The sequence below is a fragment of the Cydia splendana genome, chromosome 12, assembly GCF_910591565.1.
Source record: "Cydia splendana chromosome 12, ilCydSple1.2, whole genome shotgun sequence".
Lineage (NCBI taxonomy): Eukaryota > Metazoa > Arthropoda > Insecta > Lepidoptera > Tortricidae > Cydia > Cydia splendana.
This window is the reverse complement of record NC_085971.1, coordinates 2,558,102-3,473,103: the sequence shown is the minus strand read 5'-3', so window position 1 is coordinate 3,473,103 and position 915,002 is coordinate 2,558,102. Positions and strand designations below refer to the sequence as shown.

General features: G+C 38.1%; 16 protein-coding genes, 2 long non-coding RNA genes and 1 other non-coding gene across 25 annotated transcripts; 9 read left to right on the top strand and 10 right to left on the bottom strand.

Annotated features, from left to right (window-relative positions):
* Positions 1-2,982: 2,982 nt before the first annotated feature.
* LOC134795329 (TBC1 domain family member 12-like) lies at positions 2,983-66,990 on the bottom strand. The gene is made up of 8 exons (XM_063767151.1): positions 66,092-66,990; positions 23,932-24,165; positions 8,777-8,980; positions 6,925-7,399; positions 6,417-6,545; positions 5,802-5,994; positions 3,677-5,005; positions 2,983-3,229 (listed from the first exon to the last, which is right to left on the bottom strand). The coding sequence occupies exons 1-7, from the start codon at positions 66,517-66,519 to the stop codon at positions 4,806-4,808; spliced, it is 1,863 nt and encodes a 620-aa protein (XP_063623221.1). The 5' UTR covers positions 66,520-66,990; the 3' UTR covers positions 2,983-3,229; positions 3,677-4,805.
* On the top strand, positions 63,795-65,313 carry LOC134795314 (retinol dehydrogenase 11-like). Its single transcript, XM_063767132.1, has 2 exons — positions 63,795-64,707; positions 64,800-65,313. Exons 1-2 carry the CDS (start codon positions 64,003-64,005, stop codon positions 65,139-65,141), a joined length of 1,047 nt encoding a protein of 348 aa, XP_063623202.1. The 5' UTR covers positions 63,795-64,002; the 3' UTR covers positions 65,142-65,313.
* A 302-nt stretch (positions 66,991-67,292) lies between the features above and the next one.
* Positions 67,293-74,984, top strand: LOC134795890 (sorting nexin-14-like). Its single transcript, XM_063767821.1, has 7 exons — positions 67,293-67,449; positions 67,526-67,682; positions 69,268-69,378; positions 70,447-70,578; positions 71,716-71,939; positions 73,940-74,093; positions 74,769-74,984. Exons 1-7 carry the CDS (start codon positions 67,343-67,345, stop codon positions 74,982-74,984), a joined length of 1,101 nt encoding a protein of 366 aa, XP_063623891.1. The 5' UTR covers positions 67,293-67,342.
* A 4-nt stretch (positions 74,985-74,988) lies between these two features.
* LOC134795302 (sorting nexin-14-like) lies at positions 74,989-87,901 on the top strand. The gene is made up of 11 exons (XM_063767113.1): positions 74,989-75,125; positions 76,521-76,656; positions 77,280-77,373; positions 78,317-78,375; positions 79,083-79,266; positions 79,979-80,163; positions 80,824-81,099; positions 84,130-84,314; positions 84,914-85,087; positions 86,520-86,701; positions 87,474-87,901. Exons 1-11 carry the CDS (start codon positions 75,068-75,070, stop codon positions 87,564-87,566), a joined length of 1,626 nt encoding a protein of 541 aa, XP_063623183.1. The 5' UTR covers positions 74,989-75,067; the 3' UTR covers positions 87,567-87,901.
* A 2,416-nt stretch (positions 87,902-90,317) lies between these two features.
* Positions 90,318-124,658, top strand: LOC134795322 (ciliary microtubule inner protein 2B-like). Its single transcript, XM_063767142.1, has 5 exons — positions 90,318-90,476; positions 116,882-116,983; positions 123,256-123,405; positions 123,758-123,954; positions 124,254-124,658. The coding sequence occupies exons 1-5, from the start codon at positions 90,406-90,408 to the stop codon at positions 124,484-124,486; spliced, it is 753 nt and encodes a 250-aa protein (XP_063623212.1). The 5' UTR covers positions 90,318-90,405; the 3' UTR covers positions 124,487-124,658.
* On the bottom strand, positions 102,682-113,645 carry LOC134795765 (uncharacterized). Its single transcript, XM_063767701.1, has 4 exons — positions 113,375-113,645; positions 108,811-108,912; positions 103,115-103,766; positions 102,682-103,071 (listed from the first exon to the last, which is right to left on the bottom strand). Exons 1-3 carry the CDS (start codon positions 113,460-113,462, stop codon positions 103,588-103,590), a joined length of 369 nt encoding a protein of 122 aa, XP_063623771.1. The 5' UTR covers positions 113,463-113,645; the 3' UTR covers positions 102,682-103,071; positions 103,115-103,587.
* Positions 124,659-126,729: 2,071 nt separating the features above from the next.
* Positions 126,730-132,344, bottom strand: LOC134795284 (RAB6-interacting golgin). 2 transcript variants are annotated; one of them, XM_063767078.1, is made up of 5 exons: positions 132,100-132,344; positions 129,214-129,697; positions 128,673-128,690; positions 128,056-128,196; positions 126,730-127,423 (listed from the first exon to the last, which is right to left on the bottom strand). In XM_063767078.1, the coding sequence occupies exons 1-5, from the start codon at positions 132,173-132,175 to the stop codon at positions 127,102-127,104; spliced, it is 1,041 nt and encodes a 346-aa protein (XP_063623148.1). In that variant the 5' UTR covers positions 132,176-132,344; the 3' UTR covers positions 126,730-127,101. The 2 variants fall into 2 exon arrangements, with proteins under 2 accessions (XP_063623148.1, XP_063623149.1); XM_063767079.1 differs by lacking the exon at positions 128,673-128,690 and having other exon boundaries at positions 132,100-132,342.
* Positions 132,345-132,490: 146 nt separating this feature from the next.
* Positions 132,491-133,558, top strand: LOC134795764 (small nuclear ribonucleoprotein F). Its single transcript, XM_063767700.1, has 3 exons — positions 132,491-132,615; positions 132,695-132,883; positions 133,056-133,558. Exons 2-3 carry the CDS (start codon positions 132,709-132,711, stop codon positions 133,145-133,147), a joined length of 267 nt encoding a protein of 88 aa, XP_063623770.1. The 5' UTR covers positions 132,491-132,615; positions 132,695-132,708; the 3' UTR covers positions 133,148-133,558.
* A 1,947-nt stretch (positions 133,559-135,505) lies between these two features.
* On the bottom strand, positions 135,506-142,879 carry LOC134795283 (trimethylguanosine synthase-like). Its single transcript, XM_063767077.1, has 10 exons — positions 142,638-142,879; positions 141,786-141,918; positions 139,926-141,304; positions 139,646-139,859; positions 138,893-139,091; positions 138,329-138,470; positions 137,364-137,524; positions 136,854-137,029; positions 136,171-136,293; positions 135,506-135,620 (listed from the first exon to the last, which is right to left on the bottom strand). The coding sequence occupies exons 1-10, from the start codon at positions 142,772-142,774 to the stop codon at positions 135,525-135,527; spliced, it is 2,760 nt and encodes a 919-aa protein (XP_063623147.1). The 5' UTR covers positions 142,775-142,879; the 3' UTR covers positions 135,506-135,524.
* Positions 142,880-145,040: 2,161 nt separating this feature from the next.
* LOC134795763 (trimethylguanosine synthase-like) lies at positions 145,041-152,116 on the top strand. 2 transcript variants are annotated; one of them, XM_063767698.1, is made up of 10 exons: positions 145,041-145,263; positions 146,986-147,093; positions 147,698-147,833; positions 148,772-148,899; positions 149,038-149,104; positions 149,225-149,354; positions 149,582-149,745; positions 150,356-150,540; positions 150,898-151,017; positions 151,306-152,116. In XM_063767698.1, exons 1-10 carry the CDS (start codon positions 145,126-145,128, stop codon positions 151,447-151,449), a joined length of 1,320 nt encoding a protein of 439 aa, XP_063623768.1. In that variant the 5' UTR covers positions 145,041-145,125; the 3' UTR covers positions 151,450-152,116. The 2 variants fall into 2 exon arrangements, with proteins under 2 accessions (XP_063623768.1, XP_063623769.1); XM_063767699.1 differs by having other exon boundaries at positions 145,042-145,263; positions 147,713-147,833.
* Positions 152,117-152,772: 656 nt separating this feature from the next.
* Positions 152,773-184,323, top strand: LOC134795297 (large subunit GTPase 1 homolog). Its single transcript, XM_063767109.1, has 11 exons — positions 152,773-152,998; positions 161,632-161,855; positions 162,912-163,005; positions 164,526-164,653; positions 165,222-165,342; positions 165,918-166,409; positions 177,020-177,172; positions 178,064-178,199; positions 179,063-179,253; positions 180,702-180,790; positions 184,179-184,323. Exons 1-11 carry the CDS (start codon positions 152,906-152,908, stop codon positions 184,300-184,302), a joined length of 1,845 nt encoding a protein of 614 aa, XP_063623179.1. The 5' UTR covers positions 152,773-152,905; the 3' UTR covers positions 184,303-184,323.
* A 37,975-nt stretch (positions 184,324-222,298) lies between these two features.
* LOC134795281 (THO complex subunit 1) lies at positions 222,299-236,537 on the bottom strand. Its single transcript, XM_063767076.1, has 10 exons — positions 236,372-236,537; positions 235,623-236,297; positions 229,072-229,328; positions 228,291-228,463; positions 227,831-227,954; positions 227,426-227,511; positions 226,243-226,406; positions 225,821-225,907; positions 224,568-224,648; positions 222,299-223,825 (listed from the first exon to the last, which is right to left on the bottom strand). Exons 1-10 carry the CDS (start codon positions 236,414-236,416, stop codon positions 223,514-223,516), a joined length of 2,004 nt encoding a protein of 667 aa, XP_063623146.1. The 5' UTR covers positions 236,417-236,537; the 3' UTR covers positions 222,299-223,513.
* LOC134795908 (U6 spliceosomal RNA) lies at positions 234,508-234,611 on the bottom strand. Its single transcript, XR_010144873.1, has one exon. It is a non-coding gene; the product is annotated as a U6 spliceosomal RNA (small nuclear RNA).
* An 862-nt stretch (positions 236,538-237,399) lies between the features above and the next one.
* On the top strand, positions 237,400-238,482 carry LOC134795324 (mediator of RNA polymerase II transcription subunit 10). Its single transcript, XM_063767144.1, has 3 exons — positions 237,400-237,605; positions 237,682-237,765; positions 238,084-238,482. Exons 1-3 carry the CDS (start codon positions 237,484-237,486, stop codon positions 238,271-238,273), a joined length of 396 nt encoding a protein of 131 aa, XP_063623214.1. The 5' UTR covers positions 237,400-237,483; the 3' UTR covers positions 238,274-238,482.
* A 731-nt stretch (positions 238,483-239,213) lies between these two features.
* On the bottom strand, positions 239,214-240,835 carry LOC134795323 (mitochondrial cardiolipin hydrolase-like). The gene is made up of 2 exons (XM_063767143.1): positions 240,345-240,835; positions 239,214-240,199 (listed from the first exon to the last, which is right to left on the bottom strand). Exons 1-2 carry the CDS (start codon positions 240,688-240,690, stop codon positions 239,817-239,819), a joined length of 729 nt encoding a protein of 242 aa, XP_063623213.1. The 5' UTR covers positions 240,691-240,835; the 3' UTR covers positions 239,214-239,816.
* A 131-nt stretch (positions 240,836-240,966) lies between these two features.
* Positions 240,967-251,525, top strand: LOC134795292 (exonuclease 1). The gene is made up of 11 exons (XM_063767096.1): positions 240,967-241,417; positions 241,934-242,053; positions 242,790-242,841; positions 243,492-243,701; positions 244,251-244,466; positions 245,419-245,578; positions 245,804-245,937; positions 247,920-248,131; positions 248,952-249,693; positions 250,055-250,236; positions 251,152-251,525. The coding sequence occupies exons 1-11, from the start codon at positions 241,257-241,259 to the stop codon at positions 251,168-251,170; spliced, it is 2,208 nt and encodes a 735-aa protein (XP_063623166.1). The 5' UTR covers positions 240,967-241,256; the 3' UTR covers positions 251,171-251,525.
* Positions 251,526-266,283: 14,758 nt separating this feature from the next.
* LOC134795287 (tyrosine-protein phosphatase Lar) lies at positions 266,284-912,347 on the bottom strand. Of its 5 annotated transcripts, XM_063767084.1 has the most exons (28): positions 912,103-912,347; positions 876,547-876,591; positions 766,486-766,527; positions 664,904-664,945; positions 558,536-558,635; positions 415,952-416,155; positions 402,517-402,648; positions 381,560-381,739; positions 330,978-331,172; positions 310,772-310,882; positions 296,900-297,025; positions 296,422-296,571; positions 293,810-293,943; positions 293,259-293,409; positions 291,499-291,522; positions 288,765-288,865; positions 286,715-286,777; positions 285,607-285,736; positions 285,151-285,301; positions 283,757-283,893; positions 281,728-282,024; positions 277,663-277,802; positions 277,079-277,281; positions 271,855-274,984; positions 271,657-271,767; positions 271,113-271,282; positions 270,326-270,461; positions 266,284-269,912 (listed from the first exon to the last, which is right to left on the bottom strand). In XM_063767084.1, the coding sequence occupies exons 2-28, from the start codon at positions 876,565-876,567 to the stop codon at positions 269,844-269,846; spliced, it is 6,450 nt and encodes a 2,149-aa protein (XP_063623154.1). In that variant the 5' UTR covers positions 876,568-876,591; positions 912,103-912,347; the 3' UTR covers positions 266,284-269,843. The 5 variants fall into 5 exon arrangements, with proteins under 5 accessions (XP_063623154.1, XP_063623155.1, XP_063623157.1 ...); XM_063767085.1 differs by lacking the exon at positions 291,499-291,522; XM_063767087.1 differs by lacking the exon at positions 281,728-282,024 and having other exon boundaries at positions 912,103-912,346.
* Positions 344,825-345,612, bottom strand: LOC134795761 (uncharacterized). Its single transcript, XR_010144850.1, has 2 exons — positions 345,247-345,612; positions 344,825-344,963 (listed from the first exon to the last, which is right to left on the bottom strand). It is a non-coding gene; the product is annotated as an uncharacterized LOC134795761 (long non-coding RNA).
* LOC134795334 (uncharacterized) lies at positions 463,173-464,004 on the bottom strand. Its single transcript, XR_010144803.1, has 2 exons — positions 463,786-464,004; positions 463,173-463,363 (listed from the first exon to the last, which is right to left on the bottom strand). It is a non-coding gene; the product is annotated as an uncharacterized LOC134795334 (long non-coding RNA).
* Positions 912,348-915,002: the final 2,655 nt, after the last annotated feature.

Below are 915,002 nucleotides of genomic sequence, written 5' to 3'. Positions count from 1 at the left end.
TATTCCCTTGAATTAGAGTTGACAGTATACATGTCAATGAAAATCTGCACATTTCGTATAGCGCGCATAACTTATCTTATAAACTAAGTTGCTAAAATATGATTAGCCACTATGTTGGATAAATTAATAGGTTATACCAGTACAATTGCAACCATTTCTCCGAATATTTATGAGCATGAAATTAATATTTTAGCTCTTCAGCAGAATACAATATTTAACCCTTTTCAGACCGCACCAATCTACAAGGTTTTCCCAAAAATTCCAAATATAATCCAATTAATCCAGTTATGATGATTCGTTTGAAGACACGTTACATTTCCCGATAGTTAATAGTTATTTGTACAACAAGAGATCAAAGTTTGATATTTCTTCGAGTGCCTATTTTGAGTCCCGTGCAAGCGAAAGATTCTATAATAGATTCACGAGCGTAGCGAGTGAATCTAATTTAGAATCTTGAGCGTAGTAAGGGATTCAAAAGCGCACGAGATGTAAATAACTTTGATCTCGTGTAGTACACAAAATTTTTCACCCTAAGCAGTGAGAACATACCTAGAGGGACAGAGATAATAGAACCCAAGTATATCGAACTTGTATTAGACCCCGCATGTTGAAATGACTATAAAGGTCACTTGAATGTCATTTTGTCTCACTCAGTGAGCAAAATCGCATTTTGCTCACTGAGTGAGTCACAATCAGTGAGCAAAATACGATTTTGCTCACTGAGTGAGACAAAATGACTCGGTGAGCAAAATCGCATTTTGCTCACTGTTTTTAAGAAGCAAAGTACACTTGTTCGAGCTGCTGAGGTGAAAATGTAATTTGAACCTTAAATCGGATTGCTAAGGTTCAAGCTATATTGGCGCGTATGTGGTCGATAAAGCGTACTAGGCCTGGAAAAGGGTTAAAAAAGTTAGTGATTAATGTCTTGAATTTCTAATGCCGTAGGCTTTTTTTAACCCGTTTTAACATATTGAATAGAGTTAATTTTTTTTTCCACTAAAATGTTGAAGACGGAATCTTTCTAGATTACAGAATTCTGGTTTGTTATTTAAAACATGAATTCAAAACATTGACACATAGGTAAGACAAAATATTTTACGTTTTGAGCCAACATGTACATTAGGTATCTATAGAATGTTACAGTGGTGGCAAGAAATAACACTAGAAACGAATTAAAGCTGAACTTATGTGACTATATATGATTATAAAAAAGTACACAATAAATTTGACCACTCATAATTTGCCCGTAGGTATATGCATTTAAAAAAGGTAAAGAAAATTAAGCACGTGACTATTCAGCTAATTCGTATCAGCTAAGTGGCAGACGCTTATAGTTTATGAATTTTATTATACATAATATACCTTAGCAGAGGGCCACAAAAAATGCTCCTAGCGAACTCAATACTGACGCTTAGAGCGTAAAAACAAATGTTAAACTTTCTTTATGAATGCCACGAAGTCAGGGGCGTCTTAAACTATGCTGGGGTCCTTGGGCACAAAATAATTTCGGGCCCTTTTGGAAAGTAAAGAAAGCGAATTAAACTAACATTGTTCTACTGTGATCTTCTATTTATTATGGGTAATCAAATATACTGTTACTGTCTCCCTCACACGGGCCCCGTGTGCCCTTATGGTAATGACGGTACTGCATAAAGTAAAGAAATTTTCACTAAGTTATAGCGCCAAACGAATTCGCTGAGAGCGTTTTTTTGTGGCCAATGCATTTAGGCTTTTAGCGCTAAGAAAGTTTTCAGCAGTAATTTTTACTAAAATACTTCACAGTTATCCTCATACACACCCTTATCGATGAATATGAATTACTACGATATAGAATAATTATATATACATAATAAATAAATATATAGCATCAAGAGCATTTCGAAAGATTCGAAGTTCTACTAATCATTAGGCCGGTTCTACTACTCGATGTCCGTTTACGTACAATTACAGTTATATAGTTAATACAATAATTGACGTATCGCATATATTTACAGGAAATACAGTTACTAGCTTCGATTATATACAAGTTTAAGAGTAGTTAGGGTCTTATAGGTACCCAAAATCACTCAAATTTATGTTATAATCACGCAATCGCACTGGATCGTTCGCCGCATGAAAGCGACAGTTGCCTCCCAGTGTGTTTGCGCCATTACACTTTACAGTAGGTAGGTATGTGAGATTTTGAAACATTGACTTATATATAACTTCGTAAAGACGGGCCTTACGGGCACTAAGGATGGTGCCAGTTCAGCGGTGTCACGCACACGAATTCGAACCAATCGTGCAGTCTAACGTCATAACGCGATTGGTTGATGAGTTCGCATTACGCGCGCGATTGGTCGCAACTAGTTGCGTTAGACTGCATGATTGGCTCGAATTCGTGAGTGACACCGCAGAATTAACACCATTCTTAGTGCCCGTAAGGCCTGTCTTTATATATATGCCGATGTTTTTAAAGGAAAAGCTACTATGTTTTTTAGTTACGGCGAATAAAGGACTCGCAAAACGGATTTTGGAGGATATTGTGAAAAAGATGCTTTACGCTAGCAAGGTTTCACATATAGATGTGAAATATACTATACAATTAAGGGCCTAATACATAACCACCTTTTCGTACACAGTATCGGTTACACGAACAACTATAAATAATCTTATTTTCTATACACATATACTTATCGGCAGGTACATGAATAATTATCGTTCTCGTATTTTCTAGAGAATATGATATGTTTCATATATTTATAAAGTTTATATTTACGCTCATGATTAAGGCTTAGTTTGTGTAAATAGTACTAAAGTAACAAGTGGTTTATTTACATCATATTTACAGTGCAACGGCGGCAGAAATCTACATAGATTATTATTTGTTTTATAAAATGTTACTTTCAACAAAAAAAGAAATGAGTCAGAATCCGCTCTAAAGTATGCGTTCTACGCAATTACAAACAAAAGTGTCATTTTCAAGGAAAAAGTTTCTAGAAATCGCCTTTATCTACATCCATCTAAGGTACCTTTTGCTTGATAATGTCACATTTAATTTCAATAATTCAATGATTGTTTCGTAATAATAATCATAACAGAAATAGTTTAGGGATAATGTATGGTTGGCCGTTATAAAACAAGTGATACTTATGACTAATACAAAATAGTTATAAATAATTATATTTACGCAACTGAAGTAAAATTTATAAGAAAACAATTTTAGCGCATCAAAGATGGGCATAAAAATCTTTTCACCTCAGCAGCTCGAACAAGGGCACTTTGCATCTTAAAAACAGTGAGCAAAATGCGATTTTGCTCACTGAGTCATTTTGTCTTACTCAGTGAGCAAAATGCGAATTTGCTCACTGAGTGAGACAAAATGACATTCAAGTGACCTTTATAGTCAAATGTCATTTCAACATGCGGGGTCTAATACCAGTTCGATATACTTGGGTTCTATTATCTCTGTCCCTCTAGGTATGTTCTCACTGCTTAGGGTGAAAAATTTTGTGTACTACACGAGATCAAACTTATTTACATCTCGTGCGCTTTTGAATCCCTTACTACGCTCAAGATTCTAAATTAGATTCACTCGCTACGCTCGTGAATCTATTATAGAATCTTTCGCTTGCACGGGACTCAAAATAAGCACTCGAAGAAATATCAAACTTTGATCTCTTGTTGTACAAATAACTATTCTCTGTGATCTATTCTGGGAATAATTTCATAGTAAATTCTGAGATTCGAAGTATTATTACCCTTTAGATTAGAGTATCATATCATAAGTTAGGAATATAATAGATGGTCAAGCAAATCTTGTCAGTAGAAAAAGGCGCGAAATTGAAATTTTCTATGAGACGATATCCCTTCGCGCCTACATTTTTCAAATTTGCCGCCTTTTTCTACTGACAAGATCTGCTTGACCAAGTTTATCTAATATTTTTAGACACATAACTGACATAACATAACAATGTTCATACATTATTCGTTGCCACCTTTTGACGAACGAGTGTTATAATAATTGTCTTTTAATAGGCCAATTCGAGTTTTAGTTATTCTATCTGTTTCCGATATTATACTGATCTGTCAGTGTCAAAAGTGACATTTATTCAACCAAAAACGTCACATTTAACACTGACAGATGTATCATATCGTAGACAGATCGAAGAACTAAAACTCGAATTGGCCTATTATGTATCGATCTGCCCCACCACGCTTAAGAAACCTAATTCCACGCGTAATAAAATGTCTTTGTTCGAATTTGATAGGTAAATGAGAAGGCGCTGTATGTCTCCGTCTTAGCGGTAATTTTGGCCGTCTTAATTTGACTATTCAGTGACCATAAAACGGGGTCCCTTTGTTTGACATAAAGTTTTAAGTCATATATGTATTGTTTGTCATATTATCATTAGTCATAATTCTGAGACGGTTAACTTTTCAGGATTTTCGTAAGGTTATCCTATAGATAGATTAAGTTAGGTTAGGTTTGTTTTATGGCAATACTGAAAACATATGCGTTTCTGAGAAAACAAATTATGACTAACGAAAATGCGGACAAACAATACATTATGACTTAAAACTTTTTGGGAAACAATAGAGACCCCCATAAAACATAATATGGCACAGTGCAGCGCCATCTGTTTCGGTTATCAAACTACGGGGGTATTTTCACCTCAATATTACAATCACTAACTCTTTGATTACACACTCTGGCATTGGTATTGTCTGGCATTCGGATTGCTACTGTCGAATATGATTAGCAGACTGTAAGGTTATAAACCGACCTTTGCCACAAACGCCTCGAACAGCTCAGCGACCCGTCATCATAACCTCACGTCATCATCCTCACACTCCTCGCTCAACACCAGCTCCTCAAACGTCATGCCATCCAGGGTCATACTGACGGAGCTGATGCTGCGGAATAAGGCTTCGGAGTCAAGGTCATCGGGGAGTTTGGTGAGGAACTGTGCGGCCGAGATGAAGTCCATGTCTCGGAGCTCGTCTTGGTATAAGTGGAGGATTCCTGGAACATATATAAGCCTCATTAGAAAGATTATTTGGGTACCTAATACCTACTTGAGCATAGACAAGACATCCTCCAGACTGAGCGTAGTAGCGCTACCCCCTCTGCCACAAATATAGTAGTTTTACTCCATTTTCGAGTCAAAGTGTCTTTGTGTGACGCCCGTGTCTTTGAACGGACCAATCACGGCACGGGACCTCGCTCACCTCGTCCCCCGCACCCCAGTATTTTTGGCAGCATCGGTTTCATGAAATAATTGCTCTAAACTCCGTCTAGAGGATTCCTAGTCTATGTACTTGAGTGTATCCGAAGGCTTTTGTGCCATTCAACATGACAAAAGTACGGTAGATGGGACAGTAGCTCACGGTAGCGTACGGTTGTTTGAAATGTCACCGTATTTAAGAATAATTTCGCTTAAAATTTTATTTTTTCGCAAGGTTTTTCTTTCGGGGGTAAGAATATTGCTTTAATTCACTCCAGTCTCGTTTGCAAAATTTCACTTACCTTGTTGGACAATGTACTATTATTGCTATCATAGCATACATTTATATAAAAGTAAGTACCTAATGCATCAATTTAAGAATATAATCTCTAATTAGTCGTCGGAGTAGTACGCTGAACGGTTTGTGATCCAGCAAGGCTAGCATAAGAGAGACCCTACACTAGCATCCCCCGAGCGTCGGCGTCTAGTCAACTTTATGGCTGCTGCTCGGCGCAACAGCGCAGCGTCACCATGTTTGAGGGAACGCCGACGCTCAAATGACGCTAGTGTGGAGTGTTTCCAATGTATATATACCTAGCGCCGTGTTGAAGAGGAAGGCGCCGCCGTCGCGGTGGAACACGTCCCACACGCGGCACGCGGCGTCCAGCGGCATGGCCTTGGCGAACGCCGTGTACAGCCACTCCAGCAGGTACAGCTCCGGCGCCAGCATGTCCGCTAGCGACGGCAGGTTGTGCCTGAGGAGGCGGGTGTACGCTCGCCAGAAGCGCTGGAAACACGAATTGATAACGGTCAATACTCTTCGGTTAAGATATCCACTAGATTCACTTTAAAAATATTCGCCATCGCAGGTATTTGCTTTAAAGCCATACCAATAGATTATCAGGAACACTAAACAGTTTGATTTGAGTTTTGCTTGTTGATTGTTAAAATAAAAACATGAAACCAGAAGTTGATATGCCAAAAAAGGGGTAGAACTGTGGCACAAAATACTCAGAGATTGCCCGGCCACGTTAAGTTTCATCCTCATTATCATCATGATATCAGCCAGAGGATGTCCACTGCTGGACATAGACCTCCCCCAAAGAGTGCCACAATGACCGGTCTTGCGCCACCCGTATCCAGCGGATGGCGTTAAGTTTACATTTAAATAAATAAGTATAAACAGATCTAGATTTTAATAATGCTTACCTGCATAGTGTTGCCGTCGCGGGTAAAAGCTGCCCGGAGCACGGGTTGCTCCAGCAGATTAGCGAAGCAAACGAACGCACAAGGCGCTTCCATGTTTAAGATCAGCACAGCCGCGATAAACGACATACCCTGCGAACAAATATGGTTCCACATCAGTATTGACTAACTAAATGACTGAAAATAACTATTTCAACTACTCAAAGGGTTGTAAAAAAGAAAAGTACTTGAGTTGTTTGTATGGCAAAAACATCTTACATTTTAGGACATCAAACAGCTAACCCATGGTAGTAAGAGACGCGAGGCTGTGACGTGTATGATGATGAATCCACCTATTTTAAAATGAGATTTTTCCGACTTAATAATGTGTTTACCCTTGTTTTTTCTACGTATTTTCATGACCATTGTAAAATAATTGTATTTACCAATAGGAAGCCATACTAATGAACTAGAAAAACTGCGTACTTATGCATTATCACGGGCGAACCTAAATGAAAAGAACATTACTAACCTGTACATAACCAACGTCGGGACGATAGCACACATAAGCCGCCAGCAGCTCATGTAGCACCGTAAAATACGGCCCACCCGGTTGAAATATACACAACTGTGGAAACGTCCGCGCTATATCCAGCTCTATCAACTCCATGGAACACTCATCACTCCTCTCAATCAGGTCTGGATTAGATTTCGAACAGCACTTAGGAGTCGTATCACTGTGACATTTTAAATTCTGCTCGCTAAAGTTCCTTGGCAGCCCTAAGCGGTCCTTATCTTCAGTCTTTTTCTCTGATTCTCTGTGGATCTTCAACCGTTTTCTCCTTAGTTGTGCTTCGTGTAGCCGTTGTTTGGCCTTTTCGACGAACTCGCGGTAGTGGTGGTGGGTGATGTGGAGCTTGTTCTCGATGGCCAGCTGCCAGACCTTGCCGCGGATGGAGGGGGGGAGGCCGCTCCACCATAGCTCCTGGGTGCGCTTTGCGTTTTTTCTGGAATAGAGAAGAGACATTGAGTGATGTAATACAAAAACACCTGAAAGTACGGTATTCTACTACTGGTACTATCCTTAATCAGACGGTAAGTAGTAAGTACTTTTATAAATTTTTGTCCTTTGGTACGTCAGGATTTAGGTTAAATTAGTCTATATAGTTAGAATTACCAACGGGACTAAATAGGCACATTGTAATCTAAAAGTTCGGTCGGTAATACCTACAACAGTAAAAGAAAAGAGATATAAATAGGTAGGTACTTCAGTAATTGTTTTGACCAATAGTTCCGTTAGTTCTAGAGCTTAACATCGCCTGAAGCGAGTAAATAGGTACCTACGTATTTAATTTACTCGTACATTATCTGCATGTCACACGTAATAACATCCGGCTATATTTATTCTCGTGATATCAAACTACGTAAATAGCTCACGCTAACTAATGACAGCATACATAAGGATAAAAACATCAACAGGTGAACTCATTTCTATGCATTTTAGATACACTTTTCCTGTGTCAAAACAGGGCAACAAACAATGAACATTGAACAAAATGGAAAAGAGAGAGTGTATTTCTTGTTGCGTCTCGAGAACATTGTGTGCGCAAGAAAAGAATTATGACAGCGATTAGTATCGCTCCTTGTCATGAGATCTTGACTGTTTGTATAGTCAATGGTAGCGTGGTCTATGACTAAGATTAAAAGCTCCTCATTCCGATTCTGTCAATAAGTAATTGTTAGAAAGTAAAAGGTTAAAATTGTGGCAATCTATGTATCTTGCCTCTCTGTGTTCGGAGCAACAGCGTTACCGCTGCTACGATAGTACTGCAGCAGTCGCCATCCTATATCCTAAAGCCAATTCACTTTAGGGAATTAATATTATCGTTTGTATGCGTGGTTAAACAATATATTATTTAGCCGTGTCTTGATAATATCCGTATATTTTATATTGACTTTTATAAAACTATAAATAACCAACTCACTGCGCGGGCCAGTCAGGCAGGATGGCCTGCCACTCGCGTGCATGCCGCGCTAGCCGCTCCTCCTGCCGCAGCGACTCTTGCAGCCGCGCCAGCCTGGCCGCCGACTCTCGTTAGTACAGTAAAGTGAACTCACTGCGCGGGCCAGTCGGGCAGGATGGCCTGCCACTCGCGGGCATGCCGCGCTAGCCGCTCCTCCTGCCGCAGCGACTCTTGCAGCCGCGCCAGCCTGGCCGCCGACTCTCGTTAGTATAGTAAAGTGAACTCACTGCGCGGGCCAGTCGGGCAGGATGGCCTGCCACTCGCGGGCATGCCGCGCTAGCCGCTCCTCCTGCCGCAGCGACTCTTGCAGCCGCGCCAGCCTGGCCGCCGACTCTCGTTAGTATAGTAAAGTGAACTCACTGCGCGGGCCAGTCGGGCAGGATGGCCTGCCACTCGCGGGCATGCCGCGCTAGCCGCTCCTCCTGCCGCAGCGACTCTTGCAGCCGCGCCAGCCTGGCCGCCGACTCTCGCTCGACGCGCCGCCGCGCCGCTTCCAGTATCCGCGCGTGCTCTGCCTTATGCCTGAGCGCCTCTTCTGTTGTCTTCGCTGGCAGGTTTGACGGTCTGAAATAAATAAAAACAGTCGTCAATAACCTATTTTTACTTTGCGAAAAAACGGAGTCTGAATCGCTCGATCTCCCGATGACTCGTCTCGACTGACTGGGGCTCGTTTTACTAAAGTTGTTCATACGTAGTTGCTAAGTAACATGTTAAGATATAGGATACCATAGAAAATCAAAAATTGCATTCAATAGTAATGAAAACATGTGTGTTATAATAAAAACATTCAGACATCAGAAAGAAAATAAAACGCATTCCTAGTATAAATTCTGGCTGTTCAAGAGTCATGGGACGCAGATTGAATAACGTTACGCATTCAGATGTTATTTCAGATTGACTAAGACTGTAAAAAGAAGTACTGACTATAGGGTTAAAACAGTTTTTGTTTTTACAACAGCTAACAATAGAACACACGGACGAAATGTCCAGAAAAACATGCTCAAAATTGAATTGAATGAAACAATGCATACGCAATGAAAGCCGAGCCGCGGCCGGAATAATTTTAATTACAAAATACTGTGTCCGATTTCACAAATCATTGTTATTGTTACTAAGGTCGTTGACATTCGACAGCAGTCATAACAAAAATACCAGTAAACAAACTACGTGAAAACAAGATGTTTCTATTTACGAAGCGATATGAGGTTAGTAATAATAAAAAAAACACTTTGGCAGGTAGTTAACTAGTGGACAAAAGTACAAATTGCAGCGCCTAATGGAATGGTTAACGAGTTGGCGCGTCACGACACGGCGGCGATTACCTCACTGTGCCAGCATCAGGACTCACGTACACAATTAAATACTGCACTATAAGTGCAGTGAAACACCGATAAAGTCCGTACAATGTACGAGAAAAAAAAAGTCCACAAAAAGAGCACAAGCGTTGAGTTTTCTTTTTTTTTAACACCACAAAGTCTAAACACTTGTCGAGATCACAAAATAAAGGAATAGACAGTCGACTTACGTCATGGAGTATATGTATATTATATCCTCCTGAATATGCTAACATGTTTTACAGAAATCTATACGTGAGCTAAATTGAGCTAATATCAAATCGACTAATGAAAAAGTTAATCTAATATTAGTTCAACTATACTAGCCCTCAAAATATGACAGGATTGTATTGTAACAATACTCGTGCTATGTAATAGCATCTTGCTCTGGTAACAAAATTTCAGAGAAACAACAATGTTCACTTCTATCACTTCGCAACATAACCATTAAAAAAAACTCAATAGTTTCACATATGCGAACACGCAATTATAACCTGTTATTAGGTACACGTATATGACCTTTAATTACTTCAGATTTGCGTGCCGAACGAAGATACTCGTATTAATATACAGCCCTGATCGATACTTCGTCGATTACGCAATCATAGCACACGATCCTCCAGTTTACGGAGAAACAATCAAAGTTAATAGATTTCAAGCTGCACGCCAATATGGTTGTGATAAATGATGTTATCTTTTATAATTGAGAACGAGTACAGGCGGCTTAGCACGGTCGCGTTTTTATCCCTTGTCACCATGCCTGTCACGTTCTAACAAGTATGTAAGTGCGAAAGGGACGCGCATAGTGATAGTCGATAAAAATGGAACCGTGCTGAGCCCGCAGTGTAGTGATTTCCAAATAAAATTCGTATGTCTCTTTTCATGCTACATAATAAGCACGCGGACTCGAACAGACAGAATCTGATGTTGTTAAATACTTGTTCTTTTATTCGATATTGCGTCCCAAACAGACTACTTTACTAAATTCCACGTCTGTTGAAATTCATGCCTATCCAATACCATGAGTAATTTAACCCAAAGAAAACTAAAATGGTAAGACCTCTCACAAAGACTCATTATTAATCATTTGATTAAAACCACGTTTACTCATTATTTAAAGCCACAACCTAATTTAGAAAGCAGGGTTAACTATCAAGGTTCATTGACATTTAAACCTATTGCAAGTTAGTGCCCTTAGACGCTAAATTATTGGCCCAGTATTGCGTACCTTACTTTGTGGCGAAGCTCGATTTAATCTTAACCTGATCAAAGCGGTATTAAACAAAAAAGCTCAAGTTCATTATCGGATAAAAAAATAGGGTATTATTTTTCACCTACCAATTTTCGGAGAAATAAAAAATCGATGAACACCGGATATTTTTCCGCAACTTCGTTGGTTGTTGTTGTAAGAGTTATGAGTGAAGTGAATTCTTCTACATTAAAAAACCCAAAAATATCTATAACAGATTTTGAATCACTCGTTGCGCCTAACAAACGTGCGGTGCATCATGTTAGCCCATTAAAAATTAGGTAACCTCACACCAGTGTCATATTTCAGAGTAAACATTACTGAGAGAATTGAGAGATGAAATATGCGGGCGGCGCATAGAATGCGACACTCGACACCGTGCATCCTGCGCATGCCTCAGTTGTGATGTTAGATAAATATTCGAGAGTGGCGGCGATTTAGATTAAAGCTTCAGGCCAATTAAATTGATACTAATTACGCTCTATGAATAAAAGTTCTGAAACGATTTTTCATTCAAGATTTGCAAATAATATTTTCGTAATGAAAGAGAGATACTCTACATCAGGTACCCTAGTACACGTAGAGAGACATAGAAAAATGTCCTACTAGATAAGTATAATACAGTTAGCTACCTTAGCTACTTTTTGCATCAATTATTATAGCGGCTAAGGACGGATTCCATGAGCATCACAAAAAGTTGCTGACTGGTGGGTGCAGTTAAACATTGCACTACTCAAGTACTGGAGTGCATAGGTCGGCTAAAGCAGCTCTTCTAGTTTCCGAATAAAATATAATAATAGGCGTCCAAGTCTAAATGCTGGTTTTTCTTCCTAAAGTTTTGCCGGCTTTGCACCGTTTCTATCGCTGTGAAATGAACCCCCATTTGAGAGAATGATTCTCAAGGAAGCTGGAAACAGTTCATTTATTCATTAATCATTTGAATTCTACTCGACTTACAAGTCTTCAGTTAAAACCACTTTCCATTTATTTTTTTCATATGCACCGTAGTATTTCAATTATCTTCTTGCTCTGTGTTGCGGCGTGGCTTACTCGCTTCATTGGCTACTCGAACCGTTCGGTGCTCTCGGTGCATTTGCACGGATTGCAGATGGCGTGATGATTGATTACATTGATTACCACACCGGTAAACCAGTATATTTTATTGTTTACTATCATGTAAGTACTACCGTACCCGTCGCCCCAAGTACCTCTTGAGTTGAGAGAGATCTACTGTTCTTGAACGCAGAAAACTGGAAGAAAACGCACAAGATAGGGCGCCAACTGATATCGGAGGCCAAAATATACTTTCGGTTCGCCAAGTCAGCGGAGTAAGTATCATGTCGGTAAGTAGACAATAAAAATGTTTAAGTACCGCATATTTTCATTCTAACAGTACCTAATTTGTTTATCTACTGTTGCCAACTCACAAACTACGAGTAAATAAAATTTAGAGTAGGTACAGGATGTCTTCACAAAAAGTTTACATTGCCTTATTGCGGTTTGGTCCGTGTTGAAATGAGTATACCAACTGTTTCAATTTGATTTCTAAATTGACTGGGTTGGTCTTTTCCGTTTACAGCAATCGGGCTATTGCAAATTGTGAAATCTTTGCACATATAATTTGCATGAGTGGACAATGCCGTGCCATGTCTACATATCACTACACCTTATAAAACAAAGTCCCCCGCCGCGTCTGTCTGTTTGTGTGTTTGTTCGCGATAAACTCTAAAGTACTGAACGGATTTTCATGCGGTCTTCACCTATCAATAGAGTGATTCTTGAGGATGGTTTAGGTGTATAATTTGCTAACCCGTGCGAAGCCGGGGCGGGTCGCTAGTACCATATACATATACAATATTGGAAGTCAACAAACCCGCAACACAATCACATACCGCTCTATAAATAAAGTACAGTACAAAATCAACTTTCATTTATTATTCAAAAGCCCGACCCGCATTTATTCGACACACCTATTCTCAATAGTGCCACATTCCTATCGGACATTAGTAAATTTCGCTATTTTGGTCGGAATTCGGCTAAAAATACCAATTTCCTTGCATTGTTTGGACAGTACAATGCAAGCCGTTAACAAACGTTTCAGTTCAGTTGGATAACATTTTTCTGTAACAAAAGTTGGTAGGTATTAGGGATATCATATTTTCCAACTTCCCACCTACACGGGCTAAATCCATTGTAATATTTTTCGCGGAATAATAAAGGCGGACTTTCGAATAAAATGATGTGCAATGCCATTCAGATGATCTTTTACCATTCAAAACGATCTTATCTGTTCATGTTTTGAAAGTATATTTTCTCAATCTTTTATAAGACTACCATTGTCTATGTACTTATACCTATTATAAAATAGTATTTTATACAATCGTGATATAATAGAGAGCTTTTCAGTCGAGTACCGTGTTTAGGCAACGAAGCTTGCTGAGTTGCCTAAGTAAGGTACGAGATTGAAAAGCTTGATTATATCACTATTGTATATACAATACTTTTTCTACGAGTTAACAAAAATAATACTTTAAACTAGTAGAATCATATAGGTAAACAAACCAAAAGTATACAGCTAAGATATGCGAGCAGCCGCGATACCTTCATACTCGTAGGCTCCCCGTCGGGTTGGTCAACGACACCTTCTGTAACTCATGAGGCCCTGGTACTTGCTCCTTGCTAAATTCAATTTTTAAACAGTTTTTTTCTCGATTTTAGCCACCGTAGCCTATGGAGACTAACAAGTAACGCTATGCTGTTTTCGTAGTCTATGGATGTTCCTATATTAAGGGTGTCACATGCGCGTTTCTGACTTGTGAAGCAATTGTTCCTACAATACAACCTAAAATAAGTAATTAATTTGAGCTATGGTTTTGTTTCGTCCTCTTGACCGCGGCGAGCTGTGATTGGTCAATTTCATTATAGTTGACTAAACTGTATCGAAATGAATATTATAGTTGAGTTTGGAGCCCATACATTAAAAGTACGCAAATGCAGTTTGGTATAATTCAGGAATTAATAAATGTTAATTCAGGAATTACAGTCGTAGAGTAGAAAAAAAAATTCGCAGTTTACTAAAAAAATACTACACAATAACGTTTGTATTTTGAAAGGTTATTGTGTCAGTCTTTTCGAAACCAGCAAATGGTCAAATAAATAACACATACCTACGATGCGGGCAACGAATTGAATACCCATCATTCACGCCCAATATAGCAATCACCATATTTTTCCCTTCAAAAAGGTACCTTTATCATGCATTGTTGTCTGAGGTATGTGGGCTTTGATTATTTGAGATGGCTTCGATTGTGTGCCGAATAAAGAAGGTCATCAAGGGCTTCGTCTGCCCTTCAACAAGTAAGGGGAAAGTTGGTTGATTAGTTTATTCATAAATATGAGCGCATGATTTTCAAATTTTCTAGTAAAAGGCGGAATCGTCATTTAACGGTGCATCACATCACTACCATAACCGGGAATGCCACATCACTAGTGGTGTCGTCCATCTTGTAGATCGGTTTTGCGCGTGAACGGCGTCGCATAGGGTAAACCCTCCAGTGAATGAACACCCCCCAGTGAATGAACAAAATCACGTTTTTTGTCTAAAATAAGAAATACAGCAATTTCCACCACTTTTCGTATTTTTTTTCTTATTAACAACTCTATTTTCTATGCAATGGCAACCCGTGATAAATTTATTTTCGACCAGTTTGAATGTGACTGGCATTTGAAGTTTACAGGTTTCTGGTTTTGAAGTTTTGTAAGGAAAAATTAGATCCCAGGTAAGAACAGTGTACGTTTGGAGCAACATATGAAGTGCTTATTTAATGTTTACCTGTACAAAGTTGAGTTATTTGGTTAGATTAAGAGTTAAACCTTCTATAAATGTAGACTTTGTCGGCGTATTATGCGATTAAGTCTTTATTTTTTATAGGTCCATTACTGGCTTATCAAATGTTCTGAAACCAGTAAATGAACGGTGTGTTCATTTACTGGTGTAGTCTAGATTTACATTTTTTTCAAAATTTATATGTAAACGAAATGGTATTGAGCTTGTTTTTTGTGATTCTGCATAGAAAACGATTCTGATTCATTCAGCCAGTATTGGAACAAACCAAATTTCTATAGTCCATTTACTAGATTTTTCATGCCTATGTATGAACTATACAAAATTTGGCTTGTTCATTTACTAGATTTCTACTAATTCTATGTATGAACAATATAACCACGAATAACGCAATGACAAGGTTATTATTTTAAGCATTACTTGCTAAGCCTGACCTATTTTCATCAAAATATGCACGTTATTTCTTGTTTTAAAAATTGATTCGCTTTTTCTTATTAATATGTAACGGGTTGCTGTGTTATTGGTGAATAACCATCATTTTATTTAATTGAAATAAATATGAAGGGATAAAAAGATATGAACGCTTTAGCTATACCTACTAAAATAGAGCTAGAAACGGTTTTTATGTTAAAAATGTTTTTTAATGCTGATTAAAATGATGTAAATAATGTTCATTCACTGGGTTTTGCGGTGTTCATTCACTAGTTTTTATGTTCATTCATTAGGTTTTTGGGTACTTTTTCATAAATTCTGCTATAACTCAAAAACTATGAAAGTAATAAAAAATCGCGGAAATTACTTTCTTGTTTATTAAATGAGGATTGATTAAATTGCAGTTAATTATTCCAATTATTAATGAATGCTGAGAAATGATTTTTCAAACTTGGATAATTGCTTAAGTGTTCATTCACTGGAGGTCTTACCCTATTATCTAAGACCTAAACTCTCATGTTTGTGATTCCCTAATAAATATTGGTATAAATGGTGCTCTCGTGTTTTTACTCTTACACAAGGTAGCTTGTATTTTGTAGTCAGCTGATGTCTTTGGCGGTCACTGTTAAAATGTATTACTTTGTCGAGTTCTATTTTTTCTTACCCAACTGTACCTTATTTATACATTCTATTCATTCTAAAACCCCGCTACTGTGAACTATGGCCAAAGAACTTATGAACGTTCCATGGAGGTTGACATTGTGTGCCACTGTTGCAACACAACGCATTACCAGAATGTATTGTTGGCGGAGGACGTTCTATTCTCATCTTGTGTTCGTTTGTTAGTCGCCAATTTCAATGCCAGCGTTTGTACATAAAATCGCTCAGGGAATGAGCACTTGGCAGAGAAGCCGCTTAAATATTTATACTTACTCGTATTTATAATAGGCAGACTTGTTGCTGAAAATCAGCGACACAATTGGTTCAGCAAATTCGTCTGTCTTTTAAAAAGGTCGTTAGCTCTATCATGTTATCACGTTGATAACCGCAGAAGTCCACGGCAGGTGGCCCACCTACACTAGTTTAATCGTGCGCGAACTCAATCAAAAACATTTTAGTAATGGTCAATGAACTTTGTTTGACCAACCGTTCACAGGCCTAAACATTTATACAAGCGTATCAGGAATGTAATCCGCAGCTGACGTAGTTAAACAAATCGCTAAACCAATCGACCGGACGAAATTGACTTAATTCCTAAGATTGCAGTTGGAAATGGACACGCACAGCCTCGATAATCTTTGCCTTTCCCATTTCACTTACCTACTATTTATGAGAACAGTTGACATTTCGTAAACATTATTACAATGAGATAAGGTATGTATTTCAGTGTGTATTTCTTGTTAGATCGTCCTTAGTGATCAGTGAGTCGAGCTGAGCTGTTAAACAACGCTTCAAACGAACAAGTGTTAGAGTAATTTCCAAGTTCCGAGGGGTCAAGTTATATTAGTCGAGCTCGCAATCTGAATAGAGCTATGAGAATTAGATGGCTGGAAGGCCTGGAAGCCAAACAAGTTAGGCTCTAGACTACACTTTAGTTTATGTCGTGACTGTATGCACGTGATAAGGACAACTGTGTCTTAAAAAAATGTATTTTTAATAGCATTACTTGTACAGTCACCAGCAATAATATGTTACACAACGAAGGCCGCAAAAAATATCTGACACGATCTTATTTATAGTGCAATAAGAGCGCGTCACATCTTTATGCGGCGTTTGGCCGCTTTCCCACTGACGTCCAGTTTTTTTGCGGGTGCGGTTTTTTGCAGGATCCCGTTTTAGTAGTATAGGTGCTAATATAGTAACTTTGACACGAGGATTCTGCAAGCATACTACAGAAAACTAGATCCTGCAAAAAACCGTACCCGCAAAAAAACTGGACGTCAGTGGGAAACAGCTCTTAGTTGGGTAACATATTATTGCTGGTTAAACTAAAATTATGTTGCATCACATTTGCTGATAGTGCTATTTCGCGCAGCCGTCCAAGTCCAGACAGCCGACATGACTTTCTTAGTACTTTGGATTTGAAACGCGTGGCCTGTATATAGGACAGGTAGAGCCCGTCTAAGCTAACTTTGCACTGATTTGAATAGAACAAACGGCAGTGGCATAATAAACGTCATATTTTCATAGAAATTTGACATTAATTATGACATAGCTACACTTTGTCATTGCAAATGCCATGCAGAGTTATCTTGGTCCAATTCTAGTGCTGTTTTTAGGGTCCGTACCTCAAAAGGGAAAAAACGAAACCCTTATTAAGATCACTCGTGCGTCTGTTTGTCTATCCGACCATTCCCCTCCCCCCCCCCCCTTTATCTCCAAAACTACTTGGTCTAAAATTTTGAAAAAAATATACAAAACAGTTTTTTACCTATAGATGACAGGAAACCTATTAGAAATGTGTAGTCAAGCGTGCGTCGGACTTAATTACTTAATAGTTTTTGATCCGACCCCTTAGGGTTTTTTAAAGACATTTCATTCAAGCTCCTTCCACATAAAAAATGCAAATGTTAAAAATTGGGTAATGTACGGACGGAACTCTTGGAACGCCAGTCCGTCTCGCACTTGGCCGGTTTTTATAGTCCTTATAAGTACCTACATATCTCGATCTCTTTAGAACAGGATAAGTGTTGATCTGCACGATGCGATTAAGCACGTTTCTGAGAAGGCTCAAACAGGAAAGTCGTTACGAGTCAAATATATAATTAGGATTTGATCAGAGTATAAAATCTTTAAGTTAGAAATATTCCCAGAAAAGATGTTTTCCCATTCAGCTCGTGTGAATGAAGGCAATGCTGCAGTGCTCTTTAGTCAAACCTGTTTTAAGCGTGCTGCTTCGCTTGAATGCAATTTATTAGTACAGTTACAGTGTCCTAAATATTGCGGGTAGTTCTACAATATTGTGTTATTTTGTTAGGAAAGAGGGGCTAGCTCACGACAAGCCGCGATTTTGTTTGTAGTGCCTTTTCTGCAGTACACTCGTCTAATTCCCTCGCGTACAATGTAGCTGAGAGCGCTTACTCCATAAAAATATGGCTTTCCTTACTTCGTAAATAATAAGCCTCCCATACAAGGCATGGTAAAACATATTAAAAATAAGTTTAAAACTTGCTTAAAACTTAATAGTTGCTAAATTCAAAACTTATCAAAATAAGTTTTCGCAAAGCTCACTTAAAACTCCAAGCTCACTCGTTTCTCTAAGCTTGAACTTTACGCTAATCGCCAATAGGTATAATAATTATTATAGGTTTAATAATCTGAATATGAGCCTATATTCGAATTCACCACTCTTCCTGGCAACATGTCCTACTCGACTTCATTTTAGTTTGCCAATGGCGCGTCAAACATCTTGTGCTTTGGTCAACGAAATTCCTCACTAGATTCTGAAGTTTAATTGCAAATGCTGCCTGTGCTACTAGTATTTTATGCACAGTTTCATTACTGAGCGTCTCAGCACCTAATTATTTTGGGTTATAAAGTTTGGTCAAGGGCACAAAATCTTCATTAGAACAACCCCATTTCTCCGCGTTCAATTTTCCTATGCACTATTACTCTATTCCAGTTTTACAGGTCCTCGAATGCCTTCGTCCACACAAGTCCGAGTAAACATAAACATATGTTAGCTATAATTACATAACTACACGTTGCGGGTAATTGCAACAGGAAGCGAGCTAATAGTGCCGCTTCGTGACCACCGCAGATGCCTTTCGGCTCTTATTCTCGATGATTACCAACCACGTCGATATAACCGTGTCAGAGGGCCTACCGCGAACATCGAAAATCAATTTTTTGTTATCTCCCTCTCTTGTTCGCGGTAGACCCTCAGTGCAAGTCAGGTTATAGCATTCAATCTCACATTACGCAGAACTAGTTAGGTACAAGGGATCGGATAGGCTGAAAATCTGCCATCCGGAATCATGTGCTCCACGTAGGAGGTCACGACCCTCAGCACCGAGGAGGACGAAGCAAGGAGGAGGAGTTCGGTACTGAAGTTGTCCCGAGACGAGCGAGCGGTCTTTTGACAAGCGTTGCCAATCCCGATGGAGCGTTTGCGGCCCCGACTGTTACAATTGTCAAGCTTAATTCTGTCTGATTGAAAGTAATTGTCAGAAACGCCACCGTTGATCATTTTGCTTTGATTGAAAATCGCTTTGTTTTAGTTTTCCCTCAATGTGGGAGGCTTGAAGGACCCAAAAAAAAGAAGCATCGATTACGAATTATGATGAATCAGTTTCGTTAGGCAGAACCTTACCTAAGTCTCGAAAGTATTCGATTTACTTCGCTGATGATAGGCTAGTAAATCTGATCTCCGGCGATGATAAAGTTATTATAAAGCTGTGGCTCGCAGCGAATAGGGATGCAGCAATACCGGTTTGATAGGAGCTGCATGATTCGCAGTTTAACTCTATCCAATAATTGATCTTCGTTTATCTTGCAGCCAGTGGATTAATCTTTGGGATTCATAATTGGTTCGTAGATTAAAGTCTGCAGTAAAGATAATAGATAAATCTTTAGACGACTCTACTTTTGGTTATTTTGGTTTGGGATAATATCTTTAGGCGTAAGATAATCGTAAGAGACTTTTTTAAATATATATAAAGATATATAATAGAAACTGTAAAGATAGCTGTAAGATTTGTTAAATAAATAAATAAATATCCTAATAAGAGACACAAGCGTGCATAGGTATCATACAATTGTATATCTACATACCTACACGTTGGCTGACCACATGATAGAGAATAATTGATCGATTGATAAAATATTGCCACACCAAAATCTAATACGTCAAAGTGCTCTAAAGTGCTCTTTAATCAAATTATGATATGTCGTCGCCGTCGTGGATATCAATGTCAAGTCTAACCTTGTGTCACACCTTGACATCGACACGGACATTTTATACAAAGCTGGTGTGTGGACTAAAGAGTTACAGAGCCGGCATTAGTGTCGGCCAATAGTGTATCGGCTTTTTATATTACATTTTACAGATCTCTACGAATTTCTGACATAACCATAATTATATTACGACAACAGTTTTAGGTCACAATCACAACAGGGAAAATGCTAGATTGTACTGACTATAATCTTATAGCAATACCAATTGAAAAACTTGAGACCAGGAGCCTAATAGCTACAAATTCGTGTAACTTCAATTAAAAAACCTAGACTTCGATTCTTACTATTTCGCATTAATCTAAAGTAAGTACATCTCATTTACTGAAGCCAGTAAATAGTGTAACAGTTTATAAATATAGTTAAAACAACAATTATCCACACGATGTTTATTTTACATCAAGATCTCACGAACACTAACCACGGCGATAAAAAAAGAGTCCTCCAACACGAAACGATTTAAAATTCTATTACAGCAATTTTCAAAGCCAGAATGCTACGTCGGGTCCACAGAAGCGGAAATACCTGTATAATTTGACGCAGCCCTACAATTGCCGGTCGTGTTCGCTGGAGGCGCTAGGGCCACTTCATACTACTTTAGCATCGATTTGCTGGTTTTGCGGTACTATTTTTCCAGGGTTGTCAATGATTTTATACATTTTTATTTACTGTAATGAGAAGGTTTTCACAAAATACATTACACAAAACGAAAAGATAGCAAACCGACTAGCAGACAGTTTTCGTTTAGAAAGTGTTTACCTAGTATGTGGATATTGAAAGCCACAAATAACTGATGCGAGGACTCGGTATACTGTACGAGTAGAGGTTACAAAATTAAATGAACAAACTACTTTAATAACGCTAATGACAGCTAACAGAGCGGAACCGATACGAAAACGGACGAAAACTTATTGGGACGTGGCGGGAGGTCACGATTACACCTGTCACACGCCCACACATACTCATACATACATCCGCGTAGAAAGGCTAAAGCCACCGGTCATATCTTTGGGTCTAGACAATTGTCCAGTCACGATTTTTCGGATTAATTGGGTGTGTGCAGAGGGCATTACACTGGACTTTTACTGCGAATATCATATATCATATCCTTCTATCTTTGCCACTCTTATTGTAAGAGTCTTATAATACAATATTCGAACAACAGACATGAGTAGAAATAAAAGATTTCCGAATAGCTATCGTAACTGGATGCGGGTGGCGCAAGACCGGTCATTGTGGCACTCTTTGGGGGAGGCCTATGTCCAGCAGTGGACGTCCTCTGGCTGATATGATGATGATGATCGTAACTTCTATCTTTGCAAGAAGAAAGGGAAACGGCCAGTTAACAGTGTGGTCATTCAATTTATGCTTTATGACTTCTACAATAGTATTAGAGAAATTAAAATTATCAAAAACCGGGCAAAAGTCAGACTCGCACACGAAGGGTTCCGTAGCATTATCTATAAAAACGGTCACCCATCCAAGTACTGGCCCCGCCCGACGTTGCTTAACTTCGGTCAAAAATCACGTTTGTTGTATGGGAGCCCCACTTAAATCTTTATTTTATTCTGTTTTTAGTATTTGTTGTTATAGCGGCCACAGAAATACATCATCTGTGAAAATTTCAGCTGTCTAGACAGATCACTATCACAGATCACGAGATACAGCCTGGTGACAGACGGACGGACGGACGGACGGACGGACAGCGGAGTCTTAGTAATAGGGTCCCGTTTTACCCTTTGGGTACGGAACCCTAGAAACGGTTTTAGTAGGCGTACCTATGGGCTGGGCTATAACCGCGAAAATTTCCCCGAGAGAGAAAGATCCCCGCAATTTGCGAATTTCGGTTTTCGCGGTAGGCCCCCTGGAAACTCGCGTCACGTCGCGTTGTCTGGCTCCACTGGCAGTCGCACGCATCAATTATGTCTGACGGTCTGACGTAAACGGTATCATGTCACGTCAATGAGGAAATAACACAATGAGCGCTCATTTTTCAGGTTATAAGGAAATAATGCTATTGTGTGAATTTACAAGCTATTATCTTTTCTTTGTGACTATTGCAATCATACGGGAGATGATTTGAAGTTTTAAAACTAAAATTAGACTCGACATTGACATACAGGTAATGGTGGCCTGAGGGGTTACCGCAAAAACCGATATTCGCAAATTGCGGGGATCTTTCTCTTTTACTCCAATGAAGACGTAATAAGACTGACAGAGAAAGATGCCCGCAATTTGCGAACTTCGATTTTCGCGGTTATAGCCCTGTTTAGTTGAATGTTCATTATCAAGCATCGTTGAACAAGATTTATGTGTTCATTCTGCTAGCCATTAAGTACCTATATTTTGTTTATGTATAATTTCTATTGCGTCATATCCCACAAAAGGAGTTTCGAAAAGTTATTCAACAAAATTTCAGCAGACAAGGGTTGTCGCTCGAAACAAAGTTATTTAGATAAGTAAATATAATTGTGACTGCCATACCCTGAGTCCCTGATCCCATAAACTAGATTACTTAGGATATCATTTATATTTGCCATTTCACTGGCCAATATATTTTATGTAAACTCGATCTAAAAAAAAGTTTACCAACAAAAAAAGTACCTTCTGAAATATAGTCGCGTATAAAAACTCAAACATATGTCAAATTCTGACCCAATGAAATGTATTTTAAGTTATTAAGGAAAATTGCCTAAACTGTATTCTGACCTGGTGGTTAAGTTTTTCTTGAAAATTACCTACACCGATAGCTTGTTAGCCTACTTTCGTAGTTACGTAGGTACTATTTTGATATGACCTGTTCCCCCTGAAATGTTAAACTACTTGTTAAGTTGTCTATCATGACCTGACCTCATGAACTGTCAAATGAACTACATGCTGGTTAGGTTGACGCTCTTTGCTCATTCAATCGTTTATGGAATGTCTGTCATCGTTACCCAATTACTTTTCATTTCTCGGGCATTGACCTTTGAGACCTGATTTAGATTTAGATTTAAACTGTCTACTATTTGAGACAATCCTGAAGAAATTAGTACGTTCGTATTTTTACAGTAAAACTATTTCAAAGGTTAAAAAATGGTCGAGTTATATTGGCTTGGAAATAAAAGACATTTCTCCCTTATCTAATCTTTCGTGGAACCCCTTTCACAAGCAAGTGTTTGATGCAACGTTATTTAAGTCTCAACAGACATTTCCTTCGTAAGAGTGACGTCATATAAAATGTACGTAATTTTGAAATGAAACCAGACTCATGAAATCTGTCGTTTGATTCCCTTGTATTTTCACAACGAAAAGCAAGATTATAGGATAAGATTTCATGCAACATTAATTTTTAAACGAACGAAGAAGAACAGATAAATTAAATTTAAAAAGAATTTGTCTGTTCTCCGCCAAACCAAATGTTAGCCTGAAAATCAACACTCTACTCTGGTAACATTCCTGGTTCAGCGAACCACTTAAAACTGGTGCCTATATTCTATTTATGTTGTATATGTAGCCAATGAAGAGAGAGTTCAATGCCAGTAACACAAACACTTGGGCCAATTAAATCACAAGTGGATAAACCTTAAGATAAGAGCAAACAAGATATGTTTAGTAATACATCTAATTCTCCTTGTGTGTTTTCTCAGTAGCCCAGACACCCTATGCATACAGATTTCGTTAAGGATTTTTTTCCGAAGAAGCACCATGGCAAAAGACTGACCTGTCATGCTGTATGAGGGCTATAGAGCTAGCCACGAGGTCCTCAAACTGCTTGTCACTAGCCGAGCTCCCCTGCCGGCGATGATGGTGCGGGGTGGCGGGTGCGGGCGGCGCTGGTGCTGGCTCCCGCGGTAGGTTCCCGCTGGAGCGGCTGCCGAAGAGACGCCAGGTTGGGGTAGATGTTGGAGAGGTACTGGTTTTGGAGGATGAGCTGCTCTTCCATGGGAATACGCCTCTGTAACAAAAGAGATGGGTTGAAGGTTAATACATAGATGAAGTAAAGGACAAACTGATTCTGGAACCTCGTGTTAATAATAGTATACGGGACAATGGTGTCCCAGACATTGGGAAGCATGCGTGGTGCCGAAGCCAAAAGTGTAGGTTATTATTATTAAGTATTATGGTTTTTGAGATTCTTACTAACAGTTTTATAAAGTGCATAATGCATATTCAAATAAGAACACTCAATTTGAAGGTCTAGTCGCAAAAACGTTGATCAATTTAGCTGGCGCAACTAAAATGCAAAGGTTAATAAAAGGTCAAGAAACAAAGTGTTTACAACATCGTAAAGTACCTTCTTATATTATTATTTCGATATTATATTTAAGTTTTATTGTAATTTTACGTAAATAGTTGAGTACGGTCATGCCTTTGATTTGAGGACTGGGGTCCGTAGTCTCCATATTATTGGTTACAATAGCCGCATACATTTGTACTGTTTTGTCCGAGAGTCAACTTGAAAATGGGCTGTTGATTTCAAGTACATTTAACTGTCTACTGTCTAGCCTAGGGTGATTCACTTTTGTATGGAGAAAAAAAAGTAAAATATTTTTCCTGACTTTGCTCACCAATGGAGTCTCCCCACACTAAAAACTATCTATTTCAATTTTCAAAAGAATCGAATAACGTTTAGAGGTTGCACAAGTTGAAAAGGTAGAGTGAGAACCCCATACATTGCATGAAAATGAACTATGTTCTAAAATGACAAAATATAATGAACTGATACTAAAATCGAATGAGAAAACTGAATTTTGCGTCTAAAACACGATAAAAGCACTTTTCCTTTGGAAACAGGTGGAAAAACTGAAAAATCTTAATTAGAACATTTATCGAGTAACCAAAATCCAAGTTTACTACTAATTTTAAAATTTATTTATATGTAGAAGGTTCAGTATCACACTACTCTCCGCTTGGATGGTATCCGCTTAAACCATTTTCTACCCTCCGATGTAGAGTCGTTGGTTATTTGAAAAATCTTTGTTGATGTTGTGCAACCTCTAAATGTTGACCGATTTTAATTTTTTTTAACGTATAATATTATTTTATCAATTAGAACAAGAATTCGAGCAAAGTCAGATGAAAATCGAAAATTCGGAAAAATTAAACACCCTAGTCTAGCCACTTATTATTATATACAACAGTTCACCCAAATGCAGCAAATAGCTCATGCAGATGTTTATGGTTATAGATATTTTTCGACCGTATGAATAATAATAAATTACATCCTATCTTACTCGTAGCATATCTATACACTGAGTATGAGCTATTTGCATTTTCACGTTGAGAAAGGGAGTGTGTACGACTGTACACGCGCCGATCGTATAGGTATAACGTTATAAAACATTGTCGGACAACATAATAAAACACTATCAATACCATCAGCTTGTCCCTGTCACACGATGTTATACAGGGTGATCAATCCAAATGGGTCAGTATGGAAAAGTCAGAAACTATGAGAGATAGCGAAATCTGTTCTTAGGAACCATGGCTTCGATTTTAGATTTAATAATAATGGCATTCAATTTTTTTTTAATCTATCATACATAACCGGGATTCGAACCTGGTCAACATTCTTTATGTAATCGCGTGTAGTATTTGTTTGTATGGCAACTTTTAAACGATGCGTGATAGGTGGGGGGTGCTCGACCGAAGGCCGACCCTGGGGGAAGGCCGAAGGCCCGGAGCCTCCACCCCGACTCCCAAAACGCGAGGCCGTAGGCCGAGCTGCGTGAATGCGGTGCTTACAAGCGTTCTACCAAGTCAACTGTCTTGATGAGCGAAGTCGGCGGGCCGAATGCCCGACAGCGAAGCGTCGAGGCTTGCGAAGGCCGAAGGCCGAGCTCCGCGTAGGGCCGAAGGCCGAAGGCCCGAAGCGTCACACGAGAGGGCGAAGTTGGAGCTTAAACACGACCCAACACTTTTCCTATTGGGAGTCGGGATGGAGGCTACGGGCCTTCGGCCCTCCGCCGGGGTCGGCTTTCGGCCTACCGGCCTAAAGCTCACCCTTCGGGCTCGCTTAACCTACTTGGAAATTTGACTTTGCCCGTGTCCGCCGCCATTTTGGATTTTTCCTAAAATTTTTTTTGACATGGTAATCTTGGGCCTCTAGACTCACCGCATGCCAAATCTCAGCGCGCTCGGACCAACTTGAAAAAATTACAAAAAAAGTCGGCTATTTTGAATTTTTTTAATGTAGTTTGTTTTGTCTCGGAGCCCTCTATGATATTTGGTCGAGCACCTCCCACCTATCGCGCATCGTTTAAAAGTTGCCATTCAAACAAATACTACACGCGATTACATAAAGAATATTGACCAGGCCCCAATTTCACATCGGTGACAGGTGCGACGAATTGTAAAATCACTGTTGCTGACGTCACAGGCATCCATGGGCTACGATTACCACTTACCATCGGGCGGGCCGTACTCCTGTTTGCCACCATCCATATTATTTAAAAAAACTTTATTATATCGGATAAAAACAGATATTTCTCCTGCGAGGTTTCTGACAATTGTCAAAGATTTAGAAGAATTGTAGGTAATTCTTGACAGGTAATGAGTTATATGTCGGAATTTCGTGACAATTGTAGTGTTTCTTGTGACAATTGTCATAAACTTAGCAAGAGCATTTTTTTAATAATACAATCATGGTGGCAAACAGGAATACGGCCCGCCCGATGGTAAGCGGTAACCGTAGCCCATGGATGCCTGTGACGTCAGCAACAGTGATTTTACAATTCGTCGCACCTGTCACGTTGGTGAAACAGGGGCCAGGTCCGAATCCCGGTTATGTATGATAGTTTAAAAAAAAATGAATGCCATTATTATCAAATCTAAAATCGACGCCATGGTTCCTAAGAACAGATTTCGCTATCTCTTATAGTTTCTGACTTCTCCATACTGACCCATTTGGATTGATCACCCTGTATACCTAACATTTTATAACAGCCAATGTCAATAAATTAGGGATTGCATGGGTACGGAGTGCGGTAGGTCTTAAATTGACGCGTAAACATCTGAGTATTTAGGTACAGTGACCTGCTAGATTCTATTGCAAAACGTGCGAGTTGCTGAGAAAGTTTAACAACACCTGTTACCTGGCATAAAATTTGCGAAGGTAATTGACCGTAGCGTTCTCACAGAGCGACAGAACGCTAATAATGGGCTAATAGCGCTCGCACGACGGATATCGAGGGCTGAAGAGGTCACGAACGATCGAGAACATGCTTGTCCGTATTTCAAAGGAAAGTTCTTTAAGGAATGCCTTTTAGGGAATTCTGAAGTCAAATCCGGGCCAATCTCATTCTGACAGATATGAAAATAAGGAGCTACACTTTACACTATGACGGAGTGTAACCAGGACAACTTAAGTTCTTGCTTTAAGAATAAAGAGGAGGAAGGATATGAGGAGCACTGTCCGAATAAAAACATTTAGAATTACATAGTATTAGTGAATTCTTGAAAGTGGTAGGACTTTTTCAAAGTACTCTCTATAAAGTTTTCCGCCATCCTGCAAGAAATCTGCCAACCAAGCACTTGGCGAATAGTTGCACTAATCGCGACACTAAATGATCCTTCGAAACAGTTATACAATTACTCTACTGGTCAATCGTAATTCCAGCTTTTGGTGTAATCCGTCGAAAGATACTAAAACAGGCAGTAGTGCCAAATACATAGTACAATGTGTACAGCTAATGAACCAAAGCCAATGCAACCCATTGACACACTAACAGTCGTAACTAAAACATTAATCACACGGAAGTGGAACGCCGATGTTTTCTTTTTAAACTACTTATTGTTGCTTGTTGTGTACACAAAGTTATTTGATGCGCGAGAGATACTAGTATTATTTATTATTGTTTTGTAAGATACTGTACATTACCAATACACCTGAGGCAAAATAAACAATCCAATGAGGTAAAACGAAATCAATGGTATGATGGGATGAGTGCAAGAGATATCTCATCTGTTGAAAATAATACAATTTTCTGTTCTTCGTGCGGAAAAAGTCAACTTTCGGCACACTCAGTATACACTCCTCGTCTAATAAATAAGAAAGCCGCAGATCACATGTAAATCGACATACATGTGATCTGAGACATTTTTAACTTTACTGCCCTAGGTATACTATTCAAATATTCAACTACAGGTATGAACTTAGAAGACATTTAGTGTAACCTCTACTCTACCAATAACAATACTAAGCACTTTACGGTACGTACGTCATTCGTAATACATAATATAATACCACATTTCAATGCGAACAAACAAGGCTGAGTAAACAAAAGCGACACAAAAAGACTATGAATGGAGTTCGACACTGGTGGAAACGTGACAATACTGACAATTTTATCAGGCAATTACTTAATTCGTGTAGATTATTAGCCAATAATATCAGATAATTGCAATCAGTTTATTCACAAGCGTTGTCAACCACTCTCGGATGGACTAGTAATAATTCTGATTCCAAATTTAATTACTTACCCAATCATCCTGCTTTTGTACCAATTTTGTAATAAAATGACAGATAGGTTGTATGAATTGGGACCACTTGACTGAACTGTCATTTTATCGGGTATAAAAACAAGGTTTAGTTGTTATCTAGATATCATGAGGTCAAGTTTATAATAGTAAGAACCTCACAATCGTGACAAGTAGTTACAGTGTGTGTTTAATAAATAAACAGAACTTTACTCTCTTGACATCAAATTGCTCATGAAAGATAATATTGCGAACTTGGCACAGACATACATTTGTTACGCACAAAGTGTTTCCTTCATACACAATAATAAAACTATACATACATAAGATCCACAGTGGTCATTTTATCTTGGCTCCTTTTTAAATGCACTTTGAATTGCCACAATATCACACTTGTTTTTAGCAATTGATACCCAACGTTCGCTAGCTTATGTAAGTAACGTGCCACGTACGACTTCGGATCACAGGATATTACATTTCACCATTTCTTGGTACTTCTTACACTAGTTTTCGTTTTCATTCAAACTCGAATGCTGACACGGCTTCAGTAATTGCTTTTCTGTGTAATGGGTCTCGCACTCTCGAAGGGAATGTCGGAACACAGCCGGACATCACCCAGACAAACTGTGTGGGAGTACGCCTGATAATTTGCCATGGACTGTACTTAAATTCGTATTATAACTGTAGAGTAATAACAGTACCGAGAAATAAGGGAACATGAAGTTTGTAAACGATTATGCTGACGAAACATGTTTCTGGCAGGTGAAAAAGTAACGTTATAAATTACTTGATTTTTTTATCGGTGGTAACTGTGGTAAGCAATTATTGTTTTAAGCAACCATGTCGTTTGGAATTGGAAATTGCACCTAGGTGAATACTATAAAGAGTTTACAGTGAACTATATCTAAAATGCTCTATATCTAACCATAGGATGAAAGCATCTCATATCAACAAAATGTTAATTCCACGAGATGTTAAATAAAACTGTCTGTCTCCGTCTACATTTAATTACAGATACCTCAAATTTTCGCAGTAAATAATAACAGCCTTTCAGTCACGTCTTTAACTGTGTCATAAAGGTCAAGAGCCCGACCTTACGCCGCCGCGTCATCATTCATCAATCAACTTCCGAGGTTCCTAGCTGCTAAGTAAAGGCCTACCGTCCACAAAGTTAATTTATAATTCGTAAACCTTATTGCATAGAGATAAGGTCCACCGATTTTAAATGATGCTGTTACGACGTCATTACTGTCGAAAAGCTACAGAGCTCATTACCTGTGGCAGGGCGCGAACTCGACCCCTATTTGCCACCTCCGCACTTGTATTCAATTGTGCCTCCACCCTCAACAAGTTAAACCTTTGTTGCTTGACCTATGAACTTTCCTGAAATTTGTAGTTTTATTGTTCTTTAGAGAGCATTAAAGGAACTAATTGTATTTTGGACGGATCGACTATATGACTATTCGATTCTATGATTGCACGATACCCTTATTAAGCAGTACCTATTACCTTTTGGAAGGTTAAAATATTTGTTCACTACACGAATCGACGTTTTACTAATAGATTCTTCGAGATCCTGACCTAGGCACGGTGGCTACACCGTGCCTAGTCCAATCCATTATAGCGTAAGTATTCGATATTCTTAAGTATTTTCTACTGTTTAATAGACTTGCCAAATGTTTTTGCTCAGTCAGTTCAATATATTTAGAACCACAAAACGCGCAATAACCCGTGTGTGTCAGTAATCAATAGTTAATATGCAGAACACTCGATGGACCATAAAAAATTGTTCGGGCGATTAGCTCCTCGCATCTATTATAGTCAAATAACATATGACCTTCGCGTATTTGCGCATTAAACGAGCAAAGGAAATCAGTCCTTATCGTCTGTAATGTGGGATGTACATTCTTTGCAATCAGTATGCAAGCTATTTATTTATTTAAACTTTATTGCACATAAGAAAATACACTGTACCAAAGGCGAACTTGATGCCATAAGGCATTCTCTACCAGTCAACCTTTACGAAGGCAGTCCTTTAGTCAGTCAGTTATATACGAAATATACATAGGACACGCACATAGCATAAATAATGATAGAAATGAGTGCATAAATTCATCAAGAACTAAATTTTGTAGAGTTGGATCAAGATAACTAATATGGTTTTTGCAATGGATAAAGTATGTGGCAAGTGTCAAACTGTCAATGTCATCAGTAATGTCAACGTTTATAATGACACTTCATCACATTCATCTATTCAAACCGGTGCAAAGTTAGATTAGACGGACTCTAGCAAGGTAGTAAGAGAAATCTACTTTCGAATGACATTTGTCGTACTATGTCTTATAGGTATCATAGTTTTTATTTAAATCTATTGGAGAAGAACTATCATAATTGATCAGTATAACATTCCTATCTTGTGTCATAGAAGAAAGAATACCAAGTTAATGTTCATTAAGTTAATCAGACGTCATCTCTGAAGAGTCTGAAGTTACCTACCCAATTAATTACTTTCACTGTAGCTCAGACAAAAAACAATTAACCGCTTCAACTTCTCTTTTGTCTATAAGATTTTTCGTTTTATGAATTCCTATAAAACAACAAATGAGGAGTGTCTTTCCAAAAGGGCTTATTTCTCTATGAGAACCATACAAAAATAAGCTCTTTTGAAAAGACACTCCTCAAATAGCTTTCAAATCGAGAAGTTAAACTCGTGTTTACGCTTTCAAAATAAACTAATAGTATCTTCATCAGTGTGACGAATTATGAATAGTACACAAAAACCAAACAAAAAAGCTGCACGTAGAAAGAGTACACGGAGTACAAAACATTGCATAACGTAGTCGGCGTTTCATTCAATTGCGACTGCGAGTGTGAAAAGCTGGTGGGGAGCCGTGCCGGGGCGTGCTAGGTACGCTGAGCGGCGCCGGCGCAGAGTGAACGCAGTGTTTACCTGTAACCCTTCTAATATTGCTTGAGAACGGCGGGCCTGACGTTAGTCGCGTTTATTACCTACTTTGTCTCCAAACAGACCAGAAGCAACTCCTAAAAGAAGATGTTAAGTGTGGCCCTATACCCCTGAGACCCAGAAGCAATTGTTTTGTTTTTTAATTTGGAACCCTTGGTTACACAATAAAAGTCCAAAATAGATTGTGGAAAGATGCGCCACAGAAAGCTATCAGGGCTCATTTAGACGATGCGATTTTCATTACATTGCGGTTTTTGATCGGTCGGTTGAATTGGACGTAACCAACAGTCTGCAATGTAAGTCTGCCGTGTATCAACCGCGTCTAATAGTCAAACAGATAAACATCATCACTGCTGTAGTAGGGCTTTTCTCGACTTATCGTCAGATTTACTTATATATCTTTTCCTTTTTCATAAGCGTTATCGTACGTTGACAAATGTTATAAATGGAAACACCAATTACCGACTTCCTTGATCGCATCATATGCTTCCTTATTGCCAACATGCGTAAAGCCGGCGGGTTACTAAATAAAAATAAACTCAATTCAATAAACCCGTTTCTAACTAAGAATACTGTCATTTTATGTAAACAATTCCTAAAGTATGAGGTAGGTATGTTAAGTCAGGTAGGTAAAAACTAAAATGCAAAACATTTTATCTCAAAACGCTCGATATAGCTTGACGTTCGTATAAATTAATCTTTGCGGGTCCTGGTACCGGCTGGCACGGCACGAAATGTACAGACTCTTATTGGTACAGCAAATACATGCACTGTTGGTAGTGTACTAACACAGCTAGCCAATAATAATGTATAGTTTGCCTTCAGTATCCTTATACAATGGTTGTAGCGCTAAAAACTACAAAGGCAGAGTAAATGGCATCACTGTGTATTAACTAATGGAGTCGTTTAGATGCTTCTGCTACTTTGGAGCATGCATTAGAACAGGTTTAGATTCTGGTAGTTGTAACATTTATACACTACCTACGTGTTAAGCACGATTGATTACAAGACACAAAAGGGTGCTGTAGATCATTGAAGTAAAGGAGCTTGCGAAAAAATAGGATCAAGAATGCCAATAGAAATACGCGCAACAGGATTCGACATCGCACTTCTACCCTACCTGGCGCATCTTAAGTAGATTTCTAACCCTAAAGTCGCTAGCATAACAAATAATAACAAATGAACAACCACGACTATCACTCATGATGGGCATTACTAAGACACATATACACCACACACACAAAGGCGAAATAAATCACAACACAACATAATTACTAACTAATGTATTCGTTCGGCTGACCGTTGTTTGAGCAGGCATTAGTACAGGTTTGCGTTACGTAGTTAACTGACGTAAACTTGGTTATCAGTAGCGCAAACAGAGAGTCAAGAACAGCTGTTTGAGCCACGACTTAAATAGTTCTACGCTACCAACAACGCTTCAGAAGTAAAACTGCCTAAACTCCAAATCTGCCTTAAGAGGATTTTGAAATTTCACGATTTTAGCACTTTATTTTAATGGGTCTACTGAGCTAGATCCATTTCAGAGATAAACTAGTCTTTGTATTCAAATTTTTAGAAAATGATATTGTAACAACAAGTTTTTAAAAAACCTTACATTAGCAAATACATGTTAGGGGAGGTAGAAGACCATTGGGTAGTCGGGAGGCTCTGGCACCCCCCTGTAAATCAGGACGATTGACATGAAATTGCATTATTTGATTCGAATCGAATTCGAAAAAAAATTAAGATTTCCCATTTGTGTTTACTCAAGACTGGTATATTTATTTTTGGTCTATCAAAACAGGCAAAATGATATCCATAAGTATTTCAAAAATTTCACAGGAATGTTACAAAATGAAAAGTTAACACCAGTTCCAACTCTCTTAACTTACAACGGCAACACGTGGAATAGATAACCATCGACTATGGCATGTGGTTGATGTAGTACACACCTACGCAAGGTCGTAGGTCGCGGTAGAAATATGATGTGTCACACCTACATTCTTGATAATGCAATAACTTGATTGGCTTTACAATGGACTCCAGTGGCAAATATTTCTGTAAACATTATATTGGATGTTGTTTATAATTTGTCTAGCAGATAAGCAACATGTTGTTGTTCTGAAACCTCATTTTATACGTTGCACGTAGACACGACAAACCTATAAGAGGTCGTAGGTCACGCCAGAAATGTGGAGTCTCATGCCGACATTATTCGAGAGACATTCTTTATTAGTTACAAGCGACAAAGCGCGGCTACAATGTAAAATAGCGTCGAATAAAATATAAAGTTATCTTGGACAACGTATATGTCGGGGCGTGACTCCAGAAGGACGTATTGCAGCGTGACAGTTCATAGTTTTAGACGCCTGTATACAATTGATTAGCAATGTTTGGCTACTAGCAATGTTTGCTGTTTGGAAGTTGTAACGAAATCGATAACGTAGAGAGTAACGCCATCTATTGGCGTGTTGTTGAACTAAGATGACAGGTAGAAGGCTTTGGAACGTCAAGAGGGTTCTCTTGGGTGAAGGTAGGCACGAAGGTTGGCATTTTTGTCGTTATCCCTTCGGGTGGCAGCACCTCCGGTTGAACGGTAGGACAAATGGCGCGGCCATTTTTTTAAATATGCCTCGGCGTGGCAGAGGCCGCGAGAAGGTTCGGTCATAACAAGCCCGTAATTGGCAGAGACCGTCTCGCGGCCTCTGTGCGACGCTGCATTTCGCGCCTAAAATAAAACCGTTAGAACTATGCCTTGCTTGCTCACTCTTGCAAGATGCAGTCGTCAATAAACAAGGATGGTATTCCCTAACGGTCGAATTCTCGCGTAAAACAAAGTTAGCTAGAAATGGCGTGATGTTCCTGCCCCACCTCGCCCATTACGCGCCGACCGTCGTCGAGCCGCGAACATTCAAACGGAATACGCACTGATAAAAAGTGAAATAAACTGTGTGAATCGTGTTAAATGTATTGTTTTGTCATAAAGACTGCTTTTTCTACAATCAATTGTTTTATTTCGTAACTATACGTATTTTTACATGAAAGTAGAAAAAAATTGGTAATATGAGATTAGAACAAGTCTAGCATAATTCACATAAATAGAATAGAATTCATTGGTATACAATCAAATAACCCATTTTATGCTGAATTCAGTGATATATAGTTTGTATATATCATTCATAGTTTTTTTTTGGGAAACGGTCATATTTCTAACACGCGCCAAATTCGCGATGATCACCCGTTGAGGCCCCGCCACTTGATGTATATTTTTCCAAAATGGCTGCGCCACTCAACCGGCTTGTTATGTCTGTCCGTCTCGCGGCCACCGCCACTTACCGTAGAGACCTCGAGGAGGACAATGCCACTCGAAGGGTTATGTTGGTGGACTGGACAAGCAGGTTGACCAACTTGACGTTGAGGCGGGAGGACTGGGGCAGCGAGGCTTCTCCGCGGGTGGGCAGGCTTGATCGGACCGCGCTAGAAGTCGGACGTACTCGTTAGCCAACCTCGTGCCTAACTCGCCACGTTCCTGAAGGCTTATACCTGAAGGATTATTCTGATAGCTTATAGAATCCAACGTTCTTTAACCATTTAGCTAAGTGTTTTATTCCAAGTGTTATTTTGATTTCTTACGTGTGATTAGAACCTTACCTTTGTAAAATAAAGAGAAGAAGTGTTGTTTTGAAAAGACGTGTCCCGCCGAGTTTGTTGCCGGTCCCAAATAGGGCTAAATCTTCTCGGGTCAGAGGTGTACGGTTGGAGCCGGCCTAGCTTGACTTGAATAAAGACTTGAACGATTTTATGCGATCCTTTTATTTGAGTGCAATCCAAATACATCCCAATAACGCCTAGATATTTTAGTAGGCACTAGTATGGTTAACGAGTTCGAATGTTTATTTCATGCACTGGTAGCAAAGGTAGCATACTGATTTAGCTGTGAAGTAATACATTGAGGTACTATGCCCACTGCCGTCGCCCGTGCCTCCGTCATATATAATGTACTATGTAACTCTAACCTAACCATAACCAATGGAATAAAGTAATTTATGAATTCGTGGAGAGTTCCAGTATTTAACTCGTCCAGTGATCGATAAAAGACCACATGCACTTGTCTGCAGACCACATTCAATGGATCAGTTTTATACTCATATATTTTGGCATACAATTATGTAAGGAACGCAATGCTAGGCTTACCTAACCGTTTGAATATTAATCTCGATCGATGCGTATTCGAATCGCGCTATTGTCGGCTGTACATTCCATTGTGTACGCGACCTTCTGTGCATTGGTTGTGGTCCGTGTGGGGGCTATACAATAACAGTTCTGATTATTTGTTTATAGACCTTATTTCAATGTAATAAAGCTTATTTAGTCGGTTATATGCTAAGGAAGACACTTTGTACCTGCTGCTTCGTTTAGAATAAGAATCGTGACCTGTCTTATAAATTGCGTTTTTTTTAGTCTGTATGGCAATCATAACATGCACTACTACATGTAACATTATTGTTTTCTATAAATACGCGTAAAATAATAAGTTTATTTTATTTACAATTGAATTAGTATCAAGCAAAACGACATTGTTTATAATTAAAATGAACTTTATTGCTACACTTAATATAATAATGATCACAACTAAGTTAAAATAATAAACTAATTTATCTCTAAACTGGCTATAGTACAAGTTAGTGAAACGATTTTGATATCAGTATCACTTTTAGACTAAATTGTTTATAAAATTTAGCGTAACATGGTTTCCTTCGCCAACTGTGGAGTGTAGATGTAAGTACCCCCAATATTTAGAACTGCACAACTTCAGTCGTAAATACCTAATTAATTTTAAAACCGATTAGTGCCATTCACTTTACCTACCTTGTCATTTTAAAGTGACCGACATTGATACGAATGTTATTAGAAACAAGTTTAGTTCTGTTTCCACCGAAACGAAATTAATGACAAAATGACTCCTTAGAGTAGGTATGTTGTTATAACAGAAAGAAGAATTCCCAAACATACACAGATGTACAAAACATCCATGTGCAATCTTAAAACTTAAAAATGTATTGTCAGTCGTTGTGTGTAAAGATTTCAACTAAGCTCAATATGGGGAATACCGGGATATAATTATGTACCATTTTTGGTTGAGAAGACCGTCAGGGGACTCAGGGGGCAAGAACTCTCGTATTTGTATACGTACTTCGCTCAGACACAGTCAGAATGGAAGAGCTACGTTCCTTCTGCTTTACCGACCTTCTGTAAGGGGAGTGTGTGTACAAACGCAAGAGTTAGAAGCGACGAAAGCTTGTGGACGGTATTACCAGGGGCCGATTGCATAACAAACTACAACTAATATTACAAGCGGAACTCCTTATTTAATAAGTGAAATTAGAAAAGGAGTTCCGCTTGTAATATTAGTTGTAGTTTTTTATGCAATTGGCCCCTGGTCTTCTTCAAGTTATATTGTTTCGTCTTTTAAATTCTACTTTCAGTCAGAAGTGTCAGAACTCGCAGTAGACTCGAAAGATCTCTTTATATCGACACTCGTAAAACATTACCTCTCTCGTAAAACAGGTACCTACTACTCAGTCGGCTAAAAACAATTCCCACGCAAAGTGGATTTTTGACAAGGTCTTTCAAGTTCCCCTATTCTCTGGCGTCTAAACGCGTATTTTCAACTTAACTTTTTTGCCGACCGACAAAAAGTTAATGACTGTTTTAGCTTCAGCACAAAAACAACAAATATTCTACACGTTCGAACAGTTTTAAAAACCCGTCGACATACTGACCATCAATGTCACTGTCAAGAGCTATCATTATATTCATAATGATCATAAGCGGACGGAAATACTTCATTTTCGAAGGGGTAAATTAGATCTATGGCCTTTTACTGAAAAGCGGTGTGTTGCGCGGCGAATCTCGCTACAATTATGAAAACACAACCTGAAAATCGCCATACATTCGAAATTAATTCATATAAATAGCCAAATACGTCTGTGCGATATACATTAATACATAAACCATCAGTATCTTTTAATTTGTACCAATAACAACAAACGAAAATTCCACCTTTGTCACTTATCCAACCATTGAAAGCAGTGCAAATGAAAAGAGAGATCACATATTCGATTGCGCGCAGTGCTAAACGTATTCAAATTTATGGCATAGCATTCAAAATATAAACCTGTGTGCATATGGTATGTCGAATGTTAAATTTGAGACACAATAAAGTAAGCGCACTTTATCTATTTGGGCTTGTGCACAAATCAAGCGAGGTTCGACAGGAGGATCAGGAAAAAAATCACGATAGATCACGTTGGGGGAGGGGGGGTATAAGGAAACCTCACGTGTATTTTTCTACAGTGAACGAAACTATGAATAAAAAACCTACCACATGAGTAGATACTTTTTCTCGGTTTCTTTAAACATAAATCTTCACTCTGCACTTCAAAACAGCAAGTCTATTTAACGAAAATATAAAAATAAACAAGATTTTCTATATACAATACTATTCATCTTAAAATTAGGTCGTATGAAAAAATTTCAAAAAAATACATGTGAGGTTGTGTGGGGGGAGGGGGGTAGCTAAAAACTTCACCAAATATCACCAAGGGGAAGGGGGGATCAAAAAGTAGCCGAAAACACCTCGCGTGATTTGTGCACAACCCCTTTGAAATAAGGATTAGAATTACCTACCATTTAAACTGAGCGTTCGATTCGATGGTACGGTTGGGTTGTAAGAAGATAATTTATAAAAGATATCGCATTTTGAATCTTCTTGTCCAGTTAATGAGGTTGATGCTGCGGATTATAATTGAGTTAAAACTTATGTATCTATGAAGAGGAAAGAAGTTTAACAGGCAGGTTGAGTCTGCGAGCTAGCCTATAAAAACAAGTGAATCATAATATTCAAAATGCTGTCTGGCTTCGCTTCCGTGTTTCATTTGACAATGTTTTTGTTCGGCCAAATGCAAATGAGCCACGAAAAACAATGTCTATGTTTCAAACAATCGACGGTTGACGATAGAGTATTAAATGAAAAAAAACAGCTAGTTTTTTTATTATTTAATAGGTATTCGAATTCATTCCGAGCAAGTTGATATTGCGCGTGTCTATCTAAATGAGCTGTACGTGTTTAGTGTGTTTACTACAGTATCTGACCGAAGTTTCGATTTCGGTTTCGGCGGCTTTCTTCGGTATTAAAAATCATGTTTCGGCTGCAGGTTCGGTTTCGGCCATAAACTGCTGCACCTTTCCACCACGTTTTGGGTTTCAGCAGGTTTCAACTTAAAAATACGGTTTTGGTCAGATGGAATACTTCTAATGACACTTGACATCATTCCGAATTTGGTCGCACTTTTGATATTTGACAGGCAATCTTTTACATTGTAGATCTGTGGTTATATTTTACAAACGAAACAATAAACTCTCTTCGCTCCGCTTGGCCCGAGAACGCGACATAAATAATACATTCTCTCGTTTGCGATTCCATTCGGCAATAAATAATGACAAATGTTCGTATTGTGCCGTTTTATTCAACTCCGTGGCAGAAAAACAACAGAGTGACTGACTAAGGAGGTACAGAATGGAAATTAGTATTATGACATTATTTCCCAAAGCTAGATTAGTATTTTCAAAATACTAGTCTAGCTTTGACACATTATTTCCCAAAGCTAGACTAGTATTTTGAAAATACTAGTCTAGCTTTGGGAAATAAGGTGTCATCATAGAGATGCATGAAGAAAGATAGAGGCTTATGCTAACTAGTGTAAATAGATACATTTCGTGTAAGTATCTATTACATAGGCTAACAAATAACATAAAAAAACTTGGGGCAACATAATGCTATATACAACATACCTACTTATTTTGAAACTTGCCTGTAAAACGATATTATCATCATTATATATATATATCAAATAACTAAATGGTAGGTATAAAAATGCAACGGAATACGAAATATGAATGAGGTATCGAATAACTATCACATAAACAATAGCCTTTCGATTGTTTAATTCTAAGTAGATAGTTATTATTATTATTATTCAGAGCCCACTATGTCCCACTGCTGGGCAAAGGCCTCTCCCCTCTTCCTCCACTCGTCTCTATTTAGTGCTATATCTGGCCAGCCTCTCAAGAAGGAGTCCAAGTTATCCCGCCATCGCCGACGAGGCCTGCCGGCTCCCCGGTTAGACTCGTGGGGCTCCCACTCTGTGGTTACCTTGACCCACAAGTCATCCGGCATTCGGCAGACATGACCAGCCCAGTCCCATTTTAACTTAGCCGCTTTCCGAGCTACGTCTATTATTCGAGTTTTAGAGCGCAGCGTGGTGTTTCGGACTCGATCCCTTAATTTTACACCTAATATGCTGCACCTAATATGCACCTAATATGATAATATATAAGAAGATAGTTAATAAGAGCAGAAATTCGTGCCTCGAATTTAAAAACTGGCGTAAATGTACAAATCATACTCAGGAGCAGGGTTTTTTACAGCTCTTCTACAATTTATAACTCTTTGTTTCTAAGTAATAAAACGTATATATTTGTTAAATTATTCGCATTGTAAATGCACTCAGTAACTCAGTATACACAGCACAGCGTCCGTCGCACAGATTGACATTGACTGACACATTTACAACCGGTTTGAGCAGTCTTAGGGCGCATTTACAAGATTTGCCAACCTTCGTGAAGGATTTATGTGGTTGACCGAGGACTAGTCTGTGCGGAGAGAGAAGAGTCGTGGAATATAAGGGAACCAATGCATTCTATGACTCTTCTCTTTCCGCACAGACTTTATATGTATAAAAGGGAGTCTTAAAGACCGCAAAATGCCTAAATACCAGTGGCGGAGCGTCCATAGAGCTCGATTCCCACCGGGTTGTCCATTTAAAGACATCTGAGAACATTATTCTCTGATGATCAGAAATCCAAGGAAATAGCAAGCCAAATAAATACCTGCCTCATATATAAAACAGTCATGTTAATAGTTTATAACAGGCTGTTGTGCATTGGCACAACCTAAACCATTGAATGTAAGAGCTAAAAATTTTAACATATATTAAAAAGCGGTGGTGGCCGAGTGGATATGACGTTCGACTTTCAATCCGGAGGTCGCGGGTTCAAATCCTAGCTCGTACCAATGAGTTTTTCGGAACTTACGTACGAAATATCATTTAATATTTACCACTAGTTTTTCGGTGAAGGAAAACATCGTGAAGAAACCTGCATACATCTGCGAAGAAATTCAAAAGGGTTTAGGTTTGTTTCGTCTGGTTCCCCGTTCGTCCAGTGAGGTTTTTCCTAGTTCGTCGGTTTCCCCATTCGTCCGTTCCCCTTCTGACCGTATCCCCGTTCGTCCATGTCTCCGTTCGTCTGTTTCCCCTGGTTTCCCCATTCGTCCGTGTTCCCGTTCGTCCGTTCCTCTTTCGTCCATTCCTCCCGGTTCCCCGTTCGTCCGTTACCCCTTCGTCAGCTTATCCTGGTTCTTGGGACCCCCCCCCCCCCCCCCCCCCCGTCCCTTTAGTTTAGCTTTCTGTAAGCCTGTGTGTCTACTAATACCAGATATCCTTATCAGCGAAGTAAGGGCAGCAATCCAAGCACAAGCACAAAAAAGTGATAAAGCTCCAGGCGATGATGGGATCTCCAACGAAATATTTAAACCATTAATGACATCTTAAATCCTCTTATCCGTCCTCCTATTCTCTTGTCCGTGTGGTGTCGGGCGAGAATAGCACCACCTCCTTTCTTCCCGTAAGGCGAATAAGGGATTACGGCTGAAGTGTGTCTTCCGAAACACTAAGCCCTGAGACGCTGACATCCAGTCTCCAAAAAGAAGGAAAACTAACAATAAACCCGGATCTGGAGCCACCGTTGAGTCGCAAGCCAGGCACCTGCGGCCAAACCGGCACCACACGTACTGACTTGTCATTCCTGTGGACCATGTCGGGGAGGAAACAGGGTGGTACGGGTTCTGGGCAAGCCCGTGTTGCCATAAAGTCGTCTATCCCAGGCGCAGCAGCATCCGCGGAGAGGGCACTTCGCCCTCCTGCCATGCAGGGGGGAAACAACACGGGGAGTGGCAGTTACCGGTTATAAGTCCGCACGAATAGGCGTCGCATGTGCGGGCGCCAGGGGTCACTCCCGACAGTAGGAGGATCCATCGAAGGTCCACTGATCAGTTACCGCCTGCTTTAAGTTGAGCGATCCTCGACCAATAAGGTACTGATCCGCCTCAGCGTTAATTTGTCCTGTCTGGGTGAAAGGGACACAAGCTTTACAGCTGGACGTTGACCCTGTAACACCAACCACCTGCTTAGAACGGAAACAACTTTTAAGAGCTACAACAATTCTTCCTACATGCGCTACGTGACATGGAATGTCCGAACAATGAGGACAGGTTTTCCGAACACCTGCAAAAATCTTGATTGCGCGCAAGATCTGCGCAAAACATAAAACATTGACGCGGAACTGAACAGATTCAACGTCGATATTGCAGCTCTGCAGGAGACCAGGATTGAGGATGAAGGCTCTTTGCGCAAGGCTACACGTTTTACTGGAAGGGCAAGAGTTCTTCGGAAACACGGGAGCATGGGGTAGGATTTGCGGTCCGTAATCATCTTCTTGATGCAATAGAGATACCAGTAGGTGTATCCGAGCGCGTCATGGTCTTGCGTCTTAATACGAAAAGCAACTATGTGACTCTGAGCTCCGCTTATGCACCGACGCTCAACTAAATCCGAGGCCAAGGACCTATTTTATGACCAGCTCGATAAAGTAGTTCGCGAGGTGCGTCCATCCGATAGGCTTCATATTTGGGCGACTTTATGGCTAGGGTCAGCAGGATAATAGTAACTGGCCCGATTGCCTAGGTGCGAATATATCGATAAATATAAGTTCTCAACACCTAAATGGAGTCTGGCGTGGAACAGCAGTTATAGGAGTGGTCTACATCCAGCAGAGGAGTAGAACAGTTAGGTAGTAATGAATGTGAACCTGGCTATCCGTTTAGACAAACCACCTAATGGAAGAATAGAAATAAAGGAACTGAGAAATTGAGGACAAGTCAATTGACGAACCAGGAAGTTGACGTACTGGGAAATGGACGAACAGAAACTGACTAGACGAACGGGTAATAGGACGAACTGAGCAATTGACGAAATGGGAATCAGACGAACGGAGAAACTGACGAACCATGATATTGACGAACTGAGAAATGGACGAACGGAGACCGACTAGACGAACGGAGAATCGGACGAATGGTGCAGAATTGATTCAAAGGTGTATGTGAAGTCCCCGATCCGCATTGGGCTAGCGTGTATAGTCCAAGCCCTCTCGCGCATGAGAGGAGGCCTGTGCCCAGCAGTAGCACGTATATATTTAGGCTAAATTATTATTACATTATATTATAAACTTCAAACGTTAGAGCTGCAATAAGAAATAATTCATGAAGAGGGGGCGGAAAATGGGGTTGAAAACTTTTCACAACGCAAGAGGCTAATAGATAATGAAATAAAATGATAAAAACATGACTCTACAGTCCACGTCGAAGATATGTTTAAATTTTTCGCATTTAATAAGGAGTAAGGTGTAAAAGTGTAAGACGAGAAAAGCGAAGCGCAAGGGCACTACCTAATACTTTTTCACGACATCTTTGACGTCGACTGTACTTTAAACTCTTTAAAGCAACTGCAGAACAACATTAACTTTTCTCATCACGCAAATTGCTAGTTTAAGTACCAACAATAAAACGAATGATTACGGTTTATGAATTTAATTAGGTCCAATTATAAAGAGCTGGTATTTTCTATACCGTAGGCAGGTGCATAGTAATCTATGCGTTCCGTAAAGTTTCGAAACTGGTGTCAACATAAGTTTGGCAAGAATTCGCAACCTCCGGTCCCTCTAGGCGTGCCAACCGTGAGAAGCGAGTGTCGCAAGGAAACGTGATCATCGTTTGATCATCACCAACATTGCGAACGTACTAATGACAACTTAGCACATTACCAGGACGCTGGGATAGCACATAATTTCACTTGCTTTTTTCATTTACAGTAAACTTATTAGAAACATTTCTAAACTTAGAATGTAAAGTTGTTGTTACAGAGGATTTAGTTAAATCAGAATCTGTCCAGCAACTTTGCGGATAGGCATATTAGGTGATCGACATCCCGCCTGTTTCCGGTATTACAATATCATTTGTCTTCTATGTAGTCTATCCCTTGATTCTTTTGACTGTTTGTTGACATAAATATTTAATAAAATAAAATCATCTCTTGTCTAGGTATAAGTAATGTGCAATAATGCCTAAAAATCCTTTCAGAATCTGTATTCATTTCATTTGTAAACTTTGTGTAAGAGATGCACTAGGCTTGTTTTTCGATGCAATGTTTTCGTGCGCAAATCCAACCAATCTGCCTTTTTAATTAAGCAAACGATGGACCAAAGACCTCATATACAGTGAATATTGTGGGAAACAAACCTCGAATTCAGTGTCTAGGAAGACCAGCATTAAACGCTGAAATTTAATGAAACTAATGATGCAGATAGCGTTGCTAATTGTTAGATTCAATGTTTGAGGCGCTCATGTTTTTATCAACTTATCCGGTTACTCAGAAAAAACATGATGCGATCATAAAAAACGAATTAAAAAAATTGAGATTGGAGATGCAGCAGCGTCATTAGAGATCATGATTGCAGATGAATATTATGTTAATCATTAAAATGATTAACTGAATGAATCTTTATAGACATAATTATAGTTAGTACGAAACCGTCACAGTCAGTTGGCATGTATAATTAAAAAATCAGTTACAGAGGATAATTTTTTACTTTGAATATAATCTTTGAATACACAGACTGAAATACAAGTAAAGCCGTATCAAAATGGCATTTAAGAATTATTGGAATTATCTTTCAGGCATAAAGGTATCTGATCCCTGTATTAGTATTAGTCATCCACACTTTTAAGAGCTAATATAAGTGTAAATCTTGAACGATCGCCAAATTACACAAACATTTCCAAGATGGACTATAACCGTTTTATAGCTACAATATGGTGCCAGCTGTGCCATTAAATAAATAACCTAATGACGTCACATCATTAAATGTACAGTCAAGGTTGCCCGACATTTATACAGTACAACGGTTCTTAGCTATTTCTAGTTCTACCTGTGATCGGGAAAGCCAAGGTGAGGTTAGTAGTTAGCATAATATTTAATAATTAGGGAAAATTGGTATAACATTAATGGTCGTGGGAAAATACAATTCAATTAACACATTTACTATACAACACGATCGGTGAAAACGATCTAGGTGAAGGTATTTATTACTGATATGAATATTAAATTGATTCTGGAACATTTGTTTCAAGGGTCAAGGTTCCTCGACATACTAAATATGTTCACTTTGATTTATCCTCCTATGTCCCGATGTCATTTTAAAAGGACAAAAAGAAATTGAATTTTAAAATATACGAAAAATTACTGTGGGACTTAGGATGATATAGTGTTCATTCCCAGACAGGACATAGGTACCTACCACCGGCACCGGTAGTGATAATAAGACACCATGCACTATTAGCACGCAATTTAGCTGTAGTCCTGTTTGACAACTGACAAAGTGGTATTTTTATGCCTGATAACATCACATTATTTATTAAGGAAATTCATGTTTTCGTTAAAGGAAATTGCCTATACATCATCAGCGTAACCTTGTATCCGGGACGCGAGGCCGAGACCTATTTTCGCGGCCCCCGCAGCGAATCGGGTCCGAAACATAAATATTTGCGAACCCGATAAGTGTAAGAATAACTTCTACTTTCGAAGTATCCAGTGATTGACTGATTAACGTTAAATATGGCGCCGATAGCTGTCAAACCATAAGAGAATTGTCGAACTTTTCTATTAAGCAAAATGGTCCCAGTACATATAAGTAATGAACGTCTTGGTGTAATCGGCCTTGGTGAAGAAGTAACATACAAACGGGAATAAACAAATTAGAACTTCAAAGGACAAGTGGAAGTACCTTTGCCTACAGTAGAACAAGCCAAAAAATAAAACAGTAAGTATCTTCCATCTCTACGCTACGATAACTTTCCTTCTATTGTTTAGAAGTTTTATGAGCAATGGAACAATGGAGCACTAATATGACGAAACATTCATATTCACATTCTATTTATTATTTACTTACTCGGTTTTCGAGCACATTCCACGCAAACTATGGATACACGTACACGCGTTGGAAAATGAAAAACACAAATATAGTATTTGGATACGAGAACAGACCCGAGAACACCTTGTGAACACTACACTGTAACTGAAAACAGATGTCGATGCGACGATATTTAAATAGGTTAATATTATTGCTTTTTACATAAGTATTTTGTTTATGTACTGCTGTTATGTCTAGTACCTACAAAGTTGAATGCCAAACTTTTAAGGGTACTTTCTTGTATAGTCAAATTGGAAAATTGAAAAAAGATTGATAAGATGATGCAGTTAAATCACGTCTAAATTGAGAGTTTTATGGTAAGAGGTAAGGCATAGGCATGTTGCGTCTGAAATTGGTCTTTATTTACGTGAACACCGCCGCTAAATAACCGAGATGCCTATATTGTCTTATTTTGCGGCCCTAATTGGTATAAAATTACACAGATTTTATAATCTAATCATGTTACTTCACGTTTATTAAATATCAAAGAGAAAGCATTATACTTGCAATTACTTCAGAAATTACTCATAATAACTTACTTTCTATGTACATATTACAAAGATAATTCAAGTTGATCGTGAGATTTATATCTTACTTGATAACTTCCTCCTGCCGTTTGAGATTGAAAGACAGGCTCTCTCGAGCAATTAATCTAACATCAAAGCTTTGACATGCAATATCAAGACTTGCATCTCGGCTATCTCTGATGATAAATTTTGCTGTACATTGTACAAGATTGAACCATGATAACTGACAGGATGGAATTTTGATTCCGCTATTCGAAAATTCTATTTTATAATTCAATTATCATCGCGGGGTCTTAGTTGATAATATTTTTTGGAACATAGTTTTCAGTGTATAAACCTTAATGGTCCCATCCACCCAAGTATACTTAAAACAATATTCAGAATCTAAAAATCTAATGGTTTTTAATATAAATACATATACCTATGGAATCCAAATATTCTCACGTGCTCCGTGGCTAATAATAAAATAATTTATTTTCATAGCGTGTTCTCCATATAATTGGCAAACTTCAAGCTACTTATAATTTGAAGCTCCCAAGTGATGTAACTAAATAACGCGATTATTCAAACTGCCATTTATGGTCTCATACTAAAAGCAACACTCTTCGACCATCGTTGAACCCTATGCCTTCGGAATAAGGTTTACGAGAGATCAGTTAATAATGTGGACGATGGTACAATAGAGAATTTACCTATGTGTCGTAATAACGAAAGTAAGGAGAATCCGTGAATCGAATTGCGTAACTTACATGAATTTGGCCGACACCGTTGGTTCAGCAAGTTTGTGCAATATTAACTTAGAATTTTACGCAAAACCGGTTGCATGTAAATTAAGTTATATGTATTGCGGTGGTTCTATTGAGAGCATGTAGAAAATATATTAAAACTGCAACACTTCACATGCATGAACCGCCTAAACCTTGGCACTTGACAAAACATAAAACATTAGACATAACACTTTCTAAATATGCCACCTCCTAACTGAGAAGCCTGAAAAGTAGATAATCTTAATAAGCACGAATTAAATCCCACTTGTATCGATTGTAATAAAATGTTTATTAAGAAAGTGAAATGATTTTCGTGTTTCGTGTTGTGAAATCGCCAATAAACCAATGCAAAAGGCTGAAATTATTTGAGATTTAATATTAATTTACAAAAACTGTTGTGACAATTTGAATCTCCTTTTTAATCCCCGACGCAAAAAGCGGGGTGTTAGGCATATGTTTGACGCCAATGTCTGTCTGTCTGTGGCACTGGCATCAGTGGCATCGTAGCTCTTCAACGGATGGGCCGATTTCGAGTATTATTATTTTTTGCATTATAACCTAGGTAGGGTTTTTTTATGTAATAATTATTATTAATTAAGTATTACGTCTTGCACACTTCGAATTAGTCCGTCGCTATGGAATGAACATACACATGTATTATAAATAGCTGCAAAACCTTAACATCAATATTTAACTACGTTTCGTTCTGTTCACGTTCGCACGCTCTATAAACCAGTTAGTTCAACGACATCGACAACATCGCGTCATCTAATAAAACTTTACTGGAGAGTATAACTACTCTCCAGCGCTATTATTTTTATGGCTTCAGCTTCTAACTGCGTTTATGTGCAACCATGTTTAGGTTACATTCATCTGCTTTCATCGAGTGGCCTAACGCAGACACAGACCTTTCTTTATAATAAAGCTTGATCGCCTTGTAGCAGTTGTAGCTTAAGAGGAAAGTGGACAGCTTCTCCATACAAACGTAGTCCCCATTTTCCTTCTTGGCTATTGACATTATGGAAAATATTTTGCAGAGTTTGATATATATATATGTGACGTTCCACGGGAAAAGGTACCTTATGAGGGTTTCTAGTTTCGGAGATATTAAATGTTTTGTAAAGAGGTGAAAAAATGCTCAATTTTTTTTTATTGTGTGATCTGAAACCTTAATGCCTAACGTTTGTTTACCTGTTTTTATTTTTGTTATAAGTTAGTTATAAGCCTAGTAATGTCGTCTCAGAGTTTAGTAGAAAAGGTACCTTATGGAAAAAAGATTGAAAATTCCCAAAAAAACTAGTCAATACGGGAAAAGAAGTTTGGTAGAGAACTGTATTAGCATTCTGCAAAACTAATTTGATAATTTCAGTTCTGGTTGGGGCGCCTCGCAAATATTATAACCGTACATAGACCGACATCACAAATCCAAGTAGACTGCTATTATACCAAAGTTACTCTCGTCAAGTCTTTCTTAACTAGAATAATCTTCATTTGGTTTGGTCGCATGCAGTAAATCAGCCATTGGTTTGCTGAAAAATGCCAATACCCGACGCATTACCTTAAGGAATATCTGAGGTCATTGAACCTCAATGCCGCTTATCTTCAATAGCAACCGAAATATATTATTGATAAGAAATAGACGATTTATACCATCTTAACCCCAAAATATTATTAGTTTATCCTAACTGTTCCATCATCATCATGCCTCATCATGTAACTTGACCACAAGGTACCTTTTCATTACATACAAATTATTGGTCTTTTTTAAGATTATTATGACGAAGAACTAATTAAATTGGGGGCAGTTTAATGTAAATTAATATTTTCTATTCATAAAAGATAAACTATAATATGATTGATATTTTGTAGTGATGTATTATTAGATTTATTTCCATAAGGTACCTTTTCGTAAATGTATGGAGCAAATACTGTTATTGTTATGTAAGTTTAAAGTGGCATAAGGGGTTAAATATAGTATTTAGTTGGGGTTTTAGGATTTATTTCATTTGAATGACAGAATTTCTTTCATATGTGCTCAGAAAAATTGATTGTGTGTCACATTAAAAGTAAAAATATTCAATTTTGTGATTTTATATGAAAAAGTCAGAAAATACATTTTCACCTCTAAATCGGTATTGTTTTTTGCTTAAACTGTCTGTCAGTGTCGTTTTCTAATAGATAAAATTTAAATCTTGAGAGCTCATTGCAATCAATCGTGAAAATGAAATAAAACTTTATTTTCAAGAGATTGGTTAGTATACACATAAATCAGTCGATATCAAAAGTTTCTATTTGCATTACAGAACAAGTCGCAATATTTTTTTAATCTCAGATATATAAGGCATTATTATTTGTAGTCAACTATGTAACTTACTTCAGGAACATAGTTTTTTAGGCGGCTAAACTTAAAACTTCTCTATCGTAAAGTTGCTCATTTCACAACATTATTTTCAAAAAATCATATCTCTGTAACTACGCAACCTAGAAGGTTGATCTTTTGTGTTATCGATAGCTTATTTATTGTAGATTACTGGGGTATGCATAACTCCATACCCGCCATAAGGTACCTTTGACCGTGGGACGTCACATATAATGGTTGTTAGCTATGGTTAGCTATGCCCTTCGTTTGATTCGTTTTAATTATTAGAAGAGTAAGGGGTAAAAACAAAGTTTTGGCAGCTTCTAACTTTTATATTAAGTAATTAAGTTTGTACGTTACACCCAGTCGCAAAATTACCTGTACCAATAAGTTATTGAAAATCTAAGCATTATTTTATTCTACCTGAGAAAGGTTTCATAGCTTTTACGTAGGTATAATTAACATTTATTTTTCGTATAGATGTAGCAAATTATAACAAATGACTACCTCAGTGTGTATCCAGCTATATAAGTGAAAGATTTAAACGAAACAGCATATAACACAGTTATAAGTTGGAAAAATCTATTACCTACGTATAAGTGGTGTAAATGGTTTATTTCCGTTATTATAATTTAATTGCATGTTCCCACCGCCCGACAAAAAGCAATGACGTGTGTATTATTAACTTTCCTGTGACAAGTTTCTTATAGATGATGTGTGTGTGACGCGAGTGGCCGCTAAATAATTCTGCCCCTGATATTACAGGTCACCCTGCTAACCCAGATCGAAACGTTCTTTAGAATATATAATTTTATTATTATATCTACGGTTCTACACCTTACGGTAATGACACTAATGACACAAATCTGTCCTTTTAAATTAAGTATAATTACGGCAACCTAACGACTGGTAACCGATAGATTCAAGTAATTAAGACAATTAACGTTATGAACTATAGTCGAGTTTAACGCATTGAAAAAGATGATGTTTTTGTTTAGTGAGTTAGCATTAGTTTTTGGCTGCAATACTCTAGAGTACGACGATATTTATGGTTTAAGACATTTATTATCTCATTAAGAATTTACAAAATTCACTTACATGAGATACACTTATAAAACAACACTTTTTAGGCTAGCGTGCACTATTTAATTTATATGTAAACAATATTATATACATACTATAATTTTTGTTATGCATGGTAAAGTGGGTAGAAATCGTTTGTATATATGTTAAAATGAATTTTAGGTAAAAGTCAATATATTAATATCCTATCAGTGTGATCAACTAGGCTAAATCCAATGGGATTCGTCGCAGTAGAAAATATCAACCCATCTGTTTCAGTTGACATGCTGCTATGCTCTCATTCTTTGTTATGATTCTACAGTAGCACGGGCTCTTGTATACATTATGCGACATTGTTTGTAAATTAAAGTAAATTCAAACTGTATCACGTGTCTTTGATCCTTTAGGAGTTAACCTACTTCCTAAAGAAGTAAAACATTAAATGGTTGGCGGTAGAGGTAAAAGTATAATTTTATTCCGCTCAAATTCAACTGCTGTGCAAAATTAGAAATACTGTGATGTTTGATGTAATTTGCCATTTGTGATCAAGGGCCGCAAACTTCAATAATCGAAATGCGTGCAGGTATTTCCTAAAGCACTCAAATCATGAAAGAGCGTTAGAGATAGGTCTTACCAGCAGAATGACATTAAATAATAATAATAAATAATAATAAATATTGGGGACATCTTACACAGATCAAACCTAGCCCCAAACTAAGCAAAGCTTGTACTATGGGTACTAGGCGACGATATACATACTTGTATAGATAAATACATACTTATATACATAGAAAACAACCATGACTCAGGAACAAATATTAGTGTTCATCACACAAATAAATGCCCTTACTGGGATTCGAACCCAGGACCATCGGCTTAGCAGACAGGGTCACTATCCACTAGACCAGACCGGTCGTCAAGACATTGACTTCTGATCTTCGAATTCAATAATAGAGATAACCTAAACCTAATACGTACCTGGTAGTAGGTATTAACATTTGCTGCCAACACTAACGAACGTGAAATTTCTGTTTAAAATATCACAATACTTCTCATTATCCTTTGAAGATGAAAGTTTCCCAAACCCAAATAAAAACACAATGCAAGCCGCTGATTGGTGTAGACAGTTTTTTACCCTGATTAAATTGTAAAATGCGTATCGGGACTCGGGGCACGTTCGGATTAAAATTTACTCGCATTGAGAATAATGCGGACGGGATGCCTTTGTGTTGGCTGCGCGGGTCAACACACCGATACTCGTTTACATTCCAATCTGTGCTCGTGAGCATTGCGCGAGATGCACAGACGCTGTGCGCAGTTAATTCATTCTTGTTAGTGCGTTCATTTCCATTAGCTTTCACGTTGTTGTAGTTGAGACTAAATTAACGATTTTGTCAAAATTGACAAAATTCGTCAAGGGATTTTGATCTGAGACTATGGTGCTTGCCGGCAGATTGAAAGCGTCAATTGAAAAAAGATGATTTGCAGTATGGACTAAAACATGTGCTGACAGATGACGCGGAGGCATCTCAAGCTGGACGAGTTATCGTATTTTAATTACCTAATAAATACGTTGACCAAAGGAACTTCCCCTCCATTAATCGCAGTTGTATCAGTTGTATGTAGCCCTCATCATACTTGAGTAAATAATAAAATGTATGTAGGCATGTCTGGGACATCTCTAAAACCTAATCATTATGTACGTTTCTTTCATTTCAAGGCAATACCATTTATTTATGTCTTAGACTCTATTGTTTTGTCCGTCCGCGTGTCCACTTGTAACCGCAAACGGCTAAATTGCCTCCATTTGATTATAAATAGACATTCCGTTCATTCATTCAACATTCGAACGACCTTAACAATTGAATAGTCCGTAATGGCATAATGGGACACGAAACATGCTTTGGAGCTGTTACAGTACTGTATTGACCTTATTTTATTGGCATTAGAAAATAAACAAACATTATGAAATCAAATATTGGCTTATCGGCTTGAAGCGACCAGGCCTCTATTTCACCAACATGTGACAATAGTCACCTGATTTGATGACGTCATATCTATGTGGTGTATGTGTGACTGACATATGTATAGGTACCTATTTCTAGACTAGATGGAACAAAAACAATAAAATCATTACCACTGCCTCTAGTTTAATAGATAAGAGTAAGTATGTAAATAAACCAACCAATCTCAACCATGTCAGTGTTTTCTATTTGTAACATAACACACAGAAAACAATTTCACATCACACATTTCATCTTTTCGTCTCTGTGTAAACATGTGTGTGCGAGCATATGTACTACCTACAATTAGCAACGACATTTGTTTACATAAGCAAGAAAGCATTCCACTAAAATACACATAATAGCCATTTGTGCAGGGCCATTAAATGTGTAGACAGCGATTTTAATTCCGCACAGCAAAGCTATATCACATTACGTTCCACACATAAGAAGTAAAAAGTTATGAATGAGTTTCGTAACTTCCGTGTGGCGAATTATTTAACTGCCCACTTGCCCAGGCATGTTTGCTAAGCGAACTCATATGACTTGAACATTTAAAAACTAACCAGTGTAAAAACTGCATAGTAAAAGAGCGCATATACCGGTTGGTGTATACGTATGTGTCAGATAAGCGATTATAAAAATATCCAAGCAGTTATTTACATATTTAAGTCTTTTGCTAACAATTACATTAACTAGAAAGATATTTTCGCTTGCATTAGTCTATATGCCTTTACAAAACAGCTCACTGGTTAGGTAATTAGTAATTACTTACCACTTTCAAACCTATCAAACATCACAAAAGACAAGGGTCTCTCAAAGATATGTAGCTCGGAAACTTGTAAGGGGCTGTCCATAAATTATGTCATCGATTTTTGACGATTTTTGACCCCCCCCTATAATCATCCAAAAATCATGCTTCAAATTACCCCATTTCCTCCTACTTCATGCTACCGTCATCCGATGTCCAGACCCCCCCCCCCCCCCCCTAATTTGAAATGACGTAATTTATGAATAGCCGCTAAGTCGCAATGTTTAAGGACGGCGCTGTTTCTATACTATATACCCAAACAACTATGAAGCACAAAAAGCGCTTAACCCTTAAATGCATAGTGTTGCCAAATGTCTACAAAGCATTAGACAGCTCACAGATTAAAAAAAAAGGCTTACGTTCTTAAACGCACCTTTGGGGCTGTCCATAAATTACGTCATCGATTTTTGGCGATGTATCATGCTTCAAATGACCCCATTTCCTCCTACTTCATGCTACCGTCATCCGATGTCCAGACCCCCCCCCCCCTAATTTGAAATGACGTAATTTATGAATAGCCCCTTTATACAAAACGTCAAGTAGTAGGGTGATGATTTAAGGGTTAAATTTACGCAATATTTTAGATTTATATAAATTACATTCGTTTTAAGACGAAAAGTCGGAAAACTTGGAAAAATCCTGAAATTGAAAATTTTTAGTATGTGATTTTTAACGGTATTTTCGGGGTTTGTAATTATTTTATATTTAAAAACTTTATCATAGGTATATCACAAATATTGTACCTTTCTAATGGTAGTAAAAAAATTCATATATCTATTACTGAAAATTACATATTTACATAAATATGATTTAGCCAATTCAACTTCTAACACTGATATCGCAGTGAAAATCGAAGTTATATTTATTTTTACTATTTTTCCTAGAATCTGCAAACAATTATGTGATACATATATTAATTTCGAGCAAAAAGAAAAAATCATGCATTTAAGGGTTAAGGCCGAACCACACCACACCAAGGTGGTGCTGGTGTAGTTATGCAGCACATCTCCGGTTCTCTGGACAGACAGACACAAACACAATGTAATCACCGCAAGTGTATTCTGTTTTTACTTTCACTTTGTAATTCGTTAATTTCACGACCCGAGTCATTGTTGTGCTGATGAACTGATACATTTCTATTTTCTCACGCGACTATTGTCCATTTCGTAATCGCTATCATGCAATAAGAGATAAGAGGTTGCGTAAAGATAATAGTGGAATTTTTCCAAAATATTATCAGTTTACGGTTTGTATCTGGCCCATTAACGAAGACATCCGTTAAAAACCATTCATACAAAGATAAAATTATTTGTTAGAATATTTGACGCAAAACTAAGCTTTTGAAAAACCGGCCAAGTGCGAGTCGGACTCGCACACACACGAAGGGTTCCGTACCATTATCTATAAAAAACGGTCACCCATCCAAGTACTGACCCCGCCCGACGTTGCTTAACTTCGGTCAATAAATCACGTTTTCACCTCAGCAGCTCGAACAAGGGTACTTTGCTTCTTAAAAACAGTGAGCAAAATGCGATTTTGCTCACTGAGTCATTTTGTCTCACTCAGTGAGCAAAATTGCATTTTGCTCACTGAGCGTGTTTCACACAGTGAGCAAAATGCGATTTTGCTCACTGAGTGAGACAAAATGACATTCAAGTGAACTTTATAGTCAAATGTCATTTCAACATGCGGGGTCTAATACAAGTTCGATATACTTGGGTTCTATTATCTCTGTCCCTCTAGGTATGTTCTCACTGCTTAGGGTGAAAAATTTTGTGTACTACACGAGATCAAAGTTATTTACATCTCGTGCGCTTTTGAATCCCTTACTACGCTCAAGATTCTAAATTAGATTCACTCGCTACGCTCGTGAATCTATTATAGAATCTTTCGCTTGCACGGGACTCAAAATAAGCACTCGAAGAAATATCAAACTTTGATCTCTTGTTGTACAAATAACTATTGTTGTATGGGAGCCCCGCTTAAATCTTTATTTTATTCTGTTTTTAGTTTTGTTGTTATAGCGGCAACAGAAATACATCATCTCTGAAAATTTCAGCTGTCTATCTATCACAGATCACGAGATACAGCCTGGTGACAGACGGACGGACAGCGGAGTCTTAGTAATAGGGTCCCGTTTTACCCTTTGGGTACGGAACCCTAAAAATCATGTCATGTGTAGTATACGTATAGATGGCGACAAAATTATTTACTAACCTCTAGGTATTATTTTTGAAAAAAGTAACCAGGACACAGTTTGCCTTTTTTACTGTTTTGCCATAATTCGTGAGTCACAGCCTTTGGTCACAGCACAATATGTAATCGAGTAAGGGTCGTACTTAATACTCATAAGTTATCATACATTGTCCACGCAGTTGTAAAACATAAATATGATTACTGCCGCGGTACAAACTGGAGTAACCAGTATAGCACATTGTGTTGCTTGGTTGTGAGTCAGTGTACCTATGCAATATGTGACCAAACGTTTTGCTGGTTCAAGATTAATGAGTCTTAGGTTAGTCATCATTTCCTTGGTGAGTAATTAGCATTATCAAGACGTAATGGATTCATCTAATTAGCTTATTGTGTGTAGCCTGCTAAGTAAAACCTTAGTTACAAAAAATGTTGAGAGCTTTGGGGTTTCCGGTCTTTTATCATTGGTGAACGGATTGTTTTCATTACGAGTAGGTATAGTTGAATCATCGAGAGCGTGGAATTGCATATGTAGTAGTATTGTTTGTTTACAGGCATTCTATATTTGAATTTTCTATTTTCTTGTACTATCAGCATACAACCACTACAAATGCAATTCCATCTTCTCGATAATTCAACTATAAGTATGTTACTCGTGTAGCAGCGTAAGTTGGTACGCGAACAAAACTTAAAAAATAACTTTTTCAGTGCCCATGCATGCTAGTCCCTTGCTTGCATGATTATGCTAAGTAGTTTTTCATTCAGAACATTGTATACACTTGAGCCGATGCTATTGCCACAACACAGCATATAGGCCTGTCAAGTCTAGATATTTTGTATTAATACTCTTGTCTGCCACTAGGCCCAAGTCTGGTCTAAAAGGGCTCGGGATTATTTGTAGAAATATCATTTATAAATTCATAGAATAATTTTGGAAGAAAGGTATATTTTGCAGGTTCTACTGTACCCGTAGCGCCCTCAACAAGTTTCACATTTCGAAGACACGTACGAGGCCTGAGAATTCGGTTCGCTTTCTCGGTTCTAATAGTTTTTCTACTGTGCGAACTATATGTTCCGAGGTCTTATTCGTTCATTACTCTAGCTAGGCACAATTCATTGATCTGCCACTGACTTCTATGCTTATCGATATCGACAAAACCTCAAAACTACGCATTGTTCACGAAAACAATAGTCGTACTGCAATTAATACCGCATTTCAGCTAAACCCGAGTACAATACCATTCTAGTGACGTAACCCGTATTGCCGGCAGCTGCAAAACACATAAATGGCTGAATTCCGACACAATAACAGCAACACTCGTAATTGACCATCGGTAGACGTTATGTCTAGGGCAATAAGGTTTACAAAACGTCAATGGACAGTGTTGATGATGGTACCAGGGGTGCGAAACTCCTCCCTTCGGGCAAACTCGGCTCCGTTCGGCTCAGCATTGCTCCGAGCAATTATTAGGGTTGACACAACTTGACGTCCCTTTGCGTGCACGGCCACAGATAATGGCTTGAATTTTGACAACCCTAAATAGCCGAAAGGGATAGTGCCATATATTAGAAAGGGACAGCATGATTCGACCCTGAACCGCTGTCAAACTTCGGTTTTGTAGGTAGTTTCCTTTCTGTACGGTAGTACTATTATTTATTCTGTGATGGTACCTACAAAGTAAGTAACATAAGTCATGGACTGGTTTAGTCATATGCAACGTCATTAATTATAGCAAAGGTTTTAGAGTGGTAATTTTAGACGAATGAGCTCAAGTAGGTGAATCATTCTCGTATCTGTGGATGGCTAATACTCTTATGCTCGGTTGCACCAAACCGTCTGTCACCGTTAAAGCATTCGTAAAATTTTAATGTATGGGAAGTTTCTTAGAACTCTGCTGCGTAACGCTGATCAGTCTATTAACTGTGGTTGGTGCAACTGGCCCTTACTCTAGTATGTTTAGACTCAGGCGCAAATCTGGAGAATGACGTTTTATTACCACACTTTAACTTATTTTCAAGTGCTGAAATCTTAAAAAACGCATATACGCAAAACGCATTGGAAGGGGTAGACCTCGGCGGACTTTCTCTGATCAGATCGGGGAAAACCTGAAGAAAGGCCAGGGCCAGGTCAAGAGCACCCTAAACCGGCGAGCGTGTATGAGGAATGTTATGATTTTATGAAAGTGAAGGAAGCGAAAGAGGTACAGTCGCCATCAGATATATCGGAGCGGCCAAGGTGTTCACAATATCTGAACACGCACTCTAACGCCCTGACAATAGAGGCGTGTTCAGATATTTTTGAGCACCTTGGCCGCTCCGATTTATCTGATGGCGACTGTACGTCAGGATCGTAGCAAGTGGAAATCCGTGGTCTCTGCCTACCCCTCCGGGAGATAGGCGTGATCAGAAGATCAGCGCTGGAAGTCGCCAGCAACATGCTGAGATGGGGCCATTTCGTGACACTTTATTTTTCACTATGTTTTTTTCTATGTATGTCTATTATCTGTGTGTTTACGAATAACAAACTATTCTATTCTATTCTATTATGTTTGTATGTATGTATGTATGTATACGCAAAATTCGGCTTTTAATACTGATTTGCTTTGCAACCGCAGTATTCATAAGGCACTAAGATTATGTAGGTTAAAGGGTTATAAGATGTGGTTACGCAATCGTTGCATAAAGGCGTGAATGGATGAACCGCAAGCCGCTAATGCATATTTTATGAATGCTACTTATGCGACATCGCCGTGTGTCAGACGCGGGCGAGACGCGGAAATGATTCCTTTGACCCTCGAAATGTAATTTCTTGAACAATTAAATCATCCTACCTCTCTGAAATTTTTGACATTTTGTCATTTTTAGCGCGAAGAACTTTTAACATACCACAATGGACAACGCAAGCTGGAAGAGGCGCTGCCGTAGCTGTATAATATTGTTACTGGGTATAGGTGGATATAATTCTTCTAAAGAAAAAAAATAGTTACTCGCCCAAAATTAGGGCCGGTTCCTCGAAACTCCTACAAGTCGAAATTGAGCGAGATGAGTGATGCCATTCCATTAGTTTTTTGGAAGTTCAGTGGGTTTTCTATTAAGGTTCATTTAGACGGCGGTATTTTATCGGTCGGCTGAATTGGATGTAATCTCAATGTTTTAACTAAAATCACATGTTTCGCGCGCCATGTAATTCTAAGGTACCTACTAATCCAAGGATGCGCGCGCAAAATTGTGGATTTTGCAGAAAAACTCAAGCAGATGCTTTAGAAACGTCAGGTGGCTTGGCGAGACCGTAGGACGTGAGCTATAACGTACACAAAGACATCAGGTGTTTTATCGACACCTGCTTTGATACAAGAATGTAAGTCATGTACGTCCATAAACAATACTAAAGGACATTTCTTTGTTTGATAAAATGCTAATTAGCCGCTGGAAACGACTGTTAACATTATATTGCACTTCATACTGAATCCATCATCTTTAAAAAGTCACAAAAACCCACCGCCAAAAAACCCGCTGCGGACACGATACAATCAATGTTACATGAAACTTGACATGAACATTCAGCATATACAGTTTAAGTTTGTAGTTTTAAAATTAAAGCGTGACTTCGAGTACATGGCGGCGGCTACTTTCTTGTGACTCTTGAAATTTGCGTACGATGTCCAAGAATATCTTATGGCTCCTCTACACGATGGGCCAGCGCCGGCCACTCCAAGAGACGCAGCCATGCGGTAGAATGAAATAGCAATATCACTTGCTCCCTCTAACTCTATTTTTATATTTTTATTTTTATTTTTTTATTTTTATTTTTTTTTATTTCTTATCAAAATATCGGTAAATAAATCATAAAAATTTTAATTCTTTTTTTTTTATGACGCTTTCGTTTTTTCTTTACGCCATATTTTTCTTTTTTGCTGCTTTTAAACTCAAAATAACTATTAATTTATTTTTCACTTACCGTCCTTTATTATTATGTTTTTTTTATATATATATATATATATATTTATATTTTACTAATATTTAATGTCACTCCCTAAGGCCTTGGCAGAATAACAGCGTTGGAATTTGCCTCGTTTGCAAATTGCAACAATATGCTGAGACAGGGCCTTTTCCCTACGGCACACATTGCTGGACCCAAGTGTGTATTCTTTTCTCTGTTTTTTTTTTAATGTGTACATAATTTCTTTGTTTTGCTGTTCTAATTATCTTATTTCTTTCATCTTATTGTCCTGTGTATGTGTGTTTTATGGAATAAATGTCTTTCTTCTTCTTCTTCTTCTAACGCATAAATGCGTCCCTTGGAGTGGCCGGCGCTGGCCCATCGTGTAGAGGAGCCATTAGGGAAGCTACGCACACTACCTAATATGTTATGGCGGATGTATAGGTAATTGAAGAGTGTAATTGTATTGAAAAAAAATAACGGGGGTCAATCACGAGGCTCAAAAGAGGCTCGAATGTGTGCTCGTATTTATATTTATAGACACCGCAGTGACGCAAGACTTTTTCTTAGAACTTAGGGACAAACTGGCGTGAATCTAGGTAGGATGCAGCAATGTATAGAGGTTCACGATCACTTCACGATACAAGGTCAGGGTTGGTGAAAGGGACCGGCCGGCCGAAACAGGTTCCCTCGGTCAAGCGGCGGGATAGGCCATTGTACTTAAATACATAAAAGTTACGTGGAATTATGCTCAGCGCGCTCGATTATATTTTGTTTCTGGTAAGATTTTCTACAAACATAATATGCGGTAAGGCATTCAATGTACAGTCACCATCAGATATATCGGAGCGGCCAAGGTGTTCACAATATCTGAACATGCACTCTAACGCCCTGACAATAGAAGCGTGTTCAGATATTTGTGAGCGCCTCAGCCGCTCCAATATATTTGATGACGACTGTACCCGACTGTCGGTGATTTGATTGTCTTTGAAGATCATGAAATTTATTCAGTCGTAAAAAAAATATATTTCGCTACATTATTTGTCGGACCGATCTGCACGGAGTATAAAAACAGAACTTTTAGAACAATCAAGTGATATAAAAGGGCACTTAAAGATAAACGAAGGTTACTTATTTTGGGCGACATTGAATTATGGTTTATGTAAAAGCAAATAAAAACTTTTTTGTGTCAACCTACTATATATGTGTGTCAACCTGTATGACAGCTACCTAGCTAAAGACAGAAAATTATTGCTGTTATCTTAATACAACATTACCTGACCTGAATGATTATATTAAACTCGTCTGCCTAATTATATTTTATAATTTTGTACAGGTGGAGATAAGGCCAATGAGGCTCATCTGCCAACTTGTCATCAATTTTTTCTTTAGTGTTGTTAGTTAAGGCTCGATTTATAAAGGGTCTGTCTAGACCTCAAGGCTAATTTAGCATTGACGGCTTAAGCCTTTGAGCTTCATTCGAGTCTCAATTAATGTCAAAAATCAGACTACTTTTTATTTAGTTTTTATCACGTATCATTGCTATGGCAATTATTGTTATTTAAATTAGCTGAATGACGTCTTATCACTACAAATATCATCAGAAAATCCATTAAGCTCTTATAATAATCAGATTAAATAATACGTGTGTCAATGCATTGCATATAAATACTATCATAGTCTTCATCCTGTTTTCGATTATTTTTATCTTTACTTAATGTATTTTTTCATCATTGAATTTAGGATGTATAAGTAGTATAAGTACCTACTAGGAGGTATATTTGAATTTAGTTTATACGCTTAGATATCACTTAATGGTATCTTCTGCAAGTAAATCGTTTTTACGCCCGGGAAAAAGCGTACGATGATCAGAATTAGATGTCCCATTTTGCGAAGCGCTTCAAGAGTTATTTACTTCTTACTCTTCTCAAAGAGGTGGGTCAAAATAGCCACGGTATGGGTGCCGCAAGACGGGCGACGATCTGGTAGGCCCAGACGGAGATGGCGGGATGACCTGGACGCATATCTCAACGACTGGCCGGAGATTGTTCAAAATCAGGGGGAGGCCTTTGTCCAGCAGTGTGACACCGTATAGGTTTATAATAATAACAAAGACATATGTAACTTCGTATAAGACGAATAAAGTCTAAGGAAAAAACGTGCCTCGGGATTCAAGTAAAAGTCATTCTCGAATAGATGGCGCACACACCTTTAGCCTATCCTCGGCTAGATGGCGTGACGACACTGTTTCATATTTAACAATTTTAACACATAGATATCAGTGAATGAACATGGATCAAAATAATATAAAAATAATAAAATCATTTATCCATATACATAATTTTTTTGATAACTTTATACGTTTCCATTTTGAGTTTTAGTCGTGTGTCGATAGATGGCAGTAAATTTACAGTGACTACAAAATTTACAATGACAGGACCCCTCTATACTATCTATTCTTTTTGATAATAATAAACTCTTCACAGCTTGTAAGGTACCTTTCTTTGTAGTTGCAAATTGAGTATTGGATTTTATTTAACCTTACGGTCATAGCCGTCATAGGTGACTTTCCGTTGATGATATCATGTTGGTCTGAAAGTTCGACCGTTCGAAGATTGTATCAACGTGACGTCACCAAAGTGCAATTGTGCAGCCAGGCGAAGCTAGATGCAGTGCATCACACTCAATTGCATTTCCGTTTTATAGCTGTTAAGAGAAATATTAAAACTGAAGTAAAGATGCAAAAAAATACCTCATATTAGCTCAACCATAAGGAGTAGGTACAGTCAGCACCAGAAGTTGCTAAGCGGGCCAGGTGTTGAAAATGATCTTGACGCGGCTTTATTGTTAAGAGAATAAAAGCGTGTCAAGATAATTTTGAACATCTCGCCCGCTTAGCAACTTCTGCTGCTGACTGTACTACTTATATACTAGTTTTGGAAAGGGCATCGACTCCTAGCCAGGTATAACAGTTACCCCTAAACCAGTAACTACAACAAACCATAGCGATCAGGTTTGATCCGCGAATTCCATCATTAGAGTACTAAATTAGTGATTTGAGGACATTTACCCTTCCCGGAAATATTCTCAATGAGTAAATTATCGGGAATATTACTGTTCCCCAAGTCATTACGGAAGGTTGACTTTAAAGTGGTAACACACTATCGCACCGCACCGCGACCTCGGTGCGTCGCACCCATAAGTAAGAGCGAGAAAGAGATATCTGTTTCTCGCTCTCACTTATGGGTGCGACGCACCAAGGTCGCAGTGCGGTGCGATAGTGTGTTACGGCCTTTATACTCGACCTGCTATCGACTAAGCCAGCGGTCGGCAACCAGCGGCCCTCGGGCCGTATGCGGCCCGCGAACCTCTCGGTTGCGGCCCGCGAGCCTTCCTGGTTATTTTGTATGTATTATTGACAAACGACAATGTCTGCTAAAGTCACAAATATTACCAAAGTGCGGCCCGCGTCAACTTCGTTAACTATTATGTGGTCCTTGGCTACTAAAAGGTTGCCGACCGCTGGACTAAGCAATGCATAGCTTGGCCAAAACGTATTCGGCGTCATAAGTAGGTTTTAGTAATTGTCCAATATTCAAATATCCAGCATAGGAAAAATTCCTTTGGAAGTTTACTACATTAAATATTTTGTTACGAAAACATGCTGATGTTTTATTATGTTATGGCAAAGTATTTAAATTAGAATTTGAAATTCACTAACTAACCCGTCATGGTAAAAATCCCGGTATCGTAACGGCTCATTATTGTAACAAATCGATTAGCTAGTTAGACTAACACTAATTAAAGTAAAATCTTTTTAATTTATTAGATTTTAAATGGGTATGCGCAATTTTCCAGGAACCAGAAACAGACTAAGTGCGAACACATTAAAGTAAATATTAGAGTTTGGACTGAACACACAATACCTATTATGTATAGTAGTTAGGTAAGTACATATAGTGTATTCGTCCTATTAGAGGCCGGACTTATCGTATGGCGGTCAGATAGTACGAGTACAGAGTACAACGCGTGTGTCACGACTCTACTATAGTTAAATTACCTAGTTGTTTTTTCCTGAAACATTTCTTATACTATTGACGTATAAAATAAAATTTAATCTAAGGTAATTAAATTACCTCGACCCTCTGATCTTTTTAAAAAGGATAAATGCATAAAGAGACAGGTTTATTGTTATGCGATATTTTATTCAAATTGTAAATGTCGACATTTAAAATTTATAAGCGTCATTTATTTTCTGCATCCATTACGTCATTTCAGTAATCAGTTCAGTCTTGCCAGTAGAGCGATAAACACATCTCTACGAAACCATGCGAATAAATTGCAACTAATGCAAGTAAAATCCAACTCAAAACGTGTAACGGTACAATAAGAATACAAACACGCCAGGGAGAAAGCGTCGGTGAAAGCAAGCAACGCCAGTGTGAACCCCGCGTCGCGACGAACGGACGAAATAACCTCAAAATGTCGCTCGCGATCATATCCGCGGTCATCGCTACAAGTGCCTGCATTTATTGGTACATGAACCGACACAAACCGATAAAGCACATTTTATGGGAGCTCCGCTACAATTTGGACATGCAGGGCGCGGGCTTCGGCGGCCTTATCGACGACTGGGTGAATATGACAAGGAACAAAATAGTGTTGCCAGACGCAAACAAGAGAATCGCCGTGATAACAGGCGGAGCGCGCGGTATAGGCACTGAGGTCGTCCGTGGATTATTGAAAGCTAACATGATCGTGATTATGGGAATTAGAAAACCTGAATTAGCGAAAAAACTGGCGGAACAATTCGAAAATGGAGAAAATTTGCACGCATTCCAATTGGATTTACTATCTCTGAAATCAGTGAAAGATTTTGCTGATGCAGTTTTGAGGAAGTTCCCTGATATCCATATTTTGGTAAATAACGCTGGGATAATGTTTGGAGATTATAAACTGACGGAAGACGGCTTGGAGACACAGTTAGCTGTGAATCATCTTGGACACTTTTATTTGACACATCTATTGTTGCCAGCCCTGAAAAAGGGCGGGAATGTTGGGGAATGCTCAAGAGTTGTAAATGTGTCATCCTGCGCCCATTATCCTGGGAAGATATACTTTGAGGACATAAATTCGGAACAGTATTATGACACATCAGCTGCCTACTCACAGTCAAAACTGGCACAGGTAATTTACATATCTTATTGGTCTTATTGCATATTAACATTAAGCTGGTTTGTTAGTTTGGTTTTTAATAATGTGTTTAACTCTTGTTGCAGTTGATGTCAGCGAGATATGTTAACAAGATTTTAGAAGAAAATGGCGATAGAGTAAGATGCTACTCGGTCCACCCTGGGATAGTGGACACAGATTTGTTCAACGGCACCTTGTTTAGAACAGTATTTCCATGGGCGATGAAATTATTCTTCAAAAGCCCGGAAAAAGGAGCGGTGTCTATTCTACATGCGTGTTTCAACAAAGACTTGGAGAAGAAAGGGGGTTTATACATCAGCAATTGCATTGAAGGCATTAGTAACAAGTTCTCTAAAAATGTGGATCATCAGAAAAAACTGTTTGAAATGTCTTGTGACCTAGTCAAAATAGATAAAGATTTTTTGTAGGGCATAAAAGTCATTAATTAAGTTTTTATAAATTTGGAAGACTGGTATTTATGTATAAGGGTTTTTTGTATAATAACTATACATTCCACTTTACAATTCACAAGGTTGTTATTTTTTATAATGTATGTTTAAATAAAAGTACTTAAAAGGTAATAAAGTTATTCATTTAAAATTGTTGTTTTTTGTCCCATTCCTATTAGCTTAAGCAATTATGAATTCCAAAAGATACATTTTTATCCTCGTATATGTATTGTTTAAAGTGTTTTTCAATAAAAATATATATCAATATTGTGTAGTCGTTTCAAAAATGCTAAAAAAACTGGTATAGTACCTAAATATAACAACAAAAAAATTATTTTAACTATTTTACATTATCTACAAGTTTTTTTTTAAGTAATTTAAACCAAATACAAATTCATTAATAATATTCAAATGCTGAGATATTTACATGAATATGGTAATCATTATTATCTTAAACACTCAATAAGTAGCAAGTCTTATATTTTATCACACAGATAACAATATCTGTCTTGAAAATTAATATCAGAAGAGATTTAATATTTATGTACCTACATTATTACAATAAGGCTGCATAATAGACACCATGTTACCAGTTTTGTATGTTTAATAACAATAAAATTATATGCTTTATTTATATATTTTTGAATTTCAATTTCCAAATATTACACTGTATTCCAAAAAATCTACAATATTATATTTGATTCTAAAGAAAATACATCAAAGTAAAATGACCTCTACAAATTGTCTCTCCCTAATGAGTTATGTCTGTTAATGTTATTTATTAAAAAAAAATTGATAGCCAAGACACTGACCAATTTCAGCAAATAGCTATAACAAAATCAGGATTGAATCGTTACGTATGTGTACTGGGTTGCTAGCTAGAACCGAACACATCTAAATAAACAAAGCAAGCATAAGTTACAACTTACCGGCTGAAAAATCCAGACAATCCTTTCTTCTTCAGCTTCGCCTGCTCCTGCTCCGATGTCACTTCACCAATATCCTCCTTAGAAGCACTAGATCCCAAAGAACACTCAGAAAGACTCGACACTGTGCTCGAAAAGGAACCTCCATCTTTGCCTCTCTTATGACCACTCACACTCCCTCCCCAGTTCAAAGTACTCTTTGGAGAATCACTGGTGTCACTTTTCTCACATGTTGATATCGAGAAGTTCCCTTCATCACTGAAACTACTCTTCTTAGACAACTTATCAAGGTCGTCTGAAGTGTCTTCCGAAGGTTTCTCCACTTTAGGGCTCACGAAATGCAGCTGCTTAGTGATGGGGTTGTAAGCTAGCTGCATGTTGTCGAGAGCCTCGCTCAGCCGCATCCCGCCCTTCTGGCATGGCGAAGCCATCGCGAATGTTTGAATCTCGAACGCGCTCACAGACTCTGGTCATGTTTACGCGCTATGGGGTTTCCCAGAATAGCCATTGTTGATATTTTCGTCAGGCGTTCAGAGATTTAATGTTTTCATTACGGCTCTAGCGGATCACTTAATAGCACTTAATGTTTTATCATAGTGTAATTAGTTTTGCATATACATACATAACAACCTTCGTTTACGGAAACAATATGTTGTATAAATATTTACAGTATATTAATGAATACTTCTACACATTAACTAATGTTCCATAATAGGTATGGATATTATTTACACTACGAAATATTTTTTTTTTTGCCTTAACTAAACATACTAAACACAAAGCACACACCCATCGCCTTTTACTTTCTACTGTAAATAAATTGACATTTGCTCGCTTCGCCTTGGCAAGCTAGCTCGGTCCATAGTCCGTGTTGTACCAATACCAAAACAATATGCTCCTTTTCATTCCTCTTATGGTCATCAAAGCTTAGTGCAAGTGAGAAAACATTTTAGCAGTAGCTTCAACGCTCAATTCGGACGCAAATTTCTAGTGTCAGTATTACTGTGAAGTTAGCTGGCGTAAGGTTATGCTATAAAATTTGAAAGAGCCATTTCCGTATGCTTAAAGTTTGAATATGGTGCTTCTTTGATTTGGTAGCATACAATAAAAATGACAGCTTGTAACTATCTTCATTCAGTTTAATGCGTTTCGTTACTGCATGTACATTACAAACGGTCTAAATGTTAAGCTCACTTCACTTGCCACATAAAAAAAAACAAACGTCATCAATATGTCACCATTGTTCGCTTAGCCATGACTGAAAGATGTCAAACGAAGTTTACGGAAAAATTTGAAAATCAAAATTATGTTATTTATGTGGGAATCATTGTTGCTTCGCTAGCCGTGTCATATGTTTACAGGTACAATATTATAAATACTAACCGGTGAGTTCTATCACTGCTTCGGAAATTGTTAACGGCGTTGCAAAATTTGCAGATTTCACTTCGCGACGATAGCAGTCACCTATGTGCTGGGATGTGTGGCTTGTTATTACGGGCTGAATTCTAACGTTCTAGACAGTTTAGTGAATAAAATAAAGTGCCATTCAGTGGTGAGCAATGTTGAGAATGAGGCCGAGAAAAGCGGCGAAACGGTGAGTTAAACGGACACCATTTATATTGTTTACGCTGTAATTAAAAGGTCGTTTGCGTCGACGCCTCTTTATTACGTACTCATTATCCTTCATAATCGTGCAGGATTGTGTAAAGAATCATGATTTGTTATGTATGAAATTTGTTTACATACTTGTTGATTTCTAAGTGTCAACTTGATTTCACTTAAGATTCATTGAGGTAGGTTGTTATAAAAAACGGACTTGTTATGAAAGTAGTTCAGATTACATGCAGTAAAAGCTTTATAAAGACTAATGCAGCAAAATTATATGTAAACATTTTGAAAATTAAGTTGTGTATTGTTTTGCTTTCTAGTAAGTTTTTAAGTATTATAATTAACTTAACAAATTAACGAAAACATGTAATATAAAAAGCGCTGGTGCCTAGCCGTAAGAGCGTGCGACTTTCAATCCGGAGGTTGCGTGTTCAAACCCCAGCTCATACCAATGAGTTTTTCGGTACTTATGTATGAATATCATTTGATATTCACTAGTTGCTTTTCGGTGAAGGAAAACATCGTGAGGAAACCGGACTAATTTTATTTTTATTTATTTATTATAATGTCACTTACTGTATACATACACCAAACATGACACATAGGAATATAAGCATTAAATTGAATTACAATCTGGGGACTAATCACAATAAGGCCTAGTTTCCCCTCTGGGTTGGAAGATCAGATGGCAGTTGCTTTCATAAAAACTAGTGCCTACGTCAAATCATGGGATTAGTTGTCAAGCGGACCCCAGGCTCCCATGAGCCGTGGCAAAATGCCGGGATAACGAGAGGAAGAAGATGTAATATCAAACTGCCTTACATACCTTAAATTATTCGCCTACTTATAGATATTTTGTCTGTGCACTTTAGAGCACTATTTTATCTAACTATCCAGAGCTGAGATACGCGTCATACTCGTGAACGGGTGCTGTTTGTGGAGACTGGTCTGTTTAAGCTAACATGAGCTATTATACTTAGTAACTTTCTTTTTGAGTTTAATTACAGTGAGACGCCTCATTCTGCTCTCGTATGTTTCTTTTCTCCTAATGAATGTGTTAATTATACAGGATTTTGACTCTTACATCTCTAAGGACAATTTGATAAACTATATAATCTTAAAGTTCTGACACCTAGAGACATTTACACCTCTAAATATTATAGATTTTACTTGTGTTTTTGTATCTGTTTTTTTTTTAATATTATTATTATAGTTTTTGTTTATGTAATTCGACATTAAGAGACCATATACATCTCTAAGTAATTGTAATACGTTAGTTTGAATTGGTAGTTGCAGTTAGTTGTATTTGATAAAATTGTTACAAATACAAAATACAAATACAAAATACAAATGCCTTTATTTCATTACTTTAATTGTTGATGTATTGATTAATATTGTATTGTTATTTTTGCTTGTATGTAAATTCAATGTTGACATGTAAAAGTGCCCTTGTGGCCTATTTGCTGAATAAATGTTGAAGTTGAAGTTGAAGAGCTTCCGTAAAATCTATAGATATAATAAATAAAATTGTCTTCATCTATATTATAATTGATTCAGTAATGTTCAAGCAGGGTTGTGCTACATGTGGCTCTGACAGCTGTCCCCGACATGACTCTGCCGCATCCTCGGAGCCCTGGGTGGGGCTCCAAATACACAAACAGTTGGACGAAGCCATTGAACAGGTGAGCCCTTTTATTTTATCTTATTAATTTTTAAATAATTCAACTACAATCTATATTCATTATTTAAGTTTATCAAGTATTGGCCCTGAATATATAGATATCTAGATATATTGAATACCTGTACAATGTATTGTATTGTACTCTCAAATTAAACATACATATATCTGTATTCTGTATTAAGCATGGAAAATTTACTTTACAAATATTCCTATCATCTTTGTTGATAATTCTCATTAAGATAAAGATATAGTGTAAATTGCCATTTGCTATAGATAGATGATGACAGATAGAGATAACAACTTAAATTAGCATTAACGAAACATAGGTTATAATAATACATAAGCTTTGCTTAGTTCAGTATCATGCTGTATCTCACGAACCGTGATAGCTAGACAGTTGAAATTTTCACAGATGATGTATTTCTGTTGCCGCTATGACAACAAATACTAAAAACAGAATAAATAAATATTTAAGTGGGGCTGCCATACAACAAACATGATTTTTTTGTGGTTTTTTGCATAAGATACGGAACCCTTCGTGCGCGAATCTGACTCGCACTTGGCCGGTTTTATAACTTAGTATTAGCTGGAAAACAATGTTTCATTTATTTCAAACAGCCAAAGTGTACTTTGAACAATTTCGTAATCTGCTGGTGTTAGCGTCATTAGTCATTACGATAGGTTATTGTCAAGGGCTATTTTATAATTTATTCATTTTTTAAATAACAATAAACACATGAATATTGGCTTCTAAAAAGTATTTGGTTTAGAAAAGGTTGTTAAAATAATGTTTTGCTTCGTTCTGTATACAAACAAAACAAAATCAACCCAATTCCCTGCACTATAGGTTCAAATTTCAGTGGCAAATTTTAGACTATTATTTTGTATGCCTGGGCCTTAGCAGGTTAAGATGGTCTTCCCAACCAAAAGTTTTGCAACTATGGGAAGACCCACATTAACCATTAACAAAAAAAATAGTCATGTCGTCCTTGTCTACAGTATTTTAAGATACACTTGTTGATTTAGTTTTGATTCATATTGACCAGACTCATATTTTGGTTGTTTTCAGTTTTACAACGCGATACTGGAACAGTTTATCGGCGCGTGGTACAAGAGATTGTCAGAGAGATGGCTTTTTACTGACGAGTTGAGGTTGCAACTCAGACGAGCGTCTGCTAGACTTCTGCGGAGGGCGCTGAAGGTAAACTGGACCTTACGTCAGAAATAGACAGTTTTAAATAGCATGGCAACGGCGAGTGTCAGAGGGGTGACTGTTTCTTCGTCCGCTTCCTCGCGTTATCCCGGCATATTACCACGGCTCATGGGAGTCCGCTTGACAACTAATCCCAAGAATTGACAGAGGGGAAAAAATAGGCTTTATTGGGATTAGTCCGGTTTCCTCACGATGTCTTCCTTCACCGAAATGTAACTGGTAAATATCAAATAATATTTCGTACATAAGTTGGCACGAGCCGGGGTTTGAACCTTCGAGCAACACGGAAGGGAGGCGGCATTCGCACTATTTCCCCTCTGCCGAGGTACAAGATTAGCGCGTCAATCTAATCTAGCGCGGGTAATAAAACTAGTTGCACTTGGATTTTTCACTAGACCGAGTCTAGACGCGCGCGTGAACACTGCTGCACAAAAATGCCTGTTTGCTCGGTTTTTTGTTGTAAAAAGAGGTCGGGGACATCAAATTTACAAAAAGAAAGTGTTACATTTCACATGTAATATTTTTTTTACATATCATACGTTTAATTACATTCAAACACAATTATTATATTTTAGTCTCATGTAATTGTTGGATTTATCGATTTTGCTCGCTCAGTACAAATTGCGGATCGGTCGAGCGACAAATCCGACTTCTCATCTCTCAGAATACAATAACATACTTCAACGAAAATGTGTTAGTGTGCGTGTTGTGACACTTGTCACTCGTCCGTACACAAAAAGAGATCGAGGTTTGCAAGATTTGTCTTTGACGTGTGTCATTTTCTATGTATTTGTGTCGTCATTACAGATTGGATTTTGTATGTAAGTGTGTGAGAAGTGCGACTGTGTGCACCTTTCCCCCCGCGAAAAATGGCAGAAAGATTTGTACGGTGAGATATCGCTTGGGCCCCTCCCTTCCGATGTGTCGGAAGCCGGTGTTGCTCGAAGGTTTGAACCCACGACCTCCGGATTGAAAGTCGCATTCTCTTACCGCTAGGCCAACAGCGCTTCCTGGCAGGCAGGGTGAATGTTTACCAACTGTTTACTGATGAGCTGAGGTGGCAACTATAGTATGAATATCTTATTTCTACATAACAATCGGTCTTTACTAAATGAACGATTTCAGGTGAACTACTCCCGTTTCCTAACGGAGCGTCTAATCCCATGCGCGCTGCGTCACTACACGCTGTACGCTGAGGCGGGAGCGGACGCGGACGCGGACGCGGGCGCGGGCGCGGGGCGGGCGGTGCACGGCGCCGCCTGCAGCCGCGCCGCAGAACTTAAATATTTAAGGAGCGTCACGGACGCTATTATGCCATATTTGCTTAATGATGACGAGTTACATAGTGCGTGAGTATTTTGTACAAATTTGTGACGTTCCACGGGAAAAGGTACCTTATGAGGGTTTCTAGTTTCGGAGATATTAAATGTTTTGTAAAGAGGTGAAAAAATGCTCAATTTTTTTTTATTGTGTGATCTGAAACCTTAATGCGTAACGTTTGTTTACCTGTTTTTATTTTTGTTATAAGTTAGTTATAAGCCTAGTAATGTCGTCTCAGAGTTTAGTAGAAAAGGTACCTTATGGAAAAAAGATTGAAAATTCCCAAAAAAACTAGTCAATACGGGAAAAGAAGTTTGGTAGAGAACTGTATTAGCATTCTGCAAAACTAATTTGATAATTTCAGTTTTGGTTGGGGCGCCTCGCAAATATTATAACCGTACATAGACCGACATCACAAATCCAAGTAGACTGCTATTATACCAAAGTTACTCTCGTCAAGTCTTTCTTAACTAGAATAATCTTCATTTGGTTTGGTCGCATGCAGTAAATCAGCCATTGGTTTGCTGAAAAATGCCAATACCCGACGCATTACCTTATGGAATATCTGAGGTCATTGAACCTCAATGCCGCTTATCTTCAATAGCAACCGAAATATATTATTGATAAGAAATAGACGATTTATACCATCTTAACCCCAAAATATTATTAGTTTATCCTAACTGTTCCATCATCATCATGCCTCATCATGTAACTTGACCACAAGGTACCTTTTCATTACATACAAATTATTGGTCTTTTTTAAGATTATTATGACGAAGAACTAATTAAATTGGGGGCAGTTTAATGTAAATTAATATTTTCTATTCATAAAAGATAAACTATAATATGATTGATATTTTGTAGTGATGTATTATTAGATTTATTTCCATAAGGTACCTTTTCGTAAATGTATGGAGCAAATACTGTTATTGTTATGTAAGTTTAAAGTGGCATAAGGGGTTAAATATAGTATTTAGTTGGGGTTTTAGGATTTATTTCATTTGAATGACAGAATTTCTTTCATATGTGCTCAGAAAAATTGATTGTGTGTCACATTAAAAGTAAAAATATTCAATTTTGTGATTTTATATGAAAAAGTCAGAAAATACATTTTCACCTCTAAATCGGTATTGTTTTTTGCTTAAACTGTCTGTCAGTGTCGTCTTCTAATAGATAAAATTTAAATCTTGAGAGCTCATTGCAATCAATCGTGAAAATGAAATAAAACTTTATTTTCAAGAGATTGGTTAGTATACACATAAATCAGTCGATATCAAAAGTTTCTATTTGCATTACAGAACAAGTCGCAATATTTTTTAATCTCAGATATATAAGGCATTATTACTTGTAGTCAACTATGTAACTTACTTCAGGAACATAGTTTTTTAGGCGGCTAAACTTAAAACTTCTCGATCGTAAAGTTGCTCATTTCACAACATTATTTTCAAAAAATCATATCTCTGTAACTACGCAACCTAGAAGGTTGATCTATTGTGTTATCGATAGCTTATTTATTGTAGATTACTGGGGTATGCATAACTCCATACCCGCCATAAGGTACCTTTGACCGTGGGACGTCACATTTCTTTATGAATTTTATAATTAATTTAAGACAAGCTTTGATGAATGGAAAAATATTGGAATCCGAGACCGTCTCTACAATCAAAATTCAAATACGAAGATCAAACACAGAATATTTCGTTGTCTATTAGCTTAATTGCTACACACACTGCTCGGAGCAGGCGCGGAGGCGGGAGCGGAGATTGAAGCGGGCGCGGAAGTGCGAGCGGAGAATTAATGAATGGAGAATGAGCCCCTGCCAACAACTTCTTATAACAAATAATGTTGTCTCTCTCTTATGCAAGACACGTTCTTTAGTTCGCTCTATAAACTGTGCGTCAATGCATAATGAATGCTCGGACCAGTCACCTAGCCGATCGCGCCCCAACACTGAGTGATATACCACCACTAAGTGATATTTTGCTGACCCGATAGAAAAGCGAGAGATTAATTGAATATTTGATTTCAGAGTATTTCACGTCCTGGTCCGTGAAATATTCGCCGGCTGGGTGTTATTGTCCCTAACGGACCTCCTGGCGGACCCTTACATAATTAACGCTCTTATAATACTGGCCACGGGGGATGAGACCATGGCGCAGTTGAAAACTACGCCCGACTATAGGGTGAGTCAAACGAATATAAACCTTATTGCTATGATATAAGGTCGTATGAGGTAGTATAGCGCGAGAGCCGGACCGATATAGCGAAACTATAAGATTGCCCACTCAGCTTGAGCCTACATGTAGAACCAGCATCAAATAGATAGTGACAGCCAAAGTGACCAAATGTACCTATCCGGTCTCATCCTTATTTCTATGGTAACAAAGCTGAGCACGATATGCGACGCTGACTGTACCCAATTGCAGCCCGAACGCAACTCACTTCATTGCGTAGCAGTGTCTCTTTCGTTAGACATATTGAGGACAGAGATACAGATAGCGCAACTCGATAACAAACCACGAATCAATTGCCGGGATAAGCCAAAGATCTACCGCGAAGATCGAAATACGGAATTGTGTACAGATGTAGTCCATAATTGTTTTCCATTGTATTTTCTCGGAAACGTTCTTATTTGTCATACTACTTCAGTCAACCTCAGTATTTTTTGTACCGAGACTGACTGAAATAGCAAGATACTTTCGTACGTTACCGTGAAAGTACGATGGAAAATAATTATGCACTACTTCTGTGTCTGTGTTCCCGTCACTATAATGCAAGAGCATATATTTCGAAATTCGATTTCTAAATGTGATGAATGATTGTATATCTATTCTCTTTTATTTTATTCTATTCCCCAGGTGGAGTTCCTGTCGACATTAGCCCGACAATCCGGTTCCACGCACGAAGAGCGAGCGCGGCTTCTTCACGTAGACCTGGAACTGCTGGTGGGCGAGCCGCGCCATCTATACGCCTTCATGCAACACGTCAAGTCTACAAGCCAGCTGCAGCTCCTACAATTTTATAAAGACATCAGTGAGTGTTATGCCATATTAAACCTTATTACAAAGAGATAGGGTCCTCGCACGAAAGGCGAGCGCGACTTCTCCACGTAGACCTGGAACTGCTGGTGGGCGAGCCGCGCCATTTATACGCCTTCATGCAACACGTCAAGTCTACAAGCCAACTGCAGCTCCTACAGTTTTATAAGGACATCAGTGAGTGTTATGGCATATTAAACTTTATTACAAAGACATAGGGTCCACACACGAAGAGCGAGCGCGACTTCTCCACGTAGACCTGGAACTGCTGGTGGGCGAGCCGCGCCATCTATACGCCTTCATGCAACACGTCAAGTCTACAAGCCAACTGCAGCTCTAACAGTTTTATAAGGACATCAGTGAGTGTTATGCCATATAAAATATTATTACATATTATATTCTTAAGAACTGAAAGTTATTTCGGGTTCTCAAAGTATGATCACATCTGATAAATAGAAGGCGTCCAAACATGGTATGCATGTAACTTATGCAGGTACGAAATTAACTGGATCATATCTACTTTGGAAATTAGGTAGTCATCGGAGTGTACTACCTGACAAATTAAAAAAAAATGTAGCTGGTAGAAAGCATGAAACTTACGCGTACAGATAACAGGTTAAAGAAAATGGAAAAATCGTAATTCTTAGTAAAAACTATAATTTTCATTATTCTCTCTTTATTTATTTCAACTCTTAGGCTAGGTGATTGATAATATGAATATAAAAGTAAAATATAAAAACACTTACAAGTTACAATACAATTAAAATACATATAAAATTATAAACATTTTATAAAAAAAAATCTAACCCAGGGTGCCACCGGCAGCGGGGCAAGGCCCAAGCTGCCGGTGGTCAGGGCTGCAGAGAGAGGAACCGGTGGACTATCCGCGCCGTGTCCAAGATTATTTTTTAATAATTTTTATAATTATTATTTTCCATTAATACATTATTTTAACGAGCTTGAGATATCTGTAAGTGGAGCCAAGCCACATAAAACCATTAATTGAAGACTATGATTAGACGTCCTTGTACATGAAGAATGCATTTCTCACGGCGCCGGTCGATATGAAGCGATGTCTATAACTTGGTATTTATGATATTGATATGTCAAGGTTTTTTAAAGCATCAGTGGCGCTGGCGTTTACATTAATTTTATATATCTTTCATCTTGCCAACTGTGAAGAGATGAATGTATAGTCTGGTGTTGTCTTTTCAGTTGTTCATAATTGTTATTGGACCTTTAATTTAAATAATAGCATAAATATCTTTAATTATATAGCAAATATTTCTAGTGAGAATTTCTAGTTTGAAAACGGTATCGAACGTGAAATTATATTAATACAGTCAGCATCAGTGTCGATATCGATTCCAATTCGATCGAGTCGATTATTTCTAACGAGCCAATAATAAGGGCCAGTTGCACCAACCACATTTAGCGTCCCGACCAACGTCACTCAGCACCAGCACTACCAGCAGCAAACTATGAAACTTTACATACAATAAAATTTAGCGAACGCTTGAACGGTGACATAAGGTGCAACCGACCTTCTTAAATTTACTATTTTGTCCCCAGAACTGTTTCAAACCAAGCTGCTAGACCCAAACCTAAAGCCGAACGAAGAAGAACAAGCAACATTATTCCGCGAAGCGACGGAGCTACTTGCCCGTCGCGGTAACACGAGAGCTATACATAATGGAGACCTTAAGAGGTAACATATTTTTAGCAAGTCTTCCTTGAAATTGTAATAAAATTCCACTTCGTACGTCGCCATCAGATATATCGGAGCGGCCGAGGTTTTATTTTTATATCTAAACACGCACTCTAGCGCCTTGACAATAGAGGCGTGTTCAGATATTTGTGAACGTGTTGGCTGCTCCGATATATCTGATGGTGACTGTACAACCCATGGGAGGCCTAGTACGAGTTATATAGTGCATAATTGTTTTCCATCGTGTTTTCTCGGAAACGTTCGTATTTGTCATGCTACTTCAGTCAACCTCAGTACTTTTTGTGCCGAGACTGACTGAAATAGCAAGACACGTTCGTACGTTTCCGTGAAAATACGATGGAAAATGCACTTATGCACTACAACTGTATTCCATATTTGTGTATCGCTATTTAATTTCTACAATTTAGTTTTTAATTAATTTGGACCAGGAACTAGCATACTATGCAGTTTGAGTACTTACTGATTTTGATGCAAATTACAAGCTTCCACATATATAATGCTAAATAACATAAATATAAAGGTCTTGAAATAGCAAAATATTACACTATATAACGAGTCTTTGTCTTAAAACGACATATCTGACAATGATTTCTTTTGTACAGATTACAAACGTGTCCCGAAATCTTCACGGCAGCGAATGAGGTGCAAGCCGTGCTTGAAAATGTGTTGCTGCCCCGTTTCTTACACAGCGAAGAGGTGAGATAAAAAACAAAACTATGGAACCTGTATAGGTTAGGTACCTAACAAATGGCATCGCTAAATTTGACTTTACTATCTTTTCTACAAAGCGAGGAAATACTGTATCGTGGTAAAACCTTGGACAGATGTAGTGCATAATATCTTTCCTTCGTATTTTCACGGAAACGTACGACCGTGTCTTGCTATTTCAGTCAGTCTCGGTACAGAAAGTACTGAGGTTGATTGAAGTAGCATGACAAATACGAACATTTCCGAGATATTACGGAGCAAAACAAGTATGCACTACACCTGGAAATACTTTTGTATAGCAATACAAAATAAAACCGGCTGAATGCATAATTGAGAGTACCGTAGTCCGTACCGTACTATCGCATTAATTGACAGTTCGTAAACCTTATTACAGAAGGCGTAAGGTCCACCGATGGACAGTTAAGAGGGTTGCTGTTTGTACCTTCATACGGATGCAAAATATTACCATCAAAAGTATCATAATTAACTTACGACCTTCCAGGCTTCGTTAAAACCATGTTCGAAATAATTTCCGTTATAAGTTATTTACTTTGCTTATTTTCTGTTAGGTTTATTTTCCTTTTTTTTCTTTTACGCACACATTTCTCTCGTTTTTTGGAGCAGTTAATTCTGAAAATATTTACTGTATTTACTTAATTTAAAAACTTACTTGTGATGTGCCCAGGGGCGTATTTTGAAATTTGGCGCCCCGGGCCAATACGTTTTGCCGCCCCAGAAGTCAAGGAAGAAAAACAAAATGCAATCCGGCATGCCGCCCCTGGGGGTTGGCATATGCCGCCCCTGGAGGTTGGCGCCCCGGGCCATGGCCCGGATGGCCCTAGGGTAAATACGCCCCTGGATGTGCCACATGTTAGTGTATGCTTAAATTGTTGATTACTATACTTGTTGAAATGTATTATTTCTGTTACAGTATTATAAAATATTGATTGGATCAAGAATACCCACAGGCTACCAAAAACAAAACAAGAGGTTCGTACTTAATGAAAATAATGAATTATTTGTAACTTAAAGGAGATGAGATATGACAAAAACTATTGTGGAGAATCATATAGAAAATTCTGAGGATTTTTGTAAAGTTGTGGTTATAACATATGAGCGAATACAAGTTTTTAACAATATCGACATTCGTTTGGAATTGCTTTCCTTCCACACTTAATAGTTATTTACGATACAAGTACGAAAATTAGGAAATTCGCAACGAGTGGCGAATTTTATTTAAAATACGACGCAAGGGAGTGTTTTAAATCGACACGAGTTGTGAATTACCTATTCGCACGTGTATTTTACAAAGTTTTACAGTACATAATGGTCCTCAAAATTTTCGATGTAGTTACGCTATGTGCTTACTAGCTTTTGCCCGCGACTTCGTCTGCGTGGAGTTAGTAATTTGGGTAGCTTTATCCATTCTGTTTTTTATCGATTCCCCATACAAACATCCACCCCCCTTTTCACTCCCTTAAAGGGTAATTTCTGTGATAAAAACTACCCTATGTCCTTCCTCGGGACTCAAACTATCTCCATACAAAATTTCAACTAAATCGGTTCAGCGGTTTAAGCGTGAAGAGGTAAAGACACACTTTCGCATTTATAATATTATTAAGTGGTATGGATTGCGCAGGGTGTCGTAATGGAGCACCAGATGTACTTCAAATTAACATAAGTATTGTTTTATTTAGGACACCGCCAGTCCGCGCTAAAGGCCCACCACGCGCGCCCACCACCGGCCTGATTTTAGAACATTGCGGCAACGAAGATGGCGACGATGGAGCCCTACTGGCGTGTCTAGAACACCTTGCTGACGAGTTGGATGATGACCTTGTCACCTACAAAGTTGTATTAACCAGCGTCGACATCAGAATGGTAAGTGTTATATAGTCTTTAAAATAAGACTCTTAAGCTCTGTTTTCCTAGGATAGCGGTGCCGGCGGTCGTCTCTATTACTAAATAATACGGCTAAATATGGATGAGTGGTATTTTGTATGGAGACGGCCGTTATCCTAGGAAACCAGAGCTTTAGGTATCACTGTTGATATGCGAGAGAGTTGAAAGCGAGGCGAGTTCGCTGCGGGTGCGCATCGAATTTGACACGAGCGTGTAACGATCTCGCCAACACGCTGCGTACCGAGATACTGGGAATGAAGGGATGACGCCCATTAGGGTTTGGTTATTAGCTGTCATTTAAGTTCATTTTATAGGGAGCGTGCATAAACCGTCAAGACGCCGCCGGAAGACCGTCAGCTGGCCGCATAAAGATGTAAAAAATAAGCGCTTTACCTTTTTTATGATAGCGATAAAAAAATAATGAAACTTTGCATGTAGTATTCATCAGGTGTTTCAATAAACGCCTTACGGGTTTGCGGACATAAATGCTAAGGCGCGTATTTTTTACATGTTTATGCAAGTAGCTGACGGTCTTTCCACCGCTATACAATCGGCTGACGGTTTTTTTATTTATAATAGCAATTAAACTATCATCTGACAAAGTATCAAGCGGGAGGCGACGACTGACGATATTTGCTCCTGGCCCGCGGTCTATTACCAACCGTATCTCACAAAACTGTGTATGGTCCAGCAAGCGCCTCCCCGCGCGGGCACGGTGCGCGTGTTCACGCTGTGCGTGTACTGCGTGGAGCGCGGCGCCGAGCCCCGCGCCTGGAGCGTGCAGCGCAGCGAGCACGACTTCCATCTGCTGCGGAGCAAGCTGCAGGAGTTCCACGGCGAGCGCCTGCTGCAGGACCTGCCGCTACCCTCCAGGAGGTAACTCCTGCCTAAACTCCAGTGGTGGAGCCATACATATTCTAAGATGAAGATAGTTATAGTTCGTTTTTTTTAGCAATAGAAAGAAGGTAAGCGATCTTGACATGTCTTTTAATTGAAAGACGCATTTTAAAAATCAGTAACTGTTACTTATGAAAGCAGAAGAATATAAATGATCGTATTAGATTCATAATTGTTACATATTTGCCGTGACTTATTTTTAAATCGTGTTTTTCAATTAAAAGACACATCAAGATTGTTTACCTTGTTTCTAATCCAAAAAAAAACGAACTATAGGTTGGGTTAGACTCTTTTTCTTAGTGTCAAATTGTCTTAATAAAATACGACTCATTCTATGAACGCCCACCACTGCAAAGATTAAATTTCTCGCTACTGAATTTAACAACAGGGCGATTTGAATACTCATTCATTACGATACATGGCGTCGGTCTGTCCGGTCCTAAAATTTTATATGAAGGTTAATTAGAGTTTTGCCCCATAACCTAATTTCGTTTGAATGTATAGTCAGTTCACTCTCTCAATCAGGTCTCCAGACACTCGAATTCTAATTGTTTTAAACAATCTTACAGGAGTAAGAATACAAATATTAGTCACACAATACTTTCAAAAGCATAAATTTCCCATTTCATATATTTCCAGAGACAACAGCCCACTCGAAACGCTTCGCTACAAATACGAGGACTTCCTGCAGCGCGCCCTAGAAGCGCCTCTCCTCCAGAGCTCCGCACTGCTTCGGCTGTTCCTCTCTTGCACGGACTTCGCTCTCGCGGCGGCCGCTGCTGCTTTAAATGGACCAGATATTGGGAATATGGTCACGGCGGTTACACATAGGTTGAGGAAGGAAAAGGGACAACATTTGGAGTCTTTTCTCAGGAATTATCTACTGTCTGCTGATATGGAACGATATCAAGCGCTGTAAGTTAATTTAATTTTTAGGAGTGATCTGATAAAGGTTTAGAGCATTTAGTAACTGGAGATGTCATTGCTGTCATTTTCTTTACGCAACAGTGTGCCGATTTTTACGGGGGAGGGAACGTCAAATGTATTGCTATTTCTACATGATTTGTACGTAACGTACAAATAGCCATGTCAGTCTACAAAAGTTTGCACAATTGTGCAAGTTTTTCGGCAGAGGGGTAAGCTCATAAAGGCGACTCCAGTTATTAAATGGTCTAAGGATAAAGATGTATAGTGAACGAAAGGTTGAAGGCTTATATTCAGAAGGAAATAGCACCAGAACAGGCCGGGTTCGTTAAGGGCAAAGGTACACGAGAACAGATCCTAATCGTGAGACAGATAATAGAGAAAGCAAAGGAATTTAACAGACCGACTTTTATATGCTTTGTTGATTTCCAAAAGGCATTTGATTCTGTTAGATGGCCACAATTGTGGAAGACCCTCATGGAAATGGGAGTACCGAAGCACTTGGTGCATATCCTCAGGTCCCTTTACGAGTATGGCTCTGCTTCAGTCAGAGTGGATAATGTCACTTCCCAACCTCTACATCCTTCGGCAGGAGTTAGGCAAGGTTGCATTTTGTCGCCTCTTCTGTTCAATATTTACACGGAACACATTATGAGAATAGCTCTGGAAGAGTGGACAGACGGTATTCCTATTGGCGGCAAAAACATTTCAAATCTCCGATACTCCGATGATACTACATTAATAGCAACGAGTAAAGAGAACATTGCGGAACTGTTAAACCGTGTTGAACGCACCACCCTCCAGTTTGGCCTTAAAATAAACCGGCAAAAAACAAAAATGATGATTGTCGATCGAAATCAAAACAATGCTCCAGATATAACCGAGATTGCAAATTGTGAAGTCGTACAGTCTTACATTTACTTAGGATCACTTGTAACTAATTCTGGAGGCTCTGCGGATGAAATTAAAAGACGAATTGCTATTACAAGATCTGCCATGGAGAAGTTGAAGAGGATATGGCAGGACAGAAATATCACCAAAGCCACCAAAGTCCAATTAGTGCGGTCTCTCGTATTCCCTATATTACTGTATGGTGCTGAGACATGGACAGTGAAGGAGCGAGAGAGACAAAGAATCGACGCACTCGAAATGTGGTGTTGGAGACGAATGCTGCGAGTATCTTGGACACAACACCGTACAAACGTCTCCATACTTGAAGAACTTAAGGTGAAAGAGAGGCTCTCAGCTACGGTCAGAGCGCGTATCCTCAGATACTTCGGACATGTGACGCGACGTGGAGAGCAGGCCATGGAGAGACTTGTTGTCCAGGGACGGGTCAATGGCTGTAGGTCAAGAGGACGTTCCCCAATGCGTTGGACGGATCAGATAAAAGCCCTTACCAACACCCCACTTAACACATGTGCCAGAGAAGCATCTGCCAGGGAGAACTGGCGTAGAATCGTTCGTCGTTCAACGTGACCACGACTGCTCTGTCAAGAGTAATTCGACGGAGAAGAAGAAGAAGGATAAAGGGAACATCACTATGGTTATAGTCAAAAAATTTTGAACTGAGCTCATCAAAAAAACCTATTCAGTAATTGTGTTAGAAATCACAAATGAGAGGCGCCATAAAAAAAATTGGGTTCCATTTCATGATTGTCAACTATCATCTCTATAGACGAAGGCAGTAGATACATAATGGATTGTAATAACCAGCGACAGCAGACTACCTGGAGTGCCACGCGACATTTGACACGTGTCGACCTACCCTCCAGCTACATCTGATTGTTCATTATGAATATACTTGCTAACACCATTATAGCAAAAAGAAAAGAGAGTATAGAGACGGATTGTCAAAGTAAATAATGTAGCCACTGTAAATTTACTGCCATCTTTCGACAGAACATAAAACTGTTAGAACGCCATTTGACTTTGATCCTTATTCTTTCACTGATATGTGTTAACTTATTAAATATTAATATTAACGCCATCTACTCGAGAGTAGGCTGAATTATGGCGCCATCGCTAGAAAAGAGTGCACCATACCTTTGGCATATAGTCGAGTAGATGGCGTTAATATTAATATTTAACAAGTTAACACATATCAGCAGGCATCGGAGTTTTTATCGCATGGTAAGACTAATAGCAAGCTATGGAGTCGACATTTGCCATAAATGTAAACTCTTATTCATACTCATACTCATTTATTTAATTTATCTTAAAATGCCTTTAGAGCGGTCGGTCGTGTATATTGAAGTTCCAGTGGATTTCGTTTGATGAAGAATACTGTTGATATGTTTTAAAATAAATTTATGTTTCAATTGGGTGAGTTGTACTTCACAACTCAAGCACACTCTAGCAGATTTTTCATAGTCATATTGTAAATCGTTGTATGGCTCTATCCATGCCAAAATTGCAGCTATTTCTGGGTTAGGCATAATAATTAATTATGGAATAATCCACAACGTATTTACCACTTACAGATATAAATAACTACTACGTTTGCAATCACCAGTGATTGACATATGATAAATACTAATCAATTTTATCAGCGGTCAGTACCTACATGACATTAGGTATTTCGCAGCGATGTAGTTTGTATAGTTGTATGTTAAAATAGTTGAAGTTATGAATTCATAATGTAATAGAAAAATATTTTTATATATAATTCGACTAAGATAATATACACGACCAACCGCTCTAAAGGCATTTTAAGATAAATTAAATAAATGAGTATGAGTATGAATAAGAGTTTACATTTATGGCAAATGTCGACTCCATAGCTTGCTATTAGTCTTACCATGCGACAAAAACTCCGATGCCTGCATATCAGTGAAAGAATAATGATCAAAGTCAAATGGCGTTCTAACAGTTTTAATCGTCTGTCGAAAGATGGCAGTAAATGTACTGTAGCTACATAATTTACCATGACAGTAACTGTCTATTTTAAATTCTCTTTAATTATAGTATTAAAAATGTTTTCTCAATGTCTTATTTTTACCCCTAAACTTTTTTTTTCAGAAAGCAAGGCGCGGGCGTAGAAGAGGCCCAAGAAGTGAGCGAAGACGTGAGCAAACGCCCGCGTCGCCGCGACATCAGAGAAGCAGTATTTGGCAACAATTTCGATGTGGAACCCAGCGGGGAACTCATCGATGGCAGCTATCAAGACAAAGTTAAGGGGTTCACGCAGTGTCTTATGTATTTATGTGAGTATATTGTGTACTACCTTCTACCCGCGACTTTATCTGCGTAGAGTTAAGTGAGTTTTTATTCTATTTTTTAATATTAGTCATACTTAGAAAATAGTGTAGTTGAGAATCTCGGATCTATTGTACTCGTAATGAAAATTAGAAAAAATAACAGTTATGTTATTTATGATATTTTATTGTGAAATTTCGTAATATAATACCTAATAGTATATTGTTTTAAGACTTTTCCCAGTCATTTAATGGATGAAATTTAGTGCTAAAATTTAAAACAATATTTTATTGACATTGTGCCTGAAAGACTACCGCGAAAATATTCTATATTTTAATTTTGCTGCTGTCACTCTAAGGTCACTCACTCACTGTCACTCGGGCAAAGTGAGTAAAAGTAAAGTTTTCGTTATTTTTATTACTTTTCCTAATCTTTGCAGAATATTGAAGTATGTATAATTAAACTACGATAAATTCAGCTATAAATAGCATTCAAAGTTAAGTGTTACTGATATTTTCTTCATACTTTTTTCTTAGTTCCTCTAAAGGTGCTCACTTTGACCCCCCCTCCCCTAATACTTATGTACCTACTTTTCATTTTATTTCAGTAATAAAAGTGTTCCACGCACGCGGCTGGCTCGTGCGCGTGCTCGGCGCGGCGCTCGCGGCCGCGCGGCGCGCCGGGGCCGCCGCGGACGCCGCCGCCGCGCGCTGGCTCAACAAAACACTGGCTACGAGTCTGTGTGAACGACGGCTGGCGCACCTTATAAGACTAGGGCATGGTGAGTGGGATGGGTCTCTCATCATCATATATTTAAAAGTATGACTCTTGTCGGTGGAGCGATTTCCATGTTTGGCGGTCCTCTCTTCTCTGCCTTCTCTTTGACAGCCTGATACGACACGACGTTGATCTTTTCCTTTATTTGATTCATGTACGCTCTCATTGATCTTTGCTTCAACTTTCCCTGAAAACATCATAGAGTTTTTGATAAATTCGTCGTGTCGTATCAGGCTGTATTGATTCCCATAAAGTTTTAAGTCATATTGTATTGTTTGTCCACGTTTTCGTTAGTCATAATTTGGTTGTACTCAGAATGGCGTAACTTTTCAGGATTGCCATAAGACAAACCTAACCTATGTATAGAATAACCTTAAGAAAATCCATAAAAGTCAACGATTTCAGAATTATGACTAATGATAATCTAACAATAATTACATTATGACTTTTAATAATTATGTCAAACAAAGGGATCCGGAATAAGATACCTTACTGACGATCGGGGCCATGTTATTATCTCTTTAACTTTTGCCACAGAATAAGTAATGTACAGAAAATAAACTTCCTACTGCGACGACAGCGGTACAAAGACGAATCATTCTCTCCCTTTCTAATGTATCCGTTTCGGCTGTTTTGGGTTGTCAAAATTCAAGTAATTATCTTATCTGTAGTTGTGCAAGCAAACTTGCAAACGGACGTCAAGTTTTGCCAACCCTAATCATTGCTCGCCCGAACGCTCTAGTTTCCTACCCTGCTTTTGCTACAGTCACGCAAGTGTGAATCAAAAATTTTACGGTCATCAGTAAATTAGTATTATATGTGCCGTAAATTATTACATGATCCCATTATTACTATCTCTCTTCCTTCCTTGCCGTATCCGGCAATGGCGACTCCAGCAACAATTTGTGCGACTTAGATCTTAGTGTCGCACACTCAAGGTCTAGGAGAGGTGGTGACCCAGTGAAAACTCCGATGTTATTATTAATATATTATTTATTGGCGTGTGTTCACAATAAATGTACAGAAAGAAGTGGCGGGGCCCGTGAGAACATACATGGACGCTAACCCCCCGCGCGTCCCGCGCGTCGATTCTATTTTGCTGCGTTGTGGGATTAGCCATCCAAGTGTGTTCCCACAAATTCTTATCCGGATTATGAAATGCCCTAATGTGGCTCGGAAAACCAAACTTTGTCTTGAAGATGCGGTCACACGATGCGCAATGGAGTTGTCCAGTCGAGTTGCGGGTGTATGTGTAGGAGGGCTTAGGTCGCGTCTTGCGGAAGCATCTAGGTCTTCCAGACGCTGCTACTCAAATTGATCGACTGACTGCTGGGAGAGCATTGCATTACAAAGATCGGAATGGCGTTCTAGTGTTCATAAAGTCACTACGTGGAGTATGAACGGTGGTTACAATTTCACCCTGTATTTCTCCTCAGACATATTATTCGGCAAGAAAACCATCCCACCGCGGCTACCGGCTACCAAACAACGTCAAATAGCGCACGCGCAGCTGCGCCGCGCCCTACCGCCCGCCGCCGCGGCCGCGCTAGGGACCGGCGCCGCGCAAGCACTAGATAAGGCGTTTGAGCTGCTGCAGCGGCCGCAGCTTAACAAACAGGTAATCGAACACATTCTTAGCCACCACGAACGAGGTGGGCCATATTCATATCAGATTATTTTATTCAAACTTGAAAGCCTAAAACCGCCACCAACCAGACCCAAACATTAAGAGAAAAGACCCTACAAACGTAGACCCCATTTTTCTGCCTGGATATTGACATCATGGAAAATATTTTTACATAATTTGATGTATATTAACCATAGCTGCCCCTACGTTTGATTTTTTTAGATTTTTTCTTTATTGTAAATATGTATTTGGAGCGAAAAAAAGTTTTCGTACAAATTTTTAAACGCTCCTAACTCTTATAATAATTGTGGTTGATATACAACAAATTGTGTCAAAATATTTTCAATAATGTTAATATCCACAGAGGAAACTGAGGACTAAGTTTGTACGAAAAAGCGATTTCGCGCGGGTCCTCCACTTTCATAAAAACGCGTTATTTTCATCCCACTATAAGTTGTTAAACTTGACAAAATGAATGAAATATAAATTATAATTCATTCATTTGTGGCTCTAGTGAAAAAGGGTACAAGTCTTGGGCAGCGCAGGTGTAAAAGGGTGTAAGTCCCACGTAACACTTATGCCCTTTTACACCTAAGCCGCGGAAGACTTGTACCCTTTTTCACTAGGGCCACAGTATTATACCCTGAATACTGTCTTACTCCCGTCAAAAAAAATGACACTACTGACCAACAAAAATCTAACCGATCTTTCAAGAATCGAGTTTAATTTTTTTAAGTTTGATTTACCATTTTCTTTCTTACAGTTGGTGTACAATCTTCTCGATCTATGTATAATGGAGCTGTTCCCGGAATTAAGTGCCACAGATAACAGATCACCGAACGAACCAAAGAGTTGAGGCAGTGTTGTAAACTATCAAAATTTTATATTTTTAAGTACCATCTTACTGATGTAGTGCATAATTATTTTCCATCGTATTTTCACGGAAATGTACAAACTTGTCTTGCTATTCCAGTCAGTCTCGGTACAAAAAGTACTGAGGTTGACTGAAGTAGTATGAGAAATACGAACGTTTCCGAGAAAATACGATGGAAAACAGTTATGCACTACATCAGTACACACTTTTAAATGGGCTATATTCTGTTTAAAGTTGTACTACACTTTCTTTTCTAATTTTGGAATTTTTATATTATTTCTACTCAAAATCACAAGCTCTTTTGAACCAAATAAAAATAAAAAAAAAAGATAAAAAAATAGTTTATTCAAGTAGGCATATTACAATGCGCTTATGAACGTCAAATAAACCTTCAATCAATAGGACAAAAAACGTGTTACAAAATTTCCATACATTTTTCTTTCCTTCCGTTCCGTTGCCGTCATAAAGTTTATGAAAAATGGTAACTAAATGAAAATAAATATCTTGAAAAAATGTTTTTCTAGTTTTAAGATTGATACATCTTATGATTCTCAGTAGAAATAACATTATACTTCCCGAATGAAAAAAGGTGTAGTGTAAAGTCCGTACCATAAGCTAGATTGGCACCAATTTAAATAAAACAAAGTGAAGAGTGTCGTTATAAACGGCAAATTTTCATAGAAAAGTGACATTAATGATGACATTTCCACACCTTGTCATTTGAAATGCCATGCCTACTTAGTTAGCTTGGCCCGCTACCACTTTAAATAAAATGGCCCAAATGACAATTCGTGAACCTTATCGCAAAGAAACAAGGCCCACGAATGGTCAATTAGAAGTGTTGGTATTAGTATTATTGATACGTCCTATGCATTTTTTGTAAATTGCAAGTACATGTTTAACTAGTGATAATCACTTTATTTTGTTTAACCTTTTCACGGCTGGTGGCAATAGCCTTTAGCCTTTTGACAACTATAAAACGGAATAGTTAACTTTATTAGAATGTGTTAAGATTCATGTATACTACCCGACTGTGGCAGTCAAGGGGTTAATCCATTTTCAGGTGGTACTTTCATTTCAAAATTCTTAATCTAAGGCCTGTTTCATACAAGATATTTATTAGTCTGACAAATCATATAAGGAATAAATTATTAGGTATTTGAGGCCTATAAACAGAAGCAAATGTTTTTGTAGACTCGGTTAAAATCAGTGGCTTAATTTTTTCGTAAGTAAAAATTTTCTGTAAGTTCGCTATACCTAAGTAATGATAGGAGTTGCTTTTTACTTTAAAACACACACCAAAAGCCACAGCGGGTATTATAAATAGTTTAAATAATTTTCATTATTTAGTTCGCATAGCGGTGAAAAGGTTAATACTTCGAAAACTTAATTGTGTGATTTATTGTATTATAAGGTATATTTTCAATCGCCAGATGAATTTCAAAATGTGTACCAATCGCGGTGTCACTTTTGCTAGCCATACCCTCCTAGGGCCTAGGGTCCTACGCGTTACTTCATTTTAATTTTAACCAATTTTTTATTTATAGTTTTTGAATTTAAGTGTTTTTTATATTATGTTTTAAAAATGTTATTAAATAAAGAAAATTTACTTAAAAAAGTTAACCATTGGAACAGGGTTTGCATTTCTTTTTATTAGTTCAATTTATAAGCACTTGAAATTGTACTTTATTTCCTATGCTATTGATTTCAAATTGACTTTTTTATAAATATTGGCCTTAGGGGGAAACAGGTAATGTTTGTCCAGAGATTGCTAATAATCTATAAATTGTAAATAATAATGATGTATTACTAGATTATTATATTTTTATAACAATGAATTCTCATATTTATTCTTGATTGAGGTTATAAACAGGAAGAATTAATTATTGATTAATGGAAAATAAAATTGTGGACATGGAAATGGTTGAATTATAATATTTTCATATAATATTAGATTTTTATTACAATTCACTCTACTAGGTTTATTATTTTACCCTTAAATTCAGTTTATTTGAAAAGTATGTAATAAATAGTAAATATAATTTCCCTTTGAGACCACGCCTATATTGCGCGCGTCATCGTGAAGTGAACCTTGTCGGGTTACGCGAAGGTTGATATTAGGCTGTAGCCGCGCGCGCCACTTGACATCTTTGGCGGCCAACATTCCCTCACACAGGTGACATTCCCGCAGAATATAATCCCGGAAATGGGCATTTATTTGTGTGATGAACACAAATATTTGCTCCTCATGGGTGTTTTCTATATATAAGTATGTACATATTTATCTATATACGTACGTATGTATATCGGCGACTAGCACCCATAGTACAAGCTTTGCTTAGTTTAGGGCTAGGTTGATCTGTGTAAGATGTCCCCTAATATTTATTTATTTTATATGTTTTTATAAATTATATTGATCATACTTGCAAAGCTGAACAAATAACTTACGGAACCTACATTTTATGAATCCGGTACGAAGTACCAACAATGTAAGAGTACTGACAGATTCTGTCTGTGAAAATATTTTTTTTACCCGGTCGTTTTATTATAATAAAGAAATAGGTAGGTACCTACACCTACATCGCTAATATGTAAAATCCATGTAATCAGATCAGATGACTATGAGCTTTATCGCGTACCAGAACAACCCTTATTATCTTATAATTATATTATACCTCTACATCTAGGATTACACGATGTTTTCCTTTTTTGCGCGCGCATTCTGCCCTTTCTCATTCGATAGGCCGGTGCCAGTCACGGTTGAACCCTCCCGCGGCGCCGACGTCACGAAATGCGCGACCACAAACTTTCAAGTTAAAACATGTGGACAGACGTTAGTAGTCGCGAGAGACATAAGTATCTGACGCAGACGAATGGATCTTTTATACCGGGGTGAGTGCGTTCATTCATTTTATTGTTTATTTCGTTGTAGTACTTGAACCTACTCGATTGTGACGGAGTAACGTAACACAGGAACGTAAACAAAACACAGCTTTGTTGTACGTTAGTTTTAGGAATAAGTTTGATGATAGTTACTGATGTAAAAATGTGTTTTTTTTTTAATAAACTTGTCATGATGAGCAACGAAATCTTACACAAAACAAAGTAGTTATCACCAATCTGGTAGAGTTTCATCAGGGTGTTTATGGGTTTGTTTATGTATGTCGATGAATTGTGTGTGTGTGTGTGTGTGTGTGTGTGTAGATTTATTTTGTGTGACAATATTAATGAGATTTACTAGTCGTTATCTTTGTCTGTACCTCGGCAATAAACGGGTTGAATGCAACCGCAAAATATGGATTGGGGCCTATTCGACTCGCCAGCACATGTGACATGATCTTATTGTGTAAAGTTGTATAAACTTATAAGAAAAGTGGTGGACATATGGTGGCATTTTAGCGAGCCGAATACACTCGTCCTTATGCATTTATGATTGTTGGCAGTTACCTAATAGGACACGTACCTAGTCGCAGTCAATATTTCGTGTGGTCTAGTTATAAATGCATGTACCTACTACATGTAGAGAAGTATTAGAGACCATAAATGAACCATATGTGTTTGCAATAAGGATTTCGAATTGCCCGTTATCGTGTGGAAGAATGTATAAATAATGCAGGTAGGTCAGCGCTAATGACCTGAAATGAAACTTTCGTCTAAAATAAGTAAGTAATTGAAAGAGTTACAAATACAAACCAGTTAACGACCGCATCAAACGTAACCAACAAGCATTAGCATTGCAAGCTGTATATAAGCTGTATTCTAGTTTATTTGTATACTATAAGCTGTACAGTTAGGCTGTACAAAGGCTGTATAAGCGCTTATACAGCCCTTATAAGTTAAAAAAGGGCCCAAATTATACAGCCTTTCGCGTTATTAGAGCTGTAGAGTAGCTGTATAAGCAATACATAAGCTGCATAATAGCTGCATTACAGTTATATTTCGGTGTAACAGGAAACCTTAACACTACAGATAATCTCTTATAAGTACGATATAAGAATATAAGTTTTAAATGAGTTTTTAAAAAGAATTACAAGAGAAAAATAATCATTTAAGAAACTAAAATGGCTTAATCTTGTTAGTTCGTAATATAGTAATGGCGACAATAAAGTGTTATAGTGGATGGTAAAAGTAAAAGTAAATATCAAAGAGTATAATAATATATGTATAGTAAAAGAGAGCCAACTCGCGAGTAAATGTCAAAAAACGTCGACACTAACGCTCCTAGCGGATTTTTGTCACAAACCTTTACGTATACTGTGTGCGTGGCACACATGCATAGTAGTAATAAAGACTATGGCGCCTTTTTCCTTGACCGTAAACAGTGAACTACAATGAGGGTTCCATTCTTTCACCTTCTTGCAAAGCAATCACGTGAAAAATGAATACACCTCATTGTAGTGCACTGTACACGGTCAAGGAAAAAGGCGCCAATATATTATGTACTATAATACATATTCATTCAGTGACGATTTACTACCTAGACCAGTATTTTATAAATGTTCATACCAAAGAATATTTTAGTCGCAAAAGTAAAAACACGATGTGTAAAAATATCATTTATTTTTCATTACTTACATGCGTAACAAACCAAAAAAATATTTTCTAAGGGTTCCACTTATTATAATAAATTAGTTCGAAATAATACAAATCCACCATTAAAACTTGGACTTAAATTTGACTAGCTAGCACGAGCCACGAAGCATTGATGCGTTTTGGAGTCATGTTGTTTTAATTCGCACAGCCGAAAAGGCAATAACGTTTCTTTCTCCCAGGCGCACTCATTTTCATCAATTTATAGTGATTATACTATAAATTATTAATTAAAATTACAAAAAATTAGAATCTTCTATTTGACTTTTATACTTTTTATAGTTTGACGGTTACTATGTTCTTTGTTTTAACGTTTCCTTTCACGTAAGGCACTTGGCGAAACTATTTAGTTAAATGTTCTTAATAAAAACGATTATATTATTTTAATATAAATACAATTATATTAAGACGATTAAAAAATGTGAGGTACCTAAATTACTGAAAATATTAAACGTTTCATACTTGAAACGGAATTTGTGATAAAAATGCAAAGACAAAGTTTTTTTTCTTTTTAACAATTATGGCCTGGATGCGTGTTTTTTAAGACATCACAGACAAAGCGGTGACACCATCTAGTTGATTTATTACATGGAAGCATCAGGTGAGGAAATGTTGCTGTAAACATAATGCTGACTGCGCTAGTTTCCATATATAAGGTACCCCTCTTTGAAGTTTCGCCCCCCTGGTAAATATTATACAGGACTTGAGTGGAATATTATATTATTGGTAAGTGCCGATTATTATTTATTGTGAACCTGTGTATCTTTTCTGGCAAAATATTCACGCGCCTGCAAAATAACAAAGAAAGACCATAAGGAAAATATCAAAAATCGGTAAAGTTAGTGTTTATTTTTAAGGTTAGAATATCAAAAATATTTATAAATATTAATTCTAAGGCTAAAGTCAATTTATTTTAGCTGGTAATCATAACACGGTTAGTCTGCTAAATATTTGCAAGTATTTCTTTAATTATATTTACAAATAAGTTTTATTTTTCATTGTAAAATGGCGACAATTTTTAAACAGCCTACAGGATAGTTGGAGAGCATTATAATCTTAGTAGCTGTGCTGTGTAATAAATGGAGTGTCTTTTACAGCTTTTGTAATTAAAACAGCATTATAATAGATTATTTGTATTCGTTTGGCTGTATTTCGGTTCTCCGTACATAAGTTATAATTCTCTTTCGAGATCCGTATAACAAATAAAAAACCTGTACTGTAACTGTCATATATTCCTTTAGTTTTATAATACACTTATTTTCAGAAATCATTATACTACTATACTTATACGAGTGTAAAATCACGCCAAAAGATTGCTATAAGCGACTCTGTCAGTAATACAGAAAAAAGCTGTACTATAGCTGCCATTTATTCGTTTAGTTTTATAATACCCTTACAGACAGAAGTTATACAACTACTATTCTTATAGGAGACTAAAATTACGCCATAAGAAATAGCTTTAAAACGGGGTTGACAGATACATTTGTACAACTACAAGTGCCAATTAAGTGATACTACAATACAGCCTGCATACAGCTTTTACGATAAAATTAGCTTGTAGTGTTTCACAACACTTAAAGTTTTAAAACGGAGTTGACAGATACTTTTGTACAGCTAAAAGTGCCAAGTGTTACTACAATACAGCCTGTATACAGCTTTTACGATAGAATTAGCTTGTAGTGTCTCACAACACTTTTAGTTTTATAGTAGATTTTTTATATTCTGATAAAGCACCCTATGCTTCCGCAGAATCCTTTATAATGATTTTATACAGCTTGAGCTGTATAATGTCTGTAAAATACCTTTTATACAGCTTAAATCTTTTCTGACACTCTTATACGTCCCTTAAATCACTCTAAGTTCTAAATTGGCTGGTATATTGATGTTGCCGACACTTCCATGCTACTTGGGAACTAACGATCCCGTGCAATACCGTCTTTACCATAAGGGCACACGGGGCCAGTGCCCAGGGCCCTCATCCTCAGGGGGCCCCGAAGTACAGAAAGTAACAGTATATTTGATTATCCATAATAAATAGAAGATCATAGTAGAAAAACGTTAGTTTAATTAGCTTTCTTTACTTTCCAAAAGGGCCCCAAATTGTTATGTGCCCAGGGGCCCCAGCATAGTTTAAGACGGCCCTGATCCCGTGCCCTAATTATTCAAACTACGAGTATAAACATTAGCCTGCTTCAAACTGGCGTAAAAGCTTTCAAAAAATTTATAACAAAGGTCCTTTTAATAATCTAAATTAAGTAGGTATCCGCTACAAATACATCGCCTCACGCGATCCAGTATACAATGAATCCTCGATTATACACACCTGTTAAGAATCTAAAGGTCAACTTATGCTCGTCATGCTATTGGATTCATAATCGAAACTAAATGTTTTTAATCAGGTAACACAATGACCATCAGTCTGAGCATAGTTGGATCTTATGTATATGCTAATAAGGTTTACGAATTATCAGTAACTGTGTTGATGGCAGGTAGGTTTACCGGAACTGCCTTGGTTATGGGCGCCCTTGGCATGGCACAAAAGAGCGTGTCAAGGCTATGGGATTGGTTTCACAGATAACATAGTTGCCTGAATGAGGGCATCTGATTGGTTATCGGGCATCAAATTAATTTTGTTTCCGTGTTTAGCACGGGGGTTTATTAGAAAGATGCTTACCACATCTTTTATTACTGACTTACTTTAGGGTTTTTATTTTTACCTAATAGCTAAATTTATACCTAAGTAATCTTTTAATAGATTCTCATCATAAATCATAACTCCTAAAGGCCCGTTAAAGACTACTCAGGACTCGTACAAAATACTCGTTACACATTTTGCGCACTTGCATCAAAAATGTGGAGAGATTTAATTCTTTAAAACGTCATGAACGCCTAAAAGCATTGTGTGGTTGGCGTCTTGCAGGTATTTTATGTCTTTAAATATCATAGTTATCATTGTCGTGTTGTCCATAACGACTTAATTAAGGTATTATAGGCACATTAGCAATGGAATGGCATATTATGCTATAAATGCTTTAATTTTTAGTTGGAATACCATGTTGCAAGTCACCAATCGAATTACCGAAAATGTTCATCATAAGAAATGAATGAGCAAGCAAGTAAATGTTTGAATCTAGGTGTCAGATTTCTTCGCCTTTGTAATTAACAAAAACAAATGATTGTCTTACCAACTAGTCAATGCAAATCACGATGAAATTTCTAATCAAAGTAAATAGTTTCATTCCAAATCACGATTGCCGCCGTCGCGCTCAATTTCTCCTGTGCGCGATAACTGCGCGAACGCCCTGAGTCATATTCTTAGGCGACCAGTATAACCGGACATCTTTATTTTTAATAACTACTGTACGATTAACACCACATGGACTATCTCTGGGCTATAACCGCGAAAATCGAAGTTCCTAAATTGCGGGCATCTTTCTCTGTTACTCTTCGGTATGCTCTCGTTTCGGAGGTTAAGATTCTCTTTGGATCGCTGAGCCAAATTAGTTAGTTGGTTAGGTAGTTCTCTGTTACTCCAATTACGCCTTCATTAGAGTAAAACAGTAAGATCCCCGCAATTTGCGATATTCGGTGCTGTGCTGCGGAAGGACGGCACGAGTAGGTACTCGACGCTATCTAGGCGGAGCGGAGATATATCCTCTCATCTCCGCCTGAGTGGAAAGGCAGCTTAGTAATGTATGCTCCCAATCATCATCATTCTGCAGGAACACTCTTAACTTGATCGTGGGTAGACTTTGTGACGTTGCAATAAAGTGAATTATCACATAACCATGTCGACGATGGTACAGTCAGCTGCAGAGAAATTAAGTATGCAATAGGTGTAGTGTGTGCCTTACCCACACATACACCGTGTTTTTTTTGATTTCCGTTAATTTCAAGGGTGCATACCTGAGCTTAAATCAAGTAACTTTCCCAAAGACACCGATATTCTAATTAACTCCATTTCGAAGATAATCAATATTTTATTTTTTTCCTATAAGGCCTCTACAAGCTTGTATACTTGCCTTAAGGTCGGTTTACATATTGATTAGTGTTTAGAATGAGTTCATACATTTGCTACTAAACTTAAGTAAAATCTCGGTCGATCGATGTTCGAATTGACATTGATATGTCACAGATTTCAATTGTTTGGTTTAGTTAAATGTAATGCCCGTGTTACAACAACGCTATATGCTACATTTAATTACTTTTTAATATTATTTTTTCTGAAAAAAAAAGAAAAAAATTTTTTTTTTTCAATATTAACTATGCCATTTAGTTTTCTTAAACGTACTTAACCATACCCCGAAGTTAACGGAATTCAATAAAAACACGGTGTATACAGTGTTAGAGTATATAAGGCTACACATGTATCATTTCACGCGCATTATACCAATATCATAGCAAGCAGTTGTTTGTCTTTACGTCCCACCTCACACGGCGATCCTGCCAGTGCGGCGGCTTGTGCTGCTAACTAAGCTAATAAAATTGTATTGCTAAATGTAGTAACTGTAGTACATAAACATCGATTCCGGAGCTGCATAGCCTTCGACTCAGTCATGTAACTAAGCTTATTGGAATTACACTGATACCACGATTAATGAATAATGCAGTGAATAAAGAAAACTGCGTCATATTGAACCGCTGATAGCTAATAATGGACATGAATTTAAATTTTTACTGTCACGAGACGCTATCATTAATGTATGTGAAGGTGTGATAGGTATTTGGCTTGCATTAAACACGTAGGCATGTAGGTAAGCCATGTGTCATCATCATTATTCTTAAGAGCCTGGCTCTTGTCGGTGGAGGAATCGCCATTCCGTTCTTCTCTCTGCCACTGTTTGGAGCTCCTGATACGTCACTACTTAGATTTTCTCTTTGGCCTGGTGAAATACGCATGTCTCGGTCTTCCTCTGCCTCTCTGTTTTTCCAACCAAACCATGCCAAGCCACCAACCATGCCAACTTACCAACCATACCATAAATTATTAATAATAATGCCGCTTTTTCGAGTGAGTGGATTCTCGTGATCACCTAAGAAACTATATTTTTAGGGTTAAGCCAAAGAGTAAAAAATATTAAGAATCCACTGTCCGTCTGTCTGTCACCAGGCTGTATCTCATGAGCTGTGATAGGGGTCATCCATTAATTACATCACACGTTTAGGGGGAGGGAGGGGGTCAAGAAAATGTGACATATTGTGACATGGGGGAGGGGGGAGACACAAACTTTGTGACGTCACTTTAAATTCATCAGTAACCGAAAATTTATTTTAATTATTTTATTCGCTGTACATTTCAATAACAAGTTTTTAAAACGATAATCGTTTTTATTCGTATAATTTTCTTTCCTAAGCAGTTTTGGGTTATAAAATTACTAATATTTATATCGTCAAAAATATTTTGATAAAATATTAATAATACTTAGGTACTTACTTAATTCGATTTGGCGATTTCGTAGAAAAAATGTGACGTCACACTAGGGGGGAGGGGTTTGCCAAATGTGACCAAGTGTCACAAGGAGGGGGGGAGGGGTCAAAAAACCTAGAAATTCGTGTGACGTAATTAATGGATGACCCCATAGCTAGACAGTTGAAATTTTCACAGATGATGTAGGTACCTATTTCTGTTGCCGCTATAACAACAAATACTAAAAACAATATAAAATAAATATTTAAGTGGGGCTCCCGCTTCCATACAACAAACGTGTTTTTTTTGCCGTTTTTGCGTACCTAATGGTACGGAACCATTCGTGCGCGACTCCGACTCGCACTTGGCCGGTTTTTTTAACTCGTACCATAAGCCACATAGATCTTACTATACAATATCGTACATTAGGTAGTTCTTATATACCTACACGTTAACGTTAACTCATCGTTAACTCGATTGCTCGTGTAGTTTTCGATACCTACCGTTTTCTATACCATAATGGAGTGATTGACGTCACTGTTCACGCTTAGCCTTACCGAAAAGACTGAGAAAGCATGAAAAATCTAAAAATCTAGATATTTAAATAAATATTTAAGAAAACGATTTACTTAATCGATTCCGTATCCATCAGACCATGGTATTACAAATTTTCCCGATAACCCAATATTCTCGAGATATCTTCAGCTTCGCTTGATTCTGGGACCCGTGCTCGTTGCATCATTGCATTATGTAGGAGTCAAATATGTAAGAATTAATGGAAGATTTATGATTAATATCTGAAGAAATTGCCTAAAGATTGATTGACTATCTAAATATTTATTATTACATACAAATGTTAGTGTCCTCGCAACCCTTTCACATGGCTCAAATGCTGCGTCACGCATGCGGCGTAGCACTTGTAGCGTACATGCGTAATGAAATGGAAGCACTATAAGATTTTTCAAATGTTATACTAATTGTATCCCGCTTGGCCTTATACGTATAGTGGAGCAAAAAAGCTCTCTGAATTTTTTGCCAAACCAGTGACACATATTTGATTTAAGTAGATATCCATAAAGACATTCTACTGTACATTCTAACTGTAATATTCTATTTAATACACTCTTTGATTCACGGACAGTCTTCAAGCGAGAAACAATACCCCGACGACACATGTAAAACGAAGGGGAAGTCGCAGTCGCACCGTGACCAGTCGCAGATGATGCCTAATGGCATCGCCCTTGGCTCGTCGCACGTCTGCTGCGAATATGTGGGCTGGCAGCGACTGTGGACCGGGTACATGTGCTCTGGACATTGGGCTACGCCTGAAAAACAATAGTAATTAGTAATTACATAATTGGCTATTGTAGCGCCAGCTAGCTCGGGGTTCGGATGAGGAGGCTATTTAAAAGTGAAAAGCGACACCGATATGTGAATAAAAGTGTATTCTGTTAAGTAATTGCACTCGTAATGTACATATGGGAAACTTATTAGAATTAAGCACTTTATACTGTTGTGATTTACAAATATTATCATTAGTCACGTTAATCGTATCGCGTCGGTTGCCGGACTGCGCGGGAGCGGCGGGAACGTATCTATTCTGTATACAGTCGGTCACGCGCAGTGCGTCTTGATTCGGAGCCGTGATTGGCTCATGCAGTGCAGCAGGTAAGTCGTCCAATCCGCGAGTTTCGTTCGGCCGGGCCGACGTTTGAGGTTGGCGCGTTATACTATGCGTAAAGTGCGTGGTGGGAATACTAAGCGACGAGAACACTCAGGGGCGATATCACGGACGTTCAAGGGACGATATCGATATCTTCATATTTGACAGCTGGCAAATGAGGGTCTAGTCGAAAAGAAATAATGTTCGGGATGACAGATGCTACGATTAATCAAATAACTATTTCCATTCATGATTTGAGTTTCGATTAGCGTTTTTTATCAGCGATTGTACCTACCCCGTTCAGACAACTAATATGCCCTACTGTCATGCACAGAGTGAATTAATGTCCCTTCTTTAAAACAATTTAAGTAAATACCGGGAGACACTACTTATTAAATATTCACCGCTTCCGCTAGGTATCGGAACACACGTATGTTTCCTTCATACAACTTACCTACAAAAAAAAATCTTTACTCACATGTGCCATTATACATTAAACACTCTACTTTTTTCTGCACCAATTCGAAGTACATATTCGGTGCACAGTTAACAAAGCTAAATAATAAGACGGTTATTACAATTGGGAGCTGCATTTTTCACCCACTCAGCTCTAAGCTTTAAGTCCATCTGTGGTTTGAACGAGCAGATGAATAATAAGTTGAATGATTGAATGGACTTCCTTCTTTTGTTCACTACCTACGAAGTATGATGTTTGTTTTTGCAATTGGAGAGTTCGGGGAATGAGCATAAGATTCCACGTTTTGACATTGGAAATGTCTCTTCGTTTTGACATTGGAAATGTCTTTTCGTTCGCTCCAGTAGGTATAGGGTCCGATTTCGCGAAAAAGTGCGATCCCCTTATATCTCGGAAAGTTGTGAAGATATGATATTAAAAAATAGGCTCAAAAGACGCATAATCACGAGAGCTGTAAGGTGCAAAAATAATTATTCGAGAAAGTCAAAAACAAAAAAAGTTATGGTCGAAATAGTGAAAATAAAATTCAATTTTTTCCGAATTTTTGATTTTGGTGCTCGATAATTTGGAAACGAAGAATGATATCAAAAATTTGAGAAAAACGGGTCTGGACAATTTAGTCAGCTACAATTTGAGCCTAAAACAAAGACGATCGGGTTAAGGGTTTGCCCTGTAGCCTAACCTTAAAATAGTCAAAAAGTCAGAACGACATTTTTCACATGACATTTATGACTTCATGTTTCGCAGAGTTCGTTATCGGTGTTTTTTGTGAATTATCGATAGGGAGAGGGAGAGCGAGAGGGAGAAATAATTTTAATGTTGCTGGCGGCTGCTAGCAGATAGCTGATGCTGAACCCTGGCAGTACCTAGTGGAGCTCGGGTTTAATACAACATAAGCACACGCTGTTTTGGTCATCGGACTAGTCTCGATGAGCACTTAGGAGAGTAGTACCCAAGATAGAGCTGATGCTGAACCCTGGCTGTACCTAAAGGAACTCAGGTTTGTTGCAACATAGGCCCACGCTGTTTTGGTCATCCGACTTGTCTTGATGAGCACTTAGGAGAGTAGTACCCAAGATAGAGCTGATGCTGAACCCTGGTTGTACCTAGCGGAACTCAGGTTTGGTGCAACATAGGCACGCGCTGTTTTGGACACCCGTCACCACGTCATGATGATCACATGGTAGAGCATTACCCAAGATAGCCGATGCTGAACCCTGGTAGTACCTATTGGAACTCAGGTTTGGTGCAACATAGACAAACGCTGTTATGGTCATCTCTCGTCGCGTCAAACTGCTGTCAAGAAAATTTCATATCTTGCAGCAAATGGGCCGCTGCCGATCAAGACTCGAGTGACGATAACGGCGATGTGGCTACCACTTCTCGAGTTGATTACGGATTTGCCGTGTAATAATTTTCTTGTACTTTGAACATTAATATATCCTGCTTATTAATCGAAAAATGAAATGCGCCACGGCGACAATTATTCAAACTTCGATACGCGTGTGGAAATTTTGCAATTTGTTTGTTCACATGCGTTATGTCCAGGATACTTGTGTTAGTCTAAGAATAAAATAATTATCATTCAACGTTGTAGTTTTATTTTGTAACTTTTTCCTTATCCAGACTTTCTCGTCGCTCAGCGACAATATTTTTTCGAATTCCGTAGATTCATTTCCAATGTGCTCGATAGTCGTGTGAGGCACGAAATCTGTGATTTTTTTATGGTTATTTTTTAAAGTTTAGTAATCAGACATTAGCCCTTGATCGCGTTAGGTAAATGGAGGGACATAGTTGTTGGTCGTCACGATCACGATCCTCAGTCATGAGGGAACGAAGAAGAAGAAGAAGAAGAAGAATCAGACATTACGGCCTGGAACACCTTGGCAATTTTGTTAACTACGCGGATAGTTAACGAAATTTGGAGCGATGAGATTTTGGAGTCACTCCGAAATCGAATGCGGTGTAACAATCGCCCTTATTTCTGCGACTCAAGCATGTAATATGTATTAGAAGTAAACTAAAGCGGCCTAGTTTCCGACTGTTTGCTGGCAGGACGCCAAATCATTATCTTAACTATTTACCAACCTGCCCCACTTATCATGCACCCAGGCCATATTGAATTATTTACGAAAGTTCTGTTTAATTTCAAATTCCTCGGCTATTCCGCGAAATAACTTAGGACTTTTGCCGGAAAACAATGCCTTTGATGTAAAAGTGATTTATGTTTTGGTGTTACTTTATACTTATCTACCTACCTACAAACAAGCAAAAATAAAAACTACACCTTTATAAAACAAAGTCCCCCGCCGCGTCCGTCTGTTTGTTCGCGAATCGCGATAAACTCAAAAACTACTGAACGGATTTTCATGCGGTTTACAGCTATCAATAGAGTGATGCTAGAGAAAGGTTCTTTAGGTGTATAATTTGTTAACCCGTACGAAGCCGGGGCGAGTCGTGCATAATAAAATTAACTTATCGATTTTGGTTCCTATAAAGATTTTCAACCCCCACACAAAGAGTAGACAAGTCTATCTATTTATCTACATACCTACCTACCTAAGTGTGTCTCATAGATCCCAAACGGATGTATCGTTTTGAGTAGGTATACTTCTTTTGTTTATTTTATTTATTTAAGTATTATTCACAACATACATATTTTATTAACGAAAGTCTTGCTTACAAACCCAATTGCCACGTATGTTTCTGAATACAGCCCTTTCTCGATGGGCAGTAAGTGCTACGAATGCTACATCGTAGGCCGTAGTATTGTTTGACTGTTTGTACGCTATGTAGCGAAAACAGTTCGTAGATATGTAGGAATATCATAAATAAATAATACACTAAAAACTAAAAGGGTACGTTTATAAATTAAATGAAACTAATACAATATTCGTTATCAAATTTCTTTTATTTGTTTTTTTTTTTTTTTTTGATATAAAACTATTTTAATAAAAAAATTCTTTTATTAGGTACTTAACAAATTGTATTTATAGCTAGGTACCTACTACCGTACCTCTTGTTTAGGTACATAGTCCGTCGGTAATCTCGCGAATAGATTTACCGCAAACACGAATCCCCGTAAAATGGAATGATACATTAAATATAAAAATAGGGTAGGTACCTTATATGTTTACAATCAAAATTATATACCTACCTATTATATTATTCTGGCTTATACTGTGACTCGAAAACTACAGTATACTGTAATTTTCTAAGAATATTGATAATAAAGTAACTTAACAGGGCGATACTCGACCAATAAAATCTTGAAACGTCACAAATAAGTAGGTACATCATTTCTTGGCATAAGTAGCCAATGTTAGCTATAGGTCCGCCCTAAGAAATGCACCTATCAAAATCAAAATCAAAATCAAAAAGCATTTATTGCAAACATATCCTGTATACAAATATATTACCCAAATACCTATTTACTGTAAAGTCGCAAATTATCTTAAACTAGATTTGTCTTTTTAAATATTTTATAAATTCACTTTTTATTGAGACTCTTTACAAGACAGTCAAATGAAGGGTACACGGTAATAACATGCGTCTCGTCGATTTTTTGAAAAATGAGATTTTAATCTCAAAACGTAGAGCTCTCAATGAACTATACATATTAGTAACAACTTCGGTTACCTCTATAATCATAAAACTCCTTTTTTTCTTACTTTAAAACCACCTAAGGTGCAGGGGGGGCAATTTAAACTGCGGGGTAATTTAAACTAATCGAAATATCTCCTATGTTTTACATTATTATGTACATCGTTCCTTTCAAACAGCAATAAGTCAAAACGTTGTGAGAGTGACTATTATAGACATATTCTTTTCGTGTACCCTTCAAATGTTCTAAAAAAGCATTGGATCATTAGCCAATATTAATCGTTTCATCGCTGTCGGTGCCCTGAGGCAAGTGCAGCCGACGCCGGGACTTGCGCCGGCGCAGACCCGGATCTGGGCACTCTTCTTCCTTCACGCAGTTCATTTGCTCCTCGTCCAGAAGAAGATCAGCGTTGCAGTCGCAGCGCGACCAGCCGCATGTGAACCCTGGGATATAGAATTGAATTACATTTTACTCGTATTCAGCTAGTCAGACCGAGATAAGTCTGCAACGATTCTGATACCACACGCAGTGCAAGTGTCATTTATACGTCATAATTTCATAGAAGTTGGCCATATTGCACTGCGTGGGCTATCAACATCGCTGCAGACTTTTTTTGGTCTAACTTTTCTTATTTTAAATAGGTATGTATGTTACAAAAGTAGTCCATTCACCGAAGCTAGTAATACCTAAAGGTTAAATTTTAATTGGCTATAGATACTTTAAGGACATATAATTATAGGATCTCCAACTCATGAAGTTTAAAATTCACAATGTTGCCTACATGTTGCCTATTGGCATCCTAGGCGTCAAAACGGTCGTTCATCTTATTCATCAAAATAGTTTTGTCCTTCAGTCGTAGTCGGGGCAAAAAAAGAAACGATGCTGTATGGCTTGTGTAATAACTAGAAACAGTAGAAACATTAACCCTTTATAGGGCAAAGGTTCAAAAATACCACAAGACCTCATAAAATCAACTTTTTGGATGAGGCTTTGTGACTAGTCGTATGCCTATTGCCTAGTATTGGCCTCATTTTTCATTACAAAACACATAAATTAGTAGGAAATACCTTGCAATACTAATGTCCCTTGCAGTCACATATTTCGTTCATGATTCCAGTGAATATTCTAACAATTGAAACTTGAGGCACGTGATTCCATGTTTCATTATTTATCAGATGCGTTTTTGTTTAATTAATCCTTATTTTAACTTAGAAATAAACAAAATAAGCCTTCAGAAAACAACCAACAACAAATAGTATAGACGTTGACAGTAAAGCTGACATTGACAGCTCGACGTTTCGTTACGCTGATGCCCTAGTACAATTTCGAAACATAACATTGAAATTCGTAAGACAAAAATAAATATTATAATAATTAATCCTCTAGATTCCAGATGTCTTAAATAATATATTTGATACTAATACACATAAAATACTTCAATACCGGGACGTTTTTCAGTAATAAACTTAAAATATCTCAAAGTAAAATAATGCTTACAAATTTGTACGTGATGAGTTTTCGAACGTTCCCTTTTATCATAATTTAGTCTACTCCAGCTGACTACTCGACTATTGCCTATGAATGTGTGCGTAGATGTCGTTAAAAATAGCTCCGTCTTTCTCTAAACTGCGTGAGTAAAAAGGACATGATTTATACTCTGAAGTAAGCAATAGTGAACGTTAATATTTAGGACATATGGTTTAGTAAACAACTTGGAACTTATGATCTTTCTTCTTGAATCAAACCTTGTTACACGCCACGAGGTTAATGACATCTTCCTCAGTTCTGGTATCCTGGTACTTTTGGAATAATGTTTATCTCAATATGTCGCCATTATGTCGCTATTATGTCGCCAATATGTCGCTATTATGTCGCTAATATGTCGCCGTTATGTCGCCATTCAGTCGCCGCTCAGTCGCCATTCAGTCGCCACTCAGTCGCCATTCAGTCGCCACTCAGTCGCCACTCAGTCGCCATTCAGTCGCCATTCAGTCGCCATTCAGTCGCCACTCAGTCGCCACTCAGTCGCCACTCAGTCGCCATTCAGTCGCCACTCAGTCGCCATTCAGTCGCCATTCAGTCGCCATTCAGTCGCCACTCAGTCGCCATTCAGTCGCCATTCAGTCGCCATTCAGTCGCCATTCAGTCGCCACTCAGTCGCCATTCAGTCGCCACTCAGTCGCCACTCAGTCGCCATTCAGTCGCCACTCAGTCGCCATTCAGTCGCCATTCAGTCGCCACTCAGTCGCCATTCAGTCGCCGCTCAGTCGCCATTCAGTCGCCACTCAGTCGCCACTCAGTCGCCAGTATGTTTGTTTTGATTCAGTCGCCACTCAGTCGCCATTCAGTCGCCGCTCAGTCGCCATTCAGTCGCCACTCAGTCGCCACTCAGTCGCCAGTATGTTTGTTTTGATTCAGTCGCCGTTATGTCGCCATTCAGTCGCCACTCAGTCGCCATTCAGTCGCCACTCAGTCGCCACTCAGTCGCCATTCAGTCGCCACTCAGTCGCCATTCAGTCGCCATTCAGTCGCCATTCAGTCGCCACTCAGTCGCCATTCAGTCGCCACTCAGTCGCCATTCAGTCGCCGCTCAGTCGCCATTCAGTCGCCACTCAGTCGCCAGTATGTTTGTTTTGATTCAGTCGCCGTTATGTCGCCATTCAGTCGCCACTCAGTCGCCACTTAGTCGCCACTCAGTCGCCATTCAGTCGCCATTCAGTCGCCATTCAGTCGCCATTCAGTCGCCATTCAGTCGCCACTCAGTCGCCGCTCAGTCGCCACTCAGTCGCCATTCAGTCGCCACTCAGTCGCCATTCAGTCGCCGCTCAGTCGCCACTCAGTCGCCATTCAGTCGCCGCTCAGTCGCCACTCAGTCGCCGCTCAGTCGCCATTCAGTCGCCATTCAGTCGCCACTCAGTCGCCGCTCAGTCGCCGCTCAGTCGCCGTTATGTCGCCATTCAGTCGCCATAGTAAAAGGTATAAAAGGCCGGTGCGGAGCGTTGGGGATTCATTCATTCTTCGACCGGACTAGCAGTGACTCTGGTTTTCGGGTGTAATTTAGTACTGGTAAGTGAAGTATCTCCGCTAATTTTTCTATGTGTTTGTTTTTACTTGGAATTATCCTGGTAAATTTAAACTTAGAATTTGTGTCTGTACTTGGTTTTACGGGGATTTTGATCGTCGTAACGCTAAGTTTAGGCTGTCATGGAGATTCTTTACTGCCATGTGTGGATTTTTAGTTATTGTGAAGTTTTCTCTACGCTGTGTGTTCTAAGTGCCGTCATGTTGTGCAGGGACGATGTCGATGCATGACCGGGGCTTGGAATTGTGTCTGTGTTTGGTTTTATGGGAAGAAATTCTCATAACGTTAAATATAGATGACAGTGTTTGGGGAAATTTTGCCTTTCTGTAGTTTCTGTTGAGTTAGTTTAATTTTGTGATAAATTAGTTATTTTAGTGTTTTCTATGGGGTATTTTTGCTATTTTAAAAGCCAGATCATTGTTTGGACTGACAGTTTGTCCTGCTAAGCATCCACTCCGCCTAACGGTGCCAAAGGATTGGATGGTTAGGAGTCTATTGCTCCAAGTTTGAGAGGACTTGGCGTCTCTTTTATATCAACATAAGAGACGAATTATCTCACTAGTCTCAAGGCCCAGCTGTTTAGATGGATGTGGGGACGTCACGTGCGCGTCATCCGGAGTAATCTGGGCCCACTGAAGTCGACAGTAATTGAGACTAGGTCTCCTATTAAATTTATTTATATATTTCGGTGCTCCGGTTCATGCTAGTGCTGGTTGCGGGGACAGACTTCTGTCGTGACTGATATTACACTTAGTCTTTGTTGTGGCAGAGTTTCCCTCGTGATTAGTGCGTGTGTGTGCTAGGGTACTGATCCACTTATATACACGGAATAGGGCGACTTATTCTTATCCACCATGCCCGCGGGCGATAAGGAGGGAGTCAAATACACTGGCCTGTAGGTTGCCTTATCGGTTTCGCCTGCCGAACTTTACAGCTTCTCGTAGGGACCACACTTGCGTATATTACAAAGCATTAGGTCGATGGTAAGAACGAACTATGCTTTGAATGTACTAGATTAGGGACAATGGGTAGAGTTAGGGTAGAATCACACACTTGTTTGATGTCTATTAACGTTCTTTTTTAGTTAGGGTCTATAAATTTGAAATGGTTGATAAAAATTTATCTTTAAGGGTTTTAAAATATGGTTTCTTAATCCTAAAATATGTGTGTTTAAAAGGTAAAGAGTTTAACTGCCTAAATCTTTTTAATTTCTCATTTATATGGGGAAAGAATTAGTGCTTCTATAAAATTTTATTTCTACTTTTCATTTCTGGTTGTCTGGTGTAGGAACGAGGTACTGAGTAATAAAATCAGGTATTTACAACATAAACTCTTAATTATCAATCTGGATTTAGGAACGCAGACTATTCTGGGATTGAAGAACGGTTTGTTTTAGGGAACCTTTGTCAGGCAAAAGCAGTACAAAGGATTTATTGAGTGAATACTCAATTTCGACCTCTACTAAACATAATAGTTAACAAATAAACTCGGTGCTTCGTTTATACATCTAGAGAACTAGGAATTCTGTCTAGATTATCAGCTTTGGGGAATGGGACTATGGGATTAGCATCCCTAGCTTTTGAATATAAAAAAGATAAGTAATTATGATGATTGATGGATACTTTGACACTTCTTTTCATCATCATCTAGGTGCGTTTAGGTTACGAAGTGTTGGTCATAGCCCGTCTGGCTAAACTGGTAGGGTAGGTGTTCCGATTAATACTTGCAAATCGGACTAAGAGCTTCCAGACCTGCATCGGGCGTACGGAGCAGCACGTGTGATTAAATCACACATCGTTTAGAAGATGATAGTTAATTATAATTAACCTTGAAATGCTAGGGTGTAAAAGAGCTTATCTCAGGAGTGCTGCTTCTATGTTATCCCGGAAGCTTAATAGGTGTGGCAGGATTTTACCAACAACATTTTTATATATTTTATATCATCATATATGCTGCAATACTTAAATACATTATAGTAAATTTTACACCATCATTTACGTTGCACTAATAAATTCTGAATAATTTTGTATTTCTCCGAATAATTTTCTTTAAATTATTTCTTACTTCCATAAATAATTATTTTATTACCATAAATATCTGTTCTCAAAATCTAGGTAATAATAAATAGTCAGTCCAAAATTTAGCTGATACTCATTAAAGAATTTGAGGTTGTCGCGGTTCATTTCAAGGGGTCCTAACCACTAGCTAGACGATCACATGGCCATATTTTAGGGATAAATAAAAGGGGGTGTTTATATTATGGGTAAGTTAAGTAAGTAGAAAAGGGGGGAGCTACAGCTTGAATTGAAGGTTTTATTAAGTCTTGCACGTTAAAGGGTTAAAAAACAAAGTGTCAGTTTAAATTTCCGACTTTTTCGGAAAATGAAATAATGGTTGTTAGGTACCTATTGGATAGATAGATCTGGAAGTGCAAGTGCGCTGAGACATTGTATCTTGATCGCAGCGCGTGTGGTACGGGTGCATGTTGCGTGGACAGTGGGGTACACCTGCAATTTAAATTATCATTAACATTCTTCTTCCTTGCGTTATCCCGGCATTTTGCCACGGCTCATGGGAGCCTGGGGTCCGCTTGACAACTAATCCCAAGAATTGGCATAGGTACTAGTTTTTACGAAGGCGACTGCCTCTGACCTTCCAACCCAGAGGGTAAACTAGGCCTTATTGGGATTAATCCGGTTTCCTCACGATGTTTTCCTTCACCGAAAAGCAACTTGTAAATATCAAATGCAGCAAATGACATTTCGTACATAAGTTCCGAAAAAATCATTGGTACGAGCCGGGGTTTGAACCCGCGACCTGTAAATTGCAAGTCGCACGCTCTTACCGCTAGGCCACCAGCACCGCTTTAAATATCATTAACATTCATTCTACCTTTGATTCTACTTATTAACCAACTTTAAGGATGACTCACGCTAGACTCACTCACTCATTTTTTATGACGGCTGATCGGCGATTACGTGGTGCTCTCCATAGAAGACGAATATACACACAATAGAGGAGAAGGTGTAAATCTTATAAAGCGAAAAGAAATACATACCAGACCTAATGGTATTGGAATTAACGAAGAACTGTTGGTCTAGCATGAATTGCGTTCTTGCGCCGATGTATGGAGTCGCGCACGAGAACGCAACTCATGCTCTAGACTCTCTATAGTACCTACTCTAGACTCTAGCTAGAGTCTAGCAGGTCTGTACTGTAGGTAGGTATATGGAGAAATGACGAGAGGATAATTAATATTAGGTACCTATCTACATACCTTTACTGTTCCTAAGTGACCAAATATTTACTTAAATTTGACTATTAGAAAAATTAAACAAATTGTATTGCAGATTTTATTTATGTTTGACATTGTAATATGCAAGAAATAAAAGGCTTTTTTTTTATCTACATCGACTGTAAGCAGCTCGTAAGCAGAGAATATTTTATTACAATAAAGATTGTTTTGACTGACGTGAGTGTTTACGTAGGTACCTATGTAAACTTCGAGCTTCGTTCGAGATGAAGAAGACAAGTAGGAATTTACCTTCGAGAATACAATTAAGGATGTCTCACGCTACGATTCGGGCCCGGGCCGGGGCGTCCGACACTTCAGTTTTCTATAGAAAGGGTCACGTGATCACCGTCACCTCTCATAGTAAGTGTCAGGCGACCCGGCCCGGGCCCAGACCGTTCTATGTATGTACTAATAATGAATTAATGCCCCAATTTAATAATCACCAGGCAGGAAGTTCGTTCACCAGACTTAGTTCCATACATGGTGGGTCATTAATTATATTAAATAGTCAGTTAAAATTTAAGGAACGTAAGGACATTGTATCCATGTCTGTTGAACGGACTATAGAACTAAGTGCAGTAGAATTAGAGCAATTTATTGTTGTCTGTGTGTATAGGCCGCCATTAAGTAATTTTGAATTATTTGAAAACATAATGGAATCTGCCCTACTTAAAATATCATCTTCTAGTAAGAAATTGCTTATATGCGGCGACTTTAATGTAAATATTATGGAAAATTCAACAATGTCTTGTAGATTATTGAATCTTTTTAAATCTTGTAATCTCAACCACATGTTTATGGAGCCCACTAGAGTGACTGCTACTAGTGCAACCTGTATAGATAATATTTTCACAGATATTTTTCCTATTGCTAAAAAAGTTATCAGCAATTTAGAATCAGACCACTTAGGTCAATTAATGGTATTTGAGGCATTAAGGAAAAATACCATGAGAAAACAAATAACTTTTGTACCAGTAACCTCGGACCGCGTGGAAAGAATGAAGCTAAGTTTAGTTCAGGCGCTACCCTTTTTGTCTTCCGATATGAGTCCTAATAGTATGTATAATTCATTCTTTCACACTTTTATGGATCATTATAATGCGATATTCACCTCAAAATCGGTCGTAGTTAGTGGTGCATCAGTTTTTAGTGAGTGGGCTACTGCGGACTTACATCAAAGAAGACGTGAACTGTATGCCTTATATGAGGAACGGCGGTTTAATCAGAGTGATGAATTTAAAGAACATGTGAAGGAGTATTCGAAGAAGTTTAAAGTAGATTGTCATATAGCTAAGCGAAATTATCTAAGTCAGAAAATAAAAAGTAGTTCCGACATTGTTAAAGCAACCTGGAAAGTTATAAATGTGGAGACTGGTCGCTCGAAACATACAATTAAAGAACTTAAACTAAACATTGATAACAAAATTATAGATTCCAATTTAGAAGTAGCTACAGAATTTGAAAAATTTTTCACCGAGGTACCAGTATCCACAACTAAGGATTTAAATTCATCACCCTCATCTGCTGTTACATTATTAAAACATAACGCTCCAGAGTGTTGTGGAGACCTTCATTTTGAACATGTTTGTACCTCAGATGTAATAAAGGCGTTTAAATCAATTAATGTCAAAAAAACTAATGACCTCTGGGGAGTCTCTGTCCATGCTGTCAAATCCTTAGTAGAAATTGTAGCGCCTGACTTGGTAGTTATATTTAACAACAGTGTTGATTGCGGCGAGTTTCCTGATCTAATGAAACATAGTAAAGTAATTCCTTTATTTAAATCTGGTAGCAGCTCTGACCCCACTAACTTTAGACCGATATCTGTGCTACCAACATTTAGCAAGATTTTTGAAAAATTAGTTCTTTCTCAATTAGTACGACATTTTAACGTTAATAATTTGATGCATAATAAGCAGTTTGGTTTTACACGGGGTCGCTCAACAACCGATGCTGGTGTTGAGCTAATTAAGCATATTTTCGATGCCTGGGAGGAGTCACGAGATGCTTTAGGTGTCTTCTGTGATTTATCTAAGGCCTTCGACTGTGTTTGTCATGAAACATTAATCAGGAAACTTCATTATTACGGAGTTAGAGGATCGGCACTGAATTTACTTAAGTCCTACTTAAATGGTAGAATACAAAGGGTCGATGTGAATGGACAGCGATCACCTGGGTCATTGGTCTCTATGGGTGTTCCACAGGGGTCAATATTGGGGCCTTTCCTGTTCCTTATCTACATAAATGACTTGCCATTCCTTATTAAGACCCACCATGATATAGTATTGTTTGCAGACGACACCTCACTTATTTTCAAAGTCAAACGACAGCAACAAGCTTACAATGATGTAAACAATGCTATTTCAAAAGTAGTAAATTGGTTCAATGTTAATAATTTACTGTTAAATGAGAAAAAGACTAAATGTATTAAGTTTGTCACTAGTAGTAACGTAAGGCATGTGCAAACAAGTGTCATTGTGAAGGATGAGGAATTGGAATTAGTTGATAGTACAGTTTTTCTTGGTATAACTTTAGATTCTAAACTCCAGTGGGGTCCCCATATTGCTACTCTTTCGAATAGACTGAGCTCTGCAGCTTTTGCAGTGAGCAAAATCCGTCAGTTAACTGATGTGAAAACAGCTCGATTAGTATATTTTAGTTACTTCCATAGCATTATGGCATATGGTATTTTACTGTGGGGCGGTGCTTCAGAGATAAATACCATTTTTGTTCTGCAGAAGAGGGCTATTCGAGCAATATACAAAATGAACCATAGAGACTCACTTAGAGATAAATTTAAGGAAATTGACATAATGACATTGCACTGTCAATACATTTATGAGAATATTCTGTACGTACATAAAAATATTGTAAACTTTAGGAAAAATTGTGAAATTCATAATATTAATACTAGAAATAAACATAAGCTCGCAGTGCCCTTCACTCGGCTCCATAAAATTAAAAAATCATTCATGGGTAATTGTGTAAGATTTTATAATAAACTTCCAAACCATATTACTGAATTATCTATTAATAAATTTAAGAATTATGTAAAGCGTAAACTTATTTCTAAAGCTTATTATACCACACAAGACTACATGAATGATATTACAACGTGGGATTAATTGTTATTCGAAATGATTATTTATTTATTAGGTATATTTGATTATTGATGAGGAAATGGATATTCCGATGTAATACTATCTACTTCTTTTGTCACTTATGCTTTTTTTTTGACATTTAGATTTTATTCTAGAAATTCTAGACTAGTATTTTTTTATACAATCTTTTTAATGTTTGACGATCCTTTTGTGAAATTTTTAGTGTTAAATTTGATATGTATAATAATCCAATTTTATTATGGAATAATATTAACATCAATAAATTGCTCTGATAATTAGATTAAGATTAATTACGATTCATAAGAGCTTGTTGCTAGGCCTACATGAATAAAGTAAATTTTGTTTGTTTTGTTTGTTTGTTACTTACTTAGATGTAGATTTATATTATCGGTATTATATACATTGTGTGTACCGAATTATGTAACCGTGTAACCACTTACTTGTACGGTAACATAATCTAACCGCATTTGATCAAGATCAACGATCAATCGCGTCTTACAACATTACATTATTAATTACCCGATATTATAACAAAATAACAAATCAACTCACATTCGCCTTTGTAAAAAAGACATCGGAAATTCTGTCGCGGATGAGCGGCGCACAATAGAAGCAAAGAAAGTAACGCAAGAACCGACATTGTCTCGAAACTCTGCTAAACTGAGTACGAGAGTGTTCCCACGATTACTTGCCTACTGTTTGTGTTTTCGCACGCTCGGCTCCATTGCGTGAAATGGTTTGTTTATGACTTTTATGAGGATTGCTTCCATTTAGAACTGGGCCTCTCGTAACTTTATTGCGGGCAATGACAGTAACCTTTAACAAAAAAAACCGTACGAATGTGATTGAGATCCGAGTCGGTTCGTCCACCTAATAGGGTTCCGTACAAATTTAACTATTTTTTTGTACAAATTAAGACAGACATACGGACGGACAACAAATTGTTTCTAGGGTTCCGTTTTTTCCTTTTGAGGTACGGAAGCCTAAAAAGAACAATTAGCAAAACAGTAGGTATGTCATCGTTTTATGGTTTTCATTTGTAGTCCTACAACCTTCAACCACTTCAACAAATGTCTCTTCTTATTCTAGCTCTCACCTTAGTGTTCATAATTTGCAACACTTCGCCTGTGAGCTGTGACTTACAGACCTTACAGTTCTCTGCTCTTACACAAACCATTGCTAGAAGTTGCGCTAAAGAAGATAAACTCGACAACATATCATATTATATTAAAATATCGCTTTGCTCGGAAAACATATAAAAACTCATAAATGCGCGTTTTCCCAGAGATATATAAGACCTAGCTAGATCGATCTTTCGGCCCCGAAAACCCCCATGGCCCATACCTATACCAAATTTCATCGAAATCGTTAGAGCCGTTTCCGAGATCCCCAATATAGGTACTTACTTATCTATATAAATAAATATACATGAATTGCTCGTTTAAAGGTATTAGATATTTTATTAGGTTGTACTTTATTTTCTGTAATGGACTATAGATAGATTAGGTACCTGGTTGACGAAGCCCATCATACAACTCCCACAACTAAACAAATACCTACCTAACAATAATTTCTCCATAAACGCTGGCTCGCTATTGTTTCGATTTACAATAATCAATATTGTGAAACTTTGCCCTTTCATAACATAAACAATAATTAAACCAAACAACAAACTCTAGCAGTCTTCGCTATACCCTTGTACCAAGTTTCAAACTTCGTTCGTGCGAATTGAAGGAGCTATTATCAAGAATATCAAGTAAAGTACCGAGAAACGATGCCTTACCACGAATCTTGTTAGTCGATAGAATATAGGTGAAGGAGTAAGCTTCAGTAATTAGGTACTTATTACCTACCTATATGCTTCAAGAGACCGGTAAATAATGGAGACTAACCTAACCTACTACGTTACATTATTATTGTACATGGCGTCACATTAGCAAGGTTTCAAGCTCATTTATTTTGAATAGCGTTTGGCGCTTAGACCTCTTTTCGCATTCTTTTCGGTACGGGTAATCAGTCACGTTACCCAGTTGCCTACATGTAAGTAGCGACGAAATAAATTTTTCTTGTGTGTTTTGTCTTAGGATATTATTCTAAGGCAGTAAATAACAATTGAACAGGCAGACCGTTGATTTATTACTTATTCAGAATACTTACTACTACTTACCTACTAGTTTGGCGCGATGACCCAAAATGACTCTTGGCCTCTAACACAAGAGCACGCCGTTTTACTCGGTCCTGCGCTCCTGCGCGTATTCATATTCACATTATTCACGCCAGTTTTCACTGACGCCCAGCTCCCGGAGATATGCCTCCACTCCATCCGCCCACCGATACTTAGGACGACCTAGTATTACAGGACATCAGTCGGTCGACCCAAGTATGCTCTCTTTACTTACAGCACGATCTTCACCCATTCTTTCGAGGTGGCCCAGCCTACAGAGACTAACACGGACTTTTCAGAATACCTCTACGTATTTACGGTCTTTGCTTGAGAGCGAGTTGAGATCATCGTGAGTGGAGGTCTTTACAATTTACACGTCGCTGGTGTTTACTAAGTAGGTACACTAGCATGCGTCAGTTGTCAGGTTAGATAGAGAAATGTGCCTGGCACGAGTTTCGCGGCAGCCCCGATTACAGCTAGGTGCAGTGATAAGAATTCTATACGCGATTACGTAAACCGTAGCGTCTGTTGCGTTTTCAAACCTCGACGGTGGTAACCAACATAGCATTACCTACAGTAGCTTGGTAAGCTATCACCGTAGCCTATGTACGGTCAGCTGCGGAGATAGTTGACACCCCCCCCCCCCCCATCTGCAGCTGACTGTAACTATGTAAGCTTTCAAGTTTTCACGTTAAGGTTTTATGTGCCTACCTACTGAGTATTTTAAATACCTTCCCTTCAGCCCCCGATCGCGGTCGGACCGGACATCAAAATAAAACTAAGTATATAGGTACAGGTACTTACTTTTATTTATGCCCATCTGCATCTGTCTCAGCCTCGAAGGCAGAGACACACACCAATAAGGGCGGATGTAGGTTAGTTAGATGTACTTGAATATAAAGATAATATTACCCCTGCTTGTAGCTTGCGTACAGTGATACCAGTTTCCTTATAGTTGACCGTTCCAACCTGTTCCAACTAATCACCCCCCAGACCCCCTAAATTTGCAAAAATCGCGTTTTATGCGTTGCGTGCTTCAAACCATCGCTATCCCTTTTATTGACGAGGTTACCTACCCTTTGATTTGATAACGTTTAACTTTCTTCCCTTCAAGGTTATCTGCCAACAGTTTAACCTTTCATGTCTGACATGTGTTTTTTTCGTGACTGTTTTGTACAAATCTGGCCATCATTAGATCAAAGTTAGCTTTTAGACTTACATTGCCAGCTCCTAGCTAAAGCACGCTATCGGCTCGATTCGGGAAATGAATTAGATACTCACTAGATACCTATGACAAAAGATATGTGACGTTCCACTGAAAAAAGGTACCTTATGGCAGCTGGCGCCGCGATTCGGGAAATGAATTAGAGATTCACTAGATATGAAATAGTGAAGATATGTGACGTTCCTCGGAAAAAGGTACCTTATGGCGGCTGGCGCTTACGTCACATAGCGCCGTAAGGTATCTTTACCCGTGGGATGTCACATATCTTTACTATATCGTATCTAGTTAATCTCTTATTCATTTCCCGAATCTCGCCGTAAATATCTTCATTTACGAGACGGTAAAAAAAAACATTAGAACCTATTAGATCAATAAATTGGATTAGTTTCCTATCGCTTCCTCGTAGGGGGCTGTCCATAAATTACGTCATCGATTTTTGACGATTTTGGACCCCCCCCCCTATAATCATCCAAAAATCATGCTTCAAATGACCCCATTTCCTCCTACTTCATGCTACCGTCATCCGATGTCCAAACCCCCCCCCCCCCCTAATTTGAAATGACGTAATTTATGAATAGCCCCTAGCTCTAATACCAACGATTTGATTCACTTCATTCACTTGTCTGAAGATTAATATCATCATAATAATAGTTAATCTCCATTGTTGCAGATACACCGGGCACTGTCCTATGCTGAAGTTCCGTTACGGCAAATGCTACGGAGACAACACACGGCAGATACTCAGGGAGATCAAGTCGAATGGCCTGTTCAAGTGAGTGATATAGTACTTAGTATTTTATGCAATGTATGTACCTATAACCACACGCGAGAAAAGCCTAAAATCTAAAATGATATAGGTACTACATTTTAATAGCGCATCGCTTAGTGTCGACAAAGCTATTATCCTCACACTTTTGAACCTAAGTAGGTAGTCAGCACGTTTTCGCTACCTAATGTCTACCGTGTTTCGCTACCGTCTGAGCAAAAAAGTGCTCCCGTTCCTGCAGAGCCCGCATCTCTTCCGAAGCCGAGCAACGCCAGCGAGCCCACTCCTAGCAGCAACCTTTTTACGCTGGATGATGTTAAGAAACTTCTTCAAACGGAACTGGAGAAAATGAGAGTAAACATAGTGTCCACAATTCAGACGGAATTAGCTCCGCTGAAGGCTGAAATTGACAAGCTAAAGGATTCTGTGAACTTTGTAGATGCCAAATGTGATAGTTTAAATAAAAGAATAGATGATATCGAAAAAAAGGTAGGCGCAATTGGATCTTCAAAAATGGACCTGAAAGAAGTTAAATCTACAATTTCAAAAATGGACCGGGAACTAAATTCGAAGGAACAATGGTCCAGGCGCTCCAATATTGAAATTCAGGGTATCCCTGAAACTAAAAATGAAAACCTTCTTCGGATCTTTACAAATCTTACAAAGCTTGCAGATTTCCCCGTCGATGTAGACACGGACATTGACTTCATTACCCGCGTCGCCCCTATGCCTTCCGATACGAAAAAACCTAAGGCCATCATTGTACGTTTTCTAGCCCGTTATAAAAAAGATGACTGCTTGAGCCGATTCAGAAAGCTCAAAGACCTTAAGGCATGCGACGCCGGTTTCGCAGGAAGTAACTCGCCTATCTACTTTAATGACCACCTGACAAGAGCCAACAAGATCCTTCTCAAAGACGCCAAGAAAACTGCTAAAGAAAATGGTTACAAGTGGGTTTGGGTTAGAAACTGTTGTATTATGGTGCGACGAGATGACACAAGTCCAGTGTTGAACATTATCAGCAGTGAAGATTTAAAAAAGATCAAATAAGAGCAGCGTATTTGATATATCTTATCCTTATTTGCTTTTCTCTTGCTTGTTTTGTATATTTAAATTTTTTGAAAGTCAGGGATACTACAAATATTATAATTAATCACATCGCGTTTGTCTATTCGTGTGATCAACTTAACGTTGTTTACAGTTTTAATATAATATCGGGAGTTTTCCTCAAAAAAGTAGTAATTATATTAACTATAGATATATGGACACGTTCCATAACTTAACAGTGTTGTATCAAAATGTGCGTGGCCTTCGTACAAAAACTAGCGTTCTCTATAATAATCTTTTGTATACTAATGCTGATATAATTTGTCTTACAGAGACTTGGCTACTTCCGGGTATTTTGTACTCGGAGCTTTTTGACTCTCGTTATGTTGTTTACCGAAACGATAGAGATTATCATACGAGAGGTGATACCCTTGGAGGAGGTGTCCTGATCGCAGTTCGTAATGGTCTAGTAATTGAAAGTACCGCCTGTGTGCCCTCGCGTAACTGTTCCGCTGATCTTCTCAGATTGTCATTATGTACTTCAGAAGGGTCTCGAAAGGTGCGCTGCCACCTCTTTTGTTGTTACTTTCCACCTTGCTCTAATTTGTTAGACCTGGAAGCTGAATTTTTTGAATCCACATCTGACTTTATAATCCAAAATGATGGAGACTCTTTCCTTATTGTTGGGGATTTTAATATTAGCCAGGCCCAGTGGTCAACTGACTGTTCGAATTTGGATTCATCTGTTCAACTATTGACTGGCACAAGCAATAATAATTGTACAATTGTGGAAACTCTCAGAGCCTTCCTTTCCTTCAATAGTTTAAACCAATTTAATTGCATATTTAACCATAATTTAAGACTGTTAGACCTGGTAATAGCCAACATGAGATGCGAAGTCACGCGTTCTGGTATGCCCTTAGTTCCGGAAGACAAACATCATCCAGCTCTTGAAATTAAATTGTTACGTATAAGCTTTTTGGAACTTCGCCCTCCGCCCCGTAAAGTTAGTCTATTCTCTGCTGCCGATTATGACGTTATAAATTCTGCACTCGCACAGGTAAATTGGGATAACTGTTTAAATATAAATGACATAGATTTATGTGTGCGAAGTTTTTATGAAATTCTAAATAAAATAATATGTAATCATGTGCCGACAAAAACTGTTTACACAAATAACAGGTACCCAGTCTGGTATACAAAGGCTCTAATCAAAATCGTGTCCGAAAAACTTAAGTACCACAAAAAATGGAAAACATACGGTCGGTTACAGGATTATGACACTTTCACATTGTTACGGAATCGACAAAAACAAGTACAAGAAAAATGTTACCAAAAATACTTGGCGTTAGCAGAAACGAAAATAAAAATCAATAGTAAATATTTCTGGCGCTTCGTCAAATCTAAAAGAGATTGCAATAGTTTACCCAATTCAATGAATTATAATAATGAAAAAGTAACCCGTGGAGATAGTATATGCAACATTTTCAATACCTATTTCCAATCTGTTTTTGAACCTGCGGTCCTACCTTTAGCTAGTACCTTATCAGAATATCCCGCAGCCATTAACCCAGTAGTTTTGAGTAATGTAAATTTAACTTCAGATTTAGTGTGTAATTACTTAAGGAAACTTGATACCAAGAAAGGAGCAGGCCCCGATGGAATTCCACCAATTTTTTGGCGCTTATGTCGTAGTCAACTGTCGGAACCTATCGCCGCACTTTTTAATAAGTCGTTACGATCGGGTGTTATGCCAATACTCTGGAAACAGTCGTTTGTTACTCCGGTGTTTAAAAGTGGAGATAAGCATGATGTCCATAATTATAGACCTATCTCGAAACTCAATATAATACCCAAATTGCTCGAAAAGATTATATATGACCAGATTTTTCCAGTTTTAAGAACCCATTTAGTCCAGGAACAGCATGGTTTCGTCAATAAAAAATGCACTGAATCAAATTTGTGCGAATTCATAGACAGAGTCCTTTGTGGCATGGACGAGGGTTATCAGGTGGACGTCGTATACACCGATTATTCCAAAGCGTTTGACAAGATATCCCATTTTCTACTATTACAAAAACTAGAGTCCGTTGGAGTGCATGGAAATCTCTTGCGCTGGGTTACATCTTATCTTCGCGATCGTAGTCAGGCAGTGGCAGTCAAAGGCTTTTGTTCCAGTTTTATCCCTGTATCTTCTGGCGTCCCCCAAGGTTCGCATTTGGGACCCTTGTTCTTCAATATTTTTATAAACGACGTTACTTCAGTTTTTAAATCTTCTACCTGCTTACTTTATGCAGATGATAAAAAAATATTGAAAGTAGTTAAAAATAAAGATGACTGTCTTGCATTACAGGCTGATTTAACACGATTGTATAATTATTGTCAAAAAAATTACCTACATTTAAACACAAAAAAATGTAATATTATAACTTTTACAAGAAAACGACAGGTTATAGAATTCAATTACCATTTAAATAATGAAATAATACGAAGAGTCTCTAATGTTAAGGATTTAGGCATACATTTAGACAGCAAATTATTATTCAGCAACCATATAGAGAACATAACAAATCGGGCATACAGGCTACTCGGCTTTGTTTTAAGAACCACTAAAGAGTTCAAAGAGGCTGATACTTTACGGATGTTGTTTAACTCTTTAGTCAGGCCAGTTCTCGAATACGGATCCACCGTTTGGAATCCTAGCTATAAATGTTACATCAACTGCATTGAGGCAATCCAGAAAAAACTAAGTAAACATTTAAAATATAAAGCCTACAAATCTAATCAACCGCCAAACGTCGGAAATTTGGTTTCGCTCGAAGTCCGGCGCACATTAAAGGATCAAACTTTTTTATATAAAATTTTGACAAATCATATTGACTCCCCTTATTTAATAAATAAAATTAATTTTAGAACTCCTCGTTTGAACACACGACATCACAAACTCTTTCACATCCCCTTTACGCGAAAAAAATACAAAGCGAATTCCTTCATTGATAAAGCGTGCAAGTGTAATAATAATCTTTTCTCACACATTGATATGTTTAACATTCCGTTAGTTAAGTTAAGGCATGAGGTTCTTAGTACTTTGAATACTTAATGTTTAGAATATTTTAACTTTTAACTGATTTTTTTTTCTCATTATTCTCCTTTATTTTTAAATTCATTAACAATGCCGACAAATGTTTGTTTGCTCTGTGGATATTCTAGTTGTTATTCCGTTGTTTATTTTTTGTATATGTGTTAGTAGTTAGTGGCAACTTCACTGATTCATGTATTGAATAATATTAATATCTGTAAGTGTTATTGTACCGTTTGTGCCCAAATAAACATTAAAACATTAAAACATTAAAACACTAATTATAATTTTAAATATCTCTTATTCGTCAATTCGTAATTTTATACTTAATTATCGGAATGTGATAAATGTTATCCATGTAATTTCTCTGGTCCTGGCAATTTAAAAATTAAGTCAGGCCAGATGTGAGGCATCTACCGGTCGCCCACAAATATGTTTGAGCCCCTTAAACTTCAGACTTGTGGAGGTAGAGTTGTAGAAGTATCATAGATATAATAATATACAGAGATACCTTTCAAGCGAGCTGTCAGTGGGACCACTTTTGTTTAGTGTACGATTAACAATGAGGCCCACCTTGCTGTAGCCATGTCGATAAAGTCATATCGATAAACTATCGACATTTCTTGCAATTTTAATTTTACTTCAAAGGTTTAACGATACCTAAAATGAACAAAACCGCTTTTATTCTTTATTGTGGTTATCAGATCACAATTTTATCGTCACGCCCCAGCAGGGAACCAAGGCAAAGTTCAGATATTTAATCAAAATACATAACTACCTACTAAAATATGTGTTCCGCAATAATTGAATTATTTTATTATATTCTAATATATTCATTATCCATTAGCATTTCAATTATGTTTTTAATACAGTTGCTCACAAAGTGCTACTTTACGTAGCTGAGGGGCTACCGCGAAAACCGAAATTCGCAAATTGCGGGGATCTTACTCTTTTACTCCAATGAAGGCGTAATTAGAGTGACAGAGAAAAATGCCCGCAATTGACGATTTTCGGTATTGGCGGTAGCCCTACTGTTTAGCGTGCGGAAAGTTGGTTATGTCGAACTAGTGCTTTTTACTTTTCCAATTTTTTTAAATTTATACTTGTTCCAATTCACGACTACTTATTGATGAGTGTTAATATTAGTTTCCTTTAAACGTCGTAATCAGCATAAAAACCTACTGTTAATGTAAGAATATGAAAAATATACATATTTCATATTTTAATACTTACCTCTTCATCATTATAACACGTTTATTTTTTAATATTGAATATTGAAAATTCCGTTCTTAATAAGGTGTCTGAATGGAACGGAATAGCTGCCAAACGCCCATAGATATAATATACTTAAAGACGACGTCTAAGCGAGCTGTCACTGTTACCACTTTTGTTTAGTGTACGATTAACAATGTTTTACATATTTTTTCGCAACTGTATTAAAAAACGTCGTTCGATACACGTGCGGAAATGTCATTCTTCACTCGTCCCGAGTCTTCCCACTCGCCTGCGGCTCGTGGCAAGATATCTCGGTACTCGTGAAGTAATGACATACCTTCCGCACTAGCATCGAAATGTACTATTATGTTTAGTTTAACGAAGATATTGAAGCTTCAATTAATCGCTATTGCGTTCCGCTGTGTAGCGTTTATCGATATATATAACATGATTTAAATCGACTTTTCACATACCTAAAAGAGCACACATATACGTTTTTACGCACACATACACAACCTGGGTCTACCTCAAAAGGGGACACCTGGATTTGAAGTCCATCTTGTCAACAGTATGGTTGTCCTTTTTTGACAAACGGCATTTTTAAAAGAGCAAGGAGAGAGAAATGATACTAGTTGCTGCGCCGTGAAAGAGAACAGACAGCGTTGGGGCCTTGAGAAGTATAGATAGTTGTGTAAAGGGGCCCACTGATTACCAGTCCGCCGGACGATATCGGCCTGTCAGTTAAAAGCAAAATTTGACAGCTCCGAACAACTCACAGGCTGATATCGTCCAGCGAACTGACGCACTGAAATCTGTGGGCCACCTTACAATGAATTATCCCTCAATGATCAAGCGTTTCTCTATTTTCTCTCCTTCTTAAGTTTAGTCATCTAGGCAGTTAAACATATGAAATTACCTAATAACGCCTATTTCACAGTAAACCGCTGGAATACCGCCGCGGCGACAACTACGAGCTAGACCGCATGCCGCGCTGCGACGCGCCGCGCCGCGACGCGTACGACGGCATCGGCCGGACGCCCGCCTACATGACCGGCTACACCGGCTACGTTCCCGGAATGAACTTTAGGTACTTATCTACCCTTCACGTTATAAGTACCATCAAACCCACTTCTGGACATTGCCCCCAGAGTTTTAACACACACACACACTAGTCTTCGGTCCATCTAATCTCCTACAGTTAATAATTAGATAGGTATCAAGACCTTGGGATTGCATAAATGCGGTGCTATGAGGCATATGAGAGCCCTATCCAGCCGGCAGGCTGTCTCGAAACTCTTAACTTGCCCCAAACAATTAAACTGCCGGTTACAAATATACCTACATTGCCTGGGCATGAGGGCTGATCTTGCTTCTGATGTCGCATGTCAATGTCCCTATTTATATGATCTGCTTTCTAAAAGCTGTAATGTTATTTCTAGATACGGCAAATCCTACGGACGAGCAGCGGACGACTGTATAGCAGACTTCGAAGAGAACCAACGGGCGCTGCGTCGGCGTGCTGATTTGAACCGAACCCACGCACGATCGCGAAGCGCACCCAAGATGGAAACCGTCCATTCGAGAGACGAGATACGGAGAGAGCTGAACCGATTTAGAGAGATCAATAAGTACAAAGGTAAGAATATCTTCCCAGGTTTATGTCGAACAAGGTTGATACTGAACCCGAACGTACTCACGAAGCGCACACCGTGCATCTAGGAACGAGATATGGAGAAACCTCAACCGGTTTTGAGAGATTAGGTACTAGAAGTTTTCCAGGTAAAAACAAGTGTTTGACAAAACTAAAACTGTAATCTGGACTCCACAATTCGTTTAGTGTAGGTACAAACCTTAGTTAGAAAATAGTTCAAATTGCTCACGTTTTCTTCTAGTAATCTGTATAATTGTATATATATTCCTTCATTTTCGTTTCAGAAAACACAATATCCCCCGAATTCCCTCCCATCGCCGGCTACACGGGCCACATCCCCCGCATCAAGGGCTCCGAAGCCTCGCTGAGCCAACGCTACCACTGCGCCGCCAAGCGAGGCCTAGAACTCATCCGACTCGAACGAGACAAGAGAACGGAGATCCACAACGCAGACGGCAACATTAAGGCGATTCTAAAGGACAAGGATAGAAAGTTCTCGTACTGGAACTGGGGATAGCATACGGGGAGGAGAATGTTCTTTGGCAAGTGCCGGTAGACATTCTTCTGAATAGTGTTGATTGTTAAGAATTTTAAGAGAAATTGTTTGACAATTTGACTGGAACTTGACGCGATTCGCTCTTTCTTAGATATTTTCACCTACGACAAAAAAAAGAAGAATAGATTCGACGCGATAGTCGCCTTATTTCATACAGATAATTTTACCTATCGCGAAATAAAGTAGGTAAATTATTAATAACCACACGGACAAAGCAATGCCACGTTATAATAAAAGGCGACAAATGAGATCAACATCAGACCTTGAGTCTTTGACCTCGACCTCTACACAGAGTTGACAGTTAGATTTCGGATGATGGACAGATGACAAACGCCGAACGAAAAGAAAGAATGCATCGAGATGACAGATGCTAGGTAAGGTAGACGAAAAGTCACGAGACTAGAGTCGGACCAAGAAAAGTCTGCAGCGGATTTGATAGCCCACGCACTACGCAGTGCAAGTGTCATTTATACGTCATAATTTCATAGAAGTTTGACGTTTAAAATAACACGTGCACTGCGTGGGCTATCAAATCCGCTGCAGACTTTTCATGGACTGACTTCTATTTCCATACATTATTTAAGTTTCAGATCCGAGATCATAAGTAAGTTTCGAATTTTATAAATCCGTCCACAATATTTCCGACACTCAAATCCAAGGGTCGAAAACAAACAAGGTCATCCTTGAATTATATTAGTCAATTAAACTGCAGATTAAGGTGGTATTTGTCTGTCTAATTTCTACGTCCAATGTCATTGCATCTCACTCACATTGGACAAAGAAATTGGGGACTCCCTCTGGTCGCATAACAACTTTTGTCATATTTTTAATTGTCATAACACTTTATGTATAAAATTGTAAGTCATAAAAATCTTTAGTCAGAATTATTCCTGAGAATAACTGGGTTTTTGTCATAAATTAGTTGTCATAATTTTTGTAGTCATTAATTTAATTCGCATAAAATTTTAAGTCATCTGCTTGATATCCATAATTGTTTTTCGTTCGAAGTATTGCAGTGCATAGTATTAATATAGACATAAAAAATTAAGTAATATATTTAGTGATCATAAAAGAAACTAATCATAATAGGAGCCCCGCGTGAGCGGGGTTCCGTCGAAGTGTTTGGACGGAGATTAGGGAAAAGGTTTTTTTCGAGTAGTTGTTGAGAGGCTAAAATTAGTTTCTTAAATTATTTATGTAAACCATTATGGTTGAAAATTATTATGCTACAAAACGCGTTATACGTAAAAACCCTATAAATATCGATAAATATGCTTTTATCTGGTATGACATTTGATTCATTATAATCAAAACCTATATGCACAAAAAAATTATGATAACTGCTGAGTATGTCATCAAATATTATGGCTAAAAATGTATGACACAATATAATGTGACTTTTCATTTGTATGCGCAATGATGATTATGACACAAGTTGTTATGCGCATCAAAGATATGACCTAAACTTGTATGCAACCCAATATGGACCCAGAAATTGGATAGGTGAATACCACCATTAGGTACAGTATTCAGATTCTAGAGACAGAGATATGTACAAGCGAGATAACTAATAATGGCACAGCACGACCCCTAATAAATTATGCGCGCACCAATCGGCGCAAACGAGCGTATCAAACGAGTATCAATATCAAAACATTAATGGCTGATTTAGTGCCAGTTGCACCAACCACATTTGACAGACTGATCAACATCAGCCGGCGCCCCCCGGCGCTTTATTATGAAACTTTCGATACATAAAAATTTAGCGAACTCTTTAACGATACGAACAGTTTGGTGCAACCGAGCCTTAGACGGCGCGCGAACTCGCATGCGATTTTAGTTACATTGCGGACTGTTGGTTACGTCCAATTCAACCGACCGATCAAAAGCCACAATGTAATGAAACTCGCATGCGAGTTCTCGCATCGTCTAAATGAGCCCCGTGTGACTCTTATCAGACTATTTTATACATTAATCGGAAGAGATAAGTGCAATCCGTAGAATGCAATGCAATAGACATCGTCATAATGTAACATTATGATGAGTGGTACCTATTACAGTATTATTAGAGTAAATACAGCATTCAAAGAGTATTTCACAGATACTTCGAATTTGTTAATGCATTTTTATATTCATAAGTTGTAAAAAATAGTTTTTAGGTCTAAATGTTTTGAACAGATGTTGAAAATAAAATTGAATAGATATTTGAGTATTGATGTTTTATTTTAATACCTTATTGGTTATTTTTAACAAAGACATACAAAAATATACTATTAAATTCTAGTCACTATTAAAATATGCATATGTATTGCTTTTAGGTACATTAGTACAATTGTCATGTTTAGACAATTAGTAATCATAATCTAATTAATAATAAACTTATATTATCACTTAAAGTGAATATTTTAATGGACACTGACCAATTCGTTTTTAATTTGTATTAAGGCACCACATTGAGTAATGCTAATTAAATTTAAATGCAATAAATACTTGTACCTATAAAATACCGTAAAATCTATCTCTTATCTCAGGCGCTCACTACATAAATGTGGACTTAACTTTTAAAATTCGTTGTCTCAAAGTTCTACCATCTTCCCAGTTTTCTCACACACACCATCCACTATCTCACTGTCATCATCCTCCGGTGTCTGCTGTGACAGATTCAGGTCACTCACGGACTCCTTACGGTCACTCGCGGACTCCTTTCGGTCACTCACAGACCCTTTCCGGTCACTGGCAAGCTCCAGCATTAAAGTCTCGAGTTTCTGAGCCTTCCTGGTTTCGTTGTGGGTGATGAGGGCACAGAGGTGTTCAGTCAATAACTCTTTCCTTTCTTTTTCCTTTTGCAGATTTATTTTCGCCTGGAGGAACTCTTTTTCTATTTTTAGGTAGTGTTTTCTGGAAGTAAAAAAATCGTAAGTGAAGTTTCTCTAACTAAAAAAAGGTTTTTAGGAACTAAATAAATTAACTGTTTTAGATATCTTTAAAATATTAATAGTCATAAAATCTAGCGTGCCGCCAGCATCCTTGGTACAATGTCTCAAGGGCCTATTTTAGATAGTTATTAGTTTCGTTTAGTAGTACCACTGTATATATCTTTTTCCTTTATGTTTTATATGGTTATAAAAGATGCTTAGTTGATTTTAGTTTTGTTCATTAATGGAACTGCATTGGAAGATTGGGACTTTGGGAATTATTAAAACAAACCAGTAGTGGTTCAGCAAAAACTGAAATCCATAATGTTTATAGCCTCTTGACCTGTGTACAATTTTTTGTACATATTCCGCAATCTATTTTGAACTTTTATTGAATAACTATATATTTATTGAATAATAATTCTTCTGGGTCTCAGGAGGATAGAAATTCGATTAGGAATATAGATAGGATTATTGCAATCTCTCCACCCGCGGGATAGAATTCCTATATCCATTCCCAGGGCATTATTAGTATAGATGGAAATATGTATCCCAGATGGTGACTAAAATCTCCCTTGCTACAGGTTAAATTTTTAAATTTTAGTTAACACTCACTCCGCCTCTGCATAACTCAGGCACGCCTGATCTATCTTCTTTCTTAGCACTGACACATCCTGTGAAAACTGCCCGTCTAGCACTTGCAGTTCCTTCTTTATCTTTTCTAGTCTTACTACTTCTTCTGCCGTTTGTTTGGTCCTGAAATTGAAAGTAATATAATTTAATAATGATTTTAGTACTTACATAAATACTCTTTGCTGCACAGCTCACAAAAAGAAGTAAAATTCACAACTAGTAAAAGTAGGTTAAATAGGTGTCTTATGACTAAGGGTAGTATTATAATCTCTTCCAGAAATCCTTTAAATAGCAGAACTATTGCAACAACTTTCTAGAATTGAGTAGGTGCACAATCTCGTACTTATCCATAGTTATTTAACTTTTTGTAAATTGGTTGAAAAAAAAAATCTAGCATACCATATAGGTTTTCTAATGAGATTGAGAAATTTGTTATTAAACATAGTTTTATTCCACTTTTAAACATGCTTCACAGACAACATAGATTTCGAACACAATAAAAACTAACACGGCAATGTGACAAAGTGATAGCTAATCAACTACTTCAATGTGATAATGTCATGAATCATGTCAAGATAAAATTTGAAACTCCCACTCACTCTGTCCGATTTGGCTGGCTGTTAAAATGTTTAATATTTTTTTTTATTTGGGTTTTCTTTTGGATTTTAGTTGCCTAATAATATGTGGTAAAGTTATGTTGCAATGTTTTTTTTTCTGTTATGAACTGCCAACAGTTGGTAACGACTAGAATCAGTTTTGCTGTATATAGATATTAATTTTGGGTTTTAGAGATCATCGTCTGTTTCACTTAACCACTACTTTCATATTGCATGATGTGCTTCCTTTTAAGTCCTTGTACTGTACTGTTTCAGTCTTCTCCAGTAATTTTGAAGCCATGTTGCAACGAATATACAGTAAAAAGTATAAAGTTTACGACTTTTAATAGATGGAGAAGCCTTAAAATAAATCTAAAATATTTATTTTAATTTTATTTTGTTAATTTATTAATTATAAAAAAGTTATTTTATTTATCGTATGGCTTCGTTAGAGAGAGAGGTGACCCCCCATGCATAGAAATTTGTTTGCAAGGGGGGTCACATCTCTCTGCAGCTGACTTTACATTTATCAAAATGATCTCACCTATCAGCCAAAGCCTTTGCCAGCATTTCTTTCCGCTTCTTATTCTGCTCCTCCATAATCTTCTGTTTCAGCTGCAACTCCTCCAACTTAGCACCGTGAGACGCCAATTCATCTTCCGTGTAATTATCTACACTCCTCACCAAATCTGGTGTAACGCCTGTACTGCTTTTCCTACTATCCAAATGATTTTCCATCGCATCAGTTTTAGAATCTTTTTCATCTATGTCATTAGCTTCTCCACCGGAGACGTCATCCTCGTTGTTCAAATCAATGGTACTTGTGCTGATATTGTCTAAATCGCTTGAGTCATTATTGTTATACTCTGTGATTGGTTTGTTTTTTAAACTGAGCCGGCATTTATCAAACATGACATCTATTGCTTCATCTGAACTCTGCTTTTGTAGAGGTAATTTGTATTGATTAGTTGCCCTTTTCTGCTTCACACCAATTTGGGCGTTTTTGATGTTAGTTGTGACTTTAGATTCTGTAAAAAAAAAATTAAAAACTTCATCTTATCAACTGCATGTCTAGCCTCGTAAGGCCCATGGTCCTACCTATAGTACTTATTCAGTTCGATGAAATTTAAATCATATCCAATTGGAACAGAGTTGCATTTGTTTTGCGTTGTTCAATTAGTATAAAAAGCAAAATCAGCTCTATTTCTTACACTATAGGCAGGCCTATGGAACTCTCCGCGCGAGCTCGGATTTATACCTACGGATCTGCTCCCGTTCACGGTAGAAAAGCAAGCCACTGCCAGTAGGTTGCCACACGCGCTCACGCACGCACGTCACCGCGCGCCGCACTGTTAATTTCTACGATAGTTACAAGCTACGTAGGTACTATTGAATTTCTTTAATTAAACATGTAATGTTTATTACGACAAATGTATAGTTAGATACCTATCTATACTTGGTCAAGCACATGGTATAATAATATACTCCGCCTGGTACTCCATTCCGAGATTCGCGTATGACCTAACTGACACGCGCCTACGTCATCATGCTGTTTACAGGTTCTCAAACTTTGAAATGTGGGAGAATTTTAACCAACGGTGAAAATTATTTTAACGGCATTAATTTTAAGTTATTCATGTAGAAACATAGTAAAATAAAACAAATCTAATGTATTAAATTAAACTTTATTTATCTATACAAGACAAACGTTTAAAAAACTAATTCACAGTTACACATTAATTACCAAGCTTACGACGTGAAAAGTTTGGAAAACACTGCGACTGCTGACACTGAGCGAGAAGGAAATAACAATTAACACGCGTTCGACAAGGATGACGGTCAGGGCATGAAGTTATCTAGATCCGAATTGTCAAATGTCCACAGCGCTATCCTGTGTTGCCAGTAGTATAAACAGAATTACCCGAAAGTCTGAAATTTCTTTCGTGAATCGGAAGATATTGCTAACGAGTAATTAAAAATGACGTGTTATTGTAAAATTTAAGCTAAAATACATATAAATGAAAATTATAAAATTATAAAGAAATATTTTAACTTATTAACCATAGGTATAATGTACCCATGTAACATGTTATGTTGAAATAAAGTGGCAATGTTATTGTGACGTAATCGCGTGTCACTCTGGGAATGGAAGACCATGTTTTATTAGACCATGGTCAAGCAGATCTTGTCAGTAGAAAAAGGCGGCAAATTTGAAAAATGTAGGCGCGTAGGGATACCGTCTCATAGAAAATTTGAATTTCGCGCCTTTTTCTACTGATGAGATTTGCTTGACCGTCTATATCTATCTGTTGAAATATTTTGTAGCAAATTTTTAATTTATTTTGGTAAATGTTTATTTTACCGACAGTAAGTTAACTTTACACCAGAAAGTACCTATACCTACTCATTTATGCTGTGGTTAACTTATAATTAATTACCTGTATTCATGGGTTTTCTATTATTTTTCTTTTTTGTGTAACATTAATCTCTATCTGGTTTTAAATTACACAAAGTTTTAAAACTAATTCTTACTGGGATCATTGCGCGGTTTATAAAACGGCGTAAACACTGCGGTTACTGCAGGGACATATGACCTTTTAAAATGAGTATTTCGCAAACACTAACGCATAATCGGAATATTAGGTAAAATTTAAGATTTAGGTTTCCTTTTATTTCACCCCACTGTTTAAGTAGGTATTTTATAATTTCTAAGCGTCAGCAACCCTAGCGTTGTGCTGATGCACGCGGTGCGGGGAGCGGCGCGTTGAAGGTCACTCCATTGTATTTTTGTGTAGGTATCAAAACGGTAGGTATTTGCGTTTTCTTTGAGAGATAAGTATCTGTTCCTAAGAACTATTACATAATCTGTGCTATAGGTTCAAAATGCAGTGGCAAATTTTGGATTATTCATTTGTATGGCTGGCCCTTAGGAGGCTAGGCAATAGAATGGATAATACTAGTAAAGTACATTCACCTCTTACTGAACAGAACTGGTGGTTAAGATTACATACATATGTATTATGTGAGTATTTAATCACAAAAAACATGAGAATGCTAATGTTGCAGCTGCATCAAAAGTACCAATTATCTCATCTTACTCAACTATGACGTAATTATGCCTACTAGGTATGCTAATATTTTTATGAATTAAATTAAAGAGAGCAACTAACATGAAGATGAGAATCAAGAGAATGAATTAACATTAAACTTGTCCATGCATGACAAATTAATTCACAGCTAGGTACTAAGTTGTACAGGATAGGGCTCAGTAACGTATTAGTTGCAGTACCGCTATTTTCCCAGAAAGTTAGTATAGGTACGTGAACAATTTTACAAAACGAGGTCAATCTATTTTTCAGTTGATTTCGGCTATTATTATAAGTTATTAAGATCTAGTAGTTAATTAATAGTAAGTTTATTATTCGCTTACCGATGTTTGAGCCTGTCTCCACAGATTTTATCCGCTTCAAATCTTCTTCACTGAATCCGGTAAACGTAGACGACATTGTGCCGTAATGACGACCACCTACTCGTATATTTCAATTCTATCTTGTTTCGAGCGAGTAATATTAGTAAATAAAGTTCATTGTTAGTTCAAATAAGAAAACGAATTTCAAATTATGCGAATACGATACGAGCTATGAGCATTGAGCAATGTTTTGCTGGCAAAAAGACTGAATGAAGACCAATGAAGACTCACAACACAAAAAAGATGACGTGCCCTGTAATGTCAAAGATGTGTCAATATGAATGAGTAGGTTCAGCGTTTAATATCATAACTGGAATAGCTTAGGACCAAAATACATAGAGTTAAAAAAAGTTTAGCATCCCCATAAACAATATCTTTAGAAAAAGTTAGTGGCGGCATCATACTCAACTCAACAGCTTTTTAGGTTATTCGGCGAATAACTGAATTTGTATTTATTTTAACTATTAAAAGAAAAAGGTACGGTTGTGATATAATCTAAAGCTATCTACTTCTTATTTTTCGTACAAAACTTATCTGTGAATTATGTATTTTCCAGACAAATAACCAAAAATGGCAGCGGCTATGCCCATCAACCCCAAGCCTTTCCTCAACAGTTTGACAGGGAAATCCGTGCTTGTGAGGCTAAAATGGGGCCATGAATACAAAGGGCTCCTAGTGTCCGCCGATGGTTACATGAATCTGCAGTTAGCTAACACCGAGGAAATTGTTGACGGCAAATGCACAGGTTAGTTTGGGCATCAAACAAATAGCTTGCATATTCTGCTGTTTTGTTATTTATTTCCCACAACTGTTTAAGTAGGATTGATAGTAACAACAGAGCAGTCTCTTACCATTCCAAATTGTTTATTCGTTAAACATAGGTAGAGACGTTAAACCATGTACCCTTTAATTTCCAGGAAATCTTGGTGAAGTTCTAATCAGATGTAACAATGTTCTGTACGTGCGAGGGGCAGAAGAAGAGGATGAAGAGGGGGAAATGAAAGAATAACTTTTAGTGTATAATTTTTATAAGTTGTAATAAGTATACTAGGGTATTGGACTTACCGAGAACATGAAACTGGTAAAAGGATCTGTATTGAGAGAGCCAATGATATTTTATTTGGGTAACTAGACTTTAATATACAAATTCCAAACCTAACAGAATAATGGAATCAATAATTTTCTTTATTATAAAAGTGTATTAAGTTAGTCTGGACATAGGTATGTTTTCCATTTGAATCTAAATTAATGATTTACATGGAAACAATCATGATTGTTTACAAGACTTGTGATTACTGAAACTAGTGATTCTTTTAGATAGTTTCATGAACTCTACTCAGTGTTTGTGGCACATTGCACCAACTGTTGAATTGAATTATTCAATTTTGTGATTTTCTTAAATAATAAGAATCTATTCCAACTTGTGTTGTTTTTTTGTCTTCAACCATTTCTACATTTTGCATTAATTCACTTAGGGCCAGTTGTATCAACCACAATTGCAAGTCTGGTCAGCAACTCAGCATCATCACCCGCCATTATGAAAACATAACCCTGTTCCGTACAACAACGGCCCCAATAACGTCTAGACTATGAACAACATGTGTGACTCATAAATAGTTCCTAAATTATGGTTATGTTATGATTTCAAAATGACGCGTTCTTCCGAGCCTTGGTTATGAATTGGAAGTAGGGGCAAGTACTAAATTGTCAATTATAGACCGACCGCTTAAATGAGTCCTCGCCTGCGCGGTACGGGGGCGACGGGGTAGGACGACTAAGGGCTGATTATGACGGCGCGCGAACTCGCATGCGATTTTAGTTACATTGCGGACTGTTGGTTGCGTCCAATTCAACCGACCAATCAAAAACCGCAATGAAATGAAACTCCCATGCGAGTTCTCGCCTCGTCTAAATAGGGCGGCAGGCGTACGGCGCCCGCACCTTCCCCGCCACCCTTAGGGCCAGTTGCACCAACCACATTTGACAAGACTGATCAACGTCAGCCGGTGCGCCCCGGCGCTTTACTATGAAACTTTCCATACATAAAAATTTTGCGAACTCTTTAACGATACGAACAGTTTGGTGCAACCGACCCTTAGTCGTCCTACCCCGTCGCCCCCGTACCACGCAGGCGAGGACTTATTTAAGCGGTCGGTCTATAACTGTGTGAACCCTCATCCATTATGGTACATAAGTTCCTACATGACACCATTTACAATATATGTATTAACATAAATGTGTCACACAGATTAGAAGAATAAATCATTTATTTTAACGCCTCAACATAGTACATGAAAAAAAAGACATGCAGACATAAAAAACATTTGGACGCTAAAATAGGATCCCCACTCAGCTCAGATGAAGGAATATTAAAATGAAATTGCCAGCCAATGTTCGAATAATGATTATATGTATTTCGCTTAACAGTTATTTACATAGGCAATAAATCACACAACTTATATCCAGTCATTCAGTATTAGTCTGGAATCTACTGACTTATAAATAGGCGTATAATTGTGCTAAATATTAAATTATTTATCACAAAGTGAATCCCATATTCAATATATATTTTGTGCTAGTTTATTGCTAGATATACCCTCAAAATGTGGCAGTATAATAATGAATTTCACATATAGGTAATATGTTAAGAGTCGAAAATTGCCAGGAACAAAAAAGTTGAAAGAGCAAATTACACATACACATTTTGGAAAAGAAAATTCAGCACAAGATGAATTTCACAATGATGCTATACTTAAATCCACGCACGAGAAATTGACATAAGTACTCATTTATCGTACATTTAACTATAAATGCCAGATACCATACATATATAACATATGGTCTAAATGCACAGAGACCTACATTTCTAATGAGTATGTTGGATACAATATTTTAAATCAAATATTATTGCAATATTGTTTCACGTAAACACTATAATAAAGAAAATATAATGTAACTGTAACCGATTAAAAAAAATCTCAATGCCTCAAGGCATTATTGGAAAGACAATGATATATTATTAGAAATATAATAAAAGACTAGGATTATGGGAGATTATGCTCATTCAGCTTTCACGCCCTATTTGTATTTGTTTGAATAGCTTAATTGATATACAGACCAACTTATTAGACAGAAAAAACTGCGCTTTATTGCCACAAAACAGGCGGTATTAAATTATTTTTTCCAACTTATTGCTAAAGTCACTGTCCTTTTTCCTGATAGATACATTTATAAATTGGATCCTCTTTCCAGCCTTTCCTATATACGGTGGCTAAAATTTCGATTTCGGGGTTGGTCTCATAATAAAAGTTGCTCAGTATAATCCCAAAACCTCCCTGGATCGGGAATACAGTTATTTTTTAGCCACCCTGTAGAATGAGGATGATTCAGTAGAAATAGGCTGTGATAGCGACAAACCGCCGGTCCAAGTAGCTCTGTTCCACTTCCACGGAACCGCCTACCTCCTTAGCGAGCGACAAGATCTGGAACAATCAATCAATCAATTGTTACAGCTGACGATTTCTTTTAGGGTTCCGTACTATATGTTTTTTTTTTTAATTTGCTGTTCTTATATTTTTCTGGAACTCCAGGAAGCATTTAGGCTCAGGGCAGCGAGTTGTGTCACGAGCTATTGTTTAAACTGATTTCTATGGCATCAATTTTCCCTATCAATAAAATACCACAGTGATTTTTGTCTGTACAAACAGCAACATGCTTAACTATCTAATAAATACTAAAAAGGTCCTCTGATGGACAGTTGGGTGTGTCAACTTTTTCTTGTCACTAGTTGCCATGGTTACGGTCTCCTGGGTCACTCTTAAAATACTAGTTATTTCGTATTTAAATGAACCAAACTTGAATTTTTTGGTAGTTATAAGGCCTTTCCATAATGGGACATCTACTAAGCACGTTTGTAGAACATGGTACAGCAGCTCTTCTAAGAGACTATGCTACTATTGTCTCCTGGCTGATGGGACAGAATAACAACAAGAAATAGTTGATCGATCCAGTTAACAGTGTGGGCGTTGGTACCTGGTCGGTGCGAGTATTGCGAGGCAGGTAGAGCGCTACGTTGCCGCTGACGGTGCGGGCTGCCGATAGAAGAGAGGACGCAGGCTTGGGTTCTAGCATAGTTTCGATGTCGTATTCGTCACTCTGGAACCAAGAAACATTTTATAGTAAAGACCGGCAATTAGACACATTGGAGAGAGGCACAAGACAATAGCCAAGGGTTCAAGAGATGATTAAACAAAAAGAAAAGATTATGTAATGGGAGACAATTTTGTATGATCTTACCCTTTTAGGCGCAATCAGGCTTGAACTCACGATTTTTTTTTGTTAAGAAAAGGGTTAAAACAGACAGACTACTTATATTTTAAAAAGGCTTTGCATTAGCTTGAGTTCTAGTAGGTAATGGTTAAGTTGCCAACTGATTAAATCCTACAACGAAAACGAGCACATTTAGGTTGATTTAGAGCATTAGAAAAAAGGTAAACAATCTTGATGTGTCTTTTAATTGAAAAACACGTTTTAAAAATAAGTCACAGCAAATATGTAACAATTATGAATCTAATACGATCATTTATATTCTTCTACTTTCATAAAGTAATAGTTACTGATTTTTTAAAAGCGCTTTTCAATTAAAAGACATGTCAAGATCGCTTACCTTCTTTCTAATGCTAAATAAAAACGATAGGAATAGTGACTAAGTTTACCTCCGAATACGATGGCCCTCCCCACGGCGGGGACAGGAACACAGCATCCGCCTTGAGAGTCGGCGCGAGTTTGAAGAAATCGCCTACAATGAACTCGATGCGATCCGCCACCCCGTACACTTCCGCGTTGTGTTGTGCTATAGCGATCTTCGCTGGATCGATGTCTACAGCTATCACTGTGTAGAAGAATCAGTAAAAATCAATCACAACATACATTTGAGTACAGATAAATAATTTTCTCAGCAATATCCGGCAAGATTGAGTCTCAACAAAATTAGTACTCAGACAGCAAATGCCTCCTCTAATCTAGGTATAGAATATCAATTATAAAAAAAACAGAATGTGTTATATGTGTCAATGTGGAGAATACATGGATCAGTCACTGAACGACCTGACTTTAACCTACATTATTTGATCATCTATCCTCAACTGGCTTAAGAAGCCATTTGAGGGTAGATTTTGTTTACTCTTTTTTAAATACCTAAAGATACAGAGTATAAGTCTACTAACCTTTTTTGCAAGTGTGCGCGAATTGTATGGTGTTCCCTCCGGCGCCGCAAAAGGCGTCTAACAACACATCATAGCGACATTTGTCGGCGATGTGCCACGCCACGTTCTCTGGAGTCACGCTGAACCAACTTTCGTAGTCTAACTTTATGCCCTCGTCGAACCTGAACCAACAAAATACATAATGATGAAATATAAAAAAAAAACCTACACAAACGAATAAGGTACTCTTCGATGAAGGAAAATATCACAACGTAAATGGAATAACCACCCCACACTAGCGTCTTTTGAGCGTCGGTGTATAGTCAGCGCTATGGAAAATGGCGTCACTGCGCAATTGCGCCAAAGTTGCGTCGAGCAGCAGCCATAGAGTTGACTAGACACCGACGCTCGGGAGACGCCAACGTGGCAACGCGGCGAGCGTGATGGGCACCTTTGCGTCTGGAAGGGCGCGGGACGGGTTGTTTAATTGAGTTCTTGGTTGTGGCTTTATTTAGCTTAGTTTTAATTTAGTTTAGTTTAAAGTTAATTTTAATGTAATTTATTAATTTGATAATTGGTCGAGTATGTTTAGATATAAGTTTTAATTTCTAATAGGTTTAGTTGTATATGGTTTATGATGTAATTTGAATTGTATTGAATGGAATTAAGAAATAAAGGTTTATATACGTATGTATATCGTCGCCTAGCAGCCATAGTACAAGCTTTGCTTAGTTAGTTTGGGGCTAGGTTGATCTGTGTAAGATGTCCCCTGATATTTACATATTTATTTTATTAATAAGGCTAGTTTATCCCTCAGGCTGAAAGATCAAACGGCTGTTCTTATTTTTTTTATTTATTTATTTATTTACATGTATGTTTAATTGCATTGCCCTTGATTAGACATGTAGAAGTTCCATACAAAAATATTTATGAGACTTTCATAAAATCAATATCGCTCTCAACATTAGAGCCCCAGAAAGGCTTACCTGTGAAACAGCGAATGTCGCTTCTTCCAGTACTTGAGCATCTTGGGGTTCGCCTGCAACTCTATAGGCATGTCCGTGACGTCATCGGCTTTCGTGTGCCTCTTCTGCCGGCGCCGGCGCTTCGTCGACTCGGAGTTCGCCACTGGGAACAACATCGACAATTTTATGTTTTTTTTTATAAAACATTCGACAGGAAAACAAAAATAAGTAGGTACACATTTTTAGGAAAAATACGACAAAAAAGAAGAAATTTCATTTTTAATACAAGCTTTCATCGCCGACTGTATTTTTCTTTCAACAGGCAATTAATGAGGCAATTTTAACAATTAACCCAAACACAATTAAGTTGCATTGTTGTATCACCGAGTTCCTATAGCCACCCCCTGTGTCCATCATCGGATCAACTCAATGGTATCATAATATTGTATATATTGTCACCCAACTTACATAGTTATTGGCCTCTCAATAGTAATTGGCCACTCTTAAGAATAAGACTTCTATTGCCTTATTAAGGTGGCCAAAACAAAACAAGTAAAATAAAAGCTTGTAATCAATACAATGTACCTGTTGTATCCACTACCACTTCTTCAGCATTCTTCGCCGGTTCCTCATCATCGGGGTCGTCCGGGAGGGCTATAGAAGCAGCAATAGCTACTTGCTGCTCCAGCGTACTTGGCACTTGGTCTCTCTCTGTGTCTGATGATTTTGCAGCGGGGCATTCGTCGTCTGTCTGCATCTCTCTCTCATCGTGGGATTCTTGACCCTGGTGAAGTAAGAGGAATTACTTTTTTTAACCCATTTAGACTCCATTAGAGTACAATGTTCCATTAATTGTTCCCAAAAGTAATGGTCGAGAATTAATTAATGAAAGCAAATAATTTCCTCAAATCCTGGTAAGAACATTTATTCGTGTGACGAGCACGGATATTTGTTCCTGAGTCATGGGATGGGCATGTCATGGGTGTTTTCTATGTATTTAAATATTTATAAATATTTAGTTATACTTATCGTTGTATCGATGTATGTCCCTATAATATTTATTTATTTATTTATAAAGCAACCTACCCACAACACAAGCCTTATTGAGCTTACTGTGGGGCTATAATATGTATCTATTAATTTATTTTTAAATTAAAGTTAGTAAACCTTATTTATGAATTCCAATTGAATAAGTAGTAAATTGACCATTCAAGCTGTAAGTACCTAGGATTTAAAACAGAGTTCACGTATTGATTTGGGCTCGAGTTTTACACGACTACGACTTCAAATGAATGACGAGTTTACTCAACAGTAAAACCAAAATCTAATTTATATTACCTGATCCACTTCACAAGGGTTCCCATCATCATCAAAGTAGGTCTTCCTCGGCGCTCCATACCGGCGGCTCCGCGGCGGCCGCAGCCGCGCCGCGCGCTTCTTGTACACCAGCTGCCCGCGCGGCAAGCTGCCCGACTTTAGACAGAACCCCATCGCCTCGAACGTGTCTTTTATTATCTCTGACGTGTCTTCTGTGTCTTCATCTAATTCGTGGCTGGAAATAAAAATAGATAATAAAATATTTAAAGTCGAAAATTCCTAGGGGGGTTGAATTACGTACCTTCTTTTTAAAGATACCGCTCTTTCCTCTGGCGGCTCGTCGCCTCCATCATCTTCGACCGATCGATTATTACTAACATTTTGAGATGTACTTATGGTAACTCCGTCGACAGTGTCTGCCTCTTTTCCAGTATCATTTTGACTTTGATTTGAATCATTTTGACCTTGATTTGAATCATTTTGGCTTTGATTTTGATCTGCTTCTGTAGCGTCTGTTTCTTCATGATTTTTCTTCTGCTCCTCTTTAAGTAAATTCTGTAACAGCACTCCGACCGACCCGAGATATCTAGAGCTTGATTTTTTATTCCTTTTCCTGGATTTACTAACTTTATCATCTAACTTAATTCTATCGACTTGAGCCTGTACTTCAATAACTGTTGGCATCTCTTGAGAATTGCCTTCGCTGTTCTCGCATTCAAGTAGTTTTTCTTCAATTTTTTTCTCAGGAATTGTCTCTATTGTGATTTCTGGTATTTCTTCCTGCGCATGGCTTTCAAGATAGTTCGCGTAATGTAATGCATACTGTTCTCCAAAATGCTTCTTCCATAAAAACTGCCAATATTGCTCAGTGTCTAACTCTTCTGATAATGGTTGATCTTGATTCTCATCGATGTTAGCGATTCTTGTCTGATCGTTAGACTGATCGTCAGATGTTGATGAAGATATACTGTAGTCATCTGTTGGAGATGATTCTGACGTAACGTGGCTGGAAGTTACGTCATAACTTGAGAGGGTGATCTTAGTTACGTTGGTCATGGAGTCTGTGCCAGCCATCGTCCTAGGACTGAGCATTCTATCATTTTCAGAACACGACCGTCTCCTTCTTATAGGCAACCAAATATCATCCTTATGCCCATCTACATTCTTATCATTCTTCTCTATAGGCTGATTAGATTTCTTCTTCTTATATGGATTAACTTTAGAATCATATGAGAACTTTCTGTCTCTCATACTTTCCTCTTCATTTTTCTTAAATCTATCAGTTTCTCTTTCAAATATAGCATCAGCTGACTGCTGCTTCGGTATATTCCGCTCATCCATAGCTAGTTCGTTGTTTTCATCCATATAATTTGGATTTATATAATCGCTGTATTTTTTGATCCATGATGCCCATATGAGTCTTTCTCCGTTGACCGCCCAGAACTTGTCCCAAGTGTTTTCAGAGAAATAGTTTTCGTTTGTTTCTGTTAGAGGGTAGTCCTGGTCCATCTTCTCTAGTTTGTAGTTGTCGGACAGGCAATCAGGGTAGGTGAGGTCGGCCCCGCTGTCACTGGGCTGTAGTGCGTGGGATAGATGGAGCTGGGCTGGGTCATGCTCGTCCGTGGAACAATAGTTGTCTGTATGTGATGCGCTGCAGTAGCAACTGGCACCTTCGTCTTTCTGTAATGATATGTATAAAAGATACATAATAGGGTATTTTCCTACTAATCAAATCAGTTACTTTTTTAGAACCGTCAAAACGATTTGCTAATATGGAATTTATATGAAACATTACATTGTGACGTCACGGTCAACTCACCTACTTTTTATATTTCTATGCGATTTATTAAATAGAACTTGTGTTTACTGTTTTTTTCTAATAATTATCTGGTGCTTTATTTCATGCAGTGTGTAAAATAATTTATTTTAAATACAGTATACCCTATTTAAGTGGTGATTAATAAACAAAGCTGGAACATAAAATTAGATCAAAATAATTATGGGATGGGGGCCTATGTTCAGCAGTGGATGTCTTATGGCTGAGATGATGATGATGATGATGAATTATGGGAACTAACATTGAATTGGGCATTTCATGAGATTTAGTGAGATTCGGACCCCCTCCCTGAAGCCCTCGCGTAATTAATGGACGCCCCCTTACCTCACACTTCACCTTGTAGGAAGTATCAACGGAGAAGTGAACATGGGACTCATCCCACTCCTGAAACTGAGAATCCTGGAGCTCCACATCACTCTCACTACCTTCTTTCTCTACATGTCTTCTTACACCATCCCTAAAACAGTTTGATAAGATAATGTATAGCTAGGATGTTTTTAAAAGTAATAATTTCAGGAAGAAATAGATATCCATTGAATTAACAATATAAAGAATGTAGCTCTTTAGTTTAGTTTAGGCTAAAACCAAAAACATATTAATTCCAGTTAACCTATTTTTGCCACTCATCCCCAACTTTGCCTAATCATTTTTTATTATGAAAATGATACTATATTGAGTCCAAATCCGAAATATTGAATACGCCCATAAATCCCATGATACAATTTCTAGTGAAATCAATGCTAGTTATAGTTAAAGCGAAGTTGTGTACTAAAAGCCAATTTAGAGTACATATTTTTATTAAAACAATTAGTTTGAATAAAAATATGTACTCAAAATTGGAAATTCAATTAACTGCTACTTTAAGATAATTTAAGCCCTATTGAATTTAAGAAGGGCAGTAACTTAAATTTCAATTCCATGAAGCATCCAATTAAAAAGAAAGCCTTTTAATAAAATAACCTATGACATATTCCCAAGCCATTAGGTGAAGCTACAATTTTTACCCCAATTTTCCTGTACAAAAATATTTACACCATGTATTCTTATAATGTAGTAGGATAGCGTAGGGCTGCAGAAGTTCTTAATTACAACTTTTACAGGAGATCACAATAACAATCAAGCAACAGAAGGTTCCATTTGTTATAATTAAAAATAAAATAAAATTAAGTGACATACCTGATACAAACTCTGCTGCATAAGCAGTAGACGTAGTTATTTTCATCAAACAGTTCGTCTTCGTCGCTATCAATGTTAAAATGGAATTCAGCAAGTGGCTCCCAGCGATGGTGCTGGTCATAATACCCGGACATCATTACTGAAACTATCAAGTAAAATACTTATTCAGAGAATGTAGGCACGCGTAGTTCTACTAACTATGCAATGATTCATTAATAATGCAGCACGAAAAGATAATTTCGCGAAATAATTCACTAATATAATATAGATTCCGCCTTCAATCCATGAGAAGAGCTGGAAGTTACGTTTCGTTCTCGTATTAACAAAATAATGTAGATGTCACAAAATCGATAGAAATAAGCCACTGAAATATGAAACCTATGGAAGTGAAACGTCAACGAATAATGCGTGCCACTGTGACGTCATCTTAGAACTAAACATGGCGGTTTTAGTGCTGCCCAGAAGATTTTTACTGTTACTAGGTTTTATCGATACATCGATACCTTTTTAACGTTCTCGGCTCATTTTATTTAAAATACTAAGTATGTATTATTTGTGGAGTTTATGTTTTAATAGGAAGTAAGTAAATAAATAAAAATTCTTTATTAGTATATTGTTATGTGAAAAGATACTTTGATTTAGTAAGATGTGTGGAGTCTAGGACAATTTCGTGCTTCAAATTTGACAGGTAAACGAGATGACGCTGTACTACTCAATACATATTGCGATTTTTGCGGTAACACTGATTTTCAAAAGTTGACGTTTGACAACTTAGTGACCGCAAAACACATGGCGCAGTACAGCGCCATCTGTTTTGGATGTCAGAATAAGTGTACGTGTTTTTCTTGGACTTTACCTCTCTATTACAATCAATTTTGTTGTGTTGCTAACCCTGAAGTCTGTAACACACTACCGCACTGCACCTCGACCTTGGTGCGCCGTATCTATAAGTGAGAGCGATACAAAATTCAAGCTTATTAAGCGACGGGTGAAAAAAAACAAAACACCTTCAGAACATTTTTTTATTACAAAAATAAGGAATGACTTCCGCTCTTCAACTTCTTCAACATTTATTCAGCAAATAGGCCACAAGGGCATTTTTATACGTCAAAATAATAACAATACATTAACCATTTTATAAATTACAACTATATGTATATGGTCTCTTAATGTCGAATTATATAAAAAAACTATAATAATGATATAAAAAAGCCCGCAGGGCAGCTTGTGGAGTAACGACCCCACGGACCCGAGTGCTCCCGAGAGTCGGTCAGGGTCTCCATCTCCAGCTCTTTCTTTTTATGTTCATTTCTTGGTAAGCTATAAAAATGATTTAATTATTAAATTAAGATAATTTAGTTGGTTTGAAGCGGGGTAGCATGATAAAATAAGAAAATATAAATAGGCAATCATAATATATCGATATCAAAGTCGATAAATAAAGTACAACCCTAGCTGAAATGTTTACATTATTTAAGCGTAAAAATATAGTTAAATAAATCCAATCACTTCATGATCTATAACTGCACAGAAGAACCTTGCTATTTATAATGTGAAACATCCTTAAATTTCCCAGGAACATTAACAATAACCAATATTTTTCATGTAAATTATAGCGTACCTGTGTATGGTTAAAGATGGCTGATTTGGTGGTTTTCTTATGCCGCACCCTAATACACTACACACTGGCATATTCGCGACGTAATTATTCACATTTGGCTTCAATTATTTTCAATCACAAGCAAAATATTGAAAGATAATTAATAATTTTTGTTTTCACCACGACTTTTTGACAGGACAAGTACCTGCTGAACTGACAGACAATGACATTTGCGTGACTAAACATGGCGGATTTTCGGCCGCATTAGGTATTTACGTATTTTCATGGAACACTTTATGTCCGTACTGAAATACTGTCACCTTTTTTTGCTATGGGTTACAGTGCTGAGTAAAAACGAGATAGATATATATTTATGTGTGTGCCGTCAAAATGGGTGCTATTTCTATAAGCAATTGTACGTATAGAACAATATGTCTTGTCCCTATTATATAGGTCTATGAAATAAGCGCGTTCAGTGAAGATTAAGCGTAGAATGGAATGGAATGCATAGACAAAAGGGCTTATCAAAATGTTTACAAAATGTTATCAAATCAATTTTTTTGCAGGACACTTTCTGCTATTTATGCAAGGGCGAATATTCGATGTTAACGGCATACATCGAAAAAAGCTTCAATGGCAGAGATTTATTATTTCAGAATTTTCAGATTTGCAGTATCAGCGTTTCCCTTGCCGGATCACGGACTTCCCCTCTTCTATATTAGTTTATGGTCATATCAAACTGCGCAACTGTCACGACCTCAGGACCTCACAACAATTGCATCCACAATTGCATCACATTTGCATCAGCACGAGCACACTTGTTGCACTAGCTGCACTAGACAAGTATTACTACAAATTGCATTTATCTTACTAGATAAACAACGCAAGATGCCCCAGCGACGAGCCAATAATTCAGAGGAAGTAAATAATAAAAAGGTGGGCCGCCCGCGCCAGCGTAGGCGCCAGCCAAAAAAGAAAAGAATTGAAGCAATGCGAAAGACAGTTAAATCGTATGATACGGTTCAGGTAAGGCTCCACTATTTTTCTAGTGCAATGCTACATTTCTTATGTAATATTGTCCTAGAAAAATAATCAAGCTACACTAAGTATATGTACCTACCCATACCTAGTGGATTCGATATAATAATATATGGATCGTAGGTATGCGAGTGCGAGGACCTAGTCTTGATTTGGTTTGGTAAATCCAAATTTAAACAATAAGTATCTACTTAATAGGATGACGTTAATAATGAAAATATCTGACCATATTTTGGTCCGAGATAATAGTAGTTTGTGTTACAAGGGATCAAAATGATATATTTCCGCCAAGGGCGTACATTGAATCCTGAATGAGGCGATGGATTCTAAAGTAGAATCCTGAGCGCTGAGCCCAAGACGAAATAATTTTGATACCGTGTGACACATACTGCTTTTCACATCAACTATGAGGAAAATAAAAAAATCTTAGTGTTGACACAATCTGATGCTTAAACAGATTATTTAAGCTAAAAAAAAAATGTGCAAAAAAATGTAAAAATAGTGTGCTAGAACAGAAAAGTGTTACTTTGATCCCTCCTAGCAGGGAGGACAAGTGCCACTTTGATCCCTCCTAGCAGGGAAGAAAAAGCTCTTTTCCGAATAGGTGGTGTGAAAAGTTTATTTCTTAAATTCTAAATTCGAATGCTCAAATTATACAGGGTGAAATGTCTATAAGGTTCAGTAATTGTCATTACCATTACCTTGAAACAGATATGAAAATTGTATTCTAATGATAATCATGAAAACACGTGGATAGGTAAAATACATAAAAACAAGGTATACAATATACTAACACTACTACTACACAGCACAGCAACACGGTACAATGCTCTTCGAGTACAGTTCAATAACGCTTTCAGGGTACTGATGGGGCTGCCGCGATACTGTAGTGCATCAGGGATGTTTGCCGAGGCGCGGGTTGACTGTTTCTACGCGAGTATGCGCAAGCGATGTACATCCCTGGTGCGCCGGATCCGCGCCAGTACCAACAGTATTCTGAAAATGATCTCGGAACGTGTAGACTGTGTATATCTCAACAATGGCTGTGCTATACACCTAAACCAAAATGTAAAATACGTACACTGATACCTGATAACTTGTGAGGCGAACCAAATAAGAAAGCGCAGTAATTGAAATTAATCGAAGTGACATTTTATCAATATTTTGACATTTTTTTATTAATTAACATTATTAACTTTAATTTGTAATTTAATGCTCTAATATTTATTTTCATTTAATCAAGTCGTTATTATTATATTTTATTTTGATTTAATTTCATTTCTTTTTAATTTCAATTAATTTATTTTTCTCTGACATTGTATAGAATATAGATCATAAAACTAACAATATTTTATAAGTCATAGTCGTAAGTACTAACAAAAATGATCTCAGTTGGTCTTTGAATAAATGATAATTAAAATTAAATTAAATATTAATAATCGAATTTAAAGTTTTATGTTGTGAAGGAAGTTCGGACGAAGATAACTCTACATGGCATTTATACTCGCTTACACATGTCATTCCGTACGGATGGGGGAGGCTTAAGGTTTTTAAAACCCAATAGGGGAGAAGCCTTCTCAAACGGTCAAATCGGTGAATCCAAAAATGATTGGATCGGTCCTTTGCTCTTCCTCTTTCGCTCTTCCTCTTTCACTGTGCTGCGTAAAAGCATGAACATGGTTTTAATATTTGTTTTAAAAAAAATTACAGTTTCCGCCCGAGTGTGCTTGGCGAAAGACACTCGGCCAGATACCAGGTGCACCGATGCAGTCGAAAACGTCAAGGCGAGGTCGTAAATATCTGTACCCCATGAATCAAGTGAGTAAATAATTTTGTAAAGGACTATATGCGTCAAAATTGCCCCAAAACCAACAGAGCTGAGAGTTAGGTCATTAGATAGGCATTTTTCTGTACTTCATTTCGTTCTATGGGCACCAAGCGGAATTCGATTGCAGAACTGAGAATTTGATATATTAGTCAAAATGTCGTCACCCTTATTACCTAGGCAATAGAGTTCACCGCCGGGCGAGCGGGAAATCATTCGGTGTGCTCGCCCGGCGGTGCGCGAACATCTACCCTGCAGCAATTAATTTACTTACTTGGACTCTATTGCCTAGGTAATAAGGGTGACGACATTTTGGCTAAAATACCAATATCTCAGTTTTGCAATGGAATTCCGATTGGTGCCCATAGAAAAAAATGAAGTGCATGGAAATACCTATCTAATGACCTTACTCTCATTTCTGTTGGCCTTGGGTCCAGGCTCCATACAAAGTTGCCCATGGTCCTTTGTCTTCAATTCGGATATCGACCGTGGGAATGTTTAACTGTCCATTAGTGGACCTTATGCCTTTTGTTATAAGGTTTACGAACTGCCAGTAACAGTGTGGGCGATGGTAAAAAGCCTGATAACAAAGTTTAGCCCTTATTTGCGCAGGTTCCGTTAGTAGATGTATCAGCTGTTGAGGATACACTAACAGATTTTGGTGACTGGTCAACCAACAACATCATAGGCCAGAAAGCTGCGTCTCTTGAAGCGGTTGAGCGAAACTTTTCAGGTAAACATTGTTAGCAGTAAATTGGCTGTACTTACATATATTACATGCACTGTTAGGCCAAGCGCGCACCACGTTTTTAATTTTTGCGACACGATTTTAGAATCGCGCTGTAATATATCGCAGAAAATTCACAACTTGGATTTCGTAACAGTCGTTTGTCATGAAACGTGTCTTTAATATGCGATCGCCGTATAACTTTGAGTATTTATACCACAAAGGTGATCTCCTTCTATTTCCATAATTAAATAGTCAACAACTATATAGCTTTTAAGTACTAACATTATTTTTAAGTATGTACTAACAAAAATAAGATCATTGTTATCTTTATGAAATAAATAAATTGAAAATAGCGTCTCATCTTGAGACTCCATCGGAGAAGCAGGTTCCGACATGTTGAGGCTTGGAGAGCGAAGTGCCGACTGAGGTCCGGGGTGCGATTTTATTATCGCAGTGCGCGCAGGGCCATACAACTCCGTGTGCTGCAATTCACTTTGCGACAATCGCGTCGCGAGCAGTCGCGGAAAAATGTGACAAATCACAATTTTAAAATCGCTGCGAATTTTTTGTCGCATATGCGCGCACTGCCATATAAACACATACGTTAGGTACATTTCTGCGACTAAATTATCGCGCGACAAAAAGTCGTGGTGCGCGCTTGGCCTTATTGATTTACATATTTTTTTAAATATTATGTCTAAGTCTCTTGATTGTTCTCTGTCTTATAGTCACTTTGGTATTTTTGTACCTATGTACATCGAGGGGTAAGCGGTCAAACTCGATAATATAAGTCGAGATATAAGAACTCCATATAGTTCTAATTTGGATGAAAAAATATCTCGACTTATCGGGTTTGACCGCTCATCCCTCGATATGACACAGATAACTTGTGTACAATGCGTTAAATGCATATTACAAATAGTTAGTCACTTTATTCACAGAACTCCAAATCAAGAAGCCGAGACCCAACCAACTCAAAGGTGTAAATAGGAAGAAGATAAACAAACAGCGTCAGCGGCAGCTCAAAAACAAAAGAGTCAATAAAGCACTTCAGCAAGCTCAGCTCCAGGTAACGATTCAGTATTTTATTATTACAATCATCGTGCAAGTTTTTCAAATATAATTTATAGTAACAAAAAGTCTAATAATTTGACCATTACCTACTCTAGACATTGAAATAATGCAATTTTATTCTATGTGTATCCAGACTCTATTGGAACATGAATTGGTCGCGGAAACTCCTATTGCTGATGAATCATCGAATCTTAAAGCAGGTAGGTGAATTTTTTTCGGTAAATTTGGTCAATTAATGTATTAATTCCCTGGCCACAGTCACCACAGATTTTACTTGTACTTATGAGAATCTTTTTAATTTTTTTCTTTGCACTTTACAGTGGGTAATACAAACGCGTCACAAAAATGTAACATACCGAGACCAAATGACTTCGCATTAATGCCGCCTGAATTGCAAGAAGACCCGACTATGTGGAAATATTGGAAAAAACGGAAGTACCTTTTCTCGAGGTTTGGAATAAGGCAACATATTGCATCCAGTTTCAATACTTAAATAAAATGCAGTCCCAATTTCTCTTCAGTAAATTTTATGGTGTAACTTTAGACATTTTATCTACTTATACCTAGGCCTATGAAACATCCTACATTTTCCAAAAAAAAAATGATGTTTTTGTTTCTGTAAAATTTTAGTTGAGTTGTAATATCTACTCTTACAATAAAATCTGATTTATTGTCAGGTATGATGAGGGCATCAAATTAGATAAAGAGAGCTGGTACAGCGTAACACCGGAACCTATCGCAAGGCAGATTGCAGAGAGGCGTCAATACGATTTAATTATGGATCCTTTTTGTGGCGCTGGCGGCAATACTATTCAATTCGCAAAAAATTGTGGACAAAAAGGTCATTTTTAGCATACTCTTAGCATAAAATCACTTATTAACTTATTATCTCTATACAATATATAACGGATATCGTAAAACTTACTCGCATATATGTTCTTCAAGCACATTACTTATGCACTGTATTTTTGCTTGGCAAGTGGAAATATTCCCTAAAATATACACATACCGATTAAATTTCAGTATAAAAAAAACACCGTTTATCAGTCCGGTAATCTCTTGCTAATGAAAAACAATACGAATGCTCTGCACTGCGCGCCTTCTTGTCTGCTGTAAGATTATACGATCTTAATCCAGCAAGTTTCTAGGCGCTCCACAAGACATTGAGCATACTCATTTTCGGGCAACACTAGTTGATTTGCTGGCGGCAATGTTGCCGAGAATTTCTCATATTCCAGGCATGAACACATCATTAAGTCATCCGGCAAAGGAAAGCTGGCGTAGCATGATAATCGTCTATCATGCTTTTACTTAGGCCACTTAGGGCGACCAGCGGCAATCACCTCTCTCGGTTTGGGCGAGTGTTTGCCCTCGCCCTTGCCCTTCTATACTATATTCTAGATCACGTCTAATCTAATCGTGTCTCCATTTTATCATAAATTCATTTTCAGTTCAAGCTATTGATATTGACCCGAAGAAGGTAGAAATGGCTCGACACAATTCCACAATATATGGCGTGGAGGATCGGATTCAGTTCTTCGTCGGGGATTTTTTTGAAATGGCCAAATTGGCGCCTTTCCTAAAAGCTGACATGGTCTTTTTAAGCCCACCGTGGGGCGGCCCCAACTATGTAAAGGTTATTATTTAATATTACACGCAATAAAATACCAGATTAAACTAAATAAAATTCCTGCTGTTGAAAATGACAGTGTTTTTGAAAATTTGGTTAAGTTTATGCATATTTGGTTTTAAACGACCTTAAAACCGAAAATCAAATACATATTACAATCGAATAAAAAAGTAAAAGGTCGATAAAAAAGTATTCATTCCTCTTCCAAAAATGTTTCTAAATACTTAGTTAACGTTATTTGTATTAATTTATTGCATTACCTACTTATGTTATTTCTCTCATTTGGATAACAGAGTAAAATTTATAAATATGCACTTTAAGAATCATGGCATGTATAAATCAATCTTCACCAATTTCTTTCAGGATAAACCTTTTGACATAGAGACGCTAGAACCCCGTCCGGCATCAGAGCTGGTGAGAGCGGCTCGAAAAATCAGCTCTTCAGTCACTTTGTACCTACCCCGAAATTCTAACAGAGACCAGGTATATGGGTTTTGGGGTCCAATTGAAAAAGATAGAAGAATGAAAGAGAAATGTTCTACAGTAGATTCGTAGCTGAGAAAGTAGCAGGATGCGCGCTGCTACTGGCCATTAGGTGTGGGGGCGTGGGCAGCCAGGTCTCGGACTTCGTGTGCGATCTGGCCGATCTGCGATGAGTATTTTGTCAAAATAGCGAATTCTAATAAACGCTGCTATTCTAAAAAACAGTAGGAAATAATTATAGCATCGTTCATTTATTGTACTAGTATTTATTTAACACTCTCGTTCCAGATCCAATCGCTTGCTGATGAAAACGATATTGTGGAAATAAAGGAAATGATGGGAGGACGTACGGGACAAGGAAAAAGTTTTCAGGCTTTAGTTGTTTATTACATTTTTTCTAATGATCCGGTTCCCTCACAGATGGTGGTTTAATTTCTGTGCTGCAGATTAGTTAGATCGTCTAAGCTTATATGAACATTATAACTGAAGTAATTACGTTTTAATACTTCTATAATTATGAACAGGGTATTCCTGCATCGTATTACTAAATGGCCTTACTTATGCTTGGCCTCATTTATGCAAACTGTGCAGCTGGTCTCTTACTTCCCAGTTTTGGTGGTCGGTGTTGTATACTCCCAGTACGTAAGCACCAGAGTGTATTCCTGTTCATGTTTTTGTAATCATTCATATGCATTGATGGATAAGATTAAATGGTGTAGTGTGGTTTACAATTTATATATCGCAGAGCTTCTGTCTATAGTCATTCTAACTTCTAATAATAAGTCGTATGAGAAAACGATGTTTCTTATTTATTTTCTTTATTATAAAGGTATTCTGGATATGAGTAAAGTAGACATAATTATAAAACTAATTTTATAACTGTATAACTTATAAGTATATGTGAGCTAGTAGGTTACCCTTTTTGTATCAATCTACTGATTAATGTTAATGGATAACGTCTATACAAAAAGAGGGTAGGTAGGGACTCCTCATCCTCCTCAATAACAAAATCATCTGAAGTATAATTATAAATGATAATAAATAATTTGTGATTGTATCTAATATAACTATACAATATCCTTATAATTTTATAACCCATTTTTATATTTTCCACTAATTAAATTTTATTAAATACAATAGAGTGTATTATTTAAAACCATTCTTTCAAATTAAATGGCTCAATGAAGTTTCTCTTAAGCTTAAGCTTAAGAAAAAAACGATATCGGCCTTATATATAAACTTTTACGGTGTACGGTCTAAACGTTTTCCTAAGATCAAGTGCGCCATAGTAAATGTATGGAGAACTTTAACAGATATTACGTATACCTACCTATATCTTGATCTACATGGAACTTGCCCCATCTACTACACGTGTGGCTTATTCACCCTGTATGCTTTGCAAAAGATCAGGGGTACGTTCAGAAATGTTTGTAAATTCATAAGTCTTTCTTGCAGTTCAATGTCGAAAATCCAGTTGAAAGTTTCAACTGGTAAATAGCATATTCTATTTTATAACTTTGCTTTTATTAACATTTACTTAACATAAATAGCGATGTTATTATGTATATGTCACCGTTAAATTGTAAACACTCGTCACTTTATAATCTCGCTAGTTAAATTATAAACTGACGGTAGGGAGATTACAATCTAACCTAACCTAACCTACGTTAGATTATAAACTAACGGGTTCACAATCTTACGGTGTCATATACATATTGGATATTATGTTCGTTTCCGAACATAACCCAACGAGAATCAAGTGTCAAAACAAAACATGTGTTTCTTGACAGTTTGAGTGAGACCGTATTGCGTTTACTTTATACTCGCATTTATATTTCAATAAAGAAATAGTAATTTAATAAAACACTGGTTCAAACACATGTGAAAAATGGGGAAGAAGAATAAGGATTCGTTAGGTCGCGCTCTCATCAAAGACAGATTTTCCAAGAATCGACACAAAAAACATGTTGAAGACACAATGGTAAGTTGTTTACAATTTACTTTAATATCGTCAACTACACGTTTAAAACGATTAATATTATAATTTTACAACTGTGCAATGACCGCTTGCATACAGAATACCTGGTTTTGGTCCTGTTTGAGCCGTAGGCATGATGTGAGTACAAAATGTTGATTATTTTTGTAAGAAGTACCTTCAATCTAATCAGCTTAATTCAACAGAATATTTCTTAATGATGTGCAGTATGTTTTTAACCTCCAACTTTTACATTCAGAGGTACATGAATACTGCTATAAATTAAGTTTAATAAGTTGTAATATTGGATACAAAAACCCCCTTAAGCCGGGTATTCATTAGGCAACTTTTGTTAACCCATTCATGGCCACGAACCGCTGAGCGTACACAATACGCCGGGCCACCATACAAACCGTTTTTAGCTAAAACGTATGACTCAGCTTATGGGTCTCGAGCCTGGCGCGCACGGTAAATAAATCGCCGCTTATGAAGCCGGCCAGTTGAACAACATTATGCAATATTTTTACTAACCACCGTTTTTCTGTGCCTATAAAAAAGAACTAATTATTGCAGTTTGGTTAGGCGGGTTCAAATTCCGGTAATCCATACTCATGGTCACAAAATACGAAATAACTAAACAGCACAGGAGTATAAAGTCGCCCACGAATAAATCGTGACTAAATAATATTTCCTATGTTACTCCAAAATACATCTCAAATAGGGGGGATGGGATGAATCACTTCTTGAACTCTTGTGACAAATACCACATGAAAGATAATACCACCGCGCCGCTGCTGCTCGGATGCATTCCTTGTTTATTGTCCAAGTGTGTCCGATAAGCTTACACCTGGTCGGTCATTTATCTTTGTTTTGGTAAATGCCATTATATTAGTAACAATAGAGAACTTAAAATGTATTATAGTGCTTACTTTCTAATCTGCCGTAGAAACCACGATATTTTAAAGAACTTGTAAATATTTGTCACAAACTATTTGTAATACAATACATACTCGTATTAGTTAGTGATGACTGTTTCAACCGCCTTGTTTTACTCGTATATTAAAACGAAAAAAAATGAACCTTAACATCATTGTTAGTTGGTAATTGCCTAACATACAATACAATACAACGATCACCAAATATTATGATATAAAAGTACAGTGGGAGAAAATCCTAGTTGCCTTACCCCCCATACAAAACACAATATTATTATACTACGGTTTGGTTCCTACAAAATGTGGCTTACCATCATCCAAACAGTAATCGGTTGTAAAATGGTACAATATCAAACAGCTTCAACATGAAATAAGCTTTAAAACCAGCCAATAAAGTTTATTTTAGCCTGCTACGGAAACATTAGTAGTTTTTACAAGTAGCGCCAGGCCACGGTGACCCATACCTTGAGCCATGTCAATAACTTCTGAAATATATATATTTTAAGTATTTTTTAAATATGGATTTTTCTGTTTGCTTGCATCGCATATGAATCTAGAATTTCAGTATATTTACTATATTGCACAGATAGTAAACCAAACTTGAATATTCTAGACCCTGTTTTCATTAAAAAATACGTGTTTATAATTTTTTTACCTAATATACCTTATAGAAATGGTTGTTAGCTTATATGATACTTACGTTATTACATCAAATTACGTTTCGTTTAAGTTTAAATCACAATTTATTCAAGACTCACATGTGAGTCACTGGCCCTGCGGAACTGTTTCAGCATGACCCATACGCTGAGTCGCTGGCCCTGAATGGGTTAATAAACACTGTTTAATGACTGTTTATAAACAGTGTTACACGATGTTTCATCACCTCTGTAAACATGTTTATAAACAAGGATGATGAAATATTGTTGCATAAACATGTTGCTGTGTTCCCCACTCTAGGTGGAGAGCAAGATGAAACATTCAGTTTATAAACGTTTATAAACAAATGTCATCGAGTGTATGTGTGTGAGTGTGTAGTAAATAGTACTACCTCCTCGGGCGACATCCTAGCAACAACTAAACTAGCGTGGACTGTTAAGTTTCAGAAACAGTGTTTACGGTAAACTTGTTGCAAAACATGGTGATCAAATTCATAAACAGTTTATTAACAAATGTTGCCTAATGAATACCCGGCTTTATTCATAAACACACTACAAACCTCGATTACCTAATAATCTGTCATTTTGACTTATGTATTTGTGAGAAAGGGATAAAACATAATTGAACTAAATCAGGCCCGTAAAGTTTTATGAATAAGGATACAAAGTGTTTATTAATTTTCGTTATATTCTCATAAGGCCCCCACCATACATTTTCTTATTTTCAATTTGAACATTGTTGCACAGTAAATAGAGATGAATTTCGTTTGAGTGAGGAAGCAACGAAACAAGAAATGCTACTTTGTTTGGTTTTTTATTTTTTTTAATCTTATTTTTAAAGAGGCTTTGGACACTCTAGGTGAACATGTCAGCCTCATGGGTGCTTTCATAGTTCCCTACTCAAGGGAGAGATCAATAAAGTGGAATACACTGATTGCATTATCAGATAAAGGTTCTGCCAACCAACAATTGATCTGTCCATTGTGCATGGAACCAAAACTACCAAAAATTCTTCTTCTCAAATCCGAATTCCGGACGCAGTCCAACAACACATGAGACAAGTCATCAGTCCTCTGACAGACTAGACACAGAGGGGACGGTTTAACACCCATCATGCACAGAAACTTATTTGTAGGGATGTGTCCGGACCGGACTCGGAAAGCTGAGACTAACACTTTTCTTGCGACATTGGCAGAATCAAACCAGGGTATCCACAAGGGTCTAGCTTGGATTGTTCTGTACCAGATTCCTACACCCCTTGATAAAGCTTGTTCTCCAAAATGGTATTCCCATTTTTGTAAACATCTTTTTTTTAATCTGGGAATTACTTCACAAAGATTCAAAGATTCAAAGATTTATTTGTTCAACATAGGTAGGTTACAAGATGTTAAATAAATGTTTCAGTATCACTATGTCGTGCCTATTGGCATACAAATTCAATAAAAATACACACTCTAATCGTAATATCACAGATAAACAATAATAGTCAAAACAGGGTTATCACATGCAGTAAATCTTAATAGGTAATTAGAAGAAAATAAAATCTTAATATTATGTGATAATAGTGGTCAGGATCAATAATTACAAGTCAGTCAAAAATTCTGTTATAGAGTAGTATGCTTTCTCGGTAAGGAAAGCTTTTAGGTTTCTTTTAAAAACATTATCCTTGTCCTTACATGCTGTTATATTCTCCGGTAACTTATTATATATTTTGTGAGCCATTCCAAGTATGCTTTTTTGTAAAAATGCCGTTTTACTTGGTACTTTTTGCAAAGACTTTAGTTTGTTTTGCAGGCGAACACTTTTAAACTTACTAAATAGGTTGTGGTTTGTATTTACAAAATTGGTCATTTCGTATATATACAAACATGGCAATGTAAGTATTTTAAGCCTTTTAAATAATGGTTTACATGGCTCACTTTCTTGGACCCCGCAAATCGTTCGTATGCATTTCTTCTGAGCCTTAAATACAAATTCTTTATTGCTGGAGTTTCCCCAAAAAAGGATACCATATCTTAAATTAGATGTGACATAAGCATGATAGGCGGTTAAAAGTGTCGATTCGTTTGCGATTTTTTTCAAATTGTATAAGGCGTATGAATATTTACTTAATTTATTACATATATTGTCAGTTTGTGTTTTCCAAGTCAACTTATTATCTATACTTAATCCTAGAAATTTTGTTACGTCCGTTTCATTCACTTTATGTCCCCTATAAACTATGTTTAAACTAGTGGATTTGGTTCTTTGCTTAAATGTCATAATATTGGTCTTGTCCAGGTTTATTCTAAGATTATTGTTATCAAGCCATTCTATAATAGTTTCTAAGGTATTATTAATGTCAGTTTCATACGATTCTACATTATGTCCAGAAAAAATAATGGTGCTATCATCTGCAAAGAGAACCATCGGGTGTACCGTGGCTTTAGGCATATCATTAATGTAAATTAAAAACAATAGTGGGCCCAACACACTTCCCTGGGGTACCCCATAACAAATGTTCCTAAAGTTAGATGAGTAGGTTTCCTCTTTTTTCGTACTGGGAGATATTCTTTTAATTTGTGTAATTTGTTTCCTGTCCCTCAAGTAGGAACGGATTAGACTGAAAACATTACCGCGAATTCCATAAGCATGTAGTTTGTCTAAGAGAATATTATGGTCAACAAAGTCAAACGCTTTTGACATGTCCATATATAAAGCGCATGTAGGGATTTTTTTGTCCATGTTATTGATTACCTTTTGTACTAAATCAAAAATTGCCAAATTTATCGATTTTTCCTTTCGAAACCCTTTTTGTTCGTTTGCATATAAGTTTTTTTTTTCAAAGTAATTATAAAGACTGTTGTATATAACTTTCTCTATGATTTTGGCAAAGACAGAGATTAACGCAATAGGCCTGTAGTTCTTCATGTCATATTTATCCTCCTTTTTATAAAGAGGTTTCACAATGGATACCTTTAGTTTGCTAGGAAACTCACCATGCTCAATACATAAATTTACTATATGGCTGAGTATAGGAGAGATAATATCAGATGTTTGTTTTATTATTTTCGTATGTATACCATCGTATCCAGTGCTATTAGTATTTTTTAAAGAATTTATTATTAGCTTTATGTCATCAGGATTAGTCGGTTTCATAAATAGGGAGTTAGCATAGTATGTCATTGTTTTCTTATAGTTATTTTTGTTGCTAGTGCTATTATGAGGAATAACAGGACGAACTTGGTCCACGAAATAGTTATTAAATTCCTCTGCAATATCTTTAGGATGTGTAACTGTCTTTCCATTGGATACAATTTGCTTAATGTTTTCAGTAGGGTACCTAGCCTTAGATGGGTTAATAATTTTCCAGGTGGCTTTTGTTTTATTCTTTGATCGTTCAATATAGCTGTCATTTTTGGATCTTTGAACACTGCTTATAATTCTTTTAAGATGTCTGGAATAACATGTTAATTTTTCTTTTAGGTCAGGGTTTCGTGTCAGTCTATATTTCCACAACAATTCTCTTTTCCGTTTACAGCAATTTTTAATACCATTTGTTATCCATTTAGGTTTAGTCGTAGTGTTAATTCTATTTCTTTTCTTAGGAAAACATAATTTATAGAGTAGGTCAAATATCTCAAAGAAACTATCAAAAGCTGCATTTGGATTGGCTGCTGAAAATACATCACTAAAACTAATATTACGTAGACAGTCTATGAATTTGACAATGTTTTGTTCTGATAAATCAATTTGTTCTACAAACCAATATGGAATGGAGCATGTTTTCTTTACTGGACATTTCACTTGGATATGGTATAGAATCTAGTACAGAGCCATCCATTACAGCGGTTTTAGCAAGCTTATCTACTGCCTCGTTTCCTGCTAACCCTACGTGGGAAGGAATCCACTGTAATTTGACAACCTTAACGTTACAAATAAACTCATGAATCAACTGGAGAGCCTCATACGCAATAGGCATGCCTCTTTGTCCATAAACACAACGATTAAGGTGTTGAAGTGAACTCTTTGAGTCAGACAGTATCACAACTGGAGCACTATTAACTAGATTCTTTGCATAACACAGAGCTTCTTTAATAGCTACAAGTTCAGCTCGCATAACGCACGCGTCATCATGAAGCGACCACATGAGTGAAACATTGCACTGAGGATCAAACAGAGCTGCTCCAACACCTTGTACACATTTCGAACCATCAGTGTATATTTTATAAAATTGGATATACTGCTCAGTAAGCACTCTCAATGCAGAATTTCTTAAAGCCTCATTCTGTTGATGCCGCTTAGGAACATCAATATAATCAATACTATCCTTTATACATGACCTGGTGTCGACCGAGGACACCCACATGTTCAAAGAGTACATATCCAATTTGTCACAGTGATGCACAGGTAAATCTTTCCATTCATCATAGATGTTTGCTAACAAAGGAAATTTTTTATCAGAAAATAGATTACGTTTAGCCAAAATGCTCTGTAACGCGGAAATAATGGGGCTGTTTGATCTTGATCTTATTCTTAGAAAAAATCTACAACCCAACCAATAACGACGCACAACCAGAGGAGGAATGGAGAGTTCACTTTCCATAGCTATAACAGGGGTGCTGCGAATGAAGCCTCCGCACACACGCAAAGCTCTATTTTGTAAAATATCTAATTTCCGTAAATGACAAATTTGTTTGGTTTAAGAAAGGTTCTAATGGGATTGGCAGCTGTCAAAGGTTTGCAGAGATGGCGCCATCATAGCTTGCCCCTTTTTTTATGAAATTTGGCTTAAAGGGCCTGGATCCAAGGCATAAAATTCCATTAAAAAAAAATTGATAATTCTAGGGATTGACAGGGCAAGCTATGCTGGCGCCATCTGCAAAATACTTCGACCAGCCAACCCCTTTAGATTGAAATTGAGTGTGCATTGTAATGCACATGAGGATATACACTCGGGTGCAAAGAAATCGGACCACCCCAGCATTTTTATCATTTTTTCAATTTCTGTAAAAACTGTATGTGCTACTGTGACATATTATATACCTAATGAAAGGTTGGCTTTTCCTCTATAAATTGATGTGCTTTTCACAGGTTTACTTCCAATATTTTCAGGCTTTCAGGGCTAAGAACTTTGTCACCCTAAAAATGCATACTGGAGTGAAACTTATGCATAATGGGAAAACTGCGATTCTAAAGATATCAAGTAAAAATTAAAACAATTTTCAGCATTTTAATACCGTATATTGCCTCCTCTAGCCCTACGATATGCAGTCATTCGGTTTTTCATTGATCTTATGAATTTTTTTACAGTGTCTTGAGGGATGCCCGCCCATTCTTCTTCGATCGCAGTCTTTAGCTCCAGTAAGGATTCAGGGGCGGGATTTCTGGCCCGGATTCTTCTTTTCAACTCGTCCCAAATGTGCTCGATCGGGTTTAGGTCAGGACTGCGAGCTGGCCACTCCATGACTCTGATGCCGACCTCCTCCAAGTACTCCTTAGTGATCCGGGCTGTATGCGGCCGAGCGTTATCTTGCATGAGGATGAACTCATCGCCGATATAACCCGCAAATGGGACCACATGATCAGCCAGGATTTCCTCCACGTACCGACGTGCAGTCAAACCGCCTGAATTCGGTCTGGTACCTGGCCCTGTGATGAACACAATGTCCGTCTTCGCTTCCAAAGAAATACCAGCCCAGACCATGATTGACCCCCCACCATAAGCAACACGTTCCTCGATGCAGCATTGAGAGAACCGCTCCCCAGGTCTTCGGTAGACTCGTACCCGTCCGTCATTGCCAGACAAAGTTATCCTGCACTCGTCGGAAAAAAGTACGGAACTCCATTGCTGAAGGGTCCATTCTTCATGTTCGCGAGCGAAGACGCGTCGTTGTCCACGATGTATTGGGGTGAGTTTTGGGCCATTTGCAGCTCTGTGAGCTGTCAATTCCTTCTCCTTCAGTCGTCTTCTAACTGTCCATCGGCTGATAGACACATTCCTGGTCTCTAGGAGCTTCTGCTGAAGCTGAACGGCATTCAGTCGACGATTTCGTAGCGAGGTAAGAACGATGAAACGGTCATCTCTCTCAGAAGTGATGCGAGTTCTGCCAGTTCCGGGTCTTCTGGATAACGTCTGATCTACGCGGAATCTCTGGAAGACACGTTGAACCGATGACTTCGATAGGTTGAGTTGTCGAGCCACTGCACGTTGACTAAGCCCTCCCTGCAATAGGGCAACTGCTTGGCCGGCTTCAGTCGAGGTAGTATCCATTTTTCTCCAGTTTTTCCAGGTTCAGGCGATGAGAGTAGTGTTCAGGAAGACGTACCAATCACGAATGATGCATAAACAATGATAATGACTGTTTTTATACCTAATGATAAGTGGTCAATTAGTGCATGCGCTAATGAGGCAGTTGGAGGGGGGTGATTTCCAGGCCCATATTTTGCACAATATCCATCCCCACCCCTGAATATTGATGTCATTTGATAGGGCAGAAAATTATCTACCACGTGGTATTTAAATTATCATGATCGAGGTTACAGTTTTTACACAAATTGAAAAAATGTTGAAAATGCTGGGGTGGTCCGATTTCTTTGCACCCGAGTGTACATGTATGTATGTTAGTCTCACCTGAAGTAGTATTAGTTTATGAACCCCTGTAACTTTAACCCTAGAGTATTCACACCTTCCTGTGAAACTTGAGTGCTTGCACATGGGGAACATTTTGCCATCCATACTTAAACATAATTTAGAATAGAATAGAATAGAAGCTTACGCTATTATTAACGCCGCTCCAATATTATTGCGGCGCTATGCGACGTAAGCGCCAGCCGCCATAAGGTACCTTTTGCCGTGGGACGTCACATATGTACTGTAAAACGTTGTATGTACACGTGCGAATAGGTAATTCGCAACTCATGTTGATTTAAAACACTCCCTTTGGTCGTGTTTTAATTTATCGCCACTCGTTTCGAATTTCCTCTTTTCCGCACTTGTATCGTAAATAACTATTTTCGTTTTAATAATGAATACATTAGTATGAAATAATTTAATGGTTGATTTCAGCTTCACACAACTGAGATCAACGATGGCTACGACTGGGGTCGGCTGAACCTGCAGTCGGTAACAGCCGAGTCCTCGCTGCAAGAGTTCTTGTCCACAGCGGAGCTGGCGCAGAGGGAGTTCACTGCTGAAAAGATGAACCTCAAATATGTGAAGTCTGTGCCGAGTGAGGTGGAGGCAGCCACTTCGCAGCCTAACTTTGATGAGCCACTCACAGTGCCTAGAAGGTCAGGATAGGTCTTTGAACAGATAATCATTTAAATAAATAAATAATAAATAAATAAATAAATAAATATTATAGGACATTTTTTTACACAAATCGACTAAGCCCCACGGTAAGCTCAAGAAGGCTTGTGTTGTGGGTACTCAGACAACGATATATATAATATATAAATACTTAAATACATAGAAAACAACCATGACTCAGGAACAAATATCTGTATCATCATACAAATAAATGCCCTTACCGGGATTCGAACCCGGGACCATCGGCTTCGTAGGCAGGGTCACTACCCACTAGGCCAGACCGGTCGTCATTGCAACTAAATAAGTCAAATTATGTAATTATAGGCGCCTAAACTTTCAACGATGGCATGGTAGACTTGGTCACTAGTGAATAGATTCAGGCGTTACTTTGCGGAAATCCATATTAATTAAAACCAAAATTTTACTTTGCTAATCCACGAAAAGATAATGTGCTAGTCGATCAGTGCTAACCCGTTATACTTACTTGCATATTTTTTACATGCAATTAAATAAATACGCAAATAAATATAACAAACCACCACCAAAAGAACAATATTCGACACGTGTTTCGCCTCTCTACGAGGCATCCTCAGGAGATGTTGACGGTCTGACGCCCGGCAACGGAAATTCCTATTTTTTCGTTGATTCCGTTGCCGGGCGTCAGACCGTCAACATGAGTAAAATTTTGGTTTTAACACTTTCGCAACCGGGCAAAAAACGGCGCACTACCCCAGAAACCGGTCGTCTATATCTGCGTACAAAACAACCCGCTGGGCGGGTTGTCCGGCATCTGAGCAAACATTACGAGTGCCTACCAGGCGGGTTCTCGGTAGTCAAAGTGTTAATTGACTTGGTCACTTTTTCTTTAGTATATTATGACATCTATCTCAGTTTACAGTTAATCATTATTATTTTATTTGTGATCCTAGACTATTGAATCAGGTGTATTCTAGGGAATCATCAAATTATAACTCATATCAGCTAGGTAAATAAACATTTTGTAGTAATTCATATTCATTCTTGTTTTTATTTTCCAGGCCAGCTTGGAGCCCAGGCATCACTGCAGAGGAGCAGATCAACCGCGAAAGAGAGTCATTCCTGGACTGGCGTCGCCACCTCAATGACTTACAGGTACACATTTGTTATTTTATTTAGCACCACAGACCACCTCAATTAAAATACTTTTTTTTTCCTAGCCTATATAATAAAATTATATATTTTATAAAATAAAATAAATAAAATATAAAAATCATTTATTGCAGATCTATGATCTATAGGATCCAATTACTAGACGGAGCACATAAGTCCATCGAGGTCACCACACATATGCTCTCTCGTACAAATTTAGTATGGCAGAGCGACCGCTTATTTCAGTTGCGTCCACAATTAGGACTACTACTCGAGTATTTTAAAAATATTTATAATTATTAAACTTTAGGGGTGTTCTTCGGTTACTATAATATAGAATGTATACTCTATTGTGCTGCTGTATTCGTATTATTTCATAAGTAAAATTGTACATATGTGGCCTACTGCTCTTTGTAAACGCTTCGAAATGTGGTGTCTGTGTAGTCTGTGTTTAGAACATAATTATAGTTCGTTTGCATTAAGAATGCAGTAAAATCATCATCGTTCGCTGGCCAAGCCACGCACGTAATCAATCGAATCGTTCCTGATTAGAAAATCACGTTCACAGTGACCAGGTGAAGGCATACTTTCTAATTAGGAACGATATGATTGGTTACGAGCATTGCTAGGCCGGCGGGCACTGATGATTTTACTGCATTCTTAACGCGCATGAATTATAGGGACCGTGCGCGTTGGAGGGTCTGCTATCTTGTGGCCTGAATCGGAAACATATGTCCCCATGTAGGTATATTGCCAAAGCAAGTGCTACCATCTACCGTTCTCGTCGGTACGTTTCCTTGTGCATAGTAGGTTCTGCCATCTTGTGGGGCTACATCGGAAGCATAAACGACACATTTACGCCTCGCGCCTAAAATCTGACGGCTCCTATGCTGCCCCCTATAGTTCATGCACGGGGCCCACTATACAAGAAAAATTGGCATTCAAATTTGAATAAATTTTATTAGATCGAATAGAATTGAAGTTGTTTCGTTTAAATCAATTGTAACGAAACAAAAGCAACTCTGTTCCGTTTCATAATTATTTCAATTTCATTGGGCGTAATTTGTACTACTGGGACACCAGAGGTTATAGACTCAGCCCGCAACTTCGTCTGCGTATAAGTCCTTAAGCCGCTCTCCACCTTCCTAACTTACTGCCTTACATTCAACCCCCATTTTAAAGCTTTAGCGAATTAATTTTGGGTTTAAAAAATACCATATATCCTTTTCCAGGTTATGAACTATCTGTGTACAAAGTTTCACCTTAATCAGCTGTTTTTCCATAATTGAGAAAAATACTCAATAATTAAATTGAAAAAACATTGCGGTAATCAGTCTTTGTTTGTAGGGATATTAGGGCCTACCGCTAACACCGAAGTTCGCAAATTTCGGGCATCTTTCTCCGTCACTCTAATTACGCCTTAAATGGACTAAAAGAGAAAGATGCTCGGAATTTGCGAACTTCTGTGTTCACGGTAGGCCCCGTGAGCCTATAACCATATTCAGCATTGTAATTTTCCTCAGGCGAAGCTAGGTGCAGCGCTAACGCCTTACGAACGTAACTTAGAGCTATGGAAGCAGCTATGGCGGACGCTGGAGAAAGCAGACGTTGTGCTCATACTATTGGACGCCAGGAACCCACTTCTGTTCAGGTTTGCTACATATGGTGATTCTAACCCTCAGAGAAGAGGCCACTAGGGGCCACTTGCAAACACCCCAGTAACCCGGGTACCCCAGTACAATTGCATGGTAACTCCAGGTTTTACCAGTTAACCACGGGTTAGTCTGCTATTTTTCAACAACTGATTAAAACTTTTAGAACCGCATTTGACTTTGATCCTTGTTCTTTCACTGATATGTGTTAAATTTATTAAATGTCAAAAAGTGTCGCGATCTACTCGAGTATAGGCCAAAGGTATGGCGCCATCGCTCGAAAAGATACCTTTACCCTATACCATACTATTGTTGAAAAAAGGCAGTAAATTTGCTGTGGCTACAAAAATTACTTTGTCAATCCGCCTCTATATCAAATTATCTTTGGTGGAATTAAGAATCTGGATACTTTACAGGGACTCACGTTCCGATAGAAAGTTCGAAGACTGCTAAACTTTCCACATGGAACGATTTCGGAAGTTTCTTGAGTTATCGTATTCATTCCAAAACTTACTTGAATAGGTACAACTTTTTAGAAACCTTCAACTTGCCCATCTAAACTTACAGGTGTGCCGACTTGGAGAAATACGCGAGTGAGCAGAAATGCAAATGTATCTTACTTCTCAACAAGGCTGATTTGACCACCGAGTATGAAAGGAAGGTGTGGGCAGAGTATTTCGGCAAAGAGGTAAGTTTTAAGTTTCACAGGATATGTAAAAGTAACTACAACATAAGGACTTTATGCCTCTTGTAATGAGGTTTACCAATGGGTTGTTAACAGTGTGGTCGATCGTACTACATATAGAATTCATACTGTCAAAATAAAAAACCGGCCAAGTGCGAGTCGGACTCGCGCACGTAGGGTTCGGTACCATTACGCAAAAAATGGCAAAAACATTACGTTTGTTGTATTGGAGTCCCACTTAAATATTTATTTTATTCTGTTTTTAGTATTTGTTGTTATAGCGGCAACGGTTCTACTACGACTATCACGGTTCATGATGGCTAATCTACACGATGGGCCAACGCCGGCCACTCCATGGGAGCAAGTGATATTGCTATCTCATTCTACCGCATTGCTGCGTCCCTTGGAGTGGCCGGCGTTGGCCCATCGTGTAGAGGAGCCATGAGATACAGCCTGGTGACAGACAGACAGTGGAGTCATTGTAATAGGGTCCCGTTTTTACCCTTTGTCTTGGCCTGCAATTGAATTGAATTGGTTTACCACAAATTCCTACCTCTTAAAAACTTTTCTTCTTACAGAATGTCCCTATAATATTTTTCTCCGCCGCAAAAGAAACAAACAAAGAGAGAAAAATCTCTGAAGAGAGTGAAACAGAAAAACCCAACTCAGACTCCGACACAGAGTCAGCCGATTCTGACGATGAAAAAGAAGCCCTAAGATCTACGGAAGAAGATATAGAATTGTTTAAAAAGCAGATCCAAGATCTCGATAGTGCCGTCTCTAGTACTGCTGATAGATTGAGCAAGATACAAGATAGTTTAGACACGGTTCTAGAGAGTCTACGATTAGGGAAGCCGATAGAACCTTTGCAAAGTGGGGACACTACAGAAAATATTGAAAAGAGGGTGGAGAATTCATATGAGATTTTTGATAGAGATCGGTTGGTGGAGGTATTGAAAAAGCAGGAATTGAGCTATTTGAAGAACCCACCAAGGATAACAGTTGGTATGATTGGTTATCCGAATGTGGGGAAATCGAGTACTGTCAATGTGCTGATGCAGACAAAGAAGGTAATTTTTTAAAATGTTAATAAGTAAAAGAAATCACTAGGTAAAATTCAAATGTGACGTCCCACGGTCAAAGGTACCTTATGGCGGGTATGGAGTTATGCATACCCCAGTAATCTACAATAAATAAGCTATCGATAACATAAAAGATCAACCTTCTAGGTTGCGTAGTTACAGAGATATGATTTTTTGAAAATAATGTTGTGAAATGAGCAACTTTACGATAGAGAAGTTTTAAGTTTAGCCGCCTAAAAAACTATGTTCCTGAAGTAAGTTACATAGTTGACTACAAATAATAATACCTTATATATCTGAGATTAAAAAAATATTGCGACTTGTTCTGTAATGCAAATAGAAACTTTTGATATCGACTGATTTATGTGTATACTAACCAATCTCTTGAAAATAAAGTTTTATTTCATTTTCACGAGTGATTGCAATGAGCTCGCAAGATTTCAATTTTATCTATTAGAAAACGACACTGACAGACAGTTTAAGCAAAAAACAATACCGATTTAGAGGTGAAAATGTATTTTCTGACTTTCTCATATAAAATCACAAAATTGAATATTTTTACTTTTAATGTGACACACAATCAATTTTTCTGAGCACATATGAAAGAAATTCTGTCATTCAAATGAAATAAATCCTAAAACCCCAACTAAATACTATATTTAACCCCTTATGCCACTTTAAACTTACATAACAATAACAGTATTTGCTCCATACATTTACGAAAAGGTACCTTATGGAAATAAATCTAATAATACATCACTACAAAATATCAATCATATTACAGTTTATCTTTTATGAATAGAAAATATTAATTTACATTAAACTGCCCCAAATTTTATTAGTTCTTCGTCATAATAATCTTAAAAAAGACCAATAATTTGTATGTAATGAAAAGGTACCTTGTGGTCAAGTTACATGACGAGGCATGATGATGATGGACCAGTTAGGATAAACTAATAATATTTTGGTAATGGTATAAATCGTCTATTTCTTATCAATAATATATTTCGGTTGCTATTGAAGATGAGCGGCATTGAGGTTCAATGACCTCAGATATTCCATAAGGTAATGCGTCGGGTATTGGCATTTTTCAGCAAACCAATGGCTGATTTACTGCATGCGACCAAACCAAATGAAGATCATTCTAGTTAAGAAAGACTTGACGAGAGTAACTTTGGTATAATAGCAGTCTACTTGGATTTGTGATGTCGGTCAATGTACGGTTATAATATTTGCGAGGCGCCCCAACCAGAACTGAAATTATCAAATTAGTTTTGCAGAATGCTAATACAGTTCTCTACCAAACTTCTTTTCCCGTATTGACTAGTTTTTTTGGGAATTTTCAATCTTTTTTCCATAAGGTACCTTTTCTACTAAACTCTGAGACGACATTACTAGGCTTATAACTAACTTATAACAACAATAAAAACAGGTAAACAAACGTTACGCATTAAGGTTTCAGATCACACAATAAAAAAAAAATTAGCATTTTTTCACCTCTTTACAAAACATTTAATATCTCCGAAACTAGAAACCCTCATAAGGTACCTTTTCCCGTGGAACGTCACAAATTATTATATAAAAATATATATTTTAGTTTTTAATTATTAGTCACGCGTATGAAATGAGCGCTGGTGGCCTAGCGGTAAGAGCATGCGACTTTCAATCCCGAGGTCGCGGGTTCGAACCCCGGCTCGTACCAATGAGTTTTTCGGAACTTATGTACGAAATGTCATTTGATATTTGCCAGTCGCTTTTCGGTGAAGGAAAACATCGTGAGGAAACCGGACTAATCCCAATAAGGCCTAGCTAGTTTCCCCTCTGGGTTGGAAGGTCAGATGGCAGTCGCTTTCGTAAAAACTAGTGTCTACGTCAAATCATGGGATTAGTTGTCAAGCGGACCCCAGGCTCCCGAGCCGTGGCAAAATGCCGGGATAACGCGAGGAAGAAGAAGAAGAAGAAGTCACGCGTATGAAATCTATTTAAGTATTGGCCCACCTTATAGTCTGTATCTTTAGGTATTTAAATAAAAGTTGTTATGTGTTGTCGAGGGAGTTAAAATAATGTAGACTATAAATACAGACTAAGTGTTTATTAACTAACTAAACCTAGACTTAAAACTATGTGGGCGCCAGGAGAGATTTTGTCCGGTGTCCGACAGGGTTTCTCTGCCTACCCGCTGCCTTTCTGACTAGCTCAGTCTATGCGCACTCTGTTGTGCGTCCATCAAAAAGGGCATTACGTTACGCTAAAACGAATACAATTAAATTTATTCTAACTGCAAAACTAATCGATGTTATACTTGATATTTGATTTTTACAAGACTTATACTATGACTTACCCCTTTTGTGGAATATTATGGCACTTAATTTCCAAAAGATAATCACTCTCACTAGTGTAGGGTTGCCATAAGTGTGGGGACTCAAACCGGGACATTTAAAGAAAACCGGCCAAGTGCGAGTCGGACTCGCGTCGCGTTTAAAGGGTTACACAATTTGTAACAATGTATTTTTTCATATGAAACGTGAGTGAAATGTCTATAATTATATAATTAAGTCCGACTCACGCTTGACTGCACATTTCTAATAGGTTTTCCTATAGATAGGTAAAGAACTATCTTGTTTTTTTTTCAAAATTTTAGCACAGTAGTTTCGGAGATAAATTTTCCATGTGTTTAAATTATTATTCATTGACCAGTCAAGCTACCATGTAGATTCAGGGTCAACCAGCAAAAAATGCGAGCGAAGCGAGCGCGAAATTTTTTTGACAAAATTGTGAAAGCGTGTTAAAAAGGCTGGGCCGGGCCTAAAAATCCGAAGTTCCCCAGTGAGGCTAGCTTTCATGCGAGGTCGAAGCCGTGCTTCAGGATAAGCTCAGCTAGAGCATCGACGCCAACCAATGTCCATTGTATTAAAAAGCGAAACCGTAGGCCGAGCTTGGCGCAGCGAGGTCAAAGGCTAAGCTGAAGAAGACGAGATTTGGAAGACAAACCAAAAATTTAGGTAAAATGTGAGGCTGAAGGTCGAGCTCAGAAATCTCCACATTACTTAATAAGCCCGAAGCGTACTTATAACCAGCGCGGTGAGCTTTCATGCGAGGCAAAAGGCCAAGCTTCTCAAATCAAATTTTTATATTTGTTAAAAATTAAGCGACACTGAAGGTCGAGCTGTAAGAAAGCAGCGCTAGTGTTACTCAACAATAATATGTGTCATATGTACAAGAGTTACTCGGAGGGCCGAAGTTCCATTGATGAGGTTTTAGGCCCTTGGGAGCCTGAAATTCGAGCTCTACATTACAGACTTTAAAAGCTATAAAATAACATAATTTACATAATCATCTAATTATTGTGTGTCTGAGAAACTGATATTGGACATTAGGTGAAAGTAGGTACCATAAAACATATTTTTTTAATTTTGGCCATATGAAACGTAGAAATGTAGGTATATTATTATTAACCAAGTCCAGCCCCCTACTAAATAACTATGATTTTTAAACCGGGACAATTTTCTTATCGGCCGGGACGCCGGGACACTGTGCTTCAAACCGGGACATGTCCCGGCGTACCGGGACGTATGGCAACCCTACACTAGTGGGATATCCAGATTTATGACCATAAATTTCGGTAAGCTATTTCGGAAATCTTAATCACTGCACCAGTGGAGGATACGTGTTTCGTGTTTCAATTCTATTTCAATTCTGTCGGTTATGAATTCAAACGCCAACTAAACAAAGAAACTTGTCCTTTAAAAATAAACAACTAAAACTATGAAAAAGTTCATCCACGGCGAGGATCGAACCTCAGACCTTCCGTTCACTAGTCTGAGCGCCTACCGCTGAGCCATAGTGACTGTTAAGAAAGCGGCGTAAAATGATCACCAGTTACGGCCAACTGTAGTACAATATAGTGATACAAAAGAATGTCAACCTTAGCGCTACGACGGACGGTCCACAATCACATGAATTTACTTGTTCATTACATGCCCCCTCCGTCAATAAAATAAATAAATTCGATTTATTTATTTTTTACAAAATAAGGCTTGAGGTCTTTAATGTGCCAGACCCCTATGCTCTTACCGTATTTATTATTTAATCTAAAAACAATGTCTGACAATTTTTCAACAATAATTGCTTTCTCGAATTTAGGCGCCAGTTTAGCCATGAACTTATTATTTGCATTCGACAGACATTTAGTACGTCTCCAGACTATATCTCCTAACTGAAATGTTCCATCTCGTCTTTTAGCATTATAGTGATTACTGCTCTTAAAATGACCCATTCTTAATTTTGCTTGCACCTGTTTAAAAATGTCATGTCTAGTTTTAAGGCTCTCTATATAATAGGTCCTATCTATTGCATCACCTACCCCTAGGTCCGACCCAGACGGTGTTAGTTTAGGCACTGCTAAACTTGAGACAGAGGTCTCCCAACCTAAAAACAAATAAGACGGGGTATACTCCGTCGTTTCATGCACCGCGGTTCTTATCGCATGACCTAACTCATCTAAATGACTATCCCATTCATTATGATTTTTAGAGTTTATATATGATGAGATCATTGTTCCAATTACGCGGTTGACCCTCTCTGTCGGGTTACTCTGTGGATGATAATTTGGGGTGTACGAAATCCTCACATTATACTTCATGGCCAGTTCCTTAAAAAGTTGAGACCCAAATTGCTTCCCGTTATCACATACAATAACCTTCGGAGCACCGTAAAGCAAAAATTGTTTCTCTACAATTTCACATAATTTATCAGCTTTGCCCGTACGCAGAGGAAATAACAAGGTAAATTTACTAAAAACACAAGTAATTACTAATAACATAGTGTTGCATTTTTTGCTTTTAGGAAAAGGACCCATATAATCCATAGCAATTTCTTGCCATGGGCCTTTGATTTCCCTATGCTGCCCCATATGACCTAAAGGCAATTTCTGTGAAACTTTACGACTGGCACAACATTCACATTCATTCACGTACCGCTTAACGTCCTCTAACATGTTATGCCAGTAGAATTTCTGTTTAATCCTAAATAAGGTTTTTCTTATTCCCAAATGACCAGATGTTGGAGTGTCATGGCATTCCTGGAGTACCTTTGCGCGCAACGATTCTGGCACAAACAATTTCCATTCGTCCTCCTTTTTCGGAAACTGCTTCATCAGTATCTTCCTGTACAGAAGTCCGTCAGTAGCTTTCCAATCCGAATCATGACCCTCTGCTGAAACCTTTGCCAATTTATCCTTATACCATACATCCTTATGTTCATCAGTGACTTCGATGAGATTTATGTCACATTCCGGTTGTGCTACCCCTCGGGACAACGCATCAGGCACTGTGTGACATTTCCCTGGTCTATGAATAATCTCAAAATCAAATTGCTGCAATTTCATAGCCCAGCGCGCCAACCTCCCATGCGGGTCCTTCATTTTATGCAACCAGAGTAGTGCGCTATGGTCGGTTACGACTGTAAAATGTGTGCCATCAATGTAAGATCTAAATTTCTCCACCGCATAAACTACACTCAACAGCTCTCGTTCTGAAGCCGAGTACTTCATTTCCTGATCATTCAATTTCCGACTCAAATACGCCACCGGACGCTCCTCACCATCCGTTTTCTGGCACAGAACTGCCCCTACCCCCGTATTTGAGGCATCACATTGAATGATAAATGGTTTTGTGTAATCTGGACAAGTTACAACCGGAGTTGACGTAAGCAACGTCTTAAGATTTGACCATGCTGCTTCTGCTTCTTCTGTCCAAGCTAGCTTCTTTGTCTTCTTACCTTTTGTTAGATCATGTAGTGGTGCTGCCACCTCTGCAAAATTTTTCACAAATCGTCTGTACCAGCTGGCGAGTCCTATAAATCGTTTCAGTTCCGTAAAGGTCCTTGGTCTAGGAAAATTTAATATCGCCTCTACCTTTTCTGGATCTGTTCTGAGTCCATCCTTATCTATAATATAACCCAGATACCGCAGACTAGGCCTTGCAAACCTGCACTTGTCTACGTTGATTGTTAAATTAGCACCCTTTAACCTCGCCATAACTTTCCTCAAAAGAATCACATGTTCCTCAAAGCTGGCTGAACATATCACAATGTCGTCAAGATAGGCCCAAACCTTATCACCTTCTGCATGAAACAAAATATCCATGAGCCTCTGTTGGGTCTGCGATGCATTTACGAGACCAAAGGGCATAACCTTAAATTGGAAGAGACCTCTTCCCATGACCGCAAAAGCAGTTTTTTCCTTACTGCTGCCTTCTAAAGGTATCTGCCAAAAGGCCGACTTAAGGTCGATTGTACTCAAAAATCTGGCGTTGCGCAAATTGTCAAGAATGTTGGTAACCCTTGGTAAGGGGTACGTGTCTCTTTTTGTAACACGGTTAAGCTGGCGACTGTCCAAGCAAAGCCTATTGTCCCCGTTTGGTTTCTTCATTATCAGAACGGGCGAACACCATGAGCTATGAGAAGGCTCCACAACATCTTTAGCCAACATCTCATCCAACTCTTTTTGTATTTCCTTATTTATGACCGGTGAAAAGTTGTACTGCCTCTGGTGAATCGGTTTATTATCTGCCGTATCAATATTGTGCTTTAATATTCCTGTTCTCCCTAGACCAACGCCCACTGATAGTTTCATCTCTTCAATCACATTGCCTAAAATGTCCTGTTGCTGAAGGGTTAGGTCCTCTCTAGCCACTATTGCTGGAAAATCAGTTTCTATTGCCCCTATCTCTGCTTCACCACTGCTAAGCAGCCTGTCACTCCTAAACTGCAACTCTATCCCAAATTCTTTAAAAAAATCCTGGCCTAATATTAACTGTTGTCCTAATGATGGCATTATCATCGCTGGTACCACCTTGAATTGATTATCGAACACAACGGGCACGTCAATAATTTCGGAAACCTCATGTCTCATACCACCCGCTGTAGTTAAATCTGTCGTATCAATCTTAGTCGCTTTAAGACCGATCTTGCCCAGTGCCTCTGCCAAGGTTGGATTCATCACGGTACGCATTGCACCACCGTCTAGTAGCCCCACATAATTGTAACCTAAAATATCTAATTTTACATAAGACCTGTTGTCATTTCGTTTTCTTACCACTATCGGACATAAGTCTTCAACATCACGTGCAAAGAAATTTTTAACCGTCTCTAACCATGCCTGCCATTCGGAACTTTCGCGCTCAAGGGAGAAATTCAGTTGGCAGACTTCGAACTTCCCCCTTGATCGTTTCCCTTGCAGACACAGTCCTTTGAAGTCACGCCGAACCTTCCGCACCTGTAACAAAATAGTCTCTGTTTCGGGACAGAGCATTCCCTAAAAATATGACCACTCTCACGGCAATTCCAACAACGCTTCACCGGCTGGCCAGAAGCACGACTCCCTGGAGACCTAACTTGCGCGATCTCTCCTATCTCCTTAACCTCCCCTTTTGGAGTGACCACACCAATTTTATAAGCCAAATCTGGCTCTAGAGTACCTGTTAGAGTCTTTGGCTGTTGAAAGTTATCACAGTTTATCTTGGTTCTTTCTACAATTCTCAGGACATTCACCATCTCGTGCACCGACCCAAAGTTGTCTCTGCAAATTGCCTGCTGATAATAAGGCTGCAGATTTTTGAGGATAATAAACACCTTTTCACTCTCCGGAATCTTATTTGGTAGCCGATTAAACATATTCTGCATTACAGAAATATAGATCAAGACTGGTTCGTTACTACCTTGGGTCCTAGCCCTGATCTCTGCCAGAAGTTCCTCCTGGTAATAAGGTTTCTGGAACGCCCGTTTCAACAGTATAACCAGTTCCTCCCAGCTGTCCACGTACTCCTTGTTAGCTCTGTACCAAATCAATGCATCCCCCTCAAAAAAATCAACAGCAGAACGCCACAAATCACTATCAGTAGCATTTCTCGCGTCCCTCAGCTCTAACACCCTTTCTAAAAATGCATTTACACTCATACTACTTCCCCCCGAAAACTTAAGCCCCCACTGATAAATTGGTACTAACTTGCGTTTCGGTACGTCCACATCAAAAGTCGACGATCGAGCTAACCTGGATCTACTGTCCCTACCCTCAAGCCATCGACTGCCTCCAAACGTAACATTACGGTCTTCTGCAACCTGATCTTTGCATACCGCCTGACCCCCTGACTCACTTCCAGCTTCCACAGAACTACCAGGTTGGCCTTCTAATTTCTGAATTATTTTCAGGCCTACCTCGCCTAATGTGGCCTGCAATAACTCCTTATCCGCAGCCGTCAAATTATCATCTTCCACAATATCATCCTGCCCCTCCAATTTATTCAATAAACCCTGACATTTTTGTAACAGAGCCTCTTTCTGAATACGATCATCATCAATGTCATGTTTAACTAAGACTAACCTATTCTGTACGTGATACAGCCTGGAGACTAAACGTTTGAATAATGTCTTGTCTGGCTTGCCTGTGAGCTCGGATATATAGTTCGAGAGAACATCTATTTTTGCCGCACAAATCTCTAATTCATATTTAACCGACTCCCCCTGAGTACCCTTAAGCTCACCCGCGGGTCCTAGAGCCTGACCGGACAACAACAATTCTGCCAATAATTTCTTAAGCACTGGCACTGTCGACTTTAATTGTACACCCCGACATGCCAGTTCAAATTCTAACTCATCTTTTAATAAATAGTTGGGATCCATATTTAAAAAACACCGTTATAAGCACCACACTAATAACCAAAATAGGCGCAACTTAATTCTAAATACACACTAAATCAATACAAACTGATGTTCTATTATATCCCACAAAGCCCAACACAAATCTTAAATTATCTAAATTAATATTAATAAAAAAAACACCAACCAAATAAATAACCAGAAGCAAGAATAAATCGTAAAAAAAACACTTAATGCAACTCCTAACCTAATCTTTAAAATCTAGTTTACAATATATAACTCACAAATAATTAAAATTAAAATCTAGTCTATTGTCTATAACTAAGAAATAAAACTAATTTACCCAATACAAATATCGTATCCGCAACAACAACGGCCGATGTAAAATAAATGCAAACACAAAAAGTTCACTGCAACGACCTTTGCCCTCTGTCTACCGCTCGACAACTAAACATACATTTTATCGTTGGGCGCTATTTGTTATGTGTTGTCGAGGGAGTTAAAATAATGTAGACTATAAATACAGACTAAGTGTTTATTAACTAACTAAACCTAGACTTAAAACTATGTGGGCGCCAGGAGAGATTTTGTCCGGTGTCCGACAGGGTTTCTCTGCCTACCCGCTGCCTTTCTGACTAGCTCAGTCTATGCGCACTCTGTTGTGCGTCCATCAAAAAGGGCATTACGTTACGCTAAAACGAATACAATTAAATTTATTCTAACTGCAAAACTAATCGATGTTATACTTGATATTTGATTTTTACAAGACTTATACTATGACTTACCCCTTTTGTGGAATATTATGGCACTTAATTTCCAAAAGATAATCACTCTCACTAGTGGGATATCCAGATTTATGACCATAAATTTCGGTAAGCTATTTCGGAAATCTTAATCACTGCACCAGTGGAGGATACGTGTTTCGTGTTTCAATTCTATTTCAATTCTGTCGGTTATGAATTCAAACGCCAACTAAACAAAGAAACTTGTCCTTTAAAAATAAACAACTAAAACTATGAAAAAGTTCATCCACGGCGAGGATCGAACCTCAGACCTTCCGTTCACTAGTCTGAGCGCCTACCGCTGAGCCATAGTGACTGTTAAGAAAGCGGCGTAAAATGATCACCAGTTACGGCCAACTGTAGTACAATATAGTGATACAAAAGAATGTCAACCTTAGCGCTACGACGGACGGTCCACAATCACATGAATTTACTTGTTCATTACAAAGTAAACAAACAATTTGTACATTTTCGGGTAGTTATATAATTTATTGGTTAACCAACCCAATACAAAACCGCCTGGATCAGTCACTGAACGACCTGACTTTAACCTAGACATTATTTGATCGTGTAATGTTTTCATCTAGCCTCAACTAGCTTAAGGAGCCATTTAAGGGGGGAAATTGTTTACTATTATTTAAATACCTAAAGATACAGAGTATAGTTAAAGGTACAACTTAACAAACAATTGATTAAAGATAGAAGTAGACAACAGGCGGCCTTATAGCTGAAGAGCGATCTCTTCCAGACAACTTTAGCCTTTTTTAGTATATTATTTTATTTATGATTTTAATATTTAAGCCCATCAGCGGGCTCAGCACGGTTCCATTTTTATCGACTATCACTATGCGCGTCCCTTTCGCACTTACAAACTTGTTAGAACGTGACAGGCATGGTGACAAGGGATAAAAACGCGACCGTGCTAAGCCGCCTGGAAGAAGTACAATATGTTGATTTTAACTAACACGATTTTCACTCATACTTTTGGAACTAACACGGGACTGCCTGTCTGCCTGTGACCACAAACGTAACGTCACGTTCGAAACGTCAGGCCATAAATAAACGTAAGTTATTCGCGATTAAGTCCCGTGTTAATTATAAAAGTCCATTATGTCTAAATAGTTATAGCAAACTTGGCCTTTATACTTAATTTAATTCTAGGTGAGCGTGAGCTCAATGCCCGGCCACACGCGGCACATCCAGAGCTTGGTGTTGGACGGAGACCTGCAACTGCTGGACTGTCCCGGTCTGGTCCTGCCTGCATACGCCGTGGCACCAGACTTACTGCTAACGGCTGTTTTGCCTATTGACCAGGTAATCATTCGTTTTTTACGATATAAGAGCGAATTGATTATTCACACGCGGCACATCCAGAGCTTGGTGTTGGACGGAGACCTGCAACTGCTGGACTGCCCCGGTCTGGTCCTGCCTGCATACGCCGTGGCACCAGACTTACTGCTAACGGCTGTATTGCCTCTTGACCAGGTAATAATTCGTTATTTAGGATATAAGAGCGAATTATATATTATATTTTTTATATTATAGGACATTTTTTACACAAATCGACTAAGCCCCACGGTAAGCTCAAGAAGGCCTGTGTTGTGGGTACTCAGACAACGATATATATAATATATAAATACTTAAATACATAGAAAACAACCATGACTCAGGAACAAATATCTGTATCATCATACAAATAAATGCCCTTACCGGGATTCGAACCCGGGACCATCGGCTTCGTAGGCAGGGTCACTACCCACTAGGCCAGACCGGAATTACTTATTCGCACGTGTATCATACAACGTTTTACAGTACATGTCTCTTTAAATTTTCGACGTAGTTACGTAATGTGCACAGGGTGTCGTAATGGAGTACCACATGTACTGTAATAGTACATCACGATACTTAAGTTCGAAAAGTAGGAATTTCGCAACGAGTGGCGATAAATTGAAACACGACCGAAGGAGTGTTTTAAATCGACACGAGTTGCGAGTTACCTTTTCGACGTTTTACAGTACTTACATATGGTCCTTTAAATTTACGACATAGGCACGTATTGTGCTAATTACCACACTAGGGCGGTAAAGTAGTACCATATGTACTGTAGTATATGTAGTGTTTTATATTATGTTATCGTTTAAACGTTCTGAGTAATGTTTCATCTTATCTAGTTTTGCCATTTATATAATTCTACCTTTTGTCCAGATGCGGGCTCACGACGCGGCGATGGCGCGGCTCTGCCAACTTGTTGGCAAACATGTGTTCGAGCAGAAATACGGACTTTTGTTGCCGCAAGACGATGGCGAGCTCAACTACAAGCAGCTACTTACCGCACATGCATGTGAGTATACTTTCGAGGTTTAAAAAAGAAAACATTTATTTCAAACATATGTCCAGTAGGTAAGCTGCAGAGATAACTGATTACCCTGCAAACAAGATTCTATGCAGGGGGCTTAGTTATACAAATACAAATAATTTATTGAAAAAAGTATAGTACAATGGTTGTTCTTAAAGACTAAGAATTTACATAGAGACACGTGTTTTACAGATGCCTGAACTAGGATTCCCTGTGTTTCAGGCAGCGAAGGACAATATTAAATTAATTTATTTTTAATTATTCACTTAATTATGAACTATATTTATTACACAAAATAACTGTAATCACCTTAACAAAGAAGTAGGTTCTTAAGTATTAAAAATCACAGAACAGTATTAGGTAATCATTTTACTATTTTATTATTTTAGTATTTTAGTTATCTCTGCAGATTGCTGGACATGTTCGCTTCGTTGTTGGCTCATCGTAATCTCCTGCTAGTAAATGTACGTACAGTTATTATGCTTACCACGGCATAACGGATTCGCAAAATCTGGTTCACTTTATTGAACATTCCATCCCCGAAAACCCTGAAAACGATAACTTTGTGGAAGCTCTCACGGTGTTTCTGTTAGACGATGTAGTCGCATTTTATTACATAATAATGTTATTTCTTTTACTGTTTTAGTACAGTCACCTGCAATAATATGTTACACAACAAAGGCCGCAAAAATATCTGACACGATCTTATTCGTAGAGTCATAAGAGCGTGTCACATATTTCTGCGGCCTTCGAAGAGTAACATACTATTGCAGGTGACTGTACCTTATTGTAAAAATTTTACTTGATGGCAAAATGTTTATATTACTGTATTTTTTTGTATCATACAGTTAACCGCGGCTTCATGACAGCGGCGGGTCAACCCGACCAATCCCGTTCAGCGCGTCTCCTACTAAAAGACGCCGCCGCGGGCCGGCTGCGGTGGGCCTCCCTCCCCCCCGGCACCGCACCGGCTCCTATAGAGGAACTACTCAAGGATAGCAAGAGGAAGCCTACGCCGAGAGAAACTAGGGCCGTTGAGGTAAGTATCTAATTACAAAACAAAGGTACTTTTTAGGGATGCGGCCGGCAGCTCAGAGAAAGAGGTAGTATTTACCTACTAAAGTGGCTAAGATTACCTTACTGTCATATTAGTGCGACAGTCAGACCAGTCTCGTTCAGCGCGTCTCCTCCTCAAGGACGCCGCCGCGGGCCGGCTGCGGTGGGCCTCCCTCCCCCCGGCACCGCACCAGCTCCTATAGAGGAACTACTCAAGGATAGCAAGAGGAAGCCTACGCCGAGAGAAACTAGGGCGGTGGAAGTAAGTTAAATTATTTACAGTACATATGGTGCTACTATACCGCCCTAGGGCGGGATTAAGGACAATACGTGCCTATGTCAAAAAATTTAAGGGCCATATGTACTGTACTGTTATACGTTGTACAATACACGTGCGAAAAGGTAATTCTCAACTCGTGTCGATTTAAAACACTGCCTTCGGTCGTTTTCCAATTTATCGTGCCTATGTCAAAAAATTTAAGGGCCATATGTACTGTTATACGTTGTACAATACACGTGCGAAAAGGTAATTCTCAACTCGTGTCGATTTAAAACACTGCCTTCGGTCGTTTTCCAATTTATCGCCACTCGTTGCGAACTACCTACTTTTCGCACTTATATCGTAATGTAGGTACTATTTTTTTACTTACAAAGTTTGTATGTGTGTTTTTATCCTCACTTACCTCGGTTTATCGCTGGAGGCGTTCGCTTGGCTCAATTTGTCTAAGCAATCTATAATTTTAAAACAATATTGGCACAAACACAAAAGCTTGATGATTGCTTAGGATAGTAAATTGGGCAATCGAAATATCGTTTTTGTAAGAATACACATTCAAAACAAAGTATACACTAGCACAGCCATACTCAACCTTTTTTTATGTTATGAGTACCACAAAGACGGTTTTGCCTTTTAGATGAATTTGCTAGGTGCACCTGGCGCCTGGCGGGCTACTTTAGTAGTTTGTGTTACAAGGGATCAAATTGAATCCTGAATGAAGCGATGGATTCTACAATAGAATCCCGAACGTAGTGAGGGGTTCTAAAGTAGAATCCTGAGCGTAATGAGGGATTCAAGTGTTAACGCCCAAGACGAAATAATTTTGATACCATGTGACACATACTGCTTTTCACATCAACTATGAGGAAAATAAAAAAATCTTAGTGTTGACACAAATTATTGTGTTTCAATATATTATTCAAGCTAAAAAAATAATGCAAAAAAATACAAAAACAGTGTCCTAGAACAGAAAAGTGCGACTTTGATCCCCCCTAGCAAGGAGGAAAAGTGCCACTTTGATCCCTCCTAGCGGGGAAGAAAAAGCCCTTTTTCGAATTGGTGATGTGAAAAAATATACCGGCAGGCCCCAGGTTGAGTACCGCTGCACCAGCAAGATCGGTAATACTTTATTGAATATTTTACTTTGTCTCCAGGGTTGGGTGAGCAAGTCCGCCGAGCTCGACAAGGCGTTTTTCGCGAGGAACAAAACTTCGGCGCACGTCAAAGGAAAACCCATTATGGGGTAAGAACGTATACTTACTATTAATTAAGCCGTGTTAATTTTTACTGGCCTACCAAAAAAAAATGTAGTCAAATTGAATATAGAATTGATTATGTTTTGTTTTAAAATTGAACGAAGCAAAACAAAAGCAACTCTATTCCATATAATAATGATTTAAATTTCATTGGAGGTAATTTGTGTTACCTAGGGATCTCGTAAAAATGTATTTTCTCAGCTAGTTTATCATTTCTGAAGTTAAACATTTATTATAAAAGACAGAAACATTTATTCGTGACAACACAAAAAAATTAACACAGGAAAGGTGACAGGTATCTCCAAATGTGACAAAATAGTCACAAATCTATTGTCCAGCGGGCGCAGCATGGTTCCATTTTTATCGCCTGTCACTATGCCCGTCACTTTCACACTTACATACTTGTTAGAACGTGACAGGCATGGTGACAAGCGATAAAAGTGCGACCGTGCTACTGTCGCAGCGCTGTTCTTCCATTGAATTAGATCACGGTGAATAATATACTAAAATAAATTGCTAAAAAGGTAAATTTACATTTTATTACTTTCGAACATGGCACCTACAGGAAAAGAGTAACGCGAATCACCATTATATGGCGTGTCCTATTTTATTTTTGATGCAAACTTAATAGTTGGGAAGCCGACGATGCTAAATGTGTACTTACTCGAGCGTTGTACAGACCTATTGGAATCGAAATATTAGATGATAAGAAGAAAAAAAAGTTATATAAAGCTTTTTTCCAGCTAGCCGGAAAGCGTCTACAATTTTTTTAAATTTCGGGAGGTTGGTGGAGGGTTAAAAAATCGTTAAGCAGTTTGTGGGTTTGGTCGTTTTTGTCCACGTTAATGCTATATTTTTTCTATAACTTAATATAACACTTATTTGTAGGCATTTTCTTAATCTGACGAACACAAGTTTGATGCCTAATTTTTACATTGTAACCGTCAGATTAAGGAAACGCGTGCAAATAATTATCAAATTTAGTAATAGCACAATTATAGCGTTAATTTGGACTAATATGACCAAATCCACAATCTGCTTAACAATTTGTTGAACCCCCCACCAACCCCCCACCAACCAAGGGCTCAACATAGATGGCTAAAAGGGGTAAAGGTAGACTACACGGGGTAGCAAGATATCACTCATGTCTTAATCTGACGCGGTCGAGTAAACACAAAAATCCCCTCTTGGGCTCCCCTACTATAAGTGTTAAAATGGATCTCTAAATAATTGTTTAGGGTGGTCCTTATTTCGTCGAAGTTATAATTTTCTGGGGGCACCCGGTTAATGTAAAATCTACCACTAAAAACCAATGTAGTTTTATTTCAGAATTTTTAAATACATTTTAGGGGCCTATAAAAACGTATTTTATTTTTCGCTATACAAATGTTAATTTCATCCCTAGATATATTTACTCTTATATTATATATTGACTTTTCATCCCTTTAAAAAACCATGCTAGAGTTAGACCAAGAGAAGTCTGCAACGATTTTGATAGCCCACGCAGTGCAAGTGTATTTATATGTCATAATTTCATTTTTTTAATACCACATCGGTGGCAAATAAGCATACGGCCCGCCTGATGGTAAGCAGTCACCGTAGCCTATGGACGCCTGCAACTCCAGAGGTGTTACATGCGCGTTGCCGACCTTTTAAAAACCTGTACACTCCTTTTTTGAAGAACCCCATACTGTAGACCCTCGGGAAAACCTCGGAAAGCTCATTCCATTCATATAAGTTTGACGTTTAAAATAACACTTGCACTGCGTGTGCTATCAAATTCGCTGCAGACTTCTCCTGGTTCAACTCTATTAAATCAGGAGTGAGTACAGTCAGCCAAGAAAGTGGTCTACCACTTTTCGACTCTATCATCTGATTGATAGAGTCGAAAAGTGGTAGACCACTTTCTTGGCTGACCGTACAGTTGCTACTTTAAAAATGTAACGTGTTATGAAATTATGAATATACTGCCCTTCTTTCTGGAATGACCCAACAACAAAAACATATGTGCCAGTTGACACGTTCGTTAGCCCTCTCGCGGAGTTCTGCGGCACGTTGGCAAGTAGCCAGTATTTGGCGCCCTTCATTTGTTTTCAACGTTAATTTGTGCGACCACACACTGAGTTAATATTAATTAGTACCTTGGTGGTGGCGTAAATACTTGTACAGTCACCTGCAATACTATGTACCCATTCGAAGGCCGCAATAATTTCGGACATGCTCTTATGACTCTAAAAATAAGATCGTGTCAGATATTTTTGCGGCCTTCGTTGTGTAACATATTATTGCAGGTATACAGTACAGTCCACTACTCCATTCCAGTATCGATTTTGAACAGGTTTCAATAACTGGCCGCCCTTCAATAACTAGCCAACTTATACTAAAATGAATTCTGTACCTGTACCATCAGTCACTGACAGTGTCAAAACTGACATATACGCTAACGTCTACGTAATTTACTTTCTATACATCTCGCTTGCACTAATATGCGAGTACGAGTGAGATGCATAGAAAGTAAGTTACGTTCTCGATAGCGATTATGTCAGTGCCAAACTGTACGGTTACCATCAGTTTGTCACTGACATAAACGCCGTCGAGAACGTAATTTACTTTCTATACATCTCGCTCGCACTCGCATATTAGTGCAAACGGGATGTATAGAAAGTAAATTACGTTCTCGACGGCGTTTACGTCAGTGACAAACTGATGGTAACCGTACTGGTGGTAGACACACTGTTTCTAGGAATCTAGGTGAATAGAATTAATTTTTAGTATAAGGTGGCCAGTTATTAAACAGTGGCCAGTAATTGACGGATTACCCGTTAATTAGTTTTCTTTTAAGCTGTACTTAAGCTGTGTGAAGCTGTAAGCTGTAAATGAGTATGGTACCTACTCATTTTAAAAAATTAATACTGAACGCCACGCCTATCGCGTAATAATCGTGAAGCTTGTCCGAAATGTTCGTGCATTTGATATTGCGCTGCAGATCCGCACGTCAGTTGACGTGTTTAACGGTCAGAGGGTTTAAAATAAAAGGGTTGATAAAACAAAGCATTTATTAAAAAAAAGCTGCAATCCTTATTAGTTTTCTTGGTTATTATTTTTAAAAATACAACATTTAGTTACAATAACATTCAAAGGGGTAAATAAAAAGCCTTGTTTTGAGAAAATTATTGCATTTTTCATAATTATTTATAAATAGACGCCGTCAACTGTGGCAAATTCTTAATTTTCCCGATACTACGATTTTTCTTATAATGTATCGTGATATTCCGAATAAAAACGGATTTTTTTCTTAAATGTTGAGTTTCTACAGTTGAGTTGACGACATCCTAAATCCAACCTTGTACCATTACAATAAAGTCCATTTTCCAGCATCGTCGGAGCGCAGTCAGCCGAGCAGATGATCAGCAAACCTTGGAAGTTAGAGAAGAAACACGCCAATAAAAACAAGAGAGAGAAACTCAGGCGTGTTTATGCGCATCTTGACGAACATTAGAGCGAGAAAGTATTATAGTAACATCCACACTGTTAACTGAACTTGAGCCTTATTGCAACGATATAAGGTCCACCGAAGCTACGTTACTTTTAGTTAACAACCAAAAATCACTGGTATATCTATCATATCTTGAAAATAATGAATCGATTCTTTGATACCGGATTTAAACAGATGTTTTAACACATTCATTGCCAGCGACTCCCTAGGGGAGTTCACTGTTCGTAGGCGCTTTTCGCTACATACGGTTTTTCCAATGTTATCGGCTACGCTCGTAGCGCGTAGCTCGGGCTGGCACTGAATGTGTTAAGTTAGGGTGGTATTCCACCTGTAACTTCTTTGTCCAAATTCATTGCGTCTCGCTCTCTGATTAAGCAAAATGTGAGACGTAATACACATTGGCCGAAGAAATTGGATAGGTTTTTTCAAGAATCGATCTTAGTCCAGTGTTAGATTATGTTCATTGCTGACTGTACAACTATACTCACAAAACTAAGTGGCGAGTCAGGTCATAATGCCATCTCCTTCACTCTTGGTTGGTCGTAAGGAGATAGCATTATGATTATGACCTGACTCGCCACTTAGCTTTGCAGCAAGTATATATTATTTGTTAAAACTACGACTACGAATGAGAAGTGGTATTCTGATAAGTTAATTTAGACTTAATTGACATGGTCATAAAGTTCTATATTTATTACATACAGCCACATCCTGTTTCTGTGGTCGTGAAAGCTTTTAAAAAATAAAATAAATGTTGTAAACATTTTTTTGTATTATTATTTGTATTTCCTTATATATCACTGGCCTATAAATCCCGGTCTTTTGATAGGCTTGCGTGGGGATATAGATCCAACACGTAGAGGCCCTTTGGAGAGCTTTAATGTCATGTAGAACGCCTGCTGGAACCCGTTCACAGGCGCAACAATATACACCCATGAACCGGTCTCAGCAGGCATTGGGACTATTGTAGAAAAGGTGAACAGTATACCGGTCTATGGATTGATGTTTGGGTGGACAATGAGACTGGGCTATTGTAAAAGAGGTCCGGACACCTGCCATAACAATGTTAACACCGTCATCGAGGCAGGCGGTGACTCGCCGCTGACTAGATGGGCCCCTGAAACTGCCGTCGTAAAGGCGACGAGGAGCAACATCGGTGTGAGCGGCTCAGGGATGTCGAGAGGTGTGCGCCGCTTTCTACCCAGTGGCTGTTACCAGCCACTGTGCCAACTCGCGTCTTATGCATATTTCACTTCCACCCCTGGAGCATATAGCTCTAGCGACTCCTCTCTGGACGGCCAATGAAGGCAAGCCAGAGCTGAGAGTCCTGCGGGTCCCCTTGGGGTCCACTATTATTATTAATTATTATATACCCCTCCCCTATTGGGTCCCCAAACAGTTAAGTTAATGTTACTAACTTCCAAGTCAAATATGATTCCAAAAAAGTACAACTTATGATTCTCAAAAAGTTGACTGTAGCAGTCCACCATACAAATAAAACGAAATAGTCAAATTTGAATTAATGGTATGTATTAGAAAATATAATTGAATTTGTTTCGTTTTAAAATCAAACAAAATAACTAACAAACAATACACACAATACCAATATATTTTCTGCATATTTTTATTTAATAGCGCCATCTACTTTTTTTTCTTCGCAAAGAGCTCCCTAGATGGATTTCTTGGCTACTACCACGGCATTCTCCTAAATGAAGATTTATCAACTGAAATAGATAATAGGTACCTAATGATGTCTTTCTAATTTATATTTAGTAGTGTGGGCAGGCGTGGCTCACTCCGCGATTTCGTCGCTTTGCTACAGGTAGCTAAAAGTACGTCCGTTCCGCCCCAATTTTGGGGAAAGCCATAAGCCGCGCGTGGCGCTGTCGCCACCTAGCGGCCATATCTAGCTGTGGCGTTTTGTTAGTGAGTCTTCTGTACCTAGGACTATTATTTATTCTGTGGTGTGGGTACAAAAACACAATTAAAAATATTTAATAAAATAATTTGATTTGTTGCCTAAGTTTTGGAACTAAAAAAATGAACATAAGGTAACTCGCGGCCTCTACTAAATTCGTATGGTAACGTGACCGCTTATTTCAGTTACGCCCACGGTTACAATCTGTACAGACGTGTAAACTAAAATAGATGTCATAATAATATACTATAGAATAAGTGCCAAAAAAACCACCAGGTGTCGGATCACAAATAGTGGTGGGTTCAGTAACTTCAAACGATGTGAAAATAAACAACATACTAAAAGCGTGTGGGCGTGTCTTCGCGGCGCTTAAGAGGGGACTAACACAAAATTGTAACAAGTTTTTATTAAGCTTTAGTTTCTTAAAATTTTAGGTTCTGAACCTTCATTCACTCATGCTTCATTCATGGTCCATTTGGGTAATGCTTGACCCAAACGCCCAATCTAATATGTACCTTTAAACGACCAATTTTTGTTTATTTATACAGGATGATTCAGGAGACGTGAGCAGGACTAGCACTGCGCATTTCGTAAATTATAAGCAACTATTTCGTATCAATTAATTTATTTAAGTACGACATGCATGGTCACCCTAAAATTAGAATACTAAACTACTGATATTCTGTGTCAAATTGAATGTCATCAGTGTCATCACTGTCATCACGTTCTGGTTACTTTTGAAAACTCGTATCTCACTCAAGTTTGACAGTTTATTTTCTTCGTAATCAAAATGCTGTCATTACGGTTAAAGAGGTTTATGTTTATTAATTAGGTTTTGTAGGGTGACCATGATTGTAGAGAATTAAATTTGTCCTCAGCAAAAAGTTAAAAAATAGGAAAAAGTGTGGTTGTTTCACCTAAATACGACGGTGATCGATCAATTATTTATCAGTTACTGAGTGTGCAGGATTAGTCCTGCTCACGTCTCATGAATCACCTGTATATTTCGGGGATCTCGGAAACGAACGGCACTAACGATTTCGATGAAATTTGCTATATGGGAGTTTTCGGGGGCGATAAATCGATCTAGCTAGGTCTTATCCCTGGGAAAACGCGCATTTTTGAGTTTTTATACGTTTTTCGAGCAAAGCTCGGTCTCCCAGATATTGTTAAATAATAAGAATTCAATGAAGAACCAACACCGTTCACCGTAAATCACGAATTATGGGTTAATTGGATAGAGCAGTGGAAATGGGGTACGTGCCAAATAAAACAAAAACAAATATTATTACGAAAACTGAGTGATACTTTGACATTGTAGATATTTATAACAGTCTACGTTCGGCTGCAAAATATCTACTCTGCTAATATTTTTAAAATGAAGAGACATATATTCGTGTTTTGATTTAGAAGGGGTGAGTTCTACACATGATGATTGATTGACTGAATGATATACAAATCTACTCATCAAACCAAAGGCAGTGAACTATTACAACTATGGAGTCGCACCAAGAAAAGTCTGCAGCGGATTTGATAGCATACGCAGTGTATTTAAGTGGTATTTATGCGTCATAATTTCATAGAAGTTTGACGTTTAAAATGATACTTGCACTGCGTGGGCTATCAAAATCGCTGCAGACTTTTCACGGTCTAATTCTACAATTATTGTTGGCAGTAACTTATTTCCCTGTTGCTTCTCTTAAAGTGTCAAAGAGGATAATAACATTGTTAAATTGTCTGTACCTAACCAAGAAATTTGCCCATGGCTCCATTCTCGTGGAATTAGAGTAGAACGTATTTACAGTAGGTATGTACATATGTATAGTTTTGCAAAGGTAGCTTCATACTATGTATCTTTTTTAAGTTAAAGAAAAGGAATTGCGTACAATACCCGTATGTTCCTACCTCTATCGTACGCGCGTAATTATATCGCTGTTCCGCCCATGATGTCGGCTGTTCATGACACTGCATGAGCAGGACAGATATATACCTAATTATGCGCGTGTGATAGTTGGGAACAGGCAGGTCAATGTACGAAATTCCTCGTTCAAAGCGTCCTTTCTTTGGTATCATCACCCCAAGAAAAGGGATTAATGTAATATAGTTTTTTTTTATTCTACTGTTACTGGCAAAATCGGTTTGCCAGACTATAAGTACATTGCCGTTGTTATGATTGCACCGTACTCTTCCGAGCGCTCCAGATGCATGATTTACGGCGTTATTGGCACTAATTTAAGACGAGTGCGGTTTACGGGCGCGCGCGCGCAAAAACTGGATTTATTGCGGCTCGTTAAAGCGCAGACAGATTGCTGCTAACGTTGTAACCAGGCAAATATTACCGAAACTATGCTGGCACTGGCGAGTCTGCAAATCAAAAAGTAAACCGGGGTTCTAGAGCCCATCAACGTGCACACTAGCGCCACTGCTAAATAATCGTGATTATTTAAATTTAACGACAGGTGTTAAAAACGGGGCCGCTACTTACTGTATTGTGTATTTACCGGAACCAGATGAATAGCGTCAGATGGGGAAATGCCAATTCGGACCCGTATAAGTTGCAATGCGGAGTTAGACAGGGTGGACTGACATCGCCATTGCTGTTTAACCTTTACATGAATGACCTGATAGAGGAGCTCAGCAGCGCCACCGTCGGGTGTCATGTCGCGGGCGTATGCGCCAACAACTTTAGCTACGCGGACGATATGGTGCTGTTGAGCCCCTCTATCACGGGTCTTAGATTACTAGTATCGATATGTGAGCGTTATGCTGCAACTCATGGACTAAAATATAATGTAAAAAAATCAGAATTAATTGTTTTTAAATATGATAAGGGCCCAGATAACGTTCCACCCGTTAGGCTAAACGGGACAGAATTAAAAATTGTTAATAGTTTTAAGTATCTGGGACACGTTTTGACAGACAGACTAAAAGACGATGACGATCTCGAAAGACAGCGGCGGGCCATAGCGATGAGAAGCAACATGTTGGAGCGTCGGTTTGCTCACTGTTCTGACCAAGCCAAAATTACTCTGTTCAAGGCATACTGTCAGGCGTTCTACACTAGTCAGCTGTGGTACCATTTCACGAAACGATCGTTCAACAGACTCCGAGTACAGTACAACAACGCGTTTCGTGCAATGTTACGGCTACCGTGGCGGTGTAGTGCGTCTGGTATGTTCGCCGAGAACAGAGTAGATGACTTTTACGCTATAATGCGTAAAAGGCACTGGTCGTTTGTCGGGAGAGTGAGTGAATCGACGAACAGCATTGTTAATGTAGTGTACATAACCTGCTACTGTATGAGCAAGATTTCCGCTGCACCTCTATAATTAGTACCTACTTTTTTAGTTGTAGTATATAGCTTTAATTTTAATTTAATATTGTAATATAATAGTACTTAATGAAATGTAATGGGTTTATACCTTAATAAATAACATTTTTATTTATTTATTTATTTTATTTATTTAAGTACCTTTTGAATACATCAAACTAGTTTTTATGTTGCTGGATTCTTCGAACTTAGGACCTCAAAATAAAACGGCCGTTTTAACTTTGGATTGGACGCATAGATTGACGAATCCAGCAACATAAAAACTAGTTTGATGTATTCAAAAGGTACTGAAATACATAATACAGTACGTAGCGGCCCCCTTTTTTAAATACCTGTCGTTAAATTTAAATAATCACGATTAATTAGCCGTGGCGCTAGTGTGCACGTTGATGGGCTCTTAATCTGAATTCTTTTGAATAACATTTGGATCATGTTCTCGCTCGCACCAATACATTTACGGACAAGTACAGTCACCTGCAATAATATTTTACACAACGAAGGCAGCAACAATATCTGACACGACCTTATTTGTAGAGCTATGTCACATAAATATTATCAGCGTGTCACATATTTTTGCAGCCTTCGAAGAGTAACATATTATTGCAAATGACTGTTGCGAATTGCACATCTGTAAGATGTGCAATTCGCAAGCAGTGTACGTAATGTCTGGAGAATGTTAGGTATAGTGTGTAGCTTTCAAATAGAGCTCGACGGCTAATCCTATTGTCTATTGTTAAGTAAAACCGCTCGTGCCACGTGCCGCAACCACCTGCATAAAAAATACGTACTTCGGTTACTGAGTGCCGGCGAGTCGAACGCTACAGAACCAGTCTAAAATGTGTCATCGAGATGCGTAACGAAGGCGCGTTATCGGAGAGCGCACCTACACTGGTTTTTTGAGCGTTGGACTAGAATAATTAAGATCCTTTTTTGCAGGTAAAGCACGTGCGGTTTTACTTAACAATAGACAATAGGATTAGCCGTCGAGCTCTATTTGAAAGCTACACACTATACTTTTGACGCATATTCTGACTCCCGATGCTGGGTGTTCAAACAGCAACACTCCTTAACTGTACATCGGTGGACATTATGCCTTTTGCAATAAGGTCCACCGGTGTACAGTTAACAGTGTGGGCGATGGGACATTGTGGGGCAGCGCTGGGCAGCAAGTAAAAGTCAATAAAAGCTTATAAAAGCACATGGCGATCGTAAACGTCCGTCTTTAATGCAAATCCAAATAGTGTGCCGTACTGCATTGCCTGAAATTTAATTAACAAGTTAGACAAACGCATAAATTACACTTGACGTAAAACATGATAGTCACAGGACGGTAAATTGTGATTTTGACAATGTAATTTACAGCGACATCCGTTTGGACATGATGTGAAATATGGTTATTATGACTACGTGTTACGAGTGTGATGTTAATGCGATTTTAAATTAATAGTAACATACTTATGACAAAACAAAACAATCAGTATATATGTAGGGTGGCTAAAAAATAAGTGCATTCCCGATGCCAGGGAGGTTTTGGGATTATACTGAGCAACTTTTACTATGGGACCAACCTCGAAATCGCGAGGTCCCTTTTCATAGATAACGTCACATATTTTATATAGGATTCTTCTGAAGGCCATCTCAGCTGATGCAACACGGAGCCAGTTCTCATAAAGGCGACCTTTTCACTTTGCTGTTGACACTGGGAAGCAGCAGCAAAGCGGAAAAAGACAATTTTATGCAGAACTTTTTTCTTCTCGTAGTGTTTTTTTCTTCGTGTGATGTCTCTTCTTTGTTCGACGACGACAATTCTTACGTCTACTGACTGTGTGTGTGTACTTGCGTGCGTGCGTCTGTCTGTGTGTGTTTGTGTCTGTGTGTGTTACGTGTACCTACTGTGTGTCTCTGGTGTGTGTGTGTGTGCAGTGGCACAGTTAAAAAGTAGAAGGTCTTACGCAGTAGGTATACACATAATCGGAAAGGAAAAGGAATACACATTACACACAAGAACACCAAAAAAATGTCCGTTTTGATTCTCAAACTCGAGCCAATATATGTTTAATGTGAAAGATACTCGTAGCGCTACGCCGTAGCTCGTAGCTAGTGCCTTTTGCATTAAAGCAAAATCATTTTATTTGGATACCAACTTGAAGATGGTCGCGTACTGTGCGATTTAAGAGGAATTTCCTCCCGTGGACGCTCCGGCTGTGGAATGACCTCCCTTCCGAGGTTTTCCCGAGGGTCTGTCTAGAGTGTGGGGTTCTTCAAAAAAGGAGTGTACAGGTTTTTAAAAGGTCGGCAACGCGCATGTAACATCTCTGTAGTTGCAGGCGTCCATAGGCTACGGTGACTGCTTACCATCAGGTGGGCCGTATGCTTGTTTGCCACCGATGTGGTATAAAAAAAAGATCGTTATCGCTGATTGGTGATGCGATGTTCGTATCAAAACCAGTTTAAAACCATAACAATTTTTTAAATTAGAATTGCCCTCAAGTTTTCTAAATAGCACTCTCGGAGCGTTTATATTCCAAGATTTGGCGCAGATAACAGTTTTTACGATACGACTGATATCTGATTTTACCCTCCTAAGATCCAGCCATACATTTGTATGGATCATTCATTTGAAAGATCCAAAATTTGCCACTGCAATTTGAACTTATATCGTAAGAAATAGAGTTTATTTTACTTTGTATAAAAATTTTACGAAACAAAACAAATGCAACTCTGTTCCATTTGGATATGATTTAGATTTCATCAAACTGAATAAGTACTATAGGTAAGACCTTGGGTCTCACGAAGTGACCTTACCGCTTGGCTACTGGTGGTCATACTCTGAAAAATAACAAAATGACCATTCATTAAATAAATCCTAAAACATGCCAAGTGAACATAATAATTAAGATATTTACATTCCTTTTTACTCAAGACTACATAAATCTGTACCTACTAGCAACCTTCGCATTCTCACAGTTCACATAACACTGCCCATTAACAAAGCTGTTTACAACCGTGTTTAAATAGACCACCTAGCTCTGCCAAAACACATTTCCTAGGCAATTTAGTAAAGCATTAAGCATACGAGAACATTTAATTTGAGTTAGCTTTTGTGTCTAGTCTAATTAGTTAGATAAGTACCAAATAATTTCAACAGGGCTATGATGCTAGGAATCGTCGGGTGACAAGCAAAAGTCACTAACTTACATCATTGAAATTATTGGACAATAAACCGTGTTACATGTGTAATAAAGTGCATTGTTACTTTAATTTTTTGATAGTAGGTACTTAGTGAGTGTTGCTTGTCACCCAACGGAATAATGTGATGCTAACGTTTTTTAAACGTCGTATAGTAGGCAAGAGAAACGTGTCAAAAACTGACTTGGCGGTAAGAAATCTGATTGGTGCGGATGTGGGAGTGTGAACTGATGTCAAGCATCCGCGCCAATGAGAAAAAAAAACCGGCCAAGTGCGAGTCGGACTCACGTTCCAAGGGTTCCGTACATTACGTCCGACTCACGCTTGACTGAACATTGAACTATAGCCGGTCAAGCAAATGTTGTCAGTAAAAAAAGGCGCGAAATTCAAATTTTGTATGGGACGATATCCCTTCGCGCCTAAATTTTTCAAATTTGCCGCCTTTTTCTACTGACAACATCTGCTTGACCAAGTATATGTAGTATATGTGTTTGTGTATTTTTTACTTTTATTTTTCAAAATTTTTGAGCCGGTAGTTTCGGAGATAAGGGAGGGGGAGGGGGGGTAATATTTTTGGCTATTTTCTTAAATAACTTGTAACCTATTTATTACAAAATTATTTAAAAAATATACATTACTACAGTTATTTTTTTACTTTCTCATTTACCCCCCAAAAGTGGCCCCCATGTTTAAAAATCGTTTGTTTACGTTACATGTCCGTCTTTGGGTCACTAATTGACATAATGTGTACCAAATTTCAACTATTAGTCCACTAGTTAACGAGAAAATAGGCTGTGACAGACGGAGCGACAGACGGAGAGACAGACAGACAGACAGACGAGTGGTCCTATAATAAGGATTCCGTTTTTTCCTTTTGAGGTACGGAACCTTAAAAATGCAGCCTGCCGATATTTTCCTGCTGGTGAGAGTCTGCCAGGGCTCTACCACACTGTGCTGTGGGTACTGGCTGAGAGCTGACTCGGAGAGCTGGCCCTAAAAAAAACGTATAACTAACCGCAAACACTGAATATGCAAGCATAGCGATCAGTACCGTCTTTACCATAACGGCACACGGGACCCGTGCCCAGGGCTGCCATCCTCAGGCGGCCCCGAAGAACAGACAGTAACAGTATATTTGATTACCCATAATAAATAGAAGATCATAGTAGAAAATTTTTAGTTTAATTAGCTTTCTTTACTTTCCAAAAGGGCCCCAAATTCTTGTGCCCGAGGGCCCCAGCATAGTTTAAGACGGCCCTGATAGCGATCATAACAAAAAGACGAAACTTCGATTAATATAGGTACCTACCTAGATACCGTAAGGGACTGCAACGACGGAGTGTTACAGCTTGAGTTAATCACGTTTTTGGCAAGCGCGTGAGTGGCCATACAAAAAAAATGTGTCATCATTATTCCAGGTGGCGCCACTTAGACATTTACAAAACCATCTAGTGAGCTCTCCGAGAGAGTAAAAATAACTGTCACCTACTTTCTCTTGTTATTGATCAATAAACATAATAAAATCTTTCATCGTGTTTACTCGTATTTAAGAGAACTTCTTTTTTTAAATCCTTATTAATTTATTTCGCATATTTTGGCAAACGTTCCAAACACAATACTTAGGGTGATATTTATTAGATTATTAGCAATAAATCGCTACGCTGTGGTATTGGGGTAGGTTGCTGACACACCTTCCACGTAGGTACCAATAAATCGCCTACGTCCTTTGGTAAATTTATCTAGAAGTCGAAGCAACATTCAGGGCCCTTACGCACTAGCGGTTAACCGCGGGGGCGGCCAGCCGCTTTTCCAATTTAATATGCAACCGCCTGTGATCGTACGCACTTAACCGCCACAAAATTTCAACCGCGGCGGTTGAATGAAGAGCTGCGGCCTGCTCCGCGGCTGGCCGCCAACTTGTCCATACGCACTTTTTATTTTTCTTTCGTTGTTTTAGGTAGTACAAATATATAACACAAGCTACCTCAACGGCGTCCATTTTGTTATGGACCCAAGATGCCGAGCGGTCCAGCCGCTTAACGCTTACGCGGTTGTATCGCGGTTTCACCGCGGCTGGCCGCCATAGCGGCCAGCCGCTATATCAACCGCGTCAGGCGGCTGGCCGCTCAAATGAACCGCCAACCGCAAGTGCGTAAGGGCCCTTACCCTTCAGCACATTTCCATAGCATATTTAAAAACAGAAATAAAATAATTCATCTTCAGTATTAAACAGAATGACATGTTTATAGGTAGTGCGGCGTCAGAATTCCCTGGACGCTTGTCGCAAGGCGGAAATCCAGAGGGATTATTAAAGAATAACGACGACTTTCACGGCCTATTAATGTAGTTAAAGATGTCTTTTGGAAGATGAAGTTGACTCATTCACTGTGATTTTTTTAGAAGAATGATATCAGTTTTAATGTTTTGGTGGGATTCTTTGAAGGGTTCAATGGTCTCTCTCCTGGTATAGTCGCGATCAGATATATCGGAGCGGCCGAGGTGCCCAAACATATCAGTACACGCGCTCTAGCGCCTTGACAATAGAGGCGATAGAGATATTTGTGAGCACCTTGGCCGCTCCGATATATCTGATGGCGAGTTAATATAACATTTCACTCGGCAATGCAATGTTTAGAAGTAAGCAATATTTAGGGTTAAGAGTCACATGAACTCGTCGCCTAAAAGCAGCTTCCATACAATAGAAGTTACTTCGGCGGTGGCTGTAGGTTTGTGTGACTTAAGTCGCGATGGTGTTGCCTCTCTGTCGCACTTGTAAATTTGTACTACTGCCGGACTATTTAGTCGAATATAAAGTTAGAGCGATTTTGATAGCCCACGCAGTGCAAGTGTTTTTTATAAGTACGTCATAATTTCATAGAAGTTTTTGACGTAAAATAAACATAGCAACAATTTAGTATGGAATTTTTTTAGTTCCATTTTATTTAAATTCTACTATTTTATGTCGCACTATACCTACTTTATTTCAAAACGTGGTATCGACAGCAGACTTTTTTTTTTATTTTTTTTTTCTCTCGGCGCTTACTCGTTTTTTGGCTAGTCTAGATTTCCATTCTAAATATCAAAACACTTCATGAATTATGAAACACTTACATTTTTAAAATAATTCTTAATTACCAACATTGAGTTGTTTAATGGGCTCGCCTTGGCAGGCTCTCAAAAGTTTGACACCACCGAGACTATGACGTACGTAAATATGATTTATCCGCCACAATCGTGTTCGGGAAGTCTCGGTTCAAGAAGTTTAGAATTTTGGAAGACTGTTTGGAAGACATTCAACACCCTTGAAAACTTTATGTAAGGTACGTGTTACTACTGATGTGCCTGAAAGTTTCCAATAATGCGAAATTTGAACATTGAAAATATGGGAAATTTCTCATATTTTTGTATTCTGTATAATATTTCGTTTCCAAAATAAAGTTTCCTTAATATCACATGCCGTTTGACGTTTATCGTGACTCACCACACTCTGTAAGGTAAACGTACTAGCGCTCGACATGCCAATGCCCAATAAATGACACCTTGCTGTCACCTCTATTGACAATGACTTCAGTTTCAAGATGACATGTACTGGGACCGCGTCTAGCACCAGTACGTTTACCTTACTGTAACTACAAAGGCCCTTCATGAATTAGTGCGATGTTGTTAAATCTCTTCGTTGGGAAACGTCTTTAACCTTTTGGACGCCAATGACCGATATATCCGCACCGGAGGTTCAACGCCAAAGACCGATTAATCGGTCACAGACCACAGAGCAACATAGAACTAGGTGCATATGCATGAAGTCCAATTTCAGTTTTAACACTTCGGTGACGTGGCGTCTGAGTGACAGCTTTTGTGTTTGACACGGCGTCGAAAAGGTTAAGCTGCTAGTGCTACCTAATTCATTAATAATATTATTTTGGCACTAATGAATTTAAAAATAAAGCCTAATTAAGAAACTCCTGTCTGGAAGTCGGAGAAAAAGCTTTTACATTGTATCATCAGATTATAAATGTTTAGTTTGGAGCTTTGATGTCGTTTTTTCGATTCGTTCCAAGCGGCACATTTCGGTGTTATAACAGTCACGTTAATAAATTACCTTACGACATTAAATTAGTCTTTTCGCGACATAATTTTCGGAGAATGTTTTCCGGGACGTAAATATAGATAGTTAATTAATAGCTTTCTTTACGGGTCAATTGCTGTCACCAAAACAGAAATGTTTTTTTTAAAATAAATATTATGTATAAATTATATATTTCTCGTTTAGGTAGGTCTAAGAAGCGCTAGCTGGACGTCGTGATGGCGGACATGGAGGAGAACAATCTCACACCTGAGGATGCCGAAGATCGATTCAACCTCGGACTATTGAATTACCTCGGCAGAAATGAGTGCCTTTCATCCCTTGGTTAACAATTACACTACACTTGGTTAATTATTATTATTATTGGTTATTGGTTGGTTGGCTGAAGAACAGCGCTGGCTTTGCCAGCAACATGCTGAGTGACCCTTTTATGGCATTTTTCACTAAATGTTATACATTGTATATTTGTCAACATGTTTTTGTCATCTGTGTTTGTTTGTCATAAATAAATGTATTTCTATTTCTATTTCAATTACTATTTCTATACAACTGTTATTTTTTTTCTCTCGAGAGATCTCTCCAGACACTACTCCGTGCGTCACCCATTGAGTCCAAAGTTTATATGAGATCCGACGACATTGTAGGTTAAAGGCATATATAAATCAGTGGTATCTGTTATTTTAGTGGAATCCTCCTAGAATCGCCTCGGCTTTTGCCGTTATCAGATGGCAAGGGGCCAGCACAGTGCAGGTGGGTCTGACCGCTCATAACACATGTACCAACCATCGTTCACACTGGTAACTGGCCATTCGTCGTATATCCTTATTGTATATACATAAAGGGGCCCACTGATTAACAGTCCGCCGGACGGTATCGGCCTGTCAGTTAGAACAAAATTTTGACAGTTCCGAACAACTGATAGGCCGATACCGTCCGGCGGACTGTTAATCAGTGGGCCCCTTAAGAGACAGGCTGTACATATTTTTCCTAAATGCTTTCTAAACTTATAGGTAGGTAGGTATACTTAATAGGTACCTAATTAATAAGCAGTTGAAATTGCCAAAGCGCTCTGAAGCTGGAAATTCTCTTGTTCCAATTTCTATATCAACTTGTAACTCAAAACATTTGGCCGAAATGAATGAAACAATCGATATTTTTTCGAGATTTCGAAACTGGCCCCGTACTAACAGATTGTTCGATTGATGTTTTGTTGTTGAGACCTACATTATTCAAATTCTGAATATTATAGTACCTATTAGTAGTAGTAATCACTTTATTGTACACAACACAGGTTTACATAATATTTACAGAAATAAAGGTATGTACAAAGGCGAACATATCCCTGTAAGGGATCTCTTCCAATTTTTCCAACAAACAAAAACTTCCAACCTTCGTTATAGTATAGGTATGTTCAAAAATAATTGTAAAGACGCGGACGCGTACATTGGAATAAAACCGGGAAGTATTTTGGGCCACGATCGAGGGCTGAAATACCACAAGGCCAATCTCAAAATAATCAACATTCGCAAGGAAAGCGTAGGATGTTTGCAGATGGAAAAATATGTGTTCTCGCAAAACCGTGTGTAAACATAAATTAGGGTAACTGCTCCATTGATCTAAGCAAATTAATGTTCAGATGTAGGAAATTTATTAGATCCATCCTGCGTGCACTACACGATCATTTTTTTATTTCAAATACCAAGACCATTCCACAAAAAAATTAAACCTGAAATTTTGCGAAAGTGGCGCCATCTGGCGAGGGTTAAGCTTTGAGTAACCTAGTCGAACCACCTTAAGAATCTTCTAAAAGTATATTTAGATATTCAACTGTACTTTTCTCCATTGCGCATAATTAAACATATTTACCTACCTATACATTGCTTGTTAGGTGTTTCAAACATAGTTTTCTAAATTAATTTTTGTTAGTCAAAATATTTTATTTTTATTTCAGTATTTATATTAACACAAATATTTTTTCTTTGAATATTTTTAGTTTTATTAATTTTATTTCATTCAAGGAGTTGTCCGACATACGTAAAGGGAAATCATATTTATGACGCTGTCATAGAAAAGTATGTTGGCTATAAAAATTAAGATGAAACCAAGATAATGTTAGGATAGGATTAGTCACATAATAAAATGTAGGTAATCATTATCAATTCTGATCGGTTTTCTGCAGAGAAAACGGGCGAAACGGTAAGGTTCCCTATGTGGTATTTTTACCCATTAAATGTGCTGTCGTGTGAGTGCCGTTCAAATATTGTTACTAAGATCACTTTGCGTCATTGCGGGCGTCATAACTTTTTTATAACTGGACTTTTAGGTCTTCAGACTTTTAATCTATCGTGGATGTGGTCTGAGTGAATTGGGTGATTGAACTTTCAGAAATATCTAAATTAACTAACTACTACTATTTGGGATTAATTTAGACATTTTCTAATTTATTTCTATTTAGGTACCGTTTTTATGTTGCCACAAATAAGTTGAGTCGAATATTTTGCGCTGTTTGTTTTGCAAAATAGGTATTATTGCAGGTTTGAAATTAAAACTATTAAGTATTGGTACCTACTCCTAGAAGATAATATACATTTGTAACAATTCAAATTCAAAATCTTTTTTAGTTCGCGTATGTTTAAAATAAGAAACAGACATTAAACAAAGGTTAAACATGGTATAATAATATACTCCGCCTGGTACTCCATTCCCGTCTTTTCTAGGTCACCTAACTGACACGGGCTTACGTCATCATGCGACAGCGCTATATGATAATATGCGATAGCGCTATATATAGCGGCCATGTTGCTGTGACGTAGCCCCGTGTCACTCTGGGAATGGAAGACCATGTTTTATTAGACTATGAGGTTAAAGACAGAATTATAGCAGCTCGTGAAGATTCCAGCACGTGTAAGAATTTTATACAATTAAAATGCACCTTAATTAAACCGAGCTAAGGTTGAAACTCAAAATGCTCCTTTCGAGATCAAGAAGATATTTTTATTCAAAAACAATAGTTTTTTACGAGTTTGCCTAATATTAACATGTGTCTGTCACCGCGACTATTACCCACTTCCGAAGCGCGTAAAACGGCAGACATGTTTTATTTTAATAACCACAACTACCACAAGACTAGTTTAATGCATGTCAAAATATTGGGACGAAGTTATGATAGAGAATGACAATATTATAATTTTTAATGTAAGTACTTAACTTTACTAACTTGGTAATAGCTTTTCGAATTGGGTTCTCACTTTTGTTGCAATACTTACATGTCCCAGTAACCTTATGGCCTAACATCGCAATGTTAATATCTGCGTTGGACAAACTAAAAACATATGAATATTGGCGGTAGTTTTGCTATACCTACATACGGACACACTTGGAAAACTAGACTGTCTGTCTAGAGACATAAAACTTATATTTGTAAAAGAATAAACGGACGCGGTTTCATAAGCGCCCGTTTCGTACAGTCACCTGCAATAATATGTTACACAACGAAGGCCGCAAAAATATCTGACACAATCTTAATTTGTAGAGCCATAAGAGCGTGTCAGATATTTTTGCGGCCTTCGAAGAGTAACATATTATTGCAGGTGACTGTATATCTCTACATGATGTGGTCCTTCGAGCCGGATCCGAACGACACATTGTAAACATCAAACATATGTGTTTAATATAACGAGCCCTAAGTATGTTAAACATAATACCTAAGTTTTAATTAAATTGGATTCTTACCTTAAAGATTCACCTCGAAAATATTTCCAGTCAGATATACCATAAACGATATATTTATTTCGGTTTCGAACCCTGAATTACTGAGTGATATTACGAAGAAGACGAAAAAGAAAAGGGCGGAAGGTGCAATCCTACACGTCAGGTGGGATAAAATCTTTAACTTCACAGCTGTAATATTTGAAGCTATTTCTAAACTTAGGTATTATGTTTATTATATTTAGGGCTCGTTATATTAAACAAAGATGTTTGTTTACAATGTGTGGTTCGGATCCGGCTCGAAGGACCATAACATGTTGAGATGTACGAAACGGGCGCTTATGAAACCGCGCCCGTATTTATTATTTTACAAATATGAGTTTTATGTCTCTAAACAGACAGTCTAGTTTTCCAAGTGTGTCCGTATGTAGGTGTAGCAAAACTATCGCCAATATTAGACAGGGGTCAACAAAGTCCAAAACACCCGACATTTTGCACGTGTGCCGCTTAAATAGAATCTATTAATAAGTTGCATGGGCTCAAGTTTGCGTCACTACACTCACTACATCCGTTGCAATGTTGCCAACAAAGCAGGAAGCCGGAGTAATTAGGTGATTCGTTTCAAATAATTAATAACACGTCATATGTCATTCTAATTGTCGAGCGTCTTTCGTTCCACGCCACGGAGGATTCTGGTGACTAATGGGGGCTCCAGTTTGGTTCGTGTTTAAAGGTGTAGCGATATTTTAAAGTCTTATTTATATATCGCTTGCTCAACTAGGCGGTTAGCGCGATGTGGTGGCGCGAAGTTTGATTAAATTTAACTGTAGATAATTGCTAGGTTAAAACCGTTTTAGAAGCGTTTCTAAGGGGTTTTTTGGGCAGTGTGATTTCAGACAATCAAATTCATCGCCTGAGAGACACTTGGTCATAAAAAAATGTTGCTTGTTTATGATCATAATTTCTTCTGTTCAGTGTTTCTGATTCCCGATCTTCAGCGTTATATTGTATTCCTTCTTCAAAAATGTTCACACTTTTCTTTTCTGCCTCCGGGAGGCATTTGGACAATGATTTTGTTCTTTTTACTGATTTCTTTCGTTCGTTGATTAGCGGACTGGTCTACCCACATCCATAGGATTAAGTTATAGGATCAAATTTAAGCATATTATTAAAGAAAAAAGTAAAAAAAGAATCAATAACAACAGGTACAACTGAAAGATACCGCACTTATAAAAGCAAGAATGTCAACTCTTGACAATCTCTCGTTTAAGCTAAAGCTACGACTACCAAGAATAAGTAACCACCCCAAAAGACGGAAAGCTCACTTGATAATATTTATCTAGCCTGACAACCCACTTAGCAAAACACGAAATAGATATAGGCCGACTGTCCTGGCATTATGAATGAACGCAAATGCAATCTAGAAATACATCTAATGAGTTGAACGACTGTAAATCGCGGCTAATAGTAGTAGGCGCTAATTCGGTACCATTGATATTAAGGTGCTGGTTCATTATTGAGGAAGCGGAAGTTTTCGATGACAGATCCAAGAAGCGGGAACGACAGACTAAAAGTAGGGAGAACGCAGACGCAGGAGGGGTTCGCCAAAGGTCGGGCATCCATACTGTGTTGGAAAAAAAGTTGTGTTGGCCATACACACTGCTAGGGTATGCCTGCGCAGTTCTGTCAACTGCACAGGTAAAACGTAGCGTATTCGCCTGCGCAGTTTTCTAGAGTCAGACCAAGAAAAGTCTGCAGCGGATTTGATAGCCCACGCAGTGCACGTGTTATTTTAAACGTCAAACTTCTATGTTCTATGCAATTATGACGTATAAATAACACTTTCACTTCGTGGGCTATCAAATCCGCTGCAGACTTTTCTTGGTCCGACTCTAACCAGCTTCGCCTGTGCAGTTGAACTGTACAGGTAAAACTGCGCTGGTGTACCCTAGCGTGTATGGCCAGCTTAATGGGTACAGTAGGTACGTAGATAGGTAATATATTTACCTCATCGTTATCCGGCGATTACAAGAACTGCCCCCGTTTTATGAAAAGATTAAAAAGTTCAGACAGTCGTGAAATCGCCAGGAGCTTACATCTAGCCACAACACACTTTATTCAAATGGTTACATCATGTACCTATAAAACGTAGGTACATTCATCATTAATTCATTAAACCGCAACATAGCTACATAAAATTTAAGAATAACCGAGATTAACTGTAACTGTGACAAACTGTCAAAACTATTTACGATCGACCGTGGATCGACCTATTGAGGCTACATACAGTTAACGTAAACAAATAGGTACAAATAACGGATACGCAATGCAACTATGAAATCATCACCATATCATGTTCGTTACATCAACGGAAGAGGAAGCTCCTAACAGTGTATAAAATATAAACTTTGGTTTATTTCGGAAGGCGATCGCCCCTCCAAATTCTTTCACGGAACGCGTAGATATTCGATGGCATGTATTTCACTAGTGCCAACAGATGAAAGTGCCACATACGGATTTAGAAGATGGTGAGTGATAAAACTCTTGTGGGTGTGAGACCAGAGTTATTTCAAATATTTACTTCATGACTTAAAACGAAACTAAAGTGGGCAGTCTAATTTAAGAATGGCGTTGGTTGGGTGATAATTTGTCTCAGGATTAACTTCCATCACAGCGCGATCAAGGTACCTACTTATATATAGTTGGCATATGAAAATGAAAGTGCTTTAGGCATTGTACAATTAAAATTTTGTAATTTCTGTAGCAATCGTTGAAGCGAAGTTCTGAATTAAAAGCGTCAAGGTACCTTTAACCGTACCGCAAGGTACCGTGTTAAGGTGTACCTTATCGTACCAATATAACAAATCTCGCGTCGTATTATTTATTCTCATTGTGTTTGTTGTCATAGTATCTATTGCATCGTGCATTCAGGATGTTAAAACAATCTTACTGCCTTATAACTTTAGGACCAAAGTCAGAAAGTTCTAGTCATCATGATATATTTAAGAGTAAGATTCTTGTAGATGTAATTTCCATGTTTAGCGGTCTTCTGCCTTCTCTTTGACAGCCTGATACGACAACGACGTTGAGCTTTTCCTTTATTTGATTCATATACCCTCTCCTTGGTCTTCTTCTTTGCTTCAACTTTCCCTCCTATGTTTTTGATAACTTCGTCGTGTCGTAATAGGTGCCCAAGCATCTTTCCTCTTCTAGTTCTAGTAGATAATTAACCAACGATTTGCTTGTCCAGCATCTACAGCTAGTATACAGAATTTAAAATTTTTTGAAGTTTTTCCAGCACCGAAAGTTTTTCGACTCGACACTTTCTGTGTTTTTGTTAAAAAAAAAATAACTTCGTCCGTTTCATTCTTGTGCTGACATTAATGGACTATTAACGGGTTGATAACGTGTCCATTCGTTTTCTCGAAGACAACGAGATTAAATAAACGACGGAACCACGGCTTTGATATTGATATTTCGGTAAAAAACTGTAACACCCATCTGTTTAATATTTGTTATATATGTTACACATTTGTGGCCTGGAGATATGAGAGGACAATTTAAATTTGTTAACACATTTGTAGATGTGAGGACAATAAAATACTATGACACAACACACGATAACTGAGCATTAAAATATAAATAACATGTTAATGGGTCAAACAGATCACTGTGTTATGTCTTTCCTGTAGACATACACAAGAGTTAAGGGCTATAAAGGTTAATTTTCTTATTTAACCCTTATCCACGTGAAAAGGTCCTCCTTTTATTTAGAGAACTATGATAAAATCATTACTTACATGCCCACAAGCTGTTAACTATTGCCCACAGGAGAGAAAACTAGTGTGTTATCGCGAACAGTACATTTTTCTCTCCTGTGGGCAATAGTTAACAGCTTGTGGGCATGTAAGCAATGATTTTATCATAGTTCTCTAAATAAAAGGAGGACCTTTTTACGTAGATAAGGGTTAAATAAGAAAATTAACCTTTATAACCCTTAACTCTTGTGTATGTCTACAGGAAAGACATAACACAGTGATCTGTTTGACCCTGTCATATTTTAAAATTTTACGATAACTACGGTTAATATGATGGTTAGTTACTCTTTCATCGTCAATCGTGTCATGCCATACTCTCATACATATGTACCACACATGTATATATGTACACCACGCACCACCGCTTTCACTCAAAAACTTGTTTGAATTTGGTATTTGTTGCGCGAGATTACAGTAAATAATTAAATGAGTTTTCTTCTTCTCTGAGTCTTCTTCAATGAGTCTTGACGATAAAAACCTAATAAATCATCGTAAGCTCGCTTGGAAACTAAAATTGGTTAATTAGTCTATCTTTTTGCCGGACACTTTTATTTCTTTGCTGCTATGAGCGATAGGGTAGCAGGGGTCAGCAAACCGCGGTTCGCAAGCTGCATGCGGCCCTTTGGTGTGTGCAAGTTACATTTAGGTGGTGCGCAAGGCGGCGCGCTCTGGTGGCGCAAGAAAAAACGTTTTTTTTACATTGCGTCCGAGTTATACTCATATATGAGGCGCGACGCAAGGCCCTTCGGACCGAGAGGCCGTAGGCGCGGTCACCCACGTCGCCCATGCCTAGCGCCGCCTCTGCTTCGGAGGTGCAATTGCGGCTCTTTGCGTCACCCATAAAATAAATATGGGCTAATGCCCTTGAGTGTTCCTTTCACCACTGTAAACAACATTTGCGGCTGCCAGTTGGCTTCTTCTTCTCAAAAGTTTGCCGACCCCTGAGGGAGATATAAATATAGGTACCTCTTTCTCTATCCTTCTCAGCAGAAATTCATTCATTTCATTTCATTCATTTCAATAACCCCTTAACAGTGCGTTACGGTCTGGGAATCTGGGATGGGAATAAATATTTTTAAGTGAGCAAGCGCCACTTGCACCATGCCACTAACCCGGATAAACCTGAAGATACCATGGTTACCGGTACAATTTGACAATGGGTTAACGGTTTAACAGGTTAACCCCGGATTAGTGGGATGGTGCAAGTGGCCCTAAGTAGTTAGAGGGATTCTCTAAATTAATTAGTACTGTAACAATTTCTCAGAATTAGCTCAAGCTGAAATTTCTATATCTAAATTAGAGTTGCACAGTCGAGCCACAAATCTCTGAGGTCCTCTAATTATAATATAAGTATGTGGGTTGACGTGAACGGCTGAGTCTTGTCTTGTAGCTTGTAGCCGAATGTAGCCAACTGAATTCCTGCTGCAAATTAGTTAGCGCCACGTACCTATAATATAAATTAACTAAGTATTCTATTATTAATAGATACTTATGGTGATGTTTTGTGATGTCCTATATAAATGGGTCGCTCGTAGAGACCCGGATAGCTTAAAAAAGCTGATGGTAGTTGATAAGGTCGAAGGGGAAAGAGGATGCGGTCGATCGCCTACCCGGTGGTCAGACGTGATAAAAACCACCACCGGCTTGCCCATACCTGAAGCTATTAAGACCGCCGAGGACAGGAACACTTGGAAAAGCATGGTACATCGCGCAGGAAACTCTTCCAACTAGACACGACCTTCAGCAATGAAGACGCCTACTAAGAAGAAGAAGAAGATAAATGGGTCGGCAAGGAGGGTGAAACCGTCGAATTGTGTTAATATTTTTTTGGTTCTGGCAATTAAGAGCCCATCAACGTGCACACTATAGCGCCACTGCTACATAATCGTGATTATTTAAATTTAACGACAGGTATTTAAAAAAGGGGGCCGCTACGTACTGTATTGTGTATTTAAGTACCTTTTGAATACATCAAACTAGTTTTTATGTTGCTGGATTCGTCGAACTAGGACCTCAAAACAAAAACGGCCGTTTTAACTTTGGACGCATAGATTGACGAATCCAGCAACATAAAAACTAGTTTGATGTATTCAAAAGGTACTTAAATACACAATACAGTACGTAGCGGCCCCCTTTTTTAAATACCCGTCGTTAATTTTAATAACAAAGTCGTTAAATTTAAATAATCACGATTATTTAGCAGTGGCGCTAGTGTGCACGTTGATGGGCTCTTTAATTACTTATTATTTGATGTGACAACGAACTCTGATTGCTACCTTCTGAACACGATTGGAGAATTACACTTGTACAGTCAGCATCCTCCAGATATTGACAGCCAAAGTGGATTGATATACCTACTTGATATATTTCAATTTGCGACGTGCATTTCTTACTATAGCAATATTGCAATGTAAGTATTTGGCCACTTTCGCTGTCACTTTAAGGTGAACACAGCACGGATATGATGCTCGTCCTTGTCTATAGCGTGACAGCGTGATAAAACGGTATCCGTCACTGTCAAACCCGCGGTGTTAAAAGTAACAGTTGTTTTATCACGTGGATAAAGCCATCCACAGATTAATATATTTTTGAAGTGAAAACTTCTTTAGCGGCGCTGTGCACTTTTTGAGGTGGGCAAAATTTTTTAAAACTCGAGACAGCGTAAGGCGTAACCCTCTCTTTCTACCACGCGTCGAAAATGTATGCCTGAGCCTGCTGTTTCGTTTTTATTCACCAAAGAACTTTAGTCATAACGTATCATAATCAGGTCAATTATTTAAAACTGGACTTTTATATTAAGCCATAAAGCTCAATGTTCTAATCTTGTAGGTACGGGCTGAAATACGAGGATCTCACAGTTACATTCTAACTTTATATCACTCCAATATAATTCAATAAAGTTACATCTTGATGAAATCGCTAATAAAAGTGAACTCTAGTACTGGTGAATAAAGCTCAAAATATCATGACCAAATATATTTAGATGCGAGGTCTGCAAGGTAACTTTACAATTTCTATTAGAATTTTAAACAATTAACGCTACAAATTTAAGCTCACTGGCCAGCAATTTCGGAACTAAAGTTTTTCAATAGAAAGGAGGTTGGGTCAATTATAAATAGTGCTTTATAATCTCCTAGTGAGTATTATATTCTTTGTTTATAATTGACCCAACCTCTTTTGTATAAGTGTACGAGTATAACGTACGTAAAACATAATCATTTATAATCTCCTAGTGAGTATTATATTCTTTGTTTATAAATATAATTGACCCAACCTCTTTTGTATAAGTGTACGAGTATAACGTACGTAAAACATACGTAAGTAAGTAGGTACTCATCAAAGAAAACTATGAAGTACATAAAGGTGACATGGAGAGTAGGTATATCAATTAGAATTCCATGTGTCCATTCAAGTATGTATTTAACCTATATATTAGTCAGATTTAACGCAATAAAACAAAAACTGAACTCTAGTAATGCTTTGAAGCGCAAATTCCATGAAGACGGCGCTGAGAGGTAATCACTCGTCTAATTTTAAATCAAAACTCGCGCATCGCTTCTTCTGCATTGTGCTTATGGATTTATGCACAAATGTACAATCTGAGAGTATAACCTACTAAGACACAGTGAGACCAAGAAAAGTCTGCAGCGATTTTGATAGACCACGCAGTGCAAGTGTTATTTATACGTCATAATTTCATAGACGTTTAACCTTTAAAATAACAGAGTTTTCTTGGTCTAACTCTATCGCCTCATATAACTACAGACCAACTATAGATGTGCAAGTCGCGGTTGAAAATTTCCAAAAAGTTGGAACAGTTATCTGAAAATGTTGGATAATCCCAAAGAAAAAAAAGATAACTTTCGCAATTTTGGAAACATACGACACATCAGTAAATAGGTATAAGCCCTTTTCAGCCCCCTGTAAAGCAATGATGCTTCTGATTAATTAATTTGCGATTGTTAAGTTAATTACAGCATTTTAATTCGTTCGCTCGCGGTTAATATTCGTTGTATACGAATAACATCCCTGTATGTTTATCGCTGCTCCACTTTACCGAAATACATCTTGAAACTGAAAAATTGGCTGCTGAAACTCACTCCGCATCCATCGCATGTTGAAAAATGTAACGGTTATCTTATTAATACGGAATCTTTCATATGTACAGACATATGTTTAGGTAGACCACGGTCATCATACTACATAATATATATATAGGGTAAAGTTTCATGGTTTTATTGCTGAGCGCTAAAACCCCGACTAATACTGAAGTGTTGTTTAGGAACTAATTTCAGTTCTTTTTTGTATCACAGCGCCACTTGCACCATTACACTAACCCGGGGTTACCCGGTTAAACCTGGAGTTACCATGGTTACCAGTACAATTTGCCATTAGGGTTAACGATTTAACCGCTTAACCCAGGGTTAGTGGGATGGTGCAATGTACTTAGAGCGTTTGTTCCCATTCCCATGTTACTTTTGAATTCGTAAAATTTTTTGCAACAATGGCAGTAAGTAGATATTGACGGTAGATATATATGTACATAAGTATTAACACATTCGACACCGCGTACCCGACTCTCGGGCACTCGTAAACTTTACTCAGATGCCGGCATACCCGCTAGTCGGGCAAGAGCTATAAACCTACACGCGACGCCGAAGTGCCCGACAGGCGGGCAAGCATTGCATCTTCACTACCTCAGGGCTGCCACTGCCACTAACAGAAAAAATTGTAAGTCTTCTGATTATTATGTGGTCGAAAAGTTGGTACAGTTGATTATTATATTTTATTACTTCACTTTGTATTTTTATTTACTTTACCTAATGCGATTACAAAATAAAAATTATTATTAGTTGGTTACGTGAAATTGCATACACGGGTATGTATCAATAGGAGTTAGAATTAGGAGAAGAACAAAACGGGAAGCCTAAACAGATGAGACAGCAGATTTAATTTTATCCACGTACTTATACGAAAGTTACTTGGCACAGCCCTGAGCGTCCGCCGCTTGCCCGACTAGCGGGTTCGCGGCGTGCGGCATTGAGTTGCACGTCGCTGCCCGACTAGCGAGTACTGTCGGTTTCTGGGGTATTGTTTGAAGTTTTGCCTGGTTGCGAAAGTGTTAAATATCGATTATGTAGGTACGAAAAACTTAGATATAATTCAAGAAAAAACCTTTCATATGTAAATATTTGAAGCAATTCAAAGGTGTGTTTGAAATTTCAATTCCAGAGCTAACGTAACCGGCTGAATTCAAAATTTTAGAAATCATTTAGAATTTCAGAATCGATAAGAAAAGTAGGTAAATAGCTAGGCAATGTGATTACCTACTGGTTAATGTTCTTGGGTAAAACTTCAATTTGGCTACTGTTAATATTCAGAATCAGAATCAGAATTATTTTATTTGCTAGAATACTTAAAACATAATGTGTGATTCTTGACACATGTGTATGAAGAATAGTCAAGCTGGGTTCATAAAAATCGTGGTACGCGCGAAGTCTATCTTTATGTCTGTGGCAATATGTCCTAGATTTGAAACCCGTCTATTTCAGTCCGTGACGGTATTTTTCTGTTTGTTTGGTCTGGAAACTCTGGGATGTATCCCGGAGGGTTAGTTTTAGACGAATTAACCTAAATACATTTAAATTGCAAAAACTTTGATCGGTAATGTAAACTTTTGCGAGTGTTCGGTAATGCAAACAAAATTGTGAAATAAAATAAGTTATTTATGTATTTCCAGTTTCAACGGTAGAGTCTATCAATATAATGAGGTAGGTAGGTATGCATATGAGAAAACAAGGAGTTTGTAAATTGTTGCAAGTTTTTGAGATTCTCTGAAACGATTTGAGTTTCAACATAAGATTTTTAATAACAGTTGTTTCGAATTTTGACACAGGTACTACTTAATGCCTAGTCTGATAACCTAATAGGGGGAAGCGGGGTAGATAAGCACAAGGGGCAGTTTTGAACACCCACACTAATTCCTTAACTAAAAACTTATGTTCACCTTCTACAATGCAAAAACGTGGCTTTGTATGTGTGAGTGAGGTACCAGCTTCGGCAGCGGCACATCTCTCCTGCCAGCCGTTGTCACTAGGGGCGTGAAAACGTGTTTCCGGGGTCGCATAGTAAATAAGTTATGATTTTTTTTATCGAGTTGTGGTGCGAAATTTTAGACTTTATTGGATAAACATCATAATGAGCGCTAAGTACGTTTATTCAGTAATAAAGTTAGCTTATTATTTTAAAGTAATATAGTATATTTTTAATAAATGATTTTCATTTTATTTGACCATTGGGGTACTTTGGTACAATAAAGATTGGGGCAGTTTTGAACATATCAAAGTGCCCCTCTAGTGTATCTAAGTGCCCCTGCCAGTTTTTATGTTAAGAAAAATTTTTTAAATATTTTTTTGTGAATAGTGCGAACGTACAATGAGAAAGAAAATTGACAAAGAAAAGTTAAAACAACCAAGTAGCTTTTTTGTCAAAAACTGACACTGATTTCATTAAAAGCTTTTTTTTGTAGTTTTAGTGCACCTGCTTAATAACTGTAGTATGTTCTAATAGCACCGCACTTAATAGACATTTTATAATGTTTAAAAAGTTGACTACTGGTCAGCTAACTGAGTTGATCTGTAACGTGTCCTTTGCGGGGCAGTTTGAAACACTTACGGGGCACTTTGATTCACGTGTCAAAGTACCCCAAAATGATGTATCAAAGTGTCCCATGTAATGTATCAAAGTGCCCTGCAGGTGGGGCACAATTGAACAAATCCCATTTTTTGTTAAAATCCATATATCTCTTTTACTAGCCATAAATTTAACAAAAAAAGATATACTTTGTATACCTTAGTAAATTTGTCATCTACTAAGTACAAAACGAATGTATTTTGAGTTAATTTTGGGGCCTAAAATCAATTCCAAAAAAAGGTGTATCAAGCTGCCCCGCTTCCCCCTACCCTTTTATGAATCGCATGAATTTTCTTTTTTTCGTCTTTTTAATACATTTTTACTTTTTGATTGGATTTGTCGATTAACAATTGTACCTAATATTGGCTACCGGGCTCTGAACTGAAGGACTACTTACTGCGACATAGAACGAACATCGAAAATCGCAATTATATTATCTGCCTCTCTATCCAATACACAAGAGCGATAGATGGCGATATAACAATGATTTTCGATGTAAGACTTCGCCCTCTTCATGGTTTATTCGCTTAAAGCCGACTACCGACTAACAGGCCGCCGGACGATATCGGCCTGTCAGTTAGAACAAAAATTTGACAGTTCCGAACAACTGACCGGCCGATATCGTCCGGCGGACTGTTAGTCAGTGGTCGGCTTAACAAACAAGACGAACCGAAGGGCTATAAAGCAACAAACAGGTTAACACCACACTAACTCATACGCGAATATAACCAAGTAGTACTAAACAATCCAGGAGCGACATCAAAGACCTGAACTAATAAGAGAGTTATGTTAAACCGTTAAAACGAAACGGGTTAATTGTTATGCATCTGCATAAGGAAGTGTGAAATATAAACACAATAAACCAATGTATTTTGAGAATACCCTACAACATTTCCAACTCCAAGGTTTAATAGGTATTTTGAATTGATTTGAATGATTTGATCATTGTTGAACAAACACGTGTAAAAATAATTCCTTTTGGTAGTTATCTAAAAGCTTCCTTTATTAAACTATTGGGCTTTGGTCAAGAACAAAAAAGATGCGAATAAGTGTGACCCTTCCACTCCATCTCCGACAAGTTCTACCTAAGATAGGTAGTAGAAGCGGATACGCATAAATGCTGCCTGTGCTGAACTGTCGGGTCAAAGTGGCTATATGTATGTGTATGTATGTATATATGTTATCCATGACCAAGGTGGCATGAATTGGACTCACCAAATCAAAGAGTACCTACTTCGCAAATCATGCGAAGTTACCAAATAAATATCGGAAAGCGGGCTCCAAAACAAGAAGTGCAACTGGAATAAAATTTCGAAATACGTAGGTCTCTCGTAGGTGATCTACATGTGGGTTAGTGGACTTGCCGAGGTTGGGGATAACTTCATGTAAAGGATAACTGATCGTAGCAATACTCATGCATCACAACTATCACAACGAGACGAGATTTGCATTCAGAATTCATGTACCCCTTCTCTGCATTACAAATCGATCGAGCCAGACAAAATGCAGTGTGCAGTGTTCTATCATTCTTTTTTCGTCTTTCTGTCACTCATTCATTTGAGTTGTGGGTGGTTATTAAGATCGCCACTCATGGGCGTCGCCAAGGGGGCGGGAGAAAACCCTAGAGTACAAAATTTCTAACTAAATGTATGCCCCTCCCCCTACCTTGTCGCCACTGAGTAGCAACCCAGCTCAAAAGGAGGATCTAGAGAAAGAGGAGAGAAGGTGAGCTAGATTCCTTAAAGGAATTAGCAGAGACGGGACTGCACATAATCGGGAGGACTAGAAAAACTGGGGGAAGGGGGAGTAGCCTTTGCCAAGCAGTGGAACAGGCTTCTAAAAAGAAAAAATATTTACTTCCTACGTCGATAGCATGAGGAGGATGAATTGGGTAGGTATGTCTGGACGTCCTGTGATGGTACCTATATAAGTAGGTACGAGGAGGAACTAATTCATGCAATTCCTGTGCACACTTTCGAATTTTTTTCGAACAACGATGGGCAAGATAAGCGTCGGCGTCAGTAGGAATTACCTTCGAATTCCCGTAGAAAACCTCGATGATGACCTGGCTTTCAGTCACGATGCCGCAGTAAATACGTTATCAGACACGTTAACACTGTCACGATGATTTTTTATCGTTCGTCGCATCGTTACTGCAAACCAGTGTGCAAACTCAAAGCAGTCAAAACCTTGACTAAATGATAACACGGACGGACAATTTCACGATCGGACTTTTTTTGTCTCGTTTCTGACCACTTTTGCCAAGATTTGGTTTGTGTATTTTATGAAATAAAAAAAAACCGGCCAAGTGCGTGAAAATTTCAACTGCCTAAACTCTAAATCATAATTAGATTCCAAAAAATGTTGCCACTGCAATAATTTGTTTGTAAAATAGTAATTTCCTTTTTATAAATAAATACGCTAAGATAATTTATTTATTGGTAATTTTACGCCTACGATTTAAAAAAGTACTTTTATTTACTTATTTTTACATAAATACAAGACGCGCTAGTAAAAAGTGGCAACATTGTCTTACTTTTTTTGGAATCTAATTATGATTTAAAGTATAGCAGCTATCGCGGTTCATCAGATACAGCCTGGTGACAGACAGACAGACGGACAGCGCAGTCTTAGTACCTAATAGGATCCCGTTTTTACCCTTTGGGTACGGAATCCTAAAAACAAACTAATGTTACGTCTTGTCATTGTAATTCATTAGCATTTTATAATAAGCCACAGGGAAGACAATTTATTTTAAACTCACCTACCGGAAACAAGACAGATTAGACAGACATTAAAACCTAAAGTCTGCATATTCTAAAACCGCGGTATTTTCGTTCACACTTCATAATATAATGCACTTAAGATCTAAGAAATATGCTTTAATGTAACACTTAGTTGCTAACCACTTCATGCAGTTTATTCATGAATATGAGAGCTAAATTTATGTTTTGTACCAACATACTATATTTAAAGATCATATATCGTTCGTCATAAAAGTTTACGGCTTGGCATGCCACGTTTTGATCCTTATATTTTAAAAATAACATTGGGGTTTAAAGTTTCTTCTACAGCTAGAGGTAATATCAGTTTTTGGTTTCTAATATATAATATATATATATATATAATATATTCATATTTAGTGAGCTTCGTAGATAGGTAAGTATGTACTTAACATTTTGATTTCAATTTTTTTTAAAGTTAAACTAAGAAAAGTCTGCAACGATTTTGATAGCATACCTAAGCAGTGCGAGTGTTATTTATACGTATTAATTTCATAATTTCATGGAAGTTTGACGTTTAAAATAACACTTGCACTACGTGTGCTATCAAAATCGTTGCAGACTTGTCTTGGTCTAATTCTACTTGTACCTATATTTTGATGCTACACTAAACTTTTTAACACCAACAGAAAATTATAACCTGCAGGATAAGAAAACGATTCCAAACAAATCAAAGAAAAACTTACAAAAAAAAATCGTTCTTAAAAATCCTTCACTCCCCCTCACGTCACTCCCGACATATTTAATATAAAAATACCGCGTCGAATCGTAAAAATCGGTATCGATAATTCGGGATACGAACGCGCGCGCGCCGCGCCGCGCGCCCACCATTGACGCATTCGGACTAATTCGGTGCAACACTATTCCGCGATTCTGTAAACACCACGAGCGGCCAGCGAGCGTTGAACCAGCGCCCAAACCGCGCCCCTACGGTTATCGTCTCCGATATCACTGAACGTGGGAGGTGTGATGGCTCAACTTTAACTGGTCCTTCCTCCAGCTCGAACCTGAAAGCTCTACACTGTAACGCCTTCACATAAAGGTGGGTATCCGCTAACAATGTTTTGTTTGAAATTGGTACGCCATAATCCGTTTTGGGAGCACCGTGAGTCAGCGACGAGGAAATGCGTGCATGGTATAATTTCGGAGCGGCTTGAATAGTTCTGTAAATCTGGCAAAAATGTTTATGGGCGGGAGGAATTTCTAGCCGCGATAAATTTATACAGCAGTTTATCATTTCATCAATTTCAGGCGTTTTAAGAATCTTCGAGAAGTCAAAGTAGATTTGAAGTCTGCGTAAACTACTTGAAACACTTTTCAGAAATAGATGTTACGTTAATCTTAAATATACCCTCAAACGAGCAGTTATTCAGTGCCTGCCTGTCAAGAGTCCAAAGGTAGTATCAAAGATAACGAACCTACGAACAAATAAAGTCCCGAAGGTATTTTCGGTAGTGTTCACTTCTATTCGTGTGTGTACACACTTTTACACTGCACTGCATTTTTTGTGTTTACACTGTTGCATTTTTTAAAGTGGATCGTCACTGTCACAAACCGATCAATAGAATCAGTCGAATCAGAAATCGTTTATTGCGAACCATGGTAACTTATAATAAAATCATAGAATCACATGGCACCCTATAAAGGGTAGGTATAGCAAGTATTCTTATAGCTAGGTAGGACTAATTTGTATGGTAATATAATATACCCATTTATTTACCTTGCTTTGTTATCCATTGAACAGCCAAGCACTAGGACGTTTAACTTTTTGAACTACTTTGCTTCAACTGGTAAAAAATAGAACATACAGAATGAAATTTTACCTACCGTTCAAAGATGGTTCAAAGTGACTATAGATCTTACTGAACAACTTTTATTATGAGACCATGGTCGAAATCGCGAAAAAAAATTTGGCTGTCCCAAAGAAATCGGCGGCATCACATCAGACGGAATGTATGAAGCAAATTTATTTTTCGCGATTTCGGCATTGGTCCAATAATAAAAGTTGTTCAATATGACTTATAAAGTCACTACTTAGTGTATGAACGGTGGTTAAAATTTCACCTGTATAATAGAAAAATAAAATCCAAAATATCCCATTCAAATATTTATTGCTTAATAAAATAACAATTACATAGTTTTGTCACTTAACGTTCCAAAAGGCCTCGTAAACCTCGACAAGCTTCTCCGCGATATTAAGGGCAACCCCACTCTAGCGTCTTTTCAGCGTCGGCGTTTAAGGGCGTCCCCTATCTGAATGACCTCGCGCGTTCCAACTCCCTCGACCCCCTTCCTCGTTCTTCACCTTACAACGTTACCTGAGTGCACCGCCATCTAGTATATACTAAGTAAACTACGACGAGACTACCGACATCTAGCGGATTTGTTTCGTATTATTACGACGCGCAGTCATTACTCTACGAGACTACCGACATCTAGCGGATTTGTTTCGTATTATTACGACGCGCAGTCATTACTCTATCTATTTTATAGGCCAAGAGTTGACAACCCAAATTATATTTTATTTATTATTAACTTTGAATACTTGATTTTACTACCTAAGCTATTTTACAAGCTTTTATTTAACTTGCAATGTACGTATGTAAATATGTAAATTTGTAACTATGTTTGTACGGCTGAAATCTTGCAAGCTAAATTTGACCCACTTGCCGACTTCCAATCAAGCTGAAAATTTGCATACATATGTAAGTCGGATGACAATGCAATATTATGGTATCATCGAGCTGATCTGATGATGGAGACAGGAGGTGGCCATAGGAAATCGGTGATAAAATAACACAACGTAATTGTGTTTAGGGTTGTTAGAATTGCCTCGATGAGCATTAGTTGACTGTGGAAAGAAAAGTACAGTCAACGATAATAACTAGTATCTTAATAATTGAATTATTACAAAAGCTGAAAAATTGCATAGGTACATATGTAAGTCGGATGACAATGCAATATTATGATACAGATAATTTTATTCTTTTTAGCGCATTTAAATAAAAACTTGTTTATAAATAAGTTTTTTTTCTTATAATTTATTAGTATTAGAAAGAACTTCGCAGAAGTAAGCTTGTGGTTCCAAATCGATCACTGTTCCGCGGTAAAATTTTGAAGTAAATTATAAGTATTGACCATGCAACATTAGATAATTCCATTATCATTAACAATTAAAGAGCCTGGTAAAAACTGCACGATTACATCTATGGAGTTCTTTCCAATGCTAAAAAAACGAATTATATAAGTAAAATCGAAATAAATAGTAAAATCGGTTCAATAAATTTGTGTGTCAACTCATACAGAGTGTTAATTTGTTATTCTTAATTGTGCCACATTTTGTATGCTTTCTGCCCTTTTTAACGATTTTTGCCCTTAAGGTGGTTCACCGGAAATGTCCTCTATTGTACAAGTATACAAAATTTGACCTATTGAAAATTAACACCTTACAGTAAAGAATGGGTAGGGATTATTGGAACAACAAAGTCGACCTGGGCAGAAGCTAAACATTAAGTAAGCTTAACCACCTTATCGCTGTCATTAATGTTACACATTCAAACAACTACGTTACTACGACAAGGTTCTTAAACGTTCAGCTACTTCTCAGTTCATTGTCTGTTGTCTGTTCATTTTATAGAATACAAAGGATTAATATACACATATTTTATTTTTAATATTACATTGTTTTTTCTTTTTGTACATATATACATACATATTTACTAAATAATCTTGTCAATATTTCGTAACATTTTTTTATGGTGCACTGTTCATAGAAAACGTAACAAAATGGTGATGAAATCTATACATCTTATAAAACAAAGTCCCCCGTCGCATCTGTCTGTATGTATCTTCGCGATAAACTCAAAAACTACTGAACGGATTTTCATGCAATTTTCATTATTTATGATTTATTGAAACAATTAATCGACAATATAATCAGCATCATTATCTAGAACATGTAACCATCTGCTAGGCAAAGTTTCAATACCCTTAGCCCAGAATGAAAGTGGCTGAGAGACAAAGAAGTTGGCAAGATGGTTTTCGAATTTCTTTTTACGAAGATGCTGTTTCAAAGCGCGAAAAAGATGATAGTCGGAAGGTGCTAGATCAGGGCTATAAGGTGGATGAGGTATTGTTGTCCAACCGAGCTCCTCTAGAAATTTACAGGTCGTTTTCGCCGTATGTGGTCTTGCACTATCATGAAGTAATGATACTTCGAGTCGTTTTGGCCTTTTTTCTTTAACAGCGTTCGGCAACTTCTGTAATTGATTCACGTAGGCTTCGGCATTAATAGTCTGATGGTCGTCCAGTAACTCCCACAACAACATAACAACCCGTGCGAAGCCGGGGCGGGGCCGTTATTCAATAAATCTAGTCACTTTTTTCTTTTTTATCGTTTTTTTTAGTTTCTTTTTTCTTCATTGCCTCTTCTATATATGCCGGATTTCTAATGGGCATGTTTCGAGGGTGACGAGGGTCGATCAGTTCAGGAAGCATGCAGTCGTTATAAAAGTTGGACAACTTTGGTTCCATCTTCTCCTGCCAAAATTTATCGTCTTTGTTGATAATTTCGACCCTCATCGATTCATTTTCGCTGCCCCATACAGCAAATATACATTTTGCGCGTTGTGTGATACGTAACTGCCCTTGAACTTGGTAAAACCAATTATGATTTTTGTTAATGTCGTATTGACCATTCTTATTTGTTTTCCAGAAGGTTATTTTTTTCTTTGTGATAGCTTCATCTATGCCGATTCCGTGTGCTGTTATGGGACATTTCACCTCAATGACAGTATCATCACCACATAAGCCGTCAGGTGTGGCGCCAAGATATGGCAATTCTCTGTCTATAAACAATCCGCACCTTTTAATATCTATGCCAAGCTGTGTTGCCAGTTGAGTAAGTGCTGTCTTCTCATTCTCACGGCCGTGTCTTATCGACGAAACATTACACAAGTTTGCCGCTTTGTATAACAAGTCCTTTACAGTGTTGGCACAGCTGGTATCGTCACGTCTTTTTATTATTCTTCCAAAATTAGAAGCCGTCAGCAGTGAACGCCGTAACTCCATCCAATCTCCATTTTCACTTTGAAGTATGGTGTTTTTTTGAATTTTATCTCTTTCGTCGTCTGTTTTTTGTAATTTGGACAGGAAGTGTTCCTTGCATTTGTTATATGTCTCTTCGTCAAAATCAGGCTTTAGACATCCTTCTCCGTAATCTTTATTTTGCTCCGTGGTCTGATTGAACAATCGCCGCTTTGATTTTACAGTTCCTCGATTATAAACAGCTTTTTTCAATCGTGTTTCCTCCAACCACTTTACTTTTCCTGTAGGACTTACTCCTCCATTCATTGATTTGTACAATAATGAAATTGATCTTTTCGTATTAAACGCAACGGCGGCAGCATGCAATCTGATTTGATATGAATTTTTCTTCGAAAAATTTATGCGTTTTCCGCCGACTAGTTTCGCTACTACGCTGTGAAAATTTTCAACTCGATTACTATCCACGTCATGGATTAGACTTCTCGAGTGAGCAGCAACTCCTTGAACAAGATAATCGATTCTTTGCCATACAGCACTCGTGAAAAAGTCCGTTGATACCTTTTCTTTGTTTACAGTCCCAACTTGGGTGCAAAAATACTTTTTGCACCGACTGTGTTCACCGAAGGCGTGCAGATGGGAGCGCAGTATGTCCTCAAACAAAAGCTCTACGTCAGAATTATCTTTGTGTTTTCTAATAGCTTTTATTATTGTGCAACGAAGAGCCATTATTGCTTTTCGTGTTGCTGACAAATTTCAAAGGCTAAATCTTTTTTTATGATATTGCCATCAAGTTGTTGTAGAGCCTGTCGTTTTCTTTCAGCTCTGTAAAAAACAATAAATGATTATTTTATATACATTTTTTTAAATCTTACTATGCGCATAAATTAGAAGCGAGGCGTGAATATCGTCAATATTCGTAGTTTATATTCTTGGCTGAAAACGCAGTGTGGCTCTTGGTCTACTTACTGAGTGACATCGCACGTTCGAGGCTGACAAATTTCAAAGGCTAAATCTTTTTTTATGATATTGCCATCAAGTTGTTGTAGAGCCTGTCGTTTTCTTTCAGCTCTGTAAAAAACAATAAATGATTATTTTATATATTTTTTTTTAAATCTTACTATGCGCATAAATTAGAAGCGAGGCGTGAATATCGTCAATATTCGTAGTTTATATTCTTGGCTGAAAACGCAGTGTGGCTCTTGGTCTACTTGCTGAGTGACATCGCACGTTCGAGGCTGACAATTTTCAAAGGCTAAATCTTGGTTTTCGATATTTCCATCGAGTTGTTGTAGAGCCTGACGTTTTCTTTGAGCTCTGTATAAAATAATAAATGATTATTTTATTTATAAATTTGTAATTCTCAACAAACTCGACAACAACAAATTTGTAAAACAATTTCTCCTTGCAAACTCAATACGAAGTAATAATAATTCTATTTATTCTTAAATAATAATCTAATACCTTAAACGAGCAATTCTTATTTATTTATGTTATATTTTATATAAGTAAGTATATACATATATAATCAAATTTGCCATAAGTACGGGGTTGGTGGGAGCGATAAATCGATCTAACTAGGTCTTATCTCTGGAAAAACCAGCATTTTTGAGTTTTTATATTATGTTTTCCCAGCAAAGCTCGGTCTCCCAGATATTGCTAATTACAATACAATACTCTTTATTGCACACCTCACATACTTGTAGTAGGTACTCGTAGTAATTACGTAGAAAATAGGCTGATCTTCTTTCTAGGTTTATTATATTATTATTTTACTACTTACTATATTTTATTGCATTGAAATAACAAAATGTACAAACCAGATTTAAAAAAGTAAAGTAAAGTGATTAAGTACTTACACTACGATTCTTAGTTCATTCAACCTTTGTTGTCGACAACGTTTTAATTTCTTCACTTTCGGCATCTTTAAAACAAATTATTGCGTCCTTTCGCTTACGTAAAATTCACCCACTCACTTTAAACTTAAATAAATAGTGTCCTATCACTTAAAACTCAAAACCGTATGAACAATCCTAGCGGAGAATAATTGCGCGCGCGTCGCGTCAAGTGGCACAGGTTCCCCGTCCGACGGCCGTGAGGCGACTGCCCCGCGTCGCCCGCGCAGACACCCGCAAGCCGTGCTTACGCACGAAGTTGAATAGTTTCGATTTCTCAAAAACTATTTATTTAATTGAAAAAATCGTTATATGAAACTGAAGTGTACATCATTTTTCACTATTGGTCAAAGTTTCATATCTAAATGTTGCATAATAAGAGATTAGATAGAGATTTTAGCTCGAGATAAGGGTTTACGAAAAAGATCTTTTCTATGATATAGTATCTTTTTTGAAATATCAGTTTGTACGTAATTAAAGATCAATAACCAAGCTAAGATATTGTGTATAGAACTTTATTGTTTATACAATGTTCAAGTATGCTATAGCGACGTAAAAACAGCAATTTCGGCCGGGTAGCCCCTTAAGGCGGAGGTTCGCGCCGCGACAGAGACAAGCGAAGCTTCTGTCTCGGTCGCTTGTCTCTGTCGCGGCGCGAACCTCCACCTTTAGTCAGCGCTATGGAAAACGGCGTCGCTGCGCAGTTGCGCCAACGTTGCGTCGAGCAGCAGCCATAGTTGACTATACGCCGACGCTCGGGAGACACTAGATAGAGTGGCTCTAAGTCGTCGCATCAGAGACAACGGCTGGTAATGCATACAATGCTGGTGGTGGCATATCCTGCAGCGTACCCCCTTTTCCATAAAAGCGGATATAACCGACGCTTTCTTTATACAAGAGCCTACGGTCCCTTGCCATTACCGTTGCTATCTCATCAAATGGGATACCAATATCTAAAAAGGTACCTGGAGGCTCCTCGGTGCGTTCGACTTTGTACAGAGCCCACTTGCTGATCTTATACCACTCGTTCTGAGATATCAGAAAGTTGTGAATCGTTTCGGTATCGTCTGAGCAAAAAGGTAGTAAGACTGCAGATTTTAGTCTTCTTGGGATGTCCCTTTGGCGTTTAACTACTAGTTTAGTGCCCGGGATTGGTGAGGTTATAGTGGCTAAAGTGTTCTGTACCCATTCCACGTCTTTCATTCCCTCGCAGCGTAGCTTAAGCACACCTTCGCTATAGGCTGGTGGTCCCGAGAACGAAGGCCAGTATGTGTCTTCGGTCTGAACGTCAGCGAGCTTCAAAATACAACTTTCGAGAGTATCCTTAATATGTTCCGCTTGCTCTACTGTCAATTTAGTAAAGGGATTTGTCATTACCGCGAACAAGGTGGCCGCACGCTTGGCTCTGATTTTTTGTCTATTGAGTAACCCTGTTTCCGTACGAATGCGTTTTGCCTTCTCACCCTCGCCAGGATCAGCGTCCATATTTAATCTCGTCGCTTCTGCAGAAGCATTAGGGTTTTGGGATCTGTGTTCATCCATTTTTTTTTCTTAATAATTCACCTCTCGAGCTTCCCACCCTCCACGGAGCCCGCACCTTTGGGGATGTCGCATTGACACCAGGACTACCCAAGAGGTATAGATGTGTTGAGTTGGGACTCATGCGCGACATCGGGAGCTGCAGACGCCTGGCCGGGGAAAACGATCCGATTTTCCCCAGGGTTTCCACACGCCCTTGCCCCGTCAGCATGGCCGAGCCCCAGTGTTACTACACCCTCCCCACATCTCGCCTGCGGACCGTATCACCTCATCCATACGGGACGCGTGTCCATTGGGCGTTTTTACACTTATAGCGTGGTGGTATACGTCCACGATAACGTATAAAACCCATTTCCCTGCAGTGGCTAGCTACAGGGCAACCGTTTCGCTTGAAATCCGGACCGAAAAGGGCATATTGCCTCGCGGGGGTAACTGACCCCGACCCCCGGTCGACTCGGCCCCCAGGCCTCCTTCATCCCCGCTGACGGCGCTCGACTGCGCAGGACAAACGCAGGTAGGCGAGTCTAGTCTGCTGGAGTCGCCTACACCTTCAGCAGAACCGGGAGACATTAGTCAACTTAGCTAGTAAATAAAAGTAATTAATGGATGACCCCTAACTATAGAAACAATCTTCACTTCAGAGCCCATCAACGTGCACACTAGCGCCACTGCTAAATAATCGTGATTATTTAAATTTAACAAAAGATATTTAAAAAGGGGGCCGCTACGTACTGTAGTCAAAACAAAATCGGCCGTTTTCACTTTGGACGCATAGATTGACGAATCCAGCAACATAATGATGTATTCAAAAGGTACTTAAATACAAAATACAGTACGTGTAGCGACCCCCTTTTTTAAATGTCTTTCCTTCATGATAATTTAGCAGTGGCGAGTGTGCACGTGGATGGGCTCTACATTCGCCACAAAAAAAGAACCTAAAAAAAAACTCCTTACAAACGTTTATTACTCAATCACTTATCACTTAGCGTTCCAAAGCGCCTCGCACGCCTCGGCCGTCCCAAGCCCCTCATAATATACGTTTATTACTCAATCACTTAGCGTTCCTAAGCGCCTCGCACCCCTCGGCCATCCCAAACCCCTCCATAATATACGTTTATTACTCAATCACTTATCACTTAGCGTCCCTAAGCGCCTCACACACCTCGGCCATCCCAACCCCCTCCATAATATACGTTTATTACTCAATCACTTATCACTTAGCGTTCCTAAGCGCCTCACACGCCTCGGCCATCCCAAGCCCCTCCATAATATACAGCAAGTTCTCAACCGACGCGTCCTCATCATCATCACACCACAACTGAAGCATATTCTTAGCTCTCAGCAAGTCCGTGGCGTTCTCCGTTTCGAAGTACTGTATCTCGTCGGCTTTAAAGCCGAGTTTGACGGCGAGTTTCTTCCAGTCGCCCAGCGCGGGGCAGAGCGCGTCCATCTGCGCAGGCGTGAGCATGGTGACGCGGGTGCGGGCGGCCTTGTCGTCGTACTCTTCGTTGGTCGAGTCGGGCACCTGGGGAAATAGATATGTTATAGTCCGACAAGAAATTGTAGAAAATTATTGAGGGCGCCACTTCCTACGTGACTATCACATTTTTGCTTAAACATGGCAACATAAGAAACACTTTTTCTTACCCCCATCTCACTCTCTCATTAAACAAAATGTGAGACGCAATACACATTGGACAAAGATATTGGGCAGATAAAACACCACCCTTATAAACTAATGCGACAGAACTAGTAAACTAGTATGGGTCCCGTAAGTAAATATCAAAGATACATTGATTAAGATGTGTAAAATCTAAGACAATTTTGTGCTTTGAATTTGACAGGAAAAAGAGATGGCGCTGTACAGCTCCATATATTTTGCGGTAACTTTGACTGTTAAAAGTTGACGCTTGATAGATGGCGCCAACATAGCTTGCCCTGTCAATCCCCATAATTGTGTCAAATTCATGTTTTTTTTTAAAATAGAAATTCAGTTGTATGCCCTGGATGCCAGCCCTTTAATCCAAATCTCATAGAACTCAACTAGAGAAAGGGGCTACCTATGATGGCGCCATCTATGCAAACCTTTGACAGTTGCCAACCCCATTCAGTGACCAAAAAAGATACAGGGCAGTACAGCGCCATCTGTTTTGGATGTAAAACTAAGGGGGACGCTTCTTTCTTAAACTTTACCTCTCTATTACAATCGATTCTCTTTGGTCAATATTAAGCAATATTACAGACATAAAATCTGGTGAAAAGCTCACCTGCTCCATATCGTTATTGTCCTCTTCTTTGATCACCACCTCCTCCATCTGTTCTTCCCCGCCCTCCTCTTCGGCGGGCTCCTGACAACAAATCAAACCAGGGATGTAGCGGATGCAGATTTTTTGACATCCGCGGACGCGGATGTCAAGATTAGGTACCTATCTACCTACTTAAAAACATCAAATAATAAAAGTTTAGTAATTTTTATAAAAAAAAAAACAAAACGTTTACTATTTGTGCAAGAATTGCGTTATATTTAATAAACAGTAACTTGGCCGACTTTTCTGGATCTAGACGATTTCGTTATAGGTAATGACGAAATTACCTAGCCCTTACGCCGCCGCTAAAAAGACGTTCCTGTACCGACTTGTTCGACATCCGCATCCGCATAAGCTCCACATCGATTTTATGCGGATGCGGATGCAGATGGGGATGTTGAAGTTCCGCGGTTGCGGATGCGGATGCGAATATTCGCAACATCCCTGAATCAAACGAACAACTTTAGAGACATCTACACTACTTTAATCTAATAGCATAGAAGGTTCCTACCTTCTATAGAAGTGGTATACGCGTGCCTCCGTGAGGGACAAAACATACGCAATACGACACTATGATTGGTCGAATTTATTTGTTGCCCATCATAATCCATACTAAATTTACGGTGGGGAACAAATAAAATGTGAGACCGTGACAAGGACAAACAATAATAGCTCTGTCGCTGCTCCTCCTACTGAAAGATACATAAGACTAGCTCCGTAGCGAACGAAACGCAACTGTCACTATCACACTAATATGGAAGAGTGATAGAGAGACACAAACCGATTCGATGGCGAAACGCAAGCTATTGTCACCATGGCTAGGCCGCCTGCTCTCTTGCGGCAGAACATAGCAGTAATACTCTTATTCTTCGTAATAGGTATTGATATTCTTGTTTTTAACACATTTGGCTGCCAGCGACCCGCTAAGCGAGTTCTCGAAGACGCCTTCTTGTTGTATGTGTATGAAGGTACAGAACCCTCCATTATGCGAAGCGCAACACGTACTTACCGGTTTTTTGTGAAATAATAATCAACCTTTCAGACCACCACAAAACTTAAAGAGAAGTGTTTCTTGAAAACGTTCGTATTTGTCATGCTATTTTAGTCAACCTCAGTACTTTTTGTACTGATACAGAATGAAATAGCATAATGCGTTACGTTCGTGCGTTTCCGTGAAAATACGATGGTAAAGGATTATGCAGTACATCTGTTACCTGTTTGAGTTCCTGCTTGATGGAGTTAGCGGCATCTCCGTTGCTACTGGACTCAGCCAAGGCGGCGTCACGCGTCACACGTTTCACCTACAAATTATAATATAGTTTAATGTTTGTTACAATTATGGTGACGTACCTACAGTACACTAAAAGCACTTCCGAAAATCAAGAAAAAATTATGTTCGAAAAGATGGCGCTTTTGGCCTATATTCGGGCAGATGGCGACATCAATTAACAATTTTAACGCACATTGAAAGAACAAGGATCAAAGTCAATTGGCGTTCCGAAAGTTTTTAATTCGTGTCGAAAGATGGCAGTAAATTTACTTTGACTATACGCCTCTATACTAAATTATCTTCGGTTAAAGTAACAAAGTATCTCGCCGGTATCAAAGAATATATCGCAACATGATGATATCTCACCATGTCGGCCAGGTAGTCGGGCAGGCGGCCTATGGGCGTGTTGGTGTGGATGAAGAAGTGCGGCGAGCGGCGCGCCAGCAGGCGCAGCGCGCGCCAGCCCCACGCGCCGTCCGCCGTGCGCCGCGCGCCCGAGCCCGGCTCCAGCGCGGTCGCCATGTAACTGTCTGCGGGCCAGCAACGATGGACTCTAAATAAACTGAGGTGTCTTTATAAGCTGAAATAGATATCCTACACTAGAGAAAAGGTGACCGAGCCCACCGGTGGCCGAGGCGGGAATGGAACCCGCGTCTTTAGCTTACGCGGCTAACTACCTAACGACCGGTCACAGGTGAGTGTATTGCCGATAGTACCTACTGATACCTTACACAGTAGATTGGAAGATCGTTGAGTGCTACCGTTCGCCAACAAACTGTCATGCAGTTTGGCGAAAAAATATGTGTAATGGATTGCTGTGTATTTTTTATTGAGTAAATGAATAAAAAAAAAACCAGGACTACTATAGCACAAAATAAGATACAAATTTTGAAGTTTCATCGTGAGCTTCTAATTCATAACTCTATACCATTATTTATTAATCCTGTGCAGTCTCTGGCCATTCCCTTAAAAAGAAGTCTAACTCGTCTCGCCATCGCCGCCGTGATCTGCCAAATCCTCATTTTGAGCTGGGCTGCCACTCTGTGGCGATCTTGGCCCACAACTCACTCGGCATTCGGCAGACATGACCAGCCCAGCCCCACTTTAGCTTGGCCGCTTTCCGAGCTACGTCGCCCATTTTTGTTCTGGAGCGCAGCATGGTGTTCCGGATACGATCCATTAATTTCACACCTAATATGCTGCGCTCCATAACTCGCTGGCAAACCCCTAGTTTGGACCTCAGACACGCCGTCAAAGACCAAGTTTGTGCACCGTAGGTGAGAATTGGAAGTATGCACATGTCCATGAGTCTCCGCTTAAGTGACAGAGGGAGATCGCCTTTCATCAGATGTTTCATGGACCAATAGCTCCTCCAGGCGTTTTCAGTCCGTCTTTCGACTTCCTTCTCTTGTCGCGCCACAACCATACACAAGAAAATTGTCTAAATTGTTTTATTTCCAATCTTCTTTCAGACAAATCAAAGTTGCATGTGTTTAGATAGACTTTGTCTTTTGGGCGGCTAGAAGATACTGAAATTCTGAATACTTACGTAGTGAAGGCATGAAGTCCCGTTCTTTAGTGCGGCAGGCGGAGAGATTGTCCGGACACAGGTTCCACAGCTTTGTCAGATCATTGCTGCCAACATAAAAAAAGTTTATATGACAGGTTTGTTTAACAAACCTTCACTAATAGCCACTAAAAAAACAATAATAATATGGTCATATTGTGGAATCCCACGATTTCTATCTAGTGGAAGCAGGAGACTTTTAAGGCCAGGCCACACCAGCTGTGTGTGCGTAGACGGGCACGTCGCGTTCGCTAAAATATTAGAGCCGCGCACGCACACGTCACGCAACCGGTGTGCCGTCTCTCATAAGGATCTGTATATTACAAGCGCACACGCACGTCCACGCACAGGCACCGGGAGTTCATAAAGATGAAACAAACAACTTACTTTCCCAAATAGCACTTCTGCTGGCCCTCGTATTCCTTGATGATGTCACCAACTGGACGTCTTCGGACTTTGCTCTTGCGAATCTCCTCTTCACCCGCAGCTGGGGGTTTAGGCTTCTGGAATTCTGCGAAACAGACATAATATATAATATCAATAAACTATATCTGTTAAGCGTTGGCAATCTAGCAGTAAGGCGTACGGCTTTCAAAACGGAAGTGAGTTTGAACCATCTCGTAACAAAGAGTATTCTGTGAAGGTAGGATTTCTGTTTCATGGATACTTCACAGATTATCGATGGCAAATCATTCTTGTGCGGATGAATTCTCAGTGTTTTATTAAAAAAAAGTTATGATCAAGATACTTCGTAATTGAAAATCTAATTTATATATACATTTTCGGATCACTTTAATTATATTTTAAATACATTTGTTTCTATTATTCAATTTGTTATTTCATTTACCAGGACAACCATCATTCTTCCAAGCGTTCCAATGCTCCTCTCGTTTGAGTATGTGCTGCACACACTCTGCAAACCGCTGTCCGTCCGGCGGAGTCTCTCCTAGCAGTCGGTATATGAGAGCTGTGGTCTCCTTTACCCAGTCTGTCTGGTCCTTCTTTAGCTCTTGAGTTTCCCTGAAAATAACAATATAATTATAATGTGGACACAGAGCATCACATTCAAATTAAACAGACAGACATGGCGAAATTAGTTCCGTTTTTTTCCATTTTGGCTATGCTACCCTTAAAATTTAATTTTGAATGCCAAGCTAAAACCTGTGACTATTTGAGCTCACAAAAAAAACGTTGGGCCTTTACAGAGCTAATATCTAGTATTTTATCTCACATACAACAAGATACATATTAAGTGTTGTGTTGTTTTCTATTGTAAAAAACTATTGAAATACTTACTACAATAATTTGTGTAAAAATAATTATTGTTAGTTGTCATTAAGGAGCATGCAAAAATTAATTTTAAATTATCCTCCTATTTAAAAGGTACCTTTTGATTTAAGCCATATTTAAGTTTATACTTTATAGACAACCTTATGATTAACCCTTCTATGCCCAACCACAGAATAACTAATAGTACTACCGTACCCGTACCCATACCGTACCGTGGCCCAACTACCCAGGGACACCATATGATGTCAGCATAATTAAGTAAATACATATAAATACCTAGATGTAACTTGTTTTTAAAGGTATTGGCAAGAGATGCATAGCAGTCTATCTATACTTACATCTTAAACTTAACACTAGAAGACAAATACTGGAACAGTATCAAAAACTGTATAAGCACACATCTCCTAAAATTCGAGTCCGACAGCTGCAGCTCAAGCAGTTTCTGGTTAGTGAGGAACTTGGCGAAATAGTGCTGTTCCTTGGTGCCGTGCATGTCACCGTCGGTGACGGGCTTCAGACGGTTCATCTTGGATTTCTGGAGCTCTATGGCTTCTAGCTTGTAGGAGGAGAAGGCGGAGAGGACACTGCCGGAATGCTGGAAATGAAAATAAGGGTATTGTTGTTAAAAACTGGTTCGGTTATGTTCAGGGCATTATTGATTTAGTTAAGCTTTCATTCTGGAGTAAAAGACAGTAACTTATGTAAAAACTAGTGCCTACCTAAATACTTTGTATTATTCAGACCCTGGGCTTAACCCTAGTCTAGTGATTTTCTGTCCATGCTTTCTATTGTCGCCCGTGGTGAAAAAACTTGACTACGTTACATTTGTCAAGGTCATTTATTTTGTAAGTACTACTAAGTGTAAAACTATAATAAATTTTACCTTATCTAATAGTTATTTGCTTTATTTTATCCTATAAAAATGATTACAAACTGATTTATCCATTATATTAAACAAAAAATGCAAATTGCTCCCAGTACCGTCTTTACCATAAGGGCACACGGGGCCCGTGTCCAGGGCCGCCACAATCAGGGGGCCCCAAAAGACAGACAGTATATTTGATTACTCATAATAAATAGAAGATCATAGTAGAAAAAAATTAGTTTAATTTAATTCGCTTTCTTTACTTTCCAAACGGGCCCCAAATTCTTATGTGCTCAAGGGCCCCAGCATAGTTTAAGATGGCCCTGATTGCTCCCCTCACAAGCACCACATTTCACTGAAAGGTATATAACTACTTTAGGGTTAGTTATGGTGCAACCAGAAAATAACTGAACTTTTTTAAATGACAGCGTTTTACACAAAAATAAAACGCTAATTAAATAACTTACCATATCCGAAACCTAAGAATAATATTGAGAATTGCAACATTGTGTTGTCGGTCGTATTGTCCTTTTCTAGCATATACGTCCCTCTCTCTCTCTCACATTCCCACCACAGAGCAGTTGGTTTTGACAGGTGTTTGACAGTTACCGCCAAAACAAATTTCCAAGTCATTGTCTCAAAATTATACATATTTACACCAGGCAGGATTAAAACTTTAGGTTTCGAATATGGTAAGTTATTTAATTAGCGTTTTATTTTTGTGTAAAACGCTGTCATTAAACAACTGTACCGATATTCGAAACCTAAGAATAATATTGAGACGTGTTTGTTATCGCCTGGTGGTGGGAAGACGCCAAGCCAATGTGATTATACGTGTACTTATTATGTATATGTAATATTATTATATTACGAGTGTTTAATTAATTATGTAGTACACCCTTTATTTTAACACCTGTGAGGAGAGAGGTATTATGTAAAGCATACAATTTGATATACCATTATATTATGTTACTAACTTTACATTTCATATACGTACTTAATGTACTTATAAATGTTCAAAGAGAAAAAAAATGAGTCACCACAATGGTGCTATACTTAATTATATGTATATGAAAACTAGGTAAAAGAAGATGAGATAAGTCAGTCTACTCTTCAAGGAGCATACAACATCTGTGATAAGGAGTGATGTAATTCAAGTATGAAAAGAATAAAATCATAAAGTACTCGAGTAGTTTTTATTTATAACTCCCAATTATTAACAAATTTGATAATAATTATCTAGTAAAGTAAGCAGTTGCAGGAATATAACAAGGACAAGACCTTTCTTATTTCCAGAATCCCTCGGGATTAAGTAGACGAATATTTTAAATATTCGTTATAATTCACTATCACTACCCACAAAGTTAATATTGGGTACCTACTTACTAAAATGTCATAGGGAATTACTGAATTCCTTTAATGACTGTGAGTCAGTGTGAGCTATATACTTGGTTATAGCTATAAAATGCATTTAATCCTTTGTACGCTTTACTAACGCGAACGCGAGCTAATGTACCTAAACAAACCTTACTTAAAATTGTGAAGGTTACTTTGAGAGCTTAAACACTCATGTGGGCACGCCTAGTTATGACGCTTTTTGGTGCTCTTGGCGTTCAAATGGTTAATATAGAAATGCCACAGAACCTTATCAATGATATTTGTAAAGGTGCAGGCTCATTCTGCTTATATTCATGTTTAGCTATCATCAAGTGACCTTAATTGTACTCATTAATTTCTATGTATGCAGTAAGAGTAGTTTACCTTATCTGGTGCCTACTAGTAGGCATAAGCTTGATTGGTTCTGAACGCTAAAGTGGTTTAATTGATGTAAACCATTCATAGCATTGCTTAATTCTGAATATTCAGTTTCCTCTTTCCAGTGTGTAAATTATTAAGAATAAGGTACTTAATTCGAAACCTTAGCTCATCGCATATGTGTTTTTAACCAAAATGCAAATTTGTGTGTTTATTTAGTGATCATACATTATTTGCAATAACTGTGCGGACCATGGGGTCCCCGACCTTTTGCCGGGCACCCGTGGGCCCAAAGCCAACAGCGCAGAGGCCCTTTAAGAAGGACCTATTTCATCCAATGCTAGAGTCAACACTTTGTCGAATCTATTTGATATTTATGTATACTTATCCTCCTTATGAACTAAGGATAATTGTAACTTTTTGATATCAGATATACGCCGAATTGTCAATTATTTTATATTTTGAAATACATTTAATATTACTGGATTTGGACCAGTGTGCTTTTGAATACTATATCTCTGGCCTACTATATAGGCTAGTCTATTAGCATCCCGCCTCCTGGAAGGCAGTCTACAGACTTTTTAGATATATATTCACAGTAGCGCTAAGTGTGTAGACCTAGTTTTCCGACACTTGACTGCATGAGATTATAGTGAACATTTTTTCAGGTCTCGGGCAAGAAGGGTAGGTACCTAGATAGGTTGAGGTCCTTAACTTGTGGATTGGGTAAGAGCAAGACACAGGCGGGGTGTAAATTAATTAATCCACCATGTTTCAAGAGATTCATGTGCATTGATGCCTTCAGGTTACGCTGTACAGACAGACTAACACTTTGGCAGAGTTTTGCCAACATATAATAAATTACTGCATTTGTTTGGGTGTACATGTTCCATACCAAAGACATATTTATATATTTCAATCCATTTTTGAAAGTTTGGCGTTTCAAAATAGCTTCGCCTTTTCGCAAGGCGTGCTCCTGTTTCTCTATTTTATTGTGCAAGCGAACAGTATCACAATGCTATAATTTTGTATAAATTGAGAACTAGAGGGTCATGCCCTAGGTGTGACCGCCCAGAAGTTGTGCTAGAACCTTTCGTGCAAACCATTCAGTCACTGTTTTTAAAAACCTTTTGTAGTGGGTACATTCCACGTTCTTAAATTTGTTAAACGTGTAGTATCAAACTATGACAAGTCATGATAAGTGAATTAAGTGGTAACAGTATCTGGTCCGTGCATAGAAGCACTTGCCCTTGAGGTTAGGGCATGGGTAGTTTATAATAAACTTAATCCGTGTATGGGAGCACTTACGATACAGGTGGTTTAAAACTTCCAGGGTCACAATACAGACATAAGGGTGTAAAATACATAATTCATAAACGCCCGTTAGGCCAGTTTTGTATATTTTATTTCAAACATGCTTGTGCAGCACCGCCAGCACATAATAATTTCCCATACCATGGCAGTCAGAGATATAATAATTAAATAGGTAGGTAACCTTGGTCATATCCTGTACATAGGTAGGTACTCGTAAACATGTTAACTGAAAGACTAGTGCTCTCGAGGCAAATATAATTTATGCAACTGTGAGCTGCTCTTACATTGGGATCATATGTATTTATTTCTAGTCTGCCTTAGCAGGCCTAGACTTCAAAGGTTTTTAGATATTCATAGGGCCGTTAAACGGACCTTTTGTACACCTTGAGCAGGCTGTTTGTTTCACACTATGAGTAATATATATTGTAAACATAGCTTATTTCAGAATGGAATCGTAAGCTCTGTCGTGTAGTGAGCTTACCGAGCCTGATTTAATTAGAGTCCACAGATTATCTGGACCTTGGAGGATAGACCACTCCTTATTATAATTATCAATATTCTGCCTGGGCTTATAGTCGAAATTGAGCGACTAAATTTCTTAGTATTATCTATGCCGCCCAAGTTATGAGGCTTAGCGTCTCCAGACCACAATTTTATCTATATATTAGGATGCAAAGATTTTATCATCTTTAAAATAAAAATGAGTCGAGATAGGCCTGGAATCTTAGGTTATTTTTTACCTTTTTTGATTTTAGAAATGTTATTGTAAATAGTAAGTAGTTTTCACTTTTACCACAGTTAATTAGCCCAATTTTGGGTTTAGCCAACAGGGTGTTCGGGACCCTTAGAATAGATTGGTAAACAGAAATGAAAACTCTAATAACGAAGCCTTGCCTATTTCGACTGATTTTTACCCAAAAAAATATTTTAAACCCTTTTTACTTTCTCTAAGAGGAGATATTTACAAATTCATTTTTGTAATATTTTTCTGATTGTGGCCTACTCGCTCGCTTAATTGTGTTATAACCATATCATTTATATTTCTGTGAATATGTCTGACATGCCTTGCGCAGGCTTACATAGGTTATAATATCATCATCAATAACTTGACGTCAGTTTGTGAACGAATCAAAGATTCTTTGGCACACCTTACGCAGGTGGAAACATGGCAGCCTTGCGCAGGCTTAGATAGGTACATAATATATTGGTTTTATCACAAATAACATGACGTTAGTTTGTGAACGAATAAAAGATTCTCTTAGGCACACCTCACGCAGGTGGAACCATAACAGACGTAGGTTTAAGAATATCATTCAAATCAAATTCCCTTAGTTGCGGGTTCCTTGCTCGATAAGGTGAAAGGCTTTAAGCAGGCTTTAACAGGCACTTTTAGAGAGTGTCATTCACGGTGACGCGCAGATTTGCCAAAACTAAACTTTAACTCTACAGTTAACTAATATAATTTGACAATATGAACCAAACCATGCGTCTTCGTCAATGAATCAATCTAAAGATTCCCGTATCGTTAATGCCCTTCTAAATCACAGGCTTCCGATTTTATTTGAAACGTTTACAAGTGTACTATTTATGTAGGTAGGTAGGTAGGCTTAAGAATTGACCATCTTGTATGTAGTTAAGTATAGAATTAATAATCAAATTATTCAAATCCAAAATAACACAAGCACATATAGCAACTACATGCAATAGTTCTTTCCTTAACCTTTTTAGGCTGTAAGTACCTGCTAAGTTATTTATTTAAGTAGGTACCTACCTACATTTTAAACTTTTTTTTTTTTTTTTTTTTGTCAAAGATCTAGTTGGAGAGATATAAGTTGGTAGATAAAGAGTGAAATACTTCACGATTTCGCATGTCATTCTTGCGCAGAGCCATGCTAATCTCTCTCTATGTCTAGTCAGATTTAAGTTTATGTACTGCCGAAGTACTCACTTTCCACAAAAATAAATGCAATGTTTGCGATGTAGGTTTGTTCGTTACCTTGTGTCCCTCAGAGCGGAAATAGAAGCCCCGCGAAGCGGGGCTTCGTCGACTCCTATAGCGGGTACACATTATTTATCAGCAAGTTTATTACCAAAAAATAAATTTTGCAATAAATATTATATTAACCCGGAACGGGATAAAAAGACAAATTGCTGATAGATACTTGGACAGATAAAACCTACACGTCTATAATCTTCTACCTTCATACGTAGGTTCTACGTAACACGTATTAACTATCCGATCCTTTCGTATTCGAAAACACAAATCACTTGAAAACTGAAGGGTATGCCTCCACAGATCACCATTTAAGTATTATAATTTCAACCGTTATTATACACACACACAAAGATTTAAACTAACAAGACTCTGAAGAGACTTAATGTAGGTATAAAATTAAATTATAATGGTGACACGTGCACGCTTTACCAGCTCGATATGTTTTCTAACATGTGTTTTAGTATTTTCAATGGCATAGCCACGGTGCGCGCAGGCAGCCTTTGAAAACACTTGCACATCACTATTCCGGATCGTTTTTATTTGCTAGATAGTTTAACGGACAACTAAATTTAAATATTTATTTCGAACGGCAAAAGCCGTTAGAAACTGTTTTTCAATATAGTCAGCTAAACTGGGGTACAAATTCAAAAACTCACCAGCAGTTTAGCTTCACGACCTTCCAGATGGAAAAACAGCAAGCCAATGACTTGGAAATTTGTTTTGAAAGAGAGAGAGGGACGTATATGCTAGAAAAGGACAATACGACCGACAACACAATGTTGCCATTCTCAATATTATTCTTAGGTTTCGAATATCGGTACAGTTGTTTAATTATGATATAGTAATTATAAATATGTTCTTGATTTTTTCTGTTAATTACTTGAAGAAATTATAATAAGTTCCAGTTTCACATGTTTATAAATGAAATGTTGTGAAGCTATATTTTAGTAAATACTTACAGCAACAAAAGTTTTCCACTGTATCTTGTTATAACATGTATTTGGATTCCTGAAAAAGTCCTGCAGGCTCCAAAACCTACAATACAGGTTGTAGTCTATATTCAGCTTAGTCTTCTCTTCCACCATCATTTCCTCATCCAAAGAGTCTTTTAGAGTGCTTGTGTTGTCTCCGCCGAATTCCGTTACATTCTCCAAATTGAATTCGGACACTATGTTCAAACCAGAGCGCTCAGAAAAAGGGAAAAATTTGGCCAAAAACAAAAGAATTCTTCCACAAAACACAGTGTTCTGAGACCTAGATAAACGCCGTAGCAAATCATTGCACATCCTTAATAAATTATTCTTGCAAGCGACAAAGAATAGCTCTTCTTTCCAGATGTTTACACCATTTTCAACATAGGTAAACATCTTTTCACATTTATTTAAGGTTAGAGCGTCGAATATATCGCCGAGAAGCACTACGGGCATTGTGGGAGTGACCATATGTCTTCGGCAAGATTCTATGCAGAAGCTCACGTAGCTTTCAAGAGTTTCCGCGTCCTCAGTGAGCAGCTCTAGAAGTTTATCTCGAAATGCTTGGTCCATGGCGGCTTTTCTATCTGACTCGTTAATGTTCTTAGAGAACGAGTCAAGCAAGTCAATGTTATTAGTGCTGAAGGCTTTTGAGAGTACATCCTGAAAGAGTAAACAAATTTTACAAAAAAATGCAAACGGTCAATAAGCAAATTAAAGGTTATAATCATACATACTTTGTACTTCGCTCGTAACGTCTCGAATCCCATTTTCTCCGACATTGTGAAGATAATGGAGATTTGCTTTTAGAAAAACCGTATGATTAGAATTTCTTTCGTCTAAATCCTAGCAAAACTAGCAAAAACAACACAATACACAACGCATCACCACCGCCGGTGACCTCCTCATTCTCCTCAACTAGAAAAAAAAACAAATCAACAGATAATGATAATGGACTCACGCGTCGGAATTTCCGTCCGGAATTTTTACTATTCCCGAAATCGAAATGTTAAGGTGTATCCAGACTAGTCAATTTTTCGCCAATCTGATTAAATTGCCCGATCGAATCAGGACGTGCGGACGCAAACGCCAATTTGGCTCGCCGAATTCAACCGCCGATAATGACCGATATTACCGATAAAATGAGGTGCAGACGCAAGAATACCAATTTGTGCGGCCAGTATTTTCGTTCTGGGGCATCTTTTCAATTTAGAGGGCTCTAATATCACCATAAATCTAAAATTGGTGATTGACGCCAATTTCATGTCTGATCAAATCGACCGATTTGATCAGTCCCGTCTGGATACCAGTTTAAGGCAATGTTAAGGCCTATAGCCGGTCAAACAAGTTTGTCCGTAGAAAAAGGCGCGAAATTCATATTTTCTCATATTTAATCACACAAACGGGTCTACCGCGATATAATTTCATTGTTTTTACCTTAAATTCCGACGTTTCAGCTGAGTTGCACGCTGCTTGGTGTTGCTTGGTGGGGCCTGGAGGCTGGGGGCCTACCCCAAAAAAAGAAAATCAATATTTCTGTAATTGTCTCTTTATCTCTTTGGCTCTTGCATATTTTGGGTCTCATCTGTTCTCTTTCTGACAAAATTATTTCTGTAAGACATAGGACTTGGACATAGGTCCCTCACCAAGACATTAATCTACCCGGAATTCCGTCGCGTCTGAGGTGACCCTTTTTTTCTAGTTATCTAGTTTGTGGTTATCTGTCAAAACTGTCACAACTCAAACCAAAGAGTATAATAATATATGTCAAACACCTATGTGCTTCTGCTTTGCCCTAGTTCTATTAAAATAGAAATTTATTATAACATCGAAATAAATAGAATTTAAAATGTCTTCCCCGCTGGAAAACTTGGAAACTCAATTGGAAATGTTCATTGAGAACGTCCGTCAAATACGTATCATCGTCAGCGACTTTCAACCGCAGGGCCAGAGCGTCTTAAACCAAAAGATGTAAGTTTTAACTCTATCTTCTTTGCTTCTTGTATATTTTACCATAGTTTATTAATATTTTGATTTCGTTTTTCAGTCAATCGCTCGTAACTGGCCTTCAGGAAGTCGACAAGCTGAAATCTCAAGTTCAAGATATCCATGTCCCTACCGAAGTATTTGAGTAAGTGAATGTCATGACTGCAACGTTTCTGGTTACTTGCACAGCATAACGATAGTCTGTTGTACAAGTAAACTGGTCAGAGTATATACAAAGGGGGCCGTTCTTGAGAATTAAAAAAATTCAGTGTCATTTTTTCACAGAGAATATTCCATCTTGTATTTTTATTCTCATTGGTGAATGTAAAATGTAATTTTCTGCCTGATGAACTTTATATTTATTTACAATAACTGTAAGAAAAGTTCATTAATGTATGTTGTCTTTGGTTCTGCAATAATTATGAATGTTTGTGTTGGTTAACATATTTTTATTTTTTTTCAGCTACATAGACCAGGGCCGCAACCCACAGCTCTACACCAAAGACTGCATTGACAAGGCCCTAGCCAAGAACGAGGAAGTGAAAGGCAAGATCGACTCCTACAAGCGCTTCAAGAGCCATCTCCTCAGTGAGCTCGGAAAGACCTTCCCTAATGAAATAGCTAAATATAAAGCTATTAGGGGCGGTGAATAAGTTTGAGATCTTTTGGAATTCATTTACCTTTATATGTGTAGTTTACAGCCAAAAGGTAGTTGGTTGTCAATAAGGCAAATTAAAGAGAAATTGTTCTTATTGACAACTGAATAAGTATTGTTTTTAGATGTAACTTGTATTACCAGCACTGATAGAATGATTAAGTTTATGGCTAAAATAAATCTAGGTACTTATTGTCTCTTTCTAGAAAGAGAGGGGAAATAGGTAGCTTAACCTTTTGACAGCCACAGATGGCTGTGGCCCTAATCGGAAAGTCTTGCCAATGACGGCTACAGCTGTCAGCTTCGCAAATGCCATAGAGACTTACATGGGACTCCGTAAAGTTCAATTTCGCTTAAATAATCGTGATCGCCTGGCGTCCTGGGCACGTCATATGCCTTCGCCGTCTGGCTTTCAAAAGGTTAACATTGGCAAATTTTACCATAAACACAGTTGTTCTTCCAGCTGATGTTAATATAGAAACTAAGTAATGTAGGCTATTAAGGGAGTAATAGGGTCTCATATTCATTGTATGTAATATGTGAAGCATTTTCAACTGTTCAAAAAATTTACATTTATGGGATAAGTAATGTGTTTGATTCTCAAAACTAATATCATTTCAGTCATGACCTGAAATTCAGATTTGATTTAAATCTGTTAAACACCTATCATTGAACATCCTAGATTCGAATCTTGAATACCATCCAGGGTTACGTTTTATAAACACTTATAATCTCTGTATCTCTCTAACAAATATGGTTATTAGAGAGAGACACAGATATTATAGGTTACAGGCCTTTGTAATACCAGCCCGGCAATTACTTCATTGTTAAAAGTAAAATGTATCTTTAGCTTGTTATTTTTAAGGCTAGTTTTATATTTACTATTACATGCATAAAATATCAATCGATTAAGTATTCATTAAAATTGAAACCCAATATTTGTTAAAATTTCATATAATTTCTTAAAAATACAAATAGCTGACCATAAAACGAAAAATTAAAATTGAGATAAGAATAAAGAGTATATGAGTATTCATTGAAAAATAGAATGATATAGAAATGGATAAACACTTTCTACTAAAAGTGTGATCAATATAAAAATATAGTAAAATTAAAAGACAAGCTTTAGTTCCAGAAAATGAAATAATGGCTAAAAGGCCAGCCTAGACTTATTTTGTAAAATTATGATTAATCAGTTATACATTGTTAATTAATTTATCAGTAAATTCATTTCTTTTTATTCAGAAGTCTCTTACATAAAATATTAATTCATTAGTAATAAATATGGAATTAAATATGAAAGTATTGCCAGTTATTTATGTCTACTAAACAGCAATTACAAAGATCGTAACTGTCGCAGTACACGTTGCTGTAGCGGGTTGCCAGCTCTCGAACATTTTGTGCAATAAGTCTGATCAAAATGTCAAATATTGAACTAACACTTTGTCCCGAAGTGTCATAATTAAACGTCACATTGGCGTTTAGTACTATTGCACAAATGCTCTTAAAGCGACCTTATTTCTATGAAGTTAAAGTTTAAATTATATTAAGCTTAGATCCGGTGTGACCTGAGTCTCCCTATCGACTGTAGAAATGTTCCTAATTGCCAGTAGGTCATGGTCAGGTACTAGGGTTCCAATTATTCGGTGTTCTTCAATTGTTTCTGTATCACTGTCGTAAGTTTCGGATGGACTTTCCAGTTTCAAGTCGCTTGAGAAATCATCCCACATTACGTAGAACTCAGATTTTACCGGATTTACTAGCTGTGGCTTGCTGGTTATGTAGACGTAGTTCCAATGGTCGAAGGAGCGGTCATTTCCCCAGTTCAGAGTCCCGGTCATAAGGATTTTATCATCGACTAAGCAAAACTTATGTTGCATCTTAAAATTTACTGGTTCATTAATTTTGCATTTTATTTCTGCACCTGTAATTTGAATAATAACATTAAAGTTACCGGTTCTCTAATCTATTTTAGTACTTAGTTGATCTTCGATAAGAATTTAATAGTTCATTTTCATAGTTAAGTGTTAGTTCGTTTTTGTGCGGTATTACGCGCGTGGGCTACTTACCGACATCTTTTAGTTCTCTGATAAAAACTTCAGTAAATTCGTTGTATCCTGTCCGGTCTATTATGATACGAATTTTGATATTTTTCTTCTTTATCAATCTTACCAATCGGCCTTGTATCGCCGGATTGTGGATGCTAGGCATGCAAACGTTAACACTTTTCGTCGCAGACTCAATGAAGTTTAGTAATTTGTCGAAGTAATTGTAAACGTTGTACTGCAATTTACAGAACACCATCACTTCATTGATCTCGGTTTTCCGACTTCTGTAATACAAGGCCGCGGCCGACACAAAACAAGTCACAACGATTGCAGCAGCCGATGATACCAAACGTGGAGTAAATATCATTTTAGTTGAGTTTGAATCATAAATAGAACTTTTGTAGCACACTACGACCGGTCTTAAAATTTTATACTTTGAAATAAAATAAAGAGGTCAATTTGTGCTGTTACACATGACTGGGAAAATGGCGACTGATTGTGAACTACCCTCATCCAATAAAATATATCATTAGACCAAATGTACGCCTAGTAAAATAATTATATGAGGAAATAGTGTAGTTTATTAGGATACGTTATAGCAATTTAAAATATGCTTTTGGTAACAACAAACGGTAAATAAATTTAAATTTAGTTTTTTAAATAGTTGCAGATTCGACAAGTTTGTAACATACTCTGTGAACACTTTTTGCATTGTGCAAAAGGCGGGATTTCTATGTTTTGACAGTAGCTGTCAATGTCAATTTTCTAGTTCAATGTTGTTGGGAATTTGGGCGAATTATTATGCCAAATATTCCCATTCCAACACTATTATGACCGCATTTATTAAATAATTGCTAGTACAATCATGTCATGACGATAGATATAAATGTATTATAAATAAATTGTGTTTATAAGTGTTTTGGAATCTCCATTATGGGTATCACAGGTTTGATCCCGTTTTTGGAGAAGGCCTCACGCCGAGCTAACGTGGGGGAATTCAGCGGGTGCACCGTCGTCATAGACTCGTATTGTTGGCTGCACAAGGGAGCCTTTGCCTGTGCTGACAAGTTAGTAAGAGGAGAAGAGACTGACATGTGAGTTGCTAACACTTTTCATATTTCATCGTTTTTTGAATGAAAAACACCTATAATTGGTCTGTTTATGAGGTAGACCAAAGCCGTATTTTTAAAATCATAACTGTATAGACTCTGTACGGAAAGAGTAGAGTTGTGGAATATGTGGGGCCCAATGAATTCCACAACTCTTTTCGAACAAACTAGTACATATTTGTTACATTTTGCATGTATGTTAGTCCTTCCAGTGATAAAGAAAAACTATTAATTAATTTTTACTGCTGCAAGTACTATTTTAGCTGTTTTATTTATTGAAAGCAGTTTACACACACAATTTTATATGACTGCACATACATTTTGGTTCTGTTTCCAAATTCTACTGCCGGGCTAGCACATGATTGGCACAAGAGTATCTCACCCGCGAGACAGACTACCCCTCCCTCTTTATTTAATACAGTTAGATAAAGACAGGTAGTCTATCTCGTGGGTGAGGTAAGGTTAAATAATTGAAGTAACAAAACACATTTTTGATTTCAGACATATCAAGTATTGCTTGAAGTATGTGACCATGCTGTTGTCAAAGAACATCAAACCAATACTGGTGTTTGATGGACGTCACCTGCCAGCCAAAGCCATGACTGAAGCTAAGAGGAGAGAGTATGTGTTGTTTTATTATTACAAGAATGGATAAGAATTGTTGATGGAGTCGCCATGGCCTGATACGGCAAGGAAGATTGACTGACTGACTTATTATTACAATCCAGACTATTGTCTGTTATGTAGTATTGTAGTACTTGGTATAGATGTATAAGTTGTGGATGTTTTTTCATTAGATTTAGTTCTAAAACTTTCAAAGTTTGGAAAATTCAACAAAAAAAAATACAGTTTAATTACGTATTACCTTGATTGTTTTTAGAATGTTTGTTATTTAATCATATCAACATTTTATCTATTTATTAACACAAAGAATATTCATTCTAAAATTATGACAGTGAACAAAGCCCCTTAAGGCTTAACTGCCGATTTGGTATCTATAGATAATTATTTCATTAACAGTATGAATAAGTCTGAAGGTTTTATTTGTTTATGTTTTATTAATAAACTTAAAAGATCAATTAATTAATGTACAGTTGAGTTCATAAATATGTATATGTCACCGTAAAATTGTAAACACTCGTCAGTTTATAATATCGCTAGTTAAATTATAAACTGATTGATGGTAGGGAAATTACAATCTTACCTAACCTAACCTACGTTAGATTATAAACTAACGGGTTCACAATCTTACAGTGTCATATACATTTTTCCATCTTATTACAATGGATTAATTCAAATTATCAAGGTCATAAATTTTTTTAAGTATATTTCTTTTTAACAAATGTAAATATTTCAGGTCTCGTGACATATCAAAGAAAAGAGCAGCTGAATTATTAAGTCTTGGAAAGGTATTTATTAACTTAGATAACTGAAACTAAACAACAATTTGAATCATTTAAAAAACAGCATTACATAATGCAGAACACTGCTACTAGATATATATTTTAATTTTTAACTAGCTGTCTAGTAAGTGAGTGAGTGCCACGGCGCAAAAAGATCTCCGCGCGAGATACTGTTAACTCGTTTTTAATATGTACTCTGTGACAAAGGCAAAAGACTTCGCTGGCCCAATATTACAGGGTTCTATGTTACATTTTCAAGATAGTTGAAATTCGACTTAATTGCACTATGACAATGTTCAAATTTCAGTTCGATAAAAATGAAACATAGAACCCTGTAATATTGGGCCAGCGACTTTCTCACGCGACTTGCATCTTGATAGTGTTGATATGTAATTAAGCCTTTTTCTTCGTCATTCCCTCACAACTGAGGATCATGTATTTGCAACTTTCATACATAAAACTCAAAATTAGGGAACAAAACAAATTATTTAAAAATTTAATTTAATTATTTTATGAAATATTTTATTATTTGTGGTTTTAAGTAGTCACACTACTATCCCGCCTCGGCCTCTGGTGGACTTGGTCACTTTTTATTTGGTGTATGATATCTATTTCAGTTTATTATATAAAACTCAAAAATCCTATCAACCCCACAGATCGAAGAAGCCCGGTCTTACATGCGACGCAGCGTCGACATCACGCACGCTATGGCTCTAAGCCTTATCAAGGAATGTCGTAAACGGAACGTGGATTGCATAGTCGCTCCATACGAGGCGGACGCCCAGTTGGCATACTTGAACATCAAGAATATAGCCCAGTTGGTTATAACGGAGGACTCTGACTTGATACTGTTTGGGTGCAATAAGGTAAGACTGAATATATTTCGTAATAATCATATCATATGTTTCAGTAACCTGAGAATCTTTGTTTTTTGATCATGTATACATATATTACCCTGGCCACATACTCGACGAGTGGCATGAAGTAGCGAGGGAAGTAGCCAGAGACGTAGTGGGGCCGCGCTACTCGTCATGCTCACCGCTCCCTATTTTTTTGTTTTTTTGGCGGAATCAAAGGACCGACAATATAAAGTATGGAGCGTAGCGATTAATCGCGCGAGTGGGCAGGGCAGTGGCCGGATCGGGCAACATCGCGGCAGCGCGAGGAGTATAGTGTAGCAGATTTTACTAAATTTAGTAACTGGTTTTATTTGAATAACCCTAAATGATGTAACCGTAAAAATTTCCATAGCCGTAGGCACGGGTACCGCCGTGGCCGAGTGGTCTAGTGGTCAGGAAGTTAGCCGCCAGTTCTATTCAGGCGTCGGCCATCAGAGGGCTTGGTCACTTTCTAGAGTATATCACATCTATTTCAGTTTAACATGTTATATACTTACTTTAATCTATAATTTCCAGGTTCTCTTCAAAATGGACCTCGACGGCACGGGCACGCTAGTGGAGACCGCCAAGTTGCCTCTGGTCATGCGGTGCCCCATCGAGCACTACCGCTTCGACAAGTTCCGGCAGATGTGCATCATGTCTGGGTGTGATTATCTCGCGTCTTTACCTGGGATTGGATTAGCTAAGGCCAGGCAGTTTGTTACGGCTACGCAGGATAGTAATTTTGCCAATGTACGTATATTCTTATGTAATGATAATATACCACAGTCACCACAGTATTATTTAAATCGTTAAATTTTCTTCAGCTCTTTAAACTTGGATTCTCGAGTTACGGATCTTGATTATACATTTAAATATTTATCTTCTTACTTGTACCAATAAATGACTTACCACTACCCTTATCGTTAAAACATTACTATAACTATAGTTACATTGTTCATTATGTTTCAATGTAATTTAAACCTTTCGCAAAACAAAATAGCGTTCCTTCTGTATAAAAAACAAAGTAATTTTCTATACTTACAAATATATTCAAAATTTTCCAAAAAAAAAATTATAATCACTAGCGACCTGACCCAGCTTCGCACGGGCTAACCTAACCTAAACCGTCCTCAAGAATTACTCTATTGATAGGTGAAAACCGCATGAAAATCCGTTCAGTAGTTTTTGAGTTTATCGCGAACAAACACACAAACAGACAGACGCGGCGGGGGACTTTCTTTTATAAGGTGTAGTGATAGTCATACCTTACTCATCTTATCAGAATCAAGTATTTTATTCGTGATAAACTTAAAACTAAAATTACATACAAGAGTATAACTAAAAACTACGAATATTCATAAAATTGGTAAGCGTTAAATTTTACCACGAAATGGTCTCGCCTCAGCATAATACTGACCCGAAAGTCAGCGCTGATCTTCCGGCGAGGCCAGTTCGCTGGCCCAATATTACAGGGTTCTATGTTTCACTTTTATCGAACTGAAATTTGAACATTGTCATAGTGACATTAAGTCGTATTTCAACTATCTTGAAAATGTAACATAGAACCCTGTAATATTGGGCCAGCGATTTGTGGGCCACGATCGCAGCCGTACGACACGGCCCTATCATAAGCTGAACGCAGCCTTTGCAGCAGCGACCGGCGCTATCTTGTCTACTGTCTATCTTACCTTATCCTTTGCAGGCCCTCAAGAAGCTGCCAAGCTTCTTCAACCGCTCAAGTCTTACAGTGACAGATGAATACCGGGAGAACTTCCTAAAGGCCGAAGCGACGTTTAAACACCAGTACGTCTACGATCCTATAGAAAGGCAGATGGCGCGACTGACTGAACCTGATGATGAAGGTAAAAAAATAATTTTCAGTGAAACTTGGATATTTAAATGTATTAAGAGATCTCTTGATATGGTGAGTATCCGTATAGAATAGATCGAAACTACTAGCATATTATACAAAAATCTATTTCCGGCATAAACTGAAATACCTCGAGTGTCCAAATCTGGAATCGAACCAGCGTCTTCAGCTTTCTTCCCTACTTATTATCGATTATTTCACTTTTGTTTAATTTCAGACATAGAAAAAGCGTTGTGCGTGAATGCTGGCGAACTATTAGACCCTAAGACCGCGTTCCAGTTAGCTTTAGGGAATTTGGACCCTTTCTCCTTGAAGAGGATGGATGATTGGCACCCGGACTACAGACCTGCTGTGAGTAAATCAAAAAACCATGCAAGTGCGAGCCCGACTCGCGCACGAAGGGTTCCGTACCATAATGAAAAAAAAAAACGGTCACCCATCCAAGTACTGACCACGCCCGACGTTGCTTAACTTTGGTCAAAAATCACGTTTGTTGTATGGGAGCCCCATTTAAATCTTTATTTTATTCTGTTTTTAGTATTTGTTGTTATAGCGGCAACAGAAATACATCATCTGTGAAAATTTCAACTGTCTAGCTATCACGGTTCGTGAGATACAGCCTGGTGACAGACAGACGGACGGACGGACGGACGGACGGACGGACGGACGGACGGACGGACAGCGAAGTCTTAGTAATAGGGTCCCGTTTTACCTTTTGGGTACGGAACCCTAAAAACAATTGATAGCAGAAGTCGTTGACAAAAAAAAATATTGACATCGTTGCTGTCAATACTTTTTTTCCCAGATTTTTTTGTTGTAGTTTTACACGTTAAAAAGATAAAGATAAAAAATAGTTTATTCAAGTAGGCATATTACGTCAAATAAACCTTAAACCTTATGGTCAGTCAAAAATTAAAGATTTTGGGAATGCAATGTTGCATACAATAGTACATTATTGTCGAGGCTCGGAAGTAGCTACTTGCAGGCTGAGGATTCGTTTTAAACGGACGACCTTGGGAGTCCGTTTAATTGAATCCGAAGCCAGCAAGTAGCCTTCCAGCCGAGTCATATATAGTGCTTTTCTCAAAAATGGTGCAAGAAACATAAATATAATAGGAATATTTTATAGAAGCAACGTTCTTACGTATATATTTTCACAGAAAAAAGTAGAAACAATTGAAAACGTTTGCTTTGCCGCCTTTTTATTTTTTAAAATTTAAAATAGAAGTGTTTTTTCTGCCGAAAATACGCCAAGCGATTTGAGGCAGCTAAATAGTCGCGGTACCAACATTATAATAATTATTACTATTCATCTGTTTGGCTGTTTAATGGGCCTGTGCCTTTATTTGATATGGCCATTTAAACTTTTAAAAAGTTTGGAACTCGACAAATAATGGAATTTGTATGCAACATTGCAGTCCCAAAATCGAGACTGCAATGTTTTTAACTTTTTAATTTTTGACTGACCATAAACTACGCGCTTCGCAACCTATTTTTTAAACGGCAAAGTAACTTTTTAAAAGTTGAAATGGCCATATCAAATGAAGGCACAGGCCCATTAAACAGCCAAACAGATGATTAGTACCGCGACTATTTAGCTGTCTCAAATAGGTTGGCGTATTTTCGGCAGAAAAATACACTTCTATTTTTTTATTAAAAAAATAAATGGGCGGCAAAGCTAATTTTTTCAATTGTTTCTACTTTTTTCTGTGAAAATATATACGTAAGAAAGTTGCTTTTGTAAAATATTTCTATGATATTTATATTTCTTGCACCATTTTTGAGAAAAGCACTATATATGACTCGGCTGGAAGGCTACTTGCTGGCTTCGGATTCAATTAAACGGACTCCCAAGGTCGTCCGTTTAAAACGAATCCTCAGCCTGCAAGTAGCTACTTCCGAGCCTCGACAATAATGTACTATTACTAATTTCCTAATAAATAAGTTGTTTAGGAGTGTGATTAGCAAGTTTTACATGATTAAACTTGCAAAAACTAGTATCATCAAATAAAATTTCATTTATTTTTAAATTAAAAATCGCTTTATCGGGCGCTAGGATTTTCTGTATCATAATTATTTATGTATTTTCATTCCATAATTAAAGCTTGGAACAAACTCCCAGAGGACGTAGTATCGGCCCAAAGTGTCAATGAGTTTAAGAATAAACTAGACAAGCACAATGCAAACTCTACTCAACACTGAAAACTCGGTTGATGGCTCTAGATACAGGCACTATCAGTTATTTCAACTGCCTGCCTGCTTCACAAATAATAATAATAATTATTATTATTGCTCGAGTCCTTTTCACTAATGAATACCACAACTTTTTCCAGGAAAACGGTATCAAAACTGACAACTGGAAAGACAAGGGGACCGCGCCACACCCCAGCATATGGAGCCTGGACTTTGCAAAATACTTGAACGACGATAGTCCTTGGCTTAAGAAGGTTAAAAAAGTTGAACCAATCATAGCCGTGCCTACAGTCAGGATGAGGAAAGTGGTGAATTTGGTGGCTAAGGTTGTTTCGGAGACTCGGGATGAAAGGTACTAAAAGAGGTCAAATATAATAGGGGGTATTACTGCAATGTTCTTCGGCCAGAGTGCAGCACTAAGCTATCTAGTAAACCATAGAGTAACTTATACATACTGTGCCTTGAACTGTTTTTGACAAGTTTTCACACAATAAAATATGACATTGATGCATCGAGGCGGTCTGTTAACAAGGGCCTACCGGGAAACGCGAAAATTGAAATTTAGTTATCTGCCTCTTTATCGCTCGAATATGCAAGAGTGATAGAGATGTTAAATAACGAAATTTCGATTTTCTTGTTTCGGTAGACCCCCAGATTGTGATGGATTGTGGCAGTAACGCCCTCTACGCAGAGTTTCGCGTAATATTCCCTATTAAAAAGTATGCTTACATATAATTACAGACGTAGTGCATAATTGTTTTTCATCGTATTTTCTCGGAAAGGTTCGTATTTGTCATGCCACTTCAGTCAACCTCAGTACTTTTTGTACCGAGACTGACTGAAATAGCAAGACACGTTCGTACGTTTCCGTGAAAATACGATGGAAAATAATCATTCACTACATCTGTACCTACAAGGTTTTCATTTGCTTTTGTTTGCTGAGAAATGCACATGCTTTCCTTCCATAAATACACACATATATACTTACATCTTTCCAGATACATATGTGACGTCCCACGTGTAAAAGTACTTTATGGCGGTAGGCACTTACGCTATTATTAACGCCGCTCCAATACTATTGCGGTGCTATGCGACGTAAGCGTCAGCCGCCATAAGGTACCTTTTCCTGTGGAACGTCACATATTGTACTTACATACTTTATTCCATTTCAGTTTATCAATAGAAACACTAAGCAACATGTACTGCGTGGAACCGGCGTTGAAAAAACCAAAACTAGACCCAGACGCAACATTAGACCTAAGCGATACCTACCTAGACTCCCTAAATTCGCAAGACCCAAACACAGCATTCCAAGGCGCCGAAATCGAAAGAAATCTACCTCAGAACAAATCTCCTATCTTAGAGAATAAGCAAAGATCTTTTAAGAAGAGTTTAAGCAATACTTATTCCGTTTTGAAAAGACTGAGCAAGTTCCCTAGAACGACTTTAGACGGTAATGTAGTTGAAAGTAAGTTTTTCAATGGACCCAGTGTGACTATAGACGAATATCCAGAAAGGACTAGTAAAAATCCATTTAAAATTGAAAATAAAACCGAAATAGATCAATCTCCGGAACGTGTGTGCAAAAATCCATTTAAAATTGAGAATAAAACTGAAATAGACCAAGAATCTCCGGAACGAGTGAGTAAAAATCCGTTCAAAATTGAGACTAAAGTGGAGATAGATTCTCAGTGTTCTCAGATTGAAGATTCTCAGCTTGGGAGTTCTCAGAAGGAGAATTCTCCCTGTAATAGTCCTGTGAAATTACCTAGTCCTGTGTTGGAGCCTAGCCCTAGATGTAAGACGTTTAGGATGCGTTTGGAATATGAAGTGTCTAGAGAAGTTTTGAGTGAAGAATCTGTGATAGAAAACACTTATCCTATGGAGAATTTGGTTACCCCAGTGGATACTCAGGTAATATACCCTATATGCTATTGCCTATAAATCCTATAATAAAACATTGAAAGAATCTTATACAAGGTAAAGTATCAGATTCACCACAGTTGAAATTTTCACAGATTATGTATTTCTGTTGCCGCTATAACAACAAATACTAAAAACAAAATAAAAGAAATATTTAAGTGGGGCTACCATACAACAATTTTGCCGTTTTTTGCGTAATGGTACGGAACCCTTCGAGCGCGAGTCCGACTCGCACTTGGCCGGTTTTTTGCATTTTTTTCTAGAACCATTTTTTCTACTGAGCACAACTGAGTTTTGAACCCACGATTTTGGACCACCACACATATGAAATGTTAAAATTCTTTTTTTACAGGAATCGTTCGGTGACTCCCCTCCTAAAACAGCTTACAATGGCACCATAAGGCCACTACCCTTAAGTCAGCCGTACAAACCGAGCTCCAAAAAGTCCACCTGCAGGGTCCCGGGGCTGAAGCGAACTGTCTCCGTGCCAAGCAATCAACCTACTCTATTGAGCAAATTCGGATTTCAGAAGAAGTAAGTTATGGCATAATATGAACTATCCTACCGTCAACTGGGGTGAATAGGGATGGCTGGGGTGAATAGGGACAAAACCTAAAATGTGAATTACCCGGCAATTTCTTAATAACTACCCACGCAAATTGTATCATACAAATTCTACCATTATTTTCCATCGAATACAATTTGTGTAAGTATAAGAAATTGTCGGGTAAATTACATTTAAGTTTTGTCCCTTTTCACCCCAGCCATCCTTATTCACCCCCGTTGACGGTATATAATTACTTTTTGTCAAATTTGCAAAACAAAATTTTGGAATTCGGACATTTTCGTAAAAACATGAGATGGAAAATACAGACCAACTTTTTTTAACCGACTTCTAGATATCAAAAGGAGGAGGTTTCTCAATTCGGTTATGTTTTTTTTTTAATAAAAGTCGTGAAAATAGAATTAGATTTACACTAACATAGTAAACTAACATATAAACTCATTAAAAACACGCCCACGAAGTTTACTCTAATCTCACTGTAAAATATCAAATGATTATTTTGCTATGGTTCTATTGTGTTCTGTTCTGAAATTTCATGTTTTTTTTGTTAAATCTGTATAAATAATTCAGATATAATACGTGATATTTAAAAAGTTAAGTTTAAGGCCCACACACTTTACCGCATGTGGCGTTCCATATGAAAGGCTGCCTTATGACAACTTCATAAGGTACATATTTAGAATGCCACGTGTTTTTAGATATTTATTGGAATAGTGTCCAGTCTCCATCAGATATATCGGAGCGGCCAAGGTGTTCACAAATATCTGAATACGCTTCTATTGTCAAGGCGTTAAGTGAGTGTTCAGATATTTTTGAGCACCTCGGGTGCTCCGATATATCTGAAGGCGACTGTACTATTGACTAAATACTTTATTTTGTTGCAGACCAGTATTGAAGAGATGAAGAAACTATAGATAGAAAAACCTAGATTTACCCAACGATTTATTCCGATTACGATTTATTCTCTCATAAACTATCACTGCCATATGGCTGTCGCATTCTTTCAAGAATAGTCATCTGTCTCTTTCTAACAACAGTGATAAGTTTAACGTGCGAAAGAGACGGATGCGTTACTTCTTTGATAGACACGGCCACAATTTTTAAAGGAATTATCTATAGGAGTAACAACATTTTGTTTTAAGTGTCGAAAGCTGCATTTATTTTTATTTGTTGATTTTGTTATGGACAAGGGATGTGCCCTGATTGTGTGGTGTTAATTTCTTAATTATGTGTTACGATTATAATAATTTGAATCTAGTGTTTAATGTTTTATTTCAATTCAGTGACATACATGTAGAATAACTCAGAATAAAGATTATTGCCACCTATTGATTGTTACTATTCTTACTAACCACTGCTGGATTTACAACTCCTGTTTCATTGTGTGTTCATTGGTTAAAAACCCCTCAGAAATTATTTACCACCAAAATGTTTTATTTTTCTAAGTAATTACTTACTGCTTTTTTTTCTAAGTTGTTACCAGCAAAAGAGGATTACAGATGTAGTGCATAATTATTTTCCATCGTATTTTCACGGAAACGTACGAACGTGTTTTTCAGTCTGTTTCGGTACAAAAACTAGGTACCTACTGAGGTTGACTGAAGTAGCATGACAAATACGAACGTTTCCGAGAAAATACGATGGAAAACAATTATGCACTACATCTATAGGTAAAGTAAGGGTAGAGTTAGACCAAGATAAGACTTATCTTGATCATACATAAGGGGTCATCCATTAATTACGTCACACGTTTAGGGGGAGGGAGGGGATCAAGAAAATGTGACATATTGTGACATGGGGGAGGGGGGAGACACAAACTTTGTGACGTCACTTTAACTTCATCAGTAACCGAATTTTTTTTTTAAATTATTTTATTCGCTGTACATTTAAATAACAAGTTTTTAAAACGATAATCGTTTTTATTCTTTTAATTTTCTTTCCTAAGCATTTTTGGGTTATAAAATTACTAATATTTATATCGTCAAAAATATTTTGATAAAATATTAATAATACTTAGGTACTTAACTTAATTCGATTTGGCGATTTCGTAGAAAAAATGTGACGTCACACTAGGGGGGAGGGGTTTGCCAAATGTGACCAAATGTGACAAGGGGGGGGAGGGGTCAAAAAACCTAGAAATTCGTGTGACGTAATTAATGGATGACCCCTAAATAGGTTTCATTAAACACAATACACTTGATATAACAAAATATCTACCGTGCCAAGGACCGTTTATTAAGGTTCAATTGTCATTTAAAACCTATATCATTTTATTGAGCCGACGTTTAAGCCCGGCAGGGCCTAATAAAATTGGATTCTAAACGAATTTCTGTTGTTTACCGTCTGGTTAATTTGAATATTTTCCAGTTAGATTGTCATTAAAATTTCGTGCGCTGCCGGTTCGATAGGGATTAGAATATTATTGGGGAGAACTAATATATAAAGATTCCGATAAACAGCTATGTATGATAGCGGTAAGAGCGTGCGACTTTCAATCCGGAGGTCGCGGGTTCAAACCCCGGCTCGTACTAATGAGTTTTCGGAACTTATGTACGAAATATCATTCGATATTTGCCAGTCGCTTTTCGGTGAAGGAAAACATCGTGAGGAAACTATTAAGGCCTAGTTTCCCCTCTGGGTTGGAAAGTCAGATGGCAGTCGCTTTCGTACAAACTAGTGCCTACCTCAAATCATGGGATTAGTTGTCAAGCGGACCCCAGGCTCCCATGAGCCGTGGCAAAATGCCTGGATAACGCGAGGAAGAAGAAGAAGAAACAGCTATGTATGTAAATATTATTGGGGAGAACTATAAAGATTCCAATAAACAGCTATGTATGTAAATTCGCCGTTTTAAAATAGAAATTTGAGATTTAGACACGCAACTAATAAAACTGCTAGGTAAGTGTGATGTGATGTGAATGCAAGAATGGAATGTGATGCCATAGATTTAGTCTGAGTGTGATGCGATTTTTGGACTTATTATTACGAATATTAGTCATATCATTAAGGCTTGGTTAACCACCTAATTGCCCTTCTATTTTTTGGGCATTTAACTACAAAATTGTTTAGGTATGTAAAGTCGCGTATGTACATCTACAATAATATACCAGTGTAAAAAGTAACAGTGGACCGATGCCTTTGATGTTTGCGTATGCCGACTAGGGTTGCCAGATGGTCGGGATTTGGCGGGATTCTCCCGATTTTTAGCATGTGTTCCCGATTCCCGACGAAGTGAAAATTGTCCCGAAAAATAGCTTCACGTTATAAAACAATAATTTCATGTTCCGAACTGTCGTCGAGCGAGCGAGCGACCCGCGTCGAGCGCGTAGCTAACGTAGTGCCAATAATGTAAAATATCGTTGTTTTTAATACAATTACTTTCATTTGAATGTTTTTTTTCCCGACTTAAGTCCCAAAATCCCGAAAAATTTATATTTTTTCCCGATAATAGCGCCTTTCGATCTGGCAACCCTAATGCCGACACCGCACAAGAACACAATAGGGTTGTCAGACTTTTGCTACACAACTGCCCAAAACTTACAGTATTTGAATTACTAGACACGCTTAGCCCTGTAAGTAGTACTGAGCTACTTTCAATGGCGTTGTATGTAGCTCGGGTGCGCGCGACCCATCGCACCCTACGGTTGCCCTGTCTAGACGGCTTCGTCGAATGACTGTATTGTTTATAATAGACTGTGATTATACCTACTGTATACCAAATCTCTTGATGTTAACGCTGCGTTAACACCTTAAAGTTTCCAAATGTGGCAATCGAATGAAAAGACGGACTGGGCCAAATTCCCGATTTTGCATTTCGGCTACGGATCTCTACAAAAACATATGAGAAAAGTCGAGTGTTGAGCGTGCTATAAAATAAGGAGACGAGTGTTATCGCACGTATAAAGTAAAACTCACATAATTGTATTTTTTCGTAAAAATACTACGCTAACGGACTAAAATTACAAATATGGCGAGCTGAAAAAACATCATGCCTGTTTTAAAAGGATACGTTGGATTTAAAATAAGCCCCGGAATTAATTTACCGAAACGTATGGGAGTGTGCGATAATATTGTTTTTATTGTCGGTCTGGTCTGGTCTGAGCTTAATAAACATTTTCTATGCAATGATAATTTTAGACTAAATAGAGAGGAACGGAAACTATCAGAAATAAAGAGTCCAAGTCAATATGGTGTCCGTTGAATTTAACACATGTAGGTACCTACACTTCAATTCAAGAAAAATAATCATCATTTACCCTAACCATTCATTCATTTTTATAACCTTACCTATAGCAAACCGAACCGAAATATGGGTTGGCAAAAATAGGTACCCTAATTTCGCCTTTAGTTCATAACTTCGCCGTAGCTAGCATTAAGTAAATCATTATTCTTCTATAAATTATGTGACGTGTAATTTCATCACAAAAAACGCCTGTATGGAAATAGACTCGCGAGCATCTCCCTTTGACCCCTAGAGAATACTTTAAAAGGCCACCATCAGAAATAGTTGGTTTTCCTTGTACGCTGACAATCACAAATTGGAGCCAGATTAGTGCTCGGGCTTGCCTGTTATAAATCAATAACCCAATGGAAAGGTTGAATGTGGACAATAAATCTCAATCAAGCTGAAAAGTTGTTCGCGAGTGACTTATTTTTCAATATCGCCCGATGCCACCCTATTTCAGTAATTGATAAATGTGCGTTTCAAATAAAGTTGTACTACCTAACCGTTGGACGTGGGACGCCATGCGAGTTCTGCACGCTTCGGTGGAGATTCAAATTTCGAATTATCGAACATATTTTGAATTATAAACGGGTTGCGGAGTTCACGAGAAAGTCGAAGTAGATAGGTTGAGTCGGACCAATAAGTTACCTCTGCAAGTCTGCATGGTATTTGCATGGACAAAGTGTGGCAATGTCATTAATAATATCAATTTTTTATGGAAATATGACGTACATAATGAAATGAAATGAAAATATTTACTTTCAGGCAACTATATTTGCCCATAGATATACCTTAAGACGAGCATACATATTATTATAAAATAATATCTGGGAGACCGAGCTTTGCTCGGAAAACATATAAAAACTCAAAAATGCGCGTTTTCCCAGAGATAACACCTAGCTAGATCGATTTATCGCCCCTGAAAACCCCCATATAGCAAATTTCATCGAAATCGTTAGAGCCGTTTCCGAGATCCCCGAAATATATATATAAATAAGTAAATAAATAAAAAAGAATTGCTCGTTTAAAGGTATTAGATATCTTAAAACTAAAAATACACAATTATGGCTGCGATGCAATTCGCAACCCTGCAGTGTCAGGGAGCCGGCCGCGGAACCACCGGAACGTGATACTCTTCGGCCAAAACTCCTCCTTGGTGAAGGTCGCTAGATGTTCAAATAATAGATGATATAATGACAGTCTCACACTTTGTTCAATTCAAGTCTGTGCAAAGTTGACTGAGACGGACTCTACCCTCTACGTCTGTATCTTTAGGTATTTAAATAAAGTAAACAAAATCTACCCTCAAATGGCACCTTAAGCCAGTTGAGGGTAGATGAAAACATTACATGATTAAATAATGTAGGTTAAAGTCAGGTCGTTCAGTGACAGATTCAGGCGGTTTTGTATACTTGGTTGGTTAACCAATAAATATTATAACTACCCGGAAATGTACAAATTATTTGTTTACTTTTATTTAAATAGGTACCTATAGATACGGAGTATAGCTTTGGATTGGATCTAGCTAGGAGATCATATTCCTAAATCTACTCAAATTTCCCTATTAACCTTTTGGACGCCAATGACCGATATATACGCACCGCAGGTTCAACGCCAAAGCCTGATTAATCGGCCACAGACCACAGAGCAACATAGACCTACGTGCGTAAGCATAAAGTTCAATTTCAGTTTTGACACTTCGGTGAGGTGGCGTCCGCGTGACAGCTTTTGTGTTTGACACGGCGTCGAAAAGGTTAAGGCCTGAAACCAATAGCACCAAGCCATTACAATCAATTACAATTAACAACCAACACGTAGGTATTCATTGGTCCGATTTACAGATAATATTTGCGTTTAATGGGATTATTAGGATTAGACCGCCGGAATAATTGCTTACCTATTATTAATATAATCCTTTGTTACAATGGTTTTATGTAATTGGATTATTTTGTAATGATTTATCTAGATTGAGACGTGGCCGGGAATAAATATGATCGGGGTGTATTGTAGTAACAGGTTATGAATTGTATCTGGATTTCTAATGATTGTTAATATTTTCTGTCATCAAACCGATATTTGAATAATAATGGAATTATATCAGTTAGGTAACTGTCATTCCGACATTTATATCGCTCTGACTTTTCCGGGACGGGCCTTACGGGCACTAAAAATGGTAAACTAGTACTAGTTCACCGGTGTCACTAACGAATTCGAGCCAATCGTGCAGTCTAACGCAACTAGTTGCGACCAATCGCGGGCGTGATGCGAACTCATCAACCAATCGCGTTGTAGCGGTGTCACACCGCTGTACTGGCCCCATTTATGCCCCATTGTTATTGCCTGTAAGGCTAGTCCTGAAATATATGTCAATGTGTCCGTACATGTGTAGTAGTGCGAGCGAGACGCCCGCGCGAATGACATTCCAATATCATTCTAATATCGGTTTGATGTCAGTGCATGTTCGAATTGGCCTGCTAGTCTCTTCTTCACGTGATAACCGGATGAACGGGATGTAGATATGCCTACGTATGCTATAATATTAATTATAATACGTTGGCGCTCTGAGATTGGTCGGTCATTGTGAACTCCGGGCTATTCACTGATGCCTGAATTGAGTTTTGGCGCAGGAGAGACTGGAAATGACTTCTGCAGCGGTAGCACGGTCGCATTTTTATCAGTTGTCACCATGCCTGTCACGTTCTAACAAGTTTGTAGGTGCGAAAGTGACGAGCATAGTGACAGGGTGTTTTCAGCTAAGACTCATACCTACCAGTTTATTATTTAAAAATAAAAATAAAGTCAAAATTTGGTACTGATTGGGTTAGGTTATGTTAGGTCGGTTTAGGATATGTTTGGTCTATGTTAAATAAATTGAGCTTTCTAATTCATGTGTGTGACAGACATATGAGTTAAGAGGGATATCGTTTTCTAGGTTTTCAGGGATGCGAATTTCTAAAATTATGACATTCATTGCGGTGTGAAGTTTGCCGGGACCGTTAGTATAGCGTAGCTAATATAGCATAATACCTATACGAGAGTAAGAAACGTATATATATGTACTTACATACCTATTTGCCCATAGGAACAAAGGTTGAGTCATTTCCATTCTACTAATATTTTCAAACAGTATTTTTCTTAGTTCTATTGCAAACAGTAGGTAGTGTAGGTATCTAATTTTCGCCAGTATTTTTCTTGTCACCGGGAACAGGTTTTTCGGGAGGTTTTTTCGGTTCTTGGAGTTTAAGCTATTCTACTGTGTAGGTAGCTGCTGGCTACGTTTAGGATTCCACAGACAAATTCATGTCGGGAACTCGGGATTAATAATCACGGCCTTTCCAGCAAGCCTAAACCCCTCTGGGTCTTTGTGAATCTAAGCAAGCGGCCGCCTTTGAATGCTTCTCAATATGCGACTCGCACTGCCCGAGAATATGGATTTAGATTTACGAAACCCACTTGAGTTAGCATATCAATCGGGCGTGGACTCTCCTTGCTGAGTATTGAGCAGATAACCTGAGAGGTGGTTATTAAGATGTTGGTAATCGCAGCTGGAAAAGGAAAGTACAAGGTTTACGCTGGAGCGTTGAGGTGACTGATTACACTAACGGCTACGGTTAGAGTTAGACCAAGAAAAGTCTGCAGCGATTTTTATAGCCCACGCAGCTAGTGCAAGTGTCCTTTTAAACGTCATACTTCTATGAAATTATGACGTATAAATAACACTTACACTGCGTGGCTTATTAAAATCGCTGCAGACTTTTCTTGGTCTAACTCGAATCTAGTAGTGAATGGGTGAATGTCAAGTGCATGAGGAAGAAACTTTTCGGTCAATCTTGCCGAAAACTATTGTTCCTAAGAACATATTTTACTATATATTACTTATAGTTTCAGATCTCTCAATATAGAAAAATGTACTGTTCGCGATAACACACTAGTTTTAGAGAACTATGATAAAATCATTGCTTACATGCCCACAAGCTGTTAACTATTGCCCACAGGAGAGAAAAATGTACTGTTCGCGATAACACACTAGTTTTCTCTCCTGTGGGCAATAGTTAACAGCTTGTGGGCATGTAAGTAATGATTTTATCATAGTTCTTTAAATAAAAGGAGGATCTTTTCACGTGGATAAGGGTTAAATAAGAAAATTAACCTTTATAGCCCTTAACTCTTGTGTATGTCTACAGTTTTACAGTGATCTGTTTGACCCGGTTAGGTACAGAGAGGGCCGTCTTAAACTATGCTGGGGCCCTTGGGCACATAAGAATTTGGGGCCCTTTTGGAAAGTAAAGAAAGCGAATTAAACTAACATTTTTCTACTATGATCTTCTATTTATTATGGGTAATCAAATATACTGTTACTGTGTGCATTTCGGGCCCCCCTGAGGATGGGGGCCCTGGGCACGGGCCCCGTGTGCCCTTATGGTAAAGACGGTACTCGGTACAGACGGTCAAGACCCAAGATTTATGTTTCATCAATTTCCTTAACAATGCCTACCATGCCCAACATTGTATGGCTGAGAAAAGCGTTGACTCTTTACAAAACAGCTGTCTATATCTGATTACTGACTACAATATTTTTCGGGCCCTATTTAGACTAAGGATTCGGATAAGGCGGAAATGGTGCAGGTAAACATAACTATGTTCTTAGTTATTTTCTTATTATTATGTGGACTTAGGGAGTAGGTACAACGTAGTGATTATATTCTCTTTGGTAGGTACAGAGAGGCAGGTTATACCGATATGCAGGGCACAAGAAAAAGTGTAGTTACAGAGACACGTTTAAGATAATAGTAGATTGTACAACAAGGGCATAAAGTGACCCATTTTTACCCGAGGCAATTTTTTGGTCTGAGCGAAGCGAAGACCAAAATAGTAGACGAGGGTAAAAATGGACATTTATGCCCTTGTTGTACACTCTGCTTTTCACTTCGATTGCGAGGAAAATAAAATTATATTTTTCACGGCAATTTACACCACGAAATTGTCGTAAAGCGAAAGAACATAATACATAACCAATTCCCGCCAACTATTTTTTTTTTAATTTTCAACATGTGATCAGAGTTTCAGACGCTTGGTTTTCTGCCAACTCAAACATTTCGGAGCATTTTTGAACGATAATCGACTCCTATTTTATGTGATTTACTAAATTTAATGACAGAAAATACGGATTTCTAATAAATTGTAGTAAAAATAAAATAATATAACAAGTTTTGTCATCTACACAATTTTATTGCTCAGTAAAATTGTGCAATATGTTTTAACTGTTTAGCTGTTGAGACCGATTACCTTAGTCTTAGAAGAAAATTTTACTTTTATGCTTTAGAGCATAAAATGCGATTTTATGTCGTCTACGCACGACATAAAGGTGCACTTTTTGAGCATGAGAAGTGAACTTTAGTATTGAGTAAAAATTTTCTTCTTCTTTGCGTTATTTAGTTATTTGGGATCGGCCCTCCTCGTACGAAGGCGCCAGGTTTTTCTGTCCTGGATCGAGTAAAAATTATGTTGTTGATAAAAATACCTAAGGTGCCTCCTATAAATTACCATGCGCGCGCTAAATAATTTCAAAAACTCCATAAAAACGTACCTGGATTGTTTCACAATTTCACTTTCGCCTTTCATACCGTACTTACGCTAAGTCTCCTAAAAGGGGCTAAAAATATGATTAATGCGTTTCGTGTTTTACCAAATCGACGGGCTCGCGGCTTAAATCATCGGCTTAGCCGCCATATTGGGCCGCAGTAAGCCCGCCATAAATAAACTGACTGACACTTGTCTATGGTTAAGCGAAGAGTTCTGTCTAGATGGCTTTACAGACGTTGCAAAGACAAAAACTAGGATCTAAGTATAGGAGCAACGAATACTAATCGATCGATCAAATTGTAAATCGCATGGAATTATTATTGACGTTATTACTATTACTTTACAAGGGAAGATTTCAGCCCTTTTGATTTTGACTATTAACATGTTTATGCTGAGATGGTTAGTGCTCTAAGTGCGCCTAGTAACCTAAAAAAAACCGTAAACTTTTCATGTTTTTCGTCCAAACAAAAAAAAAACTGCAGCATTTCGCTGTATACAAAAGTGGGCATTAAGAGCACCTAGCGGAAGAAACAACGCGCCAAAAGTATCCGCCACATTAGAATATTAGTTTTCCAAATAGTCCCCACAGTTCACATTTCAAAGTATCGGCCACAGTCTAATTGTTGTTCTTCATAAAGAGACATACCTATCTCTTTTGAATGGTACATATTTTTGACGCGTAGCCTGTAGCGCTACTTTTGATTCTGTACAAACTGACAAAAATTTCTTAAATAAAACAGTGTCCAGTGACACAATGTAGTTTCGAAGGTCATGGAACAATTCATTTCAAAAATGTTCTTTGACCCAAGATCTTTTAAACGAAACCCCGTTTTATTCAGATTAGGTAGGAACAGTGAATTCTCGCTCTTCGGGTGGTTATTATAAAAGATGCTATGCCATTAATCATGCCCCCGAATGAATTGTGTCACTTAATAAAGATCTCCACCCACCGGGAAAGGGTTAACTAAATAATAATTTACACCTAAACAAAGCGATATTTTAAGTACCTATTCTTAAATATTAATTTAGACCCAGTTTGTGTTATTTTTTTAATAAGTACTTAAGTAACGTGTAATTTCATTCACTTTAGAAGACATAAGTTTTAATTTGCTGCTGAGAATTAAATTGTTTCATCATCATCATCATCTCAGCCATAAGACGTCCACTGCTGAACATAGGCCTCCCCCTTCATACAAATTGTTTCATACAAAGAAAGAATTCAGCAACGGAAAAAGTGCCTTCAAATGAACAAGCTAAGGTACGACCATCAATTTGTTTATTTATTTAAAATTTATTGCATGAAATAAAATGATGTACCAGTCAACCATAACATAAAAGTGCGATTTTTAGGTTTGACGAGCACGTGAACGAATCGCAAAATATGTATCTAGTAGATTTGTTTTTTTTTTTTAATACTGTATATTCCCATTTGTCCCCGCCCCACGTGACCGCCGCCATACATGAGGCGGGGACCAATGGGAATACACCTTTTATACATATATGTACTGTAGGCCTATGTCTAGATGTTTAAGAAACCCCCATTGCCCCCTAAAATAGGTAGGTAATTCCTATGTTTTGGCAAAATGCGTAAAACGATGCTTACTAAGTGGCGAATTTAATGGGAATCGTGAGAAATCTTCACCAGGTTAACTTTGGCGTAAGAATGAAGATTAACAACTTTAGGCGGTACCGCAACGCTATAATATCCGAGGTGTTGGTTTTGAGACAATTTGTCGGGCCAATTTAATTTAATCTGAGATCCAGCGGAGGAAAATAAGTACGCCGAAAACTCATTTTGTTTTAAAAAAAGTAGAAATTACAGGGGACTTAGCAGTAATGTGGCCAGGCCACGTAACGATTCAAAAATTCGAAGGAAAAGCCTAAATAAAATACGAGATTTTAAAACTAAATGTTCCTAAACTCATTATAATTTTAACTGGGTATTCCAGCCAAACATAATTTCAAAACTCTGCCAACAGTTCGTACGTGCAAATTCATAACAACCACAAAAATATTTATTCATAATAATATAATGTAATAATAATTTGCCTCTTCAGATTTATGTAAGCAGACTACCTATCTGAAAGAGCAGAAAGTTGTAAAATAAAATAAAAAAAAAACAGCCAAAAAGCCGGAACCGCGTTGTATATGGCAACATTGCTAAGAGCATTTTTTCAGGACTAGCATGGCCACTTATCTTACATTTTACGGAATGGAGGCTGCAATATCCATTACTTCAGCCAAATTAAGCCTTATTCTGCGTGACACCGTTTGCCTCTTTTGTTTAAGAATTAAGTAGAATGCCTCGCCATAATTACTTGCCTTGGCAAATTGCATATTCCTCCTCAAAGTGTAAATAAAGGCGAAATTTCTTTTTTTTTTCATAATTAAACGGCTGGCTGTACATTTGTCAGTTGTCTTATTATTAAAAGTAAAAGGTCTTTTGTTATTAAGAAAAATACAAGGCGTCAGGCCATAAAATGCCGCAAAATTATGTACCTACGTATAAAATTCAGAAAATATAGTCGGGCCCAACCATCAGTGTCTACAACAAAACGTTACTGTATAATTTATACTCCTACTTTACGTCACTAAATAGTTAATATTAAAATTCCACGCCTAAATATTTTCCCCATTTTTTTCTAATTAAACGTTTTTCTGAATTGTGTTTATTGGAATTGTTTCTTTTTTTTGAGGTTGTAGTACTTTCAGTGCCAAGCGCCCCATTTTCGATGCCAAATGAATCCACCTAGCGTGTTCTTGGCATTGAATGTGTTAAAAAAGGATATTGTATATGTAACGTTCTTAACCTCTCGTTCAGTTCATGTTCATTCATAAACAATACACACCTATTACCTCCTCAAAGCGGCAGTAGCTACCCGTAAAATTGTAGCTCCTACCCAAACCCTTTAAATACTCTTCAGGCAATTTTAAGGGTGTTCACATACTTACAAAGGACCGTCAAAGATTAAATGGGCAATTAAAAGTAATCCATACCTACCAAAGCAGTACCCCATTGTTGTCGAAGAATTAATTTCGCCGTACCCTCCATATCATATGTAAATTAAATTGTACGCGCCGTTGAGAGCCTAAACTCACTGCATTTGATTTTCTACTGTGGGGGAAAAGTGGGTATTAATTCTAAGGTGCATGTCGTTAAAATTAAGTTAGGTTGTTGAGCACAAACTGTTTCAATTGGATTGGAATGACGGCCTTAATCATAAATGTGGTTAGTAAGGGATACAAATCCTTGAAAGATTTCATATATGTTATAGTGTAAATAACATTATTTGCGGTATTTGACACATTATGACTGACGTATATAGAGATGTAACTAACGCAAATCGATTGTCACAGCAAGCGATTACGATTGGATGGCACGTAGACTGAGGTATCGAATTGTGGCGTATAATGAATTTTTATTTGAGATTTAAATAAAGCTAGAATTATATGGTTTTCCCGCAAGCTACCGGTCGGTCGGTGTATTTAATACACCGACCGAGTAGGTCGCACCCATTGTCAAAATTGAAACTAACTGGGGATCTATTTTAAAGTTTATTTATGTTATTTCTGTGTCAAATTTGTTGTCTGTTAAGTGACGATAAATATATCCATATTTACAGTTAATTATCCACCTTTTCCTTATTTTTATTAAAAGAAAAATGAAAAATTCATATCGATTTACTTAGACGACTACCGATTCATAACGGTGGTGTCCGGCCAACCCTAAAATTAAAAAAAAAAAGACGTAGAACGTAAACGTTCGCAGTGCAGTTGTTTTCCTTTGTGATTTCGATGTGCAAAACATTTTACGTAGTATTGCTGTTGTGAGTGACAGACGTCAAATACCGCAAATAATGTTATTTACACTATATGAATTATGAAATTTTTGTTGTAAGATTTATCTAAATAATCTTAGGGATTTATTCCCATTTGTCCCCGCCTCATGTATGGCAGCCGTCTCGTGGGGTGGGGACAAATGGGGATCTTAGGTCACTTTTTTGTACAAAACGAATGTTCTGTAGCTTTTGATTTCCATGATCTCAAATATGTATCGATGATCTTAAATCAGGATATAGATAGCTTATTAATACCAAATACATGCGTAGGCGGAATAACTAAGTTAGATATAAACTAAGTCGTATCTATTACAAGTTGTATTATTGTTAGCTAGTTATCTCGAACTTTACGCAAACATTGACGCACAAATTATTGCCATACCTACGCTGAATCGTATCGTGGCATAATGTGGCTCTAACCAAGTAACCACGTAATTATGACTTCGTGTATACTTTGACAATGTATGTTTGATACGACCGTTGTATTATTAATATATTGTACTTATGTGTGTGGGATGTCGGTCGGACGGTAATCGAACGGCGATTGGATGAATCGGACCAACATTTTTTAATTTTAAGTATCTGGGATAGTCAGTGTGTATTTTTGATACGTCCCTAATGAACAAACTTCCATATATTTAATTTATAAAATATAAAATAGATTTTCATTTCAGCATGCAATGTAACTATTCTTTGTTGTTATTCAAAACTTCGTACTTATACTGAAGCAACGTGAGTGATGTGAGTAACCGGTTCACGATTATTAACCGGTTTCTGTTTTTACGCTTGTAGAACGTTTGATTTATTTTATTTTATTACATCATAGACATGAGAACTGATAAGGTAATTGAATCCATGAAGAACGCTCAAAAGTAAACCTATAGGTATTTGGACATTTACCCTCGTAAGTCATTGCGTTACAGATATTCTTTTTAGTTAATTTTATAAATAGTTTACCTACCATATATAAAATTAATAAAGTTATACAGGGTGGAAAGGCACGACGATCCTTCCCGGAAGTATTAGGTCGTTTAAGTGATACAGAGACTATTGGTAATGGTAAGAATCGTTAATTGAGTAAAAAATAAAAATTGCAAAAATACTACTTTTTAACTGTGGTGATAACCCTATAGCATGTGCACATGACGGCTAGATTAAGGATCTCCGTCGGGAAAGCTCGGGACTTTACACTTTTTTCCGATCGTTGACAGTATCGCAATGATGTATGAATGACGCATAAATGTCAAATAAATCAAATGCATGCAAAAATATTACAAACAATTTTATTACTTTCTTAGATAATTACTTTTTTCCAATATTTAATACTATCTTCTTTTCACATACGGTGTTCAAATGTACCTCCGTGTATTACAACGCCGCTGCAGCCCGTACCCGAGTATGTCGATGCACATGCGATATAGTGTATGCTCTTCGTCATTTATCCTCCGCAAAAAGCACCAATTAGCCTTTGTCTCATTTCGTCCGCAGTTTCACATTCCGTTTGGTTTGGTACACCATATCTTTTACACAGCCCCACAAATTTAAATAGCCACGAGCATCTAACATTTTTATTTGAAGAATATGACATTCAATAAGTATAGTTCAATGAAAATTTAATTTCAAACATCAGACGTCTTGTCTATTTCCTACCACGCAAGAAGGTTTGTTAGTTTGGTATTGAAGAAGTATTTATTCTTGATTTATTCTTAGTATTTCATTTTTGCAAGTTCATTTGGTGCAACTAACACAACCTACTTGTTATTTTTAATTATTTTTCCAATTATTCGAAAATAATTTTGTGAAACGTGTTAAGAAACTAAAACCTTTTTATCAGTCAAGGAAACCAGAGATATTTATAAGACGATTGCGTACTTTTGAGTGGTTGTCAATGTCACCATTTGAACTGTCGTTGTAAACAATGTTGTGGTTAGTATTATTAATATTAAGGAATAACATAACTATTTCATTCAAGTATTGAACAAGTGGAACCACTAAGAAAGCGAAAATCCTGCAATGATTCTTACCGTGCTGTAAGCAGACCTAAAAATGGTTAGATGGCAACAAATTAGCATAATTTCCTGTCGAATACTGATTGTTTACAAGTAAGTTCATTGACCCTGTCACCTGTTAGGGTTAGAACAAAGTAGTTTTTTGCGTGGATGTTTAAAAGGTCATAATTTAGAAACGGTTGCCCATATTAACATAGTTTCTATGGAGAAAATATAGAGCTTAGGCTAAACTATCTCCCATTTCCGGAAAGGATCGTCGTGCCTTTCCACCCTGTATACCTAATGCAAAAACACCTAAGACGTCTTAAAACTTAAATGTTCTATAGGGTGCCTACGCGGTGTAAATTAAAATAATCATACTTATGGTCTCACATAATTTATTTGTTCATATACATATGTATAATTTTGCGAATCCACTGTGCCCCGAGACGCAGCGCGGGAATTTTTACAAAATAAACATCGCCTACAAACTTACTGCTACATTTACATTAGCCGCCATTTGCAATATTGCGGGCGCCATTTTAATTGCACTAAAATAATTACTTTTTAAAGCAAAGGCGATAGACATTGTACCTTTTCCAAGCACGAAAAGTAGCATGCGATGCGTTCAAATTGATACGGAATTAGTATAGAAAAAGTATACAGATAAATCTATAGATATTCACAGTGGAACTTTCATAAACAAATTCGAGTTTGTACAAATTATTTTTAATTTAAGCAACCTTGGGCATTATACACAAATGTTAAATCTAAAATTACAATTGATACATTCGGAAATAAAACGTACACAATCAAATAATTTCTAAGAAGAACACATCGAAAATATATCAGTCTTTTACGATATACACAAACGAAATGATTAGAAACGTACAAAATGAAGTGAATATTAGTTTATGAATTGGATGATCTATACAAAACAATTCCAGCATCGTATTGATTGCTCGAAGCAACAATCACATTACACAGTAACATAATAGGCTAAGAAAATGATTATTAACAATATTTGGTTACCTAAGCTTACGGACATTGTATAAGAGATCGTTAATGTGCGTTAGAAACCTTCCAGTAAACTGTTATGTGGCAAGGAGTAAGAAAAAGCTGCCTTATTTCCAAATATCTAATATCTATTTTGCCGTTCACCCGAAAAAGACGAAGATGCGGAAGTATGAAACATTCGTTTCGCTCGAATGTAATAACTGCCTTTTCGGACGGACTGCAAGATGGATCGTGGCGGGCTCCAGTAATTAAAACACGGAATGGACGTCATAAAATAAATTCTACCTAAATACTAATAAACGTAAAAGATAATATAAAATAAAAACGGAATAAAACAAATAACCATCAAATTGGAATGGACGTTAATACAATTTCACATATACGCCATTTCATTCAGTGTATTATAACAGTAAAAGTAAATCAAATAAAAATTGGAATGGACGTTAAATACTTTGCCATTAATATGATGAAACGTAAAATGAAATATTAAAGCCTTCTTATTCAAGTGGCATTATAGATTTTATAAAGCAATGCCTCGGTCCTCAATTCATTAACGAGTATTAAAATTTCGCTATATAACCTCAATTTAACAATTATCTCATTAACTACGTACGTTTCGTATTTTATTGTTTGTTTTATAGCCAAGACAAACGATTGGCAGTTACATGAACGACCGTGTTACTCGTTCAAGATAACTAAACAACTGAAAATGCGTCTTTTGTATCCTCAATGACGTTTTAGCAGTTGTCTAGTAGACTTCTCGAGTAGTTACACGGCTGGCATACAAGGTTCTTTACGGGAATCACTGGAATTCTCTTCTCCATTAAGTTCGATTCTTAGACGCGTCGTATTTCCTAAGTTAGAAGCTCAACTTTAACACTAACTTATACGTACATCGATAGGTATAAGTAAGTAGGTATATTGTATAAAATTAGTGAAAAACCTAAAAATCTTACTCGATACTAGGCAAGGGATTACGGTAAAAGATTAAACAACGTACTACACTTAGAGATAGCTTAAAGTAGGGTTACAGAGGCATTGGAACCTTCAGTTAAGTCCTTAGTCACTGGAAAGTTCATTTAATGTATTATTTTAAAAGTAATTATTTAAACAAAGAAAATATTAATAAATTCGCGGTTTAACTTTTGATTAAACCGAGTCACACGTTCATTACTTTTATCTTATTTAATTTCAATATTTCATCCGCACTGTAGTTTCGCAACACGCCCAAAATTATGCAAATTATTTTTAAACTACCCTCATATTCATTAAAACATTACCACACCGACAAAACATTTTTTTCTACCTAAATATAGATATGTCATCGAATCACGTTCATCTAGAAGCAAGCAGTGATAAAAACTACATAAGTAATTTAAGTATTAAAAGAAAGGTACGTCTGAAAAACAAGTGTAAATGTCTGAGCAAAAGAAAAAAACTTAGCTACATTAGTTAGCTTGCGTTAAAATTAAGGGGTCGCAATGGGTAACTTTCATTGCTATAATTTTAACGATTATAGTTGAACTCTTTCAATAATAAGTACACTAAATCCTACTTTAACTCATATACAATAAAGTCCATACTTCCATTTCAATATCAAATTGACACATCCAAGTTTCCCTATTGCGGACCCTTAATTTAATTAATTACTGGCTGTCATAAAATTGGGTGTACAAAAAATAAAAAAAATTACACCACATACAACTATGTACACAAAATTATGTACTACACACGGGACCGACACATAATTTCATTTCACACGACACAGCCGATTCGTCTAATGATTAACGTGTATTGCAATAATGAAACGTGTTACCGTCTTTACACTACTTAACATATTTAACACACGATATGAAAAATAAACTTCTAAATTACAGCTGCAATAACTATTTATACATTTTACAATATTATGTAGTATATGTGACGACCAGAGATTATTATTACGCGTAAAGTCATCTACCCGCCTGTTGCAAGAACGCTCTGTACGATGAAATGAATGAAAATGGTATCGCGTTGTACGACTAATTTTAATGAAGTCCCCATTTAATCCAGGGCTTCCTTAAAAAGTGTAAAAAGCGTTCCTGCACAGATCGTAGTCTCTAAGCGCACTGTTTTCATTTACTAATTACTTTATCCGATAGCAAATTATACTTTTGGCATAATATTACACTGACTTTTAAATACCGTCCTTTGATCTGTAATATTTTAAATGCATCTATACTTCAACCGTTTTATATGGAATTTAACATTAACTGTTCCTATTCGAAGACAAAAATAGCATGAACAGCATCGTATAATATCATAAGGAGATACGGGATTAAGTATTAATAGTTATTACCCTTCCGACTCACAATCATGTTTTTTAGTGGTCACATTCATTATATATACCTACGTCATAAGTAGCGTTCCTAGGCACTCATACATCTTTACCTCACATAATGGTATGCTACAACATTGAATTAACAATATTATGGTAGGTCGAACATCACTACGATACAATTGACAGGGTGTGCGAGCCAGAAATTACTAACTTTTGCGAACATGTTACTCAACTTTCACAAAACATGTCAATAAAAGTTACGGAAAGTATAATAATAAATTCACGTTCTAAAAGTTAATACTCGATCGTGGATGATTTGGAAACTTGAATGACGTTTAATGACCAGAGAGACGTCTAAAATATAAACAAAATGTACAATTTCGGGGCAAAGTTAGAATAATAGTTTGAATAATAAATGAACTAAATTTTTTACTGGGAAATTGTCTACTGAAACTGTCAGTCAGTTAACAAAGTTGTTGGCTACATTAAAACTACTTTCGACTCGCTCACCCGTCCAACCGGTATTTTGAGAGTAAATGCGTTAAGTTAAGTACATACGTAGTGCTAAGCGTGCGTTCGACTAGACGAGTACGTTGGGCGAGCGTCAGTTGGCGTAGTGGTCGAACGAACCGAGATATTCGAGTGCGGCGCGGTAGCAGAACTCATACTGGTCCTGGAAATAGAATTAGGTTGTAAAACTTACTTTATTAGGAAACCGGTTTTATTTTCCCAAACCGGTTACGGACATTGAAGGAAAACATAAAGGATTTCTTATGTAAACAGGTTGCTGTTTATTTAGCAGCATAAAAGGAGTTCATTCCGCAGCTGAACCGTTCGCTCAGAAATTCCTTTGAAACCGTATTGGAGCGATATTTCGATTTTATAATTCGTTAAGGTTTTTATTTTGTTATGATACGACCTTGACGATCTCTTACGCTGATTGTCGTGTCACGTTGCAAAATCAGAATACCGCTCCTGAATGATAATTTTCCTTTCAGGGCAGGGGTCGGCAAACTTTTGAAGAAAAAAGCCAACCACATTACATATGTGACGCCCGCGCTGGAATGTTAATGTCTTGGTCCTTACCTCAGTCTGCACCATGGCGGGGCGCTGGGTGCGCAGCGTGCGAACAGTCTGGAATACGTCGACCACTCCCTCGTACTGCATACGCTCCAGTACCGTCGACAAGGTGATGAACACGCCGGTGCGACCGACGCCCGCGCTGTAAAAAAACAAACAATAAGAGCCCTGCCGCATTGCGTGCGTGTGTTCGAAAAACGTATTGACAACCATACGGATTTTACTTTCTGCCCATAATTTGGCAATGTTAGTCCTGATAACCTTTGACCCTCTTTTTTATGAATTCCTAACCAGACTCATTCAGGGGTCAAGGAGGCTAGAACTCACAACCTTGACTTTTTTGTTGGTTTCGTTTAGACATGCAAACATGAGTTGACCTTCGAGACTCCCTGTTTTAAGGTGCTTCGTCGCAGACATGATTATGATAAACCGGTTTAAAAACACTTATAAAACTCCATTTAGAGCCCTAAATCCCTCCCCATTAGGTTTATCCCTTTAGGTTTAGCCCATCTTGAACATTTTACCTTCCATTGTAAGTTCTGGATACATGACGCTATTCATTTAAAACTTCCCATAAAGCTAGAAAGCTAATAATTGGTATAACATTTAATAACATAGATTTAAAATCAACGGTATATTCTATAGATTTACACAGGTTACGATTCACTTAACTTTTCTTTAGGCGGAGTGCCATACAAATAGCCTTAGGCACTTGTTCGAGGAAATCCACCAATCACACCTCTTTAATACCGTCCGGACTAACTTCCGGGCATAAAAACCTTATAAAACGTACCTGCAATGCACAGTGATAGGTCCATCCTGTCCAAACTGTTCCTTGGTCTTGTGCACTTGTCCGAGGAAGTCGATGAAGCCCTCCCCGCTCTTCGGGACCCCCTGCTCGGGCCAGTCGGTGAACTGGAACTGGCGGACCGTCCTGGACGCTCCGTCGCGGGCATCCGTAACCTGCATGATAAAGCCATTGTTACCTAATGACCAAGGAATTTTTGAAAAGACTGGAGAGGAATCTATTGAAGGTACAAGTATAGTAATTTGAGCATAGTCTCTCCCAAGTTTTTGACTTGTGGGTCACGGCCGACTATTTCAGTTTGGTTCTCTCACATCCTTTTCGCGGGCCAAAAGTAAGAAACGTAAGTAAGAGCAAGTAAGAGCTTACGTGTAAGTGAGAGCTTACGTTTGGCCCGAGGAATGTAGTTTGTAGACCACTGGGCTAGAGTAACTCAAGTCTTAACTTTCAGTAATTGACATTTTTGATCTGATCCGTGAAAGTCAGTCATCAAACATTTTCATTTAGTGTATAGTAAATAAGAGAGTTTTACCTTGAATTCCCTCAAGATGTACTGAGGCATGTTGTATTCAGCAATAGGGTCCACTACGAAGCATTGGTAGCGCACAGAGCGGTCCGACGGCCAGTACTGATGGCATTTTTCCTGTAATTGATTATCACATTTAGAAATGAATACAGAACTTCAAAGGAGAAATATAAGAGGATAAATAGAAAATAAATGACAACTCACCCTGCCCATTTCCTTTAGTTTCGTTAACATCACGACGATGGTAGAATTATGTTCCCAAAGCATCCGCCAGAAATCGTCCGTGGTATCAGGCAGAGGACCCTGTGTGGCGATGTAAGCCGCTCTGTACCTATATCCATCGACGAATGAAGCGTTGATATAATCAGATCCATCCCTTGGCGTCAGACAGACCCTAGTAGACTCAAATGGCAAGATATGAACCAGTCTGTTTTTGTGCTTATTACAAGGCAAGCTGGCAGAGACGAAGCGAGTTGAGTCCGCTTTCATGTTAGCGAGCTTCTTAAATTCCAATTCCATTCCAGTGATATTCTCAATAGTATCGATACGCATAAGTTTCTGGATATGCCCGTGTAAATTTCGAGCCGGCACTTCGGTGTCACCACAGACGACAGCCTCGACTAAAGCGTCGTGGATGAAGATGTACTGGTCTTCGGTTTGGACCATGTAGTTACGCTGAGCTCGCAAGCAAGTGACGTGACCATAGATGTCTACGGTGCGCTCGTGTCGTGCCCTTTCTAGCATGGAGTCGATGACGATGAAGCAGCCAGTTCTGCCGACGCCAGCAGAACAGTGAACAACTAACGGGCCGGCATCAGGCAGGTTGAGAGCTCGCACGCGTCGCAAAAACTGTAAGAAGGGAGCCGGATGATCCGGAACACCGTGGTCAGGCCAAGCTGTGAACTGCAGCTGTTTGATCTCCCTCCGCTCAGCACCTCCATTTCTCGTGACTTGGAAAGTTCGAATGCAATAAGTGGCGAGTTCCTGAACTTCCGCGATGGTTACGGTCATCATACCATACGTTTCGCTGCCGCGGCTCGGCCAGTACTGATCGCATTTGATCCTCGTGCGCTCCTCAAGTTTGGTCATCATTACTATCGTGGACGTTCGCAGTTCCCAACACATGCGCCAGAAATCTGCGAACGTTTCTTGCAGAGGTCCTTGAGTAGCAACGTAGGCATTATGCTTGCGGTAGCCATCGCAGTAGTTAGCATTGATATAGTCGCTTCCAAGTATTCCGTCTATCGGCTGTAGGATGACTCGGCTGTGATCGTATGCGATGACATTTGCATATCGATTCTTCGGCTTGTTCACATCCATGTTGGAGTGGTCCCATGTGAACTGTTGACCTGGTTCGATGCTTTCATATTCTTGTGAGAATTTGAGATTATCATTTGACTTTAGTCTTTCGATGTGTTCAGCCAGTTCTGAGATGGGTATGGGTGGATGAGAAATCATAGCAGGGGTTTGGAAGTTAAGTCTTCGCATTTCGACGGGGTCGGACGGTGCTCCGAAGCCAACATCTGCAGCCATAAGTGGCCGTGTAACCGCAGCCTGGTCTGGTGTTTTGCATGGTTGTCTTCGCTTCTTCACAAAGAATAACATTACTAAGCAGAGAGAAAGACTCAACGCCGCAATGATAGGACCGATTATCCAAAACATGCCCGCCTCTTTTCTGTTCTCTTCTATTCTAATTTCTGGATCTCCATTAATATCTTTATCAGGGCCAGGCCTGCTTGGTTCTTCACCGGGCGGGGCTTCACGCATATCGAGAGATAAGTACTCTGAGAACGGACTCGAAGTGTACAAATGTTTCTGAGGCGTATCGACAACAGCCCTCACGAACACGCGATACTTCTTCGTTGGGTTTAGTTTTCTGTTCAAGAAACCTTCATAATTTTCATCATTTCCAAGGTGGAAAGTGTATAAAATATTTCTTTGCAAGAATTTGGCAGCTATATAAGGAGCATTTTCGTCGTCAGTACGAGCGTTATTTTTTATTAACTCGTCTGTTAGGAACTGATCTGGATTCTTATGATTATGGGCCTTATCATCGGGCACTACAACTAGATAATAATGTGAAATAGGGCCGTATTCTTCGGAAGCTTGAGGTAGAATAACTAGTACTTCATTTTCAACAACGCCGTAGAAATCAGGTTTCACCATAGGCTTTGGTGCTGCCATTTGGGTAGTGACAGTGATTTTCGTTGGCGGTCTATAAGAGTCGTCGTTGGGTATGGCACTAACGTTAACACTATATGTCGTGAAAGGAGACAAATCGTTAATCGAATGCGACGTTCTATCGTGCTTGACGATTATTTCTCTTCGAGGTATTTCTTGCGTTTGGGTCATCCCTAATGAGTCAACGAATTCTTTGATCGCGTTGTATGAAATCTTATAGCTAACAGGATTTAAGCGTAACGGCGGAGCCCAGGATAGCGTCATAGAATGCGTGGACACGTCTTGGGCTCTCAAGTATAAAGGCACTTCTTCCGGTTTCACTTTAACTGTAACCTTTTCTGATAACCTTCCAAGACCGTCAGCCGTTTTCACAGCCACACCGATAGCATATTCTGCGAATTTTTCTAAATTTTCCAAATCGGCGGAATGCGTTACATGAACTGTCTTTTGCTGCCATTCGTCTAAGTCGTCTACTGGCGTCATAGTGTAGAATATAACGTACCCTAATATTTTTCTCCTCGAAGGCACGGGTTCCCACCATACCTCAACGTCTGACTCAGATGTGGCGACAGCTTTGACCGACATGGGTGCTCTGCCAATGTCCCGTTCAGTATGCGCTGTGATCTCCTTGCTGTATGGCCCGGGCCCTTGATCTGTATAAGCGCGAACCTTGAAAGTGTAATGAGCGTCCTCTTCTAATCCAGTGAAAACAGTTTTATTAGCTGTCGTAGTCCTTTCGATAAGAGATGACTGATCGCCTTTCTTCAAGAACTCGACGTCATACTTCTTTATCTGACCGCTTCGATCGGCTCGAGTGGGTGGGTCCCAAGTGACACTAATGACATCAGGAGTTTGGAAATGATATGTAACGTTTGCCGGAGGTCCCTTGGGCGCACCTTCAGGCGTGAGCCAATACTTAATAGTTTCCTGGCCTATACCAATATGGTTACGACCAGCTATCCTAAATTCATACTGGACGCCTCTTTCTAAGTCCATGATTTTGTGCGACGTGACTTTGGTCGCAAAATTCTCTTCTTCCAAATTTTGATCCTTTATACCGTATCTAAGCCGATAACCTAGTAAGTCTCCATAGGTGTGCGTGGGTTTAGTCCACTCTAGTTCAATTGATACAATTGGCTCTCGCTCCAATACCCTGTAACAGAGACGTCGGATTAAGATCCATCAATAACAATGAATTTGTCAAATTAGTTTTGACCACACCCAATATTGATGTTGCAATTCATTGAAAATCAGGATTGGTAAAGTATCTACCATAGGGTCATTCCATAATAAACGCTACCAAGGGTTCAAAAATGAAAATTAGTTTAAGAAGTGAACACTAACCTATTTCCATAGAAAACATACCAAACCTTCATGTCAGAAAAAAAAACCGAAAAAATATCAATTTTTACATGTTTTTCATGTACTTGATCGCAACGTTTAAATGATAGGCGTAAAACTAATTTTTTACAGCGATATTGGCAAGACTAATTAAAAAGAAAGTAACTGTAAACTGTTACCAATTTCCCGCAGTTATTTCAGGTAAAATATCAGTATCAGTATCAGTATATTTATTGCATCATCATGTTGTTTTTACAAGGTGTTCAGGTATTTTATATCTGGATCAAACATGAACCCTGTTAGGGCATAGCAATCTTATAACTATATCTTATATCTAATAATTTACATAATACCATTCTTGCATAAAAAAAATAAAAAATTCAACATATAGCATTAAAAATTGGTGCAAATCATATTTAAAAATTAATTTTCAATAATACAATAATACATATCTTTAATTTTGGATGAACATCAAACATTCAAATTAATTTTATCGTAATTATATAATTTGTCTTTAAAAATATTAAAAAGCATGGATTAATCGGTTTTTAGAAGAGTATTCTAGACTGTGGTGTCAAAGTAACACCCGAAACGAAAAAGAGATAAAAGTATGTGTAACTTTTCAGCTAATTAACTATAACCAAACATATTTTGCCAAAGAAAGGCTATGATGTGAACCTATGCAAATGAGTAATAATTATTGTTTTAGCGTCTGCTTTAGTCGTATGTTTTAAAGTTTGAAGTTGTGTAACACCCGAAACGTGTTGATCGTCCGCCTGTCCGTCCCCGGCTTTTCTCCGTGATGGTTAGTGCTAGAAAGCTGCAATTTGGCATGGATACATAAATCAATCATGGCGACAAAGTAATAACACAAAAACTACAAAAAAAAAACATTTTTTTAGGTAAGCTCCTGTACAAAATATATTTAATTTTTTTCGACTTTAATCCTGTGATGTGGGGTGTCGTTGGATAGATCTTTCAAAATGAATAGGTATCACCATCAACCATTTTTTGATTAAGTGAATATTTTCGGAAATATTCGCATCGAAAGAAAAATAATTATCATATCTTCGAGAAACAGTTTTTATTGTTAAGATTAATGTATTTTATAATAATTCAGCATTTATTACTTATGTTTTTAATCGAATTTATTAAAAAGACAATAATTTCAATAAAATGAGCCATAATTTCGTATAAATCTGTCTTAATTTCGTACTCGTAACACCCGAAACGAACCATGAGTAACACCCGAAACAGGTAATTTATTTTATTAAAATTAATTGAAAAGTGATACTAAGTGTTACTTCAGTGTTTCAGTAGACTATACTAACTATTGTTACTTGACATAAATAAAACTGGAGGTTACTTGACAAAATTCGCTAAATTATGCATTTTGATACTGATGGTCAGAAGGTATAGGCCAATTCCCGTAACGCCCGAAACAGCTACTTTTTAATGATTCTCTCGTTATTGCTCTTATACTTTAATTGTGTGTGTACAGGAAAAGAAAATATTATCAAAGTAGTAGATGAATCAATAGTTATAACCTCCTAGTTCCTGTTACAATATCGAATAGAACCTTATTTTATGAGTTCAAGTGTAACACCCGAAACGGTGGAATGACCCCATAGGTAATCTAACTTTGCCGTTGGTGCTCAACAAAATATTTGCGAAAAAATAGTTTAAAAGTAAAAAAAAATGAAAATTTTACTAAAACTCATTCAAAAACCTAAATGTTGGATAGGTCCATGAATCCGATGATACAATTTATAGCGGAATGATTTCATGCTAGTTAAGGCTAAGTCATCGAAGTACTAGGCGAGTTTGGTTTGTATTTTTGCCAACCCTTTTTTTCAATGAACTTCAAAAATGCAAAAATCTCCTCTATTCCCAATTTTTTACTTACTTGAGGTTGACCTGGGGCCTGTTTGGCACCCCGCCGGGCGTCTTGACAGACACCGGCGCGCTCCTATCCCCGTCCCCCTTGCGCGTGAGCGCGGCCACCTGCACGTTGTACCGCGAGTCGGGCTGCAGCCCTGATATGTTCAGTTCTAGCGTCGTGTCGTCCATTACGTTGAAACGCATCGGGTCGTTGAGTAGGCCCTTGCCCTAAGGGAAAAAATTTGGTCAGTTTGATTGTTGATAAGGTCAGTTGGGGCAAGTGCTCTTATTGGATTTAACTGACTACTCAAAGTGTAGGAAGGTATTTTGTAATGGGTAGAGATCCTTTCGCACTTTTTTTACTGGGAAATGCGGCAGGCATTCAATTTTAGGGAAATCCCATTTAAAAAAATTATACCGTATTCAAAGAATTTTAACTGATGAACTTCTTATGTAGTCCCTTGAGTGTCTAAAATCATAACTAACAAACAACGCATGCCCTCACAAGGGAATGTCGCAATTCCATCCGTGTTGCAGGGTTTGTATTAAATATTGAAACAACAGCGTTGAATTTCCTACTTTTTGAAATACAGTTACAAGCATCCTTACCTCTTCACGAACTTCTTGTACATGCACATGGTAGCCTCTAATAATGCCATTCTTCTCCTTCTCAGTGGGCGGCTTCCAGGTGACGTGAAGCGACGTTGAGTTGATGGCCGTCACCTTCACGTCCTGAGGCTCCCCCGGCACTGTGACCATACAACAGAATGTTTCACAAGCGTCCCAGCACTCCTCTAATACAGACCTAATGCCCTATCAGCATCTACGGGAGCGTGCTAGAAAACTACCTAAAGCTTCAACTCTTAAGGGCCTAAATTGGAATAAGCAACGAGGACTGCATCGGAAATACGCAGTGAGTGCGGTCGGTAGGCGCCGTCGCAATGCTGATAGAGTACTTCGGTCCAGGCAAGTGTCTACACGAGCCTTTCAGCATCTCGATCGGGCATTTGAATACCAACACACACTTATATATCATTTACGCCCTTTTACATCACCATAACCAATTAAAATCCATTACCTTCCAATCCACATCGTTAAGAACAACTAAAATTGTCAAGCAGTTCACAAAGAGTAAACATTTAGTAAGTTTTCATCTATAGTTTTTCCAAAAGCAGCATTTGTTTTTCAAAATTCACACACTGCAAGGGATACATGCTTGGGGGCGTAAGACTTGGGAGCATCGGTTGCAAATTACAAGGGGACACGCCAAGTCTTCAAACCCATCGATACTCAAGACATGCGTCTCTCAAAACGTTACCGCTTGCAGTCTGCGTAGAAGAGTTCGTTAGGTTACACGCTAGGAAGATCAATCTACGTAAAGCTTAGGCACAAGCACAAACGCACATCTAAACAAGCACTATAGTAAAGTGTACTCACTCCTTACGGCTGTACGGGTTACCAGCGGCCCATACAAAGTCAGTGACGAGAGAAAAAAGAGAAAAACGCATTCAAATACATTTAAGACAAATTGTGCGAACATTGCAGGGCGAACGGAACTACTAAGTGAGAGATTACGAGTAGAACGCTTGTCGGCAAAATGGGGGGTGCTCTTATTTCCTTGTGTATTTTGAGCTCTTTAGGAGGCGCATTCGGGTTAAGCCGCTTGGGACACCGGCGTCACTCTAGGTTCGCGTGCATTGCCTTTTTCTGTTCACTACTACGTCGAACAAATACGAGAGGGAATTCATTTCTCGCATGGAGCTAAAATGTCTTTGGAAATGCGCGAAACATTTTCTTGTCGCGACGAATATTCTTTGTGGGTGTAAGTGAATTATGCGGGGTTCGGGGTAGGTAAGTTCATTTTTTCACACGAATGTATGGCTCCGTTCTCCCGGAGGAGTTGTTCGAATAGAAAAAGGCTTTGCAGTTGAAGTTAATTAGTCCCTCGGCGCTGAGAAGTCACTCACACGCACATGTATTGATTAACGCGACGGCGGCGGTGGTCGTGTGTGGTGGTTGCTGTGTGCGCCATCTCTCTGTGTGTGGTGCCTCGTTCCTTGTGTTGGTATCTTCTGTGATGTTTGTGGCAGTGTCAGAGTGTCATTGTCTCGGCGTGTTCCGCTTACAATGTTCAGTAAAGGGTCAGAAACTGGAGCAATCGTTGCCGAAATGTCTCGTAGCGTTCTTTGGACCGGCTCGTAGTAAACGGCGATAGCGTACTTTAAGGCATAGTATTGTATGTCACAATATCTAGTGTGCATGCACGACAGAAAGTCTGATAGATAATACAGAAGAAGGAAGGAAGAGACAGAAATCGCTACTTGCAAGAAGTTGTAGCTTGAGAGCGAGTTAAATAGATAGAGACAGAGAAAGACAAGAAAGTGTGCGAAGTCTAGTCACTGAGCTGAGCAGTCGAGTACAGGCGAAGAGCGTGGCACGGATCTATCCTTCGGATACCGCTAGTGCAGCCAATGGGAAATGGAAAGAGAAATTTTGGTCGGATCCTCGGGACGGGAGTCGCTTCGATCCGCAGCCGTTCCGCTAATAGTAGATAGTATAGAGTACAGTGAGTAGAGAAATTGTGAGTTGAACATGCGCGCGTGTGGTGTGGGGACGGTATTGGTATTCAAATGCGGCGCTCGGGCCGGTGCGTGTTGGCAGTATGGTCGCGCAGAGGCGCGCGCGCGGCGCGGCGGCGCGGAGGCCGACGCACCGTATGCGTTGCCGCTCGGGCGACCATTACGCTCTTGTGGTGTCACGCACTCGTTCTCTCACCTTGTGTCGTCGCTAAGTGCTGAGTGCTTCCTAAAAGTGCAGTCTATGCCCCACGCAATCAAACTAAAACTATCGATTGCGTGCGGCAAGACGTACCTATCTGGTGCCCAGTGAAATAAACTGAACGAAAACGGTGCTGTGTGGGTAAATAAAGCATGCAAAATTGTGTCCATCGCTAAATACTCAACAATAAGTGTGCGCCAAAATTAATAGTATAATAGTGCCGTCGAATATACCAGGTGCAGTATAAACTTTGCATTTCAGTGAGTGCCATCTTATGCATCGAGAATCAACGCGGCAAAATAAATCATTACATGTGACAGTGAGTGGAAATATCGACTCTACGCCGCTAGTTATAGCGGCTAGAATACAGTGAAAACATGGTCATCTGTGACATGATAATACATGGAATTATCGGCAAGCATAGTAAAACGTTGTTACGAGAATAAACCTCCTTGATTAGATTCCTGCTATGTGCTCTCAAAAAAGGAACAAAAGAAAAAATGACATTAGTAATTTTGATAGTAGTAGCGCTTAGGAATTTGAAGTGATAATGAAATTATCTTTGAACAGAATGTTAATGAATTTTTCATTCAAGTTGCCCACCACCAATGTTAGTTAATATGTAAACATTTTCATAAACCAGTAAACAGCTTAAATGGAATCTATTTGCTATTATTACTGAACGCACATTGTCAAGTGTCGTATAGATTCCATTCAATCTGTTTCATTCAAACAAGTCAAAATCAAAACCATTCATAAGACACGTCATCTGTAATTTCGTTTATTTTAATAATAACTTATGAATGATTTTGATAAACCCATATACCAAAAACTCCCAATTTAGAACCAGAAAATACCAATGTTAATTATGCAGATTATTCATACATGATTATAAATAACATTTGAGCTTAGTTAAAATTAAAAAAATAAATATGTAAATGCAATATCAGGAAAAGGTGAATAAATACTTTTTATTATGTAGGTAGGTACCTTAAATTATTTATAATTAATATACAGTTTCAAATGATAATGTATGTTATTTTAAGTATTCCCTTATTGTTGCTTTCATTTTCCTGATATGGCGTAACCAAAGGCGAACAAAACTCAAGTAAAATAATTATCATATTGGCCTTTGGGTCAAGGATCCTACAATTTAACGAGTTAAGTCTTATATTAATTAAAATTTAATTTAACTGATGAACTAATTATAAAATTAGTTTCAAAAAAAATAATTGAGTAGAGCATTATTCTAAATATTTAGATACTTAGAATGGTGCTCTCCTCGTATCACAGGATTAGGTTTGAATTAACCCTTATATTAGACCGTATAGGTTTTTGTCATTTGTGGTAAAAAAAATTGATATGCTTAAAAAAGTGTTAACACACACGTAATATCGTCGCGTATAGTATTACAATTATGTTTCCATCTCACCCGGTGAAAACCCTAAGTATGTACGAGTATTACCTTATGATTTTATTTATTTCAAAAAATCTGTCTCAAAGCGTCCTGGCTTTAGAATATAGTCAAGTGCTCATTAAATTGAGTGATCCTTTCAAACGGCCGAGATAAACTTCCAGCTGTTACAAAGATTTGCTACCATTCCGGTCCCCTTTTCATAAACCGTGCAATGAAGTAGATATGTTACTGAAAATATTTTGCTAATGAAAATGCTACGTGGTTTGAGTCTGTATAACCAAAGTCAAACCTATCAAATACGATCAGCGACATAAACATACATTTTGTCGAATAAAATCGCCGATTTATTTAATTTGATAGGCTCAACTGGTATACTAAGTTCTTACTTTATCGTTTAAGAGATGTTAGAATGGAAGTTTATTTCAACCGCATAATAACCAAAAATACAATTTAGATCCATTAAATGCATAGAAACGTACCGTCTTCGTGCGTGCGCACAGTCACGGGATAGGAGGCGGGTCCGTCCCCCACGCTGGTCCCGGCCAGCACCCAGATCCGGTACTCGGTCCAGCGGCGCAGCTCGTCCAGCTCGAAAGACGTCTGGTTAAGCTTCACGACCGTCGCCTCCGAATCCCCCCTCCCGCTCTCCACGCAAAGCAGCTTGTAATACGCGATCCGACCGTTCGCGCGCTCCGCCGGAGGCGGCTGCCACGACACGCGAATCGCCGTCGGCGATACAGCCACGGCGGTCACATTCATCGGCGGCGCTCCGGGAACTAAAATTCGCTCAAAAATAAACTCCTGCAACTCAAACGGGCCACGCCCAGTTAACCGCCCTAACCGATGCAATCACTGAATGCGATTGAAACAAAACAGTGCCCAGAAATAAAATGAAAGACGACTGTAAGTCGTTAAAATAAATCGAGCATGCACATTTTTGTTAGTGTGGTGTGTGTGATCCGCTCGCCCATACATCTCTATGTGACATCCGTCATACTTTCTCCTGTTGGAATAAAATTGTGCTCATTATGTTATGGCTGACGACACGAAAACATGATTTCCCATGATATTTCCACGATAGTGATGACTTCCCATGGTCAATAAGGGTCTTTGTGGCACGTTTATCCCATGGTGAATAATGATCCTTGTGGCATGTCATTCGTGTCGTTGGCAGTGGGATTTAAACAAAAATAATATAAATCAACTTGAGGTGTACACCCCTGTTAAAACTCGGACCTACTAACGACATTAAGCTACTACTAGGGTAAGGTGAACGCACATTAAAATTAAAATTCACATCATATTGAACTGTTTTTCCATGAGACGCGGCGAAAAAAGTATTCCAGTTCCATAAGATTGGCGATAAAATAGTCAATTGCTTTAAATAAAAGATTTCATCGCTGATAGTATGAAATTTCAATTCCGTGTCAGTGGTTGTTAAATTTGTGCGACCACATTACCGTTTCGACAGATTTACAATTACAAAACACAGATTGTGATAAAACTTGGTGCTTGTGCTGTAATACTGGCGGCGTGCCGGGCAGGTGCTTTATGTGAAATTACATTACGATTTACCTGTAAAACTTAGCTTAGTAGCAGACAGAAAACATACCACAAGAGTAGTGAGAACAGCACATTATTTCATTCAAAGTTCTAACTAAAATTAACCAGTGCAAAAATAGATTCTTTCAAAATATCTGTTTCATTACTCTTGAAACGATTTCTTTCTGCTACCACACACTTGACTCTCACACTGTCAAAGCAAGGAAACGGTCGAAACCTCACATATATTAACTAAAATCTCGTAATGTAATATCGCGGGAGCGTTTTCCCCATTTCCCTACAGAAGTTTTTTCCCCGGGTTAATCAGGTCCTTTGCCGGTTGTAATTTTATTTCCGCACTTAGCGAGTTGAAAAGAAAGCAATTGGTACACGGGGCTTTGTTCGCGTGGAACATGCATACGTCGACCAAAAAGAAACAATAATTCCTACGTCAGTTGCAACTTTAAAAAGAAAATTTCTACAACTGATAGGACTTTAGTATCGAATAGTCTTATCTTGGAAGCGATCGGAATGAAATTGAATTTTTATCGTAAAAGCAAACAGAATTTGAATTATTCCGATGCTGTTCGGTAGGAACTTTAAACTCTACATCGCTTTATAGACTCATAGCGCACATTTATTATTCCTGTCTGTTCGTTGATTGCTTTAGAAATTCATGTTCATCGTTGAAATTTCGGATAGAACGCTTACTTGTTACTTACTTCAGTGCATGTCATTTGTTTTTTCCGCGCTTCACTTTTATTGTGTATATTTGTTAATGAACATTACGGGTACAATTAATTGACTATGCTGTTAAAACTCAAAGTAGATGTCGATAAGACGAATATCATTACGATTACTTATCTGAAAAACACTCCCGCTTGCACATCAAATCACATAACCAACAAGTGAAGTCCCGAGCCGTTTCCCACAGTCACGTCACACGCTCGTCCACACCGGGCATACCATATTGCTTTGTCCTGACGGCGATGGGCGGCGTGGTCGCGCCCTCACCACGCTGCGAGCGCGCCGCGAGCCAGATGTAGTACAGTGTGTTCGGGTACAGCCCGTTCAGGGTGTAGGTTTCCGTGATGGGTATGCGTCTGAGTAAGAAAAGGTTCTTAGTCTAGTTGGTAGTCCTGCCCCCGAGCTGATGATCGTGAATTCTGATCCCTATGTCATTTATTTGTGTGGTAGGCATTATAAGACGAAAGTGAACATCTATCTGTCTTAATCCCTGCACTTCAACGGCTTGCTCCTTGCTATTTTCTTGCCAAATACCATCCACTTTCCAAACTTCAAAAAAAAAACTTGCCAAAGCCTTATTGCTTAAGCATTTGCTTATTGTTTCTTTGGAAATTGGTTTATTTTCACAGTGATAAAATTAAATCTGTTGATAAGATATGTATTATGATACGACATAAACATTAAGTATCAAGTTGTTTAACACAGATTTAACGTTATTAGATTAGAAACAACAAAGAGATCATCAAATTGTGATCGGGCGAAAAGGTGATAGTACATTATCACGAGATGGTAACAAAACAACACCACTTTCACGAAGTCCAAATTCAAAACCCTCGCTAATCCATAAAAAAAAAAACAACAGTCTCATAAACAAATTGCGTCACTTAAAAAAGTTCCGTCGCAAAATGCGCGTCATCGCCGAGCTCAAGTCACTTCAACTCATCAAATTTAAAAACCGCCATTAAAGTGGTCATTAAGTTAAGGGCCCTTTTAGAACGAAGGGCCTGTTAATTTTAATGCACATCGCATAGTTTCATAGCTCGTCTCCTTAATAGCGGCATCAATCTGCCCGCTCCATTTGGTGGAGTAAAATTTTAGCGGCGCTGTGATTGCTTTTGTTTTGGATGCTTGTCGAATTTTTGTCTACAAAGCTTCTCCGTAAAGCAATTTTGAAATGACGAGCTGTGAATGGAAATTAGAAATGCAGACGCAGTTAAAGATTGTTTACTACACAAACAAATATTGTGATTAATTATTGAGTATGTCTCTCTCTCTTATAATATACTGGGTGGCTAAAAAATTACTGTATTCCCGTTGCCAGAGAGGTTTTTGGGATTATACTGAGCAACTTTTACTATAGGACCAATCGCGAAATCGAGAAAAAAAAATTAGGCTGTTTCATACATTTTGGCTGGTCCATTTTCTATGGGAGGGTACGAGGGAGATGCATTGTGAGTTAGTTTACGCAGTCGCTAGCGAATAAGGGGGTGGCAGACCCTCAACACGCACGCTCTTACTTAAATGCTCTACCTACAACATACTTACAAATCTTTTTTTTTGTTTAGCCGTACGCCTGAAAGGTACTTAGGTAAAGGTAGGCAATAAATACTCACTTTCTGTGGTGCTGCTTGGCGTAAGTGTCGTTCCAATACAGCTCGTACGACACGATATTGTCGCCGGCGTGCGCCGGACGACGCCACGACAGCGTGACGGACGTCTCGCCAGCCTCCACCGCCACTAGGTTCGACGGTTGTGATGGTACTCCTAAAACAATGGGTGAAGGGGTACGTTAAACACTTATTGACTACGCGTTCCATGTTACGCATGTATCCACATTTCAACGGCTTGGGGACAAGATAGGAGATAGAGCACGTATACACTAGAACGCACAGCGTGTCCGTACGTTTCTTAATACTGATACATAGCATTTACTCGTTCTACAATTATAAACTTGGTCTCACACATTTTTCGTAACATTATAAATGTTTTAAATAACATCTTAGTTTCAAAGAGTAAAGAATTTTCATTTGTGAGATGCATAATACATTAATTCATTCGTCGACATTTACCTTGCTGAGTTTTGACCTGCACGGGCGCGGAGATGGGCCCAGGGCCGACTGAGGTGAACGCTTGGACTCTGATTGTATATACTGTGTGCGGAGTCAGCTCGCTTATCGTCGTCAGGTGACTGTTGTCCATCTAAACAGAAGGCGAATCAAATTAGTATTACAATACGTACAATTGAAATGCATAAAGTGCTTTCAGACCTGGCGAAGCCTGGCCTTAAGGGTCATTTAAATGTAGCGAGTCTTTCGGATCTGAATCCAAAAAGTATATGCTTCCGAATGCGCGGTTAATTAGCGAATATTTGCTTCTAGTTTAGTAGATATTAGTAATTTTCAAAATGACCCCGCTTTCGTAGTTACTCCATTGCATTTGATACAATAATTTAATTACATAGTCGACTTGATTTTTATTTATGAAAATATTCAAGTATAATTAAGTCTATCTAATATAACACTTTCGATGCCGGGCGCCCCGTTTTCAGTACAAAATGAACACACATACGTGTTTTTGGCAGTGAATGTGTTAAAAAGAAAATATCGTCAACCTTCGGATCAATTCGTTTTATGTAGCCTAGTACCTCCTACAGATCGGTATTTCTTCTTAAGATCCCAGATCGCAATAACGGCTAGCGGTTTAACAGCACTAAAGAAATTAAAAAGACTGAAGTAGTTTCTCTGACCGATTGAGCTCAATCGAAACCATTAAAGACTACGAGAACCGATCTATGTATGTAAGTACTTATCTATCTAATGTACTGTCTAGATATATCTTTTAAAGTGCAAGCAATAAGCGTAAAGTCAAGCGAAAAACGACATGAGACAATTGCCGATCCCAGTATGTATTGAAATGAAAATCTTTATTTTCAGACAACTATTGGCCCATAGATAAATACCTTAAAACTAGCATACTTATACAAATATATCTTAAAAACTAAAACACACACTATGGATGCGATGCATTTCGCAACCGCGCTGTGTCAGGGAGGGATTATGTGACGTGTGTTTTCAAGAAAAACACAATTAAAATATACCGTCAAAACAGGGATAAATTATTTGGGATTAGTTGATAAACTCATACCCATGTAATTATAATTAAATATCAGAAACTTACCATTTGCGAATGCCACGACTGTAGCGTCTGTGAAGGATCTGTGGTGTAGTAGATTTTGTAGCCCTGAAAACAAAAGGTGAACATTAACTTAATAGACATAATTGTGGTTTTGAAAATCTTTGTATTAAGATGTAGTGTGATAAAAAGAATAAGGTGGCTGACACCGTATCACTTTATTTTTCTGTGCTTATATCTAACAAGCGAGATATAATCGTAACGTAACTAATTGGAGATATTATCTAACGCTTTTAATTAAAATTGAGGATTGACCTGCCGGCCTAGCCAAGGTTACAATCGCTATCGCTTAGACAACGAAAAGCTTTATGCCTTTCTATCACTCTTCTATATTAGTGCGACAGTGACAGTTGCGTTTCGATCGCTACGGAGCATAAGCGATTGGCATCTTGGCTACGCGGCCTGGTCTACTCTCGTAAGACCCAGGCAAATTTTTGCGCTTTTGAAATTGGTTTTCTTTTCATCACACTTGCTCGAAAACGATCTTATTTCATGCAGGTGTAGGTAGACTGGTACTGAAGGACAAAGGCCATACAATGTAGTTCCTGTGAGAGTTATGGATAGTGAAAAAAAGCTAGTGAGTTATAGCTTTTTACATTGTGCAAGGAAGGTAAGTAAGGGAGCGTTCAAGTATTACGTAACGCAATTTTTGGAAATTTTGGACCCCCCTCTCCCCCATGTAACGCGCCGTAACGTTTTTCTAACGTTTTCCCTAGTAAAACGTTACGTAACCACCAAGTGACCATTTTTTTTACCTAAAGGCCACAATTATGTGGAGTAAAGTACCGGAAAGTCGCTAATAGTACATTATTGCAGAGGCCGGGAAAGGGCAATTCGTGGATGAGTTTCGATCGAAGAAGACGAATCCACGAATTGCTATTCCTGCCGAGGCACATATAGTGCTTTTCTCCAAACATGCGAGGAAATAAGGTAAAATAATTATTTAAGCATGAAGCATCACTCAAATCGAACCTTCACATCAAAATGTCAAGTCAATTTTTTTTTTTTTTGTGGGACATTGTATTTGTATAAGCTGTATACTTTTATGTTAATAAATAAATAAATAAAATAAGCACAAATCAATAAACAACAAAAAAAAAAAAAAAAAACTATTTCCCTCTTTAATACATTTTTAAAAGTTAAAGGCACAAACTTATTCTGCCATTCAGTTCAATATTCGTTCATTCAATATAATTGTGCAATATAGTTGGTCAAACTAATTTGTCAGTCAGTAAGAACCAGGAAAACTATACCCATCCTTTTCTTTTGGGTGCTAGTATTAGTGTAAGACAAAGATAGTATGATTCTCTTTGTCTATGATTGAAATGAGAAAGTCCTTTGACAAACTATATAAGCTTTATGAACACCGATGAGATCCTTAAAAAAATATAAAAATAATCTTTGATTTTATTAAGCAGTATTCGCACGATCATACACGAGCACAACGGTCTTGTAAGAACGAGACAAGTAAGGTCGTTTATCTTATTATCTCACTCTATCCAATAGCTTGAAATGATAGCTGATCGGGACGTGTAGACGCGGCTCGCGGTTATAATAATTGGCTGTTTGCGTTTTTATTTTTAAAAAGTATAAAACACTACAGTAATAAGTTATTACTGTAGTGTTTTTTTACTTCCCGTCCGCTAGAGCAGGACAGCGATAGTTTGATTTTTTTTTATTAGAGTTTGACAATAACGAAGACCTTCCCGTACTATTTTTGCTACAATAAGGTGAACATTTCCGAGCATATTGGAGAAAAATACCTTTGTTATTGTTTTAATCTTATTAATATTCCATCTAAAAGTTTGGGAAAATTTACGTTTTAAAAATGCGTGACAATATTACGTAACGCGTAGTTCAAACCCCCCCTCCCGCCCCTGTAACGCATCGTAACGTTTTACAAGACCCCTCCTCCCCCCCCAAATTCGTTACGTAATACTTGAACGCTCCCTAAGTGAAATTTTGGAGACGAGGGTGTTTAATTCACGGAGAGCGTCTCTTCTTTACATACATTTAATGATTAGTTTTTACTTACAGTGACCTGTCCGTTCGGCGTCTCAGGTTCGTCCCACTGAATGACCATGGTGCTCGAGCTCAGCGGCCGCACTTGAACATTCCTCGGAGCTGAACCCGGTTCTAAAAACAAATATAATTTCAATCATCTCCATATTTACTTATTTTGACCCCACTTGGATGTATGTACGTTCAAAGAATTTAATTTTAGTACCATTTCGTCACAGTCCAGTGACAATAGATGAGGTTCATAGCGACTTCCATATTGATTGTCACTGTGACTAGGTACGAAATGGTACTAAATTAAATTCCTATACCGTACCAAGATGCCGTCAAGGCAAGATTTGCTCAAGCGGATTTATTTATGGTATTTTCAATTTATTTTTTTCTTGAGCAAAGTAAGTAACCAGTTAGTGGTAACAAAAGTTCACTAAAAGGAAAACCGAATAATATACAAAGGGACTTGGGCATATCTTATCTTAAGCTTTGTCTTAAGTATACAATCCAGCCAACAAACCGTATCGAAATTGCTGAAAACATTTACCCATTTAATTCCACTGTGAGAAAAAGATGAATGAATATCCCAGACCTATGCAGTCCTAATAATACTCTGCGTTTATAATATTTGTTGGCTAGAATATAAAATAATATGAAAATGATACCCGTAAGCAATTACGAAAGAAATACGCACAGTTCAAAATGCGTTATCTACTTACAACAAAATTTACTGGGTCTAAAAATACAACACAACAATTTTACACCTGCGTTTGTACCTAATGTACCTACTAAATAAATAATATACTCAATGTACTGAAATACACACGAAATAGATACCATATTGTACTAAAAAAAGGGACCAAGGCCGAGGCCGGATTCGAACCGGCGCCTACAGCATTCACGGCTAACACCATAACCTCTAGACGGCACTTGTCCTAATTTCTTGAGAAGGTATACGTAATCTTGATATAACATAACTTAAACATTTTAACAATAACATTGATTTGTTCCATGGTTGTAAAATTAAAAATTCAATAGATAAAATAGCGATTTCCGAAAGTAACATTTTATTAATATTTCAGTTCATGTTAAAGCAGTACACGATTCATTTCATTATAGAATACGTCAATAGTTACTGACGTATGTCATAAAAATAATTCAGGCTTAAAAGCAATTAATTCAATTTCCATTTAGGAATAACAATGTTTTCAGAATATGTTACATTCATGTTGACTTGACTGATAAAAATGGACGAAATATTTTTAGCTGATCACAAGTTATCTGGGTTGTTCCATTAATATTTATCACATATAGCTGAAGGGATTAATATATGTTAAATAATTGTGAGCAAAAACCAATAAAATCCAATTATTTATGATAATCCAATTAATTCCAATCACATTACGGTATTAGCATGAAATGATGTCAGTTCATAAGCGGTTTTCAGATTATTGGTACGAAACATAATTTATTTTTTATTAAAATTCATGTTTGTATATTTGTTGTGAATGGTATAGCTTCAGGTATATGAAAATTAGAAAAAGTTTTGTGTATTCCTACGCGTACCTAATATAATATGTGTGTAATGTTACCCTAGTTACCTCATATGAGTAGATGAGTGTAGTTAACTCATAAAATAAAACTTAACATGAGACTGTTTAATCAATATGTGTCTATCATAAAATTCATAAATCATTACGAAATCTTCAGTGCAACATATGAAGTCTTCTTAAATTTCCCATTTTGTTAGCCACGCGAACTCTACTCAAAGCACAATAAATACCCGATTTAATTCACAGAGCTACTAGTTCCGGCATATTTCCCTCCTCATAATGATTATTACAAAAGTTACGCGGCTAAGAACTTGGTCTGTTTTAAGGTATCTTCGAAATCAACTCGCTGCTAAGTAATTTCGGCGGCGGCATTAATATGACAAAGTCCTTCGCAAGTCTTCCCAACAGAGCCCTAATAATTAAAAGCCCATTGTCGTAAAAGTAATAATACGCAAACAACGCAATATCAAATTAAGATGAGACAGGGATGCTGTCAATTATGAACAAAATTGAAATAAAAACACGACAATAACCGGCGACACAATGCGGTATAATCGCGCCACGGAAAAGGGGCGTCACTTAATGAAAAATCTCTTTCCGCTTGTAATACTCGGAAAGGACGAGACAATAAAAGTTTTTCGACCGCGGTGTAATATTAAAACGACATAATCTTGTACCCGATGCCCGCATAAACTTTCCCTTTATTACAAACGTAAAGAAACAAACTGCTTCAATTTTCGTATGACAACGTTTTTATTAGCATCTCATCAGAGTTCCATTATTGTTTTGCTCCGGCAATCGAGACAACTCGAGTGGGAATTAAAAAAAACTCAAATTTAATATTTAAGGACGATAAATTTGATATGATAGCTGCTTGACAGGGAGCAAGAAAATGTTTCATTATTTCTTTGTATCAAATGTTGTTTCCTACAAAGAGGGGAGAATTTTATTACGAGATTATTTGAAAGCCATCCGACAAAGAGGTACTGTATTAAAAATAAAGAATACAATGAAAGAGATGTTTGCAGAATGCGAGTAAAGAAGAATTTATCAGAATTATAGAGAAACCCTGTTAGAATTATTACACCATTGAAAATAATTAAATTACACCCTCATGCAAAATTATAGACGCCACGATAACGAATCATGCTATTAGATACCCTGGTTACATGTACATAATATAATTCGAGTTTCTTATATACTTACTGGCACCTCCATACAAGGAATCCACTGCAAGGATGCACGAAAAAATATAGCATTAGTCAATAGAATATATAGTTATTATCAAATCACACAAACGGTGCAAAAACGGGGAAGGTGTGTAACGACCCTAAAATCGATAATAAAACTGTAATGGTGCATGAATAAATAACTGAAACAGGTCACGCACTAAGTCTACTGTCTACTTTAAATAAAAATAAATGTGCAAATGAAATAAATAAAAGTATTGTAAGGAAACCACTCGAAACCGAACTTACATGAAGCAGCGGCGATAGTCGTACGTCGCGTTATTGAGGGCATGAAATACGATCAAAATAAATACCTTAAACTCAGCGCAAGAAAACAAAATATACTTACTACCTATTTACTTAATTCCAATGCAAATAAATACGGAACCGAAAGCGATACTGTCGAAATGAAACGAAACAAGCTAATGGATGATTGCGTATAAATCCATACGTTCGAAAATAAAAAATTATTTGATAACGGTAATGATATGTCAATTTGAGAATATATTCGGAACTGTCCGTGCAACAGCTTTGATTTAGGTAAATAATACCACGTCTGTTAACTCAATTACCTGGAATAAAACACGGGTAATACTGGATAAAAACATTTTGACGTTTGTGGTAAATTGCGGTATTCCGGAGATTCGTACGTAAAATGAATAACAAACATTTATATAATTTAAGTTTATAAATATGTTTGTAGTTAGATTTCTAGTATTTCGCTCGCAATATTCGCTAAATACTGTTTATGTTGGTTTCTGTTGAATATGTTTATCTAATGGACTAAGCAATGAAATGTAATATCTTGTTAAGAAAATTTAAAGCGCCATCTAAACGTAATTTATATTTTTGTAGAATAATCTTGGTCATGTTTTGCTTTTCAATTTAAGCAGACTTTACTTTGACTAAATCAAAGATGAATCGAGCTCCCCTGAGTTGGTTAGAACTTCTTGGTTACAAGGAGACTTGGTTATAGCTTTTTTTTTGGGTTTCCCATATGTAACTAGTTATCAGCGGGATCCTCCAAAACATACGGTATATCGTCACTACTTTAAAAAAATATCGTATCTCGCACTGCTACTAAGTTAAAATAATAATAAAAGTTAAAATGCAGTAACTCTGTATGCAACTATGCATCCCATACATACTCGTAGTTACAAACAACATTTTTCTTTTGATTGACAGAATACGATTCGAGTTTTTTTTCAAAGTAGCCACAATATAAATGCATACGTATGCATGTTTTTATGCAACTTTTGACTAATCTACGAATGCCTTCTCTAACAACTTTACATGTAAAAAAACATGAATCTAAATAGATACCCCACAACCACCATACAAAGGCACTGAAGGGCCTAAATTTTCATACGAAAGCTATAAAAATGTTGCATAACGGCGCGATTCGGGAAATGATTTACAGGTTCACTAGATATGAAATAGTAAAGATATGTGACGTTCCACGGCAAAAGGTACCTTATGGCGGCTGGCACTTACGCTATTATTAACGCCGCTCCTATATTCAGCCGGGGCAATGGTACCTTTTGCCGTGAAACGTCACATATCTTTACTATTTCATATCTAGTGAATCTCTAATTCATTTCCCGAATCGCGCCGCAAGTATCTAGTTTTTGAGATTATAGGAACTTTCAGTATGAGAATAATAAAATTGTTTACCACCAGCGTCGTATAAAATAAAAACTTAATAAAAAAGGTGATATATGAAATATGTGCGCGTACCGGTTTCCCCCGTAGTGATGGTGGCCGGCGCCGACGGCGGCCCTCGTCCGATGTTGTTGACGGCGATCACGAACATCTCGTATTCGGTGTACGGGGACAGGTTCGTCACGGAGTAGTACTGGGTTATGACGCCGGAGATTTCACTGAATGCCTGTCGATAGTTACAAATGTGAGTCAAAGGGTAGATAAACTGAAATAGATGTTATATACGAAAGCAAAAGTGACCAAGGTCTCCAGTGCCCAGGGCTGGCATCAAACCAGAGTCCTTTGCATTCGCGGCAGATGCCGCTCTAATAGGTATTGAATGACGTAGTTCGTTCTGCGGTCTTCCGCCTGCTGTACTATAAAGGCACACTTTGGGATGCCCTTGCGAGAACTACAATAGAGGACCCAGAGGACTGGCGCGTACCTCTCTCAACGTATCGCCCTTGCGATACAGAGAGTACACCAGTGTCATGGGGTCAATGCCGCAGGGCGACTTGTTGGACGGGGTTTTGTGATCGAGGTTTTTCTTTTTTAATAGGAAAATATTTTTTTTATATTCTACTAACCTGGTTAGCATATTTGGGTTTGTACTGGATGACGTAGTACTGCGGTTCTTCCGGACCGCTGTAAGACCAGGCGAGACGCACGTTGGTGGCGGTAATCTCCGAGGCACGCACGTCGGTGGGTGGACCCGGGAGAGCTGTGAACATTACAAATTCTTAATACTCAAAATTTCCTAGTCAGTTAGAAAAAAAAAGATATAGATTTTCTTTTGAACAATGGATACCTACAAGATTATTAAATTAGAAATATTAGAATAGTAGGGTCATATAAATTTTATTGTATTCTTTAACTCGTTCACGTCTTTCCTGTAGACATCTGAAAGTTAATCAAAACCTATTTTCACGCTGCCCCTTACAGGCGGGATACGTTTTTTTAGAATTTGAGACTGAAATAAAAAAAACGTGATGTATACGAGTATATACTCGGGTCGTTAACTTTTGTTGTATTGACCACAGATGTGACCTTTCTCTGAAACGTGTTTGACCCATTAGGAAATTAATCTATAAATGGACTTCAATCATTTAAACACAAATGGAACTGTCTTATAAATTACTTTCAGCCGACAAACTCTTTGAAAGAAACTTTCCCTGAACTCTTTTAAGCCAATTTAGGGACATTGTTTTATTTCGCCGCTTCGCAAATATAAGTCTTTTATCTCGGTTTCAAAGGCCCAAGTAACTATTCAAGTGTATCGATGACAAAGAGTTTTTATGACAATTCCATTCTTTATAACCGTTGTAATAATATTTTATTATTAATATAAATGCAATGTGATTTCAATTTAGAAAATTATTCGACACTTTCACACTCACACTATTCAGCTCACTTGCTGGAAAGTTGCTTGCCATGTAGCCATAAAGAGAAGCAAGTTACAAGCTTAGGTACATACATGCATTGTAGACAATATTTACCAAGCGGCCGCAATCCGCAACGTATTTACCCTCCGCTCCTCAAATCCATTATAAAAGGGCATTTCCAAGACCAACTCAATCAAATTACATTCATAATTTCTTTGAGTAACTGTTGCAAATTTATGGTAATAACTCCTCTGAGGTACAAAGAGGGATTTAAGGGAATCAAATTGATAAATTGCGCCAAGTCGTCGACATTGATTATGAATTAGTGTTATAATTCATTAATTGAAAGGGTTGCGAGTGTCAGACTGATTAATGATTAATTATTGTTCGGCGAGAATTAATTTAATTCGGATTTCACGGTTAGTTGACTGCTGGCTTTGGTATTTGTTTACAATTTGTTTGATTAAACGCAAACGCTACAGGCAACGATTATAGGTAGGTACTTATATAATGTATAACTTTCTGAAGTTCCGTAGTCAAAATAGCAAAAAAGCGTACATGTTAATAGAGTTAGGTCAAGATAACTCTGCAACGATTTTGACAGCACAGACTGTGCAAGTGTTATTCATACGTTATAATTTGATAGAATTTTGACATTAAATATAACCCTTGCACAGTCTGGGCTATCAAAATCGCTGCTAAAAATATTTTGGTCTAACCAACTAAACATCGAACCATCATCGAACAAAAGTAAATTGAAGAAAAAAAACTCAATGTAAATTAGAGCCTCTACCATCAGTTTTAACATTGACATAACGCTCACGTCTACGTAATTTACTTTCTGTACATCTCGCTTGCATTATTGCTCGCATATGCGAGTACGAGCGAGATGCATAGAAAGTAAGTTACGTAAACGTGAGCGTTATGTCAATGTCAAAACTGGTGGTAGCCGTACAGGTTGTAGAAAGCACTTTTCAACAAATTTAAATATGTTTTGATGTTAAACCTAAGTTTTTCATTAGGGTCTGAATTTTAAATAAAGAACACAGTTACTAATTAGATTTTATGAATTTATTAGTATAATTTAGCCGCGCAGAAGTTAATCCGAATTACTTTTCAAACTTTTGGACTTCATCATGTCAAAAATACCTACAAGGTACGCAATGAAAAGAGATTTCGGTGAAAATACTTGATTTTTTTTTCTTTATTTAGAGTTCACGAGAACAATAAATAAAAAGCTTCATACGCGTTTGTAAGGTCGTTGTGTATTGCAAAAACCGTCAATGTCAAAACACAGTACCTACTGGCTACAATCCCTTTAGAGTCGTAAAGTTGTAAATCGAACTACTGGGATATATTAAAAAAACCAGCTTAGAGGCCTACACTATCATGCCTTAACTCACATAGCACTTTGATTACTTACGGCGATCGTCGTGACGCCGAGTGAATGGGCAGAAGCCTCGCATGTTTAGAAGTCGGCTTCCCTGATGTTTTCAAGGTCAAAGCCGTCGTAGCGTGCAGTAGCATGCTCTAATCTACTAGTACTTCGGTACTATTCTTAATGCCCAGTGCACTATCGGCCTGGCATATACATAGAAAACATGTTTCCAAGATTAAAGTCTATGATAGCATGTTTTCTAAAAATGCTTACATTGCACTTTGACTTCAGCTGTCTTCTCGATGACTCTGAGGACGCTGGCGGCCTCGCATTGTGGTTGGCGGACTACCTGATGTTTTTCAGTTTCAGGTTGTTGAGGCCGACATATTTTCAAGATCGGAGTAAAGTCTGTGGTAGCATGTTCTCTAAAAATACTTACATTGCACTTTGACTTCAGCCGTCTTCTCGATGACTCCGAGGACGCTGGCGGCCTCGCACGTGTAGTTAGCGGACTCCCTGATGTTCTCCAGTTTCAGGTTGTTGAGGCCGAGTGGCGGGTTGTCTTCGGGCGTCAGCCATTTTGTTAGACCTGTCAATGTGCAATTAATGTTTGTATCCTTTATAACTTAATTACAAAGATACTGTTATGATACAAAATTAATTTATATTTTTGTCTTCGAAAATTAATGATTATTTAATTCGCGTGAAGATGGGTCACTAAAACTAACTCTTAACGTTTCTTCAAACAAAAATGTCACTTTTGACACTGACATATCTAATCCATATCGTAGCTAGCCGTAATATTTGACGTATCCGAAAGTTCGAATCGGACCGTCATCCGTTAAGATCATTTCTATGGACAAAGATATACCCACAGAGTCCGCTGTTCTATTGTTCGTAGCATTTGTTTCACTCACCTTTCCTCCATTTGACGGTGGGCATGGGAGAGCCGAAGGCTACACACTTGAGCGTGACGTTGCCCCCGAGCATGACTTCGGTGCGCGGCGGCGGCGGGATTGAGAACTGTGGCGCTACTCTTCTTACTGTTGACAAAACAATGAGTTTTTACACACAATCAAACACAAATGATCACAATCATCTTCGATATAAGTTTTTATAGCTGACTGTACTTTTAACAGCCATATCCTTTCGTATGTATTGATGGTCGAAAATCGTGAATTCATATGTACCTCGGTCGCGCCGAGTAGAGTAGAAAAAATAATTGTCGACAATAATTAAAAAAAACTACTAAACATTCGGTTAGGATCCTTATAATACACAGACGAGAGGTCAAAGACTTTTATCGAGCGATCTCGCTGTTTCATGGCCTTTTTTGACTTCATACGTGTATGGTTTCATTTTCGGTCTCCATCATCAAATTAATTTGATGTAAACATAATATTCTTCTTAAGATATAACTTCATAAGATTTCATTACAGACCGTTAACGAGATATGTGTAACTAAATAATAGCTTGTAACAAGCGTGTAACCAGTACAATGTAGAGTAATACAAGAATAGCTAATGTTTTATTATTATACACAACAAGATCTTTCATGTTACAGTGACCATAATATACTAATATATCAAACAAAGAAAAATATTATTTAAGTCATTTGATCCCTTCTTACGAGACAGAAGACACACATTAAAGAAAGGGACTGATCCCTTTCAAAAAGTGAAAATAAGAATCTGAAATACATTTTTACTAACGGGTAATAATCTCTTACACGAGTTTCTTTGTTACAAACAGAAAACGCGTCGGATGGTGGTTCCTATTACCGTTCCTTAAAGACTCTTTTGATTGGGCTTTACTAAATCCGTACAGGTCAAGGCTGGTGCAATCATATGCGATACAAATGGGGATGGACCGAGAGTCAGTTGTGTGACTGCGGCCTTGAAGAGAAGACTACCCAGCACATGGTTGTTTAAGTATCTTACATTTTACGTGACATCAACTCGAAATAAAAATGAACTGTACGGTTACCATCAGTTTGTCACTGACATAAACGCCGTCGAGAACGTAATTTACTTTCTATACATCTCGCTCGCACTCGCATATTAGTGCAAACGGGACGTATAGAAAGTAAATTACGTTCTCGACGGCGTTTATGTCAGTGACAAACTGATGGTAACCGTACTGTTATAGCGACCATCGTTTAACGCGGGAGGTATATAATCGGTTTTTAATAACTTTAAAGTATTACGCCATACATTTTCCATGCCAAAAACAAATGAGCGTTCCATACTATTTCCTATGGGCACTTCATAGTTACAAAAACAGAGTACATTATTTTTTTCCGAAACTCCGCAAATCTCATTATGTTAAACACATTATTAATGAGATAGGCGGGGAGCGGCCATTTTGTAGCCGTCAAAGTAGCGGAAAGACAAAGGTGGAAAAACATTTACCCGACTTCCCATTATGTTAATTAAGTAGCCAGCTCTTAGTTATGGTGCCGTGGTGTACCCGAAGGGCAGTCGTACGTATTCGTAGTGGCCACGCTTATAACGTTTTTCGGTAAAGCCGTCTTGTCCGCAGGCCGTGCCATTAACTCAAGACACAGATCACTCTCATTTTAGATGGAGCTTATCCTGGCATCGAAACGAGGTCTGAATGATGTTAGTTATCAATTTATCATTCGCGCGTTCATTTCGCTCGGACTTGTCCGTACATGTATTAGCGCGAGGAAGACGCACGCGCGAATGATAATTAACTGACATCATTCAGGTATCGTTTGATGTCAGGTGCATGTTCAAATTGGCCTGTTAGTCTACTTGCGCTCACCAGATATTGCCGCTTGTATGCTTATATTATTGTGTATCCATGTAAATTAAATATATCAATAAACGAATAGAGAGAGATAGTTCTAGATGTAAACATGAAATGTAGTAAGAAATGGTGTACAATGTAACTGTCGTTACTTCTATCTAATTGTCTTTATTTGTTTTTGTACTTGTTTTATAAAATGTGTGAGGTGTGCAATGAAAAGTACTGTATTTGTAACTGAGTGGTGCGGCTCAGGTAGTATTTTAGAAGTCTAAAAGCGTTTATGTGTGCAGATCGCTAGTTCTTATTTCCTCATGTAAAGCCAGTTGCATTGGAGTATTTTTAAAAGTACATAATTCATTCATCAATTGGCCACTTGCATGCAGCGGGTGTACGGACCAGGTTAAAGATAAGAATAATAAGTGTCAAGTGGAGCCTCAAAACAATATCAGAAAAGCGACACCGACAAGACCTGGGTACTTAAATATATGGTGATGAACTGATGAATGCGGTGTCTATTTAAAGTAGTCTATGTCTTAAGGTAAAGTATGTGTCTTGTTTACCCGCCGGAAGGTGGAAGCTATATTGGCAATGGTACTTTAAGTTACGCGCGTTTGTTTACTCGAGAAGTTACCTACAACAGAAATAACACAGCTTTTTTACTAAAGTACTTTAAACGTATTGTGGTTAAATTAACTATGTGGTTTTTGGTGTTGTGGCAATTGTGGGTTCGTGGCGTTTTGACTGACGAAACGGATCATAATTATTTGCGAGTTATAATAATTAAGCGACGGTCTGGAAACGACGGTGGTTTCATTATTGTACTGTCACTGTAAGTAAATGTTGTATTGATTTGTTCACTATTGTACTATACGATGTCACTGTAATTAAATGTGACGTTCTACGGTAAAAGGTACCCCTTATGCCAGTCGGCGCTTACGTCACGTAGCACCGCATTAGTATTGGGGAGTCGTTAATAAATAATAATAGCGTAAGTGCCATTACCCGTGGAATGTCACAAATGTTGTAGTGATTTGTGAAGGAGCCCTTAAGCCCTAGTTACAGAATCATTATATGAATTTTGAATTTGAAAATCAAGTAGTGTACTTATAAGTGCTTGAGCACTACTGGTGGCGTTTTTTGACATTTGTGTTTGTAAGAAAGATACTAAATTTAACGGAAATCTGCTGAGATTAAAACAAAATAAACGACGAAATCCAGCATTTATTTGGACTACATTTTGAAATATAGTTTGTTTCTTACAAACGACAGAAAAACGAAAATATATTTTAAGAAAATTAAATGTTTGTAAATACGCACCGAAAATTTCTAAAGAAAATCGCAAGAATTCCTATTAGCTAAAAATTAGGGTAATTTCGATCAATGGGTGACATTCTACGCAACATAAGACGAAACTCGGACAAAGTAATTGGTCTCCTCAAAATAGCTAACGCGAAGGAATTTTCAATTTAAGACAAAGATAAGGGTTTTTGTGAATTAAATAAGAAAAATTGTATAATGGAATTAACTAGTTTTGTTTAATCAAGCGAGTATGTCTTATATACTTGAAATTTGTCTAATTAAATTCCCCGACATGCATTTTAACTGTGCACCTTTTGTATACCTATTCAGGCATTGATCAAATTGTTAACAGCAGCATATGAAAGATTAAGGTTACCGCACACTTATCCGTCCATCAGACTTAAACATCGCCAATCTGGCATCAATCGCAAGCAAGCAAACTCATTCGACTCAACCCCCTTATTCATAAACGCGCTACAAAGCTAATAATCGTTTGTCCTTATCTGTCATTTTGATTTATGTATTTGTAAGAATGGATAAAACATAATCTAACTTTAGGGCTGATTTAGACGGCCCGCGAACTCGCATGCTATTTTAGTTACATTGCGGACTGTTGGTTGCGTCCAATTCAACCGACCGATCAAAAACCGCAATGTAATGAAACACGGATGCGAGTTGTCGCATCGTCTAAATCAGGCTCGTAAAGTTTTATGAATAAGGGGGTATAAGTGTCCATTGCCACATGAAACATACAAATACTGAACGGCTCGTGAATTCTTTTTCCTAAATCCTACCAAATTTAGAGTCGACCTTTACCTCGCGATCCCCGTCAATTCGAGTCTTTAAAAAAAGAAGTACGTACGTTTCAAACACTTAAACTTCCGTCCTTTTGGCAAAGCACGGTGTAGGGTCATCGGGGAGTTTTTAAAATCGTTATTGGCGCCGTACCGTTGTCACTGTCAGAGAGACAGTCGCTTTCCTGGCTCAATTCCCGTGCCTTACTGCTATTGAACCAAACCAGTTAATCAATACCCCGGGGTCCGTAAAAACTACGAAGAATTGCGGATCATAGTATACTGGTTGAAATCAGGTGATCAGAATGAGTGTCTTTTTCACGTACACTCGTTTTTACGGGCACATGACGCCACAAAAGAACATGTACCTACAGTACAGCGGGCAGTCCTGAGGGTATTTATAGGGAATTTGGTTGGTAATTTTGTCGCAGATTCGAATGTGGCATTAATGTTTGGAAAAGGTATATGCCCTAAATTAAGTTCAGTATGGTTTTACGACAACGTAACACACAAAATATGTTTTATTTTTTAATTTGTCAACTAATACAATCAATTGGTTACGTACCATTGTCAAAAAATCACGTTTGTTGTATGGGAGCACCACTTAAAAACTTATTTTATTCTGTTGTCAGTAATTGTTGTTATAGCGGCAACAGAAATACATCATGTGTGAAACTTTCAACTATTCATGAGATACAGCCTGGTGACAGACAGACAGCCAGACGGACGGGCAGTGGAGTCTTAGTAATAGGGTCCCGTTTTTACCCTTCTAGGTAGGTACGGAAAGCTAAACATAACCAAAAAAACTTGTCAGATATTTTCGAATCTCGCCTGCTGTTCCTGACCCACCCTGAGGTTTTTATTCCCATTCCGCCCGCCAGCCGGACTTTCCCAATTTGTGACAGTTATCGTTCCCGGTATGACGCCATCGGCTTTGATTCAACCTTTTGTCTTTCCCGGTTAGCCCTTTGAAACTAAATATGATTTTATTGCTACGAATGATTAAAAACTGTTATCTGGGTTACAGACATCTCAGGAATATGTTTTGCCTAGAACATCGTTGGATCGGTTAACGTTCTCATAGATGTGTGTGACGTTTCTTCAAACAAAAATGTCATTTTTTGACACTGACACATCTAATCCATATCGTTTCTAGATCTATTAATTGATCTTAAAGTTCGAATCGGGCAGTTACAGTCACGTCATGTGACGGTATGTAACGAGGATATATTTAGAAACAGTCATAAAAGTACATATACCGTGTTACATCACAACTAACTAAATTAAATAATCAGCAAAATCCAATCTCCTAACAATTTTCTCCAAGCAGAATTAGATTCTCATTTGTTTCCATTAGGCGTCTGTTCTTTTGTTTCCAGATTGGCGCTCTAATCAATCAATCTATAAATACTCGTAATTTGCAAACAATTACAAATGAAATTACTTCCAGTCGTAGCGTGCCACGCGGTGCTATGGCGCGTAGCTACTTCTACGGCGTAGGTTGTGATAATTGAAATCTCGGCAAAAACATACACCTGCGAGCAAAAAATTTGTCGGTGCTGCAGAAATTCCACATGGTTTTCAAATAGTTTTTTGATTGAATCAAATATTTATCATCTAAGTATATCTTCTTAAAAAAACTACGAATAAAATCGAAAACTAACGCCTAAAAGATCCTGACGCCATATTTAACGTTAACCAATTCGTTGAAATGGGTCTTTAACTGATACGGTCTCATTAAAACCAAAATATTACTTTGCTAATCCGCGAAAAGATAACGTGCTAGTCAATCAGTGCTAACCCGTTATACTTACTTGCGTATTTTTACATGCAATTAATATTCCCACCCTCCCACCGCAAAAATAAATACGCAAATAAATATAACAAACCACCACCAAAAGAATAAACCTCGACACGTGTTTCGCCTCTCTACGAGGCATCCTCAGGAGTTGTTGACGGTCTGACGCCCGGCAACGGAATGACCTGTCTAGAATGGTCGGCCATATTTATACCTTGACCACTCCCCCTACCGTGCAAGTGTGAGTGAGATGGAAAAATTCGTAATAACGGCGATGACGCAACATTCAATTGTTCGTTAAGAATCATGCCCCTATTGTTGTACCTAATTATTTCCAGTTGTTCCAGAACACCCAAACGCAATCCCTTTTCGCAAACATGTAAAATATCAAAAGAATGATTCTCAGATAAAGTGTGACCTGTATCTAATAAGTGCTTTGCAAAATTGGACTTCTCTGGATGGTTATGTCTATATGACGCAACATGCTCTTTATACCTAGTAGTGAAACTACGGCCCGTTTGCCCCACATACACTTTATTGCAATCGTCACAGGTAAGCTTATAAACTCCAGACTTTTTCCCATTCTCGATCTTATCTTTGCCATTGCAAACCTTCGAGTGCAAAGTATTATTTGTCTTAAAGGCCACAGGAATGTCGTTAGACTTCAAAATTTTGTAAATTGCATCAGACAACTTGCCAACATAAGTTATGCTCGCTTTATATTTCTTAATCGGTTCAGAGGATCGTGCCGCATACAACATAGTGTTGACCATACTATTCCGCTTTTTCCTGATGATACCATCCACAACAGACTTATCGTAACCATTCGAAACTGCTAAGTGATAAATATTATTTAATTCAATCTGATAGTGTTCATCAGAAAGAGGCACAGTCAACATTCTATGCACATAACAATGAAAAGCAGCCAACTTATGCTGCCACGGATGCGTGGAAGAAGCCGGGATAACTGTATCGGTATGTGTAGGCTTACGGTAAATTTTGAACTGATGCCTGTTGTTTACTTTAGTGATTGTTAAATCTAGAAAATTCAATGAGTTGTCTTGCTCTAGTTCCTTTTTAAACTTAATTTTTGGATGCTTACCATTAATTTCAGCAATAAATGCATCCAGCAGGCCCATACTACCCGTCCAACAAATAATCAAATCATCCACGTATCTAAAATAGTATAATATATTATTGTTGCCCACAATATGCTGGTTCTCAAAATGGTCCATAAAAATATCAGCCATCAAAGGACTCAGTGGTGAACCCATAGCCAAACCATCACTTTGCAAATAATACTGTCCCCCAAATCTGAAATAATTTTGTTTCATACAAATCGCTGTTAGATCTATCAATTCATCTACTTCCCCTGGATGTAAACGTTGCCTTTCAAAAAGACCCTTAATAATCTCCAAAGTCTCTCCATATGGCACATTTGTAAACAAACTGTCTACATCCAATGAAAGAAGAACCGCATTATCTGGTATGTTAATGTCCTGGATCTTTTCTATTAACTGCAAGCTATTTTTCAAGCAATATTTCGGCTGGAACTGGGACTTGTCTCTTATAATGGAATTCAACCTTTTTGCCAGATTATAAGTTGGCGCACCCAAATATGAGACTACTGGACGAACTGGGATATTATCCTTATGAATTTTGGGAAGTCCATAAAGAATAGGAGCTCGTGGATTCATAGGCACAACCATACTCTTCTGATGTTCGGTTTCAAAAACAAATGAAGAATTCTTAACTGCTTGTCTAAGATCTTTCTGGAACCCTGGAGTTGGTGGGTTGGGGTAGACAAGCAGTTAAGAATTCTTCATTTGTTTTTGAAACCGAACATCAGAAGAGTATGGTTGTGCCTATGAATCCACGAGCTCCTATTCTTTATGGACTTCCCAAAATTCATAAGGATAATATCCCAGTTCGTCCAGTGGTCTCATATTTGGGTGCGCCAACTTATAATCTGGCAAAAAGGTTGAATTCCATTATAAGAGACAAGTCCCAGTTCCAGCCGAAATATTGCTTGAAAAATAGCTTGCAGTTAATAGAAAAGATCCAGGACATTAACATACCAGATAATGCGGTTCTTCTTTCATTGGATGTAGACAGTTTGTTTACAAATGTGCCATATGGAGAGACTTTGGAGATTATTAAGGGTCTTTTTGAAAGGCAACGTTTACATCCAGGGGAAGTAGATGAATTGATAGATCTAACAGCGATTTGTATGAAACAAAATTATTTCAGATTTGGGGGACAGTATTATTTGCAAAGTGATGGTTTGGCTATGGGTTCACCACTGAGTCCTTTGATGGCTGATATTTTTATGGACCATTTTGAGAACCAGCATATTGTGGGCAACAATAATATATTATACTATTTTAGATACGTGGATGATTTGATTATTTGTTGGACGGGTAGTATGGGCCTGCTGGATGCATTTATTGCTGAAATTAATGGTAAGCATCCAAAAATTAAGTTTAAAAAGGAACTAGAGCAAGACAACTCATTGAATTTTCTAGATTTAACAATCACTAAAGTAAACAACAGGCATCAGTTCAAAATTTACCGTAAGCCTACACATACCGATACAGTTATCCCGGCTTCTTCCACGCATCCGTGGCAGCATAAGTTGGCTGCTTTTCATTGTTATGTGCATAGAATGTTGACTGTGCCTCTTTCTGATGAACACTATCAGATTGAATTAAATAATATTTATCACTTAGCAGTTTCGAATGGTTACGATAAGTCTGTTGTGGATGGTATCATCAGGAAAAAGCGGAATAGTATGGTCAACACTATGTTGTATGCGGCACGATCCTCTGAACCGATTAAGAAATATAAAGCGAGCATAACTTATGTTGGCAAGTTGTCTGATGCAATTTACAAAATTTTGAAGTCTAACGACATTCCTGTGGCCTTTAAGACAAATAATACTTTGCACTCGAAGCTTTGCAATGGCAAAGATAAGATCGAGAATGGGAAAAAGTCTGGAGTTTATAAGCTTACCTGTGACGATTGCAATAAAGTGTATGTGGGGCAAACGGGCCGTAGTTTCACTACTAGGTATAAAGAGCATGTTGCGTCATATAGACATAACCATCCAGAGAAGTCCAATTTTGCAAAGCACTTATTAGATACAGGTCACACTTTATCTGAGAATCATTCTTTTGATATTTTACATGTTTGCGAAAAGGGATTGCGTTTGGGTGTTCTGGAACAACTGGAAATAATTAGGTACAACAATAGGGGCATGATTCTTAACGAACAATTGAATGTTGCGTCATCGCCGTTATTACGAATTTTTCCATCTCACTCACACTTGCACGGTAGGGGGAGTGGTCAAGGTATAAATATGGCCGACCATTCTAGACAGGTCATTCCGTTGCCGGGCGTCAGACCGTCAACAACTCCTGAGGATGCCTCGTAGAGAGGCGAAACACGTGTCGAGGTTTATTCTTTTGGTGGTGGTTTGTTATATTTATTTGCGTATTTATTTTTGCGGTGGGAGGGTGGGAATATTAATTGCATGTAAAAATACGCAAGTAAGTATAACGGGTTAGCACTGATTGACTAGCACGTTATCTTTTCGCGGATTAGCAAAGTAATATTTTGGTTTTAATTAGTATGGATTTCCGCAAAGTAACGCCTGATTCTATTCACTATTTGATACGGTCTCACAATGTTAAATCGAACATGGGTTAAATTTTGTCAGCGATGTTGCAAAATCAGCATCACGAGTTATCCTGACATCGTAAATACGAGAGATCGAATAGTTATTGTTATTTTCAACTTTAAAACAGAAAACCCACAGTGATGCGCAATTTCATCGTGTCAGCACATCGGGATATGTTACGAGCTCGAGCGTTCACATTCTAAATTTTTTTAAGTTTTGATATGTTTTGATTTGACTTGAGTTGCAGTGCATCTCGCTTGTACTAATAACTGCGAGCGATCGTATTATTAAATAAATAAATAAATTTATAGGAACATTCTTACACAAATTCACTAGCGGCTCGATTCGGAAAATGAATTAGATTTCTACTAGACTTCAACAAGTTACGATACGGATAATTTAAAGATATTTGTAAGATAGATATGTCAAATTTGACGTTACCGCGATTCTGGAGGTCCTCTTGAACGATTTCGACAAGTTATGACTTAGATATCCAAGTCACATCTAGTCGATATCTAATGTAGATCTAGTTGATCTCTAAATCGTCTCAAGATCTTGTGATTATCTCTAAATCCGAATAGGCCTGTAAGTCCCACGGTCAGCTCAAGTAGGCTTGTCTTGTGGTTACCCAGACAACGATATATGTAAATACATAGGAAACACCCATGACTCAGGAACAAATATCTCAGGCCCATCACACAAATAAATGCCCTTACCGGGATTTGAATCCAGAACCATCGGCTTCACAGGCAGAGTCACTACCCACTAGGCCAGCCCGGTCGTCATCATTTCAATATCAAATCTATTAACTGCCGCCTGCGGTATTTCCGGACCGATACAAACTTCAGACCTTCAAGAAAAGGGCGTCTAAAAGGCAAGCAAAGCACTTTCAACCCCTATGGTGTTTTTCGGGTCAAAATTATTTTCGTTGCCTTGTTTTTTGTTCTCCAAAACTGTGACGGAGTGTAGCTTTTTGTATGAGATGTAAAATATAATCCACTTACAGCCATGCGATAGCACTCGACTTTTTTTATTTATTTGATAGCGTGACACCAGACAACAAAAATAATTTTGACCCGGGCGTCCATGGGCGCCGGTAATCGCTTACCATCAGGCGATTCATCTGCTTATATGCCTCCTATATCATAAAGAAATAAATGATTAAAAAATATACGAATACCGTTTCGTCAGCCGAAATATATTTGAACTGTGTCGCTTTAACGCTATATTATAATTACTGGGTTTAAAGGGTGCATTTTTTAGCAGCTTATCTTCATATAAAAATCGAGCTGTCATTAATACACATCGATTTCCAAAGGAAAATAACGATTTGACGACTTTAAGCGTTGTAATAAGCGAGATCGTTAGTACATGGAAATATTTGTAATAATTGTAATATTACGTAGGCTTTCAGGCTAAATTATGTCGTTTAGTTACTAGGCTAATACATGTACGGACAAGAACGAGCGAAATTACGATGAAATTTAGACATCACTCTGATATCAGTGAACTTTTGCATTTGCCTATTTGACTTATACCTCTATCTGCCGTATTCGAACTTCAAGATATTCACAAGAGACGACACGTACTAGATCCATTCTAGATACGTTATAGTTTAGATATCAACTAGTTCTCTTTTGCAGCGCAATTCGGGCAACCAATGTCACTTTTACGTCAGATAGAGTAAGATATCTATTAGATGTGAATTGGATCTCTAAGTCTTATCCTGTGGAAATCGTTCAAGAGTATCTGCAGAATCGCGCAAATGTCAAATTTGACAGGTTACATATTAAACATATCGTTATCGTATCTTGGTGATGTCTAAAAGATATCTAATAGATGTCTATTTCATGTGTGTGTATATATGTGTGTGTGTGTGTGTGTGTGTGTGTGTGTGTGTGTGTGTGTGTGTGTGTGTGTGTGTGTGTGTGTGTGTGTGTGTGAGTGTGTGTGCGTGTGTGTGTTTAAGTCACACGGGAGTTTTATTGTAGGTAAATAAAGTCTGACATACTAGTTTTTTTCTCTTTCGATTGACATAATTGATTTAATTATGTTTATGTTTATAATACACTGGGTGTGGCCTGTAACATGAGCAAAAAATTAAACTGTAGGCTTGTATTGTATGTATTGCGAATTTTGTTATCTTTAAGGCGTGACAAGCAACGTCAATCACAATGATATGGGGTGGCGATGGCGTCCATTGAAGATAATATTTATTTTGTATGAAAAATAGGGACTCTAAATACTTCATAATGTTTAAAAGTTGTTGAACTAAAGTGTCACCGTTTGAGGAGTACAATCTATGTTTTAATTATTTGCTCGTGTTACAGGCCACACCCGGTAAAACATATACTTAAATCCAACAGCACCAAAACTCAATACCACATATTACGAAGAAACCTGATTGTAATTCAACCCAAGAAAGTCCCTATATAAGAATAAAACGTAAGATGAGACAGCAAAAAGAAAAGTTTACAAAATGTCCGCTGAAACCGTTTGAAGAGACATAATCGCGTCCCTTTCCAACTCGACAACTAATTCAATGAGACTCTGGCAAGTTTCCTAACTTCGTTACTCGCTCTAAATTGTAAGATGTAAAATTTATAAAATGAAGTTTGTTTACCGAAAGTTTTGGCGTGGTGTAATATAGGTGTGGATATACACGAATAGGTTTGAGCAGATAATGTGGCTACGACCCACATGGCGAATAACGTCAAACTTCATATTCGCTCTTTAAAAATCTGATATTGATGTATTATTACTTAATCTTTAAAAGATAAAAGATTAAGTAAAGTTTAAAGCCGGCCACACACGCTAGGTTTTGCGTGTCGGTTTTGCGTGTGCAAGCAATACCAACAGGCACGACCGAGTTTCATAGGGCACACACACGTAACGACAAACCTGCACAAACTCTCAGTTCAAACCATCATGGCACCGGTAGCGGTGGTTGACGTCGACGCAATAGCGCTATTAGGTTTATTATTTGTAATTTTTTTGTAGGAAATTTTATGTTTATTATTTATGTATAAGATATTTTTTTGCTATGAGTCATACTTTTCAAATTATTAACGAAAAAATAAAAACAAGGAACCTTAGAATTTGTTACAAATAAGTTTCCCTCTTTATTATCTTTTTTAAATATTGATCCCTGCGAGAAGTGTACTGAATCTTTTTTATTGAAAATTTTGTGTAGATTATTAACGTTAAACAACATTTGTTAAAAAACTCGGTTGCCAAAAAGTAATATGATTTGCCAGTCGAATCGATTTTTACAAAAATATGATCAGTCTAATAAATTCCTCTACAATTGCATTTCGTTTGCGAGACGACATTGTTGCGCAGCGACGTGCGACCTATCCCCTCCGCAATCACTGGATGACTGAAGCCTATTAAGCCTGCCAGCAACACACGTTCAGTTATGCCTGCGCAAGCGAAGTGCGCAAGCACAACCGAGCGGCAAAAAATATAAATTTTCATATTTCAAATTTTGCTTGCGCAGGCAAGGAGTCATGTCATACACACGTTTAGTTATACCTGCACAAATGAACTGTGCAGGAATAACCATCAGTTATTATAACCTAGCGTGTGTGGCCGGCTTTATATACCCCACTCCACCAATATAAAATGCACGATGCTGATTTTTTTTCTACGTTGCGTTAGCCGAGAAAAACTATTTTTAATTTAAAATTGGAAGCAAAAAAAAAGCCGACTTAGATATGTAATTGTAAATACTTGCCAAAATTTTTTTTAGGTAATTTGGTAAACTAATGATTATGAATAGAATGAGCTACATAAGTATAATAAATATAGTGTATGCACCCCTACTTCACGTAACATAGTGCAGCACTTCTAAGTTGGAACTAATTGTAAGTATTCAGTCAGACGGTATCTAAATGTGGCGCGTTTAGACGCGAAACACTTTAGTGCGCGACGTTATCAGCATGCAAGCGGGAAAATAGTTGCGGGGTAAATAATATACTAAATTGCAAACGAGGAACTACTTAAAGAGTAGAAGTATACGGCCCGATTCTAACTTTAAAGGCCGTAACACACTATCGCACCGCACCAAGGTCATTGTGCGACGCACCGATAAGTAAGAGCGAGAAAGAGATATCGCATTCTGTAATGTAATGAGGTGTGCAATAAAGAGTATTTGTATTGTATTGTACCTATTTATCATAATTTATTGTTCACTCCGAACTAACACTACTTCGTCTAAATAAAAGTATCCTTTCCTTTTTTTTCCAATGAATACTTGAATTTTTATTAATTATAGTAACTATATAAATCCTAATAAAATCGATATTTGTCGCCCGGACGTCTTTTTAATTGGTAGTTGCATAACTGAGCGTATGAAACCAAAATGACATAAAAAATGCTTGTACGTGAAAAACCACTTAAACCACTGCAAAATTTGGGGATTAAACTTTTAAACAAAAAAACTCACCTTTGACGTACAGCGAAGTGGGTTTCGAAAATTCAGTTCCGATAGAATTTTCCGCGACGCACTCGAACTTGCCCTGGTCCTCTTCCTCACTCTTGACAATTTGCAGGGTACCTAGAAAGAGAGAGAAAATGTAAAACATAACATCAAAGCGCAGTGTTTCTCCAGCAAGTGCGCCCATAAATTGCACGGTACGTTCCAAAACGGGTAACAGTAAAATGAAAACGTAACCTTAAAAGCGTTAGTCAATTCTCCGGCGATGCTAGAAATTGCAAGGTCCGTTCCAAAACTAATGATTAAACAGTAAACTTAAGTGAAGCTTGGTGATATAGGGAAGTTATTTGAGTTAGTTTGTGTTCGTAGCGTGTTCCATGTAAATAGATAAAGATTTATGAGTTAATAACACGGCCCTCGGGGGATCCATTAGGATGGCCAGCGGCCATGCGTCACAGCGGGGTGTTTATAGAGCTTTCATACGGCTAAGGGGTTATTAAGCCAGTGTTATGGCTTTTAGAAGATTTAGTAAACTGAGACGTTTGTCTTGTCTCGGTGCAGTGATAATCAAAACTTTGGTGATTGCTTTTAAAAAAGAAGAGCCTAGTTCGCGACGCTTCAATATTGAAATATTGCAGAAAACGAACGCGAAAGAAAACATGAAACATTTGATGAGATGAGGCGTAGAAAAATAAAACAAACATGAAAAGATCAACCAAACAAACATTCTAAAGATATAGGTAACCTCAGCTCAGAACAAAATTGTGACAGAATTTTTTTTACCTGCATCCTGCATAGTGCAAGTGAATAGTGTAATTGAATGTACTTCGTCTTTGAAATTCGGAAAATTTTAATCTCCATCATAAGCAAAAGGAAAAAAAAAACACAAGAAAAACTGAAATGTCTAGAAAAATACTCTAGGGTTCCCTTTGCAACCGGCAAAGCACTAAGACCAAGGAACTAATTAGTTAAGATACCATATTTCATGAAGCAAGATACAAGCCGTGGCTTTGCTTATTACTTCCCTATGCTCATATTTGCCCAGTTGCAATTTAGACCTTATATTAAAGCGTAAATGGTGGAAATTAATAACAGCATCCGGAGCTATTTATAGGGTTGGCAATCAGCTGGAAACAATTTACGAGGCTCGATGGATCCGCTGATGCTCAGTCAGAGAGTACATGCCAGGAGTTACGGGCATTTTGTGGTGAATATTCTACAGATATAGACGGCCTATTACAAACATCCATAATCGATGTTTCTTTATCTGACTCTACCGCTCTTGTACATTCGAGTGATAGATAACGAAATTTTCGATCTTCTATATCCGTGAATGCAGCCTGCAGTTCTTTAGGTGTACGTTTGTCGTTTACGGTTCTCATTGTTTTTCGGTCAGCCTAAATGTTCATATTTCATTACATTCAACATAAAAGTTCCACAAGAAATTATACAAACTTCACTGATTTTTAACACCGTATATTTGCTCAAATTTTAAACTGCTAAACGTTTCGTAGACAATAACTTTTTTCAAGACAGTTAAATGACAAGCTGGAGGCAGGAGGTCGAGTTTTTCGTCATCATTAGAGGATTTGGGCAAAGGTATCATATTTATATTAAAAAAAAACTTAAATGCGCCAAAATAATAACTAAATCTATAATATCTAATGCTGATACGATTGTCAAACCACTAAAACGTAAAAAAATGGCGGATTAATTTGAAAAATTTAATATTTGTAAAGATTAAAATTTTGGAACAGAATTCTTTGTAACCCACGTTGCAAACTCGGTAATAACGTACAGAATTGAAAAAACAGTGGGATTTGTGGCCGTCTAAACCAGGTGAATCCGAAAAACTGTCGCCGGGAGAAATATTCAGCGGCATCCAGAAACAACACACAAAGAAAATGTAATTACTATGAAACATGAAGTGGACAGACATAGTTTTAATAAAAACAAACAGCCGACGGGGCAGCGCGAGGATATTATTTACTTTGCTAGCAGCGAAATTAAAACTTGGCAAGGATGGAAAGGCTTCGTCGTTGGGAGATGGTTTCGATTGGCCTTTGGTAATAAATTAATGTAAAGTAGCTTAATGTGTTAATTAATTAAGGAAATGCCACAGATCTAGAATGACGATCACGCTTAAAGATAATAATAATTGAAGTGTGCAAAGGGAAAGCCATCACGTATATGAATATTTCTTGAGTGCGAAGGAGGCAGTATACAAATGAAAAAACGTCCCCACTTTTGTCAGCTTCATAGCGGCCGCGGCCGCTTTAATGTACCTAAACCTAAGGTTAGTGGATTAGAAAATACAAGAAGCTGTACAGGAGATACGGTGGGTGATTATATCTTGGAATACCTCACAGTTACAAAAGCAAATAATTCACGCAATCACATATTATTTCAGAATTAAATTCTTCCAATACTAAAAGTACATTAAGTATGGAATAAGTAATGGCTTCCCCGCCGGATATTGAATGCTCGTCATAAATCATGCAAACCAACGTCAATGGAAACAAGAAAAATAGATTGAAAATATTCCATATACGATTTAAATCCAGCACATGAAAATATTTATTCGAGTACCCAATACTACAAAATGGAAAAAACATAGTCTAGTAAAATGCCTCATATTTACCGTATGCCAAAACTAGATTTGATACAACATAGCATACTTAAACCAAGCTAAATATAGTCTCTGTAATGTTAAATGTTGTTTCGAGCCCTACACCCCAGCAGGGGGTAACAAGATGAAAAGAAGAAGAGGAATGTTTTAATTAATATTTCCTACTGAAATAAAATTATTACTTAGTGAGGTCATACTGTACAACATACAAGGAATTAGTTGTTTCCTACATTTCGCGATTTGCTAGACAATTTCTTTTGCGATTTCGGGGTTGATCCCACAGTTTAAGTTGTAAATATCACCTAACTCATCAGCTCGCGTACAATGTCTAAGCATTAACAACACCATATGTAATACCAGTGACTTAAATGCCATACGATAAATAATTAAAATGAAAATATTTATAAAGCCTTAGTGGTTTCGTGCGGTATTTTTCTTCATAAAGCTAACATCGTCAGGCAAGTAGGAAATATGAGACCGGCGGGCCAGGCGAGCGGGCAGTTTGCGGCAATCAATTCCTACCACGATACGACAAATTGAAATTTAATGCGTGCAACGAATTGTAAACTTTATTAACTTTTGTTTAATAAACTGTAAACAATTTATTTAAACGTTAACTATTGAGTTGCAACTAATTTTGATACCTATAATAAATGTACATTACATTTTAATAAAGCTTTTTTGGAATATTTTAACACGTTATTTTGATTTATAAATTTTATTATTATACTTTTCATCAATAATTACTCTCTGAAATATTATGTTTCACTTAAACGAAAGTTTCGTTATCAGAAACCGTATCCTGTCGGTTGAGAACAACTGCATGTCATCACCTTGTAAAAAAAGTGACTATAATGTTAATACCAGCTAGCATCTTGTACCGTACATTTTTCGCTTTTTAAGACTTTATACCGCCCTGGAGACACTTCAAGACCAACATCTAACATTTATATTTTCTCCATGCAATTTCGCAAAGGTATCAAAATTCAAAGTTATTACTTTTATTTCCAACCGTTTCACTGCATTCCCGGTTCAAGTTTCTTGTTCTATTTTCCCGCAAACAAAGTTACGAGCGCAATCCCACTGCAGTAAAGTAATAAACCGGATTGTTGAAAGTAGTGATGACAGTTAAAATAAAAATGTGGATCATCGTCGCCAAAGTAAAGCCTACGTTGGGCGCCAGCTGAAACTGCAACGTGCTGCAATATTGTACGCGAAATAACTTACAAACTGCAGATAATGTAAACAAGCAGAGATTATTCGTGTTTCTCTTTTATGAAGAGATGATGTTTACAAGTCACAGTAGCCGAACAGTTCAAGATGTTTTTTTTTGTGTCATTGTGTTTTTTAGGTCAAGAACAATCAGATCAAATCCCATCAAACACTAGCCCCTTGGTTTGTAAGACAGCAGCCTTCCTAAACATTGTGTGTTCTACAACCGGAACAGCATTGTAAGACGATAAGGGTACCTAACTACCTACTATAATCGTCGCCAAAATTAAGTCCCACGTTGGGCGCCAAAAAGAATCTAAAGATGTCCAGCCCAAGCTGGTTATTATACTGCTAGCTCGCAATAAGTCCCCGGTGTGCAAAAACTACGCTTTTCTTCCGATGACAAGAAAGAGACAAAATTTCAAATTCAAGTGAAGACAGATTCGGGCGCTAAAATCGCGGTGGTCCCAGCGGTCCGCGAGTAATAAAATGAAACTACCGACCCCTACGTGGTCGGGGCCAGGGGACCCCGTGACAGCCCCGACGATAGGTTAGGGCGTTTCTGACGAAGGTCCTCGCTTTTTGAATTGAAGACAAAAGACAACAGTTAAAGAGTTTTTGTAGGTGTGCAGCTGGGACGCTTAAGCGCGCAAATGGCGGTGAAGTTGTGGTAAAAAATAAACGGTATGTGACAGTTGGATGTAGGAGAAAATGCGTAAAAATTGCGCCAGTTCGTTGTATTGAATAGTAATTCAATAAAAAATAAACAGTGTTTTAATTTCATGAGACAAAGAGCAGATTGCGTGTCAATAATGTACCATTTTTACTTTGGAGCTTTATATGACGTTTATATTTTGTCTTATTGATACATTTTTTTATTGGCATTGCTAGACCGCGCCCGGCCAGTCACTGTTGACAGCTGACGGATCACAATCGTAATTTCTGATCAAGAAATTAAAATCAGAATTGGGTTCCTGATACTTCAAAATTAGGAATCTTAAAAGTAAACCTTTTAGAAACACTGATTTAAACTTTCACGATTATTAAACATTATCAAACTACACAAGAAGACACGACACCTCCGAGACCACGGGGACAACAACGCCGTCCTCGAAACGTCGGAGGTAAATCTTAAAACTTAAATACGCGATTAAGTCCCGTTGTGTAGTTTGATAAACCTTTTAAACTTGATATTAATCAAAATATTACAGAAAGCTCAAAAAGTATATTTATAATGTGTATTATTTGCCGTTGTAGGTATACCTACCACTCAAATTGTACATATGTCAAATGTATTCCTTGTTGTCGGGTCACAAAGTTAATTAAAGCAGTGTCTTGTCCGCCATGCCCTTAATACTGAGAGATCCAGACCGTCCCGTGTTGTGTATTATTAAGGCTCAGAGGTGTTACAAACGTCTCCTGCTTCCTGAAGTGATTTATCTAGCCAGACTAACTTGAGAGGTTTACCGCAATATAGGAGTGGAGATTTTAGTTGAATTAGTGCATATAATGACTATATTTTAACACTATATAGTTGTAATGAAAAGGATGAAAGAGTAATGTTTGTCGAGTGTATGTTTGTTTATGGATTCATTTGTTTCTAACGGTAAGAGGGCTGTCTTTGGTACGCTATTGAAATCAATTTTTATTATTATTACATTAGAGCAACGAGTTCATGTATGCTCCCTAGTCCTACCTAAATATTTTTAAGAACCTCAGGATGCTATCCAATTTATTAAGGACACTTTTGTTCTTGTTTTAGGATTTCTACTACCACACCACATAACATAAAGTGTTCTTTAATCAAAATATTAGGCTGGATAAGGATGGAGAAAACGAATTGGATACATCATTTTGAGTAGGTAGACATATGTTGATATGTTGTAAATTAACAAAAACACGAAACACAGAAAAAAAACCCATATCGTTAACTCTTTGTAACCAATGTAACACAAAGAATTCATGATATTGTAACAAGATAGACATTCAATCTGGGGGTCGTTGAATCAAAGCGATCAAATAAAAAATATGGCGCTCCTGATCCCTAGGCTTCACGATTTATATCTTGTGTTGGCACAAGTACAGAAGATGAGGCGGGTTAGAAATATTTTGTTGATTTTTATTCACATACTTATAATCTTTTTAAATATAAATGCTCTTTAATTATGCTTAGACGGACGGATCTTCAAGTTTGTGTATGTTTGTGTCTATTTCTATACCAAATAAAATTATTCGATACAAACATCATTTGAAGCAGTTATTATGATGTGAAACTGCCCGTCAAAATATTAAATTTGTATCGCAGCTGGTGCCTAAATGGCTAGGCGACGTTTGGATATCAGTAGCTGTATTACTGTTGCGGCGTCGTTCTTGTTTCCGCTATTATAATCAACACCTAAACGGCCATTTTTTCTCCGGCACTTGCACCGAGGCAGGTGCGGGCTCAATGGCCCTTGTTCAAGCCTTTGATATGTCAGCTCCGGACCCGATAGCTTCAGACACGTCGGTTCGAGTTAACTTCGGGACTAGTTTTTTGAAGAAGAAATTTCGCGTTGTTAAAGACATTATAGTCCCTACCGACTTGTAACATATTAGGTACTTCTATTGTTTTTTAAGAACTTCCTTAACGCTTAAATAACTTGCTCTAATTGATCGTAATTTAAACTGTGGTGAGTCATAGCTGCAACAGACAAGATATTTAAAAATAGTTTCGTATTTAGCATTTGTATCTAAAGCATAATTGTTTTCGTATCTAAAAATCTAAAGCAATACCCTCGCTATTTGCTATTTGAGAACCCTTATTTGACTTCGGATATTATATAAATTCGCAGCCGAAATATCTCCTAACGCGCCTAAGCCCAAGGCCGAAGTATTTATATACTGTTTTATTATTTTGTGTTTGTTCCAAATACAACGACGGTATAAAATTTGATGCCATAAAGATGATTCTAATAATTCCAAATAGACCCAGGGGTTGCAAATAACCCCAAACGATAGTACTTACTTTTATATAGACACAATATGCTAATGGAAGAGACATTTGAATGCGAATCCTGGCTTTAAAGCTCCTTAAAACTGTCGCAATTCAAGGATAGTTTAACGACGCGGCCGCGTTATTAAATCCAAGCCTTGGCCATAAACAAAAAGGTCCCAGAATATAAATTACAGCACAACACGTGTGTTCATGCTTTATAACCTCAAAACAATGGGAGATTATGTCCTGAGCCTTCCAGTTATTATGGTCTGTGTTCACCTCTCGCCCTAAGGGACGCAGATACACCGCCGTGATTGCGCCCTACGCCAGATTAGGACTCATTTACATACAAATGCCGAATCCTGGGAAGTTTGAATGGGCAACGGTTTGGTTGTTGTTATAGCAAAAAGCCGGGTTTAATTCGAACAACAATAACAGTGGGGGGCGTGTTGGGATTAAGGGCGGCCGTGTCACTTCCAGCGGTGCCTTTTTTGTATTTCTTTGGTATGCACTTTGAACAAAAGAGTCGCGTCAAAATGTAATCCAGTTTAAGCCTGTGCCTGGGGCCTAGTTTTTTACCTGAAAATTAGTTTTTTACGACAGTCAAAAAGGAAAAAAGTTGTAAAATTGGGCAGTATGAGTTTTTTTAAGTTGTTTCCTCATGCAAACCTATAATATATTTATAATCTGTTTCAAGAATGTCGTCAGTTGCTGGTTGTTGATGGTCATAATTATAGAAGATGCATGTACCGCAACAGTGCCTGTTATAGTGACCTGACACCATTAAATTTATCATAATAAGTAATAGCAAAGAGAATAGATAGTATAGAGGGGTCCTGTCAAAGTAAATTTTGTAGTCACAGTAAATTTACTGCCATCTATGGACACACGACTAAAACTCAAAATGAAAACGTATAAAAATATCAAAAAAATGTATATATATGGATAAATGATTTTATTATTTTTATATCATTTTGACCCATGTTCATTCACTGATATCTATGTGTTAAAATTGTTAAATATGAAACGGTGTCGTCACGCCATCTAGCCGAGCATAGGCTAAAGGTGTGTGCGCCATCTATCCGAGAATGACTTTTTCTTGATTTCCGAGGCACGTTTTTGGCTTAGACTTTATTCATCTTATACGAAGTTACATATGTCTTTGGTAAATAATAGTCATACCATGAACGTAATATCGGTTTTCTTATATTGTAAATAAATTACCGTGTCAACTGCAGATTCTGTTGTATTCTGCTTCGGTTTTGTTTTTATGTTCTATGTTGTTTTGTGTTTGTTTTACGTGTCAGTGGGTACACTGAAAATCAGCGTCGTAACACTACTCATGTGCTGCGACACATGCTGAGTGTTATCCTTTTGTGGAACCACTCGCAGCACTGTAACTTCAAATTTACCTAGATTTAAGCCTATTTTAATGTTATTGTGTATGGGTGTTTCGAATAAAAGCATCATTCATTCATAATACCTAATTTATTTTTGGCATTTTATGAATCGAATAAAATTCAAATATAATTTAAAATTCGATTTTTTAGAACATTAGACACTCAACAAAGAGCCAACACAGGTGCAACTGGAACAAACGTACAGCTGCAAGATTGGCGAAGTCAAGCGCCGTAAACACTTCGCGGTCGGTTAGAACAAAGTGCACCCAATAAACATGGTGTCGCTGTTCGGTCTTCGCTGATAGACATATGTAGAAATAGAGGTCGCATGTACAGTCGAGATCACAAACAAAGTTCCCAAAATATATTGACACGCCGCTAAGACACTGACAATAAGGTAGTGTAAATATATTTTGGAACGTTAGCTTGTAAACATGTTTGTGAACTCGACCGTCTGGTCGCTGAGTTGATTTCTGTGTCACTTCGTACCTTGTCACAACGACAATGACATGAGAGCCTTAGCGCCAAAACATGATATATCTTTGTTTAAGTGTGACTATTGTTTCAACGAAGCAAATCTCAGTCTATCAAAAAGAAAACCATCGATTTTGGTAAGCACTTTGGTACCAGAATAAACTGGAGAAATATGATAGAAACCTGCCTCAAATTAATCGCCATAAGTAATTTCTAGATTACGATACGAAAGAAGCAGCTCTCTCGTGCGACTGGCAGCACTGAAATGGATTTGGATGTAACAAATGCATTTGCTCGGTCTACGTATAAATATGTCCGCGATGTCGTGTCTTGTAAGTTGCCGATGCATAGTGGAATAAACTTGCAACTCCTACTCCCTCCGCGATTCAACTATTGTATGCATTGTATACATAAACATCTTATGTACGCAGAGTATAAAGGTATTGGAATATTGAACGATCGGTTGTTTTCCTTGTGTCGAGTACCTATTCCCATTTACGTATGGTAATATTTTTATCCAAGTGTATATGAGCGAAAGAGGTATGTCAAGATCGTAGCAAGTGGAAATCCGTGGTCGCTGCCTACCCCTCCGGGAAATAGGCGTGATTATATGTATGTTATATGTATGTATGAGCGGAGGTAAAGTTAACACGTTCACTGCGGTACGGTGTCAATTCACAAATTTAAATAATGTTATTCGAATTTTGGCTCTACTCTTCCAGATTCCACATTATCATCATTACCAGCATAGGCATTGTATAATCTGTTGTATAGGATATTGTATATCTATCTCGTTGTATAAGAGGGTTTGGGCTATATTAGTACCCATATGGGCTAGCTTGAAGACTTATATTTCTTTAACCGAAACTATTTATATTTATTCACCTATATTTCACCGAAAGCGACCATTCGACATATGTTTCTCAGCAGCGATCTACGTATCTACGTGTATTGCGCGCACCGTTGTCCACCAACCTACCCCCAAATATAAATACGTAATCATACTTACCGGCAATATAATAACAAATGCTTATTGTAATTTTAATCAATGTCTGTCGCTCCTTTTGAAAACGTTGAAAACCATCAATAGTTTCAAACATAAATATCGTTTACTAATTATCCAACACCCAAAACATTTAGCGGCAACACCTTTTAACATTACCCTTATTACCCTTATTTCTTTCTTTCTCGCACTAGGCCATTTAAACAATTAACTACTTCTTTACTCTTAACTTTTCTTACTATATCCTCATGTTTTTGTTATGTTTTATGGCGGTATGCTCATAAATTTGTTATGTTTTAGTTACAGTTATATTTCTATTTTTCCTGTATGTGTTGTTAATTTAATTAGGTATCTCCTTATTAGTTTTAAGTTAGCGATAAGTTAGGTCCCCACCGAAAATCAGCGCTGCGGCTTACCGTCTCAGCATTACGCTGAGTGGGGGTCCTATTTAACGTCTATGTGTATATATAAAATTTGTAATTTAACTGGTTGGTTGACGTAAATAAATGTATTTTCTTTCTTTCTTTCTTTTGTGACATAGAAAATGTAAATAAAATGTATATATTTAAGTTCTCATTTAAAGGGAATTGCACAAATTCTTATGAGAATAAAGAATCTTTAAACCGAAAAGCAACTGTCACGAGAAACTCTCCCTTCATTCCCTATTTCCAATAAAACAAGTGTACCTAATAAGCCTAAGCACAAAATGCGTCAAGAGCGGCGTAATTAAAAGAAAAATACGCGTTATTCATAAATGTCCAGCAGAATAGAGGCTTTATATACCGACCAGCAACATTCGACCTCCCTGCCTTCTATTGCTTTACAAAAATGTCCCATCTTCCCCGTGCTTAGGGTTCATTTTAGAGTGGCCAAGGAAACTTTATCATGGCACACATTTAATCTGGCTCTTACGGAGACAGGAAACGGTCGATTTACCTAACGCCCTCCGTGGTTGATTAAGTATGAGGTAATGTTATTTCCTGGACTTATGTGACGTGCAAAGCTGTCTTAATGAACGGGGCGTAAAGTATAATTTGTGAGTATGTATTAGGTAAATAAATTGGTCAGTGGGAAAGGAAATTGGAGAGCGCGGTAAAGAAACGGGTATTAAGAGGAGAATGGAAGACAAAGTGACAATGTAAAGCTTTGATGGATGTAAAAGGGCCCACAGATTACCAGTTCGCCGGACGATATCAGCCTGTCAGTTGTTCGGAGCTGTAAAATTTTGCGTTTAACTGACAGGCCGATATCGTAGGCCCTTAAGACATCGTCTAACGTAAGGTTTTGGAAAGAAGTAAAGATGTACCTACAGAAAATATTTAACCCTCTAGTGCATGTCCTAAAAAATATTTGTTTAAATTTGAACTTTATCATTGTTTCTCTTATTTATTGTTTTGTAAGGTGCATCTTGCACGAGCACTTCGAATGCGAAATGATTTTGAATATTGCAAATTACTACTAAACTTGTCTAACTATATAATTAAAGGGGCCCACTGATTAACAGTCCGCCGGACGGTATCGGCCTGTCAGTTAGAACAAAATTTTGACAGTTCCGAACAACTGACAGGCCGACACCGTCCGGCGGACTGTTAATCAGTGGGCCCCTTAAGAAGTAAAATACTTAAAATAACGTGACTGAGAAAAAAAACCATAAACACAAAAATAACGGTACGGATAACACATTCACAACTTCATACTTTCCCAAACTTCGAGCGTATTTCGCCTCAACGGTTATACTTATATTATAAACAGCTAAGAACTAGAATGATATTATAAAGTTTCAAGCACCTAGGTAAAACAAAGAAAGTTACTTCGGTTAAGAAAGTAAACGGTCAATATTAGCTTTGCAAAGTGGGGAGGTTATATTCTTCTGGAAACATTTTAAGTTATTAATGAAATAAGTACAGTCTGTATTAAAAGGAACGGATCTGACTACGCGTCAAAAGTATAGTACCATTCTCTGAGAGCTAAACAAAATGATATAAGTCCCTATATGTAGATCAATTATCCCTTCGAGTGGCATTGTCCTCCTCGAGGTCTCTACGGTAAGTGGCGGTGGCCGCGAGACGGACAGACATAACAAGCCGGTTGAGTGGCACAGCCATTTTGGAAAAATATACGTCAAGTGGCGGGGCCTCAACGGGTGATCATCGCGAATTTGGCGCGTGTTAGAAATATGACCGTTTCCCAAAAAAAACTATGAATGATATATACAAACTATATATCACTGAATTCAGCTTAAAATGGGTTATTTGATTGTATACCAATGAATTCTATTCTATTTATGTGAATTATGCTAGACTTGTTCTAATCTCATATTACCAATTTTTTTCTACTTTCATGTAAAAATACGTATAGTTACGAAATAAAACAATTGATTGTAGAAAAAGCAGTCTTTATGACAAAACAATACATTTAACACGATTACACAGTTTATTTCACTTTTTATCAGTGCGTATTCCGTTTGAATGTTCGCGGCTCGACGACGGTCGGCGCGTAATGGGCGAGGTAGGGCAGGAACATCACGTCATTTCTAACAAACTTTGTTTTACGCGGGAATTCGACCGTTAGGGAATACCATCCTTGTTTATTGACGAATGCATCTTACAAGAGTGAGCAAGCAAGGCATAGTTTTAACGGTTTTATTTTAGGCGCGAAATGCAGCGTCGCACAGAGGCCGCGAGACGGTCTCTGCCAATTACGGGCTTGTTATGACCGAACCTTCTCGCGGCCTCTGCCACGCCGAGGCATATTTAAAAAAATGGCCGCGCCATTTGTCCTACCGTTCAACCGGAGGTGCTGCCACCCGAAGGGTTATATAAATACCTAGATTTCAAATTGTAAGTACTTGCACTACTAAGACTAGCATACCTACTCCATTTGTAAAAAAAATATGCAAGAAATCAAAGGCTATATTATTTATTTTTTATTTTATTATGTAGAATTGTAGACCAATTGTATTAGACTGTAAGTGTGACAGATACTTTAGAATGAGAACTGTAGAGATGTATTTCTATTTTGAAAATAATTTACAGACGGTAGATACTTTTCCATTTTCCTTTATGCGTCGGAGACATGGACCCTTCGTGAAACCGAGAAGAAAAGAGTTGACGCTTTGGAGATGTGGTGCTGGAGACGGATGCTAGGAGTATCGTGGACAGAGTTTCGTAAAAATGACTCCATATTAAAAGAACTCGGCATCAGACAGCGCCTATCAACCACAGTGGAGTCACGCATTCTGACTTTCTTCGGCCATGTTTCTCGTCGTGGTAATGACTCCATAGAGCGTCTCGTAGTGCAGGGAAAGGTCGAAGACACCAGGCCACGTGGTAGATCACCAATGAGATGGACAGACCAGATCAAGGCCGCAACTAAGTGCTCGGTTTACGAATGTACCCGGAAAGCTGCAGTCCGCGACGAATGGCGCCGTATTAGCAAGATCATCACTCATCGAGATTCACAATGATGACCACGACCACTCTGGCAAGAGTGTACCGACTAAGAAGAAGAAGAAGATACTTTTGGAGCGTTTTTTCATCGTCTCTATTGATTGTAAGTATACCTAAAGCTATTTTAGTAACTTATTGTCGTGCCAAGTTGGTGTCGAGGCAACGATATTCTTGTTAGATAAGTGTTCCTTTTCATATTGGAGAGGAATAAAGAATATTTGTATTGTATTGTATCCATGATTGCTAAAACCACACTTTTCCTTTGGCTTTGCTGTGGTTGGTTAAATATTTGAACCGAGGAATGGGACCTTCAAACCCCCCCTTTGTCAAGCATAGAATAAATTTAACCCCAAAACTCGGGACTTTTGATATGTTCACCTCCTAACTAGTCCAAAGTTCCAAACAATGTTACGAAGTCAAAAATTGTGTTCCAAGTATTCCCCTCTATAATTTTTTTTGAGCATACGTTGCCTGACCCAATGACAGACACTTTTGGGATAAAATATTAAGCATACACCAAAAAAATCATAGGTACTTAAAATACACACATATAAATAGTCAGATTAATATTCTACCTATTTCGGGATACTATTTCAAGATATGTGAAAATATCTTCGTGAAAAACTTTGGTGTCAAATTATAAAAAATACCTTAAAACTTGTTACCTCCAAACTGAAAGTTTTAAATTCGTGACAAGCTTTTATAAGACTTATGGCGCCCCATGAAAATGATCTATTTATTTAATTAACTCCCAAATTTTCATCGCTATCACGGAATGTATTTATAATCAAGGTAACCAAAAAGTTACGCAGCGGACCCAAGACCCAACCAAGGAGAAATAATCCTGGGGAATAAATTAAAATTAATGAGATTTGGGGCCCACGGCTTGCTTTAACTGAATTTAAAGTGGTTCACACCTCGGCAAGTGCATAATGGCATTATTAGTGAAATTATTTGCATATCGGGCGGCGGCAGCCGGGCGGTGGACGCGCCATACGCTGTTTCATTAGCTTTTTATTTCGCTAAATTGTTCTTCTATTTAAAACAAAATATCTGGGAGACCGAGCTTTGCTCGGAAAACATATAAAAACCCAAAAAATGCGCGTTTTCTCAGGGACAAGACCTACCTAGATCGATTTATCGCCCCCGAAAACCCCCATATAGCAAATTTAATAGAAATCGTTAGACCCGTTTCTGAGACCCCCGAATTATATATAAATAAATATACAAGAATAGCTCGTTTAAAGGTATTAACTAGATAGATAATTGGCGGGATGGACTCGCAGCCGACGGTACTGTACCATAATATGTTATTTTTGCAACGTTCTGATTGACTTTGGCTGATTTTTATTGACCGATGCTTTCGTATGTCCGGATGTTCTCCTCTACAGGTCGTATTTTTCAATCGATACTCGTGAAATTTTGTGAGCAGGTTCGATGGTTAAATAGTTTTTTTTTGTCGATACCAATTTTGGAAATATTTCAAAATGGCGGATTTATTAAGTTTTAACATATGCTCGCAAGGCCTAATAAAAAGGAATGTTGGAAGGAAAGGAATCCTTTCCTTCCAAGGTAAGATAATGATTTATCTTACCTTTCCCCCTATTTTACCTTCCCTTTCCCTACTCCTCTTTATAACTATAATTAATATTGCCTTACAGCCATTATCGAACTTTAAGTTACGTCAAATAATAGATATGGAAACGATATAGATTGGATAAGTCAGTGTCAAAGAAGTGTCAAAAGTGACGTTTTTGTTTGTAGAAACCTCACTTTTGACACTTGTTTCACACTGACATATCCGATCTATATCGTTACCGATCGTATCGTTTCCATATCTATTATTTGACGTATCTTAAAGTTCGAATATGGCTGGTAAACTAGGTGCGCTGAGAATTGTGTATTTTTTTAGTAGGTACCTATCCCACCTTAGCTAAAACAACTCTCGGCAGCTGAACCGCCGCGTTTCACCCGCCCGCCTGTCGCCTCCCTAAACGGCTTATAATTAACATTTCGTCGTCTTCAGGAGCTTATCATATCGCGGGGCAAACAGGGCATGCGCCGAACTTTCATTAACTTACCCTACAGGCGCATTCCAAATTCAAAAATATCATCTTGGTGGTTCCTCCCTGTTTAAGTAGGTACATTATGGAAAGGATTTTTATACAATGTTTATTCATCATAGTCATACATCGAAAAAAAAATTAAGAGCAAAAGTTTTTGTTAGTACACAAAGTGTAAATTGTATAAAAATATTTTTATAAAGTTAAATATCTAAAGAGAAAAATGGTGACTACCTACGTTTTGTGTGACGAAACAATTTTGAACGGTAGTCCACTTTAGACAAATAATGTGAACACTGAGACTATTATAAAATCAAAATGATATTTTTAAAATTGGAACGTGCCTGTTAAGTGTATTCGCCGCGTGACCGTTTTTTAACTACCGCCATCTTTAATAATTAAACTCGATCTTGGGACGTTTAGGGATTTCTAAGAAAATTTTAGTTTAGTCATGCTGTGGTATTGAGAATCTTTTAAGTAATGTTCAGGCTCTGTGTTGAGAATCCATCGAGATATTTTACCACTGAAGAAGTTTTTGCGGCTCTTTAAGATTCCTAAAGGTGACGTTCGAATATCAACTGCAGCTGCATTATATAGGGACCGTGCGCGTTGGAGGGTCTGCCAACATGTATTGTGGCCTGAATCGGAAACATATGTGCACATGTACATTGCTAAAGCAAGTGCTACCATCTACCGTACTCGTCGGTATGTGTCCTTGTGCATAAGTAGGTTCTGCCATCTTGTGGGCTACATCAGAAGCATAAACGATACATTTACGCCTCGCGCCTAAAATCTGACGGTTCCTGTGCTGCCCCCTATAGTTCATGCACGGGGCCTATAATATCGCGGCGTCGTTGTTGCCGCCCATGTATCTGTCAAATTCCTTGATAAAATGAATGACGGAATGGACGGTGTGATCCCGACAGTAACGCGGCGGCGCACGTCACTCACTTCGTCAAAAACCGGATAAGTGCGAGTCAGATTCGCCCACCGAGGGTTCCGTACTATTATTAGTGTTTATTGTTATAGCGGCAACAGAAATACATCATCTGTGAAAATTTCAACTGTCTAGCTATCACGGTTCATGAGATACAGCCTGGTGACAGACGGACAGTGGAGTCTTAGTAACGTAGTCCCGTTTTTACCCTTTGGGTACGGAACCCTAAAAATCGACAATCACAGCGGCGGTCACACCAAATTTGCAACCGTACGTCTCCTTAATACAAATATGTACAGTCACCTGCAATTATATGATACACAAACACAACGAAGGCTGAAAAAATATGTGACGCGCTCTTATTGCACTATAAATAAGATCGTGTCAGATATTTTTTGCGGCTTTCGTTGTGTAACATATTATTGCAACTGACTGCACAATAGGGAGGTGACTTTACTCACGTTTGGCACTTTTTTCTAAAATTTGCCGACCCTAAATGACATAAAGTGCGGTACTTAACTACTAAACTAGGGTATCGTAACGCCCTAAGACTGGGTTAAGCTCTTAAGTCCGTAAGCCGTATCTACTCCCAACCTTTGACAGTGCTAACTCCTCGCTAATGTGATGACGTATTATGAGATTAGAGATTAATCTTTATAGTTACAAGATAGGACTGAACTAAAAGCTGTTCGTGGCAAAAACGAGTGTTTGAGAAAATGTTACATTGATGAATTTGTTATCGAGAAGTAAGTCATAATCATAATATGTATCCTCCTTCTTCATCCTCGCGTTAACCCGGCATTCTGCCACGGCTCATGGGAGTCTGGGGTCCGCTTGGCAACGAATCCGGGAATTGGCGTAGGCACTAGTTTTTACGAAAGCGACTGCTATCTGACCTTCCAACCCAGAGGGTAAACTAGACCTTATTGGGATTAGTCTGGTTTCCTCACGAATCTCACGATGTTTTCCTTCACCGAAAAGCAACTGGTAAATATCAAATGATATTAGGTCCTTACCTATGAAATTGGCGTTTTTGTTCATAGATATAAGTCTGATCCTAGTTTTTTTTTTTTTACAAAAGTACATACACAATTACAATAAAACTACAGTGCACTCAATAAACAACGATTTTACATACAATTAATTGTTATTTTTTATTGTTAAGTGTTCAGAATTAAGCCTTGAAAATAGGTCTTTTCATGTGCTGTCGGTTCGAGTATTAAAATTACTTATATTTTTCTAATGGTACCAATTTTCAAGAAATGGAGATATTGAAAACATACCTTAAAGGTGTCAAAAATTACTGGAAAAATTTTGTTTGGTTTGAATTAGCCATCAAAAAAGTATCCGCAAAATTAATTGTATGGAAATTCGTGTTTCGTTGAAATTCTCCGAACAAAACGCCAATTTCATAGGTAATGACCTAATATTTCGTACCTACATACTTAAGTTCCGAAAAACTCATACTCACTTGTATATATATATATATATATATTGTATTGTATGTATGTATGCTAGTATGTATTTTATGTATTTTTATTCTATTATATTATTTATGTATTTTATGAGTTGACAATACGTTAGTTTACTTTTTCTAAATATTACTGTACATCCCGTAAGTTTGTCTATCTGACCTGACTGGAGTTTTCCTCTCATCTAATCGAAGGTTAGCTGGAAGAGATCCCTTATAGGGATAAGTTCGCCTTTGTACTTCCATTACTGTAATTTATTTTTGTAAACCTGTGTTGTGTACAATAAAGTGATTACTACTACTACTACTACTACTACTCATTGGTACGACTACGTATATTAATAAATAAAAGATATAACTTCTACTACCTGCTGTAAATTACTGAATTAATCATTAAACTAATAATGAATTCCGTTTTGAAACTAATGTGGTATGATACCTGTGGGTATGGTGCTTTACGCACACTAGCGTCCACCAACGTCCCCCCTGACGCAACCCCTCTTTTTTGCATAAAATATGTGTCTATTGACGGTTTGTATTGGAACTTTTGGGAAAAGTATAGGAAATTTTAGTAATAAATTGAAATTATTAAATTGTCCCTTAGTTATTTACTAACAAATCTCTAGGTCAAGCTCCACTGGAACTATCAAGAAAGTGCCTCGCCACGCTTTCGCGACTAATGGGTAAACACAGCGTTTGAAAAGACCGCGACGGCGCGCAATCTAAAATGAGATCTAACATCAATCAAAGGTGAACGCCGTCAAATCATATCCCAGTCATAATGACACCAGGAAACTAAGCAACGTTCTTGCTCTTTTTAACGGGTAGTATAAAGAGTGGGTTAAAGATACCAAGAGTAATTGTATGAAAGAGCCTTCGAAAATTCTAAGCTTAACAGAAATGTACACCCAACATTGCATGTTCATTACTTCTTTACCCAACTGAAGTTTTAGCAATCTGTGTGTTTAGTACGTTTAGAACGTTTACTAGAAAATCACAACACAAAAACACATTAAAAACCTTAATAACTAATCATCGCCACATTACGTGTACAAGTAGCTACCTAAGTTTTATGTTTGCATCGTCTTTTCGACCGTTGCGTAGAAAATACTCGGCAAATGTTGTCTTTTTCTTTTTTTTTGGGCCGCGACAAACGCGACATGTGATCTTCAGTATTGTCAAATACCTATTATACGGAATAAGATGATTACGGTGGTGGTACTTTGTTATATTCAATTACATAGTTTATCCCATGATAAATAAATGAGCAAGTATTTATTACCTATCGATAACTAGCTAACACGTAATTAAGCTAAACAGAAAAGGTATGGGTTATATTTATTCCTTGAGATAACTTAATATCTGAAATACTAGCTATTAAAATCAATTCTGAATGAGTGTCTGGATTATTTGCTAAACTTTCTGGCCCAGGTCTCTTAGGCACCAAGAAAACTACTCTAAATCTACATCGTCTAATTAGTCGGTCAGCTGAAGTTAATTGTAATTGGCATGCTAGGCCCAAGCCTTGTTGAGATTAGCTGCGCGTGCGATAGTCGAGTTTTGTGGCGAACCAGAGTAGCGAGGCCTTTGAGATGATGTTGGGGCTGACAGCGAAGTCATTTTTAAGAGAGAGAAAGAGAGAGGGAGAGAGGGAGAAAGAGAGAGAGAGAGAGAGAGAGAGAGATTTTTTTTTTATTTAACACCACAAACACACACATAGGTACACCGGCGTTCAAAAGTGCGTGGACATGTTTCAACCGTCATATTAAGGCTTTACGGTCGACATCTATCCATGCACTTTTGAACGCCACTGTACAATCGATAAGAGATAATAACGTTTCGTTTCGTTTTCTGCAAACGTCATCTTGGCTAGACTGTTCCTGTGTTGCCTGAAGTTTGTAATAGCCTCTGCATTGCTCCCGATCGGAATTAAACCAGTGGTCTTTGCGGCCTAGGCCGAGACACTGATCCCTTTGATTTATTGGTCAGCTTCTCGATCTATTGACGATACGGTTTCATTGTACTTCTGCTTAAATTATTACGATGATCGATGTGACATGTATGTAATTCACGAGAATTAAGTAATAGGTTGTAAAACATTACAGGCACTAGAAAGTTTCTTAACCGTGTGTCATCGTATGAAATCGTTTCGCTTCGCGCATATAGTTAAGAGTAACATATGTAGATAGCACTACCAAGGTACCTACTGCTCGCGCTATAGTCGCTAGTACATTTCTAGCTGTACCTTAGTCAATTTTAATGCTCGAGTATTAACGCACCGCCTATTGTTTTACCTAAAACAAACTGCTTAAAATATGACCTCACCGAGCATCTTATTCAGCAGCGCGTATCGCGCTTCCACGATACCATTGTAGTGTAAGTACTACGCCTTACTTACACGTGCATAGCTTATATAATTCAGTAAGAACGAGTTCTCTTTTAACGCCCTACCTCACATGGCGATCCTGCCAGGAGGGGGAGTAAGTAACAAGTACAAGCCATTATATACTAAGCTATGCACGTGTGTGAGTAAGGTGCAGTACACACACTACACCATCAGGCAATTCTCCTGCTCTTTTGCTTCCTATATAAAAAGAACTTACCAAGCATCTTGTCGTTCAGCAGCGCGTATCTCGGATTGGAGGCGATGTCGAGCGGCAGCGAGTTCCACAGCCAGCGCACTTTCGGCGTAGGCGTGCCGGTAGCCTGGCAGGGCAGAGTCGCGGTGTGGCCCACTTCTACCACCATGGTGGACGATGGCGGCGCGATGGAGGGGAAGCCGGGGGGCACCTTGTCCGCTGGAACAAGGAGAAAAATAAATTAAGCACATTTTATTATTATTTACGACGGGACTTAATCGCGTAAAATTAAGTTTCTAATTTTACCTCCGACGTATCGAGGACGGCATTGTCCCCGTGGTCTTATTTTAAATGCCCTTACCAGATTCGAACCTGGGACCTCCTGCTTCGTAGGCAGGGTCACTACAAACTAGGTTAGGAGGCCGTTTTTAGGGTTCCGTACCCAAAGGGTAAAAATGGGACCCTATTACTAAGACTCCACTGTCTGTCTGTCTGTCCGTCTGTCTATCACCAGGCTGTATCTCATGAACCGTGATAGCTAGATAGTCGAAATTTTCACAGATGATGTATTTCTGTTGCCGCTATAACAACAAATACTAAAAAGTACGGAACCCTCGGTGGGCGAGTCCGACTCGCACTTGTCCGGTTTTTATTTGACCTTACCTATTGCTAGTGCTATATGATTAACGTTATAAATATATTTTAAATATTATGTCGTCATTTTTACGACCTGACCTTTTTATGATAAATATTTGATATAGGAAGTCCCACAATCCATTAACCATACACCGGATAAGCTCTTTGAAGGATTATTGAATACATTCTGCTTAATACCGAGAGAACCTTTATGTGACGTTATTAAAGGGCAAAACCAAGTGTATCTGAAGTAGCGGATTAGACAACGCGTCACAAAAAGCGATGCCTATAAATACACCCGGAGTGTCCTGTAACACGAAAAAAAAAACTGTAGGCTGTACTCCTGTACTCCTCAAACTGACCAACATTTGTTAAGCGACTTTAAGCTAGCCAGTTTAAATTACGAGTTTGTTGCACTAGTCGAGAATACTATAAACATTTGAACAAGTTTCCCAATGGTCGTTACGTCTATGGCGCGCGGTGGGTCAAAATAGGCATTTGTATATTTAGGTCGGTATCGGTATTTGTAAGTATAATCAGTAAACCGTGATTAAAGATAGGCGACGTCCAATATTAATTCATTATTTGCCGGGCCTAATCGTTAATTGTACATTAAATTTATATTAAATCCAATTAAGTGGATTACCTATAAATTGTAAAAAAGTCATAAAATTTTTCCTACAGTTACACAATTGACGCGTCGGAAAGTGAAAAGTACACTCACCTTGAGTTTTATGCGGCCTTAAACGCTAGCGATTACGTCAACTCAAATGCAGTGCATCTCGCTTGCACCAATATCAGTACGAGGGCGATTTATTTTAGGCAACATCAGTACAGGCACCTTATGCTTATGTCTGGGGCCACGAAAAAAACGACACGTAACGACAGATAGTCGTGCGTCGTGGTTTATTTAACACATTCAGGGCCAAGAACCCGACTGTCGGTTACACTGTTCGTAGCGAGTTAGAGACTACGCGCTACATACGGCGAATCCGTGGCTACGCGCTTCGAGCGTAACCCGTAGCACTTAGTGGCAATGAATGTGTTAAATGGAGGTGTTCACATAACTTGGTGCATAAGTGGGCCAAGGTAATGAATACTTCAAACACTCCGAGAATGGATACGTACGAGTTCATAATACTCCTTTTTATCGATTAATATAAATGTCAAATGAAATTATGTTATAATTACAAGTCAGGCATAAATTCCTAGACCATAAACTTACGTATATTTAAGGGTGTGATGTTTTTAAAAACATGTAACCATAAAAATATTGGCTTATAACTCAAAGAACTGCTCAACCGTAATAATACGCCTTTTTATTGCCTTAGCAGTATTATAAACCTACCTCATATTATTTAACAATACGAACGGGTCTGCCGCAATATAATTTCATTGTTTTTACCTTATTAAATAATGAAAAAAAAAATGAAATTATATCGCGGTAGACCCATTCGTGTAATTATTTAAATACTTATGTGTACGAAACGCGAGATCGTCGTTTAAAGTGCTTAGAGATGTGGACCAATCGCCAAGACGATTATCAGGGTCGTATCAAAACCGGTTCAAACCCGTAACAAATTACTAAATCCGGATCAGGCTCATGCTAACTATATGTCAAGAAATTCCTCAACCATCGTATACTTATGCCTTTGATTGTCTGAGCAGTTTACATTATTATAAATCTACCTCATATTAAACTTAATAAGAAAATGTGAGTAATTATTTTCTAATACCACTTTCAGCATACAGCAATTTTATTATTTTATTACTTCGTGCACGCCGCAGCCTATCTTTAATTAAATTTTCAAAGCACTTTTAGGCGGTTCTAATTTTCGGCTTGTATTGTTAATACTTAATTTGTTTGTGTTGAATACTGTGCAATTATGGCGAGTTAATTAAGCGCAATGGAAAAATTGTATAGTACATTGTTTGGTAAATGGTTTCGCGATGTATTTGCTGAATTTCCGTGAACAATTTGACGTTTATTGAATACTATGATTGAGTGAGCGTTTTGATAGGTGTACATAGAACGTATCTATTGTGGTGAAAATACGCTATGCAAACGCTACGCGTTCTAATGAGACGCGATGCGTATTGACGCTAAAGTTACAGTTTATTGCCACTGCATCAGCAGCGTCACTGTTGCAAGGTTGCAATTCGAATGTTACCTTTTCATTATGAACACTGGTGCTTTTTGAGTGTTGACACGTGTAGAGTTTTGATCATTACGTAATCGTATTCGTTATATAACAACGTAATCGTCGGATTTTCGGAGGTATGTTCACTAATTACTCGAAGAATATTTGAGCGAATTCGAAAATAATTTTGTAGTTGGAAAGATCAGCTTTCTAGTGACAAAATTAAGGTTATTTAATATAATAAGCATGGGTAAGTATTTATACCCATTCTAATACTTTATAAGTAACACTAGAACTTGCTTTCAAAAAGTACCATTTAAGCAGAACATTTTAAACTGTGTATTAAAGTCGGTTCATTTATTATTACATCAAGAGACAAGTCATCGCACATTAATAATAAACGGTACGTTGTTTGTGTTTTTAAATCCAAATTTAATTCACCCTTCCAAATTCAATATACTGATAGGGTGTCGGCGTCGGGTGACGTCATCAGTGCCGCCATTTTTCAGCCGGAGCTGGTGTCGGATGGGGCGCAAGTCGCGCGACATCCGACACGGCGGCAAACGAAACTCCTTAGAATTAATGCTACCTTGAGATCGCGTCTAAGGGTGGTATTACACCTGTCCAATTTCTTTGTCCAATGTCAGTGCGTCTCACTCTCTCATTAAAGCAAAATGTGAGACGCAATACACATTAGACAAAGAAATTGGATAGGTGGAATACCGCCCTCAAAAACGTATAGGTACCTAAGTAAAATCTATTTATATTTACAAATTATCAGTGTAATGTCGACTTAAGAGGAATTAATGATACTTGAATATCAGTGTAATGTCTACTTAAGAGGAATTAATGCTACTTGATATCATGCATCGCTTTACAATTACATTATGCGTGAGGGTTTTTAAAGATTGGAAATTATAATTTTTCCTCAGAATCACGTACTTTTTTGATCCATGTAATGCTCATCCCCTTTTGTCTACACAAATAAATAAATGATTGATTATCTCCGAAATGGAGTTAATTAGAATATCGGTGTCTTTGAGAAAGTTACTTGATTTAAGCTCAGGAATGCACCCTTGAAATTAACGAAAAAAAAACACGGTGTATAAAGAGAAAATCGCAAGTCAGTGCAGTTAATGGCATATGCGTGGTCACAGACAAAACATCCTCCAGACTTAGCATAGTCGCGCTACCCCTTTAAAATAAAGATTGAAGTAGGTATGAATAGTTTCCTGTTGAAATTAGTTCGTCGTCGATAAATACGAAGATTTTCGATAGCGATAAACATAAATAAAGCGCAATAAACATTAAACTTTAACGGGTAGCTGCAATTTCTTTGTCTACCCCAAACATTTTTATAAACTAATTTCGGGTAGTTTAGTGGTGTTTTATTAATATCTCTGTTGACATTTGTTGGGACGTCAGTCTTTCCGTGATCACAGCTGGTGCAACTCAGCTGAAACGTCGGAATTAAAGGTAAAAACAATGAAATTATATCGCGGTAGACCCGTTTGTGTAATTAAATATGTGTACAAAACGCGAGAGTTTAAAGTGTTATATAAATAAAGCGGTCGTTCATATTGGTATTTCTATTGTCTTCATTATCATCGGGTATCTTATCAAAATTTAATTAAAAATGGCTTCTAACCGTCTCATCAGACTAAAGATAACGTCCGTAATGATATCATATCTGGTCGGAGGACAAATAAACTCAATTACCCGCCGTCGGGAACCCAGAAAAGTTACATTGTAAATGCGATTTCAGTCAAACGCCCATCTGTATCAAAGGACAGGAATCGGGATAACTTAATTCTGGAGGCGGTTGGGACGAGCGAGCTGGCGAATCAGCTCTCCTGTTTTGATTATTGTTGTAGTTTGATATTTTTTTATATATACTTAGGTACATCTCACTTACTCCGTTGGCTCAGCGACCCAAAATGAGACTTGGCCTGCGACACAAGACAGCGCCACTTTTCTCGGTCCTGTGCGACCTCTCGCCAATTGTTGGCTCGAAGTTCGCGCAGATCCGCCTCCACCATATCGCACCAGCGATATCTGGGCCAAATCCTAAATATACGCTTTTTAAATTCTGTAGCTATAAATAGTTACTCTAATTTATGAAACAAAATAGATACTTACTTAGCGCACAAGCGACAGCGATAAGCGGATTCTCTTAAACCATTTTTTCGGAGTACAATAAAATTTGAAAATCAAGGAAAGAAGATTTTTTTTGTTTCTTATGTTTCCCGAGTGTATATCTTTCAGTTTCATTCTCGAAATATAATTTCGTACCTACTCGTATCTTAGTAAATACAGAACGGTTTGCAAAATTAAAACTTTGGTAGAAATGTGTTTAAAGATTGCCTTTTAACTACGTTCCGTTTTGGTTGAAAACGAATTTTCGCATGACAAGATTTCAATAATAGTTAACCACTTAGAGAAAGTAATACAATCAAAGGGGTTTGTCGTTTTTGTTTGGTTAAAATCTCAAAACTTACTTTCATTCCCGCCATTAACCGGGAATAAAATGTTCAGACATTCCTCAGCACCGATTTCACAACTCTTTCTCTTTAAAAAGAATTTCAAGCCGCAACTTGAACCGCCTAATCCCAAATTGAAAACAAAAGCCTCGACAAAAATCTCAGGTAAGTTCCGCGAGTTAATATCCCTTTGAAGACTAATTCAATCCTGAATTGAAACGGAAATTCCGTCCGTAAATCTTAAAATGTCCGTAAAATGTGTATTGAGAAAGAAGCTGGTTCTGTTATAGCATTATATAGTTTTTATTTCATTTTGACACGACCTTTAGTCGTATCAAGCATCTCACTGCACTAAAAGTGTTTTAAAAAAGCGTATTTGCCTTATGTGATGACTCATGATTGCATTTCGTCAGCACTATTCCTCGTTTGTTTGCCATTAGATAAAGGTTACACGATCTTGAATTGTCTTTTTATTGAAATACTCTTTAAAAACTAGTACTTACCAAAATAATGTAAACGAACATTATATGTAACATATGAGTCGCTTAACTTCAAACTCGGGTAAATCCATCTGTCAGATTATGCGATTATGGTATTAAGAGAAGGTAATAGAGTAGATATTTGCTGAGAGGGTCGAATGGATTTACCCGAGTTTGAAGTTAAGCGACACATATATGTATGCTATTAATTGTTACATAATATTTCCTGTGTATTATTTTTTTAAAGTGTTTTTCAATAAAAAGACGTCAGATCGAGCAGTCATTTTCTAATGCTAAAAAAAACGAAAGTATAAGCCCGAGCCGCTACCGCTGCCGCTGATTGGTGCTTACGGTCACGGTTGTATCAAAACCAGACGAGAAGTGAGAAAACCTTAATAATACAGAATAGGCCTCAAATGTTAATTTACAAAATGAAATCTCATCCCCGAAAGGAGGTGAAATTTGATTATGTTCGTAAGACTGACATTATTTCGGGCAGCAAAGTTTGGACAGTTTCGTTACGGGGTTTCTTTGATTGTACTTCGGAATTGGGGGGGAGGGGGAGTTAATTGCATTATTCTGTTGCGGATCAAGGTCGGGTGTTTGACGTGACGAATTTTTGATTTGTGTTTTATACGGTATATTAAATAGAATGGTGCGTTATATGGCGAGAAGATACTGCAACTTAAATTCTGGAATAGACTATCATAAAAAAAAAATAGTTAATTTTTCAAAATTTTACGTGTACATATTTAATAACTTTAAGTTACATGATTAAAAATGTATTGGTATTAGTTGTAAACTTATAGGTGTATGAAATAAATACAACACAATTATAGCCAATATAGCCAAGGTGCTTAAAAATATCTCAACACGCCTCGATTGCCAATGCGTTAGAGTGTGTTCAGATTTTTTTGCACTTTGGCCGCTCAGGTATATCTGATGGCGACTGTACAGTTGTACATAATTAATTAACAAAAAACACTTACGGCGAAGTAAACGTACGTCTTAATAATAATTAATTTAAAGTCCAAGTTTGCACAACAACTGAGAAGTAAGTAAGCATTAATATTCCACTAAAACACTCCATCTAAAAGCTAATTAAGTAAAAGATAACTTATCTCCGGTCACTTTTACGAGAGCCCTACAGAGCCCGAACAAAAACCAAAAGAGTACATTTCGGATTCATCTCACCTCTGAATTTTGAACTTGTACAAAAGCGATAACTCAGATAAATAAAACAAGGCTTTAGCTTCGTAAAAATAGGGTCGTAAATTGCACGGATAGGCGTCGTGCCGTCATAAATTTGCCACAAACTTGATATTAATTACAGAGCCTGGAGAGTGCCCGCAAATTGTAATATATTGTACGTTCGTTATAGGTTTCGCTACGTTTTCTTCTTTCATTTTGCCTCGTGTTTCATTAAAAGATGCTTTGAAATGTCTGCTTGTAAGAGCTCTGTTATTATCTGGGACTTAAGAAATGCTTAAGTGTCTAATATTGCTCTCTAGATATTTTTTTAAACAATGTTCAACGTGAAACATTTATTCGGTGTTGCTTGGATTAACCCTTTACCAGGCTGACATTTCAAAAATGACAATCCAATGTCAGTCTTACTCATCGAAAATAAAACACATGTTTGAAGTCCCGTATGTGGGAAATATATATTCCTTAGCCTGGTAAAGGGTTAATTGAATTAATCATTAATTTGTGGAACCCTGTGGTAATTGGTTATTACCAAGAAATTCCACAAAATAACGTTGTTACAAAATGTTTGTAATATATTTCTAATTAGTAGAAATATGTAGGAATCTTTATATTTAAAGCATATAACTTCCGTTACACAAATTTGAAATAGATAATCTATTTATAAAGGCATGTTATTAAGGAGGATAGAATGGTAATGGTACCTAAATAGAAGTCATGTTTTCCGAGTTTCCAGGCTGCTATTTATCTATAATTGTCTCATGATAATATAATGTAATATTTGTGTTACATATGTATTCATATATTCAATTCAATTCAATATCTTTAATGTCAAAAAACACATGTCAAAATATACAATAGGTACACAATAAAATTAAAAATACATAATCCACACAAATTAAAAAGGAATATATACAAATGTCAGAGAACATAATATATACAATGTCAAAAATAGTGGTATATACAAATGTCAATAAAACTAACAAAAAATTCAAAATTACAAATGTCAAAAAATATTTATATACCTACATACGTCAGCACAAATATTATATTGACATTCCGGTACCTAAGTAAACAATTATCATTATGAAACAGGTTCCGTCAGTTTTATGATGTTAAATTATAGCATAAATGTTGTACTAGCTTCTGTCTATAGTCTATATGTGTCTATAGTATTTCCTGTATACATCGCAAAGCTACACTGAAAAAAATATGATTATCGAGCACACATTAAACTTATTTCATTAACTGCTATATACAATATCAACTAATGTACGTATATACGAACAGTAAACTTTACTGCTTGGTTCGATAGGCTCCTATGGAACTGTTTAAAGTTTAAAGCATTACACGTTAATGCAATTTCAATTGTTTTAAACGATTTTTTTACTCAGTATAATTATTACGCGGCGTCCTTACAGGCGGAATACATTTTTTAAGTCCTATAGTTTCTATTAAAAAAACGTTATATATATGTACCCGAGACGTAACATTTTATTGTATTGTCCACAAAAGTGATGTTTTATAAATATAAACATAAAGGTCCACATGTTTACTGTTAAGAAAACTCAGTGTACAAATAATTTTGGATCATCTCTTAGCTTAGCAAGTATTCCTACGTACAAGTAAAGTCTGAAAGTTGTAAATACTCGTTTAAAAGCCACAAGGAAACACCATTACATCCTAAGTGAATTACAAGTATTACAACACACATCTGCATATCAGGATTAACCCGGCAAGACTCACAGGAACAATATCACGAGGAATGGGCCCACGTTTATTACAGATATATAAAGTTATGCCTTGGAAGGCTTTTGAGCCTCCTAGTTCATAAATAGACATTAATATCTCTGAGGTTTTAAAATAAACCTTCTCGTTGCCTTAATGGCGAGTAGTATGAGTCGTGTAGGGTTAGCAGTTGAATTTGCTGCAGGTAAATATACCTATGCAGGGGTTTTTTTATGGTGACCTAATTTAGCTGTAATGTGTTTATTTCTTATGTCGTGGCCGACCGCAGTTTCGTTTGCGGTTTTTTATTCAGCTGGTTTCGGCTAAAGGATTTGGCTAAAAACTGCAGATTTTTTCGGCTGTGCCGAAACTGTATTTTCTGTAGAGTTCGATCTAAGTTACGGTTTCCGTTTCGGCATAAAAAAACATGTTTCGGTCGAAGATTCGGTTACGGCCCAAAGTACTTAGAACCCCGAAAGGGCCCCGAAACAAATGTGAGTAAATCAACCAATCAACAGTAAACTTTTCTTGTCACTCGTTGCCATGGTTACAGTCACCTGGGCCACTTTTAAAACCCTGGTTATATAGTACTTAAAATAACCAAACATACATGGCAGTTATAAGTCTTTTCCATAATGGGTCATCTGGTTCATGGGTCAACATTTTTTCCAACAATCTATGCTTCTATTGTCGCCTAGCTGACGGGACATAATAACAAAAAAAAGTATTTCCACCCATAAGATAAGATCAACACTTCCAAATTGTTTTACCTGTCATCATCTTATCATATATCAAAGGCCAGGTCAAGAGCACCCTAAACAGGCGAGCGTGTATGAGGAATGTTATGAAAGTGAAGGAAGCGAAAGAGGTATGTTAGGATCGTAGCAAGTGGAAATCCTTGGTCTCTGCCTACCCCTCCGGGAAATAGGCGTGATTATATGTATGTATGTATGTATGTATCATCTTATCATCATCATCATATCAGCCTTTTATCGCCCACTGCTGAGCATACTGCCCTCCTAAGCCGAACAGCGCTATCTCAAAAACAAATGATTTTGAAAATGGAATTCTGAGTTATAGAAACTAAAGTATAAATTAGCAATGCATTTTCGTTTGAGATAGCGCCACTCGGCTTAGCAGGGCAGCATAGGCCTCTCTTCGAGTACACCACTTATCCCGGTCCCGAGCCAATCTCATCCAGAAGTGTCCCGCAATTCCAGAAGTGACCTTACCTTAACAAATTTAAAATGAGCACCGCGACACCCCTACCAGAACTTAACGCTCGTGAAACGTGAGTATGCTAAACTTGATATTAATATTTGCTACCTCAGACAAAATGTACAAGGAAACCTGTTCGTATCAAGCTTCGAGCTGGAGGTTTAACAGAGTAAGGATTAAAGACAGTAATCTATCTTAGAAAATTTGGGAAGTAACGTTCTACGTTCAAATCTCTGACACGATGATAATTATTCAGCCTATATTCGTCCCACCTCCCACTGCTGGGCCCAGGCCTCCTCTCATGCGCGAGAGGATTTGGGCTATAGTTAGCCCAATGCGGCTCGGGGACTTCACATACATTTTATTCGCGGATGTATGCAGGTTTCCTCACGATGTTTTCCTTCACCGAAAAGCTAGTGGTAAATATCAAATTGGTACGAGCCAGGATTTGAACGCGCGACCTCCAGATTGAAAGTCGGACGTCAGTACCATTCGGCCCCCATGATTACCGGTAAAATCAGCTGAGTAGATCGCCTAGATGATAATATTAATAGTATCCTACTTCTCTCTATCCTATGTCTTTACCCATCACGAAATAAAGGCTTTCCACACATGTAGGAGGCGTGCGCGGAGCCGAAGTCAGTACGTAGGTAGACAGAAAAAAGATAAAAGGAGTACACCAGATGATAGGTACATATCTTTTAACAAATGAATAAAATATAGAGCTACATTAAATATGCCTTTTTTTTGTTTGAAGGTAAACTACTGTATAAAGTACTCGTACTCTGGTATAAGCCAGCGTTAAGTATAAGCACTGCCGTTGTAAGCAAAGCAGTAACCGAGAATGCAGCTCGTTGGAAGTTATTTAGTTTTTATCCTGTGCTGTGCCATCGAAAGATAACGAGTTTTATCTCCATATTATAGGGGAGACGGGTAGACTTGATCCTAGAACAGACTTGGTCACTTAAGTTATATTATAAATATAGTTAACATTGACAGGCCAGTCCTTAAGTTAGATATCTACATATCTAAGGAATGATGATGATGATGAAGGACTGGCCTTACGGGCAATAAGAATGAGGTATGAGTGGGGCCATCAGTACAGCGGTGTGACACAGCTACAACGCGATTGCTTGATGAGATCGCATCACGCGCGTGATAGCCGCCCTGTGGTTGTGTGACGTCACGACCCCATAATGTAAACAAACAGGTTCACTCTGCTTACAGCTCGATGAATAAACCAGTTCGTATTTGACCGCCCAAAAGCTCTGACGTTTCATTTATAAAATACCTAGTGCCTATATAGTTAAATATATACCTAAATCATATTAATTATCTCACCCCTTCTGTCACGCGCGATTGATCGCAACTAGTTGCGTTAGACTGCACGATTGGCTCGAATTCGTGAGTGACACCGCTGAACTAGTACCATTTTAGTGCCCCTAAGGCTAGTCCTTAGATGTCAATGATAGTTAAATAATTGCTAATGATGCGCATACGCGTACTTGGGTCAAATTAAAAAGATATGCTAAAATGTCCAGCAACGATAACATTAAAGGCACGCATTTCTGTCTCCAACACAAAAATCCCTGTATCCACAAACGCACCATTATCCAAACAGAGCACAAAAAAGCCAGACTAAATCTGGCTTAACACTGAATGACGTCATAACTACCATAACGTGGCCTGAAAGTTGTTATCTCTACAAAAGCTCATATTTCGCCGGCCCCATTAGACCGGGTAAAAATCGTGACACGTGTAGGTGTACTCGTAACTTTACGCTACAGATGGCCCGCCATTTGCTGTTCTTTCTTCTACTTACCTGGGGGAGCGTTGGAACGGAGCGGGTACTGGCACGTTAGAGCTTCCAGTAACTGTTAGCGGGCAATTCGGAAAAAGAATTAGAGATTAACTAGATACGATATACCTAGTACAGATATGTGACGTCCCATGGGTAAATGTATCTTATGGCGGTTGGCGCTTACGCTATTATTAACGCCGCTCCAATATTATTGCGGCGCTATGCGACGTAAGCGCCGGCCGCCATAAGGTACCTTTTTTCGTGGAACGTCATATATCTTCACTATTTCATATCTAGTGAATCTCTAATTCATTTCCCGAATCGCGGCGCCAGCCGTCATAAGGTACCTTTTGCAGTGGAGCGTCACATATCTTTACTATTTCATATCTAGTGAGTCTCTAATTCATTTCCCCAATCGAACCGTAGGTGTATTTAGATTTTTTGTTATCAATTACGACCTAGTGGGTAGGGACCCTACCTGTGGAGCTGATGGTCCTGGGTTCGAATCTCGGTAAGGCCATTTATTTGTGTGATGAGCACAGATATTTGTTCCTGAGTCATAGATGTTTTAATTAATTTACCATTTCAGTTGGAATTATCTACTTATACCAATTCTGTTAACACCACTCCGCTGCATCAAAAATGCTATAAAATTTACGATGTCTGATGATAAGGAGCCGAAAAATTACTTACTACGTACATATCTAGTAGAAAATTACTTCGCTAAACCACTGGCACCTAAACCGCTCAACGACTAAACGCAGCAAGAAGTAATTCAGTGTCGTTCCACACAATGGGCGCGGGTTCAAATCTCGACATAACCGCGGGATGGCGGGGTTATTTTTTGAATCCCAACTAGCAGGAGAGCTTGCTTTGTGTTGAATAAAGGTATTGTAAAGTTTGCACATTTTATTATACAGAAAATTTCTTTGTATTTTTAACATGATAAATTATGTTGCGCGAAATCATAGACGTATATTAAACCAAATTGTATGATACATTATTTTTACAAGATTTAAGTTGGTACGAGTATAGAGCCACTGTCATAATTCATAGCTGAATTATGATTTTTTATTAAGACCAAACATAAAAAAACATAATAAAATGCTGTGCTGAATACTTCAGAACTAGGAATAGTAAATGGAAAAACGTTGTATTGAATAAGATATACTGAGTGCCAATAAATAGTTTGAAGAAAGTTTTGCATTATTGGAATACCCGACAATATATTCGTAGAAGGTATTTTGTTAAGTTTGCTACAAACTATTCCTTTAAGTAAAAAAAAATGCAAATGATACAAAATGTTTAAAGATGATCAATACAAAACCAGTATAAAGAGACAATCTATAAACGAACTGTGCGCGATACAATTACAAAAAAAAAACTAGTGACCTCTTAGTAAACTACCCGAAAAATAGTTAAAGCACAACACAAACTAAAGCGACACTCATTGTTACTGGTCGGGGCTTGAACCCACGGCTTGGGTTAGAAAGCCTCACGTCGCTCGGCTACTGGTATTCCAAAAAAATATGAATTCATAAATGTTTTTTATTTCTTTTTCCTCAGATTTTGATAAAATTTGGTAAGTAGATGATGTCCTAAAAATCTTCTTAGATACGAAAATGTGTATCGTATGTAACTCAACGGAAAATTAGATACAGACATTTTTTCGGGCTGTTGTGATTTGTTATTTATTCCGCCTAGAATAAGGAGCTCGTCTAACCAGCCAAATCTAACGAAAAAATCTACAACTAAATTAAAATTGGCTCCAATGTAGGTTTAGCAGTTTAGCACACACATTCGCTGTAGGCATATTCTGTGTTATATATACCTGAGTATGAAACCCGAGTATCTCAGCTCAAATCCAAGCTTATTTCACGCATGCGAAAAGTCTAATTAACTTCATATATTAACATATAAGTATACGCGGCGTATATGCCAGCGAGATTATATGGAGATACTTGAGAAGCTGATTCGGTATTAATAATTTTATAAGGTTTTCATCTTGTTTAGATACGACCTTGAGTCGTGTCATTCATTAGTGCACGACGCATCTCACGCGCAAGCCTGATTCGTGGCCCCTGGTTCAGAACGCTGACAATTGACAACATTTCAAAAATTTCAATATCCCTAAATCGAAAACCATTTCGAGAGGGGCTCCTGTAGATTACAAAAAAATATATTTTATATATTTTTTACGATTTTTTGTATTCAAAATCTCTAAAAATAGTTAAAACGGAAATTGACGTCACCCAGCTGCTTCAGTTCTGCCACTACAAGCAAAGAAATGACTTCCGATTGGGTTGACATTGTCATTGTCACTTCACTACCAGTGACACTTGACAATGGTTTACTAACAGTTCACATTGTTCGGATATTTTTCTTGTGTGATTTTATTATTTACGACACTGAATTATCACGCCATTCAGATGATCTTCGCAAATAAATAATGCCCTTGTAGGTACATGATCCCAGCCGGCTGCTGCACACCACTGAGCTTTATTGTCCGTCGGAACAGTAAAAAACTTCTTTTTCGCCGACAAACCAGTGTTGTTTTGGCATGTTTTGAAAAAACAATGTTTAATACGAGGCATTTCTAGAAACAAATATTATTGAAAACGGGATGAAAACCAATCGTTTGACTTGAGTTTTGAAGTTTGTGACACTTGTTAATTTGTGATTTTATTTTTAACGTTTGAAGTTATGTGACTCGCACTGTTGTCTATGCTCAAACGTAAATTAATTCAACGTTTTTTCCAGTGTATTAAACAGATCCGTGACGTCACGATTCTCATAAATGACGTTTGTTACATACGCCCTTTTGTTTCAAGTAACAATATAAATAGATTTTATGACCAAAATATAGGACTTACGCAAAATAAAAAAAATACGGGTACCTTAAATTAGTGCGTTTTTTCGATGTAGACAATAAAAAGTAGCACTTAAAAATATGAAATGTTGTCAATTGTCGCCTGACATTGACGTACAGTGCTGCGAAATTGCATGGAGAAATTATGAATGAATTCATTGATTTAAAGACGCCATGCACTTTTACGGCTGATGGTACAGGAAAATATCAGTGTCAAATGTCAAGGTGTCAATTGTCAAGTTGGTGAAAGAGGCGCCTGATCGCATTTCGCTAGCACCAACATTGTGATAGCGGGTCACGCTGATTGGTGCACGCGAAATTTAATCAGCAGTCTCATTAGGCAGCTCGCTCGTACTTATTGGTGCCCCTGAGATACCTGATGACACGCTCAAGGTCCTTATCAATCGAATGAAAAAGAAAATCTATCCTTAGTTTTTTTTTCAATTAAATATTTTTACCTATCAATGTGGTTTAGTGAAGGGGAACGGACTGAAAATCAGCGGTCATTTCGTAATGGAATGGCTGACGCAGCTTACGCGGAGCCCGTTCCTTTTGTCAGGCATGCCAATTGTTAACGTATATTTTGAAGCGCTGGTGGCCTAGCTGTAAAAGCGTGCCACTTTCAATCCGGTGGTTGCGGGTTCAAACCCCGGCTCGTAACAATGAGATTTTCGAAACTTACCTATACGAAATATCATTTAATATTTACCAGTTGCTTTCCGGTGAAGTAAAACATCGTGAGGATACCGAACTAATCCCTATAAGCCTAGTTTGCCCTCTGGGTTGAAAGGTCAGATGGCAGTCGCTTTCGTAAAAACTAGTGCCTACGTCAATTCTTGGGATTATTTGTCAAGCGGACCTCAGGTTCCCAGGAGCCGTGGCAAAATGCCAGGATAACGCGAGGAATATTTTTTTAAATATATTTTGTAACTCGCATTCGCTTATTATTTGTGTACTAAGTAATAAATGGTTTCTTAAGGCTGGATTGGCCGCACAGTGCCGCACACTGGTGGAATCCCGCCTTTAGGTATTCTTATCGAATTGGTAAAATGGAATCGGCCTTACGGAGATACTCGTTTTTTGTAGAAAATAACCGTGCTCGTATTTTCATGGATTAAGCCCGCGTAGGTTTCTTAGTTGGATATTTTGTCATTCCTTTTGTTATGTTTGCCATGTTTTTTCATATGTAATGAAGGTCATGTAGGTTTTTTTGTGTACTTAGAGACACGTATGTAGCAATAACGTAGAATTTTTCTTTTAAGTACTATTATTCATCTTTAGTTGCCAAGCGGACCCCAGGCTCCCTTGAGCTAAGGCAAAAAGCCAGGACAACGCGAGGAAGATGATGATGATGTATTGACTTCATAGCAAACGCCGTGATAAACGTAATACTGTGGGCCCGATTCTGATTTTGAAATAGACATCTATTAGATATCTTTTGGACATCACCAAGATACGATAACGATATGTTTAAGATCTAACCTGTCAAATTTGACATTTGCGCGATTCTGGAGATAATCTTGAACGATTTCCACAGGATATGACTTAGGGATCCAATTCACATCTAATAGATATCTTACTCTATCTAACGTAAAAGTGACATTGGTTGCCCGCATTGCGCTGCAAAAGAGAACTAGTTGATATCTAAACTATAACGTCTCTAGAATGGATCTAGTAATTGTCGTCTCTTGTCAATATCTTGAAGTTCGAATACGGCAGTCAGTCTTATAAAGAATATTTTTTGAACTCCATTCGTAAATTAACATTATTCGCGCAACAACAAAGTTAAAGAAATTAGTTTATTGCGAAATCTTCCGACTTTAATTTGACATATCAAAACAAAATGGAATCAGTACGTGCGTTGTTTGTATGTATGTATTATCCAAAAAGCTTATTAAGGGGTATCGAAAACACACATTATGGAATTGGAAAAAGGGTGGCACTGAAAGTATTAAGCAAATGCTTTTACGAAATGCGTCCTTTCCCAGCCTGCACCAAAAAAGCTTTATTCTTCGAAAGCTTTATATCATGTAAACAACATTGTTTATATTTGATTTGCAGATAAGAGGTGAGGCGGATTACATCCACACAAACCGGCTTATGTGCTTATGCCAGTGATATTAATGAAAAATAAAGGTTTATGTTGTGCGCTTTTTGGCGTGGGCTCTCGTACACTTTTGGCAACGAAATAACTTATAACAAAAATAGAACCACTTCACAAAACAATACCTACGCCAGCCGGTGTATTATGGATAGCTTTATCCATCTTTATCCACGTGATAAAATAACTCTCACTGTTTAACACCGTGGGATAGAAAGTGACGGACATCGTTTTATCACGCTGTCACGTAGACAAGAACGACCATCGTACCCGTACTGGTGTATAGGTAAATTGCATTCAATAGCGTGACGTGACGTACGCGTAAGTAAAACCTAGCCGGGAAGTGTTTAAGACGAAACAGGAGCTGAGTTTTAAATATTTTAGGTAAATATACCCGTCTCGCTAACGGAAGCGGCACCTAAAAGTAGTGCGATAAGGACAAGGCGAAAAATCCTGCGTAAAAATCTCAAAAATCGAGGTTTCGTACTCCTCTGTTTCCTCCTCCAAAACTTAACCAATCGTAACCAAATTTGGAAATCTAAATGATTATGAAATTATCTGTGTCGGACCGTTTTGCTTTTTTGGCTAATTGATATCAGTTTTGAATGCCACGCCTCTCATTGCGGCATAGTCAATTAGGCCATTTTGGCCATTTTTGAAGGGCTCTAGCGCCTTAAAAAACAAAAATATCAAAAAAAGCAAAACGGTCCGACACAGATATTGACAATATTAATCTGTGTTGAAAAAATCATTGCTCTAGCTTCAAAAACCACGGAGGAAAACGAGGAGTACGTTTGTATGGAGAAATGACCACTCCCGTTGGCTCTCAAAATACCTAAGCGTATTCGGTCCCGTTCTTTGCGAAAAACACATTTTACAGTTAAATAAAAAATCTTTGTCGTCGTATTCAGAGAGTTGTGCTTGAAACTTTACGTAAAGACGAAGAGTTAGCCCCGGAAAAATATAAGAGTTTTAAGAGCAACGTAACATCTAGTTATTACTAGATCTGGACGGTCTGGACGGTCGATGGAAGTCAGGTTAAAAAAAGTTGTGATTGGTAAATAAAAGTTTTGATTGGCTAAAATATTTGTTTTTCTTTTTTGTTTTCTTTTATTGAGGTGTGCAATAAAATAGTATTTGTATTGTATTGTAATAAAATTTTATATGTCAAATCTCATGCGCGGCATAACAATATTTGACTTTGTCAACATGCGAGTAGTACAATAAAGTCGCTCGCTGTGCTATTCCCGTGTGTCATTTTTGAGCTGTACTCAGACTTCTACTACAGTAAAGTTATTCTAGTTCGTTGATTGGAAACCTTATTCCAGGACTAGCTCTTGGTCTATTAGAGGTGAATCCTCGAGTTTAACCTCTCTTTACTTTCCTGGGGTGAAAGAACGACCCTGTTTAAACGCTAGTTGTGGTAAAAAAAAGGATTTACCTTATCCGAGTATAGTAAAAGTTCCAGCTGTAGCGGAAATTTATTAATATGAAAAAATATGTCTGTAAAGTTCCTTCGGGCTCGTTTCTTTTATGTGGTGCAATTAAGTGGCAATTAGGGAACTGATAAAGTTATTTTATTTAATATTTTGATTCCTGTTTTAGTTTCGAGTACAGTCAGCAGTTGCTAAGCGGGCGAGGTGTTCAAAATTACCTCGACACGCTCTTATTCTCTTAACAATAAAGTCGCATCAAGATCATTTTGAATACCTCGCCCACTTAGCGACTTCTGCTGGTCATGTTTTCTTTAGTAAATGGATTTATTTAGTAGCGTAATCTTTCTTTTTTTTAATTCAGGCGCGTGGAACACGTTATTTCAACTCCATAAAGTGGCCCACAGATCACCAGTTCGCCGGACGATATCAGCCTGTCAGTTGTTCGGAGCTGTCAAATTTTGCGTTTAACTGACAGGCCGATATCGTCCGGCGGACTGGTAATCAGTGGGCTCTTTAGGTGCCTAACTTAGTCTATAAAAATATGACTTAATACGAATTTAATCGGTTAAATAATTCCAATTCTACTCGTACAATCCCCGACAAATACCTTTCAAAATAAACTCAATTGTTACGTTTGCATTCTTCTAAAATAACAGACAGAGATTTCCCAAGGCGAGTTTAATTTTTTTTATTTTTTATTTTAAAAAGAGACTAAGGAAGGTAATGCTAGCTTCCATGTTCAGGAGAACACTTCTTTTCATTACCCATGAGACACTTCGGCAGTGGGTACTGACCGGCAGGAAAGTGCTTGAAAAATATATTCTATACCCTTATAAGTAACAAATAATTTTACAGAGAAAATATGATCTTTGACAAAAAGGCCGCCTTTTGTTATCTCTACCTTTTATTTACTCTCTACTTTTATATACTTTTTGTAATGGAATAAAATATGTGTGAGGTATGTCAGGTTTGTAATAAATTTATTGTATTGACACCTAATGTATTTAGTAAATAAATTCAATGAAACTTCAATGTTTTACTAAAAATATTTTGATTAAATTGTTTTTATATGAGATCTGCCACACGTGAGTGATATTAGACAGTTTATTTAATTATTCAATTTGGTTGAAAAACTAATAAAAGATGAAGCACAATATTCTTAATATATAATAATAATTGATATTCTTTCACAAATAATGGGTGTTTGTTATATAATTTCGCTATAGTTCTTAGGTAATATAGTTCTGTTAAGGAAATTAAGACAAGACTAATTGGACGTAATCTAGGGAGAAGGATCCAATCCACAAAAATCTGTCAGTAGAATTTGAACTTTCTGTCAAAAAGAAGTCTTTTTTTCAGTTAAACTACGTCCAATCGAAAATATATATAGTCAATATTATTAGTAATAATAACTCTATTGACACGAATATCAATAATTAGCTGCAAAATCATGTAATTTTATACAAATAAGTTTATTCTTCACTTATTTGCAGATCTTACAGTATCAGTTGTGTACCCGACAGTACAGCTGCACCTTGTGAGATAGTGTTAACTAGCGCACGTCGACAGGAGACATTTTTACACAAAACCGATTGCACGCGACAGTACTAGAGAAATGGGTTTTATTTTTCAAAAATAAGAGCTGGGTTTCGAGGAGTGTTTGATTGTTTGTAAGTTGAATGGACTTGCTGTACTTTTATGAAACTACCCTAGTTCTATTGAGTGCGGTACTTACCTACATATAGTTTCTAAAGTTAAATTACCTTTTTTACTACTATACTGAATGGTATCTAGGTTAGATTTTTACTAGAGTTTTGATCATGACAGGCAACTCATAGCCTAAACTGTTGAAGAATCTAAAACATGTTCTTCAAATGTAGTCAAGCTCCACTGAGAAAGGATTTTTGGAAATTCAACCCATATGCCCACCCAGAAGTACGTGGTGAGGAAATGAAATGCGTTTATTCGCTTAACATTATGTACTTAAATGTCGCTTAGGCTTACAGATAATTGAAGTGTGCAAAAGGAAGCCATCACGTATATAAACATTAAATGAAAAAAACGTGACCACTTGTATTTTAAGCTAGGTACATAGCGATCGTTGAATGTACAGTCAACAACAGAGCTATGAATACAGGCAAAGTGTCAAAAATATGTATAGAGTACTTTATTGCCTGTACATTAAGGTCGTGTATACATATTTTTGGCACTTTGCCTGTATTTATAGCTCTGTTGTTGACTGTACCAAAAGTTAGCGGACTGCAAAATACAAAATGCTGTATTTAGGAGATTAAATATATCTTGGAATATAAAGTTACAAAATCAAATAATTTACGCAATCACATATTATTTCTGAATTCAATACTTCTACTGACACTTGAGATCATTCCGATATTTCCGATTTTGGTCGCACTTTTGATATTTGACTAACTTTAAAGGGGCCCACTGATTAACAGTCCGCAGGACGGTATCGGCCTGTCAGTTGTTCGGAACTGTCAAAATTTTGTTCTAACTGACAGGCCGATACCGTCCGGCGGACTGTTAATCAGTGGGCCCCTTTACATTGTAGATCTTTCTGTCAGGTGACAATTTTCACCGCGTGGTGGAAAAGAGGCGAGCACACCTGAGCTATTGACTCGCTCGCCGTCCCAGCGTCTGGAATCACACACCAACCTGCCGTTCGTCTTCAAATTTTATGCGCATTTGTTACTCGAAATTTCACCACGTGTAACCTTATAATATTTCGTGTTCGAAAACCCGCAAAATATCCAGGTATTTGGGCCGATACCGGGGCTTGGCTTGCTTGACGACGCGGAATATGTTTGAAAACTGGATGACTGCATTGAAGACATGAGCTGCATACCAATTTTACATTTGTTATTTTGACATCACTCAAATGCATCTTGCTCTTATTTAAATACATATCTATTGGCGCGAGCGAGATGCGTTACGAGTGGTGTAAATTTAAAACTACTTATATTGTTTGGAGCGGTTAGTTGGTGGAGACTGACGAAGGTTTTTTCCGCGCTGAGGGGCGCAAGGAAACTTACGAACCAAACCTTGTGGACCTAAATGTTCGAATCAAATCCATTGTGCCAGAGGCTTTTGACTGAACACAACAAGAAGGTTTGACTGTCAGTGACAGTTAGTGAGAGACATAATGAATAAATTTTGTATTAAAGGAAAAAATGGAAAAATTTACGCTTCCGGCAGGACTTGAACCCGCAATCTCCGCAATCCGTGCGTTAGCTCTAACCAATTGAGCTACGGAAGCCTACCAGAATCTCGCGAATCTTTCCATTCCTTCCCTTATGTATACACGCCTTTGGGGTGGCGTATAGCGACATCTACCGAAAGACGATTACATCTTTTAACGGCATTTCATAATGAATAAGTCTAATTCGGTCTTTGACTACTAAAACCATAACTAAACCTGCGAGCTTAAGATGATCTCACTTTTATATCACTTTTATGATCGTGATGCATCACACAAGACGATAGAAGTGCAACCATTATATCCGTGTTAGGCAATCAAGAGTTTACAAGTTTAAGAGGTTTCAATGCAATAGATACTTATATATATTAATTTACTGAGCAATTTTGTCACAAATTGGTAGTACTAACATTAGGCAGCTCAGTCCTAAATATCCTTTCATCATAACGTAGGTACTTATGTTTACTTTTTGTTTGAGAGATTACCGCCCATGTATTTGACACAAGCCTAAAAAGTTGTAAGCTTACAGCCTATAAGTTGGCTCATTACTGTCCCCATTTGCGTTCCCTTTGATCATCGAGTTTTAAAAGCCCTACGTTTGTCGTTTCTTCCTTTTTACTATTTATGTATGTCCCTCGTTATGCCTGTTGTTTTTGGATCGTAAAAATGACGTTAGGTACAAAAATGTTAAGCGGTTTAATGCTTTCTTAAATTCAACTGACAACTTTTTTCATTTTTAACAAGCAGAAACATCTGCGAACGATGCTATCCGTGCCGCTGTGGCCGTGGCGTATCCGTGGGCCGTGAGTTCATGTCTCACCCAAGACACTAATTTTCCACTTTTGAATTTATTCAATTGACAACAACAGTAAGAACAGCATAGATAAACAATAATGTCATTCATTCGTTGCCTTCTACGACTATTTCATTTCATTCCAATCACTACAGTGTCAATAGTGATGGCATTATCTATTCTTATTGACTGTGTCTGGCCAGTGCAATAAAAGATACTCAGTGGCTTTCGGCGAAGCTGTTCTTAATCATGGAAATACACAGCCTTTGAAGCTACGCTAATAAGCAAATGAAAAAAAAAACAACCAAATTTATATTAGAAGGTCCAGAAAGGGTTATGTCCAGAGGTTGTGTCTTTTTGTTTTGGTGTTTAGTTACTTAATCAAAGTCGCCAGTAAAAATATTTTTTTTTGGATGACAACGTTTGGATAAAACGTCATGTGTCTTACTCCTTACTATTTATGTTTGACTAGGTACTCTATTAGGGTCCAAGGTCAAAGCAATGTAGAATAAAATAAAAAGTTTAAGACAAATAAGAGACATACATTCACCCCCACTACAAAAGGACTATTCATTATTATTATTATTCACAGCCCACTGTGTCCCACTGCTGGGCAAAGGCCTCTCCCCTCTTCCTCCACTCGTCTCTATTAAGTGCAATATCTGGCCAGCCTCTCAAGAAGGAGTCCAAGTTATCCCGCCATCGCCGACGAGGCCTGCCGGCTCCCCGGTTAGACTCGTGGGGCTCCCACTCTGTGGTTAACTCGGACATTCGGCAGACATGACCAGCCCAGTCCCATTTTAACTTGGCCGCTTTCCGAGCTGCGTTCATTATTCGAGTCTTAGAGCGCAGCGTGGTGTTTCGGACTCGATCCCTTAATTTTACACCTAATATGCTGCGCTCCATAGCTCTCTGGCAAACCCCGAGTTTGGACTTCTGAGCTTCCAACAATGACCAGGTCTGAGCACCGTAGGTGAGAACTGGAAGTACGCACATGTCCATGAGCCTACGCTTGAGTGATAGAGGTAGGTCTCCCTTCATCAGGTGTACTATTCATTACCAGATAATAATTCTAAACCACTAAATTGCGCCAGAAATACACGGACTAATTAAAAGCACAAAGCCTTGGAATAAGTCGGTTCCGCGAACATAAGAGGTGTCGGCGGACACTCCACTAGAGTAGTGATGTTACATTCTTGCTAACTTGAGTCGTGTTTTATTTTATCTTTCGTCTACGGTTAAGGTTTTTTGCAATATGGATAAAAGTAAATTATAAAAAAAAAAACAACGTACACGTACAAAAACAATACAAAACACATTATAAAACTAACCTAGGGTGCCGCCAGCAGCGCAGCAGGGCCCAAGCTGCCGGTGGTCGAGGAACCGACGCACTATACGCGCCGTGTCCAAGATTACGTCTTCTGCATCTTTCATTTATTATTATTATTTATCCTTGTATTTTGTACCTTTATTCATACTCTATATGTGTAACTGGCTCTTTTTCTGCAAGTCTGATTGCCCTTCGGCAAAGGCCTACAGCCTCTTCCACTTGCATCTAGCGAGTCTATGCCGTGTCATGCCTGCCACCCACTGCCACTTGAGTCGTGTAATAGACATAAAAGTGTCAGAGTAATTTTAAGTATTTTTAATTATATGTATGTGACTTCATTCTTTCATTATTCGTTTCATGAGCCTCCAAAAATTTAATGTTGAATACGTATCAAAGAAAGATCAAAGGGATTTCATGCAAGGATGAAGTCCCTTTGCTTATGATATTTTAATGACGGGGATTGAGGAAGATATTAAGCCCAACATTACAGCTCGAAAACAATTCAACTATTGGAAATGACCTACTCAAACAAGTAAACTAACATTTTAAATGGAATAAAACTCGCTTCTATACGTCACTACCGTTGTCTCATCCCTACAGAGACAAGACTTGAAGAGCTCTCAGCAACACCAGCCCGAATACAGATCAATTGGTCTCATCTTTTAATGACCGCCGTCGATGGTAATTCAGATCTCAATGAAGAATTAATGAGGAGATTAAGATTGAAAACGTCATTAATGAGATAAGTTTTCGTTGCTAATTTATGGATATTTATCCCTGAAATAAGCACACACACTCGTATTGTCATTTTTGTTTTTGCGCAACTTTGCGGTATTTTAACGTACTGTGACGTCAAAGGTATATTGCATTTAGAAGCATACGTTGCATGCCTCAAAAGATTGTATTCCACCGTCCTTTTTTTAAAGCCTTTACTGTTTTTGACAGTCTATGTGACGTCATAAAATAAACAATATGTATTGCGGCTTTGTGCTTCTAACGAAAACACTCCTTATGCACATCGAATATGGTACAGTCAGCGTCATATAGTAGGTAGCATCCAAAGTATTCAAATAGTTAAGTACACCATATAATATGTATGGCGTACCGAATTATTTGCAAACTTTGGATGCTACCCTAATATACGATGCTGACTATGCTAAGGTATACCTAAAGAAAGACAATTACAAAAAAGACTGACATTGTAATAAGATTATAACACACAGTAAGAGAAAATCCAATCCGCTACAATACGCTAAATTGGATACAAGTGCACAAATTTTAATAACAACCGACAGAATCTCGTTGACACAAAGCAAAATAATACGGAGGAAAATTACACCTCGCACAGCAATAACAAACAATTTGAGAAGCGAGCGGATTGCAGATCGCGATATTGTGAGCCGAGGAGGGCGATTCTGGATAAACTAAATCTGTTTTCATTTTGCTAGAATGCTTAGATGGTCAAGCGGAGTTACAAGGATAGAAAAGATACAAAATGAACGTATTCGAAGCAGCTTCAAAGTCACTCCCGTCTCCGAAAAACTTACCAAACCCACCTAAGGTTGTAATGCCATGTTAAGTTCGGAGAGACGATGGCCATATCGTGCAAAAAGCGAGCTCTGCCTGAAGGCAAAAAACGTGGAAGACGGCCCCCTCTGACGTGGTGGACTAGTATGGCCAAACTATTGAAAAAAAAAACAACTACCCGACCCCACAACTCAAGACAGATCGTCTTGGCGCCGCAGGATAAGGAGAGCCGACCCCCCTAATGTGGCATATGGCAAAGGAAAAGAAGATCAGACAGATAGGCATCTAACGCGCACCAATAACTGCGAGCGAAATGCCTTATGAGATAACTCTACATAGCATTCCGTCAGCACCAACCAGCGCGAGCCGCTACGCTGATTGGTGCTCACAGTCAAGGTCGTATCAAAACTAGATAAAATCCATATCAGATTGTTAAAAGAGAATCAGCCTCCAGATCGCGATATTGTAGGGCGAGGAGGGAACGGGGAAATGTCAATGGCGTAAAATTAATTAAGTGCCAGAATTACTGTTTTGGAGTTTAAGTTTGTTTTAAAATTTTGAAGTGTCGGCGACCTTCATACTTCGTTTATTTTAAGACTAGTGACTCTGGAAACTCACTAATGTGCAATACGAACAGTACGTACACAATAATGTGCTTTCGAAATATGTAGTCTAAAAATTTAATATGCAATAAAATCCCTACAGTTATCTTGTGAGCGTTATGTCAATGTTAAAACTGTCTACCATCAGCTCTCTAGAATTAAATATAAAAAATCGTCCGTCATTCGTCGGGCAATATCTGTTAAAACGATGTGTTTTTGAAACTGGCTACTTCTCGCCTCCGTGCCCGCTTTTATTAATGAATAAGAGCGGGCAGGAGTCATATTTCAACGTCCTATCTGCAATGGTTTAGGTTTAGGCTGAGCGTTATCTGAACTAATCTACGCGTTTTTTATAAGTACATACTTATACAATACTAGTGACTCGGGCTACGGGTTAACAAATTATACATCTAAACCTTCCTCAAGAATCACTCTATTGATAGGTGAAAACTGCATGAAAATACGTTCAGTAGTTTTTGAGTTTATCGCGAACAAACACACAAACACAAACAGACAGACGAGGCGGGGGACTGTTTTTAAGGTGTAGTGATTTAGAAGATTATATGTATAGCCAATTAAGATATTGTTTATTAGTAGGACTGTGATTGGAACCCCTTTAATAATGGCACATATTGCGTATTTGCGTATTTGGCCGTGTTTGCCGACGTGGGCGTGTCGGGCCAATATTTGGCGCCGCCGATTAATGCACAAAGGAATCCTTAAGCGGACCGCTGACTGTGTGCCCTCAGTGTGGCGTGGTGTGTTGTGTTCAATGTGTTTGATTTGTCCTTTTTATTGTTTACGCGGGGTTAATTGTGTTTGTAGCCGTGATAACACTACCACTTTACAGTATACTGTAAATTAGGTAATTTAGCATTCGTTCTTCGCTATTTCCTATCTCGATCGAACGCGCATAATTATTTTGCTGTCCTGCTCGCATAATGGCATTGACAGCCGGCATCGTCGGCGCGACACGACAGCAATAATATAATTCATTAATTATATTAATTATGCTCGTGCAATAAAGATAGAACAGGCCGGTCTATGTACGAAAGTCTTCGTCTTTACTTTAGCTGTCGAAAAAATGCTCAAGTTATTTTTTTATTACTGGAATAAGGTAAGCGTTTGACTACAATCTCACCTGAATCACCTCCTCATCTTCACCTCACCTTGATATTCATACAAACGTAAGAATTTAATTCTATAGACGCTGTCAATGAGATATATGGGGGTGCCCCTTAATACGCCTAACATTAATTGTCATAATATGAATTCGCATAACAGTTTTGGCATAACATAATTGTGCATAACATTGTACAGGCATAATATTAAAAAAGCATAACACTTATTGCGCATAATAATGAATCCGCTTAATTTAAATATGCATAAAATTATTAACTATAACTTTAATTGGCACAAAATGAAGTAGCATAATTTAATAAAGCAATAGAATTAGATGAATCAGGGCAAAACCAACTCGGTTAGGTCAGGTTCACAAGGCTAAGCCAGGATCGAGTGAAACGAAGCGAAGCTTTTGCAACAAATAATAATATTTTTGCTGTAAAACATTATTAAGGCGTAGGAAGTTCGTGTTCCTCTTTTGTTTGAAATAATTTTAGGTTTTTTTAGGTTTTAGAAATAATTTTTATATTTAGATTCTTTGTGCAAAGTTTTTTATAATGCATTTTAGACCTATTTTTGTGATTTTTTTATCGAGTAAAAGTCAAAGACTCAGGATTCGAATCGCTGAAGTCCCTAGAGAAAGGCCGCAAGATTGCTAATTAAATTTTTGGCAATCGTATTGTGATATTTGTGATCTAAAAAAGCGCTACATTTAATTAAAACTTCGTTCTCTGAACCTACTGAACCTTAATTCGAGCCGCTCTGTCTACATTTTTATTATTTTGCCTTTAATATTTATACCATTAAATAATTATGCAAAGTAACTTTATGCTTATTATATTTATCCCAAATCGTCGTTATGACAATTTACTTTATGCGCATTAACATTATGCTTACTCAGTTATGCGGAATAATATTATGCGATTTAGAAATTATGCGTAACATACGTTATGCCAATTTGAATTAGGAGAATTACGTTATGCGAATTAATATAGACCCGATATATGGATGTATGTAACTTGAGCCTGACTGAAACTAGATCATTAGGCATTATTTACCAGTCAAACATAGGGCCAAATAGAAAGGTACACAGCTACACAGGTCGTAGAAAATTTGACCCACTTCCACATCAACATTTTTATCCAATAAAGCTCGAGAATCGTCAACTTCCAAAATTGCACATTATTGTGTACATACAATTGAAATTTTCATGGCAAATTTTGCCATACTTGAGTGCGAAGTCCCCTTATCAATGCGAAGTAACGAGGCGCACTTTGTGAAGTTTGCTGCAAATTACAGCGTATACAGGCGCATGGGTATATTACACGTGCGTATGAGTCGGACGGGCAATTCGAACGAATACTGATATCAGGATGATACTTGAATCAATATTTAGCTATCGTGAATCGTGCGTATGGTATACGGCCACTTGGGCACCAATTTTTTTTAAAGAAATTTAACTTTATTATTTTGAATTAAGATTTAATCACTCACGTATTTTAAGTCGAAAAACGCTCGACATGTTTCACTCCGTACCGAGGAGTGTCATCAGTGTACGGTGACGGACCGGCGCAGACTGCTGAATACGTGAGTGACCCGTTCTTAATATATTTAATATGTCTGTGTCTCACGGAAGTTTTGTTATTAAGATTTAATCTCCAATACTTACAGCCATATTCGAACTTTAAGATACGTCAAATAATAGATATGGAAACGATATAGATTGGATATGTCAGTGTCAAACAAGTGTCAAAAGTGACGTTTTTGTTTGTGGAAACCTCACTTTTGACACTTGTTTGAGACTGACATATCCGATCTATATCGTTTCCATATCTATTATTTGACGTACCTATCTTAAAGTTCGAATATGGCTGCTAGTCATAAATTTTGTGATGTGGCCGGTTTGTAGGCAGCATACGAGTTAGATGTTATTCTGATATCAGTGTATGTTCCAATTGGCCTGGGACTGGCGTAGATACCGAGGTTTTCATACTACTAGGACACATGTTCTAAATATTTAATATAATTATTATGTTGGTTCGTAACATTTTAGACACATTTTTTAATGCACTCTAGTGTGAGATCTAAACATAAATCTAGTCTAAAGACTTAGAATTTTTAATTATTCAACATAAGATTACAGTTTAAAATACATTTATTTAAATTTTTGAGAACCCATATTGTGATTGTCAACAAGTTTCGATATTTATACGTAACAATCAATTTATTTTCCTTCCAATCAACATTTCATCTTTTAAACATAAAACATATCCAAGGTCTACTTCAAAGTTAGACACCTTTTGAAATAATAGATCGAATACATTAAGCCCCTAAAACACTTATAAGCAGGCTTAAAACGAAACGGTCGATCCGTCTCACTTAACCTCATAAAATAGAGGTACCTGGCACGTTGTGGGTCCTTCGGGATCACATTCAGCCATGCACATGTTGCCCCTTGACAAATATTGCTAAACTATAGCCGGAATTTATGCGCATGAACAACTTTCGTGAGTAATGCCTGCAGTTGCAGTGTTATTTCAAACGAGTTTATAGCTCGGGGAGCTAGTATAGAACTCTTCAATAAGGTATTTTTTAATATTATTAGGTAACTTGATTCTTTTGTATTCTAGCTCTTAGAAACTTTTAAACATGACGGTGAGATGAACTCTTTATAGTTTTTACAGTACATATGGTCCCATTTTCCGCACTTGTATCGTAAATAACTATTACAGTACATATGGTGTTACTTTACCGCCCTAGTGCGGTAATTGACACAATACATGCATATTTCGAAAATATAAAGGGCCATATGTACTGTAAAACGTTTTGCAATACACGTGCGAAAAGGTAATTCGCCATTCGTTGTGAATTTCTTACTTTTTGCACATGTATCGTAATGTACTATTTTTATATACTCACCGGCGATTGGCCCTAGTCACACCTGATGGAAAGTGAAGACAGAGAGATGGAGATCACAACTTCAGTAATAGCTTATTCACTCTTGCTTTAAAGAGACCGAGGTCATATTTGTCAGGGAATACAGAGAATACATGAAAACAATGTACCTATTGTAAATAATTTAATGACATATTTACCAGCTATCACCGATTTTTGACAAAATTGAGCAAAACAACATTCGTCATAACCTTTTCACCTGATAATTGCTCACATTTCCTGATATAAAGTTCAACGAATTTAGGTAAAACTCGAACTTATTCTTTTTATAAAATGCTATCTATTTTCATTGTGCATGATTATTGTCATTTCATTAATCATACACCGCATCAACGCTTGTATTTATTACAAATAACTCCAAATATTGTTACAATTACAATTGAAACAAAATTATTCACGCGCAAACATAACAATATCAGATTCCATCGAGCCAATAGTTGCGATCAGTGTGCGGAAAATTCCGCGAATATATTTAATGGTAACACTATCCAAAAGCTATTTTAAAGCGGCGAAAGAACGGGCCCACAAAAGCCCCCAAAAATATGGCGTCGTTTGAGCTCGCATTACATGGCTCAACTGTGGGGCGTGGTCCAAGTTGTGACGTTAAGCAGTTTTGGGCTTGTTTAAGGTAAGCATTTTACTATAATTTCACCTTATGGTATGTGCCGCATCGATTGCATGCTAATTGCTAAGAACTATTCTCTAGAAATTGCCATCCCATCAGTTATCGCTTGATTCAAATATAACTAAAGACCAATACAGTTTTATCCACCTCTTTAAGGAAAAGCAAGCGTACCATTCGCATATTTATATGGTAGCGGCAGGTGGTTAAGACTCGTATCTTATCATGCTTGGCATAAAGCTATGCGCCGTGTCAAAGTCATAGACTTTCGTTTCAAATATACATATGTTTTTATATTATGGCACACAAATCGACCTAGCCCCTCAGTAAGCTCAATGAGGCTCGTGTTATAAATATACGAGTATAACTCCATATCCATAACTCAGAAACAAGTATCTCAGATACTGTATCTGTGATGAATACACAGACAGACAGACAGAGGTTTCTGCTGCTTCGCAGGCAGGGTCACTAACGACTGAGGCTAGATGGGCGGTACTTCAAAATAAGTTTTCTTTAAAGGCCAGATTTTCCCTTAATGTAATGAGTATAGTAACGACTAAATCAAGAAGATTGTTTACGGTATGTTGGCAGCCCTTTGCAAACGTGTTTTCAAATTAGTCGCATTGTGCTGCCTCGTCCGGTGGTTACGAACTCTGCCTCACAGCTAAGTCAATAGATCAGACAAAGTTAGGAGAGCCACTATAGTTACAAAGTTTTGTTATTAATATTATTGGACGCCGGTGCGGCCGCGTGCATGCCTCCAGTTGGAACTCCACACGAGTATAGCAATTATAGTTTTACAATACTGTTCGAACGTGGTTCAAGTGCGTGTTTTGTTGCGTGTTTTTTACTTGGCAAACTTCGAGCTATTGAAGCTGAAAAGAAAGTTTAAAAGAAAGAATGATAGAAAGGAGTGGTCGAAAATGAAATCATCGTGCTGGTTTCTTGGGTTTTTAATATTAATTCTCTAGAGTAAGATAAATACTAATCTAATGATGTAATACCATACCTGCATTGATTTTGACAGATTTTTTTCACTTTTAGTTACATGTACGGAGTGACCACACCCCACCCTAAACTATTTTTATATTTATTTTTAAAGTATAAAGTAAGTGTACTTTGTGATTCGCTAACTACACCCATATTATGATTTAAATATTTCTTGATCTTTAAGAAATAAGCTGTGACATACGAGCAGACAGACAGACGGACATGATGACATGAAAATAAGTCCGTTTTTGATATTTTGGCTACAGAACCCGAAAAATGTCTTTACTCTCTACAACATTTGAAAAATTGTTTCATAGGCTGGGTGTTGTTTGTCAGTATCATGACTATCATGTATAACTGTTTTTTTTTATATTTAGAAGATTACTGGCTAATCGAGTATTTTGATGTTCTATTAATAATTATTTTATCATAGACAAAAATCAAATACCTAATAGAAAAACATACAGAGACAATAAAAACCCGCTACCGCCTGTGCTCGACGCTCCACACCCCGGCTTTGTTTCAAGTGGTCGCATTTATTCCCCTCATGTCCAAGTCCTCTTTAATTATGGATAATTTATATTCAGATTAGGACGCCAGGTGGGCGCGGCTGCGACCAATCCATGGCTTGAATAGTTCTGGACGCCGTGTTACATGTATTTGTGGGAAACGTGACTTTATATCTGAGTAGATAGAGTATTAAATATTATAGAACAATTGACACTAATAAAGGATATGTTAATTAATAAAAAAAAACCGGGCAAGTGCGAGTCGGACTCGCGCACGAAGGGTTCCGTACCATAATGAAAAAAAAAACGGAAAAAAGGAAAAAAAAAACGGTCACCCATCCAAGTACTGACCACGCCCGACGTTGCTTAACTTTGGTCAAAAATCACGTTTGTTGTATGGGAGCCCCATTTAAATCTTTATTTTATTCTGTTTTTAGTATTTGTTGTTATAGCGGCAACAGAAATACATCATCTGTGAAAATTTCAACTGTCTAGCTATCACGGTTCGTGAGATACAGCCTGGTGACAGACAGACGGACGGACGGACGGACGGACGGACGGACAGCGAAGTCTTAGTAATAGGGTCCCGTTTTACCTTTTGGGTACGGAACCCTAAAAATATTCTGCCTGTAGGTCTCAACGGCTTTTAATGTCAAAAAAAAAATTAAGGTACCTTCTGCATTCAGACTACACTAGCATTACTGTATCGCTCTCGCAAATGCCAAAAATCCGGACAAAGCTAAACTCCCCAAAGGTCAACCTATTAACGATCCTTATCAGGTCGCGAGGCGCCAAACTTTAGTTTCTTTTACCTCAAGTAGCGAAATAAATTCACTAGGGATTTATCAGAAAATTAAGCCTCAAGACAGTTTTGTAAGTAAACTAAATACAACTAAAAGTTAGCGGCAAACTGTGCTCGATAGTGTTGGCAAAACGGACTGTGGGCCCGATTCGGATTTTGAAATAGACATCTATTAGACATCTTTTAGACATCACCAAGATACGATAACGATATGTTTAAGATCTAACCTCTCAAATTTGACATTTGCGCGATTCTGGAGATACTGTTGAACGATTTCCACAGGATATGACTTAGAGATCCAATTCACATCTAATAGATATCTTACTCTATCTAACGTAAAAGTGACATTGGTTGCCCGAATTGCGCTGCAAAAGAGAACTAGTTGATATCTAAACTATAACGTATCTAGAATGGATCTAGTACGTGTCGTCTCTTGTGAATATCTTGAAGTTCGAATACGGCAGTGTGTTACTCTAAGATACGTTATAAGAAATATATACCCTCATCTGTTATTTACTTGCGATAGGAAATAAATGATAGATAATTTGAAATACTTCATTTGTGTCACATATATAAACTACTAAGGAGTTGTTTAAGCGCTGATTTTACTAGGTAATACTAAACACTGATTTAAAACTTTCGCGATTTTTACCCATCATTATTCAATAATAATATGTAATATTAAGTTGGATTGTTAAATATGTACTCGGACGTGAGACTCGCGTCCCGTCCAACACTACCCGAAGCGTATCGATCCCGCAACTTTCCAACTAAACTCGCCTCTTAGCATATCTCGCCACGTTTCGTCGGCACTTTCACGAAATATTCGATAAACTTCTGTAAACTTATTACTGTACGAAATACTTTTTTATGTCGAGTGTGAGAACTTTTGACTAGTGTCCCTTCAAGCGCGAAACGCGTTTATCAAGTTTTAACAACGTAACGTAGCGTCACATTGACGACTTGGATCCGAGGCCTTTCTTTAGTAGAGCTGAACTTTTATACTGAATATATTCCTACTATAGTTTGTTTTTATAGCATTAGAAAAAAGGTAAACAATCTTGAAGACTCTTTTTATTGAAAAACACTTTTGTAAAATAAGTCACGGCAAATATGTAACAATTATGAATCATTTACGGTTATTAACATTATTTTACTTTCATAAGTAATAGTTACTGATTTTTAAAAAGCGTTTTTCAATTAAAAGACACGTCAAGATCGCGTAGTCTTTTTTCTAATGCTAATAAAAACGAACTAAAGTGTCATTCTATGGAACTTGCTAACTATGTAAACAAAAGTCACTAGTAAATTCATCATTCTTAGACAATTTCAACATGGCGGTTTGTTTACATAATTAGCAAGTTCCATAGAATGACACTTTATGTATAACGTACGAGTTGCCGTCTTTTCTTTGATACATACTTTTATTACTAACTGTACTTTCCTTTGCATGTCTACCAAGTACTTCTCGAGCCTGAATGAGCCTAAACCAAATATGTTTATGTTTATTAATCGAAGAGTTCCTTTGGCTATCTTTCGACTGCATCATCAGATCAGCTTCATGCCAGCATATTATTGCATTATCATGGGATATACGGAAGTATGCCAAATTTCAGTTCAATCACACACCGGAAAGTCGTTAAAATTCAAGTTACAAGATTTGAAACACAAATACGCGGTGAAGCTAAATAAAAGCATGTAAAGAGTTAATATTATAAAGCAAGACTTTTATATTTTATACAACGAACATCGTATATGCCGAGTAAATTCTTGTCAAATATGTATTTGAAAATGATGCTTCGTTAGTTTCACGTCACAAACGGACGAACTATATAGTTTCTCAACATTATTTAAAACAATAAAGTACATAAGAAGGTTCGAGTGAGTAACCGGAAAGCTGTCTCACTAGAACGTAAACATAAGAATTCCATTTTCCAAGATGGTGGCACTCGGCAGCGACGCAACAGCGAATGTACGTTTAAACGTCGGAAATAAACGTCTCAGGACTGCACGCTGCAAATGTTATTTCGAAACTCTATTTGCCTATTGATACATTACACACACACACACACGAATAACCATTGAGGTTTTATAAATAAGAAGCCATGTTTTTAAAAGCTGTAACCGTTTTATCGCAAAAGCTAAGCGTTGGGAATTTCGGCCGCAATTTTAGACAGCTTGAAAGCCATATGTTTGTTACATTTATTCATAAGGCAATATGACGGGTAGTTTAAATGGATTTTGCTGTCAGTTTGTCGCTAAAATAAGTCAAATTTGAATAATTGAATCAGTTGTTATAGTTAGACCAAGAAAAGTCTGCAGCGATTTTGATAGCCCACAAAGTGCAAGTGTTATTTTAAACGTCAAACTTCTATGACATTAAGACGTATTTTAATAACACTTGCACTGCGTGGGCTATCAAAATAGCTTCAGACTTTTCTTGGTCTAATTCTACCTTCTGCAATCAAATGTTTATTTTTACCATTTTTGTTTAAACCAAATAGCTTATACCTAAAATTTCTATGTCAGTGAATTAGCAACAATATTTTTTACTTCATAATATATTTTTTAAACAATTATTTAAACAACGCATTTAGCAAAAATATAGGTATTTTTTAACAACTCAATTTCGTCTCTATTATGAAAATTGTTAGTCCTTTTTCAGTATTTGGAACTAGTAAATATTAATGTAGCAATTGAAGCACGAGATATATTCATAGCAATATTTTAATGGCAGGAATACTTTTTGTATAGGAAATGAAGACTGCAATAAACTGATTTCTTATTATAGCATTATCAATTAGTATTGAAGGCAACCATCCTGTCCGCCTCTTCTCTTTATGGACGGTATATATAATACTAAATAGACGGCATTTTTATTTTAAGATATAGACTCGAAATTTCGATTCCTATACGAAAATATGAGAAGCTTCCGAAATTTAGCAATTTTGGAAACATTCGGACGGCACATCAGTGCCGAAATCTGATGCCTTGGTAATGTTACTTACTATACCTTTGTAGTTGCTATACCTAATCAAAGAGAATTTAAAATAGAGGGAATTTTCAAAGTAGACCAAAAGATGGCACCATACATCCTCAACAAGATGGCGATACTTTTTGACATTTTACAAATTTAACACATATCAGTGAAAAAATAAGACTCAAAGTCAAATGGCGTTCTAAAAGTGTTAACCATTTGTGTCGAAAGATGGCAGTAAATGTACTGACTACATAACTCACTTTGACAATATTCCTCTAGTCTAAATTCACTTTGACCTAATAGGTATAACATTAACCCGTAAGATAAGAGGCGAGCAAGTAGTGAAGCATCGGTAAACGCTTGTGGCTTCGCGTGGGCCCGAAAGGGCGCTGATAAGCCTTGATTGACACTACGTTATTGAGGATTTGCGGACTATAATGTATTACACGTGTAACCCATCTTTGTTTATTATACAATATCTGGGAGACCGAGCTTTGCTCGGAAACATAAAAACTCAATAATGCATGTTTTCCCAGAGATAAGACCTAGCTAAATCGATTTTTCACCCCCGAAAACCCCTATATAGCAAATTTAATATATACATAAATAAACAAGAATTGCTCTTTTGAAGGTATTAGATTATGGCTTTATTTAGGTTTATTGTATCTACTTGAATGCTAAAATCTTATCTAAAGATAGAAAAACCTAGTGTGGTGATTAGGTAGCATTGAAACGAGAATATATACGTTAATTAATAAACCGACAAGTATCAGAACCGCAAAAACCGTGAAAACTGCATTTCCGACGTAGTTGGCCGATTTCAATAATTCTGCGGGTAATAACGAGCCTGTTCAGTGAGTACCTACGATCGTAAAGTGGTTAATTTGTATTGTTCACGCACGGTTGTCACTAGCAAACGCAGTTTATATATTTTTAGGGTTCCGTAGTCAAAATGGCAAAAACGGAACCCTTAATGGTTTCGTTATGTCGGTCTATCCGTCTGTGTGTCCGTATGCCGGAGCCATTTTACTCGAAAACTATAACATATATTTTCAAAAACTTTGGAACATGGTGTATTTTGTTTAGTTTTTTTTTTCTTAGCCTATTTGTGTGTCCCACTGCTGGGCCTCTCCCCTGGTTCTCCATGACTCCCGCTTTAGCGCTTCCTCCGGCCAGTTGTTAAGGAAGGCGTCAAAGTCATCCCGCCATCTCCGCCTGGGCCTGCCCCGCCCACGCTTCTTCGTCGGCATCCACTTAGTTTAGAAGTTAAATAAAATAAAATACAATTATTTAGGGAACTTAATACATGTTACTAAAAGTGAATAAAAAATACATAATGCAAATGGAATAACTTTCATCTCCATTTTAATATTATAAATGCTTTAAACTCTGTCTGTCTGTCTGTCTCTTAGCTCTTCCCGACTAAACCACTCAAACAATTTATATGAACTTTGATACGAAAAGATAGGTAGGTATTAGCTTCGCGTAAAGGATCATTTTTATTATGGATACCATAATTCTGACCCAGATGAAACGGGTAGAAGTTAGTAACAATACGTATAACTGTGGAGAAATCCTTAATACTCGTATACTAGATATACATGCTTCATAATAATATAAAGCGTTTAGGCTCGCTTGACTCGTTCCTAGCCACATTTTATTGGCCGGCTATTGACACCGTAGACGGTTCAAAGGCGAACAGATCGAATGCAGTTTGCTACGTAACGGACTAGAAATTGCCCGTCCCGGAGCGTATATAGTCATGCTAAAAAGAGTTTTATCTCCGTGAGAGTTTCTTAGAAAGATGCTAGCGCATTCCTGTTTTGCACACAATGTTTGTGTGTAGTAATCATAAGGAAAACGATATGTATTTAAAAACAACTTTAATGTTCCTAAAATTGTTACAAGCTTTTTATTAACTTGCAATGTACCTATGTAAATATGTAACTATGTTTGTACGGGTCAAATCTTGCAAGCTAAATTTGACCCATTTTCCGACTTCCAATGAAGCTGAAAATTTGCATACATATGTAAGTCGGATGACAATGCAATATTATGGTACCATCGAGCTGATCTGATGATGGAGACAGGAGGTGGCATGACATAAGAACTCTGTGATGAAACAAGGCAACCTAATTGTGTTTGGGGTTTTTGGAATGCTCTCGATGAGTATTAGTTGTCTGTGGAAAAAAAGGTACAGTCAGCGATAAAAGCTTGTACCAAAAATGGAAATTTTACCAAAACTTATTTTTGGATTATGAATGGATATGAATCGCTTGGTAGTCGAAAAAAGTATGCCTCCATCCCCCTCTCTAATTTTGGAAAAAGACGTACAAAAATCTTATACAAGCAAATACATATAAGTAGCTTAATATAAGCGCTTTTGCTTGTCTCGACTTTTTCATATCGCACGAAGATACGGAACCCTGCATGCGTGGCCTGACACCCTCTTGGCCTGTTTTTATTTGCTTAAGTTAAAACTTGTATTAAGACCTATGCCTAAAGGCAAAACATGGCTGGGCACAAAATTGAATTAATTTGTATATACCATGTTTGACAAAAAAATGATTTTGATAATAAAGAACGGGCCCATATACATACTCGTGTTGGATTTTTTCCTTAATACCTTAATACTGCAAATTAATTACCTACATGCAATTCAACCAACAAAACGAAATGGTCTCCTACCGTAAATCAGATCAATACTGGCTGGGTAACCGCGATATTCATAAGCTTGATTTACAATAATAGATATTAGTGGCAGTTTGGCTCGAGCCGTAATCCTAATAGACTGTTAGCGTATGCCGCGTATCGTAAACGCGTGTTTATCGAAATTAAACCTTATACAGATTTGTATAAGATGCAAATTGAGGCTGTGAGATTTTAAGTTGTCTCCGATGTGAATAAGTAGGTCGAAGTTTGTTCACTAAAAGCCTTCGATCGTCACATCTATGTTTAAAATTAAACTTAAACAAGTATTAACAGGCAACTCGTCTAAATTATTAGTTCCGTTTACTAAGCTGATAGGCCAGAAACGAAGCTAAACGACGATGATGAATGTTCGATACTAAACGATTTCTTAAACGCATAATGGTGCTCCCACATTGGCTGTTATAAAATGTTATAAACATTGTGTGACAGGAATAACATGATACAGTATTGATAATGTTTTATCATGCTGTCCCTGTCACATAACGGCTACAAAGAGTGACCTACGTGCTAATAGTCATACTCCTTACAAAAAAAACACAATGTTATATAAAATGTTATAACAGCCAATGTGGAAGCACCATAACGACTGCAAAGCGTGCTAATAGTCTTATAATCCTTATAAAAGAAAGAAGATACCACAGCCGTGGAGAATTGGAAAAGAAAACGTCAGAGTACGGATCCTTGGTCTAAAGATGCAACTATCTAAACGATATGAGAGTGAGGGAAACAAAACGATATCCCAGTCCTCTTCCAACTCCTTACCTATCCTTTTCACGGCTAAGACGCCATTAGCATAGCGACTGTCATTATAACTTCTCGAGTAATCGGATCAGCGATAACCAATCAAAAGTTTGTCGGCGTGACTTCATCCGACTGATAACGGGTAAGCACATTTCGATATGACGGTACTTGTCTACGTGACTGAGAAATGCCTCTTAGAACAAGATATAGAACAGTATCGTATGAATAATTATTAGCCTCCTGACGACCTGGTATCGAAATATGCCAGTTTAAATTTAACTTTGTCAAATTGATAAATAGTCAAAAAAGGGGTGGGCCAATGTAAAGTCAGCATCAATAACAACGCAGTAAATTTATGGCGGCGTTATCAAAAAAATCGGGCAAGTGCGAGTCGGACTCGCGCACGAAGGGTTCCGTACCATACAAAAAAAAAAAACAAAAAAAAAGCAAAAAAAAAAACGGTCACCCATCCAAGTACTGACCACTCCCGACGTTGCTTAACTTTGGTCAAAAATCACGTTTGTTGTATGGGAGCCCCATTTAAATCTTTATTTTATTCTGTTTTTAGTATTTGTTGTTATAGCGGCAACAGAAATACATCATCTGTGAAAATTTCAACTGTCTAGCTATCACGGTTCGTGAGATACAGCCTGGTGACAGACGGACGGACGGACGGACGGACGGACGGACGGACAGCGAAGTCTTAGTAATAGGGTCCCGTTTTACCCTTTGGGTACGGAACCCTAAAAAGCGCACAGCCAAATTTTGGAATGAACTGTTGCCCGCGGTAGTTCCCAACCGAAACGACCTTCAACCCTTTAAGAAAAGAACTCCCATTTTAAAGGCCGGCCACTCACTTCTAACCTAACCCATCGTGTCCATGGGAGGCGCTAATGGCTTACTATGGGTCTCCCCAGATATATCGACGCGCATACGGCAAAACAGACAGTCACTGTCGTCATCCGCTTATCACACTTTCACGTCGATAGACCCGAACTATCCGTACAAAAAAATAACAATTAACACTTATTTAACTACAGAGTAAACAACAAAACAGAGTTCGTAATAGCGTTATTACCTTATTACTAGTATAATTGTACAGGATGTGCACATTTGCTTGTGATACGGCACGTTCAGTTCAGCACGTAGCCGCTAGCCCTCATATCCATACTAATACGTTATGGACATTAGATCTAATTATTAACGCATGATTACTAATAATAGACGGTACATTAATATGCAATCGTATAATCGCATTGACGGCTTAGATTACAATAATCGTGTAAATCCTATAATCCTATTCCTAGCGGGTCCCGGATTTTTTACGGCTCAGAGAGCTTGGGATACGCCCGGCAACCTAATTCAAAGAATTGACGCAGACACTAGTGTTTACGAAAACGACTGCGATCTCAACTTTCAACTTCAAACTTCAATCCATGTGGGTCACTAGGCCTAGTCGAGAAGTATTGTGTGCAACGTTATATAAATATTTTGCTATTTAAATGAAGATAGACAGAATGGGAAGACAATGTGACGGCTGATCTGCTTCAGCTTCGCGTCAGTAACAGGCAGGAAGTTGCGAAGGATCGGGACAGGTAGCATGCTCTCGTTTCGGAGGCCAAGATTCTCTTTGGATCGTTGAACCAAAATAGTTAGTTAGTTATTAAAATTAATTGTAGTTGTATCATAGTCCCTACTATAAACTGACAATTCATCAATTTTATTGAAACGACATGAAGGTTCACCGATGTTTAATTGTGAGTGTTACTACAGCTCGTCTAAAGGCGGCATTCCACCAGTGTGCGGCACTGTGCGGCACAAGCATATTCAGTACAAAAATGCTTGTGCCGCACAGTGCCGCACACTGGTGGAATGCCGCCTTAAGAGTTATCTGCACTGACTTTTCAATGAGAAAGTGTGGAAGTGCACATATAAACGTCATACTTTTATATGGATTTGACGTTTATGTCACGTTTATTTTACACTTGCAGTCTATGACGAAAGTTCACCTTGAAATCGTATAAGGCTCTACAAGTACAGTATAATAACGCGTTTAGGGCGCTGATGGGGCTGCCGCGATATTGCAGCGCGTCAGGAATGTTTGCGGAGGCGTATGTGTCGTGTTTTAAAGCTACCATGCGCCTGCGAGCCGCGTCCCTGGTGCGACGCGTGCGCGCCAGCTCCAACAGCGTCCTAGAAATGATTGCGGACAAGTATTGTCCGTATATCACATTTTGCTGCGGACTTCATACGCCCAGCAGCACTGTGGTAAACACATTGAGAAATAGATGATGGTTGTCAATGTGCTTACCACGGTTGCTGTAATGTTGTAAATTATAATATTAAGTATGTGTTTAGTGTTTGTTTAATGATAAATGATAATGCCTGTATTTTAATTATGTATTTATGAGTCACAGATACTTGAAATAAATGAATTTCAATTTTAATTTAATTTTATTGTGTGACACTCACGACACTGTCGCTGGCTAAGTATGCGCAGAGTTATTTTGGACTGCCTCTATCAGGAACTTCAAATTGTGACTTGGAACCACGAAGAGTACGAATACCCTGAATAAGAACCAATTCAGCCATCTGTAACAGTTTCTAACGTTCCCTCACTCCCCTATCTAAATTCAACAGCCTGTAGACCGATCGAAACCCACCAACCTACAGACCGCAACTCCAAACTTGCCAGGGTAAGCAAAAGTATCGGGTAACTTGTTCCCAACTTACGGCTTCAGGTGTATAAAGATAACTAGCTTGCGAACTTCTTGTAAATAATCAATTTCCATGTATCTTGTAAGTTTGCTGGGTAATATTAATGGGTGCGTCTACGGGTAAATGCCTGTGTTTTCTACGGTATCTATGTAATAGGGTATTTGACTGTATTTAAAATAAATTATTTTACACCATTCACGAAATAAAGCACCAGAAGATAAATAGAGAAACGTAGATAGCCGTTATTTTTGACACAAGATCTATTTAAAAACCCGTATAAAACTATAAAGAGTAGGTACGTAATTTGATTGTGACGTCACATGCTAGTGTTTCATATAAATTACATAGTAGCAAAATCGTTTTGACAGTTCGAAAAAAGAAACTGATTTCACTAGTAGTCAAATACCCTATTCTGTGAGACGTTTAACTATGCTCATACCAACTATAACCATAATTTTCGTTAATAAAAAAAGCCTGTCCTTTGATTGGTTGGAAGTAACCAGACATTATTTTGTCGTTGCTTGGCACTTGGCATTGGTAGCAAAATTAATTAATGTCATATCATAAACTTGTTCATTTTACCTAAATCTCTACTACTAATAATATAAATGTAAAAGTAGCTCTGTCTGTCTGTAAATTTTTCATGTTAGATGAAAAGTTTGGAGATAGTTTGAGGCCCGGGGAGGGGCATAGGATAGTTTTTACCAATCATCATCATTCCACGTAGATAAAGTCGTCTTTTATGCACCATCTGTCAGATTCTAACATAAATTAATGGCCCAAACCGGACAAATGCGGTGTCAAATGAGTCAAACTAAATCTGCTGACAGCCACCCGGAAACCGGAACCCGCCCTCATGGAATCCGGTCAACCGGAAACCCATTTTTCATATTTATCTGCGTATGCTTGGGTCTCAACTTTTAAACATAGAACGCATTGTCATGTTAAGCGATTCGACCCGCTTTTTATTGACCAGGAGGATTATTCTAATCGTAATAACAGGTAATGAATTTGATTTGGGTTTGTTATTGTATGGTCTATCTGATTTCTGATTGAAGAAATATCTATCACTTTTGACACTGACAGGTCATACTTATGTTAACGTACTTACTTACTTAACAAATCCAGATTAAATTCATAAGCTGTTGCAATCAGGATAAGCCTCCAGTATACTAACTTTCAAATACCGTCTCATATCAAGATAATAATCATCTCGATAATACCTACGATTCTTAAGCCGACCACTGACTAACAGTCCGCCGGACGGTATCGGCCGGTCAGTTGTTCGGAACTGTCAAATTTTTGTTCTAACTGACAGGCCGATATCGTCCGGCGGCCTGTTAGTCAGTGGTCGGCTTTAAACATTAAAGCCACACCCAAAATATGATTTAATTAAAACATTTCTCATTTCATACCGCGCCGGAAGAAAATACTTAAATAAAACCAAGTATCCCATGTAAAAAGCTTTGAAATATTAAAGTGCAACAAAAATGAGTCGACGACCGCCCGGTGTATTATTTGCTCTCCCCTAACTTTGAGGCAACAACTGACAGAAACTTTACGTAATAATATTAAGTCCAACGCTATACAACAGAGCGTACCTAATTCAGTAACGGTTTACAAAAACAGTTTTGTCATTATTGTTTAGTTTATATTTATATTTAAGTTTAGTTTTTAATTAGTTTTATGTTTAGATTATGTATTATTATTTCTTTTCTTTGTAACTTTTGAATACCAAATAAAGTCGATTGTTTCAAAACAGTTTTTCTTCATTTTTTTGACCAAAGGATTCCTAAATGGCTAAGTCGTGTTTAAAGCATGTTGAGAAATAAGTAATTTAAAAAATGCGTTTTACTTATATAATTTTAGGGCAAATTAATTGCAAACGTGATCGGGGTGGGGCATAAAATGTATTAGCCGGTCGGACGCTATGAATCATAATCATTTATTGCAGCCATGATATTATTACAAGGTGTTCTTATTTAAGTCAGTACATACATGGACCCTACTAGGGCGTGGCAATATTTGAAAAGGTACGGTAGTCTGCACCGTGCAGTCCACACGGCTTATGACCGCACAAAATGAAGACAAATTACCTACATGTGGTCGGGATCCTCGGCAATGAGGGAACGAGAAATAAGTAGAGTTTACAAACTTAAACGAGTGAAACCGAGAAACGTCAAATACAGCTTCATGTAGCAAGCCGCGTTGCGGTTGCGATCGGTGTAATTGAAATAGTTTTTCAAAACTGCGGCTCGGAAAGGTATAAAAAACTTAAATCCGCCTACTTTGTGAAAAAATACTTTATGTCCAAAACAGTAGTGTGTAGCTAAAAAGAACAGTTATTTTAGAAACAGTTATCCAAAACGGTTTCTCGTCGAATACAGTAACGTTTCGTTTCAAAGAAAATTTAAAACAACCCAGCCCTATCATGTCAAGGATTTTAAGTATTATAACAATATTTAACATGACACGTGCGGACGTAAAGTTTATGAATAAATTATGAATAATTTGACGGGTGAGTTAGATGCTAATGAGTTTTTCTTTGAACTTTTATCAATACAAGGAAGTTGTTATTATATTAACGTAAATATTACAATAGGTACTGAATAAACAATATTTCTGCTACGTTGACTGGCGTAGAGAATACCTAATGGCATTAAGTCCGCCTTTTGTAAATTAAGTTTTTCTTTTGTGCAATAAAGTTTAAATAAATAAACACATTTATAGGAAACCAGGCGGCTTAGCACGGTCGCGTTTTTATCCCTTGTCACCATGCCTGTCACGTTCTAACAAGTATGTAAGTGCGAAAGGGACGCGCATAGTGATAGTCGATAAAAATGGAACCGTGCTGAGCCCGCAGTTTTATTGCTTAAATCGGCTACTATAATAGTGACTAAGGAAAGAAGCCGGGAGATTAGAGATTCTACCCTAATTCAATAAATAATAACAATTAAAAAATGCGTGTAACAGGCCTATTCAGATTTCGAGATAATCACAAGATCTTGAGACGATTTAGAGATCAACTAGATCTACATTAGATATCGACTAGATGTGACTTGGATATCTAAGTCATAACTTGTCGAAATCGTTCAAGAGGACCTCCAGAATCGCGGAAACGTCAAATTTGACATATCTATGTTACGAATATCTTTAAATTATCCGTATCGTAACTTGTTGAAGTCTAGTAGAAATCTAATTCATTTTCCGAATCGAGCCGTAAATAATAACTTAGAAATTCTTGGAGCCGTATGTCAAACGAGTAAACAACTTTTCACCACACCAACTCGTGAAGGCTAGATCTATTTATTCTTCAAAAACTGATTTAAAAAGTTGCATTTTATCGTAGGTAGGCTAGGAGGACGTCAAATATTAGCATACGACAATTTTGCATTGCCCCCCTGTAAAACAGAGAACAATAAAGAGTATTTGGATTTTATATTTGTATAACTATTAAATATTTGTGACGTTACACGGGAAAAGGTACCTTATGGCGGCTGGCGCTTATGTCGTATATACGTAGCACTGCAATAGTATTGGAGCGGCGTTAATAATAGCATAAGCGCCAACCGCCATAAGATTTTACCCGTGGAACGTAACATTTCTTGATGTCATTTTCTCATGCCAGCCTAAACGCACCCTAAACGTACCTTTTGCAGTGGTAATTAGCTATATGATTAATGATTATAATAAGCTCATGTATTACAACACGTAAGTACAAACGTACATTCACAGTGCGATAATTCAATATGAATATTCATAACTCATTAAAGTTACCTTAATTACGAGCCATCCCCTTAAACACCGGCATAGATCACTTGCACACTAGACGCAACAATATTCGTAATGTGTTAAATGTTCGGAGAAAGTAAAGCACTGACAATGTAAGTTGCAACAAAAACGTTAATTTTTAGGTACCAAAATACTATATTAGTCAGTAGAAGGTATGTTAGCTAGGTAGTAATCATTCATGTATGTGCCCACTTAAATTATAAATATCACATAATTATATACCATACCTACTTATAATATTCAAAACAAAAAAAATATCAATTTAAAATTACCATAAAATCAGTACAAACGTAATATAGTTACCAAAAATTTAAAAACAGCTCATAAAAATGGTCTCCCTTTGTAATACTTACATACATAAGTACATCACTGGCTCAGTGACCCAAAAATGATCTTGGCCTCTGACACAAGAGAGCGCCACCCTGCCCTATTCTGCGCCACTTCACGCCGGTTGGGTATTCTCCTTTTGTAATACGCTTTATAATGAGGTATCTTTGGGAGTTACTCTACAAGTGCCGTGTAGGAGCCAAATTCCCGTAATTCCGTAAATATACCAGGCGGCGCCGACTTGAAATATGACATAATTATCACGATTTACCCGTCAATTATGTGACTGCAGAACCCTAAATCGAGGAGTTAAGACAAACAATAATTCTTCTCATTTACAAAGGAAATTGTCGCTGTGTTATTTCGCGGCGCTCGCAGCAGTATGGTTTAGTGACGTAACCGTTCCTCGAGGGAACGATGGGGATTTTTTTACGTAAGCCATAATATTTTTAAGGCTTTGCAAGAAAACTGACCTTTTGCTGAAATTTGGCGTTTGATCGTAATCGTATTTGAAGTCATATGTAGGTAATCTAATATTAATAAAGTGAGTTTGTTCTCAAAAACATTCAGCACGCTGATGTGACCTGTTTTTTGTCATAATAAATTAACAGTGCTAAAAATTAAAAAAATGTTTTTAGGAATAAATTTCAAACGGCTTCTATTTTATGACTTTCTAACATAGGGAAAAACTAAATATTATCACACGTGGCTCACTCCACGATTTGGTCGCGTTGCTACAAGTACATGCGGCCCACACCAGTTTTGGTGTCTAGCCGTAGTAGTTGCCGCGCACCGCTATGGAACGGACGCCTGCTCGCGCTTGCGCTTGTTTCTCTCGTAATAGACGCGTTTTGTTAGAGAGTGAACCTTCTCTACCTACTCGTAGTACTATTATTTATTCTGTGGTATTATTTAGATTTTGCTTATGTAGTCATGTGGGCGGGCCAGACCCATCACCCAAATCAATGTTTTAAGGAATATACCTGAAAATTGAAACTACTTTAAAAAAACTGTTTTTTTTTTTATATGCGCCTCTGGTTTTCCATGCGTTCACAGGCAACGGTAACCGCTTACCAAGCTGACTGTAGGCCTGTTTACCATGGGAACATTCCCGTTGCCACTTCCCTAGATGTCGTTAGTTGCAATTTAGAAGTCTCATTATCGGGTGAGCGTCGTCCGAGGGCGTTTTAATGCTTATTTATTGAAAGGCTTGTCTTCGGCCGCGAGTTATTTTCAAAGGGATCATAGTGTCAGCGGGGCAGTTTTATGTGGTTGCCGGAGATTGTGACCGATAGACTCCGTATTTCTCCGATTTATGTGGAACAGCTGAAGTTGGGGCGCATCTTGCCACAGGGGCATTTCACTGTAAACGCAGCGTTTTTGCCTTATGCCATATAAGCTACTTATATCAATCAAATCCGTAAAGCTCAATATGTTAGCCAAGTCATGAAATATTACCAGTCCCTATATCGCTTTCTCAGCATTTTCAGAACAAATAGAAAAAAGGTTTTGTATTTATTTATCCACACACAATTTGATATAACAAATAATATTTAATATATTTTTATTTGAGTGAGCCGTTATTTTGAAAACGTACGAGTGCTTGCGGTCACTGGTTACCGCACATATATGTATCGCACCACTAGTTGCATCCTAAGTTACTTATAATAAATACACAGCCCATGTTCACATATTTAATTTACAAAGAGTCGTAAACGTAAAATCTACGTCGTAGATGTAACTGATGATATGAGTTGATGCCTCTACGTGAACGTTTACAATGCCTGATATGACGTTGCACGCTCAATTCATTTAATATTGGAGCCCCAAAATATCCAAAATATTATAATGGCGACTTTGGCGACAAGACTTTGTATGCTGCGTCTATTAAGTGATCTGTGTTGACGGGGTCGTGGCGCTAAGCCGCAATGGGAACAAACCTCCTATCGTGCAATCCTTTACTTTAAGTTCTTTATAGCTAGAGTCGACGTCTAACCTTACTATTTTGCACCTTATTAGGTTGTAATAGGGTATAAAAAGGATATATATCTTTGATATCGACCATGCGTTAATGTGGACGATCCTTGGCCGATAAAGCAACTCAGTTGCATCGGGATCACGTAAAGGGTGTTTTACTACTGAGTTACACAAGTTCCTTGGTTTTTTCATGGCGCCAACTGATCCTTTTTATTGTGGGGATCGATTGAATGTAAAACAAAAGAAATGTCTTCAACAATCGCTATCAGATATTTCGGTGCGGCCAAGGTGCGCAAAACTATCTGAACAAGCACTTTAACGTCTTAATAATAGAGGATTTGATATGATATATTGTAAATCTAGTGCTGTGTCATTAATAGTAGTTTATGTGACTGCTACATAATGAAAGGCATTAAATAAAATACAAGTGTTTTAATGTCGAATCACTGAAATGAAATGTTAAGTAACTGCTTTAGCTACACACACATCATTATCATCACAAGTGCGAAATTCGCACATGTATCGTATAACGGTTTAACTTGTCGACGTAGTTACGTAATGTGGTTATTACAGTACAGGGTGTCGTAATAGTGCTCAATATATGTAATGTAAAATAATTTTCATCACACTCGCTCAGTAAATGTAAAATTGCACGCAGGTTTAGCGGGAGTTATAGAAAAAGCGTTCTCACTAGGGAGTTATGAAGTTTCTAGTGCCATAATAACAGTTTTTGCCTTTATACTTAATTTTTGTATCCCAAGTGTGAAGCTACTGTTACACATGCTGATTACTAGCACGAAAGCATGCCACTATTGAGCAATTGCTACTTAGTAGTATGTGTGTCGAAACATTGCTAATAATGAGCATGCTCATTTTGAGTTTGCTCAAAAATCAACGGTCGTGCGATTTTTGGTCATGCTACCTGCAGTGCGGATGGAGGGGGGCGTGCTTTTAGCGCGTGTGAATAGGTTTGCTTATTGAGCATGCTAGTATCTTGTTTCTGTATAGCGCTTTCAACTTGAGAGAGTAAAAAGTCAAATTGATGCGGTAGCATCCGCAAATATTTTTTATAACCCGCAGCATCTTCTACTTGCATTTCTGTAAGCAATTGAGCACTTGCTCCAAAGTCCTGTCTTCTAGATATCCAATCACGGACCCAAATCTTTCTCTTTCTTTTCTATTTTTGTCGAGCTGATTTAAGCTTCTGGATGCATTCTCCATACGGATAGCTGTTTGATTGTCCATGGCTTTATTTGAACTGACAGAGAGCGAGAGAGCACGCTATATTGAGCATACTCAATAGCACGCTTTTTAGCATGCTATTTTAGAGCATGTGTAACAGTAGCTTGATGAAAAACATTGTGTGTAACTCGGGGCGTAATAATATTGCAAACTCGAGTCTATAAATCGCTCCGGCAACCCGTCGCGATTTAACTTACTCTCGTTTGCAATATTTAACTTACGCCCCATGTTGCACAATGTACTATTATATGAGCGTACAAAAAGTCCCCTGCATTATAACATTCAAGATTATACAAAATCTTAAGACACTGAATATCAATGCCGCAGTGCTACAATGTCAACAATATGAAAAGACGTAAAGCGCGCTTTCCAACTTTGAGCGCCGTCGCATATTGCATATTGATGCCCCTAAGTGCATATTGACACTCATATGCTGGAGCTGGAGTGAGGCGCAAACGGTTTTATCGATTGTTTTCCGGCTAGGGAGAATGTCTTGTTTGGTGTTTGATGTCTTGTTTAACCTTTCCTACGTGTGTGGTGGTCAAAAGATGTAGGTTCAAGCCTCGGTTGTATTGTACCTATAAAGCACACTATAAAAAATGAAGACCAACTAAGAGCAGTTTCTTCTTAGTTGACGTTAAGTTAATTACAACAATAACGATCTTATATAAATCAATGAAAGCTGATTACTTAAAACAATAAGTGTATCTGTGATTGAACTCATAAAGTAGGTATTGATTAATCCTAACAATTGTATACCTTGCATCTATTATTAACTTGTTGACATAATTATGTAACGTAGGTTGATTCAATAAATATCAAGCTTAGTTGATCTTACTAGGGTCAATTAGTTAGCATAATTCTTTTTCATGTATATATTGAACAAGATCTTAGTTGGCTCAGTTACATAGCAATAGTAAAATCAATCAGAATTACCTTATTTGAAATGTCGAAGTCCTTGTTAGGCTCGTATGGAATCAAGATGCTTGATTACGACTATCAAAATATTGATAGGGCCAACCAAATTTTTTTTAGAGTGCAGAAAAAATCGGCTCCGAAAAAAAAAATGCACATAGATCACAAAAAAATCGGCTAGGGATGTACCATACACCGACAAGAGGAGTTTCTTAACTGACTGAAGAAAAGTTGATAATTTGCGAATCGGCTGTGTCTGATGCCAGCCGAAGACGATTGTGTGGTCAGATCTATTTATAACATAGTAAAGCGTCTTAGCGTGCAACTAAGCATTTAATAATGCTCCCAGCCATACCAAATGAGGAATTGTAGGTATAATTTCTAGTTTAAATGGTGTAATCCTTGCACTAGCCTTTCAATAGTCAAGCGAAATGCTATTCTATGCTATTGCAATAAAAAAAAATGCGAGTGATCTTATCATAAGTCTTACACGTGGCGCGCTCGATCAGTAGAGGCAGTGTAGTTGCTGCTCCTAGTCGAAAATCCTCAAAATCAGATCTAACAATGTCGAGAGTTTATTCGACTTGATGATTAGTAAACCCGTTTCAAACAATTTTAAAAGTCCTTAGTTGTAAACTAACCTTCAAACACGGTAAGCGTAGCGACCGCGGTCACGGCGTCACCGACGCCATTCTCCGCGACGCACTCGTACGTGGCGTCATCTCGCTGTGCGCGCACCGGCTCTATGCGGAGTACGGCGCCATTCGCGCCCACCTCCGTCACTTGTTCCATGGCCGACACTTGGTACCGGGACTGCATGCCTGTTGAGAGGTGTAAAGAGGTTAGGGGTGTCACCAAATGTTTTTGTGTCATTTAAATTTAAGTTTTATGAAAAAGGGCGTAATTCATAAAACCAGAACAGAAGCAAACAATAAGATATTATAAGGAAAAAATTACCACCATAGGGTGGAAAGGAAATTCATCATCACATTTTGATTATTTTATATATAAAGCAGAATTTTTAGGTCTATAAGCAATGAGGCTTGAGTTGAAGATTTCTTATAATCTGGCCCGTTAAAGAGTTAAACTTTCACGATTTTTAAACAATCTTAATATGTAGGTAACTAAACAATTTTCTCCGACGTTGATCGTGGTAACGACGGAGGTAATTTTGCAACAAGCGTGACTTTAAAGTTTTGATTAAGTTCATAATAACTGCACGGCCATCCTGATGTCAAGCGGACACCGTAGCCTATAGACACTTGCAACGCCAGCGTTATCAAGCGCCATCAACTTTCATAAGCATGCAAAGGCTCAGGCCCGCCAACAGGGTGAATCGACGATCTTGCTTTCGGTTGTTATGATCATGATGAATATCAACGAGAAATCGCGCTATAGTTTAAAAATAATTGTTTTGCAGCTATTAAAGACGACGTGAAAGTAATCCTAGCAAAGATAAATTATTATTATAGCGACTACCGTACACCGTCTTGTCCCTGACGGCCTCATTAAAGCATCTCGTGGAAAACATTAAGAAGATGACTATAAAAACTTAATTTGCTCGTCCGTGTTTTACAGGCTTGTATGCTGAGTACTCAGCTAAAAGGAAATCATATATAAATATAAACTAATGGCGTCTGCTTACTTAACGTTTTACGAGTAGCTTATCTGAGGATGTTTTTGAGATTGATTTCCTTGATAAAATGAGAAGAATCCAGATCATTCTTGATCAGAAGATTCCAGGTTCGAATCCTGGCAGGATCGCCATGTGAGGTTGGAAGTGGCCAAGAAAATTTACAAATACAGCGTCAATGTCAAGGCCGCAGAAGTAATGTCGCAACAGAGACCATCCGAATGTCACCTTATTACGTGGTTCATAAAAGTTCAAACCATCAAATCCTAAAGAGCATTGTTGACGTTTCAACACTCCAGGCAGACAAAGAATGTGTAATTCTCATTGAAAATTTAAAAACGTTAGGGTAATCCCGAGTTCCTTTGTAAGGTATCCTTGCACTTTGCATTCCTCTCAAGATTGCAGCAAAAACAACGCGTTCGTGCGTCCCGGGGAGTTGTAACTCGAGGGGGTAAAGTTTAAATTGCTAAAGCACTTGCGCGGATAAGTTGGCCGTTGAAGTTGGTAGGGCTACCACGTCGTTAAATGTTTGATGTCGGCATGGAGAGTTAAAGTGGGACAACATCGTGGGATTGCAGTAAATAAGACGAAATAAGGGCAATAGAATCCAAATGTACGAGTAAGAAGTCAAAAATTCGAAACAACGGCAATAAACGTTTACAAATAGATCTCAAAAGGAAAGAAAGAGATAGAGAAAGAGGTTCTGTGTACTCTCTACTCAATTAAGCATTAAGTCCGCCATTTGTACCTTCATGTATTGTGCAATAAAGATTAAAATAAATAAAATAAATAAAGAGGTATAATATCAGGATCGTAGCAAGTGGAAATCAGTGGTCTCTGCCTACCTCTTCGGGAAATACATATTATGTATGTATTTATGTAAATATATCTCCACTGCAAGTCTTAGAATATGAATGTATATGTATTGTTAGAAACACAGGGTTCATACAGTAGTTTTACTACGCCATGTAACCTTTAGAAAGTAGGTAATGTTTAAATAATGATAATATAATGCTCTTTTCCTGATCACAGTAAGCAACCTAGACATTTGGGTTGCTTGACATTCTATTCAATTTTAAATATATTAATATTAATTTTCATTACAACGTCAGTAATACGCCACCCCACTACACAGCTATAAAATGGTATTTTCACCACACCAGCTCGGAAAGGCTTACTTTGCACTTTAAAAACTGATAGCAAAGTTGCATTTTATTCACATGTGAGACAAAGTAATCAAATGCAAATTTTGAGTTGGTTTCTTATGTTTGCTGGTAGAAATGACTTTTAAATGATGATTTTGGATGATAAATTTTTAATTACATTCATTTGGATTTGATTTGGTTTGATTTTGTTTGATATTTTACATTTAATATTTGCTTCAGGTTGGTGTGGTGAAAAATTTTGTGTTTCACTCGGGGGCAAATTTTGTTTAACCCTCGTGCTTTGAAACCCTCGCAACGCTCAAGATTCCATTTTTCGAACCACTCGCTATGCTCGTGGTTCAATTTTGGAATCTTTCGCTTGCTCGGGTATCAATATTAGCACGAGCAGTTGAACAACAACTTTGCCCCCTTGTAAAACAAATAACTATTATTTCCATAAACGGATCTTAGAGCATTTTAAAGCACATTCTAGTATCTCATACAATTCCCTACTTTGTTAACGTGCCACCAACGTTTTCTTGTTAGCTTTTCACTCAGCTCGTCCAAGTACATTTGTAAACCAGCGGTGGCAGCCCTAGCCCGACAAAGCTAAATCGCCACTCGTTGTATGTGCCAAGAAAATGTATCTCACGACAAGTGAGAATAATAGGGCCGCCGGCGTGACCGCGGTGAAAACCGCCGCTTTTATTCCCCTTTGACTTGTGGATACTTGAGATCCGATTTAGTTGTCTTGAGTTCGATATGGAGTCTAGATAGTATTTCTCTGTCGCCATTCTAAACGAGGAATTGTCATTTAGTGGTGCCACTTTTGCTTTAGTGATCAAATGTTTAAATCTGGAGATCTGGACACATGCTCAAAAACTACAACATACAACATACGAGTATGAGCTGACGTAAAATTTTTCTGTAACTATATATTTCAGAAAAATGTGACCGTCATTTACCTATTTTAAAACAAATTAATGTACGACACGATAAGTTGGAATAATAGGGCCATCGGCATAACCGCGGTTTTCAACCGCCGCTTTTTTTCCCTTAGACTTATGGATACTTGAGATAAGATTTAGTTGACTTGTGTTCAATATAGTTGGTCAAACCAATTTGTCAGTCAGTAAGAACCAGGAAAACTATACTCATCCTTTTCTTTTGGGTGCTAGTACTAGTGTAAGTCAAAGATGAAGTATGATTCTCTCTGTCTATGATTGAAATGAGACAGTCCTATGACAAACTATATGTAAGTGTAGTTTAGCGCTGAGCGTATTTCTCTGAAACACTTTCAGAAAGACGCTCATTTGTAAACTAAGCGTTTACAAATGAGCGTCTTTCTGGAAGTCTCTATTCTATATTACTCTCAAAAAAAAAAGTGTCCATGTTTTTTAACGGACGTGAGCGCGGGTGTGACACCCCTGGACGCACGCGATAGCGTGGATAATTTCAAGGTAGGTTAAATAATGACCAGACTTTGGAATTTTGGTAAACGTACTGCGTACTGGTGCTCGACGCGGTCCCATTACATGTCATCTTGAAACTTAAGTCATTGTCAATAGAGGTGTCATCTATTGGGCAATTTGGGCATTAGCATGTCGAGCACTAGTACATTGACCTTATCCATACTTTACGCTCATACTCATCAATAATACGTAGTATAAAAACCGAGTTAATTGTAGTAAGTAAAGTAAAATGTACCTACAAACATACGTGAATTCCTATTTAAATACATCTTTATTATCCGTATTTTTTCCTTTAAGGAGGAGTGAATAATACTCAAGTCTTCATAACCGCAACAAAATTACAGAAATAAACGTCTACAGCCAATGAAACGTAAGCAGACAAAAACTGAAGAGACAGTAAAACAACGCCCCTCATAATATTTCATCACCAAATATACCTCAATATCACCGCATACAGGCTGTACCAAAATGATATGCCTGCCTTAATATCACCGCTTACAGGGTGTATCGCTAAATATACGTGCATCCACGTGATTAATTTGTCTGCGAGAGCGAAAAAGCAAACAATAAACGATTAATCAGCTGGGCGCCACCGTCATTTGTTATTGCCAGAAAATGGCCGAATTCTCATACACTAGACAAGATTGTGCTGCTAAATTTATTACTGTAATCATTGTTCTAGGGGAGGTAATGTGAGTGGTTTTTTTTTGCTAGTGTTTGCTGAGGGCTGGAAGATGGGTACCTAATGTTTTTATGGGTACCTAGTATAAGAAGCCTGACATTGTTGAGCTTTAGGCAGTATTATAATTTTTGGAGAAATTAAAAAATCCGTTAAATTAAACAAGCGATTGCTTCGGAGCACTGTACAAAAGATAGCAATACAGATTCAACCTCATCATTTTAAGGTTAATTTTTACACTTCAATGTAAAAAAAATGTATTAGCTTAGTATTAAAAACCTATAGCAGCTGCTTTTTTTGTGATCAATACTTATTAGTTATTTTTAGGGATCCATACCAAAAAGTTTCTGTCACAGTGGCTAAATAACTCGGGAACTACCTACCGGAGCCGATTTTAATTTTTTTTCGTTACATTTGGATCAAAGACAACTCACTACTAGTCCCGAAAAAACTATATGTAGGTTATTTTCCGTTGCGTTACGAAAATACCATACATTTTCTTAAATCAGTGCAATATTTTAAGGTCATACGGTGAAATTGCGCTTTTATTGTAAAGAATAGGGAACTCTATCTATCCATCTGATTCTATGGAAATCTGACAAAAAATAGGTTTACTTACGATTTTAAATTTGGAATTCTAAGCAAGGCTAAAGATGCATCGAAAATACGTAATAAAAATATATTGCCTGAATACAGAAAGCAACGGTAAATACTACTATGACAGTAGAAGGGCTAGTAAAATAAAGCTTCATACCGACGGCCCTTAGAAACACACGGAGTGTTTGCACAATGCAGTTGACTGGCCCTGTTTAATTAACCCCGTTTCAGATCGGTAACGTTCGTTCGATAGCACTTTAGCCATTTCGAGTTTATAGTTTATACTGGAAATTTAATTGTTTAATGACACGGCGGATACGCGATTGTACAAATAAAAATGTCTATAGGTACGGTACGTATACTCATCGACGTATACAATAGTATACATAATGTGTTCCTTTAAGGATAAACATATTTCCAACTGATTGCCCTAAGAAAATGTATTTTGCCAAGATTACTTTTACTTAGGTATTTTTAGATTTATATTTTAAGTTTAATAGTTTAGATATTTAATTCCACATGTATCCGCAGTGTGTGTGTCGTAAATAAAGTGACATTGTTTACTGTCGATAATGTGCATAATACAGTAAACATCAAATAGGCCAAAGTGGCCAAATATCACATAAATAAGGATGTGAATACCGCATAATTATATTTTTATGTGTCAAGCTACACAGTAGTTATACCTATACAATTTTAGCGCTTTCAAATAATTTTGAACTTAACGCTTCTAAGATACGACTGCTAATCGCTCGACAAGAAAATTGTATTAAAACGCGTGACGATGTTAACGACACTTGCGCAGCTCTTCTAATATTGGGAAATGCAAAAATGATTGGTTGACGAAGAATCTTAGGAAACGGTTCCGTACATGACGCAATTTTTCTAGGCACTAAGGTGCCAGAATTTAAGATTTATTTACTACAACAATGGCAAACAAGCATGTATTCTATAGTATTTTTCAAACAGCTTAGTTACGGTGGCAGATGTGATATGCACACAAATTTTATAAACTTAAAATTAAAGACTGTATCGTTAATTCTAGGGACAACTTTACTTAGCCGTTTTTTTTTGGTATTATATTTTTATTTCTAAATCACACACGTGTTTAATTGGTGCTTTAATAAGGAACAGATTTCGTCCTGGGACCTCGACGTAAAGCATATGGTTTGGACAAAATTTACCCAATCCTCTCGAGTAATAATTAAGTACGATTGCTGACAAATACTACAAGAAAATTTGCGGTTTGCGAACAAGACAATATCACACAAAAAAAATCTTACTATGTAAACAGCAATTACACATGATTCGTATAGCGAAACATCTGGACATAGTCCAAGCATTTCTTTTTGTAAAAAAAAAGTTTAGATTCTGTGCATGGTGGCCTTTTAGAGAATATGGTATGCTACTTACGACAACTATGACTTTGACATCTAATATAACTATCATGGAGAGTTTCTATCGACCCGCTCTAGCGATGGATCAACGCCATGAATGTCCGTTAGGCTTTGGTTTGAAGCTTATTCTTCTAGCTGTCTCCGTCATTACGCTTGCATCAGAAATTGAAGGGATTCCAAAACGTGGGGTGAAAAATCGTTTTTATGTAAAAATAAAAATTCACCACATTTATTCCGCAGCTGCTCAATTGAACAGTCATGAAGAGGACACTTAGATAACATGTTTTAGCAGCATATTAACCTGTTGTTACTTTAAATCGTACCAAAGAGTCGGTGAAATAGTGTCAAATTCAGCTCGATAGGCTTGTCCGGACTGTATTTGCTATACGGTATTAAAAGCATCATAAAGTCCCTAAAATAAAAAAAATGTCAAACTTTCTTAAATCAGATATAGCTTAAAAATACCCTCAGATCAAACTCTTAGAACATAGTAATACAAAATAATACACATGCCAACAGTTAGACCAGGTTTAATCTGTCCCTTATACTTAACAATACGGTCTTTAAAACGCAAAATCTCGCAAAATTGTATTGAGATGACATCTGTCACCACCAAGCTGCTTGAAAAATACTATGCCTCTGTAGGTAAGCGGTCACCGTAGGTTAGAGACACCTTCAACTTCACGGGTGTTACATGCACATTGCCGACCCTTTAAAAACATGTGATACGAGTAGGTTCGTTGTAGTACTGATTAGAATAACCGCACTAAACTATAACTCCTATAGGTCACCTAGTCAAATAATATGGTCATCATCATCATCATCTTCCTCGCGTTATCCCGGCATTTTGCCACGGCTCATGGGAGCCTGGGGTCCGCTTGGCAACTAATCCCGAGGATTGGCGTAGGCACTAGTTTTTACGAAAGCGACTGCCATCTGACCTTTCAACCCAGAGGCCCAGAGTCAAATCATATGGTATCTAAAATTTTTAAAATAGTCGTCAATCGCTCTCGCAGACTTTCAAGATACAGGCTCAGCCTAGTTATGAGTCTGATAGATATATCTCTGCACATGTATACAACTTTTATGATAATAAACTAAGTATTTGTATTTGTATAATCCTGCCTTCGAGCTGGTGGTCCTACGTTCGAAACCCGGTAAGGGCATTCATTTGTGTTATGACCACGAATATTAGTTACAGATTTTTACACCATGTCAGTTAATAAATTGACAAGTTCGCGTTTTCTTATGATATGAAACCTTATAGATACGCATCCAATATCAATAGAACATGAATACCTTACACCATTCTCAGTAACAAAGCATCGACATTACAATAAAATCAAAGGCTGCACTGCTCAAGAAAGGGTAAAAATAAATTTCCTGCCATAACCGCAATAGAAACGTGGCACAATGGCATGAAAAGAACAAAACCCCATGCCAGCCGCACTGTCTTAAGACTCGGAAGCCGATTATGCTTAAATATGTTGATAGAATTTAATTTGATTTAATGAGGGCTGGCCAATATTTTGCCCAACGGATCAGCATTGTCATCCAGCGGGGCAATGCGGCCAGCCTTCTGGACACCCTACCGAGCGACTACGACTTAGGTAAAATTTTTTATTTATAAGTTTTTAGTGTTTTATTAATTTTATTATGTTATAAAAATGTTAATAAATAAAAGTCATCATATTTTGATACGACCTTGACCGTGAGAGCCATTATTTTATTTCAAGTTGTACAGTACACCTTCTTTTGGAAATTTGGGTTTTTTCATGTTGTTTCTAGTCAGAATTACGACCTCTTTCGATTGTAATAGGAGAAAAATGGGTCCCAATTTTTCCATACTATTTACGTTCCTTCCATTCCGTTACCGTCATACAAATTCAAAATGGTAACAAAATATAAATAAAAATCTTGGGACACTTTTTTCTCCTATTAGGATCGGAAGAGCTTGTGATTCTCAAGAAGTAAAGTAACGTGAAAAAATCCCAAATTTGAAAAAAAAAAATATTGTGTAGGTACAAATTTAAATAAATTCCCCGTGGGCACCCAGGGGCGTATTTACCCTAGGGCCAAGGGGGCCATGGCCCGGGGCGGCAGGCCGCAGGGGGGCGGCGAAGCCGCTCCCTCGCGGCTTTTTCTGGGCGCCTTTTATAATCAAACTTAACTATATTTTTTATTATATTTTACTTAACATTTAAATTATTAAACAAACGAACTGTTCAGATAGGGTCGACCAGAATTTTGTCGCTCCCCTATTTATTTGTCAAATTTAAATAACAAGCATTATTTGTCGATTTTGCCGCCCTCTGTCATGTCAAGACCCTTTATATTGAGACAGACAGACGGCCGGACGGACAACAAAGTGATCCTATATGGGTTCCGTTTTTTTTCCTTTTGAAGTACGGAACCCTAAAAATTTACCTACTATTTTCTCGAAAAAATTTCTCGCTCGCTGCGCTCGCGTTTTCACTTACATACCTACATTGTTTGTGACCCTCTGACTACATTGAGTGGTTCTTGTGTCTTCGTGGTATTGAATCTCACTAAATTGTTCTGATCCCATGCCGAAACTCAGTATAGATAAAGTGCTCTCGATATCAGATACAAATACAATACTTTTCATGACTTTCCAGCACCACAGAATGAGGGATAATGGCACGGCCTGTGTTATACGCATCCCTACTAATGTCGTCTGCATAGCAATGATTATCATTGATATGCAGCAATGACAGCACAGAACCTAGTGCAACGCCTGCGGTAATGTCCACACTATCGGAGCAGCTTCCGTCTACTATACGGCTCATATGTGTCTACCGGAAAAAAAGCTAGCGATCCATTTGTATAACATAGTCCCTCGAGCAGACTCGATGCCAGACCCGACCGAACTCCTTAGCTATATCCAGCCTGACTGCCAATGCCTTACCTTGATTCTCAATGGCCAAAACCCAGCAGTACCCACCGGTCACCGATCAGATCAGGCAAATATAACGAGGTCGCATCGTCATTGAGTGACAAAAACGGCCCATATAAATCTGTATCTAGAATAGCGACATTAGTGACGTCACCTTTCTGCACTCAAAAGAATAAAAAAATATCTACGTTCCACTATCAGCGAAGAGCGCCTGAATAGCTTAGCTCTTCTTAATATAGAAGCTGAGCTGACCAACGTTTTAAATTACGACAGCGTCATTGATGATTTTGTCAACCAATTTGTACATAGGAAAACAATGTAAGTAAATGGTAAATGTTTAGTTTTTTTTTTATTTCACACCCCAAAGATACCTGTTTCAGGTTTTTTTTTTTCTTAAATAAAATACTTTATCGTCACTGATGAAGGCGGGCGGCAAATCAAAATGGCCCGGGGCGCCAAATTTGTAAATACGCCTCTGTGGGCACCAATCTGCGTTCGCGACTCAAACTGATTAGTGCTGACGAATTACAATCAGTCCTCTCATAATGCATTTCGGTCGCACTTATAGGGAATATTAAGCAAAGCTCTGCGTAGGTGGCACCTACGTGGCACATACAGTAAACAAACCACATTAACACACGTCAATCACATGGCCTACCGCGAAACAAGAAAATCGAAATTTCGTTATCTAATCTCTCTATCACTCTTGCATATTCGAGCGATAAAGAGGCAGACAACAAAATTTCGATTTTCGCGTTTACCGGTAGGCCCTTGTTAACAAACCGCCTTGATGCATCAATGTCATATTTTATTGTCTGTGAAAACTTGTCAAAAAACAGTTTAAGGCACAGTATGTATAAGTTAGTCTATGAATTTACTGAGTCGGTAGTGCTGCACTCTGGCGGCAGAACATTGCAGTAATATCCCTTATTGGTGCGCGTGAGATCTGATGACACGACTGAAGGTCATGTCAACGTCAGAATGAGGTGAAAACCGTATCAAATTGTTCAAACAGAATCAGCGTCTCGCTTTTATTTAAAAAACATTTCCATTTTATTACCTCACGGCTACTTTGGTTCCATGAATTTTTGAGATGCTTAATGAAAAAGTATTTGAAGTGTTTTCTGAAGCAACAAGTAGCTAATTACAAAGCTGTGTCCGCATTTGAGTTCAGGTGCTTTATCTTTGCATATTAAATCTCGTTACTTGGAACCAGATATATGTAGTGGGAATAGATACATCGTAAATTAACTGCTTAATCGACGCATTAGTGGCCTAAAACAGGTTTCTTTATAATAAAGTTGACATTCGGATGATAACTGCATCTACATTATTGCGGCATTACTGTTGAGAGTCGACGCAGGGGCTGTTACTGTCAATTTCCTTCAAAAAATGAACAGTTTCAATCGGAATGTCACCTTTATAAGGTTCTTAATAAATACCCCAAAATACACAAAATTATATTTGTGGGATCTGTACCTACTAGCTTTTATTAACTGAGAAACTACTAACTATTGTATTCTAAATAAGTTTTATTACTTAGTTTATAAAAGATTATTCATTTTCAATGATTCGAAGGATCATATTTATCCTTAATCCATATACCTCAGTCAAACAAAACGGCCCAAAGATTTAACAAGATGCCTTAAAGGAATTTTAAGCGCGGTACCCTGAAAAATATCAAGTTTCTATATGTCAGAGCATTTGTAGGGAAGATTGTAGCCAATCTACGTCACGCGCCTCCGTCACGCGTAGGGTTGCCATACGTTAAGAGATTCAAAGTATAAATCTACTTAAAAAGTAGGATTTTCGTATATTTTAAATTAATGCTTACGTTAAGTGCTTGAACATGTTATGTCACGCATGAAATAAAACTACGTAAGGTAAGGAAAATTGTATTGTCTACATAAGTTTAGTCACTGACCGAGGTCTCCGTTTTAGCTTGGGCAAAAATGCTTTCGAATGTCTGTCCGCGTGTTCTCTTCTCCAAGTCGCACATTCACAGAGGCATGTAAGTATTGTAAGTACCTAATAAAACATTTTACAATGTATGAAGATAAAACTATTGACGCATTCTAGTTTAAAAAAAAATCAACAACATGAATGTTACTTGTACTGAAACATTCTAAAATTTGCAAATAACTGATGTAACAAATAAGTTTCTCAACAAGAAATAAGGCACTTCCTATTCTTAGCACTAACGAGTAATCCATTTTCCGACGCCAGCCGTCTTGTAGCCTTTCCTTTGCCTTTTTTCGCGTAGTTTTTGTTACTTTACTTCTTGAGTGCACGGAGAAAGATGAGTAATGTAAATAATATAAAATGACTCCTTTCGCAACTAGGCAGCTTGTGAAAAATAATTCATTGCTAACAGCTTTAATAATACAATTAAATGATGTCCGTGAAATGCAACAACAGCTAGAAACAATTGTGTTTGTGAACTACGTATTTAATTATAAACTATTTAAGTTAAATGTTTTTTTAAATACAACTGAAATTGATATAATCATAAAAATACAAATTTTAAAATATTAATCAATCAAAAGGAAGCAGCGGATTGTCTCGGAGATACAACTTGAAATCAATAAGTGAACGCCGCAATTATAAATAAATAAATATTATAGGACATTTTTTACACAAATTGACTAAGCCCCACGGCTGATTATAGATGTGCAATAAATGGCCAAACAACTTTTTAAATTACCAATCTAACTAAGAAACATTAAGAATATAATATATTGATTAAGATTAAGATAATTGAATTTAAACTGTCGTGAGTCATATGTCATATTATAACATTAAAATAATGCTAACATGTCGCGCGAATATACCAACGCGAGTAACACTAGCGTGTAATCCATCATGGCGGCGCGTTGACGCGTCTCCTGATTGTCAATCTTGAAGTGACTTTGTGCGCAGAGATTTTATAGTTAATTTTATCAGTCCAGCTTGTTTGGTGCTTACGCCAAATCTTGGAAACAGGTTGCCGACTGAACACAATGCTCTCTTAGTGAGCCGAGACAACTTTAAGATGATTAAAATTGTACAAGTCCAAGTGTCCTATAATAATCGAACACTTGGTAACACTAGCGCGTAATCCATCATGGCGGCGCGTCGAAGCGTCTCGATTGTCAATCTTGAAGCGACATAAATTCGCAGAGATTTTATTAGTCAAGGTTATTTGGTACCTACGCCAAATCTTGCAATCAGGTTGCTGAGTCACACGAGAACACAAGGCTCTCTCAGTAAAACTCTAAGATGATAAAAAATATGTCCCTTACAAATTGGAACTCTTGGTAATGCTAGCGCGTCATCCATCATGGCGGCGCGTCGACGCGTCTCCTGATTGTCAATCTTGAAGTGACTTTGTTCGCAGAGATTTTATTGCTCGGCTCTTGGAAAGTCGTGTGGAAATTGTTTGCGATGCGTTATATGTATGTGTACCCTACACATACACGGCTGACATGGGTTACAGGTAGGTACGGCTTAGAATAGGGATTTTTTATAAAGAATTTAAATAAATACAAATAACCCAAGCCCAAGCATAAAGTATATGGAGATGACAACTGTCACCTTACCCAAGCTATGCGGAAAATACCATAGTTCATGTTTTACTTACTTACCTTTTATTTTTTATTTTTTTTTAATTGGACTTTTATAAATTTTATTTTAGATTTTTAACCTACATAAATTATAAACCTTTCCCGTGTATAAATATAGCCATGTCTGAAACCGAGTCTCATCTAATTAAGTTTAACAAAACAACCGTTTACTAAAAATCACTCCGAGCAAGAATAATCGTAGCAATTATTTTAAATAAAGCCCCATCCATAACTGTCCGCGATATTAATAATTTAATGTAATCATTAGCATAGTAATTATTTAGCGTGCAACAATAAATTTAGTAACACGCTCATTCAATGTTGAGTTATTCGGCTAATTTACTGCGGTTAATTAATATTTTGATGGGCATAGGCGCGTTAAAACTTGTAGATTCAAAAGGTTTTGTGTGAAGGAAGTACACGCGTATTTACGACATTTAGGTAATATTGGGTATGTAACAAAGCAAATGCCATCAGCACCATCACGCAAGTAAAATAACCGTGTCGAACGATTCAAGTGGGCATCACGAAAAATATTTATAAAATTTATGACGGACTATTGTACTGGTATTATTGTACAATGTACATGTACACTTGTAATGATTGGACACTTAATACGACACAACCACTTCTTTAAAACTATCCTGGAGGGGCGGATAGGATGCAAGCGGGGAAGAGGAAAACCCAAACGCAGTTTTTTGGAGCAAGTGAAAGAAAAAGTAGGGATCGTGTCGTATCAAAAAGTCAAAGAGCTGGCGCAAGATAGGGTAAGCTGGAAGATACTCCACCGACAAGAGAATAACTCTTAAGTTAATGATGATGATGACACTTGTATAGCCTCTTTTATGCGAACACAGTGTGATGATAACTGTGCTTAAAATTAATTATTTCTCACCGTGCAAAAATAAGACACCAGTTTTTTTAATGAATCGTAGTAAAAAAAATTTTCGCGATTTCGGGGTTGGTCCCATAGTAAAAATTGCTCAGTATAATCCCAAAACCTCCCTAGCAACGGGAATGCAGTTATTTTTTAGCCAACCTGAATATGAAAACTTGAAAGTCGGGAAGCAATTTAAAGTACCTGTAGTTGTGATGTGCGCTGGTGGCCTAGCGGTAAGAGCGTGCGACTTGCAATCTGGAGGTCGCGGGTTCAAACCCGGGCTTGTACCAATGAGTTTTTCGGAACTTAACGAAATATCATTTGATATTTACCAGTCGCTTTTTAGTGAAGGAAAACATCGTGAGGAAACCGGACTAATCCCAATAAGGCCTAGTTTACCCTCTGGGTTGGAGGGTCAGATGGCAGTCGCTTTCGTAAAAACTAGTGCCAACGTCAAATCATGGGATTAGTTGTCAAGCGGACCCCAGGCTCCCATGAGCCGTGGCAAAATGCCGGGATAACGCGAGGAAGAAGATACACTTTATTACCGAAAAATTCAATTGAATAACTTTTTCGCATTCATCATATCCAGTTCACACCCTAACAATTTTAAATCTTCGCCTTCACATTTTCTAAATGTGATTCTATAAACGTGCGCTTTTCCAAGAAATCAAGAGTAACTGAGAATTTTGACAAAGCGCATGGAATATGAAATAGGCGAGACGATCGCCGGCATTACTCAACTCTGGAATGATGAAATAGATTGCATTTTTCATGGGAGGCGATGAAACTATTTGGAGGAGTAGTGATGTGCACGTTTTACCAACTCTGATGGTGGTGTTATTAGTAAAAAATACCGGGAAACGGTTATTATGTTACGGTAAAAACAGTTTTTCCTTAAAAGTGGTTTTGCCCAGTTAACGTTCGTTATCCTAAAGGCCTTGATGATTTGTTTGAAGTGTCTAGGTAAAAACTAGTTTTAACTGCCTTTTTTCACTAATCGTTCAAAAATTACACATTACAAAAATTATCCTCGCTTCGCCCGACAGCTTCACTATCTATTTCTTGGTTCATTATTCATACAGAACGCGGTTTCGCCTAGTTGGAACGTGATTTAGCTAAAATTGATTTATAATTTCAGCCTATATCCGTCCCACTGCTGGGCACAGGCCTCCTCTCGTGCGCGAGAGGGCTTGGGCTATAGTCCCCACGCTAGCCCAATGCGGATTGGGGACTTGATTGAAAATTGATTTATGTATGAACAATAGTCAAAAGTATTTTTCGTCTTTTCACATTGTACCTAGCAGTTAGTTAGTGTTCGACTGACTTCAGTTTCGGTTTCGGCATAAAAATCATTTTTCGGCCAAAGCTTCGGTTTCTGCCAAAAAACTGTCGAACCTTTCCGCCGCGTCTTATTAGTATTCGGTAGTGTCCGACTGATATTTCAGTTTCGTGTCTACTAAACTAGAAAAACCCGAACTTTCGATTTCGGTTTCGGCAATAAATCTGGTTACGGCTGAAAACTAGTAAATAGTATTTTAAAAAGTGGTGACACGGAAATGACGAAGGCACATCTCTGGGAGCCATAAAGGCACGAACAGCGTGCGTGGCCGGTCGATTCGTTTTTTCAGCTCATTGCCCCGGGCTTATAGATGCCGTTACCGGACCAGATATTTATGGCGAACCGAGGGTTTTACATTTCAATCAGTTCCGAAATTATAGACATCATGACACGTAATCTGGGTAACTCTTTGTTAGCTGTTTTATCGGGGGGTAAGGATTTATGACGTTTTTGATAAAGTGACGGTCAAAATTGCGTGCGTTTTTAGGGCTCGCTTATCAGGATGCTCGCTGATATGACTGTATATAACGAGCAATATCTATAGTCCCCTGCCTGTATACGTGAGTTATTCATGGGTAACAATAACACAAATCAATAAAAAAAAACCGGGCAAGTGCGAGTCGGACTCGCGCACGAAGGGTTCCGTACCATAATGCAAAAAACGGCAAAAAAAACTGTCACCCATCCAAGTACTGACCTCGCCCGACGTTGCTTAACTTCGGTCAAAAGTCACGTTTGTTGTATGGGAGCCCCACTTAAATTTTTATTTTATTCTATTTTTAGTATTTGTTGTTATAGCGGCAACAGAAATACATCATCTGTGAAAATTTCAACTGTCTAGCTATCACGGTTCGTGAGATACAGCCTGGTGACAGACGGACGGACGGACGGACGGACGGACGGACAGACGGACGGACGGACGACGGACGGACGGACAGCGGAGTCTTAGTAATAGGGTCCCGTTTTACCCTTTGGGTACGGAACCCTAAAAATGGTTATCTGTAAAGTCCGTTTACGGACGATAATTTTGCGTGATAACGTCATAAGAAAACGTGGCCGTAACGTTACCATGGAGATTTGTCCACAACGTTACCATGGAGATCTGTCCACAACGTGACACTTTTTCGTGCATGCTACCGGTGTTCATCGATTTATAAGACGTTATCACGTCAAAAATGCAACTAGCTACTTCGGCTTTAGCAATAAACATAAAAAAAAAACTAGTGGCTACTGGCTAAGGCCTGCTTCACCTTCGTATGGTCCATTCCATTACCGTCATACCAAGTCTATAAAAAATGGTAACGGAATGGAAAAATATCTCGAGACACTTTTTTTCTTATTCTCAAGTTTCAAATAACTAAAAAAAGTTTTGTAAGTAGATAACTTTGGTCAACGGTCAACTAAAAAATAACTCACTCATACTGTATCATTGATGTAAAAGGATATGCGTTTCCGATCTTTGGTCTTAGTTTTAGTAACTTTGTCGGGCCCCGTTTTTGAAAGGCATGAGTTCCGTAGGTAGGTACTAGTTCATTATGTAGGTACCCTAGATCTTAGAAACTTGAGTAACATTCTACGTGGTACGGTTAACGTGAGTACCGTCGAGTGGTAAAACGCCGTAACTTGATTTACAAATTTTTGTGTTGCAGTATATCAAACCAATCCAATTAGCTTCTTCTATCTTACTTATGTTACCAAAGATTACTATTTAATTTTGTAAGATATCATTTTCGTAAATGTCGAAAATACTCAGCAAAAGATTTTTTTAATAACCTATTTGACCTCATATACCCCGATATGTTGAATACGAGTATTACGAGTAAATGTCAACTGTCTTATTTTTTTAATACAGATAAAATTCAAAGCCTCGAGTAAAAGTTAAACTCGCAATACCCTATACATTATGTTAATACTAAAGTTGGAATGTTCACAAACCTTTTCATTCCATTTCATTTTCTTTAAAAATTATTCCTTCCAAAACAAGAATTTTTGAGTTGCAGCCTTTTACAATTTGACGGCAAACTTAAGAATTGTAGAGAATTCTACACCTCGCGGCGGGACTTATCTCCAGCTCAAACATATTGTAAAATTTAGAATTACAGAGCTGTACAATATACGTGGGGTTTAGTGTAAGCTTTGTATGAACGACCTGGTTTTTCTGCTAAATCTAGATTTAGAGTATCTAGGTAAACGACACGTGTGCTTAATCTATAAAGTGTGTAAGGTACCTGCACAAAAGAAGGCCCGGTTCTCTTAAGCTTGCCTACTTTCAAAATTTCATACTTCTTTTTTAGTGTTCCGCACAAAACTTTGTTCGCGGAACACTTATTTATATGTAGTTATTTATTATGAATGGGGTCCCTTTGTTTGACATAATTATTGAAAGTGATAATGTAATTGTCAGATTATCATTAGTCATAATTCTGAAACCGTTAACTTTTCAGGATTTTCGTAAGGTTATCCTATACATAGGTTAGGTTAGGTTTGTTTTATGGCAATTCTGAAAAGTTACGCGTTTCTGAGAAAAACCAAATTATGATTAACGAAAATGTGGACAAACAATACATTATGACTTAAAACTTTATGGGAAACAATAGAGACCCATTATGAATCGATGTTTTTGCATTCTTGAAACTGCTCGATAATTAATAGCACATCATATGCTCAGTATTTATTAATCTAAAACAGTCGACAACAGATTTATCGATATTTCATTTTGTCAAGCACTCATTTTACCAGGAATGATTAAAAAAAAAAACAACGGATTGCACTCCGGGAGTGCCGGCAGTAGTGAAAACTCAATGACATTGTAACAGTTTTTCGATCAGGTCACGTGTCCGTCTTACGAATTTTCAATGTGTCAAATCTGTCGGTCACGTGACCTGTCGCGAGTTTAACATTTTTTCCCCATCACAAAAAGTGCACAGCGCCGCTAAAGAAGTTTTTACTTCAAAACATTTATTTCAAGCTTTCGCTCATATCACACTTACATAATATATGTCTATGCCTATGTCTGCTTAAATAAAAGACGCTTAACAGGTTCATATCGCTATCGTACGCGCATAATTATATTGCTATCCGAATGTACAATGTACTAAATTCCTCGTGCTCATGGTATAATAATATAATATACTCCGCCTGGTACTCTCTCCCCGTCTTTTCGTGGTCACGTGACTGACACAAGCCTACGTCATCATGCGATAGCGCTATATAGAGTGGCAATGTTATTGTGACGTAGGCTTGTGCCATTCTGGGAAGAGAAGACCATGTTTTATTAGACTATGCTCGTGCTAAACGTCCCTTCTTTATCAGCAATTATCACACATCAGTGTAACAACCGCCTTAGCGATATTTCGCTATGTAAGTACTCGGACGAATATGTGTTAAAGGCAAACGGACCGATTCGAGCAATGGTTATAAGAGATCACAGCGATACGATACCGATCTGTCAGTGTCAAAAGTGACGTTTTTTGCACATATAAACTCACATTTATAGACGGGTCTAACGCGAAATTTATTCAATTACCTTTATTTACCGACTTTTCGACACAGGTGTCACTGGTCGTGGTCGCGGCTAACTGATGTCCCAGCAAAATGTCAAAACAGAGATTTGTGCAACTACCCGACGAAAAGTGTATGGAAAAGTTTGGGGTAGACATCACATTTTCAAACCACCCACTACACATAATGTTAATTATTGTCAATAGTCCGACACGCAACACTCACAACATCCACGCACACGTCCGAAGATAGATCCTTTGGCTTTAACTGATGGTTCCCAAGTTTGCGATAACGAACGAAACGAAACGTCGGTAAATAAAGGTAATTGAATAAATTTCGCGTTAGACCCGTCTATAAATGTGATATGACGTTTTTTGGTTGAAGAAATGCCACTTTTGACACCGACAGATCGGTATCGTACCGCTGTGACTTCTTATAAGCATTGTTCGAATCGGACCGAAAGTCCGCAGTCCCTTAAGTTGTCACCAGGAATCCTCATAAACCCTTTAACGGCCGAAATCCTCCGTAAAAGGGGATCGGACTGTAATCAAAATAAATTATTTCACATAAGCTAATAAAATAAATGTTTGGATGTACACGGATTTTTTGGGTACTTACTTTTACTTATTTTTGCGCTTTTGAAGGTTTTAGTTACAGTAAAACTAAATAAAGGAGACATTTTTACTGCTGCCATATGGCGTTATTCATAAATACTTTATTGATATGAATACTGTTTTGGACTTGTTTAAAGAGTAGGTAATTATTTTGACTTTCCAGAAGCTCATATTTCGATATCAGTCGCATTTGTGTGAGTTACCATTGTTAAAGGCTGAACTATTTAAAGCCGTAGGGGCCGAGTAAGTAATATTTATGACTTAAAAATGCAATAGTACGTATGAAACGAATAATGTATTGTCCAAGAAGGGTTATTCCCACTAGTTACCACCAAGTTCTTACCAGTGGTAACTACTGGGAATTTTTTTCCCACCTTTTACCACTGGTAACTACTGGGAAAAAAAATTCCCACTAGATACCACCAACTCGGCTTGGTAGGCTCGACTCGGCAGTAGTTACCACTGGTAAAATGTGGGATTTTTTTTTCCCAGTAGTTACCACCAAAATATTGTTAGAATTCAATACTAATGAAAACAGTGTAAATAGCATAGTATAAATGTAGCGTGCTGTAATAAATAATTATGTGTCAGTTAGTGATTCAGTAAACTGCTTTTTAGGTGATCAAAAATATTAAAATAGTTTTACCGGTATAAGTGTAAAAACTAAAATAGAAGAGTCTCATTCTAGTTAAGTAGAAATTAACTTATTATCTGGATTAAAATTATCTTATTAACTGTAAATTGAATTACGTAATTATACAAACGAACAAACAAATCAGTCAAAAACCGACAGAACTGATTTCGTTTTATTATTTACAGCTACTTCATTTCGTTCTATTATAACACGACGCAGAGCTGGAATATGTAGGTATTCAGGTTGTTATTAAAACCGCTTAGGGCGCGCTTCGGATGGGCTGACTGCTCGGACTAACCAGCATAGGCTCGCATTCCAATTACGCTCGGGTAGTACATCGCTCGGTCATATTACGCTGGTTGGCTCGATTGCTTAAATACCCACGCTAGCGGGATGGTAACAACACTCTACCAGAGGGGCATCATGCAATTCAATTTACAGTTAATAAGATAAATTTAATCCGGATAATAAGTTAATTTCTACTTAACTAGAATGAGACTCTTCTATTTTAGTATTTACACTTATACCGGTAAAACTGTTTTAATATTTTTGATCACTTTTAAAGCAGATTACTGAATCACTAACTCACACTTAATTATTTATTACAGCAAGCTACATTTATACTATACTATTTACACTGTTTTTATTAGTATTGAATTCTAACAATATTTTGGTGATAACTACTGGGAAAAAAAATCCCACCTTTTACCAGTGGTAACTACTGGGAATAAAAATTCCCAGTAGTTACCACCAAGCCGAGTTGGTGGTAACTAGTGGGATTTTTTTTCCCAGTAGTTACCAGTGGTAAAAGGTGGGAAAAAAAATCCCAGTAGTTACCACTGGTAAGGACTTGGTGGTAACTAGTGGGAATAATCCTCCAAGAAGGGTTGATACCTACATGTTAACATGGAAACCAGTAAAGTTTTTACTGTTGCTATACAAACTCCATTCTGATACAACCATGAAAAACTAAAGACTGAGAGTGTTTTGTGTCGATCGAGTGACATCCCTTGTTTGAAAAACGTACAAGTCGATAAACAAGAACAAGCGTGGATGTCCACTTTAGCCACTTTTTCTTCAAGGCCACAGCGACAATGCCGTAGGAGGTAAAATTACCTTAATTATAAGCTATTAAGTCCCGTTAAAATAAATAACAAACAACATATTTGAAGAAAGTACACTTACTTGAAACTCGTTTCCCGTTCTTCCTCCACTGGATGTTCGGCACGGGGTCCCCCCGCGCCGCGCAGTAGAACGCGGCGATGCCGTTCGCGCGCACCTGCAGATTGCGGGGCCGGATTGTGATCTCGGGCGGATCTGCACAGACGGAAAAAGACCGTATTTAGTTGGAGGTAGGGTTGAGAATTGATTGAGACAGGTTAAGTTTCTGAACACAACTGTATTTTGAAGTCTTTAGGTAAATATACTGTAATCTACTGCCAAATACGGCCTTAATTGTAAAAACAGCTAACCTGCTTGCTTAATTTAATATACTTTATCGTACAATGTCAAATACCCATTTGACATAAATGCCGTAAGCACCAGCTACTAGATTTATACTAGAAGGCCTCCTCCTCAACACTTTTTTTTTATTTAAATACTAGGCGATAAGTTTTATTTTTTCAATCGAAAACGATGTACTTAAATAATTCAAGGCTTGAAATTCATAAATAAGGGCATCTAAAGACGATTGTACGGTGTTTGCACGAGATCTGTTTGCTGACCTAACCCGTTTGAAAAATAGGTAAATCCTGGGTGTTTATATTATATAGTTTTAGCTTGAACAACATATGTATTTATTTCACAATTATAATACTGTATTCAAAGGCTGCTAACAAATAGTACTGTTTCTTTATTACTTACACTGAAATTCAAAATTCATAATTATGATATGGTAATAACAGTTTGATAACAGTTTTATCTCTAAATATCATAGTGGGAAATCTAATAAAATTAATCTATGCCGGCCATATGTATGATAATATGCGGGACCCTCAATTTAAGGGACTATAACTCTTGTGGAACTAATTCAGAAACACAGAGTAAAATAAATAAGTCACTTAAGAAATTAAACGATCTTATTTTTTCCAGGACTCACAAAACAATCTGCAATGCACGTCGTTTTGCGAAGCTTAAAATCGAATACCTACCTACCAGCAATTCACTTCAAGTTATATTATTGCGCTGTAGGTATAGTTACATCAGTCACACCATTTTGATTTGCCTTAATATGAATAGAAAAGCAACATGAATATTTGGTAAAATATAGCCGTGTATTGCTGCTATTAACGTTTTCAAATTACTAGTGATCGGTTACAACGTTTTAATTTCATGGCAGCGTGGTCGAGTGAAAATAAAGAAAAGAAACAATTTTGAAGCAGACGGTCAATTAAGGTTCATTTAAAGGTTATTAACTTTAATTAATAATTTCAGCTGAATTTTACTTTATAGATTCCTTTAACAACGCTGCCATGAAATTAAAACGTCGTTACCAATCACTAAAAATTACAGAATAATTAAATTAGGTATGCCAAATTTTATATTAAAGGAAAAAATGGAAAAATTACGCTCCCGGCAGGACGTATCTGCATGTTTAAAAAATTGATTTAAATTAGGTATGTACCTATTTTTTTTTATAGATTTTAGTGACTTGCATTTATCCTCGCAAAAAACTATTGGTGAAGTGAAATTGCTTATGAAGACCATAGGATGACGTGATATTAACCATCTGACCGTCAAAATGTGGGAGGTCGTGCCGCTCACGCATCGGCCTCCACAGTCACCAAACCCCGTTGTCTAAACAGCAAAGCATAAATCGTCTGCAATAGACGAAAAGGCCTGTGATGATGACGATGACCGTCAAAGTCGTCCACACGACAAACGTGGCGTACAAAGGGACGGTTTTGTGGAGTCAGTTATTTTTTAGTTAAAGCTTATGGATTCTGTGCTCTTTCTGTCAATTTCTTATCTGCGTAGCGGCGAGCCAAGTCACAGATGAATTATGTATAAGACCACAAGGGCCCTCTTTTACGAGCTATGGACTACTCGTTACTGTTTTGGACCATTCGGACCCTATTTTCGACGATGAATAAATTAAGGGCTCTAGCTAGAAGCCGCTTGAAATAAATATTCAATAGTATTTGCTAGTTTGCGTTGCTTTGATGACATCGCAAATTATTTTTTATATTATTTTCATAAGTCTGAGCCTAATACGATATGGTACCTGTGTGCGTAGCGTCCCCGCTGAAAACCAGCGCCATGACTTGCCGTGGCATTACGAATACTGCGACGAATTCCTAAGTACGTTTATTTTCTATGCGTTAGTAAAAAAATATATTTCTTACATAAATATTAAAATCTTCTTCTTCTTTCTATTTCGTTAAGGCTTACAGCTTCCAAACTTCAATTTCAGTTTTAATTATTGAATACTTTTTTGTCAGATACTTGTGAAAATGTATTTTAATTGTGACTTGTAGAAGTTAATTGAAGTCCCGCTCCATTGCGATTCAGCGAATCACGCTCGGAGGAGTTCCCGCTAACCGTTTTACTGTGTGAAGCCAGTGAAACCGCGGTAATTGGTCCATTTTTGAGTCCCACTAGCGAATGTGACGGCATCCAGCAAAATTGCTCCCTAATGCATTGCTGGACGCAGGGCTGGCGCGTCTACTTTATTATGAACACGGTTAGAGTTGTGTTGTTCTCGAGAACGTTCTCCTTTTATTATGGGATATATTTTCGAACGAGAACGTTTTTCATAAGAAATGAAAAATACTCTAAAAACTATTAACAGGAGTAGTTACTTTAATACTACATAATGGAAGATCGCAGCAGTGGGCAACTAGGCACAAATCGAATATATTTTTTTAAATATTTTACTGATTTATGTTTTAAGTATATGTACTACTATATATAAACTCCAAGGGGGAGGCCTATGTGTTCAGCAGTGGACGTCTTATGGCTGAGATGATGATATAAACTATGAACTGAAATAGATGTCATATACTAAAAAAAAGGAATCAAGCCATCCGCTGGCCGAGGCTGGAATCGAACCGGAGTCTTTAGCTTACGCGGCTAACGGACCGGACGGCTGTCACTTATTCTTTTATATATGACATCTATTTCAGTTTATATTTATTATCAAACAGCAGAAGTGGGAACCCTAGCTAGCCGCTGACGCCAACACGGTACATTTTCATTACGACGAGATTAATAGCATTATCTCACGGAAAAATGCGCGCCCCGCGAAACAATTATGTGAGTCAGGATTCACGGACCCGTCTATAGCAGTTGGTAAGTATATTCTACTAGATACCTACCTACTAGCTTACTACTTAACTAGCAATACCACCCAGCTGTAGTCCAGTACTACAACTGTGGTCCACTATTACGTAATTAAATATATGTAAATACCAAAGTTCTTTTTGGTTTTGTCTTCCATTTGAGTTTTTTCTTCCATTTATAAACATATTTTGCTAAACAACTATGACATTCAAATAATAGTCACACCTGAACGAAGATGTTCAAATTAATTTTGGACCATAATTGGGAGTAGGTACTTAGTAAAATATTATCACAAGATATTAACTATTCCCTTTTTAACAGCGTTTTTTCCTAGACAATAGTCTTCTTTTACACAATTAGGAGATTTACATAAGAAATAAACAGAAATCCGCTGCTTCTCCCCGTATATTTTCCTACAATAGCTAAATCAAAACATCTATCAAACCCACAGGGCGGAAAAAACCATCATGCATACCATCCGCGCTTACTGAAACGCCTAAACGAACCGAAACGAATAGGGAAGGGCCTTGGACACTCGCACTAGAACCGTTTGATTTCTGAACTAGAAAATGAAATCCCATTTAGTTCGTAGAGGTCACTCCCTTGGGGCCGATGTGACATTAATAAACGAAAGAGTGGCGTATTTTCGGCGGTCCAGTTAAAATATTCATGGAACGGACACTGCGGCCGGGTCAGATTAGAGATATGTGAAAAAAGGTGGGTTCGCTTTGAGCGTAGTGGGGAGTCAAACAATTCATATCGGCTTCGTCCCCTGACGCCGCGCTGGGCATCCTGTATTTCCATCATATAGGACTTAGTCTTCGGTTTATGCTCTATAACGTTACATTATATAGATCTGTTGCTTCTCGCAGTGTTACCAAGGCCTGCCTAAAGCATCTCAACAAATGCATCACGCTGCCCTCATCAAACGACACGAGATTATGCTTCTTTGCTAAGTAAACACTCAAAAACTTGTCTAGGTACCTCAGGCAGCCATCGGTTCTACAAGCAATAGTTACGCCTTAAGTTCGGCAACTCTCTGAGATATGTCGACACGCTTGGTCCTCTTGAAGATCTCCTGATTTCAAAAATATCTTTAAAAAACTCCAAGCATAAGCTCGTTCATGAGACTCATTATGCGTGGCCACATCGCAGTACAATTCTGTGATCACTGTGAATAAAAACTGCTTTAAAAAAGCTTCGTCTCAAGACGCCACGGTGTTTTAGACAAACAGTTATTATTCATGAGCTATTTTTCAAGACAATATATTAATTGAGTTTAAATGAACTGTGTTATAATGAGCTGTAAGTAGGTATTCTTAGGAAGCATGCGACCATTATCTCAAGTTCTTGTTGAACGTTTATATATTTAGTGCAACTAAGACGGATATTCAACCGAGTTGACAAACAAACTGCATACTCCTCGAGAGCTGAAAGGACTCGTGATGGATTGGTTTGCAGCGTTTTTACGTTAATAATGTAACAAATTAATATTGTCTTCGGTTACCGCGATAGTAAAAATAGAACTATGTAAACGGATTACATGGCGTATAATGAATGACTTTTCTCTACCAACAGATTAGGATTCAGTAGTCCATCTAAAAAAGGAGCAATCAAGACAAACTGTGAGACCATTGTATTGAATAGTGTGGAGATTTCCAGTTTTAAGAAATTACAAGGCAATTCAAATAAATAAAAGAAAATGACTGACCCTTCTCATTTTACCGTTTTCTCGGTTGATATCCTAAAGGGACCTGGGGTTTGCTTTAGTAACTTACTCCTAAGAATTTGGCGCATGAACTAGTTATTACGAAAGCGACTGCCAACTCACCTTCCAAACCTAGAGGGGAAATTAGGCCGCTTTAGGATTACAACGGTTTCTTCACACTGTTTTGCTTATTCTAAAAGAGATTGGTAGGTATCGGCGAACATTATTACATTTATTACCCTTTCTTCCTCCCACTGTTACTTTATGTTGGCAAGTATTAAAATTTTATCATCTTTTAATTATTAAATTAAGTTCTTCTGTATTAATATTTCTTGTCGATATGTAAGAACTGGAACACTATCGAGTAAAGGTCAGGCCTCCTTAATATTAACAGTCTCTTGGCTTCGTTATTAAGTGATATATCACCTTAATGATTAAAAAAATTAAATACATATCTAAGCTTAGCAGTACCAGTGACTAAATTTTGCCATTACAATGTATTTTCTTGGGTAGCCAACAACTATTTAAAAAGTTAAAAAGATTATTAAAAACCAATATATTCACAAATTATTTTTTTACGCATTTTACGAAAGACGTTACTTTCATGTGTTTTCACATGTTTTTTAATCGCAATATCGAGTATTTGTTGATAAACTGCACTCAAAAGTCAAAACTGAGTAAAATTGATTCCTGAAACATCAATAGGTATTCCAAGAATTAATTATAGGGATGAATCCTATATCGATTCTGCTGGACATATTATCCGGGTAACTAATATTCGGAAACCTGATTAGCATTAGTATGGTTTCCTTGAATTAATAACACAGAGCTACAATCTCAATATTGTGTTACAATGTTACCGGATACATAATCGGGGATCGAAACGATGAAAATTTATCAGTATAAATTGACTTACATGAAGAAAATATTTTTTGAATTACAAGCGATGTAGAGTGTCATACCTCCCAATTATTTGTTTAAAGCGCTTTGGGGTAACATCAAAAGCGGAATAATTTTGAAAATAGCGACATATTGCGATAAATTGAAATATTTTCTACTAATTTAGAAGCACTTTCTACTGTGTAAATAGGATACCTTGGTAAGCGTGGCAGCTGAGTAAATGTTGCCAACGGTTTTAAAAATCCCCCAACGTTTGATGGATGTGCTTATTCCTAAACTGACGACCGCGAATAGAATGACTCGCATCGAAATGACAAATAAATGGTGCGGTGGGGTGGTAGTGGCGGTAACTACAAATTTTCCAGCCTAGTTTTTCTGAAAGAATGCCTAGCCAGTATTCGATCTCTGACGAAAGGGTAATCAAAACATGGGTTCAAAAATCCCCCAAAGGTTGACGGATGTGTTTATTCCTCAACGGACCAGCGTGAACGGTCACGTCCTGGTGTGGAATTGAAACGCGGCACGTGCCCCACGCCTCGATAAAAAAGAGTTTTAGCCTGACGGATTAAATCAAACCGCTAGATGAAAATAGGATTTGCGGGAAAGTTCTTTTATTCTCGGTAATATATTGGCTGGACTTGATGGAAGCCCGACTGTTGGCGTATTAGCTTTAACAGTTAAATGATATCGATATCGGATATGGTAATACTTTTAAATAAATTACCCTTTAAACTTCACATAGTATAAGGACCCTTTAAGCATGGAACGTTTCTATGGGGTATATCTGAGTGAGTAATAGATAAAGCAGATTTTCGATGGATAAATACAATTTAGTAAAAACTGTTTTCTGACAATGTAAAATGACGACGAGCGAAACGAGGAGCACGTTACACAAATAATAGAACTATAAAAAATCCATTTTTTTTAACAGAAGCGCATACCTACAATCAAAATCATTATAGCAAAATTTTTACAAACCCTTCAAACCAAGCCGCGGTTCAAAAAATCCGTACAGCGCTCAACAAAGGGATATATTGGTATCGTTTATTGTTGAGTATCCATTATTCAGCGAAGCAAAATCGCTGTGATACGAACTATCGGGTCTCAGTAGCTATTGGTCGGAAGTCGTACAGATTTAAACTATGGGGCCGACCATTGAGCCCTGGGGTACACTATTGTAAAACCAACGCTGAGTCCGCCGTCCGCTGTTTAAATTTAAAAAATGGCCACGTATTAAAACGAACGTAATTGATTGGAATGGAAACTACGGATTGCGTTGAAGATCGTGTCGTTACATCATATTTTAACGTTCATCTGCTGCGGTGGCAGATCGTTTAAAGTAAAGCGTTGTGTAATTTAAGCGATTTATCATGAGTTATATGGAGCGTATAAAACACTGTATTGATTCCATTAAAGTTTCATACACGATCTATGTAGGAACAGCATGGTATCTTTGAATTATAATCAACTGTAGGTAATACTAGTACTTTAACAAATTTTCATGTTACATATGAAAGTGTAATGCGTCGTTAGATATTTTCTAGCTGAGAGTTCTGTAATAAAAAGATAATTTTAAATATTTACTAAACTAAATTGACTAAATAACAATTCCTTAAATTGCATTTAAAAGAAGCTTGGGATTATTATTTTCTTTGTTTCCGTTTATGTCTCATACTTTATCATTAAGTTTTGTTACCATTGCGACTTAGTCCGGTGGCCGGCTGCATGAAACAAACCTCATCAAAAAATAGAATATACCTACCCTGTAGAGGTACCTGACATTTAGTAGCTTCCAACGCACTTGGTCGGCCTAGGCTTAACCTGGCAGATTTTGTACAAATGGCAAAAACGTTGGACAAAAATTCATCAAAAAAAACCTCATCGAAAAATAGAATGAAACTTGTATGGTAGGATACCTGACCTTGAGGACAGTAAAAAAAAATTGGTCGGCCTCACCTTAGCCTGGCAGTTTTTGCAGTCCGACCAGATTTATTGGGTCACGTGAGAGCTACAATTTACCTCATCGAAAAATAGAATGAAACAAACGGATTATAATAGCTAAAATAAGCCTGTTGACGTATGTCTTGGTCGGCCTCACCTTAACCTGGCAGTTTTTGCAGTCCGACCAAATTTATAAAAAAAACATCAAAAATTTTTTATCGAATAATCGTATGAAACTTGTATGGTACGATAGCTGCCTTTGAGGACAGTAAAAAAAAAGTGGTCGGCCAAATCCTGTGTTGGCAGGTTCCTGTGTCCGACCAATTTTGTGGTACCACGTGAGAGCTACAATTTTACCTCATCGAAAAATAGAATGAAACAAACGGATTATAATAGCTAAAATAAGCCTGTTGACGTATGTCTTGGTCGGCCTCACCTTAACCTGGCAGTTTTTGCAGTCCGACCAAATTTATAAAAAAATCATCAAAATTTTTTTATAGAAAAATCGTATGAAACTTGTATGGTACGATAGCTGCCTTTGAGGACAGTAAAAAAAAGTGGTCGGCCAAATCCTGTGTTGGCAGGTTCCTGTGTCCGTCCAATTTTGTGGTACCACGTGAGAGCTACAATTTACCTCATCGAAAAATAGAATGAAACAAACGGATTATAATAGCTAAAATAAGCCTGTTGACGTATGTCTTGGTCGGCCTCACCTTAACCTGGCAGTTTTTGCAGTCCGACCAAATTTATAAAAAAATCATCAACATTTTTTTTTATCAAAAAGTCGTATGAAACTTGTATGGTACGATAGCTGCCTTTGAGGACAGTAAAAAAAAAGTGGTCGGCCAAATCCTGTGTTGGCAGGTTCCTGTGTCCGACCAATTTTGTGGTACCACGTGAGAGCTACAATTTACCTCATCGAAAAATAAAATGTAACAAACGGATTATAATACCTAAAATAAACCTGTTGACGTATGGCTTGGTCGGCCTCACCGTAGCCTGGCAGTTTTTGCAGTCCGACCAAATTTGTGGTACCACGTGAGAGCTACAATTTACCTCATCGAAAATAGGATGAAAAAAAAACGGATTATAATAGCTAAAATAAACCTGTTGACGTATGGCTTGTTACGGACGGCTTTCATAAATTCAATGTGGCAAATTTGATGCAACACATTGTGGCTGGACATTAAGAGATGAAATGTATAAGATCAAATGGTTTGAAGGACACATAACGCCTTTGCGAGTCCAAGAAATAACAATAGATAAGTCGGAGTCTGGGGAAAGTTCGTCAGACTTCGACTCCGAAGATGATTATGATTAACAGTCATTATTAACAATAAAAGGGTTATTCCCACTAGTTACCACCAAGTTCTTATCAGTGGTAACTACTGGGAATTATTTTCCCACCTTTTACCACTGGTAACTACTGGGAAAAAAAATTCCTAGTAGTTACCAGCAACTCGGTTTGGTGGTACCTACTGGGAATTTTTATTCCCAGTAGTTACCACTGGTAAAAGGTGGGAATTTCTTTTCTACAAACCGAGCTTCGAAGGAGAAATGCTACAGTTGATGGAAAAAAGGCTGATTTGATGCAAAGATAATCACTTAATATATGTGAGGTTATCTTGTGTATTTTACCGTTTATTAAAATTTTGGAAGGCTCACGTGCAGTTTTTCCTCTTATATTACAAGTGTTCGATTGAAAACTAAGCTTTGGTGTATACCTGGATCACCTGCATGTACAAGAAGGCATTTCATATACGCCCGCCCATCAGATAGGTACACAAAGTCATGATGCGTATGGAATACAGCATGTGTGGCCAAGCCATTATGCCCTAAATTATGTACTACTTCGTTAAAACTTAGCTTACCTGTGTATTTACTCTTTCCAAAATATTTATCTTCCTTAAAATGCAGCCTACACAAACGGTCTTTGTCATTTGCCTTAGTTTTTGGTACTCAAAGCTTTTTCTCACCGATTTATGCATATCGGGTCCTTGGGAAAAAAGGGAGATCCTATAGGTATATTTCCACAATTTGTCGCACACTATTGCAGTATTGTGGAGAAAAAAAAACATACAACCGAATTGATAACCTCCTCCTTTGGGATTTGGAAGTCGGTTAAAAAAGGAGAATGTTTACAATTTATTGGAAACAATGTATGTGATTTGACAGTGACAGCAACTCCACTATGGAGGCGCCACCTGGCGTGATAAAATGTCAGTTATGCCTCCTAATTCTATCTGTAGTGGAAAAGTAGGATATACGATTCAAAACTTGTCAAAAATCGATGAAAACCTTTTTATTTTTGACATCTGTGAGACATCATCTCAACGTAAGTGTTACTCTGAAACCACGTCAGTAGTTAGAAAACGTTATTTAGATATTAGATAGATTTATGAATAAAATTTGAACTGAATGTTTTCTTTTTTTTTAAAGCCCTCTAAGACCTCCATGGACTCATTTACTTATGACTTTTTTCAGTTAGCATTATTAAGTTAAGTTCAAGCTGCGAAGAAACCATATTTTCAATATAGAAATTATTATTCTTTACAAATGTGGTCGGACTGCAAAAACTGCCTGGCTAAGGTGAGGCCGACCAAGACATACGTCAACAGGCTTATTTTAGCTATTATAATCCGTTTGTTTCATTCTATTTTTCGATGAGGTAAATTGTAGCTCTCACGTGGTACCACAAAATTGGTCGGACACAGGAACCTGCCAACACAGGATTTGGCCGACCACTTTTTTTTTACTGTCCTCAAAGGCAGCTATTGTACCATACAAGTTTCATACGATTTTGCGATAAAAAATTTTTGATGATTTTTGTATAAATTTGGTCGGACTGCAAAAACTGCCAGGTTAAGGTGAGGCCGACCAAGACATACGTCAACAGGCTTATTTTAGCTATTATAATCCGTTTGTTTCATTCTATTTTTCGATGAGGTAAATTGTAGCCCTCACGTGGTACCACAAAATTGGTCGGACACAGGAACCTGCCAACACAGGATTTGGCCAACCACATTTTTTTTACTGGCCTCAAAGGCAGCTATCGTACCATACAAGTTTCATACGATTTTTCGATAAAAAAAATTTGATGTTTTTTTTATAAATTTGGTCGGACTGCAAAAACTGCCAGGTTAAGGTGAGGCCGACCAAGACATACGCCAACAGGCTTATTTTAGCTATTATAATCCGTTTGTTTCATTCTATTTTTCGATGAGGTAAAATTGCAGCTCACGTGGTACCACAAAATTGGTCGGACACAGGAACCTGCCAACACAGGATTTGGCCGACCACTTTTTTTTTACCGTCCTCAAAGGCAGCCATCGTACCATACCAGTTTCATACGATTTTTCGATAAAAAATTTTTGATGATTTTTTTATAAATTTGGTCGGACTGCAAAAACTGCCAGGTTAAGGTGAGGCCGACCAAGACATACGTCAACAGGCTTATTTTAGCTATTATAATCCGTTTGTTTCATTCTATTTTTCGATGAGGTAAATTGTAGCTCTCACGTGACCCAATAAATCTGGTCGGACTGCAAAAACTGCCAGGCTAAGGTGAGGCCGACCACTTTTTTTTTACTGTCCTCAAGGTCAGGTATACTACCATACAAGTTTCATTCTATTTTTCGATGAGGTTTTTTTTGATGAATTTTTGTCCAACATTTTTGCCATTTGTACAAAATCTGCCAGGTTAAGCCTAGGCCGACCAAGTGCGTTGGAAGCTACTAAATGTCAGGTACCTCTACAGGGTAGGTATATTCTATTTTTTGATGAGGTTTGTTTCATGCAGCCGGCCACCGGACTAACTGCATTTCAGAACGTTACCGCAACAATGTGCACATTGTCGCATAATGAATACGAATCAATAACGGACTGATTACTGCATCCTTTGCATGGTAATTATATCAGAATGGTTATTGGGGTAAATAGCATTCAATTGAAGGGTGTCATTAATATCGCTAAAACCATTTATGCCAAATCTCAAAACCACTATAAAAGAGACCTCCCATTGTTAAATATTTATCACAGTTCTCAAGGTCATGTTACGCTGGTAATGCTAGAACTATTAACTCACGCAACCAATGCAGAAGCAAGCCTACTTTAGTGTGGCGGCATTTCATTAAGGCCCCCACTTTACAGCGATCGCGCAAAACAGGCATTGTTGCAGTATCGAGGGCTGGCTCGAAACCTGATTATTTGTGCGATATCACATTTGCAGGTAAATTGTGAACGGAAAGCTAGTCGCATGAGCTAGGGATGTTTTGATAGAATTAGTTTGTAACGCCTTAGAAAGTTATAACACAAAAAGTGACTTTGGTTTATATTCCTATGGTCGCTTGAAAGCGATACCCCAGACATCGCTGATAGTAAAACATTGTTTACATACTCGTAAGAGTTAGGTTCAGCTGATGAAAATTTGTGATCACTTTGTTTATCAATATCAATGTCATCGTCAATTTGTGATCGCCCACTTATGCATGGGCCTCCTTTCAACTATGCTACTTATTCTAGCCCAGAGGTCTGTTCTAGTCTTTCCAATGAATGATCAGCAAATTTTCCCAATCATCTTATCAGTCTGGGTTGTTATCAGGATGGCTTACGTTTCTCTTATCAAGAACACGGTTTTACGGCACTTTTTTTTCATTTTATTTTTGACAAAGAGGTCATGGTGATATTTTAACTGGTTCACAATTCGCCGTCATTTTTCTCTAATGGCTGCCTTTCTTTTCTTATACACAAGTCTTTCTAAAACTTTTAGGAAAGGACCATGCAGTTATTAAAAATGGTTGATAATTCCAAAAAATAGTAACCAAAAAATAAACAACCCTAGAGAAGCCGATTTATGACAATAATCTGGACGTGTCCGCCCAAAATCGGTTTTACATCGCATATAAGTGAAAATTTATATTCCGAGGTATTTAAACGCTCATTTAATCGTTACGGACGCGACCAGTTGGTATTAACACATTAGCATATTCCAATATGGCATTCCATTTACTGGAATTATGAATTTAATCTACTTTTACTGCTTTAGATTTGAATAAGACCCTTAAACTATCAGAAGAAAAAGAGTTGAGTTGAACCAATTCTAAAATATACATGGCTTCGTCAATGTGAAGGCATAAAGTGGCTCCTGTTTAGGTGCATACACACCACAGTTCACTTTTGTGGAGCAATAATGTGCAATACGGTAACATTAGGTAGCTTACCTAGTTACTTAACTGCTGTACAATGTTGCTCCAAAGTTAATACACAAAAGTTAAAATGCGGTGTGGATGGACCTTTTAACGTCCCTTTTGGCTTGAACGGCAATTTATCAGTTGCAAATTACGTATCCTTAAAAGAAACTTACCTGTTTCATTCCGTCTTCTCTCACTCACGCAAGTTGTAACATGAATTTTAATTATGTTTTGCAATTATAGAGATATATAAGCGAATAATGTGTTAACAAAAAGGTTAATGGCTTCTAGTAAGTTTAATTAGTGCTTAAGTGCTCAATCAATGGCTGGAAACGGCATTCTACATTGTAGTAACGAACGAAGACTAACATTTAGGCCAAATAAAGTTTTAAACCAACGTTTAGTTTGCAAAACTTGTTCAATAGTACTTAATATAGGTACTATGTAAAACATACATCCGTTAACCAAGGACGGAAACCAGAGAAAATATCATAAAGAACAATCAAGTAACAGTTGTGTTCAGAAAATTGGGTCAAAGAAAAAAAATACACATTTGCAGGCCAGCTTCTGAAACAGACAAAACTCTTGTTAGTCAACTTACGGGTCAAATATCGGATATAAATGTTGCCAGAATCGTTGACGGGCGGCAGAGGAGGTATTATTATAGGCCTCTCTTCTGTAGGCAGCTGGGTCGACAGGCTCGGTAGATTCGGTAGGTTCGGTAGATTCGGGAGATTCGGTAGATTCGGTAGATTCTGTAGGTACACTTCCGGAGGTTCGGTTTCTTCGAGTTCTTCCGTTTCGTCTGTTTGGAAATAGTTATCGTTTGAACGCGAGCGGTCGTCGTATTTTTGGTTTTTAGGTTTTGGTCTTGGCCGTGGTTTGATTTTTAACTTATATTTAACTTACACTACTTTATTTATATCCTTATTATATACTTATCCAAAGTCAATTATAAACATCTTGGTGTAAATATTGTCTTTGGATTTACAATATAAACTTAAAGTATTTTGCTCTCATTCCATATCATTAGGTATTCATAGAGGATTATTTTTGAACAAACTATTATAGTCTCTTAATTTTCAATCAGTAAAGTTAGCGGCTCTATGTAATAGTTTAATATGAGGCCCGGGTACAGCACAGTAAACAGTAAACATATTATAGTCAGTAGCAAACTTTAAAAAAGGTTATAAGTGTGGCGCATCACTAAGTGCATGCGCACATCACTAGCGGCGGTTCCCTCCGCGCGTCTTCTTCACCCCGCTGTCGCCTGGACGGGTTTGCGGCTAGTGATGTGCGCATGCACTTAGTGATGCGCCACATAAGTTATAATTATTCAAGATTATATTGCAATAATTATTACAGCTTGAATAATTATGCATGATCATAGGAGTGGTTTTATCAAGGGTCTTACAATCCTGCAAAAGTAACCTACATGCTAGAGCGAAACGGCAACACCTAACATAAAAGCTTTTTCAGTAGTAGCAAATAAGCAAATAGTTGTCTCTTGCTCTTACATGCCTCCAGCACCTCTAGCACAACTGGCCGCGACAGGCGCGAGAAGAGACAGATAGGCGCGACTTGGCGGCTTGTCGCGTGTTGGCAGCACAACTCACGCGCGAGAGCCGCGACAAACTCGCGATCAGGTGTCACTGTCAGAAAATGACAACGATCGCGACTTTGAACTAAAATCCGTAGCACAACTGCCTATTTTGAGACAAAATATTCTCTCGGCTTTATGTCAATCCGCGAGTCGAAGTCTACGCGACTTTATAACGCGACTCGCTCTCGCGGGTGGTTTGCTTGTACTTTTTTAACTGAACTCATGATAATTATAACTTAAAAACAAGTTTCATATATTATGTAATAATATAATTTGTATAATTACTTATTGCCCTAAGGGATAAGGAAGTATGGAACAATCACTAAATGCGCTTTACGCACTCTTATATCGATTATGCACGGTGATACCCACAAGTACCACAACACACCCATCATGTTTACAACTTTAATTTCAAACAGCTAGCTTGTAGGTACTAAATTAAGTAAATAGGTACATATGTAGGATTTTTTAAATTTCAATTCAGGTTCGTAAGTTTGTAAAAGTATAATCCTAAGACTTCCTTACACAAAACTTTCATCAACCTAACAACTAACAACGGAGCCCGCTTGCTTGTACATAAACGAAGCCGATGAGGTGGGTAGGTACAAATGTTCAAAACTATCCAACTTATTAAGTAATTTAGTATAAGTAGTTAACTTATTATTATTAAGTAAGCCTTAGTAGTAGTATTTAGGATCACGGTTAGATGTCTAATTTCAACAATCTCTTACTATTTAGGTACCGTTTGGAACCTTCCTCGACTTCAACAAAACATACCTACATGTGGCCTGTGCCCGCTGCATCGTACTGTAACAGAATGATGTAATACGTGGCTGTAACAGGATCATGTCCGGCTCAAAATCATGCTTTGTATGAAATATTATCAGCCATCACCCACTAAACCATTCCGTCCCCTGCCAACACCATACCGTGACGTGACTGGACCGACCCGACCAACAATATTTTGAAGGAGTCGTTACGCTCATGTCATAGTCTGCGTAGCATAGGTACGGTTATCATATGGTCTACTCTACCATATTGAAACTCCTCTAGATCATACCCGCGTTCTAGATGTTTCACTTCATGTTTGACAGGGTCTGATACGATCATGCTATGATACGTTGCTGTCAGCATTAAGTATGAAGTGGGCCTTGGGGAGCTAATCATGGCTTCTAGGAGTTGTAGGTACCTACCTACTTTATTTTTGTTTCATTTCAGGTAAAAAATACAGGAGTGAAAAAAAAACAATATTTAAATTAATAATATATTGCTTTGCCTTATATATTCTTGCAATATTCGACTTCTTATTATTAAACCTAATATATTATTAACATCTAATAGAACCACAATAGAGAAATTGTAAGAATCTTCTTTATTACCCTTGAAAAGTATTTTCTATCTTCCTTTTTCTTCGACATGCGGCGTAGGACAATTAAATATCACTCTGGAAAGAAAATTGGTTTGTAAACAAAAAAATTAAATATGGTCGTGACTTCATCGAGGATTATGAAATAAGCTTTTCATATCAATTTGTCAAATCATAAACAGTTACACAGTACACATACACACAAATGCCATCCATTATTGGCACAATATTTGCTTATGAAAGCAGAAAAATATAAATGATCGTATTAGATTCATAATTGTTACATATTTGCCGTAACTTATTTTTAAAATGTGTTTTTCAATTAAAAGACACATCAAGATTGTTTACCTATTTCTAATGCTAAAAAAACGAACTATAGATAGGTACGCCATAATCATTATGGTTATTATAATAGTTCACTTCCTTGGTGGTGTTCTTAAAGCTAAAGCGCTTCTCACATCTTAGTGACTTTAGAAACGGGGACAGCTCCGCGTTTGAAACCTAAAAGCTTGCCTAGTGTGTTTCTTTTCCTGACTCTCCACTTCGGGGCCCGTTGGCACGTTCCTGTTAACAATATTTTCCTTTGGGTGCTGGGATATCAATCGTGTCTAGGATAATGCTGGACTTATTCTGAAAAAAAAAAAACACAATTTACAACAGGAATATGAGAACTAAAACCAATAATAGCAATTCCATTAATTATAGTTATTTACAAAAATATTTTATTTAAAAGGTTTATTAAACAGAAATTAAAAAACAATATATATTTTAAGGAATATTATCAAAATTTAGTATATAAGGCTCTATTACTTACATTTTTTTCATATTTTTTCTCGTAATTAAATGTTGACAAAATTTGAAAGTTCCTTGACTTTGACAGGAAAAACTTAACCATCGACAATAAACTAGATTTTTTACCACCAAAGAACGAATGAAATAGCGCAACCCTGTTTCCGATTCAGTGTTGTCACATGTAAATAGCATTTATGTTTAGACTTTGATTCTATCGGGGAACACTGATGAGTCGCGCCGCGACTTTGAGTTCTCTACGCGGCTGTTGCAGTCGCGGGTACAAGTTGTGCTACGGAAATCGACAGATTTGACAGCCGCGGGAATGTCGACTCGAGTCGCGGTCTAAGTCGCGGATGCAAGATGTGCTAGAGGTGCTGCAGAACCGTGAGTGTAAAGTGTTAGGAATTTTCCCCGCTATTAAAATTGGCCCATTCAAGACTATTTTAAGGCAGCTATGGTGACAAGGAACGAAATACATACTTATGGAAATTTTGAGACATTTTTTCTCCTATAACGATCGAAAGAGCTCTTGATTCTGAGTAGAAACCACATAAAAATTCCCAAATTTAAAACAAAAGTGTAGTGTAGAATTTTAAAAACAATAGCCTACCTACTGCAAATAGCTGTTACACTGTGTCCCCGTTCATTTATTAAAAGGGTTAGACAACAAAACTCCCGTATGCAACAATTAGTCAGGCACCATAGCTTTCAACTTTTTGCTCGGCCCGACGAAAGCGGTACAAAAGCTGTGAAACTCGATACATCGAAACCGGTGCTCTTTACTCGTTTACACAGAGTGGGCCCGAATATGCGGACATACTTTAACAGGAAATTCCGTTGCATAATTGGTTTAAAAAATATATTTGTCATATTAAATGTATTAAAAAAGGTCACTCACGTAGTTTAAGTCAAATATTCATCGTGAGTATGCAGCTACTCGGGAGCGACACATGTCGAACAATTTTCGACTTAAAATACGTGAGTGACCCATTTTAATATACGTTCTTTCGCTGTTGTAGATAGTGTGACCCGAAGCTTTCATGCAAATAGATTATGAAAGACATTAAATTATCATCTCAATAAATGCATAACCAATCGAATTTAATTAACAATGCAAATTGGGAAGAAGGCTGGTGTGTCATGCTTAACAATTCATACCGTCTCATATCTGTCAGGTTATCGGCACTCACAATGAAAAAAATTATTAGCCGAACTCATTTGGAAATAAATGAAAAAAATAACTCAGCTGAAGTAATAAAGAAATAAATTTCGATCAATATCCTAAAACCGATTTTGTTGTTACAAACCGACCTGTTGGTTGGTGTAACACACAGTTCGTCCCGATTTTTATGTAAGTAGTAACAAAATAAGAACGCTTCTTTCAGTGCACGGTGTATACAAAACTCGTGGCTGTTACTTCGTTCTACAGAAACCATAAATCATCTATTGTTATTGAGAAAAAAAAACTCGATATCTGGAGTGTCTATGCCATAAATAAACATCGGGCATATCGATTATAGAAAGATTTATATCTACTTCTTTGACGTGCATACTATCATCACTCATATAACCTATTGTGGTCGTGTATATGGTTTTGTGAAAGAATATCGTATACGAATGTAAGGAAATGTAAATATAAGCTATTTTGATTGTTTGTGAATTGATACCAATAGCATACAATAATGGAAGATCGTGTTTGAGGGGATCAATTTTAATATAAGTATACTAATACATAGGCAAATATATACATTGAAAAATGTAGGGTAGCAAAGGGGTTTCAATCGATGTGTGGAAGGGCGGCACCGTCGTCGAACCCAAGCCACCTGGCCCCAATTTCACCACGGTGACAGGTGCGACAATTGTAAAATCACTGTTGCTGACGTCACAGGCATCCATGGGCTACGGTTACCACTTACCATCGGGCGGGCCGTATTCCTGTTTGCCACCATCATTGTATCATTTTAAAAAACTTTATTATATCGGAAAAAAACAGATATTTCTTTTGCGTAGTTTCTGACAATTGTCAAGATTTAGAAGAATTGTAGGTAATTCTTGACAGGTAATGAGTTATATGTCGGAATTTCGTGACAATTGTAGTGTTTCTTGTGACAATTGTCATAAACTTAGCAAGAGAAATATCTGTTTTTTTCCGATATAATAAAGTTTTTTTTAATAAAACAATGATGGTGGCAAACAGGAATACGGCCCGCCCGATGGTAAGCGGTAACCGTAGTCCATGGATGCCTGTGACGTCAGCAACAGTGATGTTTTACAATTGTCGCACCTGTCACCGTGGTGAAATTGGAGCCTGGCAGTGGACTTAAAGCGGTGGCGTGTGCCTCGGATGCACATGCTGGTGGCGCGTATAACGGCGAAGATTGTGTTTTGTACTGTCGACAATAGATAATTAAATCAGAGCGGCAGCGGTGCTCAAAAAGTTTAAAGAAGCACTTAAACGTCTTGATAATAGAGATTTTTGTTCAGCTATTTGTAAACACCTTGGTCGCTCCGATGTATCTGCGACTGTACCTGGGCCTAGAATAAACTATACTTACGTGAGTAAGTAGCAGATGTAGGTATTACTATGTGAAGTCTTATTTTAACACATTCACTGCCAGCGAGAGCTACGCGCTAGGAGCGTTACCGATTACACTGTTTTTCCCGTTTGTAGCGAAAAGTGCCTACGAGCAGAGAGCCCGCCTAGCGGGTCGCTGGCAGTGAATGTGTTAAGGTAGCACTTTCCTACAAAATAGGGTCCCTAATAATAAAGATAGGACCTATATACCTGGTATATTTAATAATAAATATTAATCTTTAAAAATGTTGTAGATATCTGAACGTTACATTTAATCTTTGCGGTAGTTTATAAATAAGATTTTTTATTTCTATCTGTAGGCCCGATTCGAACTTTAAGATACGCCAATTAATAGATCTAGAAACGATATGGAATAGATATGTCAGTGTCAAATGTGACGTTTCTTCAAACAAAAACGTCACTTATGACACTGACACATCTAGTCCATATCGTTTCTAGATCTATTAATTGACGTATCTTAAAGTTCGAATCGGGCAGTCGATTGGAAACTACTCAGGTATAATTCGCGGAACTTACGATCCATAATATTTATAAAACGTTCCGTATCGAGAACGTATTAAATTACCATATTGTAAAGGTTTTTCTTAATAAAATAAACAAATACCCACATATTGGCAAGCAATAATAAAATTACAGGCATTCGGAAATTCTCATATAAAACGACAGCTTTTTACGCTTCCCCCTTTTGATAAAAACGTACAGACGGAATATATTTGAAGCTTACGCCTTTCGATATAAAGAATTTATACTGAAATACCAGTATGATTATTAAAACAAGTGTGAGCTCTTCGAATAAGTAGAGTGGGGCTAAAAGATCCGCGGTTAAAGAGGTCCATTAAACCTTACGAAATCAATAGTCCGTATGGGTCCGATTGGGATTTGCATAGGGTCATCATATGAAAAAACGAAAATCGTGACAAAGTCCCAACCCAAAATTCTAACATTTCCATCCAGGAAATTTCTCCAAAAATGACCCGGTGGACCACTAGTGTAACTCGCCACCATAATACTGTAGCTACAATCTAGAACTATTTCACACAATAAAGAATAAATTTAATTTAACTATAAAACTCAAGAGCCAGATACGGATGACAGGAAAACGTTTTAACAACATTCAACCGTAACTTAAGTAAACTAATGATATTTTATTCCAATAGACAAAGTTAACAACAGGCACTGACACGTTAAAATTCAGCGTCAAATTATGAAAACCATAAGCACCTTACATTCCATTAGGCGCCAGCCATAAGCTCATTAAAGGGTTTCCAAAACAAATTAAACCAAAATCAATCTTAACCCCCTCCACATAAGAGCGATAAAGATCATAACATGCCGTCGACTAACACTAAATGAATGCCATTCGAGACTAGACAAAAAGGTTAAAAATAAAGTAAGCAGTGTTACCAATTTCAATTTGCGGTCGGAACTTACAGCCGCGAACTACTTTCGTCTCTAATCTTATGACTTTTGAGACGCTTCTTAATTTCGCGGACGGCAGCAGTTAACTTGGTGGCATTATAACAATGGCCGCTAAACAAAGCGGATTTCCCTCAAAGGAGCTTTGGTGTGAAAAAAAAAGAAGAGCGGGAAATCGAAAAGCAACAAACGTACATTTTTCTGTAATGCCCGGAAAGTGGGTTCACAGAAAATATTCCGTTTTTAATTGGGTAGCTTCGTTTATGAAAGATATTAAAAGGACAATAATTGTTAATTTGGCAGTTGTTAATTTATAAGCTCTGCTAGTTGGGCCTGTTGAAGGTCATCGAAAACAGGGAGGGATACCCACACTCTGGTTCATCGCCATTCATGAGGTTACACGCGAGGGGTTCCAGGGTTCCTTAAGGAAGGCAATGAATCGGCCAGGTTGGAGAGCACTACAGCACAGAGCGACTTATGGTGGTCACGACCCTCAGACATGAGGATTCGACTAGGAAGAAGAATTTATAAGCACTTAGATTATCACATAAACAAGTGAAAAGACGCGTCTGATGGGCAAACATATCTTCCAAAAATCTGTACAACTTAGCTTAAGCTGTCCTCATCCAACGGATTCCATAAAAGTGCTATGTTAACGCATTTTTTTATAAAATTAACGTTTTTTACAGTATCAAAAACTTTAAATTCGATACGTAAATCAGTTAATCAATAAAATTAAGTCGAAAATCGTCATAACTGACCGCGTTTTACATGCCTATCAACCAATCATAGCAGATTGGCGTGCCATAAACGCTCGCGCACACCTCCGCGATATTTCACGGCACACCCAACACACGTAAACAAATCGCTTTTCTATCGCTCTTGCGGGAGTTATCGCCCGCTCCGGGTTAATAGTAGACATTAATATGAAACGCGTGCTGTATTGTTTACAGATGTACGTATTACCATGGAGCATTTTTCTCGTCGTTGGTGGCCATTTTTTTAAACCCCTTGGTTAAACTGTATACTAACTTTTTTATATCTGGGTAATATCATGTTATTTCTACTCAGAATCACAAAATCTATTGAACCTATTAGAAGAAAAGTGTCTCAATGTTTCCCAAGTCCTTTAACTGAGCAATTTTTGTATATATATTTATTTATATGTATATCGGGGATCTCGGAAACGGCTCGAGGGCGAAAAATCACATGTCATATTTGACGTTTCCGCGATTCTGGAGGTCCTCTTGAACGATTTCGACAAGTTATGACTTAGATATCCAAGTCACATCTAGTCGATATCTAATGTAGATCTAGTTGATCTCTAAATCGTCTCAAGATCTTGTGATTATCTCGAAATCCGAATAGGCCTGTTAGTCTAATAAAACATGGTCTTCTCTTCCCAGAGTGACACAAGCCTACGTCACAATAACATTGCCACTTTATATAGTGCTATTGCAAATTATTTTACAGTACATATGGTCCTATTTTCCCGCACTAGTGCGTAAAATAGCACTTTTCGTGCGTATGTCAAAAGTTTAAAGGGCCATATGTACTGTAAAACGTTGTACGATACACGTGCGAATAGGTAATTCGCAAGTCGTGTCGATTTAAAACACACCCTTCGGTTGTGTTTTAATTTATCGCCACTCGTTTCGAATTTCCTCTTTCCCGCACTTGTATCGTAAATAACTAATATAGCGCTGTCGCATGATGACGTAGGCTTGTGCCAGTCACGTGGTTCGCGAATCTCGGAAGAGAGTATACCATGTACAAAGTAACTATGTAAAAAAAAAACATCGCAGAGCAAACAAGAAAATCAAATCACCATACTCGTCACATCAAACTGCCAAATTTTACATCCTCCCATCATATTTTTTACATCCTTCCTTATCCTTCCTTAAACCGTCACGTGACTGCTCCTATAACACTGTTCCACTTCCCCTAAATAGGTCGACGGCATAAAAAATATTTCATACATGAGGGATTGCCTTATAAATCAACGTATAAGTAACTATTCTTCAAGGCCATTAAGCAGAAACGATGCGCTTATTCTACTCAATTTCCTGAGACGATCGACAGCCGCTTTTTTAGGAATCAGATATTCGGATCGTGGACTGCCTCCAAATAGACTACGCATGAAGCGTTGGCCCCATGATGACAAGCGTCCTACGCATAGGCCCCAATTAATCTTTGACTAAGTATCTGTCTTCTTTTAAAGTTAGGAGGTTAGCCTAAAAGGAAAGATTGCCTAAAATTGCCATAGAACGAGACGCGTGGAAGAAAGAGAAGGAGCCCTTTGCCCAGCAGTGGGACACAACATACTATTAACAAATAAATAAATAATAGGAGGTTAAAGGAGACTTATAGTCAGCACAAACAGACGCTCTTTTACTTGTAAAATTCTTTTGGGAATTTCTATCTTCTTTCTACTCAGAATCACGAGCTTTTTCGATCCTAATAGGAGCCAACCATATATATTTCGTTCCTTCCATTCCTTTACCGTCATACAAAGTCTATGAAAAATGGCAACGGAATGGAAATAAAAACCTTGGTACACTTTTTTCACCTATTACGATTAGAAGAGCTTATAATAATGAGCAGATATAACATAAAATGTTCCATATAAAAAAGTGTAGTATACAATACAACTTTAAATATAATGGCCCACATGCTCCATCTAATAGTTATGAGATCTGTGTATATATATATTAGAATTCGCGGGGGCGTCTTGTTTGCGCGGGGCGGAGGGGGGAAGGGGGGGAGCCTAATATTACAGGCGAATGTTCCGCCTTTGTTTTATTAACGGAAAAATCTTCAATATTAGCTAAGACATTTTAAGGTAGCTGAGAGTTGCTAACTGGTAGCGGGTTGCTTTGCTTATAAACATAACCCCGGGGTTTTGGGTGCGGGAAAGATTTCATACATCAAATTTATAACTTTGTTTATTGTATATCAGTTACCAAACTTGAAGAATATGTAAGCTAAAATGTTAAAATGTTTTCTGTATCTACAGTTTGTATGCATGTTTTGGCTAGCTTAAAACATTCCCGCACCCAAAACCTCGGGGTATACTGTTAAAACACGCTAGAGCAGAAAAGGGCCTTTTTTGGCATGCTTGTGTCATGAACGTAGGTCTCCTTAGGTTATGTGATATTGAAGTGCTCATAAAATATCTACATACACACAAAACCTAACTTCAAGTCTCCCGGACTGACCCTATAGACCTCGCACATATTTATACCTATTTCATCGGACATGTTTCGCGATTTTTTTCTCTCGAGCTAACTTTAACTTTTTAGGGTTTTGGTTAGCGTTTGCCTATACAAATATAGTGTATTTTCCGTGTAGATTTTTTTATGGCATTTGTCGTTGATTAAAATAGGAAAAAAATCGATATAAAAACTACAATTTTGCGTTAGCCCCCGCGTAATTTCATTGACATTTATTGCCAGACGTTATGGACCTTAAGTTCCATCAACCCATCTTCTGTGGAAGAGTTCTCGGGAGCTATAAGAAGCTTTCAGCACTTAATCGCACCGTCATAATAACTTTGCCATCGACTAACCCTCATTAGACTCAGCACCATAAACTTTGCTTATATTGTGGCCCTGGGTAAGCATATATTTTTAAAATCGGGGCTTAATCGCGTACCTACACAGTATACATTTATTATTTGGCTTGACTTATCAAATTCAGTTTTATAAATTATGAGTGAAAATCGTGTTAGTTTAAATCAATATAAGTAAACAAATTTTGTTCGATTTCACTTTTTACTACTTGTAGGCTAAAATGTCGATAATACGTTCGAATAAAAATATTATAATTGTATGAATAAAAAAAAACGACGCTTATTTGTGCAAAAAATGGCCTATAAACTGAATTCCAAAAGGTTCCGTGGGAAACTATCGAGTCCTACACTGCAACAGAAAACTGTGTCGCTGACATGATTATTTAGATTATAAGATTTTTATTGTATATTGTGTTATTTTCTAAGGTATATATCTATGGACCTCAGTTGCCTAAAAATAAATGATATTTGATTTGATTTTGATATGTTATCTAAAAATATGGAATTAGAATTAACCATATAAAAATTAGGCTATCATCATGCGGCTGCGACAGCTGAAGAGACCACAGCTCCGGCTTATAGCTGGGGCCATAACTGGCCAGTGGCCACGCCTCATTAAACAAGCACCTATTAACCCTACGTGTTACAGATAGCCCCCTCTACAGAGCATGCATAGACGCAGAGGAGACAGCCGCCCACGTCATTCTCGAATGACCAGGTGTGGCAGAATACCGGGCACAACACCTCGGCTCACCTCTCCCAGAAGTCGTCGGCAACGTCAAGGTTCTGCTAGGCTTCTTGGTAGAGTTGGGTTGGCAAGAATAGTGCCGCCAACCCACCAGGCAATATAGGCGCAATAAAATGACGTCGAGTTGCGGAAACCAAGCCCGCAAGAACCTATAATCTATAGGCTATCATCATTTAATATTTTGCGAAACCGCAGTTACTATACAAGTGATCTGTGAAACCTGCACTCTATATTTCCCACAATAAAACCTACATTGTAAGTACCTACGCTCATCACTATCTCGTTAGGTTGGCAGGTGCAGCCATAAACCTTTTTAATATGGCTTCTAAGTGCACTTGAGCTATGTGAAGTTTTGAGTGCAGCAAATATTGTTTAACGGTAACGCTAAAGTTTGATGCGTTTGTGGAAAGAAACGACATTCCACTTGTTGTAATGGGAGATAGTGACATCGCAAATATAGGATGTTTTTTTAATTACCTACCAGCAACATTTGGCGATGTGAATATTATTATAGATCATACTTAACAACTTTTACTATGGGACCAAAGCCGAGAATAAAAATTGGCTCTCCCCTAGAAAACATCAGCATCTGACCAGCCAAAATGTATGAAACAGCCAATTATTTTCGTGATTGCAGGATTGCAACAAAAAACAAAAACATATCCACTTATATACACACATTCGTACAAAGAGTGCTAAAATCATAATCCTTCCCGTAGTCGGGTAAAAATTACATAAACACTCACTTGCTCGATAAAGTCCTAATGGAATGTTACTAGAAAGTAAAACACGGCCGTATAATTTAGTAACGTATGCTTTTAGCCCTAGGATCTAAACCCAGCCACTTTTGCTACACTTACAAACATAAAAGCTATATACTCGTATGCACGCTTTTATACACGATGAATCTCCATCAGCGCGAGTAGCTTGTACTCTGGGGAGCATTTTATGAAGTTGCAAGTTACATTTTCACAAAGCCTAAAACAGCAAAATAGATTTCGTATTTATTCCGCCCAGAGCGAGGTGTTGCGAACGCAACCCTTTATTTGTATAAAATCCTAATGCAGTAGCTAAACGCAGCCGTCGGGCTACTAGCCGTATTTGGAAGCTTTTTCTAAAGCACCAATAGGAGCGGTCCACATACTATGTATCGCGGCCAATTAGAGGCACCCAAGTTTGACCACTTTTTTTACAATTCAAATTATGCAAATCACTCTTTCATCAGCCTCCATACAATAACCACACCACTTCTACATCTAACCGTTAGTCAAGGAACCCTTGTAAACCAGTACCTTTTGAAAATTATAATAATTTACTTCAAATCGAAGCTTTTTATTTGAGTCGTCGAGATCCTGACGTGCACGGTGGCTACAGAGGTGTTCTTCAAACTTACCAAATTGTATCAATTCCTAAGGAAAAATAACTACAACTAAATGTTATTCGGCCAATAACACAAAAAAATTATACTCTAGTACTAGTAGTAGACGAAAGGAGAAGTGGGAATACTTCTCCTTTCGTCTACTACTAACTGGACTTTATTGTACTCCTGCATTATATTTATGTGCATCAAAATCTAATAAGTAAACTTTTTTCTACACTTAATTTCTGCCGGAAAGGAATGGTAATCATTATCACAAAACTAAAGATTTTAGAAGAAAGTCATGATGTAAAATGAGAGCAGTTATAATACAACTATACTTACAAACTTAATATACTTATAAACATCTTACAACTATACAAAACATCATTTCATAAACGGGCAAACGAAGAAACGACAGATTTCTTTGTAATTTAATTAAATCTCAGAAAAGTTTGTAAAAGACAGGAATACAAATCATCCGAGAATGAACTTTCTTTTGAATTTACTTGATGTCTTTTTCGCGACATTTGTGTCGTTATTAATTAACAAACAAAAGACAACTTATTGTCACTTGTCGTTAAACTGACATAACGACAAAACAATCTAATGCGATTAGACATCGTCTTTATCGACAATGAACAAAGGTTTTTTCGTTAATGTACTTATGGTTATATTGGTTGTTCATGCGGTTAATATTTGCGCTATCGTACTAGCAAATGTATTCAATTCAAATCCGCCTATTCCTTTGATAATCGGTTATTTTTACATGAAATCTATGGATTCCATAGCAATAGGTATCCTAAAAACTGAAGATAAAAATGAACAGCGGACGAACGCTCCAACATGTCTGTCATATCTGTGAGATAATGTATTTATAGAGAGATATCCAGACCAAACAGTAACCTAATTGTAATTTCTGAGTATTACAAACATTTTCGTGAAATTCAGAGAATTTATTAGAATTCACATCAAAGCCCGAGGTTTACCTTAATTCCGACAAGTTTTATCCATAATTTATTCGAGAATATCTGTAGATCATTTCAACGATACGGTCTTAAGACACAAATATATACTTAGTTTATACATTTATTTGTAAAGTTCGACAAACGCCGACGAAAAGTAGAAATGTATCGGGATGAGATGCTACAAAAAATCACCTGACTATTTCCCATACATTATTTAAGTTTCGAATGGCTTTTTCTGTCAACTTCTCTAGGCTTCTCCCTCTAGAATCTATCTTCTTGGCCCTCTAATAGGTGAATTTTTTAACGGCATAGCAACCAATGGAATAGCTTCATATGCTGCAATTACCACTTGGCGTAATAAAACCCACAGAAGCGGTATTTAAAAAGAGCGTAAATATTAGGCAACAAATTTAGCAAGTGCGTCAGTATCGACACAAGCAGAAATTTAGTGATCTCAACTTAAAATACATAACCACATATGTAATTGTACACAAAACATAAGTATAGTGCGACATAAAATAATAAACATTAAATAAAATGGACCTAAAAAAAATCCATACTAAATTGTTGCCATGTTTTAGCATTTTACGTCAAAAATGTGGCAGTTACGTAGGAAGTGGCGCCCTCAATAATTTTCTACAATTCCTTGTCGGACTACGAGTATATGTCAAGCACACATATGACTATTTCACCAAGTGAACTAACCGCTTTCGACGCTGTTCTTTATAAAACAAATACGAAAATGCGGCGGGATGAGAATTACTGAGTATATGAAAACTTTCTTATAGGCAGCCTATAACTTATGATTTGTTACTTAAATTTTCATGTTAGGTAGGCACGTTCCTGGAGTAAAATTATAATATTACGAAAACCGTAGTTTGCGAGTTTGATCAAGGTAAAGAGTTGGCTTGTACGCGGTTATTATAGTTACCTAAACTCGTAAAGCCAGGAAATTAGAAGGAGACTAAAGATGTGGCGCGCCGCGCGAAACTTGCAACGGAAGATATGGACGTCGTGCGGGTCTTTTTTTACCTTTTACAACTATCCTATATACTTCTGTTTAAAAATTTTACTCGTCACATCCCTCGGCTGTATCACTAGCTATTTTATACTGCTATGGTTTGCAGGGTGAAAATTAAACACGATTTCGTGAATTTTTAGTCGTAATGTTCCAGGCTGTCAAAAAAATATACTCCAGAATACCATCGCCCACACTGTTAACTGTACATCGGTGGACCTTATGCCTTTTGTAATAAGGTCCACCGATGTACAGTTAGGAGTGTTGCTGTTTGTACCTAACAGTCCCTTCTCAGAATCGTAAAAGCCTTAAGTGTTATTCTCTTTTTCAATAACAATAAGTAGCCACAGCAAATCCAAATCCCAACACAATCACCAAAGAGCAACTGTAACACATAATAGCGTTTTTCGTAAGCCGGCAAAGATGATGAAGCATGATTTATTGTGTACACTTGCTCGTAATTAGATCAGAGGCACACGACACCAGGTGGTGGGGAAAAAACCTTTAGAAAAAATACTTCGTCTTATCTCAGGTTATATTTTGGTGTAGATAAACCTCCAGAGATCGGGCGGTTAAAAGAGCATTTGAGGGAAAACCTATAGGACGCCGCCCGGTCGGCCGACCTAGGTATCGATGGGCGGATGTGGTGGTCGCTGATCTGCGCGAGCTCCGGGTTGAAAACTGGCGAGAAACGGCACAGGACCGGGATCAGTGGCGAGCAGTCGTGTTGGAGGCCAAGACACACTTTGGGCTGCTGCGCCAGAGGAGTAAGTAAGTAAGTAAACCCCCGGAGACTCTTCCATGTGGGAGGGTTACATTTTTGTTTAAATTCAATTTGAATAAACACTAAAAACGATGAAAGAAATATTGGTCACACAAAAGAGCCCTACTTATTATTCATTCCATCACATATTTTAAGAAGAAAATTGACAGACAACAGCAATTCAGCTGCAGTTGACATCCGAAGGACACCTTAATAAGCATGAATACACTAGCCAATAAATAGGAATAACTGTAAAAACAGACACAATTTTTACATTTTTAAGCACATTTATAGCCAATACCTATTTAACTATTCTACAGTAAACAAAGTTATGATATACACAAAATCATTCCCGCACCTAAAATTCCGAGGTACCTATGCTAAAATGCTGTCGCTATCGTGGTTTTCGTAAGAATATTTTTATGAATGTTTTAAGTGTCTCTAAATCCCTCTAAAAGTACCTACGTATGGCGTGATATTATGAACGTATTTATGTAAGCACCTATTTAGCGATTTTAGTATTTTGCTGTCGATCATTCTGGAAGAAATGCTCAACATTATATCCAAATCCTAATCCAAACCTCTTCGGTTTTCTTCTTCCTCTTTTATCTATTTATTTGATTATAAATTTGTATTTATCCATTTTCACGCCCACCAAAACATCAAATCGGTTACAGTAGGTACAATGTGCATCCAATTTTAAATCCACCACAACGCGGGGACCGTATTTGCACACGTCTGTTCAAATCGGCGTCTATATCCGCGTATTTTTCGGCGCCCAAACTTTGACACCTTATTGCCTCTCATGCAATATGCATGCTGATACCCCCCCTAAGACAGCGCCCCCATAATTGGTGAAAATCAACCCGCCCCCTCCCATAACTTCAACGGGAAATTTTCTTTTACCTCAACATCCTATCGCGACTTTTCTTTCTCTGAATTCTAGGCTATATTGTTAAGTAAATACAGTTGGTTTTGAATGAAAGATTTAAATGCGATAAGATCTTGGAAAACAAAGCGGTCAAAATAACACGACCAAATCCGCTGGACTGTAACCACCATTGTAAAGTGAGGAGTTTTAAGTTCACCTCAAACTGGACTATTTCTATATCCTTTCCTATTACGCTCAGCAGTGTATCAACGCGTTAAATAAGATAAGCTCCCGGAGTCAACCTTTCCTGGTTATTGTATTGGAACTTGAAACTCTAACTGTAGTAATTTATTCATAACTGCTGCTTTATTTCTTAGTAAGGTATTGTACTGGTTCCGGGAATCTTCTCATTAACCCGTTTGATGTTGAAAGTTGAGCATTAAATCTTTTATATCGTAATTTGGGACGTACGTTTGCACGTTACGTATACAATAGGTACGTTTCTGTGAATTTTGAGCTATTTGCTAACATTTACTAAACTTTGTGTCCTAGAACTACATATTTTAGAGGTTTTATTTATTTATTCTTTATTGTTTTATATGTACATGAAGGTTCAAATAGCGGAATTAATGCCTTAAGGCATTCTCTACCAGTGAACCAATTTAAAGTAGACTAGTCTGCATCGAAACCGAAGTGCTAACGATATTCTAACCATTTTATTAAAGAAAGTGCCAAAATCGAAATATTTATTTTATCAGCACTCCAACATTACCTAAAACTACCTATTTGGGCATAATGTTGCCATTTTGGCAGTTTTTCTTGTAAAATGGTTACATTTTCCCACCTGGTCGAGTCTCCCGAAATTCCCCTACATTATTTCATAGCAAAACCTGTTCTACCATTTATCTATTGAATATAGTGAATTCTCTATTGAATACCTTTCCATCCGATCGGACAGACAAATTGTCTGCGGAATCAGCTTGACAATGATAAATTAATGTAGTCAAGCTATGTCAATAACTTGCAGAAATATATCGCCTTTAAGATCGACGATCTCTCTCATTTTCACACTTATCGTTTTACAAATAAGGAGCATATTTGCATAATTCAAGTACTTCTGTTGCTATGGGCCTTTTCTATTAGACGTTAATGAATGATATTTTGAAGTGGGCATTTGCTTAGGATTCATCAAGATGGCCCAACGGTATGGATAGAGTATAAGCATAGTACGGCCGCCACCAAACCTATCCCCAAAAGTCCTGCGGTATGGATGCACCTTAAGAGCCAACGGGAGTGGTCATTTCTCCATACAAACGTACTCCTCGTTTTCCTCCGTGGTTTTTGAAGCTAGAGCAATGATTTTTTCAACACAGATTAATATTGTCAATATCTGTGTCGGACCGTTTTGCTTTTTTTGATATTTTTGTTTTTTAAGGCGCTAGAGCCCTTCAAAAATGGCCAAAAAGGGCCTAATTGACTATGCCGCAATGAGAGGCGTGGCATTCAAAACTGATATCAATTAGCCAAAAAAGCAAAACGGTCCGACACAGATAATTTCATAATCATTTAGATTTCCAAATTTGGTTACGATTGGTTAAGTTTTGGAGGAGGAAACAGAGGAGTACGAAACCTCGATTTTTGAGATTTTTACGCAGGATTTTTCGCCTTGTCCTTATCGCACTACTTTTAGGTGCCGCTTCCGTTAGCGAGACGGGTATATTTACCTAAAATATTTAAAACTCAGCTCCTGTTTCGTCTTAAAGACCGTCCGCTTGCTAGAGTTAGACTGAGAAAAGTCTGCAACGGTTTTTATAGCACACGCAGTGCAAGGTGTTATTTTAAACGTCAAACTTCTATGAAATACATATATGCTATCAATATCGTTGCAGACTTTTCTTGGTCTAACTCTAGCGCGGTTACACGGAGCGGTTGAACGGGTTAATGAAAAATAGTATGAGCAACTCTTACTGACGCGGACGCATGCGACCGATTTTACCAACAATTGTACCCGCGCCATCTAGCGGACGCCCAAACAAATTGCTAAGTCAGAATCGGCATTGTTACTCTCATGCCAGAGAACTTGGCGTCTCATATTTGAAAAGTACATTAAAACAAAACCTCGAGCACTAAAGTTGTTTATGTTTTTCGTGCCTGCAGTGAGTGTTGAAATAATACGGTTTATGGTAAGCGGGGAATCTTGTCGCAGCTTTATTCGGCATACATCTCACATTTACTTCTGTTTAGCTAGGAATTACCTCCGATAGACTGCACATTTTAACACTGTCACCAAATAGGAGCCCTTTTTTGTAATATACCTACTACCTGCGTCGCGCCACTCGGTTGCAACCCATATTACTTTAACGATACCTCAAAGTAAATACATATTTAAAAACGAATATTATGGTGATTTTGTAATTTGCGATTCGACTCGGGTCGACTGATTTGAAATGAGCGGTAGCACTCCCTGACTAACGGCCCAATTCGAACAATGCTTATAAGTTGTCACAGCGATACGATACCGATCTGTCAGTGTCAAAAGTGACATTTCTTCAACCAAAAACTCACTTTTGACACTATGAAACGTAAATTGGTGCGGGAGCGCCGAGTTAACAGAGTGTCTTCTTACGGGGTGGCTCAAAATTGCGTTGACGACGAACTTTACTGTGGCGTAATATATTGTTCATAATTTTAGCAAAAAAATGCGTTTGTGTGTCAAAGCTATTAAACAGAAGGATATTAATATATGAAGATAATACGTTTTAATAACACGACTATAGTTAAGTGTCAAAATATTTGTCAACGTATTTTTGAGCCACTCTGAATGCTCTATCTAGTAGTTAAGCGATTGGTGATCTTTAGGGGCAAAAATCTTATAGCGTGGCGAGACACACTGTCAAATGTTGTCATGAATTTTGTTACTTTGAATTATGGTTTCATTAAATTATTCTTTTTGTGTCCCCGTTGGTTCTTTATTTGACTGTGAAGGAGGTACTTATATTATATGTATATGCATTATGCAGTATTTTATATGGCAGAGTGCTTATAGCAATTAAATTATTTTTAGTTTTAAGATACGACACATTATTATTGAAAAGTATTGTTGATATAAAAGGATGTATGATAAAATTGTTGTAAGTCCATCCGATCTTTACATAAAGATTTTAAATGTATATATATAGGTATCTTGGTAAAGTGAGTGCGCAAAATTCGTGAGTGGGAAATTTCGTTCAAGAACGTATTGTATTCAACCGTAACCGATAGCGTGATGTCTTATCCCACCAAAAACATAAATGTAAAAAAGGAGAGCCAAGTTCAATACAAAAATTATGCTTGGCTGTGGGCTACGCCGCAAAAAGAATGGAGATCTAAATAAGTGCCAAGTTCTATGCAAAATCTTAATATGTATTTATAGGATCTCCATTCTTTTTGCGGCGAAGCCCACAGCCAAGCATAATTTTTGTATTGAACTTGGCTCTCCTTTTTTACATTTATGTTTTTGGTGGGATATCATTACTTTTTGTAAAGAAAACTAGGCAGGTATTGAGATTTAATGTTACGACACACCGTTGGCCGGTTGTTTAGCGCGTATTACAAGTTTTTTGTATGGGAACACCACTTATTTTTTGACTTAACTTTATTTTTATATTTCTGTTATATAGCAAATATAATAATACATATATTGGGATAGTTTCAAATATCTGCTTGTAACGGTTCCAACGCTACAATATTTTTTTTTTATGGGGACCCCCCCTATTTTTTAACTTTTTTTTATTTTTAGATTTTTTCCTACGCTTACACACAATTACCGAGCTGGATTCCAAATTTCATCCTTCTAGGTCATCTGGAAGTAGGTTAGCTTTAGGTACTATATATGTCAGTCAGTCAGTGCTAAAATTTACGACTTTTTGACCTTCATATCTTTATAACCGTTTGAGCTAGCTTCATGAAATTTGGGCTTCTAGATGTCCTTATGGATATAATTAAACACACGTAGTTTTATGTGTTTACGTTAAAGAGGTTTCGAGTTATAGAAGGTTCAAAAGTGGCACCAAGTGGTTCGTGTAATATTACACTCGGCGCTGGCTAGCCAGTTCCTTTGCTTGAACTTGGCTTGGACACGCTGAGCGTGTCTAGATTTGAATGCTGACACTAAAAGCAATCGCTGCTTTATCGGTGAAGTTAACAATAGTTTTAGAAAAACGCACGTGTACGGATATTCCCGCAGACGGATTTAGCCGCATTGATCTCAACTGTAATAGGTAGGTGCAGTTACAATTTTTACACTTTATTTTTTTTGTATCAAAACGCAGCGCATCAATTCACTGTTGGTTTAGTGAGACATTTACGAATCGTGTTTTAAAATAGAAGCGTGTGAATTCGAACAGTACGGTTACCATCAGTTTGTCACTGACATAAACGCCGTCGAGAACGTAATTTACTTTCTATACGTCCCGTTTGCACTAATATGCGAGTGCGAGCGAGATGTATAGAAAGTAAATTACGTTCTCGACGGCGTTTATGTCAGTGACAAACTGATGGTAACCGTACAGATAGCTATTTGATCGACGGCGAGGTTTTACGCGTTTAGTAAAAAAAAATGTTCCATGTCATTTATAAATAAATCAATAAATAGATAAAATTATAGGACATTTTTACACAAATTGACTAAGCCCCACAGTAAGCTCAAGAAGGCTTGTGTTGTGGGTGCTCAGACAACGATATATATAATATATAAATACTTAAATACATAGAAAACAACCATGACTCAGGAACAAATATCTGCATCATCATACAAATAAATGCCCTTACCAGGATTCGAACCCGGGACCATCGGCTTCATAGGCAGGGTCACTACCCACTAGGCCAGACCGGTCGTTAAACTTGGCGGCATTTGACTATTATCGCACTGAGAATCACTATAATATTGAATTAGTTCTTAAAACTTACTTACATTACAAAACGACAAGTATTTTTTCTTATAAAGAGGGGACGTAAAGCCAAGTAATTAGAAAGGAACGAAAGATATGGCGCGCCGCACAAAACTCACGACGGAAAAATGTGTGCTAAATTGTCAAGTGAAGTGTTTCAATACAGATATGTAGTAAATGCAGTGTAGTATGAATAGTTGTGCTGTTCTTGAGAAAGTGCTCCGTTTTGTATGGGGAACGTTCTCGCTCGAGAATATTTCCCATAGTAAACGGAGAATATTCTCGAGAACAGCACAACTATATTTAATTACACAAACGGGTCTACCGCGATATAATTTCATTGTTTTTACCTTAAATTCCGACGTTTTTTTGTCTACCCCGAACATTTTTATAAACTAATTTCGGGTAGTTTAGTGGTGTTTTATTAATATCTACGTTGAAATTTGCTGGGATGTCAGTCTTTCCGTGACCACAGCTGGTGCAACTCAGCTGAAACGTCGGAATTTAAGGTAAAAACAATTAAAATATATCGCGGTAGAACCGTATGTGTAATTAAATATGTAAACGGAGAACATTGTCGAGAACAGCACAACTATAAGTATTATGAATGACCACCTATCAATGTTCCCTTATGCGTATAGTTAGTAGACATGAGTAGTTCGCGAATGAAAGATTCAAATGAAGTACTTCACTTGATGTCACTCTTTCATTCGCTAGTTCAGCCCGGATTCATTTAGTTCTTTACTTCAGCAGTTCAGTTTAAAAACCTTTTCATTTACTTGCTCATTCGCTTAATAGAGAGTGACAGCAAAGACATATGTAACTTCGTATAAGACGAATAAAGTCTAAGGAAAAAACGTGCCTCGGAATTGAAGCAAAAGTCATTCTCGAATAGATGGCGCACACACCTTTAGCCTATCCTCGGCTAGATGGCGTGACGACACCGTTTCATATTTAACAATTTTAACACATAGATATCAGTGAATGAACATGGATCAAAATGATATAAAAATAATAAAATCATTTTTCCATATATATACATGTTTTGATAACTTTATACGTTTTCATTTTGAGTTTTAGTCGTGTGTCGATAGATGGCAGTAAATTTACAGTGACTACAAAATTTACAATGACAGGACCCCTCTATACTATCTATTCTTTTTGGTGACAGGAAGCCATGTTAAACTTTCGATTCATAAATTTATTTATTTGAGTGATTCATATTGAATGAAATTATCTATCAAATTCTTCATTCAACTCAATATATCCGCGAATGAGAGAAATGAAACCAATACTTTTGATATAGATGGATCTGTTGAGCTACTGAACTAGTGAACTAAAAGAGTGAAGTACTTCACAGCGTACGAAAGATGCATATCAATCTTTTCTTTTCAGTGACACATTTTGCGCATGTCTAATAGTTAGTGACAAACACACCGACAGTGTGTGACAAGCATGTGACTGCAACTTTACGTGTACCGGCACTACTTTACAGTTGGACGTGTCCTGGACATGGACTCGGACAATGCTCGTAGAATAGTAAATATCGTATTACGAGCTGCTGGGTATATTGATGGTTTTACAAGTGATTTTAGTGCCAACGACCGAAGAAATAGGTAACTATTCCGTTAGGTACTTAAAGCACAGAATAAATGTACTAAGGTTCAGAAGGTTTACTCTCTAACAAAACGCGTCTATTATGACAGATATGACTGCAATGTGGCATAAGCGCGAGCGCGGCCACTACTACTGCTAGACACCAAAATTGGTGTGAGCCGGATTAACGTGTAGCGAAGCGACGAAATCACGGAGTGAGCCTCGCCTGCTTACAATTCGATATTGTACAGCATAACGTAAATCATCTATTATGAGTGAAAATATTTAGGTATCTGTAATTGATGCTAAAAAGAGTGAGCACGTCACATTACGAATTAGAAGTGACTAAATGAAAACACCCAACTTAAAGCAGTAAGAATGTAGATCTATTCTGAGAGAACTAAAAATCACCAAACGACTCTCAACAATCTGCCAGGAGAGGGCTCTTAGATTCTTTGGGCACATAATGCGGTCGCCACACCACAGCCGCGAACGTGACATCATACTGGGGCAAGTTGAAGGCAAGCGCGCTAGAGGAAGAGCCCCTGCAAGATGGTCGGATTCCATAAAACAAGCATGTGGTTCCATGCAGAGCACATAGCCCTTGTTCGCAATAAATGGAGGGACATAGTTTTTGGTCACGATCCTCAGTCATGAGGGAACGTCGAAGAAGAAGAAGAAGAAGAAGTATGTAGATCACAATGCAACTATCGCTATGATAAAATATTGTATACGAATCTTCCTTTCATACCCCGACCTATGCCATTCGTTGGCATTATACAACGGAAGAAACGAAACAGTATAAATTAATAACGCATCGAAGACTAGTAACAGTTCCGTCCGCTCAATGACCTCATTAACTCCGCGACTGGCAGCACGCGACGCTGGCACGATATTACAGCTGGTCTAAAGTAAGGTCAGCGTAGCGAGATAAAAAATGTAGTTCACAAAATGGCGGTCCGAATTTTTTTAATACCAAGTTGGCGGCAAACAAGCATACGACCTGCTTACTGGTAAGCGGTCATCGTAGTCTATGGAAGCCTGCAACTCCAGGGATGTTACCTCGCCGACCCTTTAAAAAGCTGTAAACTCCTTTTAAAAAAAACCCTTGAGCACGCTGCCGACGGCGAGCGTTGCGGTGATAGAAAGCGGCCGCTGGCATCATATCAAACAATCTTCAGAGCACAGCCCATTGTACATGAGATTATTATGTTTTGTGTATACGTACCTACTTCATTTCAAGTTTCTTTTAATGGATTTGCAATACCTAGGTACTAAAACTTTTTTCCGCTACCTAAAAGCGGTCTACAAAAGATCGTTTAAAAAAAACTACATCATCAAAAATATAATAACAATTATGAGTAATCAAAAGTTAATTTGCATCAGAACATTATCGGACAGTCAAAAATAGAAATAATAACACAATAATTTCCATGTATAAATTCCAACTGTAGATGAAGAAAATAAACACAGTGTTCGTAACAGTCGAACTTCCATAATTACACCACATTCGGTCACGTCAATACCGGTACGCGGAACGTAATTGTGGTTTTACTGGCACACCAGTTACTGGAATCGTTCACACTGGTAAATACATCCTTGCAAGTTGGTGTTGTGAAGTCAGTATTACGTAGCATGACATTCATTATGTTCAAAGGCACACTTGGTAGATGTATAGTTAAGTGACTTGATTATACGAGTACCCCTCGCGTCGAATGTTAGTTCCTAATATCTGGGAGACCGAGCTTTGCTCGGAGAACATATAAAAACTCAAAATTGCGCGTTTTCCCAGAGATAAGACCTAGTTAGATCGATTTATCGCCCCCGAAAACCCCCATATCGCAAATTTAATCGAAATCGTTACAGCCGTTTCCGAGATCCCCGAAATATAAATATAAATAAATAGGTACATAAAAAACGTAATAATTAAAACATAGATTGTACTCCTCAAACGGTGACACTTTTGTTCAACAACTTTTAAAAATTATGAAGTATTTAGACTCCTTATTTTTCATACAAAATAAATATTATCTTCAATGGACGCCATCGCCACGCCATATCATTGTGATTGACGTTGCTTGTCACGCCTTAAACATAACAAAATTCGCAATACATTGCGTCTTAGAATAAACTTTAGTGTATTAAAAATCAAACCACAAGTTATTATTAAAAGTAGCTGAACAAATGTTGGTCAGTATGAGGAGTACAGCCTACAGTTTAATTTTTTGCTCATGTTACAGGCCACACCCGGTATAAATAAATAAATAAGAATTGCTCGTTTAAAGGTATGTATTTAGCAACATAACATTTAAGTAATAACAATACAGTAAAAACATACTTCTTTAAATATTTTTTTACTAAGTCCAACTAAAAGAGACATGAAGAAACTGTCATAAGGACCATCTTTTGACAAGAGAGGTATAACTAATGTCTAAATCCTTCAAATGTTACTCTTCTGCATTGCGAATATCAAAGCTTATTATTTCTTTGTGTTATAGGTATATTGTACTTTCGGGTGTGTAATGTTTAATATAATTATAAAAAAACTATCATACATTTGTTATAACGCCATTTGATATATTATTGTATGTTATAATGTAATTTTTATTATACGTTTCCTTTATTATATAGTGATTTCATCTAAACTTTCATTGATATAATGCCTAATGTAATATAATTTTCAAATAGTATATAGACATGTTTTATAATGACATTTGTTATATTATATTTTTGTATAACGTAATACTTCATACAATTTTATCAAGTATAAATACATATATCGTATAACATTTTTTGGCATATTTCATTTACTGATAAGTGATAACTTAAAGTTTTACATACTTTTCATAACTAGTACGCAGGCCTACTGCTTTTGCTAACTATTTTATTCTAGGGAGGTCGCAGTTCTAACCTAACCTAACCTATTTTTTCACGGATTTCGTTCTGCGGGGACCGCAGTTCAAACCTAACCTAAACCACTTTTTTGATAGAATATTTTATTCTACGGAGGGTCAAAGTTCTAACCTAACCTAACCCTCCTTTTGTTAGGTAGTTATTCGTTTGTGCGGAGTCGCAGTTCCAACCTAACCTAACCCATTTATGTCATGCAACTATTATGCTACATAAATAATTATGTGATGTCACTTGTTATAACAAATAATATGCTTTAGAGTATGTAATAAATATGGCAATGTATATTAGACGAAGAGTAAATATACCTTATGACCATTATACCAATAATAACATTATGTATACCGTTAATTAGGTATTACGGTAGTATGCCATTTATTACGTTATTCAAAATAACGATATATCAAACTATAATGTATGAAAAGTAATTATAACAAATGTAATGCACCCTGTACTTTCATTTATCTATTATCTATTATTGTCTATTAAACGTATGATATGTTAAGTTTAAAAATGACAAAATGATATCTGGTTCACTTAATTTATATGAAACAAAGGAGCTTTTTTAGTCACAGGTAGCGCCAAGTACTTCCTTGCTTTATTGGAGAGAGAAGTAGTAATTTTTCTGTATAATGAAAGATTTCAGGTAACAATCCAAGGTAAAGTGCCTTTTAAAAAGCAACAACATAAAGCTTGATTCTAAACGTAAATTATTTCAACCAAAAAGCAACCCGTAACAAAAAAGGAACATCCAATTCAACCCTAATATTTTTAATAACGCCATGGCTCTTAAAAAGAATAATCAAATCGAACACCCTTTCGGTCTGGAGATAAATAAAAAGGGGGGCACATAAATAACTTTAGAGCCCAGACGTGGGTCTAATGAGTACGGGGGGCAAATTGAAACAGGGGGCAATAAACAATTTGTATTCAAACGGTCCGCCGGCCGCATTTTAATTTACTTACTCAGATTAAAATTGCGCGTGCTCCGATTTCAAACCGATTTTACTTTACTTTCATTGATTGAAGATGAAGATTCTCATTGGAGTTTCTTAGGATACAATCGAGTTTACTAAGCTATACTATATTAGTGTTGGTAGGAACTCGAGTCCTTTGAGTCTAAATTTGAAGAACTCAGCTCGTTTTTACGAAACTCAGTGCTTAAAAAGCTTCTGAGTTTTTTGAGTCCCGAGCCTCGGCCTTTGATGAGTCTTTATTAAGTATTATAAGAGCAACTCAAAAGGACTAGAGCCTCCGAATAAATACACCGTGAACAAGTTTATAGTTTTTTCCTAAATAACAGTAAACAAATTAGTTATACGTATAGTAAATATGATATGTTTACCTAATCCACAAATTATACATAAAGACAATGTATTTCGAAATTGTTTGTTAAAATCGAGAGTTTTCTGAAATGGACTCAAGCAAAAGACTCTGGTCTCTATCAAGTTGAAAAGAACTCGAGTTTAGACTTAATTATAAGATTCTGAAAAACTGAGTCGAGTCTTGAAGCAGAGGACTCACTATGAATCTTTTTTATTTGAAATAAATGATTATTGAATTGAAAGGACTCGAGTCTTAGTACCCAACACTAGCTATATTCCCCGGGGCCAATATTTTACAAATTGACTGTAACTTCTCGATTGTCTCCTATTGTCTATTCTTTCAATTTGCGTATTGAATCTTCGTCAAGCTTTCTGCCACTGTTCTAAATAAATAGCGAATATTCCGCCCCAATTGTTTTAATTAAAGCGAAATTTCTGTTTTTGTAGTGGTTTGTCGAGCGCTTCCAGGATAGGGGATGCTAAAGGAAAGTAAACACTCACGATTGTCTTTTGAACAAGGTTATTGTTATTTCATTAAGTTGAAATTAATTCAACGTATACTTACTCAAGTTAAATGCCATAACAGATAGGTTTATTAATAATTTAGGAGGAAATTATGCCTTTGATTCAGCTAAAGACATAATTTAGCATCAATTTCCTGTAATACGTGTAGATTGAATATTTGTAGTTATTACTGATCATAACATTGACGTATATCTCAGGACGCAGGAGGAGGATCTTAAGGGCACTAAAAATGGTACTACTCGTAATTCAACGGTGTAACTCACGAATTCGAGCCAATCGTGCAGTGTAACGTTGCGACCAATCGCGCGCGTGATGCGAACTCATCAACCAGTCGCGTTTTAGCAGTGTTACACCGCTGTACTGGCCGGTCATGCCCCATTCTTATTGCCCGTAAGGATAGTCCTGAGATATACGTCAATAGATTATAATTTAAGCTGCCTTATCACAATGCAGGAGTAAAAAAATGCTTTATTAAAACCTTTATTCACTCCCATTTAATTTATAAGCCGGTATAAAGCCACAGCTTACACCTTTACAGCGGGGCCATTACGTCTGATGTTTACGCTTGTCCGCTCCGCGCGCAAACAATGGTGCGTTTTCTTATCCAATTCTCTGCCGCTTGCGTTCTTTCAACACTAAGCTTTGCCCCGGGCTTTGTTGTGGTAATTTCATTACACGGTCTGAATATTAAACACCTTTATGCACTTGGTTCTTCGCTATGCATTCTACTTAGCCGGGACAGATGTGTGAATTATGATTTCATTCTCATGTTTGCTGTAGGAACTGGTGTATAACGTGTGTTAATCAAATATCTTAGATTACACGGAATTTCTAATGGAAACTACTACTATGCATACACAGGCACAATTTAATACCTGTGAATAAGTTAAGAGATTTGATTAAAGATAGTTTATTTTTCAAGTAGGCATATTACAATGCGCTTGTGAACGTCAACTAAAACTACACCGGCTCTAACCCTAAACCAGTGCTCGAGAAGATTTAAATCCCTCTGTGATTGCAGGGGGGGATTTGAAAGATTGTATGAATATTCTTAAATATCACAACCTCTACCATACTATCGCAAAGTTAAATTACGCTTTTAAGTGACATGGCCACAAAATATGTTGAGGTCCATTAAGTTCGGAAATCACACGGTATTTTCTGCTTACGAATTCTTGAGTTTATGTAGATGAGCTGACGGGTGAAACTGAAATAGTTAGGATCAGGACTACCAACCGACTACGTTTTCCGGTACCTAAGTGGTCACCTTTTCATAACTTTATGCCTGGCCTTTCTACAGTAAGATAATAACAATTTAATACTTCGTCACAAACTATAACAAAGGCCTTGGCTAGAAAACTGTACCGTTGACCCGCTCCAGAAACTTCCAACAAAACTAACAATAACACTCAACGAAGTTAAATTTGTTAGTATAATTAAAACAATTAAAACTCACTAGCGTTTGATGGAGTTCTATCGATGGGATACCACTTAAAACAACGATTAATGTTTGCCGTACCAAACAAAACAGCCTATTTTAATAGCGAATTTATCTCACTTGTGCCCTTTTCAAATCGAGCAGGTCAAGCTCAATATTGAATATTTCAGTACGCTTTTATTACAAATGAAACTTATACTTTAATCAAAATGAAATATTAACCGGAACCCATTCAACGGAAGCGGTCTTTCTGGCAGTTAACGGAATCGCGCTATTTAATTCTTTATTTAATGAATATAACGAGAGTGACCTATTGAACGGATGCAATTTTTGCGTTCAATAAAACAGAAAAACATATGAGTAAAAAGTTGTTTTTTTTTTAATTACTCAATAAGGTTGTGTTGTTTTATCACAGAGTTCCTATTAGAGATGCACCGGATATTCGGTTACTATCCGGTATCCGGCCTATCCGGCCCATATTCAAATATCCGGTAAGATAGTGTACTACTATCCGGCCGGATACCGGATAATAACATTGCTTGATTTCGGAGATTGGATTTAAGAAACAGTCACGGTCATAATCGTACTTGTTTATTATTTTAAAACTATTTAAACATTCCACTGACTTGCACGCGCACTCATTTCGAACCTAGAAATGTGTCCGCGCGAACGTTCACTAGGAAAGAGGTCAAACCTGCACAATGCGCACCTGAAAAACCGGAATGTAGGTATAGTTCCGCCGGCCGAATATTCAGTGGCCGGATACCGAATATTCGGCCGATGACCAGGCCGAATATCCGGTATCCGGCCAAACAACTATACGTTGCATCTCTAGTTCCTATGGTAACCTCCTGTGTGTATCACCAGATCAGCTCAATGGTACCATAATATTGTATCCTTTTATTAGGCAGACGTCCGGTTTTTTAGCCCATAGACCAGTACTTAGTCCATCGCTTACACCATAGCCTAGTTCATTTTATATTCCATCAAGTTTCAATAGTACTTCCACCCCGGTGGGTGCCGCCTATGCGGGTGTCCCGTGACACGGGCAAGGGCAGCATCCGCTCGGTGTACCCCTGACATTTCATTAAAGTGTCAAAAAGACCTCTACGTGTCTTCGGCTACACGCACGCCTCCCAAATGTTCGGAACACCTGACGAGGTCTAATAAATAGGTTTTATATTTAGTATTTATATTTTTTATACCTTTTGTATATTTGTCACTTTATTATATTGTTTTTGTATTTTGTTATTGAGTTGACAGTAAAATCTTGCTCTGGAAGCCGGCTTTTTCGTTTTGCTCTTCTAATACTTATCGTATGGTTTAAATGTCCACAATACCTGGACATTCTGAACAACACCATTGTTCCGTGATGGGAAAGACATCCATACTAATATTTATAATTGCGAAACTGTGTCTGTTACCTCTTCACGCTTAAACCGCTGAACAGATTTGGACAAAATTTGGTATGGAGATAGTTTGGACCCGGAGAAAGGACATAGGGTAGTTTTTATCTATCATCATCATCATTCCACGCAGATGAAGTCGCGGACAGAAACTAGTACCTACGTTATAAATGCCAAAGTAACTCTGTCTGTCTGTTACCTGTTGTCTATTATGTTAAAGAACTTCGCAACCGCAGTACGCTCAGCTAAAATATTCCCGGAAACTATAGAAGTGAAGTTCTAAAAATGAGTTATACCAAAAGTTTAGGGGCTCTACGTAATCCGCACAGCACATGAAATGGAAATCGTGAGACGGGATGCTAAATGGAAACTTTCCTTTGGAACTAAACACCTTTAATAGGGTTCCGTACCCAAAGGGTAAAAACGGAACCCTATTACTACTAAGACTCCGCTGTCCGTCTGTCTGTTTGTCTGTCTCCAGGCGGTATCTCATGAACCGTGATAGAAAGGCAGTTGAAATTTCCACAGATGATGTATTTCTGTTGCCGCTATAACAACAAAATATGTACTAAAAACAGAGTATAATAAATAAATAAATAGGGCTCCCATACAATGGTACGGAACCCTTCGTGCGCGAGTCCGGCTCGCACTTGGGGGCTGTCCATAAATTACGTCATCGATTTTTGACGATTTTTGACCCCCCCCCCTATAATCATCCAAAATCATGCTTCAAATGACCCCATTTCCTCCTACTTCATGCGACCGTCATCCGATGTCCAGACCCCCCCCCCTAATTTGAAATGACGTAATTTATGAATAGCCCCTTGGCCGGTTTTTCTATTACTGTTTTCATGAAAGCCGAATGCGAATACAAAATAAAAATGATTCGATAGTCCATAATCCCGACTATTCAGGTAGGATTTGATGGAAAATTTGATCTGCATGCAATGTCATATCGCTTTTCGAATGGTGCTCCGATAGATGAGAACGTAAACTAATTGCAGGGGCCTTCATTTCATGATTAGTTTTCCTCTAAAGCCCGACTAAGCTAACTCTGCACCGAACAAAGTGAGCAAGTGTCAATTTTAATAATATCTTAAATTAATCAAGTTTCCGCGGCCCGGCGGCGGGCTGGTCAACGACACCTTCTCGTAACTCATGAGGCCCTGGTACTTGCTCCGCGCTAAATTCAATTTTTAACCGACTTCAATGTCATAGAAGGAGGAGGTTCTGTATTCGGTTGTGGCTATTTTTTTTTTTTTTCTATGTACGTTCACCGATTACTCCGACATCCGTAGTCCGATTTGAGTAATTATTTTTTTGTTTGAAAGGAGCTACCTCCGAGTTGGTCCCATTTTAATTTGGTTCTGTTCTGATGATGGGATCCATGAGGAATTGAGGGAACTCCTCAATTTTTAAAGGCACATGCATGGTGTTTTGGGCGTTTTCTTAAGCAACTCGAGCATTTTCTCTCGAAAACCACTAATTTGATGAAGTAGACCTGATGATGATGATTATTTTGATGATAATGATGATGATTTCTTTAAATGTCAATATGTTCAGCGATTACTCTGGCACCTGTGATCCGATTTGAGTAATTCTTTTTTTGTTTGGAAGAAGTTACCTCCAAGGTGTTTCCGTATTATTTTTGGTTCTGGTCTGATGATGGAATCCATGAGGAATTGAGGGAACTCCTCAATTTTTAAAGGCACGTGTTAAGTGATTTCGGGGTTTTCTAAAGTAACTCGAGCATTTGCTTCCGAAAACCACCAATTTGATGTACTGCAACTGTAGCCTTACCACGAGTTTGACATTGACATATTCGCTAACGTCTTATGCATCTAAATGTAACTTTTTATGCATCTCGCTCACACTAAGGTTAGTACGAGCGAGATGCATAGGAAGTAAGTTACACACATGCTAGCGAATATATCAATGTCAAACTCGTGGTAAGCTGGTAAGGCTACTGATCGGGGGTTAGGGTTAGGAGTTAAGGGGTCAGAGATTAACGGGTCGGGGAATGGCGGTTAAGGGTTGCTGGTTCAGGATCGAGGGGTTCCTGGATCAGGGGTTGATGCGCTGTGAGGTTGAGTGATCGGGGCGTTGAGGGATGGGGCCAGTGGCGGAGCGGAGGATGGATTTAGTGTAGTAATGACAGGAATTATAATTTCCCAGACGGACTCGAGAAAATTCCTGATTACATACATATTTATTAAAGTAATAGGTACACGAATTTAGTGTTAAACATGATCTTGTTTTTCATTCATGCGTCGCGCTCTTAACAATGCGTTAAAACTAAAAATGGAAAAATAAAAACTTTTTACAAAAAAAAGTAAACCGACTTCAAAAAGGATGAAATAAAACATTATCCTTTTTGAAGTCTATGCGTTACCAACTGATATGTTTGAAGTCGGTGCCAAGCCAAGTAGTAACAATACCAGTCAAAATAATCAGCTTTATAGCTATAAATCCCATTAGAACTGCACTAATAACTATAACAAATGTGTAAGTAATTTTGTCTGCCTCTTTGTCGCCTTTTCATGGCTAAACAACTGAACCGCTTTAGGTGAAATTTGGCAAGAAGGTGAATTTCTTAAATTGTTTTATATTTTGAAATGTAGTCCTCTGGATAAGGGACGGGAAATTACTCAGTCCCAATCTCACACTTGCGTGCTATAGACTGTTCGAGCATTAGTAAGAAATGCTCTTTAAAAAAACCGACGAAAAAAAAATGCATTGGATTTCCACTAATGTGCCGACAAACATGGTACAGACTGCGCCAAGAAGGTTTGATCGTGTGTTCTGAGGTGTGTTCTTAGATACAATCGACGTCAAAGATATATTTACACTTTTGCACCTTACTCCTTTGTAATAAGGCGAAAAGTGTAAACATATTTTTAACGTCGACTGTACCTACAGAAAGTACGTTCATTGTCGTCGTGTAAGGCAATCCAACGTAGGTACATCCTTATCGAATCGCACCAAAATCATGGTATGCTTCAAAATTTGGCTTGGCACCGACTTCAAACATATCAGTTGGTAACGCATAGACTTCAAAAAGGATAATGTTTTATTTCATCCTTTTTGAAGTCGGTTTACTTTTTTTTGTAAAAAGTTTTTATTAGACCGTTTTTTCTCGATATTGGCCACCGTAGCCTATGGAGACTAACAAAGCAACGCTAAGTGGTTTTCGTAGTCTATGGATGTTGCTATATTAACAATGTCACATGCGCGTTTCTGACTTATGAAGCAATTGTTTCTAATATAGAACCTAAAATTAATATTTAACTTGAGGTATGGTTTTGTTTCGTCCTCTTGACGGCGGCGAGCTGTGATTGGTCAATTTCATTATAGTTGACTAAACCGTTTCAAAATGAATATTATAGTTGAGTTGGGAGCACATACATTAAAAGTACCCAATTGCAGTTTGGTATACGAAATCTTAATTCAAGAATTACAGTCGATGAGTAGAAAAAAATATTTATTTTTATGTTTCACAGCTTTATGAGCCATGTTGCTTGATAAATAAATAAATATATTATTCCAATGACCTCCTGGGGCCTTACCATGATATCCTTATTGCGATTCTATTTAGGACCTAAACCAAATTGCTAAGGGACGGAACTATGCGACTTATATAGCTCCGTCCTTTTACAATTCAGTTTAGGTCCTAAACAGAATCGCAATAAGGACATCATGGTAAGGCCCCTGATGTAACTACCTAAATCGGGACACGAACTTAGCTTTCAAGTAAAATTCTTTACGCACCCCTAAACCCACGAACATCAAACAGCCTATTCTAAACGTAGGTAAGCAAGACAATCAAAATAAAGTTGCCAAGTAAAACATATTACATTTTTAATTCTGTTGGTCGTTTTTCAAACCTAAAGGCAAACATTAAAACATCGTTATCGCCCTCTCTATCGCTCTTGCATATTCGAGTGAAAGAGACTCAGCTACCGATTACTTTCGAAGTTTACGGTACCGGGAGCCTGCCATGTTGTAAAATACAAAGATGGCCGTGTAAGCCAAAATGTAAGTCGTAAAGTAAATAAGTAATGTGACGCTAATGCGTATTAATAAAGGAGGGTTTGACTCATTTATGGACTTTGTTCTGAAATTACGTTTTTGTGGTGGTAATACTTTAATTGGAGGTTTCCTATTAACTTTTAAACTGAATTTTTAATATCTGGGAGACCGAGCTTTGCTCGGAAAACATAAAAACTCAAAAATACGCGTTTTCCCAGATATAAGATCGATTTATCGCCCCCAAAAACCCCCACATAGCAAATTTCATCGAAATCGTTAGAGGCGTTTCCGAGATCCCCGAAATATATGAATAAAGAAACAAGAATTGCTCGTTTAAAGGTATTAGATTCTTCTTTTACTTCATCAAAGGGATACAATTAAGTATGTATTAGTTTTGCTGTTGTATACGTATATAATTCAGACTCTGGTAAGCGTGCGTAGTTCTAATGCTACACTACATTACAATGACATTACATTTATCGTTCTGAATAGCTTAGAACGTATGTTAGCTTTACGTAAAAATATTTGAAAGTACCAATTTTAGGGCTTCATGTTTGCCTTATTACAAAACAAGGAAACGGAAAAATTTCGGCTCAACCCCTAAATTTAACAAGTCAACCAACAAAAGAAGCCATAGTCAACATTGTTTACGTAACGTAATTTCGTATTTACGAAAGAATGAAAGGAGAGCTATGTGAATCAAAGGTTTAATCTTTGCATTGGGGCAATCGCAGGGGTTGGCTATAAAGACCAGTTTCAATTAACCAGACAACTGGCCTGATCGGGCAATTAACGTTGCTTACCGAGAGCAAAGAGAATAGATAGTATAGAGGGGTCCTGTCATAGTAAATTTTGTAGTCACAGTAAATTTACTGCCATCTATGGACACACGACCAAAACTCAAAATGAAAACGTATAAAGTTATCAAAAAAAATTATATATATGGATAAATGATTTTATTATTTTTATATCGTTTTGACCCATGTTCATTCACTGATATCTATGTGTTAAAATTGTTAAAAATGAAACGGTGTCGTCACGCCATCTAGCCGAGCATTAGGCCAAAGATGTGTGCGCCATCTATCCGAGAATGACTTTTACTTGATTTCCGAGGCACGTTTTTTCCTTAGACTTTATTCATCTTATACGAAGTTACATATGTCTTTGCCGAGAGTACGCGATAAGTCCGATTTGCGCGCGAACCTTACAAAAAAGGAAATATTATTATCTCTTATCTTATCTTATGTAGACCTGGGGGCCTAGCTATGACATTCGTCGCTAGAAACTCCAATCGAAACTTAAATAATGCCAGTTTATTGTATCGGAGAGCTAAATATATATAAGAATATGTAGAATAACCAGATGACTGACAGGACAGAGTTCCTGTGCAAAACAATAGACAATTTTCTATCGCAGCCTCTTATTCGAGCGTTTCTTTAATTTTTTGCCATTTTATATATTGTGACCTTTTTTGCCACTTTTGTGTTAGTTCTAGTCAGGATCGCGAGCCCTTCTCATCCGTATAGGAGAAAAAAAGTGTCCTAAAATTTCCATACATTTTTCAAACTTTCCTTTTTGTTACCGCCATACAAAGTGTATGGGGAAATGGTAACACAATAGGAAAAAAACTCTGCGACATTTTTTATCCCATTCGGATCGAAAGAGCTCGTGATTCTGAGTAGAAATAACACAAAAGTGGCAAAAATGGTCACAATAAATAAAAATGGCAAAAAATAAAAGAAACGCTCATTCAACTTATGTGTATTTCACGCTAAAAGAATGACTTTCCAGGTTTTAGCAAATTTATGCAAATCTCTCTTCATGAAAGACTCTCAAGGCCCATTTTGCAGAGATAGCTCCTTAAGTTAGCAATAGTACCTATAACATAGAATTACATATTTTATTACACAAACGTGTTATTTATAACATAGAATTGTTGACCCATAGCCCATAGCGCCATAGCGTATAGAGAATATGGAGCGTATGTTTTATTTCTGTAAAAAAAGGGCCCTACTGAATATTTGTCTAGCCAAAAACTGGTCCGTCTAATTTAAAACTTCGTTTAAAACTCGCCTGCGCTTGGTAAGCGATTAGAAAAATGTCCCTAGTATTCTACGGGGATAGAATAACTAAATCGATCGATCGAATTTGAAACGAATGAACGGGCCCAAAGAGATAAAAATTAAAATACATATCCACAGCACAAAGAAAATGTAAGTGCATAATTGTTTTCCATCGTATTTTCTCGGAAACGTTCATATTTGTCATGCTACTTCAGTCAACGTCAGTACTTTTTGTACCGAGACTGACTGAAATAGCAAGACACGTTCGTACGTTTCCGTGAAAAACGATGGAAAATAATGATGCACTACATCTGTACTAAAAAATTTTTAATTTTTGTTCCTCTATTTCAAAAACGTAATATTTTTGACGATTATTGTCGAAGCTGTATGTCGGCAGACTGTGTTTCAAAAGGCGTAATAAGAAGGTGGTGAGCACGACTCGCACTTGGCCGTTGTTGTATGATTACATTATCATATCATAGTTAAAAGTGTAATATTTTACAATTTTATTTACTCTTTTTACCATATAAAGAGTGTAAGTATGCAAAAGCGTTTAACTGAATCTGTCAAACTGGATTCCATTTTTATTTATCGCATAACAGAATCAGTTTAAAATTAGATTTAAATATAACCGTTATATTCTTCAGAACATTCATACTTTAAAATTTAATTTTCCGACTCTATCCAATATTCGCTTTCGGAAAATATTGAATGCGAAACTCGAGAGCAAATATACAATTGAATTTGACGTCAGAGTGCATTTGTTTTATTTCATTTCATTGAATAGTCTCGATTGACGCGTGCCTTCTCTTTCATTCGCTGTTATGTCGGAGAGGGAGGGAAAATTTATATTTTCTTAGAAAATGTCTTGCATTCTGCGAGTGTTCGCCAAAGTTTCGAGCTATTGAGTAAGCGCGACGTTTATGTTATTAAGGACCCAAAGTTACTTGGAACTCTCACTAGGATGCTCCTTTGAGTTACCAAAGAATTCGTAATAATATTATAGTGTAGAAGCATCTATGTATTGCCTAATTTGACACCTGTTGACGTGGTAATGATGCATGGTGGCTAGTTTATAGGAAAACACAAACTGTGTAATTAATTTACACAGTTTGTGTTTTCCTATAAACAATTAGCCATCCATTAAGTTAATTTTACGGTTTCGGGGGTAGGCTCTCCAAAACATGTCGCGCGAGAGACTAACTGCCCGATTAGAACTTTAAGATACGTCAATTAATAGATCTAGTAACGATATGGTTTAGATGTGTCAGTGTCAAAAGTGACGTTTTTGTTTGAAGAAGCGACACATTTGCGCCCTTCTTAGCGGCCTTCTGAAACACTGGTCCTCCATGCACGTTAGCCTCAATAATAAATTTAATTTAATTTAATATATTTAGTTTTATTGTAATATTTTTATTTGTATAAATTTTTAAATTTTATGTGGTTGTAATTTATTGCAATTTAATTCAATTTAATTTATTTGAATTGTAATCTTGACAATGTTATAAGTTTTAATTTTTAATTTAATTTTATTTTATTATTTTAAATTTAATGTAATTTAGTTACGATATGGATTCTATGGTCCGAAATAAATGTTTTTTTTTTTATTTGACACTGACATATCTAATCCATATTATTATCGTTTCTAGATCTATTAACTGACATACGTCACTCGGCACGATTCGAACGTTAAGATACCTTAAAGTTCGAATCGGGCCGTAAAATCACGTAAGTGAAACCGAAAAATTATTATCTCTCACGATAGTTTAAATTGGAATTATCTATCCATATACTTATATATAATTATTACCTATTTGTCAATGTATGATAGTGAAAAAAATAGGTAGATAGCGAGAGAATTATCAGCAATTAAAAAAAAATATTGTCACCCATACGCTTTTATTTTATTAGAATCCGAATATTCAACAGCTTGTCCTTATTCATGGCAATAGCTACACCGACGTTTATAATAGCGTTAAAAAGAAATCAGCATCTTTATTAACTCTCAAACAATTAGGGAGGGCAGAAGGCAGTTATATCGGCGTTTGCGAGTGAAAAATAGGATTTCGGGCCAGCCATTTTCGTAATACGAAACGACCGTTTTCCAGATAAAAGCAATTTAAATTAGGACATTAAACACGTCAAGGGATTGTCAACGGAGAATAGAGTGAGAGTCTGAAACAATTTATCTAAGACTTTTGAGGCGCCATTTTGGAACATGGAATGAAAGGAGCGGTAGAAGGGATTACGAATTGAAAAGAATGACGGTTTTCTTTTGTTTTAAAATTATACGCCACGCGATTTGCCTCGATTGGACGTTCAAATAAAATGTTCCAGCGTCTATTGCGGAACCGTTTTATTATTTGAAGGGCGATCTGTGGCGCGATTTTTGAATTGCGGTTTCGGATCGGATTTCGGATTTCGGATTTCGTCACTAGAAAATCGGTGGCGTTTTTCAAATGCTAATTATTGAAATACGAGCGTTAGAAATTGGGAATCTAGTGGTATTGACCACTCGTTTTCAATTTTATTAGTAGGATTTAAATGCTTAATAGTGGAGATAGTATTGAAGGGAGCCACACGAAAACGAGCGCTCAAAATTCAAAAATCGGCTTCTGGTTCGACGCTGTGTGGTGTGTCCAGAGGTACTATAACGTTTTTATTTAGAAATGATAATGTAAGTCTGGGCCGTGTTGCATAATAAACTACAACTAATATTACAAGCGGAACTCCTTTTCATATTTCACTTATTCGAAAAGGAGTTCCGCTTGTAATATTAGTTGTAGTTTATTATGCAACACGGCCCTGGTCGTACAAAAGCATTTCGTCGTACAAAGCGCTGGTGGCCTTGCGGTAAGAGCGTGCGACTTGTAATCCGGAGGTCGCGGGTTCAAACCCCGGCTCGTACCAATGAGTTTTTCGGAACTTATGTACGAAATATCATTTGATATTTACCAGTCGCTTTTCGGTGAAGGAAAACATCGTGAGGAAACCGGACTAATCCCAATAAGGCCTAGTTTCACCTCTGGGTTGGAAGATCAGATGACAGTCGCCTTTGTAAAAACTAGTGCCTACGTCAAATCATGGGATTAATAGTTGTCAAGCGGACCCCAGGCTCCCATGAGCCGTGGCAAAATGCCGGGATAACGCGAGGAAGAAGAAGACGTCGGGGAAATGCGTTTACTCATGCCACCTGGTCCGGGGGAACCAGGGGGGATGACGGACTGCCGTCTAAATTCTAAAACCACCAACGAGTGCCGACTCCGCCTTAGATGGGGTGCCGCAGGGTCGCTATCAGCATTCGACCGAGTGCATACGCATCCTCGCGAATATTAGGATCCCAGAGAGCTGTAGACCATACTTCATCAACTACGAAATTCTTACCCTAACTTCGATGTATATTTTCGAAATTTGTAAATTCGTAAGAAAACATTCGGACCTATTTACAAAGTTAGTAGACCAGCCCCGACGCTTCGAAACAAGGTTTAAGCATGATTTAGCATTGCCGTCAACCTCTAAACTAAAACTTCATAGTACAAGTCCAAACGTCATGGCAGTTAAAATATATAATCACCTTAAAAACGACATCAAAGCTCAAACAAATTACAAAAAATTTAATAAAATGTTGAAAGACTTTCTAATAAATAAATGTTATTACGACCTAAAGGACTTCTTCGATGATAATGTTACAGACACCTTCTAAATAATTTATTATAATTAAAACAATGACATTTACAAATACTTACCTAAATTATAACTAAAATTAATTTTATGATATGCTATTGTACATTAATTAATTTATTTTAATACATTTATTACAGATCTGAACCTGATTTTGAGAAAATGTAATACATACAATACAATTTTGTTAAGTACATACAATACAATAAAATTATAATAGTTATAAGTAAGTTATGCTGTGGCCTTACAGGGTCCATGTGAGACATTGTACATATATTATATTATATTTGACATCTATACTGTACCATGGTTGCAATAAAGAATTATGAATTATGAATTATGAATATTATGAATATTATGCTTGCTTACGAGTACTGGCGGACCGAAAGCAATGTCCTGTTCAAGTCTGTGGTTTAAACTACGGTTTTATGGCATTGAATTTCATCAAACGTGTATTTTTCTGATAGATATGTAACCTTTCATATGAGATGTTCTAACAAACTATTTTAGTAGAATACGCTACAACAATTGTCTAACAAACTATGCTAGTGTTGTCTCATGGCTAACGGGATAAGATAACAATGAGAAATAGTTAACTAACTCATTTACAGACGGTCACCGATCATTGTTTTAATTAAAAGTGTAAATTCAGGGAGTTCAAGCTTTTAATTAAGAAAAGAGTTTCAATGAGATGAGTTCTGCACCTCTAGCACAACTGGCCGCGACAGGCGCGAGAAGAGACAGATCGGCGCGACTTGGCGGCTTGTCGCGTGTTGGCAGCACAACTCACGCGCGAGAGCCGCGACAATCTCGCGATCAGGTGTCACTGTCAGAAAATGACAACGATCGCGACTTTGAACTAAAATCCGTAGCACAACTGCCTATTTTGAGACAAAATATTCTCTCGGCTTTATGTCAATCCGCGAGTTGAAGTCTACGCGACTTTATAACGCGACTCGCTCTCGCGGGTGGTTTGCTTGTACTTTTTTAACTGAACTCATGATAATTATAACTTAAAAACAAGTTTCATATATTATGTAATAATATAATTTGTATAATTACTTATTGCCCTAAGGGATAAGGAAGTATGGAATAATCACTAAATGCGCTTTACGCACTCTTATATCGATTATGCACGGTGATACCTACAAGTACCACAACACACCCATCATGTTTACAACTTTAATTTCAAACAGCTAGCTTGTAGGTACTCAATTAAGTAAATAGTAGTGTCCGACCGAAACATGTTTTTTGGCCGAAACCGAAACCGAAACCGAATGTTCGGCTTTGGCTCTAGTTTCGGCCGAAACCGAAACCGAAACCGAAACTTTTCTAGACTTCTTAAAATCGTTGAAAAAATGACATAAAACCGCTTTTACACACATATTATGGGGCTGTAAATACCCAAATGTCCTTGAGATTGATGTTAATTAAGCAGTTTTGTAAGAAGATTACTTGAGTTAGACCAAGATAATTCTGCAACGATTTTGATAACACACGCAATGCAAGTGTTATTTTAAACGTCAAAACTTCTATGAAATTATGACGTATAAATAACATTTGCATTAGTTGCACTGCGTATGCTATCAAAATCATTGCAGAATTTTATTGGGCTAACTCTATTCATTCACCAGTCAAGCTAACATGTAGATACAACCATAAAACCAACCAAAAACGCGAGCGCAGCGAGCGCGAAATTTTTTGTTAACAATATCGCAAGGCCGGGTACCGATCTTCACCTGGGCCTAAAAGTCCGAAGTGCCCCAGTGAGGCGAACTTTCATGCGAAGTCAAAGCCGTGCTTCAGGTTTCAGGATAAGTAGTTGAGCACATACTCCAACCAATGTCCATTGTATTAAAAAGCGAGACCGCAGGCCGAGCAAGGCTCAGCGAGGCCAAAGGATAAGCTGAAGTAGAGGACATGTGGAACATAATTAACACAAACCAATGGTAAATTGAGGTAAAAAGTGAGGCTAAGGTCGAGTATTCGTATGAAAAACTGTACTGGGAACATTTTTAAGGGATTTTTCTTCGTTTTAATCAATAGTCAGCTGTTCAGCCTCGCTAAATATTAACTATTGAGAAAATCAACTTTGCGGCACTAGTTGAGCGTAGCCTTTAGCCTTGCTTAAAATTTGCCATTAGAGGTAGATAGGAAAATGACTGAATAAGTGAGTGAATAAGAGCGAAAAAGACATCGAATTTGATATTTGATTACTATGTGCTTTTCGGTGAAGGAAAAACATCGTGAGGAAGCCCGACTAGTCCCGATAAGGCCTAGTTTACTCTCTGGGTTAGAAGGTCAGTCTGATGGCAGTCGCTTTCGTAACAACTAGTGCCTACACCAATTCTTGGGATTAGTTGTCTATTGGACCCCAGGTTCCCATTCCCATTGCCACGGCTCGGCAAAAATTCCGGGATTACGCGAGGAAGATGATGAGCTTTGTTATTATTCTCTTGCCCAGGGCCCAGTAACATGCGACAGTGCTATCTCATTCACTCCGATACAATTAGACAGTGTGCGCGTTATAGGTATTGACAGCCTCTTAAGACTGCGTCGACCGTCCAGTGGCGCCCTCATTACTGGAATTGTGTTTTATAATAAACCAATTAATTTCTGTACATATACATGAATCAGTATTCTTATATGTAAGTATTAATATTGTTGTCCTACTTATTCCCCAACTATTGGTCTTTGTCTGAAGTACCACTTCGTAAGTTTCGGCCCGGCCGAAAGGTTCGGCCGTTTTTTGGCCGAAACCGAAACTACAGCCGAAACATGATTTTTTGGCCGAAACTGGCCGAAACCGAAACCGAAACCGAACCTTCGGTCGGACACTAGTAAATAGGTACATATTTAGGATTTTTTAAATTTCAATTCAGGTTCGTAAGTTTGTAAAAGTAATCCTAAGACTTCCTTACACAAAACTTTCATCAACCTAACAACGGAGCCCGCTTGCTTGTAAATAAACGAAGCCGATGAGGTGGGTAGGTACAAATGTTCAAAACAAACTATCCAACTTATTAAGTAAGCCATAGTCTTAGTAGTAGTATTTAGGATCAAGGTTAGATGTCTAATTTCAACAATCTCTTACTATTCAGGTACCGTTTGGAACCTTCCTCGACTTCAACAAAACATACCTACATGTGGCCTGTGCCCGCTGCATCGTACTGTAACAGAATGATGTAATACGTGGCTGTAACAGGATCATGTCCGGCTCAAAATCATCATCATCAACATCATCATCATCATCAACAGCCTACTCTCGTCCACTGCTGGACATAGGCCTCTCCTATTGCACGCCATTGAGCACGATTTGCGCCAACTCTGATCCAGCTCTTGCCAGCCGCCTTGCGAAGGTCATCGCTCCATCTAGTCTGAGGGCGTCCTACGCTACGTTTGCCGATGCGCGGTCTCCACTCCAGAACTCGCCTACCCCAACGGTTATCGGTTCTACGGCTAATATGACCGGCCCACTGCCACTTCAGCTTGCTAATCCGGTGGGCTATGTCGACGACTTTAGTTCTCTGACGGATGACTTCATTTCGAATACGATCCCTCAGAGAGACTCCGAGCATAGCCCTTTCCATAGCTCGCTGAGCGACTTTGAATTTATGGACCAGTCCTACCGTGAGTGTCCACGTTTCGGCTCCGTATGTCATCACGGGTAGGACGCACTGATTGAAGACTTTTGTCTTCAGACTTTGTGGGATTGATGACGTGAAGACTCGACGCAGCTTCCCATATGCTGCCCAGCCCAGCTGTATCCTTCTATTCGACTCTTTCTCGAAGTTGTTCTTTCCTAACTGCAGTATTTGCCCGAGGTAGACGTATTCCTGAACAACCTCGAGAACAGCCCCTTGTACTGCAATAGGTCCCGGAGCAACACGTTCGTTGAACATAACTTTCGTTTTGTCCAAATTCATCCGGAGACCTATGCGTTGAGAAGAATCAGCTAGACCGGTCAGCATATGCTCTAAATCCTGCAACGTCTCAGCCATGATGACGATGTCGTCCGCAAATCGCAAGTGTGAGATGTATTCGCCATTAATGTTAATACCATGTTCCTTCCAGTCGAGCGTTTTAAACATATCCTCCAATGCATTTGTGAACAATTTGGGGGAAATCACATCCCCTTGTCTCACACCACGATGCATGGGGATAGCCTTAGTCTGCTGGTTTTGGACTTGGACGGCCATGGTAGCTGCGTTGTACAGACATCTCAACACTTGGATATATCGCCAGTCGACTTGGCATCGCTGCAGGGAATCCAGAACAGCCCAAACTTCAATGGAGTCAAAGGCTTTCTCATAGTCCACAAATGCTAAGCACAGGGGCCGATTATACTCTTCAGTCTTCTGTATAATCTGCCGCACTGTGAAGATGTGGTCTATGGTGCCGTATCCTCCTCGAAATCCGGCCTGCTCCGGTGGCTGAAATTCGTCGAGTCTTCGTGCTAGGCGGTTCGTGATGACCCTCGAAAACAGCTTGTAGATGTGGCTTAGGAGCGAAATGGGTCGGTAGTTCTTCAATAGGGCCTTATTTCCCTTTTTGAAGAACAGCACGACAACACTCCTACTCCACACCTCTGGAGTTCTCCCATCGAAGAGAACGGCGTTAAAGATGTTCTGGAGCTCCTTCAGTGCAGGTTTGCCTCCCGCTTTCAGAAGCTCAGTTGTAACGCCGTCCTCGCCGGGGGCTCTTCCATTTTTTAGCTGTCTGAGGGCCATCTCGATTTCGTCAGTGCTGATTTCTGGCAAGTCTTCGGTAAAGTGGCGGATCAATGTGGCTCTAGAATCCTCATTTTCGGGATCTGGTTGAGATGCATGCGAAGCGTATAGCTGGCCATAGAAGGATTCGATTTCAGAGAGAATCCCCGACCGGGACGATACAACAGCCCCACCAGTTGTGGTCAGCTTCGTCAGGTGGCTTCTTCCAAGGGACTGGACAAAAACTTTTGACCCCCGATTCTGCTCAATCGCTTGCTCAATGAAGCGTGTATTGGCGCACCGGAGGTCACGTCGTACTAGTTTGCCAATCCTCTTGTTTAGAGCCCGTCGCTCTGACGAAGTGGCAGGTGGGTCTTCCCGTCGTACCTTCATGAGCCTGAGGGTTTCCTCCGAAAGCTTCGACCTCCCGGCTTTACGCTGCACTTCGCAAAATCTCGTACCTTCATCCCTGAGGATTCCAACCACATTCTTGAGGGTCTGGTTTATGTCAACGGCATTTGTGGTTTCCACGGCAGCGAATCGGTTCTCCAGGTTCGACTGGAATGCTTCAGATCCTACCATGGTTTGGAGCAGGCTAGGTCGGAGCCTGGACTTCATCAAACGGACACGTTCGAGCTTATAGTTGATATTCAGGGAGCCTCTAACAAGTCGGTGATCACTACCGGTGTTGAACCTGTTGATCACTGAGACGTCTCTGAATATATGCTTTTTGTCGGTTATAATGAAGTCGATCTCGTTTTTTGTCATAGTATCAGGGCTCCGCCATGTCCACTTCCTTTGGGGCTTTTTCTTGAAGAACGAATTCATCAAGAAAAGCCCCTCTCTCTCAAGGAAGTTGACAAGCATTTGCCCCCTATGATTCCGGCTACCAAAACCATGGGATCCTACTACCGACTCGCTGCAATTCTGTACTCCCACTTTAGCGTTGAAATCACCCATGACAACGTTGAAGTGGGCCTTGGTGGTGCGATGTAGGGCCTTCGATATGTCATCGTACATATCTTCCACTTCTTCGTCCGTGTGTGTCGAGGTCGGTGCGTAAACCTGTACCACCTTGAGGCTGTATCTCTCATTGAGCTTAATTACGAGGTACGCAACCCTGCTCGACACACTCGACATTTCTACGACGTTGTCACAGAGGGCTTTGTTTACCAGGAACCCTACGCCACCTTGGGATAGCTGGTCTCCCTCTCGAAAGTACATAAGGTGGCCCGATTCGAGGGTTACTGTGTCCTCCCCCTGTCTTCGGACTTCGCATAGTCCCAGAATGTGCCACCTTATCCTTCCGAGTTCTTCTTCGAGTTGTGTCAGGTGCTCATCCAGCCGTAGCGTGCGTCCGTTGTACGTCGCCAAGGTCAGTTGTTTGTGGCGGCCTTCCGTCACCCGGCGATTCTTCGCACCCCCTACCCTACCGTTACCGAGACCGCCGCCATGGTCCCGGACGACAGGGCAACCGGGAACTGGGGGCCGTGGTCTTTGGTGTGCTTCCATGGAGGCTTTGCCCATAATCGCCACGCTGGGCAGGCGGGTTGGCGATCGCAGAGCGTAACATATCGCACCAGTGTCACTGCTGCCCGACACTGGTCTGTTGGATTTTGCTACGCTTGTTTACAAATGGTTATACCGCCATCAGTCGGTCCAGAGCCTCGTCTGTTGTCTGGCAGGATGCACCACGAGCAGGTGAGGTTGGTGGGAGCACTGAGGTGATATTTGTTCTCCCTTACATCCAGCTCAAAATCATGCTTTGTATGAAATATTATCAGTCATCACCCACTAAACCATTCCGTCCCCTGCCAACACCATACCGTGACGTGACTGGACCGACCCGACCAACAATATTTTGAAGGAGTCGTTACGCTCATGTCATAGTCTGCGTAGCATAGGTACGGTTATAATATGGTCTACCATATTGAAACTCCTCTAGATCATACCCGCGTTCTAGATGTTTCACTTCATCTTTGACAGGGCCTGATACAATCATGCTATGATACGTTGCTGTCAGCATTAGGTATGAAGTGGGCCTTGGGGAGCTAATCATGGCTTCTAGGAGTTGTAGGTACCTACCTACTTTATGTTTGTTTAATTTCAGGTAAAAAATACAGGAGTGAAAAAAAAAGCAATATTTAAATTAATAGTATATTGCTTTGCCTTATATATTCTTGCAATATTCGACTTCTTATTATTAAACCTAATATATTATTAACATCTAGAACCACAATAGAGAAATTGTAAGAATCTTCTTTATTACCCTTGAAAAGTATTTTCTCTCTTCCTTTTTATTCGACATGCGGCGTAGGACAATTAAATATCACCCTGGAAAGAAAATTGGTTTGTAAACAAAAAAATAAAATATGGTCGTGACTTCATCGAGGACTATGAAATAAGCTTTTCATATCAATTTGTCAAATCATAAACAGTTACACAGTACACACACATGCCATCCATTATTGGCACAATATTTGCTTATGAAAGCAGAAAAATATAAATGATCGTATTAGATTCATAATTGTTACATATTTGCTGTAACTTATTTTTAAAATGTGTTTTTCAATTAAAAGACACATCAAGATTGTTTACCTTATTTCTAATGCTAAAAAAAAATGAACTATAGATAGGTACGCCATAACCATTATGGTTATTATAATAGTTCACTTCCTCGGTGGTGTTCTTAAAGCTAAAGCGCTTCTCACATCTTAGTGACTTTAGAAACGGACAGCTCCGCGTTTGAAACCTACAAGCTTGCCTAGTGTGTTTCTTTTCCTGACTCTCCACTTCGGGTCCCGTTGGCACATTCCTGTTAACAATATTTTCCTTTGGGTGCTGGGATATCAATCGTGTCTAGGATAATGCTGGACTTATTCTGAAAAAAAAAAACACAATTTACAACAGGAATATGAGAACCAAACCAATAATAGCAATTCCATTAATTATAGTTATTTACAAAAATATTTTATTTAAAATGTTTATTAAACAGAAATTAATAAACTATATATTATATATTTTAAGGAATATTATCAAAATTTAGTATATAAGGCTCTATTACTTACATTTTTTCATATTTTTTCTCGTAATTAAATGTTGACAAAATTTGAAAGTTCCTTGACTTTGACAGGAAAAACTTAACCATCGACAATAAACTAGATTTTTTACCACCAAAGAACGAATGAAATAGCGCAACCCTGTTTCCGATTCAGTGTTGTCACATGTAAATAGCATTTATGTTTAGACTTTGATTCCATTGGGGAACACTGATGAGTCGCGCCGCGACTTTGAGTTCTCTACGCGGCTGTTGCAGTCGCGGGTACAAGTTGTGCTACTATACGGAAATCGACAGATTTGACAGCCGCGGGAATGTCGACTCGAGTCGCGGTCTAAGTCGCGGATGCAAGATGTGCTAGAGGTGCTGAGGTAATAGCATAAAATAGAATTGGAAATCTTTTCTTTACTTTATATTAATGATTTTTTTCTAGTGGAGAGCGCTGGCGGCCTAGCGGTAAGAGCGTGCGACTTTCAATCTGGAGGTTGCGGGTTCAAACCCCGGCTCGTACCAATGAGTTTTTTGGAACTTATGTACGAAGTATCATTTGATATGTACCAGTCGCTTTTCGGCGAAGGAAAACATTGTGAGGAAGATGGACTAATACTAATAAGGCCTAGTTTACCCTCTGGGTTGGAAGGTCAGATGGCAGTTGCTTTCGTAAAAACTAGTGCCTACGCCAATTCTTGGGATTAGTTGCCAAGCGGACCCCAGGCTCCCATGAGCCGTGGCAAAGGCGAGGCCGGGATAACGCGAGGAAGAAGAATGTTTTTTTTCTAGTTTAAAGGGCAGCCACAACGAGCAGAGACATGTTTTTATCATTAGATCGAAATATAAAATGAACTTACCAATGGCGCTATCAAAGTTCCTTTGCGTATACTGGTCGTTAACACAAGCAAATTGTCCATATCGTCCCAAACCTCGTTTTGCATATAAGTCATACTTTATATCAGTAGCAGGACACATCACCATGGCAACTCTCCTAAAATCCATCACACGACATTAACAAATTACTAAAGTGAAATAAAATCTGCACGCGTCAGATGTAAAGCCGAGTTCACACGCTGCGCGTGACAGCCAGGAACAGGCGGAATCTCTTTGATGTTTTGTTAAAACGCGTTTTTACACCCGACGCCCCGGGTGCGTTTGAGCGAATTTCACACCCTCACTAAGTTTCCGGGGTATCCGGCGGCAGTGAAGTCAATTTGTAACACAAATACGGCCCGATTCGAACTATAAGACACGTCAAATATTACGGCTAGATACGATATGGATTAGATATGTCAGTGGCAAAAGTGACGTTTCTGTAAACAAAAATGTCACCGGGCCCGGACGGGCTCGGGCCCAAACGGGTCGATAGACATTTTAGAGTCAAAAAACGTGAAAATATAAAGGATTCTGTACAAAAAAAATGTGTTAGCTAACGACGAGACCTTCCGGAGATTATTTTTTCTAATGAAACATATTTTTATATGCATATAGATCCCTAACATGGCGTGATACTTATTGACATTTATTTCATTGACGAAGGTCTCTGTTTTAGCTTGGGCAAAAATGCTTTCCTCTACAGGTCGCAATACTCAACCGATTCTCGTAAATTTTTGTGAGCAGGTTCGATGATTAAAAATATTTTTCACATCACCTATTCGGAAAAGGGCTTTTTCAATGTGAACCAATGCTTAGAACTCCGCTGTTTTATATACTACGAACACACAGCTATCATACAAGACCAAATTCAAGCCTAAAACTCCTGAAAATGTTTCAGCATAGCACACCTCTATGTAGACTAAACCGAAATTTCAATCTTAATTTTTATTTTTCTTTCAAAGTGAACCAATGCCCGGAACTCCGCTGTTTTATATACTACGAACACACAGCTATCATACAAGACCAAATTCAAGCCTAAAACTCCTGAAAACGTTTCAGCATAGCACACCTGTAAATTGAATAAATCGAAATTTAAAACTTAATTTTTATTATTCTTTCAATGTGAACCAATGCTTAGAACTCCGCTGTTTTATATAAGTACTACGAACACACAGCTATCATACAAGACCAAATTCAAGCCTAAAACTCCTGAAAATGTTTCAGCATATCACACCTATAATTTGTCTATATATTGAAAAATAAGAAAAATTCAAAGATAATGGTTTTCTACACTTTATACGTCACGCCAGGGCCAGGCATTCCCTAGTTCTGTATACATAGAACGCACAGCTATCATTTTAGACTCAAAACACGCTTAGAACTTTTAAAAATATATTTTTATACATATTTACGCGTGTATTTTTTTTAATTTTAAGTTTATGAAAGTTACATTTTTATGACTTCCTTGCTCGATTTAGAACCGAGAACTCCTAAGTTCTGTAAACAATAGAGCTAGAGCTTTCGTTTGGAACCAAATATATGTCTGTGCGTTGTTAAATGACATCAGCATAGCACGTGTGAACTTAGCATATCATATAATTTAAAATCTAGTTAAAAATTTTAGTAAATGTTCTCAAAGATGCCTTTTTTGTGTCAGGAACTCTTTGTTACCATGTGTCGAGGCGAGCATATTTTTTTTATCCCATTTGTAACATAATGATATGCTAGTGTGTGAACTTAGCATATCATTTTGTGAAATTCCATAGTATTGGTTTTCACGGTAAAAACGCCAGAACTATTGCTAAAAAGTATCAGGAACTCTAGAACTATGGTGCATGCTAATAGAACTCCAATAAAAACGTGATCTGCTAGACTTTGATATGCCAACTTCACAGACATTTTTCTTCCCCGCTAGGAGGGATCAAAGTGGCACTTTTCCTCCCTTTTTCTGTTCTAGGACACTGTTTTTGTTATTTTTTGCATTCTTTTTTTAGCTTGAATAATATTTTGAAACATAAGTAATAATTTGTGTCAACACTAAGATTTTTTTATTTTCCTCATAGTTGATGTGAAAAGCAGTATGTGTCACACGGTATCAAAATTATTTCGTCTTGGGCGTTAACACTTGAATACCTCATTACGCTCAGGATTCTACTTTAGAATCCCTACCCGAACCTACCTGAACCCCTAGTGTAAATATCATTAAAACTCATTTTGTATGTTATTTTGAACAGCACGCCAAGCGGGGGACGTTTTGGAAACTCAAAATCCCATACAAAATAACACAAAAAGTAATGACTATCTGCCAGCTTTATGATTCAAACTTTAAAGAGTGACCCAGATCGTAACAAGAAAAACGTTGTTCGACCCAAATTTAACAGAAACAGTGTTAAGATAACCGTTGGAAATCCGATAGACAGGGGAAGGTGGGAAGCCTGAAAGTTTCTAATTAAACTGAAAACAATCAATCGCCTTCGAACTTCGTCAGCTTTTAATTTGAGCAATAAGGGCGGCCGCGCCGGCTGAATAACAAATCTTCTGTCTGGAGGCTCGGCGAAGTGTCAAGACATTTACGTAAAACATATTCTTTACTTATGGGCGTTTTTTATGCAAATATCCATTCAAAGTGACCAGTTATTAGGCAGTGGCCAGTAATTGATTATTTATTATAGGGTAAATCGTCAATTACTGGCCACCGGCTAATAACTGGCCACCCTAAACTAAAAAGGAATTCTATTCAACTATAAACAGAATGAATTTGAGTATTATATTTCAATAATCGGCCGCCCTTCAATAACTAGCCACCTTATTCTAAAATTAATTATGTTTATAGGTGAATAGAATTCATTTTTAGTGCAGGGTGGTCAATTACTATCAGGTGGCCAGTTATTGACTAATTACCCTATAGCGGTTTTAACACTCGATTCAAGTATCAAATGTCATTTCATTTGATTTTTTTTACACGAATTCTGACATTGACACTCTTGACTGTTGGTCGATTGTAATTTTTAGCACTAAGGTCTACGTGTTTTAGTTCACAGTTAAAAGATAGTACATTAGGTTATAAATCGATCTGTCACTGTCCCTCCCATCTAAGAGCTTTTCCGCTAAGTTTTTAAGAAAGCAACTACCATCTTAATCTAGTCTCATTTCTTTACTATGTTTTGCTTTTAACTCGTGAACATCAAATGATAATTCGTTCTACATTCGTGACCAAGCTTTTACACCGGCGTAAAAGTTATACCAGGTAAGAACTCCTACTTGAATTTTTTTAACAATTTTCTGAAAGACGAACTATCCATAAAACTCTCATAGTAATTCGCAGACTATATTAAGAGACAATACCGGAATATTCCGTTATGAAAAGTGTCAGCTTATTAACGAAGTGTCCGGGTTGCCCCATTCTCCGGATTAGTTTACCTTTCATTTGGCTGAGCGGAGGGAAATTAAAATGAAATGAGCCCGGCGTCTGCGCGAGCTGCTTTTGTAGTGGCCATAGAGTAATATTTTTAGAAGTCGGAATAACCGTGAAACATAGACGTGACAAAGTAAGCTCTGTTTTTTATTTTTATATGTCACATACTTTACTCCATTTCGGATAGGATTAGACAAAAGGAAAAACGTTTTTTTTTTATAAACCTGCTGATAGAACAAGCTATAGGATGTCATTCAATAAGTAACATTTCTCTTTAATACGTTCCAAACCTAAATCCATATAAAATATCGAAGAAAAAAATATTTCCACCCAATTTATCTACCAATTATTTTAGCGACCGTAATTTGTAAAAAATACAATATTCAAATTGTAGTATACAAAAATAAAGTGTCCGTGTGAAACACTAGAGGCAGAGGTCAACAACTGTCACTGACTACAGTTTGCTTTAGTATTCGTTCCCATTGCATCGAAATCGAAGTTGTTTAACTTCCCAGAAAAGGTTTAGAATCTCTTATTATGTGATGTTTTAGATCTAGAGTCTATTCATGTTATGTGAAATGAAGTATAAAACTACAGTCCGATTGGACATCACGTCCCAATTTTTCAGTAACATAAATTTACATCATGACCTTCGAGTAATACCGGCTTCCGACATGTCGGAAGGGAGGGGCCCAAGCGATATCTTACCGTACAAATCTTTCTGCCATTTTTTGCGGGGGAAAGGAGCACACAGTCGCACTTCTCACACACTTACATACAAAATACAATCTGTAATGACGACACAAATACATAGAAAATGACACACGTCAAAGACAAATCTTGCAACCTCGATCTCTTTTTGTGTACGGATGAGTCACAAGTGTCACAACACGCACACTAACACATTTTCGTCGAAGAATTTTATTGTATTCTGAGAGATGAGAAGTCGGATTTGTCGCTCGACCGATCCGCAATTTCTACTGGCCGAGCAAAATCGATAAATCCAACAATTACATGAGACTAAAATATAATAAAATTGTGTTTAAATGTAATTAAACGTATGATATGTAAAAAAAATATTACATGTGAAATGTAACACCTTCTTTTTGTAAATTTGATGTCCCCGACCTCTTTTTACGACAAAAAACCGAGCAACTAGGCAATTTTTCTGCTGCTGTGTTCACGCGCGCGTCTGGACTCGGTTTAGTGAAAAATCCAAGCGCAACTAGTTTTATTACCCGCGCTAGATCAGTTGATCTTGTACCTAGGCAGAGGAGAAATAGTGCGAATGCCGCCTCCCTTCCGTGTTGCTCGAAGATCATGACAATTGCAGCAAACGTAAAAGTAAATATTCACAAAAAGTCTTAAGAAATCATAACCGTGGCCCGCAGAAATCCCCGGTTTACCCCAAATAGCTTTATGCTTTCTTAAACTCAACCCTAACTTGCTATCTCGCTCCCTCGTCCAAAGTCAGACGGGATGCAAGATATACGACTGTGACTGCGACCTCCACAATTCTCTTGTGACAAACGACATTACCTACTGGCCGACAACCGTTTATCCTTATCGGATAAGGAAGTAAGTTCTAAAATAAACCCTAACACCGAAGAAGAAGGTTGAGATTGCAAAAATAACAGAACGTTTAATCACTCAGTCATATGTCTAGAAATTTAATATCGTTCCATTTTCAAATATTTTGAAGCGCGTTCTATTTGTTGCGTTTCTTTTTAATTTGTCTATGTGTGTGCTCAAGTGGAAAATGGACAGATAGATAAAAATAAAAATATTATTTTTCTGACTATTGTTTTAAGCTAGGACTATAAAAATGGAAGTTTTAGGCACAAATCCCGATACAATAGAGTACTAATATTCTTTATTGCTCACATCTTATTAACAAATTTTATATTAAAGGAAAAAATTGAAAAATTTACGCTTCCGGCAGGAATTGAACCCGCAACCTACGCAATCCGTGCATATCCGTGCGTATCTCAAATTAAGCATATAGTTAGCCTAACTTCAAATATCGTAGACAACAGGCGGTCTTATCGCTGAAGACAACCTCTTCCAGACAACCTAAGGGTAATTAATGGAGACAAGGCAAAAAACAAGTAATGTGAGTTGGTGATGCACCAAGTAATAGAAGTTGTGCAAAAAAAAACAAAAAAACAAAAGCAAACAAACATCTTGATATATTTCTTGCTAAATTTTATGTTTTAAGAATATGAAAGTATTTTTATCCAAATCGAATGTAAATCGTCATCTATCCTGTGCCTTAAGGCTTGGGATAAGTAATCCCTAGGTAAATCTAGATCTAAGACTATCCCAAGCATTTTAGAATTTGAGCATTTAAACAAAACGTAACTCTAACGTAATGTAATACGGCATTATCTATCTGAAATATTGCCAAAGTGTAGTATGTGGTTCCGAGTTCACTGGAGTGCCATTTGTTAGGCTTGCCCGATAGCGGCGTTCCATTTTTGAAATTAACTGTGAAATTGGCCGGTAGTTTCGTGACAAATAGATATTTGGTGCGAATTTTATTAATTTTGTGGGTTTCCATATTTAAACACACATTTAAAAATAGTTGATTAAATAAAATAAAATTGAGAACGGTTTAGGTATTTAGAGGAATAGCTAAACAATTACCAGTTATCTATAACTGAGTTTTTGACAACTTTTCTCAATGTTAACTGAATGGCGATGACGTGCCTTTGAATTGATTGGCAACTAGCCTATAAATAGTTGAGTTTAACATTTTTAAAAGGGTACCTATAGAAAATTCCTGTAGAAAAGGTGTTTATTCCGTCTGATTTTACATAAGTGACTAGGGAACTAACTATGTCTGTTCACCAAATGTTATCGAAATCTGACGAAAAAAACGACAAAAAAATAAAAATTGGTCCAACTAGTATAAAGTGAATACTCTCAGCGCGATTAACTGCTCCATATAGCACGAGAGCCGAAGATGATACACGTGAACCTAATATGTACAAATATGTAATTATGTATGCCATATGACAATTAGGTATTAAAATCGATTCACAGGCTTCACGTAACCCTAAAATGCGTAAATTCATCACGGATTACGAAATATACCAACTCCCACCATTCAGCACGCACTGATACCATTCGCAATCGGATTAGAGCCGAAAGAAAACGGCGGATTAACTAAATGGGTACATCCCTCTCCTATTTAAATTCTCTAAGACGACGTAATTGAAATGGAACTCTGCCATGTTGGAACATGGGGGGTTAAAAGGGGGATTTTAAGACGTAAAAAAGGCATGTCGATGTGTATTACGCGGGAATTACAAAATAATACGGAGATAAAAAAAAATCTTCAAATTTTATACATTTCCTGGCCCCAATTTCACCAGGGTGACAGGTGCGACAATTGTAAAACATCACTGTTGCTGACGTCACAGGCATCCATGGGCTACGGTTACCGCTTACCATCGGGCGGGCCGTATTCCTGTTTGCCACCATCATTGTATTATTAAAAAAAACTTTATTATATCGGAAAAAAACAGATATTTCTCTTGCTAAGTTTATGACAATTGTCACAAGAAACACTACAATTATAACGAGATTCCGACATATAACTCATTTCCTGTCAAGATTCACCGACAATTCTACAAATATGTCGACTAGAAAAAATAATTCTTGTTTCACAACATAATTGTAATACATACAATTGTAGCAAAATGCCTGTCATGTTTGTAAGTATATCTATAGAAAATATTTTATAAAATTGTAATATGTCACCTGTCGCTTGACAATTGTCGCTAGACATATGTCACTGACAATTGTAGCCGTGGTGAAATTGGAGCCTGGTTATCGAATTAAAATTGTCGTGAGTGGTGACTAGTGGTGCATCTCACATGTAGCAATGTATAAGTAGGAGATTAAGGATATGTCTTACGAGTAATTCTGCTCGATTCGAACTTATGTGTCAGTGTCAAAAGTGACGTTTTTGTTTGAAGAAACATCACATTTGACACTGACATGTGTAATCCATATCATTTCTAGATCTATTAATTGACATATCTTAAAGTTCTAATCGGGCAGTTAGGGGTCATCCATTAATTACGTCACACGTTTAGGGGGAGGGAGGGGGTCCAGAAAATGTGACATATTGTGACATGGGGGAGGGGGGAGACACAAACTTTGTGACGTCACTTTAACTTCATCAGTAACCGAATTTTTTTTTTGATTATTTTATTCGCTGTACATTTAAATAACAAGTTTTTAAAACGATAATCGTTTTTATTCTTTTAATTTTCTTTCCTAAGCAGTTTTGGGTTATAAAATTACTAATATTTATATCGTCAAAAATATTTTGATAAAATATTAATAATACTTAGGTACTTACTTAATTCGATTTGGCGATTTCGTAGAAAAAATCTGACGTCACACTAGGGGGAGGGGTTTGCCAAATGTGACCAAATGTGACAAGGGGGGGAGGGGTCAAAAAACCTAGAAATTCGTGTGACGTAATTAATGGATGACCCCTTATGCATTAGTGAAATGCACGGCTAGTGATGTACTGATGTCAAATCAAGATAAGATGTTTAAATTCCGAATGACGAACGACGCTGACGTTAATATGATACTTTTAAACGATTGCGAGCGAAACTCGAGCGGGACGGTATTAAGGCAGGAATGGCGCCCTAGATTTGAAACCTAGGGATTTCTTTCTATTATTTCCTATCTCTTCCTATCCAGTGTCAAATGAAGCGAATAAGGAGTTCCTCTATTAAAAAAAAGAGAATCAATCTATAGATTTTTTGTTTCCCACATTAAATAGCCAGAGTCAGAAAACTGGTTATTATATTAAGAGCGCTATTACATTTCGGCGTTGAGCGAGTTTAGGTATTTTACGCGCTGCGGCAGGCCGTGCGAGCTCAGTATGCCGATCCCTTCTACCACACTCGCACTACAATGATGGATTAAACATTCTTGATCTTTCGCGAAGCATATTGAAATCAACCATAACAACACTAACTGTACTTAACTTTTAAAGTTCTAAAACTGTTATTTGGTAAGTACGAAAATACTAAATGCAGTGCAAATGTACATAGGGGCTGTTCATAAATTACGTCATCTATTTTTGACGATTTTTGACCCCCCCCACCCCTCAAATCATCCAAAAATCAAGCTTCGGATGAATCTGTTTCCTCCTACGTCATGTTACCATCATCCGATGTCCAGACCCCCCCCCCCCCACTCCTCCCATTTGAAACGACGTAATTTATGAATAGCCCCATACTCGTACTTATGAAGGTATATTACTCGAAAGAAATTATAGGTACCTACTCGCTTATTTACATGTTTCGTCATTGCATTTGGTACCTATAGGTTGTAAAGTTTGTATCAACGAGGGTTTAAAAACGAACTGGTACTGAGGATCTGATGATGATTAAGGTGGTCACGGATACCAATCAACCATGTAGTAACATGATTAGGCTCGTTTGATTCGTCTCAACAAGATCTTTGACACTGAAGATACACAGGGTCTGATGATGGAGCTGGAAGGTGGCCACGGGTATCAGTCTATCATGTAACTAAACAACTTCGTGTTTGGGCTCGTTTGATTTGTCTCAACAAGATCTTTGACACAAGACAGTACTCAGGGTCTGATGATGGAGCTGGAAGGTACCATTACCAATCAACCATGCAACTAAACCACATCGTGTTTAGGATCGTTTGATTCGTCTCAACAAGATCTTTGACACTAGGTGATACTCAGAGTCTGATGATGGAGCTGGAAGGTGGTCACCGGTATCAATCAACCATGCAACTAAACCACTTCGTGTTTAGGCTCGTTTTATTCGTTTCAACAAGATCTTTGACACAAGATAGTACTCAGGGTCTGATGTTGGAGCCGGAAGGTGGTCACCGGTACCAATCAACCATGCAACTAAACCACTTCGTGTTTAGGCACGTTTTATTCATCTCAACAAGATCTTTGACACAAGGTAGTACTCAGGGTCTGATATTATAGTATTATAGTTTTATTTTTGTATTTTGTATCTGTATTTTTTATGTAATTCGACATTAAGAGACCATATACATCTCTTAGTAATTGTAATACGTTAGATTGAATTCTTAGTTTTATTTTATAAAATTGTTGATGTTATTATTTTTGCATGTATGTAAATTCAATGATGACGTGTAAAAGTGCCCTTGTGGCCTATTTGCTGAATAAATGTTGATGTTTGATGTTTGATGTTTGATGATGGAGCGCGAAGGTGGCGACGGGTACCTGTCTATCAGCTCCATCATCAGACCCTGAGTAGTATCTTGTGTCAAACATCTTATTGCGACGAATCAAACGAGCCCAAACACGAAGTGGTTCAGTTACATGGTAGACTGGTACCCGTGGCCACAGTCCAGCTCCATCATCAGACCCTGAGTACTAACTTGTGTCAAAGATCTTGTTGCGACGAATCGAACGAAGCCAAACACGAAGTGGTGTAGTTGCATGGTTGATTGGTACCGGTGACCACCTTCCGGATCCATCATCATACCCTCAGTACTACCTTGTGTCAAAGATCTTGTTGCGACAAATCAAACGAGCCCAAACACGAAGTGGTTCAGTTACATGGTAGACTGGTACCCGTGGCCACAGTCCAGCTCCATCATCAGACCCTGAGTACTAACTTGTGTCAAAGATCTTGTTGCGACGAATCGAACGAAGCCAAACACGAAGTGGTTTAGTTGCATGGTTGATTGGTACCGGTCACCACCTTCCGGATCCATCATCAGACCCTCAGTACTACCTTGTGTCAAAGATCTTGTTGCGACAAATCAAACGAGCCCAAACACGAAGTGGTTCAGTTACATGATAGACTGGTACCCGTGGCCACCTTCCAGCTCCATCATCAGATCCTGAGTACTATCTTGTGTTCAAGGTCTTGTTGAGACGAATCAAACGAGCCTAAACACGAAGTGGTTTAGTTGCATGGTTGATTGGTACCGGTGACCACCTTCCGGCTCCATCATCAGACCCTGAGTATTATCTTGTGCCAAAGATCTTGTTGAGACGAATCAAACGAGCCCAAACACGAAGTGGTTTAGTAGCATGGTTGATTGGTACCGGTGACCACCTTCCGGCTCCATCATCAGACCCTGAGTACTATCTTAAGTCAAAGATCTTGTTGAGCCGAATCAAACGAGCCCAAACACGAAGTGGTTTAGTTGCATGGTTGATTGGTACCGGTGACCACCTTCCGGCACCATCATCAGACCCTGAGTACTATCTTAAGTCAAAGATCTTGTTGAGACGAATAAAACGAGCCTAAACACGAAGTGGTTTAGTTGCATTGTTGATTGGTACTGGTGACCACCTTCCGGCTGCATCATCAGACCCTGAGTACTATCTTAAGTCAAAGATCTTGTTGAGCCGAATCAAACGAGCCCAAACACGAACTGGTTTAGTTGCATGGTTGATTGGTACCGGTGACCACCTTCCGGCTCCATCATCAGACCCTGAGTACTATCTTGTGTCAAAGATATTGTTGAGATGAATAAAACGAGCCTAAACACGAAGTGGTTTAGTTGCATGGTTGATTGGTACCGGTGACCACCTTCCGGCTCCATCATCAGACCCTGAGTACTATCTTGAGTCAAATAAATACATATAGAATGTCAGGTCGTTTCAAATATTTTTAATCCTGTCCGGTAGTTTATTAAACTGTACCATTATAAATTATAATACTATAAAAACAGTGCTAGGATCAAAGTCTCTCGTTGCGGTTTACACGCACACAGTATAGCGTTTTACACGGCGCCCGCCGCACACAATGATAAAAAACCTCGTCGTCGCCGTTGAAAATGTGCGGAGCCGACCGACACACGTCCTGCCTCTACAAGCTCTGCCGCGGCACTGAGCTGGCGCAGCGCGCGTCATCGGTAATATAGAGTAGTTTTCAAAAAATTGCCAAAAAATTATAGTAGAATTTCATAAACACTAATGTATACCAACAGTATAAGCAAACGTTGCAGATTGCTTGAGTATGAAAATGACTTCGATATTAAGTAGATTTTCGTAGGAATTGACACTTGTTTCGGAGAGAAAATCGAGTTCGTTTTACTTTGATTTTCTCTTTCTCAAAGGTATGTAGGAAAAATATAGTTTGATATGCCTAAAGTACAGGGTATTAGTAATACAAAATAGCCAGGTTTAGCAGAGTAAAATTCTCAACATTTCCAAATAAGAGCTCGCCATTCAGTGCTTCACGGGGTTTTTCGGAAACGACCATCAGAAAAAAAATCATTACTAATTTAATAAGTCCTTTTTCTAATATTTACAACGATATTTATAAAGATAAGAAGACGCTTTTACTGGAACAAGTACTCATTGTTTCTAATAATGAGCGCAAAGTCCTGAATTTCGTCGACTAGTATCATCAATTTTGCATTATTTCGACTTTTCTTGTAAGAGCGCTCTTAACCTGAGCGATTTGATTTGATTTCTGCTCAAAGATGTTTTTTTGCCCTTGTAGTTAACAGTGTTTTCGATTTACGGAAAACCTTTTAAGATAATTGGTTATGTGCAAGATATTTTCAAGTACATAGGTAGTCATCTGATTTATAGATAGCAGTAAATATTTTTGACACAAATTCTACCGATGCGCCACTTACTTATTTAAGCGCTACATAACGCTTAAGAACACATTGAAAAGAAGAACTATTAGATAGATAGATAGATAGATAATCTGTTTATATATGTTACTGTAAAAGCCCGAAGTACGGTAAAACCTAGGTTTTACCGGTAAATCCTAGTTTTTACCGATGCCGCTCGGTAAAAGCCCGAAATGTTAAATCTTACTAGTTTACTTCGGGCTTTTACTAACACCGATATGGTAAATCCTAGGTCTTACCACGGCGACCGGTAAAGTTTGAATCATGCACTGATTCTCAACCCCTCCCTCTCAAACCTGATGCAATTAAAACAACACATATACATAGATATAGAGTAATATATGCACTGTAGATATAGAATAATATACATCCGGGATTAATTTTAAACCTTCCCCTACAAAACCAGTTTCAACCGGTGTACCTACTCGAAGTAACTAAATTCAAATTAAATAAGATTGCGGCCGCGATCTCGGAGTTAACTAATTTTCCGTTCGACGAGGCGAAGGGGAGACGTAGGCCGAGCGACGACCGTAGAATCACTGAGGCCGTTGGTTCTGGATACTTTTGATATTTTACCTGAATTTATTTATATTTTTACAAGCTTTTATTCAGTTTAGTATAAATTTAAAAGTGGAAAAATTACTGTCTTGGTTGAGACTTGAACTCACGGCCTCTGGATAAGCTTAATAACATCTTTTGCAGACGTTTCTGCTTGTCAAAAATTAAAGCTTTTATTCAACTTTCAACTTGCCCTGTTAGTATGTAGTTAAGTTGATAAATCTAAATCTTGGAAGCTATATTTGACCCACTTCCCGATTTCCGATAAAGCTGATAATTTGCTTACATATCGACGCTGGAAAGGAGAAATTGGATAAGCGACATTTTCAGAGATATTGAGTTATATAAATCGTTGGAATCGCCAGAGAGGTTTCGTACCAATCTGACGACTTTAGTGTCGCTTATCCAGTCGGTGATTTGGAGAATCACTGGTACATTTAAGTTACTAAATGACTTGGTTTTCAACAAATTTTTGAAAAGTGGAGATTAGATGAAAAGTTATTCAATGTAATGAACCTTAGAGTTTTTTACTTATTTGCCAGTTCAGCTTAACCTTAACTTGGATAATTTTGCCTTATGACAACTAACCTTTCACTGTCGGTTAACTATTTTTACTTGGCCGAATAATAGGTTTTAATGTCATATAGATAAATTTACTTGACTGTCAAATGTGAACTATTGGCGTTTATGATCATTTACCTAATTTCAGATATAAAACTTTTGTCGTTTATTCCATTTTACCTAAATTTTGTTGGAAGTTACCTAGTAATTTTTTTACTTACTTTCTTTTTGTTATTATTTTTCATACTATCAGAAAATGCCACGTTAGAGAAATAAATAGATTAAATAACATTACATATTTTAATCTAAGCTATACACGAGATAATATTTTTTTCCTATTTTGGTTTCAAATACATATTTCCCATTCTTACTGGTACCTTGTAATTAAGTTGGCACTTGTTATCTTAAGACTCGTTACATAACTTCTTATTTGAAATAAAGGTATACAAATTCCTTAAAGGGTATATTTTATCATGCGTAGGTATGACAACCATTTCCTTGTGGTCGATAACTATAAAACTCATAGAATGTAGATGTATCATAGGTTGAATGTGTCGCATAAGCACTATAAGCAGCTTATCGAGTTTGAAATAGCTCCTTAAAAAGTGATTAGATAATTTATCTTGATTTGCTTCATGTCAAATTGTACGTATATACTTTTTTGCTTGACTATAAAATATGCATATTTTGCAATAAGATAGTTTTTACTCGATCAATTCTGACGTCAAATTAAGCTTGGACTTTTTTACCTGAATAATTTCTTGTGAAACATGTTGGTAAGATAAATTTACCAATATTTATTTTTACGATCATTTTGCTTAAGCGACACTAAATTCTAAAATAACTCATTTGAAGGTAAAATAATAATAGGATAATGTAGAATACATCACTATAACCATATAAAGTTTCTCATTTAAGAAATTCGTCATCATAATGAATTTTAATGATTTTTTTTACAAAGGGTTGCAGTTTTTTGGCTCCCCTGTAAAGTTAGCTGCGTGTCGCTTATCCAATTTCTCCTTTCCAGCGTCGATATGTAAATCGGGTGAGAATGCAATATTATGGTACCATCGAGCTGATCTGAAGATGGAGGCAGGAGGTGGCCATATTAGGAAATATATGATGAAACAACGCAACCTAATTGCAGTAGTAGTAAAACAATTTATTGTACAAAATAGACAACAAAACGAAAAAAATAAAACACTCTTAATTAGTACAAAACTTATCACTTCATAACAAGTTATCAGAAATATGAACGCTCAATATAACGTCATTAGAGATAACAATTTAAAGTGTATTTAACCATGCAAGTAATCAATTCCGAAAATTAACAAATATTTACCGAATGAATACAAAATCTGTTTGTTTCATACCAGCTAAAGCTTTTAACGCTGATCGGGCGAAATTAAATTACACGTGGACGGTAGAGATGAAAATTGTGACGTTCCACGGCAAAAGGTACCTTATGGCGGCTGGCGCTTACGTCGCATGGCGTGGCGCCGCAATAATATTGGAGCGACGTTAATAATAGCGTAAACGCCAACCGCCATAAGGTACCTTTACCCGTGGGACGTCACAATTGTCAAGTGTACTTCGTTACAAGTCGAATTGGGTCGGCAATTTAAAAGTATCAATGTAACTTTAGATTTAACAAGCATTTTTGATGAAACTTCACACACGGGATTTTATTTGGTCGGTTAATTTATTTGGTGAATACGTATTGAATTCGACGTTCCAATTGGCCTGTAGCGGCCCGATTCTAACTTTAAGATACGTCAAATATTACGTCTAGATACGTTATGGATTAGATATGTCAGTGTCAAAAGTGACGTTATTTCAAACAAAAATGTCACTTTTGACACTGACATATTAATCCATACATATGCCATATAATCCATATCGTATCTAGATGTAATATTTGATGTATCTTAAAGTTCGAATCGGGCTGTAGGTCTCCGATAAACCATCATCATCGGCTACGAAATAGCGAACGATCGTAGCTTAGCAGTGTTTGAATGATTTTACTACGAACATACGTTCTGTTTGCTACGCCGTAGCAATGACGGCACGTAAAAAATAAACAAGTCAAATAACAGGATAGTACTTGTTGAATAAGTTTCGAGCAGTAGCAGGGAGTAGGTATTGAAACACCTTATGAGTGATAGTATAAGAACGTATATTCTCTAAATGCCTGCCTATATATACACTTTAGGTTGCGCTGACACAAGCAATATGCGTTTTATATCGCAGTAAACCAAAGCGCTACTGCTAATCACTAAAACTGGCTAATTGCCATATTACACAAGCAATAACAGGTTATGAATTAAATCTTGATTAGTTATGGATCTGATCTGTCAGTGTCAAAAGTGACGTTTTTACTACAACGCACACTGATAAAAAATTAAAGAATCGTGTAAATTCTAAATACCAACCACAACTCCTGAATCACAAGCCCTACTACACAAAATAAACATTAAGTTTGCGGCATGACGAAATACGGCCAAGGAGCCTCTATTAGAGCTATTAGAGTAATCACCGGGGCCTCCGGGGCTCCCTGTTCTCGTTAACCCGACCTGTGGGCCTCGGGGGACCAAACAGGAATTTTACAATGGTAGCACGGTGTGTGGCGGCAGTATTGTGACTCGATAAAAACGCTTCAATCCGCTAGCTGGCGCGGTTGCGCGGAGCGGGTGAGTGGATTAACGAAAAGTAGTATGAGCAAGACTAAGGGTTGGTTGCACCAAACCGTCTGTCACCGTTAAAGCGTTCGCTAAATTTTATTGTATGGGAAATTAGTGAAATTACATACTTCGCTGCTGTTTGACGTTAATCAGTCCGTTAAATGTGGTTAGTGGTTGGTGCAACTGGGCCTAAATTGCGCGGACGCGTGCGACGAATTTTAACCTACAACGGCACCCGCGGGCGTGCGCCTTCTCCATCAGCTAACGGATGCCCTGAGTATTTCAGGGTTTACTAATATGTGGCCGAAAATTGTATGGCAAATTATCACTACCCAAACTATTTTTCCCATAGTATCATTTGGCAAAACTATCAGATGGCAGACCAATGTTTCGCATATCTAACATGTCGCAAATGATTATTTACAATATTATTGTATGGCAAAATATTTAGTTGGTCATGTTTCAAAATGTCTTTTATTGTTATGTCGAATGTATTGATAGGCATAAATTATTTTTCGCCTAATATTGTGAATAACCTACCTATCCCTGGGAGCAGTTTCGTTTTTAGGGTCATAAAAAAAATAACCCTAACCTACCTATCTCTGGGAGCAGATTCGTTTTAGGGTCACCAAAAAAAAAAACCCCTAACCTACCTATCTCTGGGAGCAGATTCGTTTTAAGGGTCACCAAAAAAAAAATAACCCTAACCTACCTATCTCTGGGAGCAGATTCGTTTTTAGGGTCATCAAAAAAAAAATAACCCTAACCTACCTATCTCTGGGAGCAGATTCGTTTTTAGGGTCACCAAAAAAAAAAAACCCTAACCTACCTATCTCTGGGAGCAGATTCGTTTTTAGGGTCACCAAAAAAAAATAACCCTAACCTACCTATCTCTGGGAGCAGATTCGTTTTTAGGGTCACCAAAAAAAAATAACCCTAACCGACCAATCTCTGGGAGCAGTTTCGTATTTAGGGTCATTAAAAAAAAATAACCCTAACCTACCTATCTCTGGGAGCAGTTTCGTTTTACGGGTCATAAAAAAAAATAACCATAACCTAACCAATCTCTGGGAGCAATTTCGTTTTACGGGTCATAAAAAAATGCTAAATATAGTTGTGATCCAATAAAAAGTATGCGAAATTTCAATTTGGGCAAACGTTATTTAACAATAAATAGTTAGGTATAATAAAACATTTGCTTAGTAACTATTTTTCTAAATAAATCGTGGTAAAATGAACATCTGCTAAATAAAATTGTGTTCAAATAAAAATTATGCTAAATAATAATATGCTAAGCATTGGTTTGCCAACTAAAAGTACTGCAATAAGTTGGTTGGGAAGTGAAATTAGGCGAAAAATATTTCGGCGAGATGGCAGTACACCGTATTTCAGCCATGCGAGGTAACGGCTAACCCTGTTCATTAGGCCACCCGTCCCAAATTCTCAAGTATATGCAATCTTTCGAAAGCTAGGCGCCTTTCACCAACTCTATATTGAATAGGAATCTTGTAGGATTAGGGTACAGCGAGAGCTATGGTGCTGCCAAACGCATTATTAATAATTTTTACCACCCATTGTGTTACCTCTACATTAAAAAGTTTAAAATGTGTACTGTTGTGGCCACGAAATAGTTGTTACAGTTGTTGATTGTTAAGATATAACCAACTCTCAAGACCCAATCTCGCACTCTGTAATTTAAACTTGCAGTGACAATATTATCTAGACGTTTATAACTCCAGTTAATGTACTGGTTTTAATCATTTTGCGTAGCTAAGATCCACCTTTAATTAATTAGGTTAATTTAATACATTACTAACGAATGTTATCAAGGTCTTATTTTATTCAAATTAAAAGAAATCTTAGAATTCTGGCCCTTTTGAAGTTTTTAGCTTCTCGTAATAAGATCATGGAGATTTTATGGGTCAAAAGACTGAGTTAATCAAATTAATAAAGACATCTATTTGATACATTTTTACTGCCTCCAATCTAGATTTTTTTTTTGTATTTTAAGGTTATTTTTAAAATAAAAGGGAGAGAAAGAAAGTCGCGTCAATGACAATATGGCGGGCGAATGTCTGAAATGTATCTATTTAAGAATAATTTCGCTTCAAATTTAGCTTTTCCTTCGCAAGTATGATGAAAAACATTGTGTGTCCGCGGGTAAGAATATTGCAAACTCGATTCTTTAATTCACGACAGCCGCATTCTATAGAATCTCGTTTGAAATATTTCAGTAACCCCATTCGTTGCACAATATTAAACTACATACTCTTGTATGTATTCGAGTAAAACTCCGTTCCAACATACCCCTATTCGTAAACATTTAACGCTTCGCCCCAACATAATTACCCTCTTCCGGCATACAGGGTGAATAATTAACTGATAAACCGTCAATTAGCCCTTCCATTACTGTTTACAGTTTTCTTTTAGCAAGTTAGCCATTAGGCAACTCTTTATCTTCATTAGGATTCATCGTTTATCTGAAAAACCTTTTACCTGGACGCGTCAAACTGTAAAGAGAATAATAAATAAACGTTGGAGGGTCGGTCCGGTGTAGTGATGTGGAAATGCCGATTTATTATCTGTGTTATTACACAATAGTTCCTATTCATACTTTTGAGAATGTGTAACGTGACAGTATCGTCTTTTGGCTACGTACTTGTTGGGCTCTACGTATGAAGTTTGAATTATAAGAAAATACAACAACAAAAGTCATGATTCGGCAGATGTTCGGTTTCGGCCAATAACCTGCATTTACGGCTGTATCCGGCCGAAGTCTTATTCAAAAAAATCATGTTACGGCAAAAGGTTTGATTTTGGCCGAAACTAGGGCAAAACTGACTCTTTGGTTTCGCCAAAAACTCCGGTTTCGGTCGGACACTACCAAAACTCGAAACAAAATGTGAAGGTAAATGTTACAATGTACATATGCCATAACTTTCCCATCCCTAGGCCTCAGGGCTATCTGTATAATGCGTACCGGCATCCTTTAGGTCCAGACGAGCTGAATTAGCTCACTGAGCACCTGGGGCTGGTCTGTATGATGCTATCCTTCACCTGCTTACACAATCTATTACGATCTAGAGAGAGATATAATGTACAATTACGACAGACAGTATAGGACCAAATTCTTAAGTGTATACTTATTTTATTTATAATTAACTACGGGCGCGCCTGACAACGCGAAGACCTTTATACGCCTAAGGAAAGGCCATTTTAAATGCTCTCGAGTGTATTTATTAATAGCTAATGTCGTGTAGATTATGTCACATTAGTTATATTAAAAAGTATATATATTTTAAAACTTTTAAAAAAATTTTGTTTTGTTACTTCAAGAAGAAACAAGGGGTGCCGTGCCTTTAAGAGATTGCTTATAGTCGGAAAATTCGATCCATACTGCCGTGAATCGGGTGGCCGAGTGGTTGAGGCATCCGCCGCGAATGCAGAGGACGCTGGTTCGATCCCAGCCCTGGGCACTGGAAGCATTGGTCAGGTATACTTTCGTATATGACATTAATTTTGAAAATTTGTTCAACGTAGCCGTCTAAAAAATCCTTGAATCAAATTTATCGTCTTAAATGCAGATTGATGTCAGGGGCGCTTCCAGGAGCACTGGAACCTTTTACATTGCTCACTAGGTTACGTATGAGGATGGTTTTGACAGTGATATATGTACGTATGTATTAAAGTTATTGTACTAACATTAGCTCTTTTCTGAAATAAATTATTTGAACACGCGGCTTAAGTACAATGTTTGGCTCAAATAATGGGTCACTAGACTTATTTGAACCGTGATTTCCTTTTGTATTGTGGTCGATATAAGTCTAGTGAAACTAACCGTGAGACATTCAAAACTGTCAAATAATAGGTGTTAACACTACTAACACACATACACCATAAGCTCAATGCTCATGCTTAACACATGTAATGTCATTACCAGTCATCATGAGAAGTGACAGCCCCATCATGCGAGCGATTAGCGGTCGAAGCAGGTGACATGCGAGCGACATGACACAAAATGGGTTCAAATAATGGGTTCTGCAGTTTGGCAGAATAAAAAAATCTGTATAATAAGGTTTATTTCATCTGAATAATTTTTTTTTTTTATAGAGACTTCTCGAAATTACTTACTTTTCAGTGGGGTTGGCAAACAAATCTAGAATAGACTGAGTTTTTAGCGTTCCGTACCCAAAGGGTAAAAGCGGGACCCTATTACTAAGACTCCACTGTCCGTCTGTCTGTCTGTCACCAGGCTATGTCTCATGAACCGTGATAGCTAGATAGTTAAAATTTTCACAGATGACGTATTTCTGCTGCCGCTAAAACAACAAATACTAAAAACAAAACAAAATAAATATTTAAGTGGGGCTCCCATACAACAAACATGATTTTTTTGCCGTTTTTTGCGTAATGGTACGGCGGTTTTTTATACATGATGGTCTTGCTTAATAACTTTGCCGATACCAATATGAAAATACCAAAAAAATACCTCTGCATCAGTTCTTGTAAGTTTCTTCATAAAATGCAAATGACTATATGTACCTTACTCATTGGGTAGTTAACGGTCTAGGTAAAGTAATTACAGAAGCGATATCATTGCAGCGACGCATTCGAACCAAACCCATTAATTAAAGACATCTTTAATAGTCGGTGTTACGCCCATTCCGTGTTGACACCGAGTGGCTAGCTTGTCGTCTTTCCTCTATTTAGCATGTATTTTAAAGTCCTACGATAGGTAGATATGGAATATTGCAAATTGCCTTCTGAACATTAAATGTTGCCTGCTGTAATTGTTGTAAATTACAGCTGGGATGCTGATACGCAATAATGTGTAACCCACATCCATTTTGCAATAATATGTCAATTCAAAAAAATTACGCTTAAAATGTCGGTTGGCACATTTTTGCTAAACAGCATCCGTATATGTGTCTATGTTTGTACACGCACGCAAGACAGTTCTGAATTCATTAGTCTCACATATTTATGTATATATTTACGTATATGCCGTGAGCTGTGGCAAAAATGCCGGGATAGCGCGAATAAGAAAATGAAAAACTTATATTTTCTGGTAAATTTAACGTATAAGTTTTAAAAGCGAATTTATGTAAAATAAATATTTAGTTTTGGTCAAACGGCGAACGTTTTGTGTATATACCTATCTAGTCTCAAAAACATAGTAATTTCGATGTTCAAAGAAATGTAATAAAATTTACTATCAATGCTATACGCCACAATTTTGGTTTGTTGGGCATATTTTCGTTTAGTTTAATAGTACTATGTAATCACATTATTGAACATAAATAGTCAGGTTATTACATAATTTTCAGTAATACCAGTTCAAAGGCGAACTTATACCTATAACAGATCTATTTTGCTGTACAACGCAGATTGCTCGAAAGAATTTAGTCGGGGCCAACCCCCCATCGACTGGCGTATCATACCGGGCAACATTACTCCGGTAAACTCGTATCGGATTACGCAATTAATTCCCCGTAATCGCCGGACGAACTTATTATTATCCCATTCAACGCAAATTGGAATTTAATACGTTGCGTTGTTTAGGAATCGATTGTCCGTGCTAATGGATTTCTGTTTTTACATTCGAATCTGTTTTGGAAGTTCAACACGTGGTAATACCCACGTAAAATCATCGACTTACACACACACATCACAGATAAAACTGTGGAATAAATGTCGCTCGCGGTATATAGGTACGAACCGATACGACCTTCAAACATTCAAGAAAAAAGCGTACTCGTATCTTAAAGGCCGGCAACGCACTTGCGACCCCTCTGTTGTTGCAGGTATCCATGGGCGTCGGTAATTGCTTCCCATCAGGCGATTCATCTGCTCGTTTGCCTCCTAACCCCAAGCCCACTAAGTTCCGCCATAAACCTCAAATTACTATTAAAATATAAGTTAGTGGCACTGTTAGATTCCTTGAATTAACTTAGACGAACTCTAGCGCAGTGCACTAATTTACCTACATTGTGAATATAGTATGTTTGCGCCAACGGGCTTAGTTGATTCCGCTTTTCCAAAATTAAAAACTCCATCTTGCCTATTCAAAAGATTAAAGCATTCGTCAAAGCCCCGACACATTAAGAAAAAAAAAACTTTTAAAAAGATGACACTGGCCGCTTCCCTTTCCTTATACTCTAAAACTCAAGACAATGTTGTTCCCGTGTCACCTCCGAACTTCAGAGCAAGCTCAATATTCACGAGACGTAGCAACAAAGCACTCGTACGCCCCAATGCAAAGCCGACCTTATCCGCAAACAGATAAAGTGTGTTATCAAACAAACAAAACCAGCACTATGTTTTAAATTGTAAAGACGAATATAGCATTCGAATTTAGAGGGCGCTCTGCGCTCAGCTTTTTAAAATCGGAAGCGGTCGTGTAGCGGAGTAATCGCGGTTCGGAGAATCAATTCTTTATTTTAGAAAACTGCGGTTAACTTTGAATGGAAAGTGACGTTTGTTGAAAAGCCGGAAAATGAATTCGCATCGCTAGTACAACTTCACACGCCGCTGACTGCACAATATAGATTGATAACGATTCTAACGGTGCAGTGAGCATTTATGAGCGCCATTTTTTATTCCATTTAGATTTATTCTGTTTATAAGTGCGCTGTAGTGTGTTGATGTTCATGAACGTGTATTGACGTGCTTATTTCAGGTCCAATTGTCTGTCCAAATATAAATATTATAAAGTGTATTCGTATTTCAAATCTAATTGAAGATACGCTTCTTGTTTTCAAACCTCACATGGCGACCCTGACGATTCAGAACTACTTCGCGCTGCTTTTAATTTATTTTAGCAGTGCGAAAACTACACCCAAAAACCCGTATTTACGAGTCGCTAAAATTGAAAAGTTTTGAATTGATTATGATCTGCCTGAATCTAATTTTTAGCACAAAATTTTATCCGAAAATGCAGATCTAATAAACATTTTCATTTTAATGACAATGTCTAATATGTAATACCAAAGATAGATGCTACTCTCACATGTGCCATATACTTAGAAGAAATAATGCCTTTTTACAATAGGTAAACTCTTTCATTTAAAAGACAAAAAAAACGAAAATCAGAGATAGTACAGTATTCAATCGCATCAATCAGAGAAAAAATCCCAAGAATTGACGTAGGCACTAGTTTTTACGGAAGCGACTGCCATCTGACCTTCCAACCCAGAGGGGAAACTAGGTCTTATTGGGATTAGCCCGGTTTCCCCACGTTGTTTTCCTTCACCGAAAAGCGACTGGTAAATATCAACTGATATTTCGTACAAAAGTTACAAAAAACTCATTGGTACGAGCCGGGGTTTCAACCCGCGACCTCCGGATTGAAGGTCGCACGGTCTTACCGCTAAGCCACCAGCGCTGCTTTTCTCATTAGTCTAAGAATTGGTGGTAGCAATATAATTTAGCGACCTACGCTACTTTTATATTATTTATTAGATTCGATTTTATCTGCGTAGAATGATGATTTGATGGTATGAAAACTACCGTATGTCCTCCTTCGGAGTTCCAACTATCTCGATACCAAATTTCATCTCAATCGGTTCAGCGGTTTAAGCATGAAGACATAACAGACAGACAGACTTATTTTCGCATTTTTAATATTAACAAGAATTAGATTTTGACAACTTTTTGCTAGAGAAACAACTTTTCAAGCCAGGCAATGTTAGACAAAATTCAAAAGTTTACGTAGATCATAACAAATCTTTACTCTTATAATATGATTGCCCTGTCCTCGCACTTTACCAATAAACGTGCGATGTACTAAGCCAAGAGACGTGATCGAGAAACTTCGGCGGCCATTTTGATGTCCATCAGCCGTAATGGCTTACGACCAATAATCGCACGTTATACCTGATTCGGAAATAAATCAGCGGGGCAACCTTGACCGAGGAATTAAGCTTATTTTTGCAGACATAAGTGATGATTTAGAATGATTAATATGTAATAGCGTTCTTTAATAGGTTAGTGTAGTGAACATTTTTGTGTTTCACTCGGTAATCAAAGTTTATTAATTCCTCGTGCCTAGAAACCCTCGCAATGCTTAAGATTCCACTTATCAAGCCACTCGCTACGCTCGGGTTCAGTTTTAGAATCTTTCTCGGGTTCAACTCAAGCTCGGGTTTCAACATTAGAAAGAGGAATTCAACAAACAACTTTGCAAGGGCGTAAAACAAATAACTATAAAATGCATCCAACATTCTTACTTTTTAAAATCTCGTAGTGAATCTTGTTCGTAGGTACTTGAATATAATGTCCATTTGTAATTTTTTTTCAAAAAAAGCAAATTCACATATAAAACATTTATCGCTTAAACGATGTTACTTTTATAAACACAATCCCGCCCCGTGAGTTTAGTTTAGGTAGGAGCACGGTCAATTTTCCGAATTTCCACTTCGCACCGTAAGCGTTAAATATATGTTGGCACGTTTGCACTTTATTCCATTGTGATAGGGCGAGAAATGTGTACATATTTTCGATAGTACACGGAAAATTCACCGACACGGTATTAAGGCAAGAAGTTTGGCTCCGCAAGCTCAGCGGGGACGGGGAGCTACCCAGGGTTGCCATAAGTCGGAAATTTCACGGTTATGTTGGATTTTTGAGCTTTCATTCGGACTTTGGTCGGACTTGGCACATGTCTTGATTTTTAAACGCCTGAGTATTGCATTGCGTGTTTATTTATTATTGCACACCTAACATCCTTTAAGTACGTAGATACAGTCAGCATCAAGAATTATTTACCATTCTTTGATAGTTTAACAAAAACAGATGTGTAGGTACAGTGAGCTGCAGAGAGACGTGACCCCGCTGCATATAATAAAAAAAAATTAAACAAGTAACAACAACCTCTTAACATATAAGACCTTCCCACTTAGTAAAATTAATACCTAACTGATTGGTGAATGAAAACTATAGGCACATATAAATATGTATAAATACATATATTTTTCGTAAAATAAAACAACTGATATTAAAATGGCTTTGCTAACATTGGCAAATACCATGACTTTGAAGTACTCACAATTTCCACAGTTTTCATTTCCACATATGACAACCCTAAACACGGAGTCAAGCCAACTCCCATTCAAACTCTAAAACGAGGTTAAAACCTTACTATGGAGTGACGTATCTGACCTTATTTCACCGGCGAAATACTCTTTGAGCACGTCTACGTACACACTCCGCGAAAATACTGCGATATATCTATGTCCATACACTCCCGGCCAAAAGTTACGGAAACAATTAACAATTTAAAAACAAAATAGTAAAAATAACAAAATAACGTTTTATAAAAAAAATCTCAAATTCTGGCTATGATAGTTTCTATGTAGCAAAAAGGATAATTATGTAACTTTTCTATTTTTAGAGCACCGTACAAAACTTTGTTCACGGTGCTCTTATGGGATCACTTCGGTCTTGCAAATCGGTTAAATGCGTTTTTCTCAAAGACCGTTTGATGTAGGTACCTAAAATTTGGAATAGTTATGGCAAGTACCATCACTAACACTGTGAATAAGTCAAAACTGCTTATTTCTGATTTTAGGGGGAAATTTAGGGGGTTGAGAGGGGTAGCTTGAATTTTTTTTTATTTGTAAGAATCGTGTGGGGTACCATTAGAAAGCTTGCAAAAAATTGAGTCGATGGACTGATTTTGACTTCATTTTAGAGTGCAATAGTTTCGATAAAAAATGCATTTAAAGTTGCAAGTTTTCATACAAAAATTTTCACCTCTGTCCTGGCGATTTTCGCGAAAACTATAGCTAACAGGCAGCTGACCAGTCAATACCCAACTTAAAGAAGCATGGAGACGGCGGGAAAATTATCAGCTTAACTTTTTCTTTATTAGTTTTTCAACTGCAGCCTGATCTTTGGTTGCTTAGGGCTAGCTAACTGATGCTTACACTGGTCATTCATATTAGGAAGTAGTTTTAGCGAGAAATATCCTTAGTTAAAACTTTGGCATTGAAATTTATGACTTATGTCTTTGATACAAAGTTTAATTCTGCTTGCTTATTTTTGTGGGATATTTTTTTTTCTGAATAGCCTACTATAAGTATGAGAGAGATCTACAAAATACAACCTTATTATATAGCAAATAAGTTTAAATTTCGAACAGGCTTTCCAACCAATTGACTATCTCAATGTGCCCAGTAAGAATCATATTTATTATTGCAGTTTATCTGAAAAAATTCAAATTAAGAATTCCGTTCTTCACTGTCGTTGTGTTTTTTTTTTCACAATAGAGCACATAGAGTTAGTAAGGCGTATAGAGAAAGGGAACGGTGCTCTGAACACCGTAGTCTTGACTTCGTGCTTGGCCAATTATTTTTATATCTTTTTGACAATATTTTAGGATTTTTTGATATTAGCCGTGTATTTGTAATCTTTAGGGGTTGCCTAGTGTAAGTTTTAGTTTACAAATATAAATCAAAGATAGAAATATGACATATTAAAGAAAACCACGTAAACTATCCTTTTTTTATTTATTACCTTACAAAATAATGAATTGGCAACTAACAAAGCAAGAATTTGAATAATTTACTTTTAAAATGTTTTATTATTATTTAGTTTTTAAATTGTTAATATATGAGTAGTATAAATCCATCGATCGCTTAAAAAAAGATACAGGTAAAAGATAAAGATTTTTTTATTATTTTGATTTGTTTATTATTCAAGTAGGCATATTATAGGTGAATTATCGAGAAGATGGAATTGCATTTGTAGTGGTTGTATGCTGATAGTACAAGAAAATAGAAAATTCAAATATAGAATGCCTGTAAACAAACAATACTACTACATATGCAATTCCACGCTCTCGATGATTCAACTATACAATGCGCTTATCAACGTCAAATAAAGCTACACCGGCTCCACACCGGCACACACTTTCCTATTGAAATATAAGCTTGTTTCCATAATTTTGACCGGGAGTGTACGAGTACCTACCTATAAACTCCGCGAAAATATTGCGACGCGACATATCGATGTTCATACGCTGTGCCAACGACTCACTATGAATTATTAATACCGCACGTCACTACTCGAGACTTCCATGTAAGTATATCTGACTTATATTGGCAAACGCATAGAAAAACCGATATGGTGGAAAATAAAAGGTATTCAGTGAAAAAGATGATAAATAATAACATTCAGCACGAGAGATGTATATCGTGTATTCCTTAGACAATAGAGATTTTTTTCTAATATTTTCCGTATTTGCTTCAGATATAACATGACAATTTGTTTCTCAGAAGGAAAAGTACAGTCACCTGCAATAGTATGTTACTCATCGAAGGCCGCAAAAATATGTGACACGCTCTTATGGGTCTATAAATAAGATCGTGTCAGATATTCTGCCGGCCTTTGTTTTGTAACATATTATTGCAGGTGCCTGTACCTAAGGTTATCCAGGGCATTTGCAACTATGGGGCAAATGCAACTACTCTAAAAATACAAGTCTAGAGCACATTTTCTCCAGTCATAAAAGATAATTAACCCATGCTTAAGTGGTTCTAGCTCTAGACTCACTTCTTGTACATTAAGAGTAGTTATATTAGCCCCATAGTTGCAATTGCCCTGTCTGACCTTACTTATCTCGTAAACCTTCCTTTACATTTTGTAACAGAATAGAAAACAATGTGCCTAACACATTAGAATAAACAAATTACGTGTAAATCGTTTACACAATTGATTAATTGTTCACATTTAGTTAATGACCACGCACTGGATATGACCACAGTATAAAAACAATGACTGTAATCTATCAGCAAATATTCACGTTCGATATTCACATTGGTGCGTTGTAGTAGGTATCATCGCTTACTTGTATTGATTTATTTACCTGCGTGTTAATTTTTATTACAGAGCATTTCAGTAAAGTGACTGTATTCGAAGCTATTTTATTAACACTTCTGATAAACCTAAGAAGCCTTTAAGAAGATAACCTTTGATAACATAGATTTAAACTAAACGTATGTATCTACACATAAGGGGTCATCCATTAATTACATCACACGTTTAGGGGGAGGGAGGGAGGGGGTCAAGAAAATGTGACATGTTGTGACAAGGGGGAGGGGGGAGTCATAAACTTTGTGACGTCACTTTAACTTCATCAGTAACCGAAAATGTATTTAAATTATTTTATACGCTAATTATAATTTAAATAACAAGGTTTTGAAACGATAATCGTTTTTATTCGTTTAATTTTATTTCTTAATCAGTTTTGGGTTATAAAATTACTAATACTTCTTTTGTCAAAAATATTTTGATAATATATTAAATAAATAATTGCCGATTTCGTTGAAGGCATGTGACGTCACACCAGGGGGGAGGGGTTTGCCAAATGTGACCAAGTGTGACAAGGAGGGGGGGAGGGGTAAAAAAACCTAGAAATTCGTGTGACGTAATTAATGGATGACCCCTAATAAAGATTTCTGCAAGTTATTAAGGTACCTGCCATATCCGTGACGTCCCTGACAAAATAGTCTTTTATAATATAAATTTTATATTATAAAAATAAAGATAGTTCATTTTTCAAGCAGACATATTATAATGCGCTTATCAACGTCAAATAAAGCAACGCCGGCTCTAACCCTATACCTCTGACCCGAGAAGATTTAAATATTTTTGAGGAATGCCCCTTTAACGGATGGACAACTCTGTACTGTTCTACTCTGATAGCGATGAGCCGTTTCGCGGTATCAATTAACGATATCTGCGAATTATTTAAACCATAACTCATTCGGTGCACAAACAAGTACCCTGTAAATTTATATTCCGAATTAATATCGGCTCTAGATACGATCTACGTATCGCTATGTCAATTAGCATTTAGTTCAAACTTGTAGGTATTTTATGTGCCTCGATGTGTAGTTACCACATTCAACTACATTACCCCCTTAGGCCAAGCGCGCACTACGATTTTAATTTTTGCGACACAATTTTAGAATCGCGTTGTAGTAATACATATTTTTTTGTCGTATATGTATGTGCGCACTGACATATAAACACATACGTTGTATTTCTGCGACAAAATCATCGCACGACAAAAAATCGTAGTGCGCGCTTGGCCTTAATCCCGCCATCTCTTATCCAACATCCCTAGACTCCGTATTTTTTATTTTTCAACATCAACAAGAGATGAAAACTTCCGCCGCAAACTTTTCCCTCACTAATCCCGGGGTGGCCGCGCTAAGTTCCCGATTTACTTTGTTGCTGAGTTGCGGCTTAGTCCAGCATATTTTTCAGGCAGTTCCACAGTTCTCGTGCTGGATTTCAGTTTGTTATCGTTGCTTAACTTTCTACACCAATGATAATCTATGTTGGACCAACAGTACCCGTACCATGAGCAGGACCAAAACTGACATGCCAACGTCTACGTAATTTACTTTCTATACATCTCGCTCGCACTAATATGCGAGTACAAGCAAGATGTATAAAAAGTAAGTTACGTTTTCGATGGCGTTTATTTCAATGCCAAACTGGCGGTAGCCACACAGAACTGTTTACTCGTAATCGTTTATAGGGCACACTTAGATTTTATACGACAAAAATGACATCAGCGTTTTGTATTTATTTCTTATACAGATTTTTTAGGAGGCGATGAGGCTTGCATCGTGGATTTAAATAATCCTTGACCGTAAAGGGTTTAATTTTATTCGTACATATATACACTCATTCGTTCAATTATATATGCTTAAGGGGCCCAGTGATTAACAGTCCGCCGGACGGTATCGGCCTGTCAGTTGTTCGGAACTGTCAAAATTTTGTTCTAACTGACAGGCCCATACCGTCCGGCGGACTGTTAATCAGTGGGCCCCTTTACATTCAATGTACTCATGTTCCTCAGCTGATAGGACTAAATATCAGCAATAAATAGTTGATCCACCAAACTAGAAAAAGCTGAATTTTAAAAAAACTGCACCAGTCTACGATGATCCCCTGAACAATCAATTTTTATTTGTTGATCTTACACGCTTTAAATGAAATTTGTCCCAACATATAATAAAGCCGAGTTTATAAAAAGATAGGATGGTCCCAAGGTAAAATTACTTTGGAACTTTTATTGAGAAAGTACGCGAATCCCGGCCCTAACAAAGTTAGAACTGACCAACGTCCAACTTTTACATCGTTTTGTGTTATTGATACTGGAGGCCTGTGGGGCCTGCGACGTCTCCGGATTCCTTGCCTCCCGATTCGCCTCATTTCTAGTGTTGGGGACAACGAGTCTTATGATTCTGAATTTGGAAGTCACTTCACAGAGAGAGGATTTTGATTCGTGAGTTAATTATTTAGAAGTCTGGCTCGAAAGGATCCTATAATGACTTTTGACTTACAATATTCTGAGTCATGTGTGTGTGACGTGTGACAATTTTTGTGGAGTAATTATGAAACCTACCTCGAAATCATTATACCTAATCCTTCAATGACCATGACATCAACATATGAAGTTTAATTTAAAATACCAGTATTGTCGTTAATGGTTATTGATTTACTACTCTTCTTTTAAAATAATTTCCAGTCCCCACAAATTACTCAAGTCTTAGCTTGGAAGCTCTCATGCTTCGATTTCATGATCTATGTAACAGATCGAGTCTCAAAAGACTGTAAAGACTCAAGTCTTCCAACACTACTCCCAATACGCCTCATTCCGATAAATAACGCGGGAAATTCTCCGCTTATGTTGCCATAATATATCATCCGTTGTTTATATCTCATGCGCGTTCTTTTCCGTAACTTCGCACCCGGGATGTAATATGTAGGCGTGGGTAAATAGTATAAAAAGTAAGTTTGTTTTTATCCGCCTTTTTGCGTGTAGCGTGGCCATCACAGCGCAGCCTCCGCCTTCTGCACGTGCCGATTTGATTTATGATCTCTTGAATAAATAACTTTGGACTCTACTTTTCGGTGTTCTAGTGAACAATATTCTCTTTATCTGGGGCACCGTGACTGGCGGTTGCGTGAATCAAATCAAATAATTTATTCAAGAAATAAACGGCATGTTTTTTACCTGAACGTCAGATTGAAAGTTTTTACCGTGGAGGGAATAAAAGCGATACGTGAGCGCGGGATTAGGTACATTTGTTCCGGATGTTAGGTTAGGTTAGTTCTGTGTTGGTATGAACCCGAGGAGAGTCACTATTAAACTTGACTCTGATTTTTGCTACAATTTATTTAGCGATAAGAATATTATAACTGACACAAAATACTTAGGGGAGTTAGGGAGGCTCGGGCACCCCCTTGTTTTTCGGTTAACGATAATGTCGTGAGGAAACCGGACTAATCCCAATAAGGCCTAGTTTCCCCACTCGGTTCGAAGGTCAGATGGCAGTCGCTTTCGTAAAAACCAGTGCCTACGCGAATTCTTGTGATTAGTTGCCAAGTGGAACCCAGGCTCTCGTGAGCCGTGACAAAAAGTCGGGACAGCGCAAGGAAGGTGATGACAAGTCATACCGGTAAAAGACAAAGTTACAGACTTTACCTTTTTTAAACAGTACTTTTTCGAAGTTATACATACATACATATATAATCACGCCTATTTCCCGGAGAGGTAGGCAGAGACCACGGATTTCCACTTGATCCTGACATACCTCTTTCGCTTCCTTCACTTTCATAACATTTCTCATACACGCTCGCCGGTTCAGGGTGCTCTTGACCTGGCCTTTCTTCAGGATTTCCCCGATCTGATCAGAGAAAGTCCGCCGAGGTCAACCCCTTCCAACTCCCACTTCCACTTCTCCCTAATACACTCTCTTTCTCTCTCTTTGTTTGTTTGTCTTCGTTTGTTTGTTGTTTGTTAGTCTAAGTTATACATATTTTTAGTATTACGTAATTACTAATAGGTAATTAGATTTAATGACAGTAATAGACTCCGCTCCTCCGCGAATCGATGTTTAATTATAATTCCGTACACACGAGCACCAATTTCCCGTAACACAAACATCGACCATAACTATCTACAGTTTATCTACGAGTATCAGACATCAAAAGGCCAAGCCCCGACATTATCAGATTGCTATTAAAACTAAGTTACATCGAGATGTTTAACTTCGTCGATCTATGACGGCACAGTTCGTTCCGTCTTTGAGACATTGATTTGATTTATTTACTCGTACTCCGCCGATTTCGCCGGCAATCTTCAAAGTGTTCTATACCGTGAAGTACTATAACTATACGTATCGAATGTACTACGATTTCTGTTTCATAATACGTTTCTCACATGTCTTAGGGCGTATAAAGTTTAGGTCTGTGATACGTAGACGAGTATAACCTAGAAATCGATTTCGCTTGATGTGGAACTTGTATCGAGATTTAATTTTTTAAACGCAAACATTTTAGTTAGGTTTGGCGATCGCAAATTTATATATATATTCAAATAAATAAACTAAAGCTAAAGACCTTGACGTCGTAGCATAAATCTCAAAAACGTAAACGTGGCAATTAACAAACCATCGGAGAATGTGAAATTTTACATAACATTAGGGCATGATACTGCACGAAACTTTATTAAATATTTATAAAAGTTCCACTGGAAATGCATATGTATTCAGAACCACCAAAACAATATAAAGCGTATGGATTTTCAAAAACAACTGGGAGCAAAATGCAAATGGCTTCCGCTACAATTTACAGTCGAGAACGAGTTTTGCACGGAGCAGTTTACCAGCGAGGACACTCGGTGGAATAAACGCTAGTTAAATTGTATTGCTATTTAAGAACGCTTGTAATATTTATCTATCTATAACTCTGCTATTTCACAGAACTTTCACAACAATTAATCCGTGTGGCTACCACCAGTTTGGCACTGACATAAACGCAAGCGTGAACGTAACTTACTTTCTATGCAACTCGCTCGTACTGACATATCAGACGATGATGTAAATTAGGTAGACGTTGGCGTATATGTCAGTGTTGACACTGTCAGTGACTCATGGTACAGGGGCCGTAACCAAGAAAAAACGCCAATGTAAAAGTAAAAATGTATCTGATTAACAGGTGCGAGCGGACTATTACGAGGTCAATTTTAAGTTTCGATTAGTAGTCTGAATAGAATCTAAAACTGAATTTTGGTTTGTATTTTATTTATTTTATATTTTTATATTTATTTATTTAATAAAGTGCAAGCTTACAGTACTACACCAATTCACTTACACACTAGAAAAATATATACATGTCAGAAACATTCCAAAAAACATGCAAACAGATAAAATGTCAAGGAAGATAAAATTTACAAATTCGGTCAATTAATTAGGTACAATATTTTAGATTTATATAATGTCGACAAAGATAAAATTTACAATTCAGTCAATAACTTACAATATTTAGAATTGAGAAAGAGTCTAGCAGTATTGCATAGGTATGCTAAACTATTAGCGAACATGTCGGCATCTGCGTACTGAGCGAGCATTGAATGTAGGCTCCATAAAGCGCGAGAGGTAGGAGCGTGCCTCGCGTAGCATGTGCGAGCGGAAGGCCGCTGCAACAGGCATGGCCAGCGGCGCGGCGCTACCGCTCCGTCCACATCTTGGGGTATCCTCTTAGGAACTACCAATCCCATTCTCTCCAACACCTCTGGGCTGTCGACTCGATGATGAACGACCGAGAGATAGTGAACTAAGAGTAAGAATTTCCTCCTCAGTTCAAGCGTATCCTGCCCGACCATCCCCGAGACAAAGATGGAGGGATAGAGGTATGGATAGTACCCATAGGCTTTTTTATATAACCAGCGAGCAAATTTGCGCTGTATTCTTTCCAACATTAGAGAGTACTTGTCTTCGTAAGGATCCCAGACAATAGCACCGTACTCTAATTTGCTGCGCACATATGCGTTATATAGAACTTTAGCCACTCCAACATGAAACTGTTTACATATCCGCATAACAAATCCTAAAATTTTACTAGCCTGTTTACTAATATTAATGACATGTGTGTGAAAGTCAAATTTATCCACAAGAATTAAGCCTAAGTCGCGGATTTCGCTAACTCTCTCCAGGGTGATTATCATGTCTACCACTGGAGCACTGAGCCAGCCAACGGAGTAAACAATTAACTAATTTATAACCTGTTTTTTCTGTACAAGTGCCGTTTTTGATTTAAGCTAGTTTCTGACCGCTGTTAGGTTTCGTAGTTTTAACAACGGGACGTATTTTATGAATAATGGCGTTTCTTGTGCATCGCCATTAAAGAGAAGGCTTACAACTACTTATTTATGAACTTAAACGACGCTTGTGTTAACGGTCACAAGCGGGTTTCATATTAAGTTTTTGATACGCGGTATAAGAGTTAGTACAGTACAAAACCATTTTTCTTAATTCTTTAATGGATTAACAGAAAGAGATATGCCTCTTTATGTACAATTAGACTGCGACAGATACGTTTGAATGCGAACTGTAAAGTTCACTGCTTCACTCGCTCATGGCCCCGACGTTCGTTTGTTTTTATTTTACCTGTATTCCATTTTCCTACCTAAGTACTTGTTGCTTGAATGTTTGCCACGAATCAACGGTTTCTATTCTATTGTGAAGTTATATCTTTCTCTTTGGAAAAGTATTCGACTTTTGGTGCGTTGTTTGATGCGCTACTATTGATTCAGCCCCAATCTGTACAATTTAAATTGGAATTTCGTTCGTCGTGTACTTTTTCCTTATTTATTTACTCTCACGTATTTACAAGTAAAAAACATTTGGTAAGTAGGTAAGTGGAATAATTATATAGCATCCATAACTCAGGAACAACTATCTGATAAACACACAAACAAATGCCCTTTCCAGGATTCGAACCCACGACGCAAAGTTACTACCAGTGAGGCTAGGAGGCCGCTAACCAAACCCTTTACATAATGTAAATCATTATTTTCTATCTACATGTACAGTTTAGTATATACCTGCTCCTGAAGCTTAATACAGACCTTTGCGTGGCCAACTATACTTCATACGTGTTTGCTTACTTGCAAATTAGTACAGTACGGTAAACAACGCACGGCCTATGTAGATAATTGCTAAAGCTGACATATATGTATTTATAGCTACTAGACCTAGAACGCTCACATACATATATCTAGGTTTAGAATATCTTATAAGTACATATAGATCATCAGATTACTTTAGTACTAGATGGAACACGTATGTACAACAGTTCGCGTTCACGGAAATAAATATTTAGTTTAGTAGACAAAATAAACTGTAGAGATCAAAGATGGCGTAACATTTTTGAGTAGTTTTAAAATAGCGTTTGTTTCTTCAATGTCTGAGGCGAAGCTAGCACGGCTCCTGCATCCTGTTCTCCGTTCCGAAGGATTACAGCCAATGCTAAGTATTGGTTGATTCTTTCGATTGAGGCGGAGATGAGAGACAACCAAAACGGGAAGACAACCAACATGGCGTCTATTTGTAATAGTTTTGTTTTCACAGGAACCTCTTACTCGTTATAAGTCATCTCAAAAGCTACCCAACGAATATAGACATAAAGTTGAAATTTAGAAAGCAAACACAGATAAGTTTCAGAAAAGGTATACACAGTCTCAATCTAACTTCGGTTTTAATACGCGTCCTTAGGGATTGTGAAATTTCGAAACATTTGTATAGAAATGTAAAACGATTTTGTTAATGCAATATGTTGACTATTAAATATAACACGAGGTTTATTCCCTCGTTGGTTTGTTCGTATGTTATTTTATTATATTTAATCGTTAAATCTCTAGAAATATATATATATATATTTCTAGAGATTTAACGATTACTGAAATGTGTTTTATTTTTATGCATATTTATTGACTGTTTTGCAATTTTCTGAGAAATGAAATAGTAATATTCGTAACTAGGTAGATCTAAACAATCCATCTCCACCGGCCTGAATATTTAGACACAACTACTTATATATAAAAACCGGACAAGTGCGAGTCGGACTCGCCCACCGAGGCGAGGGTTCCGTACTTTTTAGTATTTGTTGTTATAGCGGCAACAGAAATACATAATATGTGAAAATCTCAACTGTCACGGTTCATGAGATAGGTACAGCCTGGTGACAGTCAGACGGACAGACGGTCGGACGGACAGCGAAGTCTAACAGATCATGTAATTGGCGGCCAAAGCGAAGCCGATGTCGACAAACATTTACTGCTGCTGCTACATTTACCTTCTTATTTACTGCCCGAGGTGTGTATAGGTACTATTTTCTGTTCGACGGAGCCGGAAAGCGGCAACTTAGTTCAGCGCAGCGGGCCGAAAGTTGACGGTTTCCGCACGGAGAACCGAAAAAACTTTACTTACCCAGTGGAGCTCCACATTTCAATATTATATGTTCCTTTCAAGGCCCTACTGTCACCAGTTTAGGCTGCAACGGAACTGTTTTATACATACATATGTATGGACAAGACCTCAAAGACGCACACCCGCCTCCAAATTCCTTATACAAACTCCCGCTAACCCGCCTTCATTAGTATTTCTATCTGTTGCCGAATGTATAGCGTATTCGACTTAGCAGTCTCTAAAAGGGAGGCTGGGAAATTTGATTTATTCGCAGCGCCGCGCGAAGTGCCATATTCACCCAACGACGCGGTGTATTGGGCACGGTGCGTCTAAAATATGCCTACACTTTTCGATCTTATTCCATTCTAATAAGGCACAGAATGTGTAGATATTTTTGACGTTGAGCGTACATGATGAAGCTTTATTTGCCGTATATTGAGCGAGTCTGAACGACTCTCCATTGCTTTATCGGGCGTATGCGGAAGAAACAAATCGACGCTCGATGTATCTGCTTTTCGGTTGCGACTCTTGAAATTAGAACGCTACCGTTCGTACCAGTTTTGTTTGAAAATCGAACACATATTGTAAACGGCCAGTACATCGGGCTGCAAAATTGTATGGACAATGGACAAAATTACGAATGACTGGATTATGTCTCAATATGGCACGTACGACGTGTTATTATAACAACGGAGAACAAAGCCTAAGGGCCGGTACAGACGGATTGCAACCCGACTGCAATTTATATGGGAACTGCACGCTTGCTGCACGCCGACTGCAAGATTAGTAAGGATGAAATGTTGGCAATTTGTGTAACACATCAATGCTAAAAGATCGCTAAACGCAATCATTTTTTATGTCACCCATAGACACGTATAAACACCAGGGGCTAAAAGTACGTTGCCGGCTTTATAGATGGGAGTAAGTATGCTCTTCTCTTGAAGGTTTGAAAGTCGTATCGGTCCGGAAATACCGTCGGCGGCAGTTCATTCCACAGTTTAGCTGCGCGAGACAGGAAGTATCTGGAGAAACGCACAGTTGCGGACTGCCAACCATCAAGATGGAAATGTTTTTTACAAGCTTTTATTTAGTTTCACCTGTCCCGTTGTCTGCATGTCTGTCGGTCTGTAATCAAATCTTGCAAGTTAAATTTGATCCACTTCCCGGTTTCCGATTGAGCTGAAATTATGCTGGCATGTATAAATCGGATGACAATGCAATATTATGGTACCATCGAGCTGATCTGATGATGGAGACAGGAGGTGGCCATAGGAACTCTGTGATGAAACAGCGCAACCTAATTGTGTTAGGGGTTTTTAGAATTGTCTCGATGAGTATTAGTTGTCTGTCGTAAGAAAAGTACAGTCAGTGATAAAAGCTTGTACCAAAAATGAAATTTTTGCCAAAAACTTATTTACAAGCTTTTATTTAGTTTCACCTGTCCAGTTGTCGGTCTGTAATCAAATCTTGCAAGTTAAATTTGATCCACTTCCCGATTTCCGATTGAGCTGAAATTTTGCATACATACGTAAGTCGGGTGACAATGCAATATTATGGTGTCATCGAGCTGATCTGATGATGGAGACCGGAGGTGGCCATAGGAACTCTGTGATGAAACAGCGCAACCTAATTGTGTTGGGGGTTTTTAGAATTGTCTCGATGAGTATTAGTTGTCTGTCGTAAGAAAAGTACAGTCAGCGATAAAAGCTTGAACCAAATATGAAATTTTTGCCAAAAACTTATTTATTGTATAGAATGAATTCATTTATCTTTGGCCATATAATTTTGCTGTCTTCTCGATGCGATAAAGTACGACTAGCAGACGCCGCGGCATATCTCTATTGACTTAGAACACCAAAGCATCGTCGAACCAAATTATAATTTTCTACCGCCAATAAATTAAATTAACAGTCGCGCCAATTACGGAAAATGGTTGTTTTTTCGTTGCTTTTTATACACTTGTTAACTAATTAATTAATGCAATAACAACAAATCTTGCTGCGGTCGAGTTCCCCGCGGGAATCAAACGGAAATGTTTCATCTCCACTTAATTAGAAGGTAAACAAAGTACGTGAAAACGGTGTTTTTTTATTCCTCTTTTGCGTTCCGAGGTATCGTTATGTAAATCGTGGACGTGAATAAATTGCAGTTCATTTCATTGTTCAGTAAAATAGACTTAGTTTTGCTTTCTGGATGGTTTAAAAAATATTTGAATAGTACGTCTTCAATCCATAGGTATAATAGGTATATAGGGTGCTATACCATATTAGTTGCAGATATTTATACAGCTGATAGTACTTACTCGGTTCCTAGAGTATATTTAAGTACGAAACGTTATAGCTTTTACGATGTTTTTTTGGAGAAAACTGAAAAACAAATTTGCTACGTAAAAACACCCTTGTTAATGTGATTATTAAATGTGAACTCATTGAACAGATTCTAGTACCTCTTTTACCTAACACCTAACTGTCTGGCCACAGTTTTCCCGCCGAACCATAATGAAATATAATTTTCTGTTCGGTAAATTAAAAAAAATATATATTCTTAAATTCTATTTAAACTTAATTGTTTTGAAGTAAAGTATCATCTGTTAAAATATCTGTAGCACCTTATATAAAGGTTAGGTTTTGTTACTTACAAGTACTTACCTGCCGATGGACAACACACAGCTTAATTAGAACAATATATTTTTCAAATGTGGCAAAATTAAACCCCTTAGGAGACAAAAATAGGGTACCTACCTACTGAGGAATTATTAATTTATTACACGGGTACATGCGGATTTTTCTTTACAAGATTTATACACAGCTATAACTATCCACCCCCACAAAACAATCCGCAGCTTGAAGTTTATAGTTGCAGAAAAATGACAAAGGTGAACATAAGATATTTCATCGTTAACCAGTCCCACAGAATCCGTAGGGTGCCCATGAGTTAGAATAAAGAAGTCGAGACAGCGCCATAAGTAGAGGTCCTCGGGGAGTAAAGAGTAATGCGACCACACGCTCGGTCGAAACTGGGACGCCTGCCAAAACTTAATTTGTGGCGTTCGGCCAAGTATCTATCACTTGATGGTGTCGATTGTTTTCTCTAATTTGAATGTGTGTGTTTGAATTTAGGAGCATTCCACGAAATTGTCTACCGTTGTCCCGTACAAACGCGAATTTTCTGAAGATTTGCAGATACTTAGGAGTTTTTTTTCTGTAACATTAGATGCGAAAAATTCTCAGTAAAATAATGAACCATTTGAAACTTTGAGAAAACTAATATACAAAATAAAATGTGTTTGTACGGTATAGTTAACGGAATGCCCCCTTATTGTCTTCGATAAAACCCAACCAACAGAATATATCTTCAGCCTCAAGACAATGATTATATGGAAAGCATAAGAGTGCTAGTTTTTCAATGATTATAATAATATCGAGGCTCATTTGTAAAGCTGTATAACCTTTAGTTACACAGCGTTACTTAGTTTAGTAAGTTCTTGGTTGAACACTCGTTTTACAATATAAAGAAGTAAATTAATGAAAATGCTTAATATTGTTAGAGTGTTTTAGTTTCTAAGTCCTAGAATAAAAACTTTAATATTGGGTTTATGCTGGAACATGTAATTACTTAAATCTTGCAAAACCGGACAGCAAAAAATGAATCTCATATTAAAATACTTTCGATGTACTTTTTATCCTAAACTTAGCATAATATGCAACAGACACACCCAATAAACATGTTTCTATCATATCTCCTGTCTACTATAAAATAGCTGGACACAAACATATCCAAAACAACGTAACGTTTCACGCTGTTTTTAGGCAAGATTTTGGCAATTTCAAGACAAGCGATAAGACCACCTGTTGTCTGCCTGTATCTTTATCTTGTTTTTCCTGTAGATGTATCTTTTACTGACGTGTGCAATAACGAGTATTCTATCTATCTAATTTTGGGTTTTCCGTGTTAATAATATTATGACTGGAAATAATCTCGTATCATCATCTTTACGCTCCACTGACGGATCTCTTGTGTACTTGAGGAAATCAATAAAGGTACAGGATAATCCCATCAACACAGAGATGTGTGGTCACAGCAGAGCGAGTCGTACGTCGGGACGAGTTATGAATTTCAGAGTGGCGTGAAAAATGGCGGAGATCGCGGGGCAGCCGGCTGAGTCCCAGGAGGCGCGTTCGGATTGCACAAATATCATATTGATTCGATATAAATCTTCACGCGTATAATACGTACGTTCTACGTATAGTGGGAGAGAAAAGAAGTATGTTGAGTACATAATTTTAAAACTAACGCGGGGCTTAATCGCGTAACACCGTGTATTAAAGGCCTGATGTTTCGAGCGTGACGTTACATTTGTGGTCACAGGCAGACTGGCGAGGTACTGTATCAACATCTTTTTGATGAAGAGGAAAAATGCTTGGACAACTGTTAAGACGAATTTATCAAAAAATCACAGAAGAGAGCTGAAGTAAAGAAGAAGAAAGGGGGCAAAGGAGAGCGTACAAGTACATGGATCAAGTAAGAAAAAACTCAACGTGTCGTATCAGGTTGTCAAGGAGAAGGTAGAGAGCCGATATAAATATAAATCGTCACACCAACAAGAATCTACTTCTTAAATATATGATGATGATGCGCACCGATATATATGAGCGCGAGATACGCACTGAGACTAATAACAAATTAAGATCATTTGAACTTTGTGTGTGCCACGGAGAAGAAAACACTCGCTAAACCTAAAGATACATTCCAAGACGTATTCAAAATACGTACCTATTATCGTGGTCATGATGACTTCAACAAAGTCAAGATCATATTTTAAAATCTCAATGAGCGTCTAAGTCTAAGGGTAACTGCTTCAAAGCGGCTTATTTCTCCTCTAACTGTACTTCAAATTCGATCTTAAGTTTCTAATAACAAGATCCAGATTCGAACAACTATAATTGAAAGTATGGACGGAAAAGTCACTCACAAAATCATTTCATGCGCGATTTCATACGATACAGGCGCTCACGTTTCAAAATGTTTTTAATATTGCATTGATATGAGTATGGTGAAATGCTGTTAGCCATATTAATATAAATTTCTTTGAACCTAAGTACAATGTAAAGCGTTATTTAAATAACGATACATATTTCTTTAAAAAGTTGCGGGAGAATTTTCAAAAATAGTTTTATGGAAAAAATAAAATTAAAGTACATTTTTCCTCCAAATCCTAAAAACAGTCAACATAAAGTTACAAAAACAAGTTTCCTTAAGGACTCGAGACATTCTTAAAATCGTTCGTAAATGAACTCGAAACAAACAAAACGACCCTCGAAGTGTGTTCGTTAGTCAACCCTTTCAAGGATTACCCAAATCACACCTCAGAACTAATAGACTATTACCGAAAAAAAGACTCCTCCCCTGACTCGCAACTTTATTCGAAAAACATTTTATACACCCGGGGCTTATGCAAAAGACCAATAAACGTTAAAAATATTACTCGAGAGCAAACGTCGACGGGCTAAACGTTCCTTCTAATGTATTCGGAAAAGTTATTTTATGAACCGCCTATAAAAATATAACGGGCGCGCAGTAAATGTTAAAATTTTCGGCCCGTATCGATGTAAGCCGTATTCGGGCTAGATGAGACAGAGTTGGAGCTTAGTTTAATTTGGTGGAGCCGTTTTTTGGCCCATTACGCAGGCCGTAATGCGACAAAGGCTAGCGTTTTGAATGGCTGTAATCGCGCGGTTTTATTTTAGAAGTCGTTACCTCGCTCTAGCCAGACATTAAAGCAGGATGTTTGAGTCTAGTTCTGTTTATTTCAATCTGTGGCTGGAAATGGACTTTGCCGTATTTGTGTAGCATTCAGTGTAGGAAACAAGAGAAAGTCAGGTTCAGGGAAATCAGGGACTATTATTAGGAATGACATGAATAATTGTATAGTAATTTCCACATAGTAATGTAAACTTTTCTAGCATTTATGTTTAGTTTACGAGCCAAGAGTGTCCCACAGCTAGGTAAAGGCCTTTCTCTTATTATTCCACGTATCCTCTTACTACGGTCAGCACCTATTCGTCGAAAAAACATGTCTGCGCAAATACGACAAAGTGAGTTGGCGGCCTGACAAAAAAACGAGATAAAATGATACGGCAGCAGAATGGAATGTATATTATAATAAGACATGAAAATTTCAATTCAGTAACATATTTTTCCTACTATAACAAGTTCATACAATTCCTCCAAGCGGCTATTCATCGTTGGAGGAAATAAAACCAAAAATTTTATTGAAGACCCAATACAAGGAAAGATTTTATGTGCGTCCATGTGGGTAGGATCGGGCCGGTATGAACAGATTCTCCGCAAACACTCGTAAATCTGGCACATCGCTCTGACCCGTCGGTTTAATAAAAAAAGAAAGAATACAAACATGATATTGTTCGCCTTGGACCTGATTTATTTCAATGCGAGAATCTTATCCGATCCCGAGATAATAAAAAACGTTTGATTGTGCTGAAGATACGAGCAACAGGCTTTTTGCAAATCCCCCTAAAATTCACATTAAACGCAATAAAACAAAGATACGAATTAATAGCACTCACTCAAGCGGATCTATTGTGAGATCTCCTAAGGGTGCACCCTTCCATTTCGTAAAATTGGACGCGAATGAGAACCACTAGAAATGGACCTTCTCCGCCGTCCAAAAGTCATATTGATATACGACTCGTGGGTGAAAGGTAACTCGTACTACAGGTCTTTAGTCATTGGATGCGTGGCAACAAACGGAATGGATATGGGGGACCGTTTATTAGATTCGTCGCTTTTCTTTCTTTACCTTTGACTAAGAGGTTATGTATTGTCTTTTGAGGAGGCAATCCGGTTTAGCACCCCTACCTCTTCCACGGAAAAGGAAATGGAACGCAGATAATCAGGATTCATCTTTATTTTAACCTATTTTTCAACACGAGCGAATAGCTGACGGAAATATATTGATATCTCCTCTTTCTATTCAGCATTAATTCCAAATAGCATCAATGCTGGTCGTTTTATTAAAAATACTTTTTTAAAACACATATTTACGGTAAAAGCGGTAACAATAGCAAGTCGCACACAAAGTGCCCAGTTTTATCAGGATTTGTGTCATAAAATGCAATATCTACAAAATGAAATCAACTCAAGAATGTTCAACTGTGTGTGGCAAAAACACTCCTTTGACGTATTTCAAGAGCGGTTTTACGATTGAACATAAAAATATTTCAGTCGCTCGTAAAATGATAATATTTGGCCGAAAATGTTGCTTTTTAGTTCACGAAACCGTTTAGTTTTGAATTTGTAGGTTTATTTTATGCGCAAGTTACATTGCGCATACAAATTGAGAAAAAGAACTTCTTGTTAACTCGTTTATCTTTTCAGACTACATTAAGCCCACGCATGTTTCGCTTCATTTAATACTCCTAAAAGCCAAATGCAAAAGCGAATTGTAAGAGATTGTCCAATTTTGCAAACATGGATTAACAACTATATATTATAACCATAAATCATAAACGCCCCACGTTGGGCGCCAATTTAAGGGACCATAGATAATAATTAATAATGGATGGTCTCACACGCACCGTTATATACTGTTTGCGGAGTGAAAATAGAGGTTAGGCTAGCGGGGACATTGTTTGAACGCTGCAAAGTAAACCGCAGCGACCACCACTCATTATGATAATTGGCATACAACCGCAAGCATTTGCTGATATTAAGATAAATTTGGGCAGGATATTTTAATCTCGTTCAATTAAATAATTACCTGCATGATTTATAATAAGCCCCTAAAAGCTAAGCGAAAAAGAACACGGACGAATCGATAACCTCCTTCTTTTTTTGAAGTCTGTAAAAAGCAGAAGATAATAGCATTTATGTTGAGTGATAACTGCTAAAAGAAAAATCATAATGTCAGAAGGTGTTATAAAACAATTTATATGTAGTCGTTTGAACTACGACCACATGAAGGGCTGAAGAGCGGACCCCTAAAAAACCTTTTCTTCTTCTTCTTCTTTATTAGGGGCTATATAAGGCTCCAAAGCCTATGTATCACTGCGACCATTCCTGATCTATTGTGATCGCCACCTATTACAACTCTCGATCCAACCCTGCAACTTCGAATAGCTGCAGGATCCTTTTGGTCTCGAGAGACTTTACCTCCTCCGGGCGTAATATGTGTCCGCCCAAGATTAGGTCACGAGTACGCATTAGGCAAGGGCACTCTGTGAGGATGTGCAAGGGCGTCTCCTCCGCCTCCATGCAGAGTCTGCACCGCCCTATGTCACGTTTCCCCATGGTGCGCATGTGCTTATTTAGGCCGCAATGCCCGGTAAGCACCCTTACCAAGTTGCGCAGTTGGTTCCTAGACAGCGCTAAGGCGTTCGAGGACGCCTTTTTGCTGAAGGCCTTGATAAGCGCTTTGGAATGGTTCAAACCTGTTGTTTCTCTCCAGAGTTGAATGGTTTTGTAGTGACAGTAGGTCTTTAGGGTGAGCCGCGTTAGGCTTTTGGGGATACCACAAAAGGGCTCAGGACTGTAGTTCTTCCCCTTAGCCCCTGCTTAAACCTTTTATGCATATACCTAATGGATGATCTTTGAAGTTGGAGAAGTATAGGGAGGACAGTCAAATGGATACATTACTTAGGTCGTTTACACATAATGGATTTGTTGGGAAGTTGTTACGCCTGTACTTGCCTTTTTACCCCAGTTTGTCGTGAAAAAAACTAATACATATTACGAAAAAGTTTGCATTGCTATTTACGAGTAAAAGTGTGAAATTTAATTTTTTATTTCTTTTAATGCCTAAATACTAATTCATAAGGGCATTTTCATTTTGAACATGTACTTTAAAACGGAACTAAAGTTGTGTTTAAGTCACGTCTAACAGTCACATTGCTGACTAAATGTATGGGGTTTGACATTGACCGTCAGTTTTGTGACGATTGATAACCGGCCGTTAATGGTACACAGCAGTTAAGTGAAAAAGCCCATTAACGTTTGTCAACTCTAACAAGCCGTTGACATTCGTTTGTCCATGTCATTTTGACATTTGAGTTTGTTAGAAAGAGATAACATTTTAGTGTAGGGATATTATTTCCGTGTTGGCTATTTTTGACCACAAATATAAATGCAAATGTTTCTCAACCATCATAATTACCCGATAACAATAAAATTTCACTAAACCAACAATGCAATCACCAAATCAAGATATATTTCCACAACGGAAACTTAAAACAACAGCATATGCAATCCAGGACGAAAACCGCCGTAATTTGAGGCTGAATCGTTAAAAAAAGAAAATAAACAGCCCGGTCACGCAAAAGCATATTTAGAGTATCAACTACCGGGTTGTATAATACATGTTTACATACTAAAGCTGAAGGCGATTGATTGAAATTAAACACTCGTTCAACCCTTTACTACATTATGTAGGTTAGAAACAACAACTATTGACGCTCATGCAATAGTATTACATCTATAGATAGGTTATACCCGTAAAAAGCACAAAAAATACTGTTTGTGTTGGTAAATTTTCGCACACCATTCACCTTTGTTACACTCGTCTCTTTTGCTTTTCAGCGTGCGGTCATTAGCAAGTGCACATTTCTCGCTTGTCTAGACGCGACTAAAGAGCAACTGTACAATTTGTACAGTCGACGTCAAAGATATGTTTACATTTTTCGCCTTATTACAAAGGAGTAACGTGCAAAAGTGTAAAGATATCGTTGACGTCGACTGTATTTTTGGAACGCTTATCTAGATATAATATCATTGCCTTCATCTTGCATTTTGTCCAAACCAGAGTCGATAGAACAATTGAGTGTCTAAGTTAATACCTTGCTCTTTAAGCGCTTTAAAGTTTAGTGGCCTAAATGACGAAACGTTCATTTTTTATTCACAAGTCCGTGGAACAGACTGATAAAATATTCACAAAAGATATGAATCTGCTGCTGAAGATGCTAAACGTCTGTGGGGAATAAAGGCGAGGAGAAGGTATTATGGTCCTAGCAATTTTAATAATACCAGTAAGTATAAATATTCCAAAATAGTGACTTTCTAAATTATGAATTTACAAAATTCCAATCGGTCGCAAAATTTGATAAGCATAACAAGTATTCGAATTCATCCTCAATATGTTATTGTTATTTCAACACATTTATCAGGCAAAGTATGCGGTAAATATTATGTACTTTTTAACACTACCAATCGAGATGTGACTTCACAATTTTTCCACACAAATCTCTGATAAAAATTCAAAGACGTATTTTGATTGTAAAAATAAGTTATGAATTTGATCTCCATTTGTAATGGATAAGATCTGTCACTGTTGACACTGACTGATCATATCCATAACAATTCCAGAAAAAATCACCGCCGCCTACGCGAATACGCCTTTCATGCTGACTTCGTCGAATAAAACGTAGGTAAAAAAGCTGTTCTCTGATTGTACCTAAATATATAAGAAAAACTGCGGTTCCAAACAAAGCTGCCAAGGGCGCAATATAACCTAATGTTAGTCACATCATACATTCCTCTCGATCCTTTTCACATGAGTGTCCATCCTATTTCTTAAAAGACGTAACATCAGCTTCATCGAAAGCCCATAAGGTAAGTTTGGTCGGCCATTTCGCTGGCCATTCTCTTTATGGCCAGTCTTAATAGAGGCTCGAAGAAAAAGTGGCACAGGAACGAAATGAATCGAAATCGTGAATGTTGTTTCGTTTAAGGAGCGGTCGGCGGTTTAATTTTATTAAGAGATTTAGTGAGGTAATAAACAATTTTTATTTTGAACGTGAGCGAGTCTTTAAGTTTGTAGCTTTTCATAAAATGTTAGAATTAATTGTAAAAGAAAGCAATGCCACCATATATACTTATATTTATAAGTATGAAAAGCAGTAAAGTAAATTTTGGAACAATGTTGTTGTTGTTGTTGTTAAATAGTTGCTAAAGAAATAGAAATCAACCAGGGTCTCTAGCGTTCGAATATGCAAAAGTCGAAATACTCGACAAAATTATTGAATTAATTACCAATTTTTCACGGCTTTGGTCATTGTGCTCATATTATAACATGTAAAAAGCGAAAGCAAAATTTTATTCATAACAGAAACACAAACATGACCTTATAAAATCAAATACGAATTTGCAATCCGGCATTACATATTGAACGATTGCTCTAAACAACGTGAATGAAATTCAGTTGGTGAGTTCGAAAAGTTCTTCATAACAACGATTTGTACTGGAAACCAAACGATTGTAACAAAAAGGAGTATGTAGAAACTCCCGATTTCCCAACTGAATCGAATGGCCGGCCAGGGTTGCCGTTCCGTGGAAATATCACTGGATTTCCGATACGGTAATGTGTATTTGGTTGAAATACTTTGATTGTAAACACGTTTAAGCTGTTTACGTGTGTATGTTTAAGTTATTTTATCGGTAGGGAAGTTTCATTATTGGAATATAATAAAACTACTAAATTTCGCCGCCATGTCAATGAAGTATAAAGTGTCGTCAACCCCAAGCAACAAATCGCACGTAAACAAACCCGACTAAAGCCTCGACCGGATTTAAAGTCATGGCGTATGGGGCACTAAATGTACTAATTTTATATCAATTCAATGGCGGCGAAAAGGTAAAAGGCTGTTAGCTTACAAAGGAATACTTTCCTCGTTAGTTTATTTTATGAAAGTAAATCAAAATGGTTTTAAGAATCAAACAGTTAAGATAATTAATTCAATTGTCTGTGTCTTATTTTAGTTATTTTACTATTGTACAAAACAGTAGGAGTCATTACAAAGATTAATTACTAATAAAATAACGAAAGACGGCTGTGTGTGTGTACACATAAACTAGTTTTTCGTTAAAGCTTAAAATAAACTCTTAAACGTACCATCATTAAAATTCAGTACTGATATTAAAAACTAAAGTAAGTAACTACATAAGCAAAATCTTAGATTAAAAACGATTCTATTATTTTTATTAAGGTTATTTTACTCCTTTACTTCTGTCTGCCCTTTACACACTTATCTCATTTAATCTCTTAGCGCAAAAACTTATTTAATTAAGCTAACCACGTTTTATCACAGAGATTCAAAACCTTTTTTACGTCGAGCCTCGATGCGAAAAAGATATTTTAATGTAATTAACTCTCTGTACCATTTACATTCGCTATAAAGGGCGGCGTCCTAGCTTGAAAGTCCTGTTTAAAGTAAAGATACAAACTTCTGTATGCTCTCAAGTTTGTGCTTTGCCAACCCTGGCCATTCGAAGCTAGTTGGCGTCTATTCGGCCGGCCGTTAGCCGTAATGGCCGATCGTAAAGGGCAGCGCACTCCGAAAAAATACCACTGTGTATGTTAATTCCGAACCAAGCAGATTTGCCGCGACCGGGCCGAGCCAATATTGGGATACAATTTTGAATTTCAATGCGCCGGCGACGCATTTATTTTCAGTTTTTGGAACATGTTATTCATAGATTCCTATAAAACTATCAAAATTTTGGACTTTCTATTGACCGGACTTTATTAAATCGTATAAGTAACTAATTATTTACTGGCCATTACGGGGTCAAAGGATTTCTGGCCAAGATGGGACACTCTGACAACACCGATTGTCGTATGTGTGGCGAAGAGGAAGAGACAGTAAGACACTTAATGTGTGAATGTCACGCCCTCGCCAGACAAAGAATGAAGGACTTTGGAGCAGGATACCTGGAACCAAAGGACTTTAAAACGCTACCCATGAGCTCCATCATCCGACACATGGATATGGTGGGAAAAGCTCTTGAGTAGTTGACGGATCTCTTCTAGGGGGTAACTGCACAAAAGATCCCTATGGGTCGAAGTGTATCCGCAAGGGCCCCCGAAAACAATAAGATAAGATAAGAACTAATTATTTTATAATTATACTATAGGATTGTTCAAACTAACGAAATTCCCAAATACACCTGACCTGACCTGGCCTGAGCATGCCTTGCCATTATTATTGGTTGAAAACATTAAAACAGCTACAATTAATTGATAATGTCACAACGAATTACGTTTTTTATAGAATTCTGTACATTCATATAGCCGACTTGAATATTTTGGCAACATAATAACTGCATTCACAACACGTATTCGACATAACATAAAATGGCGTTGTGAAATGTTTACTACCCTACAGAACATACACTACACAAATATATAACTCAATATATATTCCAGTTACTATATGATAGTCTATATCTACTGAGTGAACACATTATTATACAGTATGACAAATTATTATTGAGACGGTTCTAATTCAAGTTTCCTGACCCCATACCAGTGACAAAGCAAGATGTATCCCAATTAACTTACACAAGAAATGAACCCCATAAATCCAGCAGCCCCCACAAACCCTATTACCACTTAACAGCGATATAAACCGCAAATGAGTAACACGCCGAGTTATAAGCATTATAAACGCTGTAACACAACTAAAAAGGTTATAAGTGCGTACGAGTTTAATTAAAACATGCACCCTTTTTGTAAAACCTCTATAGAAAAAGATCGTACACATAAAAGAGCCCAATGAGCATTTACGACCTTTTACATTCACAAAAAGGGCGTAGAGGCTCGCGTGACTGTGCAAACGAAATTACAAAAATCGGCGTGCAAAAGAAAATTGCATAAAGTGTTATAAAAGTGCGCCCGTTTGCTTTTATAGAGCTTAATGGTCGAATTACTGGATTCTAAAATGACAATAACATTGCTGCTGTTTAGAAGAGTTTTTGTTGAAGTTATATTTTGTTGAGAAAAGGGTCGTACGTTGGTAAGGTAGCGTACGTTGGTAATCATTGTTACATATTTCGTTTAATTGTTATATCTCCTTTATCAGGTTAGCCGAATGGTAAATTAATACCTAAATAAGTAAAACGGCATTGTTACTTATGTGAAAACCGTTTTATCCTGGCTCCAATTTCACCACGGTGACAGGTGCGACAATTTTATAACATCACTGTTGCTGACGTCACAGGCATCCATGGGCTACGGTTACCGCTTACCATCGGGCGGGCCGTATTCCTGTTTGCCACCATCATTGTTTTATTAAAAAAAACTTTATTATGTCGGAAAAAAACAGATATTTCTCTTGCTAAGTTTATGACAATTGTCACAAGAAACACTACAATTGTCACGAAATTCCGACATATAACTCATTACCTGTCAAGAATTACCTACAATTCTTCTAAATCTTGACAATTGTCAGAAACTTCGCAAAAGAAATATCTGTTTTTTTCCGATATAATAAAGTTTTTTTAAATAATGGTGGCAAACAGGAATACGGCCCGCCCGATGGTAAGTGGTAACCGTAGCCCATGGATGCCTGTGACGCCAGCAACAGTGATTTTACAATTGTCGGACCTGTCACCGTGGTGAAATGGGGCCTGGTATTTTAAATGAAGTAAATCTCTAAAATAAGAACCCAATTCTGTTTTTAACCAGGAATGTCACTGTTGACAGCTGACAGATCATTATCCATAACCGTTAAACAAGAAATTAAAAACAGAACTGGGCTCACCATGTCTAGTCCAGAGAAGAAAAAACTACTTATTAATCATTAAGTGTTTAGGAAGCACTATCTATAACATGAAACTTACAGTAAATAAAAGAGAATAGCCTTATACAATACAATCGGTAACTATAAAACTGATAGAAATCGTTAAACTACACATAAAAATCAACAACCCAATTCAAAAGGCGCGATAGCCCAAATTACCAAGCTCTATAATCATCCTACCGTATTAACTGGGCCTAATAATACAGATGGTATAACATAAAAATGGCGATAAGGCAACTCTTTACTATCTAAATACTACGGTCATCGAGGATTCCAAGCACGAATCACCGCCCACGGATGATTACAGGACGCTTATCGTACAACATTTGTAACAATGCTGGATAAGGGCTAAATAGAAAGCAAAATACGGATTGAAGAGTGTTTCACAAACTATTGTAATCAAAAGCAGACGTGTTAGAGTAATATGAAGTTTAGTTTGTTTTGAGAACAATTGCAGTAAAACTCTTGTGTTAATACTGAAGAAAACTGAGCTAAACTAGCGTAAGTTTTACTTTGGTACTTAGTTCAGTAATATAATAAGAAATAAAACTGCAAAGGGACGTACCTAGTACTTGTATAAAATATTTTCTTATGCCAATATTAGGAGACTACCTAAATCTAGAGCTTTAGTATCATATCAAATCGTATTCAGAAGTGTAAAATGCCTAGCTCAAGAAAACATTTTTAACGTTATAATTAAAATTATTAAAAAAAACATACTTAAAAACAAATATCATTCGTTAAGCTCGAAACAGAAGAGTAAATGATTATAAATCATAAAGAAGAAGTTTAAATCTATGCTCTCCGATAGTAACGCGAGACCTTCAATTAAGAGCATCATTTGTACGCAAGCAGCGTCCAACAGGCTCGGATCGATCCCAGAAACAGGTGCGAGTAATACTGCAAACACACTGATATTCTAGCGTTAGATTGTGAGTGGCTAGCGCGGAATTTCCAATCGCACGAGCTTTGATTACGAATCCCCGTTGTTTCAACACACTACCCAGATCAGTGAAATGCAACGCGGGTTTTATGTCGACAAAGATCTCTCAAAATTAAAAACAAAGCGGCATTTTCCCTTCTCATTGCTGCGTTTTCCTGTTTACATCCAAAAAGTGCCAGGGTCCAATTATCAACCTAAACCCAATTCAGATTCAGATTTTAAGAATGAAGATTATAAACAAAAGGGGAAACTAGACCTGATTCTGAATAGTCCTCACGAAGTTTACGTTCTAAGGATAGCTATTAGTAAATATTAAATTATATTTGTTCATATGTCCATGAAGACTTTGATACGGGCAGGCATCCGAATCCACGGCGACGTCACATGTACACATTTTAAACAATATTCAGCTTATAAACTTAAAAGTAAAGTGCCGTTACCAACATTTGTGGTGTAATCTAGCTGCATAATACAGCGTTTACACTGAAGCACTCAGCAAAATTGTATGTGCCGAGTCGTACCATAGGCAGATAGGCAAACAGAAATCCAGCCATACGGGCCTTGGTTCGCTAGCGACCCGCGAGCAAAACCAAAAAGCTACACAGTAAATAAAAATCCTAAAAATACCTTCTTAAAAATTCACGTCAATTAAATTAAACGAGTACATCAAATGCGAAGATAAACAGCTAAGCAGACGAGGATAATGAACAACAAAAAGAGCAAGTATTAAAAAAACATACAAAGTAAACGCTCATATCATTCAATCCAAGCAACGTATGTATAAGTACACATTTATGTATGCATGCCCCAGTACTATTAATGAGCTCGGAAGCATTTGTATTCGTCGACATTTGAATAGCGGCCGACCGTTTCAAATTCGTAATAATACATATGTACCGAAGTTGAATTCGGGGAGAATATTACTCATTTCCATAAAATTTTGTTACCATGAGTTTAGTGAAGCCAGACGTTCCATTAAAGTTGCTGACGAGTGTTCGTATTTGCTACAAGTGCTCATGATTTTAAATAGGTTACGGTAGGAATTTAAAGTAAAAAGATTTTGCGTTGAAAAAGCCCGTATTTAAATCCGGTCTGGAGCGTGAAGGAGACAGTTTAAGAAAAAATGAGCAGAAGTAGTTTCTTTTGTAAATGTTAAGAAGTTTCGCAGAGACTCACGGGAGGGCTGTAAATTGAAAATTAATCTACTGCCGACTGCCGTCGTTGTCTGATTTTTTAAGACTGACTGAAGTTGTCTTAATTTTAATTACACATTCTGAGAAGATTCTCAAAATGTGTAATTAAAATTAAGGCAAATTACGATTTCGCAATCTTGGAAAGCTGAATATTGCAGTAATATATTTGCTAGTACTCAACATTAATAAAAATTATAGGTAAAGGGCTAAACGGCGAGCTTAAAAAGCTAAGTTTGAAAGACACTACATATAAATACACTATAAACGCTCTTAAAGAACCCGTGTTTATTGAAATATGTACAAATATACAATCCGTCTTTATCTTTAAATACTTCAATATATATTTGGATAACTAATGATGACAAATAGGATGACGGAATCTCTCGTTTATAAATTTATTTTTTATTCCGTTGACATTATTAGACTTTTTTGAATAACGAATTAATATCATTATCGAAGACATTTCCAAGCATAAAAGGCAATTGACAAAATGAGCACCATTTTCGTTACGGGCTCTAATCAAATATGAATGTTTACCTGAGCCGAGTACCCCCTTGACATTCAATGAGCATTGCCAGTACGTAATCGTATTCAAAAACAAACCTTCATTTTACTTTACAAGTCGACCCTTTCAATATCTATAGAAGATCAAATTAAAAAGACATTGTATTTGAAAGGGCCCAGAGCTATAATCTTGGATTGTATATTTGTCCTTTAGATTTAATGATCATCACTTTTGTAGTACCATTTGATTAGTTGCCTTAATAGTTCCTTTTCAGTGATAAACATCGATCGCTTTTAATTACGGAGCGGTGTAAAGTCGCGCCAAGCGGAAAGCAACCGTATTCTGAATTAATCAAGAAAACAATTATCCTCCCTTGTTACATTTCCGTGAATTGTCTTTCGAAATTCTTGCTCTTTTGTTTTAATTTCTACATAACTTCTTTGTTTATTTCGAATATATACCTACGCTTTGAGCGTCCGGATTCTTTTGTGTATTAATGTGTTGATAATTTTGCGTAAACTTAACGTTTTCTGTTTTGACTCATTTGTGAATTAACATTTAGATTATTTTTCATTGTCGCTTATGAGCCGGTCATTAAACTGTAAAAGAAAAGTTAAATTGTGAATAAATTTCATATCTATATATGTGAGAAAATCAGAAAGAGAGTATAAAAAAAATATTACAGGTGTCCTTTTTGTTTTGATACCCCATTATTATGATACAATTTGAATCCGAGAGATAAATAAACATACAATATCTTGTTAAATATTAATTGAAATCCGATTCTACACCTCGTATAACCTTATCTCGCAAAATCAAGCCAAAGCAAATAAATTTAAGAACAAATCTGCGTTGTGGAATGTCTGCGGTGTCAAATCGGATTCTTGCGTCGCACCGGGAATGGCAAATTCCTCCGGAGTCCGTAACGAGCTTGCTTGAGAAACATTTTCGGAGTTCTGGACTTGAGTTTCGAAGCTATTTAAAAAAAACTTTAAACCTGTTGTTGGATTTTGGGAATCTTAAATCTCCTCTCGCGTCCGTAACCAGATTTGAAGACTACGGCGTGAGATACAATTACTGTCTTACAACGAAAGGGAGTTTTGAAAGATTTCTACGAGCTTCGTGAAAAGCTTAAGTTCTCGAATAAATTAAGTTAGTTGGTTTGTGTGAATGTTGGGGATTGAAATAAAAGAGATATATTTAGACGATAATATAATTCCCAATAAATAACTTTCTGTACTTAATTTAAATTATCAGGCAAATACCATTTCATGTGCCTCCAGCCAGCCAGCTAAGTATTTATTAAAAAACAAAGAAATTGAAAGGGTCAACGAAAGAACACAGCGCTGGTCCTTCGCATGGTTAGTAACATTCCATTTCTAACAGTGAACCCGCATGCTGATTTAAGTTTTTAGCCCGTCTCCCTAAAGATTGGCATTGGCGTACAGTATTATAACTACTCCAAACTGAACAACAAACAAAATTATCTAACACCGTCAGAATCACTTAGCATGTTTCAAACGTTACCGCTACAGGTCGCGGTTTCATCGCAGGAAACTAAGTTATCGAGCTACGTACAGTAATACCGGCTATATGTACTGAAACTAAGGACGATGCTGTTTAAAACTTTCAAGTTCCACGCTCGGTCGAATCCTAGTACGATTGTTTGTTGTTATATTTCAGAATTTTGTCTGGCTAGCTTGTTACTATACATCGGGGTGTTTCAATATTGCAAAAGTCTTTACCTACTTTGTTGCAACTTGCTTGCACTTCAATGCAGTTCAGGGTGAATTTCAAATAAATGAACGTAGTTAACATTGTGTGTTCCATTGTGCGTAGTTTTAGCAAATTGACACATTCGTCACTTTTATTTTCTATATCTGTTTACAACATATTCTACAATCTTTGTTTTTTGATAACAATTTTCATTTGTCATTTGAACAAAATATTTCAAGCGAACGCATAATTGTTACAAATGATCCTCTTGACCATTATAGATTAAGATGTTCCCAATAATAAACCCTCGTCGGCACGTCAAAATCTTAGTTCCAATCCGATCCATCATGGCGACAGATCGCACTGGCCAGTGATAGATTTAAAGGGGGATGGATCAATTTGTAAGTACGACTGATGACCCTGCTCCAACCCATGATGCGTGCCGAGGTGACGGCGTGTGTGATGGATATTGTATTCTTTCGTCTTATTTAGTGGCGCGGAAGCTTGGATGATATGCGACTGTTTGGCGAAAAATTTAATATTATATGAAAATATTTGGAAAAAAAAGAAAATCTATTTACAAGAAAATTAAAATGCGATTCGTCAAGATTAGACTAATGATCAGATAAATATACTTCTTCTTGCTCGTTCCCTCAATGCTGAGGATCGCGACCACATGCAACACGTCTCCATTGATTGCGGTCATAAGCCAAGTGGACCGCACGGTGCAGGCTGCCGCCACTCGTCTTCTTCATGGCGTCAGACCATCTCTTACGAGCCCCACCTTGAGCGCGTTTGCCATTCATTCGCCCCAAGATGATACACTTCTCCATATCCGTAGATAAATATACACTCAAAGACGAACTCAAAGAATATTATAATTCTAAAAGAAATTGAATGTAAGGTAAATAAAAAAAACAACGGGTTGCACTCCGGGAGTGCCGACAGAAGTGAAAACTCAATGACTAGTCCAAAATGTCTGCAGGACTATAATTGACCCATCCTCCTTTCTATTGAAAAACTTTAGTTCCGAAATTGCTAGCCAGTGAGCTTAAATTTGTAGCGTTAATTGTTTAAAATTCGAATAGAAATTGTAAAGTTACCTTGCAGACCTCGCATCTAAATATATTTGGTCATGATATTTTGAGTTTTATTCACCAGTACTAGAGTTCACTTTTATTAGCGATTTCATCAAGATGAGACTTTATTGAATTATTGAATTATATTGGAGTGATATAAAGTTAGAATGTAACTGTGAGATCCTCGTATTTCAGCCCGTACAAGATTAGAACATTGAGCTTTATTGCTTAACATAAAAGTCCAGTTTTAAATAATTGACCTGATTATGATACGTTATGACTAAAGTTCTTTGGTGAATAACATTGTCCGTGACACATGACGGCAGCGTTACGTTACGCGCTTACGCGTTACGCTGAATCGAGTTTATCATTTTTTCCCCACCTCAAAAAGTGCTCAGCGCCGCTAAAGAAGTTTTCACTTCAAAAATTGACACTATTTTATTTCTACCACGCAGAATAAACTAAAAATAAAAGACCATTGAAAAATAGCCATGCTTCTAAAATGGAACATACACATGCATACGTTCATCGCGTTTCTCACGACACTCGATTTTCAACAAGAGCACAAAATGAGCATTCACCAGAAGTGAACACGCTTAAGCCCAACAAAAGAAAAACAATTCTGACGACACCATAAAATAATTCTGAAATCCATCCAATAGCTAAGACAATTGAAGGCTTCCAAGATTCGTCCAAAACATAACCTTGTCTGCACTATCACGTAGCAGGGTAAACAGAGACAACACAAAAGGCACCGCAGACAACGTAATACAACTTATGAATCAGTCTAGGTAATTGAAAACATGTTTTGCGAAACATTATTCAGAGGCATCTGGCGGTTTTCCAGCGATCTTTCTGTATACGATGTGACGCTCCAAAGATATTTACAGTCGATATAAAGGCACCCGGGATACGTGCGGGTTTGTGTCTTCGAGTAAAAATTTGATCTAAGACGTTGCTTTAGTATCTTTGGATTCAGGAATTTCATTACATATTATGGACCGATCAAATGTGTTGGAATTCACAAAGGGATTTACTGCATTGGAAACCCTTTGACCGGATATCTACTTTAATAAACTATTAGGGCCACTTGCATTATCCCACTAACTCGGGGTTAACCGGTTAAACCTGGAGTTACCATGGTTACCAGTACAATTTGACACTGGGTTAGTGGGATGGTGCAAGCGGCGCTAAGAGTTACAGAAACAAAAACTTGCAAAATATTCGTTTCGTTCGTGACTGGGCTAACGCCCTAAAATCCAATTTTCTTCAGCCAAAATTAAAATATCTCCGTAAAATCATTCACGTCGCGAAATCCGTTTAGGCTGCAAAGCGCCGGACTATCCGAGACTTGTGAATGTTTAACGTTAATCCATTGAGAGATTGACAGTTCATTCTTCGTCTTATAAATTGATACGTCAAGGAAGGGCAACGCAATCTCAGAGGCTACATCTATCAGCCTTCGGGCAAAGGGGCTAATGATTGATGAGAGTGGCCGGCGAGAATTTTTAGGAATCCGCCGAAACTTGGTTTAAGTTGGTCGTAATCGAGACGTTGATTGTTAAAGTTTGGTGTGATTGCGGGCAGGTCGGCGGTGAGCGTTGAGAGGTTTGACGACGGTTTGTGGATTTTAGGATTGCCTGTTGCTGTTTGTTTAAATTTTCATTCAATCTATTGTGTACCGAACTTCTTTGGTTCTGTCTTATAATGAAATTACTTCAATATCATGCGTAGCGTAGGAAGGTACGAGTATTAGTCTCAGGATTCGAGAGGAAAATGTAAAACCCACACAGGTAACAAAAGAATGAAGATTATATTCTAAATTTGAAAATTGCCCTGATAGCGTTATGTCTACGGCATATTATTGTGTGCATGATTCTTGTTATGCAGTACTAAATGTCTTCTGTTTTGAAATTTAGGAATGGTTTTCAGTATACACATTAATTTACCTATTCTTACCTACACAAAACATGAACTTAACTCCGTATTTTCAGTACTTATGTAGTAAATGTAGTAATATTAGGACAAATTTCGCACAACACATTTTATCGATAAGAAATGACGATCTAATCTCCTAAAATTCTCGCCACATTTCTCTTGGAAACCGAATAAATGCCAGTACGAGTAATAAAGTCCGAATAAAATGACTCGCATACAATGAACGATTCCACAACTCATTATAATAGACGGGCAAGAATAGATACCACAAAACGAGGTCGAGTGTCGGACGAACCGAGAAATTACGTCCAAAATGAAATGCAAATTAGGAAAATTTATTATTATCCCGCGTTTAAAAGAAAAGGGAAATCCAAGAGGGAAATACAGGATGTGATTAATAACCGTATAATGAAATGTGACGTTCCACGGGAAAAGGTACCTTATGAGGGTTTCTAGTTTCGGAGATATTAAATGTTTTGTAAAGAGGTGAAAAAATGCTCAATTTTTTTTTATTGTGTGATCTGAAACCTTAATGCCTAACGTTTGTTTACCTGTTTTTATTTTTGTTATAAGTTAGTTATAAGCCTAGTAATGTCGTCTCAGAGTTTAGTAGAAAAGGTACCTTATGGAAAAAAGATTGAAAATTCCCAAAAAAACTAGTCAATACGGGAAAAGAAGTGTGGTAGAGAACTGTATTAGCATTCTGCAAAACTAATTTGATAATTTCAGTTCTGGTTGGGGCGCCTCGCAAATATTATAACCGTACATAGACCGACATCACAAATCCAAGTAGACTGCTATTATACCAAAGTTACTCTCGTCAAGTCTTTCTTAACTAGAATAATCTTCATTTGGTTTGGTCGCATGCAGTAAATCAGCCATTGGTTTGCTGAAAAATGCCAATACCCGACGCATTACCTTATGGAATATCTGAGGTCATTGAACCTCAATGCCGCTTATCTTCAATAGCAACCGAAATATATTATTGATAAGAAATAGACGATTTATACCATCTTAACCCCAAAATATTATTAGTATATCCTAACTGTTCCATCATCATCATGCCTCATCATGTAACTTGACCACAAGGTACCTTTTCATTACATACAAATTATTGGTCTTTTTTAAGATTATTATGACGAAGAACTAATTAAATTGGGGGCAGTTTAATGTAAATAAATATTTTCTATTCATAAAAGATAAACTATAATATGATTGATATTTTGTAGTGATGTATTATTAGATTTATTTCCATAAGGTACCTTTTCGTAAATGTATGGAGCAAATACTGTTATTGTTATGTAAGTTTAAAGTGGCATAAGGGGTTAAATATAGTATTTAGTTGGGGTTTTAGGATTTATTTCATTTGAATGACAGAATTTCTTTCATATGTGCTCAGAAAAATTGATTGTGTGTCACATTAAAAGTAAAAATATTCAATTTTGTGATTTTATATGAAAAAGTCAGAAAATACATTTTCACCTCTAAATCGGTATTGTTTTTTGCTTAAACTGTCTGTCAGTGTCGTTTTCTAATAGATAAAATTTAAATCTTGAGAGCTCATTGCAATCAATCGTGAAAATTAAATAAAACTTTATTTTCAAGAGATTGGTTAGTATACACATAAATCAGTCGATATCAAAAGTTTCTATTTGCATTACAGAACAAGTCGCAATATTTTTTTAATCTCAGATATATAAGGCATTATTATTTGTAGTCAACTATGTAACTTACTTCAGGAACATAGTTTTTTAGGCGGCTAAACTTAAAACTTCTCTATCGTAAAGTTGCTCATTTCACAACATTATTTTCAAAAAATCATATCTCTGTAACTACGCAACCTAGAAGGTTGATCTTTTGTGTTATCGATAGCTTATTTATTGTAGATTACTGGGGTATGCATAACTCCATACCCGCCATAAGGTACCTTTGACCGTGGGACGTCACAAATAATGATTACTAAGGACTGGTCATTTTTTAGGGGTTCCCAGTCTACACATAATTGCAAGATCAATATTGGATATTGGAACATTGTCTATTTACGGACTCAGCCCAAACGTGAAGCTTCGTGAAAGGTAGGGAGGGAGAAATTCACAGATCAAGTAAACAGATTTTTTTTATTCAATAAAATAATCTGAGTTTACATATTTTTGTGAAGAAAAAAAAATAGTTAGGATGAGTTTTAAACCGAGCATGACACCAAACACAGATAAAAATGATGTTTTGATGTGACTGGCAACCTAATTGACCTTTTAAATGGAATTATTCAAGATTAGGCAATTAATGAACTAAAAAAAAGTTTTCTCGAAAAAAGTATGAGAATGGATATCTGATTTTAAAGAGCATTAAAAAAAGGTAAAATTATATTACAAAAACACCAAAGACTTATTAATATTCTGAATATATGGTTAGTATGTTCAAGAACCATAGGCTAAAAAAAATAACAGGAAAAGCCGTCGATTGAAAGACTAAAAAAGAGTAAAAACAACTTTGAACGTTAAAAAAAGAGCAGTGTGTAGGTAGGAGGCATGCCACAATTTCATCGCTCTCCGAGTACTATAAAATCCAATTTAACTAACACGTTGCTAGGGTCGGTATTTATAGACTCGAGTTGAGGGAGTCCTCTTGCATACTCTACTTGACTTCCTTTACTATAATCATTTTGCCCAGACTTGAGTTCCTATAAATTTGTATTTTGATGAGGGTCTTGTAAATACTCAAAATCAAAAATCAAAATCTAGGCATTGTCTCAAATCAATCGATGCTCGATTGCTCGATGCTCGACGATCGATCGGTAATAAAGTGACCCCGTGCATATATAAGAAATTTATCGGTTGATAATCAGTCTTTCAATAACGACGTTATTTGTAACTCATCTATACAGTTAATAATTGATAAAAAGAGTTTTCATCTAGATAGTCTTTTTGATTGATGACTAATAGACTTACGGCTGAAACTCGTAAATGTTTAAAGCGCAAGATAGCCAGTATTAAACTGACTCGAGTTCTTCCCAGACTCATTAGACTCGTATTCTCACCACTATCGCCTTAACTTGGTGCGTTTCGCCCCGCCGCGCGCCGCCTGTCTGCGGCCCAGTTGGTTAGCTAATATGTGTTGCCAGTTGCAACCATGACTTACGTTTACGGAACCAAAGTTAGTTTTAGTTTCCGTGTGTACGTAGCGAACCTATGTTCATTAGATTTAAAACGCGGTCTTGCTTGAGCTGGTAATATTTCCAAGATAACTGGGGTTTGGATGCTGAGTTTAGCTAAGAGTTGCCGCAGCTTTCCACCAGAGAATGACTTTCCAGAATCATAAGGTTCTCTTTTCATATTGGATTTCTGGTCTAATACAGCTTAATCTGATAAGCAGCGATCCTTAGAGATGTATTTGTCCAGCTGTGGACGAGTTCAGGCTATTCGACTGTCTTAATTTTTATTTGTCCAGTTATATCTTCAATCAGTCAGACTAAAAGCAGATAGGTTGGATGCTTTATATACTGACGAGCGAGTTCTCTAGCGGGGGCTTCTACTCATTTAGCTTCGACCCTTTTTTGGGATGTCTATGTATGAGGGAAGATGTCTGTTCTTTTGTGCCTTTTTTTCATATCCCTTGTATGTTAGTTTTGCCGCCAGGTCATTTGGGTGGTGTCTTAATGTATGGTGATATGCTTTAGTTACATGAAGGATTTCTTCCTTCACAGAATTTATTTGCAGGTATTTATGGAGTTTTGTTCGAAATAAATGATCATTGATTGATTGATTTATGTATTACAGAGTCTTACTTAGCGTCATTGTTTTCACCATGATTGTCACCACATGGACCACAAATGTGATCAAATGTACTCACCGACAGATATCTGAACTAGCTACATTAAAATTAACGAAATAAAAGTTGGTAAATACAATTTGTTTCCGGATGAAATAAAGTTTATCTAAAAATATGTAGCATAGTTTAAAAAGGCACAGGTCAATACGATAGTGCCGATTCACAGACAGGGATAAAACAAAGGCAATATTGGTTCTGTTGATTGGTAGTCGAGTGTTGATTTGTAGCTTAGTTAGATAAGAGCGCATTTTGTTCTCAAATATTTTCACTGACGCTTGTGATTATTTATTTTTAGAAATAGTGTAGAAAAATTATAATCGAGTGTCGATATAATATGAACAAATCCGAGGTGTTTTTACGACACGAGTTGTCAATTGCCTTACAGCAAGCAATCACGCAGTAATTACCTTTCCTTCGTCGTTAGCCTGATAAAAATACAGTCATTCATAAAACAAAAGCTTTATTAATGTAACGCCAACAAGCTGTTAAGAAATACCGCGAACTTCGATACAATCAGTACCACTTGCCAGTATGCAGCCACATAAATATTAACAGGGGCGGTCCTAATACAGGTCCTTGAGGTAGCCGGCCGATCGATACGACCTTCGACCGACGAAATGTCTCGAGTGTTTGTTTTTGTAGTTTTACTGAACTTGTTAAAGATGTAATCGCCCGTGTAAGATTTACACATACGAGCAAAAAGTGGTACCTAATCGATAAATATTACGTTAGCCTTCTTGTTTCTAACGACAGGACGCGCCAGACAAGTAGCATGTAAATAGACGTGAAATGCCGTATATACACCGAAAAAAATAATTTTCTACAATACTACCAGAACGTATAGTAATTAAAAATATAGTTATACCTACTAAAATCCGGTAGTAATAACAAAAAATGTTGTATCGTGTAAAACTTGTTTTTTAAACATCACTGTTTAATTCTAGTTAAATGCAATTTAGTACTGCTTACAATTTCGTTGTATATGTAAAGATGCAAGTGTTGTAAATATTAAACGTTTGTCTCGTTTAATATATGCATCGTAACACTAACTATTGATATGTAAAAATAAAGATACGAGTGTACACGTTACAAGTTATTATGTTGTGGTTACTATAATGTATTGTAGTCTGAACGAATCAAACAGTTGTGCCAACACCACGGTGTATGCGCGGGTGGCGGGGGGCGGAGAAAGGAATTGCGCAAGTCACAGAACGGCAGCCATTACGCCAGCGTCTTACGTTCCGGCCGGTCGATGTTTTATTTACGTAAATCCTGTCCATAATTTTATTCGCCCAAATCCAATGTTTAATTTGTCATGTCATTTTTGTGTCTATTGTTTTCTTTGTGGAGACAAAATGTTTTTTTCTTTTGTAGTGTCACAGTGCCTTGGTTTTACTGTAATGCTGTGTTACTTATTTGATCAATAAAAAAAAAAAAAATAAGTGTGCTTAAAAACTTGTCTGTATTTACTAGAAGAGCAGTGTACTGGTTATATATTGTTCACGTAACCAGAACCCACTGTGCTGAAGGGACTTCTAAACGGGCCATATGTTCACTGCAATATGTGGCCGGCAACTATTAGTGTCCCTCTCTAACATGTGAGTAAGAGGACACCAATAGTTGCCGGCCACATATTGCAGTGAACATATGGCTCGCTTAGAAGCCCCATTAGCACAGTGCGTTCTGGTAACGTGAACAATATAAAACCAGTACACCGCACAAATCGTTCAGTTACATATACTGAATACCTTGTTATAACAACAGGACAGGAACGTATATGTTACTGTATTATTTAGTAACCATTAACAGACCGGCTAGTTGGGTTTACTAAAAGTCTTATACCCACTACTATACACTTCATAGAATTAACAAATTTAATTTAACAAGAATGGTCTGGTTATGTTTGCAAAGTGTCCTGTCGTCACATATACAACAAGACAATATAGTACAGCTAACCAGATTCTGGTTACCAGTACCAGGTTTTTTTTTCAGTGTAATCTAACTAGCCCGGGATGGGCTGGTAGGTAACCAAGTTACTTTCATACAGCCATTTCCGGTTACCCGACAAACATTATGAAGCGACGACGCATCTAGGGTTATCAGATACCTACCTATGAATTTTGAAAGTTATGACAAAATTCTGAGTTTTCAAATATAGTTCCTGATACAGTTAGTATCCGACTTACCAAAGCAATGCGATCAAAATTATCAAGTATACCTAGTGCTGAGATATTTGGCTGAGATATGTGAGCCTGGGCCTATATCTCAGCCAAATAAAAGATAGAGTTTCTGTCGTGTCGTACGAGGGAGTTAAAAGGTTGGCCCAGCAAAAAGAAGAGTGGCGATTAGTCCACCGACAAAAGCATAGCTCTTAAATACTGATGATGATGTACCTAGTGCTATCCGCAAGAGACATACCTATTTAATTATCAACTAGAAAGACATTTCAGTGAAAATTACAAATTGACCACAACTAGTTGTCAATTTTTTCATGACTCACTGTGATTCTAGTTAATGTGTACCTATTCGTTCATTAGAGAGCTGCTGTCAGTAATTAATTACCAAATAATATAATTAATTTCAATGATCGAATACCACTCCCGGGCGGTTGTTTTAAATACAGTCACCTGCAATAATTATGTTAACCAATGAAGGCCGCAAAAATATCTGACACGATCTTATTTGTGCGTGTCATAAGTGCGCGTCACATATTTTTGCGGCGTCGAAGAGTAACATATTATTGCAGGTGACTGTACCTGACAGGTTCATGTTCCGACCGCAATCAAACAAAAATAACGTTAGAATACTTCCAGACGCCCGTTAACCCTATTTCCGGCCATCCGACACAAATTATGGAGTGACGCCGTATCGGCTAACATAATCACGAGCCCATTCCACTTTCCTCCACGTGACCCTTGCGAAAATGTAAGTACTCTATTATTGCATAGTAATTGGATCCCGTGTCGTAAAAATTATGTTAGCAAGCGGAACGGGAAAAGGAAAAATTAAATAAGCTAAGGGTACACGAATATTTTTGTGTGTGACTATATTGAAACTGTTAATATGTGTGTTCGTGTGCAGTTAGTTGGCATCAATAAAACAACGCGCTAATAATATTTGCAAATAAAAGTAATATACATATGTCTCGACAGTTCGCGTTCAAAAGTATCAGCAACAGTTTAAGTTAATCATTATATATATCATTATATAATACAGATTCTGCAGGTTATTGAAGTAGTTGCTATAGGCGTCACGTCCCCAACCTTTTTGTGGAAAACCCCCACATCTCCTGCATTGATAATTACAGCAGCATCTCCTTGCAAAATGTAATTACCGATCCAAGGTAAGACGTTCTAAGTATACTAGTACAGTCGCCATAATAAGTATATATTGAAGCAGCCGAGATGCTCTGAACATGCACTCTAGCACCTTGATAGAGACGTGTTCAGATATTTGTGAGTACCTTGGCTGCTCCGATATATCTGACGGCGACTGTACTTCGCTGCGCGCTGACCGAAGCTTAAAATCAAAATGTCCGACTAAGTGCGAGCAGGCACCAAATCGTGTTACCGCTAACTCGATATCGCCTGAAGAAACTTGTACGTTCATATATGTCAGCGGGGCAAAGTGGATTACCTGTGAGATCACGTATTTATAGTTGCATTTAAGGGGGAAATAGGTTATCAAAATATGCTTACGATTTTATATAGGATGGTTTATCGTTGGCCGTATATGCGAGGTGTTTTCGAGGTGAAGGTGTTTTACTATAGGACAAACCACGAAAGAATGAGAAAGACATTATTTTTAAGTAACATTTACATACATCTCACATGCAGTGAGCAAAACTACCTATTACGTACCAAGATGTATGCGGAGGTGCTAAGCTAAGTTTTGATGACTGTCCAATATTTTTTTAATAATGGTGCAAGACAGAGTTCAAATAACGATGGATGGATTGTGTGAAAGAGGATATGTGAAAGAAAGGAGTGAGTGCTGAGGTGACGAAAGACAGAGGAGAATGGAAGAGAAAAACATGTTGTGCCGACCCCACATAACGTGGGATAGGTAAGGGCAGGGAAAAGAAGAAAGAAGAAGGAGGAGTGCAAGACAGATTTCAACACGGTCCGTATACCTAAAAACGATTTTTATCTAACTCCTATGGTATAAAGAGCAAAACTGCCTTATCAGAACCCAATGAAATTTTTATCACCCATAAAGTAATATTACGTTTATGACGGCTAAAATGACTTTCAAAAGATGCCTTGTATAATATTTAATTTGACCTTATTTAAGTGTAGATCGATGTACGTGTAGGGAAAAGGTTAAGCTTAAAAATATATGAAAAAATAAGGTGTAGGGAGTTAATTACAAATAGAGGTTGTAATTACAGAATTTCTTTGGATTTAAGTCAGGTCAGAATAGTGTAAGTCAGATAATAACATCTGATTAGACTTAACGACTGAAAGACTTGTAACGACAAGCGTGTAACTTTTCTTTATAATGCTAACATAACTTAAAAATATATATAACCTCAAAACTTTATATATATTAATTAACCGCCATTTTTAAAACTTGCGCCATCAACTGTGCCTTTCCGTGCCGTGCTAAAACGTGGGTTAAAAATAAAGAATCGCCCGCTGTGCCATTACGAGCACAGTGCATGAGTTGCTCAGCTATTATGACTCACTTCTGCCTTTGGAGTAATCCGAAGGGGTATTTAATTAGTAAATTCTTCCTTGTTTATATTTCTGTATCTGTACTTTCTTATAATGTGTGAAGTGTGCAAAATCTTTATTGCAACTTAATTCTCTTAGTACTTACTTTTTTTTACCATAAAATGAGCCTACTTTTCTCTAGAATTTACGCCAAATTCGATTTTTTTATTATTATTGTTTTGTGGCCCACCCAAAGGTTGTCTGAAAAGATCGCTCTTGAGCGATAAGACAACCTATTGTTACCTCTACCCAATTGTCTTTGTTTATGTTTCTGTATATGTATTGTTAACTGTGTGAGATGTTCAAAAAGAGTATTTTATTGTGGTATGTTGGTATTTTATTGTACCGATTTAAGTAGACCATCACTACTATACGATGTTGTAATACTTAAATGAGGTTGTTAAGTTTTAATTTATTAAAACATTAAGAACTATTGAAGCTCAATCTCCCAGCGTGGTGTATTATTTTAGTACTCTTCAACTGTATTGTACTTTCTGTTAGAGTTATTTGTAATAAATACCTTACAAGTACTTGTTAATTCTGCATTTTAGAGATGAAACTCAAAATTAATTATGCCCTGAGCTTTATCCGAATTCCGCATTACAACTATCTCACACAAATAAAGCATACTATCCGCTTTCAAACGTAATCACGAACACGGCATCCATATTGATTTATAATAAACCATGCTGCTGGAAATGATTATGCTGTTTAAATTTAGCCCTATGCCTATTTCCTAGTATTTAATAGCCATCCTACGCATTAACACTAATTGTTTATTGTTTTATTTATTTATTAGACATTTATAAGCTTAACATGTGCACCAAATCGCTTACTACTAGCAAAAAGAATAGATAGTATAGAGGGGTCCTGTCATTGTAAATTTTGTAGTCACTGTAAATTTACTGCCATCTATCGACACACGACTAAAACTCAAAATGAAAACGTATAAAGTTATCAAAAAATGTATATACAGGGTGGAAAGGCACGACGATCCTTCCCGGAAGTATTAGGTCGTTTAAGTGATACAGAGACTATTGGTAATGGTAAGAATCGTTAATTGAGTAAAAAATAAAAATTGCAAAAATACTACTTTTTAACTGTGGTGATAACCCTATAGCATGTGCACATGACGGCTAGATTAAGGATCTCCGTCGGGAAATCTCGGGACTTTACACTTTTTTCCGATCGTTGACAGTATCGCAATGATGTATGAATAACGCATAAATGTCAAATAAATCAAATGCATGCAAAAATATTACAAACAATTTTATTACTTTCTTAGATAATTACTTTTTTCCAATATTTAATACTATCTTCTTTTCACATACGGTGTTCAAATGTACCTCCGTGTATTACAACGCCGCCGCAGCCCGTACCCGAGTATGTCGATGCACATGCGATATAGTGTATGCTCTTCGTCATTTATCCTCCGCAGAAAGCACCAATTAGCCTTTGTCTCATTTCGTCCGCAGTTTCACATTCCGTTTGGTTTGGTACACCATATCTTTTACACAGCCCCACAAATTTAAATAGCCACGAGCATCTAACATTTTTATTTGAAGAATATGACATTCAATAAGTATAGTTCAATGAAAATTTAATTTCAAACATCAGACGTCTTGTCTATTTCCTACCACGCAAGAAGGTTTGTTAGTTTGGTATTGAAGAAGTATTTATTCTTGATTTATTCTTAGTATTTCATTTTTGCAAGTTCATTTGGTGCAACTAACACAACCTACATGTAATTTTTTATTATTTTAAATAGTTTCCAATTATTCGAAAATAATTTTGTGAAACGTGTTAAGAAACTAAAACCTTTTTATCAGTCAAGGAAACCAGAGATATTTATTATGAAAGAGGTTGTTGTTGTTGTTATTATCATAACTACTTTATTTACAACTGAATAAATTCACATTCTATGTTCAAAGTGGCCTCCGTGCATAATAATGCAGCCCGTGCGCGAGTATGTCGGTGTACCTTTGCTAATATTCGCTCTCGAACGTTTCTACGGCGCAGGCTGGCGAAAGCAATGGTTAACCTTTGCCTCATTTCTTCGGCGTTGTCACACTCCGTTTTGTACACTATATCCTTGATAGTCCCCCAAAGAAAAAAGTCTAGAGGCGTCAGATCCGGAGATCGTGGTGGCCAACGATGCGGTCCGAACCGGCCGATCCATCTATCTCCGAATTCGTCGTTCAGGGCTAGCCGGACTTCGTTAACAGAATGGGCCGGTGCACCATCTTGCTGGAACCATACTTCTCTACGCTCGGCCACTGGTAAATCGTCAAGGTAATTCTGCAACTCCGTATTCAACAGTTCCAAGTATCCAGCTCTGTTCAAAGTTGGAGGCAAAAAAACAGGTCCAATCAGTGTATCCCCGTGTATTGCAGCCCAGACGTTAACGGACCACCGATATTGGTGACCCGAATGTCGGTATTCGAACGGATTTTCTACTGCATACATATGTTCATTTCGCCTATTCCACATGCCGTTACGGGAAAACAAACTTTCATCGCTCCAAATAATGCGGCGGATGAACAGGCGATCTTCCTCCAGTTTATTTAAAAGCCAACGGCAGTATGCTGCTCGTACAGGGCAGTCCCTGGGCAGCAGAGCTTGAACTCGCTGAATGCTGTAAGGGTGAAGACGTGCACGTTTCAAGATTTTGAGTACTGCGGTATGAGTTAGGCGGAAATGTCGGGCTGCCTGCCTCGAACTAGCCCTTGGATTTTGCTCGAAATACCGCAGCACTCGCTCTTCAAGTCTTGGTGCAATGTGAACTACACCTCCTCCCCGTTGGTCGTTTTGGCCCGTTCGTGGTACTATGGGCTCATTATTTGCCACGCGATCAATGGCCCGTAAAATTGACATACGGCTAGTTGGGTGTGGTGGAGGATATCTTTGTCTGTAGCGTCGTAACGTCTCGGCGGCATTATAATTACACTCCCCGTATAACATAAGCAAATTTAGGTAATCGCGGGCTCCCAAGGGCATTTTGGAACTAGGTTTTATCGCGTAATTTGCAATTTGTGGCACATTTAATTTCAAACATCAGACGGTCTGTCTATTTCCTACCACGCAAGAAGGTTTGTTAGTTAGGTAGTTAAGAAGTATTTATTCTTGATTTATTTATTCTTAGTATTTAATTTTTGCAAGTTCATTTGGTGCAACTAACACAACCTACTTGTTATTTTTACACGACTGCCCAAACAAAAAGAGTGTATTGTTTTCAGCGTTCATGTTTGTATGTATGTGAGTTTCTTTATTCCACCTTAACTTCTGAATGCCTTAACCGATTTAGACGTATGATACATCATTAGTATCTTTACGTCATCCCGGGTAACATAGGCTATGTGACGTCATTATAAAAACAATATGGCGGACTTAATACGCCATATTACGCAACCTTTAGAAAAAAATATCGTGCAAACTTATCGAGTAGGGTATCAAAATGAAGGGCTTTGAAAGCCGATTGATAATATATTTATATGCAACATGTGGGTTTAAGTCTCATTTTGAAAAAGTAAGAATTGACAAAATATGTTAAGAGATGGGATATAGGTACTTATTAAAATAAAAGGAAAGGGTTTGTCCGCTGATCATAAAAAAATATAATTATATTATATTAGGTGGTACAGACTACTCATAGTTTTTAAAACATGTTCGTAATTGCGCTTATGGAATCGAAAAGTTTAAAATATAAATTCTATTTATTAATCGATACGATGCAGAGTCCGTCTAAGCTAACTCTGCACCGAATTTGGCAGAACAAATCGTGAAAGTATCATTATAACCATATGGTTTGATTTAATTTTAACATGTATGATGGTGTAGACATTTTTTTAAGGCCGAAGGGTGAGCTCCACGTAGGGCCTAAGGCTCAGAGCGTAAGGAAGATGTGCGCTTCCTGAAACTTGTCCAAGTATATGCACTCGGTCTAAAGCCCCCACACTAAAAGGGTCAGGCGTAGCCCGATGTACGTGACACGCTATACGCTTACCAAAGCCGGGCGCCTTCGGCGACCTCATACTCAAAGCGTCGGCCGTAGCCCGACGTACGTGGCGCGTTGTACGCGTTCCAAAGCCGAGCGCGTTCGGCGCCCTCATACTAAAAGAGTCGGGCGTAGCCCGACGTACATACGGGCGCACTGCGCGCGGTCCAAAGCCAGGCAACTTCTACTTTCTCATACTAAAAGTGTCGGGCGTAGTCCGACGTACGTGACACGCTGTACGCATACCAAAGCCGCCCGGCAACTTCGGCGCCTTCACACTTAAAGGTTCTGGCGTAGCCCGATGTGCGTGGCGCGCTGCACGCAGTCCAAAGCCAGGCACCTTCAAATCTCTAATATTAAAAGTATCGGGCGTAGCGTGACACGCTGTATGATTACCAAAGCCGGCCTCATACTCAAAGCGTCGGGCGTAGCCCGATGTACGTGGCGCGCTGTACGCGTTCCAAAGCCGGGCGCCTTCGGCGCCCTCATACTAAAAGAGTCGGGCGTAGCCCGACGTACGTGGCGCGCTGCGCGCGGTCCAAAGCCAGGCGACTTCTACTTTCTCATACTAAAAGTGTCGGGCGTAGTGTGTGACACGCTGTACGCTTACCAAAGCCGGGCGCCTTTGGCGCCCTCTTACTCAAAGCGTCGGGCGTGTACGAGGCGCGTTGTACGCGTTCTAAAGCCGGGCGCCTTCGGCGCCCTAATAGTAAAAGAGTCGGATGTAGCCCGACGTACGTGGCGCGCTGCACTCGGTCCAAAGCCAGGCGCCTTCGACTCGCTCATACTAAGTGTTGGGCGTAGTTCGACGTGCGTGACACGCTGTACGCTTACCAATGCCGGGCGCCTTCGGCGCCCTCTTACTCAAAGCGTCGGGCGTGTACGAGGCGCGTTGTACGCCTTCTAAAGTAAAAAATAAAATAAATTAATTAAAAATTAAAAAACACGACTGCGAACCTCGGGGACCTTGATGTATTGACATTTTCCCATTTAAAAGAAAGGTCCCCGACTGCTATTGAAATAAAATACACAGGTACAGTCACGATCCTAAATGAGCATAAAACTTTTGAGTTTGTTGTTTATAACCTTCACTAAACACTCATATTCTAATATTTTTTTACATTCATTAAGTTGAGTAACTAACACAACTAAAAATTATTTTTGTCTTTTCAGTTCGCTTTTTCGCAGTCGTGTTTTTTAATTTTTAATTAATTTTTAATTATTTTAGATAGTTTCCAATTATTCGAAAATAATTTTGTGAAACGTGTTAAGAAACTAAAACCTTTTTATCAGTCAAGGAAACCAGAGATATTAAGACGATTGCGTACTTTTGAGTGGTTGTCAATGTCACCATTTGAACTGTCGTTGTAAACAATGTTGTGGTTAGTATTATTAATATTAAGGAATAACATAACTATTTCATTCAAGTATTGAACAAGTGGAACCACTAAGAAAGCGAAAATCCTGCAATGATTCTTACCGTGCTGTAAGCAGACCTAAAAATGGTTAGATGGCAACAAATTAGCATAATTTCCTGTCGAATACTGATTGTTTACAAGTAAGTTCATTGACCCTGTCACCTGTTAGGGTTAGAACAAAGTAGTTTTTTGCGTGGATGTTTAAAAGGTCATAATTTAGAAACGGTTGCCCATATTAACATAGTTTCTATGGAGAAAATATAGAGCTTAGGCTAAACTATCTCCCATTTCCGGAAAGGATCGTCGTGCCTTTCCACCCTGTATATGGATAAATGATTTTATTATTTTTATATCATTTTGATCCATGTTCATTGACTGATATCTATGTGTTAAAATTGTTAAATATGAAACGGGGTCTTCACGCCATCTAGCCGAGGATAGGCTAAAGGTGTGTGCGGCATCTATTCGAGAATGACTTTTACTTGAATTCCGAGGCACGTTTTTTCCTTAGACTTTATTCGTCTTATACGAAGTTACATATGTCTTTGCTACTAGCTATAAACAACAGTAGGACTAAACAAAATACATACATTAAAACAGAATTCATTAATTACAGAAATATTAAACATGGGATTATTAAATAAATTAAATTAATTACATGGAAATCATCATTATTGTCATTAATTATTTAATCAGCGGTCGGCAACCTTTTAACAGCCAAGGGCCACATAGTAGTTAACGAAGTTGAAGCGGTGACGCACTTTGTTAATATTTAATTTTGTGACTTCAGACATTGTCGTTTGTCAATATTATATACAAAATAGCCAGGGAGTCACGCGGACCGCCTGTTGCCGACCGCATTTAAATCATAATTATAACAAAATAAAAGTCAAACATTAACTAATCTCTTTTTCTCTATTCCATTAATAGCCATCATAAAAAACAGAAACCTTCTAAACAACAAGAAACTTCATAAATAGGTATCACAATTATCTCGTTAGCCAAACACGCAAGTACACAAACAAATAAACGGGGATTTGTCTAAAGGTTGTTTATTATATCAACAACTAGCGTAATAACAATCCACAAACACTTACTAACATATTTGTCTTCACTGTCATCGGCCTTCATAAGCTCTGTCACTTCCACGAACGAAATGGGTCCGTCAATAAAGAAGTATATACAAAAGTGCTCCCCCGGCAAATGTGTTTTGCTACTTGGGTTGGAACAACTTAATTAATCAAAGCACTCAGTAAGCCGTAAGGTTTCCCGGTTAATGTCTTTTACTTGTTATAATATTATTTTTCTCCCGCCATTCTGAATCGTTGGTCCTTTTTAAAAGGATTTCGGGGACTTCGATGACTTCTTTCATTCGATCACAGGTTTTGTTAGTAGGTACTTTTTGACTTTATCTTATTTCTGGGTGTTTAGGTATACCTATAGTGTGATTTTTTAGTCATTCGCATTTTGCAATCAACGCCAACTTGTCCCATTAAGGGGTGATTTTGGAACTGAACGAATCTTATTACTTCCTCCTGTTATGTACTAATAAGAGTTATGTATATGTGTGCCAAATTTAATTTAGATCCAGTAGTTTTCGCGAGGAAGAACAACAGAACATCAATACAACTATCGTAAAAATAGAAGATAGGTAAAACATTTTAAAATGAATACAAAAGTTTTTGACAAGAGCTACGGTATATTCAGACAATCTTTAATCTGCTGTACTTACATCTTAAGTATTATATATTTTGCGATACAAACAAATCATAAAATATGCGCACATACCCGTAGATTACAACCAGAGTTATTATAAGGGTGATCATCAACGCACTAGGGCGTATACAGCTGTGCTGTGATGTAAATCCATACGCTTACCAAACTCGGATCAACCGAAGGCTGATGGATGCCAATATAAACGCATTTCTATTACGCATAGTAGTTATGGACCTGAAGGTCAGGATATACTGGTTTAGTCAAGAACTTGATACTCCCTGGCTTGTGCGTCAAATACTGGGCGTATATTTATATGGTGCTTTTTACGACTCCTGCCGTGATGCATCAATTTATATTATAAGTACTATTAGGTGGTTATTGCATGCTTTGACTACCGCATTAAGTATATTGCTGTGCTAGTGCTTTATAAGAAGCTACTTTAACTTTATGGTGAACTTATGTGCCGCTGACTAGTAACTACCTATTTAAAAACTGATAAAATTCGTATAGCAGCGCATAATAATAGATCCAAGATAAAGGCTTTGCCGTGTCTACAGAAAAGACGCGAAGCTAATAGAACAGAAAAGTTTGGCATAGAAAGATAGTGCAAAATGAATGGCTTTAGCTTACTTCGGCACATTACGTTTTACAAGAACTAACTCTTCTGATATGGAACACGCTCATTACATTCCTTATGTTATAACGCGCATTGCTGTATAGCAACTATTAAATTGTTTCTCATGATTTCTTTCATACACTCTGGCGCAGCTTGGCTGGCCTATGACGTCACAAGCCGCGCGCTTTTTAATATGGGCCGTTTTAGCTAACGGTGCACGCGTTCATTTATTTTTGCATTTTGGTAGTTCCTCGGTAACGATATTTAAACAGCATGTTTACTAAAAACATTTAAGTTTCGAGAGAAGTAGAATCGATTGACATCTTCCAAAAAATTTATGCATATAGCTAATTGTCTGGAACTACCCTGGGGATTCTAGTACGCAATTTACATTGGCCCACACAAGCCCAGCTAGTCATAAACTGAACAACGATGTACTTACACTTAACAAGAGCAACCTACTTCGCGCGAATAGTCACGGCCGCCGCATTCTCGGAAAATATAACATTCTCGCGAATAAGGTCGAGAGCTAATTACGGCGAGTTTTTCCACATGCCCGGGGCCAAATTAAAATGCGGCCGCGAACTGCGACCGGCGGGCCAAATGTATAACTTGCTAAGCGGACGTCAGTCGGTTTAGATGAGCCTTCAACATAACGAATGAAGTTGATAGTATGTCCTGGGTTCAAAATTTGAACGATATTAATTTAATATCAGTAATCACATATCAGTAAAAAAAATGATGGGACCCGTCAGATTTACACTTAAAATTAATGTCGGACAGACAGACTGTAGGAATAGTAATAGGGTTACCATTCGAGTACGGCAAGTTAAAAATCTCAACCGTCAAAATAAACTTTTATTGAATGGGCGTCGCAGTTTTTTTTTAATCGCTATCGCGTGCAGACTTTCTTTGATGTAGGAGTCAAAGGAAGATAGCAATTATAGTAGTCTTGTTTGATATATAAATGAAATTTACAGTTTAATCATTTGAATCCCTTGAAGAGGTCGTGATTTTGTCGAACTAAGAATCCTTTTAAATATTTTTTACGTAAGCTGTCAAAGTAATACAGCTTTCAAACAAGGTAAAGCTAGCTAATTCCAATGACGTGCCAACATTTTAACGGAGCTCAAAAAAGCGAAATGTAGCCACTCTAGAAGCATGAAGTTCGACTTTTAGTAAAATAAATCCTGCAACTCAGTTCGGTCAGTGTGAACATAACATTAAACAGATATCGTGACAAAGTGTCACTTCTACAAACGCCCACCAAGCTTCTGAATAATTATAACAATCACCATTTTCATGTAAGACTCTGCGTGTAGAACAGTTGTAACAGCTTGACCATTGGTAGACCTTACGTGTTCGTAATAGGGTTTATGTTGCGTCGACAATGGTACATCAATCAACTGCGTACCTAACGTTCGTGGTGGTACTAGTGTTGGTAGGAACTCGAGTCTTTTGAGTCTGAGAACTTGACTTGTTTTTACGAGACTGCTCTAAAAAATATTCTTCTGTTAAGTCCCGTGTCAAGTCCTTTATTGAGTCTCAATATAAAGACACCGTCAACATTTTTGTAGGTTTTATTTAAATACTAGTTAGCAATAAAGAAAATAAGCGTTATTGTATGTACACAACCCATGAATTTTACATAGTAAAGACAATGCATTTTGAACTTTTTTGTAATAAAATTAGATTTCTTTGAAAATGATTCAAGTGTCCACAAAAGACTCTCTCGGCTCTCGGGTCACTAACAACTTGAAAAGAAAAACTGAGTCGAGTCTTAAAGCAGAGGACTCAAAGGACTCGAGTCTTAACCAACACTAGTTTAGTTTCGTTTATGGTATCATTCTCAGCACAGTTAACTATTAACCATGCCTAAACATTAAATCAAAGACGAAAAGTCTACTATATTTTAATTAAAAGTTTTGCTGGTAGTACGACCTTTGCTTCCGTTTCAAACGAGACTAAGTAATAACCAGTGATCGTTAATTTTCCAGCAATTTTGGTGCAGCATTGTTGGTAAAAGCATCTGTATGCCCTACTCTAGGTGGAATAGATAATAAGGGTTAATAACAGTAATATTAACCAATCCTCTCCCTAGAAAAAAATTGAAGAAAATCCTTTATTTTTACTATGCTGCACCAAAATTGCTGGAAAATTAACGATCACTGGTAATAACTCAGAAATTCTTGGAATGCATGATATCGAAAGAACTTAAGCTGCTTACGAAACCGTCATGTATATTATTTATAATAATATAACGAACATAATTCCAATGAATGTCGAAAGATTGAAAGAAAAACACGAATATCGCGGGAGCTCTCATACCGCGTGTATTATATTTTATATTATGATATTAGAACTAAGTACGAGTATAAATACAATTACATGATGAATGAATGAATGAAATTCGTGTCGATAAATTTATTATTAGAATGTTTAATAATGCTCGGATTAGCACCAGAAAATAAACCAAATATGTAGGTATACAAACATATAGCAGTCGCTTGTCGGTGGAGCATAGGCAGAAAGACTCATACTGTATTTTTCTTATGCTAGTATTATAATAATATAACTCCAACAAGAGGGAACAGTAGGTATATTAGTTTATTATCCTACAAAATACTACTGACAAAATTGATTTACCAGACTAACAATGTTTTAGAACTACGATAACAAAAGGTTAAAATGTATGTCCTTTCGAAACACCAAAGAAAAACGGAACGATAATCCCGAGCGCTAGAGTCCTAAAATAGCAAACACTATGTCAGGCATGTAACGGGAGCTTAAATATAAACTCCTCAAACTTCGCCGGTACACATTTCAGGTCTGCTATTCTGTACATACTTTTAGAGGAACCACTATTAATGAGTCTCCGATTACTAATACTTCTTAAGTGCGTAGAGCTCACAAGTTTATCTGGTTGGGTAGTTGGGAATATACGGTCAGGTACAAAACATAGAAGCAACAAAGCGGTCCCCGTTCGGGCTAATAACTCCGCCTAGTGTATATTTATGGTGAAACCGAAATAATGGAAACGGGTACCGAAACCGAATGTTTTGTTGCGTATTTTAAAGAGGTACCTACTTCATAGGAACCAAATTTGAAAAATGAAAATTCGTCTTAAGATATCGGAAGTCATCTTCTTGTTTAATTGTAATTATTTTAAATACGCAACGCTCAACGCAGAACGCTACAGAAAAACGGTGACAAGACTAATGCAGAAAGTGCCAATACCAAGGATCGAATAAAAAACTGTCTATGTCTTTTATAGACCCCCTCATTGCATAAACAATGTACCTACCTTTCCAATGATGGGACTATGAAAAACCCATTTAACCCTTAACCCTAAATCGACAAAAAACACGGAAGGTCGTGAGTTCAATCCTCCTCGGGGCTCAATGATTCTGATTTAAAAGAAATACAAAAAGAGGGTCAAAGTTTAAGTCCATTATTTTGGATGTTACCTAAGGGTTTTGCCAATGTTCGTCCTGACGAACATATTTTTGAGCCCCTATTTGTAACATTTTTCCCATTAGGACTACTGAGGGTGAGGCCCAAGGAGGCTTGAACTCACTACCTTGACTTTTTTGTGCCAAGAGGTTAATCGAAACTGATACCAGAACAGAAAATCTTTAAACAAAACACTCGCAGGCCGTGCTCAGCGGGCGTATAATTATTTATGTCACGCCATCCTCTGTTTACCTCACTGACCTCCGGCTTAGGTGAGAGTTGACGGGCCCGGTTGAGGCGAGACTAGTGCTGGTAAGGTGCTTTAATTATTGTAAAAATTAGGAGCAAAAAACAGTTTTCATACAAATTTTTAAATGCTCCTAACTCTTATTGAATAATTTTACGGTTTAAGCTCACTTGTTTTAACACATTCGGGCGTTTTCAGAAATAGATATCGAAAACCCGATTCTCACAGATCCTGGTGTTTTTGGGTTCTTTCAACTCAGAATCACTAGCATATTCAATTCTGATGATAAAATAAAATGTCCCAAAAATTTGTATGAAAATTGTACATTCCACTACGTCACGCACATACAAGTGAAAAAAATTTTCATACTAAAACGTGACGTAATGGAATGGACATTTTGGGACATCTTTTTTTAATGGCGGGATGGAGAATGCTGTCGATTCTGAGTAGAATGAGCCCAAGAACGTCCAGATGTGAAAGAATCAGGTTTTCAATATTTATTTCTGAAAACGCCCATTCAATACCACTAAGTGCTACGGATTACGCTCGTAGCGCGTAGCCACGGTTTCGTCGTATGTAGCGCGTAGTCGCTACGAACAGTGTACCCGACAGTCGGGTTCTTGGTGTTGAATGTGTTAAGTTTAAATTCGATGATTGCTCCTAACTCTTATAATAATTAAAAATTCGAAAAAAAATCACACGTAGGGACATAGCTGTGGTTGCTCAACAAATTGTTTCAAAATATTATCAATAATGTTAATATCCAGAGAGAAAAATGAGGACTGCGTTTGCATGAAAAGGCGATTTCGCGTGGGTCCTACACTTTCGTCTTAAGAGCCCATCAACGTGCACACTAGCGCTACTACTAAATAATCGTGATTATTCAAATTTAACGACAGGTATTAAAATTTCAAAAAGGGCGCCGCTACATAGTGTATGTTGTATTTAACGCATTCACTGCCAGGGGGCGTGGCCTAGGAACAAACTTGTATGACGGTGAACGCACATGTGCGTTGGGGGCAGTGAATGTGTTAAGTACCTTTTGAATACATAAAACTAGTTTAATATGTTGCTGGATTCGTCGATCTATGAACTCAAAACAAAAACGCCCGTTTTAACTTTGGACGCATAGATTGACGAATCCAGCAATATAAAAACTAGTTTGATGTATTAAAAGGTACTCAAATACAACATACAGTACGTAGCGGCCCCCTTTTTTAAATACCTGTCGTTAAATTTGAATAATCACGATTATTTAGCAGTGGCGCTAGTGTGCACGTTGATGGGCTCGTAACGATTGCACGTTTGGTGCTATAAACGTGAATTGAAAATTTGGCAAATGAGACATCGGTCAAACAGTTTTCGAAGTTGCGATAGGATGACTGTCGTATGTCATGAAGTATTTTAATTATTGCAATAACGCTTTCTTTAGGCCAATAAACATTTAATAAATGAATAAAAATATGAAAAGGCACTTATTTACCTCTTTGCGATTACCTCCAACATCCGATATCGGATCGGATAATGTGAAAACACTCTAAATATAGACTTCCATGTCATCGTCAAGTTTACCTTAAGTTCAGGTAATCAGACAGCCGACAAGCCAACCCGTCTGGGATTTAACTTAGAGCACATTACCATGTCCGTTGACCCGTTCGCTTTCTGTACTCTAAAGCACAGACCACTTACACACTAGAAGAAACATGTAATAATTGTAATACAAATACATCATAGCTGGTCATGATGCCAAAGACTGGAGTAAATGGTTGGACACCGTCAGACAGAAGATTACACTTTCGACAACCTATCTGGTGTAGTCGGTAGTGACCCTGTCTGTGAAGCCGATGGTCCTGGGTTCAACTACGTTGGTATGACAATATCGGACTTCATATATAACGACACGAGGAGTAGAGAAAATAAATTAGATCCCTCAATTTCATTTGAGTAACTCAATTTTAACCTAATTGAGAACCTCCGCCTTGAAATTTTGAAGTGGATTTATAAACGGCCGGCTGTAGTATAAAACAATGCTGATAGCAACTGAGTAGTGGCAAGAGTGGTAAAAGTGTAAACCCGAAAGCCAAGAAACCAATACTTTGTTCGAGTTATCTTTTTCGTGGTCAAGTGTAACTACAGATTTGCAAGTTGCGGAAATTTTCAAAAAAGTTAGATAATTTTCGGAAATTTCAGGAAAATTTAATAGGAAAATAAAGAAACTTTCATTGACAAGGTTCCGAAATTTTACAATGTTTAAATTTCGCAATTTTTGTTACTTTCCGACGGCACAACAAAACGTGGAACCATCAGTACTTGTAAGCATTTCACGCCGCGTCTACACGAAATGGTCTACGTGAAAGCCTAGTTTCGAACTAGGACGCTCCAACACGTTTAGCTCGGCGGTTACGCTTTAACCCACGTCACACTTTGATATCGTGCCTCACAGCCAGAGGTCTGGCGGTTAGGCTAATTTGCGATGTCTAATATACGAGGTTTATTCAGTTACTTTTTAGGGTTCCGTACCCAAAGGGTAAAACGGGACCCTATTACTAAGACTTCGCTGTCCGTCCGTCCGTCCGTCCGTCCGTCCGTCCGTCTGTCACAGTTGAAATTTTCACAGATGATGTATTTCTGTTGCCGCTATAACAACAAATACTAAAAACAGAATAAAATAAAGATTTAAATGGGGCTTCCATACAACAAACGTGATTTTTGACCAAAGTTAAGCAACGTCGGGAGTGGTCAGTATTTGGATGGGTGACCGTTTTTTTTTTGTTTTTTTTTTTTGCATTATGGTACGGAACCCTTCGTGCGCGAGTCCGACTCGCACTTGCCCGGTTTTTTTTGATGTTATCTGTCTTACCCAACAAGGTGCGTTCCAAATGGCAATATACAGTGACTTTAAATTGTGAACAAGCATACAACGATGTGTGCTGCTGTGTTATGGATGTCACGAGGTCTACAAGTGTAGGTATATGGTTCGGGCCGTTCGGGTCTCTATTGTTTCCCATAAAGTTTTAAGTCATAATGTATTGTTTGTCCACATTTTCGTTAGTCATAATTTGGTTTTTCTCAGAAACGCGTAACGTTTCAGGATTGCCATAAAACAAACCTAACCTAACCTATCTATGGGATAACTCTACACGGTTTCAGAATTATGACTAATGATAATCTGACAATCATTACATTATGACTTTCAATAATTATGTCAAACAAATGAACCCCGTATGCTACATGGGAAATCAATTCAGCAGTACGGACAAGGGCGGCACAGAGACTTTATGCGTAAACGCTTAAAAGACCGTTTACACACTGTTCGATCTGAAGCCAGTTGAAGGCTTAAAATGCTATTTCTTCGGATGTATAACGAAAAACATTATGTGCCAACACGAATAAAATTAATATCGTAAGCTCAATTCCTAAAGCCCGTCGATTTTCTATTAAACTCTCATCAACAATTTGTCTATATCGCCATTAAAGCACAATGTATTATTATTTACAAAAGAACTAATGAAAAAAGTTTAAAAGTTTTCATTCTTAAGGCGCGGCTCGAACTTCGCTTCTTTTTAATGGACTCTCGAAATCGTTCAAAGGGCAGAACAATTTGATCTTTGAAAGGGCAGGATAATGGACAAAACTTCCCTTTAATGCCGAGTGAAATATATTTGGGGCGAAGTGACCGATTAGCGGTGCGAGAGTGAATTTGGGTGAACGAAATCTTGAATCGCTCAATAGATTTCGTTCACCCAAATTCCCTTGCACCCAGGTCGTTTACTCTGTGTGTATATGACACGAAAATTACATAAATGCTAGAAATAAGCGGAGAAAGGCCGTGATATGCGTCTGTTTATGAATCAACCTGTACAAAGATGTATGTATATTTTCTACAGCGATCTAACCCAAAACAACATCTCCGCGCAACAATGCATATGCACTTTTATTTAACTCAAAAAGGAGATCTTTCATCTCACACACGCAATTCTCCTCTCAACCTAGCCGTAATACGAGTACACAATGCCAATCACTGAAAATTTGATCGTTTGGCATCGGTATACACATTCTAAAGAGAACTCCCTTATATAATATTAGGTAAGTTATCAAACGGCAGAATGTTCCCTGATTCGTCAGAAGTTGTAGTCATATGTGGCCAGAATACGGATCTTTTTAAAAACCAGCCTTTCAAGAACTCCAAAATGTACCCAATGCACTGGTTACCCCAAACTGAAACTAAAGCTCCTCACAATATAATCTAACCTAAAAGTAACATTTAATCGTATTTAAAACACCAGACCGCACGTAAAACCCCAAGTTTTGGATGTAAATTACAGTAGCAGCCCCAACGCATGCGTCCCCTATAAGTTGACCGACATAACTCCTCAATTCCACAACCCCATATAATCCTTCATCCAAATCCTTGCACTGTCAACCTTATTACTCGCATAACAAAGTTACATTTCAAAGTAAGAGGACAGCTGATATACGAGGTTGTGAAAGAGAGTCGATAAGCTACAGCAATAACGACGCATATCTGCGACTTAATAAAACCCATATTGGGGATCGAAACTGGATTTCACTGGTTTTTTTATGGATCAAAGGGAAGTAATTTTTATTTTAATGGCGTGCAAGTGTTTGTGTATTAATGCACGTATTGGCATCGACTCTGGCTCTCAAATGTCCAAAACACGATTGTTCCGTGATGAGTAAAAACATTTAATACCAACTCGAGCATTGCGAAGTGCCCAAGAACCGTAAACCAAAGTGTTAGCTTACAAACGGATATAAAACGGAGCATGCCTAACTCCGGTTTACTTCTATTGTTCACGGAGAATCCAGCATTCTTGTAAGAGTTCCGATGTTTCCACGTTTCTAACATAGAAACTAGTGTTAGTGTCAATAATAAAACGTTTAATCTCAAACTCAAGCCTAGTGAAGTGCCAAAGAATCGTAAAGGCGAAGTGTTAAGCCACCAACTACCCTACAACTGCTGTAAAACAGGGCATGCTTAGTACTCAGCTTTACTTCTGTTGGCGAAGCACTTTCAAGTTTTATTTCACTTTTGGGGAATTTTAAACCGGCTCTTTGTGCTGAGGGGGGTTTGAGTAAATTGTTCGCGGTTAAAGTTACATGTACCGTGAGTGGAGTAGGTATGATGCGGGGCCATTACTTTTTAGTTAATTTTGCAGGATTTGCTAATTTTTTAACTAAATTTAAAGTTTTGTTAAAAGGATCCATGATAAATAAGACTTATATTAAATTTCCCGTATCTTCGCTAGTTCCGTCGCGGCTTGAAAAACATCGCAGAAGGCATATCCAAAAAGCAAACACAATATAGAATGAATTCCTTCTAGCTCACTCACTGACAAAAACAAACGTGAATATATCTCTGAAATAGGACTCGACATCAAACAAAAGGTAGGAAATCCCCTCTAAACCTTACAATACGGGATCTTTACGCCGCTTGCGCCAGATTAAGGCGTACACGGCCGCCGCACAATATGCCAAATTGTTGAAGAAAGCTTCATAGAAAACCGGGCTTTTTTATTATTTATTTCTAAGCTTTTAAGCCGTTGTTAATGATTAATGTGAGGTTTCGTAAAACTTTTCGTCCTTTTATATTCGTATAACAAAACTTTTTCTTTCACCTCGTTGCCATGGTTAAATCTCACGGACAAACGATTAAAACTCACGTAGAGATCTAATGCTGTTTTTTTATATATATGTCCAATGTTAAGAATTGGTTCAAAATCAGCGTCGCGCAGGTAGTGAGTTCTGAGACTCATTGATCTTAGCCCTTGTATATTAAGCAAGTATCATAATTTGAAGTGATTGCTTGCGTAACATACTTATTGTATTTAATCTATAGAATTTATACCAAATACAGATTTTACAAACTATTTAATGGACTTGCTTTACAAATACAAATATAGTAACCATTTTTTCCACATTAAAAAAGTCATCTCCACAACATTTTTTTATTTGGGTAGTTTTATTATTTGTACTCAAAATCACTAGTTCTTTCGAACCTAATAGAAAAAAAAGATTGTCCCAAAATTTCCATGAATTACCTGATCCTGCCATTCCGTTCCGTTACAAAGTCTATGGAAAAAGGCAATAGAATCGAAATAAACATCTTGAGACACTTGTTTGGGCCTATTAGGATCGAAAGAGCACGTGATTCTGAGTAGAAATATTAAAAAAATATCCAAATAAAAAGGCCCACATTTGTGTGGAAGCCGGTTCGGTTCGGACACGCTAATCTCATGATTAGACAACGTCATACGCCTTCTAACGTCAACGTGGCACCGGCTGAGATACAGCCCAGATTACGACGGGCCCGGTTAAGACGCCGTTTTATTATTTTTTTACAACGTCGGGGTAATACGGACGCTTAGAGATGTTCACTTTTGAATGTGAAATTCCCAAGTCTTGTCCAAAGCTGTCTCATTTGAGGCTATTCAAGGAAGGAGGTTTGTCCAGATTAATCGATCCTGGAGTTGCAAGTTCATAGGCTATGAGAAACTTTGTTGGTCACCAAGGTGCCTTTTATAGCAGTTTGGCAATCATCACAGCAATTTCATAATTCGACACAGTAGGTCTAAATGAGAGCTTTTATCGAAGTATAAAGATGCGGTTATAGAAGAAGCAGAATTAAGAAGAAGAAGTTAGAACACCTGATACGGCACGACAACTTCCTAAACATACTGGAAAGCAGGATTAAAAAGATGAGGAGTAGAGAAAAGCCCAGCCAAGTGAAAAATAATGCGTCGTATGAGATTTCCTCAAAAGACTGACCCATGAGAGAACGAATTGGCGATTATTTCATGTTGATGAAAGATGCGGTAGCTTAGATACTAAATGTCGTTATTTTACGAGTGGCAAGTGGGACGTTTCGCATCCAACAACTTTAAAAAAAATCTGTACATAAAATTATTAGTCGAACACATGCGAGAAACCACCCAAGTGCATTCCGACATGGCACGCCGCAAATGGACGAGTGCTCTTAAACGCAATTCGATATGCATAGCAAATTCACGATTCGACAATTGAAATTTGTGTTTGGCCCCGATATATTTTATTGTCATCGATTTTTAGATTTTTATTCCGGTCTTGTGCTGCATTGTTTTATATGTATTTTATGATCGGAATAGAAAATGGATTCTATACTGGAATTCAATTTTGATTCGTGCTGTGTGTGGTTGTTTTATATCTACAACTGCAATTCTACGTGTACGTTGCTGTTGACTAAAAAAGATTTCTGCAATTATGCTTGATCGTTTCAATTGAATATTACCTTTATTATTAGTTTTTGCCCGTGACATCGTCCGTGAAATTTTTATTATTTCTTGCGAACTTTACCGCGCCTTATAGCGATATCTGTGATCACTAGAAAACCGTAAAAAAAGTAAAAAATTGCAATTTATCAAATTAAAAACTGTCATGTATCTGTCACCACTATCACCGTACAAAGTTTTACCAAAATTATGTGCAGTAATTTTTCAAAGTTCAAGTAGATAAAAGAAAAACTCTCAAATGTCTTTAACGTACAAATGAGGTCTCTCTATTTACTCATTCATTAAATATATCAATATTATCAACAGATATGTAATAACAAAAAAAAATAATGGACCATTTTATATTTATACGTAAAAGTTTTAGTTTTAATAACAGGGTAATTATTATCAATAGCCATAGTGTTACCTCAAGACTACTTTTCGACGACTTAAAATAATGAATATTCGGCGCGATTCGGGAAATGAATTAGAGATTCACTAGATATGAAATAGTAAAGATATGTGACGTTCCACGGCAAAAGGTACCATTGCCCCGGCTAAATATTGGAGCGGCGTTAATAATAGCGTAAGCGCCAGCCGCCATAAGGTACCTTTTGCCGTGGAACGTCACATATCTCTACTATTTCATATCTAGTGAATCTCTAAATCACTTCCCGAATCGCGCCGATTGCATCAAGTAAGTATATAAAATATAATGTGTTAACATTTACCTTTAGAAATGTTCGTAGCAATATTTTTATATAAACTAATCGTTTTCTATGGCTCTTTTTTTAGAGATCTATTCGAACGGAAATAGGTGGACCATTGGTAGCACGTTACCAAAATAAAAACTTACCTATGAAATATTTTATATTGGAAAAAAATATTGGCAGACTGGACACTATATTGACTGTCACAGGAAATTAAAGATCTATATAAAATAAACTAAAAAATATGTCCCATTCTAATGAAATTTGATTGCAGCATATCAATATTCAACAATTTATGATAATACAAGAATCTAAAGCCTTATTGACCTTATTGTGGGACTAGTACTAGGTTGATTTGTGTAAGATGTCTCGTAATATTTATTTATAAAGTTACCAAGTACACAATACTTAAAATAAACCAGGCGTTAAAGTAAGTCCAAAAACATTATCTGAAACCGAATACTCTAAAAAGCGATAAAACGTAACAGTGCACGCGAAACTCTTAAACTGGCAAGATAAGCCCGACGCCCATCTCCTTTTACAAGTCCCATTAACTTCGGCAAAGCAAAACCTCCTAAACTATGCATGTATCGTATGTGCATCTCTTTTCAGCTGGCCACCTCGCACTAGTTAACATTCAGCCAACATAAAGGGTGAAAAAACGTCCGTTCAAAGCGAACAGGTTTACCAACACTCGAGATGCCATCTTTTGAGGGGCGTGAATTCGATCTCTTTGCCGTTCATGCTTTTCAATGGTTGAAACTTTTCACGTCAGCGTTAAAAATGCGGCTTAACATGGTTCGAATTCCAAATCGATTCAAAAAGTAAAAATAAAGCCATAACTTTTTTGCATCGAAGTTTGTAATACTGTTGTCAAGGACTCAACCGAGAGTATCCTGTATTAGCATTTCAAAGGTTGGCGTTTGGGTCATTCAGTAACCCTATCGTCGTCCATTAGTTAGTGGCAGGTTAATAAGGTTCTTTGTCGGGGACCCTGGGCGCTTTCACAATTTCGCGTTGAATACGGCTTATCTCCGGGCTTGTTTGCTTGCACCCCTGTAAAAGACCTAGCATCCTGGTGCGCCAATTTTTCTTTAGTTGGAAATTACGAACACAAGACGGCGGACTTTGAGGAAGAGCTCCTTTGTTTCACGTTTGTTTTTATTATCCCCGCTTTAGAGGTTTATGATGACAATAAGAGTGTAAAATTCGATCACTGACCTATCAAAGGCCCAATAATAAGTTGGGAAGGGGATTTCGTCGCTAGAAATCCGTCGATTGAGCCTCTCAATAGCTGGTTTCGACGCGAAATGGAAAATTAATGGGATGGAAGTAAATTTCTTTGGATAACGCGAGACAATAGAAGATGGCCGCTTATAGGCAACACGGAATCATACAACTATATTTCAAAGAACATTTCTGTAGTTTTTTTTGTAAAAATTGACAGCAACATCTTGACTTCTTCATTTTGAGTTCTTGACTCCAGTATTATTTAGTTACAGATTGCAAAAAGCTGAGAGTTGAAACTTCTCAATCTTAGCTGGGTTGCTGATATTGTTTTTTCATTTTTACAATAAAAAAAAACAATGTACTTTATCACCACCTCAACAAGGACATCTTGTTTACATGACAGTTTTTTTTATATACCTATATAAATTTTCAACATATTCTACTGTTTTAAACTTTAAGGTGTTTGCAATAGCTAGCAGATTTGACAATTGGCACTCTACAAAACTCCCACAACTGTTTTCAAGAATTATCGCTGCATTTAAGAAGCAGCCCGGTCCAATAATAGATAATATCTTGGGCCTAGATACGTTATTAAAGTTAAATAACAGCGCGCCCTCATGCAGAAACTTCTATTACAGGGGTTAGGAAGAAAATCCCTTATCAGAAGCGATTATTGGAACGGGATTAATATCTATAGGATGAGGCCAGATGGGATTTTTAACCGGTTCTTTGTTTTGTTTTGAGGTTGATAGAAGCGAGGGTTAACGATAAGTCTAGGATATGTCCATGGACAATTAAACCTGAGACTGGGAAGTAATTGTATGGTTTTTGAGAAATAGTTCTAAATTCTTAGAACTATTTAATAGAAATTCTAGCTCCAAGAGCCAAGAAACTGAAGAAATTATTGAGATGCAGTTGAGACGCAACTTCTTAAGCGACTTGAGCAAGTGCGTATGTGTTTGTATCTTTACTACATGTGTTCCACTGAAGTAACGTCGGGGTCGTTTCAAGGTCAGGTATCAGTAAAGTCCTATTAGAAGTATTAGAACAAATTAAATTATTTTCAGAAAATATTTTAATTTGTTTTTATTTCAAGTAGAAACTAGAAACACTACTATATAAATTTTAAACTGAAATAAATGTCATATACTAAGAAAAAGTGACCAAGGCCTCCAGTGTCCCAGGCTGAAATTGAACCAGCGTCCTCTGCTATCACACCACACACACACAGGAACCTGCCGCGATAGCAGAGGACGCTGGTTCGATTTCAGCCTGGGGCACTGGGAGGCCTTGGTCACTTTTTCTTAGTATATGACATTTATTTCAGTTTATCAGTAGAGTCGTTCGAAAGCTGCTGTAGTCAGGTTTAAGGGATTTAATTTAACCCTTTCGCGGTAGTCTGGCGTTTTCAATAGACACAGTCATTTTAAAAATTGACAAAACTATTCTAAACATAAAATGTAGCCTCAAATACGGAGCTAACTGGGCATTCCTCGGGCTTATTCGAGCGAAACACAAATACCAAATTGGCGGAATTTCGTGTGCAAGTGAATTCTCGTCTGCCCCACATTGACACGTGTCTATTCCGATCGGAAATCGGACCACTCGTTTGCGATGGTTAGTAACGTACAGGGACACTGTACCTGTATGTACTTTCTTGGTTGTCTTATTTTAGGTGCGTATATAATTTGTCATATCTACGATTATATACCCTAACGATTGGCGCAGAAAAATACTAGTACGTTACAAAAGCGACTGTCATCTGACTTTCCATCCAAGAACCTGTCCGAAGTCACTTATTAAGCTTCCTCCACCGAAAAGCGAATAGTATTTCAATATCAAAAGATATTTCGTACAGAGGTAACTTCCAAGAAACATAGGCAAGAGCCGGGTATCGAATCGCTTGAACCATCGCCCTCATTGTTAACTGTACATCGGTGGACCTTATGCCTTTTGAAAGAGTGTTGCTGTTTGTATACAGTGTGTAAATTCAATACAGGCGAATATTTAAACGGTAGCACCTAAGAAGTATGTTGAGATAGATTATGCTTGGAAATACAATGACAATTTTAACGATACAAAATAATTCGGCTCGCAATGTAATACATTACGGGCTACGAGCTTTTTATAGTAGCTGTCAACGCATGTTGGCAGTTACTATTAAAAAGCTCGTATCTCGTAATGTCACGTCATCTTATATCTCTTAATGTTTGCAGTACATTGCTGCTCGGTAAACAAAAAAAAAACAACTACAGAGTCATAATTAAGTGTAACTTGAAAAAACTTCTTAATTAATGATAAGACGGATAAATTCTATATCTGGTTTAATTTATTGCCCGTATTGGATTTACACACTGTATAAGAAATTGTGTGGGTTTGTTAATCTTTGCTCATTTAAAATTATAAGAGATACCAGGTAAGACGTTAAAACAATTGACCCAGCAACTCATTTTCATAACGGAAGCTTAAAATCAACAAAATGATGCTACAAATGTTTGATATGGAATTTCGCTATTCAGAATAACAATAACAGATAACTGTAGAAGAGGCTGAAATTATCGCTCATTCATATTCATGAGATGTGGATGACGGGACCGCTTCGGGGGCGCTTGGCTGATACATTGAGTGTTAAACCAGCGACGAGATGAGTGAAGAAATAGAACAAGTTTACGGAAAATATTTGTTCTCCAAGCCAGAACCAGACGTATAAGGTTTTATCGTGTTCCAGGCTTTTATAGTTCTGTAAAATATATATTATTATAATATATAATTTATATGATGAAGAAGAAAGCATCTTGAATTATTTTGAGGAAAATGTTTCTATGTATGTCGTGATTAATAAAATTAAGGTAAGATATAACTCCGTCGATTTGTAGTATTTAAAATCGTTTGACCAGCAAGTTGTAGTGCCAGTTGCTCGGCCTATGTAGATGAGATCTATTTAGAGGTCTACTCTAAATTAACATTTGGACAATTTGAGAAATAAAATGCACAACATCTGGTGGCGAAAAACATAAGACAATATCACAGTATATTTAAGTCTGTATGCTGATGAGCGTCCACATTTGAGAAGTTAAAGGAAAGGGAACAAGTTAAAAAGTTGCCCTTATCCCATCGGTAGGTACGTGGACAACATGTCAACGTGAACGAGTTAGCAAGTTTAAAACAAGAAGAATGTGGCAAAGTTGATTTTGAACAAACTAAAAAGTATTTTTTTATCCACCTACTGCTTTTTACAGTTTTATCAAACAATAAATTTTACACACAAAATGTGTTGTTTCGATTATATTTCTATCTTTCAAGCTGTCTGTTATAATAGACTGTCCTCATATTTACACATTTCAAAAGCTTCCAACGCTTTCAACTTATTTTTACATGAAAGCCATCCGCTTTTTCAATAAAAAATTATAACATATAAGCATTTCGAATAAATTCCTTAAGCTCGTATCACGCATCACCGTTTGCTTTGATTGATCTACCCTAAGTAAAGAAAATACGTGTCGTTTTTGATGCTTCAGCTGTGCGTGATATGAGGAAAAGTATATTTTAACGACGAGAGGTAAGAAGCAAATATGTTTGCAGTCCTGACGTAGATATATTAGCATTTAGATTATGTGCTCGTCGAAACACATGGCGTCATGAGTCTTCGTATTGACGTGTATCGACGATGCGATGTTTTTAATATTCTGGTCAGATTAAAAGGGTGTTAATATTTTACTTTAACCGATCAATTAAAAAACCGACAATCGTTTAGTATCCTGTTTGTCTGTTAAAATAAGGTTTTCGATTACCATTGTTCGGGCGCCATTTTGTAACAATAATTGAGAGTTGCAGAACAGGTTGTTTACGATTGTCACTTAATAAACATTTACATAATTTGATCCAATAACAAGCACATCTTGTTTACATGACAAAGAGAAATAAATCTCCAACCTAAAGTTCTTTAGTAAAGTTCCTAGCTTGTAAATTTGTGACAAAATAGCCATTTGGGAATTCGGATCGTCGGATTGCATTTTCCATGCAAAACGTTAAACCATTGCCGTGATAGTTTGGAGGCACAACTCAATACCACACGTTCTGTCTGCCCGAAAACTGCCTCATCTGTATACATGCATAAATTGTACCACCCGATCCCCACAATATGACAGTTCAGAGCCTCTATCCCCTGGCGCATGTTAAAATGCAAATGAAGAACACTTTTTTTTTCTCTTTTAAATCGTTCTAGTCGTAATCGAGATCGACGGGTAGTCACGTCTGTAATATATTTTTTAGGGTGTCGTAAAGACATTGAATGCGAAATCTTTTTTACTCTTACCAACATGTGCCGACATAAACCAATTTCTGGGTTGTAAATTCGGATTTAACCGAGATTGAGGCTTGTTGCGGCGTGTTAAAGTCCAGATTTGATGGTTGGTCGGTTTAGGATGTTGGTAAAAAGTGTAATTTGGAGGCGGGGCGCATTGTTGTATCATTTGGTTCATTAATTGCGTTCATAAGTTCGACGGCGGCCGTTTTATCGCCGGCGCAGCCGCGCCGCTGCTCGCTTATGCAAATGTAAGCGCCGCGTGTCCCTAATGTTGGCATTATAACAATTTAAGAAGTAAAACAACAATAAGTATTCCTAATATTACGCAGACCTTAATCTCGCGGCGTAATGTATTGCCGTAACCAAAAAGTGGTCAAGTATATCGCGCGACCAGGGTTCCGGACAATTTTGTACAACTGTCATTGTCTCTTGTCGTATGTAGTCGCATTCATGTCCACAAAAATGTATGAATAGCGTCGCTTTTGTAAGTAAAGGGCTAGAATCCTTCCTTTTAATGAACAGCATTAAACTTAACAAACTTCCCTCTCATTTCCATATTGAGGTTAAACGCGAGTCATAATTTTCCAAAATCAGTCCCAGGCACGTTAATTTGGACGAGACCGCTCAGTTCCCGTTTTGATAAAGCAGTGTTACATTTAATTATTTGGCGAGGGTAGACTGGGGATTTTTGGTCGGAGTTTTATGTTAATTCGAGTCCCACGCTCCTCTATGCTAATGGTCGAATATGAGAGGCGAATTCGTACGGAACCACTATTTAACCCAGAGCGTGTTGAGTCAACAACTCGACGTAAGTGGTGGACATATGCAGATTTATAAAAAACTAACTATGATTCAATTAAACAGACAATCTTAGAAGTATTTTGAAAGTGTGTGTAGTAGTTTAAACTTGTTAATTCAAAAATCATTGTACTACAGTCAGGTTCATAAATATATACCTACCTACATTTGTAGTTTGTGTTCCAAAATTTTCGTTGCCTTGTCCGAATTGGAATCGATATTTTTGATCTACAAATTAGATCGATAGGAAAATGTTAATAGATAAGCTTGGACTTGGACAGACAATGTATTCGCAATATTTATAGCTATATCGCTTCGTAAATGCCTGAAAGTTTCAGGTAAATTCTTCTGATTGATTTTTTATCAACTTAAGTCGAGAATTTTTCCAATATTCTTCAAATACCTATGTTGTCATTTGGAAACGTTGTTCCTAAAAATAAATTCTCAGATAATAATGAAATTTGTATTTAATTATTTAGGTACATCAATCACAATACCTTTTTGACTATTAGTAATAACAACAATCATTTGTGTTATAAATGTTGTAATAGTATTATAGAAAATAATGTCGTTTCATCGCTAGCCCATTTTCACAGGATTTAAGTATAATACACTTAATTAATTAATTAATTATAACACTACTAACGTAAACCCTCATTCGTTAATTATTTCTGACATTTTATTAATTATTACTATATTGGTTAATCCATCATCCTATTCTACACACTTTCATACGCTTACAGGATTGTAAAGATAAAAAAATTAATAGAATAAAGTCCACAATATAAATGTAACAGACTATATAGAAAGGGACAGATGATCATTCGTGTGATTTATGATATTGGAAATTCTGTATTGATTGATAGACTGGAAGACACCAATTCGTATAGGTACGCCGCACGCCGCAACCCAGACAACGCCGCACACAACGCGTCTGCGTGTACGCAGCGGCAGGTTTCAGTGAGGTTGATCATTTAAGAATTATCTGAGCGAAAATTTATATTTAGAAAATGTCTACATTTAGACAATGCAATACCTATACTTCGGTACTTTGATTCGTACGCTTAATGATGGAAAGCATTATGGAGTTAGCGTTTTTTTATTACGAAATTCATACACGCCCGTTTGGGCGTTCATAGATAAACGAATGAGGGTTCACCACAGCTAAAATTCATCATCAACTCACCGGAGGCGTCCACTCGGCACAGGAAGATCAGGCAGCACAGTAGAGCGATGCGGTGGAGCGGGGAGCGCCGCTCTCGCATCTTACCGCAGCCGCGCCGCGCCTGCGCAAGCAAACACGTGACAACGCGCACGCCCCGCCCCCCTCATCACCGCGCGGCGGGCGCGCGCGACATCCAATACCAAACCTTATTCTACTTACGATAAAGTCTATATTCAACTAACGAAACTATACACATCACAACCGAGTTTTTGCCACTTAATAAAACCTAATTATATCACAAAAATACGACAACCGCTTCGATGATTAAAATTTTTCGAAATTTTATTCCTTATTTAAGTAAATGTATAAGATTTTAAACACGTAGACGATGAAAATTTTTTTTAAATATTTACAATGATTTAAACACGATATATATATTTTTTTATACGTTAGGGCGAAAAGTTAGCTAAGCAAAAGGGTTTCACTGCGCGAGTTTTATTTGGAAGCACAGTTTGGTTGAAGCGGCGGAGGAATTTCAACCATATTCCATTGTTATAAGCACTATTTTGCTCTTCTCAACTGCACTCGGGTCGGGTAACACTGCACTGGCACGTTCGTCTCAATTTAATATGCACAGGTTTTTTATCAACAAAACACATTTTTATAGTTTGCAGCCAGTATCATGGACGTCGATTTTCTTCCTTTATACCTGAAAACACAAGGAACCATGTTGTAACTCAGTTGGCCACTGAGAGACAACAAATTTTCGACTATAGGAGTTGGAATGCGTTCTCATAAATACACTGTGGTATATGGGTTTATATGAATAATGTGGGTAGATTGCTAGCCGCCTGCTCGCTTCATCCTCAGACTGCTTATGGCCACTGAGGCGGGCGGACGTGTGACACGTCACGCGACCTAATTAACTTTACCAGATGCCTATTCCACTGCCTTCGGTACTGACGCGTAATTGTCACATACACATTTTTTTACTAATTTTCCTCAAAAGACATTAAGGCAAAGAACTACAATGTTATTGACATCGACCACAAAATGCGACACGAACAGACTTTACAAGTTTCCAGTCCACAACCAATCCAATCCTACACAGAATACTAAGTAACAACCATTCGCAACAGTATTTCGTTATAATGGACAGCTTTCCATTCATACAGAATTCCTAACCTAACCTAAACATGTAACCTACTTAGTTTCACTACAGACGTAGACCGAACGCCAAAACTTCAAGTCTTTGAAATTAATAATACTAAGTGAGATACGCCTTCACCAGACCAATATTGTATCTGGGAGTATCCGCTGAGAAATGGTATTGCGGCCGTCGTCTAGAGCATTTAATAAAAGAAAAGTGTTTCGTTTGCTGCCGCTACGGCCACAATTTCATTTACACTGATAAATAAAGCTCGTAGTTTACTGTCTGTTTACAAAAATAATAAATTACTCAAACAATATATACCTCAGGTATGTCGTAGACGAGAGGGTTTGGTATACATACCGTTAAACTACCCAACTATAGACCAAAATTGACTCTATAATATCTTAGTTTAAGTGTGACTAAATAAATTTCTAAGACGAAATATATTCATATATGAGAGAAAAACTCAGAAAAAATCGAAAACAACATTGGTATGGATACTTATTGAAGTTGTGGACCATGGTGTACTAAATACTAGACTAAGTATAGGAAGGTGGTTTTACGGTACATATATTTATACTTAGTAAAAATAAAAACTTAAGATGTCCGTATGTTACCTACTTAAAACGTTATTTTAGAGTCACTCAAGAGATATTATAAAAATAGTATTTTGATTTCGATGGTCGACAACTTTTACATTATTTTATGTTACCGTTAAGCCATTAGTAAACATAAACAAAATTGCATAAGTATATATATCGTTTACCAGTTCCGAAAATCCCTTATCCTTATATCAGTATGATGGTTTGCTCAGTTTAAAAGCCATAGGCTCAACCTAACCAGCCACGACAAATTAAGACACCAAACTCAACATAGGTCCCTTCAATTTAGTCAAATAAGCAAAGTTCTCGCGCCGGAGATAAATTTTGGAGGAGGATAGTTCCTCCCGAACTAAATATTCAATGATAGGAGGGAGTCTGCAGCAGTTTGCACAACTTATAACTTCAATAAGAACGGACCAGGTGTGACCGGCGATGCTTCGAATAAAGCTATTTGCATAGAACCTAGTAGAATTGGTTTAGGTGACATAACTTCGTTATTATATAGTGGAAGTTCTGACGCAACGCTTTTGCCCTGTCTATGTAATCGGAGTTACTCGCGATTTACCAACGCAGTCCTAATTAAGAATTGTAGGGTAATTAATAAAAAAGTGCTTTTCTATAAAGAAACTGAATGCGCTAAATAGCTAAAAACTTAATAATAAACAAGTGTTTCTTTAATTTTAGTTTTTGCGAGATGTGATATTAATGTGTTGTATCAACAATAAATAGACGGAGTTTATATGATCATACTTGTGTTGGAAAATGCACATGTACAATCACATACGTATTCGTATGCAGGGGTGCTAGTTTTGTTGACTGTACATATGTGTAAAACTATGTAAGTAAATATGTGTAAAACCGAAGCCTCTCTAGCTTTTCACTTTTATATACATAGGTTACTTATTCAAATGTATTAGCTAATTTATGTTTTGTACAACAAAGTTAATGTAAGTATATATATGGAATGCATTAATTGTTCCTAACTTTTAAATTAACAGGCCATTACCATCACAAGTTAAGTAATTAAGACGGAGATGCGACATCCGGCATCAGCAGTGATCGATGAACCATTGAACACAGGACACTCGTGAACCTTATCGCAACGGGATAAGATCTAGATATGGTCAGCTTAGGTTGCTGGGTGAACATTGCCCCGAATAGCAATCAGGCGGCGTCAGTTAGTATACTAAATTTAGTTAATACAGTAAATAATTTGTCTCTTACTGAGGTACTGTGAGTTCCAAAACTAAGTAGGTTTTATTGTCTTTTTAACAAGTTTTATAATCGAATAAAGTCATGTAAAAACTTACAATCTTATTATTATTAATTATAGGTTAGAGAAGTTTCATAGCTTCCTTGGCCCTATTTTATAAGGATTACCTTTTTCTGTTAATTCTCACGATCGTCAAGTGTTTAGTTTTCTTATGGAATTAGTGCTTTGAATAGGTAATATAATATCATTTTAACTCATCATTTCAACAATTTCAAGTGCCAAAACGAATGCGAAAATAAAACAAGAAGTCATTCGCACGCGATAGCCCTTAAACCAAACCCGATAGAATCCAAATTAGCTAGATTGAGTGTTTAAAATATGGTTGTATCGCGTGAGTTAACAAATGTTGGCAGCCTGTCACCACGTCAGGTAATCCATAGCTTTGCGGAATCAGGGGACAAATTCAGAAACTTTATTTCATACCACATTTTATTTAATAAAAGGAATAATGGAAAAATTCACCGTTTCGGGCAAGATTGGAATTTGCGATCTTCCCTCGTACTGACATTGGTGCAAGTGAGATGCACTGCATTTGAGTTGACGCAGTCGCTAGCGTTTAAGGCCGCGTAAAACTCATGGTGAGGATACTGACCAACAAAAAAGTAATATTCTAAAAATTGCCTTTTTGTATTTATTAATTCATGGATGAAACGTTTAATGTTCAATTAAACATTAAACCAAGAAAGAAAGACTTGATGCCATAAGGTACTCTCTAATAGTTGCCTTTCTTCAAGGATCATCCAACATCCGACTTCGGATCGGACAATGAGAAAACGGTCTTAGAATGCGACTTTTGTTAATACAATTCCGATATCATTCCAACACGTCAAATATTCATTCCAAATAAAGCCCCATAATACGCCTAAACGTCATATCTCGCGTCATTTTCAAAGGGAGATTACACGGGGATTTATATGTTTCGTCTTTTTCGCACGGCTCTAGACACGCAGGTGCGACAGAGACAGCTGTCTAATTACGTAGTTTAGACGGATTCGTTTAAATTACTGGTATTATGATATTATGTGCTTAATAGACCAATTGCTGTTGTGAAGCGATAGGATGGAAGCTAAATTAGGTAAAATGAGGAAGGTTACTATGAATATAGTGATTACAGAGTATATCAGCTTATTTTTTAGCGTATTAGAGCTTACCGTGGGGCTTAGTCAGTTTGTGTAAAAATGTCCTATATTATTTATTTATTTATCAGTTAAGTACTTAGAGTAGTAGTATAATCTTTTCAAGTATATCAATGATATTTTAATAGCAAAACCTCCATGAGACACAGATATATTAAATATATTAAAAAGGATCAATCATGTATTTTTATGCCTCTGCTTGATATGTTTCGTTCGATAACTTAGGAGCTTCAACGCATGTTCATATTAATATCAATGATATCAAATAGGTGATTGTAAAGAGAAGCAAACTATAAATCTTAAGCGATATCTACTCTTGTCCTTATACCTAAAACCTATCAGATATCTTCAGATTCAAAGAAAACGAATTGCTTTGTATATAGTTACACAAGAAGTACCTATAGTCCATGCTCGTCCTATGCAAGTTGGAAAAATATTTATAAATGATTTTAAATCCATGAGGCAATATTTTTAGTTTCTCGATATTGCATTGACACATGCATTTTTAACTACCTATTTTATAACTGGAATAAATATTTGATAGGTTAAGAACATTGCGTTTGAATTTCACAAAAATGTCCCGAATATACAGATGTTTTATGGAAAGAAATATTCGAAAGGTTTAAATTTCATATTTTCGACTAACGAGTATAAATAATTAACATAAACATTTGTATTCAAACTTTAATATATATAACCTATCTTCGATTAACTTTCCCATATATTTATTTCTCTGTGCATTTAATATTTATGTATTTTATAATTAATCCAAACAATTTTTCGCACTAAATAAATAAATAAATAAATATTATAGGACATTCTTACACAGATTGACTAAGTCCTGTGGGTTACTGTGGTAAGCTCAAGAAGGCTTGTGTTGTGACTAAAAATATAAAGTTACAATAGCAGACCTGCCAGACCTTATGTTACAATACAAAGTCTTCTCTACGAGTGAACCTACAGGCCAAAAAGAAAATCTGTTCGATATAAACATAACATAGAACTCAAAATTATGTATGTGCTGTAAGGTCAGCCAGTGCAAATGCAACTATGGGGCACTTATTGCATAGTACACTACGCCAGTCATGAAAGAGTTCACTTATAGTATAAGTGGCTCTAGCTCTAGACTCACTTCTTGTATGTATGTACGTCCCATAGTTGCAATAGGGATGTTTCCTCTCCTTAAAATAACATTTCACACCGTGCACGAAATAGAGCACCAGATAATTATAAAAAAACAGGGTAAGCAGTTATTTTTAAACACAATTTCTATTTACGTAGAAATATAAAACGTAGGTGAGTTGACCGTGACGTCGCTATACTTGTTTTCATATTTATAAACTCCATTATTTAGCAAATCGTTTTGACAGTTCTAAAAAAGAAGCTGATTTGACTAGTAGCCTATTGCCCTGGCTGACCTTAACGACCCAAGAAAGTGTAAAAATGCTTAGTAACCGTAATTAAAGTAGCGACATGTATGCGTAATCACGAGGTTTGGCTCCGAGTTATAAATTCGAGCTGTACGGGACTCGCTGACACGGCCGCAAATGCGTTGCCATTCGGCTTTCAACCAAAATGTAGGGTTGTCGGGACTAGTCAAACCACAGAATAAATAATAGTACAAGGTACAGAAAACTCAAACTCTAATGGCTCCTCTACACGATGCGCCAACGTCGGCCAATCCAAGGGACGCAGCTATGCGGTAGAATGAGATAGCAATATCACTTGCTCCCTCTAACGCATAAATGCGTCCCTTGGATTGGCCGACGTTGGCGCATCGTGTAGAGGAGCCATAACAAAATGCGTCTGTTACGATCAGGACAGACAGATGTGGCCGCTAGGTGACGACAGCGCCACGCGCGGCTTATATATGGCTAGCCACCAAAATTGGTGTGGAAAGGATGTACTTGTAGCTACCTGTTGCAAAGCGACGAAGTCGCGGAGTGAGCCACGCCTGGTTAAACTTTATTTTTATACAAAATAATAATGGGTATTATAAATAACCGACTTCGCATAACAAGATGTTTATGGTGTACATCAGGAATTTCTCTTAACCGAAGGTGCTACCCGAGAGCAAATGCAATATGTGTTTGGTACGTATGCCTATTGGCATAAGGGCTTCTAACTACTAATTAACATCTTGATGTAAGCAGCGTATGCCAATAATATTTGAAGATTTCTCTCGATTTCTCCCGGATCGCATTATCCTTACATGTCATTACCTCACCTAGCCACCTCACCTAGTCCAATTGTGAATATACTTTGAATTTTTTCCGCATTCAACGAATTTAAACTCATATTAAAGGAGTTCTTTAAAACTCGTTGTGACTTGGAGAATTCAATCTTTTTTTCTAGGTATGATTGAATGATGCACGCTTACGAGTATAACGAAATAACTAGATATGTATCAACTACATATCTAAACAGTTAGGATACCTACTATCTACCTATTATTATTACCTAACTTGTATTTACAGTACGATGCTCCAGGCAACTTTAGATTTTTAATGTTTGCTTGTGATTATACTGTAAATTTACTATAGTACACTTCCGTTTTATTAATGGATCTATGGAACAGCCGGATGATTTGGACAATCAAATCGTACCAAACATGACCGACCGTTTCTTTCTTTGTAGGCAATTAGCATATTAAAGCAGTCCAGGTTGTGGTACTATCACACTGGCAACACTAGGCCGCAGCCTGCAGCCCTGCTAAACGGCGCTGTTCGTAAATCAAGCGTACATTCTGCAGCGGATTACGCGCCGTCATCAAATCAAGGCCGCGCGTGTTGGTCGCGCTTTTGCGATTTTTCGTATACCTACAAAATCTACACGGAAATGTTGTCAGTGATACCTACATAAATTTTACGGAAAAACCTAATATTTATTGTTTTACAGGTATATTATAAAAGACTAAACCTGACTATAAAGGTCAGCTTTTAAAGCACTTCATTGATTGCATTTTTGGTCAGTTAGTTTAGTTTTCGTTGTTGTTGTTGTTAAGCGAGTTGTAAAATAGTTAATTCATAAAAAAATCCATGCAATTTTGCTACAGGGACAAACATCTTTACAAGCCAACGTAACGTACGTAATATATATACACGCCTCAAAGACACTGACAATAAGGTCGTGTAAATATATTTTTAGAGCTCGACTGTACACTAGGACTTGCTCACTCTGCTTGGCTTGGTCACGTTTTCTTTAGAATTTGACGTTTATTTCAATTTATCTAGGTAATAATCCCCAGCCCCAGCGTTTCACCCCAAACGATTCCGTTTATTCAGTTAACCAACAGGTATTAAAGGCTAAACTGAAATAAATGTCATATACTAAGAAAAAATCATATATTTTCTGAAAATAATTTAATTTGTTCTAATAGTATTAAAGGCGTATGCCCAATCTATTTATACTGTTCTTTATACCACACCAAAGATACATTGATTGACTAAGATGCGTAAAATCTAATTTCGTGCTTCGAATTTGACAGGTAAACGAGATGGCGCTGTACACTTACTGCCATACATTTCACGGTAACTCTGACCGTCAAAAGTTTGTCAAGACCTTTGACAATTCCGTGACCGCAAAACATATGGCGCAGTACAGCGCCATCTATTTTGGATGTCAAACTAAGGGGCACATTTTTTTCTTAGACTTTACATCTGTATTACAATTGATTCTCTTTGACCACACTATTGAGGGAGTCTTAACTACGCATAAAAAATCAGAACGGCCGTCTACGATCACGCTATTTAGTTGTAAACTTTTATTATCATCACGATACATTATCATAGCCATACTGAATAATACCTATTTCAGCGATATCGGAAAACGTTAAAGTTTTATGTCCGTCTGTTAAATTTTATTGTGAATATCTTTTAATCTCTGTATGCTTAGCTCGCACGTATGGTCGACCATTAAAATTATATGCGAATGTGGTAGGATCATGAGGATTTACATTTAGTAGTGCACGCGGAAAGGCTCGAGAGAACTGCATACTTAGAGCGTTTACACATTGTCCGATCCGAGATCGGATGACGGATACGACTATAAAGAAGGATAAAAGTGCCTTTTTACAATACAATACAAATACTCTTTATTGTACACCTCATTACAGAAAACAATACAAAGATTTCAGAAAAGAAGAGGTCAAACAACAGGCGGTCTTATCGCTAAAAAGCGATCTCTTCCAGACAAGCTTTAGGTGGCGTTTTTATATATTTATATACATTAAATTATTGTTTGTTGTTCAAAAGAAAGCGATAATGAGAAAACAAAATGAATTGATGCCATATGACATTTTCTAGCAACTGTGTTTCACTAAAGGTCATCCGACATCCGATATCGGATTGGACAATGTGAATGAAAACGCTCCTAGGTGGGTACAGTCAGCAGCAGAAGTTGATAACCGGACGAGGTATTCAAAATTATTTGAGCACAACTTAACTTTATTGTTAAGAAGCCTGTGCAGATCATTTTGATCATCTCACCTGGCTGTCTGCCAAATAAATATGCAGATTGGACTTGAATAGATGTACTCGTATTTTAAGTGATCCCGCTTATTCCCTTTGTTTTCCTTTGTAACGTTTTCCTTTAACACTCTCCTAATTTACATGTTTTAAACGTCTATATTTCTTTAAAACATTAATCCCAACAAATTTTCCTTTCAAATTACAAGCAACGGTCAACTTTATTACTTATTACTCTCGTATTTCATTTACCGCCGGTTCCATTCGAACTCGAAATATAAATAAAATCGCCAAAGATCCAGAACTAATTCAATTGACCTAAAAATATCGTCGTCCCGTTCACTCTTTGGCGTTAAATCGAATCAGTTGCATTAATTTCCTGTCAACAAGCGAACGGTTTAAATGTTGCGATAAATAAAAAGTGGATTTGCAATAACAGACGATCTGTATGAAAATTCAATATCCGCTGTAAAGAGGAATGCAGCTACTACGTGGAATGAATTGTTATTTTAGTGCGTCCTGGGAAAAAGGAATAAGTTTTTTGTGACTTTTTATTCTTGATTTTTTATTCTTATTTGAATTTTTATTCTTATTTGAATTTTTATTCTTCTTCAAGTAAAGTAACATTTAATACGGTCTGATTGGAACTTTAAGATACGTCAAAAATTTGCTAAGGATACGATATGGATCGGATATATCAGTGTCAAAAGTGACGTTTCTTCACACAAAAACGTCACTTTTGACACTGACATATCCGATCCATATCGTATAAGGAAATTAGTAACGTATCTTAAAGTTTGAATAGGGCCGATTGTCTAATAACTTAATTTTCTATAAATGATAGGACTCTCATTTAGAAGAGGACTCTTACTACAAGCAGCTTGTTTAGGTTAAACTCTGATTTCAAATAGCGTCAAGTCAAAACTTATATTATAGCATAAACAGAATTTTTATATTTATAGCCAATCCTATGTCCCAAAGACCACCCCTACTGGGCAAAGACCTCCCCCTTCTTCCGCCAGTTACAAAAAAAGCGTTGAGGGCAGCTCCTTATTCTTCTAGTTCGTAAGTCAAACGCATTTCTGTCTTGTTTATTTTGACCCTGTGACATGTACCTTAATTAAATTGTATTTCATCGCACCCAACTTTAAAATGTTGCGTATCCCATTTGCCCAGGCATCACATATATCAGCTATGGCTTCTGCTCGGATGTCCCTTAATCATTTAGCGTTTACGCTCCATCAGTTTTATTTATTTTACCGAGGGCCCCGCGAGGTTTTGTCTGAGGCGGCCATTTTTCGATTTGTCACGTCTCGCTGTGGACGAGTTTCCGTGCAGAATGCTGTCTTGTTTGTTCAGTTTTATGGGGAGTTAATTTAATTCTTGTTATATTTTTGTAAGCAATGTCTTTATTTCTCTAGCCTCTTCCCATGACTTCGTCAGCGAGATCAGTAGTCAAACTTATTTAGTCACGAGTGTAGTTATACCTGTGGTTATATGCATAAAATTGCGTAAAAATATTTAGTAAAATGATAATATTATTATTATTATAAAATGAAAATGAGGGTTTTTAGGAATAGCGATCACGTGACTGCGTCCCCTTTCCCTTTAACCCTCCAGGCATCATTGTCAAACTTCTAACTACACGACACCAACTCATACTGCAAGCCAACGAGGTAAATACTCATTAACGAGACGTTTGCATTAGAATCATCCCATTTCAATGACAAAGATCCGTCAACAAAGTTTTGGTGCGTTGGGATTATTCCGTGAATGGGGAAGTGCCGAATTATTTACCGGTGCTAAACAAGCTCACAGCTAACTTGACGGTCACCTTAGCCAGTTGCGAATCCCGGGGAGTCGTATGCACGTTGCCGACCTTTTTTAAACTGTACACAATTTTTTTAAAGAAGCTTAATACAATACTATTTCGAAACCTGTGACTATTTCTACCAACATGAATGCAATAAAGATATTATGATGATGATTATCAATCAGTTTACAGTTTTTTTTGGGAATTTTAAGTTACTGAAAACACAGTCACATTTTTAAACACAGTGATATTTTTGAACAGTGCCTTCATAAAGTGTTAAACCACCCAACCATTAACGGCATCTTATTCAAGGATAAACTAGTAAACTCTCAACTAACCCGAAATAACAGGTCAACCAATAGGCAAAAATATTAAAAAGTTACACCCACTCGCTCAAAAACCCCTATCCCAATTTAAAATGTCGTGAGTCATATTAACATTAAGCTAATTTTAAGGTTTAACTCACGTATTTTCAGTCACTCGCGCGATATATTTCGGAGAGCGGTGTTCATTTTCAAGCACTAACAGTGCATGAACATCGGTGGCAATAGTCGCACGCCGCGTACTCTCGGAATAACCTTACCACACCTTTCTACTACAGTGCTAAATACGCTTCTCAGTTTCCTCAGAACATCACAGACTCACCCCACTAGACAGTTCTGTATACGATATCTCCATCACTTCCGCCCTTCTCGAAAACGCGGTGTTTAATTAATCATTCTGTTCGCTGATTAACATTCCGAATTTGCATCGTGATGGAGTCAAGTTCTGAACTCGTGATAAAAAGACAGATCCGTGGAAAAACAAGAGAAGGGGGGAGGGAGGGGGGAATAGTTTGGTGGAACAATAACCAAACTACCTGAAGTTCTGACCCGAGGAACCGCTGCGGTAAACTTGATCGGCATTACCTATGATGCTAAACATTGTCGGTCGCTTATATTCTGTTAGGAATTAGATATTTACAGCTGCTTGGTAGATTCATTAGGTTTGGTAAGGTAATCACGATTTACTTATAAAGTAATATATTATATATAAGCGATAAATTCCGACGTTTCAACTGAGTTGGACCAGCTGTGGTCACGGAAAGACTGACGTCCCAGCAAAATGTCAGGAGATATAAGTAAACAGCACTGAACTACCCAAAATTAGTTTATAAAAATGTTCGGGGTAGACAAAAAAATAAATGGAATCTAAGGTAAAAACAATGAATTCATATCGCGGTAGATCCGTTCGCGTAATTAAATATTATAAAGCGATGTTTGGTATGGTGGGCAGTGTTAAGGAAGTTCACGGTAATATGATTGGTTAAATTTCAGCTTTTCATGTAAGTTACTTATATAGGTAAATTAGATATTAATACCAGAAGCGCTGGTGGCCTAGCGGTAAGAGCGTGCGACTTTTAATCCGGAGGTCGCGGGTTCAAACCCCGGCTCGTACCAATGAGTTTTTCGGAACTTATGTACGAAATATCATTGATATTTACCAGTTGCTTTTCGGTGAAGGAAAACATCGTGAGGAAACCGGACTAATCCCAATAAGGCTTAGTTTCCCCTCTGGGTTGAAAGGTCAGATGGCAGTCGCTTTCGTAAAAACTAGTGCCTTCGTCAATTCTTGGGATTAGTTGTTAAGCGGACCCCAGGCTCCCATGAGCCGTGGCAAAATGCCGGGATAACGCGAGGAAGAAGGAAAGATATTAATACCAGTGTAAGAGAGACCCCGCACTAGCATCTCCCGAGCGTCGGCGTCCAGTCAACTGGCGCGACTGCACAGCGACACCATTTTCCATAGCGCTGACTAGACGCCAGAGTGGCGTCTCTCTAAAAAAAACAGACCGACAGTGAGAAAACGAATTGCAATCTACTTTTTTTTTCATGCTAAAACGTGCTTGTTAGTACTTTTGTAATTTTTTAGGGTTCCGTACCCAAAGGGTAAAACGGGACCCTATTACTAAGACTTCGCTGTCCGTCCGTCCGTCCGTCCGTCTGTCACCAGGCTGTATCTCACGAACCGTGATAGCTAGACAGTTGAAATTTTCACAGATGATGTATTTCTGTTGCCGCTATAACAACAAATACTAAAAACAGAATAAAATAAAGATTTAAATGGGGCTCCCATACAACAAACGTGATTTTTGACCAAAGTTAAGCAACGTCGGGAGTGGTCAGTATTTGGATGGGTGACCATTTTTTTTTGTTGCTTTTTTTTTGTTTTTTTTTTTTTTTTTGCATAATGGTACGGATCCCTTCGTGCGCGAGTCCGACTCGCACTTGCCCGGTTTTTTACCATGTAGATGTCAAACAAAAGCACACGGCCCGCCCTATGATGAGCAGCTACCGTAGCCTATAATAGCTTTCACACCAATTCTATCAAAAACGCAATGACCCTTTAAAATTGTACATTTGTTCCTTAAACAACCGTATACTGCAGTCGTTTGGAATAACTTCAGCAGGATCTTCTAAACTAGGATTATTCAATAATTGAATCCAAATAATAACATACGAGTATATTTTCAGTAGAAACCAAAAGTTATCATGTGACCTATGGCATAAAAATATGGCAAGTGGCAGAGTATTAGATCGTTACCCGCGTTTATGATCTTTAGTATTGCATGAATGGGGTCCCTTCGCCGTAATATCGCCCTTTAAGGTGCCAGATGGGGCAGTAAAGAAATTATGGGGAGCTAGGGTAAACCCTCCAGTGAATGAACACCCCCCAGTGAATGAACAAAATCACGTTTTTTGTCTAAAATAAGAAATATAGCAATTTCTACCACTTGTCGTATTTTTTTTCTTATTAACAAGTCTATTTCCTATGCAATTTCAACCCCTGCTAAATTTATTTTCGACCAGTTTGAACGTGACTGGCGTTTAAAGTTTACGTATTTCTGGTTTTGAAGTTTTGTATGCAAAAATTATATCCCAGATAAGAACAGTGTACGTTTGGAGCAACATATGAAGTGCTTATTTAATGTTTACCTGTACAAAGTTTGGTTATTTGGTTAGATTAAGAGTTAAACCTTCTACAAATGTACACTTTGTCGACGTATTATGTGATTAAGTCTTTATTTTTTATAGTTCCAATACTGGCTTATCAAATGTTCTGAAACCAGTAAATGAACGGTGTGTTCATTTACTGGTGTCGTCTAGATATATTTTTTTTTCTAAATTTATGTGTAAACGAATTGGTATTGAGCTTGTTTTTTGTGATCCTGCATAGAAAATGATTCTGATTCTTTCAGCCAGTATTGGAACAAACAAAATTTCTATAGTCCATTTACTGGATTTTTCATGCCTATGTATGAACAATACAACATTTGGGGTGTTCATTTATAAGATTTCTACTAATTCTATGTTTGAACAATGTAACCACGAACAATTCAATGACAAGTTTATTATTTTAAGCATTATTTGCTAATCCTAACTTTTTTCATCAGAATATGCTGATTGTTTCTTGTTTTAAAGATTGATTCTCTTTTTCTTAATAATATGTAATAGGTTCTGGTGAATAACCATCATTTTATTACATTCTAATCTATTTGAAATCAATATGGAGGGGATAAAAATATATGAACGCTTTCGCTATACCTACTAAAATAGAGCTGGAAACGTTTATAGTGTTAAAAATGTTTTTTTAAAGCTGATTAAAAATATCTAAATGATGTTCATTCACTGGATTTTGCGGTGTTCATTCACTAGTTTTTATGTTCATTCATTAGGTTTTTGGGTACTTTTTGATTAATTCTGCTATAACTCAAAAACTATGAAAGTAATAAAAAATCGCAGAAATTAGTTTCTTATTTATTAAATGAGGATTCATTAAATTGCAGATAATTATTGAAATTATTAATGAATGCTGAGAAATGATTTTTCAAACTTGGATAATTCCTTAAGTGTTCATTCACTGGAGGTCTTACCCTAGTACAGAAAAAAATACAAAAATCATAATCCGGTTTTATTTAGAAGTCAGGTGAAATAGAGCGGCTCTGCACAGTGGTCAACGCATACGCTCGGCTAGACAGAAAAGGGTGTAAGACATGTTTATATAGCGGAACGAGGGCGTGACAAATACGTTGATTTTTGTAGTTTATCCAAACTTACTTATGTAACCTCGAGAGGCACGTATTGTGCAGAATAAAACATTTACACTGAACAGTTGTTTGCCGTCCCGGCTGTTTGCTCTCGCCGGCTTAGGACCCGACGACTTGTAACATTTGATATTTTATACGTCCACAGATAAATACAAGATTGGGGATTTAAAAAGATACAGCTCAAATAAAGCTTCATTGAACGAAAAGGATTTATTTAAAACGGAATAAAAAAAGTAAAAAACCGATGTTATCAAAAACCAAAAGAGCGGTTTAAAAATTATAAGGCAAAATATTAATTTCGGCGAGAAACATAAAATATTAATAGACTTTAAATGACGTTCATTAAATAAGCAAATGGGCAGTCATAGCGCAATATTACTGCCCGTAATATTAAACGAAATTTCGGTAAACAGTCTGAAATTAAAACGAGCAAGAATCGAATACATTACTTACGAAAAAGCCGTTTGTTGGTGAAAATAGAAACTTAACGGTACGAATCCCAACTAGGTATGCGAAATGGAAGGCATTTGCATATTTTATTTCATTCTAATTGGATTTTGGTATGAGAAGGTATTTTACATCATACGTACAACATTCTGTTGGTGAAGTTATTTCTATTTTCTGGCTATTTTCAACCTGAATATAGCGCGAATGAAATAACTTTTGTAAAATAAAATACAAAACGCAACTGTTGGCCAGACGAGATTAGTTACCACCGTCGTTATACCTTATCAACTTTAGTCTGTTTAATGTTTAATGTAAATTGTTACTCGTTCTTTTAAAAAGTAAAATTTAATCTTGCGTTAAATTGAGAAGCAAGGTTGAAGACACAAAGGATACGAATCCGTAAGCTTTTTAATTCGAAAAGAACACCTGCCTAGGTTGTTGTACCTACTGAAACTCTCTTATCTACTCAATTGTATAGTTTGATTTTTAAGATATTTAGATAAGAATTCTTAAGTATAGCATTCCAATTTTCCAATATCGTAATTGTAACAATATGGGATTTTGCATTTATATATTGTTGTGTCTATCTTGCGATATCGCTGACTTTGTGACGGTGACGCCTCCTTTGATTTGATTTTTTGTCCAATTTACGACCACACTAAAAACCACAGTGCATTTTAATCCAATAGCTGTAATTATGTCCGTATGCGTGTCTAACGCCTCGCCATAAAAGTTTAATTCCGTTTTTATTTGCCGCTGACGTCATACACAGCACGACATCACACACCATTTATACAAGAATGAACAATAACACAATTGCGGTATTTAATACGTTGTCACTTGGCAGATTACGAATTTATAACTAGCTTCTCTGTGAGCTGTAGACCTCTCGAACCACCACAACTCCGCCATTTTGAAAAAAAAAAATGAATTGACAAACATATCCATACAATTATTGAACTTGCTTACAAACGATTCCTTGATAAAATTAGTGAAGTTCGCCGTCGCATTATTGCCGCGATTATGACTGGATAAGCTCTGTTTTCCTAGGATAGCGGTAATACGGATAAATATGCATGTAGTAGTATTTTGTATGGAGTTGGCCGGTATATGACGGCACGGCTATCCTAGGAAACCAGAGCTTTACTCATTTTATCAAGGAAAATATCAGATACAGCGGCAACGAAGCCGCGACAGTAATACAGTTGCAGATGACATCTGAACGTCACCTTTATGTGATTAGGTGCAGTTAGATAAGGTTCCTTTTAATAGCATGGTTTGAGACCAGTACGCTTCTACTCAAGTTCATTGTTCTATCAATCCTTAAACTTTTTTAACGAAGCGATTTAATTTTGAAACTGCAAACTACATATTCATGTTAGTTTTTAGATTTTTACGTAACGATTCTCATTTCTTTTTAATCCACGGGTTATCGACGTTTAGACCAGCGAACTATACCGATCTGTTTATTAACTCCTAACTTACCTATAACTTTCAACACGAAATTTATTTCCGATATCTCTCTCCTAATAGTCTTAGCGTAATTCGAAGTTTACCCAAAGTCAGATATCGCCTCACGCCCTCAGGACTCATCCGTGACCCCAAACAGAAACGCAACCAGCTGTCACACAACCCATATGGCTTTAAGACCTTTAGATACCCCGATATATATTTCCCCGACAATGCGGTTGAGGCATGGCATGTTAATCCTTATTGACATACGTGTAAAGCGCGGTTCGACTGCACGTGGAAGATATCACGTTCGTAGCTAACTTTGACAATTAATGGGCCGACTAGTATGAGTTTGGCTTGAAATTAGACGTTTCAGAGCGATACCGGCGACTCCTTTGTTTTGTACACGCAATACTTGAAAGTATATTCATTAATTTGGAATAAATAATACTAAAAATCCGGCCAAGTGCGAGTCGGACTCGCGTTCCAAGGGTTCCGTACATCACAGAATGTTTAAAAATGTTTTTATTTTACGTGGAACGTCTTTAAAAACCCGTAGGGGTCGGATCAAAAATCAGATGTAACGGAAACTATTATGGCACGGTGGCTTATATCTCAGTTGTTTAGAGAAAAGAAGCCATTACTCGGAATAAAATGTACCGAAGACCGGCCGATTAGTAGGAAAAAAAGTCGAAAACCGGATCCTGGGCTCCGATGCAAAGGCCTACCACGAAAAACGAAAATTCTCTTGCATGTTCACGCGATAGAGAGGCAGATAAACAAATTTCCATTTTTGTTTTTCGCGGTAGGCCCTAAGTAGCCGAGGACCCAACTAGTCCAACGCTAAATTGAGAAAGAGAGTGAGCATACTAAAATATGTTTAAAGGTTATTTATTAAGTTACATGCAGCAAAATTTTTATGCAAGATATTTTGCAGAACCTGAAATTATTAAGTTTAATGTGTTTTCTGTGGTTATACTTTAATGAGGAACGTAATACAACCTACTCGGAATAATTAAAGCAACATAAACGAAACAATGTGTTAAAATATTTCACAGTTATTTTACTCGTATGAAATACAAGTTGTTTTTCATACTCAGCAGCGTAAATTTCTCTCCAAAATCACGACCACGACAAAAAAATATTTGAATGTTTATTTTCTGAATGCTTGCGTTTAAATACTGTGTATAGCGTAAACCAACCGTGGAAGTCTATAGAGCACATTGCATAGTATCACACCAATACATTCGTGATTAAACGTACATTCTACCCACCGACTAATCCAGTTTTCGAACCAACAGACCAACCATGCTTCACTCGAAACCGTCGGATTTTCCAATCACTTCCATGTTTTTCACCCCAGGGATGCCGATATCCATGACTGAGGGTTCAACTCTCTCTTAGGGCTCCTTGCACCATCCCACTGGGTTAACCCTGGGTTAAGCGGTTGTCCCCCAGTTTCAAATTGTACTGGTAACCATGGTAACTCCAGGTTTAACCGGTTAACCCGGGTTAGTGGAATGGTGCAAGTGACATTTTTATTTCTGCTCGATACGAAATAAAACAAAATTGCCAACTTAACAGTAGGTTGAATCTAGATTCTTTTTTCAAATTCTCGTTTGACGAGCACCAATTATCAGAAGGCAATAAATCAAAAAGTGCAAATTGCCCGCACGTGACGGGTGCGATACGTGTTCGAAACTACGAGTACGAGTACGTGTGTTTAATTTAGTATTATACGTGTTTGATAGTTCCACTCCGTTCTGTGCTACGTGTTAGATTCGTGATAGAATTTTAGTTTGGCTCCTTTGTCGATGGTTAACACTTATATGTCCGTAAAGGTACCAATTAGTTGCCAACTGTAGCTACAAAAGATAGTAATAATACCTATGTATAAATTGCGTTGTTATGAAAATAAGCTCTTAAGACCATACAAAGGACTAATCTAAAAGCTACTGTAAACCTATACTTGTGTTGATTTTGTTTTGATTGAAAATTTAACGAAACCAAACAACCTCAACTCTGTTCCAGTTTCATCGAACTGAATAAGTACCTACTATTTATAGCTATGTCCGTGCTTCTTAGAAGGATAGGCACTAACTAGGGTTTGCACGACGGATCCGAAATGTATGGGAATATCCGCGGATCCGGATCAAGATCCGGATAATTTCATACATTTCGGATCCGGATTGCAAACCCTAGCACTAACACAATTTATCATCCAGAATCCTGTGCGTTATGTAAATAAAATTTATAAATAAATCATTTATTCAGGCGAAATAAACCCTATTTGTACAATTTCTTTTTCTGCCAAACTGCAGGACAGTTACCTACAGTTATTTTCACAGCTTCATATGAGCACGTAAAAGGATAACAAATCCAGTTATTAAGGCTTTTTATCGAAACTGGACGCAAAAATGAAAGCAATTAGTGACGATAATGTATTCGGAAAGAAAATAGAAATATGCAAAAATATGTTTTAGAAGCAAATGGCTAACAATTATAATGTAAGTATGATTTTAAAATTAGACAACGGTTAAAAAAAATAAAAGTAAGAATAAGCAATACCAATTAGTGCAAAAAGTAAAGCTAAATAATTTTTAATAGCCCGTTAAAGTGTCCTACTAACTAGTCAAAAGCCTCTGACGTAAGTCGATGCTTTAAAATTTTGTGCACACTCGGCTAATCAGCTAAATACATATACCACATTAAGAAAATAGCACTTTAAGATATATAAAATGAGATCCTAACCGCATCTCATCTAGTTTCCGAAGCACACCTCCGTGGAACGGAGCCAAATTTAAAGCTCTGAAATAAAACGTGTTTATTTTAAAAATTATCGGAGGATGCCTTGAGGCAAACAGAAAATGCGGTATTTCGATACATCGACGTACACATTTGTACAGCGATTCGAAGATAAATATTTGTTTTATGATTTTAAATTGAAAAGGTGATGATGGAGCGGGCCGATAAGCTGAATTTTCGATTCGACTTCATTTAAGTCTTCATCGTTTCATTCTCTTATCATTATTTTACTCTATATAACAATATCACTAGTTTACATACTTACATTTTATTTATTGTTAGTCAATATCATCATAATTATAGTGTACATCTTTCGGCTATTATGATGATTTTTTATGTGACAGTCAGCAAACGAGCCGCCTGATCAGCGTCATCGTCGCCCATTTTTTTTTATGATATAGGAGGCAAACGAGCAGACGGATCACCTGATGGTAAGCGATAAACTACAACTATATCGGTGACAAACAAGCATACGGCCCGCCTGATGCTAAGCAGTCTGTAGCCTATCGACGCCTGCAACTCCAAACCTGTTACATCCGCGTTGCCGACCCTAACACTCCGCATTCCTAACACTCCGCGCCCATGGACATAACCAGTACCATAGGAGCCACTTATGCATTGAGAACCCTGAATACCGCTATTTGAAGAACCTCATGTAGTAGCAAAGGATGTTGCTCGGGAGGTAACTCATTCCACATTCTGCACGTTCTGGGAAGAAACGAGCGAGATGACCGCTTATTTCAATGTTTATGTGCAACCAAGTAGGTAGCTTATTCTTGGTAATTTTAATATTTCTTGGCCTCAAACAAAACCAATAAACCAAAGAATGACAAAAATAAAACAAGCTCAGTCCGATAATAACCCATGCAGTAGCTTTTGGTATTCACTACATTGTATAAAACAAAGTCCCCCGCCGCCGCGTCTGTCTGTTTGTGTTTGTATGTTCGCGATAAACTCAAAAACTACTGAACGGTTTTTCATGCGGTTTTCACCTATCAATAGAGTGGCGGCGCGATTCGGGAAATGAATTAGAGATTCACTAGATATGAAATAGTAAATATATGTGACGTTCCATGGCAAAAGGTACCTTATGGCGGCTGGCGCTTACGTCGCATAGCGCCGCAATAATATTATTGCGGCGCCATAAGTACCTTTTGCCGTGGAAAGTCACATATCTTTACTATTGTTGTGGTTCTTGAAGAAGGTTTAGGTCAATAATTTGTTAAAGGTAACCTGTACAAAGCCGGGGTGGGTCGCTAGTCGATATAAAAAACTAAAAGTATAAAACGTTTAACCGAACTACCCACGCAATTTGATTCGTGCCATCAGTGCAATTCAGTTTTCGTGCCACCGTTTTTTACATAAAAATGCCAGATGACATATAGTTACTTTTTGGTCGCGTTCAGTGTAGATTAGGCTACGTGAATATTGATTCGATGTGTTATGTTTTTTTTTTCTAGTAGCTATGATTGTTAATTAGGTATAAAAGTAATAGTGTCCGACTGAAAATGGAATTTTTACCGAAACGTGGTGGTTTGGTTTTGCTCTAGTTTCAGCCGATACCTAGACATGATTTTAATGCCAAAACCTGCTGTAACCAAAACCGGAATTCGGTCAGACACTACCAAAAACACCTACTGCTTCGGCGCGGCCAAAAGGTTTGGCAATTCTTGATCGAATCCATAATTTTTATGCCAAAAACATGCCGAAACCGAAACATAGGTTAGATACTGTGTTCATAATAAATATATCGCATTTTTTATAGTTGGCCAAGATATTTTGTCATATTATCCACACATGTGCAATCGATCGGCACATTAAAGGCAGGCGGCGCCACCATCCACGGGCAAAGGGTAGTAACTGAAATATTGCTACATTTTCTTACGACTTTCTTCATTCGGAGAGTACTAAGGGTTTTGTCTGTGGCAGATAGCCCGTGTGTTGCTAATTAGTCAAGTTCCGTTCCCAGTCGTTGTCTGGGTCCGTGCGTGATAAATAAATGAAGCTGACTGTACGTAGAAACACATAGACGCAGTAAATTAATTTGTTTTCTGTGCCACTTCGTACCTGTTCATACTACAAAACCCTGTTGTCAATGTTGCAATTCTTTGAAAATAAAGGTTTGTCTAAAATACGTAGGTACCTTAAATTCGCTTTTAGAACATAACTTCGTCTTCACTAGCGCGAAATCATATTTCCGAATCCATTATTCAGCATTTAGGATTGGCAAGGCAAATTTCTATGTCTGTGAGTTAGATATACTCAGCGAGCTTACAATGCCTTGCGCATTAAATACAATAATGCGTTTAGGATGCTGTTGAGACTGCCGCGTTTCTGCAGCGCATCGTCCATGTTCGCCGAGGCGCGCACAGATTTCAATGCCGTGTGGCGCAAGAAAACGGCCTCACTGCTTGACAGAGTGCGCGGGAGTACCAACAGCATTCTAAACATGATAGCTAATAAGCTAGATTGTCCTCTGTTATGGGCAATGGGTCAGCGGACAAAGTCACTTTTGTTTATAAATTATTAAATATTTTATTAGGTTACTGTTGTTACTAACATAAATTATAAGCAATAACTAACAAATGTATGGACCATATGTTGTCTTTAATAAAGAAATAAAGAAATTTAAAATTTAAAATTTTTAAATTTGTCGCTACAAGAAACTAGTAAGTATGAGGGATCAATTGTTCGCGCCTACATTTTCCGAATTCGTCGTTTTTTTCTACTGACAGAGTTGCCTTGCCAGAGTATAACCCCTCATTTGAAAAAGGGATGATGTACAGATATTCGGGGTTCTCCTTTAAAGCTACGAAACCACGAAGAGTGTTGTTACAAATACAAGCAGTAAATTTGACGAATTAAAGGAAATACGAGAGTACAATGTTTTCAATACGTCCCTCAAAACGTTTTTACTGAAAGGCTGTTATTATATTATTAATTTGACACAGTAATTTTATTATTTCGTAATCGCTTTAATATTAAACATGTCTCTATTTTCTGTTTAATGTTCTATTTCTCTTTGACTTTTTTTAACTGATATAAATGATATAATTATTGACATGACCGTTCTGTAAATATTAATTTAATTTAATCTTTTGCCACACCCCAAGAGGTGTCATGTACTGTACTGTAGTATGTTGAATGATTATTAACATTTATTGAAAAATTATTAACAAAACCGGCGCTTCGTAGACTCACCCACTAGGTCAACTATTAAAGTCCGTCTTTTATAAGCCGACCCAGAAACTCCAAACTATCATAACTGGAATCGGCCGATGGCTCAAAACTCCCGGTACATGCCCACAATAGCCCGGGCAAAGTTTGCATCTAAATGCACCGAAAGCATTTCGACGCCTAGCCGTGCAGTCGAGAGTTCGGGAACTTTTAATATGGTTTCGCGTGCCGCCTCTGTACTGTTTGCTTAGTCTGTAATTGGTTAGATAGGCGTGATTTTGGAATAGACTGCACTTAAGCACAGAATATATAATAGTATTAAGTACAGAAGGTTCACTCTCTAACAAAATGCGTCTATTACGAGAGATACAAGCGCAAATGCGAGCAAGCGTCTGTTCCATAGCGGTGCGCGGCAACTACTACTGCTAGACACCAAAACTGGTGTGGTCGCATGTACTTGTAGCGACGCGACGAAATCACGGAGTGAGTCACGCCTGATTGCACTTTAGTGTGAAGAATGGTTTCATAGTTTGGTTTAGTTAATGGCCATAAATTATGTAACTGATCGATTTTTGCTACTTATTTTTTTATGATAAAAATACGAGCAGACGAATAGCCTGATGGTGAGCAATAACCGTCTTCACCACCAGCAACACCAGAGGGCTTGCAAGTACGTTGCCGGTTTTAAGATGAGAGTACGCTCTTTTTTTGAAGGTTTGAAGATCATATCGGTCCGAAAAGACCGCGGTCTACGCTTCATTCCACAGTTTTGCTGTGGGAGCCAGCAAGTTTCTGGAAAACGCACAGTAAAGTTGAGGACTGCCAAACATCTAATTGGTGAAGATGGAAAATGTGGTCACAGAGAGCGTAACCTAACGAAAGTGTTATTTTATAGCTGCTTAGAGCAATAACCGGAGTCGCCTTTAAGAGCTTACCCCTCTGCCGAAAACCTTACACAATTGTACAAAGTTTTGTATGGACTGACGTTTATCTGTCATGGCTGTTTGTACGTTACGTACAAATCATGTACAAATAGCCATACATTTGACGTGCCCCTCCCCCGCAAAAATCGACAGACTGTTAGAAAATGACAGCCAAGGCGTCTCCAGTTACTAAATGCTCTAAGTATATAAAGAAAAAAAAATTTAAACTGTTTATTATAAATAAATTTTACAATATTTTTTATGTACTTAACCTAATCTACACTATAATAGATTATTAGCTAAGTGAGAGTGAGATCTGTGATCTTCTATAATAAGTACATATCGTCCCAATGAATGACATTCAGAATAATTTTGCAAGTTCCAACACATTAAACCACGAGTTCGAACACACAGGAAAGTAGGCACATCTCCGAGTTAAGTCAGAATACGAACTTCCACGATTATCATTTGTAAAATTACCCCCTCAAATAAAGTAACCAGGAATAAGACATATCCAAATTAGCAAACTCCAGGAATTAACGATAACCAGCTCGTTATTGTCGCGACAGATCTCGACGGTAAATAACGGAACTTTACCAATTTACTTCGAGCAAAAATTATAAACGACCTCTGTAATTAAATTAAAATGTAACTTATGGAGTTTAAAAGAAATTGCAATTCCGGCTTAGCGGGACGAGTCGTCACCCGCTAAACTTGAAGGGAATTTAATTAGACTACACCGGACGGCGAATAAACGCGAGTGACGGCACAAGGCACAAGCGATGAGCGTAGGGCGATTTAAAAAGCGTACAACAACTATTCTGTGGATCAGGGGTTGGCAGACACTCTCTCTTCCCTTCCAATGTTTGGTTTTGACTGCTGTCCTACTCATAACATACGTATATGCATGCCGCTAATGGTTTATACCTTTTTAAGGTGAGTGCGAGACAGTGTCTTTATGAGTAACAAAAACCGTAAAATTTGCTTATTTTCTACAGTCTTACCCCCTTATTCATAAACGTTTACTAAAGTTAACAAGCCGATAATAATCGTTTGTCCCTTTCCGTCTTACCAATACGTCGGAAAGGGACAAACGATTATTATCGGCTTGTCAACTTTAGTAAACGTTTATGAATAAGGGGTTTAAAAAATTGCCATGGATTTCGTTTTTCATTAGTACCATTATTTGTCATTAGAAGCTTGTTAAAATTGGAAATCACTGGCAGTGGATTATTTTAAGTAGAACTTCACGATTCACACACAACTTCCGAGACAAATCGCTCTAAACTTATGACTTGCTGTAAATCCCGAGAATATTGTCGGAGAGTCACAAGACCGGGAGATTTCGTAAAAATTAAAAATGTCGAATACAAAGATATAACGAAGTTTTATAAATTGTGAAGTATTTATAAGAGTTCAAGCGAAACGCTATTAAAAACTTTGTCATTTACATTGCAAAAGGAAATGTATAAAAAAGTCTGTGTATTTTCATGTCAGGATTTTTAGTCGTTAAAATATTGAATACGGAGTCTGGTCATCATCATCATCATCTCCTCCTAGCCGATTTCGGCCACAGCGACTGCGTTCTGCCGCTGAGAGCGTCATTGGTGCGCTCTAAGGTGACTGATATAGCCAATTTTTGCAGCAGCAAATGTGCGACCACACTCGCTGCAGGTCAGCACCCTTTCGACATTTTTATTGTTGTAAAGTAAAATTGGTTTATATACCTGGAGACTGGTAGAAATAGTCACAAAGACAATGCAGAAGAAAAACGTCTCAATCAACAACTGAAGTAAGCAACGCATATAGGTACCTATATATTAAATATCTGGTTTTCCGACATCGATGTTCCGACAGGTTGCAAGTTGGTCATGCCGGAAGCGGTGAATTTATTTCGCGGTGAAAAAAATGCAGTATCGCTCGCAGACGTATCTGCTTGATTAAAAACAATTTTACGCTAATCAAATGCGTGTAACGAAGTCTTGAATTCCTGATCGAATACCTAGACTAACTAGCCTGCCTAGAAATTAGGGCATAAGGTAAGACTAGATAACTTGGCTCGCCTGTCTCCTGGCAGACAATAATAGCCGACCCACAAGCACTAACTATTCCACCATGTTATGGAATATGCAGGCGGATGCACACAGATTACCTGACTACCTATATACCTATACCTGGAGAGTAAGTCTTGTCTTGGCTCGTTGGGTGGTTGACATTCTAAAAATCGCGGGGCACTTTTGGATGAGACTAGCCCAGGAACGGGATAAGTGGCGTACACGAAGAGAGGTCTATGCTCAGCAGTGGGCGACTGATAAAATGATGATGAAGTCTTGTGAGCACACAGTGGTTTCCAAGCGTCATCAACCATTACCAACTAACCAAGTAACCACCCAGCCAGCAAAGCCCAGCGCATGAGTGCAACCAAAAACTTGAAAGGTTAAATTTGGCTCGATGGAAAAATCACGGAAACATGTCTAATTTTCATTTATATTTTCAGTTGTATACCATTACCCTGCATGATCACAGAAGTTGTAAATGTCTGTTGAAAAAATTAATAAGAAAATTGTGCAATAAAATGTAGATTACACAGTTGCTAGGTAACAAAAGTGATGTAGCTGTGGGATCTGACGAGCAAAATTTTAAACAGGAGTATATTTTCAGAGTAAGTAATTGAGATTCCTTACATCGTCATGCGTAATCTAGTGGAGTTGATCTATGCAAACGCATAACGACGAACAATGGCTGTCGGATATAGCTCCGTATGTATACATATGTGCATATGTGCATGGGTCATCAGGGAGTGATGCAGATTTATGTGGGCCAGTTAAGGACATACTGGCTGTCTGTGTCTATTAGTCCGCTAAGGTGTATTAGCCTAGCTAGTCGGTTGTGATCCTTCGTACTATACGGTCCCGGGTTCGAATCCTGTTAAGGGCATTTATTTGTGTTTTTTATCGCAACTTTCTCAAGAAACTTATATAGGGAGGCAAATGATCAGACGGATCACCTAATGGTCAACAATTACCGTGGCCTATATGGACACTAGAGGGATTGCAAATGCGTTGCCGGCTTTAAGATGGGAATAAGTTCGTCTTGAAGGTCGAATCGGTCCGGTATCAGTCTTAAGATCATCATCTTCCTCGCGTTGGTCCCGGCATTTTTGCCACGGCTCATGGGAGCCTGGGGTCTGTTTGGCAACTAATCCCGAGAATTGACGTAGGCACTAGTTTTTTACGAAAGCGAATGCCATCTGACCTTCCAACCCAGAGGGTAAACTAGGCCTTATTGGGTTTAGTCCGGTTTCCTCACGATGTTTTCTATTTCTTAAGATATTGGTTCAAATACAACCTTGGCCTCTATAGGCCTCAAGTTTTCCCTAAGTCTATTACATTTCAATTTGCCAAGACTTATTTAATTATTTACCTACATTTGTTTATTAAATCACTCACCAAACTTCCTTCAATGGGTTCCCAAAGAACGAAATTAGACACAACATCCGTTTTCTAAAACATTAGCAAGTCGTTTTAATTACTCATGAAAACTTTCCATAGTCCGTAAAAGCCCTCGATCGTGAATAATTTAAGCCCTCTAACGAAGTCCGAAATTGGATTAATCAAAATCTGGTTTAAGCGTCTATGGGCTTGGGAGGCAATAAGAGGTATGTAGTTTAATACTTTTTCATTTGATGATTTAACGCTGTAGAAAGGTAGAGAAAGGGCAATAGATAGTACTCTCTCCAGGCACAGAATAAATAATAGTACTGGGTACAGAAGGTTCGCTCTCTAACAAAACGCGTCTATTACGACAGATATAAACATAAGGTGGCGTAAGCGCGAGCAGGCGCCCGTTCCATAGCGGTGCACGGCAACTTCTACCGCTAGACACCAAAACGGGTGTAGCCGCATGTAGTTGTAGCGACGCGACGAAGTCGTGGAGTGAGCCACACCTGCTCCAGGGACTGAAGTCCAGTGAGAGTTGGTTACAAGTTGTATTTATAACTGACATTCGAAACTCCGTTAGCGCGATGTAGGAAATGCTAACGCCATCTGTTAGAATCCTGTGCAACGACAGTGACAGAGGAGACGCTACAAAGCATTAAAGGCATTTTATATTCGTGTGATGAGCACGGATAGGTCAAAGACAGATATCGGATTTTAAGTGTGAATATTTAATGACAGTTAGGGAGTTCCTATATCGACAAACACAAATTACCAATGTTTTTCCCATGTGGTAATTGCTCCAAGTTTTGTTCGTGTTATTTTGGAGACGAAGACAATGTTTACACAATCCTTACACCAAGTTTGGAATATTCTTTTAAAATAAATAAGAAGAGAATTAATCTATTATTGGTGTTATTTTATGTTATGAAAGTGAAGGAAGCGAAAGAGGTATGTCAGGATCGTAGCAAGTGGAAATCCGTAGTATCTGCCTACTCCTCCGGGAATAAGGCGTGATTATATGTATTATGTATGGTGTCATTTTAATATCACAATTTAACGCAGATAAACTCGCAGGGAGAAGCTAGTGTAGTATAAATGAATATCGAACATGGATGCGGCTTAACTTTCGTTGGTACAAATTCGTATCATTAGGACGACAATAAATAACAATGTTACGCAATTTTTTGTGCGTCTGCCCTTGTTTCGCCTCTTACTGGATTTCTGTTTAATTTGCAAGGCTTACTGACTTACTGAGCCGGTAAAGGTTTATTTGACGTTCATAAGCGCATTGTAATATGCCTACTTGAATAAACTATTTTTTATCTTTTTTATCTTTTTATCTCACTGTTGTATGGAATGTAATTTATAAATACTTATCTATTTCTGACTAATTTATTCCCTGTTAACTCAAATTCTGGGAATGTTTCTTTCTCTAAAGCTTCTTACAAACAAGCTCGTCTGTCACTGTAATGAGGATATTTTCTGATTATTTTTTTTCCCTTCTAGGTTCTACATGCTTGATTGGAAATCAAACATTTAATGTTGGTGAAAGACAATTTAATCCGTTTTTCTCAAAATATGAATCCCAAATGTATAGCAATGCAACTGATGCATAATAAAAACACAAAATTAAACTTCGGAATTTGTTCTGTTCCTTCATAAAGACAGTTATATAACCGGCTGTAAGTTGTACCTCCTAACTCGTCCAAAAAGACATGAGAAGGAATGAAACAAACATCACATTCACGATTAAAACCAACAATTTTGAACAAGAATTTTGCTAGCGAGATGTACAAATCGACGCGGCCGGTTCAACGCCATCTAGCGTGATATTTGGGAAACCATTTTGTACGGACGCGAACACCTACCATTACGTGGTCCTAAACAATTGTGCTATATGTGTACCATCGAGATAAATATTTTCCCCAAGATCGTTTAAGAGCCACCCCACACTAGCGTCTCCCGAGCGTCGGCTTCTAGTCAACTCTATGGCTGCAGCTCGACGCAACGTTGGCGCAACTGCACAGCAACGTCATTTTTAGGGTTCCGTACCCAAAAGGTAAAACGGTACCCTATTACTAAGACTCCGCTGTCCGTCCGTCTGTCCGTCTGTCCGTCCGTCCGTCCGTCTGTCACCAGGCTGTATCTCACGAACAGTGATAGCTAGACAGTTGAAATTTTCACAGATGATGTATTTCTGTTGCCGCTATAACAACAAATACTAAAAACAGAATAAAATAAAGATTTAAGTGGGGCTCCCATACACAACAAACGTGATATTTGACCGAAGTTAAGCAACGTCGGGCGAGGTCATGGGTGACCGTTTTTTTTTTGCCGTTTTTTGCATTATGGTACGGAACCCTTCGTACGCAAGTCCGACTCGCACTTGCCCGGTTTTTCATAGCGCCGACGCTCAAAAGACGCTAGTGTGGGGTGACCCTAAAATAATCTTTAGTTAAACTCGGCGAATACCGCATTACATTCGCAGTTTTGAGCGCCCAAGTACACGCGGGTCAAATTCAAGGATCAAGTCTTCACTATGATTCCTACCCGGAATTTTATCTCGCAAACTTTCTCGAAACTTTACCGAATTTGGCACCGGTCTCGCTGCGAAGTGAAATTTTGTGTTCCGCACTGTGATCTCTTCAGTTCGAGTTTCAGGCAATAAGAACCGTGAAATATGTTTGTAGCTAGTAATACTAGTGAGTGCTATGTGAGTAAAGTAGCATTAGAGATTTGTTCGAAGTGGAATAGATGTGGGGCGCGGTAGAATAGTAACTATTCTAGTGTATAGTTAAGTGCTCTGGTTTTCTGCGTTAAGGTAAGCTTACGTTGCGCATTTGAAATAGATCTGCTTCACAATTCGCCTGATGAAACAAGCGAAGTACCTAGTGTACCTACAGATGCAGCAATCAAAATTCATATTAAATTTTTAAACAGAACTATTGAAAATGATGTAAATTAAGCACTTGCACAAACAATTGCCAAAATAAATATATGCATTCTAACGTTGTCCCGGCTTTCTTGCCACGGCTCACTCAGGAAGCCTGGCGTACGTTCGGAAAACTAATACCAATTGGCGTAGCCACTAAGTTGAAATGTATGGTTGGTCTCTTTCGGATGTTAATAACGTCAAAATTAAGAAGAGTCATTTAGTAGAAACTAACAATCTGTTTGGCCACTGGCCGAGAATTTATTTGCCATTAATATTAAACTTCGATTAAGAGTGACTCACACTAGAAAAGTCCGGGACCGGACCGAAGCCTAAGACACTTCAGTTTTCTATAGAAAGCATCACGTGATCACCGATCCCTAATAGAAAACGTAGTGTCAAAAGTCTCGGCCCGGGGCCGAGCCGCTCTGACGTAAGTCATTCTTTATTCAGTCCCAATCCTCGTAGGTTCGCAATTCCTATGCTTGACATTGACTATTACAAGCTATTCCTCAAAAATATCTTAACACCGAAACACATAGCAACACCGGACACGCAAAATGTTCTCACGCGATGCCTAGCAATTTATAGACCCCACCAGCTGTATAACAACCGTAATAGCTGCTTAGCACGATGCATACAGCACTAGATAATAACTGGCCTAAATGCGTTCATCAAGCTTCGTTATGCAAACCGCCTCTTTAAGGGGCTGCCCGAGGTTTTTATCGATTTTTGACAAGTTTTGAATCGTATCTCCTACTTTTGCACTACAGATAGAATTATAAGGCAAACGGCTATCAGTTCTTCAATCTTTTATCTCCATTTTTGTCTACCGGATTTCGAAAGAAATGAATACTTATTTTATTATGATTTTTTTAAACATTGTCTAAAAAAACACTTTTTTCGTATCTCGATTGCTGTGAAAGATCTCACATAATACGGTATCTACATTTTGGGTTCATCTTTGACGTCTCAAAAACGTGTCTAATTTTAGGGTTTTAATTTTAATTAACACAAAAGTTATGGCCAGAAAACCAGTTTTCAGCCTAAAATTGTTCAACTTTGATGCCAAATATCTCGAAGACGAATTTTGAAGTAAACATAGGATACTATATTGCTTAACGCCGTTATTGTTAATATGATAAGCTACAAAAACATTAGAAAGCTAAGGGATTCAGATCGAAGGTCATTGGGGCATGGGATCCCCTTAAATGCACAGGCGGATCGGCAATACGGCGTGATATTTTTTTTAACACTTGCAATTTTAGAATGATATACCTAATTGATTTGTGGTATTCAATCAGAGACACAGGGACCATTGGGACTCTGATGGAAAGCCACATTTAACAAAGGTACTTATATATAAAAGCTCAAAAAAAGGTATCATTGTATAATAAACATTTGTTAATAACGCGGCACGGCAGCATGGTATATTTCTAATAAATTATTTTCTAATGCATTTATGTACGGTAGAGATGAGTAGGGGTGAGTAAATACTGAGTATTTACTCAAAGCACCCGATAAATACCCGTATTTACTCATTTAGGTGGGTAAAAACGATTGCTTATAAAATATTCAAAAAGTGAGATTTAAGAGCAAAATTGTCTTTTATTTAAGATTGCTAACGTGTATTAACAATATCTATAAAATAAAAAGCATATAGGACGCTTAATTTAGGAAAAAAAGGTAATTATTAGTGAGAGGCAAATTGTGATAATGCATAGTTAACAATTTTGTTTTAAATAAGAAGGTATTTACTTTAAAAATATGGTACTTAAATTCTATCGATGTTCTAGATAACTGCATGTCGCGCAAAAGTGCGTGTTTACGCGGCACTTACGACCTTTTATTAAGGGTTTTTTAAAGAAAACTCAAAAATGGCTCAACCGATGATGTTCAAAATATTGTTTTTTGTACTCTATTATACGGCTAATCTCCCGATATGTTTTCATATTTTTTCTGAACTTTGGTTCTAAATAGGGAATGCAAATCGGTTATTTTTTGTATGGAAATAACCGCGGTTTCGGTTAATAACCGATATATTCCATACAAAAAATAACCGAAAATAACCGATTTGCATTCCCTAGTTCTAAAGTTATAGAGATATAAACATTATTTTGGCCTTTCGAAACGGTTTTTTTCCAAAAATATTCAATTTATCCAAAAATGTTCTTAGAAACATTCCAGTTATTTTTAAAGACCCATTTAATGATGTGCAACACGTTGATGGTTTCTGAAATTTTTTTTTGTGACAATTAGTTACATGTATGGAGTGCCCCTCTTAAAAATACATTTCATACAATTTTGAGTACTTAATCCAGTAGCGGCTTACAAAATACACCTATATTTCAAATTTATATGCCCCTTTCAGCACTCTAAATAGTTTATACCCACCAATTTGGGTATAAACGAGTAAATACGGCTATATTGAGTAAATACTGAGTATTTACTCGGTATTTACCCGTGAGTATTTACTCACTACCCATCTCTATACGTGTATGATTCTTGTATATGTAAAATAAAAATTTTACATATACCTACTGGTTTGCTTCATTGTGTGTACGTTTACTCGTATGTTTGTGCAAGGCTTCTTTCATACCTTTTTTTACACTTATTGACATATGGATACATTTGTTAATCTTATTACTTTCTGCTACATAAAGGTTGTATAATGAGTTCTCTTTTAAGCGATAAGATCGCCTATTGTAAATTGTTTTCCTGCAAATACGTAATTTCTTTGTACAGTCAACGGTAAAAATATGGGTGTAGACAACTTACTCAAAAATATGTCCCATAGTTCTTAATTCACTGACATAAGAGTTATGGGACATATTTTTGAGATGATTTGTACACCCATATTTTTACCGTTGACTGTATGCTCTCCATTTTTGAAGTGTGCCAAGCCATATTCAAGGTATTTGTGTAAAAGATCTATTGATTTTTATACCATCGTGCATGGCCACTCTTTTGAATTAAGGCTCTATACTGCTTCATTTATAATTCATATTGTACGAAAAGGTTATTTATTATGATACGCTCCATTTTACCCTTCAAGCAGGCTAAGCGTAAGTGGATACACTTTGTTCATCTATGTTTTTTTGTACCCATTTAAAAATAGTTAGCTGGGATCTATATGTTTTACACGACTATTTAGCCTTCATCTATTCTTAGTACATCGTATGGCATCGTCAATTTTTTGGCCACTTTTTTGCATCGTAAAATCTTTATAACGTGTCATAAAACAAACAATATAACATTTCCAAATCGGATTATAACCCAGCCTTCTTTCCATGAGAGGCCGGGCCGGCAACGTACTTGCTACCCCTCTGAAGTTGCAGGTGTCCACGTCCATAGGCTACGGTAATTGATTACCATTAGGCGATTCGTTTGCTCGTTAGTCTCCTATACCTACCATAAAAAATAGGTATTGCTCCGATTGTCCATACACTATCCCCTGCACCGCTTCCAGAATCCAGACTTAAAGTCTCGTTGGAACAATATCGCGTACATTTTAAATTCTCGCGTTATATCGATGTAATCTACTAATGCACCCAGCTTTACGAGGCTTGCTGGGAGCGGCAGCTGTGTCCTGAGAGTACAGAATGCGCGACTATTTTTAACCCTCTTGACGCGTAAGAGCCATCGAGTCGCATTTCGATTTCTCATTGTTATTAGCAATTCTTGCTTGCAAGCAGATGTGCCTTAGAAGGATGAGTTTCAAGCCCTTTGATCAGCCGGAGCATTCCGATTACTTTTTTTTTACTCACCTGAGGCTATAATAATAAAATGTAAGTCAAAGCTGTAGTATTTTTTTAACGAAACGAGACTTAAGAAGTGTTAATATATCACTATCACTACACCTCATAAAACAAAGTCCCCTGCTGCATCTATCTGTTTGTATGTGCGCGATAAACTTCAAAACTTCTAACTAGATTTCCATGCGGTTTTCACCTATCAATAGATTGATTCTTGAGGAAGGTTTAGGTGTTTAATTTGTTAAGGTTTTGTGTAAATTGGTTGAACTACCCGTGCCCAGCTGGCGCGGGTCGGTAGTGACGTGCTAAATCATATGGTATCTAGACGAAAAGTACTGTAAATAATCTAACATCTAACCCAACAAAAATAGACTTTTAATACCTAAATAAAACAAACACACACCGGCAATAAAAACCGCATATAAGCCAAGCCACAAAAGAAAAGCGCGAGATATTTCACAGCCCACGAGAATGTGCAGATGGAAACTCAATAAAACCGGTGGATATAATTTTTAAATTGCCTTATACGCTATTTGGCACCCGGCTCGCCAGATAATTGATATTTGCCATCTGAATTCAGCCGGTGCCTTCGGGCTGCGGGAGAAATATTGTATTACCGCCGGTTAAGACTATCGTTCGCAAAAAGGGTCGGAGCGGGAAATATGATGTTTGTTATTGAATGGTTAATAGTAGGCACGTCTCCATTGAGAAATGTTTATTAATATTTTTCCTAGATTCATAACAAATACGAAAGGTTGGCAAACGGTTGGCGGCCCTTGACGATTTTTTATAATCAATATAATTGTCACAAAACGATTAATTTCATAATGTATAGTTAGGTAAATATTACAAAAGTAAACATTCCTTGCTATTAATTAATTATTTATGTACGAGTAAAGGCAATGAAAAAAGTATTTCGAATTTAATTAAAATATTTTCAAGTAGTAACATCTATGAACATTAAAAAAAAACAGCAGTCTGCTTTGCTTTAAATACATTTTCTATGATATTTCTAAAAACAGAAATGAGCAAACGTAAAAACAAGCTTGTTACAAAGAGCTTTGTAGAGTAAATATGTATTTTTATCTACATAAACACACTAACGACAAAATAATGGAAGAGGTTCATATTCATAACAATTAAGCTACTAAGCTAGGGGCTCATAGTTAATTCACCAAGTACCCATCATTTACATACTCCCCTTATGCTACCGCCTCAAGTCGAAGGGTTGAATCTCGATAGAAAATTATCACTACATACAGCCTTTTAGTTCTGAGGGGAAAATAATTCCCCTTTGGCGTTCCGCTAGGTTGAAAAGTCATATCTGTGTGAGAGTTCCATAGTGATATGTTGCCTTTTAGTTTAGGTTGTCCGTGTGGTAGAGAGCGGGGCCCGCGGCCTGCGGCGGCCCAGATTCTGAGAGTAATTCGGTCTGCATGTCATTCATCCCGTACGGGGCGGTAATGAGGAGAGGTGTAGATCGGTACGGCGAAATAGGCTTAATGAAGTAGGGTTGGATGGATTCACACGAATCTATTCTGTGCAAACAAATAGTAGGATAAGTACTTACTGGAAAATTATACTGTTTCAGGATAAATACACGCCACAGCGCTATATAGCGTTTTAACAAATATTACAAAAAAGATTAAATGTTTGTACTAAATTAATAAACAAATATTATAATACAATTTTACACAAAACGAAGATAAGATGAACAAGCCTTGTGTTGTGGGTCTAGATCACAATAAAATATACTTAATATATAAGTAGTTTTTCTACTAGTCGACTGTAATTCTTGAATTAAGATTTCTTATACCAAACTGCAATTGGGTATTTTTAATGTATGGGCTCCCAACTCAACTATAATATTCATTTCGATACAGTTTAGTCAACTATAATGAAATTGACCAATCACAGCTCGCCGCGATCAAGAGGACGAAACAAAACCATAGCTCAAATTAATTATTTTAGGCTTTATAGTAGAAACAATTGGTTCATAAGTCAGAAACACGCATGTGACACCCTTAATATAGCAACATCCATAGACTACGAAAACCACTTAGTTGCTTGTTAGTCTCCATAGGCTACGGTGGCCAAAATCGAGAAAACAACTGTTTAAAAATTGAATTCAGCGTTGAGCAAGTACCAGGGCCTCATGAGTTACGAGAAGGTGTCGTTGACCAGCCCGCCGTAGGGTGCGGGGCGCGGCGGCCGCGTCGCGTACCAGTATGAAGGTATCGCGGCAGCTCGCGAATCTTAGCTGTAAACTTTTGGCTTGGTTTTTTTGTATGATTCTACTAGTTTAAAGTATTATTTTTGTTGACTAGTAGAAAAAGTATTGTATGCAATAGTGATAAAATCAAGCTTTTCAATCTCGTACCTTACTTAGGCAACTCAGCAAGCTTCGTTGCCTAAACACGGTACTCGACTGAAAAACTCTCTATTATATCACGATTGTATAAAATACTATTTACTATAAATCAATAAATACTTATTACACATAGAAAACATCCATATCTCTGGAACACATATTTGTGAAAAAACAGTTACGTAGCGAATATGTGAGTGTATGTAGTGTAAGTAAAAAGTCAGTATGAAAATAAAAGTAAGTTATACAATTCTAGTAAATATGCCACACACAAAAACCTTGTGATAACATAATCAGAAATCTCAAAAATGCAAGACTATTTCTTTTTTAGAACGTAGCTCTTATTATACCTACTTATGAGAGAAGTTAATACACACCGCCAATCACATGGCGGTGAATGTAAAATAAATTAGCTAAAAACTTTAATATCTACCCGATTAACCAGATTAGTGGTATTAATAAGCCCGCCCACGGTCGACTATTAAATATTAAAAGGCAAATCCACTATGAATCAACCACCAACGCTAAAAAAAGTCTTAGAAAAACTTCACTAAGTAATCAAGAGTTCTCCTAAGATTAAGCAGCTTTTTACCTATAATCACCGCTCCCAAAGGTCCGAAGTTAAGTAAAGTAAGAGGATAACTTAGTTCGGACCTTTGATGATTCTCAAGGGGGTTTATAACTGGCCAAACCGGAGGTCAGTGGAGTAACGATTTTTGTGTTTGTTTTGCCGATACATTTGCCCTTTGCCATGGTGTGGATTTTCTTTGGAAGTAATATATTATATTTTACTGGTAACAAGTACGAGTAAAGTAAGAGCTGTTTCCCACTGACGTCCACTTTTTTGATCCAGTTTTCTGTAGTATGCATGCAGGATCCCGCAAACAGAATCGTTATGTGAAAGTTACTATATTAGCACCTATACTATACTACTAAAACGGGATCCGGAAGTGATTGTACTCCATAAGTTTTTATACATGAGAACTATTATCACAACCTCATTTACCTAAGTGTTAAAATAATGTGATGGTTTACTCTAAATCGGCATAATATTAAAATTTAAATTAAATTTTCGAATTTTGGAGCAGAGTAGGCACTTCACGGTATTCCGAATGTGCTTCAAATTCTCATTTTTAAGAAAAACATTCCCCACCTGCTGTTGACTCAACAAAAATATGGGATTTTACTCCTACACGAACTACGAATAAAAAGTAGTTATTTGTTTTACAAGGAGGAAACGTTGTTTCAAGGCGAAAACGGCTAACTGTAAAACATAACAAATCAAATCCAAATGAACGCTTTAGAGGAACAGGGCTGGGTGAGTAAAAGGTACCGTTGACGGGTATACTTAGACTAATTTATTCCATCATAACTAAGTGTTTTATACATCATGTTATCTTAACATCACATCTCTATTCTGCGGCGATACAGACATTATCTAAACTGACTCAGCGCGTGCTCTAACCTATACTAAGTTATCGACACGCGCTGATTATATTTTGGTGACCGCCATAAACGCGACCGAATATTTGTTATTCAAACTCATCATTTAAAAGTCAATTATACTAGCCAACATGAGAAAACAAATCAAAATTGGCATCAACTTACTTTGCCATCAGTTTTTAAAGAATAATGAGAGCCTTTACTGGCTAGTGTGGTGAAAATAATAAAAAAAAACTTTTACACATTTAACAAAACATAACCGGTACTACATAACTCATAACCAGGTAAGTGTCGGAACTTGAAAATTAAATATCACGGACTTAACCGACTTATTACAATACAAAAGAAGTATGTAATATTCATAAGGGTGTTATTATGCATGCAATACTAGATAGGGGTTGGCCGGCGGTACAAAGAAACTTAAGTATGTGCATGTTAATTAGAATTATAAAATCATTATCAAAACAAACTCGTGTAACAATAGTGTGTTAGATGTTTCGGGCACTAAATAGCATTTTCCGCAAGAGCGGAAACAAAAATGAATACATTATCAAAATAATGTGTTTAATATGCTTTTATATTAGGGTAAGTGACTTATTTATTCTTTATTTCATTTATGATCATCAAGTAGGTTATTACACTTCTTAGAACATGAAATCTAATTGGACTTATTCGGTTCTAAGGCTACATAAAAACACACAAATACACACCCATCGCAAATATTTCTATTCTTCTTGATCGGGACACTCTTGACAGAGCGGTCGTGGTCATCATTGGAAGTCTCCCTTTGGACACGTTTGACGGCTCGCCTCCACTCCTCCCTGACGGCTGCGCGTTTAGCGCATTCGTGCAAGGGGCCGTCCATTGCTGCCTTTATTTGGTCCGTCCACCTCATGGGCGACCTTCCTCGCGCGCAAATATTTAATTAAGATAATACAACAATATTTTCATATGAAATCATTTTCAATAAAATCACATACTTAAACTAGGTACTTAACAAACTTAACAAATGTAACGATACACTCATAATGCATGCAGAACAAATATAATTACATTGTAAATAGTCGATTAGGTCGCAGACTGTGAAAATTGTTCTCGACCTACGAATGTAAGGGCATGGAGGGCAAAAGTCAATTAGGAGCAGAACGAAAAAAGGCACAAGTAAAACATACTTGTAATAAGGGTAATGTTTTTATGAATAATATTACGAGTATTTTTTATATAACTAGACTGGTAATGAGATTTTAACTTTTTCTCAGGTTATTTATTTTATGTATCGTCTGCTACGGGGCTGTCCATAAATTACGTCATCGATTTTTGACGATTTTTGACCCCCCCCCCCCCTAAAATCATCCAAAAATCATGCTTCGAATGACCCCGTTTCCTCCTTCGTCATGCTACCATCATCCGATGTCCAGACCCCCCCCCCCCCTAATTTGAAATGACGTAATTTATGAATAGCCCCTACTCTACTCAACTCTAATTATTATGTGATGTTAATTAAACCCCTGTTAAAGTTTCGATGCGTAGCCGCCACACTACGATACTGGGAACCAACTACGTTTTTAGCAAACTAATCTATTTGGCAAACTAATCAACGCTACGCGAAAGTGGCATCGTTATTTTTCACATTATGTTGCTATTGCTAAAATTAAGGTATAAATGAAATAAGTTCATAAATAGTTTACATATGCCTTACTATACATTGCTCGCATATAACGCTTAAGTAACATCTCCAAAAGGTAAATAATGAAAACACAGTATGACGTCTTCAATTCAATTCTACCTTTGCCACGTCTCGGCGACGAGACCGTCCCAATCTAACTTGGCCCGGAGTTGCAGTTGCATTAATTATGGACTTAGCGAGTGTTGCATTGACGCGGTCTCGGGAATGTCTCAGAGAATGAAGACAGTCTGTAGCGATAATAGCTGAGCAGCCCAAGATTTTAAAATAATCCGTGCCATGGAAGGAAAACCATGTGGAAGGTATTTCTCAGGGACATGACGCGTATGGCAGCAACCTCCATAACCTGCAGAAATCTGTACCTTTATAGTTGCAATTCAAGCTAAGTTGCCAAACGTTATAATGTCAAATATCGGCTCCTAAGCTTTATCAGATGTGTTAAAAAAATAGCGTCACGGACCGGCACTTTTCTGGAATGCCCCTGCCACAGTGATAGGAACTCGGTTTCCGCAGAATTGTCTATTTTGAATCAATTCGATACGTTTTCCTAAAGGGAAAACTCTGGAAAGGAATTTGACCTCAATTTACCGGCGCTTTCAATTAGGATTTGTTGTCTCCTGCAGATTATTTTACACTTCGTTCGCTTAACAGTACCATATTGTACGTAATGGATTTAAGGCAAGACACGACATAATGCACCTAGGTAGGATAACAGTAAAACTATCGAACCGATTTTTAAAGAGTGGCACAATATCAAAAGTTTGTTTGGGATCATGGTTACCCCTGACCACAGCTTAAACAGCGGGCCCGCCGCCCAAGGCTTCCGTCTTACAGAATTATTCATACACGGAACCCTCAGTAAAAACCGCTCATTTAAATATTTCACGACGTTTGAAGTGCCCAAAATAACGTTTTAATGAATTGACAGATAGCTTTGCCGGTTGTATTTTGTTTCGTGTTCTCTTTGTGCTGATATTTTATTGTGGTAATACTTTAAAACTGCATGGCGGAGCGGTAAATACTCGGTTAGTCGTTCATTTTTCCTTATGTATGTGTGTCCATGGTTACATACTAGTAAAACAAGAATTGTAAAGGGTAGGACGTAGGGTAGGAAGTACTAACATAAAGCTAATTTTACGGTTTAACTTACTTTTAGTCAGTCTCGCGACATGTTTCAGAGGTCCTAGGCCTCTAGGCTAAGCTAAAAATGTAAGAGTCAAAGCGTAAAAAAAGCTTAAAGCTTTCTACGTGTTACAACCCATCAAACAGTGTAAACTAACTGCCAGAAATGCCACAATACATCGCTGTATTTCTAATAGTTGCCAGAAATGCCACAATACATCGCTGTATTTCTAATAGTTCTACAGATACAGTAAACCCCGGTTCACCGTGATGGATCAATTCAAAAATCGAATTCAAAATGGCGGCGCTAGCCATAAATATCGCTAGCGACAGTAGCGATAACGCCAGCGGTGACGTATTGCGATATTACTGAACGATACGATTGACGCACATTAACTCGCGGTTATTGATGGCTGCGCGTGTTATCTTTACTGGACGAATTAAAAAATGGATTTGGTTTTGGGTTGCGTCACAATACAAGTAAATCAAGAAAAATGAGAATCGAGTCCCACATAGGTTAATCCACACTAATAATGAACACATAGCTATTTTTTAAGTCAGAAGTGGCGAATTTCTTACGAAACTTGATGTCCATGACTAAAATCGTTCGACTATTTTCCCCTTTCATAAATATTTTTGTACAGATCACTAAGTCAAAGATAAGTTGAAGATAAAATGGATTGAATATATTCGACTTTAATACGTGATTGTCCGGTTCATGAATATTAAAAAAAATGATGTAGATATAATGACATTTCTAGTCCTATTCAACGTCGAACTACAACGCTAAAATACAAACTTGCTAAACTCATAAGTCAACCTCTGTTGCGCCGTAGTCGGATAAAAACTTAAAAATTAGTACAAAACCGTTTCTATCCCATCCAATAAAGAGCCATAATTAAATGAGATCTGTCTCCTTCAAGACAACTTTAATTTTCATGAAAACATGAACGACATTTTCATGCAAATGCTGCGAGCATCCTTCCATACAATAATAAAAGTTGCCTCGACCTTTCTGATTAAATTATCTACTCCTCGTTTCTCTTTGATAACGAGAGCTATTTCTGCAGAGGACAAGTTTTTTTTATCAGAGTTCCATAGACAGCGAGTAAAGCTTTTGTTTATTTTGGATAAAATTTTTTGCACATTATTTAAATTGGTTCTAAAGTTCTCCAGTTCGCAAATACCTAAGAGCATCATCTATCGTCCTAAGTTCCGATATTCTTTTAAAAGGACAACATCAAATCGAGTTTTGAACTATGAGGAATAAAAGGTTCCAAATTCAAAAGTGCAAAAATGACTCTGGTTCTTAGGAGGCTAGTTATTGGTCTTGTACAATCTTGCACTTTTCACTAACATGGCTTGATGACACATTTTTTTACTGGTATCAGTCGATCCGGTTTGTTTGGACGATCAAATGTCTATTTATGGAACCCCAATGGGTATAAACCCCAATAAAGCAACAAATTCAGGAATGACAGTTAAAGTCTGACGTGTAAGATTACAAAACGCCCCTGATTAACTAGAGGGTACTTGATCGTGTTGTCACGATTTTGTCGTTTAATTTTATCTATCTCATGCACTTTTTGAACGTTGTATCTATGTATTTGTATTTATTTTTAATTTTTATTAAGGAGATACACATATAGAGGAGATAGAAAGGTTATACACGATTTAGTACACGATGTAGTACACAATCTAAAAGACGATAACTGAGCATGTTAAACCGTGACTTAATATTCGCTAGGCATTGTTATGCATGTAGGATAAAATTATAGCCCATTTAACGACACAAATTAGGATACCCTGCGTTTAGGGTCAGTGGGTTGTGTCCACAGATATTAACGACTAGACCCAAAGATAAATATAAGCTTTTATGAATCTACAACCTGTCCGGATATTTTAATAAGTATGTTCGGGTCTCACGGAAGTTTTATAGTTATATTACTCGTACACTAGAACTTAAATAACAGCCGTTAAAAAACAACGGAACCTATGCGAATATTTTTCCAACGCGAAGCCCGCGTTCGTGCCTCCTCGCAGTATCCAATGCTCAACCGATTTCCATAACGTTTGTTTATCAACCGCGCTTAGATCGCGGCGATAGCCGACACTAGAAGAGGGAATATTTTACCTTTTTGTCGCCCCTCTCTCCCCTTCCTAATAATACTCTTAAAGCCTGACCAGTAATATATCCGTACACGGCGGGAAGAAGTTGATAGCTTGCGGGAAAAAATGGAAGAAATTTGAACCTTATGCAATTTAATTTAAAGTTCATATTTCTTCAATAAAATATCTCGAGTTATCAGTCTTCCCGCCGTGTACCGATATTATCATTGTCAAGAGGGCGCTGTTATTCTTATGTATAGAGTGACAGTTCAGTATAGTATGAAAATATTAGTTCCAGTGAAATGCCGCAACATGGCGCGTGATCATATATTCCTGGTCAGGCTTTACATATTTACTACAACATCCCTCTACTATATCCCTAATATAATATTACTAATTCGAAAGTAACTTTGTCTGTCTGTTACCTCTATATCTATACGCTTAAACCACTGAACATAATAAGATGAAATTTGGTATAGTTTAGAGATAGTTTGAGAGTTCGGACCCAAGGATCGATATAGGATAGTTTTTATCATCCCGCGCATATAGGGTTTGCACGACGGATCCGAAATGTATGGGAAGATCCGCGGATCCGGATCCAGATCCGGATAATTTCATACATTTCGGATCCGGATTGCAAACCCTACGCGCATACGAAGTCGCGGGCAGAATCTAATAATATTCACATTTCTAAAACTCGTGAATGCATCTAATCTGTCATTAGTGACAGTTCTTGACCAGAAACGTCACTTTTGACACTGACATATCTAATCCATATCGTTTCTACCAAATATTTGACGTATCTTAAAGTTCGAATCGGGCCGTAAGTATGTGTGCGTGGTTTTTCGATTCGGTGCAATTGGTATCTAAATAAATAATAAGTTTCGTTACAAACTGACTACACTATACTCTATTCAGAGGTAATGTCTCACGCTAACCAACTAATTTATTACAAAAGGATAAGGAGAGGTCGCTACCCCGGCCTCAGCCGACCCCAACATCAAAGTAAAAAATATTGCAGACGAAAACTTATTAATTCGTTTCCCTAACTTTAAGCCGACTGTACTATAGCTTATATTTATAGCGACCGGGCTACGAAATATATAGTTATAACTTATAGCGGACGGTGCTGTCCTAATCCTATAAGCAAGAGTTCTTAGGGATGCGATGGTTGTGACAATGGTAGATGCCGAACAGGATTTACTTATAAATATCTGGGAGACCGAGCTTTGCTCGGAATACATATACAAACTCAAAAATGCGCGTTTTCCCTGAGATACGACCTAGCTAGATCGATTTTCCGCCCCCGAAAACCCCCATATAGATATAAATAAATAAATATACAAGAATTGCTCGTTTAAAGGTATAGAATAACGTTATATATAATTATCAGTTTGCTTTAATTACGGTTTATATTTTGTTTGCAAACAGTTTTAATAATCACTACACCTTATAAAACATTGTCCCCCGCCGCGTCTGTCTATTTGTGTGTTTGTTCGCGATAAACTCAAAAATTACTGGACGGATTTTCATGCGGTTTTCACCCATCGATAGAGTGATTCTTGAGGAAGGTTTATGTATTATAACCCGTGCGAAGCCGGGGCGGGTCGTTACTTATAATAACGTTATATATAATTATCGGTTTATATCATTTGTGTTCATATTATGTTTGCAAACAATTTTAATAATGATACTATAAATGAATATCGTGTTGTTAACGATTAGAATTACGATTGTTAGCTCTATTGGACATTGGGGACATTGGACTTGACGCTAAAGATCTGACAATCATCAAAAATCTCTATTGGCATCAAAAGGCTCAAGTGCGAGTGGGACAGGAACTAACTGAGACTATCGACATCATGCGTGGCGTACGCCAAGGATGTATACTCTCACCGCTGCTATTCAATATTTATGCGGAGGCAATATTTACAGAGGCCCTGGAAAATGCGGAAGAAGGAATTTCTGTGAATGGCCGCTTAATAAATAATATTAGATATGCTGATGATACGATATTACTGGCGTCAAATCACAAAGAACTGCAGAGTTTGCTTCAACGGGTAGATGTCATTAGCTCAAATTTTGGACTAAATATTAACTTAAAAAAGACCAAAATTATGACAGTAGGAAAGCCACAAAAGTCAGGAGCATCTGTAACAGCTGATATAGTTGTAAGAAATCAGGTAGTTCAAAGAGTCCAGTCTTACAAGTACTTAGGATGCATTGTAAACGACCAGAGTGATCACAGCGTCGAAATTAAATGTCGAATTGAACAGGCGCGCAATGCGTTCATGAAGCTCGGACATCTTCTCTGCAACCGTTCGTTGAGGATTTCTACTAGGGTGCGTCTAGCACGGTGCTATGTTTTCTCGGTTCTTCTGTACGGAGTAGAATCGTGGACACTGACCGAGAATATGTGTAAACGCTTGGAGGCTTTCGAAATGTGGGTGTACAGAAGAATCCTGAAAATATGATGGACGGATAGAATAACTAACGAAAGAGTGCTGCAGTTAGTAAATAAAGAGGTCGAGGTTTTAAAGACCGTCAAAAAACGCAAGCTACTGTACCTTGGTCATATCATGCGAAACGAGAAGTATGAACTCCTTCAACTCATTATACAAGGAAAGATCCAAGTGAAAAGATCATCCGGACGAAGACGTAACTCATGGCTCAAAAATCTCCGAACATGGTTCAAACAGAGCACACGCTCATTATTCCGCGCAGCTGTGTCTAAAGTTCGTATAGCCCTCATGATAGCCGACCTCCGGTAGGAGATGGCACTGGAAGAAGAAGAAGAAGAAGCTCTATTGAACCTAATAACTTACAGATATTAACACTTTCAGTGCCAAGAACCCGATAGTCGGGTTCATTTTGTATTGGAATTGGGGCTCTTGGCACTGAAAATGTTAAATAATGTAGTAGATGACAGAGATACGATATTACATTACATGTGTATTAAACATGTTATTTACATATTTGATTTGACTTCGTAATCTTTAATAACGAACAGTGTTATAATATAGTAAAACAGCGATATTTTCAGATACATAGTGAAATAGTGATATTTTCAGATAGGTACATAGTAAAATAGCGATATATTCAAGCACATAGTATTAGCTATAGTAAATATAAAACCTGTTTATAACATCGCTACGTTACTAAGCCGTAGATGAAATGGGGGCTACGCCTTTTACCTAATTTACATTTTAATAATTATTTTTGAGACACAGTTTTATCATGTGCTTCAGACGTTGTAATCAAATTTTCATTGGAAATACTCTTGTGAAAACTTCCCAGCTCCTCATGAATATCTTATAGGCCCGGCCACGCCTCACTTGTTATGTTTAAAACTTTTTTATTTTCTCCGCCATTAAAAGGCGGGCCAGCCTGACGATTTAGCGACGGCGCCGATGAATAATTAGGGAGTATTTCTTGCCTGTCACGTCCTTAATGAATATCAGAGCAGTCTACTTTTCGAAATGGGAAAAAAACCGGAAGAAATCCGCAGCCAGCCGGGAATCCGTTAATTACGGACGCGAGATAAATAAGTCGCTAAAGCACACATTTGTCCGTCTACGGGGTTTTTACTTTCCCAAGGAGTTAGTTATTGGGCAATTTTTTCTTCGGCCGCGGCCGGATGAGTTATAGAAGTCGTTTGTGTGCGTGAATTCGCTCGGAATAGCCTTTTTATGCCCTATTTGTTGGTTCGGAGGGGCTTCGTGGAATACACACGCAATTTGGAGAGCATAAAAAAATAGGTCTATTACTGTTACTTGGCCATAAATACGTACTCTAGTCAAGGTAAGTGCTTGCCGTGATAAGTGTGGAATTAAGGTAAGCCAGAGGCACTCGAATTTAAAGCGATTTTGTTATAGGATCGGAGCTGTTCAAATGTTTTAGTAGACCAATTGTTTTTAAAATAGAACTACAGTGTTATTTCGATTGAGCATGCACGTTTTATTTCCGCTTTGAATTCACAAATTTAAATACATAGAGCCAATCAATTGCTTCAATTAACAATTTATAAATCGGACAATTGTTTATGTAAATAGAATCCAAGTTTTGAAAGATAGAAAAAGATATAAAAAAGAGTTATTTAATTGCAACGAGACTAAACATGTTGTTTGCATACCTACACCACGTTCAAAGACACTGCCATATTCGAACTTTAAGATACGTCAATTAATAGATCTAGAGACGATATGGATTAGATGTGTCAGTGCTAAAAGTGACGTTTTTGTTTGAAGACTGACGAGAACTGACGTATCTTAAAGTTCGAATCGGGCCGACATTCCAAAAATCTGTAAGAAGTATCTGGAAGAAGTTGATTTATTTTGTTACCTAGTACTCACCTAGTATATGAGTAACGGCTCGATTCGGAAAATGAATTAGATTTCTACTAGACTTCAACAAGTTACGATATGGCTAATTTAAAGATATTTGTAAGATAGATATGTCATATTTGACGTTTCCGTGATTCTGGAGGTCCTCTTGAACGATTTCGACAAGTTATGGCTTAGATATCCAAGTCACATCTAGTCGATATCTAATGTAGATCTAGTTGATCTCTAAATCGTCTCTAGATCTTGTGATTATCTCGAAATCCGAATAGGCCTGTTAGTATCTACAACGTGTACTTTGTTCTTCGCTTTGCAACAGTCCCTCAATAGACAATCATAATGCTTTGTACAGAGAATACGGTATGAGATTTGTACAATGGATACAATGTTTACTAGGTTGTAACCAACACATACCCAAGTAGGTATTACGGCAATGCTATTGTATACATAATGTGCATCTTGTCCGCATTGGGTAATATGGCATTGATACGATTGCCGTATTATAAGACCAAGGGAATCCCTTGATGGTACCTTGTAGGAATACCTTGGAATAACTATGATACAAGGATCTAATGAAAAAAATGGAGAGCAGCGGTTGTAGCACGGTCACATTTTTATCGCCTGTCACTATGCCTGTCACTTTCGCGCATACATACTTGTTAGAAGGTTAGAACGTGACAGGCATGGTGAGTTCGTGACAGGCGGTAAAAATGCGACCGTGCTACCGCCGCAGGGATTGTAAAACCCAGTGGGATAGGAAAACCGAGAAATAGCTACCTCGATCAGGAGGATCGGGAGGTGAACGAAATTGTATTTTAAGTACGAATAGAATAGAATAATACTGTGAGCCGCAAGATCGAGCAAGAGCAAGAGCGAAAAAGATGGCAGCATAACCTAAGACTCCAGGTTGCTATTGTGACTACTAGATATAGTGCGTGAAGTGGGGTGCTGGAAGGATTGCCATGTGATTAAATTAAAAATTATCATACCAAAATTGGTACTGCGATAGTGCTCACAATTCAAAAACAACTTTATGCTCAACGCGTTAGAGTGCATATTCAATTTATTTATGGTCGGTATAAAGAGATACTTACGCTATTTCTAAAAAATTGTGTTTACTTTCCGAACTTAAAAGAAACGTTACTACTGTCCAAAGCCTTCATAAAAAAAATGGATTTAGAATCCGAACCCACACTTTGAACCCATCGGACCCAAAGGTATCAGTCGATAACCCATAGTTTCCGGCTCAAGATCCCTTTGCGCATCCATGTTAGCAGAATTCGATAACAAAAGGTCCTATTGAGACGTCAGGGCACAATGGGCAAACAGAGCTGAAGAAAGAAATGAAGTAATCGATGTACAATGTACATTGCCGCGTTTATATCGGGGCGTTCACACCTCATGTTTCGGCGCGCGACATTGTATCGTGTGTACTGAGAATCTGTTGTTGATTTAGTTTAGTAGTGTAGAAATATTTGTAAGATATCGTTGGTAGAATGTCACGCTTGCTAACAATGAGCGAAGAATGCGATATGACCGCAAAGCCATTCATATTTCCAGGCATCAGGTACAAAAGAAACAACCTTTGCCCAACCGTTCAATTTGCTTCACCTCGTTTGGACCTTTTTCCTTGAATTTGCCGCAAGCGAAACTCGGATGGTCAGTAAGCCCGCACACGAAAATAAAAATGTCGCAGTCAATGAGAATTTGTTGAGCTTGTTTGTGCCGGCAGAAGTCTGTTAATCAATAAACAATTTATTATAACATAACTTATACCTATTTCGTGTTGTGATTATTTAAATATGGTAATTGGATAATTTTGCCTACGTATGGCCTGGAGTTCTTTTAAATTAGGTACGTGAGAATTTGGATTATTTCGCCCGATAGAGAAAAGTGGATTTGGGACTTTAAACACACCTTTGAATTGGTTTTCTAACGAAGTATTTCTTCACCAAAGAGCAACAGGCAAACATCCGAGAAATTCCATGCGCCTCATTAATGCAATTACATTGATAAGTCTTTACTGCTCAGTTACCATTGCTGTCCTATTTGCGACTTTGACTGTCCAAGTTAATCACTTTTAGGATTGAAACTCACTAGTCAAAGTATACGTTATTGGATTTTGGCTTTGACTAAGACCACTAGACAAACCTAAGGTTTGACTACGGCAAACCTAGCTTCGTCTGTCTGCAACATATAGACTAAATACAAACTTGGAAGCGAGTTCCTGCCATGAGTTGGAATACTAAGTATAGGTATGGGCACGAGAGTTGAAGTAACGCATACAACAACGAAATTATGTAATGACAGAGAGATTTTGAAATTTGTATTATTTTTTCGTACCGATAGCAAGTAGAGCCGCCCACTGCAAGATGGAAGAGAAAGTTTCTTCAAGGTTACTTTTATTTTTTAGCTCAATATAATGACTACAAAGAAGCTACAAAGAGAACTAATCACAAAGACAGTAGTATTAAGTGTGTGTAATCATTTACCTCAAATCTCCTAGCAATACCTATAGGTCGTGGTTCAAACCCCTGCTCGTGCTCGTGTCTACCAATATATCTCGGAGTAAATTGTGTAGGTCCGAAATGTCTTTGGTCATTAGTGCTTGCTTCAATTCCTAGAATCAGGTAGCCCATCGGACCCCTGGTTCCGAGAATTAACACGGAAAAAACCGAAGACCACAAAACAAACGCTTTGAAGGAATTTGCAGACTGTCAGAAGCGTCAATTTCCGATTAGGTCCCGATTCGCCGGTTTCCTGTTTCGCCAGATTCTTGTTTCGTCGAAATTTTCGTTTACACAATTTGTGATGTACTTACTAAAATATATCCGGCGAAACAGGAATCCTGCGAATCGGGAACTGGTCCAATTTGCTTCTCTCTCTTCTTCTAAGTCCCTCACTGCTGAGGATCGTAACTCCGCTTGCTAATTTTTCCATATGGCAGCTCTCCACTTCTCCCTGTCGGTGGCTTTGTGGAAAGCAACAATTTGCTTAGTTCGTCCCTATTCCTTAAATGGTATAGGAACAATATTTACAGATTCATTTTTATAAACGTATTATGTACATTTTTCTATTTATTTTAATAATAACTATATAATATGTACGTAGTGTCCTTACCTCACGCTACACACCACAAAAATATAAACAAAAACACTACCCACGCAATCAGCAACCCAAGACAAATTAGACCTCCACAAGGACTCTTTCAAAATATCCCTCTAATGAAGGGTTAGCCGGGCATTGAATGTTTCATACCTTCATACCCTATTAGACGTCTAATGACGTAGCATATTCAGGGAGTTGTGCCGAAAGAAACGGATTCAGGTCAAGATGTTAGGTCATCTCGGCTAGGTTATTTTTAATTATTTGGCACGGCCATACGGGCGAGTCTAGTTTGAAAGCCTCTTTGAAATTTCTTTAAGGGTATCCTTAATTGATAAGATAATAACTAACTATTAGGTACTAGCTGTGCCCGCGGCTCCGCCCGCGTGGAATGCGTTCTGTGTTAGTAAGTGTGAACGTGTTGAACGGTCTGGCACTCAATAAAGATAAAACGTGTTTTATGACCTTTAAACTAAATGGTCACACAAGCAAAGCCTTGAAGGTGTGTGCAGGCGGTACCCCTATACAGCACCTGTCTTGCACGCGCCTTCTTGGTTTCCAGCTTGATGACGCGCTAACGTGGGAGCCGCACATAGACGGACTCTGCGGTAGGTTGGGACGCGCGTGCTTCGCTCTACGGCGCCTGGCACAAACAGCGGGAGGAGACGCAGTGCGGGAGTGCTATTTCGCAACAGTGCACTCACTCCTTAAGCCGGGAATACACATGCCTTTAACTGGCACACTTGCATACCAGCTCCTTGCACGTGCCAGCTATTGTCATGTGTATACACTAACTGGCATGCCTGTATCTGGCAAGCAAGTAGATTGCAAGCAATTTGATTTACTAGCATGCAATATGAGGGAGGGGACGCGGGGGGCTGCAAAACCGGCATGAGTGAACGCACGCGACAGCTACAGGCATGCCAGTAGCGAAAAGAGTTGTCGATGGGGTGCACGTTTTTGTAGTTTTGTGTTCGCGTCAAGTTTTTGTTTGTTCTTTATCTTTTGGATTCATCATGTCACGATGGGGAGATGAGAAGACGATACAATTTATACATTTGTACAAAGAATACGAATGTCTTTGGAACCCGAGTAGCTCTCTTTATAAAAATAAAATTGCCCGCGACAATGCCTACACTAAAATTCAAGAGGCATTCTCTGACGCAAACACAATATATGAGACACAACTGGCTAATGGACAAGGCTCAAACATTTTGAGTGAAGCATGGAGAAATGCTTCAAATAATATTTAAAACCTATTCTTAAGAACGATGACACAGAGGTCACACTTGGATTTACTTAAATAAAGACTTAATTTAAAATAAAGACTGTTTTACTCACTTTAATAAAATCCTTTAATGCTGTAGCTATTTCATTGCAAACATCAGGAACAAATTGTGAAATCGTCGACTTTCCTACTCTATACAGTGCTTCTAGAGATGCAAATGAATCGCCAGTAGCTAAAAATCGTAAAGTTATTTCCAATTTAGTTTTGGCCGGGATAGCATTTCGCATATGAGTATCATTTTTTTTAATTTTGTCTGCAACTTTTGCTAACAATTCGTCAAATTTTTCTGGAAGCATTCTTAAATGATTCCTGTAACCACCTATATCTTCTTGTCGCATTTCTGTAAGCAGACATGAACTTGCTCCGTAGTTTTCCCTTCTGGAAATCCAATTTCTCACCCAAATCTGCCTATTCTTTCTCTTTTTCTTTTCTCTCATCAATTTAGCCACACATTGTATTGCTAGTAGCAATACCATACTATTTAATTCACTTCGAATGTTTTCCATTGCAAGCTCAACGTGAAACTGGTGAAACTAGAATGCAAGTGTGCCAGCTACAGTCATGTGTATACGGCTCAGAAATACAGGCATGCAAGGAAGCAGATTGCATGCAAGTTTTACTTGCAAATGTATTCACTGTGGGTCAGTTACTTCTACATGCCATTACCTAATATGCAAGCTACTGATCCGTTTTACAGGCATGTGTATTCCCGGCTTTACCTACGGTGTTGAACTATGGGCGCGCGCCTCCGACTGGAACCGTGCGTTCGTAATGCAAAAGCGTGCGGTCCACGCGATGGCCGGCACGCCTGCGGATACTCCGGCACGACCCCTTTTTCGTGACCTCAAGATCTTACCCCTGCCTTGCTTATTTATAAACCAGGCAGCGGTATTTACACGAACGAAACTCGAATCGTTTGAGCGAAAGGGTACCAATACTAAATATAATCTCCGCAGCAACAAACACCACAACAGACTAGTCGCCGAAAAACATAGACTCGCGAAGACAGAAAAACATATTTATTATTTAGGACCCGCTGTTTACAACCGCTTGCCTGACAATATCAGAGATGCAGCTACTACCGCGGCGTTCAAGGTTAGGTTAAAAAAGTGGCTCTTGCAAGAGCTATTTTATGACTACAATGAATTTTTCCAATTACCTTTAATGATTTAATAATATGTAACTATAGAATATAATATACTAATTTAATAATATGCAAGAATATGCAATTATGATACCTTTGCACTACTTATACTTAAATACTATTGTATACCTACTGAGTTATAACGATATGTTATTAATAATAAATTTCATTTAAGCGGCTAATTCACCCCTAATTTCTCTTCTTCTCCCCTGGAGGCGGAACTTGTTTCGTCTTGTATGCAATAACAGTTTTGAATGATTCACGGTAGGTTTCACTAGACTTATATCGATCGGGATATGGACCGTGATTACCTTTTGTATTGTTTTTGAGCTCCCGTTATTTCGACGCAGTTACATGCATCTTGTTCACGGGTAACTGAAGATAGCAAGTGGGAAAACAATACAAAAGGTAATCACGGTCCATATCCCGGTCGATATAAGTCTAGTTGTATGCAATACATACATTCCATACTGTTGCAATATATTACATATTGTTGAATAGTTTTGATTATGGTTTCCTGGTGTGATATGGTATGGTACAGTATTGGCCGAAAGTTAATGCGAATTGAAAATGTTGGCCATTAACCATTATAAATTGAACCTTAAACCGTAACGGACGATTACAGATTACGGTTCAATTTATAATGGTTAATGGCCAGCATTTTCAATTTGGATTAACTTTCGGCCAACACTGGTATGGTACCTATGTTTTTTGTCTGTGTGGATTTTGATTGACATCAAAAACTTAAATTAATTACAATTTTATTCGCTGTTCATACGTTTTTTTTTTTAATTTAGTACCTAGATGCAGATATTATTAAACTTAAGGAAGGTATCTTCACATGTAGTGTCACAGGATCTGGTGCCCTTGCTAGCCCATTTGAAACTCATCTCGTTATCACAGCCGCGCTGTCAAGACTCCCTAGCGAGTTTAAACCTTAAAAGTATAAAAGGACTTCTTCTTACAAGTTACTAATAAATAAGCGCTGAACAGCAAAGCGTAAAAAACTAACATTGTCTACATCTCACGGATCCAATCAATCCACACACGATATACGCATTTAACCCGTAAACGTGCACATACCCAATATAAATCGATGTAGCCTTATCCACGCACGAAGATCAAAGGAGCATGATGTGAGACACGCGTCTCGTTAGAATTTAGATCGACGTGGATTCCATTCAATGGCCTTTTTGTTACTTTGAGACGATTAGTAATTTGATATATACGAGTAAATGTACCCATATGAGTGAGGTGTCATATAATTTGTTTGACAATTCTATTTCATAGCTATTGAAATAGATCTGCAAAATGAAAGGGATACAAATAATAAACGAAGGTAATATAACACACTTGTGTAAAAAAATTTAGGAGATAAGAATTCTAGACGTAGAATAACACTGACTATCTGTTTACTACTTTAAGAATCTCTCCCATAAAAGTATCCATAAGTAAAATGCCATTAAGTAAGACTAACATTGCAGGAGACAAAACGATTTGTCAAATTAATTTAAGAAAAATGTGAAGAACATGGCAGTTTATTATCTTGATGTCGATATAAAAAATAATTATGAAACTAAATTAATTCTGCAAAATACTTACTATTTTCTTTATTCTTTACTATTCTCTTTTAAAAGAGAATATTCCTAAAAACCTTTCCTCAATCCTCAACTGAACGACATTTTTTGAAGTTCAACATTGATACTTCCTCAAAATTCGAGATCGCCGTAGAAATATTGAATTATTGCCGAGAACGAATAGCGACCGTTGCCAGGCAGCCCTGATGTATGTAACTGGCAGGCTAAATAATAAATAAAGTGAGCTCTAGCTGGTCTATAAAAAAATAATATAAAATAGATCACTTTTAAATGACAATGGAAGTTGTCAGTTACATCTATTCGTCGACTGGGTGGATAAAATTAAATAACTACAAAAGCATTTTAAACAAACCTTTCCAAGAATATATTTTTGTCTCATAAACGACTAAGAACTTAAATATTCCACAAATCGACCGACTCATCATTAAGCTGCCATTTTTTCTTATAAATGTACCTCAAAAATAAAAAAAGATAGTATATATTATGGCTTCTGAATTCAATTCCCAAGGTCAAAATAATAGCGACCGTTCGCAGTAACAATAAAGAGGCCCCATTTCACCCTACTATTAGGGTTCCCAAATTGTGAAGTAAATCATTAGGCTAGAAAAAATAGTTCAGTGAAGCCTTGTTCTAACAGCAACACACCCAACTGATCTTTGATATGCCTTATTACGTTGCCATAAGGTATAAGAATGTTAAGGTAACTGTTTCCACGAAGTTATACCAAAGTAAATGGGGTTTGAAAGGAATTGAAGCGAAAAAAATCACCTTGTACTATAAAATAAGCCTACAAATTCACATACAGTTTTGCACACAACTGTAATTATTTGTATTTTCCTATAACACGAAGATAGCAAACAAGAGATCTGCCTGGTTGTAGGTAACGTGTCTAATACGCGTTGGCCGACCCCTGCAAATGTACAATGTACTTTGTAGGTGTACATTACACAAATACACATGCAATATAACTTTCTATTCGAAGTTATCCATGCGATACGTTCACACTTGTGCGAAATAAGAACGGTAGTTATACATATAAGAATGTAAAGCATCAATATAACAACCGTTTGAAAAATTCCCGATACGCAAGAGCTCGTCCTTGGCCGGATTATATTACTAAAGTCACACAAGTTCAAATACAAACTTTGTACAAGGCAGACATTGAAACTCGATAAAACAGTCTCTCATTCGCAAAACTTCGCACAATGAAGGCAGAAAGCTAGATTTAATATATTTTTCGAGTGAATTTTGCGGTGGAGTGGAGTGTTAGTTGGTACTTTGCAGAGATAATTTCGAAACCTTGGCGAGTCGTTCAGAAGAACAAATTAAGCTTGTTAACCTCGTAAGTCTTTGCGTACTTGTAAAAGTACAAATTTCATTCGATTTTGAATTTTTATAGAAATATAATAAAGTGTATGTGTTGAAGACTAACACATCGGGCTGAAATCTATGATGATACCCCGAAACATTTCGTGAAGACTTGGGCCTAGCCATGACGATAATCGTCGATAGAAAACGCCAATCAAAACTTACATAATATATTGGTAGGCGTGGCTCACTCCGCGATTTCCTCGCATCTCTACAAGTACATGCGGCTCACACCAATTTTGGTGTCTAGCAGTAGTTGTTGCCGCACACGGCTATGAAACAGACGCCTGCTCGCGCCTGCGCCACCTAGCGGTCATATCTGTCGTAATAGACGCGTTTTGTTAGAGAGTGTACCTTCTGTATCTAGTACTATTATGTATTCTGTGCTATAGGTATGTGACTTTTGCAATTGCAAGAAGAGAAAGCGGAGCCGAAAACCATTAAGTCCACATAACATTCATCTGCTCGACTCGACGGACTCGTGCAAGCAATAGAAACGGTGAATATGAGCATAACCATTCAATCGCGGCTCATTTCACTCGGGGCGTGCTTGTTACCGCGAGGTCAGTGGCATACTTGCTTTTTACAAACTTATGTTTAGGTTAACTGTTGGCATTTATATGTTAGAATATGCTATAGTTTTGATAATATACGAGTATGTTACGATCGCACGTATTCGTACGCGCAAAATGCGCTATAAATCGTGACAAGGATTTTATAATTTGAATCAATCTTTCAGTGTCTGTCAGTAACCAAAGTTAAATAACATTGTACCATCAAGCTGACCATGAGCCTGCATAAGTATTGATTTAATTCGGGCTTAGTCTGATGAATAATAGACAAAAAAAAATTGCGATTTAAAGCACTAAAGAGCTCTTTAAACTAAATAGAATCGTAACAACAATTGATTTTTCCTTCCTCTAATCGCATATAACATACCACAGCGCGCCCGCGGCCATCGAAGCGCTCAGAGTTCAGGAACGGCTTTAAAGTGGGCTAAGCCAATCCCAAATGATGTTCCATCCCACCGCAGGGAGCCAGAGAACCGGCAATATTGAAGGAAAAACTCTTTATACCCGGTATAACCGCATAGTTGGGCTGCAGACTGCATTACCGCATTGCCGAAATTCCAGCTGAACCTAACCGGAATATAGCAATAAAACTGGAATCCGGGTTCACGATAACCGAGATAATATTTTACGTGTCAAATCAACTGCGAGCTGGTTTCGAAGCAAGGAGCGCGCAACCGGTACAAAATTAAAATTACTACTGTCAATAAACTCGTTTAGATATATTATAGCATAGCATTTGCAGTTCTAAAATATTATAAAACATATTTCTATTTAAGTGGGCTGGAAATCATTTATTTATAAGGTAGATACAAACATTAAAAAGAAAAATAAACTAACTTATCTATAAAATTAAACTAAATTAAAAACGAATACTAATTAAATAAAATTAAATTAAAATACGTCCAAGAAATTGCGCCCCTTTGGCATAGTGCCGAGGACGCTGGCAGCATTTCCTCGCTGTATTGCGAAGCGAGAAAGCTGCCAGCTCTTTGGTCACCAGTGAAGTCGATAAGCCTTTTTGAAAGTTCTTTAAAAGGTTGTAGGGCATTAGGACCCCACGGGCCAAGGGTTTCAACCCCAAATGGCATAAAAATATACTCGGGGCCGAGACCCCTGTACTTCTGGAATTTGAGCTTTTGGGCCGCTTATATAGAGCAACAAATGGTTAGAAGAACAGAATTTAATGCACAGAAACTATCTCTAGGTTGCACAAAGATGCCATATGATATTCCTTAGTAATTTAGCACTTTGCCAGCGATCTAGATGTAAATGGCTTGTTGTTAAATTAGCTCGTTAATTACAAGTTACAAGTTCGCGATACTTGCGTTCCGCTGCGAGAATGGCACTTTGCCCGCCGTATCATTCGAATGTTAAATGACAGTTCTTCAACCTTATTGTCAAGTCCATAAGGTCTACCAAAGGTCAGATAGGATAAATGAGATATATTTAAAGTTTTTGAAGTGAAAACGTCTTTAGCGGCGCTGGGCACTTTTTGAGGTGGGGAAAAAATGATAAACTCGAGACAGCGTAACGCGATCACGTGACCGTAACGTTTAGATGGCCACTCATTTAGATGGCATTTAAATCAATAAAGAAAAACACAATGACATTACATGAAAAAGGTTCTAATCTTGTACGGGTTGAAATACGAGGATCTCACAGTTACATTCTAACTTTATATCACTCAAATATAATTCAATAAAGCTACATCTTGATGAAATCGCTAATAAAAGTGAACTCTAGTACTGGTGAATAAAACTCAAAATATCATGACCAAATATACTTAGATGCGAGGTCTGCAAGGTACCTTTGCAATTTCTATTCGAATTTTAAACAATTAACGCTACAAATTTGAATTTCGAATTTTAAACAAGCTCACTGATCAGCAATTTCAGAACTAAAGTTTTTCAATGGAAAGGAGGATGGGTCAATTTTATACCTAGTGCTGCAGACATTTTGGACTAGTCATTGAGTTTTCACTTCTGTCGGCACTCCCGGAGTGCAACCCGTTGTTTTTTTTTTATCAAATTTGGGAATTTGTATGCTTTTTTTACTCACCTTCACGACGAGCTCTTGCGATCATAAATAGGACAAAAGTGTCCCAAAATTTCCATACAATTTTCGTTTCTCCCGTTTCGTCATACAAAGTAGGTATGAGAAAAAAATGATAACATTGGGACACTTTTTTTCTTTTATTAGGATCAAAATAATGTCTCGGTGGTACTAAATGTCGTTCGCAAGAGCTAGTGATTCTAAGAAATAATAACATAAAACAATCCAAATTAAAACAAAAAACAAGATAGGAGGAATAATTGAGGTTTTATCTAAGACAACATCATATAATCCTCACGCTGTTATTGTATTGTATAATTCTCTTATTCATCTACATATGTAAGACATGTAGTACATGCAGCACATAACCCCAAAGCACCTAAAATCTCATTAAAAGGAAGGTATTATTCCGCCATTCCGGTTGCATCTTGCGCGGCAACGCTTTGTACGAATATGTGTAACGAGCCTTATTCCTTCCACCCAAAACAATAACAACCTTACCCCATTTACCTTAAAGTCTAAATTCGCATGGTAATGAGATAGATTTACGCTTTGCTCAACATAAACGTTGTTACATGCGTGTTAAGGTTGAAATTTGCGTGTTGTGTTAGAGAATGTGGATGAACACTTAACTAGGAGTTAATTGTAATATTAACATAACACTACAGTTAGTGGAGAGCTTGGAGAGGAGCGTTATCATGGAATGTGCATTTGGTGTAGTAAAATCTTTAAAACTTATAGGTTACATACTCATATTCTGATTAGTTTTTTAAGTAGGGGAGACTGAGGTGAGTTAGAACAGAGGTAGGTTGAAACAACGTCAATTTTGAGACATCTAAACTGTTGTTGAGCTTGAAAAAATGTTGTGGCGCGACCCACCGTCCGCTGGTCCCTAAATATACTTCCTTGCCTCTAAAACCTCAAAAATACCGCAAAATTGACTCAGCTCGATCTTCCTTACATACTATCTCCTTTTTCTGATTAGTTTTTTACGTAAAGCGTAATCATGTATTTATATTGTGGTTTAATTGTAGTTCGTATACATATATTGTAGTTTAAACGCTAATGATAGTTAATTTAATAATTCGTATTAAGGAGACAACGGGAGACTTGGCCAGGTGGCAATATTTAGTTTTTGACATGCATGTGTCGGTATCGTTAGATGATAATTATTGTGGAGTGCTGACAAAATAAATATTTTGATTTCCGCACTCTTTAATAAAATGGATCACCTAGGCATGTCTCCCAGACTGACCCTATTCTAAGATAAGCAGAGCAAACACCCAAAACAAAGTCTACCTATCAAAAGTACATTCCAAAAGTAAATATGCAAATTTATCTTGTAAAGTCAAACATGCCAACAAGGTCACACAATCGTTTCACACACATAATCACTTGTGCACACACAAATTGTCGGGGTTTGTGTGCGAAGGCTAATTGATTTCGAGTTCAGAGGCGATACTGTAACGGGTCGTTCTTGAATAATTCACGATTAAATTAATCCGTAATTAACTGAGTAATAAATTAAGTTATTTTTTTTTTATTGTAATGTTTCAAGGATTCTCATTTACTATATTATTATTATGTACAGAGAGCCATAGAGCGCGCGATGCTCGGGATCTCCCTGCGAGACAGAATTCGGAATGAGGACATTCGCCAACGCACGAGAGTTACCGACATCGCCAAAAGAATTGCGCAACTGAAGTGGGAATGGGCCGGCCATATCTGCCGCAGGGATGACGACCGATGGGGCCAGCGAGTACTGTTCTGGAGACCTCGACTGGGAAGCCGGAGGGACGGAAAACCACGAGCCAGATGGTCGGACGACATTAGAAAGACGGCAGGGCCGACCTGGCATAGAACCGCCGTATACAGAACAACATGGAAATCCATGAAAGAGGCATATGTTCAGCAGTGGACGCAAATATGCTGAGAAGAAGAAGATATTATTATGATGTCATAATTATACAAAATAACAAGAGAGATACTGGTGAAGTCGCGTGCTACTCCATAATGGTCAAAACCTAGCCTTTCAAAGACTGCATATACCTATCCAAAAATTAGGTGAGTGGGTGGCGTAAGGTGTAAAGCGTGAAAGCTAAAAACTCCGGTTTCTGTCTCAGGCACTAGATGGCATGGCGCTTGGTAAATTTTCTTTAGTAAGGCAACATCTATTTCAGCTAAATCATCCACTACCAGCGACCCGTGTTCTTCTCTGTTCGTAAGCGCTTATCGCTACATACGGGTTTTCACATGCTATCGGCTACGCTCATATCGCGTAGCTCGCGCTGGCACTGAATGTGATAATAGTCCTTAATACCTATACATCTATACAGAACTTTAAAACCAAATACATATAGCCAATTTTTTTTAAGAGGGCATGCAGGGATGATGGCAGCACAGGTCGTTGTGGAGAGACATGTGTTGTGTTCAGCAGTGGACGTTTTTCGGCTTTCGCAAAACGCAGACTTAATGCCTCATGGCATTCTGTACCAGTCAAAAATAGCACAAAAAAAAATGCCAATGTGGAACGAGAAACGTTTTGATTAGAAGTACAATAAAGGAGCACCTTAATTGATAGTTTTAAAACGCCTTAGTTAAAACGGTATCTCAATTTACAAGATACATCAACTAATGGCGCTATTAAGGGTTGGGTTGGGTTGGGTTGGGTTACAAGGGTAAAGGACACGTAACTTTGCGAAGAGGACGCCTCGGGGCTTCGGCTTTCTTTAGTGGTGTGGTCACTTAAAGGAAGTACTTGATATTTTAGAACCTACCTTTAGTCACAGTGTAAAAAGTAACTGTGGACCGACACCTGTGATGTTTGCGTAAATGCTGCCACCAAACTAGAACGAAGATTGTGTTAAAAAAAAAACTATTTTAATATATTTCAATAGTACTCAATGCACTCTTCAAAGAGTCTGACTCTTTGTCAGACAATGCAGAAACGACAAGCTTGGAAAAATAAATGTGTATACATTTCTAGAGACTGAGTTGAATGGATAGTGTTACCAAAGTATCTACAATCGAGTTATTATAATCGTAAAGCTGGATTAAAAAGTGAAACAAAATCATTAAAATGAAATATTTTTATATCACTACGAAGTTATTTTATATTTTAAATTGACACATGTCATTAAGTTGACTTTACATTCGATGCTCGGATCTACTTGCTATGTTTCACATGCAGATTTTTGCACTAATGTTTAACAAACTGTATCTCACAAACGGTTAGAAATATTAACGTAATTAATAGGTGAAAAATAAAGTACGTAGCCTAAACAATTCCGTTTGCATAAAAGTCCATCGTTCTGTTCCACCCGATATATTATCATAACTAATAGAAAACAAACTTTGAACAAGATAAGATTATGTTCACTGTCTTGTTAGTCGAGACGAGTTTTAGTTTATATAAACAAGTATTAAAACCACTTCAGGTAAACCAAATTACTTGAAAACTTCTAGATTATTAGATAAAAACCAACTTCTAACTTGATATTAAAATAGAAGGTTAGAACAATCATAAGTACCTCTAAATACTTTTTTCTACTTTAATGTTGGCCCAAATGAAAAATAATTAAGTGATATATATTATCTTTACACTCTCTCATCTATATCAGTCCCCTTCACACAAATTCAACTTACGTCATATATGGACGATCCCTAAGTCTAAACAATTAAATATTACCTAGGACTTAGTAGCGAAATTACATTTCTCTTTAATAAAAAAGTCACGTCTGTAATCTAGATGTAACTACAAAACTAAAATAAAACTTTATTTCGTGAAGCATTTTCCACAGAAGGTATAATTGTTTAAATATGGAGTCCGACCGCGTACTAACATGAACAGAAACTAACTGACCTTTTATAGACCTTATCTCGTTGCAGTAAGGATCACAAATGGTCAGACCAGTGGTTTCATGTAATGCCACAGAGTAAATAAATATGGCCGTTATTTACTTGTAGTCTGCGGCTTACTGACAATTTAATGCTCTCAAAAATGTATGATTCAATTCGATTGTTGTTTTACAAGAATCGACTTTATTACAAACACTTATGCACTAAAATACAATAAACGTATTGTTACAAAAGATATTGACATATTTCTCAGTAACACTATTCTAGTAAAGCTGTTTACGACTACGTGACTAAAAGTAGTAAAAAAAGTATAAAAAAATACTTTTCATAATTATTGCAGATTATTTTTACGAGTATCTTGTATTGAAAGATAGAGAAAAAAACAATCACAAATCTATTTATATATCTATATAAGGTGAAGTAGTTTTAACAAACGATATCTTTCTTACAAATCAACTTACATAATATGTATTCAAAACAAATATATTTGTTTTGAAAGGTATGCCATTTGTTTTCAGACGAAAAAGAGACGAGAGGTATATGGTGTTTCATAACACATAGTACAGTCAAGTGTAAAAATATGGTTGTAGACAACTTACTCAAAAATATGTCCCATAGTTCTTAATTCGCTGACATAAGAGCTGTAGGACATATTTTTGAGATGATTTGTGCACCCATATTTTTACAGTTGACTGTACATCGCTTTGCGACACACAGTGCGCAGAGGCGACGAAAGTTTGGAGAAACTGATTGTGATTGGAAACACTGAAGGTAGAAGATCACGCAGTCGTTCACCAATAAGATGGACCGATCAAGTTAAAGACTCGGCATCATCTGCTTTCTACAGGGTCGTCAGAGACGCGTTGGACAGAAACCGGTGGAGGCAGATCAACCGCTCCAGATGCAACCCTGATACTGACCACGATCGTCAGACCTGAGGGACCGACCCATAGACTAGGAATCCTCTAGACCGAGTTTAGAGCAATTATTTCATGCAACCGATGATGCCAAAAATGCGGGGGTGCGCGGGACGAGGTGAGCGAAGTCCTGTGCCGTGATTGGTCCGTTCAAAGACACGGACGTCATACAAAGACACTTCGACTCGAACATGGATTAAATTACCGTATGCGTGGCAGAGGGAGTAGCGCGGCTATGATAAGTCTGGAGGATGTTTTGTCTGTGGACCGACCAAAGAGAGTATATCGCTTTAGCAATACATCAACGTTGCGTTCTCATCCCGACGAATGAGTAAGCGGCGTACCTGCGTTTATCAATGAGGGTGGTCATACATCAGGCACTCGGCTCGCATACTAATCTGTTATCAGGCGATTGCTCTAGTGCAGAGGGCCTACCGCAAACCACGTTCGACGTGTTGCCTCTCTGTCTCACTTGTAAATACGTACGTAACTGTGATAGGGAGGCAACACGTCAAACGCGATTCGCGGTAGACCCTTAGGGGTCGGTGAACCGCGGCTCGCTAGAGTAAAAACGATAAACATGAAGAATTTCATACATTGACCTGCCATTTCCTATCTCTGTCGCATGCGCATAATTATATAGTCATCCCGCTCGCACAACGCACAGTGACATTGTTATTCACGGTTATCTGTGTAAACGTATTCCTTAACGGCTACAAATATAAACAATTCATGCTGAGATAACATCTGTAACCCACTTTGCCGTTATTTTGACAATAACAACTAAAAACACCCAAAACCCCTTACAACAATCGATTCATATCGCAACTGTCATCGTTCGTTTCAAACAAACTTAACTTTGCAGCCGATAGTGGTCGGACACTCCCCATTTAACACCCGAAACGTGATTCGGCGACTATAAAGATAACGTTGTACAGTCTCTTATCTGATGGCGACAGTTGAACGTTATCGTATCGGAGCGGCCACGGTAGTCACAAATATCTGAACAGGCCTCTATTGTCAAGGCGTCAGAGCGCGTGTTCAGATATTTTTGAGCACCTCGGCTGCTCCGATATATCTGATGGCGACTGTACTGCTAACAACATATCAAAGATAAGGGGAGAAGTGATGATGTGCGATTTTCGACCTTAAGGACTTTGGGAGACGAATAAATTTAGGTGGTTTTCGATGAGCTGCGGTGATTGTCTATGATAAATGTATGATATCACTTAATGAATTTATGGAATACTGAAAAATGTGAACAGCTAGGTTGCTGAGGTCCTATTTCAGATATTATGAATCGATCTGTGTAAGCGCGTTTTACGCGTAATATATAAAATAAATAAATAAAAAAGTTTAGTTTATACTACCATAAATACATTTACACATACGAGTAGTAATAGCAGCTACCCTAAGTAGCTCATCATTCAGAGCTAAATAAATCTCAATTTATTTCATTATAAAGTACAGTCTGCTGCACAGATAGTTAACCCTCCCTGCAAACTAATTTGTATACAGGGACGGGGGTCAGATATCTCTGCAGCTGACTCTACTTCACGTTGCCACACAGTCGTAAAGGGGTAACTTGACACCCCATCCAATATGCTATCAAATAAGTGCTTGTGTTATAGTTTAGATTAGGGCATGCTCCCGGGAATTCCCGGTTCTCAAATTCCCGGGAATTTTATAGTGTCAAAAAAACCGGCACTGAAGACCCAGTACCGGTAATTCCCGGTTCTCATCATATGACTATTTATTCCCCATTCAGTAGTAGTAATGTTTTAGTACTTTAGCTCGGGACATTACATAACATTTAATAATGGTGCTATGGGGCTGTCCATAAATTACGTCATCGTTTTTTGACGATTTTTGACCCCCCCCCCCCCCTAAAATCATCCAAAAATCATGCTTCGAATGACCCCGTTTCCTCCTACGTCAAGCTACCATCATCCGATGTCCAGACACCCCCCCTAATTTGAAATGACGTAATTTATGAATAGCCCCTATGAAACGGGGGACCTAAATAACCCAACAAACTAACCTAGTAAAGTAGGCATTCGTGCAGGCAGGCCGTGCCGTCATAGTGCTGAGTGCATCGACTACGCTACGGCCGTGTGAGGTTGGAACGCCAATTAAGTATTTTTTTAAATAAATTAAGTCATTTATTAATTCTTATGCAATTATTTATATCAAAATAAGTCATTCATAAAGATTGTACGCTAACACAAACAATTTCTTAAAAGTATTCAAAAGATGCCTTGAGAACCGGGAAGAACCGGGAATCCCGGTTCCGGCCATGCCCAGAACCGGGAAATGAAATTCTTGGTACCGGAACCGGTACTGCATGCCCTAGTTTAGATGGATTAAATAAGGCACAAAAATTGACTACTGTCCTATCTATCCTGATGTGTTTAACTATGGTTAAACTTGTTACACGTTAATTCATGATATACACTTGTTCAAATTAAATTATGACAAGCCCACAAAACTTCCTTTCAGAAATCCAGGTTAACCGTATGAGATTAACACCATCTAGCGCTGAGTAACGAATTAAACTTTTAACAATACCATTCGAACAATATCAAATAACCATTACAATCGAAAATACACTTTATTCTACACGTCGCAGGGTTGAATTTCAATTGAATGTTTAAGTGTGATACGATGTTTTAGCAAATGCGTCAGCTTGTTACTTGTTGCAAACTACTAATTACTTGGCGCCCAGATTTTCACGTTAGTTTTCCCTTTAGGCTGGGCCAAGTTTTCGTTGGAAGTGATTTATTTTCGAAGTTGTTTCAACAGTCACGGTTCATTTTAAAAGTCTTGAGGAATGGCAATTTGAAGACTAATCTTTTCAACATATATTTCTGTAGTTTACTAACTACTTAAATTACCTCAATCTCTCGTATAAGCTGAGATATCTTCTGCCCACACTCTGACAAGCAGGAGACTAGCTTACATTTACTAAGAGAAACGTTTTTTGAGATAAATTAGATGAGAGCGAACTAAATGAATGTCGAACTTAAAGGTGTCCTTTTTTTCTGCAGGAGAACAAGCTTTGAGGAGAATAATGTGCAAGCAAATGCTGCCGACATAGTAACCTGCACCTCCAACTCCAGGGTGCCTAGCCAAGATGACAATCCCTTGCGTTACGACAAAGAAACGCTTTGTGTCTATCACTCTTCCATATTACTGCGACAGTGACAATTTTGTTTCAATCGCTACGGAGCGTAAACGATTGGCAGGTTTGGCTACGCACCCTAGGCATTGGGCTCAATGAATGCAACAAGCGATCGACAGCACGCCTGTTTCTGGCCGGGCGTCCCTACACTACTTACATCTACATCTAGGTCTTAGAACACGGCAGTGTATCTCCTCTTATCTAGATAATAACCGCATGTTCCGCCTTCTAACCATAATTACAAACACACAACTTGTTCGTATACAAAGGCAATGTACCGGTCTGCTACTGGCCTTAGATCACGGAGCTCTTTGTCGGCCACTTAACCATCTCGCGGGACTTCACACTACCGACTAGTGTTGCGAGTTTAAACCTATAAGGCTCAACGTAATGTAGACGTTGAGCCTTATAAGTTTAAACTCGCATAGTCAGTACTCGTTGTACGGAACAGTTTGACGTAGATTTGGGGTCTTAAACACTTCAGAAATTAATTAATGGATTATTGATCACATATTATTGTCCTGTAGGTATGTTAAGAGTAGTTTGTCCCAGAGAATCACTTAATCGTCCCATTCGTTGGTCAATTATTTGAAAACTACTTCAAAAGACACTCACAAGCAATGACAAGAGGTCCTTTTGTATTAAAATTCCAATATAAAGTGATCAACTTTATATTGGAATTTTAATACACAAGGACCTCTGCTCTTGTGTGTAAATATTGATTGTCTTGATGATCCACCGCTATTTTTTGAACTGGATTTCTTCTGTCCCTGAGATGTAAGAAATCATTACTCTCCATTAATCTACTCTTGGTACTGGTTGAAAAATCTTAAACCTAATTCAAATCCCTCGTAAAACGAACGCGACAAAAATACTAAACGTTTAAACTGAACTCCGTAATTATTTACAGACTATAACAATTCTCTCGCCATATTGAAATCTGACCCCTATTTCAGAAACCACAAAGTTAAATTTCCTATCCCACAATTGTTAATTTACGCTGTTTAGAAAGCAACCTGTCTATGTTCGTGCGTAACTTAACATTTAAATTCGAACTCGTAAAACAAGATACGAGCGAAATCATCTCCTAACTTTGAAAAACTCTTCGCACCCAATTTCATTTTAAAAGTCAACTTTACGGTTCCGGAAATAGAGTTCAAAACTGCTTAATGGAGAAGTACGTTCGGAAGGGCATGTAACAGAAATGAATGTCTGAAGGCAACAAGTATTTATTGTGCTTATTTGTCTTAAACTTAAACATCTGGGATGAGATGTTTGCTGTCACATGTTTTGATGGTGTTTCGGAGTACGCATTAAGCGATTCCAGGGATTTGAATAACATGAATAACATACGACGCTTGTTAATGAAGGAGACAGTTGAAGTATATGGTGACTATGGGTTTACAAAGATTTAGCATAATGAGTCGGATTTAAAACAACATAACAATTTCCTCATAACATCGAGAGAGTTGAACGTGGATATTCGAGGATCCGATCTTGCTATACGATTTCAAACTACCGCCTTCACCCTATAGTGATCTACTTTCTTTCTTATCTACAAGGTTATAAAGAGTGACCACCAAGAGACGTCCTTACGTGTGGTCACCAAATAATGACAACGAGTGACAAGAAAATTTCGATCCATCAAAAGCTTATATCGTAAGATTACTGTTACGAGTAGGTTTATCCTCGTAAGTCCCTGGGTACTTGTACAAATACAAATTCAATTAGAGTTTCGAACTCTAATAGAAATAAAAGAAAGTTCCAAATTAGAAACCCCAACATTGCCCTGGGTCTTACAAGGATAGATTTCAAAGTGATCTTGATCTAGAAGCGCACAAAAAACTAAACAAAATTGAAAACGTCAGACGACCAGCAAAGGTACAATATCTCTGTCAATCAAAACTCGGGATGGCAAACACGGAACACGGGCGATCCGTTTAGCCCCGACAAGCGCCGGCTAAGCCGCCGTTGGGACCCCAGTCACGTACCCAACAAAGGAGACAAAAGCTAACCCACGGTTTAAGTGACAGCCTAAAGTATGGAGCGAGATTAGGGCAGTATATTTAACAGGTTACCGCTAGTTTTCATAGTTTAGTCTACGTGTAATAAGAAAAACCCCCTAATTAAAGGACAGTATTTTTTTAATTACCAGGGGCTCATTGCTTATTGAAAAAAAACAAACGTTATGAAATTTCGATAAAATATAACGAAAAACTACCGCCATAAAACCTGGTTTCCTAAAAAAGCCGCATCCAAATCGGTTTACCCGTTTAAAACCTACGGTGGCACCAAACAGACATACGCACATAGCAGTCTCATTTATAACACCCCTATTTTCACGTCGGATGATAAACAGGCATTAAAATAGTATTTTATTAGCCTACTAACGCTCAAATTATAAGGGTTTCCAAGATCACAAACTATAGGTACTTATATTAAGTCTATTTTACCATTAGAAAACTAAATTTTATGAGAAGTTTAAACTGACCAGGGTCAAACGATAGCCCGTTCGAGTAAACGAGGGCATTAAAAGTAAAACTACTCATGTTTATACTATAAACTTATTTAACTATTGATACAGAGATCAATCATAGTCTAGACTACAAGTGAATATTTAGTTTCTTCGTAGTTTAATTACAATTATCCATTTAGCAAACGCACACCAGTTTAATCATTCAGGCCACCATTTAATCAGTCTGACACCGTATTGGCGCAGTCTCGGTAGGACGGTGTCTAGTACCAAAGTCACAAGGTATTTTTCACCGCACATACATACATTGTCTCCTGCACTATCCTAATTGACACCATCTATAATCAAACGGGCAATATAACGGAAATGAACATTCGTATCAATCCTTCAATACTCTATTTAATCTATTTTACTGGCACAGTCGCGGTAGGACGGTCGCTTGAGCCAACTCCACAAAGCATTTTTCACTGCACATGCATCCATTGTCTCCTGCATTATCCTAATTGTCACCGCATCCTGTGGGACCATCCGATTCGCCGTGACTTGACGCCGACATCCAACACAATTAGAATAATAGAATGCTTAATTAATCTAGTGTTGTGAGACAGTTTGCGAGAAGTTTGCGTTTGTTAAACAATTCGCTGGAAATTAAGTTATTGAGACTGAGTAACTATGGATCTAGTTAATTGTTGTCCTTGGAATACGATAACGACTGTTTATATTTCGACAGAAACCGCGTTCTTAATTCAAATTTAAGATCTACAAGTACTCCAGGTGCTTCAGCTTTGATAATTTTGTTACCTTAAAAGAGTGCAGTGCGTATTAACTCTATAGCAAATTTTCTGTTTACAGTAAAGTTGTAAATCTCGCTTTTGAAACGTCTGTAATTACATTAATACATATATCTTTCAAAAGTTTTATTACATCTGTGTCTGACCTTTGTAATATGTAAACACACACCTATAATATTAATATGCATAATTTTAGTGTAAAACAGGAACATTTCCGATGAAATTTTCATTACTAAAAGATACAAAAAGTTCCTAAATTGTCAGGGGTTAAATAAAAACCGGTTTATATTACATGTTTGAGTAAAAAGCGTATCGGCCCCTATAAGTTGGCAAACTACGCAAGCATCGGAGCACACGTAAGCAGCTTGGCAAACATTGTACGGTCAAAAGTATAGACACACCGGAAGAGACAGGTGCGAGGTTGAAATACGAAAAGTTTCTGTATGTTAATGGTTAAATAAAAACTTGTCGAGATGTGCTGGGGGAGAATACAGGCGCTTTGATGGCATGGAAAGGTCAAATGAAGTCATCTTCAAAAGAGTACGAAAGTAAGAGAAAAAAACAGGAGTAGAAAAAATATGATCGAGTTAATGTAACTCGATGTAACACGACATATTCACAAACGAATGCAGGTTTTAAGTTAAAAGAAATGCCGTTATGAAAAATGAGAAAATAACAACTAGTAGAAGAAATATGATCATCGAGTGACATTAATACGGCAATAGTAATCTAATTCATTAATGAACGCAGGTTAAGGTAAAGATAAAAGGAAGAAGCGGCACTTCCCGCAAAAAAAAACAAATAAATAAAGGAAAAGACACCTACATGTCGTGTTGAAAGAAACTAGCATTTCGAAGAAGTAACAACAGGAATCAACAGCATTGATAAGAGATTATCTCATACCATCAAATTTTAAATGAAAAAGTGCATCGCCCCTACAGGTTCACAAAATAAACAAGCAAACGTAAGCGGTTCAGCAAACAACGAACGATCGAAAGTACAGAGTATAGACACACGGGCGCAGGCAACAGACAGGTGCGCTGTTCAGGCCAAATCGTTAAGCTCGAGCTGTTCGAAATAATAAGTAGTTCCACCGTTTGAGTTGCGGAAAACGTCCCCGGCAATTCTATTGAAAGGCCGAATAAAGATAAATGGTTGGAGTCTCCCATAACGAGCAGGAGTAGACTGTTTTCAATTTGCCAGCCCGCTCTAGTTCGATTTAGTGTAAATTCTGAGAAATGTATTTTTCGTATTTCGCGATCGTCTGGTGTGCGTTAAAAGGGACACGAGATTTACTTTTGTGTCGTTAACGTTTTGTTATTTGTTCAATCGATACTCTAGAACAGAAAAGGGATAAAGACCATATAAATAACATATCGTTTCGGCGCTTGTGTGCAAGATAACGATATGGAGTTGTTGCGCGTTCTGCGATTGAAAGTAATGGGCGTAATGTTAAAGCGGTATAGGAGGAACAGTGGGTAAAGTTGTAAACAGTTTATGTAATGTTGCCATAACAAGTAATGGTTTCTTTGAAGAATGTTCGTCATTACGCCGAGCGCTTAATAGAGCTATAGAAAGTATGTAACAGTATGTACTACAATTTAAATTATGCGCTTTAGCAAACGTCAACTGTGACTATCAGAAAACCGACATGTGTTACTGAGGCCATAGTACATACACAAAGCGAAGAAAGACGACAGTAACGAGTTTCTAGAAAGTATTTGTAATATGCACTAGATGCCAATACACATTCAATGACAATGGAAATTGAACTAGCTCGCGAAACGGTTAACTTGTCTCCACTATTAAATCACTTTACTACTGCAATTTAAATGTGTTTTGTCAAGCAATGCATGTAAACTAATATCAATTCTAACTAAATTAATATTTCACTATTTTGACATTTATTGCACAAAACAAGAAAGTACAAAAGGCGGACTTAATGCCTTAAAGCAGCGGTCGGCAACAGGCGGCTCGCGGGCCGCATGCGGCCCACGAACCTCTCGCTTGCGGCCCGCGAGCCTCCCTGGCTATTTTGTATGTAATATTGACAAATGACAATGTCTGCTAAAGTCACAAATATTACCAAAGTGCGGCCCGCGTCAACTTCGTTAACTAGGTACTATGTGGCCCTTGGCTGCTAAAAGGTTGCCGACCGCTGCCTTAAAGCATTCACTACCAGTCAAATATGTCAAACTGAAACTTACAATTGGCGCGGAAAAGAAACCCAATTAAAAAAAAAAAGTCACTTATCAAAGTAATACTATCATCAATACATTACACATACAATAAAAAACACATTTTAGCCATTTACAATCACCATATTGACTAACAAAGTTAGTGTATTTTACAACGTGTAATGGAAAGCAAACACTTAACCGACACTAAATCTAAACGCCAACATCCATTCTACTACGGAGACAATAAAATAAAATAAACGTGATCGCGGGGAATAAAGTGCATACACATGAAGATTAATACCGGAGCTAGCAAGGAAATGGAGACAAAGCTCTTACTGCACCTTACTGAGAGGAAAAGCTAATGCATGTATCAGACAAACTGCCAATATTGCCATCTTTGATGGTACTTTTTAAGGGGCCCACTGATTAACAGTCCGCCGGTCGGTATCGGCCTGTCAGTAAGAACAAAATTTTGACAGTTCCGAACAACTGATAGGCCGATACCCTCCGGCGGACTGTTAATCAGTGGGCCCCTTTATACTTAGGGCCATTTTTAAAAGCTTTGCATTTTTAAACTTGCCCTGTTAGTTAGTGTGGGTCAAATCTTGGAAGCTAAATTTGACCCACTTCCCGATTTCCGATTGAGCTGAAAATTTGCATACATATGCAAATCGGATAACAATGCAATATTATGGTGACATGGAGCTGATCAGGCCGCATGATTAAGCAGTACAAGTAGGTACGTCAATAAATTCTACAGGAAAAACTCATACAAATGTTCTCATAATTTTGTTTGTTAACCATTGCACCACCAATTGAATTGAAACACAAAATGAATTGAATGAATCGTGAATTGTATAATAATTTAAATTGTATTTTTTCTTATTTACTCGCTTGATAATTATAAGATGTGTCCCGCCGAGTTTCTTGCCGGTCTCATATTGGGAACTGATGGGGGATTTCAATTTTCTCGAGGCAGAGGTGTAGGGTTAGAGCCGGTGTAGCTTTATTTGACGTTCATAAGCGCATTGTAATATGCCTACTTGTCTAAAAAACTTCTTTCTCTCTTTAATACCGCAAATGACTTATTCAAGTTAAATTCAACCTTTCAGATCCAGTAGTACGGTATCGTACCCGCAAATATGAAGGCGGAAGTCGCTAACGAGATTTCGTTACTCATTTTTTTCTTTGTGACTCCAGCACAAGGGTCTCGCGACTTTGAGATCTATAAAAAATAAGAAATATATTTTCTGTTCATTAATTTGTTTACTATCTTTGGAATCGGATTCGGATAGTGCTTTGTTCGGACTACGATTAATATGCAAACTTTTGGATATATCCTAGAGGCGTATTCTGATTGGAATAAAAAATTATGAAATTGATCTGGATTTGTTATGGATATGATCTGTCAGTGTAAAAAGTGACGTTTGTGGTTGAAAGAACGAACAAATCCAGATCAAATTCATAACCTGTTATTACGCCTCCTAGTAATAAAAAATTGTTCGTATATTTAGATTTGTATTTGTTACCCAATGACGATGACGTTATCACGTCTATATAAATCTTCAAAACTAGTTATTGGTTTGAACATTATGGTCAGTGGGGTAGAGTTTTTTCAAGGGAATCCAAAATCACCCATGTTAACTCGTTTAGGACGGGTGCCCCCGCGCGAAATCACCTAACGTAACCCTCATTTTCCTCTCTGGATATTAACATTATTGAAAATATTTGGACACAATTTGTTGTATATCAACCACAGCTATGCCCCTACATTTGTTTTTTTTCGAATTTTTAATATGCCTACATCAAATTATGAAAAATATTTCCCATAATGTCAATATCCAGTTACGTTTGTATGGAGAAACGGCCGTCCCCTTTCCTCCGTGTCAAGATCTTAAAAATAGAAACAAATTTAGCGTCAAATAGTCATAAAGAAATCAAAGACAAAAACCAAAACAAAACACAAAATATTAACCTTATTTAAGGAATGTTTATGGATACCTCAGGCCGAAACTATAGTGAAAAGTAGCAGTGGCCAGACGTTCGCGTGATTGGTTTCGCGTGCTCCGCGTCGTTATCGCGCCTTGACCTCTTCGTACAGATCATTTTACAATAGACGGAACGAGTAATACAACTCGCGGTTAAAGAAGGCCCGGTTCTTGAGTTTTCCTACTTTCAACATTTCATACTTTTATAAGTGTGTGTGTGAGAGTGTTTTATAAGAGATGGCGGGATGACCTCGGCGCTTTTAGCAGCAACTGGCGGGAGCACGCACCAAACCGTGATGAGTGGCGAAAGAAAGGGGAGGCCTTTGCCACAAGGGCACAAGATAGACTATTAAAAAAAGTGTGAATGGGTTAAAATTTTGTGTCCATTTTCGCTAGTACCATAGACAAAACTGAAAGTTCATAATAAACATACAGAAAAAAAAAGTTCGCTCAAAACCTCGACACTGCGCTCGAGTGGGCTGACTTCTAGCCGAAGAGTGTCGTATTTTGGAGGTTCCGGGGCAAACTGCCGAATCCTACTCAAAAACAGACGATAATATTCAATTAAATATAAGGATAGTCACGGTACAAAAAGAAAATAACTTATCGTGTAGGAGGCAGTCTGAATGTTAAAAGCATTCTCATTAAGTATTCATTTAATAAGGAGTTTGTTGGAAGTCGTCTACGCCTTCCGATACATGCATTCTACGCTAAAACAGCACAACTACAGGACTTCTACCCAGACTTATGACTTATTATCGCTGTATAACAGTTAGTCATGCTACATTGATTAAACTTATCGGTATGGGCCGACATCTGTTTTGTCAGTCCTTTTATCTTGCCTTTTTACTATCAACACGGCTAGCAAGTCATTTATTTTTTCATGTAGTTTCTAGAAAAATATCTTACGGCGCGATTCGGGAAATGAACTAGAGATTCACTAGATATGAAATAGTAAAGATATGTGACGTTCCACGGCAAAAGGTACCATTGCCCCGGCTGAATATTGGAGCGGCGTTAATAATAGCGTAAGCGCCAGCCGCCATAAGGTACCTTTTGCCGTGAAACGTCACATATATTTACTATTTCATATCTAGTGAATCTCTAATTCATTTCCCGAATCGCGCCGTCAGTTAAATATTAAGAACAAGTGTAAATAATTAATGCTGACATATGCACAAGTTTGTAACGATCTACAAAATGTACGAACCGAAAGGCAATATTCTGATTGTAATAATATGGATTTAATCTAGATTTTTTATTTCTTTTCTTCAACCAGATACGTGTCGCTTTACTTCAAACTACCTACCTATTACCTTTTCTTAATACCAAAATCGCATAATCTGACAGATGGATTTACCCGAGTTTGAAGTTAAGCGACTCATACGTCACGTTTGACACTGACAGATCATATGCATAACAAATCCAGATCAAATTTATAACCTGTTGATACAATCGAAATACGCCTCCATGCATTTTTTCTAACAATTTCACCTTCATTTTTGTCTGTAAACGTTGAGCGTGGTAAATAATATAATTGTTACTCAGTCTTAGCTTTTTCAATACACATGCGGCCATTTTTAATGGATTTCAAACAAGCAGTATATCACTAAAGATACACATTCGAATTCGGAACTATTTATAATCATCATCATCATCATCATCATCATCATCAACTTAAGAGTTATTCTCTTGTCGGTGGAGTATCTTCCAGCTTTCCCTATCCTGCGCCAGCTCTTTGACTTTTTGATACGACACGACCCCCACTTTTTCTTTCACTTGCTCCAAAAAGCTATTGCTATTTATAATATCCATCCTGTATATCAAAACTAATGTTTACTTCAGTGCTATTCAAAGACGCGTTGCAACAGTTGACCGCACCCTGATTGTAGATGAGGGCATGTATGTATTGTATGTTCATGTACGTTTATACGGGTTTCCATGTGCAAGTCCTGCATAGCCACTGTCCCGTTCACATATATTCATAGCTCGTTCACAAATATTGGGCCAGCTCGAAATTCACTTTCAAAAATATATTCGCAATTTATTTCGCTCATAACGTCGAAAAACGTCAAACGAAGGGGCATAGTTAGCTATGGTTAATGTACATCAAATTGTATGGCAATATTTTCCATACTGACAGTATTCAGAAAGCAAATGGGGACGACGTTTTTGTGGAGAAGCAGTCACCCATTTTACAAGCTTTTATTTAATTTGCAATGTACCTATGAATGTATGTAACTATGTTTGTACGGGTCAAATCTAGGAAGTAAAATTTGACCCACTTGCCGGTGTCCAATGAAGCTGAAAATTTGCATGACAGGGTGACAATGTAATATGATGTTACAATCGAGCTGATATGATGATGAAGACAGGAGTTGGCCATAGGTACTCCGTGATAAAACAACGCAACCTAATTGTGTTTGGGGTTTTTAGAATAGTCTCGATGAGTATTAGTTGCCTATGTAAAGAAAAGTACAGTCAGCGATAGAAGCTTGTACCAAAAATTAAAATGTTTGCCAAAACCGGCACGGCGACGACCGGTCTGGCCTAGTAGGAAGTGACCCCGCCTGTGAAGACGATGGTCCTGGGTTCGAATCCCAGTAAGGGCATTAATTTGTGTGATGACACAGATATTTGTTCCTGAGGCATGGTTGTTTTCCATGTATTTAAGTATTTATATATTACATATATAGGTATCGTTGTCTGAGTACCCACAACACAAGCCTTCTTGAGCTTACTGTGGGACTTAGTCAATCTGTGTAAAAATGTCCTATAAAAAAAAACTTGTTCCTCTTGACCATCTATTTACTATCAAACTACACAACGGGACTTAATCGCGTATTTAAGTTTTAAGATTTACCTCCGACGTTTCGAGGACGGCGTTGTCCCCGTGGTCTCGGAGAAGACAAAACTTAAATACGCGATTAAGTCCCGTTGTGTAGTTTGATAATGTTTAATAATCGTGAAAGTTTAAATCAGCATCTATTTACTGCCGTCAAACACTATAATAACATTGCCCACAGCTTCACAGCTCACTGTTAAGGGCAATGTTATAGTGTTTCACGGTACCTACAGATTTATTAATCGCGCGGCTACAGCCCAATATCGATTCGTGAATTCCGACAAGGTGGCGTTCAAAGGGTTAACATTTGATTATATGTCCGATACGTGCATAAATTATTTCTACTTAAGGGTAGCCGTTTTAAATATATTCAAGCTCTTAGATACCGTAAAATCAGATAACTTTAGTCCACAACTTACAACCTATGGTCCAAGTTCAAGTTCCAGTAAAATATTTTTAAATATTTCTCAAATTATAATGAGTATCTAATATAGAAATAGAAAAAGCATTAGTATAAAGCAACAAAATAATGCAACGAGTACAAATAAAAAAGGCTCGTTGATAATAAAGGTTAAAAACTGGACTATAGTTGTATTAAGGACTATAGTTACCTGATTTTACAGTATTAACAAAAAATAAATCTTCCAAAGCTTCGTCTAAACACCGTTATAAATATTACATTCAATTTTAACCGCATAAACCTTGTATTACGAGCTCATTACGGCTTACAATGTTACCGAAAAGATTATCTATTCTAAAGAAAATGTTAAACATAATACAAATCATTATTAGTCAGAGATAAGCCGCAACTTGGAAAACTCTGCGCCCGAGGCGAAAAAAGTCAGAGTGGCCAAGTTTCGACCTTTTTATTGTGAGGAAACTTTTTCATGGAAATATACCGCCGAGTTTTTCAATTTACCCACCAGATTCTACCGAATATTTTGACCTGATCATTATATTCTTCGAGGCAAATGCGGGATTCTTATTGAGGTAGCGACGGGTTCGTAAAACGTAGGTTTGGAGTGAATTGAGGTTACTTATCGCTACTTTAATTACGAAGATTAAATTGGCTCGAACCACCAAACCACACCACAAAACCACGATAATTCGTGGTTTTTAGAATCACATTTTGTAGTTTGTATTTTTGTGTAATTGCAGTTTTAGCAAATAAGTGAATACAGACAATAATTTTGATTTATTGTTTCCGATGAAAAACTGTTACTAAATTAAAAATGGTAAAGATATCTAATACCTTTCAAAGAACAATTCTTGTTTATTTATATATTTCGGGGACCTCGGAAACGGCTCTAATGATTTCGATGGAATTTGCTATATGGGGGTTTTCGGGGGCGAAAAATCGATCTAGCTACGTCTTATGTCTGGGAAAACGCGCATTTTTGACATTATTCAATTAATTGCGAATTGCTACTCAATTTCAACATAAATGATGAAATAGGATTTACAGGTATAAATCAAGATAGGTTGATACAACTTACGATAATGTACATAAACAATTTGATCAAACGAACAATAGTAACAAGAGGGTCTATTTATAAATAGGCTCTCGCTATTGCCTAATATAATGCGGTCAATAAAGGTATGTTGGCTATTAAGAATCAGACGAGCCGCCGCCATGCAATAGAAGTACCTAATCAAGTAACGCTCTCATTTTAAAACGACATGCTTAAATACATTTTTACATGAACAGTCAAGTAACATATATATCTTATCTATGTCTGATACTAGTTTCCTTTGCTAAAAATTGTTTTACAAAGAAAATAGAGTAGAAGATTCTTCTACTCGCTCTTGCTTCTTTGTTTTAAATTTCTGTTACAAGGTTAATATACATTAGATCTAAAAAAATATTTTACATAAGAGAAATGGAGACTAGGTTTGTATGGAAAAGCGGTCACGTGACGTCCCGTTTTCGTCACAATTCACAAGTACGCACTATACTGGATGCTTAAATCACCGACTCGCCTACACCATACCAATGACAGCCTGACAATACGCAGCCATGACAATTGCCACTGAACACTTGACACTTATTACTCGCCGCCGTATTAGCTGACTGGTGTTTGCCGAGGTGACCGACCTTCGTCCTAAGCAAACGGAGATGAAAAGTAAGGAAATGTGTGACTATTTGATGTAGTGGCTTCTACTGAGAGTGCTATTGTTTTGTTGAAGAGTTTTCCTGTGCGCGTTACGTGTAGACAGATAAAAACGCGTATAAGTGTGTCTACCACTAGTTTGGTACTGACATAAACCCTATCGAGAACGTAACTTGCTTTCTATGCATCTCTCTCGTACTCGCATATTAGTGCGAGCGAGATGTAAATTAGGTACATGTCAGTTTTGACACTGTCAGTGACTCGTGGTACTGATTTGGTTTTGTTGCTTTTAGCTGTATAAAACCGAAATAAACTATGCTTATAGTTAGTAGACTTCTTCAAAGTGCGAAAGAAATGTATTTGCCCAGCGGTGGAACTTTTACAGACTAGAAATAGAGAAACATTTATTCATGCCATACAATATGTTATTGTAACAAAACACAACTATAGATAAATAGATAGACATGACTACGGTCACAAAATGGCACAGGGTAGCAAAAAAGTAAGAAAGGAAGTTGAGATCCTGCACAAACTTGGTGGTCCCCTTTCCTTAAGTTTGAAACCGGAAAATCTTGTACTCAAAATTTATATTATGGAGTCCACGATTCTTAGTAACCAGCAGACAAACACTAAAATAAATAGAAAAGGTAGGTAGGTCGCTACACAGAAAGTAAAGTATTTTAAACAAAATAACATCTTCCTCGTATTATTTAAACTATGCAACCAATTTCAATGTAATCCGGTGACAAAAAATTTAAACGGAATTTAAACACTTTGGAAAGGGTTAAAAGAGTTGGTTCCCAAACTTATGCCATAAATCAACACGGCACCTCAAAGGCTACTCGAGAGGAATGTAAGTTGAATCCTGAATTTAATCTGCGCCGGCTTTGGGATTCGTTTCGTCGTCAAACATAGAAAATTAAAAATGTAGGTACGTGCAAATTCATTAATGTGTACAATTTTCGTTATGATCTCTAAAAAGTCTAAAAGCAACTATTTATTTTGAAGCTTAGTTATATATTATGCACTCTTTATGCGCTCTTTAGCGAAAAGGTCGCTTTTTGGTTACCTCTGTCTTTAAGTATGCATTATGTTTATTTCCTTGTAAATTTATTTTGAGGTTGTACAATAAAGATGATTTTGTTTAGTATATGCATCAAATCAATTTATCCCTTGATCAATTGTTTTTATAAAACCGATCTATCTGCATCACGATTCTCAACTATAAACTCTTGTAACTCATAAGGTGATACTCGATTATTTCAACATACAGTATGTAATAATCAAATAAAGACTACCTTAGAACCCTCCAAACCAAGTTATTAATATAAACCCGTCCGAACCTCGAAGATGAATAGCCATTTTATTCTCAATTTTAAAAACGGCGCGCGGATCGTTCTTTAACGGTTCATCAGAGACCCAAATTGAGGTCCCTTGAAATATTAAAATCGACAAATCTTCGGGAAGACAAATAAACATCTTATTGAGAAGTTGGGGAACATTTGGACGGTTTAATAAAGAATTAGGTGAATTATAAAGGGTATGGGGTAGGAAATGGCGGCAGGATAAATTGACACACGTTAATACACCCATTCTTATGAATTATGAAGTTTATTGATAGTAAAATGAATATGTTGAAAATATATTTATTATATTAACAAAATTACATCTTAAAAATACGTTTCTCGGTCATTCCCACAAAATATACTAGGAGCCTACCATATAATGTAGTAATTTTAGACAACAGATAAATAACAAAAGAATGCTATTTTAGTTGTGAAATTTATTATTTCTAAATACATATGTAGTTGTCATACCCAAGCCAAGTTGTCATACCCTAAAATAGAAGTTATGCTGATTGACGACAAAAACTCAATAAAATGTACCTAAGATTATCTTCGAATTTACTATCAAGTAGGTTTTAAAAATGCTAAACTATGACATTATACATACGAGTATATCATTGATTCTTTTCATAGTATTTTTACCTCGACTTTCTTATGATAAATTCCCTAATGTTTTGTCTAATTTTAATTTAAAGTGCAACCATTCCTATTTTTGGTAAAACTATTTAGGCGGCCATACATTAGTCATTGTCAACCCGTCGCGTTTACTGCAACTGCGGGGTAAATTACAAATGCGGTCAACCACTCAATCCATTATTATGTGTTTGCAATTTGATGGGTTGTTGTATAGATATACCTACCTACGGAACATTGACATAGATAGATATGTCGTAGGCCGATCGTAAGATCAGGCAGATCGTAATGTTCCTGTGTAATGTTTTGACGATAGTCACATTAAACCAATACATAGGTAGGATAGGTTCGTTAGGTGGCTTCAGATGCCCGAAGGGCAAACTGCCCAGAAATAGGAGCCCCGCTACACGTCACACGTCGACTCAGGGAACGAGTCAAAGATTTTCACGTTTCACGATATGCCTAGGAATTTCACGATATGCCTGATCTTACGATCGGCCGCCGACAGATAGATAGAATACTCTTTATAAGCACACCTCAGTAAAAAGGTACAAAAGAAAAGTACAATTGATTAAATGTAGAGGCAGACAACAGGCATTGACAACAGCAACACAGGCAACAGGTATGACATCTGACATAGTTTAAGTTCGTTTAGCACGTATTGCGACGAGTAAGTACGACTTCTACCACCAGTTTTGACATTGACATAACGCTCACGTCTACGTAATTTACTTTCTGTACATCTCGCTTGCACTAATATGCGAGTACGAGCGAGATGCATAGAAAGTAAGTTACGTAGACGTGAGCGTATAAGTCAATGTCAAAACTGGTGGTAGACGTAGTGAGCATAGATCACAGACTGCCTGATTCGAGCTTTAAGATACGTCAAATATTAGGTAAGATTATAGGTAATTATTGTATGGAGAGTTAAATAGGGAGCTAGAGGAGCTGGTTGCGATGCCCAATATAATTGGAGAGATCAAAGCCACACGACTCCGCTGGCTTGGTCACCTGGAGAGGATGAGGGAGGATCGTGATTTGAGAAGAACGTATGGTATGTGGGGCACCCGGGCGGAAAACGTCCATCCGGGCGTCCCAGATACCGCTGGAGTGACGAAGCCGAAAAAGACCTGTCCGCCCTCGGAATACCCAACTGGCGCGAAGTGGCGCAGAATAGGGCAGAGTGGCGCTCTCTTGTGTCAGAAGCCAAGATCCTCTTTGGGTCACTGAGCCAGTGATGTATGTATATATGTAAGTATTGTATGGAGGGTTAGCAAAAAGAAAAAATAATATTTCGCCACAAAAAACTTTTTCTTCTACTTTTTCCTAACCAGAACACGATACCGAATTTGCCCTTAAACGGATGCTACCTATTTTTGTTAAGTAAATCCTGTATACCTATGTATACAAGATGTAACAATAAGAGACTCCTATGAGTTATTTGTTACCTGGCAATTAATGATTTTTGATTTAATATAAACAAAATGTAAAATCAGAATAACATCACTCCAGTAGGGCTAAGATGGTCGGTTCTTTATCATTGGTCACCATGCCTGTCACGTTCTAACAAATATGTAAGTGCGAAAGTGACGCATGGCATGACAGGTGCTAAAAATGCGGCCATTATACCGCTTTTGGACTCCTAAACTAACTATGTCTGACCGCAAAAAGCGATTATTTGTTGTAAGCGCCGACTTTCAATTAAAATACTAAAGGAAACTTCTGCATTTACATAAAAAGGTCCTACAAAAGCTGTATATTTAAGTTTCTTAACGTCTAAGCAAAGATTACCTCATACAGACTCTGCATCAAAAAGCGTTTAAGAGGACTATGACGTCACACGTAGCCCCTAAATACGTAGACATTTTTTTTCCACGTATTTTACAGAATGTCATCTTCAAATTATTCTCATATAGTTTGTTAATATTATCAACAATATGACGCAGTAAAAAAAAATATCGGAGTATTTTTGGGCCAAAAATACTCCGATATTTGTAAAATAGCGTATGCTCTGTGTTTCTTTATCCCTATAACCCAATTTTAGTCCATATTCAGAATCAGAAGCTTTTTTTTTTTAAACGTGTACAAATATGGTGTTAAATTATGTACAGGTTTCTCTACGTTTTACCCACGGGTACAGGTATACAAATTTTTGATCGCATGCTGCATGCCTCTTAACTATAGGGTAGCAATGTATATGTCGGCGGCCGATCGTAAGATCAGGCATATCGTGAAATTCCTAGGCATATCGTGAAACGTGAAAATCCTTGACTTTGTCCCTGAGTCGACGGATCCCCGCTACGCGGGGCTCCTATTTCTGGGCAGTTTGCCCTTCGGGCATCTGAAGCAACCTAACGAACCTATCCTACCTATCTATTGAGTTAATGTGACTATCGTCAAAACATTACACAGGAACATTACGATCTGCCTGATCTTACGATCGGCCGCCGACATTTATACGGCATAAATTACACCGAGTTAAAATAAGTGATAATAGGACAGGAGTCACAAACATTATTAAAATTTTAGGAAAATGTATAAAAAATTTACCTATATCTGTAATCAATCTGTAAATCAATTTAAACCACAAGATGTGGATATAGTGTCTGTAGTTAGTGATCTGTGACCTCAGTAAAGCTAAGGCCCCATTCACACCGAGTGTGATGGATCGCCATACACCGGCTATTCCCAAACGTTTCATGAATACAAGCATCTAAATAGATTTTGACGGTATTCCGCAGTGTAGAAGGACTTTACGAAATTGCGGACGGCGTTATTCATAAACGTCCGTCAAATTTAATGAGTTGTTAATATATCTGACATTTGTGTTTGTTAGAAAGAGACAAAATTCAGCACAGATATGTCAAGTTTTATGAAGGTTAATTGTAAAAACAGATGATAATGAATTTATACTAGGTAGCATGGTGGTGACGCTAAAAGCGACAACGCGCGGTTTCGGAAACATGTTAACGTGAGGGTTCTAATTTTTATACTAACAATTTGTCAGATATTACCATTCATATAAACAATAAGATAAGATAAAGTTTATTAAGCTCAAAAGGTTACATTCATACATAATTTCATAAGTTATGTTACATAGGTATATCTGTCTAAGATCTTTCGTTGGTACTTAACACATTCAATACCACTAAGTGCTACGGGTTACGCTCGTAGCGCGTAGCCACGGTTTCGTCGTATGTAGCGCGTAGTCGCTACGAACAGTGTACCCGACAGTCGGGTTCTTGGTGTTGAATGTGTTAAATTAGGTATAAACCTGTGCTATAAGTACCAGCTACCTTCCATTTGTCTCTATGTACTTTACATGTATATTGTACAGGCGAGTATTATTTATAATTAGCTACATACTGTTAAGAAAGTTATGCAAAATCTATAACAATGAGGAAATATTAGAAGTTAACTATAAAGATAGCAAATGTGTGTGTGTGTGTGTGTGTGTGTGTGTGTGTGTGTGTGTATGTGTGTGTGCGTGTGTGTGTGTGTGTGTGCGCGTCTTTTTTAAAGTACACTAAATTGAAACAGTAATAGTTATGTCATAGGATGCAAAAGAATTTCAGTGTCTATGTATGATTTGCTCAATAAATATTCTGTCAATGTCTGTTTGCAGGTGTATTTATTAAGGCCATAAATGTTTAGGAACGAATTAAACTTATTATACAAGAAGCTACCTAGAAAATAATAGAATCTCTTACTAAATGCTGTTCTACAAATAGCATGTCGTGGAATCATTTTTTTTCGCCTACCTCGATGTGTTCTGTGGATATTAGTAACTGTGGAAGAAAAGGATTCGGAGTGTTTCATAACATGTAAAATAGCCACCAGTCAATCGGCACATTCATGTACACGGTGGCTAAAACATAAGTGCATTCCTGTTGCCAGGGAGGTTTTAAGATTAAGTATACTGAGCAACTTTTACTATGGGACCAACCCTGATATCGCGAAAAAAAAATTACCCTCCCATAGAAAATGGACCCGTCGAAATGTATGAAATAGCCAAATTCAAACCTAACAAAAAACGAAATTCTACAACAAAATATGTAAAAATTTGTCCTATTATAGACAAATCAAATTATTATATTAAAATATTTTGATATGTAAGTACTATAGGAAAGAAGAACTGGCTAAAATAAGTATTTGTGGCTTTCCAAGAGAAGGGTTATATTGGACTTTGGTCTTTATGATTCATGTGCAATAAGGACCTTTTTATCAGAATTTCTGTTGGAATTTCAGATGGAAAGGACCTTAGTGTACTTGAAGCATAAGGACCATTCTGTGTTGGAACGCCACATATAATCCCTCAAGTGATTCGGATAAGGAATATTAAGCACATAGCTTAGCATAGATCTCAGAGTATTAAGCATCAAGTCAACAAGCGTTCTTGTGATTCCATATCTATATTCTAGAAACGATTTATATTCGAAAAAGATATATAAGTAAACAATTACAAGATTTTAGTTAAACTAAAATAAGTTAGTTAAGTAACCAAAAATATCTTAAAGTAAATCGAGATAGACCGTAAAGTACATCATTAACTTTAGATGCGAAAAGGAGACGAATGAAACCGAAAAATATAACTATTTTTAAAACAATAAGCTACAGTACGAAGATATCACGTTTTAAGTAAGAAAAGATAAATTACTTTATAACGTACTCAAATAAATATACAATCTTACTTAATATTGCAGTATTTTGTTCAACTAAAATTAAATTATATATGTCAAAAGAATAGAAAAACCTACCTATTGACATAGTATTTAGGTATAAACAACTCATCGTATTTTTTGGAGTTATTTACGCAATAATTTGTTTCTAAAGAAACAAAAACACAATAATTGCATGTTTAAAATCAACGTCGTAAACCGATGCTAAAAATAATTAACCCCATTTAAACCATGAGCCGCGAACAAATTGAATTTAATTGGAAGTTCATCCAAATTACACGCCACGATCCTAAACTTCGCAATTACGAAAGCCGATTATACTAGAAAACTTACTCATATCGATTCCCGTTTTATATAATTTTTTTTTTAAAATACCACATATTTTAAACGCATCCCAACTCCTTGGTCACAACACAAACACATACATGTATTATAATGGTCACTGCACACGCTACGCCGTAGCTGACGCTCGTAGAGGGTCACGCGCGCTCTACGCCGCGGCGCTCGTAGCACTGCCGCGCGGCGGGCGGCGGCGCCGTCAATTAACTGCTTTGTTGCTTCCGTGTCGTTGGAGTATTTTAGTGTGGTAGTAATTTTCGAGTCAACAAGTTTAAGTCGATTGTGGTGGGTTAAAAGATTAAGGAGTGACCCTCTATAAAAAGGAAAAGGCGAAATTTTTTGACGCATGCTAAAAAACTTGAAAAAAATGAAGCTATATATGATATAGCGATTAAACAACGTATACCAATTTAATTATAGGCGTACGTCAACAGCATATTTGACGATAATTACAAGTGATTTGTATGTAATTGTATGGGATTTACAGTAATAGAGGCAAGACAGTGGATTTTAGTCATCGCCGGTTTTTAAACGTATATTTAAAACTTTCATTTAACTAAAATGAAAAAAAACCATTCCTATGTTTGAAATGCATACAAGATTATCATATTTTTAACCATTACATATTTTAAGACTTCTTTTGAAAGGATTTTATAAGACAGGATATATTAAGGTGTGTTTTACTTCTTTGAATAACGTAGTAGAGTATAAAATAAGTCGAAGCCATCAGTCAGTGAGCGCGGAAGGCCGCGAAATCTCGTGTCAATCGGCAGGGAGAAAAAAGTCGCCAAGTGCGTGACGAAATCGGTAAATTATTGAGGATTTTTTAGCAATAAAAATAGTTTTTGTTTATTCGAACTTTAAGATACGTCAGTTAATAGATGTGGAAACGATATGGATTAGATGTGTCAGTGTCAAAAATGACGTTTTTGTTTGAAGAAGACGTCACATTTGAGACTGACATATCTAATCCATATCGTTTCTACATACAGGGTGATTTCGGGGTCGTGGAGCAAGAGAGCCAGACATCATACAGAATCCAAAGATGAGCCTAATGATGTTGTTAATTATTGTTTATCACCAATAACGATGATTATTTTCCAGATGACAAGTAGGAAAAAACATTTTTGCATACAATTTGGTGACCCTACTCAATGTGACGTCTTGTCGCTTTCCATACAGTGTATGTCAAAAGTCATAGGGTGACCATAATTACTTAGTATAACATTAATTTTACTTGAAAAATAAGAATAATTCAAGTAATTATCTTTTAATCAAATACTACCATATGATAATGTGGATCATTTACAGAGTCAGAAAAAGTGCTTCTGGATCACGACCCCGAAATCCCCTGGACCCTGTATATTAACTGACGTATCTTAAAGTTCGAATCGGGCAGTTAATGTGTACGGACAAGTCCCAGCGAAATGAACGCGCGAATGATCACTAACCTGATTCATCATTCGAATTGCCTTGTACGTACTTAAAAAATGAAAGCGGTTCTTTCATTACTATTTAACAAGCGGAACTCCAAAACACAAGGAACAGAACGCTTAAACTGTCCGAAATGAATTATCTACGCGCTGACAAGTGAAAACACTTTATAGTCAGAAAAACGGGGCGATCGTCTATGCGGGGGCCATTTATCTAAACGGACTTGGCTTTATTTTCGGTTTAGATCTTTTGTTTCGTTTTTTTTGGTTAATGGTTGAGGTTAAAATGGTTAATGGCTGAGGTTTAAAGTGATAAAAATATTTTTTGTTCTTTTCGTAGAGAGGAAACAAGATTTTTCAGAGTAAGTCATGGTAAGTCCAGAGAAAGTTATAGGTTTGAACCTACGACCTCAGGTTTGAGAGCAACACGCCTTTTTATCGGCTACTAGGTTTGTTTACAAGTGGCCTACCGCGAAACGCGAAAATCTAAATTTCATTATCTGCCTATCTATCGATCAAATAAGTAAGAGTGATAGAGAGGCAGAAACCGAACTTTCGATTGTCGTGTTTCACGGTAGGCCATGTGATTGGCCTAGTGACGCCCTCTACGCAGAGTTTTGCGTAAGATTCCCTATGCACTAACATGTCAAAACTTTTCAGCATTACAATATTTGACGTTGTCAATATGCGGGCAGTAAGTTGAATCGCTCACGGCACGATTCCCCTTGGGGTCATTTTTTAAGCTCTAAAGTCTATTTTTTCTTTCCGAAGACTAAAATGACATTTCATGTGTTGCTTTTTTACGTCTTATAAATAGTGATGAGCTACAACCGGTACTAACCGAAAATAAACTATTGGGAGGTACTTATATTTGTTGATGAAGTGTCTGTAACACGATGAATGGATAATCCGTGACATGCTAAAAGGGGACACTAGGAGAGGTATTAAAAAGGGGGAAATAGTGTAGATAAAAATGCCATAATTGGTATTTAGAAATTTTGTATTCAGGTCTATACACAATATTTCTAATATTTTAAAGCGATTTGGCGTTGCGTCAGGTTGGCGATACGTCAATGTAATTTTTTTAATGTTATAGTAGATTAGTAGTGAGTAGATTTTATTTATCGTTTATTTCCTATCATGTAGCGAGTAGTTTTCTTTTATTGTTTATTTTGAATCTAAAATTAATTTAATATTTATCGGTTATTCACAAACCGAAATCAAAGATCAGCACTGTTTGTTTTAAGCTGGTCACAATATTTCTACGTTTGACATTTTTGGTTGTCATTTTAGTCTACGAAAAGAAAAAAATAGATATTAGTCAGACTTCTATAGTTATTCTAGTTCGTTGCGTATACAGTGCGGAATACAATTTAACCCCACATACAGTCCCAGACAGGGCCAGTAGCATCGAAATCCCGGCGAACCTGGCTTCGATCGCCGGTTAACTTTGGCCGCCACGCCGTCGGCTATTTCGGAACAAGCGCGGAGGCATTTTTACTTTCCATTCACTCTTGGGGGAAGTTGGCGTGTGATTGTTTCTCAGTACTTGTATGAGGATAGAAGAATATATAAAGAACCCTGAGGCCATTTCAAACTTACATTCTGACATCAATAAAAAGTTTTTGGCAAAAATTCCATTTTTGGTACAAGCTTTTATCGCTGACTGTATTTTTCTTTCCACAGACAACTAATACTCATTCAGAGCATTCTAAAAACCCCAAACACAATTAGGTTGCCCTGTTTTATCACAGAATTCTTATGGCCACCTCCTGTCTCCATCATCAGATCACCTCTATGGTACCATAATATTGCATTGTCATCTCAATCGGAAATCGGGAAGTGGATCAAATTTAACTTGCAAGATTTGATTACAGACCGACAGACAGACAGACAACGGGACAGGTGAAACTAAATAAAATCTTGTAAAATGAGACATAACGTCAGTCGCCCGTGCGTCTCACACGCGCCAATATATGTACGGACAAGTACAGTCGACGTCAAAGATATGTTTACACTTTTTGCCTTATTACAAGGGAGTAAGGAGCAAAAGTGTAAACATATTTCTGACGTCGAGTGTACGAGAGAAATGTACGCGCGATTGACATCATTTAAATAAATTTTGATGTCACAATTTAAGTTTGGATTGAAACTAGTAATAAATAATAAAATAATTTCAGCCCATATACGTCCCACTGCTGGGCACAAGCCTCCTCTCATGCGCGAGAGGGCTAAGGGCTTTAGTCCCCAATGCGGATTGGGGACTTCACCTTTGAATTTTTTCGCAGATGTAAGCAAGTTTCCTCACGATGTCTTCCTTCACCGAAAAGCTAGTGGTAAATATCAAATGATATTTCGTACATAAGTTCCTAAAAACTCATTGGTACGAGCCAGGATTTTAACCTGCGACCTCCTAATTGAAAATAATTCATCAATTTTTTAAAGTTTGCAACTTGTTATGATACGAACTTGACAATCGCTCACAATGGTTGGTGCTCGCGAAATGCCTTCTGTGTCAAAAGTGTCGCTAAGGATAGGTAGGGTGCGGTGCAAGCTTACAAAGGCCCTTTGTATCTCTAGGGTGCCTTAATATATGTGCAACATACTCAAAAATATGTCCCATAGTTCTTAATTCGATGACATAAGATAAGAGGTATGGGACATATTTTTGAGTATGGTGAGTACCTAAGATAGGGATGCACTAAAAATGTAATACTTATATATTTCGTATACAATATGTATTTTAGCATACTCACACAGTAAGACGATTTTCTATGACGCGTTTGAAGTATTGTAAGGATTATTTTCTTATCTGCGTAAACAGTAAACACCTAGTCATAAAAAAAAGAAATTTAATTTCCTTTGTCAGTAAAGACTAAAGACCTCATCTTCGCCCACGATGTATCTATTTATAACATGAAAAAATATTAAAGGTGAAACTGTTATTGTCCGGCCTCAGTGCGAGCGTCCAGCGGCGCGTTGGGCGGGGCGTGCAGCGTGGCGTCGATACTCCCTGGGGGATTAGCCAAGATGCCAATAGTCGATAGAAAGCGCCAATCGAAACTTAAATAATGTACGGGCATAGTCACGTGACGTGGCATCTATCATTCCGATACATTTTGTCTTTTCGTCAGGTTTTTTTCGATATACCGTCACGCTCCGCGATTGTAACGCCATTTAGGGTTCTATATAAGTTGGACATTCCATAGCGTAAGTATGGAACAACCAATTTAGCTAGGACCATAAATGGCGTAACAATTGCGGAGCGTGATGGTACAAGTGTCATCTTGGCTAGGCATCCCGGGACACAGATTATATAATAGTTCTTACGTTCGTAATATATTGTGCATGTGGCAGCCTACTGGCTTACGCACCGTATGCGGTGCGCGGCGCGTAGGTATCAATGCCAGGTGAGAGTTTCATAGATGAGACGCTCAGGAACGGATTTCTGAATTTGAAAATGTCTGTATTGTGGTTTTGTTATTGATATAAAGTTGATACAAGAGAGCACGCGCGAGTGACGTCAAAAACAGATCAACAGGCCTATTTGGATTTCGAGATAATCACAAGATCTTGAGACGATTTAGAGAGCAACTAGATCTACATTAGATATCGACTAGATGTGACTTGGATATCTAAGTCATAACTTGTCGAAATCGTTCAAGAGGACCTCCAGAATCGCGGAAACGTCAAATTTGACATATCTATCTTACAAATATCTTTAAATTATCCGCATCGCGACTTGTTGAAGTCTAGTAGAAATCTAATTAATTTTCCGAATCGAGCCGCAAATCGACATCAACACGTAAGTTCAAATCCACCTTCAATAACAACATTCTAACTTGAAAAATCGGATTTTTCACTGAATATTTAAAGTACTCCTAACCGTTCTCAAATTAAATAAACCGTGCACGGCAGTATGTAATGCGAGTAAATTCCCCATGAAGAACTGAGTTAATGTCAACTGCTAGTCATTTGTCGGTCGAGGCAAGTTCAGGAGATGTATGCCATTACACTGCGGGGCCCTATTTCAAAGGAGAAGCCAGTTGTAATTTGACTATTTAATCATAATCATGTCGTTACCGGCTGTGCTCCCTTTAGGCTTGCGAGTTACTCGCTTGAAAAGAGACTTATTATGGCGTGTATTAATAAAATGTGCGTAAAATTTTGAGCAAAATATTCGGAAAAAAAAACCGTATTAGAAAAGTCAATGACACAGTTATTTACAATATAAATAGGCAGGCAAATTAAATAAATGGAGAGGAACTTAAAACTATCAGCTAATCCGATTTTGAACGTTTATGTTTTTTTCTGATAAAATAGACATATTTAACACTTGTTTTTATATATAATTAAAAAACCACTGCTAACATTTACAGTTTCTTTATATAATAAATTCATTTTAGAAATAGGAACATTCGTTTGAATACACCCAAAATGCCATGACCAGTCAGCGTCAACAGTAGCGGATAAAAAATGCACTGAAACTATCTGCCATAGTGTAATTATTTTACATATACTCGACTCTGTATAGAGGGTCATAAGTATCTGTCTTTTTGTAAAATATATCTTGTCGCGTATTATTATCTGCTACTATCGGTGCTTACTGTACCTACCGTCTCTATTGCATGGACTGAGTGTACTTCCCGAGTGAAAACCAAAATTATGCCACACCTCAGTTGCCCCCACTTCACAAAAAACTAAACTCAACCGCACTAATTATAATAAAGCTCAACTCCAAACTCCAGCGAAATAAATCCAACTTAACATTCAACTAGCCAGTGTGAACGAGGCTCGAGGGGCAAATTACCAAATTTGTTAAGCATATAATATATTGCTACCATTTATAATTAGCCGCAGTAATTAATAGGGTACAGGTGTATCAAGTCGGGATGATAGTCTGCCTGATTGACGGGGACTTAAAAACTGTTTTGCCGCCTTCAGTCTGAATAATGTCGGTATTGATGGTTAGCATTAAAGGATTGCCTGCCCGATTCGAACTTTAAGATACGCCAATTAATAAACGATATGGATTAGATGTGTCAGTGTCAAAAGTAACGTTTTTGTTTGAAGAATCGTCACATTTGATACTGACATATCTAATCCAATATCGTTTCTAGATCTATTAATTGACGTATTTTAAAGTTCGGGCCGTGCGTTGGACAATCTATAAAGGCTGGCGTCCACTAGACTCGCCGAGCCGAATCGAATCGCAATAATTCGCCTCCTATATTTTTACACAAGAATCGTCCCGCCGCGGCCGGTCGTCAATAGACGCAGTTGCATAGAAAATATAGGAGGCGAATTATTGCGATTCGATTCGCCTCGGCGAGTCTAGTGGACGCCAGCCTTTAGATTGGCCCTTAAGGCCTTCAAGATAGATCACTCTTAAAATAAATATCTTCAAGAATATGAGGTTAGTGCCACAAAAAATACCGACAATTAACCGTAATTATTCTGATTTTCTTTGTTTATTTTCCATCTTAGGCTAGGTCGTTTATAATATAAATATAAAAGTAAAATATAAAAACAAAACAATACAAAATACACATAAACACATTATAAATAATTGGCCAAGCACGAAGTCAAGACTACGGTGTTCAGAGCACCGTTCCCTTTCTCTATACGCCTTACTAACTCTATGTGCTATTGTGAAAAAAAAAAACACAACGACAGTGAAGAACGGAATTCTTAATTTGAATTTTTTCAGATAAACTGCAATAATAAATATAATTCTTACTGAGCACATTGAATTAGTCAATTGGTTGGAAAGCCCGTTCGAAATTTAAACTTATTTGCAATATAATAAGGTTGTATTTTGTAGATCTCTCTCATACTTATAGTAGGCTATTCAGAAAAAAAATAATATCCCACAAAAATAAGCAAGCAGAATTAAACTTTGTATCAAAGACATAAGTCATAAATTTCAATGCCAAAGTTTTAACTAAGGATCTTTCTCGCTAAAACTACTTCCTAATATGAAATGACCAGTGTAAGCATCAGTTAGCTAGCCCTAAGCAACCAAAGATCAGGCTGCAGTTGAAAAACTAATAAAGATAAAGTTAAGCTGATAATTTTCCCGCCGTCTCCATGCTTCTTTAAGTTTTTGATTGACTGGTCAGCTGCCTGTTAGCTATAGTTTTCGCGAAAATCGCCAGGACAGAGGTGAAAATTTTTGTATGAAAACTTGCAACTTTAAATGCATTTTTTATCGAAACTATTGCACTCTAAAATGAAGTCAAAATCAGTCCATCGACTCAATTTTTTGCAAGCTTTCTAATGGTACCCCACACGATTCTTACAAATGCTGACAGAAACTATTATTATTATACTTATTAACTGAAATTAAGAAGATGAAGCGTTTCTTTGTCAAAATACACGAGTTCTAATAATGCTTAATACCTACCTAGGTACTTAATCAAAGTAGACATTTATTTTGATTTAAATTTAATCAATATTACTTTATATACATTCAGAGTATTTTATATACATTAAGTTTGCGCTAAACTAAAACCTCAATTAATAAGTAAAAGTGCTCTCCTTATATAAGTTTCGACTTTTGAGAGTTTGAAGCCTCTATTAGAGATCCAATATTTAATTCGTTAAATATTAGTTCGTAGTAGTTTAATATCTAGACACGCGGGAGCGTGTCCAGCCAAGTTCAAAGAAAAAGGAACTGGCGACGCAGCAACCGTGTGTAATATTACACGAACCATTTCGAGCTACTTTTGACCCCTTCACAACTTGAAACCTACTTAACCTACACAAATGAAATTTGGCAAATGTATTCAAGCCCCTTAGCTTGTCTAAAATACAAAATTTCATAAACGTAGCTCAAACATTTATTGACAAATTAACGTTTAAAAACCGGCATTTTTGTGACTGACTGACATATAGATCACAAACCTAACCCACTTCCAGATGACCTAGAAACTTGAAATTTGGCATCAAAGTAGACTATTAGGTGTATATAGAGGGAAAAATCTGAAAACTGGAAATTATTGATATTTCGATGGAAAAAAAATAATTAATACTTATAGACCAAAAACCTAACCCACTTCTAGATCACTTAGAAACTTGATATTTAGCATGAAGGTAGACTATTAGGTGTATATAGAGGGAAAAATCTGAAAACTGGAAATAATTGATATTTCGATGGAAAAAAAATAATTAATACGTACAGACCAAAAACCTAACCCACTTCTAGATGACATAGAAACTTGATATTTGGCATCAAAGTAGACTATTAGGCGTATAAAAAGGGAAAAATCTGAAAACTGGAAATTATTGATATTTCTATGGAAAAAAATAAATTTAATACTTATAGACCAAAAACCTAACCCACTTCTAGATGACTTAGAAACTTGATATTTGGCAGCAAGGTAGACTATTAGGTGTATATAGAGGGAGAAATCAGAAAACTGGAAATAATTGATATTTCGATGGAAAAAAAAAATTAATACGTACAGACCAAAAACCTAACCCACTTCTAGATGACTTAGAAACTTGACATTTGGCATCAAGGTAGACTATTAGGTGTATATAAAGGGAAAAATCTGAAAACTGGAAATTATTGATATTTCGATGGAAATAATAACAATTAATACTTATAGACCAAAAACCTAACCCACTTCTAGATGACTTAGAAACTTGATATTTGGCATCAATAGTCTATTAGGTGTTTATACAGGGAAAAATCTGAAAACTGGAAATTATTGATATTTCGATGGAAAAAAAAAAATTATAGACGGTCAAGCAAATCTTGTCAGTAGAAAAAGGCGCGAAATTCAAAATTTCTATGAGGCGATATCCCTTCGCGCCTACATTTTTCAAATTTGCCGCCTTTTTCTACTGACAAGATCTGCTTGACCAAGTATAATACTTATAGACCAAAAACCTAACCCACTTCTAGATGACTTAGAAACTTGATATTTGGCATCAATGTAGACTATTAGGCATATACAAAAGGAAAAATCTGAAAACTGAAACTTTTTGACAACTGACCGCGCGTTAGCGAGGGTCTCCTTTTCAGCTCAGGCAAACTGCTTTCACGATGAATACCTACTATAGTAATTTCTGTACAAAAAGTAATGATATCCCAACAAAAACATAAATGTGAAATGGGAGCCAAGTTCAATATTAAGAATATGTGTCGTTGTTGACTCGCCGACAAAAGAATTGAGATCTATATGGGTGCCAAGTTCTGTGTTGTGTAGAAAATCCTGAAATTATAAAGGATTTGACTTGGCTAGTTTTTACCAACAAACCAAATTTTAGAAAAGTAGCCTATACGTAAAAACTAGCCAAGACAAATCCTTTATAATTTCAGGATTTTCTACACAACACAGAACTTGGCACCCATATAGATCTCAATTCTTTTGTCGGCGAGTCAACAACGACACATATTCTTAATATTGAACTTGGCTCCCATTTCACATTTATGTTTTTGTTGGGATTAAACTTATCTTCGACCACTTCAACGTATAACAAAGAGTTTTCGCACCTGCAAGAATTATTAAGGGATAAACTGAAATAGACGTCACATAAAAAAAGAAGCGCTGATGGCCTAGCGGTAAGAGCGTACGACTGTCAATCCGGAGGTCGCGGGTTCAAACCCCGGCTCGTATTAATGAGTTTTTCGAAATTTATGTACGAAATATCAGTTGATATTTACCAGTCACTTTTCGGTGAAGGAAAACATCGTGAAGAAACCGGACTAAACCCAATAAGGCCTAGTTTACCCTCTGTGTTCGAAGGTCAGATGGCAGTCGCTTTCGAAAAAAATGGTGCCTACATGAATTATTGGGATTAGTTGCCAAGCGGACCACAGGCGAGCCCATGAGCCGTGGCAACAAGCCGGGACAACGCGAGGATGATGATGATACAAATGAAAAATTAAGCAAGCCCTCCGTGGCCGAGGCCCGATCAAAATATTCAATAAAATAATTTGATTCTTTCTCCAATTAAATCCTTAAAGTAAAATAAATGCGAAATTTAATTAAAAATTACATGTCAAGCACGATCGCACCATATCAGTTCTGAATATCTTAATGTCGTGCGCATTCAAACCTTGTTTGCTCGGTCCGTACGACAGCACGCTTATTATGAATGGCTGCAAACCGACCAAATCTAGAACACTACAACTTTATTACGACTACTACAGGTATCGATGGGTATTCGATTCGGTCGGGTAGCCGTGTCGTGCTATGAACGGTACATTATTGAAGGCAATCACGGAGATTCCTACGCACAAAAGGGCGTAAGTATACAAAGGTTTGTAGTAAGAAGCGTCGTTTTGGGTTTGAGAGTGCAACAGCCGGCCAGGTGGATGTTTACCTCGATTTGCTGATCAATTATTGCCAGCGGATCTAGCACGGACATCTGCTTTGGCGCTAACTTTTATAATTGGAGTCGTTAGACATTGATGGCATGATGTGCTGAAGACATAGCTGGAATTTCGTAGTTAATATCTCAACTTGTTTTGATAATTATGACATTAGGGAAGACCGAGATGAGTTAAAACAGAGGTACGTTGAAACAACGTCAATTTTGCTGTATTTATAATCGTCGCATTGAGGGACCAGTGGACGGTGGGTCGAGGCTAAACATCTCTTTTTCCAGCTCGAAGTTTCTTCCTACCTCTGTTTTAACTTACCTCGGTCTCCCGTACTCGTAGTAGTCGTAGTGTTTTTCAAACGTAACCAAAGTAAGTATTGGAGCCATTCTATCTTTATATTTATCAAGTGTTAGCCCGATGGTTATCACCAAGACCCCTAACCAAGAATGGCATCAGAATCTATGGCCACGGTGAGCGGTATCAAAGATGAATGAACGCTAAATTAATGACTTGTCACTTTTCAGTACGTTGGAGGACAATTTATTTCCAATAGGTTGAGATTGAGCAACTAAAAAAATACGTGTCTGTTATTTTAGACTATTCTCTAATATATATCAAAAGAAACCAAATCGGAGCCGGACAATTGGGTACCTTTCCGTGTCAAGCAAAACCCAGATCGCAAATAATTAATGATTAAACGAACTTATCTTACGTAATGTAGAACAAAGAACATTCCTAAAACCCGTATCGCACCATCAATACCCTCCATTTTTCCAAAATTAAACCCCAGCGAATACACAAAACGGAAAGCTAATTAAGATTCTGGCCCGACAATAATTTCCCCTTTTCACATACTTATTACAGCTGATGGTAATCTCGTACCATTGTCCGAGTATAACATAATATGGACAATGATAAATGGACCCGAATGCGCCTCTTGATTAAATGACCTCTTTGTTGATAGTACGGATTCTCTGGACTTCATTAGGTGCCTTAAGGCTTCTTAGGGTTCATTATTACCAACTTAGATAAATCCCATCCGGGCACAACATAGAAAATAAACACCACTGAAATTTTAACTAATATTGAATTAAAATATTGGAAACCCCTGCTCGTACCTGTGAGTTTTGCGGAACTTATGTACGATGTATTATTTGATATTTACCAATCCAATTTCAGTGAATGAATATACTTAGAAGGTCAGATGGCAAGCACTTTCAAAATAACTAGTGCATACGTCAATTCTTTCTAAGCATAATCCTAATTAGCTACTACCCATACTTTTAATTTGTTATTGTTTATTGTATTTATATTTTATTCCTTGAAATAAAATTTACTGCTAATTACTAGTAGGTAGGTCATCATCATCATCATCAGTAGGTAGGTACTTCAATGGAATTTAAACCACTTTTCAACTGGAATAGAGAATCAAGCATTTTTGTTTCGTTAAATTTAAAAACAAACTTAATTCAACTTTATCATAAAATTCATAAACCTCATAAAAAATACTCGTACAAAGATACGTTTTTCCTTCAGAAATGTGACCTAGAAAAATTTGGGAGCCAAACAACATAAAAACTGTATTCAAGTATTCTAATTACACAATCACTTTTCTCTGAATTTACGTAAAAAGTCGTACCAAGACGCAAAAAAGTCTCTACAATTCAACTTAAAAAGAGCTCACAAAACGCAAAAACATGAGGTCCATATCACGTTTTAGTTGCAAAGAATAGTTATATTTTCAAGTGTGGCCACGAAAATTACGATCAGAACGAGGGACAGAACAACTGTTCAACACGTGTCACTGGAGGGTCGATGGGAAGGTTTCAAGTCTGTGTGTATTAGGCATTTAATCCTTTTACTGAATAAGGGCGTGGATATTATGCTATACCGCAAACTGACCTCTATTTAGTGTCCAGACAAACCTATTTGACTAACAATAAGACCTATCTATTAAATAGTTTCTTTTAAATTCGCATTTCCGCTACGGGAGTCAGCTATGAGAAGGATGTAAATCAACCCGAGCTCTTGAAAGCTACAAAAGGATTCTTTTGACTAAATGACAACAAACATTACAAGGCAAAACATCCTTCGAAGCTTGCACAATAAAAAGAAGTAAAGTAAAGTAAAGTTTAGTTTTTTATTCGCATAAAATATGGTATAAAAATCCAGTACAAAGACATATTTAGCTATACAATAGCATGCAAAGTAATCTTAAAGCTAGACCTAGATTAAACCTAAACACTAGACTGAAAGTATACGTACTCGTAAACTCGTAACATATATTATGTGTTCCTAGTAAATTTTAACTGCCTCGATTTCACTATACTACTTTTTTAATAGCTAAATACACTTCGACAGTGATATGATTACCCTTACGTTTTCTTTGGCGACAAGAAGGAATGGAAAATGATTTTATCCGCCAAAGACGTCAACTGACGCTCGCGGCAGGCGTGGCTCACTCCGCGATTTCGTCGCTTTGCTACAGGTAGATAAAAGTACATCCGTTCCACACCAATTTTGGTGGCTAGCCATAAGCCGCGAGTGGCGCTGTCGCCACCTAGCGGCCATATCTGTCCTGATCGTAACAGTTCAAGATGACACGACTGACACGATAGGGTTGGCGTTCTAAAGGTTCAAGGAACGGTAAAAAGCATGCTCACCCAAGGGTGCAATCATCCATAGGCTACGGTATTCGATTCATGCAAGCCGTATACACTTTGGCTACTCGACGTAGCATAAAATTACCTAGCATCATTTTCATGTTTTCAAATAGGATTTTACAGCAACTGGCTAAAAGCTTCGTAAGTCGATCCCAATTGCCACCATCTTTGTTTACCAATGCTACCTTTTATATAAAAACAAAATGAAATATTCCCGAAATAACAGGGAACCCTACGGGCCCTGAAGAGTATTATCTAAGAGCAAATATTTACGGTACTGTATAAAATCCGCCCCTCTTTTGACAGGTAATGGTATACGGGAAATGGTTCTAATTTATTTGGAGAGAGCCGATAACATTAATGCGCAAACATTGATAAATTTAATTTTAGATTTATATACGTTTTGGAGCGTGTCGGCGGCATTATGCCGTTTGAAACGTTCTGGTAAATGATATCCGAATGTTGAGGAAAATTACAAAGGGATATTAGCACGTTTGGCGCAATCATGTTTAGTAAATACGCAAACAAACAACGCAAGTCATTACCTGTTCCAAAGTAATACAACACAGTTATCAAAAGAAAATAATAAATGTCTTTTGCACTTTAATAACACACTATTATTTGTGTGTGTAACACATCTTACCGCTACTGGCGCGACTCCAAGTCGTGCCTGAAATTGCGCGACTTTCGACAAGATATCAAACTATGTATAGTGTGAATCAAGCGATCTGAGCTAGTTTACTCAAAGAGTCTCAGGAATACAATACCATTGAGTGGTAAACCACAAATTAGGATAATCCCCTCGTAGTAAAAGCAGATTATAACCGCCTTGAAATGTTAGTATAGATTAACGACTCTATTTCTTTAAACAATAGACTACAAAATGCACTAACTAAATAATGGCTAACCCAATTTTTTTGCATTTAACAACCATCGACACCTGTCGTGGCTAAGGTGCATGTGACTTTCCAAAAGATTGATTGATATTATCTTTTTAGACCATTTTAACCCCATTCAACAAGAAATAAGGTTTAGAATTCAATATACATGCAATGTACTTCTAACTTATTTTGTAAGTAAATTGGTTGGCCCCTACGAGAACAAAAGCAGATAATAGGATTGTAATAGAACAATGCCATTGTTAGTACAGGTAAGTGAACAAGCTCAGTTGAAAGAATTTTATCTATATACCTAAATGATAATTCTAGACAAAATTTTCAAGTGTATATGACACCAACAAGCTAAAAAGAACCAGATTCAGTAGTGCATCTGTAAAAATGTAGGTATCATTGATAAAACATTCAATACATGATTACAACAAAAGTGGTAGGCTTTATATAGGAATGCCATCCAAAATAAGTATGCACAGCAAGAAAAATAAATAACTATGAGCAAAAACTATCCTAAAATTATTAAAAACAAAGACAATATACCTTAAAAACATACTAAATTAAAAAATTACATAAAAGACCGTAACATGGTAAATTGCTTATTATTGTTGTGTAGTATTATAGTTTAAGAATATATCATGTGGTACCCGGTCATCAGTGCTTTAATCCTTTTCCAGGCCGCACCAAACTACAAGGTTTTTCCGGTAGTAAACATATACTACGATTGAACATAGCTGCATGTTGTATAAATCTGATAAGTGCTGTATCAATGATGTCCAGATTCTATCACCAAATAAGAGTGATTAGAAAGCTTCCACTGCAAACTGACTTGATTCACAAAATTCAGTTCCTTAAACTCGAAAAGTAATAGAGCACTCCATTCCAACGCTAGAATCTCTCGTCCTTAACTCAATGCCAAAAGGTATCAAGTCACAAGTGATTCTACAAGATATGATTCGCTCTTCAATTGGTAAAGAAGGTGGCAGGCGATGAATAACTTTAATTTGATCAAACTTGGAGCCATTAGAGCTGCGATTGGTTAGCATGCTCATCTCGCCACTTCCTAGCGGACGGTTTGCAGTTTTATACTTTAGGACTTAATTGGAGTAACGATATTATAATTTGGGAAATCGAAAGTAGGTAAAATAAAATGGGCGCGGCTATAAATAAGCTCGCAAGAGATAAACTAGGGTTACCTACGTATATAACTTTATTTAAAGATCTGCGTGCATAAACTTTATTAAATATGATACGCTAGTTGCGGGAGAGTTGAAAACGCTCAAGACGAGATCGTTGCGCGCTCGCGGCGAAATCATTGTGAGCTCGCCTCGCTTTCAACTCTTCCGCAAATCGCCAGTGTGATAAGGCTCTTAAGTTAAATATCGTCATTATCATATAATTTAAGAGTTGAGCTCTTGTCCGTGGAGCAATTTTCATATAGGTTTGTCCTATATCTCACATGGAAAATAAATATTTAGTTGAAGGACTTTAATTAAAATTTAACTTGCAAAACAACATTTCATTATTTCAAAATGAAATCTCATCAAAATGCAACCATGTGAATAAAATATAATAACCATTAAAAGTCAACTAATATACTACACTGCGAATAAGTATTATCAAAATTTAATCTAATTATAGAAACTCATTTCACAATTACTCTATCTGTGTTTGATGTGGTAATATTTGTTGACAGTAAAATTATATGCTTCTTGTTTGATATTAAACTAGATCACAACTTATAATGTGCAATTAATATACTAATGATACCTAAATATGAAATATAGGTTTGATATGTATACCAATATTACGTGCCCTGGCAACAAGCTGGGAAAAAGTTTTTCTAAGATGCGAAAGTCTGAACGTTATAGGTTTTCTTCTACAGGGTGACACAAAAAAAGGGATGGGAAGGACATGTTAATATTCAATAATTGAAATATAAAAACAAACATGAACGCTGAAAACAATATACTATTTTTTTGGGCAGTCGTGTAATTAGAGGTATAATCTTGAATCTCTATGTACCTATTACATAATACACTTTTTCTCGCTTTTATAACTCTCCACCTATACTATACTCAACCACCGAAATTTAATTTCGTAATAAATTCCTAGAAAAGTACAAATCGCTTCTACACTTAAGGCACCGATAATATCGATATATCGTTCCTCAAATCGTCCTCCACACTTCCTTGGATCCGCGGTCCATCTCTTAATTGACGATTCAACCGAAGCCCAACTTCGCCGACATGGAAAGTCACTACAGACACAAAGCCACTTAAAAACAAAAGAGCAACTAGCGACTTGAAGCTACAATCATAAGACTCAATTAAGACTAGTTAAGATAGTTGGAGTCGGTATTTGATTACATTAAATTAAATAATTTCGATTTAATAGTTCTGAGAAAATTTATCTGAAACGATTTTATAGTTTGATAGATTTTACAAGTCTTTCGAGCTGATCGCACCGAATATACATACCGTTGACTTTTTTTTAAACTCCTGTTATTTTAGGTTGTTATTATAACCATAATCAAATCTTTTTTTTACTTTTTTCAAAACAACTATCCATACAATTTTAATTTATACCGCTCCAAATATCTTCATTATTTTGTAAAGTGTCGAATCTTGAGATGAACCCTATTTTTGCAAACCTTAAAAATATTGACTAAATATATGCCCCCATTTTAAGATCAATTAAATTCGATTAATATTTATGTAAACTGAAATAGATGTCAGATACGAAAGAAAAATGAGGAAGGCCTCTAGTGTAGTGCCCGAAACTGGAATCGAACTAGCGTCTTCAGCATTAATTGTTTCTATTCTTCATGAAGTTGTTAATATAATGCCTGACTCCCACCTGCCTATCTTACAACGTACATATTAGGATAACGAAGACTCCATCGAGGGTCTTAGCCAATATCAGGTATCGTAAACAATTTATCCGACAGTGCCCCGTCACCGTGAGTGCTGCGTTCGCTGTCAGGTAAAAAAAAGCACAGATAGCTGGTAATCTGACAAGTCAAGTTAGTATTATAAATGCTTACATTTTCATCAGATCTACACCTACATATTTTGCAATGTACATAGGCCTCTTCTACGCCTACACACATTTTGCAATGTACATATTAGGATAACGAGGACTCGAGTAAGGGTATGAGATTATGGAATATCAGGTATCGTAAACAATTTGTCCAAAAGTGCCGTATCATCATGACACGCCTGCTGTGTTCGCTGTCAGGTAAAAAAACTGTACCTACCAATGACTGGTACTAGGAGAAGTCATGTTAGGATTAACTTCACTTCCCCTTGACTTGAATGTTGTATATGTCGCAGTCAAAAGTGTGAACTGGTCAAAAGAACTTTTAACCGACAAAAACAGGCAAAACTGCTTTTGACTGAGCATGTTGGTCAAAAGTAGTTTTACCTGAAAATCATTAGTTAATATTAATAGTAATTGTGACTGTTACTATCAGTCAAAAGTACTCGCAGAAATAGGTAGGTTAGGGTTATTTTTTTTTGCTACGCCCTAAAAACGAAACTGTTCCCAGAGATAGGTAGGTTAGGGTTATTTTTTTTTTTGCTACGCCCTAAAAACGAAACTGCTGCCAGAAATAGGTATGATTTTCAGGTAAAACTACTTTTGACCAACATGCTCAGTCAAAAGCAGTTTTGCCTGTTTTTGTTGGTTAAAAGTTCTTTTGACCAGTTCACACTTTTGACTGCGACATATACACTGACATCAGAATATTTGAAACATTGAATCATGTTATTTAGTTATCGTGCGTCTAATCCGCGGCAATACATGTACGGACAAGTACAAGCGAAATGTACGATAACTAAATAACATGATTGAAATATAATTCTAATGTCAGTGTACGTTCGAACTGGCCAGTAAAGTAGGTAATTACTACATTTATTTTTAAACAAGATTAAGTCCCGCAATTTAATTTAAAATTCAATTTGTTACAAAAGATAGTTATAATATCCAATCTAGATCTGTTAACCGTACGACTGTACGTTGCGTAACTATATACGCCATTTACGGGTCTAGCCTAATTAGACATTCCATAGCGAAAGTATGGAACAACCAATTTAGCTAGAACCATAAATGGCGTAGCAATGGCGGAGCGTGATGGTCTGATGGTACAATATAATTTTAAAACCATTACAATTTAAAAACACAAAGTTCATATCAGATCACAGAAATAATGATCCGTTATTCATAAATAACGGATCATTATTTAAAAGTGAGTAAATAAGTGATTCGTTAAAAATAATATCCGTAGCGGTCGAAACCACTCCGTCACGGCGACTGGCAAATTTAACGATTACCACGAATTGTTACTTATCACATTCCTTTTAATTGTCGACCTTTGTTTGATTAATTGTAGTTTATGTTACTGTTACGTAATGAAAGGCATTAAAATACATATTATACCTACTTGGCCGAGGACCGCGAAAACTGGCGTCTACTCCAGGAGCCAGGTGATGATGCTACAACTCGCAGTGCATATAAATTGCGCTCTTTTATTTGTTGGTGTAAGGATAATGCATAGAGATCCGTATCAATGTCAGCGGCCGATCGTAATATCCGGCAGATCATGAAATTCCTAGGCATATCGTAAAACGATAAATCATTGTCTCGTTCCCTGGGTCGACGGAGCCCCGCTACGTGCGGCTCCTTATTCTGGTCAATTTGCCATTCCAGCATCTACGGCAACTTAATGAACTATCTAACTATTGATGTGGTTTAATGTGACTACCGTCAAAACATTACACAGGAACTTTACGATCGGCCGGATTTAACGATCGGCCGCCGACATCAATATCAAATCAAAAAGAGAGTTGTAAAATCTGACTAACCCTTCACCTTCAACGTGTCTAACTAAATGTAATTAATTAATTATTAAATATTTTACAAGTGCAAATGATGTGAAATATTGGGATGTGAAATTAAATAATAGGATAAGGCACAGCCTGTGTTTGAAATGGATATAATTAACTGAACTATTAACGATAGTGCTTATTTTAATTGGGAATCGCAATTAAAATATTAATTTTGTAATTATATCTTTTGAATTACTATATTTATGAACTTACTAGTGAATAGAGTTAATGATTTTCAATTATGCACATTCTTGAAACAAATAATTATATGTTTTAGAAGGAGGCAAAGTTGTTGTTTAACCGTCATAATATACCTTAATAATGCTAAAAGTTGTTAAGTTAAGTTGTTGTGTTGTCCCCGTGTTCAAAGGCTACTTCTGGTTTTAAAGTAATTTTTATTTCTATACTGCTACCATATTAAACCTTGGAAGCAAAACCGTATACATACATCGCAAAACTACAACTTTTTTGTAAAAATATCGAAACATCGGCATGTCGTTAAAGTCGATAAAAAGAATGAAAAAATAAATATACATTCAAAATAACGAGTGGATTTGTGCAAGCCACAGGATTCTTATAGAAATCATTTAAATTCACGTTCAGTAAATATCAATTTGACGGCCCAATTAAAAAAAAACTGTAAAATAGGGTTTATTTCATCTGAATAAATGTTTTTTTTATTTTTTTTTTATTCGAACAATGCTCTGGCTGATCGCCAATCATATTAAGAGCTCCGTCTAGTAGGAGATTGATATGTGGGGCTTTTGAAAGAACATTTCGTAGTTCCGCCGAGATTGGTCTGTCACAACTGACGGACGGCCGCTTGTGTAGTCGTACTGGTTGGATGCAACTCGATAAATCTGTCACCTTTCTAATGAATTTCAGATGTACAGAATGATAATAGTTATTTGTTTTACAAAGGGGCAAAGTTATTGTTTAACCCCTCGTGCGTAGCTTCGATTGTAAGGCGGCGGCTAAGTTCTTGAGAATCATAAAGAAATTACAATACTTGCCGAAATAAACCAAGAAGCACAGTTCCCGATAAAGAGTTCCTAAATGATGATAAATTATTTGTGGTCTGTTTCATTTAAAAGCATAACAATGTTTTTCTATACTTTTCTGTATAACATTTTACTCGCTTAACTCTATTTCTTCTACAATGCTAAAGTTAAGTCTATCAAGTTTAAAAAGTAGAGCATGTTGGAAAGGCATTTGACCAAATTAAACGTTCCGTGCCGCTCAGGGCAGCTTACTTGGAACCAATAAATTACCTGCATTACTTTGAAATGCATTAAAATACTACAAAAAAGCGGGCTTCTCTTGACGATGTCAAACACGGTAAGGTGTAATTTGCCGTTGTTTCTGGGCTTTTCTTTCATTAATCTTTGTTATTTGTCTTGTAAATTGTACCTACATCTGAATATGTAAAATAAAATTATAATTGAGGCCATCGGCCATCTTGAGCAAATGGGAGGTGATCGGGCGTGTTTGAGGGAAAACCGATAGGACGCCGCCCGGTCGGCCGACCTAGGTATCGATGGGCGGATGTGTTTGACGCTGATCTGCGCGAGCTCCGGGTTGAAAACTGGCGAGAAACGGCACAGGACCGGGATCAGTGGCGAGCTGTCGTGTTGGAGGCCAAGACACACTTTGGGTCGCTGCGCCAGAGAAGTAAGTAGTAAGTAAGTAAGTATTAATGACGCGTTATACAGATGCAAACAGCCGTTGATGTTAGGATCTTAGGAGCGGCTTTTTGGAGGCGGGTTCGTGGGCCCTTATGTCTAGTTTATAGTGACCATCTATGTTTATAGTTGTCGGGGCCGATATAGCATTTTACTTTACTATAGGTACGAATTATCGATATTATATTTTAACATTAAATTAGTGTACTACAATCAGTGACGGAAGACGTCTATAGTTAACTATTCTAGTTCCTTGATTAAAATACATTCCTTCACGGTTATGATTTTTGTTCATTACTTTTATTAATTACAATGAAGATTGACAATAGACGATATTGTTAATCGTTTTAATTTTATTTTTCATGTTAATCAATTTTACGCAAAAACGGTTGCCGCATAGTTTTAAAGTTTGTGATGTGTATAGCTGAAAATCGGATTCAATAATTTCAAATTATTTATAATTTTCAAATGCAATAATTTGAGAAAGGTTTTGTACTTACGGGTGTGGTGTTGGAGCCCTTGCTGGGACAGGGTTCCAAGATCTGCAAACAAACAGAAAAACATCATAAATATTGTTTACTTAATATATAATATTCAGAGACTTTTCATACACCTACACTGTAGGTATGTCCTACAGGAATTACATCTAAATGAGTTCATTGAGATATAAACAATGAAAATTACGAATAGTTATTACATTGTAAATTTATATATAGATTCGTTGCTTGTTGATAAAGAAGAGAGGATCTTGAGGGAGTCTATTGGAAAAGTGAAATGAGTAAATCACAAATTCGCTATCCATTCATTACAGCGCCACCTATGGACTGTCTCTGGAACTACGTACCCTTTTTGGATGCGTAAAATATTAATTATCGATTGGCTATCTAGGGTTCGATAAAGTATAAAAAGGGTCAGATAGATGGCGCTGTTAACGAAAGTTAACAGCTGCGTTTAATAGCACAAGATAAATATCTAGAACCGAGAAATACTAAAAACCTAATATTAAAACTAAAACCAGCAAGTCATTTGCGATTTTAATACTCGCTATCAGCCAACTGGCCCGCGTAAGTGCAAATCATCAATATCGCTAATATTACGAGAAGGGTTCCTACGTCCCTTGAATTATCTCCTGTGACGGAGCGTTTTGCCAGCATGGCCGGCGTTTTTAATACATACGGTACTTCCGTTTCCGTTTGCATTAATCTCATGAAATTTGAACGTACCTACCTACATTTTGATATCCATGGCTATACATGTCTTGGCACGAACGAGACGCACCACGGGCGAAGAAATGACATTATTTTGATGTCGAAATGTAAGTTGAATAGGCCTGAATGTCTGAGATATAATTATAGTAGACATCCGCGATTACGCCAGTGTCGAAACCGTTAAATATTTTTAACTTAATTTTGCTCTTAAAAGTTGGGGTTATATTTAAAGAAATTCTTTCTTGGTGGAGTTCTATGTATAACATTTCGAAGAACATACGAGTATATTTGAGGTGAAAAGAACGTATCTTTAACGTTCTAGGATATGCTTTGTATGTCGGTATCTATACAGGGTGGAAAGGCACGACGATCCTTCCCGGAAGTATTAGGTCGTTTAAGTGATACAGAGACTATTGGTAATGGTAAGAATCGTTAATTGAGTAAAAAATAAAAATTGCAAAAATACTACTTTTTAACTGTGGTGATAACCCTATAGCATGTGCACATGACGGCTAGATTAAGGATCTCCGTCGGGAAAGCTCGGGACTTTACACTTTTTTCCGATCGTTGACAGTATCGCAATGATGTATGAATGACGCATAAATGTCAAATAAATCAAATGCATGCAAAAATATTACAAACAATTTTATTACTTTCTTAGATAATTACTTTTTTCCAATATTTAATACTATCTTCTTTTCACATACGGTGTTCAAATGTACCTCCGTGTATTACAACGCCGCCGCAGCCCGTACCCGAGTATGTCGATGCACATGCGATATAGTGTATGCTCTTCGTCATTTATCCTCCGCAGAAAGCACCAATTAGCCTTTGTCTCATTTCGTCCGCAGTTTCACATTCCGTTTGGTTTGGTACACCATATCTTTTACACAGCCCCACAAATTTAAATAGCCACGAGCATCTAACATTTTTATTTGAAGAATATGACATTCAATAAGTATAGTTCAATGAAAATTTAATTTCAAACATCAGACGTCTTGTCTATTTCCTACCACGCAAGAAGGTTTGTTAGTTTGGTATTGAAGAAGTATTTATTCTTGATTTATTCTTAGTATTTCATTTTTGCAAGTTCATTTGGTGCAACTAACACAACCTACTTGTTATTTTTAATTATTTTAGATAGTTTCCAATTATTCGAAAATAATTTTGTGAAACGTGTTAAGAAACTAAAACCTTTTTATCAGTCAAGGAAACCAGAGATATTTATAAGACGATTGCGTACTTTTGAGTGGTTGTCAATGTCACCATTTGAACTGTCGTTGTAAACAATGTTGTGGTTAGTATTATTAATATTAAGGAATAACATAACTATTTCATTCAAGTATTGAACAAGTGGAACCACTAAGAAAGCGAAAATCCTGCAATGATTCTTACCGTGCTGTAAGCAGACCTAAAAATGGTTAGATGGCAACAAATTAGCATAATTTCCTGTCGAATACTGATTGTTTACAAGTAAGTTCATTGACCCTGTCACCTGTTAGGGTTAGAACAAAGTAGTTTTTTGCGTGGATGTTTAAAAGGTCATAATTTAGAAACGGTTGCCCATATTAACATAGTTTCTATGGAGAAAATATAGAGCTTAGGCTAAACTATCTCCCATTTCCGGAAAGGATCGTCGTGCCTTTCCACCCTGTATAACGAAACTGTTTTGTAAATAAAGATTTATAAGGAATATGCTACGATTTCTTTTTAGCGCACCTTGTCAGATCATCAATTCTGAACCAGTTTTACCAAGGCTCTTGAGTATGTTACGTTTCGTTTAATGAAAAATCACATGTTATATGCGATAAGTCAGATCTATGTCCTTGCATTAAAAAACCGGCCAAGAGCGACCAAAGCATACTCGTAACTCACGCACATGTCACAAACGTGGGCCGTCACAAAAAATGTGCCTTTTGTGACCATCTCGCAACATTGCTCTGACCCTGCCGGCAAAAGTATATTGACGGTGAAGGAATAAACCACTGCCAGACCTATTTCTGTTCTAGCCTGTGATTGTCACGTTTACTAAGTTTCAGTAGTTTGTTACTCGCTTCTAGAATATTTGAATAGGAAACTTATTCAACATCTTCGCTTCACCTTGTTTCCGATTTTGCCAAGCTACATCATAGAAGCGAATCCGTTGCGAATTTAAGAGGGAGCTACCGCAATTTGTAGTTTTTTGTATTTGGCAGAAATCACCAAAATAAACATTTACATCTCATATTTGTGCAGAGACTTGAGTCACCTTGTATAGACATGTTGGATATGTTCTAGCAATGACACCATGCTAAGAGAATGACCGCTTTGTTACCTCTCGTCACGTTTAAATCGCTAAAGCAATTTAGATGAAATTTACGTACGGAGATAGTTTCCGACCCGGAGAAGGACCTAGAATAGTTTTTATCAATCATCATCATCATTTCACGGACACGAAGTCGCAGGCAGAAGCAAGTAGTGTATATAGGTAGTTAGCTCGAATATACCTACATGCTCCATCTACAGAGTAAAGTGATCAGTGCATTGTATTAAGCATGTTTGCCAGCTTGGCTGAAGAGAATCCTGAGGGACATGACAATGTCAACCAATCGCACTATATAACCTCACATAATACAGTGCACATATTTGAAACAGTATATTTGACCGAGCGAAGCGGTCCGAAAATACCGCGGCTGAATCCCATCATTCATTATCTATGGGCCAATAGTTGCCTGAAAATAAAGATTTTCATTCATTCATTCCAGTTTAGCTGTGGGAGGCAGGAAGTTTCTGGTCACACACACAGTTGTGGACTGCCAACCATCTAAGTGGTGAAGATGGAAATGTTGTCGCGTAGAGCGATGGCGGAAAAAGCGGCAAGGATTAATCCGAAGGATTCATCGCAGCACTACACGGAGTTTATACATGCGATAGAAAATGCAAAGCTACATCTCTGCGCAGCCTAGTGTACCTACCTACCCCTAAAATGGCTGTGAACTCATCGCCCTGCACCAACCTTTTCGTGAATGCTATTTTTTATTTAGATCATTATGACTGTATTGTATTCTTGTACATATTTTTATCTTATCTATGTATATCTCACAATCTTTGTCGCGTGCGATATGCTACGCGGACTCGAAGTGTCACTAATTCTTGCCCTGAAGAGCATTGCAATTTCCACGCAAATCGATTGCTAGCCCGCTAATATATTTAATAGATGGAACACTCAAGATCTGAAACTGCTGTTAAAAACATTTTAGGAACAGTATGATTCTTTAAAATTCATTAAACTATTCTTTACTCCTTGCAATCGATACTTCATAGTTCATTCAGGGAACAATCCATGAGCTGTTCCGTAGAAGGGGATTTCATTTCGTATATTACCTACATTTTATCAACTGAAATAACTTGTTGCCAGCAAGTAGTGATATTTTTTGCAAGTCTAAACAGAATTGTTAATTTCCTCATTTCATTTATTTTATTTTATAAAGCGTTTGTTTTTTCGCCAATGATAACTTTGCCCTAAGGCCAAAATATTAATGTAGTATTACGTATTTTATGGTGTATAGATTAGCATACTGTCTGCAAACGGTTTACTGTTCCAATAGTGTCTGTCTGCAACCGTTTAGGGTGGCAGTGGAGGCATTAATACATAATGCGTTGTAATGGCGGCGGCGGATATTCAGAAACGCCTAGCTTATTCCTATTATTACACTTTTTATGACGTGCTTACACTTTTCCGGAATTATGGAGTAATAGTTATTTGTTTTATAAGGGGGCACAGTTGTTGTTTAACCGCTCGTGCTAATATTGATACCCGAGCAAGCGAAAGATTTCAAAATTGAACCACGAGCGTAGCGAGTGGTTCGAAAAATGGAATCTAGAGCGTTGCGAGGGTTTGCCTCCGAGTGAAAGACAAAATTTTTCACCACACCAACCCGAAGCAAATATTAAATGTAAAATATCAAACAAAATCAAATTCAATTGAATGTTATTAAATATTTATCATTCAACATACAATTCTACCAGCAAACATAAGAAAACAACTCAAAATTTGCATTTGATTACTTTGCCTCACATGTGAATTACTGATAGCAAAGTGCATATCCGTTTTTGAACTGCAAAGTAAGCCTTTCCGAGCTGGTGTGGTGAAAAATATTAATTTACCTCATCTTAGAGTTCTCTCATAAGTGTAGGTAGCATAAGTGTAGGAATTCGAGTCTTTTGAGTCTAAATTTGAAGAATTTACCTCAATTTAATATACCAATGGTTATTTGATTAGAGTCCTAAAGCAGAGGACACAATAAGGACGAGTCTTGTAGCATACTTTCGGAGATCGGGCTCCAATTGGCAATGTAGTCTTAAGAATTGGCGCAGGCAATAGTTTTTATGTTTTTTCTATATATAATTGAGAACAGTATGGCTTCGTAAATGATAATGAAGTACCTAATGCTGGTGTAGTAAATCCCAACGGTACCTACCATATATCAAGTGTTATAGACGCAAGGACTAAACCAGGGGGGTGTCACTACGCAGTTTAGGTACATTTGGCCGGCGCACCTCCCGGGCAGGGCAGGCGTATGGCAGTGCAGGCCACTCGGCTCGCACGATAGTCGTGTCACGTGGCGCTCGCGCAAAGAAAATTCACGGTTCGTGCGCGGTTATAAGTTGCAATTTTGTTGCAGGCGGCGAGTATAGGTATAATTTTATACCTAAACTGACTTTTGTGAAGGAGTGAATTTTCTGTACGGTAGTACTATTAGTTATTCTGTGACTAAACATTCTGCTTTCAAAATTAACAATAACAGCACTCATGATTTTGTGCCAGTGTTCCGCCATCTTGAATAACTAGTGCCAAGTATAATGCAACCGAAATCGACGCTCAATTTTCGCTTGCATGAAACTATTCTGCCATATCGTTTAATATTTATGAAAATTTGCCTAGCTTTTTAAATACCAGAAGTTACTCGCTGTATTTTCGGGATGTAATCCCAATCTAATTCTGGATTCTGCATAATGTTAAATAAAAAATGTGAGTATTTTATTCAAACAAGGGTTGATCGGTATTTGAAACGAAAACAGACCGAGCCTCATGATATTTTTTTGATAACCTGACCAGATTTGAACCGAAAATAAAATGCAAACAATATCTGTAAATTTATTGCACACATATACGGTGCAATTCGGGAAATGAATTAGAGATTCACTAGATACGACATAGTAAAGATATGTCACGTTACACGGCAAAAGGTACCTTATGGCGGCTGGCGCTTACCTACGTCGCATAGCGCCGCAATAATATTGGAGCGGCGTTAATAATAGCGTAAGCGCTAACCGCCAAAAGGTACCTTTACCCGTTAGACGTACCTTCACATCCTCGGAGTAAATATCTATGGAGCGGCCATTAACAGGCGTTCCCCTCTGCAAAAAGATCGCGGCCGCCGGTCAAGGAGGTTATATAAAACTAGTTGCCACACGTCATACGCCATTCAGCAAACGTCAGTCTAAGCGGAATGATAGGAGCCGAAAATGCCGAATTGCAGCGTTTTCTCGTGCAAAATGAGATCGGAAACGTCTAGTCTACAAAAAGAACACGTTTCTTATCATATGTAAGTACTTATACATCTAAATATTATCAAATAGTGCATTAACTTTGCAAATAACTAAAAAACATTGTCAATCTGACAGTGATACCAGTGATATGATATTAGATCTTTTTTGGGGTAATTCTAAAGAAGTCTTTCTAAATATTAATTAGGTACGAGTAGAATTTCTAATAGGAAATATTATGCGAAACTCTGCGTAGGGGGCGCGACTACCACAATCCATCACAATCTGGGGGTCCGCCGCGGAACAAGAAAATTTAAATTTCGTTATCTAACCTCTCTATCACTATTGCATATTTGAGCGATAAAGAGAAAAGAGAAAATTTACTAGCTAGCTTAGTGCTACACTCTGGCGGCAGAACATTGCAGTAATATGCCCTATTTGCGTTGCTTTTTGTTATTATATTATAATTTATGTAACACATTATTTTTATATAACACCTTAGTTTCATATCAACCTAATCTATTTAATCAAATAAATAGATCTATAAGAATAAAGAAAAGGGGGACGGGGGATCAAAAAGTAGTCGAAAACATCTCGCGTGATTTGTGCACAACCCCTAAATAACGTAAAATTACCGATAGACTCTTTTTTTTTAAATTAATTTTTCCTTTAGTTTCTACATATAGCTGGTCAAGCAGATCTTGTCAGTAGAAAAAGGCGATAAATTTGAAAAATGTAGGCGGGAAGGGATATCGTCCCATAGAAAATTTGAATTTCGCGCCTTTTTTACTGACAAGATTGGCTTGACCAGCTATATATTTTTATTTAACATGTCAAATATTTTATTAATTTAAGGTATTTACGGCTGTCACTTTCCATAAATAGGCACTTTTAATTTATTACTCTGGTATCACCGTACCAATATTAGTGATGGGACACCATAAAAACCAATATCGGTAAAATCGATATAAACATAATGAATAATATACAGATGGTCATGATGCCTAGCGAACACCAGCCATATCGTACAAACCTCAATGAGTGATATTCCTAGGCAGATGATGATCTGCCTAGTGACCACCAGCCATATCGTGCTAACTTCAAGGTGTGATATTCCTAAGCAGATCGTGAAACGCCGGCATGTCATGATCTGACTAGTGACCACCAGCCATACCGTTCAAACTTCAACATTTAGGCATATCGAATAAGTAGGATGTCCTAATTTTAGCAAATGATGACCATTGAAATGGCTTGACAGCCTACTTATAGTACGTGTTTGGGTAGCGTATGATTTTAGTACCTACCTAGTACCTACGCATTCTGCTCCAAATGCCACATAGAATGCAGCACTAGCCGTGGCAAAAAATGCAAAAGGCAGATTATTAAATGGCGGCGTTTCATGATATGCCTAGGAATATCTCGATATGCCCGATTTTACGATCTACCGCCGATATATATACTAATTATCCCCTACTCAATATCCCTTAAATGACATCCTATGGCCGCGTTCCATCTCTGTCATCAGATCTGCATGCTCGATAGTATATTGCATTGCTTTCAGAAGTAAACCAACATGTAAAATGACTGTATAGATGAATTCCCCAAAATTTTTTTTCTCCGGTATTTTTAGTTCCATTCGCGTTTTTCCCCATTTTCTTAATTTTCTATACGTTATTTCTGCCAACAGATAATTTCATCACACGCATTTTTTTCTACTCGTTATTTTTGCTACACGCATCTTTACCAATGCAATTTTTCACCAATCTGTTTTATTCACATGCGTATGCTTTACCCGTAGAATATATCTCCACTGGTTTATTTTTGTCACACGTTTTAATATCTAATCTTTTTTTTTCGCTAGACGCATCTTTACCATGTTTTAACATGAATACTAAGCAGGCGGGGTCGTTAGAACTACTAGAACTATTAGTCTGTACGGAAAGAGAAGAGTCGTGGAATGTATGGGGCCCAATACATTCCACGACTTTTCTCTGTCTGAACAGACTCTAGGTATAAGTATAGATGGGTGATGATAAACATGGTAAAACTTATAACACACACATTAACATTTAGAAAATATTATTATAATTTTTATGTTTGTATTATAATAAGAAAGAAGTTAGGCCAGCTTTCAACTGCATTATTATATCTGATAGCATGTTTAAGTTCCTAAAGCTAAAGTACAGTTTTTGTTTTATTTCGTCCTAAGTATACATGATTAGCCGCGTTTTAATAATAAATATAAAACTAACTGTTTGTCGGTCGTTTCGTTACTACTGCCAAGGAACATTACCTTTATACAGTCCTTGCTACTCATCATCATTTCAGCCTATATACGTCCCACTGCTGGGCACAGGCCTCCTCTCATGCGCGAGAGGGCTTGGGCTATAGTCCCCACGCTAGCCCAATGCGGATTGGGGACTTCACATACACCTTTGAATTTCTTCGCAGATGTATGCAGGTTTCCTCACGATGTTTTCCTTCACCGAAAAGCTAGTGGTAAATATCAAATGATATTTCGTACATAAGTTCCGAAAAACTCATTGGTACGAGCCAGGATTTGAACCCGCGACCTCCGGATTGAAAGTCGGACGTCATATCCACTCGGCCACCACCGCTCTTCACTCGGCCACCACCGCTCTTGTCGTCCTTGCTACTGTATACTCGTAATAGAAAAGTGACGGTAGCGAGACGGGACACGTTAGTTCATTAAAGTGTAGGATTAGGGCTTTTAGTGTTTAGGGCGTAGGTACCTATATACATTTAGAAGCTTACCTTTTACATAATATTTGATAACTTTTTGACATAGCCTAATAATGGTCTCGTTTTTGCAATACTTTACATGAAAATGTTTTTGGTGGGATCAAATGTATAATGTATCACCTTTTAATATAACCAATATAACTTAGTAATGAAAATCATAACAATCATAATACATACGTAGGCAAAGGGGTCGATAATACATAGGTAGGGTAGGGGTTTCAATCGATAGCTTTTGCTCGAACCCCGCCCGCTTAGTATTCATGCTAAAACATGGTAAAAATGCGTCTAGTGAAAAAAAAAAGATTAGATATTAAAACGTGTGACAAAAATAAACCAGTGGAGATATATTCTACGGGTAAAACATACGCATGTGAATAAAACAGATTGGTGAAAAATTGCATTGGTAAAGATGCGAGTAGCAAAAATAACGAGTAGAAAAAAATGCGTGTGACGAAATTATCTGTTGGCAGAAATAACGTAAAGAAAATTATGAAAATGGGGAAAAACGCGAATGGAACTAAAAATACCGGAGAAAAAAAATTTTGGGGAATTCATCTATACAGTCTGTAAAATATTAACTAATGAACTGATAATAAAAAATCATTCTATATCAGCTTGCAAGATTCGCCCTAAACAAATTGACAAACTATTAGAAATAACATCTAAATCATCATAAGTTAGTAAAATGCTGGTACAAAGACTTGATATTGTATTCTCTTTATTTATTTCTCATCTTAAGTTAGGTTATTTTATAATATGAATATAAAAGTAAAATATAAAAACACTTACAAAACAATAAAAATTAATATAAACACATTATAAAAAACCTAACCTAGGGTGCCGCCAGCAGCGGGGCAAGGCCCAAGCTACCGGTGGTCAGGGCCGCAGAGAGAGGAACCGGCGGACTATCCGCGCCGTGTCCAAGATCACCGCCTTCTGCATCTGACCCTTGATCCAACCACCTAGCGAGAGTCTCTCAAGATGTTGGTCGAGACTCTTCGCTATTAGACCGTTCACTGAAACGACTATCGGGACAATGATCGTCGAATCAACATCCCACATAGCGGTTATCTCGTGAGCCAAGTCTAGGTACTTACTGGACTTGTCCTTCTCGGCTTTCACGAGATTCTCATCATGGGGGATGGTGATGTCAACGAGCACGGCCCGACGTTGCGATCGATCTATTATCACGATGTCAGGCTTATTGGCTACAATAGTTCTGTCAGTGATGATAGATCGATCCCAATAGAGCGTGGCACGACCATTCTCGAGAACAGGCGCAGGTAAGTACTTGTAGTACTGTACTTCGCGGTCCACAAGGCCGTATAGAAGAGCAAGTTGCTGGTGAATAATCCTGGCTACGAGATTATGTCTGTGCAAGTACTCGCCGTTAGCAAGATGAGAACAACCAGAAATGATATGCCTGAGTGACTCTCCGGGACGGCGGCATGCCCGACAAATGTCGACCGTACCGTCCTTCAGGATATATTTCCGATAGTTGTTCGTCATCATCACTTCGTCCGCAATTGCACAGGCAAAACCCTCGGTTTCTCCGAAGAGGTCCCCGAATCGTAACCAGTTCACCGACGCGAGCAGGTCCACGTCGGGTCCCGTGAGGGCCTTGTAGAACCGCCCGTGTAGCACCTTACTCTCCCATGCCGCCTTGCGATCCGCAGTACTTAGTACCACAGGTTTGCGCCAGTTCTCGTTTGCCAAGGAGAGCGGCGTTAGGTTCCTGTCTACTGCCACCACATCACGATGCATCCCACACTCGTTGTTAAGGAAATAATTCCTGAGATTGTACACCTCGCGGTTGTGGAGATCCTTGGCATTTAGGAAGCCTCGGCCTCCACACTTCCGTGGGATGTACAATCTCATAACTGACGAGCGTGGGTGTAGCATGCGATGTGTGGTGAGCAGTGATCGGACCCTCCGATCCAGGGCGTCCAGCTCGGTCTGAGTCCACCTTAGTATGCCAAAGGAGTATGTGAGTAGGGGCATTACCCAGGCGTTGAAGGCGCGCACTTTGTTGCCTCCTGACAAAAGACTGTTAAGGACTTTTGTGAGCCGACTGAAAAAGCGCTCCTTCACCGACCGTCTAATACCCTCGTCCTCAATACCCAACGACTGTGACATACCAAGGTATTTATAGGTTTCTGATTCAGAGATAGATCTGAAAGACAATGTCTCAGAGAGTTGTAAATTTCTTGAATTTACAACCCTCCCCCGCTGTACATGCATAACCGCACATTTATCGACACCAAATTCCATGTTGATGGCACTACTGAAGACTTCGGTGGTTTTCAGTAGCTCCAACAAGTCTTGGCTATTTGGTGCAAATAATTTGAGGTCATCCATGTACAGGAGGTGAGAAATGACTTCACCCTCTCTCTGAAGCCGGCAACCTAGTCCCAAATCCTTCAGCAGGGTGCTGAGGGGATTCAGAGCTAGGCAGAACCACAGGGGACTCAGACTGTCGCCCTGAAAGATTCCTCGCTCAATCCTTATAAAATCCTGCGGGCCAAGGCGGTCATCCCCGCCTCCTGGTTGACGAAGGACTGTGGTCCACTGCCCCATACACGTGCTTAGGAAGGCTCTCAAAGCTGCATCAACTTTATACAACTCTAAGACCCTCCCCAACCATGAATGAGGCACCGAATCATAGGCCTTCTTGTAGTCAATCCAAGCGGCTGAGAGGGCCCCCTTGTTCCGCCGGATTTGTTGGCAGATGGTCATGTCTATGAGGAGGAGCTCTTTAGTACCACGGGACCCAACCCTACATCCATTTTGAGCGGAAGCCAGAATATTGTTTGCAACAATGTGCGCGTTGATTTTTGCTCTCAAGATGGATGTAAGGAGCTTGTATAGTGTAGGCAAGCATGTGATGGGTCTGTAGTTCTTCGCTTCCGTGGTACTACCGGACTTATAGAGCAGGAAGGTGACACCAGTTGTTAAGGAAGGTGGGAGAGAACCAACCTCGAGGGCTTGTTGAAATTGTGCTGCCAAGCGCGAGTGCGAGCATCGGAACCACTTTAGCCAGAAGTTGTGCAATCCATCCGGCCCAGGACTTTTCCAGTTCTGGGCCGTGCGGATGGCACAACTCACGTCATCGGGGCTGATGGTGACTGTCCCCATAGGTTCGATGGACTCGCACTCACGCTCGACAACACTCATCCAACTCCCCTCGGTGTGTCCGACAGGCACCGACCAGATGCTACGCCAGAAGTCAGTCATGGCAGTAGCATCCGGCGGCCGCGTGTCGGGCGTACGAAGGTTGGTGTCCTCCCACTTTCGGTAACCTTCCTTTGGTCACTTTGAAAAAGGCGATTCTGCTGGAATCGATCCACACGCTCTCTGTAGCGGCGAATACGGTTTGCCCATGCATAGACTTTCTGCTTTAGAAAGTCGATGCGCTCTGTGACATTGGCCATGTAGTCGCGGGGCCTGATATCCGTCCCCGCGAACGCCTGGTTCACAAAGCGCATTACTCGGGGGCGATTGTTGCCCCCCCTGAAGCAGATCAGCTTTGCGATGAGAGTCCTAAACGAGCTGATACGTCGCTCGATCCGCGCTTGCCATGCAGGGACACCTCCGACGATCCTAGGTGCACGTTCAGCGTCCGGAAACTTGACGCGAGCAACACGGCACGCCGCGATGGCTCCGCAGTACATGATCGAGTGCGTATCATCTAAATCTTTACTAGTCCGTAAATATGGCTCTAGTAAAGCGTTTAGGGCTCCCATTAGCGCTAGATTGCGTCTATTCATAGGCAGACGTGGTAATCGTGGCCTAGAGTTGGTTGTGGCGCGATACTGCGTAATCGCCTCTTCCAAAGTCCTCCTCAGTTGCTCATTAGCAGTCGTACTCACATTCTGACTCGCGAAGTCCCCCTCGTCGGTACAGAAATCAACCCGTGGCGCCGCCGGTGCCAGGTCGGGTGCGGGCACCGGATCCGGCGACGTGGCGGGTAGATCTCGCACCGAGGTGGAGTCCGCGCGAGCAGAGAGAGCCTCCTGGCGAAGCCGATCAAGTGTCGCGTCATCCAAGCGCTTTAGCCGCAGAATGACGCGCACCTGATCCGATAATCGCTGCTCTGACACGGTGATGGTGGGTTCAAGAGCCTGAAACAGAGGCAGTATTCTTGAACGATAGGCGGATAGCTGTGTTCCCCCCTCTGTAGCCCCATAATAGGCGCGCATGACATTCTCGTTCATGGTTCGAGTCCATCGCATGCGTCGCACTATACCACCGGTAGCGGGAGCCGTGGGCGGGGCAGGATGTCCCGCAGGCCCCAAGCGTGCCGGCAGCGGTGGCCGCCCTCGTCGCGCAGGTGGTCGTGGCGGCGGCGGCGGCGGCCCGCCCTCGTCACTGAACCCGTCTGTGTCAGGCGGCGTTGCGAACTCGTCGCCTGACGACGATGTGGACGAGGAACTGGACGGGGCGGGCGGGGGTGGTGGTCGTGCGTTGTTAGTCGACTCCGCTGCACGTCTTTGACTCCTCGTAATCATTGTTTTCATACGTTATATATACGTTTTACCGTAATATTGTGTTGACCGTTTTGTCAAACAAATGTCATGTCCGTGGCGTGTGTATAAAATTTGAGTTACACGTATTATACTCCGATATTTTATGTTTCCACATATTCAGCCAGGTCGAAGGTTCATTTGATGGCAAAATACACAATAGTTTTAACAATAAAAACGTATAAAAATATAATTATAACAAATAAAATTTACGAGACGTCTGTCATTGTCAGAGCGGTTTTTTTATTCATGATATGCCTAGGAATATCTCGATATGCCCGATTTTACGATCTACCGCCGATATATATACTAATTATCCCCTACTCAATATCCCTTAAATGACATCCTATGGCCGCGTTCCATCTCTGTCATCAGATCTGCATGCTCGATAGTATATTGCATTGCTTTCAGAAGTAAACCAACATGTAAAATATTAACTAATGAACTGATAATAAAAAATCATTCTATATCAGCTTGCAAGATTCGCCCTAAACAAATTGACAAACTATTAGAAATAACATCTAAATCATCATAAGTTAGTAAAATGCTGGTACAAAGACTTGATATTGTATTATTATTATAATTGATAAAATCAGAAATTAAAATTCATTGTCAATTTTATCGACAATATTATCGGCGCGTCCCTCGCACTATCTAGGTTTACTTAGAACTGACGTCATCTCGTTCACGGACAGGGTTGTCTGTGTTTGTTCTTGTACTTGTGTGAATATAGTTTATGCTAGTGTTTGATAATTTTGTCGTGTGCGTGTGTAGCGACGCATGCTAAAAATGCATTAGTGTTAACATTATTTGTGTGCGTTACCTCGTCCCCCGCGCCAAAAACGACAGAATTTTTCAGATAGAAATTAGTGCGCGTCTCTACTCCATAGATATTTACTCCGAGTTCACATCATATCTTTACTATTTCATATCTAGTGAATCTCTAATTCATTTCCCGAATCGCGCCGATATTGTAAGTCTTTGACACAGCCCTTAATTGTAGTTTTCAGAATATATAGGTACCTAAAAAGCAGTTTAATATGATGATGATGGTATCCTGTTGTCCCTCATCAGAGGCAAAGGGCTGGGGTCCAGCGCGGCATCCAGCCCCGTCCAGCCAAAGCCAGCTGATGCAGCCTGTGCCTTTCAACTGTGCGCCTCCAGGTGGTTGGTACGTGGGCGACCTTTACCCCTTTCTCTAGGAATTTGGCAAGTCAGCCCTTGCTTGTGTAAGTGCTAGTCGGACTCGCCCGCCGAGGGTTCCGTACTTTTTAGCATTTATTTTTATAGCGGCAACAGACATACCTCATCTGTGAAAATTTCATCTGTCTAGCTATCACGGTTCATGAGATACAGCCTGATGACAGACATACAGACGGACAGTGGAGTCTTAGTAATAGGGTTCCGTTTTACCCTTTGGGTACGGAATCCTAAAAAGCAGTCTAATATACCAATGATTATTTGATTTCCCAGTCATGTCATCTGTAGCTTCAAAAAGGTTCCTTCTACGCTACTGTATTGACCTGGTGACAATATTTGGGAGCAAAGTACTTGACGCAGAACTTGGCATGAAAACTTAATGTGGTCGGACTCAAGCCCCACTCGAACTACCTCATTTATGGAATAACTCCACAGCACCTTATGCAAATTCCAGCCGCTTCTGATTATTCTCAGTTTAACAGTTATTTATACTAAAGACGAGCCGGTAAGTTGCAGAGATCAGCTGTAATTCCCAACGAACACAGACCGTAGGTATCATCTTATTCAAACTAGTACAGGGACAGGGAGTGTTTTGGCTCTGCAAGATGAACATATTTAATTACACAAACGGGTCTACCGCGATATAATTTCGGATACTGTGAGTGTTGCGTGTCGTGCCGTGGACAATAAACATTAAACTTTAACGGGTAGCTGCAATTTCTTTGTCTACCCCGAACATTTTTATAAACTAATCTCGGGTAGTTTAGTGGTGTTTTATTAATATCTCCGTTTACATTTGTTGGGACGTCAGTCTTTCCGTAACCACAGCTGGTGCAACTCAGCTGAAACGTCGGAATTAAAGGTAAAAACAATGAAATTATATCGCGGTAGACCCGTTTGTGTAATTAAATATGTGTACAAAACGCGAGAGTTTAAAGATGAACATGTACAATCGAGTCGGTTCCCTAATATGTATACCGCTAGTATGTTACTTAAGTTGGACTGTAATATACGTGGCTCATACTAAATTACTTTAGACCATGTTATAAAAAAAAAGGTGGCCTGTTTAAAAATAAAACGTTTTTAATAACATGGTTGAAATTTCCCACCTGGACAGGTCTCCCGGATTTCCATTGCCTACTTTTAATAACGGACAACAACCGTGCCACAAATAGACATACTGTTTTCCTGCGCATATCTAGAGCATTTGATCGATACTAAGGGATTCTACTCTTCACGGGAGTTTTATACTTAGATTCCTCAGATCCTCCACTAAGTAATTTTTTGTCTACGTCGTTCAGTCGTCACTTTGAAGATGCAATTCTGTGCTATAATTTAATTCATTTCCAGCAGCTCAAGAACTTGCGGCTGATACTATTGTTCCACGAATCAAGTAATTAAAACACAGTACCGGAGCAGTGTAAATGTTATTGTTTATGCAGCCGGGTCCATTTCCAGATGCGGCCGCGGATAGCCGGCTTCTCCGGCTGGGGCAGTTTTGCATAATATCGTCCGGATGGCTTGGCAAGCTATTCATAATGATAAAGAGCCAGTATCAGGGTGGTCTAGACTTCTAGAGATTTGTGGAAGACTAAATAGGTTTTAGCTACAGTAACTTGAGACTTGAACATCAAAAAAAAAAATAAAGCTACAAAGAATTGGCAACAAATTTGAAATGCCAATTGAAAGTCATATTTACTCACTTTCGCTTAAACAAATATCTAACTCGCTACCTACACGTAGTTTTAGAAAATATAAAACACATGTGCGAACTTTTATTTCAAGTGGAATAAAATAGAAGAAGCAGTATTTTAATATAGTCATTAAATAAAATGCTAAATAAACGGTTCTAGTTAACCAATAGTTTAATAATATCTAACGACATTTCGTTAAAATGAAAATCCAAGTATATTTAAAGGAATAAAGTCCAATACTCGTAAATCGTAAGAAAATGTACCATACAGATTCAAACAAACCCATTACCCACTAATCTTGTATTCCCGATCAAAATGCCCCAACCGAATTCAAACCCGCAGCCTGTAATCCCGGCAATCAAACTCTGCTCAATAATTACAGCGATACCAAGAGGAAATAAGTGAAGTAAGTTGAATAGGTTCGTTATCCGAACGCCTCCCATAATAGATTCATTGGGCTTAGATAACTTAGTTTGCCAATTATATGCTCACTTATAAAGCATAGCCTCTGGCCCGAACATGGATCCTTCTACGTATTAATTAGTTTAACATAACACATATAACATTGTCTTTGGTTACCGCGATGGTTACTCATAACATAAAACTATGTAACCGGATTATATCGCGTATAATGAATTTTTGTGCACACATGGCGAAGTGTGTACAAAAATGAATATCCTACACACTTCACCCACCTCAAGAGAATACTTTCAATTTTGAAAATCTCATCTATTAATGACCATGTTCCTCTTAACAATGTTACTGAGACGTATATAATCATCAGTATCATCATCAACTTCCTGGCGTTGTCCTGTCTTTTTGCCACGGCTCATGGGAGCGTGGCATGCGCTTGGCAACTAATCCCAAGAATTAGCATAGGCACTAGATTTTACGAAAGCGACTGCCATCTGACCTCCCGACCCAGAGGGGAAACGAGGCTATCCTTGTGATTAGTCCGGTTTTCTCACGATGTTATCCTTAACCGAAAAGCGACTGGTAAATATCAAATGTATCGTGCATAAGTTCAGAAAATCTCTGGTACGAGCCAGGGTATGAACCCGCGACATCAGAATTGAAAGTCGCACGCCCTTACCGCTAGGCTACCTACCCTCTCATATGAGATCAATATCAAATCAAATGCTATTTTTAAAGTTGGAATACCTCTCAATGTATCCGGACGTTTTTGTGCACACATGGCGTTTCCGCGTTGCCTTTCGTCTCCAGACAGCCGGCATTTTTGCCGTATGTAAAAGGGGTAACGGATAAAGTTGGCACAGTACTTGGGAAGTACTCTATAAAGACGGTGTACACACCTTTATCCAAAGTAGCAGGGAGCCTAAGGTCACCGAAGGACGTTATTCCGTTCCAGTCACCTGGCGTTTATAAAATAGATTGCAGTTGTGGTAGTTCCTATATCGGAGAAACTAAGCGCACCATAGCAGAAAGAGTTAAGGAACATATCGCAGCTGTCAAAAATCGTCAGGTCAACAAGTCTGCGGTGGCTGAGCATTTGCTGGAGTCAGGACCAAACCACTGGATTGAGCTGCATAACCCTAAAATCCTCTCCACGGATCGCCATTTCTACAGTAGAAAAGTGCGGGAAGCCATTGAAATCAAAAAACATTGCAATTTTAATCGGGACGAGGGTTTTAAGATCTCATCCACATGGAATCCAGTCATTAGTAAATGTAAGCGGAAACGAATATCGACAGTCGATAAATCGAATATCGTTAGTGTTGTGTGTCGACAGAGTGACATCCCTAGTGCGCAAAACGTTCAAACTGATAAACAAGACCAAGTGCGGGTAGTTCGAAAAACTCGCGCGGCTAGAAGATGTTGATGTCAACTTGAGCCAGTCTGCTCCGAGACCACGGGGACAACGCCGTCCTCGAAACGTCGGAGGTAAATCTTAAAACTTAAATACGCGATTAAGTCCCGTTGTGCAGTTTGATAATGTTTAATAATCGTGAAAGTTTAAATCAGTGAATTTGTTAAGGTTTTGAACAAATTTCGATACGATCTTGACGATCGTCTTGGTGATTAGCGCGCATCTCACGCACGACTTTCACTTCATTTCACATGCAGTACAATCAGTATGAGCGATTTTGAAGGTCTTATCAAAATAAGATCATACCGTTAGCTTTCCGACAGCATCGTCAAATCAGCTCTATGTTAGGATATTATTGCATTGTCACCGGAATTACGGAATTACGTTTCAAGTGAATCATACACGAGGGAGCGTAGCCAACGTGCCGATCTTTAACGCTCTGTAGCGTATCGTAGTCATCTCTCTCTATAGAGATAGATCACTCTTCCACACTAATGCATCAGTGTCTTTTGCGTTTCGTTCGCTACGGAGTGTTAACGGTTGCACGTTGGCTACGCACCCAGATAGTGATTCAAATTTACGTTACAAGATTTGAAACATGGCTTCAGCACAGTGAATCTATATGTTGATTTAAACTAACACGATTTTCACTCATACTTTTATAACTAACACGGGTTTAATCGGGTAATACTTACGTTTATTTATGGCCTGACGTTACGAACGTGACGTTACGTTCGTGGTCACAGGCAGACTGGCGAGGAATTGTATCAACATCTTCTCATGGTATAATAATATACTCCGCCTGGTACTCTATTCCCGTCTTTTCTAAGTCACCTAACTGACACAAGCCTACGTCATCATGCGACAGCGCTATATGATAATATGCGATAGCGCTATATATAGCGGCCATGTTATTGTGACGTAGGCCTGTGTCACTCTGGGAATAGAAGACCATGTTTTATTTGACCATGCATCTTCTTGCAGCGCGGGTTTTGCGAACTACCCGCACTTGATCTTGATTATTCACTTGTACGCCAGGGTTGTCAGTAACAGTAAATCTAAATAAATGTTTGTAAAAACGCTATCCGCCATTCTCGCGGCCTCGCCAAACAGGCACCACGAGCACCAGCTAACTCAATTACCGGCATCCGGACTCCATGAGTGCCGATTCACTGACTTTGGTGTTTTTCCCTCACAAATCAGACGCGGGTCGATGTCGAGGGGCTCTCCTGTCGCAATGACCTTCGTGACGTAATTATGCTGATTTTCAAGCTTGTGACGACGTCATTAGGGCCGTGCGAGGATTCAGGAGTACTTCTATTTGTGCAAACAGTGTAAACACGTTTTTAAAAGATCGTAAAAACAAATGTGGCCACAAACTTATAATATATGTTTATAGATTTTACTTTTTAACAAGCAGAAACGTCTGCTAACGATGCTATTAAGCTTAGAATAATATGGTGGAAAGATTTGCTGGCTATAGATGAGGTCTTGGTTGCTCAGAGGGCAGAGCGCTGGAGTATCGATCCAGAGGTCGTGAGTTCAAGTTTCAACCAAGACAGTAATTATTCCACTTTTAAAATTTATGTTTATAGAATTTGCACACACCACTAACAATCTAGGAGACTAGAGTAGATAGTAGATGACACAGTTCAAGTAAAGAAGTTACTTTACATCTGTTTATACGTTTTTTGGTTGACGACCGTGCTTACGAAACTGGTCTTAAGTTCGATCCGCATAGGTATTATAATTGTACTTTTAAGTTGAAACCATTTAAATACTTCGAGAAGATTAAACAATTTTTGTTGAAAATAAAAAGCAAAGCTGTTCATACGAAATTATTATTTAACCGAATCCAACTGCAAACTGAATTTCCAGTTGATTTTATCTACCGTTGAAATCACGTTTTAATATTTACCGATGAAACTCGATAAATAAATATAGTCTATCAAAATATCCGGTTCCTGGTGAATGATGCAAACGTAACGAAAAAGGATCGTGTAGTGTATCAGGCGATATCCAATTTAAATGTGATGTAGTTTTGGTATTACATAATCTCATTACATATCTCACATAAATAACTTAATGTGAGTAAGATTCATATTAAATTCGAATACGCCTGAACAGAGTGTTGGGAAATCTGCAGCGGTATCATACAGGCCTATTCGGATTTCGAGATAATCACAAGATCTTGATACGATTTAGAGATCAACTAGATCTACATTAGATATTGACTAGATGTGACTTGGATATCTAAGTCATAACTTGTCGAAATCGTTCAAGAGGACCTCCAGAATCGCGGAAACGTCAAATTTGACATATCTATCTGACAAATATCTTTAAATTATCCGTATCGTAACTTGTTGAAGTCTAGTAGAAATCTAATTCATTTTCCGAATCGAGCCGATAGTCCCATTTTTATCACCTGTCATGTCATGCGTCACTTTCACACTTACGTACTCGTTAGAACGTGACAGGCATGATGACAGATGATAAACAACCGACCATCTTAGCCTTGCTGAGTAAACTGTTCAGACATTACATTATTTCGTTTTATTCCTACCTCAAGGCCTGGGACGGTCCCTTATCCCTAACCAGATGGCTCAATCAAGTAAAAGGAGCCCCATCTTCAACCAAGTTTTGCTCGGTCGTCAGACGCTATGAACAGGCACAGGTGAAGGCAGATCATAAATACTAGGTGTGGAGCATCCACATCCACCGATGACCACGATCCTCAGTCATGAGGGGGCGACCACTGAGAGATTCCTACCTCAACCAGCGGAGCGGCGGCTGAAGTTCACGAAGCATCACGATACATCTCCCTTAACCGATTCACGACTCTGGGTTCTAGAAAGCTGACTACATCCTCTTTGCATGTTCCAGAACTTTAGTAACGCTCTCATTTTGGTCTATTCAACTTGGTGCAAAGCCAGCTTAGATGGATTCTAATGCATCTAGTTTTTAACCGACTTAAAAAAGAGAAGGTTTCTCAATTCGTCGAAATATTTCATAACATTTAACGCTTCGTTTTCGTAATTTCTTTAAAAGTACTCACGCTATTTACCTAAGCCTGATTGCCTACCTATAAGTACTTTTGACCTAGCACGGTTCCGTTAAATTAGGCATTATGTAACAAAGTAACAATATGGTATATTATTATAAGTTGGGAAGTATCGGGAAGTTTCGTCCCATTTCGCATTATTGACTAAACGATCCGTAAACGGGCAGAAACTGGCATCACTTTGTATATTGGGTTCGTTAGTGATGCAAAATTTCTAGATGTGACTCTATACGATCCACGCACGAAGCCTGAGAAATTTCAATCTGAGGAACCTGGTGTAAAGGTGAAGCCGTGAAGTGTAAACAGGGCTTTCTTAAGCCCGTACCTATTACCCGGCTGGCAACCATGTTTCTGAAGGTCAAAGGTCACCCTGACCCTGGTCGAAGCGCAATACAATTTGGTTGCCACTCCGTTGGCCATCAATACCGGAATTCCGGAACTAATACCGGTATTGGGGTTGACCAAAAAAGTAACATCAAGTCAAATAGTCAATGAAAATGCTCCGTTTTTAATTAAGATAAGATAAAGATAAAAAAAATAGTTTATTCAAGTAGGCATATTATAATGCGCTTATGAACGTCAATTAAACCTTTACCGGCTCCAACCGTACACCTCTGCCCCGAGAAGATTTAAATCCCCCCTCAATTGGAGGAGGGTATCCCAATATGGGACCGGCAACAACCTCGGCGGGACACATCTTTTCAAAACATTATTACATCTTATAATTAACATGCATTACGAGTAATTAAGAAAAATACAATTAAAATTACTATAGAATTCATGCAATTATACTCAGTGAGTACATAACTTTATACAAATACGTAGCTCTTTCAGAAAACATATCAAATTCTTACAAAAGGAAAAGAAAATAAAATCAATAAAAGAAATGAGAATACATATTATATGAATCTGACTGATTGTTATGAGATGCTTTCATACAATTTGATGTGCATTCTTACCTGAGCTGAGTCACCTTTAACTCTACACATAATACAATGCTTTTAATTGCTACTTGTCGTTATTACAGTTTCTGGTTTGGACCATGCATGTTTGTCTGTCAAGTAGTCCTCGACTCTGTAATAAGCCTTCAACATCAATGACTTTTTTAAGTAATTCTTAAGAGCTGGAAAGGGTAATCTTAAAGCATCCTCAGGTAACTTGTTATAAAAATGAATGCATTGCCCAACGAATGACTTCTGTACTTTACGAACACGAAACTTTCTGATAGCAAGCTTGTTTTTATTTCTAGTATTATAGTTATGGACATCAGAATTCTTAATTTTGTGTAATACATATCCCGTTAATACTTAGGTCATACTAAAAGTGATGATGATGATAATGATAAGTACTCGTATGATAAGTAAAGTTCTTATAACTTAAAAAACTGTAGAAGGTATAGGTTTATAATCGCTCGATTGGTGACGGAAGATGTAACAAAGTAATTAATGTTTAACGCGTCACCATTGCCACATCCAGCGGCCATACCGCCGCCGCGCTAGTTGGTAATTTTTCAGCCGGCTCGCGGCGTTGGCACCTAATTTATGGGGGCCCCGGCCACTGGGAAGGAAGCGGAATTACCATACGACGTCCGCCAACAAAGAAACCGGTGGAAAGTGCTCGCTTCCTCCAAGATACCAGCATGACGCATGACGACGCAGCGCAGCGGCAAAACGCGTTCTTCAACAAGCTGACACTGAGTGGTCGCTAAAGCGGAGCGTGTAGAACGAGGCGAGCGGCGTACGTGTTAAGACGACCTTCCACTGAGGCGGAAATGAGAGAAGACGTGCAAGAATCCACCAGTAGCATCATCATCTTCCTCGCGTTATCCCGGAATTTTGCCACAGCTCATGGGAGCCTGGGGTCCGTTTGACAACTTATCGTAAGAATTAGCGTAGGCACTAGTTTTTACGAAAGCGACTGCCATCTGACGTTCCAACCCAGGGGGGAAACCAGGCCTTATTGGGATTAGTCCGGTTTCCTCACGATGTTTTCCTTCACCGAAAAGCGACTGATAAATATCAAATGATATTTCGTACTTATGTACGTACGTACGTTCCAAAAAACTTATTGGTACGAGCCGGGGTTTGATCCCGCGACCTCCGGATTGAAAGTCGCACGCTCTTACCGCTAGGCCACCAGCGCTTCAGAATCCACCAATAGCATTGGTTGTAATTCACATCTGTTCTCCATTCCGCTGAACAACGAATGCTATTGGTTGATTGCCGCACGTCTCCTCTAATCTTCACATCAGTGGAAAAGCAGCCTAAAGCTGCGGTGGCAAACGTCTTGTGGAGAGCGTTCGGCGCGGCGGGGCGTGCAGCGCAAGCACATACGAGTAAAACATTACAAGTCTCGATTAGTTAATTTATCTTTCATCCCTCTCTTACAAATACAGAAGTCAATATGACAGATTAAGACAAAGGGATAACAGCTTATTGAGTATTGTAGCGCGTTTATGAATAACGCCATTAGTGTTTTGAAACCGTACACTTATATACGATATACACAAGTCTCAAACATTGGTTGTGTGAGCACTAACTTCCTTAATAAAACCAAGCATTTTGTAGTTAATTAATGTCTTCGTATGGTGCCCACAAAGTGGGTGGTGTGGGTACTGTCCACATCTCGGATATTGTGATTTTTCGAGATTAGACCTTAAATTTTAAAATATAAAATAAAGAAAGGTACCTATCATAAAACCTTTTGTGCCGCTGTGGCCGTAGGTATTGCAACTTTTATCTCTTTTAAAGTGATGATTAGGTGTTGGACGTAGCGCAGGAGCAAAACGCCTTCTTCCACTACATTTGAGCAGTTTTGACGAATGAATTGTGGATGATGATTTACCACCACACACGACGCAACAGCACAACGCATAGTAACTATCCACTGCAGACACGGCACCATGACACAGTTTAAAAAAGCGAAATATAGAACACGCAGATTGGAACACATACGCTGTAACCGTTCGTTAAGGACCGCGACCGATTCCATCACGGTGCGACCGCGACCGTGACAACACAGCAGCTGAAACCGAACCGACACCGCTATTGTATTTCAATATCCATTGACTATTTTCGAAAATAGGCGATACTTGAATAGGAATTGCACGAAATAATTCTGCCTATATTCGTAAGTACAATAAAATTAAATTACAGGTACCTATAAACACGTTGATATGTAATTTTGAATGTATATTGTGACCTTTTTACTGCCAATATCAACTGCATTCTCAAAAAAACCGGACAAATGCGAGTCGGACTCGCCCACCGAGGGTTCCGTACTTTTTAGTATATTTTGTTATAGCGGTAACAGAAATACATCGTCTGTGAAAATTTCAACTGTCTAGCTATCACGGTTCACTCATGAACCTGATACAGCCTGGTGGCAGGCAGACAGACAGACAGGCAGACAGACAGACAGCTGACAGACAGACAGACAGACAGACGGACAGACAGACGGACAGACGGACAGACAGACGGACAGTGGAGTCTGAGTAATAGGGTCCCATTTTTACCCTTTGGGTACGGAACCCTAAAAAACCTGCAACCGTATTCCACAAATTTACTGAAATTATTAACCTCTTGTTTGTGTGTGATACATCCTTATTTTTGGTCATATTTGATTTTTTTAAAGTAATTTATTACTAAAATTGTTGCTTGAAGCTATTTGAGCCTTCTGACTACTCCTTACTCCTTTCGGGCTTCTTATACCTGAAACCTCCTTAACTAATAAACCTCCTTATTAAAAATGTCTAGAAACGTCAGACAAAATTCATACTCCAATATAAAATCGCCAACATACCCCCATTCAACACATGTTACAAAAAGCAAAACCCATTACTCAAATACACTACAAACTAATCCACGTCCGTTTCCGACCGGTTCTATCTAGTTTAAAGCTCTCTGAACCGGCGCGTACCGGTTTGAACCAGCGCTGGGTCAGAGCGGGAGCGTTATTGCTATCGCACATTGAGCGCAGGCTATAGTATCGGCCCAATTCTAACAATGCTTATAAGATGTCACACCGATACGATACTGATTTATCGGTATCGTATCAGTGTGACATATTAAACACATTGTTAAATAAAATAGGGCCGTATAGTTCGTTATGAATGCAGTAAAATCATCATTATCCGCCGGCCTAGCGATGCTCGTAACCAATCAAATCATTCCTAATTAGAAAGTATGCCTTCAACTGGTGACTATGAACTTGATTTTCTAATCAGGAACGATTTGGTAGATTAAGTTATAAATTCGTATAGATTAGGGCAAAATAATTTATATTGTATTTTAATAATATTATGAAATAAATAAATCTAAATCCAAATCTACGTGCGTGGCTATGCCGGCGGACAATGATGATTTTACTGTATTCTTAACGCAAAGGAACTATAGTCACAGCCAGGTGGTCATACTTACTTAAGGTAAGTCATACTTTTCGTCATTTTTGGCCCTTATTTGTGACATGTGCGACAATGTGCGTTACTTATGATTTCGCCGCACTTGGCCGGTTTTCTTTTTATTGTATACCTAATCCAAGGAAAAAATGTGACTTTAGTAAAAAAAATTAACTTTTGCAATAAAAATGTGACTTTACATTCAACGAAACGTAACTTATGACACAAGAACTGTACGGCTACCACCAGTTTTGACATTGACATAACGCTCACGTTTACGTAACTTACTTTCTATGCATCTCGCTCGTACTCGCATATGCGAGCAATAGTGCAAGCGAGATGTACAGAAAGTAAATTACGTAGACGTGAGCGTTATGTCAATGTTAAAACTGATGGTAGAGGCTCTGATACTAGTTCAGAAAACGTCTAATAACATTAATGTTTGACAGCAGAAAGTCAAGGTCACGGTATTCCTTCCGTAACACCGCAGAACGAGGCTTGTTAAACTTGTTAATTTAGTGCGTCAATAGCGAGTCAGAGGGCCTACCGCAGGCCACGTTCGATGTGTCCGGCGTGTCCGGTCTCATCGATCGTACGTCTACGACAGATATTTGTCCAGCCTTTTATTTGATGATTTCTGTGCTTTTTTTTATAAGTAGGAAGGTACCTACTCGTAGTAGGTAGGTTCTAATCTACGCAATGCATATATAATTGTTACGGAGCTCAATGTTACAACTACAGCCGTTTGCTCCTAATCGTATGTCAATGCTGTCGTGGTAGATCGCGAAATACTAAAAACTAAATTTCTGTATCTGCCTCTCTATCACTCGCAGATTCAAGTGATGGAGGCAGATAACGAAATCTCGATTTTAGACCCTCTGGTTCATCTAAATATTCGACTATGCAAGCACCGACAATGCGGGTTGGAGTCCACGCGAGTGCGCATCGGAGTGACGGCCAATTCCGCCTGTGTGTGGAAAAAAAACAACGCCAGATGAGTAATTGGAGGAATTGTTTTAGTTTATGCCTTGTTTTTGGTTTTAGATCTACGGCGGGAGCACTGAAAGGTTTTAGAATATCAAAACAATACGTAATACGCAACAAACAAGTAGTTTTACTGTGTAATTCGCGTATAATACGTAGTCAAACTGAAAAGCACACTGCTCATTTTAGACAAATGACAAAATGTGTCGTTGGTATGTTCAACCGTAGCGCTAGAACTGGAAGGATTTTGATTAATTGAGTGTCATTCAAGTCGGTTCCGAAGCCTGGAAGATAGTTTTAACCAACTTTTAAACAGTATGAATTTATATACCAAAAACACATTATTATACATCAGACATTAACGTGGACGGCTGTCACGGTCATGGCGACGCGTCAAATAAGTGGCTCGTTAAGATACTCGTAGCTAAGCAGCCCTTTCTTTCATAGTTTTTTTCTTATACCAGCAAGGCTAATATGGTCGCCTTTTGATCATCCGTCACCATGCCTGTCACATTCTAACAAGTATGAAAGTGCGAAAGTGACGCATGACAAGTGATAAAAATGCGACCATGATATCCGTGCTGGTCTCGTTATCGTACCTAAGCAGCAAGGATTTAGGGCAACCAACACGTCGGTGTACATTTTTAATCGATAGCGAGCGTGTCGGCTATCCCCGACATTAAGGCGATGAGCCGCGCTTAACTTGTCATCTCGCCGTGGCGTGTAATCCGACTAATGCTGCAATAACTAGGGGCTCCACTGTAGATGAACAACATTATAAAAATATTATTTTTTAGGGTTCCGTACCTAAAGGGTAAAAACGGGACCCTATTACTAAGACTCCGCTCTCCGTCTGTCCGTCCGTCCGTCTGTCTGTCTGTCACCAGGCTGTAACTCATAAACCGTGATAGCTAGACTGTTGAAATTTTCACAGATGATGTAGGTATTTCTGTTGCCGCTGTAATAACAATTACTAAAAACAAAATAAAATAACTCCCATACAACAAACGTGATTTTTTTGCCGTTTCTTGCGTAATGGTACGGAACCCATCGTACGCGAGTCCGACTCGCACTTGTTTATGTACATTTACAATGCGATTTTTAACTCCCTTATATCTTCTCGAAGTGCATTTTAACTGCTATTGTAACAAGCGGCTTCCCTCTTCACGATATGAAGACGAACAACATTATAAAAATATTACACTCGATATTTTTGTTTCCAATATGCTCGATCCCTTATCCTTCCTTCCTATCCTTTTTTATATCCTTCCCCATTTTCAACTCCATAGGGGTTTAGTTGCCTGATAATAAATGTTATTTTATTTATTGATTTATTTAATTCCGAGATATTTTGTTTCCTATAATTATTGTTCATTCAGGTTTCTTTGTCACATTATCTGTATGTAAAATTTCATTGAAATCCGTTGTTTTTGCGTTATCGAGTAAATAATATCGAGATCATCAAACAAACTACACCACATTTACAGTATTAATGGTATAGGTAGTAGTAGTATTTACCCTTACCCCTAAGTAAGCCCACCAAAGTAAGTAAAGGTAAGTTCGCCTTTGTACCCCTATTTCTGTAAATTTTATGTAAAACTGTGCTGTGTACCTACTTACAATAAAGTTACTTCTACTGCTACTTACTGTGCGATTTCGTTCAAGAGTCACGGCGCGATTCGGGAAATGATTTAGAGATTCACTAGATATGTAATAGTCAAGATATGTGACGTTCCACGGCAAAAGGTACCTTACGGCGGCTGGCGCTTACGCTATTATTAACGCCACTCCAATATTCAGCCGGAGCAATGGTACCTTTTGCCGTTGATCGTCACATATCTTTACTATTTCATATCTAGTGAATCTCTAATTCATTTCCCGAATCGCGCCGTCACACGCACCTACCCCGCTGCCATACGAACGAAGTTACACTTTCATTTCAAAACGACATTAATACCCCTCTTAATATACTTACCTTAACATTCCTTTTTTTGCGTCGAGGTTTAAAAACACCCAATGCAATAAAAAACTTATGTAAAAAGCTCGCGGTGTCACGTGACCGGCTCCCACGTTTTACTCTTGAAACAGTACACTTCAGACAAAGCCACCGGGCACTAGCACAAACACAGCACAGAGCAAAACTGAACTGTATCCGATTTGCATATGAAAAAAGATCGAGGCACCAAAAGGCTGATTGAGATGCTACAATTTGATATGGTTTTTGATACGACCTTGGCTGTAGACTGAAATAGATGCTTAAGAAAGTGTTAAAGCCCTCTAGTGGCGGAGGCCGGCCTTTGCATTAACAGCTTTAACAGCTCGTAAAAGGTATTTACACGTAGGCGATACGGTCCGTAAATCCAAGATTTCGACCTAGGGCTGTAATGCACGGACGTAATTAGGCAGAAGTTTTATTTATTCCCCCTTTTATTCCTCACAAGTGTGATGAAAAACATTGTGTATGCTACGTGCGGCAAAGGAATTACGAACTCGTGTTAACTAAGCCCTCGCCTTCAGCCTTGGACGTCAATTCACACATTGGTGCACGCTGCGCGTGACATGACTAATAATATGACTCAAACTCGTATCAAAATGAGATGAAAAACAATTCAAAATCTAAAAACAGAATCGACCCAAAGATCGCACCAAAGCGCTTCCATGAAAAATACCCACGTGTAACACGATCTTATTTAAAAGTCACACCCGGTGCAAGTTTATAAAAGAATGAAGACTACGTGTGTAAGTTTCAACGTGAAAAGTATGATATATGCAGCACTTCTGTCTTTAAATTATATTCCCTTTGTTCTTTTGAGGGTGTATTTTATTTCGCAGTCTTGGGTTACGTCTGTAGAATGAGGGGAAGGGTTAGGGAGTTTTTTTGGTAAATTGAGACTGGGATATAAGTTTGGCTTCACACATTGTTCAAGTTTCGAATTCGTAACTCTTTATTAATGTTGACTTTATACTAACTTTACGCTTTTACTCAAGTTTTCAACCACATTGGCTGTTATAAAATGTTATATTAAGTAAGTAAGTAACTACCTTTTGTTATTGTGTACCATAATGTTAAATTCTATTTTAAAAATAAAGTTAAGTTCATTTTTATTTTACAATCCTTTATTCATCATTTTCATCAATACATTACTCGCACAGTCACCTGCAATAATATGTTACACAACAAAGACCGCAATTATATCTGACTCGATCTTATGTGTAGCGCAATAAGAGCGTGTCACATATTTTTGCTGCCTTCGATGTGTAACATACTATTGCAGGTGACTGTATGTAAGCAATGGGTGGAATTCCAAAATTAATTAAGTTTCCTCTCTCGCAATCACTTTAAATTGAAATTAGTCGAATCCCGTCTAAATTCAAATTTTGTACTCGAACGGTGAGCGCTCGTATTTGTTCGGGTCCGTTAAAAAGAAGTGAAAAACCCCTTTTATTCACTCTTCGAAAAAGAAAACACGACCGCGTGGATTTAATTTTATTGGTGTGGATTGTACAGAATATAAAGGTGGAAAAGCGTCAATTATTTAAAATTTACAAGCAATAGGTAAGGAATATGAAAAACTTTAAATTAGGATTTAGTATTGGATGATTTCTAAATTTCGGATGGGTGGCCAAGAAAGCCACACTTGAAGAAAAACGCGATGATGAGATGAACAAAGCTTAGCAAATATTATCTTAAAAGAAGAGGCAAACATTAAGTTTTTACTTTGTTTAACTATCTATGATACGTGGGCCATACTGAAAGTTTCTGGATTCTGATATATGAGACAACTTATTTTTTCTAAGTGACCAGTCCAGGAATTTTCAGTATGCCCTAAGTACATATAATACAATTATATTTTTACAAGAAAAACTTGGAGCGATCACTAGCAGGTCGATCGATATAGGAACTCCCTGATTTAATTTTACCCTTTAAATCTGATATTTTGTGTTTTAGATATGAAACAATACTATCGAGACAAACTCAACAAAAGCATTCTAAATCTTATTTCATGCCTCCCTCGAGCATGAGGTACAAAAACTACTCTTTCACCAGCATTAACCACAAAGAGCAATTTCCCATTTTCCTCTACGCCTAGCCTTATATCTCCATTACCCTAACAAGGGTGGGAGAATAGGCACCTTATATATTCTTTGAGTGAAATTACACCGCCTGTATTTTTATAGACTGCTTAACATTACTGCCCGATTCGAACTTTCATCATCATCATATTAGCCAGAGGACGTCCACTGCTGGACATAGGCCTCCCCCAAAGAGTGCCACAATGACCGGTCTTGCGCCACCCGCATCCAGCGGACTCCCGCGATCTTTACCAGGACGTCAGTCCACCTTCGGGGGCCTACCCACGCTGCGCCTTCCGAACTTTCAAGATACGCCAATTAATAGATCTAGAAATGATATGGATTAGATGTGTCAGTGTCAAAAGTGACGTTTTTGTTTGAAGAAACGTCACATTTCACATTGACATATCCATATCGTTTCTAGATCTATAAATTGACGTGTCTTAAAGTTTGAATCGGGCCGTAAGACCAACATGTACAGTACAGTCAAAGAATTTAACTTCCGTACCATTTCGTACCTTATCACAATAGAAATTAATCTTAAAATCGCTAGGCACCTCATAATACTGTTGTCACGATAGGTACGAAATAGTACCACAGAATAAATAATAGTACTGGCGTACAGAAAGGAAACTTCCTACAAAACCGAAGTTTGACAGCGGTTCAGGGTCGAATCATGCTATCCCTTTCTAATATATGGCACTATCCCTTTCGGCTATTTAGGGTTGTCAAAATTCAAGTGATTATCTTATCTGTGGTCGTGCACGCAAAAGGAAGTGAAGTGGTGCCAACCCTAATAATTGCTCGCAGCAATGCTGAGCCGAGCGGAGCCGAGTTTGGCCGAAGTCAAGAGTTTCGCACCCCTTATGGTACTAAACTTTTTTTTTATTTAATTATATGTAGGTAGATGGTTCAGTGACACACTACTCTCCACTGATGGTAGCCGCTTAAAGCTATTTCTACCCTACGCTGTGGTATCGTTAGTTATAAGAAATAATCTTTGTCGATGTCGGGAACCTCTAAATATTGACTGGTTTGAATTTTTTGGCATATATGCTTTTTTAGGGTTCCGTACCCAAAGGGTAAAACGGGACCCTATTATTAAGACTATGCTGTCCGTCCGTCCGTCCGTCCGTCTGTCTGTCACCAGGCTGTATCTCGTGATCTGTGATAGCTAGACAGCTGAAGTTTTCACAGATGATGTATTTCTGTTGCCGCTATAACAACAGAATAAAATAAAGATTTAAGTGGGGCTCCCATACAACAAACGTGATTTTTGACCGAAGTTAAGCAACGTCGGGCGAGGTCAGTACTTGGATGGGTGACCGTTTTTGATAGATAATGGTACGGAACCCTTCGTGTGCGAGTCCGACTCGCACTTGCCCCGTTTTTTACACGACTGCCCAAACAAAAAGAGTGTATTGTTATCATTGGTAACAAGTCGAGCGAAGTGACATAAACATTGAAAATTGGGAAAAATGGAGCACCCTACTATACGTAGATCATCAATTAGATTGAGACTTTTGAGAAACTATACTTTTTAATGCGAACTGTAGAAGAAACAAAGACATATGGTGCATTGTTTCATCCGTTTCCATTGATGCTGACTCCAGATACACTTGAGCCAGATTGTATTTTAGGTATTTCACCACTGAATATAGTAAGAGCTCTTCTGAAATGAACATTATTTAATATAACAAAGGACACTCTTACCAAGAGATCGCTAATAAGTTACGACATTATCGCACCAAAGCTAGAAATTCTCCCATACAACCACTGCGGGCAAAACTATAGTGTAAACAACTTTATTTACGGTATTTGACACATTATGACTGACGTATATAGAGATGTAACTAACGCAAATCGATTGTTACAGCAAGCGATTACGATTGGATGGCACGTAGACTGAGGTATCGAATTGTGACGTATAATGAATTTTTATTTGAGATTTAAATAAAGCTAGAATTATATGGTTTTCCCGCAAGCTACCGGTCGGTCGGTGTATTTAATACACCGACCGAGTAGGTCGCACCCATTGTCAAAATTGAAACTAACTGGGGATCTATTTTAAAGTTTATTTATGTTATTTCTGTGTCAAATTTGTTGTCTGTTAAGTGACGATAAATATATCCATATTTACAGTTAATTATCCACCTTTTCCTTATTTTTATTAAAAGAAAAATGAAAAATTCATATCGATTTACTTAGACGACTACCGATTCATAACGATGGTGTTCGGCCAACCCTAAAATTAAAAAAAAAAAGACGTAGAACGTAAACGTTCGCAGTGCAGTTGTTTTCCTTTGTGATTTCGATGTGCAAAACATTTTACGTAGTGTTGCTGTAGTGAGTGACAGACGTCAAATACCGTAAATAACGTTGTTTACACATACCTAACCAATCCTAAACCTTACTACAACGAGATAAGGTACAATAATGTGTTGTAGTTACAACATCTTTATCTGCGTGTTCCAGTCATCAATCTTCGCTCTGTTTTTACCTTCGTTTGGGCATTAAGACAAACGAACATGATAATTAGATTAATCGTCATGTTCACTTTGCTTGCTGGTTTCTTTTAGTGAATCTTTCTTGTACGTCTTCACTCGAGGGGCGTTTTATGTGTGCAGATATTTTATACGGACAGTGGGTTTTCATTGTTGTCTGTTGTCTGTGTGTGTCGTTATCTGTATCTATGTTGGCTCTGGTGCTTAAATTAGATGCTTTTTAGCACTAATGGCCACAGCTAAGCCGCGGACGGACAGTAAGACGAATGGACTTGGCTAAATTATAAAAGTTTCTCATAGTGAAATAGGCATCACAAAAGAAAAAAAAATACCAAGGCACAGGGCCTATGTCTGTGATCAATCCAGCGTCTACTGCATTCGCGGCAACACCTAAACTACTCGGCCACTCGAGGCACAGCACTATGGGCATTTTGTCGCCTAGTAATATTAGGGTCTCTTGTTGACTAAGAAAGCACGGCGGAACTCTGAAACCATACAAAGACATGCCGGAAAGCACTTCATACTTTTAAAAAGTTCCCGGTAACGGTAGATGCAGCTGATATTCAAATGTCTATTGGCCGTTTGAGGATATCCTGAATATGCTTTCAACTTTGCCCAGCGCAGGCGAGTCTAACGCTCAAACTAACCAGTATCAGCTATCTTTAAACGTCAAACCCCGGCTCGTAACAATGAGTTTTTCGGAACTTATGTACTAAATATAATTTGATTACCTGTTGCTTTTCGGTGAAGGAAAACATCGTGAGGAAACCGGACGAATCCCAATAAGGCCTAGTTTCCCCTCTGGGTTGGAAGGTCAGATGACAGTCGATTCCGTAAAAACTAGTGCCTACGTCAATTCTTGGGATTAGTTGTCAAGCGGACCCCAGGCTCCCATGAACTGTGGCAAAATGCCGGGATAACGCGAGGAAGAATAAGAGTTTGTAGCAAGTAACCAAAAATGCTCTCGGTTATTCGTATTTCTTACTGTACGGTTACCATCAGTTTGTCACTGACATAAACGCCGTCGAGAACGTAATTTACTTTCTATACATCCCGTTTGCACTAATATACGAGTGCGAGCGAGATGTATAGAAAGTAAATTACGTTCTCGACGGCGTTTATATCAGTGACAAACTGATGGTAACCGTACTGATCTCGACTTCACAGTTACACCCAGTTTTAAACTTTCGACTCGTTTCGCTCGGAAGCTATGGCAATGGCAATACACCGTCAGTAAAGCGCGGCCATTACTTTTTACAGCTCTGATTGCGTCTAAATGTTGTTGCATTTCCTTCAGAATCTGTCTCTGCTTTTAAAATCCCGGAAAAATCTGACAATCTCAACGGTCGCTTTAACATGTTGCGTATTTCAATACAGTACTTTACTTGAATTGTATGTCCTCAACGTAGAATAAGGAAAACAAATGTTGTGTTGGTTCTGATTTCATTCTTCCTGCTTACTGTTTTAGACTTAGTCGTCGCAGAGACATAATAGGGTCTCACCACACTGGCCACCTCAGGTAAACTTTATCAAGCTGTGTGGACTACGGGAGAAAACCCATGAATCGAAACCCATGGAAAACAATCACAGGAACTCCAAAACCAAGTGGCCACAATCCTCAGTAATGCGGGACCGATAAAGAAGAAATCCCATAAATCACTGTACGATCAAGTAATTTGTTTTACAGTATATCTGGTGCTCCATTACGACACCCTGTGCTCTAATAAGCATATTACGTAACTACGTCGAAAATGTAACGGGCCATATGTACTGATAAACGTTGTACGATACCTACACGTCCGAATAGGTGATTGTATCGTAAATAACTATTCTGTGCCACTTCGTACCTTGTCACAGAGACAATAATATGAGATCTCTTCTCTACCGGCTAATCAATAGCCTCTACGACAAAGTCAAATTTCTTGACTGTACGCTACACATAACTACATATCTTGGTAATAGAAAGTGAATTTAAATAAATCAAATCAAAATGAGCGAATATTTTAATTGGCCCATCATTCGTCGCACTCTGATGTTAGCGGGTATCGATCGTGGAACAAAAATGTCTCCATCGTCGCGATCCCAATTAGGCTTGACATTGATTCCCTCTGCAGCCGGACCCGAAATAACCACCAGACTATCTGTTCTCGTCGGTCACCAAACTGTGAAAACCAGTATTCGACGACCTCTATATTGAATGACTTTATTCGTGATCTGAGAGCGGATGTAAAATGGATATCACGGTCGGCGTACGCGATTGAAATTAAACTTATCGATCGGACAAAATTAATTTTACATCCAGATCAAACGGAAATGAACTTTAAAGAGCTGGTATAAGGAGATAGGATATGTGGGTGGCAGATTGCATAAAATAGTCAGAGGATGTAATATTTAGTCTGTAGTACGTTCGTAGTCAACGTAAAAGGCAGTAAAGAAGGGCCTAAGTTTCTTTGTATTACTAAGGCTAATAAGGCTCTTGCTATGATGGGGAACATGAATGGATGAATTTAATTTCAGCTGAAATTCTAACTTGAATTTGAGATCTAGATTTATTTCCGATTGGAATCATAAAAAGTTCTACTCGTACCTAAATAGAATATTAAATATTAGATATAAACTCAATAATAATATGAAGTGATTTCTAACTGATTTCCATCGATAAAGCGAGTTATACCCCAAGTAGCATGGAAGTGTCGGCAACATCAATATAGCAGCCAATTAAGAACTTAGAGTGATTTAAGGGACGTATAAGAGTGTCAGAAAAGATTTAAGCTGTATAAAAGGTACTTTACAGACATTATACAGCTCAAGCTGTATAAAATCATTATAAAGGATTCTGCGGAAGCATGGGGTGCTTTATCAGAATATAAAGAATCTACTATAAAACTAAAAGTGTTGTGAGACACTACAAGCTAATTCTATCGTAAAAGCTGTATACAGGCTGTATTGTAGTAACACTTGGCACTTTTAGCTGTACAAAAGTATCTGTCAACTCCGTTTTAAAACATTAAGTGTTGTGAAACACTACAAGCTAATTTTATCGTAAAAGCTGTATACAGGCTGTAATGTAGTATCACTTGGCACTTGTAGCTGTACAAATGTATCTGTCAACCCCGTTTTAAAGCTATTTCTTATGGCGTAATCTTACTCTCCTATAAGAATAGTAGTTGTATAACTTCTGTCTGTAAGGGTATTATAAAACCAAATGAATAAATGGCAGCTATAGTACAGCGTTTTTCTGTATTACTGATAGAGTCGCTTATAACAATCTGTTGGCGTAATTTTACACTCGTATAAGTATAGCAGTGTAATGATTTCTGAAAATAAGTGTATAATAAAACTAAAGGAATATATGACAGTTACAGTACAGGTTTTTTATTTGTTATACGGATCTCTAAAGAGAATTATAACTTATGTACGGAGAACCGAAATACAGCCAAACGAATACAAATATTCTATTATAAAGCTGTTTTAATTACAAAAGCTGTAAAAGACACTCCATTTATTACACAGCACAGCTACTAAGATTATAATGCTCTCCAACTATTCTGTAGGCTGTTTAAAAATTGTCGCCATTTTACAATAAAAAAAAACGTATTTGTAAATATAATTAAAGAAATACTTGCAAATATTTAGCAGACTAACGCCGTGTTATGATTACCAGCTAAAATAAATTGTTTAGCCTTAGAATTAATATTTTTGATACTCTAACCTTAAAAACAAACAGTAACTTTACCGATTTTTGATATTTTCCTTATGGTTTCTCTTTGTTATTTTGCAGGCGCGTAAATATTTTGCCAGAAAAGATACACAGGTTCACAATAAATAATAATCCGCACTTACCAATAATGTAATATTCCATTCAAGTCCTGTATAATATTTACTTTTACTTTTACCATCCACTATACCACTTTATTGTCGCCATTACTATATTACGAATGAACAAGATTAAGACATTTTAGTTTCTTAAATGATTATTATTCTCTTGTAATTCTTTCTTATAACTCATTTAAAACTTATATTCTTATATAGTACTTATAAGAGATTATCTGTAGTGTTAAGGTTTCCTGTTACACCGAAATATAGCTGTAATGCAGCTATTATGCAGCGTATGTATTGCTTATACAGCTACTCTACAGCTCTAATAACGCCAAAGGCTGTATAATTTGTGCCCTTTTTTTACTTATAAGGGCTGTATAAGCGCTTATACAGCCTTTGTACAGCCTAACTGTACAGCTTATAGTATACAAATAAACTTTAATACAGCTTATATACAGCTTGCAATGCTACTTGGGACGGCCGTATTCGAACAATGCTTTTAAGAGATCACTGCGGTACGATAACGATCTGTCAGTGTCTAAAGTGACATTTCTTCAACCAAATACTTCAGTTTTGACACTGACAGATCGTTATCGTACCAAGGTGATCTTCTTAGAAGCATTGTTCGAATTGGGCCGTTATTCATTCTATTCTGTCATAAAAACTACACCGATGCACGATAACTGAATCACATTACATTAATTAGACGTCATTCTAAAACCAGTGTAAGTTCGAATTGGCCTGTAAGTTATGTAGTTTTGTACGTAAATCGGCCTACTATTATAATTTAAAAAAAAGCTTTTACGTTCCATTTCGTAAAAAAATTAACTCGGCCCTGCACTAACTTTGCAACGAAGATAACGAAATAGAAGAACTAGTAAGATATTATTTTTTAAATTTAATATGCGCTAACGTACTGTGCCCGTTTAAAATGGCGCTGAAATCCAGTGTTCAATTCAGAATGAAGCGTCCAGCGTCCAATAATAGGACGCTCGATGCAGCCTCTATTCCGGGACGGTTGACTCGTTATTCCGAGCTATTTATTTATAATATTGCCACTAGACTTTATAACTATAGGTATTAAGGCTATTTTATTAATCATTGTTCATAGACTTTGTATGACGGTAATGGAATGGAGGAAACGAAAAACGGTCTAGCAGGCTAAGGAAGGAGAAGTGGCCCCTGTGACGAATATCGGATTTTTATAATGTCATTTGTTGGGTATCTTATAATATAGAAACACCTTAACTTTCAGCCCCCTATCTTGAACCGTCACCGAGATAATGTCAAAAACGTCATTTTATGGACACATTTTTCAAAGTCGTTTTTCTCCTGAACTATATAAGGTAGAGCAATCAAACCAAATCATAGCTACAAAGAATGAGTAGGAGTATAACTCAGATTTTTTTTTTAATATTTAATTCCCTGAAAAAATAATGATTAAAATGTCCGAGAATTTTTTGACAGCTCTTTTCAACAAGTAATTGTAAAGGTACACGTATGGAAAAATCACATAAACTGCAAATAGTATTAGCTACTACCATGCGAAAAATCAATTCAATATAATTGGTGCAACATACTTAAAAAAAAAACAAAATGTCAACGAAAGTGTTTAGCTATCAAAGGCGTCTTTCATTCTGAAGGAGATTTTCTGTTTAAATGAGGTTTAATTTCGTTGCCTAGGGGCCATTCATAAATTACGTCATTTCAAATTGGGGGGGGGGGGGGGGGGGGGGGTCTGGACATCAGATGATGGTAGCATGACGTAGGTGGATGATAATAAGGGGAGGGGGGGTCAAAAATCGATGACGTGATTTATGGACAGCCCCCTAGCAACAGAGAGTGTTTATTTTGAACTTGACGCATGGCTGTCAAAAAAGGTTACTCAACTGCTGCAACTAAGATAACATTTAATTTCTTTTAAGTATGTTGCACCAATTATATTGAATTAATTTTTCGCATGGTAGTAATAGCTAATACTATTTGCAGTTTATGTGATTTTTTCCATAGGTGTACCTAAAGACAATTACTTGTTGAAAAGAGCTGTCAAAAAAATCTCTGACATTTTAATCATTATTTTTTCAGGGAATTAAATATTTAAAAATATCTGAGTTATACTCCTACTCATTCTTTGTAGCTATGATTTGGTTTGATTGCTCTACCTTATATAGTTCAGGAGAAAAACGACTTTGAAAAATGTGTCCATTAAATGACGTTTTTGACATTATCTCGGTGACGGTTCAAGATAGGGGGCTGAAAGTTAAGGTGTTTCTATATTATACGATAGCCAACAAATGACATTATAAAAATCCGATATTCGTCACAGGGGCCACTTCTCCTTCCTTAGCCTGCTAGACCCTTTGTGGAAATTTTGGGACAGGTTTTTTCTCCGATTAGGATCGAGACATCTCGTTATTCCGAGTACAAATAACCTGAAAATTGCCAAACCAAGAAAAGTGTAGTGTTAAAAGTATGACGCCTTTATTATAGGTAGGTATTTGAAATTTATAGGTAGCTTATTTTGCTAGAATAAAATGGTTCCATAAAATAAAATAGCAAGAACCCTATATTAACGCAACGCAAGGTACCAAAAAAATCCTAATTGGAAACTGAAGAGTAATACTCACGGGGTACTTTGTAAAGAGATCTTTATATAAAAAGTGACCTGTTTTCAATGCTCGTAAGTGTATGATGTGGAACAGTAACAATATGTGCGCTCGTTTGATTTATTTGGCAGATAGAGCAATAGAAACTGGTAATTAGGCTGATTTCATTTCAGAATTCCATTAATTGTTTCATTCGTATTTCCCAGAGCAAAATTAAACCTTTGTACCGGTAAATCTATTCATAATTTGGTACAAGTATTCACTGCAGTTCTATCAACTCTACTACTATAGTCTGCGTTTCATATCAACTGAAATCCATCGCTATAGGTGAAATTCCACAACGACCGCCTCTGTGATATTGATATTCCTTGGGGCCTTCATCATTCAAACATTACAAGGTTGATCTTTATTTGATCTCATTTGGGAGTCATTTGACTTCACACCCGTCATGCTAAGGCTTCCAATCCCAGTATTCCAGATTTCCGAGGTTATGGATATCGGAATTCCGTGCCTTTTTTCAGTCCCGCTTATTGCGGCATTACAAACACGATTCCCACGTTTGCAGTCCCGCACGCTGGACGTTGCAGCAAGAGTTATAGTTGATTATATCGTTAGCCCACCATCTCATTCGTTCGTCACCAGTCCATAATCAATTAAAATGATATCTTTATTAATGTGGGAGGTCAATGGATAAATATTTATGCTTTGTCTACCTTTAAACCTTTAAAAGGAATTTCGCATTCTTTATCTCTGATCTCGTGGACGATTCGAAACATGAAAGTAGGTTGATTATTTTGTTGTTTTACTATGTAACTTTTTGTTGTTTTACTTTTAATTGTTAGAAATACCGGCTAACATTAACTGCAAGCGATATCAAGATTAAATCCAAATACGAATCTAAATCAAATAGAGACCAAGCTGTCAAACGTGGTTTTCATACAATATAATCCTTTATCCCACCACCTAGCCTCAAGTTTGCCTATTCAAATGTTAGGTGACACGGTCCATTATTGCCTTCTGTGCAAACAGCGCCCAGCTTACCCGTAAGGCGGTCTTCACAATGGTTGGGAACTGCCAATGATATTATTACTCCATAGGTTATAGGCGTTCCAAAATTGAAGCGCTTAAATTGTACAGTTGCTCTTTAGTCGCGCATAGACAAGCGAGAAACGTGCACGTAGTAACGATCTACCACACCAAAAGAGAAAGAGACATGCTTATTATCAACAACGTGTGTAACGAATATGAATGGTAGGTAACGAAAATTATAAAACCGAATCATTCTTAGGTAATTAAATAAATATGGAAGTATTTTTTGAACAGCCTGATGGGAAGCAGTCATCGTCATCAATGTGGACATAAGAAAAATCGGAGGAGCCACTTATGCGTTGCCACCTACCTACTATACCTACGTCCATAAAAGTGCTGTCTTGGTCACACACTCGCACACTAAAGTGTGCAGAGCGGAGATCAGTGTGATAACCTCTTAAGGTTTTGCGGGATACTAGTTCGGTGTCTTTTTCCTAACAATGGGAGACTTAAAGTTAATGCTGTAAATTGCGCTTTTCATTGTGCTTTACGTGAATTACGAGTGTGTGGCTGGATTCTAGTGTTTTGTATGTGGTTTTGTGCAAATCTTATTCATATAAATGTGAAGAGCTAAGATAGAATTTAAGCTCTCAAGACGCTAAATTGTCCTAACGGTTCTCACGCCAAAATGGCTGAAGGGATTTGGACGAAATTTGACCGACGAACAAGTTATATATGTAACCAGAAGTCTATATCACCACACTGACAAATGACATCTGTTACTGACACTTTTCTTTAGGTATTAGGTGACGGCCTCCTAGCCTAGTCGGTACTGATCATGCCTACGGAGCAGGTGGTCCCGGGTTCGAATCCTGGTAAGGGCATTTATTTGTGTGTTCATCACAAACATTGGTCCCTGAGTTATGGATGTTCTCTATATATTTATGTATTTATGTACTTGTCCCATAATATTTTATTTAGTGACATTTAGAATCGAGCTCACGGTGCCAAGATCCTGGATTCTATATATGTATAGAAAAAAACCGGGCAAGTGCGAGTCGGACGGAGTGGTGGGTTCCGTACCATAATGCAAAAAAAAAAACAAAAAAAAAGCAAAAAAAAAAGCAAAAAAAAACGGTCACCCATCCAAGTACTGACCACTCCCGACGTTGCTTAACTTTGGTCAAAAATCACGTTTGTTGTATGGGAGCCCCATTTAAATCTTTATTTTATTCTGTTTTTAGTATTTGTTGTTATAGCGGCAACAGAAATACATCATCTGTGAAAATTTCAACTGTCTAGCTATCACGGTTCGTGAGATACAGCCTGGTGACAGACGGACGGACGGACGGACGGACGGACGGACAGCGAAGTCTTAGTAATAGGGTCCCGTTTTACCCTTTGGGTACGGAACCCTAAAAAAAACAAGGGTCAATCGTTGACCGTATTACTGTAAAATAACCTACACAAATAAAATAAACTTTGAAACACAAAAGCCTACAGGATTCAAATAGGCATTTTACGCTTTAACAAGGCAGTCAGGTCACGCATGCCTTTGCAAAAACTTTGTATAGACTTTTAGTTAGTTTTAGTCTAGTCCATATCTGGGACCTAACTTTCCGGCCCTTTACGAGATTGAGGTAACATTTTATGATAATAAGATGTGCTTGGAATTGTAAGAGAAATGGCCTTATGAAATTACTTTAACGGAAAAAAAATACACGTATATATAAATACATATATAATTGAATCATTTAATACTAATATTTTAATACATTTTAATGTTATATAAAAACTGCCTGACATGTAATATTATGAATAAATGTCTATGTCAATGTCTATATTAAATATAGGTAAAAAAAATAACAGAATCAAAACGGTGTTTTAGTGTACGCGAAAGTTCCGCTAAAATAGTTTAAATAACACTTGTTAAACCATTTTAGATTTCATAAGCGTGACACGTTTATTAAGCGTATTACATTGTTTGCAATAAATTCACAATTCCAATATAGCAAATGACAATAAATGGCATTTACCAAAATTAATTTAAACGCGACGTGGTCTAAATGCAAACAGGGATAATCTCGGAGGACCCAATTATTGTGATTTATTGTGTATGACGACATAAACTAACTAATAATGTGTGAATAACAATGACAGCCGACCGCCGCGTTTCAAAATATAGACTTATGTACCTTATTGACTCGAGTCATTATGGCTATTTCTAAAATTACATGGAATAATAAATCACTTCATTTTATTATAATATTTTAGAAAAATAAGGTGTTGAATATCGACATCGACTTGTCAATTAAGTTTTACTTGTCCTTGCACTACACTGTTTAAATGGCAATCCAAGGTATAACTACATATTATTTTCTTACCTAAGGTTTATATTTTATTGACAAATGTTTGTGGCTTGAAAGGAATGAAAGGTACACACCATCACCCACACTGTTAACCTGTCCATCGGTAAACCTTATTACAAAAACCGGACAAGTGCGAGTCGGACTCGCCCACCGAGGGTTCCGTACTTTTTAGTATTTGTTGTTATAGCGGCAACAGAAATACATCATCTGTGAAAATTTCAACTGTCTAGTTATCACGGTTTGTGAGATACAGCCTGTAGTGTAGTAAATGAAGCAAGTTGTTGTATGGAGACCCATGCATTAATTTCTCAGTCGATGAAATTTAGCTTGGTTATTGTATAGTATGAGCCGAGACTAACATCATAAATATCCAAAAAAAAAACACTCCTAAGTTAGGTAAAAACACAAATCTGATTATATATTGAACCGAGTAATTCCTCAGTCCAAAATTATTTTACAAAATAAGTTATTTGTATCAGTATGTGATACTAGAAAAAAATCTAAAAGTTTTGTCAAACATGAGAATATTTTTTTATGATACTTCCTTTTTTTGACGCTCATTTTCATCGGAAAATTGCTCTGTCATTTTTTTCTTCTTATATGATCTTAGAATATAATTTGGCGCAGTGGGTAAAAAAATCCAAAAAAAATGCGTATCGAAATGTATGTATTATAGAACTATTAAAAACTGAGAGTGGAAAATTTTTAGATTTTCATTTTGTAGGTATAAAACGGCAATAAAATGGCATTCCAGTGAAAAAATTAGACTGAGCAATTTTCCGGTCCAAGACACGCCAAAAAATTTTATTTTATTAATACTGGTATTTCTGCTGGGATATTTTTTTGATATTTCATATATTGTTGCAATACGTTACATGAATATGTCTGGTGAAGAAAGTTTGAACGGAGCATTTTTCCGTAAAAAGATATTAACGATTTAAGACTTTAGGTATTTACTTTAATTCTATTATTATTATTCTTTGGAAATTTATACAATACTTTTTATTTATTGATACTTTATCATACTGTAAAGTTTTTTCTGGCTGAGGAATTACTGCGGGGTCCACTACCTTTATTTACTACACTACTGGTGACAGACGGACGGGCGGACGGACGGACGGACAGCGGAGTCTTAGTAATAGGGTCCCGTTTTACCCTTTGGGTACGGAACCCTAAAAAGCATAAGGTCCACCGATGGACATGTGTTGCTGTTTGTACGCGAGAATACTCCCGTGTAACGAACATCTCTGACATTACGTAACGCGTACTGTAAAACCAACCTAAATCCGAATACAATACGGTCGATATTAGCAAGTGCAAAGCTGGAATATAATACCAACAGGTGATATTGCCAATATTCAATACGAACAAAGCGAAAACAGTTCGAAATCTACTGCCACACGGAAGCCATTCATTAAACGTCGACAAACGTTTTACACGCTATTAGGAATAAACAAATCATAGGTACCACCAAATGTTTGATCCCTCTCTCTCTCTCTCTCTCTCTTCTTCATCGAAACCTCATGACTGAGGGTCGTGACCGCCATAAGTCGCTTTAACTTGGATTGCTCTCCAACCTGGCCGATCTTCTGCCTTCCGCATAGAGCCCTGGAACCTGACACGTGTGACTTCCTCAATGGCATCAAACCAACGTGTGGGTATTCTGCCTCTGCCTCTTCTGCCCTCAACCTGGCCACCGATCATCAACTTCTCTAGACTATCGGGTTCCCGCCGGGAATGTTTGATACATGGTTTTAATTCTGACTTTATCTCCTGTCCTCTACATCTCTATAAATTCGTTCTCAAGACCTTAAAAAGTATTAGTGGTGGTTCGCTTTCCATACAAAAAACAATTGCGTTATATTAAGTAATTACACACAATTACTCCATAAATATGTGCGCATCTATCTACTTTCAAAATGTTTATTTGCGCTAAATTGATAGATAAACTTTGTTTTATACAGAAATCACGTAAAAGACGTTATTTTGGTATTGCATTGATAAAAAATAAAACGTTTTTTTGCGTGATTTCTGCATACAACAAAGTTTTACTATCAATTTAGCGCAAATAAACATTCGAAAGTAGACAGATGCGCACATATTTACTAGGTAACAACAGGCGGTTTTGTCGCTAATAAAAAGCGATTTCTTCCAGAACCTTTGGGCAGCATTCATACTTTTGGGCTACATTCTTTTGTCAATATAAAATATAATGTTTCGAATACAAGGTGTCATCAAGACAGGTTTGCCGCATGGCTAACCACCCCTTGTATTCTTTTATAGATAAAGGGACCGCCCGCTTTTGTTATTTTCAACTTAACTATGGGGGACATCCCAAATCAAACGGGCATTTAAGCAGGTCAATTTCCATTGTTAAGTTTTTGCAGCTTTTTGAAGTATTTAGATATTTTTTTAATGGTAATAGTGTCAAATATCGATAATGTTAGATACATTTTTACGTTTTGACTTCAGTACCTGTAAAACTGTACTGTTTACAATAAGACGTGTTTACCCTACTAAATTACAATTTTTTTATTGAAATATTTTGTATCGATATCTTAAATAATACACAAAAATAAGCAATGAATCACGATCATTCGAGCATTTTCGTCAACATTGAGCAAATTCAATAACTAGTAAATTTGTAAAAGCTCTTATAATATTAAAAAAAATAAGAACAACACTTTTTAACTGTCCCTTAATGTTCTCATGTAAATTACGGCACCTATGCAAGTATGCAATTAAAACTGCTCAAGGCCATTCGCTTGGCGAGGAACAGAACCCTATGGCGGAACCTGGTCTTCAACAGAAGGATATGATGTCACGATCCTCAGTATTGAGGGACCGACTGAAGAAGAATCTTATGTCTTCGCAATAGAGTTCAGTTCAGCGATTGTCTGTTAAGTAGGCTAACTTCAAATCGACCTTCACATTTCGGTACGGCACGGAGAAATTACAACCCAGGAATCGACTTACAACACAAAACGGCCCAAATATCCCAAATAACAATAAAGGGACAATGTTCCGAGGGCCCTTAGACAATGGCGCCGTGATACCGATGACTGCTGTGCAAATGAAGGGACCGGACCGAGGACTATCTCCCGTAGACTGCGTTTTAAAGAATTTGAGTCAATACAACTTAGGGACAAATTATTTATTTAGTATCTTGATTTGTGTTTTTGCCACTGCCTCCGCCACTTGTGCTTGTTCACTTTTTCTTTAGTAGGTCCATAAAAAATAATAATAGTGGTCCAAAAGAATAAATAATAATAATAATAAATAAATAAATATTATAGGACATTTTTTTACACAAATCGACTGAAGCCCCACGGTAAGCTCAAGAAGGCTTGTGTTGTGGGTACTCAGACAACGATATATATAATATATAAATACTTAAATACATAGAAAACAACCATGACTCAGGAACAAATATCTGTATCATCATACAAATAAATGCCCTTACCGGGATTCGAACCCGGGACCATCGGCTTCGTAGGCAGGGTCACTACCCACTAGGCCAGACCGGTCGTACATTTATTTCACACCAATTATAGTAGAAGAGCCGGCCGCAAAATTTTTAACCGACTTGATACCACGATGAAATGCACAATGGTTTCCCAGAAAAGTTATGCTAAGTCCGAATTCGATAGTCTGCCACGGCGGAACTTGCCGAAAGTACGAAAAAGAAGGCCACTTCCGGTGCGAAAAAAGGGGCTGATTTAACCCATCTGATACCGAGATAGTAGTTATGGCAGCAGTTAGAAATTTACATGTAGACACAGAAAAGCGAAGTCTGCCACTATTTTTTTTGCCGGAAGTGCTTGGCAGACGCTCTCAAAGGTGACCATCGGGACCCCTAAATTAACCCATCTGATACCACCATGAAACCAATGCCAGTCGGTAGGTATGAACTCTCATGTCAGGAATATATAAGTCTGCCAAGGCTTTTCCTGCCGAAACACCATGGCAGACGAGATTATGTAAGCAAGGTCGCCATCGGTTACCCTACACTAACCCATCTGATACCACCATGAAACCAATTCCATTCGGTAGGTATGAACCCCCATTTTAGGAATATATAAGTCTGCCAAGGTTTTTCCTGCCGAAACACCTTGGCAGACGAGATTATAAGCAAGATGACCATCGGTTACCGTACACTAACCCATCTGATACCGCCATGAAACCAATTCCAATCGGTAGGTATGAGCCCTCATTTCATGAATATATAAGTCTGCCAAGGCTTTTCCTGCCGAAACTCCTTGACAGACGAGATTATGTAAGCAACATCCGCATCCGTGGGACCGGTATACGTGATTACTGTAGGCTTATTTATTACTTTATGCTTTTACATATTTGTATATTATTATGTTATTAATGAAATATGTTTATAATTTATTAAACCTATACCTAATACATTGGGAATTCATTACCTGCTTACGGCAGTAGTAGGGAGTAGTGGGTGAGTTCTGGCTCACTTAGCCAGGCCAACAGTCCCTCCCCCTTTTTTTCCCTTGTTGAGGCCCTGCAACCTTACCTTGAACCCAACCTAATGTCATTGTAGCTCGAATCTAACCTAATCTATTTTTATTGCTTTTAGAAAATATTCTAATAACAATTATCTACTTTTGCAAAGTTAAATGTTGAATTCTTTATTTCGCAAAATGGAATTTTAATGTGACTATAATGTATGTGCAATCTACTTAGAAACTGGGTTTAGAAATATAAAAACACACATTTTATATAGGATAATAAGTTTATTCAAGTAATATTCTGAACATATGAGATATAGTAACATCATTACTTATTCTGTGTACAGTGGAGAAAACATGCAAGTTGATATTTTTCGTTTTAAAATAAAGATAAACTAAACAGTATTTGCCACAAACCGATGTTAAAAAACTTTGCAGTTGTTGGTTGGCATAATACCATCTCTTACAATTTCTCTTCATTAACATTTTATGATACCTTCCTGTTTTTATTTACTTAATTTAATTTTTTACTTTTTATGTGATCGGTACTTCATTTATTTTAGATTTTGGGCTAATATTAGTTTGTTAACCGACTTCCAAATCTCAAAGAAGGAGGTTATCAATTCGGTTGTATGTTTTTTTATTTTTTATTTTTTTTATGTTTGTTACTCTATATCTCCGTCATTCCTGGACCGATTTTGAAAATTAGTTTTTTGATTGTATGTATATGCATACAGATTGGTTCCGTTTTTGTCAAAACCCAGTTCTGATGATGGGATCCATGAGGAATCGAGGGAACTCCTCAAATTTTAAACGCATACATATAGTGATTTTTGAGTTTTTATCATCAAATTAAGCATACACATTCAAAAAAATGACATTTGATGAAGTGCAACTGCTGATGATGATCAGAACGGAACTCTTCAACGACGCATAGTTCACGTTTGGCGATTTGTCGTCTTCGTTATGTTTGTTAAGCAAGTCAAGTTTTTAAGCCACATTTTTGTCAAGCTCGAGTTCTGATGATGGGATCCATGAGGAATCGAGGGAACTCCTCAAATCTTAAAGGCATGCGTATAGACATTTCTGTATTTTCATCAGAAAATCAAGGATTTTCATTAAAAACTGGCGCATTTGATGAAGTGGAACTGCTGATGATGACCAGAACAGAACTCTTCAACCACGCATAGTTCACGTTTGGCGATTTTTCCTCTTCGTTATGTTTGTTAAGCAAGTCAAGTTTTAAAGCCACATTTCTGTCAAGCTCGAGTTCTAATGATGGGATCCATAAGGAATCGAGGGAACTCCTCAAATATTAAAGGCATAAGTATAGATTTTTTTTGTATTTTCATCATAAAATCAAGCATTTACATTAAAAACTGTCGCATTTGATGAAGTGGAACTGCTGATGATGACCAGAACAAAACTCTTCAACGACGCATAGTACACGTTTGGTGATTTCTAATTTCGATTTTGACTTGGACTGCGACCCGGACTCGGACCCAGAACCGGACTCATACCCGGATCCGGTTCGGACCCGGACTCGGACCCGGACTCGGAATCGAACTCGGACCCGGACTCGGACTCGGACACGGACTCGGACTAGGACCCGGACTCGGACTCGGACCCGGACTCGGAACCGGACTCGGACTCGGACCCGGACACGCACTCTGACACGGATTCGGACCCGAACTCGGACTCAGACTCGGACCCGGACTCGGACCCGGACCTTGACCCGGAAAACCACTATAATATATATTATATTATAATTATTATTATTACACGTAAATTTGTTCACGAAGAAACCGTGTACCGACTCTTCATGCCATTATATTTTTAATTTGCTGTTATTCTCTACAAATTGACACTAAAAGTATCAAAATATCAAAATATGGAGTTCCGTTTGAGAAAGAAGCAAAACAATTTTGTCTTTGACATTAATTGAATTATTGTGTGATTTTGAAAGCTAGACAATTCAAGATTTATATTTTTACTCACAAAGACAACACAGAAATTCAATCTCAAATGTAAACCTTCGAACAATTTCCATACATTGACGACATCACTCAAAATTCTTCTTCAAGTCAGATGCCCGCTGGGGCTGCACCGGAGCACACGTATAATTCTTCAAATAAAAATGACAGCTTGATTTGACATTAAATCATATACGCACACGAGAAAGTATACCAGTAGATAAATTGTATTTCAAAAAATAGGGTACATAAATATCAGCTCGCGTCTCCTTTAAATTTGATTTGCTGTTATTTACGGGTCATAATGGTTGAAAACCTCAGTAAACTATCTTAAAACAATACGATTACAGTCGAATTTAAGTATTATGTTCCTTCAAATCAAAACTCGCTTAAAATGAAAAAAGTTTAAAGACTCATCCTTTACTGATTGGGATTAATTTTCATTTTGCGTCATTTTAAAAACGTATTTGACTTCTGTACGTCAATTAATTTTGATGACAATTGTAATCTTGTAATATATTATAGAACTTTTATCTTAAAATATTGCCTATTAACAGGAAGCGTTATGTAATTCGTATAAGTAATACCTGAAAGTCTTGTACCTAGATCTGTAATACCATGGATTGCGACGAATAAATGATTATGATTATGCCGTTCGTTCCGTCTATATGTATAATGCGTGTACGTGCTGTTCTCTGAAAATCTTCAAGAAAAAATAACGGCTAGACCAGCACGAAGTACTAGCGAGTTTTTGCGGCTTTGGAGACCGAGATAAAGCTTACAGGCCAATACCGCTGTGGCCTGGTTATTGTTATGTATACCTATGTATCGAATGTTTTTAAAAAAAATTTACTACTAGCAAAAAGCAGAGCTTTGTAAGGGCTCGCGAAGATTTCTACCTAAACGTACCGGACCGCGACTTTGATCCAATCCGAGGCTTGTTACATGTTCGATCCAGTGGGTACGTAAAAGTCCGTTAAGGACGCAGCTATAAGTGAGAGCAAGAAAGAAATATGCTAACCGGACCCCGGTCGCTGTCCGGTACGCCTGTCTGTTACAGTTTTTACTTTGTCCATTAAAAACGTGTCCAGCCGACAAAATCAAATTTCCAATATCATTCACACATACTATACAATTTCATAAGCGCTTATTACATCCCACACGGTCGCCCAGTTTTTTGCGAGGAAGCCAACTGGCTTTCCTACATAATGTTGGCTCAGCGAGCCAATGTCCTTGAATTTATTTTGGCGCCCACACCACACAATTCAGCGAAAAACTATCCCGTCTGGACACCTACTGGCGGTAATCCCGCTGCTCCGCATATAAACACACACACACACAGTTCGACTAGGTACAGCCAGGGTTCAGCATTAGCGCTATCGTGGGTACTCTTCCAAGTGCTCATTAAGACGTGTCGGATGACCAAAACAGCGTGTGCCTATGTTTCACCAAACCTGAGTTCCACTTGGTACTACCAGGGTTCAGCATCAGCTCTATCTTGGGTACTGCTCTCCCAAGTGCGCATCAAGACGTGTCGAATGACTACAACAGCGTGTGCCTATGTTGCACCAAACCTGAGTTCCACTAGGTACTGCCAGGGTTCAGAATCAGCTCTATCTTGGGTACTACTCTCCTTAGTGCTCATCAAGATGAGTCGGTTGAAAAAATCATAATGTGTTTTTGTTGCACCAAACCTGAGTTCCACTAAGTACTGCCAGGGTCCAATTAGAAACTATACGCAAACGGAATCCCAGGAACACCAACTGGTTAGCGTTCAAAAGCGACCTGAAGGTGGAACTGGGAGACCCTAAAGGCAAGTTAAACTCTATTATTGCCATAGAACTTGAAACAGACAGAATAGTACAAGCTGTCTTCTATTATTGCCATAGAACTTGAAATAGACAGAACAGTACAAGCTGTCTACACAGCTTGGTCAAACAACTGCCCGGAATTAATCCTGGCGAAGAAGGTGCCTTGGTGGAAGCCGGATATTGCAAAACTCCGGAAGGAAACCATCAGGGCTGTCTTCAACGATGCTAAAAGGACCAAACACACAAACATGGAATGTGACAATTTCATGATAAGATGCAACCCAAGTTTGGGTTCCGTAAGAATTTTAACGTTAAAATTCCAACAAGGGTTGAATGGACCGAAGGTCTTGTAGCACCAATTTTCGATGAAAACGACATCATATTGTACACAGACGGGTCTAAGACAGAATCTGGTACGGGGGCCTTATGCAAATGACTTTAGTAGTAGTATAAGCATGGGCAATTACGCCACTGTCTTCCAAGCCGACATAATTCGCTATAATTGCCTGTGTGCATGAGAATATAGTTAGGTTAGGTTAGGTTCCCAAAAACCCAAGGAAAGAATATCTATATACTCAGTGACAATTAGGCTGCACTCTAAGCGCTTGAAGCGCCCAGAGTGGTTTCTAATAGGCGTCCAAGCTCTGAACCAGCTTGGAAGACAAAACAGAGTGCAACTGGTTTGGATCCCCGGCAATGAAAATGCAGAAGAACTTGCCAGAACCGGATTATAGGTCCGGAATCATCCGTGGGGCTCTCACAGGGAACCATCACAACGGCTATTAAAGACCATAGCAAGACCAAACATCAGGAAGAATGGGCAAGTCTGACAGGTCTAAAGCACACAAAGCTCTTTATGCAAGGAGTAGACTCCGGTTGGAGCTTAGCTTTGGAAACTTAGCAAAAGACAACTCCAAATCATAACGGGGGTGTTTACTGGCCATTACGGGGTCAAAGGAATTCTGGCCAAGATGGGACACTCTGACAACACCGATTGTCGTATGTGTGGCGAAGAGGAAGAGACAGTAAAACACCTAATGCCACACCCTCGCCAGACAACGAATGAAGGAATGAAGGGGGATTGGAGCAGGATACCTGGAACCAAAGGACTTTAAAACGCTACCCATGAGCTCCATCATCCGACACATGGATATGGTGGGAAAAGCTCTTGAGTAGTTGACGGATCCTTTCTAGGGGGTAATTGCACAAAAGATCCCTATGGCTCGAAGTGTATCCGCAAGGGCCCCGAAAACAATAGGATAAGATAAGATAGGTACTGCCAGGGGTCTGGGTAATTTTGTTGAACTGCACGCCGACGTTATATATTACGTAAGAATCTAAAGCCAAAACTGAGTACACGTTTGGTTTGTTTTAGTATTTATTAAAAAAAAATATTATTTGAATGTTTCTTTGTACAAAGGTACTGGAGCCCGTTTAACCCTTAAACAGGCCTGACGCATTTTTTACTTTTGATTACTGATTCGGGTAGGTAATAGCTTAGAAAAAACAAAAGTAATTTCTTGATTTTTTTTTATTACCCCTAATTCATTAAAAAAAACCCGGTGGTTTTATATGCCCACTACTCGTGACCAATGGTGCTACGTGGTCCGTTTATGGCCACTGCCTTGTTAGCCATACAGAGTAGTTTTAAGGGCAAGTCATGTGCACATCACATTTACACTTGCGTCACAAAATGCACTAACTGCCAGCACTTTCTTGGCTCGCACGGATGTCGTGGCTCGTAAGATTGACCGTTGAATAAATATTTAATTTAAAAACCAAAGGAAAATATATTACTTTTGTACTATGGGGGTTCATTCATAGTAATGAATCTTACCCTTAAATGTCATGTAAACTCCCTGCAGGGCAGAGGCCACTCATAAACCACTCGAACGTGCCCCAGACGGGCAGAGGGTTCATACGAACCACAAACTTTTAGATCGAATATTTTATCAGAAAACAATAACTAAAGTAAGTTATGACTTACTACACATACATTATCTAATAATCTACCATAAAAACACAAAACAAAATACTTACAGTACTTTTTTTCGGCGTAGCGAACTTATACAGCGGGAGAAACGTACAAAAACTGCCATTTGTTGTCGATTTGAAATTGACAACTAAATTTTCAAAGAAATTTGTTTTAACACCTGTCATTTTTATACGTTCCGATATCACCCACTTAATAGACTTTACGGCAATGACATTTTGCGGTCGTAGTATTTACTCAGCTCGCCAGAAAAAAATCTTTTGCTATGTGGTACTTATAGATACACAACCTGTTTAAGGGTTAAGCTAACTCTGCACCGTGTTTGATAGCATAGAGTGTGGAAGTATTATTTTAAACTTCATACTGTCATAGATATTTAAAAAAATCGCAGCTTTGTAATCTTACGTAAGAACTATGAAAACCCTTTCCCTCCCCCTTGTAAGAAAAATAAGATTATGAAGCGACTTTCGGGTTTTATACATACCGCAAACCGGGGTGAAAAGACACGATTTCAATTTTCGAGGGCGATTTTCACTAAGAATCCAAATGATCCCAGTAATAATTTTGACATCGTCATTATGGATCCTCAGATATCGATTTTTATAAAGATCGGGTCTAAATTTTAAAAATCAAGATGGCGGCTGTTTCGTTAAATTTCGACTTCAGATTATTGTTAAGGGGCCTCTCAGACCCAAAGATATCCATTTTCATCAAGATCGGGTCGAAAATAAAGAAAATCAAGATGGCGACCGTTTCGTTCAATTTCGACTTCAGATTCGTGTTAAGGGGCCTCTCGGACTCTCAGATATCGATTTTTATCAAGATCGGGCCGGAAATAAAGAAAATCAAGATGGCGACCGTTTCGCTAAATTTCGACTTCAGATTCGTGTTAAGGGGCCTCTCGGACTCTCAGATATCGATTCTTATCAAGATCGGGCCGGAAATAAAGAAAATCAAGATGGCGACCGTTTCGCTAAATTTCGACTTCAGATTCGTGTTAAGGGGCCTCTCGGACTCTCAGATATCGATTTTTATCAAGATCGGGCCGGAAATAAAGAAAATCAAGATGGCGACCGTTTCGCTAAATTTCGACTTCAGATTCGTGTTAAGGGGCCTCTCGGACTCTCAGATATCGATTTTTATCAAGATCGGGCCGGAAATAAAGAAAATCAAGATGGCGACCGTTTCGCTAAATTTCGACTTCAGATTCGTGTTAAGGGGCCTCTCGGACTCTCAGATATCGATTTTTATTAAGATCGGGCCGGAAATAAAGAAAATCAAGATGGCGACCGTTTCGCTAAATTTCGACTTCAGATTCGTGTTAAGGGGCCTCTCGGACTAGTCGGACTCTCAGAAATCGATTTTTATCAAGATCGGGCCGGAAATAAAGAAAATCAAGATGGCGACCGTTTCGCTAAATTTCGACTTCAGATTCGTGTTAAGGGGCCTCTCGGACTCTCAGATATCGATTTTTATCAAGATCGGGCCGGAAATAAAGAAAATCAAGATGGCGACCGTTTCGCTAAATTTCGACTTCAGATTCGTGTTAAGGGGCCTCTCGGACTCTCAGATATCGATTTTTATCAAGATCGGGCCGGAAATAAAGAAAATCAAAATGGCGACCGTTCCGCTAAATTTCGACTTCAGATTCGTGTTAAGGGGCCTCTCGGACTCTCAGATATCGATTTTTATCAAGATCGGGCCGGAAATAAAGAAAATCAAGATGGCGACCGTTTCGCTAAATTTCGACTTCAGATTCGTGTTAAGGGGCCTCTCGGACTCTCAGATATCGATTTTTATCAAGATCGGGCCGGAAATAAAGAAAATCAAGATGGCGACCGTTCCGCTAAATTTCGACTTCAGATTCGTGTTAAGGGGCCTCTCGGACTCTCAGATATCGGTTTTTATCAAGATCGGGCCGGAAATAAAGAAAATCAAGATGGCGACCGTTTCGCTAAATTTCGACTTCAGATTCGTGTTAAGGGGCCTCTCGGACTCTCAGATATCGATTTTTATCAAGATCGGGCCGGAAATAAAGAAAATCAAGATGGCGACCGTTTCGCTAAATTTCGACTTCAGATTCGTGTTAAGGGGCCTCTCGGACTCTCAGATATCGATTTTTATCAAGATCGGGCCGGAAATAAAGAAAATCAAGATGGCGACCGTTCCGCTAAATTTCGACTTCAGATTCGTGTTAAGGGGCCTCTCGGACTCTCAGATATCGGTTTTTATCAAGATCGGGCCGGAAATAAAGAAAATCAAAATGGCGGCCGTTTCGTGAAATTTCGACTTAAGATTCGTGTTAAGGGGCCTCTCGGACCCTCAGATATCGATTTTTATCAAGTACGGGTCGGAAATAAAGAAAATCAAGATGGCGGCCGTTTCGTTCAAATTTCACTTGAGATCCGCGTTAAGGGCCTCTCGGATCCTGAAGTATCGTTTTTCTGAAAAAAAAATTGCTATTCTTATAATTTCTATAGATACACATCGAGGAAGCACAAGTATCATATAATTCAAAACAAGGCGTCAATAAATATTCGAAATTGGAATGTTCTACATCGCGCTATCGAAATTTTTCCTGTCGCGTATATATACCTCCGAGTCACTTATAGGGAGGTTGGTCGGGGAGGTGGGTTCCGGACTCCGACCGAGTGCCGCTGGCACATGAACATTATCAGTCACACTTAAACGTAGCTTCGCGCGCTCTTTCATACAGAGCGCCTGCGGCTCTTACATACAGGGCGCCTGCGGCGCCCCACACATTTAAAGGTCGGGCGAAGCCCGACATCCAGCGCGCCTCGCGCGCTCTTACATACAGGGCGCCTGCGGCGCCCCTCACACTTAAAGGTCGGGCGAAGCCCGACATCCAGCGCGCCTCGCGCGCTCTTACATACAGGGCGCCTGCGGCGCCCCTCACACTTAAAGGTCGGGCGAAGCCCGACATACAGCGCGCCTCGCGCGCTCTTACATACAGGGCGCCTGCGGCGCCCCTCACACTTAAAGGTCGGGCGAAGCCCGACATCCAGCGCGCTTTTACATACAGGGCGCCTGCGGCGCCCCTCACACTTAAAGGTCGGGCGAAGCCCGACATACAGCACGCCTCGTGCGCTTTTACATACAGGGCGCCTGCGGCGCCCCACACATTTAAAGGTCGGGCGAAGCCCGACATCCAGCGCGCTTCGCGCACTCTTACATACAGGGCGCCTGCGGCGCCCCTCACACTTAAAGGTCGGGCGAAGCCCGACATCCAGCGCGCCTCGCGCGCTCTTACATACAGGGCGCCTGCGGCGCCCCACACATTTAAAGGTCGGGCGAAGCCCGACATCCAGCGCGCCTCGCGCGCTCTTACATACGGGCGCCTGCGGCGCCCCTCACACTTAAAGGTCGGGAGAAGCCCGACATCCAGCGCGCCTCGCGCGCTCTTACATACAGGGCGCCTGCGGCGCCCCACACACTTAAAGGTCGGGCGAAGCCCGACATCCAGCGCGCCTCGCGTGCTCTTACATACAGGGCGCCTGCGGCGCCCCTCACACTTAAAGGTCGGGCGAACGTAATAAATGAATGGCGCCAAAACCATACCCGATTTATGTTTGCTAACACAACATGACTGATCAGTACGGTTACCATCAGTTTGTCACTGACATAAACGCCGTCGAGAACGTAATTTACTTTCTATACGTCCCGTTTGCACTAATATGCGAGTGCGAGCGAGATGTATAGAAAGTAAATTACGTTCTCGACGGCGTTTATGTCAGTAACAAACTGATGGTAACCGTACAGTTCATCAGCGTTACAAAACATACGAGTAAATTGACCTCCGCAGTGAATATTCCAGTATTCACAGAAACATTTAATTGCTAAATCGGGATTCAATCAGAGCGAAGCGCGGTGGGTCAGAATCCAAAATTTTAACCCACTTTTGTATTCATCGTTGTTAATGGCGTAAGCGCCATCGACAATATTGTTAATTCATTATGTTGCTAACAGATGGCGTTAGTAGTAAACAAAGCGTTATTCTTGTATTTAATTTTTTTACGATTATAAAATGATATTTTTATGTTTGATAACACATCTAGACATGAATTTAGATTACTATGTTAAATCTCAAACCTAACAGTGCGATAGTTTTTCCGTAAAGTGTACCACAAGTATGCATAGTTTGTCGAATAGTGATAGGGCTCGCTTCGCTCGCCCTAATAAAAAGCAATGTTTTGTTTCGATTAGGTCTACATTTTGTGCATATTGTATATCTGAAGTATTTTCGTACTAAACTTGAAACTTTCGTTGAAACTAAATAAAATAATTATTCCTAATATACAGTCACCTGCAATTTATGTTACACAACACACAACGAAGGCCGCAAAAATATCTGACACGATCTTATTTGTAGAACCATAAGAGCATGTCATATATTTTTGCGGCCTTCGAAGAGTAGGTACCGGTCATTATCACCAACTTTGCCCGCATTTAAAAAAAAACACGAATTTCTCAAAAAAAAAAAACAAATCGTAATTACTTTTTTTGCTCAGCACGTCCATTGTGATCAAACGCATCAGTTTATTTGAAGAAAAAATATTTTTATCGTGTTTTTACCCATTTTTTTGCGTTTTAGAGGGTGGGCAAAGATATCCGGAGTTTTCGCCAACATTGCCCACGTCAATTTGGTATTCAAATACAGCTCGTATGATGATGATGTCTAAGGATCACTGGTTTTGGGCAATCCTACCATTCCCTGTTAATAACTTAGCGATAAGTGTAAAAACTTTTAAATAAATTTGCTGGGCAATGTTGCCTACCCGTTTTTGCTCATTTCCATATAAGGCTCGCCTAAGCATTTTACAAAGGCTAGGGTTGTCACTTTTGAGAAAATCTGTTACAATAGTTTAATGGCCAAAAATATGATTTTTGCTGTGTTTTTCATTAGTTAACGGGATAAAACATCTAAGTAAAGGATAATAAGACAAATTAAATACAGTATATATTTATAAACTTACTTTAGTGTACAAACATAACCTTATTTTAGATGCGAAGTTGGGTAAATTAGATGAAAGTGACAACCCTAATCCGTTTTTGGTGGTGGGCAATGTTGGTATGGATGCCAAATCACCGGATTACTTTGCCCACCGCTAAAACTCGCTAAAAATTACAAATTAAAGATATCTTATTGATACTGTTTTAACACCCCCTGGCACTGATTAAAATAACCGACTTGGTTTCACATTACATCTCAAAACTTTTTGAAGTGAAAATTTCTTTAGCGGCGTGTAATAGTGCCCTTGCGGCCTATTTGCTGAATAAATGTTGAAGTTTGAAGTTTGCATGCCAAGTTTCGTGCTTTCTGCCGGATGGGACAGGATTTAGGATGGGTCAGACCAGGACCGCATTTTTGCAGGTTCATCTTTTATTAGCCAGACTCTACCTCCATACTAAATCGAGCTAAGGAGTCGCACTATAAAGAAATATTGAACATTTTCTTTCAAGTTGATATACAGGGTGTCCATGCATTAGGGTATTTATATTCAATATTCAATAATTTATTCATAAAATCAATACAATTTTACACGTCAATGGTATTTAGAACCAGTATACAAAGTATCACCAAATTACGATTTTTTTACTTTGGAGCAACTTGTATGTGTTAGTAGCTCCTGAGGTGATAAATAGTATGACTAGATTTTGCCCTGTGCGCGGGGCCCGAGGGCCCCGCGGTCTTCTTGTAGTTTGTTGTTGGTGCTGTTGTTTTTGTTGTAGTAGTAGTAGTAGTAGTTTGTTTTCCAAAGGGAAAAAGAAATAAAGTTGTACTTTTGCTAGGACGAAAAGATCCGCGTGAAAGCACTACATTCCCGCAGCTCGGCCTGGCCTCGCGTGCTTGGGAACTCGTAAGGGACGCTCCGGGCCTTCGGCCCTACGCGGAGCTCGGCCTTCGTCCTTCGCTGGGTTTCGAAGCTCAGCGTCGGGCCTTCGGCCCGCCGCTTCGCTTATTAAAACAGTTGGGAGGGTTGGTTTTGCTTCGGGGCTTAAGCGGGAAGTTGGAGCTTAAACACGACCCAATAGGAAAAGTGTCTTAGACAAGCGAAACGGCGGGCCGAAGGCCGAAGGCCGTAGGCCAACTTCCCCCTCTCGTGTGACGCTTCGGGCCTTCGGCCCTACGCGGAGCTCGGCCTTCGGCCTTCGCGAGCCTCGACGCTTCGCCGTCGGGCCTTCGGCCCGCCGGCTTCGCTTATCAAGACAGTTGACTTTGTAGAACGCTTGGGGGAACTGCATTCACGCAGCTCGGCCTTCGGCCTCGCGTTTTGGGAGTCGGGGTGGAGGCTCCGGGCCTTCGGCCCTCCGCTGGGGTCGGCCTTCGGCCTCCCGGCCTGAAGCTCGCCCTTCGGGCTCGCTTAACACACTTTTTGTATAGGATTTTGCTTTGTTCGTCATTCCCGCAGCTCGGCCTTCGGCCTCGCCCAAAATTACTGGGGGCGGGGCACGCTTGGATATTCGGGGTGAAGCTCCGGGCCTGACGGCCCTACGCGGGGTCGGCCTTCGGCCTCCCGGCCTAAAGCTCGCCCTTCGGGCTCGCTTAACCTACTTGGAAATTTGAATTTTGCCCTTGTCGCCCGCCATTTTGGATTTTTCCAAAAAATTTTTTTACATGGTAATGCTGGGCCCCCTAGCTCGCCGCATGCCAAATCTCAGCGCACTCGGACCAACTTGAAAAATTAAAAAAAAAAGTCGGCCATTTTGAAATTTTTTAAATGCAGTTTGATTTGTTTTGGGGCCCTCTATGACATTTGGTCGAGCACCCCCCACCTACCTCGCACCGTTTAAAAGTTGCCATACAAAATTAAAATGACCATTATTTCCGCCATCTTGGATTTTTTCCAAAATTTTTTTTTTTCATAGGAATCTAGAGGCTTCTATCTCTCGCCATGCCAAATCTCAGCGCGCTCGGACCAACTTGAAAAAAAAAAAAAAGTCGGCCCGTTTGAAAATTTTTAAGTGCAGTTTATTTTGTCTCGGGGCCCTCTATGACATTTGGTCGAGCTCCCCCCACCTATCTCGCACCGTTTAAAAGTTGCCATACAAAATGAAAGGGGCCATTTTTTCCGCCATCTTGGATTTTTTCGAATTTTTTTTTCCCATACGAATCTAGAGGACCCCGAGATTCCGTGACCAAAATTTCAGCGCGCTAGGACAAACTTGAAAAAATTAAAAAAAAAAGTAAGCCATTTTGAAAAAAAATGGCGGCGTCAAAAACTGCCAGGGTCCCTCTATGACATTTGGTCGAGCACCCCCCACCTACCTCCCACCGTTTGGCCGGGCCGTCGAACATTTTTCTGACCGGAAGCGGTAGGCCAAAAGTCGGAATTTTCTGAAGTCACGAGACCGCCCTCTATACGACCGTACCAAAGTCTAACACCCCACGAACCTCCTTCTGGGAGAACAATCATGTCAATTAATCAGTCGTGTTGCAGCTTTAAATAAGATTAATTATTAATTATTAAATTATTAAATTAAATTAAATTAATTAAAACTTTCTTCGACCGTTTTGATTATCTTTTTTATTTATGACATTAATACTTCGAGCAACACCGGCTTCCGACACATCGGAAGGGAGGGGCCCAAGCGATATCTCACCGTACAAATCTTTCTGCCATTTTTCGCGGGGGGAAAGGTGCACACAGTCGCACTTCTAACACACTTACATGCAAAATCCAATCTGTAATGACGACACAAATACATAGAAAATGACACACGTCAAAGACAAATCTTGCAAACCTCGATCTCTTTTTGTGTACGGACGGGTGACAAGTGTCACAACACGCACACTAACACATTTTCGTTGAAGTATATGTTATTGTATTCTGAGAGATGAGAAGTCGGATTTGTCGCTCGACCGATCCGCAATTTGTACTGAGCGAGCAAAATCGATAAATCCAACAATTACATGAGACTAAAATATAATAATTGTGTTTGAATGTAATTAAACGTACATGATATGTAAAAAAAATATTACATGTGAAATGTAACACTTTCTTTTTGTAAATTTGATGTCCCCGACCTCTTTTTATAACAAAAAACCGAGCAAACAGGCATTTTTGTGCAGCAGTGTTCACGCGCGCGTCTGGACTCGGTCTAGTGAAAAATCCAAGTGCAACTAGTTTTATTACCCGCGCTAGATTAGATTGACGCGCTAATCTTGTACCTCGGCAGAGGGGAAATAGTGCGAATGCCGCCTCCCTTCCGTGTTGCTCGAAGCATTAATAAGATTCTGACTTTTGACAAATGTCATCATTGCCGCACATTTTCAAACAAATTGTCAAAAGCACTGCCAATGATTAATACAGTATGTTTCTTTTTGTTGTCGATTATTGGAATTAACTTTTGTTTGATAATTTAATGTTTTATCTTTTGTTCTAATTAAAAAGAAATTACCGTTAGAGCATTTCTGAGAAGTAACCCTATGTGGGATTTCAGGGTTTGTCCAATGGCTAAGGTCACCCTGTATTTAAAAACGTAAACGTTAAAGTTTTTGGGATATATGTATAGTAGACTATTTATACTCCACATTGATACCATAAGAAGTTAATAAAACTGCCTGAAAGTTAGAGAGGACTATGGAGGAGATTACTGTTTACTAGCTTTTGACTTAACTCCTGGCCCCTGTTTCACCAACGTGACAGGTGCGACGAATTGTAAAATCACTGTTGCTGACGTCACAGGCATCCATGAACTACGGTTACCGCTTACCATCGGGCGGGCCGTATTCCTGTTTGCCACCATCATTGTATTATTAAAAAAAAACTTTATGATATCGGAAAAAAACAGATATTTCTCTTGCTAAGTTTATGACAATTGTCACAGAAACACTGCAATTGTCACGAAATTCCGACATATAACTCATTACCTGTCAAGAATTACCTACAATTCTTCTAGATCTTTGACAATTGTCAGAAACTTCACAGGAGAAATATCTGTTTTTTCCGATATAATAAAGTTTTTTTTAATAATACAATGATGGTGGCAAACAGGAATACGGCCCGCCCGATGGTAAGTGGTAATTGTAGCCCATGGATGCCTGTGACGTCAGCGATAGTGATATTACAATTCGTCGCACCTGTCACCGATGTGAAATTGGGGCCTGGCCTCTATTTCACTACGGTGGCAGGTGCGACACTTGTCGACATCACAGTTGGTACTGACGTTACAGGCCTCCATAGGCTACGGTAACCGCTTACCATCAGACGGGCGGTGTGCTTGTTTGCCACCAACATGTTAATAAAATAAAAACTCCATTATATCGCCAAATACTAAGTACTTATTTTGCGAAGCTAATGACAATTGTCACAAGAAACACGACAATTGTCGGTAATTCTTGACAGCAAATGAGTTCTGTGTAACACTATATGAGTAAAATGAATATAGGCGTGGAATCGAATGTATTTGCAGCCAACAAAATGCCAATGTTTGTTCAGCTACCTGTTCACCTGTTTAAATTGCTTATTATCAATTTAGATCCGGATTTTAAACCTGGCTGACATCGGATAGCCATTTATATTGATGTCAATGGTGTTGGTGAATATTTTAATTCATTCGGGCGAAAACCGGAAGGTTGGTTGGGTATCATAAAATGTTCATGGAGAGAAATTGTAAAGGCCCCAGTACACAATGGGCCATTGCCGGCCACTCCAAGGGACGCAGCCATGCGGTAGAATGAGATAGCAATATCATTTGCTCCCTCTAACGCATAAATGCGTCCCTTGGAATGGCCGGCGATGGCCCATTGTGTACTGGGGCCTTAAGATATGGTATTGTAATCAACAACTGCAAAGTTTTTTTTACATCGGTTTGTGGCAAATACTGTTTAGTTTATCTTTATTTTAAAACGAAAAATGTCAACTTGCATGTTTTCTCCACTGTACACAGAATAAGTAATGATGTTACTATATCTCATATGTTCAGAATATTACTTGAATAAACTTATTATCCTATATAAAATGTGTGTTTTTATATTTCTAAACCCAGTTTCTAAGTAGATTGCACATACATTATAGTCACATTAAAATTCCATTTTGCGAAATAAAGAATTCAACATTTAACTTTGCAAAAGTAGATAATTGTTATTAGAATATTTTCTAAAAGCAATAAAAATAGATTAGGTTAGATTCGAGCTACAATGACATTAGGTTGGGTTCAAGGTAAGGTTGCAGGGCCTCAACAAGGGAAAAAAAGGGGGAGGGACTGTTGGCCTGGCTAAGTGAGCCAGAACTCACCCACTACTCCCTACTACTGCCGTAAGCAGGTAATGAATTCCCAATGTATTAGGTATAGGTTTAATAAATTATAAATATATTTCATTAATAACATAATAATATACAAATATGTAAAAGCATAAAGTAATAAATAAGCCTACAGTAATCACGTATACCGATCCCACGGATGCGGATGTTGCTTACATAATCTCGTCTGTCAAGGAGTTTCGGCAGGAAAGGCCTTGGCAGACTTAAAAATTTCCGAAATGAGGGTTCATACCTACCGACTGGAATTGGTTTCATGGAGGTATCAGATGGGTTAATGTAGGGTAACTGATGTACACCTTGCTAACATAATCTCGTCTGCCAAGGTGTTTCGGCAGGAAAAGCCTTGGCAGACTTATATATTCATGAAATGAGGGTTCATACCTACCGACTGGAATTGGTTTCATGGCGGTATCAGATGGGTTAGTGTACGGTAACCGATGGTCATCTTGCTTATAATCTCGTCTGCCAAGGTGTTTCGGCAGGAAAAACCTTGGCAGACTTATATATTCCTAAAATGGGGGTTCATACCTACCGAATGGAATTGGTTTCATGGTGGTATCAGATGGGTTAGTGTAGGGTAACCGATGGCGACCTTGCTTACATAATCTCGTCTGCCATGGTGTTTCGGCAGGAAAAGCCTTGGCAGACTTATATATTCCTGACATGAGAGTTCATACCTACCGACTGGCATTGGTTTCATGGTGGTATCAGATGGGTTAATTTAGGGGTCCCGATGGTCACCTTTGAGAGCGTCTGCCAAGCACTTCCGGCAAAAAAAATAGTGGCAGACTTCGCTTTTCTGTGTCTACATGTAAATTTCTAACTGCTGCCATAACTACTATCTCGGTATCAGATGGGTTAAATCAGCCCCTTTTTTCGCACCGGAAGTGGCCTTCTTTTTCGTACTTTCGGCAAGTTCCGCCGTGGCAGACTATCGAATTCGGACTTAGCATAACTTTTCTGGGAAACCATTGTGCATTTCATCGTGGTATCAAGTCGGTTAGAAATTTTGCGGCCGGCTCTTCTACCATTAATGTATTTTAAGTTTTACTAACAAACGTATGGACAACCATACGTTTGTTAGTAAAACTTAAAATCGTAACTCAGGGGTCATAAGCCAACAATAAAAAAGAAATGCTGTTACAAGACAAAGACGCGTTTTTTATTAAAATAAAACAATCAAATGCATACTAAACTATTTGTGTACCCAAGAATTCAGTTGTTATATTTCTTGATTACAAAGGCTCCTGTCATAAAAGTTTATAAGTAATACTATAAGGATAAGCCCCTTTTTAACTCCAGTTTAAGTTAAAACTTTAATAAAACGGTCGACCGTTACGACCTAGGCGTAAACGTGATCCCAGTTCACATAAGCAACAGTGCTCTCACAGTAAATTAGAATACGAAGGGCCACTATTAGGGCCAGTCATATAAAATGTTCCCATTTTTAACTTGAAACTTGTTGTATAGTAGATTGGGATTAATTTTGTTTGATGAGAAAACAATGAAACAGAAGAAATGCTACTTTACTTGGTTTATGAAAGGCTCTAGTTACATTGAAGCAGGTTGCTAATTGCTATGCTTTGGGCCTCACGACTCACAGTCTACGAACGTCATTGGGGCATACTTAATCGTTGGTATTTGCATAATTGGGTTATGTTTTCAAAATGACAGGCGTTTTTCCGAGCCTAGGTGGCGACACTGGCGACCTTGATATTAATATGCTTGCTCCTTCTATTAGTAAGTGATCTGTGTCGGGGCCCGTTCGGGGAACTAATTTATTGTGTCCCAATTGAATCTTCATTTGACAACAATCGGCATCCCTTTGTTGGAATAAACTGCTCGTTTCAACTTGGGTTAGAAAATGGAATGTCATGTGGTTAAAGTTTTGGCTGGGTAGTTTCGGAAGCAATTGACTTGTATTATTACAAGGTAAGGACTTATTAGGATGTTCGACTATTAAATATATTTTCAATTTTGGAATCTTTCGCTTGCTCGGGTATCAATATTAGCACGAGCGGTTAAACAACAACTTTGCCCCCTTGTAAAACAAATAACTATAAACTCACTTAAGAAGCGCTGGTGGCCTAGCGGTAAGAGATGTGCTGGTGGCCTAGCGGTAAGAATTTGCGACTTTCAATCCGGAGGTCGCAGGTTCAAACCCCGCTCGTACCAATGAGTTTTTCGGAACATATGTACGAAATATCATTTGATATTTACCAGTCGCTTTTCGGTGAAGGAAAACATCGTGAGGAAACCGGACTAATCCCAATAGGGCCTAGTTTCCCCTCTGGGTTGGAAGGTCAGATGGCAGTCGCTTTCGTAGAAACTGGTGCCTACGTCAATTCTTGGGTTTAGTTGTCAAGCGGACCCCAGGCTCCCATGAGCCGTGGAAAAATGCCGGGATAACGCGAGGAAGAAGAAGATCGTGCATTTAGCTTGTACTTGCTTTGGCGTGGGTTAGATACACGATAACTATAAATAACATGATTCAAATATCATTTTAATGTCAGTTGTACATTGGAAGTGGCCTACTAGTCGGTAGTGACCCTGCCTGTGAAGCAGGAGGTCCCGGGTTCAAATCCTGATAAGGGCATTTATTTGTGTGTTCATGACAAAATTTTGTTCCTATTTTGTAGAGCTAAATAAAATTGTTATAAATCTAGATACAAGCAACAACAATACACGTTAGGGAGGCATTTACTTTTGATCTAAAGTCAGCGTTAAATTAAAATTTCAAACTACCTGTACGGCTACCACCAGTTTTGACATTGACATAACGCTCACGTTTAAGTAACTTACTTTCTATGCATCTCGCTCGTACTCGCATATGCGAGCAATAGTGGAAGCGAGATGTACAGAAAGTAAATTACGTAGACGTGAGCGTTATGTCAATGTTAAAACTGATGGTAGAGGCTCTGGAGCTCAGAAAAAACAGAAGGTACGAACATCAACAGTTAACACTAATCATCGGCCGACCTTATGCCTTGGAAATAAGGATTACATCTAGTCATTGAACGATGCATACTTTCAACTGGCTATCGGTGGATGTTATTGTCTTTGAAATATAAATCTAATGTACTTCACAATAAGGTTTGAAGTCAGCTAACAGAGCGGACGGGCGGTCGGGGACGTCCCCCCCCGCGGGGAACGTTACGCGCGGAACAATGAATATGATTCACACTCCGACACTAACTTTTAATTAAAACGAAGATTCCGGTAAAAATCTGTCTTTACAGATTGGACAATTACACAGTGTAATGAAAGTTAGTTTAATAGTGCGTCTAACCACCGAAGACACAAGACCGTTGGGGGCTGTCCATAAATTACGTCATCGATTTTTGACCCCCCCCCCCCCTATAATCATCCAAAAATCATGCTTCAAATGACCCCATTTCCTCCTACTTCCTGCTACCGTCATCCGATGTCCAGACCCCCCCCCCCCCTAATTTGAAATGACGTAATTTATGAATAGCCCCTTGCCAGGGAGGTTTTGGAATATATACTGAGCAACTGGGACCAACCAAACAAAAAATGGACCAGTCATAATGTATGAAACATACAAATTTTTTTTCGCGATTTCGTGGTTGGTCACATAGTAAAAGTTGCTCAGTATAATCCCAAAACCTCTGTGGCAACGGAAATGCACTTATTTTTTGGCCATCCTGTATACAGTCAGTAACGGAAGCAGCTAAGTTGTTAAAAAAACCGGCCATGCTTTGTGTGGGGTTCCGAAGCTACCTGGCCCCTATTTCACCAAGGTGACAGGTGCGACAATTATCGACATCACTGTTACTGACGTCACAGACCTCCATAGACTACGGTAACCACTTACCATCAGACGGGCTGTGTGCTTGTTTGCCACCTACATTGGAATTAAAAGAAAATCCATTATATCGCCAGTAAATAAGTACTTATTTGGCGAAGCTAATGTAATGACAATTGTCACAAGAAACACGATTGTCACGAAATTCCGACACAGAACTCATTTCCTGTCAAGAATTACCGAAAGTTCTTTTAAATCTTGTGACAATTGTCATCATTATCATCATAATATACTTCGCAAGAGGAATACCTGTTTTTTGCCGATATAATAAAGTTTTTTTTAATAATACATTGATGGTGGCAAACTGGAATACAGCCCGCCCGATGGTAAGCGGTAACCGTAGCCCATGAATGCCTGTGACGTCAGCTACAGTGACATTTGTCGAATTGTCGCACCTGTCCTGTCACCGTGGTGAAATAGGTGCCAGGTATAAGAAAGAGAACCATTGTATGTATCTATAGAAACGTAGTGTCATGATGTCGATCTGTGAAAATGTGAAGCCCAGAGCCCAGTGATGAGTGGACGTCCTAATATTAAACCAAACAATACCCGAAGTTATGAAATACCACGCCCGCTGTTTGGTCTAAGCATATTAGAAATGCCTAGACGTCTAGCCCAGGCAATATAGGGTGACAACACGTCAGTTCTTGTCTTGTGTTTTATTGTAGATGTAGAAATAGAAAAAGAAATAGAAAATATTTATGTGGCGTACAAACATACATTAGGTACAACATCAAGATAAATAAAGAAACATACACCAAATAGGATGCCGCTCAGCATAAGCAGTGTCTGTAAGACACTGCGCTGGTTTTCAGGGCACCTAAAATTAAAAACTAAAACTTAAAACTAATAAACAGAAACAGAACACGTGTAAGAAAGAAAGAGAGAGATAGAGAATGAGAGATAACAAATATTTCTGTAAAGGTTTTTTCTACTTGCGTTCGCGCGGTGTATTTTCACGATTGCCCAATCTTACCAAAACATAAATAAAACCTAAGAAGCTTCGCCAAAAGCGCCATCGTAATTTCGCCAGCCTTTAAAATCATCATCATCTTGCCTTGTTCGATTTTGGATTCAAGGACTGGATGACCGATTACTTAGTTACGACTCAATCGAACAATGCTTATAAGATGTCACGCCGATACGAGACCAATCTGTCAGTGTCAAAAGTGACGTTTTTGATTTGAATGTCACTTTTGACACTGATAGATCAGTATCGTATCGGTGTGACATCTTATAAGCATTGCCTCGAATTGGGCCGTTAGGTACTGTTGCGGTATACTTAAAGAGACGGATTGTGACTTAAACAGCAGCGTTATAAAAGCGGAAAACAGGCGATTTCACTGTCATTTTCCTTAATAAATTGCGTTGCTCGCTTTGCCGCATTACTGTCGAGATTGGCCTTAACGTAGCAAGTTTTTTACTGCCGCAACGTTGCAACGATAACTCTGTTGCAGATGCAATCCGAGTAAAACCTTTAGGAATTAAAAGAGAATTAAGAATGACGATATAAAAACGCATAAAAAGCGAATTTTCTCGGGTAAATATGCTGAAATCTCAGTCTGCTTTTGAATTTGTCTAAATTAAGATGGTTGTGGAAAATTCTACAAGAACCAGCGAGTAGTTTAAGTACCAACTAATTTACTTCGAAATGTAAGTGGATGCATAATAATTCTCTACCATACTATTATATTGTAGGATAAAATGAAGAAAAAGGTATTTTTGTTTAAGCAAGCTTTTACGGTTTAGACTCACTTGTTTGTAGTCACTCGCGCGACATGTTTCGGAGAGCCTAGGTCTCCTTTCTCAATCACTAACAATGCGAGCAGCGTTCACGGCGGCCGTGTGTCGCGTACTGCGACCGTAAAATAATGTAATGTTATTATTATATTATTAAATTGCACAACTTAATCGCGTATACACACACACAGACAGAGACAGAGTAACATCCCTAGTGCGCAAAACGTTCAAACTGATATACAAGACCAAGTACGGGTAGTTTGAAAAACTCGCGCGACTAGAAGATGTTGATGTCACTTTAGCCAGACTTCTCCGAGACCACGGGGACAACGCCGTCCTGGAAACGTCGGAGGTAAATCTTAAAACTTAAATACGCGAAGTCCAGTTGTGCAATTTTATAATGTTTATAAATCGTGAAGGTTTTAATCAGTGTAATGTTATGTTATTATTTCTCACAACAGTTTTAATTCGGTCCATGCAACCACTTGGTTTTGCAGCTCTTGTCATTTGTCCCCATCGATTTATCGTTATCATTAAATTTTACAACATGAATAACATGATTGATGAAATTCTTCTTCTGACGTCAGACCGTCAACATCTACACTTTGAACTTTTGGTGGTGGTTTGTTATATTAATTTATTTGCATATGTATGGTCGCGGTGGTAATGGTAAAGTAGCTTTAGTAGCTTTTAATTACTCCTTAGGTACCTATAGGTTAACTGGAAGAGATCCCTCCTAGGGATAAGTTCGCCCTTGTACTATATTCATGTTCTATCTGATGTACCTGTATTCCTCTCTTCCGTACAATAAAGTGTTACTTACTTACTTACATGCAAAAAATACGCAAGTAAGGATAACGAGTTAACACTGATTAAATAGCACGTTATTATTTCGCGGATTAGCAAAGTAATAATTTTTGTTTTTATTAATATGGATTTCCGCAAAGTAATGCCTCATTCTACTAATTGATGATGGGATTTGCCTGTTGTGATATTTTTCACTTGGCCAGACCTTCTAGTTGAGTTTTGCTACTACTACCAGGCGTGGCTCACTCCGCGATTTCGTCGCTTTGCTACAGGTAGCTAAAAGTACATCCGTTCCACACCAATTTTGGTGGCTAGCCATAAGCCGCGCGTGGCGCTTTCGCGGCTTTCGCCATCACCTAGCGGTCATATCTGTTCTGATCGTACGTAAGAGACGCGTTTTGTTGTTTAGAGAGTGAGTCTTCTGTACCTAGACCTATTATTTATTCTGTGCTACTACGCTTTAACTTATGCAACGCCTTCCTACTTTAAAACACTATGTTCTAGACTAGACGGTCCCCGCGGTCTTATTCTAGATTTAATGCAGTCATAAACATTAGTATCGATTGGACGGAGTTCGCGCCGAGGGAACACCACTGCGTGTTTGCTTTACCATGCTTTCCAGTAGCTGGTGTCGGAATAGCTAATAAATTAAAAAGTTATGGTTACAGACTTTTATGGGATCATTTCGGGGTCCACAATCCAAAAAGTATTCACATACACACACACATTTACATTCTTGACATGTAAAATTTTATATAAATTACCAAGAAATTTAATGAGTATGAGTGTACGTAGGAGTACGATCGTTCTTAAAGCTTTGCATTTAGCTGCAATCACCATTTTTTTTAAAGTGAAAACTTCTTTAGCGGCGCTGGGCACTTTTTGAGGTGGGGAAAAAATGATAAACTCGAGACAGCGTAACGCGATCACGTGACCGTAAGGTTTAGATGGCCACTCATTTAGATGGCATTTAAATCAATAAAGAAAAACTCAATGACATCACATAAAAAAGGTTCTAATCTTGTACGGGTTGAAATACGAGGATCTCATAGTTACATTCTAACTTTATATCACTCAAATATAATTCAATAAAGCTACATCTTGATGAAATCGCTAATAAAAGTGAACTCTAGTACTGATGAATAAAACTCAAAATATCATTACCAAATATATTTAGATGCGAGGTCTGCAAGGTAACTTTACAATTTCGAATTTTAAACAAGCTCACTGACCAGCAATTTTGGAACTAAAGTTTTTCAATAGAAAGGAGGATGGGTCAATTATACATAGTGCTGCAGACATTTTGGACTAGTCATTGAGTTTTCACTTCTGTCGGCACTCCCGGAGTGCAACCCGCTGTTTTTTTTTTCAATATTTCTATTGGGCCTCGCTCCGACGCGATTTCTTGCCAATTTTATTGTTGACTCAGAGTTGGCGCAGATCTGCCCCCACCATGTCGCTCCAGCGATAGGTACTTAGTTTGTCCACAGTACTGACTTCAAAAATTACTGATTTCAAAAAATTTCAAAAGTGGTCTCGAAATGATCCTGTAAATCGGCGTTCGGCAACCTGCGGCCCGCGGGCTGCATGCGGCTCGTGAAACTGTCACTTGCGGCCTGCGAGCCTCTCTGGCTATCAGTAGCGGCGCGTGAGAATTTTTGCTAGGTAACCCGTAGCAAAAAAAAACACCTACCTAACCTAACATTAGGTACTTACTTCTTCTGCGCTAGATGTGACCTTGGACGCGAACCGTTGCAGTTAGTGTAGCCCCTAGTAGTATATAATATAACCTTTGCCGTACTTGTCATCACTAATTAATCTCAAAAGATAGCGTGGTAAACGTGTTAACTCATTTAGCAAACAATTTACAACACAACAATCAAAAAATGGGCTACGTAAAAATACCTATTCTTAAAAAACACGAACTGACCTTAAATACACCTGCACTGCGAACAATACACAACACTTACTTACACGCAAAATACTAGCAAAACTAAATTTCACTGGTTAAGTAAGTTTTAAATATCAATTTATGCACAAAAGTAACTAAATCACATATAATTTTCCAATATCAAGTGTTTGTAAAACACCGGGAATGGCGTATGAATGTTGCCATGATATTCTTTTTCATCCACCAATTAAAAAAGCTAGATCTAGAAATAGGACTTTATTTGAAGAAACCTCCGTTAATAAATAACTCAATTTGAAACTACATAAGATTCTTGGGCTCAGTAATAAAAGTTATCTGTATTTTCAAGGTTTCCACAAAATATGATATTAATAGCAGCGAAATACGATAACATTTTGCACATTAACATTCAATTAATGTTATATATGGCAACATTAAAGAATTGTGGAAAACATTACACACTCCAATTTTAACCTTATTGCCTTGAATTATGGGTTATATTTTCAAATGAAGCAATTTCCACAAAATTGTGGAAAATTACACACTCCAATATAAACCTTATTGACTTGAATTAAGGTTTTTATTTAAAATGAAGCAAGAAAAAATTGTGGAAAACACTACACACTCCAATATAAACCTTATTACCTTACATTTAAGGTTTCTATTCAAATAAATAACTCGACGCAGGACCGAGTTATTTTTGAGCTCTTATACGCGGATTACCATAGCGGAGTTTATGCGTGTGTGCGTGAATTTTCGTATATGTGGTGGTGGTTCATCAATGAATAGTGAAGTTTAGACTCGAGAAGCTACACTTCGCGCGCCCGCTATGATTGGTTGAAAAATCTATTACTAATTTTTAGTACTACGCAGTGTTTTCGTTATGGATAATAAGTTTAGCAAGATATGTTAGGCAAGCCGGTGGGAATCGGGTTGTATGGAGTCGCCGCCACTGCTGGCTATGTAATATTGAGAAACGACAATGTCTGATAAGGTCATAAATATTAACAAAGTGCGGCCCGCGTCAACTTACTCATCGTTAACTACGCTACTAAAACTACGCAAAAAAAGGTTGCCGACCGCTGATGTAAATGATACAATTCTAGCTGTAGCTACCATAAACTTAAAATTGGTTAGTTATTATTACACCAGCAGTCAGGAAAGTTTAGCTCCGATTTTGACAGCTAAACGTGCAGTACGTCAATATTAATAAGATGGTGGATTGGACTCGTTCACAAAAAATATCTAGTAGGTCGTATCGAATTTTAATCTATAAGCAACCAGCAAATTTATATGTTTTTTAAACACATGTCTGAACTGACCAACTGAACAATGAACTATGATCAACTCTAGCCAACGTGGGATTCGAACCTACATCCCACAATAAATATGTTTAATAAAATATATTGTATTGTTCAGTAACTGGCAGGAAGTTGCGCAGGATCGGGACAGGTGGCATGCTCTCGTTTCGGAGGCCAAGATTCTCTTTGGATCGCTGAGCCAAAATAGTTAGTTAGCTAGTTATTGTATTGATATACATATTAACAGTAACCAGCAGATGCGTCCAAAACGCGGCTCGGAACCCATAAATTGAAGAAACGACGCTCCCCCGGCGCACCACCAGTCCAACTTTCGTGCCATAAATTTGGCGTGAATGTTAAAAGGTGGCTAATGCACAAAATGAACGCCAACGGAACGGTGCACAATATTGCACTGTTGCAAAGGTCGATGACGCGGAAACACGAATATACCCCAATTACCCCATGGATGTGGCATAACAGGTAAAATAAGGGTTATTCGTCGACCGCTATATTAGTAACATCGCCTCGTGATTCATTTCTTTGTTTTTGCACATTAATGTTGTTTAAAGTGTAATATTGATAGCGTATTATGCAGTAAATTAATGTGGAAGTGTGCAGATAATGAAAAATTAATCATGAAACGCGTTTAACCACCATTCTGGCGTCTACGCCGGGTAGCCCACGCGGGTCCTTGTAAAGTCCAGCTATCACCTTACAAGAGCTCATAACCAGGGATGTTACGGAGCTCCGGTTCCGTTTCCGTTAAGGCGGAACTTCCGTTTGGTATTACACATCCGTTTCTGTTCCGGTTCCGTTATGTTTGAAACGGAAGTTATAACGGATGTCAATGCTTCGCGCGGCGGCGGCGTACATAAAAAACAAACAGGTTCATACCAGTCATTCGCTCATCACCCCGCTTGCCACGTGCTACGCTAATTTGTTGTTTGTTTGAATACTTTGTTTTATTCGTGTTATTAAAATTAAAATCGGTTGTGTTCTGTTGTGTACTGACTACTGACTGTGTGTAGTGTGTGTGGTGAATGTTAGTGTGTAAAAAAAGCCGAATGAAGCCGAAATCAAGTTCAATTTGGAACTATTTTGATGAAGTTAGTGGGGACACGGCTAAGTGTAAACTTTGTCTGAAGGTTTATTCTAGAAAGGGGAAAACGACTACATCGTTAAAAAGTCAGGCTCCGATTCTGGTTCCGGTTCCGTTTTCGGTTCCGTTTCCGTTTACGGTTCCGTTTCCGTTTTCGGTTCCGTTAAACTAAATTGAAAACATATGTTTCCGTTTTCGGTTCCGATAAAACCACATCCGTTACATCCCTGCTCATAACCCAAGTACCGAACAACGACGTGCTCTACGAGCATTTGCGTTTAATTTCCTACCCTTTTACTTGACGTTGGCTATGGCAAACACCGCCCTCAAGTCCATAAAAAGAAAAAAAAAACAGGTAAAATGTACGTCTTAGGGTGGTATTCCACCTGTCCAATTCCTTTGTCCAATTTCATTGCGTCTCACTCTCCCATTAAGCAAAATGTGAGACGCAACACACATTGGACAAACAAATTGGATAGGTGGAATACCACCCTTAGCAGTCTTCCGGCATTGGGTTCTGCGAAGGTGCTCTGTCCAGGAGGCTAATTAGAACTCTCACTTTGGTATCAATATTTTGTCAATTTGTTATCATTTGCAATTACGTCTCGCTAGCGTCAATCAGTACGAGCGAAATGCACGCGCGAATGATTACACAATGACATCATTTTGATATGAAAATCCTCCGTGTGTTGAGGGTTGTTTACTCTAGTGTTTTTTTTTGGCAGTCCACAGGCGCACATACGCGCATGCAATGCTGCATTCATTGGTTCTCCCTTAAATTCATACTCAGCTATTAGGTTAGGCTTGGTTAAAGAAGTTGCGAGGAATCACGAATTGCCACGACTGTCGTTAGGTTCCATCCGTTTGCTGGCTAGGCGTTTCTAGAACGTTCTGGAAGACGCAAACAAATTTCATATGATAAGCAACGAACATGCGACAAGCATGAAGCACTAAGTGTAAGGCCTGAGTGGACGCTCGAGTTGAGCGTGCAGCGGGGCGGGCGTGCGGCGTGCATGTTAAACAAATGCAAACGTATAGGAATGGCCTTAGTGCACGCTGCTCAAATCACTTGTGACGCCACGCCGACGCCACGCTGCACGCCCCGCCGAACGCTCCGCTGCGAGCGTCCACTCAGACGTTACACTTAGTGTCCCAAAGTTAATGGCTTTATAGTATTAAAAAATCGGCATTCAAAAAATGTTAGGTGTAAAGTGGATTTGGCGTGGAGTGGAAAAATCGAATACCTCCTTAGTGTTCCGTTTACTAGCTTCTTGTAAAAGTTGTTTTTATGGCGCTACAAAAACCGATAAAGGAAAGTGCTTGTTCTATAGTCTGCTAAGTAGAAAATAAATTAAGCGACTCATTGGTTCTGAATAAATTATTTTGTAGATTAATTTGAACTCCTTTTTAAAAGAATGGCCGAAGACTGCTCAAAACCGGGAAGAATGGAAAAAACGGGGGGAGGCCTTTGCCCAGCAGTGGGACACAACAGGCTCTCAATAAAATATAATTTGAACACCGTGCGTTTGAATAAAAAATATTTTTTTGGCAAAAATTTCATTTCTGGTACAAGCTTTTATCGCTGACTGTACTTTTCTTACGACAGACAACTAATACTCATCGAGACAATTCTAAAAAGCCCTAACACAATTAGGTTGCGTTGTTTCATCACAGAGTTCCTATGGCCACCTCCTGTCTCCATCATCAAATCAGTTCGACAGTATCATATTATTGTATTGTCATCAGAACTACATACAGCTGCCAATTTTCATGACGCTACGATCCTTGAAAGATGGTTAAATTAGTTACCTTAGATTCCATTACATAGTTACATACAGGTCGACCTAATAAAAGCTTGTTAGAAAAACACCTCCGCCTTGTTTTAATTGCGATTTATAATCTCTTGTCTTTTAGTAGTCTTTTAGAAGCCAAGCACAAGCGCCTACCTATATCCTCAAAAAGCACAACTTTTCGTCGGTAGTTAAACAAGAGCTTAAGTCAAGGTCTTAAAGACGATTATCGCACAACTGGTCTGTAATGTCGGCTGGTACACGCAACGTTCGCACATTACGTTAATTCCTTACAGTTTGCCAACAGTTACCTAAACTACAACTGGTTTCCTGAACACACATCGCTCAGAAGGCCTACCGCGAACATTTTTCTCTGTCACTCTAATTACGCCTTAATAGGAGTAAAAGAGAAAGATGTAACTTCGGTGTTCGCGGTAGAGCCTCAAATGAAAAAGAATCATGTGACCGTTGAAACAAAGCTCAAAATTGAATGATTCCGCAAGGGATGGTACGTTCAGAAGAGTTACTATACTCGACTGTTTTCCGTGTCATGTTGTTACTTTGAGTTTCTTTCAAGGGTTTGTGTGCAATTTGGTGGATACTTGGAGTACGTTCCATAGTTTGCAACAACTAACACCAAAAGGGTCGTTTGAAATTTGAACGTGCCAAAAATGTCCACAAATATTCAAGGAAAAGGACCAACCACAAGAACCATGTAACCTTTTGACTATTTGGGAAGGCCGTAGAGGGAGAAATAAAAAGCGAAAACAAATGGGACGAGATCTTCATACTTTTTGATAACTGTCAGATAAATAATATCTCTTACCCACCGGGGCGGCGTCACAGTCAGGCACAGAGCAAATATAGGTACTATGGTGTGCCTGCGCGTAAACTAAGCGTTTATGTCCCTTGAGCAGCGAATACCTACAGGTTGTTTTTTTTTCTTCAACATTAAGCTCATCATCATCATCGCCCATTGCTGAGCATAGGCCTCTTTTCGAGTAACTACGCCACTTATCCCGGTCCTGAGCCATGCATTCTCATCCAGAAATGACCCGCAATCTTCCGAATGTCGTCCACCCAACGAGCCAACGGACAACATTAAGCTAAGTTCTGTGAAGTGATTTTGTAGGCTATGGCTTTAAACCGAAATCTTTATTGTATCTAGGTTTCACGTAGAAAATTGTCAAGAATTAACGCAGAAGCAACCCCTATTAGACAATCTAGATTATTCTAAAGCTCCCATAAATTAGTGCCGTGGTCTAATCTCAAGTGCCACTTACGCTAACGACTTACGTGTTTGGGCACGCAAAGTGCCCTATGTTGGACGTTGGTAGCCAGTGGCCGGCACCTGCTCGATCCGCGATATATCGATTGAACGGTTTTAGAATACATTGAAGCGCTCATAAAGCCGATGTACACTGCACAATAATTACCACTTTATTCATAAAACGTAACATTTCATATGTGTGTGGTGTTCAAAAACCGTGGCTTCAAAAATCGTGGGTGTGTTTTTCTTATAATTACCTATTTTCAAAGTTATCAATACAATACAGTGACATGTAACAAGCCAAACGAAACACGTAAGAACTTTATCAACTACTATAGATTACTTCCCAAAGACACCGCAAAAGCTAACAATAACTCAGCAAGTTGGTAGATTTTTGCCATCAATTCCGCGCACAATGGCGGCCAACTATGCGCTAATAACATCGTTATTTACCGCCTGCAATAATTGCACCTTACCATGATTTGCGGCGCAACCGGCTAACTTCAACGCCGTTAGACAGTATCCATGCGTCGTTAGAATTAGAACCACCGTTAGTGTTGTGACTGTTGAAATTTAAAATTGCCGCATAAATGTGCATACTCTAAATTAGTTACTGAATTGATCGCTAGATGACTCTTTTTAAAATAGAAACTAGCTAACGGTGTGTCTTCCTGAAATAATGGAGTCAAACAGTTTTCAATGTCAAATCAAATGTTCAAAATGCCGGGATAGCGCGAGGAAGAAGGAGGCAAACGCGCAGACTAATCGCCTTATGGTAGCTCACTCCCATCAAGGCCGGCAACGCACTTGCAACTCTTCTGGTGTTGCAGATGTCCATGGAAGACGGTAATTGCTTGCCATCAAGCGATTCGTCTGCTCGTTCCAATCCTATATCATAAAAAAGACTAACATATAGGGTCATTGCGCTAGTTTTCGTCCGGCTCTAGTTTTCGTCCACTTGACGAAATTTGAATATAAAACTTCATTGCTGCACAAATTTGGACTTGCAATCCTTAATATCTAAACAATTTATCTATCTACAATTAAAATTATATTTCGCAAGTAGCAAATTATAAATGAAATGTATTATATGCTAATCCTTCAAGTGGACGGAAACTGACACCGGAAGGTAAACTGACGCCATTACCCTATAATAGAGAAACTAAAAAACATTTTGGCGACGCACGTTTGTTGCTAAGAATATAATATTACGTAGTACATTTACACGGGGTACCGATACGGCGGCATCTTTTAAATTTGCCAATATTTTTTTTACAAATTCGGGGTATAACCGATACCTCAAGTAAGTAGGTACATTTTCTTCAGCGTTTGAGCACTTTGCGGCATCGAATTGATATTTGACACTATCTCGAGTGTCGTGTCATTTACGAGTGTGCCTGGGATATAAATCGACCCCTTACTTCGCTAAACTCGTATCTTCTATCCTCGATTAACGGGAAATACAGACTTAGCTTCTACGAAACAAAGTTTACAATTGCATAAACTGTAGAAGAGGTTATGAGTTTAGCGGAGTGCTGTGTCGAAATACATTAGTGAGCGTTTTGCCATAACGCTGCGGAACATCGCTTCAGAACGATGCCACTTGATATTGAATGAGTTTTTATAAACATGTTGTAGAGCTTGTAGGTATCTACTTTATTTATTTAATTTGCCTGTGTATGATAAGGATCCTGACCGAGAAAAGAATGACTAAAAACATCTTTTTGCATTTTTTCGATTACAATTTTTTCTTCTCTATCTATTTATACCAAAAAAACGAGTGATTTTTGACCACCACACAAATTAAAATGTTAAGGGTTTCCATAGCTCGATGGCATAGCGTGTGTAGGTATTTTTATTCCTCTCATCTTCGCTCGTCTACACCTCAGTGGAAGGCTGCCCTGCTTTTTGACTTCCCACCTAATTCTTTATTTAGATTTATAACCACGGTTAGTAGAACAGAATGGACATGCTCCACCCTGCTTTGATGACCGTCTACCACGTTGGACGTGGCTCAAAAATTATGACGAAAAACTCTATTCATTCAAAAACCATCGCAATAAACATCAAACGTTAAAGGGTCCTATTCAGCAGGCAACAAAATTTCACTTCCCATCAATTAATATCGAGCCGATCGGACTGAGCCTGATAGGGGCCCCAATAAAACACGTCGTTCTGATCCGTTAGATAAGGCCGGGTGTTGGTAAAGCTAGCGCGAGTGGAAGCGGGTCTATTACACAAGCCAACCAGTATTACTTGACTCATTTGCTTCCTATATTTTTATTAAATATTATTGCCTAGGTATGAAAAGTAGTAGTAGTAGTAGTAGTATAGGCTAGTAGCTACCAAAAGAAAAAATGACCAAAGAGGAGAGTGCATTTGAAGGAAAAGCGTAGCACAGAAAATACGTAATGCATTTGGATTCGAATCCCTGCGTAGGTACTAGGTACTTATATACGCCCTTGCACATGCCGGTTGACATAGGCCTAATATTATATGGCAGATGTCACGTCTCTCCCGATCCATACCCTAAATATATTTCCGGCACGCAAATTGCTAGAATTTTATATAATTTAATTCGGAAAATAGTCACCACTGATTATTTTACAGGTTTATAAAAAATTGTGTGATTTCCATTTTACCCTGACTTTTCTGATTCTGAAAACAAATCGATATAAAAATGAGACCCACCGCTACGCGCTGATTATAAACATAAAATGATAATTTGATCAGTCAATTTACTAAGTAAAATGACAGATCGGTTATACAAATTGAGGCAACCGAACCGTATCCGGGATCTTTGCTTTGCCCATACCATGTATGTAAGCGATCGTAATAATACAATCTGTCCGCTTTATACCGCTCCTAACCGGTTCGTACCGGTCCGTACCGGTAATTGTTTGCCTTTCAGCCGGACGCTGAATTTATTCAGCAGATAACGAGCTCTTAGGTTACTTTAGGTTCTATCAAGCCTGTGGATTATGAATTATGAAACCGATGTGCTCATTAGAGAGAATTATATATAACAAAAAACTAAAACAAAATATGGAATAAAAATTACCTATACCTAAAGGTCGAGTGGAGAAAACGAGGGCAGGCCTTTGCCCAGCAGTGGGACACCAAAATAGGCTAGGAAAAAAAAATACCTAAACATCTTGATAACGAAATAGAAGGAAAGAAAAATGTATGGAAATTTTGGGATACTTTTTACTCCTCTCAAGATCGAAAGAGCTCGTGATTATAAGTAGAAATAACAAAAAAATCAACTATACTACATACAACTTTAAATAAAATGGCTCAAGTAAGTGTACAACCTCGACAGAATCTGGAATATCGGCTAATTAACAATTCAGTTGATAGTTAGGTGAAAACGTGTGGGGCCTAATAAGACCCCTGTCACAGGTTCATTAGGGTTGTCAACGGGATTGACAGGGGGGCGATCGAACGTTTTATTTGACAGTCGAGTCAAGGATGCAAGATAAATTTAATACATGTATTATTTAAATTAAACTACTTTTACTATTTATACTGACGTTCCAATATTGTACTATACTAAATTTTGCACCACACCAACGCGAGAACTAAACTACCTAACTGTAAAACGTTAGAAATCGAATCCAAATGAACGCTTTATTAGTTAGTCATTTAAAAGCGATCATGAGGCATCAATTAAAACATTGCATCAACATAACCACTCTGGTGGATAAAATGTAACATCAGTTCTTGACGAATAAAGTGAGCCTTTACTAGCTGGTGTAGTTAAAAAATAAGATAATGAGAGCCCACTGTGTTCCACTGCTTGGTAAAGGGGTCCCCCCCTCTTTTCCACTCGTTTGGTGCTATTTTTGGATTCTCATAAAGGAGTCGATGTTATCCCGTCATCGCCCACGAAGTCTGCCAACGAAAAATATGTTATATAAAATATAAATATAAGGCCTATAGCGTCTGAATACTCGTAATGCCCCGTTATTATTCTCAAAAGGAAAACACCTCCGCGACCGCAAATCAAATAAAAGCATTACATAAACATCAGGCTGCTTACACAGCCGCTTTTAGTGGCATAACTAGTGATTGCAATCCGGATTATTCGAAGTTCAAAAATCCGGATTTCGGAGCGTTTGAAAATCCGTTTTAAAATTCGGATTTTGAAAAGAAAAAACCGGTTTTTCGGATTTTTTCCCACCAGTACTAATTTGCTCAAAATTAATGCTAATGCGAAATAAAAAGTGGTGCACCTGAAGCGGTAACGCGGGAGAGCTATTGCCAGCCGGGCATTGCGCGTCGCGCACTCGCTCGCACCTGTATGCTTGCCCCGCGTCCGCTTTTTTTATTGGCGTAGCAGCTCAAGTAACAAAATTTGGTACTATAAAAGTCCTGAGAACGTTTTGGAGCGTGCTAATTAGTGTTCATGATTAGCACTATAATGGTGTTGTCTTCTTCTTTGTCGTCACACTCTTGTCAGAGTGGTCGTGGTCGTCATGTCAGGGCCGGTGGCAAGCTTCACAATCCGTCGCCATTCCTCCCGTACTGTAGCCCTTCTTGTACATTCATGGCGTGGTTCATTGAAAATGGTGTTGTAAACGTTTACAAAACCCCAGATAGGCCCTAGTTTTATCACTGATTTATTCTATAAACATTACATAAAGGCTCTCACGGTGATAAATCAGCTCTATGGTTGAAATGTAAAAGTGACGAGAAACGCTCTTTAGTACTAAAATAGTGCTGTCTGCAACGTTTATGTCGCAATTTGGAATTATAAAAGTAACCAATGAAACATGTTTATAGTGCTATTTTGCACCGTAAACGATTCCAGTGATCTTTTTTATCATACTTGCGTCGTGGGTGCCTAAAATATTAAATAAGTTCATTCGCCATTGTTTCTTATAGTGACATTTGTATTTAGGTAATAAAAAGGATGTACTAAAAAGCATTTGTGGACCGTTACTATGCCGGTACATTGTACATGCGAAAATAATTGTATCGATAGTATGCTGATTTCAAATTTGACAATGCGCTCTCATAATTTTCATGTTTTAATTAAATTAAAATTAATAAAATAAGGACTTGTTCCAACTGTGGCTGCTATAGTACACATAGGCTCCAGCCGTGCCGCTAATGTGCTATTATGGCAGAAAACAGCAGCCATTTTTTAAGTTACGATTTAAGTTATTTAGCAACGTACCAGGTAACTTTTATGGTACTATATAGCACTATAGAAAAACTTTCATGACTTTTAGAGAACTCTTCTAGCCTTATAGCGATGTTAAGAGAGCTTTTAAAAAGCTAAAACGTTACGTAATGGTCGTGCAATGTCCTTTTATAGTGCAGATTGATCCTTTAATGGTGTTTACGATACTGCTACAATATTAGTACTATAAAAGTTACTTTGACGCATTATTAGTGCAAAATAGGTACATAAAAGCATCCGTAAAGTCGTCTATAGTATTAAATAGTACCATAATCGCTTTTTGCATGTCTATTACAGTGCAGCACTTTAAAGATTCTTTTGTATGATCCTATAAGCGTTCTAAGAGCTAAATTATAGTACTTAAAAGGTCTTTAATCTTATAGAAACAAAACGCTTTGTTAAAAACCTTTCACAATGGTTACCATTATAGGCCTACTATATCACTGTTTGGTGATAAAATGCCTTAGTTATAGAACCTTTTGTTACTTGGGAGTGTACATATTTATTTTGTTTTTATTGGTTTTTAAAGATTTTGTTATTGGCGTAGCAGTGTACGCATTCTGTTTTTTTTTATTTTTAATAAAAACAACCTAATTTGATTGTTTGTTTCACTTTGCCTTTATGCCACATATTCCTTTCTTAAAATCCGGATTGAATCCGAACTTCGGATTTCGGTCAAACCAAAATCCGTAAATCCGGATTTGAAAAATGTTCACGGATTTGCAATCGCTAGGCATAACCTAATTCTAGGAGCAAACAAGAAACATTAGCGTTCGCCATAAGAACCAGCGGATAAATTCACTTATACTAGCGCCGCGAGAGCTACGCAAGCACGTAGCGAAATTAACAAATACCACAAGCCGATATACTGTCGCTAAGGATGAAGAAACATAGTGTTCTATGTAGTTTAGAGTGCAAATTGCACGTTAGATGGCGCTGTCACGAGTACGTGAAAATCCTGCATCGCGCTGTTAAGATTTTTCCAGCGGTGGTGACCTCCCGGTTTTTTACATTTGATAAATATTAAATTAACTTATAAATCTGCCACCGCGAGAGCTACGTGAATATCCTGAATCGCGCTCATATTTTTTTGTAATACAACTGATAAAAGTGATAAATTCACTTAGAGAATCCCACGAGAAATGAATCCAACCAATAAATAAAAATATTATATTAGCCTACACAGAATCTGCCGGATATACTAAAATAAAAGAAATACCAAGCTAAACTAATGCACAATACATGTCGGATTAAAACGTATATCTGTCAGTCTACAAATAAATTATACAATTCGACTCCGAAACCGATATTTTCAAGGTCGAAGAGGTTCCCCTTATGCAAGGGGAGCAACAAATAGGGTGAGGTGTCACTTAACTGTTGACTTTCAAAAATGGGATCAGGAAATAACGAAAGGTGCATATTATTACCTACTTTACCTACCTACCTTATATTATTGAAAGTAAGGTATGGTTTTGCTTGTATATTTATTTTGTGGTTGTGCATTAAAGAGGATTTGGATACTTACTTACATATTATCTGATCGAATTATTTGCCATCATTTTACATGTTTGTCGAGAATGTTTTTTTCTGTTCTACACAGCACAGCTGGGGTTTGGATTTGGATTTGGACACACGATTATTCCGCATCAAAAAGTTGTTCAATCCCTACAGCCGTGTGTCCCTCGAAACTACAAGTCACTTCGGCTATGTGAAGCGTTCTTTCAGGACGGTACACTCAGTAGCATTCATACTAATTGAGATGTAATATAATAACGCTGACTGTATCAGAGTGCGTAGGGGACACGGCTTAGTGGTTTTTTCGTAAATTGCTTTATTATTATCATAGACGAAGAAATAGTAAGACGCGGAAGGTTGTGCGAAATATTTTAGCCGCTGTTTTCTCTCAGACAATTTTTTTTCGTAAATGGCTTTATTATTTTCATAGACGAATGAATAGTAAGACGTGGGAGGTTGTAATAAATATTTTAGACGCTGCTTTCTCTCTGGCAAAATAGATGACTCTGAAAATTATACGGAAACCAGGCCAAGATGACAAACGCCAAAAAAATGTATCGGGATGTCAGTTGCTACGAAAACTCACGTGACTATTCCCATACTTTATTTAGATTTAGTCATGGATCAATCAGAGTTTAAGGTGGATTGTGACACTTACCTGAAACAAAATAAATACATTTAGTAAATAAATAGACATGATAAAAATTGTTTACTAAAAATATAAAATTGAGATTGGTCGAAACCTAAAGGAACCATTAGGTTGCAATAAATAAATGACTAAATGACCATACAAAATATATTTAACTAGCTTATGCCCGCGACTTCGTCTACCCAGAATGCTGGATGATGATGATGATTAATAATAAACTTAATTTTTATTTCAATCGGTTCAGATGTTTAAGCGTGAAGGGGTAAAATTTATAATACATATGTACATACTAATAGGGACATATGTACTTATCTTGCAACCATGATTCTTATTCTTACACACCGAAAAAAATAATTTTCTACAATACTACCAGAACGTATAGTAATTAAAAATATAGTTATACCTACTAAAATCCGGTAGTAATAACAAAAAATGTTGTATCGTGTAAAACTTGTTTTTTAAACATCACTGTTTAATTCTAGTTAAATGCAATTTAGTACTGCTTACAATTTCGTTGTATATGTAAAGATGCAAGTGTTGTAAATATTAAACGTTTGTCTCGTTTAATATATGCATCGTAACACTAACTATTGATATGTAAAAATAAAGATACGAGTGTACACGTTACAAGTTATTATGTTGTGGTTACTATAATGCATTGTAGTCTGAACGAATCAAACAGTTGTGCCAACACCACGGTGTATGCGCGGGTGGCGGGGGGCGGAGAAAGGAATTGCGCAATTCACAGAACGGCAGCCATTACGCCAGCGTCTTACGTTCCGGCCGGTCGATGTTTTATTTACGTAGATCCTGTCCATAATTTTATTGTAAACTAGTACAAGTGTATAGTATAAGTGCGTGTTGTTTGCGTGTTGCTGACACAGTGAAATGTGCGGGCTCCGATTAAGGAAAAGTCCTCCCGCACCGATGTGGATAAGGAGGGATTCAAACTGGTGTAAAGGAAACGCAAGGCGCGCAGGGCGCCTCGTAAAACTCTGTGTGGCACTGCGGAGCCGGTTAATTCTGGCCTACGAGTTGCGACACCGAGTAAGGCGCTCTACGTGTCTCGCCTGCATTACTCCGCCGGGGCCGACGAGGTGGTGGACTACGTCCGCCGGAAGACTGGCTACACGCTGAGGGTGCACCAGCTACAGTCGCGTCACTATGTGCACTTCAGTTCATTAGTAGTGCGCGTGCCGCGGCCTCTGCAGGACACCATCGCAAGCGCGGACTTCTGGCCGAAGGGTGTGGTGTTTCGGCGGTTCCGGGGCAACCTGCCGAATCCTACGCCGAGTCAGACGACGCTACGGAGCCACGCTGTTACGTCGTCGCCCAAATCCAATGTTTAATTTGTATGTCATTTTTGTGTCTATTGTTTTCTTTGTGGAGACAAAATGTTTTTTTCTTTTGTAGTGTCACAGTGCCTTGGTTTTACTGTAATGCTGTGTTACTTATTTGATCAATAAAATAAAAAAAATAAGTGTGTAAAACTTGTCTGTATTTACTAGAAGAGCAGTGTACTGGTTATATATTGTTCACGTAACCAGAACCCACTGTGCTGAAGGGACTTCTAAACGGGCCATATGTTCACTGCAATATGTGGCCGGCAACTATTAGTGTCCCTCTCTAACATGTGAGTAAGAGGACACCAATAGTTGCCGGCCACATATTGCAGTGAACATATGGCTCGCTTAGAAGCCCCATTAGCACAGTGCGTTCTGGTAACGTGAACAATATAAAACCAGTACACCGCACAAATCGTTCAGTTACATATACTGAATACCTTGTTATAACAACAGGACAGGAACGTGTATGTTACTGTATTATTTAGTAACCATTAACAGACCGGCTAGTTGGGTTTACTAAAAGTCTTATACCCACTACTATACACTTCATAGAATTAACAAATTTAATTTAACAAGAATGGTCTGGTTATGTTTACAAAGTGTCCTGTCGTCACATATACAACAAGACAATATAGTACAGCTAACCAGATTCTGGTTACCAGTACCAGGTTTTTTTTTCAGTGCACTACTGCTGCTTTGGAGATCTGCAATCCGCAATCCCAAATACGGGCGCGCTTACCGTGAAACCCGAAAATTAAATATATTGGGGTTTCAGTGACATCATCGACAGAGTTCAGTGACATCATTAATTTTTCCTTTGTGTTTTATAGTTTTGGATCCCCCCCCCCCCCCCCATACACCCACTTAAAAAAAAACCTCTCAATATGAGAAATATAGGCCAGTTTTACTACAAAGGCTTTGTTGATTCAACAAATATCTTGCAACCTTCCGCCAACCGCAATCCACAATCCCAAATACTTGCGCGCTCACCGTGAAACCCCAAAATTAAACATTATAATAGAATGCTCGGAACCGTTCTTAAATAGAATTCCGACAAAGGCGTCCGGGCTAAATTCGGCCGCTCGCGAAAGACGACGAACTTCGCCGAGCACCAAATTAGTGGGTGGCGCGAATGTGGATTACCTCCAAATAGATCCCGCGTTGCACTTAGACCATATACAAGTCTGCAATGACGACAATATACTTTTTACCTGAGCGAACCTTTTTTCGACACACACACACACACACATTGTCAAGTACCATCCTATTGGTTATTAATTTCATGTTATCGCCTGACCGCCTACGCCTGCGAGAATGTATGTATATGATTATGAATCACTACGCCACAGTCTGTTGTGATCTGTTGTCTCTGTTGAATGCCATATTATTATGTCAAAGTTGGCTCCCTACAGCTGTTGGTAAAAAATTGAGACTTATGAGCGTAAATAAGCGCAAAAGCGCTAAAAAGTCTTCAAATTATTTTCACTAGTGAGCGGATTCCTTTTTTTTTATCTTTTCGGAACGAGTAAGAGTTCTACTAAAGAGTATGAAAGTCTGACATTAAATTTAACACATTCACTGCCAGCGCGAGCTGCGCGTGACGAGCGTAGCCGACAACACGTGAAAGTGTTAAATGTTCTACGAATTGATATACAAGACAATTAACGTTAAAAATGTACTCATTTTTCAACCTGAAGAAGTGAATAGACGCCTTGGTGCGTTTAGTACTCCGTAGAACTGATCGCGAGACATTTCATATGCTCTATCTACTGATAAGTAGCGATCTGTGGCGAAGAAACTACATTTCCACTGATTACTTCCCTTTCCTCGCATCTTTGTCTACACCTTACCAAAATCAACCTAATCTTCTCCAGATAAAAGTGCCTTTTCTAAAACTCTAAAACAAGATAAGAGGAAGACGGGCCAAGTTGATTTTGCATTCCAAGTACACAGGACGATTTCGTGCTGTCGAGCCAATTTAACAGCAGAACTGGCGCTTATTTTAATTCACACTCCTTTAACATTATTACTGTTGTCTTGGACTGACGCCTCTGGACGGAGGAGCTTAATTTTTGCAATTTAAAACTATCCTGGGGAAAGGAGAGTTGTTAGACGCTGTCCGGTTATTAATTTTAGATGTACCCTACCGTTACGAGCAAAACTTGACATTTTCATTTTCAAATATTTTGCTACAGTCCGTGTAGCATAATATTTGAAAATGAAAAATTTTTTCACCCTAAGCAGTGAGAACATACCTATTAGACAACTTGAAAAATGTAATCATTCTTCATCACTTAATACCGGCACTCATGTTTTCATAAGATATACAATTAAGTTTAATTATCGCAATCGAACAAAAAAACAAAACGTAATAATAAATTTCAGTAAAATAATATGGACTGACACTTCAATCGTCAACTTTTTTTTTGTAAAAAAAAAACTTTGTAAGATAGTAATTACGGTCCGAATTGCGGATACGTAACTATTTGTCAACTATGGTAGAAATTCTTAAAAGTAAAATAATTAATTTTGCGTGATAATCTGTGTATTTTTTGAGTTCATTATTTTAATTGTACAATAAAATACCTAAAATATAGTATTTTATCAGTTTTTATCAAATCTTAAACTTTATTTATATTAATTAATTATTAAGAATTCATACTCGTACGTGGTTTGGAACGATGCGGTCTGAAGTTTTCGGGAGTCTATTATAAACCGCCAGTATACCGTTGAATGTCGTTTTAACTTTTTTTTGTCTGTTTCTTTTTGCTAACAGTGTGAAAGGGACAGAGACAATAGAACCCAAGTATTTCGAACTTGTATTAGATCCCGCATGTTGAAATGACATTTGACTATAAAGGTCACTTGAATGACATTTTGTCTCACTCAGTGAGCAAAATCGCATTTTGCTCACTGTTTTTAAGAAGCAAAGTACCCTTGTTCGAGCTGCTGAGGTGAAAAAAAAATGTACACATTAGGTACTTATTACTCAGCACGTTTCAAGAATGAAAATAAACATAACAATTGAAAAATTACATAAGGTACACGTTAATAAATATTACAAAAGCTGCCATTGTTTACTAACGTAGGACGTTATATTTATCCAAACACGTAGGTGGTTCTCATATTTAATATTTTGAAATAGACAACTGTCTATGTACACGATTTTATTCATGAAAACATAACATCTATAATAATGAGAATTTTTGATTTTATTTTAAGTATTTTATTTATTTATATATTTAAACTTTATTGCAAATGGACGTACGGACGTAATTGAACTTATAGGGATTGGACGTTTGGGGAATGGGACGTACAGCGACTGGACATTCGGGGTATTGGACGTAAAGGGATTGGACGTTTGGGGAATTGGACGTACAGGGACTGGACATTCGGGGAAATGGACATTCGAGGCCACAATCCAACAAAAATAATAGAGGCCCATGAAACTTGTTTGGTTTTGCCAATCGATATACATAATACCATTGGAAACAGGCCCTCAGGCAAAAAGACTCACTCAAAGAAACAAATTGAAAATACATATCAACTTGTGAAGAACTTGACTCCAAAACGAAGTTTCACTTACATCGTTCCACTTTTCATTCGTGAAAGAGCAGAGTGAAAGGGACAGACAGAAGTTTGTAATTTCGTTTTTGCAACGTCCAAGTCACAAAAGCTGGTACTGAACAAAAAGTTTCTTAGTCTCAAAGGAGATGTAACGAAGCTTTGCAGACTGACTGATGAACCTAAAATGATCAAAAATTACACAGTGATCTGTGTTGCAGTGGTTGATCAAGATCATGTTACTAAACGAAATTTATATAATAACAGTAAAATAAATTCGAAATTCTAAATTCAAATCTGAAACCATGTGCGGCCGAGTCCTTTAAATAAAGTCAGGGGTCACAAAAAGCCAAACGCAAAACTATACCGAAACTTATCAGTCAAAAAATTCATACCCACTGGGCCACTGTATACATAACATACATACTTGTAGATTGTTTTATCCGATTTGTCACACTATGTGACGTGTTGTTACATATTAATAAAGGAAAGAGGAGATTAATCGATTAAACGAGGAAACTCAGATTAGAAGTAGTGTTACGCGACTAATCGGGTGGCTACTTGGTGATTAAAAGTGATCTACTTTTTCTCTTTGCTCAGTCCACACTGACTAATACTCATTAAAACGATTTCTAAGAGTCTTCGAAGCAAAAATTTAATGTTATTCAGAAGTTTTTATTGTTGTTTTTCGTGTAGTGTACATCAATAATTCACTAAACTAGTTAGTAGCAATTTTTAAAGATGGAACTAACGAACAGATCTTAAAGTTAAAGTTAAGATTTCCTCATGAATATAAATTAGTTAGGTAAATTTTAAATTCCTTAACTACCAGTGTCACTTTTCAATTTCGGTGCACGTATAGAAACCGAATAGATTACCCGCACAGCCTCCATAATGGAAAGCATAAATCTTATAAGAGACAAATTGGGCCCGTCCGGCGACCACGGACTAAAGACGCGGACATTTCGGACTGCTTTCATTCCTTCTGACAACCCTTTAGTTGCGTAAGTAATCCTTTTCACATCCCTACTCGTCATTAACACTACGCGTTTAAGTTGAAGATCGCTTGAACCAGCTGCATAGGACGTTGTGTCCCTAGCATGCATAGTTGTTTGAGTGGTTGTTGTGGGTCTTATTGCCCTGTGATAAAGTTGGGTTTTGGTTGATTTTTGGAGCATTTAGCAGGGTCGCGAGTCTCGGAGTTAATTCCGAGCGGTCACGTCCGTGCGACGTTAGACAGGCCCGACAGGGCTGACATAGAGAATTCTACTCAAGTTAGCTTCGGGCATGGATGTTTTTCTGTCTTGCAATTGGCGACAAACTTGGTTACACTTATTAACGAAATATAATATTGTAGAGCTTTGCGATAAACTTCTCATGTTATTAAATTGTAATCTGGAGTATTTATATAGGAGTAAATCTAGGATATGGTAGGTCTCGTTTGTGATGCTTTTATCGTCAATCCTGATTGGCTTAGCACAATACACAAAAGCCTAGAATAACTTGCAATTTTGATAGACTCAATATTTAAATCCCTACTTAAAATTTAAAAGCGAAAGTAACTCAGTTTGTCTGTCTGTTACCTCTTCACGCTTAAACCGCTGAACCTTAGATGGTTTGAGGCCCGAAGGATGAACTTTTATCTCGGAAACCATTCCTTAAGGGGGTGAAAAGGAGGGTGGAATTTATCATGGAAGTGTTATATGGATATACTAATTCTACGGATATACAAATACATATGAACCTTGCAAATTAATAGGCAGGTAACAACCTATTAAATTTGTCACTCAAAACTAGATTTAAAATTGGAGCCTCCAAACAAGCCTTCATTAAAAACGTCACCGAATACAAATACGTCAATCAGACCGGTCAAAGATAAAACTCCACTCACTTTTTAAACCCTATGTACAAACAAACCACATTCAATCATAGACTTTACTCTGTACACGGTAGAGTTCTTTTTAGAAATACCAGAGGAGTAGGTACGTTAAGGTAAAGCAGTGACTGTCGGGACTATTTATGCTTTTTCAAACACAGCACAAACCCACTCGAGTTCGTGTATACGACCGTTTTGGCTTGGCATGGCTTCGAAAATACATAGTCAGTTGTTAGTTTTATTGAGGTTGTGCTTTGTGCATTTAGGTAGAGATGGTCGGATGGAGAAAATATATGGAAGTAATTATATTTCAGCATAAAAAAATCAAGAGTCAGCTGTGGCCTATCGCCTACTGTCGCCTATCGCCCGCGGTATTTCCGGACCGATACGACCTTCGAACCCTCAAGTTTTCTTGAGCGTACTCCCATCTTAAATACCGTCTTAAATGTCGTCCACCCAACGAGCCAACGGACGCCAGGCGCTTCTTTCATCCGAAAGCTGCCACCATTCTGTTAATATTTTAGTCCACCTGCCATCACTCTGCCTAGCAACATGTTCCGCCCAACTCCATTTCAGTTTGATAATGACGAAACCCACGTCATGCACCTTGGTACGGCGACGGATCTCGACATTCCTTACTCGATCTTGAAGCTTGATACTGAGCATGACGCGCTCCATGGCTCTCTGTGCTACGCGGATTTTATGCACAGCCCCTTTAGTGAGCATCCATGTCTCGGCACCGTAGGTCATGGTCAGGCGCGGATCCAGCCCTCAAAAAAGGTTGTGGTCACAGCCACTCCAAAATCGGTTAAGTGATGAACAAAGTTAGGCCAAAATCTGGAAAATGTCCACATGTAGAGGACTTGCCTCTACACTTAAGTAGTCGGAATTTTACCAAAAATGGCATGTGATTTTTTGTAAGGTCTATGGAGCCCTTTCCATACCCATATAGACCTGCGCTCTAAAACTCCTATGACAGTCAATTAAAAGCTGGAATTATTTTAAGAAATTGTACAAAAAATTCTTAATGTTTATAAGACTCCATAAGTTAACAATTTAAAAAATTGCTGTTTATTCTGTATAACTAATAATTTGAGTTGTCAGCTGATGTAAATACTTATGACAGGTAGGAGTTTTGTACCTAGGTACCGTGTTTCGGCCAATGGTGAATTTACTCGGGCAATTTTGACGTCCACCAAACGATCATTCTACGAAAAGTAAATCTGCGTATCGATCAACTGACTACTCTACGTACTTATATACCTAATGAAATTCTGCCAAATGTTCCTCTGCCAAAGCGTCTGCGAAACAAAAATCGGCGTAATTCTACTCGGAGAATCAATAGGGCACCCTATTAGGGTTGTGGGCATGCCCACCGTGCCCACAACGGTGGATCCGCGCCTGGTCATGGTGGGCATCAACTCAATACAGCAGTGTTTGTAAAAAACTACGCTTATGTTGTACAGAATACGAAAATATAGGTACACCAAATTTTATCGAAATGTGACGGAAAACATAACAATAATCGGCCCTAATAGGTAGTTATGACGCAAAAAGCATCGCAAGTGCCAAATAAAGGATCGCCGAAGATAATAATGAAGTCAATGGCGTTAGACGTTTATTACGAAAGTTTCCGCTTTAGCCAAGTTGGCACGATCGACTTATAAATCTCGCCAGAAATAATAGCCGAATAACTAAAATTACCCACACACAGGTCTTCCTGTAACAGAGACGTCTTAGGGGTCATCCATTAATTACGTCACACGAATTTCAAGGTTTTTTGACCGCTCCCCCCCTCCTTGTCACACTTGGTCACATTTGGCAAACCCCTCCCCACCTGGTGTGACGTCACATTTTATCAACGAAATCGGCAAATCGAATTAAGTATTATTAATTTTTTGTCAAAATATTAGTAAATTTATTACCCAAATCTGATTATGAAAAAAAATTAAACTAATAAAAACGATTATCGTTCCAAAAACTTGTTTTTGAACTGTACAGTAAATAAAATGATTAAAATAAAATTTTGGTTACTGATGAAGTTAAAGTGACGTCTCTCCCTTGTCACAACATGTCACATTTTCTTGACCCCCTCCCCCCGTAAACGTGTGATGTAAATAATGGATGACCCCTTAAGATAAGATCGGCATTTAGATGAAACAAGACCGAATAAGTGTTCTGTGAACAAAGTTTTGTACGGAACACTAAAAGTCTGTTATCTGTTATTGATTTATGGCGTTATTCATAAACGCGTTACTAGCCTGAATTAGCTAACCTACCTACCTATTTGTAAGAAAGGGATACAACATAATTTAAGAAAATCGGGCCCGTAAATATTTATGAATAAGGGGGTTAATCTATGTATGTGCTTTTTGCGCTCGTCCGTCGTTTCTATGTTCTTTTGACGCGTATCTGTGTACGTTTTTTAAGGTATTCTTAAGATTTTAGTTGATCGAGCGTTAACGAAGGTTTCCGTTACAAAAAAAAATCCAAACACTAAAACAAAAAAAATCTATTCAATCAACAAACCTGCTCACTAAATTTCACGTTAATCGGTTGTGAATTGCAACCTGTAGAGGAGAACCGGACATTCGGTAACGCTCGGTTGGTGAGTTATGTAAAGGTTCCGTCACACAGGCGCGTTTTCCGGGAGGGGCGTGAGTAAAAGCAGCGCGCCCCGCTCACGCGCGCCGCCCGCAAAACGCGCCTGTGTGGCGGAGCCTTAAGGAATTAGCTCTGTGTTCTAAAAATCACTTGAGATAAACCAACTTGTGCGTACAACGTCGAGGGTGAATTGAGCAAACCCTCGTAATTTGAGGTCCCCACGCAGCGCTTATTTGCAAAGTCGTTTAGTTTTCGACAGACACATCAGCAATGCACAGTCTTTTAGAAAAACAGTACGAGAATATACCTACTGCTAATAATATGCTGCTTTTATTAAGATACCAACGTATGTCTCGAAAATTCCTATGACCAACATGGCTTTACCTTAGTCGAAGTAATCTTTCCGATGGAGTTATGAAAACGAAAAATAACACGATGGAGGCGGCACGGGTGCGAGCGAAAAAACCGATTAAAACACTACCGCTTCACTATTAGGCCGGTATAGCGATGTAGATAGCCGAGGTAAGACCGTAACAACCTCGTGAGGAAACCTGCATACCGCAAACTTGATCAACAATCAACATGGGCCATGCTCTACCGCGCCAAACATTGCCTAGTTGTGCTAGCCTAGGTTTGTAGACTGCTAAACTGACATGCTTATACCTATACTACTTTTTAGGGTTCCGTACCTCAAAAGGAAAAAACGGAACCCTTATAGGATCACTCGTGCGTCTGTCTGTACGTCTGTCACAGCCTATTTTCTCGGAAACTACTGGACCAAGCAAAAAAACGTTGCCAGTGGAGTAGAGGCTGAGAAAATTATATTGTCTTTTCATGATTGCTAGTATTCTAACCCCAAAAAGAGGACTGTGTGTATTTTATACTATTTATTTTATTTCATTGTTACTAATAAAACTTTTTTGCTATATTTAAGTATCACGCCTAAAAGTAAAATATGTATTTGGCTTTACTGTGTATAATAGGCGGTTGTTTGCTTGTTAAATATTCAGGTTTAAGACACTCCTTTATTTAGATAAAATCAGTCTAGTACTGTTCTCAAGAAATACGCTGCGCCAAGACAACAGAAGTTGTATCCCGCCCGAGGCGTGCCTACTTGTTAAGCCGCCAAGTTTTCGGCTTTTGTTCAATCGCTATACGCCGCGTCCTAATAATTACAATTATTGGACGTGCTCCTACTTGGCTCTAATTGTTGTTACAATTGTCTCAAGATGGCGGCAACTGTTTGCGTATTCATCACAAATTGAAGTTAATTTCAATGAGCTTTCATACCTTTTCAACATTCCTGTTTAGTGGTAGTGTCTTTGGAGTCATCTCAAGTTCTTAGAAATAAGTCTTCCATATAGGGTTACCAGATGTCAGGAATTTTGGCCGTTTGTCAGGAATGCGGCCGGAATACGAAAATGTCAGAAATTTTAGTGAATTAACAGACTTTTCTAATATGTACCTAAAAAGGTACATTATTCAAATTTACTTACATAAATCCAAAACAAATCAAACTCAAACAATGTATCAAGCATACTTAGATATCCCTTACGGCTAGCTCTTCCAGACAACCTTTATCTAACCTGTTTATGAGGTACAAAACCGGCAAAACCGCATTTTTTCTATGTGCTAAGCGAACAATTAACACTGTAGGTAATTGGCACTTTACACAAAAGCTTCAGATCAAGTTCAAATAATCGCACGAGCGTTCTAAACAAGTTTAGAGAGGCGGGTAAACGTGACCTGGGCAATTACTGGGCCCAGGTGGCGTACCGTCTGGGAGGGACATGCGACTTAAAACGAGGCTCACATAAGTTAAACGGTGTACTCGTATCTACACGACACGCGCTAATATATTTTGTTCACCATACTACTTATATCATATATAGTATAGTATAGTATAGTATAAGGACATTCTTTCACAAATTGACTAAGTCCCACGGTAAGCTCCAGAAAGCTTGTGTTGTGGGTACTCAAACAACGATGAATATAATATGTAATATGTAATAATCCTTTATTTCAGACAGTAGATTGCATTATTTTCTACAGTTCTTGCGTTTTTTTTTTTTTTTTTTTTTCTGTCTGTGTGCCATTTATTGGCAAAAGGCCTCCTCCAACCTTCTCCATTCCTCTCTATCCTTGGCAACTCTCGTCCATGTGGTTCCTGCTGTGGCTTTGATGTCGTCCACCCATCTTCTAAATGGTCTACCTCTTTTCCTTTTCTTATGGCCTGTGAACCAGTTCATAATATAATATACAAATACTTAAATACATAGAAAACATCCATGACTCAGGAACAAATATCTGTGCTCGTCACACAAATAAATGCCCTTACCGGGATTCGAACCCAGGACCATTGGCTTCACAGGCAGGGTCACTACCTACTAGGCCAGACTGGTCGTCATATCATAGTCCGGGACATAGCATGTCTGACTGTCATCGGCATAATTTCTCTCGGTAAAAACTACAATAAAAAATCATATAACGTAACTTATAAGGGCCTAAACTTGGACAGCCTAGTGTTGCAATTATACCCAACGTCTCCCCCAAGTGTCGGGACAGTAAAAACGAACGGGTTAAGTTGTGGGGTGAATTTGTCCTGAAGTCCCGTGTTGACGGTTGATTTTTATCATCGGCATTCTCATTAGTCCGAATGAGACGTAAGGGACGCGACAAGGCGACAGACAAGACGACATCTTATGAAGTTATTTACGTTTGTACCTATAGACACCTCAATGAACAAACAACACAGGTGAAGTATAGAATGAGGTATTTTGAGATTACCCAATATATTTTAGTATTGAACCTCTTGAAGTAAAATGAGTAGCGAACCTTTAATAGTCTAATCAACCCCATGCCGCAGTGACGTGTTCAATCAATATTCCTCCTCGGTAGTCTATTTTCCGGCCATCTTCAGCCGGGTGCGCCATCTATCATACGCCGTGCAATTTTCTCCTACAAGGTACATTTACCCAGTAGCGAACATTTGAGGGACGAATCAACCCCATGCCGCAGTGACGTGTTAAATCAATATTCCTCCTCGGTAGTCTATTTTCCGGCCATCTTCAGCCGGGTGCGCCATCTATCATACGCCATGCAATTTTCTCCTACAAGGTACATTTACCCAGTAGCGAACATTTGAGGGTCGAATCAACCCCATGCTGCAGTGACGTGTTAAATCAATATTCCTCCTCGGTAGTCTATTTTCCGGCCATCTTCAGCCGGGTGCGCCATCTATCATACGCCGTGCAATTTTCTCCTACAAGGTACATTTACCCAGTAGCGAACATTTGAGGGTCGAATCAACCCCATGCCGCAGTGACGTGTTAAATCAATATTCGTCCTCGGTAGTCTATTTTCCGGCCATCTTCAGCCGGGTGCGCCATCTATCATACGCCGTGCAATTTTCTCCTACAAGGTACATTTACCCAGTAGCGATCATTTGAGGGTCAAATCAACCCCATGCCGCAGTGACGTGTTAAATCAATATTCCTCCTGGGTAGTCTATTTTCCGGCCATCTTCAGCCGGGTGCGCCATCTATCATACGCCGTGCAATTTTCCCTGACCCTTGTCCGGCCGCCCCGCTAATGTGTCCTGACGCTGATTTAACACTATATTCCATTTTTATATGCGAACCGGTTAAATATACGTTCTTTTGGGAGTTAGGGTTTGGAGATTGGATCAGAGTAAAACATACACGGCCCGATTTATATTTTTACGGACTATACTCGTAAATTCAAAATATTTCAGTTTTCGGCATTAAAACTCCCATCGTTATCCGCTAAATACCGTAAGGCATCAATGTAATCCAGCGATTGGCCGTTGGCTTGCATGAAACCTGTTGTTAAACACACCCGCTTTATACCACAAAATTGAGGTAATTCCTTAAATAAAACTGTGGTATAAAACGCTTAACAAAATAACACCTTATTTGAAGCTTAATAAACCAGTTAAGGGTTGTTTTCCATCACCAATAAGTAGCGAAACACAGCGAGTTTTTTTTTAACAAGCTTTTATTAGGTCGTCCACTATGTAACTAACTGTAATGGAATCTAAGGTAATTAATTTAACCATCTTCCAAGGATCGTAGCGTCATGAAAATTGGCAGCTGTATGTAATTCTGATGACAATACAATAATATGGTACTGTTGAACTGATCTGATGATGGAGACAGCCATAGGAACTTTGTGATGAAACAACGCAACCTAATTGTATTAGGGGTTTTTAGAATTGTCTCGATGAGTATTAGTTGTCTGTCGTAAGAAAAGTACAGTCAGCGATAAAAGCTTGTACCAAAAATGAAATTTTCGCCAAAAACTTATTTATGATATAGAAGGCAAAGGAACACAACACAAGAATTATCTGATAGTAAACAACTACCGTCGACCATACAGTCCTACAACGCCACAGGATTTGGAAGTTCGTTACCGGTGGTTGGGAGTATCTTTTTATTTATACTACGTTGGTGGCAAACAACCATAGGGCCCCCATGATTACCATCAGCCCATTAGCGGCATTAAGTAAGAGAGATGCTTACCAGCAGTATCCGTAGCCTATGGACGCCTGCAACATGCGACACTCCGCACCCTCGTTGAGCTCTGGCAACCTTACTCACCGGCAGGAACACAAAACTATGAGTACCTAAGCTAAACAAGTAAAAGCTTAGTAAAAGCTTCAAAATGCGAAGTCTAAGGAAGCTAACCTATCTTAAGTACCAAAGCACTTTATTTAGCCTGAACACTTTATTACCCTATAGCCAGGTCGCCGCAAGTCTTATCGCTGCAAATAATCCGTGAAATAACCGGTTTGAGTCCTGATTGTGTCTTGGTATTTAATAACAGTTATTCGATGCAAACTTGTGTTTATTAGGACGTTGTGCTCGGTGGATAGAATAGACCCGACAATTTTTGCGTCAGATTCTCTGAATAACCCCTTATTTCTCTCTCATCGTGAATGTGATGTGAATAAAATGAAAGAAGAAGCGACCAAGAGGTTTACTGCAGGTCTTCGCAATTGAACCCTTTGAACGCTTTACTTTATAAACAAAAACGTCACTGACACGCCAAGGTTTCGGGCGCAAGCGAGCTAATGTAAACCCTACTTGAAAGTGTGAAGGTTACTTTGAATGCGTACGTCATAAAGTCAAAACACTCAACATGTATGTTGTCCACGGCGCGGTAGACACGACTAGTAACGATTTGACAGACCGTATGTTGAATTCTGGTTTGATTCCACGTAGTTTAACAATAAAGCCCTGCGACACAATAAGTTAACGCCAATGTCATACAGTTAAGGTAATTATCAAGGATAATATCAATCAAAGTCAACGCGCTATTATCGGCCGTATGCATGTGTAATGAGCTCGGTTTAGCACGCTTGTCTGGTCACGTATTACGACTGGTATAACTTACATTATAGGTTCATGAAAACGGGTCCGTTTATATGAAAAATTCTATACAACGTTTAGAATTATAAAATTGCCTTTCCGAATGGTTGTGGTATTGTTGCAGATTTCACTCCGACGATAAATAGACAGAGACGTTACTTTACGCTTCTTTGTTTATTTGAGTTCTCTAAATACGGAACACAAAAAAATAAATATGCAATAATCTTTGTGAAAAAAATATTTACTGCAAGTTGCGTGAACAAAAGACTTTTTTCTTCGCAGAGATAAAAGCAACTTGTGGACTGGAGTATTATTGCATTTCGCAAAAAACTCTTTCAAAAGACTCTCAGTGAATACGTAAATGCTGGGCCGTTAGGCTTAGGGCAGACAGCCGACGACCCAATCAAAAACTTTGCTACCTGTAAACGTGCATAGCACATTCATTTGTCTTATAGGTCATATGAATGCAGTTTTGTAAGTTCTATAAATGTAGAAAAAGTATAAAAAAGGACGGACTTTAGCCAAAATCGAAATATAGCTTCTTTTAAATACTGAAAAGATGCAAATTTTCGTATTAATGGTCTACGACTGGCCTCTTCTCAGTATTTCTTCAATTTTGCTACAAATGTAGGCTATCTACTGATTCTACCCTTAAATTATTATTATTTGGATCGCAAATATTTATTTTTTAAATACTTTTATAAATAGTTTATGCACTTTATGCAGGTACCATTAGGTTAGGTGTTGTTTCTTATTTATTGAAGATTGTTAAGTTAGTTTAGTTGATAGATTTATGATAGTTATATATGTAGATTAGTTATATGTTATTTCTATAGCATAATTTAATAAGGGAGGTACTTAAAACTGCGGACATCTGCCATATTCAGCAGTAATCCGGACAAGTCCAGAAAAATACGCACGTAAGAGAGTTTTAACATTGTTCGATCCGATAGCAGTACCAATACAAAGAATTAAAAAGTAAAAAGTGTATTTTTATAATCGGTTGTTTCTCTCCAATGGTCATCCGACATCCGATATCGCATCGGACAATGTGAAAACGCTCTAAAGCGATCCCTTCTCGTTTCCCCACCCGTGTAACCAAGTCTTTACCCCGCTGCACACAGCTCACGGCACGATTGTTATGATTTTCTCATTACAATGCATATCAAAAGTGCATTTTAATTCGCCAGCCATTTCCAGTGATGAGTTTAAACAGTTACATTATGTATAAAGTAATTAGTATGAGCCCAATACAGTTTACGTGTGATGGAAGTTATTTCACACGTAAAGGAAGTTTGTGAATGTGTGTATTAAAACATGCCAGTCTAGCATAAGTTGCGTTCTCGCGCGCGAGTCCATAGTTGAAATCGCGCTTGATGTATGGAGTCGCGCGCGAGAACGCAACTCATGCTAGACCGTCTGATGAACTACTGAGGTGAGAAAAGTAATACCTATAGATCAGCCATTCTCTAAGTGTGTTCCGCGGAACCCTAGGGTTCCGCGACACCCCTGCAGGGGTTCCGCAAGAATTTAGAACACTATGCTTTATTCGCCTCGAAAAATTTTACTATGCCGCCACCGCCGATACCTACTTGTGAGTGACTTTTGTTTTATTGTAGGGTTCCATTAAGTATTTCGTTTTCCAAAAGGGTTCCGTCAAAAAAAAAAGATTGAGAACCGCTGCTATAGATAGATAGATATTACCAAAGAGTTAACATATGCTCGCTTAGTACAAAACTGTGACTTCATGACAAGCCGATTTCGCACGCACGCATACATTGGCAAAAATCGTAATCACAGTTATGAACCATTCAGCTACGACCTCAAGTTGTAAATGTGTGCGTGTCGCGCAGGAAATAGGCGTGTTATGAAATTTATAGTTACAGATTTATCTTAGCAACCCTACCTTTTTGCCTATCTTTTAATTACGTGTATATATTATAATGTGGTTATAGAACCAGCTGTTTCCCGCTCTTGTTCTTGCATAAATGACCGTGCCTCGAAACTACGTTATTAATTTCAAGAAATGTGAAGTTTTACTAAGATTGACTAGAACTAAATTAATATAAAATATGCTAATTATACTTACAGGTGTGTTGTCGGAGCCCATGTCTAGCTCGGGTTCCAAAGTCTGTGAACAAACGAGATTTAAATTAGAAACGAAATAATCATAGTGTTATTTGCGGTTATATAGTTTAGATTGATATGTTATTGCAGTTTGTTCAGATATTTGAGTAAGAGATGAAGGGGGTCGTCCTAGTAAAATAAATAACCAGTTTACCTAACTAAAATAACGACGGTCAAATTTAATTTCGCTATTTTCGCGTAATTGAGCAACAAAGATCAAACCTAAGGGTTTGATCATTTTATAAGTAGGATAATAAAGACTTATTTTTAATTTAAATATTAATTTGATGACCATTATAATACCCACAATTAAATTAATTGACAAAATCCGAGTTTAACTACAACTAGTTCCATGTTCGAATTCCTAAAATATTTTAACAAAAACTCCGATTCTAAAGCTCAAATTTCACAATTCCACCTTTGTTAGCTTTTCACTTTTGTATGTACCGTTAGCAAACTACGTAAGGGCCTAGTTGTTTTTATTGCTGACTGTACAGGGAAACGTTTCTTCGCCCTCGGAAACGGTGCGATGTAAATTGTTCCCTGAAAGTTTGCGAAGGTTATATATTAAATTAGACCGTCGGACTATTCGAGTGTCGCGGTGACTGGTACTAGTCTAAAGCGGGAGGCGATTTTAATATTAAGGTGGCAGTCGGATATCAACTGTAGCTGCGTTACTGTTGCGACATTACTGCAGCAGCGTTGGGTTCAGTGGGTTCCCTCTTGGCAGTACAGACTACAGATGTAGTGCATAATTGTGTTCCTTCGTATTTTCTCGGAAACGTTCGTATTTGTCATGCTACTTCAGTCAACCTCAGTACTTTTTGTACCGTGACTGACTGAAATAGCAAGGCACGTTCGTAAGTTTCCGTGAAAATACAAAGGAAAATAAGTATGCACTATATCTATACCAACGGCGCGTACGGCTGCACATAAGAATTCGCCGATACTCCGTGCTTTGGCCCTGAATGCGCTACTGGCATCAGCACCAGGGAGCCTACCGCGAAAACAGTAATTCGCAAATTACAGGCATCTTTCTTATTTACTCCAATGAAGGCGTTATAAGAGTGACAGAAAAAGATGCCCGCAATTTGCGAACTTCGATTCTCGCGGTTATAGCCCAGAGTGACCTGCTGGCGTGGCGATGGGCAGATAAATGTCATGAGTGCTTGAGATTTTACGAGTTGATGATGATGAATATTAGGCAATCAAGTGAATCAAGTGTATTAGGAAGTTAATTTTAAATTATAGTACATCGTTTCGCAGTGTACCTATTACACTGCGAAACGATGTACTATAATGTGTTATGTCAAAACTACAATGCTGTGTGTATAAACATTAAATAAATAAACGATCCCGCGGCTGTATCTGTCAATCTCCTTCATAAGTGACGGGTTGAACGCCGTTATTGCGCGTTAAAGCGTCACCCATTTTTTGAAATTCGACAGTTACAGCGGCCGCTTCCACGCCGCTGCATTACCGTTGCGAGTTGCGACATTACTGTTGTAGTGGCCTTGACGCCGGCATTGTAGTTATTGATGACAGTATCATCGTCATCACGTGGTCGCTTGTGCCTTGTCCCACGCGCCGGGTCCGGCCCCGGTTTTTCTTGCTGGGCTAAGAGCTCGCTCTCGCGATTCGATTATTCACGTCATGTGTAGTGCGTGCTGTTTCTATGACTGCCGCTCATAGACCAACATTACACAGACTCCGCCACGCCGACAATTGTCGGCCTAGCTCATGAATTTTTATTACACGTGAAAAAAAATATCACGTGATATCTTCTCTGACCCCCCCTCCCCCGTCGTGATCATTCGTGATATTTTTCCATTCACCATTTTATGAAATGAAATTAAAATATTTATTTTCAGACAACAATTGGCCCATTAATATGTATGTAAATAGCTTAAAACTAGCATACATATTATTATAAAATATATCTTAAAACTAAAATCACACAATTATGGCTGCGATGCAGTTCGCAACCCCCAGTGTCAGGGAGTCGCCGCGGAACCGCCGGAACTTGACACTCTTCGGCCAAAACTCCTCCTTGGAGGTTGCTAGTTCAGTCAGAACGCTCAGCACAAAAGAATTAAAATTCACACTGTGTCGAGATTCCAACTTCACGACCCTCAGGATGAATCCGGACTTGACTAGTACATACATTACGATCTCCTCGACCTAATACAACGACCCTTATTTACACGAAGAATCGTAGGTACATATTTTGTATTTTACATCACTAGGTGATGATAGTTTTGGGCTGCCTTAGGAATCAGAATCAGCCAATAGCGTTGTTTGTCATTTCGACTCCGCTGGATAATAATAATCAGTGCTATTGGTTGATACCGACGTCTTCTTTCAATGCCTCAGAGGAAAGGCAGACACTAATATTAGTTGTGACTACGAATCATATGACATGACATGACCTATCTACCTGAGCGATCTGTGCAGCCGCTACATTTGGATCCATCCACTTCGCTTTAGCACCGCTGAATCGAGTTAGTATGTTTTGTTTCCAATTTTGCGGCGTGAACCGTATTTCAATAGTCGGCTTTTGTAGTGTCAACTTAACTTGTTTTTACTGGTGGGATATTCGAAATTCTCTAACAGCTCTTAAATAACGTAACAGTACTTGAAATAACATTCGAATTCGGACATTATGAACTCGAAATCGAAGTTATTTATGGCCAGTACTTAAACTGTCCTCAAAACACACACAGCAACTCACAATGAACCATGTTTCTATTTACTTTTTAGGGTTCCGTACCCAAAGGGTAAAACGGGACCCTATTACTAAGACTTCGCTGTCCGTCCGTCCGTCCGTCCGTCCGTCCGTCCGTCCGTCCGTCCGTCCGTCCGTCCGTCCGTCTGTCACCAGGCTGTATCTCACGAACCGTGATAGCTAGACAGTTGAAATTTTCACAGATGATGTATTTCTGTTGCCGCTATAACAACAAATACTAAAAACAGAATAAAATAAAGATTTAAATGGGGCTCCCCTACAACAAACGTGATTTTTGACCAAAGTTAAGCAACGTCGGGATTGGTCAGTATTTGGATGGGTGACCGTTTTTTTTTTTGCTTTTTTTTGTTTTTTTTTTGCATTATGGTACGGAACCCTTCGTGCGCGAGTCCGACTCGCACTTGCCCGGTTTTTAGGGTTCCGTACCCAAAGGGTAAAACGGGACCCTATTACTAAGACTTCGCTGTCCGTCCGTCCGTCCGTCCGTCCGTCCGTCCGTCCGTCCGTCCGTCCGTCCGTCCGTCCGTCCGTCCGTCTGTCACCAGGCTGTATCTCACGAACCGTGATAGCTAGACAGTTGAAATTTTCACAGATGATGTATTTCTGTTGCCGCTATAACAACAAATACTAAAAACAGAATAAAATAAAGATTTAAATGGGGCTCCCATACAACAAACGTGATTTTTGACCAAAGTTAAGCAACGTCGGGAGTGGTCAGTACTTGGATGGGTGACCGTTTTTTTTTGCTTTTTTTTTGTTTTTTTTTATATGGTACGGAACCCTTCGTGCGCGAGTCCGACTCGCACTTGCCCGAATTTCACCTTAGAAACAATATTTTCAAATAGAAACCACCAGGTATCTTATAGAACATTATTTTAGCGAGTTTACTTTGGAATTATAGCGATTATAACAAGTTATTTAATTTAGAATGCTCCAGAGAGGATTTGAGAGTGGCTACCACCTGTCTGACTGTAAATTTCTCAAAGACATTATTCAAGTAGGTATATAATCTACTCAAAGCTACCACAGCATGAGAATAGAACAAACAATTTGTATGGAATACACACACGTACGAAGATGTACACGAGCATACAAGGTGCTCGAGAGGAAACCAAAGAATTTAAAGCGTATTCCTTAAACATGAAGAAACTGTTTTTTTTTTTTTCACGATAATCGTCATAGAGATTCATAGTACGACATTTTTACCTCAGGCCTCAAGAAAGAAGGCTAAAGAAAAAAAGTAGGTTCCGGATCCTATCGAGCAACGTGTATGAAGATACATATTTAGGTACTTTTAATGATTATTTGTATTAGGTATATCTGTACAAAAACAAATATTGATGAAATCCGAGCGTTTATCAATGCCTTTAATACGATATACAACAGGATTCCATTCTAAAGAGGCGAAACCGACAATCAATAAATATTAAAATATACCGTTGTTTTAATAAAAGCGTTATTAAAAGTGCGTCAACAATGTCCATTGGGAGCGAAATTGGAAGTGTTCCGGAAAACGTTCGTATGACTCATTCGCTCATTCATTCATTCGTTTGCTGGAAGAATAATAGGTAAAATGTACGTCGTACTATGAGTCTATGACGCGTACACGCGCGGGCGCGTGTCTATGATATATCGTGACGTCATTCATCCTCTCCTAGCCGTTTTCCGGCTACAGCGACTGCTTTGCTACAGCTGAGAGCGTCGCTGGTGCGCTCTCAGGTGACAGACGTAGCCAATCTTTGCAGCAAATGTGCGGCCACATTCGCTGCAGGTCAGCACCCCTCCGACGTAATTGTACGTGATGGCCACAGGTGGTCTGGCGTTTAGCTCGTCACGCTTAACGTCGAGCTCTGTGCGTCGCCTGGCTTCAAATTCACGCACCTGCGTCTGCACAATATGTCTCCACTGTGGACGGTCACCGCAAGTGTCTCCCATATTGATGGCACAATATGAGCTCTCTTCATATGCCGCTTCAACACATCTTTGAACCGCAGAAACTGGCCGCCTTGCTTTTGCTTACCAGTTTGCAGTTCGCTGTAGAAGATGCGTTTCGCGACTCGGTCTTGGGACATGCGGGAGACGTGACCGCTCCATCGTAGCTGTCGTCTCATTAGGTAGGCCTCTAGGCGTCATTACGTCACTATCATACCATATGTATAAGAAAGTGACGACAACGATGACAGACGATAAAAACGGTTTTAGTCTGTGCTTTACAAAAGGGAAACACTTTCCATGAAACGAAATGCACATCAAACTGCCACGTCTTGCGTTCCATTTATGAATATGCGACGGCCGAGATTCCGAAATCAAAATTTCATCGAACTCTCGGCGCCAGATCAATTTCACGCTTATGAACCTTATGATGAAGTCATAAAGTGAAATATTAAAGGGGAATTTCCGAAGTGTTCGTAATAATGGCGTTATGCTAAATTCATTCAGCATATTGATGTCGTTTACAAAAGGGCGTAAGTGGCGTGGTATTTGTATTAAGTTAGGCTTTTTTTAAAGATAGATGGTTGCACAGCTCAAGTTGGGCGCCAAATGTGCGATTTATTCAAGTCATAGGAACGGCTGCACAAACATAACAAGTGATTTAGAGCGGAGCGAGTAACTCTATAGCTTTGTTCCTTTAGTGAATGTTAACGTTAAAATGTCCTTTGTGAATATGTCTCCGAAATATGGAGTTTACACTTCAATTTGACGTTCATTGAATAAGTGACAAATGTGTATTAATAAGTGAATAGGGGTCAAAAAACATTTTAGGAAAAGGTCACTTTTGTGGACAGTACAATAAAAGTTAACCACTCTGGTACATATAGGTATATATAACGTTTTACTTATTTTAGAGTCAAGAATTTTAACTACATACTACTACTACTACTACTTAATTAATAATGTATACAACAACCTAAGAAGAAAGAAATTACATGATTTCAGTATTAAGTTTATTACATTTTGCTCATTAAGTTGCTGGCCGTGAGAAACAATAATAAAAACTTTCATAAAACCCGTTATACACTTTTTCATTAAGTCGGTTATTACTATAAGGCACAGTTCACACTTTGTCGCAACAAAGAATTAAGTTTATCCACATTTCGTTATTTTGTGTTTATTTGTACAGTTCAGATTATTTATTACAAAATAATCAGAACTATACACATTAAACTAAACGTTAGTCAAACATAGCTGAATAGCTGACCAAATGCAAAGCTACAGTAAACACGGGGGCCCAATTTATTATACATAATTTATATACCGATTAGGTAGCTTAAGGACGTAAATTTAATAAAATTTTGGAAAAAATGTTTTCCCTCGTGTGAACCTACCTTAACGTCCCTAATGAAAACACAGGTATTTAGTAAAGCGGCGTTCACACTAAGCTGGTTAGAGTAATCCGATCTAGACAGAAGTTAGGGTCTGTTTAATGCTTAATTACTGGACTATTCAAATATTCACTGGGGTCAACGGACAAACGTGCATGGAACAATTTTGATATTATAGCTTGATATACTAGGTACAAGGCACAAGTAATGTGAAATAAAAATATAAATATGATAGTAACTCTGTCTGTCTGTCTCTTACCTCTTCATGCTTAACCTCTGAACCGCTGAAATTATATGCCCAATGGGCAAATAATAATGCCCAAGCAAGGACATAGGTTTACTTTTTAATCATCATCCCATGCAGACGAAGTCTCGGGCCGACGCTAGTATTAAAAAAAAATGTGTTCCAGATTATTAATCTTGTATTCAACCCCGGCTGGCTAGCACATGATGGCGCGACAGTATCTCGCCGCGAGATAGACGGGTAGTCCCTCTTTAATTAATACAGTTAGAAAAAAAGGCTAGTCTATCTCGCGGCGAGACACTGTCGCGCCAATCATGTGCTTGGCCTACAGTAAAGATGGGATCTCGTTTCGAAGCCTTAATTGGCGCAAATCAAACCGTCATAACTAATGGAACGTCAACTCAGGCTGTCACGAGTTGACCTTTCGAGTCTTCGTTAAATTACTTAGATATAACCAAAGAGATGGCTATGCTCGGAGTTTCTCTACGTGATCGAATCAGAAATGAGGAGATATGTAGACGAACTAAAGTCACCGACATAGCCCACCGGATTAGCAAGCTGAAGTGGCAATGGGCAGGCCACATTGCACGCAGAGAAGATGGCCGATGGGGTCGAAAAGTGCTCGAGTGGAGACCACGGACTAGTAAGCGCAGCGTAGGACGTCCACCCACAAGATGGACAGACGACCTTGTTAAGGTCGCCAGAAGACGCTGGATGCGGGTCGCTTCCAACCGGTACGTGTTGAGGTCCAAGGGGGAGGCCTATGTTCAGCAGTGGACGTCTTATGGCTGAGATGCTGATGATGATTATGATGAACCAAAGAGAATAGAGTGTATAGTGGCGGATTGTCAAAGTAAATTATGTAGCCACTGTAAATTTACTGCCATCTTTCGACAAAAAATTAAAATTGTTAGAACGCCATTTGACTTTGATCCTAATTCTTTCACTGATATGTGTTAACTTGTTAAATATTAATATTAACGCCATCTACTCGACTGTAGGCCAAAGGTATGGCGCAATCTTTTCGAGCGATGGTGCCATTACCTTCATCAATATTTTACAACTTAACACATATCAGTGAAAGAATAATGATCAACGTCAAATGGCGTTCTAACAGTTTTAATCGTCTGTCGAAAGATGGCAGTAAATGTACTGTAGCTACATAATTTACCATGACAGTGACTCTCTATTTCAAGTTCTCTTTGATATAACTAACTAAGTACATTACGATATCGAAACGCTTTCTAAATGAAAAAGTTGGAGAACGGCTTCATTAAATAACTTGATCTTCAGGCCAATTCTAACCTTTTGACATCTGAAAGATGTATAAATTATTAAAAGAATTACCATTCACGCCAGGATTTCGATCGTATTTGTCGGAACAGTATCAAAATTAAGAACTACCTACATACCTAACCGGTCCTGTTAGTTAACCTAAACGACTATCATAATTCACCACTTTGACACTGACATATTCGATAGCGTGTGTAACTAACTTTCTATGCATTTCGCTCGCAAGTTTCACACTGCTAGGCAGTCGTGGTAAGGCTACTTATCACTTAACTAAACTTGCACTTAGAGAGTTTAAAGTGTTATATAAACTTACGCTATAAATGTTTAATTTTTAAATTTAAAATATCCTCTCAAGATTTTACAGGTACTTATAAGTAACCTATATAAATATATTTATATATATATATGGAAGGAAATATATATTTCCTACATAGAAATGTGAACCGAACGACAACTATTAGGTTCGGAAATACTGCCTGGTATTTCCACGCGGGTGACATCGAAAATGTAATTTCAGTTTAATGCAGTGTAAACTTGCATGTAAATACCGTGCTAAGCCCGAAACCGATGCACACAGACCGTACATTATGTAGATGTGGCCAGAATTTTAAATTGTTTTTTTTTAGGGTTCCGTACCCAAAGGGTAAAAACGGGACCCTCTATTACTAAGGGTCCACTGTCCGTCTGTCTGTCACCACAGGCTGTATCTCATGAACCGTGATAGCTAGACAGTTGAAATTTTCACAGATGATGTATTTCTGTTGCCGCTATAACAACAAATACTAAAACAGAATAAAATCAATATTTAAGTGGGGCCTCCGTACAACAAACGTGATTTTTTGCTGATTATTGCTTAATGGTACGGAAGCCTTCGTGCGCGAGTCCGACTCGCACTTGGCCGGTTTTTTTTGTTGAAGAGCCGAATGAGGATTCTGGGTGGAATAAATACGAAATCAATCGTACATCAACAAACGCCAAAAGAATAGAAATAAAAGTATTGTGATAACAGATGCCAGAAGAGTCACGTACCTATTTCCATGCATTATTGAAGTTTCGATTGGCGTTTTCTGTCATCGATTTTTGGGGTAAAAGAGGTACATGCAGTCAGCATCAAATAGTGACTGCCAAATTAACCAAATATATCGTAACACAACTTTGACACCATTATAAGGATGTGTTACAATAAGGGTGTGTGTTGGTCACTTTGGCCGTCTTTATCTATTTCATGGTGAGTGTAGACCTATAAAAAATTACACGCGAATTACGAGCATTTGCTGAGTCTTGTTCAAAATGCGGTCTGTGCCGCATATGTTTCTCAAACCCAAGCAATACAGGATGAGTTTAAATTATAATTTTAAATGAGCTTTGGTCACGTGCGGAATACGGAAGTCCTGTTCGGAATTCGAGAATCAAAGGGTGTGCGAAGTTCGCCTTTGTGAAGTTAGGCAGTGTTCGACGGGTCGGACGCCAATTCTGATGTTCTAACAAGTGGATAAGGTTTTGATCAAATTTAATTTATATTTTAGAAATTTACCATAAATGCATTAAATTAAATGAGAATAAAAAAAGGTGCGGTAATGCCCTGATATCTTCATGGACGGCGATTATGGCAGCGCAAATATGCACATCACAGTTAGTTCAGTGAAATTAGCTAAAATTACGGCATAATTAATAGAAGACTTTTTTTAATTGAGATATGTACGTTGTCGACCGAGGTTATTTTTCATCAACCCTCCCCTCCCCTCCCCCCTCTGCATCACTCCCCCACACCCCCGCAAAGGGTCCAAAACCCAGTTTTTCTCAATTTTTAAGAAAACCGTTCTAGATACAGAAAAAGGGTGTAGGAACGAAGTGATCCTTATTAAATTTTCTATTTATCTCTTATACACACTATATTGCTATCACTTATAGTTTTTGCGCAATACGTCACGGAAGATGCTATTTTTAGCATTTTCAGTGTTTTTTTTCTTCTAATGACTTTTCTCAAATAGCACTTACGATATCTTTCACGCTTTTAGGGTTCCGTACCTCAAAAGGAAAAACCGGAACCCTTATAAGATCTCTCGTGTGTCTGTCTGGCTGTCTGTCTGTCTGTCCGACCATTCCCCCCCCCCCCCCCCCTTTATCTCTGAAACTACTGGGCCTAAAATTTTGAAAAAATACACAAAATAGTACTTTACCTATAGATAATAGGAAAACCTATTAGAAATGTGCAGTCAAGCGTGAGTCGGACTTATGTACGGAACCCTTGGAACGCGAGTTCGACTCGCACTTGACCGGTTTTTTTTATTTAAGTAAATAGTTAATATGTAATCAAACTGCACAACGGGACTTAATCGCGTATTTAAGTTTTAAGATTTACCTCCGACGTTTCGAGGACGGCGTTGTCCCCGTGGTCTCGGAGAAGACTGGCTCAAGTTGACATCAACATCTTCTAGCCGCGCGAGTTTTTCGAACTACCCGCACTTGGTCTTGTTTATCAGTTTGAACGTTTTGCGCACTAGGGATGTCACTCTGTCGACACACAACACTAACGATATTCGATTTATCGACTGTCGATATTTGTTTCCGCTTACATTTACTAATGACTGGATTCCATGTGGATGAGATCTTAAAACCCTCGTCCCGATTAAAATTGCAATGTTTTTTGATTACAATGGCTTCCCGCACTTTCATTTCCCATTGATTTTTTTGGTTTGATGCCATTTCTACAGTAGAAAAGTGCGGGAAGCCATTGAAATCAAAAAACATTGCAATTTTAATCGGGACGAGGGTTTTAAGATCTCATCCACATGGAATCCAGTCATTAGTAAATGTAAGCGGAAACGAATATCGACAGTCGATAAATCGAATATCGTTAGTGTTGTGTGTCGACAGAGTGACATCCCTAGTGCGCAAAACGTTCAAACTGATAAACAAGACCAAGTGCGGGTAGTTCGAAAAACTCGCGCGGCTAGAAGATGTTGATGTCAACTTGAGCCAGTCTTCTCCGAGACCACGGGGACAACGCCGTCCTCGAAACGTCGGAGGTAAATCTTAAAACTTAAATACGCGATTAAGTCCCGTTGTGCAGTTTGATAATGTTTAATAATCGTGAAAGTTTAAATCAGTGTAGTTAATATGTTATTTAAAATGGGTATTATTTATTGAAAGAGTTTGTGTATCTGGGAACCTTGTTCACTAGGGACGGTAAGCATGATAAAGACATTGAAAGGAGAGTGAATGCTGGAAAACGTGTGAATGGGGCACTTAACGCTTTTATGAGCAGCCAGAAGGTGTCGCAAAAAGCACGGTTGGCTGTTCATAGAGGGGTGTTGGTGCCTACACTTATGTACGGTAGCGAAAGTTGGGTATGGCAGAAGAGGCATCAGAGCCAAGTGAATGCAGTGGAAATGAGAGCGCTGAGAAGTGTGTGTGGTGTGAGATTGCAAGATAGAATTAGGAACAGTGTGATAAGGGAAAAGTGTGGACTGAATGTTGATGTAGTGACTAAAATTGAGAAAGGTATTTTGAGATGATTTGGACATGTGGAAAGAATGAGTGAAAGAAGGCTAACAAAGAGAGTGTATAAGGGAGAAGTGGAAGTGGGAGTTGGAAGGGGTCGACCTCGGCGGATTTTCTCTGATCAGATCGGGGAAATCCTGAAGAAAGGCCAGGTCAAGAGCACCCTAAACCGGCGAGCGTGTATGAGGAATGTAATGAAAATGAAGGAAGCGAAAGAGGTATGTCAGGATCGTAGCAAGTAGAAAACCGTGGTCTCTGCCTACTCCTCCGGGAAATAGGCGTGATTATATGTATGTATGTATTATTTATTATTAAACTACTTCATTTGACGATCCTATGCCATTTTTAAAATACATCGCCTTCAAATATTTTCAATGTCAGCTAATATCGTTATTAACCACTTGTCTGTATATGAAACGGATCCTGACCGAAATTTATAGGTACCTACAGCACAACCGAGGGTGAACCCATGATTTTTGATCACCACACACGTCTTCTTCCTCGCGTTAGTTATCGCTTTTCGGTGAAGGAAAACATCGTGAGGAAATCGGACTAATCCCAGTAAGGCCTAGTTTCCCCTCTGGGTTGGAAGGTCAGATGGCAGTCGCTTTCGTAAAAACTAGTGTCTACGTCAAATCATGGGATTAGTTGCCAGCGGACCCCAGGCTCCCATGAGCTGTGGCAAACTGCCGGGAACAACGCGAAGAAGATGATGAACTTTTCATGTGTGTGGTGGTCAAAAATCGTGGGTTCACCCTCGTTTGTGTTGTATAAAATTCGGTCAGCGGGCGCAGCACGGTTCCATTTTTATCGCCTATCACTATGCGCGTCCCTTTCGCACTTACATACTTGTTAGAGCGTGACAGGCATGGTGAGGCAACATAGAGGTACAATAATAGAGAGGAAACGTGGGATGGGCCAAATGACCGAACGAGATAGAACTTTCAGTAGGAGTAGCAAGAAAGCGGTACTATTGCTTGTCCTTGTCACAGTCTCACTTTTTGTTTGTTCCCCACCATAAATTTAGTATGGGTTATGGTGGGCAACAAATAAAAAATTTCATTTCATTTCATTTCAATAACCCGACCGAAATACGTAGATTATTGTTTTTGGTGTATTGTCAGGAATGTTAAAACGTGTTTTTAATATTGTCGCATTGCGTATATTTTGTCCCTCACGGAGGCACGCGTACATTCTATAGGCTACCTTCTATGTGAGGCAAGCTATAAAAACGCGACCGTGCGATCTGTTTCACAGTCAAGTGGTTAATAGTAACGATCTTCGGTGAGCTTAAAAATGTTTGAAGACGATGTATGTTCAAAATGGCATAGCATCGTCAAATGAAGGAGTTTAATAATAAATAATACACCATTTTAAAGAACATATTAACTATTTATTTAAATTAAACAAAATTTGGCGATGTCGTAAGTATATTTTGAGAAAAGTTATCTTACAAAAGAAAAAAAAACGTAAATTCTAAAAAAATTGCACACATGGTGACAGATTTCACAAAAACTATAAGTGATAGCACTATAGTGTGTATAAGAGATAAATAGCAAATTTACTAAGGATCACTTCGTTCCTACACACTTTTTCTATATCTTGAACGGTTTTCTTAAAAATTTAGAAAAACCGCGTTTCGGGCCCTTTGCGGGGGTGTGGGGGGTGACGCAGAGGGGGGAGGGTTGGGGAGGGTTGATGAAAAATAACTTCGGTCCATAACGTACATAACCCATTTGAAAAAAGTCTTCTATTAATTATGCCAAGTTTTCCATATATTTTTTTCCAGAAGCAACGTACAAGTAGTCACACAACCATCGTCAAAGTTAACTGACTGTTTGTAAACCTTACTGCCAAGAAGATAAGGGTTAAAGTGTATACATACCCACTAGCAAGGCACAGTAAACACAAATAACAGAAATAAACGTTCCTCTTAACGCAATTCCGCCATGTTGGCTACCGTGCAACCACTGCGCTTCATCATGTGCGGTGCAAATAAACCAGTCTCACAGACGGTTTAACTAGTATGTTAAGGTGACATTCAGAACCCCTAATGTAATTTTTATTCGATAGCGTGACGTGAGTGACGTGACGTACGCGTTTGCGTTAAGTCTCATTTTAAATGGCATTTTGAACAGCGCGCTAAGCGGGACGTTTTGGAAACTTTAAATCCCATACAAAATGATACGTAACCCAAACGCGTACGTCACGTCGCGCTGTCGAATGAAATTTACACTAAAGTCTATTTTTTTATTCGGTAGACTAAAATGACATTTCATAGTATGAAATGACAGATGATGTTCATACTGTGAAATGTCATTTCAGTCTACCAAATAAAAAAATAGACTTTAGGGGCACAGAATAAATAATTAGTACTAGGTACAGAAGACTCACTCTCTAACAAAACGCGTCTGTTACGATCAGGACAGATATGGCGACAGCGCCACGCGCGGCATATGGCTAGCCACCAAAATTGGTGTGAGACGGATGTACTTGAGCTACCTGTGGCAAAGCGACGAAATCGTGGAGTGAACCACGCCTGCTAGGGGTACAGATGGCGATTGTAGCAGCATTACTGCAGCGTTGTCGAGGGCGATTTTGACACGTGCGGCAGCAATGCAATGTGAAAGGTAGTACACGACGCAAGGCCGTCGTGAACGCTAGTCACATGTACTGTTAGTGCTTGAAAATAGAGACCTAGGCTCTCCGAAATATGTCGCGCGAGTGAATGAAAATCGTATTATTAGCCTAGTCTTAGTAGTAACTCACATTTATAGACGGGTCTATCGCGAATTTATTTGATTACCTTTATTTACCGACGTTTCGACACAGGTTTCACTGATCGTGGACGAGGCTAACGTGGTCGTGGTGGTAGTGGTAGTCTTAGTATGAGTCACGACAGCTTAAATTCGATTGTGGCAGCAATGTTGCACCGCTACACTGTTGCAGTAACGCTTGTGTGGACCGAGCCAGAATGGCACCTTTATTATTATGATATGAGCGAATCATATCAGTATCAAAAGCATATTTACTAACCACATTTTAAAATCTGTATCTCCCCTATTTGTATAAGTATTGAGTTTGCCGCAATTTACCGGTAACTCTGCGGTAAATACCGGTAAATAGGGTAACTATCGTAATTTACGATAATTTCACCGGTTTATTACACTCGCGGGCTCTATCCTAAGTATCCTATAAGCTACTTTTTAATTTACGGAGGCAAGTTTGCGTTACACTTCCCTTGCGATGCCGATGTATTCTTTGAAAGTATTTTTTTAATATTACTTACGATAAGTTAATTTTACTTTAATCTCTACGTATACTGTCTAACCATTAGTATTTTATTAATAACAAAAAGAAACACAAATCTTTTTCTTCTAAAGTTAGGTTTTTAAAATATGGATATAAAAGTAAAATATAATAACAAAATAAATAAATAAACATATGATAAGAAACCTAACGTATTAGGGGTTATAATCATATCATCATCAAACCGCTGTCAATTTACAAAAAAATTTAAATTAGGAATGCCACTTTAATAATCGACTGCGAACCACAAAGTAACCGAATCCGTTTGTCAGTAGGTTTCGGAAACCGTTGCAGTGCCAGGGTTATCATCCTGAGATACATCTCAAGGGATGTATATCAGGAATACATATAATAACCTGTATGAAACCTTATACGGCATGATAACTTTTTCCTAAACATCCTTGAAGGCAGGATTGAAAAGACAAGAGAAGAAGGGAGACCTAGAATCACTTATCTCAGCCAAATAAAAAATAATGCGTTGTATGTGGAAATTAAAAGACTGGCACAAGAAAGAAATGATTGGCGATTACTCCACCGACAAGAGCAAAGCTCTTAAGTTATGATGATGATGATGGTGATGAAAATAGAATAGGTATGAAATGGAAGAGGAGCATTTTAGGATCATAACCGTTTCTAAAGGTCGCCTTTAAGGACTCCCACATTCTTATTACTTACAGGCTCGCTCAAAAATACATTAAAAAAATAGCAATATTTGCTAACATTTTTTTTTTACAGAATTTCATTGAAAATGAAAATAACAATCGTTTAACTGCAACATAACTAGCATAACGTAGGACGGTATTTAAAGAATATTCTTCTTTGGCTGATTGGTTATGATACACAAACGTAAACATTATATTATTTGATTAAAATGATCAACAAGATTCACGGCAAAAAAAACCTGTCAACGTATTTTTGGTTTATACCCTGTAAGTACGTAAGATGTGGGAGTCATAAGAGTCGACCTTTAGATTTCTTATACGCCTTAAGACGAATATGGACGACCACCGCCCATAAATCGCCTTTTGGTACAAACGTACGTACTCCCCATTTCCCTTTCTGAATACTAACCTTACTTACTACGGTTATGTGAATCCTGGCCTCCGAGAAAAGACAAAACAAAACACACCATTTTTCTCGGTCTTGCGATAGCTCTCGCCAGTCCCCATGGCCGAGGATAAGCAGATCTCGAGCAACTACGTCGTTCCAGCGGTAGGTACCTATGACGTCCAATTGGGCGTCTCCCATTTCGTTGTCCCAAGTACGCTCTCGTCACGGCACGATCCTCTTCTATTCTCTCTAAATGTCCGAGGCAATGTAAGCTTAGCCACTTTTGTCTCTCAGTATTCCGCCAGTATATCGGAACACATCCTTATTTCTATAGCAACAGAGTTATATTACGATATTTGGCCGACTGCTGACTGTACGTTTGCTTATTTTCACCAGGTCGTTTCGCTCAAAAATATCTGAACATGCACTTAAATTTTATCTACCTACATTATAACTTGCTATCAACTTTGTATTTTTGGTCCATCTCGGCAGCCCGGTCCCCGGACGAATTTGTTTGCCGAAGCTGTGAAAGTAAATCTGAATAACATAACTCAAAAAGAAATTTAAAACAACAAAATACAAATTACTATTGATATTGATAAGTCATTATCAGTCATTATATGGCATGTCACTCGTATGGGCATAAACTAAGGTAAAAGGTTGAGGTTGACAGCACTTTTTATTTTACTTCGAGTAAAAAAGGCCGAAATCACTGCATACTAACATAACAAACATAATTTTGGTTATTTGAAGTTCGAAACGAAATCAACCGAGAGTTTCCGAAAATAGCCGATAGTCGTAAATTTAAAATGAAGAATGTTATGAAAATTTCTTTTGCTTATTGTAAATTAAATACGCATCGAAAGCGATAGTTTTTATGCTCTAGTTATATTCTCATACTTAGATAATAGATTAGAACAGTTTTTTCTTATCATACGTGCGTCGTATTTGAGAAACGTGTCAAAAACTTTTTTAGATATTTGTAAAGCGCCATCTCGCTTCTTCCCTCGTTTTTTATCCCGTTCTGGTTTTTCAATTTTATATATATGATACCTAGTTTATTTGTCACGTAAAAGCTTAGGTAATACTTAATACCCAAACAAGTAAAGAAGCCACAAGAAGGGCAAATGTGTAGAATGCCATTATAAGAATATGATGAGCACGGATACTCGTTTCTGAGTCTGAGTTATAGATTTTACATATTTAAGTTAGTATTTCTTTACCTAAATTCTTGAATATTGCTAATATAAGCGCCTTTCCTTAAGTGGTTTAGTATTTATACTATTTATGTATGTTGGCGGCCGATGTGCATGGGCAAATCTCTGGCATGTCATGAAATGGTGGCGTTTCATGATATGCCTAGGAATTTCAAGATTTGTCTGATTATTTATTGATCGGCTGCTGACAATTATATGACTGTTTATTATGAGTATAAATATTGTGACATGATGCCCACTAACACTGTCTATTATGAGTATAAATATTGTGGCATATGCCCGCTATACCACTTATTGTGTTTTTGTTTACTTTGAACTTAGGTTGATTTGTGTTTTTTTTATACCACATCGGTGGCAAACAAGCATACGGCCCGTCTGATGGCTGTGTAATACTGACGATAATTGTATTTTTATTACCATAACAATTCCTATTCCTCGAATCGTAGTATCAACATATAAAACTCACAGCTATGTCGAAAGTATATTTAGTGACAACTAAAAACTTATCCATCCTTTTTCACTATACACAAAGAGCCAACTTCATACTTTACCTCCACACACTAACTCAACCTCACACTTTATTTTATATTCAACCGTATTACCATAATTTTACAATTGAATATCGAACGCTTTACATTTGCACTTGAGTTTTTCTTGCATAAGCATCCCATTTCCTAAGTGAAAGGGCTCGGGCCCGCCCGTGGGCTATTTTGTCTGCATTTTGTCCCTTCAGATCAGCTTTGCTAGAGTATCCATTGTCGATGTAGATGTTCAAAGGGTCTACTGTTCGGTAAGTTAATATGACCCCCAATTTTTGAGGCGTTATATAGGATGGCGTATTTATTTTTATTCTACCGTGATTTTTGCTTGACTACTTTACGAGAAGAAGGAAAGTTTATGATATTCTTAGGTCTGTTATTAGACCACGGGCCAGGAACAAATTTCCATGACATATAGCATCCCATGGGAAAACTTGTAAAGTGGTTTACTCGATTTTTTTAAATTTAGAATAGCATTTAAACTATCATCGGACAAAGTTCTAATCGGAGTGCGATGACTATTTTGTTACGTATTTGGGAGGCAGTCGTTTCACAACCCACCAACGAAGCGACAGCTGACCTTCACGAGGGTTCATTACACATCGCTTACCAATTTACGAGTTATTGTTTGGGATGTCATAATGACCCACGAAAGACAAGAAATGGCTGTGTAAGTCAACAACGTTGTAAAAATTTTTATACCGTTCTGAAATGTAATAAATCGCAGCGGTTTACCTCCATATTCTACTACCATAAACATCACAGTAAATTTAACCCCAACCACGGCCCCGTAGTTACGCGTACTTGGGGTTGTAGCACGCACGGCAAGCGAAGCGGTGCAGTCGGGTTTACGGTGTTGTTCGAGTTTTACAACCTAACACGTCCAAGCTAAACTACAACTAATGGTACAATGGGTATTTTCTTTAGAGCTTAACTAGCGACCGGCTACGCACTGGTTAACAAATTATACACTTGAACCTTCCTCAAGAATCACTCTATCGATAGGTGAAAACCGCATGAAAATCCGTTCAGTAGTTTTTGAGTTTATCACGAACAAACATACGCACAAACAGAAGAGGGCTTTGTTTTATAAGGTTAAGCGCTCATTTTCGTACCTCGAAAATCTGTGGAAAACATTCAATTATATTAATAGAATTCAAAAACCAGCCCCCTGTGCCACTCCGTACGTTATCATTGTCACGGTGATAAGGTACGAAGTTGCACATAAATCAAACTTTTTACTGCATTTTTTTTTGCGATACAATAGCTGTCAAGTTTTCTCGTCAGTCGTCTTGAAACCTTTTTATTCGAGCGACGAGTTGTGTGTACCGATGGTTTTTAGTTGCGAACGTAAAAAGAACGTTCAAAATACGTTTTTATTATTTTACAGCACAAAAGTGCTCCGGGCTGGATTGAACGGAGCTCAATCAATCCTTTTAGTAAAACGTGCATTTTGGCTGCTATGCCATTGTGTTAAGGTCTATGACGCTAGCAAATCGTATACACATTATTACAATAGGTACATATCGGTGGTTTTTTATAATTTTCATGTAATATTCCAATTGAGCATTACAATGTTGCTAACATTACACTTAGTAATCATTTTGAAGTAGCTCACAGACAAATTACAGGCTAAAAACCGCTAGCAATCGTCTAAGCTAAGATATTTTATAAACTATTGCAAACAGTGTGAATAGTGTCGATCGCAATTCAGCCGAAATCGGTATTGCGAGCCTCATGTTACATAACGACCTCGCACACTCGCCCTCTTATCTACAATTTCTTATTTTCCCGCTCTTAGTAATGTCACTAATGTACACTTTTCCTAATAAATAATGTACACCATAATACAAATCCTATAACATGCCTTCGAAACGTCAGCCATCCACAACGTAAATACATAAGCAAATTACACTGCGACCACGTCAATTACTCAATACCATTCCCTCATGTCTATTACTAACTTTATAAACCTCGTATACAACCGATCCTTACCGTTGCAAATGCGACTTTAATCTTAGGTGGTCAAAGTTCAAATTGCAAGACGCCGCTAATTCCATGTTGGTAGTTTGAGGAAGTTATTGTATTTGTCGCCATATATTATGTTTGTGTGTATTCGCTGCATGTTTGTGTGTGTTAGGTAAGTGGATTGTCACCAATTAAGCGATGAGGCCACTTATTCTGGATTAATGTATTGTCTTTATATATAAATGACTTGCGATCGATGATCGTTTGAGTTTAAATGGCTTATGAATATATAATATCGGAGAGAATTTGTCACATTATTTGTTGTGTGTGATTGTGACATATATTTCAATAACTATTATACTCGTATTTACTAAAATATTTGATCTGATCTGTGTTATTTAAAGTAGACACGCTTCTTTATAGGTACAACACAAATCAATATATTTTAAAATTTAATTGCTATTATTAGTACCTACCTTATTGTCTTCAGGACTTACAAATCTTACAGTCCGTGGCCCGCGGCAAAATACTTCAAAGGCTGACCCTTTGCTATATGCAAAACGATATATAAAAAAAAAAAACAATTTGATATGTTCCATACTTATACTCGTATCAGCGAGACTCAGCAATGGATTTTTATACATTAGCATACCAACTGGACTTGAGCCGCGAATACATCAAACTTTTAGTCAAAGTCAAAGTCAAAATATACTTTATTCATGTAGGCCTAGGAACAAGCACTTACGAATAGTTAATACATATTATCTTAATCTAATTATTAGAGCAATTTATTGGTGTTAATATTATTCCATAATAACATTGGATTATACAGATCAAATTTAACACTAAGAATTTCACAAAAAGATCGTAAAATAAAAAAAATATATAAAAAAAGTACTAATCTAAAATTTCTAGAATAAAATCTAAATGTAAAAAAATAATTAGATTTTTATTGCGTATTAAGGATTACTTTTCATTTAAGAAAAACATTATTCTTGCTGCGGCCGGAATAGCATTGTCAACCTTGTATTACTAAAGGGGCAATTCCCCATTTCCCAGTCTTAGCACTAATCCTAATGTAAAGAGTTACATTTGATCCTAAAAACCCAAATATATTTGTGGATACTGAGTAAAATGTACATATACCGATGTTATACTTAATATAAACATATTCATTCCTATCCAAAGTTACCAACATAAATACAGTAACCGAGTGGAAAACTATGTACCGGTAATGTTCAGATTTATGGAGTGTTACCAATCTGCACATAAATTATTTATGGCGCGAGATCGAAAACTTTCTTGTTGAGTTTTCGTGTATCATAATTTAGTATGCTTCACAACTTCTTGTTTTCGAACGATGATATATTTACCTTTCCATACTAGGTGGCTAAAAAATAACTGCATTGTCGTTGCCAGGAAGGTTTTAGGATTATACTGAGCAACTTTTACTATGGGATCCACCCCGAAATCGCGAAAAAAAAATTTGGCTGTTTCATACATTTTGGCTGGTCCATTTTCTATGGGAGGGTAATTTTTTTTTCGCGATTTCGGGGTAGGTCCCATAGTAAAAGTTGCTCAGTATAATCCCAAAACCTCCCCGGCAATGGGAATGCAGTTATTTTTAGCCACCCTGTAGGTATAGGGCCTAGCTAAGATGAAAATTGTTCGCAGAGAAATAAAATGAAACGCTATTCTGTCTGTCTGTCTATACCGCACTAATATGGAAGAGTGATATTGAGATAATAGCGTTTGGTTTCGATTTCGCAAACAATTTTATTGTCAGACCACCTTGAGTAAATTTCATACGATAGCGTGACGGACATACGCGTTTGCCTTAAGTCTCATTTTGAATGGGATTTTGAACAGCGCGCTAAGCGAGACGTTTTGGAAACTCAAAATCCCATACAAAATGAGACAACGAACTTTTTACACACAGCTAGCGGACATCACAGTTTATGATGCCTTATTGGTGTTGTTTTTTTGTAGATTGAAATTAAAAACTTACAGTATTATGCAAAGTTATTAACTGCATACAAACTTGTATTACTTCTTCTTCGAAGTAAACAATGTAAACCATTGACAAAACCTTGACATCATTCAGCCGGAGCGTAAAAGGAATTCCTCCAAAACGGTACAACTCGTGACAATTTAGGATTAAACCGATATTAGCCTGAAATCGAGCCGCCACTTCAAACAACACCCAATTAACAATCAGCCAAAATAAACCCAATATACCTACCAAAGGGCACAACCGGTGTCGGGTCGCTTACCCTTGGCCAGAGACTAGTTAATATTAGGCTGACAACTTCCAAACACCGCGTGACTGGTCATTATTGACAAAATGAGGAGAGTCTTTTGAAAAGGGCTTATTTCTCTATGAACATCATACAAAAATGAGTCCTTTTGAAAAGACACTCCTCAAACGTTAAGATTCGAAAGAGTTCAGGATATTTTAGTAGTCAATTAAGCATAGCCATAAGAAAAGATTTGAATTTTTGCCTACTTTGAGCAAAATGAACTGGAATTTAAAAATAATAAACGCTATCTAAGCGCCATTCATTTATTACGTATTTAAGACGATTTATGCCAGATTTTGACCCCCTCCATCCCTTTGTAAGAAAAAATAAGAATAGGCGGACCCCCTTTGTAATAATTATTACATATGAATCTGAAGGAAAAATCAATATACATTGGGTTAGTTTTAATTTTGATTTTCTAAAAAATTTTAGGAACGTTTATTTTGTGCCAAATACATACCTACATGTAGGTAAAAAAAAATTTATTTGGAGTATACTCTAGTTTCATTTGAAAGTTTTTCTATAACAGCACTCGGGCACGCGAATTTTCAAAGCATAGTCTTAATTTGTGCCTTAATCAGCCCCTCCCTACCCCCCCTCCCTGACTATACCCTCTGCGCTGTATGAGGGTTGTCTGTCTATATTCCCTACCCCCTGCCCTTACTTCAACTAGCAGCCCGATCGGCAAGACGACACCGCTCCGGAGTACCCGTTTGATGTTAGTTGGAGGATTCTTGTAATATCTGAGATTCTGCATTCATACAGCCTAATTGCCTATTTTATACAATAAGCCCCATGTTAGGCTTATGTTTTTGTTATGTGTTTCGTAGCGACACAACAACTTTCTGAATAGTCGAAGTCAAAAATATATGTTTACATTTTTTCACCTTATCACAAAGGAGTAAAGTGTAAACATATCTTTGACGTCGACTGTACAAAACCGTAAAAAAATAAACGTTTTTAGGGTTCCGTACAGGGTAAAAACGGGACCCTAATACTAAAACTCCGCTGTCAGTCTGTCTGTCCGTCTATCCGTTCGTCTGTCTGTCTATCACCAGGCTGTATCTCATGAACCGTGATAGTTAGACAGTTGAAATTTTCACAGATTATGTATTTCTGTTGCCGCTATAACAACAAATACTAGAAACAAAATAAAATAAATATTTAAGTGGGGCTCCCACACAACAAACGTGATTTTATTGCCATTTCTGCGCAATAGTACGGAACCCTTCGTGCGCGAGTCCGACTCGCACTTGGCCGGTTTTTTCAATTGTTTAATACCTACATAGAATAGGTTTTCTACCCTTTACGTTGAAGTGGGTTTCGACACGTAAGCCTTATAAATAAATACCGCCGTCATCAGCCCGCGTCGCGGTCATATTTACCTGTCAGATTACGTTGACAACTGGCCTAATGGGCATTTTTCACAAACGCCGGCTCAGTGATAATCTGGCGCTGTGGGCCGTGGACATGCGTTGGGACGCTATTCTATAACGACTGGTTATTTTTTAATTAGTCAACACATTCATTGCCACTCAGTGCTACGGGTTACGCTCGTAGCGCGTAGCCACGATTTCGCCTTATGTAGCGCGAAGTCGCTACGAACAGTGTACCCGACAGTCGGGTTCTTGGCCCTGAATGTGTTAAGGTTTGATTTTGCCAGCTGTCTCCTTCTTCTTGTTTTTGGTTATCTTTTTGCTTTAAATTAATGCTAGACATATCGTCCATGACGTATTCAAGCATTCAAGCCAACATTTCTCGCAAATACACGTACAGCTGATCGACCATTGACAAGAAGTATATCATCAGCCGCAAAAGTGCATGGCGACTTTATCAATGAATTCATTCATAATATCTCCATCACTGCTCACTGTACAAAAAAGCCGAATTTATGAGGTAGATAGTTAAATGTATATTAAAAGGCAATTAAAGGTAGTTTCATTTATAGTATAATATAGTAGCAATGGCAATATATATTTTCATGAAAAACAGCTCGATGACAGACAGACCAATGGACGATTATGAACGTGTGTGGAAAATACCGTTACAATTACATGATAAGCAAAATCAGATAGCGCGCAAATAGCACATGTCGCCAGATTTTCACTACACAAAATATTCACGCAAATGTATGCGAAATGAGAATAGCCCCCATCATCCATCTCGCCAACGCCGACATAAATCCACGGAGGTGCGCCGAGACTCGGAAATTGGGAATATCCGGACAGCCCCGGCACTGTTTGTCACCGCGGCCGCGTCCCATCGGCTGCATTGACACCCTACTCACGTTTATTAGCTGTATGTCCTTCCCATCACGGAACAATGATGTCCCGGACATTTGGGAGGCGTGCGCGGAGCCGAAAACAACAAGTAGAAGCCCTTTTGACACTATTGAAATGTTAGCGATACACTAAACCTTACACTGTTTTATGATTCCCAACCAAAAAGTTAAGAGGATTCTGTAGCTAAAACCAAAAACTGTCACAACCAACCTCCGCGCACGCCTCCCAATTGTCCCGGACATTTGGGAGGCGTGCGCGGAGCCGAAACCAATACGTAGAAGCCCTTTTGACACTATTGAAATGTTAGCGATACACCGAACGGATGCTGCCCTTGCCCGTGTCATGGGACGCACGCAGAGGCAGGACCCGCCAGGGGAGCATTCCATGGAATTGACTACCGTTTGTCCCGTACAAACGCGAACTTTCTGAAGATTTGCAGGTATAAAGAGTTTCCTTTTCTATGACAAATGGTCAAAAATATGGACAGAAAAATAATCGCCTGCTTTAAATGCCGAAAAAAGTCGCAACACAGGAAATAAAATGCGTTTGTACGGGACAGCCCGTGGAATGCTCCCAGGGTGTAAATAAATAAATGAAGACTTAAATTTGAATCACGAATGGAACTCGCGATCAAAATGGTGACTCACTATTTTCACACTCAGTTGGTCAGTTAATGAGAACGCTACAATTACCTACATAAATAATTAACAGTAACAGGTAATTAAATTATTTTGACTCATATGTCATGAACAGTAATTGTTTAAATACCGTACATTTCGAGGCGTAAGAAGTAATGGTAATTACATCAATACATAATGAAACATTTCGCAGAAAAGGACGCAGTTGTGCATAAACGTTCCAACAAGCATGTCATTAAATTAAAAACAAAAACAATAATCATGAATTTCAATTGCATTTTATTGTGGTTTGGAAAGTGTTTGCGTAACTACGTCCAAATTACCACTTAGTATGTATTCTCTTGATTGTGAAGGCATAATATTGAAAACATGTTTAATTTAATAAATCATGTCAGACAAATGATGGAAGACGGAATCATGATGTATAGCAGTCACAATGTCATTTTCCTGTAGGGTTGACACGAGCAAATAAAATATTTAAAAAGCTGACTGAATATTCAACTTTCACTATCGACAATAAAGGGGCCCACTGATTAACAGTCCGCCGGAAGGTATTGGCCTGTCAGTTGTTCGAAACTGTCAAAATTTTGTTCTAACTGACAGGCCGATACCGTCCGGCGGACTGTTAATCAGTGGGCCCCTTTAAATCAAGTGTTAAGATTCTAGAGATAGAAATAATAATAATAAAGAAAAAATAACGCTCAAAACTACAACCCAGAGGCCATTTCTGATTGTTATAACAGGTTTTCATGTACATCGGCTTTCTTATTGCGCGCTCGCTTACAGCTCGCAATATCGCCTCGTGTGTAATGACCAACGTATCACAATGTACTATGTTGGGACATAAAAATACAAGCTAAACAATAAAACTAAAGTACATGCAATATAAAATTTAAAATAATCTTATAAATAAACTTATAAATAAACTTATACATAAACTTATAAATAAACTTATAAATAAAAAATGCTCCCCAGGTCGCTGTCATGTGTTACGGTGCCCAGGCCCCTATTTCACCAACGTGACAGGTCCGACAATTGTCGACATCACTGTTACTGACGTCACAGGCCTCCATAGGCTACGGTAACCGCTTACCATCAGACGGGAGGTGTGGTTGTTTGCCACCAACATATTAATTTAAAAAACTCCACTATATCGCCCGTTAATAAGCACTTATTTTGCGAAGCTAATGACAATTGTCACAAGAAATACGACAATTGTCACGAAATTCCGACACAGAACACATTTGCTGGCAAGAATTACCGAAAGTTCTTTGAAATCTTGTGACAATTGTCATCATTATCATCATAAACATCGCAAGAGAAATACCTGTTTTATGCCGATATACATACCTAATAAAGTTTTTTTTAAATAATAGAATGATGGTGACAAACAGGAATACGGCCCGCCCGATGGTAAGCGATAACCGTAGCCCTTGGATGCCTGTGACGTCAGCAACAATGAGACTTGTCGAATTATCGCACCTGTCACGTTGGTGAAATAGGGGCCAGAAGACTGGCAGCGTTACCTCGTTGGATGGCCAGACTTAGGGTCTGTTGCACCAAACTGTTCGTATCGTTAAAGAGTTCGCAAAATTTTTATGTATGAAAAGTTTCATAGTAAAGCGCCTGGGTGCGCCGGCTGACGTTGATCAGTCTGTCAAATGTGGTTGGTGCAACTGGCCCTTAGTCTCTGGCCGAAGTAGCTGCCAGCCCTCTGGTCACCAGACGCATCTATAAGACGCTCAGAAATTTCTTTAAATAAAGATTTCGCACTGGGCCCCCACGGACCCAGAGTTTCGACTCCGAACGGCGCAAATATGTAGCCCTCGCCGAGGAAAGCATATTATATACTATTATTCACTCGTTATTTTTGTATCGTTTTTTTCCACGTTGACAACCCTGTCCGTGAGCACATACATTATTTGTTTCGCTCGAGAATTTATATCATTGGGTCGGCGGGTCGGCGTCGCGACCATCCATCTCGGCTCAAGCTCGTGTAAATCACAACACGCGTAACAGCACACTTTACTGACCATCGGTGCACCTTAAGTGGTAGGAATAAGGTTTGAAATGTATCAGTTGTGGACGATGGCTACACGTACGGGTTGTGGACAGTGTCCAAAAAATACGGAGTGATGGAACGCTGGCAGTGCTGAGTTTGGAACGATATTTATAAATGTATAAATATGATAAGCGTTTAAGGGAAAAACGTAGATGATATGTCATTTTTTTTACAAACTATATTCGTGTTAACATAATTTTATACTTGAACAATCACCAAAAGTATTCTGCGTTAATATAACTCAATTTTTCTAGTACAGTCAGCAGCAGAAGTTGCTAAGCGGGCCAGGTGTTCAAAATGATCTTGACGCGACTTTATTGTTAAGAGAATAAGAGCGTGTCAAGGTAATTTTGAACACCTCGCCGGCTTAGCAATTTCTGCTGCTGACTGTACCTACCTTCCAAGTTCCAGTAACAATGTACCTACCTAATTATGAAACAGTCATATCTAAAAACTTCACGAAGACGCCAACATCATTGGCACAGGCTAGCAAACAATAAAACTTAGAGTACCTACGCTAGAACACTTATTACAGAAGCTCTTTAAGGGGCTGTCCATAAATTACGTCATCGATTTTTGACGTTTTTTGACCCCCCCTCCCCTAAAATCATCCAAAAATCATGCTTCGAATGACCCCGTTTCCTCCTACGTTATGCTACCATCATCCGATGTTAGACCCCCCCCCCTAATTTGAAATGACGTAATTTATGAATAGCCCCTTACTTACTTAACTTACTGAAGTTCTTAATAGAGTTTAAGAGTTCTTGAACTTCAACGGTTAACCCTTTGACCACCAATATAGATAGACGTTAAATACTAGTAGCGGAAATCACCTCTATAACAGCATACAAACGATAACATGGATACCATTGAGTGACATCGTGATGAACACCGATTTGATTGCTACGCGTTTCGGTCTCTGAACGTCCAAGTTGGTCACTCCTAATCTACTAGTCAAAGGCCGAATAAGTTATTTTGTAGCTTTGACTGACTGGATCCACATCACATGTCAGCCTGACATGTGCAAATAGGTCCAAATTGTCCGAAACGGTAAGATGATTGGATGCGTACCGCACACGGACGGTTGATAACAGTGAGTCAGTGACGTACCTAATATAAACGTTGGCCAACAACTATGTGCATTCCCGTTGCCAGGGAGGTTTTGGGATTATACTGAGCAACTTTTACTATGGGACCAACCCCGAAATCGCGAAAAAAAAAATTGCCTGCTATAGGAAATGGACCAGCCAAAATGTATGAAACATCCAAGTTTTTTTTGGGGTTGGTCCCATAGAGGAAAGCAGATTGTATACAGGTTGGCTAAAAAATAAGTACATTCCCGTTGCCAGGGAGGTTTTGGGATTATACTGAGCAACCAACCCCAACCCAACCCAACCAAAGTTATGTAGGTAGAGTGTATCTAACGAAATTCCTAGAACGGACAATTATATTTCAGTTGACAATGTCTTTGCTATGGTCTGAAATGAAAGTTCGGGTTTTTCTACCCCGTCCTGTCCAGATATGAAGTCATGGACATCATTAATCAAAGAAGAGGCCAATTCGAACGTACATTTTGACCTCAAAATAAAATCTAAATGATATCCTTCAGTCGTCATCCGCACGTGAATTTCGCTTGGCGAATCATAACAAAATGACATCATTAAGATATCATTTTTATGTCAGGTGTAAGTTCCAATTGCCCTCTAAGTATAAGAACTGGAAGGCGTGGCCATACTGACCATGCCATTGTAGTGTTTCGGACCCGGAAATAACTGACGATGGCTGGTTGTGACAGTTTTAGGTTTTAGCTACAGAATCCTCTTAACTTTTTGGTGGGGAATTGCATATAAAACAGTGTAAGGTTTACAATGGTTTATTATCTGTAGGTGACATGAGAAGATTAATTAAAAAATTCACAAGCACTTCATATAGACAAAAAGTAAGTAAAGTTTATTCAGTGGTGCTATTTCACAAGTCTATGGGAGACTGACCCACCCACCGCGCCTAATTTTTTACTGACAAAATTACTTTAGCAGACATTTCAATCTGTTTCCGATATGAAACTTATCGGCCAGTGTCAAAAGTGATCATAAACGTCACTTTTGACACTGACAGATATCATGTGGAATACAACTCGAATCTTAGCTTTTTACAAGTAAAATTGCTTCCGGTTCGTGCGCCATCTTGATGGCACGCGTCAGGATCAATTGCTTCGTTTTTTGCTCATTAATATTGTTTAAAGTGTAATATCGATAGCCTATTATACAGTAAACTAATGTGGTAGTGTGCAGTGAATGGAGAATTTATCTTGAAGCACGTTTAACCATCATTTTGGAGTCAACGGCCGGTTGTCCACGTGTTTCTTGTAAAGCCCGCTATCGCTTTACAAGAGCTAAATCACCGTACACTGTCTTGTACTAACCGTACAATTTCAATCGTTTTACCCTGCTACTACGACCTTGACACTGGCGAAATAGCCCCAATGGGCTGAAGCCATAATTTTAAAAGAATGAATGAATACAAGTAAAATTGTACCTATGTGTGGCGACTTCTAGCTTCTTGTAAACGCTTCATAATGCGGTGTCTGTGTGTGTAGTCTGTGACGACGGTAGATAATTGGCTTACCAAGCACTTGATTGAGCCAGTATATAGAAACAGCACACTCTACACTGTCCATAGATGGACTTTATGCCTTTTGTAATAAGGTTTACGAACTGTCAGTTAACAGTGTGTGCTATGGTACCGTAATAGTCAATACTGAACGCTTTGGTGACGGGGTTGATTATATGATTATGCTCCTTTCAAAACAGATTAATGAACATAGGCTCCGCATAAAGCTTCTATGAACCAACACATACGTTTTTATACTTGGAAAGCGCATAATATAATTGTTACATAAAATGTTTTTCACAGACACAAATATTAATATATTATAATTACATGAGCATAATACCAAACAGTTAACTCATTTAAACCAAATGACACTCAAAATGAAACTCATTTGGCCGATCATGGGAGCTTAACTCAAATCAATTGTGAGGCAAATTATGAGGGAATTGAGGGAGCGACGATCGGTGTCAAAAATTAATTAAGGGCATCCGATTTCCGAGTCCTAAAAGGCGTAGACAAACGAAAGTAATGGACGCGTAATTGGGAAATTGCGTTTTGCCCGTGGCGTGCTGTCAGCAATAATAGAGCGTGGTTCAATTTCCGTTTTGTTGTTGTTTCTCAATATAATAATATATAAAAATACATCAATCCCTGTAGCCATTATCCCCAATAATATTATAAATGCGAAAGTAACTCTATCTGTCTGTTTTCACGCTTCAATCGATGAACCAATGACTTATATTAAATTTGGTATGGAGATAGTTTGAGGACCGAAAGGAGATCGTCAGATCGTCACCATCCCACGCAGACGAAGTTACGGGCATAAGCTAATAAGAATACAAAACTATTTACAAATGAATCATATAGAAACAGAGGTATTATTCAATCTTTTATAGATACGTATAACGACGGTTATCGATCGCTTTTTTGCGATAAGACCGCCTGTTATTTTACTCTACATGTATTGCTATGTATTCTTTTCTCCTTTGATTGAGGTGTGCACTTTGTATTAAGAGTAGGTGTTGGATGCATTTTAAGCATGTGTGAGTGATCGTATTAATGTATGCATGTATGTGTCAAAATCAGTCGCAAATAAATATTCAAACAGTCCACATGTCACACCTGGCATACCTGGGCCGTTCAGCAGGAAGACGTCCTATCGGACGCCCCAGATATCGCCCCAGATATCGCCCCAGATATCGCCCCAGAGGCGGACCTGCGCGAACTTCGAGTCAACAATTGGAGAGAGGTCGCACAGGACCGAGAAAAGTGGCGCTGTCTTGTGTCGGAGGCCAAGTCTCATTTTGGGTCGCTGAGCCAACGGAGTAAGTGAGTAAGTAAGTCCACATGTCTATATCTAAGAAACATCCCAACATACAAACATCAACCTTATTACAAAGAACAGTAGGTGTTTATTCTTTGAACTCCAAGTACATACGTTAGATGTCAATGCAGAAGGTTAATTACGCCACGCCCTACTGTTTACATCCACAGTCCGTCTTTTGTTTCCTGATTGGCCTTCCCGATGAAATCGAGACCCAATAAACAAGATTTTTCATCATATTTGCCTTTTTATTTCAAGTGCTTACGAAACTGACACTTATGATCTGGGCCCCAGATTTCTAATTTTAAGATATATCTGTAATTTAAGCTAGTCATTAATTTCTTTTAGTAATACCACTGTATATATCTTGTTTGTAAATAAATGATTCTATCTGGTAAATTATTTTTAGACATTATACAGAGCATATTCACAGTCATTTGGTATCAAATTTGGAATAATCCATTCAGTCATTTTCAATTTAGAGTAGTTTTTTTTTTTTTTTTTTTTTTTTTTTTTTTTTTAATACCTTAATCTAATGTTTCGCCAAACTGTGAGACAGTTTGTTGGCGGTGCGCTCTAAACTAATCTTAAGCTAAATAGGTACACTAATTATTAAGTGACAAGTTAAGTTATCATTAAGAACATATAAATTTACCTATATGTATGTATCCTAAATCTATCTTGCGATAATCTAACATAGTACTAATAGTGACATTTCATAACACGAACATAACAGGAAGAATTCTTATAATATTATAGCGGTACAAACGCTTTGTTGACACAAGAAAGTAGGTAGCTAGGTTAAATTTTCATATTTGTGTAGTAAAATCTGTTTAAATTTCGACTTCAATCTACCTATGTTCAATTTAGGTGTTTCAAGTAAAAGAGGGTACTCGTTATAAATTTTGGGGATCAAGTATTCTTTTGTTCTTCGACCATAATGGTTTTTTGCTGACGGTTGTGTCAATCTTATTCTCTTAGCAGACCTAGTGTCACGCTTACTTATTCTTGGTATTTTACAATCATCAGTGTAGTAACTATGTAACACATTTAAATATACAACCTTACAATGCACAGGAAGTATCTTACAAGTTGAGAAAAGTGTATCATAATTATGTCTGTGCTTTTTCCTAGTTTTATAACCGACCAAATATTTAATTAATCTTATCTGGAGTAGCTTTATTTTATCTAAATAAGTTTTAAAGGTAAGTCCGTAACAGCTGAGTCCATAGCTTAATAATGCGTCAGCAAGTGCATGGTAAACAATGTGCAAGGTGCGTTTATTAACAATTCGATTTAGGTGGTAAAATTGACCTAAAATAGACCTAAGCCTATTGCATATTTGATTTATGTGAAGTTTGAAATTGAAATGTTTATCTATTAGTAATCCCAGATACTTAAATTCCTAAACTACTTCTAATTTATTACAAGTGCAATTATTTTTATTTTTATGTAAACATTCATATGAATGTCCTACGACATTAATTTCACATGCCTTTACATTTTTGGCTATCTTGTTGTACGGAGAAAATATATGCATACATTTAGTTTTATTTAAATTCAAGATTATTCCATTGTCATGGGCCCATTTAGTAACATTCTCAAAATCCACCTGCACCTTACTCACCATGTCTGCGACGTCCTTGCCGGCGAACAACAGGCACATGTCATCCGCGTACATGTAGACTGTGCAGTTTTGGACTACATTCGACACGCTGTTCACATGCATATGTTATGCAACTCTGGCTTGTGAAATTTTTTAAAGTTTTCTAATAATTCCTTGTGATAAGCGTCCTATCTTTAAAGGTTAAATCATTATTATATATGGAACATAATATGAACTTTACGCAGGGGCAATCAAGTTGTGATTAAAACACAACATTTTAATATAATGTTTGTTGCTCCCCCTCAATACTGAGCCATCCCCCACTTAAATATTAATTGAAATCTCCATGGGCTTAAAGTTGACGAAGTTTCGCCTATATTGCTACTTTAAACTTTTTACAACTTATCAAGGCTAGTCAGTCTTACAAAAGTCTTTGTTTGCATTGATTTTAGGGAATTTAATCTACAATCATTATTGCACATATAAAAACTGTAACCCGCGATATTGCTTGGAAATACATAAAGGAAAAGTTAAATAACAGGACAAGTGCACTACTGGAGGCCTTGGTCTTTTTTAGGGTTCCGTACCTCAAAAGGAAAAAACGAAACCCTTATAGGATCACTCGTGCGTCTGTCTGTCTGTCTGTCCGTCTGTCACAGCCGATTTTCTCCGGAACTACTTGACCAATCAAGTTGAAATTTGGTACACATATGTAAGTTTGTGACCCGAATACGGACATGTAACGTAAACAAATGAATTTTAAACATGGGGGCCACTTTTGGGGGGTAAATGAAAAAATGAAAAAAAAAAAATTTTCAAACTATATCATGTTACATATCAAATGAAAGAGCTTATTGTAAGGATTTCAAATATTTTTTTTTTATAATTTTCGAATCAACAGTTTAGAAGTTATTCAAGAAAATAGGCAAAAAATGACCATTCCCCCCCCCTTATCTCCGAAACTACTAGGTCTAAAATTTTGAAAAAAATACATAAAATAGGTCTATACCTATAGATGACAGGAAAACCTATTAGAAATGTACAGTCAAGCGTGAGTCGGACTTAATTACAGTTTTTAATCCGACCCCTACGGATTTTTTTAAAGAGATTTCACTCACGTTTCACATAAAAAATACATTGTTAACAGTGCCGGATTACTTAGAGTAGTAGTTTTCTTAGAGTAATTGGTGATAATTTTCTGATAAGATAATCATTTTAAATATTTAACGGTCTTACCTACTTACGAGTAATTGTAAGGTCAAATTAAAAATAATGTTTAAAAAAAAATGTTAAATTGAGAGCTAGCTTAAAGTTTTTTGTACTCGTCGACTTTAATGGTTGAATTAATAAAGACTTTGTAACCAATAAGCAAAACAAGCACGTGCTTACGGCACCACGTTCAGGGAGGGCACCAAAATGCCAGGTTGAAAAAGGTGAACAAATTTTAAAATTAGGGACAGACACATCGTTTTTACCACACGATTTTTTTAGCTGTCCAAAAGCTAATTTGCAAAAATAATGGCGCGTAATTCTTTGGGAAACAATCGGTAGCAGTAGAAGAGTCGTGATTACATGCATAGATTCGATTTCAACCCACTCTTTTGCGGTTCGGCGTTAGGTCTTATGCGAGGCCTTCTGCCTTACGGCAAAGTTGATCTTCTGCCTTAATTACACTTGGGCGTGGATCCAAATCCAAGCTTTCCTCTTTCGCAGCTGGGCCTACTGCCTTTCTCACACTTCGCCAATTCAATTCCAAGCTCTCTGCTTTCTTGCATATTTTATGCATGAAAACAACCTCGCTGAGACCCTTAAATATCGAGCCCTATGCGAAGCTAGGCTGATAGAAAACTGTCCCATCCCTTCTCTGTATGAAATCCTGGATTCGCGCCTGGTTGGGACTAAAACTAAAATTGCGTTTTTATATCGAAAAATTTTCGCGCTCGCTTCGCTCGCGTTTTCAATTACTTTATAAGGTATGATAAAGGTGGCATTCGGGTGGCGACTGCAGCAACATTACTGCTGCAGTACTGTCAACTTCCGTGATAAAATGATGTGACTGATTTCCATACTAAAAGTAAAAATGTACAACTGTCTATCATATTGCGTTTTTATATCGAAAAATTTCCGCGCTCGCTTCGCTCGCGTTTCTATTACTTTCTACGCTATGATAAAGGTGACATTCGGGTGGCGACTGCAACAGCATTAGGTACTCTGTTGCAACATTACTGCTGCGGCACTGTCAATTTTCGTGATAAAATGATGTGACTGATTTCCATTCTCAGCTGTAATGCGGCAATGAACTTCTCTCAATTTACCAAAAAATCAATGTAATCTTGATGACCCTAGGGAGAGGGGGCACCTAGAAATGCTTAGGGCATAAAAATATCTTAATCCGGCACTGATTGTTAAAAATTGTGTAATATACGGAACCCTTGGAACGCGAGTCCGACTCGCACTTGGCCGGTTTTTTTCTTAGTATACAGGGTGACCTTAGCCATTGGACAAACCCTGAAATCCCACGTAGGGTTACTTCTCAGAAATGCTCTAACGGTAATATTTTTTTAATCTGAACAAAAGATAAAAAAATTAAATATCAAACAAAAGTTATTTCCAATAATCGACAACAAAAAGAAACATACTTTTTTTTATTTATTGAAAATTTAACAGAAAAAATACAATATTTAGTACCTTAATCTAATATTTCGCCAAACTGTGAGACAGTTTGTTGGCGGTGCGCTCTAAACTAATCTTAAGCTAAATAGGTACAGTCGCCATCAGATATATCGGAGCGGCCAAGGTGTTCACAATATCTGAACACGCGCTCTAACGCCCTGACAATAGAGGCGTGTTCCGATATTTGTGAGCACCTTGGCCGCTCCGATATATCTGATGGCGACTGTACACTAATTATTAAGTGACAAGTTATCATTAAGAACATATAAATTTACCTATATGTATGTATCCTAAATTTATCTTGCGATAATCTAACATATTTAGTACTAATAGTGACATTTCATAACACGAACATAACAGGAAGAATTCTTATAATATTATAGCGGCACAAACGCTTTGTTAACAAAATAAAGTAGGTAGCTAGGTTAAGTTTTCATATTTGTGTAGTAAAATCTGTTTAAATTTCGACTTCAATCTACCTATGTTCAATTTAGGTGTTTCAAGTAAAAGAGTGTACTCGTTACAAATTTTGGGGATCAAGTATTCTTTTGTTCTTCGACCATAATAGTTTTTTGCTGACGGTTGTGTCAATCTTATTCTCTTAGCAGACCTAGTGTCACGCTTACTTATTCTTGGTATTTTACAATCATCAGTGTAGTAACTATGTAATACATTTAAATATACAACCTTACAATGCACAGGAAGTATCTTAGAGTCTGGCTAACCAAATTTTGTTGACTGATATTTCCTTGTGGTATCACCAATTGTCTATGATTTTTAAAAAAACTAAAAGTCTGTTGTCAATTTATGTCATCCATTCAAATTGTTCGCGGTATATAAGCGGTTTATTTGAAAAAATATTAATAATGACTATACCGAGTGAGGTCCGGAACCTATTATTTAAACTCGCAAACAATTACGGTAATGTACGCAGTCGCCAAGAAGCGTTATATAAAGAAAAACTGCAATGTTTACAAGTCGTAAGCAATTTAGTAGGTTGGTGCTCTAATATTTTGATACTTTAAGTAGGTACTAGTTCTAAAATTTGCCTATAAGTTTGATTAAGTACGTAAAAGCAGATTTGCAAAACTGGCTTATAGAGAAATCGATACCGTTTGGTGAACGTTGTACTAAAGAACAACTCTTGTGTTTGATTGGACAGCATAAAGAAGAGCCTATCTACGAAGCAGATGAGATACTCAGGACTCATGGGCACGAGGTTCTAAGACTGCCACCATATCACTGTTTCTTGAACCCCATAGAGCTGATTTGGAGTATCGCTAAGCGAAAAGTGGCCAGCAAAAATGTAGCCCAATCTGCGCAAGAGTTTGAAAGAACTATTAGAGATTGCTTCGAAAGCGTGACCCCTAACGATTGGAAAAAAATGACTGATCATGTTGTCCACATAGAAAATCAGTACATGCAAAAGGATAACATAACTGCTCACATGAAAAGATTTGTCATAAGCGTCGGTGATGACGAGTCTTCTAGCAGTTCTGATCAATATACAGGAGGGGACTCGGAGACGGAGAATTTGCTGTCCGACTTTGATAACTACTTAGAAGCAGAATATTTAGAGTCCGATTTTAACTACAGCGAATAAGGCCCAATTGCACCAACCACATTTAACAGACTGATTAACGTCAAACAGCAGTGAAGTATGAAATTTCCCATACAAATACATTTAGTGAACGCTTTAACGGTGACAGACGGTTTGGTGCAACCGACCCTTAGTCATGGTTAGTTAAATGTGTAAATATTCATCTTACTCAAAATTATTAATTGTAACTTAGTAGTTTTAAACACCTACCTATTGGCCGTCTGTCTTTTCTGTAAGCAAACCAAGCAAGCAAGAAAAATGCAAATGTAGTAAGACTAGTAAGTTGAACTTGACCTTGAGTTGAAATTTGGCATAGTATGTACTCGTACTTATTTAAATTTTTTGGTGATGGATTAATATTACGGTATTATCGAACTAGGTCTTATTTACACTACATTTCATTTTTCGCCTTGTGACAATGGTATATGGTGAGAAAGTGTAAGCATATGTGTTTCTCGTTGACTGTACTTTACATAGTTGTAGAAATGATGTGAGCTGACTTTGAGTGCACGTCTACGTATATTCAACTTACTTATATCCTTAGGTACCTTACGTGTGCACAGAAAATCAAAAATATTTTCTAGTATCAAAACTATAATTCCTACTACACAAAGTGTGACCAGCCCAAGATTTTTTGAATTTCCCGCCAAACATTTGGGTAAAATTTCAGTAGCCAGACTCTACAAGTTGAGAAAAGTGTATCATAATTATGTCTGTGCTTTTTCCTAGTTTTATAACCGACCAAATATTTAATTAATCTTATCTGGAGTAGCTTTATTTTATCTAAATAAGTTTTAAAGGTAAGTCCGTAACAGCTGAGTCCATTGCTTAATAATGCGTCAGCAAGTGCATGGTAAACAATGTGCAATGTGCTGTATAAATCATTTTCAGTGCTTTTGACAATTTGTTTGAAAATGTGCGGCAATGGTGATATTTGTCAAAAGTCAGAATCTTATTAATGTCATAAAAAAAAAGATAATCAAAACGGTCGAAGAAGGTTTCATACTATTTATTACCTACTAACACATACAGGTTGCCCCAAAGTAAAAAAATCGTATTTTGTTAATTTCTTCGTAACCGCTACACCGATTGTTATGATACTTTGTATACTGGTTCTAAAAACCCTAATGCATATGTACATTTCGGCTTTGTCCAATGGCTAGGGACAACCTGTATGACATTTACTTCAGTTTAAATACCTTGTTTTCCTAACTGTATTTAATTAATTGTTAGTTAAAATGTGCATGAAATGTTTTAATGGGGAAAATTTTCCAAACATATTTTTGAAATCCTTTGTCCTTTTGTAGCTCTAATTGGAGAAAAAGTGTAGTTTTAAATGCGAGGTATTTCTCGCTACTAAATGTCCCTGTAATCATACAGTCGCAAAAAATCCGAATACTGAGTATTTGGATTATGCAGTAAATGAAGTAAAAAAGTTGTTCTTTGAACATGCATTCATGCATGTAAAAATATGTTTACGAAAAAGTAGCCGCTGCTCGATAATTGAGGTTTTTATGTATTTTTTTGTAGACACTTAATTAGTTATATATAAAAAATGATGACCGTAGTAGGGTGACTATGCGCAAATTTTGATAGTTTAGACCTATCCAGTTAGGTTATATGGGTATGGACTAGATTTTTCATGATATAGGAGGTAAATGAGCAGACTAATCGCCTGATGGTAAGCAATTAACGTCACCCATGAACACCCGCAACATCAGAAGGGTTGCAAGTGCGTTGCCGGTGGTTGCAATTCATACTCATATTCATACTCTTTTACATCCACAGTTTAGCTCATCAAAATTTAAGAGCATGGCTCTTGTCTGTGGAGTATGCGCCAGTTTTCGCGGTCCTCGGCCAGGTTTTTTAGGTCCCTGTAAGACACGACATTTGCTTTTGCTTTTAGTTGTTGTGTATAGCTTGCTCGTGGTTTTCCTCTTCCTCTCCTAGCTTCAATCTTGCCTTCTAATATAGTTTTAAAGAAAGTGTCGTGTCTTATCAAGTGACCTATCATTATGCCTCGTCTGTTCTCTATGGTCCTCAGTAGGTTTCTCTTCTCTCCAACAATTTGCAGCACTTCCTCGTTCATTTAACAAAAGTTCGTTTTTAAAGAGTATGACAGTTTAGCTGAGCAACGGAAAATGCTGAGTGTTCCACGCCTGATTGCAGCTGCTCGATAATTGAGGTTTTTATGTATTTTTTTGTAGAAACTTAATTAGTTATATACAGGGTGGAAAGGCACGACGATCCTTTCCGGAAATGGGAGATAGTTTAGCCTAAGCTCTATATTTTCTCCATAGAAACTATGTTAATATGGGCAACCGTTTCTAAATTATGACCTTTTAAACATCCACGCAAAAAACTACTTTGTTCTAACCCTAACAGGTGACAGGGTCAATGAACTTACTTGTAAACAATCAGTATTCGACAGGAAATTATGCTAATTTGTTGCCATCTAACCATTTTTAGGTCTGCTTACAGCACGGTAAGAATCATTGCAGGATTTTCGCTTTCTTAGTGGTTCCACTTGTTCAATACTTGAATGAAATAGTTATGTTATTCCTTAATATTAATAATACTAACCACAACATTGTTCAAATGGTGACATTGACAACCACTCAAAAGTACGCAATCGTCTTATAAATATCTCTGGTTTCCTTGACTGATAAAAAGGTTTTAGTTTCTTAACACGTTTCACAAAATTATTTTCGAATAATTGGAAACTATTTAAAATAATAAAAAATTACATGTAGGTTGTGTTAGTTGCACCAAATGAACTTGCAAAAATGAAATACTAAGAATAAATCAAGAATAAATACTTCTTCAATACCAAACTAACAAACCTTCTTGCGTGGTAGGAAATAGACAAGACGTCTGATGTTTGAAATTAAATTTTCATTGACCTATACTTATTGAATGTCATATTCTTCAAATAAAAATGTTAGATGCTCGTGGCTATTTAAATTTGTGGGGCTGTGTAAAAGATATGGTGTACCAAACCAAACGGAATGTGAAACTGCGGACGAAATGAGACAAAGGCTAATTGGTGCTTTCTGCGGAGGATAAATGACGAAGAGCATACACTATATCGCATGTGCATCGACATACTCGGGTACGGGCTGCGGCGGCGTTGTAATACACGGAGGTACATTTGAACACCGTATGTGAAAAGAAGATAGTATTAAATATTGGAAAAAAGTAATTATCTAAGAAAGTAATAAAATTGTTTGTAATATTTTTGCATGCATTTGATTTATTTGACATTTATGCGTCATTCATACATCATTGCGATACTGTCAACGATCGGAAAAAAGTGTAAAGTCCCGAGCTTTCCCGACGGAGATCCTTAATCTAGCCGTCATGTGCACATGCTATAGGGTTATCACCACAGTTAAAAAGTAGTATTTTTGCAATTTTTATTTTTTACTCAATTAACGATTCTTACCATTACCAATAGTCTCTGTATCACTTAAACGACCTAATACTTCCGGGAAGGATCGTCGTGCCTTTCCACCCTGTATAAAAAATGATGACCGTAGTAGGGTGACTATGCGCAAATTTTGATAGTTTAGACCTATCCAGTTAGGTTATATAGGTATGGACTAGATTTTTTTCATGATATAGGAGGTAAATGAGCAGACTAATCGTCTGATGGTAAGCAATTAACGTCACCCATGAACACCCGCAACATCAGAAGGGTTGCAAGTGCGTTGCCGGTGGTTGCAATTCATACTCATATTCATACTCTTTTACATCCACAGTTTAGCTCATCAAAATTTAAGAGCATGGCTCTTGTCTGTGGAGTATGCGCCAGTTTTCGCGGTCCTCGGCCAGGTTTTTTAGGTCCCTGTAAGACACGACATTTGCTTTTGCTTTTAGTTGTTATGTATAGCTTGCTCGTGGTTTTCCTCTTCCTCTCCTAGCTTCAATCTTGCCTTCTAATATAGTTTTAAAGAAAGTGTCGTGTCTTATCAAGTGACCTATCATTATGCCTCGTCTGTTCTCTATGGTCCTCAGTAGGTTTCTCTTCTCTCCAACAATTTGCAGCACTTCCTCGTTCATTTAACAAAAGTTCGTTTTTAAAGAGTATGACAGTTTAGCTGAGCAACGGAAAATGTTCCACGCCTGATTGCAACGTAAATAGTGATACGCTCCACAAAACTAGTTAAAAAATACAAAAATCTGTCCAAAAAGAAACTTTTTTCACACTCAATTGTAAAAAATTTAGTATTTTGGAGACTGTACTAAAGTAGGAACAGTTAATACCAAGCAAGGACGATTTGCAAAAACACTTCTAAACGCAACTTCCATATAACTTTTTGACTTACAACCGCAGTTAAAGTTAAACTAATAAAACCGTGCTAAGCACAAATCTGCTTATAAAACTTGAAACATGAACCATAATCACGTACCAATAACCTGGAAAGTTTCCCGTGGAAATTATCAAATTCAAAATTATGCGGAAACTACTTATCCGTGTGTTTTGCTATCTGGGGTAAAGTGGGCAAGTTGTACCATTACTGTCTTGAGGTAAATTAGGAACGGGGCGGGAGTTTTTGCCGCCGGACTAACTCGTAACTCGCCGGGACATCGGGCCGACGGTATTGTAACTATAGCACACAGAGTAAACGCAGTACGGACCTGTACGGACATCAGCCAACATCGTCGCGAATAAGGTAAATGTGGAGAAGACCGTCTACACACATCTTTTCAAAACATTATTACATCTTATAATTAACATGCATTACGAGTGAATAAGAAAAAATACAATTTAAATTACTATAGAATTCATGCAATTATAAGTACTCAGTAAGTATATAACTTTATAGAAATATGGTAAAAAAAACATATATGTACATGACATCATACAAATACGTAGCTCTTTCAGAAAACATATCAAATTCTTACAAAAGGAAAAGAAAATAAAAGAAATGAGAATACATATTATATGAATCTGACTGATTGTCATGAGATGCCTTCATAAAATTTGATGTGCTTTCTTATCTGAGATGAGTCACCTATAACTCTACACATAATACAATGCTTTTAATTGCTACTTGTTTTTATTATCTCTTCATAACACCGCCGTGGGGTTGCGTAATGCATCAACATCAGTTAGAATGTGGTTTAATTTTTAGTTCCATTTATGTATGGGTCTTAGTTGCCCAATAAATATATGATAAAATACTGTGATACTGTTTTCGATGTTGTGTGCTTTGGTACTGTTTTCTAACAGAACACTGTTGCTTTCGGTTCCCGACAGCTGAAACTTCGCCAGTCGCCTTGACAACTACCCACAAAATCGTGCATTAAGATACCGCTATCTCCCTCCGACAATCAGATTAGAGCGGGACAGTCTAATAGTAACTTTATGTTGTTGGGTTGTTAATCAAAGGGTTAGGGGCGGGTCGTGTATTTTGGTTTCGCTTTTGGGGTATTTCTTTTACACATTTGTAAATATTTTTACAGCCTCGAAATATCGAAACGGAATATTTAAACTTTAAAGTGTCATTCTATTTGCTGTATTGGTCTTATTACGATTTTTCTTTGTTTAAAATATATTTGACTGCCTTTTGTTTACAAGTTTGTTTATCATATCTGCCGAAAGATATGCATTCAGTCCTATCTAACGCAAAATTGTAGTTTTTATATCTAATTTTTACACGTTTTTATTAAGAGTAAATGCCATGAAAAACTGGAAACTAGACTGTACTTGCAAGGGCTGACTTCAACAAAATCCTTAAAAACTAAGTTGTCTCGATAAAAAAATCTAGAACACGTCTAATTTTCATTTATTTTCATTAAATATATTTTATCAATAAATTAAATTTAAATAAAACCAAGAATCCCTTGCCGCCTTAATCCCATGGACATGACAAAATTCAGAGAGCGCTTAACGATACACACAAGTATGCGGGAAAGTCGCACAAGTTGGTTAATTATGGAAATTGCGGCGTGTTCCCTGAAATATGGGCCGGATTCGCTCAAACCCGGCCGTTGGGCGCAACCCTTTCACTTCAGAAACTAACGCCTTGGAATTTCCCCGAACCTACCCGTACCGTAGTCACTGACAGAGTCAAAAGCCAAAACTGAAATAATACACGCTAACGTCTACGTAATTTACTTTCTAATATACATCTCGCACTAATATGCGAGCACGAGCGAGATGAATAGAAAGTATAACTTACTTTCTCCATAGCGTTTATGTCAGTGCCAAACTGGTGGTAGCCACACCAGGTAAGGTTATATACATTACGCCAGGTAAGGTTAACTCACATTTATAGACGGGTCTATCGCGAATTTTTTTTATTAACTTTATTTACCGACGTTCCGGACACAGGTTTTAAATTCGTGATAGATGTGAGTTAGGTTAAATCTATAAATGTGAGTTAATGTGTTCAAAACGCGAAAGTTTTAAATATTACACTTAAGATTCATCATCACATCAGCTACATACCGTTCTTAAAATATTTTTTCCATATCTAAACCAGTCATGTCAGCATCATATGTAGCGGATCAGACTACGCGTCAAAAATATCTACCATTCTCTAATAACTAAACGAAAAGAGATGTGTCTCGTCTGACGGTTTATTGCGAGGGTGTAAGTCGTGCGAAAGAAGTTTATTAAGTTTTTTAGACGATAATTTAGAAGTGAATAGTTGGTTCTCCCTACGCTGGGACCGCAGGATAATTCGGTCGCGCCTGACTCATGGCAGGGGGCATTTAGATGTCTTATTTAAATAAAATCGAGGGTCAACTTTGGTAGTTTTCAAACAATAGTTAAACAAGACCAACTGTCAGTGTAGTTCGGAAAACTCGCGCAGCTAGAAGATGTCGATGTTAACTTTAATAGCCCGTCTTCTATGAGACCATGGGGACAATTCCTTCCTCGAAATATGGCAGGTAATTTTAAAACTTAATTATACGCGATAAAATATTCGTAAATTATAATTATTGTTAAACTGGTTTTATATTTTGCTAAATAAATAACTTAATAGCGTGGGGACTATAGCCCAAAGCCTCTCATGCTTGAGAGAAGACCTGTGCCCAGCAGAGGGAAGTATATAGGTTAAATTATTGATTTATTATTTTAAATAACTTAATAAGTAAGAGAAATAGAAGAAAGTACCTTTTTTAAGTCGCAGAATGTTACTGCATACCTGAATAACCAGGAATCAAGAGTTTAAGGTGAATTGTGACACTTACCTGAAACAAAACAAATAAAATTAGTAATTAAACTTCGTTAACATTGTTCACTAAATACAAAAAAGTAAGATTGGTCCAGCTCCCAAAGAAACCACACAAAATATGTTTAATTCAACAAATTTTCAGCCAATTTGCGAGTCAGGTGTTCTCTTAATCCTCCCTGTGTTGAGCAAGATTCCATCATTCCGGTTTTTAGTCCATTCTGCAGTGTTTTTCGATATTATCAAAAACATCAAAGAAGGTAGAGTTGAAGCAATGAAAAAGAAGGAGTGACCAAGGAGAGCATATATGGATCAACTGCAGGAAAAACCCTCCTCCCTCCTTTGTATCTTCTGACACCTTTATACCTCTTGTAAAATTCTAAGGTAAAAGCACACCTTGTAAACGGAGAAAAAAAAACTAAATAAATCCAAGTTCAGGATGTTAACCATCACGATATAAAGCCACTATCAGCTGATGCCGCCCGATAGCCCGCACAAAGGAGCAATAAATCTGGAAACTTTTAGCGTGCAATTTCCTCCAGTACACGGTACAAGATTCATGATCCGAGCAGGATAGAGATTTCATTCTCTTTAAAGTGCGGCTTTTAATAGCGATCGATTGAGATAACATCGGGGCGGAGTTGGTGGAGATTGAAATTTGTCGCCGACGAATATAGGGTTAAATCATAGCAGCCCGCCAGGCGCCAACTCTTAGGTGAGACGTAGAACTCGATTCCAAGGTTTGGAACCGGTTTTTTCGTCATACAAAAAATACCAGTATTATTACGTTCTTTGTTTTGTTATTTCATTTTTAATGGGACAGTCTAATAACGCGAATTTGTTACCTAAATACATGATTAAAGCCCCACGTAAAGACCATAAAATAATTAAAAATATGGGGCTATAATGGGATTTAAAAAAAACCGGTTCCGAGCCTTGCTCGATACATATTTAACAATTTGAATGAATGAATGAATGAAATGCATGAACAAATAAATAAATTAATTCATTTTATATACATTAATCGATACCAACTTGACGATTGCTCACACTGATTGGTATATCAGAAAGTCGTTTGTGAGATGGGGTCCAATCACCAAGACGATCATCATGGTCGTATCAAAACCAGACTCTTTTTGTATAGACTGGCCCGCGCTCAAACATTTGTTTTATTGTGAATTATATTTGAATATAATGCTGAGGCGTCGGTGAAAGCTGGCGGGATACCGCTCTGGACCGATCAATGTGGCGTGCTCTTGTGTTGGAGGTTGGAGGCCAAGACTCATTTTGGGCCATCGCGCCAACCAAGTAAGTAGTAATATGCTGATATTTTTATCCTGGAAATCAATTTCTTAACGGGTGAAACAGGGGAAAGCAGATAGTATGGCAGTGCAATTATCTCAACACATTTATTGCATGTCTGCATATAGCCGCTAACAGTGGCAGGGCGTCCATAAACGATTTTCATCGGCTTACCTGTATTTTCAGAGAGCTAAAAGCACTCTCCCCACAGCTCATGAAGAAAATGAAAGCGTAATAAGCTCCAGCATGCCTTAGAATATTTTTGAAACACCACTTACGGTCACTAGTTATGACATCAATTTGTAAAGTTCTAATCCGCCAAAATATATATTATATTTTTATCTATGATGACAAACAAGCTTTCCGCACCGAGTGCACAAAACTGCAGGCTTTCCCTCAAATTCGCGTCCCCCGCGGCGCCATTAGGGAGAGTGCGTCGAAGGCACTCGCAATATGAATAACGCGGATGGCTGCCCTGCATTAATCATTCTCAAACTCAAGATTTATGAGCTAGCACTTTTACGGCTTTTTATCGCGAAATATCGTGTCGTGTCAAGATCAAGATAGTTCTGCAATGTCATTGGGTGGATTTTGACATCAGTGTAAAGTGTAAATGTTAAATAGTTAGATATTGCAACATGCTTTAACAAAGATATAGAGTGCGTTGTAGGCACTCGCAATATGAATAACGCGGCTGGCTGGCCCAGCATTAATCATTCTCAAACTCAAGATTTATGAGGTAGCAACTTTTACGGCTTTTTATCGCGAAATATCGTGTCGTGTCAAGATCAAGATAGTTCTGCAATGTAATGGGTAATGGGTGGATTTTGACATCAGTGTAAAGTGTAAATGTTAAATAGTTAGATTTTGCAACATGCTTTAACAAAGATATAGAGTGCGTTGTAGGCACTCGCAATATGAATAACGCGGCTGGCTGGCCCAGCATTAATCATTCTCAAACTCAAGATTTATGAGGTAGCAACTTTTACGGCTTTTTATCGCGAAATATCGTGTCGTGTCAAGATCAAGATAGTTCTGCAATGTAATGGGTGGATTTTGACATCAGTGTAAAGTGTAAATGTTAAATAGTTAGATTTTGCACCTTGCTTCAACAAAGATAGGTATAGAGTGCGTCGAAGGCACTCGCAATATGAATAACGCGGATGGCTGGCCCAGCATTAATCATTCTCAAACACAAGATTTATGAGGTAGCACTTTTACGGCTTTTTATCGCGAAATACCGTGTCGTGTCAAGATCAATATAGTTCTGGGATGTAATGAACTGTCATACTGCCGTATTCGAACTTCAAGATATTCAAAAGAGACGACACGTATTAGATCCATTCTAGATACGTTATAGTTTAGATATCAACTAGTTCTCTTTTGCAGCGCAATTCGGGCAACCAATGTCACTTTTACGTTGGATAGAGTAAGATATCTATTAGATGTGAATTGGATCTCTAACAGGCCTATTCGGATTTCGAGATAATCACAAGATCTTGAGACGATTTAGAGATCAACTAGATCTACATTAGATATCGAGTAGATGTGACTTGGATAATCTAAGTCATAACTTGTCGAAACCTCCAGAATCGCGGAAACGTCAAATTTGACATATCTATCTTACAAATAACTTTAAATTATCCGTATCGTAACTTGTTGAAGTCTAGTAGAAATCTAATTCATTTTCCGAATCGAGCCGTAAGTCCATATCCTGTGGAAATCGTTCAACAATATCTCCAGAATCGCGCAAATGTCAAATTTGACAGGTTAGATCTTAAACATATCGTTATCGTATCTTGGTGATGTCTAAAAGATGTCTAATAGATGTCTATTTCAAAATCAGAATCGGGCCCATAGAGACCATCATTCGTAGCGAGAGGTATAAACTAACAGATAATGCTACGTCCGTAGCACGCGTAGCCGCCTCACGGCGTAGCACTCTACATTGACATACAGGCCTATTCGGATTTCGAGATAATCACAAGATCTTGAGACGACATAGAGATCAACTAGATCTACATTAGATATCGACTAGATGTGACTTGGATATCTAAGTTATAACGTCGAAATCGTTCAAGAGGACCTCCAGAATCGCGGAAACGTCAAATTTGACATATCTATCTTACAAATATCTTTCAATTATCCGTATCGTAACTTGTTGAAGTCTAGTAGAAATCTAATTCATTTTCAGAATCGAGCCGCATGTCAAAAGTCAAAACTGACATATACGCTAACGTCTACGTAATTTACTTTCGCTCGCACTAATATAATATCTAGGGACTGGCTTTACGAGCAATAATAATGAGACATGACAGGGGCCAATACAGGGGTGTGACACCGCTACAACGCGATTGGTTGATGCGTTCGCATTACGCGCGCTATTGGTCGCAACTAGTTGCGTTAGACTGCACGATTGGCTGGAATTCGTGAGTAACACCGCTGAACTAGTACCATTTTTAGTGCTCCTAGTGCCCGTCCTTATATGTAGCCATCAAACAACGTCAGCAAAACGCCAATAATTTAAACTAATAAATTGAGTCATATACATATACATAGAAGCAAAGTTTTTTACTTGTACCTTGTACCTTTACATTGATGACTTTGCTTTTAAATGATACAATTCAAATGAATTATAGGTAGTATTTTATTTTGACAGCCTCCGCTGTCGAATATCGCTCGCACAAGAAATTGCTCGTACATAAGTATATATTGACGCGCGCAAGATGCGTTACAACATATTTAGACATAACTTTAATATTTATTTAAGCATAATATTAGTAAGAACATTTCGTAGCATTTATTTCTGAACGCTGAATCCATTTCATTATCTATTCTATGCCTACTGGCCGATACTGCCCGCACATCAGGCGTCAAAACGTCAGGCAGATGACACACGATAATACTGTTTACCTCCTCCAGCCACCTAGGTACACTAACACTAGTGTTGGTACAACAAGAAACACGAGTCGTTCGAGTCTCAATTTGAAGGAGTCTACTCAAATTTTGGTGAGTTGTTACATTTCTTACGACAGGAATTGCGTCATACAACTAGCCTAAAAAATTATGAACTCAAGCTTTGACTTTAAATACGAAATAACAACATTGTTCCGAACAAAATGATTTTCGTAAATCAGAAAAAGTTTTTTTACGGTGAAATTGCAATTATATTTAGAGTTAGACCAAGAAAAGTATGCTACAATTTTGATAGCACACCTAATGCAAGTATTAAACGTCAAAATTCTATGAAAGTATGACGTATAAATAACACTTGCACTGCGTGTGCTATCGAAGTAGTTGCAGACTTCAATCAATCAATCAATCATTTATTGCACCATGGTAAAACCACAAGTACCTCTCTTCTTCTTCCTGGCGTTATCCCGGCATTTTGCCACGGCTCATGGGAGCCTAAGGTCCGCTTGACAACTTATCCCATGATTTGACGTAGGCACACAAGGTATTTATACAAGTACCTCATGGACCCTAAAAGGGTATGACCAACATTTCCTCAACTCCCCATTGACTAATCCTGCGGGCTCAGCACGGTTCCATTTTTATCGACTATCACTATGCGCGTCCCTTTCGCACTTACATACTTGTTAGAACGTGACAGGCATGGTGACAAGGGATAAAAACGCGACCGTGCTAAGCCGCCTGGTCTAACTCTAACCACAAAATTTGATCGAAATCTGACGAAAAAAAAATACGACAAAAGAATAAAAATCGGCCGTATGAACAAGTTTCGACTTCTATTCAATTAGTCGAGTCTCAAAGATGACTTAAAAGACTCGAGTCTACACCAACACTTAAACATATTGATTGCTATCATGTTTGATGTTTATAGGTTTGTCAACTTGGGACGTTAGATGTTACGAGCGTTTAGGCCTAAGGTAATGCGGAGATAGTGGAACCCAAGGGTGCACAGACACTGTCGTAAATTGTTCACAATTTGTTCAGCCAACAGGAATAACGGAGCGGCCAAGGTGCTCACATATATCTGAACACGCCTCTATCGTCTGAAACATTTAACAACTTGTTTCGGATTTGAACTGGGGACCTTACCACGATTGTGATTCTGTTTAGGATCTAAACTGAATCGTTAAAGGACGGAGCTATATAAGTCGCATAACTCCGTCCCTTAGCAATTCAGTTTTGGTCCTAAACAGAATCGCAATAAGGACATCATGGTAAGGCCCCTGGTTTTGATACGAGCTTGATGATCGACTTGCTGATTGGTGTGGATCTCACACACTACTTTTACTTAATTTCGAATGCATCGATCAGTATGAGCGAACTTCAATTGAAGTGGGTTAGGAAGTACTTAGTCTTAGGAGACGTAGTCGCGGGCAAAAGCTAGTAAAGCTTAATTTCAATGACATAAATAAAACGCTATTTCAGTTTTCATCGCAAATTCAGCTTGGAATTAAAAATGGAATCTCAATCGATTTTCTCTTCATTATCATACAATTCCCATAAAGTGGGCAGTAGCTGAGGTTCCATTGCCGACACAATTAACTAACCATTCAAACACCTTATACCGTTGACATAAACTCTACTTTCGTTCATTTAAATATATTGTTGTTAGTTCTATCGTCAACACTGTCACGTGATCATACGTAGACTTTATTTCAAAGCACGAAGGTAGAGACACGGTCAAAAACTGTTGCTACTGTGAGTACGTCCGCGTTAATGTCATAATTTGAAATATTACGGCGGACAATTAGCGTCTTAAAGTGGTCATTTAACGCCAAAATAGGAAAGGCGAATATTCACGAAGGATTTCCATGAAATAGTGGCCAAATATAGTTGCCATGGAATAGTGGATCGATTTTTATTTTGTTGTCGTTTTTAGGGTTCCTTACCCAAAGGGTGAAAACGGGACCCTATTACTAAGACTCCGCTGTCCGTATGTCCGTCTGTCACCAAGCTGATCTCATGAACCGTGATAGCTAGGCAGTTGAAATTTTCACAGATTATGTATTTCTGTTGCCGCTATAACAACAAATACTAAAAACAGAACATAATAAATATTTAAGTGGAGCTCCCATACAACAAACGTGGTTTTTTTGCGTAATGGTACGGAATCCTACGTGCGCGAGTCTGACTCGCACCTGGCCGGTTTTTTTAGTATTACTTTCATGTTGAAGGAAAGGTACAGTCAGCGATAATAAGCTTGCATCAAAAATTTAATTTTGTTAAACAAAATATTTTTTCAAAAGTATTTCGCTTGCCCCAATTCGCCTTAGGACCCTTAGCGCCACTTGCACCAACCCACTAACTCTGGGTTAACCGGTTAAACCGTTAAGCCAGTGTCAAATTGTACTGGTAACCATGGTAACTCTAGGTTTAACCGATTAACCCCGGGTTAGTGAGATGGTACAAGTGGCACTTAGGTGATAAAATATACTTAGTAAATACAAAGCTAACTCCAGTTAGAACTACTCGTACATTGGTAATTCGAAACGCATAGTTATATATCGCCCAAGGCGCGAGTCGGGCCAAGAGCCGTGGTAACACAAGCCAATCGCCCGCAGGCTGTTAGCTTACAATACAAACGGTATAGAGGCAGTTTTAAACTGCGTGTAGTCGGTTCCGTGTAGGGATTGCAATCCGGATTATATGGAGTTCGAAACTCCGGATTTTTCCGCGATTTCCGTGAAGTTTTAAATCCGGACGGAGTGACGGAATGAACGTAATCGCGGCAGTAATAAGGCGGCGAACGTCACTCATTTTATTAAGGAAATTTACAGATAGACCGTATCAACGACGCCACAACAGTACGTAATGCTGCTACAATTGACATCCGAACGTCATCTTTAGGGACATGGCAATGATCGATTATTTCGAATTAAGTATGAAAAACGCACGGGTGTTTCATATATTTGACCAAGGCATTGACATTGAATGGCAGGCTTTAGGTTCGCGTGTACGCTGGCAGTTAGGCGACACCAGCTAGTTTATGTCGGTGCTAATAATTACGCGTATCCTGTGAGGTGCACATTTGAGGGACGTTCAATACGTATGTACTCGTATCATTTTAGGCTAAACATACCTATCATAACAGGAATCAAGCGTTACTTTGCGGAAAGCCATATTAGTTAAATAAGCCAAAAATATTCCTTCGCTTTGTTATTGTATAAGCATAGTATTTTTTTCTTTTAATTGTACTAAACATTTAGCTGTCAAGAAGGCACTCGTCTTCATTATCATAAGAGCTTACACCTACCTATACACGACCTATTACACGTCATTCCCAGTCAAATGTGAAAATAACTACCTAGTACCAACTGTATAGAAACGGCACTGTACCTTCGCTTAAAACTCTCTTAACTTTAGATGCATCCGTCCGCAACCTTTCCCTCTTCGTATAATGCATTAATTGTCCCCTAAAGTTCAGCGTTAATTGTTAATCCCCCTGTGCAGTGAACACCGATATGTGCCGACATCTGACCGCTGTCGGTGTCACGCGTCTCTTAATGACGAGCTTGATCAAGAGTTGGTGTAGTGTAGGCAGAGTGACAGAAGAAAAGCGAGTCCTTCGAATAAATGCTTGGCCAAGTCCTATAATTGTCCTGTATAGTTCCGCGTTAATTTTTAATGCCTCTGTGCAGTGAACACCGATATGTGTCGACGACGACATCTGACCACTGTCGGTGACACGCGTCTCTTAATGAAGAGCTTGATTAAGATTTGGTTGAATGTAAAGGCATAGTGACCGAATAAATGCATGATGTAATGCTTTAATTGTTCTGTAAGTGAAGTGACAAACCTAAAACTTGTTATTAGATAAATGAAAAGGAGAGAAAATGTAAAAGAATGCCTAAACTGACAAGTCCAGTAGTCTAACCGTTTTACTCGTAAGGTTTAATTTATGATTCAGTCTTATACCACATAGTAGACGTTCGCATGTTAGGTACGCACAGAAAAATGTATTGCCATTTGGTGTCGGGAGCGGTGGCAAATGTAATATGTGATGTCAACACCTGTGAGAATATGTGTTGGTCTGCAATAAATGATTTTAGTGGAGATCAGTTATACTCGTAATCAACTAGATAAGGCATTTGCTTGATCGGGCAGAGACTGACATTTCTGTCTGGTGTACTCGTATCGTAACTATGGATGTCTTAGTAACATCGTTAATACTTACTAGAACATATAGCGACACATCTAGCTAGTGAAACCCTGTTCGCAGAAAATCCTCACCCGGATTCCTCATAAACCCGCTTCCTCTCCCGCTCCTTCTATCAGCGTGAACATGGCTTTAATTTGCTGCGAGCGTGTTTACGCCACGCGCGAGCGCGCCGTCACAGGCAAAGAATCAACCGTGCCACTTTATATGTAGCTCACACAGGCAAAGAATCAACTGTGCCACTTTGTATGTAGCCCACACACCAGGAAATGTGCAGAACAATGCTATAGATATGGATGCTTTGTACGTTTGCCATGTTAGTTTTGCGAGGCAGCGTAGTATTAAGATCGCTAATTATGCTATACAGGTGTGACGTGTCACATTCGGTTGGTAACGTTGACGCAGGTCACGTCAGCAACAGTGCTGTACGTCATGCTCCCTCGCAGCAATGTTCCAACTACGATTGTAACATTTGTTACCTTAATTCGAGTTCTGATGATTTAATGACAGTAGGTAGTAGTAGTACTCTTTATTGTAAAAAAATACATATTAAAGATAACATAAAATTAGTAAGAAGTATAAAGGCGAACTTATCCCTTTGAGGGATCTCTTCCAGTAGCATCTCATCGTAAATACTGGTACGTCTTTGTTTTTATTTGTTGTTGTTGTTGGAACGAGAGAGGGCGTTGCAGAAGCGCAACTGTTCACTCACTATAATCGCTTCACGCGCAGTAGGTAGACCTTTGCAAAATTAGAAGAAATTTAAAGGTCGCCGTTTTGGACGAGTATAATTATAGCCAAATTAAATTATTTTTGTTTAATACATATATAAGCTGTATTCGGGTAATTCCGAGAGAAAAACACTAAAAAAGTGGCAGATAATTCCGAGAAGGGAATCTTATATTAGGTCATTACCTATGAAATTGGCGTTTTGTTCGGAGAATTTCAACGAAACACGAATTTCCATACAATTAATTTTGCGGATATTTTTTTGATGGCTAATTCAAACCAAACAAAATTTTTCCAGTAATTTATGACACCTTTAAGGTATGTTTTCAATATCTCCATTTCTTGAAAATTGGTACCATTAGAAAAATATAAGTAATTTTAATACTCGAACCGACAGCACATGAAAAGACCTATTTTCAAGGCTTAATTCTGAACACTTAACAATAAAAAATAACAATTAATTGTATGTAAAATCGTTGTTTATTGAGTGCACTGTAGTTTTATTGTAATTGTGTATGTACTTTTGTAAAAAAAAAAAAAAACTAGGATCAGACTTATATCTATGAACAAAAACGCCAATTTCATAGGTAAGGACCTAATACAACGGAATATGACTGATTTTTAAATGATTTTCGGGATTACCCGAAATTACCCCAAAAACACCTTACATTTCAATGCGATAAGTCTTTTTTTTATAATAAATATTTTTTTTATGTAGATTTTACTCGGAAAATTGCTACAATTATGACGTTATGGCCAAGACGTTGATTCTAACCTAGGCTCGGACACGGTCACCTTTTTGCAAACAACTTCGCTTGGTGCCATTTAAATTCACCAATTCCAATACGAGTATACACAACAGTTTTAACTTAATCCGTCTAAATTACGTCAGCAGCCATAAAACATAATTGAATAGTCACAACCATGCAAAACATCCATGTAGCCAGCGGACTCAATTATTCAAACAAAAAAGTCATCTAGGCGTACGCAAATAGGCTGCATTTGTCAAGTGGCGTGCAGCGTGTCGCAACGTACAGTCAAACAAAATAAAGCTGCGTCCACACCAGAGAGGGTTGTTTCGTTTAGGTTTCCGTACCCAAAGGGTAAAACCGAGACCCTATTACTAAGACTCCGCTGTCCGTCAGTCCGTCCGTCCGTCTGTCACCAGGCTGTAGCTTATGATCCGTGATAGCTAGACAGTTGAAACTTTCACAGATGATGTATTTCTGTTGCCGCTATAACAAGTACTAAAAACAAAATAAATTAAATATTTAAAGATAGCATTCGGCAAGACGCTGCCGCGACCCGGCTGCCGCGACCGACCGCCGCCGCCGAACGTGGCAGCTGGGCGGCGCCGCCGAAAGCATTCGGATAGGCGCGACCGGGCGGCGACTGCCAACTGCTACGTACAGTAGTCACACAGGAGTCAGTGCTAGCAGATGTGCGATTCAGTTGCGTATTATTTAAAATAACGCTGTCTGACAATTTAAATATACGAAAGCGAAAACTTGTGGAGCACCTGCTTCAGGACAAAGAAAATAATAAAATACTGATGATTTTAATTTCATCAAAGAGGAGTAGAATCGATTTATTGTATACGTCCAGAGCTGATGAAGGCAGTTATCAGATAAGCTCCACTAAATACTCGTCGTTTTCTTCGCAAGCCGCCATTTTTGCGACCGACACGAGTTGGGCAGCGCTGCCATACCGCTACGGGAGCGGCTCGGCGGCGCGGCCGAGGTCGCGCCGCCGAGCTGCGCCGCTCTGCAGCCTGCATCGGACGGTGTGTCATACAAATCCCTATAAAGCGGTGCGGCGACCGCCGGGCGGCGACTGCCGGGCAGCCGCTGCCGGGTCGCGGCAGCCTCTTGTCGACGCATACCTTAAGTGTGGCTCACATACAACAAACGTGATTTTGTTGCCGTTTTTGCGTAATGGTACGGAGCCCTTCGTGCGCGAGTCCGGCTCGCATTGGGCCGGTTTTTGAGTTATTAACTTGCAATAAGTATCTTTTACGCATCCGAGCGCCACACATTTTATTTTTCGATTATGTATCTCAACGAGCATGGATTAAATGCTTACGGAGCGTTTTTCGTAATCCATCGGTAGGTAACAGGAATGCTTATTAAGTCATCTCGCCTAAGCAAACAACGATATGTAACGCGTGTAATGTAATTACTGTTGGTGAACCTTTAAATAAAAATAAAAAATAATAAAAAATCACACAGTCAAAAAATGTTAAGCTAGGTGTACACCAGCGATTCATATTTTTTTAACATATATAAATAAATATAAATAAATGAATATTATAGGACAATTTTACACAGATCAATCTAGTCCCACGGTAAGCTCAATAAGGCTTGTGTTGTGGGTACTCGACGACGATATATATAATATATAATTATATATAAATACTTATATGTATACATAGAAAACATCCATTAACTCAGGCACAAATATTTGTGATAAACACACAAATAAATGCCCTTACCAGGATATACTGGGTAACTTTAATGCGTGATTCGCCAAACGTTTGTTTTTCGCCAAGGTCCCACAGATTTCCAGTTCGCCGAACGATATCAGCGTGTCAGTTGTTCGGAACAGTCACCTTTTGCGATCAACTGACAAGCTGATATCGTCCGGCGAACTGGTAATCTGTGGGCCCCTTTATTAGTATTTCGACACTACAGTCGCAAGCAAACCAGATTGCAGCGTATTTCGTGACCATCGGTACCCTTGGGCTGCCAAATAAAAAAGTCGTCTAGGCATACGCAAAAAGGCTGCATTTGCGACGTGCTGCACTAACAAAACGTAGCAGAACATACAGTCAAACAACATAAAGCTATGTTGCTGTCGTGTGATAACGCTGCGGCGCGGCGGTAGCACGGTCGCATTTTTATCGCTTCTCACCATGCCTGTCACGTTCTAACAAGTATGTAAGTTCGAAAGTCACGGGCATAGTGACAGGCGATAAAAATGGAACCATGCCGCGCCCGCTGGTGTGGACGTAGCATAACAGTGTTTATATCGCACATACAATGTAGTGCGTCTCATCAGGATAATGGACACTTCAATACGATGCGCACCCAGTTTGATAGCGGCGCCGGCGGATGAAAAATTATGCTATATGACGGATACAAGGAAAATAAAAGGATTTTGATGTTTACTGCAAAATAGACATAGAAACTTCATATTCATTTAAAAAAATAAGTTTACACAATTTGATGTAGGTATATTAAATGAACCGTAGCCTCTTTTTCGATTTTTAATTATTATAAGAGCTTGGAGCGAAAAAAAATGTCAAACATATATTTGGAAACTTCTAACTTTTATAATAACTTTGATAATAATAACTTTTAACTTACGAGGGAGCATGACATCGATATTTTCAACAGCAACACATCCAAACTGTGCGGTGTATCCTGACGGAGGGGTTCTTTAAATGAGCATGGCTTGTTGAAATTTCGTTGTGCTGTGTTCTTTCTTTATTTCTTTTGAATCTTCTTTAGTAATACGAATTCAAAATTAGTTACTCTGCCTTTGGCGTTGAAATGAATGTGTAGTGCAACAGTACTAACAACCAATTGTTTTTGTTAATCTGTATTTACTGGTGAGAACCTGTAATTGTCTTTTTGTATCACCTTTATAAAACCTATTGACATGTTAACAGCTGTTGGATCTCCGATTAAAGGGCTGTCCATAAATTACGTCATCGATTTTTGACTATTTTTGACCCCCCCCCCCCCTATAATCATCCAAAATCATGCTTCAAATGACCCCATTTCCTCCTACTTCATGCTACCGTCATCCGATGATGTCCAGACCCCCCCCCCCCCCCCCCCCTAATTTGAAATGACGTAATTTATGAATAGCCCCTAAGTAATAAATAAATAAAATTAATAAAATAAAAAAACGAAAAAAGTCAAACGCTGCTATGCCCCTTATGGCTTTGGTTAATACTCATATAATATTTTTGCTATAGGTAATGTTGATATCCAGAAAGGAAGGACTAGGTTCAATGTGGCTAATTCTGTCATAGGGGCTATTCCGTCCACTAGCGTTTTTCTCGAACAACGAACAAAATTGATAATTTCATCGACAAAGCAACGATTGCTTTTAGTTTCAGCAATCAAAAGCAAAAGGTTTTTTCCTGCGATTGATAATCAAAGAAATATACGCGCGTGGACGGAATAGTCCCGATGACGGATTTAGCCACATTGACCTTACGTTTGTATGTAGAAGCGGTCATCCAATTTCTCTTATGTCAGATCAATACGGAGCTTGGCTGTGTATGTGAATTTACTCGTAAGATTTTGGTAAATGACGCAGCAATTCATGCCGAATTACAGTCCACATATATATTCATGCATGTATTAGGCGACATGAACATAATCCGATGCCAGACGAGCGTATCGTCACGTAAATTCATATATAACTCGTAATAGAATATTAATCAGAGTAAAAACAGAGTAGTCTATAATTCAACAAAAAACCTAGGTGCCACCCTAATGCGTGTATACATAAAGCAAGGAATGGAAAAATCGCACGCTTCTGGTAAGCTTCCGTAGCTCAGTTGGTTAAGAGCGATTGGGCCGGCGTTCCAAAAGGTCGCAAGTTCGAGTCTTGCCGAAAGCGGTGAATTTTTCAATTTTTCTAATTATGTCAGCTATATTTTTTTTATAGTAATATTTTATCTAAACCACGATTACCTGTTTTTTTTTTCTTGAAATAGGTACAGTATTAGAAAGCGGCTGAGATTTGAACGTCAAACTACCTACTCGAACCTGAATTAAGAAATGTTCAAAGATTTGGTACTGTCTTTATAGACCTTCTACTGTGATACAACGGACAGTAATTGCATGCAATCGTGCTGTTTATGGAATGGTTTAACTCAAGTTTATGGGATATGGTGCTTGGGCATTTCCATCAAATTAATTTAACGTCCGAACGTAATTCTAGTTAAATCATGTTGGTTTGCGTCCTATCGATAAGTTAATTATATATAATTGCATGAATTCTATAGTAATTAAAATTGTATTTTTTAGGGTTCCGTACCCAAAGGGTAAAACGGGACCCTATAACAAAGACTCCGCTGTCCGTCCGTCCGTCCGTCTGTCACCAGGCTGTATGTCGTGATCTGTGATAGACAACTGAAATTTTCACAGATGATGTATTTCTGTTGCCGCTATAACAACAAATACTAAAAACAGAATAAAATAAAGATTTAAGTGGGGCTCCCATACAATAAACGTGATTTTTGACCGAAGTTAAGCAACGTCGGGCGGGGTCAGTACTTGGACGGGTGACCGTTTTTATAGATAATGGTACAGAACCCTTCGTGTGCGAGTCCAACTCGCAAATGCCCGGTTTTTCTTATTTACTCGTAATGCATGTTAATTATAAGATGTAATGTTTTGAAAAGATGTGTCCCGCCGAGTTTGTTGCCGGTCCCATATTGGAATACCCTCAATTGAGGGGGGATTTAAATCTTCTCGAGGCAGAGGTGTAGGGCTGGAGCCGGTGTAGCTTTATTTGACGTTCATAAGCGCATTGTAATATGCCTACTTGAATAATAAACTATCTTTATTTTTAATTATTACGCATATTAGCAAAGTATTTCATAAGTCACTTAACAAACTGTTGCGCTTTCATTGTCCGTAAAGCAGAATGCCGTTATAACAATTATAACTCTAAATTTAATAAGCGAAGATAATCCACGTCAATATGTTAACATGCTGGGTTACAAATATAAGTACCTATCACAGATGGTGTATCACAGATCCTTTAGAGAAAGCCGCGAATTATTCCGTAGATCCGTTCTGAAGATAGGTAAATCTATTTGTGTATACAAACAAACAGCCTCTCATCCAAAACACAATACGTTCCGTCGGGATTAGTAAACTATTTTTAACACCAAGGACAATTTAAGGCATGACACATAGCAGTATCGTTGAAAGCAACAAAAGTGTTTCAATGTTAGCTGCCAGTGTCAATAAGTTACGTGCGACGTCAGTGACATTCTGACATTACAGCGCTTTCGGGAGACACAATATGTGTAATACTTACTACGGTGACGCAACGACCCAAAGTGAGTCCTGGCCTCCGACACCAGATCACGCCATGCCTCTCGATCTTGCGATAGCTCTCACCAGTCGCCACGGCCGAGCTTAAGCAGCTTGAGCTACTACGTCGATCCAGCGGTACCTAGGTACGTCCTATTAGGTTAAACTACGTTATAGCCTTGCCTAGGATTTGATTTAATTTTTCCCGTACTCGCCCTTTGAATGTGGTCAAAGAAGCCAGACTACTCAAAAAATTGTGTGAGGTGCCGCCGTGACCAGATGGCAGAGATGTTATGGCATTAACCGCGAAAATGAAGACGCCGGTTCGAATCCTGCCTATGGCATTGGACGCCTTGGTTACTTTTCTCTAGTATAAAGCCATCTATTTCAATTTCCTGAAACATTTTCCCATTGACGATATTATTAAACATATTCCAGCAAATTACATTTTCATACCAACATTGAACCATACACCGTGTGCTTTTGAACTCGTTATTCTTCCGCAGTACTCGTACAACACAAATAACATCCATAAAACGACAATAAATAACCCATGCACACAACTTTTACATTTAAAACGTCGAAATTTTTTTGAGAGAGTTAAAAGTATGAAGGCACACTCACAGTTAAAAATAAAACACCAACTCTATTTTATCCTATATGCCTTCGTCTTGTCCCAATATGCAACAGCAAGTGAGGCGGTCGAAAAATAAAACCATATTTGATCGCATTTTTAAAACACGAATGTGTTTCAAGGAAGAGCGCATTTGGAATTGCTAATTTTCTAAACCTCTTATCTTGATAAGAAGTTTCCAAAAACTCAACTTTATAGTGTACACATTAAGGTCGATTTTTGAAAACGCAGTGGTGTCAAACACGACGGTATAAAAGTATACGAACGCAATTGTAAGTTGACACGTCAGTCGCGTGTTTCGACGCAGTTCAAATGTCTTTTGGGTTTAATTAAACGATTTTGATAAACAAAAACAGCCCTTCCCGATGTTTTCGGCACTCGGAAAGGGCATTTCGATGCCGAAATGACGGCAATACGTCGCGGAAGGCTAGATTACGTTATCGAGGCGTTATTATAAACGGGGATGCATGATTAACACGCACGAATGCTTGAAATGTGTTTATTAGCTTAGCTATACCGAATTTTGTTACGGATTGGTGGCCGCCTCAAGGTAAAAGTGCTTGGGGTGGGGCACGTATGAGATGGTCTATGGCTCGGTCACGACATTGCGATCGGACCATTCGTTCTTACCTATGGGTGGTTGCCGCCGCCGCCGTCCACCAAATGGAGACAAGAGACAAATTACATGCAGTCGTGTTCCTCAGCAATGGGGAAACGAGAAAGAAGACAAGGTAAAAGTCTAAGATCATTTCTGGATATGATTAGTTTTGGAATTACTCACTTATTTAGCAGGAAATCTAGACCTTACACTCCTTATAGGCTTCGCCAAGTGATTAAGTACTAAGCAATTAGACTGCTAGGGGTTATAAACCCTTTAGTCAAGAAAACAATAATTCACTCGACTGAAGACGGTTGGTTAACTTTGTTACAACCAAAACATTTAGGTACCTACATTTTGAATTCAAGGTTTAAATATAAGTCAAAAGCAAAACATCTGAGGCATGCCTATCCTTTAGGATTAAAATCATAATCGTAAAGCAAAAGTTAAAACAACAATTAAATATTTCTTGATAGGCTACCCCAATTGCATCATCAGCAACTGACGCAGACAATTCTCGAAAAGCGTCAAGAAAGACATTGAATGTTATACTCTGTAATGATGCTTTTCTTCAAGAGGGGCTACCGCGAACCACGTTCGACGTGTTGCCTCTCTGTCGCACTTGTAAATTCGTACGTAAGTGTGACAGGGAGGCAACAGCGGAGTATCGTAATCGAAAACGACGTTGGGTGAGTCATTTAGAGCTTCCTTCCCTTTGTTGGTGCAAGTTGAACGATTTGGCGAACCAGCGTTTTCACTTTTTATTGAAGGAGGGTTTAAGGTCAATTAAAAGTATGTTTTTTATGTTAAAGTTGGGTCGTTTGGAGTTTTCCGTGATACGAAACTGTTATATTTAATCACGCAATGTTTTAAAAAACAGTTTTTCTCACGAAACTGGTTTAAATAACTGGTTTCCATAGAGAAACGCCGAAACCGCCTAACGAAACGTAACGGAATTGCGTTCAAGTAGGTAACAAAACGTACCCGACTAGTTTATTTTCGTTCCGGAATTTCTGTTTACGGAGGACCCTGGTTTTAGTAAGGATCAAATTGTCTTTCTATATATGACTGCAGAACTTTTTGCTCCTAGTCATCATGGTAAAAAAATTAAGTAGCTTTTAAATTGAGTAAATCGTCGTAAACGTTCGCCTCCCTCGTTAGACGATAGCAACAACTCCCCAGGACAGCGCTTGTCATAGTTAACGACTTCGCGTGCCGAACGATACTAGCCAACAAAGCATTCATTAATTGAGAGCTCTCCTTTGACTCGACGAGTTAAAAGCAAAGGTTCATTAGAGCATTCGCTTATCAACATCATCATCATATTAGCCTAAAGGCTTCTACTGCAATAATATCAACAACGACCACTCGTGCGCTGATCGTCTAAAGGTTCTGCAATCTTGACTAGTTCAAGTCCTTGGACGCCTGAATATCATCAGCTTAAAAACATCCACTGCTAGACCACTGCCCTTTAATTAAGAGCTCTCCTTTATAAAGGTTCATTAGAGCATTCGCTTACTGCTTACTAACAACATCACCATCATCATATTAGCCTAAAGGCTACTTGCTAGAGCTTTGCAATAATATCACAAGTCACAACGACAAGTCGTGCGCTGTTCCAGGCGTGGCTCACTCCGTGATTCTGTTGCGTCGCTGCAAGTACATGCGACCCACACCAATTTTGGTGTCTAGCGGTAGTAGTTGCCACGCACCACTACGGAACGGACGCCTGCTCGCGATTGCGCCACCTTGCGGTCATATCTGTCGTAATAGACGCGTGAACCTTCTGTACCTAGTACTATTATTTATTTTATTATGTGGCTGTTCTAAAGGTTCCTTGCAATTTTGACTAAATAGTTCAATAGTCCTTGGACACCTGAGCATCATCATCATATAATATCAGCCTAAATCAGTGGTTCCTAACCTGGAGGTAATTACCCCCGCGGGGGTAAAACTGGTATTTTGCGGGGGTAATAAGCTAACCTAATATGTATAACAATACAACAAACGTACACATTTTACTTTTTATTATTACCTTAGGGAGGAGGGGAAAAATCAGGTTCCCTAGTTAGTCATAGGGGTGACCGGACTGAAAAGGTTAGGAACCACTGGCCTAAATACATCCACTGCTAGACCACTGCCAATAAAGCATTCTTTAAAATCAACAAATATTTCCAGTCGAAACAAGCTCGACATGTTTCTCTCCGTACCGAGTAGTGTCATCAGGAGCTTGCGTTGACGGTGACGGCGTTCTTAATATATTTAATATGTCTGTGTCTCACGGAAGTTTTGTTATTAAAATGTATCCAGTTTTAGTTTGTTTATTTCTTTATATTAAGGGCACTGTTAAGCTTAATAAGCAGACGAATAAGCGAAATGCCTTAACTAGTGAAACAACAAAGAAATAGAGCGGAAACTTGCAAACAAAAAGTGGAAGCTAGCAACTAAGTAATTTTCTTTACAATCCACTTCAGTTAAAAGGCAGATTGAGGAAACGAAAAAGTTAAATTTGAAAGCGCAAAAATTCTTAACTTATTTTTTTACGAGTCATATTCGTCTAGGAGACCTAATTGAACTTTTAATATCCTGTCTTCATGTTTGCTGATACTAAGTTATTGATATCTGAGCTTTCTGCTTTTTATTTCAATGACGCTCGCACCAGTATTTAAATACGGACGAACGGACGCATATCAATAACAGATTAACTTGAGATAATCCTGGCAGCTGATCATCAAAGCAGGAGGTCATCCTGGTAATAATGATGTACAGTTCATTATCTCATCATACTTACTCAAAAATGAACAAGCTGTGATTATCTATAATTGGACAAACATCTACCTTTAATGTTACGAGTACGTAAGCTACAGATGTCAGCGAATTAAGAACTATGTTGGCGATGCGCTCGTTATATCTGTACCTAGTTATGTTTTACTTATGAAAAACCATAGTCGTGTTAAATTAGCTTTTAATTCCTTAGTCTTAAGGTTGATATTTGTTTGTAGCATGTCTAATGCAACCTGTTACCATGCGCCGCCAGGCAGTCCGCTGCTGGCCGCGAGCCTATGCACATACGATCTCGTGACATTTTTTGTAATTGTGTTTTTTCCGAAATACATCATCGTGTTAGAAGTCGGCCTTTTCTTCAAACGAACCCCATACAGTTAACAAAGTGGTCTTCAAACCGGATCCATGCACCGTACCCCGACCACGATAGAAACGCGTGGGTCGAAAGCGCGTCGTGCAGAACAATTAAGGAGGCTTCTAGAAGAAGAACAAAGAATGTCCCTAAATGGCGAGCCGAGTAAAGCACCTTATGGTCATAGTTCTACAGCCAGGTTGGAAGAAATTAAGCCAGCTTCAAGTATTCCGAAAGATTTAGCTATCACAAAAACAATAGCGGGTAGCGTAAAATCTGAACCAACCGCGGCAGAATTTCGCAAGAAAATGCTTCATACTTCTGCTTCGTATGCCAGCAAAGCTTCTAGCAGCAAGGGCTCAAGAACTTCATCGGCTTCTAGAACAGCAAAGAAGAAGCAACTTTTGTTAGAAGCCGCAAAACAAAAAGCTGCTATACAGATGGAGATCATCGATAAGACTCTGGATGCTCAGTTAGCAGAGCTTGACGACGAGGAACAAGAGTACGGTTCACAAGTAAGTCGAAGGAGCTATTCTCGAAGTCACGTTGCAAACTGGGTGGAAAATCAGAGCAACTTGGAACCGCAAGACGACCTGCAGCCAGCCCCCGATAATGGCATAAATATGGGTGAGTTGCATCAGCAAGTGTCACGTTTACCGCCCGAACTCGGTCCAGCGCCACGCGCCGCCACGCCCGCGCCAGCCCCGGCGCCCGTGCCGGCCGCCCCGCTGCCGCCGCCCGACGGCACCGTCATGGCACTCAACAATGCGATACAAGTTATGGCCGATGCTGTGAAGAACATCTCCACTGCCAGTGCACCGAATACCAGCCTGCTCAGTCGACTCAGCACACCCAAAGATCTCCCCGAGTTCTCTGGCGATTATTTAGAATGGTTGCAGTTTAAACAAGCATATTACGAGTCCACTGAGTTATGTAAATTCACCGATAAGGAGAACCTTTGGAGGCTTAGAAAATGTTTGCGCGGAGCCGCTAAGGATGCAGTCAACGCTTTGTTCATAAGTGCCACGTCACCTGAGAAAGTTATGTCGGCGTTGGAACTACGATATGGTAACTCCGAGTGCATCATTTCCCGCGTTTTGTACGACATTAAAAAGCTTCAACCATTGCACCAAGATTACCACAAAGATATTATTACGTTCGCATTAAAAGTTCAAAACTACGTGGAAGCAGTACGAGCAGTCGGTCAAGAGGAGCACCTACAGGGGGTAAACATAGTTTCCATAATCTTATCTAAGCTGCCGACAGTACTAATATCGAAGTGGTCAGATTACAGCTTCAGTTTAATCAAAGATGGTAAAAAACCTAGATTGATCATCATGTCTGACTTTCTTAACGAAGAGGCAGTCAAGATTTCAACCACTGCAAGTACCTATATGGCCACAAAAAGTGAGAATTATAAACATAAAACCTCAGACACTAATAACGCACGTAACCACACAATATTAGTGCACGGCGAAGGAAGTGATAAGAAATGCCTTTTTTGCCGAACATCTGTTCACAAGATAACTGATTGTAAACAGTTTAAACGAGCGCTGCGCAAAGTGAGGTGGCAATTCGTTAGAAAAAACGGGCTATGTTACAAATGCCTATTATCTAAACACGAACGAGAATCGTGCCTTGCACCTGCTTGCGATAAGGACGATTGTGGCGAAGCACATCATCGACTTCTGCACTACACGGTAACCAAGAGCGAGGCACCGCTTGCGTCATCATCATCATCGGGCCCTTCGAGATCTACAACATCTCCTACTACGAGTGCGTCAACGCAGCAAGACCTCGAATCCAAATCGGTTCCTGAGACTTTGACGCATATTAACGCAAGTGATAAAAGGGTGTTGCTCAAAGTAGTGCGTATCAGCGTTAATGGACCTAACGGTGTGTTTTCGACTACGGCTTTATTGGACGGTGGTTCTTCGGTTAGTTTAATAAGTTCGAAATTAGCGCGGCGCGCGGGATTAAGTGGACGTACTAGCACGTTTTGCACACAAGGTGCATTTGTCGGCAGCGAATTAGTGCGCAAATCTACCATTGTGAATGTGAACATTACGGGTATAGACAATAAGGTGCATAATATAAGAGTGCGTAGTGTCGATGACTTGAGTGTACCGTTGCAAAGTCTATCAGTTTTAAAATGTACTAACTTTGCTCACTTAAAAGATATAAAAGATAAATTATGTACTTCCGATTCAAAACCTGAGATTTTAATAGGTCAAGATAACTATCATTTAATGATGCCTTTACAAGTTAGAGAGGGTAAAAATAACGAAGGTTATGCTAGCCTCACTCCCTTGGGTTGGTGCGCTCATGGGAAGGTGTACGTGCCGCAGGGTGTCCGCCCGCCCACGCAGGTCGAGTCTAACCTTTTTATTTCAGAGTCGGAGCACACGACGGATACCTCAGAGGGTCTCGATCTGTTAAGGCAGATCCACGAGGAGGTCTGCCTGTCATTCAAGTTGGACACGTTGGGCGTGACGTGCGCGCCGCGGCAGAATGCGCAGGACGCGCGCGCGGTGGTGCAGCTGCAGCAGTCCGCTGAGCTGCGCGCCGGCCGCTGGCACGTCGGCCTGCCCTGGAAGGAGGACCACCCATCCATGCCTGACTCGTATCCTAGCGCTCTTAAAAGGATGAAAGGTATCGAAAAGAAAATGACTAAAGACTCTGGTTTTGCTGAAAGGTATCGGGAGCGCGTGGCTCACTTACTTCAAAATGATTACGCATCTGAACTGTCAGATACTCAGGTGAGACCCAAAACATGGTATCTCGCTCATTTTGGAGTAGACAACGTCAACAAAAAGCGTCTGCGCTTGGTCTTCGACTCAGCAAATAAGGTAAATGGCTTATGTTTAAACGATTTCTTATTAACAGGTCCCGATTTGTTGTCATCGCTATTTGGTATTATGTTACGCTTTAGGGAAAACAAGATTGGAGTAACAGGTGACATCAAAGATATGTTTTTAAGGATCAAGATTCGGGCCGAAGATCAACACGCTTTAAGGTTCCTATGGAGGGACGAGCCTACTGACGAATTAAAAACGTATGTAATGACATCACTTCCGTTTGGGGCTAATTGCAGTCCATTTGTTAGTCAGTTTATAAAAAACTTGAACGCGCGACGGTTCGAGTCAACTATGCCAGAAGCTGTCGATGCGATATGTAACTCGCATTACGTAGATGACTACATAGACAGTTTTGCAGACGAAGCCTCGGCCATCAAAATGGTAAGAAATATAAATTCTATTCACAGTGCCGGCGGTTTCGAGATGAGAAACTGGACTAGCAACAGTGTCTCAGTTTTAAATAGTCTGCCAAATCAAACCTTAGGGACAGCGGCCGTAAGGTTTAAAGTCGATCAGCAGCAACAAGGTGAGCGTACTCTCGGGCTAATATGGTACCCAGCCGATGATAAGTTGACATTCGACTTATCATTAAAACGGATTCCCGAAAGTATTGTCAACGGTGATGAGCGTCCTACAAAGCGTCTTATGCTTAGGGTAATAATGTCTATTTTCGACATTTTAGGATTCTTATCTCCTTTTACCATTCAGGGTCGAATAATGCTACAGGATACCTGGCGGTTAAATATAGACTGGAATGATTACATTCCGGATGCTATTTACAACAAGTGGCGAAAATGGATTGACCTACTTAAGGTAATTAGCGACATACGTATACCAAGGTGCTATCAATCAGCTGTTCGCAATCACAGCCGCGGAGATGCCGAGTCTCCATCTGTGCGAGTAAGCGAGACAGCAGATCACCGGAGCGCAGCATCTGCTGGTACCCCGAGCGCGACGTTGCCGCTATCGACGTACGCGCCTGGCAACGGTGCGCCTACGTCATGCGCTACGAAGGCCTACGAATCCGTAGCAGGAGCTACAAGCGCTACGCGCACGGCAAAGGTAGGTTATAACAACTTACAATTGCATGTTTTTTGTGATAGTAGTACTCGGGCTATGTGTACTGTAGCTTATTGGCGTTGGCAGATAAATGGTAGTATTAAAGTTGCCTTTATTGCCAGTAAATGTAAGGTTATGCCTGTAAAGCCATTGACAGTACCTAAGGCCGAGTTACAAGCTGCACTATTAGCCGCAAGGCTGGCTAATACGATAGGTAAGGAGCACAAGATAGTTCCCGAGCGGCGTTACTTTTGGTGCGACAGTTCGACTGTCTTGCACTGGGTGCGTAACAATATGCGCTCATATAAAACGTTCGAAGCGAACCGGTTGGGCGAGATCGATGAGTTATCCCGCGTAGACGAGTGGAATTATATACCTACAAAGCTAAATGTAGCGGATTTAGCTACGCGGGAGAGTTTCGATCACGCTCAACTAGATAAATGGTTCGCGGGTCCGAATTTTTTATATGAAGACGTATCCTTTTGGCCAAAAGATGTGATTTTGTCACAGTCAGACGCCGCGTCGCCTGAATGCGTTGCTGTCGTACATGAGGGTTCAATTGGACTGGCTATACCGGACCCATTGCGGTTTTCTTCTTGGCTACGCTTGAAGCGGGCCACAGCTACGGTACTAGCGTTTATCGACAGATGTAAAGGTATTCATAGTCAAGTCGACTGCGGCACTATGGAACGAGCTGAAAGATTGCTTATACAGCACGCACAGACGGAGTCCTTCGGCGAAGATATCGTCAATATTAATAATGGTAAGCCATTGCAACGCTCTAGTAGATTGCTCTCTCTGTCGCCGGTGTTTGACGAACATGGTCTGCTGCGAGTGAGCGGCCGCATTGACGCTGTAACAGACGTACCTATTGATGTTAAGAGGCCTGTGATACTCGATGGTCGGCATCAGGTGAGTAAGTTGATCGTCCGAGATTATCACGTGAAGCTGGCGCACGGGAACCAAGAAACCATAGTTAATGAGGTAAAACAACGGTTCTGGATCTTACGTCTAAGACCAACCGTTAAGTTCATAGCATCATCCTGTATGCTGTGCAGAATCCGTAAGTGTCAACCGCGTATTCCGCGAATGGGGGACTTACCAAAGGCACGAATGGCACACCATCAGCGTGCATTCTCATACTGCGGTTTAGACTTGTTCGGACCGATGGAGGTCGTCGTGGGACGACGCCGCGAGAAAAGGTATGGAGTTTTGTATACTTGCCTGACGGTGCGTGCGATCCACATTGAGCTAGTCTCCTCTCTGACTTCGGACTCGCTGATAATGTCGCTGCGTCGGATGGCGGCCAGGCGTGGCTGGCCATCACACCTGTTCTCTGATAATGGGACAAACCTGCGTGGCGCCTGTACTGAGCTGCAGCGATCGATGCAGGAACTGAACGCCGAAGAGCTGAAAAGCTACGGTACCAACAAAGGTATGGAGTGGACTTTTATCCCTCCCGCTAGCCCCCATTGGGGTGGGGCGTGGGAGAGGTTAATCCGTAGTGTAAAAACGTCTCTCAAAGTAATTTTAAATGAGCGTGCCCCACGGGACGAGGTGTTAAGTACGCTTATGGCGGAAGTCGAGAATATAGTGAACAGTCGTCCCTTGATGCACGTCTCTGTAGAAAATGGAGGTGTGGAATCACTCACACCGAACCATTTCCTCCTTGGCACGTCGTCAAATCTGCCTATTATCGGTTCCTTTGACGGCTCTGACCTGTACCTGCGGAAACATTGGCGTACAGCTCAGCGGCTAACCGATATGTTCTGGCAGAGGTGGATGAAGGAGATCCTACCAGACCTCATACCAAGAAGGAAATGGCACGAAGAAAGGAAGCCGCTGCAAGTCGGCGACCTCGTCCTTGTTGTGGACCCGAACTCTCCTCGCAACATGTGGCCAAAAGGTTTGGTCACTCAGGTGTTTGCCGGTAAGGACGGGCGCATAAGGCTGGTGGAGGTGAAGACCAGGACTGGGACTTGGCGCCGGTCTGCGGCACGCATCGCACCTATCTCTTTAGCTGATTAGTGCTGACACAGCACTGGGGTGGGGAGTGTTGGCGATGCGCTCGTTATATCTGTACCTAGTTATGTTTTACTTATGAAAAACCATAGTCGTGTTAAATTAGCTTTTAATTCCTTAGTCTTAAGGTTGATATTTGTTTGTAGCATGTCTAATGCAACCTGTTACCATGCGCCGCCAGGCAGTCCGCTGCTGGCCGCGAGCCTATGCACATACGATCTCGTGACATTTTTTGTAATTGTGTTTTTTCCGAAATACATCATCGTGTTAGAAGTCGGCCTTTTCTTCAAACGAACCCCATACAGTTAACAAACTATATGACATATTTTTGAGTACTTTTTATGCACCGATATTTTTACACTTGACGGTAACAGTCGCAGATATATTAGATCGCACTGTGGATATACGCCATACTTTGTTTGGCCATCATATTATTTTTCTTTTTCGGTGATAACTTTTTATACACATACATACATACATCACTGGCTCAGTGACCCAAAGAGGATCTTGGCCTCTGACACAAGAGAGCGCCACTCTGCCCTATTCTGCGCCACTTCGCGCCAGTTGGGTATTCCGAGGGCGGACAGGTCTTTTTCGGCTTCGTCACTCCAGCGGTATCTGGGACGCCCGGACGGACGTTTTCCGCCCGGGTGCCCCACATACGCTCTTCTCACAGCACGATCCTCCCCCATCCTCTCCAGGTGACCAAGCCAGCGGAGTCGTGTGCCTTTGATCTCTCCAATTATATTGGGCATCGCAACCAGCTCCTCTAGCTCCCTATTTTTTCTTCGCCTCCAAGTTCCATCTTCCTCTCTGATAGGCCCCAGAATCTCCCGCCAGATTTTCCTCTCCGCCACTAAGAGCTTGCTCTCTTCTTTCTGAGTCAGCGTCCAAGCTTCACATCCATACATCAAAATTGGTCTAATTACAGTCTTGTAGACTCGAATCTTGGTTGGTCTACTGATCAGCTTGGACACTAAGACTCGATGGAGCGCTGCCGAGCATCTTAGGGCGTTTTGGATTCGAATATCTATCTCTTCCTCCCTTCGGTTGGTATCAGTTACTGTGCAACCAAGGTACCTAAAATGGTCCACACCTTTGTAGGTGGTTGCTCCGACTACTAGGTCTTCTCTTTTAACTCTGATGTTCTTGTACCTTTTCATTTGGAGATATTCTTTTTTCTGGTGGTTGATTCTGAGACCTATCTTCTCCCCTTCCTGCTCCAGAATTCTAGCCATGGCCTCCAGGTCCCTTTTGTTTTGGGCCAATAATTCCAGGTCATCAGCATAGCCAATGATCTTATGTCTGCCGTTCAACTCTACACCCCCATCATACATAAGCAATTTTCGGACGACGTATTCGAGTGCCAAGTTGAACAGCATTGGCGAAAGGGCGTCTCCCTGCTTCAGGCCAGTGACAACTGCAAATTCGGCTGTCAGTTCTCCGCAGGCTCTTACCTTCATCTTGCTCACTTTGGTGGCTACAATAATCATTTTTACTAATTTTTCTGGCACTTTGAAGTACCGCAAAATCTTGTACAGTGTATCTCTGTCAACACTGTCGTATGCTTTCTATGGTGATAACTTTTTATGGTGTTGGTAAATAATCCTACACTTTGGGAGGGATAGTCCTGATCAGTTTCTCAAGATAAATACTTAGATTACTTAGGTACTAAATTTCATAGATTTTTCTTTGGACCATAAAAATATAACATAAAAAACAGAAAATTGACATGTTCAACCACGAGTATTGCGTCGTTCCACTTAGCAGATGTCAAGGTCAAGATGCCTAAAAATATCTGCACCCTCCTCTTAAACATATGGATAATAGACGCTCTCTTGAATATTTTGAATATCTTAGCCGCTCCAACATAGTAGCGATTAGATATGTTGGTTCTTAATACGAATAACAAATTTCATAGCGTTATTTTTCTTGGTCATTAACCCTTTTCGGATTGTAGCTTTAATTAACTGATTAAATAACAAAACAGCGGTTTGCCTCCGCTGCCAAGGTGAAATGTTAATGAAACGTGTTTTACATTGTTTTAGTCTACAGCCAGTATTTAACTTATTTAGTTCGGATTACTTTAGAAGAAAGCTTTAATATTGCTTGGTTTATTTAGCCAAATAGCTTCAAGTAAAGGTCGTGGGTTCAAAACCCAGCCCGTGCCTATGTGCTTCTCAGATCTATAGACTAAAAATTTACCAACGAAATGTTCCCCAATAATGAACAAGCAACATTTAAACGCCTCACACACCTTACTTAATTCAGTCGACCTAACGGACATCCTATAGGATCGTAATAAAATTGGTTCTAGTTAGTGATAGCCATTACTTACTTTCAAGAAACTGGTCAAAGTACACTTTCTCGAGTTGCAAATGGGAAACCACCCCCTCACTTAAACACTTAAATACCTAACTAGTTCATAGGAAATCAAATAAAATCAAAAACCTAAATCAAAGTTTAATTAGTTGACTTTATGAGAATAAAGATAACACCGACACAACCTATAATAATAATAATATTTTTATAGCAATGTTTGTAATTTGAAAAATAGACATATGTTATATACACACACGTACACTCACACACAAACAATATATGTATACAGTCGCACACACCTTGCAACCTTGGGTATTGTAAACCCTTGGATATATTCTTAGTTTAGCCGTAGTGAAAAAGACCGACTGGAAAGAAAATATGTATATATATATATGCTCTGCGTATATCTATATATATATAAAGGGACCAGGCTGAAAATCAGCGCTGGATATATGTATATCACATATCTAGCACAGGCTGAGACTGGTACCCATTGCCTATAACAATGTGAAATTTAAATTAATGTTAATACCTACCTACTATGTTTAAGGTGTTTATTTACGTTGTACTAATTGTAACTTTTCTAGTTGTAAGAATGTAAGATTTCTAGTTGTGGCAATAAACTTTTTTTATCTTTTATCTTTATCTGATATAGGTCCTATGAGGAAATTAAAAGACTGGCACAAGAAAGAAATGAGTGGCGATTACTCCACCGACAGGAGCAAGGCTCTTAAATTATGATGATGATGATAGTGATATAGGTAGTTACTTAAATATAGGATTCTGGATTAGATAAGATGTGTGATGCGCTTTATGAAGATGGTGAGGTCACTACACACAGGCGAGCAGCACTACTGATAATCCCAATATAAATTCAAATAAATAAACAAGAATCTCTTCGTAAATCAAGCTTACCTTTCCTCATTACCGAATTTCAACAAAAAAAACCATTATATAATCTTGCGCGTACGTAAACAATATTTATTTATCGAGTGGCGGCTATACATAGCTATACTAACCATAACAGTGAACCTCTTACGGATACTGTCATAAAAATGTATACATTCTATCGCCCTATTCCATTGAAATAAGGTCTAAATAAGTCTACATATTTTTGAAGCCAATACATAAGAGGGCTGAGGAAAATTTGGGCGAACTGAATTTATGCTGAACTTATTAATTCGGAATTCTGCGAAGTTGTTAATTTTAATCGATAGCGAGAGTAAGCCAACTTTTATATTAGCTGAACAAGGACGATAAAACAGCCTCGTTTGAGTTATCGGGAAACAGGAACACAATAAGTAACAAATTTTATACCAGAGGAGTAGTAGGTTAGCGTGGTATGGACATAGGCAAAAGCATGTTAGAGATGAATGTTGATGGACGGAGAGCGGATGGTAGACAAAAAACAATGGATGGATTGTGGCAAAGAGGATATGAGAAAGAAAGCAGTGAGTGCTGAGGTGACGAAAGACAGAGGAGAATGGAAGAGAAAAACATTTTGTCCCAACCCCACGTAATGTGGGATAAGGGCAGGAAGAAGAACATTTTATACCAGACACTGACAATTGTGTACATTTGCGGGTAGATAGTAAGGAGAGTAATAACATAATTTAATGAAAACCATTTATTGTCACTTAAACAAATAATACTATTGTATAATTAGGCATTAACTATCAGACCAGACAAGGAACGTCGTTCAACCTTTAAAAATTGTTCCTGTTTCCATATTTCATATCAAGAATGAGAATGAAAATTGTGTATTTCACAGAGTGTATATCAATTAACTTGCACGTTTTTAATTTATCGAATTCAAATCAAATAAAAAATAATTTAAATATTATCAGGCAACTAAGGGCCATACAAACTAAATACAATAATTATAATCTTAAAACTAAAAATCATTTTGAACTTAAAATTATTGTAACGAGTGAGATGCGTTGTGAGTCATGTCTAAATCACTTTGTAATGATTCAAAATATTCTATCGAAAACTTAAAAAAGTTCTAATAACTATTCTACAAGTAGGCCTTGAGGGCTCTTTCACAAGTCATTATAACGTTTTAAGTGGCAAGAAACATACATTCGAAAGTTTGTCCCCAAGTTGACAACAGTGTATTCCGCCCTTGCGTGCCAAACACATATGTCACGCATGACACATGCCAATATCTAGCCCGAATAACTGTAATCTAGGACAGAATGTGCCTTTTGGGGTATAATTTACTTTTATAACGGCCTCGCCAATGTTTTCGTTCGTTATTTGTTTATGCAATGATGAATTCTAGACGATTTCAGCCACAGCTGCGTGTCCCGGACTTGGCTATTAATAATATTGTAATACTACATTAAATTTACATGTTATAATAATGTTAGAGAGCAGCTGCTCCACACTCCAGTGTGCCCTTAAGTGGCTTGAATAAATATTTGGGAACAATTCAATTCAATTCAAATTCAACAATTCAACATAACCAAGCCTCAAACTACAGCGAAATAACTTCTATGCAACGATATTTTCAAAAAGGCTCTATCTTGGCTCCCATTAAACTATAAGTTCCGATTTTAATGACCAACAACTTAAAAGAAAAAAAAGATTATTTGTAATGTAAAAAATCACAATACCTGTAAAGAAATATATTTTTTAAGTCAGCACCATTTTAGAATGTAAAAGAATTGTTGCGAATGGTCATATTTTGATTTCAGAATATACCGCTAATGATCCCTGCAAGAAACAGGGTTGCCACACGAATATTTTTAGAATTGCTGCCATTTTAAAATAGCATCCTGACTTATATTTCTTGGTCTTGACCAAATAATTTTCAATCTGCCCTAATGACATTTGCGGCCATTAGCCCAAGTAATGGTCCAGTTGGCACCGAATGAATAGAGCCAATTTCACCGCACATCTCCATGACGCGTGTTCCGAGCACGGTCCGTGGAGCCGGCACGGTTTTCCGCAAATCCGGCGAAACTGAATACTGCCTTTGTAACTCCAAAACAACGTATGTGTATCGAAGAGTATGTCGCTTGAGTCGTTTTGGAACTGGCTGGTGGAATAGCTAACGCTCTGTGGCAGACCCTGTGATGTGACTTATCTGTTGACACACGTATCTAACTAGACGTATTACTGGTAGCTTTGTCGTAGCATGCGGTATTATGCTAGAACTAACATCAACAGTCGGGGGGGTGTAGCTTAAATTGGTCTGAATTTTACAAGCTATTTGAAGCCAGCGCACAGACAGGTATTGTGCCTCAGAAGCTGGCCAAAATCCATTTTTTTTATTTACGCTGTACCCCTTCTCAACCATTGTTTCTTAAAACTAGGATAACCCCTCCACACAGTAAAAAAAAATACCACGTGCTAAGGCCATCCACCACCCGCGCAGGCTTAGTCGAAAGTTACCGTTCGCCGAAAGTGTCCGCGTGATTGTTCGATGCGCTCAAATTTCATAGTTTTCAAATATTTGTTATTCCTTGATCGGGAAGTTTTGTGTTGGTTTTTAATATGGATCATGAAGAACCAGGTATGTACTTTATTTAACACTAAATTTTACTTAATAATTAATTGATTTTCTTCATTAATACCCTTGAGAAGTGAGTACCGGGAAATTTTATATAAAAAGACAAGTTTTTCAAGAACATTGGAAGTTTTAATAAGTTTCCAAGCATTTCCAAGCAAACATTTGAATGGCATGTGATAGAATGGACTTTCCTTAATAATATAAAGTGAAAAATAGCCACCCCAATGCACCCCTCTATTTTTGGTGATTTTTTTCTCCGTAAGCACATTCGATACTCAGTACATGAGATTTTACTTATAGTTGTGTTTTTTTGTTTTAGGTTCTTCTGGAATGCGGATATTATCTAGAAATGATTTATTTGCTATAATTGAACGCTCAGATAGCTCAACTTTTAACGAAAAGTTGCAATTTATGGAGCACGAACTACTGAATCAATATACAGAAAATGACCACAATATTCCTGACATAAAGCATAAACTGTCTCAAATCAAGCATCAATTTAAACAAAAATGGTCAGCTGCTCGCAATACAAAAGCCAGATTCCTAGATAACAACGTCGAGTGGCTCAAAGGATGCATATCTCTACCGAAAGCAGGTAGGTGATACCCAAATTTCGTTAATTCTTTTGTTTCGATTTTCTACATAATTAACACGTGGTTATTTACTTAAAAAATTATTTCGTGTAAATTATGATGTTCCTAGTAACTTGTGTTATAAAACTATCATCTTTTTCTTACAGGAATAAGTCCTGGTCGACCTCAAAAAACTTTCTTAGAGTTGAGCGAAAGAAGCAAAAGACGTAAAACAGAAGAACTTAGATCGTTAAACACAGATGAATTAACATTTGCAACACAGATGAAATTACGGGAGACAGGCAAATTAGAAGCGTCAAAAGTCGTAAAAGACTTAACAAAAAGCCCTAGAAGAGCAAAGAAATATATAACGGCGCTGAAAAAAAATACTGTTACTTGTGAAGACGATCAGGAGAAATCAAACAACCTAACACATTTACGTGCCTTGTTTATGTACACGGAAGCGGGATTAACACAGGCCCAATATGAAATAGTCCGAGAAACCAATCCAAGCTATTATCCATGCTATTCTATATTACAAAAGTGTAAGAAAGAATGCTATCCTGAAATTCATCGTGTCACTGAAACATGCGCTGAAGTAAGGGTTCAAAACCTAATGGATCACACGGCACAACGACTGATTTTATATCTTGGTGACGCAATGGAACAATTAAGTGAAATTGATAAACAGTCGCTAGTATTAATAAGCAAATGGGGCTGCGACGGGTCTCAACAGATGCAATACAAAATGAAATTCGAAAATGAAGCCGATTCTGACGCTAACATATTTCAAAGTTTAATGGTACCGCTTCAGTTGGTTTATGGGCCAGGACGAAAAATTCTGTGGCAAAACCCTACGCCATCTTCGCCACGTTATTGTCGGCCAATAAGAATAAGGTTCGCAAAAGAGTCGACAGATGTGACAAACGATGAAATTGAGTATATAAAGTCTCAAATAAAAGAGCTCACTGAAAGCGAAGTTAATGGTTTTTCCATTAAACATAAGCTGCTTTTCACCATGGTCGATGGGAAAGTGTGTAATGCAGCTACAAATACCAGATCGACGATGAAATGCTACATATGCGGCCTCTCTTCAACTCAATTCAATGATTTGGATAAGGTGATGCCAAACAAAGAAGGAACTTTGGAATTCGGGTTATCTTTGTTGCATGCTCGCATAAGATTTTTTGAGAGCATTTTACATGTGGCCTATAGATTGCCCGTAAAAAAATGGAGGAAACGCTTGACTGCCGAGGAAAAGCAGCTAATAGAAAATAGAAAAAAAGAAATCCAAAACAAATTCCGGGAGCAGCTCGGTCTGTTGGTGGATATACCAAAAGCCAACTTCGGCAATACAAATGACGGCAACACGAGTAGACGCTTCTTTGAGAACTTTGAAGTATCGGCAGAAATTACTGGGATAGATTTAAATTTAATTTACCGATTAAAAGTGATTTTGGACACAATGTGCAGTGGTTTTAGAATAAATGTGGAAGCGTTTGAGATGTATTGCCAAAAAACGGCTGAGTTATACGTGAACTTGTATGAGTTCTACCCAATGACTCCGACCTTACACAAAGTGCTACGTCATGGGTCCCAGGTGGTAGCGGAAGCCATTCTTCCCATTGGACAACTTTCCGAAGAAGCGGCAGAAGCCCGCAACAAACATATAAGGATGTTCCGACTGAACTATACACGGAAGTTTTCCCGGGTAGCCTGCAACGTAGATGTTTTGAACAGACTGCTATTAACATCTGATCCTGTCCTGACAGGCATGAGAACCAGGAAAAATAAAAATAAACATCCACTTTCTGCTGATGTCCTGAATTTATTGTTAGAAAGTGACATTGCCAATGTAAGCTTTGAAGAAAATGACCAATAAAAGTTGAAATATAATACTTAATGTCTTTTTTTTACCTTCTTAACTCTAAAACCTAAATAACAAATGGTTAGGAGGCCATTGGGACAAAAAAATATTTTTGGCCAACTTTTAGGGTCAAATACCAGTCTGTGCAGCGTCCAATTTCATATAGGTAATTGAATTGAAGGGAGAAAGGAAAAAAAGGAGAGGTAGAGGATTTTTTAATGATATAAGTAGGAGGCAAACGAGCAGATACATGGCCTGATGGTAAGCAATTATTGCCTATGGACACTCGTAACACCAGAGAGGTTGCGAGTACGTTGCCGGCTGAAGATGGGAGTACATTATTTTCTTGAATGTTTGAAGGTCGTATCGGTCCGGAAATACCGTGGGCGACAGTTCATTCCACAGTTAGTTATTATATGAATCACTAGACTTATATCGACCGGGATATGGACCGTGATTACCTTTTGTATTGTTTTCGAGCTCCCGATATTTCGACGCAGTTACATGCATCTTGTTCACGGGTAAAGAAGATAGCGGGTGGGTGTTAAATTTGTGTAGACCGCGCTGTATCAATATAAGTCTAGTGAAAATAACCGTGAATCATTCAAACCTGTTATTTATAGGAATGTTTCAAAAGTATTCCACGTGGAAACTTCGTCATTTTGTAAAGTTACCGACGGCACATTTGTACCAGAATTGTGTCGGTGTCCGTGCCCGGAGGTATGCGGGCGGCATCTGCAATCCCTGCCTTAACTGCGGACGTGAATGAGTCGCTGGATTAACATTCTCGTAACTTTGATTATTCCTGGCTTTATCGTCTCGCAAGTTTTGTTAGATTGACGCGGGACTCGGTATGTCATTTCCTATTTCATGTCATATCTTCTTCTTCCTCGCGTTATCCCGGCATTTTGCCACGGTTCATGGGAGCATGGGGTCCGCTTGACAACTAATCCCAAGAATTGACGTAGGTACTAGTTTTTCATGTCATATCATATAAAAAAATGTATGGAGAACGTCTAGTATTTATTTACAGCATGACCTTAAAGTGTACTCATCTTTACTTGTCCTATCATGTAAACAAACACTTCTCGAAGACATTATCACAATTTTCTCTGGAATTACACAATTATCATCACATAAAATGAACTTAAAGAAACTCACAAAGTATTGACACTAACCAAATAACCACTGAAAAATATAATTTTCTCAAACATGCAATGAAATATTGATGTTATGTTCCTTATAATGGGCTGCGAAGTATGACGTTTCAGGTGCGGCTAGGACAAAAGGTCGTTAATGGAATTTCATACACATCTTGCAGGCCTAGGCCGGCAAAGTCCTCTTTTTTAATTTTCATTTCACAGATATTTGTGACACAGCATCGTGGCATTCATCCATTAAAAAAAACTATAGGCAGTATTTCCTTTATGGTTCGTAATGACACTCTGCCGCTACGCCTATAAAAAAAACAAAAAACAATGTTTGCTATAATTTGCAGTTTTATTTGTATAAAATCAACATGAACTTAATAAATAATACATTCTATAATTTTATAATTTTAAATTATAAATTTAACTACACAAATAAAAACATTTAAAATATTTCATCTAAACTTTAGCGGTAAAAAGGTCTACTCAAACACGCGTAGTTACATTTTTTAAATTGTTATGGAGGTAAAGGGTTTATGCGTCGTTGGACTAAAAGTAAATATGGCGATGTATAAAAATGTCTACTTGCATAAGTTCGTGCGTATATAATTTCGACGAAGTATAAAAATGTGCATCTGTACATTAGACCAAATATAAATATGTTGCGGCCGGCACTAGACTAAAAGTAAATATGACGATGTATAAAAATGTCCACTTACATAAGTTCGGGCGTATATAATTTTGACGAAGTATAAAAATGTGCATCTGTATATTAGACCAAATATAAATATGTTGCGACACTAAAAGTAAATATGGCGATGTATTTTAAAATTACTCTTTGTTATATTTATTATGAGAAATTAAAATGCATGTAAAATTTATTAAGGAATAAATGGCTAAAATAATAACAATAATCGCTTAATCAAGAAGGTCGTCCGCAGGCAGTGAGCCAAGATTAGATAGTTTGTTTATAATCCTGGACCTATGTAAAGAAAGTAGTCATTTTTATATTCCGACTTGATAAGACTTAGACATTTGTATACTTTGAAAGTAGTCATTTTTATATTCCGACTTGATAAGACTTATACATTTGTATACTTTGAAAGGAGTCATTTTTATATTCCGACTTGATAAGACTTAAACATTTTGAAGTATTGGCTTTCTAATACTCGGACCAATTTTTATTTTATATGTAGACATTTTTATACATCGCCATATTTACTTTTAGTCCAACGACGCATAAATCAGGTAAAGTTGAAAAATATTCATTCTGTTTTATTGGATTTATGGTGCGTTGTTGATTTTTTGACTTTAATATCAGTTCCGACGAAATAATGAAATTAATATTAATTGTAATCGTAGGTGTTGGAATTGGCAGCGTAAGCAGAATTGATTTTAATAACTTGCTGCCTCTGCCGCCAAGTCAAAGACGAAGTATGTATATGGTTGCTTATGGCAATTTTATTATTTGAGAAACTAAGAAAAATGGCTTACAGTTTATTAGAAACAGTTTTGTGGCATATTTTAAATGAATGTAACTACAAATTCGTCAACACTGTGGAAATTATACTTATTTACTCCATGCATAAAGCAACGATGTATGTGAAACATGATATCAATATGAAAGACTATGTAAACTTATGTGACGAAAACGACAGTCAGACGGATACAAGGCGAAAAAATCAAAGATACATGAAAATATACGGGTAGTAAAAATACACGACTCGTGTAAAACATACGCGTGATAATGATATAGGTACGTGTTGGTTATATTTTGGGTGTAGTTTACTTTTAGTTTTTTCTATAAATAAAACTTGGGTTTCGTGGATTTTTTATTTTATTTATTTCATTGCATGTTTGAGAAAAGCACTATACATACCTCGGCGGGAAATGGGGTTGCCCGCGCTCAGACCTATCCGGCCTCGCTTCGCTCGGCCGTCTATATGTCTTCGGCCGGCAACCCCTTTCGTCCCGGCCTCTGTAGTAATGTACTATTATACATAAGATTTTCATCAATAATCGCAGTAACGAACGGATCACCTCAAAAACATCTGACATTACGATATCTAGATTGTCTATTGTTTTGTTGGAATTGCACTTTGACCTCATGTTTGTTTACATGATAAGACTTTAAGTACTTTGGGGCTAGGCCGATCTGTGTACGATTGACCTATAATATTTTATTGATAGGCTTCTGAACTGAAACTGTTATCACGTTGAGCTGGTTATGTCCGAATCGTTCCATATAACGCAGACATGCTGTGCCCATTGTCTGCCAGATAGGCTTCATATAATTAAAGTCCCGTTCAATCGTACAAAGGCATCGCGTGTGTACAGTCGCCATCAGATATATCAGAACGGCCAAGGCGCTCACAAATATCTGAACACGCCTCTATTGTCAAGGCGTTAGGGCGCGTGTTCAGATATTATGAACACCTTGGCCGCTCCGATATATCTGATGGCGACTGTACTGTGTAGTTAGAAATTCAATATTCTGTTCATTTGTTTCGGCCCGTCGGGTTCTGGCATTTGGGGGCTGATGGATCGTATTAATTTATTTTAATGCGGGAAATTTCAAATTTTGCGTAGACTCATTTGTTTATTTACAAATTTTACAATATTGTAATATAAACTTGTTGGCCGATATTAGGGCGTCCGCTAGCTGGCGCGGTTGCACGGAGCGGGTTAAAGAGAACTCATTTTTAGGGTTCCGTACCCAAAGGGTAAAACGGGACCCTATTACTAAGACTCCGCTGTCCGTCCGTCCGTCCGTCCGTCTGTCACCAGGCTGTATCTCACGAACCGTGATAGCTAGACAGTGCCGCTATAAAAACAAATACTAAAAACAGAATAAAATATAGATTTAAGTGGGGCTCCCATACACAAACGTGATTTTTGACCGAAGTTAAGAGCGCTCTTACAAGAAAAGTCGAAATAACGCAAAATTGATGATACTAGTCGACGAAATTCAGGACTTTGTGCTCATTATTAGAAACAATGAGTACTTGTTCCAGTAAAAGCGTCTTCTTATCTTTTTAAATATCGTTGTAAATATTAGAAAAAGGACTTATTAAATTAGTAATGATTTTTTTTCTGATGGTTGTTTCCGAAAAACCCCGTGAAGCACTGAATGGCAAGCTCTTATTTGGAAATGTTGAGAAGTTTACTCTGTTAAACCTGGCTATTTTGTATTACTAATACCCTGTACTTTAGGCATATCAAACGATATTTTTCCTACACACCTTTGAGAAAGAGAAAATCAAAGTAAAACGAACTCAATTTTCTCTCCGAAACAAGTGTCAATTCCTACGAAAATCTACTTAATATCGAAGTCATTTTCATACTCAAGCAATCTGCAACGTTTGCTTATACTGTTGGTATACATTATTGTTTATGAAATTCTACTATAATTTTTTGGCAATTTTTTGAAAACTACTCTATATTACCGATGACGCGCGCTGCGCCAGCTCAGTGCCGCGGCAGAGCTTGTAGAGGCAGGACGCGTGTCGGTCGGCTCCGCACATTTTCAACGGCGACGACGAGATTTTTTATCATTGTGTGCGGCGGGCGCCGTGTAAAACGCTATACTGTGTGCGTGTAAACACCGCAACGAGAGACTTTGATCCTAGCACTGTTTTTATAGTATTATAATTTATAATGGTACAGTTTAATAAACTACCGGACAGGATTAAAAATATTTGAAACGACCTGACATTCTATATGTATTAATTTTGACTCAAGATAGTACTCAGGGTCTGATGATGGAGCCGGAAGGTGGTCACCGGTACCAATCAACCATGCAACTAAACCACTTCGTGTTTGGGCTCGTTTGATTCGTCTCAACAAGATCTTTGACACAAGATAGTACTCAGGGTCTGATGATGGAGCCGGAAGGTGGTCACCGGTACCAATCAACCATGCAACTAAACCACTTCGTGTTTGGGCTCGTTTGATTCGTCTCAACAAGATCTTTGACACAAGATAGTACTCAAGGTCTGATGATGGAGCCGGAATGTGGTCACCGGTACCAATCAACCATGCAACTAAATCACTTCGTGTTTAGGCACGGTTTATTCATCTCAACAAGATCTTTGACACAAGGTAGTACTCAGAGTCTGATGATGGAGCTGGACTGTGGCCACGGGTACCAGTCTACCATGTAACTGAACCACTTCGTGTTTGGGCTCGTTTGATTCGTCGCAACAAGATCTTTGACACAAGATACTACTCAGGGTCTGATGATGGAGCTCGAAGGTGGCGACGGGTACCAGTCTATCACGTAACTGAACCACTTCGTGTTTGGGCTACGTGTTTGGGCTTCGTGTTTGGGCATCGTGTTTGGGCTTCGTGTTTGGTTTATCACCTAGTGTCAAAGATCTTGTTGAGACGAATCAAACGAGCCTAAACACGAAGTGGTTTAGTTGCATGGTTGGTTGGTACCGGTGACCACCTTCCAGCTCCATCATCAGACTCTGAGTATCACCTAGTGTCAAAGATCTTATTGAGATGAATCAAACGAGCCTAAACACGATGTGGTTTAGTTGCATGGTTGATTGGTAATGGTGACCACCTTCCAGCTCCATCATCAGACCCTGAGTACTGTCTTGTGTCAAAGATCTTGTTGAGACGAATCAAACGAGCCCAAACACGAAGTTGTTTAGTTACACGATAGACTGGTTCCCGTGGCCACCTTCCAGCTCCATCATCAGACCCCAATCTTCAGTGTCAAAGATCTTGTTGAGACGAATCAAACGAGCCCAAACACGAAGTAGTTTAGTTACATGATAGACTGGTACCCGTGGCCACCTTCCAGCTCCATCATCAGACCCTGTGTATCTTCAGTGTCAAAGATCTTGTTGAGACGAATCAAACGAGCCTAATCATGTTACTACATGGTTGATTGGTATCCGTGACCACCTTAATCATCATCATTATCATCAGATCCTCAATACCAGTTCATTTTTAAACCCTCGTTGATACAAACTTTACAACCTATAGGTACCAAATGCTATGACGAAACATGTAAATAAGCGAGTACCTATAATTTCTTTCGAGTAATATACCTTCATAAGTATGGGGCTATTCATAAATTACGTCGTTTCAAATGGGAGGAGGGGGGGGGTCTGGACATCGGATGATGGTAGCATGACGTAGGAGGAAACAGAGTCATCCGAAGCATGATTTTTGGATGATTTGAGGGGGTGGGGGGGTCAAAAATCGTCAAAAATAGATGACGTAATTTATGAACAGCCCCTATGTCCATTTGCACTGCATTTAGTATTTTCGTACTTACCAAATAACAGTTTTAGGACTTTAAAAGTTAAGCACAGTTAGTGTTGTTATGGTTGATTTCAATATGCTTCGCGAAGGATCAAGAATGTTTAATCCATCATTGTAGTGCGAGTGTGGTAGAAGGGATCGGCATACTGAGCTCGCACGGCCTGCCGCAGCGCGTAAAATACCTAAACTCGCTAAACGCCGAAATGTAATAGCGCTCTTAAGCAACGTCGGGCGGGGTCAGTACTTGGATGGGTGCCCGTTTTTTTTTGCCGTTTTTTGTATTATGGTACGGAACCCTTCGTGCGCGAGTCCGACTCGCACTTGCCCGGTTTTTTTTTCTACAAAATAAAATCACAAAGAGGTTTCTATGCTATTTATTTAGATACAATTTACAAAATTGTCAACGTAGTCTTTTTTCGGAGGCTCGAGTCCTTTTGAGTTGAGCTTAAAAATTACTTGTCTCGGGACTTAAAAGGCCTGGATGTTTTATAAGCGCAGTCGCGTAAAAACGAGTCCAGTTCTTCAAATTTAGTCTCAAAAGACTCGGCGACACTCCCTCGTACAGTCAGTCAGTCGTCAGTCGCGTAAAAACGAGTCCAGTTCTTCAAATTTAGTCTCAAAAGACTCGGCTACACTCCCTCGTACAGTCAGTCAGTCGTCAGTCGCGTAAAAACCAGTCCAGTTCATCAAATTTAGTCTCAAAAGACTCGGTTCCCTATCAACATTAGTTGTTCTTCTGACCCCACCGGACCCTATTTTAAAGTATGTAGTAAATATACTATCTTCCAGAGGTCCGCAGAGTCGCAGATAAATTAGATCCGACTCGAGACGCCCCGGCCAACCATCCTCTCTTATTTTATACTTTATTGAGACATTTATTTGCTCATAAAGTCCCTCAACATTAAAAGCCATATAATATACGTTTTATAATCATATAATTGGATTTACAAAAGTACTAGTAAATTATCTCAAATGGACTTAACAAAATGGGCTGTGACAGACGGACAGACAGACGCACGAGTGATCCTATAAAGGTTCCGTTGTTTCCTTATGAGGCACGGAACCCTAAAAATAGGAAAGTAATCATAAAAAATGTCCTCTGAGATGTTTGTAATTTATTTAAATAGTAATAAAGTTGGTTTCTGTTTGGACAGTTTCAAAATTGAGATTTCAAGACATCCTAGAACATAGGTATAGATTAAAAAAGTTCTTTAAATTTATAGTAAGCGAAGTATACATGTATGTATTTAATGAGATTTATTCAAACTTTTTTTTTTCTGATTTCCACTCTGCACGCAATACGCGTGTCAGTTTAGAAAACTGTAATTTACCACACAAATGTGTCGTTAATTACAAACACGGATGAATTAATTTTTACAGAGTTCATTGATCCCTCATGAATTCCTCTACTTAAGTATCAAAATTGTCAAAAAAGTAACCTGGAATAACTGAAAAATAATAACCCCTTTCTGGGCGTTTGAGTGCATTTAATATATATAGGGTTATATATATTTATAAAGTTGATTTAGGTACACATTCTTAGAGAAAATAGTTACTTTTTCCGTTAATTATATTCCGTTTATTACTTACTTGTCGTTACTTTAACTTAAATACAATGAAAAAACTCACATAAGGAAAAATCCACACAATTCCTGAGAGAATTTCCTGTAAAAAAAAGTGCAGCGGTTAGATAGAAAACACTTGTAAATAGTAATCCCGTTCCAATTCTAAACCGGTAATAGTTTTATTTACGCGATAAACTTGCTACTCGCACTGGCATAGAGTTAAATCAAACGCGCTAACGCGCAGCGGGATTGCACAGGAATTGTTTCGCAGTTTGTGCGGAGTTTAAAAGCGTTTTTACGGAGCTGCTAATGGACGGGCTTTACTTACCGCCCCGTTGTGCTCTTGTTTAGTATTAATTGCGCCTTTTGTCGCTACTGCGATGCACTTACGTCGTAAATTGTTAAAGGACGTGGCTTGTGTCAGTTTTGGTGCGAAATTGCGTTGCGCTTTTGAGACAAAACGTTGTCATACGCTGTAAAATATGGAGGGTGTGGCCGAAATACACCACACAACCACACCATAGGTAATATTGTTGACTAAAAAGTGAGCTTTTATACAAGGCCATTTACTTCTCAGTGTTTAAAAGCGCGGACCTAAATTGCATGGAAAAGATTGTTATACGCTGTAAAATATGGCAGATGTGGCCGAAATGTCGAGTTAATATTGTTTACACATTCAGCAGCATACTGTTTTTAATGTTTTAAACGCGACAGTTTTGTAAGCGCAGAATGAAATTACGTTGAAACGCTTTTGAGACCGAAGCTTGTCATGCTACGTAAAATTATGGCGACCACCGCCACCAACAATACAAAATTCGAGAAGTGTTTCGCGTTCGCGTCTCCCGAGCGTCGGCGTCTATAGTTCGTTTTTTTTAGCATTAGGAAAAAGGTAAACAATCTTGACGTGTCTTTTTATTGAAAAACACTTTTTAAAAATAAGTCACGGCAAATATGTAACAATTATGAATCATAATACGATTATTTACATTATTTTGCTTTCATAAGTAATAGTTACTGATTTTTAAAAAGCGTTTTTCAATTAAGACACGTCAAGATTGCTTACCTTCTTTCTAATGCTAAAAAAAACGAACTATAGTCCATTCTATGGCTGCTACTCGACGCAACGTTGGCGCAACTGCGCAGCGACTCCATTTGCCATAGCACTGACAAGAATCATGTTTTTTCTAAAACATAAACGAATTTTCGGTTTCGGGTAAAAATCCGGTTTCGGGCGGACACTATAAAAAAACCAGTCCAACAAATCAGCAAGCTTACATCTCCACAAAACCTAGTAATAAATCAGATCTAGCGCAGCCTTGTAAAGATATACTCGGATGAATTATGTAGCAGCCAGGAATGACTGCCAGACGCCGCTAGGGTTACCAGATGACAGGAATTTTCCTGACATGTCAGAAATTTTGGCCGATTGTCAGGAATGCGGCCGGAATACGAAAATGTCAGGAATTTTAGTAAATTAGCAGACTTTTCTATTATGTACCTATAAAGGTACATTATTCAAATTTACTCACAAAAATCCAAACAAAATTAAATTAATATAAACAATGTATCAAGCATATACATAGATATAGCTTACGGCTAGCTCGAAGCCCCCCCCCCCCCCCTGTCGCTGATATGAGTGTCAGGAAAAATATTCGCAAATCAGGATTTTTGTCAGGAAATCCCGAATTTGTATCTGGTAACCCTAGACGCCGCGCTAGAATTATGCGTTCTCTATGCATATCAGCCGGCCATGGACAAGCCATATTTTACAACTTATATTTCCATTTCATGTATCCACTCTCTTAATCCCGACATACGCATACGGTCGTGTAATTTAATTTCTGTAGCATAGAAGGCAAACGATCAGACGAATCGCCTGCAAGCAATTATTACCTTCGGATTCGGACACTTGCAATACCAGAAGGGTTGCAAGTGCGATGCTTGCCTTTAAGATGCGAGTACGCTCTTTTTTTGAAGGTTTGAAGGTCGTAAAGATGACACCCGGAAGTAGTACGGCGGCGAACGTCACTCAGTTCATCAAGCAATTTGACAGATATAGCGCCCGCGTCAAGGCCGCAGCAGTACGCTGACCCAATATTACAGGGTTCTATGTTACATTTTCAAGATAGTTGAAATTCCACTTAATGTCACTATGACGGTGTTCAAATTTCAGTTCGATAAAAGTGAAACATTTAGAACCCTGTAATGTTGGACTAGCGAACACTTGCAGCTGCGGTTGCCGTCCGAACACCTTAATGGATCGAAATACATCAAGCAATATTTGAACTTAATTTTGTGAGAGTTCAAATTTCATTGAACACCACACGGGTGTTTTTTACCTAAAATCCTCAAAAGCCCACTTTCTCCAAAACAAAATCCACAAATTTCTATGTGTTACCTATTTAATTGTTCTATTCTAAATTATAATGAATGAAAATGAAGCAAGCGCTTAGGTTAATTTCCATTGTAGCAAATGAAACAGAGGCAAGCGTCTGTCTTCACTTCACTTTATCACTGGTTTTATGTATTCTGTCTTTATGTGCAACGCTAGATTGCATTGCTGCAAGTTAGATTCAACGATTGTGATGTACACTTTAGTTTTATTATTATATTATTATTTATTACTTAATATTTATAATTATGAAACTAAGAACTTAAATATTTGTTTAGTACCAAGTTTACACGTAAAAGATAAAGAAAAATATAATCAGTAAAACAATCTTATATCTAAGAAATATTTTAACTGTAAATAAAACTTAACCAACCTATAAAATAAATTTAATCGATCAACCTAATAGTAGTAGGGCTTACGGCGATATTTACATCGAAAGCTGCATTTTTGGCAGAAAGCAAGCCGCTTTGCCCAGTGATAATAGGGACCAATCTGAATGATTTCATCCGAGGAAACACAAATTTCATTCACTAGAATTCAAGATGGCGGACCTTTTCCAAAATGGCGGTTGCAATATTAAAAAAAAATAGACACAAAACGGCTGCACCGATTTTAGTGATTGATATATCGATCAATTCGTATTAACACCTGTAATCGAATAAAATATATAGCATTTAAGAAATTAAAGATGGCGGCCGAATATTAAAAAAATTGAGTTTTTTTTCTTTAATTTTTTTCCTTCTAATGAAAATAACAACTAAATATTCTATAAAATGATCACATATTCTTTCATTTAAATGAAACCTGATAATATTATCTGCAAAATAAAAAAACAATCTTAACAATCCGTTGAGTAGTTTTTGAACTATACGCATTTTAAAAAGCGCGTAACTGCCGTTCGAAACGGCCCGATCACGCGACTCGCGTCAAAACTGAGAACTTTGATGATAGGTAAAAAAAGAACTGAAAACCTATTTACACTGGCACCGTCCCACCTCCAACGGACTACTGTAAAAGCGGGCGGAGCGGCGGAAAGCGCCGAAATTCTAAAACGTAACAAATATAAGAGAGAGTAGAGAGTACCATTTTGTACCATTTGGTGTTGAAACTCTAGGTCCATGGGGTCCCAGCGCGCATAAGTTGTTCGCAGAAATCGCGAAGCGTCTGGTTGACGTAACTGGTGACCGAAGAGCTGGCGGCTACCTCGCACAACGTATCAGCATTGCGATACAGCGAGGAAATGCCGCCAGCATCCTTGGTACAATGCCTCAAGGGCCTATTTTAGATTTAAGCTAGTTATTAATTTCGTTTAGTAGTACCACTGTATATATATTGTATGTAAATAAATGTTTTCTCTTTACTTTATTTATTGAGCTATAAATAAATAAATAAATTGTATTTCTGCTTATTATTTGTGACCATCACGGGAAAAGGTATAGCGGCTGGCGCTTACGTCGCTTAGCACCGCAATAGTATTGGAGCGGCGTTAATAATAGCGTAAGCGCCATCCGCCCTAAGGTACCTATACCAGTGGGTTCAAATTTATTCCTCTCTATCATCTTTGCCCGATGTAGTTGAACGAAAGAAAAGAAAATTCATATGAAATCAGATCAAAATATACCTAATATAATTAAATTAAATATATAGAGATGAACTACGCCAAACTGTCCCGCCCCTCCAATACTATTTCAATGTGTGTAGTATTGAAATAGTAATGGAGGGCGGGACAGTTTGGCGTGGTTTATCTATAAGTACCTTTTGTTTTTGCAAGTGCTGCATTGCACTGTGCAGGATAGACCCACCCTCCGACACGTGCAGCGCATTGTTTCGCAGCCTTTTTTACAGCCGCAATGGTCCAGGTAGGATAATGGTAGGTAGGTAGGTGATTCACGCCACATCGCCCTAGCATCAGACCATTGCGATTCCCAACTGCCATTAGATGACTTCCAACCCCAAGAGGATGGCAATGGCACAGAGGCATCATCAAGAATAAGAGCATATCACCCCATAAGTGGCCTGCTTGATATGTGAGACGGAGCGCGTGTTTATGTAATGCTGCCGATGTTGGTGGGATGCTGGTTACCAATTTATTTTTAGTAGCAAATAGCTACTTGCGTACCAAGTTGTTCGACGAATGTGATATTTGTGGGTCATATAGGTAGCAGGTGAACTTTTCCAGCACAGCCATGATTTCTTTAGGAAGGCTTTGTAATGGCTGCGATATTTCTTTCAAAGTTGGTGTAACTTCAGGGTGTAACAACCATGTTTTGAAGCAAGACTTCTTTCCTGTTGTATGGAAGTAAGAAGTAGTGTCACACCCTGTAGAGGCGTTCACGCCACGAAGAGCGGTTGATCTGCCAGGACCCAAAGTATTTGCTATTTATGAACATCGATATAACGGCGTTTATTTGCAGTCCCAGTTATTAGCCATAACGCTTGCAGGCCACTATCAATTGAAGTTTGATGATATGATATCAATAACACCAAAACATCTGTATCGGAAGATCTAATCAAAATACGCCTAATTCCCTGTTCTGCTGATCTTTTGCGTGAAGTACGATGCGGCCATCAGCTTCTTCCGCATGTGTTCCTATTCATAAGATCAGGCAGAACAGGGAATTAGGCGTATTTTGATTAGATCTTCCGGTCTTCCGTTTTGGTGTTATTGATATCATATCATCAAACTTAAATTGAGAGTGGCCTGCAAGAGTTATGGCTATTAACTGGGACGGCAAATAAACGCCGTTATGACGATCTTCATAAAATAGCAAATACTTTGGGTCCTGACAAATCAACCGCTCTTCGTGACTTTCACGCCTCTACAGGGTGTGACACTACTTCTTACTTCCATACAAAAGAAAATAAGTCTTGCTTCAAAACGTGGTTGTCACACCCTGAAGTTACACCAGCTTTGAAACAAATATCGCAGCCATTACAAAGCCTTCCTGAAGAAATCATGGCTATGCCGGAAAAGTTCACCTGCTACCTATATGACCCACAAATAGCACATTCGTCGGACAACTTGGTACGCAAGGAGCTATTTGCTACTAAAAAGAAATTGGTAACCAGCATCCCACCAACATCGGCAGCATTACATAAACACGCGCTCCGTCTCACATATCAAGCAGGCCAGTTATGGGGTGATATGCCCTTATTCTTGATGATGCCTCTGTGCCATTGCCATCCTCTTGGGGTTGGAAGTCATTTAATGGCAGTTGGGAACCGCAATGGCCTGATGCCAGAAAGATAGCGTGAATTAACATACCTGGACCATTGCGGCTGTAAAAAAGGCTGCGAAACAATGCGCTGCACGTGTCGGAGGGTGGGTCTACCCTGTACAGTGCAATGCAGCACTTGCAAAGGCAACTGCAAAAACGAAAGGTACTTATAGATAAACCACGCCAAACTGTCCCGCCCCTCCATTACTATATCAATATTAAACACATTGAAATAGTAATGGAAGTTAGTTTGGCGTAGTTCATCTCTATATATTTAATTTAATTATATTAGGTATATTTTGTTCTGATTTCATATGAATGTTCTTTTCTTTCAGTTCATCCACATCGGACGAAGATGATAAAGAGGAATAAATTTGAACCCACGGGTATAGATAGGTACCTTAGGGCGGATGGCGCTTACGCTATTATTAACGCCGCTTCAATACTATTGCGGTGCTAAGCGACGTAAGCGCCAGCCGCCATAACTTTTCCCGTGATGGTCACAAATAATAAGCGGAAATACAATTTATTTATAGCTCAATAAATAAAGTAAATATGTTTTCAGTTCTTTTTTTACCTTTAAATCATCAAAATTCTCACTTTTGACGCGAGCCGCGCGAGCGGGCCGTTTCGGACGGCAGTTACGCGCTTTTTGAAATGCGTATAGTTCAAAAACTATTCAAGGGATTGTTAAGATTGTTTTTTTATTTTGCAGATAATATTATCAGGTTTCATTTAAATGAAAGAATATGTGATCATATTATAGAATATTTAGTTGTTATTTTCATTAGAAGGAAAAAAATTAAAGAAAAAAAAACACAATTTTCTTAATATTCGGCCGCCATCTTTAATTTCTTGAATGCCATATTTTTTATTCGATTACAAGTGTCAATACGAATTGATCGATATATCAATCACTAAAATCGGTGCAGCCGTTTTGTGTCTATAATTTTTTTTTATATTGCAGCCGCCATTTTGGAAAAGGTCCGCCATCTTGAATTCTAGTGAATGAAATTTGTGTTTCCTCGGATTAAATCATTCAGATTGGTCCCTAGTATCACTGGGCAAAGCGGCTTGCTTTCTGCCAAAAATGCAGTTTCTTTTCGCTAAGCTCTATCACTATAAGAAACTAAGTATAATTGTGAAATAGATGTCATTTATCAAAAGTGGCTTGGCCAAATTGGTAAAAATTTGACGTTAATAAGATTTTGACGACCCGGTTTGGCCTAGTCTGTAGTGAACCTGCCTATGAACTATGAAGCCGATGGTCCTGGGTTCGTATCCCGGTAAGGACATTTATTTGTATGATGAGCTATTATCGTTCCTGCGTCATGGTTGTTTTTATGTAGGTACGTATTTAAGTATTTGTATATTATATAACTATATCGTTGTATGAGTACCCACAACACAAGCCTTCTTAAGGTTACAGTGGAGCTTAGTCAAATTGTGTAATAACGTCCTATATTTATTAATTTTCTCATGGAGCGACTATTCGGGATACACACCATACATAAACAACGTCCACACATACATAAATAAAAACAGTGACAGTATTATATCCAATCAACCTCACTCAATATCGTAAATTGAAAAAAATCAAACTTGTTGACGGTGCGATCCCCGTCACAGAATGGCTGGCGAATCGCAGCTCACCGGTAAAAATAGTAGTATATCACACGTATTGGACAAAGAATAAGGACCAGTGACAGTAATCCTCCCCTGTGCGTTTCTCCAAAAATTTCCTACCTTGGAAAAGTTGCAAAGCTAAACTGTGGAATGAATTGTCGTCCGCGATATTTTCGGACCGTATAAACTTCCAGAAAAGAGGGTACTCGTCTTAAATTTTTTTGTCAACGGATTTCTGGACCAACCTATATTGTGAAAAGACTGTTATCGGAGTGAGCGGTTCAGGTAGCTCTGTTTAAAGAAGGGCTACTCTACATTACTCTACTCTGGTGATACCCGAGATATGAGGGTCAACTCAACTCTCATTTGATATTCCCCGTCCCAACCCCGGTAATGGAATATCGTTGTGGACCGCCCGATGCGATCAATCTATATTTTATTTTTGTAAATGGCGCGAAGTGATGAACATTTACGATATATCGATCGCTTAACACGTTATTTCTCTCCCTTTTGTCTAGCTAGGATGTAATTCAGCGGGATTGGCGGGATTTTGCTCAGCACAGGGAGGATTGGAAAGGGAGAGGGGAGGCCTTTGCCCAGCAGTGGGACACACACATAACTAACAAAAAAAATGTCTAGCTAGGTGCTTGATTATGTTACGGTGATTATACGGTACAGCAGCTTCAAACCTTGGAGAAAAGAGCGTAGGTACTCTCGTCATAAAGGCCGGGAAAGCACTTGCAATCCCTCTGGTGTTTCAAGAGTCTATGCGCGACGAATATTGCTTACTATAATATAATGCGATATGTCTACTCGTTTATCTCCTATATCATAAAAATATCATATCAATAACAAAACGGTATTGTTCGACTGCTACTCCTGATTAGTGTCAAAGAGTTTGTAAACTCCATTTTCTTTGAACTCCATCAACTACTTTTGAATACCACCTTTATTAAGGCGTCGGCTAACTGGAGCGCACGTACGCGGCCCACGCTGGCGCCACTGTAAGTAAAGGAGCCCACTGATTACCAGTCCGCCGGACGATATCGGCCTGTCAGTTAAACGCAAAAGGTGACAGTTCCGTACAACTGAGAGGCTGATATCGTCCGGCGAACTAGTAATCTGTGGGCCCCTTAAAATCCGTCCGCTAACCCGCTCACACGCTCACTGCAACCACGCCAGCTAGCGGACGCCCTTGGCCCAATTGTAAGCCAGCGCCTATTAAACCCTGTAATACCCATTGTATTATTAAACTAACTTCCAAATAAGTTGAAATTAATCCACATCGGATTAATAATAATACCGCTTCCCTGTTCTATCAAAACTTGAGATCAATGAGTGATGTTGATGAGAATGGTGAGTATAACCAGTTAACACGTTCCGTACATTCCGTCTAGTGTTGGTTAAGATTTAAGATTCGAGTTGAGTCTGCTTTAAGACTCGAATCAGTTTTTCAGACTCTAGACAAAACTTGAGTTCTTATCGAGACCTTGAGTCTTTCGTAAAGACATGAGTCCTATGAAGAATTGAGTACTCCGAAAATTTATGTACAATTTTTTTCTAAAACGCATTGTCTTTACATGAAATGAAATTCAACATATAATTCAATTAGGTACGCCTATTTTCTTTAGTGTTCATTTAGATATAAACCTAAAATTGATGATGAGGTCTTTATTCGAAAGCTTGAGTCCTTTTAGGTAAGTTGCGCTTAAAAGACTCGACTCAGGACTTATAAGGCTCGGAAGTTTTTTAAGCGCAGAGTCGCGTATAAACGAGTCGATTGCTTCTTTACACTCAAAAGACTCGAGTTCTTACCAACACTAATTCCTTACAAACGTCCATCAAAACTTCTTGCCGCGTTACCCGTTCAACTATCCGATTAATCTACTAGCTCCGAGGTGACCCACTAGATTAATAAACGTCACCTGCCCTCGTAAAGTCAATGGAGTTAATATATCAGCGAACATGTCACGCACGCTTTCATTTCATATAGTGCTCTTAAATGAATCGATTCACGTGTGGCCTTTTCAATTAGTGAAAACATTCGGTTTTCATTGTGTTTATAGTGTAATTGCCGGATTATCTATCCATCTTGACCGGTTTAATGGGTGGCCATCAGGGGAATGAATCGCCTCGTCCGGCCGAACGGAATGGGAGCCTTGTACAAGTGTTCTGCCGCGAAATTGCTTTCCGTTTTAATGCTCGAGGTATCAAGGGATGCGGTGTTTCCGTGCTGATTGTTTTGCCTTTATTATTTATGGCCTGTTTAAAATGCAGTTGCTGTGATTATCTCCCGTTTTATCCTTTGTTTATAGGTATCCCCTACAAAATATTCTGTTGTACCTACAAAAGAAGTTTTGCATTCCTCGTGTTTTCTATATTTAGCGAAGCTTCCCGATCAAAACGTAACCCTTTATTCTACATTGCGGTAGATTAGAAATAACATAACTTTTGATCTGGAATTTGCATTTCTTTCTTAGCCAGAATCATTAGAAACTGAATTAGAAGTCATATACTAAAGAAAACGTGTCCGAGCGCTCACGCGGGGGCCGAATTCGAACCGGCGTCTTCGGCTAACGCCTTGGACCTCTAAGATACCCCACCACTACCACCGACGTCAGAATTATTAAGACAATTGAGTTGAGCGACAAAGAATCTTAAAACTCACAAGCTAATGGCAATTTTAATTTTTAATAAAAGGTAATTTTTTTGCACTTTAAGGGGTTAAAGCTCCATTTACGACGACCGGTCTGGTCTAGTGGATAGTGACCCTGTCTGCTAAGCCGATGGTCCTGGGTTCGAATCCCAGTAAGGGCATTTATTTGTGTGATGAACACTAATATTTGTTCCTGAGTCATGGTTGTTTTATATGTATATAAGTATGTATTTATCTATACAAGTATGTATATCGTCGCCTAGTACCCATAGTACAAGCTTTGCTTAGTTTGGGGCTAGGTTTGATCTGTGTAAGATGTCCCCTAATATTTTTTTTTTTTATTTTTTTTTTTTTATTTACCGAACACAATTAGTCCACTCGCACAGTTCACCCAATAAAATGTATTAATATTGTATTCGCCGAACTGTGTGCGGTCTGTGGCGGGCACCGTGTCGTAAATATCAGGCCTGTTATGGTATACAGTTAGCAAGGCTTGCAGATAGTGCGGCATGCGGCGTGCGGGGCACGGCGTGCGTGCCACACCCCATTAATTAGGCACGGAGTGCTTCCGTGCATTTATCAATCCGTTCGCCGGCAACGCCTCGACTTGAATTTTAACCGCTATCCGTTAAAAGATAACGGGTTAACTTTTGATTTCCTATTTAATTCAACAGGATATTCGAAACGGATGCACCCGAAAATTAAATGTCATTCATTCTTACCGCAGATCGTATTGCATGGCATGTGAATATGATTAAAAATGTGACATATAAAATTAAAATACATATTTCATTCGGATTCGCATTTCAGAGTGACATTACATAGTAAAGTTAATTTCAAATGTAAAATCATCAAATTGTGAATGATTGAAAGGAATAATACATATTGATATATTATTACCATAGCTATAAGAATCCATTCCGAGTTCTCGCTATTTGATCTGGCTGTATGTTGAACTAATACCTGATACTGATTTGTCCGGGTGTCGCCGTCGACGGATACCTACGTCTGGGAGGACATCATCATCATGTTGAACTAGTTGACCGATCGAGAGCGAAGACCTGGGATTCAGCCTGGGTAAAAATGTCCTGCTGTTCTCCTCTACAGTACCCCCTAGTGTGAAGTTCAATCGATAGCGTGGTTGTGGATGTATGGGATTTTGGGTTTTCAAAACGTCCCGCTTGGCGCGCTGTTTAAAATCCCATACAAAATATATATTACTCAAACGCGAACGCACGTGACGCTATCGAATGAAATTTACACTAGGGTTTCTGGTCGCATTTCTGAATCTCGTGAAATTTCGTTCAGTTTGGTCAGGTTTTGGTTGGGTTCCTGATTTTTTAAATGGCAGACACCTAGGTTCGTGAGGTCTAGACCTCACAGCCACTACTGTAGGGTGGTTCAAAAAACATTTTTTTTTTATTTTCCTACGGGGCACCCCCTTATTTTGTTACACTTATTATGCTGATAAAATACACCAAGTTTCGTAACTTTATCTCAACTACAAGGGGGTGCTCAACCACTTTGAAATTTTGCATGTTGTATGAAACCCAAAAAAAAAAAGATTTAATTATTCAGAATTTTATTTAAGTATCTGTTTTCACACTATTTCTTCTCCTCCTCTTCTTCTTCCTCGCGTTATCCCGGCATTTTGCCACGGCTCATGGGAGCCTGGGGTCCGCTTGACAACTAATCCCATGATTTGACGTAGGCACTAGTTTTTACGAAAGCGACTGCCGTCTGACCTTCCAACCCAGAGGGTAAACTAGGCCTTATTGGGATTAGTCCGGTTTCCTCACGATGTTTTCCTTCACCGAAAAGCGACTGGTAAATATCAAATGATATTTCGTACATAAGTTCCGAAAAACTCATTGGTACGAGCCAGGGTTTGAACCCGCGACGCGTTTGCGTTTGCGCGCGCGTGTTTTCACACTATTTGCACATGTCATTTATAAGTTTTAAAGTAGAAAAACATTTTTATTTCTATTTTTTATAATTTTTCAAAAGTAAGATTTTTTGTATTTCACCTATAATAATCATACAAATAAAAATAAAAATATTTATTTACTTAATAACTTTTAAATCACACTTTCTAATAATGTCAAAACTACTACTTACATAAAAATCTAAAAAATTATATATTTTTTTTGGATTTCATACAACTTTGAAAAATTTCAAAGTGTTTGAGCACCCCCTTGTAATTGAGATAAGAGCCTCTACCATCAGTTTTAACATTGACATAACGCTCACGTCTACGTAATTTACTTTCTGTACATCTCGCTTGCACTATTGCTCGCATATGCGAGTACGAGCGAGATGCATAGAAAGTAAGTTACGTAAACGTGAGCGTTATGTCAATGTCAAAACTGGTGGTAGCCGTACAGATTATAAAACTTGGCGTATTTTGTCAATATAATAAGTGTAACAAAATGAGGGGGTGCCGCTTCTTCTAGCTAGAGTTTGAATTTTTCCCATACAAACGTGAACCACCCTAGCCACTAGTTTAGTCACATATTTATGGTCTGATAACGCCGACCGCCTTGTCGGTAGTCAAGTCAACCTGCCTATGAAGCCAAAGATCCTGGGTTCGAATCCCAGTAAGAGCATTTATTTGTGTGTAAGGAGTAGGTACAGATATTCGTTCCTGAGTCATGAGTGTTTTCTATGTATTTGTATATTATAACCTAGTCTTGCCACCTACTCACCTAGTTTTCTTTTTTTTTTCTTGTCTGCCCAGTCTAGTTAAACTATAAAAGTTGATAGCAAAATCCATATTAGAGAACTCACCAATGGCGTGGTATGCAGCTCCTTGGGGACCCCGATCCTTCGATAATAATAATGATGAACGTCTTAATCCTTTCGGCTGGCTTCGAGGACGTAATAACTTTTGTGCTGAACACTTTAGAATTTTGGGTTTTTAGATTAAAGCTCAAACCTTTTCGCAGCGAACAAGGTTTAGAGTTGGAGTTCGTTGAGAATTGTATATTATTATGGCAACACTCGAGCTACGGTATTGCGCGCTTTTAGAAAAGCCTCCCGTTTTGGGATATGCCATTCGATTAGGATTAATCGATTTTAAAATAATAAAAGAAAATACGTAGTATTTGTGCGTGAAATAATTAAAAATACCGGAATGCCCTAACCATTAATTGTAATTTAAACACCCGCAAAACTTATTACTAGATATAATGGGCATTGGAGGTGAACTGAAAACTAGCGTTGCGGCTGCTAGCCTACACACTGCACTACAGCAAATTGCTGAGATCATCCCTTTTGTCACACTATCTGTTATTTAAAAATAATAACAGCATAGGTACATTCAGATCCACAGCGCAGGCTTCGTCATCATACATATAGCTCATCCACCTCAGGTTTCGTCAAAATAAAATGTATACTTTCACATATGTCATCCGCAACACGCATCTTCAAATTTAAAAGGAAATTGGTCAAACACATAATAACAAGCCATAAACCTATTTCTTTATTTATTACATTCTCGCTAGATTATTTTATCTTATCACCTTTTACATTTTATTTAATTATGTCAAAACAATACTTATTACTAATACAATACAATACTTATTTATTAGCCTTGTCACTAAATTATCTTGTTATTTACGACTTTCATGGTCATATATTACTTTTACATTTTTACCTTTTATTTGATTATGTCAAAACAATACTTATTACTAACACAATACAACACAGAATTTATTTATTAAATGTCAGTTTTCTTACACTATAAGTACATGTCCATGTCCAGATTAATTATAGATCTAATTTGTGATGTCACTTTTGATTGCGTCTATTTTACAAAATGACAGTTTTCTTGCACTGTTAATACATGTCCAATTTAATTATAGTTCAGATTTGCAATGTCACTTTCAATTACATAATTTATCATTTGTTCCTTTCTTTCGACATATAGTTCCGTACTATTTCTATTTGTTTATTTATTAGTTTATATTTATTTCGTTAAGTTAAGGGTACTATGGGCGCTTTAGTGCGTGATGACGCACTTTAGATCCACAATTAGGAGCAGCGGAGCATTTAGGCGCAGCGGAACCTTTTGGAGCACCCGGGAGCACCTCGGAGCGTATTTGTGCAAAGGAGCGCATTGGAGCACTTAGGAGCCCTTTGGAGCCCCTTTGACCAAGGGAGCACCTTGGAGCGCTTAGGAGCCCTTTGGAGCCCCCCAGACCAAAGGAGCATAATGGATCATAATGGAGCATAATTTGTGGTTCCCATTCCGCTCCGCGGCTGGCGCATTTATTAGTTTGCTATCCGTATGGTGGGCAGAAATCTTTGTCACCCACTCCGCCCATGGCCGCTTTTTCCGTGCCGGTGGCTGGTCATTGGAGAGCGACGTATTTCGCTTTCCCCTGGCCCACCACCAGCAGGGATGCCGCCATGTGCCGAGTGGGCCCCCCAATTCCGCCCTACCCTACGGTCAGCTTAAACTGCCGTGGCGCCGTTTTGTCTCGCCGCTCTCCTTATCACATTTTCTGCGAAGGCAACGAACTGTTTTCGGGCCCTGTCATCCTCCAGCAGCCTCACAAAGTTGTCTTCCATGATGTTGGTCCCTATCTCGCATTCACAGTTATATCGCTCCAGGCCAAACCTTGGGCATTCTGTGATTATGTGGGTTATAGTTTCCACAGTCTGCCCGTCACAGGAGCAATGAGGGTCGTCTCTCAGCTTGTACTTATGGAGATATTGCTTGAAGCCCCCATGTCCAGTCAGTAGCTGAGCTACTGTATTCCTGTTTCCCAGTCTTTCTATTATTTTCTTCGCTGCTCGGACGTCCTTGAAAAATAACTTCGTGCCCGAGGCTCTGTCGGTTTCCTCGTATCGGCTTTGCCATCTTTCGATGGTTCTGGCTCGTATTGATCTTTTTGCGAAGGAGAGAGGGAACCTGCTGTAGACCGGAGCGTTCCCCAGGTCCAGGGCCGCCGCCTTGGCCAGCTCGTCCGCCCTCTCGTTACCCGCTAGGCCGGCGTGTGCCTTTATCCAAAATAGGCTTATCGGGTTTCCCCAAGATGAGGCCTCCTCTAGATTAGCCCTGATTTCAACGGCAATGGGGTTTTGGGAGCTTGGGTCGCTAACCGCCTGGAGGGAGGATCTGGAGTCGCTGTAGATAGCCGTTCGGTAGCCCATATCCTTCGCCATTTTTGTGGCTTGGTACAGCGCCATCATCTCCGCCTGGTACACCGAGCAGTGGTCCGCCAGCCTAAAACTCTTGCAGTCCCGTTCCTCACCCCCGGACCACCAAGTGAGTGCTCCCCCAACCCTCCCTTGGATTTTGCTACCATCCGTGTAGCACCTCCAAGTGTCTATTTGGGACGGCCCTACATTTATGTCCTCCTCTGTGTTTATGAACCTAACGTTCCATCATCCAAATACCAGACGTTTAAAGGAGAGGCTAATGACAACGGTTTCACTCACTTGAATTTTTAGTCGCTATTGAATTCAAGTGAGTGAAACCGTTGTCGTATAAACATTTTAAAATGTCTCACGAAAGTTTAATATCGAGAGGCTAATGATCGTATAACACCCTGTACGGCCAGGCAAAAAAGAAGAGGCCCCAACTATAATATTATTTATTTAATATCTAATGCATTTTTCCACAATAAAAATCTCAAACAACAGCACAAACGGCATTGTTTCACCCATTCACCAAACAACTGTTGTTCCGCACGGCCGTATTTAAGATAGTTGATAATCCACATCAGTCAACGGCTTGTACATGCCAAACTTAAAACCGAGCCTGAACCCTCGCAAGCCGAATTCATTTATAAACTCCGAAATGATGGGCTCCGGACCGGAGCCGTGCACCTGCGTCCGATCCGGGATTACCGGAAAACCGGACGGGATAAATACTAAGATGCCGAAGCTGATAAATCACAGGCCATTAAGTTGGGTCGGAATTAGCATAGCGGAGTAGCTTTTGTCTCTGTTAGATTTGTTTCTTAATTGTTTGGTTAACAGGGTTTCTTGGATGATTTGTCGGTATTAGTTTTCTGGGGAAAAACTGATTTCTCGTGTACCTTTGTTCATATTTTGGGCATGTTCTGCATGGGCTATAAGTTTATTGGCCCTGGAGGGTAAGTTCTAAACGTGACTTTCTCTGCGTGGGATGATAATTGATAAAAACTGCCACATGTCCTTTCCTGGCCTCAAACAATCTAAATACCAAATTTCATCTAAATCGCTTCAGCGGTTTAAGCGACAGACAGAGTTACTTTCGCATTCATAATATTAGTATGTAGGGATATCATCTTTACAGCTAGCGTTTTCCCGGCCTAGCGCCAGGGTCCGCTTTCCTACTCAATCTTCTCCACTTTGCCCAGTCTTCGGCATCCTCAGGTGTGAGGTTCTCTTCCATGTCCGCTGTCACGACGTCCAGCCAGCGCTTCTTAGGCTTACCTTAGTACCAATGTAGGGATGTAATTTACTTTTTAGTACGTAGGGATATATGAAGTTAAAATTTATCGTAAAAAACAGTTTAAAAAAATTTACAAATTCAATAAAAGTTTTCAAAAACCGATTCGATATAATGTCGCGAGGTAGACTTGTAACGTTCCATCGCGTGTCTATTATCATTGCTTTCGTCATTTTGTTTTCATAGTCCATTACCGAATTGCGGTTCATTTACTCCCCACAAATAGATTACTATATTAAAGGTCCCCATTGATTGTTTAACATTAGCAGACGCGTTAATGTCGCCGCCGTGCGGGGGAGGAGAGACGATAAAAAACATGGTATGTTAATATGTTATTAGACGCTTATGGCGTTTATTGATAAACGTTTGACATATGTAACAAATTATTAATAATCGTTTGTCCCTATCCGTCATTTTGACATTTCTGTTTGTTAGAAAGAGACAGCACAATTCTTATAAAAAGCAGACGGTAGTATTTTCGCCGAATCCAAAGTTTCCCGAACGCATTCAGATCAATATAAAAAATAAATTAAGACATAAGTAGCAGAGGAGTTCGTTACAATAGTACATTGTGCAACATGGGGCGTAAGTTGAATATTGCGAACGAGAGTAAGTTAAATCGACGACCGGTCTGGCCTAGTGGGTAGTGACCCTGCCTATGAAGCCGATGGTTTCGGGTCCGAATCCTGGTAAGGGCATTTATTTGTATGATGATACAGATATTTGTTCCTGAGTCATGGTTGTTTTCTATGTATTTAAGTATTTATATATTATATAAATATATCGTTGTCTTAGTACCCACAACACAAGCCTTCTTGAGCTTACCGTGGGGCTTAGTCAATTTGTGTATGAAAATGAAAATGTCCTATCTAGACACGCGGTAGCGTGTCCAGCCAAGTTCAAAGAAAAAGGAACTGGCGACGCAGCAACCGTGTGTAATATTACACGAACCATTTCGAGCTACTTTTGACCCCTTTACAACTTGAAACCTACTTAACCTACACTAATGAAATTTGGCACATGTATTCAAGCCCCTTAGCTTGTCCAAAATACAAAATTTCATAAACGTAGCTCAAACAGTTACTGATAAATTAACGTTTAAAAACCGCCATTTTTGTGACTGACTGACATATAGATCATAAACCTAACCCACTTCCAGATGACCTAGAAACTTGAAATTTGGCATCAAGGTAGACTATTAGGTGTATATAGAGGGAAAAATCTGAAAAGTGGAAATTATTGATATTTCGATGGAAAAAAAATAATTAATACTTATAGAGTAAAAACCTAACCCACTTCTAGATCACTTAGAAACTTGATATTTGGCACCAAGGTAGAATATTGGGTGTATATAGAGGAAAAAATCTGAAAACTGGAAATTATTGATATTTCGAGGGAAAAAAAATTAATAGTTTTAGACCAAAAACCTAACCCACTTCTAGATCACTTCGAAACTTGATATTTGGCATCAAGGTAGACTATTAGGTGTATATAGAGGGAAAAATCCGAAAACTGGAAATTATTGAGAATTAGATGGAAAAAATAATAATTAATACTTATAGACCAAAAATCTAACCCACTTCTAGATCACTTAGAAACTGGATATTTGGCATCAAGGTAGACTATTAGGTGTATATAGAGGGAAAAATCTGAAAAATGGAAATTATTGATATTTCGATGGAAAAAAAAGAATTAATACTTATAGACCAAAAACCTAACCCACTTCTAGATGACTTAGAAACTTGATATTTGGCATCAAGGTAGACTATTAGGTGTATATAGAGGGAAAAATCTGAAAACTGGAAATTACTGAGATTTAGATGGAAAAAATAATAATTAATACTTATAGACCAAAAATCTAACCCACTTCTAGATCACTTAGAAACTTGATATTTGGCATCAAGGTAGACTATTAGGTGTATATAGAGGGAAAAATCTGAAAAATGGAAATTATTGATATTTCGATGGAAAAAAAAGAATTAATACTTATAGACCAAAAACCTAACCCACTTCTAGATGACTTAGAAACTTGATATTTGGCATCAAGGTAGACTATTAGGTGTATATAGAGGGAAAAATCTGAAAACTGGAAATTATTGATATTTCGATGGAAAAAAAATTAATACTTATAGACCAAAAACCTAACCCCTCTTCAGATCACTTAGAAACTTGATATTTGGCATCAAAGTAGACTATTAGGTGTATATATAGGGAAAAATCTGAAAACTGGAAATTATTGATAATTCGATGGAAAAAACATAATTAATACTTATAGACCAAAAACCTAACCCACTTCTAGATGACTTAGAAACTTGATATTTGGCATCAAGGTAGACTATTAGGTTTATATAGAGGGAAAAATCTGAAAACTGGAAATTATTGATATTTACATGTAAAAAAATTAATTAGGTAATACTTATAAACCAAAAACCTAACCCACTTCTAGATCACTTAGAAACTTGATATTTGGCATGAAGCTAGACTATTAGGCGTATAAAAAAGAAAAAAATCTGAAAACTGAAACTTTTTAACAATTGACCGCGCGTTAGCTAGGGTCTCCTTTTCAGCTTAGGCAAACTGCTTTTATGATGAATACCTACTATAGTAATTTCTGTACAAAAAGTAATGATATCCCAACAAAAACATAAATGTGAAATGAGAGCCAAGTTCAATATTAAGAATATGTGTCGTTGTTGACTCGCTGACAAAAGAATTGAGATCTATATGGGTGCCAAGTTCTGTGTTGTGTAGAAAATCCTGAAATTATAAAGGAGTTGTCTTGGCTAGTTTTTACGTATAGGCTACTTTTCTAAAATTTGGTTTGTTGGTAAAAACTAGCCAAGTCAAATCCTTTATAATTTCAGGATTTTCTACACAACACAGAACTTGGCACCCATATAGATCTCAATTCTTTTGTCAGCGAGTCAACAACGACACATATTCTTAATATTGAACTTGGCTCTCATTTCACATTTATGTTTTTGTTGGGATAATATTTATAGTCGCGACGGCTTGCCGCAGCGATTTATAGACTCGAGTTTGCAATATTATTACGCCCCGAGTTACACACAATGTTTTTCACACTTGTGATACAAAAAATAAGTATAAAGACAAAAAACTGTTAATTATGGCACTAGAAACTTCATAACTCCCTAGGGAGAACGCTTTTTCTATAACTCCCGCTAAACCTGCGTGCAATTCCACATTTACTGAACGAGTGTGATGAAAAATAATGTAGCGCCCCCGTTTCTAGGAGTTAGCATAAAAAACACAACAGTTGTAATACAATATTGTATGAATATTCATAATAACACTGCTATTATGATCCCATAGACAAAAGCCACGCACGCGCCGCGCTTCAAATGAAGTTGATTTATATAGTATTTTATATTAGATATTACTGGCCGTCCTGTAATCGACAATATAGAAGTGCTAAAGAAGAAAATATAATTTTAGTTATAATAAAATTTAGCGGAAATGAGTTAAACCCCAACGACAATGAAGGAATTAGCGACCGTCACTTGGCAAAGAATCCTAATCATAATAACTCTTGATCATATCGCGTTCAGGCGACGAACAAAAGGGGCCCTACAATGGCGCCCGAGAGCGTTAACAAATTACAAGCCCGCAGATAACTAGGCAATATTAAATCATAGTAATTTGTGGCAAGACGCGGCCCCTTTCCCGGCGAGTTATCTTTCTAGGCCCCGGAATGCTGGCGTTATTGTTACTTTGTTGTGATAAGCTAATCAAGATAGCGATCGTAAATTAAGACGGGTATTCGTTTATTAGGACTGCTTAGTTAACAAATAAAGTTAAAAAACCGGGCAGGTGCGAGTCGGACTCGCCCACCGAGGGTTCCGTACTTTTTAGTATTTGTTGTTATAGCGGCAACAGAAATACATCATCTGTGAAAATTTCAACTATCTAGCTATCACGGTTCGTGAGATACAGCCTGGTGACAGACGGACGGGCGGACGGACGGATGGACGGACGGACGGACGGACGGACGGACGGACAGCGGAGTCTTAGTAATAGGGTTCCGTTTTACCATTTGGGTACGGAACCCTAAAAAGTATAAAATTTAAATTATTTCATAAGACACACATTTTGCTAGAACATCAGTTAGCGGCGACCACGACCAGTGAAACCTGCGTCGAAACGTCGGTAAATTAAGAAATAAAATAAATTCGCGATAGACCCTGTCTATAAATGTGAGTTAATATGTGTTCAAAACGCGAAAGTTTTAAATATTATAATTCATAAGACTTGCTCTAAGGCTAAAGATGTTGCGGAACGTTATGAAAATGTTGAATTTTACTTTAACATTCATAAAACAAAACATCGAAGTTTTAGGAAATGTAAAATTTCTCTCCCCAATAATTCAATGTCAGAAATTTCGATGCTTTTCCACGTGGAAAATTATGCAATTATGGATACTTTCTCGACGGAAAAATGCCGGCGCACATTAGTAATTAAGACTAAGGACCTCAAAGCCACAAAGAGTTCCCCAATTGAATGTCAGAAATTTCGTTATTTTTCGATGTGGAAAATAATGCAATTATGGTAATTTTCTGTCGGCACATTAGTGACTAAGACTAATCTAAGGACCTCAAAGCCACACAGAGCCGACCATCTAGTAGAAATAAAGCTAAAGAACAAGACATACAAACAATGATACGTATTACATACCTTATATTCGAAAAAAGCTTCTCACTCTAGCTGGACGCATGCAATAAAATGCTCTTTATTCTGTTCCGGTATAAAACATTTTAGCAGGGAGTCTTTACAATTAGCTTCTTAATAAAATAGCATTTTTATCAAACATTACCTAGGTATTACTTGTATAATATGACATAAAATAATCATATATATATAATTGAAAAACCAGAACGGGATAAAAAACGAGGGAAGAAGCGAGATGGCGCCTTACAAATTTCTAAAAAAGTTTTTGACACGTTTCTCGAATACGACGCACGTATGATAAGAAAAAACTGTTCCAATCTATTATCTAAATATGAGAATAGAACTAGAGCATAAAAATTATCGCTTTCGATGCGTATTTAATTTACAATAAGCAAAATAAATTTTCATAACAATCTTCATTTTACGATAAAAAAAAATTAATCTGTTTATTTTTTAATCGAGAGGTTAGTAATTGTACATGAGTCTCAGTTACAATCTCTATATTTGGAGATTATTTAAACCAAGCTTAGCCTTAATTATATATAAACTTATATTGTTTTGTTACAGTTAGTTAGTGCTTACATGATGATCGCCCATTTTCGGCAACTCTCGGTTGGTTTCGTTTCGGTAGTTCAAGTAACCTAAATTATGTTTGTTATGTTGGTATGCAGTTATTTCGGCGTTTTTTTACTCGAAGTAAAATAAAAAGTGCTGCTAATGTCAACCTTAGTCTATGCCCATACGAGTGACTTATGTTATGTCATATTTATGACTTTTCATATTAGTATTAACATATTATTTATTACACGTAGCGTACGTGGTTATTTGAATCACGCATTACAGGGGGGGGGGGGGGGAAGGGTGGCATTTTACAGGGGTCGGTCACCCCTTTCAAATGACACCCGATTTGTGTCTAGGAGACGCGTAGTTTTTTTTAAACGTTTTTTTTTATAGTGGTCAAAAACGAAATACAGTGCCAGAGTCACCGTTAGGTACGACGACGAGCGAAGCGAGGAGTGTTAGGTATCTTGCGTTCACAACACACCCGACGCTGTCAAAAAAGAAATACAGTGGTCAAACACATGTATACGGACAAAGTGCTCAAAAACATGTATACGGACAAAGTGCTCAAAAATATGTCCTTATATACGAAATTTTTTAAGTCCAAATTGGTTATTGAACATAACCTCAAAAAATAAAAAATAAATTTTCGTGGTAACTGTTGATTTCCTAACTTTGAGGAGGAGTCGGGGGGTTCCTACCACATTCGTCTTAAGGGGTCATCCATTAATTACGTCACACGTTTAGGGGGAGGGAGGGGGTCAAGAAAATGTGACATATTGTGACATGGGGGAGGGGGGAGACACAAACTTTGTGACGTCACTTTAACTTCATCAGTAACCGATTTTTTTTTTTAATTATTTCATTCGCTGTACATTTAAATAACAAGTTTTTAAAACGATAATCGTTTTTATTCTTTTAATTTTCTTTCCTAAGCAGTTTTGGGTTATAAAATTACTAATATTTATATCGTCAAAAATATTTTGATAAAATATTAATAATACTTAGGTACTTACTTAATTCGATTTGGCGACTTCGTAGAAAAAATGTGACGTCACACTAGGGGGGAGGGGTTTGCCAAATGTGACCAAATGTGACAAGGGGGGGGGAGGGGTCAAAAAACCTAGAAATTCGTGTGACGTAATTAATTGATGACCCCTAAGGTGGAAATTCATCTTATGAACGTTTTTGCTGACTGGACTGGGCTTATAAAAATAATTAATATTATTGAAACAAGTTTTTAATAAATACCTACGTAGATGAAAAAATACAATCTTGCCTTTTATCAAATCACATCATTTATTGATAAATTTGCGAATTAAGTTATCCAAATAACGGTAACAAATAAGAAGTCCCTATCACAGTTATGAACCCTGGCAGGGTTGAATACATAATAATGTACCGACATTATTAACTAAACTTAAGACAAACTCTTTATTTCATTTACGCGAGCGGAGCCGCGGGCCCGTCTAGTCCAGTAATTCCAGTATAAGATCAATAACGCTTCGCTAAGTTGCGACAAAACACATTACTATCTTCATTTGCACGAAACATCTCACAACACAGAGAACTTAATGGTGTCATCTTACATAAACACTAGCTAATTTACTCACAAAAGTCACAACAGTCACAACATGATATGAAATATTATCTTCTCAGACAGTATACAGGACATAAAACGATACAGCACGAGCCAACTCGGCGTGAAACTGCAATTTCGCCGTTCATAAACCAGGGAGCGCGGCGCAATCGCATCTTTTCACTGGCTCCTTGCGCATTAGCAATTCTAACCATTGCAATAGTTGCTCGGAAATTGTAATACTTAGTCTTAATAAAGCCATTCGTAACGCTGGATATCCGGAGGCGTGTGCGCGACTCGCCCGAGGCGGAACCGACGCTGGATTTACGGCATGGCTTTCACAGACCTATCCTGTCTAGTTGTGCTGGCGCTAATTAAATAAAATATTTAAGTGTTTAGCTGTTGAAGGATGTAGAAGTTAGGAAAATTGCCGAATTTGGTAGTAAAGAAACGTGTTGTACTCGACGCGGTTCCATTACATGTCATCTTGAAACTTAAGTCATTGTCAATAGAGGTGACAGCAGGGTGTCATCTATTGGCCATTAGCATGTCGAGCACTAGTACCACCACCTTAATAGTTTCGAAAACAAAAATGGATTTATCCGGAAAAACTATGGCTGATTCTAGGTATATTGTGGTGAGCCACTGGTGACCATAACTTTTTTTAACGTTTAAAAATATAACATTCAGCTTTTAAAAAGCCACAACAGTTTTCAATGCAAAACCCTCTCTATAGTTAATTAATGAACTGATACCCGGCAATATGAGAGCGGAACAGTTTCTATAAATTACCCGGTTATTGCCTGAGGACAATGGACACGGTGCCAGTAGGCCGCCATGTGCAATCTTTTAACATATTTTAAAAGCAAAGGCCCGTGCCAAAATATTTTAATTCGGCACTTATGCAGCGGGGCTTGAATGTAACGTGAAATTGTGCGGGCAGTCCATATAGGGCATTAAATTAAGCTTTTCTGCGGGCTTTTAAGTGAGGTATATTTTTGTAAGCGCTCCATAGGACCGCTCCTGTGTATATTTATGCAAAATGCATTAGCGGTATTACGTACACATGCCGACCGCCATTGCTCCATTGGAAATTTAATCCCAAAGGTTTTCACATATTGAAATTCACATATCGTTTTTCGTTATCTTAATGGTACTCGTGTATTCCAATAATGTTTGAAAACATTCCGCCGCATTTAGAATATAAATTCCATTAAATAACTCGATTATTCAAACACACAATGCAAAAATGACGAAATCACTGGCGACATCTTACGGGGGGCGATTGAACTTGCAAGCTCGTTTAGCCATTTATGCAGACTTGTTGAGTTCCTATTAAAATACGTTGAAAGCGCCATCTAACATTTCAAACAACTCACTAGTTGGTTCAAGAGCGTTCACAGGCGCCATCTAGTAAGCGTTCCAGGGTCTACGTAGTCTAAGCTAACAGCCAGGATAATAGCTCGCTGTATTCGCCCGCTGGAAGTCATGATTCCCGCGTTGATTACCACGTAATTCAGTAGATGGCGCTACGAATCAAAAAATGTATGGAATACGAGAAGTTTTATAGTAGGTACTGTTTACTTACGTATATGGTTTCGGTTCCCATTCTGTTTGTAACGGGAACTATAGTCTGTAACAAAAAATGCTATGGTCAATATAAGTTAATATCGTTTAAACAGCTGTTAAGAGGTTTCATTTTAGTGGTGTCATTTATTAGGGTTCCGTACCCAAAGGATAAAACGGGACCCTATTACTAAGACTCCACTGTCCGTCTGTCTGTCTGTCTGTCACCAGGCTGTATCTCATGAACCGTGATAGCTAGACTAGAACTACACCCCACAACATATAAAAGGTTTAATTACACCACCTATTACAGTTCAAGTGCTATCTCGGGGTAAAATTCTCACGATAATTAGTCTAATTACTCAGTAAATGATAAATGATACTTGCAAATTAATGCTCAAGACCCGCGTGTTCTCTTTCACTCATATCTCCTTCAGTCGTACAATTAAAAAACAACCTTAATTTTTAAGAAATAAAGCTGTTTATAAAGGAACATGGACGTGTATGCGGTTGACAATATCTCACTCCTTTGTTACTGAAAAAGCAATCTTGTTATTCAGGAAATAAAGCTCTTTATAACGGAAGGCTATGTAGTGAATGCGTTAGATAATCGATTTCCACATCTCGCCAAATGCACCAGTAACCAAAAGGGCGTATGTGCCAAACGTTTTAGAACGTTATAAGACTATTCCGTTCTTAATTCAAGTTTGAACCGACATTTAAAAAGCCCCATCTGGTGAATCCTTTATGATTCATCATCGGTATATTTATTGTCATCATAAAGCCAGAAATGCCAGAATAATCTTGAGATGTTGTTCCGTCCGTCTCTGTTCTGAAATCTAAGAGATTACGTAATCATGAAAGAATTCTAATTTGGAATTCTTCAGGCCGATTATAAATTGAAATGATTTTAGATTCATTTTGATACGACATTTAGTCGGGTCATCAGGCTTCATCCTGCCATAGTGCCAACGAAATGCCTTATAATGATCTCAGTTGGTCTCTAAATAAAATGACATTGAAATTATGATATTCCTGCATTTCGTCAGCAGTAGTCAGCACCATTTATCGGTTTTGCAGTTGGTTTAAAATAAGGGTTTGCAAAAATACGTAGATATCTTAAATTCGCCTTTAGTACAAAACTTCGGATAAACTAGCATTAAATCGCTATAAATTGTACAGTCAGCAGCAGAAGTTGTAAAGCGGGCAAGGTGTTCAAAATTACCTTGACACGCTCTTATTCTCTTAACATTAAAGTCGCATCAAGATCATTCTGAACACCTGGCCCGCTGAACAACTTCTGCTGCTGACTGTATGGTGAGATTCAAGGGCGTATTTAGGATTTTGGCTAAGTTTTAGTATAATTTTCATAATAAAAAATACTTTTATACTTTATTTACGCAGCTAGGTTAATTGTGAATTTAATGGATATCTATTGCTTGGTAATATTATTTTCTTTTATTGTTTTACTTGGGCAAGTTGGGCAACAATGGTGAATGGTGAAGATAAGGCTCCCCACTTTTACCAACCCAGATTTCCAATAAATTGCAATATTGATAACGGGGTTTAGTGCTTATGGTCAAGGTTGTATCAAAATAAGACCATATCAAACTGTTAAAACAGAATCGACTTCATGTCGGAACCGTTTCATGACGCGTGCGTCATTGCGGAAATGCCTCTCATAATTGACAATCGCTTCCTTTTCTCGCTAGGCCGTTTAGCAGACGATTCAATGATTTAATTAGGGCAAACCGACGTTTCCTTGAGATTAAACATGTTCATATTTCTGAATTGCCAGACCTTACAAGTTACAAACCATAATAACTACCTAAGTGCCTCTGTGCGCTCATGAGCCGTAGGTTGACCTTGCGAGTCTGATCTTTGCATATCTGAAAAGTGGGTATAAACATACGAGTAGGTACTAAACTGTTGTAATATACAATATCTGTCACATCATCGCTGTTCTACATCTTAAATCTTCCAGTTAATTAAGCTCGAGCCCACGAGCCGAACGTATGAATGGCCATGAAGCATAATATTCAATCAAGCAAATATCTACTAACCGAAAATATAGGTACTAATGACAGTAACTAAACTTTTCTGCAAGAAAACAAGAAGGCTCGAGGAGAATAATGTGGGAAAGCCGCCGGACAGTAACCTGCTGCTCCAACTCCAGGGAATTGAGCTGAATGAACTTGGAAGGCTATCGGCAGCCCGTCTGTTTGGGGTCGTGTCTAGTTAGGTATCTACTTACACAACAACCTAGAGTCAACGCAGGCTGACAGCGTACCGGTGGAGTTGTGGACAAATCACGTGAGGTGTTTTCGGCTACTTTTTGACGATAATTTTTTCGTGACCCCCCCACCCCCTATCGAACCTCGTGTGATTTGTGCACAAGCCCTGACATGTTTGTATGATTCCCACCAACTGGACCGGACCGGAATACATCTCACTACACTTCGTATGCCTTCGTGCAAAAAAATCGTGAATTAGTGAGGGTGTAAGCGTGGGGGCATGGGACCCGTGGGGATCAATTTGCTTCCTCGGATCTCATGTGCTAACTATATACATATGTCAAATGGTTTTTCAAAGGATTATCAAGCTATTAATCTATTAAACAATTTTTTTCAAAAACGAGTGGAATGAATTGAGGTTTTTCCACTTAATGAAGATATTGTCCTTGAGCCGTGTTATGCGAGGGGCGCCTGCAAATCTTTCAAAAACTACTAGGGGAGAGAACAGAAAAGGGTGGTTTGTAAAATCATCCCCTTTAGGAGTAATGAAGGGGTGTGAAAATGTAGAAATACGCGTTTTTGTCACGCGTGTTTGCAATTTCTGCTTGAGAATCATACCTACATTACAATACACCTACTCGTACAATAAACGAATTATTATTTTTTTCGGTTGTGCATAATGGGGCAGTATTATGTATAATAAATCTAAAAATCTGTGTGTTCATAGCTTTTACTAGTTTTCCTTTAACCAAATTCTTTGTTACAATTTTGCGAGAATCATCTTAAATCTACAAAGGAACTGAATGTGAAATTTTCCATCCGCAACATTCTCGTATTCAATTAATGTAGGCCAAAAAGCCTAAAGGGAAAAAGGTAGGCGAATCTGATTACACAAAAAAAGTTTAACGTAAAATCGTATCAAAAAAGGCTCACAAAGGATGTTGCTCCAAAATACCAATGACACGCTTTTGTACTCCCCAAAAACCGTAAATATTTCGTCATTTAAAGCGAGCGTAATTGGTCGTATCATAGGCAAATGTTGTACAGGATACACGTTTTACATATAATATTTACTTGAATAGAATTTAAAATATGTATCTAGGGTCAAAAACTGCATACTGCCTATTCCTTCTTGTGTAAAGGGAGCTCTTCTTGAACAAGTTAGCGGTACGGTCAAGGAATTTAATTTTAGTACCTATTATTTCGTACCTAGTCACAGTGACAAAAGAATGAGGTCCCTAGCGACTTTCATATTGATTGTCACTCTAACAAGGTACGAAATGGTACGAAAATTAAATTCCTTGGCTGTACATACATAATGTTTAATGTCCCCATACGCCATGTAGGTTGGTAGGTGTATGATATGATGGATGAGTCCGCGGGTGGAAAGTTTAGACAAGGTCCGTCCGTGTACTACATAGTAGGTACATATGTATATAGTTATTACGTACCAATACGAGCAGACATTGTGTCTCAAAGATAGCAGACGGGGTCGCCAACGTCAACGCTCTTTTAACGGGTGTGTGCATTGTAAGTTTGCTCGCCGTGATCCGTCAACGTTCAGTCAACTCCCAACGGTTATGCATTTAATTTTTTGGACCAACCCCATTTGCTAACCAAGTTAATTCGTAAGAACATATTTTAAATTCTTCAAAATCAACTCAATATTTTTTCATTAAATAAAGGTAGGTGCACATGTACTTTCGTATGGCCAACAGCCCAACATACTTCTAAAGCTTCCCCTACAATTTTCTTAAAATACCTAATAGTTGCAGTCTGGCGAATAATTTCCGTCTATTGAACTCGACGTATAGAAAGCGTAGGTAATTCAAAAATTGTAGGCATATAATAACTCTTTATAGCACACCTCAAATAACGTTTTTCTACTCGTCGACTGTAATTCTTGAATTAAGATTTCGTATACCAAACTGCAATTTGGTATTTTTAATGTATGGACTCCCAACTCAACTATAATATTCATTTCGATACAGTTTAGTCAACTATAATGAAATTGACCAATCACAGCTCGCCGCGATCAAGAGGACGAAACAAAACCATAGCTCAATTTGTAATTTATTTTAGGTTTTATAGTAGAAACAATTGCTTCATAAGTCAGAAACGCGCATGTGACACCCTTAATATAGCAACATCCATAGACTACGAAAACCACTTAGCGTTGCTTGTTGGTCTCTGTTGAGGTTTGCATCAAAAGCAATGTTTATACTGGCTACTTTGTTGTTGTGATATTATGAATTTGACATGTTCTTTCGATACTTCACTTATTGACTGACGCTTGTACTTTTTTCATGTGTAATATATCTATTTTATATACTTCTGTGTTTATTCGTTATAATTGTGCAACCTAAACGCTAGGATCCTTGCGCTGCTCTGCCCGTATCCCTCACAAGGGTTATGGGCCCAGAATTGGTTGTGAAATGTACTAATATCAACTTACGATGACGATGAAAAATTTCTTGTGATTGTGCCTACTAAACCAAGAATGAATACTGTACGAATCGAGCCTTTGTCGAAGGAAAACTATGAAAGCTGGAAACTACATGCAGAAGCTACTCTAGTGAAAAATGGCCTTTGGAATTATACTAATGGGAAGATACCTAGGCCAGCTGAATTACCTGAATCAGATAAGTGGGATACTGAAGATGCTAAAGCGAGGGCGGATTTGATACTGTGCATCAGTCCATCGGAGCTCCGTCATGTAAGAGACTGTAAGACTTCGCGCGAGATATGGCTGCGACTGCAATCCGTTCACGCTTCTCGCGGGCCTGCTAGGAAGGCCATGTTATTGAAACGTCTCCTAATGTACAAGATGAGTGAGTCTGGAGATGTTCGTGAGGAGATTGGCTCATTCTTTGATGCGGTGGACAAATTAGAGTCTATGGATGTAAATATTCATGAAGATTTACTGTCGATAATGCTTTTGTATACTTTACCACCTAGTTTTGCTAATTTTCGATGTGCTATCGAAAGTCGTGACGATTTGCCGAAGCCAGAGATACTCAAAGTGAAAATCTTGGAGGAATATGAATCCAGAAAAGAAAACTCAACTGAGAACGATGTCATGTACGTACGTGCTAATATAAACGCTGAAAGAAAAGATCCGTCACCTTTTCACCGCCTTTATGAAAACGACATAACTAGTCATAAGAAAAGAATGTTTACTTGTTACCGTTGTAATCGCCCTGGTCATAAAGCCTCAGACTGCCGTGAAGCTAATACAAGAGCAACGCGTCGTGGTAATGATATAGATGTATTAGGATTAATTTCGTTACATGTTTCAGGTGTAGAGAAATGCAACGTTATTAATGAACTTGAACAACAAACGCTTGTTGATTCTGCGTGTACATCCCATTCAAACGTCGATACGAACTTGTTTAGAGATACACTTGAAAAGAGCCATGGTAAATTAAATCTGACTACTAACAAAGAGGCGGAGATGCAAGGTAAGGGTGTGGTTACGCCGTCGGCATTAACAGAGAACGCGGTACAAAATATTAATGAACTTAATAAGGGTAGACTGTGCTCATCAGATCTAGGGAATAAATTAATTTCGGTATTAAAAAATACAGATAATGGTTATGACGCTAGCTTGACGCGTGATGCCACCGAGATAACTGATAAAAGGGGTAAGGTTAGACTGACTGCGTATCCTAGAGGTAAACCATATTACTTCTGCAAGCGTGAAGCGGCAAGTGTGTCCACTGACAGTAAGCCAAATTTGCGACTTTTGCATGAAAGGCTAGGTCACCTTAATTCACAAGATGTTTTAAAACTGTTATTAAAAACTGGTCATGATATGAATGTGAGCGAGTTTCATTTAGGTATGAGTGACTGTGATATTTGCAATAAAGGCAAGACATCAATATTAACTTCTTCAACGTCGAGTGTAACATCTACTGAGAGGTTGCATACAGTTTATTCTAATATCGTAGGTCCTATGAAATGTGAGTCAAAATCTGGTGCTAGATATTTTATTACTTTTGTTGACGACTATACACGTTGGTGCGAAGTTTACTTTCTAAAAACCAAAGACAAAGCATTAGAAGCATTTAAACTGTATAAGAAGTATGCAGAGATCTATACTGGTTCAAAGATTAAATATTTTCAATCGCATAATGGTGCAGAATACTTTAATGCGGCGTTTGATAAATATTTATACAAAGAGGGAATTCAAAGATGTCTGGAGGTATCTAAAGGAAATAAAATAGTAGGCGAAATTAACTGCTCTCTTGTAGAAATGGCAAAATGTATGCTTTTAGATAGCGCGTTGAATATTGAATTTTGGGCCGAAGCTATAGATACCGCGTGTTACATTAGAAACCGCTGCCCAACTCCTAATTTGAATATTGAGATTCCTTATGAGAAATGGTGCCAGAAGCCTGTGAAAATCTGCTACATGCGTAAATTTGGGGAAAAGGTACATATTTTAGATGGAAACTTACGTAAAGGAAAGTTTAACAGGAGAGTAATGGCAGCAGTCTTTACAGGATATTCGAGGACTAAGAAAGGATTTAGAGTGTGGATACCAGCAAGAAACAAATTTGTAATTTGTCAGGATAACTTTACTAAATACACAGAAAGTAAAGTCCTGAATTACAGTAATAATGAAAAGTATTTTGTTGATATTTGTCCTAGGAAGGTTGAAAACTTGCGACTTGGTGTGAGGAGAGGATGTTTGAAAAGAAGGGAGGATAGGAACTCAATGTTCTAGGTATTTTCTAGTGGTGACGAATACAGATTGAGTAGAATCTGCAAGGTCTAAAGTACTGTAAATTAGACAAATAGGTTTATCGTCAAAACGACAGAAACGTTACTATACTTACTATTTGGCATAAAACCTTATTTTTGAAGACTTCGAGAAACTTGAATAGGTGCTTTTGGCAGTTGTCATATGTAATTATGACGTCAAAATAGGACAACGTCAAAGTAAGGAAAATTTTACCAAATAAATTCTTAGTCTTATTATTCTTACTCAGTGATTTAAACGTAGCTAAGTTCAGTGTGAGTGAAAAGTCAATAAAAACTTTCAATATGTTATTGATGCGTATATCATGACTCATGTTATACAGATGGCAAACTTTGTCGCCATTATTTGTCGAATATCGTAATATTCGTAGGTAATAGAGGTAAGTAAAGCAAAACAGTACGGACACGAGTACAAGTTGTATTACTCTGCTGCTGTTGCGACTGCAATTGCTTGGTAACCTTATTGCAGCTCTTCTTCTCGTTTTAGGAGGAGTCAGCATTCTGATTTAGTAACCAGAAAGTGCTAGTTAATTATGTGCGGAGAAGTATGACTCTCTCATCTAGATGTTTATAGAGTTATATTCTAAGTCTACTGACGAGAATAAATTGATTAAGGTATGTTAATCTCTGTAAATGCCGTTAGTTGATACCACACCTCCTATACCCCGTGGTTTAGGCGCGTATGCTAATTAGTGTCAAAAAACTTATATCTTATATGACACCAAACCAAAGTAGTGTTGAGACACGTACACTCAGAATCGATATCGGTAGATGAGTTAACAAAATACTGTCTGTAAAAGGTATTTCAATTCATTCTTTATATGAATATGCTTGTTTTGTGGTAACATAATAAACCTTGCATTTGAGGAGGCGTGTTGAGGTTTGCATCAAAAGCAATGTTTATACTGGCTACTTTGTTGTTGTGATATTATGAATTTGACATGTTCTTTCGATACTTCACTTATTGACTGACGCTTGTACTTTTTTCATGTGTAATATATCTATTTTATATACTTCTGTGTTTATTCGTTATAATTGTGCAACCTAAACGCTAGGATCCTTGCGCTGCTCTGCCCGTATCCCTCACAGTCTCCATAGGCTACGGTGGCCAAAATCGAGAAACCAACTGTCTAAAAATTGAATTTAGCGCGGAGCAAGTACCAGGGCCTCATGAGTTACGAGAAGGTGTCGTTGATCAACGCGCCGGGCCGCGGCGGCCGGGGCGCGTAGGGGCTATTCATAAATTACGTCATTTCAAATTAGGAGGGGGGGGGTCTGGAAATCGGATGATGGTAGCATGACGTAGGAGGAAACGGGGTCATTCGAAGCACGATGTTTGGATGATTTTAGGGGGGGGGGGGGGGGGGGGGTCTGAAATCGTCAAAAATCGATGACGTAATTTATGGACAGCCCCGTAGCAGTATGAAGGTATCGCGGCTGCTCGCGTATCTTAGCTGTATACTTTTGGTTTGGTTTGTTTGTATAATTCTAGTAGTTTAAACTGTTTAAATATTATTTTTTCATCACACTTGCTCGAAAAAGATCTTATTTCATGCAGGTGTACTGAAGTACAAAGGCCTACATTGTTCCCGCGGGAGTTATAGATTCTGAAAAAAAAAAGCTATAACTCACGAATGAGTTATGGCTTTTTTTTTTTATTATGTCACTAATTTATACGAAAAAAGTAGTTTTACGTTGAAAATACTGACGTTTATAAATTATTTTTTATGTGTATGTTTAAAAATATTTAATTAGATTAATTTATTAGCCGTTTAAATTATTTTTTACACAATTTTCGATTATGGCTGAATCCGGGTGGGTCTGTGCCTTCGAATCCTAACCTGCCAAAACAAGACAATATGGGGGCTGTCCATAAATTACGTCATCGATTTTTGACGATTTTTGACCCCCCCCCCCCTATAATCATCCAAAAATCATGCTTCAAATGACCCCTTTTCCTCCTACTTCATGCTACCGTCATCCGATGTCCAGACCCCCCCCCCCCTAATTTGAAATGACGTAATTTATGAATAGCCCCATGGCGGACGAATGTTTGAAATGTCACCGTATTTAAGAATTATTTCGCTTAAAATTTAGTTTTTTCTTCGCAAGTGTGATGAAAAACATTGTGTGTAACTCCGGGGGTAAGCATATTGTAAACTCGAGTCTTTAACTCCCTCCAGCCTGCGGCTGTCGGGAGTTATAGACCTCGTTTACAAAATCTCGCTTACCCCCCACGTTGCACAATGTACTATTGTTGACTCGTAGAAAAAGTATTGTATACAATAGTGATTTATTGGATATTACGATTGTATAAAATACATTTTTTTTTATTGCAACCTTATCTTAGTGTCGGAAAAAGTTGATCTGACTATAAAAGCCCAATTCAAGTAATAGTATTCAGAATTACATTGAGTAAGCTGACAGCAGATTAAAACATATTTATGATTTACCTAAGACAATCAGATTGTGATTTATAATCAGTACAAATTCCCTGCTCAGGTTTCTTTTTTATTTAAAGTTGTAAACAACCACTAAATTCATCAACAGTTTTACCCTATTTACACAACTTGAACTGCGGTCCACAGACACTGAATGCAAAAACAGCTTAATAAAATTTATTCCCCGACCTACTCGTAAGTCTCGTAACCAGAGCTGGAAGCCGGGTCAGAGGGGTAATTGCACAATAACTCTGAAATTGCAATTAGTTTATGACTCTAAAATTAGTCATTATCTTGAAACTGGCACTCGCACTACGACTGTGAGTAGGCCAGTCAACTGAATACGAAGCAACTGTCTAGACTCTAGAGTTAGTAAGATAAAAGTAAAACTAGAAATTAGAACTCGACGCAGTTTTACGAGTTAAGTTACTAGGAGAAAATTGCATGTCTTCTCTAGAAATTACTCAGGTTTTTACAAGTAAAAGTCTAAAGAACGTATCGACAGAATGATAAGGGGCTAAAAAACTGGCGAAAAGCGACTACGAACAGAGAACCCGCCCAGCGGGTCGCTGGCAGTAAATGCGTTAAAGCGTATAGATTTATGCCTGCTTTACAGAGCGCCCATCTCAAGCTTTATCCTTTCCCGCGTGGAGCAGAATTCATAATACTCGTAGACATCATATTCGTAATCACAACTTGTTCATATTCCAACAAATGGATTACCAAGTTACCAGGTTTGTCTGAAGTAACAATTTGGCACGAAATAAATTACTTTTCTCAATAACAGTCACAGCTCCCTCGACATATCTATATTAAATATTAGTTTCTGAGAAATGAGGATCAATAAGCATGTTTGATTACTTATTTAGTATTTACATCTCGCCGCGGGATTAAAATAAATATCTATGAGCATTGGATATTGATCCATAATAAGTACTTTAGGTAACTTTGCAAAATGTTAAAGAACTTACCCTGTTTGGGTGTTTTTCGATTACAGACGTGAATTAAAATACATAGATTTGTGTTCGTAGCGTGTGTAGTGTATGTCGTGGCCAGATCATAGAATTTGATAATTTCATGAAATGTCACTTTAGAAATGATCACTTCATGATATGGTCAGGTTAGGTTTGACTTTTTCATGATGTGGCCAACCGATGTAATGAAATGATCAGTTCTAAAATATGGCCACGACATGCATACCCCGTTTGAAATATACATAAACAAAACATTGACCAAACGTAATCAAGGCCGCTTTTTCATATTGCTTATGAATTCAATAAGTGCGCGTGCTATTTACCTAATCATCATTATTCTTAAGAGCCTAGCTCTTGTCGGTGGAGTAATCGTCATTCTGTTCTTCTCTCTGCCATTTATTTTGTGCGCTCTCTGTTTAAAAAAAATAAAGATTGAAAACTCTAAACACCGCTGTACCCAAGATGGCCGGTTTACCTTACCTTATTGATGACTCGCTTGAATCCCCGAGCCGCTTGTATCCCTCTATTCCCACCAGGACAATATGCAGGCAACCTAATAAGCTCCACTGGCAGACTAATTGGGTTAGAGCATTGTGCTTCACAGCAGCGCGTACAATGGAAATATTCGCGATAATATTTTACGTGGAGCAAGATTAAAACGGTGCGCGCGGTGGACGGGAAATAGTTGGGGCAAATTTGCTTGAAACTACGTTTAAATAGAGATCGACTAGCATTAAAATTCGCACGATGAAACTGTGTGCCTAGCAGGAAGAATAAAATAAATAAATATTATGGGACAATCTTACACACATCGACCTAATCCCATTTAAGCTCAAGGCTTGTGTACTCAAATACAGAATAACATCCATAACTCAGGAACAAATATCTACGATAAACACACAAGTAAATGCCCTCACCAGGATCCGAACCCGAAATCTCCTGCTTCGAAAGGCAGGGTCACTACCGAATAGGCCTGAAGGCCGTTCAACAAATAAAGAAAACAAGAACAAGGTTTAGTTTCTGAATAAATGCCTGTTAGTGATAGAGCTTAGCGAAAAGAAACTGCATTTTTGGCAGAAAGCAAGCCGCTTTGCCCAGTGATACTAGGGACCAATCTGAATGATTTCATCCGAGGAAACACAAATTTCATTCACTAGAATTCAAGATGGCGGACCTTTTCCAAAATGGCGGCTGCAATATTAAAAAAAATTATAGACACAAAACGGCTGCACCGATTTTAGTGATTGATATATCGATCAATTCGTATTGACACTTGTAATCGAATAAAAAATATGGCATTCAAGAAATTAAAGATGGCGGCCGAATATTAAGAAAATTGTGTTTTTTTTCTTTAATTTTTTTCCTTCTAATGAAAATAAGAACTAAATATTCTATAATATGATCACATATTCTTTCATTTAAATGAAACCTGATAATATTATCTGCAAAATAAAAAAACAATCTTAACAATCCCTTGAGTAGTTTTTGAACTATACGCATTTCAAAAAGCGCGTAACTGCCGTCCGAAACGGCTCACTCGCGCGGCTCGCGTCAAAAGTGAGAATTTTGATGATTTAAAGGTAAAAAAAGAACTGAAAACATATTTACTTTATTTATTGAGCTATAAATAAATAAATAAATTGTATTTCCGCTTATTATTTGTGACCATCACGGGAAAAGTTATGGCGGCTGGCGCTTACGTCGCTTAGCACCGCAATAGTATTGGAGCGGCGTTAATAATAGCGTAAGCGCCATCCGCCCTAAGGTACCTATCTATACCCGTGGGTTCAAATTTATTCCTCTTTATCATCTTCGTCCGATGTGGATGAACTGAAAGAAAAGAACATTCATATGAAATCAGAACAAAATATACCTAATATAATTAAATTAAATATATAGAGATGAACTACGCCAAACTAACTTCCATTACTATTTCAATGTGTTTAATATTGATATAGTAATGGAGGGGCGGGACAGTTTGGCGTGGTTTATCTATAAGTACCTTTCGTTTTTGCAGTTGCCTTTGCAAGTGCTGCATTGCACTGTACAGGGTAGACCCACCCTCCGACACGTGCAGCGCATTGTTTCGCAGCCTTTTTTACAGCCGCAATGGTCCAGGTATGATAATTCACGCTATCTCCCTGGCATCAGGCCATTGCGGTTCCCAACTGCCATTAAATGCCTTCCAACCCTAAGAGGATGGCAATGGCACAGAGGCATCATCAAGAATAAGGGCATATCACCCCATAACTGGCCTGCTTGATATGTGAGACGGAGCGCGTGTTTATGTAATGCTGCCGATGTTGGTGGGATGCTGGTTACCAATTTCTTTTTAGTAGCAAATAGCTCCTTGCGTACCAAGTTGTCCGACGAATGTGCTATTTGTGGGTCATATAGGTAGCAGGTGAACTTTTCCGGCATAGCCATGATTTCTTCAGGAAGGCTTTGTAATGGCTGCGATATTTGTTTCAAAGCTGGTGTAACTTCAGGGTGTGACAACCACGTTTTGAAGCAAGACTTATTTTCTTTTGTATGGAAGTAAGAAGTAGTGTCACACCCTGTAGAGGCGTGAAAGTCACGAAGAGCGGTTGATCTGTCAGGACCCAAAGTATTTGCTATTTTATGAAGATCGCCATAACGGCGTTTATTTGCCGTCCCAGTTAATAGCCATAACTCTTGCAGGCCACTCTCAATTTAAGTTTGATGATATGATATCAATAACACCAAAACGGAAGACCGGAAGATCTAATCAAAATACGCCTAATTCCCTGTTCTGCCTGATCTTATGAATAGGAACACATGCGGAACAAGCTGATGGCCGCATCGTACTTCACGCAAAAGATCAGCAGAACAGGGAATTAGGCGTATTTTGATTAGATCTTCCGATACAGATGTTTTGGTGTTATTGATATCATATCATCAAACTTCAATTGATAGTGGCCTGCAAGCGTTATGGCTAATAACTGGGACTGCAAATAAACGCCGTTATATCGATGTTCATAAATAGCAAATACTTTGGGTCCTGACAGATCAACCGCTCTTCGTGGCGTGAACGCCTCTACAGGGTGTGACACTACTTCTTACTTCCATACAACAGGAAAGAAGTCTTGCTTCAAAACATGGTTGTTACACCCTGAAGTTACACCAACTTTGAAAGAAATATCGCAGCCATTACAAAGCCTTCCTAAAGAAATCATGGCTGTGCTGGAAAAGTTCACCTGCTACCTATATGACCCACAAATATCACATTCGTCGAACAACTTGGTACGCAGGTAGCTAATTGCTACTAAAAATAAATTGGTAACCAGCATCCCACCAACATCGGCAGCATTACATAAACACGCGCTCCGTCTCACATATCAAGCAGGCCACTTATGGGGTGATATGCTCTTATTCTTGATGATGCCTCTGTGCCATTGCCATCCTCTTGGGGTTGGAAGTCATCTAATGGCAGTTGGGAATCGCAATGGTCTGATGCTAGGGCGATGTGGCGTGAATTATCATACCTGGACCATTGCGGCTGTAAAAAAGGCTGCGAAACAATGCGCTGCACGTGTCGGAGAGTGGGTCTACCCTGCACAGTGCAATGCAGCACTTGCAAAAACAAAAGGTACTTATAGATAAACCACGCCAAACTGTCCCGCCCTCCATTACTATTTCAATACTACACACATTGAAATAGTATTGGAGGGGCGGGACAGTTTGGCGTAGTTCATCTCTATATATTTAATTTAATTATATTAGGTATATTTTGATCTGATTTCATATGAATTTTCTTTTCTTTCGTTCAACTACATCGGGCAAAGATGATAGAGAGGAATAAATTTGAACCCACGGGTATAGATAGGTACCTTAGGGCGGATGGCACTTACGCTATTATTAACGCCGCTCCAATACTATTGCGGTGCTAAGCGACGTAAGCGCCAGCCGCTATACCTTTTCCCGTAATGGTCACAAATAATGAGCAGAAATACAATTTATTTATTTATTTATAGCTCAATAAATAAAGTAAATAGGTTTTCAGTTCTTTTTTTACCTTTAAATCATCAAAGTTCTCAGTTTTGACGCGAGTCGCGCGATCGGGCCGTTTCGAACGGCAGTTACGCGCTTTTTGAAATGCGTATAGTTCAAAAACTACTCAACGGATTGTTAAGATTGTTTTTTTATTTTGCAGATAATATTATCAGGTTTCATTTAAATGAAAGAATATGTGATCATTTTATAGAATATTTAGTTGTTATTTTCATTAGAAGGAAAAAAATTAAAGAAAAAAAACTCATTTTTTTTAATATTCGGCCGCCATCTTTAATTTCTTAAATTCTATATATTTTATTCGATTACAGGTGTTAATACGAATTGATCGATATATCAATCACTAAAATCGGTGCAGCCGTTTTGTGTCTATATTTTTTTTTAATATTGCAACCGCCATTTTGGAAAAGGTCCGCCATCTTGAATTCTAGTGAATGAAATTTGTGTTTCCTCGGATGAAATCATTCAGATTGGTCCCTATTATCACTGGGCAAAGCGGCTTGCTTTCTGCTAAAAATGCAGCTTTCGATGTAAATATCGCCGTAAGCCCTACTACTATGTAACATACGAACAGACAGGCCATGACAAAACTACATACTTATAGTAAGGTAAACGTACTTACTGGTGCTCGACGCGGTCCCAGTACATGTCATCTTGAAACTTAAGTCATTGTCAATAGAGAGGTGACAGCAGGGTGTCATCTATTGGCCATTAGCATGTCGAGCACTAGTACGTTTACCTTACTCTTAAAAGTGTAAGATATGTGTCGAAGTATAGAAATGGAATTGATGTTCGGAAGTTTTCAGTTCCATATTGTGGAAAACAGGAAGCATTTCAACTATGAAATTCTGATATTGTTTTTAATATTGATTCGACTTTACTCGGTGCATTTCAATGGCTGCATGTGTAAATGTGGTGCGAAATAATAATAATTTAATTTCAGTGCCGTTTCGTAATACCTTGTCACAATGACAATCAATATGAAAGTTGCTAATAGGGACCTTATACCTACTATTGTCACTGTGACAAGGTACGAAATGGTACTGGAATTAAATTCCTTGATCGTACGTGACGCTTTTCTATTTGTCATGACGTGATAACTTAGCTTTAAATTCAACGGTGTATAATACCTACAGATTTTTGCAGGTCATTAACGTAGCTGCCAAACGCGTCATGTCCCGGACAAAGTAGACCTTTTTGTGGAATGCACCTCAAGTCAATACAAACAAAGTTTACATTTTAAAAGTCCGAATGCCTCTCTAGATCTCTAGAGCAATTCTAACATTGCGGGCAACAGACAACTTCACAGTTTCTTTTATATTCTTCGTATAGTTTACTTCTGACCCAGTTCGAATGGAAACTTCTCTTTAGGCGTTCATATTGGATATTCCAACCGCACGCCGCTCCGGTGTGCGAGCGGGACGCTATATACCTACGTGCTTCGCGCTGTCTCGCTCACTTGCCGGAGCGGCGAGCGGATCCGCATTAGAGACGTCTTACTCGTCTTAGACAAGGATAGTGGGGGCAACGAGCATTGCAATCTTATGCAAAATGAACACAAATCTTATGCAAAATGAATGTTGGACGAATACAATACAGTATACAATGAAGGAAATAGATTGCTGGGAAACGGTCGAGGTTTACAACGATAAGGTTTTTTGTTATGTGTGTGTTATGTATAGATAAGTAGTAGGCAGAACCGGTACTGTCTAAAATAACCGGGAATTTTCGGTATCAGCCAAAAATTTAACCTGTATTTCCCGGAAACAAAATCATCTAGATGTCATATTGGAAAACGCCTTACATCTGAACCACTCTTATGCATTGAGTTCGCTCATACCGTATTCGCCTCGTCGCAAATGCGACTAACTTTCAACTTTCCAACCTCATTACTCTTACTCCACCCCACTAAGAAACGACTTACATCCCTAGAAACTTATCAAAACATACGACCTTTAGTCTCCGAGCAGTGGACCCGTACAAACTTAACTTTTAAAATGTAGTATAATACCTACTTATGCTAACGAGGGCCGAACTTCCAACACCCAGAGTCAGACAAATAACGTACTTGCATTCGGTTTTTCTCAAGACTTGAGGAATACCCTAATCAGTAGGGACTTTCAAGTAGTAGCACTTTTGGTAAGTAGCCTCTGCCCATGCCTTCGTCAGCGTAGAAGGAGCATTCTACCAAAAGTGTCGGGTACGCGATGACTGGTGCTATTTTTAATCGACTTCGATATTCACGTTCACGAGGATAGGAGGTTCGCAATTCGGTATACTCAATGTTTTTTTTTTTATATTTGACACCTCATTTAATATGTACATAATATAATATAATAATAATAATTTCAGCCTATATATATACGTTCCACTGCTGGGCGCAGGCCTCCTCTCATGCGCAAGAGGGCTTGGGGTATAGTCCCCACGCTAGCCCAATGCGGATTGGGGACTTCACATACTCCTTTGAATTTCTTCGCAGATGTATGCAGGTTTCCTCACGATGTTTTCCTTCACCGAAAAGCTAGTGGTAAATATCAAATGATATTTCGTACATATGTAAGTTCCGAAAAACTCATTGGTACGAGCCAGGATTTGAACCCGCGACCTCCGGATTGAAAGTCGGACGTCATATCCACTCGGCCACCACCGCTACGTACATAATAGTATGTTAAATTTAATAACGTGATTAAATTTAATTTCAACAGTTAGTTCACATTTTTACGCCGTACAGCCAGACCATTCACGTTATCTTCAAAATATCTTTGATAGAATGTCCCCGAAGTCATTTAAGTCATTGATTTTTCAGAACTGAAATCGGGATCCATGAAAACGATGGAATTTCGCAAATCGTATACTGGGAATATCATCATCATTTTCCTCGCGTTATCCCGGCATTTTGCCACGGCTCATGGGAGCCTGGGGTCCGCTTGACAACTAATCCCGAGAATTATTATTATTATTGTGGTGTTGTGGGCCTTTGAGTGTCGCATCGACCAGCATTGATCTATTGTGACGGCCCTTTAAAGTTCATTACTAATGCCCGTTGCATCCAGAAAGTTCCAGATTCTTTGGGCCGTAATGTTCTGTACCTCATAGGGTTGCACTACGTGTCGCCCTAGGTAGGTACTTCTTTTTGACATTAGTGGTCCACAAGAGCAGAGAATGTGCATTGCAGTCTGACTCTGACTCTCTCTCCTCTGACTCCTGACAGAACCTGCATGTCGCATCTTGTTTCTTGCCAATTTGAAACATATGTTTATTGAACTTACAGTGTCCAGTACTGACTGAGATTCTGGTCACCGCGCAGGTTTTGTGCCTTTTGAGTCCTAAAAGCTCTTTAGCAGTTCTGCTGTTGATCCCTTTGATTAGAGCTTTCAAGTGTTCTTGTCCTTTAACGAACTTCCACCAAGCGATTGCTCTCGTTTTTTCTAAGTTGCTGAGCAGAGAATATGCATCCCGTTTTGTGATCCCGAGAATTGGCGTAGGCACTAGTTTTTACGAAAGCGACTGCCATCTGACCATCCAACCCAGAGGGTAAACTAGGCCTTATTGGAATTAGTCCGGTTTCCTCACGATGTTTTCCTTCACCGAAAAGCGACTGGTAAATATCAAATGATATTTCGTATAATGTTCCGAAAAACTCATTGGTACAAGCCGGGGTTTGAACCCGCGACCTCAGGATTGAAAGTCGTACGCTCTTACCGCTAGGCCACCAGCGCTTCTCATACAGGGAATATAATCAAAATAAGTTTTTGGCAAAAATTTCATTTTTGGTACAAGCTTTTATCGATGACTGTACTTTTCTTAAGACAGACAACTAATACTCATCGAGACAATTCTAAAAAACCCTAACACAATTAGGTTGCGTTGTTTCATCACGGAGTTCCTATGGCCACCTCCCGTCTCCATCATCAGATCAGTTCGACAGTACCTACCATATTATTGTATTGTCATCAGAACTACATACAGCTGCCAATTTTCATGACGCTACGATCCTTGGAAGATGGTTAAATTAGTTACCTTAGATTCCATTACATGTTAGTTACATACAGGTCGAGAGTTCCTATGGCTACCTCCTGTCTCCATCATCAGATCAGTTCGATAGTACCATATTATTGTATTGTCATCAGAACTACATACAGCTGCCAATTTTCATGACACTACGATCCTTGGAAGATGGTTAAATTAGTTACCTTAGATTCCATTACATGTTAGTTACATACAGGTCGACCTAATACAAGCTTGTTAATTAAGATTTATTCCCGTAATATTCGGAATGGTATTATCGAGAGCCAGTTTCAGGACCGGATCGATTAAATGTTTGTTTGCCCTTGACCCTTCGTTCGAACAGTAACACACTTAACTGACCTTAAACCGTTCAATTAATAATGGTCGATTTACTGAGTCAAATCACACAATAAGTAATTGATCGAGCAAACGCGATGCGTGAGCGAACCGCCTTGTTTCAGCTTGGGCAAACATACTTTCATGTCTGAATATTATCCTCACATTTCTTACAGATTTTTTTTTCTCATGATGTTTTGTGAGCAGATTCTTGACTTGACGCATACATTTTTTTTTAAATCAGTTTTTGATTAATTTATAAAAATGGCGAAGCTGTTGGTGTTCCGCAAGGTTCACGGCTCACAAAACCATACAACAGGCCATCAATAATTTCATACAAAAAGACCACCTAAAACGCCAAGTGACATCTGTCCAACATTAAGAACGTGATTGTAGTAAACTATTTATTTTATGTTTAAAATTTGTTGTTTTATACTTGTGTATGTATGTATAGTTTATCACTATTTAATAAAAGCGATAATTTCTGATAGTCGTAACTAACCACCTCGTTGGTTAGTGTAAATCGTTGCAGACTTGAAGTAAATCTACTTAAGCAAAGTTTCTGTTCGTTAGACACTAACAGAGGCTATCAATTACTGGGTTTTATAAAGAGTTCGCTACTTTACCTATACTTAGAATACTTCGATCAATACGCTTCATAACTTTGTATAATACCTAGATTACTTTCAAGATGAGATTTTGCTTTTTATAACTGCGTAGGTACTCTAGGTACCACTATAGTTGCTTATTTTAAATAAGCTGAAATTACCGTGTTTCTTATTTAAGTCTCGCTTAGAAAAATTAACAAAATAACGAAAAAGATAAACCATAAACTAGACACAATTAACAACCTATCACCTGCCACTTTGAGAACTTTCCCAAGACGCCCTATAATTGGCAGTTTTTGACCTCATAAAAGAAGTAATGTTGCTGACCGACAGCATAAATATCTAGAAAACATGTATGATACCTACTAATTTGTACCAAGTATTACCCTATTCTTATTTTGCCTTCATTTGAAATTGTCTTAGTTCAAAAACGCCAAAAATCTCAACTAACACTTTCACCGGGTGCCAAAAATATGAGCAATTGCTTGTAAAACTTAATGGACTCGCAACGAAGACTTACAAAACTAACGACCCATTAAAACGCCTAACTTAACTTCACTTATTATGTTCTTAATAACTTCCGAGGTTGAATTTTGCAGCAAATGAATAAACCGGCTGACAATGCTCTAACCCTGACCCCGAGGAAGTCAATAGGCAAGAAGGTCAAAAATTACTTTTCACATTTGAACCTTCTCCCATTGTGTTAAGGAGAAAATTGTATATATATCTATGACCGAACACGGCCGAACTCCTTAATGAAGGGCAGTAAACATGGCTCGAGGTTTATTCTTACAACACTTTCAACTTATAAAATGACCTTTCAACCTTATTACAACTACATAAAGACTATCGGAAGGTAGTATGTTAGTATAAGGCTAAGGTGTACCTCAGGGAGGTGTGTTAGGTAAACTTTTATACCTATGTAGCACGAAACGAACACGTTGTGTAATATTTTTCACAGACTTATAGAAATCGAGTTTATTTATGTTCAAACAACCTTTGTAAACTTCTCAGAAGCAGTAAGAAAACTTGCCAGACATTAAGTTGGAGCAAAGATTCGTTGATTATAATAGATGTGTTAAAGTACCTAAAGTAAAACCTACCTAAAGACAAAATTCGTGCATCGATTTTAGGGGCATTCCAGAAAAGTGTCGGGTATGTGACCCTATTTTTAACACTTCTGATAAAGCTGGGAGTCAGACCATAACAAGTCTGCAACGATTTTGATAGCACACGCAGTACAAGTGTCATTTTAAACGTCGATCTTCTATGAAATTATGACGTAAAAATAACACTTGTACCTACCTACTGCGTGTGCTATCAAAATCGTTTCAGACTTGTCTTGGTCTGACCCTAAGAAGCCGATATTTGGCATGATAATGTTTGATAACTTAGCTTTAAATTCAGCGGCATATAATACAGACTTCTGCATGTTATTAAGGTACGTAGCTGCCATCCATACGCCTCACGTCCTCGACAAGCAGACCTTTTTGTGGAGTGCCCCTTTAGCAGGTAAGTAATGTAAATGGCTCTGTTCGGAACATACCTACAGTCGACTCTCGTTAATTCAAACCCGCGATAATTCGAACCTCCCTATAATTCGAAGTTATCACGAGTTCCCTAGAAAATCTCTTATATTTCGAAATAATTCAATACATTTTTAAGCACTTGGTAATTCGAACAAAAAAGTCATCACTGCGTAACAAAACGACGCGTTAATTCGAACTCATAGGCGTCAAACACTCGACAATTCAAAGTTATCAGATTGCAGAGATACGTACCCCTACATTTTGAGGCAAGTTCAAGTTCATCGACCATTTGTTATTGTAAACGCATTTCAGGCACTAAATATTTCTGATAAAAAAAAGTTTTTGAAGCAAACTAATATTACAGAGGGCCTACCGCGAACCACGTTCGATGTGTTGTCCCCTTGTCACACTTACGTACGAATGTAGAAGTGCGACAGATAGGCAACAGGTCAAACTTGGTTCGCGGTAGACCCTCAGACTTCTTCCGAAAGACTGTCCTACTAATTAATTCACTTTATGCATGTGCATGTAAATATGTACCTCTAACCTTTTGATATTGTAAAAAAATTTGCAGTTAGAATAGAATAGAATAGAATATTTTTTATTTATAATAAAATACACATGCACAAAGGTGTCCGGTAAGCCCCAAACTAGGCTGAGCCTGTATCTTGGGGCTTACAAAAGAGTAGGTAACAGTAACTAAACCTAGTTAAAATGATGTGTGAGAAAGGGTGATAAGGCTTATGCTTTTAGGGTGTGTATATGTGTGTGTGTGTGTGTGTGTGTGTGCGTGCGTGTGAGTGTGTGTGTATGTGTGTGTGTGTATCAGTTAATAAGTCATAATTGATTAGGTATACTCAATAATTCGAACTTTCTTATTTTTCTCTCAATAATTTCAAACCATTTGATATTTCAAACTCTCGATAATTCGTAGTATTTTAAAAGTCCCTTGAGTTTCGAATTAACGAGAGTCGACTGTATATGTATTATGCGATAACTCTGGTTGTCAAATATGACGTTTGACATTTCAGTTACCACAAAACGTATGGCGTTCTTCATATCACTCCGGGCAAGAATCTTTCTTTAGAATTATAAGCGGGGCTTAAACTGGCAAGAACTTGCATCTTGCATGCAATTTAAGTTACATTGCCGACTTGTAAAGGCTCCTCTTCACGTTGGGCCAACGCCAACGCCAACGAGGGACGCATTTATGCGTTAGAGGGAGCAAGTGATATTGCTATCTCATTCTACCGCATGGCTGCGTCCCTCGTTGGCGTTGGCGTTGGCCCAACGTGAAGAGGAGCCATAAGGTAAACTGCATTCAAAAGTTTGATCAGATACCGCAATGTAATGAAAATTGCATGCAAGTTCTTGTTAGTTTAAACCTCGCTTAAGAATGAACTAAGTTGAGTAAGAAATTAACAATTTAACACCTTTTAAACAACTTGTCTTCCTTAAAAAACGGTAGTAAAACATCACTTGATCCAAACTACATCCCCTTCACTTGTCATATCAATAATGCAAATAAGCTGTTATCGGGTCGCCACCGTCCCGACACGAGATAACCCGCATTTACAGATGTCACCGAAAGCCCCCGAGGGAATCGAGGGAACGAGGCGAAATCTACAGCACTCCATAACTTACCCGGGAACACTTTTACAGAAGGTCGCATTCGAACTTTAGAAATATAGTGGTTTGATATGTTTTTGCTGTAGCAGTTTCGCTGGATATATCAATGCGTGCGAAATGCACTTTTATTTTACAAGAAATCCTCATATCAAGCCTCATTGCCACCTTATAGTCCTAAAAATTATGTTATAACTTATAAGGTGGTAATTTTAATTATTTGATTGTGCCTTACAAAGGGTTAAATCGTGTTGAGATTCTTAAAATGGAAATGTGGTTTCTGTGTTATCACTTCGTTCTGAGTTCGTTCATTCGTTCGTCTTTCGACATCTTGCGGTCTATTAATCGTGTTCGTCTTCGTTCGTTCGATTTTCGCGGTAGACCCCTGGGCTTGCTATTTTCACGGCTTAAATAATATTGTCCTGCAAACCACTAAACTAACATAATCAAAACCGAAACTTCGACTGACCGACCGACTATCAAAAAGTCAAAATGTATTGGGACGGGATGACAGATGCAACGATGTCTCTTCGTGATCATTTACATACATTAAGTTTTGTCTGTTGTTTTCTATGATTGACACTTGACTAGGCCCCTGGCTACCGGTTACCATAACTGCCGTCGACGGCAAAAATAACTAACCGTTCGTAATCCTTATTCCAACGATATAAAGTCTACTATTGGTCAAGTTACGTTGCTTTTATACCGAGTGCATAGTTTTATTTTGTTCGTTCACGGTCTGCCTGACACTACATAAATGTTTATGATATTTTATAGTGGCGGAGACAGTGACTCATGAAAGGGGACGTTTAAGATTAAGATATGTATAGTCTTTAGTTTTCAAACTGAGCCAGTTGTTGAAGCTATTCTAGAAACCGCATACAAGAGGCGTCATAAAAAGGGGTTTAGTTCAGAGCGCTATTTAATATTTATCTGTTATCAACTTATCACCTCTATGGCCCTAGGCAGTATCAATATCGCCTTGGAAATATTACCTCTAACACCCCATCTCTATAGTCAAGATTGGCTACCATGATGAGCAAGTTTACAGTCTTTGCGACTACTAATTCCGAAATGTTTACTTTTATTCTAAAAGTTCCTTCATAATCTGTTTCCGAGTTAAACATTATTCATATCATGTTGTAGCTATCTAGGTTGCAATCTGCGGCCAGCCTTAGTGGTAGTATTGACAATAAACAACCACTATTGGGTTTATATCGTTGCCAATATAGCCAACCTGTCCCAGGCTTTCAGAGCTCTAGATAAACACTGGTGTTGTTTCCATCGCTGCCAGAATACATGCTAGTTAAGGAGCGTAAAGCCAGGAAATTAGAAGGAAACAAAAGATGCGGCGCGCCGCACGAAATATGCGACGTAAAATATAGCGATCGCGCGGATTTTTATCTTTTAAAATCTCAATTAGTCTGACACTATTCTTCTAAACTAAAATTTTACGTTAGTCGAATTCCATTATAAACTGTTTTCAAATAAAACTTTATTTGTACATATCATGTTGTAGCTATCGAGGTTACAATCTGTGGCCAGCCTTAACCTTTTCGACGCAGTGTCAAACACAAAAGCTGTCACGCTGACGCCACGTCACCGAAGTGTCAAAACTGAAATTGAACTTTATGCATATGCACGTATAGGTCTATGTTGCTCTGTGGTCTGTGACCGATTAATCGGTCTTTGGCGTTGAACCTACGGTGCGGATATATCGGTCATTGGCGTCCAAAAGGTTAATAGTCTGTACTTTAGGTATTTAAACAATAGCAAACAAAATCTACCCTCAAATGGCTCCTTAAGCCAGTTGAGGGTAGATGAAAGCATTACATGATCAAAATTATGTAGGTTAAAGTCAGGTCGTTCAGTGACAGATCCAGGCGGTTTTGTATTTGGTTGGCCACCAATTGGTAACCAATAAATGTTATAACTACCCGAAAATGTACAAATTATTTGTTTTCTTTTATTTAAATACCTAAAAAGATACAGAGTATAGTGGTAGTATTGACATAATAGACAACCACTATTGGGTATATATCGTTGCAAATATACTAGTAGCCTCAGTAGCCAACCTGTCCCAGGCTTTCAGTGCGGTCTAGATAAACATTGGCGTAATTTCACTCGCTGACAGAGTGCGAGAGAGATAACTCGGGCCAACCATGGCCATACTACGAAAAACGAAATTTCGTTATCCGCTTCTCTGTCACTCTTGCATATTCGAGCGATAGAGGCAGATAAAGAAATTTAGATTTTTGTTTTTCGCGGCAGGGCAGTAAAAAGAGTAGGTAATGGCTCCTCTACACGATGGGCCAGCGCCGGCCACTGCAAGGGACGCAGCCATGCGGTAGAATGAGATAGCAATATCACTTGCTGCCTCTAACGCATAAATGCGTCCCTTGGAGTGGCCGGCGCTGGCCCATCGTGCAGAGGAGCACGAGCACAGATACGTTTGAACGCGAAGTATAATAGTAGTTTATGTGACTGCTACATAATGAAAGGCATTAAAATACGAGTGTGGGTTTATGAAACGAATGAAATGAGTTTCATAATAGTATCACACGAGTGTTTTAATGCCTAATTATGTACAGTTACATACACTGCTTTATCTACACACATATTATAAACTTTCTATGATATATTCACTAACCTCATATTACAGCCGACATTGGGGCACTTTCCTCTCTGGCGGAACTCGCGGATATGAGATGGCGTCTCGGAAATATCTTTATCGCACATTTTACACGAAACTTTTGTTATAGTTACTTTAAAAACAACAAAACAAATTATTTTTTACTTACAAACTAATTAAAAGATAAACTGTACGTCAAATGGCGGCAAATGAAAACTTTTTTCACGCATGTCACGCATCCGTAGTTTTTTTTTTAATTCAAAGACAAACTAGAGTCGGGGTCGATTACCATATCGTCCGATACCAACTTACAAGCGAGATTTGTCAATATTGTATGCAATTGTCATTTGATTTCGAATAAAACGTCATCTCGACTGATATTAGAATAGGTGCCTTTTTTTCCAGAGATGTTCGAAATTTGAATGTCATTACCAAATCGATTTTGATATAGTAATGAAGCTATTACCACATTTTCACAGATAAGAAATTTGCTGTAACAAAACAGTTTATCGTAATGTGGGCCATTATTTACGGATTTTGAAGGTATCATAGAGAGTTTATGATATGTGTGTAGATAAAATAATAATAAACATAGAGAGCATTGGGGACCGACCTGTCGCACGCTTTTATTGCGGTCTTGAATCTAGATCAGCGGTTCTCAATCTTTATTTTGGACGGAACCCTTTTGGAAAGCGAAATACTTGATGGAACCCTACAATAAAACAATAGTAAGTATCGGCGGTGGCGGCATAATTTTTTGAGGCGACTAAAGCATAGTGTTCTAAATTACTGCGGAACCCCTGCAGGGGTGTCGCGGAACCCTAGGGTTCCGCGGAACACACTTAGAGTATGGCTGATCTAGATAAATAAGTGTGACTTAACTCGCTGACGAGTCCGAGAGCGAATAGCGAACCAATGCAGAATGATAAAACCCCGGTATCAATGTTGCAGTTCGTCGAAAATGGGTGTGTAATGTTTAATATAATTATAAAAAAACTATCATACATTTGTTATAACGCCATTTGATATATTATTATATGTTATAATGTAATTTTTATTATACGTTTCCTTTATTATATTGTGATTTCATCTAAACTGTCATTGACATAATGCCTAGTGTAATATAATTTACAAATAGTATATAGACATGTTTTATAATGACATTTGTTATATTATATTTTTGTATAACGTAATACTTCATACAATTTTATCAAGTATAAATACATATATTGTATAACATTTTTTGTCATATTTAATTTACTGATAACGTAAAGTTTTACATACTTTTTATAACTAGTACCCAGCCCTACTGCTTTTGCTAGCTATTTTATTCTAGGGAGGTCGCAGTTCTAACCTAACCTAACCAATTTTATCACGGTTTTCGTTCTACGGGGGCCGCAGTTCAAACCTAACCTAAACCACTTTTTTGTCAGAGTATTTTATTCTACGGAGGGTCAAAGTTCTAACCTAACCCTCCTTTTGTTAGGTGGTTATTCGTTTGTGCGGAGTCACAATTCCAACCTAACCTAACCCATTTATGTCATGCAACTATTATGCCACACAAATAATTATGTGCAGTCACTTGTTATAACAAATAATATGCTTTAGAGTATGTAATAATTATGACAATGTATATTAGACGAAGTGTAAAGATACCTTATGACCATTATACCAATAATAACATTATGTATACCGTTAATTAGGTATTACGGTAGTATGCCTTTTATTACGTTATTCAAAATAACGATATATCAAACTATAATATATGAAAAGTAATTATAACAAATGTAATGCACCCGTCGAAAATAATGATAGGAAAAATTACTTACCCTAAATAAATATAGAGAGCACTGGGGATCGATCAGGCAGATAGCAGAGACGAGAGAGTAGCGATTAGTATACCCCCGAAGAGTTGGTTTCGGCCAAAGGTTCGGTTTCAGTCAAAAAATTACCGGAACTTTCGGACGCGCCGAAATTTTCGGTAGTGTCTAGCCGAAGTTGCGATTTCGGACGAACGGAACTAGACGAAAGTCCAAGCTTCGGTTTCAGCAAAAAATCCGGTTTCTGCCGGACACTATTTGTAAACTAATGTATTTTTGGGCCAATCTGTATCCGCGACCCACCCATCCGTTTGACAAAATAGAGCGTGGGGTCTCGAGATCACGTTACACTGGTCCGCCCACTGACTCGCCAGACCAATCAGAATGCAGGACAAGCGCGGAAAAGAACTGGGTTGAGAATAGATTAAAGTGCAAATGGAACTGTGGAAACGCATCCTCGTATTGTTCGACAATGTGAGAATTAAGGTCGCTGTGTACGCAACGTGACTTTTCCAGTCCCGTCCGGGATGAAATTTGTATAATAAGGCTACCACCTCAATGGACGCAAACCGAGTAAATAGCTATCGAATATTTAATAGTGTCTGTCCGAAGTTTCGGTCCAAGATTCAGTCTCGGCCAAAAAACTGCCGAACCTTTGTGTCCGGTTGAAGATTCGGTTTCGGCAAGTCTCAACATAAAAATCATGCTTCGGCCGAAACTTTAAAGCAAAACCGAATCTTCGGTTTCAGCAAAATCTGGCTTCGGCGGGACACTACTATTTAGGTACTCGTATTAGAAACGTAGGGTCAAGGAATTCGATTCTTGTGCCACTTCGTAGGTACCTTTTTAGTGTTCCGTACAAAACTTTGTTCACGGAACACTTATGGGATCACTTCGGTCTTGCAAATCAATTATTTATAGTCAGTTCAGCGGTAGGTACCTATTCTAAAAAGTTTAGAAACCACATAGAGTGAAGAAATAATTGGCGGTCAAAGGGTTAAAAACTTCAGGCACAGCTTTAGGTGATGTTGATGTGACGTCGGTACATTTATCATACTTGTCATAAACTATGTGGTTTCGGCCCCGAGCGTAATTACCCTTAAAGGGTAAAATAAGTTTTGTTCGGGGTTGGTTTTAACTCGTAGGTACCTTAAGTTCATTAAATTCACAAAAATAGCAATGACTTCATTTTATAAGCATACATTCTGATACTTATTATAGGTATTATTATTCTCTAGCCTCCTACAAATCAAAACACGCCAAGAAGAATATCAGCAAATATCATGTGGGGAAGAGCCCCCCCCCCCCCCCCCCCCCCCCCCCCCTCGACAAATATCACGTAAATTTTTTGTGGCAAAAAATAGTGTAAAAATGCGACAAAAATATATTAAATTAAAATACTACTCGGTAAAACAATGCAAATTGTGTTTTTTTTAATAAATCCAACGCATTCACGGTAGAACAGGGGGGAGGGGGGTCAAATCAAATCTCACGACATCTAACCAGAGAGGGATCAAAAAATCCTCATAAACAACTCACGCAAGTTTAGTAATGGACATCCCCTAAGTGGGTCGCATTATGAAAAGTTTAAATTAAATATGTTGCCTTTTGCACGGTTGGGTCATTCTCAAAAAATATGTCTGCTGTTTAATTGCCGCGACCCATACAAAATGTATGAAGAGAGCCGCGGCAATTAGACGCAACCGCAGACATATTCTCAGAGAATGACCCGGTTACAAATATTTATCTTAAGCCAAAAGGACGACTCACAAATAGTAAGGAACAACAGAACAGCCTTTTAGGTTGTTCGTGCACTCCATATAGGGACAGAGCCGTTTTGAAGTAAAAGTAACGCACGCTTAGTACTTTCTTATCTTGTATTGTGAACGATATTGCACCCAAATGTGCGATTCACATCAGCCGGGCGGAGTCAAGGCACGCCTTAGAGTCGAGGGAATATTGTGCTTCTGTTCTGTATAATATATTTTTTTTAATAATACAGCCAGCATTAAAACAATCTGTTTAATTCACTTTAACAACATTATAATTTCTTATACCTAGTTATTTAGGAGCCCATCAACGTGCACACTAGCGCCACAGCTAAATAATCGTAATGATTTAAATTTAACGAAAGATATTGAAAAAAGGGAGCCGCTACGTACTGTATTGTGTATTTACGAGTAAGTACCTTTTGAATACATCAAACTAGTTTTTATGTTGCTGGATTCGTCAATCTATGCGTCCAAAGTTAAAACGGCCGTTTTTGTTTTGAGTTCCTAGATCGACGAAACCGGCTAGTTTGATGTATTCAAAAGGTACTTAAATACACAATACAGTAAGTAGCGGCCCCCTTTTTTCAATATCTTTCGTTAAATTTAAATAATCCCGATTACTTAGCTGTGGCGGGCGCTAGTGTGCACGTTGATGGGCTCTTAAGATTTTAAACTAGATAGCGCGAGGGAGTTATACTTAGTTTAAAATTCTAATATCTGATACCTTTAAACGAGTAATTCTTGTATATTTATATATTTCAAGCTTCTCGGAAACGGCTCTAACGATTTCGATGAAATTTGCTATATGGGGGTTTTTGGGGGCGAAAAATCGATCTAGTTAGGTCTTATATCTGGGAAAACTCGCATTTTGAGTTTTTATATGTTTTCCGAGCAAAGCTCGGTCTCCCAAATATTTTTCTTTGTATTGTAATATACGTGAAAAAGTATCTCTCGTGGTATAATAGCATTTCAAAACTTACTAAAAATATTTTTTAAAGTCCCAATACTTAATAAAGAATAGGTAAGTATGCCAATTGAGGCTGGAATTCATTCATACTTAATACCCACTAATCTCAACAGATTTCTTAATAGAATACACGGTCTAACATGAGGAAACCGAATAATTTTAACCACGCATTTCTGAGGTCAAAAGAAGGGAAATATGTAATATGAGTTTAGGTCAATTTCGCCAAAAAAATAATTTTATTCTATTAAGAAAGCTGTTGAGATTAGTGGGTATTAAGTACGAATGAATTCCAGCCTCAATTGGCATACTTACCTATTCTTTATTAGGTATTGGGACTTTAAAAAATATTTTTAGTTAGTTTTGAAATGCTGTTATACCACGAGAGATACTTTTTCACGTAGTTTCATCCGCTACTGTTCATGCTGACTGTACATTATGCATGTGCAACATAGATAAAGAGTAATAATACAAATGAGTTATATAAACCCCTATATTTCAATTTACCCGTTTCACATATTTGTCGCTCCATTTCCAGTATTAGCACTATTAGCTGATAGTGTTTAAGTTTAAACATGGTAAAGTTCTCATATCACCTACCTATCTAATAATCTATTTGTAACAAGTCCCATGAGTGAGACAATAAGGTGACTAATGGTCGCCTTTAAAGGCTTTACAGCTACCGGTAGCCTTCAAAAGCGTAACATTCGTAACGCTTGTCACAAAGTCACGGATATAATATGGCTTTATAACGGCCTCCTAGCCTAGTCGGTAGTGACCCTGCCTACGAAGCAGGAGGTCCCGGGTTCGAATCCTGGTAAGGGCATTTATTTGTGTGTTCATCATAAATATTTGTTCCTGAGTTATGGATGTTTTCTATGTATATAAGTATTAATCGAATTTAAACTGTTGTGAGACATACTAACATTGAATAATTTTACGGTTTAGACTCACTTGTTTTTAGTCACTCGCGCGACATGTTTCGGAGAGCCTAGGTCTCCTTTCTCAAGCACTAACAGTACTGGACATATAAAAAACTCAAATAGTAAGCGATACACGGCCGTCGTGAACGCTGCTCGCACTGTTAGTGCTTGAGAAAGGAGACCTAGGCTCTCCGAAACTTGTCGCGCGAGTGACTAAAAACAAGTGAGTCTAAACCGTAAAATTATTCAAAATATATAAGTATTTATATATATGTGTATTATTGTGTATATTATATATATCGTCGTCTAGTACTCACAACACAAGCCTTATTGAGCTTACTGTGGGAATAGGTTGATCTGTGTAAAATTGTTCTATAATATTTATTTATTTATTGCCAAAACAAAATTGTCTTCAACCCCTTGTCTTGGTCTAACTCGACTTTATCTCTTTAATATTATCAAAAAGAATAGATAGTATAGAGGGGTCCTGTCATTGTAAATTTTTTAGTCACTGTAAATTTACTGCCATCTATCGACACACGACTAAAACTCAAAATGAAAACGCATAAAGTTATCAAAAAATGTATATATATGGATAAATGATTTTATTATATTTATATCATTTTGATCCATGTTCATTGACTGATATCTATGTGTTAAAATTGTTAAATATGAAACGGTGTCGTCACGCCATCTAGCTGAGGATAGGCTAAAGGTGTGTGCGACATCTATTCGAGAATGACTTTTACTTGAATTCCGAGGCACGTTTTTTCCTTAGACTTTATACGTCTTATACGAAGTTACCATATGTCTTTGATATTATTTAATCAAAATAGTGGAACTACTAAAGGTTAATGGTTGGGTATTGCCCTTACGCCCTTAGTCTAACTTCTAACAGGTAAATAAAGGTAAAAATCACGAAAAGCTGTTTAATTACATTTTAATGACTAAAGCTATTTATTTGAATGTTTGATAAAAGATAGATTGTAGGTGTTATGAAAAGACTTGTAGAAGAAAAATGCAGATTGACTACATAGGTATGAATTAAAGCAGAGCCTAGTAAATAAAACAGGCAAGAATAAAGAATCATCAATGTTGTAGGACATTACATATAATTTTTACATTATAGTTATTTATTTGCATATGAAAACTGACACCCTACTGCTATTTATAATATTTGAAAACGTAACAACGACTGACAGTTACAATCACAAAAGTAGATTTAAATCATAAATAGAGCATTTTAAGCCCTTAGATAATCTTTTAACTAGATGGCACTATTAAATAAGAATAAAATGCTTAATATTATGCTTTAATTATTACATTTGTGCAAATGACAGTGACTAGGAAAGTCAAATATTACGGTTAGAAGTCATAAAAAGCAGTAGGTGATCATTTCTGTATCAAGGGGTCAAGCTAATATTAGGAACAGTTTACCCTGGTTCAAATAGGCTGCTTTACAATTGACTTACAACATCTACGGAGCGCCTAGCCAAGATCACAATCCCATATTGACAATGACAAATACCAAACGAAAAGAAATAATGAATGGTACGACAGATGCTACGAAATGTCATGTGACTATTTCCATACATTATTTTTGTTTAGATTGGCGTTTTCTATCAACGATTGTCATCTTGGCTAGGCCCCTAGTTGTAGGGTTTTGATAAGACTGCACCCGGTGAAAATTTTACAAAAATTTTCATAGAAAATTAGTACTGGAACTGGGTATTCCCGGTTCTTGACATGTTAAACCAGTATGCATTACATATGCAGCAAAGCATATGCATACAAATGCATAAGCATTCCATATGATATTTTTGAATTGTTCTAACTTCAAAAATCCAACTCCAGTATCCTATCTTCTAAATTTCCTTCCTATCCTGCTATTCCTATTCTCTATTCTTCGCAGCTGATTCAGGTTTCTTGCCTTAACCATTATCTGCCACATTAAAGAAACAAATTAATATTTGGGAAGAGTCATGAAAAAAACTGTTTATGTGTTTACATCCCAGATAAGGTAAATATGGGTAAGTGTGACCGCGGGGCAAATGTTGCTAACCCTCACTTTAAGGCCTGCTTACACATTAGTATTTACTTAATTATTCATATGGGTCATTCTCAAAAAATATTTCTGCTGTCTAATTGCCGTGACCCATACAAAATGTATCACAAGAGTTGTGGCTATTAGACGCAACCACAGACTCAAAGAATGACCCTATATTGTGAGTTGTTACTTTGTCACTAAATGCAAGTAGCAAATGTACGAACTCGCATTAAACACTAATCAATGTGTAAATAAGCCCCAATGTGTAAATAAGCCCCAATGTGAAGGCCAGCCACACTTAATCATATTGACCTTACTAAAATAACAGTATGATTGGCCAATTTACTAACCAATTTGTTTACTTTAGTACTAAAATTTCAATTGATTAGGCAGACTGGATTAGGATCATACTAATATTTTAGTATCTCTATTAGGATGTCCTCCCTGTGAAAGGGAGAGGGGAGGCCTTTGCCCAGCAGTGGGACACACACATGGGCTAGTAAAAAAAAAAAATTAGGATGTAGTGTTCAAAAATGCAGATTAAAAACGAATGTTGGTGTCTAATTTGTGACTACTTTGATTCATGTTATTCATGCAAAAAAGGGTTAATTTTTCTAAATTCATCCATCAAATTAAAGTATTTAAGGATTTTAATTTATCTAGAATTTATCACAAGTAGGTATATATGATTATTCATTTATAAAAGTTACCATGTAAATGTATTTTTGGTTTACAATAATGGAATGAAAACATTCAGAACAACCTGTCTTAAAAACAATTATATGTGTTTTGAGTAAATAAACCTTTCACTTTCAAATTCATATGCAAAACCACATCAATTTTACAATAAAAGGTACTGTCCCAATAGTATGAAAGATGATATTATTTTATATCCCACCTCATTTGTCATCAAGAAACATTGTTTGAGGCAGAGTGATTATAAATCAGACAAGCACATGGTGCATGACTCACAACATGTGTCTTACTCATAACACTTCACATGGTATGTTTTGTAAATAATCCTACTTAGTTTATTATCATAACTCTTTAATCTCATGACTTGTGTATTAGGACACACAGATGGGTCCTATAGTTCCTTTTTTTTAGCATCAGAAATAAGGTAAACAACCTTGATGTGTCTTTTAATTGAAAACCACGTTTTAAAAATAAATCACGGCAAATATGTAACAATTATGAATCTAAGACGATCATTTATAGTCTTCTGCTTTCATAAGTAATAGTTACTGATTTTTAAGAAGCGTTTTTCAATTAAAAGATATGTAAGATCACTTACCTTCTTTCTAATGCTAAAAAAAATAAACTATAGAGTCTGTCTAAGTTAACATAAACAGAGCAGAGTGATTACAAACAGCGACACTCATAACTGTACATCGGTGGACCTTATTACAAAAGGCATAAGATCCACCGTATGTACAGTTAACAGTGTGGGCGATGGTACCATATTTTCATAGAACTTTGACATTAATGATCGACATTGCCATACTTTATCATTGCAAATTCCATGCAGAGTTAGCATGGTCTGACTCTAATAATTTTACCTAACGGACAAATGTGAATTTATGATGAACAATATCGATAAGCTATTTCCAGGCAAATGATTTGGGGTAGTCATCTTTTGGCAATATTAACAGAAACTTTTATAGGTAGTTTTATAATTCAAGTTATCTTTGATATTTATGATATTATGGTCAAATAAAGTTATGTCCTGAAATATTATATTTTATTTATTTATTTAAACCTTATTGCACAAATTTACAAAAATAGAGTACAATTGGCAGACTTAACGCCTTGAGGCATTTTAGTAGTTGAAAAGGCAAAGCACACAATATAGAAAATAAAAACGCATTTAACTGATTTGCAAGACCGAAGTGAACCCATAAGAGCTAAGAGCACCATGAACAAAGTTTTGTATGGTGCTCTAAAAATGTAATTAAATCTCATTAGAATGAATGTAAGATTATTTACTGTTTGAAAGATTGTCCATTTTCAATCTGCAAGATGATTAAGATACATGTAATGTGTTTTACATATGTAAGAAATTGGCATAAAAATTCAGTCAACTTTATAAATACATCTGTATTAAATTCTGGTCATACAGCAGATATCCCACGATTTGACATATTGTTTTAGGCATGACTACCTAGTAATTTTTGGGAAAACCTTTGCCCAAAAATTTTAGTACTTACATAGGTACTTAGTGTTAGAATGTCATACATAATAATTCTGTATTTTAAAAAAATATTAAAAGAGAATTACTTGGGTTTATCAGTAGTTTCGTTTCTATGCAACATCAGCTAATAAACTTTTTTTGTTTCATGTAGAATTCTATACTAAATCAGATCTTTTGAAATGCCTTTCTATAGCCACAACTACTGTAAATATAAACACTTTAACTTGACTTATAGATTATTTTCACTTATATCAACAAATCACCTGGATATGTCGCGGAATATTACATTGAAAGCGCTAAATCAACCAATTACACTTAATTTATTAGCTTACATGGATGTGCTGGACCTATAAGTTTGATTATGAATAAATAAGCTTCCTAATTTGGAATATAGATGGAAACTATGAAACATTATGATTTTTCGTTTGAGACGAAGTTTTGCTTACTTCTGTCTTGATAATGCTTTAAGAATTCAGGGGTTTATCTCAAAGACCAAACGGCTTGCGATAACCTAAGGCTAAGAAAACTGATTTCACGAATTAATCAGTACCCAATTAATATCGATTTGTTAATAGACCATAGTCTATGCATCCTATATTCAATAGTTCAATAAGTTTACTAAGCTTTCAACGCTTTACTGTAATTTCTAAAACATATAGCGAAACATAAATACGTACCCTTATAAGTACGCTGCTGAAATGAAAATGTCCAACAGTCCAGCGAGGAAAACCATTATCACATACAACACACACAATTCACAGGTTCCACTAACACAACACCATTTATAAATTATTAAATCCACACCCGCGCAAATGATAAAATCAGTTTCTTATTGACATAAACACAAACTGAGCGTCCGCCATATGCAGGTACGTTCCGCACATACCACTCGTGAATATTTTTCTGTCAACCCGTTCGAAAGCTCAGCACTGTGATGACCACTTCATTTACGATTTTGTACGTCTGTGAAAGATTACATGAAACTTTGAGGCAGAAAAACCAAGAAAACATTATATATGACATGGTTTGCAGCTAAAGTATAACTTTCAGCAAATTTATAAGATAAATTTAATGTTTCCACGTAAACGTCAAGTTTTTGTAATCGTGTTTCAAAACCACTTCTCAACATGGAGCGTGAATTCAGAACGCACGAGGATTTGCAACTGACTTCAAGCGGATGTGGCGGCGCGGCAACTTCAGAGCGCTCCAATCCCGACGAGCTTTGATTTCGATTTACGGAGAAGCGTAGATGCACGCGGAAAAGGGATAGCCGATATTATATCTTTCAAGTCAACGGCCTCTGTTTAGATACGGCGCGAATTGGGTATTATTTACTGACTTTGGTAATGATATCTTTCACTGAAGATCTTTTTTTTTTTCAATCCGTGCAGGCAATCTTAATAGCTTATTCTAACGAAAAGATGAACTTAGTAAAGCTTATTTGAGAAATGCATCTGCTACCCTGCATCAGAATGAGTTAGTAGGTCTACTTAATTTAATATGGGTTGCCGAAAGTAAAATAATGCATGAGTGAGCGAAAATAAAAGAAGTTTGCAAATCGGTTTAACTGCCTTCAATAGCTATATCAGAGAAATTACCTACAAAAAGCTAAAAAATGAACCCGGTTATAGTTAATCAAGCCATTTCCGTCATTAGAAAAAGGCGGCAAAAAATGTAGGAACGAAGGCATTAAGTCCGCCATTTGTAGGTACATTTATTATTTTCAAATGCACTCCCATAGAAAAATTTATTTGCCTGACTTTTTCTATAGCCCAAGAAAGGGTGTAACTGCCATCTCGCCGAAATATTTTTCGCCTAATTTCATTTCCCAACCAACTTATTGCAGTACTTTTAGTTGGCAAACCAATGCTTAGCATATTATTATTTAGCATAATTTTTATTTCATCACAATTTTATTTAGCAGATGTTCATTTTACCACGATTTATTTAGACAAATAGTCACTAAGCAAATGTTTTATTATACCTAACTATTTAATGTTAAATAATGTTTGCCCAAATTGAAACTTTGCATACTTTTTATTTGATCACAATTATATTTAACAGTTTTTTTAAGACCCGTAAAACGAAACTGTTCCCAGAGATAGGTAGGTTAGGGTTATTTTTTTTATGACGCTAAAACCAAAACTGCTCCCAGAGATAGGTAGGTTAGGGTTATATTTTTTATGACCCGTAAAACGAAACTGCTCCCAGAGATAGGTAGGTTAGGGTTTTTTTATGACCCTAAAAACGAAACTGCTCCCAGAGATAGGTAGGTTATGGTTATTTTTTATGACCCGTAAAACGAAACTGCTCCCAGGGATAGGTAGGTTAGGGTTATTTTTTTTTATGACGCTAAAACCAAAACTGCTCCCAGAGATAGGTAGGTTAGGGTTACTTTTTTTATGACCCGTAAAACGAAACTGCTCCCAGAGATAGGTAGGTTAGGGTTTTTTTTTTATGACCCTAAAAACGAAACTGCTCCCAGAGATAGGTAGGTTAGGGTTATTTTTTTTATGACGCTAAAACAAAAACTGCTCCCAGAGATAGGTAGGTTAGGGTTATTTTTTTTATGACCCGTAAAACGAAACTGCTCCCAGAGATAGGTAGGTTAGGGTTTTTTTTTATGACCCTAAAAACGAAACTGCTCCCAGAGATAGGTAGGTTATGGTTATTTTTTTATGACCCGTAAAACGAAACTGCTCCCAGAGATAGGTAGGTTATTCACAAAATTAGGCTAAAAATAATTTATGCCTATCAATACATTCGACATAACAATAAAAGACGTTTTGAAACATGACCAACTAAATATTATGCCATACAATAATATTGTAAATAATCATTTGCGACATGTTATATATGCGAAACATTGATTTGCCATCTGATAGTTTTGCCAAATGATACTATGGGAAAAATTGTTTGGGAAGTGATAATTTGCCATACAATTTTCGGCCACATATTAGTAAACCCCAAGAAAGTTACGGTTGCGCTAAACATATTAGTAATAGGCAATTTTATTTTATTCCTGTTCTTTAGATCATTTTAAGATACTTTATTTTCGAATCCAACGAATCCAACAAACTTTCTCTCCGGAAGTAGGTAACAAAAAAAAAATAGTAAAAAAAAGAGCCTTTCTTGTTTGTTAAAAAAAAGTAATAGTATTTTTCATTTGTAAACGTGACAAATATAATATTTATAATGAGTCGACAATGGAATTTACTACTGACAAAGTGGGTTTACGGTTTACCAGGGTATAGTTGATAACTTGATACATGTTACCTTGCCGCCTTGCCGCAAACAAAACATGGGTTTTATACATATATTAAATTGGTAGTTTGTGTAGTCACTGATTGAAGTGTCGTTCTCTCTAAAAGGAACTTCATCAAGAGCTTTTTTCGATTTGATGTTTTTAGAGTACGAGTCGTTCTAGTCTTATCATCCTCTCTGTCGATTGCAATATTTGCAATAAAAGAGCTTCAATCTTCAACAGCACGCGTTGCTCACGCACGATTGCAGTGCATCCGTAATATTCCCGGCGGACGTGTGTTCATGCCTTTATAGTGCCACTGGGAAATATGGC

Coding starts and splice junctions, on each gene's coding strand:
- LOC134795314 (XM_063767132.1), top strand. CDS start 64,003: ATGTCGCTCGCGATCATATCCGCGGTCATCGCTACAAGTGCCTGCATT. Junction 64,708..64,799: donor CACAGTCAAAACTGGCACAG/GTAATTTACATA, acceptor CTCTTGTTGCAG/TTGATGTCAGCGAGATATGT.
- LOC134795302 (XM_063767113.1), top strand. CDS start 75,068: ATGCAACACGTCAAGTCTACAAGCCAACTGCAGCTCCTACAGTTTTAT. Junction 77,374..78,316: donor GTTTCTTACACAGCGAAGAG/GTGAGATAAAAA, acceptor TTTCTGTTACAG/TATTATAAAATATTGATTGG. Junction 79,267..79,978: donor CCAGCGTCGACATCAGAATG/GTAAGTGTTATA, acceptor TGTATGGTCCAG/CAAGCGCCTCCCCGCGCGGG.
- LOC134795322 (XM_063767142.1), top strand. CDS start 90,406: ATGTGGACAGACGTTAGTAGTCGCGAGAGACATAAGTATCTGACGCAG. Junction 90,477..116,881: donor AATGGATCTTTTATACCGGG/GTGAGTGCGTTC, acceptor CCATTGTTGCAG/ATACACCGGGCACTGTCCTA. Junction 116,984..123,255: donor AAGTCGAATGGCCTGTTCAA/GTGAGTGATATA, acceptor CCTATTTCACAG/TAAACCGCTGGAATACCGCC.
- LOC134795284 (XM_063767078.1), bottom strand. CDS start 132,175: ATGTCGTCTACGTTTACCGGATTCAGTGAAGAAGATTTGAAGCGGATA. Junction 129,698..132,099: donor GGAGACAGGCTCAAACATCG/GTAAGCGAATAA, acceptor TTTTTTTTACAG/AATCTAAAGTCACAACTAAC. Junction 127,424..128,055: donor CTGAGTTATGCAGAGGCGGA/GTGAGTGTTAAC, acceptor TTTTACTTCCAG/AAAACACTACCTAAAAATAG.
- LOC134795323 (XM_063767143.1), bottom strand. CDS start 240,690: ATGATATTTACTCCACGTTTGGTATCATCGGCTGCTGCAATCGTTGTG. Junction 240,200..240,344: donor CAGAGAACTAAAAGATGTCG/GTAAGTAGCCCA, acceptor TTCAAATTACAG/GTGCAGAAATAAAATGCAAA.
- LOC134795765 (XM_063767701.1), bottom strand. CDS start 113,462: ATGTCGGTTCTTGCGTTACTTTCTTTGCTTCTATTGTGCGCCGCTCAT. Junction 108,913..113,374: donor TCTTTTTTACAAAGGCGAAT/GTGAGTTGATTT, acceptor TTTAAATTGCAG/GTGTACCCCACTGTCCACGC. Junction 103,767..108,810: donor CAGATCTATCTATCCAATAG/GTACCTAACAAC, acceptor TCTATATCCCAG/GGTTCACATGCGGCTGGTCG.
- LOC134795287 (XM_063767084.1), bottom strand. CDS start 876,567: ATGGGAACCGAAACCATATAC. Junction 288,866..291,498: donor TTCCTTGTATGGAGGTGCCA/GTAAGTATATAA, acceptor ATTTGTTTTTAG/AACCGGGTTCAGCTCCGAGG. Junction 269,913..270,325: donor CCGCCATGGTGCAGACTGAG/GTAAGGACCAAG, acceptor TTCTATTTCCAG/GACCAGTATGAGTTCTGCTA.
- LOC134795281 (XM_063767076.1), bottom strand. CDS start 236,416: ATGTCGGAGAAAATGGGATTCGAGACGTTACGAGCGAAGTACAAA. Junction 227,955..228,290: donor GAAGAATGATGGTTGTCCTG/GTAAATGAAATA, acceptor TCTGTTTCGCAG/AATTCCAGAAGCCTAAACCC. Junction 224,649..225,820: donor TCAAGCAGGAACTCAAACAG/GTAACAGATGTA, acceptor ATTTGTTGTCAG/GAGCCCGCCGAAGAGGAGGG.
- LOC134795324 (XM_063767144.1), top strand. CDS start 237,484: ATGTCTTCCCCGCTGGAAAACTTGGAAACTCAATTGGAAATGTTCATT. Junction 237,606..237,681: donor AGCGTCTTAAACCAAAAGAT/GTAAGTTTTAAC, acceptor TTCGTTTTTCAG/TCAATCGCTCGTAACTGGCC. Junction 237,766..238,083: donor GTCCCTACCGAAGTATTTGA/GTAAGTGAATGT, acceptor ATTTTTTTTCAG/CTACATAGACCAGGGCCGCA.
- LOC134795329 (XM_063767151.1), bottom strand. CDS start 66,519: ATGGCTTCGCCATGCCAGAAGGGCGGGATGCGGCTGAGCGAGGCTCTC. Junction 5,995..6,416: donor GCGACGGCAACACTATGCAG/GTAAGCATTATT, acceptor TCGTGTTTCCAG/CGCTTCTGGCGAGCGTACAC. Junction 5,006..5,801: donor CCTCTTCAACACGGCGCTAG/GTATATATACAT, acceptor TATATGTTCCAG/GAATCCTCCACTTATACCAA.
- LOC134795764 (XM_063767700.1), top strand. CDS start 132,709: ATGGCAGCGGCTATGCCCATCAACCCCAAGCCTTTCCTCAACAGTTTG. Junction 132,884..133,055: donor TGTTGACGGCAAATGCACAG/GTTAGTTTGGGC, acceptor TTTAATTTCCAG/GAAATCTTGGTGAAGTTCTA.
- LOC134795283 (XM_063767077.1), bottom strand. CDS start 142,774: ATGATGTCCGGGTATTATGACCAGCACCATCGCTGGGAGCCACTTGCT. Junction 141,919..142,637: donor TGCAGCAGAGTTTGTATCAG/GTATGTCACTTA, acceptor AAACTGTTTTAG/GGATGGTGTAAGAAGACATG. Junction 137,525..138,328: donor CGACATTCGCTGTTTCACAG/GTAAGCCTTTCT, acceptor TTGTTGGTTCAG/GTTCGACGAGGGCATAAAGT.
- LOC134795890 (XM_063767821.1), top strand. CDS start 67,343: ATGACTGAAAGATGTCAAACGAAGTTTACGGAAAAATTTGAAAATCAA. Junction 67,450..67,525: donor GCCGTGTCATATGTTTACAG/GTACAATATTAT, acceptor CAAAATTTGCAG/ATTTCACTTCGCGACGATAG. Junction 71,940..73,939: donor GATGACGAGTTACATAGTGC/GTGAGTATTTTG, acceptor ATTTGATTTCAG/AGTATTTCACGTCCTGGTCC.
- LOC134795763 (XM_063767698.1), top strand. CDS start 145,126: ATGCCCCAGCGACGAGCCAATAATTCAGAGGAAGTAAATAATAAAAAG. Junction 147,834..148,771: donor GGTTGAGCGAAACTTTTCAG/GTAAACATTGTT, acceptor CTTTATTCACAG/AACTCCAAATCAAGAAGCCG. Junction 149,746..150,355: donor AAAAAATTGTGGACAAAAAG/GTCATTTTTAGC, acceptor ATTCATTTTCAG/TTCAAGCTATTGATATTGAC.
- LOC134795292 (XM_063767096.1), top strand. CDS start 241,257: ATGGGTATCACAGGTTTGATCCCGTTTTTGGAGAAGGCCTCACGCCGA. Junction 242,054..242,789: donor ACTGAAGCTAAGAGGAGAGA/GTATGTGTTGTT, acceptor TAAATATTTCAG/GTCTCGTGACATATCAAAGA. Junction 245,579..245,803: donor GACTGAACCTGATGATGAAG/GTAAAAAAATAA, acceptor GTTTAATTTCAG/ACATAGAAAAAGCGTTGTGC.
- LOC134795297 (XM_063767109.1), top strand. CDS start 152,906: ATGGGGAAGAAGAATAAGGATTCGTTAGGTCGCGCTCTCATCAAAGAC. Junction 165,343..165,917: donor CAGAGTATTTCGGCAAAGAG/GTAAGTTTTAAG, acceptor TTCTTCTTACAG/AATGTCCCTATAATATTTTT. Junction 179,254..180,701: donor GAGAAACTAGGGCCGTTGAG/GTAAGTATCTAA, acceptor CTTTGTCTCCAG/GGTTGGGTGAGCAAGTCCGC.